This window comes from Lissotriton helveticus, chromosome 6 (assembly GCF_964261635.1).
Source record: "Lissotriton helveticus chromosome 6, aLisHel1.1, whole genome shotgun sequence".
NCBI classification, from domain to species: domain Eukaryota; kingdom Metazoa; phylum Chordata; class Amphibia; order Caudata; family Salamandridae; genus Lissotriton; species Lissotriton helveticus.
The window spans coordinates 1,642,352,482-1,643,233,592 of record NC_136067.1 but is presented as its reverse complement, the minus strand read 5'-3'; the positions used below and the strand labels follow the sequence as shown (position 1 = coordinate 1,643,233,592).

General features: G+C 44.9%; 2 protein-coding genes and 1 long non-coding RNA gene across 4 annotated transcripts; 1 reads left to right on the top strand and 2 right to left on the bottom strand.

Moving 5' to 3' along the window:
- The first annotated feature begins 127,735 nt into the window (after positions 1-127,735).
- Positions 127,736-649,831, top strand: CLHC1 (clathrin heavy chain linker domain containing 1). 2 transcript variants are annotated; one of them, XM_078649489.1, is made up of 14 exons: positions 127,736-127,794; positions 190,908-190,980; positions 209,827-209,876; positions 443,265-443,514; positions 478,306-478,493; positions 478,653-478,810; positions 505,057-505,258; positions 505,370-505,485; positions 534,849-534,936; positions 548,592-548,698; positions 571,071-571,245; positions 630,703-630,905; positions 634,617-634,796; positions 649,488-649,831. In XM_078649489.1, exons 4-14 carry the CDS (start codon positions 443,332-443,334, stop codon positions 649,685-649,687), a joined length of 1,800 nt encoding a protein of 599 aa, XP_078505615.1. In that variant the 5' UTR covers positions 127,736-127,794; positions 190,908-190,980; positions 209,827-209,876; positions 443,265-443,331; the 3' UTR covers positions 649,688-649,831. The 2 variants fall into 2 exon arrangements, with proteins under 2 accessions (XP_078505615.1, XP_078505614.1); XM_078649488.1 differs by lacking the exons at positions 127,736-127,794; positions 190,908-190,980; positions 209,827-209,876 and adding an exon at positions 406,571-406,697.
- On the bottom strand, positions 427,530-431,797 carry LOC144761851 (uncharacterized). The gene is made up of 2 exons (XM_078647077.1): positions 431,207-431,797; positions 427,530-428,614 (listed from the first exon to the last, which is right to left on the bottom strand). The coding sequence occupies exons 1-2, from the start codon at positions 431,448-431,450 to the stop codon at positions 427,644-427,646; spliced, it is 1,215 nt and encodes a 404-aa protein (XP_078503203.1). The 5' UTR covers positions 431,451-431,797; the 3' UTR covers positions 427,530-427,643.
- Positions 649,832-738,978: 89,147 nt separating the features above from the next.
- LOC144761850 (uncharacterized) lies at positions 738,979-759,995 on the bottom strand. The gene is made up of 2 exons (XR_013595918.1): positions 759,670-759,995; positions 738,979-739,207 (listed from the first exon to the last, which is right to left on the bottom strand). It is a non-coding gene; the product is annotated as an uncharacterized LOC144761850 (long non-coding RNA).
- Positions 759,996-881,111: the final 121,116 nt, after the last annotated feature.

Genomic DNA, 881,111 nt, shown 5'->3' with positions numbered 1-881,111 from the left:
AATGAGGGAGAGGACATGGGGGAAGATCCTCAATACAATTATGATGACACTGGGGATCCTGATCAACAAGATAACACATGGGATGACCAAGATGATGACGAGCAACAGCCCATCCCAGATACTTCCCCATACCCAACAAAACCATCACCTACAGACGACACAATCATGTTTAATCAGCTTATAGATAGGGCAGCTAAATATCACAAGGTAGATATGCACACTGACCCTATAGAGGAAGATTTCTTGTTCGACACCTTCCCCACTTCTGAGAAAAATGTCAGAACTCTTCCAATGCTTAAAGGGGTCCTCAAGCACGCGCCAGATATCTTTAAAGATCCTGCTAGGGCACGAGTGCGCAATCCAAGAATAGAGAAAAAATATAAGGCAGCACCAGCAAACCCTACTTATATAAAACAACAGTTGCCTTTAGATTCTTTAGTCGTTGCAAACGCTTGTAAACGAGCCAATTCGCAAACAACAGGAGACGCTCCCCCTCCTGATAAAGAATCTAAAATTTTAGAAGTATCAGGAAAAAGAGTAGCTTCACAAGCTGCTAATTCTTGGAGAATCGCTAATACACAAGCTCTATTAGCGAGATATGATAGAGCACACTACGACCAACTCGAGACTCTAATGCAACACCTACCAGAACCCTTTAAGGTGCAGGCCAACAACCTCATTCAGGAAGGCAAATTCATAACAAACGCCTCCATCAAATGCGCGCTAGACGCAGCCAATACTTCGGCCAGCTCTATCAACACCAGCGTTCTACTGCGCAGACACGCATGGTTACGCATATCTGGATTTAAGAACGAGGTGCAATCCACCATCCTCAATCAGCCAGTAAACCAAGACTTTATGTTTGGCCCTGAAGTTGACAACATTTTAGATAAAATGAAAAAAATACACTGAAACTGCCAAATCAATGGGGGCGCTTCAGTTCCAACAGCACCGGGGCTCCTTTCGTCGCTCCTCATATAGAGGTGCAGGAAGGGGCAGCACTTCACAAAGCTCCTCCACCTTCAAGTCAAATACCCAGAGCACTTTTAACAAAGGCTCCAATAGAGGAGGTTACAGAGGAAACAATAATAAGGGCAGAGGACGTGGAGGCAATAACACCAGAGCCTCCACTGCCACCAAACAGTGACTTCACCACACTCCCTCCAGAACGCACAACACCTGTCGGAGGCAGAATCAATCAGTTCCTACCTGTCTGGAACGCACTTACCACAGACAGGTGGATGAGACAAATTATCCAGTATGGTTATTGCCTGGAACTCACTTCTACTCCACCCAACATACCACCCAAACACCGTCCTATGTCCAAAGAGCACATAACACTGTTACAGAAAGAGGTCCAATCCTTGCTACAAAAGGGCGCCATAGAGCCAGTCCCTTTTCAACACCAAGGAACAGGAGTATATTCTCTATACTTCCTAATTCCCAAAAAGGACGGGTCGCTCAGACCCATTTTGGACCTCACACCTCTGAACCAATGCTTACTATCCGAGCACTTCCATATGATAACCTTACAACAAGTTCTCCCACTGCTTCAGCAGGGCGACTTCCTTGCCACATTAGACCTCAAAGACGTATACTTCCACATTCCTATACACCCAGCTCACAGGAAATATCTCCGGTTCACAATACAAGAACAGCACTATCAATTCAAAGTTCTCCCCTTTGGAGTAACTACAGCTCCAAGGGTGTTCACCAAGTGCCTAGCTGTAGTGGCAGCACACCTCAGGTGGCAACACATCCACGTGTTTCTCTATCTCGACGATTGGCTCATAAAAGCCAAGTCAGACATCCAATGTGCAAGTCATACGTCTCAAACCCTCCAGCTGCTGTACAGTCTGGGTTTCTCAATAAATTACCCAAAATCTCATCTGCAACCCTCCCACATACAACAACATCTGGGAGCTACAATAGATAAATCAGTAGCAAAAGCATATCCCAATCCAGTCAGGATAGCCAACATGCAGACACTAATCCAAAGGTTTCAGTCACAACACTCCCTACCAGCTTGAGTGTTCATGCAACTCATAGGCATTATGGCCTTCTGCATATTCATTGTTGCCCATGCCAGACTTCAAATGCGTCCATTACAAGAATGCCTAGCAAGGCAGTGGAACCAGACTCAAGGACAACTAAAAGACCTAGTGTTGGTAGACAGTCGCGCATACAACTCTCTGCAGTGGTGGAATCCACAAAACCTTTCCAAGGGGCGACTGTTCCAAGAGCCAGTTCCACAAGTAGTATTGACAGCGGACGCATCACTGACAGGATGGGGAGCCCACCTACATCAATACACAGTCCAGGGACTCTGGACAGCCAAGCAAAAGACACTGCATATCAACCACTTAGAGTTGCTAGCAGTTTTTCTGGCACTGAAAGCGTTCCAAAACCACATATACAACAAAGCGGTGATCCGGACGGACAACATGACAGCCATGTATTACATCCAAAAACAGGGAGGGACTCACTCTCTACAGCTTTCCCACTTAGCGCAGAGCATATGGAGGTGGGCAATTCCAAAGAACATCTTTCTGCTAGCATAACACCTGCCAGGGAAAGACAATCAAATAGAGGATCTGTTAAGCAGACACAGCCAACAGATACACGAATGGGAGATTCATCCTCAAGCTCTCCAAGAATGGGGGCATCCAGAAATAGATCTGTTTGCCACAAACGAAAACCCCAAATGCCAGTACTTTGCCGCCAGGTTCCCACATCCGTTGTCACAGGGCAATGCGATATGGATGAACTGGTCAGGCAGATTTGCGTACGCTTTTCAACCAGCCCCACTGATTCTGCTAGTGGCACGCAAACAACGTCAGCAGTCTCTGACACTGATACTGGTTGCTCCAACATGGGCCAGACAACCATGGTACACAACATTCCTAGAACTCTCCGTGGTTCCACACCAAAGACTGCGTCTATCGCCACATCTCCTAACTCAGAACCATGGAGAAATCAGGCACCCAGATCCCAATCAACTGAACCTAGCGATCTGGCTCCTGAAGTCTTAGAATTTGGATATCTCAATTTGCCTCCTGATTGCATGAACATTATCAAAGAGGCAAGACGCCCAACCACTAGAGCATGCTATGCAGCCAAATGGAAAAGATTTGTAATTTATTGCAACAATAACCAAATCAATCCATTAGACGCTTCAATACAAAACATTATCTGTTACCTGTTGCATCTTCAAAGATGCAATCTAGCATACTCTTCAATAAGACTTCATCTTGCAGCTATAGCAGCTTACCTCCAAAACAGACAACACCTGTCTCTGTTCAGAGTTCCAGCAATCAAGGTTTTCATGGAAGGGCTCAAACGGATAATCCCTCCCAAACATCCACCTTCACCGGTCTGGAACTTAAATATAGTACTTACCAGACTTATGGGACCTCCTTTTGAACCACTCCACTCATGTGAACTGCAATTTCTGACATGGAAGGTGGCTTTTTTAATTGCCATCACTTCACTCAGACGAGTAAGTGAGTTACAGGCTTTAACTATTCAGGAACCTTACATGCAAATAAAGTGGTACTACGTACTAACCCTAAATTCATGCCAAAGGTCATTTCCACTTTCCATATCAATCAGTCCATTGAACTGCCCGTTTTCTTCCAAAACCCGCAGTCAGTAGCTGAAAGAGCCTTACACACACTAGATGTAAGAAGAGCTCTGTTATATTACATTGACAGAACTAAACAATTCAGAAAGACAAAGCAACTGTTTGTTGCTTTCTCACCACAACATAAAGGTAACCCCATCTCTAAATCAGGAATAGCTAGATGGATAGTTAAATGCATTCAAATATGCTACCACAAAGCTAAACACACTCTAACCGTACCCCCAAGAGCACACTCCACACGCAAAATGGGGGCATCCATGGCTTTCCTGGGAAACATTCCACTAGAAGACATCTGTAAGGCAGCCACATGGACTACAATACACACTTTCACCAAACACTATTGTGTAGATGTGCAAGCAAAGCAGCAATCTGCTGTAGGCCAAGCTGTCCTCAAAACTCTTTTTCAAACTGCTACAGCTGGGACAGGCGTCCACCGCTAGAGGAGGTACTGCTATACAGTCTATGCAAAGATATGAATTCAGCAGCCCACATGCCTCGAACGGAAAATGCTACTTACCAGTATGCATCTGTTCTTGGCATGTAGGGCTGCTGACATTCATATCGCTCACCCTCCTCCCCGGGGCCTGTCGCAGCTGCAGGGTTTTCTTTGCATGGCCATCTTTACTCTACTATACTCCATCTTTGCCACAATGGCGAAAAACAATCTAAGGATGGAGTGGATGCCCATGAGCACTATGGTCCAAGGGAAGAGTCACCTATCTCTTGATAGTTCGAAGACTCTTCCAAGACAACAAAGTGCAATCATCCGGACCCAACACTAGGCGGCGATCTATGCAAAGATATGAATGTCAGCAGCCCTACATGCCAAGAACAGATGCATACTGGTAAGTAGCATTTTCCTTTTGGTTTGTTCTTCCTTGCTTTTGCTGGGTCCACCTAGCTGAAGCCTGTGCAGGGACATTTTTATTTGTTTTTTATTTTAGTTTAATGTTTAAAGCACTGTCCGTAGTTGGCACCCAAAGGGCCTTGGCCATGGGAAGTTTGGTTGGGTTTACCCGGGTAGGGGGCGGGGGGGTTGGGATTGTAGGGGACGGGGTGGGTGGGATAGTGGTAGTGGGAAGGGTATGGGTGAGGGTGAGGGTAAGGGTAAAGGTAAGGTAAGGGGGAGAAATACTGGAAAATTCCTCAGAAGCCTTTTCGTTGTCAGGTTTGTGTTGGTAGTTGGGTTAGGCTGTTATGGGCGGGGTTAATTTAAGGGAGCTGAGAATCCTCTCCTGGAACGTAAATGGTTTACGTGTGAAATCGAGGAGAGAGTTAATTTTGAAGTATTTAAGGGACTCTTCGGCTCAAATTATTATTTTGCAGGAGACCCATCTATCAGGGGTGAATGTAAGGAACTCTTTTCGAGACAGCGGTGGGTGGCCCATGCGGTTTATACTCCACAAACAGTGGTTACCAAAGGAGTTGCAGTTTTAATTAGACAGGGGATACATTGTTCAGTGGAGGCTGTAGTGGCTGATGTTAAAGGGAGATGGTTGATTGTGAATTTAAAGATGGCTAGGCAATTGTTTGTTGTTATTGGCTATTACGGTCCGAATCAGGATGATGTAGGTCCATTAGATGAGCTGGCTAGGGAACTATTGGGGTTCTCTGGAAAGATAATTATGGCGGGTGACTTTAACACTGTCTTGGACTCTATTCTGGATCGATCAGCAAATAGTAGAGCGATGGTTAATTCTAAAATGTCTACTAAGGTTAAGTCAATGATTGCCCAGCTGGGTTTGTGCGAAATTTAGAGATTTAGGTCTGGGCAGAAACTAGGATTTACTTTCTATAATAAAAAATATAACCATAAATCTCGCATTGATTATTTTTTGTTGGATTTAAGATTAGTTGATTGTGTGACCCATATAGGTCATGTTGGTGTGCATCTTTCGGATCACTCGGCTATTACATTGTCGCTGGAATTCGAGGATGGTATTTTGGGTTCGGTATGGAGGTTAGATCGTACGGTCTTCTATGATCAGGATGTAGTGGAAGTTTTGAGTCAGCAGTTGCAGTTTTTTTGGGAAAAATAATTGGGTTCAGCCAGTATTGATATTGTCTGGGACTCATGCAAGGCGTTTCTGCGGGGAAGATTGGGGGCCCTGGCTGCGAAGAAGAGGAGACTATTCTAGCATAGTTACAGGTTTGCAGAAGAAAATTCGCCAGTGTGAGGTTCAGATGGTAAATCTTGGTGGAACTGTGGTAGGTGAAAGGACTTTGCAAGAGTTAGCTGAGCTCAAATCAGATCTAGTGGGAATCCTGAGTCAAAGGGTTAAGGAGAAATGGGATGCCAGTCAACTTGCGCATTTTGAAGATGATGAGGGGAGCAGTAAACGGCTAGCCTGGAATGTGAAAAAATATCAAGTACGTAACATGATTAAAGAAGTAAGAGTTGAGGAGTTAGATCTGACGATTACGGACAGTAAAGGAATAGCGGTTGCTTTCCAAGAATATTTTGCAAAAGTCTACAACGAGGATCTCAGGATTGAAGAGCAGGTGTAAAGGGCTGGTTAGAGTTTTTGGAGCCTTTACCGGATGAGTTGAAGGGCGTATTAAATCAAGAAATATCAAGAAATATCACAGATTTTGGACCCCATTTTTGTTAGGTTTTGGGTGAGGGATTGTGCTCCAGTTTTTGTTCAATGTAAATCCAATGATTAAGCCTTCGCCTATCTCGACTGGTTAAAATCTTCTTCAACATTGTGAGGATTCAAGGATAAGGTGGACACGCTCGGGAGGTAGACTCTTTATCCTATGCATAATCACTTCTAGAAGTTGAACAGCATTTCTCGCTCTTTGGTAGCAATACTAAGATTTGGATAGCATCCCTACACCTGACCAGCATGACTTTTGGGTGGTACCACTGCCTTTCCATAGAACATGTGGCACCTTAACAGTCATCTGGCAACGTTGCCCCATGCTGATAAGGTGCACCTATGGCACTATGGCACATAGTACTTTTGTGAATTGTGCATTGCCATGGCACTTGAGCAGTTCTCCAGACAGCTGGATGATCCCCTGGTCCTTGATGTCAGTGCAGGCATTTGGGCAGCAGTAACTTTAGCCAATAACTGGGTAGCATCCCAGTCAGTCAGACAAAACCTATCCCATTTGGACAGCACAATGCCACTTTTAGCAGTACGCTCTACTATTTGGGCTACATCCCGGCACACTTAGAAATACTCTCAGCGCCGAGGTATATATGGGCTAGAACCTTTGCAAATCACAACTGCAATTCTGATGGTATTTTTTTTTCATTTGCATGAATTTTGATGTCGTATTCCCTGGCACTGGAACTTAGATGAACTGGTGATCTCTAGACCAACACTTATATCTGGTCACCCCTGTATTTATTTGTAGTGATATTTATAGCGAGTAAGCCTTGCTGACCATGCCGCACAATACGAAGAGACGATACCATACTGTGCTCAAAAAGATTGATGGGAGAGGTGGAGGCATCCTTTTCTAATGTCCTCATATCACTTTTCTAAAGTGTTCACTTCCAGGAAATATGTATCTCCGGCGATAATACTTCCTTTTTTTATATAAATCTTTTTATTAAGCAATAGATTCATACACCACATATTACAGAGTAAGTCAATGAATATTATTAATATACAGATCCTAGATTCCATCAAGTCAAAAGTAGCTCTTTTCCTGCCCATAAATATGCAGGAAGCACCGTGCCCTTCCCTGATTGCCCTCCCCTCGCCCTCCCATCCCATCTGTTGATTAACCCTAACCCCCATACTTTCTCCCACATTTGGGGACAATCACTTGTTCTGCCCCCTGACTCCATTACATGTCCGCCTCCCAACCTACAACCTCCGGGTGGGGAGGGGGGATGGGGTTGTTTGCTGCACCCCAATCTCTCGCCATGTTGCTCTAAGCCACCCCACTGCCAATCGTAAACAGATTTCGGTATTTCTAGGCCATGCGGTTTCTCAAGTAATCACTGGAATCAGCCATTTCGCATCTAAATGCACCTCCACCCACCTGACTAGCGACATTAATTCTGTTGTTTTGGCCCAGAACGTCTGTATGTGTGGGCATTACCAAAGAATCTAGAAATAGGTGCTCTCATCTCAACATCCCCTCCTTCATTGCGGGGTCGCAAACCTGCCAATTCTATGCAGTAATATCCGTGAGTAGTAGGTTGTCTGTAAGTAGTAGGTCCGGTGTAAGTTTTTCAGTTGGATGACTCTGAAACAGGCACGTATGGCCACATCTAGTGGGCTTTGATTAGCCTCTGCTCAGTCCTCATCGTCCAAGTCACCCAAATCTACCTCTCGCGCCCTTCTCAGAGACTCAAGTGGGCCAGGAGCATTATCGAGCAGTTTGCAATAGATCATTGACATAGCTTTGTTTGGCAGTGTCCCTCTGAAAACTCAGTCCTCTAGGGAGTAGGACTCGAGGAGCTGTTTGCCCTCTTGTATGTGGCATTGAAGTGCTTAACCGAGTTGCAAATATCGAATGCGCTCGAAGTCCGCTATCTCATATACTCTGCTTAGGTCTTCAAATTTGATAATGGCCTCTATATTCAACAATGATACCGGTCTGTAGGATCCACAGTCTGGGGGTGTGGGGGCTTGCCTTCTTTGTGTAAAACGACTATAGTTGCTGTCTTTTGGTCCTCCAGTAGGCAGCCTGCTTTACGTGCCTGTTGGATCATCTCAATCTTGAGCTTAGCCACTATGTCAGTCAAGCCCTTATATAATTCAAACAGCAGGTCATTAGAGCCTGGTGCCTTTCCCGACTGCAGATCCCCTAATGCCTGAGTAAGGTCATCCATTATGTGGTCCTCCTCCAGTACCTCAGGGTCGGCCGTAGTCAACTCCTCTAGGGGTAGATCTCTGAGAAGACCAGTGCAGTCAGCTGTTATAAAAGTCTTAGGGCCATAGAGGGCCTCAGTTGCAAAGGCCTCCTCCATGGCTGCATTAGACATATGCTGGATGACAGACTCATCCAATATGGTGAGTACCCATGAGCATTACTTATATCGTTTATCAAGCCACGCTAAGAGCCTACTGGTCTTGTCGCCCACATCATAGAGGCAACACTGTTTTGCCAAGGCATGTTTACGTGCTAAATCCACCACCAGCGCTCGCAGATCCTGCTGGCGCATCCGCAGTCTGTGGCAGTGCTCGGCCGTGCCCGTAGACTTGGCCACCTCCTCCAGTTCTGCTATATCTTTTTCTAACGCCAAGCATTGTAATCTTGTGTCCTCCTTCTTCCCACTTATAAGTGCCTGAGCTCTCCCCCTGACCACTGTCTTGAATGCCGCCTAGAGGGTGAGTGCTGACGCGACCGATCCCTGGTTCTCCTTAAAGTTTAAATCTTCAGATTCACGCAACTTGTTTCGTGTCTTCATATCCCACAAGTACCAAGGATCAATTCTAGGGGGCAAAAGATAACCACTATTCGAGTCCAATAGTTGAACCTCCACAGGGCAGTGATCCGATATCCCTCTCACTTGGTGCAAGGCCAATCGAAATCTAGACGCATGGTCCTGAAGCGTGAAGATGTAATCTATCCGGGAGAAGCAGCCATGTGAGCAGAAAAGTATATATAGTGTCGCTGCTGAGAATGGGATTCCCTCCACAGATCCGCCAGGCCCAAAGCCTCTACAAATGGCGGCAGTGGCCCACCCCGTTAACTGATCCACCCACTCTATCACATAACTGCATTCATATCACCACCCATAAACAGGATCCTGGAGTGTAGCAATTTTCCCAGGTCTGGGAGTGCCGTTCTGTGAAGCCTTAGTGGGATATATATACCATGCATAAATTCAATATGACACACTCTCATGACTCTGACTGCCATGAACCGGCCCTGGGCATCATGCCACATTTGGTGGGACATTAGGGCAGGGATTTCTTAAGGAAAATTTCCGCTCTAGAGTCAGTTTTGTACCCAACGTGTGCTCACAGGACGTACCTAAATCTGTTTAAGGCCCCGTAGAGGCTTCCTTTTAAGTGCTTTTCCTGCAGAATCACAATGTCAGGCCATATCTTTTCAAATGCTGTATTATTAGTGAACGCTTTAGCTTGCTTCCTACACCATTAACATTCCAGGACCAAATAATTAAATTTCATTTATCAGCATGCCTCTCTGCTATCATTCTTCGTCTGGGGATCCAGTCACCTGTCGCTTGGGCCAATTATCCCCTCCATCTCTGTGTGCCCATCTACCCTGGATTCCTGTCTAAGCGCCCTACCCCCACAGGAGCGTGTGTCGCATAAAGCTAAAACACCTATTAACTATAAAACATATGTGGAGCCCCGCAACTCTCCCCCCCCCCCCTTGCAACACTGCATCTTGAGTTTTTAACTAACCACTTCACCCAACTTGCAGAGTGTCTTTCGCCCCTCTAACAACATCAGATAACTAGGGTAGGCTTTAGCCGTCGAGTACAGTTCGGATAAGTTAAATCATTATATATTAACATCCTCATTATAACAAGAAAGTCCAAAAACTGCACCAGAGCCGCCAAAAACCAGTTCAGATTTGTCCAAATTCTATGTGCTGGTCTCTTTGCACCTCGCCCTTCGCCCCCCGCAACTCAAAGCCGGTTAATCACATTTTACACGTAACACCACTTGCGACCCCTCAGGGAGATCTCCTTCCAGTTCAGTCTGCTCGTTTCGCGTAGGGGTCTGCAACCTCTGCTGCCCCGCCCGGGGGGTTCTCTCACCCCCCGGCCACCCTGGGTCGATTTGGTCTACCTTCACCCTTCGCTCCCCCTGCCTACTATTCTCCAACCTTCAAGCCAATCCCACTTATCCTCTGGCGTGGAGAAATGCCAGGTTTTACCATCAGCAATTACTCTCAATTTGGTAGGTAAGAGCATTATGTATTCAAATTCTTTAGCAAGCAAAGCCTTTTCAACGGCATACAACTTTTTCCACTGGAGCTGAATCTGTAGGGTAAAGTCCAGTAAGAAGTGGATCACAGAATTGTCAATACATAAGTTTCCCTGCGAGCGAGACGTCTGAAGGATTGAATCCTTGTCTCTGTAGTTCAGGATTCTCGCTATGATTGTACCCGGCAGGGCCATAGGGGTGGGGGGGGGGGGCCAACACCCAATGAGCTCTCTCCACTGAAAAGAAGTTGGACAATCTCTTAGGTTTAAGTTTGTTGAGGATGAGATCCTATAGGAAATGGTCCACGCTTGGGCCCTCTGTCCCCTCTGGGACGCCCACCACTAATGTTGTTTCTCCTTGCACGTTCCTCTTGGTCCTCCAGTTTTGCCGCCATGGCTGTACTTTGCTTCGTCAGAGCCTGCACCTGTTCCTCCAGGTAGGCGTTTTGGTGTTGATAATGGACTATTGATGTTTGTCTCCGCCATTGCAACTTTTTCGGGAGTCTTACAGAAATCTGCCCGAAGCAGATTGACATCTGTGGTGACCGTGGCAAGTTTGGGCTCAGTAGGCGCTATTGAGCCCAGTAGGTCCTGAATGGCAGCCATGATGGAGCACAGGGCAGGTTCTCTATCCTGCTACACCTGTCCGCCAGGCAACAGTCAACAGTCGGCCCGCCGCAGCCCAGCGTCCGCAGATGACTTGTTCACTGCGTAATTGTCCAGGCTACATCTGCGCATGGACCCCTGGTGATGACCTCTCACCATGTCCAGAGCTATCACCTTCTCCAGACCCCAGTTTGCCCCGGGATCAAAGCCAGGTCACCTCACCATCACCAGAGGGTCATTGTTGGCCTCATTTGCGGCCCAGGCCCCAATGAACACCTCAGGGCAACGGACGAGCGGGGCACAAGGCGTTCCAAGGATCAGGTAACTCCTTATTATGGTTATGAAAATTGTGTGTCTCCCCTTTCAATAATAGGAGTGCAATATCTCTGGTGCTTAACTTAACAAGCTGCAAATCACTGGGACCAATACTGGTCTGACACTACTAGTACTCCCGCTGCCACCGGCGGTTATCCCCCTCACAAACGCCCCAAAGGCCCCAGCAAGCTTCATCATTCAGGTCACAACCAACTACAGGGAAGCAGGGCCCCAATGGGCTGCACCAGGCCTCTCGAGCCTAGCAGCCCCTGCCCAAGTCCTAGCCGCAGTTCCCAGCTGAGCCCCAGAGTCAGCCACACCACCAGGCCCACTTCACGGGTCGACTCACCCACGTTATGGGCGGGGGTAGTAAATCCTCGGTCAGCCCTCTGGATATCAGGCAAGCCGGATGGCTGGTTTCGTCTCCACTGGGGCATCACCCTGCTCCGCCCGACTGAAGACCTCTGCCTTCACTTCACAGGGCAGGCCAGTCACGGCTACATCACCAGGAGCCGGGTAAGTCTCCTCCCAGGCTCCCCCTCCCCGCCAGCCAGGGGCTGATGTGCCACATCAAGACTTAAGTTATCGGCAGGGGGTGAAAGCAAGCAAGGCTCCCCACGCCCTCAGTGGTCTGTCTCCCTGCACGTCATCACCAGGCCTCGGAGGCTCCGTCTGCCATCTTTCCAAGAAGTACCGAGCTGGGATCGCGCCAGCAATGTCTCCAACAGTGAGCTACAGCGAATGCCGATCTCCCCCCTCCAGGGCTTCTGGGAGTTAAGGCCATGCTGGCACCACAACTCCACGCAGTTCCCACAGGATCATGAGCGGATATAGGTTGTTTTTTTTCCCCAGACGGCATCGGAGCTTCTCTAGCTCTTGGCCATCTTTGCTGGCAGCTAGCCACGCCCCCCCCCCCTCCTGATACTAATCCCACATATTATCTTCCACTGAGCTGTTGTAAGTATCTCAGTATGAACCAGTAACATTGTACAAGAGGTTTGTTCAGAAGCAGGGTGGGACTGGGAACCCAAAGCAGCCCTGGCATATTTTGTCAGACCAGCCCCTATATGGTGCATAGTGAATGCAGCGAGCGAGCCTGACCACTACAAGGAGGGTTTGCGGGGGTTTACATTATATGTTCAATTGTATTAGCTTTTAAAGCATAGTAAATGATAACCTTAGAATGCACCAGGATTCAACAATCTTAGTTAGTGCTCTTGAATGATTTCCTCACTATCGCCCTCTAACAGTGCCCCTCATCTCTCCATAGCCCCTCTCTCACATATATATCATTTGTTTTATAGTGTAGTGTGTACTAGTGTCATACTAGTGTAGTGTGTCTGAGCACTTTCCATCACATACACATACAGTGTCAATGAGTCGTACATGTGTAAATCAGTGTTTAGGTAATCTTACATTAGACAAAGGTGAAGTGTATGATTCAAATGTCGTCCATACTGGCAGGCATTTTTGTAAGCGTGCTTGGTCTAGAGAAGCACAAACCCAGGATTCAGATCGTAACACAGTGGGGTTGGCTTTATTATTATAAATGTATTTCTACCCAAACAAGCCCTTTTTAGCAACATTAGGATAATGAAAGACTCAGAACAAAACATAGGTTTCTAACCTGTACCATGTAGTTTGCATGCAACTCTTTGATGCCACTTCATAGTACACTGTGCTAGATTGGGATTGTTGTTTATGAACTGCACAGGAGCGAAAGGATCTGTGTGACAAAAGCAGTAACCCACTAAGCTATGCACATAAAATACTGTTTCTTGACCTGCACGGTACACATCCTTTGCAGCAGGCATTTCAACCCACTGTGCTACCTTAGATGAGTCCAAACTTTCACTAGACGAAACTCTGATCTTCCTCCAGCAGGTACATTAATCCACAGAGTTATCTTAACACTTTTATTGTTGCCTAAATGCTGCTGGATATATAAGGAACTCTGCACTGGGTGCTTTCAAACTTGCTGCACTGCTACAAAAACGGCCCCCAGGAACAAAACCAGCCCCCCACCCTTCCAGCCTCCTAGGGAAACGCCCAATGCCAAGTACAGCCAGTCCTGCCTTTTTCAGAAGTAATCATGAGATGTCACCCTGACCTAACCTAATTTTGAAACAAGACCAAAAGTCTTTTTTCTGGAATATTTCTTTTCCGCCTTAAATATGTTGCTTGTCTTTTTTAACCAATGACTGACTGTAGGTGGTATTTGAGAGGTGCATTTCTTACAAATGTAATATCTGGCAAGAACCATTTAGTAAACTAACAGGGTCTATCATCTATGTAACAGAATTCAAAATCGATTCTCTCAGTAGCTCAAATTAAGGTGCAAACAGCCACGGCCCAGGCAGGTAAGAGCGATGGGATGATGGGACCGGGTTAGGGGAGGATTTCGAAGGACGATGACAATTGAAAATTAATCATTTATTTATTTTCCCCTCAACATCGGCCGTCAAAATCCCCCCACCCGGCCCCACATCCCCACTGCTCTTACCTGCACGGGCCGCAGCTGGGTGCAAACTATGTGTACCGTATTATCTTGTTGAATCCTACTTGAAATATTCTTCCAACATATGGCCAGAAATCAGTTACATTTGTCCACCTCACAAACATATCACATCATGCACCTGCAACTGATAATGCCTTTTGCATCTCCCTACTGTGTTGTCAGACATTTTGAAATTTTTTGTGACTACCTGTAGATATTATGGAGGGTAAGAAATGAGTGAAGTCTATTTCCCATACTTTGTGAATGACTCTCATGTCTGCATCGTTGCTTCACGTAGTCCTCGGTACCACTTTGACATCTTAATACGTCAGACCGAAGGCCATTTTCCTTGACATCTCCGCAATGGCAGTTGTAGATATTTAAATCTGGATGTTTGTTCAGTTTCTGCCACCAAATATTCCCAAGGCAGTAACTTTGTTGCTCAAGGCATGTGTTGCTGTAGATAGTTGCACTGTTTGGGGACTCAATTTAAACAGATTATGATAGATCCTTTGTTTTTCTTTAACAAGGTCTAGTGTTACATTGTTCTTGAAAATAGCTTTTTTTGCAATAAATTAACCACAAAGCCTTTTATGTCTTTTCCCTCGGCTCGTTCATGGGTTTTTATTAGTGTTAGATTGTTCCTCCTGGCACATTTCTCTATTCTCAAGATTTTCCAAAATGACTTTCTCTTGTGCTCTAATCAGCACAATCTCTCTTGGGTCTGCTTTATCACATTCATTTTTATTTCATGCATTGCGATCTCTAACTGCTTGGTTCTATTAGTCAAGTCATCAATTTTCTTTTCTAATACAAAGCAAGCTTTTTGTATCTCATTTTGATTTCTTTCAAATGTCCGGAAGTTATTCTTAACCTCTGTTGTTAAGTGACATATTTTTCAATATATTACTTTGTTGATGATGCCTCTTCTATCACTGGACACTCTGCTCTTGTGTTGTTGCAGCCTGGATTATAGCAATGTTGAAACCCCCAGCATTTCTTATTTAATCTGTTTGAGGCAAGACCTCTCAGAATTTCCCAGTAAGAATAACTTTGATTACTGGATTAACACATTCTCTACCCAAGCCTGATACAGTCCATAGTGAGCAGCTGCACATTTCCTGTAACATGAACATTGTTCTCTTATGTGTTGGTGCTTGCAATGTTTATAGCTTCTAAGCTGCTGAACGTCCTACTCTTTTTAGGCATTGGGTCTGAAAGGTTTTGCTGTTTTCATTCACTTTTCCCTGATATTATTCAAAAGTAGCTGCTTTTATTTCTCTATCTCTGCCTTTATGACTGCTTTCACCCTCGCCATCTCATCCCAGAACAAGAAAAAAAGATCCCATGGAGGGGATGTATATTCTGCATGCTGGCCTCCTCAGTTAATTGCCTATTTCTACTAACCTATGTTTTTCAGTTTCTGTTTATTTGCACTGCCACCACTGTTCTTGGGCAAATCTGTAGGCGGGTGTATGTGGCTACCTGTGCTTGTTTTACCTGAGCACACATTATTTTTCTTGCCCAGAGGAGGTGCACTTAGAGGATTTTCCAGTCCATCTACATTTGACCTCAATAAGTGCTAAGAATTAATTTCAGCATTGATATTTATATTTTGCTTAGGACATTTTGCTGACTTTCTTTTGTTTCTACTTATTTGTGCTCTCCTGATCACTTTGTCCCACTCTTTGGTGTCAACTTATCCTGAGCTGGCTGCACTTGCGTTCTTTTTTGTAATAAGTTGTACCTGGTCCCCAACAGTTCTGACATCAGAGAGTTGGACTGACCCTTGGAGTGTCCATCTTCTTTGCACTGCTTGAGTCTTGGTTGATTCTAGGCTCCCAGTGCTCAGTCTGCTGGGTGCAACCTCTCACCCGAATCCACCAGTCTGCCTTGTATGCTGGGCTGGCCCTGCTGTTGCACCGCGTAGACTCAGCAGTATGTGGAGAAATTGTTTTTCTGGTTTTGAACAGTCATTTGAAAAATGGTGCTTCACTCCAGCAGAAACATTAAGATCAGATTTCAAATTGATATTTAGAAAAGAAAACGCACTGTTTACATCATGTTTCTCAGGGTCAGTGTGGTGAAGCATGCAAGCCAGATGCCATATCATGCTTCAAAAAATGAGGTGGATGCATCTACTCTGAGTGAAGCCCAGGTGGCTGAAGGGAACCACAAGCTCATGTGAGTGCTGAAGTAGTTTGTTTCAGAATCGTAGACATGAAGGTGCAAGTCTGTAGTATGGACAGAGATTGCTCCACATTTTAGGGGTAACTGGGAAAGCATAGCATCTAGGGGTTTCCTTTGTTACTCTTCTTCACTTATAGTCTGGTTAAGTACTGGCTAATTGTCTTGAACTGCCCATTCGATGTGTTTGGTTGTTCAGCCTGAGAGATGAGCTGTTATTTAGTGCTTTATATGTGATGCAACATCTCTTAAAGATAAAACAGGCTTGGATGGGAGACCACTGTAGAACTATCTGTTTGGGAGCAGTATGGTAGAGATTTCCAATCTTTTGAGGTATGTGAAGGCCTAACTGATGCTCTTCAGGGGGGAAGGGATGAAATCTGGAATACCTGCGAGCAGGGCATTGTCACTGTCCAAGAGTGCCTGAACAATCATTCTAAAGTCTGCCCGAGGAGGTGACTTTGAACTTCTGTAGGAGCAAGAGCCTGCCTGTAGTTTCTGTGTGATATGGTTTAAAAAAGAAGAGTGGTGGTGGTTAAAGGAAATATTGCTGGGGACATCTGTGGAAGAAGGAAGCTTGTGTGTCGGGCTGTGGTGTATTGTCAATGGACCCGATTCACAGAACTAACTTAATACAAAATTCTAAATTTACTATCATTTTGTGTAGTGTAGTGAAGTTAGGACTCCTAACTTTAGGACTCCTAAATGCCTTATGTGAATACCGGAAGTCTTAAAATTAGGATTTTTCTCAGTTTAGTAGTAGTAAAGTTAGGACTCATAACTTTAGGACTCCTAAACTGAGAAAAATCCTAATTTTAAGACTTTCGGTATTCACAGAAGGCATTTAGGAGTCCTAAAGTTAGGACTCCTAACTTCTGCGAATACCGAAATGAGTAAGTGCCATCTGTGAATACCAAAATGAGTAAGTTCCTTCTGTGAATACCAAAATGAGTAAGTGCCTTGTGTGAATACCAAAACGGTAGTAAGTTTAGGATTCTGTCTTAAGTTAGTTCTGTGAATCAGGCCCAGTGTGTGGTGAAAGGAGAATGGGATGGTGACATGGTCTGCCCTGTTCAGTGGTGGCATTTGAGGGATGGATTGAAAGTGATGTTGAGGTCTTGTATGTTGCCCAGGATCCATGTAGCTGTTTGTACTTGTTGCATGTTGTTAAGTGCATGTAAGAGATAGGTGATTGCAAGTTGTTTCTCGAATAGTGTCTTGGCAAGTAGGCATCATTTGTAGAGTGTTTTTAAAAATATATTTGCAATGGGATAGTGAATGACTCTGTGAAGATGCTGCTATGTCCTGATGGTCAGTTGATCAGGTTGAAGGGGGATTTCTGATGAATAATTCTAACTGCAGATCCCTTGCCTTTTGTATATTCCCCAGGCATCAGACTGGATTTGAAAATTTTCAACAGTACCACTGCACACCTGGAAGTGGTGTTTTGTGTCTCCATGCCGACGTCCCTCCACTCCGGAAGTTACATCCGGAGCCGCATATAAGCCCTCTGATGTCAATTCCTTTCTTTATGAGCCACCAGACACAGATCCGGAGCTACCCCTCGTCTCTTCACAAAACTAATTTCTCCAAATTAACCTTAAATACCAGTGTGCAAGGCACAATGTCACCCCATAAAACCACAGGGTTCAAACATTTTGGGATTGCTGCTAGCAAATGTCTGAGACCGATCCCCAACAGGTTTGTCTTTGGTGCTTGCGGTCTCACCACGACTCCGAGGCCTGTAGCAACTGCACCTTAAAGAATTCAAAGGCCATCTGGGACTATAAGGCAAAGCTGTATTTATTTATGTGTCTTGTAGAGCGCCTGAATCACCCCCAAAGGGGTATCTATGCGCTATGGAAGTGCTATTTAGTCAGCTTAGGAGAACAGATGAGAATTACAAAGTCAAGGAGAAGATCTAAAAAGTTTGGTTTTAAGAAATCGGCGGAATTGCAGATCGTTAGTACACTCACAGAGGTAAGGAGGCAGTTGATTCCAATAGGAGGGGGCAAGATGGTAGAAGGCCTCCAACAGTAGTCCATACAACATACTACCAGAACCTGTAATAGAGTTTTCCTGACGGTCAAAGGGAGGAATGTAAAAACCTTCCTCAGGAGACTCAATATTAAGAAACAAGAGCTCACGGTAGCGGTAACTTGCTCTTTCATAGAGAGTTTCTGGTCCAGATGCAAGCCTAGATTTTTCACTACTGCTTTAGGAGCAGGGGTGGGGCCTAGATTGTAGACCACCAATCTGGAGGCCAGAGTAGCGGTGAGCACGATTTCTGTTTTGCTGGCATTTAACTGGAGGAAGGTGCTTCTCATCCATGCTGAGATTGCATTCATACCTTCGGCAAAAGCCTGCTGAGTGTTAGCGATATTTTTGTCAAATGCCATAAGCAGCTGGGTGTCATCTGCTTAGGAGATGGGGATGAAACCCAGATTCCTAAGAAGATCTGCAAGAGGAGACACATAGATATTAAACAATGTGGGACTTAAGCAAGCTCCCTGGGGTACGCCTTTAGTCAATTTAGAAGCGACAGATTAAAAGGTACCCAGATTAACAGATTGAGTGCGATTATTTAAAAAAATCAGACAGCCACTGGTAAGCTTGTTTTTGGATTCCAACATTTCTTAGTCTAGATAAGAGAATAGAATGGGATATCGTGTCAAATGCTGCTGACAAATCCAGCAGCACTTACAATACTGCCTGACCATTGTCTAGGAAATGTCGGAGATTATCCGTAACAGCAATTAATGCGGTCTCTCTGTACTGAACCTGGGACGGAAACCAGACTGGGAGGGGTTGAAACCTCCTACTGCTTCCATAAAATTTGAGAGATGTTTTTTCACATAGTTCTCCAGAAGTCTACTCAAATAGGGCAGCAAGGAAATAGGACGATAATTGGATAGGTCTTCCAGGGAAGCATTGGAATTTTTCCTGATTGGAATTATTTGAGCAGCTTTCCATTCCACTGCTTATAAAGTAGTGAAGAAACCTTAGCGGGTAGAACATCCTGAGGTGAACCAGATTTTATAGTTTTCATGAGGGACTGTGTCTATGGTCAGGGAAGGAAAATAATCCAAAAAGTTTATAGGATGAGAAAGTGATGGTTGAAAGGCACTATTAGTTTCTTGAGGGTCATTGTCTTTAGAAATACTGGCATATATATTATCAATCTTCCGAGTAAAAAACGTAGCTAGTTTATCACAGAGGTCTTGAGAAGGCATTACTTCCGTCTGGCAAGCTTTGAGATTAGTGAAGGAGCTGAGAATGCAGTAAAGCTCCTTAGAAGAGTTTCCTGCCTGACTCAACTGGCACTCAATATGTGTTTTGCGAGCCTTCATTATGTTTTTATGATAAAGGGTCAAACAGTTCTTATAGGCATCTTTATCAGTTGAGTTATGAGATATCCTCCCGCGTCTTTCTAGCTTTCTACAGTGGCTTTTCTCTTCCCTTAAATTAGGAGAAAACCATGTCGCTTGTGTTCTTTTCCATTTTGTGGAGCGAAGTTTTAAGGGGGCTAATTGATCTAGTGTGGCAGTGACCAGGGCATTATAATTAGTCCGGTTCTCCTCATTATTTTCAGACGATGAATAAGTATGATTAGAAAGGGTGTTTGAGAAATGGTCCGGCGTGATTTTATTTCATTGTTTTCTCCAGCTTCGAGAAGATGCCGTGGTAGCGGAGAAAGCTCTGCCGTCTTTTATGTGAAAGTGAAGTAAAAAATAACCAAGTGAGGGGACAAGGAGCCTCGCAATGTATATTAGAGGCATTTGTCAGGACTAAATCAAGGGTCTGCCCTGCAGAATGAGTAGGTCCAATGTTGATCTGTTTTAGACCGAGGGATGTGAAGTCCGTCAGGAGCATAGAAGCATCTATATTTTGGAAGTGACTTCGCTATGAACATATGTATGTCCAAACACCTGAAGACTCCACAGCGTGACTTATAAAAATTGATGGGAATGTTCTGTTACCACTCCCTAACTAGTACCCTTCACAGACCTTCACCACGGTCAAAGTCATTGGGTAAATCCAACAAGAAGCACAAGAAGTCCAAGTGACTCAGCCCATCCCACCACTCTTGAACTGAGAAGGCGCCAGAGCTGATCATGACTTTCGTCCCACGACAACTCCGGCAAGGTCCTTTGGCGACACAGCAGCAAATCTACAAGTTCTGTGAAGCTATCCTGCATCTTTTCAGCACACTGCTGGCTCCCTCTGGTGCACCTTTGAGCCCCAAGGAACCGTGAGGCCATCTGACTGGGACTTCACTGGCAAGTCTGCCCTCGGTGCCAGCTGAAACCTCTGGACCCATGTTTGGCCTCCACACTGACCTCGGTGCTGACTTCAGTCTTGGTGCCACAACCCATGTGAACTCTAGAGCATCAACGCTGATGCTGTATGGCAAAGCGCAACCAATAGTGCGGACTCCGAGCTAACTCTTCTTCAACTTTTATCAAGGCCCCATTGGGCCGCAGCCATTCGGAAACTCATCGGACTTTGACACTTTGCGCTTACCTCAAGGAAGGGCCCAGATCATTTACAATCTTTTCAGCACTGACTTAGATAACGACCCCTATGACAAAGAGGGTGAGTTTATTCAACCATACACTAAAAACAACTGATATGAAGAGCTACAAGATGCTGGTGGACAGGATACTTCTCCAAACATTGGGCTGGTCTCTCCACCTAGGCCAGCTACTGAGGAAAGTGCCTCCTTTACAGTAGTGATGGGAAGGGTGACTGAGGTTCTTGACCTCCAGTTGTCTACTCTATGGAGGTAAAAACTAATATCCTCACTGAAGTTTTCCAACCCGGACAGACTGCTACTGAGCGACTATTGCCTTTTAATGCATCCCTCATGGGAAACCCACCTTGTGACATACGCAAAGCCATGTTCTGTACCTCTGGTAAATTGGCACATAGCGAGACGCCACCCCTCTGACGCAGGTGATCTGTCTTTCCTAAAGCAGCACCCGACCCCAGAATGCTTAGTGGGGAAAGTATCCATGAGCAGGGTCAACCCAAATGCCTTCCCTACCACCCACCAGATAGAGTGTCAAAGTACCTTGAAACTGCTGAAAAACATATTTTCTCCTCTACCTGCCTGTCATTAAGGCCTGTCAACGTCAGCTGCCTATTGGTTCGAAACACAAGCCCTTTGGTACTCTGTCGCTCAGTTACTAGCTGTTGTACTGGAGGACTTGTGCCCGACTCTTACAGAAGCCATTCAGGATGGCCACTATTCGGCAAAATTCACATTTCACTTTGGGTCAGATACCACAGATTGCCTAGGTCGGGCAATTGGCCCCAATGTGACGCTCAAGAGACAGGTTAGGATTAGATCTACAGGCTTCTCCAGGGATGTCAAATCTTCCCTAATGGACATGCCCGTCGATGGCTCTCACCTATTAGGTGAGGAAACCACTTTGGTCCTTAAGTGCTTTAAAGACAGCAGAGCCACAGGACACTCCTAGGGGAAGTCTGATCCAACACGTCCATTTCGCCAGCAGTTCCCTGTGAGAAAGTGCCATCTTTCTTGCATGGTATGCCCCCACTTTTTGCTGAATTGCTGATGTGCTTTGACTGAGTGTGCCCTGGGCTCCTGCCAATCAGGTGCCCAGGGCCTATGTTCCTTCCCTAAAACTGTATTGAAGCTAAAACCCAATTGGCATCTCTTGCCACATGTCAGCCCCTGGTAAATGGTACCATGGGTACCCAGGGCATTGTGACCAGAGAAGACCCCTAAGGGCTGCAGCACTTATTGTGCCACCCTTAGGGGCCCTGCGCCCTGACACAGACACTGCATTTGCAGGCTGAGTGTCCTGGTGCAGAACTAAACAAAGAGTTGACATGGCACACATCCCTGTGTGCCATGCCCACAACCCCACTGCCCTGGCATACATCAGTCACCCCTCTAGCTGGGTGCCTTATGCCAGTGGTGTGGGCATAGGTGCATGAGCCCTGTGCCCCTACAGTACTCGGGGCCATTCCTGGACACTGTAAGTGCAGTGATGCCATTAAGGGTGTATGGTGCTGGGAGGTTGTCATTACGAACTCCACAGCACCATAATGGCTACTCTGAAGACTGACAATTTTGATATCAAACTTCTCAGCACATTAAATCCACACTGATGCCAGTGTGGGATTTAATGTAAAATGCACGACAGAGGGCATCTTAGAGATGCCCCCTGAACCCTAACCTACAACCCACGTCCTGTCTGAGAGGCTCCTAGGCTGCCACACAGCAGACATGTTGCTGGACCCCTGGGTGGAGAGCCCCCCGCTCTCCTGGGCCTGCAACAATGCACATCCTGGGCGAGGTGCTAGGTCTCCTCCCCCAGGATGGAAAGGGGGAAGCTTCAAAGGCATGCCGCCTTTGTGAGCTTCTCCAGGCCACTTGCTGCACTCACTTATAAACTGGCCCCCACCAGTTCTGCCCCCACTCTGGCAGGAAGCCTGGCGGGAAAACCCTCAGGTGGAGGAGGCGAGGTGAAGCACAACTCCGGGCTGCCGCCATCTTGAGGATGGGGAGCCCCACCCACTCACAGCTAGGTCCCTACCCCCCTCCCACAGGAGAGGAGCAGGTTAGGGGGTGTACCCACCCCAGGACTGGGACCTATTGGTCCCTGCCCTCGCCCTACCTGTAACGCCCCTAAATGTAGCATTTAGGGGCACCCTGAACCTTCCTTCCTCAGATCCCAATACGAAAACAAGAAAGAAGATCAAGAAGAAGAAGACCCGCCGTGCAGCTGCTAACAAAAGGACAACACCAACTGACTCGGGCCCAGCCCTACAGGCCTGTCGACCCTTGAACCTGCTCCTGCTAAATCCAGGCGACTCCTGCGAGCAGCAACCTTGAAAACCACTGAGGACCTGCCTGCCTTGACCCTCTGAAAGACTGGGACTCCCATGAGCAGTGGTTCTGCTCAAACAGCAATACCCCCGGTGCCAGCCAGGAACCGCGACTCCATCACATCGACCCAAGACAACGAGGAAGTCCCCCCGGCGACTGGGACCCGAAGTCCAGTTCCCAAAGACCCTCCTCGACGAACCAGACGACGCCTGCAGCCTCACAACCAGGGACCCCTCCAACTGCGACCAGCGGAAGGTAAGATTTTCCGACGTCAAAAGACACCCCTACACCCCTGCACCCGGCACCCCACGGTCCCCTGTGCCCAACTCCTGGGTGCCTACCTCTCCTCCAAGACCCCAACTTACCTCTCAAAGTGTTGGTCGCCCCCTGAAGAATCTCCGTCCCCGAGCCTGCAGCCTTTTTCCACTTTCCAAGATCTCCATTGATTAAGATTGAGCGCCCGATGGCTCAAAAGCACCCTGGACCCAGCCGCCCGAGTGCCCCTAGCAGTGCAACCTTTGCCCTATTCTAATTCCCCATTTGCTCTGAGCAAGTGACTAGGAGCCCAGCTCCCACAGCCGCGTGGCCTGCTAGCCAGCAGCCATCAACCGAAGGCCCCCTGCTTCTCATTGGATAACATTGGGCCTAACTACCTCTGCACCCGGCTGCCCATGTGCCGCTGCTGAGGGTGTACCAACTGTACCTACCTGATCCTGGGAGACTCCTGAGTCTATGCCCAGAACCTTAACTCTGCCAGTTGAGTACTTACCTAAAAGCCGATAACTCCCTTTTCTTCCATAGGCTAACATTGACTGGTTTCACTCAGAATTTCTTCTACGTGTGGAGTTTTGGAACTTTAAAATATTGACCTAAAATCAGCCAAACAACCAATTCCGACTTACTCGCCTGTTATCAGGAGAGACCTCAGTGCTGCATCTTTTAGCCCAGCACAAACCCTGAAAAGTAATTTTAACCGTACTTACCAGTAACCTGAATTTTCTTCCATAGGAAACTATTGATTGTTTTTCTGTGAAATTTCTTCTAAGTGTCGATTTTTGCAAACTACAAATATTCTTTAAAAATCGTACCAACTACCAAAACGTAATTGCTTACCTGTTTTAGATAGATGTCCCAGTGCTGAACCTAGGAGTCTAGTACTGGATTACAAAAGTAATGTGAAACTACTTTACCTACAACTTTAATTTCCTTCCATAGGGCCAGCAGTTCCCTGCCTCAGTGGCTAAGGTAGGGGTTTCAATATTGCCAGCAACCACCTGTGCAGCCAGCACGGCAGACCCTACGGACTTTTTGTGGCCATAGCACCCAACATGGACAGCAGGGAGTAGAGACCAACCCAATCATCTGCCTCCCAGCTACTGCAAAACCTCTTTTATGGGGCCTTCCAGACACAGTCACCCTATTAGAGGCAGGATCTGGCATTTTCTTCCAGGGTGGCAAGCAATCACTTTGGACAAGTGGGTCCTGCAAGTTTTATGGTAGGGTTACACCCTCCTGTTTATGACCACTTTACCTCACTCCTACAGCATGGTGGACTGAGGACCATCTGTCCGTTTTACAACAGGAAGTGCAGGCCATTTTTGCCCTAGGTGCAACGCGAAGTACCCTGGGTCAGACCAACACTGTATTTTTCAAGAAAATCCTCTTGCACCGAAGATTGAGGTGTTGGATGCATCATAGAATGCAAAGCCAAGCCTTCCCTGATGTCCTGGACATCACTGAGCCAAAATATCTGTTCAGCGCCAGGGAGGAAGAAGCAAGCCCATCAGGGGTCGAGAGCCCAGAGGTAGAGTCCTCTGACATCCAACTGGAGGAGGCTGAGCACCCAGCATGGGAGCTCCCAGGACTAATGACGAGGTCCCCTCATCTAGGGTCCCAAATGGGCCAGAGACACAGTAAGGTCAGCAGTCTCGGCCTCCAGTGTGTCCCCAGACTAAGGCAGAGTACCAGTCCCAAGGGACTCTGGCATTGATGTACCGAGTCATGCCTAAAAAAGTTCCGACCCTTGCATCCAGTTCAGACAGAGGACACCGTTCAACCCCAAGAACCGTCGGCACAGAGCAAGCCTCCAACTAAAAGTCACGAGCCACACTGCCCATCAGTGGCCAAAACTGGGTGTTCAGTGCTCATGTCCAGAGATGTTGAAGACCCAGCTTTGGAGCCTACGTCGATGCCAAAAAGCTAACCAAGACCATCACTGACTGGCTATGCCCACACCTTGCTTTGGCACACTCTTGCTGCCAAAATAAAAGCAGGTGCAATTAGGGCAATATGTCAACGACAATAAAAATGCATAGCAACCCTTCAAGCTCTCCTACTCAGACTTGCCCCATCTCACCTGGCATTTGGGAAATCTGTACATCCCTGCACTGCAGACATCATCTGATGGGGGTTCCAGCATCTAAGGCAGGTGTCTCCAACAGATAGCTTGGCAGTAACCTGTAAGTAGCGCCCTAAAGTGTAGTACAGTACAATACTTAATTCAGCGGGTCTACTACAGCCTTACATGAGGACACTTTGCAATAGAAGGGCATGATTTTCTTTTGACGCCTTCCGTTTGAGAATGGTCTGTATTTTATTTTACTCAGTATGATGCCTTAAGAACCTCCAGACGTGGGTTCTGTGCTCACTATACCATATGAATCCAGCAACACTCGCACCCTCCCTTGGGGAGCAAACCTGCTGTGAGGTTGCTCGGTTTTCTGCCTGAGGTGACCTGGCCTGGCAGATAGGGCTGGACTGTTTTTGTTAGTTCAAATCTAACCTTAATTTGCTTGAGTGTGGTTCTGGCTCAGAAAACCATGGGCTGGACTATGACCTATCGTAATTAAAAGTGCTGGCGTTAATTCAAGCATTCCACCTGCCACTTTTTTTCTGTATTTATAAAAACTGAGCAAGATCTCAAGGGTTCCTCTACATGCAGGACCGAGAAGAAAATCATTTAAATTCATATCATTATGTATCATTTGCATTTGTACTTTTACAGAGGGAAGGCCTGAAGTGAATACCCACTGCTGAAATAATTTACCTACACTAAAATTACTACATTTAACAGGGTACTATTTTGGATCTGGTTCATTACTAAGGTCCTGGTATTTTGTATATGTAAAGGGGACATTTATTACTCTGAGTTGTCCAAAGCTAGCACCATTTGTAGCATAACTTATGATCTTAAAGTCTTTGAGACAAGTGCATTGACTTCTGTGGGGGTGAGATTCCCTACCCAGGCCCAATAAGAAAATAGTTATTTGTGAGGTGACCTGCATAGTCTTAAGGATAGCAGATCTCAAGAATGTGGTCTGTTGGACATTATTGCTTACAGCAATGAACTTTCTAGGGTGTCGATATGTCGGAAATAATGTGTCAGAACTCTTAACGGGTCATGATTCATTTCCATGTCCTGTGAACGAGTATTTTATGCCAATACTTTTAGGCATTTTCAAGAAATGGACGCAAACATTCTACCTTGCAAATAAAACTATGCACTGAAATCATTTCGGAGATAAACATCAAAATATGGCTTTCATAGAGAAATGTAAGCGAGGGGCTTCGGCACACTTGGAGGACCCCGAGGGTCCTGCTGACCATGAAGGAAATGACTGATCTTAATTCAATTCTAGATCACCCCAAACTTCCTTGCCATTGATATCAACATTGACTATATTTGTGGGTCTACATCGACTGGTAGTGCTTCTTTCATACTGACTTGATGGAGGGAGACTTCCGAGTCAAGTGGAGCTGCCAGCATGGCCACATTTTCGCTAAAACTGTGATGGGCAATTACAGACCTCCCGAGAGGCAGATTTTTAACTGAACCACTTTACGGTTGTGCTGGGCATCGCTAAATTAGGTCCCTGGGGCTGAGCTACATTGAATTGGCAGAGGGGGTCTGCTTGGAACTGTTCTGAGATCTCCTCATCTGACTTTGATTGTGTGTAAATACGTGGGTGGGGCGGAACAGAGTATTGGGTACCATATTGCTGTCCTTGCCAACACTACCATTGGAGTGAAGGGACCCAGGACCATTGGTTTCCTGAGTTCAAAGCTGTGCATGTTCTCTTTGGATTGAGGTTTAGTTGTTCTACTCACAAGATGAATATAGTTGTGGGATTTTGTAGTGGAAGGGGAATGCTTACTGACTGGGGATCAGTGGGGGAGAAGGATGGCTAATGGGTTGTCAGTACACGTTTGCATTGATTTCTATGTTGCACAAGCCTCTAAACATGATCTGTGCTTTTCCCACTTTAACCAACTTCCACGATAAAGACACTAATTATACCCCTATGGCTATGCATGCAGGAAGTATTGGATCTGCAGATCAAATTGCTTACATCGAATATCAGAGGACTCCATAACTCCCGCTAATCTAAGCAGAAAACAGCATACTTGGATCAACATAGAATATTAATTGCAATGCTTAATATGATACAGTTTGCCAAGAATACCCGGTTACTCACTGGTAATCTTCATTACACAGAGTCCTGGGCTTCCTGTCCAATTCCTGGAAAACGAGGAGCTTGTCTGCTCCCCAGAAAGCGTTTACCTAGCAGAGGTCAAACACTTCCCCCAATATGGCGCTACCTACCTGGCATGCATAAAGGGGGAAGTGCGTCACCATGAAAACATGAGAATACCAAAGAAACTTGCTGAAGACCTAACAGAAAACAGTCACAGAAACAACAACATGGAGGGAGGGAAGGACTCAGGAATGGAATGGGAAGACAAGGACTCGGAGTAATGAATATTATCGGTGAGTAACCGGGCATTACCTCCTCGTCCGTCTTCCCGTCCCATTCCTTAACAAGGAACCCATACCCAAGTGCATGGTGATTGAAACACAAAGACCAGAAGGTTGCAGCAAACCAACAAGTGAGTTTAGTAACATAGTAGCATACAAATCACAAATCTGGTACAACAGAAAAAACATGAGAGCCAAGAGCAGCCGAAGCAGCCATCCCCAACGGAAGACGGTAATGGGGAAAAACTGTATGGGGAGAGGCCCAGGAGGCAGCATTACAAATGTCACATAACTATGGCCCATTAAGAAGAACCCCCGGAGGGGGCTGGCCCTAAACAGAAAAAGGCAAAGGGCAGTGAGCAGCAGCGTAGGACATATGAACAACACTCTCCACCCACCGAATCAAAGTGAACAAGGAAGGTGAGACCATTCCCTGAGAGACCATGCGTGACAAATAAGAAATCCACCTTCTGAAAATCATTGGTTGGATCCAGATAGATGCGCAGAACCCTCAGCACACTAAAGAATGGTGAACCTCCTCCTCAGGAGAAGAGGGGTCAGGAAAAAAACGAAAGGATAATATCCTCCTGACAGTGGAAGGAAGATAAAACCTTGGGCAGAAAAAAAATGACTAGGTCGTAAAATCACCTTGTCAGAGCAAAACCGCAAGAAAGGGGGAGAAGCCAGCAAAGCCCCAAGCTAACTAACCCATCAACCAGAGAAAATGGGCACTAAAAAGAACCTTGGCTGAAAGAAACTTAAGGCCAACAGAAAACAAGGGTTCAAAAGGAGGTCCAGTTAACGAGTGAAGGACCAGCCGACACCTGAAGGACCAAAGGAAGATCCCAAGCCGGAACTGGAGAGCATGAAACAGGATGCTGAAGCAAAATAACTCCTCAAAAGGTGAGCCACCGAGGGAGAGACAGAAGCCACAGCAGAACTCCAGAAGGCAAGGATGGCAGCCCACTGGGCCCAGAGAGTGGAGACAGCCGGATCCAATAAAAACCCATCACGCAAAAAGTCCAACACCCTGACCCGATCACATGAGGAAGAAGACAGAGCCTTCCCATGACACCAGGAGTCAAAGTTTCTCCAATGCCGACAATAAGACCTCAGGGTCGAAGGTCTGTGGGACATTTGGATGCTCTGAGCCACCTCAAGAGAACAGCCCTGATCCAACAAACCTAACCTCTCCAGTGCCAAATCCCCAGCCGGAGGCGAAGCAAACAGGATGTGCTGAGAAGAGGAGCACGCAGCAGAGAGGGATACAGGGGAAATCGTCAATGAGGACACACTAACAAATACAGAAGAAGGGGAAACCAAGGCCTCCGGGACCACTCCTGAACAACCAGAAGAACCTCCGCCCAATCCACCCGAATCTTCTGGAGGACACTGGGAATCAAGGAATGGGGTAGGAAGGCAAACAGGAGCCCCTGTGGCCACTGGACGCAGTAAGCATCTATCTCTTATGCCCGCCTTGATGGAGCCAGGCTGCAAAAATGTGGAAGAAGGGCTGTGTCCTCCGAGGCAAAGTGATCCAGCCAGGGAAGACTGAAACTGGAGAGAATCTGTAGAAACAGAAGGGGAGACAGACACAGAGTCACAGACAATGGAAACAACCGGCTCAAAGAGTCCGCAGGCCCATTCTCCCTCCCCGAAAGATAGATTGCAGAGGGAGAAAGGAGATTCCTCTCGGCCCACAGGTCGATCTTCCTGGAAAGAAGAAACAGAGACAGGCACATCTCCCCTGCCGGTTACATAAGCCTGAACAACCTGGTTATCGTTCTGAATGCAAACAGCATGTTTCAGAAGGAGGGGAGCAAACCAAAAAAGGGCCAACCAAACTGCGTTCAACTTCCGCCAGTTTGAGGACTGCAGAGCCTCAACACAGGACCACCTGCCCTGGGCCTTGGAACCCCCAAGAACTGCACCCCACCTCGTGGTACTGGCATCGGTCGACAACACCACCAGGGCAGGAAGAGGAAGATCGAAACCCCTTGAAAGATTGAGGGACAGCAACCACCAAAAGGAAGCCCAAATCTCCTGAGCCACAGGAATATGGGTGTCGTAGGTCTGAGAGGCAAGACCCCAGTGGCTCAGAACGTGATGCAGGAGGGGATATAAATAAAGATGGGCCAAAGGGAATACATGCAGTGTGGAGGCCCTCTCCCCCTGTCTTCGCAACCAGAGACAGACAGAACCCTGAAACTGCACCCAAGAAAGATGTTTGAACAGAGCCAATTGTTTCTCGGGGATGGGAACACCACTCAGAAGAGAGCCCCGGGAAACTTCACAGTCTGAGAGGGAAGAAGGGAGGACTTCCTGTGGTTGATGAGGAACCCAAAATAATCCAGAAAATGACAGACCTGAGCCACATCCTCCGTCACCTGAGAGAAAGAAGGAGAAACAATCAACCGCTCATCGAGGTAAGGAAAAACCTGAAGCCCTGTTAATGGAGAATACTCACCAGGGGGGCCAAGAGCTTCTTGAAAACCCTTGTTGCAGATGAAAGGCCAAAATGAAGCTCCTGGAAATGGAAATGATGGGCGCCCATTTCAAAGTGCAATAACCGCTAATCCGTCGGATGGATGGGAACATGCAAGTAGGCGTCCATCAGGTCGTGGGAGGCAAGGAAGCACCCCTGGTGCACCAGCTGCTGGATAGACTGCAAAGTTACCATTTTGAAATGACGATGAGTAATGTAGAGATTCACCCCCTTCAGATCCAACACAGGGCGCAAGTCTGTGGTATCCTTGAAGTCCAGAAAAAGGATGGAATAACAACCCAGCCCCCTTTCTCAGAGGCAGAATCTCCACTATCGCTGTCTACTACAAGAGAAACCGAATGCCCACCAGTAAGGCCGCCCACCTTAGAGGAAGACGTAGCAGAGAAGTCTCCCTAAACACAGGAGCGGGGTGAGATGAAAACTCGATTCGGTAACCGGAGGTCACCGTCCGAATCACCCAGGCATCGAAAAGACCCAGTCAGTGATGACAAAAGAAATGAGACGACCCCCACTGGAAAATGAAGATAGTCACTGCTTTGGAGAAGGAGTGGAGGTAGAACCACTGGACTGGGACCAGGACTTGTCACCTCCTGGGCCCCCGGCCATCACCTCTGCCATGAAAGGGCTGCTGAGAACCCCTAGCTGAATGAAAGGGAAAAGCGCGAGAGAACCAAACCCCTGACCCCGAGAAGTAGGCCAAACGGGAGCCACAAGCTTTTTATTCTCAGCTGACTGCTTAGTCCTCCAGCTGGGGGCCAAACACTTTGGAACCTTCAAATGGCTATTTGAGCAAGACAGACTTCTAAGGTCTGCATCCAAATAGGACTATGAGCAGCTAGGGAAGCCCCAGAAGCAGCTACCACAGCACACAAATTATCAAAGGAAATGTCCAACAGGTACCGCACCTGGAGTTCCATGAGAGCCAACAGAGAGGAGGCATCCTCCCCATTATTCAAACAAAGAGCCAGAGGCTGGAAATTTTTCAACAGGGACTGGACCATATAGTTGGAATAGGCCGTAGCCCGAACAGAAAAGTTGTAAGCGGCGTAGGACCACTTCACAGCATCCTCCACCTTCTTATCGACTGGGTCGGAAGGAAGGGTGTCATTGGACAGAACCATGCCCTGAGAGGAAAGGCCAGCCATCAAATTATCAACCTTGACTGATTGAGGGAACTCCTCTGAAAAACTATCCAAAGGGTAACATTTACCCAAAAAGTGAGGAAAGACAGACTTATCAACAGCCCACCATTTATGGGACAGCACGGTGCAAAGGCAAAGAGTCAGGATCAGGCTGGTGATAGTGAGTGAAGAAATCAGCCTCCAGTCAATCAACCACAGGTAGGGGAAACCCCAAATAAGTCCTGACATGGTCAAATAAGTCAGAGAGCTAAGCTCCCACAACAAAGTGACCCTTCACACCATGCTCCCCATCAGGGTCAACTGCATCAGGCAAGGGAACAGGGCGGGTCACCTTTGCAGGAGGATCGTCTGCCTCCCGTGCCCTGAAAGCAGCCTCTACAGCCCCATTCATTAAGAGGCGGAGAGCTAGTAGTAGCCTGCTCTATGACTGCACACACAAGAAGACGGGTGCTTCCCGCAATGGACTAGGTTCTAAGCAACGAAGTCCAGCGGCCTCCGACCCCTCGCGGGAAGTGCTGCCAAGCAGGAAGCACCCATAATCATAAATGAAGGCCAGTTGGGTGGGCGAACATCAGAGAGGAAGGAGGAGGCAGACCCGTGGCCAAGCGCGTACAAGAACGCTCAGCAATGCTGTTTGAAAGCAAAACCAATACCCGCAGGAGCAGGGCGAATTAGTCAACAAAAATATTGCTGCTAAAGCAAGCAGCAAACATAGATTAAAACAGAAGAATCAAAACACTTACCCGACTTTGCTAGGCATCCGATACTGCGACCGCAAAAAAAATAGAATAGGTTGTCATGGTGACGCACTTCCCCTTTATGCATGTCCGCCATATTGGGGGAAGTGTTTGACCTCTGCTAGGTGAAAGGTTTCTGCGGAGCAGACGAGCTGCTCATTGTTAATGAATGGGACAGGAAGACAGACTAGGAGGTACTGCTGAAAATAGTTTTGCCCAAAAGTGAGGGTGCTCTTTGTTATTTTACATACTGCTCAAGAGATCTGGCAATTGTCATTAAGCGAGGCAAATACTATACAAACTGAATAGCGAGAGATGACCCTGAAGGCCAATGCTTGGATGTACATGGAGTCATGTGGTAAACATGGCATGTTGGTTAATACCAAGACCTCAAACACAGACAAGATTTCAAGATGTCATCACAACCATTGATCATCTGACACCACACAGCATAATCTGGGAGGGAAGGAGACTAACATTGTGCTAAACCCTAAGTCAAAAAGCAAAATCACATCCAACCACCATTAATTTAGCCCCTCTTTTCCTCTCATATCAGCTTCAGAACTATTGGTTTCCCAGCAATTTCACCTGATAGACATCTGACACATGTGCAACCCCTGCCTGTGTGATTATACATACCGTTAAGTGATACACAGCTCGCACTCCCAACTAGACTTTTGGCTTACCACTAGAGATTTAAGCCCATTGCTCGGGGAGGTCTTACACTTGGCTAAGACTCTTGGACCACTCTCATCGGGGCATATTATTAAGGGGGGCAATAGGCAAATTTCACCGCTTTGGCGGCCGTTTTCGGCCGTTAAGCGGCAATAATACTATCGCCCTATTCGCAAGCTGTCGCTAACAGCGGCGATAGCGAGCGGTTTGGGGCCTGCTTTTCATGTCACCGATATTTATCGCTAATGACATGCAAGAACATTAGTTACTTACCTGTAAACTGTGGTTCTCCAGTATTGGTGTCTTTCATAGATTCACATGCTTGAATATTCCCCGTCGTCTAAGTGGGAGTCCCACGGTACATAAAATAGTTGTAAAAAAAAATATATATATATATATATATATATACATATAGAAAATTATATAGTTATACATATACATAAAATGTAATACATATAAAATATATATAAATATAACACAAAGTTAAAAGTACCATAGAACTGAAAACAGGCCCATAGAAGCCTTAAAGGGAGAAATCACTTTAGTAACATATAATAGTCATTATAATGGTCCACATTCCAGCCAATCAGGCAACAGCACCCTCTAGAACCTTCTCCTTAGAAGCTCAAGCCCTCAGATTTTCGTAGCACCAAAGTAACCATGAGTGCATGAGGAGAAGAGAGCCTCTGAGGCGAAGAAGGGTGGGTCGCATGTGAATCTAAGACACCAATACTGGAGAACCACAGTTTACAGGTAAGTAACTAATGTTCTTCTCCAGTATTAGGGGTGTCTTTCATAGATTCACATGCTTGAATAAGAGTAGAAAGCAGTAAAATATTACATGAGTCATAAAAGGCAGTGCAAAACCAGAGACGTAACACTATAGTATTATTCAAATACCATACAGTGAAACATAATTTAAAACCTTTTATGACAGGAGGCGGGAAGCAACAGAGGCTCACCTTAGTTAAAAAGATTTCGTAGCACAGCTTGGCCCACAGCAGCATCCGCGGCGTCCGCTGATTCCAGACAATAGTGCCTCGTGAACGTGTGTCTGCTCGACCATGTTGCCGCTCTGCAGATCTGGTGTAGAGGCACTCCAGCAAAGAGGGCGGTAGATGATGCCACAGCCCTTGTCGAATGTGCTCGTACCGGAGTAGAAAGAGGTTTTCCGGCTTGGCAATGGCAAAAGGAGATGGCAGAAGAAATCCATCTAGTAATGGATTGTTTGGTGACTGGCTGTCCTTTGCATATTCGGCCATAGGCCACAAAGAGCTGGTCTGATTTACGAAAAGGTGCGGTGCGCTGGATGTAAAAATTCAGGCAGCGGTTTAAGTCCAAGGGAAGTAAAGAACGCTAAACCGGAGACTGAGGGTTTGGGAAGAAAGTTCTGAGGACTACTGGCTCATTCAGATGGAAATCCGAGGGCACCTTGGGAATAAATTTTGGATTCGTACGCAAAGTAACAGTGTCCTTGGATAATTGAAGAAATGGAGGTTGGATTGTAAATGCTTGGATATCACTTACTCGCCTTGATGACGTCAGTGCGAGCAGAATAGCAACCTTCCACGTGAGAAATTTCAAATCTGCTGAATGGATTGGCTCAAAAGGCGGTAATAGGAGTTGAGATAAAACCAGATTCAAGCACCATGGAGGCGGAGGACGATGAATTGGCGGATACAGTCGAAAGAGGCCTTTAAAAAACTGTCGAATGATCCGAGAGGAATACAGAGATGTGGTGCCATCATGACGAAAGCGGGAAATCGCTGCCAAAAAGACATTTGGAGTGGAATGAGAAAGTCCTGATTTCGCTAAAGATAAGAAAAAAGGCAGGATTTGCTCCGGCTTAGCGTGCATTGGATCAAGAGCTTCTTTGTGGCACCAGACACAAAACCGTTTCCATTTCAGTTGATATGTTTTAATGGTGGAGGGAGCGCGTGCATGAGTCAGCACATCCCTGCACTCCGGAGCAATATTCAGACTTGCAAATTCATTGTATTCAGGTTCCAGGCATGCAGTTGGAGATTTGCCGGATCCGGATGGCAAATGCGGCCTTGGTTCATGGTGAGCAGGTGAGGCAGAGTATGAAGTGGTATTGGGTCGCACATAGACAAAAGAAGGAGGTCCGAGAACTACGGGCGACGTGGCCACCTGGGTGCAATCAGAATGACATGGCATGGTTGAAGCTTCATCCTGTGCAGCAGACGCGGGATGAGAGGGAGCGGGGGAAAAGCGTAGACTAATTTGCTCGACCAGTTGATCGAAATCGCATTCCCGCTCGACTCTCTGTGGGGATGCCGACTTGCAAAGCGTAGGCATTTGTGATTGGTTGAAGTCGCAAACAGATCCAGCTGTGGTTGGCCCCACTGGCAAAAGATGTATTCCAGAATGGGTTGGTGGAGTTCCCATTCGTGGTTGTCTGCCAGAGATCTGCTGAGACAGTCGGCGAGGGTGTTGGAGACGCCCGGCACGTGGACTGCTGTCAGGTGAACTTGATGTTGAATTGCCCAAGTCCAGATTTCTTGCGCCTGTTTGGAAAGCAGAAGAGACCTCGTACCTCCCTGCTTGTTGAGGTAGTGCATGCTGGTGGTGTTGTCTGTCCGCACCAGCAGTGATTGGCCCTGGATCAGTATCCGGAAAGACTTCAGGGCAAAGAAGATGGCCAAGATTCTAGACGATTTATATGCCATCTGCGTTGAGCTGTCGTCCACTTGCCCTTGACTGACATGCCGTCGAGGTGTGCCCCCAACCCTCTAAGGAAGCATCCGTTGTGAGGGTGAGTGAAGGAGGTATTTCTTGGAAAGGCCGCCCCGCGGCGATATTCGGAAGGTGAGCCCACCATTCCAAAGCTGTTTGAATGCGGGGGGTCAGGTAGAGTTTGTCGTTGAACGACCCTGAAACCTGTCTCCATTGTTTGTCCACCTCCTCCTGTATGACTCTCATGTGAAGTCTGCAGTGTGGAATCAGATGTATGCAAGAGGAGGCCATGCCCAGAAAAGATTTCAGGATCCGGACAGAAACTGACTTTTTTGGTTTGAGAAAAGCGACCATCCTGAGTATGCGAAGTTGTGGCTCCTGGGACACAAACACCTGTGCCAGACGAGAATTGATTAAGGCTCCTAAAAAGATTCTCTGTTGTGATGGGCGAAGATGAGATTTCTCCTGATTCACGGAAAGGCCTAAGGTGTGAAATAGTGACAGACAGTTCTGTGTATGCTGTCTTGCTTTTTGACGTGTCTGAGCTTTTATTAGACAATCGTCTAGATAAGGGTAAAATTGAATGCCTTGCAGGTGAAGGAAAGCCGCCACTGGAGCCATGATCTTCGTGAAGACTCTCGGCGCTGATCGAAGGCCGAAAGGCAACACCTTAAACTGGAAGTGCTTCGATCCGACACTGAAGCGAAGATATTTCCTGTGTTTGTGGTGTATTGGCACATGGAAATATGCATCTTGGAGGTCGAAAGTGGAGAGGAACTCTCCGGGATTGAGGTATTGCAAAATTTCCAGGAGGGTCAACATTCGGAAAGTTTCTGATTTGAAGGGCTCGTAAGTCCAGAATGGGGCGCCATTCTCCCGATTTCTTCTTGATTTAAAAGAAGCGGGAATAAAAGCCCCTTCCCTGTTGTGCTTGAGGGACCAGTTCGACAGCCCCTTTTTGTATCATGATCTTGACTTGAGCCAACAGATCTTTTAAATGAGGTGGTGGGGGACCAGAAGGTCGACGGGTGGGTGGAAATTTTGTAAACTCGAGAACATGTCCTTTCGAGATGACATCCAGGACCCAACGATCCGAGGTAATACTGTAGTGTGTTTATCTAGGTACCTGAATCGATATTCCTATTCTTTGCCCTTGTCCGGTTATAAATCAATAAATATCCTTACAACGGCATAGAAACCCTTTTCATAATTCAGTCATAGCGCATGCTGTCACATTAAGCAAGCCTACTCCTCCAGAAAGCACACCGAGTTCTTAAACAAATCCAAGCCTCCAGCAACCTGGGAAATCCCCGCTGCTTTGTTTTGATTTCGTCCGAGAACTCCTGTAAAGCACTGCAAGAACGACCAGTTCTTAGTGACATCTTTATTGACGTCTTATGTCCAGCCTTACGTCAAACCCGGCACCTTTCAGGTATAAATATACCAATGTTGCCTTAAGCAAACACACGGTGGTGATCAATCTGGAGCAGCTACTACTTGCCCAAGAGCCCAGCTGATGCGAGAGCCCACGGACGCTGCCCCTCCCTTTTGACGCGCTGAGAAAGTCGCTGTCTTTTCTCTTGCCGAGAAATCCAGCCTCCGGCGTTTCCAGCTTACCCTTGCGGGTGACTGGGATACCGAGTCCTGAGAGAGAGATAGCAGACCTCCTGCCTTCTAATACCCAGGTACTGAACTGACTAAACCCTTACAGAGAATTCTTGAGTCAGATTCTTGGCAAAACAAACTTAACTTAAACTGCTACTTACTTACTCCTTCCCAAGTATTAGGCTTAGGTCAGGTACACCGGGTAGGCGTAGTTAGAAGCACCAGTTGAGTACGATTAGTCAGTGTATATATGTATGTATCTATTTTATCCATTTTAAAGTATCATATGGCTAAGAAACCATATCAATGCTTTTACAGTATTATTTCATAATCCTGCTTTTACTGTATGCACTTTACTTAACTATAAGTATTACAATTGTAGCAATTCATTTCTCTTGTATGAGGAAAGAGACTGCTCAATAAATAACACCTTTTATTGAAAACGCCCGTCTCTCTTTTTCTCTGCAATCTGGTGAAACTAAGTACGCACTTATTGACTGAGTGAAATAGCTGTCTTGTTTTCACACGACTCTAGAGATATACTCTTATTCAGGGAGAGCAAAGTTGTCATGTTTTATGGTTGTCAGAAACTAAATCCCTTATTGTCTATCCAGGGAGGTTAAACTCCTCCTCGCTTATTCGAGAAAGTTTCTAGTGAACTCTGAGCTAGCTGGCAAAAAAACTTAAGTCTAATATAGTCAGTAGAGACCTAGTTAACCTCAGTCCTACGTCTACACTACTGAAGATATTATTCCAATGCGCAGAGCCTATTGGGACTATAGGAACTACACTACATGGCGCCCAACGTTTGGTAAGGCGATAAATCTAACACAAGACGTTAGAGTAACTCAGTCGTGCTTTTTCACACAGACCCTTTTTCCCGTAAATACTCCAAAAGACGTCTGGAGTGGGTAAAAGGTTAAAAATCCACCGGAACTTAGTAGAAAGAGATTTCTATGTATAGTTTTTGGTTTATTCAACGTTGAAGGATACAGTGTTCCAAAATATTGTGCACCTAATCTTTGTTTCCTTGAAACTTGATCTACAACAAAAACCTTTCTGTCAGTAAAAATGTCAGAAACTGAAGAAGAAAGGGAGACAGCTAGAATAGCAGCTCGTCTCCTTGAGGATGACACAAGTCTCCTACAGACTGACCCGGATGCAATACTCATCCCGGTCAACATAAGAAAAACTATAACTATTAAACTTATAGAAAATGGACTAACATCGAGAGGTGGTACAGTCATATTCGTAATTGAGGCACATGAATATCGGCAGACAGAGGTATTCTATTCATGGATAAACTTTCCAGCAGCAAACGCTGTCACACATGAGTTCCACTATTACAAAATAGAGGAACCACCGGATGAGTACACCCCTTTCGAGGCGGTGGAAATCCCATTAAAATACCAAGAGCATCTGCTCTGGTTTAAAGGCGCCCTAAAACATAATAATCACATCACCAGGCTCGGTCCACTAGGTAGATCAGGAGCAACGTGGCCGGTTCTAGCCAGCTACACACCACATCCAGACATTGAAAAAATTTCAATACCAGAACTTTTAGCACAGCTAAAACAACTGATTAAAATTCATAGACAATTAGTCCAATATGTAATGCGGACTTCAACAGTCCAACCAGCTATTAACATTCCACAGCTGACCCCTCATCAGGGGAATACTAACAAAATTACACCACAGAACATATAATCGTCTGGGTAAAGTACCCATAAAACGGGAACAAATTCCATTCTGGTTAGCACAAAAAATAACTCAAATAGAGGCAGTGTTTCCGGATACTACCCCTACTGAGAAACACAGAATTCTGACTATCTGCCTTCCAATGGGGTTCGCACCACATGTGGAGGACTGTGACACTTGGGGCACAGTCTTTGCTTCTATTTACACAAAAACACATGGTGTTCCGTCCATGGCGGTAATACCCGATGTGCTAAGACAGATTCAAAATGAATACGGTCCAGAACCTGCTTTAACTCTGGGTATGAAATTACTGAAAGACTTCAAGCAGGTCTCAGCTTTATTATTATCTAACATAAAAGGAGAAGCAGCATCTGTGGCGATCCGTCAGAAATTTAAAGAAGCAACAGATATAGCAGAACAACCATTTGAACTGGCCAGAATCATAGATAAATCCTATGAAGAGCTAGGAAGAGATAGTTTGGGTGGGAAACCAGTAAAACCCCAACTAACTGAAAATCCTGAAAAAATATTTATTAAAAATAATTTAAACACTCCAAAAAAGAGCTGGGATGGAAATAAACAATCCACTCCCAAAGAAAAAATATTCCAGTCCATTGGAAAGTCTCCTCGGCGGAGAGAAAGATCTCCGGACCAAGGACACAAGTCTCCCCAGAGGGAGCCCTCTGAGAAAAGATACAACCTTAGAAATAGGGATAATTTGAAGAAACCTGATAGATATCAAGATATTGATACACGTCCCTCTCGATCTTTTCAGACTTCCTCGCAGAAATCGGAAAGAAGAGGACGGTCAGAACATAGGGAAGAGCACGTCAAGTCCAAAGACAAGGAACCTGCTCGTCAAAGTAAAAAATTACAATTTCCAAAAAAGAAGGTAGCCAGTATTAAAATAATCAAACATGCCGAGGATCCTGAGGACACAGCTGAAAAACGGAGAGTGGGCTCAGACAATGCTAGACAGCGCAGCAGAAGTGAGCATAGCTCGCAAGATCCTGATGAATCATCTGGAGACAGTGGACACGAATAAATACATTCAGGTGGAAACTGCAGACACCAGAGTTAGCAAACCTCATAAAATATACGAAATAACATTACGTATAGAGGGAGATAAGACTAGGAAAATAAGGGGTCTATTTTGGGATAACCTCTCAAAAGGCTATGACATCCTTTTAGCTGAAAAAGACTGGCCACCGGAGTTTGTCAGGGAGTGCCCTCATGGCGAAGAAATGATTATGCCTGCCTTCTCAAATCACATTCCAATTCATAAAAAATATACACTTGCAAGAAAGTGGGCAGTAGCCCAAGCTCCTGCATTATATAAAAACCATGTTGGATGGGATGAGGACTCTCCTCCTCACAAAATCCAATTAAAATGTCAACCAACTGCACAGAGGCAGTACCCAATTAAGCAAGAAGCTAAAAAACAGGTTAGAGAGATCTTAGATCAACTTGAATACCAGGGGGTGATTGAAACTTGCACCTCACAAATGAACAATCCTTTGTTTCCTGTCTCCAAGCAAGACGATTCATATCGTCTAGTTTTGGACTACAGACATCTAAACTCATGTTGCAAAACGTTTGCAGTACAAAACTCACATAGTGCAGCACTAATGAAAAACATCGTGCGCAAAAAATACAAAACAACATTAGACATCTCTAATGGATTCTTTTGTCAAAATATAGCACCTGAAAGCAGGTATTTGACCGCTTTCTCAATAATGGGCTCACAGAAAAAATTCTGTCGACTCCCGCAGGGGTTCAAGAACAGCCCAGGATTATTCTCAGCAAGAGTAACAGAGTTACTACAAATGTATGATGATGAGGCATTATCTTATGTCGATGACATCTATCTAACAGATGATGACTTGGATACTCACTTGAAAAGAGTGAACACCATAATACTTGGGTTCGCAGCAGAGGGTTACAAATTCAACTTTAAAAAGTCACGAATTGCCCATCTAACTGTCCTGTTTGTAGGATATGAATTATCAAGTGAAGGCAAAAGCCTGGCAGACAATTTCTTAGAGAAATGTGCTGTAATCCAAGCACCAAGAACGCTGAAAAACTTACAATCAATTCTAGGTTTCCTGAATTTCGGAAGAACTTACATTCTAAATTATGCAGAGAGGGTTAAACCTCTCTATGAACTAATAAAACCAGATTTTAAAACAATCAATTGGACTCAAAAACACACAGAAATTTTGAGATCATTGCAAACAGACATGTTAGCTAAAACAAAATTGCAAACACGCGATAACACACGCAACCTTGTAATCCGGGTCATCCCAGGAAGATGCGGATTCACATACCTAACCTCTAATGAGGGGGAAACGGTACCAATAGCATACAAATCACATTTGTACACAGAAGCTGAAAAAACATTCAGTATTAAGGAAAACATCGTACATGAGGTTCAAACAGCTGTAGCAAAAGAAAAAGACCAAGCCGAAGGCAGACGGATTACTGTCATAACAGCAGAATCAGCCTTTGAGGCATTAACAAGCCCATGTAATTTAACTACCGTGGCATTAAATCCAAAATGGATACAATGGGATAATTCTCTTGCTACAGACAAAGTGAAATACTATTTTGGCCCAAACATGAAAAGATTAAAAAATCTAGAATATGAAAGAGAATATCCTCTGCCAATCGACATTCTGCCCATACAACAGTACGCCTGTGTAATATATACAGACGGATATGCACAACCCTCAGTTTGGGGAAAAGAAGCCTATAACGCCACATGCGAGATTGTTAAATACGTGTGGCGCGGAGGTAAATTGAGACCTCTGGTAACAATATCACACTCTGTAGAGAACAATTCAGAACAACAAACTGAAGTAATAGCGTTAAAAATGGCGCTAGATAATGCAGATCGCGAATTCCCGACACTAATAGTGTGCGATTCATATTACTGTGCCAAATCATACAATAACAACTTGCAGAAATGGGTTCAAAACGGTTACAAAGATGACACAGGTGCCACAATAAAGCAAAAATCGCTTTGGGAACAAGTAGTTCTTTTACAGAAAGAACTACCAAAGACTCACGTGATACATACACTGAGTCATGAACGTGATGGCGTTCACGTTTCAGGGAATTCATTGGCTGAGACAGCCACAGCGGAAGCAACTAAGCCGGCTTCCGTAGCTACAAAAAAGCGTTCAGGAAAATACGTAGACGGGGAAACGATGCTGGCGGTAAAAACGTCATCAAAAGGCGACTTTGCAGCGCTACCCGTCAACTATCCACTCAATTATACATACATAATCGATGCAAACTCCGTTCCTTTTGCTCAAATCCCTGGAGTGGGGGATAGGGTAATTCCAAACACGAACAGGAGAAACTTATTAATAGCAGACGCACATATGGGTGAGGGTCTAATATACCTTAAGATTAAGGAATCTCTGAAAGAATTACAATCAATATACTGGTGGCCGGGAATGAGCCTGCAAAACTACAAATTTGCATTTTACTGTCAAAACTGCAACAGAGATCGCAGTGGCGAACTGCCCGGAGTATTACCATTGCCCTTCTTTTAGATATCATAAGAATATCAATACGAAATACCCAGAAAAAATGCGTCCCATTAATATTATTTAAGACTAGTTTCACTTAGAATGTAGACCCCAGCTCTTGGCTGACGTCTGAACTGTTATAAAAGATTTGCGAGTCTATAGCGGCATAAACGCAATTGGCATGCTACACTCTGACCAGGGTCCTGCTTTTAGCTCTCGAGCTTATAAGGAGGCCATGACCAGCAAGGGCATTGCATTGCGGTAATCTTATCACTTCCTTCCTGAGGGAAATGGGATGGTGGAAAGAAAAAACCGAGACATAAAGCAATCTATAACGGCAAAGGTATTAGGTTCGGGGGTTGGGTGGGTCAAACTTCTAATAAGTGTCCAACGTAGTCTTAACAATCTGCCAAGAAATTCTCTAAAATGTTTCAGTCCGTACGAACTATTGTTCGGGACTAGAATGCATATCCAGGATCTCGATAGTCAGACTTCAGTGGTAGAAAGAAAATGCTTTGATATCAAAGATCGTTTGGCTATTTTACAGGACTTAAATGAAACAAGAAAAGACCTGAGCAACATAAAGTTGAAACAACAGCCAACAGCCACTGAAGAGAAACCACCTGTCTCAGCAAGGCCTGTCTGGATTCCAAAGATTGGGGATCTGGTCAGGGAGAAAATCGCGGTGAAGAAGGAATTTGGGCCTTCTTACAGAAAAGCAGTACCTGTCTTAGCTGTCAACGGAACAAGATCAGTTGTACTACCGCCCCTTGCTGGTAAAAAGGAGAACCGAGTTGTATCCATCGACCTAGTTAAACCACAATCATGTGGCCAATAATAAGTAGTGGGCCAAGTGGACTCCCAAGAAATAGCAGAACACCAAAGTTTGCTACAAATCAAGAGGTTCAAACTGAGAGACTAATCACATTTGATAAACCTACAGTGAATCAACAAGGACTATGCAACAAAGCCATGGAACTTATGCCTCTTAAAACCAAAATTGCAACAATTCGTCAAGAAACACCTGTCTACAACGATGTAGCCACAGACTATGCTAATAAAACAGAGAAAAATGCAGAAGCAATTCCAACAATTGACAGAACTGCATCAGGCTACTTCATCAATTTCGATGACTTTTCTGAGGATCCGAGCGAACCTGAGGCACAGCTAACAAAAATAAAAACTTTTAAAGACAAAACTAAAGAACTCTTTCATCAACTACAAGAAACCTATCTGATTTCCCCATGGATTTAATTTTGGGTGGTGCTAGGTGTACTTTTCCTCCTGCTTTGGCTCATCATGGTGCTATGCTTGGGACACTTCATTGAGGGAAAATATATTACAATGGACACAGCAAGCCAGAATATCAACCTGGTCCTAAAGCATCACAAGTCTTCACACATCGAGAAAAGAGAACTTTCTTCAGTAAACTTCACAGCCAGTCCGATACCCGGTGGGGTAGCATGGGACAAAACAGATTACGAAATATATGGCCCGGTCGAGCTCTTGAAGTATCCTCATCAATTTAAGGTTTCATTAAGTGACTTTGTAAAACCAAGCACATTCTCAGATGATTGGGACTTTGAAAGTATTAATGATATGATGTCAGACTTAGTTATGTCAGCAAAATTTACAAAACATGATTATTTACAAGGTTCATCAAATTATGAACAGATGTACTGCTACAATCACTATGCTAACCATTATTTGCATAAATCTGCTCAACCTAGAAATGTTTTAAATTATAATCAATGGGAACATTGTGCAACTCCACCAAAAGGTAGTTCAAAAACATTTTATGAGAAATTCCCATACTTCTCAGGGTTTAACACAAGTGAAGCAGAAACGTTTTATTTCAAACTGTTAAATAAGACAGGAATGAAAACCATGCTGACAAATACAAAATTGATCTATTCAGAAACATTTTTTGAAAAAATGAATACATTTGGTTTTGATTTTTGGAAAAATAACATTGAACAAAAACCATCTGGGGTACCAAAGATTGGCAAGTGCAAGGTATAGATTCATTATTCAGAGCCTGCATGATCCCAGAACAAATTATATTTTTGAATGACACAATTCAACAAACAACCTGTCTTGGCCTAGCCAAAATTAAAGACTTAAACAAACCGTCTATTCCAAAGCCAACACCTGACAGTAATAGCACTACAGATGTTGAGATAGACGTATCCCATATTTTAAACCAAAACAGAACACATCCTGATTGGAAAAAATGGTTGATCTGGCCCACAGACACAAATAACTGTCAAGATAGATTCCTGAATAAAATACAGCGGTTCAAATTGACCAGGCCAGACCCTAGATACTCCCAGAGACAACATCCAGGGATAGTAACAACATACAGTGTAGGAAAACTCTGCCTCGAATGGCTACAGACATCCACACTGGCAGAAATTAAGCAACACTTAACTTTACTTAAAGAAGGTGCTGACTTGCGTGATTTCATTATGGGACCACGCAAACAGCGTCAAAAACGCTTCATAGCGGCCTCTATATATGCAGCTTATAACGAAGCTTGGAAAGAAACTCAAATTGAAACAGCAGAGAATATACGGGAAATTGACCGTATTAATTTGGAAAAATCACTTTCTGTTGTGGACAATGGGTTAATGACTCTGTCTTCCAGAATATATTCTCTGGACAGTATTGTATCATCTGCAATAGATATAATAGAGCAGGACTTACTAATGTTACAACATGGTCAGTCCCAATTGCGTTCTATTGTACAGCTTGGCTGGACGTTACAAAATCTGCGTTCAGGGTACGTGCCTTGGCATTTAATCAACACAACATCATTGTTCTCTATCTTTAACCTCACTGATATACAAATCAGCTTGGCACAAAAAGGAGCAGAATATACAATTCTGAGCATTGAAAAACTTGAGAGATTACCATTGACAATGTCAGAACGACCTGTCATTGAATGGATAATACACAGAATAATAACTATTCCGATAACAACTTTCCAATTTCGATACTGCCAAAAGTATATACAGGCAGGCCAGTATGAAAGGTTGTGCAAAGGATATATTAAGTCAACATGGAAATTGCCTTACACACACATGTTATAGTGAAAAAGGACAGAATGTATTTCTTAGTGGTAATAATTGTGAAAAATCACTAAGTGGTATACTTGTGTGTCAGTGTATAAATCTACATGGGGCCTGTGAGGGGACTTCAAATAACCTTTCATGTCACCAGCTTGGCACACCTGCAACTCGAATAGAGCCATTCTTTAGACGGCTTTCGAACGGGAGCTACATTCTAATAGTGGACCACAGATGTTGTGGCTTGGTGCCAGGAAAAGCTTATCTAGTAAGCGTTTCTTCCATTGTCACTTGTTGTATGCAAGTATTGTATCCGAACGACAATCCAGACAGGGAGGGAAAAATTTGGCCCAGTTTGAAAATCTCTTCTATTCGAATTGATACTTTAAGCAGAATGAAGTCTGTTCTTCTACAGACGCCTGTGCCCTTGACGTCATCAAAAGAAACGTATGATCTCCAAGTTGCAAGGACAACGGCAGAGATACATAACCTTTTTTCAACAAATTGCCCCTTACACTTCGCAGAAATGCTAAACCAAATCTTAAACATTTCAGATACGAATGGTATCCAGAGTGTATTTAAGACAATTTTTTCAGGACTGTGGTCACCTTTTAAAGCAGTCCTGGGCATCTTTCCTAATTTTGTCCATTCGATCTTTGGCGGCCTTCCACTCCTGTTGGGACTCGTAGCAGGCATTTTCTTTTTGATACTCCTGCTTCATTATGGCAAGCCATGTCACAGACAAGACTTCAGCAACAATGGAAGAAACGATCCTAGCTATACGCTATCGGGACCGCATAACTAAAGTCCTTGGATTAGCCCGGCTAAGAGATCTGAATATGACCTGGTTTCTTTCATTCAGACCCATCTGGCAGAATTGTATCTTAGCTGTGTTAAGATGTATGCTGTGCGGAGAAGAATGCGTGTTAGACGTCTGTCTCACACTACAATCAGAAGTACCATTGGATACAGATACTTTGCTAAGTCCTGTAACGGCTCAAGCATCGTGTTGTCCCCAGCGGTTACCTATCCTGATGACGGCATTCGTGGAAACTTCACCACTGCGATTAAAGGGTAGTGAAGTGCAAGATGAGAGCAGCATCAACCAGGTACGACCTTCTGTGAGCAATGCTGATCAATACATCGATGATAGCAATCATTCTCACGACTGCACAGTTGCGGCATTTTCCAACTTGGTCGAACTTTCACCTGAAGCGGTAAACTGCTTTTTTGAAAGTCTGTCTGAAATGATGTTCTCCCCTGAACAAAAAGAATAACTTTTAAGCAAACGAGCACTCAGCGTTCCCTGAACTCTGAATTTGGCCTTCAGCTTTGAAAAACAAAAGCTTCTGGAAATATTTGGAACTGTTTTGACTTCTTCCCTTGAAAAACGAAATTATTTCTTTCCCTGATTCCAAAATATTTACTTTTTTTTGTCGCACTCATCCTCTGCTTAAAGTAGAACTATTCTTAGAGAACAGAGCTTCTATTTTTAGAACTCTAGAGACAATATATTACCTCAGCCTCTAGCATATTTACAAATAACTGTATTTATATGTGGTGAAATGGTCTCGCACTTTTCTTTTCTGTATTAAGAGCCATTTCATGTGTAATTTTCGCAAAATCATTCCGCTGATATATATGCATCCTATTTTATGAATGATTACTCTGCTTGAAATACTGTACCTATACTCATTTTTCGTGTATTTCGCAAATGCCATTTCAGATGCAAAAAATGTATTTTGGGGTGGATCGGTATACACATGCACCGTTAGATATGTTTACTATTGCTTAGTTTAGAAATTATGGACATGAATTCGTGGAGTGGGTGTAGTGTGTTTATCTAGGTACCTGAATCGATATTCCTATTCTTTGCCCTTGTCCGGTTATAAATCAATAAATATCCCTACAAAGGCATAGAAACCCTTTTCATAATTCAGTCATAGCGCATGCTGTCACATTAAGCAAGCCTACTCCTCCAGCCCCCTAGAAAGCACACCGAGTTCTTAAACAAATCCAAGCCTCCAGCAACCTGGGAAATCCCCGCTGCTTTGTTTTGATTTCGTCCGAGAACTCCTGTAAAGCACTGTAAGAACGACCAGTTCTTAGTGACATCTTTATTGACGTCTTATGTCCAGCCTTACGTCAAACCCGGCACCTTTCAGGTATAAATATACCAATGTTGCCTTAAGCAAACACACGGTGGTGATGAATCTGGAGCAGCTACTACTTGCCCGAGAGCCCAGCTGATGCGAGAGCCCACGGACGCTGCCCCTCCCTTTTGACGCGCTGAGAAAGACGCTGTCTTTTCTCTTGCCGAGAAATCCAGCCTCCGGTGTTTCCAGCTTACCCTTGCGGGTGACTGGGATACCGAGTCCTGAGAGAGAGATACCAGACCTCCTGCCTTCTAATACCCAGGTACTGAACTGACTGAACCCTTACAGAGAATTCTTGAGTCAGATTCTTGGCAAAACAAACTTAACTTAAACTGCTACTTACTTACTCCTTCCCAAGTATTAGGCTTAGGTCAGGTACACCGGGGTAGGCGTAGTTAGAAGCACCAGTTGAGTACGATTAGTCAATGTATATATGTATGTATCTATTTTATCCATTTTAAAGTATCATATGGCTAAGAAACCATATCAATGCTTTTACAGTATTATTACATAATCCTGCTGTTACTGTATGCACTTTACTTAACTATAAGTATTACAACTGTAGCAATTCATTTCTCTTGTATGAGGAAAGAGACTGCTCAATAAATAACACCTTTTATTGAAAACGCCCGTCTCTTTTTCTCTGCAATCTGGTGAAACTAAGTACGCACTTATTGACTGAGTGAAATAGCTGTCTTTTGTTTTCACACAACTCTAGAGATATACTCTTATTCAGGGAGAGCAAAGTTGTCATGTTTTATGGTTGTCAGAAACTAAATCCCTTCTTGTCTATCCAGGGAGGTTAAACTCCTCGCTTATTCGAGAAAGTTTCTAGTGAACTCTGAGCTAGCTGGCAAAAAACTTAAGTCTAATATAGTCAGTAGAGACCTAGTTAACCTCAGTCCTACGTCTACACTACTGAAGATATTATTCCAATGCGCAGAGCCTATTGGGACTTTAGGAACTACACTACAATACGAGACCAGTTGGAGAAGTTTTGGGAGATTCGACCTCCAATTTTCAGAGTTGGAGAACACTTGTCGGGGAAGTCACTGTTTTTTGAGGTGTTTCCCCCTCTGTAATTATTTTTCCTCCGATAAGGTCTTGAATCGGACTGGTGATTCTGAGATTAATAGCTGTACCTTTGTTTGTTGTCGCTATAGGAGCGATACTGGGAGGAGCCACGAAAATTTGAAGAGCTACCTCTGCCACGTGCTCCTCGAAAAGGCCGCTTCCTGTACTGGAGGCTTCCTAAGGCACGAGCAGTATCTGTGTCCTTTTTAATGGATTCAAGACCATCGTCAACATGCTTGCCAAAAAGTGAATCACCATCATATGGCAAGTCAAGAATTCTCGCCTGCACCTCGGGCCGGAAAGCTGTTGATTTGAGCCAGCCCTGGCGTCGTAAAACGGCAGCTCCAGCAAGTTGTCTGAATCCTGTTGACGAGATGTCAACAGCACAATCTATAATTTCTGCAGAGATTTTTTCTCCCTCCTGGACTATCGTCTGGGCCTCGGTGCGGACGGAATCCGGGAGCTGGTTAATCAAAGCTGCGATCTCAGACCACATTTGGCGGTCATATCTCCCAAGGATGGCCAGGGAGTTAGCTGCTCTGACCGTTGTGGCAGCCATAGTGGTAAACTTCTTACCGATAGAATCCAACCGGCATCCCTCTTGGTCTGGAGGGGAGGTTAGAGGAGTGGCTGGATTCCTCGAACGTTTCTGGGCAGCCTGAGTAACAACGGAGTCCGCCTTGGGGAGAGAGACAAGGCATACTGGAGAGTCTGCAGGCGCCTTGTACTTCTTGTCCAGACGTGGTAATACAGCTGGGATAGAGTTTGGTTGTGCCATAAGTTTAAGGCCTTCCTGCCAAATAAAATCAATGATTGGGATGGTATGAGTCTGTTTAAGAGGCTGATCTTTGAAGTCGTAGAGTAAGCAATCCGTTTGTTACATCTCTAAGGTAAAATGGAAGGGCTTGGCAGCACGCTCCATTTTGTTATGAAAACTTCCAATGTCCACCGGCGGAGAAGGCAAAGGCGATGTCGGTGGGGTAGATGGCGTTTGAGCTCTATAATCATCCCAATCCGCGAGGTCCTCATCTTGATCAGTGTCCCGATTGACATCCGCGTCTTCCTCAGTATCTGGCTGCGGATGGGCTGGCGACTGCGGTATCTTCGCATGTACGGGTGTTGGCGCCGCAGGTTGAGGAGTTAGTGAGGTAGGCGCAGATGGAGGGAACCTGCGATTGTAATCGTCTAACATGTTCTGCAAGTTGGTCACCAGAGCAGACGGTATTTGAGTCATATGTTGTTCATGTGGTGCTTCAAAGCGAGCATCCTGGACAGGAAAGAGAGCACCTCCTTCCACATAATACTCCACATCTTCTTCCTGGCACTTTATATTAAGTTCAGATGGACTGTTAGCAGGACGAAATACTTCATTCACTTAGGAACCGTCATCAGAATCATCTTCTGCAGACTCAAATCATTTTGTTGGCAGAGTTTCAGTCATCGGACTCAAAGGAACAGGCCGTTTCACCACTGAAGCTGTAACCACCTTGAAAGTAGTTGCTGTAGCTAGTGAATGTTGCGCCGTCGACGGTCCCGTCGACGAGATGGCAGCGGATGGCAATGGAGTCGTCGACGGAGGTAATATCTTCTCCTTAGTCGACGTAGATTTCCGTGCCGTCGACGGAGTCGTCAACGAAGATGAAGTCGTCGACACAGGAGGAATCGTCGACGTAGACGGCACCGTCAACGAGGATCTTGGCGTCAACGTAACCGTCGACGAGGGTGCAGCCGTCGACGATGTCTTGGCCGTCGACGAGGTCTTGGCCGTCGACGAGGTCTTGGCCGTCGACGTCGATGTTGTTGTCGACGAAGAGGAGGCCGTCGACGAAGGACGTGTCGACGGGGTCTTCGACGATGAATGCTTCAACACAAGCGTCGACGAGGCAGGTTTAACGGCCGTCGACGAAATCTTTAGAATAGATGAAATGGGCCTCACCTCTGGAAGCGTCGACAACGAGGTAGACGTCGTCGTCGTAGTCTTCGTAGACATTGAACATGTCGTCGTCAACGTTGGCACAGCGTCGACGGATCTCGTAGTCATCGAAGGATGCGTCGACGGTCCTGTCGACGAGCTGGTGCCTGATTTAGATGACGAGGGCACAGCTTGGGATTGCGACGCCAGAGAACCAGGTCCCGTAGGCGTGGAAACTTGAAAATCCCGTGGGGAGACAAATTTGGAAGCGTCAACAAGCTTCTTTCTCTTCAGAAAAGGAGATGGCATCTCAGTCTCTGACCCACGCTTGAGAGAGGCTTTAGAATGGAAAGAAGACACGCTTTCCATGTCAGAAACAGGATCTTCGGAAGTCTTCAACTTCTGTAGCCACAGAAGGAGACGGGCCTCTCTATCCTTCAGTGTCTTTGAGGAGAAGGTCCTACAGAACTTGCAGTTCTTAACTTCATGGTCCGGATAAAGACAGTAAATACACTTACTGTGAGGATCTTCATGAAAAAGGCAAAGCTTTCCACAGGATGAACAAGGTCTAAATAAGGATTTTTTAGTTGTAGACATCTTCAGAGTTGAAGTAAGCAAAAGAGTTGAAGAAACTGAGCAGAGCTCAGGGAGACTCCCTTCACACGATGTGCGGTAGAAAATCTGAGGGCTTGAGCTTCCGAGGAGAAGGTTCTAGAGGGTGCTGTTGCCTGATTGGCTGGAATGTGGACCATTATAATGACTATGATATGTTACTAAAGTGATTTCTCCCTTTAAGGCTTCTATGGGCCTGTTTTCAGTTCTATGGTACTTTTAACTTTATGTTATATTTATATATATTTTATATGTATTACATTTTATGTACATGTATAATTATATAATTTTCTATATGTGTATATATATATATATATATATATATATATATTTTTTTTTTTTTACTAATATTTTATGTACCTTGGGACTCCCAGTTCGACGACGGGGAATATTCAAGCATGTGAATCTATGAAAGACACCCCTAATACTGGAGAAAGTGGGCGTACCCAACCTGTGAGCGACCGAAAGCAGTCGCTAACATCGCTATCGCCTATTACCAACACAGGCGTAGCGATGGAAATAGTCGCGCTAAGCGCGAATATCTCCAAAAAGTAACCCCTGCTCAGACCAGTTCTTAGCCATTATATCCAATGGGAGGTGGATATAATGGCTAAGACCCTGTTAGCGATAATGTGTGAATATCGCTGTATTCTCAGCGATATTCACGGATTTTGCCGCTATCGCTGGGAATTTTATCGCTTTTGAGATAAACGTTGCTAATAGCACGTTATCTCAGTGATAAAATCCTGTGATGCGCGGCGATAAAAAAATTGCCGCAAACCCTACTTAGCGATAAATATCGCTATTTGTTGATAATATGCCCCATCTTTCCTAGTCTATGTGCAAACTGTTGGATCTGGTGGTTTAACTGCACAGCTTTCCTTGACTCAGTATTTTGAGATGAAAACTATGCGGCCATACAAGAGCACTTGTAAATGTAAATGTAAAAGTAAATGTAAATGTAAAATTTGCGATTAGCAATTTGCTAATCGCAAATTAGGAATATTTTCAAGGGTGCAGGGGTGTCTCAAGAACACCCTGCTGCACCCCTGAAAATGACATGTGGGGGCATATGGCGCACATACATGCCCTAAGGGCATGTATGAGCGTCATATGGCACCTTTATTTATTTTTTTTAATTGCTTTTTGAAAAGAATTCGCAACTTACCACCAACTAGAAGTTGGTGGCGCTACTCTGAAAATAATTTTTAGAAAGTGTTTAAGATTGTTTTCAGGGGCTTTCACTACTCTGATGTAATATTTTATTAGGTCTCCCTGTAGTACCAACTCCGGGCAGTTCAAACCTATTTACAGCCTTAGCCTGGCGTTCCTTGCTTGTCTAGGAGCTTGTAGCACAGTCTTGTAAGCTTTCATCTGGGCCGCATTGATGACTTTCTCGAGTGCTCCTGGGAAGGCTAGGTGACCATACATGATAGCGGGAATCAGTTTTGCCCTAAGTACAGTCAACATGGGTTCTATCGATGGACTAACTAGGCGATGGCTTAGACGTCTGAAATACAGGATTATTTTGTTAATTCTCGGTGTTAACTCCTTTATGTGTTTGACTGCAGTGGCCCTCTCCAACACCCATACCCCCAGATAATTGTAGGATGTGGCTGTCCTGATTCGGTGCTCACCCAAAGACCATGTTGCTTGTTTTTTGTGGGGGTATTTACCAAAGATTACTTTCTTAGTCTTGCTCTCATTAATCCGTAGGCTATTTTCCTTGTTATATATTGCAAGATTATTTAATGCTCTTTGGAGCCCCGCCCTGGTGTGGTCCATGACCACCGTATCGTCCGCATACTGGAGAGTTCCCAGGGCCAACCTCCCCAATCTCGGAGGTACTAAGTTGGCGTCTTTCAGGGCTTGCCCCATGTCTGCTGTGTACAAGTTGAAGAGTAGGGGGGCCAAAACACAACCCTGCTTTAGTCCGGTATTAGTTTCAATTCTTGATGTTGCGATTGTTGGACTTAATTTGACCTGGACCCATGTCCCCTCATAGAGGGCTTTTATAGCTTTTAGCAGGGTTTGAGGGATCCCCCAAGATTCGAGTTTTGCCCATAACCGTCTTCGATTGACTCGGTCAAAGGCCGTGGAATAGTCTACGAAGCAGCAAAACAGGGGCAGCTTGTTCCTCAAAACGGCTTGCTTCGAGAAGTAGGAGATGGTGGAGCTATTGGCCCTAAAGCCAGTCTGAAAAGGCGGGAGAATGCCGTTCTTGTCCACCCAGGCCTCTAGGTCCCGTAGTAATAGGCGGGCATATACCTTGGCTTCTATATCAAGAAGGGCTATGAGCCTGTAATTAGCCGGGTTCGAGTGGTCTCCCTTCTTATGTATTGGAAATAAGACCGAGCCTTTCCAGGATGTTGGTAAGATTGCTGTGGAGAATGAATGATTGTATAGCGGGGTAAGTATGGATGCAAAAAAGGCAGGGGCAGTTTTGAAGACCTGGGCAGGAATACCATTTGGGCCAGGGGCCCCATCTGTTCTTGTAGCCCTTATGTACCTTACAGTCTCCTCCTCTGTATAAATGACGGGCTGACTGGGCACTGTAATATCTTTCAGCGTGCTCTGAGTTTTAATGGTTACAGCTGCCACCTGCGACCACTCTGAGCTGAGAGAGTCCATCTTATTTACTCCACAGGTGTACAGACCCTTCACATACTGTTCCCACACGTTGCCTGCAACACTATTTTCCTTGCGCTGGCTTCCAGAGCTCAGAGTGTTAATGTATCGCCATAGCTTGCTATTGTCTTTTTCTTTAATTAGGAAGAATACTTTAAGCCAGTTCTTTGCTGTCCACTGTCTTTTCAACTCCCAGACTTTCTTCTTATAAGTGGCTCGCAAGGTAGGGATGGGGGGCATCTGTGACAAGTAGATGCCTTTCTTTTTTGCCTTGATTGCCTTGTTAAGGACTTGTTTGCTTTGTGTCAGGCTCCACGATTTTTGATGTTCTGACCTGGATTGATTTTGGCTTCTTCTTGATTGGTTGGTGTTACCCAAGTTCTTCTGTAAATCCATTATCAGTGCTTCCCAGAAATGTGTGATGTTTTTTATATCTTGTGTCTTTAGTTCTGCCTCCCTTTTGGCTACATAATTCGACAGGCTGTGACTGAGGTTGGCCGTCCATTTTATTCTTTTGAGGACTAGATGATGTTCATCGCCTGTGGTTGCTCCAATTATTTCCTGGGCTTCCACCTGTTCCCGCACCAGATTAAAGGAGGCGCAGAGAGGCCAGTGGTCGCTTTTGTCTCTATCGTCCACAATGAAGTCACATCATTTATGGGCCAGACCTTCATTGATGAAAGTATAGTCAATGGTGGAGACATTCCTGAAGGTCGGTTTAGCGATCCATAAGGAATGGCTGATTTTTTTTGTCCCGTGAGTGGATTGTAAGTTAAAGTTTGTGAGAAGTGAAATCAGTGGGCCCGACTTCTTCCCTTGGGGTGCGACAGAGGTCTGACCCAGACCTCTTGTGTTGAAGTCTCCCGCAATTATCACGTTATGATGCTCAAATCTAATGAGTATGTCTTCCAGAATGCTGGTTAGAGATTCCATGGCCTGATGCATTTGATGTTTGGTTGGGTTAATGTAACAATTGATTAATAACAGAGGATGGGGCTGTTGTCCCGTTTTCACCCCCTCTATTGTAATGGCTTGAAGGTCTGATGACTCTACTTTTATTTCTTTGGTTTTAAATTTGCAAGCGTGACTTAAAAAAATGGATAAGCCCCCAGACGGGCGTCCAAAGATAGTCCTTTTGGTCGCTGGTATGTAATGTTCGTAGAAGCCGCCAATTGGGGTAGTTGACCTAGCCCAGGTCTCCTGAAAGCACAATACGTCCCCCTTTGCGAGATAGTCTAGTGAGGCCTTGTCTCTAAAAATGTTACTTAACCCGCAATGTTCCATGAGATAAGGGTTAGCTTACGCCACTAATTAGGTTTGAACATCTTCTGTTTTCATTGCTGTATATTTGATTAGGGACCCTGTCGCCATATATCCTCCGTGTGGGCCAGTACTTGCTGGAGCGGCTGCACTCTTCGCTACATGTCTCTATGCGAGATATTCATTTTTAGCGGGGTTCTTGGCCTCCCTGTTTTCGCCCCCCCACCTAGGCCTTTGGTCATTGAACCTTTGAGGACTGATGAAGATTCTTGCTGATCATGATTAGGCGCAAGGACATATGGATATTTTGGCGCACTGAGGACAGTAACTTCAATACCCCATTCTGCGAGATGTGGCGCTTCCTTGAGGACGGCATGTTGAGCCTGCTGTTGTAAGAATCCGACCAGAGTGGAGTCACCATGGGTATCCTTCTCCATACTTCTAAACATTACCCACTCTATCTTATCTGAGGTGAATTGTGCCAAGGATTTAATGTGACCGAAGAGGCGGACAATGTTAGACCTATTTAGAATGTCATAAGAGCCTTTGGCTGTATATCTGGGAGTAAGCAACACCTCATGTATTGCAGGTTTATTTTTATGCTTAGAGGTGCGCAAATTCTGCCCTTCTCCCGAGATGGTATACCTCTGGAAATTCAGATTTAGTGTGTTTTTATGGATGTCTCCTGGCTGATGTCTGCCTGTCGCCCTGTTTGGCGGTTCTGCCTCTATTTGTTCTTCTTGCGGCTCGTCCTGGTTTGTTTTAGGATTTTTTCCAGTCCTTTGTTGATGCTCCCAATCTGGGGAGCTAGAGGCCCTGGATTGTGTGCAGGCTTCCTCCTGTAATGTGCTCTGCTGACCTCCCTCATCATAGGTCCTCTCTAAAGTTTGCACGACTATTTGTGGGCCCTCCTAATAGGTATTCTGTTGGCTTTGGGCCTCCCCTGACACAGAGAGTTCGTCCCTTGTCATCTTGGCCTTGGTTACCTGTTTGAAGTTAAAAATGGGGAAAAGTGGCTTTGAGCTGTTTTTGTTCTCTGTGGCACCAGAAGTTGGTATTGCTGGTAATATTTGTCTTCTTTTGGCTTTGGATTTCTTCAGTTGTCTCTTCAGTTTTTTCTTCGCCCTCCTTGACAGCGGTGCTTCTGCCTCTGCCAATACTCCATCCACCTTCTCCGCCGAAGAAGCAACACCATGTGAAACATCAATGGTTGTGTCAAGTGGTAGGGCCTCAGAGTCCCCATTCCCTTGTGCTTCTGTGGTGTTCTTATTGCTTGGCCCTGCAGGCAGCTATCTGCTGGGCAATAGTTGGTAATTTCTGGTAGCGCCGTCTTCGCAGCTAATGTCTTTAGGATTGTTTGTTCTAAAGGGGGCGTCTCCCTTTGTCCCTTAGCAAATGCCAGCATGTCCTTTAATACTTCTGGTAGCCCTGACCATTTTCCTATGATGGCGGCACAGGAATTAGTATTTGCCGTATTGGCATTATGGACTTCAAGTGACGCCTCTAGTTTTGCCAGCTTGTCGTCTTGGCGCACCAGGTGCTGAGCCATTGAGTGCAGTAAATCAATTTGTACTTCCATCTTTGTGGACTGCCATAGCAACACCCTAGCCATTTTGTCCTGTACTTCTCTTATTGCTGAGAAGTTTAACTCTTTGAGAGTAGCTTCTTCCGTTGCGTCCTGCTGATCTGCTAGGCCCATAGAGCTCCAACCCTCTATTTGGAGCGTTCTCAGGTCAGCGGTTCTTCCTGGATTTATTGGTGTTGCATCCAGTGTTCGTTCGATGGACTGTTCTAGTTTTTGCAGGAATGAGGTAGTTAAGGCATCTATTCCAGGGGAAGTTGTCTTCTGATTTACCCAGGGTTTCACTGTTGGGTTCGTTCTCTTGCATGTACTCATTGGGGGATTAGCTGCGACCACCTCCTTGTGCTCATCATCCTCTTCCATTATGGGCCACTGATGGATATCAGCTGTGATCCATATTGGGCTTTTTGCCCTGGCAGTGGGCTTAGGACTAGTCTCAGGACTCCCAGTTTTCTGTGTGGTGGCAGGCTCACAGGAATAGTGCCCCCTCTGACCCTTGTTGGTCTTTGGTGTTCCTGATAATTTGGAGACGGTCTCTGTCTCCACTTGCCCCTCGTCCAAGGCTTTTGGACCACTGGTGGCCTGAAAGAAGTGAGTGATGAGTCCTTGGGGGAGGGTGTTACCATTGATTAATTCCTGGGATTGTTGAGAAGTTATACTTCTTGTTATCCTTCTTTGTGCTGGACCTCAGAGTCAACGTCCACCTCCACCTCCATGCCTGCTGTGTCTTTTTACGCGTCATCTTTAAGCGCCGGTGTCTGGGGCTCTGGGAGGATCTATTCGGTGCTATTCAGTACTTATAGACCCCCTTGTTAATATATATTACCTGGGGTTGGTTTGAAAGACTAGCTCAGAAAACACCAACCGAGACTACAGCACCCAGAATGCTTTAAGTTGGCACGTTGATGCCCGAGTCTGGAAGCGGGGTTCGTGTTAAAGTTGTGTAGACTATGTCTTTATATTAGCCGCCTTGTGAAACACTTGGCAAGGGAGTACAAGAGTCAAAGTGCTGGTACAAAGCCTCTGTAAAGCCTCTGTAAACTGCTAGGACACCCGGAGTCAGCGAATCCTCAAGCAGAATCTCCTGTTGGACATATATATATTGGTTTTATCTAGGGAGTCCCTTGGCACTGTTGTTCTCCTACCTGGGGGATGCCTGCTGCGAAAGGTGAGCTGGGGGCGCTAACAGTGATCCAGAGTTTGCCCGGAATAGCCCCACGGCTCCTGTGTTGTTAGGGAATAGCCCCCGGCCATGTTTTAGTGGTACTCACGGCCCGCAGCTCCACTACTGGTGTATTGCCGCCACTCAGACCACTTCCAAGTAGGAGAAGTTTGTTCTGTAAGCAGGATCTTAGTTTGTTCTGGGAGCAGGTAAGACTAGCTGTAACCTGTGTCCCGCGTCCCACACTCGTCCGGCTACTCTGCTTCCCCTCTTCACGGCGCAGCCTGTGCTGTCTGGGCGCTGAACAGCAGCCTCTCGTCCGTTGGGGCAGCCGCCGCCGCCAACCTCTTGGCCACCGCACCGCACCGCGCCTCGCCTCACCTCTTGCCCTCTCTGCCCCAAGGGTCCACAGGCCAGCAGAGATCCTCTGGGGACGGCGCGGGCGTTGGAGACACAGCGGGGGCACAGCGAGATCAGCAGGGCCAGCGACTCCCTGCTGCACTCGCGGCTGCGGCCAAGTGAAAGACCCGGTTTGGAATCCTCAGGAACGGCAATCCCCGGGGTGTCCCAGTGTCAGCGTTAATTAATTATTAAACTCCTCAGCGTTGGCCTTTTTGGCGTATCTCAGCAGCTCTCACGCTACTGCTTTCGCTCTTTCTCTCACTTTTCCTCACGCTCAGGTTCTGGGCAATGATGGGTCTGATGGGTCCGGCGGCTTTCAGTAGAGATGTGGCCGCGGCCGGACAAATGCCTTCCAGCACCGAGAGCTCTGGTGGCTCCGGCGGCTTTTAAAAAAAAAAAAAAATGCAGCTGCGGCCACAGCCGGACAAATGCCTTGCAGCTCCCGTCCACCGCAGATGCTCACCAGCTCATTGGGGACTCACACTGCTCACACTGCTCTTGCTGCTCACCGTGGCTCTCTGAGGTTCCTCTCCAGCCTGTTTCTGCTCGCTAGCAAGCTCTGGGGGCTCTGGAGAATGCACACTGCGCCTGATATAAAAGATGGTAGCAGGACCATCTTGTAGCAATACTTTGGATGGAGAAGAAAAAAATAGTGGATGAGATTACAAGTTTATTTGTATAAATGTCTTGCTACTGTTGAACTTAATGAAACATTTAAGCCTAAATATGATGGCAATAGACAGTTGTCTGTACCTAGGCTGTCTGGTTTTCAGTGTTATATTTTGTGGCCTTCAGTTGTGTTTTCTCTGCATTTTCCAAACCTTTTGAATTCGGTGCTTATCAGTGTTTATTCAGCTGCCTAGCCTCAAAATAAAAATTTAACTTTGGTTTTCTAGTGCTTACAAAACATTTTTTGCAGTAACAGTTATACAGCACAAGTTTAATTTAAAGGCAAAGTAATGCAGGGTATGTTGTGTGTTCACATTGGCAGTGTGTTCCAGTGTACTTAAATTAGACTGTTTTAGCATAGGATGTTTGTGTACTGACTCACTCACAGCAGCATTCCTATTACTCTCATATTTCATTTACTGCTCACATTGTCAGGTTTATAGGACTTTTAATGGATTTAAAAGTACGAGTGCTATATTAAAATGTTTTAATAAACAAATTCCTGAAGTTGTCGGATCATTCACATACTTCATACTGAATATTACGACATTGCAGGGGTGGTCAACCCTGCCAACAGCATAGTACCTTGCTAAACCTTTAACCATTTGAATTACACCAGATTAATTTGAATGCTTGCATTCTTCATGCACCTGAAACTTGTTTTTTTTCTTTTCAAATTGCAAAATACGTACAAATGAAATTCACATCATAGATCCGACAATACCCCCCTCCCCCCATACCAAGAAAAGGTACATTGTGTGATTGGAATAGGGGCGCAGGTGAGAAATAAATGATACAAGCGAGAAAGTGAGAAAAAAAAGATAAATAAATGAAAAAAACAGTGAATGAATGTACATTCCTATATATCACAATCAAAAGAAGACAAAAATAAGAAAAATAGAAAAGCTAAACCCTGGCTCAATCAGACAGGCATTAAAAAAAACACAATACCCAGTCTACTCTAATGGAGTAAGCCAATCAGTGAGTTTGTCCCACACCTCCAAACCCTTCTTCCTGCCCCTGCGTCCCTTTTTGGAGTAAACTGCTTTTTCAAGGTGGTATGTTGCTACATATCTAGCCAACCATCTGGATCGAGCCAAGCTGTCGCAACACAGATTCTCCAAACAGCCATTGCTATGAAGGTTAAGCCCTCCCTTTTCAAATGTGGTGTTTCTGCTTGTGTTCCAAGCATAATAACTGTGGGGTTCAGAGTAATCGGCTGAGAGGAGACTTCTCTTAAAAACCCCTGTATTCGATTCAAAGTGGGTGAGAGCTTTAAACAAGAAGCAAAAATATGTACGGAGTCGGCCCCGTATTCAGCGCATCTAGGACAGAGAGTGCCTTGCCCGGCCCCCCATTTTGCTATTTTATTAGGAGTAATATACAAAAAAATTGTTTTAAAGTGTTGAGCCTGTAATTTGGCAGAAAGTAAAATATTTTGTGACAGGGTGAGTGAGTTAAAAAACACATTTCCAGAGGTGTCAAGTTTGGAATGCCATTTATCTGCAAAAGTTTGTAGGTCATCTGGAGTCTGCCTATTTATCATAGCGTATAGGAGGCCGATTCGAGGAGTCAGTGGTTTCCGTAAGGCATTAAGAAATTCCACCTCCGTGAATCCTGAGGCACCCCCGACCTTTCTGGAGAGATAGGGCCAGATGTAGGAGCCCAAATACCGGTCGGTAACGGCCGATTTCGGCATGTAGGGGGCATCTCAGTTACAGAATCGGTAAATTTACCAATTCTGTAAATATACAGAATCTGTAAAATACCGATTCGGTAAATTTACCAATTCTGTAAATGAGATGTAGGTGGCACTTCACAGAGTGCCCCAGGCCCTTAAGAGTCGGTATTTTACCACCCAATCCTATTGGGTGGTAAAATACCGAATATGGGTGGTAAAATACCGAATATAGGTGTGAATGCACATCTGTGCATGCACACCTGTGCAATGTGACACACAGACATGCCCTTAGGGCATGTATGTGTGCCACATGTTACACATGCCTGTATTTGGGGTGCTAGAGGGTGTCAAAGTGACACCCCCTGCACCCTTGCAGAAATCGGTATTTACCGAATCGGTAAATACCGATTCGGTATTGCCCATTGATTCCTATGGGCTTCAAGGCCCATAGGAATCAATAGGCAATACCGAAACGGTATTTACCGAATCGGTAAATACCGATTTTTACAGAATCGGTAATTCAAAAAAAGATTTTACCTACATCTCCCTCCTTCTAATTCTAATTTACCAATTCATAAATACCGAATCGGTAAAATTCGGTATTTATGAGTCGGTAAATTAAAGTTACCTACATCTAGCCCACAGTCATAGATAGATAGGTATTTAAAAGCATCCTCTCTCTTGAGGCTAAATTTGGTTAAAAGTTCAGAAAAAGAGAGAACGCCCTCGCTAGTAATTAGGTCGCCTAATTTTCTAATACCTGCCCTATACCAGTCTGAAAAATAAGCCCTTCCAAAAATATCAGCGACGTTAGTATTATTTAGAATGGGAGAGTAGTGATTATACCTGCCTATACCAAAACATCTACGGATGCTTCGGAAGACCTTAAATGAGCTAAGTAGGGTCTTAAATCTAGCCCGTTTGAAGAAGCCAAAGGTCGTTTCTCGTAGCAGACATCCCCAGGTATTCTCCCCCAACCAGCAATTGAAAGGGAGAGGGCAGCCCTGTGGGGTAGGAATCGGATAATTCTTTAATTAATTCAGAGCTATAATGCATGACAGCAGCCCAATAATACAGGGTGATGTTAGGGAAGGCCCTGCCTCCTCGATCTTTTGGCAAGCACAGTTGTCTAAGTGCCCTCCTGGGTTGTGGATAAGCCCACATAAATTGTGTATAAATCTGCTGAAATTTCATGATGCTGGCTTTGTTAAATTCTAGAGGAATTGAGCGAAAAAAATATAAAAGTTTGGGGAAGTAGGTCATTTTTATAACGTTACACCTGCCAACTAGGGTGAGATGCAAATTGTTTATTTGTTTCAGCGCCTTTCTGGTCTGTGAGGCGAGCAGTAGTAGGTTATTGGAGACAACTTCGTCTAGGTTAGAGGATATAGAAACTCCTAAATATTTAGCTTTAGGAACTACCCTATGGTCGGCCCAGGAGATTTGAGAATTTGTTATTATCTGGGTCTTGTTTTTATTAAGAGCATACCCAGATATTTTCCCAAATTTGTTTGCCTCCCTTTCCAACCCAGCTATAGCACTTAAGAGATCTGGCGAGGTAATGGCCAAGTCATCCGCGTAAGCTAGGATTTTGGTGAAACAGCCTTGGTAGTTAACGGGTAAGATGTTCTGATTATTTTCAATCTGCTTGATGAAGGGGTCTAGATACAAGGCAAAAAGCAGAGGGGAGCAGGGACACCCCTGTCTAGTGCCACGGAAGATCTCAAGTTGCCCAGTTAGTTGAACATTAACAGAGACACAAGCAGAGGGTTTTAAATAGAGCGTTTGTACGGCTTGTATCAGTTTAGACCCAAAGCCCATCTTCTTCATGACCGCCCACAGATATCTCCAGGAGGCCCGGTCAAAGGCCTTTTCGGCATCCAATTATATTAGAGACATGGGGTCCCCTGCGGTCTGTGCAGCGTCGAATAATGTGATGGCTCTCCTAACGTGCTCTGTTGTGCCCTTTTTGGGAATAAACCCGTGCTGCCACTTTGATACAAGGGATTCCACTACCGAGGAAATTCGATTTGCCAGTATTTTAGAAAAAATCTTGGAGTCACAATTAATAAGTGTTATTGGCCTGTATGAACTCGTATCCAAAGGGCATTTATCTTTTTTAGGGAAGATTACTATCTTAGCGTTAGACCATGAAGATGGAGGGTCAGCCCCGCTAAAGATAGATGCAACTAGTTCTGTAAGATTTTTTGGAGTTGTGGCGCAAATACCTTATAAAATTTTACGGGGATGCAATCCAACCCGGCTGCTTTCCTGTCAGGAAGGGAGTTAAGGGATTCCAGTATGTCTTCCCAAGTAGGGGTTAGGTCTAAAGCTTCGCTGAAATCAGTGGAGAGTGTTTGTAAATTAATCCCATTTAGATATCTAGTGATGTCATTTTCAAGTATGTCAGCTGGATCTTTATACTCTCCTGTATAAAGTTTAGCAAAATAATCCTGAAAGCCCTTTCGTATCAGATGAAAGTCTTTGGTCTCTTCCCCTGATGGGAGTTTAATTGTGTGTATTTCATTACTCGAAACCTGCTGTCGGGTCCTGAGTGCCAAGCAGTGCCCTATGCGAACACTACATTCGTAATTTTCTTGCCGTGTGCTCGCCCATTTTGCATCAGCTTTTTCTGAGAAGATTGCTCCTATTCTAGACTTAGCCAGGATAACCTCTTCTTGGATACTCTCAGTGTTTAGCCCTGTTTGAATGGCTTGGGTCAGCTTAGTTTCGACCTCCTTAAGCTGTTCCTGAAGATCGTTTATCAGAAGCCTCTCCTTTCTGTTTCTACCCACTGAGAAACACAGCGTCTCGCCCCGAATGCCTGCTTTAAGCGTAACCCAGACCACTGCCAGAGAAGCTGACCCCCAGTTTATATCTAGGAAGTCCTGAATCCAACCCCTCACGTGTGTTTGATATGCTAAATCCTGAAGTAAAGCTTTCTCAAAACTCCAAGAAGAAGGCATTCTAGGTTTTCCCAGTCCCTTGATGTTAAGGATAAGAGGGTTGTGGTCAGACAAAAAACGCGGGGCGGTCTTAATAGCGCTGCTATTAATGAGAGAGGATGAAATTAAAAAAAGTAGTCTAGCCTGACAAGGGTGCGGTGAGGGGCAGAGAAAAAGGTGAAACCGGGGAGTGAAGGATTTAAGAAAGCCCATGCATCTTTCAAGCCATATGTCTCAACCATATTGATCAGGGCCTGGAAAACCAGTGGCTTTCTGCCCTTATACCTCCAGCTATTATCGCTTGCCCAGTTGCTGGGCAGATGTAGGTTGAGGTCTCCACAGAGAATTATGGGAGTCGACCTGTGGGCTAGTTCCCCAGATACATGGTTAATAACTCTGGGATCGTCCGTATTGCTGCCATAGATTGAACACAGTGTAAAGGGAGGACTACCAGGGAGAATGCATTCGGTTATAGCCCACCTACCTAGCGGGTCCACTTTAACCCGAGGAGTATTAAGTGGGAGTTTTTTCTCTACCAGTATGCTTACCCCCTCTGGTTTTAGAACTTTGGGTTATTGCCCCCAGGACTTTGAGCCCTAAAGAATCTAACAGTGATTTCTGTGAGCCTTTAATGTGTGTCTCTTGTAAACAAAAAAGGTCGCCCCTCAGAGTTCTAAGACCCTGAGACACATTTTGTTGTTTGGAGCGATCATTGAGTCCACAGATATTCACACTTACAATTCTTAAAGAATCTGAGTTAGCCATCTAGAGAGATCTGTAGTAGCGTATGATATCAAAAATCTTAGTTTTGAGTGAAAAAGAAAAAATGGAGTACATTCTGTACATTCTGTCTAGCATGTATAAATAAATACAATTTATAAAATACCTTACATCAGATTCCTGAGCCCGTTTTTCCAATAAAAAAAAAGAGATTGTGCCCCCCCCACCACCCCCCTTTTTGGAGCAATCAGGAAAGCCCTGAATGATGGCAATTTACATGAGCCCCAGCCTTCAGCCACGCCGGACTGAGAGAGGAAAAAACAAAAAAGCAAAAACAAAGGCCCGGTTTAGATTTTTTGACCTGAAATGGGCAATAATCATGAACCCCCCCCCCCGCAAATGACTATATGTGAAATATACGTGAGGTAATATTATGAGGAAGAAAAAGAGGAGCGGGATAAGAGGTAGAGAAGAAAAAAATAAGAAAAATATAAAAGAGCATAGCGACATGTGTAAAGAGCAGGAATTGTCAATTTATAGCTTAGTTCATCTGTTGCTGCTTTTGATCTTCAATTCGGTCAGATATTCCCCAGCTTTAATTTCAGATAGGAAAATCTTGGTGGTTCCTTTATAGATGATTTTGAGCCTGGCCGGGTTCAAAAGGTACACATCCGCCCCTTGCGGTTGAAAAGGTAAAATTAATTGTCTGAGGCGCCATCTGCGCTCCACTGTCTGGTGGCAGAAGTCCGGCTTAGCGAAGAAAGTTATTCCATTGGCACCTTTCTTAGAGTTAAAGCGGGCCTTGTCGTAGATCATTTCCCTAAGAAGAAAGTTTCCGAAATATACCAGAAAGACTCTAGGGTGTCCTCTAGGGTTGTGTTGTCACTTTAGATGAAAGGGGAAGCGATGGGCCCTCTGCACCTCATGGTCCCAGTCCCAGCCGGTCTCATCAGGGAAGGACTCCTGTAGTAGTTTGACAATGAAGCGCCATGGGTCTTCCCCCTCCTTCCCTTCAGGAATACCCAGCAAGCGTAAGTTGTTTCGACGCTGGCGATTTTCTTGATCCTCCATCTTTGTTATTAGATCGATCATACAGGCTGTATTGGACTCCCCCAGTTGCTTGGCAGCAAGGCTTTCTGCCTCTAGATGTTCTGTTTGCACCTCTACCATAGTAATACGGTCGCTGATGTCGGAGCAGGTTTTGTTCAGTCGTCTTAGTCCACTTTGTAGTTTTTTTGCGGTATTTTTGGCTGTTCGGTTGTCAGCCCGAACTTCTTCATGAAATTCCTTAATTGAGGCTAGAATGGACCCTAAAGAGGGTTCAGAGGAGTCAGCCGGAAGGTTCTTTGAGCTCCCCCACTGAGTAGAGTTATGATCATCCTCGTCAGGTGGGTACGACATTTGGGAATCAGAATAATCCCACTTTAACTGACTGCGCCGCTTACTCATATTACTGGGCTTCTTGGTACGCTGAACAGTGCTGATTTCCTTGTGTGAAATCTCAATCACCTTCGCTGGCGCCATCCGACGCTTCATTACTAGAGGATGAGAGAGTACCATCTGAAACAGAGTAAAAGTGCCCTATTCCGGCCTCGGGTGTCCAGGGGTTCTGAGGAATGGAAGGTGTCTGCAAGTTCTGGATGACCTTATCAATCTCGTCTGACTGTGGGTTGTTAGTGAGAGATGCAATCTCAAGGCAGGGTTGTTTGCTGGCAATGTCAGGTGCATAAGGTGGACAGAGATTACTGGATGGCTGGTCCACCAGGGAAGCTGGGGGGGGAGTTTCTGCATCCTTGACGGGCGCGGGGAGGTGCACCGATATATTAAGCGCATTCTCTTCTGCATAGAGTGTGGACCCCCCTCCAAGGCTCTCTCTTTCGGCATTCCCCTCTTGTTGAGACAATTAGACTTTTAGGATGTAACGTGGGGTTAAGCGCGGGATTGTGGAGAGTCTTTTTAATCCCCAGAAATATCTTTGCCAGGGGGGGGGGCTTCCAAGCTGCATCTGAATGTTTAGCGTCTTTAATCGCCCCCCCCACCCCTGGTTTAGCCATCGTTTTTCCCAATTGTTTCAGCCCAGCACTAACCTCTGGTTTGAGAATGGCAGATCCTCCCAGTGCTCGTCCTGGTATGGTCGTTCCATCAGCCGCTGTCACTGAGTCTCTGGAGGTTTTTGTTTCGCTCACAGAAACCGGAGTCTTTGTTTTGGGGCCTCTCCGCGCTGTCCGGGAGTTCATGATGCACCGTCTGCTGTGGAATATTATGTGGAGATGTCCTCTGCCCGCGGCGGGGAAATAATGAAAGAGAGGCCGGCTTAAAGAAGGCTTGCAGCCGCAAAATACAATAAAATCCAACGAGTCTGTGGGCTGGAGACAGTAGCGATGGAAAACAAAAAGCAAGCCCAGCACCCTGCTTTGAAACTTTTGTTCGTCGAGTTTAGCTTGCGTGTCCGCTCGAGAAAAAGTATTAAATGTCTTCGCCGTCTTTAATGCCCCTGTAACTTTCCAGCCTCGCCGTGCCAGAGTCAGCCTCTGCATCCTTCACGCTCTCGCTCCGACATCTGGCAGGTCTGCGCAGGGCTGGCCGAGCGTAACGCTTCCGGCGTGGTTGGCCGAGTGATGAGAGCTCACGGAGATTCCATCTTGCTATTTCATTTACTGCTCACATTGTCAGGTTTATAGGACTTTTAATGGATTTAAAAAGTACAAGTGCTATATTAAAATGTTTTAATAAACAAATTCCTGAAGTTGTCGGATTATTCACATACTTCATACTGAATATTACGACGTTGCAGGGGTGGTCAACCCTGCCAACAGCATAGTACCTTGCAAAACTTTTAACCATTTGAATTACACCAGATTAATTTGAATGCTTGCATTCTCATGCACCTGAAACTTGATTCTTTAAGCATGTCTGCCACTGCTTTTCTGCACTCTTTGCCTGATTACATTAAAGTAGTGCTGCCATGAGGACATTCGTAGCTGCCTAGGTCCCCATGGCAAAAGTCTCACTTTATCAGTCTTGACCTTTTAACAGACATCACATTGTGTTCCGGGACTTGAAATTTTATATTGTAACTATGTGTTCAAATACCCAGTAATAAAGGGCAGTTGGCTAAAAAGCCAGGATTAGCTGAAGGTATCATACAGCAATGGGACACCTTGCAACTATATATGTTAGTACGTGGAAAGTGTGGTGCCATGTTATCATCACTATCCCACGTGCATGATGTCGGCATTCTTTTCACCGGTACCTACACCTAGCATTGTATGTTCAAAGCCTGTGGTGTTTAGCAGTTCACCTGCAATCAATACTGACTTGTTCGAAAGTGGGGGTTGATGTGTCAAACCCATTCTGTGCCTGTGGGTAAATGTGAAAGTAAATATTGGCCAAGATTCTTAGGATGCAGCCATTTCACCAGTCAGTGAAATTTTTAACTGCTGCTATAAGATCAAATAGGATTTTAATATCTCCAGATTCTCTTCACTATATTACATACTTTGAAGAGACCTAAACATGTTTTTAAATCCTGCACCATTAATTCAAGCGCACAAAACTGGAAGAAACATTTTAGTGACATCACTCAACCAAACTCAAGCAGAATAATCTTAGACCAGTCTTTATTGCTGCTACCTTGTTTAACAAAGGCCCCATCAGAAAGAAATAACAAGCATTTACAATGCAATGGTCTCGGCATTATTAAAGGTAGAGCTATTGGCATTGCTCATGACTTTTTTTTTTTTAAATCTTAAATAAATGGCATTGTCATTTACATTGCCAATAGCTTAATCGTTAAATAAATGGCATTGTCATGTACAATGCCAATAGGTTAATCGCTCGCAAATGCATGACCTATTGCATTTACACCCACACAGAGCCACACACACAAAGCCACCCACCCACACACACACAGAGCCCCAGACACACACACACACAGAGCCCCAAACACACACACAGAGCCCCAAACACACACACACAGCGCCCCAAACACACACACAGAGCCCCAAACACACACATACAGAGCCCCAAACACACACACACACACACACAGAGCCCCCCCCACACACACACAGAGCCCCCCCACACACACACAGAGCCCCCCACACAGAGCGCCACACACACACACAGAGCCCCACGCACACACACAGTGCCCCCCACGCACACACACAGTGCCCCACACACACACACAGTGCCCCCCACACACAGCCCCCCACACACAGAGCCCCCCTCCACACACACAGAGCCCCCCTCTACACACACAGAGCCCCCCTCTACACACACAGAGCCCCCACACACACACACAGCCCCCCCCACACACACACAGAGCCCCCCCACACACACACAGAGCCCCCACACACACAGCACACACACAGCCCCACACACAGAGCCACACACACAGCCCTACACACACACACAGCCCCCCACACACACACACAGAGCCCCACACACACACACAGAGCCCCACACACACACAGAGCCCCACACACACACAGAGCCCCACACACACACACACAGAGCCCCACACACACACAGAGCCCCCTACACAGAGAGCCCCACACACACACAGAGCCCCACACACACACACAGAGCCCCACACACACACACAGAGCCCCACACACACACACACAGAGCCACACACAGAGCGACACACACACACCCAGAGACAAACACACACCCAGAGACAAACACACACCCAGAGCCCCACACACACACCCAGAGCCCCACACACACACCCAGAGCCCCACACACACACCCAGAGCCCCACACACACACCCAGAGCCCCACACACACACCCAGAGCCCCCCACACACACACACAGAGCCCCACACACACACACACACAGAGCCCCACACACACACACCCAGAGCCCCACACACACACACCCAGAGCCCCCCACACACACACAGCAAGCACAGCGAGCGGGCAGGGAAGCAAGCACAGCCAGGGGGCAGGGAAGCAAGCACAGCCAGAGGGCAGGGAAGCAAGCACAGCCAGGGGAGCAAGCACAGCCAGGGGGCAGGGGAGCAAGCACAGCCAGGGGGCAGGGGAGCAAGCACAGCCAGGGGGGCAGGGGAGCAAGCACAGCCAGGGGGGCAGGGGAGCAAGCACAGCCAGGGGGGCAGGGGAGCAAGCACAGCCAGGGGGCAGGGGAGCAAGCACAGCCAGGGGGCAGGGAAGCAAGCACAGCGAGGGGGCAGGGGAACTAGGGGGCAGAGGAGCAAGCACAGCCAGGGGGCAAGGGAGCAAGCACAGCCAGGGGGCAGGGGAGCAAGCATAGCCAAGGGGCAGGGGAGCAAGCACAGCGAGGGAAAACAAATCTGTGCGGTAAAACATCTTAACACTGCCATGAAAGTCAAATTGTGAAAAATGCCCAAATAATGTGTAATAAACAATAAAGACATGACAAAAATAAATCAATGATGAGTAAAACACAGATTTGTAGCAAGGATGAATGATTTAGTGGCAAAAACAACCTTTTGCTCCCTGACTCACTCAAATGAGAGGTGCATTTTCCAACACGTTCCTCAGCCATTACAACAACATACTTGCTTAATAATTACTTACTTTGCCTTATGTTTTGATGAGAGGCCTGGAGTAGGGAGAGTACGGTAAGAGCTGGTCACAGCAATGTGTTTCTCTGCAGTGTTTTCATTTATTCAGGTTGGCCCAGATCTGAAGAGGAGGAGGAGGGACGGGCAGCAGGTCACACAGCTCAGACCCCAGCAGCAAACAAACAGCCAAACACACACATACAGGATTACCACCCGGAGCACATCCCTGCATGAAAGGGACAGGGAGAGGGGCGACTCCCTGCCAGTGCCTTGCACTGCCCGACCCTGGACCACTGCAGGCTCGCTCAGCTGACTCTCTCAGCCGTGAGGGGAAGTCAGCTCATTGGCAGTCCTCCATCCCCTTCTGCACGGGCCCCGACTTTGCAGAAATCTACCCTGGTCCTTCCAAGTGAGAGACTGCTGGAAGATGGGCGGCCCAACTAGCAGGCAATCATAGACACAGGTATCAGTGAGAAGGAGGTGTGAAGATGGGCAGGTGGGGCAAGAGAAAGCTAAAGTGCAGAAAAACGAGGTGAAGCAAATGAATGGAAAGAAGTAGAATTTTGAAAAAAGAGTTAAGGGTGCACTTCCCATAATCAGGCTGGTTATAGCACCTGAAAGGTTGTGTGCCTGGGAACGGGACCGAAGGGCAAAGGGATGGTTGTTCACAGGGGCTAAAGCAGGTGTGCCAGGCGGCGACGGACCAGGAGTCAGATACGTGGGAAGGAGTTGGGCCATAAAGGCAGGTTAGTGTTGTCGACAGAGGCAGGGTTTGATGGGAGGGAAGAGAGAAAGGTGAACGGGGAGGGAGTGGTGAACAGATGGGAAAGGAGATGGAAATGGAAGACAAATTAATGGCGAGGGATGTGGGTCACATGAGGGGTTCATGTCGATGATATATATCCCTGGGGTTGGAGATTGAGCAGAAAGCTGGGGAGCCAATGTGAGGCGAGATACACGTTGGGACTTGCAGAGAGCAATGCCTCGTGAGAGATGTTGGGGTGAGCGAGAGGTAGCCAAGGGGAGTACGGGACAGGATAGATGTAATGGGGGATTGATTACCTGCACTTCAAGCAGGGGTGCATTCGCCCCGGTATTGCCACGTGTGGCGGCACAGGTTGGCCTGGGCCGCTGCATGCTGTTACGGGGCTCGCCAGGGCCCGAGTTTGTCTCTTCTAGCAGCCGCACCTCCATGCCTGAATCCGTGAGAGTTGATCCCTGGCGTGGGAAGGCTCGGCATCCTAAGGAAGTGCGCAGGGTGGGACCGGCAGCCACTCTCAGAACACCGACAGGAAAGGGCGCTCCTCCGCCTGGGGACCGGGGGCGGGCGTCCAGCCAGGGCTCCCCGCAGCACTCGCAGAAGAGAACGAGCCCTGTCTCTGGACAGTTTGTTCTGGGAAAATACCCCCCCACCATCTCTTTGACATGTGTGCCTAGTCCTTGGGAATCAGCAGGGGTGCTGGGACACTGAGGCTAAGAGGAAAGGGGGTAACTTACCTGGAGTGGCAGCGAGGCTGTTCCTGCCAACAACAACAACAACAACAACAAAATGGCAGCCGCAAACGTCCGAAATTTTCGGAATCAGGGGTGTTTTTTGCTGAGTGACTGATGACGTCACAGGTTGAAAGAACGCAAAAAACACGCCCCCGAATCCGAAAAAGATGGGGCTTCAACCGAGTGACGCTTCTCTCCTCCAATGGCTGGCCTCCTTTTAGGAAGCCAGCCAATGGAGAAGAGGGGCGGGTTGAAGCCCCCTAACTAAAAAACATAAAATCTTCGGACTCTGCCCACTGCTACGCAGTGCGACGGTCCTCGACCTAAAAACAACTAATTATATTAGTTTCCGATCTTAGAATGGCATTTTAGTATTTGCAGGTGCTTATCTACGTTTACAATGAAGGTAGCGTCTCTTTCAGTAGGGTTTTATTAGGTATAATAGGTTTAACCCTAAAACAGGATAGCCCATCTGTACCTTTTGATTCAAAACAAAGAGTCAGACAAGTACTTGTACAGTTACTTTATCACTTTCTTATTAACAGGCTTTCCTAAATTCTCCATTGCTTGTGTGCTCACTTTTCTGAATGTAAATGACGACGTTCTGTTGTGGACTCAGAAGAGGCTTCAGAATTTTTTTTTCGTTTTACAAACGAACAGGAATGGGATCAAACCATTAAATCTGCTAAATTGGTTCGTTACTAGTCGCAAATCAAGAAAAGCGATGACGGTGAGTGGCACAATGTTGGAAATGGTTATCTCCATTGGTTAGCTGTTAAATGTATTGTTTGGATTACTAAAGGTAATCCTCATATGCCTAGTTTTCTCTTTTCTGTTCTATTCATTAAAAAAAGAAGCATGCTATCTTTAGAGATAGACATTTTGAAACCCCTTATGAAGACTGAGATAGGAGGCATCTGTGTATGAAGCCAGGCACATCAAAAGCTCTTTCTGTGAGGTGACATTCCTCATTTTGTGGTGGGAGATAGGCAAGACCGTAATGAAAGATTTTATGGGGGAAGAGACCACTGGAGCAAAAGCCTTTATGGCTCATGCGAATGGTGGGTTTATAATTCTAATGTGCTGGAGATGCCCCTGATCACGTCCCTTGGGCGAGTTACAATTAGGATGATTTAGGAAGAGTCTATCTATATTCAAGCTTCATTGTGAATGGGGATACAGGCTGTCTAGAAAACTTTTGTAAAAAATAAAATGAAAGGGTTTTCTAGAAGAAGCTGAGCTGCAAAATCCAAATGTGAATGATAAATGCCGTTTGAATGCTCTACTGGCCAAGTTGACGTTTTTTGGGTCCTGAAAGGTTCTGCATATGCAAACTTACTAATACTTTTAGATTTAAATTATTTTTGTTGATGGCAGCCAACAAAAAAACTGAGGAGTCTCACTAGAGACTTTGATACAGTCATTAATGTCCACTGACGACTATGCATTTTAAAATATATATATATTTTTAAAGTTTTACTGCCCTCCTCCAAATAAAATGAATTAAATGTGCCGTTTCCGAATAAGTGATTTTGGCATTGCCCGTCAGCATTTTTTAATTTAAACACCTGGATTAACCCCTTGATGTGCTTAATGTGAACAATTGATTAACTCGACCCAAAGGGTAAGGAAACTCACCAATACTCGTGTGTGTGTGTGGGAGATAGTAAAATGCAATGTGCATCTCATTTTAAATATTTTGTTCTGTTGCCACGTCTCCTATTAGTGAGATACCATATATCAATATTTTTAGTTTGTTTTGTTCATCATTATGAATCCTTATTTTTTACGATTATTAATTTGTTAAAGAGCAATAGCTACCTGAAATGTACATGTCAATGTTAACTGCTTTATAAATGTAAAGAAGATGTACTATCTGTACACCGATAGCAATGGTGTAGCTGGACACAGCTCATTATCAATTTGTGATTATGAAAAATCTTTTTTTATTATTCTCATTTAATTTTGTTTGGGAGAGCAAAACTGGTGCAATCAGAAATCAAAAACAGTAAAAATATTAATTGCAAGGAAAAAAGATACAAAAAAAAGTCTACAAATACTTGTATTGTACAGGCATTTGTTTATCTCCCCCTATGCTCCATGTGAGACCCAAAGCGCTTTCCGAATGGTCAAGTAAGTATCTCTTGCTTTAGCTATGAATAGGTGTTACGAGTGATGTTTTACTGTTGCCACTTTAAATTACGTAATGAGTATATATTTAGTGCTTTACGTAAATGGTTCTACTTAGCCCAGTAAATCCGTGGAGATTGTTCCATATGGCACTTCGATTATTTGACAGAATCTGGAAAGGGGATCACAGAGGTTTTCTTTGTGTTTCTCACTTCTTGGACAGGAGCCACAATTAAATCTCACATCTGCATGAACTCTCAGCCTAGTAATTTTTTGACACCTAGGTGAGCTGACAAGATGTTGTGAGCAGGATAGGATACACGAGTGCTCAGTTGTTTTCAGTCCCTTTTACCATTTAATCAACCAGAGAAAGCAAGCTGGTTTTCTCCCAGACATTAGGTGGTTAGCAATTGTGACCCAGGGTGGTTGGCTTGCACAAAAGAGCAAGGTGTTTTTGTCAATTTCTCCTAGGGCTTTTTTACACTTGATTTAGAACACTTAACACCCACAAACATTTTCGTTTGCCCTTGTCCTTAAGGCATCTCATTTCTGTTCTCCAAGGCAATGCACAAGGAGGAACTAGGTCGTCCGGCATCCATCCACACATCCGGTCATGGGATGGGAAAAGCACAGACACTTAGTCTCCAACATAGGTCTTTATAGGTACATGTTAATAAAGCGTACACACACAACATAGTATTTTCTCCAATGGGCCTTAAACACCACTCGTACCCTAGTACGCACCATAACACCATTTGAAATATATCCTATTGTGAGAGCGTTTGGGTGCCTTCACACAACCAAAACAAAGGAAATATAGCCACATTATAGGTTATTAAGCATCCTCAGACAGTTTGGAGCCCTCATCAGCTTCTTGATGCTACATACCCAGTCATTGGTCCGGATGTCAGTTGCTACATGTGTGGTTTTATTTAATCGGACAAAACACTTTCTGAATAAAATTGACTGATGGTGGCGCAAAGTGTCAATATAGCCAATTTAATTTTTCAGATCTTGCCTACAGACAGTTCGCTTTTTCACCAGATAAAAACTTAGTGGGTGTTGTGCCAGCGCATTGCTTACTTTGTCACTCTTGCTTCTTAGTCAATTACTTTCCTTACTCTTCTTGCGTTCGTCCCCCCACTGCAGTATAGCATAATTTCTTTAACATGTATGTGATTGGATGACCTTCCACTGCTCACATTCAGGGAACTACTTTTTCCATAAAGTTATGTGTTCTTTTTTCCTTTTTCCCTTCTGAAGTCTTTTTATTCAAGTATTCTCTCAGGAGCGGTTTGAGAGTCAGCAGTACCTTTCCCAGTCACTAATCTATTCCTTGACCTCTTCAATGTGAATTCTGGTTCTTAAGAAACTAAAATTATAATTTTTGGCTCCATCAGCAGGTACATGCCAAGGTGAAGCCTTTCCGCAGGCCATAACACATTTCTTCAGAACTGTCCCTTCTCCTTCTGGGCCTCTTCTGGCTTGCAAAGGTGAGCTGGAGGCTTCCAGCTCGGTGACTGTCACTTCCAATGCCACTCAGCTCCACACTTCACCAGTCTGACATTGACACAGCTTCCATAGAAGCCAATCTCACCCAAAGCGTAGGTCTGTTTATCTTGAAGATAGTCTCTGGCATTACTTTTGGAGTTGCACTCCGCAAAACCTAAAAGGATTCAGAGAAGGTAAAACAACAAGTTACTAACCTTTGATTATGCTTTTCGAGTGGATACAGCATTTGCCTGTGGATTCCTCATCTTTTGAATTATCCCAAGGAGCAGCCGAAGAAGACTACTTAGCTCTAGTAGAATGAGCACAAATACATTCAGGAGGTTCCTTTGCCAAGGTCTAGCAGATCTTACAGCACAGGATTATCCACCTGGACTGCGTTCTTTTGTGGACAGCCTTGCCCTTCATTTTGCCCACGTATCCTACAAAAAGTTGGTCATCCAGCCTAAAGTCCTTGGTTGTGTCCAAGTTGAAGCTCACTGCTCTCTTGGGGTTCAGGCGATGACGTCTCTCCTCCTCCTCCTTAGAAGGGGAAGGTAGAAAGTTGGTAAGGTGATGGACTGCCTCAAGAAGAAGAGTGACCACCATAGACAGGAAAGCAGCTCTGGCCCTAAAAACCATCTTATCCGCATGGAAAGATGAAAATAGAGAATTGGAACTAAGAGCCTGCAATTCACGGATGCTCCTAGCAGATGTGATTGCCACTAAAAATATAGTTTTAAATGCTAGAAACGTTAAGGGACAACAATGCGAAGGTTCAATGGACGAGCCCATAAAAATGTGAGCAAAATTCAAATCCCACTCAGGCATAATAAAAGGAGTAGGAGGAAACCTATTAATGAGACCTTTAATAAATCTCATAACTATAGGAGATTTAAACAAGGGTAGATTCGGCAGACAAAGAAAAACCAACAAGGCAGATAAGTAACCTTTAACAGTTGCCACTGCGCAACACAGTTGTGTCACGGCAAGAGAAACACTCAGAACATCGGATAAATGGCCTATTAAAGGATTACTCTCACACCATTTCACAGATGTAGCCCAGCAAAGACATATTTGGTGGAGTGTTTTCTCTAAAATAACGTCCACCACATCGTGTGAGAGAAAGAACTCCGGTTGCCCAGTTTAATCTCCAGGTATTAGGGTGTAGGCTCTGGAGGTGGGGGTGTAGAACTTGCCCCTGCAACTGCGAGAGGTCTGCCCTAAGAGGTAGACAGAGCAGAGGGTGTCATGAGAGGTAAAGGAGGTCTGTGTACCACACCCTTAGCAGCCAGTCGGGATGATCAATATGGCCTGGTCTTGGTGAATCTTCCTCAAAATCAAGGGTGGGGGCGGAACACGGAAAGAAGCTGTTGGCCCCAATCTAACTGAAGCTGTGAGCTCCAATCTAACTGAAACGTGCACCCTACGTCAGATACTGAATACTGCAGAATGACAGGCAGTGCGTGTTCTTGTGAGTGGCAAACCAGTCCAACTGAGGAAACCCCCGCACCCTGAACATGTGAAGAGCCACCTCTGGCTGGAGACGCCACTCGGGATTGGTCAAACATTTCCAACAGAGATGGTCCGCAAGTACATTCAACAACCTGGCCAAGTGATTTGCGATTACACAAATCTGATGGTCCTGAGCCCAGCATCAGATTTGCAAAGTCTCTCTGCAGAGAAGATACGACCCTACTCCTCCCAGTTTGAGGTACCACATCGCTGTAGTGTTGTCCAGGGCCGGACTGGCCGTAGCAGACTCCAGAAGTTTCCCTGTTGGGCAACCAGGGTGGGGGCTGGTTTTCAGCCCCTGGGGGCAGTTTTTATTCCCAATGCCAGCAATATCAGCCGCCTGTAACAAAATCAGCCGAAACCAGACCTAGCAAACAGCTCGGCCACACCTCCCCACACCCCCCACGGGGGCCAGCGACCAGTTTGCCAGGGCCTGTTTCAGTTCAGTCTGGCCCTGGTGTTGTTGGTTAAGATCTGAACCAACTGACCACGAAGGGAAGGAAGGCCTTCAGAGGCAAACGTATCGCCAGTAATTACAAAATATTGATGTGTAACAATCTTTCCTCTGGAGATCAAAGACCATTGACCTCCAGATAACCCAGACAAGCTCCCCACCCTGGAGTGGAGGTATCCGTTATTATTGTGGCCACCAGAGACTGAGGGTGAAACAGCTTCCCTTGAGACTGGTTGCCTGGAGATTCTTACCACCTCCGAAATCTTTGTTGTTTTGAAACCACTGCCTGCGGAGGCACCACTGGAGGGCCCTCATATGCCACTGTGCATATTTGACCAACAGAAGGCTGGAAGTAAACAGACCGAGCAGACGCAAGACCTTAAGGGCTGGAACAGACATTCCATTCTGCAAAAGTGGAATCATAGCCCTGATATCCGGAATGCTCTATGGAGGTGGGAAGGCATGACTCCCAGTAGTATCCAGTACTGCTCCTATGAACAGGTTGCGCTGAGAGGGCACCAGGTGAGGCTTGGGTACATTTATCGAAAAACCCAAGTTGAACAGCTGTGTTGTGACCCGCAAATGATGCAGCACTATCGCTGGCGACTTCGCTTTGAGCAGTCAGTAGTCCAGATAGGGAAAACGGGAATCCTGGACCTTCCGAGATGTTCTGCCACCACTGCAATCACCCTTTGTGAAGACCTGAGGTGAGGAAGTAAGACCACAAACTGGTAATATTGAGACCACTCTGTAAAATGAATATACTTGTTGTCAGGCAGAACCCTGCAGGCGACTTCTGCCCCTTCCTCTGTAGGACATGTACAGAGAATTTGCCACCTGCCACACACACAGAGCCCCACACACACACAGAGCCCCCCACACAGAGAGCCCCACACACACACAGAGCCCCACACACACACACAGAGCCCCACACACACACACAGAGCCCCACACACACACACACAGAGCCACACACAGAGCGACACACACACACACACCCAGAGACAAACACACACCCAGAGACAAACACACACCCAGAGCCCCACACACACACCCAGAGCCCCACACACACACCCAGAGCCCCACACACACACCCAGAGCCCCACACACACACCCAGAGCCCCCCACACACACACCCAGAGCCCCACACACACACACCCAGAGCCCCCCACACACACACAGCAAGCACAGCGAGCGGGCAGGGAAGCAAGCACAGCCAGGGGGCAGGGAAGCAAGCACAGCCAGAGGGCAGGGAAGCAAGCACAGCCAGGGGAGCAAGCACAGCCAGGGGGCAGGGGAGCAAGCACAGCCAGGGGGCAGGGGAGCAAGCACAGCCAGGGGGGCAGGGGAGCAAGCACAGCCAGGGGGGCAGGGGAGCAAGCACAGCCAGGGGGGCAGGGGAGCAAGCACAGCCAGGGGGCAGGGGAGCAAGCACAGCCAGGGGGCAGGGAAGCAAGCACAGCGAGGGGGCAGGGGAACTAGGGGGCAGAGGAGCAAGCACAGCCAGGGGGCAAGGGAGCAAGCACAGCCAGGGGGCAGGGGAGCAAGCATAGCCAAGGGGCAGGGGAGCAAGCACAGCGAGGGAAAACAAATCTGTGCGGTAAAACATCTTAACACTGCCATGAAAGTCAAATTGTGAAAAATGCCCAAATAATGTGTAATAAACAATAAAGACATGACAAAAATAAATCAATGATGAGTAAAACACAGATTTGTAGCAAGGATGAATGATTTAGTGGCAAAAACAACCTTTTGCTCCCTGACTCACTCAAATGAGAGGTGCATTTTCCAACACGTTCCTCAGCCATTACAACAACATACTTGCTTAATAATTACTTACTTTGCCTTATGTTTTGATGAGAGGCCTGGAGTAGGGAGAGTACGGTAAGAGCTGGTCACAGCAATGTGTTTCTCTGCAGTGTTTTCATTTATTCAGGTTGGCCCAGATCTGAAGAGGAGGAGGAGGGACGGGCAGCAGGTCACACAGCTCAGACCCCAGCAGCAAACAAACAGCCAAACACACACATACAGGATTACCACCCGGAGCACATCCCTGCATGAAAGGGACAGGGAGAGGGGCGACTCCCTGCCAGTGCCTTGCACTGCCCGACCCTGGACCACTGCAGGCTCGCTCAGCTGACTCTCTCAGCCGTGAGGGGAAGTCAGCTCATTGGCAGTCCTCCATCCCCTTCTGCACGGGCCCCGACTTTGCAGAAATCTACCCTGGTCCTTCCAAGTGAGAGACTGCTGGAAGATGGGCGGCCCAACTAGCAGGCAATCATAGACACAGGTATCAGTGAGAAGGAGGTGTGAAGATGGGCAGGTGGGGCAAGAGAAAGCTAAAGTGCAGAAAAACGAGGTGAAGCAAATGAATGGAAAGAAGTAGAATTTTGAAAAAAGAGTTAAGGGTGCACTTCCCATAATCAGGCTGGTTATAGCACCTGAAAGGTTGTGTGCCTGGGAACGGGACCGAAGGGCAAAGGGATGGTTGTTCACAGGGGCTAAAGCAGGTGTGCCAGGCGGCGACGGACCAGGAGTCAGATACGTGGGAAGGAGTTGGGCCATAAAGGCAGGTTAGTGTTGTCGACAGAGGCAGGGTTTGATGGGAGGGAAGAGAGAAAGGTGAACGGGGAGGGAGTGGTGAACAGATGGGAAAGGAGATGGAAATGGAAGACAAATTAATGGCGAGGGATGTGGGTCACATGAGGGGTTCATGTCGATGATATATATCCCTGGGGTTGGAGATTGAGCAGAAAGCTGGGGAGCCAATGTGAGGCGAGATACACGTTGGGACTTGCAGAGAGCAATGCCTCGTGAGAGATGTTGGGGTGAGCGAGAGGTAGCCAAGGGGAGTACGGGACAGGATAGATGTAATGGGGGATTGATTACCTGCACTTCAAGCAGGGTTGCATTCGCCCCGGTATTGCCACGTGTGGCGGCACAGGTTGGCCTGGGCCGCTGCATGCTGTTACGGGGCTCGCCAGGGCCCGAGTTTGTCTCTTCTAGCAGCCGCACCTCCATGCCTGAATCCGTGAGAGTTGATCCCTGGCGTGGGAAGGCTCGGCATCCTAAGGAAGTGCGCAGGGTGGGACCGGCAGCCACTCTCAGAACACCGACAGGAAAGGGCGCTCCTCCGCCTGGGGACCGGGGGCGGGCGTCCAGCCAGGGCTCCCCGCAGCACTCGCAGAAGAGAACGAGCCCTGTCTCTGGACAGTTTGTTCTGGGAAAATACCCCCCCACCATCTCTTTGACATGTGTGCCTAGTCCTTGGGAATCAGCAGGGGTGCTGGGACACTGAGGCTAAGAGGAAAGGGGGTAACTTACCTGGAGTGGCAGCGAGGCTGTTCCTGCCAACAACAACAACAACAAAATGGCAGCCGCAAACGTCCGAAATTTTCGGAATCAAGGGTGTTTTTTGCTGAGTGACTGATGACGTCACAGGTTGAAAGAACGCAAAAAACACGCCCCCGAATCCGAAAAAGATGGGGCTTCAACCGAGTGACGCTTCTCTCCTCCAATGGCTGGCCTCCTTTTAGGAAGCCAGCCAATGGAGAAGAGGGGCGGGTTGAAGCCCCCTAACTAAAAAACATAAAATCTTCGGACTCTGCCCACTGCTACGCAGTGCGACGGTCCTCGACCTAAAAACAACTAATTATATTAGTTTCCGATCTTAGAATGGCATTTTAGTATTTGCAGGTGCTTATCTACGTTTACAATGAAGGTAGCGTCTCTTTCAGTAGGGTTTTATTAGGTATAATAGGTTTAACCCTAAAACAGGATAGCCCATCTGTACCTTTTGATTCAAAACAAAGAGTCAGACAAGTACTTGTACAGTTACTTTATCACTTTCTTATTAACAGGCTTTCCTAAATTCTCCATTGCTTGTGTGCTCACTTTTCTGAATGTAAATGACGACGTTCTGTTGTGGACTCAGAAGAGGCTTCAGAAATTTTTTTTCGTTTTACAAACGAACAGGAATGGGATCAAACCATTAAATCTGCTAAATTGGTTCGTTACTAGTCGCAAATCAAGAAAAGCGATGACGGTGAGTGGCACAATGTTGGAAATGGTTATCTCCATTGGTTAGCTGTTAAATGTATTGTTTGGATTACTAAAGGTAATCCTCATATGCCTAGTTTTCTCTTTTCTGTTCTATTCATTAAAAAAGAAGCATGCTATCTTTAGAGATAGACATTTTGAAACCCCTTATGAAGACGGAGATAGGAGGCATCTGTGTATGAAGCCAGGCACATCAAAAGCTCTTTCTGTGAGGTGACATTCCTCATTTTGTGGTGGGAGATAGGCAAGACCGTAATGAAAGATTTTATGGGGGAAGAGACCACTGGAGCAAAAGCCTTTATGGCTCATGCGAATGGTGGGTTTATAATTCTAATGTGCTGGAGATGCCCCTGATCACGTCCCTTGGGCGAGTTACAATTAGGATGATTTAGGAAGAGTCTATCTATATTCAAGCTTCATTGTGAATGGGGATACAGGCTGTCTAGAAAACTTTTGTAAAAAATAAAATGAAAGGGTTTTCTAGAAGAAGCTGAGCTGCAAAATCCAAATGTGAATGATAAATGCCGTTTGAATGCTCTACTGGCCAAGTTGACGTTTTTTGGGTCCTGAAAGGTTCTGCATATGCAAACTTACTAATACTTTTAGATTTAAATTATTTTTGTTGATGGCAGCCAACAAAAAAACTGAGGAGTCTCACTAGAGACTTTGATACAGTCATTAATGTCCACTGACGACTATGCATTTTAAAATATATATATATATTTTTAAAGTTTTACTGCCCTCCTCCAAATAAAATGAATTAAATGTGCCGTTTCCGAATAAGTGATTTTGGCATTGCCCGTCAGCATTTTTTAATTTAAACACCTGGATTAACCCCTTGATGTGCTTAATGTGAACAATTGATTAACTCGACCCAAAGGGTAAGGAAACTCACCAATACTCGTGTGTGTGTGTGGGAGATAGTAAAATGCAATGTGCATCTCATTTTAAATATTTTGTTCTGTGCACAGGTCTCCTATTAGTGAGATACCATATATCAATATTTTTAGTTTGTTTTGTTCATCATTATGAATCCTTATTTTTTACGATTATTAATTTGTTAAAGAGCAATAGCTACCTGAAATGTACATGTCAATGTTAACTGCTTTATAAATGTAAAGAAGATGTACTATCTGTACACCGATAGCAATGGTGTAGCTGGACACAGCTCATTATCAATTTGTGATTATGAAAAATCTTTTTTTATTATTCTCATTTAATTTTGTTTGGGAGAGCAAAACTGGTGCAATCAGAAATCAAAAACAGTAAAAATATTAATTGCAAGGAAAAAAGATACAAAAAAAAGTCTACAAATACTTGTATTGTACAGGCATTTGTTTATCTCCCCCTATGCTCCATGTGAGACCCAAAGCGCTTTCCGAATGGTCAAGTAAGTATCTCTTGCTTTAGCTATGAATAGGTGTTACGAGTGATGTTTTACTGTTGCCACTTTAAATTACGTAATGAGTATATATTTAGTGCTTTACGTAAATGGTTCTACTTAGCCCAGTAAATCCGTGGAGATTGTTCCATATGGCACTTCGATTATTTGACAGAATCTGGAAAGGGGATCACAGAGGTTTTCTTTGTGTTTCTCACTTCTTGGACAGGAGCCACAATTAAATCTCACATCTGCATGAACTCTCAGCCTAGTAATTTTTTGACACCTAGGTGAGCTGACAAGATGTTGTGAGCAGGATAGGATACACGAGTGCTCAGTTGTTTTCAGTCCCTTTTACCATTTAATCAACCAGAGAAAGCAAGCTGGTTTTCTCCCAGACATTAGGTGGTTAGCAATTGTGACCCAGGGTGGTTGGCTTGCACAAAAGAGCAAGGTGTTTTTGTCAATTTCTCCTAGGGCTTTTTTACACTTGATTTAGAACACTTAACACCCACAAACATTTTCGTTTGCCCTTGTCCTTAAGGCATCTCATTTCTGTTCTCCAAGGCAATGCACAAGGAGGAACTAGGTCGTCCGGCATCCATCCACACATCCGGTCATGGGATGGGAAAAGCACAGACACTTAGTCTCCAACATAGGTCTTTATAGGTACATGTTAATAAAGCGTACACACACAACATAGTATTTTCTCCAATGGGCCTTAAACACCACTCGTACCCTAGTACGCACCATAACACCATTTGAAATATATCCTATTGTGAGAGCGTTTGGGTGCCTTCACACAACCAAAACAAAGGAAATATAGCCACATTATAGGTTATTAAGCATCCTCAGACAGTTTGGAGCCCTCATCAGCTTCTTGATGCTACATACCCAGTCATTGGTCCGGATGTCAGTTGCTACATGTGTGGTTTTATTTAATCGGACAAAACACTTTCTGAATAAAATTGACTGATGGTGGCGCAAAGTGTCAATATAGCCAATTTAATTTTTTAGATCTTGCCTACAGACAGTTCGCTTTTTCACCAGATAAAAACTTAGTGGGTGTTGTGCCAGCGCATTGCTTACTTTGTCACTCTTGCTTCTTAGTCAATTACTTTCCTTACTCTTCTTGCGTTCGTCCCCCCACTGCAGTATAGCATAATTTCTTTAACATGTATGTGATTGGATGACCTTCCACTGCTCACATTCAGGGAACTACTTTTTCCATAAAGTTATGTGTTCTTTTTTCCTTTTTCCCTTCTGAAGTCTTTTTATTCAAGTATTCTCTCAGGAGCGGTTTGAGAGTCAGCAGTACCTTTCCCAGTCACTAATCTATTCCTTGACCTCTTCAATGTGAATTCTGGTTCTTAAGAAACTAAAATTATAATTTTTGGCTCCATCAGCAGGTACATGCCAAGGTGAAGCCTTTCCGCAGGCCATAACACATTTCTTCAGAACTGTCCCTTCTCCTTCTGGGCCTCTTCTGGCTTGCAAAGGTGAGCTGGAGGCTTCCAGCTCGGTGACTGTCACTTCCAATGCCACTCAGCTCCACACTTCACCAGTCTGACATTGACACAGCTTCCATAGAAGCCAATCTCACCCAAAGCGTAGGTCTGTTTATCTTGAAGATAGTCTCTGGCATTACTTTTGGAGTTGCACTCCGCAAAACCTAAAAGGATTCAGAGAAGGTAAAACAACAAGTTACTAACCTTTGATTATGCTTTTCGAGTGGATACAGCATTTGCCTGTGGATTCCTCATCTTTTGAATTATCCCAAGGAGCAGCCGAAGAAGACTACTTAGCTCTAGTAGAATGAGCACAAATACATTCAGGAGGTTCCTTTGCCAAGGTCTAGCAGATCTTACAGCACAGGATTATCCACCTGGACTGCGTTCTTTTGTGGACAGCCTTGCCCTTCATTTTGCCCACGTATCCTACAAAAAGTTGGTCATCCAGCCTAAAGTCCTTGGTTGTGTCCAAGTTGAAGCTCACTGCTCTCTTGGGGTTCAGGCGATGACGTCTCTCCTCCTCCTCCTTAGAAGGGGAAGGTAGAAAGTTGGTAAGGTGATGGACTGCCTCAAGAAGAAGAGTGACCACCATAGACAGGAAAGCAGCTCTGGCCCTAAAAACCATCTTATCCGCATGGAAAGATGAAAATAGAGAATTGGAACTAAGAGCCTGCAATTCACGGAGGCTCCTAGCAGATGTGATTGCCACTAAAAATATAGTTTTAAATGCTAGAAACGTTAAGGGACAACAATGCGAAGGTTCAATGGACGAGCCCATAAAAATGTGAGCAAAATTCAAATCCCACTCAGGCATAATAAAAGGAGTAGGAGGAAACCTATTAATGAGACCTTTAATAAATCTCATAACTATAGGAGATTTAAACAAGGGTAGATTCGGCAGACAAAGAAAAACCAACAAGGCAGATAAGTAACCTTTAACAGTTGCCACTGCGCAACACAGTTGTGTCACGGCAAGAGAAACACTCAGAACATCGGATAAATGGCCTATTAAAGGATTACTCTCACACCATTTCACAGATGTAGCCCAGCAAAGACATATTTGGTGGAGTGTTTTCTCTAAAATAACGTCCACCACATCGTGTGAGAGAAAGAACTCCGGTTGCCCAGTTTAATCTCCAGGTATTAGGGTGTAGGCTCTGGAGGTGGGGGTGTAGAACTTGCCCCTGCAACTGCGAGAGGTCTGCCCTAAGAGGTAGACAGAGCAGAGGGTGTCATGAGAGGTAAAGGAGGTCTGTGTACCACACCCTTAGCAGCCAGTCGGGATGATCAATATGGCCTGGTCTTGGTGAATCTTCCTCAAAATCAAGGGTGGGGGCGGAACACGGAAAGAAGCTGTTGGCCCCAATCTAACTGAAGCTGTGAGCTCCAATCTAACTGAAACGTGCACCCTACGTCAGATACTGAATACTGCAGAATGACAGGCAGTGCGTGTTCTTGTGAGTGGCAAACCAGTCCAACTGAGGAAACCCCCGCACCCTGAACATGTGAAGAGCCACCTCTGGCTGGAGACGCCACTCGGGATTGGTCAAACATTTCCAACAGAGATGGTCCGCAAGTACATTCAACAACCTGGCCAAGTGATTTGCGATTACACAAATCTGATGGTCCTGAGCCCAGCATCAGATTTGCAAAGTCTCTCTGCAGAGAAGATACGACCCTACTCCTCCCAGTTTGAGGTACCACATCGCTGTAGTGTTGTCCAGGGCCGGACTGGCCGTAGCAGACTCCAGAAGTTTCCCTGTTGGGCAACCAGGGTGGGGGCTGGTTTTCAGCCCCTGGGGGCAGTTTTTATTCCCAATGCCAGCAATATCAGCCGCCTGTAACAAAATCAGCCGAAACCAGACCTAGCAAACAGCTCGGCCACACCTCCCCACACCCCCCACGGGGGCCAGCGACCAGTTTGCCAGGGCCTGTTTCAGTTCAGTCTGGCCCTGGTGTTGTTGGTTAAGATCTGAACCAACTGACCACGAAGGGAAGGAAGGCCTTCAGAGGCAAACGTATCGCCAGTAATTACAAAATATTGATGTGTAACAATCTTTCCTCTGGAGATCAAAGACCATTGACCTCCAGATAACCCAGACAAGCTCCCCACCCTGGAGTGGAGGTATCCGTTATTATTGTGGCCACCAGAGACTGAGGGTGAAACAGCTTCCCTTGAGACTGGTTGCCTGGAGATTCTTACCACCTCCGAAATCTTTGTTGTTTTGAAACCACTGCCTGCGGAGGCACCACTGGAGGGCCCTCATATGCCACTGTGCATATTTGACCAACAGAAGGCTGGAAGTAAACAGACCGAGCAGACGCAAGACCTTAAGGGCTGGAACAGACATTCCATTCTGCAAAAGTGGAATCATAGCCCTGATATCCGGAATGCTCTATGGAGGTGGGAAGGCATGACTCCCAGTAGTATCCAGTACTGCTCCTATGAACAGGTTGCGCTGAGAGGGCACCAGGTGAGGCTTGGGTACATTTATCGAAAAACCCAAGTTGAACAGCTGTGTTGTGACCCGCAAATGATGCAGCACTATCGCTGGCGACTTCGCTTTGAGCAGTCAGTAGTCCAGATAGGGAAAACGGGAATCCTGGACCTTCCGAGATGTTCTGCCACCACTGCAATCACCCTTTGTGAAGACCTGAGGTGAGGAAGTAAGACCACAAACTGGTAATATTGAGACCACTCTGTAAAATGAATATACTTGTTGTCAGGCAGAACCCTGCAGGCGACTTCTGCCCCTTCCTCTGTAGGACATGTACAGAGAATTTGCCACCTGCTGTGGCTGTTGTCTGCTACAAAAGGACATGTTAATCGCAAAGCCACAAAACCTGCGGAACGGTCTAGAGTCCCTAGGGACCTTGCTATCCTTAAGCGCTGCAGCACAGCTCCAAACAAACAGGACTCATCAAAAGGCAAATCTAGTAACGTAGCTTGAACATCTGGCAAAAAGCCTGAACCCTGCAACCAGGCATGCCTTCTTGTTGCAAGATGACCCCATTGCTCTGGCTACAAAGTCTGTTGTGTCCAGCCCAGATTGGATTACTTGACATACAGCAACCTGAGCATCCATCAGTAGTTCAGAAAAATGCCCCTGGACCTCTGTAGGCAATTTTGGAACAACCTCATCAGCTGTATCCATGAGGACGCCAATGTAACTTCCCAAGAGACAGGAGGCATTTGCAGATTTCAAGGCAATACTCCCCGATGAGCAAACCTTTCTGGCAGACTGCTCCATTCGCTTAGATTCCCTTTCAGCAGGTGTGGATGTTAAAGAGCATGCAGATAACTTAAAAGAACAAAAAGCTTGGACCGATGGTCTTTCTGGTGAAGGATGGGAGGACATAAGAGCCGGATCCCCATGAGCTCTTTCATACCTTCTAGCCACTGTCCTGGAAACTGCAGGGAAGGACATTGGCTTCTGCCAAAACATCAAAAATAGGCTCTGTTAAAGCTTCATTGAAGGGAAACAATGGTTCTGAAGCCAAAGGCGATGAATGAAGAACCTCTGAGAATGGTCGATTTCAATTCAGATGTGGGAAGCAGTAACTCTAAAAGGTCTGCAGCTTTTCAAATTACAGCATGATATGAAGTCACTTCAGGCGGTGGCAAGCCCTATAGTGACGTCAACTCCCATTCAAGGGAAGTGTCCAGACCGCAAGCCTCTTGTAACCCCATAAAATCAGGGTCCACTAGCTCTCCTTCAGTCATTCATGCTCCTCTTGATATTCCTCTTCCTCCATCAGCCTTTGAGACTCTCTGGCAAGACCTCATCTTCGGTATCTGCACCGGACACTGCACGGGTGACTTCAGAGCCAGTGTTGAAGGATCCAAATGAACAGGGTTAGAAGTTGGCCAATGCCGAACAGGTGCCGGTTTGGATCCAGACTGGGTCAGAGAAGGACCATCCAATGGTACATGACCCTCTGGAAACTGCGTCAGCAACCTCTGCACCAGTGGAGGCCAACTTCCTGGTGCAACAGGCATAAAGGGCATAAATGGTGCCTGGGGGAAACTCTCCCAGAGAGTAAGCCAACCAAACCATGGGGCCAGCAGGCGCACAAGTAAGATTTGCAGCCCTTACAAAAATGCTGAACATAGCATTTAAAAAAAGGCGACTGATCCAATCTCAGGAATGCAGAATGTGCTGGATCCAGTACAAAGGGCTTTGGAGCTGTATGTGGAGGCACCAAATTCGGCACCAGTTGTGGAGTAGGTGCCAGAGGTGGAGTAGCAGACCTCGGCGCCGGAGAAACCACTGGTGAAGAAGTTGGAGAAATTTCATCCTTGCAAAGACGCCTAGGATTCAGAGATACAGACTTCGAAGTTGCGTTCCTTCGGAGAAAGACGCTGAAAACCTTGGCGCCACTTCATCTTGTGCTTTTTGGAGGACCTCGACTTATGAGTCAGTGACTTCGATCGAGTCAGAGATCTCCTGCAAACCTCTTCTGGGTTTGGCCATGAATAACTTGTTCTCCCTTTCCTTCACAGCCTTCAGATTAATCCGCTTACATGAAGTGCATGTCCTGACATTGTGATCAGAGAACAGGCACCACAAACAATCTTCGTGCAGTTCAGTGATTGACACCTGGTCCCCACATTCCCTGCAAGGCTTGAATCCAGACTTCCTAGGAGCAGCCATCTTCAAAGGCTACAAAGTCACAGAAAATAACTAAGAAATGTAGAGCCGGGGGAAAGAAAACGTTGCACGTTGACAGCGGGAAAAAAAAGGACATGGCAGCACACCGACGAGGTCTTATGGCTCCAATGACACCACACGGAGTCGCTTGCAGAGCCATTCCATTGAGACGTCCTGTGGAGAAAAAGGTTTGTGGAATGCTGCGCATTGGGATAACTCAAAAGGAGGGAAACCCTCATTTGATGAGCAACCCCTTTCCTAGAAAGCAGACGCTCAAACGCAGGGAAGAACTTTTCAGCTCGGATTCAGATGAACCAGATATGCCCCAGCCTTATTTTAGGAACACAGTAGGATATTGATTCACAGGCCGGTAATACCCTCCCTCCTTTTCATACAGATGCTGAACTCTACCTGATTATCTTCAAAATGACATGCTCACTGAATCCCTTATGCTTCAGGTCCTCTTAAGGACAATTGCATATTTAGGTCTATAGTGGGCAAGGCAGCTTGAGCTGCGCCTCCTATCTGCAAAACCAACAAGAAATCCTGCAATCTTAAATGGGTCAGGAGTCCTTTCTGACAAAGCTTAGCTAGAGCTTGTGAAGGCATTCTGAAAGAAGCCCTTTTTGTGCCGTGATGTCCCCAGAACCTATGAGCTTGTCAAGCCACCGTCCAGAGTTTCATAGGCATAAATAAGTTCCCCATTAGACTATGAGCCAAAATGACTTAGCTCCATGAGGTACAAAGTTTTTGCTTCCTGGAAGCCCGGCTCTAGTCTGTGCGAATACCCATTTCTCACGCTTGCACAATGTGGGGATGGGCAAAGCAGATGGTCTTTAGCCTCTCAGAACATATGAAAAGTCTGTTTCCCGAGTTGCTTAAAAGGCTCATCCAAATATATTCTGAAACGTACCCTAGATTAAGCTACCATGGTGGCTAGGTCTATGGTTAGTGGTCACCTTCAGCAGAGATGCCTGCGTACCTTCCATAGGCTGGAGACTTATAGGCTGCTCTAATTGACCTGCTCTTTGGAGAGACTGTTGAGAGCGCATATTCCTCCTTAGGATGGTTCAACATTAGTTGTGCTTTGGTGCGTTTGATGATCTGGTCTCCACACCCAAGCAGTCCACCAATACTATTATAATTCTCATGGCTTTACTAGGGGCGAACTCTCAGCAGTAATCCTTTCAACCATTCCAGACCCTACAGCAATTATTCAGGTCTTTTTCAGGGGAAAGATGGGAACTAAAGACACCAGCAAACATCTTTAAGACACTTTGATTTGTACCTTTATACCATCAGCTTCTGGCCAGGAGGGAAGACCTCCAAGTTTCTGTTCAATTTGGAATCATCATGACTTGTGTCCAGCAGCTGGTCTACATGATCACCCACTTTCCGTAAGTAAGTACACCCCAGCTAGACATCTTTTGGCTAGAGTGATTTTCTGGCAGAAAAACGTATTTTTTTCACGATCGAAATTTGAATTGGTGGCACCAGGGACAAAGTCATGTGGCGGTGTTGGCACCTTAGCCGCTTATGTAACAAGCATTTACAATGCAATAGGTCTCGCAGTTGTTAGAGTTTGAGCTATTGGCATTGTAAATGGCAATGTCTTTTATTTATGTGTTGGTTTTTAAAACATAAATAAAAGGCATTGTCATTTACAATGCCAATAGGTTAAACTCTCGCAAATGCGAGACCTATTGCATTGCAAATGCTTGCTGACATCAGCTGTGATGGAATAGTTTCCCAAATCCAACGAAAAGTAGGGACCCAGGAGAGTCAGTGAAATTACGGAAAATAAAAGGAAGCAAGCACTGTGTTTTACCGTCCCGATTACACACAACCTACTCCTCAGGAACCGACTCCATAATGTGTTCCATCATTTTATTCAATGCCTGTAGCACTAATTAAATTAGAAACAACGTTCCCTTCAAAAACCACTTCGCCATTGTCCCTGAACTCCATTGTGCTGTACTTGCGCCCGTAGAAGGTGGCGCATCCCGGTAGCCAATGTGCATGAAGTGACCAACGAACATGAGGTTATGGCGGCGGCTTAAGTGACTAGATGAAGCAAATAAGTCAACGAATGAGCAAGTGAAGCGGCAATTTCCAAGGATAAAGTTAAAAGGATAATTGTTGCTTGTAGACTCAGAGTGACTAGTTACAGTTCCCCGTGAGCGGGAAGCTGCAGTGGTGGTGATCAGTTCAGGATAAACAGGACTAGTGGGGTAGTGTAGACAGGCTACGTGAAAATTGGGAAGCTCAACGACGCAGAATAATTGTGAAGGTCATGCCGGCGAGGGGTGTAAGACATACGAACATTATTGCATGTGTTACGAGTGAATGATAAAATAGGGGTGATAAAGCGGCGCAGTGAAGGTTACGGTGGAGGAGGGCTTACCAAGGCGGATCCAGGGCTAAAGGAAGGGATAATTCGTGCAGGTGGCTCCCTAAGAGGAATAACGGGAAGAGTAATAAGGTTGGGCGGAGCGAACAGAGTGAGCTGTGCAAACTAGGTACATCGATAACACGGGGTTTACCAGCTTCAGGAACCACGGGGACGCGTCGACAATCAGATCGCGTTGGGTGCAGGGTGTACCTGGGAGGGAACGGGGATGGAGGTTACAGGCAATTACAATAAGGGGCTGGCCAAGGCATAAAATCGTATGGGGTCAGCAGGGCTTACCGAGTCAGTCGGTTTCCAGTCCCTCTCGGCAAAGCGATAGCAAGCCGGGATCAGCGTTGCTTACTTAAAGTAACAAGAGCATCTCGTGGTTCACAGCGCTGACGCACAAGAATGAGTGTCCGGTAAAAAACGCAGGGGTGACGAATTTACACAATTCATATGCAACCGTGACTCACTGTGAGAAGAAGCGCCGTCACGACACTCTAAAGTGACCGCGCGCGGGTCATCACAAAATTACTTCGCACATTAAAAAGTTTTGCTTTGTTTAAACACAGTAAAAATAAAGAAACATAAAAGCGGGCGCGCATTCTAGACAAACGGCTGCACGCCTACAAAATAAACAAGCATTACCCTGCTGCCGTTGTCCTCGTGGTAGACGCCCACGTGGGACGTGCTCGTGGTGCCTTGGCGGGGCTTGCTTGTGTGCTTCCCAGAGAGACAGGAGATTGGGAACGCGCGCGGCCGGCTCCGATCGCTTTCCTGAGCGTGCGCGCGCCAGTCTCCTGGGAAGCAGACTCGAAAACTATAGTATCGCGCCTGGCGCGATGCATATGGCTTTGCCATATGCATCGCAGGCGCGAGACCTAAAAAGGGTATGAATAGAGCTGAGGGAAGACCTGCCAGTGGGAACTCAAACGGCACCCGTACTGCTCTTATAGGGCTGGGAGGTGCTCCAAGATGGGAGTGAATGAGGAAACCATGGCTCTCCTCAATACATCAAACATCTTGACCAAGAAAAAAATAAGGATTCATGTTCGGAAAATCTGGGCAAGCCTGCAAGAGGCAACTCTGAAGCTGGATCCATAGAACAGCAATGGGCAGGTATCCTCATCTTAACACCTTGGCTGCTAGGGAGATTATTCTGCTGTGCTGAATATGTAAATCCATTGTTCACGACGAGCTCAGCTCGGCATGAGTGTACGAGAGGTGTACCTCATGACGAGCTGAGCTCGTCATGAGCATGGAAGGGGTTAAGGAACTGGAATCTCTGCGCTCTGGCTTCATAGGATTTTAATTTTACCTTTCTTGTGCTTCACACTATTGCAGGCTTTCTTCTTACTCTTGTGTTTGTCCCAAGGTTGACTTTGATGCAGGGAACCTTGCAGCCTTGAATGAGGAAGAGACTTAAGTTGGTCCTATTTTCTGTCCCCGGCTCTGGCATGAAGAGTTCTGCCTTTGTTCTTTAATGATCTTGGATGTAGAGGTGGGCGAGCCACTGAAAGCTCGAGCCAGATGCTTGCTCTGGCTCTGCTCAAGGTCCCTGGAGCTGAAAACAAGTCCGCTTTTATGTCGTTTCTGCCAGCCACCTATGCTCTAACCTAATGCTCCAAGATTTAAAGAAAAAACATTAACCTTTCATGCAAATGAGAAGCAAAGAGATTTCAATCTACTGGCTTGTTGTGAAATTGGAAAATCTGGGATTTTTCTTAGCTTCCTCGCCTAACCAAATTCTGATCCTAGGCAAATATTTCATTTTTAAATGGCTTCTTTTATCTTATTGCATTTGAGAGCACTTTGAAATATGTAAGTTCAGGGTGTGTGTTTTACAAGCACCCCTCTTGTGTCTCGATTTAAATACATATAAAGTGCTTGCTGGGACGGGAAGTCTTTAGCATGGTTCTGTAGTGTGCGCTTCCCTGCCCTAGATAGGTCTCCTGGCAAGTCACCTAAAAGTACTTTAAGTTTTCTTGATCTATATCTCAGTGATCACAATCATCTAGGTCCACTGAGGGTGTTCTGGTTTACATTGATCGAGATCCTTGGTTTGGCTCCGAGGTCAAGGGGGCATGGGTAGTGCATCCCAGTTTTAAAGAGTGGCTGCTGCCCTCTTTACCCAGGCTGTGGTAGATTGACAGTATCAGCATTAATCTACACTCCGAGGTACCTGTACCTTTAGGAGAGGCTGCCTAGCAGCTCCCTCCTGGTAAATTAAAGCTGTGCAGACTCATTCACTTGGGCTCTTTTCTTGCCTGTGGGATGTGTGTATTGAGAAACAGTGGGTGAGGATGGTGAGCCATAGTAATGTGAGCAGAGCTTGCATCTGTTCTGCTGGACATTCTAGGTCCCCTGTGCCTCTCCCTATTCTTAGTAAAAACTTGGTGGGTTTGGGGTAGGCACTAGCTTTTATCTGTATTTAGCTAAGACCGCCTCTACTGTGACGACCCCCATCCCTTCTGCTGGGTGACAATTTAGGCATCCTGGTCTGGAGTTAACTTCTCTGGGGAATAGGACAGACAGGTACCAAGAGAATGGGAGGGCCTACCTCACACAGACTGAGCATGCAGTGATCATGGAGGAAATGTGCCCCAGGATTGGAGGGGCAACCAGGATGAAAATTAGCAGAACCTCAGATTGGATTAGCCCGTCACTCAATGAATGATAAACGTCTGGCCTCATAGGCCAGTTGTGTTCAAGGCCATTCTCTTTTCTGTCAGGGATCCAGGGGTTGGATTACCATTCTTTCAGACCTGGGGACAGGTCTTGAACTGGAGTAGGTGCCTCTGACAGTGTCAGTGAAAGCTTTGTCAGTCTGACAGAAGTAGCAGACTGCACCTGGTCAGGGTTGGCACTGAAACAGAGACAGCCCATCTGAGACTTGTGGTGGCTTCCGTCCTTGAAACACAAGGAGACTTCAGACGTGCTAAAGATAAGGAAACTTGCTGCAAATAAGCATCCAAGTAGACTGTGGAGAGCTCCATATTATCACTGAAGGCGGGATGGCTTCACCCCTGACCCCCTCCCCTGTGCGAGCTTTCAGTTACCATCTGTAGCTGGTGGAAGAGTGCCCTGTTGAAGAACTTACCACTTGAACCCTTTGGTCTCGGCCCCAGTATTGCAGTCTCCAGCTTGTTCTGTACTGGTAGCACCATTCAGGTAGGTGCCCTATTAGAACATGTAGACTGACCAGCGGACTCTGTGGTACAGTCCCTAACCTCTTTTGTGCCATCTGAGGGCATCAAGGTGGACTGGAACCCTGGCCAGCCACTACCCTCCTACAGCTAGCCTGGTGCCTACTCGACTACTGGGACTCTAGTAACTGTGCCAAGACAGCAGGAACCCCCAGAGCGGGGTCTTCAAGAAAGGGTGGGCACTTCTGTTGCTTTGGGTGGTGGGACAATTAGTGTAATAGGAATATTTGACTCCACATCAACTGCTGAAACCCATCACTAATGCAAGTATTGGTACCACTGCTCTAACTTTGAAGAGTAACCTGGTGCAAGGTGATCGGTGTAATGCAATATTAACTGTTTTTATAGTGCTTAGTGTCTAGGTGCTGTATGGTGTAAAACTTCTAGCCCAGAGTGTTGTATTCACTGAATATCCTAGTTTTATGTGTAGTATACCAAAGTACTTTTCTTCTATAAAGTAAAAGCACTGATTGAACATATTAGCTGGTATTATGGTGTAAACTGTATTCTGAATATCCAACCCACCCCCTGGAGTATGCCTTTCGCGCTACCCTGAGAGAGTAAAGTGCTGTAGAGGTGTACTTGGTTATACAGTTAGGGATCCAGAAGTACTGTGGCCCCAGGACACCAGTGGTAAGACACTGCAATTGATACAGCTGGAGCCCAGTGCACCCCTCACTGCCCTGGTGCCCCAGGAACCCAGTACTCCGAGTGCTCATAAAAACTACCTTGCTTAATTCACTAACTGTATTGCTGCCATGGCAGTGGGTGGCTAGGCATGAACATTTTCAAGTTCATGTGTAAAAAAACTGTCACTTAATGCCTCAGTGCATGGTTATAATCTGAAACACTTATGTTAAAGAAACACAAGTTATTGAATTTTGAATATTTTTATATGGTGTTTGTTGCAGTTTGTAACAATCGGTTTCAGAGCTCAGCTCAAGCATGGGCTTTAAGAGACCAGAAAGACTCTCGGGTCTCACTGTTAATTTGTTGGCTCGACCACCTCTACTTGGGGTGCATGCTTTGATAACTCGCATGATCACCAGTAGTGATTTGCCCCAGACACCAAAGGAACACGATCAGTGAGTCACGTATGTATATCTGACCCTCAGTCTCTGCAGGGCATGAACCCTGATAAGTGGGGGCGGTGGGGGAGAAAGACAACACCTTTTCCGAAGTGGCAATTCCCGACAAGAATTCGAAGAGTGATCTTCAGATCTGTGAGGGCGCAGGGGGAATATATACACACATTAAAATATATATATATTTTTCACACTGACAGGAGTTGGCCTAACGGCTAGGGCGGTCGACTTCGAATCTGGGGGACTGGGTTAGAGTCCCAGTAAGGACGCTGAATATCCTGTCATTCTGGGCAAATCACAATCTCCCTGTGCCAAACAAAAATAAACGTGTCCTCATGTAATGCAACTGGTGCTATGTAAAGCGCTCTGATACCAGATCCAGGTCAAGTTTGCGCTATTTAAAACTCTGTAAAATAAAATATATATCCATCAGGGTGCAGGATTGGGCACTTAATTGTAACAGCGACAGTGGCATAGTTTAACACTCTTTACCAGTGACAGAGCTATTGAAAAGTTTCTGGATCCAGTATCTGCAGGTGAAGTATTGCTCAGAATACACTGTTCCGGCCTTCAACAAGCTTGCCATCACCAGCGCAAGTATACAAAGATGGCCTTTCAACTGAAGGGACTGGGGAAGGATCTGGGTAGAGCATTACTGGAAAGGTACGACACCCTCTTTCGACGATCTGTGTGGTACACTTCTGCAGTAATGACCCCCCAGCCATGTAGAAAAGAGGATACCAGTACTCCCACAGGCTGCACATGGGGAATCTAAAGTGGGTTTCAAAGTCGTACTGAGAGAGAGGTGAGCTGCTGGGCCTGCCGGAACAAACCTTAATCCTTGCTTCTGTACTGCCAGAACAGGTTTGGAATTGCCCGATATTAAATCCTTTTGCAAAGTCTAAAAATTTTCAAAACTGGAAGCATTTGAGGAGACTCGAATCGCAGTAGAATTTGAGAGATATTATGCTGAAATAGTCGCTCACAACCACTAAATCCACTGCAGAGAGCCACAATTTCCTTAGACCTACAACTGCCCCATCTCAGTCTCACCAGAGGGCTGACGGATGTTAGAGGCAGAGACTGAACCTGGTGAGATTCCGACATTAGGGACTTGTAATCCAGGAAGGCTGTGCAGCCTAATGGATTGCCCAGGGAACTAAGCATAAGGGGCTAGATCCACAAAGCTATTTTTCGGTCACAAATGACCCAATTCGCAGAATCGGGCTGTTTACAAACAAAAAAAGCATTTTTCTGTGTACCAAACCCCGTTTGCGAGTCTAATCTATTACCTAATCGCAAAGACGGTTGCGATTCGGTATTAGGAAGGGGCATGTTCAGGGCGTCCCTTCCTAAAACTAACTCACAGTGGTATGTGTGAATGTTTTGCAACTGAAGTGCGGTCACAAAACATTTCATTTTACCACCAACTCAACGTCGACAAATAGGATGGGGGTACCCAAAGGGCCCCTTCCCCTTTGGTAATGTTGGTGTACAGGAGCAAGCACTAGTAAGGTCTCTAGATGCCACGTTTGCGTTGGGACACTCAAATGAAATGAAGATGGCCGCCGTGCAGGAGCTCCTGTGAAGAGCTCCCAGTGCTTGGGATCCCTTTTCGGGCTTTATCCCTGTTAGCACTCACCAGCTCCCATCAGCACGACGGACCGAAAAGCAGAAATAATTACAAAAGTAACTGGATTGCCCGCTGACCCATTTATGCAGACTGGAGCCTGAAAAGCCCCGCGATCGGACACCCACCTCGGACACCCGCATCTCTGAAGCTGCACCACTGAGCCTGCACAGCTGAGCCTGCACCGCAGATCGTCCTGCCAACAGCCCAGCATTGAATTCACGGCGGGAGGGCACACACATCGCGGCTGAAGCTCCGGGAGCCGCTGAGCAGTTACCGCCTGCCTGGGGATGCAATTCAAGACGGAAGGCACCTACAGCGCGGCTGAAGCTCCGGGAGCCGCTGAGCAGTTACCGCCTGCCTGGGGATGCAATTCAAGACGGGAAGGCACCTACAGCGCGGCTGAAGCTCCGGGAACCGCTGAGCAGTTACCGCCTGCCTGCTCGAGGGCAACGGAAGGCTGAGAGAGGCCCCCCCCACCCGCTCAACAGCAGAGACACGGAGGAGACGCTCGAAGGTTTCGGAGGGCTGAGAGGCCCCCCCCCCTCCGCCCGCTCCACGGCAGAGACGCGGGCGTGCTGTTGTGCTGGGTTCCAGGCAAGGGGAGTTTAAGGAGCTCGGTCAGCCTTCAGCAGCAAAGGAGTCCCAGAGGCATCGAGGGGCAGCGAGGAGTCTGTGGAGAATGCCCCCGGCTGCACCGGAGACTGGTGGGGACCAGAGGTTGTGGCGCCAGTGCCCAGAGGAGCGACTGAGGTGAGCCCTGAGTCCTACAAGAGCTGTAGGGGCGACAGAAATCCGGAGCCTGCCCCCACCGGCCGCTTCCCATGGTAATACAGGCTTGGAGCCCTGACCTAAAATATCGGTAATTGTGAGATTGAGCCTTGACCTAATCATTTGGGAGCGCACACACATACATCTGCGAATCGGAAGAGACCGAGAAACTCCTGGATGGAAACTCTGCTCTGCAAAATTTTGATGGCAAACTCAACAGGCACACAGATTCTTAAGGTACTTATTTCTCCCACCCGCCTGCTCACTTTTTAAACTTCTTAAACTTTTTAAACTGCCTCCTTTGTTCAAAATGGCTGGGGCCATAAAACTGTACCAATAAATCTCCTCCGGTACCTCTGTCCACGAGGCTCCTCAGACTAACTCCCCCACACAGAGATAAGAATTCCTCCCAGCTAGCCTTGAGCACTGCTTGCTCAAATAGAAAGTGAAATTCCTTCCCTTACTGCTCAAAGTAATAGCAGCAGACAGAGGACCGTCATCCCTGTACCCCCTTGCATGAGTGGGAAGTTACTCCTCCCTGCTATACAAGCAACAGCAACAAACAGAGGACTACTGTCTCTATCTCACCTATTTGGCGGCCATTTTTTGTGACTAGGCTCTCTCTTGGGGGCCATCCTGGACTAGTCAGTTTTTTCATTTTCATCATTACCTGAACATGCACTAAGAATCTCTCATTTTACACTTATCCCAGCTACTGAGTACGTTGCTCAGTTATGTAATCTACACCTTCTTGTGAAATAATGTCTGCCGCTTATTGCAGTGCTATACTTCTACCTGTAGTCTGAACATTTGTAATGCACAGATTGCTACCTCATATATGAAAGAACGTCTACCTATGATTGCAGTATTATATTGTATTTTTATTATATTGTATTTTGAACACTGGTAATGCACGGACTACTACCTCAGATACTTTGGTTTCTAACTAATGCCACTCCTGATTTTTGATTCTTGATTCATGTACTGTCTTCATCTGTGTCTTGCTCCTTTAGTCGTCCATATTCTGTACATTTCCGCATCCTGCACCTATCCCCACTTTCCTCTCCTGTTATGCACCGATTGCCATCTCATATTTTGCATACTTCTTCTGTATTCCGCAATATTCTACACAGTTCTGCAACCCGCATCCATTCTCACTCTTCTCTCCTGTAATGCACCGACTGCTACCTCATATATATCTGGCTGCTCTCTAGGGCCACGTCTACCTCTAGTTTGAACATTTGTAACATACAGATTGCTACCTCATATATTTTGATTGCTCTCTAGGGTCACTACCTGTATTTTGAACATTGGTATTGCACAGATTGCTACCTCATATTTCTTGGTTGCTAATTAATGTCACTGACTCCTACCTGTATTTTGAACATTGGTATTGCACAGATTGCTACCTCATATTTCCTGGTTGCGAATTAATGTCACTCTGATTTGTGATTTTTGACTCATGTATATTGCTGTTTGCATTTGTATCCTGCCCTTATATACTATCAGTATTATACCTACACTTACACCTTGTACTTTGGCTGCTAATTAATGACACATTGATTTGTGATTTTTGACTCGTGTAAACTGCTGTTTACATTTATATCCTGCCCTTATATACTGTCAGTATTATACCTACACCTATACCGTGTGCCTTGTAATTTACCGTACCGTATGTATTTGCCCTATTGCACACCCTTATATCGTGGTGATGCTGGCTGATCACTAATGTCACTTTTGTAATTTATAATTTACTACTGTGTAACCTACTGTATGCATTTGTTTTTCTGCACATGTGTACCACTATAGTGCATTAGCGCATTCCCCCCATACCCACCTAATCCATCACCGCAACATGGAGCCTATCGGCAAACACACATACAAAATCAACTACCCACCATCACTCACCAAAAAGGCCGCCAAACGCTTTAAACACAACTTCCTGAGGTCACACCCTGAAACTCCCTTTGTTGACACCCACTTCTCACCGGTCAATGGATCCCTGAACACTGATATCCTCTTCCACACCACACGCAGAGCTCAATGGAGAAAAGCGTTTCTCATCCTACTCACAGTCTCCTCCACCAGAAAATCCCCTCATAGCCTAACTCTCTCCATCACACCATCCCTAGTCTTTCCAGGCAGAGCCACCATCACTATTTACAATAACGGGATTGTCCTAGCACAAGCTACAGACAGGAACCTGGAACTGCTAGACAGCTTGTTCCCCACCTTCAAAGAACACCTCTCCAATTCACGGACCAACACTCATATCTCCTCCAGTCCCACCAACCATGACCTCACAGCCACACACCCCTCAATCGGGGGCACACCTACCACCCTTGACCTCCCATCCCCCACCCACAACCCCACTATCCCAATTCAGCTCTCAAGCACAGACACACACAGACAAGCACAGACTCACACCACCGCCCCTTCTACCAACTCGCGGACCTCCACACATACCTTCAACACTCCTATCACACCTACAGCGAGCATTAACACACCGCTCACCGCTGACAGCACAGCTCCCACCTTTAACACACCAAAATTAGTCCAGCACCAGAATAACACGCACCCCGACAAATCCCCCCCTTTATCACTCCCCATTCTCAGTCCCCATTACCCTCTAACCATCTACGCAGAACATACCTCCTCTCTTAATTTAACTCCCCCTCCCCTCAACAGGATCATCTCCAATGCCGCTTTTCCTCCTACTCTCAGCCCCCACTATCCTCCCTACACCCCCACCACGGCTATCAGTCTCACAGACTACACCCTGACCCCCCCGCCTACCACCAATGCCCTCAGTCAGATCACCAACGTCCTCCCTACCTCATCCACACCCCTCCCGCCCAAAACTTCTTGCCTGCCTAACTCCATCCCGCACACCAACACAACGCAAACCTGCTCGTACACCAGCCCTCTCTCCCACCTGCACACGAATTCCCTTGTCAGCCAATCACTCCTGACTGCCACCCCCACCCCCTCCACCTCCCCCACGATGGAATACATCATGGCCACCCTCACTCAGATCAAAGAAGACATACACACCATCAAAGAACTACTCTCTACACACCCTATACACCTCTCACCCGCCTCAACCTTCCCTCCCAACTTGCCCCCTACTCCGCCGGCTGACTCCCGCACTCCACACCGGGCATCAATCCCTGCTCATAGGCGCAGCAACTGCCCTCGGCCCCCGCAACACCCCTGCAACGTCTCACGCAACTACACCCCCCCGCCCAACCTGCCCCCCACCCATCCGACAAACTCTCTCACTCAGCTATCCCCCAAGCTGACCTCAATCCCAGGTCGTAATCGCAACAATCGCCCGCGTCGCACCCACAACTCTTCTTCTGACCTCGACACACTCACCCTTCTCCGCTCCTATGACCCAGCCCTCCAAAATAACACAACCACCCCACACCTCAACATTCCCACGATACACTCAAATCCCCTTAGACCGCCCACACTAAACAGCAGATTCTCCATCCCCAATAACCTTAGAAAAGTCCCTCTCTCTCTCGAACCATCTACCACCCTCAACACACCCCGTCTCAAATGCACTCTTCTCAACTGCAGATCAGCCAAGAAACATTCCGCCGCCATTGCTGACCTCCTCTTATCGCGAGACCTTGACCTAATCATCTTGACTGAAACCTGGCTAACTGAATCTTCGACACCTATAATGGACATCTTGGTTCCTCCCAACTACCACATTATCAGGCTCGACAGAACAGGCAAAATAGGTGGTGGAATCGCATGCATCTACAAGAACAACCTCTGTTCAGAAAGTCAATTCCACCTCCCTACCATCCCTAACATCCTGGGAATACATATGCCTTGACATTATTAGTGAGGGCAAACCGATATGCTCGCTTCACAGCATTTACCATCCACCCAGGGACAACTTCACCTTTTCCCAAGAAATAATGGAGATGATCTCAACTAATTCCGGACGGCAACTCACCCAAATATACCTTGGTGACTTCAACCTCCACTGGAACGATCGCAACGACGCAGTGGTAAATAGTCTTAAAAATTTCCTCGATGCACTTAACCTCACCCAAATATGCAACAGCCCGACCCACGAGAAAGGATCTACCCTCGACCTGATCATCTCCAAAGAGGATTCTATCCAACTCGAGTCCATTCAACCCTGTGACTGGTCAGATCATATGGTCACATTTTTTATCAATGAAAAAGTCAAAGTTAACCCGGCTCAACTCTCCAAGCCCAAAGTCTGGAAAAGAGACTCGAAAAAGCTCAACCCAGGCTCTTTGCCCCCTAACAGTTGCAACCTCCTACTGCCACCGACAGGCGCTACAGACGTCCAAACTCTGACTGACCACTATCTCAACACTATGGCCTCTATAATTAATGAGGCTGCACCTATGGAGCTGAAAAGAGTCTCTACTAAAATCTCCAAACCATGGTACGACGGGAGTCTCAATGAGGATAGACGAGACATGCGAATGGCAGAACGTACCTGGAGATCAGCTCCCTCTGCAATGCACCTAAAAGAGCTGAAGAAAAAGAGAAACACCTACTTCAGGAAAATAAAACGCTCAAAATCAGACTTCTTCAGCCTCCAACTCGACCAAGCAAAAAACCGCCCGAGAAAACTATTTGAGCTAATCAAAACACAATCCAAGGAACAACCCCAACCGGTCAACACTAGGCATGAGGCACCCTCCTGTGAAGACTTCGCTGCTTTCTTTATCCAAAAAACTGACAAAATAAAAAGCAATCTCCTCATTGACGCAAGCCTCTACTCCAAACCCCAATGCCTAGCACCCACCGAACCAAAAAACAATGCTACAGTCTACCTTCGACACATACTCGGAAGAAGAAATTGGCAAACTACTCAGCACCTTGAAACCATCCAATCACCTCACGGACCCCCTCCCTGCCTCCGCAGTAAAAGACTTTACCCCTTTGCTTCTCCCCCTCTGGACTAAAATTATCAACAGCTCTCTCCAGCGAGGAAGCATACCTGACTCCCTCAAAGTTGGACAGGTCACACCTCTACTAAAGAAACCTACAGCCGACCCCTCTGATCTCAACAATTACCGTCCCATCACCAATATTCCTACTCTCGCCAAACTGTTGGAAAAATGCGCACAACTACAATTGACTAAACACATTGAGCAATTTGATCTCCTCAACAGCCACCAGTCAGGCTTCCGAGCAGGACACAGCACAGAAACTGCTATGACTCACATAATTGACGACGCACTTCAAATGCTAGACCAAAACGACACCTGCCTCCTCATCCTTCTTGATCTCTCTTCAGCATTCGACACCGTTAAACATGAGAATCTACTAGAACTATTAAACACAAGAATGGGTCTATCTGGAACTGTTCAAGTGGTTCACTTCCTTTCTTCACAACAGGTCGCAGAAATTCAAGAGCAACAACCTAATGTCCTCGCCAATACCTGTAACGCTAGGCGTCCCCCAAGGATCCTCTCTATCACCAACTCTGTTCAACCTAGTCATGGAACCTCTCACCTCCTTGCTACATGCATCCAACGTAAACTTTCACATGTACGCCGATGACACTCAGCTATATCTCAAGCTACAATCCCCCAAAGACATCTTGCGTCTGAACTCAACGATCAGAAGCACCCAATCTTGGCTGGCTGATAATCACCTCAAACTCAACGCTATGAAGACTGAGTTCCTTCTGATCTCACCTCCCACTAAAACATCTACCACACAAACATGGCTTAAGCACCTAACAGCACTCAATGTCCAACCGACCATAGTGGATTCAGCAAAATCCTTAGGCATAACACTTGATACCAACCTCAACATGCAGCAACATATCAGCAAGGCAACAAAGGGAGCGAACTTCCAGATCAATACCCTGAGGAAACTTAAACCCTACCTCCCAGCCAAAGACTTCCAAACAGCAGTACAAGCACTAGTCATCCCACGTATTGACTACGGCAGTACCGCCCTCTGCGGACTCCCCCTAACTACTACCGCACCACTAAGAGCTTCTCTAAATGCTGCAGCGAGACTCATCACTGGGTCAAAAAAGCACTCCCATATTACCCCTGACTTGAAATCCCTGAATTGGCTGCCTTTTGAAGCCAGAATACAGCTGAAAATCGCCTGCATGACACACAAGGCGGTACACCTAAACTCACCCGGCTACCTCGCTCAGAAACTGACAATCTCTGGGGGAATTAGAAACACGAGAGGCACAAACAATCTTCTGCTGAAACCTCGAAGATTCAGGAAGGAAAAAACATACAAGCGCTCCTTCTCAGGATTGGCGCCTAGGATCTGGAACTCACTCCCTCCCGAAACCAGGCTTATCTCTTCCACTACACTCTTTAAAAAAGTAAAAGCTATCCTCATGGCTAAATACACTTGATCTATTATCTCGAACTCTGTTAACACCCTGCACCGATGTGTACTACTTGCTTGACCCATTTACTTATTTGTAGGAGTTGTCTTATTACTCATGTGATGGGCTTTGCAGCCACCTATCTGTACTATATGATCTATTGATTTATTGTTCGACTATGATATCTGTGAAGATCTTGTTCGCGCTATATAAAACTTTGAAAATAAATAAAATAAATAAATGTTTGCAGTCCTGGATAGATTAGGTTTTGTTCCCCAGGTCAAGAAATGGGTAAAGACCTTTCCTCCTCCATAATCTTCTGCAAACATCATTGCGAGTGACTGCATTCTAGGTTTTCACAAGGGGCACACAAAAGTAGATAGATTCCCTTAAGAGCCAGCTCCTCATCCCCCTATTATAAAGTAAGCCCTGATAAAGCCAAAACACTGGCAGGCAAAACCACACTATTAGTTTTATCAATACTGCTTTTATGTGCCGTGTTATCTTCCTACTGGACGCAAGTAGCTGCATTTTATAAAGATCATGTGAACTGAGTGACAAAGTAGGCACATGGTGACAGTCGTAGATACTACACCTTTCAAAATGAACCATGGGAAAAGGCAGCCCAATTTACACTGGTGTTGGTAAAGCAACAATGTACCGTATGTTTATAAGCACATAAAGCACTAAAGATAGCTGGTTGCAATAAAGTTGCAGAAGACTGGACAATTGTTGAAGAGATTGGAATGAAAAGGATAACAAGAAAACACCCCGAATTTTTAGCAATGTGGTTTTATTTACACATACTTTTACTTGTCTTCTGGCTTATTGAAACAGTAAGTCAGACAACACTTGCCACAGTAATGTCTATCGAAGTGGCTGGCCATGAAAACTCCAGCACCACACTCTTCAGATGGACACTCGCGGCGCAGACGGTGAATCTTTCCATTCTCGTCAACCTGCAAGACAAAGCAAATATTAGTACAGTCTTACACTTGTCTGCCAATTAACATTGTATTTCTGCACATCCAATATGCTTGCAAACAGTTTTGACAGAACTTGCAGAACTGAGTGGTACTCACTCCTGCAATGAGCATGGGATTTATAACTTGACAAATGAAAACCCACCTTGTAATATTTAAGCACAGCAAGTTTAACCTTCTTTCTCTTATGCTTGTTCTTTTTGGGAGTGGTGTAAGACTTCTTCTTCCTTTTCTTTGCACCACCACGAAGTCTTAGTACAAGATGAAGAGTAGATTCCTGTAAAATGGAATGAGAGATTAGGACTCGAGAAATCTACAACTTTGAACTGTTCAGAGAAAAGACTTGTGAATACACCCCAAGCATGCCATACTGTGCGTCTCCAATGCAGCAGTAGCTCTCTCCAACAATTTAATATTCTTCTCCCTCGAGTCCGGCTATAGCAATCCCAAGACAGGTTTAAGGGGCTCTTTGTAAATTCACAACATTTATTCAAAAATAAGCACCGATCGTACTGCTGGTAACAAATAGAGCAAGACCATCAATAATAAAAATTATAAGGAGCCCAAAATTATTTCCGGCAAGTGTTCCTTTCATTACTTCACTTCGAGGGGGATATTACCCCACTTTTGAGGGAAATAGGGCCATGTACCTATATTGGCGGGCTTTAATTTCTTAGTCTTTATCCACTGCAATTATCTGCACTGCTGTTTCAAATTTTATTAGAGTTGCAATGTCTAAGAAAACGCTATGAGCAATTATAACCATAAAACCTGTGCAACCCTTTAAAAAAAAAAATAAGTGAAATTGTAGGGTTATTACTAGAGATGGACGATTGGGGTATTTGAGGTTTCTTTAAATTTTGCTTGAATGTTTGCTCTATTAACTTTTTTGGTCTCGCCTGGCGTTGCAGCATGCATACGCTGCTCGCTCTGCGAGGGCTTCTTAGCAGCAATACGGGTTCATAAGTCGTGTCTCTGCTCCGCCTGTAAATTTCATTGGCCGGCGTAGTTTCTCGTCCCTCCTGGTTGCCACCCTGTCTTCTTTTGGCCCGCCCACCCGGACTGGATATTTTACTGGCGGCGTGAAACAGTGGGTTTTATATTTACTATCGGCACTTTTTTTTACCATTGCATCGTCTTGCTATTGTTACTATATGCTTGAGGCGCCCTCTGCTGCGCTCGTGTTGCTCTGCATTAGGTTTATGTTATACTCACCCTTGTGAGCTTCTCCCCTTGTGCCATGTTGCATGCTTGCCTGCCCACTCCACCATGCACTCGTGTTTTTTTTCGTTTCCAGTGCTCTGTGCGGCTCCTCCCCACCCATCCCCCATGTTGCTTCTTCCCTCCCTCCATGTTTCTTCAACCCCTTCCATGATTTCGCCCTCCATGTCCCCCCCCATGTCCATGTACTTTTTCTCTTCCCGTCTGCAGTTTGTTTCTCAATCGAATTCGGAATCGTAAACAAAAAGAAAGCAAAATCCGTAAACATGCCGTATACATGGATATCATCTTCCACACCGCACGCAGAGCTCAATGGAGAAAAACATTCCTCTCTGTACTCACCGTATCTAATTCCAGGAAATCCGCTCATGGCCAAACACTCTCCATAACACCATCCCAACTCTTCCCAGGCAGAACCTCCATCACTATCTATAACAACGGGATCGTCCTAATCCAATCCACAGACAGGAACCTGGAACTACTAGATAACTTGTTTCACACTTTCTTTCAGCACCTCTCCAATGCGCGGACCCCACTCTGTATGACCACAGCCCCCCAACCACAACGATTCTAACACAGCTCAGTCCCTAAACGACACGCACCTCTCCCCCACCACCGGCACCGTCGTCATCCACCCACCTACTGCAACCACTTCACACTCCTCAATCACAGACTTAGATCTCTCCCTGACATACACCAGCCGCACCCCCTCCCGTCCCACCAACACCCTGACCTCCACTCATTCCACTCCCACTCCTCTCTCCCCTGTCATCACAGCCCCCAACAACAACGCCTCTAGCATACCTCAGCCCCAAAAGGACTCGCACCTCTCCTCTAGCACTAGCACCGTAGTCATACACACACCTATGGTTGACACATCACACCCCCCAATCACAGACAGATCTGTCACCCATATACACCAACCGTACCCCCTCCCCCCCTTCACCAGCCCACATTCCCAGTCTTTCCATCCATAACACCACAGCTCCCACTCACAATCCGCCTAACCGAGTTCAGCATCAGACTGACACGCCAACAGACAATCCCCACCCTTTATCCCCCCCACTCTCAACCCCCTCTTGCACACATTAACTAGCCACACTGAGCACGCCCCTAGCACTTCAACTCCGCAAAAGAGAACCACCTACATCCACACTCACCCCCCCATTCTCACTCCCTATTACCCTACATGCGCCCCCACCACTAATGACATACGCCCATCCTACACCATGCACTCTCCACCCACCATCAATACCTTCCTCCATAATTTTGCCATCCTCCCCCAACCCTCCAATACCCACCACCAACACAAATCCCACACTTGACTACGTTATGGCCTCCCTCCTCCAGCTCAAAGAAGACATCCACATCAAACAACTACTCTGCTCGCATTCCAGTCACTCCTCACCCACCACCCTCCTCAAGCTCAAGCAAGACATCCACATCAAACAATTACTCTCCACACATCCCAGACACTCCTCACCCGCCTTCACCAGCACCACCTTGCCTAACAGGACCTCCACTTGGGCGACTGACTCTCGCATTCAACGCCCCCCGCCCTGGACCTCAATCCCTGTTCGCAATCGGGAAAACCGTCCCCATCGCACCTGCAACACACTATCGGACCTCGATACAATCTTCCTCCTCCGCTCCTACGGACCAGCTCCCCTTAACATACCCTCCACCCTCCGCACCATTCCAACGATTCATCCAAATCCCCTTAGACCCCCACGCAAAACAGAATCTCTATCCTTAGTAACCTGAGAAAAGTCCCCCTCTCTCTCGAAGCCCCCTCCACCCACGACACACCCCGTCTCAAATGCACCCTCCTCAACTGCAGATCGGCCTCTAGACACTCCTCTGCAATCGCTGATCTCATCTTATCACTGGACATTGACCTCATCGTCCTGACTGAAACCTGGCTAAATGAATCTTCTACACCCATATTGGACATACTGGTTCCCCCCAACTACCACATCACCAGATTAGACAGGGTTGATCAAAAAGGTGGGGGAATCGCTTGTATACACAGAAGTAACCTCTGTCACGAAAGTAATTTCTCCCTCCCTACCCTCCCCAACCTCCTATGAATACATGTGCCTTGATATTATCAGTGAAGGCAAACCGATTTGCTCTCTCCACGGCATTTACCACCCACCTGGGGACAACTTCACCTTCTCGCAACAAATTATGGATTTGATCACAACCAATTCAGGGCGACAACTCCCACAAATATACCTTGGTGACTTCAACCTCCACGGGAACGATCAGAATGACGCGGTGGTAAACAGTCTTAAAAACTTCCTCGACGCCCTTGACCTCACCCAAATATGCAACAGCCCGACCCACGAGAAAGGCTCCATCATCGACCTTATCATATCCAAAGAAGACTCTATCCAACTCGAATCTATCAAACCCTGTGACTGGTCAGATCACCACATTGTCACGTTCTTCAATGAAAAAGTCAAAGCTAACCCGGCTCAATCCGTCAAGCCCAAAGTCTGGAAAAGAGACCTGAAAAAACTCAACCCAAACTCTCTACCCCCCCAACAGCTGCAATATATTACTTCCTCCCACTGGCATGACGGATGTCCAATCCTTGACGGATCACTATCTCAACGCTATGACCGCCTTAGTTAATGAAGCTGCACCACTGCAGCTAAAAAGAGCATCCACAAAAATATCCAATCCTTGGTACAACGGGAGTCTCAATGATGATAGACGGGCCATGAGATTGGCAGAGCGCACCTGGAGATCTGCTCCCTCTGCACTGCACTTAAAAACGCTGAAGAAAAAGAGAAATGCCTACTTCAGGAAAATAAAACGCTCAAAATCAGACTTCTTCAGCTGTCAGCTCGACCATGCCAAAAATCGGCCGAGAAAGCTGTTTGAGCTAATTAGAACACAATCCAAGGAACAACCCCAACCACTCAGTACTCTGGGCGATGCACCCTCCTGTGAAGACTTCGCTTCCTTCTTTATCCAAAAAACAGACAACATAAAGAACGATCTCCTCATTGACGTAAGTCTCTACCCCAAACCCCTCTGTACAGCACCCACTGAACCAAAAAACAATGCTACGTGGTCATCCTTTGCCACCTACTCGGAAGAAGAAATTGGTAGACTGCTCAGTACTGTGAAACCAGCCAACCACCCCACGGACCCCCTTCCTGCCAACGCTGTCAAAGACCTTACCCCGTCGCTCCTCCCACTTTGGACTAAAATCAACAGCTCACTTCAACAAGGGTCCATCCCCGACTCCCTGAAAGTTGGACAAGTCACACCTCTACTAAAGAAACCTACTGCCGACCCCTCTGATCTAAATAATTACCGTCCCATTACCAACATTCCGACTCTTGCCAAATTGCTCGAAAAATGCACACAAACTCAATTGGCTAGACACATTAATCAGTTTGATCTACTCAACACCCATCAATCAGGCTTCAGAGCGGACCACAGTACAGAAACTGCTATGATACACAATTGACGACGCCCTTCAAATCCTAGATCAAAACGATACCTGCCTCCTGATCCTTCTCGATCTCTCCTCTGCATTCGACACCGTCAAACATGAGAACTTACTTGACCTATTAAACTCAAGAATGGGTATATCTGGAACTGTGCTCAAGTGGTTCACGTCCTTTCTACACAACAGAACGCAGAAATTCAAGAACAACAACTTGATGTCTTCGCCAATACCCGTAACGCTAGGCGTCCCACAAGGATCCTCCCTATCCCCAACTTTGTTTAACCTAGTTATGGAACCTCTCACCACCTTGCTACAAGCATCCAATGTACAATTCCACATGTACGCCGATGACACAACTCTATCTCAAAGTACAATCACCCAAAGACATTATGCTCTTGAATTCAACGATCAGAAGCACCCAATCATGGTTGGCTGCTAATCACCTCAAGCTCAATGCTCTTAAAACAGAGTTCCTCTTGATCTCACCTCCTGCGAAGATCACTAGCACTCAAATCTGGCTTAAATACCTAACCGCACTCAATGTTCAGCCCATCATTGTGGACTCAGCAAAATCTCTAGGAATAACACTTGACACCAACCTCAACATGCAGGAACACATCAACAAAGCAACTAAAGGGGCGAACTATCAGATCAATACCCTAAGGAAACTCAAACCCTTCCTTCCAGCCAAAGATCTCCAAACTGCGGTACAAGCTCTAGTCATCCCTCGAATAGATTACGGCAGCATCGCCCTCTGCGGTCTCCCCCTAACTACCACGGCACCCATAGGAGCTTCTCTAAACGCTGCAGCGAGACTCATCACCGGTTTAAGAAAACACTCACACATTTCCCCTGACCTGAGAGCCCTGAACTGGCTGCCTTTTGAAGCCAGAATTCATCTGAAAATCGCCTGCATCACGCACAAGGCTGTCCACCTGAGCTCACCCGGATACCTCGCCCAAAAGCTGACGATTTCCGGAGGCTCTAGGAACACCAGAGGCACAAACAACCTTCTGCTAAAGCCCCAAAGATTCCGCAAGGAAAAAACGTATAAACGCTCCTTCTCAGGAATGGCACCCAGGATCTGGAACTCACTCCCCCCTGAAATCAGACTCATCTCCTCTACCATGCTTTTTAAGAGAGAAGTAAAGGCTATCCTCATGGCTAAATACACTTGAATTATTACTAGGGATGATATTCACAGACGGTACACCATTCAGTGTTACTAATCTTTTTTGCATTTCTGTATGACGCATGTTATTGACCTGCCTGAGTGTTTACGCTATCAATTATATTGCACTTGTATTATTATTGATGTATATGGCTGACTAAGCTCCACTTGTATCTTCCCCACCCCAATTGCTAGTTTACTCACACGCTGTTCCCTTAGTCTGTAAAGCGCTCTGATATCTGCAAAGATTTTGTTCTCGCTATATAAAACGTTCAAATAAATAAAATCACTCTTCCAGCGCATTCGCGGCCGCGCTTGTTTTTTAATTTTTTTCCCCACGTTGGTGGCATGCCGCTCTTGTACCCGTGATCGGACAGGGGGGCTCGTTTAATCCATTGTAGTGTGGAAGGAATATACAACCTTTTTGCTTTCTCTCATTAGTAAATTTCCATATTTCAGTGACAACTACAAATAGGTTTCTCAAAGTACAGGGCCAATAAAAGGATGCCGAGCAATAGCTTGGCAGGCAACAGAGGCGAATGACCAGCACCCTGCTTTGCAAAACAGTAAGCAGCTGCCTTAACTGTCAATAAGAGACTAAGTTACTGCTAGAAACCCAGACCAGCAAGTACGTTCACAAGATGGTCTCTCCTTTGGCAGACCCCGCAGCTTTGAGACCTCAGGCCGACCCTACAGGCCAAGTAGTATTTTTGCAACATGCTTATTTACTGCCTATAATAAATGACAAATGTGTGACTGAAACATTTCCATACTGAAGGAACTATATTGTCTTCCTCAAAGTCTAGCTTCAAGCCCAACTGAATCGCATACAAAGCATCACAAAGGGTAAGCCTGGTGGAGAAAACGACTCTCGGGCAGACTGCACCAGACCCAGACCTCGACAGACTCAAAACTAACAAAGAAAACCACAAGGCAGGGTGTCTACATTATCACACAGAATCTGTCAAATCAAATATTATAATTCCAATAACTGAAGTCTACGCAAGTGATACAACACTACAGGCAACCCATATCTCAATATTCAGCTACAACCAAAACTACTAGAAATCGTATATCACGGTTATTTCAGTATTCAGTACTTCCTAGCTCTTCAGGTAGGATCGTCCTCTGCAAGTCAGTTACATATATGATGGTCACTATTGTGACTTCAACCATAAATAATTTTTGAGTAACTGCCTTTAGCTATGGAGTATTTTTTCAAAGGAAAACTATGTTAAATATTTGACAGCTTGCGCTGCTCAGGAAAAGTCATCATAAACCTACAAGCGGTCTGAACTAGGATAGTTGAAAATTCGAGTGATATGCAAAGCCAATACATGCAGACGCTCCTCGTTACCTATAGAGCAGAATTCCTTAATGGAAGCACTCATTTTCTTTGAGACCGGCTAACTTTTTGGAAATACTTTCGTTTTTCTGGGCACCCTGTATATTGATGCTTTCCACGTCAATGAATGTCACGGCACCCTCCTTGACAAGCCTGCGATTAGTTAGATATGCTTGCAAACATATGGAACATGCATTCAAGATTTAAAACTAATAAATTGGCCCATCAGCCTCAGCACTAAAGTGAGCCATTTTTGAGGTAGACTTGTTCATGTTTGCAAGCAAAATTAGATCCCTCAGTCAAGAGCAGACAGCTGACCAACAGCCCCAAGCAGAGGTGGGCACAGGTAAAATGCGAATGCCTCCTTAACAGCCCAATCGATAAACCAGGCTGCCTGAAAGCAGATATGTATTTGTTACGGATGTTTTGGAAAACAATTAGCAAAACAGCTAAAGCTGCCTCTAATCTAAACCAATTTTATACAAGGCTGCCTTCCTGAAAAGGACAGATTTGATCCTTTACAAGGAAGCCCACATTTGACTAACATATTTCATATTACAAGCGAATACCTGGTTGGTCAATCTCTTTAAGAGTTGTGCAATGAGTTGGTATGCACAGCTTAACTTTCTTCAGTCTGACCAATCTGGGTTGATGTCCTTTCACCAAGACCGCAACCCAGCACATGACCTCGATGAAGAGGGCACATGTCCTACAAGTGAGGTTATTTCTACTCCAAGCTCAGCCCCTTTTTACAGCGTCTGAGAAACCTTGGAAGAAAGTTACTACCTGCTACATTTCAGAACGTTTAAAATAAATCCATTTATGCAGGATGGCCAGTCAGTGGAATAGGTTATTCATTTTCTTTAGTATTGCGACTCTACCCTACACTGCTTTTTCGTACATTACAACAGGTCCATTTTACAGAGCCTGGGTGCTGCAGAGGCTACTGCACACTATACCAAATGTAATACAAAATGTTTATTCCCAGACGTTTCAATCGCCCCAAAAAACACCCAAGAAAATCAGGCTTGTGCTATAGGATACAACCCAAGAGAGGCTTCGAATTTCACCAGCAGTAATTTACTCATTGGAAACATCTTTAAAAAAACCTGCACACTCCAGTTTATTTCCTGCACTTCGCCAATTGGCACAGATAAAAAGAAAAGAGCATAAATGGGAAATAGATGGGAACAAAGAGCACAATTTCATTAGATGGTATCAGGAAAACGTTTGTAAAGCAGGTGCACAGCTCATCACATTAAAACCCACCTTTTGAATGTTGTAATCAGACAAAGTGCGTCCGTCTTCCAGCTGTTTGCCAGCAAAAATCAGTCGCTGCTGATCAGGAGGAATTCCTATTTACATGGAAAGCATATATTAACACTAGTATTTAAGAACAATTCCAAAAAATACAGTCAAGTAGTGTACTGGTCTTTCAAGTTATACTATATAATCGGTTTGTGGATTCTTTGATGCGCTTGACCCTAGACAGCATGCTGATCCTTAACCCAAGGTTAGCGGTAAAACCAATTTCACTGATTAATGTGTTGTGCACTTAAGCAAACCATTCCATGCATACACTCCAGTTTATCTGTGGTAGATTAAATTAATAGGAGTTAGGAGTGATTATTAGTGCGGCCACGGGACTAAGCTCATGTAGATGGTTAGTGGGCTTAATTAATGAGCTAAACAAGATAAGGTATTCCTATGTTCCAGGGGCATGACTTTCAAGAGGTTATGGTGTTTTAAATGATGCATAATTTTCAGAAATGCTTGTACTCAGACATTTTGGTTTACTGTCCCTTCTCAGGCTGGTTAGTAGAAATATAGGATGCTTTTTTAAATGAATACAATTGGGGGATGCAGAACTGTCAAAACGTTAAACATAGTGTTATATTAGGTACTTAAGATGTCCTACAGCACACAATCCCATGAAACTTCACATAATCCTGGCTTTATAAAATGTTACATGCCTCTGGTTTGACACTGAACAAAATGGAGGGCAAGGAGAGCTTCATGGTATGGCTGGAGATCCAATCACCAGGGTGGTCAAAGGCTCCCTTTAGAAATGTAATTAAGACTTATCAAGGGCTACTAATTAGACTTCCCGAAGCACTGCCATGTGTTAAATGATGGAGTTAAGGTGTGGGAACCTTTAGGGGAGGCCCATTCCTTTGTCATTGCTGAGAACACTTTCAGTTGGGCTGATCACAGGTAAGTGCAGAATGCTCACACCTTTTTGTGCCCCAGCGATGGTACGAGTTTTTGCTTAAATTCTTGTAGCCTGAAGAGGCAACACCTCCACAAATCGTATACACCTATAAGTGTACCTTCACAACCTAATTATGGGCTGAAAGTTCTATTGGCCAAATGAATGGACATGCAGATTGTCACAAGGAGGGTTTTATGTTCCATAGAAAAGAACTGTCCACATCCCTCCCCATGACCTGCTAAAGAATGGCTTACGCAGACTGGCACATCTTAAGAGACTACCATTCACAGGGCTCATCACAAAGGTTTTACAACTATACAAACAGGTTCTTAACCAAATGCTCTGACCATTATTCATAGCACATGCAGGACAGTGATGTTTATCACAGAAATGAATTGTGAGATAAAGACTTAAAAACTTAGCACAAACTCAAATCAAAATCAGTCTACTGTTCCTTTAGTGCTTCACAAGACATTATGTAGTTAAATCAGGCAAAATGGAACAAGTTCGCAAGAATACGGACCACACAAGCATTGAGCGGGGGATGTTAACATACCTTCCTTATCCTGAATTTTAGCCTTCACATTTTCGATTGTATCAGAAGGTTCAACCTAAGAAACAAAACAGTTTAGCTATTAAAGACGAACTGCAGCAAGCTATGTCAAATTCTCACATCACCTAAACGAAAAGGGTGTTAAAATACACAGCAAAATATGAGGCTGTTGCTCAAAGGCCTAGTTCACAAGCCATTAAAGAAAAGAAACTACGTACCAAGCTTGCTAAATAACTATCAAATAGAAGCAAAGTTATGGCAACATATTGATAGTCAGTGACATCAATAAATTACGATAGAAATAAACAATGTATGGTAAGCAAATCTTTCAAACAGCCGGACAGACAATGAGGTGCAGATGTTCATCAAGACCAATTTGCTTGGAGAATACAAAGAGATCAGGAGACAAACTGCCACTCTTGAGACAGCACCAATTAGGATTTCCAACCTGAACAGGTAACCGTTTTTACAAGGGTCCCAAATTATAAATGAATAATTCCTCTGGAACATGGTGCAAATTGCTTTCCTTCTAGTTTAATTGTTTAGTGTTCCTAGGTGAGCTTTTTTTTAAAATTCTTTATACAGGATATATATAGCTTGAAAGTCACTGCTCGTATCACTTCCTGCAAGAGAAATTGGCAGCTAATCTCAGACTTCAGCAAACCACAACTTCTAATTTACTGATTGATGGCGACATGAATACCAAGGTTCAAACAGATCTCTGGGTTTACTAAAATGAAATGAATATTTTTGAGATTTTGCTAGCTATAGAAAACTCAAATGTTAGCGGTACACGGTTATTGTGTTCACTAGTGGCGAGGAGGTGCGTTGTATGGAATGAGTAAGTGAACGGTGACATAGCTTTTCTCAACTAAAATTAAATACTACCTCTACGTTAAGACTAGATTTAAAGGCTCTTATAACTGCGCTCATCTAAAAAAAAAATGTGCAAAAGTTCCAAATATCTTTCAGTTCTTAAAAAAAAGTCTTCCATTGGAATATCTAGGAGGGCGAGGGACTGGTAGAGGAGATCACATTTATTTTGGTTCCCTCATTTGGTCACCATACAGGATAACCTACTTGGTGATGAATGCAAGATGTGGCTTTTCAACACAAGGGTCATGTGAAAATTATATATAAAAATGTTAGAGTGGTGCAGAATACAGTGCAAGGCACAGTGGGTAACAATATAGCAGCAAAGAGTGTGCAGCGGCTCAGCTGGGATTTAATTGACTAGTAGCAGTTGAGCACCCCTACCTTATACCGGGGGCCTTGGGGAGTCACCGAACAAGCAGGGACAATTTCAGAACGTTGATGTCCAGTACAGAACTCTGTTTTTAACATCATGCATGGCAAGGGCTAAACCAAGGAGATAGGGTTTGCTTATCATTCGCTGGACAGGACTTCCAATATGCTATTTTATGCACTCAGATTATGCATGGTGACCTGTTGCCATCCTTTTGTCTAATCTAATGTGTATGGAATGCTAAATACCTTTGCTGTACCAAGTCTAGACAGCTGTTGTACGCAAACAAAAATGGTTTTTAAAAAAAGTGGTGCAGCAGGGGGAAGTGTTTCGCAGAGTGGTGCAGAGTACAGTGCACTGGCGAGAAGCAGTGTATAGTGCAGTGGTATATGCATGGTGTGGTGTGGTAGCACACCAACATTACAGCCAACACCTTTAATTGAAATCACCATTACATTTAAAGACAGTTTCACTGATAAAAGTATACAGCGGACAAACGATAATGTGCGGTATGTCATAACTTAGTGTACGGATTTGATAGTTTACTTCCTGATTTCATCAGGGCAGGTTAGCTGCAGTGATATTACTGAATTTGAGAGCAGCCTTTTATACCATGTCCCACCCCAATCTACTTTGGAGATTAAGAGAGGCTGGAATTACAGGTCAGCTTTTGAACGACTTGCCTCTTTTCTGAATAACAGAAGCTTTCAAGCGTACGAGGAGCTTTTCTTCTCAAAATCAAACCCTCTAAAATATTTCTCAATCTGTTGTCAAAAGACTTCGTGATACAAAATGCAGCTGCGTGGATACTGCTTAAAATACCTAAACGCAGTTCTATTTCCAATAAACTGGCTTCTTCTACACTGGTTGCCGGTATCTAAGAGTATACAGTTAATGGCCGTCTGTATAGCCCATCGGGCTTTGCAGAAGGAACACCAACTTCATCAACACTTGGTCTGTTCTTGTAGCGAAAGTAGATAGTTCGGATAGGCCGATTTATTTATTTATGCATTTTTATATAGCGCGGACTTTACCCGAAGGTGTCAGAGCGCTTCACAATAGGAACAGAACTGATACATGAGAACATTACAAGTGAGCAAATTACAAAAACAAACGTTACATTACATGAGGCAAAAGTGACAATCGTGAGCCAACAAAATACAAGAGGTAGCAAACGGTGCATTACAGGAGAAAGTGACATGTGTGCAGGTTACAAAAGCGTCAATAAATGGAGGACACAAACACAAAAACAAACATTACGTAGGCAATGGTGGCACTTGTGCAAGAATCGAAAGCAAACAAAAAGGTAAGAGGTAGCAAACAGTGCGATACAAGAGAAAAGTGACGTGTGCATGATATAAAAGAGTGCCAAACATAGGTAGAAGGATAATACTGCAATAAATGGCACTCTCAAACCACAAGTACACACTGGGAAGGCACTTCTATAGTCATGGAAAGAAGAATTTTCTATAATGGAAGGTCTTCCTTCAAGTAAAAGAGAGGGCGTGAATTAAGTTTGGAAGTGTCTTTGAAAGAGGAGAACTTTGAGGTCAGTTTTGAAGACCTGGAGGAGGTGGTGGTCCGGAGCTGGGGCGGAAGTGAGTGAGTTCCAGATTCTCACTGCGCTGCCTGAAAAGGATTGGGCCATCGATCTTTCCTTCTTGAAAGTGGGAGGTTAAAGCAGTAGATTTTCTGCATTTCGTGATGGTCTAGAGCCTCCTGAGAGTTTCAGTTTATTCGCCAGGTAGCGAGGAGAGGAGTAGTGCAAGGCTTTGTGGGTAACGCAGGCAGTCTTGTAGATAGATCTTGCCTCGGGAAGCCAGCGGAGGGTGGATAACATGGGTGTGATTTGGTCGCTTCTTTTGGCCCCATAAATAAAACGAGCTGCTGAATGGAGAACAGACTTGAGGGGGCGGCCAGTAAGAAGAGAATTGCAATAGTCCAGTCTGGAGAGGACCAGCGACTGGACCAGAGTTTTAAGGTCATGCTCCAGGAAGAAGCGACGAATCCCCCAAAGGCGCAGTTGGTATCGAGCAGACTTTGCAATTGAATTAATGTGGGAGAGTAGATCGAGTTTTGTGTCGAGGATGACTCCAAGGGATATTGCGCTGTCGACAATGATAGGTTTATTGTTCAGTAGATTCATCTGGTCCATCCATGGTTGAACCGGGGGAGGAGAAAGTGAGGAGGAGGAATTCAGTTTGAGGGATTCAGAATCAGTTAATGTGTTGACATCCAGTTTTGAATGGAGTCCAAAGTAGAGCTTAGGACAGAGATCATGAGTGGAGGCAACCTTGAGGTAGATTTGAGCGTCGTCTGCGTAGAGATGATAGTGTACCCCAGATTTACTTAGGAGATTTCCCAGTGGTTCTAAATAGATATTGAACAATGTGGGTGCAAGTATAGAGCCTTGAGGAACACCTTGACCCACCGCCAAAGGAGATGAAAGACTGTACGCTATTTTGATCATTTGGGATCTATCAGAGGAAGGAAGCAAACCATTTAAGCTCAGTGCCCTCCATTACCATTTTCTGTTGAAGAGTGTTGAGGAGGGTGTTGTGATTGACAGTGTCAAAGGCTGCAGAAAGGTCAAGGAGAATTAGAAGACCCCCCCCCCCCCCCCCCAACAGAGTATTCGCAGCACGTCATCAATCACTTGCAGCAGGGCTATTTCAGTGCTGCAGTTTTGGATGAAGCCAGACTGAAAATTGTCAAGAAGATGATTGTCCTTGTTTTTGACGAGAGAGTTGTTTTGCAACACATCTTTCTGTGATCTTCGCAAGAAAGGGTAGGTTAGTGATGGGGCGGAAGTTGTTGAGGTAATTCGCATCGGCAGTGGGTTTTTTAAGCAGAGGGGTGACCTGCCCAGTTTTGAAGGGAACAGGAAGGGAGCCTTGACAGAGGGAGAGGTTGACCAGAGTGGTCCAATAGGGAAGAGAATGGGTATAGAAGTCAATGGCAATGGCACTAGGGATGGGGTCAAGATAATGGTTGGAGGGCTTTGTTTCGAGGATGCACTTGAGGAGGACATCTTCAGAAATGGGGTCAAAGTTCTGCCAAATGGCTAGTGATTTGCGCTCTTCTGGGGGGGGGGGGGGGGGGAGGGGTAGGATGAGCGACCTGATCCACAAGTGATTTCACTTTTGTCAAAGAATACAGCGAAATCAGCAGCTTTCTTTGTAGAATCCTCCAACTTGGCAGTTGGGGGAGAGCAGCTAATATTCTTGAGGAGATCAAATAGTTTTTGGGGTCTATTTTTGGCTGAGTCAAGGAGGGTTCTGAAGTGTGATGCTTTCCCAAGGAAGATGTGCTTGTGGTACTTGGATCTTGCCGAACGAAGCGTGGACAAATTATTGGTGGGAGGTGCTTGCCTCCATTGTTTCTCCAGGAGTCTTAGGTGCTTCCTTTCTTCATAGAGGGATTTGTTGAACCAATGGAATGAGGAGGTGGTCAGACCAGTCTACGTGAATAGGGGTAGCGATAGAAAGCATGCCTGCTTTAGAAATAACAAGGTCCAGGATTGAGCCCTTAAGAGTGTGTTGATTCTGTGCAGTGTTGGATAAGATAGTTTGTAGAGAGGAAGGTGGCCAGCGATTCGCGGACGAGTCTTGCAGAGAGCCCCAGTGGAGATTGAAGTCACCCACGAAGGTCTGATTGTCACTTTGCGAGTATTGGTCGCTGATGAAGTCAGTGAGTTCCTCCATAAACGAAGGGCCGCTGCCAGGTGGGCGGTATATGACATGGAATCTGAGGGGTGAGCGGTGGTGTAGTTGAAGCTTAAGAGACATTTAAAAGTGCGGAAGGCGCTGATGGGAAAAGCCTTAAGTTGAAGGGAGTTTCTAAAGATGACTGCAACACCTCGATCACTCACATTCCCCGAAGATTAACACCTTGGCTGCTAAGGCTTTTCCCGCTGGGTGCTGATTTATTGAGTACCCCATTGTTCATGACAAGGTCAGCTCGTCATTAGCACAGGATCAGTGCACTGCATGACGAGCTGACCTTGTCATGAGCATGGAACAGGTTAAAAAAGGCTAGGAGCGGAGGACACTTGTGTTTATTTAGCTCCTAAAATATGGAACACCCCACCGGCAGCATTAAGAATGAATAAGGATTAACTAACCTTTAGGAAACAGCTGAAGACCGCATTATTCACTTAAGGGCTAAGGATTCTGAGACTGGTGTGAGATAGTTTAGCACTGGGAAGCCCGTTGGGTAGCCACACAACATAGAACCCGAATACCATCTCCAGGTGTCAACCAATTTGAAACAAAGAATGCAAGTAATTGTACCAAATGTAGTGCATGCCCTTGGTGAAGAACAGAACATGTGCCATCAGACAATTTAAATAAAAACGAGGCACGGATACATGCCAATAAACACCTGTGTAAGAAACACCACACCAGTGTCAGTTTACTGCATAATCATGTCCAATGTACCAACTGCATGTCCATGTGCGCCGTTGTTACATGTGTGTAACAATTAAACTAAGAGGGGCACCTTATTTTTCCTCAGACTAGTAAGGAAAACAGGCTTTTTGCAGGTTTCCCCCCTCACTTTTTTGCCCCATTTTGACTATGTTGTGGTGCAATGGCTCTGGAATGCCCCGAGCCCTGCTAAACAGGATTCAATGCACGTGCTTGGACCCTTAAAATGGTACCTATTTAATTGACATGTACCCATTTGGCAAAGCCTAATTTACATGCAAGTCTGTAGTATATAGTACCAGAGGTATACAGGGCCTGAAAGTTAGTGTTCCCCTGGGACTGCCACACATGTTGTGCAACCCTGTGTGGGACAAAGTAAATATGGCTCCTAATCTTTAAAATGGTACCTATTTAATTGACATGTACCCATTTGGCAAAGCCTAATTTACATGCAAGTCTGTAGTATATGGTACCAGAGGTATACAGGGCCTGAAAGTTAGTGTTCCCCTGGGACTGCCACACATGTTGTGCAACCCTGTGTGGGACAAAGTAAATATGGCTCCTAATCTACCCTTCCAAACTGGAAGGGTAGTTCTAAACTAACTACTGACATTTAGGGTAATGACAAAGCCCAAACCTTCCTTTTTACATCTCGTCTAGACAGTGCTGGCAATGTCTCGTCGAGACATGCTGTATTCAGGTATGGACTTTAAGCTCCACACATCTTTTTAATTGGCTACTGTTACTGTGCTTTGTAAATGGTGGCTATTGATTTGTCAATAGGCTTAGTAATCACTTCTTAGTACCGCCTTTTCTCCTGCTGTTACCTTCCAGGACTGCCCATTAAATGTTCTTACTCTACATGTTTTAAATACAGCATGTGAGCACTTTTTTGATAAAGCACTTTCGCCAGGCAGGACATGTTCTCCCCTAATGCCTTTCCGCCCGTCTCAGCTGCAATATTGGCAGCCGCGCCCTTTTCTTGTTTGTGGTTCACCGGCCTCGGCGAACACCCCCACCACCATTTCTTTATTTTTGGTACAATTGCGGCACACGCCTTTTAGCTCTAAACAGCTCAAGCCAAAGCGCGGGTGCTGCGATTGCTTCAAAAGTAAACAAAGAAAAATGCAGCCCCGCGCCTCTTTTCCCGTTTTTAAAGCTTTCACAGCACCTGCTCTTAAGATGTTTAAAGCTAAACAAGCGATTTGTAACAAAAGTAAAGAAATAGAAAAAAAAAACGTGCCCACCATTCCTTTATATTTGTTTACTTTTGTAGAAATGGTGGAACCCACGCTTTAGCTTTAAACCTCTTAAGTTAAAGGACAGGTGCCGCAATTGTCTCAAAAGTCAATAAATGGGGGGAAAAAAGCATTTGCAATGCAATATGTATTGCATTACTGAATGTTTGCGCTATGGGCGTTGCATTATTATTAGCAACGCCAATAACTTTCTGTAATGCGAGACCTATTGTATTGCAAATGCTTGTTAATATATGCAAATCCCCACGGTAGGGTGCTGTATGTTAAAAAGTGGAACCTGTACTTTTACATGTTCCAGCAATAAAACCCCATCATCAGTTTTTACTGTTGAAAGGCTAGTAGCCCCAATGGCAAGTACAGAGTAACAGGCTGACACTGCAGTCCTGCTCACTTCTGAGCTGAATGGGACTACTAAAGATCGTACTGCAGGGTATCAAAAGAATCAGTGCGTTAAATCGTATTTAATGTCATTGGTGGGCAAAGTGCAACTTAGAGTTTGGCACATAAGTGGCCCAAGGTTTACAGTGCCTGTTTACTGTTTGACTCTGGGTCTGTCTGGCAGACAGCTTCCTTCCTTCCTGGGGAGACGTGCTGACAACTCCCAGGAAACATAATAAATGTCTGCTACTGGAAAAGTGATCACCAGGCAGTAATCCAGACAGGTGTTAGGCAGAAAGGGGTGCTTCAAAAAGTTGGTTACCTTTGAAGGGCAAATGGGGAACAAATGGGAACAAGGCTGCACTATTCTTTAGACAGACAGGAAGGAAGGGAAAGCCAGCTGTAAAACTGGTTTTCCAAAGGCATGTATCCCGCTTGGTGGACACACCTCTAGGTTGGGCTAGGCAGCTCTGGGCACCAAGAGAGGGGCTTTGCCATGTTGGGAGTGGGCAGAAAGAGCATTTTGGGATTGCCCGATGCCATACTTCCCAGAAAGGTGTCATCCGGGAGGGAGGAAACCTGGCAGCCCATTGCCTACCAACCACAACCTACGCAAAGACCATTTTGGAGCATAAATAGGGCACCCCTGGCACACAGAACTCAGGCAAAACTGGATGGTCTGCCCTGCTGCACCAAGTTCCCAGCGAAGAGAGGGTGCACTGACATGGACTGCGCCTGCTGGGTAACAAAGAAGAGGGGCTGTGCCTGCTGTGTCCTGCTTAAGAAGTAGTAGTCTCCGGAGCCCAGCAAAAGCAAAGACTACAAGGGTCAGCCGACTGGCCCCTTGTTAGCAGCACAGGAACACAACGGCTGAAGAAGCCTGCTAAGGTTGGATGGTAGCCCAGATCGCTGCTCCCCGTCATCGTGCAGGACCAAGGACCAGGACCCGAAGCTTAGAAGTTGGAGTCTGCTGGACCAGAGGGTCATTGGAATGCAGCTTAGCCGCCTAGAAGGCAGGCTATAGCCCAGAGACGGACTTTGTGGGATGCTGAAGCCTGTACCCAGGACCCCCTCATCTTTGTACACTTAGTACCTACAAGAAGACACCACCCCCGCCCCCACACACCAGAAATACTTTAACATTTTGTGGTAGTGCACATTTACAGTGATTATTCTTTGCACCTATATCGCTTTGTACATGCTGGTTCCACTATAAAATGGTGCTGCTTTTGTGCGAGAGTCCCTTCTTCGTTTTCAAGGACTATGCTATTTTAGTGTTTATACCCCCAAAGCACGAAACACTTTGGCATTCGAGGATCTACATTATGATGTATGGGTCAGATTTGTAGTGGAGAAGTGTGGCTCACTGGTTAGAAGCAGCAGACCCTGAAGCAGAGATCGGCCCGGGACCAGGGTTCAATTTCCGACGCGGCAGGGTCTTGGGTCAATGTCCGCGGACTCGATAATTCTCGCCGAGGTGCCTACGCCAACCATGGGTCCCACTCTGCAACTCTGGGCAATAGCTTGCTTAATCTCCACTACGGCCCCATCAACGCCGGGGATGCCTGGCTTCACCTTGGAGGTGCCCAGGAGGGACCATCTCACAAGGAAAGCCAGGACGGGTTCCCCAGCGGTATACAGCACCAGGACACTCCGAGATGGAGTAACAGTGCGCTTTACAAGTATACTTACCTTACCATTTGGTTCTTGGATGGTGCGATTATATACTCTTCTCTTTAGAGTGGATACAGCATTGAGCTTTTTCTCCCCCCTTCATTTTTAGCTGGTCTAGCATGAACATAATTGTGTAGACTATGTTAGAGTGTATTAACAACCCGTGAAAGGCTTGCACATACTCACTGAGACTTGGTAAGCACAATGAATACGTGCTTCGGATGGATATTGATTTGATTTTTTTTTTACCCGACTATACTGCATGACTAGTTGGATAGACTTATAATTTTTTTATCATGTACAGTATAGGTCTTTGTGAACTTGTTTCCATTTTATGATTAGGAGCCTTCTGGGTACTGCCTGTTGAGAAAAATATGGTACTCCTCTGTCTAATTGTCATACACATAGGCAAGCGGGTGATACATTCAACATGATCATGCAGTACGGTGTTGTGTGATCTATGTCTTACAAGGGTGTGCTCGTTGGCATGTATTCATACCTAGTTATTTTTATTTAATTAGACTGACTGCAAATGTATATTGTCTCCTTAACACGGGGGTACACTACATTTGGTACAACTATTTCAATCTTTGGCTGTTATTGGGTTGACACTTGGGGATGGTGTTCGAGTTCTACGATACATAAGCAGAATGAATTGATAGACTGAATAAAGTTTAGACTGACTTATTACGTACAAATTATAGAAAAGTCTGCCTTAGACGAAACGCATCTTGGCTGTACATTACAAGAACATTCATTGGAAACTGGAAGTCTACCGATTGATCGTTGTATATACTCATTGATCACTGGAAACTTTGGAAATAAACCAGAGCAGACATTACACATTGGTGGCAGTTTAATACTGCAAGGAAGTGTTATACCCTGCTGTTACTATTTGGAGGTGCTACGGTGTGATTCTATAACTAAAGGGTGGTCTTGCCTGCATTTCATGTCTTCGATCTCTTTAATGGTAACATTTAATGGCAGCTAGCTCTTCTTGGCTGCTAGTTTACCCTTTAAAAGCACATTAGGACGATTTGGGTTCCAAATGAACCCCTAAGTACCTGACCATGCAGCACCCCTGCAAATCTCTCTGGGCGGAGCGTGACGCCTTTTGCTTTCAACTGGGCTAAGGAACCCCTCAAATTCGCCAACACACAAGCTACTCTCCAAGCAAGCTAACAACGCAAATGTGATTTATTGAACCAAAGTGGTAATTTGAGGCCCCAACAATTTACAGCACTTCAGCATTATTACCAGAGTGTAACAAAAAGGAACATCCCAAATCTTGGTGGGAAGGGCAGTACCAGTACTTAGGTTACTGTAAACTGCCTTTTCATTCCACACCTAGGTAGCTCTGACGTTTCAGACAAGTTCCCGTCCACAACATACAAGGTACCTCTGCCTTCGGAAGCTATCTCCAACCTTCTTCCGACTCATTCAGGAGATGTAGTCCTTGGTTGCTCCCTTCCACCTCATAGCCGCTATCCCTCCTTCCTCAAAGCAGCTTGAGTCACTGACCAAATCCATACAGTTCTTTAATTTCAATCGGACTCAGAACTAGGTGCCCACCTCACTCCATGTCACTATAGTCTTCATCCCTTAACTTTTCACATACGAATCATCGATTACACAAGTATTCGTCTAATTAGTTCAATAAAAGCAAAAGCAGCTACAAAACCCAGAATGTATTAGGTTGTCACACAAGTCCAGGAATATAAATAAGTGTCTGCAATGACCTGGAAGTAGGGGGTCAGCCTACTCCGATATATCTCATATGTGTGTACAATGAAAAGGCATGCAACATATAACACGAATGCACATCAGTATCACCAGCATGCCCAGTAAGAGAAACTAAAATGCATATTGCTGCATGACGGCGTATACCTGACCATTAGGAATCTAACCAAAGATTACCATGCGCATAAGGCACGGTACAAACATGTCTATTTTTGCCCAGATGTTTCAGTTCTACTGTAATAGCTAATAGAGAATACATTACTACTAAACAAACCACTGGCAGCTGGGTGCCATACCAATATAAAATACAGTTTTCACAACGCTCGCAGCTGACAAGCCAACTGTGGGAAAATGCAGGCTTGGGAATGCAAACGTAGAGTTAAGAACGTTATAAGGAACCATTGATTTTCATGCATTTTTGTAAAACGGTATCTGAAGTTCTGTATCTAGAAGTCAAAATAATACCAGGAGTTTTCATTGAAAATGCATTATGAATGGAACAGTTTCTGGCTACAGTAGTTAACACAAGTTTTAGAAAAACGTACTATATCTGCCAACAATTCTACCATCGACCCTGAGCACTTGCCAAAAAAAAAGCGATAGCATGTATAACGATTTGATATTACACAAACTAAGTCCGAAGGCTTTGCATAGAAGCCAAAAGTACACCATCAGATTTCAGTGCAGAAATGTACTCCCCGTTTTCGGACAAAAGTGCAAGAAAATACTAACGTGCATGCTACAGTGTATTGTCCAGTAAAAATGATGGCAACACAATCCTGACCTCAGAACTGCTGTTTAACTATCAGATGCAAGATCTCTTTCCAAACTAGCTTTAAAAGTTCGGATCCAAATATTATGAGTACTTCTGCAAAACTTCTTCGTAAAGCACGTCAAATCAAATCATCAAATCAAATCTCTTTATTCGGATTTACAAGAAAATCCATACAAGTACGTGATGTACAACGCTCAAAAGGTTAAACGGCATATTAGATAGATCACTACTGAGCTATATATCACCGCCACCAATCTTTAATCTGTACACATTAAAAGCAGATTCTTTTTAACCCGAGCACATGCTTGTAATAGCGAGCATGAATCTTGCATACAATCTTCAGAGACAACTGTCCAAGTCCAATTCTTGCAAAATATACACAATAGCAATCCCTCAATAAAAGGCAGATAAATGCGCTCCACGTCATCGCTAAAGACCCCATAAATATTTCGCAAGACAGCCAGTTATCCTTAAAAAAATTGCTACATACTACGGATGAGGCAGAGATTATAAATGCGCAAAAAGCAGGATATGCAGGTTACAGTCAGCCTGGTGCTTGATGTCACAGAGGGCAAGCAAAGGCTCGTGAAAGCCAATATGAAAGCATTTCACTGCAAAACGGACAGATGATCACGCCACTGATAGCGACATGGAATACCACACCAGACAGGTGACAGACCTAGGCTCAACTAAATACTGGGTAAGAGTACGCATAAAATACAGTAATATAAAATAATACCCAATTATAAATGCCATCCTGGAGGAAAAGTGGCGGCAGCGAGTAGGCTCTGCCACACACGTGTTGTTTGAAAAACTTGGCCTCGCCGAAGGCTTCGAAACAGGGACTCAAGCCGAAAACCACAAGTCTGCCCGAGATCAGAAACTAGGTAGGACGAGTCGAGCACATGAGCTTTAAGGCCAGGTCCCCAGTCACACTCTACCGGTCCCGAACACAAACTCGCATCATTACCGGAGGCCCCCGGTCACTCACCTCTAGGGTGATGGTTTTGCCCGTCAGGGTCTTCACGAAGATCTGCATGGCGGCGGCTCCACCTGCGGAGTAACACCGAAAGGTTAGTAAAGAGACGACCCCTCTCAGTTGTTTCCAAAAAACCGGAGCAATGCAGCACTCACCTCCTCCCAATGGCGGACGGCGAGAAAAGGACCTCTTGCGCACGCTACGGGGTTTTCCTGACGCCGACGCAGGGTGCACAGGCGTCCTGCGCACTGCCTGCCAGGAAAGACATTTGTTCAAAATATGAAAGAAATTAGTTCAAAATACTCTTCCTCGGCAGCTGCGTGGGAAGTGTTATCCCACGGAGCCTTTGGCGTGGTTTAGTACTTAATTAAGTAAAATAACGTTTAATGGAAATGCATACCAAACTTTAAAACGGAAGAACACGGCCCTCCAGGACCCACTGAATAGCAACAAACACAGCGGCCATTTCGGATGGTAAGGAGAACCCCTTGTTTTTTGGGAAACACTGAATGGTCATTGGCTTTTTAACTGTATAATCTAAAAGTAGTTGTAATATTTGCGAATATTCATTAGCAAGATCCCCTGCATATATATTTTAATACGTATTTCACACCCAATGATTTCCCTTTCATTTTCTTTTGCATCCATGCACTGAAATTTGCAAACGCCCGTCACTGTCATAATTAGCAAAAGCGTTGCATGGTTCTTTGTTGCCTCTCCCCCACATTACAAGACAACTAAAAACTCATTATCTTACCTTACCTTAAACGTATATATAAGGGAAAGGACCTCATTCCAATATGGCTGCCAAGAGTCAAGGACAAACCCTATAATCAAGGCTAATACTGGAGGCTGGCGGTTCAATCACTAAACTCAATGGTCAAGGTACTGCGTCTATAGAAACTTTTCAACTAAGGTGCATACTGGGAATTGTTCTTAATGGCTTTCGAACACACATTGCTCTGAATATCCAGACACAGCTATCGAGCGGTGTTGTATGTGTACAGTACACTAGAATAATAACGTTACGCTGTTCTCTGTAGTTAGTGTTCACTGCACCAGCACCCTATCTTTGATAGGTGCATTGTGATGTCACTGTAGAACATTCATGTATTTATTTGACGTCATGGACTGTTGTTGTGGATTTTGCCAGTTCTGCTGAGTTAGCCACGCTTGTTGCTGGCTGCTTGCAGGCCTCTTAAATCAATAAATCTTATTGATTTAACTTCGTTGAAGTTAATGTCTAGCACAGGAAGATTAAGCTACGATGCCTGCAACAGGCAAAGATTCCTTAAGGTACCCTGCTACATGCCAGGAAATGTAAATCAAGGCAATTTATATTTAATTACATCGGACAGTCCTGCCAAGCGTCACGCAACACGTGTGACGCCCACGCATTTCAGTTCGGTGATCCGCATCACCGCACTGAAACGAAATGTCACGCATTACCGTGACCTGCCAGGCGAGCCAACCGGCACCTGTCACACTGTGCCCGTGAACCGTGGCTCTCTGCTGCTTGAGGTACCGCCTGTGTCCCAAACAGTATTACATCAGACTGCGCCGCAGCTCTCTGAGAGCCGGCGCTACAAATGTATCGAGTTGCACCACTGTCTGCCAGGAAAGCTGGGATCAAATCCGGATGTGCGGTACTCCCGCGTCACATCCGGCCGCCAATAGGAAGTTTAGTACCGTTGGCGCTCATCATGGCAGCACGCACAGGCAGCAGGCCGGGCTGGCCGCAGGAGGGGGTCCCGACCCGTCCGGCCCCATGGAGGCTGGCTGGTTTTGAGTAAATCTGGGCGCAGCGCTGCCTGCAGTGTTCACACAGAGAGGTGTGTGGCTCAGCTGCAGTATATTTAAAAATCATTCACAATTGACCCCGGACTGTTCGGAGTTCGGCAGCGGAGACTTTTGTCATTGGACTCTGAACGCTTAACTGGCCGGCCGCGGATCCCCGAGAGGCTCACTGAATAATTATGGCTGCTGACGAATACAGTTCCGAACCGGAGCTTTGCCCGGCCAAGTGAGTTCTGCAGTCACTGACATCCCAACATGGAGTAACACCGATTGCAGCAGGACTGGTACAGGCAGAATCATGTCTGCCCTGCTTTCCCCGTTCATCAAATAACCGCACTACCCGGACACCAGCGTTTAAAAAAAAAAACGGAATACAGTGGAGACAACAGCTTCACCCAGAAGAAACATCAAGATAAAGAGCAGAACGGTGAGTCACCCCCCTCCCCGTTTCAACTCAGTCACCTGCAGCATGTGTGCTAATCTAATTATACTCCCGTAGTTCGTAAAGACGATTTTTAAGAAAAGGCACATCTGTTTAATAATAACTTCCTCCAAATGCCTCCTTCTACGTTTTCCAGCAATTGGTACTGTGGAGCTACTCTTTTCATGGGTGTAAATGTGTCTTGTTTCTCCCACTATTCAAGAGGTCATCACTCGTGCTACTGTACATGGGTGTTTTTGAGGGGGCACACGTAGGCCTGTGAGAGTTACTTACTTTATCATTGTCTTTCTCGGCCGCAGACACTGGATAATTAACACTACCCAGCGAAGAGAGATCACACGGCCTGTGACTCTGCGTCTGCTCCGACCAGAGTCAGACTGGGTCAGAAATTAGGCGCAGGCACCAAAATAAAAGTACGCCACTAAGCGACCAGACCGATGTTTGCACATGGTGCCAGATTTCAGACACATCGTACAAGCTTTTTGCAAGAAATGGAACACTTAATGAATTTGAGCCACATTGTGTTTAATAACAGGCAAACTAACAGTGAAAACTGGCTCAGCAGACCACAAAACAGGGCCACAGACAAAAAACACAGCGCACACGCTGACCTAGGAGACCAGGCCTTTGGGCACTGCCTAATTGACCTATATGCCAGTCCAACATTGGCTCAGACACACCCTTCAATTCCTGCATGCGTCTGCAGCTTAAGTGGTGAAGAGCTGACCTGGCAAATTAAGCAAAATAAAAGAGAAAAGCATTCTTTTGCATTAATTATTTGATTGATTTATAGTCACTACATTTTTTCCTAGTTGTGCCAATGGTGGTCTGTGACGTCTGTATTCTACTGCTACAATGTCCCGTATGCGACTGAAAGCACTAGATTATGCACACTGCAAGTCTGAATCAGGTAAAAATTGGAGCTTTGTAACGTCTGACACTGAGTGTATTGTTGAGAGGGGTGATTGTCAAGGCTATTTTTACATCTTTATTGCTTGATTTTGCTCGCGAGAAAGTGTCACTCATAAGCACTGAATGTCACTCATAATAAGACTGAAATTATGAAAATGTCACACATAAGCAATCTGAAACCTTGGCAGCTATGATCGGAGTCTGCTGCTATTCTAAAAACGATAATGTGTATTGTGTTGTGTCTCAGCGCAGCTCGAGCACTTCATGGCTGGGGTAAGTATTTTCCTTTGAATGTACTTTCATGTTCTGTTGTGTATTCTGTACTGGAACATTGAGTGGAGAACCGGCGAACTGGAGAGAGGCTGAACCGGCGGCTGCGTCCACACTTCCCTGCTGCTGTACGTGGGTTTGAGCTATCATTAAAGTTACTTATTTACATCTTGGTTTGGGCCTTCGACTAACTTAACAATGGCGACGATGGCTGCTTAAACCCAAGAAAAGAATCCACGCGTGAATTGTTCAAGGATCAAGTCTTACCGTTTTTTACCGAGATCACAGCATTTCTAAAGGGAAGACCGTTTCGGACCCGATGTAAGTCACAATACTTCCAATTGATCTCTCTCTCTATTATTACATGTGTAACGTTTTCCTGGTTAACTCCATTCAAGGAAAAAAAAATAAGGGGATAACATGCATATTTAAATTAGTGACTTCAAATTACGTGAGCTTTGACAATTACGTAAGCATGGATAAGTTCTCTGGAATTTGTGGAGGTACCTTTGGCTATCGTCCATGTAGCTGTTTACGGCCACATTTTTCGAGCGGCGGCTACATTCGATCATCGGTTGCCACGGAGGATCTTCCATTCAAACCTACGTCATGCAACCTTGTGACTTCGCTACCTCTCACGCACCACGTTGGTTACGAAGTCGCGCTAGGTCACACAACGTGGCTCCATTTTGGAACCGGATTTTGTTAATTATCTCAAATACTCCGACGCTCACTTCAGCAATTTACTCATCCAAAGTCACAAGTCGTTTAGCGCTGCATTTCCCCTCAGTGATACGCAAACTGCGTGTTAATGTACAACACGGCGAGACCTAATTATTTTCTACTGTGACACGCACACAGCATGTCGATCAAGGTACTGACAAAGTGTTCCTGGGCAACACAGTCTATTTTTGGCACATCGTGTGTTACTACACGCTAGGCAAAGTTTGATTAGTTTTAATTGTGACACTACGGCAATCCAATCAAGGTACTTCTCTTTATTTGCTTTTATTAAGTTATATAAAAACTCTGCATTTTAAACGACGAGTTGCTTGCAGGTGGGGTCGAGGGCGAGCGCCCAAATTTCAATAGTGACTGGGAGACATGATAATTTGGCAAGACCAACTCTGCAGCTATGCTGAATTGCTCCTCACGTCCCGCAACATTTGGGGCCCCTTACAGACCTATTTGCTGGAACACCCCGTACATACCACAAATGGGTCCGACAGCTGAACTTGCCTCTTGTGACTGCTCCAGCGGACATATGCAGAGGCCCCCATCCTCAAGCTCACTATGCACGACCATGCTCCTTTTTTACATGACTGGCGATATCCTTCCTGAAGTTCCCAATATGCTACAGTTTGTAACGGCAAATATGTGAAAGTTGTCCATATGATACTCCTACACAAAGTATACATGTCCTTCATTGCTTGATTATATCTGTCTATGTTGCTACATGCGTGATATTGGTCATGACAATCCGCTCCTGCTCATGTTCAAACTATATGTACTCAGAATGTGGAAAGCTATGTATGTGCATTATTGTTGAAAAGATAAATAAACATTTTTTTAAAAACACTGCATTTTGTTATTATTACTGCTCTACATCTACAGTGCCTCATCCAGGATTGTGTTTACTTCTTTAATTTCTTTCCAAGCGTGAATTACCATAATGGCAATGGCTACTATGAAATTGCACGCACCACAGGACTTCATGGTTAAAGATTGCGAAGTATCTAGCCAAAGATGGGAAGAGTGCAGGGATTATTTAATTAATTACATAAACACATTTAAAAAAAACAACTACCTCCGGAGAGGGAAAAAAATCCTTTTACATTGCTTAGGTCTGGGCGGTCTAAAGGTTTATAATAGAATCGAGAAGAAAACCTTAGCAGGTAGTGAAGTAAATGTTTTCACCCAGGCTATTGCTGATCTTAATGCCTGTTTTGCCCCAACTGTGTGCAAAGCTGTAAACAGATTTAATTTTTATCACAGAAAACAAGAACCCAGTGAAAAGGTTGAAGCCTCCCTTAGAAGATTAGCTTTATCTTGCAAATTTGGCAATAATTGAGGAAGAACTGATCCGCGATTAACTTGTAATGCACTGTAACAACCAAAAGCTTCAAGATAAACTTAGGATTAATGGAGACGCTAGTCTTCGGGAAATTTCAGCCATTATTAGCAAAGCTGAGTTAACATCTAGATGTGCTAAAACTGTTATAAACAAAGCTAAAATTGACAACAGCAACAAAATGGTTAAAGTTGTAAGAGTTTCAAATCAGATCAATTCTGAAAAGACAAAAACCAAGCCAACCTTTAAAGGAAAAAGTAAAGCTAAAGAACGTACCACCATCAACGTTCCTGATTAAAAAGGAGCATGTTATCGTTATGGCAGCTCTTCTCACCTAGCCAATGACAGAAAATGTCCAGCTCTAGGCTAAAATGCGCTTATTGTAAAATGACTGGCCATTTTGCACGAGCCTGTAGAAATTCAAAAACTGTTAAATGTATAGTGGATGAATTCTGAGAAGGATGATGATGGTATAGACTCGGAATGTTATGAGAACAATGTGTGCTGTATTAATGATGATGAAATTTTAGTTCATGGTAAAATAAGGAAATACAATGCAATGGTCTCAGCATTATTAAAGGTAGAGCTATTGGTATTGCTTATTATTTTTGATTTTTTTTTTAAAATCATAAAAAATAGTATTACCTTTTTATTTGGCAATAATTTAAGCGGTAAATCAATGGCATTGTTATTACAATGCAAATATCTTTTTCTTTTGCATATGCATGTGGTATTGAATTGTTACATACAGAACTATACATACACACATATAGAGCCACTTAAACAGAGTTGTTCACATAGTTACTTACACACACAGAGTTAGTTACACAGAGCCACTGTCACACAGATATTAGTATTTACACATAGTCACCTACAAAAAAAGCTATTTTCAGAGAGTTACATACTTACACAGAGGCATACAGACAGACACACACACACAGAGTCACATACACAGACAGAGCTACATATACACAGATAGAGCTACACAGACATAGAGGCACTGATTTTAAAAGCTATATACATAGAGTCACAGACACACAGAGCCATACGTACTGACCGAGGCATACATATAGAGATGTACACATACATAGAGTCATACACACAGAGCAACATACATATAGAGCTACACACAAATACAGAGCCACACTTACATTTACACATATACAGTCACACACATAGAGTGACACAAACATACAGAGTTACACATACACACTCAGAGCCATACACAGACTTAGACACATACAGAGCCACACATACATTTACACATACACAGAGCTTTACACACACAGAGCCACCCATATATATAGTGATACAAACATACAGAGCTACACATATACAGAGCCATACACAGACACTAAGAGCTACACACACTTAGACAGATAGAGAGGCATACTTATATTTACACATACACAGAGCTCTATACACACAGCCACCTATATTAAGAGTGTTACAAACATACAGAGCTACACATACACACACAGAGCCATACACAGACACTAAGAGCTACACACAGACTTAGATACATACAGAGCTACATACACAGTAGATAGTTGTAGTGTAAGTAATAGAGGGAGTACAAATAGTAATAAGTTGATAGTAGTAGAGTGTGTAATGTTTGTTAGTAGAGTTTATAAAGCTGTACTTTTTATATCGTTAGTAGAGTTTTTAAAGCTGTACCTTTAATAAAGTAGTGATACATATTTGTTAATATGTATGTATATATGTATATCTGTGCAGTATTTGGCATGCATATATATGTACATATGCATTTATTGAAGTAGAGCGCTGCATAGATATGCATTGAAGTACAAAGATTTGTTTTTATTGCTTGAAAATAATGAGTATTCAAATAGTTTTAACATATTTTATTATTTTTAAGTATAACATAAAGTATTGTACATTTTCAGAAAATTTGCATTTTTATATTTTTTGTTCGATGTTGATTTTAAGAGTCTTCAATTATTTCTATAACGTTTCCATTTTGAAAAATGACATTTACTGTTTTTGGTAAGTAATCCATGAGAGCATCTGCAAAGTCTTCTAGGTCTGCTGGAATATCTAGGTAGTCCATTATAATCGTAATTTTGTATGTCCATCGATTTTAAATGTTCATTGTCTTTAATTTGTGCTGTTGTTGTACTTTTTTCTTGTGTGGTATTTTCCAGTCCATAGATTGTAATTGTTATGGGTTCTTTAGGTGGTTCTATTATCTGCAAAAGAAAAATTAATTGTTAATTGAGGCATTTACTTTGTATTTACATTTTTCTTAGTTATTGCCGTACTTCAGATGTTAAGATTTGAGTTCGCTTATAAAAGAGTAAGCTGTAGTTTGCTTTCTTAGAGAATAGGTGCCTGCATCATGGCAAAAGAAAATGCTAGGTACAATGTACATGATGTTCCACTTTTTTTTTTTTCAAAACCAATTTTATTATGAGTTCAAGCAAGTTTCAGTACAGCCCTCCACAGTCAGGAGGAGACTGTCAACGACAGATAGAAAGAGACACAGCATTAGTACAGCATTGAACCCAGCGTTATAGACTGAAAGATAACGAACTACCTCACCCACCCAACCCCAAAAACGCCAACCCACCCCGCCCGCAGCTACCCACCCCTTATCCCACCCTAACCCAGTGCACGTGATCACAGTCCAGCAACAGGAGATGACCTACAAGGTGGAGCCGGCCAGCAGCCTAGAGTGCGGGGTCCACATCCAGCGGTAATGCATCATCAATATCCACGGGGGGGTCAAGAAGCAGGCCCCTGTAATCCGCCCACTGTTTCCAGATTTTGTAATGTTTGCGGGGACACCCCCGGGCTTCGAAAACAGGCTGCTCCAGACCCATGAGGAAGTCCAGGCCTGCCTTCCAGGCCCCGAGTGGGGGGGGGCGCTCGCTCTTCCAGGCCTGCGCCAAATCTCTCTTCGCCACCACTAGCCCCAGCAACAACAAATGGCGTTTGTAAATATTGCCCCCAACGTTTTCCAGAACATGAAGAAGGCCCAGCCTAGGGGTACGGGGCAGGTCCCATCCCAACACCTCGGACAGGCAGTCCCAAACCCCAGCCCAGAATCGAGTCAGTCTCTCACAGGACCACACAGTATGAAAAAGGGTGCCCTCTTCAGAACCACACCTCAGGCACTCCGGAGTCGAGATAAGGCCCGCCCGCCATAGGCGGTGTCTAGTATAGTAAGCCCGGTGGAGGTATTTGAACTGGATGAAGCGGAGGCGGATAGCTATAGCAGCACCACGGGGAGATTCAAGGGCCTCGCGCCAGTCGTCGTCATCCAGGGGACCAACATCACCCTCCCAAGAGGCCCTCAGCGCCGAGAGCGAAGGGGAACAGTGAGTGACCAGAGAACTGTATATCTGAGAGACCTTCTTGTCACCCAGGTCTCCCATAAAAAGTTTTGCCTCGATGGGACTAAAGTCAGGGAGCTGCTCCAGGCCCACCAGGCTAGGAGTAAGAGCGTGACGAAATTGAAGGTAGCGGAAGAACTGGGTCCTGGGCATGCTAAATTCAGAACTGAGGTCCTGAAAGGATTTTAGGGTAGTACCAGAGAGGACCTGGCCGAGGGACGAGATCCCGATCGCATCCCAGCCGGCAAACCCGGACAGAGACGCCAGCGCCGGCAATAGGCCATTACGCCACAACGGGGTTTCAGCCGTCAGTCGACCCCACCAGCCCATACGGTGCAGGGCCCGCCGCCAGACCGCGAAGACCACCTGGGTGACCTGCGGAAGTAGTCGCCTCCGCCCGGCCGAATACAACAAGGTGTGAAGGGAGGCGCCATCCATCAGAGAATGCTCCAGTGCATAGGCCGGATCACTACGGTCCCCATACCACCACTCGTTAAGCACAAGGAGATGGGAGGCCTGATAGTAAGACAAAATATCCGCGGACGCCAAGCCGCCGCAGTACGTAGAGAGGAAGCATGTGCGCAGCGCTACTCTGGAGGCACCTCCAGCCCACAGAAACCGGCCCAGCACAGAGTCAACCGTACGGAACCACTGTGGGTCAACCTGGAAGGGATGATTCTGCAGTTGGTAAAGGAGACGGGGCAAGGCCACCATCTTAAAGATGGCCGATCGGCCGTAGATATTAAGAGGCATGCGCGTCCACGTCTTGACGTCCAGTTGGACCCGATCCCACACTGGCTGGATGTTCCGGTCCCACGCCACTGCGGGCGAGGCAGAGAGGAAGACACCCAGGTATTTCACCCCCTCCACAGCCATCTGAAGGGATGCAGCCCAAGGGCAGGCCACTGTGTCACCCCCCAGCACCCACAAGGTTGACTTGCACGGGTTAAGGAAAAGCCCAGACGCCTGACCAAACTCCTGCATCAGTTCCAGGACACGAGGACCCGTACGCTGCAGGTTGGTCATGAAAAATAACACATCATCCGCATATAAAGCTATGCGGTCCGAGTGATCCGCACCCCAGACGAAGCCACGGTAGAGCGCATCGCGGCGCACCCTGGCGGCCAGCGGCTCCATGGCCAGCGCGAAGAGGTAAGGGGAGAGCGGACAGCCTTGACGCGTGCCCCTGGACACTGGGAAACGAGCTGATGCCGCCCCTGAGATACGCACCGAGGCTGTGATCTCGGTGTAAAGCAACCTGACATAGGAAAGGAAGACCGGGCCGAGGTTCAGCAGTGGCAGCAGGGTAAAAAGAAAGGTCCAGCTGACCGAATCAAAGGCACTATCAATATCAGCCAGCAGTAGCGCCGCCGGATCCTCCGAAGACGCAATCGCTTGTATCGCGGCCTGCGCCCGCCGTATATTGTGTCTCGTTGCCCGGCGCGGCATAAAGCCTGCCTGATCTGGGTGGACAAGGGCTGAGATGTGGGGAAGCAAGCGGTTCGCCAGCGCCTTGGCCAGGAGCTTGGCCTCGAAATTAATAAGGGATATGGGGCGATAAGATTCAAGGCGATCAGGGGGCCTACCCGGCTTCAGGAACACCACGATTTCGGCATGGCGCCAATCCGGTGGGAGGCGGCCATGTTCTCGCGCCTGTTCCAGGGCCCGCATGTAATGCGGCCCGAGCTGCAGATGGAACTTCTTATAGAATTCGCTGGGGAATCCGCTCGGCCCCGGCGCCTTGCCCACATTCAGTTGACCCAGCGCGTCACCCAGCTCCTCAGCCGTCAGGGGAAGGTCCAGGGCATCGCGCACCTCATCGGGCACAGCAGATGGGGGAACCGACGCAATATAATCAGCAATAGCGGCGGGGGGGAGGGTCTCCCGGGTGGCATATTGATGCCCATAATAGCGCGCAAAACTCGTTGCAAGAGTTGCCGGGTCTGTGATCGCCACTCCCGCACCATCAACAAGGCCCGGCAGTGTAAGAGGCTGCAGGGTCTGTTGGCAAAGCCTATGGAGCATAGTGCAAGATTTGTCACCCCACTGGTACACCCGGCTACGGGTGGCCAACCACGCCTGACGAGCCTCGTCTAATAAGACCGAGGAGTAAGACTGCTGTGCCTGCAGGAGTAGTCGCAGCGCCATATCATCGGGTGCCTCGCTGTGTCGAGCCTCAAGCTCCTCCACCCGCTCTGCAGCTGCAACAATGCTTTCCAGCCGAGTCCGGCGAGCAGACGCACACCAAGCAATATCTATTCCCCGCAGGGTGGGCTTCATAGCCTCCCAGACGGTCACTGCATCCATCCCCCCAGTAAGGTTGTCCTGCCAATAGTGGGCGATCGCGCTACGTAGATGTTGGGAGTAATCAGGGCGCTGCAGATGCCACGCGGACATTCGCCATCTGAAAGGGGGGCGTGCTTTGCACAAGTCAATTTGAACTGCCACCGGGGAATGATCAGAGAGCCCGCGAGGCCGAATCGCTGCTCCCTTCACTCTGTCAAGGAAAGCCCTCGGAACAAACACACAATCCAAGCGCGAAAGGGAGCCATGGACAGCCGAAACATAGGTGTATTCTCGCCGCTCCGCATGCAAATGTCTCCACACATCCACCCAACCCAGACCATCAACCATAGCCCCCAACCGTGTAGGGGAGGACACAAGTGCCACTCCAGGTCTCCTCTGCCGGTCCAAAGCCACGTCCAGCACATCATTCCAGTCACCACCAATCACGGCCATGGAGTGGGGGAGTTCAGTCCACAAGGCAAACAATCGTTCAGCTAAGGCCCACTGCAGGGGGGGGGGCATATACACAGCCAAACACAACAGGCTCCGCACCCACCTTCCCTTGTACAAATACAAATCGTCCCTGGGGGTCAAGCCATTGACGCTCATGAACGTATGCCAGCCGTCTATGAATAAGAACGGCCGCTCCCCTGGAGCCCCTAGTAAATCCGGCATGGAACACCTGATGAAAGCCAAAGCGCTGCAGACTCAGGGCCTTTGTACCTAGCATGTGTGTCTCTTGAAGAAGGAGCACATCCGCCATGTCCCTCTTAGCCCAGCGAAGCACCGCCCCCGTTTAATCTTGTCCAATAGACCCCGTACATTCCAGCTAAGAACACGCATGGAAGCGCCAGAGGGCGCTGAGTGAGGAATATCAGCCATTATCACAATGTACCCAACCCCACACTTCCCGACTCCCAGCCCGCGCCCCAGACCCCACAGTTGCAAAATTCACAAAGACCACGTGCCCCCCAGAAAACAGGACCCCAAACCCCACAAACCCCGAAAAGCAGACCCCCCATCTAACCACCCAACATCCCAAGACCCCCCTCCCCCACCCCAATACCTCAAAGAACAATGAAGCATCTGTCGCGGCATATGGTACTCCAGGCCCAGAACATAGCGCCAAAAGTCAGACATGCCAAAGGATCCCAAACAACCCCCCTACCACCAACCAAGTACACTCCCAACACCACCCCCCAAACCCAACAGGAGGAGGCAGCCCGTAAAGCATGCCCCAACCCCCTCCCCCCCAACATAAGGCACAATCAAAAGCGGTGCATGATAAAGAGCATCAGTTCACATGAGTCCCAAAGAGAGGTTAAAAAAAAAAAAATAAATAAATAAAAAAAAAAGAAAATACAAAAATAAAAATAAAAAAAAATAAAAAAAAAATAAAATAATTAGATAATACTGCACCAAATTATGTCTGTACTGCCGACCGGCAGGCGGTCACCGCGGCGGATGGCCACAGATGCAAAGCAAGGAGCAAAATGTCGGTAGACAGCAATCAGGGCCCCCCGCCAGAGCAATCCGTCTCCGGCTGCGTGTCCCCCAAAAGGGGGTCTCGGGACAGGGACCTCCGCCTCGAGCGAGATTTGCGATGCCGCTTCCCCTTGTTTGGTTGGTCGCTCCGTTCCTGAGAAGAACTGCGTGAGGACCCAGAGTGCAGCCCTGGCTGGACATGCGGTCGAAGCCTGACCGTCTCGTCAGTCCAGGCGAAGACGGCCTCCGGGGAATCGAAGAAGTGGGTCTTCGAGTTGAAGATCACGCGAAGGCGGGCCGGATAGAGTAGCGAGTACTGGATCTTCAGGCCCCGCAGCTTGGCCTTGGCCGCCAGAAAGGAGTGTCTCTGCTGCTGGACCAGTTTAGTATAGTCCGGGAAGATCATAATTTTACAGTTATCAAACAGCAGGGTGTCCTTGAGCCGGGCCTCTCGGAGGATGACGTCTCTATCATGATAATTAAGGATCCGAGCTATGACCGGGCGGGGCCGCTCCCCTGCCGGCGGTTTTTGCGTTAGGGCGCGGTGGGCGCGTTCCACCACGAAGCAGCTTGACAGGGCGTCCGGGGGTAGCCAGCTCTCCAGCCACCGGGATAGGAAGGCATCCATAGGCCCTTTCTCGCAGTCCTCCGGGAAGCCGACAAAGCGCAGGTTGTTCCGCCTTGCCCGCCCTTCCGCATCTTCCACACGGAGCGCCAGGCCCCGCTGCGTCTGCTCCAGGTCAGCGACTCTCTTCTTCAGGGCCCCGACGTCGCCCTCCACCGTCGTGACCCTGGTTTCCGCTTCTGTGATGCGGGCGACCGCCTGGCGGAGGTCCTGGCGCAACAGCATTACATCAGCGCCCACCGCACCAATCTTCGCGTCTAACATATCCCGAGATTGTGTGATGGCCGTCAGCAGCTCCGCATTGTCCGGGCCAGCAGCTTGACCTCCACCGGCCGCACCAGCACTCCCCCCGGGGCCGGTGAACTTGTCTATGGGCCCCGTCGTGGTGGCAGCATGACTACCTCTGCCTCTCGTCATGGCAGCTCAGTGAGATGAACCTGCTATGGGGGAATGGCCGGCGAGCAAGTTTCAGGGCGTCCTCAGTACACCAATCCCTCGGGGTCCGTCCACCCCCAGCCCGCCAGGATACAGGCCAGAACCACGGGAGAGGCGCACCACCAGGGCGCGGATATCGCAAGGCAGGGGTCCAAGCAGGAACCGCCGGAATGGCGCCTCTAGGCCGTCCGCCTCAGCCAGCGCATCCGACTCTCCGAGTCTGTCCGGGGGGGCCGACCAGGATGATCCTCAGGTCCGCACCGCCGAGCTACCACACCGCAGGAGACGGCCAGCGGGCCCTCCGGTCCACAGCCCCGGTGACTCCACTCCGGCCCTGCGGGCCAAGACGCACAACGCCCGGCCCGCGGCTAGGGCCCTCCGGTGGGCTGGACAAAAATTGAGGTCCCGGCTTACCGCGCGGCAAGCTGGCCCAGCAGGCACGGTCTTCCACGGCCGCGCCGGCGGCAGTCCCCAGCAGCAACGACCACACCGCCGTGTTCCACCGGACTCCCGATAACTCCAGCACCAGTAGAGACGAGGGAGGAGGGTGTTGGGCCAGGATAAATCAGCGGATAGGGATCGGGCCGGCAGGAGCTCTACAGAGCCGCGTCCGCCATTGTCGCCCTCGAAGCCACGCCCCCCATGATGTTCCACTTTTAACAGAGAGATTATTAAAAAATAACAGGCAGTGCACCTACTATAAATTTGAAGTTAAAGGAAACATTTGACTGTGAAGTTTTGACATTTTTTTAATTCGAAAAATATAAGCGTGCTAACAGCTGCATTAAAAATTTACAGAAATTTTGTGGCTATGATGTTGGGGTAGACTAAAACAGTAATAAATGCAGCTAAGCAAAACTAGTTAGAAGGAAGGCTAAAGTATTTTAGTACTTACTTCCAATTGAGTATTCCGAGTAGTATTTAACATTTTCTCATTATTAAATTTGTGCACAGTCAAGTGTGTCATTTTTACATATGATCCAAGTTTTGTGGGGAAATCTGTTGCGTCCCTCCATAATGTTATTTTAACGGAGTCTGTTGTATCAATAACTGTTATTGATTTTAGTTTTGTTTCTTGTCCCGCAACAAAAATGTTTTTTGTTTCTTCTTCCTGTAAAATATAAAAAACATATTTTGTATAATTTGTTTTTATTTTGTGTATATAGTGACAGTATAAGTTGTATTTTGTTGTGGAAGAGAGGGTGGCGAAGAGAGGGTGGCGAAAGAGAGGGTGGCGAAAGAGAGGGTGGCAAAAGAGAGGGTGGCGAAGAGAGGGTGGTGAAGAGAGGGTGGCAAAGAGAGTGCGGCGACGTTGAAGAGAGTGCGCTGAAGAGAGCGTGCTGAAGAGAGCGTGCTGAAGAGAGCGTGCTGAAGAGAGCGTGCTGAAGAGAGTGCGCTCAAGAGAGTGCGCTCAAGAGAGTGTGCTCAAGAGAGTGTGCTCAAGAGAGCGTGCTGAAGAGAGCGTGCTGAAGAGAGTGTGGCGAAGAGAGTGTGGCGAAGAGAGTGTGGCGAAGAGAGTGTGGTGTAGAGAGTGTGGCGAATAGAGTGTGGTGACGCTGCATGAACCTTGACAGATCCTCTGGCCATAATTGTGTAAAGGATCCCTAATTTTGCGAGAGCCCACCTCGCCAACGTTGTTCCCCGCGGACCCTGGTGCCTGCAGGTCTCAGTCTCCCTCCCGCCGCCACAACCGACATCCAGAAGCGGCAGCCGAGCGGAGGGGGACACGAGACTACGTTTCCCGCCCTGCTTTGCGGCGGTTGACGACGCAGCCATAGCGCCAGGCGGCGCATAAAGACCGCGTCACCCCCGCGTCGCGGGAGCGCGCGGGAGTGCCCGGGGCTAAGCCCGGGCAAAGGGCAGGCCCTCTGTGGCCCTCAGGGGACCAAAGGAGACGGGACGGGCCACTCCCCTGATATTTGCACAGAAGTCACTCTGCCACAAGGAAACAAACGCGTTTTTAGATACGCTGGGAGGACTTATACCCCTGTACAGAAGATGACGAAATCACTGAAAACCCCAATGGCCACAAGATCTACATCGCGATTGAAAAGCGTGAGTACTCCACTACCAACTATAACTGCCATTGATATAATGCTACAAAAAACTATCAGTATCGTGATCAGCTTTAAAGATAGAGGAGCTGCTAAATTTATCACCAACTGGAGGAGCCCCTCCACAAATAGTCTGATCCGTACAATGGGATTAAGTTATTTCTACCCCCGTAACCCTGATGGTCATAGGCATAACCTTAAACGACGTTCTGACTATGAGGGGCCCACGTCGCTTCAAACTCATTCCCAAACATGGGCTCCATCTCTAGCTCCCAATCAGGGGACAACTCTGGATTTAGAAGCGCAACGCTATGCCCCTTCCCGTGAAGGTAGAATTTATAACTATCCATCACATTCATTGTATGAAAACCCACAACCTGTTCATTACTCATACAAACAAGATATTTCAAACTTGTACTCGGCTTACAATCTATACGAGATCCCAACTTCAAACAGATATGATGCTTTGTATCCCTACGATTATCTGGACGAGGTGGATTGACTGTCATCCGCCTTGACTCCCAGATCCTCATCTGTTCAGTCAATCCCTGTTATACCTTTTAATTTAGTAAACTCTGATAACCCTGTGAGCACCTACGTCACCCTTAGCGCAGAATTAGACACTTCTAAAACAGAACTGACAACGCCTAACCCTGTTAGTTTTCCTTTACAAGGTGCACATGTTTTTCCTACCGCTGACTTATGCTTTCCTCCCAATAACACATGTCCCAACCATTCTGACAGTGACAGTAATCCCCATTTAACCCAGCATTTACCTTTAGTCACATCCGTAGAGTCAGGGAAGGCCCATAATGACCCTAACTCCATAAAAATTTTATTGTGGAATATCGCAGGTTTGGCTGCAAAAGCCAATGACCACACGTGGATAGCTTTTGTTAGACACTATACCATACTGTGTTTTCAGGAAACTTGGCTCACGGATAATAACGTTTTTATCGAGGGGTTCCAAAGTTTTTTTGTCCCTGCATCTTCGTCACCCAGTGGAAGGGCAAAGGGGGGCCTAGCAATTTTTATTAGTCTTTCCCTGGTGTCACAGGTAAAAGATAAGCATTCGGACAATAGGAATATTCAGATTCTGGAGCTTAGAAAGGGCATTAAAGCATTAACTCTGGTTAACTTTTATAACTCTGTAATGCCACTAGGTGTATGTAACATTACCAAACTCTATGAGTACATCTATGATAACCTGGCAAGACTACCTAGGAACAAAATAATTGCAGGTGATTTTAATGCGCATATCTGTGGACAGTCGACATCGTCAACTCTGGGCTCTCTGGGATGTGGTAACAAGACAGGTCTCCATTTTGCGCATTGTCCCCGAGGCTCTAATATGAACAATTTAATAGACGGTCTGGATTTGAGAATTGCAATGTCTATGAAAGAGGATTCCTTTATCCTTGAAGTCCCAACCTACAAAGGCTCAGAACAAGGATCCTTTATAGACCATATACTCCTCTCTATTGATATGGCAAACTCGGCTATAAATTTCACCATTCACGAAAGTATTTATAGTGACCATAACCCGATTTCAGTGGAAGTCAAAAATGGTCTCTTTGAACTTCGTAAAAATCGTAAAGATCCGGGTGTCCTAAAACCAATTAATGGTAATCGTCGGTTAAAGTGGTCATCGGTAAACAGCGATACCCTACTTGAATCCGTCAAAATGAGCTGTATTCAAGAACTTACCCTCTGCACCTCCATTACCACACCTCCGGATCTTATACTATCTGCTTTTGCTGTGTTGACCCAAAGAGTTGATCACTTACTCTCCGTACCATCAAAGGGACTAAATAACCAACAGCCAAGATGGTTTGATCATACCTGCTCAAGAGCTTGTCGGCAATTGAAAACGGCTCTTAAGAATAAACCAAGGGACCCCACATTAATCAAAATCCTGCGCTCTGAATATAAATCTGCTTTGGCATCTCGTAAAAAGGCCATAAAGGTGAATATATGGGAATCCTTACTTGATCCATCAATTTTGGGCAACAGCTCCAAGTTCTGGAGCATAATCAACAAACCGATGTTCGACGACCCTAATGCTGCTAGCATCGGAACTGGTATTCCTGAAAACGAGTGGATCTCCCATTTCAGCCTAATTTTTCAGAGCAATGACACCCGGCCAACACAAGCTCCCAAATTTCCTGAAAAAGCTCTGCTGGTGTTTTCAGACAAGGAAGTGGAAAGGGGGATCCGTAGTCTAACTAGTAACAAGGCTCCGGGCCCAGATGGTCTTCCCCCAGATCTATTCAAATCCGATGTCTCCTTTTGGGCCCCAATCCTTACGGCGGTCATTAATGCTGGAGCCGCTACTGGGGCACCAAAGTCTTGGGGTGCCTCAACCATTGTACCCGTGTACAAGAAAGGAGACAGAAACAACGCTGCCTGTTATAGGCCAATTTCTCTGATCAATTCAGTCGCCAAGGTTGTTGGTGGGATTATCCTAAACAGGTTGACCGTATGGGCCAAAAACAACAAAGTTATGTCACCGGTACAATATGGCTTCAGGCCAGGGCACTCTACAATATCCCAATGCCTGAACCTGTACTTAATTAGCGGTAAATATACTTTGGCCAGAAATGGCACACTAAATATGGCCTTTATGGACCTTTCTTCGTCCTTTGATTGCGTTGACAGATGTAAACTTTGGGACGTCTTGTTGAAACTGGGGGTTGAAAAAAACCTTATCAACTTCCTGGCCGACCTCCACAGCGACACACAAGCAAATGTGCGGTATACTAAAGACTTAAAAGTAACCAGAGACTTCAAAATAAATCGGGGGGTTAGACAGGGCTGTATATTAGCGCCTTTTCTTTTTAATCTTTATATTAACGACTTAGAGGAGCATCTTTTAAAAACAAATACGGACTACCCATATATAAGGAAAAAGGGCGTTCCTGTCCTGCTCTACGCTGACGACGCCGTCCTCATCTCCAGAACTGCACTTGGCCTCCAAACTTTATTAGATTCTTTCTTTCAATTTATGAACTCACGCGGACTGTCTATTAACAATGCCAAGTCATATGTCATGAAGGTAGGATCCGGATCCAAAAAGTCCTACCCATTTTCTGTTAATGGGGAAAAAATACCTACTACATCATCGTTCTCGTATCTTGGTGTATTGTTTGACAGTAAACTCACATGGGGACCCGCATTAAAGAAAAAGAGAGGAGATCTAATAAGGACCAATGTTGCAATAACTGATTTTGCTCGTAAAATGGGTAACACCCCAGTGGTAGCACTAATGAAACTATTCCAAGCAAAAAGTATATCAGTAGCCTGCTATGGGAGTGACCTCTGGGGTGTCTTACCAGTGTCCGATCTTGCAATTATTGAAAATAACTTTTTAAAACAAATTTTATGTTTACCGAAGAGCACAGCTAACTTTTCCACTCACGAGGAACTTGGAGTGCCCTACTTAGAGGACAAAATTGCGGTAAACCCCCTCTTGTGCTGGCTAAACTGTTGGATGAACAATGAAATACCTTTTACCCAAGACATTTTATCTGAAGCACTGGAATGGGATGGGAAATTCAAGGTACCCTGGATAAAATATATTCGTAATTGTCTTTGTGATCTGGGCAGGATGGATCTTTTCTTAACACCACAGTTAGTATCTAAGCGCGATGTAACATCTGTAAAGAGCACTTTTTTAATGATCCGACAGTTGGCTAGGGAAGAGGCCGAATTGAAGAAGGGTAGTGTGATGAGTCATGTTTTAACCAAATCATGCATTCAAACAGAACCATATCTATCCTGGGCCCTTTCTAGATACGAGCGCTTTTTACTGACCAGATTTCGTTTTGATTTATTTCACCTGTTGCTAGCCGTGCCCAGTGGAGCCCATTGGGGACAAGTATTGCCAGCTTGCGGCTGCGACAATAAGTCTCCGCAAGATCTGGCACACTTTTTATTTATATGCTCCTACTATACGTTACCACGGAAAATGTTTTTAAAACCTCTTTTTAAAAAACTGAATTTTGTGCAATTAAGGCCTGCACTAATTTACCTTAAAATGCTGCACTGTGAAAGCACTTTATACGTATGTAATTTCCTAAAAGCAGCCCTGAAATTTAGAAAAAGTATGGAAGGATAACCTCTACCTGCCCCGTTTTATTTATGTATATAAGTCTCTGATAAACTGAACATTCACATTTGTATGAGCTGTGACAGGCTATTACGTGATCCATTGTTTTAGATTGAATTCTTTTTAACTAATGAACTGTATATATATGTGCTTTTCTTTTTTTAACTAATGAACTGTATATATATGTGCTTTTCTCTGTACTTTTATGACTGGTTTTATCTACAGTCGAATAAAGAAATTTTGATTTGATTTGAGTGTGGTGAAGAGAGTGTGTATTACAGTGTGGTGTATTTTAATTTGAAATAATTTCTTAAGAAACATATGTTGGAAAGGCGACCCCAGGGGAGACAGAAGGTGTCTGACTGTCCGCCCCGGGACCCACCTCTCTGTAGGGAATAGGCCGAGCGCCGTAGGGAGGCCTCCTTGGCGAGGCTCCGCTCCTACAATCGTACCAGCAGAGTAATCACACTACTTACAGATAGACACCACACAGGAAGGATATTCACAAGAATCTTTATATAAGTAATCAAAGCAAGTCCTTGGCAGGGTAGCGGCACGGATCGAGGGACCCGTAATGTCGTGGTCTCGGGGAAAAGGGGGTAGCGGGACAGTCTTGGCACCCACTGGTGCGTGGATAGTTCAAGGGTTCCGGCCGCGACAGCGTCAGCAGGGCCTCGGAGATAGTTCAGCTAGGACAGGCCGCGACGGCGTCAGCAGGGCCTCGAAGGTGGTTCAGCTTGGTCAGGCCGCGACAGCGTCCGCAGGGCCTCGAAGGTGGTTCAGCTAGGTCAGGCCGCGACAGCGTCAGCAGGGCCCCGGAGGTGGTTCAGCTTGGTCAGGCCGCGACAGCGTCAGCAGGGCCTCGAAGGTGGTTCAGCTTGGTCAGGCCGCGACAGCGTCAGCAGGGCCTCTAAGGTGGTTCAGCTTGGTCAGGCCGCGACAGCGTCAGCAGGGCCTCTACGATAGTTCCAGGTGCAAGAGTTCGAATCAGGATCAGCCGCGACGAGGTCAGCAGGGCTTCGACTCCCAGATACAACTGCTGCCCTAATCCAGGGCTGGCCCAGATATAGGACTGGAGGGCTTTGATGTCCGGACCCTCGCGCCTGGAGGTCAGAGGGGCCGGGATGAAAGGGTCCAGACACCCAGCAGGGGGGCGGAGCCAGCGCCCAGGGAGCCGGGAGAGCGATCGATACCAGGCGTCCGGGGGTGGTGGAAGGCCCATCGAGACCCTCCTCCTCCGGGATCTGGTCGAGTGGCCACTTTACCACCTAGGAGGAGCCTGGTGCCTCAATGTCTGGGCTTCGCTGGGGCCGGGCCCGGGATGGCTGTGGCCACGTGTTCGGGGCGTGAGGGTCCCAAGATGGAGTCGGGCCGGAAAGGGCGGCCTGGTCAGAGTGCCAGGCTGGCAGCGTTGGCGAGCAGGTTCTGTCGGGGCACCAGGGAGGGGGAGAGCTGTAGGTGGCCGGGGAGGCTGCTCGCGCCGATGGTTCGTGAATGTGCGTGTCAAGGGGGTCGATAGTAGGTAAATGGAGGGCCGATGTCGTCCTGGGCCCTCCATGCGGACGGGGTCGGACCACGCCACGAGGCCGTGTCCAACACACGTCCCCTCCAGCTGAAGGCGGGGAGAGTCACCCATCTTCCTGGGGGCTCTCTTCGTCGAGGCGGAAAAACCGGGACAGGCCGTCCGCGTTGGCGTGGTCACTGCCAGGGCGATGCTCCACAGTGAAATCCATGCCTTGAAGGGAGATGGACCATCGCAGCAGTTTGGGATTTTCGCCACGCATGTGCATCAGCCACCTGAGGGGCCGGTGGTCAGTCTGCACCCGGAAGTGGGTGCCGAAGAGGTAGGGCCTGAGTTTCTTGAGGGCCCATACGACAGCGAAGGCTTCTCTCTCGATGGTGCTCCATCGCTGTTCTCGGGCCAGCAGCCGCCGGCTGATGAAGGCCACCGGATGGTCAGTTCCCGCGGAGTCCAATTGCGATAGGACCGCCCCGATGCCGTGTTCTGAGGCGTCGGTCTGGACCACAAACTCTCGGCTGTAGTCGGGGGCCTTGAGCACAGGGGCGGTACACATGGCTGCTTTCAAGGTCTCGAAGGCCACCTGACACGAGGGTGTCCACTGCACTTTCTGTGGCCGGTTTTTCGAGGTCAGTTCCGTGAGGGGCCCCACAATGCTCCCATAGTTCTTGATAAAACGCCGATAGTACCCCGTGAGCCCCAGGAAGGCTCGGACGGCGATCTGGTTGACAGGAGGTTCCCAGGCTAGGATGGCGTCGATCTTGGGTTGGAGGGGAGCCACTTGGCCGCTCCCCACTTGGTGTCCCAGATATGTCACGGACCCTTGGCCTATCTGGCATTTGCTGGCCTTCACAGTTAGCCCGGCCCGGCGGAGGGCTGTCAGGACTTCCCAGAGGTGTTTCAGGTGCTCAGCCCAGTGGAGGCTGTAGACCGCAATGTCGTCTAGGTAGGCGGCACTGAACTCTTCTAGCCCCGCCAGTACTTTGTTTACTAGTCTCTGGAAGGTGGCCGGGGCGTTTTTCATGCCGAAGGGCATCACCTTGAACTGGAAGTGGCCGTCGGGTGTGGAGAAGGCTGAGCGCTCCTGTGCGCCAGGGGTGAGGCCGATCTGCCAATACCCGGCGGTGAGGTCGAAGGTACTGAGGTACTTGGCGGTCCCCAGGCGGTCGATCAGTTCATCGGCCCGGGGGATGGGATGTGCGTCGGTTCTCGTAACAGCATTCAGCCCCCGGTAGTCGACGCAAAACCGGAGTTCTGGTGGGGTGCCAGGCGCGGCGGCCTTGGGGACCAGGACCACTGGGCTGGCCCAGGGACTGTCGGAGGGTTCGACTACCCCCAGGGCCAACATCTTGGTGACTTCCGTCTGGATGCAGGCCCGAACTCGGTCGGGGACCCGGTAGGCCCGGTGTCGTACTGGCTGACTGTCCCCGTTGTCGACATCGTGGACACACCATTGGGTAACCCCGGGGGTGAGGGAGAACAGATCTGTGAATTGTCCCAACAGTTCTTGGCAGTCTCGGCGCTGTGCGGGGGTCAGGTCGGGGGAGAGAGAGATCCCTTCGACGGAGCCGTCCTTCTCAGTGCACTTTAGGAGGTCGGGCAAGGGCTCGGAGTCGTCTTCGGTCCCATCGTCGGTAGCGAGTAGCAGGCTCAGTTCTGTGCGGGCAAAATGAGGTTTGAGCCGGTTGGCGTGCAGAACCCGGAGGGGGTTCCGGGGAGACTCCATATCCACGAGGTAAGTGACGGGGCTCTTGCGCTCGATCACCTTCAAGGGCCCCGACCATTTGTCCTGGAGGGCACACGGTTCGACCGGGGACATGACCCAGACCCGCTGGCCCGGCTCGAACTCGATGGAGGAGGAGTGCTGGTCGTACCAGCGTTTCATGTCCTCCTGACTGGCCTCCAGGTTGGCCTCTGCAAGGGCCCGGAACTTCCGAGTCTGGTTTCGGAGGGTCAGGAGGTACCGGTAGACATCCGGTGGTGCGCCTTGGACGGTAGTTTCCCAGCCTTCCTTGACTAGGCTGAGCGGACCTCGGACAGGGTGTCCGTACAAGAGTTCAAAGGGGCTGAACCCCAGGGATTTCTGTGGTACCTCCCGATAGGCAAACAGGAGGCAGGGCAGCAGGACATCCCATTTGCGTCGTAGTGGCTCTTCCAGGCCCTGGATCATCCCCTTGAGTGTCCGGTTGAACCGCTCCACAAGTCCATTCCCTTGGGGATGATACGGGGTGGTGAACTTGTATGTGACCCCGCACTGTTGCCACAGGGACCGCATATACTTAGATATAAAGTTCGTGCCCCGATCGCTCACGACCTCCCGGGGGAATCCTACTCGGGAGAAGATCCCCATCAAGGCTCGCCCCACCACGGGAGCGGTTATGGTTCTGAGGGGGATGGCCTCAGGATAGCGGGTGGCGTGGTCCACCAGGACAAGTATGAAGCGATGCCCTTGCGAGGTTTGAGGGTCCAGGGGCCCCACAATGTCTATTCCCACTCGCTCAAAGGGGGTGGTCACTACTGGAAAAGGTTGGAGCGGGGCCTTCACCTTCCCCCCGCTCTTTCCGCTGGCTTGGCATGTCGGGCAGGTGCGGCAGTGGTTATGTACATCAGTGCGCATTTTGGGCCAGTAGAAATGGGTCACCAGGCAGCTGTAAGTTTTGTCCTGCCCCAGGTGCCCTGCGAGGGGCACATCGTGCGCCAGGTTCAAAAGGAAGTCTCTGAATCGCAGGGGGACCACTAACACTCGGCTGGCCCCCAGCTCGGCAATTTTCTGTTCACTATATAGGAGGTTGTGGTCCCAGTAGACCCAGTGGGACCCTGAGGTGTCCCCGGTAGCTTGGGCAGCGGCTTGTTGGCGGGTCCCCTCAAGGGAAGGGCAGGTCTTCTGTTCCTGCCGAAACTGTTCTCGGGTGGGACCACCCTCTTGGCGCCATTGGGCGAGTTCGGGAATGTCGCTGAGCTCGTGGTGGTTTCCGGGCTCTGAGGGCCTGGTCTCGGAGTCGCATTCTTCATGGATGGCAGGGGTTGGTGGTTCGGGCCACTCCGGCTCTTCGGTCGGGGCGGCCTCGATCGCTGCCGGGGCTCGGGCCGCCATAGATCGGGTCGTCGCACAGACCCACTCTGGTAATCCCATCATTCCCAGGTGCTCTCTCCGCTCGACTTGGGCCCAGGGAGAGCTCTCGAGGTCGTTCCCAAGGAGGCAGTCCACGGGGGCGTCGTCCCGGACGGTTACCTTGAGAGTGCCCGACACTCCCCCCCATTCGAAGGGAATTCGGGCCATCTGGCATAGAGTTTCGGAGTTGTCGGCGGCCCTCACGGGGCAGCGTATGTTCGGGATGATCTGTTCGGGGGTCACCAAGTGGCAGCGGACGGCCGTCACACTGGCTCCCGTGTCTCGGAGGGCTTCGGTCCGTCGTCCATTGATGTGGACCCACTGACGGTATTTACGAGTGTTGCTCGGTAGCGGGGCCTGGGGGACCAGGTCTCTACTGCCCAGGCAGGCTAGGGCCATGGCGGCTGGTTCATACTCGGTTTGATCTTCTTCGTAGATCCCTACGTCTTCTTCTCCCTCTTCTCCCAGAGCTGCAGCAGCGAACTGGCGGGTCGGAGGCCCAGTGGTGCCGGGACGCTTGTTCATTGGGCAGAGGGGGTCACTGGCATAGTGACCGGTCCGCTGGCACCTGTGGCAAGTAATGTTCGGGTGGGGCCCCGGCCGTGCTGGGGGGTCCCTCTTCAGGGACGGCCAAGGGTTACTCGGGGGGGACCCTGGAGGGGGGGCCCGGACCGAGGCCGGCGGGAAGCTTCGGCTCTGGTTCTGTCCTCCTCCGCCTCCCCGCTGGCGGGGGTGCCCCCGGCCGCCCGGACCGGTTTCTCCTATCGGTGTTCGGGGGACCCGGGTGTTCACCCATCGATCCGCCTCGACGGCGAGTTTCCGGGGCTCGGTTAGCTTGCTGTTGAGTAGATGCTGTCTGAGCTCGACAAAGCAGTTGTTGGAGAGGTGTTCCCACACGATGAGGTCGAACAGCTGCTCGTAGGTGGACACTTTGTTGCCCTTTATCCATCCTTTCAGGGCCCTGCTATAAAAGTTCACGTACTCGACCCACGTGGTCCCGGGGATTTTCTTGCAATCTCTGAATCTCTGCCGGTACATCTCGGGGGTGAGGCCATACCGGACAAGCAGGGCGTCCTTCATGTGGTCATAGGAGGACATTACGTCGTCGGCCAGCTCCAGCAGGGTGTCTCTTCCTTCGCTGACGAATCTCCCCCATAAGCCGCACCCCAGTCCTTTCGCGGAATGCGGTGCGCGGTCATGGCAACTTCGTACGCCTTGAACCATTGCTGGATATCGTCATTCTTGTAGTACTCCTTGACGATATCCTTCGGGATGTGGACCTTTGGGTCGGCAGGAGGCGGGGGGTTCCGGGCTACCGTGGCGCCAGCCTCTTCGAGTTTGGCTTTGATTTCGAGTTCTTTGAGGCCACGCTCGTGTTCGTATGCGAGTTTTTTTTCTTCCAATTCTCTTTGCCGCCGCCTCTCTTCCAGATCTCCCTCTAATCGCAGTTGTTCAAGGGCCATTTTCTTTTCTGCTAATTGGAGTTCTCCGTCCAGCCGGAGTCGGGCGAGCTCTAGTTCATGGAGCCGACTCCTCTCCCGCTCCCGGGCGTCTTCGTGGGAGAGGCCCGGGTCCCTGTTGGCGGTTCTTTCCTCTATGGGGGCTATGACGGTACTCACGGGTACTTCTCGGACAATGTCATCGTCCGTTTGGGGTGGGGTCTCTCTGGTCTCCACCCAGGTTTGCAGCGCTTCTTTGAAATCGTCCTTTGTGCTTAGTCCGGTGGTAGCGATACCCAAGTCTTTGCAAAATTGTTTAAGTTCTTTATGGGTATACTCCTCTAACAGGTCTTTCTGGAATTCTGCAGTCGTTCCGGCTTCCTTAGTAGTCATCGTGGCTGTGGGTCTCTGTCAGTAGTGACGTGTTACTCGCTGTACGATTTGCGTGGGCTCGGATCCTGTCGCTTGCCACCAATGTTGGAAAGGCGACCCCAGGGGAGACAGAAGGTGTCTGACTGTCCGCCCCGGGACCCACCTCTCTGTAGGGAATAGGCCGAGCGCCGTAGGGAGGCCTCCTTGGCGAGGCTCCGCTCCTACAATCGTACCAGCAGAGTAATCACACTACTTACAGATAGACACCACACAGGAAGGATATTCACAAGAATCTTTATATAAGTAATCAAAGCAAGTCCTTGGCAGGGTAGCGGCACGGATCGAGGGACCCGTAATGTCGTGGTCTCGGGGAAAAGGGGGTAGCGGGACAGTCTTGGCACCCACTGGTGCGTGGATAGTTCAAGGGTTCCGGCCGCGACAGCGTCAGCAGGGCCTCGGAGATAGTTCAGCTAGGACAGGCCGCGACGGCGTCAGCAGGGCCTCGAAGGTGGTTCAGCTTGGTCAGGCCGCGACAGCGTCCGCAGGGCCTCGAAGGTGGTTCAGCTAGGTCAGGCCGCGACAGCGTCAGCAGGGCCCCGGAGGTGGTTCAGCTTGGTCAGGCCGCGACAGCGTCAGCAGGGCCTCGAAGGTGGTTCAGCTTGGTCAGGCCGCGACAGCGTCAGCAGGGCCTCTAAGGTGGTTCAGCTTGGTCAGGCCGCGACAGCGTCAGCAGGGCATCTACGATAGTTCCAGGTGCAAGAGTTCGAATCAGGATCAGCCGCGACGAGGTCAGCAGGGCTTCGACTCCCAGATACAACTGCTGCCCTAATCCAGGGCTGGCCCAGATATAGGACTGGAGGGCTTTGATGTCCGGACCCTCGCGCCTGGAGGTCAGAGGGGCCGGGATGAAAGGGTCCAGACACCCAGCAGGGGGGCGGAGCCAGCGCCCAGGGAGCCGGGAGAGCGATCGATACCAGGCGTCCGGGGGTGGTGGAAGGCCCATCGAGACCCTCCTCCTCCGGGATCTGGTCGAGTGGCCACTTTACCACCTAGGAGGATCCTGGTGCCTCAATGTCTGGGCTTCGCTGGGGCCGGGCCCGGGATGGCTGTGGCCACGTGTTCGGGGCGTGAGGGTCCCAAGATGGAGTCGGGCCGGAAAGGGTGGCCTGGTCAGGGTGCCAGGCTGGCAGCGTTGGCGAGCAGGTTCTGTCGGGGCACCAGGGAGGGGGAGAGCTGTAGGTGGCCGGGGAGGCTGCTCGCGCCGATGGTTCGTGAATGTGCGTGTCAAGGGGGTCGATAGTAGGTAAATGGAGGGCCGATGTCGTCCTGGGCCCTCCATGCGGACGGGGTCGGACCACGCCACGAGGCCGTGTCCAACAACATACCTCAGATATTGTCCCTGTTATCGTCATTAATGACCGTAATTTTGCTTCTTTTACAGTTTTAATAGGTGAAGCTGGTGGTGCTAGCATGTTTTTTGCTTCTTGTATAATTGCACTTGGAAGTGTTAAAGATGGCATCCTTGAGATCTATGTTTGTTTAGTTAATAGCACTACATTGTTTTTTGTAAGGAAATTTCTAATATTAATTCCGCTTCCTTTTTTTGTTTGCCTGTAAAATTCGTCATTATAGCAAGTGCCTTTAATAGAACCACTTTCATCTGCTAGGGCAAGATGGTATAAGATTCTGCTTTCTTGTTTAGCATTTCTGTAATTTGTTTTCGAAGAACATGTAATTATATTTGCTCGTAATGCTTTCTGATATGGTTTGCTCTCGTCTTGTTTGGTCTGTTTAATTTCTTGTATAGAAATCATCTGAAATAAGAGAAAATTGTGAGTATACATCCTGGATATAACTCGTGAAAGCATTTGAAATTTTTGCAAAAAGCAACATCTTAAATTATACATTATGCTTATTAAATTGCTACCCATAAGGCTTTGTGGTCACTATAATATGACTCTAATACACCATAGTGCGGTAAGTGTACATTAGTATAGATATGATCCAATGTTGATTTGTAGTCTGTTGTAAGTTCTTTTATTTTCTGGTCACATTTAAATTCGTTCAGCATAAATTGTAATAGTAGTGCTGTGTTTTGTGATTCTTGTGTTAAATCTATGTTGAAGTCACCCATTATTATGTAGTTATAATTAGGGTAAAAGTTTAATATGGTACCTAAAACCTGGAATAGTGTTTGTATATGTACATGTGATGGCTTGTATAGCATAACAAATAAGTAGTCGCAAATATTAAGATGTAGAGTAAAAGGTAGAATATCAATTTTGTGTTGTGTTTCATATATTGGCATTAAGAAAATATTTTTTCTGTAGTAAATTGCTATTCCTTGCTTAGTTATGTGATGGTGGAATTTATCAAATATTAATAGATAGTACTGTTCTATTAAGAAAGTATTGGTATCTGATGTTCTAGTAGTGTTTATTTCAGTGAAGCATAGAATATCTTCATTCATTATATTTGTGTCTGATATTAGTGCTGTGTAATTTTTTTGCAGTGACCGTATATTCTGTACAATAATATTACACAGTTGGCTATAGTTACATAATTGGGGGACTGATATTTGCAATTGCATATCTGTCCTTAATCTGTCCATTTCTTCATGTACTTTTGGGTGGACAATTATTTTGTCTTGCTGAAAGTTTCTAATATAGATGTTAGCTAATGATTTGGCTCTGCTTAAAACCACATAATGCAAATGATGTACTTTGCTATTGTTAAAGTGGATGTAAAGTGGTTCAATAGTCTCTCCTTGTGTCCTATGTTCATTTCATCTTTATTTCGACAAAGGCAATGTCATAAAAGAGTGCACAATAAAACATCATATATCATATATGTGTCCTATGTATAGTGTGTGCAGATGATTGGCATAGAGGGAATTGCTTGCGTATAATTGTTATATATTTTTGTGTAAATTGAAAATGGCGTGATATAGTATGAATTGGTGTCCAATGAGGCAAAATGTTAGTGGTATATATGTGTTTATTTTCTAGCCATGGAAATTTACCAACATTTTCTTTATCAAAATGAATCCATATTACACTAGGGGTGTTATTTATTGTTTCGACAAATTCAAATATACCTGTAGCACCATTTGTTAAGCCATCATTAACATTTATATTGCAAGTTAGATCATATCTTAATTTTAAGGCAATATGTACTATGAATGGCAGGCCCATTGTTTTAGTTGGGTTTTTAGGTAATTGAGCTAGTATTTTCTTTTTAACTATTTCTGTTAAATCAGCTGCTACTGTGTCTATTGCCGTTGCTGTGTACACAGGATAGTTTATTATGTGCTGTAATAACACTTCACTATTAATGTTATCAACTTTGTTTGTTGACATAATATAAGGTATAGTTTTGCTAATGCTTATTGGTGGTTCTAATTCTCGTGTTTGTATCTGTATTATATCTGTATCAGTTTGGTTCCCTTCCCGTAATTTGTTTAGTAGTTCAGCAAATGGCAAGTCATTTAGCTGTCTCATTATTTTTGTTAACTCAAATACCTTAAAATGTGCTTGCCATAGATTAGTACTTAATGGTCTGTATGAATGTCTAGGGTTTTCAAATATGTATGTGTCAAAAACTAGTTTCAAATGATAAAAATCTCCAATTGCTAGAATGGATATTCCACCAAAAGGGAGATTGGACATTTTTATTTCTTGCAATCTATTATGTATGAAATTGAATAGATTTGCTCCTACCATTGATATCTCATCTATTATTAGCAATTTAAGATGCATTAATTCGTTTTGTAGTGTGCTCCTGTTCTCATGAGTTAGTGGTTTATGAGTTAGTGTTTGTGAAACTGGTATATATATATTTTTTTAATTGTTTATTAGAGAGTAGCAAGACATCAGATTCAAAATACAAATAGAAAATAAAACAGAAAGTATACAATACATAGTACATTTCATCTGTGTCATTGCTGCCCATTTTTGTATTATACCCCAGAACCCCACCCTAACCCACCCACCCAGGGATCGCTACAGGAGGAAAAAATAAACCAAAATTTAAAAAAAATAGATTTGGTAAGATCGTAACATAACTCAGGTAAATCCCATTATATTTCATTATATACAATATACACATTTCATCCAGACTGTCCTCCTTCAAGAAGAAATTACTAATTTACATTATCCAACCAATTAATTAACGGCTCCCATACCGATTCACTCTCTCTTCGACCCCGTGGACCTCTCCTCCTGAAAACCAACATCTCCCACTTCCCAACATTCAAAAACTTATTGAACCACTCGTGTTCTGTCGGGGGGGGGAAGGGTCTAGCCATACTGTTGCTAAACATAATCTAAATGTAGCCATTTCTATGTAAAATAACTTCCGCTCTGGTAACTTCATACTTGCATCTGCCACCCCCAATAAAATAGCCTGCGAAGATAATTGTATCCGATAGCCGAACACTTGCTCCAACCGTTGTTCCACTTTAATTATCAATGGAGTTAAACTAGGGCAGGAAGAGAACATATGGATACTGTCAACTGCTATCCCCCCACACCTAGGACAGTTAACTCCCGTGATCCCACCCCATTGCTGTATACGATGTGGGGTTATAAACAGATTGAACCACGTTTTAAAACATTGTACCTGGAGGTTAGCAGATGTAGTGGCAGTATAGCTAAAACATAATGAGTCTTCACAAACCTCCTGCCCAGCTTGTAAACCAATCTGCCAACGGTTAAAGTGTTTAGATAGATCATCACTCCTCCTTTCATTCAGCATTTTATAAATTATTGATATGGTAGAGTTCCCCCCCCTAATAGCCTCAACTAATGGGATAGAAATCCAGCTAACTGATTTCCTAGAGAGAAAATCATGTATCTGTAAAAACTTTAAAAAATGCCGATTACTAATACAAAATTTATGTTTTATGTGTTCAAATGTCCGTACTCCTTGAGCTGAGACCAGATCCCCCAATCTAATAACTCCATGTATAGCCCATTCTCTGAAATACCCATCTGCAAATATTTCTTGCAGAAGGGTATTACCAATTTCCGGAGTATATGTATGTATCCTACATATATTAAATAGTTCCCGCACAGGCGTCCAGACTTTAAAAGCTGCCAGTAGAACCTTGAACTTCACACGTTTGAAATACGCAAAATCAATATGCCTGAATTATAACCCCTTCACCTCTTCCCAATAGATTAAACTGTACGTAGAAAACTCAGAGTCCTCTAGGTCCACAGAATCCATTAATACAGCAATATGCCTTAACGTAATTGCCCAATAGTAAAGCTGTAAGTTTGGTAAAGACCAACCCCCCTTCTCCCTAGGTAACGTCATATATTTATGGCCTCGCCTAGGTCTTTTACCTGCCCATACAAACCACGATATTAGACGTTCTAATTTCCTGAACCATACTTGTTCAAACAATACAGGAATCGCTCTGAAAAGGTACAATATTTTTGGTAGAAGAATCATTTTAACAATATTACAACGACCCATCAATGTTAGTTGAAGATTGTTAAACTTTCTGGTTTCTTTTCTATCTTGCCTAACAGCGGTTTAAGATTGATCTCAACAATTTCCTCGGGATTAGAACTTATTACAATTCCTAAATACTTTGCCTTATCAATAACCCGGGGATCCAACAACGTAATTTTATCATTGCAAATGATTTGGGTCTTGGAATCATTCAAATGGTATCCAGACAGCTTACCAAACTGTGATGTTAGGTTTTGAATTTCTGACAATGCTGACTGAGGAGAATCTGTCAAAATGGCTAAATCATCTGCATACCCCAGTATTTTAGTGTTACCACCCCTAGATCTCACTGGACAAATCAAATCATTCAAAATAATTTTTTTAATAAGGGGATCTATATAAATTGCAAATAATAAAGGGGAGCAGGGACAACCCTGACGTGTACCTCTTAAAATATTAATTGAGCCCGTCTGGATCCCCATAACAGAGATTTGAGCCGACGGCTGCTTATACATACTCTGTATCGCTCTTATGATTCTTTCTTCTAGACCATAATATCTCAACACGACCCATAAAAAAGGCCAGGAGACCCTATCAAAGGCCTTCGCTGCATCTAGCAGAATTAAGGCCATAGGGTCTCCTGAAACCTCAGTAAAATCAAACAGCGCAATAACACGGCGTATATGGTCTATTGTTTTGCGCCCAGGCACAAAGCCATGTTGTTGGGCATAGACACGTTTCTTAATCACCCCAGAGATCCTATTAGCCAAAATCTTGGCATATATCTTAATATCACTGTTGATAAGTGTAATAGGGCGATATGATCCCAGATCAGATGGATCTTTATCCTTTTTTAAAAAAGTTATAATTCGAGCACCTCGCCAGGACTCTGGGGGAGCCTCCCCATCCTGTACTCTACGAAATAATTCTAACATGACCGGAGTAAGCTGAGGTCGAAATATTTTATAAAATTCCCCCAGCAGAAAGTCTGGGCCAACAGCTTTACCCCGCGGGAGAGAATCTATAGCCTGCCAAAGCTCCTCAATACTGATTTCTGCGTCTAGTACTTCTCGTTCTTCCGAGGATAGCATATCCACCCCGATCCCCTTCAGGTATTCCTCAATTTCCGCCTGAAGTGCATCGTTATCACAGATATCATCATAATATAGTTTTTGATAGAACTTTTGAAAGGCGAAAGCAATGGCCTTCTCCTCAGACACAAGACCCAGATCCGGATCCTGAATCTTTTTAATACGTATAGCCGCTTCTCTATCCTTAATTCTTGTGGCCAACATGTGCCCTGCTCTCTCACTACTCTCAAACATTTTAGATCTCCAAGCAATGAATTTACTAGCTGCTTTCGCCTGTGAAAGTTCTGTAATAGCTGATTTTACTAATACAATCTGTGTTAGGGCTAAATCGCAATCCCCACCTGTCTGTATTAAGTGAGACAGGTTCACCTCTGCTTCTTCCAGTTCTTTATACAGCCTCTGTAAATTAGCCTTCTCCTTCTTTTGAGCATCCCAACCATATCTTGTCGTTTCACCCCTGATCCCGGCTTTAAGAGTATCCCAAACGTTCTGAATACCTGTGCTACCAATATTTTCCTCTAAAAACTTTATAATCCAGGGGGACATAGTGTCCACAAACTCCTTCTCGCTAAGCAAGCCACGGTTAAACGTCCAGACATCGCTTTTACTCCTACATGCCTGTATATTCACCTCCAGCGCGAGCGGATTATGATCCGACATCACGCGTGGCTATCTTATAATACTGGAGCCTTGACTAAGAACTGGTGATATAAAAAAATAATCAAGCCTGGAACAAATTTTATGTGGTGCAGAAAAGAAAGTAAACCCAGGATCATCCCGATTAAAAAACGCCCAAGCATCGATTAGTCCATGCAACTCTATCAGATGGCGTAAAGCCTTATACACTTTAGGTTTCCTCCCAGTGTATGCGCTCTCTGGTTGGTTCAATAGTCCACACTCCATGTTGATATTTAGATCCCCGCATATTATAAGCGGGGATGGCCATCCTACGAGCTCCAGACTTAACCATTCATACAATCCTGGATCATCAAGTACTGGGCCGTATAGAACACAGAGTGTGATTTTTTTGCCCTGAAAATCACCGTATACAATTGCCCAGTGACCCAACCTATCAGCCAAAGAGCGAATTATGTTCACCTTCCCCCGTCTTACTAAGATTGCGACTCCTTTGGTCTTAGCCTCAGATTTAGTCCAAGATACTAATTGAAACCCCTCAAATTCCAGCAGTTTATGGCGACTAGCCTCAATATGCGTTTCCTGTAGGCAGAGAACATCCGCCCGCAAGAATCGCAAATCTTCCCTAACTCGTCGCCGTTTAATCGGGTCATTAAGCCCACATATGTTTATGGATACAATTCTAATATTGGCCATTTCTCAAAGAAAATATTCCAGAAAACAAAGATAACCAGCACTTCATAATAATATTCAATATGGAGAACTTATCAGAAAACAATACCTCAAATCCTACTGTTTGTCCCCCCGTAGCAGATCCCCCTCCCCCACCCCCCACCCACCCTGATCCCTCCCCTCCAAACACAGGCAAAATAGGTCCTCAGACCCGTGTGATGCCTCCCACTTCCCGAGTGCGCCCTGGTCACTCCCTGTCTATGTGCCCTAGAATGCAAAAGTGAGCGAAAGTACCCAGATAAGATTGAATCCCATATAAGTCTACCAGGGGGAAAAACAACCAAAACATAAGCCACCAGAATATACCCCTCTAGACCGTTTTCCCCCTCCCTCCCTAGTTAAATCTTGATCAGATACCACACCTGGTTAAATCTACATTTATACTGACAAACCAAGAACCTTCTAACCAATAGGTAGTTCTTTCAAATAGTCCTCAGCCTGTATCACAGAAGTAAAAACCCGGATTTTGCCACGAGAAATAACCTTGAGCCGAGCGGGGTTCATTAAGAACACCTCGCACCCCTTCTTTTGAAAGGGGGTAATCAATGAACGGAGCCGCCACCTCCGTTCCACTGTTGCGTGGCAAAAATCCGGGTGCACAAAAAAAGTATATCCTTCGGCAGTTCTTTTGGCATCAGGACGTGCTTTTTCAAAAATGGCTTGCCGTAGCAAAAAATTGGCTAAAGAAATCAAAATAGTCATAGGCTTTGCTCCCGGATCAGGATTCTTTTTTTGCATAAGGGGAAAGCGATGCGCTCTTTGAATCTCAGTGTCCCATGACCAATGAGAGAGCTCCAGAAAAGCAGCTTGAAACAGCTTTATCACAAAGCCTCTGATATCCTGACCCTCTTTTTTCTCTTCGATTCCTGAAAGTCTAAGGTTATTCCTTCGAAGCCTATTTTCGGAGTCTTCCAACTTCCACATTATATCTGTCAGTCTATCGTCATTGGCCGTTGTTTGAGTCTTGGTCTTCTGCAGCCCTGACTCTAGCTCCACAATCCTTTCCTCAAGCGCAGCCGTCCTAGCAATAACTTCGGAGCATTCTTTGGTGTTTTTCCGGATAGCCCCCTGAATCTTCATTGTGGCCAACTGAGCCCTCTTGTGTTCCTGCCAAGCTTCACTTTGTATCGATTTTAACATAGCATAAATCAGGGTATTGGATGGGGGAGAGTTAGTTTCATTGCGGTCTTTCTCTTTTTCATGGGCCCTAGACCCCCCTGATCCTGTGAGACTAGTAGTAGCCTGGGCGTAGTCCCACTGAAGGTTGTTACTTACTTCGGAGCCTTCACTGTCTCCATCCCCTGAAACCTGGATAAGTGTCAGCTTTGCTTTACTATGGCGGGGTGTACCCCTTTTAAGTGTATCCGCTGTATTTGGTGGACTAGCACTCTCCTCGTCCGATGACAAATCCCCACTGATGAAACCCCCAGTGGACTCCCCCTCAGACTCCTCAGCCACTGAGAAGAAGCTATCCACATCCAAAGCCTCCGGCAAGCTACCGTCATTCGGGTGCGCTTTCTCCCCAGCATTCTCCCCAGCGGGGGTCTGGAAGATACCTAACACCCCCTCCTCCAACAACTTTCTCTGAGGGGAGCTTAATACTGCTGTGTTATTAAGACCCTCTAGCCCCTCACCATCTCTTGTTGCAGGTTCCGCGGTTAAAATGGCTTTTTCCTGGTCTCCAGCACTCTTGTCACCCCCATCACCACTTTTAGCTAGTTCAAGGATAGTACCCCGATCATCACTGCATCCAGCTTTTTTATCAATGATAATTGTATCAGCGGGAGAGGTTATTGTTAAAAGGGGAGCCTGTGTCCCAAGTGTGAATTGCGTTGTTACATTTACGAGCCTCGAATCCATTGCTCAGACATTGGACCGACTTTAGCGGCCTCTCCACTAACCCTGATATCTACTACTTGTGCAACGGACCCCCGTGGGAGCCCGGGAATTCTTATATCAAAGGAATTGGAAGGTTTCCCTGTTATAGAACGCCACATACTTCAAACTACAATTACCAGAGTTCCATGCTGCCAGCTAATCAGAACATGGACTGTATCCACCGGTGAAATTATTGTATAAGGACCCTTTTGGGCCAGTGGCCTAACTTGAAATCGCAGGATCCCGACCTACCTGGGGGTTCCCTATCGAGCGAACGTTACCATGGGATTCATGAGGTATATTGTATAATATCGAATACCGTCCACTGCTGTCCATCTTTTATGATCCTATTTTCCAATTATCTGCCCCTCGCCTGTCCTTGTCCTGATGAAGACCCTCTAGCAAGGTTCTACCGTACACCTGCATTTATTTGGGTCGAAACGTCAACACTCTTTGCATTCTCCCAGCCTCTATTTTGATGTATCATTTATGATTCTACTCTTATGAGGCATGAGTTTATTGAAACAATTGTTGTAGGAATTGCTATTTTTAGTTTATCATCAATTATTAGTGTTTTTACTGTGGTCGTAATGACCAGTGTTTCATCAATTGTATAGTTTTCTCACTTTCCACTCACTACCTTCCCTTCCCTTTCCCTTAGGGGCATTCAATTGTGATTTATTATTGATGTATTTTATGAATTTTGTTCTACTGAACACATTGTGATTAAAAACAATGTTGTGATATTTTTATTTTTAATTTATTCAAGATAATATCTATTGATACTTGGGACCACTTTGTTGATATCACTCATTCACCCAGGTCCCAGTGTCTTATTGGGTCAACCCGTGTTTTTATAGCACCATTTTTTACAAAGGCAGTTCTTCCCGAAAACATATCCAGGGACCGTTACAGCTTTCCCCCTTGCAGTGCCATCGATTGCCCCCACCTGTGCCTCCAATTGTACAGAGTCCTTGATTGAGGAGGCGACGGTGGAAGGCACTATCCCCACAGTTTTGACCGCTGGTTTCTCTATTTGCTTCCCTTTCACCAACTCGGACTTTTTGCCACTCACCGCCGCTGCAGTTTTACCTACAGCCTTCTCCATCTTGTCAGGTCTCCCCGCTTTCTCCGCTTTCTCCACCTTCTCCGCTTTCTCGTGGGCAGGTTCTTTCTCGTTGTAGCGCCAGCTGCGGGAGATTCTCCCGGTGTTTTCCCGGTCACCGATAGAGCATTCCCATTCTTGCGGGGCGGCATCGCGGTGATTTTGGCCGTCCTGCTGTTGGTATTTCGCGTTCTCCGTGTTCTCTCTGCACGCCACACCCACCACACCCCCAGGTGTACGCGGCTCCGGAGGGCGGTGATTGCCAGCCGTGCTGACCGGAGCCAGAGTTTATTTGTGATTAGATCAGCCAGCATGGGGTTTTCTCACTTTGGGTTCATTTCCTTGATGCCATTTAAATAAACCGGGACTCAGAGCTGCAAAATCAGGTACATAATCTCTCGCTCATAGATTATAACTGTTCCTTCACACAGCTTTGGACAGGGAGTGAACCACACTCGGATCAAGCGGCCGCCATCTTGCCCCCGTGAAACTGGTATTTTAAACGTACTATGTAGCGTTTTACCATGAATGTTATGTGGCTTTGCCTGTTGGAGCTGTAAGTAATACATATATGTTGTCAGGATTTTCTCCTGCTCTAGTATTGTAGCAGCGTAGTAATGTTTGGTAAAGTGCTGTAATAAGGAAACTTTTACCTACTCCTGCACCACCTGTACAAAATGTGTAGCAGGGTTCTTCTTTTGTTTTTATCCAATTTAAGTGATGGTATATAAAGTTAAGTTGTTCATTTGTAAGATTTTGCATTATACTGTCATATTGGTCATTTGGGATTAAATTATTGGCAAGTGCTTCTTCAATACTTGTACTTCTAATGCCTAAATCAAATGATAAGTCATATAATAGTTGTTCATTAACTGGAACTTCTGGACACATGTTGTCATCTGTTTCTATATCTGTTGGGGGTATAACTAATTGTTCTAATGTACTGTTTTCATTGTCATAGTTTTTTAGCGTTTAATTATATTTATTATGATAAAAGTCAACTGTGCTTTTAATTTCCAGATATCGTTCATAATATGTTTCTTTATGACCAATTATTAAATTTTCTACTCTCCACGGGTAAAAAAGCATTATTAATTCTCTATAATAATTTTCTGCGTCATTTTTTTTGGTTAAATCTGCAATAGCGAATTATTTTTGTTTTTTTGCGTTTTATATAGCCTGTTTCTATTATTTCTTCTTGTATATTAATCTCAAGTTCTTCCTCGTCCGAGCTAGAAAAGTTATTTTCAGTGAGAAAATTCTCATGGTCTGTTTCTTTTTTTCTAGAACTTTTTCGTAAAAGGAATTTGAAGTATAAGATAGGCTGCTTCTTGTGCACTTATTTCTGTACAGTTTAAGAATTTGTTACCTATATGCTTAAGTTGATCTTTTATACTGGGATTGTGATATACTTCTTTTGCAGCTTGTGCAACTATTCTGCTCATCCCACGTTGAGATTTACTAATATATGAAACTATATATACGGCACATGCATATGTATCTAAGATGTATTGTATATCTATATTTGCTTGCCATGCTTGTAAAATTGTAGTATTGTATTTATTAATAAAGCATTCAGCTGGTGTTCTTTTTAGAAAAAGAGTTGTTTTTTCTATCATAGACTGTATACATAAAAGATATTGTTTTAAATCTAGTAGCATTGAATCTAGAAACTGATTAAAAGTATAACTTTGGAAGTCTTGTGTGTTCATAGTTAGATGTATTAGTTCAATTTGCTGAAGGAGTTCTTGATTAGTTTTGTCTAGTTCTAATTGTTCTAATATATAAGTTTCTGGCATTGGATATTTTGGGTACTGATATTTGCATGTTCTTTTATGTTTGATACGGCAATTTTTTGTATGCCCGTGCCTTTGGAGGGGTATTAAAGACTCTATATTTGGATCTTGTGTCTTTGCACATGTTACATACTTAAAAGTAATAACGTCATTGAGTTCAGAAGTTTCATATTGTGGAGCATTTTCAATCCATATTATAGCATGTATATGTGGTGATCCCCGTTGTTGGAATTCTACTCTATAAAAGTAATCTATAATTTTGCCAATTGGGTTACTTTCATGTAATAAAATACAATTAAATAGTTTTCCAACTTGGAAGTCAAAATGTATATAGTTATATATATCTATATATATATTCACTAAAAAAACTATAAGTTTTAGTGGTGTTATAGTTAGCTGGACATTTTACTCATACAAAACCATTGAAATTGCTCCTATATAGTTAGTTGTACTAAGTATATATCGCGCACCCACAATCCACTGCTGATGATGTCACATATTAGATCATTCATGACATGGTCAGTGACATCACTGATGACATCTCAAATGACATCACTGATGACATCACTGATGACATCATCCAGTGAATGTGGTTTGCTTCGTTATTTAAATATGCATTATATATATAGCAATTTGCATTGAAGAATGAGTGGATATATATAAATAAATATTTGGATGGAGGATTTAGTAGCAGTGTAATTGACTGTTTACTTGACCAATTTATAATGTCTCACTAAATATAGTGGATAGTGACTATACTGTGTGAATATCTGTATCACTTTGTCAGTTGTTGTGTAAACTGATTCTACAGTTGGTTACTAGCTATGTGAAAGTCTATATTAGTTATTGATTAGTTAACTGAGTATTTGTATGGGAGTGTGAAAGTGTGTGTGGTTCGGTGGAGGGTGTGTGACTGTCCTAAGATGTGTGAATAGTTTATTCAGTAGATATATGAAGTTAAAACTACATGTTCTAACAGTTTGGGTGAGGGAATCTCTTTATGGGTGTGGTGATGAAAAAATATATTTCTCAAAGGTACAGGTCCAACAAACTAGAAAAATAAAAGGCAGTGTATGTGTCAGTTGTTGTATATAAATAAGTATACATAAGACACAATGATTGTGTGAGTGACTGTATGGATAACTGTATACTTGTAATAATGATTTTATAATTCACTAAGTATGACTTACTATCTAAATGAATAGAAGAAGTGTTGTTTGTATATGTGTTTTGCTAAGTAAATATGTAAGTATGATCCATTGTTTGCATAAGTGAGTAGGATGACTTCATATGTGAATAGGATGTGTGCTGTTGTTTAATGTCGATATAGATGTATAAGTATTTTTGATAGTGTTCTATTGTTCATTGACAGCATGTATGAGTGAATCCATAGGTAAGGGATTAGATGTGTGTATACATGTATGAATCACTGAGTGGATTTTTAGATACTTGTATTGCTGTGACAATGGATTTAAATATGATACTCTGTATTTTACAAAGAGTGATGAAAAATTGTAATAGTGTATGAAAGGTGTATGTGATTGTCACGTGGATGATGTCATCAGTGATGTCATCAGTGATGTCATTTGAGATGTCATCAGTGATGTCACTGACCATGTCATGAAAGATCTGATATGTGACATCATCAGCAGTGGATTGCGGGTGCGTGATATATACTTAGTACAACTAACTATATAGGAGCAATTTCAATGGTTTTGTATGAGTAAAATGTCCAGCTAACTATAACACCACTAAAACTTATAGTTTTTTTAGTGAATTTCAAAGGTTTTGTAAAAGCTAATTCCTAACTATATAACTCCTGAAACCTATGGTTTTTTCAGTGAATTTCAAAGGTTTTTTTAAATGCTAATTCCTAACTATATAAGGCCTGAAACCTATGGTTTTTTCAGTGAATTTCAAAGGTTTTTTTAAATGCTAATTCCTAACTATATAAGGCCTGAAACATATGGTTTTTTCAGTGAATTTCAAAGGTTTTTTCAAATGCTAATTCCTAACTATATAAGGCCTGAAACCTATGGTTTTTTCAGTGAATTTCAAAGGTTTTTTAAATGCTAATTCTATTAGCGGATAACGTTTAAATATATTAATATCCTAGTGGGACCACCTGAGCAGCCCTAGGGGGTCAGGGTGTTTCTACCCTGCCCCCTTTTTGTGTTCTACACATTTGTTTTTCTGCTTTCATGTGCCTAATTCCTAACTATATAAGGCCTGAAACCTATGTTTTTTTCAGTGAATTTGCAAGGTTTTTTAAATGCTAATTCCTAACTATATAAGGCCTGAAACCTATGGTTTTTTCATTGAATTTGCAAGGTTTATTAAATGCTAATTCCTAACTATATAAGGCCTGAAACCTATGGTTTTTTCAGTGAATTTGCAAGGTTTTTTTAAATGCTAATTCCTAACTATATAAGGCCTGAAACCTATGGTTTTTTCAGTGAATTTCAAAGGTTTTTTAAATGCTAATTCCTAACTATATAAGGCCTGAAACCTATGTTTTTTTCAGTGAATTTCAAAGTTTTTTTTAATGCTAATTCCTAACTATATAAGACCTGAAAGCCCACCAGGAATCTCCAGTATGCACCAGGGGACTGCATTGCAGAGAGGTGTAATTAAGCCACGGCCCTTTTTACACCTCTCTGCAGCGCAGTCCCCGTGCATGTTTGAAGAGGGGGAACTCATTCCCCCTGCATACTGGAGGCCCCTGGGGGCCAACTAGCCCACCTGGAACCCCCAGTATGCGCCAGGGGGCTGCATTGCAGAGGTGTAATGAGGCTATGCCCCTTGTTACACCTCTCTGCAACGCAGCCGCCTGGCGCGTTTGCAGAGGGGGAACTAATTCCCCTTGCATAATGGGGGTCCCTGGGGGCCAACTAGCCCACCAGGAGCCTCCAGTATGCGCCAGATGGCTGCATTGCATTGAGATGTAATGAGGCCACACCCATTTTTTACACCTCTCTGCAACGCAGCCCCCGTGCATGTTTGAAGAGGGGGAACTAATTCCCCTTGCATACTGGGTGTCCCTGGCAGCCATCTTGTGCCTTGTTAGAACCAAGGCACTAGAAAGCAGTGAAACAAAGGTGTGAAACTCGCAAAGGGGCCAGAGTAGAAACACCCTGACCCCCTAGGCCTGCTCAGGGGGTCCCACAAGGACCCCCAAGGCAAAATTATTATTATTTTTTTAAAAGTCGCGGGGTACAAAAAAACTATAAAAAAATATAAAACAACAATAAGAATAAAAAAACAGTTATTTTCAGAACTACCTCCAATTTATATAAAAAAGCTACATTTTTAAAAAACTCTGTCTTCCTTTTTTTCTCCAGGGTACGCGTACCGGTACGTGTACCGATACGTGTACCGGGGCGCGCACCCCCTCAAAAAAAGAAAAAAAAAGAATGAGTGTGTGTGTGTGTGTGTGGTGTGTGTGTGTGGGGGGGGGTGGGTGTGGGGTGTGTGTGTGGGGGGTATGTGTGTGGGGTGTGTGTGTAGGATGTGTGGGTGTGTGTGTGGGGTGTGGGTGTGTGTGTGTGGGGGGGTGTGTGGGTGTGTGTGGGGGTGAGGAATGTGTGTGTGGGTGTGTGTGTGTGTGTGAGAGGTGTGTGTGTGGGGTGTGTGTGTGGGGTGTGTGTCAGAGGTGTGTGTGTGTGGGGGGTGAGGTGTGGGGGGATGTGTGGGGTGTGTCTGTGAGGTGTGTGTGTATGGGGGGGGAGTGAGGTGTGTGTGGGTGGGGGTGTGTGGGGTGTGTGGGTGTAGATGGGGGTGTGTGGGTTTATGGTGTGTGTGTGGGTGTGGGTGTGTGGGGTGTTTGGGTGTGGGTGGAGGTGTGGGTGTATGAGGTATGGTGGGGTGTATGTGTGTGGGGGGGGAATGGGGGTGTGTGTGTGTGGGGGTATGTGTGTGGGGGTATGTGTGTGGGGCACCCCCTCAAAAAAATTAAAAAATAATGTGTGTGTGGTGTGTGTGTGTGGGGGGAGGGGGTGGGTGTGGGGTGTGTGTGTGGGGGGGTATGTGTGTGGGGTGTGTGTGTGTAGGATGTGTGGGTGTGTGTGTGTGTGTGTGGGGGGGGGGTGTGTGGGTGTGTGTGTGTGAGAGGTGTGTGTGGGTGTGTATGTGTGTGTGAGGTGTGTGTGGTGTGTGTGTGTGTGTGTGTGAGGTGTGTGTCAGAGGTGTGTGTGTGTGGGGAAGGGGTGAGGTGTGTGCGGGGGATGTGTGGGGTGTGTCTGTGAGGTATGTGTGTGGGGGGGGAGTGAGGTGTGTGTGTGTGTGGTGTGTGGGTGTAGGTGGGGGTGTGGGTGTGTAAGGTGTGTGTGTGGGTGTGGGTGTGTGGGGTGTTTGGGTGTGGGTGGAGGTGTGGGTGTATGAGGTATGTGTGTGTGGTGTGTGTGTGGGGGAGTATGTGTGTGGGGTATGTGTGTGTAGGATGTGTGGGTGTGTGTGTGGGGTGTGTGTGTGGATGTGTGTGTAGGGGTGTGTGTGTGTGTGTGTGAGGAGTGTGGGTGTGTGTGAGAGGTGTGTGTGGTGTGTGTGTGGGGTGTGTGTCAGAGGTGTGTGTGTGTGTGGGGGAGGGGTGAGGTGTGTGTGGGGGATGTGTGGGGTGTCTGTGAGGTGTGTGTGTGTGTGGGGGGGGAGTGAGGAGTGTGTGGGTGGGGTGTGTGGGTGTAGGTGGGGGATGTGGGTGTGTAAGGTGTGTGTGTGGGTGTGGGTGTGTGGGGTGTTTGGGTGTGGGTGGAGGTGTGGGTGTATGAGGTATGGTGGGGGGTGGGTGTGGGGTGTGTGTGTGTGGGGGTATGTGTGTGGGGCACCCCCTCAAAAAAAATAAAAAAATAATGTGTGTGTGGTGTGTGTGTGTGTGGGGGGAGGGGGTGGGTGTGGGGTGTGTGTGTGTGGGGGGGGTTTGTGTGTGGGGGGGGGGGGGGTGTAGGATGTGTGGGTGTGTGTGTGGGGTGTGTGCGTGTGTGTGTGGGGGGTGTGTGGGTGTGTGTGTGTGAGAGGAGTGTGTGTGTGTGGGTGTGTGTGTGTGTGTGAGGTGTGTGTGGTGTGTGTGTGTGTGTGAGGTGTGTGTCAGAGGTGTGTGTGTGTGGGGAAGGGGTGAGGTGTGGGGGATGTGTGGGGTGTGTCTGTGAGGTGTGTGTGTGTGGGGGGGGAGTGAGGTGTGTGTGTGTGGGGTGTGTGGGTGTAGGTGGGGGTGTGGGTGTGTAAGGTGTGTGTGTGGGTGTGGGTGTGTGGGGTGTTTGGGTGTGGGTGGAGGTGTGGGTGTATGAGGTATGTGTGGGGGGTGTATGTGGGGGGGGTGTGTGTGGGGCACCCCCTCAAAAAAATAAAAAAAATAATAAGCGTGTGTGTGTGTGTGGTGTGTGTGGGGGGGTATGTGTGTGGGGTGTGTGTGTGTAGGATGTGTGGGTGTGTGTGTGGGGTGTGTGTGTGGGTGTGTGTGTAGGGGTGTGTGTGGGTGTGTGTGTGTGTGTGAGGTGTGTGTGTGGTGTGTGTGTGTGTGTGGGGTGTGTGTCAGAGGTGTGTGTGTGTGGGGGAGGGGTGAGGTGTGTGTGGGGGATGTGTGGGGTGTGTCTGTGAGGTGTGTGTGTGTGTGGGGGGGAGTGAGGTGTGTGTGGGTAGGGGTGTGTGGTGTGTGTGGGTGTAGGTGGGGGTGTGGGTGTGTAAGGTGTGTGTGTGGGGTGTGTGGGTGGAGGTGTGGGTGTGTGAGGTATGTGTGGGGGGTGTGTGTGGGAGGGGTGGGTGTGGGGTGTGTGTATGTGGGGGTATGTGTGTGGGGTGTGTGTGTGTATGAGTAAAATGTTCAGCTAACTATAACTGGTGTCAAACCTATGGTTTTCTTAGCGAATTTAATAGGTTTTTTAAATGCTATTTCCTAACTATAACTGGTGTGAAACCTATGTTTTTTTCAGTGAATGGTGTGTGTGTGTGTGAGGAGTGTGTGGGTGTGTGTGTGTGAGGTGTGTGTGGTGTGTGTGTGTGTGTGTGAGGTGTGTGTCAGAGGTGTGTGTGTGTGGGGAAGGGGTGAGGTGTGTGTGGGGGATGTGTGGGGTGTGTCTGTGAGGTGTGTGTGTGGGGGGGGGAGTGAGGTGTATGTGTGGGGTGTGTAGGTGTAGGTGGGGGTGTGGGTGTGTAAGGTGTGTGTGGGTGTGGGTGTGTGGGGTGTTTGGGTGTGGGTGGAGGTGTGGGTGTATGATGTATGTGTGGGGGGTGTATGTGGGGTGTGTGTGTGTGTGTGTGGGGGTATGTGTGTGGGGCACCCCCTCAAAAAAAGAAAAAAAAATAAGTGTGTGTGTGTGTGGTGTGTGTGGGGGGTATGTGTGTGGGGTGTGGGTGTGTGTGTGGGGTGTGTGTGGGTGTGTGTGTAGGGGTGTATGTGGGTGTGTGTGTGTGTGTGAGGAGTGTGTGCGTGGGTGTGTGTGTGTGTGGGAGGTGTGTGTGTGGTGTGTGTGTGTGTGGGGTGTGTGTCAGAGGTGTGTGTGTGTGGGGGAGGGGTGAGGTGTGTGTGGGGGATGTGTGGGGTGTGTCTGTGAGGTGTGTGTGTGTGGGGGGGAGTGAGGTGTGTGTGGGTAGGGGTGTGTGGTGTGTGTGGGTGTAGGTGGGGGTGTGGGTGTGTAAGGTGTGTGTGGGGTGTTTGGGTGTGGGTGGAGGTGTGGGTGTGTGAGGTATGTGTGGGGGGTGTGTGTGGGAGGGGTGGGTGTGGGGTGTGTGTATGTGGGGGTATGTGTGTGGGGTGTGTGTGTGTATGAGTAAAATGTTCAGATAACTATAACTGGTGTCAAACCTATGGTTTTCTTAGTGAATTTAATAGGTTTTTTAAATGCTAATTCCTAACTATAACTGGTGTGAAACCTATGGTTTTTTCAGTGAATTTCAAAGGTTTTTTAAATGCTAATTCCTAACTATATAAGGCCTGAAACCTTTGTTTTTTTCAGTGAACTCGCAAGGTTTTTTAAATGCTAATTCTATTAGCGGATAACATTTATATATGTTAATATCCGTATGGGACCACCTGAACAGCCCTAGGGGGGTCAGAGTGTTTCTACAAGGCCCTCAAATCTTTTTTTTTCTTGTAAAAAAATGAGGTACGCGCACCGTGAAGCGTACCCCGCGATTTTCCGTTTTTTTTTTTTTTTTTGGGGCCTTGGGGGTCCTTGTGGGACCCCCTGAGCAGGCCTAGGGGGTCAGGATGCTTCTACCCTGCCCCCTTTTTGAGTTCTACACATTTGTTTTTCTGCTTTCCTGTACCTCAGTCTACCGAGGCACAAGATGGCTGCCAACAGTTTCTGTTTTGGAGTGTTGACAGACATTGGCAGCCAATCAGAATGCAGCTCGCGCACTAGAGGTACGCGTACCGTACGCGTACGTGCGCGCACCGTAAGCGTACGGGTAAGCTCACGGGTAAGCTGCCATAGATATATACATTTTATTTAACCTAAATTACTCAAAATCCTCTGGAGCACATATCTGTAGACATAGCAAAGGCACATCGGGCTACCAGTCCCTACAATTTTGCCAAGTTTGGTGAAAATCCATTCAGCCGTTCGAGCTGAAAGTGAGTTCGACCGCCCTATGGAAATTAACATGGGGAAAACACGTTTTGGGACCCCCCTTTTATCTCAGCCACCGCTTGACGAATCCCCCCCAAACTTTCAGGGAAGGACCGGAGCGTCGCGAGGCAAAGTTAAGGAAAAATTCAGGAAGATTCCTCAACCGGCGCCAAAGTTATTCCCAATAGAATGTTGCGATTTCCCTATGGAAAACAATCCTAACTATATATACCTACTGACGACCGCCAGTAGGTAATATATATATATATATATATATATATATATATATATATATATATATATAGAGAGAGAGAGAGAGAAAGCGAGTTATATTCACTTTTTATATATGTGTACTATACAGATGTTTTGCAAACACTTTTCATTGTTACAGGTGCATAAATAAACAAAATAGTTATGTACTTTTACCTCAATGCTGTTTTGGCAAGGAATTACCAACATGCGATATTGTAAGAAAGAATTAGCAACCTATGGAAAGGAAAAAGAAACATTAACAATGAATTGACGTAATAGTATAAATTACGCTTTTGTATTATAAGAAAAAATGTAAGTACATTAAAGTGTTTAATAAAGAGAAGTTGTATTGTTGAGTAAGTAGTAAAAAAGTGTAGTTGAGTATGTGCTATAGTGTATGTAGATAAGCATGTATTAAAGATTGTGTAGTAGAGAGTAGTAAAGACTTGAGTAGAGTATGTGTGTAAAAAGAGTGTGTGTAGACAGACTTTGTGTGTAGACAGAGTGTGTGTGTAGACAGAGTGTGTGTGTACAGTGAGTGTGTGTAGAGAGAGTGTGTGTACAGCGAGTGTGTGTAGAGAGAGTGTGTGTAGAGAGAGTGTGTGTAGAAAGTGTGTGTATGTAGAGAGTGCATGTGTAGAGAGTGCATGTATAGAGAGTGCATGTATAGAGAGTGCATGTGTAGAGAGTGTGTGTGTGTAAAGAGTGCATGTGTAAAGAGTGCATGTGTAAAGACTGTGTGTAAAGAGTGCATGTATAAATAGTGCATGTGTAGAAAGTGTGTGTGTATGCATGTGTAGAGAGTGCATCTATAGAGTGCATGTGTTGAAAGAGTTGTTGGAAAAAGTGTATGTAAAAAGTGTGTGTAAAGAGTGTATGTAAAGAATATGTAGTAAAATTGTGTGTTAGAGAGTATTAATAGAGTTATAAAGGTGTATTAGTAGTGTGATAATATAGATATAGAAAGTAAAAAGTTGACAGTGCCTCTTGTAAGTAACCCAATTGGAGTTTGCAGATTGGTTCTCACCTGCACTCACTTTCTCATCATCAGCTATTGTCAACTTATAGTGCACCACGCTCTCTGCCTGCTACAGAAAGTGTAGTACAGAGAGTGTAATACAGAGAGCGTAATACAGAGAGTGTGGTATAGAGAGTGTAATACAGAGAGTGTAATACAGAAAGCGTAATATATAGTGTGTTATACAGAGAGTGTGTCTTAGAGAGTGTGTCTTAGAGAGTGTGTCTTAGAGAGTGTGTCTTAGAGAGTGTGTCTTAGAGAGCGTGTCTTAGAGAATGTGTCTAAAAGTGCCTCTGTATGTGTTCCAGAGTGCATATAGAGTGTGTGTAGTGTGTGTGTACAGAGTGCATGTAGAGAGTGAGTGTGTAAAGAGTGCATCTGTAGAGTGGATGTTTAGAGAGAGTGGGTGTAAAATGTATGTAAAGAGTGTTTGTAAAAGAATGTGTAGTAAGAGTGTGTATTAGAGAGTGTTAGTAGAGTTTTAAAAGTATATTACAAGTGTGATAATATAGTTGTAGGAAGTAAAGTTATGGGAAAAGGTGACAATGTCTCACGTAAGTAATACAATTGCATTTTTCAGATTTGCTTTTACTAGTACTAACTTTCTCATCATTAGCTATTGCTAACTTATAGTACACCACATTCTCTGCACTGCACTTTGCACTGTCTTCTCTGCATTGTGTTTTCTGCACAATGTTCTCTGCACTACGCTCACTGCATTACGCTCTCTGCACTATGCTCTTTGCACCATGCTCCTTGCACCATGCTCCTGTGTAGTCTCTGTGCACCGTCGTGCATGGACTTCTTAGCCCGGTAAGTATGCTGCTGTATCTGTCTTAGAGGTAAGCCATTTTGTCTCTTTTTTATCGTCGGATGGCTTTTTTTGTTTACTTTATAGGTGTACTCTGTGTCCTGTTGTCTCCATGCACCACTGTGTATGCAGTGCTTAGCTCGGCATGTATGCTACTCTTTGCGTTTTTGAAGTAAGCCATCTTGTGCCTGTATGTAATTTTATATATAAAATGATACAGAGCATGGTGCAGAAAGCGTGGTGCAGAGAGCATGGTACAGAGAGCGTGGTACAGAGAGCGTGGTACAGAGAGCATGTGTAACAGAGTGTGTCTTAGAGAGCGTGTCTTAGAGAGCATATCTTAGAGAGTATGTATTAAAGTGTCTCTATGTGTTTTACAGAGTGTGTGTATAGTGTGTGTGTAGAGAGTACATGTGTAGAGATTGCGTGTGTAAAGAGCGTGTGTAAAGAGTATGTGTGTAAAGAGTACATATGTACAGAATGCGTGTGTAGAGTGCATGTGTAAATAGTGCATGTGTAAATAGTGCATGTGTAGAGAGTGGATGTGTAAAGAATGCATGTGTAGAGAGTGTGTGTGTTTCTATGTGTAGAGAGTGCATCTGTAGAGTGTATGTGTTGAAAGAGTGGATGTAAAAAGTAGATCTAAAAAGTGTGTGGAAAGTGTATGTAAAGAATATGTAGTAAAAGTGAGTGTTAGACAGTATTAGTAGAGTTATGAAAGTGTTTTATTAATGTGACAATATAGATATAGAAAGTAAAAAGTTGTGAAAAAGTTGACAGTGCCTCACGTAAGTAACCCAATTGGAGTTCACAGATTTGTTCTCACAACTATTCAGTTTCTCATCATCAGCTATTGCCAACTTATAGCGCACTACGCTCTCTACACCATGCTCTCTGCACCACGCTCTCTGCACCACGCTCTCTGCACCACATTCCTTGCACCATGCTCCCTGCACCATGCTCTTGCCTTGTCTCCGTGCAGCGTCGTGCATGGACTGCTTTGCCCGGTATGTATGCTGCTGTTTGCATCTTAGAGGTAAGCCATTTTGTCTTTTTTGTTCTTCTAATGTTTCTTTTTTGTTTACTTTGTAGGTCTACCCCGGGCCCGGTCCGTGGATGTTCCGTGCTGCGTCGTGCAAGGAGTGCTTTGCCAGGTATGTATGCAGTTCTTTGCCGCTCTCAGGTAAGCCATCTTGTGTCTGTTTCTTAACTAATGTTTTTTTTGTTCCTTCTACAGGTTTACCCTGGGCCCGGTCCGTGGATGTTCCGTGCAGCGTCGTGCAAGGAGTGCTTTGCCCGGTATGTAGGCAGCTCTTTGCCACTCTCAGGTAAGTCATCTTATATATTGTATATATGTAATCTTATATATTGTATGTAATGTTATATATAAGATTACACAGAGCATGTTACAGGGAGCGTGGTGCAGCAAGTGCGGTACAGAGAGCGTGGTACAGAGAGCGTGGTACAGAGAGCGAGGTGCAGAGAGCATAATACAGAGAGCGTAATACAGAGAGCGTAATACAGAGAGCGTAATACAGAAAGCATAATACAGAGAGCATAATACAGAGAGCATGTGTAACAGAACGTCTTAGAGAGCGTGTCTTAGAGAGCGTGTTTTAGACAGCGTGTCTTAGAGAGCATGTATTAAAGTGTCTCTGTGTGTGTTAGAGAGTGCGAGTATAGAGTGTGTGGGTAGAGAGTGTGTGTACAGTGTGTGTGTAGAGATTGTGTGTATAAACAGTGCATGTGTAAAGAGTGCATGTGTAAATAGTGCATGTGTAGAAAGCGCACGTGCAGAGAGAGTGCGAGTATAGAGTGTGTGTAGAGTGTGTGTAGAGAGTGTGTGTGTGTGTACAGTGTGTGTAGATATTGCCTGTACAAACAGTGCATGTGTAAAGAGTGCATGTGTAGAATGTGCATGTAGAGAGTTTGTGTAAAGAGTGCATGTGTAAATAGTGCATGTGTAGAGAGTGCATGTGCAGAGAGTGTGTGTATGCATGTGTAGAGAGTGCATCTATAGAGTGCATGTTATGAAAGAGTGGATTTAAAAAGTGTGTGTAAAGAGTGTATGTAAAGAATATGTAGTAAAAGTGTGTGTTATAGAGTATTAGTCGAGTTATAAAGGTGTATTATTAGTGTGACAATATAGATATAGAAAGTAAAAAGTTGTGAAAAAGTTGACAGTGCCTCACGTAAGTAACCCAATTGGAGTTTGCAGATTGGTTCTCACCTGCACTCACTTTCTCATCATCAGCTATTGTCAACTTATAGTGCACCACGCTCTCTGCACCACGCTCTCTGCACCATGCTTACGAGTGTGGTACAGAGAGCATAATACAGAGAGCGTAATACAGAGAGCGTAATACAGAGAGCGTAATACAGAGAGCGTAATACAGAGAGCGTAACAAAGAGAACGTAGTACAAAGAGCGTAATACAGAGAGCGTAATACAGAGAGCGTAATACAAAGCATGTATAACATAACGTGTCTTAGAGAGCGTGTCTTAGAGAGCGTGTCTTAGAGAGCGTGTCTTAGAGAGCATGCATTCAAGTGTCTCTGTGTTACAGAGTGCATGTATAGAGTGTGTGGAGAGTGTGTGTGTGGAGAGTGTGTGTGTGTAGAGAGTGTGTGTGTAGAGAGTGTGTGTGTGTGTAGAGAGTGTGTGTGTAGAGAGTGTGTGTGTGTACAGTGTGTGTAGAGGGCGTGTGTGTAGAGGGCGTGTGTGTAGAGGGCGTGCATGTGTAGAGAGCGTGTGTAGAGAGAGCGTGTGTAGAGAGAGCGTGTGTAGAGAGAGCGTGTGTAAAGAGCTTGTGTGTAGAGTGTGTGTAAAGAGCATGTGTGTTTTGTGTACAGCGTGTAGTACAATGTATGCAGTAAAGGATGCATAGTACAGACTTACCTTACTCAGCAAGTAACACAAGGAAGAAGGCATCAACTTAAATAAACAAGCATTTTTAATTATGAATGTACCGTGTTCTATTAACGAACTTTAAAGATGTGTAGTAGATGGTGCTGTTGTACCAAATGGCTGCAGTTTTTTTTTCCTGTGTAAGTAAATAAGAGTGTTAGAAAAAGATTACGAGTGCAAGCAAATAAAACAATACATTGATTATGGATACTGCGGAAAGCCAACCGTAGCCAAGCCCTTGAACCTTAGCAGGTAACGTGCTGGAGTTGTGAAATATGCAAAATGGACTATTTACGGAAAGTAACCAAAAAAAAAAGCAAACTGAATTTTGTTGTGGGCAGCGCATTGCATTCTGCTTTGCATCGCGCGCAACTAATAGTTCCTTTTTTTGAGGGGGGGGAAGTTACTTCCTGTGTTACTTCGGTATTTCACATGACCTCACTGTGCCAATTCCCCGCGTGACCTTACTGCTTGGTATGTGCGTGTAAAAAGTATTGAAATCTGCATGCGTAAATAGCGATGCTAAAAAATAATTCTCTGTGAAAAGTGCACGCTAAGTAACAACATATTTACACAGATATCAATATTTTCATCTGTAAACTAAACAAAAGAGAAACATTTGTAAAAGGAAGCTATCTAAATGCACAACATTCTCAAATATACTTTGTTACCGCTATGGAAATTGTTAAACTAGTTCCCAAATACATTGCATCGTTTTAAACGAAAACAGGAGCAGCCCAGCCTGCCATTACCCCGCATTATGACACAGCTTGTCTGTGACAACATTGCAAACGAATTAAAAACTAGAACGAAAAGTACATTAAGAAGGCATGCTTAATTAATCTCCATATTTACACAGATATCAATAATTTCGTCTGTAAACTGAACATGTGCGGAAAATGTATAATAGGAAGCTATCTAAATGCGCCAGCCACATTCTCAAATATACTTTGTTACCGCTATGGAAATTGTTAAACTAGTGCCCAAATACATTGCATCATTTTAAACGAAAACAGGAGCAGCCCAGCCTGCCATTACCCCGCCTTATGACACAGCTTGTCTGTGACGACATTGCAAACGAATTAAAAACTAGAACGAAAAGTACATTAAGAAGGCATGCTTAAGACTCCATATTTACACAGATATCAATAATTTCGTCTGTAAACTGAACATGAGCGAAAAATGTGTAAAAGGTAGCTATCTAAATGCGCCACATTCTCAAATATACTTTGTTACCGCTATGGAAATTGGTAAACTAGTTACCAAATACATTGTATCATTTTAAATGAAAACAGGAACAGCCCAGCCTGCCATTACCCCGCATTATGGCACAGCTTGTCTGTGATGAGGGTGGGGGTGCTGTGGAGTAACTAACAGATTATTTACGTCAACTAATGTGAAAACAAATGTTTTTACATTTTGTTGCGCACGATGTATCTAATTTGGTGCTGCAGCGCGCGCAACAAAATGTTTTTTTCTACCTTTGAGCATTACATTACAGTGAATAATTGTTTACACATATTTTACACTAGCCTAGCCTTCTATTACTCCGCATCACGGCACAGCTTGTTTGTGAGGTAATTTTAACAAATTTACAATAAGGATCGAAAAGTACTTTAAGAAGGCATGCTTAAGACTCTCTAAATGTTATATGCATCAAAATTCAAATTTAAAGTCTACGTACTATAAAATGAGCGAGTGTCGCATGTAAGATGGCAAAGTAAATGCAAGTAGGCAAAGTATATATTAATTATATAAGAGCAGCTTAAGGTAGTCTTTCAAATATATAGTAAATGCTTGGGGAACATAATATATACTTTTGAAAAGAAGCAATGGTAGTAGATTAACCCCCCCCCCCATGACGACACTTTTGTCCGTATAAAAAGGCAGCTAATTTTTGGAACAGTTAAGAACCCATTCACGACTGCACACGTAAATGGCAAAATGAAAGTAATGTAACTACAAGAACTCTGTAAGGAGTAGAGAAAATTAAGTGTAAAATATATTAGACTGCAAAAGTTAACTATAAGCAATGGGTAAAAACATAGAAACTTGCGCACGTAAATAGCTATCCTACAAGTGTTTTTTCTCCGTGAAAAGCGCAAGCTAAGAAACACAGATGTAAATAATTCCGTCTGTAAACTGAACATGAGAGTACAATTTGTAAAATTAAACCATCTAAATGCGACACATTCTCCCGAAAAGTACATTGTTACCGCTATAGAAATTGTTAAACTAGTTTCCAAATACATTGTATCCTTTTTTCAAAAACAGGAACAGATGTAGATTTTTTTTCCCGAGAAGTTAAAACTTTTGCATGCTGGTAAACGTGTTTTTAAAGTAATTTACAAAATTTGCTTTACAATTATGTTATGTAATTCACCCTGCACGTAAAGCATGGTAAGCACAGCAAAGTTAAAAAATTGTTTCAAGTACAGAAAGCAAAGCTAAAAGTACAAAGAAATGCAAACACGCTGATACGAGAGCCTATTTTATTTTGCTATGCACTAAGTTACTTACTGTTTTGGGTAACAGGCATAGGTCCGCTGTCTCGAAGTATACCGGGCGGTGTCGCTTCAAGAAATGTTTCCGACGGTTGCTTTACTCGTTTAAATACTGTGAAAGCAAAAAAATGGCAGTTACTTAACTTAAATAACAAAGGAGAGCAACACTCAGTGTTGAAGAACAGCATGTAGGTGAGATGTTGTGTAGCCGTATGTTAATGTTGAGGTGCGGTGCTTCCTTGTAACAATGAAAGGGATGTCTAGGTACGAAGTGTATGTAATTGTTAGTGAGGATGTCGCTGTCTAGCCGTAGGTTAATTGTAGATAGGAGGCTGTCCTTAAGAATGAAAGGATTGTAGAGGTTGTGACTTGTTAGAATCGTTAGTGGGGATGTGCGACTTCTGCCTAACTTGAATCACAAAGCATGGTGTTAGTCTGAAAGCGATGTGGCTCCAAGTTGTCTGCCTGTAAAAAAAAAAAAACGTGCTGTTAAATTCAATCCGAGAAAAGTAAAACAAACACACAATATTGCTTACCATAAACACTTTGCTGCACAGAGAGTACACAATATTGGATAGGCGTATAAAGCAAACCTAAAAATACATCAGAGTAGACAAAAACACAAGATGGCTTACCTGACTCTGGCAAACAGCATCCGCTGTACCGAGGAGACACGAGATGGACACGAGCCTGTAAAGAGGTGACAAAGGCGACACGAGCTGAACACGAGCCTGAGAAGAGCGGGAAAACCAACATACAAATACTTTACATGAGCAGAGAGACCACCTTCAAAAGAAAACTAAACAAACCTTAAAGTTGTTGTAAACACTACGTAACACGCGCACGCACCAGGCGCTGTAGAGAGACAACACTAGCCGGACAAGAGCTGGACACAACTTGTGTACTACATGGCAAACAAACAAAGCAATACATTAGAGGAGGACTAAACACAAAATGTCTTACCAGACTACACGCAGAGACTGCACAGAGACGACACGAGCTGCGATCAATCTGTAAAACAAACGCAAAAGCACATTAAAAGAGCATTTAACATAGGATGTTTTCCATGGAGACGCCACGACCCGAGATGGACCTGCAAAAAAAAAAAAAGTACATTAGAGGAGTCACAAAGTAAAGTTTGCACGCGCAAACATTAGTGGTTGCACCGTGACAACACGATACACACAGGAGCCGGGGACGACCTGCAAAACAAACATAAAATAACATTACAAGAGTAAAAAAACTGAAGAATACATTACAAGAGGCCAAAAGACAAGATGGCTTACCTGACTCGGGCAAACAGCATCCGCTGCACCGAGGAGACACGAGATGGACACGAGCCTGTGAAGACCTGACAGAGGCGACACGAGCTGGACACAAGCCTGTGAAGACTTGGAAAAGAAAATGGCAAACAAACAAAGCAATACATTAGAAGAGGACTAAACACAAAATGTCTTACTAGACTACACGCAGAGACTGCACAGAGACAACACTAGCTGCGATCGATCTGTAAAACAAACGCAAAAGCACATTACAAGAGCATTTAACATAGGATGATTTCCATGGAGACGCCACGAAAATATAGTAGCGGAGCACAAAAAATAAGATGGGTCAAACTTGGCAAACAGAGCACCTACTACTGTTATAATTTCCCAAACATCAAAAGTTGTTAAAAAATTGAGAAAACATTCTTATCCAACAGCACTTACTGTAAGGTCCAAACTCTCCGAAAGATGGCTGTTACCTCTAATTAATTCAAAACCGTGGCCCACCCTGAGGTATTGAAATGCGGTACATTCCCCCAAAAGCAAACGAACAGCACTTTCGCTAAAAACAGCACATAATCAATGTAATAAACACTAAACTGTATATGTACAATAAATTGGCAAGGTAAAAAGTAAATGCAAACCAAAAACAAGCACAATAGGAATCGGATAACAAATAAGGTAGGCAAAAATCACACTTACCTGGATGTCCTGTTGTACAACGCTTCTGCAGTTACCTATAAAGGAAAAACAACCACCAAATACATCTAATAGTGACAAATTCAATAAAACAGTCTTAAAAAACAGCACTTACCTTAAGCTCCGAACTCTCGTAAAGATGGCGCTTACTGCTAAATAAATGAAAAACGTGCCCTACCCTGACGTATTCAAATGCGATACCTTCCCCCAAAGCACACGAACAGCACTTTCGCAAAAAACAGCCAATAATAAATAGAATAAACAATAAGCTATATATTTACAAAAAATGTCCAAGTTAAAATTAAAGAGAAACAAAAACCAAGCACAAGACCAATTGGATAATAAAAGTAGGCAAAAGCACACTTACCTGTATGTCACAGCAGCACGGACGGCGAAGTCTAGAAATATCACGGACGGTATACAAACACGACACAGACAGTGAAAACCTGAAAAGGCAAAAGAAAAAAAAACATTACATCAGAAGCAAAAAGATTATTAGATCAACATCACAGAAAAGTCGCACTTACCTGTATAACTTCCCGGAAGATATCGCTAACTGCCATTTACCGGGAAAACGTGCCCCACCCTGCCGTATTCAAATAAGGTACACCCCCTAAAAAACTATCAGCAGCACTTTCGTCAAAACCATCAAGTACAAATACCTGCAAACATTATTAATAAATTGTAAATAAACTACCATTTATAATTAAGAAAAAATTATTATACACAATATAATGCAATACACAACAAAATCCTCCCACAAAATATCCAACCGTATGAATATTAAAAGCACAACACTAATTAGCAATAACAAACATAGTGCAATAACATAGTGAGTCATACATATACCATTGGAAATTATACATATACCATTTTAAAACAGGCAAAACACATTTACTATTACAATTGTATACTATTATTTAAAAAATGCGCTTACCTGTATGTTGCAGCATCATGGACGGTGAATTCCAGAGTCGACCGGAGATATCGCTAACTGCTGTTTAAATGTAAAACGTGCCCACCCTGCCATATTCAATTAACCACTATCCCCGAAACGCAAAGTAAAGCACTTTCGTCAAAATGTATCTATTTAATAAACATTTAAACAATATCTATATATTTTTAAGCAACTGATAGATATTTTTTAATAAAAAGCAAAAACTTGCTAAAATATAATGACACAAATGCACTTACCTGTATGTTGCAGCAGCACGGACGGTGAAGTCTAGAAATGTCACGGACGGTACACAAACACGACACGGACAGTGAATACCGAAAAGTAGAAAGATACAAAAACATTAGGTCAGACACAAAAGAAAGAAAAACATTTGATCAGAAACAAAAACATTATTAGATCAACATCACACAAAAATTGCACTCACCTGTAGAACTTGCCGGAAGATATCGCCAACTGCCGTTTACCGGAAAAACGTGCCCCACCCTGCCGTATTCAAATAAGGTACCCCCTTAAAAAACTATCGATAGCACTTTTGTTAAAAACATGAATACCTGCAAACATTATTAATAAATTGTAAATAAATTACCAGCTATAATTAAAAAAAAAAAAATTATACACGATATAATGCAAAACACGACAAAATCTTCACACAAAATAACCAACTGTATAAATATTAAAAGTACATCACTAAATAGCAATAACAAACATAGTGCAATAACATAGCGAGTCATACATATACCATTGAAAAACATACATATACCATTTTAAAAAGGCAAAACACATTGACTATTACAATAGTATATTATTATAAAAAAATTGCACTTACCTGTATGTTACAGCATCACGGACGGTGAAGTGTAGAAATGTTACGGACGGTTCACAAACACGACACGGGCAGTGAATACCTGAAAAGTAAAAAGAAAAAAATACCTTAGATCAGAAACAAAAACATTATTAGATCAACATGACACAGAAATAGCACTTACCTGTGGAACTTGCCGAAAGATATTGCCGAATGCCGTTTATATGAGAACGTGCCCCACCCTGCCGTATCCAAACCCCGAAACGCGAATAAAAGCACTTTCGTCAAAAAATGCATCTAATTAAAAGAGATGTAAACAATATCTATTTTTTTGTAACAAATAGCTATTTGATAAAAACAAGAGAAAAACTTACTACAATATAACAAAACACATACACAATCTGGAAGTATTAAAAAATATAACACTTACCTGTACGTCGCGAGATCACGGACAGTGTATTGTAGAAGTCACAGCACGGGATACACCTACAAAGTAAACAAAAAAGACACATTAGAAGAAAAAAAGAGACAAAATGGCTTACCTCTAAGACTCAAACAGCAGCATACATACCGGGCAAAGCAGTCCATGCACGACGCTGCACGGAACATCCACGGACCGGGGTAAACCTGTAGAAGGAACAAAATAAAAACATTAGTTAAGAAACAGACACAAGATGGCTTACCTAAGAGCGGCAAAGAGCTGCATACATACCGGGCAAAGCACTCCTTGCACAACGCTGCACGGGACATCCACGGACCGGGGTAAACCTGTAGAAGGAACAAAAAAAAACATTAGTTCATTAGTTAAGAAACAAACACAAGATGGCTTATCTAAGACCGGCAAAGAGCTGCATACATACCGGGCAAAGCAGTTCATGCACGACGCTGCACGGAACATCCACGGACCGGGGTAAACCTGTAGAAGGAACAAAAAAAAACATTAGTTAAGAAACAGACACAAGATGGCTTACCTAAGAGCGGCAAAGAGCTGCATACATACCGGGCAAAGAGTCCTTGCACGACGCTGCACGGGACATCCACGGACCGGGGTAAACCTGTAGAAGGAACAAAAAAAAACATTAGTTAAGAAACAGACACAAGATGGCTTACCTAAGAGCGGCAAAGAGCTGCATACATACCGGGCAAAGCACTCCTTGCATGACGCTGCACGGAACATCCACGGACCGGGGTAAACCTGTAGAAGGAACAAAAAAAAAACATTAGTTAAGAAACAGACACAAGATGGCTTACCTGAGAGCGGCAAAGAGCTGCATACATACCGGGCAAAGCACTCCTTGCACGACGCTGCACGGAACATCCACGGACCGGGCTAAACCTGTAGAAGGAAAAAACAAAAAAAAACATTAGTTAAGAAACAGACACAAGATGGCTTACCTGAGAGCGGCAAAGAGCTGCATTCATACCGGGCAAAGCAGTCCTTGCACAACGCTGCACGGGACATCCACGGACCGGGGTAAACCTGTAGAAGGAACAAAAAAAACATTAGTTAAGAAACAGACACAAGATGGCTTACCTAAGAGCGGCAAAGAGCTGCATACATACCGGGCAAAGCAGTCCTTGCACGACGCTGCACGGGACATCCACGGACCGGGGTAAACCTGTAGAAGGAACAAAAAAAAAAACATTAGTTAAGAAACAGACACAAGATGGCTTACCTAAGAGCGGCAAAGAGCTGCATACATACCGGGCAAAGCACTCCTTGCACGACGGTAGACGGGGACGACAGGACACGGGGTGGACCTACAAAGTAAACAAAAAGACAAATTAGATAACTAAAAGAGACAAAATGGCTTACCTCTAAGGCGCAAACAGCAGCATACATACCGGGCAAAACAGTCCATGCACGACGGTAGACGGGGACAACAGGACACGGGGTGGACCTACAAAGTAAACAAAAAGACAAATTAGATGACTAAAAGAGACAAAATGGCTTACTTCTAAGACGCAAACAGCAGCATACATACCGGGCAAAGCAATCCATGCACAACAGTAGACGGGGACGACAGGACACGGGGTGGACCTACAAAGTAAACAAAAAGACAAATTAGATAACTAAAAGAGACAAAATGGCTTACCTCTAAGACGCAAACAGCAGCATACATACTGGGCAAAGCAGTTCATGCACGACGGTACAGGGAGACACCGTCAAAGCCATCAGAAGCACTCCAGGCAAAGCGCTGCAAAGACACGACACGGGGCATGATGAACCTATAAAAAATAACAAAAAGACAGTTACTTAAACAACGAGAAAAAAAGACAAGTATGGACAGACAAAAGACAAAATGGCTTACCTGCACCAAAGGAAGAAACAAAATAAACAGGAGAACGGCCCTGTAAAAAAAAAACGGAAAAAAAACGCCCACCACTGAAAAAGGGACAGGGCTTAAAAAGTGGAAAGAACAGAACGAAAACGAACCCGAATCCGAAAGAGACGGGGCTTCATTGGAGTGATGCCCCTCTCCTCCAATGGCTGGCCTCCGTTTAGGAAGCTAGCCAATGGAAAAGAGGTGGAGGAGAGAGGCGGGTTCAAGCCCCATCTAAAAAACATTAAATCTCCGACCTAAGACTGCGCAAGCGCAGCCTTTAGGTCCTCGACCTAAAAAACGGTTTGTGAGATAATAGCGGGAGGTATTGTGTTAACGTTAATGGCTGATTCTGGATCATCGTACACTATTATTAATAGAAACAAGTGGGAGGAATTGTTCAGTTCTAAAATTGGTCACAATCTTGATAAGCCCGGTGGACACCCGGTGAGTTATACAGGTGAACCCATAGACCTGTTAGGGTTTTGCAAACTCAAATTTCGTGTTTAAAGGAAGGGCAGCTTTTTGTAAGTTGTATGTTTCTAAGGTGGGACCCTGTGTCCTAGGCTGGTGGGATCAAGGCGAACTAGGGATACCCCTGGACTCCAATAGCCAAGATCCTGTTTTATGTATTGACCCTCCACAGGAGGACACATATAACGAAATCTCCTTGAAATTTCCTAAAGTTTTCTCTGGAGATGTTGGGGAACTTAAAGCATTTCCCCATAAAATTATACCTAAAGAGAATGCTAGACCGTACATTCATAAGGTTAGGAATATTCCCATGGGAGTTAAGGATGAAGTTCAAAATGAAATATAAAACCTTGTAGATAAAGACATAATTGAATTATCTGATTGGGTCGCCCCCTTGGTGGTCGCGTGCAAGGCCCAAGGAAAAATCCTTTTGTGTGTGGACCTTAGAGTACTTAATAAAAACATCTTTACTGATATGTTTCCCCAACCTAAGATTTCAGAATTACTTTCTGCCACAAAAGACATGGAATGGTTCTCTACTATCGACCTAACTTCAGCGTATCATCAGGTTCCCCTTCATGCTGAAAGTAAATACCTCACAGCTTTTGTCACCCCATTTGGTTTATTCCAATTTAAACGAGTACCTTTTGGTCTGGCAAGATATGAGGAACGTACTCTTCTTTCAAGACGATATTCTTATAATAGTAAGGATAAGGAAGAACATGATATACTCTTAACCAAGGTTTTACAGTTGTTGGAGAAGACAGGTCTGACGGCCGAAAAATCTAAGTGCAGAATTGGCAGGAAAAGCGTGATTTACCTGGGATCTCGAAATTAGTGCATGTGGTATTTGTCCCAAGTCAGATCTTGTTGATGCCATACTTAAGGCCCCTGTTCCACAGAACAACGTAGAGGTTAGGTCCTTCCTAGGACTTGCAGAATATTACTCAAAATTTGTGAGCAACTTTGCAGACAAGATGTATTGTATCAGACAATTATTAAAAAAAGGAAGTATCTTCCGTTGGTCAGATGAATGCCATGCAAGCATGGAAGGCATATAAAGAGATATTTGCTCTGCACCAGCTCTCAAAGGGTTTGACCCCAAACTTAAAAGCTTCATCACCACAGACGCTAGTGGTAAGGGCCTTGGTGCTGTCCTATCTCAGTTGCAAGGTCTGAGTGCGTGGTAGCTTTTTCATCAAGAGCTCTTACTGTCACTGAGGAAAGTTATTCTGTGATCGAGAGAGAAGCGCAAGGGTGTTTGTGGGTTCTTAAACACTTTATTTGGGGAACAAGTGTGACATTTCGCACAGATCACAAACCACTCACTAAAGTCCTCACTTCTCATGGACTTAGTAATGTTTCACCTAGAATTTCACGTTTTTCTGCACAGCTGTTAGACTTTGTGTATGACGTTGTGTACGTGCCTGGTGTGCGCAACAGAATCGCGGATTTCTTAAGCAGGAGTCCCTTGTCTGTTGTGGACAATACTGATAATGATTGGGACAAATGGTTTGTTGCCAGTATTTTCAGTAGTGAGCTAGCGAGCATACCTCATGATGAATGGGTCTCTTGACCATGTGATACAAGATGTTTGCAAATTTGTCCAAAAAGGCTGGCCAGAAAAATCCAATCTCGACAGGGCCCTCACCCCGTTTTGGGAAGTCAGGAATGAACTTTCTCTTGAAAATGATTTACTACCTAGAGGAGGCAAATGAACCCCCCAAGCGCCTTTTGTGACAAAGTTATCAACCTTTGCCACGAGGGTCACCTACGTATTGTTAACACTAAAGGCAGAATAAAAAAATCCTATTGGTGACCTGGCATCGACAAGGATATTGCGAGAGTTGTACGAGAATGTTTTGATTGTATTAATTCTGATAAGTGTTTAACCACTTGCAAAACCACACTACATCCCATTGTTATTCCTAATATGCCATGGTAGAGAGTTGGCATCGATATATTTGGTCCTGTTAAAGCCATTGACGGTGTGCAAAAAGACATTATGGTTGTGGTAGATCACTTTTCGAAGTGGCCTGAGTGCACAAATGTGGGAAAGGTTGACACAGAAAATGTTTTGTACTTCTTGGGAGAAGTTTTTAGTCGGGAAGGTCTTCCTAAAGATCTAATTTCTGACAATGGTGGGCAATTTGTAGGAGACTGTTTTAAAAAGTTCATAAAAGACACTGGCATCATTCACAGAACAACCTCAGTGTATCACCCAGAAGGAAATGGTAGCGTGGAACGCTTCAACAGGGTTATAAAAGGGATTATTGAACTTTCGAACAGTAATAACAAAGACTGTGAGGACGAATTGAGGAAAACAGTTTGTGCTTATAGGGTTACCAAATGTGATTCTTCTGGTTATTCCCCTTTTGACTAATGAGATGTCACTCCCCACGCACTAAAGACAACATGGGTTTGCTTAATTGTACTAAAATGATTACTTGGTCTGTTAAAAATGTCAAACAAACTCTAGAAGACAATCAAAAACACTGGGTTGATAAACACACCAAGAAGGGAAGAAGTGTTGCACTACAAGTTGATATTTTTAAAGTAAAGAAAGGGACAATTGTACGTAAAGGTGACAGTAAGTATTCTGCACCCCTCAAAGTAATCAAGGTTCTTTGCAATTACGCTCTGTTGAGTGATGGGAGAGTATGGAATGCTAACAGGATTGATTTATTCAGAGGTCATATCAATGCACAACGAGAAACACAGAGATATGATTGGATTGACGATACTGATGATACCTATGTTACTTCTCAAACCATTGATATTCCTGACGAAACGTGCAGTAGTGAATCCTCAATTTGTGAAACACTAAGTGCCAAGCTTGATTCTTCGATTGTACAGAATGATACTGACTTGAACAAGAGTGGTGCAATTGCTCCTCGTTCTAAACGTGTTTGTAACAAACCTAAGAGGTTTGAGGATTTTGTTACACATATTTATTGTTAGCTTGTCCATCACTAGTTCCTAGTGTTGTCACAGCTCTTCATTTTTTTTTTGTTTTGTTGTTGTTTATTGTAGGGAAAGGGAAGTGTTGTGTCTCAAGCTGAGCTGGAGCTAGACTCGAGCGCAGCTCGAGCACTTCATGGCTGGGGTAAGTATTTTCCTTTGAATGTACTTTCATGTTTTGTTGTGTATTCTGTACTGGAACATTGAGTTGAGAACCGGCAAACTGAAAAGAGGCTGTACCGACGGCTGCGTCCGCACTTCCCTGATGCTGGACGTGGGTTTGAGCTATCATTTAAGTTACTTATTTACATTTTGGTCTGGACCTTCGAGTAACTTAACATATTGCGTGGTTACATTATTTAATCAGTTAAGCATACCGTTATTTGTTGCAGTTGAAGTCTTCCGTTCCCTGTTCCTGTTGTTCGCGAGCCGCATCAGAGATTGTGACACGCATCTGAAGCCTATGTATGAGTCACCACGCACGCATAGCACTTACAACATAACGTACGTGACTCCATTTGTAAGACAAAGCGATACAAAAGGGGATGATGGACGGAGAGTTTGAGCAAATCAAACACTCACCCCCAGTCAACTGATCTGGGTTTAATCATCACCATTCTTTAGCCCACTCAGCCACCCCATTTCAGACACCGCTATATGCAAATCAGTCTGACCCTGTGCCTCATGGGAACAGTCCAGCCCGAACTGCCAAGCCATGTCTTCCATGGACCGGAAACAAGCATCCTGGGACCGGTTTCGGATTCATAATCCTCATCAGCCAGGCTATCTTGAATCCAGTGGCCAAGTGAGCAAGGGACTCACGTCTGAGCATACCCTGCCACACTTAGGGCGAACAAAGCGATACAAAAGGGGATGATGGACGGAGAGTTTGAGCAAATCAAACACTCATCCCCAGTCAACTGATCTGGGTTTAATCCATCACCATTCTTTAGCCCACTCAGCCACCCCATTTCAGACACGGCTATATGCAAATCAGTCTGACCCTGTGCCTCATGGGAACAGTCCAGCCCGAACTGCCAAGCCATGTCTTCCATGGACCGGAAACAAGCATCCTGGGACCGGTTTCGGATTCATAATCCTCATCAGCCAGGCTATCTTGAATCCAGTGGCCAAGTGAGCAAGGGACTCACGTCTGAGCATACCCTGCCACACTTAGGGCGAACAAAGCGATACAAAAGGGGATGATGGACGGAGAGTTTGAGCAAATCAAACACTCACCCCCAGTCAACTGATCTGTGTTTAATCCATCACCATTCTTTAGCCCACTCAGCCACCCCATTTCAGACACGGCTATATGCAAATCAGTCTGACCCTGTGCCTCATGGGAACAGTCCAGCCCGAACTGCCAAGCCATGTCTTCCATGGACCGGAAACAAGCATCTTGGGACCGGTTTCGGATTCATAATCCTCATCAGCCAGGCTATCTTGAATCCAGTGGCCAAGTGAGCAAGGGACTCACGTCTGAGCATACCCTGCCACACTTAGGGCGAACAAAGCGATACAAAAGGGGATGATGGACGGAGAGTTTGAGCAAATCAAACATTCACCCCCAGTCAACTGATCTGGGTTTAATCCATCACCATTCTTTAGCCCACTCAGCCACCCCATTTCAGACACGGCTATATGCAAATCAGTCTGACCCTGTGCCTCATGGGAACAGTCCAGCCCGAACTGCCAAGCCATGTCTTCCATGGACCGGAAACAAGCATCCTGGGACCGGTTTCGGATTCATAATCCTCATCAGCCAGGCTATCTTGAATCAAGGGCCAAGTGAGCAAGGGACTCACGTCTGAGCATACCCTGCCACACTTAGGGCGAACAAAGCAATACAAAAGGGGATGATGGACGGAGAGTTTGAGCAAATCAAACACTCACCCCCAGTCAACTGATCTGGGTTTAATCCATCACCATTCTTTAGCCCACTCAGCCACCCCATTTCAGACACGGCTATATGCAAATCAGTCTGACCCTGTGCCTCATGGGAACAGTCCAGCCCGAACTGCCAAGCCATGTCTTCCATGGACCGGAAACAAGCATCCTGGGACCGGTTTCGGATTCATAATCCTCATCAGCCAGGCTATCTTGAATCCAGTGGCCAAGTGAGCAAGGGACTCACGTCTGAGCATACCCTGCCACACTTAGGGCGAACAAAGCGATACAAAAGGGGATGATGGATGGAGAGTTTGAGCAAATCGAACACTCACCCCCGGTCAACTGATCTGGGTTTAATCCATCACCATTCTTTAGCCCACTCAGCCACCCCATTTCAGACACGGCTATATGCAAATCAGTCTGACCCTGTGCCTCATGGGAACAGTCCAGCCCGAACTGCCAAGCCATGTCTTCCATGGACCGGAAACAAGCGTCCTGGGACCGGTTTCGGATTCATAATCCTCATCAGCCAGGCTATCTTGAATCCAGTGGCCAAGTGAGCAAGAGACTCACGTCTGAGCATATCCTGCCACACTTAGGACGAACAAAGCGATACAAAAGGGGATGATGGACGGAGAGTTTGAGCAAATCAAACACTCACCCCCAGTCAACTGATCTGGGTTTAATCCATCACCATTCTTTATTCCACTCAGCCACCCCATTTCAGACACGGCTATATGCAAATCAGTCTGACCCTGTGCCTCATGGGAACAGTCCAGCCCGAACTGCCAAGCCATGTCTTCCATGGACCGGAAACAAGCATCCTGGGACCGGTTTCGGATTCATAATCCTCATCAGCCAGGCTATCTTGAATCCTGTGTTTTTTGCAATTTTCACCCCGAGTGGGCTGGGGATGCTCAGACGTGAGTCCCAGGCTCTCCACACCCCTGGAGTCAAGCTATCCAGGCTGATGAAGGCTGATAGCCAGAAACCGGTCCTTGGATGCTTGATTCCGGTCTGGGAAAGACATGGCTTGGTAGTTCGGACTGGACTGTTCCCATGAGGCACAGGGTCAGAGCTGATTTGCATATAGCCAGTGTCTAACCCAGGGTGGTGTGGAGTGCAAAAAAACGATGGATTTAGGCCCAGATCCTTGTACTGGGGTGAATGTATGACATTGTTCTACATTCTGTCCATCAACTGTGTTTTTTGCAATTTTCACCCCGAGTGGGCTGGGGATGCTCAGACGTGAGTCCCAGGCTCTCCACACCACTGGAGTCAAGCTATCCAGGCTGATGAAGGCTGATAGCCAGAAACCGGTCCTTGGATGCTTGATTCCGGTCTGGGAAAGACATGGCTTGGTAGTTCGGACTGGACTGTTCCCATGAGGCACAGGGTCAGAGCTGATTTGGATATAGCCAGTGTCTAACCCAGGGTGGTGTGGAGTGCAAAAAAACGATGGATTTAGGCCCAGATCCTTGTACTGGGGTGAATGCATGACATTGTTCTACATTCTGTCCATCAACTGTGTTTTTTGCAATTTTCACCCCGAGTGGGCTGGGGATGCTCAGACGTGAGTCCCAGGCTCTCCACACCACTGGAGTCAAGCTATCCAGGCTGATGAAGGCTGATAGCCAGAAACCGGTCCTTGGATGCTTGATTCCGGTCTGGGAAAGACATGGCTTGGTAGTTCGGACTGGACTGTTCCCATGAGGCACAGGGTCAGAGCTGATTTGCATATAGCCAGTGTCTAACCCAGGGTGGTGTGGAGTGCAAAAAAACGATGGATTTAGGCCCAGATCCTTGTACTGGGGTGAATGTATGACATTGTTCTACATTCTGTCCATCAACTGTGTTTTTTGCAATTTTCAGCCCGAGTGGGCTGGGGATGCTCAGACGTGAGTCCCAGGCTCTCCACACCACTGGAGTCAAGCTATCCAGGCTGATGAAGGCTGATAGCCAGAAACCGGTCCTTGGATGCTTGAGTCCGGTCTGGGAAAGACATGGCTTGGTAGTTCGGACTGGACTGTTCCCATGAGGCACAGGGTCAGAGCTGATTTGCATATAGCCAGTGTCTAACCCAGGGTGGTGTGGAGTGCAAAAAAACGATGGATTTAGGCCCAGATCCTTGTACTGGGGTGAATGTATGACATTGTTCTACATTCTGTCCATCAACTGTGTTTTTTGCAATTTTGACCCCGAGTGGGCTGGGGATGCTCAGACGTGAGTCCCGGCTCTCCACACCACTGGAGTCAAGCTATCCAGGCTGATGAAGGCTGATAGCCAGAAACCGGTCCTTGGATGCTTGATTCCGGTCTGGGAAAGACATGGCTTGGTAGTTCGGACTGGACTGTTCCCATGAGGCACAGGGTCAGAGCTGATTTGCATATAGCCAGTGTCTAACCCAGGGTGGTGTGGAGTGTAAAAAAACGATGGATTTAGGTCCAGATCCTTGTACTGGGGTGAATGTATGACATTGTTCTACATTCTGTCCATCAACTGTGTTTTTTGCAATTTTCACCCCGAGTGGGCTGGGGATGCTCAGACGTGAGTCCCAGGCTCTCCACACCACTGAAGTCAAGCTATCCAGGCTGATGAAGGCTGATAGCCAGAAACCGGTCCTTGGATGCTTGATTCCGGTCTGGGAAAGACATGGCTTGGTAGTTCGGACTGGACTGTTCCCATGAGGCACAGGGTCAGAGCTGATTTGCATATATCCAGTGTCTAACCCAGGGTGGTGTGGAGTGCAAAAAAACGATGGATTTAGGCCCAGATCCTTGTACTGGGGTGAATGTATGACATTGTTCTACATTCTGTCCATCAACTGTGTTTTTTGCAATTTTCACTCCGAGTGGGCTGGGGATGCTCAGACGTGAGTCCCAGGCTCTCCACACCACTGGAGTCAAGCTATCCAGGCTGATGAAGGCTGATAGCCAGAAACCGGTCCTTGGATGCTTGATTCCGGTCTGGGAAAGACATGGCTTGGTAGTTCGGACTGGACTGTTCCTATGAGGCACAGGGTCAGAGCTGATTTGCATATAGCCAGTGTCTAACCCAGGGTAGTGTGGAGTGCAAAAAAACGATGGATTTAGGTCCAGATCCTTGTACTGGGGTGAATGTATGACATTGTTCTACATTCTGTCCATCAACTGTGTTTTTTGCAATTTTCACCCCGAGTGGGCTGGGGATGCTCAGACGTGAGTCCCAGGCTCTCCACACCACTGGAGTCAAGCTATCCAGGCTGATGAAGGCTGATAGCCAGAAACCGGTCCTTGGATGCTTGATTCCGGTCTGGGAAAGACATGGCTTGGTAGTTCGGACTGGACTGTTCCCATCAGGCACAGGGTCAGAGCTGATTTGCATATAGCCAGTGTCTAACCCAGGGTGGTGTGGAGTGCAAAAAAACGATGGATTTAGGCCCAGATCCTTGTACTGGGGTGAATGTATGACATTGTTCTACATTCTGTCCATCAACTGTGTTTTTTGCAATTTTCACCCCGAGTGGGCTGGGGATGCTCAGACGTGAGTCCCAGGCTCTCCACACCACTGGAGTCAAGCTATCCAGGCTGATGAAGGCTGATAGCCAGAAACCGGTCCTTGGATGCTTGATTCCGGTCTGGGAAAGACATGGCTTGGTAGTTCGGACTGGACTGTTCCCATGAGGCACAGGTTCAGAGCTGATTTGCATATAGCCAGTGTCTAACCCAGGGTGGTGTGGAGTGCAAAAAAACGATGGATTTAGGCCCAGATCCTGGAACTGGGGTGAATGTATGACATTGTTCTACATTCTGTCCATCAACTGTGTTTTTTGCAATTTCCATTTGTAAGACAGGCATTTTCTACAGAAATTAATGTATGAACATTCATTCAGCTCCATGAAAAGAACGAAATCGTCGCAACGTTCACGCGTGGTTTTAAAAAGAAAACTGCCATTACAGCATATGTAAAAATGGAATACAGGTATATTTCAAAACCTATTTAAGACAAAAAAGAAATACAATACAAACATCACAGCTAAAGGAATTCTGTGCTAATATTCTAAAGAAATAAGAGCTTTTGTTGTATCTCAGTAATAGGCTTAGATGTGCATACGAGAAACCTAGATTACAAAAGGAAATGAATAATAGTATAATAAAAATGAGAGTAAAGAAAGAGTACAACTTTGAATATAAAGAAGCTATGGCACAAAATTCAAATATAAGGACACCTGCAGCATTTTTGACAGATCCAGGCAAACCTTCATTGAAATGGAAAAATTGGTTACGTTCTTTTGAAAATGGTCTTGTCGCTATTGATTGTAAAAAATATGAGCCAGAGAGAAAGAAAGCTATTATGTTTGGGCTGCTTGGAGCAGCTGGACGGGAAATATTTGACAGCTTGCCTGAATTTGAGAGTCCTCCAGGACAGTTCATACCATTGGATGAGTATCAGGAAGCTGTTAAAAGTTTAGAAAAGAAATTTGGAGAAGAACCCAATATAATGATTGGATGACATCGTGTTTGCATGAGAAAACAATTAGAGACAGAAACTGTTGAAGAATATATCGCAAGTTTAATAGTTAACGACGAACAAAGTGCGAGTATAATGAAATGGTTGACATTTCATTTCATAAACTTTATTCGACAATTAAGTCATAAAAGTATACATAAAATACACAAGTGTTAATTGAAAAAGTCATTTAAAAAAACCATACAATAAATATTTAAAAAGAGTTTTAAACTACAATAGACTATTGCCGAATTAAAATTTAAAAAGGTCTTAAAATCATTTCAACAATATACATTTGTCTAGAGGAGTATTGCACAGAAATTCACGAGAGTTAACCCTAGTATACATAGGCGAAAACAGCTTAATCTTCATATAGTTACCGCTGTATGTTTTGTGCGGATTACCCAAGCCCATCTCAAGAATTTAGCCACGACAACAGCAATTGTAGGCGTCGGGTCTGTAGATAGAATTCTCTGAGCCTCACCATGCCTATGTATCCCAAGCAGTTTACATATAGGCTTGATCCACCTCGTTCTGGGGGCAGTATACAGAGGACAGAAGAATAAAAAGTGACTTAATGACTCTTGTTCCTCCCCACACTTGGGACATCTGTCGTTACCATTTTTGTCTGCCCATTTTACTGTAAAAGATCTTACTCGTAGTGATCCTACCCTAAGCTGGAAATAGAGCTTACGGTCCTGTTGTTTACCAATAATGTCCCAATATTGTTCCAGTTGTGGTTGGGCTTTAATATCCATGAAACGACCAGTTAAGTGCAAGGGAGACCCTCTGACCTCTCTTCTGTAATCACCATCTCCCAATACTTTTCTTTTAGTGATTTTTTAGAGGGGAATTGGGCGTTTTCCGGGTCATCCCATAGTTCCCGCATTCCCAGTTTGAAGAGTATCGATCTAATGGCTTTCAGCCAATGTATTCTATGGCACGGGTCCTTAGCCATTATCTCCCTTAGTCCCTGGGCATAGTGCTGTAATTCTTCTGTGATCCATAAACGGCGCCAATAAAGTAATGGCCGCAGAAAGGCAAGATCCTGGACCGCCTTTTTTCCAAGGTCCCACATTAGCGGTATTAGCGGGGTACTTATGGGAACGCTAGTAGCTTTTCGCAGAAATTCATTTTCTGTTAGCGTTAGCTTTCTTAGATCTTCAAAACCCCAAAATTCGGCTCCATAAAGGGCCGAGCCTAAGACCTTCATCCCGTATACTTCCAATAAGGGGCTAATAGGCTTTGTTGTTGAAGAGGTAAATTTTTTCAAAAGGATACCTGCCTGCTGGCGGAATTTTAGCACCACAATGTCCAATTGACTAGACCACCCCAAGTCTCTCTGAAGGGTAACCCCCAGGTAGGTGAAGGCGTCTACCCGCTCCAGCGGGGAACCGTTCATATTGATCAGCCCTCTGAAAGGTCTATTTGACCCGCATGTTTTACGGCCGGTCCGGACCATATACTTGGTTTTTGTCGTATTTATTTCTAGGCCCCTATTCAAACAGAAATCTTCAAACCGCTTCAGTGCTTGCTGGAGTCTACTCGGAGTCTTTGAAATGATGAGGGTGTCGTCCGCGAACATGAGGATCGGGACCCGCTCGCCAGACATCGCAGGGGCATCAGTCCGAACCAGGGAGAGGAAATCCGCAACCCCATTCACAAAGAGCGAGAATAAGGTTGGCGCCATGACGCAACCTTGCCTCACTCTACGCTCCACCGGAAAGGGCTCCGTAACCTCCCCCTGGCAACCCCACCGGACCCGAGCGAAGGCGTCCTCATGCAGGCAGACAATCAAGCTCAGCAGTTCAGGTGCCATCCCCAGCTCCACTAGGACTTTCCATAGTATATTGCGAGGGACCAGGTCGAAAGCCGCTTTTAAGTCAACAAAAACGGCATACAAGGTACCCTTTTCCAGGACCACGGTACGCCAGTATAACATAATAAACCGGAAAACCTGGTCTATGGTACTTGTTTTTGGGCGGAAACCAGCCTGTAGGTGACTCAAAATATTGTCATTATCCATCCAGGTCTGGATTCTGCCCAAAACCAGCCGTCCCATGATTTTTTGTAAGCAGTCAATTAGACTTATAGGTTTATAATTGGCTGCAAGCGACTTATCACCCTTTTTATACACCGGCACTATTTCTGCCACTTTCCATGAGATAGGTACTTCCATCCCTTGGGCTATGGCATTTGCCACATACAAAATGTATAATCGCCAACGCCCTCTGTTGTTCAGAAATAAATCTGCGGGGACACAATCCATGCCGGTAGCACGACCCTCAGTGACCTGGTCCAATGCCCTATCCACTTCACTCAGAGAGAAGATAGGCTCCATATACACAGTATGAACAAAAGCTCCTTCGCTAATACCAGTAGCAATAGCAGTATATTGGGGCTTAAAGTAGTCAACCCAAGAATTACTGTCAACGTTATTATGGGGGCTCTCTCGATGTCCTCCCCTATCCCATTTAAAAATTTCCCAGAAAACTTTGGGATTCTTAGCAGAGCACGCCACTTTCAAATCCTGCCACAGGCCCTCTTCCCAATCCCTTTTAGCAGTATGTTGCTTGAGCCTATAGTTTGCACGAGCCAGTCTTATTGTACCCATATCTTTGGACTTTAGGGCTAGACCCAACTCTCTCCTAGCTTGGCAGCAGGAGCCGTCGTACCAGCTCTCTGGTTTTTTAGTTTGAGTTCTTCTTTTTCCTAAGCTAGGTTTACAGAAGTAAGTTTTCAGTTTTACAAAGAGCCTATTGTGTGCCTCTAATAAAAGATAAGGGGGGGATCCATTCCGGGTGACTTCCTCCATAGCCTTTAGAGCCCCTTCCAGGTCTCCTTCAATATTGCTAATTATTTCCTGATGCTCTGCGACTTGACACCATTTAAGGTGGCGCTCATCATTTGCCATGACTAAATCCGGGTAAGTATGCCCTACTTGAGGATCGGCCTCTATATGAATACCCAGATTAAACTTTGCACTCAAAGGATTAAGGTCACTTTCAATGCGAGTCACCACCTCCATGTCAAGGAGAGTAGACCACATCTTGAGAGGGACGAGCAGGTAATCAATGTTGCTTGACCTAGCACCATTGTCAAAAGTTTCCTTCCCGATTTTATCTGACAATGTGCGCCCGTTGGCAGCCCTCAGCTCGTTTTCCATACAGAGGCCCTTTAACTGGATAGCAGCCTCAGTACATTTTCTTATGGGTTTAGTACCGAGCTGAGGAACTCCCCACCTGGCGTCCTCCTCCTCTGTTAAATGTATATCGTCCAAACCAAGGGGTTCAAAAGTGGTGTTGAAGTCACCGGCAAGCAATAACATTATGTTATTTGGGGTAGCCTGTAGTAATGTGTCAAGTTTAGCTACAACTTCTGATTTCTTACCACCTTGAAGCCCCCTAGCATAAACATTAAGAATGTCGATTTCTAAATTAGCATGGAATCTAATTCTAACACCAAGAATATCATTACATACAATAGGGAGCAACTGGGTGTTACATTTTAGGGACTGCTTGACCCATATCACTAAACCCCCCATAGGTCGCCCTTTAGTTTTTTTTACAGCAGGAACAAAAAAATTCAAATAACCCACTCTCAACGTTGGTTCTACCGCCCAAGCTTCTTGAAACAAACAAATGTCGAAGTGGTCAATGAAATCTGCCCAAGCCTGCGAATTAAGTTTCAACACCAAACCTGCCACATTCCAAGAGACCAGAGATGTCTGACATAGCGGTCCATCCGATGTTGTGCCCAATTTGCCCCGTACGGGACATCCCCCTGAGACATACTGTGTGTTATACTGCCTATTCAAGGACTGATCTACCTCTGGTACCTCAAAAATGATATCACATGTGTTACTTTGGCCAGCCTCAACCAACCCTTCGTTATTACTGCTCTGAACGGGCACAATCCCTTTCCCAGTCTCCATCCCCTTTCTTCCATCCCCTCCCCTACTACCCGGGATGGACTTTTGTGGTTCAGACTGTCAATCGAGGAAGCAAGATGGCCGCAAGGAGGGAGTGATTGGGACGAGCTCCGGACCAAGGGATCACTTTCTGTGTAAATCCTGTCCGGAGCGACCCCACCGAATCCCCCCCCTGTCCTAGGCATCGGTCCGCATTGAACGTCCTCAAGCCGGGAACCAGAAAATCCGTCTGCGGGGTCGTCTTGCCCGACTAAGAGGACCAGGCTCACTTGCGCCAAAGACCTTCGTCCCCACTCGATTCCTGTCCCGGAACTTCGCCCCGCTCCCCTACCCGCAGCAGCAACCCTCCGGCAGTGAGTTGTCCCTATCACTTACTGGAGTGGTAAAAGGCTTCGCCGGGCGTGAGAATTCGGGACATCGGGAGCAGTGCCGAGCCGCGATCTGGAGAACGGGATGGCAGCGGAAGCTGAGGGGCGCCTGTTCACGACGGTCAGTACCGGTGAGTGACTAGACTGTCACACGAGAGGCCGAGGGCCCCGCGTCGGTCCCGACGCGCTTCACCGCCAGGGCCGCCTGTCCCTAAGATGGCCGCCCGACTTACAAAGCGCAAAGACTTTAATAAAAACAAATGAGCCCAACTCCAAGAAAAGGGCCCCGCAACATCAGCCCGTCATCGCAACCAGGGGCACAAAGCAGCGATCCACTAGGACGCCTCACCCAGTCCTCCACGCAAGCACCATCCATTTTGCACACGCTGAGGGCCACCTGGCCCTAATATGACCTCCACTCGGGACAGCAAATGGGCAGGGAAACCGGACTTGATTCAAGATTGCCTATCCTCTAACCGCAACAAATTATTTTCTTCTTGCAAAGGGGCAGAGGAGGCCCCTAATTAACAGTGTCTACCACCCAATTAACTTAACGAATAATTTAAATTAACGAATTAATTTCTCCTAGCAAAGGGACATTGGAGGCCCCTAAATAACAACGTCTATCAATTTAATTATGCTGTAGAACACCCACCTTTGGGTATCTACAAACCTGCAAAGGTAAAGAAGGAGTTTCCTCTCTCCAACTACTCCATTTGGGACCCCGTTGCGCTAGCACAACACCACGACTTAAGGAGCCAAACGCAGCTCTTCAGGGGCACCATCCCCTGCCCCCCACACCAGCTCCAGCTCTCCCGCCCCTGCCTAGAGCTGCCTGACCCCATCAGGGCCTCCACCTCAGCCATCGCATATTCTTGTACTGGGCAAATAAGGAGTTTTCCCAACCTAACTACCCCACCTGGGTCCTTGCTGTGCTAGCCCGACGCCACGTCCAGTTGAGACATACGCTGATCTACAGGAGCACTGGACTCTGCCACTCACGTAAGCTCCAGCTCTCTCCTCCCCTGCCAGGGCTGCCGGGCTTCAACATGGCCGCCACACTGGACAGCTCAAAATCTTGTTTAAACTAACTTCTTTGACCAATCTCAGCGAGCCTCCCCAAGGAAGGTGTAATGTGGGCCCCAGGCTGAACTCCCTCTCTTCTGATTCTACAACAAAATCCTCCCCCATTGTTAACGCCGCTCTCATTCACCTAGCGGCCACACCCCCCCTTAGTTCTACCACAATGCCTCCGTCATTGCGTCTAGACATGCACCCCGGCCCATCACTCAACTACTTATCTCCTCTTGGACGGAATACCTACGCCATTACCTTCCCACACAGCCTCTCCTTCAAAGCCAAAAAACGCTTCAAACAGAATTTAATTAGACAACACCCCGAAACCCTAATCGTGGACACCTACCATTGCTCAACGAGAGGGCTGAGAAAAACGGACTTCATTTTCCATACCACCCGAACAGACGTTTGGGTCACTACCTTTAATTCACTCCTCCCTGTCTCCAAAACCACCTTATCAGAACACAACCGGAAACTAACTATCTCCCCCCTGAACCAACAGTCCCTGACCGGAGACATCTCCATCACCATCTTCATGAATGGCACCATTCTAATCCAGGCGAAAGACGACAACCTAGAATTCTTCGACTCCCTCTTCCACACTCTTAAGACGGCCACGGCTCACTACCCTCTACAGCCGCGACCCGCCACCCCTATGACCCTCGCCAAACTTCTAACCCGCAGAGCATGCTCCATTCACCCCAACAATCCCCTCCCCTCGCACTTAATCACGTCACCAGCCATCCGTCCCTCCCAGCCCCACCCCCCTCTCTCCTACATCCCCAAACCTCCTCCCCCTTCTCCCAAACTTCCAGAACTCCCCCACCCTCCCTACCCCTCCGACTTCCTTCCCCACTCCCCACGTCTCCCACACCCCCACAGGTTCTCAGTCTCCTTCCCATAGAGATCCCAGTACCCCCTCCGTCCACGAGTCACAGCCCCCTGCGCGATTCCTCACTCCTACTGCTCACACCGTCCCCCTTAGTGAAGACAACCACCTCCTCCAAAGGGACCGCAACCCCCTTCCCTCCCTATCCCCCGCCCATCCGAACTCGAAACACGAATCAGATCCTCCCATCCCGACTATCCCCCCTAATAGTAACTCGCCCCGCAGCCCCTCCCCCCACCCTGCCCTTGCCCAAAAATTTCCTGAAGCCAATTCCGTGCCTCCCTCTCCCGTCATACCTCTCAACAGTAACTCGCCCCAAACCCCCTCTCCCTCTCGAGTCCTCCCACAACCGAACTCTAACTTGGACCTGGGCCCCCCGGCACAGACCCCCCCATCCAAGTCCTGCCCCATTACCGTTCCCCTGCACAGCCCAACTTCACCCACTCGCCCCCCTCCTCCCCAGCACTTAAACTGACACAACGCCTGGACTTTCTAGAAGCCCAGAACGCTACTCTGATCTTTGGCCTGAAGGAAACTCTATCCTCCCTAGAGAAGCTCCAGCTTCCCTCCCCGAACGTTCCACCTCCCCACATCCAGCCGCCTCCCGCCAGGATCGACTCTCTTACTCACACTGGGTCCAAGCCCCCAACAGGCTCCCGGCCTCTTCTCTCCAAACACAGGACTGAGTCACGAGTTGACAATCCTAGAAGAACGGTTCCCTCCCTTTCGCCACAGGAAGTGATCTCCCTCATCGCCTCCTATGAAACCCCTCCTAATCAGCCAGCCCAAGCAATTCCCCCTTACCACTCACCCTTCTCCTCAATTCAAGTCATCACTGGAGTGGGGAGGGACCCGCCCCGCCGAAAAGCTGCCAGACCACCATCCTATCTCTCCTCCTTACCCAGAGCTACTTCTGTCAACCCTATCTCGAAGGCTGACCCCCAATCAACTGTATGCTCATCAATTGCCGATCCGCCGTCAAACATGCAACAGAAATAGCCGAAACCATCCTCTCCCATGACCTGGATGTAGCCTTCATCACTGAAACATGGCTAAACACTCTATCCAGCTCCATCATGGACACGCTGGTGCCGCCCGGTTTCTCAATTATACACAAAGACAGGCCCGTACACAAAGGTGGCGGAATAGCTATTATCCACAAAAGCGACCTCTCCATCACTGAATCTCCCTCTGTCATATACAACTCCTTTGAATGCCTTTCGGTCAACCTCAATTCACCCCACCACCCTCCACTTCAATACCTTCTCCTCTACCATCCCCCGGGCAACTCCTCCGAATTTGGCGCTCAGCTGACGGATCTGATCACACAAACCGCTCTCAACAGCGACTTCAGAATAATTCTGGGCGACCTTAACCTAAGATGGAATGTATCAAAAAACCCGCTCATCCAATCTCTCACCACCCTTATTCATGACCATGACATGACCCAGCACTGCACAGAGGAAACCCACCACAGAGGAGCAACCCTGGATGCAAACATTGCAGATAGAAAGACAATCTCAATTGACCACATCATCCCAGTGGACAGGTCAGACCATCATGCCATCCTCTTTCATATCAATCATTCGGCGCTTTCCGTCCCTCCCACTCAAACCTCCCCCAAGTGGATCAAAAACTTATCGAGAGTCTCCCCTGACAAGCTAGAAAAGGGTCTTAGCTCACTCCTTCCGAACTCGACGGAACTCCTTTCAACCACGGAACTCACCTCGCTTTATCACTCCAACCTGGAGCTCGTCCTAGATCAGCTGGCACCGAGGAAACTAAAAAAAACAAAGAAGCATCCCCTCCAGATCTTGGTTCTCCACTGACATTAACGAAGAAAGAAGACACCTAAGATCCCTGGAAAGAACCTGGAGGTCCAACCCCTCCTCCCCCAACCGGGACCAACTCCAGGCAGCCCGCAAAAGTTACTATAACCATATCAAGAACAAAGAGTCGTCCTTCTTCTGTTTGGCCCTTGACAATGCCAAAAACCGCCCCAATGAACTCTTCAACATCATCAGGAACCAAATCTTCATTCCTGTAACAGACGGCATGGTGGCATCCAAATCCCAATGTGACGACTTTGCCAGCTTCTTCAACGAAAAAATTGCCAAAATTGATCGATCACTTGGCACTATGCCCTCCTCTCACCCCTTTGCAACTTCCCACTTCAGACCAGCAAACACAACCACTCGCTGGTCCTCCTTCCAACCTATCCAGGTCGAACTGATAAGCAATCTCATAGCCACCGCCAAACCCTCAACCCACTCCCTTGACCAGCTTCCCCCGAGATTGACCAAAGACTTGAAGCTCACTCTAGCCCCTATCTGGGCCAAGATCATCAACAGCTCTCTGAGCGAGGGCTCCATCCCGGACTGCCTTAAAAAAGGTCAAGTCACGCCACTACTAAAAAAACCGGGCCTTGACCTCCAGGATATGAACAATTTCAGACCAGTTTCGAACCTTCCACTCTTATCCAAAATCTTGGAAAGATGTGTGCTGTCGCAACTATCCCAGCACTTAGAGAACACGAATCTTCTCGACCCATATCAATCAGGGTTCAGAAAAGGCTGCAGTACTGAAACCGCAATCCTTAATGTCCTGGACGATCTACACATGTCGCTCGACCCCAACCAATGCAGGCTTCTCATCCTCTTAGACCTATCGGCTGCATTTGACACAGTTGATCATGCCCTGCTACTCAATGCCCTCAAAGAGAGAGCAGGCCTGGAAAAGACTGTCCTAAAATGGTCCTCCTCCTTTCTCAACAACCGTACACAAAGAATCAAAATTAAAAGCTGAGAATCGGACATTCTTCCCATCAGTAGAGGAGTCCCTCAAGGGTCAGTACTCTCTCCACAACTCTTCAACATCTACATGGAGCCCCTCACCTCAATTCTAAGGAAAGCCAACATCCCCTTCCACCTATATGCGGACGACACTCAACTCTATCTGGAAACCACGTCGATCACAGACATCCACTGACTGAACCACACACTTACTGAAGTCCAACTCTGGCTCTCATCCAACCACCTCAAACTCAATGAAGAAAAAACAGAAGTGCTCCTCATCTCAAACAAAGAGGAAATCCCCCAAATTCTAGAATGGCTCAAAGCCTTAAATGCCCTGAATGTTCCTCTTGTTCCATCGAACTCCATAAAATCCCTAGGGTTCACTCTTGACCCCAAACTGGATATGAAAGAACACATCTCAAAAACTTCCAAAAGTGCTTTCCTGAACCTGAAATTGCTCTACAAATTGAAACCATTCCTCCCCACGAAAGACCTGAAACAGGCCACGCAGGCTCTGGTACTCTCCAGAATTAACTACGGCATTGCCACTCTGACTGGAACAGCCAAATCGCACCTGCGACCTCTGACCTCTACCCTAAACGCCGCAGCAAGAATGGTCACGGGAACAAAGAAATATGAGCACATCACCCCAGCTCTTAAGGATCTGAAGTGGCTCCCTATTGACCAACGAGCCAGCTTCCGTACAGTCTGCCTCTCACACAAAGCCCTGCATACAGGCAAACCTGAATACCTGGCCAACAAGCTCAAAAGGGCCGGTCAGTCTAGAAACCTCAGAAGCTCCAACACGCTCCTACTCATTCCTCTGAAATCCCAGAAACTCACAACATCTAGCAAATCCTTTGCGGGTAATGCTCCCAAGATTTGGAACTCCATCCCCCCACACATCAGAATGACCGCATCCTTCCAGAAATTCAAGAAGTTACTCAAAGTCCTCTTCCTAGAACGTTCTGGAGCATACTAGAACTCCACCTGGACTTTGAAGTTCCATGATCTCGGTGTCCCCAGAGCTGATTGACCTGCTTATGACTTTCCGCCCTGCTTTACGCTTGGCTGCTATTGTACAGACTGTACTTGCCCATGTGCCCCTTGCCATGTTTTCTGTCCTCAATGTCTGTCTGATGCCTCTTACTTGCTGTGAAGCGCTCTGATACCCTCGGGTCCAGCTAGCGCTATACAAAACTTTAATAAATAAAAAATAAAATCGCAGTCCCCTAACCCCGACAGGGCCTGGAATCTGTTGAACAACCTTATGTTCCCTATGGGGCAAAAGTTAGATACAGTTCCCTGAGAAAACAAATCCCTCTCAAAGGAAACCGGAATAGGGGGTCCATAGAAATAAGCTAAGGGTAGAGCTTGTATCCCATTGGACAGATCATTTTGAGGCCAGTTACAGATAAAGTTGACACATGTCTGGTTTCTGAAATTAATAATGATACAGTCTCCTGCTACCGTCTTGCATCCCTTGCCTATCCAGCTGACTCTCCTGGCACCCATAATTTCACCTCGCATGTTAGCTGGCAATGGGCGGTACTTGTTTAGCCAGAAGATACACTTATGCTTTAAATCTGGGTATGATTCTCGTATCACACGAGCTAGTGGGGGAACCCCTACCAAGACTACCACAAAGGGGGCTGATTGGGGAGGGAGGTCAATATAAGGTAGGGGAGGCTCGCTGTGAGCCCTGGTTAATGCAGGTAGATTTAGCTGTTTATCATTCAACTTAGTTCCATCACCCAGATTTCTCTCTTTACTCAATGGATTTGCTCCCACCCCTGTATGATTAATATCCGGGGGAGCATCTGTCCGCGACAAAGTACTTTGTGGCATCCCACTAGCTTGATGTGTGTTTCCCACTCCTATCTGAGCAGCAGGTTGTAAGTTAGTAGTTTGCCCCTTGTCAACAGCCAGAATTGGCCTTGCTATCTGGCTTGACCCGGTACCACTGTTAGAATTAGTTGGACCATTGTCTGCAGGATTTTTTGGCCTTGCAGTATGAGCACTGCGACTTGGTCCTGCCTGTTTCTGGACTGATACCAATGAAAGTTCAAGGCACACCAGTCTATTGTCAATGGAGTCCAGCCGTTCATGCAATGGGTGACACATTTTCTTAAAGGTACCCTCCAGTCTTTTCCAGAAAGAAGGACCCAACTCCAAGTATGGATCCTCCCCCCTATTGTCCAAATGGCTTCCCTGCCCACTTCTATCTGCCCTATCCACTTGTAAGGGGGTGATTGGTGGCATCGCTGCTGGATCTTCTGGTGGAGCATTACTTTTACAAGATCTTGCTTTCTTCCCTCCAGCATTCGTTTGTGGTCCAGGGCATTTCTTTTTTGCTTGCTCCCTCCCCTTAGGCTGGACCATAATAGCTTTTACTTGGCCAGCAGATCGAGTCTTAATTTTAGGGTATGGGCTTCTGACCGTGTCGCTACTGGGCACTCCTTCTCTTGGAGAATTGTCACTTATGTTCATAATAGTTGCTGTTTGGGGTGAAGTAGTAGTCACCACTCCTGATGGAGGAAGGGAACCCTGTGAGTCTGGTTGTAAGTGGGTCGGTGATCTGGCATGTGCCATGGGGCCCAGGGAAGACCTTTTGTGAAAGGATGTGTCCAAGGATAGTCTTTTCTCGGTAAGTTCTATATCCTTGGCAAGTGCAGTTGATACCCTTATAAGGAAATTATCAAGGGTTCCCAATAGTGAACCACCAGTTGATTTCCTGCAACTAGGACCACCATCAGGTGAGGTAGCCATCCTTTCTATACCTTGCGTAATACTCGTATCGATGGCGAATGGTGAATAAATGGCTTTAGATTTTTTTACAGAGCGACACTGACCTTATTGTTGCTGTGGCAGGTGTCAGAGGGGTGGCCCGTCCTGTCCTTACCCGGTCTTGAACGGGCTTAAACGGGCCCGCCCTTGACCCGGGCTTCGCCCGGCTCGTCCCGCGAAGCAGGGCTCAGCGCTGCTTATGCGCGCCTCCTGGCGCTGGCGCGGTTTAGCAGCATTCCGATGACTCCTGGCGATGGCGGCGTCCAACCCAGGCAAGTGGCAACTTCTGTGGTGTCTCCCCCACTCCGCCAGGCTCAGCGCTGCTTATGTGCGCCTCCTGGCGCTGGCGCGGTGTCAGCAGAGCGCGCCGCCGCTGAGGCAGCCGGGAATTGTAGTCCCGGGGCGGCGGCGCGGTTTAGCAGCGTTCCGATGACTCCTGGCGATGGCGGCGTCCAACCCAGGCAAGTGGCAACTTCTGTGGTGTCTCCCCCTATGACATTTACATACAAGATCAATTTGTTTTTCACTTTTCTGAAAAGAAAATTCAAGAGAGATTGTTAGCCTGCAGGAATCCTACACTTCAGGAGATTATAGCTATTGCGAAGGGAATCAAACGTTCATTAGAATCTTCTAAAGTACTTTCATCAGAAAACTATCAGAAAACTAGCATTTTTACTTTACAGGAGAGAAGGAAAGTAGAAGTAAGAAATGAGAAGAGAAATAAAATTGGTAGTTTTATAGAATCAAAATTTGTTTCTTTCAGATGTGGATTGAAAAATCGCAAAGCAGACTATTCAAGTTGTCCAGCTGAGGGTAAGAAGTGCGCAAATTGTTTAAAGATTGGACATTTCGCTACTGTATGCAAAAACGTTAAACATATGCATTGTCAAAAAGTTAAAGTAAATAACATTGACAAATTTGATGAAGAAATGTGTTCCAATATTGTCTTGACTGTTGAAGAAAAAACTGGTAAAATCAAAGGACCACTTAGAATTGTGTTTATAGAACCAGTTGAGTTAAAAATTATGGCCGATTTGGGTTCGCCAATCACAATAATTTCTGAGAAAATGTATGAAGAGTTTTGGCCAAGTGTAAAGGTAATAGCTACTGATGTAAATCCAAAGGCTTTTGGAGAGTTCGATATCAACATGCTAGGTTATTTTCAGGATATATTAACTATTAAAAGAAGGTTTGTTTCAACCAAAATATATGATGCAGAACGTGGAAGAAATATTGTTGAATGGAAAGATTTGGCAAGTCTAGATATTATTCTAAAACCAGGAGCTGATGACCAATTGTTTTGGGGGACCTTGACACAGCAGATGTGCATATTTCTACTGTAAGAAATGATTTAGAAGATGTTTAAAAAAATATGATTCACTTTTTGAAGACCACATTGGTTGTGTTAATGGTTTTGTACATTCTATCAAATAAAAAAAATAAATGCCATACAAGTAAAACATAAAGTTAGGGCTGTCCCATTATCTGTCAGGAATGATTTGAGAAAATTACTTGTTAAACTAGTTGAAATAGGAGTCATTGAACAAACAGACTTAGAGATTGTTATTATTTTTTTAAAATGTAGACATTCGTCTCTGTGCTGACTTGAGGCCATTAATAAAAATATAGTGGTACTGACTTGAGGCCATTAATAAAAATATAGTGCCATCCGTTGCCTAAAATTCAAGAATTATTGGCAGCTACTTCTGGATCAAAGTATTTTTCATTGATAGAGCTCAAGTCAGCCTATCATCAAGTTAAATTAGCAGAAGATTCTAAAGATTATAAGACCTTTGTCACACCCTTTGGTGCATATAGATGTATTCAACTCCTTTTCGGGCCTGCTTCTTCAGTAAGTGTTTTTCAAAAAATGATGGAGCATATACTAAAAGATGTAAACGGAGTTAAAAAATTCCAAGATGATATCTCATACATGCAAGCACGGAAGAATAACATAATGGGATACTTGACACAGTTCTTCATAATTTCAGTAAAAGAGGTATGGCAGTTTGTACGAGCAAATGCACATTTCTGAAACAAGAAATTGAATATTTAGAACGTGTTTTGAATTCTGAAGGAATAACACCCAAACTCGATTTGGTGAAAGCTATTTCTGATGCACCCAAACCTGATTCACTGAGATCTTTTTTAGGTCTTAGTGAGTACGATTCCTGCTTTATCAAAGAATTATGCAGATAAGGTAGAACCTTTACGTGTTTTAGTGTGAAAAATATATTTGGAAAGAAGAACAAGACTTTGTATTTTGTGAGATAAAAAAAGCAATTGTTGAAGCCCCAACTTTGAATCCGTACGATCAGAAGGAAATAACATCATTACAGTAGATGCAAGCTCAGTGGGTATAGGCGCCATTTTTACTAAAAAGTGAAAGGACAGATACAAACTGTAGCTTTTATATCTAGACATGTTAATGTTAATAAAATTTAAACAGCGCACGAATACCTTCAGGCGTCTTGGCGCTAATGAACCAAATACTGCTGAACTCTACTGTACTACTGTTGAAATAGCCAGGTTTTAAGCTGTTTCCTAAATTCCAAATGAAGGGTGATTTTTCTCAGATACACCGGGAGGGAGTTCCATTATTTGATAGTATTAAATGCTAAACTCCTTCCACCCCAGTTCATCTTATGGATCCTGGCCGGCTGCATAAGGTAGCCATTAGCTGACCTCAGCACTCTATTTGGGGAGTACCATTTGAACAAGTTCTCTAAGAACCTTGGTCCTTCTCTATGTAGTGCCTTATGTGCAATACAGAGAGTTTTTAACTTTATCCGCTGGCGGACCCGCAGCCAGTGAAGTTTTCTTATTTCTACTCTTACCGATTGACATTTTGGAATATCCAGGATCAGTCTTGCCGCCGCATTTTGTACTGCCTGCAGCTTCCTGAGAAGAACAGCCTGGACCTTGATGTACAAGCTGTTACAGTAAGACAAAACTAAAGCAGTGACTACTGATTTTCTACAGGATTTAGGGATGAATGGCAGAACTTTCCTAATCGTCTTAATCATATAAAAAGAAGACGACACTACTTTAGAAACTTGGGTCTTAAAGTTCAACTTTCCATCTATAATGACCCCAAGATTTTTTGCTTTTTCCTCCGGTGTAGGGGGAGGTCCGAGACTATCCGGCCACCAGGGGGGGAGAAAGATTTCCAAACATTATCACCTCTGTCTTACTTGAATTTAACTTCAAGCAATGGGTACTCATCCAGTGGCTAAGGGACGACATACAGTTGTAGAGGTTAAGAGAGTGATTAATGTCCTTATCCACTGTAGAAATCAACAGCTGAGTATCATCAGCATATGACGTGGGGATCAAATTCAAGCTTCTAATCAAGGGTGCTAGCTCTGCTACGTAAATATTAAAAAAGCGTAGGGCTTAAGGAGGAGCTCTGATGGAGACCACTGGGAAGAGAAAATAATGCCGACTTAAAATTCCCCAAGTGCACTGATTGAGTTCTCTCAGATAGGAACGTTGTCAGCAGGACAAGGGCTTTGCCTCCGATACCAATCTCCCTTAGACGATGAACGAAGAGAGAATGATGCACTGTGTCAAATGCTGCGGATAGGTCCAGCAGCACCAGGGCAGCTGAACCTCCGCTACCCAATGACATACGTGTTTCCTCTGTGGTCTTGATCAGAGCAGACTCAGTGCTATGATTCGGTCTAAAACCAAACTGGCTATGATCTAAAACTTGATTATCCGCGATAAAATTTGCCAGTTCGGCATACATGACCTTCTCCATAATCTTAGCTGGCAGGGGGATTCTTGAAATCGGTCGGTAATTGGCAGTGTCCATTGCATCTAAATTGCTTTTTTTTAAGAGAGGTAAGATAGAAGCCTTCTTCCATATAGTGGGGAAAGATCCTTGATCTATAATTTGGTTAAATATTTTAGAAAGATGGGGACCAACCAAATTGTTAATAGAATGTAGGATTTTTGGGGGACAAGGAGCCCGACTTGATCATAGTTATTAGCTCGGTGACTTGTGAGGGTGAAGTCGGCGCAAACTTGAACCCCAAAATATGGTCAGTGGTGTCATTTGAAAATGTTTTATCCACTGCAGCTGATTGAGTAAACTGCTCATAGATATGCTCAACCTTGGATCTAAAAGAGAGAGCCAAGGCATTGCAAAAAACTTGACTAGTAATAGTAGGTTCATCTCTTTGGACTGTAGTTACATTTTTCACCATACGAAAAAGTTCTTTACTTGACCCACTGGCATTTTCAATCTTTGAAGTATAGTAAAGAATCTTTTCTTCAGTCAGCTTTTTCTTAAAGGCTGAGATCATAGATTTGTATCTACTTTTCTCTGTTAGTTCATATTTTTTCCGCCAAATCCTTTCCTGTCTCCTGCAAGCCTGCTTATCTATCCTTAGCGCTTCAGAGAACCAAGGGGCTGAAGGTAATTTCCTATTTTTATTGATCTGGGTATTGGGGGCTAGTTTTAAAAAGTTAGATTCAAGTCACCGGGTATATTTAGTAGCTGCCAACTCGATATCCTCCTCCACCTTCTCTTCACTATTGCCAAGCTCATTGACCAGAGTATTATAGTACATTTTTTTGCCAAGCCCTACTTATGGTCTTTATGTTCTCATAATTAGGATCCTTGGAGAAAGAAAGCTTATATTTAAATTCAATAACTTGGTGATCTGACCAAATTACTGGAAGAGTAGTGACTTTGGAGATTGCTGGGTCGTTAGTAAACAGGTCATCAAGAGTATGTCCTGCCGTATGGGTGGCACCCCGAATCAGCTGACTAAGACCATATTCTGCAGTCAGATCTAACATTTCCTCCGTATCTCTGTCTTCCCTAGTTTCCAAATGAAAGTTCATATCTCCCAGCACTGTAAAAGATTTCGAGTAGAGACCATACTCTAGCAAAGAGTGGATATTTACTAGAAACTCAGTTCTAGGGCCTGGTGGACGATATATCAGAAGGCCTTTAAAAGATTCTTGGGCGGAAAAAGTGATTTTGAAAAGCAAAGCTTCACAGGCTGGTGTATCTATTTTTGAGCAAAAAGAACCTAATTCGGTTTTGTGTATCACCGCAAGGCCGCCCCCTCTTTTTAACCGCCTGTCTAGTCTGTAATTACTATAGCCTGGTGGAGTCGCAATGTTAAAATCAAAAATTGACGAGTCATCACCCCATATCTCAGTCACAAATAAAACATCAATTTTATAGTCCATAATAAGATCTGCAATATCGTATTTATGTTTCACCAATGATCTCGCATTGATGAGTGCTAATTGTATTTAATTGTTTATAGGGTCCCATGACCGTGGGCTTTCTTGACTGCTAGGAGGCACAACCAACATCTTTGGCAGCAAACTGTCGCAGCCTGGACATACGGGGTGCACCGGTATTATCAAATGACAGCAGTCAAACTGATGGCATTTATTATACCGTGGTGGGCGTAGGCGAAGCAAGCTCTTACCAGAGTATGTAGTCAAAGGAGTATTTTCTGAAGCACATGAGACAGGGTTTCCGGCCCTGGGCCCGGTACAGGCGCCCTCGGCGCGCGCCCGGGCGCAGACGGGCTTGCCTTTGGCGCGCGGCCGGCACGCCCGCTCCGCGGCCGTTCCAGCGTGGCCTTTATGTCGGGGAAAAGTCGGCAACTAGAGTGCTGACCGCCGGAAGTGAGTGCGCAGAGAGTAGCCTAAATTTGAAACTAATGAAGTCCTTCCCTCTGTACAAGAGGTATCGACCGCGACGGACTGTGAATGCCTCCAACAAGACAACAGGTAAATTGCCCTTTAGTTATACACCGAATTTAAAGATAAAACATTAAAAGCAAAGTAAAAACGATTTCATTTACAATGTGCAAGTATGCAGGATGTGCAAATATGCAGAGTATAATCAAGCAGAATAGCAGCAAATATTCTAATTTAAATGAGCAAGAGCCCCAGAGTTTCGTGGCAGCAGTTATGGAAAGAGAGACCACAGCAGTAATTACACAAGGCTGAGGTCTATCATGGCACAATAGAGAGAGAAGCCTTGGCCTGTGTCTGGGCTGTTGAAAAACTTAAAATGTATCTCTGGGGAAAACATTTTGAATTAATAACAGACCGCAAGCCTTTAACTTACATGATGGCCGGATGTGGTTGAGGCAATGGAAATGCATCATCTAGACTTTTAAGATTACTAGCTAAGTTACAAGAATTTAATTTCTCTATTAGATATATATCCGGAAAAGAAAATATTAGAGCCAATTGCTTATCAAGATTACCAGTTACAGATTTGGAAACTGATGTTGATAAAGATAAAGAATGTGTGGTAGCAAGTCTAGGCATTTTTTAAGACACTGATTGTACTTGTTCCATAATAAAATGTATGGATTTGAGTAAAAATGTCCCAATTGTTATTAAAGTTAAAGAATATATCACAAGTAAACTGCCACCAATTAGGAATATACCATCAAAATTGAAAACTTTCCTCCAAGTTTATGATGAATTGAGTATTGAAAGTGAACTGCTTTTCCCTAGAGATCTTATTATTCCACCAATCAAACTCAGGAAACGTTTAATTGACTTGGCTCACAGAAGTCATCCAGGATCTTCTTCAACCAAAAAGTTGACGAAAATGTACTACTGGTTGCCAGGAATGGTCACAAATGTAAATTTATATATTGACAAATGTGCAGTTTGCCTAAAATCTTATACGCATTGGAAACCCAGAGTTAATGAAATACAATTAGTTGATATTCCAAATATGCCTTGGAGTAAAGCCGCTATAGATTTTGCATGTCCATTCAACGTTTTGGAAAGAGATTTTAGATTCATAATTGTAGTAAGTGATTATTACAGCAAATGGATTTATTATGAATTTTAGCTGTTATTGACACAGAATCAGTTATAACATTTTTAAAGAAATGTTTTTCAACTGAGGGCTTGTCACACCTAATCGTCTTAGACAATGGAAAACAATTCACTTCAGATAAAATTGTGTCATTCTTAAAAAGAAATGGTATTGAACAGGAAAAAACTCCATTGTATTCGCCCAAATCTAATGGTCAAGTTGAACGAGTAAACAGGTTCATCAAAGAAGGAGGGCAACTTGCACTTGCGTCAAGTTTTCCTGTACATGACTTTATACAAGAAAAGGTCAATTGTTACAACAATAATACAAATAGTGTCACTGGTTATACCTCTTTTTTCTGTTGAGAGGTTGGAATGGTATTACACAACTCACACCTAACTTTAAAATTGATTCTGAACATGTTGTTATTGATGATAAAAATGAAAAAGTTAAACAATAGGATACACAAAAAACAGCTAATATCAAAACTTTATCATGGCAAGGTGCCATAGAGCAGAAGACAACATTTTTAAAAAGGAGATTGGGTTATTGTGAAAAACCTTTTAACGTTCATAAGGAAGAATCTAAATATTCTGATCCATGTAAAGTAGATGAGGTTACTGGTGGTTCAGTACGATTAACTGCTAAAAGTTGGAGAAACAAAAGTTATATAATTTGGCTCAAACATGGTCAAAATGAGCTCATTGAAAAGTCTAAAGGTTCATTATCAGTGGATAAAGATGCATATTTGTGGCATGGTTTTTGTAGCAAACCTGTTTGTGAAGATTTGGTGACAAATGAGAATACCAGAAATATTGATGAATGTAATGCTAGCAATTACAATACTATTCATTGTGATTAAACTAGGGAAATCTCAGAACCAACTATGGATAACATGCAAACTGTAGGTTCACACACAACTAACTCGGGAAGTTCTAATAGTATATCTGACAATCGTTTTTCTGTTTTTAAGGGTGTTTCTCCTCAAGGTCTGTTTGATGCTCCTACTACCAATTCTGGTAGAATGTCCCGTTTCCCAAATAAGTACAACAATTATGTTTTGTTTTAAATTCCTTAATGAAGCGAGATGTTGTATGTGTACAGTACACTAGAATAATACAGTCATGCTGTTCTCTACAGTTAGTGTTCACTGCACCAGCACCCTATCTTTGATAGGTGCATTGTGATGTCACTTTAGAACACTCCAAGGTATTTATTTAAAGTCATGGAATGTTGTTGTGGATTTGCTAATTGCTCTGCTGAGTTAGCCACGCTTGTTGCTGGCTGCTTGCAGGCCTATTAAATCAATAAATCTTATTGGTTTTACTTCTTCTGCGAGGATCTTCCTTATTTCACCACAATGACATTTTTACAACTCAATGGTCGAAGGAACTGCACAGTAGAAACTTTTCAACGAAGGTTCATACTGGGAATTGTTCTTGATGTCTTCCGGACACACGTTGTTTGCTCTGAATATCCAGACAGAGCTATCAAGCGGTGTTGGGTGCTGTTAGAATCTCCATTTATGTTAATTGGTTTGGATGATTGGAAAAGCTTCAGTAACGTGGAACTTAAAAAATCAGTCATAGACCTTTGGCATATGGGAGTAAAGCTATTGAAGTAATAGGTGAATTTGAGACTAATCTTCTTTTTAAAGGCAACTCCTGCTGTGGTGCATGTTGCAAAACATGGTTCATCGTTGTTGGGTTGGTTAGACCATGAAAATTTGGAGATCATTTTAGATCCCAGTAGCACTACGCAGGTTCCATTCCCCTCAAACCTTTTTCCACTAAGGATCCCAGCATAGTCATAACTGATGCCAGTCAGTATGGTTTGGGTGCTTTATTACTGCAAAAACGGAATGGGAAAGAAGTGGTAGCATTTGCCAGTCATGGTCTTAGAGGTGCGGAGGTCTCCTATTCGGTGGTGGAACATGAAGCTTTGGCTTGCTGGTGTAGTGTAAACCATTTCCGAAAATATTCATGGGGAACTGAGTTTGTTGTGAGAGTTGTTTATACACCTCTTATTGACAAGTTTACCACAAAGGGAGCTGGTAAAGCAACCCTTAAAATGGCAATATAGAATGCAAGAATATTTCTACAAGATAGAGTGCATTCCTGTTATAAAGAATGTTATGGCAGACTGTTGAGATAACCAGTAAATTCCAATGAAGAGGATTTGGACATGAGGGTGTTGGATAAAGAAGATATAGTGGTTAGTGAGTTTACTTGTAAAACAAACAATGCCATTTCAGAGTCAGAATGGTTAATTGCTTTAGGTCAAGATGCTACCTTAAAAAAGATTATGAGATATGTCAGTGAAGGCTGGCCCAAAGGCAAACTTGAAGATGGTGTTGTTGCTGCTTTTAGGAAAATGTAATCTGAATTGTCAATAGCGGGAGGGCTACTGTGTAGGTTGGATTTGTTGGTGGTCCGTATATCTTTAAGGAAAAAAGTTGTAGAGTTTGCCACGAAGGACATATTGGCATGCGGGCCATGAAAAGAAGGGTAAGAGAGCTGTTTTGGTGGCCAGGTGTGGCCAAAGAAATAGAGAAATATGTGAGAGAATGTAAGGCATGTTTTGCAAGTGATAAGTCTCAAGTCACGGTGCGAAGTCCAATAGTTGCAGTCCCTATTCCGGAGAACGCGTGGTCCAAGTTGACCATGGACATAATTGGTCCAGTGGGTACAAGTAATGGTCATGCCAAGTATGGAGTAGTAATAGTTGACTATTACTCTAGATGGTTGGAAGTGGCTTTTGTTAATAACATTACTTTGTCTGTGGTGGAGCAGGTTCTGAGGAAGTTATATTTCCGGGAAGGAGTGCCAGCAGAGATTTTCAAGTACAATTGCCCTCAATTCACTTCTCAGGAGTTTGAGTTACAATTATTCAATGTAGGCCTTAAGCATGTTGCCACTTCATTATATCATCCTAGAAGCAATGGATTAGTTGAGCGCTGAAGCAAAATAATAAAGGAGAATATTCAGTTATCTGTTGCAAGTGGATTGGATTGGATTCAAGAAGTGAGGACTTTAATCTGGGCTCTTCGCACTACACCAAATGCAGAAACTAAAGTGTCTCTCTTTTTGTACTGCTTAAAGGGAGATAACCTGGATCAAAAATTAATAGGTTATGGATGAAAAGAAAAATGATTTCTGATGATGCGTTAGACAATGTGAATGAGAAACGAAGAGAAGCTCAATGTAAGTACACTATAACCGAGAAAATAGCACTTAGTGTGAAGGAAGGTGATTATGTGATAGTAAAATTTGCAATTAGGGGAGGGGATTTTTTTTCCAGTTTTTCTGTATCAAGAAAGGTGGTTTGTGTTAATAAATATTCGGTAAGGTTAGAGAATGGTAAATGTTGGAATAAGAACAAGGTTAAACATTTTCTAAATATGTCTCTCAAAAGTTGCAATAGTGAGAAGTCAATGCTTATTCTGGGCAGAGAACTCTTGCACAGTACATGAGTACATATATTTCAACGTTTTGAAGCCACAAAGAGGGAGATTCAGAAAAAAGGGGGATTTTAATTTGAGGTGGCAGAGGCACTTTTAGGTGGGAAACCATTAAAATAAAGTTGTTTGAGGCTTTAAAAATTGAGCGTCTTCTGCCTGAATCGGGCCTGTTGGCATGGATGGAACTTGCCCCATTGGCACAGCCAAGGGACTTGACTTGCAAGAATGCTGCTGCAGGATCGGATGTCTTACATCGGTGTAAAGTTACATGTGGGCTAAAAAGACAAAGTTCATAATGAGTTAGTCGCACTTTGGTAAGATGTTGCGTCTTTATCCGGTTCAACAATAAATTCACAGTGCCATAATCAAAGTCTCAACTTGGTGAAGGGAAACTGCAGGTACGGCAACCACCCTTAGACACGGGGGTAGGACCTGAGCTACCGTGTCTAGTGTTGCAGAAAACTAGGCACATGGGCACTTGTGATCACCCTGCTGCTAGGTAAAGACAGAGAACGCACAGCCATTCTTTTTGTGTATCATTGGTGTGCATGGTCAAAAGTCTGTGGTCAATCTCCTTCAGATGCTCAGGAGGAATGTGCAGTATCCCGCATAACACTGATCTAGTCATCATGGTTACATTGTTTGAATAGCATTCCAAATAAATCCCATCTCCTGTACACCTGATGAAAGCATTCAGCTTCATTAGAAAATCTAGTCCCAAAAGGTTTAAGGCACACTTGTCTAGGATTAAAAATTCATGTTTGTCTGTTATAGGACAATCATATAGCGCAAGGGCTGGGAGATGGGACTAGTGACTGGAACATTGGTAAACCCCACAGACACATTTACTTTCCTGGAGAGTGGGACCTGGGGCAAAGTCTGTTTAGTCAGTGAAGAGATGGTGGCACCAGTGTCTAGTAGAAATGTAATGGGGTGTTTTCTCCTGTCCCCATCACATATGGGCCGCTTAAATATAGGGGGAACACACTTCTTTTCACCAACTCTCTTGGGCCTCCCAAGTCCTCATTTCCCCATAGTAATTGATGTAGCATGGTATTTCATGCATCATCACTGCAGTCATTTCGGCTTGTGGTTGTCGCATGAGGTTGAAGTTATTATTATTCTGCCTAGGGCCATTTTCCTCTTGTTGTATATGATTGGAAAACAGCAGTTGAGATCTAGTTCTGCTCCTTCTACTACCTTACCCCCTCTGTGTGCCGTTGTGCTGAGATACTCAAACCCAGCGGTCAGGGCTGCCACAATTATGGCATGTACCTGGAGGAAATGTGTTTCCTAGTCAGGTAGGGGCGGAACTGGTCCTCCTCTAAGCCCCCTCCCTCTTCCTCTTCTCCAATTTTGATATTGTTGCTTCAGTTGTGTTAGTTCTTTATGTTTTAACTCCTTATGTTTCTTCTCCATCGTTTCCTCCTCCTGCTCTAATTTCTCATAATGCTGAGCTAAGGTAAGCACCTCTACCAAAGTCTTATGTTCCCATGTAGGTCCATAAGTCTGTATGACCACTCTATATTGGTCCCTCAAGCCGTTCACAAAGCAGGTACTGAAGGCGAACTGTGCACTGGCCAAGTCCATCGGTATCCCTCTTTGTGCTGTGGGACATTTTGGCATCCTAGAAAAATAGGCTGACACCTTCTCTTCAGGCACCTGTTTGCATGCTATAAGGCTTTTCCAATCCATCTTTTTGTGGGGCACAATTGTTTCTAGTCTCCTTGCTAAGCGACCAGCCAATTTCTGAATATCCTCAAGGAATTTGGCCCTGACCTTCATATCCGTTTCTTCCTGTACCAAGGAGTTCCAATCTATTTCAAATTCTGTGCTGTCTTCCTTTCTCAAGTTTGACCATAAATTGGCAGGTAAAATTATACTAAACATCTATTCTATATCATCCAATTTCATGGAAGTGACCCTTAATATGCGCTCTGTCTGGGAATACCATTCATTCGTGCTTTCATGTATATCGGTGTACTGAGTGGCAAAAGTGAGTTAGTTCAGTGCGTGACCATCGGATATGTAAATACATAGTTGGATTTCCTACCTCCAAGCCTGGTACTTCTGTCAGTGGCAGGGCCTTATCGCGAAAATGCACAAGTGAGTTACTGTCTGTCCTACATTTTCTTGGGAGGACAATTGATCCTTCTCCTTTTGTTTTTTCAACGCCTGACATGGTGCTCGCATTCATCTTTCTGATCCAATATCTTGTCTTACCAAATAAGTAAATAGATAGGCTGTCCGGGCTGAGAGGGGTAAATGAGTATCTTTTAAACGTTCCTCAGTGTCTTTAGCATCGTACAGTGTGGATAATTGAGAATAGATCTGACTTGGGAATAAGTTATAAACCAGTCCTTACACATATAATATGTTTGGTCAAAGACCATTTGCAGTAGGTGGTACTTCATCTTAAAGTTAAAATTGGCTGGTAAACTATTTCCATAGGCCTTTGAATCCTCTTTTATTATGGCCTGATGCATGTGCTCTACCCTTTCCTCTTCTTCTTTGGTCATTTGAGTATCTGATCTAAGTCTTCTTGTGTCATCGTCATCCCCTTCTACCTCCAGTAATCGTTGATCAGTGAGTGCAGCTTCTAGGGTCGGCAGTATTAGTAGGATGTTGTTCTTGCTGCTGCACTGACCCTGCAGGGTATAAGGAGCAGGTCAGGGACTATTAGTTAGTATATGTTCTATCACAGGGTCTTCGTCACCGCTGGGAGCTAAGGGAACAATGAACAAAAGATTTACGAGCCTACATTTCTGCTTCTCGTCCCGTCTCTACCAGTTTTTCTTAGTTTTTTTCTTTTCATAGGCTCGAGCTTTTCCCCTTTCTGTTCCGTCCCACGGGACTCCGTGAGTTCTGGCCCACTAACATTCATCCTAACAATGTAAGGTCTCAAACTGCAGTAATCGAATCTTTCCTAGATTTTCCATAGCCATAACAATGTCACAAATAATACAACTTCGCTTTGTCAAAGGATCCTATTTCTGGCTACTGTAAATCTGGATTTCCTTTAGTATAATTATGCCACTGTTCTAGAAATAGGCCTACCTGAAGACGCTCTTTCTTCATTATATACCACGCTGGATTACCAAGTGGAATGGCCACTTCTAAATACTTCTCATGTCTACAAGTTCCTTTACAGACACAATTTTTACTAACACAACAATTCATGGTAATGGAGGAACAAAATCAATACTGATATAACAAGACCAGGAACTTGAACCACTTGTAACTATATATGAGGCCATAATCCAGTCGGGGGACTCGAACCACCAGCAAACAACCACTCAAGGGGGACTTGGAACAGCTGTAACTATATATGAGGTCTCAATCCGGTCAGGGGACTCAAACCACCTGCAAAAGACAACTCAAGGGAGACTTGAATCACCCAAAAATGTATACTCAACATCTCCTTTCCTAGTTGGTGACAACTGTATTTTACCATGTCAAGGCAGCACAGGCCTAGTTCATTGGGATTCAGCCAATTGGGTAATGTGTCATAGGGTGTGCCAGGAAATTCTGTGGCCTGCGACTGCAGGAAACTGGGCTCCTCTCTGCAAGCGAACGCTTCAGAGTCATCAGGAAGTCCTGACCCTCTAACAGTGGCAGTTACACCAGCTGGGCTCTGACTTGATGAATCCCAGGTTTCGGCACCATTTTTTAAAGCAAACTTCTCATTTTAAATAAAGCATGGGCAAACACAGTTGTAAGCAGTCAGGAAGCAAAGCTTATTTGCTTTTTCTTAAGCAAGTCTAGCCAGCGACCAACTGCACTGTACGGATGAGGTTACAATCAGCAGCCTTTTATATATTTCGAGCCACATAGGAGAATATTACACTGTAGACAGTTGGTCAGGCGAATATCAGGAGTCTAATTCAGAAGGCACACCAATTGTGCACCAAAACAGCCTGCAAGCACGTTCCGAGAAAACCCACAAGCTAAAATCATCAAGCACCTGGGGTTTGTATGCCATTAAGAGCACGTACATGGTCTCAGTTACTCCACAGACGAAGAGCAAAAGAGCAATGTAATAACACAAACCTGCAAAATGATGTAGAACTTATAAAATGGATGAACTGTTGTTTACGGAATATATCTACCTCCACAATACTGACCAGTAACCACCTACTGCCATAGGACCTGATCCCCTCGTTCCTAAACTGTATTCAAGGACGTCGGTCTGAACAGAGCACTGGTGGAACTCGAGTTGGTGCCCTACTCCTAAACACCAATATGCAACCCATACAGTATCCCAGGTTATCAACTGAGCACTGTCAGCAACAGGGTGTTAGAACACGTGTAACCTCAAGTCCATGGCATGTACACTTGTTTAACTACTGGGCTGCCGGCAGCCCAGGCTGGTTGAGCCGCTTGGTCTATTTATAGTGATTCTGTATGTAGCCAATTGTTTACATTGTATCTTGTTGAGTCCTGAGAAGACTAGAAATCAATGGATCAAAACGTGTCAACCATGATTATGGTGAGGTCTGCCACAGAAGTGTAAAGATAGAAATGGATAAAGGTCTCTATTGAGTGATTGAAGGAATACTTACTGCAATCCGGACAGACGACTTAGTGGTTGGACTACATTCAGGGGTACCTTGTTCAAATCATAGTAATGGATGCCCTAGGGACTGAATTACAATATTAACAAGGACACAATGGAGATTGTAAGTTTTAATATGAAGTTATGCAGAATAAATAATAAAAAATTCCTACTTGAGTATTACATTGATTAAAAAAGATTGTGTTTTGATTTCAAGAATTAAGTCATACTGAGTTGTATATCTGATAATAATTGACTGTATTATTGTAGGTTTAGTACTTATAGGCTAAACCTTCCAGACAGAGAACACATTGTTTTGAACATATGATCTGGTCCAGCAGGTTCATTTTAGCATTTGCCCTAGAATACTTTAATCTAATCTCAGCTTTACCACTACCCCTGAATTTTCTGGAAATAAACACTGTATCAAAAAGCATAGTATGGCCCACAACACAGTGACATTTCTCTAGAAGGGGCAGCCACGTGGAACTTCTATTAGAATTGCTGCCAGTTGTGGTCTATTTGGCTAGTTGGAAACGCAGAATCGGAAGACACAGTGTTTAATCCCAACCTCCCTTTTGGCCAAATTGTGTGCTCTCAGGAAATCACTTTTTGAACGTCTATATATATAAGAATCTACATAACACCATCCCACGAATCTCTAAACCCAAAAATGTTGGATGAATGGTCACAGAATTCCGCTATGAGTTCTAAAAACATGTTATGCATATTAATTAAATATGCATGGGAGGATCGTGATGTAATCCTTCAACAATTAAAAGAATTGGATGATGAATTTTTGAAGAGTAATGAACAAGATACCATTAAAAAATTCAAGGAAGAGCTCAAAAATAGATTAAAAAAACATGAAGATGATATCAAATATCGTAAACAAAGAAAACTACACAGTGACTGCGGAGATTATGAGAGTGGGCGTATTCTGACATACAGCCCAAAGTATGACTATCTATATAACCAACAGGACACCACCTCAAGCAATTTGAATCAAACCTATACGGAAAGCGACCATATCACAGTGATTCCAACAAGTCGTTCAGAAACTGACACTTCTCAACAATCCACAAGCACAATATCTGTGGTTGACATTACCAAGAAACCGCCGAATTTTTTACAGGAGTTCCGGGTATTAAGAACACGAAGAAAAAAAGACGCAGATACGGCCCATCAATCGGAATTCAAACAGAACACAACACGAGGACGGCCAAGGGGAAGAGCAAGAGGCAGGGGAGATCGAGACGACTCAAGCTCCAGCAGAGGAGAAGAAAAGAACAACAGAAAACCAGTGGGAACCAAACGTGGGGTTTACCAGAAAAGAAAAGAAAGATGGATAAAGACATGGTAAATAAAACAATAATAAACCTTTCTTCACGAACACTGACGTTTAAAGAAAAACAAACACTGTGCTTGGGACTTACATTTTGCCCCACGGAACTTTTTGATTATGCAGACACAAGGGTTTACATTTTCAAATTCATTAGGAAATTGAAATTGTCAAAGTGGCACTCACTAGTGAAAAAGAAACCGGGAACTAGCCCAGAAGAGATTGTAAGTATACCTGAACTCACAGTGGGAGACGCTGATGTACTCTCTGGGGGGCATAGTCTCTGACAACGAGCCAAACTTAGAGGTTGTAGGAGTGAGAGAAACAAGGACTGACAGGGCCGCTACTACTTCCTTTAAGCCCAAGTCAGTGTTTTACCCTACTCTTCCTCATGATGCAATCGATACCTTCCATGAGGTGGTAACCAGGGAACTCACCAAATTAAAACATACTTGTCCTAAACAGAGAAGAGGAGACATCAACCTGACAAAGGGAGAGATGGACTTCATCTTTTCTTTAGCAGACGACAAAAATGTTGTCCTGAGACCCTCAGACAAGGGAGGAAATATCGTGTTGTGGGGGAGAGAATTATACATAAAGGAAGCCCTATTCCAACTAGAGGGGGGTATCTTCTACTGTACCAGTAACATGAATGTATACAACAAAAGTATTCTAGAAACATGGGAACAACTTACTGAATGGCACAATGAGGGATTACTTACTTGGCATGAATTCCGTTTCTTAAAGAAAGACTATCCTAAACTTCCTATTTTTTTTATTTATTTTTTTAAAAACCTTTATTGTACAAAAGGAAAACAGATACAGACCTACAACCAACACGGCCGGTCAGTAATGCAAATCAGCAAAAATAAAACAGTACATAGCTCATCAGCCGACAACCCGAGGGTCCGGCAGCTTAGAAGCAGGATGTGGTTAGGAGCACCTGTCAGATGAGGATAAATAAAAGGGTTTCATGTTTTAATACACACAAACAACAAAAAGAAAACCCACAAGAAAAGAGTCGAGGCAAGAGTATCAGTATGGGGTCTGCTACGTGCGGTATGGGGGAGACAACGAAGAGCAAGCATCAGAAAACATGGAGATGGGTGGCGGGGATCAGGAGCGAGCAACACTTCACAGAGAACAGAAAGTCAAAATACTGGAACGTAAAGTCAAGGAGATCCTGTAATGTCAAGGGGTTCTGCAATGGGAGGTTCACAAATCTCTCCACGATAAGCGTTCCACTGACCCCAAATCCTAACCCACTTCCTGGGCCTACCCCGGGAGACGTATACAATTTTTTCACGAAACATGCACCAGTCCATGTTCTCCTCCCAGGTCGAGATCAGTGGCGCCCTATGTGACCCCCAAAGTTGAGCGATGTCTCTTTTTGCAATCATACTGCCCCGTGTGACCCATTGAGTCTGAGCAACGGTGCAGTCATTCAGTTCCCAAATATTCAGCAGACAGCGTCGGGCCTCAGGAAATAGCCCGACGCCCGTCACCTCTCGCATCACCGCATGCACACGATTCCAGAAGGCCACCACCTCCGGGCATTCCCATATAATATGAAGGAAGGTAGCAAGCAAACCACATCCACGCCGACATAACCCATCCACCGAATAACCCATATGTATCAACCGTGGACCCGTAACATAGACTCGATGAAGAATCTTTAGCTGCACCAGTCGGAGACGCGCCGGAATAGCGACTTCCTTAGGGGAGGACACTGCAGCCTGCCAGTCCTCATCGTCCAACTCCAGCCCGTCACCCGTCCACGCCTCACGCAGCTGTAGTAGGAGATCCGAACGGGTATTAATAAGTTTTTTGTATATGAGGGAAATAGTACTATCAGGAACATGTCCATCCAGCACTCTATCCTCCAAAGGAGAAGACTCGGGAATCAAGGTACCAGTGGGGAAGACCGAGGTGAGCGCATGACGGATCTGAAGGTATCGGAAATATTCGCTATCATTCAGCGTATATTCCCGCTTTAACTCGTCAAAAGTTTTGACTCTATTGGTGGCCCAAAGATCACCCACTTTGCTGATACCGATAAGGTCCCACCGATCAAATCCCTTTGAAGACCACAGACCGCCCAGCCTCTCAGCTGCATATATAAAGGAGTCACCCTAGTGAGTCTATCAGTCCAGCCTGTGGCCTATGTTGCGCTATCCCATACACGTATGGCCACCGCAGTGGGGCCCATCAAACATCTCCTGTCAATCTTGGAGTAAAGCGCTCTATTATAATCGCCCCCCGGCAGCTGCCACCTGTCCATATCATAAGCGGGATTAGGAACAGGTCCATACATGGCGTGGTTGATAGCACTCAACTGGGACGCCCAATAATAGCGCCTAACATCCGGCAAAGCTATACCACCGTCATACCAAGGCAGAGTCAATTTCGCCAGCGCTATGCGTGGCCGTCCGTCCCAAACCAATTTCCTCTGGAGGCCCTCGATCTCACGGAAATAATCAGCTGGAACCAGATCCAGCGTGTTCTGAACGGCGTACAAGAATCGTGGAAGAGACATCATTTTAAATAAGGCCGCCCTCCCCAAAGGGGAAAGAGGCAATTTACACCACGTCGCTACATCCGATCGAAGTCGGACCAACGGGGGCTGTAGATTCCGCTCAAATCGGACTTTGGGGTCCAAAGAAACGTAGATCCCCAAATACTTGAAACCAACACTGGAGATAGGTATAGGGCAGAAGCGAGGCAAAGAAGGTTGGCCACCCGTGAGTGGGTAAATACAGGATTTAGTCCAGTTGATAATCAGACCAGAATTCTTTCCGAAAGAGCTCAATACATCAAACAGGACACCCAACGACTTACGGGGAGAAGTGAGGTACAATAGTATGTCATCGGCATAGAGCGACACTCGGTCCTCGAAGGTAGGGGACCACCGTATGCCCTTGAGCGAGGGCTCCCAACGGAGCCACTCAGCAAGGGGTTCGAGAGCGAGCGCGAAAAGGAGAGGCGACAAAAGGCAGCCCTGTCTCGTGCCACGCCCAAGGACAAAAGGAGCCGAGGCCCGTCCATTAACCACCACCTGAGCGAGCGGTTGTTCGTATAAAAGTTTAACCCACCCGATAAACTTGGGACCAAAGCCGAATTTGGCGAGGGCAGCCCACAAATATGGCCATTCCACCGTATCGAAGGCCATCGAGGCGTCAAGGGAAACCAAGATGGCCGGGTCAGTAAGAGACCCCGCCCTCGCCAGGACACCATGGAGGCGTCGAAGATTGAGTGCCGTATTACGGTGGGGGATGAATCCAGACTGATCAGGGTGCACCAAATCGCCGATCACCGTGATCATGCGGCTCGCAAGAATTTTAGCAAGAACCTTGGGTTCTACGTTCAGAAGCGAGATCGGCCGATATGATGAACAGTGTTCCCGAGGCTTACCGTCCTTGTGGATGACCACAATGGACGCCAGTCTCTGATCTCGGGGAAGAAGCCCGCGATCTCGTGACGCCAAAAACGATCAACGAAGGTACGGCGCCATTTTGTCGGGACACAACTTGTACAGCTCAACTGGCAAACCGTTCGGGCCCGAAGCCTTACCCGGGCGAAGTGCACGGATAGCGAGCGCTACTTCATCGGTAGAAAAATCCGCCTCCATAAGCTCCCTATCCGAGTCTGACAGACTAGGCAATGTAATATCACGGAGCAACAGGTGCGAGTCCTCCTCAGGTCTATCCGAGACCGGCGAATACACCTTCCGAAAGTGCTGGGCAAAGACCTCAACTATCTCGATCGGGTCCACAACACGCACACCATCCATTCGCTCAATAACAGGCACCACACGATTCACTCTATCCCGTCTATCAAGCCAAGCCAGCAATTTCCCAGCCTTGTCACCCACATCATACAGGCGTCCCTGCTGTTCACGATGCATTGCCTTAGCCGCATCGGTCACCAGAGCTCTGTATTCGAACTGCTTAAGCGCCAAGGAATGCTAGTTATCAGGCGTAAACACAGATTCCATACGTTCCTCCAATTCAGAAATATCAGTTTCAAGTCGTACCACCTCTACAGTTCTGCGCCTCCTGTCGCTGGCAATCAAAGAAAGAGTCTGACCCCGGATCACAGTCTTGTACGCCTCCCATAAAATAACAGGGGAGGATACTGACCCCTCATTCTCAACAAAGTAATGTTCCATACACTTAACCACTTCCTTACTAATGTTGGGGTTACGGAGATGCCACGGATTTATAGGGGCGACACGACCCCCGGACTCCAGACGCACATCAATATTAAGCCACAGTGGGGAGTGATCTGAGATCCCTCTTGCCAGATGTCTAATTTCTCTCACGGATATCATCTGCGCTGCTGGTACAAGGATATAGTCAAGTCGCGAGAGACTACCGTGGGCCCCCGAATGAAAGGTATACTGGAGCTGCCCAGGGTGTAGTTGCCTCCAACAGTCTGCTAATCCCAGGGTATCCATGAAATTTCCCAACCATAGCTGCGACTTGGGGAGGGTTCTACGTGGACTGCGATCCTCCTCTCCACTGACAACCGAATTAAAATCCCCACCCACCACCAGCAAACCATCGGGGAGTCCCAGGACCCCCCCCCCAAATCCGAGACCAGGGGGAACATACACAGACAAAATGGAGATCGTCTTCCCCTCCCAGCGACCCACGACAGCAGCATAACGGCCCCTATCATCCAACACCTCGTCATCTACCTCGAGGGGGAGGGAATTTCTAACCAAGATACCCACCCCCCTCGATCCAGTGGTAAATCCAGAGTGGGCCACCAAACGGTAGCCTCTTCTATTCAGTGCACGGCACGTATTGCCTACCAAATGCGTTTCTTGTAGTAGAACAACATCAGGGGAGTGTCGCTTTAAATACTGTGAAACTATCCCCCGTTTTATTCTATCTCCGAGACCATTAACATTCCAGCTCAGCACCCGCAGCCCCCTACCCCCCATCCAAAACAGAAACCAACAGTCCCTCCCGCCACAAAGCAGGCACAAAGGATAAAATAGCAACCAAATCAGAGCCTCAAAACAAACAAACAAGAAAAGACCCCCCTACCTCCCCCCAAAGAACCCTCAACACACAACCCCCCACCCTGCACCCCTGCGGTAGACCAGAAAGCCACCCCAACTTGCAGTGTGCCTGTCGCCCCATTAAACTAACCTACAAGAAGAGAGAGAAAAATGTCCCCTGAGGAGGAAGAGTCCCGAATCCCCCCACCTCTGGGTATCAACAACGTATAAAACAGAACTATCACAGAGCCACTGCAAAGCGTCCAATAATGGCTCATCGGTACCGACTCACTGATCCTGTTCTTCCAGGCCGCCTTCGGCACCTCTCGAACTCTCCGAATTGGTGTGTTGCATCGGCAAGGAGTCTAGCCAGTCACTAGCTACTTCAGGACGATCAAAGAAAAATGTACGTTCATTATACACATTCCTCAGGCGAGCCGGAAAAAGCATGGCATATTTCAGTTCCATATCTCTGAGGTGTCGCTTCACCCCCGTAAAGGCCATACGCTGCTTCTGCACCTCCTGAGTGAAATCCGGATAGAAACTGACCGACACATTTTCAAACTTGGTAGGACCATTAGTACGGGAGGCCTGCAGGATAGCGTCTCTGTCACGGAAGTTAAAAATCCTGGCTATGATAGGCCTCGGAGCGGCCCGAGCTTGGGCTTCCCACCTGGAATCCTATGAGCACGCTCCACCGCAAAAAGTTTACCAAGGCCCTTCGGTGTCAAATAGTTTTGGATAAGGTCCTCCACCAAAAGGTCCTTTGGCACATCCGTAGAATTCTCCGGAACACCTATAATGCGAACATTATTGCGTCTGGCTCGGCTCTCAAAATCATCCAGCCGACGGGCAAACGAGTCTCTGGCCATGCGAAGATCGCGGACCTCGGTCTGAAGAACCGACACATCTGTAATCAAGCTTGCTGTCTTTACGTCCAGAGATTTGACCCATTCGTTGGTTTTCCCCAGGTCTGTCCTGATAAGGTTGACCTCAATCGCAACCGTATCCAATTTAGTGGCTAGCGTTTCGTATTGCTGACCCATCGAAGTCTGGATATTGGCAATAGCGCCCATGACATCCGTCAAAGTCGGCTCCTCATTCAAAGGAGGACCGTCGCCAGCCTCTACGAGGGCCTTGCTTGGACCACCCGGGGATCCCTTCGGGCGAGTAAAGCTTTCAATAGTCTGGGTCTGAGCGGCTCCCCCTCGATTCGGGCCTCTGGTGTCGCGCCTCTCAGCGTCCGGCTTGCCTGCCATGGTGATCGACGAGCTCTGAAGGGTCCTCCGAGATCTGGGAAGAATAAATCACTCTGTGGCAAGCGCAGTAAATCGAGAAGTCGAGGAACGACAGCCAGAGGAGAGAAGGCAACCAAGCCAGGGCAGCAGTATCAAACAGAGATGAGTCAACACCAATGATGACCGAAACCGAAAGTGCCACAGGGGCAACGGAGGCGTCCCTCCAGCCGTTGTTGTTCGATTACCACCTGGGCACCTCGGGAACTAAAACCCCCGGACTCTCGTCACCGTAGGCCTCAAATTACAGGGTGCAGCAAGTCCAGTTCCCGGCGGCCAAATCAAATTCCGAAAAAAGCTTTCAATATCAGCAGGGCATCAGCATGAAATACCCGTCGACCAATTCAGGATTAATGCCAGGATAGATGTGGGTGGCGGAAGGGGTCTCGGGAGCCCTCTGCTCACGCGTCCATCTTGGATCCGCGCGTAGCTCCTCCTCCAAAAACTTCCTATTTTTTTACCTTCTGCCTAAGGTTCACAAAAATTCAAGAGAACCTCCAGGGAGACCTATTATCTCTTCCATAGGTAGCATAAACGAAAATCTTTCGAAATACATTGATCATTTTTTGAGAGAATATGTTTGTCAGTTACCTTCCTATACTAGGGACACTACCGATTTTTCAAAACTATTGGAGAATATCAGGTGGTCAGAGGGCTCTCTGTTAATCACTATGGACGTGAGCGCCCTTTACACTATCATAGACCACACTCAGGGGATGGAAGCTAGCTATCACTTCCTTAAAAAGAGGGAAATATGTTTTCGAGAACACACTGCTATGTTAATCCAAATGATGAAATTGTGTCTGAAAAATAAAAATTTTATGTTTGATGGGGCAATCTACAAACAGACCCGTGGCGCGGCTATGGGTTCGGCCTTCGCGCCTAGCTTCGCAAACCTGTTTGTTGGCAAATGGGAAGAGGAACTGAGAAATGATGTGATGTTGAAAGAAGATTTTGCTAAGGTACAAACGTGGATCAGATACATTGACGATCTGTTCATAGTGTGGTGTGGCAAGGAAGAGGACGCGACCAGGTTTATTGAGAAACTCAATAGGAACGCATATAACATACAGCTCACCTATACTATGAGCAGACATCATGTAGAATTCCTAGATACAGGGATAAAAGTGGTTGAAGGCAGACTGATCTCCAAACTTCATAGGAAAGAGACGGCTGGGAACAGCCTCCTGCATGCTCTGAGTGCACATCCCGACCCACTGAAATGGAGCATCCCTTATGGGGAATTACTTAGAGCCAAGAGAAATTGTAGCGACAAAGAGGGGTTTGTTAAAGAACAAGAATGTATGTTATCTAGATTCCGGGAGAGAGGTTATCCAGAATGGGTGTTGAGGAAAGCTGTGAGAAAAGTTGCAGGTGTAGAGAGAGTCGAAACCCTCATCCCTAAAATGGATAGAGAAAGCGATACCACATCTACCAGGATTATAACTACTTACCATCAGAGATCAGACAAAGTTCGCAAAATCCTAGTGGATAACTGGAATATTCTCCAGTCAGACAACATAATAGGACCAGAGCTAACTGAAAGACCCTTAATCACCTATAGAAGGGGGCGAAATCTCAGAGATATCTTGGTGAAAGGTGATATCTCTGACACCAAAAAACAACATATACAGGGCCTTAAAGGATTCTATCCATGTGGACACTGCGTAGCTTGTAAATCAAGCTACATGGTAAAAGAAGTTGATATTCCTGGACAAAGAGAAACACGAAAAATCAAACAGTTTCTTACATGCAACACAAGCTTTGTCATTTATGTTCTCGAATGTCCGTGCAATATGAAATATGTGGGCAGCACAACTTGTATGGCTAAAAAGCGCATACAAGAACATTTGAGAGCAATAACCAATGTGGATGCATGCTACCCTGTTGCTAGACATTTCCAGGAATTTCATCAATCTAAAACCTCGATGTTAAGATACTTTGCAGTGGAACAAGTTAATGTGGGCAAAAGAGGAGGTAACCGGGTTTTAGCACTCAGAAAAAGAGAATCCAAATGGATTATGGAGCTAGAGAGTAGATTCCCTGGGGGTCATAACCAAGACGAGGAACTTGCAACTCATTTATATGAAGAATAACCCTAACCTGTTGATAATGGTTAAACTGTACTGAATTGCTTTTGAGATGAATGCTTATATCATCTTTGTATTATTTTAATGCATATTTTAATTGTTTTTTCTAGGAGAAAAGGAAGGGAGACATCACTCTTTCTATGCACTGCACATCTTCCCTACCCTTTTCTTCGGCGAATGATGAATTCACTTCACTTGATTAAGATAAGAAAATCACTTTTTCACTGTTATAAGTTGGACATTTTTCAGGACTTTAATTGATTATTTCTTTTTGAAGACCTGTTGCTTGCATTTGAATACACACAGGCGGGATGTGGCAGGGACATATCTATGTCTGGAATGAATTGGTAAAATATTGGTAAATATTAGGACCATTGGTTCAATGTATTAAGTAATGGGCTACAAAGGCACTAGACCGAATGCAATGAAATTGGTAGTGGGTATACCATACAATATATAACGAAATAGTAAGCGCCAGGATAATAGGCACTAGACCTTTAAACCATGACGCACTCACGTAAATTTGTGGATTACTAGAATGACAGATAACCGAACAAACGGATGCAGTAACAACGAACTGCCGTCACTCATGCAGTTCTCAAGCCCAGATACTCTTAAATGTTTTACAATAGGACAGTAATGTGGTCCATGTGGCTCAGAAAAAGTAACGAGGTATGGATAATATGTATATGATTATGAAAAGAATTGACTAATACACTAGTTCAAAATGGCGGATCCATTAACACTGAACAAATGACAAGCCAAATTATGTGTACGTTTTCTCTGTCTATTACATTCTTTCACCGTTTGTGTTTACTTAAGAAAGCAAAATGTCGAGTTGGGTAACGTGTGATCAAGACACACTTTGGTGTCGAAACGCGTAACGTTGACTGAGAATAAAGAAATTTGAGCATCCTTACTACTGAGTGCGCGTGCTGCTTTGAAGCACACTGTGGATTTATAATCAATTTTTCGGCTTATGGGTGCGCCGAACAAACGCGCCACCTGACTATGGGAGCAGGACCCCGGAAGGACCCTTTTTGGTTGTAGGATTGATATATATATATATATATATATATATATATATCATCACCAAGTTCCACTCAGATTTCCAGACGGCAAAAGAGGGACACGAACCACCTGTAAGGCTAAAAATTCCTTTATTCCACTCGATATGACGCGTTTCGGACTTGCTCACATGAGGGAGAGGTGTGGCGTCGCGGCCAGGGCGACTGACGCTGGAATCTGGGGGTCAGGGTTCGATCCCCGGCTCTGGCGGCAGGTTAGCCCAGCACCATGCGACTCTGGGCAATAGCTTGCTTAATCTTCCCGACGGCCCCCAGCGCCTAGAGACCCTAACGGGTGATTGTGCGCTATACAAATGTGGATTATTATATATATGAGGTAAAGGAAATAAAGAATTAATTGCCTACATTTCCGGTGGTTCGTTGTTCTTTGTTGGCGTGGAGCGGCTGTTTCGGTCGACAGAGAACCTTCCTGGATATATATATATGTATATGTGTATATGTATATATATATATATGAGGTATGTTGAATTCCCAACACCGGCAAGCGCAGCAAGGCAGCCACGCACACAAGCAGGAACCAGCGAGACCCAAGGGATGTATATATATATATATATATATATATATATATATATATATATATATATACACACACCAGCAATTCCACCCACTTCCGTTTGTACGGCGAAGCAGGAACTCAGACCGACCACAGCATATTCAGGCAAGGTAAAGTTTTATTTTTGTTCCTTCACAGCCAGCAAGACGCGTTTCGGGCTTCAAAAGCCCTTGATCACCTTCTGTCATGTATTCCTATAGGTTCTGAATCGATCCCCCTATTCCTGACCCTATTCTGGTTAAACTAACTATCAAGTTAACTAACAGTCAGCCCATGAGGCAAGAACAGCCCCCATGATGCAGATACCGTTATCTGACGCAGTCACACTACGGCACAGGAACGTGTTATCTGATTAGGTCATAACGCTTGAGATCTAATTAGACAAGCGACATTCCTCCAGCCCCTGATAAGGCATACGACGTTCTCATAACAAATCAAACCTATGACAACCTGGAAAATCCGTGCGGCCATTGTTTTGATTTCACAGAGAACTTTAGCAAAGAATGTGCTAACGAGCAAGTCGTATGACATCTTTATTGACGTATCTATGTCCATCCTTACGTCAATCTCGGCACCTTTAAGGTATAAATATTGCCGATCTTGCCCTATGCAAACACACGCGTGGTGACGAGACGGAGCAGCCATACTTGCCGAAGCCGAGAGCAGAAGCAGACCCCGCTGGCAGCAGCCCCGCCTTCCTGACGCGCTGAGAGACGCGCTGCTATCTCAAGCCGAGAGACCCAGCACCGGCGCTTTCGGGCAGCCCTCGCAGGCAGCCTGGAATATCGAGAGCAGAGAAAGAGATACCATTCCTCATTCATCCTAAATTCCAGGTACAGAACTGAATAACCCCTCACAGAGAATTCTTTAGTTATTCACTTGGCAAAAACAAACTTAACTTAAACTGTAACTTTCTATTCCCGCCCACGCATTAGACTTAGGTCAGGTACACGGGGTAGGCGTATTTAGAAACACCAGTTGAGTACGTTTAGTCAAATGTATATGTGTATGTAAATATATTTTAATCATTTTAAACATCATATGGCTCAGAAACCATATCAATGTTTTTACAGTATTATTTTATACTATTGCTTTTAATGTATGCACTTTACTTAACTATAAGTATTGCAATAATATCGATCCATTTCTCTTGTACGAGAAAAGAGACTGATCAATAAATAACACCTTTTTATTGAACACGCCCGTCTCTTCCTTTTCTCTACAATCTGATGAGACTAAGAATGCACGTACTGACTGAGTAAAATAATTGCCTTGTGCTCACACGACTCTTGAGATTGACTCTTGATTAGGGGAGAGCAAAGTTGTCATGTTCTATGGTTGTCAGAAACTAAATCCCTTCTTGTCTAATCAGGGGAGTTAATTCTTTCCTGAACATTCGAGAAAGTTTCTAGCGAACTCTGAGCTACGCTGGCAAACCCAAAACTTAAGTCTAGTATCGACAGTAGTAGACCTAGTTAACGTCTGGCCTAGGCCTTTACTGCTGTAGGTACTATTCCAATGCGCAGAGCCTATTGGGAAAATAGGAACTACACTACATGGCGCCCAACGCGTTTGGAAAGGGCAATAAAACTAACGTAAGACATTTAGAGTAACTCAGTCGTGCTTTCTCACTCAGACCCCTTTTCCCAAATTCTCCAAAGACGTCTGGAGTGGGTGAAAGGTAATATCCTCCAAAACCGCACAGGAGGGAACTCCTATGTATGGTTCTTGGTACAGTCAACGTTGAAGGATACACTGTTCCAAAATATTGTGCATCTTATCTCTGTTCCATAAGAAACCTGATCTGCAAACAAACAAAATAACCATCCTGACAGTAAAATGTCAGAAAGTGATGAAGAAAGAGAGGCAGTTAGATTAGCAGCTGAAATAGCAGCAGCTGATACTGCAGCACTAGATGCGGACGGGGATATAATACTCATTCCGGTCAGCAAAAGGAGATCTATAACCTTAAAACTTATAGAAAATGGACTGACACCTAGAGGTGGCACAGTCATATTCGTAATTGAGGCACACGAATATCGGCAGACAGAGGTATACTATTCATGGATACATTTTCCAGCAGCAAATGCTGTAACAAAGTACTTCCACTATTACAAAATAGAGGTTCCACCCGACATTTACACTCCTTTCGAGGAGGTGGAAGTACCACTCAAATTCCAAGAGCATTTGCTCTTATTTGATGGCGCCCTAATACATAATAATCACATCACCAGGCTCGGTCCTTTAGGTAGACCAGGAGCAACGTGGCCGGTCTTAGCCGGATACACACCACACCCAGACATCGAAGGGATGTCTACTGGAGAGCTGTTAATACAGCTAAAACAATTACTAAAAATTCATAGACAATTAGTTCAGTATGTAATGCGGACTTCAACAATTCAGCCAGCGATTAAACTTCCACAGCTGACCCCTCACCAGGGGAACACAAATAAAATCACACCACAGAACATCCAATCCTGCCTAGGTAAAGTTCCGGCTAAACGGGAACAAATACCATTCTGGTTGGCACAGAAAATCACCCAAATAGAGGCGGTGTTTCCTGACACCACCCCGATAGAAAAACACAGGATTCTGACTATATGTCTCCCAATGGGAATCGCACCACACATAGAGGACTGTGACACTTGGGGTACAGTCTTTGCTTCAATCTACACAAAAACGCACGGTGTTCCATCCATTTCGGTAATACCAGATGTGCTAAAACAAATTCAAGATGAATACGGTCCAGAACCAGCTTTAACTCTTGGTATGAAATTACTGAAAGACTTCAAGCAGGTCTCGGCTATATTACTAGCCAATATAAAAGGTGAAGCAGCAAACGTGGCGATCCGCCAGAGGTTAAAAGAGACAGATATAGCAGACCAACCAGCTGAAATTGCCAGAATCATAGAAAAATCCTATGAAGAACTATGTAGAGACAGTTTAGGTGGAATACCAGTAAAACCGCAACTGACTGAAAGTCCAGAAAAAATATTTTGTAATAATAATTCACCAAAAAAGAACTGGGATGGAAACAAACAATCCAATCCGAAAGAAAAGAAATTCCAGTCCCGAGGAAGGTCTCCTAGGCGAAGGGAGAAATCTCCGAACCAGAGACACAGGTCACCCCAGAGTGACCCCTCTGGGAAAAGATATAACCTTAGAAATAGGGATAATATTAAAAAACCTGATAGATATCAAGACATTGATACACGTCCCTCTCAATCTTTTCAGAATTCCTCGCAGAAATCGGAAAGAAGAGGACGATCAGAACAAAGAGAAGAGCACGCCAAGTCCAAAGACAAGGAACCTGCTCAGCTAAAAAAGAAATTACAATTTCCAAAAAAGAAGGTAGCCAGTATCAAGGTAGTTAACAATGCAGAGAATACTGAGGACACAACTGAAAAACGGAGAGTGGGCTCAGACAATGCTAGACAGCGCAGCAGAAGTGAGCATAGCTCGCAATGAATCATCTGGAGACAGTGGACACGAATGAATACCTTCAAGTGGAAACTGCAGACACCAGAGTTAGCAAGCCCCACAAGATATACAAGATAACATTACGTATAGAGGGAGATAAGACTAGGAAAATAAGGGGACTATTTTGGGATAACCTCTCCAAGGGTTATGACATCCTTCTAGCTGAAAAAGACTAATTATGCCTGCCTTCTCGAATCAAATCCCGATTCATAAAAAATATACACTTGCTAGAAAGTGGGCAGTGGCCTTAGCACCTGCTTTATATAAAAATCATGTAGGATGGGATGAGGATTCTCCTCCTCACAAAATCCAGTTAAAATCACAACCTACTGCACAAAGGCAGTACCCAATTAAGCAAGAAGCTAAAAAAACAGGTAAATGAAATACTAGATCAGCTAGAATACCAGGGGGTGATTGAAACTTGCACCTCACAAATGAACAATCCTTTGTTTCCGGTCTCCAAACCAGACAATTCATATCGTCTAGTTTTGGATTACCGACACCTTAACACATGTTGCAAAACCTTTGCAGTACAAAACTCACACAGTGCTGCACTAATGAATAACATAGTGCGCAAAAAATACAAAACAACCTTGGACATCTCCAATGGATTCTTTTGTCAAAACATAGCACCAGAGAGCAGATATTTAACTGCATTCTCAGTAAATGGCACTCAAAAGCAATTCTGTCGGTTAGCCCAGGGGTACAAGAACAGCCCGGGGGTATTCTCAGCGAGAGTAACAGAATTACTACATCTATATGATGATGAAGCATTATCTTATGTCGATGACATTTACTTAACAGACGATGACTTGGATACTCACTTGAAAAGAGTGAACACCATAATACTTGGGTTCGCTGCAGAGGGTTACAAATTCAACTTTAAAAAATCCAGAATTGCCCATCTGACAGTCCTGTTCTTAGGATATGAGTTATCAAGTGAAGGTAAAAGCCTGGCAGACAATTTCCTAGAGAAATGTGCCGTAATCCAAGCTCCTAAAACACTAAAAAACCTACAGTCAATTCTAGGCTTCCTAAATTTCGGAAGAACATACATTACAAATTACGCAGAAAGGGTCAAACCCCTTTATGATCTAATTAAACCAGACTTTAAAAGATCCAATTGGACTCAAACACACACAGAGATTTTGAGATCCTTACAAACAGACATGCTAATTAAAACAAAATTAGAAACATGTGATAACACACGCAGTCTTGTGATTCGAGTCATCCCAGGGAGATGCGGATTCACATACCTAACCTCTAATGAGGGAGAAAAGGTACCAATTGCATTCAAATCACACTTGTACACTAAGGCTGAAATGAAATTTAGCCCAACGGAAAAAATTCTTACAGCAACACAGACAGCTATAGCAAAAGAACGAGCCCTGGCACAAGGTAAACGAATAGTAATCGTAACACCAATACCAGCCTTAGAGGCGGTAACAAAGGCAAGCATTCCAAATGCTAAAGCACTCCATCCAAGATGGATACAATTGGCTAACTCTCTTGCTGCAACAGACGTGGTGTACGAATTTGATCCTTACTTAAAAACACAAGAATTTCTCCAATATGAATTTGAATGTCCTCCGCCAACCGAAATTCTGCCTCTAGATCACTACGGCTGTATAATATATACAGACGGATCAGCACAACCCGCAGTAGGGGGTAAACAAGCTTACAGTGCTGCGTGCGCGATTGTTAAAGGTCGTTGGCACGAAGGGAAATTTAAACCAACCCTCACTAAAACACAATCCCTAGGAGATTGTACAGCTCAGCGAGCTGAACTACTAGCATTCAAGATGGCGCTTGAAAATACCGATCGAGAATTCCCCACACTCATAGTGTGTGATTCGTATTATTGCGTTCAGTCTTACAATGAATACTTGCAGATCTGGCTTCAGAACGGTTTCAAGGATGCGAAAGGTGGCACAATCAAGCATAAAATGCTCTGGGAACAAGTAGCTCTTTTACAAAAAGAACTACCAAAGACTCACGTGATACATACACTGAGTCATCAACGTGATGGCGTTCACGTTGCAGGGAATTCATTGGCTGATGAGGCCGCGAAGGCAGCTGTGCAAACGGCTTCCGTAGCTGCCGTCACCAGGTCAAAAACAAAAATAGACAGCGAAATATTACAAGCTGTCAGCGCTTCAGAAAAGGATTCGATAGAACCACTCCCTAAAGGCTTTCCAGTAAAATACTCATACATAACTGATGCAAACAATGTTCCTTTTGCTCAAATCCCTGGAGAGGGGGATAGGGCAATTCCAAACATGGAACATAGGTTAGGACTAATAACAGCGGCACACGAAGGGCTTGCTTCTATCCATGCTGGCGTCTCAGCCACAGTATCATTATTAAAACAGAGATACTGGTGGCCACAAATGAGAAGACAAACTAGGAACTATGTTCTAGCATGTGAAATATGTCAAAAAATGAAAGTATCAACGGTGAGACGTCCAGCGCAGACGCCCCTTCTAATCTCGGATAAACCATTAGCCTGTGTTTATCTAGACCACTGCGGTCCCTTACAAAGGGATGGTAACTATAAATATATCTTGGTCGCAGTGGACTCATGCACGAGATTCATATGGATGTGGCCCCAGCGAACGGCTGACGCCAGAACTGTTATAAAAGATTTGCGAGTCTTTATCGGCACATACGCAATTGGCATGCTGCATTCGGACAATGGTCCTGCTTTTAGCTCTCGGGCTTATAAGGAGGCCATGGTCAGCATGGGCGTGCAATTGCGGTACTCTTGTCCATTTCACCCTGAGGGGAACGGAATTGTTGAAAGAAAAAACCGTGACATAAAGCAATCTATAACGGCAAAGGTATTAGGTTCGGGAGCTGGGTGGGTCAAACATCTAATAAGTGTCCAACGTAGTCTAAATAACTTGCCAAGAAATTCTCTGAAGGGATTCAGTCCGTGCGAATTATTATTTGGAACTAGAATGATAATCTCTGACCTTGATAGTCAGACTTCAGTGGTTAAAGAAAAAAGCTTTGATGTCAAAGACCGTTTGGCTATTTTGCAGGACTTAAACAAAACAAGAAAAGACCTGAGCAACATACAGTTGAAACAACAGCCAACAACCACTGAAGAATCACCACCTGTCCCAGCAAGACCTGTCTGGATTCCAAAAGTCGGGGATCTAGTCAGGGAGAAGATCGCGGTAAAGAAGGAATTTGGGCCTTCTTACAGAAAAGCAGTTCCTGTCTTGTCTGTCAACGGGACAAGATCAGTTGTACTACCGCCACTTGCTGGTAAAAAGGAGAACCGAGTTGTATCCATCGACCTGGTAAAACCACAACATGTGGCCGATAACAAACAGTAGGCCAAGTGGACTCCCAATAAGTAGCAGAACACCAAGGTTTGCTACCAGTACAGAGGTCCTAACAAAGAGGCTCATCACATTCGAAACGCCTACAGAAGAACAACAAGGACTATGCAACAAAGCAATAGAACTCAGACCTCTGACAACCCAAATAAAAACATTTAGCAGAGACACACCAATCTACAATGAAGTACCAAGTGACAATGCAAGAAACAAAAATCCTGAAGCAATTGGAACAATTGACAGAACTGCATCCGGGTACTTCATCAACTTCGATGATTCCTCTGAAGGCTTCAGTGAATCAAAGACACAGCCATCATCAAAATCCTTTAAAGACAAAGCTAAGGAACTTTTGAAACAACTGAAAGAAACATATCTGATTTCTCCATGGATTGAATTTTGGGTGGGTTTTGGTGCATTTATCCTCACACTTTGGCTCATCGTGGTATTTACTTTGGGACGCTTCATTGAGGGAAAATATGCTAAAATGGACACAGCAAGTCAGAACATCAACTTGGTCCTCAAACCACACACATCTTCACACGTCGAGAAAAGAGAACTTTCTTCAGCCAACTTCACAGCCAATCCGATACCTGGTGGGGTAGCCTGGGACAACACTGACTATGAAATTTATGGTCCGGTCGAGATCCTGAAATACCCACACCAAATCAAGATCTCCTTGAGTGACTTTGCAAAACCAAACTCATTTGCTGATGATTGGGACTTCGAAAGCATTAACAACATGATGTCTGATCTAGTAATGTCTGCTAAATTTACAAAACATGATTATTTGCAAGGTTCTACAAATTATGATAGTATGTATTGCTATAACCACTATGGTAATCATTTTTTGCATAAATCTGCACAACCTAGAAATGTTTTAAATTATAATCAATGGGAACATTGTGCAACACCTCCAAAAGGGAGCTCAAGAACCGTTTATGACAAATATTCATATTTTTCAGGTTTTAACACAAGTAATGCTGAAACATTTTATTTTAAAATGTCAAACAAGACAGGGATGAAAACCATGATAACCAACACAAAATTGATATATTCAGATCCATTCTTCGAAAAAATGAATACCTTTGGATTTGATTATTGGGACAAAAATGTTGATTTGAAAAGTGTTTGGGGTACAAAAGATTGGCAAGTACAAGGTTTAGAAGCTTTGTTTAGAGCCTGCATGATCCCAGAACAAATGATATTTTTAAATGACACTGTTCAACAAACCACCTGTCTTGGCTTAGCCAAAATCAAAGATTTAAATAAACCGTCTATTCCAAAGCCAATAATGTTTAGCAATAACTCTGATACAGATGAAGAGATAGACGTAAACCATATATTAAACCAAAACAGAACACATCCTGATTGGAAACAATGGTTGATCTGGCCCACAGATACAAATAACTGTCAAGATAGATTCCTGAATAAAACACAGGGTTTCAAAATGACCAGGCCAGACCCTAGATATCCCCAAAGACATCACCCAGGGATAATAACAACCTACAGTGTGGGCAAATTATGCCTTCAATGGCTACAAACTTCCACACTGCCTGAAATTAAGCAACACCTAACTTTACTTACTGATGGTGCTGACTTGCGTGATTTCATAATGGGACCACGCAAACAGCGTCAAAAGCGTTTCATAGCAGCCTCTGTATATGCAGCATACAATGAGGCCTGGAAGGTTACTCAAATTGAAACAGCAGAGAGAATACGGGAAATTGACCGTATTAATTTGGAAAAATCACTTTCTGTAGTGGACAATGGGTTAATGACTCTGTCCTCCAGAATTTTTTCTTTGGACAGCATTGTGTCGTCAGCAATCGATATATTATCGCAAGACTTACTGTTATTACAACATGGTCAGTCACAATTGCGTTCTATTGTACAGCTTGGCTGGACGTTACAAAATCTGCGTTCAGGCTATGTGCCTTGGCGTTTAATCAACACAACGTCACTATTCCAAATCTTTAACCTTACTGATAGACAAATCGGTATGGCGCAAAAGGGTGCTGATTATACAATCTTGAGCATTGAAAAACTAGAAAGATTACCAATGACAATGTCAGAACGACCTGTCAGTGAATGGATAATACACGGAATCATAAATATTCCAATCTCAACCTTCAGGTTTCAATACTGCCAAAAATATATACAGGCTGGCATGTACGAGAAATTGGGAAAGGGGTACCTTAAAACAACTTGGAACCTGCCCTATTCACATGCATGTGTCAGTAATAAAGGACAGAAAGTGTTTCTTAGTGGCAACAATTGTGCTATGTCACTAAGCGGCACGCTTCTGTGTAACGGAATTAGTTTGCATGGAGCCTGTGAAGGGAATTCATACAACCTTTCATGTCACCAGCAAGGCGCACCTGCAACTGAAATAGAACCATTCTTTCAAAGACTCTATAATGGGAGTTACATTCTTATTGTAGACCGCAGATGTTGTAGTCTTATGCCCGGGACTCCTTATCTAGTCACTACGACGGCGAAGGTCAAGTGCTGTGGACGTTCTTTATTCCCCAGCTCCTTTCCAGACAGGGAGGCAAGGGCATGGCCCAATTTGAAAATTACTTCTATTCGAATAGATACTTTAAGCAGAATGAAAACAGTGCTTCTTCAGACGCCTACAAGGCTCACGTCATCAAAAGAAACGTATGATCTACAAGTCGCAAGGACGACTGCAGAGATACATACATTATTATCAACTAATTCCCCCGTACATTTCGCGGAAATCCTGAGCGAAATCTTAAATATTTCTGATACCACTGGGGTCTCAAAGGTATTTAAGACAGTATTTTCGATGGCATTAACACCATTCAAAGCCATACTGGGTATTTTTCCAGATTTCGTCCATTCGATTTTTGGCGGACTTCCCCTGATCCTGGGACTAATTGCAGGAATCCTATTCTTAGTCCTTATTTTTCGTTATGGCAACCCATGTCACAGATCAAACTCTCGCGACAATGGAAGATACGATCCTAGCCATTGGATACCGGGACCGGATATCAAAAATCCTGGGACTATCCCGGCTTAGAGACCTGAACATGACTTGGTTTCTATCATTTCGACCAATGTGGCAAAGATGTGTTTTACCTGTATTGAGATGTCTGCTATGCGGAGAAGAATGCGTGTTAGACACCTGTCTGACGCTACAATCGGATGCGCCAGTGGATGCAGATACATTGTTGGTTCCTACCAAGGTTCACGCTTTGTGCTGCCCTCAAAGGCTACCAATCCTGATGACGGCATTCCTGGAATCTTCACCACTACGATTGAAGAGTAGTGAAGTTCAAGATGAGAGCAGCATTGAACAGGTACGACCTTCTGTCAGCAATGCGAATCAGAATGTCAATGCAGACAATCATGCGCACGAATGCATGGTTACCCCTATTTCCGACTTAGTGGAACTTTCCCATGAAGCTGTTGACAGTTTTTTCGAAAGCCTTAATGATATGATGTTCTCTCCGGAACAGAAATAGAGACTTTTGAGCAAGCTCGCACACGGCGTTCCCTGAATTCGGCCTTCAACTTTAAAAATAAAGTCACATGAACAATTCTTCCCACCAGTTCACGGACAACAATTTTTTAGCAGCCCCAAATTATTTTTCACAAATTTTTCGGGACACTTATCTTCTGCTTAAAGTAAGAAACTATTCCTAGAGAACTAAGATTTCTATTTTTAGATACTTTATAAACTTTAGTTGCCCGCTGGGATGTTCACATATATTTTATTATGTGATGAAATGGTCTCGAACTTTCTTTCTGTATAGCCATATTAAGAGCCATTTCATGTGTATTTCTCATATACCAAATAAGCAATAATGTCTACAAATGCGTGTTTACTTTAGCGTTTAATTCATAGCTTAAGTGCATACAATATATATGACTGCAATTTTTCAGTATATTTGAAAATTTCAAAATGCATTTATGTATTTTGGGGTGGTAAGGTATACACTATACTCTATAGTATGTTGTACTATGTTATACTATGCATAGATTAGTAAATATGACCATAGTTAGCGTGGAGTGGGTGTCATGTATTCCTATAGGTTCTGAATCGATCCCCCTATTCCTGACCCTATTCTGGTTAAACTAACTATCAAGTTAACTAACAGTCAGCCCATGAGGCAAGAACAGCCCCCATGATGCAGATACCGTTATCTGACGCAGTCACACTACGGCACAGGAACGTGTTATCTGATTAGGTCATAACGCTTGAGATCTAATTAGACAAGCGACATTCCTCCAGCCCCTGATAAGGCATACGACGTTCTCATAACAAATCAAACCTATGACAACCTGGAAAATCCGTGCGGCCATTGTTTTGATTTCACAGAGAACTTTAGCAAAGAATGTGCTAACGAGCAAGTCGTCTGACATCTTTATTGACGTATCTATGTCCATCCTTACGTCAATCTCGGCACCTTTAAGGTATAAATATTGCCGATCTTGCCCAATGCAAACACACGCGTGGTGACGAGACGGAGCAGCCATACTTGCCGAAGCCGAGAGCAGAAGCAGACCCCGCTGGCAGCAGCCCCGCCTTCCTGACGCGCTGAGAGACGCGCTGCTATCTCAAGCCGAGAGACCCAGCACCGGCGCTTTCGGGCAGCCCTCGCAGGCAGCCTGGAATATCGAGAGCAGAGAAAGAGATACCATTCCTCATTCATCCTAAATTCCAGGTACAGAACTGAATAACCCCTCACAGAGAATTCTTTAGTTATTCACTTGGCAAAAACAAACTTAACTTAAACTGTAACTTTCTATTCCCGCCCACGCATTAGACTTAGGTCAGGTACACGGGGTAGGCGTATTTAGAAACACCAGTTGAGTACGTTTAGTCAAATGTATATGTGTATGTAAATATATTTTAATCATTTTAAACATCATATGGCTCAGAAACCATATCAATGTTTTTACAGTATTATTTTATACTATTGCTTTTAATGTATGCACTTTACTTAACTATAAGTATTGCAATAATATCGATCCATTTCTCTTGTACGAGAAAAGAGACTGATCAATAAATAACACCTTTTTATTGAACACGCCCGTCTCTTCCTTTTCTCTACAATCTGATGAGACTAAGAATGCACGTACTGACTGAGTAAAATAATTTCCTTGTGCTCACACGACTCTTGAGATTGACTCTTGATTAGGGGAGAGCAAAGTTGTCATGTTCTATGGTTGTTAGAAACTAAATCCCTTCTTGTCTAATCAGGGGAGTTAATTCTTTCCTGAACATTCGAGAAAGTTTCTAGCGAACTCTGAGCTACGCTGGCAAACCCAAAACTTAAGTCTAGTATCGACAGTAGTAGACCTAGTTAACGTCTGGCCTAGGCCTTTACTGCTGTAGGTACTATTCCAATGCGCAGAGCCTATTGGGAAAATAGGAACTACACTACACTTCAGCTATCTGTATGCCACTTTTCGCTTTTTATTTAGTGCTTAACATAGTGCACACCCCTTCCCAGGTGGTTGTTCGGGTCATGTGATCATAGATAGTAACAACAGACTACTGTCAATATCTGCTGTGTGAGTTCAACATTACTGCCTAAATGCATACAGATTTAACACAATATGGCACTTCATATTCATTGTGCTATCATACTAATACCAATACAATTTGCAGTTTCTAAACTGCTGTTTTTATACATTTTAAATAATGTTATTTAAAACAATATAACAAAAGTTTGTTTATAGCTGGATAAATCCATGATGTAATAAATACATTATTTTTCATTCACTGTAGAGTTGGATATTCATTAAATCATAATTTTGAAAACCTCATCACATTCTACTGATCAACTTATTGATCCCGACAATGATTTACTCGTGAAAGTACGTAAAAAGTGCTCTTGTGCTTTTTTTCTTATATCTAGTGCAATTTTCATAAATAAAGTGCTACGAGATATGTGCAACATTAAGCCAAAAATAAATATAAAGTGCATTTTCATATATTTAAATGTGCTGAATTATTGAAGAGTCCTTTACAACAGTCGCAGCGAGTGGCGGGCAATTAAAGCGACAGTACAAAGGTTAATCTGCGCGATCTTGCCCATTTGTATATTGAACTATCCAGGGAAAGCAGGATAAACTGTGGAATTTCGACCACAGATTTGACAGCGTTCACTTCACAAAGTTACTCATCTGCTAGGTGAGAATACATTGTAACGTGGCATCGCAGCTGTGCAACTAAGATTTAAATATGAAGGAAAGAGCTCTTAAACGTGCCCAGAGAGCGGAAGCTATGTTTCAAAAGACTAGTCCAAATGAAACTGCGAAAAGCAATATTGAAGCATCAAATGCAACAGGAGAAAATACATTAAAACAACTATTCTTTCAGATGGAGAGATTATTAAAAAAAGAAATCACAAAAAGTTGGGAGATTATAACAATGGAGAAGTATATAGAACAAAAAATGGTACCAAGGGGACTGAGGATATTCACCCTCCCAAACCATCCCGACACAAGATCGGAAATGCTGATCGATTGGGGAAATAACAATATGCAGTGTTCATATAACATGATGATGATCACTGTCAAGTACGCTAAAATAGACATTGACGAAATACGGAAAAAGGTGGAAGAGATAGAAGCGAAAATACAGGAAACCAACAAGGATGAAGAAGTGAAAAACTACGAAAAATAATGGAAACCAACTTGGACAAACATGAGAAAGAGGTGGAAGGTCGGGGCGTGGCTAAGGCGCCGATGGGGATGGCGGCGTGAGCCGATAGCTCCGCGCCCGATCCCGCTTCTAATCCTGACTCATTATCCTGATCGTGGTCCGCGATAGCGGAGCTTCAATCGGACCACCGGGGGCACGCTCCCGGATCGTCATCGTGGCGGAAGGGGGCCCCGTGGCACCGCCGGAGCTGAGTGAGGAGCGGGGAGAGCGGTGACCAAGCTGGCAAGATGGCGGTGCCCACCGGAGGACAGCGGTGACCCGCACTGAGTGAACTGCTGCGAGCTTGGTGGGGGGCATTCCCTGTTATGCGACAGAAGTGCGGAGTGCACCCTGGGACCGGACTCCCTTGGACGCGCGGCCCGCGGCAGTATACGGGTGAGAACGACATCAGCCCTGAGGACAAAGACCGGCAAGGAGTGCTGGGATGGCGGCCATCGGGGGGAGGCCGCACGGAGACGCGATCGGCGGATCCCTGTATGACTCGTAGCACCTGGGACGATTGAGAGGGAAGGAGCGGTGCTTAGCCGGCATACGGACTCTTGCCCCTGAGGCACTTGTGCGACACGCGGAGCGCAGGCGGGGGACCGATGATTGCTGGACAGCCGGGCGGTCTGAGTCCCTGGTGGAGAGAGGGAGACTGCGAGAAGCGAGATCGGCGGCAGGGAGAACAGCGGGCGGCTGGCGGACGGCTCATCACGGCGGCATTGGTGAGTGTGGGGCTGCGGTCCTAACCCCGTCCCCCAGTGCAGAGGAGGCGGGCGGGACGGGCCTGCGGCACCACACGGAGAGCGGGTGTGGAGCAGCAGCGACAGGCGTCGTAGCAGTGATGCCTGGGGAACGTGTGGCCGGCAATCTGCTCTCACCCTTGGCCCCCTTACAATGTTGAAAGCCCTGAGGGTTTGTGTGCTGGTGAACAAACGACGTGCCTGAAGCCATTGGACTGAAATCCTGTTGTGCCCTCTCCTATGAATGAGCCTGGACATGGCCACAGTGAGTTAGGCCTGGGGTAGCAGGGTGTGAGATTGCCATACTAAGGAAGGCCAGTGGGCATGCTGTGGCTGATGTGGTCAATTGGCACGGAGCACAGAGCGGAGTAGTACATGTGTACCCAGTGATCCCTTGCCGTCCGGAGGTGATTTAAGGATGCCATTCTAGGGGTGCTTGATGCTTGGCGGACGACCTGAGCGGGGCAGTTGACGGCGGGAGAGCGCAAAGCAGCGAACCAGGACCTTATTTGGCTGCACGCCCCTAGCGCAGTAACACGAGCACTCCTTGCAGGAAACGGCGTTGTGCGGGTGACTGCCGCTCTGTGGGATAAGGTGGGCCCTGTTCGTCGGAATGAAGCCGAAGAGTAAGGCAGAGGGTGCCACGGAGCACGAAGTCACCAAAGATAACAATGGGGAACCGGAGAGTACGGCGTCGGAGAGAAGGTTGAATGATCGCCTGGACAAAAGGCCATCACAGCAACTAAGGAATCCTTGCACAACGACATCGCGCAGGTGGCGACAGGGCTGGGGCTCTTGAAAGCGGAGCACTCAAAACTGGTCGACAGGGTGAAAGACACGGAACTGATAGTTCAAGAACTGAACCCGGCGGTGGTAACAGTAGAACGCAAGCTGGAGGAGGCGTTACAGCGCCTAGCAACCCTGGACAAGAAGGCCGAGGATACGGAAAGTCGAAACCGACGCAACAACGTCAGGGTGGTTGGCCTTCCTGAAAAAGTGGAGGGGACGGACATGGTAGCATATTTGGAAGGCTTGTTCAGGTCGCAGGTGGCGCCCGAGGGCCTCTCCTCCTTTTTCACCCTTGAGCTGGCGCATAGAGTGCCGGCCAAGCCGCCCTTACCGGGACACCCGCCTCGCCCTGTGGTCGCTAGGGTCCTTCACTTCAAGGACAGGGATTTATTGATTCAAAGGGTACGTGAGATCGGGCCTTTCAAAGTGGAGAACGGAACGGTCACACTCTTCCCGGATTATACGCAGGAGATACAGAGACGCAGGGCCTCCTACCTGTCCATCAAAAAGGAACTCAGAGATGAGGGGGTCCAATACTCGCTGTTGTTTCCGGCCAAATTGAGAGTCATTCTGGATGGTTTGACCCATTTCTTCCTGACACCTGAGGAAGCCTGGACATGGCTGGAATCATACAGGGCGGGCACGGACCGGAGGGGCCGGGGAGACCGGGGACAACCTAAACCACAGCGGATGCGCCAATCTCAACGTATCCGGAAGAGAAACAAGACCCGACAGGCCCTCGTGCACACACAACTGGCAGCTGATAAGCAAGACGCACTGGCGGCGACGGCGGCGATAACAGGGTTACAGCAGGAGGAGTCGAACAGAGGGTCGGACTCCGACGAAGACAAACGACAATCGGGTACTGAACTGTCGGATGCGGACAGCGCTCAGGGTCCGGAAGTGACACCTAGGTCGGCGTACGATCTGTAGACGATGTACTCTTTACTGTGGGTCCCCGTTTCTGGGCTACATCTGGAGGGGATGGAGCCCCTGGTAATATTCTTGATCAGCATACTTGTATTCGCCACTGTGTGGGATTGAGGGGATGGGAGCTGAGGTGGGGGTTGCCACCTGTCGGAGCTGCACCACTTTCCCTTTGCCCTTAAGGCACCCTGTAGTGGCTACTACAGGTTAGTATAGTGTGAGTGGGAATGGTAGTTTGGATGGGGACTGATATTTTGTTATTGGGTCCTGTTCTGGGGGGAGGGTCATGGGGGTTGTATGGGGTATTCAGGCTGGTGTGGGCTGGCGAAAAATGGAGAGGGGGCTGTGGGAGAACTACTGCAATAGGGACGTTACCTGAACTGAAATGTATTACATGGAACGTGCTTGGATTACACACTATGTCCAGGCGCCACAAGGTGCATGCATATTTGGTGCGCCGTGGAATCCATATAGCGCTGCTTCAAGAGACGCATCTTACCAAGCAATAAAGTGCTGCATTGCAGAAGAGATGGCGGAGGCAAGTGTTTGGAACCGCCTACTCTGCGTTTGCCAGGGGAGTCCTGGTATGGGTGAGGGCGGGGATTCCGTTTCAGGCTACGAATACTGTCATTGACCCGGAGGGCAGATATGTGGTGGTGGAGGGGAGATTGTTTGGCAGGGATGTGGTGCTCTGTAGTATCTATGTGCCGAATACGGACCAGGCCAGATTCCTGGACAAATTATCAGGGACACTAGCGCATTGTCTGGCAGGCCAGGTCGTACTGGGTGGAGATTTCAACTCGATAACTAATACCACACTAGATAGGTCGCATCCACCATTGGCTGACTCACAGGTCCGTCGACTAGCGAAGCCGAGGGTAGAATGGCAAGATAGGTGGGGACTGGTTGATGTGTGGCGGGGACATCACCCGACGGATAGGGACTACTCATTCTTCTCAGCACTGCACGAACTACATGTTAGGATTGATGCCGTCTTATGTAGCAACTCCTTGGCGCAGCTGGCCACGCACTCGGAGTACCTGGCTAGGACCATCTCGGATCATAATCCTCAATTGGTGTCCCTCCAATGGCAGCATGAGAGGGCGGCGATCCCGACCTGGCGATTGCAGCCAGACACCCTGGAAGATCAAGTCTGTAGTTCTGAAATTAGGAACGGTATTGAACGCTATTTCACGGAGAATAGGGGTACGGCGTCCACCAGGGCTGTGGAATGGGACGCGTTTAAGGTAGTGATGAGAGGGTTGTGCATAAGTAAGCATTCTGGGGAAAGGCTGGTGGTTCTGGCGGATGTAAAAAAGGCAGAGGAGGCGCTGCGGGAAGTGGAGAGGCAGAGGCCAGAGCAGCAGTCACTGCAGGAGCAGCTATTAGCAGCTAAAGAACTGGTAGCGGTGGAAACAGAGAGGCTTCGGAGCTATGATGACTGGTGCGATACCTGGAAAAAGTTCATGATGAGGGGGACAAGGTGGGTACACTACTAGCGAGGATGGCGAACCTGACGACGGGTGGTTGCCCAGTTTTGAGCGTCCGTACGGAGACAGGTGAAATGGTCTATTCCCAGAGGGCGATTCTTTCGCGTTTCTTGGGATACTATGAGGCACTCTACCAGAGTCACCAGGGGGCGGGCGCGCTGGACATAGAGGACTATTTGGCGGGAACCCAACTCCCACAGTTGGCTGAAGAAGATGCCGAGACTCTGGGCCAGGCTATATCCTTGGCGGAAGTTCGGGGAGCGATTAAGCAAATGGCTAGGAAGAAGACGCCAGGAGTGGATGGCCTACCGATAGAATTCTATGTTAAATACATCGACCTTCTGGCGCCGCACCTGGTGGAGGTATATAATGAGGCGGTAGAGTTGGGCCATTTGCCGGAATCCATGAGGGAGGCGCTGGTCGTCCCATTACTGAAACCGGGGAGGGAGAGTAGTGATGTGACCGCCTATAGACCCCTGTCTATGTTGACGGTGGATTATAAAATATTAAGCCGCATACTGGCCTCGAGACTGCTGCCCCACATGACTGCATTAATCCATGAGGATCAGGCTGGGTTTATTCCCACTAGAAATACCTTGAACAACATCCGACGTCTGATACAAGTGATGGGGGGCGCCTTAGATGCAGATGTGTTGCCGGCCGTGTTGTCCGTGGACATAGAAAAGGTATTTGATAGTCTGGAGTGGGATTACCTCGACAAGGTGTTGGAGAATTTCGGTTTAGGTGAGCGCTTCCAATGTTGGACGAGGGTAATGTATTCCCTTGCTACTGCTAGAGTGCGCTTGGGTCCTGTGATATCTGCGGGGTACCCGGTGAGGAGGGGTACTAGGCAGGGATGTTCGCTTTCACCCCTGTTGTTTGCGCTCGCAATTGAATCTTTGGCGTCCCGAGCGCGTATGGGAACGGCCTACACTGGCTTCTTGTGTGGTGGAACTCTGCACCACGTTTCGTTGTATGCAGATGATCTGCTGTTGTTTCTGGAGAACGCAACGGATGCATTACATGGGGCGGTAGACTTGCTTTCGGACTTTGGAAAGCTGTCGGGCCTTAGGGTAAACTGGGCTAAAACATGCATTTTCCCGCTACGGGCGGATATGCCCCAACCACCATTGGCAGCTGGCCTGCTGTGGGAACCATCCTGCTTTACCTATTTGGGGGTCCGGATTTATCACAGTGCTGCAGACATGTTGGAGGGGAATGTGGGACGCTGTATACGTGCCTTAAAGGGCTGTGTGGAGTTTTGGGCGACTCTTCCCCTTTCGGTGGTAGGGAGAGTGGCGCTGCTGAAAATGGTGGCTTTACCTCGGCTGCTCTATTACTTCCGTACACTGCCAATCTGGGTACCTCCACGTTTTTTCAAGGAATTGCGGACACTGACCATCGACTTCCTATGGGGACGTGGACGGCGGCGTGTGGCACTAGATACGCTGTTGAGACCAAAATCGGAGGGGGGACTGGCAGTTCCAAACTTCGAACTTTACTACATAGCGGCGCAGCTGCAGATCCTGACACAGAATGTTGCTCGGGAATTTAGGGGCCCGGATCATGCCCAAGGGAAAGGAATGCAGAGGCATGTTCTCTCATATATCATTATGCAACAACCGCTTGCGCTACGGGACCTGACCCTAGAGGAAAGGACCCTGAGGTTGTGCTGGAACAGAAGTCAGAAGAGGGTGGGAGAGGGGCACCCATACGCACCGGAAATCCCACTAGGCATGTTGACAGCCCTACTGCACGGTGGGAACTGGTCCCCGCTTGCGGAATGGGAGGAGTTGGGACTTCATGTGGTAGGCGACCTATATGCTCAAGGCGAGTTGTTGCCCTTTAGGGCGATACAGGACCAATTTGGCATTCCCGATGGGAGTTACCTCTTGCATATGGCTGTTATAACAGCGATCAGGAAGCATTGGAAATCTGGGCAGGCAGAGCCGCAGACCGCGATGGCTTGCCAATACGTAGTGATGGCGGCGGGCACCTTCAAGGCGGTCACGTGCTTGCACTCTCAGATGTTGCACGAGGGGTTGGTACCACTGACGGTCCTCTAACAAAAATGGGAGGAGAGTATGGGGAAACCTATACCGGACACAACCTGGGGTATATTTTGAGACAAAAGTGGAAGGGGTGCAGGAATGCCCGGTTCCAACAAGTGCATTTCTTTATAGTGCACAGAGCCTACCTTACACCGGGGAAGATACAGAGATATTTCCAAGCGGAGGATGCAGCGTGTCCTATTTGCTCGATGCCCGCCGCGGAACTAGATCATATGTTATGGGACTGTCCGCAACTAGGGGACTATTGGTCGGAGGTGGGCGCACTTCTTACTGAGATCACTGACCGGCAGGTGGAGTATGATAAGGCGACTTGTTTGCTGCTGTGGTTTCCTCATACGAAAAGGAATAAAATAACTAGCAAGTTCATTGATCTAGGTCTAATTCTAGCCCAGAGGGAAATAACCTGGCATTGGAAGTCGAGAGAGGATCCTTCTTACAGACGGTGGGCGAACAAATTGTTTAAATTGGCCCGTAGTGAGGGTGCAGTAAGACTTCGACAGGCAGCCCGCACAGCTAATGAGAAGAGTATGGAAATGGCGCGAGCATGGGAAGAGTTAGTACGCACACTGCGCAATTATCGGGAGGCCGAAGAGGACGAGGGAAGGGAGGCATCGAATGAAGTTCCAGGTGATAGGAAGATAGATGAGTGGTGATCCTGCGGGCCTCTTTAATTTGGGAGTAGAAATACCGACGTTGGGCCCACACCAGTAGTTAGCGGGGGGAGGGGGTGGGTGGGGTCGTTGAGGGCTCTGGTGTTGGCACGTAGGGGGACTGGGCGCTGAAGGAAGCAGCTGTGCCATTCGGGATGGTTGACTGATAAGGGTGGCCACATGCTTAGAAGATAGTACACATGGGTAGGTACCTACACAAGGGGGCATTTAGGCGGGGGTGAGCCACATGCTTCTCAGGGTATTACTCATCCTGTCATACGAGCATTAGAGCCATTTAAGTGTTGGGGTTAGGAGTTGGGGAGAAAAGGAAAAGCAAATGCAGGATAATTTTGCCGAGCAAATGTCACTGTCTTTGTGAGTTTTAGTTTGGCACTCTGTAACTTTTGCCGCCCGGCCTCCGGGATGCGGGCTAAACGGCAGTGTGAAGTCTATTTTACGAATGGTGCGGACCATACCTGAGAGGCATGGCACTCAGAACAAATGTTTGTTTGTCAACTATTTGTCTGCAATAAAAATACAGTTAAAAAAAAAATGAGAAAGAGGTGGAAGAAAGAAAAAAAAGAAAATATAGAAGGGATGAGCATGATTATGCCTCCGGTACAATCCTGACCTTTGCTAAACGCTTCATAACACTAAAACAACAACTGAAAGCAAACAAGAAGCCACTAATTGTATCAATGAATACGACCCCAAGTGAATCGGATACTGACTTCAGTGAAAATGAAGAATCAGGTCCACAAGGACAAAAACCTTTTTTTTTAGAGGAAATGAAATTGGTATATTTCGACCAGCAATTACCAAAAGGCAGAGGCAAAGGCAGAGGAAGGGGGTTCTCACGAGGACGCGGAAGAGGGAGTGGATCCCAAACATCAGGAGAACCAAGTGCAAAACCAGACGAAGTCAAAGGAAAAAACAAGGGATACAACCTGAGAAACAGAGTAACGAATGCTTAAGCTGTCCTGAAGAAAATGAACCATATTTGATCATTAACCTGTCAAAACACGTACTAACTAGAGCGGAAGAAACTCTTCTAAATAAAGGACTGACATTCTGTCCAGAAAAACACTGGGACCTAGTAGAAACGAAAATAGATCTGTACAAGTACGTAAGAAAGATGAAATTGGCGAAATTCTTCAAAAAACAGGGGAGACAAATTGTGGAACCAAATACCATCAGTGTCAATACGAATACGAATGAAGATCAAGGATTAAGCATTCAAGACATACCAGCATTAAGAACTGCTCATGGATTGGTGCATGAAATAAATGAAGAAAGTATCCCGGACACTCAAATTCTAACTGAAATGGGACAGGTAACAAGTGGTCATCCAAAAACAAATTTTAAAAAACAGTCAAAATTTTGTCCCATACTGCATCCAGGCAACAACATTTTTTATGATCTGGTAAATGAGGAATTAGACCAACTAAGTTACACCAATACAAGAAAAAAAGAAAATTTGACGATAGAGGAACGTAAAGCATTGGAAACACTAGTGGCAAATGAAAACATGGAAATTAAACCCGCCGATAAAGGCGGGAATATAGTGATCCAGGACAAAGAGGATTACATTAAGGAAGCGATGCGCCAACTAAGTGATACCAATAACTACAAAAAGTTGAGCAAAAGTCCAATTAATGAAATGATATTAGACTTAGAAAATCGTCTTAAAAAGTGGCAAGAATCAAACTTACTAAGTGAAAATGAAGTTCAATTCCTCAATAACCAAAATCCCATTACTCCAACACTATACTTTCTTCCAAAAGTCCATAAGACATTAAATTAACCTCCTGGGAGACCCATTATTTCTAGTTGTGGGTCCCTGTATGAGAATGTCGCTAATTATGTGGACCACTTCTTAGCCCCAATTGGACCCACCTTACCCTCGTACATAAAGGACACGGGGGATTTCCTCAGACATTTGATGGACATTGGATGGATGGATGGTTACCGGCTGGTAACCATCGATGTCATATCTCTCTGCACCTCGATAAATCATGAGCTGACCCTGACAGCAATACAATATTTCCTTAAACAAAAAACGATTGAACAATTGAAGCACTGCAGGATGCTTGTCGAAATGATAGAGATGTGCCTTAAAAATAATGTTTTTCTTTTTAATAAGGTACATTATTCGCAAACCTGTGGCACAGCAATGGGAATTTCCTTCTCTCCAAGTTACGCCAACCTAGTGATGGGTTGGTGGGAGAAAATGGTAGCTTGGAGAGAAGGAAATGACCAGTACGTAGCCAGAGTGGTTCTCTGGCTACGATTTATAGACGATCTGTTCATAATATGGAATGGATCAAACAATGAGTTCCTGGAGTATATGGAAATCATTAATAACAACGAGGTGGGATTGAAATGTACACACTGTATAAGTACTAGTGAAATAGTATTCCTGGACACGAAAGTCTATGTGAATAATGTTCAGCTGGAAACAACAGTCCACAGAAAAGCCACTGCTACGAACAGTATCCTGCATGGACAGAGTTTTCATCCTGAGGCGCTGAAAAAGAATATACCCTATGGTGAATTTATCAGAATGAAAAGGAATTGTTCGAACCAAGGAGAAATGAATATCAAATTCAAAGAAACAGCAGCCAGATTCAGCAAAAGAGGGTATAAACAATGTGATATTCAACGAGGTGAAAAGAGAGCAAGAGAAAAAAGTTGAAATGAAACATTGATCCCGAAAAGAAAAATACAAAAAGAATTAACCACAAGGGAACCAATCAGAATGATACTTACATATACATGTGGAGAAGTGTGGCTCACTGGTTAGAGGAGGCAGACCTGGAAACAGAGGTCAGCCCGGGACCAGGGTTCAATTCCCGGCTCGGCGGGGTCTTGAGTCCTAAAATGTCCATGGACTTGACAATTCTCGCTCCGGTGCCTACTCGATTCACGGGTTCACACTCTGCGACTCTGGGCAATAGCTTGCTTAATCTCCACAACGGCCCCTCGTGGCGGGATGCCTGGCTTTCACCTTGCGGATACCCTGCCGGGGTTATCTCACAGGGGAATACCAGGACGGGTTCCCTAAGCAAGCGCTTAGAAACCGCTTGGTGATTTGCGCTATATAAATTCCTGTACATTTACATTTACATTTACATTTACATTTACATACTAAAGAGAGCCACAAGATACGTAAGACACTAGAAAAGTATTGGCATATTGTGCAAAAAGATCCAGACTTCGGTAAAGAACTTGGTCAACATCCACAAATGACATTTAGAAAAGCGCCATCCCTGTCGGACAAATTGGTCAAAAGCCATTTTGAGAAAAAGAAAAAATCAAATAACTGGCTAGAAGGAAGAAAAAGTGGCTTCACCAAATGTAGCCAATGTAAGGCTTGTCAAGTGGGACGAAATCTATCTAAGCTAAAGGATCCCAAAGGAAAAATCTTTAATGTGGAAAGTACAATCACCTGTAAAACAACGCATGTGGTATACCTATTACAATGTTTCTGCGGTAAAAGATACATCGGAAGCACTATTTGCTCTTTAAACAAACGAATATTGGAACATATTCGATTAATAGAAAATCGTGACCTAAGTTACGCAATGGCCAAACACATGTTGACCCATGAAGAAAAAAAGACATGGAAGAACATTACTTACAGTGGATTGGCAACAGTGCCGATAAAAGAGAGAGGTGGGAACAGACTGATGACATTACGCCGTCTTGAATCTAGACTAATCATTCGATTTAAAACAAAGATCCCTTATGGATTGAACGGCGACGAATAACTTTATGTGCACCTTTAGGTACATCCACCCTTGATATCAAAAAATCTGCCCAATATTGATGAACATACAACAGAAAATCTATTGTACACCGTATAATTGTGAGAGACTTTGGGCACTAAGGGCCAGATGTAGGTAGCCAAATACCGGTCGGTAACGGCCGAATTCGGCCGTTACCGACCGGTATTTGGCTACCGAGATGTAGGAGGACAGAAACGGGGCAAATCGGTAATTTTACCGATTCTGTAAATATACTGGTCGGTAAATTTACCGACCGGTATTTTTACAGAATCGGTAAAATTGATATGTAGGTGGGACTCTTATGAGTCCCACAAGGCCTAAGAAATCGGTATTTTACCATCAAATTCAATTTGATGGTGAAATACCGATTGAGGTGTGCATGCACATGTGTGCATGCACACCTGTGCCATATGACAGGCAGACCTGCCCTTAGGGCAGGTATGCCTGCCACATGGCCCCCGTACCTTTTTTGGGGGTGCTAGAGGGTGTCAAAGTGACACCCCCTGCACCCTTGTCAAAATCGGTATTTACCAATTCGGTAAATACCGACCGGTAATGCCCCATTCATTCCTATGGGCTTCAAAGCCCATAGGAATGAATGGAGCATTACCGGTCGGTATTTACCGAATCGGTAAATACCGACTTTTAAAGATTCGGTAAATCCACATCTGGATTTACCTACATCTCGGTACTTCTATTTTACCGATTCATAAATACCGAATCGGTAAAATTCGGTATTTATGAGTCGGTAAAATAGAATTACCTACATCTGGCCCTAAGTCCCTATACAACCACACATGCACGCAAAAACTGATTTCGTTATAATAATACAACGTAACAGGTAAACACGCGGGTATATACATGCAATGACAGAACAGATGTTGGAATGCATGTAAAACAAATGAATATCCACTTGACTCACTGAGAGATTTACTGCAAATGCGCTGTGGATATAATACAAATAGTTGTTGAAAAGTGAAACAGGTCAAGACAAATATACGTTTGTGTACATCATGCCAGAGACTGCAAAATGATAAATGCACACAAAAATGCCACTAAAAGAAAACAAATGGAATTATCTAATGAATTTAATGGTGAACAGTAACTACCAGAACCATAATGCATCATAATAGTGCGGCTATGACTAACTGGTATAAAAGAATGAAACTAAAGAATGACAAATGTTTGTAACCATGAACAAGATCGTGAGATCGAAACGCGTAGGTTAAATGCTGTGTGCTGTAATGGCACAATGATAAAATAAAACCTGCTGAAATGATTCCCTGGAGGAGTGCGAGTATAATTTCTTGGTGGTGAATTAAAACACAGGGGAAGCCCGTCCCTGCAACTCGCACCAGCTGTGAGATAGTGTGCCCTCGGTACTGGGAATGCTTTGGTGATTAATATATATATATGGATTGTGGAATCCTATATATATATATATATATATATATATATATATATATATATATATATATATATATATATATAGGATTCCACAATCCTGTAGTGCGAGCAACCAGCCACCAGCACAGGCACAGACCACAACGAGGGATTCGTAATAAAATGCTTTATTCCATCGTTGGGAACGGCAACATGACGCGTTTCGTCCGGGGAACCCGGACTTGATCACAATATATATATATAGCTCAAACTTCCTTTGTCTAATAAAAGAATAGACCGCACTCAAGTGGAAGTAGTTATACGGCCGCCAATAATCCCAGCAATGGAATATGCCAACTCCTTCATCAACCTCTCAACAGTAAACTTGGATGCAGCAGAGCGACAGCTGTTGGCATTGGGGCTCGCATATTCCTCAGAGAGTAACTTTGATTACCCCCAAACTCGGGTGGATATATACAAATTCATTCGAAAACGAAAGCTACAAAAGTATCATCTCTTGAGGCAAGATAAAAATAAGGCGGGTACTTCTTCGGAATCAACACACAACATCATGAGCACACTAACAGCTTCTGATGTCAAATTGATGTGTGAACTCCAAGAACTGCAAATGGAGGAGTCTGAAACAATACACATTGAGTCTACGCAACAGCTAATGCTACAACAAGGGGTCGATATCAACATAGCACCAAAAAACAAAATTCAAGTCAAAATCGAAATTCACCCCAGTTTAATTAAGATACTCTATTGATACATTCAATGAAATCTTAATAAAAGAAGTGAGGTCTTTACACTATAAAACTCAAGCCAAAAGGAAAAAGCAGAATGTGTATCAACTGAAATATCAACAATGAATCAAAAAACTAAGTGTAAATGAGACAGTGGTGGTGCGTAATTCAGACAAAGGCAGCAAAGTTATCATCTGGCCGAAAACCCAATATCTGGAAGAAGCGTTAAAACAACTAAATGACCGAACCTGCAACAAAATAAGTAATAAAATGGCCATAAAAACTGCTCAAAATGAATTATATGGAAAGTTACTGGCTTGGAAAAGCAGTGGATTAATTAATCATGAAGAACTGAAATTCTTGAAAAATGACCATCCGATATTGCCAGTACTATATTTCATTCCCAAACTTCATAAGGACAGTAACAACCCTCCAAGTCGACCAATAATTTCTGCTATCCAAAGCTTTACAGAAAATGTTTCGGTGTATATAAACTCTTTTTTTACAAGAACAAGTAAAAACTCTACCATCCTTCATACAGGATACTACGGATTTCCTGAGACAACTTTATGGACTGCAATGGCAAGAAGATTATCTATTGATCTCCATGGATGTGTGTAATTTATACACATCAATACATCACCAAGATGGGATGAGAGCATTGGAACATTTTCTAGGAAAGAGACCCATTGAGTTCCACGCCCATAACAAAATGCTAATTGACTTAACTAAGTTTTGTTTGTATAACAATTACTTTTTATTCCAATAGCAGGTGTACCACCAAGTAAGGGGCGTTGAAATGGGCGCTTGTTTTTCGCTTAGCTAGGAGGTCATTATGAAAAATTAGTATGCAGAAGTTTGATCTAACAAAGTAATCAAATGGGTTTGGTTTATCGATGACCTCTTTATGATCTGGCAGGGTGATAAAATGAGTGCAGAGAAATTTATTAAAGATTCGAATACAAATGATGTGAATATCCAACTCACATATACCATCAGTGAAAGCACAATAAATTTCCTAGATGTGGAAGTGTATGTGTCTAACACCATCTTGGAAACACATTTACACCGCAAACCCACATCTGGAAATACAATTTTGCACTCAAGTAGCTTCCACCCAAAGCATACAATTTGTAGCCTACCCTATGGGGAAATGCTAAAAATTCGAAGAATATGCAGCAATAAGTCAGACTTAATAAGAGCACAGAGTGAATGTAAGTCTCGCTTCTTAGCTAGGGGTTATAAAGAGAAATCAATAGAGGAAGCAATAAGTCAAACGCGATCTAAAAATTGGAAAGATCTACTCTTTAAACCATCTACTAGTAACAATAAGATAGCACACAATATTGCACAGAAAGTAGTCTTCGCCTAATCCTAACATATAACAAACAAAAGGACAGCTTGAGGAGAATTGTCAAAAACAATTGGCACTTAGTGCAAACTGACCCAATAATTGGAGACAAAATGCTGGCTAATCCCTTAATAACTCTCAGAAAAGCGCCGAGTTTAGGAGACTACTTGGTCAGCAGTAGTCCCGAAATATCAAAAAGCACTAATTGATTGTCTAATCGTAAAGGATTTGTCCGCTGCTCAGTATGTAAGGCATGCAAATAAGGGGAAAATAAAACCTCATTCACTACAACATTCAAGGATAGACCTACAGTCATAAATAAATTCTTGACTTGTAAGTCAGAGTTCGCCATGTATGTACTGAAGTGCACTTGTGTACTTCGGTATGTGGGAAGCACTAAACTGCAGGTCCACAAGAGAATACTCCAGCACATGCGAGCCATCACCAACAAAGATATGAACTATCCGGTAGCCCGCCACTTTGAAGAGGTCCATACTAGCAGTTTGGACCATTTAAAGTACTATGTAATCAACAGTATCCCTCTACCAAGGAGAGGAGGAAACAGGGAGGCTATGTTAAGGCGGCTGAAAACAAAATATATCCTTGAATTTGATAGTAAAACCCAGCATGGACTGAACACAACAGAAGATTTGCACACCTGGCTATAACTGCAGTCAATCAAGTTTAAGAATAGTAATGTGAGGTATCAGTTAAAATACAATATGAAATAATGAGAATATAATCCTATCTAGAAAGCTCAGGCTTTTTAGGATAAGGAAGTCTGAATAGTCTTCCTCCCTCCCGGAATGAAATATATATATTTTCTCTGTTTGTAGTTGTAATACATGAGCTCATGTAACAACACAAAATTGTTATTCACACTAGCACTTGATATAGGTGATTTTCAGTGGGCATTAGCACTTTCAAAAGCAATTTTTTGCACACTAGGGTTATCTGCGAAAAAACTAGCCAACCAGCCAACTATAAATACAAAATCCGTGAAGTTTACATACAATGCGAAATTTGCACAGAAATTATATGAAATCATGATTTGCGTATTTTTAAGCATATAATTTTTAAAAACATAATAATGTATTTATACAATTTTTAGAACCAAATGCGTAGTTTGCACAAGGTTGAAGATGGTTTGCTTTTTATTAATCATGATTTTAAATAACATACAAAATAGTAAGAACTGTGAATGCAATAACACCGTGTGTAAAGCAATAAATAAGTATATTGCTGTCATGTATTTACACAGATATAATAAGTAAGAAACAACATGTATTGGCTGTATAAAATGAAAATACACATATTATGTATTGATGTTATTTTATACACATGCAGAATGACATTATGCAGAATACAAAGAATCTTTGAGTGTACAGGTATGGAAAACAGACAGGTAATCTGTTTTTGTTTCATTATGTAAAAATTAAGCACCTATCACTATAAATACTGGGAGAAAAAGTATGGTATGTCATGTGATCAAGGATCCAACAGGTTTGAAACGCGTCATGGCGGCTATGCACTAACAACAAATAAATAAAAAAATCTGCACAGATAAAGTGGAGTTCGTGCCTTTTTCATGGAGAAGCCGGGAACCGACTGGAGAAAGGAGTGAAAAAAATAATATATATATATATATATTTATATATCTCTGAGGGAAAGGAAATAAATAATGAATTGCCTAAATTTCCAGTGGTTCTTTGTTGGCGTGGAGCGGCTGTTTCGGTTGACGGAGAACCTTCCTGGTTACATATATATATCAAGCTCAAACTTCCTTTGTCTAACAAAAGAATAGACCGCACTCAAGTGGAAGTAGTTATATGGTGTTTATTGCCGTATATCAAGCAGGACGCGTTTCGGCTTCGCGCCTTTTTCGAACTGGTAACGCACGTAAACATTGACCGCCATTTTAAATAATCAATATTCAGTAATCTATCTGGGTTAAGAAATTACGTCATATCCGACCAGTGAATAAACACAAAAAATGCACTATTGCCTACATACAATTCATTGAATTTTGGCGGCCATCTTAGAGTGGTGTGTCCGATGTATGCACCACTATTCAAAATCAATTTGTGATATCTTTTTGAATAAAAAAGCGAAAATCAAGATATTTAGACCTGAATGGGCTTACGTGCATGAATATTTACAGTGATTATAGGAATTAATACTTCTTAATCAATTGTTTCCCATTAACACTAGTACGTGATAATATATACAGTGTAAAGTTAAATTTCAAATCCAAGACCTTTTTTAGTTTCATCACAATTGCCAATATATGTACACAATAAAGCAAGATTTCAATCATTTGCACCTTGACTTTGAAAACAAAAGAAATGTTTTTGGATCGGACAGTCAAAACCAATCCAACAATTAAAAATGAATCTTTTACACATACAAAAAAGACATGTCTTAATTCGATACATCGCGATTTGCAGTATAATTTCAAACATACTAGATCCCTCCCTGGATGGGCTGAAATTCATATTTCAATATGCAATTCAAAATACGTGAAAATCACTAATTTTAAACTCATTAAAGATCACATGATTGTCAACTTATATTAACAGGAAGTGCATGAAAACTCATGATTTTTCATGTGGTGGTGCTAATTGTAAACATTACTCTTTGATGTGGATCTACAGAAGTAGCAGAGAACAGGTGGGGCAATTGCATTAATTTACAGCTTGCTAAGATTGCTAAATTAGCCCAGGTGGGTTGCTAGCTCTTCCTCAATGTTAAGACCTAAAGGAGTCTTGGTTTGAAGGTCTATCTGTATTCCAGTCTACTTAACCAAATGTATCTGTCCCCTCCTCGTTCTTGGATGGGGACATGGTCCAAACAGAAAAATCTGAGCAGATTGCGATTACTCTGATGTTCTCTGGCAAAATGCTTGTAACTGGGTAATTCGGATCATTATGTTCAATTGCCCTCGCATGTCCTGCGCTTTGTGGGGTGTATGGTGCTGCCGATATATTGTAGATTACATGGGCACACTAAACAGTATACACAAAAGGGTGTGGTGCATGTTAAGAATTTTGTAATTTTCTTACAGCCAGACATACTAGGTATTTGATATGTTGTTACTTTGGTACTGTTTTTACAGGCTTTACACCTGTTGCATGGGAAAAACCCAGTGAGATTACCCAGCCTAGGATTACGTGGTATTGATTCAAAGTGGCTTTGGACTAGAAGAACTTTTAGGGAACGACTACGTTTATACGTAGTTTTTGGGTGATCTGGTATGTCATTCCCAATGACAATATCAGATTACAAGATGTGCCAATTGCGTGATAGGATATGTTGCACTCTCTCCGAGTCCCTGGTGTATGTCGTTATAAAGCGAAAGATATTCTTCTCTCTTTCAATGGGCTTCACTTTATCTTTCAAGAGACGTGATCTTGGGATTTTGATAACCTTTTCAAGATTTTTCTGTAGAATTTCGATTGGTATAACCTCTCACATTAAACCTATCAATTGACTCTTGTGCTGCTACTAGGAAATCCTCATCATTTGTGCAGTTTCTCTTAAGTCATAGTAGTTCCCCATACGGGATACTACTTTTGAGAGGTTTAGGGTGGCTGCTATTGGCTTCTAAAATGGAGTTCCCTGCGGTTGTCTTTCGGGATAAGGAAGCACCAATTTTGCCTTCTCTTATGAAGACTTTAAGATCTAAAAAGTCCACTTCTTTATCACTTATACCAGATATCACTTATATGGCCACTAAAATGCAAGTTCACTGTATTAGTGTTTAGATGTGCTATGTACGCTTCGGCATCTGTCTTTGAACCTTTCCAAAAGATGAAAAGGTCATCAATGTATCGGTACCACCCAATAATCGAAGTGACCCAATGATGATTCTCATCGGTCCAGGCGACCTGCTTCTCCCACCAGCCTACGATCAAGTTCGCATAGCTGGGGGCAAAGCAGGTCCCCATCACCGTGCCTTTGATCTGTCTGTAATATTGCCATTGGAAAAGGAAAATATTGTTAGTGAGGCAGAAATTCAAGAATTCAATAAACATGGTGTTATGTAGCAGAAATTTAAAAGAATGTCTTTGTAGAAAATATTGCACTGCATGTATTCCATCCTGATGAGATATGTATGTATATAGACTTGTGACATCTAAGACAATCATTAACATATCAGGTTCCCAGTTGATGTGTGAAATTTTCCTTATAAAATCTGGGGTGCTCAGATGTATGATGGTAGTGTTTTGACAAAGTCAATTAAGAAAAAAGTCCAAATACTGTGACATTGCTTCTGTCAAACTGCCTTTCGATTAAATTATGGGTCTCCCTGTGGGTACTGATGATTTTTTATGAATTTTAGGCAGATGATAGAATGTTAGAGTTACTGGTTGTTGGCAGATCAGACATTTATGTTCATTATTATCAATCATGCCTTGCGCGACCCATTTTTCTAACAACTCATGATATTCAATGATGCTTTTGTTATACTCATCTTTGGTGATTTTACTGTAACATGTTGTGTCTTTCAATAGTCGTAAGGCTTCAGTACAATAAAATTCTCTTGTCATTCCCCCCTTTGTCCGAGGGCTTACATACAAGATTTGTGTTGGTTCTCAACTTTTCCAACGCAAATTGTTGTTCTCTTGTTAGGTTTGCTTGCTTATGTTGAAATTTTGTTGAGGTGGTTGTTCTCATTTTGACTAGATCATTTTTGACTGCATCTTCAAACGTATCAATGGCGTCATATGGCATGTTGGGTATAAATACTGAGCGTGGTTTAAAACAAGTCTTCTGCAGACACTATCACACTTGTTAGTTGTTCCTGCGAGTCTTGGGGTTGTTGGCTCGCAAGTATTTGTAACACACTTAGGTCCTCCCCAGCTAGATTATCCATCCGTTGGTGTCAAGTTGCTTTCAGTATTATTAATTGAACCAGATATATTCCTGATTTTGTGGAATTTGTGAAGCTTTAATTTTCGTGTAAAAAGAAACAAGTCAATCCTGGTCTGAGCAAATTCAAAATTATGAGATGGACAGAATGCCAGACCCTTTTCTAGAACAATTTCTTCGTTCTCAGTTAATTTATATGGTGTTAGATTGGCAATTGTAAGGTCATCTGTAGTTGTTATCTTCTGCTGCCCCTCTTGCTGCGTGTTTGAGAGGCTATTCCTTGGTACTCTTCTGTTGAAGCCCCCATTTTGCGTCTTTTTTGTCTTTTTTCTGGTGGCTTGCCTCTGGGTCCTCTCTGCCATGTTTGTCGCATGAGTTGAAACTCCTCGTGAAAATGGGACTGTGTGGATAGCTGGTCTCGCCCTCTCATCGCCTGATTGTTCAGTGTCTGTTGTGACATCTGATTCTGAGGTTGCTGCTGCCTCTTGAAGTGCCACGCTCTTCTAACTTGCTGTGCTCCTGAGTGCCCTTCACGGTGCATCAAATTTGCGCGTAAATGTCAGGATGCGTCCTTGTTCATAGTCACAGGTGTCTCTCTGGAATTTTGTTTGTTTACGTCTTCTTATTTTGTCCTCATATGCGAGCAATCGTTTCTTCATACCTTTCCGCAAATCAACTTTTGATTTAGTATCCGGATCCTGCGCTATAAGTGCCTCTAGTGCTTCAATGTCTTTTTGGCATTTGGATCTATCGCTCCACACAAATTTAATTAGATTCTTCAGCATACCGCCTGACATTTCGGCAGTATAGCTTGCCCATTCATCAAGTAATAAGGGGTCCGGGTTCACGTACGCGGGAACAGTGTAAACACAGAGCCCGCGTGGAATGCGTTGCACCTCAAGATAATTTTGAAGCGAAGTTGCTTCCCACCATTTACGAATCTCGCATTCAAACAGTCTCTCCAATTGCGTGAATAAAGATTTGAGGGTCCCCTGCACACTGGCACTGTTCTACTTGTGTCAAGAAAAGGCAAATCATACGTCGAAATCGGGCACAATTTGGAACGGTATTACTCCACTATTTTTCTATTATCACATATGTTAACACTGTTGGGCAAATATTTTATCTCATTAATATTAGTTTAACACCTCAACACATCAGTGTTTGCTGCTTTGTCGACTTTAAAGCCGTGTTTGACAGGATCCCAAGGGCGGCTTTGTGGGAAAAGTTGAGGAAATGGGGGATTCCTGATAGACTATTGGACGCAATTATTTAACTCCATTCGAATACTTGGGTTAGGGTGAAGCTGGGGTCCGGCACGCATCTCTCGCGGAAAATCTTGACAACCAGAGGTGTGAAGCAGGGATGCGTGCTGGCCCCAATGCTTTTCAATCTGTTTATAGCAGATCTGTCAACTACACTGGACGAAACCAACAGTCATTCCCCAAAAATAGGAGGCACGGCACTAAGCAATCTTTTATATGCCGATGATCTGCCACTTTTCAGCCTTACGAGGGTTGGGCTGCAAAGGCTCCTCGATAAACTGCTCATTATACAACCATAAATCAACTAGAGGTTAATCTAAAGAAAACCCAAGTTGTCCCCTTTGGTAGTAAATATCATGCGGGCCGAGGATGGTCATATAACAACATACGTCTCGCTATACGTCAATCATATAAGTACCTAGGTGTCCATCTGGACTCTAGGGGTAACCTCATCAAACATCGGAACGAGATAGCAGTTAAAGCTATGACCCTTGCGGTCTCTTTAGCCAAGATCTCAAAAAAAATCTTTCTGGCCCAACTCTCCTGCCACTCTTAGAAGTCTTGAGAGCAAAAATTGGCCCTACTCTATCATATGGAATTGAGTTATTCAGGGGCAAATTAAACACTGCCTTAAATCGACACACAACAAAAATCTATAAAAAAGTACTCCATCTCCCAAACTCTGCATCTGCAGCTCAGGTAAGACTAGAGCTTGGGCTATTAAATTATGAGGCCTCTAACATCGGCTCATACTTAAACCTCTGCCACAAACTGAGACAGGCGGACATTGGCACACTGGAATCCTTAGTCTGGCTAGAAATTACCCAGAAAAATCCAGGAGGTGCGTTTGGTCGACTTTTCAAGGATTATATTAATCAATTGTCGGCGAGCGACCTTTGGGCTCTCAACCCCAGTCGGACTGCATTCAAAACAGTCATTAAAAAATGTGTGAGAATTAGTTCCCTCGCAATAGACAAAGCACTCTTTTCCAAACGTAGGCATGTTTGGGCCCTTGTCAATTCTTACGAGCGGGTAGCACCGTCCACCTATCTGCCTTGCACATATTCATTGTACATAAAACAAAGTTTAATGGCAATTAGAATGGGTGACTGGCGCTTCCTGCAAGATTTGCCTTCTTGGCGACGAACGGCGGATGACCTAACCTGTAGAGGGTGTAGTAAGGCATCTGAAACTTTGTTACATGTGGTTTGCCTCTGCCCAGCCTTTAATTCCCAGCGTAAGCTTAAACTCAAAGCAGAATGGAATAGGTTGGGTGTGCGGACATGTAGGCAAGCCATTATCGTGGCTCTGAACTCTGAAAATACGGTTTTAAATCTAGGATTAACAACTTTTATCCTACAAGCATACCGTTTCCTTAACTCAAAAGAGGCCCGCTAATAAAACTTAAGGGAAGAGACACGAAATGATATTATGTTGTGCAACCTGACAGTCTAATACATCGAATTGCTCCTTAGGAATTCCAGTTGTCTTTGATATGCATGCGGTATTCTGACAGTCAGTGTAACTAAAAAGGGGTGAACAGCTTTTTTACATAACTTTTTAAGTTCTTGCTTGTTCCTTTTTAAAATGTCACAGAATTAGGAGGTCCAGGATAAGGAAGACTTCAATTTTTTTAATAGCCACTGAAGCGTTTGCTTGCTTTCTCCCAATTTTAAAAGCTTGTATATAATGTGTACTTTGTAAGTTTCTTTTAAAGATATCTGTGTAATATCTAAATAAAGATTATTATTATTATTATTATTAGGACCTCAACACATCAATTAGCAACTGACTGTCTGGTAGACATAAGGCCTGTAACTGCATGGTAATATGCATGATAGTGTTTTTAGTAACTTTTGATCTGTTGAGTAGAAACAAATGTTTTGGTTAATATCTCCAAATTATGTATAAGATGATGGATTATGTAGCAAGTGCGGCAAATCCATAATTGTGTGTCTTAGGCAATTGAAATTGGGTTCTCCTGTTGATCCCGCTCCTCCGGATATTCTAAATCTGATTCCTGAAACAGTTTCCTCAGTCATACGGGATGTGATAAATTCCTCCCTCCTTAGTGGAGTGGTGCCTCCCCTGTGGAAACAGGCAAGGGTCAAGGCACTTTTAAAAAAGACAAATCTTGACCCAGAGGACTGGGCCAACTATCAGCCCATCTCCCTGCTGCCAGGAATCAGCAAATTAGCTGAAAAACATGCTAACTCTGTACTATCGGCATTCTTGGAAAAAAAACAATTGTCTGCACCCCACCCAGACAGGTTTTAGATGCCAACAGGGCACTGAAACTGCCCTTATTGCCGTGATAGAGGAGTCCAGGAAAATTATTGATGACGGAGGCTGCGCTGCTCTTATATTGTTAGATCTCAGCGCAGCCTTCGACACTGTTAATCACCAACTCATGGTCCAAAGACTCAGGGAGGTGGGTGTGGTAGGAGTTGCTCTGAACTGGCTCCAGTCCTTCCTCGAAAATTGTTTTTTTGTGTCTACGAAGATGAAGCTGCCTCAGAGCAGATCCCTTTGCGGCGTGGAGTCCCCCAGGGATCCTCATTAAGTCCTACCATGTTTAACATCTACATGAGTTCTCTTGCTGAATTGGTGCATCATTGAAGGATCCAGATCATCACCTACGCTGACGACACACAACTGGTGGTATCCCTCAGTCAACAGGACAAATCTGAGCCTATGGGAAGATCTCTGAGTGGATGGACAAGTCATTCCTAAAATTGAATGGAGCTAAGACAGAACTTATGCTCCTTGGGCACTCATACTCCACCAGTATTGACGCTCGCTGGCCCAGTTGCCTGGGCCCTCCACCTGTCCCAAAAAAACAGATTAGGAGTCTGGGAGTCTAGCTTGAATGCAAACTGGACGTAAAAGAACAAGCCCGTAAAGTTGCAGCCAGTTGCTATAGACTTCTCAGGATGATAAGGAAGATTCTCCCTCTCCTTCCTTTTGCTGCTAGACGAGTGTTAGTTCAGACGCTGATACTCTCTCGGCTGGATTATGCAAATGCAGTCTATCTGGGAGCACTCCAGGGCACTACCAACAGACTGCAAATTGTTCACAACTGTGCTGCCCCCCTACTAATGAACATTCCTAAACGCAGCTCAGCTAAACCAGCCCTTACCAGTCTGCACTGGCTTCCCATCCAGGATAGAATTAGTTTGAAGGCAATGTGCATTGTTCATAAATCCATTTCTGGGAAAGGCTCCCTATTGATTCAATCCATGGTGCAACCATACCACCCCAAGAGGATGTTGAGATCCAACCATAAACGCTTACTTATAGTGCCTATGATTAAGCGTGCACGAACAGGAGGTCGGCGGTTTTCATACAATGCAGGTAAGTTATGGAACCGAATTCCCCAGCATATTCACCTGGAATCAAATTATTTTAATTTCAGGAAACAGCTTAAAACTTTTTCCTTGATCTGTCCTTAATTGACTAAGGTGCCACATTAAGCGCTGGGATGCCCTCTGGTAGCCATGCGCTGTATAAATGTGTATTCATTCAAAATGCTGCAGCCCCAGAATTGCATAATTCCATTGTCCCTGGTTTTGGCAAACACCAGATCTAAGAACAACAAGCATTAGCAAAGCCAATATGTCTGGCATTGACTGCTAGCCTTTTGGCATAGTCATAGCTGGTTTTGTAATGGTTTAAAAAAAAGAATTGGGGGTGTAAGTTGTTGCCCCTAACCAGCATGATAATATTATAATAATACAATGCTAAAAGTGATGGTGGTGTCAAAGATATTGAATAGGCACCAAAAGTGGTATTTATTTTACTTGACAGAAATACAGAGAAAGAGCTATCCTAATGACAATTTTTCTACTACTGGGGTTAACCATTTCTTTCTTGAGGATGTTATTTGCTGATGTCCTTTACACACAGGAGGTGTGTTGTCCTATGGGACCAGGCAGGACACTATAATCAATAAACAACAAACAGGCCTGGTCTCGAGATTATTGCTGCTTTTTATTTTGAGGAGACTGGGGCTCCGATTAATTAATTCTAGAGCACCTATGTTTTATTCACATATTTTCATACATTTTTGTTTTCAAATTCCAACTTGTAGACATGTCTGAGTTTTGACACAACCAAGCACAAGATCATAAACAGAAAATGAACAATAATTTATATGTGTCACATCAAAAATAAATGAATCAAAAACAAATGATTATTCCATAATGCAATGGTACACCAGAATAATTTTACACTTATACAGTCCTATTCTTTTTAATTTCTTTTTGGATTTAAGGACTGGTCTCACCAGAGCCTTATGCTCATATGTTTATTAAAGTGTCCAACTTGTGTGGACAACACTCAGTTCATTGCAAGTAGTGAGTGAAAAAGTCTGAGTTTCTTAAGGAAAGCCGACGCGTTTCCAAACCCCTTCTCAAATTCTCGGGTTCTTCCTCAGGGCATAACTGGGTACCTGTCAATTAAAAACATTTTTTTTTGTCTTTTCTCCTAATTCCTGATCAGTTTTTATGTGAACATTTGAGCTGGAAGAGGCAAATTATTACCTTTCCGCTTCAAGGCGTTTATATCGTCTATATTTTGAAACTGTTTCTTTTTTCCACCCGCGTTGTGCCTGGGGGGAAAAAAAGAGGACAGAGGCTAGCTGTTGTCTCACGTTTGTTTGAAGATGTAACTGCAGGGCATTTTATTTCTATGTTTATGCAATGCACTTACTTTGACACTGAGTTTTAGAGCTCGCTTCGAGTCGTAATGTTCTTTATTGCAGCTCAAATGCAGGGCGTTCACCGTTTGGTCTGTTAAAAGATGATTTAAGGGAGCGGTTTTAGTCTGCATCTATCGCTATACTTTCAATGAGCATACGTTTATATTCCAGCTCAAATGTTCTAAAAAAAAACTGATCAGGAATTAGGTACCCAGTTATGCCCTGAGGAAGAACCCGAGAATTCGTGAACGGGTTTGGAAACGGGTCGGCTTTCCTTAAGAAACTCAGACTTTTTCACTCACTACGAGCAATGAACTGAGTGTTGTCCACAACGTTGGACACTTTAATAAACATATGAGCATAAGCCTCTAGTGAGACCAGTCCTTAAATCCAAAAAGAAATTAAAAAGAATAGGACTGTATAAGTGTAAAATTATTCTGGTGTACCAATGCATTATGGAATAATCAATTGTTTTTGATTAATTTATTTGTGATGTGACACATATGAATTATTGTTGATTTTCTGTTTATGATCTTGTGCTTGGTTGTGTCGAAACTCAGACATGTCTACAAGTTGGAATTTGAAAATGAAAATGTATGAAAATATGTGAATAAAACATAGGTGCTCTAGAATTAATTAATCGGAGACCTAGTCTGCTCAAAATAAAAACAGCAATAATCTCGAGACCAGACCTGCTTGTTGTTTATTGATTTTCTGATGTCCAGCTTGTTACCATATAGGTGTCAGGAAAATAAATTTCTGGTCCAATGGATCTCGGACCACTCTCTTTTGTGGATGGAACTTGTGGGTGTGTAACAGAGTGCCATTGCGCAAGGTGGTGTGTTTCAGCACTTGGGAGCTCGAAGACAACATTTTAGTCCAGAAACTGAGAGACACCACTGAGACTTAGGGCCTGAGTACGAGTCTGGCGGGAGGGGCATGGTGGTGGTGGTCCATCCACCACCGCACGGGCTATCCGACTGACGTATTACAGCGTCAGTAGTCGGACCTCCATTGCACCAGCGCAACGGTCCCGCAGTAGTTAGGGCCTCACAATATGCTGGCAGTGCCGCTGCGGCACCACCATGCATATTACAAGTTTCAGAACCGCCACCGGTGTCATGGAGGTTCTTTCTCCATGATACTACTAGAAGTCATGACACAAGGATCGCCCTACAGGGCCCCCTCATGCCCCATGCATGGGGGTGCATGCAGGGGGGCCAATATTGTGCATCTCTGTGTGCATGCTAACCCAGTTCCGCACGGTATGGACTTGAGAGCGCATGCCGTGCTGTAAAGTGCTATGGTGGTCCCGCGGCATACATAGGTGCCTTTGAAAGGCACCGCCACAGCGCCTGCCCGCTAGACCATGAAAAACTCTGGCAGGCGGGTGACAGCCTTGTTTGGCTTTCCTAGAGCAGGGTGGTAGCGGCCTGCTCCAGGGCCGCCAAACTCGCAATTAGGAACTTATATGAATGTCCCCTGCATGTCATATGGTCGTAATCCCCTGCCCTCAGTACATGAATGCATGTATCTGGTATTCTATTTTTTTTATTTTGGCCTTCACATCACACTAATGTAGAGTATGCAGAGAGAACTAAGTCTGTCCCTCAAGATGAGTGAGGTGCTGGACCTGTCCTGTGACCTGGAGGGTTGCACCAAGCATACCCTCATTGACAGACCACAGACAACTGTCTCTGTCTTGGGTTTAGCACGAAGAGTGGTGGTGCAGCCTATGATGTTTTGTTAAGCCGTATTTCCACTGGAATGAAGGCCTACTGGCCTACTCATATTAAGTTCTGCTTCTGTGCACTTGCCCGAGTCCTAGCACTAACATCCCAAGTGTATGTTGTGCATGTTTATTTGTGTAGCCGGCATGGTATATGAATTGTGTATGTGAGCGAACCAGATTTATGGAGGCCTGGGGGTCCATTTGAATACCTCTATCCTGGCCCTTAGCACAAGATGGAGGTGAGGTTGTTTTCTCAGACAGTGGAGATGTATTGCTGACATTCCAAAAGCTGGAGGGAGGAGACCTAGACACTGATGTGCTGGAAGAGGAGACACATTTCCTTTAGAAATTCAGTTAGGTCTTTTGTGAGCCAGGGGATGCTCATTAGTCTTCTGAAACACCGCCGTTTGGTGGATGATAGTGGTGAAGGGTGGGACTGCTGACTCTGTTGTGCAAGGGGAAGGGGGTCCCCTTGGTGAGGCCTTGGTTGTTGTCTTTTTTGCTTCATTCTTTCAGTTTGGTCGATGATATCCAGGTACAGAAAGTTTACACCTCTTGTAGGTATTCCATGCTGGATTCAACCCTGCTGTGAGAATCATCACTCTACACAAGAGTGATAAAGAGGAGACTTGAAAGGAGAACCACCTCATACTGGTTCATAATGTGCAGACTGTGGATACACATCTCTAGCCTGCTGTTACTGAATAAAAGTGGCATCCACTGCCCCACTTGTTGTTCCACTTCTATTTTCTCTATGAACAAAGAAGGGAGTACTGTGCAGAGTACTCAAAAGACTTCAGTGCAACTTTCCAGAAATTAGGGTGATACATTTTCTGAAACTTATTCAGAACATGACCTTAGCAGTTATTCCGACAGTGCAAACTTAGTCAACATACCAACTAGAGAATAAGAACATGGTGGACTGTAACTCACAAACCACCTAAGCATTACATAAGGAATCAGGATCATTTCAGCAATGCATAACATTTTTATAAAGAACATTTTCCCAATTAACAGTAGCAAGCACAGGCCACACAGTGATATTAACAGCATGATAATCTCTTTTGACTATGTGAATCTTGAACCACTGGCAATGGCCTCAATATTTTAGGAGTATAATTCTCATGTTCTAAAAACAAAATAATGATCACCATTTACAATCTACATAACGACTGTTATTATTGCAGTAGCAATATAGATGTATGAACAGGGCAGACAAATATAACTGTCAGAGAACTATCAAGAAGCCACCTGTAGCATTGATTAATTGGTGAGATGTTTATTTCTTGTTTTTCCTGTACTTCTTCAGTTTCTAGATCTGGAGCAGACTCATTTTCATATAATGCAATCTCTTGCAGCGATATAATTTTCAACTTATGTCGATTCTGTTGGTGGTGCATCATAAACTGCAGTTGCAGGGGTAGGAATCGAAACAGCAACAGCAGGTTCACTTGTTGAAGATTTTGTCTGCACCACGTCCGACAATTCATTCCCTGATGTTACCTGGCTATTCTATGTCTAACCGTCTATATATGTCCGTGGACCTGTTCTCACTAGCGCTGGTATGCCCAATTTCTGGGGCAGCCATGCATTTGCAAATACCTTAGCATAACATAACATGTAGTTGGTGCTAGGTGTAAAGGTGACTACATACCAGAATGGGGCCCATGGTTTCAATGCAGCTGTACTGTTCTTCAGGTAATTCCAGAATAGGGAGAGGGCATACTGGTCTAATCTGCAGTTACTGTGGTGTCAGTGGAGGTCTGCTGAACAAAATCGGCCACATAGTGCTTTTTGATGTAGTCGATTGACACCTTTCTGTTTAAATTTTTTAACCTTTTAGCAACTCACTAGACATACCTCAAAACTGTGACTATTCACCATAACGGTACATAAAATCACGTATTGCTAAGAAAAAAAATGCCTCTTAAGTATACTGTGAATTTACCAGTTTTGCAAAGATCATTACATGAAAATTTGGAGTGAATCATAAGGCACATCCTTGGCCTATAGATGAATAAATACCTTTTTTTAATCTCAACAAATACAAATTACTGTATGTATATGATTTCTGACTTGAGAAAGTGCTAGGCCTGTTGCCATGCAGGGTGACACATGAGTTGACCCAATCGAGGAAACCCATTAACTAATGAAAAGATCGAAATGAAGAATGTGCATTAAGAAAACAGAATAGTGGACTATGTTCTAGAATCCCAAAAGATCATGTTTGAGACTACATTCCTCCAAACAGAGTTTAAACACACACCTCCAGACATCTGCATACAGCTGAAGCGTGGCCCATACAGCTTGAAGGTTTTGTTTTTTAAGGTAATTATTCATTACTTTGTCTTATACGAAATTATAGTATGGTATATCTTGATTACAAAATGTTGTGCTGCCTAATGCCTGCAAAGATCAAACGGGTTGTTTCGGATCTGATGAATAACGAATGATAAATGATTTTCTTAAGATTCTCATTTGCAGGATTAACATTACAATGCACATGACACAACATCAAATCTACAGGTTCTGCTACACAATTAAGAAATACAGATGTATATATATATATATATATTCACTGAAAAAAACCATAGGTTTCACACCAGTTATAGTTAGGTGGAAATTTTACTCGCATAAAACCATTGAAATTCCCACGTTATAGTTAGTTGGACTCACTATAACTTGCGCGTGCAATGCACTGCAGATGACGTCACATATTACATCACTCATGACATGGTCAGTGACATCACTCATGACATCACTGATGACATCTCAAATGACATCACTGATGACAACATCCTTGTGACAAAGTGGCAGACCTCCTATCAGCATAAAATAAACTTTGACACACACATTCAAAAATAGAAACTAACATTTTCTTAAAGGAGAAACCAATACCAATTACAACAACTTATTAGGTAATCCCAACATCTACATACACATCCACTCATTCACCAACAGTTCCATATAGTCACTCATGCATGTACTTACTCATCATATGTACTCATACACCTATGCATCCTGTTACACACTAATACTCATCCATATAGTTACTCACACACAAATTCACACATGCAAATAAACTATCAAAAAAACATTTACTTGATTATACTGCTATATACACACCACTACACATACTTCTACAGAAACGGAAACATATTTACTCTCTTAAACAATCAATTATAAAAACACATACTCACTAACCCACCCATACACACAATCATCCACCCATACAGTCTTGCACACATTCTGTCTTCAAAATACATGATACGTGACGCGTAGCGGTGGCGCCTGACTCGCGCCTGAGTCAAGCCAGAGTCCTGCCCGTCTGCGCCCGTCCGCGACAGGACGTGCTGGACGTGGCTGGCTCTGGCTCTCGTCTATTCAACTATTACTCCGCCGGGGTCCATCATGCGGGCGTACACACGGGACTGCCTGTTGGCCATTGGGCAGGTAAGTTGCTGTTGTACCCTTCCACCGGTACACCCATTGCGTGGCCCATACCATTGCCCTTGTAATGGGTGGGCTCTTGACTCTCCGCGTTCTCTCCCAGGGATTCTGCCTTCGGAGACCTGCCGTACTGCCGATATCCCTACTGCCCTGAAGATTTTGAACTTGAATGTGAGGTCGGTGTTGAAACACTACCAGAACATCTATGACCTCATTGAGGAGGAAGTTCCAGATATATTTGCCATGACTGAAACATGGCTACAGGATGCTGACACCGCTATCATTAATCTAGCTTGCCCACCCGGCTATTCGATGTACACCTTGAATAGGCGGGGTAGGGGTGGCGGTGTAGCCTTAGTGGTAAAATCTATCTATCCCTGTGTCTGGACTGCCCTAAGCATCTCTGGGTGTGAAAGTGCCCTGTTCAAGGTCTCCGTCAGCCCTGAGTTTACCCTGTCCGGTATGGTCGTTTATCGGCCACCCGGCAGTGATGTGGTGTTTAGGAATGCTTTCCCTGATATAGTTGGCCCTCTGGCTGCAGACTGTGCCAACTTTTCTATCATGGGAGATTTAAATCTGCATTTCGACACCCTCTCTGGCTTGACGGTACGTTCCATCTCCTCTGACTTGGAGGCCTTTCAACTCCCTCAGATGGTTTCCCAGCCTACCCATTCAGGGGGGCATATCTTGGATCCCTTGTTCACTAATCTGCCGGGGATTCAAATTACTTCTGTTTCACCGGTGGAGTGGACAGACCACTTCTTGGTATCCATCCTATGCCCTGTCTTTGCCACCCCTTCCATCTCTTCGGCTAGACGGGTTCAGAAGAGGGCTTGGAAAAAGCTTCGGTTAGAAGACTTTCATCGTCTTCTATTAGAGGAGCCGCTCGGCCCTTTGACGGATGTAGAAAAGGGGTATGACCTCTTCTGTTCTTGGATCACCAGGGCCTTGGACTCTCTGATACCTATTGTATCAACTAAAATCAATTCTCGAGAGTCGAGCCCCTGGTACGATGGCGCCCTTCGGGCTTTAAAGGGTGCCTGTAGACGGGCTGAGAGGGCTTGGAGGAAGACCTATGGGGCTGACCTAAAAGCCGCATACTCCAGGTCCGTTAAGCTATACCATCGAGCTATTTGCCGAGCCCGTGCGGCCTTCTATGCCGCTGAATTCCGGAACAGTTCTAATCCGTCGAAAGCCATCTTTAAGGCCGTTAAAGATCTTACGACGAAGCGGATCACCTCTACGACCGAAAGCTCTCTTTCCCACTGTGAATCCCTCGCATCCTACTTTTTAGGGAAGGTGCAAGCCATTTATCGGACATTTTCTGGTACAGGGCACAGTGAGGAAAGTATCAATGGGGCTCACCATCAGACTACTCTGCTTGTTTTCCCCCCCCTCACCTCGGACGGCTTTGACAAACTTGCATTGCAAGTTAAATCCGGATCCCCATCCGATCCGGTAAGGCCTGCTCTTTTTCGGGATCAGGCTTTTATGGGGCGTTCAGTTATATGCTCCCTTGTCAATCTGTCCTTGGAAACGGGAGTAGTTCCAGCTAAGTGGAAACAAGCTGTGGTGTCCCCAATTATTAAAAAGCCCACTCTGGACCCATCTAAGCCTGAAAGTTACCGCCCCATTTCGCTGCTACCCTGGCCAGCCAAGCTTACTGAGGCCCACGTCAATCTGGCCCTGTCTGAGCATTTGGCACGAACCAATGCCCTCGATCCCACACAAAACGGATTCCGTGCTGGGCACAGTACGGAAACCGCGTTACTTGTGATGGTGGAACATCTCCGGGCAAGGTTGGATGCTGGTCAAACGGCGGCGCTTATTTTGTTAGACCTTAGCGCCGCCTTTGACACGGTGGACCACAGCATCCTCCTGCACCGGCTCGAGGAGACTGGTATTGGCGGTCAGGTGTTGCAATGGTTCCGCTCCTTTTTAGACGACCGCTCCTTCTGTGTTGCCATTCCTCCCTTCAAGTCCAACTACCAACCGCTGGCCATGGGGGTTCCGCAAGGGTCCTCGCTGAGTCCCACGTTGTTCAATCTCTACGTGAGACCGCTGGCTGATGTCGCTAGGCAGTGGGGCCTAACCTTGGTCTCATATGCCGACGACACACAGCTGGCGGTTACTCTCAGCGGGGACGCGGAAATTGCGGCCCCCAGGTTTCAGTCTGGACTGAAGGCGGTGGCTAGTTGGCTGACAGGCAATTGCCTTCAGCTTAATGCCACAAAGACGGAGGTGATGGTCGTCGGTAAGGGAGTGGAGCTGTGGGGCGACCAATGGTGGCCTTCAGAGCTGGGACCTACTCCGACCCCGGTGTCGGAGGTGAAAAATCTCGGGGTATGGTTGGATGCCGGCCTCTCCTTTGTAGGGCACACACAAAAGACTGCGGCCTGTTGTTTTGGACTTCTAAGGGGCTTGAGACCAGTACTCAAGTTCTTTGATGCCCCAACCAGGCAACTGGTGATCCAGGCTACTGTCATCTCTCGCCTGGATTATGCCAGTTCTCTCCTGGCTGGGGCTAACCAGGCCGAACTAACCCGTTTGCAACGGGTTCAGAATGCCGCGGCGAGAGCGATTGTTGGCCTGCCCAGATTTAGTTCTGTGGCAGGTGTCCTTCGCTCTTTACATTGGCTTCCGGTTAGGAAGCGCATTCTCTTTAAGATCTTGTGTCTTGCTTTTAAGATTCTGAGAGGTATCGGCCCGGAAATTTTGTCGAGCTGCCTTTCCTTTTATGTCCCCACCCGCAGTCTCCGTTCCCAGGGTTTGGCCCTTGCAGTGGTCCCCAGATTCAGGCTCAGCCGTATGGGAGGCCGTTCTTTCAGGGTCGTGGCTGCATCAGCATGGAACTCCCTCCCTGTTGAAATTCGTTTGATGGAGGACCTTTTGACTTTTCGGAGGGCGATAAAAACTTTCCTGTTTTAGTGGCTCTGTCTTTATTCTCTGTTGTGTTGTGTTTTGCCTTGTCCTTGCGCCGGGACGCTCCTTGGCTGGAGTATCTGTGCGCACAATAAATCACCTTAACATAACATAACATAACATAACATACAAATAGTGAGTCACTCATTCATGCATCTGTGCTCTAAGTAATATCCCCCACCGAACCATACAGACACTGATACTGATACTCAAAAAAACAACTAATAACCCATATACACACTCATGTAGCTACTCACAAACCCATGCAGCCACTTATACACAAAGTGAGACACAGATACAGATATTTAAATATTTAAACATTACTCGCTAATATATGTATTCACTAAGATACATTTAATAAGTCAGTTAACCAATCAATTTTACACAAAAAAAATCCATTTAGACATTTATTTACCCATTTATTCTTCCATCAACCTTTAGATATACATATATAAAAAATATTTATTTTCAGAAAGATACACATTCACTGGATGATGTCATCAGTGATGTCATTTGAGATGTCATCAGTGATGTCATGAGTGATGTCACTGACCATGTCATAAGTGATGTAATATGTGACGTCATCAGCAGTGCATTGCACGCGCAAGTTATAGTGAGTCCAACTAACTATAACTTGGGAATTTCAATGGTTTTATGCGAGTAAAATTTCCACCTAACTATAACTGGTGTGAAACCTATGGTTTTTTCAGTGAATTTAATAGGTTTTTTAAATGCTAATTCCTAACTATAACTGGTGTGAATCCTATGGTTTTTTCAGTGAATATATATATATATATATATATATATATATATATATATATATATATATATATATATATAAAATTTCTATGGCAAAATGAAACCCCTCATTTTGTTCCTTTTCAAATTAAATTTATTAAGTGTTACCACTTTATTCCAATCAAGATGACTTCAGGTGTGCCATACTTTTGTCATAAGTAGGACTGTTAGCGTTCTAATTGTTCTTTAGAACACTCTGGGACATTCTGTCATTGGGCTATAGTTGGGCTACATCTGGCTGATATTTGGGCTACATTTGGGCTCTTTTGTCTCTGGTGGCCATCTTGGGAGACTGCATATCAGAATTTTTTTAATGAAATATAAGAGGATTTGAGAAGTCACTCAAAATGTGCCCTAATTTTTCTTTCTTCAGCACTAATCATAATTTCTATGGCAAAATGAACCCCCTCATTTTGTTCCTTTGCAAATTAAATGTTTTAAGTGTTAACACTTTATTCCAATCAAGATGACTTCAGGTGTGCCATACTTTTGTCATAAGTAAGACTGTTAGCGCTCTAGTTGTTCTTTAGAACACTCTGGGACATTCTGTCATTGGGCTATAGTTGGGCTACATCTGGCGGATATTTGGGCTACATTTGTTTTTTTTTGTCTCTGGTGGCCATCTTTGGGCTACATTGGGCTACATTTGGGCTCTAACATATATATAGCCCAATGTAGCCCAATGTATATTTTTTCAAAGTAAATTTTCGTAAAAACCACTGGAGCATATATCTTGAGACATAGCAAAGGCACATCGGGGTACCAGTCCCTACAATTTTGCCAAGTTTGGTGGAAATCCATTCAGCCGTTTGGGCTAAAAGTGAGTCCAACCGCCCTATGGAAATTAACAGGGGGAAAACACGTTTTGGGACCCCCCTTTTATCTCGGCCCCCGCTTGACGGATGCCCCCCCCGAAACTTTCAGGGAGGAGCGGAGCGCAGCGAGGCAAAGTTAAGGAAAATTACAGGCAGATCCCTCATTCGGCACCAAAGTTATTCCCAATAGAATGTTGCGGATTTCCTATGGAAAACGATCCTAACTATAACTACCTACTGGCGACCTCCAGTAGGTAATATATATATATATATATATTCACTGAAAAAAACATAGGTTATAGACCATATATAGTTAGGAATTAGCATTTAAAAAACCTTATTTTACTCACACAAAACCATTGAAATTCCATATATAGTTAGTTGCACTAACTATATATCGCGCACCCGCAATCCACTGCTGATGATGTCACATATTACATCATTCATGACATGGTCAGTGACATCACTGATGACATCTCAAATGACATCACTGATGACATCATCCAGTGACTGTGTGTTTCTGTAAAGTTTAAATATGTTTTACATATTGAAGAATGAGTAGATGTATAAGTGTCTGGATGAAGGATTTAGTAGGTGCGTGACTGACTGTATGAGTGAGTGATTAAATGTGTCTCACTGAGTGCATGGGTTAGTGACTAAACTGTCTTAATTTGTGCATCATTATGTATGTTGTTCTGTAAACTGCTGCATGTGTTGATCAGTAGCTATATGAGTAACTATATGGGTTATTGATTGATTGTCCAAGTATTTGTATGGGAGACTGAGTGTGTGTGTGGCTGGCTGGGAGATGTGTGACTCTGTGCAGATCAATGTGTACTTGTATCGATGATTGTATAAGAGAGTAAGTATGTGTTAGTATATGTTTGAAAATGTAAGGTACTCTATGTTTAACTGTATAGATTAGAAAATGGAAGTGTGATTGATTATTTACAGGACTGACTAGGTGTGTGAGTAACTCCATGGATGAGTGGCAGAGTGTGAGTGTCTGTATAGGTGTATGAGTGCATATGATAGTGTTGTAAAGATGAGTGATTGTATGTATGAATGATTGTATGGGTGAATGAGTGAATGTGTGTGTAGACATAGGAATCAGTGAGTGCGTATGTAGTAACTAGTATTGGTGTGTCAATGGTTTAAAAAATTATATTCTGTATTTAACACTGGGTGTAACAGAGGTTATATTAAAGTGTGAGGAGATGCATTGTATTGTCACATGAATGATATCATCAGTGATGTGACCATTGATGTCAAATGAGATGTCATCAGTGATGTCATCAGTGATGTCATTTGAGATGTCATCAGTGATGTCATCAGTGATGTCACTGACCATGTCATGAATGATGTAATATGTGACATCATCAGCAGTGGATTGCGGGTGCGCGATATATAGTTAGTGCAACTAACTATATATGGAATTTCAATGGTTTTGTGTGAGTAAAATAAGGTTTTTTAAATGCTAATTCCTAACTATATATGGTCTATAACCTATGGTTTTTTCAGTGAATTTTCAAGGTTTTGTAAATGCTAATTCCTAACTATATATGGTCTATAACCTATGGTTTTTTCAGTGAATTTCAATGGTTTTTTAATAGCAAATATCATAAGCTGTCGAATGTCAAGTACGTGGTTAGTGAAAACATTTTCGTGTTTATGCACACTGATCTGCTTTGAATGGTGCCCCCCCCCTCATTTCTATTAGGAGTACTCTCTCTTTGCACATAGTGAAGGGTAGTTAACGCAGGCCTTTGCCCCCGTTGTAATACGTCGTGCCTGCTTCTCTCTCCATTTGATTGATTGTTATCCAAGTATTTACTGTTTTAGAATTGGTTCTCTTTGGTTCATTCTCTATTTACAAACAAACACAGAGTCGCAATACTCTGTTTAGTCTTTGCAGATAACGAAAAATCGTGTAAAAAAAAAAGAAAAGGAATCGAGCAAAATCAGTAGGCCACTAATGGGATCTCTTTTTGACCTCGCTAAAATAGAAACATTAGGAACAACCCCTCATGACAAATACAAAACTAGTGAGATGAACTGAACTCCACACAATGATGGTCGCAAAACAGCTCGGCTCCGCCACCCACCCCGCCCAAAATAACGATAAAGAGCGGCTGCCATGATTGGTTGCGGAATGGCCACGACGGAGCTACGAAATGGTGCTGCTCTCATGCTAACCCCAGCTTCAGTCTGAAACATCCAGAAACACTGTAGACTACCAATTCGATCAGTTCCGGTAGCGCCCCAATATAACCCGGTAGAGAAGAACTAGCCCTCCCCTCTTTGACTGATGGTTCTTGTTGCCTGTCCCTTCTGTTGTCATTTAACAGAACTATTTAGCCTGCTGAAAGGGGTTGTGTTCCGACCGCTGGTTGGTGGAGACATTTTGACTATATTCTGGACCTGCGCTGTCGCGTAATGCGTCATATGACGCGCCGCGTTAGCGCATCCGGAAGTCATCCGGGGCGCGCAGCGCGTAACGTAAGCATAACAAGTCATGTGACTTGTTAATAAAACTTTTCATTGGTTCATTTTACTTTTCTTATTCTAATGATGAAAGGCTTGGTCATATGACCTAAAAATTACGCTTTTTATTACTTCCGAACATTATTTTTTCTTAAATATATGTTATAATGTTCCAGGCTAATGTACTTTCCCGGAAAATTTACAACTGTCCTGCAAGTAAAATATATTCTTTTTTCGAGAAAAAGAGCGTTTCTTCGTCCCATGACGGAGCCGTTGAGCAAAAGAGGGTCGACCTGCTGTCTTAGTCGCCGATACGCCTGAATATGAGATTCTTATCGATCACTTTATGTTGCAGGAGTAGAAAACACAACAGCCCTTGACCATTTATCTTTACTGCGTTCCTTCGTATTATACCTTTTACCCTTCATGTAATTGGTCTGCTTTATTTCACTTGCCTTTTAATGATTCTAAAACAGTGACTATTATTAAAAACTTTACCAATGTATATACTACTACCATGTTTTCTTTTAAAAACCTTTATTGTGAAAATTTCATTATACAAATACGAGCCTATAACCACGTGGGCCGGCCACGAAGCAAACTGTAATCGTATATGATGAGTAGACATTTACACTGTAGAGGAACGTAACGGGCGGGCCATTAGGTTGCAAGAACTAAGGTGTCTAACAGTTACGGAATCGGTGGACGTACATTTTATAATTAAAATACGACAGGGCCAGTTACAATAAAATTATCTAGATATACATTTGCGGGCAAGTACCATGGGTGACGTTAATTCGAACTTTCAATAGTACAGTAATCAATAACACATCAGAACTTAATATCAATAGGGATGTCGAAATATTCAATCAATTCTCGACCCCGCCCGCCATGTGCTTCAAAACTGCATACGTATCTCGTGATTTCAAGGTTCTGCAACCAGTACACAACAAGGAGTTACGAGCCCCATTTATTCCGGTGCCATTTTGGGGGAGGACGGGCAGGTCCAGGATATAGTCAAAATGTCTCTACCAACCATCGACTATGATGATGTTCATATGCTGTATTTATTAGAGTAACACTCATCTGTCCACATGAAATTAATTTGCCACAATCTAAACATGTCATTTTAATCTTTCCAAAGTTCTTCTAAATATTTGGGACCGTTTCCCTTGCCTCTGATGCTGTCAGTGCCACTTCTTTGATGAATGTACTAGCAGGTCAGGGGTTCTCCTCCAAATCTCTCTTTTATGCAGCACTATAATTAATTGGTGCCACCTCTCCATATGACGATGCATGGTATAGTTACCATAACTATGTTTTTTTCCGGTTCCTCTGGAGAGTTCATCGTGGCAGATGAAGCGTGTAACGTACCGGGCATTTACCTTTTTTTGCATGTACAGGAAAGGAAAAAAAAATCGAGCGTCCGAGTTCTAAGGTGTCCCAGGGCCATTTTAGTGGACCAGGCCCAAATCCAAAGAACAGGCCGCCATTTTGAGAGTCCTGTTGCAGCCGCCTGTCGCTGTACCATCAAGAGCAGCCGAAACTCAGCTGAATGGCAACTGAAACGGTAAAGGGGCGCCCCACTACAGCAGACGAGCCTCCACCTAGGAAGGCCCGTTCACGCCGCCTCCCCCCCCCCCCTTCGGGCACCCCACGCCGTTATTCGGAGCAGTATTGTAGGATGGCCACACCAGTGCGGCAACTTGCTAGACATCACCTCGGTGGTAACCGAATCTCAGCGCCTTGTGGTGTCTTCTATTCAGAAAACATTGTTGTGCTGCCTTCGACCTATTCGCCGCAAGTGCGCACGCAACTCAGCTGCATAGCTTGCTAGACACCACCTCGGTGCTAACCGAATCTCAGCGCCTTGTGGTCTCTTCTATTCCAAAAATATTGTTGCGCTGCCTTTGGCCCCATTCGCACATCGGTCCGCTACTGCCGCCATCTCACAGGCCAACGGGGCGCCCCACGCCGACTTTCAGCATTGTAGGATGGCCACACCAGTGCACCTTACTAGACACCACCTCGGTGCCATCCGGATCTTGGCATCTCAGCGCCTTGTGGTGTCTTCTATTCAGAAAATATTGTTGCGCTGCCTTTGGCCCCATTCGCACATCGGTCCGCTACTGACGCCATCTCACAGGCTAATGGAGCGCCCCACGCCGAGTTTCAGCATTGTAGGATGGCCACACCAGTACAGCAACTTGCTAGACATCACCTCGGTGCCATCCGGATCTTGGCATCTCAGCGCCTTGTGGTGTCTTCTAGTCAGAAAATATTGTTGCGCTGCCTTTGGCCCCATTCGCACATCGGTCCGCTACTGACACCATCTCACAGGCCAACAGGGCGCCCCACGCCGACTTTTACCATTGTAGGATGGCCACACCAGTGCCACAACTTGCTAGACACCACCTCGGTGCCATCCGGATCTTGGCATCTCAGCGCCTTGTGGTGTCTTCGATTCAGAAAATATTCTTGCGCTACCTTTGCCCCATTCACACATCGGTCCGCTACTGACGCCATCTCACAGGCTAATGGGGCGCCCCACGCCGAGTTTCAGCATTGTAGGATGACCACACCAGTACAGCAACTTGCTAGACATCACCTCGGTGCCATCCGGATCTCGGCGCCCCACTGCAGATGAAGTGCCTCTCAACTATGAAACCACCACGGTGACATCCGGATCTTGGCGCCTTGTGCTGGTTCCGGCCTATTCACACATCGGTCCGCTACTGACGCCATCTCACAGGCTAATGGGGCGCCCCACGCCGAGTTTCAGCATTGTAGGATGACCACACCAGTACAGCAACTTGCTAGACATCACCTCGGTGCCATCCGGATCTTGGCATCTCAACGCCTAGTGGTATCTTCCATACAGAAAATATTGTTGCGCTGCCTTTGGCCCCATTCGCACATCGGTCCGCTACTGACGCCATCTCACAGGCCAACGGGGCGCCCCGCGCCGACTTTTACCATTGTAGGATGGCCACACCAGTACCACAACTTGCTAGACACCACCTCGGTGCCATCCGAATCTTGGCATCTCAGCGCCTTGTGGTGTCTTCTAGTCAGAAAATATTGTTGCGCTGCCTTTGGCCCCATTCGCACATCGGTCCGCTACTGACGCCATCTCACAGGCCAACGGGGCGCCCCACGCCGACTTTCAACATTGTAGGATGGCCACACCAGTGCGGCAACTTACTAGACACCACCTCGGTGCCATCCGGATCTTGGCGCGTTGTGCTGCCTTCGGCCTATTCGCACATCGGTCCGCTACTGACGCAAACTCACAGGCCAACGGGGCGCCCCACGCCGACTTTCAGCATTGTAGGATGTCCACACCAGTGCTGCAACTTGCTGGACACCACCTCGGTGCCATCCGGATCTTGGCGCGTTGTGTTGCCTTCGGCCTATTCGCACATCGGTCCGCTACTGACGCCGCCTCACGTGCCAACGTATTTTCTCCGCATTTTATACCCTATGCCGCATAACAGGTCATGTGACTTGTTTATAAAACTTTTCATTGGTTCATTTTACTTTTGGTTTCCTAATGATGGAAGGCTTGATCATATGACCTAAAAACAACACTTTTCATTGGATGAAAACTTTTTTTTTTTTCCAAACGATGAAAGCCCCACCTTGTTTCTGGATGTTTCAGACTGAAGCTGTCGTCAGCATGAGAGCACCACCATCTTGTAGCTCCGTCGTGGTCATTCCGCGAGCAATCATGGCAGCCGCTCCCCACCAGAAGCCTACAGGAGTCGGGGGCCCCCAAAACTTTTGATGAATCCTCAAGGCGGAGGGGACGCTTTCGAGAATGGGGTCCAAGACCTAGCAGACAAGCGTCCGATTTCCAAGGTGTCCCAGGGCCATTTCAGTGGACCAGGCCCAAAAAGGAAACAGCCTGCCGCCATTTTGAGAGTCCTGTGACAGCCGCCTATCGCTGCACCGCAAGAGTGGGCGCAACTCAGCTGAATTGCGGCTTTTGACACAGTGGACCAAAAGCGGACGGAATGGCAACTGAAACGGTAAAGGGGCGCCCCACTACAACAGACGAGACTCCACCTGGAGAGGCCCGTTCACGCCGCCTCCCCCGGGGCGCCCCACGCCGTTATTCGGAGCAGCATTGTAGGATACCAAAACCAGTGCGGCAACTTACTGGACATCACCTTGGTGCCATCGTTCTGCTGCCTTGGAACTATTCGCACAACAGTTTGCTACTGATGACCCACCCCCCGCGACGCCCCACGCCAGAAATCTGGACGTTGTGCTGCATTGGGACTATTCACACAGCCGACCGCTACTTCGTTGTTTTTCCCTAAAAATGTTTATATGTTATTACTGTTTTTGTTTTCTTGTATATATTTATAAGTTATCAAAGTTTTATAATCTTACTACTTTGTTGGAGTGCTATCTATTTTTAATGTGACACATAATTGTAAAAACTTTGATGTACAAAGAGTCATCCCTGGAATCTTCCGCTTCAGGCTCGGTCCCCTCCCCAATCACAATACAGGATGGTTTTCAGATAATAGGAACGCGTCTGCTGTGACGGATCTCATCGAGTGTGGGCCTTGATCTACTATAACTCCTTTGAAGAGGGGTGATTCTTTACAGTGGAGAAGTGTGGCTCACTGGTTAGAGGAGGCAGACCCTGAAGCAGAGGTCAGACCCGGGACCAGGGTTCAATTCCCGACGCGGCAGGGTCTTGAGCCCAAATATCCACGGACTTGATAATTCTCGTTTCGGTGCCTACTCGAATCACGGGTTCACACTCTGCAGCTCTGGGCATTAGCCTGCTTAATCTCCACTACGGCCCCCCCGCGGCGGGATGCCTGGCTTTCACCTTGGGGAAGCCAGGACGGGTTCCCAAGGCAAGCGCCGAGATGCCTACGGGTAATCGAGCGCTATATAAGAACACATAATAATAATAATAATAATACAGCTGGGGCCATAAACTACATCTGCAGGGCTAGCTGATACCCTAGGACCGGCCTGGACAATCGGACACAGAGGAAAAGGAGTGTCAGAGGGTGCGGTAGTGAATAGGGCGAAAGGGAGGTGTCGGGCGGACACAGGGTGTGATTCTCAGGGAAGAGCAGCGCAGATGGGGGGTGGTTTATTACCCATGCATAAGACAGAGAGCGGGGGTGACCACTGCCTGGGGGAGATGCTTGCGAGGGTGGGGAGCCATGCTAAGGATCGACAGCGTGCACAGAGTGGGTCTGGTCAAGGCATCTAAAATGACTGCCGTGCACGACAAAAGTGTGGCATTTGAAAAAAGGCAAGATGGCGCAGACAATGTTTTTCAACACTTCCTGATTTCCTTCGAATCGAACGTTAACAGACGTTGGGGCATATTACCAAAGTTAAGCGATATTTATCCCTAACGATGCTTAGCAACGATTTTTTTACCGCTAAGCATCGTCAGAAATTATCGCAGATAAACCTTGCTATTATCAAGGTTTATCGCAAATACGATAAAAAACGACCGCAATGCATTAATATCGCTGAAAACTCAGCGATATTCATGCATTACCGAGCTAATGCTCTTAGCCATGTTATCCACCTCCCATTGGATAACATGGCTAAGAACTGCTCAGGGCAGGTGCTAGCTTTTGGAGATATTCGCGCTTATCGCGAATATTTCCAAAAGTTGATAATAGGAGATAGCGATGTTAGCGACTGTTTCCAGTCGCTAACATCTTGGCATGCCCACTTTGCATGTCATTAGTGATAAATATCACTCACATGCAAAGTGGGGCCCAAGATGGTCGCTATCTCCTACTAGCCGTCGCTAACTGGTGTTAGCAACAGCTAGGTAATACAGATATAATTTTATCTCCGCGAAGCGGAGCGCTGTTACAGATATATATCTTGTTTTTGAACGTTAATTTCTCAAAATCCACTGAAGCACATATATTGAGACCTAGCAAAGGCACATCGAGCTACCAGTCCCTACAATTTTGCCAAGTTTCGTGCAAATCCATTCAGCCGTTCGATTATTATTATTATTTTTTTTTTTGCCCCGCGGGGCCCTTTTAAAACCTCCACATCAAACCTAAGAGGTCAAGGAGGATCTACTATGCCCCCTTATGGTCATTTGCCCCTTCGCTTTGGCCTCCTCTTGTCTCTCGATCCTACCGAGAGACAAGATGGCGGCCGCTACAGACTGTTTGCAATGTTTACAGACGCCGGAGAACCAATCAGCTTCGCAAACCTCCGTTACGCGAAGCGGAGCGCTGTTACAGATATATATCTTGTTTTGAACGTTAATTTCTCAAAATCCACTGGAGCACATATATTGAGACCTAGCAAAGGCACATCGGGCTACCAGTCCCTAATATTTTACCAAGTTTCGTGCAAATCCATTCAGCCGTTCGATTATTATTATTATTATTTTTTTTTGCCCCGCGGGGCCCTTTTAAAACCTCCACCTCAAACCTAGGGGGTCAGCGAGGATCTACTATGCCCCCTTATGGTCATTTGCCCCTTCGCTTTGGCCTCCTCTTGTCTCTCGATCCTACCGAGAGACAACATGGCGGCCGCTACGGACTGTTTGGAATGTTCACAGACGCCGGAGAACCAATCAGCTTCGCTTCACAAAGCTCCGTACCGCGAAAAGTCCGCGAACCGGAGCGCTGCCCGGTCCGCTGTTACAGATATATATCTTTTTTTGAACGTTAATTTCTCAAAATCCACTGGAGCACATATATTGAGACCTAGCAAAGGCACATCGGGCTACCAGTCCCTACAATTTTGCCAAGTTTCGTGCAAATCCATTCAGCCGTTCGGGCTAAAAGTGAGGCCAACCGCCCTATGGAAAACTCAATGTTAAAAACACGTTTTGGGACCCCCCTTTTTTCTCGGCCCCCCCTTGACGAACCCCCCCCAAATTTTCAAGGGCTGCTCAGAAACAAAATGTGCCATTTTCCTGAAAATTTCAGCCAATTCCGTCCACAAACGCCAAAGTTATTAGACATAGAATTTTCAAAAATCCCATAGAGAAAAAATCCTAACTATATATACCTACTGGCGACCGCCAGTAGGTAATATATATATATATATATATATATATATATATATATATATATATATATATATATATATATATATATATATATATATATATATATATATATATATATATATATATATGCCTGCTCCACTCACTTCAAATTCTCCCAGCCGGGATTGAAGACAAAGTAAGGCACTCACGGGGTTCATTTAGCTCAGCAGCAGTATTTATTTTACAGACGCGTTTTGGGAGAACGCTCCCTTCGTCAGTGTTTTACAGAAAACGCGCGCAGTGGCAGCATATTATATCATTTCATTTCCGGTTTGCGGGCATAGACATTAACATAGGACAAGCTTCGAATCTAATCATGAGCGCCATCTTGTAAAGTCTATTGCCAACTTTTGCAAAAATGGGTGTGTAGTTTCCTCCAACCAAATCACCTAAATGAAAGTTATTATTCATGGTATTCAATGTTTATGGCCATGATGCTTACTGGTGATACACAAATCAAAATTTGTGAACGCTTTACAAACTCCATAATGCGTATTTTGTGACCCGCTAATTAAATAGGTGGTCAAGATATAGCCGTGGATCGGCTATAGCAGCAAAAACGCTGCCATTGTTTACAAGCACCAACATAGTGCAATGCGACTACAGACCAACTGGTCTGCCTGTCAAAATCTCGCCGTGGATCGGCATTGCAGCCACTAAGGCTGCTCAATACCTAAGTATGCTTCATGACCATAATTCCACATTATAAATTCAAAGGCTGGTTATTCTATCTCACCCAAACAAATTATTTTTTCTTTTTCCAAAGCTTCAGTTTTCAGAACAGGACCCAATAATTTACCAGATATCCAGAAATAAACCACGTGAAAAACATGTAACACAATTCAGAATTCAGAAAGTTTGTCTGTACATCAATATGATCCAATGATGTCAGCATGCTCTGCTGACATCTACTCAAGAGCATCTAACAGCAAATAAAACTTTTTCCTAGCCCAGATGAGTTGATAATTCTTCCCCCATATTAAGCCCCCCAGGGGCCTTCGTTTCCATATCTATAATATAGCGGGATTCCAGCCTTCTGAGCATCTGTAACCTGTTTCCTCCTCTAGGATTATCCACCACATAATCTATACAGAAGAACCTCAACAGATCCCTGTTGCTGTTATGCTTGATAGCGAAGTGACGCGCGACTGGATAAGAAAAATCCTTGTTCGCGATCGCTCGCATGTGCTCGAGTATTCGAAGTTTTACCGGATTGATTGTGCTGCCAACGTATCTGAGTTGGCAGGGACACATCAAACAGTAAACTGCGTGATCGGTGTGACAGGACATAAACTTCTGTATCCTCTTTCCCCCTTTACATCCTCTTACCTCGTATGACAATGTACGCCTACTAAAGGCGCAAGCCTTGCATTTGCCACACGGAAAGAAGCCTCTAGTTTCATTTAAGGTTCCAGGGCTTTTTTTAGTGGAGCTAAGATGACTATGGACCAGATGATCTCGTATACTTCTGGCCTTACCAAAGGTAATCAAAGGGGCAACTGGCAAATCCGATCCAATGATCTGATCGGTTTTTAAAATATGCCAGTGTTTTTGCATAATTGCTCTCAATTGCCAAGAGTTTGCTGAATAGGGGGTGATCATTCGAAATTGGTTTTCCACATTTAAATGTGGTTTAGTCTTAGGTTCAAAAAGAGAGTGTCTGGAGAGTCCTCTGACTCGATTGAGAGCATTATTTAAGAGGTTATGTTTATACCCTCTTTCAGAGAATCTTTCAATGCTCTCTCGGGCAGCCTGTTCAAAGTCACTGTCTAAAGTGCAGTTACGTCTTAGTCTGAGTAGTTCTCCGTAAGGGATACTCTTCACTAATTTCTCTGGGTGACTACTTGTGGCGTGCAAGACGCTATTTCCCGCTGTTGGCTTGCGGTACAAAGAGGTGCAGATTTTGTTATCCCTTATAGTGACTAGTAGGTCTAGATAACTGACCTGCTCCTTATTGATCTCCCCCGTGAATGTCAAATTGCACTCATTGTTATTTAGTGACTGGACGAACCGTTTGGCCTCTTCTATAGACCCATCCCAAATAAGGAACAGGTCGTCAATGTACCTGTACCAGGCAATTACCCTCCTGTTGGATGTCTCATGTTGTGGGGCCCAGGCTTCCTGCTCCTCCCACCAGCCCACGAACAAGTTCGCGTAACTGGGGGCGAAGCAGGAACCCATTGCTGTGCCAGACAATTGTTTGTATATCTGATCCTGAAATATAAAGATGTTATGATACAAACAAAATTGGATAAGTTCCAACAGCATTTTGTTATGCATTGCAAATTTCAAGGGTTTCTTATCCAAAAAATATTTCACAGCAAGCAGACCTTTCTCATGGTCAATAACCGTGTAGAGACTCGTGATATCAAGAGTCACGAGTGTATAGGTTGGGTGCCAATCGATCTTTTCAATTTTTTCAATGAAGTCAGACGAATCTCTTATGTATGACTTAAGTGAAATCACAAATTCAAACAGGTAGTGGTCAAGGTATTTAGACAGATTTTCAGTTAGGCCACCAATAGATGAAATGATGGGTCTACCCGGCGGGTTGCTCATGCTCTTATGGAGAGATTTTGACAGGCAGACCAGTTGGTCTGTAGTCGCATTGCACTATGTTGGTGCTTGTAAACAATGGCAGCGTTTTTGCTGCTATAGCCGATCCACGGCTATATCTTGACCACCTATTTAATTAGCGGGTCACAAAATACGCATTATGGCGTTTGTAAAGCGTTCACAAATTTTGATTTGTGTATCACCAGTAAGCATCATGGCCATAAACATTGAATAACATGAATGATAACTTTCATTTAGGTGATTTGGTTGGAGGAAACTACACACCCATTTTTGCAAAAGTTGGCAATAGACTTTACAAGATGGCGCTCATGATTAGATTCGAAGCTTGTCCTATGTTAATGTCTATGCCCGCAAACCGGAAATGAAATGATATAATATGCTGCCACTGCGCGCGTTTTCTGTAAAACACTGACGAAGGGAGCGTTCTCCCGAAACGCGTCTGTAAAATAAATACTGCTGCTGAGCTAAATGAACCCCGTGAGTGCCTTACTTTGTCTTCAATCCCGGCTGGGAGAATTTGAAGTGAGTGGAGCAGGCATTTTTGATCGCGGTGCACCACAACGAATAACGGCACCCGCTGCAGGAGTGACTCGTAATTGGTGTGCAGGAGCGTGGATATTATTGTACGAGTGCACCGTCGCCGAGGGTGAGGAGAGGACCTTAGACAAGACCGGCCATCCTTACCCGATGACATTCTGAACTGAGACCGGACAACGCTGAACGGAGGGGGCAGAGAAACCGCGAGGAAACAGCGGTAAGCTAACCTTCCTGAACGATTCAGTTCAAAGGAGTCCAGGGTATTCAGACAGTGTGGGACAGACGGCGCAGTGAGGGGTTCGGGAGTAATCTCAGCGGAGCAGTATAGTGATATTTCCGGGATCGGTTTATCACGTGGAAATTTAATAATGTTTAACATGTCGGAACGCAAAGGAGCGGCAGTTGATATTTTCAAAAACAAAAATCCAGACATTTCAAAACCTCCAAATAAAAAGATCACGGAGACAACCAATGCTTTGATGACACAGTACAGGAAATTGGAAAAACTTTATGAGAGAGAGTTGCGGAAGTGGTGGGAGGGTACATCACTGCAGGGATATATAGAGGTTCAGAGGGTACCAAGGGGACTGCGTATCTTCACTGTCCCTGCTTATGAGAACCCTGATCCCCTCCTACTAGAGACATGGGCCACACACATTGCATCCTCATGTAAAGGAATGCTTGAAATCTTGGTCCAATTTGCTTGGAGCGACCGAGAGAAGGTTGTAAAAGAGATCGAGGAACTGGAAGAAGAACTCTCCAAAAATCCTGATAACACTGAACAAGAGCGCCTACGGGCTGCCATGAAAATAAGATTGGGAAAATATGAGACCAAGATTAAAATGAGGAAACAAGAAATATTTGACCGGGACGAACGTGACTACATGATGGGAAGAGTCCTCACCTTTTCCAAAAAGTATGACCAACCGCGCAAAGACCTGGCAAAGAAGAAACAATCACCAGGCACATCCACAGAGAGAAGAGTGGAAACCTCTGACTCGGACCTCACTGCTAGTGAGGCATCAGGTGATGAAGCGGCAGGCACCTCAACGATGACATCGGAGACTCCTTTTCAACGGGAGTTTGGAGTAATAAGAGAAAGCTGGCTGAGGGGTGGCAAAAACAAACCCCCGGAAGACACAGACAAACCAGACGAGGTGGATGGAAAGGGAAGAGGCAGAGGAAAAACCAACCCAACCATGAGAGTAACAAGAAGCCAACGCAGAGGGAGATGGTAACAGAAATCAACCATCTCACCATCGTGAATTTGTCCGAAAGGGTATTGACATCAGCTGAAGAGTCTGTTCTAAAACTGGGACTAACATTCTGTCCCAATGTAAACTTTGAATATACACAGACCAGAATAGACCTCTACAAATTTATTCGGAAGGTCAAACTTCATAAATTCTTCAAAGTTAAACCTACGGCCCTAGAAACTAAACATCTGAGACTCAGTAAGAAAAATACAGATCTCCTTACGGTGAATGACCTGACCGCTTGTGAAATGCTGCAAAACCTCCGTTCAGAAGGGAGCATAGAAGTTAATGAAACAACTCATACATTAACACAAAGATTGTTAAATGTGGATGTTGAACAAGAGGTTCCAAAAAGTGGACTGAAACAACTCTCAAAATTCGTTCCTCAAACGGCTGTAGATGCGATTGATATCTTTTCGGACACAGTCGTCAAGGATTTGATGAAATTGAGAACCAAGCAGACCCACCAAACTAAATCTTTTAACACTTCTAAGGAACAGAGGTTGGCAATAACAACTTTATCCAAGGACCAAACCATTGTATGTAAACCCTCAGATAAGGGAGGTAACATCGTCATTATGACAAAGGAACAGTATACATCTGAAGCAATGCGGCAACTACAGGATGGGAACTGCTACGCCAAAATAACAAGAAAAGAATATGCTGAAAGCATAGAGAAATTACATGAAATCTTGAAGAACTGGCATGGAAAACAAATGATAGACCTGGAGGAATATTTGTTTTTAAAAACCATACACCCTATCCTACCGACTTTTTACCACCTTCCCAAGGTCCATAAGAGCATGAGCAACCCGCCGGGTAGACCCATCATTTCATCTATTGGTGGCCTAACTGAAAATCTGTCTAAATACCTCAACCACTACCTGTTTGAATTTGTGATTTCACTTAAGTCATACATAAGAGATTCGTCTGACTTCATTGAAAAAATTGAAAAGATCGATTGGCACCCAACCTATACACTCGTGACTCTTGATATCACGAGTCTCTATACGGTTATTGACCATGAGAAAGGTCTGCTTGCTGTGAAATATTTTTTGGATAAGAAACCCTTGAAATTTGCAATGCATAACAAAATGCTGTTGGAACTTATCCAATTTTGTTTGTATCATAACATCTTTATATTTCAGGATCAGATATACAAACAATTGTCTGGCACAGCAATGGGTTCCTGCTTCGCCCCCAGTTACGCGAACTTGTTCGTGGGCTGGTGGGAGGAGCAGGAAGCCTGGGCCCCACAACATGAGACATCCAACAGGAGGGTAATTGCCTGGTACAGGTACATTGACGACCTGTTCCTTATTTGGGATGGGTCTATAGAAGAGGCCAAACGGTTCGTCCAGTCACTAAATAACAATGAGTGCAATTTGACATTCACGGGGGAGATCAATAAGGAGCAGGTCAGTTATCTAGACCTACTAGTCACTATAAGGGATAACAAAATCTGCACCTCTTTGTACCGCAAGCCAACAGCGGGAAATAGCGTCTTGCACGCCACAAGTAGTCACCCAGAGAAATTAGTGAAGAGTATCCCTTACGGAGAACTACTCAGACTAAGACGTAACTGCACTTTAGACAGTGACTTTGAACAGGCTGCCCGAGAGAGCATTGAAAGATTCTCTGAAAGAGGGTATAAACATAACCTCTTAAATAATGCTCTCAATCGAGTCAGAGGACTCTCCAGACACTCTCTTTTTGAACCTAAGACTAAACCACATTTAAATGTGGAAAACCAATTTCGAATGATCACCCCCTATTCAGCAAACTCTTGGCAATTGAGAGCAATTATGCAAAAACACTGGCATATTTTAAAAACCGATCAGATCATTGGATCGGATTTGCCAGTTGCCCCTTTGATTACCTTTGGTAAGGCCAGAAGTATACGAGATCATCTGGTCCATAGTCATCTTAGCTCCACTAAAAAAAGCCCTGGAACCTTAAATGAAACTAGAGGCTTCTTTCCGTGTGGCAAATGCAAGGCTTGCGCCTTTAGTAGGCGTACATTGTCATACGAGGTAAGAGGATGTAAAGGGGGAAAGAGGATACAGAAGTTTATGTCCTGTCACACCGATCACGCAGTTTACTGTTTGATGTGTCCCTGCCAACTCAGATACGTTGGCAGCACAATCAATCCGGTAAAACTTCGAATACTCGAGCACATGCGAGCGATCGCGAACAAGGATTTTTCTTATCCAGTCGCGCGTCACTTCGCTATCAAGCATAACAGCAACAGGGATCTGTTGAGGTTCTTCTGTATAGATTATGTGGTGGATAATCCTAGAGGAGGAAACAGGTTACAGATGCTCAGAAGGCTGGAATCCCGCTATATTATAGATATGGAAACGAAGGCCCCTGGGGGGCTTAATATGGGGGAAGAATTATCAACTCATCTGGGCTAGGAAAAAGTTTTATTTGCTGTTAGATGCTCTTGAGTAGATGTCAGCAGAGCATGCTGACATCATTGGATCATATTGATGTACAGACAAACTTTCTGAATTCTGAATTGTGTTACATGTTTTTCACGTGGTTTATTTCTGGATATCTGGTAAATTATTGGGTCCTGTTCTGAAAACTGAAGCTTTGGAAAAAGAAAAAATAATTTGTTTGGGTGAGATAGAATAACCAGCCTTTGAATTTATAATGTGGAATTATGGTCATGAAGCATACTTAGGTATTGAGCAGCCTTAGTGGCTGCAATGCCGATCCACGGCGAGATTTTGACACAGGCAGACCAGTTGGTCTGTAGTCGCATTGCACTATGTTGGTGCTTGTAAACAATGGCAGCGTTTTTGCTGCTATAGCCGATCCACGGCTATATCTTGACCACCTATTTAATTAGCGGGTCACAAAATACGCATTATGGCGTTTGTAAAGCGTTCACAAATTTTGATTTGTGTATCACCAGTAAGCATCATGGCCATAAACATTGAATAACATGAATGATAACTTTCATTTAGGTGATTTGGTTGGAGGAAACTACACACCCATTTTTGCAAAAGTTGGCAATAGACTTTACAAGATGGCGCTCATGATTAGATTCGAAGCTTGTCCTATGTTAATGTCTATGCCCGCAAACCGGAAATGAAATGATATAATATGCTGCCACTGCGCGCGTTTTCTGTAAAACACTGACGAAGGGAGCGTTCTCCCGAAACGCGTCTGTAAAATAAATACTGCTGCTGAGCTAAATGAACCCCGTGAGTGCCTTACTTTGTCTTCAATCCCGGCTGGGAGAATTTGAAGTGAGTGGAGCAGGCATTTTTGATCGCGGTGCACCACCGCGAATAACGGCACCCGCTGCAGGAGTGACTCGTAATTGGTGTGCAGGAGCGTAGATATATATATATATATTCACTGAAAAAACCATAGGTTATAGACCATATATAGTTAGGAAATAGCATTTAGAAAACCTTATTTTACTCACACAAAACCATTGAAATTCCATATATAGTTAGTTGCACTAACTATATATCGCGCACCTGCAATCCACTGCTGATGATGTCACATATTACATCATTCATGACATGGTCAGTGACATCACTGATGACATCACTGATGACATCTCAAATGACATCACTGATGACATCACTGATGACATCTCATTTGACATTACTGATCACATCACTGATGACATCATTCATGTGATGATACAATGAACCTCTTCAGACTCTAATATAACCTTAGATACACTCAGTGTAAACAGACACTCACAGACTGTCACTCATCCATGGAGTTACTCACACACCTAGTCAGTCTTGCAAAGAATCAATCACACCTCGATTTCCTCAACTATATAGTTATACACACCTTACTTATTGGAACATATAATAACACATATTTACTCTGTTATACAATCCCTGATACAAGTTCACAATAATCCATACAGCCACTCACACATTCACTGGCTCTTATGCACAGTTATTTATATATGTCAACTATCACATGTACTGTGTTTTACATATGTACTTACTTTGACATGTAGCACTGAGATATCCATTCACTCACCAATACACTCATGCACACAGTCAACCGCCCATACAGATGTTTCCACATGCACTTTTGAACCCATACATCTAGTGAATCAACTGCTCACACATCTATGCACAGAGTCATACACCTCCCAGACACCCACACACACACTCAGTCTCCCATACAAATACTTGGGCAACTAATCAATAACCCATATAGTTAGTCATATAGCTAATGATCAACACATGCATCAGATTACAAAACAACAGACACAATGATGCACAATTTAAAACAGTTTAGTCACTAACCCATGCACTCAGTGAGACACATTTAATCACTCACTTATACAGTCAGTCATGCACCTACTAAATCCTTCATCCAGACACTTATACATCCACTCATTCTTCAATATGTAAGACATATTTTAACTTTACAGAAGCATACAGTCACTGGATGTTGTCATCAGTGATGTCATCAGTGATGTCATTTGAGATGTCATCAGTGATGTCATCAGTGATGTCACTGACCATGTCTTGAATGATGTAATATGTGACATCATCAGCAGTGGATTGCAGGTGCGCGATATATAGTTAGTGCAACTAACTATATATGGAATTTCAATGGTTTTGTGTGAGTAAAATAAGGTTTTCTAAATGCTATTTCCTAACTATATATGGTCTATAACCTATGGTTTTTTCAGTGAATTTTCAAGGTTTTGTAAATGCTAATTCCTAACTATATATGGTCTATAACCTATGGTTTTTTCTGTGAATTTCATTGGTTTTTTAACAGCTAATATCTGTAGCTGTAAAATGTATTCTTCTTTAAATCCAAAAATATATTTTATATGTTTATGAATATTTTTTTTTTAAAATATTTTTTTTTCTTCGTTCCCGCTTCGCGAATCAGGAAGCTTCCCGTTAGCTGACCTTGATGCCGCGAAATAGACCGCGAGCCGGTAAACGTTTCTTTACCGCAAGTGCCGCGTTAGAAAACAACATCGTGACGCCTCCCGTCCGCATGACGTTCCACGTTGTCGCTTGATACGTCATATGACGTGCTACGTTAGCGAACTGGTACGCGAAGCGAGTGCCAAAGCGCAGGTTTCTGGAAGCAAACAGGGAGGCCCTGCAAAGCGCTTAACGTAAACACAGCAAGTCATGTGACTTGGTAATAACACTTTTCATTGGTTCATTTCACTTTTGGTTTCCTAATGATGTAAGACTAGGTCATATAATCTAAAATGAACACTTTTGATTGGTTGAGAACTCTTGTTTTTCCCAAATGATGAAAATCCCTCCTTCTTTCCTCACTCTGACTTTCATCATTGTGAGAGAAAGACCCTTTGTGATCACTGAGCAATGGCTTCTTTAGTAGCTTCAGCTGGTGCTTCCCCACCACCTCCACCACATCCAAGGAAGAGTGGACCACCTGCTCAAGTTGTAATTCAACAAGAAGAAGAAGAAGAGGAACAGGAGGACGAGCACGAAGAGAGGCAGTTTTTGCCTGAGCAGCCCAAGACGTCTCACCGGAAAGAAAACTTCATTTGGCAATTTTTTAAAATTCCCAAAGGTCAGAAAAAAGTAAATGCAAGATACGTAACTTGCCTTATATGTCAAGATAGACTGTCCAGAGGGACCGACAAAAAATACAGTTTCGGAAACTACACAATGCATCGCCATATGACTAGGTGGCATCCTAACAACTACAGTGCTGCACAGTTTCGGAACGACCTAGATAATCTCCCTATTATGGCCAGAAGATCTGTTGTACCGGAAGTAACGGGACCAGAGGGCAGGGAGATGGTGCCAAATATACAAATGAGATTTGGTGAAGTAAAACACACCTGCGTATTTTGTGATGGATTCATTTCCTACGGAGAAAGAAGCATCACTCTGATCAACAGAGCTATTGACTATCATATGCAAGTTTGTCCGAAACGCCCAAAATAATAAATACTTCTTTTTTTTGTTTTGTTGCTCCTGTTGAGCCCTTTACAATGAATCGTTTTCATTGCCCCCTCCAAGAAAAACCCAAAAAAATATAAAACTGTTCCGAAAAATTCAAAAACAGTAAAAAAATGTTCAGAAAAATAAAAAAAAAAGTTCTTTTCAGAACTACCTCCCCGTTATTAAAAAATTGGTACAATATTTGGAACTGTGCCAACCTCTATTTCTCTTAGTTCGCTTCCTAGTTCGCTCGCTGGTACGCGAACTGGAAGCGAACCAAAAACAGTAAGTATAAGGGAAGGAAACACACACTTATGTTAAAAGAAAGACAGCTATAGGGGAGTAAACTAGAGATACTATTACCCATAATCCACTACTGATGATGTCACATATTACATCATTCATGACATGCTCAGTGACATCATCAGCAGAGGATTGCGGGTTTTTTGGCAACATGCCTTATCCACGGTTTAATAACGCTGCCTTTTGCTTTATATAAGTTTTCAAATTGTATGAAATATATACCAATAGGTCTTTATGAACCTTTAGGTAGTGCTTTTGTTCATGAGGTCTGGTCGCTTCCATACACATACAGATGTTTCAAAGATGATCAAGAAGTTTATCTGAATGGAGAGGAATGCACTGAGACGCCAGATCATTCACTAATGTGTAGGCACATACAGTTACACGATTCATGCAACAAACACCGACCAAATATGGCTTGCGTGTTGCAAGGCACGCCAGTTCCTGCTATCATCCCCACGTTCAAGTTGTTGGAAAATGGTAGTTATTTGATGCTCAATAATGAAGATTGTTCTGAGTTAATTAAAAGTATTCCTTTTATCGTAACAGTAAGTGAACGGGTTATTTGCTGCAGAAATGTTCTATTTCCTCCCACACATGAACATAGGGAGTTTTCAATCTGGCCACAAATACCAACCTTGGGACACGTTTCAACGGCATGACAAGAATAAGAGCTCTTTTGTCTCAGAGAGAGGTGGCCTTGAGTTCGGCCCGTGAAACTTTCGTACTTCACATAGCGAACACCCGTACACAGGTTTGCCTTTCAATTTCAGCAACATGTTTCCGACTATCTTTAACGCATCCTCCACAAAATCCCTGGCACACTTTTTTAAAGTTGTTACCAGTGGTCTCGTGACTTCATTTGAGAAAATCTTTGGAGTCATCCCTGCTCCCTTTCATTCCATTTTCTCCACTCTGGTTCGTGGATTGCATTTTTACTTGCATTACCAGCGGACGCTCTTGTGCTTTTTTACATTTTTAAATATGGATGTCCCTCCTATGCAACCTCCGACCCTGCAGCTGCTGACACTGTTCCGCAATCGCATGCTAGAATATTATGGCACAATGCCGTTGGCGATATTAAGCACGGCATATGGATTATCTTTTCGGTTCTCCTACTTCACCTGTGTCCAGCCTGTATTTCACTGCCTGACCTGTGATTTCGATTGGGCCATTGATTTGTGTCTCTGCGGACCGGTTTCTCCTGACGTCGACTTTAATCAGCTGATGACTCCTATCATTACTCACGAGTTGATTTGTCCTGGCGAAAGGATTATGGCTGTGGCATTGATGCATGGACTACTTGGTCCCTGGAATTTACTGGCGGCAGCACAGTCTTTCTTGGAACACAGCTTTCTTGAAAACCCACCGAGCTGTCCTCTGATGGTGATAGAGGATCCGGTGCTGAGAGAGCACGTATGTTCTTTTCCGCTTTTAAATTGGATGGCTGAACTGTTTTCGGATGAAGACGGTGACTTCCTATTGGAGGCTGTTGCAGCTTATTTTGCATACACAGTTATGTCATAGACCTTTTTCATGTTTCATATGCTGAGTACTAGCATTTCATTGACAATTCATTGACTTATTTGTCAAGTTTTTATTATTTACCTTGCCTATTGGCTTAAGACTCGATAAAGTACTTGGCTGTTTTATTTTTCTTTAGCATTGAATTTTCCTAGTTTTTAATGCTTTACCTTGCGGACCGTCCACATATAAACTTGCAATCTGCTCTCATGAGATGGCACTTCTATTATCTTATTCAGTTCGTTTCCGGATCATGAGGAGGTGTCATCTAGGTCCTGGATATCTTTACACCGTGTTAAGTTAGCATGGGCTCATTACCGGTTTAAACGCCATTTTTCCTTTTTTGCAACTTCTGCACACGACACTTAGTTGTTGCTTTAGCTTTCCACCTAGTAGTTCATCGTGGTTTACATGAGAATAATATGTTATTGGTCTACTATCTGCTTTACTTGTTAAACTATATCTGTACAGCGAGTGCTAAAGTTTCAAGAACAACACGATACAGAATTGTTATGAGGTCTGATCTCCACGACTTCATACTCATAACATAAGTGCAACTTCTGCCAATTCTGGGCATGAGGCGGGTTTTATATTGCTTTGCCGAACACACATACACAACAGTTGATGCGGTTCACATGAAGAGAGAGCTGGTGTATGCTGATGTGATTCCTTCAAATCTAAGACACTAAAGTATGGGCACGCCCTAAACCAACACAAAGAGACCTTCTTAGCAAATAATATAATATGTGTATTAGGGAGGGTGAGATATAAGCAGCCGCGGGCCGTGGAGGGAGTTACGGTGAGGCAGGGAGGCGGGGAGGGGGAGAAGCAGGGTGGAGCCCTCTCTACCCTGCCCCTCCCCCTCCCCGCCTCCCTGCCCCACCGTAACTCCCTCCACGGCCCGCGGCTGCTTATAAGTGTTGCTAACTCTTATTCATTTACAGCATGTTAACATACTGTCACCATTCGCTTTTTATGTACTAGTAACTATGCTGGTAATTTTGCTACTGATAATATGTGTACTTGTATTCTCCACCCTGCTTCTCCCCCTCCCCGCCTCCCTGCCTCACCGTAACTCCCTCCACGGCCCGCGGCTGCTTATAAGTGTTGCTAACTCTTATTCATTTACAGCATGTTAACATACTATCACCATTCACTTTTTATGTACTAGTAACTATGCTGGTAATTTTGCTACTGATAATATGTGTACTTTTATTATCTAAGGTACTACGCCTGAGAAGACGGCATTAGTAAATAAACATTTCAAATACACATGTGTTCTTCTTAACTCCATGTTCTGGTTTCTAAGAAATATATAACGACCGACTGTTCATGAGTTCCACGTATCCTGAGGTACTAAAAGTTCATATTCTGGATTGTCTAAACATTGAGAGTTTGTTATATCCAATGTGACACTGTACCTAGCTTGCTAAATAGTTTTTGATTACTAACGTGAGTTTTGGGACACCCTAATTCGCCGAGGTTCCAATCCTCTGTCCACAGTTCTGTGTGAGAACAGAAACCCTGCGACAGGGGCACCCCCGACCCTTGCTGGAGCTTCATCACACTTGCGATACAACTCCAGCAATGCGCCACCTTTACGGCACAGATACATCACGCATCTGTGCTGTTTTTGCCCCATGATGCGCCGCATTGTAAATGCAGCACACCATAGGTGACGGAACAGCGGCACAGAATGACTAACACATCCCTGGTGATGCGCCAGTCATCATAAATCTATCCCTATGCTTCTTATCTTGTTAGAGATGAACCGCCATATGTATCATCAAAGTTATTTGCATTTCCTAAATAGCGAACTTTAAGGAATAAATAGCGATTCTTTACCATTCCTAGTTTGCGATGAGCTATTTGCTAATTAGCCGAATGTAGCCCAATGAAGCCCAATGTAGCCCAATGTAGCCCAAAGATGGCCGCCAGACACACAAAAAAACAAATGTAGCCCAAATATCAGCCAGATGTAGCCCAACTATAGCCCAGTGACAGAATGACCAATCAGCTTCGCAAACCTCCGTTACGCGAAGCGGAGCGCTGTTACAGATATATATCTTTTTTTGAACGTTAATTTCTCAAAATCCACTGGAGCACATATATTGAGACCTAGCAAAGGCACATCGGGCTACCAGTCCCTAATATTTTGCCAAGTTTCGTGCAAATCCATTCAGCCGTTCAATTATTATTTTTATTATTTTTTTTTGCCCCGCGGGGCCCTTTTAAAACCTCCACATCAAACCTAGGGGGTCAGCGAGGATCTACTATGCCCCCTTATAGTTATTTCCCCCTTTGTTTTGACCTCCTCTTGTCTCTCGATCCTACCGAGAGACAAGATGGCGGCCGCTACGGACTGTTTGGAATGTTGACAGACGCCGGAGAACCAATCAGCTTCGCTTCACAAAGCTCCGTTGCGCGAAAAGTCCGCGAACCAGAGCGCTAACCGGTCCGCTGTTACAGATATATATCTTTTTTTAAACGTTAATTTCTCAAAATCCACTGGAGCACATATATTGAGACCTACAAAAGGCACATCGGGCTACCAGTCCCTACAATTTTGCCAAGTTTCGTGCAAATCCATTCAGCCGTTCGGGCTAAAAGTGAGGCCAACCGCCCTATGGAAAACTCAATGTTAAAAACACGTTTTGGGACCCCCCTTTTTTCTTGGCCCCCACTGGACGAACCCCCCCCAAATTTTCAAGGGCTGCTCAGAAACAAAATGTGCCATTTTCCTGAAAATTTCCGCCAATTCCGTCCACAAACGCCAAAGTTATTAGACATAGAATTTTCAAAAAACCCATAGAGAAAAAATCCTAACTATATATACCTACTGGCGACCGCCAGTAGGTAATATATATATAGATATATATATATATATATATCAATACCCTAATGCAGTGGTTCCCAAACTTTTTTAACCCGTGGCTCCCTTGACCTAATAGGCAGTTGGCCGTGGCTCCCCACCATTTTTTCACCGGCAGGTGGGGGGGGATGAAAGGCGAGCCTGGCTGCTAGTTGTAACAAATAAATGCAATAGCCGAGGGGCATCGGTGGATGCTACAGATGTGGGGATAGGACCTCGTTGTGCTTGGTCTCCTGCCCCTTGCTCTCCTGCCCCCTCGCTGTGCTTGCTCTCCTGCCCCCTCGCTGTGCTTGCTCTCCTGCCCCCTTGTTGTGCTTGCTCTCCTGCCCCTTGCTCTCCTACCCCCTCGTTGTGCTTGCTCTCCTGCCCCCTCTCTGTGCTTGCTCTCCTGCCCCCTCGCTGTGCCTGCTCTCCTGCCCCCTCGCTGTGCTTGCTCTCCTGCCCCCTTGTTGTGCTTGCTCTCCTGCCCCCTCGTTGTGCTTGCTCTCCTGCCCCTTGCTCTCCTGCCCCTTGCTCTCCTGCCCCCTCTCTGTGATTGCTCTCCTGCCCCCTCGCTGTGCCTGCTCTCCTGCCCCCTCGCTGTGCTTGCTCTCCTGCCCCCTCGCTGTGCCTGCTCTCCTGCCCCATCACTGTGCTTGCTCTCCTGCCCCCTCGCTGTGCCTGCTCTCCTGCCCCCTCGCTGTGCCTGCTCTCCTGCCCCCTCGCTGTGCTTGCTCTCCTGCCCCCTCGCTGTGCTTGCTCTCCTGCCCCCTCGCTGTGCCTGCTCTCGTGCCCCCTCGCTGTGCTTGCTCTCCTGCCCCCTCGCTGTGCCTGCTCTCCTGCCCCCTCGCTGTGCCTGCTCTCCTGCCCCCTCGCTGTGCTTGCTCTCCTGCCCCCTCGCTGTGCCTGCTCTCCTGCCCCCTCGCTGTGCCTGCTCTCCTGCCCCCTCGCTGTGCTTGCTCTCCTGCCACCTCGCTGTGCTTGCTCTTCTGCCCCCTCGCTGTGCTTGCTCTCCTGCCCCCTCGCTGTGCCTGCTCTCCTGCCCCCTCGCTGTGCTTGCTCTCCTGCCCCCTCGCTGTGCTTGCTCTCCTGCCCCCTCACTGTGCCTGCTCTCCTGCCCCCCCGCTATGCTTGCTCTCCTGCCCCCTCGCTGTGCTTGCTCTCCTGCCCCCTCGCTGTGCTTGCTCTCCTGCCCCCTCGCTGTGCTTGTTTCTTTTACTCATTAAGGATTGTAGTTTTTCTTTTTTAGCCGAGGTCCATTCCTCTGCTTTTTCTTTATGGTAGACCCGTCAAACCTCAGGTGATAGATTGACAGATATTGTCCGATTGCCTTGTGGCTTGAAATAATCTTTGCTGATCTCTTTCGGTGTGGTGGTAGCCTTAGGTCAACATCCGCGTGCACCAGGTTCAAAGTAAATGGTGCCAGTGTACTTTATATTCTTCTACTGAAATTCTGGATGGTTTGCCTTGTATTTCACCGACGTTTGTGGGCTAAGCATGAAGTAGTTGTGTCGACTTCAATAATAGCACCGAGGCGATTCATACATTTTTTGTCACCTGATTGATTCCGGTCTCCCCATGTAGGAAAAGAAAGAAAATTGAGCTTGGCTTGTTAGAAATTAAGCCTGTGCGCAGTGTTTGTGTGTTTATTCATGCATGAGTGTGCATGTGATCGTGTCTTTGTTTGTTTTAATCGCGCATAATTACTCTGGTGTTCTGGCACTCTGCCCTTCTGACATCGCTGCACAGGGGGCCTAAGGCGGCCAGATGCTATCTTTCCCACATAGTACGGTGGCTACTGATAACGGCGCACCAGGGCGCCGCGGCGCAGTTTGGGAACCACAGCCCTAATGTATACACCTCCCTAATTAGGAGGGCAACATTAGTGTCATTTTTAGTAAAATGAATTCCCATTATCCTGATTTGAGGAAATTAAGATTTTAGTCCAGGCCTTGGAAGGAGGACCTTTGCAAACTGAACAGAAAGAGGCTACTTGACCTTCAGAGGTATGTTTAGTGACGGCCATGATAAGCAGTTGGAACATATGAAGGGAGCTCTTATCTCACAGACAACAAAGGCTCAGTAGGATCCATAGGAGCCTCAGGGCTGCAGGAAAAGCAATGTTAAGAGGAGTGTTGATGCAGGGCTCTGATATGGGGAAATGTAGGAGAGGGTTGACCAAACAGTCACTGCACACTTAGGAGTGGGCAAACTACTCCTCCCCTGCCCTTCTCCGTGAGCAGAGCAGCCTGCGCACCCGCAAAAGAAACATAAAATGATAATAACTTAAAGTCATTATCATTTTATATTTCCTTTCCTTTCCACTGCTCGAAAGCAGTGGTGCGACACTCCTCTCCCATAGCGGAGGAGCCACCACTGATTATCATATGAAATACCTCAAAAAGACCTGTACAGTTGCTCAAAGCCACGTGCATACTAAAAACCGTGAAGTGCAGGATTGTCTCAACCTAATATAAACTTATTTTGAATTGTACCTAAGTGGTTGTCTATTTATTTACTTAAATACTATTCTGCGACCTCCTCTGATGTGTCTGAAGTCTGAACCTGAACATTTAGTGGTGGCTCAATTTCTCTTTCCTGCCTGACATATTCCTCTTTTCTGCAATACAAGATCTACTCGTTTCTGGGCAAAACATTTGAAGAACGGCTGGGAGAATGCTGATACCGATCTGCATTTTTTATTTTATTATGGTCCCTCAAATTATATTTACCCCTGCTCGACTCTTGCTATGTAAGCATTCTGATGTTTACTTGTGGCAATCACGAATGGATTTCCATGCACTGGCTTTCTTCAATGAGAGTGTATGGAACATCCTGAGGTTCTGTGCCTATATTCTGACTAGTTTTACACCATTCCAATATGGCTGACATGTTTGATCCTCTTGTGTACCTTTTCTTTGTTTATCATGCACTTTTAAGAACACCCTAGTGGTGTTGATAACACATGTGACCAAGGCTGCTGGGTAGCCGAAACGAGTTGTGTGATTAAACAGTTTCCTGAAACAACTTGGTGTTGAGTTTGCCGTATCCTGAGAGCGCACTTACTGAACTTTATATATATATATATATATATATATATTCACTGAAAAAAACCATAGGTTATAGACCATATATAGTTAGGAATTAGCATTTACAAAACCTTATTTTACTCACACAAAACCATTGAAATTCGCATATATAGTTAGTTGCACTAACTATATATCGCGCACCCGCAATCCACTGCTGATCATGTCACATATTACATCATTCATGACATGGTCAGTGACATCACTGATGACATCACTGATGACATCTCAAATGACATCACTGATGACATCTCAAATGACATCACTGATGACATCACTGATGACATCTCAAATGACATCACTGATGACATCACTGATGACATCTCATTTGACATTACTGATCACATCACTGATGACATCTCATTTGACATTACTGATCACATCACTGTTGACATAATTCATGTGATAATACGATGAACCTCTTCAGACTCTAATATAACCTTAGATACACTCAGTGTAAACAGACACTCACAGACTGTCACTCATCCATGGAGTTACTCACACACCTAGTCAGTCATGCAAAGAATCAATCACACCTCCATTTCCTCAACTATACAGTTATACACACCTTACTTATTCAAACATATACTAACACATATTTACTCTCTTATACAATCCCTGATACAAGTTCACAATGATCCATACAGCCACTCACACATTCACTGGCTCTTATGCACAGTTATTTATATATGTCAACTCTCACATGTACTGTGTTTTACATATGTACTTACTTTGACATGTAGCACTGAGATATCCATTCACTCACCAATACACTCATGCACACAGTCAACCGCCCATACAGCTGTTTCCACATGCATGTTTGAACCCATACATCTAGTGAATCAACTGCTCACACATCTATGCACAGAGTCATACACCTCCCAGCCACCCACAAACTCACTCAGCCTCCCATACAAATACTTGGGCAACCAATCAATAACCCATATAGTTACTCATATAGCTACTGATCAACACATGCAGCAGTTTACAGAACAACAGACATAATGATGCACAAATTAAGACAGTTTAGTCACTAACCCATGCACTCAGTGAGACACATTTAATCACTCACTCATACAGTCAGTCATGCACCTACTAAATCCTTCATCCAGACACTTATACATCCACTCATTCTTCAATATGTAAGACATATTTTAACTTTACAGAAACATACAGTCACTGGATGTTGTCATCAGTGATGTCATCAGTGATGTCATTTGAGATGTCATCAGTGATGTCATCAGTGATGTCACTGACCATGTCATGAATGATGTAATATGTGACATGATCAGCAGTGGATTGCGGGTGCGCGATATATAGTTAGTGCAACTAACTATATATGCGAATTTCAATGGTTTTGTGTGAGTAAAATAAGGGTTTGTAAATGCTAATTCCTAACTATATATGGTCTATAACCTATGGTTTTGTTCAGTGAATTTTCAAGGTTTTGTAAATGCTAATTCCTAACTATATATGGTCTATAACCTATGGTTTTTTCAGTGAATTTCAATGGTTTTTTAATAGCAAATATCAAAAGCTGTAAAATGTATTCTTCTTTTAAAGGAAAAATATATTTTATATGTATTTAATATAATTTTTTTATGTATATACATTTTTTGAGGGAACGAATTTATCAACTATCATGCTGAAGAAGAGTGTGGGGAAAAAAACAAAGAGGAGGACTAAGAGGAAAGAACAATCAGTTCAAAAATACAATTGCTTTAAAGCATGAAGTACTTTTCCACACATTTACATTTAAATAACCCATATTAGAACATACAAAATATCTACAGAGGAGACGGTGTACATTGAGTTTTAGACTCTTCATTGGTACCTACATGTTGGTACTTACATCACCCACACAACACAACAGCTCTATTCAGAGCTACCCTACCTCAAAGCACTCTAAAATATTATTTTACTATTTCCCTTGGTTTTCCCCTTGTTACGCTTTCCGGAACGCTACCCGGTGCGCGGACCGGGCGCTAACCGTGCGAAAATTTGACATATATGGGCCTCCTCAGCCACCCTCAGAAAACCTAGGGGGTCAGGATATGTCTCCCGTGCCCCCTTATACCCATTCCCAAAATTGTTTATCCTCCATCTTGTGACTAAATTCGTCCGAAACACAAGATGGCGGACTCCCGTTACGCTACCGGTGAGCTACCCGGTTCGCGTACCGGGTAGTGCTTCCACCGTGAAAAATCGAAAAAAAAATGATTTTATTTTTTTGCCCCGCGGGGCCCTTTAATAGCCCCCACATCAATCCTAGGGGGTCAGGAGGGGTCTACCTTGCCCCCTTTCATTAATTTCCCCTTTCGTTTATTTCCACCTCTTGTCTCTCGATCCTACCGAGAGACAAGATGGCGGCCGCTCCAGACTGTTTAGAATATTGACAGTCACCGGAGAGCCAATCCGCTTCTCCTCGCGAAGTTCCGTTACGCGTCTGGTACGCGAACCGGGGCGCTAACCGGGACGCTGTCACAGATATATATATTTTTTGGAACGTTAATTTCTCAAAATCCACTGGAGCACATATCTTGAGACCTAGCAAAGGCACATCGGGCAAATAGTCTCTACAATTTTGCCAAGTTTCATTAAATCCATTCAGCCGTTCAAGCTAAAAGTGAGTCCAACCGCCCTATGGAAAACTCAATGTTAAAAACACGTTTTGGGACCCCCCTTTTTTCTCGGCCCCCGCTTGACGAAACCCCCCCAAACTTTCAGGGGACGCTCAGAAACAAAATGTGCCATTTTCCTGAAAATTTCAGCCAATTCCGTCCATCAACGCCAAAGTTATTCAACATAGAATTTTCAGAAATCCCTATTCAAAAAAATCGTAACTATATATACCTACTGGCGACCGCCAGTAGGTAATATATACATATATATATATATATATATATATATATACATATATATATATATATACATATATATATATATATATATATATATATATATATATATATTACCTACTGGTGGTTGCCAGTAGGTAGTTATAGTTAGGACGTACTACTTGGCTCCGCTCCTTCCCTGAAAGTTTGGGGATTATTCGTCAAGAGGGGGCCGAGAAATAAGGGGAGTCCCAAAACATGTTTTCCCCATGCAATTTTCCATAAGGACCTTTAGCCAGGGCTACAGCCCGAACGGCTGAACGGAATTACACCAAATTTAGCAGAGAGGTAGAGTTCGGTTCGCAGATTGTTAAATCGTGTAAATCCGTTCAGTAGTTCCTGAGAAAATGAAAAGTAAAATCATAGTGATATCTATAGACTGCTCGCGTACGGAGATCCGTTCAATTACGAGCACGAGCTGCATGCTGATTGGATGTCAACTGTCTGTCAACACTCCAAACCAGGTAGAACCGAGTCACAAGAAAACAGTAAAACAAAGTTGAAAAACAAGGAAAGGGGGCAGGGTAGAAACATCCTGACCCTCTAGGCCTGCTCAGGGGGTCCCACATGTATCTTTAGGCCCAAAATATATATTTTTTAAAAATAAGAAATCGCGGGGTACGTGTATCGTACGCGTACGCGGGGGAAAAGGAAAAAACTAGAGCTATATTTCTATGATAGTATGTAAAACTTTCCAGTTTTTTTGTGCACTAGTTGTACTCTCTACGCATGCGCAGCCTCGTTTCCAAGCCCACGTTTCTTTCTTTTTCTTCAAGTTCGTCAAACAAACCTCTCCTCATTTCAGGTATTAAATTTGCAGCTTTCTTGTCCCGGGCTGTGTGTGTCATCCGCTGCTATACCTTTGTAATATATTAATAATTATATTCTATCTATATTTATATGAAACGTATTGCCGAGGCGCCAAACGTTGATTACATACTCCAGCCACCACCATTTTAGTAGTTTTCCTCCTTTATTTTTATTGTACCTGTTACTTTCATTTTACCCTCCGCCTATCTTCTCTGTGATCGATGAGATTTTCTACCACAGACACCACGGTGTTTGTCCTTGGCCTCTGATGTAATCAGACTTGGTCACACGCATACCTAAAAACTTATTTGAAGCACGTAAGCCATAGCCATTATAACGCGTGTCCGTCACCACAAAGCCATTATCATGTTTATGGCTTTATCATGGGTGGTAAATGTATACTAGTTGTAAAAGCATGCATGGTAAAGGCATGCGTGATAAAGCCATATGCGTGCTAATAAATTCGTGGTGACGATCACGCGTGGTTATGACCGCGTTGTAATCGCTGTTTTCCCCCAGGATACTGCAGGAACCGGGTCAGGGTGTGGCGGGCTCCAGGGCATTATGCGGTGAGCCACGCAGCCTCCCTCACACTATATAGAAATCTCCGGGGGTGGTCGTTTTCGTGTTCTGAGGGGCGTCATTGAGGCCCACATAGTTAATTTTGTAGGGGGGTAGGTTTGCACGCGGAAATGTCGCAAGAGGTTTGTAAATGTGGTACACATTGTTTACTTTGAATTTCTTTGTATGTTGTAGTCCATTCAGAGAAAATATAAGTTATTGTACAGCTAGTACTTTTCAACCCTATTGTCAAACATCTTACTATAGTATTTAAAATTATAAAAATATCTGTTGTGGACTGTCCGCCCCTCGCCCCCCAAAAAAATAAAACAAGTATATAGTTTTTTTAATGAACTTTTATTAAAACAACAATAACTGTAAACGTAACTTAAAGATAATGTAATAAACAACTAGAAAAATAACTTTAATAAAACAGTATTATAAACAAATTGTGATGTGGACTCCAAAAGACGTTGGGTAGGTAATCTGCAAAACAAAAAAGAAAAAAAGAGTTTAAAGTTATGTAGATGTGACTAAATAAGGTGAAGCATTACAAGTGAAGGTAACACTACGATTTTACATGTGCAGTGTGTCTAGTACATTTCACTTCTGTTAAAGTCCCGCGTTCAAGTGGTGTCTATATGGAAGTATAATGAAATGGGGGTAGGCCGTTGGCACTCCTTTTGTTCAATATTTGCTTGTTTGTAAAGTCTTTATACATGTGAGTTCTCCTTTGGCGTGCTGCTCGGTAATTACGGGCTGCCAGTCCCTTAGTGCAAGAATTATTTTGAAAAATGGTACGTGATAGCACGATCACGACCCTACCTGGCGCACAGCTATATTAGTAGTAGTTCCTCCTTTTCTATATATTCATTTGATCATTTTCCAATTATTCCAAAATTTCAAGATTTGATGGATTGTTGCATTTATTTTGAGTCAACAATATCCATGAAGTATCAATCATCTCAATTCAAATATTGTTTGTATTTCATTATAACATCTGTATACTATTTAAAGTTCATAGGTTGTATTCAAGCTTCATACAAACAATGTATACTTTGATTATTGTTATGACCATCGTTCAATTCATTGGCCCGATGCATTTCGGGACCCATGTCCCTTCCTCAGGGGCCTGTGTTATGTTGAACTTTAATTGTGTTTGTTGCTGGGTCAAAAAGTCTTCGTACTGATTTACTCTCTGCTCTTCGTGATGCTAATACAGCGTTTTGAAAAGTTAAATATTCTCAGACGATTCTCTGTTACGCAGTTAGAATGTCTCCGCTCGATGCCGGAAGTCTATATGGAAGTGCCTACTGCGTTACTGACACAAAAGTGGTACAACGGGATTGTAAATACACCGACTTATTTCTAATGCATTGCAATGGAGGCATTGTATATCTAGGCCGCTGTGGTTACCTTGTATATTCACTGCGGCCACCGGAGTTCACAACTTCAATACACCTCTGCTTCTACACGTCAAAGTAGACAGCAGTGTCTATAACTTTAAATGAGAAAGAGAAATGAGATTTTTTCTTGAAAAGTCAGACAAAGATTTACAAGCTCCTTGCGCCACTTTTCCCATGTTAAAAGTGGCAGAAAAGTGGAGCAATAAGGTTGTAGATCTGTTTCGCAGACTGTTGTAACCTATCTGTTGTCACTGCTCGGAGGTAATTATATATTTCTACATAGTGAAGCTGCTGCACAGTACTCAGTCTCTCTTTTCACAAATAATTTGTTGTTGTTTCGGAAACAAAATTCTTTGCTCACTTAGTGCCATTGGCGGGATTGAAAGAGGGTGCTCTACGTGTTGAAGAAGCCTTCACAGTAATCAAGAAAGTTCACCACTTCAACTCAGATAAGGTTGTATATAGTAGACTGGAGATAGCAGCATACAAAACTTTAAAAAAGAAAGAGAAACAATGTGGGTGAGTAAGAAAGAGAAAGAGAGAAAAAAGGACATTAAAACGTGGGAGAGACATACACGATATGGGGGGGTTGCCTGAAGCCAGCGGCGCAACCACAGTCAAAAATATCGGGGGGGCTAAAAATAAATTGGGGGGGGACTAAACTTCTAGCAAAAAGAAGAGTGGAGGTGCAGGGGCTGTAAGCGGGGGGAACATCAAAGTCTCATTAACAAGCAAAATGTCTTTAAAAGACCTGTGAAGTGCTCGGGTGCGACTGTGTGTGGGCACAGGAAGGTAGCTGATCTAAGCTGAAGCCCCGTTAGTCCAATGTGTGTTTTGCTCACCTGCTGCATACTACACATTCTCTCGTTTCTCAGATAACTTGTCGTTCTTTCGGAAACAAGCCGGTTTGCTCACTTTGTGCCATTGCCGTCGTCCTTGTTACATAATGCATTGTGAAGCACTACATCTAAAAGATATTAAAAGAAAGATGTTATGATTGGTAATTGTTACTATATTAATTTGGAGTTAGATAACATCGCGCTTTTATACACGTTCCTTTTCACATTTTTACAAACTCTTTGGATTGGTAATATTCCGGACATTTCAGCGATTATAAAAATGTTCCTGCTATTGGGAAAAAAATGTATACATGTAAATTAATATACTATATAGGAGTGCGTTTGTCTAAAACGGTAAGTCGCGTTTTTGTATCTAGTCTGCTACAACCATGACTCTCTCCGATGCGTACTCAAGACTCACTGCTCACCTTTTCGTGGAAAAGACACCTTATGCATGATGTAGTCCCGATCTTCAACAAAGAAGTCTCATATATGGCGCCGAGTCTTGATATCTCTATGGCTAACGACATACTCATGCTCCCATCATCATCATCGCAGGTTCTTCACCAGCTCAGTGCTTCGGGCACCACTAACTCAGTGACCAAAAAGGCCACGCATGTAGTAGTGGGTCCCTTGTTCGATACTTTGGGAACAACTCTAAAATGGCGTACAACATGTGCGCTCCATTTTTTTTATACATAGGGTCACGTGTGTAGTTGCAAATTTGCTGGATGGGTGTGGTGTGGGTGTGTACCAGCCATGAGGGATTGTGTGTGCCGATTTGACAACTAGACCTGCAACTAAGAAATGAGTACAATGGGAATCTGGGCCTTATACTGTTGTTGTGTTTTCCTGGTAGCGTAAGAGTGGCCTGTACTAACGTATTCAGTCTCGATTCATTTACGATCTCCCCCCGGGGTTTTTAAATGTTGGGAGAGGGGTCGCGGCTCCGGGACACTGCAGGAGCTGATCCTGAGGCATGGCAGTCTCCAGAACCTTCGACGGCTCTGGGCATAGGCTCACGCACTCTACGTCATACAATACAGTAAAAAAGAAAACAAAGTGATGAGAGATGATTTGTGACGTGTTTAGGTTGAGAACCTGGATAATCTTTAAATGGGTGAGAGCAGCATGTAAATTAGTGATAAAGGCTACTTTTTTTTACAGTCGATTTAACAAACGTGTACTATGCACGTACGTACGGCGTACGGTGCGAAGTCTGTAAGTCGTCCCATAAGCGTACGTAAGCTAGAAAAATAAAAATATTTTTTAGAGATTTATCAAGTGTATGTGTTTACTTGTTGGGTGGCTCTAAAAAGAGCCCTTGTGTTTGTTGGGAGATTTTAGTACTTACACAAGTAAGTACCGATGCAGAGTCTTAAGTTTATGAGGAAGACTCTGTTCCCTTCATCTGTAGAACGTACACCATCTCTCCTATAGATGTCATGCATATTGAAACGCAGATTGTTGTGGTAGATGGGCCCCATTCTATAGTCCAGGAGAAAGGCAAAAACAGATTTATTCACATGTTTCCTAGCTTTCTCAATCTGTGGACAATGGTGATTGGACTAGTTCCATTTCTGCCTTTGGCATATATTAGAATAGACAAAGGCAGTTTTAGGGGAAAAGTGTCATCAGTTGTCAAAAGGTGTCCTTCATAAGCATTTCCAGAACTACCCCTTTCAAAGTGCCTAGGTCATTGCCACCACAGTGCACAATTATGAGGTCAGGGTGTTGGATATGCAAAAAGGATTTCACCAATGGCATCAATTGGTGCCACTTTAACCCTCTCTGTCCAATCCATTTAATGTCTACATTTGGTAAACCTAGGTCTTTGTGATGTCCTTTCTGTTCTGCGTACCTTCGGCTCCAGAAAATATAGCTGTGTACCACAATCCACACCTTAAGCATCTTGAAGAGAGGTTTGGATGCACTCAGATGTTCTCTGTAAATGAAATGGCAGTTTGAAAAATAAGATTTTTCTAAAATGGTGGATAAGATGTAGTTTTGGAAAAAAGTAAAGAAATGATTGGATGTTTGAAAACAATTTACACAGAAACTAGGGTTCAAAGCCTGAAATGTATTGGTTAAGAAAAAGTGATAGAAAAGAACGTTACTTTAGATAAGCTGCTATATTGACAACTCAAGCACACCTGCTGTTTTTATTTGCAACATTGTTTGATTAACTTTTCACCTGTGTTCTCAGCTAGGTGTTCCCTGAGTGTTTCTATGGTAACTGGCAGAATGTGGAATGGGGGAAGGGTTGAAAGTTTTGTCAGTTGGAAAAAGGTTAAAAAGTTCCAGCAATATAAAAGTGTGTTTCATTTTGATTTAATGTGGGAATAAATTTGATTTGTTATTTGTATTTGTGTGTAGATTGAGTGTGTAGATTGAGAGGAAAAGTTTGCTATTTGCTATAGGACTTCCTGATCCCCTAGGGCTGTTCTGTCTTTCAAGTATGAAAGCAGATTGCTTTTCGTGAGAGAGAGCAGCATGTAAGCTGCTCTCTCTGACAAAAAGCAATGCCGGCTCCTGAAGGACGCACGGAGCTGGCTGGGATCGTGGGGGCTTTGGGGCTCCCCCCACGGTGCCCAACGTTATATTTGAGCCCCGGGGGATGGGGTTCACGGGGATTATAAAAAATTAGTGATAGAGGCTATATATTTTTTTTTACGGTAGATTTATCGTACGCGTACCATGCACGTACGGACGACGTACAGTGCGAATTCTCTAAGTCGTTCCATAACCGTACGTAAGCAAGAAAAAATCAATTAAAAAATTTATATTTTACAGATATCTATCAAGTTTATGTGTTTATATGTTGGTTGGTTGTAATGAGACCTTTTCTCTTTATTGATACCTATAAGTAAATGGTTATGCATAGTGTAAATTTGTTGAGGAGCAGTGTTTTATAGAGTGCTGAACTTTTGACCTTTGTTGACAGTTGACTTTTGGATGATCAGTTGGGGGTAGGGTGGAAAGCTATGTCAGTTGGAAATGTTTGAAATGTTGAACCAATAGAAATTTGTGTTTGGTTTTGAATTAATGTGTGAAGGATTTTGATTTGTTATTTACAGGTATAGAACTGTAAATTGAGAGGAAAAATTTACCATTTCTTGGTTCTGCTGCAGATACTGAACTAGAGAGATTCTGTATAAGAATATCTAAGGTGAGATGATAAATTGTAAGGGAATATATGTGGTACATTTTGTTTTCAGTAAGAGTAATGTATTCTCTGCATTTGGATAACTATTATGATAAAATCATTTGCTAAGTTAATTTGTTTTGTGAGTCACCTTTGTACAATAAAGTGCAGTACTAAAAAATTTAGAATGTGTGCAGTCACTTTTTTAGTTGTTGAGTAGTTAATAGTGTTGGTTGTTTAGAATTAGGTTTATGTTCTAAATCTACAATTTTGCAGTCAGTATACATACACTACTGTATACACTTTTGGCAGATTTATAAGCCCTTTTTGACTTTTTGTTCTTGTATTCCTCTGTCTCTTTTTATATTCCTTCTTTCTCCTCTTTTTCCCGCCTCTCTGTTCATACTTTATCTTTCTCTTTATACTTCCTAATCTGTACTCTTACTTTTCCTTCTCTCGTTTCATTTAGTCTGGGGCAGATTTACAAGCCTCTTGTGCGTCTTTGTTGTTTTATTGTAACACTTTTTTTGATGTAATGTTGGACAAAGTAATGTAGTAAATTGCATATGTATTTGCAAAATGAGTTAGGGTTGTTCACTGAAATGTAGTAGTTATATACATGGAATGTGTGTAGTTACTTAATCATTTTACAGTAGTAAATGTGTTTTGATAAAATGCATGGTCTTATATTTTTTCTGTAATATCACACTGTGCATCTGTGTACATTAAGGAATTATATTTGCCCCTTTTGAAACGTTTTACAGTAGTAAATGTGTTTTGATAAAAAGCATGGTGTCATATTTTTCCTGTAATATCACACTGTGCATCTGTGTACATTAAGGAATGATATTTGCCCCTTTTGAAACGTTTTATAGTAGTAAATGTGTTTTGGTATAATGCATGGTCTCATATTGTTTCTGTAATATCACACTGTGCATCTGTGTACATTAAGGAATTATATTTGCCCCTTTTGAAACGTTTTACAGTAGTAAATGTGTTTTGATAAAATGCATGGTGTGATATTTTTTCTGTAATATCACAATGTGCAACTGTGTACATTAAGGAATTATATTTGCCCCTTTTAAAACGTTTTACAGTAGTAAATGTGTTTTGATATAATACATGGTCTCGATTCGATTCGATTCAAAATCTTTATTCGGATTTCAGCAAATCCATAAAAGCAGTACTTTTAAAATATGAGGAATTAGAATACATTTCAAGGGCGATATACTACAAAATAGTGCATACAAACTCAAGTACAAAAATTCCATCTAAAATCAATTATTAAAATGCAAAATATTTGGGCAGCTGTAGTACAAATAATCAAGGGCATTCCATGGTTTTACGTGTGAAAAAGGTGACTTTCAGAAAGGTACTTACACGAAATATCAATTCATCAGTCTCTAATTTTAAGAGCATTAAATAGGATTGGTTCGGGGAAAGTGGTCTGTGTTTTTTAAAGTATGGGGCTAAAAACCATTTAATATATTTCATGTAAAATTTGCAATTAAAAAAGAAATGTAGATCATTTTGCCTGCTAACTCCATCGCATGGGCAAGGCATATTTCCAAGATTCATCATACTATAGCCCAAAGGAAAACAGAGTGAGAATTTTACAGTCCCGGCTCTCATGCGAAATAATAACGATCTTTCCCAATTAGTCATTGGTAGTGTCAGGTATAATGGGAGTTGTTGTAAAAATGGATCATTATTTACATTATTCACATAGGACTCAACAGTTTGTTTTCGCATTTCTTCATCCAACCTCTTTTTCCTATAAAGGGCATAAAGTCCAGATTGTACTTCCTTTTTGTCAGTGTTCTTAATCTGGAAAGGGTCGTCAAAAAGGTGGCCTTTGCCTACACTGGTCAAGCTTTCCTGCGTTGCTCGGAGCCATGGAATACACATCCCTTTCTCGCAAGTCAAACACTCCTTCAGAATGTCCTGTGTTAAAGTAGCACAGTTATTGACCCAGATAGCCAGCCAGAACAAAGCAGGCCTTGCTGCGATGAAATCAGTTATGTAGGGCAAATTTAATTCAGCATGGCAGATATACCCAGATGAAGAAATTGGGGCTCCCAGTAGTTTCCTACACAGCCGATTTTCTTCTATTTGCAGACTGGGGGTTTTCACTACCCCCCAAATCTCAGCGCCGTAGGTTGCTACCGGGGCACACTGCAATCTATATATTTTTAAAATCGCTTTAGTTGCTCCGGTCCTCTTTGGCCGTGGGAGAGAAAGAATTGAATTTATGGCTTTTGAGAACTTGCCTGTGGCGTGGGCAAGGTGCCCACTCCACAGGCCGTTCGCAGCAAAAACCATACCTAAGTAGGGGAATGTTTTTGTTGAATGCAACTTGTCCTGCCCTACTGTAATAAAATTAAGTTGTCTGGACCCCGGCCCACAGGACATAATAAAGGATTTTTAAAAATGTACTTTAAGATCAAGGTTCCCCATATAGTATGCAAAGTTCTTAACTAGGGCACGTAGGGCATTTGGTGTTAATCCCATAAGCACCGCGTCATCGGCATACAAGAGCGCGGGTAGCAGTCCCCCTTTAATTTTGGGGACATCAGTGGTCACACTCTTCAGAGAGTCGCTCAATCCATTTATATAGATGATGAACAACAGGGGTGCTAAAACGCACCCCTGCCTCACACCTCTTTCGACCTTTATCGCCCCAGAGATGGCGCCCTCCATGTCAATCCGCACCTGCGCTTTTGTGTCTGTGTGTAAATAGGCCAGAAAGTGCACTAAGGGCTCATCCAGACCATAAGACAGAAGGGTAGACCACAGTTTGGACCTATTTACCAGGTCAAATGCGGACGATAAGTCCATAAATGCTAAGTAAATAGGCGATCCCCTAGCTATATTATATTTGCTAATTATAAGGTTTAAGTTCAGGCATTGTTCATTAGTCCCGAGCTTACTTCTAAAACCCATTTGGCAACGGTCCAGCACCCCCATTTCCTCAGCCCAATCGTTCACTCTATTATACAGTACCCGGCCCAGGATTTTCAAAGTGTTATCCAGAAGCGAGATGGGCCTATAATTTACAGGGTCAGATCTTTCGCCCTTTTTATAAATAGGCACTATTATACTTGTGGACCAAGTATCAGGGATTGGCTCCAGCGGGAAACTATTAAAAACATTTACAAGGATTGGTCCCCAAAATTCCGGCTTATATTTAATTATATCTATTGGGAAGCCGTCAGGCCCAGGGCCTTGTTACCAAGGCTCTGATTAATAGCCGCGGTGACCTCCCCCATAGTAATGTCTAGTGGTTGCAGATTTCCGGGGCTATAATCTTCTGTGGTAGTGCCCGGATTTGCATATATTGTAGAGAAATGTTGTTCCCACTGCTGGCTGGAAATGGTGCAACTTATTGGGGATAACTGCTTACCCATATCCCGCATCTTTCTTACAGCAGGCCAGAAAGTAGCACCATTCCCCGAACCAGCGGAGACAGTTAATTCCTCCCAGTGCGCTGTCAATATAGCAGCCTTCCTTGCCCCCATGGCTGTTTTATAATTTTGTCTAGCAGACCGTACCTCTGTTTGGCATCTGGGTTTAGAGTTTAGCGCCCTACGGAGAGCCTTATTTGCTGCTGAACAGCGACTGTCGAACCACCTTGGCTCATGATTAATCCTTTTGTTTGGGACACTTAAAAGGGTCTTTATGATATTGCAGAGATTAACAAAATCTTTAACTATCCTCTGATGATTCCCATCAGAGAGTAAACAGGAATCAACTATGAGTCGATGGTTGCTTGTAATTGCGTTCACAATGCAACCACTGTCCACCCCCCTCCATTTCAACCTTAAATTATTAGATGAGAATACATGGTCTCATTTTTTAGGTCTCGTCCTCGAGACCTATTGCTGCCGAGATGTCTCTCAAGGGAGACAGGCCGGGGCACGAGCGTCGATTTCCCATCGTGGGCGCGCACGCCCAGCCCCCCCCCGCCCCCGAGCCGTGCACATCTCAGTCAGAGTCAGCCATGCCTCTCTCAGTCGCGCGCACACACACACACACACACGCAGGCACACACACACACGCTCACACACACACACACACCCCAACCTACTCACAGGCTCTTGCACACACACACACAGTCACACACGCGCATCCACACACTCGAAGTGCCCATCTCCTGTCTTGCTAGCCTGATGCACCAAAAAACAGTCCCCTCTACTCACCGGGCTGACTCAGGACTCCCCCGCTGCTCTCCAGGCCGGTCTTTCCTCCTCAGGTGTGTAGGGTCAGCGGCTCAGGCGGGGCTCTCCATGAGCACGGGAGCCCCGCTAGCTCACACACCGCAAATCTTCCAGCTGGCTTCACGATGACGAGTTTCATTCCTATACGTCAGATGTGCACGCTCACGGCACGTGGAAATGCGCACAGCGTGACTTTGAGTGTGCGCCCGTAATGTATTTGTAACCGATCTGCCCAGCAGCCGGCAGCCCGCGGCGCCGCGCGGCTTAATTCAGACACACTAATTTGTCACCCACCGTCAACAGCCACACTGACACGACATGGCGCCGTGCATCTAAGGCATCTTGGTGATAATTATCGCGGTCGCAATGTTGTGCGGGCCGGCGGGGGACGATTCAGTCACTCAGTCGGGGAGAAGACTGCAGAGGGCATCATGCAGTGTGCTGCAGCTCTGCGGTCGCGGGTCTCTGTGCGGCTCATGCTGAGATTTGAGGTGGTTTCGGGCTGTATGAAAGTTTGCGGGCGGTGCCACAAATTCAATGGTGGCACCTCTCGCAGCACTCCTCCAGGCAGTTCGCACCGGCCCGGGCCGCCATGCTACCGCAGCTGCTATTAATTGTACCCCGCCGAATGCAGCCAATTCAGAAAAGTTACCCAGGAATTGTAGCGCCAAGCGGCCTCGAGGAAAGTATTACAGGCCTCACAGTCCCCCACTGAACTCATGAGGAGTCTGTACAGCAGCACCCCGATCACTGTGTGGAGGCCGCAGGCAGGGTGGCAAACAGTACTGAAATAGCGTCCTCGCCTGAGCTCAGCCTGTCTGCAGTGCCGCAACCAGCCCTTGTAGACCAGAGTGCGTCACTGCCTGCAAGCGTCATCCCCCGTGCAGCTTCTGGACACTCGGACTCATCTGCGACCGGGCCGCCACCCAAATAGGTACCAGCCCAGAGCCTGTGTTTAAGTCTATAAGATGGATCATGTTATTTCTTGTCCTGATGCTTTATTTCCTTGATGCTTCATTATTGCCCTCTATGATGCCTCATTATTGTGTCCGGTATATGGTTTTTGCACTCGCTGGTGCCATATTATTGTTGTGTCTGGATACCCTAGCAGGCGCCTTATTATTGTCCTCTTTGATGCCTTTTTATTGCCCCTGTGATGACAATATAACCCCTCTGATTTGCTCTGCTGCCCTCTCGGATGCCCTATTATTACCCCATCTGAAGCACCACCTTTGTACTCAGTCTTAGACGCCCTGTTATTGTCTTATCTAATTTGCTATTATTCCTGCCACTGATGCTCTGTTACACCTGTATGGCCCTATCATTGTCCTTTCTGATGCCATGTTAACCCCCTAATGCCCTCTTAAGGCCCCCTCAGATGCAGTAATATTGTTCTCTCGATAGTAGTATGATTTCTTTATTTACTGCCCTGTTATTAACCCATTACCCGTGATATTATTGTCCTGCCTCATGCCGTAATTGCCTGCTCCATCTGTCCGTTAATACCCCTTCCGATGCCTCATTACTGCCAATTTTGATGCCAGTGTTGCCCTCTCTATTGTTCTGTTAATGTCTCCTCTGAGGTCTCATTATTGCCCCCTCTGATGCGTTTTTGCCCGCTCTATTCCCTGTTAATGCTCCCTCTGATGCATTCTTATTGCCCCCTCTGATGTAGTTATTGCCCTTTCTGAAGCCCTGTTATCGCCCCCTCCCCTGCTCTGTCCCTCGTTTGTTTATTTTGAGGCCTTGAAGGAGGAGGGAGGGGGTCAAGAGAGCAGTCAGGGGTTTTGAAGGTTATTAATGATGGTGGAGCGGTTAGCCGTTGCAATTAATGAAAGAAAATATATTTTACATTTTATTAAAAAAATTAGATTAACCACAGTACTCTGGGACCTCATGCACACCAAATTTAGAAATCCTAAACTGTCCTTTGTTGGATTTGGTGATCTAATCCATGTATTTCAATACATGGATGATTTTCTATTTTGTCCCATACACGTTTTCTTCCTAACTTCTCTTGATAAAATGTTATTTAAAGTGTCACATGATAGATGTAAATGCCACTCATAAGTAGAGTATACACATATAAATGTCATTAATATGCATGCTAAAATCTTGGCAGCTATGTGCGTTAGTCCAACCACTGATGCGTGGTACTTGGCAAGGCTAGTGTAATTTATCATTATATGTTTCCCTCGTCTTCATTGCTTGATTATGCTCTGGAGAAAGTGTCACTCATAATTCTTTACATGTCACTCGTATTACACATAAATTATGAAAATGTCGCACATAGCAATCTGAAACCTTGGCAGCTATGGTACAGCTGAGGTGCATGCTCGCACGCTCACGATGTTATCCTTCGCTTGTTTTAGGACTTGTGCCCCGAGTAAGATGGAATACGGAGACTACTCTGGGGTAATATAAATTTGGCCCAGGCTTACTTTAGAGATTCCGGTAAGGGACACCAATCCAGTTTCACTGCCTGCACTTTATAAAGAGTACATTTTATTAGGTTGTGCTCTGCTATGATCTTTGTGTTGCACCCTTAACAAACTTGTAATCATGTTCTGAAGCATTCTCCCAGTTTCAGTGGCACGAGCGTCAAGGGGGCACTCTCACGCTAGAAATAATTGACCTTTAGATAAAAAACAAACATGCTGCCCCCTTGGAAAGGCATCCAAACCCTCTGCCACAATGTTCTATTGCGTCACGCAAGCAAATGTGCGGGTCTTTTTCCGCTTCCGGCAAAAACCCTGGAATTTCACATCTCAACCTGCTAGCGTGTGTTTTTTTGTTTTGAAACCTCCCTGTTGTTAATCACCATCACCAAAGGGCCTCCTGTCTGTTGCAACACGCTGATTACTAGTTGGCCGTGGAGGTTCGGGCAGAAATTCTGGTTTCCTGTCACATGTGACTGGCGCGAGCTGTGGTTCGAGCCGTCAGTCCCTCTCAGGGTTGTTGGCAGCACGAAGCGCTGAGGACTGGCACGGCACCCACGGAAGACTCCTGGGAAGGGGCGATTGGTGCGGACTGTTGAAATTCGGAGCCTTCACCACGCGTGCCAGTTGAACGTGGTCACCCTCACGAAGAGCGCGCGCCGTGTAAGGCAGCCACGGAATGCGAGTTCACGCACCTCCACCCAGGGCCTGCAGCTCTGATCCATTCCAGCGCACACTGCTCAACCAAATGCTCGCCACAGCACCTCCTGAGGCCTACAGCTTCTCTAACTGCCCACAGCATACCGCACTCCCCTCCACCTATCCAGGATCTGCAGCTCAGTGACCCAGCGCCTACAGCTCTATACATTCAATGTACACAGCTCCATCTAGTGCTCAGAGCCCACAGGTCCACCCATTGCCCACAGCTCCAACCGGCGCCCACCTCCTCCATGAAGTGCTCGTAGCTCCTGCTCCATACGATAGGCACAGCTCCACCCACCGCCCACAGCTCCACCCATGGCCGATTACAGCTCTACCACAACCTAGAGGTCACTGCTTCACCCAGTGCCCTCCAGGGCCCCACCAAGTACATAGGGGACTGCCCAGGACCCGCGGCTCTACTCTTTAAGTACCCAAAGCTCCAGCTGGTCCACCCGTGGGGCCCACCTACACCAACCCCTACACAAGCCAGAAGTGCCCCCGACCCCTTAACAAAGAACCCAGAGTGCAGTGCGCGAGGGCACCAGTGAAACCTCCGATCACACTCGCACAAGCGCCCTGTTAACGACCAGTCACTGAGAGTTTTTCTGTTATTTCGTTTTTACAAAGCACTAGTGCACTCGAGAATGCTTCATGGCGCTTCATGACATCTGTGTGTGCGTGCGCGCCTCTGTGTGATGTGTCTATTCAGTGCAGGTAATAATAGCCCATAAGATAGCTCAATGAGTTGAACCCTAGCTAAAATGATCTCAGTGTATCCCTTAGGTTGTTGATCACAGTACGTCAAAAACGATGTTGGGGTCGATATTTATAAAACTGGATTTAAGAGCCGTAGGCAACTCCGATCATGAGATGTGCTGCAGAATTGTTCAATGTAAGTATTGCGGTTCATTTTCATTTCAACACCTATTAGGAGCGCTACGCCCCGAAGAGCAAAGGGGCGTTTTGCATCAGCGAAACCCACAGCACAAGAATTAACAACCAATAGGAAGGCAATAGAAGAAAGAAAAAAATGGTAAATGAAAAGAGCACAGGATACGCGGTATCAAAGATAACATTTAATTAATTTTAAAAACTCACGGGTGCTAGCAAGTGGTTGTTCTTAGCATGTGGTGATGCCTCTTTCACCCCGAAAATTAGGACACTTGTTCCATTTTAATTGGCTTTATTAAGTTGACATTGTCTATTAAACTCAACCTGACTTTGGCAATGGTCGGCAAAAAGCCATATTTTGCTTCCTATGTTCTTCTCGTGCGGCCCACTGGGGACGTGGACTGGGGTTGCAGCCTAATTGTAATCTGACACACACACCCACACACACACACATCACCACCCGCAATCCAGGTAGTTATATATGTGGGCGCTTCACTGTGTAATTAGCTACAATCAATCATCTAGAACTTGAATAAAGTCTTTATTGCTCGATTAACAAAATTCATTGCAATTAAAAAAAGACGGGTGTACTTGCCGAGAAACCCGATTCAGACGGGAGATGGCCGAATTTTAAAGTCAAAACAGGTTAATTCAAGTCTTTCTCTCTCGTTAAATTGCCCCTTTTCAATACAAGTCAATAGGGTAAATATATCCTAATTTTTTTAATGTCCCTTTTGCTGCTTTCCAAATGTTTGCATGTATGAAAAAGTCTTTGTCAATCTGCATTTTTCTTGTGCACGACAAGAGGACTGGAGTACGTGGTACACGAGTTTGTGCTTTTCCCGAAGACGTAAGGCCTTATACATTTGCCTTTTGACTTCTTTACTAGTTCTTTCTTCCGTTTAGTTTATTTATTGTGAACAAAAACTTAAAAGTAGGTGAACATAGCTGTTGTTTTCTTTAGACAGAACTAGATTTATAACTGGTCCTGTATGTTTTGGAAACAAATCATCTCCCCTTACTATTCATGATTTATTTTGTTTACTCCTACTTTAAACATGTAGTTCTTACCTGGCGCACCACTAGAAACATTCGTTCTCAGTAGTATTACTCCACTCAGGGCTTTAAGCGGGGTGAAAATAGTGGCTGGGGTGGTCTTTAAATGGAGCGTGGTTTATGTAATTAGGAGCGTGGCTTAAACATGTAAACTACATTTCTATGATTTCCTAAGTGTGCCATCTGAACAGTATTTTGGTGACTCTGAAATGTTTGTTATTGCATCAGATATGTAACACAACTGACAGACTAAAACCAGCCAGAACTTATGACCTTGCGATGATTTTGATGTAAATAACTAATATTGGAAATGTTTTAATTATGTGACTGAATTGTTGAGTTCTGTGGAAGGGGCCTTCAAAGTGTCTAAATTACGCCCATTATATTCACTCAATTTTAGACATGTATGCTCTATTTCTCTCTGCGCCCTATAAATACACAAGTAAACCTTTTCGGCTCTTGGAACAGCGATATTGTATATGTTCTGTGTGTGTGTGCCTCTGTTCCCGGTTTTCGTGCCTCTGTTCCCGGTTTTTGTGCCTCTGTTCCCTGCTCGTGCCTCTGTTCCCTGCTCGTGCCTCTGTTCCCTGCTTGTGCCTCTGTTCCCTGTGCCTCTGTTCCTGGTTTTCGTGCCTCTGTTCCCTGTTCGTGCCTCTGTACCCTGCTTGTCATCAGGTGCTTGTGCCTCTGTTCCCTGCTTGTGCCTCTGTTCCCTGCTCGTGCCTCTGTTCCCTGCTCGTGCCTCTGTTCCCTGCTCGTGCCTCTGTTCCTTGCTTGTGCCTCTGTTCCTTGCGTGTGCCTCTGTTCCCTGCTTGTGCGCAGTTTGTGCCTCTGTTCCCTGCTTGTGCCTCTGTTCCCTGCTTGTGCCTCTGTTCCCTGCTTGTGCCTCTGTTCCCTGCTTGTGCCCTGCTTGTGCGTCTGTTCCCTGCTTGTGCCCTGCTGGTGCCTCTGTGCCCTGCTTGTGCCTCTGTTCCCTGCTCGTGCCTCTGTTCCCTGCTCATGCCTCTGTTCCCTGTGCCTCTGTTCCCGGTTTTCGTGCCTCTGTTCCCTGTTCGTGCCTCTGTACCCTGCTTGTCATCAGGTGCTTGTGCCTCTGTTCCCTGCTTGTGCCTCTGTTCCCTTCTCGTGCCTCTGTTCCCTGCTCGTGCCTCTGTTCCTTGCTTGTGCCTCTGTTCCTTGCTTGTGCGCAGTTTGTGCCTCTGTTCCCTGCTTGTGCCTCTGTTCCCTGCTTGTGCCTCTGTTCCCTGCTTGTGCCTCGTTCCCTGCTTGTGCTGTGCTTGTGCCTCTGTTCCCTGCTTGTGCCTCTGTTCCCTGCTTGTGCCTCTGTTCCCTGCTTGTGCCATGCTTGTGCCTCTGTTCCCTGTTCGTGCCTCTGTTCCCTGCTCGTGCCTCTGTTTCCTGCTCGTGCCTCTGTTTCCTGCTCGTGCCTCTGTTCCCTGCTTGTGATCCGGTTTTCGTGCCTCTGTTCCCTGCTTGTGATCCGGTTTTCGTGCCTCTGTTCCCTGCTTGTGATCCGGTTTTCGTGCCTCTGTTCCCTGCTTGTGATCCGGTTTTTGTGCCTCTGTACCCTGCTTGTGCCTCTGTACACTGCTTGTGATCTGCTTTTTGTGCCTCTGTTCCCGGCTTGTGATCTGCTTTTTGTGCCTCTGTTCCCGGATTGTGATCTGCTTTTTGTGCCTCTGTTCCCGGCTTGTGTGTGGCTCTGTGTGGCTCTATCTGTGTGTGTGTGGCTCTGTGTGTGTGTGTGTGGGTGCGTGTGGCTCTGCGTCTGTGTGTGTGGGTGCAAATGCAATAGGTCTCGCATTTGCGAGAGATTAAGCTATTGGCATTGTAAATGACAATGCCATTTATTTATATGTTTTAAAAACAAAAATAATGTCATGAGCAATGCCAATAGCTCTAGCTTTAACAAGGACGAGACCATTGCATTGTAAATGCTTGTTTTTAATATCACACTGTGCGTCTGTGTACATTAAGGAATTATATTTGCCCCTTTTCAATATTTTCTAACGTCTCTTGTCGTACTTCCCCCTCTCTACTCTTATTTCTTCCTCTTTCCTGGTACTACCCTCTTTTTCTTATATTCTTTTCTGTCTTCATATTGCCCTTGTTTATTTTTCCCTATCTCTCCTCATATTCCAGCTGTCTTCTCATTTTCTTCCCTCTCTTTTTATACTTCTTTTTTCTGTTCATAATCTCTGTTCTTTCCTCTTTTTCCTTTATCTCTCTCAGTATATACTCTGGGCAGATTTACAAGCCCCTTGTGCGTTTTTGTTGTTTTATTGTGTCACTTTTTTTGATGTAATGTTGGCGAAAATAATTTAAATTGCATATGTATTTGCAAAATGAGTCAGGGTTGTTTACTGAAGTGTAGTAATTCTATACATGGAATGTGTATAGTAAGTTAAACATTTTCCAGTAGTAAATAGTAAAATGCATGGTCTGATATTTTCTTTGTCTAGCATCACACTGTGCATCTGTGTACATTAAGGAATTATATTCACCTCTTTTGAAACGTTTTACAGTAGTAAATGTATTGTGGTATAATGCATGGTGTTATATTTTTTTGTTTAATATCACGCTGAGCGACTGTGTACATTAAGGAATTATATTTGACCCGTTTTACATATTTTCTACCCTCTCTCCTCTTATTTCTTCCTCTCCTGGTAGTACCCTCTTTTTCTTATATTCTCCTCTGTCCTCATACTGCCCGTGTTTGTGTTTATATTTCCCTGTCTCTGCTCATATTCCTTCTGTCTCCTCATTTTCTTCCCTCTCTCTTTATATTTCATTTTTCTGTTGATACTACCTGTTCTGTCCTTTTATTCCTTTCTCTCCCTCTGTATACACTCTGGGTAGATTTACAAGCCCCTTGTGCGTCTTTGTTGTTTTATTGTGTCAGTTTTTTTAAATTAAATGTTGGCAGAAATAATGTAGTAAATTGCATATGTACTTGCAAAATGAGTCAGGGTTGTTCACTGAAATGTAGTAATTATATATATTAAATGTGTATAGTCACTTAAACGTTTTTCAGTTGTAAATAGTAATATGCATGGTCTCATATTTTTTTGTCTAATATTCCTTAATGTCTGTGTACATTAAGGAATTATATTTGCCCCTTTTTCCATATTTTCTACACTCTCTTGTCATACTCCTTCCTCTCTCCTCTTACTGCTTCCTCTCTCATCATACTACCTCCTTTTTCTTATATTATCCTCTCTTCTTATACTTTTCTTTTCTCTTCATACGTGCTCCTCTTTTTGCATACTTCCTCTACTCTTTATATTCTTTCTTGTCTTTATATTCACCCCTGTCCTCATAGTTCTTACTGTCTCCTCATAGTACTCCCTCTCTTCTTATACACTAAGTCTTCTCTTATATTTGTTTTTTCTCCACATTTTTGTCTCTCTCGCTCTTTATATTCTTTCCTCTTGCTTCATATATACACTTCTCTTCTTATATTCTCTTTTTCCTTTTATTCTCGCTCTTCTTTGCATATACTCCCTATTCTTTTCTCATACTTTTCTTTGTCTTCTCATACTCCCCTCTCTGCTCACACTTTTGTTCTCTCTTTTCTTATACTTCCCACTCTCTACTGATATTGCCTTCTTTTCTTATTGTGACATTCCTCTCTTCATTGTCCCCCCTGTCCTTATACTCCCTCCTGTTTTCATATTCTCTTCTCTTCTCCATGTCTCCTAATACTACTGCCTTTTTGTTTCATTCCCCTTTGTCCTATACGTCTTCTCTCTGTGTTCATATTTTCCTGTTTCTCTTTATATTCCTTTTATATTTTTATTTTCTGTTCTCTCTGTTTATACTTTTTCTTTCTGTTGATAGTGATTGGTCTCTTGTCTTACTCATCCTTGACTCCCTGCATACACTCTGCAGCACTTTCCTCATACTCTCTGTCTTTTCATACTGACCTCTCTCTTTATATTTGTTTCTCTTGTCATACTCCTACCTCTTTCTTTATACACTTTTCACTCTTCATATTACTTCTTTTATTTTTTTTGTACTTCTCTCTCTTTTTATACTGCCCCCCTCTCTGCTCACACTCTCTTTCTTCTGATACTCTTCCTTCTCTCCTTATACTTCCACCTTTCTTGTCATACTCCCTCTTACCTCTTCATCCTTTCCAGTCTGTTCATACTCCCTTTATCTCTTTATATTGCAGTGTCTGCTTATACACCCCTTTCTCCTCATATTTTCCCTTGTGTCATACTCCTTCTTTTGTTGTAAGTCCTTCTATTTTCATAGTCCCACCTTTGTCCTTATAATCCTCCTTCTCTTATAAATAATATAGTAGTATATTTCATATATTTAATTGTGTAATGTTATATATATTTATATAATAGATTCTATTTAACAACACTGAAAAAAATTCCTCATGCCTACAAAAGCTCAAAAGAGGAAACAACGAAAGAAAGGTGTTTATTTAAAGAGAAGGCATCCACAAAATTTACATGAAGAACAATGTGTTAAGAATAAGAAAAAAAGTCCTGGTAAGAGAACGAAGACTTTTCTCAGGAAATTATCAAATACTAAGAGTAGTGTGCACAATGTGAAAAATATAAATTGTGTATCTGCAAATAAAAAGAAAAGCAAGAAGAAAGAGAACAGCCATGGAAAATCACCTTGTAGAAAAGAAGTGTATTGTAAAAGGAGGAAGAATCAATTTCAGGAAATTAGAAAAAGAATGTTTTATAATAGAGTTTTGTCGAACTTGTTGAAAAAAGTCAAGAAATTTAAAAAAAACCCTGCTTTTTATAAGAAAAGAAAACATATAGAAAATGTAGTTGAGAAAGCTTTCGAATTGAAAAAAAAATTGTTTATTTTAGTAATCAATAGAATTGGATCACTATATAAGCCAATCCATTTAATGAAGGCCAAAAGTAAGTGGAGAAGAGTAATTAACAGAAGTAATTTTTCAGAGTTGTTTTTGGGTGAATGGAAACATAGTTCAAGTTCTGAGCCTTTTTTTAATGAAGAGAGTTATCTTCAAAGTAATGATTTGTTGCATGCAGTTGACACTAGTGGTCGTGCTTATGAGGTTAGAAATGGTTGTGCTATTGAGAAAGAGAAAATTGTTCCTAGAAATGCAGAAGAGGTGTTAGCTGATGAAGTTTTAGGGAGACGTCCTAAAGCTCCAGTGTACAGTTGGAATTGTAGTAGTATTTGTAGTGTACGGCAAGAATCTATTGATTTTTTACGCAATTTCTTGCGTAACTATAGTAAGAAAAGTGTTAAACAAAAGATTAAGATGTTGCAAGGACTAGGCCTTTGCAGAGTGAGAGAAAATACTGGTTTGCAAAGTCATTCTCTGGCTTGTCTTTCTAAAAAAGTATGTTGAAGTGTTTTTCACCATTTCAAGATGTTAGCAGTTCATCATACTCAAATGAGGAAATTAGTCAGAACATTGTATTACGCAAAAAGTCCAGCACTAATGTTAAAAAAGTTGAATAGTGCTCTTTTGCGTGGATCTGTTTCAAATGTAACAAATGTTTGTGATGAAATTCAGCTTTGTTACTTTGGTTCTCAGGAAGACAGTGCAGAAACTGAGATATTAATAGAAGAAAATGTGGAAGAGAATGTACAATGTTGTACTGTAGAAAATTTTGATTAAGAAATTGCAAAGTTTAAGGTGATTTCAGGTGAAAGGCCAAATTATTTTTGTATTTGTTGTCGACGAACTCATTATAAAAATCAGACCAGGACTGTTGATCTGTATTTAAAAAGTGAAAAGGAAAATAATAATGAGTGGAAGGATTTTGCAACATATTTGTTGGTAGAGAATTGTTTTGATTTGGGTTCTGATTAGCGTATTTGTAAATATTGTTATAACAAATTAGACGAGAACAAAATGCCTGCTAGAGCTTTGGATAATAATCTTGAGTTGATAAGTATTCCTTCTGAACTGATGATTTAAATACCTTTGAGTCTATTCTTATTCAATGTGTGCATCCATTTCAGGCTATAGTTCCTATGGAGCCTAAGACAGGGAAATTGCCTCCTTCAGATTTACAGAGAGGATTAAAGGGAAGAGTTGTATATTTGCCTCTAGATTTAAAGAAAAATATTGAAACAATTGGTGTAGAAAATGTAGAAGATGAACCTCTAGTTATTCTTGTTAATGGCGTTCCTACATAGAGTAAAGAAATCTGGCAAGAATTAGTAGATGTTAGAAAAGTGAAAAAGACAATGTTGTATCTGGTAAAAAATAATCAATATTATAAAAATGTGTATGTGAGAGAAGAAGAAATAACTGTAAAAGAAGATAGTGAGTCGCCATATGGAAAAATTGAAAGAGTGGATGTGTCCAGAACTGAAGAAATCTACGAACATTACAGTGTTCATCCACTTCATTCTAAAGAAGTGATGGGGAATACTATAGAGTTATTCCGAATGAAAGAAGCAAAAGGAAGTCCCATTAGTGTATGGGAAAAAAGCTTGGAAGCTCGTTGTTTCCCTCAGTTGTTTCCCACAGGAAAAGGAGGACGATATGGTGACCGACCTGTGCAAATTCCTGCATCTGAATAACGGACATCAAGATTATATGCAGAAGATCCAAGATTTCGACAATGTATTCCATATTTGTTTCATCTTTTGTTTGAGAGTGATTTGTCTGGACTTTCTTATGCAGTAAACCATATATTGAAAACAGGTGTACATCTGCAAAATGTTTCGGCAAAGGAATTTATGGATAAAGTACTGCAGAAAGATAATGTTTTGGAGTCTCAGCTGATTAATCTCATGGCATGTCAGCGTGGTACTAATAAGTACTGGTACCGTCGTCATGGAGAACTGAAATATATGCTAAGGAACTTAGGAACTCCTACATGGTTCCTTACTCTAAGCTGTGATGAGTACGCTTGGGATGATTTACTTCAATTTCTTCGAAAGGCAAATCCAAATATACTAAATATTGAATACAAGACACCTAGAGAATTGTGCTCTTTGGATCCAGTTAATGTATGCAGGTATTTCAATCATAGATTCGAAGCTATGATGTCTTTTATCACCAATAAAAAAAATCCTCCTCTTGGAGAGGTTCGGGATTTAAAGCGATAGTTGCTCCTCACATACATATGCTAATATGGATCAAAGATGCTCCCAAATTTGTAACAGACTCAGATGATACTGTGTTGTCTTTTATTGAAGAATATGCTACATGTGATATACCCAAAAGTACACAAGATAAGGAATTAAGACAACAAGTCTTACGATTCCAAAGCCATCGCTGTTGGAAATACTGTTGTCGAAAGTACAAATTGAAGGACAAGTTCTACACCAAATGTCGTTTTGGATTTCCACGTCCTGTAATATCGAAAGGAAGAGTGAACAGTTTTATGTCATCTTTGCAACATATTATCACAAGAAAGTCTCCCAAAAATACCTACAACTTAAGAAGAAATGAAGAGTCAAAATACATAAATGACTACAACCCAGTAATTTTGTCCATGTGGAATGCTAACATGGATATTCAATATGTTGCAGACAATTCAATTGCTGTTGCTCGATATGTAACATCCTACATAACAAAATCAGAAAAGACAGAATTGAAGGAAATGTGGGAAGAGATTTCCCACGAGAAGAGTCTAAGTAAGAAATTATATAGTTACAGTTTGAAGATGTTATCTCATCACGAAATTGGAGCGTATGAATGTTCAGATCGCTTATCATCTGCAAGTCTTTACTCAAAATCTAGAAGAATCATTTGGGTGAGTCTAGGTCTTGCTGCAACACGAAATCGAGTACCTGAATATGTACAAGAAATTGAATATTTAGCTGAAAAAAGAGCCAGAAAGTACAGATATTGTGAAAACAAATATGTTGGATACATATTATCCAAATAGAAGTCATCATCTTGAGAACATGTGTCTCTATGAAGTGCTTCAAAACTATATTTTTAAACGGCATGTTACAGAAAACATCAATAATGGTATATATGCCGTGGTTTGTTCTGAAGGAAATTTGGTGAAACAAAGAAAAGGACATTGATTAATCACCGTAAACTGAGTTGCGAAACTCCTGACAAAAGGGAATTTTACTACTTAGCTCTTTTGCAACTTTTCAAACCGTTGCGTTCAGAATTGGAATTACTTGGAGATTTTGAGAGCTATGAAGATTCCTTCAAAGCAAGTAAAGATACTATAGAATGTCCTGTTTTTGCTAATTATGTGAAAATGTTGAACAACGAAATTGAGCAAGAAGCTACAATTGCAGCTGAGATTGCAAGAGACAGTTCTCAAGACAGTCAAACTTCTGCTTCGTTGAGTCAGGACCCACTAGGAGAACCAATTGTTCATAATTTTTAATGCACTCTCAGTTTGGTTTCTTCACCCTTTCACTCTTTTCTACACTGCACACCCCAGTCCCGTGTTTGTGTCCACTCATTAACATCGAGTGGCATACCTCACTGTCTTTGCCACCATCCACTTAGGAACCCCCTTACCACCGGGTTGACCTTTGTGTGTGGCACCGATTTTCTCAGACGGGTGGTACGGATAAAATCCCAAATGATGAAGGGCGGATCCGTATGGTGACTGATGGGTATTTCTCGCATCCTGCTGAGAATTTCTGTGGTATATCACTGTGGTCTTATGGTTGTGGTTAACCTGTTGTTAATTTTGGGCACTTTATTTTGAGACCCTCTGTTACTTCTGTTGTTGACAAAATGAAGCAGCAACTGCTATGGAAGAGGTGGAAACAGCAATATATCAAGCTCAAGGAGATGTAACAAACTTAGGAAACTTGGAAGAACAACTAAATGTTGAGCAGAAACAAATATATGAGCAAGTGAAAGAACAGATTCACCATGGATTACTTCGTGAGAAGAAAGAGTACTCTTGCTCATCATTTGAACCTATCCGAATGTACGTGAGTGGACAAGCTGGAACAGGGAAAAGTTTTTTAATTAAAGTAATCTCAACTTTTCTACAGAAAACAACTGAGTCGCATTTGTCTTGTTTTGTCACTGCTCCAACTGGATTAGCAGCCCACAATATTAAAGGAATTGCTTTACATCGTTTATTAATGCTACCAGTAGAGCATGAAAGCAAACTAGAATACCACAAGCTATCTGGAGAAGCTTGTTGTGAAGTTTCAAGAGTCTTGAGGAAAATGAAACTTCTCATTATTGATGAGGTTAGCATGGTATCACACTTAATGCTTGCCTTTGTGCATTTAAGAATGCAGCAAATTCTTAAAACAGTATGACGTATTATTTGGAGGAAAACATGTCATGGTTTTTGGAGATTTACTACAACTTACTCATGTAAAAGGGCAATCAGTGTTTAAAACACTGATGTATGAAGATACCAGAAAGTCTTTGGGGAGCATTGGAAATGTAAACATTTGGTCATATTTTGAATATAATGAACTTATTACAAGTATGCGACAGGCAAATGATGTTGATTATGGAGCTATTCTTCAAAATATAAGAATTGGGAAAGTGACTACACATGGCAAAGAAGCTTTACAGAGAAGATTACTTTCTAATTTGTTTCCAAATGAAAATATTGTCCCAGAGAAACTATATATGAGAATGCAGAAAAGAAATCTGTAATCTGCTTAATGCCAACACTGCGTGAATGTTCTCTATTCAATGAAGAAATGTTACATTTGGAAAATGAAGAAATTATAAAATTGGAAGCTATTGATAAAATAGAACATGAAGGAATCACTATTATATTGACTGAAAAGTTAAAGAGGAAATTGGATTCTTTAGAGAAATCGATAAGTAAAACTGCTGGTTTAGAAAAGAATTTATATGCGTGTGTAAACTGTAGGGTAACTTTACGACGTATTTGCATGTGGAAAAAGGTTTAGTAAATGGAGCAATAGGTAAAATTGTTGATTTTGTTAATTATGTAAATGTAGATGGTAAAGAATCTTTGAAAATCAAATTCGATGAAATTGAAGAAGTACAACAATTTAGTCGTTGTTCAGCTCGGTTTTTGCTTGTAAACGATTTGTATGTTCGCAGAAAACAGTTTCCTATTAATTTGGCGTATGCGGTGACCATTCATAAATCTCAAGGTTTAAGTGTATATAGTGCTTTAGTGAATATTGGAAGTACTGTGTTTAAAGAGGGAATGGCATATGCTGCCTTGTCTCGAGTGAGAACTTTATCTGGCTTGTATTTGATTGATTTTGATGAGACAAAGATTAGTGCAGATGCAAGTTGTGTGAAAGAGTATAATAGGTTAAGAAGAGAATATGCACCCAATCTAGGTCAATATCCAATATTTGAAAAGCGTGTGGTAGGTAGAAAAAGAAAATTTGAGAATATCTATAGTGAAGCTGTTGAGAAAAAAAAACAAGATGAAGTTGTGATTGGAGGCAAAAAGAAAGAGGACAGCGTTGAAGAGAATGTTGGTTATCAGTTTGAAAATAGTTCTGGTGTCAACTGCTATGCTAATTTAGTTGTTAATGGTTTTTTTCTTGAAAGTTTGCAACAACAAATTGTTGGAAATTGGAAAGAAAGATTCTGTTCGTTGTATTCTGTTTATGAGAAATGTAGTAGTGATACAAGTAAAATAGAAAGTGTTTCTGGTATTCTAAATGTTTTGGACATATGTTCTGGTTCTACTCAATTTACGCAGAATATTCAGCAAGATTGTCAGGAATTTCTAATGTATGCTTGTTGTGTTGGAAGATGAAGGTATAGATATTGAAAATCTTTTTGGCCTTTCTTATAAATGGGAACATAACTGTGAAAATTGTTTGTTTACATGTAGCAGTAACATTGACAGGTTCATATATTTGACTTTACCTGACTGTGAATCAGTGTCTTTTAACAATCTAATTAGAGGAGCAAGTCAAAACATGGAGTGTAGACAATGTAAATCAGAAATGTCATCAACATTATTTATACAAAGATATGGACAGTATGTTATTTTAATGCTGCAACGTTGTAGAGCTGATGGAAGAAAATTGGAAACTTTAATTAAATTTTTGTAGCTGGTCAAGTATCAATATCAGGAAGAACTTTTGTAGCTGTTGCAATAATTTTTTATGATGGACCTTCTACAACATGTGGACATTACACTTTTTTATTAAAATGTCTGAAAGGTTGGATACATTGTGATGATAATCAATTGGTTTTTAAACCACGTTTGCCTAAAGAGATACCAAATTCTTACCTAAAATTTTTAAAGCCAAAATTTTAAGAACAAAATTTGGCCTTTCAGGATTACTGCTGTTAAGATTAGTTGGACTGGTGTTGTAGAGTACTTTGTAAGTGAGGGTGAGCAGCTTGAACGTGATGCTCTTGTTGACGTGCAGCCAGTGTAGGTCTCTCAGGTGGTGGGGTATGTGCCTGCGGCAGGGGACTTTGATGATTAGTCTGGCGGAGGTGTTTTGGATTCGTTGAACTCGTTGTAGGTGTTTGTTCGAGTTGAGATTTAGAGACTTGACCCTTATGCATTTGGTTACATCTTTCAGTTGTGTGTGGCTCCTTGGTGAGGGAGAACATAAGTTGGGTGTCGTTGCCTTAACAGATAATGTTGAGGTTGTGATGGTGGGCCATTTGTGTAAGGGTGCCATGTAGATGTTTAATAGCGACAAGTTGAAGAATGATCCCTGGTGGATGTTGCAAATGATGTCGGAGGTTTTGCATCAGAAAGGTGGGAGACGGATTGTGAGAATTACTATTGAGGAAGTTCTTTACTAAGAATTTGAGATACAGTATTTGACCATGAGGAAAAGTGTATAAAACTATTAAGGAGTATTTGTTGTCTATTTTCTCAGCATATATTTAAAAGTAACTTTCTTTATAGTGTTTGAAAATTAATGATAGTGTTTTGGTATTTGAAGATTCTTTGAGATATTTCATAGTTACATAAGAAATTGCTGTTTGAAAAAAACATTTAACATGTTTTATTTCAATTTTTTCTAATGTTATTGAGAATGTTGATTGTTTTTTTTCAAGATAATCTTATTGATTGTCTATTTTTTGCCCACTGTTATGTGATGAGTACTATTGAATTCACTATTTCTAGTGAAATTCAATATATTCTGAGAATAGCAAAAAAGGCAAATGAAATGTTTTACAAATTATTTGGTGTTGTAAAGGATATATTGTAACTGTCTTTTTTTTGTTTTCCACAGATGCTAATTTTATAATATATAATTTTATTATTATTTATTATGTTTAAGGTAAGTATAACTAACTGATAAGAATGGCCAATGGAGTGTGCTTCTACAGAGGTGAAATAACAAAACATGGATGGACTACATAAGTGTTCAAAAATGGTTTGTATCTTTTATATACATTTGAAAAATGTAAAATATAAATATACTGAGTGTTCCAGTATTGTTTGTATTTTACTACAACACATCTACTAGTTTGGACCAGGTAAGGTGAATAGACATGTTGTACTTTTTTTAGTACTGCATTTTATAATAACAGCCTGGATTGTTCCGATAGTGATAAGGAGTGACTGGTTTGATAATTTAAATTGAACGTTCATATAAATAGTTATAATTATATAATGTTATAAAGTAGTTGAGAATGGTATTTATGTAATATTTTTTAAAGGGCAAATTAGTTGTTAAAGCTAGTTTTGTGTTCTGTATTAGGAAAAATGATAAAATAAAGTGTTTATGTTTTTGTATAAGGACCTCAGCATAACAAATTTACACTGGAAAATCAAGAAAACAATATGGAACACGATTTTGAAAATACTAACACTGTCGTAGAAGGGATGAACATATCTTTTACGAGCAACGTTAATGAAGTGGAAGAAATGAATTCTGGAGATATCAGCTGTGATTTTCTTGATGAAACCTTGGATGATGCTTTTGTGGAAGCATGAGATTCATCGGATGACTTTTGAAATTGATAACCAGGAAAATGAAATCCCTGATGAAATTATTTTAGAAGCTGTATTAAATTATGAAATGTTACAAGAATACATTTATTATTATATAATAATAATGTTTTGAGACACTCTACTTCCAGAATTGTAATCATTCAGCTACTACCCAAGTACTCATGGTGAAAGTGGGCCTTAGGTTATAGACTGCTTCAAACCCTTGTAGACTATATTTTTTTATGCACCGGCAAACTTGTCTTTTATAGCTTCTATTCCCCAGTCTGTATCATTAGACTTTCACCAAACACTCTCACACTACTGTTTCGATGTTGTAGTGAGTTATTCAACAGTATGAGCTTATGTATATACTGTTCTAAAAGTGAAGCTGCTATACATTCAGCCAGACATTGTCACTTTCACTCTCACTTGGCACTTTCACATTCACCAAACAGTACTAATGTATTCATTAATTCATTTATGAACTACACATTCATTTTGACAAACTTTTACACATTAACATAGAAATATAGTTATTTCTTTGACCAGTCAAGGTAGTTCTGAAAAGAACAGTTTTTTTTGTCTTTTTAGTTTTCTATTTTTTTTGTATTTCTTCAACAAGTTTAAAAAAAAACACCAAAAAATGGAACTGGAAACAAAAAAACTGTGGAACAGGAACAAAATAGTAAAAAATAAAATTAATGTTTTGGAAAACGGTACTCTTCTTTCCTCTTCACAATGATATCAATAGACTGCTCACCGTGACAAAGTAATTTGTTGCAATATTTACAAAGAAATTTCTGATCCGCAAACTGTGGCACAATAATAGGATGCGGACTGCTCGGAGGAGGTGGTGATGCAGTTGCGGTATTAGGAACTGCAGGTTGAGGATTCTCCTGCAACTTTTGTGTTGCCATCCTTGCATAGTTATTTGGATGCAAATTTTTGACATGGCGAACCATGCTGGCTGTACCGAAAGAGTGCTTTTTAGTGGGATCACCCCTGGAAAGAGTAACCTCACAGATCTTGCAAGTTACTTTCGGTGCATTGACTTTTTTCTGTCCGTCAGGATATGTAAAAAACTTCCAAATGAAAGCTTCTTTTCTCTTTTTCTGAGGTTGCTCAGCAACATATTCTTCCTCAGAGGAATGTTCTGATGAAGTCTCAAAAAGAGCAGCCAGTGTATAGTTTGGTTCTAAAGGACTACAGCTCCACAGAATAGATGCTTCTCCTGAGAAAGTCCAAGTAGAATGATCATAATGGGAAGGGTCTTTAAAAGTTGAAATAGGAAGTATTAAGAACCAATCAAAACTTGATTGATGTAATATGTGACATCATCAGCAGTGCATTGCGGGCGCGCGAGTTATAGTTAGCTGAACTAACTATAACGGGGGAATTTCAATGGTTTTGTATGAGTGAAATGTCCAGCTATTTATAACATGTGTGAAACTTATGGTTTTTTCAGTGAAATTCTAAGGTTTTTTAAATACTAATTCCTAACTATAACATGTGTGAAGCCTATGTTTTTTTCAGTGAATATATATATATATATATATATATATATATATATTACCTACTGGCGGTCGCCAGTAGGTATATATAGTTAGGATTTTTTCCCTATGGGTTTTTTGAAAATTCTATGTCTAATAACTTTGGCGTTTGTGGACGGAATTGGCTGAAATTTTCTGGAAAATGGAACATTTTGTTTCTGAGCAGCCCCTGGAAATTTGGGGGGGGTTCGTCCAGGGGGGGCCGAGAAAAAAGGGGGGTCCCAAAACGTGTTTTTAACATTGAGTTTTCCATAGGGCGGTCTGTCGCACTTTTAGCCCGAACGGCTGAATGGATTTGCACGAAACTTGGCAAAATTGTAGAGACTGGTAGCCCGATGTGCCTTTTGTAGGTCTCAATATATGTGCTCCAGTGGATTTTGAGAAATTACCATTTAAAAAAAGATATATATCTGTAACAGCGGACTGGGCAGCTCCCGGTTCGCGGACCGGGGAGTGTACCAAAACTTCGCGTAGCGAAGCTGATTGGTTATCCGGTGTCTGTAAACATTCCAAACAGTCCGGAGCGGCCGCCATCTTGTCTCTCGGTAGGATTGAGAGACAAGAGGAGGCCAAAACAAAGGGGGAAATAACCATAAGGGGGCATAGTAGATCCTCCCTGACCCCTTAGGTTTAATGTGGAGGCTTTAAAAGGGCCCCGCGGGGCAAAAAAAATAAAAAAAATTTTTTTGTTTTTTTGCGTGGGTAGCGCCCGGTACGCGAACCGGGAAGCGTTCTGGGCAGCGTACTGCAATGAAAAATGAATGATAGACTTTTCAAATGCTGTATGTTAATTGATTGTTGGTTTTGTTGATTATTTTTTTTTTTTTTTTTTAAAGCATTTTTTATTGTGTTTCATAATTTATTAAACTTTCTAACATTTCATTGTCAGAAATTTCAAAATTATCATGGAATATACATTGTAGTCTCTGAGGTTGTAAAATGTCCTCATTTGCAAGGAGGTTATCTACTGCTTGTACACATTGCAGTAGTTCTTGGTCCCAAGTTTCATCCATAAATTCAATCTCATTTGGATCAATGATTTCTGTGTTGGACTCTGGAAGGACAATTTCAAATGAAATTTTTTGTTCGCTTTCCATTTTCCCTGAAATTTGCATAAAAAAAATATATATTAGTAGAGGTAGGGCACTGTTGGGATTAATTTTAGATAGGCAGTTTTTAACAGTGAATTTATCTTTGGGCAGTGTATAGTATCAGAGTGATTGTATCTAAATTTATAAGTACTACAGAGGGATAGTATATAACTAACAGAAAAAGTTTGCCATATTAACTTAAAGTGCACAATATACTTCAGTTTTAAAAATAACAACTTACCTTTAAAAAGAAGTTGAAGTTATTAATGAAAATGCTATTGAAATGTACACCAGGAAGTAGTAGTCAAAATGGCTGTGTTTCCTTCTCTTCCTTTATATATATTCTGGTACATAACCAATCAAATGTCAGGTAAAAAAAGTAGAAAATGAAAGTAACATTTTAATTGGTTGTGAATTCCAACACTTCAGATGTGTTTTGTGAAGTAATTTACCTCACGGTATTTAGAGAGGTCTACAGGCTAAATGGCTAAATGGAATTCCAATCAAATTTGTGAAAATGGTAGGGATTGGTATGTAGTATGAGCTAATCTATATTTGGTGAAATTGTCTCAAGTGGCTTTTGTGTGAACTACTTTCCCACCTTTTTTGATGGTGCGCTTCCCAGAGAGCGACCCGGTACGCGAACCGTTGAGCGCCCCGGTTCGCGAACCTTAAGCGTTCCGGGAGTCCACCATTTTGTGTTTCAGTCGAATTAAGATACAAGATGGAGGGCAAATAATGTTCAGAATGGGTACAAGGGGGCACGGTAGAGTTATCTTGACCCCCTAGGTTTTCTGAGGGTGGCTGAGGAGGCTTATATGTGCGAAAAAAAAACATTTTTAAAAAAAATTTCGCGAGGTTAGCTCCCGGTTCGCGTACCGGGTAGCGCCCCAGGGAGCGTACTTTGTTGGAAATTAGTGAAAAATGTTAGAGTAAAATAATAATTGTGAGTGATCAGATGTAGGGTAGCTCTGAGAAGAGCTTTTGGGTTTATGGTACATTTAGGTACTTATAAGTAGGTACCAATGCACATTCTTAAATTCAGAGTGAAAACTCTGTTGCCCTCATCTGAGAAGTGAACTCCATCTCCTCTGTAGATATCTTGCATGTAGTAACGCAAGTTATTGTTGTACAGGGAGCCCATTCCATGGTCTCTCATGTAAGCTGAAACAGATTTGTTTACATGCTTCCTCGACTTCTCAATTTGTGGACAAAATTGGTTTGACCACCTCCATTTCTGTCTTTGGCATATATTTGAATATACCAAGGCAGTCTGAGGAAAAAGTGCCATTAATTGCTCAAAGGTGTCCTTTAAAAGCATTTCCAGACCTACACCAGTCAAAGTGCCCAAGTCATTACCTCCACAGTGCACAATTAACAGGTCAGGTTTGGGCAAATGCATAAAGGTTTTCACCAATGGTATCAATTGGTGACATTTTAATCCTCTGTGGCCAAACCACTTAATTTCCACATCTTGTAAATTGAGGTTAGGTAAATTCCTGCTTTCAACGTACCTTTGAGCCCAGTGAATATAACTATGACCAACAATCCAGACAGAAAACATGGTGAGAGAAGGTTCTCCTGCAGTCAGATGAAGTGTGGCAATGAAATGGCAGTTGAAAAAATGAGAGTTTGAAATGAAAAAAACTGTGGAGTTTCTGTGTTCATGAAGCAGTAACAGTGATTGGTGGATTTTGATTGCTGAAAACAAAAAGTTAGGGTGCATGGATGTGTTCTTTGAAAGATGTATTTTGAGTGGTCAATAAAAAGTCATTAAATGAAAGAATGCACTGGATATGCAGGTGCACTGAGAGTTCAGAGTTCAATTGCAACATTGTTGTGTGAACTTGCAAACAACAGAGTTCTTCCAGGAGGTGGTTGCCATGCAGATAAAGCAGAAAGGGCAGAGGGGGGATGGGTTTTCATTTGAAAAAAGTGAGGGAAGACTTTTGATTGGGTGACATGAGAGATATGTGTGAAGAATTACAGCATTTCTGTGCTTTTCATAGCTGCAGACTCTGGAGTGCATACCTTTTGCTCTGCTGCAGACAAATTGGTGTGTTTCTGAGACTGTTTTCAAACTCAAAGTATTTGCTAAGGTGAGAAAATATTTCTTTACTTTAGATAGAGAATAGTGTGTTTTAAGGAGAAAATTATGATTTATGTGGCGCAAATTGCTTGTAAATATGCTCCCACATGTGCATGGAAAATTTAGAGTTTGAATGTTTGTGTTACATAGCCATGTTAAAAGTGACCCTACCATGCAGGGAAGCCAATCAAAAAACGCATTTATGTGTCTTAAGGACATTTTAAGTCATTTTCCCATGTGCAGTGTTTAGAAATTATGATTTGAAAATCGTTTTTGGGGAAAAGGAATTGTTTTTAAAATCATGACAAGGAGATAATGGTGTATACTTCTTTATAAGGCTATTGACTGTCCTTGATGTTATTTTTCTCATTTTAGTGTAAGACCTTTCTCTGTGGCGCAAATTGCTTGTAAATATGCTCCCACATGTGCATGGAAAATTTAGAGTTTGAATGTTTGTGTTACATAGCCATGTTAAAAGTGACCCTACCATGCAGGGAAGCCAATCAAAAAACGCATTTATGTGTCTTAAGGACATTTTAAGTCATTTTCCCATGTGCAGTTTTTAGAAATTATGATTTGAAAATCGTTTTTGGGGAAAAGGAATTGTTTTTAAAATCATGACAAGGACATAATGGTGTATGCTTCTTTATAAGGCAATTGACTGTCCCTGATGTTATTTTTCTCATTTTAGTGTAAGACCTTTCTCTGTGGCGCAAATTGCTTGTAAATATGCTTCCACGTGTGCATGGAAAATTTTGATTTTGAATTTTTGTGTTACATAGCCATGTTAAAAGTGACCCAACCATGCTCGAAAGGCAATCAAAAAACGCTTTCATGTGTTTTAATGACATTTTAAGTCATTTTCCCATGTGCAGTGTTTAGAAATTATGATTTGAAAAACGTTTTTGGGGAAAAGGAATTGTTTTTAAAATCATGACAAGGACATAATGGTGTATGCTTCTTTATAAGGCAATTGACTGTCCCTGATGTTATTTTTCTCATTTTAGTGTAAGACCTTTCTCTGTGGCGCAAATTGCTTGTAAATATGCTCCCACATGTGCATGGAAAATTTAGATTTTGAATGTTTGTGTTACATAGCCATGTTAAAAGTGACCCTACCATGCAGGAAAGGCAATCAAAAAATGCTTTCATGTGTTTTATTGACATTTTAAGTCATTTTCCCATGTGCAGTGTTTAGAAATTATGATTTGAAAATCGTTTTTGGGGAAAAGGAATTGTTTTTAAAATTTATGTGCGCCATATGACCCCAAATTTCTTTTTCAGGGGTGCAGCAGGGTGTTCTTGAGATACCCCTGCACGCTTGAAAAAAATCCTATTTTGTGATGAGCTAATTGCTAATCACAAATTGCAACCTTCATTCCTATGAGCCTCCTAGCCCATGGAAATGAATGGTTAATTTGCAATTAGCAATTTGCTCATTGCAAATTAGGAATAGTAAAGAATTGCTATTTATTCCTTAAAATTTGCTATTTAGGAAATGCAAAATAGTTTGATGGTACATATGGTGGTTCATCTGTAACAAGATAAGAAGCTTAGGGATACATTTATGATGACTAGCGCAATAAAGTGCACATTACTTACTTCATTGGTAGGCCTTTACATGTATTATCTACTCTGTATTCTTCATCAAGCGTAACTTTAATCTGCAATCCTGAGTAGGCCTCACCTTAAACAAACCTCTGGATAGGACACACTTTATTGTCATCCTGGATTAATCATTTAAAATGGTAGGGACAGATTTATGATAGGTGTATGCCTCTTTTGTGCCACTGTGCGTCACTTTTATGATGCAGCGGTGGTGCAAAAGATTTGCTATGAGGCGACAACATTACAAATTGATGCATTTAGGCAGATATGTCATGGTGTAAAAAAAACGTACCATATAAAACCCAAGCAGCAGTGATGCAAAAGATGCACCATGCCGCAAGACAGGCCTCACTTGGGGCCATATGTATGAAGGTAATTAGCATTTGCAAAGATCAAAATTCTACGAATTTCAGCCTTTGTTAATGTTAATTAGACAAATGGTATGTATCAAACAAGTTTGATGCAAAATAAGGAGTAGCAAAATTTGCTATTCCTTATTTTGCAATTGCACTGAAGGATTTGCAAATTTTGTGATTCCTTAAATGCAATGTATCAAACAAAAAATATGTAAAAAATGACATTAAGGATTTGGAAACTATTGTGGTAAATTGGTGGTAATTTGTGAAATCTTTTCAAAAAGCTTTTTTTCAAAAAAACAAAAGGTGCTATATGACGCCAACACATGCCCTTAGGGCATGTATGTGTGCCATATGCCCCCAATTTTCTTTTTCAGGGGTGCAGCAGGGTGTTCTTGAGACACCCCTTCACCCTTGGAAAAATTCCTAATTTGTGATGAGCAAAATGGTAATCGCAAATTAAACCTTCATTCCTATGAGCCTCCTAGCCCATGGAAATGAATGGGTAACTTGCAATTAGCAATTTGCTCATCGCAAATTAGAAATGGTAAAGAATCGCTATTTATTCCTTAAAATTCGCTATTTAGGAAATGTAAAATATTTTGATGATACATATGGCAGTTCATCTCTAACAAGATAAGAAGCTTAGGGATACATTTATGATGACTGGCGCATCACCAGGGATGTGACAGTCATCCTGCGCCGCTGTTCCGCCACCCATGGTGTGCTGCATTTACAATGCGGCGCAGCATGTGGGCAAAAATGGCACAGATGTGTGACGCATATGTGCCGTAAAGGTGGCGCATTGCTGGAGTTGTATTGCAAGTGCGATGCAGCTCCAGCAAGGCTCAGGGGTGCCGCATCTCCACAATGCTGCGTCAAGACCTATGCCAGCTTCAAGCAGGCGCAGGGTTTTGACGCAGCTTTCTCCTATCTGATTGTAAATGCGGCACACCATGGGTGGCAGAGCAGTGGTGCACGTTAACTGGTGCATGCCTGGGGATGTGCCATTTAATATAAATCTGCCCCTTTACATTTAAGTATGTGCAGGGGACACAGAGTCGGTGAGGCTTATCCAAGGTTAAGAAGAGATGAGTCCTGTTCAGTGAATAATTAGACATAGGCTTCACCTGCTCAGCATTGCTGGACATGGCTAAATAATAGCTGCTAAATGTTAATCTTGTTAAACAATTTTACTAATATAATCTCTGAGATTTGTCTCTTACTCTGCAACATCTCATTGTTGTTATCTTTCTTTAAAGATAACGACAACCTCAACATGAGCGACAATCTGCAATCAGTTGATTTTGACCTCATCATTGAACTTGTAATTGAAACATCAGTGGATGTTGATCCTTTGGATGATTTAAATCCTGAGGATGAAGAAGAGCGTGATGAGGATGCAGATTTGTCCGAACTATATGATATAGGATGGGAAGCTGACCTGCTTGAGCCTTTGGAAATATAAACATTTATTTTTAAAATTTATAATTAATAAAAAGTAAAAAGGTAAACCGTTTAATTTAAAAATAAAGACACCTTCAAAAACAGGTTATGTGTAGTGTCTTCAATAAAATATTAAAATATGTTCATAAAATTAGATCAGATTCACATATAAAATAGCATAGATTCTTTTCTGGTATTTTTGTATTGTAAGATTGCCAATGACTAAAAAATCTTCAAATTAAAATGTCAAGTAGTGTGTTAAGTTTTTGATCACTGTTACTGATTTACTGTTTGGTAATAATGTGTATTAACATTTTTTATTATATTTTTCCTCAGATTCAACTGCAGATCATTTCAAGATTTTACCATGCCTACAATACAAAGACAGATTAAGGCTGCAAAACGTCAAAGACAGCAGGTGAAAACAAAAACCCAGCAGTCCTCTAACAAAAAGATTTCTCAAGCCACGAAGAAAGCACCGGGTAAGAGCTCTAAATATTTCATAAGAAATATTTGTAATAAAAAAAATATTACTACAGAAAATGTTTCTGTCCATAACACGACAAGGAAATCAAATGGAAAGAAAAGGACAATGAAAAATGTTACTGCTAGAGCAAGAGATAAATCTGTGCATGATAGTAGAAGGAAACAACAGTTTAGGGAGATTCGTAAACGAATGTTCCGCAACAGGATAATTGGCAATTTGTTAAAAAATATTAAGAAAGGTCAACAGAAACTAGTTTTTTATAAGAGAAAAAAAATAGTTGAGAAAGTTATTGATCAGGCATTTGAAATTAAACGTAAGTTATTTATTTTGACAATCAATAGAATTAGGAAGCTAAACAAGGCAATTTTTGATTTCAAAAGAAATAGTAGATGGAAGAGAATAGTTAATCGTAGTAATTTTTGTGAAGTTTTTTCTGGAGAATGGATGCATAGTTCAAGCTCTGAGGCATTTTTTAATGAGGAGAGTTATTTCCAGGATAATGATTTGGTGCATGCAGTTGACACCAGTGGTCGTGCTTATGAAGTGAAAGATGGTTGTCCAGTTGAAAAAGAAAAACTTGTGACAACAGAGGCAGAAGAGGTGTTAGGTAATGAGGTTTTAGGAAGACGTGCTAAGGGTCCTGTGTACACCTGGAAGTGTAGTAGTATTTGCAGTGTGCGACAGGATTCCATCAATTTGCTTTGTGATTTTGTACGGTCATTTAACAAAAAAAGTTTGAAGCAGAAAATGATGTTGTTGCAAGAATTAGATCCTTGCAGAGTAAGAGAAGTGACAGGTTTGCATGGTCATTCACTGGCTTGTCTTTCCAGGAGAGTATGCCAGAGTGTTTTTCATCATTTCAGGATGCTAGCAGTGCATCATAACAAAGTGAGGAAATTAGTTAGAATGTTGTATTATGCTAAGAGTCCAGCAATTATGCTGAAACAATTATGCGCTGCTCTTTTGCATGGTTCTGAAATAGATGTGAAGAATATGTGTGAAGAAATTGAGTTTTGTTACTTTGGAAGTAAAGAGGAGAATGTTGAAATTGAGCAAGAAGTAGAGGGTCATGTGGAAGATAGTGTACAGGTTTCCAGTACAGATAATTTCCAGAGGGAAATTGCGACGTTTGAGGTGAAATCAAGTGAGAGGCCTAATTTCACTTGTGTGTGTTGTCGACGCACTTATTATAAGAATCAGACTAAGTTAGTGGATTTATATGCAAAAAGTGAAAGGGAAAATAATAGTGAATGGAAGGATTTTGCAACATACTTGATGGTAGAAAATTGTTTTGATTTGGGATTGGATCAACGTGTGTGTACTTATTGTTGTAACAAATTAAAACAAAACCAGATGCCTGCTAGAGCAGTTCATAATAATCTGGAATTGGTTGAGATTCCTTCTGAATTGAAGGACTTAAATACTTATGAATCTATTTTGATTCAAAGTATCCATCCCTTTCAGGCTATTGTAAGAATGGAGCCAAAGACAGGGAAATTGCCTCCATCAGATTTACAGAGAGGATTAAAGGGAAGAGTTGTTTATTTGCCTCTAGATTTCAAGAAAAACATTAACACAATTGGAGTAGAAAAAGTGGAAGAGGAACCTCTGGTTATCTTAGTTAATGGGGTTCCGACAAAGAATAAGAAAATATGGCAAGATTTAGTAGATGTTAGGAAGGTTAAAAAGGCAACATTGTATTTGAAAAAAAAAAAAAAATACTATAAGAATGTATATGTTGCAGAAGAGGAAGTAAGTGAGGAAGAGGATAGCGATTTGTGTGCTGGTCAAATTGAGAAAGTAGAAACCTCTACTAGTGAAGAAATATATGAACATTATAGTGTTCATCCTTTGCATTCCAAGGAAGTCATGGGGAATGCTATTGAGTTGTTTCAAATGAAACAAGCCAAAGGGAGTCCCATTAGTGTTTGGGAGGAAAGTTTGGAAGCTCGGTGTTTCCCACAGCTTTTTCCAACAGGTCAGGGAGGAAGATATGATGAGCGACCTCATCAAATTCCTGCTTCTGAATACCGGACTTTGCGATTGTATGCAGGAGATGCTAGGTTTCGACAATGCATTCCCTATTTGTTTCATCTCCTGTTTGAAAGCGATCTGTCTGGACTGTCATATGCAGTGAACCACATCTTGAAAAGTGGTATACACATGCAAAACATCTCTGCAAGTGACTTTATGGATAAAGTGAATGTCCAAGATAGTATTTTGGATTCTCACCTGATTAATCTCATGGCGTGTCAGCGTGGTACTAATGAGTACTGGTACCGTCGTCATGGTGATTTAAAATGTATGCTGAGGAACTTAGGTACTCCCACATGGTTCCTCACTCTGAGCTGTGCCGAGTATGGCTGGGAAGACTTACTTGAATTTCTACGAGAGGCAAATGCTAACGTAGATAACATCGAATTCAAGACACCCGGAGAACTGTGCTCTTTGGATCCAGTCAATGTATGTAGGTACTTCAATCATAGATTTGAAGCTATGATGTCTTTCATCATGAATAAGAAGAATCCACCTCTTGGAGAGGTGTTGGATTTCTTCTGGAGAAAGGAGTACCAAGCAAGAGGTGCTCCTCATATACATATGTTGCTGTGGATCAAGGATGCACCTAAATTTGGAACGGATCCAGAAGACTCAGTGATGAGTTTCATCCAACAGTATTCTACGTGTGCTGTTCCAAACGCAAAGGAGAAGAAAAGCCTAAGAGAAAAAGTTCTGCGTTTCCAAAGCCATCGATGTGGAAAGTACTGCCGACGTAAATTCCGAAACAAAGACAAGTTCTACACCAAATGTCGTTTCGGCTTTCCACGACCGGTGATTTCTAAAGGAAGAGTAAACAGTTTGATGTCTTCGCTGCGACACAATGTGATGAAGAAATCACCTAAAAACACATACAATTTGAAGAGGAACGAAGAGTCCAAGTACATCAACGACTACAACCCGGTGATTTTGTCCATGTGGAATGCTAACATGGATATACAGTTTGTGGCTGATAACTGTATGGCTGTGGCTCGGTATGTGACGTCTTACATCACCAAAAAAGAGAAGACAGAATTAAAGGATATGTGGGAGGACATTTCCCATGAAAAGAGCCTCAGCAAGAAGTTGTACAGTTTCAGTCTGAAGATGTTGTCGCATCGAGAAATCGGAGCGTACGAATGTTCTGACCGGTTGTCTTCAGCAAGTCTCTATGCCAAGTCCAGGAGTATCGTTTGGGCGAGTCTTGGTCTTGCTGCAACGCGTAATAGAGTTCTGAAACCTGTGCGGGAAATTGAGTATTTGGCGGAAAAGGAGCCAAACAGTACCGACATTTTGAAGACAAACATGTTGGATACATATTATCCAAATCGAAGCAGTCACCTCGAGAATGTTTGTCTGTATGAGGTTCTGCAAAATTACATATTCAAGAGGAACATCAAAGAAGATACTGAGAAAGGAGTGTATGCTGTAATAGGAAGTGAGGGATGTCTGGTCAAGCAAAGAAAATGCCACTTGATAAACCATCGAAAATTGAGTGGCGAATCTCCTGAAAAAAAGGAGTTTTTCTATTTAGCACTTTTGCAACTTTTCAAGCCTTGGCGTGCAGAAGAGGAACTGCTTGGAGATTTCCTCTGTTACGAAGACTCTTTCAATGCCGCCAAGGAGACCATAGAATGTCCTGCTTTTCCCAAATATGTAGAAATGTTGAATGCGGAAATTGAGCAGGAAGCAACAATTGCAGCCGAGATTGCCAGAGACAGTTCTCAGGACAGTCAGAGTTCTGCTTCATTGAGTCAGGATCCACTGGGAGGACCTCTTATCGAAAATGAAGCTGCCACTGCTATGAATGAAGTGGAAAGAGCCATGGCACATGCTCAAGAGGATGCGGTTAACTTAGAAGAGTTGGAAAGGCAACTCAACGTTGAGCAGAGGAAAATATATGACGAAGTTACCATGCAAATTGATCATGGATTAAGTCATGATAAGAAAGAGTGCTCATGTACGTCGTTGAAGCCTGTCCGACTGTACGTGAGTGGAGAAGCGGGAACTGGAAAAAGTTTCCTCATTAAAGCAATTTCATGCTATTTGCAGGAAAAGACAGAGTCATCGCTGTCTTGTGTTGTCACTGCTCCAACTGGACTGGCAGCACATAATATTAAAGGGATTACTTTACATCGTTTACTGATGCTGCCAGTGGAGCATGACAACAAATTAGAATATCACAAGCTATCTGGAGATGCTTGTTTTGAAGTTTCAAGAATCTTGAGGAAAATGAAACTTCTTATCATTGACGAAGTAAGCATGGTTTCCAATGTCATGCTTGCCTTTGTGCATTTGAGGATGCAAGAAGTTCTCAAAACAGAGTATGATGTGTTATTTGGTGGCAAACACATCATTGTTTTCGGAGATCTTTTGCAGCTGACACCAGTGAAAGGGCAACCTGTGTTCAAAATGCTCACGCATGAAGATACCAGGAAGTGCCTAGGCAGCATTGGCAACGTCAATATATGGTTAAACTTCAATTATGCTGAACTGCATGAAAATATGCGTCAGGCGAAGGATGAAGTTTACAAGACTATTCTACAAGATGTTAGAATTGGAAAAGTGACCGAGCATGGGAAAGAAGCTTTACATGCACGATTACTGTCAAATTTATATCCAGAACAAGATGTTGTGCCTGAGAATATTTTTCAGAAAATTACTGAAAAGAAATCTGGAATATGTTTGATGCCAACTCTTGCAGAATGTGCCAAATTTAACAACAAAATGTTGCATTTAGAAAAGCAAGAGATTGTGAAACTGGAAGCTATTGATAGAGTAGAGCATATGGGATCAACAATTATTTTGTCTGAGAATCTGAAAACAAAATTGGATTCATTAGAGAAGAGTATATCTAAAACTGCAGGTTTTGAAAAGACTCTGAATGTGTGCTTGAACTGCCGTATAATTTTAAGAAGGAATTTACATGTTGAAAGAGGTCTGGTAAATGGATCAATGGGTAATGTTGTTGATTTTGTGAAATACAGAAATAGAGATGGAATTGAATTTTTAAAAATAAAATTTGATGGCATTGAGGAAGTACAGCTAATTGCTCGTTGTTCTGCTAGATTTTTGCTTGTAAAAGACTTATATGTTCGCCGTAAGCAGTTTCCTGTTTGCTTGGCATATGCGGTGACAATCCATAAATCGCAAGGTTTAAGTGTAGACAGTGCATTGGTGAATATTGGCAGTTCTGTGTTCAAGGAGGGTATGGCATATGTGGCATTGTCACGAGTTAGAACTTTATCGGGATTGTACTTGATTGAGTGTGATGTCACAAACATTTGTGCAGATCTAGATTGTGTTAAGGAATACAATAGGTTAAGAAGAGAGTATGTGCCACATTTGCCTCAGTTTCCTTTGTTTGAGAAACGTCTGGTAGGCCGGAAACGAAGAAATGAGAACAATACTGGGGAGGTTATAGCAAAAAGACAAAAAGTGAATGAACCTAAAATTACAAGCAGAAACAAAAAGGATTCTGTTGAAGATGTTGTTGGTTTTCAGTTTGAAAACAGTTCTGGTGTCAACTGCTATGCTAATGTAGTAATTAATGTTTTGTTTTCTCTAAAAAATGTAAAAGAAGAGATTGTGGTCAATTCTGATCAAAGATTTTGCGGTTTGTTAAATTCTGTGTTAGAGAAATGTACCACTGATAGAAGAAACATAGAAAGTGTGTCTGAAATTCGAAATCTGTTAGACAGATGTTCAGGCCAAACACAATTCTCTCAAAATATTCAGCAAGATTGTCAGGAGTTTTTAATGTATATGCTTGATGTATTACATGCTGAAGGTGTAGATGTAGATCAGCTGTTTGGGCTTTCTTATCAATGGCAGCATGACTGCGAGAACTGTATGATATCAAGTACTACTAGTGTAGACTCAGAAAGATTTATATATTTAACTTTGCCAGACAGTAAATCAGTCTCCTTTAATAAGCTAGTAAAAGCTGCTAATCACAACATGGAGTGTAGCCAATGTAAATCTGAAATGATGTCCACATTATTTATACGAACATATGGCCAGTACGTCATTTTAATGTTCCAACGATGTAGGCCTGATGGAACAAAATTGACAACTTTAATAAAAAAATTTGTAGCTTCGCAGTTGTCAATATCAGGAAGGACTTTTGTAACTACAGCAATTATATATCATGACGGCCCTTCAATATCATCAGGACATTACACAGCTTATTTAAAGTCTAGAAATGGCTGGTCATTCTGCAATGATTCTGTTTTAATTTTCAAAAAAAAATTGCCGTATGACCTTAAAAACTCTTACCTGGTGTTTTTAAAACCAAAATTTTAGGGAAATAATCTCGGGATGTGCTCTGTGGAATTTCAAGAAGTTCTAATGGCTCCTACACAATTTGGCCTTGAGGATAAGTGTAGTTCAGAGACATAACTTCTAATCATAGGACTGGACATCATGGAGATATATGTGCACTTTGAATGAGTTCAGAAAAACTGTTTCTTTTTATAAGCTAATTGAAGCAGCCAATCAAAACATGGAGTAGAGGGAATGTAAGTCTGCAATGCTGTCTACTGTTTTACATTGCTTTGTGATTAAAAGTGATGTAGAGAATTAAATAATTGTTGTAGTCATAGAGGTAGTGTAAGTCTGCTTCATATTAAGCAGTATCAGTGTCATAGGAAATGTAGAACATGACTGAGCAAGAAGGGGAAGATATTACTATTCCAGGATTGTGAAAATGATCTTCAACATTTTAATTCTGAAAGTTGCGGGAATGCCAAATGATGGGATTGGCTAACAAGAAATCCAAGAATTATACATGGCTCTGACAAGATTTGGCCTTGTGGAATCTTGTGGTAGAGAGCAAGAAGTCATTTATTGTATGTAACATGTTTTTAAAAACGATGGAGATTTTCTTTCAGAAAGTGGCGGGCTGAAAGTAATAACAGCACAAAAGAGTGTAAGCTATTCATAGGACATCCTTGGACGTCATGGAAAGTAAGTTAACTTTAAGGAGTTCTGATTTTTAATTTCTGATGTTGTATGGGTTTTTTAAACACAATCATTTTGATTGTGTTTTTTTTTCCCCGCTGTTACATGATGAATACCTTCAAGTCACTGTTTTTAGTGAATTTTGATACATTCTGAGAACAGCAAAAATAAACCATTTAACATGTATAATTAATTCTGTACTGTTTGCATTTATGATGTATATGTAGAACTGTGTAGGAGGCATGGAGAAGGTGAGGCTTCTGTAAGTGTCAAAGTTGTTGCATGCAGTGCTGCACTTCTGCGTATTCTTTGATATGCTAGACTACATCTGCACAATGAGATAAATAAGCAAAGGAAACACAAGTGATGTGATTGTGAAATGAGCAAAATAAATTGCATGTATTTCAATTACATCATGTGTGTTTCCTATCATTACGAATCACATTGTGCAGATCAAGTTTAGGTCTGTCCAGGGAAACATAGGAGGTTTGGACTTTGTTGAAGATTGCAGTGGACATGACTCACTTCATTGGTAGACCTTCACATGTATTATGTCCTCTATTCTCTTCAACAACTCGAAATTTCATCTGCAACCCTGAGTAGGCCTCACCTGAAACAAAACTCTGGATAGTAGACATCTTATTGGCATCCTGAAGCAATTATTTTAAATTTTAGTGTCTTGCGACACTTTTCTGAGACAACAGCAATGCAAAAGATGCACCATGTTTTAAGATAGGCCTCACTTCATCTGCATCAAGATAGTGTTAGTTTAAAATGTATATCTTTAGGACTGTGTAGCTTCTATAAGTGTCAAAGTTATTGAAAAACTGTTTGTCCTTCAATCTTTGCCCTTGTCTTTTGTAATTTTTTAATACATGTTTTTATATTTTTCAAATGTTTGTTCTCTCTTTCACAGATTGAAAGTATAAAAATAAAAAGTGAGGAATTTAACGACAATTATAAGGTAAGTATTTTGTACTCTTTTCGTTACATTTCTATCACATTGAACTACTATTAGTTCCACTGCTTCATTTCTTTAATCCTCAGTTTCCTGCCTTTGCTACTTCCCTCATTCCTTTCTCTATTACCTACTTACTCAACTCCTTCCACTCTTTTTCTCAGTCCCTCTCTTCTCATAGTTCCTCACTCTTGTTCACTCACTCCGTCTCTATTACTCTTAGTGTCTTTGACTGATCACTGTATCACTATTTGTTCATAATGCTTTCTCTGTGTAGTTGAAGCACACTAAGGGGCATATTATGAATGCAGCCAATAAAATTATTGCTCTTTTTATTAGCAGAAAACTGGTGCAAAAGCGGCTTTAGCGGCAGTTTTCTGCCGCAAAAGCAGCTTTAGCGACACATTTCTGCCGATAAAAGCTGCAAAACTTTTATTGCCTATGTTGATAATATGCCCCTATGTTATTTACATTAGGGCTATATTGTCCAGTATATCAATCAAAATTGCTCTCCAAAGACACCAGGCAAAGCAGACGCTCCCTCAAACAGATCACCAAGCGCAATTTACCCTACTTACAATCTAGCCTGTTCTCTGTCGAGACTTTAGCAATCTTTAGAGCACAAGATAAGATTTTTTTACATGGAAGAGCCATACGTATTGCAATTCTACTTAAGAAACAAGCATTGGCATAGACAATAGGTCTCGCCTTTGGGACCTTATACGTGTTTAGCCATGCAACAGTTGATGTTGCTGCACCAAGGATATTATGCTGCATAACTAAAGACTTAGAAGGTCCCAAAGTCGATACCTATTGGCTATGCCAATGCTTGTTTTTCTTTCACTTCGTTATCTATTTTGTTTTTCACAATTATTCCTTCTTCTGTCTGTTCTTTGGTAAATAGATCTATTAAATAGTATCTCTTCTTTACTCCCTATAGCTGTCTTTCTTGAAACATCACTCTCTGTTTACTTTCCTTATACTTACTCTTTTTTTAAAAAAAAATTTTTTTTTTGGTTAGCTCCCGGTACGCGTACCGGGAAGCTAAACCGGAAGCGAACCAAAAGAAATAGAGCTTGCCAGAGTGCTAAACATTCTAGCAATTTTTTTGGAAAGGGAAGGTAGTTCTGAAAAGAACTTTTTTTTTTATATTTTTGTTGTTTTATATTTTTTTTGTATTTTTTGAACATTTTTTGTTTTTTTTGTATTTTTTGAACGATTTTATATTTTTTTTGGTTTTTTTGGGGGGGGGGAAACAACAAAAAACAGGCGTTGAAAAGGGCTCAACAGGAGCAAAAAAAAAATTACTGGGGGCGGTTAGGGCAATCATGGTGTTCATACGCCAGGTTCAGTGCATTGATGCTCATGTTGCCACAAGCTAATAATCCACGACAGCGCATACATAAGTGTATCATGTTCCCAAAATTGGGCTGGATATTTGGCACAGTTTCCCGTGCCTCCTCTGGTGATAAAGAAACCGATGTTGCTGGTCTCGTCACAGGAGTTGGTCGAGGATTGTCCATCATATCCCTTAATTCCGCCCGGCTGTAATTTAAGGGATGTTTCCTCGTCATATGCCTATGCATGGTATGATTACCGTAGCTGTATTTTTTGTCCGTCCCTCTGGACAATTGTTCCTTGCATATGAGGCATGTTGCATATCTGGCATTGACCTTTTTTTGGCCACGAGGGATGGAAAAAAACTGCCAGATGAAACTGGGTTTCTTTCTTGAAACCCGGGGCAACTCTTCAAGAAATTGTGGTTGTTCTCCCTCCTCATCCATCTCTTCATCTTCCTCCTCAGTGTTGATAACCACCTGGGGAGGTGGTCCTCTCTTCCCATGAGGAGGTGGAGGTGGTGGTGGGGGTGCACCAGCTGAAGCAATCAGTGAAGCCATTTTCATAGAATCAAAATAGGTCTTCCAAGAAGCAAAATAGGTCTTCCTCTCACAATAATGAAAGTCAGAGTGAGGAAAGAAGGAGTGGTTTTCATCATTTGGAAAAAACAATACTTCTCAACCAATGAAAAGTGTTATTTTTAGGTCACCTGACCTAGCCTTCCATAATTATGAAACTAAAAGTGAAATGAACCAATGAAAAGCTTTATTAACAAGTCACATGACCTCTAACTTTCATGTTACGCGCTGCGGAACGCTCCCCGGTTAGCTTCCGGTTCGCTGCGCTTCGCGCCTCGGTCCGCGCCCCGGGACACTTCCGGGTGCGCTAACGCGATACGTCACAAGACGCATTACGCGGCAACGCAATACCGTCACTATGTTGATTTGTTACCGGTTCGCGGACGGGATCGCGGAATCGAATTGAGCTAACTGGAAGCTTCCCGGTTAGCGGGCCGGGAGCGAAACAAAAAAAATATTTAAAAAAAATTATTAATAAACATATAAAATATATTTTTGGATTTAAAGAAGAATACATTTTACTTCTGTAGATATTAGCTTTTAAAAAACCAATGAAATTCACTGAAAAAACCATAGGTTATAGACCATATATAGTTAGAAATTAGCATTTACAAAACCTTGAAAATTCACTGAAAAAACCATAGGTTATAGACCATATATAGTTAGGAATTAGCATTTAAAACACCTTATTTTACTCACACAAAACCATTGAAATTCCATATATAGTTAGTTGTACTAACTATATATCGCGCACCCGCAATCCACTGCTGATGATGTCACATATTACATCATTCATGACATGGTCAGTGACATCACTGATGACATCACTGATGACATCTCAAATGACATCACTGATGACATCACTGATGACGTCATCCAGTGACTGTATAATTCTGTAAAGTTAAAATATGTCTTACATATTTAAGAATTAGTGGATTTATAAATGTCTGGATGAAGGATTTATTAGGTGCATGACTGACTGTATGAGTGAGTGGTTAAATGTGTCTCACTGAGTGCATGGGTTAGTGACTAAACTGTCTCAATTTGTGCATCATTATCTTTGTTGTTCTATAAACTGCTGCATGTGTTGATCATTAGCTATATGATTAACTATATGCGTTATTGATTGGTTGCCTACGTATTTGTATGGGAGACTGAGAGTGTGTATGGGTGGCTGGGAGGTGTATGACTCTGTGCATAGATGTGTGAGCAGTTGATTCACTAGATGTATGGGTTCAAAAGTGCATGTGGAAACAGCTGTATGGGCGGTTGACTGTGTGCATGAGTGTATGGGTGAGTGAATGGATATCTCAGTGCTGCATGTAAAAGTAAGTACATATGTAAAACACAGTACATGTGAGAGTTGACATATATAAATAACTGTGCATAAGAGCCAGTGAATGTGTGAGTGGCTGTATGGATCATTGTGAACTTGTATCAGGGATTGTATAAGAGAGTAAATATGTGTTAGTATATCTTTGAATAAGTAAGGTGTGTATAACTGTATAGTTGAGAAAATGGATGTGTGATTGATTCTTTCCATGACTGACTAGGTGTGTGTGTAACTCTATGGATGAGTGACAGTCTGTGAGTGTCTGTTTACACTTACTGTATCTAAGGTTATATTAGAGTCTGAAGAGCTTCATCGTATTATCACATGAATGATGTCATCAGTGATGTCATCATTAATGTCAAATGAGATGTCATCAGTGATGTCATCAGCGATGTCATTTGAGATGTCATCAGTGATGTCATCAGTGATGTCATTTGAGATGTCATCAGTGATGTCATCAGTGATGTCATTTGAGATGTCATCAGTGATGTCATCAGTGATGTCACTGACCATGTCATGAATGATGTAATATGTGACATCATCAGCAGTGGATTGCGGGTGCGCGATATATAGTTAGTACAACTAACTATATATGGAATTTCAATGGTTTTGTGTGAGTAAAATAAGGTTTTTTAAATGCTAATTCCTAACTATATATGGTCTATAACCTATGGTTTTTTCAGTGAATATATATATATATATATATGTATAGCTATAGTTGAAGGCTTCGGCCGAAATGCATAGGTCTCTCTGTTGCACTGTCGGTGGTTTAAAGAAATAAAAAGGACTACTTACAACCTGCTATTGCCTGGCTGTGCTGCTTCTCTTCTACGTCCCCGGATCGAGGGGTCCATTAAAGCTTCTGGGGGCGCACTCACAGTAAATTAAACCAGCCGGTTTTCTCTTCCAAGGGAGTAAACTTGCACAACTGCTCTTCGGTAATTGTTATTCAGACCTAACACGTTTCAAGACTGCTGTCTCTTTTTCAAAGGTCTCTTTGCAAATGGCTATCTCGCAAGCAGTTCCAGTTTAGCCTTAAGTGCAGCAAGATTAATTGATTGTCCTGCCCTTAGTGGGCCTTTTGCTCAGTGCCACATGTTTCCTTTTCTTGATGCACGCTGGGACTCGTAGTCTGTAAAAGAACAATATTACTTCTTTAGTAGATCCTGCGGGCCTTCCATCCTTTCTAAAAAAATATACATTTCACCGTTAGTGTGCCCCAGAGCAGAGCGCATGTTCATTTTTCCTTCATTTACTATAATGCTACGGGGGTCCGGACACAGTTCCACCCCACGGCCTCCTTCCATTGTGAGGATGTTGCAGCCCTCCACGGCAGGGTTACTGTGTACACAGTTTAACCACCAAATGCCCAAGAGCTTCTGGGGGAGCACTCACAGTAAACTAAACCAGACGCTTTTTCTCTCCCAAGGGAGTAAACTTGCACATCTGCTCTTGGGTAATTGTTATTCAGGCCTAACACGTTTCAAGACTGCTGTCTCTTTTTCAAAGATCTCTTTGCAAATGGCTATCTCGCAAGCAGTTCCCATTTAGCCTTAAGTGCTGCAAGATTAATTGATTGTCCCGCCCTCAGTGGCCCTCTCACTCAGTGCGACATGTTTCCCTTTCTTGTTGCACCCTGGGACTCGTAGACTGTAAAAGAACAATATTACATCTTTAGTAGATCTAGCCGGCATTCCATTCTTCCTAAAAACATACATTTCACCCTTAATGGGCCCCAGAGCAGTGCGCAAGTTAATTTTTCCTTAATTTACTGTAGCCTTAACTGCTGCAAGATTAGTTGATTTTCCCTTCTAAGTGAACGAAACGCGTAAGCCAAGCAATAGAATGTACCTGTTACCGCCGAAAGCTGACCCGATATGCTGAGAAACAGGCAAGCTGTTGAGTGCATCGCTACTACTTGAGGGCAATTTGTTTAAAAATTACGGCACGGCGGCCCCGCCGTGGGGGATAGCACCATCTCGCCTAACCGGAGAGGCTGAGTCTGGAACTGTGTCCATGACTTTGTACAGCACAGTGACCCCGATGTGAAGAGGACTTTTGTGCTGGCAGCAGGATCCTACCAAGGAATATAATAATTTCTTACATACTCCCAAGGCTTAGAGAACCAACTTTGGGAATTAAACATGTGGCTCTCATTGGACTCCTTGATTAGAATGAGTACAGCCTTTCAGAAAGAGGCAAGGAAGCCTCGAAAAGCGTAAGGCAAGCAATAGAATGTACCTGTTACCGCCGAAAGCTAACCCGATATGATGAGAAGCAGGCAAGCTGTTGAGTGCATCCCTACTACTTGCGGGTACTTTGTTTGAAAAAAAAATATATATATATATACATATATATACATATATATATATTCACTGAAAAAACCATAGGTTTCAGGCCTTATATAGTTAGGAATTAGCATTTAAAAAACCTTTAAAAATTCACTGAAAAAACCATAGGTTTCAGGAGTTATATAGTTAGGAATTAGCTTTTAAAAAACCTTTGAAATTCACTCAAAAAACTATAAGTTTAGTGGTGTTATAGTTAGCTGGACATTTTACTCATACAAAACCATTGAAATTGCTCCTATATAGTTAGTTGTACTAACTATATTTCGCGCACCCGCAATCCACTGCTGATGATGTCACATATTAGATCATTCATGACATGGTCAGTGACATCACTGATGACATCTCAAATGACATCACTGATGACATCATCCAGTGAATGTGGTTTGCTTCGTTATTTAAATATGCATTATATATATATATAGCAATTTGCATTGAAGAATAAGTGGATATATATAAATAAATATTTGGATGGAGGATTTAGTAGCAGTGTAATTGACTGTTTACTTGACCAATTTATAATGTCTCACTAAATATAGTGGATAGTGACTAAACTGTGTGAATATCTGTATCACTTTGTCAGTTGTTGTGTAAACTGATTCTACAGTTGGTTACTAGCTATGTGAAAGTCTATATTAGTTATTGATTAGTTAACTGAGTATTTGTATGGGAGTGTGAAAGTGTGTGTGGTTTGGTGGGGGGTGTGTGACTGTCCAAAGATGTGTGAATAGTTGATTCAGTAGATATATGAAGTTAAAACTACATGTTCTAACAGTTGTTTGGGTGAGTGAATATCTTTATGGGTGTGGTGATGAGCAAATATATTTCTCAATGGTACAGGTCCAACAAACTAGAAAAATAAAAGGCAGTGTATGTGTCAGTTGTTGTATATAAATAAGTATACATAAGACACAATGATTGTGTGAGTGACTGTATGGATAACTGTATACTTGTAATAATGATTTTATAATTCACTAAGTATGACTTACTATCTAAATGAATAGAAGAAGTGGTGTTTGTATAAAGTGTTTTGCTAAGTAAATATGTAAGTATGATCCATTGTTTGCATAAGTGAGTAGGATGACTTCATATGTGAATAGGATGCGTGCTGTTGTTTAATGTCGATATAGATGTATAAGTATTTTTGATAGTGTTCTATTGTTCATTGACAGCATGTATGAGTGAATCCATAGGTAAGTGATTAGATGTGTGTATACATCTATGAATCACTGAGTGGATTTTTAGATACTTGTATTGCTGTGACAATGGATTTAAATATGATACTCTGTATTTTACAAAGAGTGATGAAAAATTGTAATAGTGTATGAAAAGGTGTATGTGATTGTCATGTGGATGATGTCATCAGTGATGTCATCAGTGATGTCATTTGAGATGTCATCAGTGATGTCACTGACCATGTCATGAATGATCTAATATGTGACATCATCAGCAGTGGATTGCGGGTGCGCGAAATATAGTTAGTACAACTAACTATATAGGAGCAATTTCAATGGTTTTGTGTGAGTAAAATGTCCAGCTAACTATAACACCACTAAACTTATAGTTTTTTGAGTGAATTTCAAAGGTTTTTTAAATGCTAATTCCTAACTATATAAGGCCTGAAACCTATGGTTTTTTCAGTGAATTTGCAAGGTTTTTTAAATGCTAATTCCTAACTATATAAGGCCTGAAACCTATGGTTTTTTCAGTGAATTTCAATGGTTTTTTAAATGCTAATTCCTAACTATATAAGGCCTGAAACCTATGGTTTTTTCAGTGAATTTGCAAGTTTTTTTTAAATGCTAATTCCTAACTATATAAGGCCTGAAACCTATGGTTTTTTCAGTGAATTTCAAAGGTTTTTTAAATGCTAATTCCTAACTATATAAGGCCTGAAACCTATGGTTTTTTCAGTGAATTCGCAAGGTTTTTTAAATGCTAATTCCTGACTATATAAGGCCTGAAACCTATGGTTTTTTCATTGAATTCACAAGGTTTTTTAAATGCTAATTCTATTAGCGGATAACGTTTTTATATATTAAAACGTTTTTTAAATCTCAAATGCCTGCTTTGCTAACAGAGTTTTTAAGCACAGGCTCTTTTGTCTCTGGTGGCCATCTTGGGAGACTGCATATCAGAATTTTTTTAATGAAATATAAGAGGATTTGAGAAGTCACTCAAAATGTGCCCTAATTTTTCTTTCTTTAGCACTAATCATAATTTCTATGGCAAAATGAACCCCCTCATTTTGTTCCTTTGCAAATTAAATGTTTTAAGTGTTAACACTTTATTCCAATGAAGATGACTTCAGGTGTGCCATACTTTTGTCATAAGTAAGACTGTTAGCGCTCTAGTTGTTCTTTAGAACACTCTGGGACATTCTGTCATTGGGCTATAGTTGGGCTACATCTGGCTGATATTTGGGCTACATTTGTTTTTTTTGTCTCTGGTGGCCATCTTTGGGCTACATTTGGGCTCTAACATATATATAGCCCAATGTAGCCCAATATATATTTTTTCAAAGTTAATTTTCGTAAAAACCACTGGAGCACATATCTTGAGACATAGTAAAGGCACATCGGGCTACCAGTCCCTACAATTTTGCCAAGTTTGGTGGAAAACCATTCAGCCGTTCGGGCTAAAAGTGAGTCCAACCGCCTTATGGAAATTAACATGGGGAAAACACGTTTTGGGACCCCCCTTTTATCTCGGCCCCCGCTTGACGAATCCCCCCCAAACTTTCAGGGAAGGACCGGAGCGCCGCGAGGCAAAGTTCAGGAAAATTTCAGGAAGATTCCTCAACCGGCGCCAAAGTTATTCCCAATAGAATGTTGCGATTTCCCTATGGAAAACAATCCTAACTATTTTTTTAAATCTCAAATGCCCGCTTTGCTAACAGAGTTTTTAAGCACAGGCTCTTTTGTCTCTGGTGGCCATCTTGGGAGACTGCATATCAGAATTTTTTTAATGAAATATTAGAGGATTTGAGAAGTCACTCAAAATGTGCCCTAATTTTTCTTTCTTCAGCACTAATCATAATTGCTATGGCAAAATGAACCCCCTCATTTTGTTCCTTTGCAAATTAAATGTTTTAAGTGTTAACACTTTATTCCAATGAAGATGACTTCAGGTGTGCCATACTTTTGTCATAAGTAAGACTGTTAGCGCTCTAGTTGTTCTTTAGAACACTCTGGGACATTCTGTCATTGGGCTATAGTTGGGCTACATCTGGCTGATATTTGGGCTACATTTGTTTTTTTTGTCTCTGGTGGCCATCTTTGGGCTACATTGGGCTACATTGGGCTACATTTGGGCTCTAACATATATATAGCCCAATGTAGCCCAATATATATTTTTTCAAAGTTAATTTTCGCAAAAACCACTGGAGCACATATCTTGAGACATAGCAAAGGCACATCGGGCTACCAGTCCCTACAATTTTGCCAAGTTTGGTGGAAAACCATTCAGCCGTTCGGGCTAAAAGTGAGCCCAACCGCCTTATGGAAATTAACATGGGGGAAAACACGTTTTAGGACCCCCCTTTTATCTCGGTCCCCGCTTGACGAATCCCCCCCCAAACTTTCAGGGAAGGACCGGAGCGCCGCGAGGCAAAGGTAAGGAAAATTTCAGGAAGATTCCTCAACCGGTGCCAAAGTTATTCCCAATAGAATGTTGCGATTTCCCTATGGAAAACAATCCTAACTATATATACCTACTGGCTATCGCCAGTAGGTAATATATATATATATATATATATATATATATATATATATTTATATATTATATATTTAGATATATATATTTTTTTCCACACGTTTCCCCAGACTCAAGACCTCACGCCACAACAGGTAGGTTGCAAACCTTTATTTCAGAAAGACATGCAGCTTCCCTTCCCCGTATCAGGTCCCTGGCCTTACGCGTTTCGAAGCATTTGTGCTTCTCGCCAGAGGCCGTGTCAGCAGACAGTCTGCCTGCTTTTATCAAATTGAATGGCTTCCGGTGTGCCTTCATAGTGAATATGCACGCTGGGAATTGTAGTTAATTCAGCCCAAATCATACCCTGCAGTGGGTTTGTCTGTTGCACGTAGTCTGGGACAACAATGTTCTCAGCCCTCCAGTGGGCTCCAGGAAAGGACTCCACATGCCTGATTTGTTCACCTGCTGCGCCCGTTCAAATATGAATATTCACTTTGCGGGTCCATCATGAGTTGGACGTTGTGTGTCGTCCCCGCGGCCTGGAAGCGCAGTGTTTACATGTTTTTCACAAGTTTCCCCAGATTCGAGACCGCACTCCACAGCAGGTAGGTTGCAAACCTTCATTTCAGAAAGAGATGCGGCTTCCCTTCCCCATATCTGGTCCCTGGCCTTACACGTTTCGAAGCATTGTTGCTACTTGCAACAGACAAACACACTGGAGGGTATAATTTGGGCTGAATTAACTACAATCCCCAGCGTGCATCATCAATGAATATTCACTATGAAGGCTTCTGACGAGAAGCACAAATGCTTCTCGATATATATATATATATATCCTTTCCCTTGGTTCCAATTACACCGGGAAATGCAGCACTCTTTGTGGGACGAACTCTCGTATTCCTTTCTTTTGCACTTTTTATTTTAAATCCTTCAAATAGCGGACTGTTTGGGAAAAGTAAGATCTACGCGTTTTGGAATACCACGATTCCTTGCTCACGATCAACCTGACTTTTGGGCACACCCATACATATATTCAATGGTTGTTACATCATTTCCTGCCAAAGCTCAGCATGTCCCTATGCCTTCTGGAGGAAGTAGTTATTTTACTTATTTTATGTTAAAACGTGAAAGTGAAATTGATATACAAAGTGATAATTATTTTTTCTCAAAATTAATCATTAGTAAAGACAATTCTTTGTGCAATTAAGTCCCATTTGTTTTCTTTAAGGAAAGGATGGCACATCCTTTCTGTCCTTCACATCAACAATGTCTTTAATTCCTCCAGTGGGAACTGATCGATTCATTGTTTGTTCTTCCCTGTACTTCCTCATCTTTTCTTTCGAGTCCAGATTTGAATTCAAACTAGTTTTCTATATTCCAATATTCCTTTTCTACTTTATATTCTTTTAATCTATTCCTTCCCTTCCTTCTGTTTTTCTTTTTTCTGTGATTAGTTTTTCTTTTTAAGACTTTTTGGTCTTTCTCTATTTCACTTAGTTTCTTTTCCTTCTTTTTTTATGTGCTTCTTTTCCTTCCTGCTGTTTTCACAATCACCATGAGAAGCTATCAATAATTACAGGTGGATATAAAGTTCTTCCGACTGGTTAAGCCCATGTGGATGCAATGTTCGTAGCTTTAAAATATAGCGTGATTCTTTCTGGCGTAGTTGTTTTTCACGATCTCCACCCCGTTCTTTCCTTGGGATCATATCAATGCCATAAAATCTTAGTTGTTTCCAGTCTCCTTGGTGGTAATTGGTCCATGTGTTTTGCTACAGCATTTGTTCTGTCCTTGTGTACTGTCGCCCTTACGTGTTCCAAAATCCGCTTCTTTAGTTAAAAAATGGTGCTCCCTAAGTATCTTAAAGGGCACGGACATTCCACTATGTATACTGTGTACTGGGTTTTACATGTTATCAGTTGGCGGATTTCCCATGCTCTGTTGTTAGTCATCTTGATTTCCTTTGTCTGTTTAGCAATTTGGCAAACTTTACACATGTGACATTTCACAAAGCCCTTCGTGTTGAGCCATGTACCTTCCTTCTTCTTACCAAGTGGCTATGAATCAGATGGTCTTTTAAATTTTTGGCTCTTCTGTACGTCACTGTTGGATGTTTCCCCACTATTTGTTTCGCAGTGCTGTGCAGCTGTAGAATTTTCCAGTTTTTTCTTAGGATTCTCACTATTTGTTTGCTTTCCAGTGAGCAATCTGTTATTAGCCGAATCAGTTCTTTTTCTGCCACTCCATCCTTTTGTTTCAGGGCCAAGCATTCTTCTCGTGATTTGCTGTTTGTTCTTTCCCAGCATTTTTGGACTGTCTTGATATTGTATTTTCTCCTTTTGAAACGTTCGGCCGTGTTGTTCCCATGTTTCCTCCATTCTGCATATGGGATACTCGAGATAAGGGGATTCTGATGGAAGCTTGTAGCTTCCAGAGAAGCGTTGGTTGCTGTACTTTTCCTGTGAAGGGTAGTGTGGAGCTGGCTGTTCTGAATGTAAATTTCAGTGTGCAAGAATACTACTCGTTTATTACTCATTTCAAAAGTAAATTTCAAGTGTGTTGTGCTGTTGTTTAGCCTTTCAAAGTATTCCTGGAATTCCTCTGCTGTACCGTCCCATATGATCAGCAGGTCATCGATAAATCATTTCCAGCTGACAATTTTATTCAACATTCTGTCATTCCCCGCGCTCCACGCTACTTCTTTCTCCAGACAGGCGTAGCTGGGGCTGAAAGAAAACCCCATAGTGGTACCATTTTTCTGGCGAGAGACTTCTTCACCAAAGAAAAAGATGTTTTTATTGAATGAGATTACTATAATTTCTAGGAGCATGGTGTTATGTTCACTATATTCAATGTTACGCTCTTGTAAGAAGAAGTTACATGCCTCCAATCTAAAGTCATTCCCTATGGTGGTATAAAGGGATATGACATCCATTGTTATCAGTAGGTATGTTTCTTGCCATGGAGTGTTTTGTAATAGCCTAAGTAAATCCATTGTGTCCTGTATGTAGGAGCTTAGTTTAGTCACGTAAGGCATTATGAAGTAGTCAATAAAGTTTGCCATGGGTTCCAATAAAGGTCTTTTTGCAGACAGGATTGGTCTGCCTTGTGGTCTTTTTTGATCTTTATGCAGTTTGGGTAAAAAATATATTGTGGCTGTTATCGGGTGGGTCACTGTCAGATATTTACGTTCATCTTCATTTATAAGGCACTTTCCTGTCCATTCTTGTAGTTTACCATCAACCATTTCCTTTATTTCCAAAGTTTCTTCAGTTTTTCATAATAAATGGTATTCCATAGTTGACGATGTGCTTCCAAGACAAATGCTCCTTTTTCCAGTATGACAATGTTCCCTCCCTTGTCTGCCATTTTGATTTCAATCTGGGTGTTAGTTATCAGGTTTGTCAGCGATCTCTCTCCTGTTTTGTCAAGTTATCTTTGAAATCCAGGCCTTTCAATTTGTATAGATATTCAATAACGGCTTCCTGAAACCGATCTATTTTGTTACCAGGCGCCAACTGAGGAGAAAATTTGGACTTTGATTTTTTTCCACTTAAGCCTGCACCTCCCTGTTCACAGGCTCTATTGAGGGGAATGTCTTCACCATCTACTGTGTCTAAATTCAATAACGTACGCAAACTCTTTGAGTCTTTTAATTGCAAGCCAGTTGTTTGTTCCCCTTGATATGCTAATTTTAGTTTTTTGCTGTTTTTCCAAGAAGAACTTTGCTAATTTTATTTTATGGCTGTAAAGGTATAAATCTATCCTCACTTGTGCCAGATCCATTCTCCTCGTCGGGCAAAAGTTCATGCCTCTTTTTAGTAATGATATTTCAGTTTCCGATATGGGTCTGCTTGAAAGATTCACCACTTGCACTTCATCCGATATTTGTTCTTCCGGCGCATGCTCCTCGTTTCTGTTCCTATTTTCTCCGTACTTGCATTTGGGCCTTTTTCCCCTTCTCTTTGGTTTCTTTGTGTCGATTGACGCCCTTTTCCTCTTCGTCCTTGTTGTTGATATGTGGGCCGGCTCTGCTCCCACTGTCTCTGTTGCAGTACCAGACACATGTCCCCTAAAAAAGACAACTTTCCCTTATTACCTTCTGTTGCTTGTTCCTCTTCATCATTAGATATTAAGGACGATGTGTTGCTCGAAATACTTGTAGTGCCGCTCTATGTTACTTGTTCCTTTACTGCGTCAAATTTAAGCGCAGATGTAAATATGCGATCCTCCGCATAGTCGTTTGAATCTCTTATGAACTTTGAGTGCTTGCGTTCCCTGACCACTTCCTCATGTTTTTCTATTTGCACTTCTAGATCTTCCTTAAATGTTGTCATCTCACTCGTCATTTTTAATGTTGAGAGTTCCTTTTCTGTTTCGTATACTGTTCTTTTATTTTATCCAAGCCAATCTCAATGTGTTTTACCAGGATTTCAATCAAACCCAAAGATGATTTCAGAATAAAGTCGCCCCACTACTGCAATAACTCATTGATGTATCTTGATGACTGGGCATTAGCATGATTCTCAGCCCCCTGGGCACCCTTTGTACTTCCAAATATTTTTTAAGTGTTATAAGTTCCCAAGATTTATTCATTTCTTTGCGACTTAATTTTTCCCATATGTGCAATTTTGATTTGGTGTCCGTTTTAGCTGTAGTGTTGACTGATCCTGCATCTTTTTCTCCATTGCCTTTCTCAAACATCAAGCTTAACAGTTAGTTTTGTTTTGCTTCTTGTTCCTTCATCCTTCCCTTTGCTTTTCAAACAAGCCCCGTAATTACAAACCACAATGTCCTTTAAATGTGCTGGAATACGACCGGGGATTTGTGTAACTCTTTCTGGTCAGTTTATGTACCGCTCGTTCCCTCGTTAGAACACTATTGCTGTTTCAATACTGCAGTTACACACCCCCGACACTTTGCTGGCTGTTCGCTTTCATGCGGTTATTTTGTAACGCTGTTATTTTTCACAATCACACGCTTACCTCGATCTGTTGCTTCGAGGGGTGTGAAGTGCCAGTTGCCTATTGTTGCTTCCAGCGGTCACTGTTCTCGGTCCGTTAAATCCTTTCCCTTGGTTCCAGTTTCACCGGGAAATGCTGCACTCCTTGTGGGTTTGTTTCCCTGCGGCAGAACCACGCCGCTCCATATGCACACAAAATCTCTCCAGCCGGAGGGATACAAACGGGACGAACTCTCGTATTCCTTTCTTTTGCAATTTTTATTTTAAATCCTTCAAATAGCGGGCTGTTTTGGCAAAGTAAGATCTACGCATTTTAGAATACCACGATTCCTTGCTCACGATCAACCTGACTTTTGGGCACACCCATACATATATTCAAATGGTTATTACATCATTTCCTGCCAAAGCTCAGCGTGCCCCTATGCCTTACAGAGGATGTAATTTTTTACTTATTTTATGTTAAAAGGTGAAAGTAAAATTGATATACAAAGTGATAATTATTTTTTCTCAAAATTAATCATTAGTAAAGACAATTCTTTGTGCAATTAAGTCCCATTTGTTTTCTTTAAGGAAAGGAAGGCACATCCTCTTTTTGTCAATCCTTTCTGTCCTTCACATCAACAATGTCTTTAATCCCTCCAGTGGGAAGTGATCGATTCATTGTTTGTTCTTCCCTGTACTTCCTCATCTTTTCTTTCGAGTCCAGATTTGAATTCAAACTAGTTTTCTATATTCCAATATTCCTATTCTACTTTATATTCTTTTAATCTTTTCCTTCCCTTCCTTCTTTTTTCTTCTTTTCTGTGATTAGTTTTTGTTTTTAAGACTTTTTGGTCTTTCTCTTTTTCACTTAGTTCCTTTTCCTTCTTTTTTTATGTGCTTCTTTGCCTTCCTGCTGTTTTCACAATCACCAGGGGCGGAAAAGGAATAATATGGTGGTGGTGTATAACAGACACCGCCAGCCATATTATGATGTCTGGTGTTCAGTGCCTTTCCGCGGCGGCGCCGCCGCCACGGAAAGGCATGCGGGCCCCCAGAGTGAAGTACAGGTGGGGGGGTGCACATGGGGGGTACCTGTGGTACCCCCCTTCATTGTCATTTGGTGCCTGCCGCTTTGTAAATGACAATGTGAAAGTGCATTTTCAGCATTGTGGCGGGCGGTGCAGAGAGCACCGCCCGCCACAATGCTGAAAATACAGGATGTGCCCGCCACTGTGGCGGGCACATCCTAATAGCACCCCCGGGATCCCAGCCCTTATGGCGGGCGGTCCCGATTTACGATGGGATGACGGGCGGGCAAAGTCCGCCCGTCATCCTAATGAGGCCCCAAGTGTGTGGGACACAACTTTCATAAGCGGGTGAAGAAATCCTCACTGGCGTTGAGACTCTGAGGTGTCTTACAATGCAACTCCAAGATATATTTTGTTTCCAGCTTCCTAAGGAGGTATTCCAGATTACCACCCCTTCTAAGAGGCAAGACAGTATCAACGGCAAAGTATTTTAAATACTGTAAATCACTGCCATGATGTTCTTTAAAATGCCTTGCCACTGGATAAGCGGCATCCTTGTTGGTTATGGCTCTCATGTGGAGCTGCAACTTAGTGCTGCCCACATAGAGCAGGCCACACAGACACTCCAGCACATACACCGCAAATTCAGTTTTGCAATTAAGGGGTTTTGTAATGGCAACAGGTTTTGGGTTGAATGGAGTAGTGTATGACTTGGTATTACAGCCATATTTACAGGCTTTACAAGTGGCACACTTGTAAAAGCCTGTTCCGTTGATGAGCCAGTTTTTAGTAAAAGTGACCTTGGGACTGCTCCTTACCAATGCGTTGCTCGTGGAGCTAGCCTTCCTATAGGTAAGGCTGTGAGTTGTTGTCAACCGACCACCTAATATTGGATCAATGAGTATCAAAGGCCAGTTTTTGTTCACGATTTTCCGTAGGGTTTTATGTTGGCGGGTAAAGGTTAACACCAACCGGGTGGGTTGAACAATGGATTCAGAGGTGTTATTGTCCTTAATGACTTTTGGTGTTAACACTTCGGAACGTTGTAGTTTGTTGGCCTTTTTTATGGCCGTCATAACCACTTCCTCAGAATACCCCCTGGCTAATAATCTCTCCTTACTCGCCCTCTGAGCCTGACTGCAATCCTGATCCGTGCTGCACATCCTCCTGATCCGCAGCATTTCCCCGTAAGGAATGCTGTTGATCAGGTGGGAGGGGTGATGACTAGAAGCATGCAGCACCGTGTTGCCAGCAGATGGTTTTCTGTGAAGACGTGTTTCCAGCTTATTGTTTGCCACATATTTATTTTATTTATTTAAGAGGTTTTATATAGCGCTAGCCTGACCGAAAGGTATCGGAGCGCTTTACAACAAGTAGAAAGCAGTGCAAAAGAAAGCAAATATAATACATTCAGCAACTTCAGATTGTTATTGTTGAGTTCTGATACAAATGTATGTGCATCAATTTCTCTGCCTTTCCAAACCAGGAATAAATCATCATGTATCTATACCAGCAAAGTACATGTCTAGAAAGCGTCTCACTGTGTGTTGCCATGAGAACCCGCTCATCCCAGATGCCCATTTGCAAACAGGCATAACTGGGAGAAAAACAGGCCCCCATGGCAACCCCCTGACTTGCTGGAAGATTTGATTGAGAAATAGGAAAAAGTTATTCTGTAAACATGTGGAAATCGTAGCTAATAACATCTTGTTATGTGCATAAAACTGCATAGGCATTATGTGCATAAAACTGCATAGGTTGTTATGTGCATAAAACTGCATAGGATATATATATATATATATATATGTGTGTGTGTTTTTACTTGATTTTTTTGTTTCCAATATTTTTGAAAAATTGGAAAATTATTACATTACTAGAAATATGTTTAAACAATTGTTTTATTTCTAGATTTAGTATACAGTATAGATGACTAAAACATCTAATTCTGATATATTTTAGTTTAATATTTTAATTAGGTTAAATATTTGTGTTAGTTGTATATATGGTTGTTAATTTTTATTTTATTTTACTGTTAATATTTTAAAAAAAAATTATAAATGAGATATTTATTGTTGATACACACAATCAAACAATCAATCAATCATAGCATTTGTAAATCGCACTACATACCCGTGAGGGTCTCAAGGCCCTAGGAGGGGGGGGGGGGTGCTGCTACTGTTCGAAGAGCCAGGTCTTGAGGAGTCTCCTGAAGGTTAGAAGGTCTTCGATCTGCCGTAGGCGGATAGGGAGGGTGTTCCACGTCTTGGCGGATGCGGGGGACGGTGGCGAGGGTGTGGTCTGCAGAGCGGAGCTGGCGGGCGGGGGTGTAGAGGCTGAGTCGTCTGTTGAGGTACGCTGGTCCGGTGTCGTGGAGTGCCTTGTGTGCATGGGTGAGGAGCTTGAAGGTAATCCTCTTGTTTATGGGGAGCCAGAACAGATCTTTCATGTGGGGTGTGATGTGGCTGCGGTGGGGGATGTAGAGGATCAGGCGTGCGGAGGCGTTCTGGATGCGTTGAAGTCGTTTCAGGAGTTTGGCCGGGGCTCCTGCGTAGAGTGTGTTGCCGAATATTATACTTTATATATATATATATACTTCATAGACATACTGTATACATTTTTTTTTTAATAATTCAAATGATTAAATAAACATTATAATACGTTTAAATAATTAACTACTTTAAATAAATTACTTTAAAGTCAATTTTTACCTGTTTCTGGACGATATTCTTGTCTACAATATTTTTGACACAATATCTAAGTCACTCAGTATTGATGTTCATAATATTGTGCCAGTGATCCTTCAGAGCTAACAGCGACACTACAGGCACAGGGCCAGGGAGAATATATTTGGGAAAAAGTCTAAAAGTGATCTTTTCAATGTCTTCTGTATGCACAACTCTGAGGAATGTCAGTGCGTTTTCTAGCTGCAATAGTGTGATCACAGAGGATAATGTTCTCATAGATCCCGCACTGAATATTGATCTTCTATGACTCACAAATTCCTTTTTAGTGGACATACATGCATCCAATAATGTGTTGGCTGATTCAGATTCTGACAAGCTCCCAATGGAATGTTTGCTCAAATTCGTGAAAATCCAATTTATGCATATGGTTCTTGTAAACCATTTCCCCGGATAATCTACTTCTGTGTCTTACTCTCACTAAGTGTGTTATGTAGCTTTGAGGTATAGGTTGTGGAATCCTCTACAGAGTTTTCAAATTGCATTCAAGCTTGGTCTGTTGCAGCTAGTCTGCTGCCTTATTGCAGTATAAAGTGCTGGTGTGGTTAATGTTCACAAAGTTACTTCAGGAACTAGTACTTTAAAGAGAACTCACAACAAAACTAAAGGTCAGATGGACAAAACATTCATGTTCACCCTCAATTATACGTCAAAACTTGAACAAAGGCCAGAACCAAAATGTGGCAAGTATTATAACAGGGACCATCACCCATAATTTAATGTGGAAGGGGAGTACAAATATAACTAAATATTTTTTTTTTAATTACTACCTCTGTAGATGTTTCAAATGGACTCATTCTCTAAACAGCAAAGTAGGAAAGCGCCACTCCAAATATTGAAGAAAAGTCTGAAATACCTCACAGTGGCAACCAAACTGTGGGGTTCAGGAACACAATGGAATACTCCCAGACTTCTCGTCATTGGTGTTTAGGGACAGAAGAAGGTGATATGTAGATGGAAGTACTGACTCTATAATTTACATCCTAACCGCCTACCCTAAGTGCTAAGATAGACTAGGGGTGCACAGCCTCAAACATTAACCCTGTCAAAGGAAAAGTGAAATGCCAGAGGAAAAGTCTGCCACAAAAAGTTTTACAAATGTAAAAGATGTGTCTGGTCATACATTGCTGATTTCTCTAGGTGTTTGTCTGTACTAGCAATAACGGTATGGTGCAATGTTTTTAGCTTTTTAACAGTAAGTTGCTGTGTTTCACTGCCAGCGTAAGTCCAAAGGGGAGACATCATTTACATTGAAAGCCGTACAACGCATTCCATTACAACACGAACCATTACATCGCAAGTTGTTATAATGACTTTCTGTAGGGGCAGAAGGTGTTGGATTTTCAATCCAACACTTTCCCTGCTGTTGCACAAACTGGAGTAGGAATAGTAAACTATACTATTGCTAAGTCCAGCGCGCCCCAACAGCAAGTCGTTGTATCGACTTGCGATGTAATGGATCGCATTATAACAACGTGGTTGTTATAACAACCGCGTTGTAATGGAATGCGTTGTAGGGCATTTGATGTGAGATATATTCGTTCAAAGCAGATTCATCATGACTCAAGACTGTAGAATTCACAGACCTACCCAGTTGTGCTCATGCATATATGTTATATGCATTAAGTAAGCATTGATACTCTCAAAGACAAAATGAATAATCAACACTCAACACTTCTGCTCCAATAGAGGGTAAACGTATGTGCTGGACATCACTAAAACTCGGACATGGCCTTGTATAAATTGCGTTTATGGAACGTAATCCCCTCCCTCATGATGCAGAGTCCCAAATATGTGAAGCTTTCTCATGATATTTAGAAATGGAGAGGACTAGATAGTCATGTGATCCTCTGTTGACAATGGATAGATCATTGATGTATGTCAGTTGGTATTAAACTCAGAATGTCTACCGAATATTCTGAATATATACAGAATTGTGTCATGGATGTATCTGTTCCAGCGACATACAGATGGATTTTGTTTGCACATAATGACAGTATAAACCCAGTGGGACCCATAATTAGAGCGTCAAGTCAAATTCAGCCAACAGGAGCACCAGTGCTAGAAAGAAAAAGTAAGTTTGAGATCAGGCAGTCCTGTCCTGTTCCTCCGACCTTGATGAATAGCTCTGTAGCTCTGACAGCCCCCTTTCACTCAGACTCCAAGCATAGGGGCAGTGTATAGAGGTTTAATCCAGAAATTAGGGGCCAAATCCCATTCTTTCTGGAACTTTTAACTCTGATAGCATCCAGCGACAGGAATATCGTTGGCTCTGCACGCCTGCGACTACGGTCCATACACCCGTACGTAAGGCAGAGGTCATGCCTGGTGGCCATGTAGAGCCTAAATATAGACTGATCCTTAGGAAAATTAAGTTTTTAGTGAAAAGATCTGTCTGTAGGAATTGCAGTCATGTTTGGGCTAGTTGTCAGTACAGTCTTTGCCATATGTAAATCTCATAGTAGACAGCATATCCTTCTAGTTTCCTCAGACATCTACAGTATATGGACCACAGGTGTAATAGCGAGACATTTGTATTCAAATCATCTGGTGGAAACCATTAGGACCAGGGACATTTCCACTACTCATCTGAGTAATAGCATTTGAGATTTCTTCTGTCATCAGTATCACCTCTAGTGTCCATATTAAACAGGGGGAGTATAGGAGATGTTAGTTCACCCACAAAACCATCCAAGTCTGCTTCATCATGTCCAATCTTGTGTTTTTTAGTGCCTTATGATGAAAAGCAAATCCTAGTGCTATCCCTGTACTACCACTACATAAGGATCCCTACTTATCCAGCACTGCAGTCATCATATATGCCCCATATTCTATCTAACCGGCTTCCCTGCTTTCTTCTCTACCTTATATGAGCATTTCTGTGTGGCAAATACTGACGTCTGGCTTTGTAAGTGGGGAGAGAGCTGAGTTCTATTTTTTAAGCTTTATTTATTCACCCATCTGATGATCCTGACTTTTCAGTTATTGTTTCTCTAGAACAATGAGCTTCCTCAGCCTCTCTAATCTATTCCTCATTCTCTTTTCTGACCCAGAAATGGCCTGCCCTGTTTAACAGTTTTGTAGACTTACCGCAGAGTCACAACTGAATGCATTCATCCCACGTTTGCTTTAAAGTATGTACGACATGTTGTGAGGGCACACAAGGAGCTGGTACACCTCAAACATGGGTGTTGCAGTCATTTTTCTCTGATATCCTGGGATTCATCCTACTATGGCTCTCCAAACTGGGCTAAGTACAATGATGGTAAGCAGTCACAGGCTTCTCAGGGAAGTAGTATGTGGGTGCTCAAGCTCAGAACTCAACAAGCATGCATTAGAGCAATAACTGATTGACCAGCGCAGCGCTTTACTTTCTTTTTTTTTTTTTTTTTTTTGGGAAAACCTTTATTTGACATATCAACCAAGTACAAACACGGGCCTACAACCCCCAGGGCCGGCCGCTAAGCAGTTGCAACACAATAAAACAATCAAAACCCAGACTCAGCATCCCGGGGAGCAGATTCGCCACGTCCAATATACATACTGGTTGTAAACATATCAAGTTGGTAAACGGATAAAAAGGTTCCATTTTATAATATAAGATAGAAGGATCAGGTGCCATACAATATCTCAAGTTGCGAAAAAAATGGGGGGGGGGGCGAAATAGCATATGTCCACAGTTAAATCATCTTCGCGTAAGTCAGCGGCGTTAAAACATATTATTAATGGTAAGCGAGCGTACAAATACAGTTCACGCCAGCTGAATGCCCGCCCAGTAGCACTGAAACATCGAGAGAATTGAGGCACATATGAAACAGCAGAGATGGCCATAAAATTGAACCCATTACACTGACCCGGAAAGGAAGAAAAGAAAAGGGCAAAGAAAGATAGGAAGAAAAAGGCCATAGAAATAAAACGAAAACAAAACACCCATCCCCAACCCCCCACCCTGCACCCCTGCAGATGACTACGGCCTACCCCCCAGCAGCGAGCCTGTCGCCCAAGAACTGAGACCCGAAATATAGAAAGACCCAGAGAAAGACAGAAAGAAATTAAACCCCACCTAAAGAGGGGAAATGGAGGAGGGCTATCTTCTACGTGCTCCCGGTCTCTCCCCCCCGCCCTAACAAAGGGGTCCCCCCGAAACTGTCACATCTGAATAGTCCAAACTGAGAAAACATCCCGGGGGGAACCACCAGCCCTGCCCCGGACTCCGTTAAGCTAATGAAGCAGTCCCGTTACCGATAAGACTACAATGAACAACCCAAACAACAGTCTCAGCCCTGGCCCCGTCAGCGCTTTACTTTCAAGAAAGAAAAGTACTTTACTGCACACTAGAACAGAATACTACAACCTCCATATATGCAAGGTACAATTAAGTGTCCTAAGTGCTCATGTCAGGCATCAGCTCTAGTCATTATCTCATTATCTCTCCCAGTTCCCCTCTTTCTCTCATCTAGACAGTTCTCCCCTGCAATTAAGTCAATGACCTGATTATGGCTAAGGTGCAGATCACCCCTTCTATTGCAAGTTGTACTCAATTTCTCACAGTTCAATTGCTCAGCTCTTAACACCTTTTGTGGATCGGTCTGTTGGGGCAGCCGTTCGAGTTCATCTCATTGTACCTGCTCCTTCCTGCTTCCGCCAGGGAATGCACGTGAACCAGCAGTTCCACGGGGGAGGCGGTCTCATCTTTGCGAATGTCTCCTAGCAGATATGTCCTCAGCAATGCTGTTACTGCACTTCCCTGGTGACTGACTGTAGACGGAGGTCTCGCAGGCGGGGATGGTGGTCCATATAGAAGACTGGATCACACAAGAAACAAGTGGGTAGGAGCTCGGCAATCTGGCCAGCCCTGCAAGGGCCAATCTTCTCTAGGCGGTGTGGCCATGCACAGACTGAATACTGACCAGTGGTGCAGCCATGCACAAGCCAATCTGCGACTGGCAGTGCTGCCATACACAGACGATCTCCTATGAGCAACAAGGCTGCACACTGGCTAACATCTTCTGGGCTGTCCAGCTTGGTACAGGCCATACTTCTACTGGGCACTCCAGCTTATTACGAGCTGTGCTCCTCTTGTCCATTACAACTTAGTAGAGGCTAGGCTGGCCTCGGTTGACAGCCCCCACTGAGCTTCAGCAATCTGCAGGTCAAGTTGTCATGGTTTCCTCCTGGAACTGCTGTTGGAAAGACTGTAACCCGCTGTCACCGGGGCAAACAGTTTGCTCTCTGCAGTCCTCCTCTTACGAAAGTCCCATCAGCTCCGGGGTCATGCTGCACCTCACTCCTTCTGAACCGTTACCTCCTGTTAGGGTTGGCAGACTCCCTTTCTCTCTCAGCAGATATGTTGGTTTATAGGTTCTTCAGGCCAAGTACACAGATCTTCCAGCAAGGGGTATACTGAGATGATATCCTTATGATGTAATCCTTGCATCATTTTTCCTACTTAAGCATCCCCCCTTGCATTTCATATATTAATTTATTTGATTCACATTTTTCGATTATAAATGCATATTGAATTTAGTTTCATTAGCACGCTTATAGTGTTTAATATTTATTTTATTACAATTTGATAGCTTTTTTTTCATAGCACCTTTTGATCCTAAAATAGTTTAATTAGAGGCAAGAATGGAAGGGTTGCTGAACAAATGCAGGGAAATCCCAAATTACTTTTATCATGTTGCAGTTCTTTTTAACATTCTGTTTATTACTGCTATTGTTGCCACTATTCTGTTTGTTTTTTATAGTCACAACTATAAACATTATATTATCAAGAATTGGATTTTAATTTTATTAAAAGTATTCTTAGTGTATGTTTTTCAATGTGTCGATTCAAGGTTTAAACCTACCAAAAATAAGTACTGCTGGGCTACTCAGAGGATTGATCATTGCCCAAAATGCACTATACTCATGCATTACTCATGTGGTTTGTGGGGTACAGGGCACTGAGTTCTCTGACTCTAGTTGGTATGCTGACTCCGCGCATGCTGCCAGTGGATCTAGAGATACTAAAGCTCTGGCTGTATTCTAAATAAGCTTCAGAAAACGGCCCAGCGTGGGACGGATTTTTGAGTAATCTTGAATGACAAACAATTTTTGCCAATCATTACTAATAGTAATTGTAATATTGTTTTCCTCCCTCACGTCAGGCAGGAACACCATCACAGTTTATGCACTTGACTAATAAAGGTATTATCCATTTCGATTTGAAGTTTTGAATTTCATTCTGAATCCATGGTACACCCTGCTCCAAAGAGTAAACTTCAGGGCACTAGTAAAACAACACCTCATGGCTAGGGGTTTCTCTAACACTGGGGTGAGATAACTATTGTAAATTCACATATTGCATACCCCTTTGCATAATTAACTTAGGGTGGAGTTTGATCCTGTAGAGCCAAACACTAGCACATTCATGCATTCAGTGCTGCTCCAGTACATGCTAGTTGTCAGCCTTATTCTGACTTAAAAATCATGTTACATTATCAGGAACACCAAGAATGGTTAGGAGGAAAAGTATGTCAGATAGGTCAGAATATTAGTATGGGTCTCTCAAGTAATTAATGGGCTACCTACTTGGCCCATATTGTTTGGTATATGCCACACCAGACTCTTGACCTAGGTATAAAATAGATAATATTGAAACAGTTTATTCTATAGTTCTTAGTAACATACAGGGGAAGGCAGCAGTTCTGGCAGTGCACCAACGTTTGGCTGCCGCTCCTGTTCAAGAGCCTGAACGGTACCTTCCTAAAAGGATGATCCAAAGTATACAATTCGTGGGCTGAAATACTTTAAGCTCTCGAGCCGCAAGACCTCAACGCAATACAAAAACCAAGTCTGAGTGATCCAGGAAAGAAAAGGCTGCACTGGAGATTATGAAAACGTAGAAAGGTAAACAAAACAAATAGGACTGGATCTACATCATAGCAGGAGTTGTTGGACTTCAGAGATGTTAGATTAAACTTTTCCCACTGCAGTATAAGCAACACTAGGCAAAGCGTTGGACTTCGGATGAGTAAGATTTACTACTCCCACTCCAATCTAGGAAGAGTAGGGAAAGTGTTGGACTCCAGAAGGGTTAGATAAACTATTCCCACTCCAACCTAAGCAATAGTAGGGAAAATGTTGGACTTCAAAATGATTGCATATAAGAATACAAGTCCTAATAATTTACTAAAAATATTTTATTGCCTAAGAGGCCCATAGGAATGAATAGGATTTACGCCTGCGATTTGCAAGTAACCAAGAGGCACTCACAAATTCCGCGCACAATTTCAAGGGTGCAAGGGTTCCAAAAGGACACCCTGTTGCACCCCTGAAATGTGCATGTGTGCACATGTGGCGCACATTCATGCCCTAAGGGCATGAATGTGTGCCACATGGCACTTTAAAAAAAGCAAAAAAGAGCTATTTTAAAGAAAATCGCTAATTATTACCAACTTGAAGTTGGAGGTTATTAGCGATTCCTTAAGGCTAAAGCGCACTTTCTTTTGTGCTACTTACATTGCATTTAAGGAAGCGCAATTTGCAATTCCTTAAATGCAATTGCAAAATAAGGAATTGCAATTTTGCGATTCCTTATTTTGCGAGTAGGTTTAATCTTACCTACATTGCTCAAAGCGAAATTGGGATTGCAAAGGCTGAAATTCAGCAGATTTCGGCATTTGCAGTCGCTATTTGGCTTCTACATCTGGCCCTAAATTGTTGTAAGCAAAATATGAAAACATTTAAAGCTTGTGCTCTTAATGTCATTGTGGTAATATTGTATTTTTAGTCAAGTATTTACTTGCTTCAATATAGTATTCTATTCTTGCACCCTTTCCCGTTAAGGCTATTGGAACGTTCTCACAGTTGGTACTGTAGCCTTCATTAGAATGTTGGATGGATTCCATTCTGTGTGGAGTCCGGCAGATGAAGAATTGTGGAGAAGTGGAGACGTGTAATTAGGCTGTACATCTGGAACCCGCGTTTTGTTCTCATTATAACAATCATCCTATCTCTACTGACTTTTACACATTTATGTCCTTAAACTGGCCTTTTTAAGGCTTTTATCATTGTAAATTAATAAAAGTATACAAAGACAGTAAGGCAATGTTACAAATAAAAAAAAAGATGTAATATACATTTCTATTTAAGTTTGATTCCCCTAGCCTTTTACCAAAACAGAAAACGTAAACAAATGGCCAGTATTTTTCTCTAGGAAAGGTGGCACCCCAAGTTATAGCATAAGACAGAGAGATATGGATAGACAGGGGTTCAGGATAATAGGTGTATGCACAGGAGCAAGCCTGTTATGTAATTCATGTACATTTGGAGATCATTCACATGTGGCATTAATAATAGAAGAATTATAGGACAGAAGAGATAAGAACAGGCTCAGGTTCAGAATAATCTGTGATGGAAAGAGTCTGTTACTTGCTTTATGCGCATTTTAAGAGTCGTTCATGTCTGGTTTCATGCAAGGAGTGCGAGTACTCAACGTTTTGTTTTACAATTTTTAGTTTCAATGATGAAAGTTGCACCCTTTGAATTTGCTGAGAGTTAGAGTTTCTTTGGTGGTGTTTACGGTATCAGTAATTTGGGAGAGCATATTGATGGAGCAAGGATTCGCACGTAATGCGACTTGCTTGTATTCAGTCCTCTCGACATAACGTTAATGTACCAATCAACATGTTTGTCCTATAATCCGCTTGCACTAAAATGGCCACTGCTACGCAGGTTTTCTTATTGCGCATGCGTCGGTCATACTCACGTGACATGATGTACTTTCTGCTTTTGGAGGGAATCTTTTGCTTCTGCGCACTAGAACTAAGATGGCTGCTCTGTGTTACAGCATGCATGAAGCTTGCACTGCTGCTTTTGCTAAGCTGTTTGTTCTGCTTAACTCTAACACAATATTTAAATATAAAGTAATGGGAATAGAGTAGAGATAAGGGGTATACAGTGCATTCATTTATTCCGTGTTCTCAAACTGTTTCTTTTCTATTCTTACATGAAAATCAATTTGGGCCTGACGCCTATTGCTGAACTTCATCTTGGAAAAATTGCGACTGCGCACGAATCACAAAGTCCATGAAGCAGAATGACCTTTGAAATGCTGCCAAAGAGCCAACTTGCTAGAAGATGCCTGTGGGAATCTTACCTCCTGACCCTTACGGAGGAAGCAGAATTCTCAAATGGACTAAAATGTAACCAATTTTGGAACATTCATTGTTGGGTGGAATAAACATACATGGGAAAATAAAATTGATGGGCGGGAACGCAAACATTAATATTCATTCTAAAAGTTTCATTTTGGTATGGTGTGATGACCTCAACTCATCCTTTTGCCCAATCAAAATTGGGGATCCTTACACTTGCAACATTGGGAGGTGGTACACTGACCTGGAAAATAGTATAACTAGGGTAGGCTTAGCTAGTTAATTTGTCCGACTTGTCCGAATAGCTGACCTGTCACTGACCCAATGCACTCAATAGGTGATCGGGAGCAGAGGTGCTGGCGGAGCCCTCTGTCAGAAGGTTCAAAACTCAGATCGGGGTTTGAAAGCTGAAGTGCTGGCAAAGCACTTTGTCGGAGAGATCGATAACTCTTACCGGGTTCCGGCTGTTAGCTGCAGAGAGGGAGTGACGCAGGCCTTGCAACTTTAACTGTGGGTGCCGGTCTTAGCCCGTGGTGGTCCTGTCCTGATCCAATTTGGCTTTATCTGTCATGAGTCTGATCTGCACCTGCTTGCCTTTATGGTGCCTGCATTTTCGGGGTTCTGCCCTTTAAACTGACCCGTGGCCAGGGTTAGTTCTTCACGCCATATTAGGTAAATATTCAATGTGGGTATGTCATTGTACTGTTTCCTTCTCTCTCCCCACCCTAATGTCAAATGCGTATAGTTTGTTTCATAAAATCTCTGCATATTTTCATTCTAATCATTATTTTCTTGATTGAAAGATTTCCGATGTTTAATATTTGGATTAAGTAGAAACAAAATTGGGGAGGCTCCTTACTTATCCAATTCGGGACAAGGGGAATTAGGGTACAGAATAAACAGAGAAGTCCGTGTACAATACGATGATCAAGTGGCTAGCACCTCAAATTCTAATACTAGACTGTATAGGATCAAGACTCTCTAAAACATAGTGCCTCTTATACATCAAATGTACTGAACTAATAATGCATAAATGAAAAATAAAGTAACGTGACTGTCAACAAAAATGGTAGGGAAAATTCGTACAAATTTATTATATTAATACATTTTGCTATTTTTCAAATATGTCAGATATACACAATGTGTTAAGTCACAATAAAATTCAATACAAAACAAATAAAAAACTCTATTATTAAGTGTTGACGCAGCGTTTCGGTTAACTTGAAGATAAAAACACCTTCTTCAGGACAGTTCTAAATATTTAAAAAAACACATAATTACTAACCAATACATTCAAGTGACAGTCAGTACATGTACAGTTTTCATTTCAGTTTTACATATAATTCTTTTTTATAATAGAACATTCAGACACTATGAGAGAGGCTATCTACTGAGGTTCAAATACAGTTTTCTCATACACGATTCGAAAGAAGTAATTTCTTAACATAAAGCATAACTTATAGCACATTATGTCACCCTTTCTTCGCTGTTAGCGTTTTATTCAGTGTATGTAAAATGTAACAACCTGAATAAAAGTTACATACTGTGGAAATTCATCCCTGCTACACAGATCACTTTGTACAGGAAAAAAAGGGAAATGTGAACTACTTCGTACCTTTAGTTTAAAAACAAATACGGTGAACGTGTGGTCTCCTAATCACGAATTTCGGAATCACCATAGACCAGCTAGAGCTAAATGGCTCTTAGGTTGTGTTGATGCTTTCTATCAACCTTAGGATAAGATTTAGAGTCAGCTTTTTTAAAAATGCTGCATAACTTAAAATGAGTCTTCATTCTTAGACTAATTAGAGTTCATTTAATAGGCATTAATTTACCTTCAAACATGACTTGTAGCTTTCACCATTATTTAAAGGGATTATCCGCTACTTGATTCGGGATATTTGTCCTCGAACCTAGAGAGTGTTCAAAATAAATCTCAATTGGGCTGCTCTCACAGAAAAAGTTATATATTTCCTTATTTATAAAATTAGTTGTTGAGCTGCCTACTCACCTAGGAAGCAGGCGGCAGGCCAAGCAAATCAGTATATCCTTTAACCGTTTCAATCTTGCTTATATCGCACACCACATATGTATGGGGGATGTCCTCCCAAGTACGTGTGCTTCTGCGATGGCGATCTGCAAGAAGATGGTTATATAGGCATATATCACCACCTTTGAAAATGCTCTATATATATATTTTTTATTTATTTGCCCGAATGCGCTATAATTCTAGTGGTGAAATAATATTATTTTCATGGGGCAAGGCTTTTCCTTAATCGTATATCTATGAAAAAGGGGCGGAACGGGTATGTTTACTTTATACAGAAACTACCCTCAACCGCGTATTGCGGAATTGAGCCTGTTTGTAACCAACAGCATATGCCTCATATGTTTAGATTACGGACATATGTAACTACTGATTTTCAGTGTGGGAGCTCCTACAGTATTGCCCAATATAACAAGCAGCTTCCCAAATGGCTCACCTGTCTCGATTGAGTAAAGTCTTCCTGCTACGATCGTAGACTCTTCTGGTAGCGTTGTACGTCAAACCCCTCAATCTGGATTACGATCGCCTATTGGTTGAAAGTTTTTCGTTTAAATAAGACTCCATCACCCATTGGTCGGAGCTTATGGGTTCATTTGATCCTACTCCGCCCCCATCTAGTCTCACGTGGGCAGGCTCACTTTTTTTGTGATTCGCACGACAAAATGTACGAAGCTTTATTCATCCACATTTATGTACATTTGGGCATATATTGGGACATATTTGTTTATTATATATTGACCAATCTACGTACTATAGTCACCATATCCATATTGGAAAACAAGGTTTATTACCAATTTATCTTACTTCTCTCTATCCCATACCAACAACTCCTGCATATAGGATCTATTTAATTCTTTCGAGGTACGTGTAACGCAAATATTCCTAGAATATTCATCAATATGCGGAATAACGAGGGCTATGTTTACAACATACAGGAGGAGGAAAGGGCCCATTGCCTGCTGTGTATAAAACGGCCTGGGAGACAGTTTCTATAAATCTCCATTTAGTCAGAAATGTATCTACCTAAATACCTTGCTATAGGGATTCTGTACACGCCTATACATAGATATAGGTGTTGTTGGTCAGAATTATAGAGTACGTCACTGCGCTATGTACAGACACTGTGGGCGTTATGTAGACCATTAGGAGGTGTACTGCACAACAATTTCACAATATAGGGTCTACCCAGATATATCAGAGTGTGAGACCAACTCAGGTATGCTACGGCAGTCAATTATACTATTCGCTCCCAATCTTCCTTGCTGTTCATGCCTACTCGTACAGTATTAAGGCGAGACATATAATATTGCTCACATTTTTTTCTCTTGCTATTAATATCTCCGCCTCTCATATTCAATTCCACGATTTCTAGACCGCACCATCTGAAATCCTCAATGGTATGTCCTGCTTTCTGCCAATGCACTACGAGTGGGGCACCTTGTTTATGGGTTCTTATAGCGGATCTGTGCTCATTCATTCTAGTCCGTACTTCTCTACTAGTTTCACCAATGTAGGCTTGATTGAATGGGCATTGTATCATGTATATCAGATTCTTTGTTCTACAATTAATACAGTTTTTGATCTTAATAATTGCCTCATTATGGGAAATACAATTTCCTCTAATGATGCTATTGCAGTTCATGCACCCTTGACAAGGAAAAGTTTCTGTTGGTAGTGGTGCATTATAAATACTAGATTGTGTATTTTTCATCACATCTTTATATGTATGAACTAAGCTGTTTTTAATCGGCCGATTTCTTCTGTATGAGAACAGGGGTTTAGCAAGTTTTTCATTGTTTTTGTTCGTAATTAGGTAACAATTCCTATTGATTAAGTTCTTAACTTTATTACTGATAGAAGTATAGTTAGTCACAAAAATCAGAGGTTGTTGTTCAATTTTGTCTATAGTTCTCTCCTTTTTTTCAAACAAGGTGTCCCTATTAAAATATCTTGCACGTTTATAAGCATGTCTAACTAAACGTTTTGGATAGCCTCTCTTCAGAAATTTTTGTTTAGGATTATCCACATGTCTGTCGAAATCTTTTAAAGTTGTGCAATTTCTTTTGAGTCTTATGAATTGCCCGAAGGGGATATTATCCTTCTGACATGGCGAATGATTGCTGTTAAAATGGAGCATCGTGTTCCTGTCCGTAGGTTTATTATACAATTCGACACTCAAGGTGCCCACCGTGTGTTTAATTATTATGTCTAGGAATTCACATCTGTTTGTTTCTATTTTGGAGGTGAATTTTAGATTGCTGTCTCCTAGGTTTAACCAATCTATAAACTCGTACATGGTCTCTAGTGCTCCTGTCCAAATAAAAAAGACGTCGTCAATACATCTTGACCGCGTTAAAATGTTCTCGTAAAAAGATGTTAGTTCATTAAAAACATGTTTATCTTCAAATTGGGCAACATAAAGGCAGGCCAGACTGGGAGCACAGGTTGCTCCCATGCTGGTCCCCTTTATTTGTTTGTACAGCCTACTATCAAAAAGAAATACATTATTTTTAAGCACAAATGTCACACAATCCACAATAAAGGTATGTTGTGGGCTGAGATCCGAATCATGTGAACCAAAAAGAGATTCAATCATCTCAATTGTTTTATCCTGAGGAATATTGGTATACAGGGCCTCTATATCTAGGCTCACTAAGAATTGAGTGTCAGGATTAAAATGTAGACCCTCCACTTTTTTGATAATGGCAGTTGTATCTTTTATATATGCTTTTTGGGCTGTTACTAATGGTTGCAGAAAAACATCTGCATACTTGCTTAAAGGTTCTGTCAAGGACCCTATACTGGACAATATCGGTCTCATTGGGGGGTTATTATATCTTTATGCACTTTAGGAAGACCATACAAAGCTGGAGTGGTCGCATTGGTGTTATTCAAAAAGGCAATTGTGTAATTTGGAAGAATGTGAGGAGCTTACTATCAAACCTGCGGATAAAGGTGGTAGTATAGTCCTCATGAACACTGCAGATTATAACAAAAGCATGTATGCCATACTAGATAATAAAGCTCATTATCAAATGTCCAGCAGAAATGAGTGGACCTTACTTAAAGATAATATCTACAGATTATTACAACATGCCAAGGAAGAAGACATTATCTGTGAGGAAGAATTTGCCTTTTTGAATAACACCAATGCGACCATTCCAGCTTTGTATGTATTGCGACTTATATTGCGACTTATGTATTGCGACTTATATAGCGCACGTATCACCCGAAGGTATCAAGGCGCTTGCTTAGGGAACCCGTCCTGGTATTCCCCTGTGAGATACCCCAGCAGGGTATCCACAAGGTGAAAGCCAGGCATCCCGCCGCAAGGGGCCGTAGTGGAGATTAAGCAAGCTATTGCCCAGAGTTGCAGAGTGTGACCCCGTGAGTCGAGTAGGCACCGGAGCGAGAATTGTCGAGTCCGTGGAATATTTGAGCCCGAGACCCGCCGAGGTGGGGAATCGAACCCTGGTCCACAGCTGATCTCAGCTTCCGGGTCTGCCGCCTCTAACCACTGAGCCAAGCTTCTTATGGTCTTCCTAAAGTGCATAAAGATATAAATAACCCCCCAATGAGACCGATAGTGCCCAGTATAGGGTCCTTGACAGAACCTTTAAGCAAGTATGCAGATGTTTTTCTGAAACCATTAGTAACAGCCCAATAAGCATATATAAAAGATAGAACTGCCATTATCCAAATAGTGAAGGGTCCTAATTTTAATCCTGACACTCAATTCTTAGTGAGCCTAGATATAGAGGCCCTGTATACCAATATTCCTCAGGATAAAACAATGGAGATGATTGAATCTCTTTTTGGTTCACATGATTCGGATCTCAGCCCACAACATACCTTTATTGTGGATTGTGTGACATTTGTGCTTAAAAATATTGTATTTCTTTTTGATAGTAGGCTGTACAAACAAATAAAGGGGACCAGCATGGGAGCAACCTGTGCTCCCAGTCTGGCCTGCCTTTATGTTGCCCAATTCGAAGATAAACATGTTTTTAATGAACTAACACCTTTTTACGAGAACATTTCAACGTGGTCAAGATATATTGACGACGTCTTTTTTATTTGGACAGGAGAACTAGAGACCCTGTACAAGTTTATAGATTGGTTAAACCTAGGAGACAGCAATCTAAAATTCACCTCCAAAATAGAAACGAACAGATGTAAATTTCTAGACATAATAATTAAACACACAGAGGGCACCTTGAGTGTCGAATTGTATAATAAACCTACGGACAGGAACACGATGCTCCATTTTAACAGCAATCATCCGCCATGTCAGAAGGATAATATCCCCTTCGGGAAATTCATAAGACTCAAAAGAAATTGCACAACTTTAAAAGATTTCGACAGACATGTGGATAATCTTAAACAAAAATTTCTGGAGAGAGGCTATCCAAAACGTTTAGTTAGACATGCTTATAAACGTGCAAGATATTTTAATAGGGACTGTGAGAAGTTGGCCTGATATATGATGCTCACTAGTTCTAGTGATCACCTTGTATCAGTCCAAACAACCCTTATGGTCACCATAAGTCAACCTTATAGACCAGCTATCCTAATGGTAGCATGGACAAAGCAGTCTTAGGCTAAACTCTTTTGGCATGTGAAGCCAGCTGTTTTACCACAATATAACCCCTTGAATACCAGATGAAAGGACACCACACAGGTTGTTATGAAAATAAACAATATATTTATTAATAACAACACCTCTGAACTCTTTATGAGATCAGAGGGCTAAGCACATGACAATACTAAGAAGGAAATACGAGTTAGCACAATATTTACACGTGTGCCTTAGGGGCACGACAAACCATATACTAAAAACAATGGAATGCGAGGAAGGAAAGTACTGTAAGGAGATCCAGAGGCTGGAGGATCGCTGGGACTACGCTACGAACTAGGTAAGTAAGGAGCAGGAGGCCCATGGGACTCACGTGCAGAGTGGAAACTCTCACGCGGGATGCGTACCAACGTCTATGGATACTACAGTTTACAAAGTTACGGATTCCGGACGAACCCGGCTGGATGGAGGGAAAACAACAGTGGACCTGGACACTAGGATAGTGGACACTGACTTCAGCACCTAGAAGCTTTAGTTACCTAACCCACAGGCTGCGGGTGCATAGGGCTGAAGTGGTGTCGGGTTCGCTGCGTTGCTCCCGGTGATGCCTGAAACAAAGAGTTGCTGGCAGGCAGCCAGATGGAGGAGTCCGGTGGTTCCAAGGATGGAACTAGGAAGGAGAAGTCCTGAAAGGGAAGGGGACAGAGTCTTGGTCACTAGCCAGTGACGGTGCTGGAACCAGGAGGGAACTGGATGCTGTCGCCGCGTTCAGGGGAAGGAAGGGTCGCTTCTCTCTGTAGCTGCGCGGACCAGGAGCTGTTCTTTATGACCAGGCTGGAGGCACGAGCTGTCCCACGTAGTCTGCTGCTGATGGCGGTGTTGGATCGTCGATCTGGTCAACAGGCCTTGGCTAGTGCAAGCCACGCGGTGGAACAAAGATAGCGTCTGGTGCAGACCAGGAGGGTCCGGGGTGCTTCTCTTTCACAAGGAGGCAAGGGCCAGTCTGGGGGACCAGACTAGCAGTGTTGAAATCTTCGGGTCGTCGTCTCAGAGGTCACGAGCCAGCCGGCAAGTGACCAGACAACAGGGAAGGCAGCAACCAGGCAAAAGGGCCCCACGCAGATCTCGTGGAGGCTGGGGGGCTGGTCTTGGATGCAGGTGCTGTGTCGGTGTGGGGCTTCTCAGTCCCCGATGCACTTACTCGAGGGTCCCTCGGTGGTTGTGCTGGAAGCACTGGGCAGGTTTCTTCAAGATGGCCGTCTCCACGTTGCTCGTCGCACCCACGGGTCCCAGCTGTGCTGTGGATGTGGGTAGAGGTCAGAGGGGTCTGGAGGTCCGGGTCTCGTTGAGCTGGGTCGTCGGATTCCGGGAAGGAAGGACTTGCAGCAAACCGCACAGGAGCTTGATGGTGCCTGCGAAGCAGGATGGTCACTCCCTGACCATAGGGGAGATTCTTCAGTCTTCTGATGTTCAGGAGGTCGAAGGTCAAGAGTTTCTTCGTGGAAGTTGTCAAGATTAATCTAACTGGATATGTGACCAGCTCCTACCTTTATTCAGCTAAAGGGGGCTGCACTACGACTAGTTCCCTCCCCTGGGTGGGACCAGGAAGGGGGGTGGTTACACCCCCTATCCTTTGTCCGGTTTCCCGCCAGAGCTGGGGCTGGAGTGACCCAGCAACTGGTTGGAACCGGTGTATGCACAGGGCACCTTGTGTGCCACAGGCATGTCTCATTCTTTCAGCCTTGGCCTACCTAATACACAAAATCCTGTCTGGGGTGGTGCTAGCACCTCCCAAGGCAGGAAACCCTTTGTCTGAGCCTCCCTCACTGGAAGGACTCCCAGCAGCAGGAGGACAGACTTGTGTCTGTGGTGGCAACATCCATCTTGTGATGCTGAGGCTCGAGTTAACTTTAACCGGGGTTTACAGTTACATACATGTCGTGTCCCTCTAGAAGGGTGGAATGCTACCCCCGTCGCCAGAATTGGCGAGGGGGTAGTATTCCAATTCGTATGACACCTTACTCGACATGTTTTGATAATGTTATACCAGAGTTAGCATTTAACCGCGAGGATTATAATGCACTTAAGAGTATATGGTATAGCGTTATCATGGAACAGCTATTAGGACTTGGTTCCGCAAGCTGCAAACGGGCTCAGCTCATGCCAGAGCACCATCTCACATAATTCCAAGCACTCTGCCTTCAGGATTGATAAGGCCTTTTCTAGGAGTGACTGATAGGAATATATGTGTCCATTTTAGGTTTAGATATAGGGGACTATATCTAAAGCAAAGGGTGATTACACCACCTTGCCCCAGCTGTCGTGCAGACAGTTGTGTCTGTTTAGATGGCCAGCCAGGGGTGGCATAATGCATGCTTCAGCCCCTGGTAGGCCCTGGGCACACCTATGCCCTGGATACCTAAGGTATACTGTACAGGGACTGATAAGGTGGCCCAGTACCAATTGGTAAATGCACCTAGGGTACATGGTTGTATTTTTAGAGAGAGAACAGCTAGGCTGTGGGTCTAATTAGCAGGCCCACAGCCAGGGAAAGTCGTAAATCAATGAAGCAAAAAGCAAAAATCTGGGGTGGCCATGGGATTGCAGACCACACTCTCCTACAGGGACACCTTGTTTGAAAAAAAGGAGAGAACTATAGACAAAATTGGACAACAACCTCTGATTTTTGTGACTAACTATACTTCTATCAGTAATAAAGTTAAGAACATAATCAATAGGAATTGGCACCTAATTACGAACAAAAACAATGAAAAACTCCCTAAACCCCTGTTCTCATACAGAAGAAATCGGACGATTAAATACAGCTTAGTTCATACATATAAAGAAGCGAAGAAAAATACACAATCTAGTATTTATAATACACCACTACAAACAGGAACTTTTCCTTGTCAAGGGTGCATGAACTGCAATAGCATCATTAGAGGAAATTGAATTTCCCATAATGAGGCGAATATTAAGATCAAAAACTTTATTAATTGTAGAACAAAGAATCTGATATACATGATACAATGCCCATGCAATCAAGCCTACGTTGGTGAAACTAGTAGAGAAGTACGGACTAGAATGAATGAGCACAGATCCGCTATAAGAACCCATAAACAAGGTGCCCCACTCGTAGAGCATTGGCAGAAAGCAGGACATACCATTGAGGATTTCAGATGGTGCGGTCTAGAAATAGTGGAATTGAACATGAGAGGCGGAGATATTAATAGCAAGAGAAAAAAACGTGAGCAATATTATATGTCTCGCCTTAATACTGTACGAGTAGGCATGAACAGCAAGGAAGATTGGGAGCGAATATTATAATTGACTCCCTTAGCATACCTGAGTTGGTCTCACACTCTGATACATCGGGTAGACCCTATATTGTTAAATTGTTGTGCAGTACACCTCCTAATGGTCTACATAACGCCCACAGTGTCTGTACATAGCGCAGTGACGTACTGTATAATACTGACCAATAACACCTATATCTATATATAGGCGTGTACAGAATCCCTATAGCAAGGTATTTAGGTAGATACATTTCTGACTAAATGGAGATTTATAGAAACTGTATCCCAGGCCGTTTTATACACAGCAGGCAATGGGCCCTTTCCTCCTCCTGTATGTTGTAAACGTAGCCCTCGTTATTCCGCATATTGATGAATATTCTAGGAATACTTGCGTTACACGTACCTCGGAAGAATTAAATAGAACCTATATGCAGGAGTTGTTGGTATGGGATAGAGAGAAGTAAGATAAATTGGTAATAAACCTTGTTTTCCGATATGGATATGGTGACTATAGTACGTAGATTGGTCAATATATAATAAACAAATATGTCCCAATATATGCCCAAATGTACATAAATGTGGATGAATAAAGCTTCATACATTTTGTCGTGGGAATCACAAAAAAAGTGAGCCTGCCCACGTGAGACAAGATGGGGGCGGAGTAGGATCAAATAAACCAATAAGCTCCGACCAATGGATGATGGAGTCTTATTTAAACAAAAAACTTTCAACCAATAGGCGATCGTAATCCAGATTGAGGGGTTTGACGTACGACGCTATCAGAAGAGTCTATGATCGTAGCAGGAAGACTTTACTCAATCGAGACAGGTGAGCCATTTGGGAAGCTGCTTGTTATATTGGGCCATACTGTAGGAGCACCCACATTGAAAATCAGTAGTTACATATGTCCGTAATCTAAACATATGAGGCATATGCTGTTGGTTACAAACGGGCTGACGAGCCCACCGTCTTATTTCAATTCTGCAATACGCGGTTGAGGGTAGTTTCTGTATAAAGTAAACCTACCTGTTCCGCCCCTTTTTCATAGATATACGATTAAGGAAAAGACTTGCTCCATGAAAATAATATTATTTCACCACTAGAATTATAGCGCATTCGGGGCAAATAAATAAAAAATATATACAGAGCATTTTCAAAGGTGGTGATATATGCAGATCGCCATCGCAGAAGCACACGTACTTGGGAGGACATCCCCCATACATATGTGGTGTGCGATATAAGCAAGATTGAAACGGTTAAAGGATATACTGATTTGCTTGGCCTGCCGCCTGCTTCCAAGGTGAGTAGGCAGCTCAACAACTAATTTTATAAATAAAGACATTTATAACTTTTTCTGCGAGAGCAGCCCAATTGAGATTTATTTTGAAAACTCTCTAGGTTCGAGGACAAATATCCCGAATCAAGTAGCGGATAATCCCTTTAAATAATGGTGAAAGCTACAAGTCATGTTTGAAGGTAAATTAATGCCTATAAAATGAACTCTAATTAGTCTAGGAATGAAGACTCATTTTAAGTTATGCAGCATTTTTAAAAAAGCTGACTCTAAATCTTATCCTAAGGTTGATAGAAAGCATCAACACAACCTAAGAGCCATTTAGCTCGAGCTGGTCTACGGTGATTCCGAAATTCGTGATTAGGAGACCACACGTTCACCGTATTTGTTTTTAAGCTAAAGGTACGAAGTAGTTCACATTTCCCTTTTTTCCTGTACAAAGTGATCTGTGTAGCAGGGATGAATTTCCACAGTATGTAACTTTTATTCAGGTTGTTACATTTTACATACGGTGAATAAAACGCTAACAGCGAAGAAAGGGTGACATAATGTGCTATAAGTTATGCTTTATGTTAAGAAATTACTTCTTTCGAATTGTGTATGAGAAAACTGTATTTGAACCTCAGTAGATAGCCTCTCTCATAGTACCTGAATGTTCTATTATAAAAAAGAATTATATGTAAAACTGAAATGAAAACTGTACATGTCATGACTGTCACTTGAATGTATTTGTTAGTAATTATGTGTTTTTTTTAATATTTAGAACTGTCCTGAAGAAGGTGTTTTTATCTTCAAGTTAACCGAAACGCTGCGTCGACACTTGTTTTTAGCCTAACTCTAATAGTCTTTTATTTGTTTTGTATTGATTTTTATTGTGACTTAACACATTGTGTATATCTGACATATTTGAAAAATATCAAAATGTATTAATATAATAAATTTGTACAAATTTTCTCTACCATTTTTTTGACAGTCACGTAATTTATGTTTCATTTATGCATTATTAGTTCAGTACATTTGATGTATAAGAGGCACTATGTTTTAGAGAGTCTTGATCCTATACAGTCTAGTATTAGAATTTGATGTGCTAGCCACTTAATTTTTGGATTAAGACATTTAAGAAATTTAGATAAAGAGTTTAAACCTTTCCCGAGTTTGTGGTTTTTAAATAAGTGTAAATGTTATTACTCTACCAATTATTCAAATTCCTTTGGACTTTAGGTCCCGGTGACAAGGATTGGTAAGTCAATGGTATAGGTCCTAAATAAAATTTATAAATCACTGATGAGAGTAGGTGCACAGGTAACCTGATTAAACTCACAATAAGTTATGTTGTTTTATGGGCCCAGGTGAGTATGGTAAACTTAGTCGGGGGACCTGCGCGCTCTATCAATAGCACTTCATCAACCTTCATTATTCTTAACTCCAGATGCATCCTCTGAATTCCATAGGTCTGGAATGATTGAAACTGTTCACAGCACATCCAGTAACATTAATGAAGCATGTGTAAAACGTATGATATGCAAAATAATTTTTGAAAGTTCCCACAATTTGAAATTCACCCTTCCTGGGATATTCATTCATCTTTTTTTTAAATTAAGAAATGGATTAAACGTTGTTCAATTTATTGCGAAAGAGGATGAGGGTTTCATAAAAATAGCAAATTACCAGACTAAATCTTGTTGATTGTATCTAAAACAGTGCATATTGGTACTCCTGTTCTCTCCTTGGATAAACATTAGATCCTGTACCTCAACCCAGACGAGTGGAGTAGGGGGCAGTACAATAATGACTCCAACCGCACATAGTTCAGCCCTGGCAAGTACCAGGCGTTGGACTTATGTATTTCAGTGTGGTGGTCTGCATCATTGCACTGAAATGGAAAGTATAGCATTATAGCGCCTCTTCAACTATCAAAATGGAAGCGCTGCTAATGCTCCATTACTTACAGAATTTAAGCTGGAGTGGAAGCACGCGATCACAATGCACACTGCTGAGTGCTTCTGGCCGGCTTGGGAGCTGGCTCAGGTGCTCCCAACCCTAGCTGGTGCAACAATGTAAGACATTCACCCGGCAGAGCGTGCTGCAGCATTAATACTGATACAACTGAGTGACATCTTTAAAGGTATAGGGGATCCTGCTGCCCGGGGTGCCGACAACAGTTCTTGAAAATGTTTTGGCTGCTGGCTGGTGGCAATGAATGACAGTCAGTGCAGCTTGCTGCGTGCCGGGAAATCTAATAATGAATCCTGCGACTGGACTCCCGAGTCGACCCCATACCAGCAGCTGAGTGCACCTGGCCGCCAGAGTGGTTCCTCTACTGCAACCTTCCCAGAGCACACCAGCAGCCCTCAAAATCAAAATCAATCATGCCCGGGCCGCGGGCTGCCGGTGGCGTTACGGATGGGCCTGGCCGCCAGGAGACTCTGAGTTGCAGGCAATAGCTACCAGCACAAGTGTTTGCCGCTTGCTGCACAAAGTAAGTGCCTGGAGTGAGGTTTGTTACTGACTCTGTAGTTCTTATATGGAGCACCCGGGATGAGTAATTAGATATTTTAAAACATGTATTTCTTATGCGTGTAATGTTTTATACTGATTTTTATGAATCTTGTTTTATGTATAGCTGTTGTCTTTTATGTTCTTTTTTTTACTTTGTTTATTCATTTTATACAAAAATAACAGTAGTTACAGTGCAGCATAAACCGAATAAAGAATTTGAAATGAATAGTGACTCCAATGCTTATGCTATTTCATGCCTAATTCATTCATGCTGCCACCACATCCGTCTGCTCAACCGTTTTGACTGTGTTAATCCCAGTGAGTTAAGAGTCGCACGATACAAACTCGTTTTTGGGTCCGGTGAGCCATTGTCCACTGTGGTGCCCACTGCCGGTCAATGAACTTTACTTTCTTGCTTGCAGCACCGGCCTGAGCACCTGCCGTCACTTTAGCAGAGCCCTCGGTGGCTGTACTAGCTCTGTGACAGACTGGCTGTCTGCTCTGTGTGGCTGGTGTGAGCACCGCTGCCGCTGTGACTGGGGTTGGGTAGGTAGCGGCCATTGTCATTTTGTCCTACTCATCACACACCTGTGGCTCATTCACACATTTAAAAGTCCCTTCACTGCTTGGCTTACTCTTTTGCAATAGGATGCACCTGACTACTCGGTGCCCCTCTAGTTCGGTTTGGGCCCGGATTCCCAGGCAGAAAGGGAAAGTCTTGAGATCAGCCCTTCATCAGGCCTTGTTGTTGCGGGGCTGGGCAGGTAATGGCGTGGCGTCCGGGGCTGCAAAATGCTCTGGCGTAATTTACTTAGGGTTGACTACTCATTTTTTAAATAGTACACCACAGCGTCCTGGCTGTGACCTATGTGACTGTGTGCATCAACCAGCCTGAGGCTTGCCCAGTGCCAGGTGCCTAGCCTGTCTGTGGCAGCTGTAGTCCGTGAGTCAGCTGACTGTGTTGACTCTAAATTATTTTAATTTAGGCAGCTGCTGACATGAGATTAGTGTTGTTGCTTCCTCACATCGGGTCAGGTCCCACGTGTGACAGAGGGCCTGGAGTCCACTCGGATGCTCTGCATCTGATTGACATTTATTAGCAGGCACACATACCGAGTGACACCTGTGTTGGATGGGTGTGGGTTGTCTGCACACCAGCCAGCAAGGGCTGCCTGGTGCAGTCAGAAATTGACAACAGTGTACATCGTACAGGACACAACCATTCAACCATAAAGGCCCCATGACTTGTGCTGCACAGAGTTAGTGGCCCTGATTGCACAGCATCCTGCACGGGCCTACCGCCATGGGCCGCTGACTTGCGGGGCACTGGGGCAGGGTCACGAGTGCAGAGCAGGTTTCCGTAGATGACAAAGGGGCTTGTCGTGGAGTGTCTCGGTGGACAGTGGAAGGTGTACCCCCAGGGTATGATGCAGAGGCCAGGACCACGCTGAAACAGTCACTATGGTGGAGATGAATGGAACAGACACATGTCTGACACCAAGTCTGGTCCAGCCTGGAGGAAGGTGCAGAAAACCTCCAGGCCATGGACTCAGACGCCACCAAGGTCCAACCAGATGGTGCTTATGGCTCATTGCGCACAGAGTTAGTGGCACTAGTGCTATTAGGGGATGCTGCCTGTGATGAGGCGTGTCCAATGGTGTGTACTCCTCCACATCTTACCCAAGACACAGTTCCACATGTGTGACCTACTGGAAAGCAGTGTAGGCCTGAGGCAGCGGTCAGCACAGGCCATTCACCGAGTGTCGTCGGCTTTGATTGGATGGCCCCACCGGCCTGCGCAGTTCAGGTTCAGTAGCACCATGGGACGTGGACTTGCGGTGAACATCGTTGATGGCACCAGGTCAGTTGTTGATAGTGTTTGATAACCTCTGTGACTCTGATCCGGCTTTCGTCTGTACTGAGCTGCATATTCCTCTTACTCCCTTCCGTGTGTTTATTGGTGTGGACTGTGCCATTCATGATTTGCGACTATGTGCTGGATGTGGAACCTACTGGTCCGCAGGGTAGGTCTGAGCCCTCATCCACATGTCGCCGGCTTGCGTTGAATAGGGTTAGTGGCACCACGTGTTGCCGGCTTGCATTGAACAACGTTAGTGGCACCACGTGTCACCGGCTTGCGTTGAACAGGGTTAGTGGGACCACGTGTCGCCGGCTTGCATTGAACAGGGTTAGTGGCACCACGTGTCGCAGGCCTGCCATATAGAATTATGCTTCACTGATCGAAGGGAGTCTGGTTCTGTGGCCGCTGCCACGGACTTGGGGTCACTGCCATTCAGGACTCAGGACACAGTTCCACATGAGGGACCTACTGGGCCGAAGGAGACGGCGGTAGAGTATGTCAATGAGAAAGGAGTAATGTGGGCCAGCGTCGGGGAGGGCCAGCGATGGTCTGTGAAGCCTGCAACGGTCGCGGGACTGGTGCTTGGAGCTTTAAACCGCCATGCGGTGGGCCCTCTTTGACACACGCCGGTGTAGGCAGGTGAGCGGAGCCTCATTGGTGCGCTGGGGCAGGCATGACGGGTCTGGGAACCAGCGGCCCGGGGTGCAGCAGGCGCACAGGGACGCAGGCTCCGCCGCACTCGGCGCAGGTCTCGTGGCGGGCTGAGAGGCACTGCCCTGGCAGAAGCGTTGTCTATTCCGAATGACAACCATGATCAGTGCGACAGGCTGTTTACTCCCCTCCGCAGGCCTGGCATACGGAGGTCCAACCCACTATGCACGCGCATGCAGGGGCGGACGTAACGGCGACATTTCCGCATTCTGCCCCACAGCCTGTGGGGACATGGTAGCGTCCACTGGCCACTACACTCCATGCACCAGCAGTTGATCTCCACATGGCCATTTCCGTGGTTTGCACTCTGTGGTCTGTCCGGCGCATCCATGCCACACCTGGAATTGGGTAGGTTCACATTCCTTAGTCACTTGCCGCCCTCGCACATGCCTGCTCCATGCCTCTCCTCACATCCTGCTATTGTGTGTCTGTGGTGCCATGCTGTGGCTGGGTTGTGGGCATGACAAGGACGGATTGTAAAATGGAGTCGTGTTGTCGTGTCTGGTCGGTTGGCATATTGTATGTCATGTTGAATGTAGTTGTGCTGCATGCCCATTGACAGTGTCGTAAGTTGCATGACTGTGAGCTGGAGGTGTGTGGTGTGTTTATTTTGGACTTACCAACGGACACTGCATTTCCATGTGTGCCATACTGGGAGCGCTGGGTGATGATAGTCTGTCGGGAGATGGGTATCTGCGTGGCATGATCATTGTGTCCATGGCATCTGTGGGTCTTCCGGTGTGGCTCTTTGCTGGCCTCCCTTTTATGCTGCTGGTAGTCGTCCTGCTAACACCAGCAAAAGGCAGGTGTTAATTCCCTGGTGCTACCGCAGCTTATCGCCTGTTTTTAGTTTGCTTCGCAGATCTGGCAGTTCGTTGTGAAAGTGGTATTGTGGTTTTATTTGTGTGTTTTTGCACTGGAACTCCTACTCTGCATCTCATTAGGGTTAGTTGGTGATGTCCACCGTGGAGATACATTTTGGGGCAGTTTTCGCAGGAATACTGGCGATGTCTGCAGTTTGCACCAACTTGTGAATGGGGTGTTAAATCTATCTCCACTTTTGAAGCGTTAAGGTGGAGATAAATCGGAGATAAGTCCTTGTGAATATCCCTCTTTGTGTTTTAATTGTTTTTCTGCTAGCCCACCCGGCAACTCTAAGCAGCTGAGAAGAGAAGGTCTTTGACGTTGGGGCCTGCATGTCGAGTGATGTGCACACTGTGCTATGTCTCTACGTGTCAGTAGTATTAGAGGTAATGTATTAATTTGATACTCTGTAGATTAATTTTAAGCAACCTGCATGCAGCTGTTGTTACCGTAGCTTGCTGCAGACTGGACATAGCTGACTGCATTAATTTTCTGAGACCACGCCACTGCTGCCACAGAGGCCGTACGTTTAAGCCTGTTTTAAAGTGAGCAGACTGTTCTTAGTTTCAGTAAAGCTTCAAGCTTTTCAGCTCAACGCATGGTACTCTGACGCCTTTTTAACTCAGATACACAGTGCAGCATGTGTAAAAGTGTTACAGGGACTTAAGCAGATCCAACGGTGGTCAAACTTGTTAGAGATGACTGGTAAGAGGGAACTGACCATCAGACATTTTTTGTTTTGCTGTAGATGGCCTAAAGTGCTGTGTTTGCCCATAACACTTGCGAGGTCTCCCTCATATTTTTCTGGCAGAGTGGCGCTGAAGCAGCCAGTGCATTTTTAGTGTCTTCACAACATTTCACTGCTTGTTAAACTTTAACACACATTAAAAAATACTATGTCTAATTCTTTCATTTATTTTGTGCTGCAGCTTTTGGCTTGAAAAATCGGTAGTCTCCCGCCTGAATCGGGTCTATTGGCATGTATGCATTTGTGAAATACCGGGCTCGCCAGGCTCACAAAGAAGTAAGTGCCTGAGGCTAAGTGATGATATAATCTCTTAGTTGCCCTTGCTATGCTATAAACTTTGCTTTTTACGCTATAGTGCGTTCATGAATAATCCCATCAATGATATTGCCTTCTGAGCAGCTGCAGTCTGTCTCTGGTTAGTGCCCTTCCAATTCTGGTGCCTTGCAGCAGTCTTTTTTTTAATTAAGTCCTCATTCAGCAATATTTTGGAACTGGAGGTGTCAGGGGGCCCGTTTTCCTTCTATGCTGACCTTGCGGGATTTCTCCTTGGTAAACGTGACTTATAAATAGAGAGGTTTCTTTCAAGGCTTGGACCCCTTTCTGTCTGTTTCCAATGCAACTCGTTTCTGGGTTGAGCTAGTCATTTTGACTACTCTTTTCAAGCATCCACTTGAAGGCTTTATTGCATTGCTTAATCATTGGACTGTGCAATACCAGTAATCATTTTAACTTGTCGGAATATGGTTTTCCCAGATATCCCAGAATTTATTTCTCTTTCCCCTGTGCCCACTTCTGTCCAATTTATGTATTCTTTGTGCTGAAGGTATACTTTTCACCCACTTTATGCATATTTCTCTCCTAGCTAATACTATCAGAAAGAAGAGGATTTTCTCCTGATCGTTACTCAACTTAAGTGTTGCTTCATTGGTTTGACTTATCGCAAAAATAACCAAGTCTATACTCACCTCATCTGCTGTCCCAGTAGTAAGGACAAGGTCTTCCCCACCTCTTTCCAGAATTCCTCGAGCTGGGGCCACTGCCGAAACATGTGTAGATCATTTGCACCCGTCTCTCCGCATTTGGGACAACTTCTCTCTCCTTGGCCTTTGAATTTTGACAGCCTCTTTGGTGTCCAATAAGCTCTGTGGATAGTGAATAAGTGGTTCCTTCTTAAGGGTGCAGATTACACAATTTTTCAACAAGTAGCCATAGATACTTGCCATTTCTGTTGGATATCCAGCTCCGGCAGTACTCTTCCCCAAGTCTCTCCTGGAATTTTGTTGTCTTCCTCCCCTTCCTGTATCAGTGCCCAATACCAGTATGCTATTTCTTTTTTGATGATTTTGTTTCCCTGGAGCACTTCTTTCTCTTCCCCAGTTCCGTCCTGGCTATCCTTTAAGTTCTTGACCCAGCTTGTTAATTGATAGTACTTAAATCGTGAGATTTCGCCATCTGCTTTTTCGCATAACACTTCCCAGTCTATAACCAAGCTCAGCGTCTTTAGCTCGCCCCACCTTGAGATGCTGTTTTTTTTCAGGGGTTTGCAAGCTTGTCCTTAAGGCATTTCGGTGTTCCAGGGGAATCCCAGATGGGTGCATACCTGCTGTAGTAGGGGATTTTAAGAGCAATGAGAAACTCTAAGAATATCTTAAAACTGCTGTAAGAGTTGCTTTGCAGCAGTTTTAAGAAGAGTTTCTCATTGCTCAAATGGGTGTATTCTGATAGTTTATATGTTTTCCTCATCTTCATTGCTTGATTTTGCTCCTAAGACTGTGTCACTGGTAGTCGTTGAAATGTCACTCCTGATTATACTGAAATTATAAAAATGTCACACGTCATTGCCATCTGAAACCTTGACAGTTATACAAAACTTAATAGGTCAATAAATCGACTTTTTCGAACTCCCCGCACCAGTATGTACATAACATGGGGATATAAAAGTAGGTCGATTTCTTGAACAAGTAAGACTCACAAGGTACTAAATACGTGCATGTGTAATTAACGTAGACAAAGCTATTTAAAAAGCTGTAAGGTATTCATGACGAGTCTTGTTTTATTGAGTCCTGTTTTCAACTTAAATATCTTTTTATTAAAATGTTTTACCAAAAGTGCTTTTCTAATGAGAACATATTTTGGCTCCGGTACCTTTGAGTGTACTTTGTTCGTAATCCTTCAACTCAAAGATGGCCGTTCCTCTTGCACAATACACCATCTTCTATTTCCACTACGCCTTAATACCGTAACAACCGATCTTGTTGCTATCAACTTGGGTGAAAGCTAGGGGCTTGGGTGCTCCAGCAGGGGGCGGGCTGCAGCATGGAAGTGCCCAGGTGAAGCTGCAGTTTCTGGCTTTGCAGGGATGTTGTTGCCATAAAAGTGGCTGCGGCGTAAGGTGAGTCAGAAACGTTCGTAGGGGACTTAGGAACAGGGCGAGTCCGAGGATGCAGGCAGACTAGTTTTAGATTTATTTTTTTCGGAAAACGTATCGAAGATTGCATTGTCATGTATTTATAGTCTTTCCCGAGAGATTTGGCGTAAAATTGAAAAGCACAGACGTTGCTTGGAAATTAATGAGACTCCTTGAAGTTCAGCGAAACTTTTATGTATTTTTTTGTCTTATGTAGCACGAAGTCCAGCCATAATAGGTTTTAGACCGCTTTACATAGACAGTATTAGAAATTAATAGAAAGGCTTAAATGCAACACATCAGAGGAATTTAATTTTCCTATGGCTATTTGTATTGGAGGCTATTTTTAAAAGAGGAAAACTAAGGGGCAGATTTACAAGCCCCTTGTGCCTCTTTTACGCCGTTGTTGCGTCACTTTTGTGACGCAACAGCCAGCGTCATGCTGCGGGGTATTTACAACGTGACACATCTGGGAGATGCGTCACGTTGTAAAGCCCTTCGCCACATGTAGGCGTTCCGGCGCAGGGGTAGGGGGCGTTCTGACGCAGGAATGCCTCCTAAAAGTGGCTGAGTGAAATCTACAAGATTTCACTCTGTCACTTTTAAGGCCATGCTGTGTCAATGCGCCGCCTTTACGGCAGCAGATGCGTCACGCATCTGTCCATTTTTGCCCCATGCGGCGCATCCATGGTGGCACAGCGGTGACGCACAATGACTGGCGCATCCCTGCTAATATGCAGGGATGCGCCAGTTATTGTAAATCTGCCCCCCAATACACAAAAGTGGTGATTTAAAAACCGAGTCTTCCGCCTAAGTCGGAAGGGTTGCCATGTATACTCGGGAGTCTCCCGTCTGAATCGGTTCTGTTGGCATGTATGATCAAGTTATAGGAGTCTTGAACTAGGGTGACCAACTGGAATGGAAGCAAATTCAAGACGGTGAGTGTACAAATTCAGGACGAAGGGTCAAAATTCAGGACCGAAATTCAGGACAGTAGGTCAAAATGCAGGACAAAACCTCATGACAAAAGATACGTTTTACAGACACATATCAGAGGACAGGATTCACATGTCCATCCTGTGGTTCAACCTGTATGCATTCATTAACTAGTGAACCTACAAAATGCATTTTGAGAGTCTGCTGAACAGTTGTGTCTTTGGATGCGCTCTCCAGAAGTGCTACTGCCCAAGTCCCGTTCCACAGAATTTTTGAGGGATTCGTAAATGCGAGACCTATTACATTGCAAATGCTTGTTCAGGATTGCCTGTGTCCCCTTCACAAATCTTTCCTGTTTGCAAGGGTGACTTCTCTACAGGCATCAAGCCATCGCAGAGCACCAGCACAGAGCACTGGAAAATACATGAGCTCCATCTGCAATACAGGGTGACGTCTGTATCTTGAAACCTTAAAGAGGCATGACAAGCCCCTCATGGTGTAAAAAGTCTGTAGTACATTTTTGGGCCTTTTGACCTTTGCCACAGAGAAAGTGCTTCACGAAGTCTCCTATTCACTTCTTGGTTGCTATCTCACCTTCACTTCTGGTCATGCCCCTCTCGTGCATAATTAGGAGCCTGGTTCTCTGACTCACCACTGTGATCTGCTTTTGTTTTTCTTGTCAGTCAGGTCAGAGTTCATGATGCTGGCCGTACTCTCTTAATTTTATCCATTTTGATAGACAGCCTTCCTCTGTCCTCGTACCAGTGGCGGTTTTGCCCCGAGGGTTTCGGGGCTCCACCCCGTTACCAAAGTGCTTAATGCTCATATTTTATTTAATTAAAAAAATGTCTGTTTTTTATGCCTTCTAAATAAAAATAATATAGTCTCCATACCGCCGATGTGACAGTGGCCGTTCGTTGTGGCCGTGGTGGCTGGAGGTATGTGATGTGACTAGACTGACTGTCTCTCCTTGCATGCACCAAGCTCCCCCTAGCGGGTCCAAAGAATCCTAAGTGTTTGCCGGGCTAATAACTTCACAGCCCTGAAGGCTGTAATGTCATCAGCTCGGCAAAGACCTAGCTTCAGGGCCAAGTCTCCACCCCCTGATGGCGTGCAGGGAAAGTTAGCCCTGGACGTTTTATGTCTAAGCCCGGTATCGCTAACACTCCACATCAATCAGAGAGTGGAGACTGTCACCCACCCCTTTCCCAACTCATTACAGGGCATGGTGGGACCCACCCTGTGACGAGTTGGGAAAGTTGCTCCTTCTCAACAAATATTGGGGTTCTTAATTATACTTACTGTCTCTGGCCATGAACTCCACCACTATGCACCTCTTAAACAGGCCCCCCTCTACCTATAATTCACCTCATCCCTCCCTTCCACTAAGGTTTCTAAACCTCTCGCCTTTTCCATCTACTGACATACTATATAATTCCTCTCAGTCTTCCTGATCTACTATCTTCAATTTGCACCTTGATTTTGAAATTCTGAACTTAAATCATTCTTAAAATTCAACTGCCTTACCTTATTATATCAATTGTACTTAGTTTGGACTATCTCTATGTTTAACCAAATCCTGTAAAGCGCTCTGATACTCTTGGGTCCAGCTAGTACTATATAAAACCGTAAAAATAAATAAATAAATAAAGGGGTGTGGCAGGCAGGAAGCAGAGGATTCGAGTCTGCGCAGACTCGACCTCACACTGCTTCCCGCGCGTGTCTGCAATCTGTGGTGGTGGAACTTTCTGGAGGAAGCCTCAGGAGTCCGTCGGCAGTTCACCAGCAGGCGGGCATTTTTAGGTCGAAACCTGCGTCTCGCTTGCGAGATCTAATGAGATTGAGGGAGATTCACTAGCGGGCTTTAAGCCCCGCCCCTCTTTCCCATTGGCCGGCGTCACCGTTCATGCTAAACAGTGGCCTGCCATTGGGAAAGAGCTTGCGGTGACATACACTTTTCTCTTTTTTGTCCGTCCCACTTGGACGGACTGACTTGACTTCCTGCTGGCGTAAAAGCTTTGTTATCTTTATGGGGCGAAACACATGGCCCCATAAAGATAACAAACCTGGAACATCGCTGAAAAACCAGCGATGTTCCATGGAAAGGGGCGCTATCGCTGGAATATTCATCGCCATTGCGCTAAACGTTGTTAATGCAACGCTAGCCTGGCGAAATATTCCAGCGATAGAAAATGATGCGGTATGCAAGGTCAGTGATAATTATCGCTGCCTGTTGCAAATATCCCCCCGTGCTTTAGATCCCGAAGTCTGGACTGAGGCCCCAGCCTGGTGAGTCTCGTTTTCAAGAAAGCAGAAGGACAGCCGTTTTCAGAGACGAGTCTTTCGAAGAGCTGGGACAGCCGGTAGCTGCTTAGGCTTAAACTCCCGTGGCTCAGAGGAGTGAAAAGGGGCTGCGTGTTCTTTCAGCCTGCCGGTGACGCAACGATACATGCACCGTTCAACCAGCCCACTATATTAACCTGTGATCGCAGCTCTCCGGCGAACCACTCATAAAACAGCCTTTCATCCAAATGTTTTTATGTGATTTCTGAGTTGAAAAAAACAAGAAACATTTCTGGTGGTTATGCAATAGGTCTCGCCTTTTATTAAGTTAAAGCCATTTGCTTTGCTATACAGTACCATTAGCAAAGCAAATGGCTTTAAGGGAGACCTGTTGCATTTTTAATGCTTGTTTAAAGTTATTACGGGTCAGATACAGTGAATGAATACTACTGAAACACATGGCTCAAGACAGTTTATCACGAAGCCCAGCAAGGACAGACAGGAAAAGTGCACGTGAACTAGCTTGGCAACATTGTAAAATTCAATATTTCTTGGAGTTGACAGTCTTTGAGTCGGGTCACCCGGCTGCTGCCATGAAACTGGAGGTCAAATAACAACCTGGCTGCCTTGGTACTCTTATACAGCTTTCCACAAACCTAAGGGTCTCCGAAGTTTAAAGCGCTTATATCTTAGGGATGGCGACCAAAGGCGTGTTCCAGGGTCGAGCAGCTGTTCCCAGCCCTCTCCTTTCAGAGAAAGACAAATTGGGACACACACAAGATCATTAGGCTGGCACTGAAGGCAGAAATTAGATTTTCGTTTTAATAGGCTGTTGTTGCCAATCTTGATGTACATTAGAGACTTCTTTACCATTTCGAAGGCATCTGCTTGCGATCCGAGCTGGATGCATGCACAGAGAGGGACGTTCTGCATTAAGTTGCTACATTTCAATTACGTGAATAATAACCATGCACCTAAATGAATCATTGCACAACTCCCAGATCAAGTGAACCCTAGCATATGTCTTGACTTCCTCTAGCTGCACTCACACTAAAATATAACGAGCAAGCCCCCTGCTCCCCCGAGTCTCTCTTGCAACAGGTTTAACATAGAAAACAGGCCGCATGAGGCCGGGCACAAAAACATGTTGAAAGGCTGACATGTCCTGCATTTTTTTGTCAAGCTACTCTCTTCGTTTCCTTCTCACTTGCAACTTGTGTCAGATATATATCCTCATAGCATTAGGAAAGATGTGCTGATAATACTTCGCCCTATTTTAATTTTTAGCATTTTTTCAGTCAAACCACAAATTATCTTCCAAATTCAAGGTTTCATTTTTAGTTCTGGCGTTTGACGACCGTTTGTTTTAATAAATACATATATACTATACATACGTACAGGGATATCAGTCAGCTGTCTTGATCCATTGGTTTGCTGTAGTGTCATTCACATTGTGCTTCTGCCCACCCACAGCCTAAAGCGTGAGGCACAGGGTCAGCTCACTTCAGCCACTGTGATTGACAACATTCTGCCCTTGCACAGTGTGTGCTTCTGCTCAATAAGTAGTGCATGGATTAGTGGCGCAAAGTGTGCTACTCTATAAAAATATATACCTTTTGGCTTTTGAAAAGGCTTGCTTTCATACAAATTGTGCCTTCACACAAAAAATGTCACAAACAAAAAAATAATTGGCAAAGCCAAAAGGTTAACAGCAAATGCCAAACCTGCTGGCTTTGACAATGACTATATTTTCTTTAAAGTGTGCATTGTATTCTGGGTTCCCTGTCATGAATAGTGCAAATTAGGCTGGTCTTAAGTGCAATTGTTTCTGTTTGTAGTTATTGAGAATGTATGCGCATATAGGAAGACCAGTAGCGTTTGGATTGAGCTAGATCTTTCAAATTTTGATTTGAGTGTGATTATGCATAGAATTTGCATCCTATAGTGCATGCGTATTTGTAAATACTGCTATATGCCATTTGGGTTCATCTGTGAATTCATTTTTAAAAAGTGGGGAAGGTGTTTCCTAGAATAATTCCTTTTTCTTTTTTAAAAAAAAAATCTTTTTATTGCAGGAAAAAGAAAACAACATCACATTACGTACAAATTTCAGAGGCAAAAATATCCAAACAAAGAATTTGACCATTAAATAAATTGTTGAATAAATATAGAGGATAACAGTGTATATTCCCAAAAAAATAAATCATTTTAGTTGCTGCCGGTACATATAGATCAAATAAAAGTATCCCACATTTTTTGCCTCGCTTTCAATGACTTAGTACCCCTTAGTTTGGCCAACGAAAGTTCCATTGTGTGTATTTCATTAATAAGATTCCACCAGTCCATGATTTTGGGTGGTTCCTTAAAGATCCAAGTCCGTGCAATAACCAACCTAGCACAAGCAATAGCAATAGTAATCAAGTCCTTATGTTTGTAATTTGTATCTTGTATATCTAGCAATACTAGATGTGCCGAAAGTGTTGGAAATACAATTTGTCTACTGTTTAGAGCCGCAGTTAGATCTTTCCAAAAAGCTATAAGTGCTGGGCATTGATAAAGCATGTGTTCTATACCAGCGGCTTCTAGGTTGCATTTGGGACATTTAGTTCACTCGCTAAGAACATTTCCAGAGGTCCAACTAGCAATTCTTTGTGGAGTATAATATATTTGAGTCACTGTTCTATATAGTTGAAGCCTTAAGCTTGAGGATTGGACAACTAGGTTTATTTGTTTAAGCGAGCGTGCGATCTGGCTAGGGTTGATGTTCACACCTAGTCGATTAGTCCATTTTTCGGCCAGGTTTTCACAGTCTCCTTGCTTGTGGCTACATAAGTAAGCATAGCTCTTGCTAATAAATGATTTAGTATCTTTGGAGTAGAGATGTTTTAAGGTATCCGAATTTTCTATTTTCTCAATTTTCATTTTATTAACCAAAAAGTCTTTCATCTGTATGTATTTAAAATACATAGTATCTCTAATTTTGTAGATTAATTTTAGTGCATTAAAACTCAAAAAACCATCCGGGCCAAATAAGTCACCTAGTGTACATATACCATGCTCCAGCCACAAGGCTGCTGCACCATCGGAAAAAAGACCTGGTAGCCCGGGATTGCCCCAAATCTGCAACTCTGCATTAAAGAAAGGTATCTTGCCAAAGATCGTTATTTGGTCCCAAATTCTTTTAATATGTCTCGCGGTCTTAAACTTGACTCTCTTGAAATAGTTGGGGTCATGCACACGGTACAAGAACTGATTACTATCTTGTCCCAACATAAATTGATGGAAAAATAAGGGAGCATCGTTGGTTATTAAGCTGCGTATACGTTGAAAAAAAGTTGCCAACAAATATATTTTAAAATCCGGGAAGTTTAAACCCCCTTTTTCAATTGGGAGTTTCAAACATGCCATTGATCTACGAGCTTTTTTATAACTCCAGATATAGCTGCTACATATACTCTCTATTTTTTTTTTATATATATGTTATTGAGTTGTAGAGGGATAGATCTAAATAGGTACAACAATTTTGGTACAATCTTCATCTTTATTAAATTTATACGTCCTACCAGACTCAAAGGTATCTTGTGCCAGTTTTTTAAAGATGTAGTTATTTGCTTAAGTAAGGGGTCATAGTTCAAAGTTACAATTTTTTCTGTTTCTGCTGCAAACGTAACTCCCAAATAGGTAGCAGTAGTGCAGAGTCCCAATATCGGTTGGACAGGTTTGTGATTGGCAATTACTTGGGTTTTATTAACATTTAGTTTGTACCCTGATATCTCGCCAAATTTACTAGCTTCTTTAATTATCTCAGGGAGTGCCAAAACTAAATCTGTGGTGAATATAGCTATATCGTCCGCAAAAGCGGTAATTTTCAAACACTTGCCACCATGCTGTATTGGTATTATATTATCTTGAGCAGACAATGCAATTAAGAATGGCTCCAGTGCTAGAGCGAAAAGCAGGAGTGATAAAGGACACCCTTGCCTTGTCCCCCTTTTAACTGCAAAATTAGCTGAGTTGGATCCCGCATAGCTAACTATTGCCATTGGTAGTTCATACAAAGATCGAACCCATCTGAGATATTGTCCCTGTATGCCGAATGCTCTCAACGCCGCCCATAGATACTCCCACCCCACTCGGTCGAATGCTTTCTCCGCGTCCAGCATAACCATTCCGAGTGGGGTGAGAGTAGTCGAAGCTACATCGAATGCAGTCACAGCAGTATTAATATGAGTAGTGGTGTCTCTCCCCACCACAAACCCATGTTGTTGGCAATTTACTAAATCTGACATAATAGGGGCAAGGCGATTAGCCAAAATTTTGGCAAAGACCTTGGCATCAGTATTTATTAATGAGATGGGCCTATATGACCCTCGATCCTCTGGTGGTTTGCCTTGTTTCAGGAAGAATATTATTTTTGCAGTTCTCCAAGATATAGGAGCACTTCCTGTTTGACCTACAGAGTCTATCACCAAATGTAAAAGCGGTGCAAGTTCTTTCTCGCAAATTTTATATAGTTCTAGGGGCAAACAGTCTTCTCCCGTGGCCTTACCTGAAGGTAGTGCTTGGATGGCTGTCTCTATTTCAGTTATAGTAATCTTAGCACCAAGTTGCTTAATTGCTTCAGTAGCTAATCGGCAGGGCAAATATTTATCTAAATAATTGGTAATTTCTTCCGGTGAGGGCGAATTATCTGGGGTATATAAATGGCAATAGTATTCAGCAAATTGTTCTAAAATGTGCTCAGATTTTTTATATTCGATTGAGTCTGACCCTTTTATTAATTTTATAGTAGAATTAGCTTTTTTATCGGCTACCTTATAGGCCAAGATCTTGCCAATTCGATCGCCCCCTTCATATTGGGCTAGTTTGTATTTATGTATTTTAAAGCTAAATTTCTCCCTGAGAGTCTTTTTTAATGCTGACCTCAATGACACCAGTCCTCGTCTAAATTCTTCAATATTTGTCCTCCCCTGTGTTACAGCGTCTATCAATTGTTGTTCAACTAGTAGAATACTAGATAGAGTTAACTTATCTGTCCTCCGTCTTTCGGTATTTTTCCTTAAGATGTATTGTTGCGCATAGCCTCTAATGCTGCATTTGCACGCATCCCACACAAAATTAACCGTAGTTGAGTTAATATTAAATGTTATAAATTCATTGATGTGCGCTTTGATACCCAAGACAAATTCAGCGTCTGTGCATAGATATCTAGGAAATGTAAACTGTCGGGGGGATTGCTCTTTGTTGAGAATTTTAAATTCAAACAATATAGGGTTGTGGTCAGATGTTACTCTCGGGCAGAGTTCTATATTGCAGTTATCCAAAATACTATCAGTTGCCCATACCATATCAATTCTAGAACAGACTCTGTGGGGGGGCGAATAGTATGTATATCCAGCTATATTAGGGTGCTTAGTACGCCAAGCATCTTTCAAATTGTGTAGCCTATCAATCAATCAAAGCATTTATATGGCGCACTACTCACCCAGAGGGTCTCAAGGCGCTGGGGGAGGGGGGTCCGCTACTGCTCGAACAGCCAGGTTTTGAGTTGCTTCCTGAAGGCGAGGTGGTCCTGGGTCAGGCGGAGGTGGGTCGGGAGGGAGTTCCATGTCTTGGCGGCGAGGTAGGAGAAGGACCGTCCCCTTGTGGTGGCTCTTCGAATGCGGGGGACGGCAGCGAGGGCGTGGCCGGTCGATCGGAGCAGGCGATTGGGAGCGTAGAAGTTGAGGCGACTGTTGAGGTAACCTGGGCCTTGGTTGTGTAGGGCTTTGTGTGCGTGGGTGAGGAGACGGAAGGTGAATCTCTTGTTGACCGGGAGCCAGTGCAGGTCTCTCAGGTGTCCGGATATGTGGCTGCGACGGGGGATGTCCAGGATGAGTCGTGCTGAGGCGTTCTGGATCCGCTGGAGTCTCTTCTGGAGTTTGGCGGTGGTTCCGGCGTAGAGGGAGTTGCCGTCGTCCAGGCGGCTGGTGACGAGGGCCTGGGTGACCGTCTTCCTGGTCTCGGTGGGGATCCACCGGAAGATCTTACGTAGCATGCGCAGGGAGTTGAAGCACGACGAGGAGACGGCGTTGACTTGTCTGGTCATGGAGAGGGAGGAGTCCAGGATGAATCCCAGGTTGCGTGCATGGTCTGTTGGTTTGGGTGCGCTGCCCAGGGTGGGGGGCCACCAGGAGTCGTCCCAGGCGGAGGGTGAGGATCCCAGGATGAGGACTTCCGTCTTGTCCGAGTTCAGTTTCAGGCGACTGTTCTTCATCCATTCGGCTACCTCTTTCATCCCTTCGTGAAGGTTGGCTCTGGCTGTGGCGGGGTCGTTGGTGAGGGAGAGGATCAGCTGGTGTCATCGGCGTAGGAGATGATGTTGAGGTTGTGCTGGCGTGCGATGGCTGTGAGGGGGCTCATGTAGACGTTGAAGAGGGTAGGGCTGAGCGAGGAGCCTTGGGGAACACCGCAGATGACTTCCTACCCTACCCAATTCCACTACAGCTGCTCTAACTCTACGCATCCTGATTGTATCGATTTTGCTTGTGAAATCCTTCTTATAATTCATAACACAGTTGAAACCTCCCATTATAAGTAGCTCACCCTCCCACTCGAGTAATTCGATATTTAATTGCTCGTAAAGTGTGGGTACGTCAGCATTAGAACCGTAGACCACTCAGAATACGTAGTATTTTTCAGCAATTTGCACCTGAGCAATTGCCCACCTTCCCTTATCATCAGCTGCAGTTTTAATGATAACCATTCTAGTGTGTTTCTGTTTCAAAATAGCTACCCCCCGGATAGATGCCCCTAACGTTGAACAAACAACAAGATCATAGCCCATTTGAGACAAAAGTTTACGATCTTGAAACCCAATATGGGTTTCAGAAATAAGTGCCATATGGGGTCTGTACATATTCATTTCTTCTTGTACCAATCTCCTTTTGTCTTTACTATTGAGACCAGCAACATTCCACACCAAACATCTAAAAAAAGACATTATTTGAAACTAAGTTTTTCATAATCCTCTGTATTATATATCGTTTTATGTAAAAACACAAAAGCTTTGTTTCTATGTCTGCCCATCTTTTTTTCCTGCAATACAGTTTTTCCCTTTTAACCCCACCCCAAACAAAACCACAAGCCCAGCCCTGCCCAGAGATCCCCCTCCCTGCCCACCAACCCGTAACCCCTCCCCCAGTATCTACCCAGAAGCCTACCTCTATCTTCTGCTGCCGCTCAAGGGGCAGTCTAACAGAGAGGTCTCCCCAGGATCCCCCACACTCCGTATTATTGTCATACGAAAAAGGATTCAAAATATATGTCCAAATGCCCCATTAAGTTATTCTAAGCAATTTATGGTTAAGCGTAAATCTTAATTTCTACCTCTCTTAACCAACCCTCCCCCCCCCTCTTTCGTTCATTGTTTTTTAATTTTTTGCTAGGTATTTGAGGTCATTTTTACAAGGAGTTGTTCCGCCTCCTTTACTTCAGTGCAAAAATAGGTATGGCCAGATTTCATGATCTTGAGACGGGCTGGTTCTTGAAGATAAACTATTGCCCCCAGTGACTTGAAAGGATCGATCAATTTGCGTAGCCCCCATCTTTTATCCATAGTGGATTTGCTAAGATCGGATTTAACAAAGAAAGATATGTTGTCAAATATCACTGGGGTATTCGGTCTAGCTTTAATTGAGACCGCTTGTCTTAGCAAGTAGTTGCCGAAGTAGACCATAATAGGTCGTGGATATTTGCTCTCTTTGTTCTTTAAAATCATAGGCAGTCTATGTACCCGTTGAAGTTGAGAGTCCCAATCCCAGTCGGAAAGGTCTGGGAATGCTTTTTGAAAAAGATTAACCAAGTAAGCCCTGGCATCCGAGCCCTCTGACCCTTCGGGTATTCCAAAAAGTCTCAGGTTTTGTCAGCGCTGTCTATTTTCCAATTCTTCGATTTTACTGTATAGTAACCGTATATCCTCTTTATGTTCCCTGGTTTGAGCTGAAGTAGTTGCCAGCGTCTCCTCAGCTTCGACAACCCTTTGTTGTAGCCCTTCGATGTCTTTGGTGACCCCACTCAATTTATTGGTAACTTCCTGGAGACAGTTATGAACCTTAATATTATCTTCCCTTAGTTGAAGGAAGTTCTGTTGTGTTTCTTGACGATGTATCATCAAAGTTTTTAGAATAAGGTCCAAGGAGGAAGCTTCAGAAGGCGTCTTAGAAGAATTAGAGACAGGTGAGAGTGGAAGTGGTATAGCTTGTGATACAGGTATGGTCTCACTACCTAGACTAATACCAGCATGGAATGTATCTTTATTTTTACCGTTAGAATTCAATTGTGTTGAGATGTCCCCAGCAACCCTAAGTCTGCATCTTGGTCTAGCAAATCCACATTAACGATGGAGTGTTGCAGATTTTTAGAGACATTGACTTCTGCAAGAGTGGCTGCAGGGCCACACAGGGACATACTCTTAAACTGTCCTCTTGGTTGCATCCATTTAAGCAGAGGGGTTTGGTCTCTTGTCGATTTCCCTCCAGCGATTTCTGAAACTAGAGTGGTAGTTAACACAGCCGGTTTAATTTAATTTTTTCCCTCCTCTCTTTGATTTGACTCTTAGCTTTCCCCATTTCTTGAGGCTCGAGGAGTGATTGGCTTCTATTTGGCTTCTATTTGTGATGTGGAATAGTCTTGCTTTTCGAGCACCCCCCCTTCCTCAAAAAACTCTTCATATTCATCATTTGAGTCCTGTTCTTGACTTTGTGAATCCTCTAGCAGCTCCGCACTATCACTGTTGGCTCTCTGTTCTCCCAGAGTTAAGACTGGCACTTGTGTTTTCGCTGCGGTTGATACTTTCATTAGTATTGGAGACATTGACATTAGGGGAATAGATGTTATTACAACTCGATTTGTACCCTTTGTGTCTGTATCTGTAGCTTTGGTTGTATCTTTCATAGCTCTAACCATTGCCGTAGTTGCTCCTCCAGTAAGACCAGTAGGTCCGGTAGCAATAGTAGTAGTAGTGCTGCCAGTGATAGTAACAGATTGGGTGGATTCAAAAGGATCATTATATCGAGGAGCGCCATTTGTTAGAGATAGCTCAAACTCATCGGACGCATCCTTATCGCCTTGTCCCATAATTGGCGCTCTATGAGTCATTACAGGTTCGCCCAACTTCTCTATGGGCGCCTCAAAGCCCTCCAAGCCCATCATTAAAATGTCCCTGGACGTAGCAGCTTCATTTAATGTAACAGCTTCCGTGGTATTATCAGTATCAGTAGTGAAAGAGAGAGATAGTGATGCAGGGCACCCTGCACAATCTAATTCTATCTCTTTCTTCTTTTCGTTTTCCTTAGTTTTTAAGTTCTGCATCAGTGTTTTGTCCTTAAAGAGTACAGGAGGGGTAGTAGGAGATAAAGAATGTTGAACAATAGGCTGTAGCTTACCGGTCAGTTTCTCTAGGACAGCCGAGTTCTCAGGAGTCTTTGAGATAGAGCGTGGCATCCTCGCGACCACTGAAGGCGATATTGGCTTGATAAATTTGAAAGCCAGGGCCGTTTCCTCTGCATTGCCCCCTGTAGGGGCGTCTTTCGTTGCTCTATTCTGGCGTACGGGGTTCTTGCGAGTCATGCTGGGAAGTTGGTTTCCCCCACCAATTAAGTTGTAACTTTCTGCTTTCTGCTTTCCTCCCCGTGAGCTGTAGATAAGTGTCTTTCCTTCGATGAGAGCCGACAACCAGCCCTCACCGGCCGAGCACTGTCGGCTTGATTGATTGCCTTAACGCGGCACGCCCCAAGCACACGGAGCCTCCGCCGCCCGCACAGAGCAGAGCAGAAACGCTCGGAAGACGAAGCAGCAAAGCGGCAGGAATCAGCAGAGGGAAGCGGGAAGCGCCCCCAGTAGCACAGCAGTCACGGTAATCCCGAAAGTGCGGAAGAACTGTGCAGCAATCTCGGCAGTTCAGTACCTCAGCAAACCCCCCAGCCGGGGTGCACCGAAGCTGCAAACTCGGTGAATCGGTAAGCTGAGCCAACGAAGTGTTTCACCAACTTTCTCGTCGGCTGCCCGCAAGGTAAGAGCGCTTCGTCCCCACGGTTGTCGAAGATCCAAGGGCAATTTAGCAGGAGTTTAACGGGGAGCCATTTCAGCGAAAAGACGCCAGTATCTTCCACAGAGCGCAGGGTACCTGCGGGAGTGACCTCTCGGCGGCGTCTTCAGTCCGCCATCTTGCCTCTCTCGTCGCACAGGCTGGACTAATTCCATGCTTTCCACTGAGTCTTTTACAGGGCAGATGACATGATGCTCTATCTGTGATCTGATCTATTTATGAAAGAGGAGAGTATTTTCTTTGTTCATGACGACATTGGTACTGGTTGACACAGTGGTCACTGGTTAGCAGACACTCTCGTTAATTCCTAGGTGTTATCAGCATACTTGTTGACTCCCTCCTTCCTCCCCACGCCCGAATATAACCAATATTTTAACCCTTAAATACTTAACATGATTTAAAACAACACTGGACAATCGTGGCCGTGAGAGAACTCCACATAGATGGTTAAGGGATATTGTAAGATGTCCACAGAGCCCAGGTGGATCTTTTGTTCTAGAGTGTCATATTCTGCAAACAAGGGTGAGGCAGGGCTTATATTGCCAACAAGTTTCAGGTGTCATCCAAGAGACAGGGTACACACTTCATTGCTTTCCTGAAGATTAAAGCCTGACTTGTTGTTAGTCAAAGGGGAGTCGAATGCCAATGTGTGCATGGAAATATGTTTGTGGACCAGTATTTTGTTGACTTAGATTTTTTTGTGTGTTTCAGATGGTTTTATAGTTCACATTTTGCACAATGTCTAGTTCTAGATCTCCGGCAGAATGAATACATCTTTCTTATGCTCAATCCATTACTTTGCCCAATACAAGTGAGAGATAGCTTTATGTGGCAGTCTTTCCAAGGGTGGGCGCTACTGGAGTAAAGAGAATATATCTAGTGTATAATTTGTAAAACAGGAAACATTAATACCAGAGCCTAAAATGTTTTTGAGATGACCTGTGCTAATGGCGTCAGCCATAACCACATGCACTTTAGACTTCGCAGTCAAAAAGGAGGTGAGCGTTGGTCTAGACAAATTTGCTTGAAAATGCACCATTTGCCCACTAATTTTTCTAAATGTTCTCGGGGGAGAATCCCCCCGAACGCTCCTTAGGTCGTTCAGGCTCGCTCGCCGCGGTGTGCCCCACCATTAATTTTACGCCCACCACTTTTAAATGTCACCAGCCGCCCTTGCCTCCTACCATGGCAATACTCAGCCGGTTTAGTGGAGGTTTGTTCCAGGCCTTAGAGCACTCGCTGGGGCTGTGAAGTGGGTCGGAGATAATCAGGGCACCATGTCTCCTTTCAGCTCAGACACAGGACTACCTCACTCTGCAGCCTGTTTTAAGAAATTCAGTACTTGTTTTCCTGATCATTTGTTGCTTACACACAGATACCTTCCACAGAGTACCACCTTCTTCTTTTCTGGTTTTACACCTAATCCTATTATACACCTCTCCTCAGCACTTCTCTGTCTGAAAGTAGTGTTATTTTCTACCATATTTACCTATTTCTTTCTTGGTGCTTCTGATTTGTTTTCTCCCTTATCTCTTACTTTATCTCAGCCTTATGGTGATCCATCTGTATACTCTCTCCCTGTGAACCTTACACTGACTATTGATTTATCAGACGTTTGCATTGCACACAAAAACTTATCCAGGCAAAGGTTTGAAATGGCGTCAACATACAGGTCACGTTTTGATTGGAAGGAGGTACTCTACTGTTTTAGGCTCCTACAAACTCTCCTCATTTCCTCTGTTGTCTCCATTTTGAACTAAATCAAGACATTTAAATCACTCTTAAATATGTTGGACTAAAGACATTTCACAAAAATGTTAAATAAATAAAATTTTGCCAAAAGGTCTTTGTGTGAAAACGAATCATTCTTGCACTGTGGTAAGCCTTTCTGTGTGTTACTGAAAGCAGAAAACACCACAGCTGGCTGGTGGAAAGCATCGGGAATGATGAACTATTGCGGCTTGAAAAAAACAGAGTAACATGATAATTTGTTCAATTCCATCATTTTCCAAGGTACTACACCTCACCAGGATTTACGTTTCAAGAAAACATTGTAGAACAAAGGTAACCTCAACGGAAGGCGGTGCTGTTTTGCTCAGCGACGTTACTATTACTGCTTATTTCAGCCAATCTTTTGCTGGGGTTGCCCTCAGGCTCACTGGATGTGCAGTGAGAGCAACACTAATAATACCTTACCACTCATAAGTGCCACTACGGCAGTAGCTTTAATTAAGCACTGTTCCCGAAGGCCTGGCTGGTTGAATCCCGCATTTAAGGTGGCTATTGCATCACCACGCAGACGCGGGTGTGAGTTTAGAGCAGGTCTTGACTCAAACAAGGGAGCCTCCTTTTTGACCACTGAGCAATGCAAAATCACATTGCAAAATGAATAACTACACAATACTCCTATGAGTTGATAGACAATGGGAAAGACGCACCAAATAAACAATGGCTGAAGGGGGCTGACCCAAATTCTTCTCTGGATTTGTGTGTGTTCTGAACTTGAGCTTTGGCAGACAACTATAGCAGTCTGTAGCAATATCTTAAAAGCATAGGAGGCCTGTATCACGGATAAAGATAAAATCCACATATTTTATTGTTGACAAAATCAGTTAAAGTGTTTGACAAAATGATGACTAACAAAGAATGGGCTTCATGCACCATTGGTCAGGTCAACAATAGGTGCGATACAAGTGATGTAGTAATCAGTCTGATTGCAAAACGTATACTCATAGAAGTAATGTCCAGTATCATGAATATTAGTGAGGCAGGGTGCATTTTTCTGTCCTTTATGAATGGCTACAAACGCAGAGACTGAGGCCTGCAAGTGTGCATTCTTAACCCCAGCATGTGAACATTTCTTCTAGCCGCTTTGATGCGGCGGGGCCCGTCCGACGCACGGAAGAGGTTAAAGGGAGAGGTGCTACTCTAAAAACAAATCACATGCTTGGAAGGCATAGGGGACAGCATGATTCCTGCATGCTCCTCCTAAGACTGCACAACATAATTCCAAAGAAGAAAGTAAATTATTTACTACCACAACTTGGGTATTGTTAACAGATCAGTAGTGTGCAACTGCAATTGTTGCCTCCAACCATAGATACACACCTTTGTGACTCTCAAATAGGACGTGGCCACGCCTTTTAGGCCCTCTTATTTCCAATTTGGAAAGGGTCACAACATCACTAATATGAATTGGAACAACTCTTCTGACTGGTAAAACAGCTTTTGTAAATTAAAAAAGTATTTTTTTGGTCACAAGCTGTAGGAAATCTGCCTTTTTTGCGTGGTCACTTCAAATGTTCCCCTTTGCTGGACCCTATTTCTGTTACTGGTTTTAAACCTATGTGCACTTTACCCCTGCTCACCACTAGTGAAGTACCTGTGTTCCCCCTTTAAACATGGTCAAACTGGCATTCTTCTAATTAGCATATATAACATACGTAAAAATCCCTAGTATAGGCTACAAAGTGTACCCAGGGCTTGGAAGTTAAATGTCACTAGTGGACTATAACACTTACTGTGGTATTGAAACATGGGACATGTAGAAAATTAATATTACCATGCTCCTACAGTGACAAATCCCAAAATGCTATTTTTGCTATGGCAGGCCTAGCTGTCCTATGTAGAAAACAAAAGTGCAGATCACAGTACTAACTCTGCTAATTCGGAAAGGGACTAGCTAGAAAAATAATTAAGCAAATATTTTTTATACTTATTAAAAAATTCAAATCAATGTTGAAGGTGCATTTTTAATAAATAATTAAGAAAATTTAGTTTTAGAAAGTTACCATTTACCTGTCTGAACTGTAAGAAGGCTAATTAGCATAAGCCTTTTCCAGCTTTCAGCATGTGCTCAATTGAATTGAATAGGTGTGAATGAGGTGTGAAATGTCTCCCAGGAGCAAACAATAGTATGACCTGAATGGGCAGAGATGACTCCTCTGAGTTCAGCAGACTGTGAGGATGGAAGCTGTAGGCCTTCTTTTGACAGAACAGTGCCAAATCCTGCTTCGCAGGTCTGTTGAGCCACACGTAACACTTAGGGTGCACTTGAAAGGGGGAGACCAGGATGGCAAATAATTCCTGTAGCTCCTCTGGTAGGTTGCTGAAGTACCCTGCTTTTGTCCTCCCATACGTCTTTCTCTCGGTTTGTTGTGGATGCAGTATCTGCTTCAAACTGGATTTTAGTGTTGGATGTAGGAGGGCTTTTTTGCATAACAATTAATTTGCACATTTGCCACATAATCCAATATCTTCTGCATAATCTGCAGATTTTAACAAAGCAATTTCTTTTGTTTCTATCTCAAACGGATCAACAGTTTCTAAAAAGGTGGCAACATATGCTCGCGGTAGTCAAAGGCCCTTCATAAAGGTTAACTGCTCATCTTTCAGTTGCTTATTTCTGCATTGATTTGCTACATTGGTACTGAGGTGAAATATTTTCCCAGACTATATTACAATGTGTAAAAATGACAAAATAGTGAAGTAATGCTATAAACAAGGTGCCACATTATGCCACATAATTTGCATTTTCTTGCCACATAATTCCAGAGGCCCTGAACATAGTACACTCCCCACATACACCACCAGCCTCAGAGTCCAAGTTGAGTGTGCCAAAGTCTTTTGCCATCTTGGATTTGCCCTGACACATTGCATCTTGGGCCTATTTGCAGTGAGGCAAACATCACCTACTGCAAAGGAAGGTAGTTCAGGGTCTTAGAACCTTTACCCCATTGGTTAGGGAGGGGCCATGGGTCAGCCTCACCCACTGGCTAATGCCAAGCATAAATGTGGCATCTTCAGGGACCCACTACAGAACACTTTCTGGACCTGCTTAAGATCACAAGAAGACAGGACCTGCTGCTGTCTGTGACCTGAGAGGATCCCTGATGGACTGGACCTGCAACCCCTTGTACCCAGGACAAAGAAGTGGACACTCTTTGAGATTCTAACTGCTACTCCTGAGTCCCTAGGACGTTATAAGTATATTGCTTTGGTGCATTGGCACTTAAAAGACTAAAACAGTATATTGCTCTGGTGCATTGGCACTCAAAAGACTAAGTCAGAAGGTAAAATGTTTGACCAGGACAAACATGGTTAGTGTATCCTATCCGCGTTGCATAGCCGTCTGCCTCACAGTGTGCCTAAGTACCGGTCTGCTTCAACTATTGACCAACATTGGTGGTTTTTAGGTTGAGCCTAGAGCAGCACATGCGCTGCTTGCTCGACTTTTAGTAAGGGGATTTTGAAGTGCCACCCACAAGCTTTTCCTGTCCTCAAGCTTGCATGCATGCTCGTCTGCACACACGCAGCTGGCATCTGCCCGCCATCTGCCTTTCTTATCTCTTCCTCCGCATCGCTGGCCATTACTTTCACTTTCGAGGCCGCGTGGCCGTCTCACTTTCACGGCCACGCGGCCATTGCTTGTTTAGGACTTGTGCCCTGCTTATAATTACTTAAATGAAAAGTTGCAGCAGTTGCATGTTAGCAGACTCACTCCTAATTCTAAGGGTGTGGATGTCTAGCAGCGTTCAAGGTTAAAAGTTCGGAGTGCCCTGGTTGATCAGAGGAATAAATCCGCTCTTATGTACTGAAAAGGGCCAGGGTTCCTGCACCTGGTCGGACGTGGACGGGCTTGCATTATGCGCGCGCCTTGGAAACAAGAATCACAAAAGGTTTTAAAATGTCCCTCAGCTAATTCAAAGCAGTGAATGCGATCCCCTCGCTCGTCAGCAGGGGAGAGGGAAGGTCACTGTGAATGTTAACTATCACTGGAGCTGGCATGTTGTCTCCTGGCACACCTTAATAGCATTTCTAGGACCAGGCCTGATAATGAAACCTCGGCGCAAACCCCGTCCTTTGAAAGCAAGACTTGGCGAGCACGCCTTGGGGCCCATCGGGAGACGGGGAGGGGAAGAACCGACCGGACACAGGTATATAGTGTGTTAAAGGCCGCTTTTATTGGAAACAGGTGCATCCTGAACATACCCCAAACCTTGGCCTTTGCCGCACAAAACTAGGCCTAACTAAATAAACACATATCTGCCAATCCCCCCACCCCCACCCCTAAACATTTCCCCAAACAACCTCATAAACCTCTTTATTATGTACACAAACGCCTGGCTCAATGTTTTATAACCTCTGCCCTATGTACACTCCCTCCCTTCTAACCAGTAAAGTTCCTTCCTCCTATCCTATCCCCCCATTATAACTAGAGAAAGCGCCAACCTCGAGAACACAACCCCAGCACCTGCTCCTAGCGACACACTCTTTACCCTACCACAGAACACACCTGTAACCAACAAAAACCCTTTGCTATCCCCCCCTTAATCCTATCCCTTCACAACAGGGAGGGTGGGTGGGACAAATAACTCCTAACCTAGACCGGCTGCTGTGTCACTGTCCCAACTAATGGTGACAAGTGACCTAAAATGGCCGCTTATGTATCCCCCTAGCCCAAAAGGAGCCCAAAAGACTGCCACCCAGCCCAACCAGCCCAAAAAGACCTTCCTGTGTCCTGCCTTCCTGTACCCCTCCCCTTCCTCCCGGAGCCCCAAAATCCCCGGGGGGGCGAGCCTCCCTCCGGTCGGCCACCCCCCGCAAAGCCCCATTGGGGCCCATCGGGAGACGGGGAGGGGAAGAACCGACCGGACACAGGTATATAGTGTGTTAAAGGCCGCTTTTATACCCCAAACCTTGGCCTTTGCCGCACAAAACTAGGCCTAACTAAATAAACACATATCTGCCAATCCCCCCACCCCCACCCCTAAACATTTCCCCAAACAACCTCATAAACCTCTTTATTATGTACACAAACGCCTGGCTCAATGTTTTATAACCTCTGCCCTATGTACACTCCCTCCCTTCTAACCAGTAAAGTTCCTTCCTCCTATCCTATCCCCCCATTATAACTAGAGAAAGCGCCACTCGAAAGCCTTTATTACTTTCGACCCCCCCCCTAGGACCTCTGCACCTTCGGATACCGTCTGACCCCTATCGCCCTGTCTACCGCCTCCTTCAACTGTACTACATAAAGTTCCATCCCGTACCTGGACAAATGTACCCCATCCTCTAAGAAAAAATATATGGCCCCATACTTTAACTCCGGGTGTTCCATTCTTCCCAATCCCTCCTTCTCGCAAAAGGTCCTCATCTCTCTGTTGATCTTCCTCCTAGTTCTATCAATCGCCCCAGGTCTCACAGCCCCCCTCCAGCATCTCCTCGGAATGAACTCTGACCAGATAATGTGACACCCTGCCCACTGTCTCTTGATCTCCAACAGATCCCTCCGCATCTGCTTCACCAAAGCCAAACCCTTACATTGCACCAGGTCGTTCTCACCCAGATGTACCACTAAAACATCCGGGCACACCCCACTCCGAACAATGTTATTTAACACCGGCACCAACTCGTGCCAACGCATACCCCCTTTCCCTCTCCAATGGCACCTAAACAACTGTTCGTCTAGTTCCAGGTTCAGATTCTTGCATTTTTCCCATTCGGCCTTTTCCGCTCTTTTAACAAAAGAATGTCCCACCACATAAATGGACACTGCCGCCACCGTAGGCCCCGCCACTGCACCTGAAAAGAGACACATGTAAGTACCAAGTCCGCACCCCTTCTCATTCCACCGCCACCCCTCGCAACCGGACGTACGTCTTAAAACAATCCGATTTCCAGCGCCCCAACCGCTTAATGTCCTCCTTCCCCCAACCCCGGCGCGCCGCCTCCGTCGCCGCCCCGATGCGGAAGGAATGTGTCCCGAAGTCTTTTGGATCCTCACCCATGGACCGCAGGGCGTGCCGCAGGACCCATAACAACTGCGCGGCCGTCACACGTCCCGCCTCACCCCTGTCAAAAACCTCCGTACCCGCCTCTGTTCCCCCGGCCGCTAACCGCCTTCCCCACTCCACTGGACACACCGCCTCCTTGTCTCCTGGCCCCAGTACCACCCACGTGCCCCTCTCCCTTTGATCGGTTTTGGAACGTCGCAGCCGCACGGCAACCTCCCTGCCCCTGAACTCCACGTCCCCCCACCTGACGCCCGCCTGCCCCTTCAAACCCACCAGCTCTGATACCCTAAAGGCCCCGAAGTACAACCACGACATCAATGTGGAAAACCGCACCGCCTCTTCCTGATCTCTACATACCACCGGCATTCGATTCAACAATCCCTCCAGCATCGCCTCCGTAATAGGCCGTCTCTGCCGCACCCGGGCCCCTTTCTCTCTCTCCCAACCTTCCAAAAGACGCCCTCCCAATTCCCCCGCCGAGGGAGCATAGCCCCACCAAAGTTTACCCATAAACGCCACTCCCGCCAGTTTGCCCGCAATAGTCACTCTCGCCAAACCTCTGTCCATCAATCCCAACATGAATTGCACCACCTGTTCCTCCCGACGCCACTTGTCCCGCTGCCTTACCGCTCCAAAACGCAGAAACTCCAACCAGGCCTGTTCATCACTCTTCCACGTAGACACCGCCACAGATGACCTCACCAATCGAACGACCCGCGCTCTCCCACTAACCACATCTCCTCCGGCACCTTCGTCTTGACCGCCTCCGCCTCCGTGGCTAGCCCATGGAATCTCCGCCACTGTTGACGAGACAAAGCATCAGCAATGTCATTGTCCACTCCTGGCACATGTTGTGCTCGAAACAAGATATTGTTCTCCAGGCACCTCAACACAAACACGCGCATCAACTTCAGCACCTGAGGTTCTCTCGCAGACTGCCGGTTCACTACCTGCACCACCGACATATTGTCCACCTTGAACAACACGCGCCTATGCGCCAACTCGCGCGCCCACACAGTCACAGCCACCACCAGCGGGAACAACTCCAAAAAAGCAATGCTTCTCCCCCCCGCTTGCCATCGCTCCGGCCACTGTTCCGCGCACCACCGACCCGCCCAGTAGAGTCCAAAACCGCCGACTCCCGCCGCGTCCGACGACATTGTCACGTCCCACTCCCACTCCTCCGGCGGCGCCATGGGAACACCGTTGAACCTCTCCAAGAAAGCCAACCACATGCACAGATCCTCTCGCGCGCCCGCCGGCAACCGTACGTGGTGATGAGGCATCGACAGCCCGGACAACGCCAATCCCAACCGTCGACAAAACGTCCGCCCCGCCCGCACCACTCGGCACGCGAAATTCAGGTGCCCCAGCAAAACCTGTACCTCTCGCACCAACACCTTCCTTTTTGCCAACATGTCCCTCACCAGAACTACCATTGCCGACCTCTTGTCCTCCGGCAGGCGTGCTTCCATGGCCGCTGAGTCGAGCTCTATCCCGAGGAACGACAGCACCGTGCTGGGCCCTTGAGTCTTCTCTGGCGCCAAAGGCACCCCCAAGTACTTCATTAAGTCCATAAAACTACACAGCCGCTGCTGGCAGTCCGTTGAACCAGGGGTACCCACCAGGAAGAAATCGTCCAGATAATGCGTAATCGCCTCAGAGCCTGTGCGCCAGGAAAAAGCCCACTGCAAGAAGGAACTGAATCGCTCGAACAAGGCACATGACACAGAGCACCCCATCGGAAGCGCTCTATCCACGAAAATCAACCCGTCCAGCTGTATTCCCAGCAACTGATGATCCTCCGGGTGAACCGGCAGCAACCTGAACGCCGATTTCACATCGCATTTTGCCATGAGCGCCCCTCGTCCCGCCGTCGTCACCAGTTTTCGCGCAACGTCCACAGACGAGTAGGACACCGACGCCAAGTCTGCCGATATAAAATCGTTCACCGACGCGCCCTCCGGCCACGAGAGATGTTGAATCAAGCGGAATTGACCCTGCTCTTTCTTCGGGACCACACCAATGGGCGAAATGATCAGATCCTCCAAAGGTGCCACCACAAAAGGTCCCGCCATCCTCCCCTCTCTCACCTCTTTAAAAAGCTTCTCCCGGACGATGCCCTTGTGCGCGTTCACAGACTTCAGGTTCTCCGCCCAACGAGCAATCCGCGGACCCTCGTACCCCAACCGGAAACCCTCCCTGAAACCTCGACGCAGCACCGACGCATCATCCGCCCGCGGATACACCTCCAAGAGTGGTTCCAACCGATCCAGCCTAACCGGAGTACGAGCCTTTTCCCAAGGTACTCGCCCCCCCTCTACCCCCCCCTCTCCCCCTGCCGGGTCCGGGAGCCGGGAATTGACCCTGTGAGGGGCCTCCCCAAAGCCCCCAGCAGCGCGATTCGGGATGTCTTTTACCACACGAGGAGCACTCGTGCCTAAACTTGCACGTCTGCCGGAGGCAGGAACCCCTGTTAAAGTCCCAACAGGGCCCCCCGCTCTGGAAGCTCCCGGCTCCCCCCGGCCCCACCCCCCCACGGGTGGGGCGAGCCGAAAAGGGCGTGGAAGTCAGTGGCAAACCACTGGCCGTGTAAATCGTGCGGCCAAATTTCGCCCCACTCATTGTCTGCTGGTAAAGGTCCGCATCCAACTCCCCCCACTTCGCCTCCGGGTCCGACGCCATACGCGCCCGAAACTCTTCATCGTAATGCGACCACGCATTGCCACCGTAAGTCACTTGCGCCCTCCGTACCACGTCCATGTACTTGAAAAGCGCCACCGCCCGGTCAGGATACTTCTCGCAATAAACGCTCGCATAGATTAAGAATGCCGCTGACCAGTTCTCAATAGTGACCGGCACCCTCGGCCGCCGTGCCAATTCCTGTTCCTCCTCCTTCGACCCTTCTTTTGCCATCAACTCCCTGTGTAGTAACCTAAATATCTCAACATACTCCCCCTTCCAAATCTTTTCCCTGGTCGCCAAAGACAAATGCGCCCCCAACGGCTTCGCCACACCCATGTACGGCAATTTCTTCACCAGAACGTCGCAGCTCTCTTTCCCCCCGACACTCGACGCAGCCGCTCCCCCTGACCCCCCGGCCGTCCCCGCGATCCCCGCCGCCGCGCCCGCAACCGGGCCCTCGCCGCTCCCCGTCGCTCCACCACTCGCTGCCACTAACGCACCGGAGGACTCGCCCGACCCCGCCGAGCCGCAACTCGCTTCAGTACACACGCCGGCATCCATCACATACCTACCCTTCACCAGTCTCACCGTATCCCCACCCTCCGCATCCGTCCCCACTGACACGTGGTGACCTCCAACACCACTACCCCCCGCCTTGCCTCCTTGAGGCGTGCCCAAGCCACTCCCCGACCCCGTACTGGTCTTACCTGGCGTCAAGGCTGGCGTCCTCACCGGATCCCGCCGCCTAACCAGATCCACAGGGGGGGCCGTCACTCGCGGCACCACTTGCCGGGGGCATTCCTGCAAAACACTGGCAACAACATTACAAACCTCCCCGTCCTCCCGCAACTCCCCGTCTTCCTCCGACTCCAACTCCGCACTCACTGCTTCCGCCACAATCCTACCAGGAGACACCCTACTCAACCCTGCTCTGGCCCTACACTCCGTCATCAAGGCCCCCAGATCTACACTCACTCTCCGTCTACCCTCATGTTGGTAAGCAGAAGAAACCGTTGCCTCGTTGCTCCATCCCCGTCCCCCGGCGGCCGGATCGACCCATCGGGAGGGGGGCGCTGGAGATCTGCTTTCCGTCCATCTTCGCTCCGACCACCCCAGGTCCCTCGTTGGAGCGCGACCGCCCGTACTAGGCAGAGCCGGCCCATCCACTCGGCGGGGTGGAGCCGCATGCTGCTCACCCGAGCCCCTCCCCCACTGCTCCTGCCAAGAGAAAAACGGGGAAGTCCAGCAAGCCGGGGCATAACCATCACCACTACCTTCCCAACCGCCTCTCCCCCCTGTCGCAGAATGTCCGCCCCTCCACGCCGGGCGACCCCCCCACCCACTCTCCCCCCACCCCCAGCTTCCCACCCCGCCCGGGCCGCCCCACTGTCCTCCCCCCACATCCCCCCACCCACCCCACCCACGCAAATCCCCCCTGCTGCTCCCTCCCGCACCCTCAAAACTATACGCACCCCCGCTACGTCCCCCAAAAAACCTCTCCCCACCCCCTTCCTCCCCCACCCCCCGGCGCATCCCCCAACCCCCCACCTGCACCCTCCTACCCCCTTGCGCACCCCCTCCCCCCAGCACCCCCCGACCCCCACCCAGGGATACCAATCCACCACCTATCGGGTTGTCCTGCTCCTCCTCATCGCCCACCACCTCCTGTCCACTCTCACCCCCCACCCCCTCCTCCTCCTCCCCCTCCGTCTCCTCAATGAGCAGCGGTGAAACCCCCCCAACTCCCTCCCAAACACCATGCCCCGCCTCCCCTGTACCCCCCTGCCCCCCCTCCAACGGCCCTTCGCCCCCTTCCCCCTCCAAACCCCCCCCGTCTTCTACCACCAGTATCCCCAGGCCCCCGGCCCCTCCCCCCTCGCGTCCCTCGCCCACCCCCTCCCTCGCGTCACTAGCAGGCCCTACACCCCCGACTACCTCCGCTCCCGCTCCTTCAGGGCCCTCCCCCCCCGCCCCCCCGTCATGTCCGCCCTCCCCCAACCCTACCGCATCTCCCACAAAGACCAGCGGTGCCTTCCTGCACGGACCGCGCTTCTTCCCCGGAGCCTTCTTGCGCTTCGGCGCCCCAGCCGCCATGAGTCCGCCACCTCGCGCCGCCCTCTTCGCGGCTCCCGCCCCCTCCCCCTTCTGCACACGTGACCGCGGTGGGTCACAGGCCGCCACAGCTGCCGCGGCGCCATCAGCAGCGCGCCGCGGTGGCCTTACCCGCACTCCGGTGCGCAACAGATCGGTCCTCCCGGCCTCTCCCAGCAAGCGAAGAGCCTCCCGCACCCTTGGATCTGTCAGATCGTCCGCCGCCATTTCGCCTGCTCTCCGCGTCTGCCTGCTTCCACCGCGTCACCGACCTCCGCACCAATCAACCAGCGACCAAGTGAGTCAAATACGCTCTCTCTCACGCTACAATCTAAACGTATGCCAAACTAACAGTACCCACCACACAAAACACTATCACCCACAAATAACTCCTAACCTAGACCGGCTGCTGTGTCACTGTCCCAACTAATGGTGACAAGTGACCTAAAATGGCCGCTTATGTATCCCCCTAGCCCAAAAGGAGCCCAAAAGACTGCCACCCAGCCCAACCAGCCCAAAAAGACCTTCCTGTGTCCTGCCTTCCTGTACCCCTCCCCTTCCTCCCGGAGCCCCAAAATCCCCGGGGGGGCGAGCCTCCCTCCGGTCGGCCACCCCCCGCAAAGCCCCATTATCAGATGTGTGCGCACACTGGGGCAGGGTTCACGCGCATCAGGAGGGGTTTTATTTATTTAACAAATGCCGTGTGTTTAGGATGGTGCAGGATTTTTCCCACCGTGCTGTACAATTTGAGCGGCCAATAAATCAGTGCCATCTACTTGGTGCAACACAGGATTAATACGAAACACAGAACACGTTTAGAAATGTATAATTGGTTGTAATAATGAAAACCTCTGAAGTTGACAGTGAAGGTATCTTCGATAGTATGCGACACAAAGCCAGTTAAGTTCTGCAGTCATCTGTGTTCCGTGTATAGGGCATTCTGACATCCCCAGGCTCTTCCTTTTCTTAAAATGGATTGTTTGGAAGAGCAATGGATAATAGTCCTGAAGCTGTCTGAGAGAGAATAGACTTTTGGGAGCAAGAGAAGTGAATAGAAGGGTGTTGTTGCTATATTATACATAAAGAAGTAATCGGCTATCTAAATGAGTTGTGTCAAAAGTCTAATGCTCCTTCCTGAGGCTTAGGGGAATTATCTTCCACGCGATTTGTAGGTATTGTGGCTTTTCCACAACAATGGTGGTCGCCATTTTAGGACGATTCGTCGTGGATCATGGTAGACCTGTTTTTGACTTTGCGATAAAATCCGTCAGCTGTGATTATAAGTTTATGTATGAGTTAAACGGGTTGGGATTGGGTAGGAGTGGGCTTATAAATAGCACATTACTGTTCTTTCTGGCATAAACAAATTCACTTAGTGTAACACCATAGCTCAAATTTAGTCCCCAAGCACTGTTATGTTATGGTGACTTGTAGAGCGCACGGCTGCGTCCCAGCGCTGAAAACAGAAAACTGCAAAGCTGATAGCAGAGCAAGACAGCTTATAACGGAGGGAAGAGGAGTGACTTGTTGTGCAAGGGGGGCTTTGAATGGTTGAATAATCTTTACTTTCATCACCCGATTAAATAAGAGCACGGTTCATGAGAACATAAGTTTCATAACCTTAATGAAAGCAAGCAACGGCACAAATGTTTTAGTAATAAACACTGTGCTACCATGGGAGACATGCCAAGTTTTGCTTTTAGTACGAGCGCTAGTAAATAATGCACTGCCGGAAAAAACACCCTGGGGTGCGAGTCAGTGCTGAAACGATATGACAGAAGGTTTCCTCTCGTGGAACTGTGTTCTCGTCTTACGGCAGGATTTGCGAATGCTGCGCCTTCCTTTAGGGGGAATTGTGCTCTACGTCAGAGTACAGTAGTGTGCATGCCACGGTCTCCACGAAGGGAGACGAGAACGACCTGTCTTTCTAAAGAGATGCCGCGCTCTATACAAGGGGGGGCCAATAGGCCCCCACGCAAGCATGGCGGGGCCCGGTCCCTCCCACAACCCGTCCCCTTCGGGGCCGCGTTCCTCGCCCCCTCGCCCCGGAAGTACTGGTGTGCTTCCGGGGCGAGGGGGCGGGGTCGCGGCGGCGAAGGGGTTAAGAGCCTGGGGAGCGCGGGAAGCGGCCTCTTTGTGCCCGCGCTCCCCAGGCTCGCTCCTCGCCCCACCGTGGGGCCGTTTAATTTTCTCTTTTGTTTATTGCAGGTTACCCAGCGGATCATGGATGTTAAGAACGGCGTTGGAACACTGGGAGGTCCGGTGGTTCGTGAATCTTCCTTAAAGACTTCGCCGCTGCACTGGTGGACGAGCTCGGAGTTTGCGGTGAGGAGAGCAGCGGAGCCTCATGCGACCAATTTGGAGATGGGCTTGCCGGCGGAGAAGGCAACCGCCTCGAAGGATCTGCTGCGGCTGTGCGAGACGTCAGGACGGAAACCGCGTTGCTGGTGTGCATAAAGTTAAGTTGGGAAGAAAAACAGCTAGGGGGGCGTGTAATGAGCACTTGCGCATAATTTTGTGTGTTTCAAAATGATTGTGTGAAACTTGCTTTACAAGCACGAGTTTTCTCCCATGCTTTAGGTTTGTGTTTAGCACCAGCATGGGCAGCGTGGCTATTTTTCAAAGTTTACACTCATATGTCTCCTACCGTCGCTTTAGGCAGCTCCCAAACGGAATGCAATAAAACCACACTGTTGGGTTGACTCACGCGCATAGGGAGAGGGCAGAAAGTGCCGCTACTATCCTTGATTGGACATGCCTGTGTTGCTGGTGTTTCCGAGAGGCTGTAAATTCGGGGGCATGGCGGATCAGATCGCAGGTGGGCCCCCAATACGTCTTATACGCGGGTCTTCATAAGGACAGAGTGAAAACTGAGTGGGGAGCAACCTGAGTTCCAGTTACTGTCAATGTAGGAATTAACTGATCATTAACTTACATCAAGTCGTTAGCTCGGTCATTAGATCACTGTGCTCATAACCCTCTGTTCATGGGTTCGATTCTCCTTATAACATGTAATTAATATATCCCTGGCAATGAAGGGGACTACCTTTGGTGCAGGTGTGCCACCTTTTCAAATACCAAAATACACCCACAGTGTATTTTTCTAGTGACTGGAGTGGGCTGGGCCATTGCCCTAAGTTGTAGTGAACGGAAGGGCGAAGTGAATGGCACCTAAATAGACCAATGGAAAATGAGGGATGGCTAAATGCTCATGTGAGTAAGTTTTGGCTAACACCAGACGTAAAAGAAATAGACAATTGCATTCTTAAAGTGGTCACCATACACACGTAGGTGGGGCTTTTTAAATAACATCATCATTCATTTTACCTGTCTATTAGTAGTGACATTCAAAAATGTTAAGCAGTAGGGGGAAATGTGTGGATATATTTCGAGTGTACGCCATTGGCATAACATCATCATCATTCATTTTACCTGTCTATTAGTAGTGACATTCAAAAATGTTAAGCAGTAGGGGGAAATGTGTGGATATATTTCGAGTGTACGCCATTGGCCCTGTCAATGGCAACATGTCACAGTGCTGCACATTGAGCCCAAGAGATTCACTTAGTCCTACTCCAATTAATGAAAGTCCTACAGCAGATTCACGTCATTTATTGGTGTAATTTTATTTGTGTAATTTTAAAAATGTTATATGCATGTCGAGGTTGCTAATTACTTAGCTTAGACAGCAAACAGCCATTGACAAAGCCAATAGTCCAGGTATGCTACAGGTAATATATAGTTGGGGGAGATGATGGAAAAATTACAAGTGGGCGGCACATTAGGCTAGTCCACAGTTTTGGTCCTTTACTTGTCATGATGTCCCCAGGGCTTCAAATGTAAGCTCTTCAAACTGTTAGACAAACCATGTTTGCTATGTACTTATCTTAGGCAGCAAACAGCCACTGACAAAGCCAATAGCCCAGTCTTACAGGTAAGATACTTGTAATAGTAATAATTGTGGTAATGACAGAAAAGACTACAAGTGGGTGGCTAGACCACAGTTTTGGTTCTGTGCTGTACCTGTGGTTGAAGAACAGCGCCATATAAAAATGCATAAGTAAATATTAGTCACTTTGGTAACGATCCCGAGTATTTAATGATGCCACTGCACTTATAATTCTTTAAAACCGATTTGTCGCGGGAAGGGCCCGGTGCGCCGCTCAAACAGCATGTTCATGCGCTGGCTGAACTGTCAGGCAGAGGTGAGCTAACATGCAGTTGCTTTAGCAATAGGTTCATGCTCTCAATGGTGCAACAGGTGCAGTGACACAGGGGCCCAAAGTTATAGGAACCCCGCTAAACATCTAATATTGCTATATTTTGCTACTGACCAGGCGGTTACGAGTACTGGTAGCTTGCAGACAACAGCACATGAGTTGAAGGATTCAGTGGCGCCCAATCAGAAGTTCTCAGAATTCCTCTAGACAGTTCATTTTGCTATTATATAGGTAGTGGTGGATAGCCAACGAAAGCTGAAGAAAAATGATAGGCTCAACTCCTTTCTGTATAAAGAACCACAGTGGAATAATATTTGATGCTAGAAGTGACGTGATCAGTCCAGTTCAATTTCGAATGCCCAAAGTGGAGGTATTAACGTTTACACGTTTATATCAAGTACTGTTTGGCTCCAGTTTGGTGGAGAAGTGTGGCTCAAATGGTTGGAGGTGCAGACCCTGATGCGGAGGTCTAGCCCGGGACCAGGAGTCAATTCCCCGTCTTGGCGGGGTTTTGGGCTCAATTTACCAGCAACTGCCAGCCTCTGATGTGGACCAGGGTGACCACCTGCTACTGGGGATAGCAATAAGGCAGTGGGACTTTTAAGTAGAATAGTGTGGGTAGGTAAAGTACTATCCCACATCCTATCACACCTGTTTACAAGCAAGTTGGTTCAGTAAATGGTTGGCCAGGGTGAGCACCTGCTACTGGGGATAGCAATAAAACAGTGGGGCTTTTAGCTCACAAGTTAATCAAAAGGATGGTTCAGGGCCACAAATAATTGCCCGCTGAAATTGGGAGATCTTTATCTCTTTCTTTAAATGAAGAATGTCCAATGTAGGCCCGGGAGGGCGGTATCCATGACAGATTTGCAGGATAATCAACACGCTTTAAAATGTGTTATATTGAGAGGCACTGTATCTAAATGCATTTAATATGTTGATACTAATCTCAGAGATGCTGCCCATTGCATACCTACATTTCGGCAAGAACACTTTAAACGATCATTTGTCAGTTTGGTTGAGTGCAAGGAGCATGAAAAGCTGCCCACATGGGGTTAAACGCTGTGACATTAGGATGACAATTACTGTGCCCTTGTTTTTCCTTTCTGACTCAGCGACAAGACAGTCGTGCTTGCTATTTAGTTGGTAAATAGACAATCTAACCATAATTGCTGACACTTTTGAATTACTATCTTTGGGGTCTGCTGAGGTGATAGAACAACCGTGGATCCATTCACGGATAGGGTATACCCCTTTTCTTGGGGTCCTCCTGGTGAGTAACGCACATCTAAGGGTAGGGCTTGACGAGGCTGTGAAAGCCAGTTTCCCAGGTCCCACATTTCCTTAGCAAACCAAAGCAGAAATCCAAACAAGGGACTTATTGCATTGTGAAGGTAATCAACATCTGAGGTGCTGTTCACTACTTTAGGGGGACATTGCACCAGCCCAAACGACCCTTCATTGATGGTAGGTTAAAGTCAACCTTATTAGACAAGCTATCCTAGTGGTAGCTGTGGGGGAGCAACCTTCAGCCTAAGTCTTGAAGGAATATAGAGCAGCTCGTTTTACCAGCCTATAATATCAGGAAGGAGTAAGTGAAAAGAGAACAGGTGTATAACAAATATATCTATTTGTTCTAAACACACCCCTCTAGCTCCTTTACGAGGCTATATATCGGGAATATTGACAATACCAGTTCTGGTTCTGGATCAGCCAGGAAATTGCCATTCCATAGTAGACCTGTTAGTTTCAGGTAATTTCCTCAGAGGACGTAGAGCACGCAAAAAACTCACTAGAGTAGAGTGGATCTAAAGAGGAGGGTCGTGACCATGCCTAAATCCCATCTCTGATACTGCTGGTGCTCTTATATGGGCAGGTGGGTCAGACAGATTTGCAGATGAACAAGGCTGAACTGGGGGAGGCAGAATGGGTTGATGAACGGTAACACATTAAACCCTGATCTGTTGAAACTAATGTTGCATCATGATTTACAATAGGTGGCGGTGTACTATCAATTGATTGGACAATCATGGGTGGCAACGGGGGGGCCACCTGCTACTTGCAACTTGTTAGGGAAATGATGCTCAGTCTGGGATCATGAGAATAATACTTATAGGTTATGGTTGCCCCTTAGTTGTATTACGCGTTACCACTGTCAGCCACGATCCAAGCCAACAGTCAGGCGCAAGGGGTTCGATACTTAGAACACGTATATCTCATCAAGTTGTGATTGGGTGGGTGCCAATACAAACGGACTGTCCCTTTTTAACTGTTATCCTAATCATCGTTAAGGAGTCATGAGGGCGTTATGGTATGCACTGGGGACTCCATGCTTTGTGGCAATACACTACACACTGGGTAGTAGTTGTTAATGAAGGCCATTTTTTCAGGGTACTCTTCATAACACTGATACAGTCACGCTACAGGGGACACAAACTGAGGCTATGCTCAACACTTAGTCGGAAGTGTTTAGGAGTAGGCATCTGACGCTAATCGTATCTCAAACGTGGCAAGGGATGGCAATGTAAGACTAGCACATGTACTGCAGTTATCGCCAGAAACACTAATGGTTTGTGTTTATCTTTTCCATTTATGTATGGCCGGGTCCATGGTGGATATCTGGAGTGCTCCGCATCACAAAGCTGCTACAGGTGGACAGCCCAAGGGATGCTGACGTCAGGTAGAGGATGGCAAACAACAACGCAAGTGTGATGGTCGAGCGATTAAAAAACGCAGGAGGTGCCAACACAGAGTTGATTGTTTCGGTGTGTAAGCCCTTATATGGGGCTGGCGGCAGTAACGTAGCAGGATGTGGCTTCACAAAAAAATTGCAGTATTTGCCGTCACAGGAAAATGTATACCTTCAGTAACGGCGCCTGTGCACGCAGGGCCACCAGTGTCAGATATGCATAGATCACCAATTGGTAAGTGACAACGGTAGAGATGGGACAGTACACAAGGGTATGCAGTCCTAGCCTCGGCAACCCCAGGAAGGATAGGCCTATGCAGCGCCTCGTTTCCCCGGTTCAGGAAGTGGGGACTTCCATGGTAAAAGTAGTATCATGCACTTAACACTTTCCAGGCGTAATGGCTGGGTGTGGATGGTTAGCAGACTGTACAGTATACCAGTGGGAAGGGTAGAATGTAGTACCAGGTTTCCCCCGGTCATAGCATCTGCAGGGAGCCTCGAGAGGCGTGCCCCCCACACCCTCAGTCATGTTAGGACATGGGGTAACGGTGATAGGACACAGACGGCACCATAGGGGGGGCTCGGTTTCCCCCAGGCTGAACGTAAGAGGGGTGGGGGGGCTAGGCGAGTGCAAGGAGTCACTCGGTGAAGAATCACTCGATAAAGAGGATCAACACTTGGTTTGAGAAACTATGTCATACACATTAAGCGCAGAATATCCCACAGGGGGTCATCGCAGGACCAAGTAGACTAACAGTCGGTTGATAACTCACAGGGTGGGGGTTCCGGTAGACAGTCGGGGATGCCCTAGGGATAGGGAATTAAATAGCAGGGGTAGAGGGTTTTTGGATTAGGAAGTTATGACCTTTCAGTGTAGGCGGTTTGGGGGGGGGGCCAGATAGTCTGTTAACTACCTGGCCTGTGGCGGTAAGGTCATTAATCGGTGAGCAGCATTTTAAGGTCCTTACGGGGGGGGCGGACCCATTCACGAAAGGGGCCGCCCGCGGGAGGGGCCATTTGGTCTCTCTCAGAACTTCAGGGGCAGGAGATGGTCTCCATTAATTTAAAGGGTGCGGGGGAGGGAGTCTACGCTTTCCTCAGGCTGGTAGCCACCCCTCACAACACTATGACGTCATTAAGGTGCGCGAGTGTCTGGGCCCTCCTGTTATGGTTAAATGGAGTTCGGGGAGCGCACGTGGGTGTAACGTGCCCTGGGTTGCGCATGCGCATCTTCAACGCGAGAGCGCAGCTGTAAAAGGATCTGACACCGGTTGGCGACCTTGCCGTAGGCCTTTATTAAAGTTATTAAAAAGTTATTAAAAAGTATTGGAAATATTAGAATGCAGTTTAATTTTCAGGATGATTAGATTACGTTAGGAGACACGCTGTATTAGCTATTTGTTAAGGTTAGCCCATCATACCATGTCGAAACGGATGTCAATCTAATATTCTGAAAAGTGTGCATTTTAATAATTATCAGAAATGTTTATTTGATTAAAATTTTTGATTTGTTTTTATATTTTAATAAATACGGCCAGGGGGGGGGCCCCGTACCCCCCCTTGACTTCCAAAGACCCCCATGTGTTGACTGGTTGAATTGGGTAATTCGGTCAGTGTTCAAGGGGGGAGGTGGCCGGCAGTCCAAGACCATGATACAAGGGGGGGCCAATAGGCCCCCACGCAAGCATGGCGGGGCCCGGTCCCTCCCACAACCCGTCCCCTTCGGGGCCGCGTTCCTCGCCCCCTCGCCCCGGAAGTACTGGTGTGCTTCCGGGGCGAGGGGGCGGGGTCGCGGCGGCGAAGGGGTTAAGAGCCTGGGGAGCGCGGGAAGCGGCCTCTTTGTGCCCGCGCTCCCCAGGCTCGCTCCTCGCCCCACCGTGGGGCCGTTTAATTTTCCCCACCCTCCATCCCTTATTTAGCAGACCTTGGGGCTTGGCAAATGGTGAGTATCAGGTTTTGTCAATGTGCCGGAACATAGATGTAAGGGGGACTTGATCCAGTAGGCCTGGAATTTCCTGTGTACTGGAAGGAAGTACAGAATTTAAACGTTGGTGCAGTGCCGTGATTTTAACCAATTCTTTCCTTAGGCCCCTTTTTCCCGCTTACAGGAGTAATTATATATGTAGATGTTATGCTTTGCTGTGTGTTAACAATTTTATCCTTAGGCCTTTTTTCCTTTTAGAATAGCATTGTCGTATTTATTATGTGTGTCTGGCGGTAAGGTCATTAATCGGTGAGCAGCATTTTAAGGTCCTTACGGGGGGGGCGGACCCATTCACGAAAGGGGCCGCCCGCGGGAGGGGCCATTTGGTCTCTCTCAGAACTTCAGGGGCAGGAGATGGTCTCCATTAATTTAAAGGGTGCGGGGGAGGGAGTCTACGCTTTCCTCAGGCTGGTAGCCACCCCTCACAACACTATGACGTCATTAAGGTGCGCGAGTGTCTGGGCCCTCCTGTTATGGTTAAATGGAGTTCGGGGAGCGCACGTGGGTGTAACGTGCCCTGGGTTGCGCATGCGCATCTTCAACGCGAGAGCGCAGCTGTAAAAGGATCTGACACCGGTTGGCGACCTTGCCGTAGGCCTTTATTAAAGTTATTAAAAAGTTATTAAAAAGTATTGGAAATATTAGAATGCAGTTTAATTTTCAGGATGATTAGATTACGTTAGGAGACACGCTGTATTAGCTATTTGTTAAGGTTAGCCCATCATACCATGTCGAAACGGATGTCAATCTAATATTCTGAAAAGTGTGCATTTTAATAATTATCAGAAATGTTTATTTGATTAAAATTTTTGATTTGTTTTTATATTTTAATAAATACGGCCAGGGGGGGGGGCCCGTACCCCCCCTTGACTTCCAAAGACCCCCATGTGTTGACTGGTTGAATTGGGTAATTCGGTCAGTGTTCAAGGGGGGAGGTGGCCGGCAGTCCAAGACCATGTGCAGAGTGGGACGTGATTAGGTGCATTTATCTCCTAAAATTTGGTAAAAGGTGCATGACTGCCGCTAATCTCACCATTTCCGTTTCTGGAAACCTAACACCGTTGTACTCAGGACTTTCCGTGGGCTGGGTCCTATCGGCCCTCAGCACTGGCAGTTCTAACAAGCATTGGCATAGCCAATAGGTCTCGCCTTTGGGACCTTATAAGCGTTTATATCCAGCACAATATCCTCGGTGCAGCAACATCAACTGTTGCATGGCTAAACACTTCTACGGTCCCAAAGGCGAGACCTATTGGCTATGCCAATGCTTGTTGCTTTTCGGCACTATTTCTATTTACATTAAAAAAAAAAATCTTAGCTCCAGGTCCCCTTAAAGTATTTTTCTCATTTTCGTGTAATTTTGTTAATAAACTTTTACTCTATTTTCTAATTCAATCTGGTATTTTTATTGTTGTGCATTTTAACTTTATTACTGCTTTGGTACTGTATAAATATTTTTCAGATTGTCCTAAGCTAAGCCTTTCTGCTCTATGGCATAGCTACCAGAGGGTTAGCTTTGAGGGTTCATCCCGATAAGTGTTGTGATTATTCCCTGAGGTGAGTAGTCACCCATCCTAATTAATAATTCAGTTTCTTACAAAAGCTCTGTAATTTTGCAAATTGCAGGCTTTGCAATTGTAAAATGTCTTGTTCATCAGGCTCTATGATATTCACTCAAAGTGCCTATGGCAAATGTTAAAAAACATATTTGCTGTTAAAAGCGCTGCATGAAATATCAGTGTAAGAGGCATATTATCGAATACACTGTATTTACTTTTCAGGTGTCAAATGAAGACTTTTGAGTGCCAACAGAAACAACAACACTTTCACAAGCGGTGATCATCAAATATGTCTGCTGCTACTGCCATGTTGAACAAGTCGCCAGTTCTTCCTCCTATTATCAGGGAAAGTGACCGAACCTTTCTGAAGAGCATTGAGAAATACATAGCAGATGAAACGAAACATCTTGAGTGCACTGGGGAAAAGGACTTTAAAAACATTTACGTAATTTACAGAAACGCATTTGACAAGGTACTGACTATTTCATACTTTCACCAACCTTCTCACTTGTGAGTGTGGGGAAAGGGGAGACTGCATCCTATGGAAATATGTGGCAGTAAATCTTGAAAATTATATTGCACTCACTCATTTTTGTGATGGTTTTGTTGTATTACTGAAAAATGCATAAAACTGTATCATCTTCAAGGTCTAAAACAACACATTGGCATATGTGTATATACTCATACATGGTTCAGAGTTAGTGATAGTGAATGTAGTTAGGGTTCAGGATCACTTTCGAGTGAAAAGGCATTTAGGTTTGTTAATACGTTTGACACCATTTCATGAATCGGCATGAAATTTGGCACTCGCTTTGTTCTTCCACCTAAGTTGGTTCTTCAGGCTAAGTTTGACATGGCGAGTTTTCTCCAGCTGGACTGAGAACAGCAACCAGCCCTGGTGATTGCTGCCTAACTGGCCCTGGGACTGGGAGCGGTGGGGGGGGAGGTGGGTGGGTGGATGCTAGAGAAAAGCAATGCTCCCGCTTTTGTTACGCGGACTCATATTGCAGCACTGCTGCAAAACCACCCCCCTGTAAGACAACCGGCCCCCACGGGCACAAAACCGGCCCCAAACCCCTCCGGCCGTTCAGGGAAATGCCCAGTGCTCGCTACAGCCAGTCCGGCCATAACCTAGGGGTGGGACAAAAAACATAAGTATTTCCCTTTTTACCTTCCTTATGAAGTTTTGCTCTCAGCTAGAGCAAAACCTACTGAATGGAATCATACCAAACTTGCCATGAATCTAAAACGTTCCTCATGATAGAAGCTGTTTGTGTTTTTGTGCAAATCTGTTCAGTAGATTTTTAGATATTTTGATGACAAAAAAGTAATGGGTGATTTTGAAGATTTAAAGTGTATAGATATCCTGACCACTGGTGGACAGTACTGTGTCTGAGGAAGTTTGAGAATACACATTTAATGAAGAAGAATTCTTCCCTTCGCATAATGCGGGACCTACGGCCCCTCAGAGGGATTGATGATCTGATTGGCAGATACCAATTAAAAATTGTTCGTACAGAGGCCATTACAGAATATCAGGCACTGAATCCTTCATGTTTGAAAACAGTGTTTGGGAGGATGGGGGGATGGATACTTTGAGGTTCATAAGGGACAGAGAAAGGCACCACTAAAAAGGCACTTTTTTTCGTCACAGGTTTATGAACCCTTACCATTTTTTATTTTTTTTCCATTTAATTATTTGCAAACTCTGAAAGTCCTGTGAGATTAGACATTGTCAAAAACCAATCATATAGAGCATTATGGACACCAATATGGTAGCAGGGCCTGGCTGTGCTCTCAACACCTGCTGCACACTGCCAAAGGCCATGTCCATTGGTGTTTTTTGCATAAGAGGCAGATGCGGTACCATAAAAAAGCTAAAATTCACTTAATAAAAACATTTTTAAAAATGCGTTATGAGTAACTTTACTCAGAGGATTAACGTGTTTCAAAAAACTCAGAAATGTATTGAAAAACTACAGTTAAAGTGACACAGTAATTATGGGTGTCGGCCCAAAAAAATGAAATAGATGAACATATTGTGGGAATTATTGACTGACGCCTTATCTATCAGCCGTAGTGCCTTTTTAAGTTGAAGCCTACATGACAGCTCAGCTGTCTGGTTTGCAAAGACTTCTTGGGGAACTTCTGAAAGCTCCCCAGGGAATCAATTTCGCCCATTGCTTACCATTGGCTTTGTGATTTGTAACTCACATTTATTTGCTTGCTTTCTGTTTGCTATCTTCATTTGATTTAGATTGTCCAGCATGACGTTGCCCCTCCCATGGAGGATTACCTGTATACCATCCCTCGGAGTCTTATCTTGTCACATTTTGCTGTTTGTGCAACAAAGGAGGTCAAATGTCAGGGTGTGTCTTCCAGGGAGCTTGTTGTTTAATTTTCTTTCTCTGACTTCAAAGTGAGAGGATTTATGTGACAATCTTGCTGGGTACTGGGGGTGTGCTGTAGGAAATGCTGTAGAATGTTATTTTTTTCTTGCATACAACAACATTTAAATGTTTGTAAATGAACTATGCAAATATTTCAGAATATATCAGAATTGGAAAAGCACAAATTAAGCAATTTTTTTGTTATTCTGAAGTGTGATATAAACAAATATTTTAATACAATCAAAACAAATCAATACACTAGGAAATGCTGTTTCCACACATTATGGTTTGTGCGCTGTGTAGCGTTATCAGTAAAACTGTATGTGCAAATTTAATGGTCATTTCATTTTAAAATGTGATCGCTGTAATGGCAGTGCACTACCACACCATGCATACTCCACTCTATGCAACTCCACCCTACAACACTCTACTCCATGACTCTCTACTCTCCTCTATGCTACGCCACTCCACTCTACTCTGAGGATGTGGCACAGCAGCCAGAGCTGCTAACTCAGGAGCTGGGGATCCGGGTTCGTGTTTTGGCACAGCTTAACATCCTGTGATTCTCTGCACATTACTTAATCTCCCCGTGCCTGTTGACAGCGCCTGTATACCCTCCCAGGTGATTAGCCGCGCTATATAAATCTACAAATTATTAGTCTACGCCACTCTACATTCCACCACACTCTACTCCACTCTACTGTATCCTGTTCTATGGCAATATACTCTATGTCACCCCATGACACTCCACAAAACTCTACTACACTCCACTCTAAAACATTCTACTCCACTCCTCTCTACTCCACTCTACACCGCTCAGCAACACTTTATTCTGTGCCACTCAACTGCATTCTACTCTACGGCACTCTACGACACTCTACTCCACTCTTTTTTCCTCCACTCTACGCTACTGTACTCCACTCTGTGCCACTCTTGTCTACTCTTTGCCACTCGTCTGCTTTCCATTCTATGACACCGCTTTACAACACTCTACTACGCTACGCTCCACATTCACTCCAATCAGGGACCCTCTAGTCTACCCTATGCCAGACAATGCCACTCCACTCTACAGCACTTCACTCTATGACACCCCACAATACTTCACTTTATGACACTCTACTCCATTCCACACTATGTCACTCTATGACAATCTACTCTACTCCACTCTGACTCTCTACTCTACTCTATGCCACTGCACTCTACTGTAATCTACTGTACATCATGACACACTATGCACAATAATCTATTCCCCTCCACTGTACGCCATTCTATGCCACTCCACTCTTCAACACTCTACTCCACCCTCCACAACACTCTACTCCGTGATCCTCTTCACTCTACTCCACTTTACTTCACTCAGTTCACTCTATGACACTCTACACCACTCCACAATATGCCCCTACAACCCACTCTATATCATTCAACTCTGACACTTCAATCCACTCTATGCCACTGCACTCTATGCCACTCCACCCTACTCTATGCCACTCTGTGTAACAACACTCTATGCCCCTCCACGCTGCTCCACTGTACGCCACTCCATGCCACTCCACTCTACGCCACTACGCCACTACACTCTGACACTCTACTCTTTTCGACTCTTCGACACTTACTCCAGGACACGCCACTCTACGACCCTCTTCTAAGACCTTCCACGACACTCCACTCCACTCTCCGCCCCTCCACTCTACAGCACTCCGCTCTATGACACTCCACTCTACAACACTTTTCCAATCTACACAACTCCACTCTAAACCACTCTTCTCTACTCTTTGCCACAGCACTGTACTCCACTCTACGCCTCTCCTCTCTACATCCCTGCACTCTACTCCCCTCCTCTCTACTCCCCTCCACTCTGCTCCCCTCCTCTCTACACCCTCCAGGCTATGCCCCTCCGCTCTATGCAAAAACAACAGTTGATGGACAGAATGCAGAACAATGCCATACATTCACCCCAGCCCGAACTGCCAAGCCATGTCTTTACTGGACCAGAATCAAGCATCCTAGGACCGGTTTCTGGCTAACAGCCATCTTCAGCCAGGATAGCTTGACTCCAGTGGTGTGGAGAGCATGGGACTCACGTCTGAGCATACCCATACCACTCGGGGTGACAAATGCAAAAACAACAGTTGATGGACAGAATGCAGAACAATGTCATGCATTCACCCCAGAACAGAGATCTGGGCCTAAATCCATAGTTTTTTGCACTCCACACCACCCCAGTTCAGACATGGCCATATGCAAATCAGGTTTGACCCTGTGCCTCATGGGAACAGCCCAGCCCGAACTGCCAAGCCATGTCTTTACTGGACCAGAATCAAGCATCCTAGGACCGGTTTCTGGCTATCAGCCGTCTTCAGCCAGGATAGCTTGACTCCAGTGGTGTGGAGAGCATCACTCTATGCCCCTCCACTCTACTCCACTTCAGTCTACACCACTCCACTCTACACCACACCAGTCTACACCACTTCAAAACACTCTGCTCTACTTTATGGCACCCTGCCCCAATTCACAACACTATATGCCACACCACTCTATGACACAACACTCTACCCCCTCCACTCTACAACACTCCACTCTACTTCAGGGCATTCCACGTCACTCCACGACTCTCTTCACCACACCAATCTATACCAGTCCACACCACTCTACACCACTCCACACCACTCTATGCCACTGCACTCCACACCACTGTTCTCTAAGACACTAGCTTTTATCCATGCTGAACAGCAGCCACGCTGGTGTAAAACTTGGCTAAACACATTGGCAAAGCCATATGCTTTGCCTATACGTGTCTTGTCTGGAGTTGAGTGTGGACCATAATTACTATTGTGGAACAATCCGATAGATCACTGTTTCCACATATAATTCTGAAGGGCATCGAGTAGGTGGAGGTATCAAAAGAAGATTGATTCTTCTAGCTTGAAGAATAGTTGGTCAAAAGACTAATTCCAGTTAAGCTATACATATCTCCTAATTTAGATATCCCTCTAAAAGGTTTTGATCCTTGAGGAGCCTCATGATTTTGGATCACCAGTCAAGACACTTTTTGGCTGCTTTTGTGGGAACCCATTTCTGATAATTTAACATAAAATGCAATATTATTTGGTATCTTGAAGGCTTGAAATAGCAGAAAATGGGTAATAAAAAAAGTTGCTCAGAGAAGGTATTCAATATATGTCTTCCCCTGAGGCCCCAGAAATCCTTTAGATGACATTGCGTTTATCACATCTGGTATCCACCTATTCTCTTTGTTCAGTCTATGAAGTCAGGCAATCAGGTTTCCCGGTTATGGCAACCATGATATTATCTCCTTTGGAAGCTTAAACATCCTGGTTTTAGGGTGTAATATTCTTGCATTTTGTCGTCAGATATCATCCTACTGCTTTTTGTTGTCAGACATCGTCCTACTGTCTGGACTGGGTTTTGTGTGTAGTCTTTGTTCATCACTGTTTTATCTTACTTCAGCATTCTAGCACTCCGGCCCTTTTCCTTGCTTAGTACTTGGGCATGGTCTGCCTTGCAATAACCATGTTATACCCACCTATCAGCAACACCTCTGATCTCCCCAACCCAATATTATCTCCAGAGTATTTTCTGTGGTTTACGTTAAGGACTCTGCTATGCGATGATCAGGTAGATCCTAGGCATCTAGTTTCCATCCCTCATGGAGTCTGCCCATTCTGGTTGCCATTACCACCAAAAGGAGGGAGTGGTCTGAAACTGTCTGTAGAAGGTTCTTAGTCCTCCTAAAAATGGTTAGAGTTCCAAGCAATGCAAAGAAGTAATCTGCACTTCAGAGCAAATCATGAGCAGCAGAGTAGAAATAGACCTGCTTCTCATCCTCGTGCAGGAACCTCGCCATCAGGCAACCCCACCTGTAAAGCCCCTCCATTTAAAATGATTATCATCGTTGCACCACAGAGAACCTGTAATTTGTCTATTCCATGACCAAATTAAATTCCCAATCCACTCTGCCCCCCGGGGTTAATGTAGTTCATGTCTGCAGTGAAACACCCTACAGAATGTCTGCACAGCAGTAAGAAGGTTGCCACCAAAAAGGGTATGCACCCTACTATTTCAGTCATCACCATTGCCACAGTTTGATTCCTGGTGCGTGGGTTTAGTACAGTTGTCTCCTGGGCCCCAGAGGTTAACAGAGCTGCCTCCTCAGCGTCAACATAGGTACCAGCTCCCTCCATCTGCTCTTCACCATTCACTCAGCATCTTCTTCTGCCATGTGCGGCTTCTCAGCCCCTTCTAATAAGGTGCCTTAATGGACCCAGGTAGAAAAAAACATTAATGACCATTCACAGTAACTATCCATGAGCCCAGTCATTAAGGAACCGTAATGAGCGGAACCATTAATAAGCTGTATTATCCCCATGCACTGATGAGCATTAATGGCCACAGGCGGCAATGACCGTTAATGGTGCCTTGCAGTCAGTATCTATATGCTCAGTCAGTAAGGAACCTAAGGAACCAGGGTGCTCTTTCACTTTCACAGAAATTCCACTGAGGAACTGTGAGAGCTGATATCTGCTATTGGGCCCTGTTAGCAACTACAATGAGGACAGTGGGGGACCTGCTAACTGCCTTGCTCATCCATGCCCTGCAGCCTTATGTGGGTAAAGAAGGAGTGGTCTACCTGAAAGGTGTACTGGTGCCCTTTTAGCAGATGCAAACAAGGCCCCGGGCAGCTGTTATCTTTCCTGGTCCTCCTTCACCTTCATTACTTGGAAGATAAAGGAAGCCTGGAAGACTGTCGGCCTTCTGCAGGACAACAAGGCTGGGAAACTTGAGGGCTGGTCTGGTGTCCTGTTTGACATTGTCCCATTCTCTTTCACTACCAAAACTATTGCATTGAGGGAAGGCAGAGTCTGCTGACAGATGGCCTAGTGCTGCCTTTGCAATTGCAAACAGGACCAGAGAACCTGGCTCATTCTTTCTGTTCCTGTAAATGGTTGTGCGTCACAGAGGAGTAAGACAGTTAGCTGCCTGCCCCTGTGCCCTGTCCACGTATGTGAAGAGGGCACCAGGCAGCTGTCTAAGTCCTTCTGCATCATCATTAATATGAGCTTGAAAGATGATCTGGAGAGCTGGCAGCTGCCTGGCTGCCTGTTCACCAGATGGCACAGAACCACAATAAGAATCATCATCATCATTGGTAACTTTATTTCGGTCAGATGACCATAAAAGTGTACATAAAATACATCAGCATAGTCAATAAAACAATAAATAGTCATAAAATGTTAAAACAGAATTAAACTACAAGTTATCAAGATAGGAATAGAAACAATAAGTAGAACAGTTAAGTTAAAGAAGTTTGTCTTCTACGCCACATGCTAAGAAGATAACGGGAAACCGCAAACACAATGGGAGGATGGGTATCATAAGTCAATATCCTGCAGGCCTGTGTAAAATGCAAGAATCCCAAATTCTTACAGATATGGATCAGCCAACATTTTCTGATTTCAAAATAGGCAGGGCAGAAGAACAGTACATGAGTTACATTCTCATTTTTGTGATTACATGCAGGGCAAACTTCATTTTTATCTTTTAACCATCTAGATGTAAAAGACCTGGTAGGTAAAGTGCCGTATCTTAGCTGGAGATATAACTTTCGCGCAAACGGCGGTTCAATTTTGTCCAAAATTGCTCGATCTTAGATTCAGATTTGACTAAGAGGAATTCAGAAGTCAACCTACCCAGTGATGTAGAGCTCGATAGTATCTGAGCATTCAGCGTGCGTATGTGAGAAAGAAGTTCCTTCTTTGATGTCCCTAGGCAATAATTCTCGGGGTTTTCCCACAGTCCCAAAAGGCCTAATCGGGTACTAACCGCACGAATGTGCTGAAGCCAAGGAATTTTTTAATATACAAGAAGAGGCAAAATCTCAGAGAACTCTGCTCTATAGGCGGCCAGTTCGGGGACTGACCACAACCTCTTCCAGTACATAATTGTCCTTGCACTGATGATCTCTTCTATTGGGACCATGCCAAGGTCCAATCTAAGAGGGATCAGGGGCGTATTAGACGGTAACCCAACTAGATTTCTCACAAAAGAGTTCTCTACCGTTTTAAGGTTCATTATCTGCTTATGCCCCCAAAGTTCAGCCCCATAGATTGCCGCCATTCTAGCCTGGCGGCAATATATTTCCAGAGCAGGGGACACAGGCTTAAAGGTTGACTCCCTAAAAACTTTGCTTATACCTCCCGCAAGCTGGGATAACTTAAGTGTAGACTTAGCAGTCTGCACGTCCCAATCAAAATTCTCAGTTAGGGTAACACCCAGATAAACAAATGTTTTAACCCTTTCAAGGGGAGTGCCATGTAAGACCGGATTTGGGCGTACCCACTTAGGGGGATTAAAAATCATGAACTTGGTTTTTCCCAAATTGATTTCCAGTCCCCGAAGCTCACAGAACTCCACAAACCCGTCCAGTGTTTTTTGAATGCCCGATGATGTTCTAGACAACAACAAAGTGTCGTTTGCGAACATCAGAGCGGGCACTCTACCCGTGGCCAACTTAGGGGCATCATTGTTAACCACACCATTCAAATGTTCCACAAGGCCATTGATATAGAGGCTGAATAGTGTGGGTGCCAACACACACCCTTGGCGAACTCCTTTTTGGACAGGGAATTGGTCTGTGAGTTCGCCATGCCTACCACACCTGACCTGGGCAAAGTTGCTTACATGAAGCCTAGATAGTACATTTAATAAGTATGGCGGAAGTCCCAAGTCTGCCAGCACCATCCACAGTTTATCACGTGGAACCAGATCAAATGCCGCCCGCAGGTCCACAAACACAAGGTAGAGGCTGCCACCCTCTACCTTTGCTGTTTTCCAGTGCAGAACCTGCAGGCGAAATATCTGGTCTAGGGTAGATATACCGGACCTAAAGCCTGCCTCAAATATAGAAAGGATTCCATTCTCTTCGATCCATCCAAGAATCCTATCAAGGATGGCCCTCCCCATCAGCTTTTGTGATGTGTCAATTAAACTGATGGGTCTATAATTAGAGGGGGTTAACGGGCAGCCCTTTTTAGGTTTTGACTGGCCATGCGCTTTGCGCATGTGCCAAAAAACCTCTTGAGTTGTGTGTGTGGGTCGGGATACGCCCCCTCCTCCGATTGGCTAGCTCCATAAATGGAGGCTAGCCATTGGACGAGGGGCCTGTCCGTCAATGCCGGACCAGATTCGGGGGCGTTCCCGAGATTCTTTGGCTTTTGCCGACGTCACGCGACGTCAGCCAAAAGCCGGGAACGCCCCCGAATCTGGTCCGGCATTGAGCCGGCACCCGCCTTCCTGCTTCGTTTATTTTGCAGTTACACACAGCCGTGAAAATAAGTAACTTCACATATTGTGAAACTCGTTTATGTCTGCCCCGAGAGGATGAGTTGTCAGGCTCGGGCTGTTGCGGTCGGAAGAAGGCAGAGAGCTGGTGAGTTAGTTCCCTCTGTAAAGTTATACTCTGTTTAATTATATAGCCCCGTTGTTTAAAGGACTTCTGAATGTCGCAGGCTACTTTTCATTTATACATTATTAGGAAACTCGCTCGCGGAAGACTTCGGCATTTCTGTGTGATTATGCAAGACAGCAGTTTGAAATGTCCCATGGCTATGTAAATATAATTGTGCTACTGTGTGAAAGTAAATACTTTGCTGTTCTCAGACCGTTGGTAACAAATCGCATATCTCGTAGGCGGATAAGCGATCGAAAACATTTGCTTTTCGTTTAAAACGTTATCTTCCAGTTTCGATAACAGAACTTCCCGAACGTATAAAAAAAGAAGAGGCGATGTATCACGGGAGTTCCCAAACAACCTGTCCCGTCGCGTGCAGGTTGCACTGTGTTTTCACGGAAGGAATAGCGCCTGGAGGCAGCGTCAAGGCACACGCTCCTAGGTTATGAGCAGATGATCATCGGGGTTTTCTGCCCTCTGGGGTTGCTAAATCAAAAGTTAATTGTTAATGAGAAAATGAAAGGCGAAATAGGTGAATTTTTGGTATAGTAGTGGATGGAGGAGCAGGGCTTTAAGTGGGCCGGTTCTGCCAGTGCTCAGCACCGGCAGTTCTCAAAAGTAGGTGCTGAGACGGGTCCCTGTCGGGCTCTCTCCATTTTTCCTCTCACCACCAGCGTGAAAAAATCGCAGCTCTGCAGCAGCAGTTCCCCTCTTCACTGCCTGCTGTAACTTCAAAAAGACTCATAGTGCCTCAAATCCCATATTCTAGAGACACTGGTGGGTGCACTGGACGCCAGGCTTTGCCTTCTCTTCGCCTTGTTAGATGTACCTTTGTTTACCCTGTGGGCAGGCAGTAATGCCTCCAAGGTGGTTGATGACCAACTCAAAATCCATTGAACTAGCATATAGCAGTTGGCGACCCAGCAAAGGTTTTAGGAACTCTTTGCATTGGAAAAGGCCCGCCCCAGGTTGGTGAACATTCGTGACCCTTGTGAGGCTTGCACCATTAACTTGACACGTGCAAGATTCCACAACCCCGGTGTGGGGCCTTGCAAAGACTTGCTGCAGTTATGCTGGAGAATTGTCGTGCCCGTCCCGGGGGACTCAACTGTGACTGCAGCGCCTCTAAGGTAGGGGGCACTCGCGAAGTGCTCTGAGCGCATTAGACTACAAACGACACACCACAAATTGAAGAGAGCGCCTTGTTTTACAGTGCGCGCGGGCATCTCATTAGTCTTGCCTCCCGTACACTGTCTATGTGCAGGCCATATAAAATACAGCAGGCAGGCTAATTAAAATATGACAGATCCCATCTTCAGGACCGGCCTCCCAGGATAACATGTTTTCTATTATTAGCAATGAGCCTTATCTGCTCCCCTCCCCCCAGACACCCGATCCCCACAAAGGCACCTTGCCGCCCCCGCCGCCGATGCCACGGCAAGCGCTTCACGCGATCACAACCAGCGATTTGTCTGCGTGGCGCTCGGCGGACATGCATATATTTTTTTAAACTTGCCCAGCGTGTGTAAATTACAAGACGCTGGCGGGGCGGGGGCGCTTGGCCTGCCTTCGCTCAGTGGATAACCCCGTGGCAGGGCGGTGCCACGCCGGATGACGGATGGCACCGGTGCCTGCAGTACCAGCTCTCGGGGGCCCTCCCAGGGCAGACAGGGAGGCAGCTGCGCTCTCGAGACGTCAGGAGCCTGGCCTGCCCCGGCTCAGGTTATCAATGGCCTGCAGTGTTCCAGCCGGAGCCCAGCTACCCCCTGCAGCCATTACTTTTACAGCTGAAGGCGACCTTCGTCTCCCGGCAATTAGCCTTCAAGCCACACACGACTTCTTAGTAGCCAGGCATAGGGTGTCTGCTGAAGCTGCACGGACTGCAGCGGGGCTGATATCTATATATTCGCAATTAGTTTACCAGCTAGTGCTGCGTTTCTGTGGCATCGCAAGGTGTTTGGGAAGCGCTACACAAATACCATTTCAATAGCACCCACGATTAAGCTTCTAACTGGAGCATAGCCTTTCATAGTCAGGAACAACACTGGGGCGAGACCGGAGTTGTACCTCCGCCTAGAGTCACGCTTGCCCTAGCTGTGACTACCTCCTACGGCCACGCCCATTCTTTCGGCTCATGCCAACATTGTGCCAGCGTTGAATGGAGCAATGCGTGTCTAGTACAAAACAAGCATTTCCTTGCTAGATAACGGAGTCACTTCTCATAGCCTTGCTTCGCTGCTCTGGCAAGATTCTTGCAGAAGGGTCCGGCCTTACTGCTAGCGCCGAGGGTTTCCTTGAAAATGTCAGCAGTGCCGTGAAGACTCTTCAAAGCCCATCTAGGCGCTGCAGCGCTCAGCCTTTCTTCTAGCAAAGACCTAATGCCAACAGAGCATGCTTTCTTGTAGTGCCTAACTCTTACAAGCGGATACAAAACGAGGCAGATGGAATACTTGAAGGAATCTCAGCATTGCTGATAATGCAGGGCCGCATTCCAGTACACATCATGTCACCTCAGTTTCGACCCAGCTATATGCAAATCAGTCTTGATCCTTGCGCCAATGAGAACAGGCCAGGTCCTCCTTGAACGGGAGCGCAAGAAACCCAGGACCGGTCTCGCTCTTATTACAGCCAGGTAATGGTTGATTCCCTTTTTAGGTTTTGACTGGCGATGCGCACGTAGTGCGCATGCGCCAAAAAACCTTATGTTTTGTGTGTGCAGTCGGGTATCCGCCCCAGTCTCCCATTGGCTAGCTCATAAATGGAGGCTAGCCATTGGGAGACGGCTCTGCCCGTCAATCCCGGACCAGATTCGGGGGCGTTCCCGAGAATTTTTGGCTTTTGGCGACGTCACGCTACGTCAGCCAAAAGCCCTCAGGAACGCCCCCGAATCTGTTCCGGCATTGAGCCAGCACCCGCCTTCCTGACCTTCTCGGTTTCTTCCCTCAGGCTCGGACGGGAATAATTATCCCTCCCCTCGACTCCTCTTCACACCCACTCACTCCCCTCCTCCGAATTCCGCCGCCGCCCCCTCCTCCACGCAGCCGATTCTACCCCTTCCCGCCCCTCCCGCCCCCTGCTCCTTTCCCCGCCGGCACCAAGACACCAAGGTGACTTAAACTTGGTAGAGTTGGAGAAGGGAAACTACGTTTTAAATATTGTTTGCAGACAAATTCTGGTTTTATTGTCTATTGAATTACTCCTTACTGCCTTAACTAAACATTAACCTAATGAAAGGAATGTTGCGATTTTAATTTTGGCACGTAATGCACCATTTGACCAATGACAAAAACGTCTAAAAATTATAAAGTTAAAATCCTAGAGACTGGTTGTTAAATTAGTGCTTTGTTCCCCTATTTACGCCAGCATTTATAACGATTCTTTAAATACAAATGAGAAAGGTCCAAAAAAAAAAAAAATAACAACAATTGAAAATAGGTAGCGGTAGACAGAGGCAGTGAATGGTGGGCGGATCCTGGGGTGAGATAGAGGGTCACAGAGGGGAAGTCAGCAAGGGCGGTAGAGGCAGTGAGGGGTGAGTGAAAGGTCTAGATGGCGCCATAGATTGTGAATAAGGGAAACGGGCTGTGAGTGAAACGGGATTGAGGGGCAGCAAGGAAGACGGAGGTAATGCGGGAGAGCCGGTGAGACCGAGACCCTCTCACAATAGCTTATCCTGCTCACACGGGCCTCGTGAGAGCAGATAATCCGCGGGAGCATCTAGAGGCTGCTTTCCTCTGGTGGCTGCAGCATCGAGGAGAGACCAGCCCGCCACCCTCCTCAGAGGAGACCGTATCTGAGCGTCAGCTGGTGCCCCCACCGACCGGGGGAGGCGCCCAGTATCGTGGGAGAGGAGATTCGCCCCGATTCCTGCCTCCACCGGAGAGGAGAAATGAGGCCACAGCAGCAGGAGGCGGCCGGGCCCGGCGATGCCTAGGACCCCTGGAAGGAGTGCATGGACACCGCCGTGCAGCTGGCACTGCGGGCTGGAGAGGTGAGCACAGAAGCAAGCGGCCATAAGGTGGAGGTGGGGTGAATCTGGAGGGGGGAAAAGGCTACGGTGGATAGAAGGGTCAAGATGGGAGGCACGGGTCCTCTCGAGGGAGCTTTGGGCTAGCAACGATCAGGGCTTTCGGAGTTAGGGTAAGGGGGCGTGCGGACGATCAGCAACGCTCTCGGCTGTGTAAATCACTCAACGGTTGAGGGATGTTATAAAAGAACCCCTTTTCATCCATGGGAATGAGTGAACTACTTGCAGATATATGGGGTGGGTTCCCACGCCTTAAACCGATTTAGAGTGTGACACTGTAACCCACCCCAAATCTTCGGCTGGGTGATTCAAACCCCGATCGAGACAGTGTGACGCCCCATAAAAAATTGTGGTGGAAGCTGTAATTTTCGATACTATTCTTTCCTATGTTTTAATTTGTCCCTGGTTTTTAACATGGATATTTCAGCTGCTTTGAGCTATGGCCATGAGTTAAGTGCTCCAAGCTAATAATTGTGATTGACCTGCTGGATACATGTTCTGATCCAGGCAGGCCCCCTCACCCCTTCATCCTTCAAAGGTTGATTGGAAGGGTTTCAGTCAAGTTGGCAAAAAGAAACAGTGCAGCAAAACTGCAGTCACTGCAATTTAAGTCATATTATGTCGATTGTAAGAGTGACAGATTGTTTCTTTTCTTCTCCTGTGAGTCACAGAAGAAAGCTGGTTGGTTTCTGTTTTGGTAACTTTTGCACTTGGCATAATGAACATTTTTTTTTTAGCATTACAAGCTATCTTGTGCGTAAGTACAAAAGTGACCAGCTGTTTTTTTTTTTTTTGCAGCTGTATTTTCCAGTTTTTGGACTTTCCATCCTGAAGTTACCCTGCGTTTTGATTTTTGGCTAAATATAAGCTTCCCTACTGTGCAGTTACAGGTGTCGTGGGGGGGGGAGGGGCACGGTGAAGGGTTGGTGTATTTCCAGTGGTTAAGCAATAGGCGAAGACAAAATGTAAACACCCATTGGTAAAGAATTAGGAAGACCGCATGGAGAATTTCCAGGTTTGAGCTAATAAGACAGAATCAACAATATTTTGGCGTATAGACTGAGTAACAACTGGTGAAAGAGGTAATGAATGTCAGTGCTGGAAGCGAAATTAGTGCACACCCATAAGGCCTAGTACCACATTCAAAATAAAAGCCGTTTTTTTTATGGACTCTGCTTGTGCCTCCGTGTGCCCCTGTTGCGCCTCTGTGTACCCCTGTTGCGCCTCTGTGTACCCCTGTTGCGTGCTTGTGCCTCTGTGTGCCCCTGTTGCCTGCTTGTGCCTCTGTGTGCCCCTGTTGCCTGCTTGTGCCTCTGTGTGCCCCTGTTGCCTGCTTGTGCCTCCGTGTGCCCCTGTTGCCTACTTGTGCCTCCGTGTGCCCCTGTTGCCTGCTTGTGCTGTGTGGGTGTGTGTGGAGGGCTCCGTGTGGCTGTGTGTGTGGGAAGCTTTGTGTGGCTGTGTGTGTAGGAAGCTTTGTATGGCTGTGTGTGTGGGGGGCTTTGTGTGGCTGTGTGTGTGGGGGGCTCTGTGTGGCTGTGTGTGTGGGGGGCTCTGTGTGGGTGTGTGTGTGTGGGGGGGCTCTGTGTGTGTCATTTGCGGGAGATAAAGCTAGTGGCATTGTAAATGACCATGCCATTTATTTATGTTAAAAAAGCATTAATAAAAATGATGTCAAGAGCAATGCCAATAGCTCTAACTTTAACAAAGGCAAAACCATTGCATTGTAAATGCTTGTTTAATATAGGGACAATTTCTGCTCCTAACCAAGTGGGGGGCAGGTCTTCTCCCTGCAAAATGCCATTAAATAAAACGACCAAATAAGGAGCCCAGATTTTAGGTTGTGTCCTAAATAGATCCCCCGGAAGTTTATCCAATCCTGGAGCCTTATTAGGGAGCAATTTACCTATGGCCGTCTCAACCTCGAGCAAAGTGAAGGGCTCGATTGGAGCGAGGAGCGTAGGGGCTTCAATCAACCGTCCACGCTCCTCAGCCCCATCGACACCATGCAATTGCTGGGGTTCAGGGGTATTAACAAGCGAGGCATCGAAATCAGGTATACCATATAGAGCAGCAAAGTGACTTTCCCAAATTGTGGGAGCAATGTTGTGAGCGAGTCCAGTTGCAACTATGGACCAGAATAATTTGGAATCTTTGCACCTAAGTGCAGATCCCAGCTCCTCCCACATTGTGGATTCCCATTCCCTTTTCACCTCACAGATTGCCTTTTTATATGTAGTGCGATGCACCTTGATGCCCTCGCTATCATTAGTTTTTAGTGCTATGAGCAAGGCCTTTTTGGCCTTCCGACAGGAAGCGTTAAACCATCGGGAAGTGGAAGTCAGGGGATTGTTTGCCCTTCTAACAGGGTAAAGGATATCTTTCAATATGGCAACCAGTTGGTTATGTATCTCAGTTGCCCTGCCCAAATGGCCAGATTTCCCCATCTCTTCAATGAGCGGGATAATTGTCTCGTATAATTCAGCATGTTTAGTAATCGACGGCCATTTAACCCTACGCCTACAATTTGTTATTGTTAGTGGCACAGTGACACAGTGCTCAACCGAAGTTGAGGCTTTCAGACCAAAACTCCCCGGCTTTAGGGACAAAACTAGGGCATTATGGTCACTGTCAAACCTTTCAATAACCCTAAATTCATGCAGCCTATCCCAATGCCTAGCCTCAATAAAAATATAATCGATTATTGAGGTCTGGTTTAGTCGGTTAAACGTGGCTCTCCCAGGTCTGTCAGGCTCCACCCTCCCATTGCATGCTCGTAATGATGTAACTAGCGCAAATGATTGCAATTGCAAAACGAGAGGGGTCCATACCTTGACCTGAGGGGACAGTGACTCTGGGATAGCCCAAAGCAAATCCACATCATCTGGATCACCGAAGTTCGGGTCCATAAGGGGTTCGAAATGACAATTGAAGTCTCCACCCAAAATTAATGTGGTGGAGGAGTCAATCGAATACATGAAGGTCAGCAATGTTTCAATAACTTCTGACTCAAGACCCCGCCTGACTGGCCTTGAATATACATTAATCAAAGCAATATTTGGCCCATTGGGCAAGGTCAACATAACACACTGGACATCTAATGAGTTAGTTGGGATTGGTGTTGCCTTCACTCCCAGGTGTGTGCCAACCCATATGGACAACCCGCCCGAGGGCCTACCCCGATCACCCATACTTGCCAAATATCATAAGTTGCAAAACCCTGGGCTACACTTTCTTTTAATGCCCAGGTTTCTTGCAACATACAAATGTCGTGGGAGGCCATAAAGGAGCCGCACTCTGGAATGGGCAATTTACTCTTAAGTCCCGCCACATTCCAGGATAAAATTTTGACTTGGACATCAACTGGATCTTACTTGGTATGTTCGAAATCTAAGGGATCAGGAAAATCATTGGAAGCAGAGGAGCTAGCTCCTACACCTTGGTCAAGTTCACATTTCAGTGGGTGTTGATCATCAGAAAAAGAGACAATTATGGGCTGGGTGGTTTGTTCGGTGACCAACTCTTTTGGAGAAAGATTCGATTTTGCATTAACAGCTAAGTTATCAGTAGTAAGTAGCATATTAATGAGAGGCACTGTTTGTCAATCGCAGTCATCAAAGCCTGAGAAAGCATTGAATCTATTTGCCACTTCCAACGGGGTAAACGGCAACAGATGTTCCATCATCCTATTTCTATTTCCATAACTCCTAAATGGTACAGTATCCCACCCAGGCAAGTCATCAAAATTCACAGGGTTAAATGCATGCATCCTTTTCCGTTTGTTGAAGGGCATAGTGAGATTAGTGTCCAAGCAAGATGGTGCCCCGGGGTATGTTATAGGGGTCACTAAGGATCTTGGATAGAAATAGGTCAATTCACACGGAACAATTGAGTTTCCGGCATTCCCAGGAAACCAATTTAGAATATATCTAACGGCTTCAGGATCTCTGAAATTAATTACAATTAGGTCTCCCTTTATGTCTTTAGCTCTGCTTCCCAACCATTGGAGTCGCCGGACATGGAGGATATCACCATTAATATTATAGGGATGTGGCCGATTTTGGCTAAACCAGTGTATAGTTTTGTTTTTTAACTGAGAGAACCCTTCCCTCTTTCCATCTGCTAATGTGGGGACTCCCGTAAGGACAACCACTGGGGGTAATTCAACTTGACGGCCCCTGTGGTTCCCTGCCCTGACGGGGCTAGTGCTTCCCCTCTCATCTCGATTTTCACCTGTGTAAGATTTTTTATTATCTACCTTCTGTACTTGACTAAAATCAAGAGATGACGATTTTTGGAGTACATTGGAGGGTATTGCCCTATGCTGTTTAGAGCCTGTAGGCTTGTTGGATTTATTTACACTTTTATGAGGAGCAGGAATAGGAGTTAGCACTGTTGCTACAATGGGCGGTGCTGGCTTCGCGAGGTCCTTGATTGACCCAGCTTTGTTACTAATAGCCAGCTCTAAATTCCGCAACCGTTGCTCAATCCTCTTCAACCTCTCTATTATAGGTAATACAGATGACCTAATTAAATGTTCCAAGGCTTCCAATGGGGCAGCAGACAGTGCTTCCATTGGTAGGCAATGTGGAGGAATGGCTAAGCCTCATGACGTTCGTACAGGTGTTGTAGGGACTTTTGGAATTGGTACAATTGCTATAGGGTCCGTTAAAGTTGGCACAATTAATTCGATAGCCTTTGTGGTTTTACCAAAATCAGAATGACTAATCTTCGTTCTTGGCGGGTCACCACCCCTCTTCCGTCTTTTACTAGGTGGTGGGCCAAGAACTTTAAGCATCCCTGATTTCTTGTTCTTCTTCTTAGCAATCCTAACTACTGGAAAAGGTGGCTCAACTGGCACATCTGATCCTATGGTAGAATTACTACTAGGAAGAGATATGACGTTTGTGTACAGATCGTTGGACACATCAGGTGAGGAAGATGTGTCTCGCAGGAGCAAGGGAATGCTATCTATTAAAAGAGGATCATCAGTTTCGATATGGGAGCTTACATCAAGTGGAGTAGTATGTTTCACAAGGTTCAAAGGTGGTCTATTTTTCATACCTTCAACAGAGCGTCGCCGCTCTTTGCGGCGTTCAGCCAATACGCTCTCCCTTTCTATGTCAGAAACAACCTTAGTGAAATAACTATCCAATGTACCTTTACTAGTTCCTCCTGACTCCACCAGTAGGGGGTTTTTGGGGTTCAAGGACATGGTTACACAGACAAAGAGAACAAACAAATAGACCTTAGAAAAATATTAGGGAATAGGCCCAGCCCAGCCTCTTCTGGCCTCTGAGGGCCTTAGAGGGCCCGCCCTTTGCCCGGGATTCGCCCGGCTCGTCCCGCGCGCGTCCCGCAATGCGCGTTTCCGGTGCTAATTTGAAGCACCTGGTCGGCTCTGGGCTTTGCCGGTGATGTTCAAGGTCCCCCACTGCCTTATGGGAGATGTAGTCAATTAGGCAGTGACTACTCGCTGGTCCCAATGCGAGCGTTTCCCGCAAAGCGGGAAACGCGAGGAGTAGCTGCTTGTGGCGTCCAATGTTTTTTTCTAGAAATCAGCCCCTATTCCAAAGTCCTGCTTTGGCTGCTGCTCTCACGCTGTGTCTCTGCGAAAAAGGTTTCCCAAAAGTTCTTCCTCCGGTGCTAATTTGAAGCACCTGGTCGGCTCTGGGCGTTGCCGGCGATGTTCAAGGTCCCCCACTGCCTTATGGGAGATGTAGTCAATTAGGCAGTGACTACTCGCTGGTCCCAATGCGAGGAGTAGCTGCTTGTGGCGTCCAATGTTTTTTTTAGAAATCAGCCCCTATTCCAAAGTCCTGCTTTGGCTGCTGCTCTCACGCTGTGTCTCTGCGAAAAATAATCAGTTTTCTCCAACCAGAGCAACTTTGTGACACAAGACAGAAGCCCTTTCAAATATTATTGGCCAACAGTAGCCTGGCCAAGTACAAAAATGCGGTCAGGGAAAAACATTTATTACATAGGTATGCCCCACTTTAGTGGGTAGCCTCTGAGTCATATAACCCACTTAATAAGGAACATGTGTTAAAAACTGGACTGATTAAATAATGCAGCCCCGCTTAGATTCCTGATTGCATGGGACCTGTCTTGATAGGAAACCAGTCCAGTGAAACTTAATTTGTGGCCTTAGGGTACACTTATAGTTAACCTATGGCATGAATTGTCCCAGATGAATTGAACAGATCCTCATTTTCCTCGAGTTCCTGGCCCAGATGACTTTGTCAAGGCCTGCAAATATGCAATTAGGGTGGGTGGGGGATCAAGCCACTACCAATGAAGGGGCCATTATGAACAATGCCACCACATAGAGCATAGTTGAATTTCTCTAATTAAAATGTGTCTGTAATACAGGGATAGCTGCACAATCACTAATCAAGGGCAATCAAAAAATCACTCTTGCATAACCATTTGCACTGTATAATACCGTAAGCAACACACAACAATTCTCTGTCTTTACTATAGCACCATTCTTGGGCATTAGCACTAAATATGGACCTGCCTAGGCCGCTGAAACCATAGCAAAGGGCCAAGAGTGCCTGAAACAATGTAACCAGAATAGAAACCTATCACCTTGGTCGCAATCCCGCCTACCTCATCAATATTCATGACATAGGTCGCAAACTGTGATTTACTGCGATTGGTGGCCATCACAAGAATGGTGGGCTGCTGTGGTTAGCAGACCACTATGGGCTAGATGTACGAAACATTTTTTAAGGTCGCAAACGGCCTGATTCTCAGAATCGAGCAAATTGCAAACTCAAAAATGCTTTTTGGGATGTACAAAGCCCAAATTACAATTGCGTACCGAATCGCAATTTGGGTTTTGCTATTCAATATTTAGAAGGGGTGTGTTGAGGGCATCCCTTCCTAATATCGAATCAGAATGGTATGTACAAATGTTTTACAATCTAAATGCATACGCAAAACATTTGCAATTTAACGCCATTTGAAAAATGGTCCCTATGGGACCCCTTTCCCTTTGAGAATGGTTGGTAAAATATTTTTTCAGAGCAGGCAGTGGTCCCAAACTTCCATTTTTTTCTTTTTAAACGCATTCTGTATTTCTGTAAGGAAAACGTGCTGAATTAAAAAAAAAGATTGCTTTACTTAAAAGCAATCACAGACATGGTGGTCTGCTGACGCCGGCAGGCCACCATCTCTGTCATGACTATGATTCCCCTAAAGCATTGGTTCCCAAACTTTTTTGACCTGTGGCTCCCCTGACCTAATCGGCAGTTGGCCATGGCTCCCCACCATTTTTTTACCTGTGGGTGGGTGGGTGGTGTGTACCTCCTGTTATCTTCCTTAAAGTATTTGGGACGCAATTAAGGTATTATAATGGTTGGAAAGATTGAATTATTAATCTCAACCACTGGCAATCACTTTGGCTGCATCCCAATCCATCGTTTTTTTCCCCAACAGAGTGCCTGGTCTCAAACCCTTATTTATGCCAGCTGCTGCTTTCAGTACCTTTTGGTACTGAGACCCGCTCTGAGAAAATGGAACATTGAGTTTGGTCTGTCGTAATCAGTATCCCCAGCCTTATTTTTACACTAAAAAGGTCTGTCCTTCCATCTGTGTGCCCATCTATATCCAAACATATTCAACCATTTGGACACCTATCCACCATATATCCTTCCGTCCATCCATCCACTTGCTCATTCATCCACCCATTCACTTACTCATCCATTCACCCAGTCACTTATCCTTCCACCCATTCACCCTTTCAGTCATTCATCCTCCCTTTCTCTCGCCATCCCCCTTTCACTTATCCATCCATCTACCCACCCATTTACTCATCCATTCATGAATCCATCCATTGATCCTATTACTCATCCATTCTTTCACTCATCCAACCATCCGTTCACTCATCCAGCCATCTATTCTCTCATCCATCCACCCTTTCACTTCACTCATCTATCCATCCTTTTGTCCATCTACCCCCTTTCACTAACTCATCAATCCTTACATCCACCCTTTCACTCATCCATCCATTCCCCATTTCACTTATCAATTCATCCATCCACCCATTCACTTGCCCATCATCTACCCTTTCATTCATCCACCCATCCATCCTTTCACACACCCATCCACCAATTCACTCGCCCATCAGCTGCCCTTTCACTCATCCATCCATCCTTTCACATACCCATCCACACTTTTACCCATCCATCTACCCTTCCACCCATACATCCATCTATTTACCTTTTCTCTCATCCATACTTCCATTCATTCACTCATCCATCCATCCTTTCTTTCATTATCTATCCATCCCCCCTTTCATTCATGCATTCATACTTTCAGTAATCCATCCAGCCATTCCGACATTCCTTCACTTATTTACTCACCCACCTTTTCACATTATGAGCTGAGCCTTTGTCTGCAGAGTTGCAGGCAGAAGAGGCCCATCAAGAATGAACTACAGCAAGAGGTGGGGGTGGGGTTCACTATGCCCCTGCACATAGGCAGACTGAAAACGTAGAAGTCATGCATGATGCACAGTGCCAGGGTGTGAGGTGACTGTAACATGGTGTTGTTTCCAGGGCTTTAAGCAGTGTAAAAAAACTGGGGGGGTCTCTTCAAAGGGGTGTTTGATATAATTAAGAGCGCAGTTTAAAACACCTAGGCTAAAAATCTGCGCTTAGCATGGTGTTCCGCCTCACTGGTATTATGTTGTTTCTGTCATTGCATCCAGATATATAATACAGAAAGTATTATTACACCTCAACAAGCCAGGACTATTGGCTTTGTCAATGGTTGCTAGTTCCTTAAAAAAAAAAAAGGAGCAACCATGGCTTTGTTGAATACAATATTGCAAATACTTCAGTTCTAAAATGTCAGGACAATGAGAGAACGATAACCCGTTGTTTTTAACTTGTTTTACAGGCTTCTTTGAATGAAGTGTTTTGTAACGATGCAGCGTGGGCATTTTACTTTTTATCGTACAGAATACCCTTCTGTACCCTGAGGCAGGAGGAGGCCGCCACATGGTGTCACATCCCACACTGCCCCATTGTCATTCTGTATGTGGCAATCAGTGGCATACTGAATGACAATGGAGGGGGGGGCTGCCTTTGTGCTCCTGGAGGAGCGCGAGAGGGCTCCATCAGGGGGGTGAGGCCTCTCACAGGGAGCAGCGCTGCTCCCTGTGATGGCCAAAATTACAGATAAAAGGCTTAGGGACGGTCCGTGGAATCTACGGACGGTTGGTCACCCTAGTGTGCGCGGCGCCCCTGGCACCTCATTACAGCGCACCGGGGTGCCGCGGCGAACAGTTTGGGTACCACAGCCCTAATGGGTAGAAAATTGCGACCTACCTCATTAATATTCATGACTATCTGCGACCCACTAGGAATTGCTAATGTAACTCAAATGAGTTTCATATATTTCGTACATCTAGCCCTTAGTCTGTAATTGCTTTTTGTATGCAGTACGATTTCCTTAAAGGAAATGGGTCTGCATTTAAATAAAAAAAAGTTTGAAACTTTTTAAAAGTTTGAGCATAGACATTGATCCTCTGGACCACTGCCTACTCTTCAACAAACTCCTTTTTTTATTGACAAAAGGGAAGGGGTCTCAAAGGTTTCTCCTTTACATTTACGATTGGCTTGCACTTCATGTTGGGAGTCAGTCAAATGTTGATGTTTTGCCACCGGATTGGCAAATACCCCAATTAATCGCTATTTGGATGGGACACCATAAACACACTACTTCCAAATAGAGATTCATTATGCCCTTCTAAGCCAATTTTGCGATTTAGTAACCTGCTACTGAATCGCAAAATGAGTTTAGTACATTTCAAAAAGCTATATATCCGTTGCAAACCCTGTGATTTAGAGAATTGCAGTGTTTGCGACTGCTAAATGGCTTCATACATTAGGTCCAAAATGTCTTATTGTCTCTTTTCACAATTACATCAAGTGATAGAAGCAAATTTTCTCTAGCTTGCATGCCAGATATGTACTTTAAATAATTCTTCTGTAACTTATTTCTCTTCTCTGAACGAGAGAGCCTTCAATTCTAGTGTGTTACATAAGTCTGAGTGTATTTTTACGAAACTTGTGGATCTTTCCATCAAATAATTTATTCTTGGGTTATTGTTTAGTTGACTTGTTTAGTTACTATTAAAGTAACTTACAGATGTCCTTGTATACATCAACCACAACAAACTCCCTCCACATAAGACGATAATGATATTTCTCTTAATTTTAAGCCCTATTTATGGACCGAGTGAATTAATTCTTTTTTTAGTCTATTTTATTTCAGTATTTTCTAGGCTTGATCATGTGGTAATTCTACTTTAAATTAAATTAGCCCAGTAGATCCAGGAGAAGGCAGATTTTGACAAATGGTCAAACTATTCCAAATATTCTAAACAGAATAAAAAATATTTTCAACTAAGAAAGGATGGATGAAGTATTGCATTCTTTTTTTTTAAAACAGATTTTATCGATAGATCGCACAGAAAATCGCAGATCTGTGTATCCCAGAGGTATCTGCCAGACATAGGTACATATATAGAACAATGCAATCCATCATGACTTTTACATGTAGTACAATGGGATCATTGCACAAAACTAACCCACCTCCCCCCCCCCCAACTGTCCCCAACTCCATCCCACCTGGACCCCTCCCCCCCTGCACAGTTTCCTTTTTCTTTCTTAAAAAACTATTTTGATTGATCACGAGGAAATCGCAGAGTTCTGTACCCCAGAGATTTCTGCCAGGCAAAAAGACACACATATGTGAAATCGCAATCCAGCAGAGTTTTACAAAGAGAACATATAAACATTATCGAAACCATTAACAACCCGCCTACCCCCTCACTCCCCCCCCTTGCATGTTAGTTAGCTTCTTGGCAATCAATATACAGTCATCCGTCAACATAGCACTCTCATAGATGTTGCGCCCTGTTCTGGCGGAGGTTCGAGCCATATACCCCTGAAGTCGGCCCACCGCCGCCAAATTTTAGAATGTTTGCGAGGACATCCCCGGGCCAGAAATATGGGCTTCTCCAGCCCCATGCAAAAGTCTAGACCCCTCTTCCAAGCTATGAGGGACGGGGCCCTTGGATCTTTTCACGCCCTGGCTATGTCTCTCTTGGCCACTGTAAGGCCCAGCAACAATAAGTGTCTCTTGTAAAGATTCCCCCGCACCCCATAAGTATTGCATTCTTAAAGTCAGACACAATTATGGGGGACTCAGGAAGCTCCCTGGACTCTCCCATGTAGTTAGATGTTCCTTATTTCCTTGCATTTGAGTTCAACTATCTTTCAGGATCGAGTGAGGTATATCATAAATAATGTTGACCTTTGGAGTATCCTATAGCCCAGACAAGCCAGACCTAGCAATTAGATCCCCACTTATCAGTAATCAGCCCTTCCCACTGAACTGTATTCCATGAAACAAAGTTTGGTTTGGTCTTCAATGATTACATATGTATATTCTTCACCTGAAGGAAAATGGGTGTTCCCAGAGGAGGGCGAGTGGTGGCATTGGGATTTCTCATAAAGTCAGAACATTGTTGGTATTCAGAAATATTCCTATTAGCATGTCACACTCTAAGGGCCAAATGTTCGACCATTTAATTTAGCGCCTTGCAATTTGCAACAAATTGCGAGGCGCGTGTGTTTAACACTGTTTGCGATTCTCACTGGGGTCGCACATTGCGAGGCTCAATAATATTAATGAGCCTCTCTGCAGTTTGCGAGCCCATTGGGCATGTCAGCCCTCCCTGGGCTGGTGGCCTGCTGGGATCAGCTGACCACCATGTCTGGGACTGCTCTTAAAGGGACCACTGCCTGCCCTTAAAAAATAATTTTTCATGCATTGGCAAAGGGAAAGGGGTCCCCTGGGGACCCCTTCCCATTTGCGAATGCAAAGTAGGTGGTCATTGCAAGTGTTTTGTGACCACCATTGCAGTTGCAAAACATTGGTACATGGTTCTGAGACTCGCTATTCGAAAGAGAACGCCCCTTCCAGATTGTGAGTCGCAAAACCTATTTAGCGAGTCGCAAAAAAATTGAGACTCGCTAAATAGGCTTTTTTCAGGGCCCATGATGTTTTTGCATGCGCGAATGGGTTTGCAAACCCATTTGCACATGCAAAAACGGGGCGTACATGTTGCCCTAAATGTACAGACAGAGTTTACTCCAAAAACGTTTGGAGTAGAAGTACAGTTAAGATGTTACTGTACATTTTAGAATGTTACTTAAATGAGTGTTAGGTACTAGATTGAGGTGACATATGTACTAAAATAGTGTTTTTAGGTCTGGAGGGTGACTCCTCAGGTGTTGATGCACCATTACCCTGATTTTGCAAAATGAGCTTTGACTCTATTGATTAAAATGCCTTATTTGCATTCATGGCACAATCAGGAATTGGTGATACTAATTTTAAATGGATTAAACGTAAACTGAAAGAAATATTGCAATTTTTGGCTTGAACTCTCTGTTCCTCTGCACTTCAGCCACTAACCTGCAGAGTACAGCGTGGATTTTCTCATAGACTCTTGTTATTTAATCATTATGTGTGCTTTCTGACTGAGTTAAAAGCCCCCTAAATATTTTGACCCATAAGAATAGAGGGCCAGATGTACCACCCTAAACTGCATGCGCATACGTGTTTGCGACCCGTTTGCGCATGCAAACGTTCACAGGGCCATGTGCAGTTCCTAAATAGCGAGTCTCAATTTATTTGCGACTCACTGTTTAGGAATTGTGAGTCGCTATTAGGCAGGGGCGTTCCCAAAGCCATGTATGAATGTTTTGCGGTCGCAAAACACTCACAAATTACAACCCTCTTCAAGAGGGTGATAATGCACTCGCAAAATGGAAGGGGTCCCCATGGGATCCCTTCCCCTTTGCAAATGCAGGAGAACATATTTTTTAGGTACCACAGCCCTAAATATTTTTTAGGGACCACTGCCTGCCGTTAAAAAATGATAACGCATCCCGTTTTCCTTTAAGGAAAATGGGCGGCATTAAACAAAAAAAAAACATGCTTTATTGAAACGTAGTCCCAGACATGGTGGTCTGCTTAGTCCAGCAGGCCACCATCCCCGGGAGGGCCAGTCATTCCCAATGGGGTCGCAAATTGCGAGTGTCTCATTAATATTCATGAGACTCGCATTTTACGACCCCATTGGGAATCGCTAAAAATGTCTGAGACACTGTTGTACATTGTGATTTGTGACTTGCAAATTGTGACTCGCAATTTGTCGCAATTTGCGAGTCGCAAATCACAATGGTCCTACATCTGCCCCAGAACTCAATAAACATCTGAAAGCTCTTCACACTTCTAATCCCTAAAGTCCCTTTAAATCATAAGTTCGGGTCCTTGTGGAATTCTATAATCTCTGTATTACATCACATTACCATAATTAAAATGCATTTACAGTGTTTTTTCAATATTTATTTACCTTGCCATGGACTTCCATCTCAGTAAATGTAGAGTATCATTGATTGCCTGCCTCTCTGCTGATCAGATATTTATAGTTATTTAAAATATTATGTTTTCAAACAGACAGCTAGAGAAAATGTAGAAGGTGTGTTTTAACCTGAGCACGATGTTACACAACATTAACATTTTTAGCATGGCTAACACACGCCGTTAAAATTAAGCGGGTTTGGTCTTTCATCATACTCACTATGATGTGGAGAATTTCCCCTGTTGTACGTACTTACTTGTGCCTACTGCCTCTCCTAGGGTATAGCCATAAACTAGGACTCTCCAGCCATCTCTGTCTTGGGCTTTTCTTTCACTCTGACTCTAGGTGTAACCCATCTCCTTGCAGTCAGCCTCGAGGCCTCAGGTGTTTTTTGGCCTTCCTCTTTTCCTTTTCCCTTGAGGGTTCCAGGTGACGTCTTGACTGGTGGTGTTTGATACAGGCTTGCGGAGGGTGTGACCTATCCACCCCAGCGTCTTTTCATGATTTCTTCATGATCAGGGAGTTGGAAAGTTAGGTTCCACAGGTCGTTGTTGCTTATGGTGTTTGGCCTGCCAGGGGTGAGGAATTTAACAAAATATCTACTTGTCCATGGGCAGGTTGCTTCTCAAATCTACTTCTCCTGTAACAAAATCCACTTGTCTCTTTGGTGCCATGTAGTGCAGCAACAAATTATGACAGTGATCTCATCTAAGAACTCTGATATAGCCTCTCTGATTATGCCAGGGCTCATACCATAGTAGTGTTTGAATATTGGCAATCCCCTTATGTTGCCACGTTTCCGCAGATCTACATACTGGGGCTGAAGGTAGTGGTAAGCAATAGTTCCAGGGTTAGAATGCCCTTTGGAGTCTGTGCAAACCTACTAACCTGCATGTTTTAAGGGTTTTCAACAACTCTTCTCTAATCTTTTCCCATACTGAGAAATGTTGGAAATGTATTCCTGACAATGGCAGACGTAAACCTTCTTCCAGAGTTGGGAAAATAGTGGTTGGAGGGAAAGGGAACTTGCAAACGCTCAGATTTTCATTTTTTTTGTTTAAATCTGTTTATTTATTTTGGGTTTTTCCAACATTCTCAGAAACCATGTTATACAAGTCAATTCTACAGTATGCATCTCCTACATGAATGTACGATTTCCAGAATAACATAACTTCTGTTCAGTAATTGTCCCTTTTCCGCAGTCACGCGTTTAGAGTTCCCTTCTAGACTGCCGACTGCAAATTGACACAGATATTAAACTGGGGTACAACTAAACCAAAGGGGGGGAAAAACCCTAACAATAACTTTGACCGGTGATGATGTATCAGTTGTTGTGAAGCGGGCACGCCATTCCTCCCCACTATGTTGAATCCCCCCCCGGACATGCGCGCCCTGTGGCCGTGCCTAACAGCCGTGTCAGTTGCCATTGGCTTGTGTATGGAACAGCACGGGCCATCACATCCTGGTTGGTGTCAGTGTCTTCGGGTGTACTTGCCTCACCTGCGTGCTGTCGAGTCAGAGTTCGGCCCTCTAACTGTTGCAGGGTGAGGAGTAGTCCCTCCCAGTGGGCTGCTATGGACTCTTTCCGCAGGCATAGTGTTTCCTCCCTTTTAATGGCGATTCTCTCCGCTTTGGCCCATGCGGAGAACGAGTGCCTCCATGCCTGCGAATGCGGTGGGTCCCGAGCCTTCCAGTGCTTAGTGAGGAGTTGTTTGGCCACCACTATGCCCAGGTCCAGGAACCTAGACGTCACTTTCGTGGCCGCGGTTCTGTGGAAGTGGTGTAAGAGGTATGTGGGCCAGTCGAAAGGTATGTCACGGCCGGTGCACTCGTGCAGTTGTGCGCTGATGTCCTGCCAGTATGTGTGGAGTCTGCGGCAGTTTCAGAGCATTTGTACGAGCTCCACCCCCTGCTCAGTACATCTAGGGCAAATTGCGTCCTCCCGATGGAAGTATTTATTAATTAGGTCGGGTGTGAGGTATGCCCTGTGTACGATGAATAGTTGTATTTGTCGAAACCTCATGTTCCTGGGTATGCATATTGGGCTCTGCAGTATTCGGTCCCACTCTTTGTCTCTCAGCTGGCGCCCCTGATCTGCCTCCCACTTCTGTTTGAGGGATGTCAGGCTAATCGCCGTGTGCGTTCGGAATGCTGCTGCAAACCAGCGGACAAGGTGTCGGCCTCTACCCATAACGTGCAAATATTGTATGACAAGGTGTTGCTTGGGTTCTACCGTCAGGTCCCCCCATTTGGCCGTAAGTGTTGCAATCAGCGATCTGTGTATGAGGAATTGCCCCGGTGGCAGGTTTTCCTCCCTGATTAGGGTATCATATGGCAGTAGCGCCCCATCCCGGTATAGGTCCCCTAAAGTCTGTATGCCTGTCTCGCTCCAGTCCGCGAGTCTCGGATGTGTGAGTGTTCCCGTCCCACTAGGTGAACCCACCAGTGATAGCGCTGGTGCATAGGGTGTCAGCGTCCTGGTAAGGTATAAGCTCCTACGATAGCATTTGTGCGCTACCGCAAGGAGAAGAGGTGTTGGCGTAACTGTTTTATTGGCCGGGTGGAATAGGCTGGTTATTTGTTCTAGGGTGTATGGGGATTGTACGGACACCGTATCGTCGCATCCCCTATCCGCCAGCCACCGAGCTATACACTGCAGCTGCGCTGCCAGGTAGTAGTGTTCCAGGCAGGGCACTGCGAGTCCCCCTTGATCCGTGGGTAAGTGCAATTTTGGCAGGGCAGCCTGTGCCGAGAGTTCGCCCAAATGAAGTCCCTGAGCAATTTGGTAAGTGGAGTAAAGAACGCTGCCGGGATATATAGAGGTAAGTTGGTGAAGTAATACAGGAGTCTAGGTAGGATCACCATCTTAGACAGCGCCACCCTGCCTGTGATTGTTAGTGGTAGCGCGGACCAAAATCTCACCTGTGATCTGATCGCCGTTAGCGCTCTCCCCAGATTCCCATCTCTCAGATCTGGCGCTTGGCGGTATATTTGAACGCCCAGATAGCGGAAGGTGTGTGCCTGCCATTGCACCCTAGTACCGTTGAGGGTATATCCCGGGTCCTGGTTCCCTTCCCCAAACGCATATATGCAGGACTTGCCTGCATTCACACAGAGTCCCGAGACGGCAGCAAAATCTCCAAGGATGCGCTCGAGCTGATCCGGTATATGCTCAATGTCTTGCACGTAGACCAATAGGTCATCCGCATATAGCAAACGCTCAGATTTTCATAAGAGCAAATTTACACATGCATATTTGCTCATGCTAAAATGTAGTTCACAAATTTTTTGTAGGAGTACTATTTCTTGTCCTACTTCTGTAAATTCTTGGGAATTCACGAAAGTTGTATAGCTGCACTTAATGCAAGGACATTTACATGGGTGCACTTTTGATACTTTCTTTAATAATTGGGCCCCTAATTTGGTCTGGCGTTGACCATGACCTTTTGCGTGTATTAAAATTCTGTTTCACTCTCTCTGTATTGGCTGGCTTCACTGTGAGTGACAGCATTCTGCACTTTCACAAGGAGCATATCGGCACACAAAGTAGTTTTGTTCAGTGCCAGTAACTACTGTGGTGCCAGTAACTACTGTGGCAGTGTGTGCTTTTTGAGATTAAAAACAATTTTTGCTTTTGCCAATGTTTGTTATAATGGTGAGGGACCAGCAGCTCCCACACCAATAAGGTTTTACAAAAACCATGTCAAAACAATTCATACATTGACAAAACTAAAAAGCTGACCACCAATTTCAGACCTAGTGGGTTTACCAATGCTTGTTTGTTTGTGTTTCCCATAATCTTATTGAAACTGGTTACACTGATTTTTCCTTATTAATATTTTTGGGAAATATTAGCATGCATCAATACATGTTACTAAATGATGCTGCAAAGAAATGGTACCTGAAATTTTACAGTAGTTCAGCTAAATGTTTTTTCCCTTATTTTAATGAACATTTTATTTTGAAAGCAAAGAATCATCAATCTTGCTTTCAAGCTTCTGCAAATATTTGCATTATGCATAGCCTCATATTGCTAAACTTTGAAAACGTGTGTACACATTTTTATACTGGAATCACTGTCAGTAGTGTAGTCAGAGCTTACAACATTTACTTAGAGCGCTCACCCTAATAACAAAGGCTTTCAATTAATGAACCATAAATACAAGTTTGAACAGCATTAACATATGGACAAAAATATTACCTTAATTGCAGGCAGTGCCCTTTCCTGATCCATAATGTGGTACTACAAACTGACAGCCAAAGAGATTGGGCTGCAGGGGGTTGGGCCTACTTGTCCGAAAGACAAAATACACATGGAAACGTGTAGCCCTTGACCCCAAACAATATGTCCTGGTCGTCAGGCTATAGGAATTCCAGATCAGTGGATTTGGAGGATTTTCCTCAGGAAGGTGTTGATAAAGGCCTGGACTTTGTTGGTAGAGGTCTCTGTTATCCTCCAAGTTTCTGCTCCATACAGAAGGACTGTACTGCCCTGCTAGTCTGTGACACTACACAGGTAGGTGAAGAACTCAACCTATTCCAGTGTATTGACTGCAGTTGTGCTGGTCGTGTTAGCCTTTAGGGTCTTGTTTTTTTCCCTGTGGATGTTGAGGCCAAATTGTGCTGATGGCTGCCACTTTGTCAGTCTTTTCTTGCATCTGCAGATGGATATGGGAGTGTAGGGCCAGGTCATCTACAAGGTCCAGGTCATAGAGCTGCGTCCAAGGTGTCCACTAGATCCCATTTCTTCTCCTTGTTCTGGATGTCTCCATGATCTAGTCTGTTGCCAGCAGGAAGAAAAAGGCGAGAGCAAACAACCCTGGAAGACTCCCGTATTCACTTCAAAGGCTTCCATGAGTTGTCCTTCATGCACTATCTTGTGGGTCATTCCCTTGTAAGAGTGCCTGATGATTCTTAGAAGTTTATTTGCCACACCATAGTGGCAGAGGAGTTTCCAAAGGGTCTGTCTGTCCACGCTGTTGAATGCCTTCTCATGGACTGTGAAGTTGACATTGTGGGAGGAGTTCCCTTCCATTAACTGGTCAATGATGGTGCGCAGTGTTGTAATCTGGCCTGTGCAGGATCTATCTTTGCAGAAGCCAGCTTGCTGGCCTCGCAACTGAGCGTTGACTTGCTCCTTCGTTCTCTTCAGGATAACACTGTTGAACAGTTTGCCTCTGTAGTTTGAGCAGTTACTCAACGAGGAAGGTCGTTGCTACCTGGATGAAAGACAGCTACCTCAAGCTGAAGTCGGACAAGACCGAAGTACCCATCCTGGGATTCCCCCCCCCCTCAGCCTGGGACGCCTGCTGTTGGCCCGCCACACTTGGAACCCCTCCTACCCCTAAGGACCACGCACACAACCTCGGCATCATAGTCGACTCCACACTCACAAGGAACCGCCAAATCAACGCAGTATCCTCATCCTGCTTCCACACACTCTGCCTGCTTCGAAGGACATTCAGATGGATCCCCACAGAAACCAGAAGATGGTCATGCACGCACTCGTCACCAGCAGACTTGACTAAGGCAATGCACTTTATGCTGGCGTCACCCAAAAACAGCTCAGGAAACTACATCCCCGCTGCAGCCACATGACACAACACCTCCAACAACTCTACTTGTTCCCAATCAACAAGCGAATCATCTTCAAGCTCCTCACACACGCCTACAAGGCTCTCCACAACGCAGGACCAGAATATGTGAACCACCGCCTCGCTTTCCACACACCCGCCAGACAACTCCGCTCCGCCCAACTCACCCTGGCCTCTGTCCCACGGATCCACAAGACCAGAACGGGAGGAAGATCCTTCTCCTACCTCGTTGCCAAGACCTGGAATACCCTGCCCCCCACCTCAGACTATCCGTGTTGTTGACCCAATTCAGAAAGGACCTCAAGACCTGGCTCTTCGACTGAACCTCCACACACAGACGGATCAGCAGCTCCCCTCCACCCAGTGTCCCCTTACCCCCCCCCCCAGCACATTGAGACCCTCACGGATGAGTAGCCGTGCTAGTCAAACCCCTTATGGATTGATTGAGTCAGCTCAGCTAGCTTTCTTAGGGGTCTTGGTCAGATATCCCTCCTTCCAGTCTGCTGGCACCTATTCCTTTTCCTACAACTGTCCAAACATCTGGTAGAGCATGTCTACTGATGTTTCAATGTCTGCCTTCAGTGCCTCTGCAGGAATGTTGTCAGGTCCTGCCGCCTTCCCATTTCTCAGAGTTTTGATGGCTTGCCGTATTTCTTCCTTGGTTGGGTTGAATTGGCAAGTGCTTGTTAGCTGGCTATATGTCTGGTGGAGACTGCAGCAGGGGCTGGTTCATCAGTTCTTCATAGTGCTCCACCCATCTTCATTGTTGGTCTTCGTTACCCATGATTTTCTTCCCAGCTTTGTCTTTAATGGGTCTTTCTGGCTTGCTGTATTTGCCAGAGGGTTGCCATGTTATGTCGTGGAGTTCTTTAAAGTTTCCCTAACGTTCTGCTTACTGGGCTTCTGTGGCAAGACCATTGATGAATCTTCACTTGTCTGCTCTTAAACGTCCCTTTGCTTCTTTGTTGATTTTAGTGTATTCACCTTGAGCTGTCTCTTTTTTCTGCTCTTGTTTGGCTGCCGCCGGCTGCAGCTTTCTTTTCCTTTCTTGCTTGGATTTTGCAAAGAGTCCCGGCGGAGATCCATTCTTTATGCTCGTGTTTCTTGGCACCCAGTACCTCCTGGCAGGTTGATGTCACTGTTTCTTTGACCTTAACCCACTGGCTTTCTACTGGGCCTCTGTCATCCTCTAGTTCTTTCAGGACTTGACACTTGTTACTGAGGTTGACTTAGTATTCACCCTGTTTCTGTGCAACTTTGAGGAGGGTGGTGTTATATTGTTGCAATTTCCTGTTATGAGGGGATTTAAATCAGTTATGATGAGCAGATGCAGTGTAATCTTTATCTGTCAGAGAACCAGTAAACAATATATAATATTCTTTCAACCATCCATTAAAGCATCTTGCCAAAGTTAAGTATAGCAGAATCCTAGAAGATATATACCACATGCCAGCAGTGGGCACTGTGTGCATCTTCCTGGGAGTAAGGAGGACTCCTGGAAATACAAATGTGTGCATATGGATTTCTTTAATTACACAGATACCAAGCACTCCTCAATTACATTGTTCTACCATAAGTGTTATTGATTGAATAACTTTCTTTAAATGCATAGTCTTTCCGTTTTTTAGAGAAAGGACAATGTGGAGGTGCCACTATGGAGGCAGTCAGTGGCTAAGTATCTCATATCTGCGAGCAGGATGAAAATGTGCAGCATAATAATTCTCCCTACACAGTGTTTTACTTTCTTTCACTCACACTGCCTCTGGAAGTGGTCGATAGGTGAGCGCACACTGTATATCGTCGTATGAAATAGTGCGATCGGGGGCTTCAGTACAGCTGTAGTGTGTTACTTTTCAGATCACAAATTGAGACCACCTTCCTTTCTTTAATGAGTGGTACGGGCCACTAGTGTATGTTTCATGGTTTGTCCTACATTTGAAAACCACAGTATGCGGCGCACCTATTGGGAACATGCTGGAATACAATGTACTATCCCAAAAATAAAATCAATGGATAAAACCTAAAGCTTATATTGAAGCAACAATTGACTTAATTTGTCTGGTATAATGTCAAGGGCGGTCACAACTTTCTGTGACTAAATGTTAACCAGTTGCGTTCTGCCTAAAAGTTGGTGCATTAAGGAAACACTTATAGGCAACATGTCATCTTTAACTTAATTAGCAGTTTTACTTTTTCAGTCATGCAAAGTATATTTGGCTGCAAGGTTTATTATGTTCTCTGTATTTACATAATTCATTTCTGCCATTTGTTCAGTCTTGTAAGATGAAGGTTATGCTTCCCTCATACAAACTGATTTCAGAAAATTATATCTTTCAGGTTATAGAGCATGTCACCTCATACAAGAAGATTCTTACTTCAATCAAACGAGAGTATGATAATTTAATTCATTTAATTGAGCAAGGCCTGAAGGATGCTATATACCTACATGGGAAACTCAAAGTCCTGAAATCAGAGCCAACAACACTTATGTATTATGAGAAAAGAGCAACAGAACTGCAAGATAAGTAAGAACAAACACATTAATAAACATATAGAGAAACATATGCTTTCCTTTGACATTAGCACAAAAGAGTGTTAGATTCTGAACATTGGGGTTAACCATGTTCAGGTAACGTGGCCACCAAGAAACTAGTAAAGTGTACTTCTGTATTTCTCTCTTTTAGAATAGACATAATTGAAAACGATTGCACAAAGTTTTTGAATCAGATAACGAAGATACAAGCCACAAAGAAGACTGCAATAGGTTCATCAAAGAAATCTTCAGCTGTACTGGAATCACACGTTTCTGAAAAAAGGGCAAAACCTGAAGTGCATATCCCAGGTAATTTTTAAAAAGTTCCATTAAAACATGTTGTTTAAATTATTTTAACTAAAAGCATTTTATATTATGGTGCTGACCATGATTTAAAATTAGACTTTCTTTGCCATTCTTTCTGGGGTGATGGCCTATAGGTGCTAAACGGCCTGAGAATGATATAAACAGTGAACGTATTAAGAAAAATGGTGCTTTCCAATCCCTTGAGTAAGGAGTAAATGAAGGCAAAACAGCCTTGCAGTAAGATTACTGCCTTTTCAAGCCAGTTATAAGCAATAATATATTATGCTTTCTCCATACCCCGAAAAACCAAAGGTGGTGATGGACGGAGCGTTGACAATACAATCACTCACCCCCAGTCAACTGATCTGGGTTTAATCCATCACCGTTTTTTAGCTCACTCCGCCACCCCAGTTCAGACATGGCCACATGCAAATCAGTCTGACCCTGTGCCTCATGGGAACAGTCCAGCCCGAACTCCCCAGCACATTAAATCTTCAATAAGGGCCAATGATCTCTGTAATGGAAGAACATGCAATGAAAACATAACACAACATAAGTCTGTATGAGGCATGTGTTCCCTGTAAAGCAACGAAAAACATAGCAAATACTCAGAGACTGATAACAATGCGTTTTGCTATCTGTCATGAAGCTGCCGACAACAAGCTGAATCAGGATGTGGCTTACGTCGCTGAGAGCACTACTCGATGAATTGGCAGTCCTATAGTAGCCTTTAGATTGATGCAGGGGGTTACATACTAGCGGCATTCATCATTACAAAGTCAGCAAGCACTCTGCTGTGCTCTCCATGTACTGGCATGGCATCTAGAGGGAAAGTCCAAGCTCTATGCATCATGACATGAAGGTTCTCAAGATCCTCTCACTTGAACAACCATGACGCCGGTTGGCAGGCTCTTTTATCCTCTAACACTAATGGGGTTACTATCCAAGAGGTATGACCAATTCTAATGTCATAGTACAGCATACAATTTTATCCAGTGAAGAAATGGCTGTACACACTTTTTCCTTGCTACTACACTGTCATGCAGGTATGCTGCCATCTATTTTTGATTCTTAACACAATTTGTAGAATTCTCATTTAAAAGGCATATGGGCTATGACTAAAGGTATGCCTTTTAATTCCAAATTTCAATGAGTAATGACCTTTATTAGACAGAAGTGAATTTGCTGTCTCCCTGCACTACTATAGAAAGCACAGTTATGAGAAGGATAACCTTATCACAACTGGGTTTTTTTAAGCAAAAATGTGGGCTAGAAGATTAATTTTTGCTGAACATTTTTCTCTCCAGTTCCAAGCTTCAGAGCATCTTTTCATAAAACATTTGCTGCTCAACTGAAATAGTTTATGCCTCCGCCTTTTGAGAAGGAATGCGAAGATAGACTTTGTGGCATCTTCTACCCGGAGCGGCCTGCACCCACCACACCCCCCTTCCTACGCCACTGAGTAGAATTCCTGAAAGCTAAGCATCTAGTTTATTTACTGCTGGAAACTGAAAATATAGGATCATTAACATCCTGTGATTCCATACACTTAGCAATATGTCTACATATTGAGATTGTAAGATGATATGCACTTGTGCATTAACATTTGTATACATAAAATATATATATTTTTTTGTTTTAGTCCTCTTCCATCAAAGGAATATCAGCAGGACATATAACTCTGGTATTAACTAGTTCAAAGCTCATTTTCAAATTGCACACAACATCGGGATACTTCTCTTTGACCAAAAATGTCCAGGTTCTAATCTGTGGGATATTTGAGGTCGTAATGCTTGAAACCCAACATCCATGTAGCGATGTCTGACTGCAGCATATTTTGTAGCCCAGAGGCATTGAGGATTCACCTGTTTCATTTCCTTGTAGGCAGCTTTGCTGCCATTTTACCGGGAGGTGTGTGGCTTCCGGCTATACCACTGTGCTCACAAACGCTACACTCCACTGTTTTTAATTGTTTTATGTATTGCTTTCAGCCCGCTTTCTTTAATTACATTTTACTTTACCAGTAGTGCTCAGTTTTGCAGGGAAGCCTGCAATTGATTACAGGGGTTGCTGGACCCCGGTTTCTCGATTTTAATTTCCCAAATGTTTTGTTGCATGATTTTCTACTGTGCGCCCAAGTCACACCCCCTGCCATGCCCCCACTGGAGCAGCGGGCTATTTCAAGACTTCAAAAGCACGTCTGTGCAGCCCTTAGGCATTGAGGACCCAAGATGCGGTCGGCCCGGGTGGCAGTAGGTGTTATTAGACGGAGGTGTGCTTTGACGAAGGTATGACTACAAGCCCCTCTACCCTGGCAGACAATGAGGTATAGTATTGCCAAAGCATAAACACTACGAATCAAAGACTAAACCGTATGTATTTTGAATCGGGTGCTCACACATTAGGTGTGCATCCTCACTTTATTATAGGTTTTCACAAGGAGTGGCACGCATGGGGCCGGTCCCCATGTGGTCCTGAAGAAGAGGTTTACCTCGAAACATGTCAACCAAATATTAGGGACTGTATACACATAATAGTTATACCTTTTCCCCGACCATTTAACCCCCTTTTCATCCATACCAACTAGGAGCGAGAATAAAACATTAGGTCACTAGCTAGGTATTTTTAATATCACTTTCACCACTCCACGAACACTGCACTGCACATTTCTTCACAATAAAGTGCTCCTACGTAGTTCCGCAAGTCGCAGCGCACCCCAAGCAGCAGGTGTTTGGGATGGCTCCAATGATGAAGCATGTCACCTAGGGGCAACCCTGGGTGAGTGAGGGGACTCAAGAAAATAATGTTCTTTTCTTTGCGCAGGGGTCTTGTTTTTATCGCGCATTCAGCGGAATCCCCATTCCCTTGGTTAGGTTTTTTTAGATCTGACATTTACAGATTTGTGTGAACTACATGTACATAGGAGGGTGAACCTAACCGGAACCTTCCTCTCCCCCCTTTTTTGATTGCATTGATGACTCACCTGTTTCATTTCCTTGTAGGCAGCTGCACTGCCATTTAATCAAGAGTTGCCTGTCTCCCTGCTTTACCGCAGTGCTCATGAACGCTGCACTCCTCCAATTTTTAATTGTTTTATGTATTGCTTTTTCTCTGCTTCCCTTAATTAAGTTTACTTTACCACTAGTACTCAGTTTTGTAGGGGAGTCTGCAACTGATTATAGGGGTTGCTAGTCCCCCTTTCTCGATTTTGTTTGCCCAAATGTTTTGATGCATGACGTGCTGCCGTGCACAGAACCCTTCCTCCTTGCCACACCCCCCGCAGGAGCGGAGGGCTATTTCAAGACTTCCAAAACACGTCTGCGCAGATCTGATGCATTGGGAACTCACCTGTTTTATTTCCTTGTAGGCACCTGCACTGCCATTAATCGAGAGGTGCCTGCCTCCTTGCTATACCGCAGTGCTCACGAACGCTGCACTCTGACATTTTTTTCTCAAACATCATTTTATTGACTTTTCATTTTACAAGCATTAGCAAAACATATAGTTGAATAACCCATATTGTGCATTCCTGATTTCAAATGATTTTTATGGATTTGTGGGAAACAAATAATACAAAAATAATACATTAATAAATATATTAGGCAAAAATACAAAGCAATAAAATAATGCAATAACACATTAGCTGCGATGGAACGTCCAGCTCCAGTGCTGGACGTTCCATTGCGCAGGTGCAGTTGGAACGTTCAACGGCCGACAGCAGCACTACGGAGGTAGTGGTGCCGTCGGCCGTTGGTCGTGCGCAGCACTTATGAGGATAATACTAAACAATAGGACAAACAATAATAATACAAAACAATAATAATAATACAGATTACTAATTGGTCTGTGATCATGTATAATGGGCAAATTTAAATAAGATAGGTGAGAAGAAAGAGGGAGCGAGGAGAGAGAGGAGGCAACTATTACTTTCATGTGAATTGGGATAGGCGCGTTAGTCTTCAGTGTGCGGGATTGCAAAGTGCGGTTGTGAGAGGTTGTTGGAGGAAGAGCCACCGGCGGCTACCAGTGTATCTATGGGGTTACTTTATGGGCGTCGTCCCTATCTTTGCTGCCGGGGTTCTATACTTAGCGCAAAGAGTAGCAGGGAAAGGGGGCAGCCCTGTCTCATCCCCTTTCCCAGGGAAAACAGGTCCCAACTGACCCTGTTGACTAGTACCCTGGAGTGCGGTATAGCATAGTTAGGGTGGATCTTAGCTATAAAGAAGTCACAGAAGCCACATCTCTTTAAGTTGTGGAATAAGAAGGACCAATCTACCCGGTCAAGCACCTTCTCTGCATCCAAACCAAGCAAGATTGCCGGTATGTGTCTTTTAGTAGATGTCAGTGGATTAAGTTAGGCATCAGATGCTCTAACCTCACAGCTAGAATTTTAGAGAATAATTTAGCATCTAAATTGAGCAGTGCTAAGGGCCTGTATGAGTCACAGATATGTGGGTCTTTACCAGATTTTGGTATAACCGTGACTATGGCCTGGCTCATATTGGGTGTAACTAGACCGCTTTCAGCTATATGATTAAACAAGGAAGTCATATGTGGAATCAGTTCTGTGCTGAAGGTTTAATAAAATTGGGCTGTAAGCCCATCAAGACCTGGGGATTTGTGGAATTTCAGGATTCCTTTAGACTGTGACACCTCCTTTTCACGGATGGCTCCCCTAGTTGCTCATTTTGGGCCAGTGTTACCTGCATGAGCTCCACTGTGTGTTGATAGTCAAGTTGCAGGGTTGAAGGGGGTCGTCTGTGTATACTGTTTTGTAAAAACTGTCTGAAGACCTGAGCTTTTTCGTGATCATTGGTTGATAACTCCTCTGAGGGTCGGCGTATGTCCCCAATGTATTCCCTTTCTCTCTGTACCCTGAGCAGACATGCCAGGTGTGTCCCTACCTTATTGCCATGTACATAGGATAGTTTACTTGAGACGGAGAAGCGTCAACTCTTTCCTATTGGTGTAGATCGTGTTGAGTTTCCTCTTCACGCCGTGACTTTTAGTTGAAGGATTAGAGTAGGAGTTGCTTTGTGGGCCTGTTCTAGAGTTTTCAATTCGTCTTTCAGTGTTAGCCATTCTCTAGTCCTTTGTTTATTAAGTATGGAGATTAGCTCCAATCATTACTTCTCAGGACGGTCTTGAATGCATCCCAGTTATTAGTGGGAGTTGTGTCTTGGGGCTCATTCAGTTGGAAAAATTCTCAAATTGCTTTCCGACCAGAGCGTTCAGGAAGAACCAGCATTTAGGTGTTGGTTTGCTCCACTGCAGAGAGGAGGCCATATATGCTTTGAGTTCCTCTTGTAACTCCTTCTTAAAATATCGCAATGAGGAGAGGAGGTCTCTATTGTGAGAGCCATGATGTTGCTCTGTTCTGCAGTCAGTTGGCTGCTTCAGTGCTCCGTGGGGGTAAAATAACTGGACACCCTGTTACTTTGTGTTTTTTTCAGCGGCATGAAGATCGTCTTGAAGTCCGTGAGCATATGAAGGGCACCCCTACTCCAGGGAGCCTCCTAATCGGTAACTCTCGGGTAGGACCCGCAGCGGAGGGGACGATGATGGCGCCGTCAACTCCCAGAGTAGGGCCCACTCCCACCTGGCCCTGTGATCACTATTTTGGAGATACAACCCCCATTGGAGGCTGTTAAAAGGCCACAGTCAGCGTGTCTGGACTCCGTAGAAGCCCACCAGTTCCTCAGTCCTAGCGTGAACTCTCGCCAATCCTGAGACCTGCCACAGATATGAGGCTTAAAATGTGCACTTCTGGCCCAGTTCTTGACCCCACTTTTCACTGCTCCCTGTCATGGGTAAGCCTCCATAGTGTGCACTAAGGCTCACCCTCCTCAGTTTCTGTCTGCCTCATGGTGATTTAGCAGACTGCCACGTCAGGGCCAGGCATCAGGCATCGATTCTCCGCAGTCTTAAGCAGTCCTCAATAGGGTGCCCCTCCCTCCCCTTTCAGGCTCACAGTTTTTTCAGCAGGTGCTTCACACAAGTCCCAGTACCTGTTACACTGTGGATTCCATGCTTATTTTCCTCCCTTTTTGTGGTGGGCCGATGGACCGCCATTTTGAGGTCAGGCTTGTTGTGGTTCCTATTCATTTCTCTTCTCTGCTCCGGTGCCACCATCTCCCCCAATTGCGCCACGGGTGTTTGGTACCTAGTGGAACCAACCTCCCCCAGGGCATGTGGGGCCCCCTCCCATTGTGGCTCAGTGATTTTGGGCAGGAAGTTGTGCCCGGTCACACTGGGTCCCGGAGCCATCCATCTGCCGATCCGGTCTGCGACCACAGTCTCCACCCACCGTCAGTTTTCTGTTTAGTTTCCTCCTGCGGTGAGTGCATGGGTGACGAGTCCTAGCCTAGCACACTCAATAATATACAGTATATTCAATAAACAATTATAACACAACAGATGTTTCTTGGGGCCAGATGTAGGTAAATATCATTTACCTAATCTAAAATACCGAATTTTACTGATTCGATATTTTAGAATCGGTAAATGATATGTCGATAATGATTCCGTAAATTTTACAGGCCCATAAGAATGAATGAGAATTATTAATTCGGTAAATACCGAATCGGTAATAGGGGGTAGACCTAGAAGGGTGGCAGGGTGTCACATTGACACCCTGTTGCACCCCTGTATAGTGCATGGGTGCACATGTGGTACACATACATGCCCTAAGGGCATGTATGTCTGCCACATGGCACAGTTAAAAAAAGCACAAAATTGCTTTTTTAACGGTTTTCGTTATTTACCACCAACTTGTAGTTGGTGGTAAATAACGAATTCTTACAAGTGAAAAGCACTCACTTGAGTGCTTCCTACATTAAGGATTCGGTAATTTACCGAATCGGTATTTAAGAATTCGGTAATTTACCGATTCCTTAAATTACCGATTCAGTAAATTACAGAATCCTTAAATTAGGCCCCTACATCCCAAAAGCCTAATACCGGTCGGTAACGGCCGAAATTTGGTAATTTCGGCCGCTACCGACCGGTATTAGGATTCCTACATCTGGCCCTTGGTCTTTGTATTTAATTTCCAAAACTTTGAATGCCCAGCCAACACGTGTTTCGTCGTCAGGGGAGTTCACCACGACTACTTCAAGAAAAAAGAAAACGGGTGGCTAAATGAACACCAACCTTATAAACGGAGAAATCCAAATTGACTACGGGACATAGTATGGCAGAGGAACCTTAAATTACACAGCCGGGACGGAAGTAGAATCGGCATTGAGGTTTGATATGAGATAAAAAAAGTGTACATTTACGCAGCCCTGAAGAAGTCGTGGGGAACTCCGCTGAGGACGAAACACGTGTTGGCTGGTCATTTGAAGTTTTGGAAATTAAAGACAAAGACCAAGAAACATTTGTTGTGTTATAATTGTTTATTGAACATACTGTATATGATTGCGTGTGCTTAGGACTAGTGTTAAATGTCGAAAGATCCTAGGGTCTAGTTTTGGGAGGGTAGGGTGATTCCCCCCACCTTGAGCACCGCTTGCACTTTCGTGAATTGACTTGCACATGAAGTATTTTAGCGTCTTGTGATAACCTAGCGAATATTCACTCCCCTCTGTTTCATTTTTTCTGTAGTAATAAAACCTATGTCGAGGAATCGGGAGGTAACCCTGTGCTTCTTGGGCCAGGGATATAGTCCCCTGGATGCCGCCTTTATTCAGTTGTTTCTTCAGTAAGAACTCCCTTCCACTGGGGATGAGCCTGCCCTGTTAGTATTATCTTACTGGGTGGGGTGAGGAAGCCGATGGTGAAGCATGCCATTTAATGTGAGTCTTCCTGATCCAATATGTTGAACATTCTAGTAGATTTTAGGTCCTAGGCAAAAGTTGAAGTGAACACTATCTGCACCAACACTGTGTCTTTTTTGTTTGTTTTAACTTTTCTTGGAGGATATGTGGTAAATGTACCTCCTAAACTCTTATTGTGATATGTATACCAAAACCAACTGCTTCAGTGGGAGCTTGGCCCTGATGTATCCGACATTGAGGGACCCTTGCCCCTTTGCAAGATTTAGACTTCTATTTCAGAGACTAATTCAAAAAGTAAACTCTTTGGGATGACCTGCTTGGTGTCAATTCATGGCAGTCGGCCTAAAATCATCTTAAGTTCCCGGTCAACTCCGAACAGTGACTTCTGATTGGCGCTTTACTTTTTCTAGATACTTTTTGCCCTAATACTTTCAAAATGTATATCTCCAACCTATTTTGACTATTTTGGTGTCTTTTTCCTCATTACACTGTTCTCTATTTTTCTAAATTGGTTTGGGAATTTTATTGCTTTGTGTTCTCTGTTACTTTTGCAATAAGTACCAGGTGTTGAGGAGTGATTCTCTTAGAACTATGTTTTAATCTAACCCAAGTGGGTTAATTGAGGTAGTAGAGGTAGCCTCCTCCCTCATTTATAGCCCCATATCTGGCAACATTTATTTTACGTTTTCTCTCGATGGCGGGAGGTGCCTCTCTTAAGAAGGATGGTTACCCATCATGACCAAAGGACTGCAAAAAGGAGAAAACTTGGTGCGATGCAAATTGCCATTATGAAATTTGGACACTATCTGGTTTAGGTGCGCCACATAAGAAAGGAATTCAGCCTGGATAGTTTTCAAAACTTGCTTAGAACTCCTACTTCGATAATGCACAGTGGCCCAATGATTTAGATTTCACTGTTTCAATTTAGTACCAACAATTCAGGATTACATACTTCGTGCCAATGTCAGTACACTTCTGCATCATTATTTGCACCAACATTGGAACAGACAAACCAGTGCAAAAACGTTTTGCACTTGTTGATTAAAAAAATAAAATAAACTGAGTCGGCACAAGTGCAGTCCAAGTAATCCTGAGCTGTTGGTGCCACAGTTTACCTGCATTTGGACACACTAATTAATCCATCCAGTAATGTTCTTATTTCAAGTCTATTGTATCATTTTATCAGGTAGTTATCCAAATATAGAACAGGCGTAGGCACAAGAAGTAGGGATGCTGGAGGCCTACAACACCCCAAAATAACCATGCTGGAGGTCAGAGGGTGAATGAGCAATAAAGATGCCTTTAAATGTAGTTGATTTTGTCACAGAGGTCAAGTTTTAGGCTGTTTCGTCATACAAATTGCTGCTTATTCTTTTAACATGGAGTTTGGCGTTTACTTTTCAGTTTTTTTTTCTCTGGCTGCAAAGTGAGGATTTTGTGATGTGAACTATTTGACAATCCTACCGGTCCAAAATAGATTTGATATATTGCCATTCCTGGAAGACATAGATTGACTTACCTTAAACCCTAGTTCTCCAGTATTGGGGTGTCTTTCATAGATTCACATGCTTGAATATCCTCCGTCGTCGAAGTGGGAGTCCCACGGTACATAACATAGCAATGTACCAATAACACAAGCATATATGCATAAAAGAAAGAAAAACCATAGAGTTTTCCATAGATAGATAACATATCACTTCTATGATATATCATAGTCATTATGTTTTGGTCCAAATTCCAGCCAATCAGGCGTCAGCACCATCTTAGAATGTTCTCCCCAGAGGCTCAGGCCCTCAGATTTTCTACCGCACGTCATGTGAAGGGAGTCTCTCTGAGCTCTGCTCAGTTTTTCTACTCATTTCTTACCAGAAACTCAACTTAGATGATGTCTACCACCAAGAAGTCTCTCTTCAGACCTTGTGGAGCCTGTGGAAAACAGAGACCTCATTCTGAAGACCCTCATAAAAAGTGTACATATTGCCTATATCCTGAACACCAGGTAAAGGACTGTAAAATATGTAAAACCTTCTCTCAGAAGACACTGAAGGACAGAGAAGGACGTCTCCTTCTATGGCTACAGAAGTTGAAGACTTCAGAGAACCCTCTCTGAGATGTGGAGAATGTGTCATCAGTCAAGACTTCTTCTTCATTGAAGAGAACCAGTGAACATCAAAAAGTTTCTCCAAAACCTAAAGTGGTGAAGAAACATCATGTGGATAAGCCCACTATCCAACCTTCAACTTCAAAAGGGGTGATTTCTCCCCCCTCAGAGTCTTTCTGTACCTTCTACGCCCCCGAGATCTGACTCTCAGGCATCAAAGACTCCATCTACGCAGTATTTACATCAGAAACTGCCTATCTCGTTGACGAGCTCATCGTCGCTTCCCCTGTCGACGAGAGCTGCCGTCGTCACGTCTACGACGACTTCAACATCAAGTTCTATGAAGCTGGCTATGATCCTGTATTCGGCATCTTCACCGGCGACGTTCGTATCCATTAAGGTGAGGCCCATTTCGTCTACGGTGCCTTTGACTTCGTCGACGGTGTCAAGCAAGCAGAAGAAGAAGAATAAGATTTAGTCGACTCGCACTTCGGCGGCGGTGGCTCCGTCGGCGGTGGCTTCATTGGCTGTGGGTTCGTTGGCTGTGGCTTCGTCGGCGGTGGCTTCGTCGGCGGTGGCTTCGTCGGCGGTGGCTTTGTCGACGGCGGCTTTGGCGGCGGTGGCTTCGTCGTTGGTGACAGTAACAGCTGCTTCCAGTGATCTGGTACCATTGAAATCTTCAAGCTCTTTGCTTCAACGGTGACATTCCTCTTTGGATACCCTAATGCCAATTCAAACTCCTTCTCAGCCTCCAGCTGAGTTATTTTCTTCTGATGATGAGGAATCTGAGGATGTTGAAAGATTCCGGGCGTCTCGCAGTCCCTCTGAACTACTTATAAAATGTCAGGACTCTGATGAGCATGAGGACATAGAAGAAGAAGAGGATTTTTCTACTTGTGACACGCAGCCTGAACCACAAATTCCTATGGCACAGATGCCTTTAACTCTTATTTCTAATCTCCAATTCATGCTAGATGATTACTACCACCGTTTTCCAAGTTCAATACAGGCCTCTCCAGCACATCAAGCGCCTATTCAACCTCCTCTTAATAAAGAATCAGTTACCACACCTTCTTTGTCGACGGCCAAGAATCAACATCAGGATACTCATCAGGTCGTAGAGGAGGACAATGACGATGATAACGATGATGATGATGACAGAGAAGAGGGTGAGCTGGAGGACAGATCCCTTCATTCTGAATGGGACAACTACCAGATTCAAACACATCTCCTACTCCAGCTCCTCTGGATTCTCCACCAGTGGACATAGGTGGTTTTCGTTTACTCATGGAAAGAGCGGCAAAAAGATTCCAACTTCCTATGACAACAAGAGATGAGGATTGTTTTTATATGATTTTAAACATCAGCCTCAGAAACAGGTTCGTTCTATTCCCATCATTGATTTTATATGGCAAGAAGGGCGCAAGATCATGAAAACCACCAATTCAATTCCAGCTATTCTACCGAGGCTGGATAAGAAGTACAAGGCTCCTGCAACTTCACCTGCTTGTCTAATTTCTCAAACAAAGCCTGATTTGTTGTTTCGCAGGCAGCACAACGTCGGGCTAGGAACCCTTCATCTCCACCGCCTGACCGAGAAGATAGACGCCTTGATGCTATTGCCAAGAAATTTTCCACTATGGCTGCAACTACAGTTTGTGCAGCTCTCTGGCTATCCTTGGTCGCTGCGACCAACAAATGTGGTCGGATATATCATCACTTGTAGATCTAATACCAGAAGCTTCTAAAGCTGAGGCACTAAAAATTCTTCATGAAGGAGAGAAGATTTCCTCTGAAATTATTGATTGTGCTGTGGATGTGTCTTCTTCTGGTTTCCGCCTTTTGGCTGGTGCAGCAGTCCTCAGGCGACAGGGCTGGTTGAAAGCCACGTCTTTTCGTCAAGAAATACAGTTGAAAATATTGGACATGCCTTATGATGGCAAATCTTTGTTTGGCCAACATATCGACAAAGCTCTTCAAACAATAAAGAAAGACACCGATACGGCCCGTGCTCTCGGAACGCTCCAGTTTAAAAAGCAAACCTTTTCGAGGTGCAAGAGATCGGGGCTCAACTTCTTTCGAGGAAATTCCAATCAATATAAACAAGGTCAACAACATTACTCCTTCCAGAGTCAACAATCATACAAGCAACAACAATCTTCGTCCTACAGACAATACAGAGGTAAATCCTCTTACAGGGGGGAAAGACTCTTCCAAAAAACAATGACTTTCACCACTCACCATTCCTGACTCTGCCCGCTTTTTTTGGAGGTCGAATCTCCCACTTTTACTCAAAATGGTCACTGATTACTACAGATCAATGGGTTCTGGATATTGTGCGCAAGGGACATGCATTGGAGTTTGTAAAGATTCCTCCCAATTCTCCACCAAAAGGTCCACCTCTTGCCCACCTGAAAGAACTTTTAAACCAACTCGCAATTTTACTAAGAAAAGGCGCGATCGAAGTGGTACCAAAACTACAAAGAGGCAGAGGTTTTTATTCGAGGTTCTTCCTCATACAGAAAAAATCAGGAGAATGGCGCCCTATTCTGGACCTACGTGCCCTAAACAAATACATCAAAAAACAAACTTTTTGCGTGTTGTCCCTTCAGGAGGTGCTTCCTTTACTATCCCAAGGGGAGAATATACAACTTTGGATCTTCAAGATGCTTATTTTCATCTTTCTATTCTGCAGAGGCACAGAAAATTTCTCAGATTCAGAGTGGCCGGGAAAGACTTTCAATTCAAGATTCTTCCATTCGGTCTTCGCTCCGCCCCGTGTGTTCACCAAAGTCCTCGCACCGGTGGCAGCTTACCTTCGCCTGCAAGGAGTACAAATCTTCCCATTTCTAGACGACTGCCTGCTGAAGGCACGATCATTCGAACAGGCTTCCAAACACACTCTATTCTGCCGGTCCCTCTTCCAGTCCCTGGGCCTTACATCCAACATGGAAAAGTCTTATTTTCTCCCTGCCCAAAACAGACTATTCTTGGGAACCATTCTAGACACCAAGCTAGCAAAATCTTTTGTGTTGCACGAAAGATGTCTGCGACTTCGAAATCTAGCGACCTCCCTCCTATTAAAAGAGTCCGATTCTGTCCGACAGTTGAAATTTTTCCTAGGGATGTTGTCCTCTTGCATCCCTCTTATTCCCCACTGCCGGCTGAAAATGAGACCTATCCAGGAGGAATTGGACCAACAATGGGCTCAAATCTCTGGATCCTTCAACGATGTAGTCAGTCACATCTCGGATGAAAAAAGCTCTCTTGTGGTGAACTCTCGAGAAAAACGCCTCTTCTGGTCGTCCATTTCTGGTGGACGCTCCAAGTTTCACTCTCACAACAGATGCATCTCTAGAAGGTTGGGGTGCACATCTTCAGGGATTAACAGTAAAGGGAAAGTGAAACATTCAGCAAAAAACCTGGCACATCAATCTACTGGAGTTACTGGCCATTTTTCTAGCTCTAAAAGCTTTTTACTCCATCATACAAGGAGCATCGGTGTTGGTTCGAATGGACAACACAATGTGCATGCACTACATAAACAAACATATATTACCTACTGGCGGTCGCCAGTAGGTATATATAGTTAGGATTTTTTCCCTATGGGATTTTTGAAAATTCTATGTCTAATAACTTTGCCGTTTGTGGACGGAATTGGCTGAAATTTTCAGGAAAATGGAACATTTTGTTTCTGAGCAGCCCCTGAAAATTTGGGGGGGTTTCGTCAAGGGGGGGCCGAGAAAAAAGGGGGGTCCCAAAACGTGTTTTTAACATTGAGTTTTCCATAGGGCGGTTGGCCTCACTTTTAGCCCGAACGGCTGAATGGATTTCCACAAAACTTGGCAAAATTGTAGATATTGTTTGCCCGATGTGCCTTTGCTAGGTCTCAAGATATGTAGTCCTGTGAATTTTGAGTAAATTAGGTTTAAAAAAAGATATATATCTAGAGCCGCGCCCCGGTACGCGTACCGGGGAGCGCTTCAGGCGCGCCACGCGACTTGCGCACGGCAAGCTGATTGGTTCTCGGGTGTCTGTAAACATTCGAAACAGTCCGCAGCGGCCGCCATCTTGTGTCTCGGTGGGATTGAGACACAAGAGGTGGCAAGAATCAAAGGAAATGAGCAAAAGGGGGCAGGGTACACCCCCCTGACCCCCTACTTTTGATGTGGGGGCCATAAAAGGCTCCCGCGGGTGAAATTTTTTTTTTTACAAATTCGATTTTCGCGGGGGGGAGCGCCCGGTACGCGCACCGGGGAGCTTACTGGGGAGCGTACCATGGAGATTAAAAATGACAGACTTTTTTTTTAAAAAAAAGCTTCTTTTTATAAATTGGAGGTAGTTCTGAAAAGAACTTTTTTTTTGATTTTGTTGTTTTATATATATTTTTTTGTTTTTGTTGTTTTATATTTTTTTTAGACTTTTTAAAACAATTTTATATTTTTTTGGGATTTTTGTCAAGGGAAAAACAAAAACAGGGATTCCAAAACTGCTCAACAGGAGCAAAAAAATTTGAAAATTTAGGGACTGGCAGAGCAGCGGTGTTGCTGTTTCTTTAGGGCAATGAGTTCAACACTCTGCTCCCCATAGCAGAGCAGTTCGTCACACTCCGTGCACAAAAATTTGATGCCTGCAAACACCGGCTGAATGTTAGGGACCATTCTTCCACGGGGTGGTCCCGAAGGTGTTGCTCCACCAGTGGAGGTGCTGCCGCCATCTGTTGGTACATTCCGTGCCAGCTCTCTGACACTCTCCCTGGCAAAGTTGTTAAGGTGTCTTCTTTTTACATGCCTGATCAAATTAGCATTCCCAAAACTATATTTTTTCAGAGGATTGCCTCTGGATAAACTACTCCCACATATTTTGCAGGTTACTTTGGGAGCGTTGACTTTTTTCTGTCCTTCAGGGATGTCGTAAAATTTCCAGATGAAATGGGTTTTTTTCTTTTGCTGAGGAGGGTCCTCATCTAAAAATCCATCTGAATCACTGCTGGATGACTCTCTTGCAGCCATTGCTGGAGATTAGAAAAGTAGGAGATAGAGTAGACAGAACAGCTCTTGCTCTCTCAAAGTACAAAGCAATAGTGAAAGAAATGGGTGGGTTTCACACAATTTGGAAAAAAAAAAGTTCTGAACCAATGAAAAGTGTTATTTTAAAGTCACATGGTTTGACGCGCTTACGCTACGCGCCCCGGGGCGCGACTCGGGCGTGTATCGTAAGCGCATCGGGGCGCTTACGTTGCGCGATCGTATGCGCTTCCGGGTGCGCTTACGCGGTGCGTCATAAGACGCATCTCGCGGCTACGCGATACGTGTCTTATGACGCAAGGCATGGCGGCTACGCGATACGTCACGATGTTGTTTTCGTTCGCGGCAATAGCGCTTCCGGGACGCGTATTAGTACGCGCCGCAAGATTGCGCTTACCCGTGCGTTCACCTGTCCGCGCCCCGGGAGCTTACAAAAAAAAAGTATTAAAAAAAAAATTATTAATAAACATATAAAATATGTTTGGATTTAAAGAAGAATACATTTTACAGCTACAGATATTAGCTTTTAAAAAACCAATGAAATTCACTGAAAAAACCATAGGTTATAGACCATATATAGTTAGGAATTAGCATTTACAAAACCTTGAAAATTCACTGAAAAAACCATAGGTTATAGACCATATATAGTTAGGAATTAGCATTTAAAAAACCTTATTTTACTCACACAAAACCATTGAAATTCCATATATAGTTAGTTGTACTAACTATATATCGCGCACCCGCAATCCACTGCTGATGATGTCATATATTACATCATTCATGACATGGTCAGTGACATCACTGATGACATCACTGATGACATCTCAAATGACATCACTGATGACATCACTGATGACATCTCATTTGACATTACTCATGACATCATTCATGTGATGATACGATGAACCTCTTCAGACTCTAATATAACCTTAGATACACTCAGTGTAAACAGACACTCACAGACTGTCACTCATCCATGGAGTTACTCACACACCTAATCAGTCTTGCAAAGAATCAATCACACCTCCATTTCCTCAACTATATAGTTAAACACACCTTACTTATTGAAACATATAATAACACATATTTACTCTGTTATACAATCCCTGATACAAGTTCACAATAATCCATACAGCCACTCAGACATTCACTGGCTCTAATGCACAGTTATTTATATATGTCAACTACCACATGTGCTGTGTTTTACATATGTACTTACTTTGACATGTAGCACTGAGATATCCATTCACTCACCAATACACTCATGCACACAGTAAACCGCCCATACAGCTGTTTCCACATGCACTTTTGAACCCATACATCTAGTGAATCAACTGCTCACACATCTATGCACAGAGTCATACACCTCCCAGACACCCACACACACACTCAGTCTCCCATACAAATACTTGGCCAACTAATCAATAACCCATATAGTTAGTCATATAGCTAATGATCAACAATTGCATCAGATTACAAAACAACAGACACAATGGTGCACAATTTAAAACAGTTTAGTCACTAACCCATGCACTCAGTGAGACACATTTAATCACTCACTTATACAGTCAGTCATGCACCTACTAAATACATCATCCAGACACTTATACATCCACTCATTCTTCAATATATAAGACATATTTTAACTTTACAGAAACATACAGTCACTGGATGTTATCATCAGTGATGTCATCAGTGATGTCATCAGTGATGTCATTTGAGATGTCATCAGTGATGTCATCAGTGATGTCACTGACCATGTCATGAATGATGTAATATATGACATCATCAGCAGTGGATTGCGGGTGCGCGATATATAGTTAGTACAACTAACTATATATGGAATTTCAATGGTTTTGTGTGAGTAAAATAAGGTTTTTTAAATGCTAATTCCTAACTATATATGGTCTATAACCTATGGTTTTTTTCAGTGAATTTTCAAGGTTTTGTAAATGCTAATTCCTAACTATATATGGTCTATAACCTATGGTTTTTTCAGTGAATATATATATATAAAAAAATCCAAAAGTTGCCCTGAAGCAGGAAGACACTGTGCAGTGGGATGATGCAAATCATTTATTTGTAGAAAGCCAGCTCGTAAGTCCCGAGTCAAAACATACATATAACGCGTTTCTGAGCACTGCGGCTCCTTCGTCAGAGGAAATGGCAGGAAAACAGCTCACACGGCTTGCACAGGTACGTAAATGCATGCGCTTTTCATTACCCACAGCTGGGCCTCCATCACGGCATGCTGGTAGTTTGCAGATAACAAAGCCACTGTTTCACCCCATTGGGCGCTGTACTTGATGCCAATTATTAATTAAAATCTCGCCCCAGTGGGCCTCCGGACCGCAGAGCTAGCTGAGTAAGTTCCTGCCCACTGCACCCTCATTGACGGCGTAGAAGATTTCCACACCGAGGGCCGCGCTGCTGCGGTGGCATCTTCCTAGCGGCCAGGCTGCCGCCCAATATAAATCCAAAAGTTGCCCTGAAGCAGGAAGACACTGCGCAGTGGGATGATACAAATCATTTATTTGTAGAAAGCCAGCTCGTAAGTCCCGAGTCAAAACATACATCCTAACGCGTTTCTGAGCACTGCGGCTCCATCGTCAGAGGAAATGGCAGGAAAACAGCTCACACATATATATTTCAGTCTTTTCGTACTGTGTATTATTAATATGTTGAATAAAATGTACCTTGTATTATTCTTTTTTTTTTTTAGGAACCTTTATTGTTATAGTACGGAGATACAAACATGGGCCTACAACCAGTCCGGACGGCCGCTATTCAAATCGATTAAAAAGTAATGTAGTAGAAAAACATACAGCGGTCCGGAGTTCAAAAGCTGAGTAGCATCCAGGATATATCATATAATTAAAGTACCATGCGATAATAAGGATCTGAGACGGTTCATTTTGTAATAACGAAAAATAAAATGAAAATCAATGTTGCATAATCACACACACCCCTAATACAGCTAACTAAAGCAAAAGATTTTACGCCAGTGATGTACATAGATGAAAAAGATGGGGGAGGGGGTATATGAGTCAGGATAGATGCAATAAACACCAAGCAATCATGGCGAACTAACCCAACCCCTCAAGGCGAAACACAATATGGGAGACATGGAAGACGACGACATCGAAAAAGGAAAAGGGCAAAGGGCCATAGAAACAAAGATAGAACAAAATAACAAACCCATCCCCCAACCCTCAACCCTGCACCCCTGCAAAAGGCTACGGCCTACCCCCCCAGCAGCGTGCCTGTCGCCCTAAGTAAGAGACCCGAAATACAGAGAAGAAAAAGAGAAAAAGAAGAGAAAAAATACAGGAGAAGGGCCCTCGATCTGGTCATCCGGCCCCTCCCACCTCCGCGTGCAAAAATCGTATAAACAGGTAGCAGCAATCACGTATAACGCAATCAATGACATCCCCGCTAAGCGCCCCTCAAATCACCATCAACCAGCCATGAGTCCCTCCATGTTCCAATCGAATTTACCCCTGGCCTCGTTTGTCAATAGTACCAATGTTGAACCATCCCTCAAACGGGATACAAAGTAGCACAAAGGGTCCGATTACACCGGGAGGATCAGGCAGTGTCGCCGCTCCATAGGACCCCAGCCACCGAAATTTCGCCAATGATGCGTGGCGGAAGTCTAATGGGAACAATGTCAACACCGCCAACAGTCTCGAGTCCAAACACAGTCCCGCCAGACACGGAAAGGGAAACACACGATGCGGGAAGCGCCAAAACCCCGACGGGGCCGCCCAAGCCGTGTATCGATGCTGTCCCTCCACTTGCCGATCAGAGAAAGGCCCCGGTGAGACAATCACACGCGCCACAGGTGCATCCACAGCAAGCTCATGAACCAAATCTATCCGCGTCTCTAAGAATGTAGACTCATCCGGGGAATACGTCGATGAAGCAGAGGCAGACACATCGGCGCCTCCTTGAGAGCGGTCCGTGCTGTTACAAGATGGCGGGACAACAATGGCGGCCATCCTTTGTCCCAAATCTCGGGCCTCCCGGATCAGGGCTGTCTGCAGGGTTGTCAGTGCAGCCAGTATATGTTTGGGCGTGGGCGGTTTCTCACAAAGCCAGACCCCGGGATTCTCTTGTGCACCGGTTTCTCTGCCCGGGTGAGGGGTGCACGGGAAAGTATCATCCGCCATTTCAGCCGTCACGTTCTCTTTCCCCTCCACCGCACCTCAGGAGCGGGTCCGACCCCCGGGATCAGCAGGATTCACAGCGGGATCCCAATAGTCAGGGCAGGCAGCAGAAAGGAGAGTCACTGAATGGCTAAACAAGCTCCCCGCTGCCCGGGAGTCACCCACCGGTTCCCAGGGAGGGCTGTTAACATAACCGGGTATCACACCGAAGGGGAACTGGGCATCATGGACTCTCTCCGTCCCAGCTATTTCGCACCTCCCGCAGGGCAACCCACTATTGGGAGTGGGTTGGTATCATCTCTTCCGGCTCGCAGATCTCAGGTTCTCTCCGACCGGCTTCCCATCGCAACCAGAGGCCGCTGGTGTTGCAATCACGGCCGGACACTCCCCTCACTCGAGATCCCGGCCTCAGCACCTCGAATGCCGCCCAAGAGACGGAGACAGTTCTTCGGGTCTACTTCGTGGTGGAGCCTCAAAAGCAGATGGTAAGTGAATGCATCCCTTCACCTACTTAAATTAGCAAAGACTGCTCTGGTTTATCGCCAGGATATATGTGCGGGACGGAGCCAAGCGGTTATGCAGCCATTCCGATCGCCATCTTGGCTCCTCCTCCCTTGTATTATTCTAACGCCACTGCTCACTATTCTTATTCGAGCATGTGAATCTATGAAAGACACCCCAATACTGGAGAAGAACAAAACTTACTTACCTGTAAACTGTGGTTCTCCAGTATTGGTGTCTTTCATAGATTCACATGCGACACACCCTCCTCCCCTCAGAGGCTCTCTTTATCTCTTGGCTCTATATTACTCTTGTGCTATGAAAATCTGAGGGCCTGAGCCTCTGGGGAGAACATTCTAAGAGGGTGCTGACGCCTGATTGGCTGGAATTTGGACCAAAGCATAATGACTATGATATATCGTAGAAGTGATATGTTGTCTATCTATGGAAAACTCTATGTTTTTTCTTTCTTTTATGCATATATGCTTGTGTTATTGCTGCATTGCTATGTTATGTACCGTGGGACTCCCACTTCGATGACGGAGGATATTCAAGCATGTGAATCTATGAAAGACTCCAATACTGGAGAACCACAGTTTACAGGTAAGTAACTTTTGTTCTTCTGTACCACAAAGGGGGCGTGAAATTGATACTTTTAATACTGTAAAGGTTGCACCTGCCGCCCCAAAGAAGTTTATGTATAATCTTAAGAAACATATTGAAAATCAGGCCATCTGCCCTATCGATCAATGTATTGGGCCAATTGATGCCACTTGGGTAAATAGGGAAATGACCGACATTAATTTTGTACCTGATAATAGTGACCAGGGACCACTTATGCCAGATGGAAACAACAAAAACCTGCATTTAATGAGTCATGTCAATTCCTGTACCACAAGCCATAGCTCAAATTGTTGCTACACAAAACGTCTTACTAGGGTTGATTCCAGGGTTAGCCACTTGACTATACTCTCATGGAATGTGGCAGGCTTAAACACTAAACTAAGTAACCTGGATTGGCTGGATTGTATGTATGATTTTGATATTTTATGTATTCAGGAAACTTGAATAACTGAAACTTTACATATGCATGGGTTTAAAATCTTTCTAACTCCGACTGTGCCTTCCAGGCATGGGAGGAGCAAGGGATTTATATCACATAGGTTGAACCTCAGAAAGGTGGCTATTGTGGCACCAATATTTTCTATCAAATTTTTAAATTGTACATTGATAAACAGTATTGTATCATTCCTATTAATTCTTATAACAATATTCCTGTTACAGAAATGAACAAAGTTATTAGGCAGTTTCTGGCGGACTTGTCGGCCATTCAAAGGAATATATCTTAAGAACTTTGTGTAATTTGGGGAGGTGATTTTAATGTGAATCCTTGTAGTCAAGGGTATGGTGGACATTGTGGAGTCTCACATGATGATGATATAGACATCTCCCATTTCTCACATTCACTGGCGAAATGCTAAATACGGTTAAATATTCCTTGGATTTAGGCTTTGTTAATTATTTGTGCTCACCACCGATCCTCTTTAGTAGTACATTTAATGGTCGGGGTTGTCGTCAACTATAGACTTTTTTCTAATGTCAAATAGATAATAGATATGCGAATAGAATTTCTAACTTTAAAACCCACACAGTAGCTTTTAGTGATCATTTTCCGATCAGTTTTAAGTTAGACTTGCCGACTAAGGTAGTATCCCTTAGACACTTACCCACAGAGCCACTAAGAGACATTGCTATAAATAGGACTAACGGATAGTCCATCAGATGGGTAGGAGTGGATATCTTCCAATTAACCAAGGTACTTCTAGACAATTATAATCTAGAGTTCCAGACCTGCCTACATGAGAGGTCAGCGGATGTAGATATCCGTAATTCCTTTAAAAAAATCTCAAAGGCTATTGAAACAAATCTAATGACAAAATCAAAAAGCACCCCCAACAGCAGGTCGCGTTGGTTTGACACTCAGTGTAGTAAGTGGCATGCTACCCTGATATCGGCCTTGCATAAGCCGACTAGAGATCGGGATGAAATAAAATCTGCAAGGCTGGCATATAAAACATCCCTTAATGTACGTAAAGAGGCCATTCGAACTGAATTGTGCAGGCACTTAGGCAAACCTCGGTCTTTAAGGACATGAAAGACTTTTGGAAGGCCGTGAATCACCGTTCTTGGCCCCTAAACTCCCCTAGTTTTGAAAATACAATTGGGGAGGATCAATGGGTGTCCCATTTTTCTGGACTATATGGCAGTGGCTCTGTTCCCGCCATTGGTGTGGGCCCTAGTTTGGGCCCTTGTAGCCATCTCCCCATCCGCCTCGATGTTTAGGTGGATGAGGTGATTGAGGCTATAAACGCTAGTGCTGGGAACAAAGCTCCGGGCCCAGACTGTGTACCCGTGGACCTTTACAAATCATGCCCTAATTGTGGGGCCCACTTTTAACATTGGTCCTAAGGGCATGCTGTGTTCAAGGTTTTACTTCGACCTTGACAGAGTCCACCCTTGTTCCCATCTTTAAGAAAGGTGATCTCTACGACCGCGCTTGCTACCGCCCCATTTCATTGTTGGACTCCCTAGTAAAGGTCGCCGGGCATGTGGTCTTAAATAGATTGCAGACGTGGGCTGAGGATACAGGTATCATTTCAGATTACAGTACGGATTTCGCACTGGTCTGGGCACATTCAAACAAACCCTGAACCTGAGCCTCATTATAGGAAAATATGTCCAAGCAAAAAAAGGGAGTCTGTATATGTGTTTTGCTGACTCAGTTTGATTGTGTCAATCACTCAAAGCTTTGGCAAATTCTAGAGGGAAATGGGGGTGGAAGGTCAATTAGTTAATTTCTTTAAAAATCCTATCTAGAGGCCCGGGCTAGGGTAGTTACGGCAGAACGGGTGATCTTAGTTAAAGTTTTCCCATTGGAAAGGGGGTAAGGCAAGGGTGTGTGCTCGCACCATTGCTTTTTACCCTCTTTATAAACAGCTTGGGAGATTTTTTAGCATGGGAATGTCTAGACATGCCCAGCATTGGCAACAGGGTAATTGGCGTATTATTATATGCTGAGGATGCGGTCCTGTTAGCCCGCACACCTAACGCTCTGCAAAAAATAGTGACGAGTTTCGTATCTTATATGTCAAGCCTGGACCTTAAAATTAACATCTCAAAAACCTTTGTCATGAAATGTAGTAAGCCCAGTGTAAAGTGGTGCAATATTTTCATACTTAGCGGGAAACTTGATTTTGTAGATCATTTTTCATATCTGGGGGTTGTTTGTGACAATAGGGGTTTGTGGGCAAAAGCTGTCAATTGCAGAAAATTACTTTTTGCTAAAGCTACAGGTGCTCTGATTGATTTTGCAAGGAGATTGGGCAAGCACCCTATTGATGACCTCCTGGTAATATATAAAGCCAAATGTATCTTTGTTGCCTGTATGGGGCTGACATTTGGGGCCATGTAAATGTGGAGCCACTCCAACAAGTTGAAAATAGTTTTCTGAGATACCTCTTGGCTGTCCCTGATAGCACAGCTACTTACTTCTGCCATGCCAAACTGGGCCTGCCATACCTGTCTGACCTTATTAAAATCCAGCCGATTTTATTATGGCATAAGGTCTGGACAGGTGTGTCTACACTACAGGCCTAAGGGCCAGATGTAGGTAAAGTACATTTACCGATTCTAGAATACTGAATTTTACCGATTCGGTATTCTAGAATCGGTAAATGCTATGTAGTTAAATATTCGGTAAGTATTACCGAATCGGTAAGATTTGGTATTTACCGAATTGGTATTTACCGATTCGGTAATTGCCATTCATTCTTATGGGCGATTTGGTAAAATGGGGAACACATTCAAGGGTGCCAGGGTGTCACTTTGACACCATGTTGCACCCCTGAATCGTGCTTGTGTGCACATGTGGCACACATACATGCCCTAAGGGCATGTATGTCTGCCACATGGCACAGTTAAAAATGCACAGATTTGCATTTTCAAGGGTATTCGTTATTTACCATCAACTTATAGTTGGTGGTAAATAACGAATCCTTAAAGCACAAAAGCACTCACAAATGTGCTTCCTACATGCCATTTACCAATTTGGTAAATACCGAATTGGTAAATTATGATTCGGTAATACAGAATCGGTAAATACCGATTCGGTATTTACCGAATCAACACGTACATGGCAAATGGCTCAATACCGGTCGGTAAGCCTGAAATTTACTGAATTTTGGGTTTACCGACAGGTAATGAGCCACCTACATCGGACCCTAAATCGGGAAGTAATTTTAGATTGTTTGAAACTGCAGCAGGTAAATTACATCCCCTGGCTCGTATTTATCAAAACTTTTTTTGGAGACCTTTACCACATTGAGTTGTTTGACAGTCCTGACTCCATGCTTCATATCTCGAGGAAGGACTTAAAAACATTATGTTTAAATCATCTGGAGACGATCAGGCTGTCTACTAACATTATGAAACAGACAGTCAGAACCAATCAATTACCCTTGATTCAAACAGGGATACAGCCGTATTTATTGTGTACCCCAAGTAATTATGATAGGTTCTTACTGACGTGCCTACGCTTAGGCAACTTTCACAACCTGGTTACATTTCCCCAATTAAATGACTGGTCACGTTCTCCCTGCCTCTGTCCTTGTGACAATGTATCTAATCAGTCGACATTCCACATTATGTTTTTTTTTTAATTTTATACTGTACTTAGGAAAAGATGGATTGTGCCATTATTTGAAGATGCTAGGCCTGAGGCAATATCGACCCGATTTATAAGGCTTCAATCTCTAGCTGGTGAAAATGTCACTAGTCACGTTGCAAAATATCTGAAAGGGGTGGTCAGAACAAGGTCATCGATGCAAGGTCCAACTCTTGTTGAAACTAACTGATTTACATGATGATTTTGTTACTACCTGAGCATGTGGCTAACACTTTGAAATTTGTCTATTATTTCATATCTATGGTAATTGGAGTGTATTTTAATCAGTTTTTAGCTTGATAAACTTTTAAATTATGAATGCTTATTTTTAAATGTTGAATTATACTACTTGTGCTGTTATGATTTAAAACTTGAATCGAATAAAGCAAATATTGATTTATTGATTGATTGACAATCTTGTGTGAAGTGAAGGGCTGCAGGATGTTAATTTTTTCTATCATTCAAGAAAATGTGATCTATACAAATATTTTTTTTAAAACATCAGTTAAAAAAACACAAAAGAAGCACTTTCTTTTGTAATTCTGAAGTATGATGGAAGCAAATATTATAATAGGGTTTAATCAATCAAGATACTTAAAATGAAAAATATTTGCTGAAAACTGATTTTCATACATTATCATTTGTGCACTACAGTAAAACTGTATCCCCCAGATTCATCAAGAACACATTTTGCTATTCCTTAATAGCGAAAAATACCGATTCGCTATTAAGGAATAGCAAAATGCTATGCATCAAGAAATCACTACAAAAATTGCGATTTCTAATAATTCCTTAATTGCGACTCGCTTATTGCGAGTCGCAATTAAGGAATATCTCCCCATTCATTCCTATGGGCCTAGAGGCCCATAGGAATGAATGGGAAGACAATCTCAATTTGCTAATCGCAATTAGCGATTCGCAAATTGAGATTGCGATTTCAAGGGTGCAGGGGTGTCCAAAGGACACCCTGTTGCACCCCTGAAATTGATGTGTGCACATATGTTGCGCACACACATGCCCTTAGGGCATGTGTGTGCGCAACATGAAACTTTGAAAAATGCACTTTAGTGCATTTTTCAAAGTTTTTGCAAATTACCACGAAGATGTATTTCATGGTAATTTGCGTGACCTAATAGCGAATTCGCTATTTTTTTCACTTTCATGCATTGCATTTAAGGAATCTCAATTTGAGATTCCTTAAATGCAAAGAATCGCAATTTAGCGAATTCTTAATTAGCGATTTTTGCATTTGGGATGATGCATCCCAAATGCAAAAATACCGCTCGCAAAGGGCCAGATTCTCGGAATCTGGCCCTTTGCGAGCGGATTTAAGCTTGATGAATCTGGCTGTATGTCTTTACAAATGTAGTGGCCATTTCATTGGAACATGTGCTGTTTGTGAATAACAGTGTGCTACCACACCATTCTTTAGTGATATATATTTGTGACATTGTGCTCTAAAATGCAACATCAGCTACATATTACACCCTTACCAGTCTCCTCTACTTCTGAATGAGCGAGGCTCACTTGCAACACTTTTTCTTTGCCTGATGCTTGGATTTTTGACAATCCCTATGATTTCGGGGACGTGACACTGATGGCAGCACTACACTTAGAAAATTGTTTCAGCACCCCTGAGGAAAGGCAGAGGGCTACACATTATATTAGGAACACATGTATTTGTGGGCGTTTTATTCAGCCTGACTCCCTAAGACTAGTCGCTTTTAGATAGTCCTGTTCACATAACAGAAGTATTATTACACCTTCTTTCTTCTGCCTGGCTGTTTGTGTATAAATGTGGCACTTTGTTTTCACCTGGATGCCAGATTAACGTTTTCTTGTTTGTGTAGGCATAAACTTTGTCTGCTTAAAAAATGTGAGCCTAGTCTAGTATTTTTGTGCTTGAAATAATAGGTATAGTATAGTGTCTGGTTTTGTGCTGTTTTGTAGGAATGACTATAGAGGAATCGTTAGATCTAGAAGCCCTGACTAAACATCATTCCCTTTTGGAAAAGAGAACCCAGGAACTGAAAGAAGGTCTTAAAACAAAGTACGTTTCTGCTCAGGCTAAAGCTGACCTCGACCAGGCCCTGGAACTTGTACTGAAGGAGCGGGAAAAAGCTGCCTCGGAAAATTCACGGCTGAAGCTGAGGTACTGTAATGTGTTCAAACTCAGCTGATTGAGGGGCATGCGGGCAGGTCCTCCATCTTGTATTTGTAGGCTAGAGAAAATGACACCCCCTTTCTTTATCTTTGTACTTAGATATAAGAGGGGAAACATGATTTATGCTGCAATCGCCTCATGGGAACAATCGGACAAGAGGAAAACGCTGCCGGATTACTTATACAAAGTCACGACACTGGAAGATGCATCAAAAGGTAATTTTGGGGAAAAAATACGCATAATAATCAATTAAGGTTAAAATAACATTGCCTGTTACACACAGTATTGACAGTGCTTGGTAAATGTAATAATTCTTAAAGTGCATGTTTTGATTTGTATTGGTTAATGTTTCTAAAGACTCCACAAGCCATACCAAATGCTGAGAGTAAACAAAGAGATACCAAAGGGGATGATGGACAGAGCGTTTGAGCAAATCAAACACTCATCCCAGTCAACTGATCTGGGTTTAATCCATCCTCATTCTTTAGCTCACTCCACCACCCCAGTTCAGACATAGCCATATGCAAATCAGTCTGACCCTGTGCCTCATGGGAACAGTCCAGCCCGAACTGCCAAGCCATGTCTTCCCTGGACCAGAAACAGGCATCCTGGGACCGGTTTCTGGCTAATCAGCTGTCATCAGCCAGGCTAGCTTGAATGCAGTGGCAAAGTGAGCTAGGGACCCACGTCTGGGCATGTATACCTCAAGGGCAGGGTACCTAGATTCTAGAATACTTGGGACACATCGACCTCCCGTCGCTTGCAAACACACATAGGGAATTCCTAATGCTTCCCATAGAGAAGGACGAGATAGTAGAGGCCGTGGCGGGCATGAGATCTGGCAGCGCCCCGGGCGCGGACGGTCTCACGGTGGGGTTTTATAAGGCGTTTATAGACCTTCTGCTCCCTCATCTGGCAACATTCTTTGACGACCTGTGCACATCGGGCTGCATGCCACAAACGATGCAGGAGGCTCTATTGGTTGCTATCCCCAAACAGGGTAAGCCTCCAGAGGAGTGTAGCTCGTATCGACCCCTTTCACTGTTGAACGTGGACACTAAGCTATACGCAAAAAATTGGCTAATCGACTAGCACTCGTGGCTCCACAGCTGGTGGCCCCGGAGAAGGCGGGATTCCTCCCGAGTAAAAACCTTACATATAACATACGCACGGTCTTCGGGACAATGCAGCACGTGCGGCAGGACACGAAGGCAATAGCGGTATTCTTAGACATGGAGAAGGCCTTTGACTCCGTGGAGTGGCCATTTCTGAGGCAGCTACTAACGAGGATGGGCTTAGGGCCAGTATTCTTGCAAATGATTGGCACCTTGTATAACAATCCCAGAGCGTAGAGTGGGCAATTTAGTTATGGAACCCTTCGCCATCACCAGAGGGACTAGACAGGGCTGCCCACTGTCACCCTTGCTGTATGCCCTAGTAGCGGAGCCACTAGCGTGTGCACTCCGAGAACATCTTGGGAACGAGGGCATTGGCTTCCCTACCTACAAAATCATAGTGTCCGCTAATGCGGATGATACACTGCTGTACGCGCGAGACCCAGAGAATAACTTGGCAGCGGTACTTAGAGAGGTAGCACACTTTGGAGCACTCTCAGGCCTGAGAGTGAACTGGGCGAAGTCCATAGCTTTCCCCCTCACGCTGAACACAAGGGAATTTGAGATGGAGTTCCTCTACAGTGGTCGGTGGATTCCGTCCGATATCTGGGAATCCAACTGCATACGGACTCGGAGATAGTCCTTCGGAAGAACTATGGTGTGGCCATTAGCAAATTAGAGGATGAGGTGGAGGCCTGGTGTCGGCTCCCGCTCTCACTGATAGGGCGCATCTCAAGATGGTGGTGTTGCCTAGGAAGCTGTTCTTGTTCATAAACGAGTCCCACAAGTCTTTTTTCAGAGACTGAAACAATCCATGCTTAAGCTCACCTGGGCAGGCAAACAGGCACGGGTTAAATGGCAAGTCCTCACACTGCCGTACTGCATGGGAGGTCTGGGCGCCCCAGACTTTGAGCTGTATTACAGAGTCGCACAGGGGGCACATCCGCACACCTGGATCCATGGAGACCCTAACATCCAACATGTTAGAATGGAAAGACTGTTTGCGGAACCTTTTCCCTTAGCAGCGACGATATTCCAACCGGTTGACCGTAGAACTGGGTTACTGGATTCCATAACTACCACTAATCATGCCTGGCATTGCTCTCCTGAGGCGGAAGCCGGGAGCCACATTTCTTAAATTTTAAGCTCTTGCTATTTGCACTTCGCATTTCTTAAATTTTAAGCTCTTGCTATTTGCACTATCTGTGATTTTAAAACATTGTGTGCTTACTCTGCTGCTGATTGTTTGACTGCTGCTCCTGGGTCTTGGGGGTCACTTCGCACAGCGGTTCCAGCGCTGTCGCAGGGAGGGCCACTATAGCGCCGCCATTACCCACGAGACGCTAGGCCACGCCCCTAACACCACGCCACGCCCCTTTTCGGCACTATAAACGACGTGCTGAAGTACGAGCCGGGGTTTAGATAGTTCTCCTGAGGCGGAAGCCGGAGCCACATTTCTTAAATTTTAAGCTCTTGCTATTTGCACTATCTGTGATTTTAAAACATTGTGTGCTTACTCTGCTGCTGATTGTTTGACTGCAGCGCCAAGACGCCAAGACGCCTTCGGGTATACGTTGCGCTTTATAAATGGCAAAAAATAAATAAATAAATAAATAAATTGTTTGACTGCTGCTCCTGGGTCTTGGGGGTCCCTTCGCACAGCGGTTCCAGCGCTGTCGCAGGGAGGGCCACTACAGCGCCGCCATTACCCACGAGATGCTAGGCCATGCCCCTAACACCAAGCCACGCCCCTTTTCGGCACTATAAACAACGTGCTGAAGTACGAGCCGGCGTTTAGATAGCTCTCCTGAGGCGGAAGCCGGGAGCCACATTTCTTAAATTTTAAGCTCTTGCTATTTGCACTATCTGTGATTTTAAAACATTGTGTGCTTACTCTGCTGCTGATTGTTTGACTGCTGCTCCTGGGTCTTGGGGGTAACTTCGCACAGCGGTTCCACCGCTGTCGCAGGGAGGGCCACTACAGCGCCGCCATTACCCACGAGACGCTAGGCCACGCCCCTAACACCAAGCCACGCCCCTTTCCGGCACTATAAACGACGTGCTGAAGTACGAGCCGGCATTTAGATAGCTCTCCTGAGGCGGAAGCCCGGAGCCACATTTCTTAAATTTTAAGCTCTTGCTATTTGCACTATCTGTGATTTTAAAACATTGTGTGCTTACTCTGCTGCTGATTGTTTGACTGCTGCTCCTGGGTCTTGGGGGTCACTTCGCACAGCGGTTCCAGCGCTGTCGCAGGGAGGGCCACTACAGCGCCGCCATTACCCACGAGACGCTAGGCCACGCCCCTAACACCAATCCACGCCCCTTCTTTTTCCCCAATAAGAATGCTTACTAATGGGAAGCGCAGCGGACGAGCGCAGCGGGCGCGCCTAAGGCAAGCCCGTCTGCGCCCGTCCGCGACCAGGCCGCGACGAGCCCCGGAAACTCTGCTCATTTTACCGTGAGTCCGGGTGCTTCCCCTCCACTATATTCTCGGGAGACTCTGCTTAACCTGAGTGAGTATGCGTACGAGGGACACCTCTCTTTACCTGACACTGCTCTCCCACTGAAAGACTTTGTGATCAGGGGTCTGCTAACGTGCGGACTTCTTAACGTCAGGTCACTGCCTAAGCATGCTGGTGAAATTCAATTACTAGTGGACACCCATCAGTTAGACGCCCTTTTCCTTACTGAGACGTGGACCCACCTTGACTGCGACATCGAACTTGGCTGGGCTTGTCCGCAGGAATACAAAATCTTGCATCTTCCCAGACCGAAAGGCCGAGGTGGTGGGGTGGGAGTGATCTATAGAGCCTTCTGGCACATCAATATCCTAGATATGGACCCGGTTGTTGGGACCGAGCTCCTCGGCCTCTCCATTAATAGTCACATTGGAGCTATCTTCACGGTGATTATCTGTTATCGCCCTCCTGGGGCTTTCAGTTCCCAGCAACAACAATCGCTACTCACTTCCCTCTCCAACATGGCGACATCTCACAGTAAGCTAATCATCTTAGGTGATTTCAACTTATGGCCGAATGGTACCTTAGATACTGGACTGCACAATCTTTTGCTCTCTCGTGAAAGCGTGGGGCTCCTACAACTAGTCAGGGAACCCACTCATAGAGCAGGGCACCGACTTGACCTCATCTTCTCAGTCCCTCAGCTAGTGCATCTGGATGACATCCTGCCCATGGGCTGGACTGATCATTCTCTCCTTAAATTCCACATTAACAGTAAGGGGGCCAGAATGCCGGTACACAGCACCACCTCTGAATTCTTGTACAGAGACTGGAAAGCTCTTGAAAGGCTGAGAATCACTGATGCTGTGTTCCAAGTGGATGACAGCTTCTCCCCGGACTGTCCAGTTGAGGATAACTACGAGGCCTTTTGTCACAGGATATCCACAAATATTGACTCTCTTGTTCCACTAAAAAAATGCAAGCACGAGGGCAGAGTATCAGCTCGATGGTTCAACGACTCCTTAAAGGCCCTTAAACTGGCCTGCAAACAGGCAGAAAGGAAATGGAGGCAAGGCTACTCCAATGCTAATAAGCTACTCTAGAAAACTAAACTTTTGGACTATAAATCTGCGATCCTGAAATCTAAATCTGCTTACTTCTGCTCCACAATATGTACAGCCGCCAACAGTTCCAAAAGTATTTTTCAGATTCTGAACAGCCTCACCCACCGCTGACTGTGCAAAAAATTCGACCCCTCCCACACAAGCCCTTTGCGACAGTCTTGCTCTGTTTTTTAATGAAAAAATTGAGACCATTATTCGCAACCTGAGGACCTCCCCTACACTGGTCGACCCTACTGGCCTTGGGGTAGGTACTACTGATCTTGGAGTGGAGAGCCCAGGGTGGCAGCCTGTGGACTGTCTGCGGGAGTTCCCCCCTATTACTGAGGCGGACTTCGACCGACTGGCTCGCGGATTCTCATCGGGATCTCCTCTGGACCCCATTCCTCCTAAAATCTGGAAGGCCTCTGGAGAGGAACTCTTCCCACTCTCTGCAGGATCTGCAATCAATCTCTGCGCAGTGGCTTAGTCCCTGCTCCCTGGAAGCAAGCTCTTATCACGCCATTGTTGAAAAAACCCTCCTTAAATCCTGAGTGTCTACAGAATTATCGGCCCATTTCCCTGCTACCATTCCCGGCAAAAATTGCCGAGCGCTGGGTGAGCTCATGCCTCTCCAAACATCTGGAGCAGAATCATTTCCTGGACGAAATTCAATTCGGTTTCCGTCCAGCCCATGGCACCGAAACAGCCCTACTCACTGCCATGGAGGACCTTCGAATGCGCGCAGACAGGGGCCAGGCAGTAGCACTGATCCTGCTGGACCTGTCTGCCGCATTCGATACGGTTAATCACGGGATTCTATTGGAGAGACTAAGGGAGGCCGGGGTGGGCGGCATTGCCCTGCACTGGTTTCGCTCCTTCCTGCGGGACAGAAAGCAGGCTGTGTCCCGTCCCCCGTTTCAATCTGCCTTCTCCCCGGTGTTCTATGGGGTGCCTCAAGGCTCGTCCATCAGCCCGATTTTATTTAACGTCTACCTTAAACCACTGATTACGTTGATAAAATCCCACAGGCTAAAGGCAATCAACTACGCTGACGACACTCGACTCATCCTCTCTTGGGAGGGCGAGGAATCGATCCCTTTGGAATCTTTTCATGACTGTCTACGGAACACGGCTGGCTGGCTACACAATAACTCTCTACAGTTCAACGCCTCCAAAACCGAGGTTCTGTTCTGTGCCGGAAGTTGGATCCCCCACCCGTTCCCGGTGGAGTTTTGGCCGCCTGAATCCACGGAAAAGCCACAGCCGGTCACCACTGTTCGCAATCTGTGTGTTATGATGGATAACAAACTCAGCATGGAAGCCCAGGTTTCGAAAACAGTGTCCACCTGCTCGGCCCTCATTCGCTCCCTTCGTAAGTTCTTGCCACTTCTTCCCTTGCAGGCCCGGGCTTTAATAGTCAGGTGTACCATTCTTAGTCGCTTTGACTATTGTAATGCGCTGCTACTCGAGGCTCCATCCATGCTGTTAGACAGACTCCAAAGAGTTCAATCTGCCGCTGCCAAACTGGCCCTTGGTTGGCCTAGGAGATCTTCGGCCACTGCGGCAATGGCCGAGCTTCACTGGCTCCCATTGAAACAGCGAGTGGCCTTTAAATCCCTTTGTCTCGTTTTTAAAGACCTGCAGGGAGTTGGGCCCAGCTCTCTGCAAACCATGTTTGACTGGTACATTCCAACCAGAGCCCTTCGATCCATAACGTCCTGCCTTGTAAAAGTACAGAGATTTAAAAAGGTCTGGACCGGAGGCAGATCTTTCAGAGTTGCAGCTGCCAAACTTTGGAATAGCATGCCCCTGGACATCTGCCAAACAAAGGAACTTCTCCCTTTTAGGAAACGGGTCAAAACGTGGCTGTTTCCTAAATGTTAAACTTCTGGCCACTCTATTGCTGCCTCCCAGTGCATTCCATCTTAGGAGATATCTCAGTGCCAGGATACCTGTAAGGTGACAGCCGCGCTATATAAATGTTCTAAATAAATAAAATACATAAAAATATTACAGCATCAGGGAGGGGGGCATTGCTATATTCACCATGAATGCTGGTGGAGTGGGTCCTTTGGTTTGCCCCCTGTAGAGACAGGGGAGTGATAAAGGCACTTCACGCACTGAGCATCTGGACGGCTGGAGACAGGTTGCAGGACGGCAAGGTAAAGACCTGGGAGCAAGCAAAGGGGACAGCTGGAACGGGTACCACATTACAGCAATTTCAGTTCTACAGAGTGAGCAGGGCCCTGTCAGAACAGTTAGGTGAGGACCTAGACGAGCCACCGGAGGTGCCGGAACTCACTTATGTGATTAAGGCAGATTCACCCCGTCAGATGGTAACCAATATCTATAAAATAGCAATGTCCCATAGGGAACACCGATATACAGCAGCTAGGCTGGAATGGCAAAGAGATCTGCAGATCCAGATAGATGACGACATGTGGCGATATTGCTGCACGAATACTAGAAGAATCTCGCTTCATGGTAGGCACCGGCTTATACATTTTAAGTACATTAATAGGGTATACTACACCCCGGAGCACCTATGTAGGTATGGGTTACGGGAGGAAGCGACATGCAAGAGATGTCGAGCCCCATCAGCAGAGTTTCTACATCTGGCATGACTGTGCCCTGGAATACACACTTACTTGGTACTCATATTCAGGGAACTAAGTAGAATAGTGGAGGTGATGCTGGACCCGGACCCCCGGTGGTACTCCTGGGATACTCCAAAAAGCTACCTAGGGCAACGCGTAGACTAGTGGACATGGGCACACTCATAGCGAAGCGGGTGGTGGCGCAGCGCTGGATGAGAGGGCCGATGCCTGCGATTAAGCAATGGTCGCGGGATGTGCTGTACTGCTGCACGCAGTCGGAAACCTATAATGAGCTGCTGCCGCCGCGTAGCCGCTCAAACAATGTCTGGGGTCTATTTGTTGCACAGATACACAGAGGGGAGGAAGAGTCTAAGACTGCGGGGGAGGACTGTCGAGGTGAAGCTGAAACACACTGCGGTGGTGCACCCTGAGCCAGAGAGGACTTTAGAGTGCGGTCTGGGGACGTGGAGCAGACCTGGGAGATGCTGCCTATTGGTAGGGGGTGCTGCATACAGAGTGTGATATGCCACCTGCCCCCCTACGGGGTTGTTGGCACTACGGCTGTGTATTTTTATTGGGTATGAGGAGTACTGTTCGCGGCCCTTTGGCCGTGTCGTTGTGTATTCCTGTATGCTTTTGTGGTTTTGTGTTGTAAGCCTAATAAAATAAAATAATAAAAACAATTAGTCAATGTAGGAGGCTGGCTTAGTTTATGGTGCACACTTATTAATGTGGAAGAGGTGTGGCGCAGCGGCCAGGGAGCCTGACTCCGGACCACGGGGTTTACGGTTCGATCCCCAGTGGCGCCGGCAGGTTAGCCCAGCACCATGTGACTCTGGGCAATAGCTTGCTTAATCTTCCCAAAGGCCCCCAGCGCCGGGACACCTCTCCGGTGATAGCTGTGCTTTACAAATGCTGGTAACGTAACATAAAGTGGTGCACCATACAATAATCCAGACAGCCCTTATGGTGATTTTAGTAGTCTTTGATAACCATAGAAAGCTCTGATAGTGGTAGCTGTGGAGAGCAGCCTTCAGGCTTATCTTGAAGGAGTGTTAAGCAGTTTATTTTACCAGTTCAATCTGAAGTGTATGTAGAAGAAAGTAAAACACACAGTTTTTAGCAAAAATAAGTCTATTTATTTAACACACTATTCCTATTACATTAGAACATGTCCTATCTGGCGATATCAACACAATCCAAAAAAATACTTTAAAAGCAATCAGTTAAGTAGCACAAAATACAGTGGTCTCCAGTGGAGACCCAACCATATACTAAGAAAATGGAATGAGAACTGCAGGGCAGGACTGGACTTGGACCAGAAGACCCAGTGGAGCTGGGGACACAAGAAACCACCCAAGGTAAGTACCCAGGAACCCCACAGAGACTGTGTGCAGAGTGAAAACACAGCTGCGTTGCCAATGGAAGTCAATGGAGAAGTTGCCGTTGCAGTTTTGAAGAAAAAGGACCCTTCCCAGAAGACCCCAAAAAATTCCCTTGGAGGACAAAAAGTTGGAGAGCCACCCCACCCGTGGATGCCCCAGGAACCAGGTTACCTACACCATGGAAGCCAGGTGCATAGGGGTGAAGAGACGTCAGAACCTGCCGTAGACGACAATGGAAGACTTAGAAGAAAATGCCTCTGGAGAAGTTCAAGAAGAAGTCCGGTGGGATCCAAGTGTGGATTCTGGAAGTGAAGAACCTGCAAGCAGAGGGCACAGAGTCTATGTATGGCACTCGGAGGTGAGCAGGAGGCACGGAGACACAATGCCCACCGATGTCGGGAGGTGCTGAAGAGTTGATGGTAACCTTGTCAATGAAGCTGTGAGGACCAGGCAACGCTGAGGAAGACCAGGAGCTAAGCATGAGCTGCCCCACGTCGGATGTCGGTGACTAGGTGGTCGGTGTCCGGAAGGAGCATCAGCAAGCCAAGTTAGCCGCAACTGGTGTGGATGACAAAGAAGGAGCAACGTTGGGATCAGCAAGGTCCGAGGGACTCAGAGAGCAGGCCCCAAGCAAGCAGGGCAGCCCACTGAAGCAGTAGAAGACCCTCAGAGGACCCACAGGTCAAAGACACAGGAGTCACAAGAGGACCTTGAGCAGCTCCCCATAGATGGAGGTCCACAGTGCAGAGGAGGTGGTGAGGGCGCTGATCTTGGAGGGCAGAGATGCTGGAGCTTCTTGTAGCCAAAAGATCTTTGGAGTGCAGAGCCAACAAGTCTTGGCAACAGCAAGTCAACGTGGTGCACAGAGGTTGGGTCCCACAGTTCTGATGAGGGATACCGGCCTCAAAATTGCAGGGAGGACAGGTCAGGCCTTGAGGGAGTTGCAGAACCACCACCTGTGTTACTGGGCCTTGGGAAGTCCGAAGGACGGCAGGAGCAGCAGAGCCGTTAGCTTCATTGTAGTGCCTGCAGATGCAGGGGAGTGACTTCTTCAGTCGAAGGGAGATTTCTTTGGGTGTTCTTGATGTCCACAGGTATTTTGAAGGACCTGGCAGAAGCACAGACAATGAAGAAGACATGAACAGCAGCGAGACCAGGAGCAGCAGGAATCTTCCTTGGTGCAGTCTTGGTTCCAGTCAAAGTCAAACAAAGTCCACATGTCTAAACGATCGAAGAGCAACGTAGTTTCAAGGTTGAGTTTTGTCCACAACGAATCTGAACCCACCCACATGGGAGCCTTTAAATACCCTAAGGAAAGGGTTAGGATGACTTGGGGGTCCCTCCCAGAGGAGGGGCTGGACAGAGGGAGGATTAAACCATGTACTTTGTCCAGTTTTGCCAGAGTGGGAGCCAGGGGCTCTCTGAACTGGTTCCAACTGGAGTATTCAAGGAGGGCACCAAATGTGCCCTTCAAAGCAGTCTGGTGCTGCTGGCAAGCGCCCCACCCCAGCCCAATACACTAAGTACTGCCTGGTAGGTGGTCACAGGAAGCCTATTGTTCTACCATCCCCTGCTCGAGCTTGGCTCATCAGCAAGAGGGCAGAATCATGTCTGTGGTCGGAACAGCACTAGCTTGCTGGCAGACCCTTAAAGGCTGTTACGGGGAGTACAGGGGGTTCCCTAAGGAACATGGGATCATACTTCCAACACTGGGATCGGTGTTGGGGTATGATTCAAACATTTTTGATACCAAACGTGACCGGGTTCGGTGCCGCCACTATATAGTTAGACATCTCCTAATGACTGCTGCCCACTATATGTCTAGAAATAGCTGACCACACGTACAACGTCTGGAAAATCGACTCCAGGGTTTGTAGGGGTGTCCTGCTCATACAGGGGCACCGGCCACGGCCGGCATGGCTCGCAGGATGGGTCGCACTGGGTTAGTGCATATTTTATTTTTAAATTACAAAAAAAGAAAATAAACTTTGCGCCGGGTCCCGGGTCTCCGCTCCTACTCTACTGCATCTCGGACAGAAGCACAGCCAGGCCCCACTGATCAATCGCAACACTGCAATGCAGCATTGTGATTGATAGGCACCCCTGACCAATCACAATGCAGTACAGCGTTGTGATTGGTTTTGAGCGTCCTAGTTAGACGCTCAACCAGGGAATGGGAGCCTGGGCTTGTTTTCCATGCAGACGGTAATGCAGCCTGCATGGAGAACGAGTAGGCCGGCCAAACGCACTTAGGAGTGGGCAAATCGCTCCTCCCCTGCCCTGCTCCGAGCAGAGCTGACCTACCCCCGCCCGCCTGCCCGCAAAAGTAGCAGGAAGCATTAGATGATAATAACTTAAAGTTATTATCATTTAATGCTGCTTCTTTGCTCTGCTTAAAAGCAGTGGGGTGACATTCCTCCATCATACGGAGGAGCCACCACTGCATGGGACATAAAGCAGTGAATTAATATCGTCAATTATTATTAGTTACTAGTTCTATATTTATAGCACTGATTTAGCTCTTTAATTGACATCATCACTGGAGTGCTGCTAGATTCCTAAGGGAATTTGCGATTTTGTGAGGCTATTAGTAGATAGGTTAATTCTGCATGTCATTGGGTCATCCACAACTTTGTGACTCTCCTGGTGACATGATAAAGTTGTGTTTCTACTAGCATAACAAAATCAGGTCAATGCAAACCCACCACAGTGTTTGCAATCAGGGCAAGATAAGGTGCCTGTTAATGCCACACGTTCAGCAGACATTTCTTGACCTACTGTTGGGCTGAAAGCCTTTACAGTTTGTGAAATGTGCTAAATTTAGCTTTGCTTAGGGATTCAGACTTTAGAATGCACCATGGTCCATGGTCAACCGCTGGCCTACAGAGAGGTGTTACATAAAGTAGTGCTACACATGTCAGTAATCTAGGTGCATAGATTGTGCACTTTGTCCACTTCTATTCAGTTTTATAAAACGTGATGCTGCGCTTCTAAAGGCTCCAGGCTCAAAGTATGTAATTTATTTACTCATTTTTTAAATAAATATTTTAAGTTTTGGTTTTTTCAGCATTTCATAAACAATACAGCAGTAATTTATTTACTCTTGAACACTGTTATCAAGTCTAAGCTCCAGGGTGGTAGCTCCTTGTGAGAAGGTGAGTGCGGGGATTACGTTCTTACCTGATTTTAAGGACCCTCCCAGTAGAAGCACTGTTTCCCTCGAAATCCGAACCCCGATAGTTACATTCCAGATGGCAGAGGCAAAACGACGAAACAAACCCACCTATCCTATCTCTCTACAGCGGGACTACTACCCAAGATCGTAAGTGGGAGGAGATGAACTCGGAAGTCGTTTCCCGAATACAGTGAAAGGGAGTCGGCACGAAGAGGGGGTGTCATTGACTGACAACGGAGTGAAGACAAGCAAGAAGCCGGACGAGGAGGAGCGGAGAAGTGAAGACAGTGATTACGGGAGAAAGGGCGAGGAAGAACTGAGGAACGAAGACGCCCTTGGAGAGGACGAGGAACTGGACGAGCGGTGGAGCGAGGAGTGGTGGTGCTTACTGGAGGAGACTGGAGAGCGGTCGCAACTCAGGAGAGTTGTGGTGCAGCCGGTGAGTAACTGCATCTCTGGGGACAGTGGGGGAGGGTACGAGGCCGGTGGGAGGTGAGGAAGTTAACGGGCACTGGTAAAGGAATTACGAAACTCGCATCCCGCATAAGCACTCGCGTGTGGAACAACTTCTTTATTTTCTTTGGCGCACATCCTTAGTATCTCCGTTTCACTGAGCCCCGCTTACCCTCACCTGCTAACACTGGCCCTGGTTAAGGTCCACTGGCGTTCGTTCTCTCCCACACACAAAGAACCAACCCCTCCCCCCGAGCGGTCGTCTAGAAGAATTGTCTAAAACCAAAATAAACTGAACCCTTAAAAGATCAAACACTTTCTGGTGTGGTGACGGTTAGACTTTATTTTCACTTCCCCCCCACACAACTGTGATTGACGGCTCCCTTTTTGCCTCTCTAATGAGCCTTGTGGGTGACACAAACGAGGCAGAGGAGCCGGGATCGACCACCTCCAATCCCCAGCCAAGCTCAACGAGGACGGATCAAAGAGAAGAGAGAGAAGGAACACCAGTCGTACCATCTGCTGCCCCTATCACTGATAATAAAAAGCGCACCTTTGAAAGGTATATTCAGCCTCCGCGTCTGTTTATCTGACCTGCCCTCCCACAAGTGGTGTCAGAAGCGGGATCAAAGGGAGACATGGAGGCTGCTCTCGCCAAAATGGTGGAAAACTAGGAACATCCGGGAAAGGTAATGGAACGCTTCCTGACAGTGGTAGAAGAGGATATGGGTAAGCGTCAACAAGTACTCACGGGACAGAGCCAGACCCATGAAGCAGCTGTGGATAAGATTACCGAGGCCCTTGGACACCAGAGGTGGCCCACAACTCTTCCCTCTGCAGTCCTGCAACGGTACGTGAGTGGTGAAGACCCTGACTATTTTTTCAACAACTTTGAAAGGAGGGCCACCGCAGCTTCCTGGTCAGCCGACAAATGTGGCCAATATCTGGGTCCTCTCCTGTCCAGTGACTTACAGGCAGCCTACCAGGCCGCAACGGCACAAGGTGTGGTTCCCTATGCTGACATAAAGCGCTGCATCATGGAGCGGTTGGGTGTAGATGACGAGACGTACAGGATGAAGTTACGGCAAATGAAAGAGGCACCCCAAGAGACACCTTGAGTCCTGTACCTTAGGGTAAAAGACATGGCCGATCGGCTGGTTAAAGCCAGCCACTACTGATAAGGACGGGATCTTTGCCAACATATATCTGGAGCAATACCTATCCTCCCTTCATCCTCCCATTCAGAGGTGGGTACGCCAACAGGCTCATCTAACACTAGAAACGGCAGTGGAAATAGCAAGTGCATACAGCAGAGCCCAAGAGATCCAAAAGGGGCTGGAAGAACTAACTGGGAGACCAGGGGAACCGGGATATATCGACCACCCCTTCCACCTCTAGTGAAGAAGCCTGAACCCGTCACCATCATACCCAGAACTTCGATCGTCCGACTTCCTCCTATGGGACCTCATGCTTCCATTGTGGAAGGATGGGACACATTGTCTGTTCTTGTCCCCAAAAGGAAGAGCCAATGGAAATAGGGGTGGCCCGCAACTACTATTGCTCCCCCTCGGAGAAAAAAACACCTCTCTATTGCTGCAGAGTGTCAGTGAACGGACACCCGGTTACGGCTTTGGCCGATACCGGCTGCCTACAAAGCGAAGTTCGGCCCAAGACCTTGGACTCGGAATCGGTCCAATCGATGGGAACGTCGCCATACGTTGTGTCCACGGTGATACAAATCCGTACCCCACAATGCAAGTGAGGATACACCACCCACATGACCCGGGAACCACTATGAAGGTTGGACTCGTAACCCGTTTGCCAGAACAAGCCATCCTCGGGCACGATTACCCGAACTTATCACAGTTGTTACAAGATACTGCCACAGAGGAAAAAGAATGGTGGTCCACTGCACCTTTTTCCAAAGAAGCAGATAAGGACTGGCCACAGTCGAAATCCCGGAAAAGCCGAAAACAAAGAAGGGCTGAAAAAGGGAAAAACCCGTCAGTTTTACCCGTCCTTCAAGATGAGAATTGCCGGGAAACCGACAGAAGTTTCCCTGCGGCACAAAGAGAAGACCCTGTACTACAAGAAGCCTGGGACAAGGCCCAAGCGGTCGAAGACCCCCTCCACGTAGGTCCCTTATTCTTTAAAAGAAATGGGCTGTTATATAGGAAAGGGAGCCCCACACAAAAACCTCAGTTACTGATCCCAGTTCTGTTCCGAGAGATGGTGTTATATCTAGCCCACAGCAACCTCCTGGGGGAACACTTTGGTACCCATAAAACTGAAAAACAGATCACGGAATGGTTTTACTGGCCCGGCATATACCAACACGTAAAAAGATATTGTCGAGAATGCCTATATGCCAGAAAAACAACAAGTATCATCCTCCCCGAGCACCCCTTCAACCTCTTCCTATCATAGGTGAGCCATTCAGCCGAATAGGGATGGAAAGAATAGGTCCTTTGTTACCTTCCCGAAGTGGGTGTTGGTATGTTCTCGTTATGGTCGACAATGCCACCAGTTTTCCGGAAGCCATACCTTTGCGACGTCTGGATGCCCCTAATATTGCCAAGGCCATGATAACGGTTTTCTCACGGGTCGGATTTCCAAAATAGATCTTAACAGATCGGGGGACCCCATTTGTATCCCGACTAATGAAGCAGGTATGTGTTCAGTTAGGGGTTAAGCAAATAAGGACCGCAGCATATCATCCCCAGATGGATGGTTTAGTCGAATGATGCAATGCCACCATTAAGGCCACCCTCAAGAAACTCCTAGCCCTAGAGTCTACAAAATGGGAAGACATGTTACCGTTAGCATTATTCGCCATCAGGTGCAAAGAACAAAAAAGCACTGGGTATTCCCCCTTCGGGTTGTTATATGGTCATCAACCACATACATTGCTAGTGCTGGCACAAGAGAAATGGGAAACCGAACCAAACAATTCAAAGCCTCTGGTAGAGTATGTCTCTAATTTACGAACACACCTGGGACGAATCAGGACTATAGTCCTGAATAACCTGGAGGAGGCCCAGACAGCGCAAAAGGGACAATACGACAAAAGGGCAAAAGAAAGGTCCTTTGATGTAGGTGACTCCGTGTTGCTAATGATGGCTTCATCGGATCACAAGTTACTAGGGCAGTGGCAGGGTCCCTATACTATAGTTTAGAAGGTGACCCCTGTGATTTACCGCATCAAAACGGACCCGACTAAGCGTACCTCCCAGATCTATCGCGTCAGTTTGTTGAAGAAATGGGAGGGGCCCTTGCCGGCGCTCGTGAGCATAGCGGAAACACAGTCTCCCTTATTCAACCAGTGTTTAGATCCTGGTCTTCCTTCTGAGTTGAGATAGGACTTATCGGAGGTGCTATACCCCCTTCAGGATAACACTCCACCTCTCCAGGTAGAACCACACTCTTTGAACATGCCATAAAACTTCTCCTGGAAAATAGGTACGTCTTAGACCTTACCGTATCCCTGAGGCCCGCCGACAGACCATTAAAGAGGAAGTCCAACAGATGTTAAAGATGGATATCATCGAACCCTCTGTAAGCGAATGGAACTCACTCATTGTCCTTGTACCGAAGCTGGATGGCTCGGTAGGCTTCTGTATTGACTTTAGAGAAGTTAACAAAATCTCAGAGTTTGACACATACCTCCTTCCTACGGTTGACGAAATGTTCGAGAGAATAGGCCGGGCTAAGTATATCAGTACCCTGGATTTGTGCAAAGGGTACTGGCAGATTCCCTTGCAAGAACAAGATAGAGAAAATACTGCGTTCTCTACTCCTCAGTTCAAATTGTTACCCTTTGGGTTACACGGGGCCCCAGCCACATTTCAGAGAGCCATGAATTTGATACTACGGCCCCATGAGAGATATTCCGGGGCATATATCGATGACATAATCATCTATAGCGATACCTGGGAACAGCACTGGTTACATCCATCGCAAGTAATACAGACTTTAGGACGACATGGTTTCAAAGTAAACCCAGCTAAAAGCCATCTAGCAGCCCAGACCATTCGTTACCTTGGATATCTGTTAGGGGAAGGGGTTATGAAAGCCCAAAACACTAAACTTAATGCCGTCTCCCAGATACCCCTACCACAGTCAAAGAAAGACCTCCGAGCTTTTCTGGGTTAACTAGGTTATTACCGTCGCTTTATCCCCAGATTCTCACAACTAGCAGCTCCCCTTACCAATCTACTCCTGAAAAACGTTAAAACCGAGGAGATATTGAAACGTCCTTCCTCCGAAATAGTACACGCCTTTGAATCCCTAAAAACATCCCTCACGTCTGATACTGTGTTAGTTAGTCCAGACTACTTTCTTCCCTTCATCCTTCAGACAGGTGCCTCAGATCAGGGACTAGGGGCTGTATTGTCACAGGCAACGAAACAGGGGGAGAACCCCATACTATACATCAGCTGTAAGCTATTCCCTAGAGAAAGGAATTACGCAACCATAGAGAAAGAAGCACTAGCCAGCAAGTGGGCCATAGACACCCTGCGATATTATCTCGAAGGACGTGAATTTACGTTACACACAGCCCTCGCACCCCTAGAATGCCTAGCCAAGAATAAGGGCAACAATGAGAGAGTCCTTAGATGGTTTCTGTCTTTACAGCCATATCAGTTCCAAACAAAACACAGAAAGGGAACCAAACAGGGGAATGTGGACTACCTGTCTAGGTTTCCCCAAGACCAAAACCCTAGTAGAAACACAGCAAGGGAAAGGTGATGTGAGAAGGTGAGCGCGGGGATTAAGTTCTTACCTTGTTGTAAGGACTCTCCCAGTAGAAGCACTGTTTCCCTCGAAATCCGATCCCTGAGAGTTACATTTCAGACGGCGGAGGCAAAACGACGAAACACTCACACCTATCCTATCTCTCTACAGCAGGACTACGACCCAAGACCGGAAGTGGGAGGAGATGAACTCTGAAGTCGTTTCCTGAGTCCATTTAAAGGGAGTGGGCTTGAAGAGAGGGCGTCATTGACCGACAACAGAGTGAAGACAAGCAGGAAGCAGGACGAGGAGGAGCGGAGAAGCGAAGACGATGATTACGGGAGAAAAGACGAGGAAGAACCGAGGAACGAAGACGCCCTTGGAGAGGACGAGGAACTGGACGAGCGGTGGAGCGAGGAGTGGGGGTGCTGGAGAGCGGCCGCAACTCACGAGAGTTGCGCCGGAGCCAGTAAGTGACTGCGTCTCTGGGGACAGTGGGAAAGGGTACGAGGGCGGTGGGAGGTGAGCAATTTAACGGGCACGGGTAAAGGAATTACGAAACTCGCAACCTACATAAGCACTCGCGTGTGGCACAGCTTTTTTATTTTCCTTATCTTTGGCGCACATCCTTAGTATCTCCATTTCACTGAGCCACCTTACCCTCACCTGCTAACACTTGCCCTGGTTAAGGTCCACTGGCGTTCGTTCTCTCCCACACACAAAGAACCAACCCTACACTGAGCGGTCGTCTAGAAGAATTGTCTAAAACCATAATACACTGAACCCTTAAAAGATCAAACACTTTCTGGTGTGGTGACGGTTAGACTTTATTTTCACTTCCCCCTCCCCACAACAGTGATTGTCGGCTCCCTTTTCTCCTCTCTAATGAACCTCCGGGGTGATACCAACGAGACCGAGGAACCAGGATCGACTACCTCCAATTCCCAGCCAAGCTTAACGAGGACGGATCAAAGAGAAGAGAGAGAAGGAACACCAGTTGTACCATCTGCTGCCTCTATCACTGATAATAACAAGCATTTGCAATGCAAAAGGTCTCGCATTTGCGAGTGTTTAAGCTGTTGGCATTGTAAATGACAATGCCTTTCATTTATCTGTTTGATAATTAACACATATATAAAAGGCATTGTCATGTACAATGCCAATAGCTCATACTCTTGTAAATGCGAGGCGTATTGCATTGTAAAGAAGTGGTCGCCGTGGGCTGTTTGGAAAGTGAAAGTGCGCATGGCACGCTGAATGTTGCAGGAAAGCATGTCATGCCTGCAGTACGAAGAACTCAATAAAGAAAATAGTGCTTTCAGACTAAAAAAGACATACCTTGTAACAGAAGTAAAGGGGCTAGTCCACATGGGAGGTTACTAATGAAGACAAGGCGGTACTAAGGAGAGACTAACAAGCTTATTAATGAATCAGAAGCTAGCATTTACGAAAGACAATGACACAAGCCAATGAAATATATGGGCAGCGAGTGGGCCGGGCTCCAAGTCCATAATCGAATACAGCATGCCTCGCAGAGCAGCGCATGCACTGCCCAGGCTCGACCGAAAAATATGGTAGCACCAACCAAACAACTGATTATATAAGTGCGTCCATGGCCCAAAAACACCTAACACCAGCTCATACCAACCCAATCCATAATAAAATTACTAAAGTCACACGCCCCCAGGAAACATCAAAGTGGAAGCAAATACCAAACAAGTTTAATGCTCGAAATTAACAAAAAAAGTGAAAAAATTAGATTATTAAATATTTGTTTTCAGAACCGAGATATTAGAAGTTCTCCAGTATTACATCTTTCATAGATTCACATGCTTGTATCTTCCCCGTCGTCATGGTGGGAGTCTCACGGTAACAGAATGACCAAGCAGTATCATAGAGAAGAAAAACTGCATATAAAATCCCCATAGGGGCTGTATTATTTGGTAACCAGACCATATCTTTGTTTGGACCAAAAGCCAGCCAATCAGCATTGCTGCCCTGCCCTCACACTCCCCAGCAGAAGCTTCCTGCCTCAGATTTCCAACCGCCTTCGTGTGATAAGGAGTCTCCCTGAGCTCTGCTCAGTTTTCTTTCTGTTCCTGAGTGAACTTTTGACCCTTTGGAATCTTGTTTCCTGTCTACTACATTGAGGTATTGTGTGTACTTATTTCTCTTATAATGGCTGACGGCTCTAAAAAGAGGCTGTTCAGGCCATGCAGGTCCTGTGGGAAGGCCAGACTTTTCTCTGAGGACCCACATGAGGACTGCCTTTACTGTCTCTACCCTAAACACCTGGTGAAAGACTGTAAGCTTTGTAGAAAATTTTCTGACAAAACTAAAAGAGACAGAGAGGCTAGACTACTGTTATGGCTTCAGAAAAAGAAGGCCACATCAGGCTCAGATTCTGAGGGGGAATCTTCTCATTCAACTCCCAAGAAAAGAAAGGCTTCTGTTTCTGTGGAGAGAGTGGAGTCTAAAAAGAGTAAGCCTAAGGAGAAATTAACCTCATCTCTTCCTATTACTCCTGTGGTGAAACAGTCCAGTCTTAAGGAACCTGGGTCTGCACCCTCTACCAGCTCGCTGGCTTCTGCTCCAAGGCCTGTGGTGAAGACTTCGGCTCCGTCGACGACGACTTCGTCGACGACTATGGCTTCGTCGACGATAAGGTCTAAAGCTACGTCGACGACTGCGACGTCTACGCTTACAACATCGACGAGTAAAATCTCAATGTCGACGAACAGGCCGTCGACGACGACCACGACGACTCCGTCGACGACAGGTTCGACGTCGAAGATGTCGACGGGGGCCCCGTCGACGAAGGTCCCGTCGACGAAGGTCCCGTTGACGAAGGTCCCGTCGACGAAGGTCCCGTCGACGATGGTTCCGTCGACGATGGTTCCGTCGACGAAGGTCCCGTCGACGAAGGTCCCGTCGACGATGGTTCCGTCGACGATGGTTCCGTCGACGAAAGTCCCGTCGACGATGGTTCCGTCGACGAAAGTCCCGTCGACGACGGTTCCGTCGACGAAAATCGTGCTATCGTCCGCAAAAGCATTCAAATCACCGCAGTCGAAGACCATGATCTCGATCCGGTCTTTTCAGTCTACAAGAGGTTCATCTACCATCAGTGAAGCTGCAGAGTTCACCTCATGGACAAAGATTTCACCTTTGCCGCCGTCCTCATTGCTAGAGCAGGACTCAGATGGCGAGGAGTCCTCAGGTGCCGCCTACAGTCCTTCTCAGCTGCAGATAAAGAGCCAAGACACGGATGAAGAGGAGGTTTATTCCTTCAAGGACAGACCACAATCTTCCAGATATGAGTCATTTCAGGAATCTGGTGATTACGATGAAGAAGAGGAGGAGCAGCATGAGGACTCGAGGGAGGAAGATCATCAGGAGACGATGTCTATACCCCTCAACCTTGTCTCTGATCTTAGGTTGATGTTGAACGACTACTACCGTCGCTTCCCAGAGGTGAATTCCTCGCAACCAGCTAGGCAGACGCCTTCCTCTCAGACACCTGAAGCACCTGCTCACCAAGAACAGGGGGTGAGATCGCCGCAGGTTGTTACTATAAGGGACGACCTAACGGAATCCGACGAGGATGAGCAGCCCGAAGAGGGAGAACTCGTTCAGGATGCTTCGGGACAGGAATGGGACGAATACATTTTACCATCGACTGCATCGCCTGAACCACTCAAATCTACCTCCCCTCCTCAAGATATCGGAGGTTTTCATGATCTCATGGAAAGGGCGGCCAAAAGATTCAATCTGGATGTGGAGGTACAACAGACGGATTGTTTCTTGTATGACTTCAAAGATGAAAACAAGAGGTCGCTTCGCTCTATTCCAATTATCCCTCACATCTGGGAGGAGGGACTGAAGATTTTGAAAACACCTGCGTCTATAGCGGTTTCAGTTCCCCGCATTGACAAGAAATACAGAGCCCCAGAGTCCACAAAAGCCTGCCTCATTGGGCACCCCAGGCCTGAATCAGTTGTGACGCAGGCGGCACAAAGAAATTCTAAGAACCCATACTTTCTGCTCTCCCAGAGGATAGAAAGGAGGAAGCGGCAGCCATACTTAAGGAAGGATCTAAATCTGCTGCCGAATCTATCGACATCGCCATGGATGTTTCGTCCATGGCCTTCAGGCAGATGGCTGGAGCGGTTTCGCTTCGCAGGCAGGGCTGGCTCAAGGCGACGTCTTTTCGTCCAGAGGTGCAGGCGAAAATCGTTGATATGCCTTTTGACGGTGAAAACTTATTTGGAAAGCATATCGATGAGGCGTTGCAAGGCATAAAGTCGGACACGGACACAGCTCGAGCGCTGGGATCGCTTCAGCAAGGAAGGTTTCAGTCCTTTCGGAAGAGAGGTTCAAGAGGTCAATTTAATCAAAGATCCTCTTTTCAATCCAACCGATATCAGCCGTATAATCAGCAAGGATATCGACAGTATAACACTAACAACCAATTCAGGTCCTCCAACTCCTCTTACCAACAACAGTCCAGAGGCAAATCTAACGCCAGGGGTAAACCTCAGCAGTCTAATAGACGTCAATGATTTCAGGCCGGCGCTCCCCACACAACGGATCCACGACAAAGACCACTATCTGTCTCAATTTTACAACAACTGGATGTCCATTACATCGGACAAATGGGTTTTAGATGTCATAAGCAGGGGCCACATTCTGGAATTTGTGGAAATACCTCCGGATCAACCCCCAGTACTCAGGCTCAACAAACATCGCCAGGAAATGCAGAAGGAAGTTCTCTCGCTTCTGCAAAAGGGAGCCATAGAGGAAGTGCCGCAACATCTCAGAGGGAGAGGCTTTTACTCGCATTTCTTCCTCATCAAAAAGAAACAAACCCGGAAATGGAGACAGGTATTGGACTTAAGGGATCTAAATCGATACATAAAAAAGATACCCTTCAGAATGTTATCATTACAAGAAATTCTTCTACTGATAAAAGAAAACGACTACATGGCCTCCTTAGATCTCATGGATGCGTACTTCCATATTCCAATTCTTCGGAAGCACAGGAAGTATCTCAGATTTGTCGTGGAGAGTCGCCACTTCCAGTTCAAGGTACTGCCATTCGGACTCAAGTCAGCCCCGAGGGTATTCACCAAATGCATGGCCCCGGTGGCAGCCCATTTACGACTGCAAGGGCATTACGTTTACCCATATCTGGACGACTGGCTGGTGACAGGTCCATCTTTCAGGGATGCAGCAACATCTCTTCAGAGCTGCATCCGGCTGTTTCAGCGATTGGGCCTGAAGACCAACTTAGAGAAATCCTCGCTGACTCCGGCCAAGGGCATCCAGTTCCTGGGGGCATGGATATGCACCAGTGCAGGGAAAGCCTACCCTTCCGAAGAACGAATGGGAAAGATCATGAGGCTAACGGCAGCTCTTCAAGCAAAAAGGTCCACTTCAGTGAGGATATACAAATCCATGTTGGGGATGATGTCATCCTGCATCCCACTGGTGCCAAACTGTCGGCTTCGAATGAGGCCTTTGCAGGAACAACTGGACGAGCAGTGGGTCCAGGCCAAAGGTACCTTCGAGGATCGCATTACCATCACGAGCCATATGAAGGTGGCAATGTCATGGTGGAAGATTCGAAAGAACCTGGATCAAGGCTTGAGCTTCATTCCTCTAGATCACGACTTCGTGATGACAACGGACGCTTCGCTGAAAGGATGGGGTGCGCATCTTCAGGAGCTGGAAATTCAGGGCCTTTGGTCAGACTGGGAAGCCCAGCTTCACATAAACATGTTGGAGCTCAAAGCGGTGTTCCTAGGCCTTCAAGCATTTCTTCCCAGAATACGCCAATCGTCAGTACTGATCCAAACGGACAGCACCACTACCATGTTTTACCTACTAAAGCAGGGCGGAACGAGATCCAAACAACTGTCGACATTGGCGCAAAGAATCTGGAAATGGCTCATAACCAACGGAATTTCAATTCAGGTTCAGCATATCCAGGGAGTCCTCAACACACGGGCGGACGCCCTGAGCCGTACTACCAAGGCGACACACGAGTGGGAACTACACCACACTCAGATTCGCGTCCTGTTTCAAAGGTGGGGCACTCCCACATTAGATTTGTTCGCAACGCAAAACAACTCAAAGTGCGTTCAATTTGCGTCCAGATACCATCAACAGGGCTCCAAGGGAAATGCATTCCACATGGATTGGACAGGAAGGTTTGCATACGCGTTCCCTCCCTTCCCGTTGATACCGCGAATACTGCGCAAGATGAGATTGGAACCGTGCCGGATCATATTGATAGCACCAGCCTGGCCGAGACAGGCGTGGTTTTCAGACCTACTTCTTTTGTCGAGGGGCGAAAAAATCCAGCTCCCGACATTTCAAGACCTCATCTCCATGAAAGAAGGGCAAATTCTGCATCCGAATCTGCAATCTCTAAAATTGTCAGCATGGAACCTCACGAGCGGGAGTTTCAAAATCTAGATATTTCGCAAGAATGCAGACATGTTCTCTCACAAGCTAGAGCTGTATCAACAAACAAAACATATGCAGCGAAATGGTCCCGTTTTTGCCATTGGTGCAGCAGACAAAACTTGCATCCGTTTGAAGTACAACCTGAAGGTATCCTTCCTTACCTGCTGTCGCTATCTAAGGCAGGTCTGTCGCATGCCTCGGTCAAGGTACACTTGGCAGCAATATCGCGCTTCCGGCGGAAGCCAAATGAACCATCTCTCTGGTCCTCCAGAATAATAAAGGAGTTTATCAAGGGACTTTTTAGGGTTTATCCACCCATCCAACGCCCTCCTGTGCCGTGGCACCTCAACACAGTACTATCGCAGCTTATGAGGCCTCCTTTCGAGCCTATTCACAAGTCAGATTTGCAGTTCCTGTCATGGAAAACGGCCCTCCTTCTCGCCTTAACATCAGCAAGGAGGGTTAGTGAAATCCAGGCCTTTTCAGTGGAGGAACCCTTCTTACAATTTCGTCAAGACAGGGTTATACTAAGGACAAATCCTACCTTTATTCCCAAGGTGGCAACATCTTTTCACCGCAATGAACCCATTATTTTGCCTACTTTTTTCAGCAATCCTTCATCGGAGGCAGAAAGAGCCTTACACTCTTTAGACATTTCCAGATGCCTAAAGTTCTACATTGAAAGGACAAAAACGTTCCGCAGGTCCAAGCAATTGTTCATTGCTTTTGAAGGGCAAAGGAAGGGTCTTCCTTTGTCAAGACTGAGTATTGCCAGATGGATCTCCTCAGCTATCCTGAAATGTCATGAAAAAGCGGGGAAGCCGCTATATTCTAAGGTACATGCACATTCCACAAGGAAGATGGCAACTTCGATGGCCTTGTTTGCAGGAGTGGCGCTGCCTGACATCTGCAGAGCAGCAACGTGGAAGAGCGTGCACTCATTTACGAGACACTACTGTCTGGACACTGCGTGGAAAGAGGACACGGCAGTGGGACAAGCTGTTCTGAAACGTCTTTTTCAGTAAGGTATGACATAATGGCATGATTTGTTGTCTATGCAATACTTTGATTTATGTGTCAACATGCATTTATCGTATTTCTTATATACTGATGTGTATTGTTATACCTTTGTCTTACGGCAGAGCTTCCTTTTTAGTTCTGTCCTGGAAACGCTACAAATTTGGTGAGCACTGCTTACTACTCTGATACAAGCATGTGAATCTATGAAAGATGTAATACTGGAGAAGGAATTAGTTACTTACCTGTACACTATAGTTCTCCAGTATTATCTTTCATAGATTCACATGCGCCCGCCCGCCTCCCCGTTTCTCAGGCAGATCCTGTTTCTCGGTATTTATCCATGTCTCTCACTCGGGGACGGAAATCTGAGGCAGGAAGCTTCTGCTGGGGAGTGTGAGGGCAGGGCAGCAATGCTGATTGGCTGGCTTTTGGTCCAAACAAAGATATGGTCTGGTTACCAAATAATACAGCCCCTATGGGGATTTTCTATGCAGTTTTTCTTCTCTATGATACTGCTTGGTCATTCTGTTACCGTGAGACTCCCACCATGACGACGGGGAAGATACAAGCATGTGAATCTATGAAAGATAATACTGGAGAACTATAGTGTACAGGTAAGTAACTAATTCCTTAAAAGGGCAACAAAACTCTTGCTCCACCAGCGAACGTCCATAATTAACCTTTCAAAGTTTTACTATTTTGATGTTTATTGTTAAATTTAAATTTCATGTCAAGAGAAGCTTCTCAACAATTATATTCCAATTCACATTCCATGTTAAAAGACATGGGTCGTGGGATCCACTCACAATAATTGTGACATTAGAAAACAGAAAAATATTATTTAGTAGATTTTTGTTAACACACATATTTCGAGCCAAGGTTGAAAAAAAACTTGGCAACGCATAGCATGTACTGTCAGGGTGAATATCCACTTCATAGCCAAACAAGAGATCATTTAAGTAAGTTGCATAAGCTTGAAAGGGCAACCTATTTAAGTCTGAACAAGAAATAAACTGTCACATTACATCTCTGATGGCAGGTGTAGGGGTCAAATATCGCACTGTACACGCACACTGCGCCACATGCACCAAAAAACTTAACACAGGCAAAAGAGGGCTGGATAGGACCACACACAGTCAACGGCTTCAAATGGAAATGGAGTAAGATGGTGTCCTACAAAAGACTTTATTAGAAAAAAGCATCTCCGTTTGTTATACTTAGAGACATTAAATATGATTTGTGATATACGTGAATTAGAAAAATGCTTTTAAAAGAAACTGCTTCACGCCTCACGCACACATTTCTCCCTCCCCACAAGCCACTGTTCCCAGCGAGGACAGCACAGCATAACGCGTGTAAAGTCGTGTACTAATATACACATACAAATACGTATAGTACACATTCTTTTGGCATTCAAAAACAAGAAAGAGCCATACCGTTAACAGAAACGTTAGCAGCTTCAGACGAGAATAATTAGACGTGGGCGGGGTCATTCCAGAGATGAGGTGGGGGGCTAGATTCCTCTTGTGGACTCACGTACACTCCCCTCTGTGCAGTATTGGATTCATAAACAGGGCTCGAAAATTCCACTCGACCGCTCGCATAGTCGAGTAAATTTATCAAGGTCGAGCTGTTTTTAGGTCCAACTCGCCCTTTCTGGCGAGTAAGAAAACAAAACAACTTTTGTCCTGTGAAAACGGAGCAAACGTGACAAGATAACAAGATTTAAAGGCATTTTTATTGCTCACAAAGTTAATGAGCAATAAAGATGCATTTAAATCTTGTTATCTTGTCACATTTGCTCCGCTTTCACAGACGGAGGTCAAGTAGGTTGCAGTTAGGTCTAGGACATTTTGTAAGGTACTAGTCCTGCAGGACTAGTACAATTTTTTCGATTTTTCGAGCCCTGATAAACCAAAGGGCACAGATCATAGTGAGTCGTAGGATGCAGATGTATAGCTTCATGTTAAGGCCAAGCATTACTTTCTACAGTTGCACTCGTTATACCAACAACACGTATCTGTCTTCTCTCAATAACAGACGTGCTTACTTCTTTATCAGGGTAGACACCTTACTCGCCGTGGACATCCAGTCTGGACCCAAGCTTTGAAGGGCAACATAATGCACGCTGGGAAAAGTAGTTATGAGAACTCACCCGATCAGCCTTAAACTGGAGACAGGATATGCAGTGCTGGGGAGTCAGGTGGTGGTGAACTTTTCTTTCAGGGGGTGGATCACGATGGAGTGACATTAATTAACGTCTATAGTCTGGCAGCAATAATCATACTAGCGTTTATTTTGCAGTTTAAAACGTTTTCTTCAAGCAAATACAATTAATTACATTTAGAGTGGCTAAACGTTGTTGTTTTATAAATAGAACTTCACCAAGTCTAAGTGATCTTCACATGCACAAACATGAGTCTCGGACCAGAATGACCACTGCAAAACTGAATAGTCACTCCTGTTACTGGAGAAGACAGACACTGCCAAGGAAAACAGCTCTGTGGCGCTGGCGAGCAATGAATACCACGGTAGGTTAGGGTCCGCAGAGCTGGATGCTGAGGTGTGAAAAAAGTGAAATACTTTCAAAGATCTTATTGGCAGAAAGAATATAAAAGCAAAAAAGCAAACCTCACTAGATTGCGGGGGTGTATTTTGTGGCTAATGTGAATGTAATCGGAAGCACGTGTACCACTACTACCCCAATTTCCGAGGCCCATCCTGAGTCACGAGAAATTACACACAAAAGGAGCAGTCAACGTGTCTCAAACAGGTACGAGATGGTAAGCTAGTGGCAGCTTTTTAGTCCGATAACTTTGTTTTCTGGCACTGCACATGCAGTTCGCATCCATCGTTGTCAGCAGATAGCAAATGATGCTTGATAAAAAAGTCAGGAATGGCGGCACACTTCACATCCGACAGGACAGCAACCCAGTTAAACACCTGTGCCCTACCCGGGCTCTGAAGCCACTCGGGCCGAGCTTCACAGTAACTCTGCCTTCCCTGGTTCAGGGTATTGGTGCATTCCTGTCTTCACGTGTACAAAACCTAACTCCCAGCTCACATGCATATATAGAGCGGCCACCAGCTGGCGTCTGTGAAATGAAAAAAAAAAAACGCACAACGTAATCCTTCCCCTAATTCAAGGAAATAATGGTGGCAAACTTGCCCTCTTTACCGCGGTGGGAACTGCTAAACAACCCGCGAAGAGCTGATCTAAATTGAAAAATGCACGCGCTCGATATATTTTGAAACAACAACCCGCTAATGTTTGTTTAAGAATGAAACCACTTAAACAAACCTTACCGGGTTGATGTTTCAAAATATATAGAGCGGCCACCAGCTGGCATCGGCGAAATGAAAATAACGAGGACTTCCGACAAAACACCGCTCAATCGTCTGAGATGGGTAAATGCGTTGGTCGGGTCCTGTAGGGGGGAAGGGGAGGGGGGCGGCGCGGGGGTCTCGGTGCGCTTATGTGTGTATGTGTGCGGCGGCGGGGGGGTGTCTGTATGTGTGCGTGCATGTATGTGCGCTCGTGTGTGTGTGTCTCTGTGTGTGCGCTCGTGTTTGTGCACGAAAGCAGGGGGAGGTGTGGCTGTGTGTGTTGGAGCTTCCCAGGAGACAGGAGATGTGCACACGCGCGCGCAGCCCGCTCCGATCCGATTCTTGAAGATGCGCGTGGCCATCTCTTCTCTCCTGGGAAGCTGAGCCGGTGACTATAGGTCTCTGGCGAGACCGCGCTTTCTCGCGGTAATCGCCACGAGACCTAAAAAGCACACCTTGGGAAAATATATTCAGCCTCCGCGTCTGTTTATCCTACCTGCCCTCCCTCACTCCTGAACTGCAGAATGCATTGAAGCTACCATGTACTGAGGGAATACGCGGAATTCCTTGTCTGCACCCCACGGACGGGCAAAAAAACTAAAAACTCCTACCTCCCCTTCACACCCACCCTCCCCCACTTATACTGGACTTGGAATCGCCTAGGGTAGCCATAGTCACCTATTTTCTCCTTCTTGTCACATATTAATTCCGACCGCATACAACATCCTGTAGGGAGCACACCCTTACGTTTACATTATTGTATATGTTATAAATGTTATTTTTTCCTTTTTTACTTGGATTCAAACAATAGCTAGCAGTTGTATCATCATCTCTTTGTAGTTATGCAGCTTACGATGTACCATGCAAAGTATAAACTGGAAACATGTACCCTGTGTTGATACTGACTATTGTAATACTGAGCATTATTCATGATCCGTCGTATGGTTGTTAAATTCATAATAAAGAAATATTAAAAAAATATATATATACTCTTGAACACAGTTTGCTTTGCATGATTTTGGGTATATGTGTCACCTATGGTGCATAGAATGTGCAACCCCTTGACACTCGTACAGAGTTGAGTAATATGGTGATGCCCCTGTTACTGCCCTCGGTGCCCTAACAAGTGGACATATTCGAAGCAGCATTACGTTTTATCATTCAGTCGCCAGAGCATTTAACATTTTAATTAAGTAGGAATTGTTACAAAACAAGGAAACTAGAGTTCTTATTTTGTAGAGACTAAAAAACATAAGGTGTTTTCCAATGTAATTCTAAAGAGTCGCAAGGTACACAGCCCTGTGGATGCCGAAAATTACATTACAAAGAAATTGGAGGTATAAGTGGGCTGGGACATATAAGTTAAACTGTTTGGAGCATAGTGAATATTTTTATCTAGTTTCTAATGAAGGATTTCAACCAGAAATGTGTGTAAAGCGTAAAGTCGGTGCCTTATATAGGTCGATGGGATTAGAGACTAGAATAACTATAAAATGACTATACATTGGATATTGTGCTAAAGAATTATTCATTCAAAATGATATGCAGCTTCCTGCAAAATTTTATGGCTTCAAGTCTTTCTCCGTGCCCGGTACCACGTTAAGGTTTCCAGGTATGATCACAAGGTTCAATAAACATTTGATACCTAATGTGTTTGTGTTAATAATCAAGTGTAATTTGTAACATGACTGGTTTAATTGTGCTCCTAATCTCTCCTCATCTGATATAAAACTTAGAAGATGACCAGATGCCTCCACGAGTATTTGACGATGATGACCCTAGAATTATCAAAGAACCTGATGATTTGATGGACTATATCGAAAGGTAAAAACAACCTTTGGCTGGTGTTCTCTCATAATATAATGCATTGTGTAAAGTCTGTGTGTAGCAGAGCTAATGTTTTGAGTCTTAAATGTGTCGACTGCGAATTGAAATTTATTCTGAGTGTGGAAACAGTATGCATCACAGCACGGAATCTGGTGCATGCACTCAGTGATACACACCATCCATGCCACAGAGTGTGGAAACAGTATGCGTCACAGTACAGAGTCCGGTGCATGCACTCAGAGATACACACCATCCATGCCACAGAGTGCGGAAACGGTGTGTGTCACAGAACGGAGTCCGGTGCATGCACTCAGAGATACACACCATCCATGACACAGAATGCGGAAACAGTATGCGTCACAGTACGGAGTCCGGTGCATGCACTCAGAGATACACACCATCCATGCCACAGAGTGTGGAAACAGTATGCATCACAGTACGGAGTCTGGTGCAAGCACTCAGTGATACACACCATCCATGCCACAGAGTGTGGAAACAGTATGTGTCACAGTACAGAGTCTGCTGCATGCACGCAGAGATACAGACTATCCATGCCACAGAATGTGGAAACAGTATGCGTCACAGTACGGAGTCGAGTCTGGTGCATTGACTCTGTAATACACACCATCCATGCCACAAAGTGTGGAAACAGTGTGTGTCACAGAACGGAGTCCGGTGCATGCACTCAGAGATACACACCATCCATGACACAGAATGCGGAAACAGTATGTGTCACAGTACAGAGTCTGCTGCATGCACGCAGAGATACACACTATCCATGCCACAGAATGTGGAAACAGTATGCGTCACAGTACGGAGTCGAGTCTGGTGCATTGACTCTGTAATACACACCATCCATGCCACAAAGTGTGGAAACAGTGTGTGTCACAGAACGGAGTCCGGTGCATGCACTCAGAGATACACACCATCCATGACACAGAATGCGGAAACAGTATGTGTCACAGTACAGAGTCTGCTGCATGCACGCAGAGATACACACTATCCATGCCACAGAATGTGGAAACAGTATGCGTCACAGTACGGAGTCGAGTCTGGTGCATTGACTCTGTAATACACACCATCCATGCCACAAAGTGTGGAAACAGTGTGTGTCACAGAACGGAGTCCGGTGCATGCACTCAGTGATACACACCATCCATGCCACAAAGTGTGGAAACAGTTTGTGTCACAGTACAGAGTCTGGTGCATGCACTCAGTGATACACACCATCCATGCCACAGAGTGTGGAAACAGTATGCGTCACAGTACAGAGTCCGGTGCATGCACTCAGTGATACACACCATCCATGCCACAGAGTGTGGAAACAGTATGCGTCACAGTACAGAGTCCGGTGCATGCACTCAGTGATACACACCATCCATACCACAGAGTGTGGAAACAGTATGCATCACAGTACAGAGTCTGGTGTATGCACTCAGTGATACATACCATCCATACCACAGAGTGTGGAAACAGTATGCGTCACAGTACAGAGTCTGCTCCATGCACGCAGAGATACACGCCATCCATGCCACAGAGTGTGGAAACAGTATGCGTCACAGTACGGAGTCTGCTGCATGCACGCAGAGATACACGCCATCCATGCCACAGAGTGTGGAAACAGTATGAGTCACAGTACGGAGTCTGCTGCATGCACGCAGGGATGCACACCATCCAGGCGCAATACCATAGATCACATTCACTTCCCCATATCAGACAATTCAACAGACTTGCAGGCAGCAAATCATGAACAGATCAACACCTAGACACTCACTCCCATACGCATGGATCAACAGACTTGCAGGTGTCCAAGGACATACTGGTGCACATATATACAGACTAACAACTAGAGGAGACTCACACAAACACACACACGCACAAAACACACAGAGACACACAAAGGCACAAACAGACCAACAACACAGAAGCAGGTTCACAGACAGACAGTGGCACTGACAGACAGTTGGACAGATGGATGAAAAGATAGAAGCAGGATTTAGGTCCTCACAACCTTTTGTCCCTCTATTGAGTAATTCAGATTCAAGGCGGAGCAGAGTCAAAACCTACTGACTCTATCACCTGTCTTTGGAGAATTAGCTTCTGCTGGATAATGATATGCTTCAGTCTCCATTCCTACCTAGTTGTCGAAGTGTAAACTAAAAATAGTGGAACTGAAAGCAAGATAATTTATAAGGGCATGATATGAGGAGTGGACTACCTCCCATTTACTTTTTCTATCTGCCAGCGATAGTTGGCTCTCATTCAGATGATTCTCTATCCAGCCTGGAAGGAATAATACACGATAGAGAACAATTCTGATCATGCCCTGAGAATTAGTATGTAGTAAGTTGGAAATCACAGCTAGGTGTTTAGTAATGCGTGTTCAGTCTGCAGGCACTCGTTAAGGAATGCAAAAACAAGGCCACATACTAATAACTACTGAGTGCATGACACAGTATGGGATGCTGCAAGTATTTTCCTTAAACGTGATGGCACAGCAAGGAAAAATAGATGGAAGGTGGAAAAGTTACATTAGTTGTTGTACAAACGGTGATGATCTGTATATTGCAGCCTCTCACCTCTCAGAAGGAGTGGTAGGAAAAAAGTAAACCAATTGATTTCAATACGTACCTGTATAAAGACAGTTGGAAACAAACAGCAGTACTGAGGAGTAAGGAAAGGTGAAGCTCAAGGCCATGCTGTATGCCATGAGGAGGAAGTAATTTGGCTGAGAAGATGTAACAGTCATTTTATATTTGTTGACAGTTTCAATGCCATCTAACGCAGCCTAAGTAACAAAAACCTGATATAAATACACCACTGAGGTTTCAATTGAACTTTTCCATATGTGGGTAGCTCTCTTCAGCAGTGGCTTTGGCTCAGCGGAGACCATTGAAAGGGAAATGGAAGCAGAAGAAGAATCCAAAATACCATCACCAAATAGGAAGCCCCTTTCTTATCCTCCACTTAGCAGTATTCCCAAGCTCCCACTGAGCACGAAACCTTCTAACACCCATCCTGAAGAACATCCGAAACTCTCCAGCACCGCCCACCTGAACTAAACTCTTCCTCAATCTGGGCCTTAACTCTTGAGGAAGACCCTTGTAGAGTTGACGAAGGAAGCTTACATTTCCTCACACTATGCTACACTCTTAGTCACACAGAAAAGCTCACAGAGTTTGAGTCCTTTCGCCACCATGACTCGTCTAAGCTCCACCAGAGCCCTTTTCCTGCCTACTCAAACAGAATGTATGTCTGAAAATACAGGAGTTGCATCTTCTGAAGTAGCACTGATTTATTCTGAATTCTCTTGCATAGGATTTAGTCTTTCTGTCCACAGATTTCCCCGCCAGCAACATACATCGGACTACTGACTTGGATTTTCAAGGCGTAGGGATGGAAGCTATATGCCTTTTTCTCCACTCCATCTGCTCCACTTTGTTCTAGACCCGTTATGTCAAGTCAGCCAACAATTCCACTATTTTACCAGCGAGGGCCTCTGCTGAAATCTCTGCCGGAGTTCTCAGCTGCCCCAAGAGTGGTGCCTCTTCATAGGTTGTTAAGTAACTTATTCCTTTTGTTGAGTGTCACCATGGCTTCTACTGCAAGAAGCCCATACAGGTTTATTCTCCTGCACCATGGTCTCTGCCACTTGTCCTCTCCAATTTAATCACCTTTCACTCTGTATTCTCCAGTTTTCGCTCAAAAGGCATACTTTCCCATTCAGGCTCTCCAAGAATCTCTTCAGTGTCTTTGAACACTGTTTTTGTCCTGCAAATCCCAGTGCAGTGAAGTTATGAATCATAGCCGGGTCAGTTCACCACTTGTCAACCCTTAAACTTCAGGGCACCCATCAGCAGGACTATTCTTCTCACCCCGGACTGTGACCGCGTCTCAGCCCAGCTGCTGTGAATTCGAAGCCCGCCTCCACCCGCAGGCTACCACCTGTGCCTCATCCTGGTGGCAGTGGTAGGTCTTAGGATTGCTTTCTCTGCCGTGTTTATTGCTTTATTGTGCTCATTTGTGTGCTTGATTAGCTGTATTCACTGTGCTTGTTGCTTGTTCAGTTATTTTTTCATTACTTGTTTCCCCCCTTTTCCGCTGTGCCCATCTTCCTTCTGTGCCCTCGCCGGCCCCGCTTCCCACCGCTGTGGCCCCTGCGGCCCCGCCCCCGCTTCCATTCGTCCCCCCAGCTGCTCCTCCCTCCCACCTCCCCTTATTATGGCGGCCGCTGTGCTGCCGCGCCGCTGGCGCGCCTATGCAAGCCCGTTTGCGCCAGTCCCCGCCTGGACCGCGCCCAGCGCCATAACCTCTCGCTCCCGCAAACACCACAATGCCCGACAGCGCTACGATGCCAGCACCCTCCATGCACTCAACCCCGGACGAGAACACACCTGCTACCAGGCCACCCCGAAGCGCAACCAAGGACCCTTCACCTGCCGGAACTGCAGCTTCACCAGCACTCGGCCCGCAAAACCACCAACTGAGGGACCCAACTACCTCAGATGCTTCCTCCTTAACACCCGCTCCGCCCGCAAACACACCGTCGAACTCTGGGACCTTCTCGACTCTACCTCCTCCGACGTCGCCTTCCTGACGGAGACCTGGCTGAACCCCACCTCAGCTCACCTCAGCTCCTGACATCGCCATAGCCATCCTGGAAGGCTACACGGTCACCCGTAGGGACCGCACCAACGGCGTAGGAGGAGGTATCGTCACTGTCCACAGGAACACCGTCAGAGTCTCGACCAACACCGACACCCTCAGCACCGCCGAACCAATGCACTTCCAGATCTACACCGACCCCAACACCACCATCAGAGGAACCCTTGTCTACAGACCCCTCGGACCCCGACCACAGTTCAGCGACTCCATCACCGACTTCATCAGCACACACGCCCTTGTCTCCATGGATTGCATCCACCTCGGGGACCTGAACTTCCACCTCGAGAACAACAACGACTCCAACTCCACCACCCTGATCGACAACCTCGCCAACCTCGGACTCAGATAGCTCGTGACAACACCCACCCACGCCGCCGGCCACACGCTTGACCCCATCTTCACCGCAAGCCCCCACATCTCCTTCAAACACACCGCTGAACCCCACTGGACCGCGTACCACTGCCTCCACTTCACCTCCTGGAAGCCCACCACGCACCACTGCACCCAACAGATGCCTCGATGCTGCTGGAGCAAGGTCACAGAAGACCAGCTAACCACCACCCTCGCCCAGAGCCCACCCACCGACTCCACCACCCGCAACCTCAGACAATGGATCAACGACTGTGCCAACACCCTCGCCCCGCTCAAGACACCCTCCAACAGCCACACCAACAAAAAAGCCACCTGGTTCACCGAAGCCTCCAGGCCTCCAAATGAACATGCCGAAAACTGGAGAAGAACTGGCTCCGCGAACAACCACCGGACAGCTACGCAGCCCACAAGAATGTCACCCGCAGACACCATCAACTCATCAGAGCCGCCAAGAGGGCCTCATTCAAATACCACCTGGATAACAACGCACACAACAGCAAAGAGCTCTTCAACATCGTGAAGGAACTCTTGAACGCCAATGACATCCCACCTTCGCAAGACCTGTGCGACTCGCTGGCCACATTCTTCCACCGCAAGATCGCCGACATCCACGACAGCTTCAACGCCACGACTGCCCGACAACCACCGCCCCCACGACCACCACCTGCACCAACCGCCTGCTCTCCTGGAACAGCATCAATGACGAGGACACCAGCGAGATCATGAACACCATCCACTCCAGATCACCAATAGACCCATGCCCCCACTACATCTTCAACAAAGCCAGCACAGCCATCGCACCCCACCTCCGGAAAGTAATCAACATCTCCTTTGGTACAGCAACCTTCCTGGAAAGCTGGAAGCAAGCCGAGATCAACGCCTTACTCAAGATACACAAGGCGGACCCCAAGGACCTCAAGAACTTCCGACCCATCTCCCTGCTCCCATTCCCGGCGAAGGTCACCGAGAAAATCGTCAACAAACAACTGACCCGCTTCCTCGAGGAGAACAGCATCATGGACTGGGATTCCGCCGTCCGGGCTCCGCAGCAACCACAGCACCGAAACCGCCCTCATCGCCGCCACCGATGACATCAGGACCCTGCTCGACAACGGAGAAACAGCAGCCCTTATCCTCCTGGACCTGTCAGCCGCCTTAGACATGGTTTGCCAACGCACACTACGAACACGCCTACACGACGCCAGGATCCGAGAGAAGGCCCTGGACTGGACCACATCCTTCCTCTCTGGCAGAACTCAGAGCGTCCGCCTCCCCCCTTCCGCTCCATTGCCACCAAAATCATCTGCCGCGTACCCCAGGGCTCTTCCCTCAGCCCGACGCTGTTCAACATCTACATGGCACCCCTCACCCACGTCGCCCAACAGCACCACCTCAACATCATCTCCTATGCCGACGACACCCAGCTGATCATCTACCTCACCAAAGACCCTCACACCGCCAAAACTAACCCTCACGAAGGAATGAAGGCCGTCGCCGAATGGATGAGGAACAGCTGACCGAAGCTGAACTCCGACAACACGGAGGTCCTCATCCTCGGCTCCACCCCTTCAGACTGGGACGACTACTGGTGGCAGACAGCCTTAGGAACAGCCCCAACACCCACCGACCACGCACGCAACCTAGGGGTCATCTTCGACTCCACCCTCTCCATGAATAAGCAGGTCAACGCCGTCTCCTCATCCTGCTTCAACACCCTCCGAATGCTCCGCAGGATCTTCAAGCGGATCCCCACCGAAACGAGAAGAACATTCACCCAGGCCCTCGTAACCAGCAGTCTGGACTACGGAAACGCCCTCTACGCAGGAACATCGTCCAAGCTCCTGAGACGATTGCAACGCATCCAGAACGCCTCGGCACGTCTGATCCTCGACATCCCCCGCCGCAGCCACGTCACACCCCACCTGAGAGACCTGCACTGGGTTCCCGTCAACAAGAGGATAACCTTGAAACTCCTCATCCACGCACACAAAACTCTCCACAAGACCGGCCCAGCATACCTCAACAGACGACTCAAATTCCACATCCCCACCCGCCAGCTCCACTCCACCATCCTCGCCCTCACCACAGTCCCCCGCATCCGAAGAACGATCGCCGGCGGCAGATCCTTCTCCCACCTCGCCGCCAAGACCTGGAACACCCTCCCCACCAACCTACGGCAGACCCAAGACCTACTAGCCTTCAGAAGACTCCTCAAGAACTTTCTCTTCGATCACTAGCAGCACCCCCCCCCACCAGCGCCTTGAGACCCTCATGGGTATGTAGTGCGCTTTATAAGTGTCATGATTGATTGATTAATGCCTCCCACATTGAAACAGTTCTCTTTTATTTTCTTCTTACCTGCCAAATCGATTTAGCGAGGTAAACAAAACAAAAAACGGTAGAATGTTGAAGTTCCAGGCCACACTATGTTTGGGGAATCTCTTCCCCCAGCTCACAAAATATAGACTATTGCTAGACATCAAATGCACATCTCCAGCGGGGACAGCAAGTAAATCAGTGCCGCCCTTAGCGTCCTGAAAGTTTCTGGCTCCATAGGCTCTCACTCTTTGGGTCCACGTTTGCTCGCCCTCGGGGAAACACGTAACTTCCCCAGCTGTGACCTCCCTAGAGAGGGACCCTAAGACTACGTGCAGGTTGACTGTGACCCTGGTTAGTCTGTGACTTCTCTGGAGTCTTTGTCTCTCTTGCAATGGTCTCAGCTGACAGCTGGACCAATGTTTTCTCAGCCAGTTCTAGTTTCTCATTCAAGAGGAGTGTCATGTCAGTCAAGTGCCCTCCCTTCACAAACTCTGCTGTTGGTTGAATCCTACCACAGCAGCGGTCCCCTTTAGCCTTATAAATATGTTAAACAACTTCAGTCAGCTTGTAAAGCTTTATGGGGCAGCAGAGACAAGCTGTTAGGGCATGGAACCAGGCAAACAGTCAGGTGGAGGGGGGGAGAAGGGGGGTTTCAGGAAAGGCCCCCCTTGCACAATCAGTGGTTTATCCTAACCCACCAGCAGTCCTATTTTGCAGCACAAGTATAGAGCTGTGCGTGCAAGTGTTAAACATGAACTGTCTCTTATAGAAGAAAGTACAAATCCTGACTTTTTACAGCAATGTTGTACAGTATATTTTCCCAATAAAATATGCCATTTGAGGATATTTGTGTGATGTATTTCTAGCACATGAAGCCAGAAAAGTGCTCTTTTTCTGAAAAATATCAACATCTCAGTGAATACTTTTCTAGCTAAATGTTCACCCCCCTCTCGTCTTCATTAATACTTTTAGAAAAAATTAAAAACCCCATTTTGGTCATTCAAAAAGCGGATTTGCTCCCAAAGTTAAAGTAATATAATTATATGACTGTAATGGTGAAGACAATGTAATTCATAGCCATGGTCCGAAGTCATGTCAGACTTGGATTTTGTGCTAATCACATCTGCACTAAGTTGTATTGCACTCTGTTTTAGAAAAAATCTTTCCCAAAAATTATTTGCCTGGAATTGCTAGTATTAATTCTACTTCTAAGGGTTCAGTGTGTTATTCTTTATTGAAAAAGGACATTAATGAATACTTGAATAGTAAACTAATATTTGTACATTTTTTATGAGGAAAACGAGAAAATGTTTCTACCCTATTTTCCTTATTTATTTGTTCCTTTACTTTTTTATATCATCATTTAATTTCAAAAATTACAAATCACAACGTAGGCATGGAATCGTTGCTATATATCGAGTAATATGTTAGGCATTGGCTAGGAGACTAAAAAGGTTCTCTCCTGAGGTTTCCTCAAATGGGTAACTTCCCCATCAGCACTTAAGTTTCCTCCCTAAACCACTGATCTATCTCTTCCACATTTCTTAAACATCTGGCTCACAAACACCACTTGTACCATCATTTCTACGGCAACAGCACTTCCTGTTTCTCCTTATATTTGCACATCGACGTTGCCTCGGTATAACTTTGGCAGTATCTATAGTATGTCTCCCACTTCTGGAACAAGTACGATCTTAGGTGGGGATCCCAGATGTACCTGGGCGCATATTTACAAACTACAGGCCATAACCATATAATTGCAGTACATCATGGGCAACATGTACGATTGCTACATTTTGCGAGTTCCTAATTGCGACTTTTTGTGACTCGCAATAAGGAAGTCTCAAAACGTCTGTGATTGCTTTTTCAATGGGGACCTTGCTGGTCCCCCAGACTAGCCCTCTGCTGGAGTTGGTCGTCCCAAGTACTTCAAACCGACTGCTTTGACACCTACCTACGTTTTATTTGAAAAAGTTTGAAAGTGTCCAATTGTTGACTTTGCTAAGGATTTTTCGCTGTTGAGTGAAATTGTACTGATTTGTTATTTCCTGTAAAATCTATATCTCCAAAATCTCCTGATGGATCTTTTTCGTTCTAGTGTCTAAATTCTTATAAAAATACAATCTAATTTTATAAATTGTTGTCGGAATTCTTTAGAGCCGTGTTGATTTCTTCTTCAATTGTTTTGGTGCTGTTTAAATGCTTAACACTTGTTCCTGTGTGTTAGCCCTGCTACTCAGTGCCACAGCTACCCAGGATTTAGCTCAGCGTTTGATAGATGAAACCCAAGGGTCCTAATGGGGTTGGTAAATGTATTATACAGTCAGGTTGCACAACCACACAATATAATACTCCCAATTTCGTCACAGGCTCATACCAGGATAGACAGTGTCTATGTTTTGAACTATACTAACAACCATTCCAATAACATAGGAGGCCGTGTTATGTTCACTTAAGAGTCTCTGGCCCTAGTGGGCGGTTAAGTATGGAGGGAGTGCTGTGATGGCTATTAGTTTAATAGTATTGTCTCACTATACTCCAAGTAGGGATTACATACCAAGTCAAATGTGGTTAGTCGATCATTCAGTTTATACATGAGACATTCGTAAGTCGCTAGTCCCATGAGTTCAGCTGTCCTTTCTCCAGTGAGTGGGTCATAAATCTCTAATGTCATAAAATGCAAATTGTAGCTGTGGTTAATGCTGTGGCTACCCATTTCTTCAAGTGAGATATAGCGCGGTGTTGTTTACTATAGCCAACTTTGCTGATGGCTGAAACGAGTACGTGCTAGTTTCCTGCAGTGTGTTCCAAACTTCCTGCTAGCAGCCTGATAGTTGAGGACACAGCACTATATGTGAAGAAAGTCACATTTTGTCATCTTTCACCTCCAGTAGAGGAGAGGCCTGCCCTGTGTAGGTTAACATGAGACCAGTACCTGCTATGTGTGATTTAAATTTAGGTGAATTTGAGGCATGTTGCAGCAGGTTTCTTTTATGTGTGTTCCATAAGGTTGCCTACTCTTTCTCAGAATATTCTGTGTCTAATATTGTCTGCCAAAGGGTCCTCGTTTCCCAGAGGACAGCTTCAGAGGGTAGTGAGGATATCAAGGTGCTTTGAAGCCCTGATACTATCCCTTCTGTGTTTCCTCATTGCTCAATGTAAGTAAGCATTGGAGAGATAGAGAGAGGAAGTGCGTATGTGGCCAGTTGGCCAACGATGCAGTGTCCTAATGGTCTATATGTTCATTGTTGGGATTGCGTCAGATGGATTTTGGAGCTAAGATTATCAAAAGATTTAATGGGATCTCCATTTACGAGAATGTCCAGTGTTTTGATGCCTTGAGATGTAGATTATCGCCTTTTGAGAGTTGGTCCTATCACTGTCGTCCCAATGTTGTGCCAGATTAGTGCCCCACTTGTCTACGTATCTTAAGTTTCTTTTGAGCTAGAGTCTATGAGTCCAGCATCGATCTGACAGTGGGGGATTGCAGTGTGCCATGAGACCTACATTTGTAGTATAGCCCAAAGAGGAGCATTTTCCAAGCCTGCCTCACTAGTGTAGTCCACATTGTTGGTCTTTGTAGTCTTTAGCGAGGTATGGGAGTTGTGACAGATGAGGTGCCAGGTGGTATGAAGACATGTTAGGGAGTCTTACCTCTCCCGATGATTTTGTGTCTGCTTTCAGCTGTGAGGGGTTGTGTCTGGTTTTCTGGCTTGCACTTATGAAGATTTTTTAAGTAGTTTCTGATTGCCAGTGAAGCTGTTATCGAGAGTGCCAGTACTCCTAATATGTAGTTGTAATATGATGCCACTACCATCTTGGTGATGTTATCCTGCTCCATAAAGACAATTATAATGATGCCCATCTGGGAAAGCCATTATGTGTTTTAGCCATCAGTGCTCAGGTTTTCTCTGGCCATGTTTGTTAACCATGACTCCTTTGTATTTTAAGTTGGATGTCAGCCATCTGAATCCATGTCAGTCAACCGCTGCTCTAGTGGTGTTGACATTTTATATGAACTGACATTCGTCTTATCAGATACTGCTATTCAGAATAACAATTGTCCTGAAGGGCAAAGATGTGAAGGGGTTTCCGGTGCCTCAATCACCCTTTGCATCTAGTCAAAGGCATATTAGGTCACTATGATGCATCCCTTTTGAAGCGTAGACGGTAAGCCTTGCCAGTATAGGAGGGTAAAAGGCTTGAGGTTAATTGTTAAATGTCCCTTCTGCAGTTGTGACCTTCCCCATATAGAGGGAGTGGGGTATGGTTGTGGCCTTATGCAGGCTCCCATCTCCTCAGATTTGCAACGCTCCAGCATTCTCAAGGAGCAATTGAGCACCCAACTTTACTGCAATCATCCCATTCACTTTTGGGGCCTTTCAGTACCAGTGCATCCAGAGTTTTGCCAAAAAGGCTGCAGAGTAGTCAGGAGACTCAGCATTCGCTGGTCAACTTGCACTTTCCTAGGCCACACCTCCAGTCAGTGCTTTTCAATTTCAGGTTTCCATCCAGTGTTTTGATCACTTTTCACTACTGTTGAGTATTTGGCATCCTTGTTCTGCACTGTTGATGGTTACTTTTATTAATTTATGATACCTCCATTAATCTATACACCACTCTGTGCTTTCTTTCTTCGACATTCAAGAGTCCAATAGAAAGGAGTATAATTTAACCTTTGCTACGTTGTATAATACATTTTAAATGAGTATGGTTCTTTTGCATTTTCTATCTCGATTACAGGATATTGGTTAACATCCCTCTCTAGATCACTTCACAACAGTATCTCCTGCCAAGTTCCACCTTTGTGTTTATGTGTTCCTTCTTGTGAAAATGGATTACGAATTCACCCCAATGATTCAATCATTTTCTAAGAATGAACATATTTATTTTCCAGGTCTTCTCAAATATAGATTCCTACACTAGAGTAACGTTTGTGTCCAAGGCCCCCTTGTGTCAACACAATTTCCCATAGACATAGAATAGGCAAAACTCTGACATCAGGCCTCAAATTCTTTCAGTGGAGATACTACTGGGTTGGCCTTAGTTGTATAGTTTTTAGAAAAGCTTCACCCAGAGCATTCAATAATGTTGCATTTCAGCATGTTCCAAGTGATTACTAAACAATTTGCTAAAACCTACCAATCAATCAATCAATCATGTCACTTGTAGAGCGCACTACTTACCTGTGAGGGTCTCAAGGCGCTGTGGGAGTACCTGCTACTGCTACTGCTCCAAGAGCCAGGTCTTGAGGAGTCTTCTGAAGGCCAGTAGGTCTTGGGTCTGCCTTAGGTGGGTGGGGAGGGTGTTCCAGGTCTTAGCGGCGAGGTGGGAGAAAGATCTGCCACCGGAAGTCGTTCTTTCGATGCGGGGTACTGCGGCGCGGACAAGGTCGGCGGAGCGGAGCTGGCGGGTGGGGTGTAGAAGCTGAGTCATCTGTTGAGGTATTCTGGTCCGGTGTTGTGCAGTGCTTTGTGTGCGTGGATGAGGAGCTTGAAGGTTATCCTCTTGTTGACGGGGAGCCAGTATAGGTCTTTTAGGTGGGGTGTGATGTAGCTGCGGCAGGGGATGTCGAGGATCAGACGTGCAGAGGCGTTCTGGATGCGCTGCAGCCGTCTCAGGAGTTTGGCCGAAGTTCCTGCGTATAGGGCGTTTCCGTAGTCCAACCTGCTGGTGACGAGGGCCTGGGTGATCGTTCTTCTATTCAGTAGCGACTTTGGCATCCCCAGTCTGTCTCATCATTCCTTTTGAAATGTTTGTTTTTGGTTTGTGTATCTTCATGGCCTTATTTTCATTTCTTGTTCTCTGTGTGAACTTGCTGTTTACTTATTGTACTGTCTCTGTGATGTTCCTAATAGTGCAGTAGTATACAGGAAAGTCTCATTCCCAACAACCTTCAATGTGATCACACCAGTTAGTTTGGCTATAATTAGGGGAGCAACACTCTAGTCGAGAATTGTATCAATGTTTTTTACTGCATAGGCCAGTATTAAATAGGAACCTTTTGTCCTATTACGCTTCTGTTATTAGTCCCCCTCCATTCTTCACCAAAATGATTTCATATTTGCAACTGTAATCAAATTGAACCCACTAGACACTTCTGAAGTCTTGTATAACAAACACATTTTCATAAACTCTTGAAATGGATATTGTTTAGTTGGTAATTGTCATTTATGTGCAGTACTTTATTACAATACTCAGACTGAAGAATCATTGTTGCAGGTACAAATGTTTGCCTCGTCTATCGTCAGAATTGTACTTTGCTGCCTGCTGGAATCTGTTTGCCTTTTCTGTAGATTCAATGAATTATTTGAAGCTGGCCAATATGAAGCTGCAGCCATTCTTGTGACAAACTGCCCAAGAGGGATCCTGCGAACGATGGGCACTATGGAAAGATTTAAGGGTATGTATTTTATTTAAGCTTACAACAGAAAAAGGTTCAGAAAAGTTCATGGATGTGACTTGAATTTTCATGTTTGAATGTTGTTTCTAAATGTGTAAATATGTAGAGGTGTTGACAAATCAATTTAACAACCTGTGGGTGCCTAAATTTGAGACCTCACGTCACAAAAAAATTAATTTTCTACAGAGAAAAGTCAATGCTCAGGGCATTATCTGTTCAGATGTTTGTGGGCTGTGGGCGCTGGCCCTCATCTCAAATAACTCTGACCTTTAAATTAATGCCTCTGAGCTAGATGATAATGTGAAATGACTGATTACTTGACTTCAAAGCAGTGAAACTGAGATAGACGCAGCAAATATTTACACCCCCACTATGGTTGACCCACAATTTTGGTCCACTTTATTGGTGATCCTTGCACTATTACCCTGAAGGCGGATTGTTCTAGGTGGGGATTTCAACCTGCCGATGGACATCATCCTACATACATTTAGCCTTCAAATGAAGAGTTCCCAAAGCCCATTAAGCAATGCATTCTTTTTGCACAGCCATGGCCTAGTTGATGTATGGAGACTCCATATCCCTGCTGGCAGCAACTTCACCTCCTCACCCTTTATTCTGTGATAGACAGTGAAGTTTTTCTTTAGAGGAAAAGTGATAAGGTGCATGGCTGGAAAAAAATGAAGAAATCAAAACCTCTTCACAAAACTTGCGGCCAATATTAACGCTAAAAAACACTATACAGATACACCAAAGACCTGCTAGATATGACCGCACTAAAAATGCTTAAGTATGAGTATACCACAATCAGTAGCAAACGCGCACACTTATGGTATACATGCAGAGAACGGCAAAAACTATTATACTTGAATAAGACGGGTACATTCCTAGCAGCTTATCTGAAATTCAAAAGAAATTTCTTTATAATTTCAAATATTAAAGACCACTAAGGAATAGTAAAGGCAAAAACTGAGAGTATGCTTAATGCTTTCCAGAGATTCTACTCTAGATAGTATTCCAATACGATAACCATTCCTAAAGAGACAAGCCTGAAATTTCTACAAAGTCTACCAATGAAAACCAGATTTATCCCTTGAAAATATTAGCCTAAATGAACCTATTGAGAGGTCTGAAATTGTGAATGTGATAAAGCTCATCCCACCTGGGAAAGCCTCACTTCTGGGTGGTCTATCATCGATGTTTACGAATGTTTGCACCTACGATTATAGATCTGCTGGAATCTGTCCTAAATCACATTACCTCCTCCGTCAAAGTGTCTGTTTCCAAGGCTGCTATTGTGGTTATACCAAAGGAGGGAAAAGACCATTTTGATCCTAAGAGTTTCAGACTGATCTTGCTGATAATCTATGTCAAAATACTGACCATGCGGCTGGCACCTTTGATTACCAAATTAGTCTATGCTACGCAGACGGGCTTTGTTAGGGGTTGACTAGCTTCTGAGAACATCTGTTTGTTTTGCCATGTCATTGAAAAATCATCTACTCTACTTTTCCCCACGGCGGCAGCCATAACTCTGGATGCAGAGAAAGCCTTTGATAGAGTCTCTCTATACGCTAACCCTTCAGCTAGGATTAAAATAAAACAGGAACTTGTCTGCCCCTTTGCCTTTACAGTAAGGCACTCACCAACCCTGTCCGCCTTCCCCTTAGTATTTCTTCTAGCCATAGATCCCCTGCTGTTAATGTTAAACTAATTCACTGAAAAAGATCTCTGATTGGACTTTCCAATGATTATACTCTGCACATATACATCGTAGATCCAATTTAGCTCCCAGACCTGGACCTCGTTCTTCTTTACTTTTTGCTCACCATTGCTCCTAAGATCACCCTTATAAATTTGAACTCCTCTAACAATGTATCCTATCACACGTGTTGGGTGTGGGTCACTTGCCTCAATCTGTGCTAACAAACAATGCATTGTTGCCTTCTAGACCTGTATGGTAGGACCTCAGCTTGGTTTTATGACAAGTTGTTAAGTCTTTTTTTTGAACCACTGAGTGGTTTTCATTTTCATATTGAACTTAAAAGAATTCCTTCCCTTTTCTTCTCAGACAAATCAGCAAGTCATTGTAATGTCGGGTCAGGGTCTAACCTTTTTGTTTATTCAAAGGCAGCTTGAAAATGTACATACTGACATATCATGACTTCCTTTACATCACAGTCAACTGCAATTGCCATAGATGAATTATTACCAATATAATAAATATTGGACCTATTTGGGTGTTTGTGTTCCCCCAAGGGTTTTACCATTTCTCTGGGGATTCTGTTTGCCTGGCAGTTTCTACACTTGGCTGTCAGTTGGCTGCTTTCAGGGCTTTTGCTTCCCCCTGGGACACTCTATTTTCTTAACTTGAGTTGACCCCTCTACTTTTTGAGGTTTTGAATTATTTCAGCTTCATTTACTTTCCTCTGACATCTCTTTGGATCTACCTCTGGTGTTACGGACTCTCCAGTCAGCTCCTTTTGACATACTGGAGGAAACACACTTAAAATTATTACTGATTAACCCACTTTCCTTGGTGGACATTACAAAGGTTGGGGGAAGCTGAAGGTGTCTTCTCTTTTTTTCTTTAACAACTTTAGAATTTTGTAGAAAAACATGACACACTTTTCAGCATCATTACAAATATCAGAGAAGACAACAGTAAGGTAGGGCTCAGGACGTGCCTCTTCCCAAAATTATACAAACGAAAGAGAAAGGGTAAGATCAGCATTACTCGGAAGAGGACAGCAAACTCTTTGTCCCCTTGATCCCCAAGCTACACTAGCCACACTTAAGAATAAAGACATCATAATACAGATAAATCCAAATGGGTTGGGATCACAATGGGTCGCTCTCTGGGTGTGAGGGGGACTGCTTCCTGCCGTTGGAGGCCCTCAGTATTGTAGACCTAGAAAGGTGTATGCTCCCTATTCTGTTTCGATGACATGTGCTTGGTGACACATGTCCCTAAGTATAGCTGTGAGCTTCTCCCTAGCGTATAGCTGTCTTCTCTTCTGAACCATTCCTCTGTTTCTTCCCTGAATAAATGGTCTTAGGGCTCACAAGGTGTTTTATAAATTAAATTCGATCAAGAAATTGTTCTTCCCTACTAATGCCTTTCCTTTTCATTGGAGGAACCGGTCACATTATGTTCCTTGATGGTTGAGGGGGCGGAATGGATCTATTTTCCTTGTACTTCCAAATCACAAGATTCTGAATCTGTTCCTTATGCTTAGCGCTAGATGCCAGAGTCATAACCAAATGTGTCTTACTATTTAATGGCCTATACCCTGGTGAGTATTGCCCTGCCTCTTCCTGTGCTTGATTAATCAATTAAAGGATTAGCTGCTTCATGGTCTTTGGCCTCTGGTATTTCCATGGCTGACGTTTGCAGACTGCTTCTTGGGCTTCTTCAAATAACTTAATTTCACACTATAATCACAAGTTGCTGGACTCAGGCGCTGCCTTTGGCTCTACGGTGCTTGCCAGTGTGATTTATATTTTTGCAGTGTATTTTTATTAAAAATAGTCACAAATGCTGCATCAGGTAAAGATTATTTGTCATATCAAGGCCTTCCTATATTGCTTGGTATATCAATCTGGTAGAGACTTCTAGCCGTAGAGTCCTTACCTTTGAATTCCAGGCGTAAAGACTGGTTCTGGAAGATTTTTCTTCGAGCAGTACCCCTGCGCGCTGGTAGGTGGTGTCAGTTGGCTCCGTGTGGAGTTATTGATGTCGCCTGCTCCAAAAATAACATCCATGTCACCTATATAGGTGCCACCTCTGGGCGCTGATGTCAGTTCTTTTCATTCCGTGCCCGTCAAGCGCTGGTCCTTGAAGAGAGATATCCACTTTTGTTTTGTTACAGAATTTTTTCAACTTTGGTCACTCTTTTTTTCGATGTGCAGGAGTCATCTAATTGAGGAAAACAAGTTTTAAACCGTGCGCACCTGTCACAGTGCCATGTTGGTGACAGACCTACATTTGGTTTGCCTGTGGTGTTTGGAGAGTGAACACGCCTCCAAGTCGTGCTCCGACTGCCAGGTCATGGCACCGAAGGATTTGAGGAAGTGGTCCCTGAAGCTGCTCGCGGTCCTGCGGCGACGCCAATCCCGACTCCTTAGAGAACTCGGTTCTGGTCAAGAGCAAAGTCCAGAGACCACTCCAAGAGTCCCAACTCCTCTTCGTCACACTCAAGTTTATCGGGACACTCTATTAAGAGGCACAACAAGCAAAAGAAGTCAAAGCATGCTTGAACTTCTCCCCGTCCATCAGCCGACACAACGGAGGAACATCAGTGTTCGATGCCTCGTTCTCCCCACTTTTCCAGGAGCAGGAGCGACCCCACTCAAATTAAAACATTTTATGAAGCCATGCTCCTCACTTGTGAATGGTCTACCCATCTGGTGCACCTTCGGGCCCCGGTATCAGAGGGGGGCTGTTGGACCTGGCCCTTTTGGCAGGTTCACCCCGAAACTTTTTGCTTTTTCCTAGCCTGTTTCTGGACCCTGGTGGTAGTGATTTTAGGCCTCTGCGCACTTTTTCACTGTGGTACAGTGTAAAGTGCGTGTGCTCTCTGTGTATGTATGGTGAGTGACCTGCCCTCCCATAGGAATGAATGGGGAATATGTATGCCCATGGTAGTTCCTGATGTGTGGGGAGTGCGGGGTCGAGTTTGATATGTGCAAACTCGTGAGATTGAATGCTGCGTAATGGTGTATGGTTGTGTCTAGTCTAGAAGTGCCACTTTGAGAAGTTGGCATATTTGTGTAATTTGTGCCTGGCGTGTGATTGGCTGGTGAGCCTGGCCCAGAGTGCCTGGGCCTGCTTGTGGATTGACTGTCTGGTTTGAGGGTGACAGGGGCTGCAGAGCCCCAGGAGGTTGTCTGAGTCAGCCCGTGGATGAAAGGCAGCATCTGCTGCCAGGGAAGTGGGTGGAGATCGCACCTGATAGTGAGTGAGGCTGTGCCTGCCTGCCACAATGCTGGCTCCACCCCCCCCCCCCGCTGGGCGACTGTCACCTCTGTCCCTGATACTGACAGGACTTCCCTATAACCAGTTCTAGCTGGTTCTCACACTGCCTGCACAAAGACTTCAAAGACTTTTCTGTGTATAAGAAGGGGCTGTGTCCCCTTCCAAAATGTTCTTGTTTTTGGACTTGAATCTGCCAGGGGCGTGCTGCTGCTTGGGCTCAGGGGAATCCCTGAGCCCTGCCGGGCTCAGGGGAATCCCTGAGCCCTGCCCAGCCCCTGGACTCCTGATGGACTTTCCTGGATGCCTGGAGGACTCCTGGGGGACCCCTCTGCCTTGCCTGGGCTGATGGGGGGGACTTGGCTTTGCCCCCTGGGAATCTCTGGGACCTTTTTTGCAGCATGGAGAACCTACATTTTCCTGCAGGAAGCGCTGTGCTTCCCCCTGAGCGCCTGGGAGCGCTCTGCCTGTTTGCTAGCGCTTTGGAGCGCTTTATTTCCCCCTAGCGCTTAGGAGCGCTTTATTGTGTTCTAGCACTGGGGGGGCGCTTTGTGGGCTTTGGCGGGTGCCCACCCGGCATCTTATTACCCCGTTTATGCCGCCGGAGAATCACCACCGCAGCCCGGGGCCTGAAATTGCCTGAGAAGCCTCGCCGGGACCACGGAGAACAAAGATCGGCGAAACTGTCCTCTCATTGGTTGAGGAGGACGAGCCCCCTCAGGAACGCCGCGCAGGGATTGGCTGGCGGTACGAAGCTCTTCCGCGGTGCCACGCTGTCATTGGCGGGCTGCGGGAGGCTTGTCTGGAAGACCCGCGATCGGATTGGCTGTGGGCTGAAAGCTGTTCGTGAGGTGCCGCGCTCTGGTTGGCGGATCCCCACAGAAGCCCTACGTCATCCCAGGGGCTCGCCTGCCGAGTCGCGCAGTGATTGGTCCCCGTACCCGGGACCCTCGAGGACGACGCCAAAGCCGTGTGTGTGGCCCCCGAAGCTGGGGAAAGAGTGAGCTGACCTCGCCGAGGGGGACCGGAGATGCCAATGCCGAGAGAGAGGGGGACTGGAGAGGTCTGCCTGCCCGCCCGCCTGCCAGTGAGAAGAGGAGAAGCGTGGCGGCCGGTCGACAGGGCTCCCGTGAGCTGTGCAGCAAGAGCAGAGGAAGCCGCGTGTGAGGCAGAGCCCCCCCGACCAGCCCGGTGAGTGTTTGAAGGACTGGGGGTAGGCGGGGAGCTCCGCGGATGGCAGTGCCTGATCGAGGCAGCGTTCGAGCGGCCCCGTGGCAGCGGGCCGCTCCTCTCTTCTTCCCGCGATGTGTTTGAGAGCCCCGTAGGCTCTCTCGAGGGCCCGTGTCCAGCCCTCTATCTAGGGGGGCATAGTTGGTGCGAGCAGGGTGGCTCCGATTGGCAGCGGATCGCCCCAACATTGTCTAGAGCCCCAAGAGGCTCCCTGGGCGCATACTTAGTTTAGGAGCAGAGTGTTCCACGGGCATGGTGATCTTTCAGAGCCTATTTGGCGCCAGCCTATGGGAGCATATTTGTTTAGAGCCTGTGTGGCTTCCACGTTTGACTATGCGCAGTTTGCCAGCAGTGGGTGCAGTTTGCGCCTAAGGGTCAGTGAGGGCCCTGGCGCAGTTTTGATGATCCCCAGCTGCCCAGCAATTAGTGGGCAGCTGCACCGTTTAGGTCTTGGGATGTTCACAGGTGCCCAGCAAGTAGTGGGCACCTGCACCGTTTAGGCCCCTGACATTGAGACACAGGGCGTCCTAGCCCCAACAAGGCCAGTTGGCCTAGCGACTGCCACAGGTGGTGGCTTATGTAGGTTTTGCGCAATTGTGTTGTTATTCCTGCACCTCTGAATGTTTTTAGACATCATGTGATTTCTGTGCTATTGTATTGTTGTGGTACCTCTGAATATATTTTTTATTGCATCATGTGCTTTGTTCTTAACACCGCTGAATGTGTAGTTTTATGCATCATGTGTTTCCCTTTACTACTCCTCTGAATGTATATTTATGCATCATGGGTAATGTGTTCTTTCCTAGACCCCTAAACGCTGTGTGATACTTAGGTGGTTTTCCTTTACTACTCCTCTGAATGTGTTTCATACATCATGGGTAATGTGTTCTTGCTTATACCCCTAAGTGTATTTTATTCTTAGGTGGTTGTTCTTTTTAGTACAGGTGGTCCTAGTGAGGTCCTGGTCCCCTGCGTGACATTCTCCTAAGGTGTTTAGGGTTGCGTAGGTGGTACTTACCTGTTCCCAGTAGTTACTGGATGTCATTTATAACTGTTAATTTGTGCTACAGTGATTTTATATCTTTTATTCTAATTTCTGACAGTATTTCTATTTCTACTAAGTGCTGATTATGACAGTGGCCTATGTGGCCCTGTCTTGTAAATAATCCCTTCTGAATATTGCCCGTGCCAGTTGGCACAATGTACATGTGTGATTCTATCTGATATGTTTTGACAATACAGAAGTTATTTTTATATAACCTTGTGTGGAGTTCCTTTTGTGGTGTGACTAGGATGTTGTTGCTGTTGTGCGCTGGCGCAAATGCTTTACACATTGCCTCCGAGTTTAGCCTTACTGCTCGTGCCAAGCTACCAAGGGGGTGAGCAGGGGTTATCTTGGCGTGTGACTCCCTTGCCCTGACTAGAATGGTGGTTTCTGCCTGGCTTTGGCGTCAGCCTTAGCCTACCAGAAATAGCCAGTTCTAACATTGGTGGCAGCGGTGGGATTTGGACTTGTGTTTGCGCAGTGCCACAGCAACAACTGGCTACATTACACAACTCTGCAGTTTTTCAGATAGTCACATGTTTGGGATTATTGTTTGTGATTTTATTTTTCCTCAAGAGTGTCATTTTCAGATGGTGTTCCTGCGCTTTATGTTTAGTGGCAGATGAGAGAGAATGACAGGGCGGGACGCCAGTAGAGGGGGAGGTTCCCATAGATTAGGAATCCCTTGCTGGGTCCAGTGTCCAATTCCTGTTCCTGTCCCTGTGTGGGTAGATGGAAGAGAGGGAGTGTGGAGGAGAAATGGCTTGCTTGGGAGGGTGGTTATCCCCTGAGTGTAGTGTGTGTGTCTGGATTCCCCAGTATGGTAGGGTCCAGTGGTGGCAGCTTAAATGTGTCCAGTGTGTGAAGTCCCATTCCCAGTTCTCAGAGTATGGTGCCTGGTGCTCAGTAAGAGGGGTACAGGTTGAGAGTCAGGGGCAGTGAGGAACTGTCTCACCAGTCTGGAGGGGGAGTGGGTGGATGAGTGGTGTCTTGAACTGGAGGAGTTGGTGTGAGGTTTTTTTAAGGAGCTTGCACGTAAGGTGTACCTCTGGTGGTGTGCAGGAGGTCCTGCAGAGGCACTGGACAAGAAGGTGGATGTCTGGCGGTGTGCTAGGTGTCTTGCAGAGGCAATAGGGAGTGATTCTAAAAGTAGTGGCTTGTGTATCTGATGATCCTGTGTAGGTGAAGAGGTTCATGTGTAGCCCAGCTAGGTCCCATTAGGATGGTAGGGGTGTAGGGGCTCATGTCCTGTCTCAGTGGAGGCGGAGTGAGTGTGGGACGGTGTGTCCCACGTTGGCCCGAAACCCTGTCTCTGGGCCTGGAGGGTTCCCCCGGGAGCGCCAGGTCAGGGGCCTAGGCTGTACTTACAAGTCATTTGAGGAGGATCTTCCTGTGTCTAGAGGACGGGGAGTTTCTGTAATCAGAACTCCGGCGGTCCTGGTGTTGGGCTGTACCGCTCCTAAGTGGAGGGTGCAGAAGTCCTGGTTCGCTGGGCATTTAACCGTCTAGAGTGCTTGACCATTTGTGGGGCCTCTGGAGGTTGTTCCCTGAGGAGGGGGGAGGCCAGGTTCAGGTTCAGCCTGACCTGGAGGGAAGGGCATCTGTAATCAGTGTCCTGACCGGTTGTTGGCTTCCAGGGGTACCGCTCCAAGGTGGGAGGGTGCAGAACTCTGGAAGGGGGTGCAGGGGGACGGTGTCCTTACTTCTGACCCCGGTGCAACCTAAGGGTTTAGATCCTAGGTTGGGAGATTAGGAAGCTTCCAGGTCAAGAGGAATCTCTACCAAAGTAGATCAGCTGAAGAGACTGAGGGGGCTGCCCTTGCTGTGTGTTCTGGGGCCCACCTGCAGTTTATTGTTTCCACTAAGGTAGAGGAAAGGGGGCTTTGCTGTGTGCTGAGTCCCCCCACCTGCTTGAAGAGGGACTGTGCTGTGTGCTTTGTACCTCAGAAGTGAAATAGTTTCCAGGTGACAGACCAGTGATGGAGTGAGGTCCTGATCTGGTAGGAGAGTTGTGTTCTGGTGAGTGCTTCCCTGTGAGGGTGCGGAAACCCAGAAGTAGAGGTAGGGTGGGGCATTCTTGCCCGTGACTTCTGGTCAGCCTAAGGGTGTGGACCCTAGGTTGTTGGATCAGTGGTAGTTGTAGCTACCCTGAGAGGGAGAGTGGAGAGTGGCTATTGTGTGCCAGGGGTTACTGCCCCCCACTCTGTGGATTGGTCAGGACCTGTGATATTTGGATGGCCTAGGGCCTGGTCCTGGCTGTGGATGACTAGAGAGTACCAGTGGGGTGTTCTAGTTGTGCCAGAGAGCTTTTGTTGAGCGAAATCTATGTGGGTTCAGAGTGGCGAAAAACCGGAGGGTGTCCCTGCCGTGCGGGCCCGTGTCCGTGTTTTGTCGCCCAAAGCAAGGAAGCCCATCAGTGGAGTGATTGGTCTACCCTGCGTTTTGGCTGGAAGGGGGTTGTGTTGGACCTGGCCCTTTTGGCAGGTTCACCCCGAAACGTTTTGCTTTTTCCTAGCCTGTTTCTGGACCCTGGTGGTAGTGATTTTAGGCCTCTGCGCACTTTTTCACTGTGGTACAGTGTAAAGTGCGTGTGCTCTCTGTGTATGTATGGTGAGTGACCTGCCCTCCCATAGGAATGAATGGGGAATATGTATGCTCATGGTAGTTCCTGATGTGTGGGGAGTGCAGGGTCGAGTTTGATATGTGCTAACTCGTGAGATTGAATGCTGCGTAATGGTGTATGCGGCATGGTTGTGTCTAGTCTAGAAGTGCCACTTTGAGAAGTTGGCATATTTGTGTAATTTGTGCCTGGCGTGTGATTGGCTGGTGAGCCTGGCCCAGAGTGCCTGGGTCTGCTTGTGGATTGACTGTCTGGTTTGAGGGTGACAGGGGCTGCAGAGCCCCAGGAGGTTGTCTGAGTCAGCCCGTGGATGAAAGGCAGCATCTGCTGCCAGGGAAGTGGGTGGAGATCGCACCTGATAGTGAGTGAGACTGTGCCTGCCTGCCACAATGCTGGCTCCACCCCCCCCGCTGGACGACTGTCACCTCTGTCCCTGATACTGACAGGACTTCCCTATAACCAGTTCTAGCTGGTTCTCACACTGCCTGTACAAAGACTTTTCTGTGTATAAGAAGGGGCTGTGTCCCCTTCCAAAATGTTCTTGTTTTTGGACTTGAATCTGCCAGGGGCGTGCTGCTGCTTGGGCTCAGGGGAATCCCTGAGCCCTGCCCAGCCCCTGGACTCCTGATGGACTTTCCTGGATGCCTGGAGGACTCCTGGGGGACCCCTCTGCCATGCCTGGGCTGATGGGGGGGACTTGGATTTGCCCCCTGGGAATCTCTGGGACCTTTTTTGCAGCATGGAGAACCTACATTTTCCTGCAGGAAGCGCTGTGCTTCCCCCTGAGCGCCTGGGAGCGCTCTGCCTGTTTGCTAGCGCTTTGGAGCGCTTTATTTCCCCCTAGCGCTTAGGAGCGCTTTATCTTTGGCCATAGCGCTTAGGAGCGCTTTATTGTGTTCTAGCGCTGGGGGGGCTTTGGCGGGTGCCCACCCGGCCTCTTATTACCCCGTTTATGCCGCCGGAGAATCACCACCGCAGCCCGGGGCCTGAAATTGCCTGAGAAGCCTCGCCGGGACCACGGAGAACAAAGATCGCCGAAACTGTCCTCTCATTGGTTGAGGAGGACGAGCCCCCTCAGGAACGCCGCGCAGGGATTGGCTGGCGGTACGAAGTTCTTCCGCGGTGCCGCGCTGTCATTGGCGGGCTGCGGGAGGCTTGTCTGGAAGACCCGCGATCTGATTGGCTGTGGGCTGAAAGCTGTTCGTGAGGTGCCGCGCTCTGGTTGGCGGATCCCCACAGAAGCCCTACGTCATCCCAGGGGCTCGCCTGCCGAGTCGCGCAGTGATTGGTCCCCGTACCCGGGACCCTCGAGGACGACGCCAAAGCCGTGTGTGTGGCCCCCGAAGCCGGGGAAAGAGTGAGCTGACCTCGCCGAAGGGGACCGGAGATGCCACCGCCGAGAGAGAGGGGGACTGGAGAGGTCTGCCTGCCCGCCCGCCTGCCAGCGAGAAGAGGAGAAGCGTGGCGGCCAGTCGACAGGCTCCCGTGAGCTGAGGGAGCCCTGCAGCAAGAGCAGAGGAAGCCGCGTGTGAGGCAGAGCCCCCCCGACCAGCCCGGTGAGTGTTTGAAGGGCTGGGGGTAGGCGGGGTGCTCCGCGGATGGCAGTGCCTGATCGAGGCAGCGTTCGAGCGGCCCCGTGGCAGCGGGCCGCTCCTCTCTTCTTCCCGCGATGTGTTTGAGAGCCCCGTAGGCTCTCTCGAGGGCCCGTGTCCAGCCCTCTATCTAGGGGGGCATAGTTGGTGTGAGCAGGGCGGCCCCGATTGGCAGCGGGACGCCCCAATGTTGTCTAGAGCCCCGAGAGGCTCCCTGGGCGCATACTTAGTTTAGGAGCAGAGTGTTCCACGGGCATGGTGATCTTTCAGAGCCTATTTGGCTCCAGCCTATGGGAGCATATTTGTTTAGAGCCTGTGTGGCTCCACCGTTTGACTATGCGCAGTTTGCCAGCAGTGGGTGCAGTTTGCGCCTAAGGGTCAGTGAGGGCCCTGGCGTAGTTTTGATGATCCCCAGCTGCCGAGCAATTAGTGGGCAGCTGCACCGTTTAGGTCTTGGGATGTTCACAGGTGCCCAGCAAGTAGTGGGCACCTGCACCGTTTAGGCCCCTGACATTGAGACACAGGGCGTCCTAGCCCCAACAAGGCCAGTTGGCCTAGGGACTGCCACAGGTGGTGGCTTATGTAGGTTTTGCGCAATTGTGTGGTTATTCCTGCACCTCTGAATGTTTTTAGACATCATGTGATTTCTGCGCTATTGTATTGTTGTGGTACCTCTGAATGTATTTTTTATTGCATCATGTGCTTTGTTTTTAACACCGCTGAGTGTGTAGTTTTATGCATCATGTGTTTCCCTTTACTACTCCTCTGAATGTATATTTATACATCATGGGTAATGTGTTCTTTCCTAGACCCCTAAACGCTGTGTGATACTTAGGTGGTTTTCCTTTACTACTCCTCTGAATGTGTTTCATACATCATGGGTAATGTGTTCTTGCTTATACCCCTAAGTGTATTTTATTCTTAGGTGGTTGTTCTTTTTAGTACAGGTGGTCCTAGTGAGGTCCTGGTCCCCTGCGTGACATTCTCCTAAGGTGTTTAGGGTTGCGTAGGTGGTACTTACCTGTTCCCAGTAGTTACTGGATGTCATTTATAACTGTTAATTTGTGCTACAGTGATTTTATATCTTTTATTCTAATTTCTGACAGTATTTCGATTTCTACTAAGTGCTGATTATGACAGTGGCCTATGTGGCCCTGTCTTGTAAATAATCCCTTATGAATATTGCCCATGCCAGTTGGCACAATGTACATGTGTGATTCTATCTGATATGTTTTGACAATACAGAAGTTATTTTTATATAACCTTGTGTGGAGTTCCTTTTGTGGTGTGCCTAGGATGTTGTTGCTGTTGTGCGCTGGCGCAAATGCTTTACACATTGCCTCCGAGTTTAGCCTTACTGCTCGTGCCAAGCTACCAAGGGGGTGAGCAGGGGTTATCTTGGCGTGTGACTCCCTTGCCCTGACTAGAATGGTGGTTTCTGCCTGGCTTTGGCATCAGCCTTAGCCTACCAGAAATAGCCAGTTCTAACAGGGGCACATTGTGTTCCGCACCGGCAGTTTCAGACCCTACCGCCCCCCATGGATCAGGACTTAGATCCGGACTCACACTGGTTGTGCCACTGTGCCCTTCCCTGATGCCGATGTACACGGCACCGCCTGTGCCCACTGGTGGTGCCAGCCCGATTTTAATACCAATTACAAACAATTGGTTGACCCAAATTTAACCCGGAGGACCTGGGTATTATTTAATACAGACAAACAATGGTCCAATCAGAGAGAGCAACTGAAACTGTAATGGAGAGAAAAGGACGTATTCACTTTCTCTGTAACAATATATGAAATACAACATGTGAAGGAATTAGGCAATGAACTCCACTCTAATCAGGAGAAAAAAGAGGTACATACACATATACGTTATTCAGTTGATTTTAGTTGCACAAGATGTTTGAAAATTCAACAATATATATACACTTTAATTAACCATAATGTATTCAAAACCTTAGGATGACTTATGGCTAAGAAGGTGCTCAGAAAGTGTGCTTGTTAAAGTGTAGAAAGGAAGAAGGTATAAACCCTTTCTTCAATCAGGTTTCTTAAACGAAAGGCCTTTCCAATTAATCAATGTAGGATTTGTTCCATATGTTACGGATGCAGTTGCTAGGTAACAATTGCCCAGTTCTGATTGTGGATATTAATCCCCTGAGTCTTATTCAGAGAGTCTTGGGAGATGAATGAGAAGGGTCACTAGACCCTTTAGAATACCAGCACTACAATCAGGAGATGGACTGGTATGAGTAAATGGGTAAGACCAGCGGACTGGATACGTCTTCAGATACTGGCATGCTTACCCCCCCCCCTACCGAGGGTACGGAGGAGGGAGCATCTTATGCAATGGTGTTGTGGAGGGAAACTGAGGTTCTTGACCTTCAGCTGCCTTCAGTGGTAGTCAAGACTAACATCTCGACTGGTGCTACAGCCGGGAGTTTCCTCCTCAGAACCTGTGCTCCCATTTAATGAAGCCCTCATGGATGTCCAACTGGAAACCTGGTCCAAACCCAGCACAGGGGGTCCTTTGAACAGGACAATTGCCATCCGCCACCCCCCCTGCCCCTGGCGTCCCATACTTCCTCACTAACCACTCCCACCCTGGCGAAGTTTAAGCCTTTACTTCCCATATGGTGTCGCCTGCCGCTCCCCCAGACAGGAATCCAAGAGGTTGGGCAGTTGGGGCAAGAAAATGTTTACTTCCGCCAGCCTTGCGGTCTGTGAACACTGCATGCTTATTGGGCTATTATTCCCATTCTCTGTGGGAAACGGTTGTGTAATTGCTGCCAGAGGAAGGCCTGGGCCATCCTCTTGCAAAGTGATTTCCGACTCGCTAGGCAGAACGATTTCTTCTACGGTGACTGCTAGACACCACGCCTGACTTGAAAACATCTGGCATTTCAGGAGGATGTCCAGGCTTCACTCTATTTTCTCATGCTATGATACCTGAACACTTAAATGAGGATCTAAACAAAAGAAATGTGTTTGATCCTGGTAGAGAAGTGATTACTGGAATGTTCCTTCATCCCTGTGTAGTCAAAGGGGTCACATATTGATTATATTGAGTTATTTTGGACCTTGAGTATATAACTCACTGACATAAAGAAGCTCTGGATTTTCTAAACAAATTATCCTAAAAAAAAAGAAATTGTCCTAAGAACGATACATTTTCTTTTTTATATATTATTGGAAATTATGTTGATTTTTGTCATTTGTGTTGTACATATCAATATTATTTACACCAAAGACGAAGAGCTAGTCATAAAAATGAAATATACAGGTAAAAAATAGGCATATAAAATCAGAAACAAGATAAATACTCAAACACACTAGATTCAAGTATGCGTTACGTTATTTAAATGGACGTTTATTTAAGGCTTTGCTCATGGGCATGCCCTTTGATGGCACCTGTCTCTTCAGACAAGACAGACTCAGCGTTGGAGCGCTTTAAGGATTCGCGGGCTACAGCCAAGTCCTTGGGCCTATTAGCTGCCCCCGTCATCCCCAGTTTGCCTTTCGCTCCTTTCATGGCTATGGAAGGTGCTTTCAACCGTGCCAGTCCTATCCCAGCCACTGAGCTGAACAAGTTCCACAATCCCTGCGTAGACCAGGGCGCAGTTCGTTTTGACCACGTGGGTAAGGTAGCCAGAGGTCCGGTCAAACCCCCACCCCCGGCAGCTTCAGCATTCAAGCCCTTCTAGTCTCGCACTTCAAGAACATGGGTGTCCAGTTGGTGCCAGGATCAGCCATCACCTTCACCTGGCAAAACACTGCATCAGACAGATGAGTCCTCAAGATCACCCGTAGGGGCTACTCGCTCCCCTTCGATACCATGCCTCCATCCTACGATCGGCTGACAGAGGATTTTTTTTTGCTGCAGGAGGAAGTCATGGATCTGTTGGTCAAGATAGCCATAGAGAGAGTTCAGAAGTAGGCTGTGGTTGCTATTCCTGCTACTTTCTGGTCGTGAAAAAGGACACAGGCTTTCGTCCTATCCTAGACCTACGAGCCCTCAACTACTTCCTCAAAAAGGAGAAATTCAAGATGCTCACATTAGCTCAGGTCTTCTCTGCCCTTGACCCAGGAGACTGGAGGGTAGCGTTGGACTTGCCAGATGCCTATTTTCACATCGTCCTTCTGCCCACCCATCTGTGCTACCTGCGGTTTACGGTAGGCCACAAGCACTTTTTGTTCACCATGTTCCCCTTTGGCCTCAAAGCACCCCTCGGGTGTTCATCAAGGTGATGGTGATGGTTGCAGCTCATCTGCACAGATCAGGGGTACCAGTCTTCCCTTATCTTGACGACTGGCTGCTGAAGGCAGGCTCACCCCAAGCTGTTGTCTCCCACCTGCAGACTATGGCGAACCTCCTGCATTCATTAGGGTTCACTATCAACATGCCAAAGCCACACCTGACTCCCTCTCAGATGCCCTCTTACATCTGAGCCGTTCTGGACACAGGGCAGTTTCAGGTCTATCCTCTCGAGCAATGAGTCCAGGATATTCAAGCCATGATACCGATGTTTCAGCCTCTATCCTGGATTTCAGTGAGAATGACTCTGTGACTGTTGGGCCTCATGGCCTCCTGCATCCTGCTAGTAATTCAGACCAGATGGCATATTCGGGCTCTGCAGTGGTACCTGAAGTTCCAATTGAAGTAGCATCAGGGGAATTTCTTCGACATAATCCAGATCTCGAACGGAACTGCACAATACCTGCAGTGGTGGCTAACGAAGCCGCAAGCGGGTCAGAAGCAGACACCTCTCCCTTGCCAACCAGATCTTACAGTAGTGACCTATGCGTCACTCCTAGAATGGGGAGGCCATCTGGAAGAGGTGGAGATCAGAGAACTCTAGTCTCCGGCAGAATCTGGACTCCACATTAACATGCTGGAGCTCCGAGCGATCTGACTGGCATTGAAAGCCTTTCTAACATCCATTAAGGGAAGGCTAGTTCAAGTGTTCACAACAACACCATGGCCATGTGGTACTGCAACAAACAAGGCGGAGAGGGGTCGTGTAAACTTTGTCAAGAGGCCCTGATCTCTGCACATGACTGGAACAGCAGGGCACATTCCTGGCAGGTTCCTTGAATGTTATGTTATGTTATGTTATGTTAGGGTGATTTATTATGCGCACAGATACTCCAGCCAAGGAGCGTCCCGGCGCAAAGACAAGGCAGAACATAACACAACAAAAAATAAAATCAGAACAGCTAAAACAGGAAAGTTTTTATCGCCCTCCGGAAGGTCAAAAGGTCCTCCATCAGACGGATTTCAACGGGGAGGGAGTTCCATGCTGATGCAGCCATGACCCTAAATGAACGGCCTCCCATACGACTGAGCCTAAATCTGGGGACCACTGCAAGAGCCAGACCCTGGGAACGGAGACTGCGGGTGGGGACATAAAAGGAAAGGCAGCTCGACAGAATTTCCGGGCCGATACCTCTCAGAATCTTAAAAGCAAGACATAAGATCTTAAAAAGAATGCGCTTCCTAACCGGAAGCCAATGTAAAGAGCGAAGGACACCTGCCACAGAACTGAATCTGGGCAGGCCAACAATCGCTCTCGCCGCGGCATTCTGAACCCGTTGCAAACGGGTTAGTTCGGCCTGGTTAGCCCCAGCCAGGAGAGAACTGGCATAATCCAGGCGAGAGATGACAGTAGCCTGGATCACCAGTTGCCTGGTTGGGGCATCAAAGAACTTGAGTACTGGTCTCAAGCCTCTTAGAAGTCCAAAACAACAGGCCGCAGTCTTTTGTGTGTGCCCTACAAAAGAGAGGCCGGCATCCAACCATACCCCGAGATTTTTCACCTCCGACACCGGAATCGGAGTGGGTCCCAGCTCTGAAGGCCACCATTGGTCGCCCCACAGCTCCACTCCCTTACCGACGACCATCACCTCCGTCTTTGTGGCATTAAGCTGAAGGCAGTTGCCTGTCAGCCAACTAGCCACCGCCTTCAGTCCAGACTGAAACCTGGGGGCCGCAGTTTCCACGTCCCCGCTGAGAGTAACCGCCAGCTGTGTGTCGTCGGCATATGAGACCAAGGTTAGGCCCCACTGCCTAGCGACATCAGCCAGCGGTCTCACGTAGAGATTGAACAACGTGGGACTCAGCGAGGACCCTTGCGGAACCCCCATGGCCAGCGGTTGGTAGTTGGACTTGAAGGGAGGGATGGCAACACAGAAGGAGCGGTCGTCTAAAAAGGAGCGGAACCATTGCAGCACCTGACCACCAATACCAGTCTCCTCGAGCCGGTGCAGGAGGATGCTGTGGTCCACCGTGTCAAAGGCGGCGCTAAGGTCTAACAAGATAAGCGCCGCCGTTTGACCAGCATCCAACCTTGCCCGGAGATGTTCCACCATCACAAGTAACGCGGTTTCCGTACTGTGCCCAGCACGGAATCCGTTTTGTGTGGGATCGAGGGCATTGGTTCGTACCAAATGCTCAGGCAGGGCGTACAAACCCAACCGTTGATGCCTAGCGGATCACAAGTGGCATCTCCATCTGGAGGTGACACAAGGTCTCTTTCAGCAGTGGGGAGAGCCTTGGTTAGATCTGTTTGCCTCTGCTGAGATCGCGCAATGTCAGCAGTTTTGCACGCTGGAGGTTGGAAAGTGGCTCTAGCTCAAAAACACCTTTTGTCTCGAGTGGTGCTCAGGCCTCCTGTACGCCTTTCCACCCATACCACTCCTGCCCAGAGTTCTCAAGAGGATCAGGAACAACTGGGCCCAAGTCATCCTTGTGGCTCCGGACTGGACATGGAGAGTCTGGTATCCTGAGCTTCTACAAATGAGCATTGATCCTCCGAACAGGCTGCCCCTTCAGGAGGATCTTCTGTCACAGCAACAGGGAAGGTTCCTCCACCCGAAGCTGTCAACTATTCGTCTTTTTGCATAGAGATTGAGCGGCGGCAGTTGATAGCTTTTGACTTTCCTCCCGAAGTTTGTAATGTCATTCTGGCAGCCAGTCGTCACTCCACCAAAATGGAAGAAAATTGTAATATACTGTACAAAAAGGTCTACTGACCCTCTTTCTGCTTCCCTTTCTGATGTTTTGCTATTTATTTTGACCTTTGCCCAGCAGGGCTCTGCACTGGGCACCCTGAAAGGGTATCTTTCTACTTTTTCTGCTTTCCTGAGACTGCCAGACAAACCCTCTTTATTTAAGTGACCCATTGTACATAGATTCCTGAAAGGTCTTGTGCAGATGTTCCCACCTTCCCCTTTCATTATGCCTCGGTGGGATCTTAATTTGGTTCTCACCTTCCTGATTTGCGCTCCTTTTGAGCCCCCGCATAATTATTCCCCCCGGCTGTTTACTATTAATACAGTCTTTTTAGTGGCATATACATCTGCCAGGAGGGTGAGTGAGATGCAGGCTTTATCGTCCAAGCCTGATTTCTTGACGATCTTCCCTTACAAGCTGGTGCCACGCACTAGCTCTTCTTTCCTCTCAAAAGTGGTAATAGCATTCATGTGGGACAATCTGTCATCTTGCCCACTGTGAGAGGGATGGGCGAAAGGAAAAACGAGGAGGCCGAATTCAGGGATCAATTGTGATTGGGTTTATTAAAGATAGCAAAAGAGCGGTGCAGAAGGTTCTGTCTCTCTCCTAGGTTAGTCGTAGTCTTCTTCCAGGTTGTTTTATGGTCTTTGATGTGGCTGGGCACCCCAGTAGGTTCAAAAACGAAAAGGAGAGAAAAAGGGGGTAAGTTCCTCTGTTATTGCTAACCTACTGGATGAGAACCCTTCACTGTGTTAACAAAGTACACCTGTCCTACTGAACACAAGACTGGCCTGCTTTGGCTGGACGTTCATGAGGTTACAACGGAAAGGGTAGAATCGCGACAGCCGCAGGGAAAAAATAAAGGAAACACCGATGCATAAGCACCCTTATGTCAGGAGGCTTTCGGTTTATCGGAAGTTGAAAAGGGTGTGAGGGAACAAAGAGGGTTATAAAGGTGCTCAGGGAAAACAGACTAGTGTGTCGATGGTGGTACAGTCAATGGGGATAACGTGCACATGTGCAACAACATGTACAGTGCTGTGTAATGCGGTGTACTCCCCACTACCCACCCTTTACTCCCTCCCCCCTCCTGTATCACATAGCGCGACAGCCGCAACTCTCCTGAGTTGCAGCAGCTCGTAGGTGTCCTCCAGGGGTGTCCACCACTCTTCTGACCAGGTCTCCGCTCCTCCTTCCTGCTCCTTCTCTGAGATGTCCACCATCCGATACGTACTCCTTCTTCGCGTTGCTCTCCTCCTCACTTCCATGCTGTTTTCTTCGCTCCTCCGGTCCAAGACAAAACTGCTGCTCTTCCGTAATCCCTTCATACGCCACTGGCCCCACCTCCCCGTCTTCCCATTGGCTCCTGTCTTCCTTTGACGGGATTCCTCCCTGTATGTAAGAGGCAATTTGCGATTCCCTAATGCGGATGCATGTAGCCTTTCCTAAATGTGAACTGTGCATTTAGGAAACGCTAATTACCATCAACTTCAAGTTGATGTTAATATGTGCATGCTTTGAAAAATGCACAAAAATGCATTTTTCAAAGTGCCATGTAGCCCACACATGCCCTTACATGTGCACATTTACCTTTTTTGTGGGGTGCTTCAGGGAGACCTTAAACCCCCGGGCACCCTTGGATTTGTGTTCGCTCTTTGCGATTACCAATTTTGTAATCGCAATTAGCGAATGCAATACCATTCATTCCTGTGGGCCTGGAGACCCATTGGAATGAATGGAGTCACATTACCTAATAGCGATTCGCAATTTCCAAACGATATTAGGTAATGTTAGGGAATCTTTTTTTTGCGATTCCTACAGGCATAGCATTTTGCGCTTCCCAGATAGCGAATCGGTAAAATTTGCTATTTGGGAAACGCAAAAAGTGGGCCTGATGCATGTGCCCCTAAGATTCTTTCCTTTAATGCTAAGCGACTTTGTGCTGATATCTGATGCACAAATGACTATTTTCTCACTTTGAAGGTATCTTTTGACCCCCAGTGCTGAAGAGGATGAAGCTGAAACCTTGTCATGGCGATGGTAACCTCTCTGCAGAATGCTAGTGCTTGATGGCAAAATCGGATTGAGGTTGGGTAGAAGGAACCTGCCTCAGAAGTATTGAAGTGTCAGAAGTATGGAGGCCACACCCGAGGTGGCAAGAGTGGGAACAGGATCCCTCTTAGCACCTTGAATCATTCTAGACATAATTTCGACCTTGTGTGCACTGAACTGAGAAGAAGACTTGACTTTCTGTCACAAAGGAAAGAGAACAGTTTTAACTCTTCTAGATAATTATAAACACCTAAACTGGACAGTGGACCAACTCGGCTGAGGTAGGCATCAACTTCAGAAAGTATACCAATATTTTGTGAGATCCAAAGCAATTCTGTGTGCAAACTTCAACAGTGCCCTCTGTCCAAAGGCACAACCCTTTCGCGCAGGGTCAATCAAGCTGTATCAAAGCTGCACCACTTCCCAATTGTATACAATCAAATCATTTTTTATCCAGTCCGTTTTGAAAAATATAAGGTTCCTGATTTATTGATTTTTTCTTAAAAGAGCCACAGCCAACGCGTTTCGTTCTGCAAACAGAACTTCTTCAGGGCATTCTTAAATTCCGCAATACTATTAGGTAATTTATGCGTTAGGTAGTAGTCTCTCACTTTGAATTATTCTTTAGAGATTATTCTCATATATCTCATCTGTATACCTCAACATCGCTTCTAAATGAGACGTTACGTGACGAACCTTTCGTATTCACGCAGAGACCAATTCGAGAAACGGGTGTGATGTCGTGATATGATAGTCACTCTGATTACTCCAATGAGTGTGTGCATTGGAAACAGCACACACCGTACCTTGCAAAGGGGTCAGTGCGCCCGACTTGTTTTCTCATCATTCCGATTCCCGCCCATGGAACCACGGTATCGCGGATTTTAAGAATGCCCTGAAGAAGTTCTGTTCACAGAACGAAACGCGTTGGTAATCAGGAAGTGGTGCAGTTTTCATACAGCTTACATATCTTCTTGATAACTACTTCCTAGCTTCTCAGGCTCTGAGCTTTTCTCAGACCACATCTGCTATTTCCGTCATGACTGGTGTTAGAAACTCCCTGCAAGTCCTAGATCTAGTTCAGGTTCCATTCATCCTAGGGTTGATCAGCTTGATGGGGCCACTACCCCCTAGCTGGAACAGACTGACTACAGTTGTGACACTGTGCTGTCTCTGTGCCATAATTGGTACACTAGACCTCATCTAGCGCTTGTCAGACCTTCTTGTCCTAAGGCAAACTGAGGATTGAGAATGTATTTAGGCATGCCTTCTATGGTAGACTCACTCCCCACTCTGACTATCCTCGACTTGATTTTGACAGTTTGACTTGGTGGAAAAGTGGATGGCTGACAGGAGTTGCCCTACTCACTCAAGGTTGTTGTCTCAGCAAGGCGTGGGCGACCTTACTCAGAAGTTGTAAGAAATAGGAAGGGTAAGGATCCTTCACCATGGTAATAGATTTGTGTTAGATGAGTGTGGCCCACCTTGAGCTTTAGAACCTCTCATGTCAAGAGGATGAGGGGGGTGCACTTGGCAGAGCACCTGCTGTAGGTGATATGTTACAATCCAGGCAATTCTTCCACACACTGCCATAGACAAGGACACGTTTATTCCAGCAGTGAGGTATTCGCTCAGCTGTCTTGAAGGTACTAATACAAAAGTCAGTAATGGAAAAAAGTGATTGGTCATTATTAAATAAAACAAGTTGAATACAGTATTTACACAGTACTATTCCATGCTCTGTTATAGAACGCTTCCCCATTCTCAGCATTGCCAGAACTGCATAATAATACATTCTCTGTATGCTAGCAAGCATTCTAACTACAGTGTTTTCAATTTATTCTCAGCTGTTCCTGCTGTTGAAGGGAAAGTTTCACCGTTGATGCTGTTTTTTGAGGCTCTCATAAATACAAGTTCTTCTTCCAAAAGCCCTATTTCTGCTACTTTGACACTTGAAGGAATAAAATGTGCTTTGATGCAAAAACGACTCGACCTTGTCATACATTGGATCACACAGCAAAGGTAGGAACCCGTTTAAAGTCTGTTCACCCAAGCATCTGCACAATAATTTAGTAGCTGTTGTAGGTACACCCCTATGTGCATATTACCATGTGCTACTGTTTCCACTGGTCTTACATCGAGTGAGTTTGCATAGCATTTAAATAATAGAACTCATTTGTTTATAATCCTGGCTTTAATGTGGAAAATCAACACTGACTAATCCTCTCCTTTGAGTAGCAGTTTGTAACAGAATTGTACTAGCATATTATTTATTACTAGCTTAAAGGATGCAGTTTAAAAAAAAACTTCTCAACTCAAATTTGTGTTCGAATTGTCCTCTACTGACAGTGACAGCACTTGCACTTTGCATCTTTCTCTGCATTGGGACTTTGGTGCTGACATTTAATGGGGGTTGTTAAGAATGCTGTAAACTAGAAGCAGCTAAGGCAGGAGAGTGTGACCCCCTCCCTATTTTTTCTGCAAAATAACGCAGCTGACGCATGCAAAAATGCATCTGTAGGGTCATTAGGATGTTTGGCTTCAATATGGTAGATTAAAGTAATGTGTTTTTATTTTTAGTTCAGCTAATTAACTTGTAAGGATAATATTATAAGCTAACAGGAGATTGCCCGTGACCAGGTAATTGATCCTTCACCACGTTTTCCATAGTTTTTAAATATGCTTTTAGTCGTTTTATATTTTTTTATGGTATTTTGTTGGATTTCCAGAATTAATTTTTATTGAATTTGTAAGAGCGGGTGAAGCAAGATGGCGGCCGCTACTGCAGCCGAGTGAGGAACTGTGTGGCGTCCTACCCGAGGTCCGACCGGCTCGCTGTTTGATGCTGCTGTTTTATCTAAGCTCCCTTTGAGCCCCCTCTGAGCGGAACCCTCTTGGAGCCCCCTCGTTCTTCTGCTGTCTCACTTCTGCAGCACTTGTCCAGGATTGCCTGGTCCCGTGTGCTCTGTATGGTGCTTTGGACGGCGTGCTCATTGCGGTCAGCTGAATGGTATCTGGAGCTGCGGAGAGCTGGTGAAAGGCGGGGAAACGGCGAAAGCTTCAGGAGCGTAGAGAATTCCAGGCCATAGTGGCGTGAGTGAAAGCCGCGGAGAGTCTTACTCCGGGGCAGAGGGGGAGGCGGAAGACGGGGGGAAACGGAGGCGTGTGAGGGCTGAAAGACGCTGAGGACGCTGGACTGCTGGAGCTTGGCTGTTTCGGGGGTGCGGAGAGTCCTTTCGCCGGCAGAAGTTGTAGCAGCTGCATGAAGTGCAAGACGGAGACGCCGGGATACATTGTTATAAATACCCAGGCGGTTTCGCTACTCGAGCAGGATTGCCTTTATTCTCCGCATTACCCGTTCAGGACATCTTTAGTGGCAGTAAGTAGTTTGCAATAAGCCTTAAGTAATTTGCTGCTACTGCTCATTTCCTTGCCTGACTGTTACTCGTTGCTGCTATATACTGCCATATACTGTCATATACTGCTATATACTGCTTTATATTTATACAGCATTCTAAGCAGTAAGCAAGCAGCAAGAAAACTTTAAACCTTTAAAGCCTCAAAGCCTCAAAGCCCCAAAGCTTAGCGAAATAGCAATTTACAACAACTAATACACTTTGGCTGCTGGTATCAGTATAAGGATACTTGATATAGCCATTTGCTTGCCAGCTATTAACTTATTTAGCCCTGCCATCTGTTCATTATCTAAGTGACAATTATGGCGCCTAAAGGCAGAGGGACAAAAAAAGCTGTTATTAATTCAGCCAATGCCGCTAACATGACGTCCAGTGCTGCGGAAAATACTGCAACAGTGTCAACGATAGAGTCTAATTCGCTTAGCAGAGATATCTCTGAGACCCGAGCCCGTCAGCAGAACGGGGTCATTAAGGAGCCAGTAATACCTGATTTATTTAGGAAGAAGAACATAGCTGCTTTATCCAAGAGCAGCATTCAGACGCCTGGAGGTAACATCCAAGGTAGCGCGCAAGGACCTGTCACTGACCTGCTTGGTGCTATTCCTAAGAACCATGGCACAATTCTTTAAGTTCAGACCCCCTCAAATCCGATTTCGTCCACAGCTGGAGACGGAGTTGGAGGGTCTCCTTCCCTCGAAAAAGGCAGCGATGATGGCCTAGTCGAGCTCTGTCAAGCTGTGGAGGAGGTCAGGGTCTCGTCACGGGTCAATGATCATCCTTTAAATGATGCAGAATCCATCGAATCGGGGGGACAATTTTACTCCATGTCCGATGTGTCGGTAACTTCTGATGGGGAGCTCGATGAGGAGTTGTTTAACGAAGGTCATCTGCTTGTAAAAGACTGGGCTGATGATTGTAATCAAACTTCCGAGGAAGAATTTCTTGGCTCCGACTTCCTGATGAACGAAGGAGCTCCTAACACAGTTCGCAGAGTTGTAGAGGTACAAAATTCCCTCACAGGCGAAAACTCAGGTGTAATAGACCAACCGCAGTGGGAAGGGGCTGGAGCGGCATCAGAAACCCAGGCTGAATTCCCAGAACTATTGGAGAGAGATGAGGAGATTACATTAAAATCTATCTATAAGTTGCAGACCTCCATGTATAGATTAATCATGGCTCATAGAGAGGAGACCAAGGCAGAGGGGCTCCGTACCCAAGGAGCTGTTCGTAAATTGCAGAATGTTGTTCGTCGCCTAGCTAAATTCAGTAATGAAACCAATCTGAGAGTACAGGAGACCGAAGTTCGGATTTCAGCTGTGGAAGATGAACTTTCTACACAAAAAACGTCAATTAAGAACTTGGAGAATACTAGACAAGACATTGATTGGAAGCTGACCGACCTGGAGAACCGCGCACGGCGTAATAACTTACGCATATTGGGGATAGCTGAACAATCAGAGGGAAGAGATATCCGTCGCTGTGTTGTGGAGATGTTCTCGGATGCTTTTCCAGATCTCAAAGGCTGGGACTGGGATAAAGAAATTATAAGAGCTCATCGCTTTCCCTTTAACCAAAAACGTGATCAGGGGGGGAAACAAGAATCCAAGAGCTATCCTTATATGCTTACAGAACTACTTACTTCGTGAGATTTTGTATGACTTGGCCAGACCTTTAAAGACTAGAAAGGGCTTGGGACATGAGTTCTTTGTACGACCTGATTTTTGCCCGGTAACAGTGCAGCAACCCTGGAGGCTTAAACAGCTAATGGCACCAATTCTGTCTAAGGGGGGGGGGGCAAGTCTTTCTACTAAACCCTGCAAAACTCAAGGTTGTGCATAAGGGGAAAACTATTTTTTTTGTATCTGAGCTCAAAGCACAGCAATTCTTAGATACAATGTAGCAGAGATTGGATAAGGATTATACACTTTATCTATGCTCTTAATGATTTGCCCCCCCTTTTTTTTTCTCTCTTTTTTTTGCTGGGGGTAAGGTAGCATATATGGGTCTGGTCGGCTCATGTAGAATCACATAGTTTATACTCACTTTCCATCAATGAGGGCATTTGCCGGGCGTGGCTTGAGCGCCGATGGCGGAGGTCGCCTAGAAGCTCGGCTCCGCGGTCGAGTCTCCATTAATCCTGATACCGAGGGCCTCTTGGGAGCCCCAACCCCGCACAGGAATCCCCGGTGCCCTGAGAGCCTCTCTGGCCTGGATGCGGGACTGCGGCGGCTTCTGGGACGGTGGTGTGACGGAGCGAGAGGGCCGAGCGGCGTAGACCAAGATGGCGCCCGCTCCGCTCTGACTGTATCGGAGGCAGCCGGAGACCCAGAAGAGTCGGGGGTCCCGAAGCCCCGGTGACACAGGCGATCCTTCCCTAATGAGGGGACACTCCATGGTCTGATCCCTGACGTCCCCGGAGGTGATTGTAGGCGCCCGGCGGTCAACGAGGTGCGCCCTGAGACGCTGCCGCGAGACGCCACTGAGAAGCTGCGTGGGGGGAAGGGCAGATCGGCCTACCCACAGCCACAAGGGGAGCGGCGGTGAGGGCCTGCGAGACGGGTTCTGACACCCGCACCGGCCTTAACGGCGGACCGCTTTGGAGGTACGGAGAGGGGCAGGGGAACGCCCTGCTGCTTCCTGGAGTGTGTGCACTGGGCGAGGCGGCCTGGAGACACCTGGTGATCGGCCGAGGGGGGAGTGACCCCAGATCCATGCTTATAAGACGCTGAGGAGAGGCCGCGAGCGGAGAAGGAGGGGTGGCTCACTCCGTGTACAGCAGTGGAGGCCGGGGCAGCCCTTAGATTTCACTTTTACCCCGAACTGCAAGACTGCGCACCGGGGTAGGGTTGCTGCTGGGCCTGGCGGGGAACCCCGCCGCCGCATCTGACAAGACCACGCTGCGTGGCGCTGTGCCTTCTGGCCGAGTGGCCGGATCACGGGCTGGAGACCCGGAGCGGCTGGAAGACGAGCAGCTCCTCGAGCTTTATCAGCGCCTATGCGGGACCTCCCCTGCCCCCATTGACATTGCAGCTGGGGGCGAGCATCTGCCCAACGGGCTGAAGTTGCGGGGAGGGCTTGAATATCCCCGTTTCGCACTGCCCTTTCGCCCTGGACGGGCCAGCCGGCGGGCACCCGCCTTGCCCACCGCCCGGAGGCCTACTCATCTGGAGACCAGCTGGTAGCCGCGGAGAGGCGCTTTGAGGTTCCTGGCGGCCGCACCGCGTCAACTTGACTACCCCCCGTTTCTGAGGAGATCCTCCTGTGGACCCTACACAACATGGGAAAGCCGAGAGGACCTAAAGGGGGCGCCCAGACCGCCTCTGATATAGAGCCACCTGATAACGAAGAGCGCCTGCACCTGGAGGGACCAGGTAACCCACCGATTCAGGAGCAACTGGACAGAATACTGCTGGCAATCACTGAGACTAGATCGGCCCTCCGAGAGGATATAGCCCAAGTTGCGACGGGCTTGGGCCTACTTAGAGCTGACCACAGCAAGCTCTCAGACAGAGTGAAGGAAGCAGAGGGTTCGGTGCGACGCCTAGAACCGGCGCAGAAAGCATTGGACGCCACGATGAAAGATGCTCTGTCCAGAATAGAAGCCCTAGAGAAACGTGCGGAGGATGCGGAAGGACGCAACAGGAGAAATAACATTCGGATAGTGGGCCTTCCGGAAAAACTTGAGGGGGAGGACATGGTGGCGTTCTTAGAGGATTGGCTGCGGACGGTGGTGGCGCCGGAAGGACTATCACCCTTCTACACCTTGGAACGGGCACACAGAGTGCCGGCCAAGCCGCCGTTGCAAGGTCGTCGTCCCCGACCGGTGGTGGCGCGGTTGCTCCATTTCCGCGACAGAGACTTACTGCTGCAGACGGCTAGGAGGGGAGGACCCTATCTGGTTGACAATAGTCGTGTGAACATTTTCCCGGATTACACTTATGAGACGCAGAGACGTCGGTCCACCTTCCTGGCGGTAAAACGAGAACTGCGTGCTGAGGGCATCCAGTACTCCTTGCTGTTTCCGGCATGACTCCGCATCATAATAGACGATTCCACCAAGTTCTTTGACACCCCGGATGAAGCGTGCAGTTGGCTTGAATTGTATAGGGCTGGCAAGGACGGTTTTGGGACTTCTTCTCAATCGACGATGGAGGACATTCTGCAGCGGAAGCCTAAGAGGTTCAGGCATCGCAGAGGCAGAACTACTCGTCCCTCTATGGTGGAGACAGCGGCGGAGAGGCGGGGGGCGTTGGAAATGGTTTCTTCCATATCTGGCCCTCAAGGAGACCACGGGACAGCTCAGTCGGAGCCTGGAGAAAGCGGGGGCCGCTCGGATACGGAGGGCTCTGAAACTGATAGCGTGCAGCTCCCGGTGGTCACCCCGGAAACAGCAGAAGGCCTCCTTGATGAACAATGAAACTTTTGGGTGAGCCGGTTCTGGTTGTGGGGGCTGAGGAGGTGGGCAACTGCATGAATGGGGGGGATGAGACTCGACTGGAGAACTGTTAACTTATTGCTTGTGTGGAGGGTTGCGGGGTTTCCCTACATAGCCCCTGATGACATCGGGCTCGACCGCAAGGTAGCTTGTAGTGAGGTGGCCCCACATTGTCGCTCAGCCCCCCACATTGCCCTTAAGGCACACCTGCGGTGGCTACCGTCAGGTTAGTAGGGGAGAGATTTTTTTGAGGGGACAGTTTGGATGGGAACTAGATGGTACTATTTGGAACCTGTTCTGGGGGGGAGGCTGAGGGTTTCATGTTTAAAAGTTGATTTATTGTTGTTGAAGGGGGGACTCGTCATCGGTAAGAGGTTGGCTGGGAGCTTGCCCGTGCTAGTAGTGTACTCAGAGAGACTGGAAAACACGACATGGGATAATGGCTGATCTCTCAACTCTAAAGTGCATCACCTGGAATGTGCGGGGTCTGCACACCATGTCCAGACGACATAAAGTTCACGCTTATTTAGTGCGCAGAGGAATACAGATTGCGCTGCTGCAGGAGATGCATCTCACCAAGTCAGAGGGGCTAGCGCTACAGCGTAGATGGCGAGGCCAGGTATACAACACCACGTACTCTGCTTATGCAAGGGGCGCGCTGATATGGGTGAAGGCGGGGGTGCCCTTACAGGTACATAGTCATACTGTAGATCCGGAGGGGAGATTTGTAGCAATCGCAGGGAGACTAGGGGGAAGAGATGTGAGCATTTGCTGCATTTATGCGCCTAACATAGACCAGCTCGCCTTTCTGACTGAGTTGTCGGGTTCCTTGGCCCGCTACCTTTTGGGGCCCGTCCTATTGGGGGGCGATTTTAACTCGGTGCTTGACGTTCACCTGGATAGATCCCATCCTCCCCGCCCGGACTCCCCGACGCATCAGGTGGCCAGGGGTAGGATGGACTGGCAGACTAAATGGGGTCTGGCGGATATCTGGCGGGCGCAACACCCACACGTCCGGGACTACTCCCATTTCTCCGGCATGCACGAGTTGCATGTGAGACTAGATGGACTGCTGGGGTCGAAGGAGGTGGCTTCTTCGGCTGTACGCTCTGAGTACCTGACGAGAACCATCTCCGACCACAATCCGTTATTGATTGGTCTCCGGTGGCTCCAGGGCACCTCCTGTGTGCCAACCTGGAAGTTACGACCAGACCTACTGGACGACCAGGTGTTCCGTAGTGATCTGGAGGACAAGATCGCGGGATACTTTGAGACGAACGAGGGCACGACTGCTGAGCGAGCCACGGAGTGGGACGCCTTTAAGGTGGTTGTTAGGGGCCATTGTATAACGCAGAAAGTTGGAGTGCGCCGCATACTCCTGGAAGACCTGGCGAAAGCGGATCGAGTCCTCCGCGAACTGGAAATTGCCCGCCCTGGCCACCCGGAGCTGCAACAACAGACCCTAGCGGCAAAAGAAGCTGTAGCCGTAGAGGTTGAACGATTACGGAGCTATGACTATAAAACTTACCTGACTAGATCACTGGCTGAGGGTGACAAATCGAGTACGCTACTAGCTTGGCTTGCCAACCCGACGAGACGCACCTCGCCGATTGTGGCCATGCGGACTGCGGAAGGCAGTGCGGTCTATACGCAACCCGAAATCCTTGACTGCTTCTGGAATTACTATGAGCAGCTCTACAGTAGTCGCTTAACCCCAGATACTACTCCGACGGATACCTTCCTGAGCGATCTGCCGATCCCCACTCTGGAACCGGAACGGGCGAAGGCCCTGGGACGAGACGTGGAGATTGGAGAGATCAGAAACGCCATAAAAAACATGGCGCGTAATAAAACACCGGGCCTGGATGGACTCCCAGTCGAGTTTTATGCTGTATACATAGAGCTCCTGGCCCCCAAACTCCTACAGGTTTATAAGGAAGCGAGGACTCTGGGGCGACTGCCGGGCTCGATGCGAGAGGCCCTGGTGATACCTTTACTTAAACCTGACCGTGAGGGCGCAGAGCCGGCGTCTTATAGACCGCTCTCAATGCTCACGGTCGACTATAAGATCTTGAGCAGCATATTGGCCGCGCGACTGTTAGACCACATGAGCTCGCTAGTCCATACGGACCAGGCGGGCTTCATCCCCGGACGTAACACTACGATGAACATCCGGCGCTTGTTCCGACTGTTGGAGGGGGATCACACCTATGCTCCTGATCCTATGATTCTCTCGAAAGATCTAGAGAAAGCCTTCGACAGCTTGGAATGGGTTTATCTCCACAGGGTCCTGGAGCGGTTTGGCCTGGGTGAGGGGTTCCTAAGATGGACCAAGGTATTGTACTCCTCGGCGGTGGCTAGGGTGAAGTCGGGCCCGCTGATTTCTCAGTGTTACCCTGTGGAGAGAGGCACGAGGCAAGGCTGCTCGCTATCCCATTGCTATTTGCCCTGGCAGTGGAACCGCTGGCTATATCGATCCGCACTGGGGCCCACTACAGGGGGTTACGATCCCCGACGGGCCACCAGTACATTTCCCTATACGCTGATGACCTGTTGCTTTTCCTGGAAGACGCTGGGACGGCCCTGGCTGGAGCTGACTCAGTGCTCACGGCTTTTGGTGCGGTGTCGGGGCTCCGGGTAAACTGGGCTAAGACCTGCCTGTTCCCGATCCACAACGATAGTCCCGCACCGGACATTCATAGAGAGATCCAATGGGAGCCGGTTTGCTTTAAATACCTGGGGGTGCACGTTTACCATCGCCCTGCAGACACCCTCGAGGGTAACATATCCAGAGGCATCCGAGCGCTTAAGGGTAGCATGACCTTTTGGTCCACCCTGCCCCTGTCAGTGGCGGGACGAATTGCACTACTGAAGATGGTGGCACTCCCCCGCCTGCTATACTTCTTCAGAACGCTGCCGATCTGGATCCCTAGATCTAGCTTTCAGGGCCTGGAGTCCATGATAGTGGCGTTCCTGTGGGGCTCGGGCCGCCGAAGGGTGGCGCTCAAAACCTTGCAGAGACCTAAGGCGGAGGGGGGGTTGGCGGCGCCCGACTTTGAGACATACTATTTGGCCGCTCAGCTACAGACCTATACCCAGGAGGTGGCGCGTGAGTTTCGGGGTCCGGAAGAGACACGGGGCATTGGCATACCCAGACATGTCTTATCATATATTGCACTCCAACAGAAGCTAGATTTGAGGGGCCTCACTCAGGAGGAACGCACCATACGCTCGTGTTGGAACAGGACACAGCGTAAAATGGGAAGACCGAGACCTTATGCCCCGGAGATCCCGCTGGGAATGCTCACTGCACTACCCCATGGTGGTGACTGGTCACGACTAAGAGAATGGGAGGAGATGGGTGTACAGACCGTAGGTGACCTCTACGAAGACGGGACGTTGCTGCCCTTCCGGGCGCTTCTAGACAGATATGATGTCCCTAGAGGCGATTTTTTGCTCCATGCGGCGATCACGAGGGCACTCCAGGCACATTGGAGGATGGGCCAGGAGGAACCGCAGGTATCGGCGGCCTGCCAGTACGTCATGATGTCTGCGGGAACGGTTAAAGCAGTCTCGTGCTTATATTCCAGAATGGTGGAGGACAGACTGACCCCCTTGACGGTTCTTAAGACCCGATGGGAAATGGACATAGGGAAGGAAATCCCGGAGGCTACGTGGGCCCAGCTGTTGCGGCAGGCCTGGAAGGGCACACGTAATGCCCGGTTCCAACTGGTCCACTTCTATATTTTACATCGCGCCTATTTGACACCGGAGAAGCTACAGAAATACTTCGACCTGGAGACGGCGGCCTGTCCTAGATGCAGGACGGACGGAGCGGACCTTTTGCACATGCTATGGTCCTGTTCTATGCTGACTACCTACTGGTTGTTTGTGGGAGAAACACTAGCTGAAGTGACTGGTAGATCGTTACAGATAGATGCAGCTGTAGGGATCCTACACTGGTTTCCGCATACCCCCAAACATAAGATTACTAATAAGTTTATAGATTTAGGGTTGCTTCTAGCCAAACGGGAAATCACCAGACACTGGAAGGCGCGAGTTGGTCCTACAGGTGATAAATGGCGTAATGAACTTCTCAAGTGGGCGGGGAGTGAAAGCACGTTGAGATACCAACAGGCGAGGCGGCGACGAGATGAGAAAGCTCTAGAGGCGGCGCAGTCATGGGAGACATTGGTGCAGGCACTGCGCGACCATAACACACATACTGACTCTGATAGTACAGACGGAGAGCGACCTAGATCCCGATAACGGATTACTGGTGGGTTAGGCCCCCGAAGAAGACCTAAGTCTCTTATCACACACTGATTGACCATACGATACTCTGCCGATGACGAGGGGGGAGGAGGGAGGGGGAAAGAGGAAAGGGAGCGCTATCGGCTTCCGTGAGCACTAGAATGGTGTACTACTGAGACTGACACTTTATTCCTCTGGGGGGATAGGACTGTTTGGGGAAAGGGGAGGGGGTATTTTCGTTGGGGTTGTTTGGAAAAGCAGAAGAGTTTTATTCTTTTCACCTGCTGCACTTTACCGAAACGGAGAGATGTTACTTGTGAACTAATGGCACACGCCGCCCGACCCCCGGGTTGTGGGCTGAATGGCCGTGTATAGAGCTGATACTATTAACGTCCTCATGGCTTTCCCTAAATATCAGGTGCCAATAATGTGTCAACATTTGTTACCTGCAATAAAACCATATGTGACAAAAAAAAATGAGGGCATTTGCCCTTAAGCTTTTTATGGGGGGGTTTTGGGAGGAGGGTGGGTTGGGGGGTGTGCTGGGGGGGTGTGGGTGGGAGAGGGCACTATTTTGGGTGCAAGGAAGTACAGCTGAAGGATGTTTAGTTCTTGAGTTTAGGATTTTTGTGTGGTTGGTGCCAATCTTTGGAATTTTGTGTTATTGCAACCTTAATTGTAGAATTGTACTAATACAAGAAAATGGTAAATTGTCGATCTGCTCCATTAATGTTTGTGGTTTAAATGATGAAAGAAAAAGGGGTATAATGGCTCAAATGTTAAAAACTATGCGGACAGATTTAATCTGTATACAGGAGACCCACGTCTCTTGGGCAAATAGAGGATGGCTCAAGGATCTTGGATTTGAGGTTGTGGGGTGCTCTCGTCAAAGCTCTACAATAAGAGGGGTGGCCATTTTAAAGAGGTTTGGACTAGGTGAAGTTAAAAGAATTAAAGAAGATCCACTGGGACGATGGGTTATTGCTGAACTCAAACTTGGGGGATCGATCATTACTATTTGTTCGGTTTATGCCTCTACTGTTGATGACCCCACAGTTTTACATCAACTAAGTGTGGAATTAGCTCTATGGCCACCTCGGTTAATATTATGCGGGGACTTTAACTTGCATTTGGATGAAACATTTGACATTTGCGGAAATACTCCATATGCAGGGAGAAAGAAGAATGTATTTAAAGCAGTTAAGGGTATTGTTCAAGAACTTAGATTGATAGATGTGGGGTATGAAAAAAGGGGGGGAACTTCTGGCTGTACTTTTTTTTCTGCCCCCCATCAAAGACACTTTAGGTTGGACTATTTCTTCGTTGCTAGGACCTTACATAACGAACTTGCTCAAACGGAATATAGGGTGTTATCAAAAATTATTTCGGATCATAATCCTATTACTCTCAGTTTTGATTTAAACATTCCACTCTGCCCCCGGCTGTGGTCTTTTGATCATAAGCTCCTGTTTGACTTATCCTACATTGAGCATATGAATACTTGGATCCCTGAGTTTTTTGCTAATAACAGGGGATCCGCTTCTGCAGAGGTAGTTTGGGATACATTTAAGTGTGGGGTCCGAGGAGAAACCCTGAGTTATTCAATAAGAAAACAGAGGGAGACTCGAAAGAAAGAGGAAGCAGAAATGAATAATTTAAGACTGTTAGAGATTCGGCTTATGCAGGCTTGTAACAAGGGACTAGTCACAGATACTATTACTAAGGAGCTACTGGCTCTTAAGGTCAAGATCCATCAAGGATTTGCTTTAACGTTTGCTCAGCAACTTGCTGCTTTCCGAACGGAGATTTACGAAGTAGGAGAAAATTCAGGGAAACATTTGGCCAAGAGGGCAAGGCAGAAAGCTGTGTTTGCTAGCATTGACAAAATTAATAATACTGCAGGGGAGACTGTTAACAAAACTGTTGATATACTTAAAGTGTTCTGTGACTTTTATTCTAAATTATACGCTGAGGATGTGGTAGGAGACTGCTCAGACCGGATTACTCAATTCACGGAATTTGTTCTGAATGATATTTTACCCACACAGGAGAGGGAGAAGTTGGATCTGCCAATTACTTGGGAAGAGATTGAGCTGTCACTGTTGTCCTTAGCTTCTGGAAAAGCTGCAGGCCCTGACGCTATTCCCTTGGAGTTTTTTAAACATTTTCGTGGTATTCTAAGATGAGAACTGGTGGATTTATGTTTAAGAGCCCAACAAGGTACCACCCCTCAGTCATGGCATGACTCTATAATAACTGTATTCCTTAAAAAGGGCAAACCCCCTTTGTTACCGTCATCTTTTCGTCCCATTTCACTTAGAAATGCAGACAGTAAAATTTTCTCTAAAATTCTTGCCTCACGATTATCCAATATTATTTCTCCGCTAGTTTCTAAATATCAACATGGTTTCATTCCCGCCCGTGACACTGCGGATCATATCAAACTGTTATTACCTTGCCATTCATCGCGCTGACTCCCCGGTCCACCGCAGCAAATTCATGCTGTTTGTGTGGAGGGAGGAATAGCGCTCGCACTTCCTGGTTGTCCCTCGGCGGGCGGCCATCTTTTGAGGGTGACGGTCTAGTCTCCCCTCACCTCCCAATCTATACAACCCCTACCCTTTCGCGCAACGGTGACGCGCAGCGGGAGCGCCATAGATGCGCCAAAGAGGCCAAAGAGAAGCCAGTCTGCGCCAGTCCGCGTCCAGACGCTTCCAGATTTAGGCCTCAGCCGTTATTATGGTAGGAAATCGTCTTACTTATAGTTCTTCCTCCCTTTTCTCCCTATGTCCCTCCACTAACCCTCTTTGCCTCCACTCGATCCACCCCATTAATTTAAGGTCCCCGTGTAAATTATGTGATTGGAGTACGTCTCCCATACACATTGAAAAACTACACCCCCTATATAAATGGAAGATGTTTCTTCTTAATTGCCGGTCTCTTTCAAAACATCATACTGAACTATCCATGTTGATAGAAGAGCTCAATCCTGAGGTTCTCTTCTTGACAGAAACATGGCTTCAGCTAGAAAGTGATCCGACTATTGTGGGGGCTATTCCACAAGGTTACACTCTTAAACGGTTAGACCGTCAGACAGGCAGAGGTGGTGGACTGGCTATCATTTATAGAGACAGCTATAAATGCCGCATTACCCCATCTACCTCATTAGCCTGTGAGAGCCTGCACTTTACTTTAGAATTCTCTCCTACCACTAATTTTTCTGGCATTTTAGCCTATCGACCACCTGGCGCTCTTAATAATTTTGTTTCTAATATGACTGACATTGTCGCCAATGCTTTGTTCACCGCGGCAAATTTTACTTTGTTGGGTGATTTTAACCTGCACCTGGATGATCCTCGTGATACATCAGCCAGCAGTCTTCGATCTAATCTTCAGGCTATTGACCTATGCCAAAAGGGTTTTCTTGCGACACATGTCAAGGGGCACCTTTTGGACCATATCTATAGTAATTTAGACAGTCTAACGGTCGAGACCCCTATCCCATTACCTTGGACTGATAATTTTTTAATACCTTTCACATGGTAGATAAATCCCCCCTTCATTCCTCAAAATCTCAATAAGCACTGGGGAAGGAAATGGTCCTCGCTTTCGCTCCCTGACTGGGAACTGGCTCTCACCAAATATCCTCCTCAGAAGGCGACGGATCCTAACACTGCCACGATGAATTTTGATAATTGGATTTCCAGCACCCTGGATCAAGTTCTCCCCAAGAACCCTTTAAAATCAATAATAAGACCTAAAGTTGCTCCATGGTATACACCCGCCCTTAGAATAATGAAGCAAGCCTGTCGCAAACTGAAGAGAGCTTGGAGGCAGGACCACTCACAACAGAGGAAGGCTGTGTACAGAGCTGCTATAAAGCTCTATAAAAAGGAAATTAAATCTGCCCAATCTCATTTTTATGACTCAAAAATTAATTTGGCTGCCAACGCCCCGAAGGAAATTTTTAAAATAGTTAAATCTTTAATTTCTCCCCCTCCTGAGCGGCCGTCATCAGTCGGCGCTCAAACTCGTTGTAATGATCTTGCCACTTTTTTTTTCTCCAGAAAATCCAGACCATCTACTCTTCATTTACCACTGGCAGTGATGACCTCACTCCCACAGTTTCCGATCATCCTGTTCCCTGTTTGCTCGACAAGTTTCCACTCCTTGACCTCACTACATTAGATAGGCTGATTCGGAAGACCACCTCGGGCTCTCCTAATGACCAAGCACCCCCTCAGACCCTCACCAAGGTCATTGATATCATCTGTCCGGTTATTCTGGATGTCCTTAACGCCTCCATCACTTCTAAATCCGTTCCACCTCCATGGAAGTGTGCGATGGTGAAAGCGTTATTGAAAAAGTCCACACTGGACCAGAATAACCTGGCTAACTATCGCCCTATTTCTTTACTGCCGTGGATGAGTAAACTGCTTGAGAGGCCCATTAATACCATCTTAGTGGACTATTTAGAGTCCAATAGTCTGCTTCGTGCCTCTCAGACAGGGTTCCGCCCTCGGCACGGAACTGAAACTGCCCTTCTGGCAGTGACAGAAGAAGCTAGAGCGGGGCTGGACCGAGGAGGAAAGGTCGCCATCATATTACTCGATCTCAGTGCCGCGTTCGACACGGTTAACCATGCCACATTATTACAACGACTGAGTGGTTTGGGCGTGTCGGGCGCGGCCTTGGAATGGCTAGCCTCCTTCCTCGATAAACAATTCTTCCAGGTATTTGAGGGTGAGTCAGTTTCCCCCAAGCATCCACTTAGCTGTGGGGTGCCTCAGGGCTCCTCCCTGAGCCCCACTCTTTTTAACGCCTACATGGAACCTCTAGAAGGGATAGTCCAGCCCTTTGGTGTGCCTATTGTTACCTACGCCGACGACACCCAGCTGGTGGTCTCTCTTGACCACTCTGAGGGATCGTCTTCCACCTTAGGCCCCTGTCTAGAGGCTGTGGCCAAGTGGATGCAATCCTCCCATCTCAAACTTAACGGGGAGAAAACTGACATCATGTTGTTGGGCAACCCTCTTCCGTCCGCCCTAGTATCCATCTGGCCCCCTTGTCTTGGCACACCTCCCCCTCCCAAATCCCAGATAAAGAGCCTCGGAATTTGGTTGGACAAAGCGCTTGACTTTTCAGTCCAAGCTACTAAAACTGCCTCTACATGCATCGGGCTGATGAAAATGCTTCGCAAGGTGCTCCCTCTGCTCCCATTCCAGGCTAGGAGGATCATGGTACAGGCCCTGATACTCTCCCGCCTGGACTATGGGAATGCCCTATATATAGGAGCCCCGGCAGCAGTGACCCACAGGCTTCAAGTTACACAAAACTGTGCCGCCCGACTATTGTATAACATTCCTCGATGGCAGTCAGCCAAGAAAGCTCTGAAAGATCTTCACTGGCTTCCAGTAGCGGCCAGAGTGCAGTTCAAGGCCATGTGCATTGTGTTCAAGTCTTTTCATCGCACTGGCCCGGCAATTCTGCACCCCATATCTATGCCTTATGCCCCGGCCAGAGCTCTGCGCTCTAGTTCCTTACAGCTTGCGACTACTACTAAAGTGAACAAAGCCCGCTGGGGCGGTCGCTCCTTTTCCCATACTGCGGCCAAGCTGTGGAACTCTCTCCCCCTCTCCCTTCGAGAGAACAATAACTTTGTCTTTCAGAAAGGCTTTAAAAGCGCACTTGTTCGCAAAAGCGTGTTAATTTACCCTGAGCCAGCCACAAGCAATCAGTCTAAAGCGCTGCGAGGCCTCCGGGTAGTTACGTGCTATACAAGTGCAATTTTCATTTCATTTCATTTCATATCCGACGGGTGATCACGTTTCTTGATTGGTCTCAGGCAACCCGGTCTAATGTCGGACTTGTATTTTTAGACGCTGAAAAAGCTTTTGACCGGGTTGCCTGGGGCTATCTGTGGGACGTGTTAGCTAGGAAGGGACTAGGTCCAGGCTTTTTAATGGCACTTAAAACTATGTATACCGCTCCAAAAGCTTGTATCCGAATTAATGGCCAAGTTTCCACTTTTTTTTTAATCACCAGGGGCACCCGTCAAGGATGTCCCTGTTCGCCTTTACTTTTTGCACTTTATATTGACCCCTTGATTAACCGCTTTATTTTTTAACAAAAGATTAGACCTATTTATTTAGCTAATACCAACTACCGAGCATTGGCTTATGCTGATGATATTGTGATAACTACTACCGATGTCCAGACAGCTCTTCCGGCAATTAATGATCTTGCTAAACAATTTGGATCATTCTCCGGCTATAAACTTAACCTGGAGAAAACGCAGATCCTTTGCTCTGGGGATAACCCACCTCCGAATATCTCCACCATCTCAGAGGTCCCATATTTGGGAATTAAGATATATTTGTGCATAGAGAAAATACCGGAATTTAATATAAACCCTGTGATAACACAAATTAATACTATGTTACAGCGTTTAGATCATTTACATCTCTCATTGTATGGTAGACTTAACATCTTAAAAATGCTGATTTTACCAAAAGTGCTGTATATGTACCGTACTATACCGCTGGAATTTCACTCTCTCTGTTTTAAAAACTTAGAAAGGACTACCTCCAGGTTTCTGTGGTGCTATAAACGCCATCGCAAAGCCCTTAAGAAAATGATACTTAGTAATGAGTGTGGGGGTTGGAATGTCCCTTATTTCTTATTTTATTATTTAGCGGAGACACTACAATTTATTAGTCCTCTTATAATGGGAGATAGAGTAAAAATACCTGTTTGTCAAACGCCTACGATATTTGAAATGATTATGGGTGAGAAAGTGAAAGGTAGTTTTCTTAAGGTTGTTGAGCCCAGTTACCATAAAACAACAAAGTATAAGACGTTGAAGGCAGCTTTCGGAGCCTGGCAAAAAGTTCGAAAGCATCTGGGCCTATCCAAATTAAATGCTTATACCCCCTTAGCTTCGCCTGGTCTTTTGCCAGCTTTCTTCTGTGATTTAACGATTTATAGGTGGGAGCAGAAAGGACTACGATATTTGGGTGATTTATTTTTTAACGGTCAAATTGCCTCATTCCAGGAACTAGAGAACTACTTTTCTTTGGCAAGAAATGATTTTTTTAAATTTCTTCAGCTCCGAAGTTTTTTACAGAGTTACTTATCTACCATTTCAGCTAGAATGATAAAAATTCCTTTATTAGAACTTTTGCAGAAAAAAGCCCGTATAGGCTCTCTTTACTTAAGTCTGATTCAAGAATGTGGGGACAATATGGAACAGTGCAAGTCGAAGTGGGCTAATAAATTGGGTATCCCCGGTATTGATGTTTTGTTTTCTGTTAAATGTGCTTCAGATTGTTTGATTACAGGGATGATGAAATCTCAGCATTTTATGTGTATACATAACCTTTATTATACTCCAAGTAAGGTTGCTAAGTGGAGTACGACCACTGGAACGAATTGCAGTCGTTGTGGGTTATATGCAGCTGATGACTTGCATATGTTTTTTTTCTTGCCCCAAACTCAGGGTGTTTTTTCTACAAATTGAAAGTTTTCTTGCCGTCGTTCTTAAATGTGATATCACGGTAACCACGGAGATGGTGTTACTGGGTATTGAGCATACTACCTCTAGATTAAAGCCAGTATCTTACTTCTTATTTATTTGTATGGCGGTAGCCAGATCCTGTATTACCAGGGAGTGGATTGACCCAGATCCTCCTTCATTTTTTACTTGGCGTGAAAAACTATTGTTTTTGTATAATATCGAGTCCGCTATTTATAAGTTAAAAGGGATCAAAAGAAGCGCTTTGGGGGAGAAAATTTGGGCACCAATTGCCGACTGGATCCAATCATATTGTCTGTTTTTTTTAAGTCTTGTATGCTGTATGTATTTAAGCTGGATTTTTTTTATTCATGTATTGCTGTATTTCCTTGCAAGAAAACAATAAAACTATAAAAAAAAAAAATTAAAAAAAGAATTTGTAAGAGCGGGGAATTATTAAGAAAAGTGGAGCCGCTGCTGAAAACCAAATAAATCTGCCATTTATTAGGTCTCGGCTAGACAGCTCATATGCTGTCTCGAAGAGACATGTTGTATATACTTTAGCTTGCCCATAGGCTTCCCATTTGATGGCCCCATCGTCGCTGTCATATTCTTTCTCCCCGTTTGTCCATGGCATGCATTATGTCATCCTCTTCCAGTTTTTTCCCCTCCACAAGAGCATGGACCAATTGCACTATCCCTCCACTGCTCTGGTTTTAGGATCTGTTTCAGAAACTACTTTTTTCTTTGTTAAATAGCACCTAACATGAGCCCACATGTTTTTACACACTCCAAACTCCTATGTAAACAGGCCTGGAAATCTTGTTCTTATCTCTTCACATTTGCTGTGCATTTAGATACTGAGGTCAAATGTCAGGTGCCGTTCTTCAAGGGTGACTGTTCCAGCTCACAACCCACTCCAGCTTCACTGCTTTGCCTGTCCTCCCCACCCCCTATCACTGCATGCCCCCTCCGTCCATCATTGCTTGTTTTTAATGCAGTTCCACCACTGAGTACGAGGATATAATGAGCATTACATATAGTACAGCAATGGGCCTTGCTAGATACTGAATCTAGAGCACAATTATAATTCATTCTGATAACCTTCTGGATGCTGAAAATGACCTCCATACCCCATGCCTCTTCGCGATCACAGGGTTTCCAGAATACCCAGGCTGCATCTGATTCTTCTTAATGAAAGTTGAGGAGGGCTGCACTACGGCTGGGTGGGAAAGGAAGAGAAGGGAAGGGAAGGGAGGGGTGGGGTGGAAGAATGAGTGCAACTGGGCCCTATCTTTCCATCTGACCTGCCCTAGTGACACAACTGGCGACTGAGGCTATTATCTTTTCACGGTCAGAATATTCCCAGAAACACTCATTCTCTTTTCCATAAGCTTGCTTCAGGATCATATTCATCGTTGATGAAACAGGCACAGTGGTACTGGGGTGTAATGGGGTCGCTTCACCCAATACCAAACTGCAGGACGGAAGCCTAGTTTCCCAGCTAGCAGACTAGGAAAGCCTTTGGCCTGCTTAAACAGCACAGAGAAGCCTTTTCCTCGCAAGAAGCAAAAGTGTTAAATCCAGAAAAACCATTGCACTGCTCAGCAGAAAACAAACATGAAATTATCCTGGAGGTCTTTTGTCGAGAGAAACAAACCGAAAACGATGGCAACCTATAAATCATCTGCCGGTCCGCGAGCTGAGGTGTGCTGCTGAACCCCTCCCCACAGCCCTGCTGTATGAGAATGTCTAGCTACAGAAATCTGTTCAGAGGCCAGCTGGCCTTTGGGGAAATCATGAGGTTTACACATAGCCAGTGTCTCTGGAAGGGCGTTGATGGTGATAATAATACATGGTCAGTCCTGTGGTTATTTTAGCCTGGTGTGTGACTGCCATTCCTCAGTCACATTTGCCTTTGTGGAAACATGCAACAAATTGCTTAAACAGTTTTTTGCTTGATTACGGTATTGCATCCCCTTCCAGCGCTATGTAAATAGATATTGTATTGCCGAGCACCCCTATATGTATCATATTTTTATACTTGTGCGGTGCTCATGATGCTAAACTGTATTGCTGTTCTCTTACGCCACATGCAAATTGACATTCCATTGTTAATGAGCTATATTCGCATTAATCTATTGCTGTACAGTTCAGCAATACTGTTGAGGCGTGGTTTGCCCTCTCTGAGGCGTGGTTTGTGCTCTGCCAACCTAGAATTTTAAAGAATTGACATCCACGGTTTGAGTTGAAACCTGTTTAGCTAGAGTGGTAACTGACGTGCAGCCTCCATGGTGTAATGCAGTAGATCACTCACTCTCCATATTTCAAATGTGATGTAGTGCCGCTCCCAGGTCTGCTTGATGACTGGGTTTAAGTTTGGAGTGCTGGTCTTGTTCTGATCATAGTTTCCCCTATTAGGCTTCGCTGATGGCTTGTGACTTCGTTAAACATGTCTTCAGAAATGACAATGACTACTCACTTTGTATTAGGAAACATAGTTAGTCAAGTACTAGAAACCCCACAAGCAGACCCCTCTTGCATGGTTCGTGTAGATGCTGATGGGACAGGAAACTCCTCACCTCTCAACTGTGTAAATGCAGCATACTTCAGCGAGAAGAAGTCAACAGAGATAGCTGTATGTCCTGGTGGGTTTTCAATGTCAAAGAAATCAGACCTAATTTATTTTTCCAGTATAACTTCCAGGTAATTTACTCCCTGCTGCTGCTGGACCATCAGTGCCAGCAGCCAGACTTCAGTATTTATAAGCAGCATTGTTGGGGTCTGCTTTCGAAGAGAGAAACTTAACTTTATCAAAACGGAGAACAAGTACTCCTCAGCCGTGTTTATTAATTCGAAACTAATGGTGTTGTACATTACTCTTCACAAAGCAAGATGGTGGAAATACCAGTGCATAATAATACACTGCCTGCAGCCGTTCCCATGCATGGCACGAACTACAAGCAGTATTTGTGCTTTAAAATTAAGTACAATCTCCTCTTAACTCCGTTTCACAAGTTTTTTAAAGGTGTCTAGGAGGGGTATTCATGTGCAGCAGTGGGCATTTGTTGCCTGAGGGACAACAATAAATTAGAACCACACACTTCCGGTGAGTGGAAATGATGTGGATCTATGTGAAGAGATTACACTGACTGTCATTGCCATTTTTATATTTGGCCACAGGGCAAGGTGCTATTTTTACCGCACTGAGGGGCAACATGTAGCTGATGCTGCTGCTGCTGTCTATCATTCATTAAGTCTTGGTTGAGAAGGGCTGCTATCCAACATGGTTAAACAACATTGACATTGGCAACGCAAATAGCTCTCGGATTGCAGAGACCTATTGGCTTTGCCAATGCTTGTTTTAAATATATTTTTGGTTCCACACTGAGGCACCATTTTGGTAGGCGCGATCTAGTGACCAGGAACCTGGTAGGGTGTTCTACACTCCCACATAATACTGGTAGCAGTGAAAACACACAGCTGATGTGCCACTGCCTGGGGCAAGCCTGTCTGCTCCAATCCGTGAGCGGTGTGTGGCCAGCGGCAGCCATGCTGCTGTTGTGTCTACTGGCAGCCAGGTGGGAACCTTGTATAATAAAGATTCCTTAATGACTTGACTGGGGCATAAATGTTGCAATATAATCCTCCTTACGATTTGGCTAAGTGTGCGACCTATAGTTGATACTTATTTAGTTTTGCAGCCAGTTGCAGAGTTAACGCCTTATATTGAGAGGTAAAACAGCCGTGTCTGGCTGAATCATATAGGAATGACAAACACAGGGGCCACTGGGTTGAATGCCTCTTTAATCAAAATAAAATCTCTACCCAAACATAAGTTAGATATTTGGGGCATTTTGAATGACAATGTCTGGGATGCAATGTTTCTCACCAATTGGGAGATAAATTTGATTCTTAGCATATTTATCATGATATTATCAAATTTGTGGAAAATACAGACTGAAGCACTCGAAGCATGAACGGGTGTTTTTTTTTTATATTGTTCCAATTACGCATTGTTGTTTTGGAGGCCAGTTATGACTGAGTCCATCAGCATTTTATCTTTCTTTCGCATCTGTGTTTCAGATCTGGTAGCAACAACCCCTAAAGACCATAAGGGATTAACTTTAATCTTTTTCCTCGAGACTCGATTAATTTTGGTAGAAACTGCTTTCCTCAAAGGGTAGATCTTAATACATTCAGACATCATATTGGTCAGTGACCATAAATTCCTCCCCAATTTTTCTATCTCTGCAAGCCAACTTTGAGAAGTTTGTAAAGGGGCTATGGACTGCGATGTATTAAACGAATCCTCATTTGGCAAAACTTTACAAGGATTTTATTTGTGAAGATTAACCTGAATATGTCTGCCTTGTAGGCCAGTTCTTGCATAGTCCACTTCTGGAGACTCGCAACTAAATCCAATCCTGTTTTATTTTCTGCTATGAGTTTGTCAGTGTTTTGATCACACATTTATAAATTGCTGAAGCTAGATGGCCTTTGTGCGTTTTATGTGGAGTGTCTTGAATGAAGTTTAGTTTGGAAATGAAGCATTTAAGTTGACAAAATGCAGAACACTGTAGGCCATAGAGGGTGTATGTAGATTGTAGGTGGTAGTGGAACAGGGGTAATTAACATCCCTTAGTTCTCTAACTAAATGAATTTCTATGCCACTCTGTGTTGGTAAATTAAAAGCTTTTTATTTTTTTATGATTCGTTGCTTGAAGAAAAGTGCTTCATCCATACCAAGAGCAGTTTTAGGAACTTGCCAAAGACCATGTGAATTAAAAAAGAGAAGAAGGGTGCCACGCTTGCATGGAAGTGTGTACCAAGAAGCTGTGGTCAGAGCATGTCTGAGCATCTGCACCCCTAGACTGCACTGGGTTCTTCACGCTTGTGGTCACCAGGAGGCATGTTCCATGAGCTGCTTGGAGCACCAGACATAAAAGGCTGTTTCTGGATTCTGGAATTCAGTGCAGAAGGGTGTCAAACTTTGTCTTCTTCGTTTACCAAATGAAAATCATGAATTTCTGCAAAGAGGTGCATCTGAGTCTTATAACAAGCCCTTCCCAAAATAGTGGTCTGTTTCAAAGGATGTTATTCGAGGTTTCTAATCCAAGATGAAGTAAAGCCTTTTCCTGTGGTGTTAGTTCCTGTTTGAATCATATATAAGGAAGGCAATCATAACAAAAAATTGCACTGTAACACATTTGTTCCCTTATTTTGTATTGTCTTCTTTATCCCAGATTTTTCCTTCTAGCAGTTAGACTATCGGAGTCTAAACAATTGGACAGTCTGTTGAGTCCCCTTATACACTGCGCATAGAAAGGGGGACGCCTTCCAGTAGCCACAGGGACATCCTCATAGAATAGTATACTCAAAAGGTGCCAAGTTTCTCTGTAAGACGCTCCTAATTACAAGGAAAAGTCTATGAATCTTGTTTGAAGTTAGATATTAGAACTTAAGAGAATACCAAAGCACCAAACTCATCTTGAAGGACATAGAATCTAGTGGAAAGTTCCAGTTTCAAGGACCAAAAATCAGGGTCAAACTGGAAGCATGAAGACGAATTTGTTGCAAAGCATTTCTATCATAGTACTGCCTCTGTACAGAGGTTTTAACCAAAACTGGCTTCACAGGAAAAAGCTGTATCAAGAAGACCCCTCTTCTAAGAGAGAAAGTGGTATGGGGGGACAGGGAGCTTGGTTTAGAGGTCCAAAACGCCTGTGCTCCTTTAATGAATCTAATTGTCAAAAAGGGGGCTAATGTTCCTAAGGTAAAGGGAAGCAGGGTCTCTCAAGTGGCGGAGAGTGCGTGGACCAGTTATGGATGGGGACAGTCAGCTGGACTGTTTATACTGCCCTCACACATCCCCTAGAGGATGTCATGCTTCATCATAGGGCAGTGCTCCTCGTCGAGCCGACACGGCAATGCCCTACGGGTCCCCTGAAGGGTCACTTTGACGGAGATCTTTTTAGGGGCTGCCGTATGATGAGTGCGGGTGATGTGGTTTGTGACGTGAAGTGGTGGGGTGTGAATAAAGGTTAAAACTGATAAGGGAGATCCTGCACTAAACTTTAATCTTGAATTGGGATACTCAGATAACATTTTATTGACATAGCACCATCTTGGAAAGGGCATGTTTTAAGCCTTGACCACACCATCTTTCTGGAAATGATGATGTTTGCTTGAAAGCAGCAGAAAAAGCCCAAGTTTGGCATCTATCACCCAGCTCTAGATTTTGTAATCCTGCTGTTGCCAATCTCGCCCTGTATTCCAGACAGTTAACGGAACACCCCGTCAGGCAGCTGCGAGCACAGACATATTAGAGTGTTCCCGGCAGTGTGGGCACTCAGCCTTGTGCTGAGCGTGGCATCTTAGATACCACTGCCTGACAACACAATCAATGCTTTTCCTCTGCAGCCTGTGCAGGGCCTCCGGTAGGCTCTCACCTCTATTCTTGGCACAGATACAATAGGGTCTTCTACTGGAACTTTAATTTTGGGATTCCTGCTTGGCTCTTTAGACACAATGCTGCCAAGGTGAGTTTGATTCCTTGCTTATTTCTTCAGCATTAATCTTCATCTTCATTCAAGAGCTACAAGATTGCCAAGAAGGTTTTCCCTTTGTGGGGTTTTCTTCTAAACGGCTACTCTCTTAAGGAGACACTTGCCCTTTCACCTATATTGTTGTGTGTTAGGTGGCACTGTGGATCCTGGGAGCAGTCCCCTTTTCTTGGGGTAATCAAAAGGCGGACTACGCAAACCTCAGCACCCAGACCTTGACAGAAAGTTGTACTTGTTAGCTTAGTCTAGAAACCTTTATCTCACTAGTACCTGCTATGATTTTCATTGGTGTTTAGCTGAAGGTATCCCCTGGAGTAAGTGGACACAAAAGAATCACTAGAATCTAACCAATCACTTTCTGTGGAAAGACTTAATGGGTCTTCTTTGCTGGCCTCTTTAACGTTACATTTTTTATCCTTGGTGATCAAGTTTGGAGATTGATAGTTATTAGTTTCAGTTTCATCAACTTTTACTCGATTATAGAATTTGAATAATCATAAAAAGTACATTTAAAAGAGTATTACACACAGAAGAAATTTAAATAAGTAAAGTCAAAGAGAATGAGATCACTGTACAAAGAAACTTTTTGAGACAGTAAAGTCAATTTGCTTTTTGCAAAAATATTTGTTTAACTAAGGATATTACGGCGTGCAATAATACCTGCCTTAAGAAAAGTCACTGTAAGTTTGGCTTCATGAGGAGATTTCGGAGATTGTAGATCGGAAAGAGCTGGGTAGGATTGTCTGAGACCACTGGACCTGAGAGTAGGAATGATCCACGTTTTCCTTGCTGATTTATAATATTTTCAGAATAGGATAACGTGAATCGTGGATTGTAAAGAAACTCCGTCACAGGGGCATCTCATCAGGTTACAGGACCAGTTCTTTGTTTCCGGAAATGTGACCAAACGAAAGAAAACGTCGAAACGTAGTCTCGTGAGTAAAAACTTTTCATAGTTCGATAAAAAATATGTCAAGTAAGGCTGGATTACTTTTCCTGCCTGTAGTAAGCAGATCTTTTCGTTTTTTGGTTTAATAATCTCTGCCTGGTTTCGAAGGTCTCTCAGATGGGCCATAGCCATTTGCTTTAGTTGCTTTCTTGAGATATCTTCGACTGAAGGTGGTTCGAGGAAGTATTGCTCACAATCCAGATCTTTCAAGAAGTTGTGTATGTACTTTAGCCACGGGATCTTCCGCCAATTTGTTAAGCCTAAACAATCAGTAATAAGGGAGCGAGTTAGGTGACTATTAGGGTTACACCATATTCGATGCCACAGTAAGATGGGCTGGCATCGGATGGTATCGACGATGTATTCCATACCAAGCTCCCGGTGTGAGGCTAGTATCGGAGAACTTTGGGGAAGTGCAAGAATATACTTGATAAAGGCGTTTTCGGTGGTCTGGAGCTGGTCAATGCGACCATGCCCATGACCATGCATAGTTATTAAACACTTGGCATTCTCAGCCCCTTTGAGCTTTTTATTTGTACCAGCTTGGCCATATATTCTTGGGCCCAATGTACTAATCCTTGTTCCCAGACCCGGATGTGCAAATTGCACACGGACTGGTTTGCAAACAGGGGTACAATTTGAGATGCAACCTATGTATTAATAGGTCACATGGCAAAGTGCTTGTTCTCAGGAGGAAGAAAAACATCCTGCCTAATTAATATAAATGAAGCAGTTTGTTATATTCGACCACCCTGTGATTGGCTAGGAACTAAAAGGAGTTGGCCTACAAGGGTGAGCAGACCTTCATCCTTGTGTTTGCAGTCCCGGAAAACGTTTTGTTTTAAAGCAGCCTGTGCCAGTTTAAGGCAGAGGACCTGCTTTTAAAAAACGTTCCCGTCTGGGAAGACATCAGAGAGAGCCACCCCACATGATTTATAAAGGAGAAGCTATGCCTCCGGGACTGCTTCCCCTCTGCGAATCAGATACCACCCAAACTTGTGTGTCAGTGTTTGATCAACAATGTGCCGCCACTATGGTGATCACAACAAACCATTAATATGAGCCAGTGCACATTGCATTTAGGACGGGGGGAGCCATTTTTGCACCCCTTCCTAATTGTGATTCTTAAAGAGTCGCAGAACCCCATTTGCAAGTTGGAAAGAGTTTTCTGACTTGCAAAAGGGGTTTTGTACATCTCAAAACACTGTTTTGCAGTCGCAAATCCTGTGATTTTAAAAATCACAGCATTTGTGTCCATAAAAGTGCGTACAACGGTCTTTTTGTTCTCTCTCTAATCTGATTAAATATAGAGATCATATCAGCTAGAAGTTGCTTGTGTTACCTGTTGGACTTGGCCCGTTTTGCAGGGTCATCCCTGAACTTTTTGCCTTCCTCCTTTATTTCTTATTACCTGTTGTTGTTGGTTTTATGACTCTGGGCACTTTACCACTGCCGATCAGTGCTAAAGTGCATATGCTATCCCTATTGTAAACTAATGTACAGATTAGTGATTCCATGATTGGCTTGTTTGGTTTACTTGTCAGACCCTAGTTCAGTGCACTGAGTGTGCCCAGGGCGTGTAAATACAAATGCTGCTAGTGGGCTTGCAGCACTGGTTGTGCCACCGACAGAAGCAGCCTTGTAAAATGTGTCTAATGTCTGACATTGCAAAGCCTGTGTGTAGTCTGGTACTGTCATAATGACTGGGCAAGTGCACCCACTTGCCAGTCCCTAAACCTTCCATTTTCTTCATATCAGACACCCCTATGGTAGGCCCAAGGGCAGGGTGCATTGTAAGTATAAAGTAGCACATGCCCTGGTGTGTGTGGCATGTCCTAATACTGAATTAAAGCCATTTTCGTTTTTCACTATTGCAAGGCTACCTGTTCTAGGCCAGAATGGGCAGTTAGATTATTACATTTTATAATCCTAACTGACTCAGGGAACATGGGAGAAATTCGAGTTTAGTATGCCTGGACTGGATAAAATACATCTTTTAGTGAAGTTGGTTTTAACATTCTGTGTTTGAAAATACCACTTTTAGAAAGTAGGTATTTTCTTGTCTAACTATTTAAAGCCTGCCTCTGCTAGATTGTGTATTCCTTGTCTGGAGTTTGAGTGACAGGGCTGGGGGATTCCAGGAGACAGAATGAGTCAGCCCAGTGGTGAATAGAGAGATCTGCATCTAGATGGGAGGGAGGAGTTGCACCTGGGACCTGACTAGGACTGTGCCTGCCCCACAGTGCTGGTTCCACCCCCTGTGGTGCGTCTGATGTCACCTGCCCTGCCCTGTAAAAGAAGAGAAGGAATCATGTCAAGAAAGTGCTCCAGGGCCGTGCTGTCCCTCCACAATGCTGGCTCCACCTCTTGTGGGGCGTCTGATGTTTCTGCCCAGCACTGTGAAAGGAAAGAAGGAGTCATGTCAACGGAGTGCTCCAGAACTGGTTTGGACTGGGCAAAGGCCCCTCTGCCCTCAGAGGACAAAGGATTTTGGGGTATAAGTATTGGGACCCTGATCCCAAGAATTTAGATCACTTCTGGAACAAGAAACCTTTTGCCAAGGAGAAGAACCAAGGAAGCTGCAGGAGTTTGGACTGCCCCTCTGCCAGTGTGCTGTTTGCTGGGTTGGCCTGCAGGGGTTGCTTCATTGCCAAGGAAAGGAGAAGGAACTTTTTAAGGACTTTCATCATCTACAGAATATTCTCTAAGGGCTTGAACTGTGCTTGCCTCTTGCTAAAGTCTCAGGGACAAAAGACTCCACCTCCAGCTCCCCCTGTGAATTTCCTTGCTGGGAATTCCATCTACAGACATTTGCGTGTCGCTGGGAGCTGGAAGCGCGACGCATTGAGAGGAAGCATGTCGCCACTGCATCTGAGATCGTTGCATCGTCGGAAAAGCGTGCTGCCGCTGCATCTCCCTGGAAGCATGTCTTCGTCAAAGCTGCCTGCTGTCGCATCACCGGAGAAGCGTGACACCATCGAGAGATTCGCCATCTCATCACCGTAGAAGCGTGTAGCAGGGCCTGTCGCGGCTCCAAAGTACAGAGTCGTTGCAAGGCTGCCAGGGCGTCTATGCAGCATCAACGCATCGTTGCATCAAGGGCGCCATCTTCTCGCAACACAACCGGATCATCGCATCGCATCGCTTCGGATCAAGGCGTCATCTTGCGCGCCGCAACGGGCCCGCAGGCCGAGAATCTACGCATCACCTCCGCACCGGTAAGGATCACAACGCATCCCCTACTCTGCGCAAGCATTGAGGCACGACGCATCATTTCCCCCGGATCACGGAACCGACACTTCTCCCCTTTTGCAAGCCTGGTGTTCACTTTGCGTTACGCATCCAGGTACTTTGTTGAGAACTTTGTTGCATTTATCATCAACTTGAACTAATCAACTTTTATCATCTTTAAGTCAACTTTAAGTATAGTATTGTGGATTTTTGTCGCTTGTGGTCTTGTGTTAAGTCTATATAAAGAATACTTATTTTTATAAAACCTGTGTTGTGTCCATCTGTAGTGTTTTCACTGTATTACTGTGTATATTCACAAATGCTTAACACACTACCTCTGGGATAAGCCTGTCTGCTCGTGCCAAGCTACCAAGGGGGTGAGCAGGGGTTATTTAGGAGTGTAATCCCTTATCCTGATTTAGAAGTAAGGGTCCCTATTTGGACAAAGGTGAACACCATTGCCAGTTAGAGACCCCCAGATCTAACATTACCTTTGTGGAATCATGCTGAGTGTACAGTAAACTACCTGTGATATAGTCCTCTTTTTTAACTCAATAAGACCTCACCAAGTGAGGAATTTTGGGGACCACTTATTTCTCATGTCTGATCTTTTGAAAAGTGAGATCCGCCTTTAACGTGACTCCATATTTAGTATTATTTTGGAATTGGAGAACACAGCAGCATTTTGGGGAAAGCAGTAATCTGGGCACGAAGTCAACGAGGCAGGTTACTGCCAGTGGCTGGAAAAGTACAAGTTCTTCAAGAAGACAGTCGTTGATTTGTTTCAACTGGAAATACAATCTCTCTTTTAGACCTTTATAACGATGGGGAACTCAGGCGAGATACTGACTTTTAATAATGAAGCTTGTCCCCATTGTATGTCTTTCTGATTAATTAACCTTGAAACAATGTAATTTTCCAAATGGCTAAACATATTTAGCGCATGGATTTTCCACACTGAAGGAAGTCTGACAAAAAAAGGTAGATTCCCTTCCGATGCTGTGCAGAAAGAGCGCTGACATCCTAGTTAAACGATAGCTTAAGAAGAACCCTGTTGCAGCTGTCATGCAGGAACATAATTACAGGTGGGGCGTGCGAATAAAGACTTAAACTGGTTATTTAAGCCGCTGCCTCCTTCATTACAAGCCTGGATCATTGAGAACCTATAATTATATTTAAATATTTCAACTAAGCTGGCACATGGGAGGATTTGCTTTAGATAAGCAGAATTTGAATCTTGGATACAGCTGGTTTCCATGTAAAGCATGGTACGTGTCATGATGTCAGGCACTCGAGGGTGCCTTGGTATAACAGGGATGCTCAGTGTAATAAGTGTATTTGATCAGCCTGTTTGCAATGCTAACTGAAAAAAATTATGATGACATCCATAACCACAGCATCAACGATACGTGCCTCGCGTAAACAAAAGTAGTTTGAAAATGTGCTTTTTCTTTGAGTATGCAGCCACAAAATTTGGCTAAGGTATTACAAATTTCTCTTTCAGATCATGATTTTTGAATAAAAAAAATTAATGTTGAAGACATTTTAGTTAAAAAAAAAGTTCAGCTGCATCCATTCTAGTATTAAAAACTTGATTGAATTTAACTCGAGGCTTTATCTTTAGCGACCGTTCAGAAGACTTATGTGAGAAGAAGATTATTTTTGGTGCAAGCTGGCTGAAGTTCAGGAAGGTGATAAATTCAGTTCACATTCAATTCAGTTTGTATTTTTATAGCGTCTTTGGCCAAGACGGTGCATCAAAGTGCTAGGAGAATCTTAACTAAGCTAAAATTCTCTTTTAGGCTCCAGAGGTCTATTTAGTACTAGTTACCCCCAAGATGTGATAGGTCCATTGTTGCACGACATAACATAGTGAATTAACTAGTTACAGAAAAGGCGATAGGAGGTAGGGTTGTTAGTGGCGGAAAGAGTGGCAGAAGAAAGCTCTGCTGGCATTTGGACACAGCGCTTACTCAACATCCCACAACTGAAGTCTCGCCATCATTTTGTGTTCAAGTTACCAAGACTGGGGATCTACGACCCTAAAGACATGATTGGCTCCCCAGTTTCAATGATAGAAAATGTTCATGGACATCAGTTAGGGGTATTAGCTGCTATTGTTATCTTGCCCTATTTATATCGCTGGCACTGCCCTTTTTAGCCCAGTTCCCGAGGGTCAAGAAGACAGCGACAGGAACAGAAAGCAAGAGGGCTGAAAACCCATCTTGCTTTCTGCAGTTATCGGTCCTTGCACTTTACCTTGCTCCTCAGCAGAAAGTATGATACTGTTGAGGAGCTAAGGGTAAAACAAGAGATCTCTCTGAGGTCCACGTGTGGTCCAAAGGTGCATTTTGGGCAGTCGGTGTCCACGGAAACATTAGAGTTGCGCAAGCTAACCAATCCATTGGGAGCGCCAAGTCAGAGTCAAGCCAGGTGTCTGTCTTTGCCTTGGAGTAAAACTATGAGGCCCACCATGAAAATAACTGACAAATAAATAACATAATTGTCTACTTCTTTAACATTTGCAAGATTAGATTGTTATATCATGAAAGTGCATTGAGTGGCATTTATTAAAGGTAATAATTTCTTAAAAGAATAATACCAAGATTCCAGAAACAATACCTTTTCCCCCAGACTGTCCTGAAGGTATTGTAATGACTCAAAGTTACTCAAACACACGGAGCTAAGAGGGAGAAATACAGGACCCAGGTTGCCCTCCACTCACATTATATGAAACAAACTACACCTGGTCCACAGTAATAGGCAACAATTTGATCATCAGCTGTGATAGTCACTAGTACAGACTCAAACGTAGTCTATTAGCAGTCAAAAAATTCTATCAACAACGTGTGCCTCTTTCATATCTTCTATACATCAGCTCTACATGTCTATGTGCGATTGCTTATGTGTCAAGCAAGCACTCTACTGAATATGTAGAAAGAGAAGGAAAGGAAAAAAATGTGTGAAGGGAAGGAAGGGACCTCACGGGAGCAACCACCAGGGAACTGCTGACTGGTACTCGTCAGTATGTTCCTTTTATCATCATCGGCTCCTTCCAACCCAAAAGAAACAAAGTTGCAAACAATTAGAAAGGACAATTTGGAAACCAGCATTTGCTGGCTGACAATTAATTTTGAATCTGCTTTCACGCTCCTTTCCTAATTTTTCTACTTTATCACTCATTTTGTGTTTTGCACAAAGTCTTTTTTCATTTGTCAATTTGTGTTTCATTTATTACATTGTAAATATTATTGTCTGTTGCGAAAAGCTTTTGCATTTAAATTTTTTTGTCAATAGTGAATAATATTTGTTGTGACAACACGTTGTTATGTATATAAGCCACACTATATGTTGAATGTATATTGTATATATGTGTTTGTCTGACCATAATAAGGTTGTTTTGACAAAATAGAATTTGAAATCAAAAATTGATTGGTATAAATAAAAATACCTAGTTGAGTACGACAAACAGTGTTCTCAACTTTTCCTTAAGTGTGGGATAAAAAGTAAGTGGCGAGGCACCTTTCTTTGTTCATTGATCCCTCTGTGGTTGGGCAACACAGTTCCTAGGAGGAAGCTGTCCAGTGATGGCAGCTTCTCATTTGCACATGGGTTACCATTTCCTTTAAGGAGTGGGTAACCTTTCAGTGATTTGTGACTACAATTGCATTCTCAAACCATTGATGCATACCAATCAAAATCACAATTAGTGAGGATGCTCCTTACATGCCCCTTTCCCACTGTGATTCAGAATGGGTGAGTAAACCCATTTTACTAGTCTAAAATATTTTTTCAACTCTCAAAATTGGTTTAATGCATAGCAAAAAACCATTTTGCACCGCAAAATCCTGTGATTTTGTTAATTGTAGGATTTGAAACTGTAAAGTAACATTTTACATTCCAGTCTTGATATTTCGACCTTCATTTGATCTCTGATTTCCGCACTGTGATATGAGTGTGGAAAATAATTTGTAGGCTTTTGTTTTTGTATCTCTGCTGATATCTGGAATGGTGACACAGAGGTTTCGTGCAAGGTGTCTGGTATGTGGCCATCTAGTTTGTGCTAACTATGTCACATGCAGGCCTTGATATCATTTACTTATGGCCTATGTAACACAGCAGACACCCCATCTGCCAAACTCTAAATAAAGCACTAAGGCCCATATGTACGAAGCCATGTAGCATTTCTTAACAGACCGGATTGCTATTTCGGGCTTTTAAGAAATGCTAAATAGGCTTTACAGATGTACAAAAGCACAATCGCGTTTGCAAATTGTGATATCTACCCTGTAGAAAGTGCATTTTGCAAATACCAAAATAGCACATATACAAAATTTCCTAAATGCGAAATGGGCATTTAGGAAATGCTATTATCATCAAATCCAATTCGATGGTAACCATGTGCAAAATGGAAAAAGGCACCCAAAATGCACTTTTTGCAGTGCCATGTGTGTGCACTCTCCCCGTGGAGCGCTTTGCACATGCACCATTTTCTTTAGTTTTTTTGCTTTTTACATGTAAGGTGTGCCTTAGTCCCATAGTTACGATTGCGTTTGCATTTCTAAATTTGCTATTCCTATTAGGAAATTGCACATTTGGAAATGCAACTCAATTTGTACTTTGGGGCCTAGAGCCGTAGGAACTAATGGTTTTGCATTTCTTTAATAGCGATTTCCTAATAGTGATTGTAACCCTGTAGGATTCGCTATAAGGAAATCGCAATTTTAGTTAATTCCATTTTATATTTCCTAAATAGAGATTTCTTAAGATTCCCTATGTTGAAACGCAAATGGAAGTGTCCTACAAAAGGCCCTAAGTTCAGTATCAGCTGTGATCTTTGAGGACTGGTCCATGCATCAGGACCGCCTCCTTAATGGTGGATGTCACCCCTCTGTTTCACTCTACGCTTTTCCCTCCTACCTCTTGTCTCCTTCTATTTATCTCTTGCTCACAGTTTGTTCTGTGTTCTTGTTCTTTTGGTCACTCTCTGTTCTCTCCTTTCTGGTTCTATTTATAGCCACTTGTCATTTTCGCAACCTCTCTTGCTGCCTTCTCCCCAGACTTCTCTGGGAGGTATTTCTTGGCCTTGTCAGATTCTCTGCCTCAATTTCAGAAAGTGACAAAGGCCAGTCTTGCTGGGTACCCAATGTTAAGAGGTTGTTTCCCAGGTCCAGTTTTCGGATGGCTTAATGGAATTGTAAATAGCGGTGATATTTGCATTCCACACTAAGGTTTGAATCCTGGAGGAGCCGAATATACATTTCACCTTTCAGAGGCCGGTATAGTGACTACTGTTCAGGCGCGCAACGCCCATTGGGCTCTAGGGCTTCAGCCACGTCCCGTTGTGTGTGTCAGCCCGGCTGAGACAGCTTTCTGGGCACACACACAGCCGCACCTGAGCACTTCACAGGTCTTTAAACGGCCATTTACTTGCTAACGAGGCTTTGTTGTGTTTTCAACCCTTCTTAGAGCCCCTGCATCTCCACTGTGCATATTGCTGGAAGAATCAGCCCCCCTGAAATTTGCCTCTAGTTGCGCTTCTGCTACTGTTTATTAGGGTAGTAACAGCACCTCATGTTTAACACACCAAGAGACAATTCAGTTCAGTTTGCGGTTAGAGCTATATATGTGGTCAACACTTCAAAAACTGTCTGTAGCTCTGCTGAGGTGGTGAAGTAGATGGCTTGTGTTGAGACTGGGGTTCTTCTGCTGGAGCAGACTGTATGCCCCAACAAAAGGGTGGGTGGGGGTTGTATCCCACTCTCCGTTGGTCTTTGTTATGTTGGCTAGCTGCTGTGGCGGTTATTACATCACCGAAGGCTGAATGAGAGCAACCTTCCTCGTCCTCAAGAGAAGGGTAACCTTTCGAGTGGTCACACAGGAGAAGCTGGTGGTGACATAGTATGCATCCTACAAAGATGTCACAGCATGGCTTCTGCTGTGGGCCTCTGAGCGTATATCCCAACGTTCTCTACAGATGAATAGGGTTACTCTTATCCTACACTGATACCTCAGCCTTAGTTCCCACACCCTACTGTATTTGCCGCTTAGTTCGGTTTATTTGCACCGACTTGCCCACATTTTGGTCAGTGTGTTACCTATCCACATTACAGTGTAGCCTACCCTTCCTTGTGTCAGATTGCTTTCTCTGATCAGAGACTCCCTTGTCCATAACAGGCACGCTGCCTTGGTTTAGTTCTAGAGATCGAAGCAACACTTTTTATTTATTTATTTATTTGAGGTTCTGAATAGCGCTGTCTTGCTCAGGTTGACACCAGAGTTGACAGAATGATTGAAACTTTGTGAGAAATACAGCACATTATTATTCGGCGAAATATATTGATATGTACACAATAGCATTGTGAGATTATACTTGGAGTTTACATATTCGTATTCAAGAGTAGAATAAAGTACTTGTCAGTGGAAGTCATGTGTGAATCCTATCTGCAGATAAAAAGATGTCGTACGTTGCTGCCTAGTCAGCTTATGGGCTTTTTATCAGTTAAATTGAAATTATTTCATACCGCTTTAAAAGTTGATTAATTAGAGGGAAATGGTTAGGTCCTGCAGAAGGATATTCCATTATTCCATTTATTATGACAATACAGGGAGCTAGCATTATGCCTATCTTACTTGCCACTCTGCAGTACTTTAAACTTCATGAACAAAAAATTAAGATTGGAATACGGCAGCCTAATACAACCCTCAGGCGACCCATAACCCCCTCCTTTCTTTGCTGCTCTACGGAGAGAGATCTGTCTTCTGTTATGTTTACTCTTTTATATTTATTGTAGAACCGTAGCAGGTTTTGTTGGTTTAGCAGAAGAGAAGGAGTTTGTGTCTTAAGTACTGTTTGGTTTCTTGGCAGGTTAAGGTGATTATACTTACAATTTACTGAAGATCTTTACTCAAAATCGTGTTTTAGATCAGTTTTTGAATGGGTTATAGAGCTAAGCTTTTGAAACGTGAATTCAGGTAGGTACACCTGAGGCAAGCTTAGTTGAACATTTTATTTTCCTTACTGTGGAGCAGTTATTCAAATACCTGAAGCGTGCTATTGCAGGTGGAGGGGTTGGTGATGGAAATTAGGTTACTGGTGGAGGGGGGGTGAAAGTACTCAAGCAGCAACCCCAATCTCTGTCAGGATGGGACACATGCAATCCGCTAAACTAACCCTCTTTTAGCGTTGGCACAAAAGCAGCCAGGCTTAACTTAGAGACAATATGGAAAGTATTTATACACACTTCAAACAGTGATTAAGTGAATACCCCACACATGAAAAATCCCACACTAATTCAGAAAAATAGAATACAATTTAACAAATTAGTTGAGATCAAAACGACAAAAATCCAATCAGTTCACCAGAAATATGCTATTTCAAAGTTCAGAGTAACAATAGTGCCTAGAAGCACAAAGCATCAACTGTGTTTACCTGGTCGTTCCAAACAGGGACAAAGTATCAAGTTCAGTCGGACCACGATGGAGTGCACGCTGGGTGCAGGAGGCAGGTTAGGCCAGCTGAACAAAGTACCTTCAATCCTGGTTGCGGAGTGTTGCGAGATCCCGTGTCCAGGATGTTCCACTCAGCAGCGTTTCCGGGAAGCTGTGGGGCTGCGATGCGGAGTCCTGTGTCATCATCATGGATGCTGTCAATGAGGGGCTTGCAATGTGAAGTCCTGTGTCTAATATGCATTGCGCACTGGCGGATCTGAAGATCCAGCAGGGCGTCTTGCAGAGCAGCCCAACATTCCTGAGTTTTCAGCAGGTTCAGGGTGTACTGAAGAGTTGGGTCAGAGGGTTCATTATTCATAACTGGTGCCCACTTTGAAGTAGGAGAAGGTTCTGGAGATTTTAAACCCCAGAGGTGTTTAGAATTCCCTGCGTCCCTGCCCTGGCCCCAGCCTGTCTGGGGTCACAAAAGACTATTGTCAGACCCTTAGTGAGTGTGCTCAGGTAGATTCTTTGTGGTGTGCAGGTGTGGTAGTTGACGGTTCCTTACCTCCATCAAGAGATGGCCTATTCTACTTTGTCTCCCTGCCTGGGAGCAATACATAAAGATCAGCTGCCAGCTACACCTAGTCATCTGACCTAGGATACAGGCACCCAATGGTTACTGCATGGAAATGCCAGTTATCTAAAAGTTTGCAGGAAGACCACCCTAAGGCTGACAGGTCTAACAGCTGGGCACAAGGTTCCTGTTCAGGCACTTATTTTTGAGCACAGGGTAAGGAGCGCACGCAGTGAGATGAGTGTAAATATGCACGGACAGGGATTGCAGCCACATCAGAGTGCATCTTGGAATTTGATGGTTCCGGAGCTAACTGGAGATATTGTATTTTCACACGCCAGAGCAGCTTTTTCTATTGTACTTCCTGAAATCAGAATTACGTGTACAGTGCCTCCAGAGATATGCTAAAGCGGCTGACATATTTGATGAGGTAAAGAGTCTTCAGAGAACATTACATAATGGCTCTGTCAAAGGAAAAGGGAAAGAGAGTACTTTTTCGGGTGATGGAGGAAGCAGAATAAGTTGTTTGGTTAACCTAATGAAAGGTGATATTTAAATATAATCTAGTTGGTTTTAATTACATGAAAATATATATTAGTTAATTGAAACTTGGTGCCTGCCAGGTTGTTTCAGGTAAAGAAATGTAATTAAATTAGAATGGAGGATAAGGACAATAAGCACATAGCTTTATGAATAATGTTTTCGGAGGCAGTTTTTAAGGCAGGGCTGAGAGGAGAAGGCAACTTTTCGGCTGATACTTATATAAGTTTCTGTATGGAGGCATCGGTATTCTTTTCCCAGAAAAGTAGAGGTGGAAGAGGTAGAGCCTCTAGCGGTAGAGGCCAGCAAGCAAGAAAGTCTCAAAGTGAGCATGGGGATTACTGATAGTTTTTCCCATGGAAAGGTGGCAGTCATATTAAGGATGCTTGCAGCAAAGTGGACCAAGGATGCTGGGGAATCATGGGTCTTAGAGCCTAAGGAAAGTTACAGAATACAGTTCATGAAGGGACTGGTGTAGAAGATGGCACCAAGAGAACTGGGCTTTCAAAAGGATTAACAGAGTTTGGTGGACACAGAGATGGAGCAGATGTTGGAGAAAGGTGCCATAACAAGGGTATTGAAGGAGAACAAAGGGTAAGTGAGAACGATGTTCTTGATAATGCATAAGGACAAAGGTTGATGTCCTGTTATAAACTTCAGAGAGATAAAATGATGGGGATTGATTGGTGACCTTAGATCTCAAAGATGCACACCTCATGGTGTTGATGGTATGGGAGTGTCAGCTGCATTTCAATTTCACAAGGAGGGGTCATTTATGCCAGTTTTTGTGTCTTCAGTTTGAACATTCCTCCACACCATGGTTTTTTCCAAAGGTTTCAGACTTGTGGAGGCACGTTTGAGAGACGAGAAAGAGGAGTCCTTTGAATAAGTTATTGGGACAATGTTTTTTTAATATTTCAGAATGTCAAACTGTTAAATGAGCAACTGACTCTGCTGACAATGAATCTGCTGGAGGAATTAGGTTTCCTTTAAATTAAACCGATATCAGTTATGACTGCAGCTCAGGAAGTCGACTTTTGGGATTTCAAGTTGGATAATATGAGGGCCCTGTTCAGCTGCAGTACAGGAAGATGGAGACAATAAAGCAAGATAGTCGTCATTTGTTGAGATTGAAGGAGGCCAGCTAAAGATGTTTGACTTGGGTGATTGGTTGTTTGTCTTCGCCAATCCAGGCTGTTCTTCTGTATCGATTGCATTACAGAGCACTGGAGTGGATGAAAAATGCAAGCATAGCAAAGGGCTTTTGGTATGGGGACAAGGTGCTGTCAACAGTGGAAGAGCTGCTTTGTTTGGTGGAGAACCTAGAGGCATGGTAAGGCTGTACGATTTACGGAACAGCTTCAAATTTTAATGTAGAGATGTGACCAAGCAGCCTAGATTGGGGTGTAACTTGGGGTGCAAGTATGTTTCAGCAGGAGACAGGTGGGAGCTGAGAACCAGACGCGAAAGAACATAGGAATTATTTATAAATGACAGTAGAACATTTTGCTTTTCAGAGTTTCAAAGGTCAGGTGAAGAATTATGCAGTTTTGCTGTCAGAGGTGGTGAGATAAATATGGAATTTCTGTTTGGAACTCAAAGTTTCTTTGAGGGCAGATAGCATCTACTAGGGAAAAAGAATGTGATAGTGTATTGGTAGTTAGACAGGAGGTCATTTTTGGGAATTCAAGAGAAGCGGGTCCTCTGGAGGTGGACATGTTTGTGTCAAGATTGACAATCCAGTTACAGAAGTATTTTGGGTGGCTCCCTCATCCTGGGACTTTGGCAGTGGATGCATTCAATCAGGATTGGAAAAGTTTAAGGGGTTATGCATCTCCCTTATTTGTGATGATTCAGCAGATGCTTTTGGTGAGAAGCAGTCATGTAAGGTGGTATCGATAACTTCTTTTTGGAAGTCACAACGTTTGCTCCTAGCTGTCATGGATCTGGCTGCAGAGGAGTCATTTATGATTTAGGAATCAAGAGGTCTGCAGGTTAGGAACTGAAGGTTGGAAGCACCCTTTAGTGGTTTCACCTGTTCTCAACCTTCTTGTATAGAGAACATTTGGAGATCCAAGGGATTTGAGGCTCTATCAGGAGAGGACAAGGAACTCCTTTATGAGTATTTGGCAACAGAAACCCAAGAAGAGGCACAGGGTTGATGGTATGTATGGGTTCATTGGTGCATGGAAAGGCCTTTACTTCCTTGGAAGTGAATGGTTTTATGGTAGCAAATTTTTAGCTGAGCTATTTTATAAAGGTTTGAGTTACAGGGCAATCAGTTCCTATAGATTGGCCTTAGCAGAAAGTTATTCCTTGGTGGAAGATAAGTTGATTGGAAGGTCCTTTAATTCTGGAAATATGATGGGAATTAGGTTGAAAAGGTCTCCGAGGACTTGGTCATACACTTTTTGGGCGTTAATCTGGTTTTCTATCTTTTGGAAAAATGGCTAGCAAATACGTTTTTTATAATGTGAGAAATTTCTTTGAAGTTAGCGATTACTTTATGTTTAGTGTCTTTTATGAGGGTGTCAAATGTGAAAGCATTGAACTTGAGAATTTAATATTATCAACTTAACATGATGTGTTGTTTATCGTATGGGAAACAACAAAGATAATGTTGGAGTTGATTTTTCTTCCATGTTTTGATGAGCATCCAAAGGTGTGCGTGGTAAGGCGTTTAAAGGCTTATGAGCACAGGGTTATTTAGAACAGGAGAGGATCAACTGTCGATTTCTACATGAGGCATTTTAAGGTAGTGACATCTAATACAAATGCGAGATGGCTCAGGTCTGTAATGAATGAGGCAGGAGTGGCTATTAGGCATTATGGCAAGTAAAATCTTTGTATTATGTGGTAGGTTAGAGGTTGTTTTGAATGTATTTTAAAAGCTGCAGACTGGTTAAATACAGTTTTTGCTAAATTATATTTCAGATCTGTGGAGCATTTATAAGGTTTTGTGTTGAAAAATGCTAGCCTTCTGTCTCGTCATAAAATGGCAATTCTCCTAGTTCTAGTGAAGGGAAAAATACTGATTTTCTTCAAGGCAAAAAGGCTACCATTATTCAGCCCTACAGTCCTATTGAGGACGGATATGGGAGAAATAGGTGACTTTGGTTTTAGTATGGCCATTCTATGTAATGAGTTCGGTATGTTTCGGCCTTAGGTTTAAGTAAAAAAAGGAAACTTGAATATGTGTTTTTTCATTTCATGACATAACAACTAGCCAGGAATCCAGTGAGGAGAAGAGCAGAATGTATGGATGAATGGAAGTGGCTTAGGTTTAAGGGAGACGTTACTACAGCAACTACAAAAGGAAGATTATCGGTCGCATTAGGGTGAAATATTGCTGGAGTATATTAATCTCAATTCCTTGTTCATGAATGTTCTGAAGTTCTTGAAAGTGCTGTAGAGTGGCAAATAAAGGACGTTAATCAAATTATGATTTTTCCCCTCACTAAAGCTATGAAAGTGCTAGGGTGCTGCCCCGTGAAAAGATCGTTGGGGTGTTTTGCTTGTTTTCTGTGGAGTAGTGGTTATTGTTCCGTAGTTCCAGTTTCCTGGAACACTGAGAACTTAGTCTGGTCCATGGATCTATTTTGGTTAGTGATTCGCACAGGATTTAGACTGCTTAGGTTCCATATAGGGGCTGGTCAGTTTTCTTTAAACCAAACCTGATCAATATGAATCTTCATTCTCTCTGGTCATTCTTCAGGTTATTTGTTCACTTAAAAAAAAAAAAAAAGAAAGAAAATACCGGTCCAGGGAAGACATGGCTTGGCAGTTCGGGCTGGACTGTTCCCATGAGGCACAGGGTCAGACTGATTTGCATATGGCCATGTCTGAACTGGGGTGGCGGAGTGAGCTGAAGAACGGTGATGGATTACACCCAGATCAGTTGACTGGGGGTGAGTGTTTGTATTGTCAACGCTCCGTCCATCACCACCTTTGGTTTTTCTTTGTTCGCCCTAAGTTGGCAGGGTATGCTCAGACGTGAGTCCCTTGCTCACTTTGTCACTGGAGTCAAGCAAACCCGGCTGAAGACGGCTGTAATGCCAGAAACCGGTCCTGGGAAGCTTGATTCCGGTCCAGGGAAGACATAGCTTGGCAGTTCGGGCTGGACTGTTCCCATGAGGCACAGGGTCAGACTGATTTGCATATGGCCATGTCTGAACTGGGGTGGCGGAGTGAGCTAAAGAACGGTGATGGATTAAACCCAGATCAGTTGACTGGGGGTGAGTGTATGTATTGTTAACGCTCCGTCCATCACCCCCTTTAGTTTTTCTTTGTTCGCCCTAAGTTGGCAGGGTATGCTCAGACGTGAGTCCCTTGCTCACTTTGCCACTGGAGTCAAGCAAGCCCGGCTGAAGACGGCTGTAATGCCAGAAACCGGTCCTGGGAAGCTTGATTCCGGTCCAGGGAAGACATGGCTTGGCAGTTCGGGCTGGACTGTTCCCATGAGGCACGGGTTCAGACTGATTTGCATATGGCCATGTCTGAACTGGGGTGGCGGAGTGAGCTAAAAAACGGTGATGGATTAAACCCAGATCAGTTGACTGGGGGTGAGTGTTTGTATTGTCAACGCTCCGTCCATCACCACCTTTGGTTTTTCTTTGTTCGCCCTAAGTTGGCAGGGTATGCTCAGACGTGAGTCCCTTGCTCACTTTGCCACTGGAGTCAAGCAAGCCCGGCTGAAGACGGCTGTAATGCCAGAAACCGTTCCTGGGAAGCTTGATTCCGGTCCAGGGAAGACATGGCTTGGCAGTTCGGGCTGGACTGTTCCCATGAGGCACAGGGTCAGACTGATTTGCATATGGCCATGTCTGAACTGGGGTGGCGGAGTGAGCTAAAGAACGGTGATGGATTAAACCCAGATCAGTTGACTGGGGGTGAGTGTTTGTATTGTCAACGCTCCGTCCATCACCACCTTTGGTTTTTTATTTGTCCACTTGCACTGGCTCCCGATTAAACAGAGAATCCACTTCTAGACTCTCTGTTTCCTTCATAAGATCTTATTCTCCCAGGGCCCCCAGATTTTACAGTGCCTTTGCTCATTGTATGTACCCACACGGGCTCTGCGCTCCGCTGACCTGCACCTGGCCTGCACTCCTAGAGTGCGCAGATGCAGAGCAGGAGGACGCTCTTTTAGGTCTCTGGCCCCTCTCCTGTGGAACACTATCCCGATAAGCGGCCCGCTGTACCCCAGACCACTTAGCCTTCAGAAAACAGATTAAAACCTGGCTGTTCGCTTCCATCTAGCCGGGCTGTCTTCTAACCCTGCTAGGCCTGCTTTGCGGGCTTCTGACTCCTTAGCTCCCTCTTTACCTCTGACGTGCGACCTTCTAGCGCTGGGACGCCCTGTTGCTGGGGTAGCCATGCGCTTTATAAAATTTGTTAACATAACTATAGATCTATTATGGGAGTTTTCAGTTGTAATTTTTTGTAGGTTCTAGATAGCTTGAGGCTGCTCCATGAGTCCCTAGAGTAGGGTCTGTTTTTCCTTTGCACAAGCCAAGTTATTTTGTTAGTAGCTGAGTAGCTGAGTCATCAACTATAGTCACTCACAATGTGCAAGGTATTGTGGGTTCTTTCTGAGGTTGTTGATCTTCATCCTTCCAGACTTCTTTCCGTTGTTTATTTTTGATTTCCATTTGGACCAGTGCATTGTCCTTCCAACAGCATGATCTACCTTTTCACCTGATAAGGTACTACATGTGTTGGACGTGGGAAGTACTGTTTGTCTCAATCTTGATAACACAGCTGCAATTTAGGGACTTGGATGCTTTTTTTGTTGGTTTTGTGGCAGGACTCTTTGGAAAGAACCCTCTTCAGAGTGACAAGTTTTGTTTGATCATTTTCCACATCCAATTCCCAGTCATTCTATTGGGGCTAAATGTGTATCCTGGATGGAGTGCCAGGGATGTGCATGGCTGGCACTTGAATGGTGTATGTTGGGCTTCTCGCCCTTGCAATTTCCAGCTGTAAAAAGCAGAGGGCTGAGTGTATGTAGTTTGAGCAAGCTGTTCTGGAAATAGCATATGTCTAAGTTTTGGATAACCTTTATATCCTCATCAACTTTTACACTCTCTGCACCATCTTCACACTCACTAGTCTGCTTAGTGTATTCTCATTTATTAATACCCTGGGTTAGGACAGTTCAGTTGTGAAGTGATAAAGCCCTGATTACTGACCTGCAGTCTTCATTAAACATTGCCCTATTCTGTGCCCACTAACCTCCCGGTTTGGTGTGGCAAACATGAATTTAATTTCGAGGCCAATGTAGTACTCCACCAGCAGGGAATGGGTAATACCCAAGACATCTACCGGTTTGTTCTTTTTAAATGAAGAAGCCTACAGAGGTGCCTACTTTTAGAGGTGGGCAACCACATTTATTAACAGGAAAAGAAGAATAGCACTCAATGTAATGAATGTTACTGGTAAGAAATCCAGATGCTGTCTACCAGTGAAAATGGCATGTCCTATGATGATATGACTCCATCTGTTTATGACAAGGTTTCTCTCCTCCATACATGGCCACTGTCTTTTCATTGTTGAACAGAAGCACAATATTTTGCCTCTCGCTCTCCCTGTCCCACTCTCTCCTATTCTCCTATCACTTAGTTCTACTACCTCTATGCTCTTTTACTTCCTTTTCTAGTGCAGCAAAAAGTAGAGGCTATAGTGAGTAATATATACTTGCAATCTAATACAATGCTAATCATAACATGAGAAGCCAGAGGAGTTCACCATTGCATGCGAGAGTGTTGGTGTCTGCAGTCCAAGAAAGGGAGTGTCTCAACATAGAACATCCACCAAGCAGTACAGCTTTTATTTAAGGCACTTAATGGCTGACATTAATGTATCTACAGGAAGGTTGGGTGTGGATGTCCTTAAAATTATTAATAATGATAGAAGAAGTTGAGGGGGGGACTGAAAGTGTTTTCAATCATTTAAGGGTATTGAAATCCCCTTGATGCACCAATTTGTGCTTTTTAGAGGGGGACCTCGGGTTGGAATGTGGCTGTTCAGTAAGCAACTTTCAAAAAAAGGGCGCAGGGAGGGGTTTTGAGGAAAAGGAGTAGGGAAGGTGGAAATATAAAGAAAACATTGAGTTTGAAAAAAATACTTTCTTTTTAAAGCATGTGTGCTTAAAGCTGTTAAAGCAATAAAAAGGCTCTGGGGCAGATGAGTCTTGTAGATTGTATAGAAATGAAACATTGTGGAATAAAGCAATTAAAAGTAGATTTTGAATTAAAAGATTAAAGAATGCAAGCAAGTGATTTGAAAAAATACATACTACAGACAATTCCATCACTTGCCTTGGTTAAATACATTTTTATTCACAAGTATATATTTGAATAAAATTATGAGTATTGATCTCATTTAAGTTTCTGTCCATGCTCTTATTAGGATTACAATTGAAATGAAGTGGAGTAAGGGTTATCTAAATAAAATACATTTATAATTAGCGTTACTCTGTTGCTTCAATCCTGTACTGTGTCTCTTTAGGAATGCAGGAAGGACAGTAATATGACTAATAAAGAAGATAATTAAATAGTTTCTGAGGGGGTGATTGAATAGAGGAGTTTTCAGTTTTCTACAGAGTCGAAACAAATTTTCTTGATGCCTGTTTTCTTCTGGAAAAGAGTTCCAAATGTTTGATGTCACATCTGAAAACAGTTGTGGTGGAGCTGGGTGAAGAGGGAATTTCGTGGTTTCCAGTTTAATAATATCTTTGTTTCTTAGTTGTTTCTCTCGCCAGAGAGCTCTTGGGATGAGGCGAGGTTAGGTGGTTGAGTTAGATGGATCACCCTGAAAAGGATGCATGCTAATTTGAACTTTTAATCCAGGAGTGACGTGATCAAACTTTTTCTTCCCAGACAGTAGACAATCACCTGAATGTAGCATAACTTAGAGAGGGCAGTGGATATTTTTTGGAGCCTGACGTTTGCTATAGTTCCATAATCCCTTGCAAGAAACCACAATGGATCAGGCAACTGAATGGATGTCTTTTATGGTTAGGAATACTATTATTTTTTCACCTCTTGGAGTGTAGCTCTGGCACTTTTGGCAAATAATCAAGATAGGCATTCATAGTAAGCTGTTGATCCAGAAGCCCAAAGATTTGACCTTTGGCAGAGTGTTTGGTGTGAAGTAGTTTACTTCGTGTTTGGATAGCCATTCTATGTTCGTTACATTTGGTGTGTTTGGATAGAAGAATACATTTTTCTGGCCTAGTGCTATGGAAATGTGGTGTCACCCAGTTCTAGAGGTTGTAGTGGTAAGATCTCAGTATGTTAACATCATCACTGAAGGTTATTTTATATATGTATTTCAGTATCATCTACATATTTGGCAATGGAAAGCTGGCCTCCTCCATCAAAACTTGTACACGTCCCATATTTACGCAATTGCTTGAGTATTCCCTTGGCATCCTCTAGAGAATTTAAGCTCATAGTTCTAATGGCAATCTTATGACAGCTGATGAGTCATTAGTCTGGCAATCATTTAAAGCAATACCCTTGTGGATACATTTTGATTGTACTGGTTGTAAAAACAATTGCAATTCAGATGGATAGAGTCAATTGGACTAGTTTGCAAGGTGCACTGTAGGATCTGATTGATAAAGTCCCATTAGGTAAAGTCTTGCATTTGCTCTAGTAAGATTGGTTGTATATTTGTATATTTTATTTTCACAGCCTCACACACTATCCACAGTGTCCTCCTGGAAATTAGCACAGACCTAGTATGAGGTAAAGTCTTAAATTTGCTCTTGTAAAATTGCTTGTCTATTGGGAGTCAATGTTTTATTTTCACAGACTCCCAAACAATCCACAAGTCCTCCTGGAAAACAAGCACAGACCTACTTTCCCAGCAGTACATATGCACATGAAAATGTACACATGGTGAATTCCTACCAGTAGAAATATATGGAAATCTGATGTAAATGTGTTTGTTGGTTATACTTTTTCCCCACAGGGAAAATATTTCCCCCTGGAGAAAAACTCAGCTTCACAAGCATTATGCCCCCCCCCTCCATTCCATCTCTACATTTGCAAGTTTTTTCAGGGTGAAAAATGTACTTGGAAGATATGTGAATACATTCATATGTGTATATAGGTGTTTCCCTATTTTTTCTGATTAGGGCCACCCAAAAAGAACCTCAAACTCGCCCTTAATTTACATATGGGGAAATTCCACAACACTGACAGAATTCAGATTTGCCAATTAACCCTTGCAAATTATGTTTTGCTCTGAGAGTTTGAACTTAAATGTGCAGAAACATTTAGGAAATGGGTCCTACGTGACCACATTTATCAGAGAGGAATTTTAGGATTTGTATTCAATTATGATTATTGTAGACAGGAATTGTAAGGGTGTTACTTGGTGAGTTCTGGAGTGTTCTTTTAATAGACACATAACAAATCTGCAATAGGCGCAGACTTATTGCTGTTGCTAAAATATATATGCTGAAAGCACTTTTTTGTTTTAGTCACTAAAATTGCTTATCATTGGTTGGCTTTCTTGTCAATTGCAGGACTCGAAAAAGAATTGAATTTTTAGTAGACCTACATGTCTAGTAACCTACAAAATATACTCTACCTAAAAGAAATGCACTTGACCTCAGTTTCTGGAAGCAGAGCAAATGTGACAAGTAAACAAGATTTAAAGGCATTTTGATTGCTCATTCACTTTGTGAGCAATAAAGATGCCTTTAAATCTTGCTATCTTATCACATTTGCTCTGCTTTCAGAGACAGAGGTCACATATCAGCCTTCCTCCCTACTCACCAGAAGGGGGCTATTAGGTCCTAAAAATAGCTCGCCCTAATTGAATCCGGCTCACAAATGCGAGTGAGTGGGCGAGTGGATTTTTCAAGGTATTTGCTTGCTTCTTATTCAATGTCTTTCCTTCCTCGTTTTGTGTTCGTACTTCCCCTGGAGCACAGCTGTTTTACAGTGATTTTATTGGGTTGAGTTGTATCCTTCCTCTGCTTACGATCAGGGAATTACTTTTTACTTTTTCTTTAGACACTCCATGGGAGTGCATCTATTATTGCTTTCCCATCTGCTTGTTCTTCTCACACCCCTACTCTTCCTTCCCACCTATGTTTGTGTGTTGCTCCACTTCCCCTACTAGCTTTATTTTTCATTTTTTTATATTGTTTTGTTGCGCTCACACGTGTCTACTCTTTTCCTTTAAAATTCCCACGCCTCAAACTGAACTCAACTTCTACTCCCACTTAATTTTTAATTTTAAAGTTCCCTGTTTTTTGTTGTTGTTTTTTTTGCTGAGTCCCTGACAAATGCACACTGCTTACTGGCCACTCTCTTTTTGTCTCCAGGAGAGTTTTACGTTTCATTTACTAATTGTAAATGGTCAAAGGCTATCTTCTATTTGCTGGTGCATCACCATGGGTGTGCATTTGTCGTTACACCTTTACTGCTATCTTGAAGTACTTTTTGTTTGAGATAAAATTATCTAAGATGGCCGCCCTGCATGGTCATTTGTCGTGACTCACTGGCGGATTTTCTTAAACAACAGCATTCCAACATGGCCTCCGCTGCATGTGTATGAGTCAATCTCACACTGGTCACCATTTCAAAATGTTTTTCTTTTTTAGCAATTTTTGTATATATGAGTGTTGGCAAGGCCAATAGCTTGGCACTCAAATTACAAAAGTGAGACATATTGGCTTTGCCAATGCTCATTTTGAGGTGGGACCAGGTAAACAATCATATAGTAATGCAGTACAGTAATACTTATGGAAATAAAATTGTTTTTTTTTTTAATAGGGAAGGGAGTATCATTGAGACTTCATAGAGGTACCACTGTCTGGAAGAAATATTTATACAGAGTGCTTTTCTCTTAATTCGTGCTTGGTGAAGTCTGTTGTGCCTTGTGTCAAATGCAAAAAAGAGGTTGAGTAGCCTTGAAGTAGTCAGACTTTTTCTGTCATCGGTACCAGCAGTTTTTCTGCTATAAACAAGGTTGCTGCCCTCTACCTGGGGTGAAAATACTATTGCACCTTTGTGAGCTGTTCTACTGCTCCCACTAGGGCTTCTAGTTTACTGAACAATTATTTCAATATCATCCTCTACACACAGAAGACTAGATATTGGATTATATTTGGCAGGCTCAGTGATATCTGCTTTTGGAATCTGGAACACATGTATGCATGCCAGTTGCCTGTTTTGGAGTAGATTGACATGACCCTGTTAACAAGGAGGCTTTGGGGATAACCTGCACATGTTGTACCAACATGCTAATATAGTGATAGCAGGCATACATCATCCGGATAGAATGATACCTTCTTAATCACATTTTGCAATGTGAGCGAAGTAAATGTGTGATAAGTGATTTTGTGGAGAGGTCCTTAGTGTACCTTGTACATTTGATGTTGATCACTAGTCCCTGATATATGGTCAGATGTTTGCAACATTGTACATAAAAATGTAGCCAGTGAGATAGAAAGAACTTAAGAAGAGTTTAGTTCAAAAACCTCACCATATGTAGTTGACATCTTTTAAGATCCTTAAAAGTTTTTGCACTGTTAATCCTTGATGCTAAATAACTGTTCATCCAATGTCCTTGGTAGGCTTTTATAAGTTTATGGGCCACATGTGTGTGTACATTTTTAAGGTCGCAAACAGCCCGATTTGCAGAATCGGGGCATTTGCGACTGAAAAAAGGCTTTTCCTATGTACCAAACCCTATTTGCAATTTGGTAACCTATTACCGAATCAAAAATAGGGTTTGTGATTCGCTGTTAGGAAGGGGCGTGTCCCTTCCTAATACCGAATCGCATCGATATGTAAGAATGTTTTGTGATTGAAATGCTTCAAGTTGGTGTTAACTGTTGGGATTCAGGGGCAGCGGGTGCCTTCTGTCTAGTTTCCCGTCCTCCGGTTTCTTCTGTGTACCAAGTGCATGCATGAATTTATGGACGCTCCCTTGGGCTCGCTTGCCTTGGGATTTCCTGTTTCTGTTTCCTTCCCTTGCTCCTTCTTTGTTGAGGTCTATGGCTGTTGGCCTCTGGGGGGCGGTTTGCTGACATTCCTTTCCCTCACTCCCCTACCTGTTTGTTATCCTGCCCCCTTGGCTTTTCTAGCAGTCAGTTTGGACCTTTTCTGATAACGGGAGACGCCAGGGAACACGCGGCTGCGTGTTCCATCAAGAGCTGGGCGTTTAGATTTCCTGGTCTTTTGTAGACCAACCGCCTTGTTGTGTATCTTTTGGGCGGTTACACAAAGGGGCTGAACAACGGCCGTTTTTTGTGCTATCTTCGTGTTTTTAGGTCACAGGGTTTTTTTGGGGTGCTTTCCTAGCCTTGTGGACACCTTTTTTTCCCCCTTCCTTGCCCCTATTTTTGACTTTCTTCTGTTTACGCCACCCCTTTTGTTACTCTCATTATCCCTCCAAGGGTGTGTGGTTGGTCTGGGTTACCGAGTGGAGTTGTCATACAGGAAGACGTTTTTCCCTGTTTTGTTTGAGCTACTCCTGAGCAGTGACTAGGGTAAGCTGGAAAGTTGGTGGGTTCGTGCTTGTACTTGGTATGCAATTGGCGGGTCCAGTGTGTTTAATCTTGTTCCCCTTTCTTATTTTTAAGGTCCCGACTGGGGTCGAGTAGTCTGCTGCTGGGGGATCCGAAGAGACACGCTGTATTACCCAGGACCTTGTGTTTCCCTGTTTTGTTAACCCACCCTCTCCCTGCGTCGTGGTTTCCCATCACCTGGAGTTATACTTGTGGGTGTTGGGGGGTTACGGTGGGGGTAGGGGATTGGGACATTCTTCACTCCTGTGGTGTTGGGCCGGTTGACAGGCGGAACAGAAAACCAAGCCTACGAATTTAAACACTGCCCGAGTGAAGAATGGACGAAGCGGCCGGAGGAGGGGTTCCTTTTGTGCAGGACCTGATGCAGGCCATCGCGTCCCTGCAAGCGGAAGTTCAGTCCCTTAGACAGGAAAACCATGGGTTACAGGTAGCTTTGAGTAGTGCTAGCGCCAAAGAGAATACTTGGGGGACAGGGGGGGAATCCCTCGGTCAAGCCCAAGTTCCCTGTGCTACAGCCTGTCACCTTTCAGTATGAGCGGGGTGGGGGTCAGAGTGGGTCTCCTGTGTCTGTTACCATTAACATTCCTATACCGGTGCCACTGGCAGCTCCTGAGAGGTTTTCCGGAGATAGCAGCAGATATGCCATCTTCATGAATCAGTGCCATCTGCACTTTATGTGTCGGCCAGCTGCTTTTCCAGATGACACCTCGAAAGTCGATTTTGTGAGTTCGTATCTCTCGGGTACTGCAGCCGGCTGGGCGGTCCCCTTAGTGGAAGGAAATGACCCTGTACTGAGTAGCTTTCCAGCGTTTAAAATCCAGATCCACAGTTTATTTGCTAAGCATGCATTTATGCAAGCGAGTGATGCAGAGCTATTAACACTGAGGCAGGAAAAGCAGGAACTCCTTGTGTATGTGGCCACCTTTAACCACCTAGTAGCGGAAACACAATGGCCTCCCACTAAAAGAACGTCTTTGTTCTATCAGGGCTTGTGCGAGGAACTAAAAGATATTGTCTCGCAGGTGGTGGACCCCCCTGAGGACTGTGTTGAGTTTATCGATTTGGTTGTAAAACTCAACCATAGGTTGTCCGAGAGGAAGGGGGAGAGCACTAGGTTTCACCCATCACGTGTGATTGTGACCAAAAGAGAGATACCTGAGGTTGTGGATTCAAAGTCGGATCCAGAACCGATGCAGCTAGGTGGGGTACGAGGTCCCTTGACTAAGGAGGAAAAGGAGCGGTGACGGCTGCTGCAATTGTGTTTATATTGTGGGAAGAGCGGGCATTATGCCCGGGGGTGTCCAGTGAAGCCGTCTCGGTTGAATTTGAATAAGGCTGTGGCCTTTGTAGGAGGGGGGTGTGAGAGGCCTTCCGTCCTGGAGAGTAGCAGCAGCAATCCTTATGACATCCAAGGGGCAGTTCAGTGGGTCCCACGCCATTTCACTGTGTCAGCCTGCTTTGCGTTTTCATCTAGCTGTAGAGCCACTCTGTCGGTGTTATTGGACTGTCGGGCCACTAGGAACTTTATGGACATCACTTTGGCCGAGAAGTTGATGGTTCCGTGTGTTATGAAGAGACAACCCGAACCCGTGAGGGCTATCGACGGGACGGAACTTTCTTCTGGGTCAATCGTTCGGCAGACGGAACCTTTGTTGATGACCTTCGATAACGGGCATTCCGAGACCATTTGTTTCGATCTTATAGACGCACCGGCGTTTGGAATGGTTCTTGGGTTGCCGTGGTTACAGGCCCATAACCCTAGGATCGATTGGGCACGGAGGTTGGTCACGCTCAATTCGGAACATTGTCTTCTGCACTGTTACTGTGAGGCAACCGATTGGGTGACTCCTTTGTCTTGTGCGGCGATTTGTGTCGTTCAGAATAGTCTGCCTTCTTCCTTTGTTGCGTTCAAGGATGTCTTTGATAAGGACCAAGCTTGTATCCTGCCTCCTCACTGTCGCATCGATTTGGTACCGGGGGCTGTATTGCCCTGCAGTCGGGTATATGCGCTGTCGGAGCTGGAGGAGAAGCACTTACGGCAGTACTTGGATGAAATGTTGAGTTTTGGTTTTATTCGTCCTTCTTCTTCGCCTGTTTCCTCCTCTATCTTTTTCATACCTAAAAAGGAGGGAGATCTCCGCGCGTGCATGGATTACAGGGCGTTGAATAAGGTAACGATTAAAAACAAGTACCCACTGCCTTTTATACCGGTGTTGTTGGACCAGCTGCGACATGCCAGGGTTTTCACAAAGCTTGACCTGAGAGGTGCTTACCATCTCATTCGCGTCCGAGAGGGCGACGAATGGAAAACGGAGTTCCACACTAAGTTTGGTTAATTTGAGTATTGCGTTATGCCTTTTGGTTTATGTAATGCCCCTGCCGCTTTTCAGTTTTTTATCAATGAGGTTTTACGTGAGTTTTTGGATATTAGTGTGATCGTTTACATTGACGATATTTTGGTTTTTTCCCAGTCCCCTGAGGAACATGATACTCATGTTTCTCAAGTTTTGTCTAAGTTGCAGGAACACCGTTTATTCGTCAAGCTGGACAAGTGCACTTTTAGTGCGGCACACGTAGAGTTTTTGGGTTTCTTGATCTCGGAGGATGGTATAAAGATGGACCCCCGGAAAATAGACGCCATTATCAACTGGCCCATCCCCGCGTGTGCAAAGGATATACAGGTCCTCCTTGGATTTGCCAACTTCTATAGGTGTTTTATCAGCCATTTCTCGGAAATAGTCTCGCCTATGACATCTTTGTTGAAGAAGGGAGTGGCTTTTGTCTGGCACCGGCGGCGCAGTCAGCGTTAGAGCTATTGATCGGGCATTTTACATCTGCCCCGGTGTTGATGCATCCTGATCCAGCTCTCCCGTTTTACGTGGAGGCGGATGAGTCTCAATTGGCAGTAGGGGGAGTATTGTCCCAGTGCGACAGTGTAACAGGGTTTATGCATCCTATCGCGTTCTTCTCGAAGAAGCTGTTATCAGCGGAGCAGAACTACACTGTGGCGGAGAGGGAGTTACTGGCCATAAAGCTATTGTTTGAGGAATGGCGCCATTACCTTTGGGGGGCTCGACACCCCGTTACGATTTACACCGACCATAAGAACTTGGAATTTTTCCGTTCTGCCAGGGCCCTGACACCAAGGCAGATGAGGTGGGTGTTGTTTTTCAACGAATACGATTTTACCATCACGTATAGGCCAGCAGCCCAACAGGGGAATCCGATGCCTTGTCCCGGATATATGTAAGTCCATCAGAGGGAGGGCGGGTTAGTGAGACCCAATTAATGATACCTCCAGAAAAGATTGTAGGATGTGCCTCCATGGACGAATTCTTGGTTAAAGTACAGGATGAAGTGGAACGGTTAGATCTGTCTCCGTGGTTGTCTGAGCCAGGGGTTACGTTACAGAACGGGTTGTTGTACCAGGCAGACAAGTTGTTTGTGCCCCCTGAGTTGCGTACACTGGTTCTTACCTATTGTCATTCTTCGTCTCTGCTTGGGCATCCCGGGGTCAACAAGACCAAGGAGATGTGTCAGTGTTGGTTCTGGTGGAAGTCCTTAGCACATGATGTCCAGGTGTTTGTGGCCTCTTGTCCGGTGTGTGCTGTTAGTAAGTCCTCGCACATGTCCCCATCTGGGTTGTTGCATCCATTGCCAGTGCCTCCCTCCCCCTGGCATACTATCAGTATGGATTTCGTGACCGATTTACCACCTGATTCGGGGTTTACGACCATATTGGTCGTAGTGGATCTTTTCACTAAGACGGCGCATTTCATCCCCTTACTCAAGTTGCCTACATCTAGGGAATTGGCCGAAGTTTTCATTGCTCAAGTGTTGAGACTGTATGGGGTGCCTTCTGCTGTTGTGTCGGATAGGGGGGCCCAGTTCGTGTCCAACTTTTGGTCTGCCTTATGCCTGTCTCTGCAAATGGAAGTGAGGCTGTCATCAGCCTATCATCCACAAAGTGACGGGCAAACGGAACGTACCAACCAAACCATGGAACAGTACCTGCGATGTTTGTTGGCATCATTGACAGGCAGTTGGGTACGTGCCCTCCCTGTGGCTGAGTTTGCCTATAACAACAGTATGCACTCAGCCTTAGGGATGTCACCGTTTTACTGTTCCATGGGGTTCCACCCTAAAACGATACCCATTCAACCATCGGAGAGGGTGCCTGCTGTGGACACCCTCAGTAGGGAATTGGTTACCATTTGGAAGAAGGCTCAACTGCATTTGCTTGCCTCCAAGACGAGCATGAAAGTACAGGCAGATAGACATAGGCGTCCAGCTCCCCTTTATGCGGTGGGTGACAGGGTTTGGCTAGCAACGAAACATCTGCGATTGACGGGACCGAGGAAATTACAGCCTCAGTTTGTGGGTCCCTTTGATATCCAGAAGGTGGTGAATCCCGTTGCGATGAAGCTAACTCTACAAGTGTCATCAACATGGAGGTGGTATTAATAACGAAGGAAGAAGTACAATGATGTTGGCGAGAAATAGAAGTGGCCATTGGGCCGAACTTTGAGGAACAAACCCTCAAAATGCTGCGGACCGTGCTGTAGCAGCATGATACAGACAAAGAGTGATTGAGGGATGGGAGGAAAAGTGTTCAAGTGAATTGGCAACAATACCAAGAGAGCCATGGGTTATTTGCACACGGAAATGAACAAACTGGGCTAATGACATGTTAACAGGCTTGAGGGTAGGGATCAGTTCATTTGGGCATGTTGTAAATAAGGAGGGGAATGTGGTATGTTGGGCTTTAAAAGAGAGAGGGAGGAAGGATGGGGGAGCAAAGTTGTAAGAGCAATCCTAGAATGAACATTACTTGCCTCATCAGCTGTGAGGTTATAATGGGCAATTATATTGTGAGGTGCCGTGATCGAATAGTTTGGAACAGATGCCCCTGATAGAACTTGTTTTTGGCTTCTTCATGGGTAGTAGTAAGGATGAGAAGCACCAGCTTTCATTTCTCAAGGTCTTCGAGCTCCTTATATTTCTACTTACATAGGTGGGCATATATCTTCATTATATGGGAGTGGAAAATTGGTAATATTTAATGCTGGTTAAGTGCCATCTCAGTACTAAACGTTGAAATGGAAAAGTTATCGTCCAGTGCAGCATGTGTAGTTACATTAAGATCTTAACAGCAGTTCTTGGTATACAGAATGACTAGGGCATTGTAGACACCATTGAGGTATGCGTGAATATAGTCAGAGTGGGCTTTGCACATGCTAGAGGTGAAGCTAGTATTAGATGGGTGGTATTTTATCTCAAACGTTAAATGGATAAGGGCATGATCTGTGATGGATGGGTCCATTGTGGATTGTATATGAGCAAGGTTGATGAAGGATAGTGTCAAGGTCCTTGCTGCAAGATGCTTGAGCTTTAAATTATAACCCTTTGAGCTTTAAAGGGAGCAGTGGCAATAAGGTATACAGCTAAGAGTAGAAAGGCCATCAGTTATAACTGGAATATAAGTCAGTGATTTATTTAAAAGGAGGTTGACCTCCTTAACCATTGCAGGGGACATATATACAAAATATTAGCAGGTAGCTACTAGTGTGTAGGATGACAGGTATTGTAGAATGAATGAATGAATGAATGAATGAAAAAGTATTTCTATAGCGCCTAACTACCCAGAGGCCTCGTAGCGCTGAGAAAAAGAAGAGCAGAGTAAAGCCAGTCCGCAAGCTACACAAGCATTTCAAACAGATGCAAAACCAACAGATTGTCGTTCCCCCGCATGACCTGGGGGAGGGAGTTCCACAATTTTGCAGCAGTGAATGAGAAGGAGCGTCCGCCCCATCTCACCTTCCTTATTTTCTTAGCAGTGGCCAAATGTAGGGAGCTAGAGCGTAGAGTTCTATGTGGGAGGTAAGGTGTTATAAGTGAATGTAAAATGGGTGGACCAGTCTTCTGTATGGCCTTATGTGCCAGACACATAGGGGCCCATTAGGATGTCGGGCGGATTGCCCCCGCCAGGCTGGCGATAGCCACCGCCAGCCTGGCGGGGGCAATCCGCCCGACATCCTTCCCTGAATCCCCCCCCGCCATATTACAATGGCGGGGGGGACCGCAGTGGAGAAATACACCGCCCGACACTTTTCCGCCCCGGCGCCTTGCGGCCGGGGCAGAAAATGTTTAATATGGTGGCGGTGTCTATTAGACACCGCCAGCCATATTATGATGGGCTTTGTCAGATGCCTTTGCCACGGAAAGGCATGCGGTCTTCACTCTGGGGGGCCCCTGTGGGCCCCCAGAGTGAAGGAGGGGTGGGAATTGCACATGAGGGGGTACCTGTGGTACCCCCCTTCATTTGCATTAACAAAGCGGCAGGCACCGCGCGGTGCCTGCCGCTTTGTTAATGCAAATGCTGAAAAGCATTTTTAGCATTGTGGCGGGGGGTGCAGAGAGCACCGCCCGCCACAATGCTAAAAATGCAGGATGTGCCCGCCACTGTGGCGGGCACATCCTAATGCCACCCCCGGGACCCCCGCCCTTATGGTCCCGGCCAGGATGACGGGCGCACAAAGTTCGCCCGTCATCCTAATGACCCCCATAGCTTTGAACTGTATCCTGGCAGACATCGGTAGCCAGTGTAACTGTCTCAGTGCTGGTCTCGCCGAGTGCCATCGTGGGATCTGGAGGAGCATCCATGCGGCACAATTCTGGATCACTTGTAGTTTATTTATTGTGGCCTGGGGAGCTCCAAGGTACAAAATATTCCCATAATCCAGGCGGGACAATATCAGTGCTTGAACCATTATTCTTCTCGCCTGGAAGGGAAGAAGGGGAATAATTTTGCAAAGCATTCTCATCAATCCGTAGCAGATCGATAAGAGTGCAGTTGCTTGATACGCAAAATTAAGGGAGCTATCAAGCCACATACCAAGGCTCTTTATCTTAGGCTTCGGAGGTGGTGTGGGGCCCAAGCATGACGGCCATAGGGAGACAGAGGCAGTGGCCGATGGATTACCCAACAGCATAATCTCTGTTTTGTCTCCATTAAGGCGAAGGCAGGAGAACTCCATCCATCTGGCCACAGCCTCAAGGCATGGGCTCAGGGTGCTAGATGGTCTCCCATCGTGGTGTAAGGACACCACTAACTGGGTGTTATCTGCATAGCTGACGATCTTAATACCAAATGGATGGACGACCCCTGCCAAAGGCCTCATGTAGATATTAAAAAGTGTCGGGCTCAAGGCCGAGCCCTGCGGAACGCCACAGTCCAAGGATAATCTAGTGGACACCACATCTCCCTCAAAGACCTGAAAGCAGCGGTCACTGAGGAAGGATGAACACCATGCCAGTGCGATGAAGCTAACTCTACCGGATGATTATGGTATCCATCCAGTGTTTCATAAGTCCTTGTTGAAGCCGTATGTCACCACTACTCAGGACGTGCCACCTCCTCCTCCTGTCTTGATTGATGATAACAAGGAGTATGAGGTCAATGCAGTTCTGGACTCTAGAAGGAGAAGGGGGAGGTTGTATTATCTTATAGACTGGAAGGGGTATGCCCCTGAGGATCGCTCCTGAGAACCGGCGAGTCAGGTGCATGCAGCCCGGTTGGTGCGGTTGTTCCATCGTCAGCACCCTGGGAAGCCTAGGCAAGTGGGAAGGCTTTTGGGGGGGGGGGGGGGTACTGTTGGGATTCAGGGGCAGCGGGTGCCTTCTGTCTAGTTTCCCGTCCTCCGGTTTCTTCTGTGTACCAAGTGCATGCATGAAATTATGGACGCTCCCTTGGGCTCGCTTTAAAAGGGCCTGCCTCCAGGAAACCGGTGCTTGGTTTCTATGATGGTCTCTTGCCTTGGGATTTTCTGTTGCTGTTTTTTCCCTTGCTCCTTCTTTGTTGAGGTCTATGGTTGTTGGCCTCTGGAGGGCGGTTTGCTGACATTCCTTTCCCTCACTCCCCTACCTGTTTGTTATCCTGCCCCCTTGGCTTTTCTAGCAGTCAGTTGGGACCTTTTCTGATAACGGGAGACGCCAGGGAACACGCGGCTGCGTTTTCCATCAAGAGCTGGGCGTTTAGATTTCCTGGTCTTTTGTAGACCAACCGCCTTGTTGTGTATCTTTTGGGCGGTTACACGAAGGGGCTGAACAACGGCCGTTTTTTGTGCTACCTTCGTGTTTTTAGATCACAGGTTTTTTTTTGGGTGCTTTCCTAGCCTTGTGGACACCTTTTTTCCCCCTTCCTTGCCCCTATTTTTGACTTTCTCCTGTTTACGCCACCCCCTTTTGTTACTCTCATTATCCCTCCAAGGGTGTGTGGTTGGTCTGGGTTACCGAGTGGAGCTGTCATACAGGAAGACGTTTTCCCCTGTTTTGTTTGAGCTACTCCTGAGTAGTGACTAGGGTAAGCTGGGAAGTTGGTGGATTCGTGCGTGTACTTGGTACACAATTGGCGGGTCCAGTGTGTTTAATCTTGTTCCCCTTTCTTGTTTTTAAGGTCCCGGCTGGGGTCGAGTAGTCTGCTGCTGGGGGATCCGAAGAGACACGCTGTATTACCCAGGACCTTGTGTTTCCCTGTTTTGTTAACCCACCCTCTCCCTGCGTCGTGGTTTCCCATCACCTGGAGTTATACTTGTGGGTGTTGGGGGGCTACGGTGGGGGTAGGGGATTGGGACATTCTTCACTCCTGTGGTGTTGGGTCGGTTGGCAGGCGGAACAAATGGGATGGGGTCCCTAAGAGACCCCTTCCCCTCTGTGAATGGTAGTACACACATTTTTTAAGAGCAGGCAGTGGTCCCACAGATCACTGTCTGCTCTTAAAAAATGAATAGAAAACTTTAAATTGTTCTTTTTTAAATGCAACCTGTTTTCCTTTGAGAAAAATGGGCTACATTAAAAAAAAAACATTGATTGCTTTATTTGAAAGCAGTCACAGACATGGTGGCCTGCTGATCCCAGTAGGCCACCATCCCTGTGGTGGGTCAAAAATGGTAAATTACCTCATTAATATTCATGCAGTGGGTCAATTGGCAACCCCCTAGGAATTGCTAAATGAAACTCATGGAGTTTCATACATTAGGAATAGTGGTTACCTAATTGCGATTTGCCGAAACTCTCAATTAGGTAATCGCTATTCCTAATATTGATACATGTGACCCTTAATATTTTGTTTCTCAATCAAGTGGGGACATGACCCATTGCTATGTTAGGCATATTCAATATTAGCAATGAGGAGTTCCTGGGAATACTAAGAGTTTTATTTTTGTCATAGAGGGTAATTTATATTATTCTACATTTTCCCATCTAGGACTTCCACATCCTCAGAGTTAGAAAGATGCTATTGAGCTACCAGGTTTACGTGACTACTGATGTGTTTATTATTATAGGCATACCCCATTTTCAAGTGTAATCCTCGTATCCCCACACAGGCATTGTAATATCCCTTAAGCAGACTTACCTCTTACAGTGGGTCTGTGTAACACTGATGAGCAGAGTAGTTGGCTCAGCTCATATTTTGTGTGTAAAATGTTATTATAGAGATAAAGCACATTAACATACAAGGAGCTCAATGGTACCTCCATCCTGGTTGCTGTCCCAGTGAACCCTACTTTGTAAAACCTACTCAGTAAAGAAATCATAAATACGCAGGTGGATGAATGCCCCGCTATGTCATGTTAGCAGGCATGAGGTGAATTTCCTCTAGGTCTGATGGGCTAAGCTTGAAACTCCAGAGTTGAAAGTGCCATACTTCTACAGCAGCTTTGGGTCAAAGTCTAAGTGTACGGAATCTCCTTCTGCTGCGGTGAGGTTGGATCCCACCCTGTAAACCTGCCATTGGGCTTTTAGTGCTTCGTGGTGATTTGCAGTGTGTAGCCCACTTACTGCCTCTTCAAAGAACAAGTGTCTGTCTTACATATATTTGATGTAGCTCATGACAGATAAAGGTGTTTAGAAAATCTGACCAACAAAATAGTTTCACACAAACTACAAGAACTGAAAACGTTTTTTAGCAAAAACATATTAAAAAGTAATCTACTTGATGTTTGTGTTTAGACGTACTTTTTCAGAGGCGCTTGGAGATGCTATCTTGGAATACGGCTACACTGACCAAAACAACAAGGCCAAATGCCTTGCTTTGGCTCAAGTCGTCTACAGAAAATGTGCGGTTCACAGAAAAACAGCAGTCTGCATGTATCAGGAGGGTCGAGTGTGTGGATTGATGGAATTTATACACCATAGCAAGAAATTTACTTTGGGTAAGTTAAGTGATTTGTTTTTCATAAATACCTACAGTAATAACACAAGTTTTTATGCTGTGCTCATAGTTAGTGTTAGCTATGAGGATGGGAGAAAAGTACACAGGCAGCAAAGTTAATTACATCATTGAGAAACAAGAAGACAAACATTGGGTGGCCCACAAATAGACTGTTGGAGTAATCTAGCCTTTTCTTTTTCTGCTGTTGACACCATGCTGACATGGCTGAGGGAGTGTAGCTCGTATTAGTGTTGAACAACCGTTCAAGCTTTCTAGCAGTGGGGGAGAGAAGAAAGGATGTCAACAGGATGATAGAGATACTAATGCCAGCCAGTACCGAAAAGCAGAGAGACACTTGGAGACTTAAGAATAAAGTTGAAGTGTGAGAGACAAGAACGAGAGAACAAGTGTCATCAACATGGAGGTGGTATTAATAACGAAGGAAGAAGTAGAATGATGTTGGCGAGAAATAGAAGTGGCCATTGGGCCGAACTTTGAGGAACAAACCCTCAAAATGTTGCTGACCGTGCTGTAGCAAAATGATACAGACCAAGAGTGATTGAGGGATGGGAGGAAAAGTGTTCAAGTGATGTGGCAACAATACCAAGAGAGCCATGGGTTGTTTGCACACGGAAATGAACAAACTGGGCTAATGACATGTTAACAGGCTTGAGGGTAGGGATCAGTTCATTTGGGCATGTTGTAAATAAGGAGGGGAATGTGGTATGTTGGGCTTTAAAAGAGAGAGGGAGGAAGGATGGGGGAGCAAAGTTGTAAGAGCAATCCTAGAATGAACATTACTTGCCTCATCAGCTGTGAGGTTATAATGGGCAATTATGTTGTGAGGTGCCGTGATCGAATAGTTTGGAACAGATGCCCCTGATAGAACTTGTTTTTGGCTTCTTCATGGGTAGTAGTAAGGATGATAAGCACCAGCTTTCATTTCTCAAGTTCTTCGGGCTCCTTATATTTCTACTTACATAGGTGGGCATATATCTTCATTATATGGGAGTGGAAAATTGTTAATATTTAATGCTGGTTATGTGCCATCTCAGTACTAAAGGTTGAAATGGAAAAGTTATCGTCCAGTGCAGCATGTGAAGTTACATTAAGATCTTAACAGCAGTTCTTGGTATACAGAATGACTAGGGCATTGTAGACACCATTGGGGTATGCGTAAATATAGTCAGAGTGGGCTTTGCACATGCTAGTGGTGAAGCTAGTATTAGGTAGGTGGTATTTTATCTCAAACGTTTAAATGGATAAGGGCATGATCTGTGATGGATGGGTCCATTGTGGATTGTATATGAGCAAGGTTGATGAAGGATAGTGTCAAGGTCCTTGCTGCAAGATGCTTGGGCTTTAAATTATAAGCCTTTGAGCTTTAAAGGGATCAGTGGCAATAAGGTATACAGCTAAGAGTAGAAAGGCCATCAGGTATAACTGGAATAGAAGTAATTGATTTATTTTAAAGGAGGTTGACCTCCTCCACCATTGCAGGGGACAAATATACAAAATATTAGCAGGTAGTTACTAGTGTGTAGGATGACAGGTGTTGTAGAATCCTTATTATCCGCCTAGTGTTCACTGATTAAGGTGACGTATAGAAGGTATGAGAGTTCAAATTATCAGTAATTATGTTTTGTTGAAGAGCAATCAGTCATTCCATAAATACAGTGAGATTTTTCGGGTATTAGCAGATTGTCTGTAAAGTTCAAGAGTTAGATGTATGTTGAACCAGGTAAAGAGATGATTTAATATGGTTGAAGTTTGTTATGGCATGGGTTATTTATAAGGGATGAAGTGTTTATAGAAGAAGATACAGGGGGATATATATTCAATGGAAGTCAAAGTTCACAAGTGTGCAGGGACTTCAGATTGACCGTCCAAGCAGTGAAAACCGAGCGTTTTTTGTACTTCAGTCACATTTTGAATTTGGTAGCCAGGAGAAGGGTTGCCAAAATCCCACGGTTAAAGAGGCTGAATTGTCTAGTGGCCATACTGTGCATGCTGATAAAGCTGCATCAGACTGTTCCTCAGTTCTTGTGGCATGAATAGACTTGTTATTTGGAAAGGACAATGGGGTCTGATGATGATCCCAAAGGCAAAATGGCAGTGCTTTCATTCTTCATCCCTCATTGGCCCCAAGAGCAACAATGGATTGGCAACAACTGGGGAGAAGATCATCACACTGCCCGAGAATTCTGCTTACAGCTTGAGAGGTTTCTGTTGCTGGAGAAGGGAAGAAGCTGCTAAATGCCATGTTCTTGATTAAGTTCCCCTCTAAATATTAATTCATACTTCTAGCCCTTTCTATAAGCAACCCTCCCATGGTCCCCACTCTTTACATGAAACACGATTTATGTTGCTATGGAAAGAGAGAAAGGAAACACTAGAGGGAAGGCAGTGGACAAATTGGTAGCAGGACAATGTTTATGGTGAATAATTTACTTGGCCGGTCTTCTAAATGTGTTTTTATTGCTGGATTAAACAATGTTACTCAGACTTTTAGAAAGAGGACATTGGACTTGGAATATAAAAGGACTATAAGTAACTACTCAATTGGGGTTGGCCCGTACATTGCTAAAACCTGACTCACAGAATCAGGCTTTACAAATTTCTGCTTTGGCAGATTTCACTGAGTGCACCAGTAATTCTGCCAGTTAGGCAGAATATCTGCAGTACTAACCTTAGGGTTAGTGCAGGGGTGTTTCAGGGGTAGCTCAGATGTGGTGTGAGCCAAAGTGAAGTTAGTGGCCACCTCAAAAAATCCCTGTGGTGTTTTACACACAGTTTATGCATATGATATCTCAGCTAGCAAAGGCTGGTGTAAATGGCTCTGAAAGACACTCAGACACATCCGTATTTCGTGAACGTGTAAGGCAATGGGCTTAACAACCTAGAAGAATGTTTACCAAATGGGGATCAATAAAACAAAACATGCATTTGCTATGCAATAGGACTCGCATTTACGCAAGACGTATTGCATTGGAAATAGGAGTGCTGGTGGGCGAGAAGGCACAACTGGAGTGGGAAGGGGGCGGGGGCCGAGAAGGCACGAACTGCAGGAGGGGGGCACAGGATGAAAATAGTTCTTGAAGTAAAGGGGCCAGTAGGCATGGAAGGATGCAAATGACGACATGGTCATCATGAGGAGGGACTAACAAGCCTAAAACCAATTGGAAGGCAGAATTTAGGAACTAAGCCAATGAAAAAGCTGGGCGGAGCTCCCACGCCTTACATATTGGAGCATCTGCTCTGAATAGGGCAGATGGCTTGAGGTACTTGAGCCGTCGGCCTGATGTCGAATGGGTAAGGTTTCCACTGGCAGTATCATGACGTTTCGGCTAATATTAAATGGACTAGTCAAACAGGGAGTTGACAGACCGGATACTCCATCACAAGGGAGTACACAAGAGTGTAACCAAACTCTAAATAAGCCCTCAAAAACTCTAAATATGTAGAGTTGCATTAATGGTTTCTTCAAGTTTTACCAAGCTATGCTAATCCATTTTCCAATGTAAGTAGAAAAAGGAATGGTAACATTTCTAATATTAGGGAATGGGGAAGCAGTATTCTGAAGTGTTGCCTTTTTATTTTAAGATATTGAAAACCTTGTTCTAAAACTGTCTTGTGAAAACCAGTCTCAGAATCTGTATCCAATTTCAAGCATTGAATAAATATAAATACCTCTTTAATGTGCTTTTTTCAGATGACATACAGTTTTTGCTGAAACAGTGCCCAAGCAATGAATTAATTCAAAATCTCACCAGCAAGTGGAATGGAAAACCAGCAGTCTTGTCCATTGGGCAGGCTGTTCTGTTACTGATCTCTGCTGGTCACAAAGAAAATGGCTTTCAGTTACTTGAACAAATTAACATGACTGATAAAGGTAAGTGCTGCACACTTTCAAGTTACATTTATCAAATCATTTGGTTAAAAGTAATGCTTCTTGATGTTGAATCTAATGGTGATATACGTGTAATGCTCCTAAAATAATAAGTGAACGAGCATGTGTACAAAGAGTCAGAGGTTAAGGCTCCCTAAGGCATGTCCTTGTGCTGTCAAAGTACACTTGCCAAGTTGAGGTAAGTGGGGGTAGTGGGTTGCCGGAGATTACGTGTCAATAATGTGAGCAAAGCTGACTACTCTGATACTTGTAGTTGTCCATTTAAAATTGTATGGGCTCATAAACAACAATAAGCAAATGTGTTGGTTTAAAGGCTCAGATTGGCTGAAAGTGTCACATGACATGGGTTCACTTAGCCTGCATATGATCAGCACAATCAATGTCTTTAAAAAGGGGAAGACGGTGTTATCTGTTTAAGGCATATCATGTATCCTTCACTGTTCTTTAATACATAACCTTGTTCCTTTCATCACAGTCACTACTTCTGTTCAAGTCAATCACAATTTCTTAAATACTGCCAAAAATTAGTTAACAACCATACTCTCTCTTGCTTTAAACAAAATCACTCAAGCAAGTGTATTTTTGGTGCCTTTTGAAATGGGAGGAATTGACACGTTTGTTTCACCCCCTTTCTTCTGACACTACTTTGGATGAAAGAACATCTTGTTGCCTGCTGATCTAAGACATCGTCGGGCAATGGATAGAAAAGTACTGCTTTAGTTAACGTAGAGCTCTACACTATATAGTGATTTAAGAATCAAAGCTAGAGTGAGTTTTATATTGAAAATGTGCAGCAACTGGGAGCCAGTGCCCCACCCCAGGTCTAGGGGAAATAATGTGCCCCTTTTGTTCAATTAAAAACTGCCATACTGGCATAGTTTTGCAACGCTTGTAGCCTTTGGACTTAGAGGTCCTGGCTTATAAGGCATTAACATAATCCTGTTTGGGTCTATCACACCTCTAGGAATGGTAAATGATTCTTCCCAAGAGAGTGAGAGCATCTACGTAATAACATAAGGTGATAGTTTGATGTCTGGAGACTTTACTCACCTGACTTTTCTTAGTAAGTAGCTCATCAAAAAGTACTCCCAACATATTACTTTATCTCTTAATGAAATATCTTCATCCCCTACACGAAAGAGGATGTATGACGTTTCAACGCCTGCTTTTACCACGCATGCCTTTACAATGCAGCTATTACAACGTAAGTCATTACAACGACTTGCGTGAGGGCGCTGGATAGTGGAATAGTTTAATTTCCTATTCCAACTCCAGTCCCCGTGGATAGTAAGGAAGGTGTTGGATAGAAAATTAAACTATTCCCTATCCAACACCGCCCTCCAGCGAAAGTCGTTGTAACGACTTTCGTTGTATTTCCTGCGTTGTAATGGTAGTGCGTGGTAAAAGTTTTGTTGTAAACGATGTTCCCCCACGAAAGAAGTGACTGACAGAGCTCCTGTTTTCTAGCCAGTGATCTGTGCCAAAGAGCTGAAGCTAAGTGTTGGAAACATTTAAGCTCAAACAACTTTTGTTAATTTAATCTTGTATTATAGATAACACCTGTGTTACCTTCTGCTGAGCATTAGATAGTCTATCCCGCTAAATCAGTGGTGTCAAAAGCTGTAGATACATCTAGTAGCATTACTAAAGCAAAATTAATTGCATTGACTATATTCAAAATAGCAGTCTGAATAACCCAAGGCATTTCCTGTGCCTCTGTAAGAGCGAAAGCATAACTGTGTGCCACTCAAAATAAAATTTTTATATTTGGGAACTTTGAGCTGCACTTTACCTCCTTTTTCATATTTTTTAGCAGCCATTGAAAATTTGAGATAGGCTGATAATATATTGAATCCAACTAATGAAGACTTATTGCGGCATGGCTCTCCAATGTGAATGGTTGGATTTAAGCGTCTCTTTATAGCAATAGTCTTGTCCAAAAAGCTCTTCCAAAAGATAAATATGTTCGTCCAATGCTTAGTTGGGGTAGGTCCTATATTAGCCTTCTCATCCACATCAGAAATAGAAATCCTATGTTCAGACTGATCAGTTTTACTTCGATAATAGCTTTAACACATTGTTAGACCAATCATCTGGAAAATGAGGCGGCCTGTTCAAGAGATATGGAAGAGGACATTATTTTTTGGCATCCACAATAGATTTTTATAGACCTACCTAGAATCTTCCAATTCTAAATGTGTCAGATCACAAGTGTTTTTCTGCCTCACACATTCCAGGCTCATAACTTCACTTTGCATCCTTCTTCTAAAAAGCATGGTCGAAAATGTTTTGGGGTGTTCTTTCTTGACATTTTCTGTGGGGCCTGCTTATTGACAAAATAAATAAGTAAATGGTTATAATATTCATTATTTGTTGGGTAATTCCCAAATATAGCTACTTCGCCTGCTCAGTTGTGTGACTGAGGGGCTGAATTATAGTTTGGCAGACAGCATACTCTGTCGCAACAGTAATGAACTGCTCTCTCTGTCAAATTGATTCACAGACGAGTGGACCTTAAGTGGATCAGCAATGGAGGCTACTCTTTCTCTGTCACTGACATACTCCTCCGACAACACAACGGAATGAGGTCAGTCAGAGGTTTGGCCAATCTACCATCCACCTGATACAGAGTGGACGGTCGAATAGCCAGATTTTACTCTCTCTTGATGCCATGAAAAACATGGTGAAGGGGCACTTGATTTTTAACTGCAGGCATAAGCAGGTATATAAATCTCAGTTTTTTGCATATTTCTGTGACTTAGGCCTATAGCATGCAGAAACATTAAGAATATCGGCCTTTAATAGGTTGTATGCCACAAACAGAATTGTTGTTTACTTTTTTTATTGGGTATCCCTTAATATGCTACTCAGCTGTACCGTTTTGTTGATTTTGGATGTTTTACTGACTGACTTAGTTTTGTCATGATTTGAACCTGGGACCTTTATATAACATACTTATCGCGAGTCATCAATGACTAATACACTGAGCTTATTTTACCAACTTAATTAATAAGCCTTCCATTTCACAGTGCCTGGGCAATTATCCCGTGGTGAAACTCAGGAAGGTAAAAGCATTACCTTCGATACTTGCCAAATAGAAGCTACAGTACTTTACTTCAAATACAGGGTGTGGCTAAGCTGGCCATGATGGCGGACGTTGCTCTCAAGCTCTGCGCACTTGTCTGCCCATCGGCATCCATCATGGTCGGTGGGACACCGCGGGGCGAGGCAACACTGCGAGGGGTTCCAGAGTCTCCGCCACCTCCTTGACGAGGTCTTTGGACCGGTGTTCGGGCACTGCAGGAGGCTGGCGCCGCTTGGCTGCTCACAACATGGCGTGCCTGGCCCACACCAGCCTGCATAACTGCAATGTAGTTCTTCCTTGGAGGTTAGCGGGAAGCGGTCATCCCGAATCCTCAGCCGGGGCCCCGTTAAGGTGGTGCAAGGGGGCCCCCCAACTGGTGGCGCTGCCCTTTTGCGAGTCCCATCCATAGCAGAGGTGGATACCGCAGGGTGCTTACCTGGTGGCTGTCTCCAGCTGCGGGCCTGCCCAATCCGTCTGGCTCAAAGAGGCGCTGCTACTGATGGCACAGCACTGTCGGCCCCCAGTGAGGCAGTGGTGATCACGGGGGCTGTCTGGTGGGATCTCGGCCTGTATGGCGGGGCCTCAACTGTGGGGAGGCAGAGATGACACTCGCTACTGGACTGGTGGCTCTGGGGCTCTGACCTGCCCTTTGTGCCTTCAAGCCTGAGGCCTGCCTGCTTGCTGGGCTAGAGCCCTGTGGTGCTGCACGGTGCAGGGAGCTGCCCCGGAGGCCCCAGCTGGGACATTGTTCTCTGTGCACGCAGCCCGAGGACATCTAAGTAGAGCCACTACAGGTGAGTAGAGCTGCAGCACGACTAGGATGGGGACTAGAGGCTCAAACCCCCGTCCGGCCTCTGAGTCAGCACCATATTCGTGGTTCAGGGGCTGTGGGGCCGTCCAAGAGGAGCTGGGGCCCTTCCTTCCAAGGCCCCTCCCCAAACACAGCTGAAATGACTTCGGCCCTGGCGGAGAGGTGACTTCTGTTGGCATGCTGGGAGGGGGGGCGGCCGCAGCATCTGGCCTCTGTATCGGCACCCTCATCAAGGCGTGGGGAGGGGAGACTGTTGTCAAGGAGTTGCGGCCCTGTCTCTTCCTGTTTCTTCCTGGTGCCCCTCCTGATTTCATTAGTACAACCCCTTGCCCAAAGAGAGGAGGCCCCTACTACAATGCTGGGGGGGGGCTTTGTGACTTTTGACCCCTGAATCGACTGAGATCTTGTGCCTCCTGGCTGTGCCTTCCTTGACTCAACCTGGGCCTCAAGGTGCGTGGGCTCCTGCTGGTCTGCTGGTGGGAGAGGCCCTCCTGGTGAGGGCGGCCAACTCGCGGAGGAGAGCGGCCGCAGTTGACCCCTACTGCCTAATCTCTACCGGAGTGGCCTCCAGAGCTCGGCGGGGCACACCGCCATTGATTGGGAACTCTAAGCAGCAGCACGCATCCACCTTCAAAGTGGAATGACCTAGCCTGCGGTACTCCATGGACAAGACTCTCCTGCCAGCCGGTCTCCTTGAATGCAGACCTGGGATCCTGCTGGGCATGACGCAGGGCGGTATGTATCTATACCCCTGACACAAGGGCCCTCGCATGCTAGCCTATAGCCCATCACAGCAGACACCTGGGATGGAACAAGCATCTCCGTCGCTGTGACCCTCTCCCCGAAGCCTTTATCCAGAGCTGTGCCAGCATCCTACGCCATGGGCAGATTGGGTCCAGACGCCGGCCACCGTACTGCAGGCCTTCCCGGCACTTGACCCCCTGTGGAGTGAGGAGACAGGAATGATGACTCTCACTACATCCGACAAGTTAGACAATGTGCTGGCAGCGATAGAGCACTCCAGGATCACAATGGAGGACAGGTTTGGAGTCCTGGCTGCTGATATTAACCCTTACTGCCCACAACCACTTATGAAGGAGCATCAGGCTGCAATTAGAGATCTTAAAGACTATGAAACCCAGCTGGATAACATGGCGGACGACTTGGAAGGTTACTCTCGGTGGAGCAATGTTCGAATTCTGGGACTTCCGGAGGGAATTGAAGAATCCGATCCCATTGAGTACCAGGAGACCCAGTTATAAACATTTACCCTTGACCTCGGATCTCACCCTTTTCTTTTCCATTGAAAGAGTGCACTAGGTCACGGCACGATGTCTTTCCCCCGGGCTCCCCTCCTCACCAAATACTGGCAAATCTCCTTCACTGCAAAGACAGAGATGCGGTGCTCTGCCCTGCCAGGGGGATGGGACCCCTGCAGGTTGAAGACAAGCATTTCATGTTGTTTCTTAACTATACTCGTGATGTGCAGTGCCAGCGATCATCCTTCTTGGAGGTGAAACGTTGACTTCCGCAACGAGGAATACAATATTCACTGCTATTTCCAATGCGCCTCAAGATTATCTTTAAGGGCACCACCCTCTTTTTCACTGACCCCGCTGAGGGATGGGACAGGACTGACCAACACTTGAATGAACTTAAGCTACTGTACACCGATCATAGCCACAATGCTCAGGTGCCTCGGAACAAGCGCAAAGCAAGACACAGACTCCGCTGTGCGCAAAACCCCTGCACTGAGTGGCCTTCACCAGTTCCCCCAACCAGGAACAAATTATAGCAGACCGCAGGCGAGCCCTGCAGACTGCAGCGAACCTAGGGCCTGGCTCTACAGCCACGGACGACGACAAAGGCCCCCACATTTTCACCTCTGAGGATGACCCCAGCTGCTCGGGCAGCTCCCAGACTGATTTGCCAACACCTCCCTCAGTGACTTAGCAGACAGCCGACACCCTCATCTAGCTGGCCCGCAGTGACGTATCTGTGCTAAGGATCGCACGGTTGCACAATGCCACATTAGTGCATCCTTGGCACGGCCGACAACCTTTATCACTTAACATTAAGGGGCAGTTAAACTCCCTTTATTTTGGCTGTATGTCTAGCTCACTCCCCAATAACACACTAGAGCATGCCACACACATTTTGTTTGGGCATACCGCCGGTTGTGGTAGACTCCCAGTATTGGGATTATCCCACTCCCCTGTTCTCGCATATTCTCCTTGCCCTTCTCCTCCATAGACCCTCAATACTATGGCGGGGGGCGGCACTTTGATACGTGGGCAGGAACACTGCCACTTGGGAGGGGCCCCCCTACACGAATTCTCTACCATAACTACCACATCGTCATGGCCTCAGCCGCTGACTTTAGCTTTCTCACTCTCAACATCTGAGGCATGCACACTGCGCGCGAATGCTATGCTGTCTTCTCCTATGTCAAGCACTAGCAGGTCCAGGTTGTTTTTCTGCAGGATACACACTTCACTGCGGGAGTGTTGGATAAGCTGCGTAGGCACTGGAGAGGCATTCTTTGTGCCACTACCTACTCAATGTACGTGCAAGGGGCTCTGATGTGGATTCGTCCCGGGGTCCCTTTCCAAGAAACCCATAGGGCAGTCGTTAAAGATGGCCAGTACGCCCTACTCGAGGGATGCCTGGTCTGCCAGCCCATACTACTGGCTAGCATCTATGCACCAAACACTGATCAGGATAGATTCTGGGTAGCTCTCACAGGCACGCTGGCCCACTACACAGCACACCCATAGGTATGTTTGAAGGACTACCACTGTGTACTTGACATGTCCTTAGACAGGTCTCATCCTCCCCGCCTGCACTCCCCACCATACATACAGGTGGAGCGCTTTCACGCCTGGAAGCACCACTGGACACTCATCGATGCTTAGAGGTCCCGACATCCCACATCCAAACTATACTCTTTCCACTCCATCACGCACAACCTCTAAGTGCGCCTCAAACTCTTTTATTTATTTATTTATTTGATTTATATAGCGCATTATAACCCAGGGGTCTCTAAGCGCTTTGTCAGGATCCACTTAGGCAATTAAAAAAGGATACAGCTGGTCAAAAATTAGAGGCAACCCCACGCTTGCTGAAAGAGCACTGTTTTTAATCTCTTTCGAAAGGACAGCAACTTGGTTTCTTTCCGCAGTTCCATTGGTAGTTTGTTCCAGAGAGCTGGGAGGGTATGGGAAAAGGCACGACCTCCCACGGTAGCCAGTCTGCAACTTGGTTGGGTAAGGAGGGTAGCTTCTGCAGATCTTAGCGCCCTACCCGGCCTGTAGAGGGTCAGCTGTGATTTCATATAGCTTGGTGCCCTACCATATAGGGCTTTGTGGACAATGCACAACCCTTTGAACATTATCCTCTGCTTGACTGGCAGCCAATGCAATTCTCGCAGGAGGGGGGATGCATGCGTGTTCCTCGGCTTATTAAAAATGAGTCTAGCAGCGTCATTCATGACGACCTGCATCTTGTTCAGAAGTTTTTGCGGCAACCCTATGTACAGCGAGTTGCCGTAGTCCAGCCTGGCTAGGATCATAGCAGAGACCGCACTCCTCAAGGTGGAAAAAGACAGCAACGAGGAAACTTTCCTAAGTTGTCGAAGGAGGCCGACGCAAGTGCCCACCACAGCCATAACTTGTTTTTTCATGGACAGCTTACCATCCACATGGATGTCCAGGCTTTTTACAACAACCGCCGATTCTGGAGGTTTACCTAGCTCCCTTGGCCAGAATTGATCCTTCCATGGGTTGCCAGCGATGGTGATTGGCAACACCTCGGTCTTATCCGGATTGATCTTTAAAGAATTCCTGGACATCCAGTTGGCTGTACATCTCAAGATATTTTGCAATCTTGCGAAGGCATCCTGGCCATCATCCAATTGGATGATAATCTGGGTGTCGTCCGCGTAGTTGTACACCTGGCATTCCATCTTTCTCTGTGCTCCCCCAATTATACCCTTAATACAACATACTGATTACTTGGGTCGGGTAATTTCTGATCATGACGCACACACCCTGACCCTCGAGTGGAGACTCCCCTCACCTCCCGCCCTCCCCGGAGGCTACCTCGGGACTGTCTCAAGGCTTCATTGTTCCGCAAGCAGCAGCAGACTAGCATCCCCAAATACTTTGCTGAAAAATAAAACATGGCGTTCACTAGGACACTGGAATGGGATGCTTTTAACCCCTTCGACGCTCATGACGAGCTGGGCTCGTCATGCAGTAGCCTCCTGCTACGCTGATGACGAGCCCAGCTCGTCATGTAAAGTGGTATCTGCTGATTCCCAGCACAGGAGAAAAATCCCCATAGCGTTCAAGGTGTTAAAGTAGTGGTCAGAATAACCTGTTTTAAACAGATTGCAGAGTCCGCACAACTCTTGAGAGAGATTTGTATGTGGCAGTGCGCAACTAAGCTACCATCAGCCAGGTGACCGATGCTGACCGGGGACTCACACCCGGATAGTAGAGGCGAATACTGCATACGCTGCTCTGCTCGAGAACCTGAAGCTGTATAATTTTAAGGTCCATGCCGCCAGGGTGCACCGAGAGGGTGAGAGGCTGGGCTCACTCTTGCTGTGACTCATCGACAAGAATCAGCATCCAGCCCTGTCACAGACGTGATCACTCTCACTGCCGACAGGGTCCAAACTCAAACTGATATCTTACAAGCCTTTTACGACTATTACTCCCCCATATACCGGGCGCCGCTGAGTACTTGCACGTTATCAACAGACGAGTTACTAGCGGACCTCTCTCTACCTCAGATCCCCACTCACGCAAGGGACTCCCTGGATACGGAGATCACCTCAAATGACGTGGAGTAGGCAATTCTTGGCCTAACTCAGAACGAAACTCCGTGCTTAGATGGCCTGCCTCTAGAATACTATAATACATGCTCAGCCCTCCTGGTGCCTCGACAGACGACAATAAACAAGGTGACTCTGGAAGGTGGCGAGTTCCCCACTACCTTCGCATGTCCCTCTTGGTCTTGATTCCAAAACTAGACAGGGACCCAACCCAGTTGGCCCCCTATAGGCCAATGGTCATACTTGGTGCCGATTACAAAATCCTGGGCAAAATACTAGCTGACCAATACGCTGAGGTTCTCCCTGGGCTTGTGCATTCAGATCAGAATGGCTTTGTTCCTGGCCGAAGCACCTCCCAAAACATTTTTGGCCTCTTCCACATCCAAGACCAGGTGAGGGGTAGGTTTCTCCATGCTACCTTCCTCATCCATGACTTGGAGAAGGCGTTTGATACCCTGACCTGTTCTTACCTTTTTGCGGTACTCACCCGCATTGGGGTGGGACCTAATGCGGGTGCGTACACAAAGTTATTGTACTCGAACCCCACCTCCTGGATCCATCTAAGCGGTCACATCTCGGCTCCCTTCCAAATAGGCTCAGGCACGCTTCAGGGGTGCCCACTCTCCCCCCTGCTTTTTTGCGTTGGTTATGGAGCCCTTAGCCATACATCTCCGGAAGAGGGGTTGAAATGGGGTATTCCTTTAGCTGGAAAAACTCACAGTGTGTCCCTGTATGCCGATGACCTGCTTCTGTACATAAGGGACAGAACAGCTGATCTTGACCCCCTCTGTGCCACGCTTGTGGACTTTGCTGCAGCGACTGGACTGTGAGTCAACTGGACAAATTCTGCTGTTTTCCCACGTAGCCCAGACCTCCCACCATATGAGGTGCGCATTGGGGCCTCCTGCCTTGTTTGGCATGCACAAGCCCCCTGTTACCAGGGAGTTTGCCTATATCATGCTTCTCGCGATTTTACAAAGGCAACCACCGCAGGGCCTTGATGGGAATACGTTCCCTGCTAGGTTTTTGGAGGACACTGCCCATAGCCCCAATTGGCAAGATTCCCCAGGCAAAAATTGTCATTCTATCTCGCCTCCTATATTACTTTGCTAATCTCCCAGTCATCCCACCCCACTCCTTTTTAAAAGAACTGGATGCACTCCTCTGTTCACTTATTTGGGGAAACTGGCAGCAGGCGATTCGCCTTGGCCAAGTTGCAGTTGCAGAGGGACCATGGAGGTCTTGAAGCCCCTTCCTTCGAAGCATACTTCCTGGCAGCGCAGCTTCAATGGCTGTTCCCTGGACAGCCTGGCGCTATTCTGGGGAGACCTGCCGCTGCCGGGAATTAGTTGCGTACTCCACCGGGGACTCGTCCCGACGTACCTCGTACAAGTGTCAATAGGGAAAGCTAGTATGGCTAGGATTCATTGTCTTTCCCGGAGCACTCCACTCTGTGCCCCTCTGCTACCCCGGGTCAGCTTACCCTGAGGCCAAGGCTATTACATGGCAGGGGAATTACATGCCTGGACAGGGCACTCACTTCTTTAAGTGGAAGCCCTTTTTTCGGACGACCATCTTCTCCTCTTTGCCCAACTAGCCAAGGAGAGGTGACTCTCTCCAGGGCAGGTCATCCTGTACCGGCAACTCATACACTCCTGCCAGCTTCTCTGGGATCTGTCCAGGGACAAACCAACAACACATCCAATGCTTCAGCCTAAATTGACCATGGGACCAGGCCGTCTCCTCGTCACCTGGTTATACAGAGCCATACGTGAGTTGTCGCCACACAGCTAGACACACTTCGCCAAAAGTCGGAGGAGGAGTTTGGGAGGGTGTTTTATGATAAGCAATGGGAAAAAGCCCTAGCGTTCCACAAGAAAGTCTCCCGAAACTCATGTTACAAGAAAATACAGTTCTTTATCCTACATCCAGCCTGCCTAACACCAGCACAGCTCCACCACCACTTCCCAGAGTCACACTTTGCTTGCCCTGATGTCAAACTCCTGATGCAACACTTTAGCATATGTTATGGTCCTGCTTGGCCCTACAACATTTCCGGTGTGCCATCCAAGTTACACTACAGGAGGTCACAGGTCTACAGGACATATACACGTGGGAAGCCTACTCGCCTTCAAGATCAGGAAGCAGCACAAGGTATGCATGCGTGTCCCTGCCCTAGCCCTACTTTAGCCAAGCGTGCAATCACACTGCACTGGCATGCACCCGCGGGCCTCCCAGTGGAAGCATGGGCAGGGCAATGCACACATGGGGTGCTGCAGAGGAGGAAGCACTTCGATATGAGGAGATACGTCGGATTCTCTGATGCCCTATCTCCCCACAAAAGGCCCTCTTGCTCAACACTTCTGGCAAATTTCTGACAAGGACCTTGCACCTCCGCCACTTTAGGGCTCATCTGTAATATCCAGGGACCCCTCCTCCCCGCGCGTTGACTTCCCACCACCGTGGAAGCTACCCTTCACTAGTACATATTCAGCCCCACCACTATCTAGCACAATGAAGAACCGTAGTACACTTTCCCTGAGCCTAGTATTGAGCTCCATATTGCCAACTCTGAACTAGAACCGTGCCGGCTCTCCGCCCTCTTACTGCTGTGCCCCCCCTGCAGTGTTTGCACCAAGTTAATGGCTTAGTTTTGCTTATGGTAGAAACACAATAAGGCAACACCAAGGATGGGAGAGGCTTAAAGCTTTTAAGCCCACCTAATGGCAACGTCCAGCATTGAACGTATGTCATTGAATATTCTTCTATGCCTTTAGACTCCAACAATGCTTCCTGTGTAATGTACTTTGATGCACACGATCACACACTGTAATGCTCCTTATAAATTCTGAAAAAAACAATACAAACTTTTTTTTTTAATGGTTACGTCCAAATACTAGCAAAAATTGAAGAACGAAGTTCAAGAATGAAAAGTCTGAATTTTACTTTCATAGGATCACTCATATTGGATAAAATGTCCGCCATTTCAGGCAGACACAAAGAGTCCCTGGCATGCTTTTGCAATTCTACACCGGTCAAATATTTCCAGAAGTTCCACGTAGGTAACATTTATGCATGCATCATTCCTCCAAGTGGAAATTTCTATATGCGGTAATGTAATGCACATGTTCATTTGCACTTTTTGCTTTTACTTTTTTCCCCCATGAGGAAAATATTTTTCTCTGTGCAGGAACCCACTTTCTCTATATATCCACAGTAAGTGTGGGGGGGTCCCGCTCCAATCCTACCCTGGAAAAGCTTGTTTCTATCCTTCAAGAGTAAATATGAGTGATTCCAGGGTGGGATAGCTACCTGCATTGAGTAATGGAATACCAACAAAATGTGAGGCTTCCTATTACCTACCTACTTTACAGGCCAGCTCACACGGGAACACCCAAAAACCGCCCTAACTCCTAAATTTCGCAATTGTCGGAAAGCCACCCTACTGGTGAAATTTCCAAATTTTCCAATACCCTTTTTAGGAGTAAACAGGTAGTAGTGCTGAGTCTGTGAATCAGAATACCTTTGCAGATGTGTTTTGTGCACTCTAAAGTATATATACTCTTTGGCATCCAAAGAACTCTGTGAAGTGGTGGTAAGTTTCCACCAGTAGCTTGTGTCTATAACCATTCCAACCATTCCAACCTGGGCTTAAACATACTGAGAGGGGCTGAGCCATCCTCTCCAGAAAAGAGCCAAATGATTTATGAAAAAAACCATAAACAATGAATCACTAAAAGATAGATCTGTTGTCTTATTGGAAATGATCTACTCTTGCCTTTGCTTACACTTGTTTGGTCTTGAATTTTAAGGTTCATTTTCTTTGGCGTTGGGGCTGGTGTGTTGGGAAGCTTGCATCATCCTACAGCGCTATTGTTTTTTGAAAGGGCAGAAACGCCATGCTCCATTGCCTCCACCCACCACTCTCCATGTGCATTTAAGCAGAAAAGTCGCTGTTTCACATAGTGTCCGCCGAGCTACACTTGTCGACATTTTGGCTGGGGATGTTTTTCAAAACTGAATAATTGTGTGATATTTTCATGAGCAGCAATGTGTTTAAATTGCAGTGAACTCGTTTAATTGTGGCTGTTTAGCTGAAATGCTTTCTAAAGAACAAAAGACTTGGTATTTGCGAAGCAGTACAACTAACTATTATGAATGCAAATTTACAATTTGCAGTACGCAAAACTGCATTACGATTCAGAATGGACATTTCAAATCACAGTGCAAGAGTTGCAAACCATTTCCACTAGCCAGAGATGGGGGATAGATAATAATAATAATTATAATAATCCACATTTGTAAAGCGCACAATCACCCGTAAGGGTCTCTAGGCGCTGGGGGCCGTCGGGAAGATTAAGCAAGCTATTGCCCAGAGTCACATGGTGCTGGGCTAACCTGCCGCCGGAGCCGGGGATCGAACCCTGATCCCCAGATTCCAGCGTCAGTCGCCCTGGCCGCGGCGCCACACCTCTCCCTCGCTGTGGGATTTCGCTCTGGAGTGCACAAATGTATTGCAACCTTTTTTGGGGTCGCAAAATCGTGAACTAATTAGCTTGTAATCAGATTGTAATTAGGTAGTAATTTGTAAAGTGTAAACTGTCAAAATGTGACCTTTTTCAGAATGCTTGTCATGTCTGCAGATAGTGGTCTCACTGGCCGCTGTGTGCACGCCCCAATGTCACATTTATGGCACTGTATAACCCCTTTATCCAGGGCTTTAAGTGGAAGAAAAAACTTGGGGGTGTCTCAAAGAGGCGTGGCCAATGTAATTAAGGGCGTGGCTTAAAAAACACGGAAGCTAATAATGGGCTTAGCATAGTGTGCCGCCTGACCAGTATTTTGCTTTTTCTGTCATTGCATCCAGATATATGCTACAACAAGTAACATCATACCTACAAGAAGTCAGGGCTATTGGCTATTGGCAGTGGCATAAGATAAACAAGCAGCAACTATGACTTGTTTATAATATGGAAAAAGCTTTCACTTAAAGCCCTGGTGACAACACAACAATGTTGTTGCTCCTGAGTTTCAAAAAGAGAAGGGAAATCCAGATAGAAAATTACTCTCTTTAAAGGATTTCTCTTCCCCTACAACGCTCACATGGCATGACGTCATGCCATAACTTCTCCCCTAGTGAGAAGTGAGCAGTGTGAACAGCGCACATCCATGTGCCTGCTGTCACTGCAGTCCGGAAAAAACAGACCGCCTGTGCCAGGGCACACAACAGAGCCCGATACAGACCCGTTTCGAGGCCCCCTTTAAAAAAATGCTGGTGCTCAGCACCAATGAGACCTAGCCAACTTAAACCCCTGCCTTTCAAGGCCAGACTGGCCGCAGCGAGCACCGGGCGTTTCCCCGGTGGGCCGCCAGGGTGGGGCTGGTTTTGGGACACTGGGGTGCCATTTTTGGTACCGGGGCTGGCGATATCGGCCTCCTGTAACAAAATTGGCTGAAATCGGCCCTAGCAAACAGGTCAGCGGTACCCCCTCATCCCCCCAGGAGGGCCGGCCAAGCAGTTTGCCAGGGCCGTTTTGAGTTCCCAGTCCGGCCCTGCTGCCTTTACCTATTAAGGAGAGGGGGGCCACAGGCATATTGAGAATGTGGGTCAGGATCGAGGTCTGTCGTCCATTGCTGGCCACCTCCATCTGAGCGTATGCTGCGTTTTGTATGGAGCCCAAAGCTTATTCATGTCTCATTAATATTCATGAGGTTGGCAGATTGTGACTTTTTGTGGAAAAAAACCTTGTTGGTGTGAGAGCATAAGCATCCCTGCTGCTGCCGAAGGAGGTGCTGGTAGTAGTGATGCAAAAACTGATCTTCAACCATCTTTTTTGCGCTAAAGTAAAACCGTACACTATTCTTTTAAACGCAACCCATTGAGGAAGATTTCGCATAATTCTAATTGATACATGTCTATTGTTTTTATCTTATCAGATGCACTGGAGAAAGCTATTCTCAGTGACGAGGCCTGCACACTCGAAGAATGGGCCGAGATTGCAGATGAGTGTTCAAAAGATAACTACTACATTCCCTTGTCGCAGATGATCAGGTCTATCCTCACATCCCAGGAAGGAACCGTGGACATTTTTCCCTACGATGATTATTCAGAGATAATGGCACACGTTTACATGTAGTTCGTTTACTGACCAGCAGGGGGAGCTCTGGTCACACCTCATCTATATAGCGGTCTCGCTTGATGGTATAAAACGCCTATGAACGTCTCGGAAAAGAGAACTTTCTTTGACCTGTCTTCTTCAATAAAAATTGTTATCTACGAGTTTCATTTTTAAATGCCGTTTTACTTAGATTCATTACATTGTGTCTGTAGTACTGTGTTTCTGGGGAGCATTTCCTGGCACCTCGTTTATACCTTCTATACAGTGGTCGAAGTGGGGGGAAAAGTAGGGGAACTGTGGGCGGAGAATCGGAGGGCAGCAATAACCTGAGGGTTGGGTCAGTGGGCGGAGTCAGAGGCGTGGCCAGAAAAAGCAAACCATCCCAATTTTTAGTATTTGCCATTTCACTGACATTTACATTAAAATACATTCACAAAGTGGGATATGTTTCCAATCATAGAATGTCCCAAAAATGCTTAAAAGTGGAATCACAAGCCATTAGCTTCCAAACCTTGCAGTTTCTGTCATCAGCACATCTCTATTTTTCCAAATATCCAAGTTTGCAAATGCTTTCCACATAATTATAGCTCTGCCATTTGGCACATAATACATCATCTGCTGCATAATCAGACGATTTTAACTGAAGAATTGTACCTCAAAAGGATCAAAAGTTACAAAAAAATGTGACTTGTGTTGCTGCGAAGTGGAGGGCCTTTGCAAACATTGACTAGTCACCTTTCTCACTGCGGCATTTGCATATTACACTGGTAGTAATGAAGCAAAATCTTTGCAGAGAGTGTTAGTATGTGTAAAAACTTCAAAATAATACAGTAGCAGAAAATGTAGTGGATTATGCTGCAGCCTTTTTTTCTGCTGCATGATTTAGTCAACACTGCAACATATTTTTTCCTCAATTGCTGCATAATTCCAGTGGCCCCTAAACAGGCAGCACATGTTAATAGTGCTTGTGTATAAAGCAAAGAGACCAAAAGGTTTACAAACTTACTTTGGTGTGCATGCTAATCCTGCATTGCCGATCGCTGGTAAATTGCACTACTACATCTGATACAAGGCCAATGGGGGTACCAATGGATGAGGCGGACTGGGCGTAAGGGTCCTGTAACCTCAGTAACAGAGTCATTGTTGTTCTAGGGCAGGGGTACTCATAGTACGGCCCGCGGGCCACCAGCGGCCCGGCAAGCCTTCCCTGGCGGCCCGCGGACCGTCCAAACATCGTACCCGTGTTTTAATATATATATATTTTTTAAGAGTGTCAGCAAACACCCCTGCAGCAGCGCGAGTTAAGAGACTGCTGCTCTGTGGGGGCCGGGGCCGGGCGATTCCATGGAGCTGCAGGGGCCTACAAGGTGAACAAAGCCTCATTAACATGGGAATGGTCTTTTAAAGACCTGTGAATTGTTCGGGAGCGGCTGTGTGTGTGTGTGCCCGGAAGCTGTCTCAGCCAGGTCACACACAGGCAGGATGAGGTGAAGAGGGTGACAGAGGGAGAGGGAGGGAGGAAGAGGGGGAGAGAGACAGAGGCAGACAGAGGGAGAGCGAGGGAGGGAGACAGAGGCACTGAGCGAATCACATGTATTGCACAGATATGTGCATGCCATGTCATAGCATACGCATTATTGATACAAGCTGTCCACAACTATTGTAATCCTACGGAACCTGATGTGCTCATACCTGTTTTTCTTGTCTTTAATTAAAATCAAATAAATAAATATTTGTTTGAAAACACCTTTCCCTTCTGACTCAACTTTCAATGCCCTGGAGCATCGCTCTCGTCATTCCCACATCCAATGCACTCTATCTATGTTTCTCCTTTCCCTTCTCCCTCACTCGTCCTCTCTTCAGAGTCCGGTGTCTGCTGTTGTCACCGATGCTGCTGAGCTTTACTGCTCCCCTCAAAGCTGCTCTGAAAGGCTGGGGCTTAGGACAAATGCACATCTCCTTTCCCCTGACATACACTGGGGTGAGTGTTGGAGGGCTTAGGTCAGACACACATCTCCCTCCCTGAGGGAGAGCGAGGGAGAGGCAGACAGAGGGAGAGCGAGGGAGAGGCAGACAGAGGGAGAGTGAGGGAGAGCGCGGGAGAGTGATGGAGAGCAAGGGAGGGAGACAGAGGCAGACAGAGGGAGAGCGAGGGAGGGAGATAGAGGGAGAGCGAGGGAGAGGCAGACAGAGGGAGAGCGAGGGAGAGGCAGAGGCCAAGGGAGGGAGACAGGCAGACAGAGGGAGAGCGAGGGAGGGAGACTTAGGCAGACAGAGGGAGAGTGAGGGAGAGGCAGACAGAGGGAGAGCGAGGGAGAGGCAGACAAAGGGAAAGCGAGGGAGAGTTATGGAGAGCGAGGGAGGGAGACAGAGGGAGAGCGAGGGAGAGGCAGACAGAGGGAGAGCGAGGGAGGGAGACAGAGGCCGAGGGAGGGAGAAAGGCAGACAGAGGGAGAGCGAGAGAGGGAGACATAGGCAGACAGAGGGAGAGGCAGACAGAGGGAGAGCAAGGGAGAGTGATGGAGAGCAAGGGAGGGAGACAGGGAGAGCAAGGGAGGGAGGGAGGCAGAGCGAGGGAGGGAGACGGAGCGAGGGAAGGAGGGAGACAGAGCGAGGGAGGGAGGGAGACAGAGTGAGGTAGGGAGACCTCAGAGTGAGGGAGACCTCAGAGTGAGGGAGGGGGAAGGAGAGAGAGGGAGACAGAGGGAAGGAGAGAGAGGGAGAGGGAAGGAGAGAGAGGGAGAGGGAAACAGAGTGAGGGAGAGGGAAACTGAGTGAGGGAGAGGGAAACAGAGTGAGGGACAGAGAAACAGAGAGAGGGAGAGGGTAACAGAGAGGGAAACAGAGAGAGTAAGACAGAGAGTGAGACAGTCAGAGTGAGTGAGACAGTGAGAGAGGGAGTGAGACAGTCTGAGTGAGACAGAGGAAGACAGAGAGACAGAGGGAGAGAGAGGTAGAGAGAGGGAGGAAGAGGGAGAGGGAGAGGGAGGGAGACAGAGAGCGAGAGAGACTGAGAAAGAACGAGAGAGAGAGAGATGTGTGTATGTCGGGTCTGGTGGCTCAGTGGACGAAGGCGTCCTCTGCAGGGTCCAGTGATCGACCTCATGGTATCAGTTTTTTTTATTGCTCGAGCCCCTCCCCCTCCCCCACTGATCCCCCCCCACTGGTGCGGGCCTCGGCCACAAACTACACTGTAAATTTAGCCCCTGAGAGAAAGTTTGTGAGTACCCATGTTCTAGGCCTGCTCTCAAGAACGGAAAGGAACTTCAGTATGGATTGTGGTGAACAGGCCTTCTAGGTTAACCTACACTTGCCAGCGCTAGGGTCCACCTGCTGGTGCTAAGACACCGGGGTTTCTAAGGTCTAGCTAGGCCATTTAAATCCTAGAATAGGAATGTGCTCCCTCAGGAGAGTGGCCTGGTGGATTAGTCATGAAGGCTGATCCTGGTTCCCTAGTTCCAAATACAGCAGCTCAGGACATAGTACCACATCCTCTCTCCCACTGAACACCATATTACCCTACTGAGAGAAACTCACACTGCCTTCAGCTACAACCCAGCTGTGCCCCTCTATAAACACCCGGATGGACACTTGACAAGAGTAATATGCTGCCTGAAAAAAAGAGTAATAGCATCTTGGATAAAGTAAACCCTCATAGGGAATGCAAAAGTAAGTAAACCATGTGAAATGTAAGCAGGAACAACATGATTACTTTAACACTTTTATACTAATTTTTCAGAAATCAATGAGTGTTTTTCCCTGAAAAGTTAAGGACAGACCTACAGGGCCCAGAAGTGACCCGTTTCAATGTCCATTGTTTATATCCTTACAAATGTAAGCAGTATAGTTTAAAAAGTCTGCATCCCTGAACACAGTACATATTTTATAAACTAAAATAATGAAAACAGCTGTTGAGGAGCACATTAAAGGATTTCCACTCCGTGCATCAACCAGGTATTGCAGTGCCTCCAGGAATGGTGCACTTCCCACCTGGGGAAAATCATGTTGTTCAAAGAAAGACGAGAAAACGAAAGTTGCTCTTCACTGGCAAACTCTGTAAAGTGGCACTAATGTGTTTGAGTGTGATAAAACCGATCTGGCCACTTTGCGACCACTCTGTCTTGCTTTAAGTTATTTAGTTATTTTTCGTATTTTGAACCTTTTTCTCTCCGTCACGAGGCTGCACATCAGAAAAGAAAAATGTCAGAAAAAGACGACATTTCCAGCACAAGTGTTAATTTTGTTTTTTGGATCCATTCACAGGGGAAGAGATGAAGGAAAGAGGGTAAGAGCTGTTTCTTGAAGTCATGGTTTTCATTCAGCAAGTGAGGAGGAGCGAGACAGAGACAGAAAGAGAGGGAATAAGAGGAAGAAAGAGAAAGGGGGAGGCAGCTGTTAGCAGCAGAGCAGGAGAAGTGGACACTGCCCGTCTCTTTTCTGGGCAAGAAGGAAGAGACAGAGTCCTTTTCCTTCTCTGCTTACAACACCGGTCCGCGAATGGCCGAGCCATATCTATAGGCCTTGGTAATTTCTGCCGTCCTGGGATGCATTTTAAAATTAAAAAAATAGGGGAAAGGATTCAATTAAATTTAACAAGTTGGGGCACACTGTGCCCTACCATTTCCGCCCACTTCGACCACTGCTTCTAAGTGAACAAAGCAGAGACTAACTACTACAGCATAAGGTTATTTTGATTCGTGGCATTGAATACCCTCCCGAAAACGAAATCTTCCCTAGCCCTTATGTGAAGTTAGTGCTTTAGAAAAGTGTCATACTGAGAGTCCTTTACATTTATGTCATCTGCTGCAGTCCATGTTACTCCCATAGCTTGTCAGTGTGGGGACACCTTTCTTAATTGTGGAAGAGCCCCATTGATCCGACTGTGGCCTCTCACCAATACTGCTAACAAAGGTGCCATTTGCAGCAGTAGAAGGTAGGTCTGATTTCTAGGTGAAGCAGATACCTTGGAAGTGTCAGTGGCGTAACTTGAGGGGGCCCCTCTGCTCTTTTAAGGGGCCTGGCGGGCTCGGCGTGAAAGGGAAACAAACGTTTTTATTTTGTTTCTCTTCACTTCTGAGTCAGCCTGTGTCAGCTCAGAGTAGCTCAAACCAGGCTGCAAACTGCACCTGCTTTACAAGAGACACCCAACCATGGACAAACAAGCAGAGGGGGGCCATATGTAGAAGAGTGGGGAGTCCCACGCACTGCGGGGTTGTCCGTTACACAACTGGGAAGTGGAATCTTGAATAACGCAACCAGCTTTTTTTCACTTGTACATCACTGCGAATTATATTTGATAATTTATATAGAGTTTCATATCCCTGAAAGGAAGCTCTTCGATTTGCCCCCGCTTCAGGGGTGCCCTTCCATAGTGCATGACTGATAAGGAATGGGATGTTTTGGGTGAGGTGCGCAGGGATCAAAGTCAAAGGAACTTATTGAGCGTACAAATCACCGTAAAGTCTCATAGCGCTTGTGGGACTCCAGAGACTGATGGTCGAATCCAAACATCATTATTTCATATCAAATAGCCATGTTTTTAATTCCTTCCGAAAACTCTTGTGCTCGATGATAGAAAGAAGATAGGACAGAAGCCTATTCCAGAGATAAGGGGCCAGAAAGGAAAAGGATCGTCCCCTGCTTCGCACAGTGCGAATTCGAAGTGGGGTAAGGAGAGATTTTGAGCCAGGTCTTAACAGTCTTCCTGGCTGGTACCTGTTAAGTTTTTTCATTAGGTAACAGGGACCAGTTCCACATATGATTTTATGGGTGAGGCATAGGATTTTAAAATGCTCTCTCTTTCTTACCGGAAGCCAGTGGAGGAACCTCAGGCTGGGGGCTGAAGGGGATCTCGGAGGAAGATTCAAGATGAGTCTGGCAGTGGTGTTCTACAGGATCTGAAGTTTGGAGAAAAGATCTTCATTTAGGGCAGCCAATAAAGCATTCTCATAGTCCAATCGGCTTAAAATTAGACCCTGCACCAGAGGTTTCCTGAATTCAACAGGTATCCATTTAAAGATTTTGCGCAGTTTCCGCAAGATCCCATAGCAAGTGCCTAATACAAGATTGACATGATTTTTCATAGATAGTTTATTATCAATGGACTGCCTTTGAGCTGTAATTTGTTTTTGCCCATCCAGTTGTTAATATGGATCATGCAGTTTTTAAACCGGATTACTGTGTCTGCAGGGTCGGAACAAACATGATCAACAGCTGAGTGTCATCGGCGTATGACACAGCCTCAAAACCGTAGGACCTGATTACCCTGGCCAAGTGTGTTACATAGAGGTTAAAAAGCATAGGGCTCAGGATAGATCCCTGGGGAACTCCTATGCTTACTGGCCTACTACATGAGGCCATGGTATCTATATGGACGGTGGTAGAACGGTTCTTTAGATTTCGTTTTTGAACCAGTCCAGGGTTTTCTCCCTGACTCCCACCTTCCAGAGCCGCTGTTCTAAAATTTTGTGGGAGATGGTATCGAAAGCGGCCGACAGGTCTAAAAGGACCAGCATAGCTGATTCTCTTTTATCCAGGACCAGCCTGTTTTTATCAACCATCTCTACTACTGCCGTTTCGGTACTATGTGCCGACCGGAACCCTGATTGCGATGGATCAAGGAGACCATGCTTTCCAAGTGGGCGGTAAGTTGTTTATTTACCAGGGCTTCAAGCACCTTCCCGAAATAAGGCAGTAGCGAGATGAGACGGTAGTTAACTGGTACCCTGGGATCTGAGTTTGGCTTTTTCAGGATGGGCTTGACTTGAGCTGTTTTCCATCTGGTCAGAACCATAGCTTGATCTAGTGACATGTTAAAGATCTCTGTAAGATTCGATGTTAACAGGGGTGCTATTTTCTTAAAGAAATCGGATGGGAGAAGATCTGCTGGAGAGCCTGATTTGATCTTTGCTAGGGCTGCTGATACTTGTTCACAAGTCACAGCTTTAAATTCCGTCAGCAGAGACAGAGTAGGATGGCTATTTTCGGCTGGATAAAGATCAGCGTTTTTAAGGTTGTCTTGAGGGAAAGACCTATATATGACGTTGACCTTTTCGTCAAAGAAGGAGGACACTGTGTCAACCCATTCTTGCTTGGGGGAAGGACGAGCTGGTCAGCATGGGGAATGGTAAACTCCTTCAAAATGTTATAAAGCTCTTTGTTGGAGTTTGTGGTATTATTAAGCCTATCAGTTAGATACGACTTTTTGGCCTGCGTAATCTTATCTAGATAGATGCAGTGGGTCTGTTTATAACTTGTTCGGTCTTCAATGGTTTTAGTTTTCCTCCATTGACGTTCAGCCATCCTACTGGAGAGATTGTCGATTTTTAATTCTGGTGTAAACCATGGTGATGATTTGGCTTTGACCCTGACCTTTGACAGGGGTACCACTGTGTTCGAAGACAGTGTGATAGCATCTTCAAAAGCCATAGCTACCTGATCTACATTTCCTGAGTGAGAAACAGATTCAAAATTAAAATGAGCTGAGAAAGCTACTTGGGTAACTTTACTCCAGGGCCTAATCCAGGTGAAACCATTGTTCTGGCGATTGCTGGAGACAATAATGGGAATACAACATTTTTGCAGATTATGGTCTGACCACATTAGAGGTACAGATTGCTCTACTGTAAGTTTGGTTGAATTAGTAAATAACAGATCCAAGGTATGGCCGGCCTGATTAGTAGAGCCTGCCACCATCTGGACCAGTCCCAATGTTTCCAGCGTCATTATCAATTGGTTCGTATCAGGATCCAATGATAGCTCTGCATGATAATTGAAATCTCCTATGAGGATAAAATTATTTGCGGCTAATACATGTGGTATGATTATTTCCAGTAAATGATTTACAAAGTTGTTTCTTTGGCCTGGGGGTCGATAGACCAGAGCCCCACTCCATGTTTCAGGCGATTGAGTTGTAATTTTAAAAAATGATTATTTCCGCCGTTCCCGTACTCCAGGAATCTAACATAATAATATCTAATTTTTCATTAAAGGCCACTCCTATCCCCCCACCTCTACCAACAGCTCTATCTAATCTAATTAGATGATAATTGTGGTGGCTGGTTTTTCGAGGTCTAAAAGACTCCATAATTCTAATGCATGCTAGGGGATCAATCGGGCATTAAGGTACAGCCTGCTTAATTGTTTGGGAATGTCACTGGTATCGCTTATTTTTGCTTCACTAGGAAATGGGTACCGTTGCGGGTTCATTATTGGTAATCAGAGTGCCGTTCATGGGAGAAACATAAAACACCTCAGTGCCTGATAATGCTTTAGGTTTAAGTGTTAAAAGGCACGTTTAGTGATTTTAACTCTGAACTGGAATAGGACAATGCGGCCATGTTGAGTGACTGACCTCAGTTCCTGCCTGTTCGCTTTGAAATGGGCAGGGGTCCTGGCAGCTGGCGAGGGACAGGCGCAGAGGGTGTTGCCTTTGGCGCGCCACTGCGCGTCCGCGCCCCTTCCTGCTTTAACTAGGCAGAAGGGGAGGACGCGAAACCGCTAGACCACCGACCCAAACCTGGAGTGTGGAAAATGGATCAGAGATGTACTCCAGTAATGGTGTGGCAAATGTGTTGGTGCACATAATCAGGTTAAGGAGGGGGATGGTAAAATGTAATCAAATATGTGTTAGCACTGTTGCTGTTTGTTATTCCACATTTGTTTCGTAAACATCTATAAATCAGGAGGCGGGACAAGTAATAACATAAAAAGAGGTACAAAATATCACCTCCAGGTTTATCACATTACTCTTAATGAGCAAGCAAGTGTAAATGAAATGTATGGATTATCAATGCAGGGCATACAGAGAGGGGCTCATAGAGATATATAGTAGTGGAAGGCAGTGATACAGCCCAGTCTGGACAAAGAGTGTCAGGCCTTCTTTGAGCTCTGCTTTTATTCCACTGTCGCTACATTGAGGTCCACTTAAAATGCAAGATTGGTATGTAAAACCTAGCCCTGATCTACAAAGTTAAAGGGCATCAAAGGAGTGTCCCTCCCCAATTGCGGCTTGCAAGGGAATGTACAAATGCATCTTGAGGTTGCAAAACCAGGAATGGTTATTGACGGTCATAAGCAAGAGATGAATATTTGCAAATTGTAAGCTGCCAGTAACTGCCAGCTCACACTCTGCGTCAGTAGCATTTGGTCATCAGGAGACGCACACAGTGGCCATTAAGCCACTCTTTGGTTTCCTTGATAACCAATTCATTGTGTGCCATTTTTGTGACATTGTGACCATTGTGCTTACAACCAACAGGGGTGTGCAGTGTGTGCGCATTACAAATTTAAATGATGTGACAACCAAAAAAGCCTGCTGTCTCTTGCAGCCCCCAATTACAACCTTTGTTTTTGTGTGCAGTGAAGGAGAGCAAAGCAGATTCTAGCTCCATTAAAATTAATGAGGCTGGTGGTTTGTGCCTCACTGTGCACAGTGACCTACGGACCGTGAATAAGACCGGTATTGGCACTGGTGGTGATCTATCCCATGATGTAGGAATGCTTTGTTTTGGTAAACAAAGCATTGTGAGTACCATGAGCCTGATCATGAGTTTGACGGTCCGATGGGCCGCCAAGCCCACATGTTGTCGCACCAGCAGTCTGACTGCCGTATTATGACTTTAGTGGTCGAACCTCCATACGACCGCTGCTACCGGCAGGGATCCACGCTGTCTGAATGTAACAGAAGTTTCATTATCACTACTGAGTCTGGCCTGGTCAAATCAGCAAATAAACATTGAATTGCTCTGTGACCCCAGAACAAAATCCTTGAGCCATTATGCTTTTATGTCTAGTCCATGGCAGTTGGGCAACAGTCTCTGTCAATCAAAAACAGTGCATCTTACAGGGTTGTATTTTAGACTATGAATGACCAAATTATTGCGATACAAAGATATCTCACAAAAATATCAGCTTTACACAAACAGAATTTCAGGTACCCAAATATCAACTAGAAAATTATCGTGGATCCAAATATCCCTTTTACATAGGTAAGTATATATATTTGGATATAATTAACATTATTGTAACTTAAAAAAAAGTAACTGATTTTTTTAACAAAGTAATACATTTTCCAACAAAATATAGCACAAAAAAGTAAAACGGATTTAAATAAATTAAAAAAATGTAATACATACAAAGATATGTAACTTTAACATAATTTTAAACAGTAATATAAACAAATCAATTATAACTTCTTTTTTTTAAAACATATTTTATTGATTTTCTGATCATTACAACTTCTCTGAGCTTATCATTACATGTATATATCTTTGGTAATATGGTACATATGTTATACAGTGTGTAATTTACAGAAGTAGCAATGAAAATACAACATTGTTTACATATTTGTATAGATTTGCATATGTGAACCAAGACATTGCAATTGCTTCGGGTCCTTTCTGTTCGTGTATATAACTTATCTTGTTATAATCATCGAAATCAATTATAACTTCAAATAAATGTTTTATAGTAATAAAATAATTAGTAGATACAAATATATTAATTGAAAATAATTATAAACATAAATAATAATAATACTATCACCAAATATAGTAAATCATCAATGCACAGTTTTCAAAATATATATTTAAATTAATGTATATCGAATACCAAAACACAAAACAAATATATATATACACCATTTTTTGTAAAACACACAATAAAAAAATTAGCAAAATATAAATATTTAAAAAATATATACTTCTAAATAAAATGACCTCAAAATATTGTATAAGTCAATGCAGAATTAAATAAAGAATAGTAACTGACTTTAATATAAACACATTCAAATATGATAAACAATTCAAATACACCACCATAACTATAATCCTACAAACATTAGGAAAAATATATGCAGTTGATTAGAAGTATTATATTTATAATTTTAAGCCCAATCAAAGAAACGTTAGTGAAATGCCTGCAAAAAAAACAGGTTGGTGGGTTAAATATACAACGAGACCACCAGTTGAAGAAATGTTGGCAACAGTGCATCCATTGGTCAGGTTGGGGAGTGGATATGTATCATTTAGTATTCAAGGTCTAGTCTAACAAACATTGGGGGAAGTGTAAACATTGAGGGGGTCATAATTACTGATCTAACTCCAATGTGACAAACATTGGTGAGGGACACAATTTACTATTCTAACTCAAAAATAGCACACATTGGAGAAAGTGTAAAGATTTTGGGTGAAATTTACTATTCTAATTCCAGCCCAACAAAACTTGTGGGAACTGTGTACATTGGGTGGGGAATCATATTAACTGGTCTGAGTCCAAGCTCATGCTCGTTGAGAAAAATCATTTTGGAGTGGGGGTGCAGATTTACTATTCTAATTCCAGTCCAACAAACACTGAAGAAAGTGCATACACTGGGGGAGAGATTTAGATTTACTATTCTAGCTCTTTTCCAACACGCATGCGGTAAAGTGCATAGATTAGAGGGGTCAACTTCACAATTCTATCTCCTGTCTAACAAACATTGAGGAAAGTGCATACATTTGGGGGTGATAGGCGGTCACATTCACTACACCCATATAAATTAATTATCCTTACAAATACTGTAATCATGAAAAGATCATAGCTTAAAACAATATTGTACAATTTAACTAAAATGTTATGTAAGAAAATAAAACATTTTAAAATAATCAGTATACCTCAAAACACCCATAAAATAAACACACATCCAATAAATTCTCTATAATCTGCAATATATATATATATATATATATATATATATATATATATATATATATATATATATATATATATTACCTACTGGCGGTCGCCAGTAGGTATATATAGTTAGGATTTTTTCTCTATGGGATTTTTGAAAATTCTATGTCTAATAACTTTGGCGTTTGTGGACGGAATTGGCTGAAATTTTCAGGAAAATGGCACATTTTGTTTCTGAGCAGCCCCTGAAAATTGGGGGGGGGTTCGTCCAGGGGGGGTCGATAAAAAAGGGGGGTCCCAAAACGTGTTTTTAACATTGAGTTTTCCATAGGGCGGTTGGCCTCACTTTTAGCCCGAACGGCTGAATGGATTTGCACGAAACTTGGCAAAATTGTAGGGACTGGTAGCCCGATGTGCCTTTTGTAGGTCTCAATATATGTGCTACAGTGGATTTTGAGAAATTAACGTTTAAAAAAAGATATATATCTGTAACAGCGGACCAGGCAGCGCTCCAGTTCGCGTACTTTTCGCGCAACGGAGCTTTGTGAAGCGAAGCTGATTGGTTCTCCGGCGTCTGTAAACATTCCAAACAGTCCGTAGCGGCCGCCATCTTGTCTCTCGGTAGGATCGAGAGACAAGAGGAGGCCAAAGCGAAGGGGCAAATGACCATAAGGGGGCATAGTAGATCCTCCCTGACCTCTTAGGTTTGATGTACCATTTTGCCAAGTTTGGTGTAATTCCGTTCAGCCATTCAGGCTGTAGACGTATCTAAATGTCAATAATCGAACGGCTGAATGGATTTGCACGAAACTTGGCAAAATATTAGGGACTGGTAGCCCGATGTGCCTTTGCTAGGTCTCAATATATGTGCTCCAGTGGATTTTGAGAAATTAACGTTCAAAAAAAGATATATATCTGTAACAGCGCTCCGCTTCGCGTACTTTTCGCGTTACGGAGCTTTGCGAAGCTGATTGGTTCTCCGGCGTCTGTCAACATTACAAACAGTCCGTAGCGGCCGCCATCTTGTCTCTCGGTAGGATCGAGAGACAAGAGGAGGCCAAAGCGAAGGGGCAAATGACCATAAGGGGGCATAGTAGATCCTTCCTGACCTCTTAGGTTTGATGTACCATTTTGCCAAGTTTGGTGTAATTCCGTTCAGCCATTCAGGCTGTAGACGTATGTAAATGTCCTATGGAAAATTGCATGGGGAAAACACATTTGAAAGTGTTGAAATTTAGAACCAATTAAAATGTTACTTTGGTTTTGTATTTGTGTGTGATGAAAGTTAATTGGTTATGTATATATCTCAAATGAGAGGAAACCACAGCCATTTTGTGATACTACTGTCTGAGGTACATTTGTGAGGAATTTTTGGTGGTGAATTTCTGGTGTTTGATTTACACAGTACTAACACTTCTCCTACTTTTAAAAAGGTGAGTTGTTAATTTGTAAGGGGAACTATGTTGTACACTTGAAGATAATTTGAAAAATGTTTTCTGTTATTTATTTGCAGTCCTTCTGTTATACTAAATACTTGATAAAGTTAGTTTTATATTATGTATTACTAAAAACGATAAATGAAAGTGATTATTTTTTTCTGCAATTTACAGCAAGCAATTTCAAAATAAAATGGCTCACAATGAAGAGACCGTGGCAATTTCTTTTGCATTGTCCACTACATTGATTGAAATTGAGAGCACCAATAATGAAATATTGTCACAAGGAGGAGATGACTTGTATGATTTCATTAGATTGATTGAAATTGACAGCACCAATAATGAAATATTGTCACAAGGAGGAGATGACTTGAATGATTCCACTACATTGATTGAAATTGAGAGCACCAATAATGAAATATTGTCACGAGGAGATGACTTGAATGATTCCACTACATTGATTGAAATTGACAGCACCAATAATGAAATATTGTCACAAGGAGGAGATGACTTGAATGATTCCCCTACATTGATTGAAATTGACAGCACCAATAATGAAATATTGTCACAAGGAGGAGATGACTTGAATGATTTTTTGATCAATCTGTTGATGGCGAATTTATCGAATGTTTGGAGACCATAGAGTTACAAGAATCATCATTGCAGACTTTTAATGAGGAGATTCCAGATGAGATGATGCCACTCTAGCCCTAAGCGCACTTAGTGAAGCTACGTTAAGAACTATAAATCATGTGGTCCCACTGAGAACATATAAACCCCGACCGGCCCCAAAACAAGAAGTCTGGTTCACCGGGGATCTCAGACAACTAAAACAGACCATGAGAAAGTTGGAGAAAAAATGGAGAGGCACACACAAGGCAGATGATAAGGAGAACTTCATGAGGTCGTCTAAAAATTACCATAAAGCAATCCGTGCTGCGAGGAAACAACACATAGCAGTTCAACTATCAGATGCTGGTGCCAACGCAAAAACCCTGTATAACATTCTACAGACGTTCACCAAGCCCACTGCCTGTGACACTGAGGGGACCGAATCCCAAGAACTTTGTGATAATATTTCACAGTTCTTTGTCAGGAAAATCGACGCCATATATAACAAAATACTTGCGTCAAACTCCATCTCTAACAATCCAGTTGCAATTGACTGTCGAGCCCTGTCGCATACTATGACTAAAGATAATGAGGTGAATAAGCTTGCCGCTTTCCCACCCATCTCCACTGAAGAGCTGACTGTTCTTGTTACGCAAACAAAAAGTGGATGCCCGACAGACATCATCCCAGCACGTATTATGCCACTTCTGCTGGATGATCTGGGGGCTGGAATGCGTCATGTAGTCAATCTATCTTTGTTTACGGGGGAGGTCCCTTTAGCCTGGAAACAGGCTCATGTGAGACCTCTACGTAAAAACAATTCAATTCCCTGGTCGGATCTGACAAATCTGAGACCGATCTCTCTTCTCCCTTTTATAGGGAAGCTTGCCGAGAGACATGTAAATCAGTATTTGTCAAAATTTATTGAACATACGGGTGGACTCGACCCCTCCCAGTCGGGTTTTAGGCCCAGGCACAGTACCGAGACCGCCTTGCTGTCCGTCGCTGACAATCTTCAGATGCTACAGGACAAGGGCTACTCCGTTGTCCTGGTGCTTCTGGACTTGTCAGCGGCGTTTGACACTGTGTCACATGCCATCATGACCTCCAGACTAGTCGACATCGGTCTGGAAGGCAAGGCTCTGGCCTGGCTAAGGAGCTTTCTCAGTAAACGCACCCAGAGAGTCATCTTGGGACCATACCAATCAGAGGTGGTGGCGATCTCTAAGGGGGTGCCACAGGGCTCATGTCTGAGCCCTACGTTATTTAATATCTACGTGGCGCCCCTAGCTAACATCATGAGATCCCACGGGTTCATTCCAGTATCATACGCGGATGATACCCAACTCCTCTTCCCTTTTAAAATCATGACTCCTGAGGTGCGTGACTCCTTCGCCCGGGGGATGAAGGAGGTGGCACGCTGGATGGCAGCCAACTTCTTGCAGTGCAACGTCTCCAAGACAGAGGTTATGCTCTTTGGAGAGGCCAGACGTTTATGGACTCCGGACTGGTGGCCTCAAGATCTTGGCCCCGTCCCTGAGCCCAAGACGGTGGTAAAAGATCTGGGAGTGAAACTGGACCATGAGCTCACCCTAACACAACAAACTAATCAAGTGGTGGGTTCATGTTTTCATGTCATTGGTCTTCTCAGGAGAGTTTTCCCTCTGCTACCGGATTCCACCAGGAGAACGCTGGTCCAGTCACTAGTGTTAAGTAGGCTGGACTACTGCAATGGTTTGATGCTGGCTGCCAATGAGGGTATTTTGGACAGATTGCAGGTTGTGCAAAACACTGCTGCACGACTTGTTCTAAATGTCCCGCCCCGGACTCCCTCTAAACCATTGTTGGCCAAACTGCACTGGCTCCCAGTAAGGCAGAGGGTGATGTTTAAGATCTGCTGTGTCATCCACAAATGCCTTATTGGGAGGGGTCCTGGCTACCTCACTGAAAAATTCATCCCTTATGTTCCGTCCAGATCTCTGAGATCAGGTGATCAGGAACTGCTATGTGTTCCCAGGGCCATGAAGGCCAGAAAGGGGGGAAGGGCCCTATCTGTAGCTGGTCCTAAACTGTGGAACCAACTCCCGAAGGAAATTAGAGTATGCAGGGAACATTTCCCTTTTAGGAAGAAGCTCAAAACGTTCCTTTTTAACTATTAGTTAGCCTAGGGCTCTGTTTCTAAATTGCGACTAGTTGCTGTTCTTAAATTGCTGCCAAAGGCGCGGAGATACTCCTCCGGGAGTCGATTCACAGCGCCATACAAACGTGCAAATAAATAAATAAATAAATGATTGAAGAGGAAATTGCTGATGAGGACATGTTACTAGTTCTTTCAAATTTAGAAAATTCTGAAGAATAAATTTATATTTAGAAATCAAAAATTGTTTGAGACATTATTCATTTTTATTTTTAATTTATGAGGTTGTAGCGAAGTGATTGTAGTATAAAATGAGACTTATAGTATAGAGTGCAACATTTTTATGTTACATGGTAAGTTTACTCATATTTACTTCCCTTCTCCCACTATATTATCTCCAATGTGTATTTGACATCTCTTCTTCATCTCCGGCCTCCTTTCTCTCACTGTGTGTCTCTGATGCATCTTATCGCTGCTATTTTGTGTAATTACAGAAGAGAGTAAAATAAAATAGTTCGGAACGTGAAAAGGGGGCAAAGTAGAGTACCCCTCACCCCCTAGGCCTTCTCAGGCGGTCCCAAAAGGATCAGTTTCTGCTTTCCTGAGAGATTATGGTATGAGTTCCATATACCACAATAATTTGCATTACAACATGCAAGATATATATCTCCTATTACCAACTTTTGGAGATATTCGCGCTAAGCGCGAATATCTCCAAAAAGTAACACCTGCCCTGAGCAGTTCTTAGCCATGTTATCCAATGGGAGGTGGATAACATGGCTAAGAGCATTAGCTCGGTAATGCATGAATATCGCTGACTTTTTAGCGATATTCATGCATTGCGGCCGTTTTTTATCGCATTTGCGATAAACCTTGATAATAGCAAGGTTTATCTTCGATAATTTCTGACGATGCTTAGCGGTAAAAAATTCGTTGGTAAGCATCGTTAGCGATAAATATCGCTTAAGTTTGGTAATATGCACCAACGTCTGTTAACGTTCGATTCGAAGGAAATGAGGAAGTGTTGAAAAACATTGTTTGCGCCATCTTGCCTTTTTTGAAATGCCACACTTTTGTCGTGCACGGCAGCCATTTTAGATGCCTTGACCAGACCCACTCTCTGCACGCTGTCGATTCGTAGCATGGCTCCCCACCCTCGCAAGCATCTTCCCCAGGCACTGGTCACCCCCGCTCTCTGTCTTATGCATGGGCAATAAACCTCCCCCCATCTGCGCTGCTCTTCCCTGAGAATCACACTCTGTGCCCGCCCGACACCTCCCTTTCGCCCTATTCACTACCGCACCCTCTGACACTCCTCTTCCTCTGTGTCCGATTGTCCAGGCTATCAGCTAGCCCTGCAGATGTAGTTTATGGCTCCAGCTGTAAAGAATCACCCCTCTTCAAAGGAGTTATAGTAGATCAAGGCCCACACCCGATGAGATCCGTCACACCACACGTGTTCCTACTATCTGAAAACCATCCTGTATTGTGATTGGGGAGGGGACCGAGCCTGAAGCGGAAGATTCTAGGAATGACTCTTTGTACATCAAAGTTTTTACAATTATGTGTCACATTAAAAATATATAGCACTCCAACAAAGTAGTAGGAATATAAAACTTTAATAACATATAAATATATACAACAAAACAAAAACAGTAAAAACATTTAAACAACGAAGAGACCGTGGCAATTTCTTTTGAATTCCTGATGAGGACATGTTACTAGTTCTTTCAAATTATGAAAATTCAGAAGATGTTGCCTGGGGGTGGGTCGTCAGTAGCAGTCTGTTGTGCGAATAGTTCCAAGGCAGCAGAACGCGCTGAAATCTAGATGGCACGAAAGTGATGTCTAGTAAGTTGCCGCCCAGCAAATAACGGCGTGGGGCGCCGCGGGGGTGAGTGAGTCCAGTAGGCACCACAGCTATTCTTACCGGCATTGCAGAATTACTGCTGGGGACAATGCCTGTGCTGTAGCAGGGTCACAGCAGAAACAAAAAGGATTCTGTTGAAGATGTTGTTGGTTTTCAATTTGAAAACAGTTCTGGTGTCAACTGCTATGGTAATGTAGTGGTTAATGTTTTGTTTTCTCTAGAAAATGTAAAAGAGGGGGAGGCAGTCCAAAGTTCCGTTAAAAGGGCAAAGGAAAGGATCGGTGGTTTGAACTATCACTTCAAAAGGGGAGGAGGTGCAACAATTTTTCCTACCGGGTCACACTGTGCTTTCACCGGAACTGAGGTCTGCAGGATTCTAGTAATTCAAAGTGAGGCTGGCGCCAGCATGGGAGCGCCGACGTCCCGCGGATACAGTTTCGTCACTCCACGGGCGATCATGGCAGTCATTCCCCATCGGGGGTCGGAGACTCCCGTGGCTCCTGTAGAATCTTCAAGGACTACGGTGGTGGAGTCAACCAGTGACCGGGCCATTTCTTCATGCTGGGCCCGCTCTTGCCAGGTCGATCGCCATTTTGAGAGTTCGGCAGCTACCGGCGATCGCGGGGTCACATGAGCGGACGGGCTCCACCCTGCCGGGCGAGACGTTGCAGCATCGCCACAGTGGACGTACCCTTTTCGGGGTGCCTGGAGCGCTGAGGGTGCAGCTGGGAAGCCTTCACCTGAGGAGGCGGGAGAGGCCTGTTCGCACCGTCTCTCCCTCCCAGTGCACCCCACGGCGCCCCGCTTGACATTTGTTATGGCCGGTGGCGATGAGGACGGGGGGGGGGGTCGGAGGCATGTGCAAGACATCCCCCCCACAGTGTTGTCAAAGCCATTTTTGAAGAAAGAAGTGGTGCCTGGCGTGTTGCCGCTGCTATTACGAAGGAGAAAAGAAAAAATGTCCCGTCCGTCTTTGGGCCGGGCTTCCGGTGGATGTCGGCCGGACGCCCCTGGCTCTGGCCCCATGAACGGGTTCCTTGGTTTATCGGCTGCAGCCGGATCCCGTCGGCCTCGGCCCCCCGACCGTTGGTGGCCGGACCGGAAGAGCATGTGGCGGGACTACCTGAAACTCTCAAGGGCCACCGCGGCCGGACTGGGAGAGAGAGGGGAGGGTCGAGGAGACATTCCCCCCCCTGCAACTCTTCAGCGTTGTAAAGGCAATCCCCTGGCCGGGTGCCGCTGGCCTCGGCCTCTCCTCCGGCTACACCCTACGTTAGGATCTCCTGGCCGAGGCGTGGCAGCAGGACCCGCCTTATATGGGCTGCTCTCGGCTGGGCGTAGCCGCAACCCTGCCCCACCTTGGAAGTTTCCAGAGTGGGGGCGGATGTTCTACTGACTTGCATTTTCCCTAGTCTATCGATTTTTTTGGCGTGGCAGGCGGTGGGACAGCGAGGGGTGATTTGGTTTCTCTTACTGTTTTTCTGGTCTCTCACCACTGGCATATTTCTAACGTTTTCTTGTTTCTAGGACATTAATAGGTTTTATCATTACGTTATGTTATCGTTTCTTTGTTCGTTGTTTAATAAAAGTTCATGTTCATCAGTGGCCTACTGATTTTCGTTTTCCTATTCTTTTCTTTCCAGGTTGTTTCATGCTAAAGTTTCTGTTAACAGGATACAGTGATCACTTCGTTATTATTGCATATGTCCTTTTCACTAGGGGTGCTCTCTGGTCGGGCCAGATGACGTATCTCTAGTAAATGGTCCGGGTGAAACAGGGGCATCAATCAGTGGGGAGTAGATAGGCATGACAGATTACAACGGGGGAGAAAGGTCCGCATTACGTACCCTTTCACTATTTGCAAAGATTTTCCTACGTATATTTGCAAACAGGGAATACCTCCAAAAAGAACCAATTCCCAAACAGTCAATGTTTGGGGAAACAATCAATCAATGAGGAACGAAATAGGCACGACGTGTTAAAGGTTTGCGTTACCTACCCTTCACTATCTGCAAAGGGAGAGAGAATATTCCTATTCTTCCTCGTTTGCAGGCAGAGAAGATTCTTAAGAGAACCAACTTCGAACAATTCAATGGTCGATTCAAACAATCAACAAGGGGTACTGTGAACACAAATTAACGCCGCTTATGTACATACACATTGGTATTATCAACAGGTTGTTCCTAATGTTTCTATTTTAGGGAGGTCAAAAAGAGATCCCATTAGTGGCCTACTGATTTTGCTCGATTCCTTTTGTTTTTTACACGATTTTTCGCTATCTGCAAAGACTAAACAGAGTATTGCGACTCTGTGCTTGTTTGTAAATAGAGAATGAACCAAAGAGAACAATCAATCAAATGGAGAGAGAAGCAGGCACGACGGATTACAACGGGGGCAAAGGCCTGCGTTAACTACCCTTCACTATCTGCAAAGAGAGAGTACTCCTAATAGAAATGAGGGGTGGGGGGCAGCATTCAAAGCAGATCAGTGTGCATAAACACGAAAATGTTTTTACTTACCACGTACTTGACATTCGACAGCTTATGATATTTGCTATTAAAAAACCATTGAAATTCACTGAAAAAACCATAGGTTATAGACCATATATAGTTAGGAATTAGCATTTACAAAACCTTGAAAATTCACTGAAAAAACCATAGGTTATAGACCATATATAGTTAGGAATTAGCATTTAAAAAACCTTATTTTACTCACACAAAACCATTGAAATTCCATATATAGTTAGTTGCACTAACTATATATCGCGCACCCGCAATCCACTGCTGATCATGTCACATATTACATCATTCATGACATGGTCAGTGACATCACTGATGACATCACTGATGACATCTCAAATGACATCACTGATGACGTCTCATTTGACATCATTCTTGTGCTAATACGATAAACCTCTTCAGACTCTAATATAACCTTAGATACACTCAGTGTATACAGACACTCACACACTGCCACTCATCCATGGAGTTACTCACACACCCAGTCAGTCATGCAAAGAAACAATCTCACCTCCATTTCTTCAACTATACAGTTATACACACCTTACTTATTGAAACATATACTAACACATATTTACTCTCTTATACAATCCCTGATACAAGTTCACAATGATCGATACAACCACTCACTCATTCAGTGGCTCTCATGCACAGTTATTTATATATGCCAACTCTCACATGTACTGTGTTTTACATATGTACTTACTATGACATGTAGCATTGAGATATCCATTCACTCATCAATACACTCATGCACACAGTCAACTGCCCATGTAGCTGTTTCCACATGCACTCTTGAACTCATACACCTAGTGAATAAACTGCTCACACATCTATGCACAGAGTCACACACCTTCCAGCCACCCCCACACAAACTCAATCTCCCATAGAAATACTTGGGCAACCAATTAATAACACATATAGCCTCTCGTATAGCTAATGATCAACACATGCAGCAGTTTACATCACAACAGACATAATGATGCACAAATTAAGACAGTTTAGTCACTAACCCATGCATTTAGTGAGACACATTTAATCACTCACTCATACAGTCAGTCACGCACCTACTAAATCCTTCATCCAGACACTTATACATCCACTCATTCTTCAATATGTAAGACATATTTTAACTTTACAGAAACATACAGTCACTGGATGTTGTCATCAGTGATGTCATCAGTGATGTCATTTGAGATGTCATCAGTGATGTCATCAGTGATGTCACTGACCATGTCATGAATGATGTAATATGTGACATGATCAGCAGTGGATTGCGGGTGCGCGATATATAGTTAGTGCAACTAACTATATATGGAATTTCAATGGTTTTGTGTGAGTAAAATAAGGTTTTTTAAATGCTAATTCCTAACTATATATGGTCTATAACCTATGGTTTTTTCAGTGAATTTTCAAGGTTTTGTAAATGCTAATTCCTAACTATATATGGTCTATAACCTATGGTTTTTTCAGTGAATATATATATATATATATATATATATATATATATATATATATATATATATATATATATATATATATATATATATATATATATATATATCCTACAATAAATGCATTCTCCATAATCGACAATATATATATATATATATATATATATATATATATATATATATATATATATATATATATATATATATATATATATATATATATATATATCCCCATATATATATATATTACCTACTGGCGGTCGCCAGTAGGTATATATAGTTAGGATTTTTTCTCTATGGGATTTTTGAAAATTCTATGTCTAATAACTTTGGCGTTTGTGGACGGAATTGGCTGAAATTTTCAGGAAAATGGAACATTTTGTTTCTGAGCAGCCTCTGAAAATTTGGGGGGGTTTCGTCAAGGGGGGGCCGAGAAAAAAGGGGGGTCCCAAAACGTGTTTTTAACATTGAGTTTTCCATAGGGCGGTTGGCCTCACTTTTAGCCCGAACGGCTGAATGGATTTGCACGAAACTTGGCAAAATTGTAGGGACTGGTAGCCCGATGTGCCTTTTGTAGGTCTCAATATATGTGCTCCAGTGGATTTTGAGAAATTAACGTTCAAAAAAAGATATATATCTGTAACAGCGGACCGGGCAGCGCTCCGGTTCGCGGACTTTTCGTGTTACGGAGCTTTGTGAAGCGAAGCTGATTGGTTCTCCGGCGTCTGTAAACATTCCAAACAGTCCGTAGCGGCCGCCATCTTGTCTCTCGGTAGGATCGAGAGACAAGAGGAGGCCAAAGCGAAGGGGCAAATGACCATAAGGGGGCATAGTAGATCCTCCCTGACCCCCTAGGTTTGATGTGGAGGTTTTAAAAGGGCCCCGCGGGGCAAAAATAAATAAAAATAATAATAATCGAACGGCTGAATGGATTTGCACGAAACTTGGGGAAATTGTAGGTACTGGTAGCCCAATGTGCCTTTGCTAGGTCTCACTATATGTGCTCCAGTGGATTTTGAGAAATTAACGTTCAAAAAAAGATATATATCTGTAACAGCGCTCCGCTTCGCGTACTTTTTGCGTTACGGAGCTTTGCGAAGCTGATTGGTTCTTCGGCGTCTGTAAACATTGCAAACAGTCCGTAGCGGCCGCCATCTTGTCTCTCGGTAGGATCGAGAGAGAAGAGGAGGCCAAAGCGAAGGGGTTAAATGACCATAAGGGGGCATAGTAGGTCCTCCCTGACCCCCTAGGTTTGATGTGGAGGCTTTAAAAGGGCCTCGCAGGGCAAAAAAAAAAAATATTGTTTTTTTAGTTCTTTTGCGTGGGGAGCGCCCGGTTCGCGAACCGGGAAGCGTTCTGGGGAGCGTACTTTCTTGAAAATTAGTGAAAAAAGTTAGAGTAAAATAATAATTGTGAGTGATCAGATGTAGGGTAGCTCTGAGAAGAGCTTTTGGGTTTATGGTACATTTAGGTACTTATAAGTAGGTACCAATGCACAGTCTTAAATTCAGAATGAAAATTCTGTTGCCCTCATCTGAGAAGTGAACTCCATCTCCTCTGTAGATATCTTGCATGTAGTAACGCAAGTTATTGTTGTACAAGGAGCCCATTCCATGGTCTCTCATGTAAGCTGAAACAGATTTGTTTACATGCTTCCTCGACTTCTCAATTTGTGGACAAAATTGGTTCGACCACCTCCATTTCTTTCTTTGGCATATATTTGAATATACCAAGGCAGTCTGAGGAAAAAGTGCCATCAATTGCTCAAAGGTGTCCTTTAAAAGCATTTCCAGACCTACCCCAGTCAAAGTGCCCAAGTCATTACCTCCACAGTGCACAATTAACAGGTCAGGTTTTGGCAAATGCATAAAGGTTTTCACCAATGGTATCAATTGGTGACATTTTAATCCTCTGTGGCCAAACCACTTAATTTCCACATCTTGTAAATTGAGGTTAGGTAAATTCATGTTTTCAGCGTACCTCTGAGCCCAATAGATGTAACTATGTCCAACAATCCAGACAGAAAACATGGCGAGAGAAGGTTCTGCTGCAGTCAGATGAAGTGTGGCAATGAAATGGCAGTTGAAAAAATAAGAGTTTAAAATGAAAAAAACTGTGGAGTTTCTGTGTTAATGAAGCAGTAACAGTGATTGGTGGATTTTGATTGCTGAAAACAGAAAGTTAGGGTGCATGGATGAGTTCGTTGAAAGATGTATTTTGAGTGGCGAAGAAAAAATCATTAAATGGAAGAATGCACTGGATATGCAGGTGCACTGAGAGTTCAGAGTTCAATTGCAACATTGTTGTGTGAACTTGCAAACACCAGAGGTCTTGCAAGAGGTGGTTGCTATGCAAAAAAGCAGAGAGGACAGAGGGGGGAAGGGTTTTGATTTGAAAAAAAGTGAGGGAAGAGTTTTGATTGGGTGACATGAGAGATATGTGTGAAGAATTACAGCATTTCTGTGCTTTTGATAGCTGCAGACTCTGGAGTGCATACCTTTTGCTCTGCTGAAGACAAATTGGTGTGTTTCTGAGACTGTTTTGAAACTCAAAGTATTTGCTAAGGTGAGAAAAGATTTATTTAATTTAGATAGAAAATAGTGTGCTTTAAGGAGAAAATTAAGAAGAAAGTTGTGTTTTTCAAATGTTGCTTTGTCTCAAGTGTTTTACAAATAGATTTTGTTTCTTTGAGAAATTGTAATTGGAGAAAATGTGAAGTATTAGTACTGACAGGGTTTTTATGTGCATAGGAGCTGTGGAGTGTTTTCAAATTATGACTTGTAAATCGTTTTTGAGGAAAAGGAATGGTTTTAATATTTATGACAAGGACATAATGGTGTATGCTTCTTTATAAGGCAATTGAGTGTCTCTGATGTTATTTTTCCCATTTTAATGTAAGACGTTTCCCTGTGGAGCAAATTGCTTGTAAATATGCTCCCACCTGTGCATGGCAAATTTAGATTTTGAATGTTTGCGTTACATAGGCATGTTAAAGGTGACCGAAACATGCTGCAAAGGCAATCAAAAAACGCTTTCATGTGTCTTAAGGACATTTTAAGTCATTTCCCCATGTGGAGTGTTTTTAAATTATGACTTGAAAATCGTTTTTGGGGAAAATGAATGCTTTTAAAATTTATGACAAGGACATATTGGTGTATGCTTCTTTATAAGGCATTTCAGTGTCTCTGATGTTATTTTTGCAATATTAAATTAAAAGACCTTTCTCCGTGGAGCAAATTCCTTGTAAATATGCTCCCACCTGTGCATGGTAAATTTAGATTTTGACTGTTTGAGTTACTTAGCCATGTTAAAAGTGACCCAAAAAAGTTGCAAAGGCTTTAAAAAAACATTTTCATGTGTCTTGAGGACATTTTAAGTCATTTCCCCGTGGGCAGTGTTTTCAAATTATGAGTTGAAAATCGTTTTTGAGGTAAAGGAATGTTTTCAAAATTTATGTGCGCCATATGCCCCCAAATTTCTTTTTCAGGGGTGCAGCAGGGTGTTCTTGAGACACCCCTGCACCCTCGGAAAAATTCGTAATTTGCGATGAGCTAATTGCTAATCGCAAATTGCACGTTCATTCCTATGGGCCTCCTGCTCCATGGAAATGAATGGGTAATTTGTAATTAGCAAATAGCTCATCGCAAACTAGGAATGGTAAAGAATCGCTATTTATTCCTTAAAGTTCGCTATTTAGGAAATGTAAAAAACTTTGATGATACATATGGCGGTTCATCTCTAACAAGATAAGAAGCTTAGGGATAGATTTATGATGACTGGCGTATCATCAGGGATGTGCCAGTCATCCAATCGCGGGCCGTGGAGGGAGTTACGGTGGGGCAGGGAGGCGGGGAGGGGGAGGGGCAGGGTGGAGGGACCTAAAAACTGGCATATGGATAATTGCAGGTAAGTACACAATTTAATTATTCAAACGAAATTCGTAGCGCGCACAGCATCCCATTTTGCGATGCAGTGCGCGCTACGAAATTCGTTTGAATAATTAAATTGTGTACTTACCTGCAATTATCCATATGCCAGTTTTTAGGTCCCTCCACCCTGCCCCTCCCCCTTCCCGCCTCCCTGCCCCACCGTAACTTCCTCCACGGCCCGCGGCTGCAGTCATCCTGTGTCGCTGTTCCGCCACCCATGGTGTGCTGCATTTACAATGCGGCGCATCATGGGGCAAAAACAGCATAGATGCGTGACGCATCTGTGCCGTAAAGGTGGCGCATTGCTGGAGTTGTATCGCAAGTGTGATGAAGCTCCAGCAAGGCTCAGGGGTGCCCCTGTCGCAGGGTTTCTGTTCTCACACAGAACTGTGCACAGAGGATTGGAACCTCGGCGAATTAGGGTGCCCCAAAACTCACCTTAGTACCGAAAAACCCCTTAGCAAGCTAGCTACAGTGTCACATTGGATATAACAAACTCTCAATGTTTAGACAATCCAGAATATGAACTTACAGTACCTCAGGATACGTGGAACTCATGAACACTCGGTCGTTATATATTCATTACAAACCAGAACATGGAGTTAAGAAGAACACATGTGTATTTGAAATGTTTATTTACTAATGCCGTCTTCTCAGGCGTAGTATCTTAGATAATACAAGTACACATCTTCGTCGCCATTGTAATAATGTGAGAACGTACGTCTTTAAATGCTTTTTAGTTATCTTTACTCCGGAGCGCCGGGGCTAAGCTGTTGCTCAACGGTCGGCGCCAAGCAAACAATATGGCCGCCTTTCGCTTTCTGTTTCCCCAAATCCTGTTCCTGTGCAGGAACACTAGAACGCTACCACAATTATCAGTAGCAAAATTACCAGCATAGTTACTAGTACATAAAAAGCGAATGGTGACAGTATGTTAACATGCTGTAAATGAATAAGAGTTAGCAACACTTATATCTCACCCTGCCTAATACACATATTATATTATTTGCTAAGAAGGTCTCTTTGGGTTAGTTTAGGGCGTGCCTATACTTTAGTGTCCTAGATTTGAAGGAATCACATCAGCATACACCAGCTCTCTCTTCATGTGAACCGCATCAAGTGTTGTGTATGTGTGTGTTCGGCAAAGCAATATAAAACCCGCCTCATGCCCAGAATTGGCAGAAGCTGCACTTATGTTATGACTATGAAGTCGTGGAGATCAGACCTCATAACAATTCTGTATCGTGTTGTTCTTGAAACTTCAGCACTCGCTGTACAGATATAGTTTAAGAAGCAAAGCAGATAGTAGAGCAATAACATATTATTCTCATGTAAACCATGATGAACTACTAGGTTGAAAGCTAAAGCAACAACTAAGTGTCGTGTGCAGAAGTTGCAAAAAAGGAAAAATGGCGTTTAAACCGGTAATGAGTCCATGCTAACTTAACACGGTGTAAAGATATCCAGGATCTACATGACACCCTTCCATGATCCGGAAACGAACAAAATAAGGTAATAGAAGTGCCATCTCATGAGAGCATATTGCAACTTTATATGTGCACGGTCCGCAAGGTAAAACATTAAAAACTAGCAAAATTTAATGCTAAGAAAAAATAAAACAGTCAACTAGTTTATCGAGGCTTAAGCCAATAGGCAAGCTAATTAATAAAAACTTGACAAATAAGTCAATGAATTGTCAATGAAATGCTAGTACTCAGCATATCAAACATGAAAAAGGTCTATGACATAATTGTGTATGCAAAATAAGCTGCAACAGCCTCCAATAGGAAGTCACCGTCTTCATCCGAAAAGAGTTCAGCCATCCAATTTAAAAGCGGAAAAGAACATACGTGCTCTCCCAGCACCGGATCCTCTATCACCATCAGAGGACAGCTCGGTGGGTTTTCAAGAAAGCTCTGTTCCAAGAAAGACTGTGTTGCCGCCAGTAAATTCCAGGGACCAATTAGTCCATGCATCAATGCCACAGCCATAATCCTTTCGCCAGGACAAACCAACTCGTGAGCAATGATAGGACTCATCAGCTGATTAAAGTCGACGTCAGGAGAAACCGGTCCACAGAGACACAAATTAATGGCCCAATCGAAATCACAGGTCAGGCAGTGAAATACAGGCTGGACACAGGTGAAGTAGGAGAATCGAAAAGATAATCCATATGCCGTGCTTAATATCGCCAACGGCATTGTGCCATAATATTCAAGCATGCGATTGTGGAACAGCGTTAGCAGCTGCAGGGCGGGACCTTGCACAGGAGGGACATCCATATTTAAAAATGTAAAAAAGCACAAGAGCGTCCGGTGCTAATGCAAGTAAAACTGGGAATCCACCAAACAAAGTGGAAAAAATAGAATGAAAGAAAGCAGGGATGACTCCAAAGATTTTCTCAAATGAAGTCACGAGACCACTGCTAACAACTTTAAAAAAATGCGCCAGGGCCTTTGTGGAGGACGCGTTAAAGATAGTCCGAACCATCTCGCTGAAATGCAAAGGCGAATCAGTATTTAAAAGGGTCTGCACCTCTGTACGGGTGTTCGCTATGTGAAGCACGAAAGTTTCACGGGCCGAACTCAAGGCCACCTCTGTCTGAGACAAAAGAGCCCTTATTCTTGCCATGCCGTTGAAATCTGCTCCCAAGGTTGGTATTTGTGGCCAGATTGAAAACTCCCTATGTTCATGTGTGGGAGGAAATAGAACATTTCTGCAGCAAATAACCCGTTCACTTACTGTTACGATAAAAGGAATACTTTTAATTAACCCAGAACAATCTTCAATATTGAGCATCAAATAACTACCATTTTCCAACAACTTGAACGCGGGGATGATAGCAGGAACTGGCGTGCCTTGCAACATGCAAGCCATATTTGGTCGGTCTTTGTTGCATGAACCGTGTAACTGTATGTACGTACACATTAGTGAATGATCTGGCGTCTCAGTGCATTCCTCTCCATTCAGATAAACTTCTTGATCATCTTTGAAACATCTGTATGTGTATGGAAGCGACCAGACCTCATGAAGAAAACCACTACCTAAAGGTTCATAACGACCTATTGGTATATATTTCATACAATTTGAAAACTTATATAAAGCAAAAGGCAGCGTTATTAAACCGTGGATAGGGCACGTTGCCAAAGCAGCCAACCTTTTGGATTTATACTGGAAATGTTAAAGGAAGAATTACGGAGTAGGGCCTGTAAATCACTAATGGACAACCGAGTAAAATGACTCCAACCATCATATTCCTCTAACTCCGGGATAGTAGGGGTGTTTAATTTTTTAGAAGTAGCCAATCCAAAGCATTTGGTCTGGGAAATTGTTTCATTCACAAACAACATATGATTTGGGATGAGACATGCACGGTGCAAAGCCTCAGTGACTTGTACCTGCCAGGTTCGTGAACCACAAACTGATGTAGATCCTGGATATCTTTACACTGTGTTAAGTTAGCATGGGCTCATTACCGGTTTAAACGCCATTTTTCCTTTTTTGCAACTTCTGCACACGACACTTAGTTGTTGCTTTAGCTTTCAGCCTACCTGCGTCAAGATCTATGCCTGCTTCAAGCAGGCGCAGGGTTTTGACGCAGCTTTGTCCTATCTGATTGTAAATGCGGCACACCATGGGTGGCAGAGCAGCGGTGCACGTTAACTGGTGCATCCCTGGGGATGTGCTAGTTAACATAAATCTGCCCCTTTTATTATTAATTATGTGCAGGGGACACAGAGTCGGTGAGGTTTATCCAAGGTTAAGAAGAGATGAGTCCTGTTCACTGAAAAATTGGACATAGGCTTCACCTCCTCACAGCCGCGGGCCGTGGAGGGAGTTACGGTGAGGCAGGGAGGCGGGGAGGGGGAGGGGCAGGGTGGAGGGACCTAAAAACTGGCATATGGATAATTGCAGGTAAGTACACAATTTAATTATTCAAACGAAATTCGTAGCGCGCACAGCATCGCATTTTGCGATGCAGTGCGTGCTACGAAATTCGTTTGAATAATTAAATTGTGTACTTACCTGCAATTATCCATATGCCAGTTTTTAGGTCCCTCCACCCTGCCCCCCCCCCTTCCCGCCTCCCTGCCCCACCGTAACTTCCTCCACAGCCCGCGGCTGCCTCCTCAGCATCGCTGGACATGGTTAAATAATAGCTGCAAAATGTTACTCTTGTTAAACAATTTTACTATTATAATCTCTGAGATTTGTCTCTTACTCTGCAACATCTCATTGTTGTTATCTTTCTTTAAAGATAAAGACAACATCAACATGAGCGACAATCAGCAATTAATTGATTTCGACCTCATCATTGAACTTGTAATTGAAACATCAGTGGATGTTGATCCTTTGGATGATTTAAATCCTGAGGATGAAGAAGAACGTGATGAGGATGCAGATTTGTCAGAATTGTATGACATAGGATGGGAAGCTGACGTGCTTGAGCCTATGGAACTATAAACATTTATTTTATAAATTTATAATAAATAAAAAGTAAAAATGTAAACCGTTTAATTTAAAAATAAAGACACCTTCAAAAACAGGTTATGTGTAGTGTCTTCAATAAAATATTAAAATATGCTCATAAAATTAGATCAGATTCACATATAAAACAGCACAGGTAAAATGAATATAAATTCCATTTCTTTTCTGCTATTTCTGTATTCTAAATTTGCCATGCACAAAAAAATCTTCTATGTAAAAATGTTAAGTAATGTGTTAAGTTTTTGATGACTGTTATTGATTTACTGTTGGGTAATAGTGGTTAATAACATTTTTTATTATATTTTACCACAGATTCAACTGCAGATCATTTCAAGATTTCAGCATGCCAACCAAAGAAAGAGTGAGAAAGGCTGCAAAACGTCAAAGACAGCAGGTGAATGAAAAAAAGCAGCAGTCCTCTAACAAAAAGATTTGTCAAGTCACCAAGAAAGCACCGGGTAAGAGTACAAAAACATTCATAAGAAATATCTGTGGTAAAAAAAATATTACTACAGAAAATGTTTCAGTCCAGAAAAGGAGAAGCAATTCAAACGGAAAGGAAAGGCCAATGAAAAATGTTACTGCTAGAGTAAGAGATAACTCTATGTATGAAAGTAGAAGGAAACAACAGTTTAGGGACATTCGTAAACGAATGTTCCGCAACAGGATAATTGGCAATTTGTTAAAAAATATTAAGAAAGGTCAACAGAAAGTGGTTTTTTATAAGAGAAAAAAAATAGTTGAGAAAGTTATTGATCAGGCATTTGAAATTAAACGTAAGTTATTTATTTTGACAATCAATAGAATTAGGAAGCTAAACAAGGCAATTTATGATTTCAAAAGAAATAGTAGATGGAAGAGAATAGTTAATCGTAGTAATTTTTGTGAAGTTTTTTCTGGAGAATGGATGCATAGTTCAAGCTCTGAGGCATTTTTTAATGAGGAGAGTTATTTCCAGGATAATGATTTGGTGCATGCAGTTGACACCAGTGGTCGAGCTTATGAAGTGAAAGATGGTTGTCCAGTTGAAAAAGAAAAACTTGTGACAACAGAGATAGGAGAGGTGTTAGGTAATGAGGTTTTAGGGAGACGTCCTAAGGGTCCTGTGTACACCTGGAAGTGTAGTAGTATTTGCAGTGTACGACAGGATTCCATCAATTTGCTTTGTGATTTTATACGGTCATTTAATAAGAAAAGTTTGAAGCAGAAAATGAAGTTGTTGCAAGAATTAGATCCTTGCAGAGTGAGAGAAGTGATAGGTTTGCATGGTCATTCACTGGCTTGTCTTTCCAGGAGAGTATGCCAGAGTGTTTTTCATCATTTCAGGATGCTAGCAGTGCATCATAATAAAGTGAGGAAATTAGTTAGAATGTTGTATTATGCTAAGAGTCCAGCAATTATGCTTAAACAATTATGCGCTGCTCTTTTGCATGGTTCTGAAATAGATGTGAAGAATATATGTGAAGAAATTGAGTTTTGTTACTTTGGAAGTAAAGAGGAGAATGTTGAAATTGACCAAGAAGAAGAGAGTAATGTGGAAGATAGTGTACAGGTTTCCAGTACAGATAATTTCCAGAGGGAAATTGCGACGTTTGAGGTGAAATCAAGTGAGAGGCCAAATTTCACTTGTGTGTGTTGTCGACGCACTTATTATAAGAATCAGACTAAGTTAGGGGATTTATATGCAAAAAGTGAAAGGGAAAATAATAGTGAATGGAAGGATTTTACAACATACTTGATGGTAGAAAATAGTTTTGATTTGGGATTGGATCAACGTGTGTGTACTTATTGTTGTAACAAATTAAATCAAAACCAGATGCCTGCTAGAGCAGTTCATAATAATCTGGAATTGGTTGAGATTCCTTCTGAATTGAAGGATTTAAATACTTATGAATCTATTTTGATTCAAAGTATCCATCCCTTTCATGCTATTGTAAGAATGGAGCCAAAGACAGGGAAATTGCCTCCATCAGATTTACAGAGAGGATTAAAGGGAAGAGTTGTTTATTTGCCTCTAGATTTCAAGAAAAACATTAACACAATTGGAGTAGAAAAAGTGGAAGAGGAACCTCTGGTTATCTTAGTTAATGGGGTTCCGACAAAGAATAAGAAAATATGGCAAGATTTAGTAGATGTTAGGAAAGTCAAAAGGGCAACATTGTATTTGAAAAAAAATAATAAATACTATAAAAATGTATATGTTGCAGAAGAGGAAGTAAGTGAGGAAGAGGATAGCGATTTGTGTGCTGGTCAAATTGAGAAAGTAGAACCCTGTACTAGTGAAGAAATATATGAACATTATAGTGTTCATCCTTTGCATTCCAAGGAAGTCATGGGGAATGCTATTGAGTTGTTTCAAATGAAACAAGCCAAAGGGAGTCCCATTAGTGTTTGGGAGGAAAGTTTGGAAGCTCGGTGTTTCCCACAGCTTTTTCCAACAGGTCAGGGAGGAAGATATGATGAGCGACCTCATCAAATTCCTGCTTCTGAATACCGGACTTTGCGATTGTATGCAGGAGATGCTAGGTTTCGACAATGCATTCCTTATTTGTTTCATCTCCTGTTTGAAAGCGATCTGTCTGGACTGTCATATGCAGTGAACCACATCTTGAAAAGTGGTATACACATGCAAAACATCTCGGCAAGTGACTTTATGGATAAAGTCAATGTCCAAGACAGTATTTTGGATTCTCACCTGATTAATCTCATGGCGTGTCAGCGTGGTACTAATGAGTACTGGTACCGTCGTCATGGTGATTTAAAATGTATGCTGAGGAACTTAGGAACTCCCACATGGTTCCTCACTCTGAGCTGTGCTGAGTATGGCTGGGAAGACTTACTTGAATTTCTACGAGAGGCAAATGCTAACGTAGAAAACATCGAATTCAAGACACCCGGAGAACTGTGCTCTTTGGATCCAGTCAATGTATGTAGGTACTTCAATCATAGATTTGAAGGTATGATGTCTTTCATCATGAATAAGAAGAATCCACCTCTTGGAGAGGTGTTGGATTTCTTCTGGAGAAAGGAGTACCAAGCAAGAGGTGCTCCTCATATACATATGTTGCTGTGGATCAAGGATGCACCTAAATTTGGAACGGATCCAGAAGACTCAGTGATGAGTTTTATAGAACAGTATTCTACGTGTGCTGTTCCAAACGCAAAGGAGAAAAAAAGCCTAAGAGAAAAAGTTCTACGTTTCCAAAGCCATCGATGTGGAAAGTACTGTCGTCGTAAATTCCGAAACAAAGACAAGTTCTACACCAAATGTCGTTTCGGCTTTCCACGACCGGTGATTTCTAAAGGAAGAGTGAACAGTTTGATGTCTTCGCTGCGACATAATGTGATGAAGAAATCACCTAAAAACACATACAATTTGAAGAGGAACGAAGAGTCTAAGTACATCAACGACTACAACCCGGTGATTTTGTCCATGTGGAATGCTAACATGGATATACAGTTTGTGGCTGATAACTGTATGGCTGTGGCTCGGTATGTGACATCTTACATCACCAAAAAAGAGAAGACAGAATTGAAGGATATGTGGGAGGACATTTCCCATGAAAAGAGCCTCAGCAAGAAGTTGTACAGTTTCAGTCTGAAGATGTTGTCGCATCGAGAAATCGGAGCTTACGAATGTTCTGACCGGTTGTCTTCAGCAAGTCTCTATGCCAAGTCCAGGAGTATCGTTTGGGCGAGTCTTGGTCTTGCTGCAACGCGTAATCGAGTTCTCAAACCTGTGCGGGAAATTGAGTATTTGGCGGAAAAGGAGCCAAACAGTACCGACATTTTGAAGAGCAACATGTTGGATACATATTATCCAAATCGAAGCAGTCACCTCGAGAATGTTTGTCTGTATGAGGTTCTGCAAAATTACATATTCAAGAGGAACATCAAAGAAGATACTGAGAAAGGAGTGTATGCTGTAATAGGAAGTGAGGGATGTCTGGTGAAGCAAAGAAAATGCCACTTGATAAACCATCGAAAATTGAGTGGCGAATCTCCTGAAAAAAAGAGTTTTTCTATTTAGCACTTTTGCAACTTTTTAAGCCTTGGCGTGCAGAAGAGGAACTGCTTGGAGATTTCCTCTGTTATGAAGACTCTTTCAATGCTGCCAAGGAGACCATAGAATGTCCTGCTTTTCCCAAATATGTAGAAATGTTGAATGTGGAAATTGAGCAGGAAGCAACGATTGCAGCGGAGATTGCCAGAGACAGTTCTCAGGAAAGTCAGAGTTCTGCTTCATTGAGTCAGGATCCACTAGGAGGACCTGTTAACGAAAATGAAGCTGCCACTGCTATGAATGAAGTGGAAAGAGCAATGGCACATGCTCAGGAGGATGCGGTTAACTTAGAAGAGTTGGAAAGACAACTCAACGTTGAGCAGAGGAAAATATATGACGAAGTTACCATGCAAATTGATCATGGATTAAGTCATGACAAGAAAGAGTGCTCATGTACGTCGTTGAAGCCTGTTCGACTGTACGTGAGTGGAGAAGCGGGAACTGGAAAAAGTTTCCTTATTAAAGCAATTTCATGTTATTTGCAGGAAAGGACAGAGTCATCGCTGTCTTGTGTTGTCACCGCTCCAACTGGACTGGCAGCACATAACATTAAAGGGATTACTTTACATCGTTTACTGATGCTGCCAGTGGAGCATGACAACAAATTACAATATCACAAGCTATCGGGAGATGCTTGTTTTGAAGTTTCTAGAGTCTTGAGGAAAATGAAACTTCTTATCATTGACGAAGTAAGCATGGTTTCCAATGTCATGCTTGCCTTTGTGCATTTGAGAATGCAAGAAGTTCTCAAAACAGAGTATGATGTGTTATTTGGTGGCAAACACATCATTGTTTTCGGAGATCTTCTGCAGCTGACACCAGTGAAAGGGCAACCTGTGTTCAAAATGCTCACGCATGAAGATACCAGGAAGTGCCTAGGGAGCATTGGCAACGTCAATATATGGTTAAACTTCAATTATGCTGAACTGCATGAAAATATGCGTCAGGCGAAGGATGAAGTTTACAAGACTATTCTACAAGATGTTAGAATTGGAAAAGTGACCGAGCATGGGAAAGAAGCTTTACATGCACGATTACTGACAAATTTATATCCAGACCAAGATGTTGTGCCTGAGAATATTTTTCAGAAAATTACTGAGAAGAAATCTGGAATATGTTTGATGCCAACTCTTGCAGAATGTGCCAAATTCAACAACAAAATGTTGCATTTAGAAAAGCAAGAGATTGTGAAACTGGAAGCTATTGACAGAGTAGAGCATATGGGATCAACAATTATTTTGTCTGAGAATCTGAAAACAAAATTGGATTCATTAGAGAAGAGTATATCTAAAACTGCAGGTTTTGAAAAGACTCTGAATGTGTGCTTGAACTGCCGTATAATTTTAAGAAGGAATTTACATGTTGAAAGAGGTCTGGTAAATGGATCAATGGGTAATGTTGTTGATTTTGTGAAATACAGAAATAGAGATGGAATTGAATTTTTAAAAATTAAATTTGATGGCATTGAGGAAGTACAGCTAATTGGTCGTTGTTCTGCTAGATTTTTGCTTGTAAAAGACTTATATGTTCGTCGTAAGCAGTTTCCTGTTTGCTTGGCATATGCAGTGACAATCCATAAATCGCAAGGTTTAAGTGTAGACAGTGCATTGGTGAATATTGGCAGTTCTGTGTTCAAGGAGGGTATGGCATATGTGGCATTGTCACGAGTTAGAACTTTATCGGGATTGTACTTGATTGAGTGTGATGTCACAAACATTTGTGCCGATCTAGATTGTGTTAAGGAATACAATAGGTTAAGAAGAGAGTATGCGCCACATTTGCCTCAGTATCCTTTGTTTGAGAAACGTGTGGTAGGCCGGAAACGAAGAAATGTGACCAATATTGGGGAGGTTGTAGCAAAAAGACGAAAAGTCGATGAACCTGAAATTATAAGCAGAAACAAAAAGGATTCTGTTGAAGATGTTGTTGGTTTTCAATTTGAAAACAGTTCTGGTGTCAACTGCTATGCTAATGTAGTGGTTAATGTTTTGTTTTCTCTAGAAAATGTAAAAGAAGAGATTGTGGTCAATTCTGATCAAAGATTTTGCAGTTTGTTAAATTCTGTGTTAGAGAAATGTAGCACTGATAGAACAAACATAGAAAGTGTGTCTGAAATTCGAAATCTGTTAGACAGATGTTCAGGCCAAACACAATTCTCTCAAAATAGTCAGCAAGATTGTCAGGAGTTTTTAATGTATATGCTTGATGTATTGCATGATGAAGGTGTAGATGTAGATCACCTGTTTGGGCTTTCTTATCAATGGCAGCATGACTGCGAGAACTGTAGGGTATCAAGTACTACTAGTGTAGACTCAGAAAGATTTATATATTTAACTTTGCCAGACAGTAAATCTGTCTCTTTTAATAAGCTAGTAAAAGGAGCTGATCACAACATGGAGTGTAGCCAATGTAAATCTGAAATGATGTCCACATTGTTTATACGAACATATGGCCAGTATGTCATTTTAATGTTCCAACAATGTAGGCCTGATGGAACAAAATTGACAACTTTAATTAAAAATTTTGTGGCTTCACAGTTGTCAATATCAGGAAGGACTTTTGTAACTGTAGCAATTATATATCATGACGGTCCTTCAATAACATCAGTACATTACACAGCTTATATAAAGTCTAGAAATGGCTGGTCATTCTGCAATGATTCTGTTTTAATTTTCAAAAAAAAATTGCCGTATGACCTTAAAAACTCTTACCTGGTGTTTATAAAACCAAAATTTTAGGGAAAGAATCTCGGGATGTGCTCTGAGGAATTTCAAGAAGTTCTAATGGCTCCTACATGATTTGGCCTTGAGGATAAGTGTAGTACAGAGACATAACTTCTTACCATAACACTGGACGTCATGGAGAAATACGTGCACTTTGAATGAGTTCAGAAAAACTGTTTCTTTTTATAAGCTAATTGAAGCAGTCAATCAAAACATGGAGTAGAGGGAATGTAAGTCTGCAATGCTGTCTACTGTTTTACATTGCTTTGTGATTAAAAGTGATGTAGAGAATTAAATAATTGTAGTAGTCATAAAGGTAGTGTAAGTCTGCTTCATAGTAAGCAGTATCAGTGTCATAGGAAATGTAGAACATGATTGAGCAAGAAGGGGAAGATATTACTAGTCCAGGATTGTGAAAATGATCTTGAACATTTTAATTGTGAAAGTTGCGGAAATACAGCATGACGGGATTGGCTTACAAGAATTCTAATAGTTATAAATGGCTCAGACACGATTTGGCCTTGTGGAAACGTGTGGTAGAGAGCGAGAAGTCATTTATTGTATGTAACATGTTTTTGAAAACAATGGAGGTTTTCTTTCAGAAAGTGGCGGGTTGAAAGTAATAACAGCACAACAGAGTGTAAGCTGTTCATAGGACATCCTTCGCCGTCATGGAAAGTAAGTTAACTTTAAGGAGTTCTGAATTCTGATTTGTTATGTTGTATGGGTTTTTTAAACACAATCATTTTGATTGTGTTTTTTTTTTCCCCGCTGTTATATGATGAATACCTTCAAGTCACTGTTTTTAGTGAAATTTGATACATTATGAGAACAGCAAAAATAAACCATTTAATATGTATAATTAATTCTGTTCTGTTTGCATTTATGATGTACATGTAGAACTGTGTAGGAGGCATGGAGAAGGTGAGGCTTCTGTAAGTGTCAAAGTTGTTGCATACAGTGCTCATATTCTACGTAGTCTTTCATATGATAGACTACATTTCCACAATGAGATACCTAAGCAAAGGAAACACAGGTGATATGATTGTGGAATGAGGAAAAAAAATTGCACGTTTTTCAATTATATTACCTGTGTTTCTTAACATTACACATCACATTGTGTAGATGAGGTTTAGGCCTGTTCCTGGAGACAGAGGAGGTCTAACATTTGTCCAAGAGTGCAGTCGACATGACACACTTGGTTGGTAGGCCTGCACATGTATTTTCTTCTCTGTATTCTTCAATAAGTGTAAATTTGATCTGCAACCCTGAGTAGGCCTCACCTTAAACAAACCTCTGGATAGGCCACACCTTATTGTCATCCTGAATCAATTATTTAACATGTTAGGGACAGATTTATGATAGGTGTATGCCTCTTTTGCGCCACTGTGCGTCACTTTTGTGACGCAGTCGCGGTTGAAAAGATTTGGTATGAGGCGACAAAATTATAAAATGATGAATCTAGGCAGATGTGTCATGCTGTAAAAAACAATGCCACATGAAACCGATGCAGCAGTCATGCAAAAGATGCACAATGTTGCAAGATAGGACTCACTTCATCTGCATCAAGATACTATTAGTTTAAAATGTATATTTTTAGGACTGTGTAGGGGCATGGAGAAGCAGAGGCTTCTGTAAGTGTCAAAGTTCTTGAAAAACTATTTGTCCTTCAATCTTTTCCCTTGTTTTTTCTAATTTATTAAAAACATGTTTTAATATTTTTCAAATGTTTGTTCTCTCTTTCACAGATTTTTTAGTATAAAAAGAACAAATGAGTAACTTAACGACAATTATAAGGTAAATGTTTTGTACTCTTTTTGTTATATTTCTATCACATTTAACTTCTATTAGTTCCACTGCTTTATTTCTTTAAGAATCACTTTCCTGCCTTTGCTACTTCGCTCATTCCTTTGTCTATTACTTAATTACTCTACTCCTTCACTAATTTTCTTAGTCCCTCTCTTCTCATACTTCTTCACTCTTGGTCACTCACTCTGTCTCTATTACTTTCACTGTTTCTGACTGATCTAAAACATTTTTTTTAAAAAGAACAGTAAGTATAAGGGAAGGAAACAGACAGTTATGTTAAAAGAAAGACAGCTATAGGGAGTAAACTAGGGATACTGTTACCCGCAATCCTCTGCTGATGATGTCACTGACCATGTCATGAATGATGTAATATGTGACATCATCAGCAGTGGATTACGGGTAATAGTATCTCTAGTTTACTCCCCTATAGCTGTCTTTCTTTTAACATAACTGTCTGTTTCCTTCCCTTATACTTACTGTTCTTTTTTTTAAAAAAAAATTTTTGGGTTCGCTCCCGGTTCGCGTACCGGCGAGCGAACTGGGAAACGAACTAAGAGAAATAGAGGTTGGCAGAGTTCCAAATATTCTACCAATTTTTTAATAACGGGGAGGTAGTTCTGAAAAGAACTTTTTTTTTATTGTTTTTGTTGTTTTATATTTTTTTTATTTTTTTCTGAACATTTTTTTACTTTTTTTGAATTTTTCTGAACGGTTTTATATTTTTTTGGTTTTTTTGGGGGGGGGGGAACGAAAACGATTCATTGTAAAGGGCTCAACAGGAGCAACAAAAAAAAAAGAATTTATTGTTTGCGGCGTTTCGGACAAATTGGAAGATGATTGTCAATAGCTCTGTTGATCAGAGTGATGCTACTTTCTCTGTAGCAAATGAATCCATTGCAAAGTACGCAGACTTGTTTTACTTCCCCAAATCTCAGTTGTATATTTGGCACCATCTCCCTGCCCTCTGGTCCCGTCACTTCGGGTACAACAGATCTTCTGGCCATAATAGGGGGATTATCTAGTTCGTTACGAAACTGTGCAGCACTGTAGTTGTTAGGATGCCACCTAGTCATATGGCGATGCATTGTGTAGTTTCCGTAACTGTATTTCTTCTCGGTCCCTCTGGACAGTCTATCTTGACATATAAGGCAAGTTACGTATCTTGCATTTACTTTTTTCTCGCCTTTGGGAAATTTAAAAAATTGCCAAATGAAGTTTTCTTTCCGGTGAGACCTCCTGGGCTCCTCAGGCAAAAACTGCCTCTCTTCCTGCTCTTCCTCCTCTTCCTCTTCTTCCTCTTCTTCCTCCTCTTGCTGAATGATAACTTCAGCAGGTGGTCCTCTCTTCCTTGGAGGTGGTGGAGGTGGTGGGGAAGCACCAGCTGAAGCTACTAAAGAAGCCATTGCTCACTGGTAACAAAGGGTCTTTCTCTCACAAAGATGAAAGTCAGAGTGAGGAAAGAAGGAGGGGTTTTCATCATTTGGGAAAAACAATAGTTCTCAACCAATGAAAAGTGTTAATTTTACATTACATGACCTAGTGTTACATCATTAGGAAACCAAAAGTGAAATGAACCAATGAAAAGTGTTATTACCAAGTCACATGACCTGCTGTGTTTACGGTACGCGCTTTGCGCCGCCTCCCGGTTTGCTTCCGGGAACCTGCGCTTCGCGCCTCGCTTCGCGTACCAGTTCGCTAACGTAGCACGTCATATGACGTATCACGCGACAACGTGAAACGTCATGCGGACGCGAGGCGTCACGATGTTTTCTAACGCGGCAGTTGCGTTAAAGGAACGTTTACCGGTTTGCGGACTATTTCGCGGCATCAAGGCCAGCTAACGGGAAGCTTCCCGATTCGCGAAGCGGGAGGGAAGAACATTTTTTTTTTTTTTTTAAATTATTAATAAACATATAAAATATATTTTGGGATTTAAAGAAGAATACATTTTACAGCTACAGATATTAGCTTTTAAAAAACCAATGAAATTCACTGAAAAAACCATAGGTTATAGACCATATATAGTTAGGAATTAGCATTTACAAAACCTTGAAAATTCACTGAAAAAACCATAGGTTATAGACCATATATAGTTAGGAATTAGCATTTAAAAAACCTTATTTTACTCACACAAAACCATTGAAATTCCATATATAGTTAGTTGCACTAACTATATATCGCGCACCCGCAATCCACTGCTGATGATGTCACATATTACATCATTCATGACATGGTCAGTGACATCACTGATGACATCACTGATGACATCTCAAATGACATCACTGATGACATCACTGATGACATCTCATTTGACATCATTCTTGTGCTAATACGATAAACCTCTTCAGACTCTAATAAAACCTTAGATACACTCAGTGTATACAGACACTCACACACTGTTACTCATCCATGGAGTTACTCACACACCTAGTCAGTCATGCAAAGAATCAATCACACCTCCATTTCCTCAACTATACAGTTATACACACCTTACTTATTCAAACATATACTAACACATATTTACTCTCTTATACAATCCCTGATACAAGTTCACAATGATCCATACAGCCACTCACACATTCAGTGGCTCTCATGCACAGTTATTTATATATGCCAACTCTCACATGTACTGTGTTTTACATATGTACTTACTATGACATGTAGCATTGACATATCCATTCACTCATCAATACACTCATGCACACAGTCAACCGCCCATGTAGCTGTTTCCACATGCACTCTTGAACTCATACACCTAGTGAATCAACTGCTCACACATCTATGCACAGAGTCACACACCTCCCAGCCACCCCCACACAAACTCAATCTCCCATACAAATACTTGGGCAACCAATCAATAACATATATAGCCTCTCGTATAGCTAATGATCCACACATGCAGCAGTTTACATCACAACAGACATACTGAAGCAAACATTCAGACAGTTTAGTCACTAACCCATGCATTTAGTACGACACATTTATTCACTCACTCATACAGTCAGTCACGCACCTACTAAATCCTTCATCGAGACACTTATACATCCACTCATTCTTCAATATATCTAACATATTTAAACTTTACAGAAACACACAGTCACTGGATGATGTCATCAGTGATGTCATCAGTGATGTCATCAGTGATGTCATTTGAGATGTCATCAGTGATGTCATCAGTGATGTCACTGACCATGTCATGAATGATGTAATATGTGACATCATCAGCAGTGGATTGCGGGTGCGCGATATATAGTTAGTGCAACTAACTATATATGGAATTTCAATGGTTTTGTGTGAGTAAAATAAGGTTTTTTTAAATGCTAATTCCTAACTATATATGGTCTATAACCTATGGTTTTTTTCAGTGAATATATATATATATATATATATATTCTACACTCTTTAAAATAGGTTTTAAAGTTACAATAAATGTTTTTTCATTACAATATTAAATGAAAATACAATTAATTGCCATTTTAAACTTACCATTATTAATTTAGTAATGAGTTATTCTAAATGTAAATATATTTTAATTTAAAAGCTACCCACTCAGTCCACCAATAAACTTCACAACCCAAATGTAAAAGGTAATACAAAATGTAACAGCATATTTTACATTTACCCATATAAATAAAAAAGAAAAAATTACATGTAGGTCAGTAAACATTATTTAATGTATATTTAAAAAAATAAAACACTGCACCTTTATTACCCTAGTAAAACTCTCAACCCAAAAATCAAACATAATACATGACAAACTTATGTTTGATGTTAACAATTAAAAAATAATTAAAATATATAACATCATTGATATTTATCTATTAACATTAACTAAAATCTAATTTTAAAAAATTACCCACCAAACCCCTCACTAAACCCTAGAACCTGTGATTTAAATTCAATATATGATTAAAAGAAAAAAACATTTAAATAAGTAAAACATTGCCCATCCAATCCTCCAATAAACAACCTGAAAAAATAAAATTAAAATATATATAATACAATAAAACAACATAATAAAAAAAGATGCTAAAGTAAACAATATTTTAAACTTCAACATTATTGTAAAACACAATATTGTGGTCAAGCAATATTTTTGATTTAATATTTAGGTAGAAAATATTTTAAAGTTTGAAACGTCCATCACTTAGGTGGAACCAGTTTTTTTACTACAAGAAATGGGAAGGGTGATGTTGGTTAGAAGCTGTCCTTTCTACTTTGATTGTGACTGTTCCTTTTTGTCACGCTTGCTACACCTGGGGGACGAATCTAATGTTGGCAAAACATTACTATATAGTCTAGGTACATGATACAGAAGGCAGGTAGAGGATTCAGAGTGTAATTCACCAACCTCTGGAAGGTGGCTGGTAAGTTCCTTAGTCAAATGGGCCACCCCAAAACTAGAATATGCCCTCTACAGTGTAGAAGGGAGTTTTTAGAGTCTTTCAGTCAATCAGCTATTACCCACTTATTAATTCAAAGGAACTCTGAAAATGTTTAAGACCTATTTTGTTATTGTGACTGACTGCTCTGTGGATTCATGTCATTCTTAGTAATAGCCTTGAGTCCTATGTAGTCAATGCAGAAACAGAAGTCTGTTGACCAGTGCTTGGGAACAATTATTACGGGGCTAGAACAGGGGTGTGATGGCTCTATTAGCACAAGATCCATCAACTTTGGGCCCTTAATCCTGATGCAGACTTGGATCTTATCGAAAATTAGGTAGATCATTGGTTTCACTGATAATCTGTTAATACTGTTAATGTTGTGTACGCCCATGGGATGAATCAATGACTCCAGAAAAACATGTCTGAGAATTGCCCAAGTAGTACTTTCTCTTTACTGATTGGATATCGAAGAGGGGAAGAGTTGTGCTCTTTCCACTTAGTTATCTTTGTCCGCTTCTTCAAGCAGGGCTGAATGAGTGTAATTTGAATCCCTTCACCTGAAAGACCTTAACAGGTTTTCTATTGGATCTTAGGTCAATTAAGTAAATCAAACCACTGATCTGTTTGAGGATCAAGTTAGAGCTAGTACACTTCCCTTTAAATCATACAACGTTATAGGTTCAATGGTTAAAAAAAAATCCTGACCTTGTTGAGTCTCATTGAGAGTAGCCTTTTTGTCTTACCTCTCTTTGGTAAGTCCCTTGATAGGCTGAAGATTATCTTTGGCTGCATGCATGAGCTTTGTCACCTTCTGCCGAACGTACAACACTCGCCCACCAAATCTCCTGTGGGCGATCTCAATTTCTCTTGCCATTCTTTATATGGGTTAAAGATACCCAGACAGGGTGGCTGAAGGACTGTGTAAAGAGACTGAACTCAGCTCCTTTCAAGTTAAGATGATGTCCCTCTTCCTCTTCAATCAGACTTAGAGAACATCCATCATGCTTTTGAGAGTCTTGTCAAAGTGTTTGTCAGTACGTTGGTTTGGAGTTGGTACGAGATAGACAACTTGTAGTTAAATACACAACACTTAGCCAACATCACCTTTATATGCATAGCAAGGATGTGGCCCTACCTGTCAGAGAGACACTCCTTAGGTAGTTTTATCCGGGAAAAGCTTCTCAGCAGGGTATGGGCTACCATTAGAGCAGTTACACTGGATATTTGGTCTCTTGGTCCACCACAAGTATATACATGTTATCCTAAGTGATAGGATGGTGTAAGGCATCAACAATGTCCATTCCTAACCTTTGTAACAGAAGCTCAGCCATGTATAGTAATATGAGGGACAGCACTATTTGATCGTCTGACACCTAACAAATTACTTAGCTCACCTAATCTTGTGCACATTAGCGCCAGACTGGGTCAGTAGGAATGAGGAACAGCCTTCGGTTTGACTTTATTGACACAAATTGCCCAGCTAAGATACCACAATAAGAGCCCTCATGATCTCTCTCCTTCCATTCCTTCCATTCCCTCCATACTGTTTCATCTTTGGACTCTCAGAAAGTCTTTCAGGTCAGATATTTCTGCCTCCTGTGCCAAGACAGAGTTCTCTCCTAGTGAGTTAGCTAGCTCCGAAGACTGCGCTGCTGGCCGCATACCCACAGGGCGCACCTACAGTCCACTGTGGACTGGCAGAGCAACTGTTCCAGAGCACTTCCAGAAAACACTACAGTTACGGAGTCAAGACCAAGCCAAGACAGCATCCACCATCCCCAACTCATTTCTCGGAATCAATCCATTAACACTCACCTTGACAAGTTAAGTGTTGTCATTGAGGTGTAGTGTCACATGGCATGGTGGATTTACCTTAAATTCTTCCTCTTCTTATCAAAGGCAGTTCACCAGAAGCCATGTTGACCCTCCAAGTTTTTAGCAAGGTCGATCAAGGCTCTTTCTGCGATAATAAAGTAAGTACTTGAATCACTCAGTGTAATTACTGTCTTGGGACCAATTCACAAAGGATAAAATTATTTGTAATATTGCCTAATGTGTGCGAGAACTAAGTATGCCATTCAAACATTTTTATAATTCACAGTCTGTCATTGGGATAACTATGTAAATTTGCATATTCATGTAGCTGTCTGCCCCAAACACATAATATTATGCAACTGAAAAAGTACTGCAAGACAGAATGTCTGAGTTTCCAAGGATTAGGACCCAAAAATGGGCGTGACAAGGGAAAAATCAAGGAATGGCGTGAGGATGACAATACCAAATCCCAACCAACCATCACTGAGTAAGTGAGCAAGAGGAATGCTGTTTCTTTCTTTTTTATTAATTAGATGTAGTACACATATATGTGTGAAAAGATAAATACATCGAATTATATCTTGAATAAATTACAATGAGTACTATACCAATTTTCACAAATAAAAGGTTAAGTGAAATCCAATTTATTACAAAAGGTGTCCTTTGTGAAATAAACCCATACCTTTTCAAATGTAGAAACTGCATTAATTCTGAGAGTAAATGATACATTTGAAGGACACATTATTGATTCTTTTGCTAACCCAGTGTAATATAAAGGACTTGATCCTAATTCAGTCAGCGATGATCTTGGACTTGTTTACAACCCTAGTCACAACCCGCAGCTCCTTTTATACCCCCTGTAATATCCAGACACTATCTAGTAACTAGTCATAGAAGGCAGTGCTGGGGCAAAGCTCGAGGCAATATAAAATGCATGATTGTAATCTAGGAACAATAAAGCAGAATGTCTCAAGATTGGGACTGTATTAGAATATATGAAGCCAGTCATCCAAGTTGGAATGAAAATCTTTTTTAATATCTTTATTGCAGTTTAAAGTGTACAGTACAGTGTAATAAGAGCATAGTAAAGATCGTAAATGTTACAGCGAGGTAGACCTGCGGTGATTAATGCACGTTATCCGCAGTGACAAATAGTACGATAGCAGAGTGGGGGCTGGGATGGGCAGCAGAAGTAGCGCAAGGTTTCAGAGTGAATCAGCACGTAACATTATTTGTGTGTATATAGTTATATATGTGTATATGTGTGCACGCAACCTTATGAGGTGGAGCTGCTTAGACAGATTGTGTGTATATAGTTATATGTGTGTGTACGTGTGCACGCAACCTTATGAGGTGGAGCTGCTTAGACAAGAGGGCAGGTAGGACACATGTTCTGGTGGCTACCCCCTGCGGTTGAGTGCAATAAAGTAGGGTAGGTGCGTTGCCTAGCTGCATTATTGTGCTCGGGGTAGATTTGTGTTGCCTCTGGGCAGATCCTGGAAGGCTGTTAGCAAACCGTTCCATCCCTGCGATAGAAGATGCTTTGACAGGCCCTTGTGCTCCTGGCACATAAGCTGCTTCATTCCGCCCCAGTCCAGACTACCATTGATTGGTGTCATGCAGACACCTGGGTAGTGCGTTCACTTCTAATGCTTAGGGCCTTATTATGATAGAGGCGGTCAGACCACTGACAGACCGTTGTTGGTGGTCCCACTGCCGACATCCCTTCGGTCCGACTGTTGCAATACGATGCTGGTGGTTGGATCCACAGCTGTCGGACAACAGAATTCCCGACGGGGCGGCAGTCGGAGCTGTGTCCTAGAATGGCGGTGGTGCAGAGGCAGTCCCCGCCATTGCGATTACAATATCCCTTTCCGGCAGCCTTTTCATGGTGCGAACACCAGAATGAAAAGGTTGTAGGAAAGGGATATGCGGGCCCCCAAACAGGGTCCTCGTCCATCATGGGCCACTAAAAAGTAACCATGTAGTGCCCCCAATCACCTCCGTGCACTGTGTGCCATGCATGACATGGTGCATGGCACACGGTGCATGGAAGTGTAGGAGATGCATGAACAACGATGGTATGTGTTGTGGCCCTTTCCCAAGGTCGCAGCAGGCCCCCGCCGTATTTCCGACTGCCAGCCTGGCAGTCGCATCCCAATACGGCGGTTGGACCTTCCACATGTTTGTCGGCGGTCTCAACCAACTAGCATCATAATGATGCCCTTAGTTAGCAGGCGCTTTGCCAGTACCAAAGTCAGATCTAGGAAGCAGGATGCAAGCCTGGTTTTCAGAGTGCAGCAGAAGAGTCTCAGTGCACAAGCCTCCCAGCTGTGAAGGACGTCTTTTCCAGTGAGGCGTCCAAGGTGAGGTAACCACCCGACAATAGAGTGACCTGAGCACATGAAGCATGTTGGCACCAAGCAATCGGCAACGTAGGCAACAGGAGTTTGCTCAAGGAAAAATCTTGCTTAGTTTGGCATGATGAGGTAAGCTCTGTGAAGGAGGAAAAATTGAATGAGCTTAACCTGGCGTTCCTAGTAACTGTAGCAGAATATGCCAATGTTCCGGGCCACTCATTACTCCGATGACTCTGCCAAGGTCTGCCTCCCATTTAGTCTTCAGGCCAGTCAGGGGCACCCAGGTATGCTCGCTAATGCCCTTGGTCAGCTGTCTTATTAGATACCTACCTTAGGTCATGACAGTAAGATACTGGAGAGAGCTGTCATGGAAAAGTTCACCAAGAGATTCCAAACCAGGAACCACACACTGGCGTAAAATTGGAGCAACAGTCAGAGGAGGGGGAAGGCAGGCATGTAAAGCCCATGAGCCCCAGTCCTCTTTTAAAGCATACATAAGCCGGACTAACCAAGTGCGAGTGGGTAGCTTAGTGGGACACCAAAGAGAAAATATTAGCTGAAGCGTTTCTAAGTGTAGTTGGGCCGCCAGTGGAGTTGTGTGTGCCAATTGGAGCTCAGAAAGCCAGCAGCAAATCCATTGCATCTGACATGTCAAATAATGATGTTCAAAGTTCTGAGACCCAGGCTCCACTGATCCATCAGGTGCCACATCTTTGCCAGTGCCACCAAGCGGCAGTCATTACATCAGATTAAATTACCCAGAAGAGTGTGCACTGTGCAAAAGAATGACTGATGGAGAACTATGGGCAAATTAGCTAAATAGTTTTAAAAAAGTCTAGGTAGCATGACCATTTTTGACTGAGCAACGCTGCCATTAACAGTTAGGGGAAGGGTCCTGCAGAAGGCCACCTGGCCCCTAAGTGCCGCAACCTTTCTGGTTATGTTACCGGCAAATAAATACTAAATCGGAATTTAAATATTTTGGCTAATCAGCTGTTTTCTAATTAAAATAAAAGATTTCATTGTGCCTTGAAGGGATGTGGCTAGCTAGCCAGTAAGATGGCCGCTTTCCTTTAGAGCTTTATTTCTTTCGGTTTTATTGTACTTTACATAGGACACTTTTCAAATATATGTTGGAAAAAATGTACCCTGCTTCCTGTTTCAACCCCGTGATTGAGTGCGGGCATGCAGACTGTCTAGGGTGAAGTAGAGAAGCAGCAACATGGCATGTCTCCGTGACTTTTGCCATGCTCATCAAGGCCTGACAAAAAAAAAAACTCAGAGCTGCAGTTTAGGATTCTCATAAACCACTGTTTTCCAGCTCTGGATGCTGAACACAAGGCACCTTTCCAGTCCAATAGATCAAACAGATCATTTAAGGAGCCCCATCTGTGTTTAAGTCTTCTTGTGGATCCCTGATCGGTATTCCTGATTGAAAATGTGCTTCTGGCGATCATTTCTGTATACACCAAAATGATCTTGCCTTACATTGACTCAGCCTGTTGCGCAGTCTGACCTGCACCGCTGGAGCATCGGTGTCATTTCCAGTAGGTGTGCACCACCGAAGCTCTTTGTAGCAGGCCTCGTTCTGTAGCTCATGTCGGCAGCCTGGGGACAACCGGCACAGATGTGGACAGGAAGGCAATGATAGGCTGAGGAGAGCCGTCTGTACTCTTGGCAAGGTAGGTGGGGTCATCAGGTGAGTCCAGTGTTGCTTGAGACAAGGACCTGTGAGCTGGATGCAAACTGGGGAAGGACGTGGCTGTAGTGTCATATCTTTGTATACACCTGGAGAAGAGGATCAAATTTCAAATTCTGTCATCACATAATGAAAGTATGCCGTTCACTCCAGTGCCGAGTTCTCAGAGTAGCTCAGAACTATTGGTATCTCTCCAGCTACATGTGTAGACCAACCTAGTAAAGAAGAGCTTTTGTATGAGTGAATTAGGCATTTGTCCAGAACTGAAAGGTATGTCTTTAAAACAAAATGTGTGGAATCTTGTCTTAAATGGTCACTATTGTAACACTGATCGTTTGTGTTAGTAGTTAGGGGTGATTTTTATGGAAAAATAGAAGTAGCTCTTAATATAAAAAAGATTGAAGGTCCCCGCTCTAGAGGAACAGCAACAATAAAAGCCTGTGAGCAATATCTATTTTCAGATTAAAATAAAAACTTACAGCCAGATTCATCAAGCCGAAACCGGCTCTCAAAGGGCCAGATTCTGAGAATCTGCCCCTTTGCGAGCGCTATTTTTGCATTTGGGATTCATCATCCCAAATGCAAAAATCGCAATTTTAGAAATCGCTAAATTGCGAAATATTGCATTTAAGGAATCTCAATTTGAGATTCCTTAAATGCAATTCATGAACCATTTGAAAATTGCAAATTCGCAATCTGGGTCCGCTATTTACCGCGAAGTCTAACTACGTGGTAAATAGCGAAAACTTAGAAAAATGCACTCAGTGCATTTTTCTAAGTTGTATGTTACACACACACATGTCCTATGGACATGTGTGTGCGCAACACCAATGTACCTTACCATTTCAGGGGTGCTACAGGGTGTCCTTTGGACACCCTGGCACCCTTGAAATCGCTTTCTTATTTGCGATTCGCTAATTGCTAATCGCAAATAAGGAATGACTCCCCATTCAATCCTATGGGCCTTTAGGCCCATAGGAATGAATGGGAAAGCCATTCCTTATTTGCGATTAGCAATTACCGAATCGCAAATAAGGAAGCAGTAGAAATAGCAAAAAAATTGCGATTTCTACATGCATCCCGTTTTGCGAGTGTTTAATAGCGATTCCTTAAAAATCGCTATTAAAGACTCGCAAAACGGGACTTTGATGAATCTGGGGGTTATAGTTTCCTCACAGCAATACAAATGTTAACTCAAAGCAAAAGAGACATTGCCAAAGCCAATAGGATTGGCTTGCATTTTTAAATATAAAGCCAATCCATGTGTACTGTAAGTGCAGAGGCAAGTTCGGAAACAATACATTTGAACGCTAGCTTGCACACACCACAGGCCCTTTTGTCGGCAAAGAGTCTGTTTTTAACCGCACTTCAAATGACGAGGTGAAAACCTTCCCACGCATACTCCCATTGCGTTTTTCTTTTTTCATCACCATTTTATTGCAGTTCACAAGTTACAAAAATATTTACTCTGAATTTTTCATCTTCGGTCCTAATAATAGTTATTATAAGTGTCAAATGGAAGGAGCTGCTATTAGCTGCCTGCAGCACTTTAGAACCACCGCAGCGATAACAATCAATAAAAGAAAAAAAGTATAGCTGCGAGATGCAGTCACTTCTGGAATTACGTTTCCAGCAGGGATTAACGTTAACTCATAAATTACTTCACATTTTGGTGGAAGCGGGCAGGCGATAGTCCTTCAGTTTGCATCAGATACGTCGGGCAGAGACTGTCAAATTGTGTGTTCCCCCTGTCCATACATACACCTTGGTTACGAGGGCAGCCCTGCCAACGCCTACTGGTGTCCAGTGCTGCCCCCGCCTTTCAGCCATTAAGGCTGTTAGAGCAAGGTTACACATTTCAAACATAGAGGCTAGACACCCAATGTGCTTCTCCACAAACCATCTGCGACAAAGCCCACTTCGCTTCTGTGCAGTAGGTGAATTGTTGTAGCAAAACAATAAGAGACTGATGACAATATTGAAAGGTTAGAGACATGGAATGGATGAACCAGTAAGGGATGCATGAAAATTATTAAATCTAATAGAAACTTTTAGCTGCAGATTCCTTACATTTGAATGATCCCCAAGCATCAGACTGGATCCGGAATTTTTTTCGTGAGCAGTACCCTTACGCCGGTAGGTGGCATAGTTCGCCTCTGCATGGTGCCGTCGTCCACGGTTATATGTTGTTACCACGAATTCCGTTGCAACGCATGCCTTTTCCACGCATGCGTTACCACGGAATTCGTTTTCCCCTCATCTTCTTTGCCACGTCGTTCTTACGTCACCGTAAGTGATGTGTGCAGAGCCTATATAGGTGGTACTCCAGCACACAGACGTCAGGGGGCAGATTTATGAAGGCCTTGCGCCGCCGGTGCGTCACTTTTTCCCATGTTAAAAATGACGCACCGGCGGCGCAAGGCCTTCATAAATCTGCCCCCAGGTCTTTTCTTTCTGTGTCAGTCAGCGCAGATCCGGAGAGAGCTACCCCAAGTAAATTTTTTAATGTCTTTTTCAATTGTTTGTTTACGCTTTTTGAAACATGTCTCCTGGTGTGGCAGGGATGTCAACAAGGAAGGTTAGATTCAAGCACTGCGGCACTTGTCACCTGCAACTGTTGGTGATGGACCTGCACCTCATCTGTCTTTGGTGTTTTGAACGCGACCACAACACCAAGACCGGTGTGGATTGTCACGCATGTACCCCAAGGTCTTGAGGGAGTGATCCCTTATGCTCCTTGCCATTCGATGTGTGATGCCGGAAAGGTCTCGATCCCAGTTGAGAGGAAGGTCCCAAGATTGGTTGCGGTGCCATCAATCTTCATCGCAGTCGACGTCCTCCCACTCTGGTATGGCCCACAAGAAGAATAAGAAGTAAGAAAGTTGAAGTGGTCTTTGAAGTCGAAGTCACCTGTCGATATGGGGGAGCGTCATCACTTGAGGCATAGCTCCTCAGTTGAGCCTGTGCCTGGGTTGTCTCCATATCTCTTAGAGTTTGCAGGAGCCAGAGCAACCTCCGTCCAGCTCCGAGAATTCTATAAGGCCATACACATCCTATTTGGGCAGCCTGTCCCTTCTGGAGTACCTTCGGGTCCAGCGGGTGTGAGCGAGGCCTCTACTGGTTCCCCGCTGGCGGGTCCACCCTCCCCATCAGCTAGGCCTTTTGGATCCATAGATGAATCCGGACCGCTGCCAGGTGAGCCACCATGACTTTCTCCGGCACCGGTCCTGCTGTTGATGCACCTGGCGCCGCCAGTGTCCAGTGTCGCTGTCCTCATTCTTATCCCTGACTCTGACACTGAGCTGGAGGAGTGTCACCAGACACTGACTCCAGCGCTGACTGGAGCCATTCCCGCCAGACTTGAGTCATGACCTTATTCCTATGGGCTAGGACTTGGACAAGATTGGGAGAGGCCACTGGATCCTGAAGAATATCGGGCCCTAGACCCCAATATGGACTGGTGTGTGGATTTGGAGGATGGATGTTCCCACCCTCATTCAAAACAACTAAAATCCATGTAAATATCCATAGAGATCCATACGAAAAAGACAGATCTCCATCAACTGCCCTCTGTGGCCAGTGTCATCATTTGGACAATCTGTTTATCTTACACACTCAAACCTCCTGATGTATAAGGCGAGTGATCTGACATAGAATCCGTATAGACCCCTATGGACGGTGTGGACAAAAAAGTATGATGCTATTCATCCTGGTGTCTCAAGATTTACATAAGTCACCCATATGTTCTACACCCTATCTACTGGATCTATGATGGAGAATGATATCAAAGAAAAGTGCAGTGCAAGTGGTAGTGTGATTAAAAAGGAGATGGAGGAGAACAATATTATTTATTCTTGATATCTCTCCCAAACCTATTAAAATGATGGCAGATGCGGCGTGTAAACCAATATGCCGCTGATCTTACATACAAAACGGTCGACTAGTTTCAGCCCCCTGGGCATCTGACACAGGCTTTCTTCAGGACCTTCGTCTGCTCCTGCATGTGTATAAACATTTGTTTGTTATAAAATTTTGTTATATTACCTTCATATAGGCATGGTGATTTTTGGAACACCTGTCCTATATGTGGTATAAGTCTCACCTCACCCGGTAAACACTCGGGTGTATGAGACTCCGCCCTAACCGTCGGTGCCTCGGGCTTCATGTGGTGAAGCCCGAGGCACTGACGGTTAGGGCGGGGTTTCATACACCTGAGTGTTTACCGGGTGAGGTGAGGCTTATACCACATATAGGACAGGTGTTCCAAAAATCACCATGCCTATATGAAGGTAATATGACAACATTTTATAACAAACAAATGTTTATACACATGCAGGAGTAGACAAAGGTCCTGAAGAAAGCCTGGGTCAGATGCCCATAGTGCTGAAACTAATCGACCGTTTTGTATGTAAGATCTGCGGCATATTTGTTTACACGCCGCATCTGCCATCATTTTAATAGGTTTGGGAGAGATATCAAGAATAAATAATATTGTTCTCCTCCATCTCCTTTTTAATCACACTACCACTTGCACTGCACTTTTCTTTGATATCATTCTCCATCATAGATCCAGTAGATAGGATGTAGAACATATGGGTGACTTATGTAAATCTTGGGACACCAGAATAAATAGCATCATACTTTTTTGTCCACACCGTCCATAGGGGTCTATACGGATTCTATGTCAGATCACTCGCCTTATACATCAGGAGGTTTGAGTGAGTAAGATAAACAGATTGTCCAAATGATGACACTGGCCACAGAGGGCAGTTGATGGAGATCTGTCTTTTTCGTATGGATCTCTATGGATATTTACATGGATGTTAGTTGTTTTGAATGAGGGTGGGAACATCCCTTCTCTGAACTTCAATAAGCCTCTTCAAGTGGGTGCTCGCTTTTTGAATTTGGTCTCTCTTTTCTCTTTCCTTCCGCATTCGCAATGACCACCAGATTCTTATGTATGCAAGATTATTGATTTGGGGATTGAATCTGGTTCTTAGGTCGGTAAACATTCCCTTGGACCCTTGTCCCTTGTGGACGTCTTTTGAGGATTTGGAGGATGCCAAGTGGACTGGACACCTCCAGAGATATTGGATTGGTCTCTCCTCTTACCTTGGCTATGGAGGAGGGAGCCTCATTTGCTATGGTGGCAAAGAGGGGGGCCGAGGTCCTGGACCTTAGCCTGCCCTCAGTGTCAGTCAAGTCTAACGTCTTGAAAGATGTGCTTCAACTTCAAGTTACTCCCTCAGACCTGTTTCTCCCATTAATGAAGCACTAATGGATGTCCTGCTTGGTGACTGGTCCAAGCCCTACACAGGGGCTTCTGTGAACAGGACAATTGCTCGCCTCCATCGCCCCACCCCAGGGGACCCCAATTTCCTCACCCAACACCCTTCACTGGAGTGCTTAGTGGTCCAAGGCGCCACTTCCAGAGTAAATCCTGACGATCCCTACCACCCCACTGGATAGGAAATCCAAAAGGCTGGACATTGTGGGAAAAAAAATGTTCTCTTCTGCCAGCTTGGTACTGCGGTTAGTGAACACTGCATACCTTTTGGCCAGTTACTCCCATTTACTCTGGGATCCAGTTGCGCAGGTGTTGCCTATGTTCCTGGAGGAGGTCTAGGTCATACTCTCCCATGCTATTGCTGATGGGAGAGACGCAGCTAAGTTCACAATCCGATGTGGACTGGACACGACCCACTTGCTAGGCAGAGCGGTTAATTCATTGCTGGCCTTACGACATCATGCCTGGCTGAGGACAACTCTCGTTTCAGGAAATATCCTAGCTTTGCTTGTGGACATGCCCTTTGATGACTCCCGTTTCTTTGGAGATAAGGTGGACTCAGCACTGGGGCACTTTAAAGATAGCAGATCTACGGCTAGGTCGCTAGGCCTTTCCAAATCCCCTCACCAACCTCAGTCCACCTTTCGCTCCTTTCGTAGCCACAGAAGTGGGTTTCAGCCACTTCTCTACCTGCCCAGACACCATGGCCTGCAAGCTTCCCAGCTCTGCGTGGCCAAGTATGTGGCACCCACAGACCCCTTGGTCAAGCAGCCAGAGGTCAGCACAGTCCTCCACCCTCCTGGCAGCCACAGCCTTCAAGCCTCTTTAGTTTGCTCCCCGACCATCATGGGCAACCAGTGGGTGGCAGGATATGCCATCACCTGCACCACTGGAGATTAACAACATCAGACCACTGGGTCCTCCAGATTGTTCAAAGGAGCTACTTCTTCCCCTTCATGACTATCCCTCCATCCGTGCCACCCACTTAAGATAGGCTGATGGAGGACCATCTCTCCTTACTCTGCCTGGACGTGCTCTCTAGGCAGATTGCAGGTTTCAGAGTAGGTTGTCGTTGTTATTCCTGCTACTTGTTGGAACCCAAGAAGGATGAGGGCTTTGTCCTATTCTAGACCTGCGCCCTTTCAATTTCTTCCTGTAAAAGGAGAATTTCAAAATGCTCACACTCGCACAAGTCCTGTCTGCCCTGGAGCTGGAAGACTGGGTGGTAGCATTGGACTTGCAGGACGGATACTTCCACATTCCCGTCCTCCCTGCCCACAGACGTTACCTGCAGTACACGGTAAGTTATGAGCACTTTCAATTCACTGTGTTTCCATTTGCCCGTACCAGAGCCCCTTGTGTGTTCACCAAGGTGATGGCGGTGGTTGCAGCTCATCTGTGTAGATCAGGGGTTCTCTCTCTGGTGTTCCTTCTCTCCTCACATCGTTGACCCCCAGCTCTCAGTGTTGCTTCCCACAACTCATCCATTGCTTGCTTCCCCTGCTCCTGCCTGTCCTGCTCAGCTTTTTGTTGGGGTTTTTACTTAATTCCTACTGGCTCCTCCAAATGCTCCCCAACCCCTCCTTGCTCCCTATTACTCCATGCCACTCAGCACTCAGCCACTTCCTTACTCGTCTACTGCTTCTCTGCTATGTTTTTTCCCTTTTTTCCACAGGGCCCAGTAGCTGCAATTTGCTACCAGGCTGCTCCTGCCTAAATAATGTCCTTTCACAACCTTTTTTAAATCATTTACAGCACCAAGTGGTGTGTCCGCCTTCTTCGAATGATAGGTTGAAGGTAAGAAACAAATGACCACAGCCTCATCACACATGTGTGCACATATATCTCATCATGATTGAGCTGGCCATACAGGAAAAAAATGGCCATAGCAGCATCATAATACATACATGCGCATGCATGATGATGCACACATGCATATACATGTTTGCTTTGGGGCTGGCTATTTTTTCTTTATTTTTTGCTTTTACTGAAGCTGTCCTGCATCCATAAAATCTTTTAGTTATTTTTGTAGGTGCTATTCAGCATTAGTAAGCCAATGCAAAGCCCAGGGTTCGTCTAATGCTTTTTAAGGCGATCACCATTGGCTTTGCCAGTGGTTGTCATAAACTCTGGTGCCATCTCCAGCGATCAAGAAAACAAGCCCAACTGCATGTAAAAATAACAAAAAATAACAAAACAAAAAATCTAACCTACCAAATAGTGGTAATACGATAGGAATGCTACTGCTGAAGTCAGCTCACTTAGGTTTAGGGTGCACTTATGTGCTCCATCTTCTAACAACATTAACATTTCAGCACAAAAATGTTCTTTGGCTGATGTTCCTGTGTTATTTAGCCGTTCAAAGCCAATGTATGGGTTACATTACAATGGGAGCTGGCTGTTGTACAGTCCACTTTTGTCTAGAAATGATTACCGACTAAGGCCATGTATCAACTGCATTAGGTCACTACATAACTGAAGTCCAGAAGGCAGTGATGACTGTACAGACCGAATAGTCATGGTGAAGCAGCGCTCGGCTTTAGGGCAGTACAACTGGTGCAGCCACAACTGGAGCTGACCATCGGTGGGTGGGAGGGTGCTCTGTTTAGAAATAATAAATGGGTTTAAAAGCACCCGCTGCAGAGTTCTTTGTGTGTCGGACAGTTTTCAGGCAGCAATAAAAGTGTCAGGATAACTGCTCATTATTGTTCCTGCTGGAGAGAGATCGAGTTTTGTCTAGAGGCAGTTCTGACTCATCATAAAGTAGCGCATAGGGTTAATAGAACGTGTACTATGCAGATTACAGAACTGTATTTATGTGGATAGCTCAGTGGGTTCATGATTTTGTCACAGAGATTCTTTTTTTACTTGCAGTTCACAAGTTAGTTTCACTAACTCCCTGCTGCCCTATCTAATCTCTTCCACGCCAGGACTCTCAAGAGTAACAGTGCGCGCTACTAAAACCACTATAACATAACATAACATAACAAGTTACAATCCTAACATATAGCACAGTGACCTATGAACTGTAATCAAAGAGCTGCATGCAAACTGCAAGGCCTAGGGTCGGAACTTTGTTTTACCCAAGTCTTTTAATTATCCTAATGCTGGCAAAAAATGGTTTGTTTGGGTAGAACCACATTCTTATATGGAAAGCAAACCCCAACCACAGTGGTACTTTTTAAATCCAGAGTTTGAGCTTCTCCATTCCAAACTCTCTTAAAATATACTGCCTAATAGTGGGGATAACATGTGATTCCTACACCTTGTAATCCTCATTGTTTTATGTAACATTTCCTATGTACTGAGATGCACATGTACGATTCATTGTCTCTGTATAATTTGTGTGTGATGCAAAGTGCTCTGACACCCTACACTGATACCAGTAGCACTATAAAACAGATTAAATGAATGAGAGAGACGCGCCATGTGGAGATGAGGCACACTGGTGGTAATGCCCCAGTTACTTGCCGGTAATCTTCATTACTCCGAGTCCTAGTCTTCCTCGCCACAGTAATTCACGCACAAGCTTTAACCACCCACAGAAACTTCAAGCCAAAATCAGCGTACTAGCCTCCCATTTCTCCAATATAGCCACCTTCTCTATCTACCAATCAGATAAAAGGAGCGACCACCCCCCAGGAAACCTGAAATCAAAGCCACAGAGAAACATGAAGCCCCACACACCAGTGCCAGGAGGGATGGGAAACTATACTGTGGTGAGGAAGACTAGGACTTGAATAACGAAGATTACCAGTAAGTAACCAGGGCATTGCCTCCTCGCCACAGTAATTCACACATGAGCAGACACCAAAGCAAGTATTGGCTTCAGGGAGAACAGATGATTAAAGAAAAGAGGTAACCCTGTGTCCCTCAGAACCTGGGTAGTATGGTTAAACAAGAAAATGGTTCTGTTGGGTAAAACAAAATTGCTTTTTGGACTGCTATAAAATGCACTGTAGGAAAGATGCTCTCAGATACACATTATTTTCCAAATTAATGCTGGAGAAGTGTGGCTCACTGGTTAGAACGGCAGACTCTGAAGCAGAGATCAAGCCCGGGACCAGGGTTCAAGTCCCGATGCGGCAGGGTCTTGAGCTCAATGTCCGCGGACTCGATAATTCACTCGCCTCGACGCCTACTCTAATCATGGGTCCCACGCTGCAACTCTGGGCAATAGGTTGCTTAATCTCCACAACGGCCCCTACAACACTGGGATGCCTGGCTTCACCTTGGGGGTGCCCAGGAGGGGCTTCTCACAGGGAGAGCCAGGAAGGGTTCCACAGCGTTATACAGCGCCGGGACGCCCCGTTGGGGCAGCTGTGCGCTTTACAAAATACACTACATTTACATTTACAAATAAAGTGAAGGTTTAACAAAAAATAAATCAAAAGATCGTCTGTTTGGCTGTACTGTATCGCTTTATCAGAATTGAGTCATTCAATGATATTTCAACAATACATATGTAGAATGTCAGCATATGTGGCATAAGTGTAATTTAGTGACAATTGTGTTTTTAGTGCTCAAAAATGGTGAAATATATGTACAGTGTCAAATATGCAGATATATACAAGAATATAAGTGGCCAGCTAGTAATTTTTGACCAAGGTTTCCTATGTTTCTTGTTGGAATCCTGGCTGTGCTGGACCCGAAGAAAAGCGTAGACGTTTCGACCCTGTGGTGCCCCAGTCGGTGGTCACGGCGGGTCTTTATCAAGACAGGGGTGGGAATGACAGTCTGTAATTAAATAAATGCCGTGTATCAGAGAGGCTGTAGGAGCTCTAGTCATTGCGCCTAAAAAGAAAGGAGGTATTTATACTCACTTAGGAATCATGGCCGGAGCTTCTCAGCCATGATCCTTTAAAAGCACTGGGGCTTGTGTACCTGCAGGGGAGGAGGAGGGTTGAGTACTCAGCGCAGAGAAATACACAGTTACACATACCGGTGGGGGTGTGATCATGCAGAGTGGTAATCGGAGTGGCAGATTCACACACGATTGGGTGGCCAGTTGGCATGAGCTGGCAAATATGACTAGTGCCAGAACCGGCGTGTCAGACCAGGGTACTAAACTAGTGCGTTGGTTTGTGAAGCCCTAGAAGTACAAGTCCAGGGAGATCGCAGCGATATGCGTCATCCCTGTGACGTGGGCGGCTAGATAAGGCGATCAACTTACAGTGCATGCTCACATATGGAGTGGTGCAAACATGTACTGGGGACGCCAGTTAATTATAACCGTGCCAGCGGCGGAATTGTGAAAAGCGAGTCCGCATGTCTGTTAAGGATCCGGTCAGATAAGATGTCAGTGGGTGAGAAGGCAAATATGACTAATGCCAGAGCCGGCGTGTCAGACCAGGGTACTAAACTAGTGTGTTGGTTTGTGAAGCCCTAGAAGTACAAGTACAGGGAGATCGCACCGATAAGCGTTGTCCCTGTGTGGTGGATGGCTAGATAAGACGATCAACTTACAGTGCATGCTCACGTGTGGAGTGGTGCAAACATGTACTGGGGACGCCAGTTAACCGTGCCAGCGGCGGAATTGTGAAAAGCGAGTCCGCGTGTTTGTTAAGGATATAGTCAGATAAGATGCCAGTGCGTGGGGGTCGTGGCGGCTTACCTAAGGAAGGGCACCCGTGAACTAGGAATGCGACCGGTGCTGTTAGAATTCTGTTCGCAAAGCCGGCTGATCTAGTGGATAAAAGGCTTGTTACCTAGCAAAGTGTCTGCTCTGGACATGGCTTACCAGAAATCAAGAAATCAGGAATGAAGTCGGTCAGGGACGGTGGTGTGTCTCATGGAGAACAGAACAAAGCCAACACACAAAAGATTGCGACCCAATGTTTAATACACACACTGTAACAGAGGTACAGAAACAAGAACATCAAGGCGCAAAGCACCCAGCAATGAAGCAGCAAAAGAAACAGAGGCACTGCCCCCAAACTTCAGCCTATAATGCTCCATAAAGGTATGAGGGGAAGTCCTAGTGGCCACCCTGCAAATATCCTCCATGGAAACCCCCTTAAAAGTGGCCTAAGACATAGCCACCAAATGTGTAAAACGACCCTGAACCGGGTTCTCCAGCACCTGGGCTTGAGACTCATAAGCCACCAGGATGGCCGCCTTCAGCGACCAACTAGGGTTAGAATTGAAGTACGCAAAGAAAGCCCTCTTCACCTCCAATAGATGCAACAAAAACTCTTCCTCAGACCGAGGCTCGGGAAAGAAAACAGACAGTCTCACTTCAGCAGACCCTGAAAAAGAGAAGCCACCTTAGGGACAAAAGTAGGGTGCATCCGCAACACCTCCCTATTATCCAGAAACCACAAAAATGGGGCAGACGGCAAGAATGACCCCAACTCACTAATGCGCCTGGCCGAGGCAATCGCCACCAAAAAGACAACCTTCAAGTTCAGAAATTTCAAGTCCACAGAATCCAGAGGTTCAAATGGACAACTCTGCAACACCTGCAGAACCAATAGCAGATCTCACGGAGGTGCAGACAACATCGGCTGAGGCCACTTCAATGGCAGAGACCTCAACAAGTGAGAAACCGAAGGCTCCACCCAAACAAAAAGAGGAAACTTAGAAGCTAGCGGTTGCTAGCACAGGTACGAGCGGTGGGGTGGGGGTGGAGCAGCGCCGGGTGGGGCGGAAGTTGACAGACAATGGAATAGGTCAAATTAAATCAAAATAAAACCACTTACCTCGCACTCGCCGCGGTTTCATTTAGTTTTTTATTTAATTTTACCTATCCCATCATCTGTCGACTTCCCCTGCCCCGCCCTAACCCACCCGCCCACACCGCTCTTACCTGTGCCGGCTGCCACAGTTAAAAGCCGTAAGAGAAGCCCACTGAGACAGAGAGTAGAATGGGCCACACCCAGTTTAAAGCCATCTGATAAAAAATCCAGAAGCCTCACAGGATCCACGTCCTCAACAAGGAACCCCTTTCTCAGACACCAGCTTGGCATAGGCACGCAAAACAAAAGGACGCCAAGACTGATGAATCAGTCTGGCCACCACCTGGGAACAACCCCTACTCATCAGACTACGCCATTCAAGAGCCAAACCTGAAGATGAAGATGGAATACTTGAAAAGGAATTTGGGGATCCAACAACGGATAAGACTGATAAGGAATCACCCAGCGCGGGCAAACCGTCAACTCCAACGAGAGGGGAAACCAAGGGCGTTGCCGCCAACTCGGAACCACCATAATCACCAAAGCCTTGTCCACCCTGACCTTCTGCAACACTGTTGGAATCAGGAGAACTGGGGGAAAAGCATACAAAAGATCCCGAGGCCATTGGAAGGACATCACATCCAATTTCCATGCTCCCTGGCAAGGCATAATCATGCAAAAACAAGTTAGCTGGGCATTCTACAGGGAGTCAAACAAGTCCACCTTCAGAGCCCCAAACCTCTTCCATAAGCTCAGGAACACATCCAAGGTCAAGGACAGGGAACTTATGGAAGGAAACACCCTGCTGAGTCGGTCTGCCATGACATTCTCCCTGCCTGGCCAGTAAATGGCAGACAGGGACCACAATACTGTCTCCACCCAGCAGCAAATGACCCAACTGAGACAACTAAGGGACTTCACCCTGCACCCTCCTTGATGATTTAAGTAACTCATGAAAACCTGATTGTCCATCCGAACCTGCACATGCTGACCTTCCAGGTGCAGAGCAAAAGCCAAGAGACCCAAGTGAACGGCCTTCAGCTCCCTATAATTGGGAAAACAAGCCACCAGAAGACAGGACCACTGGCCCAGTACTGACAAGTCCCCCAGGGTAGCACCCTAGCCCAACAGACTGGAATCGGTTGTCACAATATGGGAAGGAACCATCTGAAATTGCCGACCCTGGGACAGATTCACCTCGTCCAACCACCACCCCAGATCCAACCTGACCTGGGGAGTCACCTGCACCCCCTGGTGATAATCCTGACCATCAGGAAGACAGTGACAAAACATGGTTGATTACTGGGTACATATGCAGGCAGGCCCACGGAAGAACCATCAGAGAAGCAGTCATAAGCCCCTGCACCCTCAACCAACTGCTCACAGGGGGACAGTTCAGAGACAACATTGCCTGGATCTCCGACACCGAATCATTTTCTTGGAATGGGGCAGGAACACCTTCCCCAACAGAGTGCTGCACTGGGCTCCAATGTAAGTCAGATCCTGAGACGGAATGAGACACAACTTGTTCAGATTCACCAAAAATCCATGGCCCCCCAGCACCTGGCAAACGTCACTGACATGTTGTTCCGCCTTATGAAAAGAAGAGGCAGAATTCAAGAGATCATCCAAATACGGAAAAATCTTAATCCCCCTACCACGCAAAACACCAACCAGGGGAGCCAACACCTTAGTAAAGACCGTGGGAGAGGAACAAACACCAAAAGGTAATACCTTGAGCTGGTAATGTCGACCCAGGACACAGAAAACGCTGCTAAGCGAGATGGACGGGGACATGGAGATAAGCATCCTGCAGGTCCACGGAAGCTAGAAAGCCCCCATGATTTATCAAGGGTAGAATGAGTTGAAGAGAGACCATCTTGAATTTGACATTGGTAATGAACTGATTCAGCCACTTCAGATCCAACACAGGCCTGAGAGCGCCCGTATGTTTCTCGACCAGAAAGAGAATCGAATAAACCCTTCCTACAAAGAAGGTACCTGAACAATGGCCCCTTTGTCCAAGAGGCTGTAAACCCCCTCTAAAAGAGCCCACCTTTTCATCCCTTCCTGAGGACAAGGTGTGACTCAAAAAAGGTTGGGGGGTTCTCTGAAAAAACAATCTGAAACTGCTCTGTCACCACCTGAAGCACCCACTGATCGGAAACTGAATGCCTCCACGTCTCCTGAAAAGAGAGAAAGGTGCCCCCCCAACCAGGGCCCGGCTCACCACCATACAGTCAAGGCTTTGAGACAGTGGAGGAAGAGGAAAAAGCAGAAGGGAACTGGGATTTATCAGTGGAAGGAGCACTCCGCCTGTGCACCCTGCCACGAAAGGGCTGCTGAGATTTCCCTTGTCCATATCCTCCAAAGGCAGGCCAAAGAACTTCACCCCAGAAAAAGGTATTTCCATCAGTAAACCTTTCTGGGCCACATCTGCCCTCTAAGATCTCACCCACATCTGGTGCCGAGCAGCGACAGAAGACCCAGCCGTAGAGGCAGGAGCCCCCAAGGAATCAAAGATATGTCCGACAAGAGCCGGACCTGCTGCTCCATCATAGGCATAGGTAAAATGCCCTCCCCTTGGTCCATCAATTCCACCAAGGATTGGAAGTCTTTAAGTAAGGACTAAATAGCATACATAGAATATGCCACGCCCTAATAGCAAAATTGGAAGTGAAATAAGTATGCTTAACCATCGCATCTGTCTTCTTATCAACAGGGTCTGCAGATGAGACATCCTCAGAAATGATCGCGCCCTGGGAGGCCAGCCCTGCCATCAAGGAACCCACCTTCACAGAAGCTGGGAATTTGTCTGCAAAGTCCTGTAAGGGAGAACGTTTCACCAACAAACGTGGAAACCATGTTTATCAATTTCTTTCCATTCAGACTCCAACACCCTCAAAACTGAAGAATGTAGAGGTAAGGACTCTGGTTCCTTACTCTGGTACCAGGAGAAAAAATCTGCATCCTCCTCAGGCGCCACAGTATCTAGAAATATCAAGTTTGAGCAAATGTGCTGAAGAATCTCTTTCAATTCAGGACCCTGCACATAACACACTTTCAGTCCTTATCATCCTCCTCCTCAGAATCGTCTGAGGCACCAGGCTCAACCCGAGACCTCTTTGCAGGAGGAACAGGCTCCCTGTCCCTAAAAGCAGCAGCAACAGCAGTCTGGATCATCTGCTGAATAGTAGTCAAAGAAGGAAGTGGCTCAGCAGCACCAGCTTCCTCCTCCACATGATGGGACATCTCACAAGCTTTACCGACCGACTCAATAGCGTAGCTCGCAATGCATGCTGTCAATCCTTATAAAAAATAAAACTGTCAAACCACCTGACAAAGAAAACGCTGTGCTTGCCAAGGAAACGGTCCCATAATGCAATGCTGTCAAAGCCGCCACGCAAAGCCAGCATGCACACCACCTGCATGACATAAAAATACTCCACTGGCTGCCCGCGATAGTGGCCCGACAGCTCTGCCCAATCCTCGCTCATGTGATCAGGCAGCCAGCGGGAATCATGTGGCCAAAAAACGAAAGGAAAACTGGGACTTCCCGTGACCCTGCACCGGCCTAGCCAACTGGTGAGAACCCAAACACTGCTGACTCTGCAGCTCTAAGAGAAACCGCCAGCCGTCAAGCACCAGGAGCGCGGCGCTCCCCGAGTCCACTCCAGCAGGCCAACCAAAGGAGAAGGATCGCAAAAGGTGCCCAATTCTCAGCCAGGCCCAACCCCGCAAGACTGCCACTGTGCCCCTCCATGAGTCTGTTAAAGCAGGACTACTGATACCAGGAAGCGCAAGATAGGAACAACATAAGTAATGCAAGGTCACCCAGTTTTCCTAAGAGGGTGGTTGCTCCGTTTATTTGATTGGTGGATAGAGGAGTTGGCCATATTGGAGGGATGAGAGTCTAGTATGCTGATTTTGACTTGGAGATTCTGTGGGAGGCTAAAGCTTGTGTGTGATGAATTACTGTGGCAAGGAAGATAGACAAGGAGGTAATGAGGGAATCAGTGGAGAAGGATGTCACCAAGATTGCCACACCAGGCGCCACCAGCTCTACAGCCGGCTCTGACCCTTCGTGTGGAAGCGGTGCAATGACGCGGACATTATAACTTTATATAGTTGATGGTGTGCGGAGTCTGCTTGTCCCGAAATTACAAAAGGCATGCGTGTACTGTTGCCTCTCGTGTGAAGAATTACTCACACATAGATATAATAAGTGAAGGTTTATTATTCATGCAGAATACAGCACACTAGTAACAGGCAGACAGCGCAGTGGCACACAGCGTGTCGGCGCCCCAACAGTTCTTCTCCAACTGGCACACAATTAGAATGCCAGCTGATACGTCACAATACAGGATGGTGCACAAGAGTGGTACGGGTGCCTAAAGGAATGGGGTGGAACATTCTGGAAGGAGACTTACAATACAACACATCTCCTTCCTGTGGGAAAGAAAGGGGGAGAAGGGGAAGGGGGGCGACAACAAGGAAAATGCATGACAACAATATGCATAGAGTGTATAACCTTGCAAGGAATTAATGCATGGGTGAAAGGTATTCAGAATAAAACAAACACTAACAGCATTCAAAATCCTTAGACCAGCTAGGTTTAGCTATTACACGCCCAGAACTGGTCATGCTGTTTTCCCCACTGGCCTGATGATCCAAAGACATGTCACATGTATCTGGTTGACTTGTGAGAGCTTGACCCTAAACCACCCTTAGATGGGTATCATTGCTTGCTGTACTCTTTTTTGGTTTACCTCTTGACCACGGACTGTTGCGACATCAACATCTTGAGGTTGGTCTACCCCACAACTATTGTCTGTCAGAATCATAGTCATACATCCTTTCCATGCTCAGTTTTTCACATCCAAAATTCTCTTCTTGATATGGTGGTGGGTCTACACCACTTTGTCACAAAACTTAAACATTCTTTTTCTTACCCCTCAAGAGTGCAGAGAAATGCCAGACCTTACCATCACTTAGCAAAGCAGAATTGCAAAATATTTTTTTTTACCTCTAGTGGCTGGGTGTAACAACTCTGCCCTTTCTCAATAAACCCATTACGTTTGACTCCAACAATATCCCTCATTTCGAGGGTCACTGATCTGCATTTGTTTTTCGAATCGTGATGTTCTTTGCTCATTTTCTGTGAGCGTAATAGATTCTCCTTCACTGTCTCAGGAGACCACAACGCTCTTTTGGCTGCATGGAGCCACCCAATATTGTCTTTAGACATAGGCGTTCTTCGTTTAATTAAAACGAAAGGGCTGGAGGATGCGCTGGGAGTTACTCTGTAAGCCCACAACATTTTAAAGAATTCGCTTTTTCTTGTCATACAGTTATTGTTGACTAACTGCACTATGCCCTTGATGATACGGTTGAACCGTTCTACAGCTCCATTTCCATCAGGATGGTAAACACGCCTCCTTCCAATGGGACAGAAAGGGGGGAGAACGGGGCGAAAACAATGAAAATGCATCACAACACTATGCATAGTTTATAACCTTGCAAGGAATTAATGCATGCGTGACAGGTATTCAGAATAAAGCAAACACTATTTACATTCAAAATCCTTAAACCAGCTAGGTTTAGCTATTACAAGCCCAGACCTAGTCATGCTGTTTTCCCCACTGGTCTGATGATCCAAAGATGTGTCAGCCTCATTTTATTTTACATATTTTGCTCAGAGAAAATCTAAAAGCAATACATTTAAAATATGACTCTTCCCGAAACCCTGCCGGGCACACTAGTAGCGGCTGACGTACAGCTAACTGCAGTAGTTCTTTAGCCAACTGCTGGCTTAGCACACTAACTTCCTTACCGAACAAGCCAATGGCTGAAGGGGGCTTACCCAAACCCCCTTTCTCTATGTTGAATGTTGTTTGTAGTGCTGTGCTGATATGATGTCTGGACAAATCACTGTCAAGGCTTAAAAAAAGGAAATCCAAAAAGAACCCCAAGCCATAAATATAGAAATGAAACTATCAAACCATGAGTATTAATTTTGCACTCTGCCCTTGGGCATGCCCCTCTCAAATATGTGTTTTCATTTTGCCCAGTGTGCATGTTCTTGTCAAAACTATTCGGACAGTATTTACATGTGCTATATTAACCACCTACTCCAACTTTCAGGTCACCACCTATGATGTTGGTTTGCACCATTATGGCCCAAGTTAGGTTGAAATGAATACGTTTTGGTGTTTTTGTAGTATAGACGTTAATAGTCTCCAGAGTAGTTTTTCAAAATTCAATCATTTCAAATTTCGAAAATATTTAAATGTTCACCCGCAGGAAAAGAAGCACCGTAAACATCTTAGTGAACACACCTACACAATAAATCACAGTACTATGCATTTCTGGTCTGCCGCCACACAAACTAATGGGAAGTAATTTGCCAGGTTCTTAGTAGCTGTGTCTTGGCAGCAGTACGCACCATTGATCGAGTCAGTCAGCCAGTAATGTAATTGCTTTTCCATTAGCTGATGAGTACACAGTTCCGGATGTAGGAGCTGCAATGCTTCACAGGCTGCTACTAAAAGACATATTGTCACAATGAAGCAGGAGCACCATGTTCAAGTCTCTCAAATGAAGGGACTCTCAGGAATTATAGGCAGAGAAATATAAATGTAGTCCTGTATTAAAAGCAATAAGGCAAAATGGCCCTTGTCACTTCACGGTTGGACTATTGTAATGCACTTTACCTTAACACCAATAGTTCCTCTCTGAACAAACCTCAGGTCGTACAGAATGCAGTAGCACGCCTTATTCAGAACATTTCCAAGCGGCACTCGGTTAGAGACGGGATTTGTTTCCTTCATTGGCTCCCTATCCGGAGGCGAATTTCTTTCAAGGCCCTATGCTTAGTTTTTAATGTTCTTCATTATGAGGGCCCCATTCAAATGAATGCTCTTTTTCCTTGGTACACTCCCGGCAAACCACTTAACTTAGATCATCATACTGTAAAAAACTCAAGATCCCCAGATTTCGGAAGACTAGAAGGTGTGGGTGCTCCCTTTTGGTGGCTGCCACAAAACTGTGGAACACTCTGCCCACTTATATCTCAGAATGTCCTTTAAAAAAACATCAGAAAACCTGGCCTTTTCATTTTAGAAACCTTGATTCTCAGCTGCGCTGCTCTTGCTGACTCATCTGTCCAGCTATAGCGCTTTGGTTTCAGTGTGCTCTGTAAATTCTATCCTATCCTATCCTACAGAATTGTTGTCTTTACAAAAGGTGAACTTTAATTAGAGAATAATAGGCATTGATGTAACCAGAGCAACGCATGCAAAGTAGCAGTCCACCCAGTCAGTCCTGTGCCTGGCTCTAGCTACCAAACTCAGAACCACAGGAAATGAGCCATGGCATTCCATGTTTGTGTTTAAATTTTTTTATTGAAATTTATAAATACAACAAAATACATATATTATGATTACTGTATGTATTATCATACAATAAATATATAAGAACATTGTTATATATAAGCATATAGTAAAACTTTCTGAATAATTAATCATATTATATAATTTAATAAATACATAAATATATAAGTGCAAGGACAAATATTTGGATTTATATTGAGGCCATAAAAAATGGAATTAATGGAAGGGGAAGAGAGAGGTAAGGAAAGAAGGGATCACAAAAGAAATCGATGAGTGGAAAATGTACAAATATGAAGCATAATACAATACGAGTATGTTCCAAGGAGAAAAAGACACTCTAGAAAAGCAATGTGAATAGGTAAAAAGTGAATATAAGGGTTAAGTGATTTCATTGGATGTACATAAATATAAATGTATGAGAGGGCATTCTAAAAGATAGATAAGATAAGGTAAGATAAAGTAAGATAAAATACGATACGATAAATACTTACCATAACATAAATTAATTATGCTGATTCAAAGAAAGTAAAAAAAAATATAATAATATTCTGTGACATAAACAAAATTAAATAAATTACATTAGATTACAGGTATATGAATATATTGTTACGCAACCAAGGGAGATGAGGTAGGAAAAGGAAATACGAGATGAGGATAGAAAAAGAGAGTGAAATGGATAATATAGAGAAATGTACAAACAATAAATGAAAACAATAGGCATATTGTGGAGAATGTAAGTGTAAGCAGAGAAACACACATGTATAACTATGTATATTGAAAGATACAGAATTACATGTAAAAGTTCTCGTGAATAGCTATTAAAAACAACAACAAATAGTAGATAACCTCTTCCGTGCTCAGGACGGCATAAATACAATATGTGTTAAGATTTATAACCATTAATAATGAATGAGAATAAGAGGAAATAAAAGTTAAATTACTGCGTAGAAGCATCATTAAAGTTAGCATCGGTATTTGAAGCTAGAAAGGGTGACCATATTCAAAGAAAGAGATCAGATTGATCCTGTATGTTGTATATCATACGTTCATAGGAAGCTGTTTGGATCATGGCCACCATCCATGTTTCTTGTGATGGTGGTTGAGGCGATTTCCATAGCCGTAATATACAAATTTTGGCTGTAGCTAAGGCTGTGTGTAAAAGTCGGGCTTGTAGCTTAGAAAGGGATTGTGATTGACATGTATCATGCAGAAGAATGGTAGCATGCAAAAGTGGAATTTGTAGAGGCATTGTGGAACGTAAAGTTTTACCTACATAATTCCAAAAGGGTTGTATCACAGGACATCCACAGATGATATGAGAAATGTTACATGACGTAGTATCACATCTCCAGCAGTTAGAATGGGGAAGCAAGCCAGCTTTATGCAGTTTTGTTGGTGACCAGTGCAAATCATGTAAAATTTTGAATAAGCAGAATTTCAATCGTTTTTTCACGAGCACCCTTATTGAGAATGTTAAGAATGTCAGATCATTCATCATCGGTATAAGAGACCGATATTAAAGTTTGCCATTTAGTACGTAAAGTTTGCGATAAGGGTTGAGAAAAAAGATGCGAAGTGAGAGTTTGGTAGAAGCCAGATGTAGCTCCTTTCATCTTACCCCAAGTGTGGAGATATGTCACAATTGGTGAGTCGGGCAAGAGCCATGGTGGAGGTCCTAGACTTCTTCGTAAGGATTGTCATAACTGGTTATATTTTGAAAGTCGAATATCAGGCAAATGAAATTCTTCCTGCAGTTGGATAAATGATTTAATATCACCTTTTGAAAAAAGTTGATCTAGGGTGGAAACACCTGCTGCTTCCCAAATAGGCCCAAAAATTGATTTTCTATTAATACGAATTGCAGATTTATTCCATAATAGTGCTTTCCTATGGAGACGAGGATGTGAGCCCAGTAAGCAGTGTGCCCTTTGCCAAGTTGAGCGCATAGCCGACAAAATAGGATTAGCGGAGTCTCGGGGACGAGATTCAGAGCCATACAAAACAGAAAGACCTGCTTTTGTTAATGAAAGGTAGTGTTCAAGATTTACCTACTGTGGCGTATCCGATGAATGTGGAAGCATATATGACATTTGAGAAAGTTGTAATGCCAAAGCATAATGTTCCACTGAAGGTAGACCTATTCCTCCATAGGATTGATGAGCCTTTAGTTTTGTGAGAGACGGTGTTTGGCAGAGTTCCATATAAAAGATTTTATCTTAGAATGAATTGAACGTAACGTAGTTAAAGGGACCTGAATAGGGAGCATGAAGAGGACATAAAGAAAACGAGAGAGTAACCATTTTCATGGCTTGAACCCTGCCCCACATTGAGAGACCCAATGCCTTCCACTTTTCAAAATGATGTTGCATTTGAGCAATGAGGGGATTGAGGTTATCCGTAACCATGCCCTCTAGACCTTTTTTCACTAGTATGCCCAAATATTTGAGATGAGAAGATTTCCATTGAAAGAGAAAACCTTGAATGGCCGCTATTGTGGTCCCATTCGAGATGGGTAGCACTTTGCTTTCTTTCCAATTAATTTTGTACCCAGAAAGGGAGGAGAAGTCATCTATTATTTTTAACACAGATGGTAAAGAGGTGGAGAGATCTGTGAGTGTAAGAAGAATATCATCTGCTTAGAGATACATTTTGGATTCACCTGTTGGAACAGAAATGCCCTTAATATAAGCAGATTGTCTTAAGGAGGCAGCTAACGGTTCCATGTCTAGAAGAAAGAGTAAAGGGGAGAGGGGGCAACCCTGGCAAGTACCTTGATCGATAGAGAATGGATCTGAGATAAAGCCTCCCACAATTTACCTGTGCCGAGGGATTTTTGTACAACAAGTGTATTTTGTTAATGAATTTGTCTCCCAGGCCGAATTTTTGTAACACCCTAAAAAGATAATCCCATTCAATCCAATCAAACGCCTTTTCCGCGTCAAGCGACAAATCCAAAGCGTCATCAGGAAGATTCTTGGCATACCATAGTGTGTGGGCAAGAGTGCGAAGATGGTTCCTAGAGGAACGCCCCGGAACAAATCCTGCTTGGGTACAGTGTATGAGAGATGGGATAACCTTACGCAAGCGAGAGGCCAGAATGCTAGCTAGAATTTTGATGACGCAATTCAATAAAGATATGGGATGATAGCTGCTACATAATAGAGGATCTTTACCAGGTTTTGGTAACACAGCAATAATAGCTTTATTAGATATGAGGCCCAAGGAGGCCTCACGCTCTGCCTCTTGGAATGTGAGTAAAAGAGAGTAAAAGAGAGTCAAGCACATCCACTTCTGCCCAATGATAAAACTCTCCATCTTCTCCTGGTGCCTTATGCTATGACAAGCCAGCAACTGCATGCGATATTTCTGCCCTGGTAATTTCATCTTCCAATAAGATTCTACCTTCATCTGACAAACAGGATAAGGTTACATTTATAAGGAAAGAATCCAATTTGTCAGTGTCAAGTTGAGTTTCAGCAGTGTAAAGAGACTGATAATACTGGGCAAATTCGTTAACAATATCTTGGGGTTTACACCGTTCACAGACTTAATGGCCGGTACAGCCATAGCTGCTTGCTGCTGACGTAGTTGGGCTGCTAATAATCTTCCCGCTTTTTACTCCTGCTCATAATGTCTCCCTTTCATTCTATGTAGGGCGTACTCAGCCTTAGAGGAAAAAAGGTTGTTTAAAGCCATACAAGCTTTTCCCAATGATTTACGATGTGATATCGTTGGGTTAAGTGTATATAAGCGAGTGTAAGACACAATATCTTGCTTCAATTCTTTTTGCTTTTTAGCATTTTGTTTATTAAACTGAGCTGCATCGCTCATAAGCTGCCCACGGATAGTGGCTTTTGCCGCCGCCCAGAGTTCTGTTGGAGTCAACGGACCCTTGATTGACTGACATAAAGTCTTGAAAATGGGATTGTAACAAAACTTTGTTTTTGGGTGCCCTGTAACGTTGAATGTGTAAACGCCAGGGTTTGCAACCTGGGCATTCCATGTTTGGAATCAAATTCCTCCCTGAGATCTTTTCTCATGAATCGTGGTGATATCCTTTCAAGTTTATGACTTTTCCAAAAGACAAACAAAATTGATTTTTAGTCATGCAAGCCATGTTTTACCTGCCTCCCTTCCGATTCACTAGAAAATTGTTCAAAGTAGCAGAAGAGCAAAAAGATAATGGCATTCACAAAACCGTGTTTTAAATCTGCAATGCATGCAGTTTATTTAAAAACTATCAATGATTCTTTTAAAACACCACAATTGTCTATATATTGAGGGGAAAATCCCCCTTCCCTTTTCCCTCCACCTGAGGACCTTCTCTTGTCTCAAATAAATAGAAAATTGTGATGTCTTAAAAGAGTCATTGATACTTTGAAATAAACTGCATGCATAGAAGATTTAAAACACGGTTTTGTGAATGCCATTATCTTTTTGCTCTTTTGCTACTTTGACCAATTTTTTTATTGTACTGCAGTTTTGACTCGGGTCTGGTAGTATTTCGGGTTACCCTATTCATACTGAACACTCCCTTCCCATTCACGGCAGGATGAAGGTATTTCCTATTTTGCTGCTATTATGTGCTTATAGATATATGAGTAGTACAGCATGCTGAGAAGGGATGGATTATGACAGTAGTTGTGTAGGCATTGTTGAGTGATGAATCCATATGAATGTCTGCTACAGCCATGTCCACTCTCATACTGGATATAATGCAACCCACAATTTCAAAAATAGATGTGGTAGTTTACTAATAAGAGTTTACATACACATGTTTTATGGGTACTGTCTATGTTGCTGGAGTATAGGCAGGCATCAAATGATTTTAAATAAGTATTTTTTTTCCTGCCACTTGATTTTTCTGAATAACCCATGGTTTCAGTACCAACAACTTTGTCAGTCATTAGCTCTTGAAAGGGCACTTTCTACTGATGCTTTTTTGAGGTGCGATTCCTTGCTTCTGTCTCCGACACCCCGATTTTAAGTACATTCACTCCTTGTTGGATGTTTGCTCCCCAGTTGGTGAGGTTATCTGATTTGGTTGGAAGGCCTGTGTGACCCTTAGTGACAGCCTTGAGTAAGGCCGTCCAGCATTGCCCGATCTTTAGCCCTGCTGCTATCACATCCACACACTGTGATTTGTGGGCTGTACATTTTGCATCTTTTTTTATTTAGAAGGCTTTTTTTCATCTTGGGGACTGACACTGCGAACAGGGGCGGCTCCTCCGCTAAAGCAGAGGAGCGTCTCCCCACAAGAAAAATAAAATGATAATTGTAGGAAAGTGCCCCTTTTTGCATGGTGGCCTCCACACTATTTGCCAAACTGTTGATGTACTTTGACTGAGTGTGCCCTGCCCTGGGTTCCTGACAATTAGGTACCCAGGGCCTATGTTCTTTTCCTAAACTGCACTGATGCAAAAACCAATTGGCAACTCTCTAGCCACATGTAAGTCCCTTGTAAAAGGTACCACAGGTACCAAGGGCACTGTGACCAGGGAAGACCTCTAAGGGCTGAAGCACTCATTGTGATTCCCTAGAGGCCTTTACACTCACACACTGCCATTGCAGGCTGCGTGTTTTGGTGCAGAACAAAATGAAGAGTCAACATAGCACACATCCCTGTTTACCATTCCTACAACCCACTGCCCTGGTAGAGGTAAGCCACCCCTCTAGCTGGGTGCACTATACCAGTGGTGAGGGTATTGGTGCATGAGCCCTGTACCCATACAGTGTCTAAGCCCATTCTTAGACTTTGTAAGTGCAGTAATGCCATAAAGAGTATATGGTGCTGGGAGTTTGTCATTACAAACTCCACAGCACCAAAATTGCTTTACTGAAAACTGGGAAGTTTGATAACAAACTTCTCAGCACATTAAACCCACACTGATGCCAGTGTGGGATTTAATGAAAAATGCACTCAGAGGGCATCTTAGAGATGCCCCCTGAAAAATGACCTAACTTTTGTGTCCTGGCTGAGTAGTTGCTCGCCAGCTGCCACCACCAGACATGTTTCTGGACCCCTGGGTCAAGAGCCTGCCGCTCTCGGGGTCCCGAAACAAAGCACATCCTGGGAAGAGGTGCCAAGCTTCCTCCCCCAGGATGGGCAGGGCCCACAAAGGGAAGCTTCAAAGACTTGCCGCCTTTGTGAGCTACCCCAGCCATTTACTGCTCCCAGCAACTGGCCCCACCGGTCTAACCCCCACTTTGGGCGATAGAATCGGTGGGAACACCATGTTAGGAGGAGAAGTGTGCCACCTTTTCAAACCCCACCCCCTCAGGTGGGGGAGGCGAGGTGAAGAACAACTCTGTCCCCACCATCTTGCAGATGGGGGAACCCAGCCAACCTGAGTGAGGTTTATGCCCCACTCCCACTGGTGGGTGGCATAATAGCGGGTGTGCTCACCCCAAGGAAGGGACCCATTGGTCCCTACCCGTAACGCCCCTAAATGTAGTATTAAGGGTCAACCCTGAACCTTGCCTCCTCAAACAAGAAGAAACAAGAAGAAGAAGGACCAAAGAGCCATGTTGAAGAAGTACAGGACACCAACTGACTTGGCCCCAGCCCTACCGGCCTGTCCCGACCTTGACCGACTACAGCAAAATCCCAGTGTTTCCTGCAGCCAGCAGCCCCCAAGTACCTGGAGAACCTGCCCTGCCTTCCCAAATCAGACAATGTCTCCCGTGAGCACCGGATTTGCTCACCAACAGACTCTGGCTCCGGCCAAATCCGCGAGTCTGCACCACTGTGCACCCGACGCCTATAGCCCGAGTTCAAGTGACTCAACACCACAAGGAGGTCTCCCCGGCGATCCTCTCCTGGAATCTGGTGATCCCTGACCTGCCGCAAGTCTCCAACTGACGCCTGCAGCCCCTTTCTGGAGGATCCCCTCTACCGCAACCAGAGCCGGTAAGAAAAACCCAACGCCAAAAGACACCCCTCCACCCGACGTCCCTCGGCTTGGGTGGCCCAACCGACGGTGTCTCAGTATCCCCAGGCATCCCAACTTACCTCTCCAAGCCTGCAGTGTTTGTTGCAACTGGAGAATCCCCATTGAAATCAACAGGGCACCCGCCGCCAAAACAGCACCCTGCACCCAGCCGTCTCTGTGCGGCTGCGGGTGCACCTTGGGTGCTATATCGGATTCCCCTTTGACCTGAACCTAACACAGGAGCTTTGCTCCCACAACCTGTGGCCTGCTCGTGAGCAGCTTCCAATCGGAGGACCCCAATCCCCCATTGGATAACGTTGGGCCTCAGCAGTCTGCACCTGGCCGCCATAGTGCCGTTGAGGGTGTTTCAAGAGGGCATCCTCGACCAGGGGGGAACCCTGATTCTAACCCCAGAGCCCCAAACTCCCACAACCAAGTACTTACCTTTTAACCGATAACTCCATTTCCTCCCAAAGGATTGCATTGACTGCTTTTCGATGAAAAATCTTCTGTGTGGAGTTGGTTTGTATGAAAACCCTTCGAAACGTCATATGTGTAAAACTGAACTACTTACCTTTTATCTAGAAAATGACCCAGTGTGATATCTAGGCATATCACACTGATTAACAAAAGTAACTTAAAAAGTAATCCAAGAAGTAACGTGTCCAGTAATCTACAGAGTAACTGAAAAGCAATTGTTACTGATGACTTACCTGTAAATCAAATGTCAAACAGGAATTCCCCTTTAGGCAAATTTAAACACCACACATACTTGCATTAGTCACACCAAATATACAACATACAGGGATGAACAAAGAGGAATTGTAAAAATAAACTCATAAAAAAGGGAACAATTTATTCAAATAAGTATTAAAAACAGTACATTCCTATCCTCAATACAATCTTAATTAAATAAAAATATACAAATATGTTGGACATGCACAGTTAAAACCACGAATGGGAAACACAGTAAGGAAAATTGATTCCTATTAGAGCAAGGACAATACAATAGTCAAAACATAAATCAATTGTGGTCAGAATTGTTGCATTCCCAAACTTAGGGGCCTATTACGATTGCGGTTTTTCCGCATCATCCGGGCCGGCGGAAGCCACCGTCGGCCCGGAGGATGCGGAAAAACCACAGCGGGCCCACCAAAGACCCACCGCCACATTAGGATAGCTGGTGGGTCCTGGTTTCCGTCCGCAGCTTTTGCGCCGCGGTTGCCTTACAACCGCGGTGGAAAAGCTCTAATATGGTGGCGGTGTCTCTCAGACACCCCCAGACATATTAGGATGGGCTTTAAAAAATGCTTTTCCGCGGCGGGTTTTCCGCCGTGGAAAAGCATGTGGAACTTCACTGCGGGCTGGGCTGAAAGAAGGATTGTTTACAATTAAGTGGACTTTCAAACTACCCCCAGCATAACATTAGTTGCTTTCGTTGTCACTCTCATTTGCAATCTTTCGAATGCTTAACTCCAGTATGCTTCCCTTCCTTTCTTGCATTAGCTCCTCACTACAGCAAGGACCAAGTATATGTGTTCTTCCTCATCTTTTTCCAATGCACTACTTTTTTATTTTGTAAGCATTTCAGTATTAATCCTGGACCTGCAATGTGCTTTTCCACTCTTAACACAGGCATACAGCTTCTTGTTTATGTTGCTTTCACCCTATCTGCCATCTTCATTGATGCCTTAGTTACTTACATGCACACCTGTACTACTCTAGGCCACTCTACTCTACTCCACTCCACTCTATTCCGAGCTAATCCACTCTGTGCCACTGTACTCTGTGCCACTCCGCTTTATGCCAGTCCACTCAAGTTCACTCTACTCTACTCCACACAATGGCATTCTACACCACTCTGCTCTATTCTAAGCCATACTACTTTATACCACTCTACTCTAGTCTCCTCCATGCCACTGTACTCCATGCAACTCTACTGCACTCCATCCTATTCTATGCCACTTTATTCTATGTTGCTCCACTCTACACCACTGTACTCTATGCCACTCATTCCACTCTGTCATTCTACTGTACTCCACTATACTGTACTTCACTCTGTCACTCTAATCTATACCACTCCACTTTATACCACTCCACTTCACTCTATGCCACTCTAATCTACTTCACACTACTCTGCGTCACTCTAAACCACTCTAAGCCTCTCCACTTTACTCCTGCCTTCTCTATGCCACTCTACTCTACACAACTCTGCTCTGTGCCATTCCACTCTACTCTACACATCTCTACTCTACGCCACTCCACATCACTCTAAACCTCTCCATGCCACCTTACTCCACTTCACCCCACTCTAAGCCACTCTACTCTCTGCTACATTGCTCTATGCCACTCCACTCTATGCCACATTATTCCATTCTATGCCAAGGTACTCCACTCTACGCTACTATACTACACTCTCCTCCATTCTATGTCACTCTCCTGTACTCCAATGTATGTCACTCTAATATATGCTACTCCTCTTCACTCTATGCCACTCTAATTCACTCTATGCCACTCTGCCCCACTTTATGCCACTCCATGCCACTTCACTCTATTTCGCACCACTCTACACCACGGCACCCTTTTCTATGCAACTCTATTCTACTCTACTCAATTGCACTCTACTCTACTCGACTCCACACCACTCTGCACCACTCCATGCCACTGCACTCTACTCCACTCCACTCTATGCCACTTTCCTCTACGCCACTCTACTCTATGCCACTCTATGTAACTCAAATCTATGCTACTCCACTTCACTCTACTCCGTACCACTCTACGCCACTCTGTGCCACTCCACTCTACTCAACTCTACCCTGCTCTAAGCCACTCTATTCTACTCCACTCTTCTCCACTCCACACCACTCCACGCCACTACACTCTATGCCACTCTACTCTACACCATTCTGCTCTACACCACTTTACGCTGCTCCACGCCATGCCACTCAATGGCAATCTACTCTACGCTACTCCATGCTAACCTACACCACTCCACACTTCTCAACGCCACTCCACATAATGCCACTCTTCTCTACACCACTCTACTCCACTCCACTCCACTTTACATCACTCTACTCTACGGCACTCTACACAATGCCTCTCTAAAGTATTCTACACCACTCTACTCCAAGCCACACCACTTTACTTGCCTCTAATTAGCTTGTTTATCTAGATATTTCTTTCTGATATTAACTTTTTTGCATTGTTAATTAGTATGAGTGAGAAATCCATAGCCCCTCGTCTGACCCTTTGTCTAAATGAAGGTATATATGAGTATTAAGTGAATAGGAGTAGAAGAAGATACTGACAAGTGGTAGTGAATGTGATGGAGTCGCCAAACAATTAATCACAAGTTTTAAGATGCCAGCAACATCCAATAGGCTTTCTCTTGTAGCTTAGCAAGTTAAGCACCAGCTGAAAAAGTCTGTGTACAACCTTTAGTAAGTAGTTTAAATCTTGACAACTCTGTGCAGCTTTTCATCCTTCCAAGACTGATAAATAAGAACAACTTTACAGGAGCCTTGAGTTGGATGGAAGATATTGGACAAATCGGCAATCTCTATAAATCTTGCCATCCTGTTGGGGTTGATAAAAATCAATGACTTGGAGCATGTCAAAAATAAACAAGTTTTGTATTTGGCCAAGGAGACACATCACCATGTGCAAGCACTACATAAAATAGGATGTTATGTTAAATATTTTATCTCCAATGTAAGCCGTCACCTACTGTCCACCTCATAGCCTTAGATGATCTACGGTTTAAAATTCAGAAAATATACGTAGAACCACCTAGCACAATTAGGGGCCAGATGTAGGTAATTTCATGTTACCCATTCTAAAATACCGACTCATACCGAATCGGTATTTCAGAATCGGAAATTGAGATGTAGGTAAAAAATCGGTAGAAATTACAGATTCGGAATCACTCGGAATCTGAAATCGGTATTTACCGAATTATTATTCTCCGATTCGGTAAATTCCAAATCGGTAAAACCCATACATTCCAATGGGCCTCATGGCCCATAGGAATGAATGTGTTTACAGAATCGGAATTTACCGAATCGGAAAATACCGATTCGGTAAATACCGAATCGGAAATTTGAAACTGACAAACATGTGAGCCTGTGAACCAATCAGGAACACCAACCACACCCAAAACCAAAGGTACAGTGGAATCAACCAATCAGAATCAAGCACGCCTCCCCAGTACCTGGGAGTGGCCACACCAATGCAGGTGCAGAAACCAACAGTCAGGAGAGCAGGAGGACAGACTGAGGAGCAGGCTTCCCTGAGCTTACCTGAACAGCACCATGGAGAGTCAGGATGGACAGAGAGATGCTGCAGAGCGCAGAAGAAAAATGAAATTCAGCACTGAAGAACTGCAGGTGCTTGTTGCAGAGGTTGTGAAACATTACAGCAAAATTTTCGGGAAACAATCACTGCATGTTGCAGAGTCCATCAAGCGCACTACCTGGATTGATATTCAAGCAAAGGTAAATGCCATTGGTGTCACCCACCGTGAAATTGATGATTTAAAAAAAAGGTGGTATGACCTTCGCATAATTACCAAAAAGAAACTAGCTGCCCACCGAAAAGAAGCTGCAGCAACAGGGGGAGGCAGAAACCTAGCACCACGACTCACCGACATTGAGGAGCTGGTGGAATCCACCCTTGAGCCTGAATGCATCCATGGCATTGGGGACGCTGACAGCTCCGCAAGAGCTGCAAAGAAACAAGGTAAGATGCATGTACATTGTCATTAACCCATTTACCTATTCCCCTTCCACACTCTGTGTGCCTCATCACACTCCAGAACAGGTATTACTAATGCCCAACAATGCATGATGGGAGACGTAGTCATAGGTAGATACCTCTATGCAGTCAGCATACCATACAGCAAGGGATGCGACACACCACTAGCATAAGCAAATGAGGGACAGGCAAATGTGTGATAGTAGTGTGATTTAATCAAGAGACACAGGTGAACTACTCCACTGACACAATGTCCATGTCTGTCCACAGGAGAGTCATCGCGCAGCACAGCAAAGGATAGGGAGAAGAGGAGAGAAGAAGCTGGTCCCAGCACAGGACAAGGAGGGAAGGACACAGAGCAGGCAGCCAAGTCATCTGAGGATACAACCACACCACAGCCTCAGTCTCCTCTTTTGTTTGGGAGTCAGGAGTCAGGAGCAGCTGCACAGACCCCCACCCCGACAACTCCGTCATCTGTGCGGGAAAGAGCAAGGCGGCTTGATGTGCCCCCTCCCCGCATACTAGAAACATCTGAGGAGGAAGAGGATGAGGGTGACATGGCCAGCAATCCACTAGAGTCAGCCAACGCTGAGCAGCAGCCTACTCCTAGAGCTGTGCGGGCCAGTGTCCGAGGACGAAGGTCATGGGAGACAGCTGAAGGGCATAATGGTCAGGGGGTCTTCTGCGGTCTAGAGGCCACCATGGTGAAGGTCCAGCACCTGCAGGCAAAGCAATGATGGGTGTTCAGAGACAGGCACGCAGCACCAACAACAAGCTGGATAACATAGGCAAGGGCATAGGAGACATTTCTGAGAGCATGCAGTCGCTTGCAAATGGCATGACAGACATGACCCAGTGCATGACTGTCCTGTGCGACAAGTTGGACAGGGACCACTTGGAGAGGCGCAAGGCTCGTGTGGATGTGCGGCAGCAGACAAAAGCCTTAAAACGATTTGCGACTGCAACCTCCCTGCTGTGCAGACGGTCAGTGGCGATGCAGGATGCTATTGTTCAGTGCTGCACCAATTTATCTGTGGGGACGGCCAGAGTGACCTCTGCCATGGAGCTCATGCTCGCACAACAGACAGCCACCCGAGGCGACACATGTGTGGCTGAAAGTGAGGAATCCACCAGCAGGAGTGGCGCTAGCACTCCTGTTCCAGAAATACGCAGGAGCGGCAGGCGTCATTCAACAGAGACAGGCCCCACCGAAAGCCATGACACACAGCCACATCAGTCCCACCCTGTAATCCATGGACGTAAACATTGACTATACCCTCCATCCAAAGGACAGGTCACGGTGGTGTTAACTGTGACCACCCAGTCATGGACATTGCTATTTCGTGTAACCATTGTGTCGTATCATTGTACTTGCGTAGTGAAAATTAATCTACGTACATCATAATCTCAGCCTGTCTGTGTCTCATTACTTTCTCAGAAATATTGCTGTGTGATCTCTGCCCGTCTCCCATCTGTAGCTGGTGCTGCTACTGTAGCATGGGGCTCTGCCTGTTCTGTGTCATCATCAATGTCCTCATGATGTGTGATCTCCACCTCTGTGCCTTCCTTGGTGGCGAGATTGTGTAACATGGCACAGGTCGCAATGATTTTGCAGCACAGGATTGGAGTGTACTGGCGTGCTCCTCCACTCTTGTGGAGGCAGCAAAACCTGCTCTTGAGGAGTCCAAATGTGCGCTCCACAACGTTGCGTGTAGATCTGTGAGCCACATTGTACCGCCTTTCACTCCTGGTGGATGGGTTGAGGTAGGGGGTGAGCACAAAGGACCGCAGGGCATATGCACTGTCGCCTAGGGGGGAGTAAGATTGACATTAGTTGCATGTACATGATACATTAATCTACTGTGAGTATCAGGGCGTGTCAATGTCATTTACCTAGCAGGTATCCGTTTCCAAATTCTCCGGCAACTAGGCGTGTGTATATCCCACTATTCTGAAATATGTACGAATCATGGGTACTTCCAGGGAATTTCGCTACAATGTCTGTGATGATGTTGCCAGCGTTGCATATGACCTGTACATTGATGGAGTGCATTGACTTCCGGTTCCTGTATATGTGTTCTGTGGCTGCAGGTGGACAGAGTGGTACGTGGGTGCCATCTATGCAGCCTATCACGTGAGGGAAGTGTGCCAGTTGATAGAAATCAGTCTTGGTCTTTGCAAGTTCCGCAGGTGTGTCAGGGAATGAAATATAATGCTCCATCCTCTGCATCATGGCGTCAAGGAACCTCCTGAAGAAACGGGACAGGCAGCTCTGGGACACACCACCCACTGCAGCTATCACACTCTGGTAGCTCCCAGAGGCAAGCAGGTGTAAGCTACACAGTACCTGCGCATGGGGTGGGATGGCGTGGGCCCTGGGTGTTGGGTGCTCCAGGAGTGGGTGTAGGTCCCTGATCAGGTCCTGGATGGTTTGGGGATGTAGCCTGTACCTCTGGAGTATTTCTGGCTCTGTCAGTTGGAAAAGTGTTATCCTCTGCTGTACACTTGTTCCTCCCTTTGCCATTTACTCTCTTCTGCTGCCTGTAGTCTTTGCCGCCTTGCAATGACGTAGAAAGCCGCCATTCTGCTCACACTGTTGCATTTTGGGACTCATTTTATAGCCTTCACCTGGTTACCACCTGCATTCAATCCATGGTAAATACCGACTCTTAAATACCGAATTTCCGTTAATTAGGTATGTTTCGGGTTTCCTTCATCTCCATGCCCATTATTTTACCATTTCTTATTTACCGATTCAGTAAATAAGAATTCGGTAAATATGAATTCGGAAATTTCCGCATCGGTAAAAAAATTATTCATATTTACCGAGTCGGAATTATACCGACTCATATTTACCGAGTCAGAATTATACCGACTCATGTTTTCCGATTCGGTAAAAATGAGGCTCCTACATCTCATTTCATGTATACCGGTCGGTAACGGCCGAAATTACCGATTTTCGTCCGTTACCGACCGGTATTGGCCAACCTACATCTGGCCCTTAGTGTTGTATTCCTTTGCCCACTCCATTATCCCACACAAATAATATTTCTTAAAATCGCGTAGACTTCAAATCTAACTCAATGTATCACGACATTGTGTAATAGCAACCTGAGGTAATTTTGGAGTAGATGAGCGGGAAGGAGTGGAGTGAAGTGTCTTGCTAAGGTAAACAAAGTTGCCAAGTTTTCATTGTCTTTATGTGTGACACTTCAATGACTCGTGTGACATTTGGAGTGGCATCTCATTGCAAGTACAACCAATTAGATATTTCCATGTAACGACTGAGATAAATGTCAGTATCTAGCCCTTATGTACAAATTGATGGTTTAGAAGCAGACTTAATACCAGTGTTTAATTTGAACTGGGGATTGCCGGTGGGGACCTCATTTTTTGCGGCTCTGTGCTTATTTTTCTGCATCCAACATCTACTGAGGTCTATAAAGGAAAAACACACAAAATTGGAAAAGTGGAGGAAGGGAAAGATAGAAAAACGTTCCAAAGGGAGAAAGCAGAGACTTGTAAGAGTGAGATAAAGGGGTATGGAGTGTGTCGTAGTGGATTAAAGAGGCATGAGGTGGATTCAAGAGTACGAAGTCTTGATATTTAGCACACTGATATTCAATACCAGACCCACCAGCTTCTGACCAAAGCTTTGGGCACCAAACCTACTATTTTACAAATTACGCACTGCTTAAAACAGCTCAGAACACAAAACACTCTTGGCTGAAAAAGCAAGAGTGACCAAAAGATGTTGTGATCAGTACATAAGGCCTCTTAGAGGGCCCTGGGCAGCGATGTCTCTTTGATTGAACTGTTCACTTTGCCTGGCTTTTAGACAGACCCGGGGAGCAGTTGTGATCTCACTCAATATGTGCATTCAGCATGTCCTAGGAAGCAATCTCTAACTCAGTTGCAATCTCACTCTGTTTCAGACCATGCCTCAGGCATTCGTGGAAGTAGTATTTCCTGTTGTGATCGGTTTGTATTTTGCAGCCTTTGAGCCTGTACTTACAGTCTGTGCATATGATGTGAAGTCACTCTGTATTGTGCAGTCCCAACTTGAGATTGTAAATTCAGTAAGTTGTTTTTGTAAGTAGTGGTCGTGTGTGCTTGTTAGTTGGGTGGCATGGCTAAAAAGGAGGGGTGAACGTTTGCGAAGGATTTTGGGAGTTCATAGTAGTCACAAAGGTTTGGGATGAGTCAAAGGAGGGTGGCGTAGAAAGGACAGAAGGCATTTTTTACAGCTAAAGTAAATCATATATATATATATACATATGATGCTTGGTAATTTATAGTTTGCTTGATTAAACCCCTCTATATAAATACCCATATGTACATTAAAGCATCAATATTTACGTGGTTTGCTGTCCCCATTTCTCTTGTGGTACAGAGAACCATATTAACTGAGAAGACCAGCCTTTCCACATGATTTCACTCTACAGTGTGTAGTCTCTGAAGCAGTTATGGGAAGCAACCTTTCCTTGAGTTGCAAATTGCCAATAATCTCATGGTATGTCGAAGTGTCTATCAGTCTGTCCTGCGGACGGTCTCTCACGGTGAGCAGCAGTATTGTTGTAAGGTCTTATCTCACCCTGTGCTGTGCTGTTTTCTGGCCTGTCCTGCAGAGCTGCCCATCCGTATGATCTCACTTTAGCTCAAGAACTCTTTAAGCCCCTTCTGGGAAGCAGTTGCTCCTTGAGTTGAATTAATCTAAGGTTGTATGGATTAGTCTTTAGACGCACTCAGTAGAACGAGTCGAGCAGTAACAGCAACGTAAAGAAAAACCCCAGCTATTTGCAGAATGCATTTTATTGCAGAGTCACTTTTGCAGGCTCAAGCTTATACAGTCACATCCCACAGTCCTGCTGAGACTAGATGATAGAAGCAAACAGAAGATGCTGACATCAATAATGATAACAAAGGAAATGAAATAATACTACTACTAATAATTACAATATTCCAGGCAACACTGTGCATGATGTAAAGGGACAAATTTCGGTGAATTATTGTGTTAGAATTATTTATGTATGAAATCCAGAGCATGTATCCAGAGCATGTATCTGCCTCAGAGTGAGTTCTCTTATCTGTACATCCTTCAGAGCTGCCTGAGCCTGTGGTATTTCATCTTGAGCAAGTCGAATTATGCAAATCTATGCACAAGTGACATAATGACTTATGTGTGCCATTCAACCAAGTCTTGCACCAGAACCCTATTACACAGTAGAAGATTGTTATAAACGGCTTCTACTAATTAGTAAGTTATGTAGCAATGGGGTAACCCGATAGGCCACTGGGCCCGGGTAAATGTGGTACAAAAGATAATGTCACAGTGGAGAACTGTTACAGTATATAAAGAAAAACAAGAAATGGTCTACGTTATCTAATCAAAGACATTCACCACCATTAGATCATTCCAGAGATGGATGTGATTTTATTTCATCACAATATTGTAGTAAATCAAATCAAACGGTACAATGAATTTCAAATGTAATATTTTTGATGAGACAGGTGCACACAGGGTGGAGTGATAAGTGTATGGGAGGGATTTGTGAAAAGTGATGTGAGAAGGGACGGTAGTAATGTAATGTAAAAAATATTTCTATAGCGCAACTAACACCAGACGGTTTCTTGGCGCTCGAGCACAAGGGGGAAGACAGTCCACAGAACAAAAGGTGTTAGTGATAAACATTACAAAACAAATGGGTTTTAAGAAGGGACCTGAAATGGGTATAGGAGGAAGCAAGTCTAATACCTAGGGGGAGTGAGTTCCAAAGGGAAGGGGCAAGAAAAGAAAATCGCAAACCTCCATGCTTCTTGCGTTTATAGACTGGGACTTTAAGCAAGGCAAGATGAGAAGAACGGAGGTTGCGTGAGGGAACATAAGAGTGTATTAGTGAGGAAATAAAGGACGTACCCGTTCCGGCAAGGGACTTAAAAATAGTGCAACCCAGTTTGAATTTGCAGCGCTAGGACACGGGAAGCCAATGGAGGGACTTTAACAAAGGTCGAACGTGTTGGTGTCTGGGTTGATGATAGATAAGGCGCGCAGCCTGGTTCTGGACAAGCTGTAACCTCTTCATTAGGTACGCCGGGATGCCAACAAAAAGAGAATTGGCGTAATCCAACCTTGAGATGACTAAGGCTAACAGGACTAAAGTAAGAGCCTCAATGGTCAGAAAACGAGCAATCTTACGAATTTTCCGCAGCTGAAAAACACTAGAAGAGACTACGGCATTAATCTGGGGCTTCAGTGTAAGATCATTGTTAATGATTACCCCCAGACTTTTAGCTGAGTCGACTGGACTGGGGGAAGACCCAACCTCGCAGGCCAAAAGGTGGATTTCCAAGGGTTGGCAGCGCCCCCGACAAGAACCAACTCGGTAAGTTTGAGGTGGTTAGCCCCCATCCAGTCATTGATATGGCATGGAGTTGACTGGAAATTGGCAATGGACTGAGCCGAGGAGTCGATATTAAAGACCAGCTGAATGTCGTCTGCGTAATTAAACGCGGTGACATGGCTGCCTCGCAAAGAACGAATAAGGGGGACCAAATATAAATTAAAAAGAAGAGGGGATAAGGAGGAACCCTGCGGGACACCACAGGTCAGTTTGACCCTTTCCGCAGGAAACTGCGAGAGTCGGACCGCCTGATGGCGATTGCTTAAAAAGGAGCGGATCCAGTCAAGAGCCGTGCCCCGGACGCCAGCCTCCCTGACACGGCCGACCAAAATATCATGGTCGACCGTGTCAAAGGCGGCCGACAAGTCCAGGAGCACCAGAACCTAGTGCGCATATATACACCAGCAATCGATAATAACAACCTATCCAGCCAGATGCCTGGCATATACATAAATGACAAATCATAACAATGTTAAGTAGATGCAGATATACACTCTCTGTCATCTGTTGTTTGACAGTAGAACAAAACACTGTCGACGTTTCGACCCCTATAACATACAGCAAACTTTGCGCCTTGGGGGCGGGGTCTTCATCAGGACCAAGGTGAGTGAAGGTAGTGGGCATCAGTAGAGAACAGCGAGAAAACTTCAGGTTGAGGATTTGAAAACTGGGCCTTGTGGGCTCTCAGAATTTTCACCAAAAATCTTGGTTAGTTGTATGCAGGCCAAGGCTGATCAGTAACCTATGGCTGATGGCTGCTGAGGAAATCGGAAAGACAGCTGTCTTTTTGCCAAAAATCTTGGTTAGTTGTTAGACTCCAACACTCTCCACGCACTCAACACCGGACGAGACCACCCCTGCTACCGGGCCACCCCGAAGCGCACCCAAGGGCCCTTCGCCTGCCGGAACTGCAAATTCACCAGCATCCAGCCCACCAGACCACCAACCATAGAACCCAACCATCTCCGCTGCATCCTCCTCAACACCCGCTCCGCTCACAAGCACGCCATCGAACTCTGGGACCTCCTAGACTCCACCGCCCCTGACGTCGCCTTCTTGACGGAGACCTGGCTGAACGCCACCTCAGCACCAGACATCGGCATAGCCATCCCACAGGGCAACAAGATCTCCCGCAGAGACCGCACCAACGGAGCTGGAGGGGGAATCGCCATCATCCACAAGGACACCCTCAGAGTCTCGACCAACACAGACGACACCCTCACCACTGCCGAACACATGCACTTCCAGATCCACACCGACCCCAACACGACCCTCTGAGGAACACTCGTCTACAGACCACCCGGACCAAGACCACAATTCAGCGACACCATCGCTGACCACGTCAGCACCCACGCCCTCGCTTCCACGGACTACATCCTCCTCGGGGACCTGAACTTCCACCTCGAGAATAACAACGACGCCTACATACATACATGCGATGGCACACGGGCACTGAATGCATGAGGATCCTGTTCAATGATGCAACTCGCAGTAAGCAGAAGGTCGTCTGGGTTGCATAATGTAAAGCATGTCTTGTCACAGCATGCTGTTCAGTTACTTTACATTAAAGTATGTTAAGTTCTTTATGTCATGGTATGTTATGTTATGCTGCATAGTCATGGCGGTGGCTTCAGATGTGTTTATCTGGATGTACTGGACACTGTCAGTCAGTTAAGAGAACATTCCCTGTAATACACAATGATGATGCAATCCCGGACTAGAATGTGTGGAGCAGGATTTGGTAGTCGTCTGTGTCATAGGTTACTGAGAGACTTGTCTAGCAGATCATAGTCAGAAATATAATTTTATGTAAATATATCGTCCTAAATATTGTTTACAAAAATATTGCCCTACTGGGTGTGTAATTCCAATTATTAACTGAAACCAAACCCACTGATATTTTAAGAGGGTTGCCATTGTTGGTAAAATTGATCCATTTAATTACCACTCTTACCTGTGAGAGCACAAGTATAAATAGAACTACTCCCCATAACATAATTATTGTTCATTGGTCTCTGCAAGTCAGACTCCTGTTGTTTTTTTATAGCTAGAGCTCTAGAAGTGCTTATTTATGCGTCTGATCTCACCAGCCTCATGTAATAGAAAAATAATAAGAAATACAGGAGCTGTGAGTCAGCACTGATCAACAGTCATTGCAATGTGAGTGACAGCATCCTGATCGCATGTACACATCAGCCTAAAAAGAAGTGCACTTCAATACCAGGGCTGGTAAGCCAGTAGAGTGCCCGTGTTTTTTTCTTTAGATTATGTATTCATTTTTATTTTGTAGTCATCTTTGTGTGCTTAAACTGTGTTTGTGAACACAGTCATTTTGAAACCAATAGTACATTTTTCATGTGCCTATAAGAATAAGTACATTCTGTGATGCGTTTTAAAAATAAGAACACCTACCTGCTAAGAGGCATGTTTACTATTTTATTAAAGTTATAGGCAATTTTTTTATTAAAATATAAAAACCTAACCCTTAACATAGGCAGCATCATATGTTCTTATTATAATTTCTTTATAGGACACGCTTGCAATAAAAACTTAAAAGTAACTAATCGTCAGCCCAGCTTGCCAAGGCCAGAAATACTGTTTTGCCGATGCTTGTTTCTTGTGTTCTGGTTATTAGTTATTTTTATGCGGTATCATGATTTTCAGGTGTTTGCAATAGAAAGGTTGCAGCAACCTGAGGCTGTTGTAGTGCCCCTGTCTTTAAAGAATGTTTGCCTAAGCAGCCACTGGTCCATAGATCTAGAAGTGTCTATCTGCAGTAAGTACATGTACTTCCTTATTGCTTAGGTTATTGTCTGGAGGCTGAATGAAAATTTCCTAGCGTTGTGAAGGTAAGTTTCAATTCTATTACGGACACAGAGGCGAGGAGTATGCAATGTCTTTCTTCGCTTTATTGTTAAGAAAATTTCATAGCAGCCCAAAAGTCAAAACTCTAAGAAAAAACATCAACTCCCATGAACTATAGGGAGCACCAGAATGTTATAGTCCTTTCACAGTGTCCAAATTTAGCACACAAAAGTCCCTTCATGCTATCTGTGCCTCCTCTTTCTTCATGCGAGGTACGCCAACAGCATAATCACTGGTCTTGTTTTAAACAGTCGTTCCCTAGAGAAAATATATAAACAATGTAAGGGTCCGCTCCAAAAACAGTGTGACCACAAGGTTACCAATATCCTGTCATTGAAACTGAAAAGTACAGGAATGACAATTGCAACTTGTCAACAAAAGTCTTGTGTATCAAAACTGGTTACTTACCACCATACAGGGAGGGTTTGTACCGAAAGTACCCCAGGCAGGATAATCCTCGCTTCTGTGTCCTTAATAGAATTGAAACTTACCTTCACGATGCTAGGCAAATTTTCATTCTATGTCAGGTCCGGAAGCTCAGATTATGCTAGTTTAAAGCTTGCTCACCACCAAATGAGCGACCTCTATTACTGGTTTGAAGTAAAATCTCTTGATGGTCGAGTCCTCCAGACAAGCTCCCAAAGAGAAAGCTTTAGAAGCCGTGGTACCCCTGGCCGAATGGGCCCCGAATTTTTTCATCTCAAAGTCTGCCTCTTGCACGACCCATCGCACCCACCTGGCTATGGTGGGGGAGGAGACTGCTTTGTGGGGTTCCTTTAGGTGAAATTACGGAGTCAGCTCTTCATACACCTTGAGACAATTCAAAACACACAATTTTGGGACGTCTGGGTAAGCTGGGTATGAAACTGTGCGAGTGAACTACTTAATGCAACGACCCTTCGTGAAAACTACCCCGTCCGGGGTAAAAAACTCTTGCAGTAATGTCTAGGGCTCTCATATCTGAGACTTTCCTGCAGGAGACCAAGCATAGCAGCATCGCCAGTTTAGCTGAGAGTTCCTTTACAGAGAGGTATCTGTTCGGCTGCCAGGGCAGAAAAAGGTTTAAGACCAAGTTGGCGTCCCACAAGAACAAGTAACGCGGCTCTAGAGGTAAGGAGAGGCGAATACCACGTAGTAGTCTACAAACGAAAGGGTGTTTCCCCCTCAGGTGCCTCTTCTACTGGGGCGTGAACTGCAGAATTTGATGATCTAATTGCATTTATTGAGCAGTATGCCAAACCTTCCGCTGCAAGATCAGCCAGGAAATTTAAGATCTGGACGACGTCTGCAACCACGGGATCCATTTTCCTCCAAAGATACCAACAAATCCATCTTGTCCAGGCAGACAAATAACGTTTGGTGGTGCTGTCTGCCCACACCTTTGACAAGAAGAGTTCAGCCGGTCGCGAAAGTCCTGGGATTGACCAGCGTTGCCTGAAAGCCGCCACACCATCAGTTGCAGAGAACCCTGAGCAATGAGGTGGTGTGGTACGCGATCTGGATTCAGAAGAAATTGAGGAAACAGGGGGGTTGGATTGGAGAATCCCAAGAAAGTTCCAGAATAACCAGAAACCAAACTTGCGATCTCCATCACCACCTCTGCCTTCTGTCGGCGGATCTGGGCCGCCGCTCTAGTGATCATAGAGAACGGGGGAAAGGCATAACCCTTCTCCTGACTCCAATCCTGAAGGAATGCATCCGTAGCCACAGCCCACGGATCTGGGCTCTAACTGAAGAACCGCGGCACCTCATGATTGAGGCGCGAAGCAAAGAGATCGGTCGAGAACGGACTTCACAGGTACGACAGCCATTGGAACACCTGAGGGTCCGGCTTCCACATGCTGGAATCGTGCAGGTGCCTCGAGTGCCAATCCACACTCTGGTTGGCTTGGCCCGGAAGATAATCTGCAAAAATCCCCAAAATCTTTTGCCAGTTTTGCCAGGGCACGGGAGCCCCCAAGATGATTACCATAACGGACCGCAGAAATATTGTCCATCTTGAGAAGGACACAGGGCTGAACCTTGTCCCTGGTCCAACAACGGATGGTGAAGGACCCTGCCAGGAGCTCCAGGCAATTGATATGCAGAGTTTGTCTAAAGTCCACCCTCCTCCATTGGAGAATTCCCTGCAACGGGTGCCCAACCGGACCTGCTGGCGTCAGACTCGATGATCAAATCGGGCCCAGAGCCGAAGATTGCCCGGCCATTCCATGCTTCCATGTGAGTCAGCCACCAAGCGATTTCTTCCCTTGCTTCCGTGATGAGCGACACCGGCAGGGCGTACGACAGACCTTTCCGCAGGTGATGCACTTTCAGGCATTGGAGGGCCTGATAATGAAGGGGCAGGGAAAATTGCCTGGATGGAAGAGGAGAGAGGACCCACTACTGGGCAATTTGCCAGAGCGACGGCAGGGATTGGAAATAGTCTGACGCAACTCGTGGCGAATCTTGGCCATCTTCTGAGACGGAAAACTCAAGGAAGATTGAACCGAGTCCACAATGAATCCGAGAAAACTCACTTTCTGAGAAGGGGTGAGAACCGACTTAGGCTCGTTGATGACAAACCCCAACCCCTGCAGGAGATCCACTGTCTGTTGGAGCTGATTGGTCAAAGACTTGGGGCACTGCGACATGAGGAGGATATCGTTGAGATACTTGATCATGCGGATGCCCTGGGCCCTGAGAAACTCCGCTGCTGGAGGGAGCACCTTGGTAAAACATCGAGGAAAGACCGAACGGAAGGGAGGTGAACTCGTAGACCTGATCTCTCAAACGGAACTGAAGGAAGCGCCGATGAGGAGGATGTATCAGGACCACCAGATAAGCGTCTTTTAGGTCTTACGAACCATCCAGTTCACTGAAAGTAGGACGTCCTGAAGGAGGTGAATTCCCTCCATCTTGAAGTGGCAGTACACCAACCACTTGTTGAATTTTCGGAGATTGATAACTGGACAATGTCCGCCGTCGGATTTGTCTATAAGGAAAATATTGCTGAGGAAACCAGCACGATGCAGGACCGATCGACAAATGGCCTCCTTGCGGAGCAGCGCGGAGACCTCATCGTGATAAGTTCTGCATCGCGGGCCGTGAAACAAATGGGCTGAGGGTGGCATACCTGCTGAGGCTGTTCGTAAAATTCTATATGGAAACTTTGTACGGTTTGCAAAATCCATTCGTCTGAAGTGATGAAAACCCACACAGCTGGTTAAGGCCACCAACTAACCCCCAATGCAGACCTGAGCAGCTGGTAAGATACTCACCGGTTAAATTGCCACCACCAGCGTTGTTCTTGAAGCCTCCTCAACCTCTGAAGCTCTGGCCCCTCGTGGGATAGAAGTTGTTATAATTTGCGCTTGTGTTGTACTGACTGCGCCCGGAGCCTTGTACCTTGAATCCATGGCCGACTGAGCGGCCCCTGCCTCGGCCGGCCCTGTGGAAAACCCAGGGGTTCAAAACTCGCTTGATATTTGTTTGCGCCTTAACCAAACAGGTAACTATCGCCACAAACTTACTGAGCACTTTAACAAAGGGATCCCCGAAAAGGCCCTCCTGGGCCACTGCACCTACCCCTGAGGAGGCCAAGTCCCCGAGTTTGGGGTCCAGCTTGATTAGCAATGAGCGACGATGCTCAGTTGACAGGGCGCAGTTCGCCTTACCCATAAAAATAATGGCACACTGTGCCCAGTTGGAAAGTACTTTGGGTGAGATGAGGGATCCAGAAACTTTGGCTCCCTCTGCCATTTCTAATATTTTAGTCATAGGGCCAATGGCATCCGGAGTTTATCCTGGCATCAGGGCCAAGATCGGCATATGCCTTTTTCTGAGTTCTTCATGTCCTCGGCTAAAAAAGTGGCCATTTTCGAGTCAAGTTCAGGAGTGAAAGCAACCTTGCCCTCAAGAGTGTGCTGTGGGCACTCCGCTTTTAGGCAGGCTCGGGCACCCTTCTCAAGGGGCTTGCACAAGCGTACGGCAAAGAATTTAGCCACCTTGTCACCAGGAGCCCAAGCAGCGGACCGGGGGTGGACAATCTTGTCAGGGTCCAGCATGCCTGAACCGTTCCCTGGAGCTGGGGTGCATGCATACAGAGGGGCACATGTTGTTCCCCCCAGCATGCAGCCCATGACCCAGAGGCTTTGTTTCCTCTCCATCACTTTTTTCATGGAGGGGGAACAACCATGAAAACCATGGCAGAGAGGAAACTTGGAATATGCTTGGCGCGACCGCAGCGGCTGCCTCTACAGCGCTGCACCACCGCCAGGGAACGTGGCAGGGCAATGGTGGTCCGAGTGCCCTAATTGTAACAGGGCAGTCGGAAGACCGCCACCGCTGCACCCCCACAAGTCTGGTGGTCCGTGGACCGACAGACTCAGTATCGGGCCCTTAGTGTCGTCTTTACTTTTGGAGGCCCACTTATACCTTGGCACAGCCATAAGAAGAGACTTGCAGTTGTAATAACAGAGGGCACGTTTCTCCTGTAGTGCACCCCAGACATCCTTCTCCTTTTCCTCTGTTTTCTACTTCAAGTTATTTATCTTCTGCAAGTGACAGGGGATGCTTTGTTCTCTAAATGAAACAATGAATTGAATTCTGAGGTTGCTTGCGTGCATTTTGAACTCAATTTAAATAACCTGGGTCAGAACTGGAGGGTTTTGAGAAAGAACATGCTACACTGGGGTCAACTATGTTAGCAAATATGGCAAGGAAGACGCTCTTGTTCCTTTATGAATTAGATTATTGACAACCAGGTTCAAATCAACATTTGAAGACATGATGTAGCAGTACCCCCACACCACAGGTAACCTGTGCTCCTCTATGTGATACCATTAAAATTGTCCTTCTCAGAGAGTCAGTGGAGGGCAACTGATACCCACATAAGCCAGCTGAGACGAGGCTTCCAGGGTAAGCCACTGTGACAGGCACTGTAGCTGAGCTGCTAAATAGTTTTACTTATAGTTGAAGTTACCCAGACTCCCTTCTTGTAAGGGCAGATATAAATTCACTATTTGTTGACTGTCCAATGTCATATCAGTGGGATGTTCCAATAAATTGAGGCACATATTTAACATAATTGCTGTAGTTACAGTTACATGTGTGACCGAGTTGGTACATACATGTCAACAACATGTTGTGCATCACTCTGAGACTCTGAGACGGATCACTGCTATTCTAAGCTTCTCTTATAGCCAGAAGTGACCAAGGCACATTGTCATATCAAAGACATCCTGGTTGAAGGTATATTATCTTCTTTTACTAGAGTGTGACACCTAAGTGCACATTAGACACCTCCCAGTCATTCTGCAGTACCAGGATTCTTGACGAGATTTGGTAACGGTACATGCCCATCCCAGACATTTTTCATGCTTCGTTGCCCAGCATGTAGTAGATTTACATGCCCTTCAAGTCACTAGCCCCCATTTATAGCTCAGCTTATGTACAAGGGGACCAGCTCCAAATGCAGCAGCATTAAGGTCATTTACTCACATCCATCACCATATATATCCATATAAGCCGACACATCTACACATACACACATTCATGAAAACACCACAGGCCCCACATATACCACATACACAAAGTGGCCTTTAATCTTATCATACATACAGACTAACCATCTAACACCTTTGCACAAATATCCATAAATCCGAAGAAAATTTCCATCAATATTCTCCATTCATCTACTCAACCAACTGTCCACACAAATTCAGCATTCATCAAAACATGAATTCACGAGCCATCCAGTCTCCAACTCACCCATTTGTTCAACAACTGACACTATCATCCACTTTCCATCCATTTACTCGTGTATCAGTATAGCCATTCACCTCTGTTCACATGACATGACATTACATGTATTTGTAAGTGCATGTTTACCCCTAGGGGCATCTTGGCGCTGAAATAACAGAGGTTTATACTCAACCATCTATAATTATAATTTTTCTTGATCAACCTTCCATGCAATTACCAATCCACACACCCATACTGAAATGTACACATCAAATAGGCAAGGGTGTTTGCACTGTTGCTGCAGTCTCTGCTGGACCTGTTATTCGAGACAGGAGGCTCCACTGTTACTTGCTGGGTTTTACATGTTCTGGGACAGTAGGAAGCTTGTACTGCTGCAGTAGTGTTAGGGAGGGATACTTCCACTGCTGTTACCATCTTGTACCTGTTCTGTGAAGCAGTAAAGCTTGCATGTCTGCCCCTGGTGTACCTATTTCATGAGTAATGGAAGCCTGCACTCCTGATGCTCAGCTGTACCTATTGTGTGAAGGGTGCTATGGTGTACTTCTTCTCTGAAGATGGGAGGCTTGCACTGCAAATGCCCAGCTGAGCCTGTTCTGTGAGTGACGTTTGCAATGCTGATGGTGGGCTGCATGTATTCTGTGAGGGAGGGAAGTTTGTACTCTCTGAAGCATTAATTATGTCCACTGTTCTGTACCTGTCTGTTGGTGCCACCTTTCTACAGAAGAATACTTAACATTTCTGTGTGCTGAGATTATGGAAGAGCCAGGAGATGGTACTTAAATATAAGTTTGTGCAGAACCCTCTGCATTCCTTTTCTTTAACATAGCAATTCAGCCTCTTCTGTTTGCATTAAAGAAATGCAGGAATAGTCTCGACAGCGCTAAAACACTATTTTTATGTTTTCATCTTGTAGATGCTGCTTTGTTTATATAAAATAAAATACTGGATTGTGATGATTTGAGTGACTTTTTAATCTGACCTGGCATGAAAATGCTGGCCAAAACAATGGTCACAGTTTCAGTCCCCTTAAAATAGCTTGGATGGTTAATGTACCTGCACTAGAGAAGTAAATGCAATGTCAGATCACACATCTCTAGTCTAATTAGTAAAGCTTAATGGTAAATCCTTTTGTTACAGATATCCTTGTGTAACCTTTGCCCCACTAGCCCCCTTCCTATTGGGTCTAAATAAAGGTCCCTCATCATCTGCTGTGCAGTGGTTTGCAGAGGGGGTGTTGACTTGGTATCTACAGATCTTCTCCCGCCTCAGCCTAGTTCCATCTACCCTTTCTACTGTTGTCTACCTTCAAGTCATTACATAGTGGTGTACTGTCACATGCCAGTGGGTGAAAGGCCAGCTCCTGGGGCAATCCATCAGCTACAAGCCATTCAGTTGACCCAGTGTTTGCTAGATCAGTAGTGCATCCAGCTCAAACCAGACTAACATATCACCATACAACAATAATACGCATTAAAGACAATCCCTGTCACTATCATATGCACAATACAGCTCAGGGTCATAGAGTGGTATAAGTTATTGCTCTTTTTATGGTACATCCTTTCAAGTTAAACTGACAAATAATAACCTCTCATTAACAAGCATATTCGTTGTGAAAAGTTACAATACTACTACATACACAAATACTTGAAATGGCATCATAGCCACGTAATTAGGAAAGGTAGCTCAAAACTAAACAACCACAATTGCACTTCCGAGTAGAATAAAATGAATTGCAAATTTATATACCATTTCTATATTTTCTATTAAAATGGAGATAGAATGAGGGATCACTGATTCGGTGCTGAGCAACTCACTACAGTGTCTGATGGTCCAGGTAGTTTCAAGCTTTTCTTTCATGGAGTTGTAGTTTTAGGTGCCTTTACACACTGCTCAACATTCTGCAGCTTTGTTACTGCTTTTTTACACCTTTCACATAGCCTGCTCTCCCTGGTTCCTCATCTTCTTCCAAGCATGGGCTGCTACTGGGCCTGGGCTACTAAAAGATCTACTCTCGCTGCCCATTCTAAGCTTGGTCTGCTGATGTTAGATGTGGACTTAAGCTTGCCTCCTCTCCTAGGCCTCTCTGTCGTCCATTGCTCTAAGGAGTCAGATTACAATGAACAACATAGTCCAGACTATCTCACAGAGACCCAAACTGGCTGGTTTTACTTTTCGAAACAAATGAAAACTAACACCCCTAACCCTGTCCATTAGCAACGTCCACTGGCGCCAGACCGGCTTAGTCTTTTTTAGATGGGTGCACCGCTTTGCTGTTGAGAAATCTCAGATTCACAGCCCCTAACAGTATTGGCTAAGCTATGCCCGTGGCACGGGCTCAGTTGCGCTGAAGTTGACACTCACGTCATAATCAATATTTCTTTACTTCTGTGTCTCTATCGTGCCAGCAACGCCTTAAAAGATTTTGGCCGCTCTATGGTACTGTAAATCGCCTGCGCACAAATGCGAACTATGAGGTTATGAACTAAAGGCGGCGGAGGGAGACACCATGGCAACACGAGGTTTATTTATGCTCTGAGCTTTCCCAGCAAGTGCTGTCACGAGCTGGCTGCCGTCTGTCGGATCTCATTATTGTGTGCTTTGCAGAAGCGAATATCAGCCGAGTCCTTAGTCACTTAAAAAAAAGCCGAAGCTGCTGATTCAGGAAATAGCTGCAAATGAGTGCAGCCTCCCTGTGGAACTTAGCACTCTGACTGACAGCCACGTTGATGTGGGTGCGAAGGCTCCAATGATTTATCTCTAAGAATACCTGGATTTTCTAGCACACGCTTGAGAAGACAACTCTACGGAATCATTAAGAAAAACATTAAAGTGAAGCGGGGGACACCTTTGAGTTCTCATGCTGTCTACTCAATGGTTTAATTATTAGCCTGTTAAACAAACTGCCCTAAGCATTTAAGCTCTGCATGGATACAATGCCCTTAAGCTAACTGGGCTAAAGGTCATAAGTACATAGAAGTAGATTTTTAGTACATTGTCATTTTTTTGAGAATCGAAACCAATACATTTTCAATGGCATAAATTGCATCATTCAGAGCCTCGTTAGCACGCGCGGGAAACGTGAGTGATGTGAGAACAGAATACCGTTATTGTGTGGAAAATGCTACATACGTGTAATATCGCTAGAACGAGCTGAGGACTTCCTGCGTAGTAACTGCAGGAAATATTGATGTAAGGTAGAGAGAATAAAGGTCGCCCGGGGGCAGAAAGTAGGCAACAAAATAAAACTAGCCCTATTTGCAAAATAGGTAATGAAAAGGTGGCCCACCTTTGTAAATTGAGCAACTTTGAACTTTTGTGTAGGTGGCCTCTCAGGGCAGACAGACGTTTAGTAATGTTATGGAAATGCAGTAGTGAAATTCTCTATGTTCTTTTCCTATTAAAAAGATGAAATATTGCCACATCCATGGTTCTTCTACCCACAAAGTGCTATTGGCCCATCGCTGTTGCCTTCAATTTCATAATAGCATCCACATTGCACCTTCCTTATTCCCTCAGTCTTGTCCCCATCCTCTCCTCTCTACTAGGTCCTCATTTTCACCTCTACTGTCCCCCTCAGCACTTCAGGCAAACTACTCCATCTTATTCTGGTTTGAAAATAAATGTCATCTAGAGGTCACACACATTACTTTCAAGCAGATAGACTAACTCGCCAAGGTGTTCTATACTTTCTCAAACTTGTAATCATGATTTGGAACATCTGCAAGGTTGAAACTTATTTCTATTGAATGTCAAGTAACTGTCATCATAACATATGCTGGAATCTACATATGTACTGGTTTGGACCTAAGATCATTTCCTTTGACTTCCCAGTCCCTGCACATTTCAGGTGAAGCAAAGCTCAAAGACGTTTCCAGTTGTCCCAGAAATTATTAACACCAGAATTTGTTGCTTGGGTCCTCCCCAAAACATTAGATCTTCCCAAAAAAGAAGTCACTTGTGGCATGCTCTTTAGACCATTTTTAGGATTCACTGTGCAGACTTATAAACCTGTTTGTTTTTAGGTTGAGGCTTGGCAGCGCATGCGCTGCGAGGCTTGCTATATTAGAGTATGGAATTGAAGCTCCGCCCACTCTCCGCCCATATTTTTCATTGGCTTGTGTCACTGTCCTTTGTAAATACTGGCTTCTGATTCGTTAATAGGCTTATTAGTCCCTCTTTAGTACCACTTTGTCTTCATTTGTAACCTCCCATGAGGACTGGTCCTTTTACTTCTGTTGTTACATGGTATGTCTTCGTCTGTAAGGACTATTTTCTTTAATGAGTTTCTCCTACTGCTTTCCTGCAACATTCAGCACGCTATGCGCACTTTCACTTTCCAAATAGTAGCCTGGGACAATGGCGGTCGCTTATTTGAAATGAAATGGGTCTCGCATTTACAAGAGTTTGAGCTGTTGGCATTGTAAATGACAATGCCTTTTATTTATGTGTTAATTATCAAAACAAATAAATAAAAGGCATTGTCATTTACAATGCCAATAGCTTAAATTCTTACAAATGGGAGACCTATTACATTGCAAATGCTTGTTATTGTCTTCTGGGCTAAACAACTTTACTTGTTCCCTATCTGCATGGCTGCTGTTGAGTTTCCTTCTGCATCGGCTTCTCTGTCGGACTGATGCACCCCTCAACAGCAGAGATATATATGCTCCTCTCTTGGTATCAACTGAAGACAGATATAGTACACTGCACCAGCAACTCAAGCTGCATTGCAGAAAACGTTGGCAAGACAATCTCTTTGAACAGATCGATTGGCCACATGCTGAGAAACTCATCTGTGCTAAACAAAAGAAATTAATTTAATGTTTGCTGTCTAAAATGTGCTTGTCTTGGTCCCAACAGAAGCAGTCCCTCTGAATGTCTAGACAAAAACTGTGTACAGGTCAATAGGACAAAGAAGGATCAGCTGATGCTGGGGCTGAGTTAATATCTAGAATTGTGGATGAATACTTAGTGGGGGGCAGAGCTAATGAAGTGGGTGGGTGCAGTTGTACGTGACAAACTATCTAGTGGCTCCTGCTTTAAGTGAGACATCATAGATATGGCAATTCCCCACAGGCTCCATACAGACAAGTCTTCTTTAAACAACTCTGGTCTTACTATTTTTTTCAATTTTATTCATGCAGTTTAAAAACACAGAATGTTAAAAGTAAAAAATACAAAAGCTTATAGTAAACAACAGAAAAACGTATCAAACAATTTTAATGTAATATGTCTTTTGGGACAATCTCTAACATAGACATCTGTGTGACCCATGCATATTTGTGTGAAAGGATTCAAAAGTCAGAAAACAATATTTGTGTCAGAATGGACGTTTTTAATTGGGCCAGAAGAATAGTTAGTCCGAATGTCGCTTGCACAAGAATAGATATGAATTGAGAGCTAACCATGGTGAATAAAGTTACCTTCAGAGTTACATGTTATTATCTCTCATATCTGAAGGGGTGGTCCTAAAGCTGTATCTAACAAGAGATCAGGGGGTTACAAAGATTGTTTCAAAAACCACAGAGAAGAGTTGGGACAGGGGACTTCTCAGACGGCTGGGAGGCTGTTGGTTGTGAAAGGTAGCTTATCTCATTCATTTCCTCTCTTGCAGGTTTGAATAAGACTTTTTGATCCCATCACGGAACAATGGTTCTGCTGACTCAGATTAGTGTCCTAGGAACTCACGGTGAAAAGAGTTTGCGGGGCGGTAAAACTCTGAGCAGGACAAAGAGTTTGGGAACCCTGGGGAGCTCTACTGGTGATATAAGCTGGGCCAGGCCTAGTTATGGATCCTAAGAACAGTTTCAAAGTCCTTGGGGGGGGGGGGGGGTAAAGATTCATTATGAGCGGATTTAGGTGGACTTTAGACACCTTTTACGGGGATTGTTGTAGATTGTGGACTTGGTATTTCCCCAGTCAGACATGAATCTTCACTCTAGTGGCCCTAAGACCAATCCCCCATACAACGTTTGACCAATGTGTGGCATTCACCTTCGGTTTAATTTCACCAGGATGGCTTTCAGCAGGCAAGTTCTTTGCTTCAGTGATCTGATTTTATGGTCCTTATGGGTCCCTTTCTTCTTTTGAGCTGCACAACCTCCGGAATATCAGGCTTCCTACCACTTAAGGTTTCCAACTGAAGACAGCCACCAACATCAGGCAGAGCATCCCACTGTGACTAGGGGTAGATCAAGAAGACTCCTTCCCTAGCCCAAAAAGGCAGGTTAGTCTGGTGAAGCCACTTGTATTTCTTGGCCAGTAAGACAAGGGCTCCTTTTTTTCTTAAACGGGCTGCAGGGTTTGTGCTCAACCCTCCATTATTTATAGTGGGAAATTATAATCCTATTGCATTTGGAGCACCAATTCTATACTTTCTACAGATTGACCTACGCCCTATTCTTAGGAGAATGGCATATCTTAAATCCCAAGGAATTTATTTTGTGATGTAAGACAATATATCACACTTTCTGACAAATTAATCACAGGTCAGGGCACCACTTACTAAGAATAGCTCAGTTTCCTCACCCTTCTACATCAAGGAAAGGATAATCAGTAAGTCAGGGGAATCGGGTATTCTCCCACAGTGCATAGAGTAAGATTGGATTGGATTTTTTGTATGTTTTTAGTCCTTTTCACATATTTAATCACTGTAACAGTGCATGTCTTGATACCTATATATTTGGTCTTAATCTATGTACTAGTGTCTGTCCTTTTATTCATGTTCGCAGCCCTGAAGAAGCCCTTGTCTAGGGTGAAATGCTTTAGTTGCGTCAGTTTGTAACAATCTCAAGACCGAAAAAATGAAGAAATAATAAAAGATCTCTTAACAATATTTGCCCATAATTATGGAATTGTTTTTGTTAGTGGACTTGATGTTGCATATCTTGTGTTAATCTATGTTTTGCCTCTCATTCTCTGTGTTCAAGTTTATATTATCTATAACAATCTGGTAGTTGGCCATTTGAGGTGGGCCATAGTGCTGTAAAGAAAAAGCTTTCTGTGACTCTACTGGGTGGTGCAGTGATTTAGTTTTTCTAGCTGCCACTAGTTTTCCCGTCTCCATTCTCTACTTTGTGGATTCTAAACAAGATTTACAAATCCAAGTTCCAAGAGAATTCAACTAAAGGAGGGATTTGAAAGAGACCATTATTTATAGAGTCCTTACCTTAGAATTACTCCCAGGCGTCAGACTGGATCAAGCGGAATTTTTTCTTAGCATAACCCTGCTCGTCGGTAGGTGGCCTCGGTCGACTTAGCATCTGTCGTCATGGTCGACGGGATTGCATTGCAGTGTCTACTAAGACACTGCCCCTGCGCACTGACGTCAGTTCTTCCTTTTCCATGCCAGCCAGCGCAGATCCGGAGAGAGCGTGCCCTTAATCACTTTTCGAATAACTCTTTTTCGACTTTTGTCAACATCTTTTTGAGTCCAACGACTTCTGGTGCACGAGGGATGTCCAGCCGACGGCCTGGTTTCAAGCACTTCACAAGTTGATGCCTAAAATTGATCCACATCTCGTGTGCCTTTGGTGCCTTGACCACGACCCGAAGTCGTGCTCCGACTGTCGGGCCCTGAACCCGAAGTCTTTGCGGGAGCGGTCCCGAAAGCTTTTGGAGGCCCAGAAGTCCACTCCGTCCCGGTCGAGGGGAAGGTCGCGGAACCGGTCAAGGAGCCATCACCATTCATCATCAAAGTCTTCACACTCCTCGGGTAAGTCGAAGCACAAGAAGAAGGTGAAGAAGCATCGCAGCTCTTTGCCTTCTCCCCCTATGTTGGCCGAGGCAATGCAGGACCGGCAGCGTCGCCACTCCCGGACTACGTCTTCAGAGGTCGTTTGGACAGATCCATGCTTCCCTCCCTTTCTGGGAGCTGGAGAGACCCCTGCCCAGCTTTGTGCCTCTTACAAAGCCCTTCACTCCATCTTTGGGCAGCCCGACTCTGCCTGTGCACCTTTAGGCCCAGCGGACTCGGCTGGGGGCTCTAGGCCTTCGATGCCGGCGGCTCCGGCCTCGGCGCCGCAGGGCCTCCATGGATCTAGGCCTGGATCCAGATCAGCGCCGGTCGACCTCATGGTACCTTCCCCGGTGCCGATTCCAGTGGCGATGCCCCGAAGACGGCTGCGCCCCCAGTCGGTGTCGACCCCATCCTCACCCCCGACTTGGACTCTGTGTTGGACGGACGTCGCCCGACCGACATCACCCGACGTTGGTACCGGCACCTGAGGGTACTTTTGTACCGCTGTTCATCCCTGGCGTTCCCTACCACCCTGAGTGGCAGCCAGAGGAGGGTGAGGAGGACTGGGAGGGGTCTGGTGACCCTCTAGCAGACCAACTTGAGGAGCCAGACTGGAAAGAGGAGTTGGGTGATGCCGGTGGTCTGGATACCTCCACAGACATTGGTATGCTTTCTCCCCCTACCGTAGCTACGGAGGAGGGAGCCTTCTACGCCATGGTGTTGCGTAGGGCGGCTGAGGCCTTGGGCCTTGCGCTTTACGCTACCTACTGTGGATGTCAGGACTAACCTCCTGACTGAGGTGCTTCAGCCGGCAGCGGCCTCTTTGGATCCCCTGCTGCCTTTTAATGAGGCCCTCACTGACATCCTTCTGGGCACTTGGTCCAAGCCCAGCACAGGGGCTCCTGTGGAAAGGATGATTGCCCGACGCCACTGCCTGGCCCGGACGCCCCACTTTTCCTCTCCCAACACTCTATCCGCGAGAGTTTGGTGGTCCAAGCCTCAACCTACAACGGCGGGTTTCCTTACTGCTCCCCCAAATAGGGAAAATAAGCTAGACCTTTGTGGGAAGAAGATGTTTTCTTCCACCAGATTGGGACTGCGGTTGGTGAACACCGCATGCTGCCACTGTGCCCTGAGGAGGCCCAGGCCGTGCTCACCCACGCTGTCACAGAGGGTAGAGACGCAGCAAAGTTTGCCATCCGGTGTGGGCTGGATACCGCCGACTCACTGGGTAGAACGATTTCAACATTAGTAGCCCTGAGGCGCTACGCCTGGCTGAGGTCCATTGGCTTCTCTGGGGATGTCCAATCGAGCCTTTTGGACATGCCCTTTGATGGCCGTCGCATGTTTGGCGACAAGGCGGACACCACGCTCTAGTGTTTCAAGGACTCTAGGGCTATGGCTAGATCCTAGGGCCTCCCTGCCACCTCTCGTCCCATGCAGTCTGCCATTCGCCCCTTTCGTGGCTACGGAAGGGGTGCCCCACCACGTTCCGCCCAGAGTCACAAGCCTGCGCAAGTTACCCAGCCTCTGCATGGCCGGGGACGTGGAATCCAGCGTCGTGGGCCTGGGAGCCATTGGGCGGGCCAGTACACCAATGTCCCCCTGCAGGAGCCTACAAACCTTCCTAGACCGACCTTTCAGGGCCATCAATTGCCAGTGGGCAGCTGGATACACCATCACCTCCCCCACTGGCGCACCATCACATCTAACAGGTGGGTTTTGCAAATTGTTCGAAGGGGCTACTCCCTCCCCTTCAAGACTACTCTTCACTCCATGTCACCAACACTCCCATCGCATGTCAGAGGATCACTTGGCCCTTCTCCGCCAGGAAGTTACAGCTCTCTTGGCCAAGGGAGCTATCGAACAAGGTCAGAAGTAGGTCGCGGTTGCTACTCCTACTACTTCCTGGTACCCAAGAAGGACAAAGGCCTGCGTAATATCTTAGACCTCAGGGACGTCAACCGCTTCCTCCGGAAGGAGAAGTTTAAAATGTGAACCTTGGCTCAGGTCTTGTCTGCCCTCGACCCTCGAGACTGGATGGTAGCATTGGACTTGCAGGATGCTTATTTTCACATCCCCATCTTGCCTGCCCACCGGTGTTACCTAAGGTTTTACAGTAGGCCACAAGCATTTTTTAGTTTCCAACTCCTGGTGCGAACACCTGTCCCGATTCTTTTTGGAGAAAATCCGGTCTATTCAGGCGTTTTATATCTCCTGCGGTATGGATACAGGTTTCCCTCTGGCAGAAAGAGTTCTTCCTCCTCCCCCTCAAGCCCTAGTCGCCTTTGTCCCTACTGATCTACCTAGTTTCCTTAGAATTCTTTAAGGCCTGAAATCAGGCTCACCATCAGATCTTTGTGCTGCTAGACTTTTGGCCGCCGTTGCGGAAACTGTCAACCCTGAGGTCAACAGGCTTACTAACATGTCCCTTCAGGAGGCGTGTGTCCCGTTGACCTGGAAGCAGGCAAAGATCCTGTCCCTCTTAAAAAAGCCATCTCTTGATCCTATGTGCCCTGGGAGCTATCGCCCTATTTGCCTCTTGCCTAGTATGGCCAAGGTGTGCGAAAAAGTAGTGACCAGACAGTTGACTGAGTTTACAGAGGACGAAGGCCTGCTCCATCCGGCCTAATCTGGATTCAGGGCTAACCATAGTACCGAACTTGCCTTGGGTGAAGTCTCGGAGACTATCCGTGAATGCTTGGACGCCGGTAGGAGGGCAGCTTTGATTCTGCTTGACCTCTCAGCGGCATTCGACACGGTTCCCCACTCACTGTTGTTGACCCGACTGGATGAGATAAGCATTACTTGGCGCGGCTTGGCAGCTGGCTTCAATCTTTTCTGGAGGACCGTATGCAACAGGTCTGGCTTCCTCCAGCCTCGTCCTCAGAGAGTGGCTACGGGGGTCCCACATGGATCTCCCCTGAGCCCTCTCCTTTTTAAAATGATGTCACTCCCTTAGTTCAACTGGCAGAGGACCTGGGTGCAAAAATCATCGCTTACGCTGATGACATGGAGCTTCTGTTCACTTGGAGAAATAATGAGGATTCTATTGACGTTGCACAAAAATGCTTGACTACAGTTTTTAATTGGTTGCCTTCTGCGCAACTCAAGTGCAACAAAGAGAAATCTGAAATCCTTCTCTTCGGGAAGTTTCCCTCCAACTTTAGAGAAACACTCGGCTCAGCCTTACCAGTGTCGACAGGCCACCCCGTAAAAAATCTGAGGATTTGGTTAGAGGAGAACCTCACCTTCTCAACTCAGATTAAGAAACTGGCCGGGATGTATTTTGGGCTTTTAAAAACTCTCAGGAAATGTCCCCCCCTCTTGCCTTGGGCGGCAAGGTAAACGGTCACCCGGGCCCTTATTCTATCTCGGATAGATTATGCTAACGCGCTCTATGCTAGCATTCCAGGCTAACTGTTGAACAGGTTACAAGTAGTCCAGAATGCGGCTGCCAGGCTCCTTCTTGACATTCCTGCTGGAAATAGCTTGAGAGAACATGTGAGAGCGCTACACTGGCTGCCTGTAGCCGAGCGGGTGAAATTTATATCCCTTGTTATAGCTCACCGCACGCTCCACGCTTTGGGTCCACTCTAGCTCCAAAACCGCTTTTCCTTTTATGCTCCATCAAGACTACTCCGTTCCACACACCAACTCTTGTCTACAGTTCCTCTGTTTCGGTTAAAGAGGATGGGGGGCAGCTCACTTAGTGTGAAGGCCGCTTTGGCCTGGAATGCGCTTCCGCTTGCCCTAAGTAGCATCCAGGACCCTGCCCTTTAAAAAAAAAATTTGAAAACCTTTCTCTTTAACTAAGATGGCTATGTACCTCCTATGCTGGGACACTCTTGTAGTATCCGAGCGCTGTATAAGTGGAAATAACATAACATAACAGTTTACCATGCTCCCCTTTGGCCTTACCAGCGCCCCTCTGGTGTTCACAAAAATTATGGCGGTGGTCGCAGCTCATCTGCGCAGATCAGGGGTTCCAGACTTCTCCTATCTCGACGGCTGGCTGTTAAAGGCGTACTCGCCCCAGGCTGCTGTTTCCCACCTCCAAACTAAGATGACCACCTGCATTCGCTGGGGTTCACTATCAACGTGCCGAAGTGACACCTGATTCCCTCTCAGAAGCTCCTTTTCATCGGGGCAGTTCTGGATACTGCGCAGTTTCGGGCTTATTCTCCCGAGAAGCGAGTCCGGGATATTCGGGCTATGTTACCGATGTTTCAGCCTCTATCCCGGATTACGGTGAGAATGACCCTGAGGCTGCTGGGTCTCATGGCCCCCGGCCTCCTGCATCCTGCTTGTGGATCATGCCAGGTGGCGTATGCGGGCTCTGCAATGGGACCTGAAATTCCAGTGGGCGCAGATCAGGGGAATCTTTCCGATGTCGTCCAGATCTCGAAGGGGGCTGCAAGTCAGTTGCAGTGGTGGCTCACAAACCAGAATTGGGTCAATGGCAGATCCATCTCCCTTCCCCAACCAGAGTGCACAGTAGTGACGGATGCGTCACTTCTGGGGAGGGGCGGCCACATGGGAGAGGCGGAGATCAGAGGCCTCTGGTGGAGTCTGTGCTCCACATCAACCTTCTGGAGCTCCGGGCGATTCGTCTTGCACTGAAGGCATTCCTTCCTTCTGTCAAGGGAAGAGTAGTGCAGGTGTTCACGGACAACACCCCCGCAATATGGTACTGCAACAAACAGGGCAGGGTGGGGTTGTGGATCCTATGTCAGGAGGCTCTTCACCTTTAGACATGGCTGGAACATCAGGGCATATCTCTGGTGGTTCAACACCTGACAGGCTCCCTGAATGCCAGGGCGGACGAATTCAGCCGCTGGTGCATGATGGATCACTAATGGCATCTTCACGAAGGTGGTGGTGCAAGGTCTCTTTCAGCAGTGGGGAGAGCCTTGGTTAGATCTATTCGCCACAGAAGAGAATGTGCAATGTCAGCAGTTCTGTGCGTTGGAGTTGCCAAGACAGCGCTCGCTCATTGACGCTTTTCGTCGCAAATGGAGTTGCAGCCTCCTGTACGCCTTTCCACCTGTACCACTTCTACCCAGAGTGCTGAAGAAGATAACACGAGACCGGGCCCGTCAATCAAATGGCTCCGGACAGGGCACGAAGAGTCTGGTACCCTGAGCACTTGAGCTTGGCCATTGATCCTCAGATCAGACTGCCTCTTCGGGAGGATCTTCTGTCGCTGCAGCAGGGGACGGTCCTCCACACAAAACTGTCCAGCCTCCACCTCCTTGCGTGGAGATTGAGCGGAAACAGTTGACAGCTTTTGACCTTCCTCTCGAAGTCTGTAATGTAATCTTGGCAACCAGGCGTCCCTCCACTAAAATGGTATACGCCTGTAGATGGAATAAATCTGTGGCACGGTGCACGCAAAGGCTGTGGATCAACTATCTGTCCCTCTTTCAGAGGTTCTCCTCTTCATTCTTTCTTTGGCCCAGCAGGGCTCTGCTCTGGGCACTCTTAAAGGCTATCGTTCAGCCATTTTGGCCTTTTCTCGCCTTCCTGATCAGCCTTCTCTTTTCAAGTCCCCTATTGTAAGCAGATTTCTGAAGGGCATTACTCATCTCTTTCCTCCTTCTCCTTTCATAATGCCCCAGTGGGACTTGAATCTTGCCCTTACTTCCCTTATGTGTGATCCCTTTGAGCCACTACATAATTGCCCTCTACGTCTTACTTTAAAGACAGCTTTCCTACTTGCCATCACCTTTGCTCGCAGGGTGAGAGCTTCAGGCTCTGTCTTCCAAACCTCCCTCTCTTGCTGTCCATCCAAAGAGGTTCTTCGTACTAGGCCCTTCTTTCTGCCCAAAGTGGTTACCTCTTTCCACATACGTCAGCCATCACATTGCCCACCTTCTTCCCGCCTCAGCACCCTTCCAAAGAGGAGTAGAGACTCCACCATCTGGACCCAAAACGTGCGCTGTCCTTCTACCTTAACCGCACTAAAGACTTCCGGGTGGACGATCAGCTCTTCATGGGTTATGTGAGCGCCACAAAAGGTCGAGCAGTGTATAAACGTACCATCTCTCGATGGGTTGTCTTATGCATCAAAATCTGCTATTCTTTGGCAAAAAAGGAACCTCGAGTAGGACTGTGCGCCCACTCTACCAGGGAGACGGCAGCCACTACTGATTTGGGACATGGGAGTTCCGCTGGTTGACATCTGCCAGGCAGCCATGTGGGCATCACGGAACACGCTTACAAGCATTACTACCTGGACACCCAAGTCCAGAGAGATGGCTTTTTCGTCCGCTGTGTTCTCCAGAACTTCCTGCTGTGAGCTTAGTTAGCAGAGCCACCCCGGGGTTGGTATTGCTGGGGTATCTATTCTAAGGTAAGAAATCTATAACTAATGGTCTCTTTCAGATGAACAAGTTACTTACCTTCGGTAACAATGTATCTGTAAGAGACCAACATTTGTTATAGATTCCTTATGGCCCCACCCATCCTCCCCGTTCTGCGAAATGACTTTTAGGGATAGGGACTCCCTTACAGGGCCCTGGTTTTGTGCACCAGTGGTCAGTGTCTTGCAAGGCTCTGCGCTTCTGGCGTGGGAAGTCGTGTCAGAACTGACATCAGCGCGCAAGGACAGCATCTAAGTAGACACCTCAACGTCATCCCGGCGACCACAATGCCGACGACGTACATAGAGTTGACAGATGCCACCTACCGATGTGCAGGAGTACTGCTAAGAAAAAAAATCTCCAGATCTAGTCTGACGCTTGGGGGTAATTCTAAGGTAAGGAATCTATAACTAATGCATGTTTATTACAGATACATCGTTACCGAAGGTAAGTAACTTTATCGTCTTGTTGCCCCACTTATGTTCTCCTTATTGGCCTTACTGAGAGAAAAAAAAAAACTCAATGGTGAACGGCTCACTTTACCAATTCCTAAAACGATTTTAACAGTAAGAAATAGCATGAGGGATCTGCCATTTGTCCTCAGAAAACCAAAAGCCACTACTATTGGTCAGAAAAAAATAAGAAACAATGCCTTCACTAACAAAAACCCTTTTGTTTGCCTGCAGAGGGGTGATGAATATATTTAATATGCAGGCCTCATTGCATTGGACCTAAATGAAAATAAACAAGCGTGTTTTCTATCAGTTCAACGTGACAGTGCTAAAGTATTTGTAGTCCCAAAAAGCCAGGTTTGCGGTGTTTGTGCGAGTGTCAGCCCAACAACCCCTCATTAATTAATTGGCACATTTTACCAGATATTGGGCGCGCTGGAGCGGACTTGTAACTTTCTGTGGCAGTAAGAAATGCTCTCAGACAGTGAGCGCTGTGTCCTCCCCAATTAGTCCTCTGTTTGTCTTCTCTTCTGCCTCGCATGCCTTTCATGGAGAAGGGAAGCTCTCTTCGGGAGCGTTGCCCAGAGCAGCTGCTAATGAAGAGGCCATGAAACGTCCGATTGTGTGCTGCTGTTTGTACGGCTCAGAGGCGCTGCTTTCGTTAGAATCACTGCCAGGCACAGGTCCCAGGGCTCCTCTTGTTGTCGTCTTTGACGCTCTGTCCTCGCCCTGGGCTCGACCTGTGGGTGTCATCACCAGCTACGTAAGAGACGCATTTGATTGCGTGCGTGCGCGCACGTGGTCTCGCGGGGCCTGAACAAGCACGTAATCTTGGCAATGTCTATTTTATATCCTTTTTAAAAGTAAACATTTTGTTTGTGTAGTTAATAAAGAAAGTGGCGAGGCAGCTGTGTAATCCGTTTCTTCGCCAAACATTGCTCCGTCGTGTAAAATGTTTTATTTCCTTTCTGTTTTCTCAGAACGTGCATATTGATTGCTGAATTGCTCTGCCAACATAAGATCCAATTAGACCAACGAAAGAAAGGAAATTCAGTTTACAGGCAAATTAAGATTTAAAATAAGTTTTGTCATTTCGGAGGTATCCGGGCATGTGATTGTTGGCCTGATTTTGATCGTAGCGTTGCGTTTTTTTAAACGCCATATAGTGTTGTTATCAATATTTCCGCTTTATATTGGCTCAGCCTCGACCAGGTGTTATAAAATTGTGTTTTTGATTGTTTATTTTCTTTTTTGGAAATTGGGACGATTGCGCTGTAAAAATGAAGCAAAATTGATTTGACTGCGCTCACTATGGTAATGATAACCCTAACCTAGAAAATGTACATTATATTGCATGCTTTTATATTACATGACAGTAATAGCACATCCACCTCAGTGACCTAAGCTCTACATTGCAAGATATGGTCAGGTGAAGGTAGGAGTAGTAATTATGCACCCCCTTCCCAAGATAAATATAGATGGTGGTGGTAATAATAGTAATCACACAGATGGTAATGTAGTGGTAGGTGATGTAGTGGATTATGTAGGTTGAAATTATAAACCTCGATCGAGTGTCACACACCGTCTTCAAAGTATACAAGGAGGGATTTTTTCCTTCACACCACAATTTCAAATGATTAGTGCCATGAATTGACAGCTGTTATTTCAACTCTCTGCTGTTCTCTCCTATTTTTCAGGTTTCAAACCACAAACATAATGATCACATCACTGCAAGTGTCACATGACCTTTGACCAGATGGTGATTTGGCCTTTGGCCTGATGGCGACATCTCAGGAAGTCAGATCACATGCCAGTGGCCCCAGATCACAGTAAATGACATCACAACCCAGACGACTGCATGACAAATAAATAAGGTGAATGAGTGAACTTTGCACTAGGCCAGCATTAACCTCGCAGACATGTGGCTTCATCAGCAAACACACCTGGTCAATCCCGCATCTGCAAGGCATGCATTTCAAAACACCGAGCAGCTTTCAGCGACTTGTTGACAATTCATTTCCAGTTCAGGCAAGAGGTATTGACCTCAAGTTCAATTCACAGCTACTTCAGACAGACTAGGGTCTCAAAGGTGGATCTGTAGAATTTTGTGTTGCAGGGAAAGCAGTGGCCTCTTACCTAAATCTGTAGAGTTAGCAGTTATGGCAGACATACGTACTAGCATTAAAGAGTATGTGGCCATGAATTACTTACTGGAAGTGAAATCCAGGGGGGATTTAGAACTAACTGGTGGTTGACAAGGTCATAAACTGCTATAGCTTATTATCTGGTAGACGTGCACACCACACAAGATCAAGGTTCTGGGCAGTATTTTATGAGGCCAGTGCAATCTTCACTATGTAAAGGGGCATGAATAATAAAAAAAGAAAAGCATTGACAAAGCTAATGGGTTTTGAATTTGTATTGTGCATGCACACAGGGAAGGTGCACTTGTAGAGTATTCACACTGGTGCACAGACCAGCACACGCCCATATTTTGGCCCAGTCCAACAGGCAACACAGACTAACAAGTATACAGGCATCAGCACATAACTATATGTGTATTTGTAAAGCACGTGCTAATCCGAAAGGGTATCTTGGCATTAAAGTAATAGGTGTTTTTAATTATCCAACCTAATGGGACTCATTTTATTGACCTCATAAGGCTGAATGGCTCTACCGTAATTCAAAACTGTGACCATCATGTGATACATAGATTTCTGCAGTGGGTGCATTAGGCCACTGAGGCACCAGATCCAACTCACACTGACCATCAGCCACACTCAACTCTGCAGAAGGAGGGACAGAGTGATGTACGTCATGAGGAAAGAGAATGATTTACACCAGGGTAGCACAGGTTGATGTAGAACACATCATAGAGCTGTGGACAAGAGGAGCACCAGTGATGCTTTGCAGGGAACAATGGGTAGCATGCCTTAAGAATAACAATGATGTGTCTCAGGTTTATTTGGTGAAGTGCCTTTCCAGAAGGCTTTAGGATGTGTCTCTTACACTTAGGGCCTTATTACGAATTTGGTGGTCCAACTCCCCAAACACTGTGGCCGCTGCCGCCAGGAGCCCGCAGTGCTCGCGGTCTTCCGACTGCTGTATTACAAGTTTACCACAATGCCTGTGGTGTGGCTGTGGAGAATTTACAACTTTGGTGATTACTTTTCCATATGTATCGATGCCTGTATGAGCATTTTCACTGCATATGTGTCGGATGCTGTGATCCGGCCAAAGGAAGTGACAAGAGTTTATAGCGATTCAAACAAAATTTATTATTCAGTTTGTAGATAGTGGCGTTTTCATTGATTATTTTAACATATAGGTTCTCCCAGAATTAAATCCAGTCAGGGGGAATTAAGTGTCTTCTTGCCAGTGTACTCCTCCCCTTCTTCTCCGACTTCGTTCGGAGGACAGGTATGGGGGCTTGTCCCCAATATTGTTCCCAGAAGAGAAGAAATAAATACAAAAATAAAAATATTTATACTTTAATATTTTGGTTTATGTCCTTACTGATGGGGAAGGGTGTGAGGGTACACACTCAAGTGTTTGGGGCTCTTCTATTAGCGGGAGGCGGTGAGGCGTGTAGGTGCAAAAGGGGAGGGGGAGTGAGTGCCTTTAGGACAGCATGACAGCCAAGTAGCGGTGCTATTTTACCCCTCAGGCTTCTCCCGCCTCCCGACCCAGCCGCTAAACCTTTCACGTAGCTGGGTCAGCCACGCTCCTCCTGGGGCGTGGCTCGATGTAGCGCGTCCTCGGTGGCCTCCTGGCTTCTTCGGTCGGTCGGCTCTCCTTCTCCCGGGCTGTTGGTTTCTGCTGGCAACTCAGTCTCAGCTCCGCAGTCTTTGGTTCCCTTCTTGTTGCTCTCCCTCGTCTCTTCCGCATCTTTGGCGTAGGTGAGCGCCCATACGTTCTGGTCGTCCTCCCTTATTGGCCTCCAGACCACGACGTCATCCTGTGGGGAGGGACTGCCTGCCGATGTGATGTCGTAATTAAAGGGGTCACTACCACTTGATCCGGGAGCCCGTATCCAGTCGTCCTGTGGAGGGGAGAGTACAGGGGACATAAAGTTATATTGTTCCCCCCAATTACCCGGGAATTCCGAGGTAATTCCGCTGGCAGTATGACAGATGCACACATATGCATTATACAAGTGAACTCAGATGGCGAAGTGAGCTAAAGAATGATGATGGATTCAACCCTGACTGTGACTGGGAATGAGTGTCTGAAAAGTTTCAGCACTCTGTCCATCATCTCCTTGTGTTTGCTTTGTTCGCCCTAGGTTTGCAGGGTATGCCCAGACGTGGGCCCCTTGCTCACTTTGCCACTGGATTCAAGCTAGCCTGGCTGATGAAGGGTGTTACCCAGAAACCGGTCCCAGGATGCTTGTTTCCGGTTCAGGGAAGACCTGTCTTGGCAGTTCTGGCTGGACTGTTCCCATGAGGTACTGGGTCAAGATTGATTTGCATATAGCTGGGTCTGAACTGAGGTGGCGAAGTGAGCTAAAGAATGATGATGGATTCAACCCAGATCTGTGACTGGGGGTGAGTATCTGAAAAGTTTCAGCGCTCTGTCCTTCATCTCCTTGTGTTTGCTCATTTTATTGACCTCATAAGGCTGAATGGCTCTGCTGTGATTCAAAACTGTGACCATTATGTGAAACATAGATTTCTGCAGTGGGTGCATTAGGCCACTGAGGCACCAGATCCAACTCACACTGACCATCAGCCACACTCAACTCTGCAGAAGGAGGCACAGAGTGATGTACGTCATGAGGAAAGAGAATGATTTACACCAGGGTAGCACAGGTTGATGTAGAACACATCATAGAGCTGTGGACAAGAGGAGCACCAGTGATGCTTTGCAGGGAACAATGGGTAGCATGCCTTAAGAATAACAATGATGTGTCTCAGGTTTATTTGGTGAAGTGCCTTTCCAGAAGGCTTTAGGATGTGTCTCTTACACTTAGGGCCTTATTACGAATTTGGTGGTCCAACTCCCCAAACACTGTGGCCGCTGCCGCCAGGAGCCCGCAGTGCTCGCGGTCTTCCGACTGCTGTATTACAAGTTTACCACAATGCCTGTGGTGTGGCTGTGGAGAATTTACAACTTTGGTGATTACTTTTCCATATGTATCGATGCCTGTATGAGCATTTTCACTGCATATGTGTCGGATGCTGTGATCCGGCCAAAGGAAGTGACAAGAGTTTATAGCGATTCAAACAAAATTTATTATTCAGTTTGTAGATAGTGGCGTTTTCATTGATTATTTTAACATATAGGTTCTCCCAGAATTAAATCCAGTCAGGGGGAATTAAGTGTCTTCTTGCCAGTGTACTCCTCCCCTTCTTCTCCGACTTCGTTCGGAGGACAGGTATGGGGGCTTGTCCCCAATATTGTTCCCAGAAGAGAAGAAATAAATACAAAAATAAAAATATTTATACTTTAATATTTTGGTTTATGTCCTTACTGATGGGGAAGGGTGTGAGGGTACACACTCAAGTGTTTGGGGCTCTTCTATTAGCGGGAGGCGGTGAGGCGTGTAGGTGCAAAAGGGGAGGGGGAGTGAGTGCCTTTAGGACAGCATGACAGCCAAGTAGCGGTGCTATTTTACCCCTCAGGCTTCTCCCGCCTCCCGACCCAGCCGCTAAACCTTTCACGTAGCTGGGTCAGCCACGCTCCTCCTGGGGCGTGGCTCGATGTAGCGCGTCCTCGGTGGCCTCCTGGCTTCTTCGGTCGGTCGGCTCTCCTTCTCCCGGGCTGTTGGTTTCTGCTGGCAACTCAGTCTCAGCTCCGCAGTCTTTGGTTCCCTTCTTGTTGCTCTCCCTCGTCTCTTCCGCATCTTTGGCGTAGGTGAGCGCCCATACGTTCTGGTCGTCCTCCCTTATTGGCCTCCAGACCACGACGTCATCCTGTGGGGAGGGACTGCCTGCCGATGTGATGTCGTAATTAAAGGGGTCACTACCACTTGATCCGGGAGCCCGTATCCAGTCGTCCTGTGGAGGGGAGAGTACAGGGGACATAAAGTTATATTGTTCCCCCCAATTACCCGGGAATTCCGAGGTAATTCCGCTGGCAGTATGACAGATGCACACATATGCATTATACAAGTGAACTCAGATGGCGAAGTGAGCTAAAGAATGATGATGGATTCAACCCTGACTGTGACTGGGAATGAGTGTCTGAAAAGTTTCAGCACTCTGTCCATCATCTCCTTGTGTTTGCTTTGTTCGCCCTAGGTTTGCAGGGTATGCCCAGACGTGGGCCCCTTGCTCACTTTGCCACTGGATTCAAGCTAGCCTGGCTGATGAAGGGTGTTACCCAGAAACCGGTCCCAGGATGCTTGTTTCCGGTTCAGGGAAGACCTGTCTTGGCAGTTCTGGCTGGACTGTTCCCATGAGGTACTGGGTCAAGATTGATTTGCATATAGCTGGGTCTGAACTGAGGTGGCGAAGTGAGCTAAAGAATGATGATGGATTCAACCCAGATCTGTGACTGGGGGTGAGTATCTGAAAAGTTTCAGCGCTCTGTCCTTCATCTCCTTGTGTTTGCTCATTTTATTGACCTCATAAGGCTGAATGGCTCTGCTGTGATTCAAAACTGTGACCATTATGTGAAACATAGATTTCTGCAGTTGGTGCATTAGGCCACTGAGCCACCAGATCCAACTCACACTGACCATCAGCCACGCTTAACTCTGCAGAAGGAGGCACAGACTGATGTCCGTCATAAGGAAAGAGTATGATTTACACCAGGTTAGCACAGGGTGATGTAGAACACAGCGTAGACCTGTGCACAAGAGGAACACCAGTGATGCTTTCGAGGGAACAATGGGTAGCATGCCTTAAGAATAACAATGATGTGTCTCAGGTTTATTTGGTGAAGTGCCTTTCCAGAAGGCTGCAGGATGTGTCTCTTACACGTAGGGCCTTATTACGAATTTGCTGGTCCAACTCCCCGAACACCGTGGCCGCTACCGCCAGGAGCCCGCAGCACTAGTGGACTTCCGACTGCTGTATTACAAGTTTACCACGATGCCCGTGATGTGGCTGTGGAGATTTTCCAACTATGGTGATTACTTTTCCATATGTATTGATGCCTGTTGAAGCATTTTCACTGCATATGTGTCGGATGAACACATTTGCATTATCCAAGTGCAAAAATACCACCTACCCATTGCCGGAGCGTGCCTAATATGTGGGCAGTCCAGCTGATGGGTATATGGTACAAAAATCACTCACCTGTACATTGCCAAAAACAGGGTCATAATCCTCAGGGTGAAGATGCTGCTTTGATGAGGGGGGCCTGAAGAAAGCGATCCACATCAAACTCTGATGGAAAGAACTAGAAAGGGGTGAATACACACCCCAAATTATTTTTTTCCACCAATTTGAATCTGGTGGTCTCACCGCAGCAGGCAGCTCGTCACCAGCAGGCCACCATCCATGGGAGGGCCAGCCATTCACAATGGGGTCGCAAAATGCGAGTGCTTCATTAATATTATTGAGCCTCGCATTTTGCGACCCCATTGGGAATCACAATCAGTGTCTCTGACACTGTTGTACATAGTAAATCGAGCGCAAATTACGAGTTGCAATTTACTATGGTCGTACATCTGGCCCTTAGTATTGTGTATCAGGGACTTCGGGGGCGTAGATGATGCTCAATAGTGACCACCCACTAGAATTACAGAGTACGCTGTGATGTGGGAGAAGTCTCGAGTTGCCCCCTACCAGGTGAGCAGCCCATCCTTTCTGTTTTATTCTGTTGGGACATATAATCTACTGACACCCAACATTATCAAAGACAGAGAAGAGCTATCTAAGATCCTTTCTAAGCCGCTTTATAATGCACATGAATAATTGTTTAGAGGGATATTTGTCCAGCTGCATTGTCCGTCATTGTATATCATAATGGAATGTATGACAGATGAGAGATTCGCTAAATATGGGTCAGGCAATACATTGTCTAACAAATTATTTCTGTGAACACTCAATTATTTTTCAAGAGCGCAATTGGCAAAGGAACAGCTGGCCAGTCTCCTGGGAGTTTCATTGTGCGATTAGGACATCAAATTGGGTGTGAGAAATCACATTGTATCCTTGTATATGGACGATGCACTTGTGTATTCGAACGATCTCTGCTCTGTGACCACACCCTCGAATGAACTGACAACATATGGGAGAATATCAGGACTATGCACAAACTGGGTTTAGTCCAAACTGATCTGTCATTATAAAGAATAACGAGTCATAAATCGCAGTAAAAAGTAGTATCATTTATATGTCTGCAAAATCTCCTCAGTTGAAGAGATTTCCAAGTGTTATTCTATTTCAGCTGACACTGGGGTGAACCAACCACACACTGATGGAGGAGGGGTGGGATATACCACAGAGAGGTGATATAGATAACACAGGTACTATCTCCAATCCCTCGCATATATGATTGAAAAACAAGACATAAATTATAGCGTGATCCCATTAGGAGGGCTCGGGGAATGAGGACTGGCAATCACCATGATTTGGGCCTCACATGGGAGACCTCCAATTTAAGCTACCTGGGCATTACAATATCACGTAACACCAAAATCTGGCACTTGCTGGGCATGGGCAAGGCTGTGGTGAGACTGAAAACTCTCTTACATTCTAGAACACATTGTGCTTTTGGTAATAGGCAGGCTCTTACTCGCAAAAATGGAATTTCTACCAGATTGTCTTGTACTCCCGGGGCCTTCATCCTCAAACCACAAAGTATCGTTCTTTAAAGACCTGGACCCACTGCTATTCTCCCTGGTGTGATAGTGCTTAAAGCAGGAGTCTTAATTTCCGAATGTTCGTAATCACAAATATATCCCACTCCACAATTAGCATTCTCACTGCATTAGTGAAAATCAAACCAGTACTCCGAAAATTGTCACCATTTCATCTGGTAAAATCACATTTCTCTTTACTACTTTTTCCTGCCTTGTTCCGCCTCTTCACTTCCTATGTGTACTTTTTCCTGGCTTGACAGGGACCCACATCTCTGTCGAGGAACAGAAAGGGGAGGAGGGCAAGAAATATGAGAAAGGAAGAGAGGTAAAGTGAATGTTATGGTGAGAAAGGTGGAGAGAGGGAGAAGGAAGACAGATATAAATGAGGGAGAGCGATGGGCGAGGCATGTAGAAATATGAAGTAATGAGAAGAAGAAAGAGCTAGAGAAATAAAATTAGAGAAATAGGTATGGTTTTAGAGTGAGGTAGACACAGCTAGAGTTTGGGGAAAGCAAATGTAGGAAGAAGGTGAGAGTTGGGACACTCCAACGTGGAAAGAGGGAGAAGTGAGTTGGAAAGCCGTTGAGGCAGAGTGAGCTAGAGGGCAAAAGGTAGACAGATGATATAGTGATAGAAGTACAGAGACATGCAGGGTAGATAGAGTGGTGAGGTTGAGAGAGGGACAATCTGAGAAGAGGTATAAAAAGACAAGTTAGGTAAAGACAGTATTGAGGCAGAGAGAAAGGTAAATAAGCTGGTGAAGGGTAGAAACAGCTGAGGCGTAGAAAGAAAAAGGGTAAAGGAGAGAGACAGGTGAGGTAGAGAAAGGTGAAGCTGATATTAGGATACATAAAGAAGTTGATGTAGAGAGTTGTGAATCAGAAATGTAAAAAGAGAATTGAGGTGGAGAGTGAGAGTGAATAGAAATAAAGGAGGCGGTGCAGAGCGAGATGAGAGAAGGTAATGACAGATTCATAAAAAGGTCGAGGTAGAGAACGAGAGAGAAAGAAGTAAGGTGGTGAGAAAGCTGGCTATATGAGATATCGCCCACATGTGAGTTAGAGGTATGAGGTTAAGAAGATGGGGTGGAGTAGAGGGAAATGAACTGAGAGAAGTTAGTGGGGAAAGGGTGAGGTAGAAGGGGAAGGGTCAAGAAAGGCGAGAGAGAAATGTTCTTTTTCCTATAATTGCTATCAGCTGGAGGAAGGTGCGAGGGTTCAGGTTGAGGCGGCCTAGCGTGCTCCGCTAAGAACAAACAATCTGTTTTGTTCATGCCTTGAAATGGCTCTGACGCATGGCATGAGTAGGAGGACCACTTGGCCAATTAATCAATCCCCACCACATCTCCCCTCCTATGTGTCACAGCCTCAATCAAAGATCCAAACCTATAAAAGTTTAAAATAGGGTCCACCATTTAATGGTGATGATGATGTGTCTGCACGAAAATGGACACTACAGGGATGCAGTATTTCTATTACGCAAAGAAAGATCTGCATACATCCCAACAGTTGGCCTTCCCATAGTTTTTGGAGTTTCCTGCTTTTCCTAAGTGTATGTGTGCCGTAGTTTTACCCAGCAAACTGGCAATATTTCCTTAAGACTGGTAGTTGACTCTGAAAATGAATGTGATGTTTTCACACGTAGTAGGTTTAAAAACCTTTTCCTTGTAACATAGATGATGACAATCTTCCTGAAAAAATTAAGAGGAATCTGAAAGTCCAGATTTCATTATGAATACCCACATGCAGGAAACCTTGCACACTATGGGCTCAATTACGCGTCTGGTGGTCCATGGACCGCCAGACCTGTGGCTGCCCGACTGCCCTATAAGAGTATGGCGGTCAGACCGCCATTGCCCGCCACCAGGGTGGGGTTGTGATGGTCAGGATGCATCAATATGCTTGTCGGGAATAGAAATTTGACCCTCCACCATGTAAGCATTTTTCAAAATGTTTTTGGGACTGGGGTTAGAATAGTAAATCTGATCCCCCTCTTAATGTGTGCTCTTTTCCCATTGTTTGTTAAAATGTATTTAGAATAGTAAATCTGATTATCTTTTCCCATGTATACACCTCACCCAACTTTTGCTGGAGTGAAGTTAGAGTAGTACATTTACTCTCCTCCCACTAACCACACCTATGTATATACTTCACCTAACTTTTGCTGGAGTGGAGTTAGAGTAGTACATTTACTCTCCTCCCACTAACCACACCTATGTATATACTTCACCTAACTTTTGCTGGAGTGGAGTTCGAGTAGTATATTTACTCCTCTCCCACCCAAAGTTTACTTGTCTCCATTGTTTGTTTCACTGTAAATAGAATGGCAAATCTTATCCATTCCTAGTGTATGCTGCTTCAAATATTGCAATGTTTAAGTTAGACTAATAAATCTCACCCCTTTAATGTTTACACTTTCCCTAATGTTTGTTAGACTGTAGTTAGAGTAGTATATGTTATCTCGCCCCCCCCCCCAATGCATGCACTTTCTTCAACATTTGTTAGACTGCATTTGATATAGTATATCGAACCTTTCTCTAAAGCTTGCTGTTTTCATAATATTTGTTGGCCTGGAGTTAAAAAGGTATATTTAACTCCTATGTTTGCTTTTACCCTACAATGGTTAAATTGGACTTCGAATACCTGCTACAAATAAGCTGTCTAATCATGAGAGACAGACAAAACGGGGGAAGGTCAGAAGGGAAGAGCAGAAAGAGATGGCAAAAGTCAATTAAGTTATATCTATACTACTTGTGTTATTTATAAAGTGTGAAAGGGAGTGTTATACCTACTAGAAGGGATACAGAGGTTGGGACAGTTATTAAAGATTATAGAAGCGTATACAGAGAGAAGGGAAACAATACATTTATTTCATTTTACTGTATCCTCGAGTATTGTTATAGAGTTTACTAACTTACCATGGAACATTGACACATGTACAAGCTAACGAAAGTTCAAAGTAGCCCTCAAGAGGTTTGACTGATACACAGATCTTTAGAAGAAAGCGACAGAGAATAGGGATTTAAGGAATAGATCAAATATTGTGACTAGGAGTCTTTTCTGGTATAATATTTATGTGGTTATCTATAGCACAAACGTGGCCCACAACCATTATAGCTCTTTAAAAAAAAGAACCCATATAAAACATGACAATTACACACAAGTTAACAAAAAATCGAAATATAAGTGAATATAAAAGTGGTAGTCGGGGTCAGAACATAATAAAAGAAGATTTCAAAATACATGGCTAATAACAAATGTAATCTCACGTGGGGCAAATAGCAACAATAGCAAGCAGCATGGGGCATCTAGGATGCTGATAAACGAAGAGCTAAGGGAAATCCCCTTGCAGACAGTCAAAATGTCAATGGCATAGAAGGATTATAAGTTCATTTTTTGAAATTTGCAAGAGGGGGGGGGGGGGTCGAGAAATCTGGTAGAAGCTAATTACAGATTCTTGTGGCACTGCCGGAGAAAGACCGTTTTATACAACGTTCCTGTTTAAATGTAGGAGGCTTAAGGAGAAAGATTTCCGTTTCTCTGATTAATAAGAGGGGAAGACATTAATGTAAGTGGTTTTAAATTGTGCTCTAGCTTCGATGGGGAGCCATTGAAGAGTTGCTAGAATCGGGATAATGTGATAGAATTTCTTTCGATAGGAAAAAACGAGCAGTATGTTCTATCTGTCCCTTCCTTCCCCGAAGCCTACAGGAGCCGACAAGGCCTTTCCTCTTCTCCCTCCCATCACCTGATGTCACCACCACAGCCTGGTGAGTGCTTGTTGGATGTATGTTTATGTATAATTCTATGTGTATCTGCGCATGCCCGCTGTGAACGGGTGTGTGCATGTGTAAGAGCTTGTGTATGGTGGGTATATGTGTGTGTGTGTGCTTGTGAATGTATGGGTGTGAGTGAGCGTGCATATGGATGAGGATGAATACGTGTGTCCTTTTCTGAGTGGATAGGTGGAAGGGAATGTGTGTGCTTGCTCGCCCCACGTCTCTTGCACATTAAGGGCCGCAACTGTGTAAGTCTTTCGAGAACCATGGGTGGGAGGACTTTGGTCTTGTTCTCCTAGATTTCAAAGGAGCACCATTGTCCTTCAGGACTCTCATCAAATGTTTATACGTAGCAATGGCAACCTAGATGCCTTCTTGGTATCCAGTGGACGGAAGTGTCATCCAAGCCTTACACTCCATTAGAACATTGGAATGTTGGGAGCTCCATTGTAGACAATGGAGTGCTCCATGCTTCTACGGGCTGGTAAAGATTTAAATCCCCTCTAGCTTTGAGAGCCCTTTGTTTTATTTGTTAGAACATTCTGCCGTCTAATGGCAGAATGTTCTAATAGCTTTATAGCCCTTCGTAGCAGGGCTATACTGGCTATTAAAGTTCCGGTCCCTTGTTAAAGTCCCTCGCCTTCAGCTCGGGCCTTTAACGCGGGAGCCAGCCTTTAATAGCCGGTACAGCCCGCTACGGCGTGCTATAAGGCTATAGTATGTCAATATCAAACTTTTTGGTGTCCTCAAATCACACAGTTTCCTTCTTGTGTTTTCTGATTGTTTTACAATGGGAAATAGCTAGAGCAAAAGCAAACATAATAATAATACAGTTTTTCATATAGCGCTTCATACTGCACTTCTGCCATTTCTAAGTGCTATGCTAGGTTTCACAATTAACAGATTCATTGGTGTTCAGTGTATGTTTTTTAAAAGGCTGGAGGGCTGATTTGAGCTCAAGAGCTGCAGATCAACACAGCGTCAGATGTTTATCTCACTGAGCAACCCTTCCAGCATCAGCTGCAAATGGCAGGAATTGTTAAAACAAGAACGTCTTTAGATTCCTCCAGTGCTGGATAGGGATAGGGGAGAATCCTGGGGGATTCCTCCCATGGTATGGATGGCTAGCAGGATAAAATGTGTTTCAGAATTCCTCCGTTTTCGATTGTGGATTTGCAGCTGGGCGGTGACTAAACCGTGGATCTTTCTCCACCAGAAATCACAAGCTCGTTGGCAAGACCGTCTGCATGGGGAGTTCTGAGAGCTTTGAATATGATGTGATTTTTTTTTTTATTTGGTGCAGGCCACAGTAAACGAGCTACCGTCCTCCAAGGGTATGGAATGTAAAGGGATGCAGCGATCGTATCTATCCAGCATTTTAAAATATCTGTTTTATTTCCTACGTCGTCTGAGCGCAGAGGTTTGTTTTATTTTTACCCACAGGGGCGGGCACGAGCCTCATTCTCACGCCAAGGCATGGCAGAGATAATATAGAATCAATCAGATAAGAGATAGACCGGATTGCATCAGAGCAGTGGGGATATTGTGCAATGTCATGGCCTTTACAAAACCTGCTGCCAGCCAGTAACAACAATTGAACGGCAGAAACAACAGAGGAAGAGCGCCGGGCATGGACGTGTAAAGCCGCTGCAGCAGCTGAGGGCGGTAAAGAATGCGTAAACTTTAGGATTGGCAGTGTCCGCTCCAAAATAACCCCAAGAACTGCCCGACTCTCGCGCCCACGGCCGCGCTGAGCTCACGGCGAAGGCATGCTTGGAAGAAACAAGTGCGCGGCCGAACCTTGATAATGATAGAAATATGACTCGGCAGCGGAGCCTAGCAAAAACACAAACAGAGCAGTGGCAGACAGCCATGGTCCTGCAATGCAAGCAAGGCCCCTGCACACAGCAACCATAAGCAATCCGACAAAAAGTAACAGGAATGTACAGTGATCTGCACTACCTTCAGTGTTCACTAACTAAAGCACAGAATGAAATATGCACATAAGAGCTGCGGCAGGCAGCCACGGTCCTGCAAAGCAAACAAGGCCCCTGTACACAGCAAGCATAAGCAATCTGACAAAAACTAACAGGAATGTACAGTGACCTGCACTGCCTTTAGTGTTCACTAACTAAAGCACAGAATGAAAGATGTACATAAGAGCAGTGGCAGGCAGTCACGGTCCTGCAAAGCAAACAAGGCCCCTGCGCACAGCAAGCATAAGCAATCCGACAAAAACAACAGGAATGTACAGTGATCTGCACTGCCTTTAGTGTTCACTAACTAAAGCACAGAATGAAAGATGTACATAAGAGCAGTGGCAGGCAGTCACGGTCCTGCAAAGCAAACAAGGCCCCTGCGCACAGCAAGCATAAGCAATCCGACAAAAACAACAGGAATGTACAGTGATCTGCACTGCCTTCAGTGTTCACTAACGAGAACACAGAATGAAAGATGTACATACGACAACGTGTTAACAGTTAACACCAAAGACACCAGTAATTCTAAACAAAACTGGAATACCGCATTGTAAGGACTCTGTAACATAACATGTTCATTTGTGAAATGCACGTTCACTCCTTTGGGCACATTGGCACTTGACTGAGTAGTAGATAGTTACTTCTTCCCAACTCAATGGTACTCATTTTATCGACTTCAGAAGGACGAAAGGCTGAGTAGACCTGCAGGGTTTGAACCTGTGGTTATGGGGTAAAACACAAAGCACTAGGGTTAATGCATCAGTCAGCTGTGCCACTGGACCCTGTTACAGTTTCTGGTATACAATTTCTCAAACACCATGCACACTAAGGACCCGATTATGATGGCGGTTGGACCGCCACCAACAGTCCCTATGTGGCGGTCTCACCGCCATCGCAGTACAGAATACTGCCCGCCACATTAGGATGGCAGTCGGACGGTAGGGGGACGTAAAGACAGCCCAACACTAATCCGACTGGCTCAAAGAGCCTGTCAGACCGTTGGATGGTCTGTAATGCCTACAATGGTTGTGGTGCCTACCAGGCACCGCCTTAGGCATTACGATGTTCCTTTCCACCGGCCCTTTCATGGCGGTGAACCTGTCATGAAAAAGTTGGTGGAAAGGGACATTGGGGGTCCCTAGCGGCACCCCCTTACCCCCTGTCCCCCAGACACGGGACCTATGGTGCCTCCCTACATATCCCTGCACCATGTAGCAGGCACCTGCCACGTAGTGCAGAGATATGTAAAGTGTCCCTTTTTAGGGCTCGGCTATAACGCGCTGAAAGCGCGTTCTCGCCGAGAACTATTGTCGGCGTCTCAGCAGTCTGAGACGCCGAAGGGAGACAAGACCTGGTCGCGCGCAGCGTTTTTCCATAGGATAACGTTGTGCGCACGGCCAGGTCTTGTCTCCACGGCATTCCAGGGCTGACCGGATCGCGTCGCGCGCCTCTCTGGAATGCAGGGGGAGTCTGCAGAGAGGCGCGCGGCGGTGATAAACAGGCAGGCACTGAGAAAACTTTGCATAATGCAAGAAATAAACAAGAAGAAATCTACAATTAGCGGTGTCTATGTAACCGGCAACGCAATACCACTTTCCCCTTCTGTGAACATATAAATGTTCATTAGTTAACAACATTCATTTCACCTGCACAGATGGTTATATTGGAAGTATGTATATTGGGACGATATCGCTCATACATTTGTGCCTATATATAAGACTAAAATGATAAAATAAATGCTGCAAATTATCACCGCATTCTTGTAGCAAAGTTCCCCCTAGTTCTGCAAATTAAATTGAAACTTGAGTGGGCCGGGTCAAAGAATGCTTTACAAGTGATTAGTCTCTTTTACTTGAAGCACCATACTGCTAGATGCCGGATGTTGCTTCACATTCAATCTGTTTCTTATGCTGCAGAAAGCAATCCTGTTTCATGCCATTGGTATCCTCACAACGTCCAAGTTGATGTCCATTGTGAGACAGTGGGTCATGATGTTTGTAAGCAACTCCACACGGCCAGAATAAACACAAAATTGTGAATTTTCGACACCATTGAAAGCCAGCAGGAGCACGCTCAAACCCCCACGAAACTACAACTCCCATAAGGCAACTGAGTGGACCGATGAAATAATGGAAATCCTTGGGCGGTGACCCATAACTGAGTCAATGTTCTTAGTCCGTTTCTTCAGTGCCCCAATCAGAATAAAAACAAAATGAATGTATAAATAGAACCAATAAAGGGAGAGTTCCAAAATCGTGCTTGTACTCCGCATTAAATGTCAATTCCATCAAGCACAAACCCAGGATCGAAGGAGACCAATACACAAAAACTGAATATGCCACACAGCTCGCACCGTCTGCAGAGAGGCGCGCGGCGGTGATAAACAGGCAGGCACTGAGAAAACGCTTTAATGGCATCAGGTCCGGTTCTCGCAATGTAAATGCGAGCACTTTCAAATTTAAAAACTTCATATCCCGCCTCGTTTTTTTTTTTCCGTGCCGTCTAAAGTGCTTCCTAGAGAAATAATCTTAGGAGATGCAGCGGCTTCCTTCACGTCTTCTGGTTTGATCAATTATTGTGGGAGCAGGCAATCCCAGAGTTCATAACATCCGACCCAACAAATGCAAGGTATATAACGGTGCAGTCCAGCAGCTTAAAAGCACGTTTTTGAGTGCGTGTAACTCTTTTGCAGCTCCTCGGCAGTCAGCACAGATGATCGAGGAGCATGTAACATACACAAGAAAGTGATAACTGGAGGTGAACATGTACACTAATGCTTCAGCGTAAGCACCACTGCCATGCACACACAGACACCACCACTCCCATGCACACACGGACACCACCACTCCCATGCACACACGGACACCACCACTCCCATGCACACATGGACACCATCACTGCCATGCACACACGGACACCACCACTCCCATGCACACACGGACACCACCACTGCCATGCACACACGGACACCACCACTGCCAAGGCACACACAGACACCACCACTGCCATGCACACACTGACACCACCACTGCCATGCACACACAGACACCACCACTCCCATGCACACACAGACACCACCACTGCCATGCACACACAGACACCACCACTGCCATGCACACGCGGACACCACCACTGCCATGCACACACGGACACCACCACTCCAATGCACACACGGACACCACCACTCCCATGCACACACAGACACCACCACTCCCATGCACACACGGACACCACCACTCCCATGCACACATTGACACCACCACTCCCATGCACACACGGACACCACCACTCCCATGCACACACGGACACCACCACTCCCATGCACACACAGACACCACCACTGCCATACACACACGGACACCACCACTGCCATGCACACACGGACACCACCACTGCCATGCACACACAGACACCACCACTGCCATACACACACGGACACCACCACTGCCATGCACACACAGATACCACCTCTCCCATGCACACACGGACACCACCACTGCCATGCACACACGGACACCATCACTGCGATACACACACGGATACCACCACTGGCATACACACACGGATACCACCACTGCCATGCACACACAGACACCACCACTGCCGTACACACACGGACACTACCACTGCCATGCACACACGGACACCACCACTGCCATGCACACACGGACACCACCACTGCCATACACACACGGACACCACCACTGCCATGCACACACGGACACCACCACTCCCATGCACAGACACGGACACCACCCGTGCTTAATTTGTAAAAAAAAAAGTGCCAGGGCTTTAATTTGTAAAAAATTAAGTGAAAGGGCACTCGTCAGGAGGCTACTGTAGTTAGCCATACACATCACGCGACTTTGAGCTATTGGCATTGTAAATGACAATGACTTTTTTTTCAGAACAATATTTTATTGTGCTGCTGAAGAGTCACATAAAACATACAGCGTCCCGAGCCCGGGGAGGCTGCGAGCATGAAGGCAAAAAGCACATTGTGAGACAATTCAAACAGCCATTTAAGCACAAAAACGAACCCTAAAGCCCTCCCCCAGCACCCCCCTAGTCTCCCACCCAAAGTCCCCCTACCCCACCCCCTGCACAGCGTCGAATCAGTCTATATGTAGAATATAACAAAGTAGATGAAGCGTGTAACCCTCCTCACACGGGTTCAATGTCCAAATGTCTTTCCCCCGGTTCATCACGTGCCGGCGGCTCCAGCCAGAGCCCCCTGTACTCAGCCCACCTCTTCCAGATTTTGTAATGTTTCCTGGGGCAACCCCTGGCCTCAAATATCGGGCGCTCCAGGCCCATAGAATAGTCCAGCCCCTTCTTCCACACACCCAACAAGGGGGCTATGGGGTCTTTCCAGGCACGGGCCACGTCCCTCTTGGCCACCACAAGACCCAACAACAATAAGTGGCGTTTGTAAACATTTCCTCCCACCTGTTCCAGGACATGAAGGAGGCCTAATTGTGGTGTGCGAGGAAGGTCCCAGCCCAGCACCTCTGATAAACAATTCCACACACCCGTCCAAAACTTCCGCAGACCATCACACGCCCAGACAGTATGTAGGAACGTACCTGTCTCTTTACCACACCTCAAACAGACGGGAGACGCAATCAAGCCCGCCTTCCATAACCTTTCCCTAGTGTAGTATGCTCTGTGCAAGTATTTAAACTGTATAAATCGTAGCCGTACAGCAATGGCCGCTCCTCTGGGAGCCTCAAGTGCCTCCCTCCAGTCTTCCTCCTCAAATGCCCCCAGATCACATTCCCACTTGGCCCGTAGAGAGTCTAGGGGGGGCGAGCAGTGTGTAACTAACGTTTGATATATAGACGAGATTTTTTTGCACTCCAATTCTCCCATGAAGACCTTCGCCTCCAGGGGGCTGAACTCGGGCAGCGAGTCCAGACCTCGTAAGGTAGGGGCAATAGCGTGACGAAACTGCAGATATTAAAAAAATTGGGTCTGAGGCATGTCATATTCCTCGCGTAGTTCCTGGAATGACTTAAGAGTCGTGCCCCTGACCACATGACCCACGGGCGAGATGCCGATCGCATCCCAGCCCCGGAAACCCTGCAGAGACAGCAACTCCGGCAACTGCCCATTCCCCCACAACGGGGTCTCCCTCGTCAACCTGTTCCACCACCCCATTCTACGGAGCGCGACGCGCCATATGCGGAATACGGTTTGCGTGGCTGCAGGGAGCCCCCTCCTTTTAACCGCCGAATACAGTATCGTATGCAGCGTGTCGGGATCCATCAGGAAGCGCTCTAGGGCGTAGGTAGGGTTACTCCGCTCCCCATACCACCATTCATTCAGCACCAAGAGGTGGGAAGCCTGATAGTAGGACAGAATATCTGACGTTGCTAGCCCACCGCAGTATGTGGACAAAAAGCATGTGCGGAGCGCCACTCTCGCCGCCCCCCCCCCCCGCCCAGAGGAAAGTACTAAGTGCCGAATTCACCAGCCTGAACCACCGCGGTGGTATAGGGTACGGGTGGTTTTGTAACTGATATAGAAGGCGCGGAAGGGCCACCATCTTAAAAATGGCCGAGCGGCCATAGACGTTCAGGGGCATGCGGGACCACGTAGTCATATCAGATCGGATGCGCTCCCATACCGGCACGACATTACGCGCCCAGGAGACTCCCGGAATGTCCGTCAGAAATATCCCCAGGTACTTAAATCCGCCTATCGCTTCCTGTAGCGCCCCGGCCCAGGGCCCTAAGTCTCGGCGCTCCCCAAGCACCCACAGCTGTGCTTTGCGCAAGTTCAGGTGGAGGCCCGACACCTCTCCGAAGATACGCATGATGTCAAGGACTCGTGGTCCAGATCTGTTTAGGTCTGTGAGAAAAAAGAGGACGTCATCGGCATATAGTGCAAGTCTGTCGGAGGGTCCCCCAGTACACTCAATGCCCCGCATCTGTGCGTCTATTCGGACCCACGCCGCCATGGGCTCCATGGCCAGGGCAAATAAATATGGTGAGAGGGGGCAACCCTGTCTGGTGCCTCTACCGATGGGGAATGGAGCCGACACTGCCCCAGCCACTCTCACCGACGCCGTGAGATCTGTGTACAACAGGTGAATATAGGATAGGAAGCGGGGCCCTAGATTCAACCGGGACAGAAGTGCACGGAGGTAAACCCAGCTCACTGAGTCGAAGGCCCTGTCTATGTCGGCCAGTAAAAGGGCCGCTAGTATCCCCGCTGTTCGGACCGCCTCTAGCACTACCTGCGCACGCCGAATATTGTGGCGTGTTGCCCTGTGAGGCATAAATCCGGCCTGATCCGGGTGCACGAGTGCCGTGATGTATGGGAGGAGGCGATTGGCTAACGCCTTTGCTAGAATTTTTGCTTCGGTGTTCAGTAGCGATATCGGTCGATAGGATTCGGGTCTGTCGGGAGGCCTTCCTGGTTTGCAGAAGACCACTATTTCAGCGTGCCGCCAGTCCCTCGGAAGTCGGCCACAATCTCTGGCTTCTTCCAACGCTCTACCATAGTAGGAACCCAGTTGGAGGTGAAATTTCTTAAAGAATTCACAGGGGAATCCATTGGGCCCAGGGGCCTTGCCCGTGTTCAGTTCTCCTAGGGCCGTACCCAGCTCCTCCGCTGATAAGGGGAGGTCCAGTACATCTCGCTCCTCGTCTGAGAGCGATCGTGGCGGGAGATCAGCCAGGAACTTATCCACGTCAGTCGGCGAAAGGAGTTCCCGAGGGGCGTACTGGGTCTCATAATACCGCGCAAACGTGGCCGCCAGGGCCGACGGGGCTGTCATGGGCTCACCCATCTCGTCTCGCAGACAAGGCAGAGATTGCGCGTGAAAGGTGCTTTGACATAGTCTATAGAGCATCGAGCTGGATTTATCGCCCCACTGGTATATCCGACTCTGAGTCGCCAACCACAGCTGTCGGGCCTCGTCTAACTGCAAGGAGGCATAAGGCTGTTGCATCAGTAGAAGGCGTCTCACTTCTTCTTCACTCCCGCCAGCACTACATCTATGTTCTTGGTCCCTAACACGCTCAGCCGCCAGAACCAAGTCTTCCCTATGCTTCCTGCGGTCAGCCGCACACCAAGCAATATCCACACCGCGCAGCGTGGGCTTCAGGGCCTCCCAAAGGGTCACGGCATCCATATCAGGGTGGTCATTATCGCTCCAATAATGAGCAATTGCCTCTCTCATATGAGACTGATAGGGTTCTCGCTGTAGGTGCCACGTGGAAAGACGCCACCTGAACGGCTGCCTTCTCCTGTCTAGGCAGAGGTCTAGTGCAACAGGAGAGTGATCCGATAGACCCCGTGGTAAGATCTGTGTGGTATCGACCCTCCCGACCCAGGCCTGGGGAACAAACAGATAATCGATCCTAGAAAAGGACTTGTGCACCGATGAGACGTAGGTGTATTCGCGGTGTTGAGTATGTTGATGGCGCCACGTGTCTACCCACCCCATGCCTCTTACCAGTCCATCTAGTTTAGTAGGTGTATCCGATACCACCTCCCCCCCTAGCCTGTGTCGGTCCACTCGAACATTCATCACATCATTCCAGTCCCCGCCAATGACTGCCATAACATTCGGGATCTCAGCCCATACTCCAAACAACTTTTCTATAAGGGCACATTGCAGTGAGGGTGGAGCATATACACTCCCAAAGACGATTTGTTCCGTTCCTATCTTGCCCTGGATAAACACATACCTGCCCTGCGGGTCAGCCCACTGAGTTTCATGGGTGTAAGACAGCCTGCGATGTACTAGTATAGCCACCCCCCGGGAACCTCTCACAAATCCCGCATGGAATACTTGGTGATAGCCATATCTTTGGAGGCTAAGGGTCTTGGAGCCCAAGAGGTGGGTCTCCTGTAATAGCAACACATCGGCCTTGTCCCTCTTCCCTTGGCGTAGGACTGCCCCTCTTTTAATTCTATCAAGCATTCCCCGCACATTCCAGCTCACAACACGCAGCAAAGCCCTCTTCAGGTTCATTTCGGGAGTTTCAGCCGCCATCCAGGGATAAGAAGTCAGGTAGTCCATGCGGTAGAGGCCACACACATCCATCTCGTATTCACAGGATCCAGGAAAGCACTGTGCAGTAAAACTCGTCCCCCCTCCCCACCCCCCCTCGGAGCACCCACCCAACTGCCCCGCATACCCACAATCCCCCAACAACATTCCCCTCCCTCCCCCATCTTCTATGCTGCCCACAACTGTCCCCCCACCCCCCCACCCCATACCTCAGTAACATTGAAGTACCTGTCGCGGTATAGATAGTCACTAGCCCCCAACGGGAGGCCAATGACCCACTATGCCAATGGATCCCAACCAACTGTCCACCCAATCCCAACTAACCCTTAACCCAACTAGCTACTCTACTGTTCAGGGTGATGTCCGCCCACTCACGGGCATCCCCTAACCTGCGTTGTATTCTCATATTACTGGCGTGAGTCATGGAATGTGTCGCCAGGCCACTCGGTCAAGTGGCGCGTTCGGCAGGATCCAGAGAGCGTTGCAGCCGTCTAGGGAGACACACAGTGGAGCTAGGGCAATATGTATCTTCATGGCCCCGGCGCCGGAGCCTCGTCTGCAATATTGCCCCCCGACGCTCCATCTTTGGGTGGGCGGTTCCTCTGTGAACGTGCCCTCCAGTTACTCCTGCTGCGTGACCTCCTGGGGGTCCTCGGGGGTCCGGTCGCGGAGGAGGAGTCAGAGTCTCTGCTCGGGGGGGTATGAACCTTGACCCTCTCTGTCTCATCAGTCCATTCAAAGACCTCCTCCGGGGTGTTGAAGAACTGTGTCTTAGATTGGAACACCACTCGCAGGCGGGCCGGGTAGAGCAAAGCATATTGAATTTTCAGTTCTCTCAACCGTGCCTTCGTCGCAGTAAAGGATTGGCGCTGTTGCTGCACCAATTTAGTATAATCGGGGAAAATCAAGATTTTGTGGTTGTCGTACATTACCGGCTCCTTATCCCTCGCCTGCCTCAATATGGTGTCGCGGTCATGATAATTAAGGAGTTTGGCAATGACAGGACGGGGGCGAGCTCCAGTCGGAGGCTTCGGGAGAAGAGCGCGATGAGCCCGCTCAATAATGAAACAACTCGACAAAGAGTCCGGAGGGAGCCACCCCTCTAGCCACTGAGTGAGGAATGCCTCCATATTGCCCTTCTCACAGTCCTCCGGAAAGCCCACGAATCGCAGATTATTCCTTCGCGCCCGTCCTTCAGCATCTTCGACCCGGCACGCCAGTCCCTTCTGTATCCCCTCCATAGCCGCCACTTTCCTCTTTAGGACTACCACATCGTCCTCCACATCTGTGATTCTGGCTTCAGTTTCCGTTATGCGGGCCACTGCGTTGCGTAAATCCTGACGGAGCAGCGTGACATCGGCCCCAACTGCCCCAATTTTTGCGTCTAGCGTGTCTCTCGACTGTGTTATGGCCGCTAAGAGGGCCGCGTTGTCCGGAGTATTCGCCGGTCCCGGTGGGCCTCCAGACGCTCCGGCCCCACCACTTGGTCCCGTAAATTTATCTATGGGGCCCTATTTCGTAGTGCCTCCGCTATTGCCGCCCCGCGTCATCTTGGATAAGGGTCCGTGGCACAATGTCCCAACAACTGTGTGCGTCTGCCCTCCTTCGGTGTAGGGCCTCCGGAAGGCGGTGTAGCTCCCAGACGTGTAGCACCTCCCCAGGTCACCAAGCACAGCGGCGGGGCACAGTGCGCAGCAGTGGCAAGACGCTCCGGGCGAAATGTGTCCCAACAAGGGGCCCCACCAATGGTCAACCAGGCCCACTCACACACACACCCCCCGGGCCTCGGCGCAGACGGGCATCTGTCCTCGTCCAATACAGCAAAGCATAGATCTGGGCGTTGGAGATAGATCACCACGGGCTCGCCTTCAAGTGTCCCTTGCAGTAGTCAGGCACGTAGTGGCCGGCGATGGAAGGGGGAGGGGGTCTCCCAAGCTGAGCGGCGCCACAGACAGAAGGGGGGTGGGGGGTTGATCTGAGCCCTTCAGGCCCCAAGGCTCCGGGCCCCCCGCGGTCCGAGCTGACCGCCGAGCGGGAGCCCCTCGTCGTCAAAGGAGACCCCCCCTCTGCACAGCCGCTTACCCCGATATTCCGGCGATCCAACAGGCGGGCCAGCCCCAGGGCCTCTCCGCTGCTCTCGGTGTCCCTATGAGCCGCCGGGTGCCGAGCCAGGATCAGCAGCACCTCCAGTCGGGCCCCCACTGGACTCGGGGACTCGGCTCCGGTGCGCGGCGCAGACCACACTGCGACAGGGTCCGCTCCGCTGCAGCACACACTCGCAGATCCGCCACCGGATGACTCCCTCCACTGCCGGGGATGAAATGTAGGGCCGGGGAATCCGCGCCCCAGGGAGCACCCGCCTCAGGCTCGGTCGGGCCACTGCTCAGTCACGGTAGCCGGTCTAGGTCTCAAAGTTGCCCCCAGCGCCGCCGCACTTCCGGCCGGACCTCTCAGAACTCGAGGTCCCGGCTCCAGCGCGCAAAGAAGGCCTCACCGCTCCGGGCCGAGTGTCGCCGGTATAGGAGCTCGGTGCTCGCCCAAAATGCGACCGGAGCTCACTCCCATGTAGAGGCCAAGGAGGGTTTGAGCTGGGAGTCCGCAGGTCAGGGCGATGCAGGAGAAAAGTGACGGATTTTGAGACGGCGGGACGGAGCTCACTCAAGCCACGTCCGCCATGCTAGCCGCCTCGGCCACGCCCCCCCATGACAATGACTTTTATTTATGTTTTGGTTTTTACTACATAAATAAAAGACCTTGTCATTTACAATGTCAAGACCTTAAACTCGCGTTCATTTACAATGCTAATAGCTCTAACTTTTGCAATGCCGAGACCGTTGCATTGTAAATGCTTGTTTGCAATGCAACGGGTGCTGCAGCCAGCAGCACCCGCCGCAATGCAAAATATAGGCATTGCGACCGCCACAGTGGTGGTCACATCAAAATGCCTGCTGTGGAACTGCCCACAGCCTGTCGTGCGGTCCCAATCTCCCATAGGGTGGCGGGCGGACGTAATTCCGCCTGCCCGCCATCCTTTCAAGCCCAGAATCTTCTTGTAGTTGGGTTTGCAGGTTTCTGGTGCTCAGTGAACACATAGGAGTTTCTTCCATGCAATCCTTCTGGGACATCTTGGACTCAGCGAGGGATAGATGTCCTGAGTTGTAGAGATAGGAACGGAAGGATTAGTGCCTTAGTAGCTTTAACCAGTACCTTAATTGGGCATGACTGAACCTTTCTCTTACCAGCAAATTATATGTGTGTTTACATTCAGAAAACTATTTGATAATATCCATAGAGAAGAAATCCATTGCAGTGAAGCACCTCCACAATCTAATTTATTAAGAAGACAAGGGTTAGTTTTGGGGTGAATGAGGGGTTAAAGTAAGTAGGGCTGTATAGGGATGAAATATGGGGCCCGAATTAGAATTTGGTAGACAAGGTACTTTGTTGCAAACACCACTGGGTACCCTCCCACCAAACCTTCAGTTTGGCCGCCTCATTTAGAGACAGGCAGACCTTAAGTATTCCATTAACTAAGTCCTTGTTGGCTCCATTAATGGAATGCTTCCTCAATGGAATGACAGAGTAGGGTCATTAGCGGAAGGACATTCCACCACCCGCCCTACTTAAGGTGATCTGTGTAGAGGTTTTTTAGGTCTCGCCTGGCGTTAGCAGTGCACATGCACTGCTGTCGCCATGCGAGGGCCTTTTGGAATCGATACGGTTTCAGAAGGGTGCTTTAAGCCACGGCCTTTTTTTCCATTGGCTTGCGTCAACATTTATGTTAAATGCTGGCGCGTGATTGGCAATCGGATTTTTGGGTTACCGCCTTGTCCACTTTTAGGATGGCCCATTTGCACAGTCCAACGCCATCTTTGATCCCGTGACGTAGGAGGGCGTGCTGCTAGCTTGTTTAGTGGTGGTGTTTCGGACAGTCCCGTGTGCCGGACAGTCTCTCTTTCCCGCTACTACTGCCTGAGAACTGCAGACCACATCGAATGGCACGGGACCAGCGACACTTTAGGCTGCTTCTCTAAATGTTAAAAATCAATCAACCCTTCAAACTTTTCTCTCGAAATAGGGAGACTGTGCTTGCAACAGGCTTCTATCGGTAGCGTTTGGGCCTGTTTTGGGCTGCTTTTGAAAGTGGATTGTGCTTGTATTGTATGCTAGCTCAGGCAACACTGCGCATGTGCGTCTCCACTCAGAAGAGAGACAAACAGTGTCTCTTTAGTCCAAGCCCACACACGCCCACCCGGACCCTGACCCCTGTGTTGTGTTGCTCCCCAAACATCCACCAGTAGCCAAGGACCTTCTTCTCTGTCTGTCTCCCTGTTATTTGGTTCCGTGGAGGGTCAAGCTCTGAGGATCACGAACTGGTGACCGGTGGGCCGCGGTGGAGGACAACCCGGCGCCTCGTGCTGCTGCACCGGGGCCCGAGGCGGAATCCCTCCCACCGGGCCGTGCTGCGACTTCATCTCTTTACTCAGCTCTGACCTAGACCTCGAGTCGCCATGGTGCTTTTACTTGCAAGGTGAGTTGCGCCACAGGTGGTGGGGGTGTTTTGAATGTGGGTAAACACTAGATAAAGGGGTACTTCTGTGCAAGAAGGGTTCTTGGGAAATGTCAAGGTTGGAGGACCCAGGGGCGGGAGCGGTTCTGCTGATGTAGGAGTGACAGGCATGGTATGCTTTTGGGGACTGGGAAGGAGGGGCAGTGTTTGTCCCTCAGTGTAGTGGGTGGTACCAGGCGAGCTCCTTTGGTCGGAGACCCCTAATGATCCCCAGGACCTTTCAAGCACTAACAATGCTATGAATGCCTCTACCTCGCACCTACATTGAGACAGTCTTGCTGTTGTCCCCAATCACATGTCACAATATGGCCCTTTTACAAGGCTAGTCTCTAAAACGTATGCCCTGATCTTTACTCGGCCCTGCTGCATGTCTGCTCGCTGAGTGGATTCTGGTGCTGGTCACTTTTGATGGACTGCTTGTTGCATTTGGGCAAGGCTTATATCATTCTTTCTTGATTCACGTGGCTTGGTGTATTTTAAAACCCACAAATTGTAGTAGACTGCTCTCGTCTTGCAGATCTGATGCACATCTTGTCACTATTGTGGGTTAAAATATGTACCTAGCTGTTTCAGAGCGTTCTGTCACATCATAACCTCCACATGGTTGCACCGACAACATCTCAATTGACAATTCAGTTAGAGTCAGCATAGTCATAGGCATAGGCATACATCATGGTCATCTTAAGTACTCGTTCATCTTGGAGGTAAAGCTCACTCCTACCAAAGACTGATAACACCATAAAGAACGCGGAAACAAAAAGCTTTTGCAATGCAATAGGTCTCGCAATTGCGAGATTTAGAGATATTGGCATTGTAAATGACAAGGCCTTTTATTTACGTTTTAAAAACAAAAACATAAATAAAAGTAATTGTCACTTACAATGCCAATAGCTCAAACTCTCGTAAATGCGATACCTATTGCATTGCAAATGCTTGTTTTCCTGTTCTTCACCACCAGGAAAAAACTGGCAGTAGGGGACAGTAAAAAAATGATCCCCACATTGTGGATCATGAGTTGTTTTGTTTTTCAGAAACAAATTCCAGCTTTGGGAGTTTGTTTCTGAAAAGCAAACAAAATGAAATATTGATGAACAGCCACCAAACCTGATGACAGCTGTTTACCAAACTGTTCTCTGTCTCCATGCCAGGCCCAGGGTGTTCTCCTGACTGTGGCCTGTCCGATGTGAAGACAGTTCTTCTCCTTCACCCCCCGTGGAACAAATTCACTAGTCTCCAGAGTTGGGCTGCAGCAAATAATCTTGTGTGTTATATAGGTCCCTCCTTGCTAGATGAATTGGATCACCATTTTTCTCAACACTTTCAAGTAACTATTTTCAACTAGGAGGGGAAGGGTTTTGAATAGGTAGAGAGCAGCACATTCAGTTTGGATCCTGCCCAACCAGGAAAGCAAAAACGGGGGACCGTCGCATGAATTCAACCCAAAGGTCAGATAGAAGCTTTGGGTTGTTAGTTCTACATAGAACTCCACTGATGGGTTGATATTGATGCTGAGATAACTAAAGCACCTGTCCACACAGCAAAAAGGTGTCTGTAGTTTCAATGTTTCCATACTTCTTTGAGGAAGGTCAAGTTACAAATCTCAGATTTAGTCAAATTGACCCTGAACCCTTTGTCCTGCCCAAGCACTTCCAACTGTATCATAAAATGTGGCAGGAAAGTGTATTGCAAATAGAGTGTTAGCAGAATATAATCAGCTATCAGGGATATTTTGTGAATATCTGGACCAAAGGGAATAGCCACTATGCCACTGTCGTCCCTTATTCATGCTGAAAAGGTTTTAATACTAGCGGCAAAGAAAAGATGGGAGAAAGGGCATCCCTGTCACGCTCCTCTATGCAAAGCAAATAAGGTGGAACACCTACCTTTTAGGGTTATTTAAGGAATTTAAGGAATGGGTGAATGGTAAACAGGCAAGGCCACAGAAATAATTCCAATCTCAGTTCAGTTTTCTGCAACACTTTATAGAGGAAGTACCAGTTCATCTGGACGAAAGTCTTCTCAACATTTAAAGATACCAACAGTACCAGGACTGAATTCCTCTTGACCTTCTTGACAGTGTGTGCCACAAATCTGATACTTTGATTAGTATGAAATACCTTGATAAAGCCTGACTGTTGAAGATGTTTGATCTCTGTTAGGAGAAGTTCTAATCGGTTTGCTATCTGATAGGATTTAATATTGTTTTAGGTTCATCAGGGATATGGGCCTGTAGGACTGGCACAGTTTGAGATTAATCCCTAGTTTGGGAATATGAGACATGATAGTCACTCTCATGGTTGTTTTTACTCTCACAGTCTCAACAAAGGAATTCAAGAGTGCCCTCCGTTTGGGAATTAGAAATGTGGAGAAATGTCTTGTAAAATCCACAGAAACCCATTGCGATCTAGTGTTCTTTTGGCTTCTGTAATAGGAGTCTCCAGGTCTTCAAATTGCTTGGATGTTAGTTTGGTGACTGCTACGACAGGATACGACAGGATATGCTCAGCATCAATCAGGGAATTGACCGAGTCCCAGGAGATGTTGTATTCACAAAATTCATGTTATTTGCCTTTGTCTGCTATTAGTAATTTCTCAGAAGTGGATGTAATTTCAGAAATGTAACTGCCAGGTGTGGCACAACATTTATATATTATTACTTTGGTCGTAACTTTTTTTCCTCCGGTGGAACATTGCCAACTTTGGCTCGTTGTTAGCAATGTTCACTTTCTTTGATCAGGAGTGTTACTGTCAGACCATCGCAACCCTTACCTTGAGCCTGCAGCGTAACCTTGCAGAGACTATATGAAACAACTCCACTGTCCCTTTCCTCTTACTTGTAATGGGTGTCATCTGGACAATGAAGAAGGCTGGGGCACGACGGAGGAGGTCCTGGTTATATTTTCCATCAAGCTTAAGTGGCTGAATCCTACAGATAAAAGAATAGAGTCAGTAACCAGAGAAGCATAAGGTATTCATCACGTTTGTGTTCCGGTTTGGGACCGCGAGAGTTGTCGCGTTCACCGTTGAGTAGCACCAATTGAAGTACTGGACAAAGGGCAGATTTGTCCCTTGTTCTTTGTATATATTATCGGTCAGCAGATGACGCAGGTCGGATGATTTGCACTATGAATGCAAGATGAACAGTTCTTCACTGACTTTCTGATTGTATTTTTTCTAATGGATGGACCCTCAAATGAACTATATCTAAATCCTTTACTTCGGATAATGAATTGGCTTTGTGACATCCATTGCCGTGAGGAAGAAGTCCAATTGTATGTGGACGAAACGCGTTGGATAGTTTCCCTTGGCACATATTCATGAAGGAACAATAAAGAGAAGATGGTTCATAAACTTTTAGACATTTGTGGATACACTTTGTATTATTATATAGATTGCTTAAGTGGTGCACCACTATTTCTATATTTATCCGGGTTTCCTAATCTAGGTTGGCATTCTTTGGGCAGAGGGTGTCTACAGAGAGTGCACAGATTTATAAATAGACCCTTTTTTTCTTAAAATGTTTTGGCGGGAAAGTGCGGCATCTAGTTGTGGTCCACTACCCATTTTTGATCTCGTATTCCTGTGTAATCCTACTCACCCCTAGGCTCTGATATCTACCTGTAAAAGAAGGGCTAGTGTAGGATGAGACGTTGGTTATATGTGTGAGGTGATGAACAGATTAAAAGGATTCTGGACCACTCTGCCACTCTGTTCTATAATAAAATAAAGCATATGCGTTATGATATGAAACTATTCAATGCCCAATCATACACACAAACAACATCAAACATGAGAGACTAAAATATGAGTATTAACCTTGACGTGGTAGGTGGTCACGTAATCCAGGAAACCACAGGTAAGACCACGTTAACATCACTGAGGGCTTCCTTCATATAATGCGCACTCTGTGGTGCTTTTTAGAAATCCAGGAAAAAGCAACATGTATGGAACAGCACCATACAGGGAAAGTGCTCCAAGTGCGTGGAAAATGTGATTCTACAATAGGCACTCCAAGAAAGATGAATGAAGCGCTCCAGGTGCGTTTGCAACAAACTGACAGAGGAGATGCTCCATGCGCGTGAATAGGGATAGCACAGTTAAGGGATCCAAGCGCATTAGTAATGACTACTCTGTCCCACATTCCCTGTCTCATTAGTCTGAAAGTACTCCTAAGTCTGCAAGAAAAGTTGCACTTTCAGAACTGAGGCACTCAGTAGCACAGACTGGGAGCTCCCCTTCTTGTGTGGGAGGGCTTAGAACCCATGTTAATAGAAATAAAAATTGAAATAGTTATAGGATAAAAAGTAGCTTCAGAAGCTATAGTCAGTTTGTGCGCAAATGTGGTGAATAGAGGCAGGAAATGTGTAGTCCCTCTTGTCTGTAGTGAGTTCCCTTCAGGCATCTAGAAGTCCTAGGCCAAGGGGAGAAGTCTTCAGCCCCTTTTAAAAGGTCCTGGAGTATGGGCGGAAGCTCATACCTGTGTGTCCCTTGGTCCCATATCAAATCAAAGTGTACACTGGTAACTAGTTCTTATTCGGTAAACTCTGATAGAGTATTTGATCGATTCTTCAAGAAGGCACTGTCTAGTGTCGGGTACGTATGCCATATGTATTTTGGTTTGAATATTGTGCAACAAGCCACTAACAATGAGATGCCAACCATATTAGAATTTAGGGCCTTGAATTGTATCAGCTGTGTTTAGAGGTCGATGAGGAGCGGAGCACCAGGGAATAATGTCTCTGTTGAAGGAGGAATCTATTAAGTCTTCTAAAGAGAGTTTCTGGCAGGGATATGACATTACATTGTGTTTTCTAACAAGTAAATCCATATTTCAAACCTCTTGTTGGGAGAGTACAAACCTTCAGTGTTCAAGAAAACAATCTTAACTAGCCCTGAAACCTTTAGTTATTGGAAGTCTTCAGTTATAAATGAGGGGTAGCAAACAGCACAGGAGGCATATTATCGATCTCGTCTTCGCCCTTTCCCTAAGCACAAACAAAAGAACCCTTGAGCATAGAGAAAAAACTATTGAAGCATAAACTTGTACCATTTGTCAGTGCCCTCGTGGAGAGCAGATGGAGAATCTCTTCCCAGCACTCTTCATTTCAAGGAGACAGTGGTGGCTGCCACACAACGAAAGCGGGGGCGGGGTGAGGGCAGGAGGGTGGTGGGGGGAGGGGCGGGTAGGGGCAGGGAATTTAGGGGAAAACAATTACTTTAAAAAATGTACCTTTTGCTGCCTCCGACGCCGATGAGCACCTTGATCCTTCAATCCCTACAGTCTTTGGCAAGGCACAGGCACCCTAGCCAATCCAGATGATGCTCTCGTGCGAAGAGCTGTCCCAGGATTGGTCGGTGTGGCCTGGTCTGCCACTCAGACACTGGCTGGGAGCCTGTGGCTTTTCTCCCACCAGGCTATGAAAACAGCTGGGTTGGAGAAATAGAAGTGTGCATGTCTGTTTGGCCGGCCTAAGATGGCCAGCTAAACTTACATGTGTGCTTCTAAGCGCGCAACACTCCTCCCTTTCATGGCCTGGCCTGGCCCGCCCTACACAGGCATGCCAGCCAGTCACAAAAAAATAAAATTAGATTGTTTTATTATCAGCTTATTTTTCTGTGACTGACTCTGACGAGTGGGGCGACACTCCTCCACCATTACGGAGGAGCCGCCCCTACAATAAGAGTTGTTGCCTAGTGATGAAGATTTGAGGCTCATCATAATACAGATACCCCAGTTGACCAAAGGTCCACTCCTATTTCAAACATGATACAACTGACACTAATTTCCTTGCCCTTCAGTAGGAGGAAAGAGAGGATAATGAATGTGTCAATGTATGTGTTCTCTAAATTTCACTGTAATATGTGGCACAATGTAAACTATATACTGAGACTCCTCTATATTCAGGGATCTCTCAAATGGGAAGCCTTTGCATCAAGGACTTTTCCCAATAAAAAGGATGAAGGCCTCACTCACCCAGGTGACACGCTTCTTCTTTGGACCCCCTCCACACCATGGTGACATCCAGTTACTCATGGTCGGTTCCCCCTCGATCTCTTTTGAAGAAAAGAGGTAAGTATCCCTAACGGTAAAGTGTAGGACCAGATTAAAAATGTGTAAGGGACTGGAAAGGCCTAGGTGTTTTTTTTCTCTCCCCCTAGTATCACATAGTGAAAAACATTATGCTAGATCAGTGTTCAATGCAGACCCCGAGTCTATATCATTGACTGCCCGCTATGAAAGGACACAATAGATCCAGGACATACGTAAGGATGGAAGAACAGTCACATTATGGTCCTTAACACAAGCCTGTACTTCTGTAAATTATATCTTTTGCCAGAAGAGTCGTGTGAGGGAAGAAAATATTACATCCTACCTGCCGGTGTATCTCAGACTCATTCCTTTTGACCAGTAGCGGCCGGCACGAATTGGGGAGGCAGGTCATGGGGGAGCGGGGAGAGGAAAGGGGGAGCTGGTAGAAAAAAAAGGAAAAGAAAATACTTACCTTCTCGCCGCTTCTTCGACGCATCTCTCCTCTGTAGTCCCTTGCTCCAGCCGGTCTCTCCTTCATGGTCCCTGCTCCAGCCGGAACAGGAAGCACACCTAAGCTCCCCATAACCAATCACAACTCTGCAATGCAGCGTTGTGATTGGTCTGCACTCCATGGTTCGGAACTCAGACAGGTAGTGGGAGCCTGGCCATGTTCTCCACCCAAGCTGCCATACAGACAGCTGGGCAAAGATTCATGCGAACTTGAGTGTACCTGCCTACAACTCCTCCCCCTGCTCTGAGAGCAGATCAGCCCCCCTCACAGAGACGCCTCAGCATGAACAAATAAAATGAAAATAACCTCGAGTTATTATCAGTTTATTTTTAATTTATTTCACTGTGAAAAAGCAGTGGGGCGAAGCTCCTCTGCCTTAGCAGAGAAACCGCCACTGCTTTTGAGCGACCTGAGCTACCTGTATGTGACCAGTGTTTTGATTGCCCTCTCATATCTCATCGTGCTCTGAAATGGCATCTAGTTCAGCCAGACATGTGCCAGGCTGATGTCTGTAACAAAGACAACTATCTATTCTTTTTATAGTTGACCTGTGTGCTAAACATATCATGAAGCAGATCATTAGACAAATCACTGACAAATTATTGTCAGAAACAATAAACCGCACTGAATACTAGACAATCACGGGCGGCCTTAGGCATGTGCAAGCTGTGCACCTGCACAGGGCCACCTAATCCCAGGGGCCACCACGCCAATATATATCCTTAATATAATAATCCTCAGAGGATGGATACATATTTGCGTGGCGGCCCCTGGCAGGGATTTGGCGGCCTCCGGCTCTGTTCCACTTCCAAACACCCTGACCCCCCCTCTTCACTGGCATTCACGCTCTGCCCGCCCGGACCCCCTCTTCTGGGGCCCCCTACCTACGCTCCCTGTCCAGGGCCGCCATGAGCCTAGAGCCGCCCCTGCGACAATATTTACTAATAAAGCAAATTAAAACACAAAACACCGAAAGGACCCAATTGTTGCGAAAATAAATAGAGCAAACATATTCGTTGAATAGGAGTCAATCAGTCTCTCTGAGGGTACAGAAAAATCCCAGTTCTTAAAAAGTTCGTTTTACTTTAGCAAATGAATGTTCTTGTGAGACTCTGCCCTCCTCGATTCAAGGGAGAGCATAGGACAGCCTGTGTTTATATTACCATGTCATCTTTCCTATACTGTGCTCTTTGTTCCTGTTAGCCTCTGTTCTGCGCTCTTTTTTTCTGTCTCTTAAAAATTATTTGGTGAAGTGTAAGTTAGTTTCATCACTCCTCCTATGGGGGTATATTCCTGTACCATAAATGTGTTTCCATTTCCTGGCTATAATGTGAAGCTCATCCACACTTCCCACCTTCTAGTCAGACAGGCCTACCCTATGTGTGCTTCTATGCCCCCAGTCCATCAAAGGAAGCCAACCCATTCTAGGTGCCATCTGTTGCTCCCGATCGATGATCTGAAGCATCCAATAACTAGCTATGATGATGCTCCATTTCATTGACATGGCGGGAAGGCTACCACCCACTCTACCTTCCTACTCTGTCAGGGGTGTTAAGCCCACCCATTCTATTTCTCCCATCACTTCCTCTCACTAGCCACAGGGTTCCCTGTTCCATTGATCCCAAGGAAGGACAGGGCAGAGGTAGAGTTTGAACTTGGAAAGCGGGGAACAAAAGCACAGCTGTAGACTGAGGGAAGGGTGAGAGGTGCTGGAGGCAAGATTAATCCTGAAACAAATTGCCACTCATACACTGCCCAGTCGGCACTTGCCGAAAGCTGACCTCAGAAGAGGATACTGCTCAGAGGTCTGGAACAGACAGCTCTAGAACCCCAGGCTTCAGGTTCAAGCATGTCCAGGATCTTAATTTTTGGTTATTACCACAATACTTGTTATTAATAACTTGGAGCTCGATAATAGGAACACTATTATTAAATCTCGTAAAAGGCAATTCAGGTTGTGGTGCATGCTGTATTACTAGTCATTGGTATTGTGCAGTGTGCGTTCAAGTAACTGCTTTTCTGTCTCACAGCCTGGGTCAACACCCGGGTACTTTGCCCATCAGGGCTTTTTCATGGTTGGGTCCTTTTGCCAATCCTACCTTTTGTTAATCCCCTGGTTGAGCCCCGTTGCACTCTGTGGAATCTAGGGGGCTGATTATGATGGCGGGTGGACTTTGTCCGCCTGTCATCGCACCTCCTAAAGGGACCGCCTGCAATAGTTGCAGCGGTCCCACCAATTCAATTATGATGCGCCCGCCAGTGTGGCAGGCACATCCAGTATATTTTACATTGTGGCGGGCGGTGCTGCTAGCAGCACCCTCCACAATGTAAAATATACATGTGGTGCTTGTACATGCACAACGTGACAGGCACCGCGCGGTGCCTGCCACATTGTACATGTAAAAGCAGGGGGTACCATAGGTACTCCCCATGTGCACCCCACACCCTGGGGGCCCGCAACTGGCCCCCAACAGCAGGAACCGCCAGCCTTTCCATGGCGGCAATGCAGCCATGGAAAGGCTGCTCTGAGCCTGCATCATAATATGGATGGCGGTGTCTTCCAGACACCGCCACCATATTAAACGCCTTTTTCTGCCAGTAGACTTGTCGACCAGCGGAAAAGCGGCGGACGGTCTTTCCGTCCCCCGCGGGACCTTTCATATTCCCATCGCCATCCTAATTTGGCGGTGGAAATAATCAGGACGATGGCGGGAAATCCGCGACCACTGGGCCGGCGGTCCTCACCGGGCGCGGATTTCCCACCATCGTAATCGGCCCCTATGTTACTGCTCTGCGATCTTTAGGTACCACACAAAAGAAGGGTTATGTCTACTTGACATTGTACAACTTTCGAGCAGAGCAGTGCAAGACTCACTCATCAGAGAGGCGAAAAGTCCCAGTGAACAAACGAAAAGTAGAGGTCTGTGAATTTCATGTAATTTCCTTTTTCAGGATTATGTGATATTTTGGAAAAATTACGAGAAATTACACAAAAGGCAAATCTGGCATTTTCTTTAGTACGAAGTGCGTCCTCGCGCTAAAAAACAGCGCCTAAAACACAAGTGCTGCAAACATGTGCTGCTCATATTCTGTCCGTTTGCATTGTTTTTCTGGTACTCCTGAAATAGTTTTTTTTTACCTGAGCAATTCTCAAGTGGGTTAGTGGAATCATTTTGTGGAAACATGAATTATAACAGCGTTACCAAAATTTCGCCCGGACCTACAGAATAGGTTACTTCTCAAACTGTCCACAGCATTCCGAATCTCCCTGGGAGAAGTATTCTTCAAAGAAGCCCTCTTTATTTAAAAAAAAAAAAATACAATCTACAAACAGGCATTCTAGTTTTATAATCCTCCCCGAACAAAGCTAATGAAATACGTAAAATAAGAAGAAAATGAAATTCAAATGAAGCAAGCACTGGCAAATCCAATATCTCTGGTTTACCTGAAAGGCCTCTTGCAGTGGTGCCTCTGATGTGGGGGCCCACCCGCATCCCAATAAAGGAGTCTACACATGTCTGTTTAGAAGAGTGAAGGCCACAGTTTATTGGCTGCTTTCACATACAAGCGTTCCTTGCAACTCGCTTTACCTTGTCTTTAATTAGAAGGTAGCTTTGTAATATTTCTATCCCATGAACGTTCCTTGCAGGGCACTCCTTTCTCTACCGGCTGACCACTGTACCGGTGCCATGCCACGCTTCCTCCAATCATGCATACCATGTGGCTGTGAAGTTGTGACTGTACGTTAGCCGTTCTTAATCATTCATGACAAACCAACAGACTACGGTCATATTCTACACACCGGCAAACCCATACACCTTCAGTTACTCAGGCATGCCAGTTGGCCGTCCACTTCAGTAGCCCTTCTTCATTCAGTCATGCACACGGTGTGCCCCTTGACTTTCGGTGACCGTGCTTCAACGGTCACAATTGTACACCGGACATGCTGTGTTACTTTAAATCTCTCGGGTTTGCTGAGTGGCCGTCCACTTCCAGGTGCCGTGCTTCAGACATACTGGTACGTCCACTTCCAGCAGCCATGCTTCAGTCATACTGGTACGTCCACTTCTAGCAGCCTCATACTGGTACGTCCACTTCCAGCAGCCGTGCTTCAGTCATACTGGTACGTCCACTTCCAGCAGCCGAGCTTCAGTCATACTGGTACGTCCACTTCCAGCAGCCGAGCTTCAGTCATACTGGTACGTCCACTTCCAGCAGCCGTGCTTCAGTCATACTGGTACGTCCACTTCCAGCAGCCGTGCTTCAGTCATACTGGTACGTCCACTTCCAGCAGCTTTCACTTCTGGTGGCCGAGCTTCAACAGCAGCCACGGCGGTAGGGCAGTGGGGCCCTACAAAGGGGGGATTTCGAGGGATGATGCAGTGAGAAAATTAAATACCTAATTAATTTTCCCTCTGCATCGTCCCTCGAAATCCCCCCTTACACGGCCCCACCGCTCCACCGCTGTTACCTGCACGGACCGTGGCTGTTCATCAGTCACACACAAGAATATGCCCTGTTACATTTGCCTTCAGGCAATCAGGCATGCCTGGTTGCCTTCTACTTCAGGTGGCTGTGTTTCAGGCAGTCAGGTGCTCTGGGTGACTGTCCTATTCCAGTGGGCATGCTTCAATTACCTCCAATTTAAGCAGGGCTACCCTACAGCTGTACTCATGGGCTTCCGACGAAATTTTTCCTGGGGGGGGGGGATTGGGGGGGGGTGGGTATCCTGGCAAATTAAGGGGCTTGGCTAATGTTAATCAATAGGGGCGGGGCTAAAATGGCAGACAATCAGGATCGGGCAATGCTCAGGCCACCTGGGAAAAACAAGCATTGGCATAGCCAATAGGTCGCGCCTTTGGAACCTTATGAGAATTTAGTCATGCAGCAGGTCCCAAAGGCGAGACCTATTGGCTATGCCAATGCTTGTTGTTATATCTGGGCATGTTGAGAGGCTAGGGGACTGGTTCTCGATGTCGGGTTGGGAGCACAGCAATGACCTACTCAATTTGAATGCGTAGGTAATACAACTGGAGGCGTGAAATGAAAGGCTCACTACCAGGAATAACAGGAAGGTGGAAAGTTAGGCTGGTTAGAAAGATAAGGAGGGGTAGAGGCAGGTATGGTGGTGAGGGGAGAAACAGATGCATGCTAGGGGAGCGCTGTGAGGGAGGGAGGCGAAATGGGAAGAGGCACTGAAAGGTGGGTCGGGTAAAGACCGTAGTGAGGCAAACAGAAGGGAAGCGATGGGTGAAGGGTAGACAAAGAAGTGAGGTTTAGAAGAAAAAGATTCAAGAGCAGAGACAGGTAAATCACAGATGGAGAGGGGAGAACAACGCAGTTGTAGAATGTGAGAGGGCCAGGTTGAGAGAGGGTGAGGTGTGTCAGAGACAGGTAGAGACAAGGTGTGGGGTACAGAGGGATTTTAGGCAGTGAAACACAGGGTCGGGACATCCTGCCAGACATGATAGGGTACATACTGGCAGATAGATATGTTATGTGTACGTTATAGTGGGATCTGAAATCTGGGCTATGCTGCAACCTCAATTTTTGACTTGGGAGGATAATGCATCGTAATCCCCCCCCAGAACTTCATTCAGAAGACCCCTTGCTCTCAGGATACACAGTGTTAAAAGGAGGTCTTGGTGTCCAGACCAAGGGGCACATTAGGATGGCGGACGGACCCCAGAGGAGGAGGGACCGTCCCCAGGGGCAGTGGCGGTCCCTCTGTGCTAATTAGGATATGTCCGCCACAATGGCAGTCACATCCTGTATTTTTAACATTGCGGCGGGTGCTGCTTGAAGCAGCACACGCCGCAATGTTAAAAAACCATGTTTTCCTTTGCATGCACGAAGCTGCAGGCACCGCGTGGTGCCTGCCGCTTCGTGCACTCAAAGGCAGGGGTTACCATAGGTACCCCCCATGTGCACCCTCCATGCCCCCCTTCACCCCTGGGGGCCCGCAACGGGCCCCCAAAGAAAAGTTCGTATGCCTTTGCACGGCGGAAATGCCGCTGTGTAAAGGGATAGTACTCCAGACATCCTAATATGCCTGGTGGTGTCTGATAGACACTGCCAGACATGTTAGAGCTTTTCCGCCACGGTTGTAAGCCGACCGCGGCGGAAAAGCGGCGGACTGAAATCAAGACCCACCAGCCATCCTAATTTGGCGGTGGGTCTTTGGTGGGTCCGCAGCGGATTTCCTGCATCCTCCGGGCCGGCGGTGGCTTCCGCTGGCCCGGAGGATGCGGGAAATCCGCGATCCTAATCGACCTCCTAGTTTGCCACTTCCCCTTAGGATGCAGCCTGCACTTTCACCTATGGCTGATTGAGGAAAGGACTGCACGAATCAGAATGCCATTGAGCACGAGTTTGAAGGGGTGGTGATTTCAAGTGGCACTCGAGGCATAGCCTGTTCCGTTTCATGGCCTTAGGGAGAAAAACCAGATCATAGCACACACAACACTGCTCTGTGTCCACTTGTTTCAGCAGCACATACCCAAGCCGCTGAGCTGCCTCATTGGTTCAGGGTGGGATGTATGCTTTAGCAGCTCAAACTGGCCATTGTCATTCTGTATGTGATAATCAGCCACAGACAAAATGACAATGGGCGGGAGGGGCTGCGAGGAGGCGTGAAAGGCGCCCCATCAGGGAGTTGAGGCCTCTGGCAGGGAACAGCTCTGCTCCCTGCAGGGCCCAGAATTACGAAGAAACGGCGTCCGTAAAACCATGTGTGCCCACAGGGGGGCAAGGAGGGGTGCTTGGGGGGGAGGGGCAAGCGCCCCTTCTTGCCCCCACCTGCGGACGCCCATGGCTGTGCCACTCTCAATCCACAGGTGCTCATACAGCTGAACATTCACTGTCAACATTATATCCCTTGGCCCATTGTACTGTTGTTGTTCCCTCGAGTGTGACTCATTGTAGAGCGGGGGTTCCTTGGTGCCTCCTTTGCCCGGGCTGACAGCTGCGGCCACAGTGGATCGGCTTGTAAGTTTTGCCGTGTCTTGTCGGTGGCAAACTGCTCAAGTAAGGTCCCCATACTGGGCTGTACTCTTCCAAAGTGTGCCTAAAACACATCAGAGGTATTGTGTTCTGTGTGTTCTGTATGAACACTTCCATACCCACGTCAGAGAGGTGAACACCATCACGATCATAGGTTAAAGGGACTATCAGGTTAATTAGGATATGTCGATATAACCCATACCAACACCAGAGGCGCAACTAGAGCCAAATTTCGGGGGGGGGGGGGGGGGGTTTGGGCTAAGAAAAACATTTCGGGGGGGGGCTGAATCTTTAAGCAATAGGCAGAGTGGAGCTGCAGGGGCTCTTAGAAAGGATGAAACAACAGCAAGGCCTCATTAACATGCAAATGTTCTTTTAAAGACCTGTGAAGTGGTCGGGTGCAGCTGTGTGTTGTGTGTGCCCGCGAAGCTGTCTCATCCGGGCTGCCATACACGACGGGGGGGGCTGAAGCCCTTTGAGTACAATGGGTGTTGCGCGCCTGACCGACACTGTTTACAAATTTGAACATAGTCCTATTTAACTTTCTCCTGGACTCCTCGGCTTTTTTGGGTGATCTTGCTCTGACCCAATAATCTCAGACCAAAGCAAGTCTGTGGCCCCCAAGTAATCTGCTCAAAGCAACCAGAGTGCATCTCATTTTCTGCACGGGCGAACCCCTGCCTTCAGCAGTGAGGTCACTGCCGCCCAGGTGCATTACGAGAATGTTAGGTCTTGCGGAGTGAGCTAACTGTAACTTCACTTGATAATCCATGCAACATGTTCCACGGCATGCCTGGCCTACCCAACCATGATTTTCACGGCTATTGATCCTGTGGACGTGCAGAGATGCTTTGGATACAAGGGAGTGCCCCATCACCCATGCCCGCTTGGTGACTGCAAGTAAAAAGAAACAAAAAACTAGCATAAATAAAATTGCAACCAGGTACCTGTTTTTTTATTTTTTTATTTACTAGTTCCTATTAAACCCAATGTAAAAATCAACATTAATGTGCAGCCCCATGAAAAGCTTAATAATTCAGAAAACACCATCCTTCTTCGACATACCATTGCGTAATGGCCCAGTTCGTCCATGCCCAAGGCTGGTGTTACATTTTCCTTTCATGTGTTCACACTGTACCTTTAAATACTTAAACGCCAAACGCTGCACCTTACCTAAGGATTTCCGAGCTGTTGTCATTGGCCTGTCCTTGCCCGTGGGGGCTCCGCTTCTTACAGCTACTGCTCGCAGCACCCGCTTCGCGGGTTCCGCTTCGCGGGTTCCGCTTCGCGGCAGAGGCGAGGGGCAGAGGAGACTTCTGGACGCTTGGGGCAAGATCACCGGAGGCAGCTGAGGGAGCGCGCTGCAGGGACTCTAAAGACCAGGAGTCCCTGCGCTGCACAGGTGTGCACGGCCGCGCCCCCAGCGAGACCCGCCCACCGCGCCTGAACAGTTAAAGGGTGTGTGTTCTCCTTCATCGGCGGGAAACGCCAAACCCTGCACCTTACCTAAGGATTTCCGAGCTGTTGTCATTGGCCTGTCCTTGCCCGTGGGGGCTCCGCTTCTTACAGCTACTGCTCGCAGCACACTCTTCGCGGGTGCCGCTTCGCGGGAGAGGCGAGGGGCAGAGGAGACTTCTGGACGCTTGGGGCAAGATCACCGGAGGCAGCTGAGGGAGCGCGCTGCAGGGACTCTAAAGACCAGGAGTCCCTGCACTGCACAGGTGTGCACGGCCGTGCCCCCCAGCGAGACCCGCCCACCGCGCCTGCAACGCCATCCACATTGGAGAACGCCGGCCGCTCCGCGGGACGCGAGCGGGACGCCGAGCGAAGCCCGGGCAAAGGGCGGGCAGTCTGTGGCAGTCAGGAGCTGACAGAGGCTGGGCTGGGCCAGGTCCCTAACTTCATCTTCATTGGTCTTGAAAGGTACTGTGACACTGCCATCGGGAAAAATCATAACCATGTCTACTCGCTCTGGGAAATTGCTCAGAGCTGGGCATGAAGGAACAGGGGTAATTTCCACGATAGGAACCATGGATAGGTTCATTACAAGAGTAGCGGCAGTAATAGAGAAGGAGATTGCGATGACGGAACGTCGCCTCTCTGGGGAATTCCTACCAGCTAGACGATCCTCTCTTGGCACTGCGGCCAAAGCCTTGTCACCTCTCCGAATTATGGCTCCATCCCCACTCATTCCAGAAGTGCTTGAGCACCCCAGGCTGTCTGAAATAAGTGATAGTATAGACAGGTTAGAGAACCTAGTAGTACAGTCAACACCAGGTGCTGCCATTGATGAGATTGCGGGAGGGTGCGCTCCACCCTTAGCTTTCCCTGCAACTAGTCAGAACTCCCAGGTGCCTAACCTGGCTTCTTTTGTGGGTCTTCCATCGCCCTGTGTGTTTCAGGGTGCTCCGAAACAAATTAAGAGGAAAAGGGCTGTGAGCATACGCAAAGGTAGTTACCCTACACTCTTTAAGCGCTTTAGAAAGCACGGGCTGAGGGCCACGGGTGTAAAATTAGGTAATGGTCCGAGTTCTGAGTACCTGGATGGGCAGGGAGGGTCTCAGTCCCAGGAAATGGAGCGTGATACCAACGATAACCTACCGCCTACCCAGGTCCCAGCCTCTCTGGATCAATTTGTCAAGGTCCTCAATCACTCTCTGTCACCGCTTATAGACCAAATCAAGAGGGTGGAGGCTAGAGTAAATAGTCTAGAGCAGTCGACACTTGATAACTTTTTTTCGCTCAAAACTCTGATCAAACACCAAACTAGGAGTAGTGAGGACCCCACATGTGGTAGGTTGGGAAAAGGAACAGTACTGGTTGCTGCTCCGGTGCAAGATTCTGTTGCGCCATTGGCGGCCGCTTTAACAGAACCAAGTGTGGTTCCAACTCCTACTACCATTGTTCCACCTATGTCATTGTAGAGCGGGGGTTCCTTGGTGCCTCCTTTGCCCGGGCTGACAGCTGAGCTTGCGGCCACAGTGGATCGGCTTGTAAGTTTTGCCGTGTCTTGTCGGTGGCAAACTGCTTAAGTAAGGTCCCCATACTGGGCTGTACTCTTCCAAAGTGTGCCTAAAACACATCAGAGGTATTGTGTTCTGTGTGTTCTGTATGAACACTTCCATACCCACGTCAGAGAGGTGAACACCATCACGATCATAGGTTAAAGGGACTATCAGGTTAATTAGGATATGTCGATATAACCCATACCGACACCAGAGGCGCAACTAGAGCCAAATTTCGGGGGGGGGGGGGGTTTGGGCTAAGAAAAAAATTTCGGGGGGGGCTGAATCTTTAAGCAATAGGCAGAGTGGAGCTGCAGGGGCTCTTAGAAAGGATGAAACAACAGCAAGGCCTCATTAACATGCAAATGTTCTTTTAAAGACCTGTGAAGTGGTCGGGTGCAGCTGTGTGTTGTGTGTGCCCGGGAAGCTGTCTCATCCGGGCTGCCATACACGACGGGGGGGGCTGAAGCCCTTTGAGTACAATGGGTGTTGCGCGCCTGACCGACACTGTTTACAAATTTGAACATAGTCCTATTTAACTTTCTCCTGGACTCCTCTGCTTTTTTGGGTGATCTTGCTCTGACCCAATAATCTCAGACCAAAGCAAGTCTGTGGCTCCCAAGTAATCTGCTCAAAGCAACCAGAGTGCATCTCATTTTCTGCACGGGCGAACCCCTGCCTTCAGCAGTGAGGTCACTGCCGCCCAGGTGCATTACGAGAATGTTAGGTCTTGCGGAGTGAGCTAACTGTAACTTCACTTGATAATCCATGCAACATGTTCCACGGCATGCCTGGCCTACCCAACCATGATTTTCACGGCTATTGATCCTGTGGACGTGCAGAGATGCTTTGGATACAAGGGAGTGCCCCATCACCCATGCCCGCTTGGTGACTGCAAGTAAAAAGAAACAAAAAACTAGCATAAATAAAATTGCAACCAGGTACCTGTTTTTTTATTTTTTTATTTACTAGTTCCTATTAAACCCAATGTAAAAATCAACATTAATGTGCAGCCCCATGAAAAGCTTAATAATTCATTGTTCCACCTATGTCTAAAGCAGGTCCCGCTGTACATTCTATCCCAACCCAAGTGAATACTATTACGGGCCCTAAAGTTCATAAAAAACCAATGCAACCTAAGGTTCCACCGGGTGGCTGTAATTTCAAATTTGGCCAACCGACGCAACCAAAGGTTCCAGCTGGTGGCTGCAATTTTAAACCAAGGCAGCCTCCCCTAGATAGTGCTAAGACTAAGGAAGACGGTGTAGCTTTGTTAGCTAATCCCTCCAAAAGCCCCTCGGTGGTACCTCCTCCTTTAGTTCCATCCACCTTGCAGAAAGTGTCTCGCACTCCCCATGCTGACCTTTCCCCGGACTGCCATCCTTATGTTGTAGTGCTGGTTAAGGTCCCACCTCTGGCAGATAACCAACTAGAGACACAACAGACCTTAAAAAATAAATGCCTGCACTGGCTAAAAACGAATAAACCATTACCTCCGGGCGTAGACGGACTTATCCTTGGCGTCCGGAGGGTGAAATGGGTTGGAAAGGGCAAGAAGCTGTTGGAGGGAGACTGCGTTATCATCAACTTTCAGGATAATAGAGTAGCGAGATCGATATGCACTCAAGACCAGGTGGTGGGTGGCCCCGGAATCAGCGCAGTGGACCTGTCCTATTTCTACCCATGGGCTCCTAATCATGTTATTTCTAGACCTATACGGGGTTAAATAGTAGGGGTGCATTTGGTGGAATATGTGGCACGTTAGAGCCCCTGTTCTATCCCCTGACCGGGTGGCCAGGCCAAAATTGGGGCCCCAGGAGCCTCTGACTTGAGGTAACAGTGGGATTGGATAGGGGAGAATTGGGAAAGTCTCCACATGGCGTTGAAACGCCACCTACTCCCCCCTCTCCAAATAACACCCTAACTGAACCCCCGGCTACTTTAGACCCTTCGGGGGACCTGGTTTCTATTAGTCGTAGGGAATCACTGCCATGCTTGGATATAGTGGCCCCATGCCAAGAGATAGCTTCCCCATGCGCTCCACCTGTGACGGACCAAGTATTGAAGGTACTCAGCTGGAACGTTGCTGGATTAGCCAGAAAACTGTCACTGCCCGACTGGATTGCACTAGTGGAAGAGCATACTATATGCATTTTCCAGGAGACATGGAGCAGGGAGCCAGCATATAGGGTGGGGTACTCTGCTCATGCTATCCCACCTGTTTGCCCAGACTCGGGCAGGGGACGACCCTTGGGGGGCTTCTTATCTGGGTAGCCTCATCCCTAAACTGTAGGGTAGTGGAAACCAAGACTAATAGCCCCGATCTGCTTAATATCACACTGAAGGACGCCAGGGGATGCGTTGTCTTGAATATATTTAATATCTATGCCCGAGGTACTAAGGGGGGGAGGCATTCTCCCACAATCGCATTGTTGGAGGAAATGTTAGTGGCATCCCCACACAAAGCCCGCACCCTGGTCGCGGGTGATGTCAATTGTACATTTGAGCCCTTAGGCTCGGATGTCACCCAGGACCAGGATGAGGAGGATGGCAGGTGGGGGATACCAGTTCTAGAGCTGCCACCGATTAAAAAGTGGACAGAGGTGGCAAAGCAGCTAAATGCTCTTAGTATAGTGTATGGCCTGAGGGCCCTTAATGGAAGGACTAGCTCGGACAAGGGGGGCGCCCATACATATAACAGGCCTAAACACACATCAAGAATCGATTATATCTTGCTTGATGTGTGTTTATGGAGCTCAGTGAGGGATATGGTAATAGTACCCTCAGTTGAAAGCGACCATAATTTGCTGTCCCTCACCCTAGCCCCCTGGTGGTCTGTTAGTAGTGGGGGCCCTGTGCCTAGTCCTACGGTTGAATTAGGTGAGTTGGAGGTTTCCCTTTGCGGTAGGCGCTTGAAGTGGTCAAAACTTCTTTTGTCAGCCGGGAAGGTGGAGGCTGTATCTCAACTGTTGACCCTAGCCCATCACAACCTAGGTAAAGTTAGCGGAGGCTTGGGGGAGGTTTGTGAAGTGTTTTGCGACCTAACTGGGGCCCTGACAAATCTATTTACTGTGCGTCAGAGGCATATTGGGGTGGGAGACAGGGCTAGGAAAAATGAGGGCTGGTACACCCACAATTGTAGGAAGGCGAAAAAAAACCTAGTCGAGGCAGTAAAAGCGAAATCCCAAGTCAGGACAAGGGAGGCCAGGAAGGTCTACTCTAAGTCTATCCAGTTAGCAAAAAAGGAATGGGAGGAGAAATTCTGGACGGACTTATTGGCTGCTAGCAAAGGGAAAGACGCCAGGGGATTTTGGAAATTGATAAGTTCCCGTAGTAGACCCAACGATACCCTGAGGACCTGTACTATTCCACCTCAGAGTTGGTTCCATCATTTCGGCGCCTTATACTCAGCTATAGAAGGGCCCCTAAATGAGCCATTTGTATTCCCATCCTCGTTGGCGCTTGGCACCCTCGATTTGTTTACTCCGCGTGAGGTTGAGAATGCCATTAAGACTGTGGTTCCATTGAAGGCTGCTGGCCCGGATGGGCTCCCAGGGGACCTACTACATGCCTACTCATCTGAGTGGGGTCTAATCATCTCGGCCCTCTTGAATGCCATCTTGGAGGGCGGCCCGATCCCAGACTCATGGAAAGGGGCAGTGGTAGTCCCCATTTATAAAAAGGGTAGTAGAGACATCCCAGGGAATTACAGGCCAATAAGCCTGATTGACTCTTCACAAACACTAGCTGGAAAAGTCATTTTGGGGAGAATCCTCCAATGGGTGGATGAGAGCCGGGTCCTCTCGGACTTTCAAGCTGGTTTTCGCTCAGGCACAGGCACAACTGAGCAGGTTTTCAGGCTAACTCTTCTGTATTGGAAGGTGGTGGAACTGGGCAAGGGCAGTCTTTATTTGGCTTTCATCGACTTGAAGACTGCCTTTGACCTAGTTCCCAGGGAGGAACTCTGGAGGGTTCTCCACGGTCTGGGCTTGCCTCCCTACATTCTGTTTCTCCTCAGCAAACTCCACATGAATAACTTTGCCCAGGTTCGTTGGGGAAGAAATGGTGAAACAACAGATAGAATCCCGGTCTGTAGGGGGGTCAGACAGGGTTGTGTGTTAGCGCCTACACTCTTCTCTTTATATGTAAACGGCGTGGTGGACCATTTGCTCCAGGAACCTGCAGACGCACCCAGCCTGGGGGGGCATGAAGATTCCAACACTGTTGTTTGCGGACGACACCCTCCTCATTTCAAAGACCCCCCCAGGGGCTCCAGAAGTTGTTGAACCGTTGCCAGGACTTTTGTGTAACTAGAGGGCTGGTGATAAACGTGGAAAAAACAAAATACCTGGTACTACGACCCACAAGGAAACCAGGTCGTCCTCCCACCCTGAACTCGGTTCCTCTGGAGAAAGTACCAGAATTTGATTATTTGGGGATACGTCTCAATGACAAAATGAGTTGGTCTTCCCACATCAACAAGATGGTTCTCTCACATAAAAGGGTAGGGGGTGCCTTACTCAAAGAATATCATGCATCCTCCAGATCCGCTGTGGCGCCTGCAATTGAGATCTACAAGGCAAGGGGGGTCACTTCTGCCTTGTATGGCGCAGAACTATGGGGTCATTGCAATATGGATCCTCTATCCAAGGCCGAAAACAAATTTTTGAAGGACCTATTAGCCTTTCCCTTGAGCACCCCCACAGTCCCGGTGCTATTGGACTTGGGTTGTAAAAGCATCAAAGACCATGCCCGTCTTCGTCCATTGCTCCTATGGTCTCGCATATGGAGGGTACCGGAACTGAAATCCTATGCCGATGGCCTATCAGAAGTAATGAGCATGGGAGGTTGGAACAAAATTAAATGGCTGAGGGACACAAAAAACCTTTTGGGGGAACTGGGCCTAGGAGATTGTTGGACCACAAGATCTGCTCCTCCTAAAACAGTCCTCAAAAAACTTTATTGGGACTGGGTCTCCTGCCAGCTAATTGGGAATCCACATCACTGCAATTTGACCGCAGCGTTCCTCAGAACAAAGGACGTGGCACTTTACGAACCCTACATGGATTTAATCACCATGCCAATGGATAGGGTCCTTTATTTTAAGTTCAGAGTTGGCACTCTTCCGTTGGGGGTATTTGTATCGAAGTGGAAGTCCCATGCCCATTTATCCACCCTTTGCCCCTGTTGCCCTTCCAGGCCGGAGACGTTGGCACATGTACTTTTCGAGTGCCCAGACTATATCCACCCAAGAAGATACTGGTTGAAACCTATCTTCAAACGTCTAGGAACACGTATGCACTCGGTGGCCCTCCGAATCTTATTGACTGATACTACCCCTTTTATAGTTTGTGGTGTTTCCAAATTTTTTAAACGTTTCTGGTTGATTCGTTGCAATAGATTGTCTATTTCGGTTTAATCCCTTTTTAGCTAATTTATTTTAGGGGGATTCCCTAATTTTACCTTCTTAAAACATGCAAGACATACCGGTAGTTTTTGTAATATTGTTTTTAAAATGTATCTTATGCTTGTAAGATATCTTTGCATATCGAATAAAGCTTTCAACCAACCAACCAATACTTGTTGTATTTCTTTAAGTGTTCTTTAGAACACCACTGACTTCTGGACTTCAGGTCAGTTGCACTGTTCCTGTTGACCAAGAAGCTGCTTCCTCTGTTGCCGTGCTGCATATTAAATCAACTTTAATCTCAACCTGTTCCTGTGGATATCTAACAAAATTTGGCGACGAGGGTGACCTTATCCTTATTCTACATTGCAGCACAGGTGTGGAGTCATTTTCCATATTTCGTATTTTTGGAAAAGAACTTTGAATTTCAAAACGGTGCTATTTACAAGTGTTTTTAATAATATTTGCGAAGCGTCATTTCAAGGAAGGAAACTCCCGTTTTGATGACTCCTACCAACAGGAAGTAAATGAATTTCTACAAATTTAAGGTAATTCAGACTGTTTACCTTTAAAATTTTGACTCTGGCTGGTGGATCGTGACCAAGACGCGAGACTGTTTGGACCGTGAAAAAGAAGCGAAACCGACGCGAGACCGACGCCTCTGTTGATAGACGTCATCTCTTGAAGAACCTGCGTTGTTGTTTGTTAAGCGTCAGGAAGCGTCACGAAAAGAATCAGCGCGAATACCACGATGATGCAATCGCGTACGTACGTGCAATAGCGTGGCAGCCATTTTGAGCTTTGTATTTTGATTGCCATAGTAACCATTCATCGCAAACCGGTGATTTCTTTTTTCAAGGCATTTGTACATCGCTGCGATTCGCCGATTCCATTTTTTAAAGCTTTGGGAACATTTCTGAAGTGGAAGAAAAGGATATTACAAAAGTAGGCATCATAATTTTTCTTGTTATCGAAATTCTTGTACATTACCTGGAGGTTATTTGGAAATCTTTTCTTGAGTTATTTTAAGATACAATTTTACCTGGAAGTCGTTTGGAATTCTTTTATTGAGTTATTTTAAGATACAAATTTTGACATTTAATTTAAAAATATAAGAAGTTTTTTTTTTTTTCAATTGTCAACAACAGTGTACACCTTATTTTAAAAGATATTCTTTTAGGGTTTTAATACTTTGTAAAGGTTTTGACTATTTTAACACTGTTACAGTTCTAAAATTCAAGACATGCAGTTTGATCCACCTGAACATTTTTTACAGAACAAAGGTGATCCTCCTATCCCTCGGACATGCTGGAAAGAAGAATTTTTCAATTACATGAAAGCCATAGATGGTGAACGCATGGGTGCTGAGAGGAAGAAAAGTATTCTTCTACACTGTTTAGGCTCTGAGGGACAAATGGTTTTTAGAGCTTTACCCCCTGTTCCACCTGAGTTAGGTGAAGGTACTAATGTTTATAAAGAAGCACTTATTAGAATTGAGAAAAGGTTTAAACCTGTTTCAAATATAGCCCTCAACAGATATAAGTTCTACACTCGTGCACAACAAGAGTCAGAATCGTTTGATGAATTTATGACTGCTTTAAGATCCTTATCAATTCACTGTAATTTTGGTACCATCTGTGATGAAATGTTGAGAGATCAGATTATTGTTCATGTAAAGAACAAAAAAACACAAGAACTTTTATGGGAACTAGGAGATCCTAAATTATCTGAGGCAATTGCTATCGCTAAATCACTAGAACAGTCTGAAAAATGGATGCTTACTGTTCAAAAACATACTGTTAATAAGTCAGATTCTCATGATGAAGTCTGTTTGGTCAAACATAGAGAAGGGCAAGTTAATTATAATCCACATTCAAATTTTAATGCCAACAAAAATAGAAATCCGGTGAATTTTAAGAGGTTTGATAAATCTGTGATATGTTATAAATGTGGTAGTAGGATGCATGTTGCTTCATATGCTGGATGTCCGGCCATAAATAAAGAATGCAGGAAGTGTGGGAGGTTAGGACATTTTTTCTACTGTTTGTAGAGATTTTAGGAAAGTTATTCAAAATCCTAAAGGTAAAGTGGCTGTTGTTACAGAGGAGCTATCTAAAACTTGCAGTTGTGTTTGTGGAAGTACACAAAATTGTGCAACATCCAATCAAGGTTTTGTAGTTTATCTCGCTGAAGAGATTTCTTTGCTTAATGATGATCGTCAGGTCATTAAGAAACCCATTTGTGAAATGTTTGTTTTGGGAGTAAGTCTTAAGTTAATGGCTGATTCCGGCTCACCTTGGACTATTATTACTAGGGAGTATTTTGATGAGCGTTTAAAAGGTGTGTTAAACTGGTCAGACATTCTACCTTCAGAAATTTGTGCAGTTAGTTTCAATGGTTCAAGAGTAGAGATGTTAGGTTATTTTATGGTCAAGATTACTTTCAGGTCCAGGTGTGTAGAAGTTAAATTGTATGTTGCAGTTAAAGGTGTGAATGTGATTGGTTGGATGGATCAGTGGAGATTTGGCATAATACTCAATCCCCGTGCAAAAGATCCTGTTATGCTTGGTGATTTCTTTGAAGATAAGAATATTTCTTCTATTGCCAATGAAAAAGGAACTGAGTTAATAAAATCAGAATTTAAGGATGTTTTCTCTGACAAGTTAGGTATGCTTCGGAATTTTTCCCATGAAATCAAACTAAAATCTGGAGTTGTTCCTGTTAAACAAAGATTGAGAGGTGTTCCTATCAATGTTAGGGCAGATCTGAAGAAAACTTTAGATGATCTGGTTTTGGAGAAGATAATTGAACCCATTGACTCTGCGGAATGGGTTTCTCCGATTGTTTTAGTTAGGAAACCGGACAAATCTTTGAGAATGTGTGTGGATCTCAGGGCGCTTAATTTAGCTATAATTGTGGATTGTCATCCCCTTACCAATATTAATGAAGTTGTATCTATGCTAGAAGGTGCTAAGGTTTTTTCTACTCTCGATTTAAGATCGGCTTATCACCAAATTACTCTCACCGAGGATTCTAAGTGTCTCGCAGCATTTATCACTCCCCGGGGTCTTTTTCAGTATAACAGAATGCCGTTCGGTTTGGCTTCAGCAGCCTCGGTATTTCAAAGAGTAATGTACAATATTTTTAGAGATGTAGATCACTTTGTGAAGTGTTTCCAGGACGACATTTTAATTTTTTCCTAATTCTGATGAAGAACACCTTGTGCATCTTCGTTGTGTTTGTGAGAAGTTGAGAGATAGTGGTCTGACTTTGAAGGCCAGCAAGTGCAAGTTGTTTCAATCTTCAGTTGAGTATCTAGGTCACACATTATCAGGGGATGGTGTGGTACCTAAAAGATCGAATGTAGATGGCATTAGTAAAGCTCCCCCTCCAGTTAATAGAGACCAATTACTGTCCTTTGCAGGCATGTGTGAATAGTATAGTAAGTTTGTCAATAACTTTGCCACCAAGATGGAGCCTCTAAGAAAGCTGTTGAGACATGGAAATTCCTTTGTTTCGGATAAAGAGCAACAAGTAGCATTTGATCTCATCAAATCTGATATTTTGCATGCTCCCACCCTTAGACCTTTTTGTTTGACTAAAATGTGCATCATCACTGTTGATGCAAGCATGTATGGTGTTGGTTCAGTTTTGTCTCAAAGATCAGGCCAAGAAGAGTGGAATGTTTGTTTTGCATCTCGCACACTTAATGAAACAGAGCGAAGATATGCCGTCATAGAGAAGGAGCTTTTGGCTTGTGTGTGGGCGATTTAGCACTTCAGGAATTTCATTTGGGGAAGTAAATTTGTGCTGAGGACAGATCACAAGCCGTTAGTAAATATTCTTTCTCCTGGTGGTGGGTGGAATTCCACAGCTCGCATTTCCAGATTAACTTCAAGACTTCGGGAATATTCTTTCACTCCAGAGTACGTTCCAGGAAAAAAAAATGTTGTTGCAGATTTTATGTCTCGTCACCCATGTTTAGTTTATGATGGCAAAAATATGAATGACACTGAAGTTGTTACTTGTTTACAGGATGTATTATCTACTTCTTTTTGTGAGATCTCTGAAGATATGTGGGTTACCTCTGATAACCAAGATCTTACTTTACAGTCAATCAAGAAGTATATTGTAGAAGGATGGCCTGATAAAAAACTTTTGAAAGAGGATTTTATGCCATTTATCAATGTTTCAACTGAACTAGAATTGGAGAATAATTTGGTGTTCAAGTCTGGTAAGTGTGTTCCACCATTTACCATCCAGAATTTGATTTTGGATGTAGCACATAAATCTCATCCAGGAATGTCGGCAATGAAAAGGTTGATTAGGAACTATTTCTGGTGGCAGGCCTTGGATCGTTCAGTTGAACACAAAGTAAGAGAGTGTTCTGTTTGTATGGGAAATGATAAAATGTTGAAAGTCAATGTTCCTCCTTTAAAGACAACCTCTTGGCCTACTTCTCCTTGGAAAAAAATTGCCTTTGATATATCTGGTCCATTTATGTGTCTTCCATCTGATTCTCGTTATGCATTTGTTCTTGTAGACTATCATTCTAAATGGCCTGAAGTTAAGTTTGTTTCATCTGCTTCTACCAACATGGTGATAGATTTTTTTTAAAAAGTTTTTTCCAGAGAGGGTTGTTCTTCTGTCATGGTAACTGATAATGGGGTTCAACTTACTTCATTAGAAATGGAGAATTTTCTTAAATTACATTCTATTAAACATCATACTGTTTCTTTTTATGAACCACATGAAAATGGCTTAGTAGAACGTTTTAATAGAGTTTTGAAAGGGTTCATTTCTGATGTTTCCAAATCTGGTTCAGATTGGAAAACCCTTTTGAGAGAGAAACTTTGGCTCTATAGGATTACTCCCCATTCAACTACAGAAGTTAGTCCGTTCCGTTTGCTCAAGGGACGTGATCCTGCTTCTACCATTTGTCCTTGGTGGTTCAGGGATAAATGTTCCAACAAATCATTTTCAAAGGAATTGGTTGAACAAGCTGCACAGAAGGTTGAGAGTAAGCAAACTAAAACCAAATTGTGGTATGATAATAAGTGGAATGTCAAATCTCCAAATTTTGCTGTGGGAGATTTTGTTAGGATTAAAAAACCAGGTCTTGTTACAAAATGTTCTGATAAGTTTGGTAAACCTATGAAACTTGTAAAGGTGTTTAGCAATAGTGTTATCACCTAAGATGGCAGAATGTGGAACATGAAGCGTGTTGCTAAATGCCCCTTTGTTCAACAATCTTCTTTTCCTTGTACTCAGAAAACTACTAGTAGTTCCATTGCCTCAAGGGTCAAGTCTTCTGTTCGTTCTAGGTCGTTACCTGTAAAATTTGATGATTATGTTTCATAACCCAACTTTATTCTTTCTTTTCATTGAGGGGAGATGTGTTACATTTTCCTTTCATGTGTTCACACTGTACCTTTAAATACTTGTTGTATTTCTTTAAGTGTTCTTTAGAACACCACTGACTTCTGGACTTCAGGTCAGTTGCACTGTTCCTGTTGACCAAGAAGCTGCTTCCTCTGTTGCTGTAGTGCATATTAAATCAACTTTAATCTCAACCTGTTCCTGTGGATATCTAACAGCTGGTCCAGGTGGAAGTGAGGGAATTCGTGCAAAAAGAGTTGTTTTTTTTTTTACAGGGGGGGGAAGATGCGCAGCAAAGATTGTCCACTCTGGGCTCCTCCAGCGCTAAAGCCGTCCCTGATGCCTGATTGTCCTTTAGGCCAGTCTGAACCTGCCGAGTAATGGGAACAGTAAGGCAGGAATCCTTCCAGATGCCAAGACAGGCCACGCAGCAGGAGTCATTTCACTGTTTCTTTTATGACACTGAATAGCTGCTGCCCCATTTTCCCAGCAGAGGAAGCCTCCAGCTCATGTAGTTGCATGCTTCGGAAAGGAGGACAGCTCTGCCACTGCTAAATGCAGCCTGTCACCACTCTCAGGGCTGCTGTTCCCAGAGTGCTGCATCTTTGATTTTAAAGGAGCATGCATAGCTATTTTTCCTCAAGGAGTACTGGCAGAGAGGTTTTTTATTTCAGAATAAACCGTTTTCAGTGTGTACTTACTACAGCAAGTGTTGCACAGAGAATTACTTGTAAAAGACAGCACAGGTATGTTAGTCAGGAGCCATAGACCCAATTATGGCTCACTTTAGTGTCTTTGGTTGTGGATTGTGGGTGGCACTTTAATCGATGCAGACCTTGGGTGTTCTGGAACGCGGTCTGCAAGCATTCAGTGTGCCATGTGTGTAAGTGTGTGTGTGTATGGACACAGTGGGTGGAGCAACGCTCAGTGGATGCCTCGGTGCATTACTAATGATATACTGTTGGATTCTGTCGAATTCTGTTCTGAAGAATATATACCGCATAATTTAAATGTGTTGGCTCATTAGTGACGTCCTGGTGGTTATCGCACTCACCCATACACCATTCAATTTAAAACGTCCTCATCCTTCATCCATTTTATTTATTTATTTATTTGTAAAGTTTTATTTTCTATCATTACTTAATCCGTCATCACTCATCTACTATCACCCATCCATTTCCCCTCATTCCTCATCCATCTTGCTGTATCCATCTCATCTCTCATCCTTCAATCCTCACTTCTCGTCCCTCTTGTTGCTTAAACAGACATGAAAGAGACTTCACCTTACCCGAAACACTGGGCAGGAGTGAGATGAGGGTATGGCTGGTGCAGTGCCTGGGCACTGAGCCCAACTGCTTCTTCTCTGGCAAGGGACACCCCACTTCTATCGCTGTTGGCAGAATAGTGCATGTTTAGCCCATGGCCTTGTGTTGCATGACAAGTGGATGTCCAGGGCGTAGGTTCTGCTGCCTTCTAAATTGATTGATACCAGGCAGTGGTGACCCAGCAGGGGCTGTCTGAGGCTCTTGGTGACTGGGGTGCGTTGGTTTCTCTCCCCGGTTCCTAAGATGCTAGGCAGGCACTGGACAGCAACCAAGTAGCTCTACGGTCTGAAGACACCATCCAAGCAGGCTTAGGGCTTTATTGGTGGTGCGTAAGCGGGACCGCCCGCTCCCGCACCACCAATACTATGGTTGAGCCGATAGCCCGATTAGCAGTTTTCACGTGTCTGGCGAGCGGTTCTTTGGCGTTCCCACATCGGTGCCTTCAAAAAAGGCACCGCAATAGGAATGTCAAAATCAGTACCTGCAGGGCATGGACTGCTGCAGTCCATGTCCTGCAGGTACTGGGTGCATGCAAACAGGGGAGCACAAGCACAACATGTTCCCCCCTGCATGCACCCCATGGCGCAGAGGCAGAGCCCCCTCTGTTTTCTCACCGCCACACTTTTCATGGCGGTCGGCATTGGAAAAATATGCCTCTGTTTTGTTAGCAGAGGACACATTTCTCTAAACTATATCTTCAGAGTTCAGGAATAACCCCCTCCCAACGACTTTGGTAACCAGAGACATTAACCTTACTGGTTAACCACCACCTTCCTTAACTTGTGAATGCCTTGGGGGTTTGGTATGCTGGTCCAGCCACTGACAGACAACAGCTTGCCCTCCCCAGAGCCAATGCATATCTTCTCTTTCTAAAGATATGGGCGAAGGCAGCCCAAATTAAAGAGAACAGAAGGACCATGTTTTCCATAATCCACGTGCACCAAGCCTCTTAATGTCATAGACGAGATAGTGAGACCCTTTCTGCCTCAGGCGGTGGAATACTTAATTTTTAGTACAGCATGATACCAACATACGTGCACATCATTTTTATAATGTGCAAACGCACATATCAGAGGTTCAGAAGAATCACTGCTGCCCTGAGAACACACAATCAATGCATTAAGCTTTTGGCCAGGTACAGGGCTTGCTGTGACTGACAGTAGCCTGGCATTTGTGGAGCACAATGAGAACTCCCGTACCCTGCCAAAAGACATGGTGCATAGCAAGAGATGGCTATTGCGCTGCCACTCTGCCTGAAAAGAAACACGTAGACACTCAAGCCACACCTGTGCTTGTATTGCCCAGTGAAGGCAATAAAACCCCCATCCACTCACCTTGTCCCTTTCCAGGACACCTGTGAGCTGTAACTACTCCCAGAGAGGCAAACAGATAATTTATCTTAAGAAAACAACACTGACGTGAGCAAACGAGGTGGACAAATAGCCAAATTGTATTTGTAGGACTAGGCGACCAGGGTACTAACAATCCACATACCATGGAAGAAATGGACCTGAAAATGGTGGAGTTTTTATTGAAAGTGTGGCAGACCCATTGGTCCATAGGTCTCTCACCCTTGGCACCGGTGTTTGGGTTGAACTAAATTCAACAACAAAGTTTACATAGAATAATTTTCACTGAAGAATTCGTGTATCGTTACTTCAAAGTTCATTTATTTCATCTTGGTATGTTTTAAGTCACATTTTCCAAACCTTATTAGTCATATGAGGCATATTAATAGAATTCCAATGCACCTTCATCAGCAAAAATCTGAAATGTACAAATAAACATTCTTAATCGGAAGTTCTCTATCAGTGCATGTTTAAATATGATCATTTACGCGCAACGTCTATGCGTTGATTAATGGCTGTTTTGACCCTTTCTACCCTCGAACTTTCATACTTAAAGAGTGCTCTGTCGCTTAGGACGGAATTCGTAATTAGATAAAAGGTGATTTTACGGTTTGCTGTGTTCTCAGAGATTCAAAAGGTGATTTTACGGTTTGCTATGTTCTCAGAGATTCACTCGCCATTAACGCGCTTGGGTTATTAACCACAAAATGCTTTATAATTGGCCGCACGCAGGCTTGCTAAGCGTCTTTACTGACCCACTCTTTCTTGCCTGTTATCAGTCTCACCTTGCGGGTGCTAATCGCGTGGTGTCTTTCCTCCTCGCGGTCTCCGTTCGATGAGAGTTACACGGCTAGCATACATTGGGTGTTTACGCTGAATGTGTTACGCGCATGGACACTAAGGTCTGCACTTTTTTTAAAAAAAGGTCTGCACTTTTTTTAAAAAGCTAAACCCAACTTTATTTATCATCGAGCGCTTTACACTAAGCGTTTGACTTGGGTGTTAATCAACGCGTTCTATTGCCAGCATTCTTGGAGCGTATAATAATGGTCATTTTACTTGCTTCTAACTTAGTTGCATCAGATTGACACATTGAGACAAACTGTAAAAGGAATGTTAAACAATATACAATGCTAAGCGTACTTGTTTTACAGATAACATAAAAATTCAGTCCGATCATTTAATCCATTTGGTTTCAGGCTATTGAGATGGTAGATCCAATAGTTTTCTCGCTTCAGTATTTTTTTGTTTGTTTAGGGGACCTTCAACTTTGGGGACTATTTCTAGGATACAAGCCCGCAATTGGCTGATGTGATGTCGTTTATCCAGGAAATGAGTTGCTACTGTCGATCTAATTGAGGAAGTTCTTATGTTACTCTTATGCTCCGTGAGTCTACTCTTGGAATTTCTCTCCGTGTGTCCAACATAAACTGACCCACATGGACATTTAAGCATATATATTATGTTCGTGGTGTTACATGTGGCATTAACCTTCAATGGAAATTTATATCCTTTCATGGGATGGAAGATGGTATTGCCCTTCATTATGTTGTGACAGTTGCTACAATTCATACACGGAATAGTTCCTCTGAATGAGTTCATTGGTGGACTTTCTGTTGTCTTTTTTAGCATTTCTCCCATGTTACGGCCTCTGGTGTAAGCGAACAGGGGTTCTTGATCGAAAACTCCTTTGAAGTCTGGTTCTAACTATAGCATCTGCCATCGTTTTTGATTATTGAAGTGAACTGGGGACTCACATTAGAAAATGTACTAACACATGTGGTTCTTTGTTCCGCTGGCTTTCCCTTGGTAGTGAGAAGTTCCTCTCTCGGTTTATCCAATGCTCTCGCCGATGCTGTCTTGATGATTACTTCTGGATATCCCCTATCCAGAAATCTATGCTCCATTAGTTCCATTTGTTTTAGACATTCCTGTGTCTCAGAGACCACTCTCCTGACCCTGAGGAACTGAGAGTAGGGCAGGTGTGTTTTAAGAGTTTGAGGGTGGTGACTATCATATTTTAAAAGATTGTTCCTGTCCGTGGGTTTACGAAACAAGTTCGTGAGAAATCGGTTTCCCTTTCTTGTTATCTCCACATCTAAGAATTGGATATTACTGCTGCTGACTTGCCATGTGAAGCTAATCCGATCATTTTTTCTGTTCAGTTTTTCCAATTGGTGTTCCAGAGCTTCAACATTACCCTTCCATACTATAAAGATATCGTCAATGAATCTTACGTACATGAGTAGTTGTGTTGCCCATTGTTGGTTTAAGTAGATATGTTGTTCCTCAAATGATGTCATATAAAGGTTTGCGTACGCAGGGGCGGCGCAATTACCCATCGAAGTTCTGCTCCTTTGGATAAACCACCTTTTGTTGTATGTAAAATAACTGTTCATAAGAGTAAATTCCATGAGTTCCATTAGAAAAATTTGTAGGTCCTGCGTGTACGTGCCGTTCAATAACGCGTGCTCTACGGCCTCCAGACCTTCTCTATGAGGTATCGACGTGTATAACGCCCTTACATCGATTGTTGCCATCACAATTTCTTCATCCGTGTCCAATTTTTGTAATTTAATCAAAGAATCTGTTGAGTCTTTGATGTGCGATTGAGATTTCAGTACCAACGGTTGCATGTATTTGTCTAGAAATTTTCCCACTGGTTCATGGATACTCATTTTTGTGGACACTATCTGGCGACACGGAGGTTTATGTAGATCTTTGTGTACTTTTGGTACCATATATAAACTGGGACTCCTCGGGCTGTCTTGTGTGAGATATCTTCTGGTTTTTTCAGTGATGGTGCCGCTGTCTACAGCTTTTTGTAAAATAGATTGTAAGGTTTTTTGGATTTCTTCAGTGGAGTTGAAATCGATTTCCATATATAACTGTTCGTCTTCGATCTGTTCTTTGACCACAGTTTCATAATACGATGTGTTTAATATCACCATTGCCCCTCCTTTATCTGCCTTCTGGCACGTGAATTTATCATTCCTGGATATGGCTTTTATTATCCCGTATTCCTTGTTGGTCATGTTCTTCCTTTTGCTTTTTTTGTTAGTATTGATTTTTGCAAAGTTCTTCGAACAAGTCTATGGTTTTGTGGCTGGTAGGCGGCATGTATGTGCTGCTAGTTTTCAAGCCTCTTAATTCGTCATCGGGTTTTGGTCTATGATCAGTGACTACATTATCAAAAAAATGTCGTAGTCTCATTTTGCGAGTTAGTTTGAACAAACTTACATCAAGTTCCAACTTGTTCGTGTGTGCGATCGGTACATATGACATTCCCTTTTGAAGTGTCTTGGTTTGCGCTTTACTTAATCTTTCATCGGAGATGTTGATGACCAAATTCTTGGTGTCTGTTAGTGTTTCTTCGTTTTGTCTTTCTTGTACGCTGCATTCCTCGTGAGGGGTGGTCGCTTCTCTTTGCTTTTTCCTGCGTCCCCTCCGGAGTCTTCCATTTCTGTTGGGCCTTCCTCTAAAAAAGGCACTGATGTTGAAGGGGCTGATTTCCCTGATATCGTTTGGATTCTATGAGAACGTCCTTCATTTGAAGTTGTCTTTCGCTGTCTGTGGATGATGAATCGGTTTGTGACGTGTAGGTTTTAGTTTGACGTCTTTTGGCGTAAACTTCTGCCCACGTATATACTTCTTGCAGTTTATAGTCAAGAGTAACCCTCTTGTATTTTCTCAGCTTTCTTTCATTCACTTCCTGGGTATGTTTAGTGAGTTGGTTATTGATGTCCTCTAAGATTTTCTTTAATTCTTCCTCCGAAACTGCTTTCTTTAGTTCTTCTGTGGTGTTGTTAATCTCAATGGTTAACTCCTCTAGTATCTTTGATAATTCTTCGATAATTAGTAGAATGAGGTCTAGGCTGCACTTATTCAAGATGGCATACCACCTTTCGGTGAAAGGTTTTGAGTTTTTACATAAAGATGGCCTTAGGGAGATTCGAAGGCCTCTGGGTATTCTTTGGGCCTTATGGTATTTCACCATGGTGCTGGCGTGTAGTCTCTGGTTGATTTCTTTTCTCGTTAGGTAAAGTAAATGTTTGATTTGTTGTTCCTTGTTTTTAACGAAAGTGTGTTCGGTTGTTTCTGTTTGTATTAGTGAATAGATTCTCTCACTGGCTTCAGCCGTGAATGCGAATGTTTCCGCTCTGATGTCTGTTGAGTGTGTTATATCGTCGTACTGCATATTGGTTCTGAGGCGTGCTCCTTCCCTTGGGGGGTAGATGCTACTTAGCTTAAGGTTGCGGGATGTGCACAGCCGTGTATTGTCTTGAGCTTAATCCGTGCTCAAGGGTATCACTCCCCTCCCGGAGCGTGACTGATAATTCAAAGAGTGGCAGACCTATTGGTCCATAGGTCTCTCACCCTTGGCACTGGTGTTTGGGTTGAACTAAATTCAACAACAAAGTTTACTGACACATGTTAAAGCCATTTATTTTGAGCAAATTAAGAAAACTCAAATCTTCTCAACAAGGCTTGCGATTTTCAGAAGGGTGACATTCAGGGGTGATTCACATAGGTTTCTTTATACATGAGTAAGGGCCAGATGTCCAAAGAGTTTTTGTATTTTCGCAAATGGGCCGATTCTGCGTTTCCGTCCATTTTTTAACTCAAAAAGACTATTTTAAATGTACAAATCCCTATTTGCGATTCAGTAACCTATTATCAAATTGCAAATTGGGTTTGCGATTCTGTATTATGAAAGGGTGTGTTTAGGGCGTCCCTTCCTAATACTGAGTCACAGTGGTATGCAAGAATATTTTGCAACTTAAATGCAGTCGTATTTACATTTTACCACCTACTTTAGGTAGGCGGTAACTCATTTGCAAATAGGAAGGGGTCTCCAAGGGACCCCTCACCCTTTGAAAATATTTGTAAAAATATTTTTTTAAGATCAGGGAGTGGTCCCATTGACCACTGCCTACTCTTCAAAAATGAAAAGGAAGCTCTTCATTTTTCTTTTTGAATCACATCCCGAATTCCATTAAGGAAAATGGTCTGCATTTAAAAAAAAAAAAAGATTATTTTATTGAAAAACAATCACAGGCATGGTTGTCTGCTGACCTCTGTTGGCCACCATCCTTGTGATATTTGCGATTCCCAATAGGTCGTAAACCGAGACCTACCTCATTAATATTCATGAGGCAGGCCTACTTGAGAATAACAAAATATTTAATAGACACATTAGTACATGGGTGTTTGTAATTACCAAATAGCGAATCACAAAAAATGTGCTATTTGGTAATCGCAAACAATTACCCATTTACATGTGGTCCCAAATCTCTGTGTGTAAAGTTACTATTACATTTTGAGCAGCTTTACGACTTCTGGCTTTTCACCATTTGCAACTGTAAAGTTACTCAAAAGAGTTGATTTACATGTCTCTACCCATGAAAATAGGAGGTGGAGTCAGTAAAAACATCAAATAGAACTGTAAAATTACTACTAGTAAGGACTTTACTATCATATTTTATTTTCTGCACACTTGGCTGAGTCCTCTGCAATCGGGGCGGAAATCTCCATATGGTAAAGTGTAGGGAAATTCATAAAAGTTTATTAAAGTTTTAAAAAATAATTACTTTTTTGTATGGAAAAAGTTCAATAATGTTATATGTGTTTTTAAATGTACAATAGTTTTTAAAAATGTTACTGTACTATTAACTACATTTAAAATTACATTTTTAATAAATGTAACTATATTAAATGAAATTCAAAAATGTTTTTTAATTTTTTTAAATAAACCTATCTAAAGTAAAATGTATATATTTATGTTTTATCTATTGAAAGTTGCTAAAAATTAAATATAAAACTAATTTTATTAATTATTTAGAGAAATAGGGCCACTTATTTCTAAATTGAAAAAAATGGTCATTAAAATATTGTAAAATAAAATTAATAATTTGTTTTATTTTTTTAACATTAAAATCACTATGTGTGTATATATACGATATTGCTGCAGGACCAGCGGTTGGCCATGTGTGGCGCTGGACTTACTCAAGCTCTGAGATGGTGTGCACTTACTACTGTTTTTACTTTTTTTTGGCTGTAGTAACTATAGAAGTGCTGTTTGTGAATAGCAATGGCTTACTCTTTTGTGGGTGTGTGTCTGCCCGTCCATATACACCTCCTTCGCCATTCCTTAACCCGTCATTACTCCTCCAAAAACATCTTCCCTTTTATCGTAAATATTCTCCTTTTTCCAGCCACTCCTCCCTTGTCCCTCCATCTTTACTACTGAAATGTATACCAACATGAGACGATATTTTCGCAGTCATGGCAGAGATCTCTGCATATAAAAATAGGGGAGGCAGATGCGTTAACCTCTGCATTTAGATTTGTGAATAGTATTTTTAATATGTTAGTAGTACTACTGTAGCACTACTAAACAACTACAAAATACAGATTGTGAATAGGCCCATCAGATCACAGAAATGTGTTTAGAAGATGATTTAAAATCCAATAAACCTTAAAATATTGAAGTGATTTTGTCAAAATTGTCATGGTTTTTTACTACTTGGAAATAATATGTGCTGTATTTCTGACTCACTGCTTTCAAATTTGTCTCAAGAGGCTGTGGCATGCATTAAACTACTAATTACACGATAAAAGCTGCCCTAATCAGAAAATAAAGAATGAGGGGCAGATAGACGCCCCACTGATTATGACAAGCACCCAAAAGAAGCCATTATTGTTCAAAAAATGTTTCAATCTAGTGACCTTCGATGCTTCATAGCTTTTCCCACACTGCCTGATCCCTGTATCAAAAATAAATTAAGCTAACATTTAATTTTTGAGAAGGTGTCTTTTTTAAATAGCTAGAATCACCCACACTCTTTTTGGTGTACAGAAGTTTGGCTTTCACTCTGAATTGTTAACTTATTATGTGCATGTATGCATATCCCTATACCTTGTTCCTGACATTGAAATCCATCAACAATCTTTAACCTTAGGAGGGGAACAAGGCAAGGTTACTCACATGCTCAAATATTTTTTCTCTGATGATAGACTTCTTGTGGCTAGCCTTAAGGAAATATTACCATACTGCGAGCGATTGTCACATCTCATTGTTTGTAGATCACTCTATCTTTTACACAACAAACAAATTTGTATGTCACCTTTCAAAATTCCTTCGTTTCCTATGAGGTTTCTCAGACAAAAAAAATATTAATACTGAACTGCGTCAAGTAACAGTCTGCAAAGTGAACCGACGAGATAACCTTTTCAAGCTTATGAAGGTGGGTAATTGACTGAACTGTTCTGAAAAAGGACAGATCACTATGTACAAATAGAGAAAAACAGAAATCTTTTAGAACTATTGGTTGGGATCAGAATATTAAATATGTAGCATAATGCAAAGCTTATTTTATTTTTAGGCTCTTAGGAAATCCATAAAATCCATATTTACTGAATATAATTTCAAAATAGTAACATTAGTGCACAGGAAGTGCAAAAAGAATATGAGCTTTAGATATTCACCAGGGATCAAGATTGTGAGTCCAGTGTAGATTGAGTGAGAATGTGTTCCAGGAAATAACAATTACAGGTGTGGAAAAACAGAACTTTGAGATTGTTGAGCCAGTTCTCTGAGGTCTGGACAACTCAGGGGCAACTAAGCAATTCTTGTGTCAAGTATTGTTTGTCCTTCGTATTACAGAAGCCAGACACTACTGTGAGCTCACTGAATTATCAAGAGTCTCCTCTTTAGTTTTTTTTCCAAGGGGAAAGCGCGGTTGGACAGTAAAGGCTTGCTCTAAAGTGTTGTTTATGGGGCAGAATGTTCATTTCAGTTAGCACTTATATATCTCAAATAGTGATAGTCCACACATCTTTGATACAATATAAAGCTTCATTTCTATTATGCATGAATACATTTGGCAGCATAGGTCTCTGGTTAAAGGCGTGCAGTTACTTTGCATCACATTATAAGGCAAAATAATTGTTTGTGTGCTTGCAAGGCCGGCTTAACAAGACCAGCAGGGAAGGACAGTCACAGTCACAGAGTAGTACTGTTTGCATCTTTTATAGGCAATGTCTTCTATCCCATATGCATTCAGCCCCACACTCCCACACAGACATGTTCGATACCGCATATTGAGTGAGAGTTGACTGCTGGGTCCACTCTCAACTCTGTTTCTGGTCAGGAGAACCGCGATTCTCTTCCGCAGTCAGCAAATTGCCGCAAATGTGGCTAGTGGCATAGATCGCTGATTAATCTGGCTTCTCTGGCACAGTTATACAAAAGAGCATGGAAGCTACAGCACAGTGATGATCTCTCGACGTGTATGATGGCCCAGTGCACAGCAAAAACAACAGCAAGGTCTGCCGCCGGATGAAGCCTACCTGAGCACCGTTGAACAGATGCAATCATTCCAAAGTACACCTTCCTGGAGACCTTGCACAGTGGCATGGCAATCGGCTACCAAAGAGGCATTGACACTTGGGTTTCCTTGGAGACAGCAGGTTGTGAAGATCGGTGCCAGCCAATCCTCTAACCAATCAGAAGCTGCAGCCGGTCTCTTGTTTCTACAGCAGATCAGCACATAACATGCGGGTGAGCACAAGGTTTTATGTCTTTGGAACACCACTTTTACCAGAAGCTGTTTCGTGGGGCTTTAGGCACATGTCTAGCCAAAAGGTCAACCAAAAACTTAATTAATGAGCCAGAAGAATGACAGTGGTCTTCATACTCAGTCAGATGCCTACAAGTCCACATTGGAATCTCTTCGGGTGGCAAAGAGGGCTCAACGGTGTTCATGAGATTCGCATCTAAGGGGTAATCATGGTTTTGATTGCTGTGGCTTTCAAATCACACAAATACTCAGTCAGAAACTCTCCCAGCCTGGACCACACTTTATTGGAGGAAGGAAGACAATATTGTTCAAATGCTTCATTAGAAGCAATGCATCTTGCAGAAGCCAGCCATGTTGTAAAGTGCAAACATATCACCCCCTTAAGGGTTTCAAGGCACTGGTGGCAGTCGGGGAGTTTAATTGAGCTATTGCCCAGAGTCACATGATGCTGAGCTGAGCTGCCGCCGGCGGTCGAGCCGTGAGCCCCACACTCCGGATTCAGACGCTCTGGCTGCTGCGCCACACCTCTTAACATAGGCTTCAAAATAAGACATTTTACTGTTAAAGTATGTTTTTTTTAAAACAAATAACTAGACTTGCAAGTTGTAATATGACTTCCGACTGTGAACCACCGATTTAGGCACAGGTAGCTTGTTACCACCTTTGGGTCTGAAAAGACAGGCTTAAACACAAATACACACTTTCTCTCTCTCTCTTTGGTTATTGAGTATGCTGCAACTCCTTGTGGGAAACAGGTCGATTATAGACGCCTACAGATTGCTCAGTTTAATAACATGATCTGGCTTGATGGGCAAGACAAGTAGAACACGTACTGCATACAGGAAGTACGTGTATTCCACAGAGGCTCCGACTGAGGCGGAAGGATGTGGCCACGAGGTGGGAGGTGGGAGGTGGGAACACAGAATGTGGCGCAGATGAAATTTCATTTTATCCACATGTATCTATGAAGTGGGAAAACAAACAAAACCGCGAGTAGAACGAGGAGTCCTCTATCGAACGTGATGTGTTAGCCTCTTCTTTCAACGCAAGAGTAGTGGTAGACTGGGGTTAAAATACAGACACAAATAAAGGGTGTCTTCAGTTGCCAACTTCAGCTTCACTCAGGAGCTGGTATGAAAGTGTCTGTAGTTTTAAGCGAGAGCATCCCTGCAGGCATATTGAAAGCCAATGTAGAACTTTCGAGGACTTATGGTGAAGCGTCCATTGAAAACTCTGTCCAGGTCATTCACATCTATTTTCCCAGTCTGTCCCTTGGCTTGAGGAGTTCTCTTTCTACCAGGGATCTCTAAATAACCGTAAATACTCTAACGAATGTGCAGTGCCCAGTGTCGGGTTCTTGGTTTTCACAGTAGACTCGCTGCTTAGCTCTTACACTGAGTCTAAAGGCTCAGGGGATGTTTGCAGTGGCGAAGCAAGTGTGCAATGGGCAGGGGCATGCAAGGCAAGGACCACCCTTGCTGCGGATGACTAGTAAAATGCAACAACAAACAGGGTTCAGTAGTCCCCAAAGTCTCCGGCCCGGCGCCACTGCACCTGCTGCACGATTAGTAGCTACGATCCTGGATGTCCGGAAAGGAAAGCATTAAAAAAAACACGCGTGATCTATCTTAGAGAGGCGAACCTCTGAAAGAGGTTGTAGCCCACATTCCCCTCTGAAAAAAGTTGTAGCCCACACCCCTCTGAAAGAGGTTGTGGCTAATAGAGCGCAATTTTGCTCTTCCAATTGTAGGGGTGTATTATAATCACAAATAGTTTGCATCCACATATAATCTGTTGCCGTAATAACAGTAAGTGTATTGCAATAACGTGTAAGTGAAGTGATGTAGTATTTTTAGGTGGGTCAAAGAGTTAATGTTGTAGGTTTATGTGTTTAGATGAAATCATAATTGTGAAAAAAATAATATGCATGACTAATTAATGTTTTGATAATAATGTTTATATAATGTGTGGATATTAATGACCCATATATACATGTATTCTAAACTCATGTATCGTTCCTATGTTGGCTGAATTTGGTGGGACTAGCTTTAGTTTTTCCCTGTTCGCGCTCATGTTGAAGGTTGCTTTAGAATTCATGTGCATGTGGAATTTTCCTCTTTACACATCTTTGTTGCAGGTGCAAGAATTCGACCTCATTAGTTAGAATAACGTCTTTGTTCCAGGAGCTAGACAGACATAGGGAGGAGAGGATGCCTTTGAACAGCGGTGCTGATAATGTAGGAGTTGTTCTTTCTCAGTCTGAGAAGGCCTGGGAACCAAGGTCATCGAGCAAGAGTCTGGAAGCACTGTTGCCTCATGGAGGTCTCATGATGTGTTGGGAGTGTGATTTTCGACTTTTGAATAGGGGTTAGGGACAGAGTCCGGGGGCTTCTGACTTACCTGGAGAGAGGGGAACATCTTAGAACGAGCTTCATAGCTTTACACTACTCTACCCATTCAACATGAGTGTGCTTCTTAGGAAGACTTCACGTGCTGACACCTTTCTGGGGACTTACCTAGGGAATTGTTAAGCAGGGATGTCACGCTAGCAGTAGTGTAGGGACAGACTAATGCTTTATGTCTACAAAGCGCAAATGAAGGGGGCTCTTGATGTTGGCGCAATAATTAACTGTGTTATATTTCTCAAATTTGTCATTCTGTGTACGTTACACCACCTAACTTGCATTCGTAGGTTTGGTTTCGTAATAGTGCCCATGTATCTTTACACTATAGTCTTGAGGTGTTTGTATGTCCAACCTTTCTTGCTTTATAATAAATATACAAAAATTTGGATTAAACGTCTGTGCTCTTTTAGTGTCATGGCAATATGGTAATGTATAACTGGTTAATTATTTCCTCTCCCTTCCATACTTACAAGCAGGCAACAAAGACCCATCGGCCAGTGGTTCCTGTGTCAGTCTAGCACGTGGAACCTTGCTCCTTCATACCCCACATACCCCTCTGCATTAGGTTGTACCCCATATACCCCTCTGAAAGAGGCTGTACCCCACAGACCCCTCTGCATGAGATTGTACCCATATACCCCTCTGAAAGACGGGTACTCCACATACCGCTCTAAAATAGGTTATGCCCTCTGCATGAGGTTGTACCCCAAATACCCTCTGAAAGAGGTTGTAGCTCGCATACCCCTCTAAAAAAGATTTTACCCAACATACCCTCCTGCAGGAGCTTGTACCCTAAATATCCGTCTAAAAGAGGTTGTACCCCACATACACATCTGCATGAGGTTGTACCCATATACCCCTCTGAAAGAGGTTGCATCCCACATACCCCTTTGCACAAAGTTATACTCCACATACCCATCTGAAAGAGGTTGTACTCCTCATACCCCTCTGCATGAGGTTGTACCACACATATCCCTCTGAAACAGTTGGACCCCACATACCCCTCTGAAAGAGGTTGCACCCAAACCTAAGGACAATCAGCACTGGCCAGATCTTTTAATTTAATTTACTGTTGCTGGCATAGTGACGGTGAAAGTCATAGAAAACGTACCTCAAAGGCCAAGTGTGTGAATACAGCTCTTACATTACACATGCTTACAATATACATGAGGAGGGGATCAAAGAAAAAAGGTTGTGTCTGGTTGCATACATGCTCAGGTTTGGACTAGCCTTTACGGCAATCAGGCAGAGCCTGACAAGCTGCTCTAACAGGCCAGTACGAGTGTGTGGGGCTATGTTTTTGGCTGTTTGCGGGCCTATTTATGGTCTGATGCACTGGGTTTTACTGTTTATTTACCTAATATTAAAACATACATTGCGTGCAGCAAGCACAAATCCATGCAGTCTTCAATACATTGCTAAACACTCCTACAGGGAGGTGTCCTTACTTGTTCAAAACTGGCCCAGTTTCAAACATGGGCCACTTTTTTAGCTATCTAATTCAGCAATGGGGGCACTTTTATTCTGGTGCCGGGCCTACTATCTGTCCTAGTCCAACAATGCACACAGCAACATTTTAGAGCAGGAAAGTGTGACATTTTGAAAATTAATCAGGGGAATGTATTTTTCCCCATCAAATTCTATTAAAGCAGAGGCAATTGTAGGCTGGAAACAGCTCAAATACACAATTTTTGACTTAAACAATTGTGAAACTCCTGCATGAATCAGGTCTGTTGTCATGTATGTGGTTGCAACTTTACTTTCCTAGATCGCAAGGCTGTCCTGAACACACTTGGCAGTCCATGCATCTTTCCTACTTCCCAGCCTTGCTGCTCAGCCAGAGTGAATGTGTTGTGGAATGCTGGTGCATGTGAGCTAATGGAAAGTTGGGGATGCCTGGTGGATGAGTGTCAGTTGGGAGTATGGGCTGAGCAGCAAGGGAGCTGCTCCTGAGTGTCAGTTGGGAGTGTGGGCTGAGCAGCAAGGGAGCTGCTCCTGGTGGGGCTCGCACTATTATCCACAGAGTCATCTTATGATCTATAATAAACCATCCTTCTTCACCTACACCTCAGCTACATGGACTTATTCACCATTACCACAAGTTATTATCCTCCTGCTATATTGTAAAGGATAGGTGGTGTGGGTAGGTCAGGAGCCGATTTGTGGCAGGCCTCCAAAGTCCAGGCAATAAATTAAGATGCATTTAAATTCTGTATTTATCATGTCACATTTGCTGCGCTTCAAAGACAGAGGTCAAATGCCAGGTTTTGTCTTCTGCTATGGGTCTGCAAGCCATGCTGTATTCAGTATCTGGGCTATCGGGCACTTTAGCAACGCCCACCACTTTTGGTTGGTTAGTTGGGCTGCTTTTTAAAATTTTGGTTGGGGGCGTGGCCAAGATGGCGATCTGATCGGATGCAGGTCTCAGTGGCTCCCTGCCCCGATCTCTCCCAGAGCCCCTTACAGTGCAGCCTGACCCCCCCCCGAGCATCACATACCTTGACTGCCCGGTGGCTTCCATCGATTGTCGCCCCCGGAGTGTTGTTGCTGGGCCGGCGCGACCCTCTGAGACTGCTTTGGAGGTGAGGGGTGACTAGCCCGCGGCTTCTGAAATGGCGGCCGGCTCGGAGTTGTGACCTGCCTTGCTTCAGCCCCCACCGTCGGAGGGGCCTGCCTGACGCCTGTGGAGCCTGCGCCGGGGCCCTGCTAGTCACGGCCCTGGGTCCGGGGCCGCTGTTAGGCACAGGTTGCCACCATCACGACTCGGCCGGCGGTGCGAGGTAGAGCCGGCCGGGTGGCGCGAAAATCGAGGCCCCGGACTCGGGCCTGTCCGGGTGAGGCAGCCGGAGCCCACATCATAGCCTTGCCTATATGCCCCCGGTGGGCGGAATCATCGCCCAAAGCACACCACCTGCATCGCGACACTCCGGCGGCGTGAGGTGGAGCCAGCAGGGAATCGCAAAACTTGAGGCCCCGGCTTTGGGCCTGCGAGGAGGGCGCAGCGGAGGCTCGCGACACTGCCCTGCGGGCTTGGACCTTGGGAGCGAGAACACTATCGGTGCTTGGTGTTGCCCCTGCGTCACTTCCGACAGCAAGAGGTGGAGCCGACCGGGGCCGCGATGCCTGGGGCCCCGGTTTGGGGCCTGTGAGGACGATACGGCGGGATCTGCCGGGCACGCCGGGAGGGAACTGACGATAGCCTGAGGCCCGGGGTGGCACAAAGAGACGTCCCTGCAGGAGCGACCCCCAGCGAGCAGGGGCCGAGTTCGGGACGCCACGAGACCCTCGGCGCCCCCTGGAGAGACGGAAGCGGTAGCCCTGGAGCAAGAAGTGAGGAGAGCGGCACAGGGCTGCGGAGGGTGTATGGCTCGGGGGGCATAATCGAGCCCCCGGCGTTGGACCAGGCGGAGGCCGCAGGTCGCGCTACACTGGCGGAGCGGCGCTGGGGCTAAGCATCTCACTGGGGTAGCACCGAGACCTCTGACCGCTGGGCTCTCACCCATTGCCTGCCTGCACATCCAGGGACGTCGAGGGAGCATCTGGGGGTCTGCGCTGGGAGCTGGTTGTGACACTGGGGCCACCCGCCTGGGAGTTGCCACTGACCCGACCATGGGCCGCCTGGGGGGCGAACCCTAAGTCCCGGGTCTCCACCAGGACCCTACATAGCCATTGTCGTCCCCCCGCCGGCGGTCCGCGGGGGGAGAGAGGAGAAAGGCGGGTCATTCCTGGAGTGGCGGCTTGCAGAGGAGCCTCTCATCACCGGCTCCCGAGACCACAGACACGGAGCCCCCACCTTTAGGCGACATTCCCACCCGCAACAGTGCAGACCACAGATGCGTTTGGGAACACCGGGCCACAGCGTTTCTCCCTGCTGCTCCTGACAGCCAACACGTGGGGTTAGTCCGACGGCCCGGAGCAACATGGCGGGCCTCAGAAGCAAAAAAGGGAATCAGGCACTCCCGGAGATGCTGGCGAAAACCCAACACGGGGCTGACAAGGGGCCGCCCTCCCCTGAAACCGCAAGAACACCGCCGGAACCGTCCGGGGACCACACGCCCATCACTAGGTCCTTTCTGGAATCCCTATTCAACTCCCTTAGAGATGACTTCAAGTCCCTGAAGCAAGAGGTGGCCGGGGAGGTCAGGGAGCTCAGGAGAGAGGTGGAGGGCCTTGGGGAGCGAGTGGTCGCCATTGAGGAGGCTGACCAGGCGAGGAGCAGCGAGATCGAACAGCTCCAGCAGGAAGTCCTGAGGCTCATGGATCAACAGCTAGACCTGCAGGCCCACGCAGAAGATCTGGAAAACCGGTCCTGTCGCAACAACATACGGGTCCGGGGGGTCCCTCAGAAAACGGAAGGGACGGACGTCACTGCCTACTTGCAGGACCTCTTCCGGGACATCCTGGGGGAGTCGGCCGACTTTGTCATCCGAAATTTCTTCAAAAAATAATTTAAAAAATAAGAAGTAGTAGGTATAAATAAAAGTACCTTACCAGGTTTCATAAAGTTGTACTTGGTTTCTATCCAATAAGTTCTACACTAAGATATGAGGGGTCGGGCATCATTCCTGTTTCCTATAATCCGAATAGACAGGACACATAGAGTGTGGCTTCCCAGACGCTCGCCTGCCCCGCCACCAGACATTTTAGCCTTTCTCCCTGACTTCCCGCTCAAGGAGCGGATCCTTCGGGAGGCCAGGCGGTCACAATCTCTTCAGTTTCGAGGTCACCCTGTCGCCCTATATCAGGACCTATCGGCCATTACGCTACAAAAACTGAAGGCATTCAAAGTGGCGACAGACTTTTCAAGGCAGCACGAGGTTCCCTACTCTTGGGGCCATCCGTTCCGGCTGATATTTAAGTGGAATGGGGCCCTACATCAGATGCGTTCGCTCAAGGACACGTGTGCTCTACTGGGAGTTGATTTGAAGGAGGACGCGCTACTGGTGAGATCTTCGCAAGGGCCTTCCAGAGGAGACTGGCAAACAGTGGGCCGCAGGCGGTCCCCGGGGCAGCACTTGAAACCCGAGGCATACAACATCATGCAGGAGAGAGCTACAGCCGTCGCAGAAGTGGCGAGGGAAACGTCATCCTCAGACTGATTTTTGCACCTTGTGGGGGGTCACTCACGACATGCCGCATGCTCAAAGGCTGGGGGGGTGAGGAGCGGGGGGCCACGACGGTTGCTACTGGACATGCACCCTGTAAGTAACTTCACCACAGCCCTGTGTGGATTGACAGGACTGGGACTATACGTACTTTTGGTTGGGGTGTTGGGAGATGGGAGGCGGGAGGGGGGCTGGACCGGGGGAGTTGGGGTTGGTTTGGGGGAGGGGGGGTTGGGGGGTCCGGGGGGGGAGGGGGGATCGAGGAGGGGAGGGATCCTCCTTGTCCACCGATTTTTGAGTTTCCTTTTGCTTCACCACGCCTTGCGCAGAGACAAGCAGACTCTACTACCCACCTATGGCGCCTATTCGATTGAACATCCTCTCTCTTAATGTGAGGGGACTGAATAACCCCATCAAACGCCGGGCAATACTTTCCCTCTTAGAGCATTCCACGGCGGACATCTGCATCCTACAGGAGACGCACTTGCTGCCAAAGGATCACCACCGACTTAAATCCCGGGCCTTCTCCCTGCAGTTTTTTTTGTCCGCACCTAAGAAGGTAGCAGGGGTGGTGATTCTGGTGTCCAAGGGCCCGATGTAGGTAGGCCGTTACCGATCGGTAACGGCCGAAAATACCGATTTAGGGCCCTTACCGATCGGTATACTGGCATCGAGATGTAGGGCTCAAAAAAAAGTACAAATCGGAGCCAAAACCGAATCGGAATGATTACCGAATGTAAAAGAATCCGATACGTACATACCGAAAATCGGATACTGTACGAATCGGTAACACACCGAATCGGATGCAAACACCGAATCGGTGCATGTACCGAATCGGTAGTGACACCGAATCGGACATAAGCCGATTCGGTGCATGTACCGAATCGGTAGTGACACCGAATCGGACATAAGCCGATTCGGTGCATGTACCGAATCGGTAGTGACACCGATTCGGACATAAGCCGATTCGGTGCATGTACCGAATCGGTAGTGACACCGATTCGGACATAAGCCGAATCGGTCCATGTACCGATTCGGTAGAGACACCGAATCGGACAGAAGCCAAATCGGAGAACCTACCAATTCGGTAGAATCACCGATCGGGAAAATCCCCGCTTCGGACAGATGGGGAGATGTAGGGAGGCACAGAAACACCGATTTTGGCTCAAAATCGGTAGAATCCACTCGGTAATTACCATGGATTACGATCAGGTGGTAACCAACTCCAACCCATAAAAACAGCCCCAAAATGCATTGCAACTTGCAGGATGGCAGCTTTTTATGTCATAGCGAGGCGGCTACGGCTACAGCAGCAAGGAGAGAGGGAATGGCAAAGAGAGGAGCAGGTATACAGACAGCGTATCACCCTGGTCATGCTGACAGATGCAGAGATCCTACAGCGGTACAGGCTGGACTCAGAGACCATCACAGACCTCATTAGGGACCTCCAACCCCTGTTGCAGCACCCCACCCCAAGGGCACACGCAATCCCTGTGCAGGTGCAGGTGCTATGCTGCCTACACCTGCTGGCGTCTGGCAGCTATCAAAGTGTAGTCGCTGTGGCAGGAGGGGTGACCCAGAGCAGCCTGTCAAGGTTCTTCCACAAGTTCCTTGATGCCATGATCCAGAGGATGGCCCACTACATTTCCTTCCCTGCAACCCAGGCAGAACTGGTACAGACCAAAGCAGACTTCTACCAGATGGCAAGATTCCCCCACATCATTGGCTGCATAGACGGCACACACATTCCGATTTGCCCACCATCTGACACAGAATACATCTACCGCAATCGGAAGTCCACTCACACCATCAACGTACAGGTGATCTGCAATGCGAAATGCACCATCACAGACCTGGTAGCAAAATTTCCGGGTAGTACCCACGACTCCTACATTTTCCAACAGAGCGGCATCTATGCACGGCTGATGGCTGGGGAATTTGGAGAAGGATACCTCCTAGGTGAGACACATCATCAGCCCCCCATAACCAAAAACAGCAAAGTGAAATACATGTATGCATGTAAGTAATTTTACCCCTTTTCCTTCTAGGCGACAGTGCATATGCCCTCCGCTCATTCATTCTCACCCCCTACCTCAACCCCTCTACACCCAGCCAAAGGAGGTATAACCGTGCCCACAAAAGCACCAGGAATGTTGTGGAAAGGACATTCGGCATCTGGAAAAGCAGGTTTAGATGCCTGCACAAGAGTGGAGGTGCAAGGCAGTATACCCCCATCACCTGTTGCAAAATCATAGCTGTCTCTGCAATGTTACACAATCTTGCGGTGAAGAAGGGCACTGAGGTGGAGTTGAGTGACTACGAGGACCATGATGACGACGAAGCTGTGCCACTAACACAGCCAGCTGGGGTGTGTACGCCAAGTGATGGCAGATATAGACGTGAGGAGATAACAGCAAACTATTTCTGAGTGAGTACAAATGCACAGACAGGTGAATGGTTGTGTTGAATAAGCAATTTTTAATACTGTTGCTACACAGTTACTGCACTGATGTGCAACAAAAAAAAGGTGTAATAGCAATGAAAACAAAAGTCTAGGGTCCAGGTTGCCTCACCCGCCCTTGCTAGGCTATTTCTTTGAGCGCTTTACAGCCCCACTGTGGTGTCCCTCACCCCCTTCAGAATGACCAGCGGCATCTGCGGAGCGCCTGGTGCTCCTGCGTGGCTCTGACGCAGCGCTGGCCGGGCTGCTGCGGCTGCTGCTGTCCCCAGCATCCCCCAGGTCCAGGGCAGGATTTGCGGCAGTGGTAGAGATGATCAAGGCCTCCATTGCTGTTGTGATGCGGGCCATTCCCCTTGTCAACTCTGCGGTATTTTGTGCCAGACTAGACTCCATGTTGGCACCGCGCTGACAGAGTTGTGCCGTTGCTGCAGCAAGGCGGCTTAAGGAGCGGTTCTGCACCCGGGCATCCCGCCTGCGCATCACCTCTTGCTCCTCCAGTCTGCCACATAACTGTGTGATGGCAGTGGTTAGCCTGCCTAAACCTGCTACTGCCTCCTTGTTGGAATCCACAAAGGCCTGAAATCCTTTCACCATTTCCCCCATCTGCAGGTTGTGCTGCAGGAGCTGGCGTTGGCATGCCATGATGGATTTCGCCTGCTGCCTTTGGATCTTCACCATATTACCTTCGAGGCCCCGGAACACACTGGCCTCCCGTGCTGGTTCTGCAGTGGTGGGAATGGCACGGCGCCGGGTACTGCTGCTGCCCGCCTGCTGAGTGGGCTGGGGTGCCACTGGTGGGGGTGTGGTGCTGGCCGGGGCCTGAGCCCCTGCTCCCAGGACAGGGTGTACTGGAGCCACAGTGGCAGGAGCTGGTGTAGGTGGAAAGAGCTCCCTTGTCGGGGAGTTCTCTGGGGAGAACTGCAAGGGGGGTGTGCTTTGCATTAGTGGGGAGTGAAGTGCATCAAAGTCAATTGCCAGGTCTCCCTCAATACCCAGCCCTATGGTGTTTTCCTCCTCCTCCTCCTCGGCAGCCTGACTCGTGCTTGGCCCTGCGAGTGCAGTGGTAGATGGTGCAGCTGCCTCCTTTGGCAGTGGTTGTCCGCCTGATGGTGCCCCTAGGTACAAAGAAGCATTTGTAAATAGTGTGCCGATGTATTACAGTCAGTACAATTAAAGCATTCCACATGTCCTAGCATCTCCGTAGAATGTGTTCCACTGTTTCATGTCTTGTGATTCTGCACTGCCATATTTTGATACCTTCTGCTGACTGGATGTACCATGATGCTTGTCTCTTGTATGTTGGTTACAGTACTGTGCTGGGGTTTGGCTATGCATTGTGTCTAATGGGGAGGTGTCTGGTAGGGTGTGTCCTGATGCGCATGCCTCTTACCTGTAGCTGTAGCTCTGGCTGAGCTGTCCAGGGTCCCAATTCCGGTCACGCTCTCCCTCTCAATGGTGCTGGAGACCAGTTCCTCCAGCTCGGTGAGGGGTGGCGCCGGGTTCCTGCCACCACCAGTGACTCCAGCCTGCTTCTGGATCTCTGCCATCTTCCGTTTGGTCAGGCTGCGGATGTCGTAGAAGCGCTTCTTCAGCTCATCCAGGGACCTGGGGGTGACACCCACAGCGTTGACCTTTTGGGCGATTTGGCTCCAGAGCCTCCTCTTGGTGCTGTCTGGCACATTGAGGGACAGCTTTCCGAATAGCTGCCGGTGCACCCTCACCACCTCCTCAACCAACACCTGCAGCTCGGTGCTGCTGAACTTAGGCTTCCTCTTCTGGCTGGACTTCTGGCTCTCACTCTGGTTTGCCATCTTGCTCTGAACAGTTCACTACCTCCTACTCCCACTGCTGCTAACTGTGACTGCTCAGCTCAGGCTGGCTCTCCAGAAAGTTCTTAATTGGCTGCACCTGCCAGGGTTGCCACTCCCTGTTTGGGTGGGGGAGGGGGAGCCACCTCATTGGCTGAAGCGGCTTTTACCGAATCGGCTTTTACCGAATCGGATATTACCGAATCGGTGAAATCCGAATCGGTATCATCCGATTCGGATTTTACCGATTCGGTTTCTTCAATGCATTCCTATGGGCTTTTTGGCCATGGGTGTGTTTTCATACCTCCGATTCGGTAATTGCCGAATCTGATTTTACCGACTCGGCTATTTCCGATTCGGTGGTAGCCGATTCGGCTAGTTCCGATTCGGTGGTAGGCGATTCGGTACTTTCCGAATCGGTCCATGCCGATTCGGTACGTACCGATTCACATTACCGATGCCGACCGATTCCCTATTATTTCGCTGTTTGTTTGCTACATCTCGTTTTCCGATTTCAGAATACCGATTCGGCCCGCCTCGGTATTTTGAAATCGGAAATTCCCTTTTACCTACATCGGGCCCCAAGTCCTTTAGGGGTCAAGTTCTGCAGAGGGAGGCAGAGATCAAGGGCAGGTTGCTGATACACCGCTTTCTGATAGCCGGGCAGACACTTTTAGTGGGCACCATATACGCGCCTAATGAGGGTCAGGAAAAATTCCTACATACGGCCTCAGAGACAGCCACAGCAAACACTCAACCACACCTGCTATTGGGGGGCGACCTCAATTTAGTATTCCATAACACAGCGGATCGTTCATGCCAACGCACGGGGCAGTTGGGATCACTCTCCACAGAGAGCCGCGCACATCTCTCAGACCTTGGCCTGGTCGACCTATGGAGACACTTCCACCCACAATCCACGGCGTACACCTACTACTCGGCGGCCCATATATCATATGCTAGGCTTGACTATTTCCTCTGCTCCTCGCAGTTGCCGCCCCGAGTGCAAGATGTTGAAATACTCCCGACCGCCCTGTCGGATCACTCCCCGGTGATGACCACTTTCCTCCTCCCGGATGTGCCTGCCCCGCCGCAACATTGGCGCCTGCGGGATGCCTTGCTCCAAAGCCCTATAGTGGTGGAGAGGATTAAAGATGCCATCACCCAATTTTGTTTTTGATTTCAAAAGATTTTATTGTTTTGAAAGAGCACATAAGGAAATAAGGTACAAACAATAGTGATACCATTGAAATCAGATAATGACAAAACAACATGTGAGGCTTCAAAATCAATTAGCTCAATAAATATTGCTAGTACACTAGGTCTACTAAAGGCAAATATAAAGTCAACTAAAGAAGAAAAATCAAGCTTTAGTAGACATAGCTATCAAAGGTAACACCATCAGGTAGTAAAATGAGGGGAAGAAGGGAAGGAGAAGAGAGGATAGGGAAAGATGAAAAAAGGAGAAAAAAGAGTAAAGGGGAGCAAGGAAGCAAAGAAAGAAAAGAGAGGACAGAAAAAGGAAGAAAGAAGTGAGAGCAAGAAAGAAATTGACTTCCAAGGAACCATCCACAAAAAGAAAGAAAAAAAAACACTATTAAACAGACATGTCAAAGGGAAATTGAGCAACCAACCCTTTCGAGGCTAAATCCATGTACGAATCTAAAGCACACCAAACCCCCCCAGATATGGAGGGAGAAAGATGAGCATGATAAACCGAAGTATGGGCACTCCGTAAAAAGGAAACTCAAGCCCACCAAGTATGATAAGAGATTGAGGAAAAAGATTTCCATTCCATGAGAATGACTTTCACAGCAACAGTCAGCAACAAGTCTAACAATTGCAAGTCCATGGGATCCAAAGGGAGAGGGACCGGGGAAGCTAACGGACCTAAAAGAATCAATGGAAAAGAAAGTTGAAACTGAATATCAAAAATAAGCATAAGATGCTTGTGTATTAGATCCCAAAAGGGTTGGAGAAGAGAGCAACCAAAGAACATATGTTGAAAATCACCAGGTAACAAACCGCAACTCCAACACAAGTTATCCTCTTTAAGATTCAGCGAATGCAAACGAGTAGGAGTCCAGTGCAGGAGATTCATAGAGAAAAATTTAGATTGCATTAGTGATGGGGCAATTTTATTACGAAGAGAGAGCTTGCCAATAGTCTGCCAGGTATCAGGAGAGATATGATTTGTAACACTATGATCAAAATGATGCAACCATTTCCGTTGAGCAACAGTCGGAATAGGTAATAAAGAAGATGATAAGAATTTATAAATTTTGGAGGCTACATGCCCAGACCGTATCCAAAGGTGAAAAAGGGTGATCATGGGGGAAGAAGGAAGAAGGCGCACCTTGGCAAGTGCTACTTTAATTTTAAGGAAGGTATAAAAATCCAAGTTGGTTAAAGAGAATTGGTTCGCTAAGGAAGAGAAAGGCAATGGTTGATCTTCAGCATCATAAAGATGTTTAACAAGCGATATCCCTTTGCTAGCCCAATAAGACATCAAAGAAGGATCAATATCGATTTGATTCTAGAATTCCGCCAAATAGATGACCATCTGAATTTATGCAATGGAACCGCAACCTTTTTATCAATCTTTCGGACCGCAGCAATAGTATCTATAATAATGGAGCGGGAAAAAGGGATATAAAGGGTGTTCGTAGTCATAAAAGAAGCAGTCGGTAAAGGAGAGGCCAGAGTTCGTTCTATTAACAGCCAAGAGGGAACTTGAACAGAAGGGGAAGAAAACCAGAAAGCGCCTTGAGACGCCAAAAAGGCAACTTGGTATTTCTCCCAGTCAGGAAGATTACACCCTCCCATGTCACAAGGTTGACGTAAGGATTTATAGGCAATCCTAGCCCGTTTGTCATTCCATAAGAATTTAGAAGTAAGAACATCGATTTCGTGAAAGAAGGAGGCAGAAAATTTAACCGGAAGCATGGAGGGAACAAAATTAATAATAGGGGTAATCATCATCTTAAGCGTCTGCAGACGACCCCACCAAGAAATATGTTTCGGAGACCAGGTTTCCAACAGACGCCGCACTTTAAGAATGGTTTGAGATTCATTATAAGAGACGGTAGCAGAAAGGGAAGAACAAAAATAAATACCCAAATATTTTAATTGTTTAGATTGCCACTTAAAGCCAGCAGAGCCCATATGGTGAGAGAAACAATAAGCATTCAAAGGGAACATCTCAGTCTTGTCCCTATTCAAGGTGTATCCAGAAACCTTAGAAAAAAGAGAGATTGTGTCAGAAATAGCAGGGATGGCCAGTGCAATGTCATCAGAGAAAATAAGGACATCATCTGCGTAAGCAGCAGTTTTTAAACAGTGAGAACCAAAAGAAAAACCTTTAATATCTGGGTGGAGGTCAATCAGTCGGAGAAGAGGATCAATGGATAATAAAAATAAAAGAGGGGATAAAGGGCAGCCCTGTCTAGTACCTTGGCGAAGGTTAAAAAAAGATGATGTAGCACCATTAACTCTTATGTTAGCTCTAGGGCGAGAAGACAGAGACATCACCGTCTGAATGAAGGAGTCCCCAAGATTATGAGCACCCAAAACAGCACGCAGGAAAGGCCAAGAAACCTTATCAAAGGCCTTCTCAGCGTCAAGTGCCAAAGCCGCTGCTGGAAGCTGAGAACGTATAGCTGAACCGAGAATGTGACAGAATGTTCGAATATTATCACGTGCCAGCCGACCCTTTTCAAAACCCGTTTGAGAGGGATGTATCAGACGAGGAATAAAGGATTCTAAGCGCTTAGCTAAAAGTTTCGCAAAAATCTTAGCCTCCATGTTAAGAAGAGATATAGGACGGAAATTTTTGGGGTCAGAATGATCCTTACCCTCTTTTGGAATCACTACAATTGTAGCATCAGCGGCAGAACCAGGGACAGAGCCATCCTTAACAAAAGCATCAAAGACTGATTGCAGTTTGGGAACAATTACAGGAAGAAAGGTTTTATAAAACAGAATAGGGTAACCATCAGGACCTGGGGCCTTCCCAGAACGAGTAGCTTTAATTGCAGCAGTAATTTCGTCAGAAGTAATTGGCCGATTCAAAAAGGAATTCTGCTCCACTGATACCGATTGTATTGGAATTGTTTTTAAAAAATCCTGACATTGCTCAAAAGAAGCCTGATCAGAGGGAGTATATAATTTATCATAAACATTCCGAAATACCTCAAGAATCTCCTCAGTCTGAAATTTCTTATTACCCAAGTGGTCATTAATAGAAGAAATCCGGGAAGATTTACAAGAAGAGTCCTGAAATTTTAATGTAGCCGCAAGAATCTTGCCAGCTCGATTTTTTAATAAAAGCGCTTTAGATTTTTGAGCTTGAAATCCAATATGAGCTCTTCTGGTAACAATAGTATTATATGTATATTTTAATTGTTTAATGGATTGTAAACAGGATTTATCTTTAGATTGACGAAAAAGAGATTCTTGGCTTTTAATCTCACCAGCTAAATCTGTTAGTTCCTTTTTAATAGCAGCATTCCTCCTTGACATACATTTAATAACCTGACCGCGGAAAGTACATTTAAAGGAATCCCAGAGCACCACTGGGGAAGCAACTGAGCCATCATTTTCAAGGAAAAAAGTTTCGATCTCCTTAGAAAACTCAGAAACCTGGGAATCATCATACAAAATTTCTATATTTAGTCTCCATGAACGAGATCTTGTCGTGGGAGCAAAGGACAAAAGCGTGAAAGAAATCGCCGCATGATCAGAAATCAAAATAGGATGAATAAGAGGAGAGGAGGAGGATTGAAGAAGAGAGGAGTGAACCAAAAGGTAATCAATGCGCGAGAAAGTAGACTGAGGGGAGGAGAAAAAGGAAAAATCACTACCAGAGGGATTAAAGAGACGCCAGACATCCTGAAGATGGAGGAGAGAACACATATTAGTCATTTGTTTATGTGACTTCAGGGGGCGATAATGAAAGGCTGAATTCCTATCTAGGATGGGATCCATTGGTAAATTAAAATCACCACCAACAATAAGATTACCAGAATGAGGGGTGTCATGCAATTTTTTGGTTACTGATTTCCAAAACAACGGATCATCCTTATTAGAAGCATAAATATTCATGACAAATAAATCAATAGTACCATCAGAAAGCTTAGATAATAGCCAACGACCCTACGAGTCCTGTTCAGAAGAGACAATAGACAAACCAGACTTTTTAGAAACCAGCGTAATGACCCCATTTCTTTTGCCACACGCATCTGAACAGGCAACATCTAATACCCACTCCTTCTTCAGGAATAATGCCTCCCTACCCGAAATCTTTGTTTCCTGTAAGAGTACGAGATCTGAAGAAAGAGATTTGCAATAGTCCAAAATTTTTGACCTTTTTACAGGGTGATTTAAACCCTTAACATTAAGGGATAATACATTCAAACCAGGCATGTTCTATGTAGGAGATAAAAAAGAAAATACCTTGAAAATAATGTAGAAACAAACAGAATAGATGCAAACCTCCAAACACGAAACAAAAGCATTAAAAAGGGGAAGTTCAATAAAGAAGTCCAAGAAAAGAGAAAGGCGCAGACAGAGGAGAAAAAAAGAGGACAAGATAGGTGAAAAAGAGAAAGCAAGAGAAAAGAAAGAAGAAGGGGAAGAAGGGCAAGGAAGGGAGGTCTGAAAAAGACCAGATTCATACCAGGGGGAACGTGAAAAGGGGGATCGAGGAAGCCGATAAGAGGAGAAATAGATACAGCATAATCAGCCCCAATATAAATCATGTCGTGAAAACAGATAAATGGTAGAAAAATATCTGGAAGAAGCAACAATAGTAAAAAAAACATATTATAGCAATAGACTATCATGTAATTGCAATAAAGATTAGATATAGATAAAGAAGCTACAAAAGAGGAAGGAAAAAATAAAATATAAATACAATAAAGTAGGTATATTGTAGAAAAAGCAGGTAATAAGTGTTCTAAGTAAGAAACAATGAATCAGAGTGATAATAGACACTTTAAATAAGAACATAGTAATTAGGTAAAAAGCTAGTAGAAATCCATACATCAGCAAACATCATAGTACGCAAAACTTGTTATCATTAAGTAGAGAGAGCAGGAACCTCATAAAAACAGGAGAACTTTAAACAGAACCATGTGAAAGCAAAACACCGATTAATTCTAGAAATGAATAATAATGTATAGGGTTACGTATCAAAAAAGAAGAGAAAGTGCCATAATCAAAAAAGAACATGACCAAGGAAAAAGAAATAATCAATAAGTACAAATACGAAACAAAGTAATGCATGAAGCTATAGAACAACTAGTGCAAGGAATTAATGCTTCTAGAAAATAGATAAACACTAAGAAGAAGCAGCCTAAACATTACTAAATAACTGTTTATGGGCATAGAAAGCAAATTAGAACTAAGATAAAAGAGAAGAAGCATTTTACACATAAAGCAAAATCCAGGAACTAAGACGGATATACACCATCATGAGAGACAAGTAAAGAACAATGAAATAGTATCAGTGGAGTATGAACAACCGAAAAAGTAGTACTAACTAAGATGAGGACACATGCAGAAAAATTTAGACAGTCATGAAAAGAGAATACAAAAGCGTGATAAATAAAGAAAGAACAGGCATAACAGAGCACACGGAGAAGGATAGAGTAAGCAATAAAGGAAGAAGAATGGTAGCTAGAAACATAGAGAAGGTAAGAAGCAAATCATAAACAACAAAATAAGATAGGAGAGAGAAGAACTTACAGTAAAAAGAAGAAAATAAGAGACGAAAAAACAGGAGCAGAAGAGCCATACCAAGCCAGACAGACAGGCCCACGAACAAGACAGGAAAAGAAGAGCAAGAATAAGGAGGACATGAGAAAGCATCAATGTCCCAACTAGTGAGAAAAAAGACATAATTGAGAGACGAACAAGATGAACAAAATACCAAACATCTACCCCATAAAAGGAGAAGGAAGAACAACCAACGGGCAACAAAAAGCAAAACTCCAGTGGTAGAGCCACAAACAGACAGCACAAATATACCAACCACAGAGGAACATAAACCACCATACAGATCCTAAAAGACAACTAAGTCAATAGATCTGAATAAAAAAGAGAGAGCAAAGGAGGTACAGGTATATACTTCAAGTGCCAGAAGCACCAGGAACAAGCGAAGCAGCCATTTGAAGTTCCATCTGTAGTTCCATCTGATTGTCCAAGAAAGAAGCTAGATCTGCGGGTTCATCGAAAATTCTGGAACGACCTTTGAAGGTAATACGAAATTTCGACGGACCAGAAAAAGAAAAAGGAATGTTCATCTCCGAAAGACGTTTCCGAAGATTAAGAAAGCCCTTCCTCCTGATCACCGTATCTCTGGCGAAGTCCTGAGAGATTGAAATTCGATGCCCTTCCCAGGAAACAGCTTTAACCTTCCGCATGTGGGCAAGAATCTGCTCCGTGTGTTGATGACGCAGTGGTTTAAAAATTACCGCTCTTGGCTGTGTGGCAGATTTAGAACGGAAGGTGGGGACACGATGTGCCCTTTCCAATTCAAAGCCTCTCTGGAAAGAGATTTGCAGAGTAGAAGGAATCCATTGGTATAAAAAATCAATCATAGAAGAGGATGTTTTCTCAACATCTTCCGGCAGACCAAAAATGTGCAGATAAGATCTGCGATTACGATCTTCCTGCTCAGTGAGATCTCTTCGCAATGCCGCCAAGGAGCGCTCCAAGTGGATAAGAGACCTAGATTGCTTCTGCATACTATCCTCCGCACCACTAATACGTGTCTCCGTGGCCGAAACATGAATAGAGAGAGCCTTGAAGTCATTCCTGATAGCGGACACCTCCACTTGCAGTAAGTCAGTGTTAGTCTTTGTTGACTGCGCAATATCATGAACCTCATTGAGTCGCGTTAAAATTGCGTCAAGATTGGTATTGGTGTCTGGTTGAGAAGACTCAGGTGGAGGAGACAATGATTTGAGTCTTTTAAGAGAGGCACCGGAATCTTTTGGCTCTTTAGTAGTCGATGAACGGCCCATAGTTGCAGCCATGGAACAACAGCCACAGAGAGAAATATAAAAAATATAGAGCCACTGGAGGTATAATAGAGGCAGGCAAAAAGGTCAAAGGGAGTGTATTTCCCACCAAAAGGAAAAGGAGAGAGCGCCCCGAGAGCAAACAAGTCAAAAAAAGCTAAAAGGCGGACTTATATGGCAAGCAGTCGCAGGAATTAGTAAAAGCACCTTCCAGAAATCAGCAGGGCAAAGCAGAGACACACAGAGTAGGTGAAAAGCAGCTCCGACATCAAGCTGCTTCACTAAGACAATGCAAAACGCCTGCAAGCATAAAAAGCCACACAATAACCAGCCAAGCAGTGCGAGGAAAAAAAAGTGGAGAATAAAAAACCAAAAAGTAGCCAAATGCAGTCAATAGCACCTGATATGTCGCTGAACTTGCAAGAATGTATCCATGTCGTCTTCCTGAGGAGAAATGCTGAACTCCGTCACAAGCAGATAAGATGGCGGCCGCCCGTCAAGATAACGAGCGTCAGTGCAGCCTGTCAGAACTCACACAGCCGGAGCCGGAATCCGACGGAAATGTGCACCAACTGCTCCCAGCATATTCCGACGACCGGGAGAGCTTTCGCGCTGAAGAGGGGCACTTGGAAGCGGGTGAAAACCTCCTCCGGCCCTCAATCACCCTGGAGCTCAAGCGCGACTCGCCATGACACAGCGGCGCGCAAGCCACGCCCCCCGCCATCACCCAATTTTTAACTCACAATGCCAACACTGATACCACTAAGGCCACACAATGGGCTGCGCTCAAAGCAGTATTGCGGGGAGAGTTCAACTCTATCGCCACAGCCAACAACAGAGAACGCGCCCAGAAGAGAGCCGAAATTACCCAACGGGTAGCGAAGTTGGAGCAGATGCACCAACGAACGGGGGCAGCATGTGCATGGCGCCAGCTTTGTACGGAGAGGAAGATGCTGGCGGCGTTAGACCAAGATGTGGCAGAATATGCCGCTCTCCGCCTCTGACATGCATACTATAGCGGGGGTGACCGCTGCGGGAAGCTCTTGGCGAGCAAACTGAGAGAGCAACGCCAAAGGCAGGGCGTTAAAGCCATACAGACCAATCAGGGAGACCTTGCTGTCGACGGTGCTGACATAGCCGCGGCCTTTGGAGACTTTTATGAAACCCTATACGCAGCTGATTCGCTCGGCCTCCAGACTGGTTGTGCATACCTGGGAGGCACAACCCTCCCGTCCTTGAACGAGGTGCAAGTGGAGTTCCTAGATCGGCCCATTGGCCTGGAGGAAGTGATTTCGGTGATATCCCGCCTCAAACTGGGGAAATCACCTGGCCCAGATGGCTACTCAGCGGCCTTTTAGAAAACGTTTTGCCACCAGGTTGCTCCGCTACTGCGGGATCTCTTTAACACCTTCAGCCAACCCGGGGCCATTCCGGAGGACCTTCTGGAGGCGGCGATAACGGTTATACCCAAGCCTGGCCGTGACCACACACGCTGTAGTTCCTATAGGCCGATATGCCTTTTAAACCTGGACCTCAAGCTATACACGGGCATCCTCGCGAGTAGGTTGGCACCATATATGCAGCAGCTGGTGGAACCAGACCAGGCTGGTTTCATTCCCCAATGGCAGACCAGCGATAATACCAAACGAGTCCTCCACCTCATCGAGGCAGGGGCGCGGACAAGGCCAGAGTGTATGCTGCTTACCATCGATGCCGAAAAGGACTTCGACAGGGTACACTGGCCCTATCTGGAACTGGTGCTCAAACACTTCGGGGTGGGAGAGGCGCTTCATAATCGCATATTGAACTGCTATCGCCGGCCCAACGCCACGGTCCGCATCAATGGACACACCTTCCCGCGCTTCCCCATTGGCAGGGGCACCAGGCAGGGGTGCCCTCTCTCCCCTATCCTTTTTGCCCTGTATATGGAGCCATTAGCGCAACGGGTCAGGCAACATTCCCTCATCAAAGGCATTCCCTTTGGCGGCGATGTGCATAAGATCAGCCTGTAGGCGGACTATATCCTTCTTTCCCTTACAGAGCCGATGCAGTCGCTCCGAGCACTTTTTATCGAACTCCAAACCTTTGCACTGGCCTGGGGGTTTAAGATCAATGTGGAGAAATTGGAAGCCCTGAATATCTCCCTGTCGCCGGAGACTCTCATCGAGGTCCAAGGCGAGTTCGAGATGCAATGGTCAAATAATACCATCCCCTATCTGGGAGTTCTACTGGCCCCGACCGTCCAGGCCACCGTTGAGGTGAATTACGCCAGGCTCCGTTCGCGCCTTAGCGACGAGCTCCGGAGGTGGAAACGTCACTCGCTCTCCTGGCTGGGGTGGATAGCAGCCACTAAGATGACTCTGCTACCACAAATCCTTTACGTGTTCCAGACTCTCCCTCTGCGCCCCCCAGAGGGCTGGCTCCAACAGACACAGTCTGACCTGGCGCGCTTTATCTGGAACGGTCGCCATCCACGCTTCAAGCATGCGATTGCGATTCTTCCGCCTGCCCACGGTGGGGTCGGTGTGCCTGACCTCTCTCTATATTATCAAGCGACACAACTCCGCACTTTGATGGAGTGGTTCCAACCAGAATCGGGCAAGAATTGGCTCTTTCAAGAGCAAGCTGTGGCAGGCAGGCCCCTACAGGTGGTTCCAGTCCTCCCCAGATGCCACCGCCCCCCAATCTATACGCATCACAGATTACAAGCACTGTCCTGGATGTGTGGGATCGGGTGGCGGTCCGGCACGAACTTACCTCGTTTCCCTCCCCGATGACCCCGCTCTTCGATAATCCCGATTTCTTCCCGGGACTGGACCTCAGGGCATTTGTAGCCTGGAGACATTCGCCTTGCAGAGACCTGGGACATATGTTCGACTTAAACGGTATCCTTTCCTTTCAGCGGGTGAAGGAGGACTATGCTATACCGGAGTCTGATCGCCTACCCTATCTGCAGGTCCGACATTGGGCTTTGCAGCCGGAAGTCAGACCAGGCGCGCAACGTTTCCTCACCCCGTATGAAAAATGGCTGCTTACCCGCACCTCTGATAAGAAGCTGATCTCCGACTTGTACCAGCAGCTTCTCCTCACAAACATCTACACACATAACGCAGGAAGAAACAGGTGGGAGCGGGACCTGGGGAGATCACTCACGCACAAAGAATGGGGCGGCATCTACCATAGGGCTAGACACTCGGCTTACCACGCGGGCCTTACCGAAACCCTGACCAAAGTGGCCACCTATTGGTACCATACACCCGAACGCCTACATCAATGGGATCCTCGCATTAGTGACCGCTGCTGGAGGGGGTGCGGGGGGCTTGGCACCTTGGAGCACTTACTTTGGAGTTGTGATCGTTTGCAACGCTATTGGAGTTTGATTTTAGATGACATAGACTCACATTTAGATACTCAGCTCCCTAGATTCCCCGCTTACATTCTGTTAGGACTCCCCAATGCTCTGATGTACCCCCTGAAGTCTAGGAGGGGGAGGCTTATAGCGATCGCACTAGGGGCAGCTGTGCAAAACATCCTGGCACATTGGTGGACCACACAACCCCCCCCCCCCGCATACTGGTTGGCTGCACCGGCTTTGGATGGTTCTGGTGATGGAGAAGCTGTCCTTAGCGAAGGCGGGAAGTGGAGAGGAGTTTGCGAAATTGTGGCGACCATTCCTCACTTTGCTCACGGGGGAGTTTAGGGAATTGAGCTGCCCTCGCTACTTGCGATTACTGCGCCTAGCAGACACTCCGATCAAGGAGCCGAAAGCCCCAACGCGCAGTCGCAAGACGCAGGACTGCTAACCAGCTTAATGCCCTCCGTTGGTGGCGTGGTGATTCCCATTTTCCTTTTCTTTTGCTTTGTGGACAAGGAGGGGGGGTGGGTCGGACGATATTTCCCCTTTGCAGAGACCCCTTATGTCTGGCGTTGCCAATATTCTCTCTGCCATACACCTTTGATTGGGTCGTTCAGGAAGAGCTCGACATTGTTCCATCTGATGGGGAAATGTGGTCTGTGTGTTTTTCCTGTTTTGAAACTCCAATAAAAGATTTAAACCATAAAATTCTGGTTGGTTAATATTGTGCCTCTGTCCTGCCTTTCGTGCTTGGTTCCCAGCGGACATCACCAATTGAATTCTTTGGATGGTCAGCTCTGGCCATCTCTTGACTCCTTGCTCTTGTCACTCCAAATGCAGCGTCTATCCATGTCATTATCTGTAGGGGGAATATTTAGACCTTTTTCTACAAGGCACTGGCCTGCTGAAGAACATCAAGAGATCCCAGAGGTAAGATCAAGATTAAACAAGCATTTGCAATGCAGTACGTCTCGCATTACTGAAAGTTTGACCTATTGGCGTTGCAAATAATAATGCAACGCCAATATCTCAAACTTTCAGTAATGTGAGACCTATTGCATTGCAAATGTTTGCTTAACAGGTAGACTGGTATTTGCGAACTCACTTTGCAGTCAGAGAAAGAAAAATAAAGTCAATTATGTAACAATCCTGCTGGGGTACATGAAATGTAAAAGGAAAGATGGAGGATGTCATTTTTTCAAACACAACAACATGTAAATACCTGTAAATGAACTATACACATTCAGCAGTTAGGAAAGCAAAATGAAGAACATTTTTTTGTAATTCTGGAGTTTAGTGGAAACAAAGATTTTATAGGCTTAGAAGAAATCCAGACACAGTACTTGGTGATGCGCAAATAATAAATATTCCCTGAAACCCGATTTCCACACATTAGCATTTTAGAGTAATATCGTTTTATCAGTAAAACTGTAAGTTTGTAAAAATGTAGTACGCATTTCAATGGGAAATGGACTGTCTGCTAATAACAATGTGCTCCCACACGATGCTTTGTTACATTAACAAATCTCCTGCCTCATGTCTATTAAAGCTAAGTGGATCACAAAAAATTGTTGTACTAAAAAGTGGGTCATGGTTTTAAAAAGTTTGGGAAGCGCTGGTTTAACCTTTGAGTCGGTTATACCGTTTTCACCAGTCGGGGTGCACATGAATGATGTGAGTGTACAGTATCATTTATACACCAACACAAAAATCCTAACCAGGCGTGGCGCTGATCTTCTTCCCATCTGCACAACCAAGTCTTACAGAAATTACCTCATAATGGAATTTTTCTGAGCTGAGGACATCGGGCTTTCATCTTCAGTTCAACAGGAACAGTGTTGCAGATATGGTTTATAAATAAAATTCTCTCCCCTTTATGGTTTGAGATTAGCTGGAAGGTTGGCAAGGAAAGTGCCTGAGAATGACTTGAGGGACAAGTGTTGTAGATCTGGGCAACACAGAATCACCCTGTTAGCCAATTATGAGAGCACTTCCGGTTGCAAGGCCTTATGAAGGCAGTATCACATGCTGAGCTTTAGTGTTTCTATTGGCTGCAGCCAGAGATGTTGATGTCAGGGTTGCTGTGACATAGTCTCTTTTCTGGAAGATGTATAACAGGCAGACTGCTACATTGTGCCCTTTCACAAGCTGAGTTTAGGGCGTATAGTATCACTAAAAATGGACGCAAAACAAAGCAACATCATGCAAAGAAGCGCCATGAACTGCTTTCCACTGCTTTGCATCAAGGGGGCGACTAAAGAGTGGTACTTGGGCGTTCCTATTTAATCACCAATGGATTTTGATGCAAAGCCCTACCTACCAATATTTGGAGATGGGATTTAAGCTAAAAAATAGCTACTCTTCTTCGAGGCAGGTGTAGCATTTGAATAAAGTTTCTTTTCTCAACATTTCTGACTGTGCATGTGTGCTGTACTGTACTGCACGCATTCAAAGTTGAGAAAACATTAAACTATGTCTAACCATAGTATTTATTATGGGGAAGATATCCTTCAGTACCACACCTATGCTTGACATCACACACACGCCCTTGCACTATGGTGCAAGGGTTTTTGCATTGGCATAAGACAGACTAAAGTGCACCAGCACTGGGGCAGACCAAAACAGCATTATATCTCAGTAGATATGTCGCTGTTCTGCTCTCTCCCTTTCACACAGCACAAATGTTGCTGTGCTGCTTCGTGTTAAACTTTATTGAATCTGCACACGTGTTTTTGCGACAACTCTGTATAAATGGAGTTGGCATACTTACCGTATGAATTAATCTTACCCACACAAATACAGGATGGAGGGTCACTGTCAAAAGGTTGGATTGGACACTGAAGTTTTTACTGAAAGCATGCAGGGGCTCTCAGTTTCGCCATAACCTTGATGAAGTTTTAGACGTCAGGGTTGAGTTAAGCAGGGGAGTACCTGGGTAATTGGGAGTATGGGTGCCCCTTATGGCATCTTTGTGGGTCTTCTGAACATCATTAGCTCTGTTTTACTGTGGGAAGGTGTAATCATGCCACAAGAATGACGTGAGGACCTAATGCATCTATTCTTCATATTCGTTTAGTATTTTTGACAAGGCTAAGGCCTGGGTATCAAATAGAGTCTGTCCTTTTCCTAATAACACTCTTTAATATCAGTTACTCAGTCTCCCACTTAGATTGTTCCTTTACATAATGTATGTAGTCCTTTTACTCAGGGTGTTTGTATTTTTTCTCTTGTCTCTTTCTCTGTCTGCTGCTCTCGCTCTCTCTCTCTCTCTCTCTCTCCTTTTCCTCATAAAGGGAAGTGACTCTCACAGCGTCTAGTCTGGGATAATGGCTTGGCAGTTCGAGCTGGAGTGTTCCCATGAGGCACAGGGTCAGACTGATTTGCATATGGCCATGTCTGAACTGGGGTGGCGGAGTGGGCTAAAGAACGATGATGGATTAAAGCCAGATCTGTTGACTGGGTGTGAGTGTTTGATTGGTTCAGATGCTCCGTCCATCACCACCCCCTTTTGTACCGCTTTGTTACCTTATGCAAGCAGCCTTTTATTTTGACGCAAATCCCATTTTTCAACATTGGTAGACAGGGGTTTGTACAAAAAAATACACCTTCACGAGGCAGGCGTAAAGCTGGAGCATACTTCAAGGGGCTGATTACAATGTAGCCGTAAAATGCTCTAACCCTCGGTCGGAGCCTTTACGGCCGCATTGTAATGGGCCGGTCGGTTTACTTTATGACCTCCTCATTACGATGGAGGCGGTCATAAACTAAACATGCCAGTCATTCGGGCTGGCTTCGAATGGGCTTAGAGAGCCCGTCGGCCTGGTCAGAATGCAGCCTGTAATCCCAAGGGCGGGCATTTCCGCCCTTGAGATACAATGTCGGGTTTTGCAGCCTTTCCGTGTCGGCCTTCCTGACATGGAAAGGCTGTCGGAACTTGACTTTGGGGACCCTCAGCAGGGCCCCTTTGGGTATACGGCCTCCGGTCATTGATCCCTGCGTCCTGTGGCAGGCACCTCGGGATCCAGGGATGAACTGCATCTCTCTTTTCTCAATGGGAGCTTGTGTTACGGCCGGTTTCCAGCAGTGACACAAGCTCCCATTGAGAAAAGTGTAATGCGGCCGAACAGTGTTCATTTGCATTGTATTGGGCTGGTCGGGACCGCCGACCGGGTGTTGCTTGGTCCCAAGACCGAGTCGATGTTGGGCAGAAGGAATTCCGCCCAACATCAAAATGAGGCCCTAAATGTCTCCTAATGGTAAAAACTTTGGATGTGGGCTACATTGTACGGCACACATACAAAGTGGGGAAAGTTGTAAAGTATGTCAAAGCATAGTGTTTTGTACTGGAAGGGTAATTTTCCAGTACAAAACCAGCTAGACATCATGCTGTGGGGGACGTGGCCACGCAGGCGACTAAGATGGCCCCCTGTGCTTGAAGCTCCGTCGGCCGGGCACTCTATTAGCCCGATTATAACATGATAGACATTGCTTCGTCATTCAGACCCCTCACCAAAATGCCCAGGAAGAGCTGAGGAACACAGTGACACCCGCCAGGGGCCACTACGACGAGTGGTACAGTGTTTTTATGGGCCTGCGCAGTGAAGATCCGAACGCCGGGACCGGGGCCTGCACCTACCAGACGCTGATGTGAGGATCGCGACACACGAGCAGCGAGGTGAGCATAGCTGCCAAGGTTTCAAATCGCTGCATGTGACATTTTCAAAATTTCATTGTCATTATGAGTGACATTTCAACCACTATGAGTGACACTTTGTCACAAGCAAAATTAAGCAACGAAGACCAAGGAAACACATAAATATTAAACATTACACCCATTTGAGCAACCACAAACACTAAGAAGATCTTAGAACTACAGCAAAGCACCAGAAATGGAAGGGCACGAGAGGCTTACTTGCAGCCTAGGGGTCACAGCCCAGCCGCTGGCTGTAGTTTCTTTTTTTTTAAAAAGACACACACTGACTCCCTGGCACCGTGCAAAGAAATGTCAAATGAGAAGGGCTTCACAGCCCGCCAATTAACGATTATTGTTATAAAAGGCTCTATTGTCGGCCCTCTGTGCGCCTATTTATGTAAGTCTAAGAAACGCTTGTTACATTCCCTTTCGTTTCTCCACTCCCGCTCGCTCGCCCTTAGTTAGCACTAATCTTTTTCTGATTAAAAGTGTGCTTTAATTGCCCTCGGCCTGCACAGGCTCAGGCTGGTACGTACCTTGGGCCCGTCCGCAGATGATTCGAGTGAGTGTGCCTGCCCTGGAGGAATAGAACTGTGGTGTTGCAGGCGGGTGGTGCCCCTAGGCACCGCGGGGACTCTCTCTGGCCTGCAAGGGCTGGCTGCGCCACTGCAGACCGGCTGGGTCCTCCAGGCGAGGCGGCCGCTATTTAGAACGTTTTCTGCCCTGCCTGCGGCCTCCTCGCAGTGATCGGGCTGCGGCTCTCCTGATTCCCCGTGAGTTAAACTGGGGTCGGGCGGCTAGTAATATTGTCCTGGCGGCCGCTCAGCGCTGCAATCCCGCCGGGTCTGGGTCACCTGTTTTTAAAGTCAAAGTGAACAAGCTGTGAGCTGGTATGGCGGGGACGGACCCGGTCCGGTGCAAAGGGCCTGCAGAGGAGAGCTGCGGGTGGCAACGCCATAATTGAAATTGCCGCGCTACAAGCAAACTATCCAGCCCGCCCCCCTGCCGTGTCATGAGCCGCGCTGGCGCCGCAGCGGCACCATAATTTGCTGCATTCTGTTTCCAGGGCAACAGGCAGTTCCCTGGTAGAGTGCAGTCGATACTTTTGTAGCGCTCTCAGCGCTGAGAGCTGGGCATGTCTACCTCTGGTTAACTGTTCAGGAACACGACGGAAGCTGGCGCACCTCTTGGAGCAGAGGAGAGAGCCCGGGCACAGTGCAAGGCGCCGCTGGTGGCTCGCCTGGCAGCAGGGGGCAAAATGCGTGACCATGCATTTCAGTGCGGTGATGCGGATCACCGCACTGAAATGCGTGAGTGTCACACCTGTTGCGTGACGCTTGGCAGGCCAGGGTGAGTAGAGGCCCCTGGTCGGCGCCCTTTGCCGGTCACACTCCCCCTTCTGTTGCGTGGCTGCCCTCCCCCCGCCTACCCTGTCGGCTCTGTGTGGTGGGCTGCGTGGCGTGCGCGGCGGCTGTGGGGCTCTGCTGGCCTGGCGGTCGCGGCCTCACCTGGGGACTGGGCCTTCCAGTCACGGAGTGGCTCAGGGCGTGCGGCGGGCTAATGATTGCGGCCCGCTTGGTCATGCCTCAGGAGTTGGGACAGTACTGGGCCTGGCTGGGTGTGCTGGCTCCCTCCCCCCTTTGTGGCCTTGAGGACAGGGCGCGATTTCAACTTGTCGGCGCTGACGCTGAGGCCCTTGGGCCTGGCCCTGTGCGTGCCTCAGTACGGGGCCCCGCTGGGAGCGGCCTGCGGCAAGATTGGACATTGGGTGGAGTGGAGCTCAGTCACTAGGCATCGCACAGTTGAGCTCTAACCACATCTGCAGAGCTGTTGGGACCTGCTTTTGACTGTGCCATTGTCGGGTGCGGAGTGCTTGCCTGAGACACGCCCAGATAATTTTGCACTATTACACCCTGGATGAATCGGGAAGGCCCCGTTCTTCCTGTGCTTTTGGCAGCCCACAGTAGTTGCATTGAGTGCAGTGAGCAATCACCAGGACTGTACAATCAGCGGCCCACTTGCTAAGTGCGAGACACAATTGTGATCGCTCAGTGGGACGACAGCGTATACTGGTTGCCTGGGCTGACTGCAGCCTAGACCGCTGCGTGGCCGAGATTGAGTTGTACATCACTCTGGTCCAGGGGAGAGGCCCTTTACATCATCACTTCAGGGTTGCGTTAGCAGGTTCGGGTGGCCGCGGCCCTATCTATACTGCCACTGCTGTGGACACGGCTGATAGTGGGCCCTACATCCCCGCGCTGTCGAGGGGGCACGCTTCTACCACTTTGTGCCTGTCCTCGTTGGTGCAGTCCGGTACCTTGCACCATGGGACGCAAATATCCCAAGCAGTGGACACTGCCGTTCGAGAAGGTCGCAGACAACGTGTCTGAAGAAACTACGGACATGATGGAGGGAGCTCAGGGAGCTGATGACCTAGAAGACCCCGGTCACTAATGGCTGCGATGCTTAAGGAAATGAGAGCTAGCTTCAAGGCCTTGGATGGCAGGTTTGATGCACTGGATAAGAGACTGGCTGACATGGGCGCAAAAGTTCAGGCGCATGACCGTCGTTTGGATGTGGTGGAGGCACGGGTTTCGGATGTAGAGGACGGAGCCGCTCAGTCACAGAAAAGGCTGGAGACAGTGGAATGAATTTTGAAAGAGGTAGCAATCAAGAATGAGGATTTGAAAGCCCGCAGCCGACGCAATAACGTGCGCATTATTGGCGTGCCAGAGATGGCCAACACTGGCCGCATGGATGTCTTTGTGGAACAACTACTGTTGGATTTGTTTGGTAGAGAGTCCTTCACGCAGGGTTTTGTAGTGGAACATGCCCACAGATCGCTGGGACCCCGCCCCAAACCCGGGCTGCCTCCGAGGCCCATCATTGCAAGACTTATGAATTTCAGAGACAGAGACTGGTATTGGGGGGCAAGAGACCACGGGTGAACTGGCACACTCTGACTCTTCCATATGAGAGGGGCGGTTTTGGGGTACCGGATATGTATTTATATTATTTAACGGCGCAGTGCAGTTATTCATTTGCATGGTATCACCCAGACGCATGTATTCCTTACCAGAGACCTGAGGAAGATTTTGTACTCCCGCAGACACTGTCCACAGTTTTACCCAAAGGGATCCCGAGGGACCCGCGAGACATTCAGACGGTATCCACCACTAGCTGGGCATGGGAGAAGCTACGGCGGCTGTTGGGGTTGGACCTATTATATTCGCCGGCATTACCACTCCCGAATCCCTCATTGCTTCCCATCACGGGAGAAACATTAGTGCAACGTACATTGGCGAAATTCCAAATCCATACTCTGGGTGACCTATTCCCCGAAAATCATGTATTTTCGGTGACGGAGGAGGCTCGGTTCCAAGACTGCTCCTTCACACATTCCATGTTAAGGGCCACCTTTCCCACATATCCTGTTGCCCCGAACCTGCCACTCCATTAACGTTAGTTATTGAAAGTGCATCTGGCGCACACTTGTTTTCCAAAATATATAAACGGTGTCTCATGGATTGCCCCTTCACTGATTTTAAAATTCGCACAGATTGGGAGCAGGATTTGGGCCGTCCCATTTCTGATGACCAATGGGAATAATGCTGCAGAGTCACGAAGGAGGTTTCCCTGAACAGTAGCCATAAATTGTTGCATTTTAAATTTCTCTTTAGAATGTACCACACCCCCGCCTGGTCCCATGGGATAGATCCCTCTAGACCACACCAATGCTGGAAATGCTCTGCTCCACATGCAGATTTTGCGCACCTAACTTGGACTTGCCCAGAATTACAACAATATTGGGTGCAAGTACATGCCACACTGGGAGACATGCTTTCATTGGCTCTGATCCCCACCCCGGAAATCGCACTATTGGGATATATGGTCAATTTCTCCAAGGAAGTTAGAAGGTTCGCAGCACTTGGGTTCCTGTTAGCAAAGCGAGGGATAGCACTAATGTGGGGCAGGAAAAAGGCACCTACGCTACAGTCGTGGCTTCGCAGCCTAGCGTATTGTAATGTGAATTGCGAGAAGTATGCGTCCCTTGTGCCCAGTTCATCGTGGCCTAAGGACATCTGGGGCCCGTATAGAGGGTATATTGCAAAGAAACGCCGAGAATCTGATACGCAGGTGGAGAATGGCATTGTTCCTGAGGGGGTGGGTTAAGAGTAGATATTGGGGATAGGCTATTCACGTCATTGTCTCACTCTGTTTCTGTACCCGGGCATCATCCTGGTCAGGAGGGGGATTTCTGTGGAAACTGGTGTATTTGCAGGGATATCCTGGGGAAAAGGGGCTGTAATGAGACAGACTGTGCGACATGTATGCAGGCTACATGTTATTTTGAGATGACCTGAAGTCCAGTTTATTTCTACTGTTGCCATATGCTATGTCATGTAACTTACAACACATCATGATTGTATGAAGAAACGCCTAAACAATGTACCGTTGTAACCATTGATTCTTTGCTAAGTCTGTATAAAACGGAAAATAAAGATTTCATAGTCATCACGCTGACACCCTTGTAGTTGAGTGCAAAGGTGTGTGTTAGGCATAAGGCAGCCTAAATCGCGTCAGTGCTAGGGAAGATAGCAAGGGCACCATCTCTCAGTGGATATGTTGCTGTCCTGCTCACTCCCTTTCATGCAATGCAGCTGCTTTGGTTGCATGATGTCTTAGTAAATTTGGTCCTAGGTTTGTGGGTAACTGCAGTGCAGATACGTGCACCCAAATTCCTTTTATTGGCATAGTCACCTGAGTGGTGACGTTTGTGAGGGATGGGCGAAGGTAAAGGGTGAGGTACTACCCCCTTGAAAAAAGGCTTGTTACAATAGGCTACTGCTTTCTTTGCTCATGCCTTGCCATACGATATGGTACCTGGCACATGGTGTATGAATGTGTGGGAGGGGGCACTACATGTGCCCCCCATGGACCTTAGGGTTGGCCCATGAAGGCATTGCCTTGCCGGTTGCCTTTCCATGGCGGTCGGACCGCCATGAAAAGGCAGTCGGCAAGGAACATCCTAATGCCTACGGCAGTGCCTGCACAGGCCCCGCCCTCGTGGCAGGGATAGGAGTCTAATCGCCACCCCAACGGGATCCTTGATCCTGTCGGAGGCAGCGGTCTGTCCCCCAGACCGCTGAATCAAATTGTCTGCATCGTAATGAGACGGTTAGACCCATGGCCTGGATGTCGGTGGGAACGCCACCAACGGCCTGTCGGTGGTGGGCCCACCAACATCCAAATGAGGCCCAAAGAATAAATAGGGAGAACTTATTGCAAGATAAAATGGCAAACAAATAACCAATAATCTTAGCAGATAGGCATTTCAAATTATCTAAGAGAAATACTTTTCTTACGGAAATTAGTCAAACACATATACACATAAAATGAGTCGCATGATCTCAGAGCATGATCGGTAATACAATTCACAATCTTCCAGCCTCTTGGGAAACTTAATCTTTGACATATACAGATGGAGCTCGACTATTACCATCAGGTGGAGCTTGAATATTACCATTGAACTCCTTCCCACCCGGATCAGAACCTCCTTGATCAGTGTAGTTTGGTACGTTTTCTCCTCCAATTCCAAACATTCCCATCACTGAGTGACACTTCCAGCAACTGCCAATATAAATGTTTTAAGATAAAAAAAGGGCTTCTAAAATATGGATTTTACTAATACCCAGACTGTATGTAGTGCAATTTGTTTTAATTGTCCTTTAAAAGCACACATTTCACAGATCATCTGATAATGCCCTTGCAATACCTCTCAAAAAGAATAAATCTCTGTTAGCAGGAAGCTTTAAGTGACTCCATCAATTAAAGCCAATACCAGCTTCTAAAAACCCTTTATATCTGCAGATTAACCAATTATGCACATTTACATTTCTTTCAGGCAGCAGGCATCCTGGTCAGAAAGCTTATTTAGCTGTCTGCTGCTCCTCAATTTCACAGCACAGGTGACCGCCTGCCTTACACTTCTGCTGAAGCATTTCAATTCCATACCTGGGGCCTCATTTATGAAAAGTGACGCATTGTTGCGTGAAAACAGCGATGCGTCACTTTTCACTGCGCCCTCTTTGCGAGACCAATGATGCATCATATTTACAGTATGACGCATCATGGCGCAAAGAGTTACAGATATGTCAGTATTTCTGAAGTATCTGTACGGCATAAAAGTGCCGCAGTGCTGGAGTGTGTCACAAAAGTGACGCAACTCCAGCAATGTGCCCTTTCACATGGGGCAAGCCCCATGTGAAAGGGCATACATCAGTCTTACGCCTGCTGTGAGGCAAGCGTAAGAAATTGACGCATTTGTGTCCTAGAAGTGGCGCAGTGAAATCTAATAGATTTCACTGCGTCACTTCTATGATCCTGTCTTGCGTCAGAACGCCCCACCTGCATACATTATACCATGCATAGGTATAATGTAGCGCAGGGGTTTACAAAGTGACGCATCTACCTAGATGCGTCACTTTTAAATATGGTGCAACAAGGCACATTTCACTGCGGCCACAGCAGCGATGGTCGGATAGGAGATTGTTCCCCCGGCTCCCAGAACACCACCAGCAACGTAGTCATTGCACTACAAAGAAACAGCGTCGATATTCCCTCGATCGCTATTGTTCCTTAGAAGACACCGCTCCCTTGGCCAACAGAAAACCCTTCACAACATAGCCCTTGTATTTTCAAGGCGCGGACACAAAATCGGAACTCGCGGTTCCATGTAAACTGCCCCGACCGGACCTTGCAGCATTAACCAAACCACCACCAAATAGGATACTGTACTTCAGAAAACTCTGGTTGGCTGGTATATGGACCCCTGAGTCCAACCCTCGACAATTGGACCGTCACCATATGACTGTTAGGCGGTTGTATTACAATACCAGGCAGGCAATTGTTTGTCAAATTGTAGTCCTGATGATGATTCCTCTATAATTAGAGCTTAAAGGGATCGAAACGTCGACTGTATATAGTGCTTTCACAACCTAACCATTGTGTTTTATTTCAGTTGTGTCTAGCGCTGTTTGGCACACACCTATATTTAACATTTATTAGTGGCCAACTTTGCTCTTTTCTTTTGCCTGTGAAATCCCTTTCTATTTTTCTTCCCATTCCCCTTGTTGTGTGTCCACTATAAGTAAGGTACAGGATTGTGCCTAATATTATTCAGAAAAATGTCTATTCACTGTGTTTAAATAAATACCCTGTCCGGCTGGACAGAGGATTAATATAGCTCCCTATCGTGGTCTATATTTCATTTATACTTTTCAATTTGATAAGCTAAGGACCCTTGTTTCCTAAAACTTCACTTTTCTCTGCGCCCTCTTTGCGAGACGAATGATGCGTCATATTTACAGTATGACGCATCATGGCGCAAAGAGTTACAGATACGTCAGTATTTCTGACGTATCTGTACGGCGTAAAAGTGACGCATTGCTGGAGTGTGTCACAAAAGTGACGCAACTCCAGCAATGTGCCCTTTCACATGGGGCAAGCCCCATGTGAAGTCCAACAATGTGAAAGGGAATGCGTCAGTCTTACGCCTGCTGTGAGGCAGGCGTAAGAAATTGACGCATTTGTGTCCTAGAAGTGGCGCAGTGAAATCTAATAGATTTCACTGCGTCACTTCTATGATCCTGTCTTGCGTCAGAACGCCCCACCTGCATACATTATACCATGCATAGGTATAATGTAGCGCAGGGGTTTACAAAGTGACGCATCTACCTAGATGCATCACTTTTAAATATGGTGCAACAAGGCACATTTTTTACGCTGCTTGGGCCTCATTTATGAAAAGTGACGCATTGTTGCGTGAAAACAGCGATGCTTCACTTTTCTCTGCGCCCTCTTTGCGAGACGAATGATGCGTCATATTTACAGTATGACGCATCATGGCGCAAAGAGTTACAGATACGTCAGTATTTCTGACGTATCTGTACGGCGTAAAAGTGACGCATTGCTGGAGTGTGTCACAAAAGTGACGCAAGTCCAACAATGTGAAAGGGCATGCGTCAGTCTTACGCCTGCTGTGAGGCAGGCGTAAGAAATTGACGCATTTGTGTCCTAGAAGTGGCGCAGTGAAATCTAATAGATTTCACTGCGTCACTTCTATGATCCTGTCTTGCGTCAGAACGCCCCACCTGCATACATTATACCTTGCGTAGATATAATGTAGCGCAGGGGTTTACAAAGTGACGCATCTACCTAGATGCCTCACTTTGTAAATATGGTGCAACATGGCACATTTTTTACGCTGCTGGTGCGTCACAAAAAGTGACGCACCAGCGGCGTAAAAGTGACGCACGGCCTCATAAATGAGGCTCCAGGAATTGAAGGAGTTACCGAAAAAGTTGGGTAACTGTTTTAAATAAATTTTAAAAAGTATGGGCACTTCGTGCCCCTCAGATCTTACCCACTTCAACCCTTGCATTGGTGAAGGAGCTGTGTTTAAAAATAACTTATGGGTTTAACGTGAGAACTTCCTCCAGCGCCCAGCAATTTTCAGGCAACAATAAAAATGTCAAGATAACTCTAATGATGAATGTTTCTGCTGATGAGAGATCGGAACTTTGTCTTGCGACAGTTTTGACTCATCATAAAGTTGTGCAGCGGGTTAATGGGCCTTCCGCAAAGAACGCGTGCCGTGCACATCACAGAACTGAGTGTGAGTGAACTATGAGTAGCGCTTTAAAAAAGTGAAATGTATGTCAGAGAGGGACTATGGAGAGGTGAGGGTCACTGTTGGAGAGGTAATTTGTGGAGAAGGAGGTCAAGGGGAGTGCCAATCATGTCAGAAGTTTCTGTGTGTAACTGGGAGGTCAGCGATTTGAAAACTTGGTTGGTCCACTGGGGTGTTGCGATGTGTATTTACAGTGCTGTGGGATACTAGCCTTTGAAAGAAAGCTCTGTGAACATACAAGTCATTATTAAAAAAAACATCTATTAGACACAGGATAAGATAGGGTGCACTCTGTACAACATAGACTGCAGAAAAACGTGGAACAGAATTCAGTGTTTAAGTGCTGAGACTGCTTTCAGGCGTTATATTTTATTAATGGACTGTACCCAGTGCAAATCTTTACTTTTACTTAGATTGCATATCTAGTGGCACCCTTGCGGTATCTCTCAAAAAGAATTACTTTTTGTCAGCAAGAATCTTCAAATGATACCATGAACAGAAGCCTGTACTGGCTCCCAGGCAGCCTGAATAATTGCGGATTCACCATTTGCACACATTTACATTTCTTTCTGTTAGCATGCATCCTGATAAGAAAGATTGTTCTGTTTTTAGAGGTCTGTCCCTCCTTTCAACTCACAGTACAGGAGACGCTCTCCTTTCCGTTCTCAAAGTTGTCATTAATCCTTCAGGTGGGGTTGTGTTTAAAAGAAAGTATGGGGATTGTTTTAGTACAATTAACACTGGAACGTTCTTCCCAATAGATCCCACCCACTTTGATCTCTTTTTGAGGGTGATTCCATTTCGTGATTCACTGTGGATGAACCTGCTCTGCAGCCTCTGCCCAGAAACGGGTGTGCTGTAGTCTCGAGTGCCCTAGTGCCAGCCTTCGGTTTGTAGTTACATTAGGCAGATGCAAGGGAGAAGACACAAGTTTCAGTGTACTGAGAGCTGACTCAGCAGTGTTCCACGTTATGCTTTGATAACAAGATTTTGAAAGTTACATTCTTGAACCTTGAATATAATTAGATTTTTGTGTTTGATTTGCTGATATTTAATTGGGAAACTTTGCTTTTTAAAACGATCATAAACAATAATATATATATATATATATATATATTCACTGAGTTACAGAGACGTTATAGTTAGGAAATATACTTTTTAAAATCTTAGAAATTCAAGGAAAAAACAAAGGTTATGGGGACATTATAGATAGGCTCAGATTTCACACATACAAAAAGAGTAACATTCAGCAGTTATGGTTAACTACTACTACTTATGTCCCCGTAATGCACTGCTTATGACCTCACATGTTACACCACTCATGACATGGTCAGTGACATCACTGATTACATTATCTAATGAGTGTAAGTATTTTCTAAGAGTTTATGATTGTTAAACATAGATACTAAGCTACTTCAAAAGTAAAATTAGTATACCAGGTGTACTACTAATGAGTGATACTGTTTCTAGCACATATTATGTTAGTGGCTGTGTGACTGTGTGTATCTGTGTGTGAGTGGGTGTCTGAGTGGTTGTATGAGTGTATAAGTGGTTGTGTGATAAGCTGTGTGAGTGAGTGAATGTGTGAATGGCTATATTGTGAGCGAGTGGGTGTGTCGGTGGCTGTATGGGTGAGTGAGTGGCTGTGTGAGTTTCTGTATGGGTGGGTGAGTGGTTGTGTGGGTGACTGTATGAGTGAGTGAGTGGGTGTCTGAATGGCTGTATGAGTGGGTGACTGGGTGTGTAAGTGGCTGAATGCGTGAGTGAGTGGCTGTTTGAGTGGGTGTTTGGTTAAGTGAGTTGGTGAGTGAGTGGCTGTATTGAAGAGGGAGCATCTGTGTGAATGGCTTTATGGGTGAGTGAGCGTATGTGGGAGTGCTTGTATGGATGTGCAAATGGGTATGTAAGTGGTTGTATGGGTGTGTGAGTGCTTGTATGGGTGATTGAGTGGCTCTGTTGAGAAACTGTATGGGTGAGTGAGTAGGTGTGTGAGTGCTGTATAGGTGAATAAGTGTGTGTGTGTGTGAATAGCAGTATGGGTGAGTATGTGGCTGTGTTAGTGGCTGTATGGGTGAGTGACTGGTTGTTGGAGTAGCTGTATGGGTCAGTGAGTGGTCATGTTAAGGGCTGTATGAGTGAATGAGTGGGTGTGCGAGTGGCTCCATGGGTGAGTGGTTGTGTGAGTACTTGTATGGGTCTGTGAATTGGTATGTAAGTTGGTGTGTCAGTGTGTAAGTGGGTGAATGAGATGTTCTATAGGGGTTTGAGTGGGTGTGTGAGTGGTTCTGTGGGGGATGACCACCTGAATGTAACATGCCTAGAGACCAGTGAATAAATAGTGCAATATATAAAATAGGGTTTTCCTAACGATTATCGACCCCCAGAATATTGGGGTACAAGAATACTGAGAAAAGAATATCGAGGGACTCAATATCAAAGGTAAGTGCATACAGGGAAGTATAGATTTGCTATTCATAATGCAACATCTATGTACCTTGAACTATATATATATATATTCACTGAAAAAACCATAGGTTATGGACCATATATAGTTAGGAATTAGCATTTACAAAACCTTATTTTACTCACACAAAACCATTGAAATTCCATATATAGTTAGTTGCACTAACTATATATCACGCACCCGCAATCCACTGCTGATGATGTCACATATTACATCATTCATGACATGGTCAGTGACATCACTGATGACATCACTGATGACATCTCAAATGACATCACTGATGACATCACTGACGACATCTCAAATGACATCACTGATAACATCTCAAATGACATCACTGATGACATCACTGATGACATCTCAAATGACATCACTGATGACATCACTGATGACATCATCCAGTGACTGTGTGTTTCTGTAAAGTTAAAATGTGTCTTACATATTGAAGAATGAGTGGAAGTATAAGTGTCTGGACAAAGGATTTAGTAGGTGCATGACTGAATGTATGAGTGAGTGATTAAATGTGTCTCACTGAGTGCATGGGTTAGTGACTAAACTATCTTAATTTGAGCATCATTATGACTGTTGTTCTGTAAACTGCTGCATGTGTTGATCAGTAGCTATATGATTAACTATATGGGTTACTGATTGATTGTCCAAGTATTTGTATGGGAGACTGAGTGTGTGTGTGGCTGGCTGGCTGGGAGGTGTGTGACTCTGTGCCGATCAATGTGTACTTGTATCAACGATTCTATAAGAAGGTAAGTATGTGTTAGTATATGTTTGAAAATGTAAGGTGCTCTATGTTTAACTGTATAGACAAGAAAATGGAAGTGTCATTGATTCTTTAACAGGACTGACTACGTGTGTGAGTAACTCCATGGATGAGTGGCAGACTGTGAGTGTCTGTATAGGTGTATGAGTGCATATGATAGTGTTGTAAAGATGAGTGATTGTATGTATGAATGATTGTATGGGTGAATGAGTGAATGTGTGTGTAGACATAGGAATCAGTGAGTGCGTATGTAGTAAGTAGTATTGGTGTGTCAATGGTTTCAAAAATTATACTCTGTATTTAACACTGGGTGAAACAGAGGTTATATTAAAATGTGAGGAGATGCATTGTATTGTCACATGAATGATATCATCAGTGATGTGGTCATTGATGTCAAATCAGATGTCATCAGTGATGTCATCAGTGATGTCATTTGAGATGTCATCAGTGATGTCATCAGTGATGTCACTGACCATGTCATGAATGATGTAATATGTGACATCATCAGCAGTGGATTGCGGGTGCGCGATATATAGTTAGTGCAACTAACTATATATGGAATTTCAATGGTTTTGTGTGAGTAAAATAAGGTTTTGTAAATGCTAATTCCTAACTATATATGGTCTATAACCTATGGTTTTTTCAGTGAATTTTCAAGGTTTTGTAAATGCTAATTCCTAACTATATATGGTCTATAACCTATGGTTTTTTCAGTGAATTTCAGCTAATATCTGTAGCTGTAAAATGTATTCTTCTTTAAATCCAAAAATATATTTTATATGTTTATGAATAATTTTTTTTTTTAATATTTTTTTTCTTCGTTCCCGCTTCGCGAATCGGGAAGCTTCCCGTTAGCTGACCTTGATGCCGCGAAATAGACCGCGAGCCGGTAAACGTTTCTTTACCGCAACTGCCGCGTTAGAAAACAACATCGTGACGCCTCCCGTCCGCATGACGTTTCACGTTGTCGCGTGATACGTCATATGACGTGCTACGTTAGCGAACTGGTACGCGAAGCGAGTCGCAAAGCGCAGGTTTCTGGAAGCAAACCGGGAGGCCCTGCAAAGCGCTTAACGTAAACACAGCAGGTCATGTGACTTGGTAATAACACTTTTCATTGGTTCATTTCACTTTTGGTTTCCTAATGATGTAAGACTAGGTCATATAATCTAAAATGAACACTTTTCATTAGTTGAGAACTCTTGTTTTTCCCAAATGATGAAAATCCCTCCTTCTTTCCTCACTCTGACTTTCATCATTGTGAGAGAAAGACCCTTTGTGATCACTGAGCAATGGCTTCTTTAGTAGCTTCAGCTGGTGCTTCCCCACCACCTCCACCACATCCAAGGAAGAGTGGACCACCTGCTCAAGTTATAATTCAACAAGAAGAGGAAGAAGAGGAACAGGACGACGAGCACGAAGAGAGGCAGTTTTTGCCTGAGGAGCCCAGGACGTCTCACCGGAAAGAAAACTTCATTTGGCAATTTTTTAAAATTCCCAAAGGTCAGAAAAAAGTAAATGCAAGATACGTAACTTGCCTTATATGTCAAGATAGACTGTCCAGAGGGACCGAGAAAAAATATAGTTTCGGAAACTACACAATGCATCGCCATATGACTAGGTGGCATCCTAACAACTACAGTGCTGCACAGTTTCGGAACGACCTAGATAATCTCCCTATTATGGCCAGAAGATCTGTTGTACCGGAAGTAACGGGACCAGAGGGCAGGGAGATAGTGCCAAATATACAAATGAGATTTGGTGAAGTAAAACACGTCTGCGTACATTGCGATGGATTCATTTGCTACGGAGAAAGAAGCATCACTCTGATCAACAGAGCTATTGACTATCATATGCAAGTTTGTACGAAACGCCCAAAATAATAAATACTTTTTTTTTGTTTTGTTGCTCCTGTTGAGCCCTTTACAATGAATCGTTTTCATTGCCCCCTCCAAGAAAAACCCCAAAAAATATAAAACTGTTCAGAAAAATTCAAAAAAAGTAAAAAAATGTTCAGAAAAATAATTAAAAAAATATAAAACAACAAAACAATAAAAAAAAAGTTCTTTTCAGAACTACCTCCCCGTTATTAAAAAATTGGTACAATATTTGGAACTGTGCCAACCTCTATTTCTCTTAGTTCGCTTCCCAGTTCGCTCGCCGGTACGCGAACCGGAAGCGAACCAAAAACAGTAAGTATAAGGGAAGGAAACAGACACTTATGTTAAAAGAAAGACAGCTATAGGGGAGTAAACTAGAGATACTATTACCCGTAATCCACTGCTGATGATGTCACATATTACATCATTCATGACATGCTCAGTGACATCATCAGCAGAGGATTGCGGGTTTTTTGGCAACGTGCCTTATCCACGGTTTAATAACGCTGCCTTTTGCTTTATATAAGTTTTCAAATTGTATGAAATATATACCAATAGGTCGTTATGAACCTTTAGGTAGTGCTTTTCTTCATGAGGTCTGGTCGCTTCCATACACATACAGATGTTTCAAAGATGATCAAGAAGTTTATCTGAATGGAGAGGAATGCACTGAGACGCCAGATCATTCACTAATGTGTAGGCACATACAGTTACACGGTTCATGCAACAAACACCGACCAAATATGGCTTGCGTGTTGCAAGGCACGCCAGTTCCTGCTATCATCCCCACGTTCAAGTTGTTGGAAAATGGTAGTTATTTGATGCTCAATAATGAAGATTGTTCTGGGTTAATTAAAAGTATTCCTTTTATCGTAACAGTAAGTGAACGGGTTATTTGCTGCAGAAATGTTCTATTTCCTCCCACACATGAACATAGGGAGTTTTCAATCTCGCCACAAATACCAACCTTGGGAGCAGATTTCAACGGCATGGCAAGAATAAGAGCTCTTTTGTCTCAGAGAGAGGTGGCCTTGAGTTCGGCCCGTGAAACTTTCGTGCTTCACATAGCGAACACCCGTACAGAGGTGCACACCCTTTTAAATACTGATTCGCCTTTGCATTTCAGCGACATGGTTCGGACTATCTTTAACGCATCCTCCACAAAGGCCCTGGCGCACTTTTTTAAAGTTGTTACCAGTGGTCTCGTGACTTCATTTGAGAAAATCTTTGGAGTCATCCCTGCTTTCTTTCATTCTATTTTTTCCACTCTGCTTCGTGGATTGCCATTTTTACTTGCATTACCAGCGGACGCTCTTGTGCTTTTTTACATTTTTAAATATGGATGTCCCTCCTATGCAACCTCCCGCCCTGCAGCTGCTGACACTGTTCCGCAATCGCATGCTAGAATATTATGGCACAATGCCGTTGGCGATATTAAGCACGGCATATGGATTATCTTTTCGATTCTCCTACTTCACCTGTGTCCAGCCTGTATTTCACTGCCTGACCTGTGATTTCGATTGGGCCATTGATTTGTGTCTCTGCGGACCGGTTTCTCCTGACGTCGACTTTAATCAGCTGATGACTCCTATCATTACTCACGAGTTGGTTTGTCCTGGCGAAAGGATTATGGCTGTGGCATTGATGCATGGACTAATTGGTCCCTGGAATTTACTGGCGGCAACACAGTCTTTCTTGGAACAGAGCTTTCTTGAAAACCCACCGAGCTGTCCTCTGATGGTGATAGAGGATCCGGTGCTGGGAGAGCACGTATGTTCTTTTCCGCTTTTAAGTTGGATGGCTGAACTGTTTTCGGATGAAGACGGTGACTTCCTATTGGAGGCTGTTGCAGCTTATTTTGCATACACAGTTATGTCATAGACCTTTTTCATTTTTGATATGCTGAGTACTAGCATTTCATTGACAATTCATTGACTTATTTGTCAATTTTTTATTATTTAGCTTGCCTATTGGCTTAAGACTCGATAAAGTACTTGGCTGTTTTATTTTTCTTTAGCATTAAATTTTCCTAGTTTTTAATGTTTTACCTTGCGGACCGTCCACATATAAACTTGCAATCTGCTCTCATGAGATGGCACTTCTATTATCTTATTCAGTTCGTTTCCGGATCATGGGGAGGTGTCATCTAGGTCCTGGATATCTTTACACCGTGTTAAGTTAGCATGGGCTCATTACCGGTTTAAACGCCATTTTTCCTTTTTTGCAACTTGCAACTTCTGCACACGACACTTAGTTGTTGCTTTAGCTTTCAACCTAATAGTTCATCGTGATTTACATGAGAATAATATGTTATTGCTCTACTATCTGCTTTACTTGTTAAACTATATCTGTACAGCGAGTGCTGAAGTTTCAAGAACAACACGATACAGAATTGTTATGAGGTCTGATCTCCACGACTTCATACTCATAACATAAGTGCAGCTTCTGCCAATTCTGGGCATGAGGCGGGTTTTATATTGCTTTGCCGAACACACATACACAACACTTGATGCGGTTCACATGAAGAGAGAGCTGGTGTATGCTGATGTGATTCCTTCAAATCTAAGACACTAAAGTATGGGCACGCCCTAAACCAACACAAAGAGACCTTCTTAGCAAATAATATAATATGTGTATTAGGGAGGGTGAGATATAAGCAGCCGCGGGCCGTGGAGGGAGTTACGATGGGGCAGGGAGGCGGGGAGGGGGAGGGGCAGGGTGGAGCCCTCTCCACCCTGCCCCTCCCCCTCCCCGCCTCCCTGCCCCACCGTAACTCCCTCCACGGCCCGTGGCTGCTTATAAGTGTTGATAACTCTTATTCATTTACAGCATGTTAACATACTGTCACCATTCGCTTTTTATGTACTAGTAACTATGCTGGTAATTTTGCTACTGATAATATGTGTACTTGTATTATCTAAGATACTACGCCTGAGAAGACGGCATTAGTAAATAAACATTTCAAATACACATGTGTTCTTCTTAACTCCATGTTCTGGTTTCTAAGAAATATATAACGACCGACTGTTCATGAGTTCCACGTATCCTGAGGTACTATAAGTTCATATTCTGGATTGTCTAAACATTGAGAGTTTATTATATCCAATGTGACACTGTACCTAGCTTGCTAAGGGGTTTTTGATTAGGTGAGTTTTGGGACACCCTAATTCGCCGAGGTTCCAATCCTCTGTCCACAGTTCTGTGTGAGAACAGAAACCCTGCGACAGGGGCACCCCCGACCCTTGCTGGAGCTTCATCACACTTGCGATACAACTCCAGCAATGCGCCACCTTTACGGCACAGATACATCACGCATCTGTGCTGTTTTTGCCCCATGATGCGCCGCATTGTAAATGCAGCACACCATAGGTAACGGAACAGCGGCACAGAATGACTAACACATCCCTGGTGATGCGCCAGTCATCATAAATCTATCCCTATGCTTCTTATCTTGTTAGAGATGAACCGCCATATGTATCATCAAATTTTTTGCATTTCCTAAATAGCGAACTTTAAGGAATAAATAGCGATTCTTTACCATTCCTAGTTTGCGATTAGCTATTTGCTAATTAAAAATTACCCATTCATTTCCTTCATTTCCATAGGGCGGTTGGACTCACTTTTAGCTCGAACGGCTGAATGGATTTCCACGAAACTTGGCAAAATTGTAGGGACTGGTAGCCCGATGTGCCTTTGCTATGTCTCAAGATATATGCTCCAGTGGTTTTTACGAAAATTAACTTTGAAAAATATATATTGGGCTACATTGGCCTATATATATGTTGGAGCCCAAATGTAGCCCAATGTAGCCCAATGAAGCCCAATGAAGCCCAATGTAGCCCAAAGATGGCCGCCAGAGACAAAAAAAACAAATGTAGCCCAAATATCAGCCAGATGTAGCCCAACTATAGCCCAGTGACAGAATGACCAATCAGCTTCGCAAACCTCCGTTACGCGAAGCGGAGCGCTGTTACAGATATATATCTTTTTTTGAACGTTAATTTCTCAAAATCCACTAGAGCACATATATTGAGACCTAGCAAAGGCACATCGGGCTACCAGTCCCTAATATTTTACCAAGTTTCGTGCAAATCCATTCAGCCGTTCGATTATTATTATTATTTTTTTTTTTTGCCCCGCGGGGCCCTTTTAAAACCTCCACATCAAACCTAGGGGGTCAGCGAGGATCTACTATTCCCCCTTATGGTCATTTGCCCCTTCGCTTTGGCCTCCTCTTGTCTCTCGATCCTACCGAGAGACAAGATGGCGGCCGCTACGGACTGTTTGGAATGTTGACAGACGCCGGAGAACCAATCAGCTTCGCTTCACAAAGCTCCGTTGCGCGAAAAGTACGAGTCCTGGAGCGCTGCCCGGTCCGCTGTTACAGATATATATCTTTTTTTAAACGTTAATTTCTCAAAATCCACTGTAGCACATATATTGAGACCTACAAAAGGCACATCGGGCTACCAGTCCCTACAATTTTGCCAAGTTTCGTGCAAATCCATTCAGCCGTTCGGGCTAAAAGTGAGGCCAACCGCCCTATGGAAAACTCAATGTTAAAAACACGTTTTGGGACCCCCCTTTTTTCTCAGCCCCCCCTTGACGAACCCCCCCCAAATTTTCAAGGGCTGCTCAGAAACAAAATGTGCCATTTTCCTGAACATTTCAGCCAATTCCGTCCACAAACGCCAAAGTTATTAGACATAGAATTTTCAAAAATCCCATAGAGAAAAAATCCTAACTATATATACCTACTGGCGACCGCCAGTAGGTAATATATATATATATTCACTGAAAAAACCATGGGTTATAGACCATATATAGTTAGGAATTAGCATTTAGAAAACCTTATTTTACTCACACAAAACCATTGAAATTCCATATATAGTTAGTTGCACTAACTATATATCGCGCACCCGCAATCCACTGCTGATGATGTCACATATTACATCATTCATGACATGGTCAGTGACATCACTGATGACATCACTGATGACATCTCAAATGACATCACTGATGACATCACTGATGACATCATCCAGTGACTGTGTTTCTGTAAAGTTTAAATATGTTTTACATATTGAAGAATGAGTAGATGTAGAAGTGTCTGGATGAAGGATTTAGTAGGTGCGTGACTGACTGTATGAGTGAGTGATTAAATGTGTCTCACTGAGTGCATGGGTTAGTGACTAAACTGTCTTAATTTGTGCATCATTACGTCTGTTGTTCTGTAAACTGCTGCATGTGTTGATCAGTAGCTATATGAGTAACTATATGGGTTATTGATTGATTGTCCAAGTATTTGTATGGGAGACTGAGTGTGTGTGTGGCTGGCTGGGAGATGTGTGACTCTGTGCAGATCAATGTGTACTTGTATCAATGATTGTATAAGAGAGTAAGTATGTGTTAGTATATGTTTGAAAATGTAAGTTACTCTATGTTTAACTGTATAGATTAGAAAATGGAAGTGTGATGGATTCTTTACAGGACTGACTAGGTGTGTGAGTAACTCCATGGATGAGTGGCAGAGTGTGAGTGTCTGTATAGGTGTATGAGTGCATATGATAGTGTTGTAAAGATGAGTGATTGTATGTATGAATGATTGTATGGGTGAATGAGTGAATGTGTGTGTAGACATAGGAATCAGTGAGTGCATATGTAGTAACTAGTATTGGTGTGGCAATGGTTTAAAAAACTTATATTCTGTATTTAACACTGGGTGTAACAGAGGTTATATTAAAGTGTGAGGAGATGCATTGTATTGTCACATGAATGATATCATCAGTGATGTGACCATTGATGTCAAATGAGATGTCATCAGTGATGTCATTTGAGATGTCATCAGTGATGTTATCAGTGATGTCATTTGAGATGTTATCAGTGATGTCATTTGAGATGTCATCAGTGATGTCATCAGTGATGTCATTTGAGATGTCATCAGTGATGTCATTTGAGATGTCATCAGTGATGTCATCAGTGATGTCACTGACCATGTCATGAATGATGTAATATGTGACATCATCAGCAGTGGATTGCGGGTGCGCGATATATAGTTAGTGCAACTAACTATATATGGAATTTCAATGGTTTTGTGTGAGTAAAATAAGGTTTTCTAAATGCTAATTCCTAACTATATATGGTCTATAACCCATGGTTTTTTCAGTGAATTTTCAAGGTTTTGTAAATGCTAATTCCTAACTATATATGGTCTATAACCTATGGTTTTTTCAGTGAATTTCATTGGTTTTTTAAAAGCTAATATCTATAGCTGTAAAATGTATTCTTCTTTAAATCAAAAAATATATTTTATATGTTTATTAATAATTTTTTTTATTATTATGTTTTGGTTCGCTCCCAGTTCGCGAACCGGGTAGCTTCCCATTAGCTCAATTTGGTGCCGCGACTCGGTACGCGAACCGGTAAACGTTGCGCAACTGCCGCGTTAGAAATCAACATCGTGACGCGTCGCGGAAGCGCGACGTATCGCGTTGTCGCGTAATGCGTCTTATGACGCGCCGCGTTAGCGCACCCGGAAGTGCTCCGGTACGCGAACCGAGGCGCGAAGCGCAGCTCCCCGGAAGCGATCCGGGGCGCGTCGCGCAAGCGCGACGTATCGCGTTGCCGCGTAATACGTCTTATGACGCGCCGCGTTAGCGCACCCGGAAGTGCTCCGGAGAGCGAACCGAGGCGCGAAGCGCAGCTCCCCGGAAGCGATCTGGGGCGCGGCGCGCAGCGCGTAACGTAAGCGTAACAGGTCATGTGACTTGTTAATAAAACTTTTCATTGGTTCATTTCACTTTTGGTTTCCTAATGATGTAAGGCTAGGTCATGTGACCTAAAAATAACACTTTTCATTGGTTTAGAACTATTTTTTTTCCAAAATGATGAAAGCCCCCACCTTTTTTCTCACTCTGACTTTCAACTTTGAGAAAGGAAGACCTATTTTGCTGAGTAGAAAATGGCTTCAGTAGTAGCTGCAGCTGGTGGACCCCCACCACCACCACCACCACCAAGGAAGAGAGGACCACCTCCACAGTTCATTCCCAACACAGAGGAGGAAGAGGATGAAGAACAGGAAGAGGAAGTACAGCCAACACAGTTTTTATGTGAGGAGCCCCGGGTATCTCACCACAAAAATAGTTTCATTTGGCAGTTTTTTTCTTTTCCTGAAGGACAAAAAAAAGTGAATGCTCGCTATGTGACATGCCTCATATGCAAAGAACATTTATCAAGAGGCACAGATAAGAAGTATAGTTACGGCAACTATACTATGCATCGTCACATGCAGAGGTGGCATCCACTAAATTACAGCAGGGCAGAGATTCGTGACCTTCAAGACAACCCCCCAACTCCTGTGGCCAGGACATTGGCACAGGTAACTCTGTCGGGGCCAGAGGCACGGGAAACAGTGCCAAACATTCAAGAAAACTTTGTGCACATGAAAATAGTGTGTATCTATTGCGGTAGCCTACTCTCATGTGCCAACATGAGTATTAATTTGATAAACAGAGCATATGAAAACCATAAGTGCTCTAAACGCCCCAAAAATAAAAAAATGTTTTGCTCCTGTTGAGCCCTTTGTAATGCCTGTTTTTCGTTGTTTCCCCCCCAAAAAAAACAAAAAAGACATACAATTGTTCAAAAAATCCAAAAAAAACAAAAAATGTTCAGAAAAAAAAAAATATATAAAACAACAAAAACATTTAAAAAAAAGTTCTTTTCAGAACTACCTCCCCTTTATAAAAAAATTGCTAGAATGTTTAGCACTCTGGCAACCTCTATTTCTTTTGGTTCGCTTCCCCGTTCGCTCCCCGGTACGCGAACCGGGAGCGAACCCAAAAAAAAAAAAAAAAAAAAGAAGAGTAAGTATAAGGGAAGTAAACAGAGAGTAATGTTAAAAGAAAGACAGCTATAGGGAGTAAACCAGAGATACTGTTTAATAGATTTATTTACCGAAGAAAAAATGGAAGAGGGTATAATTGTGAAAAACAAAATAGATAAGGAAGTGAAAGAAAAAAAGGAGAGTAGAAGAATAACAAAGAAGAGTTTCTTAGAGAATATGAGTGAATGTTCAAAATAAGATTAAAACATGTGGAATAACAGAGAGAAAAAACAGAAAGCAGAAAAGAAGAAGTAACAGAAAAAGAATAATTGAAACAGCAAAGAAATCTAAATAACATAGGGGCATATAGGAGGAGCCAAGCTCGCGTCCGAGATGGCCGCGTTTTAGCTCGGCTCCGTTCGCCTGCCTGTTTTTATCGTATATCCTGCTGTTATCCTGCCCCGGGAAGTCCTCTTTCCTATGCTGTAACGTTCAGATACCTTGCAGGCACTCACCTTTGGCTCTGGTTGTCCTTGGGTGCCGTGGATCCTGAACGGCGCTCCCGCTCGCTTCGGGGCCTCCGGAGCGGGCTGGCCTGGATCTTCTCGGCGGCGCCCGGACGGGGCGGAGCACGATGATCGGCCCTTGATGGCGCAGTGGACGCGGTCGTAGAGGCCGTTGTACGTCTAGGCCGGCTGTGACTTGCTGGCCGACTCCGGCGGACCGGTGGCCTTGGAAGGAGGCGCTGCCTTCCGTTGACGGGGCTGACCGTACATTCGGCTTGCTCCCCCTTTGTTCTCCGGTCCGGCCATTTTGATCTCCTCCGCCCGGACTCGGAGAACGGGGCCGGTGGCACAGGGGAGCCGGCGATCCCCCTTCTTCTGGTGGCCCCCCTTCCTGCTCTGGAGGTGCCCTGCTGCCGGTCGGCTGGTCTTCATTTGCCTCGCTGCTGCCCGGACGGGGGTTGACGGATGCCGCGGCCCCGCCGGGCTTCCAAGATGGTGGCCGACCCTGAATGTCTCAACCGGGCCTGGACGAGCGCTGGAGGCCCGCCGCATGGCCCGGGTGCCGGATACTGTAAAGGTTTTCCTACACTTGCGGACATCCTTGCCGCCCTACACTCCTGGCGAGCTTCTGTGGCCGCACCCGCTGTCATCCTGGAGGTGGATCCTCTCTTCGGGCCGTTCGGGCCCCCTAAACTGGGTGCGGCTTCGCCGTTGCTGGGTGCGGCTGGAACTATCCTGGGAAGCATGGGCCCGGCGACTGCCGCTTCAGTGGGTGTGCGGAGTTCCGCGGCCCTTCATCGTCCTGTTCCATCTCCTGCGCCACTGGTCCGGGGGCTGGGTCCCGTCCGGCCTGGACTCGATGATTCTTTCTGCATCTCTTCGCCTCGAATGACCGACCCTGGCTCCTGTGCCGGCCCCGCTGGGTCGGCTTTCTTCGAACTGTCCCTGGAACTGTGCCTGCACTGCTTGCGATGTTCTCTGACTTTTCCGGATCATCCGGGTTCTACTCCACGTATCTTGTCTGGACTGCCGTTTTATCTCCCTGTTCTTTGCCTTCTGTTCCTCGCGGTCTGGTTCTTAGTGAATCGGACGACCACAACTTTGGACAAACGAGGACAGGGATGAGACGAACTTGCCTCTGTGTACGGTAGTCTTGTAATGGTTGGATGATCGGCATGTAACGGTATGACTATGTGTGAATTTGTGGTGCTCCTGGAGTGTATCCTTATACTTCTTTGACTTCCCGAGGGCTCTGTCCTTTATCAGGCGGGTGGGTGGGCGCTGCTGATCCTGTTCTATGGCCCTCTCCCGTGCGTTTTCTTTCCCTTTTTCCCTTTCCCCCCCTCCTTTTTGTCTTATCTTTCCGTCTCGCCTTTGCTCTTCTATATTTCGGGTTCTAATTAGGGCGACAGGCACGCTGCTGGGGGGTAGGCCATAGCCTTCTGCAGGGGTGCAGGGTGGGCTTGCGGGGTGGGTGGGGGGGTCTGTCACTTTGGGGGGTCTTTTTCCCCCTTTTTTCTCCTTTTTTTTGTTCTATGGCTCTTAAGTATTCTCTTTTTCGGGACTCCGTCTTGTCGTGTGTTCCCCTGGGGTGTTTCGGATGCACTGGCCTTCCGGTCTTATTGTGATTACGGCTCACTACGTGTTCCTGTCACTGATTTCTAATGGTTGCTGTGTGCCGGTTGATGTTTCCCTGCTTCGTTCGCCAGGGGGCACGTGTTTGAGAAGGAGTCCCTTCCTTTTTCTTTTTCCTTCCCCTCCCTCTTTCATGGGGGATTTCTTTCCTTTTATTGGGGTGTGTAACGTATTGATTTATACGATGGGCTCTTTTTACGTCTGTTTGTTAAGTCAGGTTGTAGCTGTGGTGGGTGGGCGCTGGACGGCGAGCGCAATTGCCTCTCCTAGTGGCGCTTCCGTTGTAATTGTTTTTACCAATATGTTTAGTCCTTGTCGGATTTATCCTGTACCTTCTATGTTCGCCTGTTCGCGGCTCACCACGGCTCCCCCCTTTTTTGCTTGACTCACTGCCCGTCATGATCCTGTACTCCCCGTTCCCATAATAGAAAATCAACCTTCCCGTATCCTGTCCATGCTGGTTGCTCTATGGCTTTCGGCCTATGTCTCCTGTGTTCGTGATGTCATATCCTGTGGGTACTTTTGTACTGCTAATTATGCTTCTGATATGTGGTGGCCAGCCCGCTGGGTTGTAGGCCCGTATTTGTGAGCACTTTCTGTACAATAAAGGTTTTTAAAAAAAAACAACAAAAAAAAAAAACCATAGGGGCATATTATCAACATAGGCAATAAAAGTTTTGCAGCTTTTATCAGCAGAAATGTGTCGCTAAAGCCGCTTTTGCGGCAGAAAACTGCCGCTAAAACCGCTTTTGCAGCAGTTTTCTGCCGATAAAAACAGCAATAATTTTATTGGCTGTGTTCATAATATGCCCCTTAGTGTGCTTCAACTACACAGAGAAAGCATAATGAACAAGTAGTGAAAGAGTGATCAGTCAAAGACACTAAGAGTAATAGAGACGGAGTGACTGAACAAGAGTGAGGAACTATGAGAAGAGAGGGACTGAGAAAAGGAGTGGAAGGAGTAGAGTAAGTAAGTAATAGAGAAAGGAATGAGGGAAGTAGCAAAGGCAGGAAAGTGAGGGTTAAAGAAATGAAGCAGTGGAACTAATAGTAGTTAAATGTGATAGAAATGTAATGAAAAGAGTACAAAACATTTACCTTATAATTGTCGTTAACTTAGTCACTTGTTATTTTTATACTTTCAATCTGTGAAAGAGAGAACAAACATTTGAAAAATATTAAAACATGTATTTAAAAATTAGAAAAGACAAGGGAAAAGATTGAAGGACAAACAGTTTTTCAACAACTTTGACACTTACAGAAGCTTCTGCTTCTCCAGGCCCCCTACACAGTCCTAAAGATATACATTTTAAACTAACAGTATCTTGATGCAGATGAAGTGAGGCCTATCTTGGAACATGGTGCATCTTTTGCACTGCTGTTGTCTCACAAAAGTGACGCAATGGCAGCGCAAAAGAGGTGCACAATCATCATAAAACTGTCCCTAACATTTTAAATGATTGTTTCAGGATGGCAATAAGGTGTGTCCTATCCAGACGTTTGTTTCAGGTGAGGCCTACTCAGGGTTGCAGATCAAATTTAGGCTTGTTGAAGAGTACAGAGGAGATAATACATGTGCAGGCCAACCAATAAAGTTCAGACTTCCTCTGTTTCCCTGGACAGGCCTAAACTTCATCTGCACAATGTGATTCGTAATGTTAGGAAACACAGGTAATGTATTTGAAAAACGTGCAATTTCTTTTGCTCATTTCACAATCACATCACTTGTGTTTCCTTTGGTTAGGTATCTCATTGTGCAGATGTTGTGGTAAATAAATAATTAATTACCGGTACTATTTTTGAATATATTAACAATAACAGATAGCTCAATAAATAAGAGGCAGGATCCGATGTGTCCGAGTTGAACAGGCTTTATTCAGGCAAAGGGGAAGGGACTGGAACGGGACAGCCTGAAATAAAATGGAAAGGAAGGCAGCTGCACCATTTCATTAACAGTGCAGTGTATATATAGTAAGACATTTCTATTACATTACATACAGTAGGCGTAACTTATGACAAACGTAAGATAAGAACACATGGGTGGAAAAAGAAGGCGTGCACAGGGCGGGCACGTAGACATGTGATGAGAACGTCACAGAAGTGTCATGAATGGGGCGGAAACATGGAGGGGGCTACCTGAGCAGCTGGGACCTTTAACCTAGTGGTGCGCGCAAACGGGCAATGACGTGTTACCAGGGAGAACTGGGGGCTATGACTTCTGCACTAGAAGAGGAGACTAAAGTCTGCGGTGTCAGGACGACATGTACCTATAGCATATCTGGTATCTGGTGTTTGGAGTACATGTTGATAGAATCTAAAAGTTATCAGGGCAGAGGCTACTTGACACTAGGCTGGTGCATGCATCTATTCTACATGTATTGCGTGTGCTATGAATCTTAATACAGTATTTCTCTTTCATGGAGACAGAAAGACTAGACTATAGCTGAAACTGTTTATGCGGTTCAGTAGCTTAGAAATGCGAAGAAGGAAAGCTGGACTGATAACTAGAAGCATAACATATTCTTGGCAGACAGGCAGGCAGAGCCAGGCCGGGCACCACGCTGCGCGGCAGGAAGTAAGTGAAGGGTCAGGGATGCAGGTGGGGGCTGCATCGCTCCTCGGAGAGGGTTCAGGAGACTGGAGCTTGAATCTGGTGTCCGGGCCCTTTGAGGCCTAGGAACGGGGATAATTCAATGAAATAACGTGCACACTGTAAAACGTGGCAACATAGGCCTAATACTCGTTGCTTTCACGAGAACTGGAAACTGGCATACTAGAGTTGGACACAACTATAATTGCGTCTTTAATCGATCATAGGGGGATATATGCATATCGATCATGCACATATAACATAGGATGGGGAACACGTAGGCACACATGGCAAGGCAAAATTCAATTTTCCTCATTCCCTCCTTGTGACCTACGTTTCCATCAGGTATCATCAATATTCATGATACCATCTATCTGTTCATATAGCATCATTTGCTCGTCTCGAATTGTCTTGGAACGGGACTTAGGACTAGGAATACAAGAGGTAGCACACAAGCCGCAAATTGCAGGGCCACATTGTAAACAGAGGCAGCAACTGAATATGATCATTACTGCTATACCTAGGAATGACAATACTTTCCATCCCCAGGCAGATATGATACTCCAGAGCCAACCGGACCATGTCCAGGTGCCTGGATTCTGGTGTAACTGATGGGCAATTTTATGAAGTCTGGTTATAGCTGAATAAACAGACGGCGCGTTATTAGGAATAAAAATGCAGCAACTAGATCCGATGACTCTACATGCTCCTCCCCTATCGGCCAGTATGACGTCAAGGACGAGACGATTTTGGAGCACGACAAATCTAATAGCAGATTGCTCTTCGGTTAAGTTACCTAGAGCGGAAGTAGTCTCATTCACTACTGCTTCAAGGGTTCTGGTTAGCCTACGTATTAACTTACTATTCTGGACAGGACCTATAAAGAAAAAGAAACCTTTATTGAAGTCTTGATATTGTTCTAGAGCAGTTTCAGTTTGATCGACAATTGGGGACTCAGTCTCCCTTCTATGTCTAACGTGTACTAGATGTGTGTTTCTGTGATAATCGGATGGGGCTAGGAAAACTGGTGGCAGTAGGAAGGCAATGTAACATGTTCCATCCCAAACGAGGGGCAGACGAACATATGCGGTCTGACCACAAACAAAATAAGAATGACGTGAGGCTTTGAAAATAGATTTCCCACTGTCACTATACTCGACCACAGTAGTGCAATCACTATGTCCTACATGTGCGGAACCATTCTTTCTGACACATAATTCGCCTTTAACTGGTAGAACTGAAATAGCAGGCAAATCTGGAGTAGTCTCGGACTGAACATTCAAAACCATGAAATTCGAGGAATAATTACCTAAATCATATACTTCATTTTCTAGATCTAACCCTGTTCTATGGGAAAGACCTTGCTTGTCTGGGAAACATGTTCGATTCAGAAGGGACATATCAGTTAAGGATGAAGTTAACGTGGACCATGCTCCACACGAACCATTATGTGAAAAAGGATAAGGAAAGAGTGGCAGAACTCCCTTCGGTGTCTGGAAAGGGGGGAGTCGACCACACACCCAACAATTAGTGGCATTGCTGGTCTGGTGTGAATAGTGTAGCATTCGGATAAAAGTATTATTACGCATAGCAAGACGATAGGATAACTCGTGAGGAGGCAGGTCACTAAATGTGTGCTCTACTGTAGCATTAGAAAACATATGTACATGTGAAATAGGAAAACATAAATGTAACGCATAACTTATGCATGTAACCATAAGACTCAAAAACAATAGAAAGAACAGAGTAACTATACATCGGCTGCAAAGATTCTTTCGATAGCGTATTCTCTTAGAGTTTTGACTAACTCTCTCACTGTGTGGGTCTGTCTTATACATGTCAGGAACCTGTCTAACCGTTTCACCCGAGAGGGACTTAGACAATTAAACTGGCTGACTTACTAGACCTTAATTTTGATTTATACTCCTGCTGCGGAGTTTTCTCT

Bases quoted from the DNA above. Each gene is read 5' to 3' on its own strand.
- CLHC1 (XM_078649489.1), top strand. From the start codon at position 443,332: ATGTCTGCTGCTACTGCCATGTTGAACAAGTCGCCAGTTCTTCCTCCT. The intron at 443,515-478,305 runs GTACTGACTATT...TATATCTTTCAG, and splicing joins ACAGAAACGCATTTGACAAG to GTTATAGAGCATGTCACCTC. The intron at 571,246-630,702 runs GTAGGAACCCGT...GTTTGTGTTTAG, and splicing joins CATTGGATCACACAGCAAAG to ACGTACTTTTTCAGAGGCGC.
- LOC144761851 (XM_078647077.1), bottom strand. From the start codon at position 431,450: ATGACGGAGTGTAGGGCCAGAGCAGGGTTGAGTAGGGTGTCTCCTGGT. The intron at 428,615-431,206 runs GTAAGACCAGTA...TCTCGTCAACAG, and splicing joins GACGCCAGCCTTGACGCCAG to TGGCGGAGATTCCATGGGCT.